This window comes from Stegostoma tigrinum, chromosome 30 (assembly GCF_030684315.1).
Source record: "Stegostoma tigrinum isolate sSteTig4 chromosome 30, sSteTig4.hap1, whole genome shotgun sequence".
Classification (NCBI taxonomy): Eukaryota; Metazoa; Chordata; class Chondrichthyes; order Orectolobiformes; family Stegostomatidae; genus Stegostoma; species Stegostoma tigrinum.
The window spans coordinates 34265460-35383679 of NC_081383.1; the positions used below are offsets into that span (position 1 = coordinate 34265460).

Below are 1118220 nucleotides of genomic sequence, written 5' to 3' on the forward strand. Positions count from 1 at the left end.
CCAAGATATAAGTGTGTTTAGTCTGAATCCTGCACTTTTCTTCTTTAACACACCTGATTGTAGTTCATTGAGGATAGGCTCTGAGTTACAGTTAATCACCTGTCAGCAAATCTCTTAACAATGCCATCAAGTTCATTTTTCTCTACCAACGATCTGTCAAAGTGAGAGTATATTCAATCCTCCCAGATAGTGAGTTCACCATCTATTTCAATGCCGTTCCAGCCAGTATTCTCACAGACAGGGACCATGGTACACTGTACCAAATTCCAGCTTCTGGGAGCCATTCCCTGAGGAATATTCCCTGAAAAACCCAGAGCCTGTGCCTTCAGGAAAATGACTGGTCTTTCAGCCATGATGTTTTGAAGTCCCTTGTCATTATTTTTGTTTTCTGGTAACCAGGAGGAGCAGGAATGTCGATGATATACTGCATATGGGGTGCTTTCAGAGGGATGCACCCTGAGTTACATTTGGTCACCTGTCAGCATCTCTTAACAATGTCATCAATTTCACCTTTCTCTACCAATGATCTGTCAAAGTGAGAGTATATTCAATTCTCCCAGGCAGTGAGTCCAAATGAGTTTCATTGGGAAGATCGCGGAGAAATGTCTTGGTTAGCTTGACCTTTTTGACCGTTCTTGCCTCCTAGACACACATTTCCATTAAAACATCCATTTGGCACTAAATCGGGGGACGAAATAGTAAACTACATTAGCACAACAGCTCATGAGAAGCAAACAAGTGATAAACATTGAAGGTACTTGTTTAAAACCTGCCAAGAGAACACTTCACTATAAACAAGTGACTTTATGTATTGGGAGATAGTAAGAACAGCCGATGCTGGAGTCTGAGATAACACAGTGTGGAGCTGGAGGAATTCAGCAGGCCAGGCAGCAGCAGAGGAGCAGGAAAGCTCACAGCTTTTCGTATTGTCCAGCATAGCTATCTTTCACCTGCCTATTCTGAATGTCCACTTCAACTCGACCTAATTAGCATTGGACATTCTATGTACGAGAAACAGAAAAAGTGGGATTTGAGGAGAATATTTCTGTTGACACTGGTCATATTCATCGCAAAAAGCATCACTACATAAATTCAGTGCATTGCTTGTAGCTATTTTCATCCATACATTAGTGCTCCCACACAAAACTGAAACACCACATTGTATGGAGATTCCAAACCACACCTGCTAATGGACACCTAAGAACAGCTCTGTCTCTTACCAAGAATAACTCTTCCCCATGATTACTATTCCCTCCTCATCACTAATAACCCCTACACATCTTTAGTAACCCCTCCTCATCAGTATTAATTACTGCTATGTACTAATAAATCACTCCTCCACCATTAACAATCTCTCCCCTCATTGTTAGCAATAACAACTTATATTTATACACAACCTTTAACTGGATGAAATGCCCCAAGTCACTTAATAAGCATCACTGGAGCATTATATATCTATAAATAAAGGTATGGCATTGAGCCCTGTAAGAATCCAGCAGGCATAACTTTAAGAAGGAAGCTGAGGCGGAGAACCAGGGAGGTCATTTGCTGAGCTTAGGGCCTCAGCAATTGAAATCACAACCATCAGCTCAGGAGCAAATTAACATTGAATCCCCACGGCGTGAAAACAGGCTCTTTGGCCCATTGAGTCCACACCAACCCTCTGAAGAGCATCCCACCCAGACTCACCCCACCCCAACTCACACTATCCCAATAACTCCACATTTCCTATGGCTAATCCACCTAGCTCGTACATCCCCAGACACTGTGGGCAATTCCCCATGACCAATCCATCTAACCTGCGCATCTTTGGATTGAAGGAGGAAACCTGCACAGGCACATAGGGAATGTGCAAACTCCACACAGACAGTCATCTGAAGGTGGAATTGAACCTGGGTCTACTAGTGCTGCAAAACAACAGTGCTGGCCACTGACCCAACATGCCATCCAATAGTCAGATGGCACAAAAGGCCAGAAATAAAGAAGCACAGACACCTTAGAGGTTTGTGAAACTCTAAGAGATCACAGACATGGGGAGGAGCATGGTGTTCTGAGGAAGGGTCACCGGCGCCAAAACATTAACTCTGTTTATTCCTTCACAAATGCTGCCAGACCTGCTGAGCTTTTCCAGCAAATTTGTTTTTGTTCCTGATTCACAGCATTCGCAGTTATTTTTTTTATGAAAGGAGTGGTGTGCTTGACTGAGAGCCAGAGTAGATCAGGCATATATGTGGCGATAAGAGGACTTGCTACAAGTTGAGATGAAAAGCAGCCTCACCCCTTGCTGTTAAGGGTCTTCTCCATTTTGTGTCACGTTCGTCAGCTTCGCCTTCCTTCATCTGCTGATATTCTTGACCTTAGTGGGGAAGAGAGTGTTTTTTTTTGAACTTTTAGCAGTTGTTTAACTTGTTTATAGAAGTTATATGCAGGAGAGATGTGTAGAAAGAACCTGATACCTGCGCACATTATCACCAGCAAACTAAGTTACAGAATTACTGAAGCTTCACAATGCAAGTGGCATATTTTCTTCAAAAATATTTGCATATTTTCTAGAAAAACGTAGCTACCAAAAGCAGACTGATTTTCTTCCATACCTATCACTTTTTCTACCAACTCATATCTCTTTATAAAATGCCCTAGCCTAGCCATTTATCTGCAGGATTCTATTTAGCATTTCTTCCCAGCTCCTGGAGAGGATTTTTTTTATTTCAAAAATATACTTTATTCAGAAAAACAATCCATAAGTGCATACATTTGTACTAAATCAGTTCTGTACAGCCTTTGCAGAGAAAAGAAACCAAACTAAACATTAAAGTTTTGACATTTCTCAGAGTTTCTCAACAGTTGCAAAACTAAAGGCATCTTCTTTTCAGGCAGGAAACTATTTATGTTCATTTTGAGGCTACGAGAGGGTCTGGTAACTGAAAAACCTTGGACGATGGTCTTTCCCCACTGCTCCATGGTAGAAGCTGCCACAAGTCTAACTTATCTCGCAGCACATAGTCCTGGACCTTGGAATGTGCAGACTGCTATAATCAGTCGAGGTCATCTCTTACACTGAAAGACTAATAAGTTTTGGGCAACGGAGGAGAGTCTGTCACTGAGTTGATAGTCCTCCAGGCGCATCCAGTGTTTGTGTCGGAGTGTAGCCGCTGATCATTTAGGTATTCCACCTCTCACTTCAGACTCCTAACCTCTCTCAGCTCTCTAAGCATTTCTTTCCTCTCATTCTTTTATTGATATTACAGTGCCTGGGTCGCCAGTGCACACACATTGGGCTGAATGGTCTCCATCAGCACCATATCAATTTTGTCATTTCAGTTCTGGCTCTTCTTACTATCTGAACTTATCACTCTACATGCCATACCAACACGCACATACACATAATTCAGTTGAAAGCAAATTCCATCACAATCTCCTGAACTAACTCCACTTTTCACAGTATATAAACTGACGTTATCCCAGCTGCCATCAGTTCTGAGGAAAGGTCACCAGACCCGAAGCATTAACTCTGTTTTTTCCTTCATAGATGCTTCCAGACCTGGTGAGCTTTCCCAGCAACTTCTGTTTTTGATTCTGTTGCTGTTGACAAAGGGAGTTGTATCCTTCGTCAACAGATTTCCAGGTACAAGTGAGAAGATGAAAAAGAAGTAATTTTCTCACGAAGGGACCCATCCCGAAATGTCAACATTCCTGCTCCTTTGATGCTGCCCGGCCTGCTGTGTTCCTCCAGCTCCACACTATGTTATCTCTTCAAATCCCAAATGTTTGTTTCAATGCAGGTGGAGAGCAGAATGATCAACCAATCACCTCCCAGGATGAAGGCGGCCACTGAAATGTTCAAAAGCTGACTTTCTCCATTTTAGCAGGGAGGCCAGAAATTGCTGTGCCATAAGGATCTCAGCGGGTAAACGTAGGAATAAATTTAGGCGGTAATGGCTACATAGCATCTGTTATGGACCAGAAAAAGCAGGAACATTCCTTTCTTGCTCCTAGACACCTTCCTGCACATAATCTGACACCCACCGCAATGCCCCCAAACCTCAGTTGGTGGTCTCCATTCGATGAGATGGCCAACTCTGCCTTATTCCCATGCAAGGTTTGACCTCTACACGTACCCAAGATTTTCAAGCTCATTCAAGGTAATGGGTCTGAAAGGGTTGGTACTGAAGACTGTATTAAACGCCATTGAATCTGATAATGCTATAAGTGCTTAAATGGGGAAAGGCAGAACAGTTGTGAAGAAGACAGATCTATTATCTTGGTCCCCTTGTGGCACAGGGCTGTTGCCTCCGCAGTAAAGGATTCCACAGATTCAGGACCCACTGACCTTAAATGTGCCACCCTTTGTTCTGAGATTATACCCTCTGGTCCTAAACTTTCCCACAAGGGGAAACAACATTTCCGCATCTACCCTGTCAAGCCCCCTAAGAATCTTGTATGTTGTAATCAGGTCACCTCTCATTCTTCTACGTTCCAACAATCACAGGCCCAATCTATTCAACCTCATCTTATAAAACAATCCATCCATACTTGGCATTAGCCCAGTGGACATTCTCTGCACTGCTTCCAATTCCAAGTAGATCTTTCCTTGGATAAGGAGACCAAATCGCTCAGAAAATTCTGGCTACAGTCTCATTAATGCCCTTGTACAGTTTTAGCAAAACCTTCCTACTTTATACTCCATTCCCTTTGAAATAAAGGCCATCATTCAAAGAGGCTTCCCAATTATCTGGTGAGGGTGGGATTTGAGAAGGTGGTGAAAGCAAGAACATATCATTGTCCCGGATAGTTTCAGCAACACCTTTTGCCATCGCTATATAAGGGTGAGGTCTGTCTGTGTGATAGGCTGTTTGAAATACATTGTACACTACAAGAGGTGATGCCAAATGACCTTGCTCACTCTTGCAGCCTTGCACCACGGTGAATCCACACTAAGATGCTGCAGAAAGAAAACTAATATTTTCCTGAGAAGCAGACTCTGTAAATTTTCTTTAAAGAGACGAAAAATGCTACAGCCACAGAATCAATGATGGCTGCACTAATAATATCCAATGAGGTGAGGAGGGACAGCAGTGTCTATTTCCCACCGTTTCATTGTTGTGACCTTGTTCTGCAAAAACAAGGGCACTGTGCCAGTCTATAACTGCCAAGGTGAACAGCTGGAAGTACATGAATTCAATGAAATGTGAGTGAGTCGTAGCTGCAAGTCAGGCATAGGTCCTAATTACTAGAGATTTTTGATGAGTGAGTGATGAGAGGATGCTACATTGAGCTTTGAGTGAAGGTAATATTTGCAGTTGTTGGGATGTGATGTTTGAAGTTCCATTCACTGACCTTGACTCTATTTGAGAGGTCATCGAGCCTAGAATCCATGCACTGTGTAAACCAGCCATTCAGCCCATCAATTCCGAACTGTCCCTTCAAAGAGCAGCCCACCTAGAGCCACCCCCCTAACCTATCCCTATAACCCGACATGTCCCATAGACAAAGAACCTAACCTGCACACTTTTGGGCTGTCAATGGAAACTGGAGCTCCTGGAGAGGTGAACATGGGGAGAACAGGCAAACTCCACACAGGCAGTCACCTGAGGCTGGAATCAAACCTGGGTTCCTGGCGCTGTGAGGCTGCAGTGCTAACCTCTGAGCAATTCTGGAACTGTATCTATGCTTTTGGGGGTACACTCCTGTCACTGAACAATGCTGTATCTGGAGGGCCTTTTGACTCATGTACAGATTGTTCACCTCTCTCCTCCTTTCCACTTCCTGCACTGAAGCCTCCATGGCTATAGCAGCCAATCTACAATCGCTATCTCCATCCTACAGCTTTACCTCTGAAATACTGCTGCTGCACTTTCTTGCAACTATTTCATTTCCAACAATAGCTACACCTCCCCTTTCAGCTGACTTTAAGAAAGGCAGGTAACCATTAAGTGGAGCTGAAGCTCCAGCTCCTGCTGAGCTATTCACCATTCAGCACTGTGGTTAGCACTGGGTTGCACAGTACTATTCTGGAAATGAAAATCAATCACAAAGTATTCATGCTACCTCCATCAGGAGCAGATTAATCACATCTCACAATGCCCCTTACAGGGTTGAATTAAATTTTCAGTATGGGTAATGATCACATGTTTTTGGCAGATATGTAAAGATTGGTCATTAAGAAGCTGCGCCACTCTCTTGAATTGGCAGCAATCAAAGGAGAATCCTTTGCCCTGCAAGCCACTCAAATTTTAAAGAGAAAGAAAAAGGGAAATAACACAGAGTCCAGTATCCCATCACCAAGTCATCCCTTTATTTACTTGTGCACAGTACACTGACTGTGATCAGCCAGCTCAGAGTCAGCCCCCTGAACTGAGGAGATTCTAATCTCCTGTTTATACTGGTCAGCCAAGCCCTTCCTGATTGGCTGTCAATCCTTCAAGGTTCTCGTTTTATAATTTTCACATCCCTCCAAATGCCCCTCCCACTCACTGTAAACTCCTCCAGCGCTACGCCACCTCATTTCCAATTTAGAACTTGCTATTTTCTAAACAACTTGTTCAGGGATGTTATTATGTGCTACTAGAGGAGTTGGGATTTGAACCTAGGCCTAGAAGTAGGGACACTGCAGCACTTTACATGTCCTCAATTTTTATTGCTCTAACAGCATTGGCCACGCATTCATCCGCCTGGGCTGTTCCTCCATAAACACCCCGGGTCAGCATTTACCCCCCATCTCTTAAGGTTTTAAGTTATGGAGCACAACACTTCGACCGAGTACTATCTGTTGCCTTCCCATGCCCTTATGCAGGCTCAGTGTTAAATTTTATCTGACCTTGTGGAGTACCTTGGAATGTTGTATTCATTAAGGCATCAAATAAATGCAAGTTATTGCTATTGAAGGATCAAACATTAGGAATCTCACCTTGTGGGACTCACAGAGAACTGCTAAATACAGCAATATGCAATATTGCAATTGTCTAAAGTGATTGCGTCAATTTAGAAACATTAACTCATTTTTAATGCAAATACTGAGAGTGAGTGTCAAATATTAATAATGCGATCAGCATTAACACTAAGCTGTAGTACACAGCAGAAGTGTGAATAATAATGTCACCAGCTAATTATATGTGCCTGCATTGCTTATATTTGTCATCTGTCTTCAGTGGAAAATGTGAAGGAGAAGATAAACAGTAATGAGGCAGCGACGCAACAACTTGTGGGGCTTTGGGGTTAGCTGAGGTGCGATATCAGGCAAAATATCAACATTAATGGGTGGGAATGTACTGTCAAAGTTAAGCTGAGGTTCACAGAGAACGCTGTTATTTCTCTGCAAATTCCAGACAAATTTCAGGAATGACAAGAGGAAAACTAAATTCCTTTAATAAAAAAAAGCACCAGTCTACTGTTAACCTCTCAATAACATCATTTTACTGTTTGAGGTGGCATCAGAATGGCTTTAGTGATGTTGAGGTCCTGTGTTTGCATAATAAATATTAGATAGATTTGCCACAAGAAATTAGAGCGCATCTATTTTGCTCTAAATATCATTCGTAATCCTGTGATAATCTTTAATTCCTGACAAGTAACCCTCTGGCAAAACTGTGTGAAGTCAAATCCCTTTAGAATTTAGTAGTCAAAACATTAAAAAAATGATTTTTTATAAAATAGTGCAACCTTTCATACTTTTTAGCTCTTTCATTGAGCAGAAGTGCCTGAGACGTCAGCTTTTGTGCTCCTGAGATGCTGCTGGGCCTGCTGTGTTCATCCAGCTCTACACTTTGTTATCTTGGATTCTCCAGCATCTGCAGTTCCCATTATCTCTGATCACATTAAAAAAAAAAGTGGCTTTGGGTCAGGTGGGAGGCTTAAAGTCTGAGGGATGTTCTTTTTGAAAGGGTCCTAGTCAGGATTGGAAGTGTGGGGTGGCGCATCGTTAGACACCAAAGTCCCTGCTCTGACAATCGCAGCCCCGATCACTAGGGACTGCTAATTGGCATTGCAGTGAGCCCATGTTAGCTTCGACCCCTCTACACCTAACCCTGACCAGTTGCAGGGCCACAGCCCCATCCACTGGTCAAGCCCTGCATTGGATCCCCCCTTCAGGATCCAAGTTCAGAATCACACCCACACGGCCACCACATTTTTAAAAGGATGAACCTTTCCACCCTTTGATGTCCCCATTGACCCCTCTACGTTAGGAATTCCTCCTCCCAACTTGATCCCTTACGACCTATTTCCCAACATCTAATCATCCCATTCTTTTCTTCTCCCCTTCCAAGGAATCAACGCAGTCCCACCATGTAGCTTGATATTATTCAAACGTGAATCTGGAACTTACTCACTCAACTGGTATTTACATCTACTATTTTGCATTCTAACATGCCTTGTGTAGCAGCCTGCAGTCACATGCCAGCTTTGTTAAGAACTGGGGAAGTGGGACCACTTAGCGTAAGGTTCCTCTCTCCACTGCACCTTGTATGACTGCTCCAGAATGAACTGTAAACTGGGAGGTTTTTTTGAAAAGTTAATTTGTGGGATGTATTGCCGCTAGCTGGCCAGCACTTACCGTCCATTCTGCGTTGCCCTTGAGAAGGTGGTGGTGAGCTGCGTTCTTGGACAGCTGAAATCCAGATGCTACAGGCAGGCATACAATGCACTAAGGGGAGGAAATTTCAGAATTTTGACCTAATGACTTTCTGCCGTGCGTCTTGTAAATAGTACACACTGCTGCCTCTGTGTGTTGGTGGTGGAGGGAGTGGATGCTTGCGGATGTGGTGCCAGTCAAGCGGGCTGCTTTGTCCTGGATGGTGTCAAGCTTCACAAATGTTGTTGGAGTTATACTCAACCAGACAAGTGGGGAGTATTCCATCACACTCCTGACTTACACCTTGTAGATGGTAGATAGGCTTTGGGGAATCAGGAGGTGAGTTACTCCCTGCAGTATTTGCTAGCCTTTGACCTGCTGTTGTAGCCATTTGGTTTATGTGGCATATCCAGTTCAGTTGCTCGTAAATAGTAACCCAAAGGATGTTGATAGTGGCATATTCAGTGATGATAACACCATTGATTGTCATGGGGCTGTGTTTAGATTGTCTTAGATTATCATAGCCTGGCATTTGTGTGACATAAATGTTATTTAACACTTGTCAGCCCAAGCCTGGATATTATCCTGATCTTGTTGCATTTGAACACGGACCGATCAGCATCTGAGGAGTCACAAATGGTGCTGAACATTATGCAATCATTGGTAAACATCCCCATTCCTGACCTTATGATGGAGGGGAGATGAAGCAGCTGAAGATGGTTGGGCCGAGGACACTACCCTGAGGAACTCCTGCAGAGATGTCCTGGAGCTGAGATGATTGACCTCTCACAACCACGACCATCATCCTATGTGTCACGTATGACTTCAACCACACAGCGTTTTACCCAGATACCCATTGATTCCAGCTTTGCCAGGGCTCCTTGATGCCACATTCGGTCGAATGCAGCCTTGATATCAAGGGCTGTCACTCTCACCTCACCTGTAGAATTTAACTGTTCTGTCTGTGTTTGAACCAAGACTGTAATGAAGTCAGGAGCTGAGTGGCCCTGGCAGAACCCAAACTGGGCGTCACTGAGCAGGTTATTGCTGAACAGGTGCTATTTGATAGCGCTGTTGGTCACACCTTCCATCGCTTGCTGACAGGGAGAAACACATTAGCTTCTGTGTTCAGAACTCAATGCATTTGGGTCTCTTTTTCCATGAAATTCTCTCAAATTGTCCCTGAGTCAGTGTAGGGATCTACCAGACATTCAGAGGCCACAAACTGTTTTGACGTCATTGACTACTGGATGAATGTTCACTGAGGGATTTGTATTTTGTCTGAGCCAAAAAACAGCTGCAAAGACAATTCTGAAGAAGAGCCATGTCCAACTCGAAACATTAACTCTGTTTCTCACGCCACAGGTACTGCCATACCTGCTGAGTTTCTTTAGCATCTTCTGTGTTTGTTTCAGATTTCCAACATCTGTAGTGTTTTGCAATTAGCTAAGACTGTTCCTGAGTTGTATGCCGGCCCCTAAAGGAAACAGTCAAACATTCAGATTTCACCATGGCCTCACTTAAATAGAGGCGTGGGAACTGATTTTTGTCCAATCTGTGGGCAGTGGGTAGACCCTCAATCTTGGAGGCAATCAGCAGCATTAAGGAGTAAGGAATTGAGTGGGAGGTTCCAAAAGGTCCCCTCTCATCCACTTCCCAAAAACTTACATTGGAAAGTACAAAAGTGTAACCAGAGGTGGAGGGATAGCCCAGGCAGCCATAGCGTCATGCAGCATGGAAACACATCCTTCAGTCCAACTCATCCATGCCAACCAGATATCCTAATTTATTCTAGCCCCATTTGCCAGTGTTTGCCCCTTATCCCTCTAAATCTTTCCTACTTATAAACCCTCCACAAGCTTTGTAAATGTTATAATTGTACCAGCCTCCACCACCTCCTCTGGTAGCTCATTCCATACATGCACCACTTTCTGTGTGAAAACGTTACCCCTTAGATCCCTTTTATATTTTTCCCCTCTCACCTTAAACCAATGCCCTCTCGTTTTGGATTCCCCTGCCCTGGGAAGAAGACCTTGACTATTCACTTTATCCATGTGCCTCATGATTTTATAAACTGCTGTTAGGTCAGCCCTCAGCCTCTGGTACTCTAACGAAAATAGCCCTAGTCTATTCAGCCTCTCCCTGTAACTCAAACCCTCCAACCCTGGCAACAGTCTTTCAAACCTTTTCTGCGTCCTTTCAAGTTTAACAACATCTTTCCAGTAGCAGGGAGACCAGAACTGAATGCAGTATTCTAAAAGTGGTCTAACCAATGGTACAGCTGTAACATGACATTCCAACTCCTATATTCAATGCACTAACCACGGAAGGCAAGTGTACCCATCGACTTCTTCACTACCCTGCCTACCTATGACGGCATTTTCAAGTTATAGCCATGGCTGCACTCTCTCTAACCAAGAGGATTGTCAGATCTGTAGGCCTGGTTGAAACACTAGTCCCAGGGCCCACCATTGGTTATCTTTCTCAACTGGACACCACATAGAGAACCTGGACAATAGAAGTTCTGCAAAAACCTAACTGCCTGCTCGCTTCATATTGACAAATGGCCCTTGTGGGCCCCAAACCCATCTTGGCCGACATGGCTGACATCAGAATGGGATGGAGAAACTGGCTGGCCTTGCAAATTTTTGTGCCCCGCATGCCCCCACTCCCAATGTCAAGGGGGCCTCAAACATTCATGGAGTTCCTAGAATGAGGCTTGAACCTACCCCTACTGCCTCACAGATCAGAGTACTATTGAACACCCCAGCTTATACAAAACTCCCAATTTATGGTGGCACTGTGTATGATCTGGCTTGTTCCAGAGGGACTCATTGCTATATAAAAACCAAAAGACTGCAGATTCTGTAAGCCAGGAACAGAAACAAAGTTGCTGGAAAAGCTCAGAAGGCCTGGCAGCATCTGTAGAGGAGAAAACAGAGTTAATATTTCGGGTCCGGTGATCCCTCCTCAGAACAGTTCTGAGGCAGGGTCACTGGACCCGAAACGTTAACTCAGTTTTCTCCTCCACAGATGCTGCCAGTCCTGCTGAGCTTTTCCAGCAGCTTTGTTTTTATGTTGGACTCATTAGTATAACTGAGGCTATTCTAGTTGCATGCTAGATATTAGCCTCCCAGCGCCAGGGACCGGGGTTCGATTCCAGCATCAGGCGACTTTCGGTGAGGAGTTTGCACATTCTCCCCGTGTCTGCGTGGGTCTCCTCCGGGTGCTCCGGTTTCCTCGCACAGTCCAAAGATGTGCAGGTTTGGTGGATCGGCCATGCTAAAATTGCCCGTAGTGTTCAGGGGTGTGTGGGTTATAGGGGGATGGGTCTGGGTGGGATGATTCAAGGGGCAGTGTAGACTTGTTGAGCTGAAGGGCCTGTTTCCACACTGTAGGGAATCTAATCTACTATCCACATTCTTTGGCAAATGGCAGTGTCAACTGTTGCTTGGAGGATTTTCAAATCCTCTGATTTTAAAATGTCATTCTTGCACAAGGTCAAAAGAAATTGACATTTTTCTTCAGGCCCTTTTTGCAAAAGAGAAACCAGGAGATTTGCCTCCATGACAAAATAAGATGCCTAATTGTGACAGATGTGGCCTTGGTGCAAAATGTTAATGTATGTTGATTCACTGAAAGAAAGGAGAAAACGGTGGCATTTCGAAGCTAACACCAGAAAACTGCCTGGCAATTTGTCATTGCCAAGCCAATTAGAGAAATGTGGCAGAAACATCTCAAAGATTCAATGGAATTAGTAACATGTTTTTCCCAAGCATTGACATTGTCCTTTGATCCCCAAGGAGAGGCAACAGCCTAATGGTATTGTCAGTGGGCTGTTAATCTAGAAACCCAGGCAATGTTCTGGAAAACCAGGTTTGAATTCTACCATGGCAGACGATGGAATTTGATTTTAAGAAGTATCTGGAATTAAGAGTCTAATGATGACCATGAATTCATTGTTAATTACTGGAAAAACTCATTTGGTTCACTAATGGTCTTTAGAGAAAGAAACAGCCATCTTTACCTTGTCTGACATACATGTGACTCTAGACCCACAGTAATGTGGTTGACTGTGAGATGCCTTCTGAACAATTAAAGATGGGCAATGACTTCTGGCCTAGCCAGCAACACCTTCATCCTATGAATGAATTGTTTAAAAATATTTTAGGACAGCTCCATTCATACTACGGCACTCATGACATGCCAACTTGGACAGATCCTACTTCTTACACGCTCAACCAACATTCAAGTTGAAGAACTAGATGATGAATATTCAGGCAGTGTGGAGGGGTGAGAGGAAAATGTCACTTTTATGTAGCACCTTTTACTTCACCTGGATGCCCAGGATCAGCTCTCAGCCAAAAGTATGCTCCTCAAGTTCAGGTACTGTTGACAGACAGCTAAAAGCTATAACCAATTTCAACACAGTGAGGTCACACAGACAGCAATGAGGTGTCCCTGTCACACACGTCAAATAACAACTCAATAAAACCACCAAATGGCTACTCCCTACTAGTACTTGGGAGAGAAATGCTGAACTCCCCAACACTCTTGTGGGAATGCAAGTAAAGTTTCCACAGTCTTTCCAGACCATAGGGCTACTCTCTCATTAGACAGCGATGACCAGTGGTTGTTTAACCTGAGGGTCAGCACACCCCAGCAAAGACAGAGGTATTGGAGGAGAATCCTTGTTCAGAGCCTCAGCCAGTGCAGCAAGGACACCCACACTATTGGCTTCACGCTGCATCACAAATCAGTTATCCAGCCAACTGAGCTCACTGATGCCCTTGTACGATTGAGTGTGCCCCAAGGTTTTAACCTGATAAAAACTCTGTACAACTGAAGCATCACTTCCTTGGTTATGATATTCCAAATCCCTCTTGAGATAAAGGTTAATATGGCCTTTTTGATTTCTCTTTGATCTGCAATGGTTAGCAATAGTCAGACAGGATTGTAAGTGCAATTTGGTAACACGAACGTGGAAGGAAATTGGAATAATATAGAGCTGGGCTGTTAGAGAATGAATCAGAGAAACAACAACATTCTCTCATCAACAGATGTCCTTTTAAACTCTTAAGTAGCCTAAATTTATTATATAACCTACAAGTTCTAGCACTGAAATAGTGGATTGCACCCATGAGTGCTATGTAAATTCTCCTTAATTTCCTGAAAATTAATTTCCCATAAGAAACAGTCCCGTAAACCAAAATAATCTATCTTGGTCTTCAGTCTTGAAACAAGTGGCAGGTGCAGTCCAGATGGTTAAGTTGTTCTCATATCCTTTTAATCCGCTGCCTTTTCAACTACCAAATCAGTACACATGGAGCTGGCTTTAAACTCCAAACTGGCAAAAACATGCCACACTGAGCAGCCATGCCCCCTAATAGAGGCAACAGGGGTATCAGAGAACCCTGCTCACCGATTTTCCAATCAGAACAGTAAGATGGGCCACAATGTTTTCTCATGGGGTCCTGAAAATAAACAAAAAGTTTTGGTTTGAAGTTGCCTGTGGGACCTCTTCTGCTCCTGGCCTCTATTCCTGTGATTTTGTCACTCCCCTGTTGTTGAGATTTAATTTACAAGATGTACAGCAGCACTAGTGGAAGACCTACCAAGACCTACTCTGGCACAAATGTTACATGTGACCTTGCCAGTGCCATCCACAATTCAGAATCAAATATTGTCTCCAGGTCAAGTGTAGAGTTGTGACTGTTTTCATTGGAACAGAGGAAGTTGATACACATGGGTAAAAAAAGGTCTAGATATAGTATTGACAAACAGATTGTTTTGAACCATTTATTTATTTAGAATGAGGAAATGCGGATAAGGCTTATTTTCAGAGAGAGAAGGCTATGAGATCGTGGTTTCACTGAAGGAGCTGGTGATGCAGACAGCAAATAGGATTCAATTTTCTTCTCATACCTTAGCCAGGCTCAGACTTGGTTTCTGACAATGCTTCTTCTGGGCATCTTGGTATGCTTAGGAAAATAGAAAATAGAACCACGAGTAGATCATTTGTATCCTTGAGCCTGTTCTACAATCCAGCTGATCATGGTTTAGCTTCTGCCTCAAACGGTTTCCTTGCACTATTCCCATATACCTTGAGGTCAATAGTATCTCAAAATCTCCCAAATTTCTGTCTTTGAACATGTATTGGGTGCCAGTAGAAAGAGCCTGATCTCATTCCTTCTTCCCTGACTGGGTCTGGGGACCAATTTAGAGTGGCTAAAGAGAAACCTTTACCTTAGACATCATCTCCCTGCATGGTGTTTTTTGCCATGTAGTTAATATTCATACACAGTGTTAATTATCCCACCTCTCCCCAAATCTCTGGCATTGTAAATTCAGGTGATCTTTGGTTTTTATCATTCTTTCAGATTGCACTCTCTTTGGATTTGGTTTGAGGCCTATTGACAGGGATTCTGACCCCGACCATGTTTCTGATCTTGAGCTCACATGGTCTTCATGATGTTTCTCTATGATTCAGTCCAATCAATCATTGGTAGACCATTGTTCGGTCATGCAATGAGCCTCTTGCGGTTCCCCTGTACAACTCCTTCAGCTGAACAGGCAAGACATGATCACCACTGGCCCACTGAGCAATCCTGAATGACTGCACCACTTCTGTTAAGGTCCATTATCTTTTTCTGTTGCTCTGGCTTAAATATGGCAATCCCCGAAACGTTGGCATCTATAATAGTGGGCAGCCTAATGCTTCTGGTAAGAATGCTCCTTCTCACAAACTGAAAACGGTCAATTCTGGGTCTGAGAACCAGTGAGCAGTTAGTGTCTTTGGTAAGCTAGGGAGTTGAACCTTCAGTTTCCTACCCATCAGTAACTTTGAGAGGGGTAAGTCACACTGGAGCCACACTGGAGATGCCGAAAGCTTATGTCTTTAAACAATCGTGTTGGACTATAACTAGGTATGTTGTGATTTTTGTCATTGTACAAATGTTGGCAAATTTCCTCAAAAACGATTTAACCATCTGGACTCCTCACTCAGCTTCCCCATTTTGCTGTCGCTTTCTCGCTGATCTTGTTGTAGGTTCAAACAAGCTGAAAACCAGCTGAAAGACTCATTAGCAAATGGTGGTCCAACATCTGATGCATCAGAAACCCACAGGGAGAAAATATTTTGTGCAAGATCCGGACAACCGCCTTTGTGATGGTGCAATAAAACCTTTTTGTTGCAATCCTCTGAGAAAAAAATGATCAACAGCAATAACATAAGATCATCTATCAGCTGCAATTTGTGCCCATTGGGAAAATAGTGAGGATCAGTCTGTCTTGAAGCATACACCTGTGACTGGTGTAACGTCCACAGTCAGTCATCGGGCCAGTTCCCAAGCGCTGGGTCTGCATTTGAAAATCTTCAATTGCCTTCTTGTGTAGGATTTATTTCCACTGGAGCATCAGTTTTCCATCAAACACAAGCAAGTGTGCATAATGTTGAAATGCGATGACTATCAAAATAGGAAAATGGAGTGCGAGTGCCCAAACTGAATATATACATGGTCCATGGACCCCACAGCACCACATAACAGACATTTGGGCTGGGAGTCCTCAATCTGAGGCCATGTGGGACTGCTGTGTGCAACACCCTGTCCCCCACCACAGATCCCCGAGGGCAAGTGGGAGGATGCCCACATAGAGAGCCTTCCACTAGGGATCCCTGCCACCTGGTGGCAAATGGACTCACCAAGGGGTGTCTGGGCAGTGGAGGATGAAGGAGAAGAGGTAGATGGTGTACAGCTAGGGGACATCTCCTGGTTATATTGGTCAGCCAGGGCTTTCCTGATTGGCTCAGGTTAATAACCCCAATCAAGGACCTTATCATCAACAAGATCCATCTGGTTCCAATCGCTATAATCTTATGATGGAGTTTCCAGCGCATTTTCATCTTTCTATTAGTAAGCCCAGGTTTCACACTCTCCCTATAGTTACCTTACTTCTGCTTTGTGACATTCCACATGCAATGACCTCATTATTCTATAGCCCTTCGCTTCAGGTCAAATTCAGCGGTGGTTTCTGATTCTGAATAACCATATAACCAATGCCTCATGGTGAGGCTACCTCATGGTAATACTAAGAATGTCCCCCTCTGTTTCCAGCTTTCTCAGCCTGGCTTGGATACTTACTGCAAAAGTTTTTGTATTACTCAGGATGGATTTTAATTTTACTTCTGGAGCTCTGATTTGAGGGGAGTACAGGAGGAGAAGGATCATGTGCATGAAAATCTGAAAGTAGCCAGGTAAGTTGAGACAGTTGTAAGGAAGGCTTATAGAATTCTTGTGTTGATAAGTACAGGCATAGAGTATCAAATCGAGGAAGCGATGCAACACACCATTGGGCAGACAACAGTTGGAGCATTGTGTTCAGTTCTGGGCACTTTTTTTAAAGAAGGATATTAGAACCCTGGACAGAGTTCAAAGGAGATTTATTAGAATGTTACCAGGTTTTAGTTTCAAGCAAAGTTTAGAGAAATTGAGCTTATTCTCATTGAAGCAAAGATGATTAAGAGGTGACTTTATTGAGATGTTTAACATTATGACAGGGTAAAGAAGGACATTCTGCTTCCTTTTGTTGGTATGTCAGTAGCTAAAGGTCACATTTTCTATGGCTGAAACTCTTCCCTAATTCTAGAACTTTCCAGATCCAGAAGAAACTTCCTTCCTGCATTGAGTCCGAACAAACGATATTAAAGATGCTTATGTAAATGGAACATGTTGATAGCATGGAAAGGGGGCTTTATCCATTCCGATCACATTTAATGCCACTGACTGCAATTTTAAGACGAAGTTGACCGCACCTACCACAAGCCTGCAGAATGCTCTTCAGGTATGAAGACTGACTGCTTTAACCTGGGGTTCTGACCAGGTGAACGATGAGGACTGAGTGATGGGTACAGGAGCCAGGATCAGAACAGACCCCATTCAGTAACTTCCAAACCTCTCCCTTTCATTCTCAGAGCCCCAAAAAGAATCCTGCCCCCATTACTACCCCTATCCCTAAAGTTCTCATTAGAATATGGAACTCGGTAAGCATCATGTGAATGGCTTTCAAACGAGCCAGTCGCCCCTATTCTATCTCTAAAATAGCCCAACTGCTTCCTCAGGGCTAACAAGAACTGGTGATGCTAGAGTCAGAGCTAACACAGTGTGAAGCTGGAGAAACAGTGTCTATGCTCCTGTGTCAGAATTCAAATCCAGCTCCGGGCCGACAGGTTTGATTAAAAGTTTGCAGAAATGGGAATGGAAGAGGGTGTGAGAATAATTGAGCTGTCTGGGTCTCAGACTACAACTTATCCTGAACAGAAACGCTCATATGAATTTGGTTGGACTGTCTGTCTTATAGTTTCTGTGTAATTATCAGGGAATCACAGAGTACTGGTGGATACATTGACTGCCTTCCGCCTGGGACTTGTAGATTACACAATAAATTTAGGCTACTTAAGGGTTTAATAGAACATTATTAATGAGAGGCTTTTCTTGTCTCTACCGTTCACTTTTTAACAACTGAGCTAAAGGTTATGTTAGTTTTCCCATCAGCTTTGTCTTATTGAGTTCCTCTATGGCTGTACCTCTCTATTGTCTGTGGGTACAAAAAGAAATTGAAAAGACCAAAGCTATCTTGAACTTTAACTCAAGGCTGGATTGGAATTTAAAAATGATGAAGTGATGCTTTAAGTTATATGGAGTTTGGCCAAATGTCATGTACAGTACCTTGTCCACATTAAACCTCTGGGGCGACTGCAGCAGGGACCCAGCATAAATTCATAAGTGTTATACATGGCTTTAGAGAGGTGAATTACTAGGGATCAGTTTGAATTTCTTTGACATTTGGAAGTTGAGGGTGTAATGCAATCAAGATTTTTTTTTATAAAATCAATATGGTAAGCACGTTGGAAGTATTTCTTGTGATGGGAGAGTCTGGAGCCAAAGGGGACATATTTGAGTTTAAGAGAAGGGGAATCCATCTCTTTTGTGGATGCTGGACCAACTGAAATATTCACAGCTGAGGTTACTCAGTGCTTATCGACTAAATGGTTTGGCACAAAGCTGGGCAACAAAGCAGCAACAATCAGATTGAAGGGTTTAACAGGTACAATGGGCAAAGTGGCCTTCGCTTACACATTTGCACAGTAAATGGAATACTTCTGCTTTTCTGCCAGTCTGATGAGATAATCATGACTGTGGCCCTACTTCAGATTACACGAAGAGACCCTCCCACACCCTTTCCAGAATAGGAGAGCACACCACTCTACCAGGCTGGATGTTCATTAAATCAAAAGCCTCATTTGTATATCTGCATCCATTCTGTCAACATTTAAATTGAAGGGTCAGAGTAGCTCAGGATTTTATGGAGAGGCACTTGAATGATCTAATTACATTGTTGTCCATTATGTAGCTTTTAAATGCAATCACTTGTTTTTAATGCATGGTCAGTCTTTGTTGCCTTTTCTTTAATATAAATGAGAGTTGGCCCTTCATATGATTCAACTTACATACCAGGTGGGAAAGACCTTGTACCAGCACTATTAAAGGTAAATTGAACTGCAAAGCTGTCGATAACAAACAGGGGAACCTTCAGGCCCCAACACATACTGAATTGCAATACATCCTGCACTGCAACATGTAGTGCATTGCAACATGTTCATATTGGAATCTAGCAGCGCTAGTCCCTCTCTCGGGATTTCTCAGTCCACATGCACACTTATAGATCTCCACGGAGCTGCAGTGGGGCTTGGTTCTATCAATTTGCTGGCACAAAGGGTATGATATATGACTGAGTTCCAATCTCACTAGAGACCAGTTTGGAACTCTGATAACTCAGTGAGGCCAGGCCACAAGGTTCACAGTTTAGACAAAAATATTTGAATATATAAATATCAAAGAGCCTGAATATTAATAACTACATAGTAACTTAAATAGTCAGTTTTTTTTGTGAAAGAACAATGAACACAGTCTGTAAACTGAACTTCTTCACAGAATCCCTACAGTGCAGAAGCAGGCCTTTTGGCCCATCAAGTCCACACCAATTATCCAAAGAGCATCCCACCCAGATTCACCTTATCCCTGCAACCCTGCAGCTTTTCCTGTGGCTGATCCATCTCACCTACACATCCCTGGACGCTATGGGCAATTTAGAATGGCCAATCCAACCTAACTTGTACATCTTTGGACAGTGGAGGAATCCCACACAGACGCAGAGAACATAAAACTTCACAGAATCACCCAAGGATGGATTTGAACCCAAGTCTCTAGCACCATGAGGCAGTAATGCTAACCACCAAGTCGCCCTTCTGCTTCATAGCTGTACTTCTTTCTGCATATACGATTTATATCCCAAAAAAATCAATATTGATACTTATTGAATGTTGGAAGATTAACTGCTTGGTCTGAGCATTGTTTCATATATTGTTATAATGACAGAAATTTCTTGGGCCTCCTGCTTACTTACGGCAAAGATTTCCCTTCAAATTTCCATGAACCATCCCATAGTTGCAGACTCCTCACTCAGCACAGGCATTAACAATGCTTTTAATGTAGCCAACTTAAGTTAGAACTCTCCTGATTTTAATGTTGTTTAAGTTTGAAGTCTTGCATCTAAAACTCGCTCTCTCTCTTTTCAGCTCAGCTATCCTTACAGGTTCAGTTCACGGTTATAATACATTCAGTTAGCAAATGGTTTAAATCCCATTGTCAGGGTTTTTAGAATTTCAACTGAATTCCATTGAACAGAGGTATCCCCTGCTCTATAACTGGTTTGCTCTGAACATCAAAAAAACTCCTTGAAACAGAAACAGATGTAAAATCTACTTCTCCCCCCATACCTAACTTCTTATTCTCTTTTCTCTATTGTTTATCTCTCATCATTTCCTGCCAGTTGCAAGAAATATTGCAGAGAAACTTAGTTTATCGCGATATTATTGCCCCAACATAAGATACAGGGTAAGATCTTCCCGAGTGCTGAACAACGTGGTCGATGGTGAATTTATTGGGAAAATATGGCAAGATTGACCATAACGAGATTCCTGATGTCAAGAAAAACAGTCTGATTCTGCAAAGAAGTTTTGAAAGGCAAGACAAGAATCTTGCTTTGATTGGTGAGAAGCTTTTTGTATCCACTTATATCTCATTAACATCTAATCTCATCCCATTGATATCTGTTTTCTGATTCTCCCACAAGCTGGATAGACTCTGGATAGCAACGTTCCCCTATGTGAAGCTCAGAGCAGGTAGCTGTTGACTCCAGCTTTCATTTTGGACAACAACGCCCAAATCTCAGGTCACACTCCATGGGCAGCAATGTCACACACCCTCTATCCACAAGTCTTGAACTGGTTATATACCAGTCTCAACACATCATCTTGACACACTTCCAATCCATTTACAAGATACTTGAGCGCTTCAATGTTGCACTTTGTGTGCCAGCACCTTTCATTGTAATGTTGTTGCCAGTTTAATTTGAGTGCAGGGACAGGCACCCAGCTCATGGATTAGAGCCAGGAGAACCTCAGAACTCCTCAGTTCTCTTGGCATTCACTCCCTTTACATCTTCTTGGGTACTCATAGCATTGTTGCCTTGCCTTGCTTTTGTTGCATTTTGCCACCTCAGCCAGAGCTAAAGGTTCACAGTCCACTTGGCTTACCTTTCTACTTGGAACAGACACAAGGCCAGACAGCTTGGCACGGTTGTCAGCAGTCACCAGTTGGCATTATATTACATCAGTGTCACACCCACAGCAATGCCAACAGTGTACACAAAAAACAAACAGCAAGTGCTTCCACCAAAAGGCCATATATCACAGTAAAAAGAGGCAGATTTAAGTCAGACCAAGGTGGACAGTTTTCAATCAAACTATCCTGGCACAGTAAGTCAAGGGCCTTGCCTGATGCTAGCCTAGGAGCTTGGACTCAGTCAGTCGGTCATTTAGACAGAACAGGATCAACCAATCAGCACCACTGCAGTCTGGAAAGTGGGCCACAGTCAAACCTGCTGGTCCAGTGCAACAAAGCTGAGGGAGGTTTTCAGAGGCTATGACCGTAATGGGGAAATAAGGCGAGTCAACTCTGGAGATATGAGGCAGCAAGCCAGGGTGCAAAGGGGGAGCAACTGTGAGGGGGTATCTCAGTGTATTATGATAGTGCATTGAAAGTTGATGTAAAAATAATGCATTGGAGAGTGTGTGCCTGAGCGTGTGTGTGTGTGTATGTGATTGTGTGCATGCACGTGTGTATGGGGGAGGTGGTTATTGAGATGGTGCCATTGGTTATCAAAGAGAGAGAGAGAGAGAGAGAGAGAGAGAGAGAGAGAGAGAGGTGCTCAGTGGTCAGCATTCCATGCCTCACTGTATCAGGGACTGGGGCCAATTCCACCCTCAAGTCACTGTCTGTGTGGAGTCTGCACTCTGCCTGGATTTCCTCCGGGTGCGCCGATTTCCTCCCACAGTCCAGTTTCAGTAGATTGGCCTTGGAAATGCAGGGTCATAGGGACATGGGAAGGGGGTGGGTCTGAATGGGATACTCTTTGGAGGGTCAGTGCTGACTCAGTGGGCTGGATGGCCTGCTTCCATGCTGCATGGGTTCTGTGATTCAAACCCAGGACCAGCAGCAACCTCCAGCAACTGCCGACCAGCCTCCACATGAACAGGTTACAGCTGAAGCTGCCCTTAGGATGTGCAAGAGACAGAGAGGCTACAGGAGGCCCTGAGTCTATTGTTCTCAATGCTACTTCCTCCAGGTGAGCAAGGCACTGCGGCACCACAGTCTACGGATGTGCCGGGACACTGTCACAGAGCAATGCCACTGAAGGAATGGGTGAGCAAACTCTCCTGGCGGCTAACAAGGTGGCAGCTTTTCCAACTTTTGATGGTACTGCCTGTTTCCGAGGATCCATTGGACCCATTAGGGGATTTCTCAATCATGGGGTCACAAGCATGTCAAGATGTTACTAACGTCATTTGTGTCAGATCACTGAGTTTACGTCATATGAGAGGTCAGTGGCTGGTAGGCTTTGCCAACAATACTGGCACCCCCAGCCGCAAGGCGCTGTGGACAGGTCACAGGTCATATTGACAGTGCTGCATCACAACACAACTGACTTTTTCAACACGAAAAGGATTCCATTCCATCAATGTGCAAGCTATCTGTGATCATCAGTTCCACATCAGAGAAGTCAGCTCCCAGGCTGCCACAATGCCTCTATTGTTGTGAGCTTCCATGTTTCCTGTTTCATTTCAAGGGCTAGATCCCTTACGAGAATGATGACTGGGAGACAGAGCTACCATCTATGATTGATGACTCCATTACACACCTTCCCTGGTCAGGCTGAGCATAGATAGAATGCGATTCATTTTTTAACAAAAGCCATCATGAAGCAGAGAGTCATTGAGGTCTATACAACAGATAAAGGTCCTTCGGCCCATCAAGTCTGCATCAGTTTAAAAAAAACACATCAAAATATTCAAATTACATTGCCCAGCACTTAGCCCTTAGCATTATATGACTTGACATCGCAGGTGCACACTAAATAGATCTGAAATGTTGCTAGGGGTTTCTCCTCTGCTGCCCTTACAGGTGCTGAATTCCATACTCGCCACCTTCTCAGTGAAAAAAAAATCCTCTCATTCCCTCTAAACCTCCTGTCTCTTCCTTAAATCTATGTCCCTAGTCACTGATCCCTCCACCAAGGGGGAAAGTTTCTTCCTGTCTACCCTGTCTATGCCCCTCATAATTTTATATACTTAAATGATGTCCCCTCTCAAGTCTCCTCTGCTAGCAGTCTACCAATCTTTCTTCATATTTAAAGCTCTCCAGTCAAATACTATAATATCACACTAAAAGTGGATTCCAGAACTGCACAGAATACTCTAACTGTGACCTAACCAACATTTTATACAATTTCAGCATCACTTCCCTGCTCTTAAACATTATGCCTTGGCTAGTAAAGACAGGTATATCATATATAAAGATAACGAGGTGTAGAGCTGGATGAACACAGCAGGCTAAGCAGCATCAGAGGAGCAGGAAAGCTGACATTTCAGGTTAGGCCCTTCTTCAGAAAATGGGTTTTTATCATATACCTTCTTCACCTGTTTACCTGTTATGTCTCCGAAAGGGGACAGTGGGCATACACACCAAGGTCCCTCTGAGCCTCGATTCTTCCCAGGGTCCGACCATTCATCATGTATTCCCTCGCTTTGTTTGTCTTGCCCAAGTAACTTATCTGATTGAATTCCATTTGCCACTGCTCAGCCCATCGGACCAGCCTGTTGATATCTTCCTGTCCTCTAAGGCCAGCATCTTCACTGTTTACCACACCACCATTTTCTTACATCATCAGCAAACTTACTGTTAACCCTCCTACATTCAAGTCGAAATTGTTTGTCTTGTTCATAAACAGCAAGGGTCCCAATGCTGATCCCTGCAGAGCCTAACTAGACATAGGCTTCCAGTCACAAAAACACTATAGAGCTGCTGTGATGAGGCTTTGATACTTGGATCAGTCTGTGTGGGTCTTTCAGTACACTTTGGGCTACACTTTATAATCATTACATATTTCATTCTACTGCTTAAAGACAAATATTCCAATTCAAATGAACAAGAAAGACCATTCAGTTACAGTTTATATGTTCAAGTCTATTCAAAGATCTCTTAGTCATTATAACGTGTATTGCCTCTCAATGATTTCACTACTTTACCTGGAAGTTTACTTTATCCATTCCACACTTTAAAATTCTTACTATTGGCTTTAAACTCGCCTCTTACTAATTTCAACCTGCTTCTTTTTCAAAAAGACTTGAGTCTTTTTTTCTATAGCAATTTTACCTATCTCTCAATCACCTCTGTTAAAAGTCTCTACTTGCTCGTCATTCATACCACTAGCAATCAGGTTCATTGGTCTTCCTTGCACCTCCTTCAGTGATTGAATAGTTCTCTTTCTTCATAGTGACTATAACTGAGCATAATTTTCAAGATAAAGTTGACCACAGCATTAATTGTGGTTACAATCCCACCTGACTTGTAGAGTACTGTCTTGGTGGTATAATTCAAAATGTAATATCTTATTGGGTTTGCTGATTGTTATGGGTTGAAAAAGTTTTGATTTGAACCGACTAATTTATCATGAAGTACTTTCTTTCAGTGTTTTAACTCAGTTTTTGGATTATACTTGTCATCTCTATCATGTATTCCTTTATTTAGCATTTTCAACAGCATCTCCAACAATGCTCTTCTCTCAACTGATAGAGAGATGATGACTGGCATTTTCAGAATCCTGCATTGTGCAAAATAAGTGCCACACATGCCAGTCCAATGGTTAAGTGGGCAAAATATTTGGCAAATAGAGTATAATGTGGAGAAACATGAAATTGTTCATTTTGGAAGGGAGAACAAAAGAACAGCGCATAATGTAAATGGAGATAAAATGCAGCAAGCTATAACACAAAGAGACTAGGGGTACTTGCATACAAAACACAGATAGCTTGCACAAAGGTACAAAAGATAATCAGGAAAGTTAGTAGAATGTTGGCCCTTATTTAAAGGGGATTAGAGTATAAGAGTAGGGAAGACTTGTATCTGTTCAAGGTATTAATGACACCACACCTAAAGTACTGTGAACAGTTTTGGCCCCCTCGTATAAGAAAAGATATTATTTCATTGGAGGCCATTCAGAGAAGTTTCATGAGGGTAATCCCTGGTTGGAGGGATTAATTTATGTGCAAAGGCTAAACAGGTTAGGACTCTACTCACTAGAGTTTAGAAGAATCAAAGATGATCTCATTGAAATCTCATACAGATTCTAAATGGACTTGGCAGGGTAAATGTTGAGACAATGTTTCCCCTTATGGGAGAATATTTAATCAGAAGATATAGCCTCAGAATAAAGGGGCACCAATTTAAGACTGAGGCGCAAAGGAGTTTCTTTTCTCAGAGAATGGGGAGACTTTGGACTCTTCGCCACAGGTGACATAGATAGAGTTTTGATCAGTAGGGCAGGATATGTGGAATACTCAGGAAAGTGGACATGAGGAATGTCGGATCATCCATGATCCAGTGGTGGAACAGGCTCAAGTGGCCCACTCCAGTTCATGTTGCCTATGATCTTCTGGTTCAAAGTAATCAATTATGTGGAAGGGGTTTTGAGAATTATGTTAAAGCACTGTCTGAGAAATCTGTCTTTTCACACGGAAATCTAAACCACTGAGTCTGATGATTGCCATTTTACATCTTGTCATCCCAGTTTACAGCTCTTGTGGCATAGTGGGTACCATTGTTGTCCTGAGTCTGAAGCTCTGAGTTTAAGTCCCACTCCATGGGCTTGATGACGAGGGAGAGGGTGCTTGTATGGTGGCCAAGGAGATTATCAGTGTGCAAATCCTTCCTAAGGCAAGCAGTAGGCACAGGAGAATTTCCTTCCAACCATGCTTAAATATGGATTAACATTCCTCTCACCATAGAATCTGGTGGCCAGTTCCAGGCTAAAATAGCCATAAAAATGGGCATAAACACTTGTTTCTGGCTGCTTCATGTGTCACAAGAGAATAGGAAAAAAGAAATCTGACTCTGTGACGACTGTTCTCAGTTGCCAAGTGCTCTATTAAAGGAAAGTGTTGTTTATGCAGTCTGTTCAATAAGCAGTAACTAGTCTACCTAAACTGGTGCTGCTATCCATACAGTATTGTAATCAGTGGTGTTGTTCAGAAGTAGTCTAGGCACTCCACAGAATGGCACATTTAACAAGCTGTGAAATGCTCTACCCAATCGAATGCAAGCTAAATTGTGCCATCAATCGTGCCACTTATTCATTCATTGAAATTGATCAATAGAAGACTGACTGGTGGATATTCCACAGAAAAGCAGATTTAACAAGGAGAGAGATGCTTTGTTTCATGCAGCTAAATCATTATCAATTGTAGCATTTATTCATTTGTTGAAATTGATTCATGGAAATTGATCAATGGCAGCCCCGTCACTGATTAGTAGAGTTAACGAAATCCAAATACTTCTGTTTAATCTGTGCTGCTGTTCAACTATAAAAACTTCTATAGACCATTATATAGCTGAAAAGCAGTGGGAATCACAATTAATTTCTCACTAGTAAGTGAGTGTGTTGCAGGGAACTGTACAATGGACTTAATTAACAATACTGCTGCCTCTGAATTAGAAGGCTGTCTATTCACAGCCCATTACCAACCATCGTTTGCCATTCTCTCACAGAGACATCCGAAAAAGTACCACACATATGAGCATAAGAAATAGGAGCAGGAGTAGGCCATCCGGACCCTCGAGCTTGCCCCACCATTTAATAAGGTCATGGCTGATCTTTTTGAGACTCAGCTCTGCTTACCCGCCCACTCATCACAACCCTTAATTCCTTTACTGTTCAAAAATTTATCCAGCCTTGCCTTAAAAACACTCAGTGAGGTAACTTCAACCGCTTCACTGGGCAGGGAATTCCACAGATTCACAACCCTTTGGGTGAAGAAGTTCCTCCTGACCTCAGTCCGACATCTGCTTCTCTTTATTTTGAGGCCATGCCTCTAGTCCTAGTTTCACCTGCTAGGGGAAACAACCTCCCTGCCTCCACTTTATCTATTCCCTTCATAATCTTATATGTTTCTATAAGATCTCCCCTGGCCAACAGGCCAAGTCATCCCATTTAAGATATCAGGCCAGCATTGTGTTGCATTGTCTTACCAGACCATTAGGGCTGCTCTTTTATTAGACAGGGATGACTGTTGGTGGTTTAACCTGGAGGCCACCACACCTCAGAGAGATGTTCAGAAGGAAAGTCCTTCATGGTAATTTCAGCCAGTGATTGGAATTGAACCCACAATGTTGGCATCAAATTGTGTCTGAAAATCAACCATCCAGCCAATTGAGCAAAACCAACCCCCATTTTAGGCAGCACGCAGGCATTGCCATGTAGAAAATGCTTTTGCTGTCACGCATTGAAATGAAAATTCCACAAGCAACAAAAATAATTTCAAGGGAACATTGCTGTGCAGGAAGTCAGCTCCCTCCCATAAAGATCTCGGCCTCCATGTTAATTCAACATGCCCTCCCTTTTCGAAGTTCACTTACTACTATCCTCCTTCTCTCCATCCAAATAAAGATGCAGATATATGAATTTACTTGACCTCCCTCTGATACTCTCTGTCTCTAAGTCTCACCTGATAGGTTAACTCAGCATTTAACAACTGAATTTACAAATGTCAGGATCCTGATTCATTTCTTCAATGAAATCAGTGTCACACTCACAAATCCCTGAGAGTTCCCTGTATCCACACAGAGCTGTCTTAGCTGCTAATTTCGCTTTGTTCACCCCAACTGCCATTCCTGAAAACTGCAACCCAAAAAAAAATCACAAGAATCACACTTCTAACAAAGATTTCCTCAAAACAAAAATCACTTTCCTAACCTGTACCTTCTTATATACTGGTGTAATTTATCCATTAATATGTAAAGATGGCTTCAATGGAGCAAATCCTAGTTACATCAGGTCAGTTTTCCCTTCAACATGAGTGGGATTAGCATTTGCAAGGAAGATGTGGCACAAAGTTACCACATTGACCGAGGTATTTACAGGTCTTCAGTATGAAGACAAAGATTGCGCAGATTAATGGTGTGTGTAGGATCCTGCTCTATGCAAAATGACTACCCCACTCACCTGCATAATGGTTCAATTATGTGTAAGGGGCTTTAAGCTCTATGGCTTTATTGTATATTTTGCAGCTTCCTGGCTGAGTCATTGGAAACTGGCATTGAGTGTGTGTGAGAAATAATAGGAACTGCAGATTCTGGAGAATCCGAGAGAACACGGTGTAGAGATGGATGAACACAGCAGGCCACGCAGCATGAGAAGAGCAGGAAGGCTGACGTTTCGGGCCCAGACCCTTCATCAGAAAAAAAGTGTGTGTGCTCAGCTTTTGACGTCCTGTAGAATGATAGGAGCAGACTTTGGTCAATTTCTGAAAACTGTCCATTGCAAACAACTTTTCCTTTTTAACAGTTGACTTCCTTCAAATTGAATGCAGTGTTATTATCAGCTGCAGAGGTCATCCACTTGACCTTGTGATTAGCCATAACCCCATTGATTGTACTGTATCAATCACACGCCACTCTCGACTCATTTCTCTATGTTACACTCCAACTGAAGCTTCCACCTCCATCCTAATCCTACTTATTTCTGTGTCTACCACTGGACTAAAAAAAACTTTTCCAATTCACTTGCAAAATCCCAGCTGGCTAGCTTTTGACCATGTATTCATCACTTCATTTCTGCAGCTATCGATGCATTCAACCACACCCTCACTTTTATTTTTGATGTCCTTGCCACCATTAAAATCATTACACTTTCTCACCCCGATCATTCCTTGGGGCAACCCTCATCTCTGCTCCCTCAGCCCAAATGACTTAGAAATCAAAGGATTTGATGGACAGCAGGGTTATTCACTCAATGCCAAATCATATAAAATACATCAGATTTTATTCCCATCTGCTGGTACTACTCACTATTCCAGGTACACCTGAGAATAGAAAGGTAGACCATACCTTCTTTCAGCTGCTATTAACAGCCTGCTGAAATGCCTCTTCCCCTGTTCCCCTTCGTTGTTGAATAAATGATAAGATCGTGGATTTCTGTGTTGGTAAGATTGACAGCAATCACTTAGTTCTCTTTGTCATATTCACCCGTTCCCCAATCAACCAGACCAAACAGTCACTTCGATTTACATTGCCCTGAACTCGCACCTTTCTGCAGATTCTCACTTCGCTCCCCTCAAGCTTAACTAAGCTCATTTTCTCCATGACTGTCATCTTACCTTTTGATCCCATTCTGATCGAACTGCTGATGGCACATCTCCTTTCTTGTTTTCATATGAGTCAGTATTGGTAATGTCTCTCTCTTTCTCTCAGATATTGTGCTTACTCTCTGCTTTTCCCATGGCTAATTCTCCTGGCCGAAACATTCCTGTAAGCTATAGGCAATTTAGCATGACCAATCCACTCAACCTGAACATCTCTGGTCTGTGGGAGGAAACTGAAGCACCCGGAGGAAACCCAAGCAGGCATGGGGAAGAATATGCAAACTCTATACAGATAGTCACCAGAGGCTGAAATTGAATCTGGTCTCTGGTGCTGTGAGGTAACAGTGCTAATTACTGTGCCACCATGTCACCTATAAAAGCACACACTACTAACTTATGCGCAGCTCAGATATACCCCCACACTCCAGTGGGGAAATTGAACCTGGTCTCCCATGTGAAAAGTGTGGATACTAACTATTATAATAACAACAAATAACAAACTCAAAAATTTTTTTCTTTGAACGTCACCAGAATATCACCTGGTCTAGAGAGTTCCTCTGGGGAGCAAGAGGCGGAGCCGATACAGTCATCAATGTAACGGAGGAAGAGGTGGGGTTTGGGGCCTGTGTAGGTGCGGAAGAGGTACTCTCCGACACCTCCTCCTACCGACCCCTTGATCATGACCCCACCCCCGAGCACCAAACCATCATCTCCAACACCATCTATGACCTCAGCACCTCAGGGGACCTCCCACCCACAGCTTCCAACTTCATTGTTCCCCAACCCCGCACGGCCCGTTTCTATCTCCTTCCCAAAATCCACAAACCTGCCTGCCTTGGTCGACCCCTTGTCTCAGCCTGCTCCTGCCCCACCGAACTCATCTCCACCTATCTGGATGCCATCTTCTCCCCTTTGGTCCAGGAACTCCCCACCAATGTCCGTGACACCACCCACACCCTCCACCTCCTCCAGGACTTCCAATTCCCCAGCCCCCAACACCTCATTTTCACCATGGACGTCCAGTCGCTATACACCTGTATTCCTCAAGTAGATGGCCCCAAGGCACTCCGCTTCTTCCTGTCCCGCAGGCCCGACCAATCCCGCTCCACCGACACCCTCGTCTGCCTAGCCGAACTCGTCCTCACCCCCAACAACTTCTCTTTCAATTCCTCCCACTTCCTACAGACAAAGGGGGTGGCCATGGGTACCTGCATGGGCCCAAGCTATGCCTGCCTCTTTGTAGGTTACGTGGAACAGTCCCTCTTCCGCACCTACACAGGCCCCAAACCCCACCTCTTCCTCCGTTACATTGATGACTGTATCGGTGCCGCCTCTTGCTCCCCAGAGGAGCTCGAACAGTTCATCCACTTCACCAACACCTTCCACCCCAACCTTCAGTTCACTTGGGCCATCTCCAACACAGCCCTCACCTTCCTGGACCTCTCAGTCTCCATCTCAGGTAACCAGCTAGAAACTGATGTCCATTTCAAACCCACTGACTCCCACAGCTACCTAGAATACACCTCCTCCCACCCACCCTCCTGCACAAATTCCATCCACTATTCCCAATTCCTCCGTCTCCAGCGCATCTGCTCCCAGGATGAGGCATTCCACTCCCGCACATCCCAGATGCCCATGTTCTTCCAGGACCGCAACTTTCCCCCCACAGTGGTCGAGAACGCCCTTGACTGCGTCTCCCGCATTTCCCGCAACACATCCCTCACACAACGCCCCCGCCACAACCACCCCCAGAGGATCCCCCTCGTCCTCACATACCACCCCACCAACCTCCGGATACAATGCATCATCCTCCGACACTTCCGCCATCTACTATCCGACCCCACCAACCAAGCCATTTTTCCATCCCCACCCTTGTCTGCCTTCCAGAGAAACCACTCTCTCCGTGACTCCGTTGACAGCTCCACACTCCCCACCAACCCCACCACACCCGGCACCTTCCCCTGCAACCGCAGGACGTGCGACATTTTCCCCCTCACCTCCTCCCTCACCCCCATCCCAGGCCCCAGGATGACCTTCCATGTCAAACAGATGTTCACCTGCACATCTGCCAATGTGGTATATTGTATCCATTGCACCCGGTGTGGCTTCCTCTACATTGGGGAAACCAAGCGGAGGCTTGGGGACCGCTTTGCAGAACACCACCGCTCAGTTTGCAATAAACAACTGCACCTCCCAGTTGCGAACCATTTCAACTCCCCCTCCCATTCCTCAGACGACATGTCCATCATGGGCCTCCTGCAGTGCCACAATGATGCCACCCGAAGGTTGCAGGAACAGCAACTCATATTCCGCTTGGGAACCCTGCAGCCCAATGGTATCAACGTGGACTTCACAAGCTTCAAAATCTCCCCTTCCCCCCACTGCATCACAAAACCAGCCCAGCTCGTCCCCACTCCCCACTGCATCCCAAAACCAGCCCAGCCTGTCTCTGCTTCCCTAAACTCTTCTTTCTCTCACCCATCCCTTCCTCCCACCTCAAGCCACACCTCCATTTCCTACCTACCACCTCATCCCGCCTCCTTGACCTGTCCATCTTCCCTGGACTGACCTATCCCCTCTCTACCTCCCCACCTTTCCACTCCTCTCCACCTATCTTCTTTTCTCTCCATCTTCGGTCCGCCTCCCCCTCTCTCCCTGGGAGCAATTATTGGTTTTTCTCTTCTTTGAGATTTCACTGCCTGGCATTTGTGTGGCACAGATGTCACTTGTCCCTGGTCAACCCAGGTCAAGGCATTATCCAAATCTTGCTGCACTTGAGTATGGACTGCTTCAGTATCTGAGGAGTTGCGAATGATGCTGACCATTGTGCAATCATCAGTGAACATCCTCGATTCTGACCTCATGATGGAGGGAGGTTAAATGATGAAGCAATGATAGACAGTTGGTCGAGGATACAGCCCAGCTGAACTTCTGCAATGATACCCTGAAGCTGAAATGCGTGATTTCTAACAGCCACAACCATCTTCCATTGCGTCAAGCATGATTCTAACTTGTGAACAGTGTCCCCCCGGTTCCCCCAACTTCAGGTTTACTATGTTCCTTGACGTCAAGAAGAGTCGCTGTCACTTCACCTCTGGAATTCAGCTTTTTGTCGCTGTTTGAACCAAAGCTGTACTGAAGTCAATGTTTCAGTGGCCCTGACAAAACCCAAACTGACTGTCAGTGAGCAGGTTGTTGCCAAGAAAGTATTGTTTGTTTACACTATCGATGACCCCTTCCATAAATTTATTACTGATTGGGAGTGGATTGACGTGGTGGTAATTGTCTCGGTTGGAGTTATCCTGCTTTTGATCAGGGCATTCTTGGGCAAATCTCCACATTGTTGAGCCAATGCCAATGTATGGCTGTGCTGAAATGCTTGGCTAAAAGAATGGCAAGCTCTGAAACATACGTTTTCAGTATTATTGCAGGAATGTAATTAGGTTCCATTGCCTTTGCAGTATCCAGACATTTCTTGATATGACATGGAGTGAAATAAATTGGCTGAAAACTGTCATCTGTGATGTTGGGACCGCTGGAGAGTGCAGAGCTGGATCGTCCACTTGTACCTCTGGCTAGATTGTGGTAAATGTTTTATCTTTTGCTTTGATGTGTTGGGTTCATCCATCTTGAGCAAGATGATATTTATTCAGCCCCTTCCACGAATGAGTCGTTTAATTGACCATCACCATTCACAACCAGATGTGGCAGGACTGTAAAGCCTAGGTCCTATTCATTGGTTGGAAAATTTAACTCTCTATCTCTTGCTTATGTCTATAGACGCCAGGGGTTCTGTTCAGATTTCTGCCCACCATAGCAGTTCCAATCAAACTCACAACGGTCAATATGATTGTGACAAAGGCAAATTATCCTGCCCACAATTTTTTTAATATGGTTAACTGGTGATTTGTCCAATAGGTTCCTATTATTTCTGGTAGGCATTCTTGTGCTATCATAGCCAGCCCATATTACAACAGCATTGTCATATTCTCGGGACAGGCAGATCCAAGGAATTGAATCCCAGTGCTGCTTGCTACATTTGACTCTTTATCACATATTAATTACGTTCAATACTGCCTATGAACAAGAGCAGTACTAGTTGCTAGATTCTCAATTGGTCAATCTGGAGTTAGATAGTTTCAATCAACCTGTTTAGAGATGTTATTGCACACCTCTAGAGCAGTTGGGATTGGATACCAGGTCTCCTGGCTCAGGGGCAGGAAAAATGCAACTGGACCAGCAGAATTCAGGTTGGGGTTGCAGTTAGTTTGTAAATAATAGACACAGTAACACAAGTAATCTCTGTACAAAAAAGAATTACTAAGCTGTACTACTGAACAGAAAACTGATCTACATTGATTCTTTGCAATTGGGGACTCAGTGAGAAATTAAGAATAGTTGGATAATTCTGTGTTTTTAGAGTTCAGGATGATGTTTTAAAAGTTAATGGACAGCCAGGTGTCAGTGTTAGGCTCAGAAGAAGTTTGAGGTCTCTTGGACGCATAAAATGCCATGTGCCTCTCATGATTTGGGAGACTAAGCAGTGGTGAAGGAAACTTATAATCAGTACAGGTTTTGTGCAACCGAGCTAGATTAGAGCTACATCATGTTCACTGACAAGAACAATTTGTTTATTGTAACTAAAATTTGTTCAAGCAACCATGTGAAGATTATGCACAAAAAAAGGTTTAGATTGTATATTCTAATATTCCAAATGTTCGAGCAGTTCTCAGCAACCATCAGCATATAGGACCCACCTTTTCCAAACCAGAATTGCCCAACAATTAAAGTACTATCTCTCTGAAAGGCTTTGCTTGTCTCCTTTCCAAAGTTACTTGACTTTTCAGTAATTTAGAGGTAAGCCCCAGTTCACATTACAGATTTTATTTCCATTTCCAAACAAAGTCTCCCTTCAATACTTTTGTGATTTTTTAAAATCCAAAATATCCAAAAAAAACTCCATATTCCAGTTCCTTGTGTTTTTATTCTTAATATGAGGATATATTCCCTACATTGTGGAATGTGTGATGCATTTTCAGCTGATGTCTCCATGTGGAAATATGTCAACTGTAAAAGTAGTTACTCTGTGTACAATATTGCATTATATTAAGTGAAACTAAGGGACTGTGTGTCACAGCAGATTTGACAGTGTACAGGTACTTCAGCTTTCAGATTGACATATTTACCCCACGGATCAGATGAAAGTGCTTCCTGTCTTCCATCTACGAAAATCAGTTTGGCCAGTTGTAATGTAAATTCCATTTAAATGTATTGGAAGTAATCTGTCCTGATCCATTACTGACTGGTAGTTTTACTCAGATATACTACAAAATGATACAATGGAGAAACGTCACAATGGGAACTTAGGGACAATCTTCTTTCTTTTTCTTCTGTGGTTGAGATGGGAACCCATTATTGATCAATAAAAGAGAGAGCTTTATTCTCAAAATCCCTAACCTGCGATTTTTTCTTTTTCTGGGCTCCCCTGTGGTAACGACCTCCCAGCTCAATAATCCTTCATCGGAATAAGCAGAAAACATGCAAACAAAAAAACAATTACAAAATAGAAAAAAGTATTAATTTCCATGCCTCTTTTCAAACACCTGCAAATAACTAGATTCATTTAGATTTTATCTATTATAATTGCACAATTCATGTACCTGATCCACCCCGTGAACAAAGAACTAGACACCGTGTCACGGGTTATAAATGATCTACCAAATTTCACTAATGAAGCTTCTTGTTCATATGAGAACGATTGGTAACTTAGTCCTCACAGGTGTAAACAAAAAACAGTAAACAGTATGCAAACAAAATGCCCCAGCAATGTCAATTCTAACTTCATAATGCATACAACATACTAAATTCCTGGAGACATTGCACCTTCTGATAAACCAGGATTTATATTGTATTATGTGGCTGAGTGTAGAAATTGAATTTTTAGTCTCCAATAAAGCCTCAGAATCCCTCTCCCTAAGGAAAGAAAATGCCACTTAAAATGTCAGATCAAATGAGATATCCAAGTGGTGATGTTTTTATTCTGGTATAAAGTCTGAAATGCAGGTATCATATTGTCCGTGGGTTTGCTAGTCCAATTCTTTTGATTTTCTCATTTTTTAAACATTTCTGTTGTCAAGGATCGCTTGTTCTTTTTTACACTATTGCCCATTTGCTCCATTTACAGATCTAATGGGGTAAATGTTATATATTAATGTCTGTTACTGTTAGAAATTAATGGAGAGGAAATTATGCGGCATTATATACAGGCCAATATTTATCTTTTTGATAAATACCGCACATTACCTCTAGGGTTCATGAAACATCACTGTGCGAACAATGGCTGTCACATTTGGCTGTGTCACAAAAATTATTATCCTTTAATAAAATCTTGAGCACATCTTGAGAATGTGAAAGCTGTTTTATAAATATAAATTCTTACGTTGTACACTACATGTTGGGACATAATTGCAACAGTTTTGTCTTCCTATGTGGCCACGAGGATGATGCAAATGCTAAATCTACTGTGGAGCTACTGTAGCCTTTCATTTTTTCTGAAACAGATTGAGTTCAGAATCTTCCATGCAGTAAGTATCACCACCAACACCAGGATCTTCACATGCAAAGTACAGTCCCAGAGAGGTAGCAAGGTGTAGAGCTGGGTGAACATGGCATCACAGGAGTGGGAAGGCTGACGTTTTGGGCCTAGACAGACACAGAGAGATACAGCACAGAAACAGAGCTTTCGGTCCAACTGGTCCATGCTGACCAGGTACCCTACATTAGTCTAGTCCCATTTGCCAGCATATTGCCCATCTGCCCCTAAACTCTTCCTATTTATGTGCCCATCCCAAAGACCCAGCCTCCATCATCTCCTCTGGCAGGTAATTAAATACATGCACTACCATCATAGTTTAGTTTGTGGTATGGTCTGGATGGCAACAAGTCTGTTGAGAGAATGAGGGTTTCTATTTTGAGCGGCACGGTGGCTCAGTGGTTAGCACTGCAGCCTCACAGCGCCAGGGACCTGGGTTCGATTCCAGCCTCGGGTAACTGTCTGTGTGGAGTTTGCACATTCTCCCTGTGTCTGCATGGATTTCCTAAGGATGCTCCAGTTTCATCCCACGGTCCAAAGATGTGCAGGCTGGGTGGATTGGCCATGCTAAATTGCCCATACTGTTCAGCGATGTGTAGCTTGGGTGGGTTATAGGGGGATGGGTCTGGGTGGGATGCTCCAAGGGGCGGTGTGGACTTGTTGGGCCGAAGGGCCTGTTTCCACACTGTAGGGAATCTAATCTAATCTGCACAAAAATATTGCCTCTTTGGAAAGAGGAATGGAGGCAAAATCCTTGGGTTAATGTTATGCTCATGTATATATGCATGTATCTGTGGTTAGTGAAGACTGGCAGGATTCAGTGCCTGGGGACTGGCATCAACTGGAAGGATAGCAGCCATAGCCATAAAGGAAATGATCCGTGGAGCAGGACCATTCATCAAGACAGCAGGAATGGTAGTGGTGGGGTTTGGGGCCAGTAGGAAGGGAGAATGAGTCTGCCTGAATCCCAGCTCAAAATATTAAAAACAAACTCTGAGAAACACAACACAGAGGGGATATCAGTGTCAGAAAACCTACTCCTAACTGATCCCAGGATCCTGTGAGAAGGGAGCTACCTTGCCAGCTGTGCTGGAGATGAAGGTCAAAATAAGAAAATGAAAGTTGGACCTGGAAGTGCAGAATGCTGTTGCTTCAGTATTTATTTCAGCAGAACAGTTTGACCAGAACCAGACAGACCTTGAGCTGGTTACTATGGGTTCGGATAACAGCAATTCTAGTGAATACATCGAGTTTACCTTGCCATTCAATGAGATTGTGACGAATTTGATAATTCTCAACTCTTCTTGCCTGCCTTTCCCCCCTAACTCTTGATTCCTTTACTGTCTCAGCCTTGAATAGACTAAACGACCCAGTCCCTACAGCATTCTACAGTAAAGATTTCCACAAACGGCATCAAGCTGGTAATACGTAGATCCGAGGAGGGAGGAAGAGCACCATTTTGGCGAAAATGGAAATTGGGTTGGCTGGGAACTAATTTTGGATGAGAATTATTGGCTAAATATTTGAATGAAGCAAAAATGTTAGATTTTTACCCGGGATAGTTTTGAGCTTTGAACGGTCCAGTCAGGCTTGCGTGGTCATGCACAACTGAACAACTCGCAAGAGGAAGACAAGGCTCCCTAATTATCCCTGTTCTCAAAGATATTGGATTCCAGTACATCAGTGGCAAAAGATAAGGCTGAAGAGCTTGCAACAATCTTCAGCCAGGATTACTAGGTCAATAACCCACTCAGTTTCCTTCTGAGGCCCTCAGCATCATATATACCAATGTTCAGACAATTTGATTTGCTTCACATTAACTGGAGGCACTGGGTGCTGTGAATACAATGAGAATGGACAATAGCCCAGTAATAATACTGAAGGCACGTGCTCAAAACCTAGCAACAACCCAGAGTCAAGCGATTACGGAAAAATCTACGACACTGGCATCTCCCTGGAAAATTGTTCAGTTATGTCCTGTATACAAAATGCAGGACAAATCCAATTCAATCAATTGCCACACCCTCAGTCTACTCTTGACCATCAGAAAAGTGATGGGAAGAGTCAGCACATTGACTCAGCAATAACCTGCTCACCTGATACTGTTTGGAATATTACAGCGTGAATTATCTCCTAATCTCATTGCAACCTTCATCCAAACACGGACAGATGAGCTGAACTCAGGAAGTGAGGTGAGGTGAGGGTGGCTATTCTTAACAACAAGGCAACATTCTACAAAGCGTAGCGTCAAGGAAAACCGAGCAAAACTACAAGATGCACTGCAGAAACTCACCAAACCTCCTTCAATAGCATCTCACCAGAGCTATAAACTCTACTATCTGGAAGAATAAGGGCATCAAATGTACAGAAGTATGAGCAGCTTCAAGTTCCCTTCCAAGAGACAAAACATCCCGATGTGGAATTATATCGCCATTCCTTCACTGTCACTGGTTCAAAATCCTGGACGATCCCTCCTAACAACACTGTGTGGTTAATTATATTATATTGACTGCAGCAGTTCAAGAAGGCTGCTCACCACCACCTTCTCAAGGTCAATTAGTGATAGGCGATAAACATCAGCCTAGCCAGTGCTGTTCATTTCCTATGAAAGACTTCAAATATAAAGACTTTGCAGTTGAAATTAATGCTATTTATTGCCGAAGGTACTCCCTCATAAATCCATGAGATTTGCTTTTGCTGTCTCTGCTCTTCATGTGCAATCTACAATTAATATTGACTGTTGCCTCATGATTTATTTATTTTAATTTGATTAAAAGTTGAAATAAAAAATATAGCAGCTGAAATCTTGTCCATTGATTTTTCTGTTGGGGATGTTGGCGAATTTAGTTCTTTTGATTTGTTGATCTCCATGGGATCAAAGGTGTATATCAGAGTATACTGGCCACTTCATTTATATGGGTCTTGTTTTTTTATAACCTGTTGTTGATTTCTATGATAGGAGGAGCATTATTTTTCAAAAGGAAGCCCTTAATTGCTGCAGGAGATAATGGTTCTGAAGAGGTTAATGTTCATGGTGTCATTGGCTCTGTCCATGTTACTGATGGCATGCAAAGTGGTAGAGTCAAAGATTTCCACCTTTTCTTTCGAAGGGACCACATGTAATTACGCCTGACTAAATATTGTTGTATTGATTGCTGCCATTAAATAAAACCTCTCGCTATCTGAAAACCACAGCATTTTCCCTGTTCCTGGTACCTTGAGCTATTTGTCCTTTGTCTTTGCTTTGTCTTAAGCTTACCTAATGATTAATAGAAGAGGAGAGAATGCTATTGAGTACATACAGAAGGGACACCATTGCAAAGACAATGGAGGATTGGTGGCAGTGACCTACCTCAAATAACTACTGTCTCATACTGTTAGAATTTGCAAATTCCACAGGTAGTAGGGTTAGTCATTGACAAAATTCCACATGATTGTAGACATGTAGATGTGAACCCTAACGCAAGCAGAAGACCAGAAGACCCAGAAAGAAAGGAAATATTACAAGCAGTGAGATTTATACTTTAAAATCACTACCACTTTAAGAAGACATTAGGTCTTCAATAAGTAATTAACGTAAGAGCCCAGGGGATTCAAGACATTTGGCAAATTGGGTCCAAAATTAACTTAGTAATAAAAGGCAGAGGGTGCAAGGCTGAGATAGTTTTGTGCCTGGAAACCTGTATCCAGTGGCATACTGCATGTTTGCAGTGTGTGCTAATAATCCAAAGATGAACGTAGGAGGTTTGATCTTAAGTTGATGTATGACATAAAAATTGAGAGAGCAGTAAACAGTGAGTCGGAAAGCCTTACAAATAAAATGGCACAGGTGAACTGGTCAGAAGTGTAGAATAGTGGCAGATGGAATTTAGTCATTAAAAATGTGAAGTGATGTATTTTGGGAAATACTGAAGGACCGTGGCGTCTACATCCACAGATTCTTAAAGGTAACAGGGCAGGTTGATAAGTTTTTTTTAAAATCATACATGGGATGTGGGAATCATTGTCGAGACCAATATTTTTGCTTGTTCTTAATTGCCCAGAGGGCAGTTAGGAGTCAACCACACTGTTGTGCGTCTGGAGTTACATGTCGACCAGACCAGGTGAGGATTGCAATTACCCTCCCTGAAGGACATTAGTGATCCAAATGGGTTTTTCCTACAATTAGCAATGATTTCATGGTCACCAATAGACCATTAATTCCATATTTTCATTGAATTCAAATTCCAGCATCAATCATGGCAGGATTTGAACCGAGGTCCCCAGAATATTACCTGAGCCTCTGGATTAATAGCCATCACCTTGCCTGAGAAAGCATGTAGGACTTTTAATCCTTATTAGTCAAGGAACTGAATGCAAATGCAGGGAAATTATGATGAAGTGGGGTAAGGTATTGTTTAGGCTGCAGCTGGAGCACTGTGTGTAGTTCTGGTCATCATATTATAGGAAGGATAAGGCGATCACCAGGATAATGCAGAAACTGGAATATTTCAGACATGAAAGGCGACTAGATATACTGGTTTAAAATGACGTGGATTCAGTAATTAAACTGCAATTTTTGCATGAAAATGTAAAATTCTGCAGCACGTGAATTTTACTGAAAAACTTCTTTCGATGGAAGTGTTTGGTATATTAGAATGTGAAACATGGGTAAAATAGCATTTTACATGGAACAAAATAGAGAAATGCTATTTGGCTCCTAGCTGAAGCAGGTAGGCACTATTTTAAAGGAAGGAACTGCAAATCCAAAGCAATATTGTAACAGTATGGATTGAAAGTAGCCTTACAATAATAAGATTAATGAAACTGAGAGTTGAAGAAAAACCAAAATTACTTTTTAACACGCTCAACTTCAATGAAGAAATAATATAGAACACAAGATTGGACAACATGGAGGTAATAGTTATGGAGATACAGCATTGACTCAAAATGTAAGACTGAAGCTGATCAAGTGAATATATTAATATTTTTACTGAATCCAATTGTGGATCATGTTACTTACAGACAAAACACAAAAGAGTCTACAATTACTTTTAAAGATGTCCTAAAAGCCTTTGCAACTATTTCAATTTGAGATCGCATAAAATTCTTGAATGCTCAAGATCCAACACAGAATTAAAGCTCCCAGGGAATCCATGAACAACTTAATTCATGATCTCAGAGATTCTAAGAACTGCCGATGCTGGAGTCTGAGATAACACAGTGTGAAGCTGGAGGAACACAGCAGGCCAGGCAGCATCAGAGGAGCAGGAAAGTTCTGAAGAAGGGTCCTGACCCGAAAGGTCAGCTTTCCTGCTCCTCTGAAGCTGCCTGGCCTGCTGTGTTCCTCTAGCTCCACACTGTGTTAACTTCATTCATGACCTCTACAGTTTAGTGGAAAACTGTAAATATTAACTCATGAGGGACAGAATTCCAGTTAGATTTCTCAACAAAATGTTGTCGCATTTCTTATCCACGGAAGATTTGGAGAAGGTTATTTAAATCATTCTGGAAACAGGATCAGAAAACTTACAGAAAGATCCTGAGAAGTGAGGCAACATAACTTCAGGCGGACAACAGATTCAATTCACTTTATCAGGTATGAACATGCACATGTACATGTAAGAAGGTTACATTTGCAAAACTGTAGGCCCATCTAGAAGATGTAATAGTAAGATTTCAGAACACTGAAAGTGCTGGAAGTCACATGTGTAAAGAATCTGGTACCTGCCACCATTAGATAAGATGCCTGCAACTAATGAGATTCCTCCATTGGGGAAGAATTGAAAGGCTTTCTCCAAGAGATTCTCCAATAGAGAAATGATCCATACATTAGAACCAGTGTCAACAATCCTCAAGTAAGTGATCTACCATCCCTGCAAGCTTAAAGACAATACACTCTGAAACTAAGAACACACCACCCATTTCATCCCATTCAACTCATTCTAGGAGAAAACAGCCCATAACAGGCAGAAAGATGCAGGACAGGTGGAAAAGGTTCCTGACGTTAAATTCCTCACCTACTACAAGGAAAGACTGAGATGGGTCTCACTGGATTTTTGCACAATTCTGACATATTTCAGACTATCAACCATGTTGTTCAGGCCCTCTAAGATTCTGTCTATTGTTACTTACATGATTGTATAATGGGCTACTAGGGGGAGAAAGGAGGGGGGAAAGATGTTATATAAGATAATGATACATTGATTCCCCCCTCCCCATTCTACTGCAGTTATACACAGCACGTAAACAAAGACACAACTTCTAATCTAGTTTTCAGAGGGAGTAGATGCATCTGTGCCAATTCCCAAAGCTTCTAACAACTGTACAATGTACTTATTGCTATCATGCAATTTGGCTGTTTGTTATCTGAGAACAGTTGAGAAGCCTCTACCCCAGTGCTTCCCAAACTGAAGGCCTTGGAATATATCAGCAGACAGACGTCATCAATACATACATATGGAAATGTTCATAAAACAATTCCAATATATGTCAAAGAAAGGAATGACAATTTTACCAGACAGCCTAGCTAATCATAATCGCACACTGATTACATTATGCAACATTTTGAATTACGCAGTTGGTGGAAAGAAAATCAAGAGTGCAAACTTGCAGAGATATATTTACTTTAAAGATATTTAATGGCATAGGAGAGAAGTGGTTTTACTATGTGAGGGAAACTGGCCAATAAATGAAATAATTTTGCCTCAAGAGGATCTGAAAGTACTTTTTTCTTTTGCTGACAGCATTCTCCACCACCATACGTAACTGATTTGTGAGCCAATACCCTCTCCACTGAAAGTGTCACTCACCATCCCCCTTGGCATTTCCTGACCCCAGGCCCTGCTATACTGCTTCTTCCCGTTCTCAAAACTTGATCTTTAGGGGGCTCTCAGCTGTCAGTGAATGAGTTGCTGCATGATTGACTGAGCCTGACTTTCCATGAGTTTCAACCTCTGTTCTCCAGACTGTTGCCTCTCATCAGAGCCATTTTAGTGAAGGATGGATCAGAATATAATGACCGTAACATCTCCTCTCTGCTTCTGGTACACATTCTGTTTACGTGATGATTTTCACACTGTTTTTCTTTTCGAATATTTCCAGAGAGGTTTAGGTACTTGTTTTGATGCCTTCATGTTGAGGTATGGATCATAGAGCTATTCATGTAGAAAGTCCAGTGACATAAGTTCAAGCAACTGGTAGTGGAATGAAGCATGATTTCAATACTTCAAAACACTTGATTGAACAGTATCTGGTACTATCCAGAAGTGCAAGTCCAAATGAATGATCCCTTCTGTTTGATCATTTCTCTTGCCCCCCTAATTCAGCGGGTGTCTTAATGGTGATTGAGTTGGTTAAAATTGCATTCACTGCAATTTAGAAGAATGAAAGGGGAATCTTATAGAAATCTACAACATTCAAACGGGACTGGGCAGGTTAAATGCAGGAACTATGTTCCCCATGGTGGGGGAGTCCAGAACCAGGAATTATAGCTTAAGGCTAAGGGGTAAACAAAGAACAGTACAGCAAAACTGTACCCGGTGTGGCTTCCTCTACATTGGGGAAACCAAGCGGAGGCTTGGGGACCGCTTTGCAGAACACCTCCGCTCAGTTCGCAACAAACAACTGCACCTCCCAGTCGCAAGCCATTTCCACTCCCCCTCCCATTCTCTAGATGACATGTCCATCATGGGCCTCCTGCAGTGCCACAATGATGCCACCCGAAGGTTGCAGGAACAGCAACTCATATTCCGCTTGGGAACCCTGCAGCCTAATGGCATCAATGTGGACTTCACCAGCTTCAAAATCTCCCCTTCCCCCACTGCATCCCAAAACCTGCCCAGTTTGTCCCCTCCCCCCACTGCACCACACAACCAGCCCAGCTCTTCCCCTCCCCCTACTGCATCCCAAAACCAGTCCAACCAGTCTCTGCCTCCCTAACCTGTTCTTCCTCTCACCCATCCCTTCCTCCCACCCCAAGCCGCACCTCCATCTCCTACCTACTAACCTCATCCCACCTCCTTGACCTGTCCGTCTTCCCTGGACTGACCTATCCCCTCCCTACCTCCCCACCTATACTCTCCTCTCCACCTATCTTCTTTTCTCTCCATCTTCGGTCTGCCTCCCCCTCTCTCCCTATTTATTCCAGAACCCTCACCCCATCCCCCTCTCTGATGAAGGGCCTAGGCCCAAAACGTCAGCTTTTGTGCTCCTGAGGTGCTGCTTGGCCTGCTGTGTTCATCCAGCCTCACATTTTATTATCTACAATACAGCACAGAGCAGGGCCTTCAGCCCTCCAAGCCTGCACCAACACATTTTGCCCTTCCATACTAAAACTGTTTTCACTAACAGGATCCATATCCCTCTATCCCCTTCCTATTCATGTATTCATCCAGGTGCGTCTGGAATGCTGCTATTGTATCTGCTTCCACCATCTCCTCCGGCAGCGCGGTCCAGGCACTCATCACCCTTTGCGTGAAAAATGTGCCTTGCACATCTCTTTTAATTTTCACACCCTGCCCCTTGAACCTGTGTCCCCTAATAATAGACCACTCACCCTGGGAAGAAGCCTCATAATTTCCATTCTCTCCATGCCATTCACAATCTTATAAACTTCTATCCGGCCACCCCTCAATCTCCGATGTTCCAGTGAAAACAAACACAGTCTTTCCAACCTTTCTTCACAAATAAAACTCCCCCAAACCAGGCAACATCCCAGTAAATCTTTTCTGTACTCTTTCTATATCCTTCTGGTAGTATGGTGGCCAGAACTGTATGTAATATTCCAAATATGGCTTAACTGAAGTCCTGTAAAGCTGCAGCATAACCTGCCTATCCTTATATCCAATGAAGGGAAAAGTTTTTTGGGATTGAGATGAGGACACATTTCTTCACGCAGCGAGTAGTGAGCCTATGGAATTCATTACCACAGAAAGTGGCTGAGGTCAAAACAAGATGTGCTTTCAAGAAGGAGGTAGATATAGCTCTTGTGCCTATAGGGGTCAAGGTATATGAGGAGAGGTTATTGAATTCAACGATCAGCCATGATCATATTGAATGGCGCAGCAGGCTCAAGAAGTCAAATGGCCTACTCCTGCTCTTGTCTTCTGTGTTTTATCTAAAGGAATATTTTCTAAATTCAAGAGTTTTGAGTTTCAGTTCCATGGTGCGCAATGAATTTTCTTACCTTTGCTTGGTTCCATTGAATACAGCTTAGGAATTGATTGACTCCCAGTATAGTACCTTTTGTCTTTGATGTGGCTCAGTTTTTCAGGTTTCCACGGTGATGTGAATTTCTTTTGTTACCAACCACAAGACATAGATCTGCAGCTCTTGTAGACATTTCCTTTGACCTTCAACCAGGCCTTAGTCAATACGTTCTGCCTTTTGAATACGAAAACTCTATCAGATTATTTGTTTCGGTACTCCATTACCATCGCTACAGCTCACGACTTTCAACTTTTGAGTGTAAGTTCGGGCAAAAGAACAATAGCATTTACATAGTACCTTGAATATAGCCAAGTAAACCAAGTAATCTGGTGTAGCCTGGAGTGGGCCCCTGGTGGCAATACAGTGTGGGCTGGTGTAGCCCGGAGTGGGTCCTGGTGGCAGCGTGTTGTGGTCTGGTGTAGCCTGGAGTGAGCCCCTCGTGGCAGCAGGGTGTGGGCTGACATACCCTGGAGTGGGCCACTGTTGGCAGCGTGGTGTGGTCTGGTAAAGTCTGGAGTGGCCCCTGCAGGCAGTGTGGTGTGGGCTGGTATAGCCTGGAGTGGCCCCTGCCGGCAGCGTGGTGTGGTCTGGTGTAGCCTGGAGTGGGCTCCTGGTGGCAATATGGTGTGGGCTGGTATAGCCTGGAGTGGGCTCCTGGTGGCAGTGTGGTGAGGGCTGGTAAAGTCTGGAGTGGCCCCTGCCGGCAGCATTGTGTGGGCTGGCATAGCCCGGAGTGGGCCCCTGTTGGCAATATGGTGTGGGCTGGTATGACCTGGAGTGGGCCCCTGGCGGCAGCGTGGTGTGGGCTGAGGTAGACTGGAATGGCCTCTAGTGGCAGTGTGGTGTGGGCTGGTGTAGCCTGGAGTGGGCCCCTGGTGGCAGCATGGTGTGGGCTGGTGGAGCCTGGAGTGGGCCCCTGGTGGCAATATAGTGTGGGCTGGTGTAGCTGGAGGGGGCACTTGGTGGCAATATGGTGTGGGTTGGTGTAGCCCAGAGTGGGTCCTGGTGGCAGCGTGGTGTGGTCTTGTGTAGCCTGGAGTGGGCCCCAGGTAGCAGCATGGTGAGGGCAGGCATAGCCTGGAGTGGGCCCCTGGTGGCAGTGTGTTGTGGGCTGGCATAGCCTGGAGTGGGCCCCTGGTGGCAGCAAGGATTGTGCTGGTGTTGCCTGGAGTGGACCGCTGGTGGCAGTGTGGTATGGGGTGGTGTAGCCTGGAGTGGGCCCCTGGTGGCAGCATGGTGTGGGCTGGTCTAGCCTGGAGTGGGCTCCTGGTGGCAGGGAGGTTTGGGCTGGCATAGCCTGGAGTGATCCCCTGGTGGCAGGGAGGTTTGGGCTGGCATAGCCTGGAGTGGTCCCCTGGTGACAGGGAGATTTGGGCTGGCATAGCCTGGAGTGGTCCCCTAGTGGCAGTATGGTGTGGGCTGGTGTAGTCTGGAGTGGGCCCCTGGTGACAGCGTGGGGAGGGCTGGTGTAGCCTGGAGTGGTCCCCTGGTGACAGGGAGGTTTGGGCTGGCATAGCCTGGAGTGGTCCCCTGGTGGCAGTATGGTGAGGGCTGGTGTAGCCTGGAGTGGGCTCCTGGTGGCAGCGTGGTGAGGGCTGGCCTAGCCTGGAGTGGGCCCCTGGTGACAGCGTGGTGAGGGCTGGTGTAGCCTGGAGTGGGCTCCTGATGGCAGCGTGGTGTGGGCTGGTATAGCCTGGAGGGCCCCTGCCAGCAGCGTGGTGTGGGCTGGTGTAGTCTGGAGTGGGCTCCTGGTGACAGCGTGGTGAGGGCTGGTGTAGCCTGGAGTGGGCCCCTGGTGGCAGCGTGGTGTAGCCCACAGCAGAACTGTAACAGTAGAGAAGGAAACATTGGATTTTCTATACGATATCTTTCTTTATTTTTCTATTTTACATTCAGTTAAATTGAATGGCACCTATGCACGGTGATGGGACACACTTTTAATTTTTTTTTTGTATTGAATACCCGTGACAATAATTGATTCAATTCAACTCAGTTCAGTCGTCAGTTAGCTCAGTTGGCTGGATGGCTGGTTTGTAATACAGAGTGCCACCAACAGTGTGGTTGAAATTTCCACACGGGCTGAGGTTGCTATGAATGTCCTGCCTTCTGAATGTGACCCCTCACCCGAGGTGAGGTGACCCCCAGGGTAAATCACCATTAGTTGCCTCTCTCTGTTGAGAGAACAGCCCTATGGTCCTGTGGGACTACGGTCACATTCACCAATCTGCGATATTTTGCTTTTGATTTGTGCAAAGTAAACATTTGGCTCGATTGCACACAAACACTGAGATGCTAGGACCTGATCTGAACATGATTGACATGTCAAACTAAAATGAGCTCCTAGGTTATCAAGCTGTCAACAGGCACTCTGAATATGTGGTGAGTGTCACAGTAATAAACTGCAACCATTCTACTATAACAGAGAACCTTTCTTTTATTATTCCATTCTGATTGCTGGCTATGTGCAGGAGCTTATATTCTAAACAAAGAAAAAATTTGTTTCACCTTCTAAAATAGCAAACCTTGGCTGATAATTTTGTTTCCTTGAAGAGCACGCTTCCCATCATGCCATCTAGCCATCTCTCAAGTGAAACCACATCAGTCATTTTTATATGAATGTTATGTTTCTGTTGAGTCAGGTTTTTATTTGACTTTTTCCAATTTGTAAGTGGATCTGAAACAGATGTAAGTGGCTTGGGAACAATTACTCAATCTGCACCTGTTGACATTTCAGTAAATGCCATCAGTGATTCAATTTGTGGGAGAAGATCTGCTCTGCATAATAGATAGCTTTGACCAGCGGAGATTGCTGTCGAACATTGGCAGAGAATGAAAAGCTGATGCCAGGCTCGAACAAATACAATCGCACTTAGGGAAACAGCAGAGGCAAAACTGAGGTTCAACCAAAGACCCCAGCTGTTAAAAAATCTCTCTGTTTTTGGTTGATTCACTCACATTTACTGGTATTGAGTGAAACAGCTTGCCCCATCAGAGTGCAGACTGAACTCAAAGAGAGTGCAGGCCTGCAAACAAGTTAATGTTCCCCCTTAACTTTGATAACAGTTTTAGAATAAAGAAGCAAAAAATAAAGCAAAGATTTGTTTATTTTTATGCTGCTCTTAACTTTTTTAATTTTTTCATTTGTGGGATGTGGGTGTCGTTGGCTGGGTCGGTATTTCTTGCCCATCCCTAGAAGTCGTTGAGAAGGGAGTGGCGAACTGGCTTCTTGAACTGCTTCAGGCCACCTTCAATAGATTGACCCACAACACCATTAGGGAAGGAATTCCAGGATTTTGATCCAGCGACAGTGAAGGGACAGTGATATATTTCCAAGACATGAAGGTGAGTGGCTTGGAGGGGAACTTGAAGGGGGTGGTGTTCCCATATGTCTGCTGCTTTTGTCCTTCGATGGAAGTGGCTGTGGATTTGGAAGGTGCTAGCTGAGGACCTTTGGTGAATTTCTGCAGTGCATCTTGTAGATACTACGCACTGCTGCTACTGAGCGTCGGAGGTGGAGGGAGTGAAAGTTTGTGGATGTTATCAAAGTTCATCCCAATAAAGCTGGCCAAATATAGAAGAAGATTTAGGCTATTTGGCCCATCAAGTCTGCTCCAGCATTCGATCATGGCTGATATGTTTTTCAATCCAGATGTCCTGTCTCCTCCCGTAACCCTTGATCCCCTTAATAATCAAGAACATATCTATCTCAGTCTTAAAGACACTTAATGATTTGGCCTCCATAGCCCTCCACAGCAATGAGTTCCATAGATTAGCCACCCTCTGGCTGAGGAAACTCCTTCCCATATCAGTTCAAAGGGTCATCCCTTCACTCAGAGGCCATGCCCTCAGGTTCTAGCCTCTCCTACAGGGGAAACATCTTCCCCATGTCCACTCCATCCAGACCCCTCAGTATTTTGTATGTTTCAATGAGTTCCACCCTCATCCTTCTAAACTCCACTAAGTACAGACCCAGAATGTTGACCATGATTCGAACGCATTTGGAATACTGTGCACTGTTCTGATTGCCACATTACCAAAAGGACATGGATACTTTGGAGAGGGTGCAGACGAGGTTCACCAGGATGTTGCCTGGTATGGAGGGTGCTAGCTCTGAAGAAAGGTTGAGTAGATTGGGGTTATTTACATTAGAAAGACGGAGATTGAGAGGTGACCTGATTCAGATCTAAAAATCCATGAGAGGTATAGACAGGGTGGTTAGCAAGAAGCTTTTTCCCAGAGTAGGGGACTAATTACTAGGGGTCATGATTTCAAGGTAAGAGGGGAAAAGTTTAAGGGAGATATGCGTGGAAAGTTCTTTACGCAGAGGGTGGTGGGTGCCTGGAATGCTTTGCCAGTGGAGGTGGTAGAGGTGGGCATGATAGTGTCATTTAAGATGTATCTAGACAGATATATGAATGGGCAGGGAGCAAAGGGATACAGATCCTTGGAAAATTGGTGACAGGTTTAGGTAGAGGATCTGGATTGGCGCAGGCTTGGAGGGCCAAAGGGCCTGTTCCTGAACTGTAATTTTCTTTGTTTATTGTTCTTTTGTTGAGAATCCTCTAACACTCCTCATATGACAAGTCCTTAATCCCTGGGATAATTCTTGGAAACCTCCTGTAGACCACCTTCAAGGCTAGCACATCCAGGCATTGATATTCCAAATATTCACAATAGTTTATTTTAACATTTATTCAACTTGCGTTATCCTTCATTGACTTTCTGATAGATCCATTTTTGTTCCTACATGAATGTCAGCAAGTGTAGGGGAGCACTCTGCTCTATTATGTACTGATGGAAATATCTGGCCAATCGTGCATCGTCTTTAGCAATCATAATGGAGATCTCTCATTCCAGATTGCCCATTCTAAATTACACAGTTAAGGGAAAATATTATAAATGCAATCACAAATGTTTACAAAGCAATGCTACTTTGTCTAATTTTTTGCCAGGTTCAGAAGGTTAAAACAGAGGAGAATAATTAAAATTTAGTTTGAATCCAGCAATATGACCTGCCAATGGAGGCAAATGTAACGTCTTCATATCATTTTTGCATTATTCCACTAAGATAATTATATTAATGGAATTAAGTGAGCTGGTCATAATTGTTGTTCAGTGCAGTCTCTTGCTGTGAAATAACGAAGCTTAAGAATTTATATTGCACCACATATTTGTAAGCTCAGAAAGGCATGAATGGTGACACTGTATGTATCAATGACAACCCAGATAATGCTCTCGTATTAGTGGATCCAGGCACATGCTTAAAATGAAGGCTGCTTAGACTACTACAGGAATAGTCTGCATTGCCACAGCTAAGACAATGTCTGCATGAACGGAAATAGTTCACAGTCAACAATGACTTACATCCTTTCCTTCAAATGCTTACTAACGCGATGCGATCCATTGTGCTTTTGTTTGCTGAAAAGAGGACAATTTTGCCAAATATTTGCATCTTGTGCTCTTTACAAGAATGACAATTTTAAAACAATCACAACAATTCATGTTTCAGAGGAAAGGGGTGTTGGCAACCCCTCTCCCCGTAACCCTTGATCCTCTTACGAGTCAAGAACGTGTCTCTGTCTTTGATACACTCAATAACTCGATCTCCACAGCCCGCTGAGGAAATGAGTTCCACAGTTTCACCATGCTCTGGCTGAAGAATTCCCCCGCCGACTCATTTCTAAACCATCATCCCTTCATTCTGAGGCTGTGACCTGGGCATTACCATAGAGAAAGCAAGAAGGAAACACAGGCTTTCAAATTTAGTTTACCATAATAAGCAGAGTACAGACCAGACTGAGCCAGTCCATGCTTGTAAATCCCACATTGTTCACTTGTTGAACAGCCCTGAGTATGTTTGCAGTGACACTAATACCCAATTTAATTTAATAAGCTGAGCATCGCTGAGTAAAGTCACATCTTTGTTGAAACTTTTTATCTTGAGCTCATCAGGATATTTTGTTAGAATGTCAATCCAAGGGGCAAGCCAACATTCATACTGCATGGGAGGAGAGTGCTGATTAGTTGACAAGTGGACTGTGATTGGTAGAGGTATTGTCATGGGAATTGCACTCATTCATGCAGATTGACAGTTAACTGCCAGACTTTGTTTAAATTTCAAACCAGGCAGCTTGACACTGATCGGTCCGTTATTCCATAGTGCAACTTTATAGTAGTTATGTTTACTCAACAGAATGCTGGCACTACCTTAGGGCATTCTGCCCATCACATAAATATGTAACATGACGTATGAATTTCAGTAACTGTGTAATGTCAGCAAATTTGGCCATATTTCCCAAGATAGTCAATCATATCAAATAACATATCCCTTCAGCTGTCCACAACAAGCAAAGCACTGACCATACCGAACTGCTTGTAAAACACTCAATACAATATCCAACATTAGTTATGTTTCTGAAAAATTACAGCACTTGCTGGATAATTCTCAGCCCATGAAGAATAATACTGTTATTCTATCTAAGATTGCCTCTTGGGCCAGCAATGTAGTGCACCAGCATACGCTAGGAGCTAAAATAGAACATTACAGCGCAGTACAGGCCCTTCGGCCTTCGATGTTGCGCAGACCTGTGAAAACAATCTGAAGCCCATCGAACCTACACTATTCCATTATCATTCATATGTTTATCCAATGGCCATTTAAATGCTCTTAAAGATGGCGAATCTACTACTGTTGCAGGCAGGGCATTCCACGGCCTAACTATTCTCTGATATTAATTCCTGTAGAACATAGAACATAGAACATTACAGCACAGTACAGGCCTTTCGGCCCTCAATGTTGTGCCGACCTGTCATACCAATCTCAAGCCCATCTAACCTACACTATTCCATGTACGTCCATATGCCTATCCAATGACGACTTAAATATACCTAAAGTTGGCGAATCTACTACCATTGCAGGCAAAGCATTCCATTCCCTTACTACTCTCTGAGTAAAGAAACTACCTCTGACATCTGTCCTATATCTTTCACCTCTCAAATTAAAGCTATGCCTCCTCGTGCTCGCCGTCACCATCCTAGGAAAAAGGCTCTCCCTATCCACCCTATCTAACCCTCTGATTATTTTATATGTCTCCATTAGGTCACCTCTCAACCTTCTCTCTAACAAAGACAGCCTCAAGTCCCTCAGCCATTCCTCGTAAGACCTTCCCTCCATACCAGGCAACATCCTAGTAAATCTCCTCTGCACCCTTTCCAAAGCTTCCACATCCTTCTTATAATGCGGTGACCAGAACTGTGCGCAATACTCCAAGTGCAGCCGCACCAGAGCTTTGTACAGCTGCAGCATAACCTCTTGGTTCCAGAACTCGATCCCTCTATTAATAAAAGCTAAAACACTGTGTGCCTTCTTAACAGCCCTGTCAACCTGGGTGGCAACTTTCAAGAATCTGTGTACATGGACACTGAGATCTCTCTTCTCATCTACACTACTAAGAATCTTACCATTAGCCCAGTACTTTGCCTTCCGGTTACTCCTACCAAAGTGCATCACCTCACACTTGTCTGCATTAACTCCATTTGCCACCTCTCAGCCCAGCTCTGCAGCTTATCTATGTCTCTCTGCAACCTACAGCATCCTTCATCACTATCCACAACTCCACCGACCTTAGTGTCGTCTGCAAATTTAAGAACCCATCCTTCTACGCCCTCATCCAGGTCATTTATAAAAATGACAAACAGCAGTGGACCCAACACCGACCCTTGCGGTACACCATTAGTAACTGGTCTCCAGGATGAACACTTCCCATCAACTACCACCCTCTGTCTTCTTTCAGCAAGCCAATTTCCGATCCAAACTGCTATATCTCCCACAATCCCATTCCTCCGCATTTTGTACAATAGCCTACTGTGGGGAACCTTATCGAACGCCTTGCTGAAATCCATATACACCACATCAACTGGTTTACTCTTATCTACCTGTTTGGTCACCTTCTCAAAGAACTCAATAAGGTTTGTGAGGCACGACCTACCCTTCACAAAACCGTGCTGACTATCCCTAATCAATTTATTCTTTTCTAGATGATTATAAATCCTGCCTCTTATAACCTTTTCCAACACTTTACAAACAACTGAGGTAAGGGTCACTGGTCTATAATTACCAGGGTTGTCTCTACTCCCCTTCTTGAACAGGGGAACCACATTTGCTATCCTCCAGTCATCTGGCACTATTCCTGTAGACAATGATGAGTTAAAAATGAATGCCAAAGGCTTGGCAGTCTCCCCCCTGGCTCCCCAAAGGATCCGAGGATAAATTCCATCCGGCCCAGGGGACTTAGCTATCTTCACCCTCTGTAGGATTTCTAATACCCCTTCCGTGTGAACCTCAATCCCACCTAGTCTAGTAGCCTGTATCTCAGTATTCTCCTCAACAACATTGTCATTTTCTAGAGTGAATACTGTTGAAAAATATTTATTTAGTGCTTCCCCGATCTCCTCTGACTCCACACACAATTTCCCACTACTATCTTTGATTGGCTCTAATCTTACTTTCGTCATTCTTTCATTCCTTATATACCGATAAAAAGCCTTAGGGTTTACCCTGATCCTATCCGCCAACAACTTCTCATGTCTCCTCCTGGCTCTTCTGAGCTCTCTCTTTAGGTCTTTCCAGGCTACCTCGTAGCCCTCAAGCGCCCTAACTGAGCCTTCACATCTCATCCTAACATCAGCCTTCTTCTTCCTCTTGACCAGAGATTCCACTTCCTTTGTAAAACACGGCTCCCGTGCTCTACAGCTTCCTCCCTGCCTGACAGGTACATACTTATCTAGGACACACAGGAGCTTTTCTTTGAATAGGCTCCATATTTCTAACATGCCCATCCCCTGCAGTTTCCTTCCCCATCCTATGCTCCCTAAATCTTGTCTAATCTCATCATAATTGCCTTTCCCTCAGCTATAACTCTTGCCCAGTGGTATACACCTATCCCTTTCCATCACTAAAGTAAACATAACAGAATTGTGATCGCTATCACCAAAGTGCTCACCTACTTCCAAATCTAACACCTGGCCGGGTTCATTACCCAGTACCAAATCTATTGTGGTTTCGCCCCTTGTTGGCCTATCTACATACTGTGTCAGGAAGCCCTCCTGCACACACTGGTCAAAAACTGACCCATCTATAGTACTGGAACTATAGTGTTCCCAGTCAATATTTGGAAAGTTGAAGCCCCCATGACAACTACCCTGTCTCTCTCACTCCTATCGAGAATCATCTTTGTTATCCTTTCCTCTACATCTCTGGAACTATTCGGAGGCCTATAGAAAACTCCCAACAGGGTGACCTCTCCTTTCCTGTTTCTAACCTCAGCCCATACTACCTCAGTTGACGAGTCCCCAAACATCCTTTCTGCAACTGTAAAACTGTCCTTGACCAACAATGCCACATCTCCCCCTCTTTTACCATCTTCTCTGTTCTTACTGAAACATCTAAATCCCGGAACCTGCAATAACCATTCCTGTCCCTGTTCTATCCATGTCTCCGAAATGGCCACAACATCGAAGTCCCAGGTACTAACCCATGCTGCAAGTTCACCCACCTTATTCTGGACGCTCCTGGCGTTGAAGTAGACACACTTTAAACTAACTTCTTGCTTGCCGGTGCCACCTTGCGTCCCTGAAACTTTATTTTGGACCCCCCTACTCTCAACCGTTTCTATACTCGAACTACAATTTTGGTTCCCATCCCTCTGCTGAATTAGTTTAAACCCACCCGAATAGCCTTAGTGAATTTCCCCCCCAGAATATTGGTACCCCTCTGATTCAGGTGAAGACTATCCTGCTTGTAGAGGTCCCACCTACCCCAGAAAGAGCCCCAATTATCCAAGAATCCAAAACCCTCCCTCCTGCACCATCCCTGTAATGACATGTTCACCTCCTCTCTCTCCCTATTCCTCGCCTCACTAGCACGTGGCACGGGCAACAAACCACAGACAACAACTCTGTTCGTCCTAGCTCTCAGCTTCCATCCTAGTTCCCTGAATTTCTGCCTTAAATCCCCATCTCTCTTCCTACCTATGTCATTGGTGCCAATGTGGACCACGACTTGGGGCTGCTCCCCCTCCCCCTTAAGGATCCCAAAAACACGATCAGAGACATCACACACCCTGGCACCTGGGAGGCAACACACCAACCGTGAGTCTCTCTCGTCCCCACAGAACTTCCGATCTGTCCCCCATCTATGGAGTCCCCAATGACAACTGCTCTGCTCCTCTTCCCCCTTCCCTTCTGAGCAGCAGGGACAGACTCTGTGCCAGAGACCTGCGCCCCACTGCTTTCCCCTGGTAAGTCGTCCCCCCCAACAGTATCCAAAACGGTATACTTATTGTTGAGGGGAATGGCCACAGGGGATCCCCGCACTGCCTGCCGGTTCCCTTTCTGCCCGCTGACTGTAACCCACCTGCCTTTTTCTTGTACCTGAGGAGTGATTACCTCCCTGTAACTCCTCTCAATAACCCCCTCTGCCTCCCGAATGATCCGAAGTTCATCCAGCTCCAGTTCCAGTTCCCTAACGCGGTTTTCAAGGAGCTGCAGTTGGGTGCACTTCCCGCAGATGTAGTCAGCAGGGACACTAGTGGTGACCCTTACCTCCCACATTCTGCAGGACGAACATTCAACTGCCCTGACCTCCGTTCCCATAAAAAAATTTGTTTTATCACTGAATTTGTATTCTTGTGAATTGTCCCGATGACAGCAAGATGAAAACTTTCAACAAGATTGAACAAAAAGTTCTGTGTGACCAAATGACTATAATCAGTTGAGATTGTAACATGATTCATTTATGCTTGTTAGAAAGAACATATATCCATAGACAAGAACACATTCTCGACAAACAAAGGGTAAATATTCAAGTCTCGTTTCATTCTGAATTGCTTGGGATATTGGGGAGACCTTAATTTGATGTTATTTTCTCATTGATACCACAAGCCAATCAAAGTTGACTTGCTCACTGATCCTTATACTTTTCTCCTGTAATATGAATCATTATAGTTGTTGAAATCTGCCGTTCCTACACTTGTCCTAATGAGTGCAAGATGCAAAACTTCAATACATGTCTCTCTTTTCAGTCATGTTCAAGGGCTGCTCTACCAAACAAATGATTGTTTTCTATTTATTTTTCATGCTTGCAAGCAATTGTAGCATTTCTAACTCTTTGTGTCTCAATTAAACAAAGTGTTGGTTAATTCTTCTTTTGCCAGATGCGCACACTTGTATCTTCCCACAGCAGTGTCTTTGTTACAGCAAAATCAACAATTCAATGTTTCTGAAAGCAACTGAGGGAAGTAAGGAGAACAAATAATAAGAGATGGCGCAGAATGGTTATTGAAGCTGAGCTGAGGGAATTCCTCCCCCTTGATGCTACCTAATTTATGAGTGTGTTTGATAAAACTACAATGTAATCAAGCAACCAAAGTAGTTTCAAGAAGGTGAAGAGAGCATATGAAGCTTTTTCTTAAATACAGATTCCCAAAGTTTGATTTGATCTTAATGCCTTCAACGTGCCTGGTGACTGTTTTAGAATTCAGCTCTTTTCCCCTGTCATCCAGCAATGCCTTAAATTTATAAATTTTCATCCTTGTGTTCAAACTTCTCCATGACCTGGCCCTCCATGTCTGTGGAACTTCTTCTAACTTGATGACCCTTGGAAATTTCTGTGAACTTCCCATTCAGGCCTTTTCAGCATTCTTTATTTTAGCCGCTTCCCCATTTATGGCAGAGTCTTTAGTCTTCGTATTTTCATTCTATGATATGTGTATTGCTAACTAGACCAGTACTTACGACCCACTCCTATCTGCTTTGGAGAAGGCGGAGTTGAGCTGTGTTTTTGAACCACTGCAAAAATGATAACATAGCTCCAAGTCAGGGTGAGATACAACTTGGAGGAGAGCTTGCAGGCTGTGGTGTTCCCATGCATCTTCTGCCCTTCTCCTTCCAAATTGTAGAGGTCATGGATTTGGAACCTAATCAAGCCTATCACTCCTATTACAGACTGCATTAGTAAGTGTGTAAAAGACGGTGTGCTGAAGGTGTCAATCTGAATGTTCCCCAACCAGAAGCTATGGGTGAACCGGGAGACCCACTTCTTATTGAAGTCCAGGTCTGAGGCGATCCTGGCCTCTACAGGAAATCCAGGAAAGACCTTCATAAGGCTATCAGAGTCACTAAGAGGCAATACCAAACTAAGCTTGAGACTCAGGTTAACCAGATGGATACCCATTGTTTGCGGCAAGGCTTACACGACATAACAGGTTACAAAGTGACGTCGAACAGGATCACGGGCAACACTTCCAATGAGCTCAATGTATTCTATGCTCACTTTGAACAGAAGGTCAGTGAAACGAGGTCACCTGTCCCAAAGCGTCGGACACACCTATACCCTCAGTCACTGCTGCAGATGTTAAATCAGCCTTCCTAAGGGGAACCCACGAAAAGTGACTGGCCCAGATGGGGTCATCAGCTGTGCACTTAGATCCTGTGTGGACCAACTGGCAGGAGTATTTGCAGACATCTTCAATGGTCAGAAGTCCCCATCTGCTTCAAGAAGTCCACCATCAGTCCAGTGCCTAAGAACAAAATCAATCAACATGCCAAAATGACTACCACCCAGTGTCTCTAACGTCCATTGTTATGAAATGCTTTGAGAGGTTATTCATGGCTCACATCAATTCCAGCTTCCAAGATTTCCTCGATCGCTTGCATGTCGCCTACCAACACAACAGCTCCACAGCAGGTACCTTCTCCCAGCCGGACACTCATCCCTGGAACATCTGGATGATAAGGATACTTACGTCAAGCTCCTACTTATTGACTACACCTCCACCTCCAACACCATAATCCCAAACAAACTTGTCATCCAGCTCCAGGACCGAGGTTTCTGCTCTCTTTTCTGTAACTAGATTCTTGACTTCCTGGCCAACATACCACCGTCTGTAAGGATAGGTGGCAACACCCACTCCACAATAGCCCTCAATGCCGCTGCCCCACAAGGCTGCATACTCAGCCCCTTAGTATATTACTTATACATAGTCAACTGCATGGCAAAATTCTGCTCCAACTCCATTAACAAGTCCATTGACAACACCGCTGTTATAAGTCAGATCCCAAACAATGATTAGACAGAGTACAGAGCGGAGATAGAGTGCTTAACAACATGGTGTAAAGACAACAATCTCTCCATCAATATCAGCAAGCCCAAGGAGTCATTGACTTCAGGAAGTGGAGTGGAGGGCACGCCCCTGTGTGCATCAATGGTGCTGAGGTGAAGATAGTTGAAAGCATCAAGTTCCTGTGAGTGATGAACGCCAACAATCTGCCCTCGTCTACCCATTTTGGCACGATCATCAAGAAAGCCCAGCCCTCTAGCGGATGGGGAAATTCAGCATGGCCATGAAGACTCTAACAAATTTTTATAAATGCACCATAGAAAGCATCCAGTCTGGGTGTATCACTACTTGGCATGGCAACTGCTCTTCCCGAGACCACAAGAGACTGCAGTGTTGTCAAAACAGTCCAGTGCATTACACAAACCAGCCTTCCATCCATTGACTCCATTATATTTCGCACAGCATCAGGAAAGCAACCAACATAATCAGCACCGCTCCCACCTTAGTTATACTCTCTTCCACCCTCTTCCATCAGGCAGAAGATATGAAAGTTTATATACATAGAGCAACAGATTTAAAAACGGCTTCTTTCCCACTGTTGCCAGACTTTTGAATGGGCCTCTTTAATACTGATGTTGTTCTCTCTCTGCACCTTCTTGGCAGCTGTGACACTGTGTCCTGCACTCTGTTCTGTTACCCTGATGCATTTGTGTGGAACAATCTCTCTGGAAAGGACGTAAAACAACACTTTTCACTGCACCTTGGTAAACATGACAGCAACGAATTAAATCATCTACAGATAGTACACACAGCTGCAACTCTGCATCAATGCTGGAGAGACTGAATGTTGAAGATGATGGATGGGTCGCGCATCGAGCAGGCTACTTTGTTCTGGAGGCTGTTGAGATCCTTGAGTGTTGCATACTGTTGAAGTTGCACTCATCCAGGCAAGCAGAGAATATTCCACCACACTCCTGATTTGTGCCTTATAGATGGTAAGCATTTACTAGGGAGATAGGAAATGAGTTTCTGTCTGTTGGCTTCCTTGTCTCTGATGTGCTGTTGTAGCCAAAGTATTTATATGGTTGGTTTCTGGTCAATGGTAACTTGTAGGATGTTGGTGGGCTGAGCAATGCGGATGCCTTTGGATGTCAAGGGGCAAGAGTTAGATTCTCGATTGCTGTTCGATTCTCATTCTCCAGAGATGATCTGTATGGCATAAATGTTACTTGGCATTTGTCACTCCAACCCTGGATGTTATTTCAAGTGTTTGGACTCAGGAACATTGCTGTCAGATTGAGTGGTGGCATTGTTTGTCAAGACTAGGCCCTGTTCCCGGCAACTCTTTGAATGTGAGGCAGGGGTGTGCAGGCCAGATCATCTCCTGCTTCCTTCTTGTTAACCCGAAGTGGGTTTGTCCCTGCCCAGAGGATAACTGGGACCTCTCAGTGCCCATTTAGGGGCCCCATCCTGCCACTGCTGGTATTCAGCCAGTGCCATCTGGGATCCTCTACAGCTGTACCCCACCCCCCTCCCTGTTCCTCCCCACAACATCCCCAACCACAGATGCCTTGCTGAGAAGGTCTGGGGCCTGACAGTGATTTCTAGGAATGGGACACTGGAATCTCTCAGTTGGAGTCTATGCCGCCCCAGTGGCAGGAAGGTGTGTGCCTGATTGGGACTTCATCGTAATTAGGCTTCCTGAAAATGGCCACCATAGGATTGCTACTGGTTTTCCAATTAGAACCTGGCCACAACCGTCACGTTTTAAATTTAAGGGAAGTGCGGGGGCCAAAAGTGGATCGTCCCAACTGTAAGTACAGAGCCATGGGGTCATATGGAAAGAATGGTGTCTTGAGTGTTAAAAGACAATTAAACCTGAAAGTTTGTCCTTATTTATGCACTTTCTAGCATGAGTGTAGGTCAGGGGCATTTTCCCAGTCTGCAGCACAGAATGTAGTTCCTCCTCTGTCACCTCAGCTGAGCTAATACTCCATCCAAAGGTTCAAACCTTGTGTCTTTTCTCTCTCTGCATGAATTGGTATGAGACAACACATTTAATTGGTGGAGATAACACAGTGTGGAGCAGGAAGAACACAGCAGGCCAGGCAGTATCAGAGGAACAAGAAAGCTGACATTTCGTGTCAACATTCCATTCTTCAGAAACATCATCTTTCCTGCTCCTCTGAAGCTGCCTGGCCTGCTGTGTTTCTCCAGCTCCCACACTATGTAACCTATGACTCCAGCATCGCCAGTTCTTACTATCTCATATTTAATTGGTCGACCTTATTCCTAAAGAACTTGGGTTATATCACCCCATTGATAACTTTAGGATACCCCAAACCATTTTTTAGGCAATGAAATGCTGTTGCAGTGCAGTCATGGAGATGTACTGCATGGAAAGAGACCTTTTGGTCCATATTGTCCATACCAACCAAATATTCTAAATTTATCAGTCACAGTTGTAATCAGGAGCACAGCAATAAACGGTGCACACATTAATGTTCCACAAGCAGTAACATGCTAGTGGCTGAGTAATTTTGTTTTGTCATTACAGTTGTTGGATAAATTGTTGGCCAGGAGTGAATTCCCTGCTCTTTGTTGAAATAGCAACACAGGATCTATCACACTGCAAAGGCAGACAGGGATTCAGCTGAACGTTTCACGTGAGAGGTAATACCCATACAGTGCAGCACTCCCTCAGCATTGCACTGGAGCTCCAGCCTGGGTGATGTACCCTGGTACCTGGGTTTGGAATTGAATCCACTGCTTTCCGTCTAAGAGGTGAGAATACTACCATTGAGTCAACATTCCATTGTCAAGTTTAATTTAGGATTATGGAACCAGAGTAGGCCATTGAGCTCCTTGAGCCTGTTCACCATCTAACGAGATCACGCCTGATCTGTGGAGAAACTCCAAGCACCTGCCTTTGGCCCATATCCCTCAACACCTTTGCTTAACAAAAACATCTTAAGCTTGAGCATGATGGGTGGGAACTCAAGCTCACTGTTTACAGCTATCTAGAAATAATGGGCACTGGTATCAGTTTAATTATAGAAATTCCCACTTTCGGTTTTGTATCAGCTGGACTGTTTCATAAAACCGACCTTGATCTTTCTATTTACTGACTTGACCTGGTTAGTAACAGGCCAGGGAGGCAGCTTTGAGATCTTGTCGCTTGCCGATTTATTTTCTCTGAGAGAATTAACCTCTTTCTACTGGGTTAATTTGAAAACTGAAATCCTCCTTGCTGGAACAAACGGATTTATTTCTGTCCTGCTGATAAAGGGTTTTGAAACCATAGAAATATGTTTCTGCTTTTCTTAATGCAATAACAGTCAGAAAGGATTAACTGTACAACCCAATAAATGTTAAGTGCTATGGAAATATTTCCCCATCAATAACTCAATAATTGACAGCGACACAGCCAGCACATTCTAAGCTTAGGGGAAAGCAAATCGCATCCAAACACTTCTCAGAGCAGATTATTGTGGCTGAACACCACTCACAGGTATGACTATTCCATTTGATATTAAATTTCCCCAAAAATACTTCACCTGAAATAAAATGACAATTATGTTATCATGGTTTTATATTCTGCCCAGTCTTCCAGAGTGTCTCTCACAGGTGGCCCGGAGCCTGGAGGAGCTTGTGTTCCCACAGGGCTTCTGCACAATGGAGAGAAGGCTATCCTTGTCTCTCCTTGGTAAATTGTGGTTGGTCATGGTTTTCCCTTAGTTTTGGCTAACTGCTGTCTAATATTAGGAAGGTCAGCAAACTGTTTTCTTCACATCATTCACATCATTGTCTTCTAGAAGTACACCTCTCACTTTTGAATTTATTTTTCTACTTTACATAAAGAATCATTGAATCCCTCCAGTGTGGAAGCAAGCTATTTGGACCAATGAGTCCTCAGCGACCCTCTGAAGAGCATCCCACCCAGACCCACCATTACCCCCACCCCTCTTTTTTCAGGTGAGGTTCAGGACAAAAACACATCCCTTCATCACCTCACCTGATGAAGGAGCAAAGCTATGAAACTTTGTGATTTCAAATAAAGCTGCTGGAATATAACCTGGTGTTGTGTGGCGAATGACTTTGTCACACAGATAGTCACCTGAGGCTGGAATTGAGCCCAGGTTGCTGGCACTGTGAGGCAGCAGTGTTAACCACTGAGCCATCGTCGTGCCCCTGATGAGCTGTAATGTCGAGCTTTTAACTAGTTTCTTTATTGTTCTACATTGTACCTAAGATTTTGCCAGAAATGGTGACTTTGTAACCTTTTCGCTGTACTCCTGTGTCACTGTAATTGGGTACTTTGGGGTGGCACGGTGGCTCAGTGGTTAGCACTGAAGCCTCACAGCGCCAGGGACCCAGGTTCTATTCCAGCCTTGGGTGACTGCCTCTGTGGGCTTTGCACATTCTCCCCGTGTCTGCATGGCTTTCCTCCCACAGTCCAAAGATGTACAGGCCAGGTGGACTGGCCATGCTAAATTGCCCACAGTATTCAGGGGTGCATGGGTTATAGGGGAATGGGTCTGGGTGGGATGGTCCAAGGGTCAGTGTGGGCTTATTGGGCTGAAGGGCCTGTTTTCACACTACAGGGATTCTATGATTCTACATGTGACAATAAAACCCAATTCTAATTCTAACTCACATAGTACAGACAATTTCATCCTTTCTTCACAGCCTCTTGCATGTGATTGCTATTGTCATCATTATTGTATGACAGCTATCACCATCTCATTATCATATTCATTTCTATGTTATACAGAGTACATGCAATTCTTGAGGTAGGTTAATTAGGTTATACCTTCAACCTCACTATTTATTGCGGGGTGGTAATCATTTCATTACATCCTGGGTTAAAATGGAAGGGAGTGATTGTAATTCAGGGAATTTTTGTGTCTGGAGAAACAGCCAATGTAAATATGCAGCTCCATCCCTTGCGAAATGTTTAGGTTTTTGAACAGAGAATATGAAACTGACTGCTCCTGTTAAATTTGTTTATTTCTGAAAGTAGCAAGCTCAACACAAAGCAAGCATTTAGACCTGCCTCAGGTATGGGCTCCCAGAATTAGAAAAAAATTAAACATGCGAACAACTAATTCACCTCATTTTGCTTACCTCAGTATTGTCAGCACAAGTATGACTGCTTCATTTTAAACTCTAGGGGCTGAATTAGTATCTTCAACTTTTTGTAACACTGCACCATTGCTATGGAGAGAGAGTCATGGAGTCATAGAGCGCAGAAACAGACCCTTTGGCCCAATGAGTCCATGTCGACCACAATCCCAAATTAAACCAGTCCCACTTGACTCCTCCTAGCCCGTATCCCTCCAAACCTTTCCTATTCATATACTTATCCAAGTCACTTCTACACTTTGTAACTGTGCCCACATCCATCACTTCCTCAAGAAGCCCATTCCATACTGGAACCACCCTCTGTGTAAAAATAATTGCCCTTCCTGTCTTTTTTTTTAATCTCTCTCCTCTTATGGTAAAGTACGTTCCCGGTCTAGAAATTGTGATCAGAGATAATGGGAATTGCAGATGCTGGAGGTGCTGCTTGGCCTGCTGTGTTCATCCAGCTCCACACTTTGTTATCCCCGGTCTTGAAACCTTCCACTCAAAGGGAAAAACACTCACCATTTTCTTTCAGATATCAGAAGTAAAACACCCATCCAGATCAAGTCAGACAGATGCATCACTGAATTGCCAGGAAATGTTATTTTTGAGCAGACAACTTGCAACTTGCAAGGGGGGAAATATAGATCAATTTGTATTGCAATCCATTTAATCTCCTGCACTGAGACTCAAATGAAATTAAAACAGCTATATTATGCAAAATGTGATCTTTTACACAGAGCTATTACTACTCAAGGGAAGATTGACGGACTTCACTGGCAATATTCAGTGTGTGAGAAATGAAAGCTACGGTAATTGGAGGATGTTTTATGCTTGGTTAAAGATTAAGCAATAAAGTGTTATGTCTGGATCAGGAAATCTACACAATGAGATGGAATGGCAATTTTAATACGTTGCCAGCACTTGGACGAAGTTACAATTGTCAAATTCATTTTTTAATATAAATTAAAGCGCTTCAAAAATGTCGGCAAAGGACAGGGTGGTGTAGCAGCCTCCTCGCTGCTAAAACACAGATTGCCAACTTGGCTGAAAAGCAAGGGATGCTGGGTATATTGGCCAAGTGAAACTCTGAATCACAAAACCCACATACCACTCACAATGTAAACTACAGCAGCCAGATGCTAATAACATTAGTATAATGTAAAAGGCAACAGTTAGTCTGCACATAGCGAAAACAAGGTGTGGAGCTGGATGAACAAGGCCAAGCAGCATCAGAGGAGCAGGAAGGCTGACGTTTCGGGCCGAGGCCCTTCTTTGGAAAGTTAGTCTGCACAATCTATCCACTAAACAACAGGCAGACCAGGCAGAAAGGCACCAGGTCATGCCACACAAAAAAAACTTGACAGTAGCATACTGTCCATATGATTGACACTTGTTTCAAACTATCAATTGTATCTCCCTGATTGGTCAGAATGGAAGAAAGTTCCAGAAAACGATCTAAAACAATTGCCTGCGGCCTTCTGAGGAGATCAGCATGGCAACAGGCAGAGACCAGCTGACCATGCAGAGCGAATGAGAAAGCACTTTTGCAGACCCAGAGACAGGGCCACAGAGAGAGACTGTGTAAACTTACAGGAGACTCGGGAAGCATTGTAACCAAAAATGGTCAAATAGGATTAGGAATAGTATGCTTATTATGAAAAATTATTCCAATTTTGTTCCTAATAAAGTGGGAATGTTTTACCTTGGCACCAGCTTGTGTTGGTATCAATTTGACTGCTTCAGAATTGTGGGAGACCTTGGCAAATTCATTCAGAACATTCTGGTCGGAGTTGTCTGCAACTTGTTTAAAGAGGGGCCAGACGACAAGTGGGATGTGGGCTCAGACACACTAGAATCAAATCAAGTTTCTACCTGATGGTTTAAAATTCTACTCTTATCTATCAGCTGTGAGGCTCCAAGCAAAATGCAGCTCAACAGGCTCAATCCAATTGCAAGCACTGAACCTGAAACTAAATCAGCAATTTCACTTGATAAGTGCCACCAGATGAACTGTCCAGACATCAGAAAAGGAAGTCCTCTCCACTATGCAGTAGGAGATGCCCCACTGTGATGGGAGCTAAAGCAGAATCAAGGGTGATTTTTGGTTCATTGACCCTGTCTGAAGTAGCAGATGTTCTGCCCCACACAACTAATGCTGAATAAAGTAAGCAAAGAAGAATATCGATTGACTTTTGTCAATTCAAAAAAATCACTGCCATTTCAAAATCCCTACTACGCTTGTATCCAAGTGTTGCACCTTGTCCAAGCGTGTGCGGCCTGATTTTGGATAGAGTTAGAGGTAGACTATAGATCCAATTAAACTGGCTCTCAATCATCCAATGTATCTGATCCTCATTAATTCCAACCACTTCCAGGGTATGCTACCAGAATTGACAGCCACTTTTTCAAATAAGGCATTAATGGCAGATTAATGCTGTGTTGAGTTTCCTCTCCATTACCATAACTACTTCTATGACTGTTTCAAATGTTTTAGTTTTCCTAAGGCCAGTATTATACTGACATTTAACATTGCTTGCGCTGACAATTCAAATAGTCCGCCACAGGAAGAAGCATTCTTTCCTAGCAGCAGAAGTTGGCAAGGACTCTATCTTTTCCTGTATTTGGACATCTCTGTTAAGCTATGGGAGATTTCCCCGACGGAGGACCAAGCAATGCAACAAAATCTCAACTTAAGGTGACCCAAGAAAACATGTTGGGAGAAACAAAAACAAAAATGTAAAAATCAAACAAAAACTATGGGTGCTATAAAAACCAGAAACAAAAACTGCAATTGCTGGCAAAGCTCAGTAGGTATGGCAGCATCTGTGGAGATAAATCAGCATTAATGTTTTGAGTTCTTCGTCCCTTCCTCAGAACTGTTGGCAGCTCAGAGAATGTGGGTTTATATGCAGAAGGCAGGGAGGGGGGAGAATAAACGATGGATAGAGATACAGCCCGAAGAGAGAAAGAAAGAGATGGACAGACAAAGGATTGTATAATGATCAGCCTGGGAGAATGAATAAATATTAGTTGACAATTAGTGGCTAACAATTTGGTGTGTGTAATAACACATCATGCAATAACCTGGGCTGGTGTGTGGAGTTTGGGGTAAGCACAGGTGAAGATGCTTCAAGCCCTAAAATGGTTGAACTTGATATTGAGTCCAGAAGGCTGTAGACATCCCAAACAGAAAAAGAGCTTGCGCTGTTCACCCAGCTTGCACTGAGCTTCTCTAGAGTACTGCAACAGGCCCAAGTGGGAGATGTTGGCCAGAGAACAAGGTGGTATTTTAAAGTGACAGGCAAGTAAAACCCCAGGAATTTCTTTTGCAGACAGGATGTAGATGTTCTGTGAAGTGGAGGAATGGGATTATGGGAGATATAGCAGTTTGGATCAGAAACTGGCTTGCTGAAAGAAGACAGAGGGTGGTAGTTGATGGGAAATGTTCATCCTGGAGACCAGTTATTAGTGGTGTACCGCAAGAGTCGGTGTTGGGTCCACTGCTGTTTGTCATTTTTATCAATGGCCTGGATGAGGGTGTAAAAGGATGGGTTAGTAAATTTGCAGACAACACTAAGGTCGGTCGAGTTGTGGATAGTGACGAAGGATGCTGTAGGTTGCAGAGAGACATGGATAAGCTGCAGAGCTGGGCTGAGAGGTGGCAAATGGAGTTTAAAGCAGACAAGTGTGAGGTGATGCACTTTGGTAGGAGTAACCAGAAAGCAAAGTACTGGGCTAATGGTAAGATTCTTAGTAGTGTAGATGAGCAGAGAGATCTCGGTGTCCATGTATACAGATCCTTGAAAGTTGCCACCCAGGCTGACAGGGCTGTTAAGAAGGCATACAGTGTTTGAGCTTTTATTAATAGAGGGATTGAGTTCCAGAACCAAGGGGTTATGCTGCAGCTGTACAAAACTCTAGTGCGGCTGCACTTGGAGTATTGTGTATAGTTCTGGTCACCACATTATAAGAAGGATGTGGAAGCTTTGGAAAGGGTGCAGAGGAGATTTACTAGGATGTTGCCTGGTATGGAGGGAAGGTCTTACGAGGAAAGGCTGAGGGAGTTGAGGCTGTTTTCATTAGAGAGAAGAAGGTTGAGAGGTGACTTAATTGAAACATATAAAATAATCAGAGGGTTAGATAGTGTGGATAGGGAGAGCCTTTTTCCTAGGATGGTGACGGCGAGCACGAGGGGGCATAGCTTTAAATTGAGGGGTGAAAGATATAAGACAGATGTCAGAGGTAGTTTCTTTACTCAGAGAGTAATAAGGGAATGGAACACTTTGCCTGCAACGGTAGTAGATTCGCCAACTTTAGGTACATTTAAGTCGTCATTGGATGAGCATATGGACGTACATGGAATAGTGTAGGTTAGATGGGCTTGAGATCAGTATGACAGGTCGGCACAACATCGAGGGCCGAAGGGCCTGTACTGTGCTGTAATGTTCTATGTTCTAAGTGGTCACCCAATTTATGCTTTGTCTCCCCAGTGTAGAGGAAACCACTTTGTGAGCAGCAGATGCAGTAGGTTAGATTGTGGAAAGTGCAGGTGAAGTGCTGTTTCACCTGGAAGGCATGTTTGGGTGCTTGGATACTGAGGGGGGAGGTTGCAGGTGGTAGGTGCAGTGGGGCTGTGGTGAGAGGTGGTTGGGAGTGAAGGAGGAGTGGACCAGGGTGTCCTGGGGGAACAGTCCTTGTGGAAGGCTGTCAGGGGAAGGGAGGGACAAAAAGTGTGACAAAGACTCAGGAGGTCTGGCAGCATCTGCAAAGAGAGAGCAGAGTTAATATTTCAGGTCCAGACGAATCACTAGACTTGAAATGTTAACCTTATATTTCTCTTGACAGATGCTGCCAGACCTCCTGAGTTTCTCCAGCAATTTATGTGTCAAATCTCCAGCGCTTGCAGGTCTTTGTTTGAGTTAAATTCGCTGATTTCATTCACAGTGTTGCAGCAGCTTCTCAGTTCCAGCACTGTAGTAAACTTCAATGCAGAAGTATAGGTCATTACAGAACAGAAACAAACTGGTCAGCTAACTACACCTATGCCTGTCTTTTTTTTTCAAAGAACTCAGTCATTTTTCTTGCAAAGGGTCTGTGGCAAAAGATTCCAAAGTCTCCTTCTGTGTAAAGATTTTTAAATCAAAATTAAGCAAGGAAAATGGAAAGGTGGAAAGAGTGATCTTTCACAAGCTCATCTTACAGCCAACAAAGTACTTTTGAAGGGTATTCATTCAATTAATGTGGGAAACGCAGCAACTAATCTGTGAACAGCAAACAATGCATTAATGACAAAATAATGAGTTCTTTTAGTGATGTGAGCTGAGGAGTTAATATTGGCCCAGTCTGCAACCTGAGAGAGCACTCAGGGCCACGATTCAATTCCTCATCAAAAAGATAGCACCATAGAAGTGCTCGTGTGGATTAGGGGCTCAAGTCTCAGCAGGGGGATGTGAACACATAACCTTCTGACTGCAAGAGAAGGTTATTACCAGCTGAGCCAAGGCTGTTGTCAAGTGATGATTCGATAAAGAAGAAAAGCCAACTGCTGTTGTTTTGGTCTTTCATATTCATTTCCACTTTCCAGAGAAGACGCTTTCTGGCCCTTCTCCAAATTTCTGATACAGTAAGTAATGTAATTTGTTTTTTTGAGAATTAACCTTATTAAAACCTAACAAATGCTCACAAAAGGTGGATGAGTTGTCAAGTTAAATCTATCTCCGAAATCAGAATCTTGCTTTCCAGTTCTGCCTTGCTGCTGGTGCCAGTTGTAAGAACATAAGAACTCTGAGAAGGAGTGGGCAATTCAGCCCTTCGAGGCTGCTACTTCATTTAATGTGATCATGGCTGACCTCATCTCAACCTCATCAACACTTCTTTTTAACCTGCTCTCATATGTTGTTATTGTTGTTATACCGATGTTGTGTAAAATGATTTGTAAACAATTAGATCTCCTCAATTGTATTCCAGTCTGAAATCCATAGTTCAACACAAAAATGCATCTGCTGGTCTAAGTAACAAACTGTTGCCTGGACATTGACCTCCTCCTATCAACAGTCATGGCACACTATTTGACCCTGAGCTGAACTTCTGAATGCATATCCTGTTTTACTTTTACATTACCAGTCCCGGACCCCTGCATACGCTCAAAGCCATCAATGCAACTGGGAATTGATCAGACCAATGCTCTGCAGGATGGTCGATCATTTGTACCTCTAATGAATTTGAATTTATCCAATAACATGCAGCCCAGTGCATCAAATCCTTTTCATCCATCACCCAAAATCGTATATGGTGTTCAAAGTGCTATCTTAAGAGTTTCATCGTTACATATTAAATTTATATGTTATGCCTTTTGGTGTAAAACCCCTCTTCCATTATCTTTCATTTATGCCTTTATCCAAATGATATCACCATGAAGTTGAGGTCCAAACTTTTTCTTTGGCCCAATAAGCAACCTGATAGATTCTACCCTGCAGTCCTGTACATCCATTATTCTATGTATGAACCATCTGAACTCCTTCATTATGGCACAAGCCATATCTCTATCGCTGATATGAGTTATTCTATGTACCAATCATCTGAGCCCGTTGATTAAGATGCAGCCTGCAACCTGCTGCAGAGATTCCTTTCCAACATTGAAGATGAATTTTGAAAGATGCTAAACATGGTGACAGTTTTAGTGTATCCTAAGTGGTTGATGTACAATTTGCTAATGATCTGAATTACACAGATGAGAATTGGCGAGTATGAAGTCTTCTTAATTAGGCAAATATAAGTACACATGTTATACATTTGAGTAGCCAATATTAAGCTGTTGTCAGTTTTTTTTTGTCTTGTTCCTGCAGCAAGTTTCAGCCATTGATATTATAAGCTAATTCTGAGCACAAGTTGTCTAAGCTGTGTTTATTGATCCCTGTGCTACCTATTGAGAATCTGCAGACATTCCTAAGTGTTATGTAGTTAGAAATAGAAGTAAATAGAATATATGCTACAGCTGGAGAGCCATCACTTGCACAGTGCTGTCAACATAATTTCCTTAACGTTTTATTGGTGTTTTATGACTGTTTCAAAGTCAGCAGTTTATGGAGGTGGATAGATGGGACAGGGATTAGTCTTCCTAACATTAGTAACATGAGGTACCACCACCTGGATCCTCTCTTCACAGTCTCTATCTCGGCCGATCTGTCTCTGTCTTTTTTCTCTCTCCACCTCGGTCAATTTTCTGTTTATGTGAATTGTACAGCTTTAACAGGCAATGAAAAATGAATAAATAATCAGCTAAATTACAACTTTGTCAACGTCGCTCTCTTGGTCAGATCTGCTCAGTAACGGTCCAGGAGGTGCACCTTTGACTGGCATTAAACCCATTAATGTAAAGTCTGATGCATGTTTCAGACTCTTTGCCAAATTAACAATGACATTCACTCTAGTAAAACTTAATAATGGAATATACCAACATGGTAACTCTTCCCACCATCGCCATGGCAACTATCTGACTTTTGGTCTCCATAATTGGATGGGAAAAGCCTGTAGGAGCTTATAGATGACTCACTGTTGACCCTGGCTTGATTTGCACATCTCTTGTGGGTGGAGTCACGGCAGCTGCCTTTATGGAACACAGCAAGTTCGATAATGAAACCATACAATTCAGATCGACTTCGCTGCTCTATCACAAGTACAGATCCACAAAGACGTAATCTTCAGGTTAAGGAACTTGGAGTCACAGTGTTGCTCATTATCTTGTTGTTGAACACGACCAATGAATTCGCAGCCCATTACAATACCACCCACGCAAACTATTATTAATTGTCCTTTCCTGGTGCATTGTTCATGTGACAGATAAGGGCAGGATTCTGCTAGTTGACAATAATCATCCTCATAATTACAGTGATGACATTTACAATGCAGTCTATCTCATTCCCATTACCTAGTTTTCTGTCCCACACTTCCAGGCACATTAATTACATTTTAGCAAATATGTGTGACTGCGAAAGCAACAATATTCATTGTCAACAACACTGGCTTTGTGTCTGCAAAGCCAATGGCATGTCTGCCGCAATATTTAGTTTACAAAGAGCCAAATCTAGTTCATATGTAAATGTGGAAAGCAGCCAATACTTTTTTCTTATCTCGTTCCAGTGAACTCCCAAATTCTGAATTGGATTAAACCCAAAACTATGTTCGTTCTGATACCCAGATCTTTTGAGAAGCTAGCACTCAAATCCATGGGAATTCTTAAAAAAAATTCACAATTGATTCTGGGTCTGAGTTTAGAGCTGGTAACATAGAGCCAGTTTAGGACTCACGTAAAGGAAATTCAAACACAATATCTAAACAGGACTCTGGAGGAAATGTGTAAGAATTGGGGGGTGGGGGGAGGTGGTTTCGCAGAATTACAGAATTGTTATAGCGCAGAAAGAAGCCATTTGTCCCATCGTGTCTGCGCTGGCACTTCAAGCAAGCATCATTATTACCTCGTGTCAATTTCCTGCCTTTTCTTTAAATTAAAACAAAACAAAGAACTTCAGATGCTCGAAATCTGAAACAAAAACAAGAATTGCTGGAGAAACTCAGCAGGTCTGACAGCATCTGTGGAGAGAAAGCAAAGTTAACACTTTGTGCCCAGAGACTCTTCTTCAGATTTCTGAAGAACTACTATTGGAAATTGTGGCTTGAGTTAGAGGGAAAATTAAATAATCCCATGGCTAGTGGCAGGGATGTATTAGTAGCAGAAAGAGTGGATTGCAAAATGATAGTACCACATAACCTGCCCACTTCTACAGCCTGAATAAAACTGTGAGATCTTAGAATTCATATTTGTATCGTTAAAGGCTGTGATCTAATAGATTCAAAGGCAATTCCAGAAAGAGAAGTACAGCAAGGAGCTACAGCCATGAATAAATTTACATAATTTATAGTTTGTTTTAGCAGCCAGAAATCAAAAGGTTAAAATCCTACGTATGACTCTGATGTAGAAATGGAGACAATCACTGTGTGACCTTCAGAGAGACAAAGCAATCCACACGGCTGCTTTATTCCATTGACTTCCAAAGTAAGTCAAACAAAATAATGTATTAGCAAAAGACAAAAGCTTTGAGCTGAGAATTGATTTGGGTAATGCAGCGAGCAATACTGTACTGTGTTTGCACAAAGCCACATACAATTATGCAACAGCTTTGCTTACACAGACTGTACTTGGAGGGGGACACGCTGATCAGTCTCTGATACAATTCTGATATGATGCATTGAAAATTAATCTACTGGCAATGGGAAATGAGAAGGCACGAAACAAACACAGAGAATGTTGGAGAAACTCAGCTGCTCTGGCAGCATCTGCGGAGAGAGAGACACAGAACCATCATTTCGATTCCAGTATGATCCTTCTGAATTTCATATCAGACTCAAAATATTAACTCTATCTCCCCCTCCCACCGCACTTCACCCCCCCGCCAAACCACATATGCTGCCAGACCTGCGGATTTGCTCCTATACTCTGTACAAATGTATTTCAGATTTCCAGAAATCTAGAGTGTTTCATTTTTAGGTGAGATTTGCATTTATTAACTTTTTCTCATTCCCTCGTGAGACATGAGAAATGCTGGCTGGCCTCCATTTATTGTCCATCCCCAACTGCCCTTGAACTGAGTGGCATGTTTGCCCATCTGACGACTGTTAAGGGTCAACAACAGTACTGTGATTCCGGAGTCACATGTAGCCCAGACCAGCTGAGGATGGCAGCTTTCCTTCCCTGAAAGACATGGGTGGTCGATTTGGGTTTCTTTTCTCCCCTACAACAATTTCATGTTCATCATTCAATTCTCAATTCCACTATCAGCTATGACAAGATTTGAACCTGAGTTAGCTGAGTTTCCAGATTAATAGCTCAGTACTAATACCACTAGGTCATCACCTCCCCTGAATGTACATCACAATTCGTCTGAACAATGCTTCTTAGAGCTTCACACAAACTCCTATACAATGAGCATCTCCCCAATAGGATTGTGTTACTCCTCCTTAATACACAGTGTTACTATATAATGCGCTCAATGGTATAGAGTTTCATGATTTGCAGATATAACAGCCTTAGTTTTATGATGCAGCTGTTACACTATATATTAGGCAAACTGCTAATAGAAGTTTTCTTGAGCAAGAAAGCTGAGATTGTTCTAACATTTAAAAAAAATTAACCTTTCTTCCCTGATCAATCTGCTGAGAGATGTTATTGCACACCTTTGGAGCAGGTGGGACTTGAACCTGGGGTCTAGGGGTAGGAATTTTACCTCATGCCACAAGAGAACCCTCTGAGTTTGTTCTAAGCTGGAGTCGGAAATGACAAGCATCCGCTGGCCTGTTAACCTCTCGAACAACATCAGGGTCTACCAATAACAGAAATTAAACTTTGCACCCTTCAGAAATTAAATATAGTGACACTTTAGCAGGGGAATGTGGCATTGTACATTACTTAGTAAAGTAACAGCGCATCAACTAAACAACCTTATGCAAAGTCAAGTAATTAACAGATACACAAGGCAGTTCTATATAACAGTGTATTATTATGCAATATGTGCAGATTTCCTGTGGCATTGCCCATCAATAATATGAAGCCCTGTCCCATTCTAATGTTCCCACTGTGAAATAGGTATTCTGTTGTGACCATTGTCCTGATGTCAGCAAAATTCACGTTCAGAATTTAAGTCTGCCTTATGCAACTTCTGGAGTTCGGCTAGTAATGAAGGAAAGAACAAAAATAATTGAAAGTTGCTCCAAATAGTCAGACAACATCAATGCAGAGAGTGACGAATCTCAAGGGCTGGATTTTGGGCGTTTTTGGCTAAGTGAGATTTGCAATGGGTATTTCAGAGGTATTTTTACATTACGAGGTTTAACAAGTTCTCTCACCCTACCTTATCAAATGCACCACATTGATTACCTATCACTGCACTATGGCGACTCTCTCATTTGGTTCCAGCTACACCTTACTGTGAGCCCTTCCCAGAACTCGCCACTCAACAGACATCCAAAACCACCAGAGATCTTTACACTCGTGGCATCCTTGAAAAGCCATTGTGCAGGGGCAAGCATCAGCAATCCGGCATTACTCCTCCTTGACAACGGACTGGCACAGAAACCACAAAACTAACACACTGCCCACAGCATGAGTATAACCCCATTCCCTTGTCATTGTTTCACCAACAAGGCACCAACTTTATCTGTCTATAGCTTCACCCAGTCTGAACACCCTCTATGTCAGCACTACCCTGTCCTTGATGTCCAGTGTAGCCCTGCGGCTTGTCATTGTCTAGTACGAGAACATCACAGAGGGACAACAATTGGATAAATCTAGGGAAGGCACCTGAACCCTCGAAAGAACCAGGTACAAGATGTAGTTACAGATGTACAACTGAGAAATCCCACACAGCACTTGTGGTCCTCCCTGGAAGGGACAGTCACCTGGGATTTCACACAGGAGTGATCTCTGCAGCCAGTGCAAGAGGATGGTCTCCCCTTCCTATAGCTTTCAGGTCCCGGCCTAGCATCTGCCACCTTCCCATGTCAACACAACATCTCACTCATTCCCAGCGAATGAATTTGGGGCTGGAAAACTCTGGGTCCTGAGTGCATCCTGCAGCCGGCTGCCCCTTCGAAGGCCCCTACCGCTGCTCCCGGGCTTCCCGTCAGGCCTGGTCTTCCTGCATCTGCCTTCATCTTCGTCGGCAGGCAATGACAGTGACTGACCTCCTACCAGCAGCTTCGCCTTCCAGTAATCTCTCCGTTGCATTGATGGGTCCCATCTTGAAACCTCCAGAAAAATCCATTGATAGAATTCTCTGCCCCACATCTGTATTCATTCCAGACTTCTGGCTGACATTGACCAACAGCTCCCCAGGCCTGGCAGATCAGACCCCTGACCTGTGCCTGCAGGTCCCTGACTGACGGTACACATTTCCACCCCCTATTTGTGACAGCCCTACAGGACTGACTGCTGAATGCTCTTCAGACAGTCCTTGGACAAGCCTCTGGATGGGGAGCTTCTCAAGCAGATGGCCAGGTCCCTGGAATGCATTCAGATTTTGCCCATGACTGACAGTAACAGGATCCACTGACCAATGGAGGGCATGCTGTCTGCATTAACTTGACTGTTGATTAGCACCCTCACCGCTTCCAGGCGTAGCCATTTGGTTGAATGACCATAGCAGGCAATTGGCACATTGTTTAGGTGTTAAATTGATGTTTTGGTGTGCTTTACACAGGCTTTCTACACCCTCCTCCACCCCCACACCCAGACAGGCAGCTTGCCTGTTTGTCTACACAAAACAGCACCTCAATGCAGCAGGACAAATAGCCTTTAGCTATGGCTGACATGCCAAAGCATTAATTGGCATGACTGGGTAGGGCACGGTGCGAGCATGGTAGTTGGCACTAAGCAAGCAAGTGTTGCAAGACCAACTGGAAAGCATGGAGATGCAGCCTGGTCCAATCTGTGAGCTGGTCTCCCTGCACAAAATGCCCCTGCTGCTCCTTTTCAATACCCGTTGCCGATGCACCATACAATGACAGCCTGTGCTACCTAAGGGGGCTGCCAGTGTATGAGAAAGGTGCCACGAGGAGTTGGCAGATGCTAGATGCCAATTTCTGTGTGCGAGAGGTGCGTGTGTGTGTGTGACTGGTGCCCTGAGCTGCAGACTGGCAGTACGCAACACAGAGGTCGTTTGGAGTAGAGAGATAATGGGAACTGCAAATGCTGGAGAATCCAAGATGACATTTGGAGTAAAGTGAATTCACCACGTACCTGGTCAGTTTTCCATGTCAGGTTTTCTTGGTTTCTAGCTTGTTTGATGAGTTTGGTAAGACAGAAAAACTGAATATTAATGAAATGAGTCAGGTCATTAACAAGGCATTCAACAAGCAGTGATCCCCTTTAACTGGCAACTTGCTACATCCTAACAGAAAAACAGAAACCGCCAACACTTGTAAAAGACATAAATCATGGCTTGAGAGATAGTAAGAACTGCAGATGGCTGAAGAACCTGAGATAACAAGGTGAAGAGCTGGATGAACACAGCAGGCCAAGCAGCATCATAGGAGCAGGAAGGCTGACCTGTATAATGCACTACTGCAGGCTCAGGCTGTTGCAAAGTGCTTTATAGTTCATTTTAGCTGTTGTGGCTGTTTAAATGTAGGGAAACTAATCAGTGAGTTGTAAACTCCCATCAGAAGCATGAAATTATCACTAAGTTAATTCTTGAGTGCATGCTGGTTGAGAACTCCCTTTCTACTCATCAAGTTGTGTGATAGGATATCTTACATTCACCTCAGAGAGATGAAGATGGGCTTTTAGTTTAATACCTCACCTGAACTGTGACCCCTCTAACAAATCAGCACCAAAGTGTTAGCCTGGATTAGCTGCTCCAAATATCAGGACTGTGGCACAATCTTATAAAATAATAACTGAAGGGTGAGAGTGCTACCACCAAGACTAGGTAAACAAGAATCCTGACAGGGATTGGCTCATTGCCTGGTATTTTGTGTAGTAATGACAGTGAAACTTTCAGCAGTCAGCAACATTAACTTCAACTGACAGCAACTTCTACATTTTGCACTTTCAAAATAAATATGAAAATGCAGCACTCCCAACCTGAGATTCCACATATTCCTATATGGTTCTGCCACTGAAGTCCCCACCAATTTTAATCAACTATATACCATTGAACTGACAGAAAATTTCCTGTTATTATTACCTCTAAGAATGCTTGCCATAGAACCCCTAAGTACAGGAAGTGGCTATTCAGTCCACTGAATCTGTAGTCAACCTGCTAAGAGCACCCCACTCATTCTATGCCCATAACATCACATCTAATCCACCGAGCCTGCACACTACAGTCAAACCTTAGAATGGCCAATCCACCCAACTTACACTTTGTTGGACTGTGGGAGGAAACCAGAATACCTGGATGAAACCTGTGCAAACACAGGGAGAACATACAAACTCCATACAGTCAGTCACCTGATGCAGGAATTGAACCCAGGTCTCTGGTACTGTGAGACAGTAGTGCTAACCACTGAGCCACCTCAGCACCCTCTAATGTACTGGCTACAATTTGATGAGCTGCTTATCTTGCTCATTTGGTATGACTGCTGCTGGACATATATAAAGTCTGCTGAATCGTTCACAAAAAACAGAAATCGCTGGAAAAACTCAGCAGGTTAGTAAATTTGCAGACAACACAAAGATCGGTGGACTTGTGGATAGTGTAGAAGGCTGTCATAGGATACAGTGGGATATAGATCAGTTTCAAATATGGGTGGAGAAATTGCAGATGCAGTTTAATCCAGTAAGTGTGAGGTGCTGCACATTGGGAGGCCAAATGTTAAGAAAATATAAAGAGTTAATGGCAGAATCCTGAATGGCATGGATGTACAGAAGGGTCTTTGTGTGCAAGTCCACATCTCCATGAAAATAGCCACACAAATAGATAGGGTGGTAAAGAAGTCATATGGCATGCTTGCCTTTATTGGTCGGGGAACTGAGTACAAGAGTCAGGATGTCTTGTTGTAGCTTTACAAGACTTTGGTTAGGCCGCACTTAGTATTGCGCTCAATCCTGATCGCCACATTTCAGGAAGGATGTGGAGGCTTTGGAGAGGCTGCAGAAGAGGTTTACCAGTATGTTGCCTGGATTAGAGGGTTTGAGGTATAAGGAGAAGCTAGAAAAACTCGAGTTCTTTTCTCTTGCGCAGCAGAGGCTGAGGGGAGACTTGTGAGGAGCCTATAAAATTATGAAACACATAGATAGTGTTGATGGTCAGAATCTTTTTTCCCAGAGTTGAAATGCATAAGACTAGAGATGTGAGGGGCAGGTTTTTTACACAGAGAGTGGTAGGAGCCTGGAATGTGCTGGCAAGGTTGTTGATAGAGGCTGCTACAAATAGCAGCTTTTAAGAGGCTTTTAGATAAGTGTATGAATATGCAGGGAGTGGGTGGAATTGGGCCAAGGGCAGGCAGAAGATATTAGATTAATTTGGCATTAAGTTGAGCACAACGTCTTGAGCTGAAGGGACCATTCCCATGCTGCACTGTTCTATGTTCTGTGTGCTATGTTCTATGTCTGGCAGCACCTGTGAAGAGAAAGCGGAGTTAATTCTTCAGGTCTTTAGTAATTCTAATGAGGTCAGCCAGGTGGACCTCATAGAATATGAGTTCCCTAATTGGGGCTGTTAACCTGGTCCAATCAAGGAGCCCGGGTGGCAGATAAATACAGGTGTGTCAAGAGATTCTGTTCAATCTGAGAGCTGACTCTGAGGGACCTGGATTAAAGACTACTTCATGTGTAAATAAAGGGTGACTCAGTAATGGGACGCCAGCCTCTGTGGAGTTATTTCAGAGTCCAGTCAGCCTTCAGAACACATAGATGTTGCCAGACCTGATGAGCTTGTCTAGCAATTTCAGATTTCCAGTGTCTGTGGTTCTTTGGCTTTTTAATCCCCCTTATTTGGTGACAGATTCAAACTAATGTCAAATTTATAAACTTGAGATCCATGCTTTGTATTTTGCTCGGTCCTTTGTGGATAGCTGTCTTTATCAATTGTGAGCTCCTTTACAAAACCCAGCTCATTCTTATTCTGCTCTCCATCTACACCTACGATGGCCTTGGGGTGCAACAATAGTAACCTCCTGAGACCTGAATCAGATATTCATGCCTGACAGATGTGTACCTTTTCAAGCTCTCTGAGTACGGACCAAGTGAATACTTGGCCAGGCAAGGTTTTGTATGAAAGTGAACATAACCAGCAAGTTATAATTAAATTCAATTAACTCAATCACTATAATTTATCTTCATGTTATAAACTGACATTTGGAGCCAGTCTGTTCCTGCAATGTTCTGTTTAAAAGCCTCCCTGTCTTCTCTGCCAACCTTCCTCTCAATCTCTCTCTCTCTCTCTCCCTCCTTTAATCTCCCTCTTCCAAAAGGGACGACTTTCCAACACAATGGGTTTATTGATTCCCCAGACAAGCTAACAAATTGCTTCTTGTTCAATGGCTAAGGAAAACAACTTCCATTTAACATCATAACCACCTTTTATGCAGGTCCCTTTCTTTTTCAAACTTTAAAGAATGCATTCTGATTCAAATAACTCAAAGCAACTCTTCATTTTCAATGATTTCTGTGGGAAAATGGTTAGAAAATCTGAAAAATAGCGACTCGTTTTACGGTGTCTTAACTGACTAGGAAGAAGAAAATGATCAGGTATTCAAAGAAATGAACTGGGCACTCCCAATAGATTTGGCTTTTTCAGATACGAGTAAGAATCAAACATCAACTGAGGTAGAATTCAGGGATGGTGACCATGAATTTGTTTGGCTTTAGCTTTATAGAATCCCTACAGTGAGGAAAATAGCTATGCTATTCGGCCCGACAAATGCACACTGACTGTCCAGAGAAATCTGAGCCAGACTAGGCCCCCTACCTTATCCCTGTAACCCTGTATTTCCCATGGTTAATCACCTAAGCTATAAAGCCCTGGACAGCGTAGGGCAATTTAGCATGACCTAGCCGGCACATCTTTGGACTGTGGCAGGAAACCAAATCACCCAAAGAAAACCCACACAGACAGGGAGAGTATGCAAACTCAACACAGACAGTCACCTGAGGCTGGAATTGAACCTGTCTCCCTGTTGCCATGAGGCAGCAGTGCTAACCACTGAGTGACCATGCTGTAAAAGTTTGTTGGATGTAAGGCTATAATTAAGCAATGGAATTCTGATTTGATTTGAATTTGACTTGATTTATTATTGTCACGTGTTGAAATACAGTGAAAAGTATTGTTTTGCATGCTATCTAGGGAAATTGTGCTTTATGTAAGTACAGCAGGATAATAGAACAGAATGCAAAATATAGTGTTACAACAACAGAGACGGTGTAGAGAAAGATCAACAATGATAAATGAGAGATTCCTTCAAAAGTCTGATAACAGCAGGGAAGAAGCTGCTCTGAATCTGTTGAAACATGTTTTCAAACTTCTGCTTCTTCTGCCCGATGGAATGAAAACATAGTGAGAACAGTGTCAAAAAGCTGCACTGGAAGAAGCACAATGGGTGGAAAAGAGTATAACTGGGGTGGGGGGTGTCTTTGATCATGTTGGCTGCTTTCCCAAGGCAGCAGGAAGTGCACATCGAGTCAATGGAAGGAAAGCTGGATTTGTGACGGACTGAGCAGCGTTCACAACTCCCTGTAATTTCTTGTGGTCTGGGGCAGAGCAGTTGCCATACCAAGCTGTGATACATCCAGATAGGATGCTTTCTTTGGTGCATTACTAAAAGATTGGTAAGAGTCATTGTGGACATGGCAAATTTCCTTATCCTCCTGAGGAAATAGAGGCGTTGGTGTTCTCTCTTGACTGTAGCGTAAAAGTGGATAGAAAGCATAATTAGCCTGCAATTTGTATATTGATATTCACTCTAAGTAGGGTAAAATATATCAATTGACAGTCAACTTGATCAATGATCTAAGGTCACAAGACACCAGCCTATTGAGGGATGGTTCCATGTGAAACCTTGTGCTGAGTAGATAGTTAGAAGGAAATGTTCGATAAAAGAGAACAGTTGATCCCTTAGCAGGAACACAGACGACTCTAAGACTCACTAAGCTAATAACAGATGGTGGCAGCGGAAAAGTCAATAAGAGAACGAAAACATAGCGAGAACAGTGTCAAAAAGCTGCATTGGAAGAAGCACAATGGGTGAAAATCCTTACAGGAGAACAGACTGCAGAGACAAAAAAACAGCAACTGGAAAAACAGCAAAGAAAAACAGCAAAGAAAATGGTTGGCAAGGAAATGGCAAGAAAGAGGGAAGCCACAGAGAATAGCTAATCACTGTTAGTGTGCTTTAAATACATTGAAGGTGTGAATTAAGCCACAAAGGGTGTAGAATTAGCATCATAACTTTTTGAGTTATCGAACTGTTTTGGGGCTAACCTAGTGTACTCCATGGATACTAGTGCAGATGACATATTGGTCAGGCAGGGCATCAATGAAGAAACAATGGCGTACAAAGTCTTTAGAAAAGCTTTTGAGTCAGATTTCAACCCTCAGAGAAACACAGTTGTAGATACCACAAAATTCAATGAAGTCACAGGAGAGTGTATAAATTTATATAGCTAAAAATTGTGAATACATAATTCAAAAAGTAAAATTAATTCAGGATTGCACTTTTGTAAGAGCTTTGGAGGAGATTTTATCATATTCCCTGCATTCAAGTTAGGATTTAATAAATCAAAGAGAGTGCACTTAACAAGGAAGGCAGCAGTATGAAAGCCGAATTGGGTATTTATTTGATAATGAATAGGCTTTATAGAGAAGCATCACTGAGACCAGGATGGTGTTTGGCTCTACAAAGGGAAAATGTGCCTGCACAGAATGTCAGTGAATACGAAGAGGTTTAGGAACTGTTAAGTCACAATGTTCTCACTGTGAAGGGGGAAAGGCTGTTTTAGCACAAAATCTGTCCTGGAAAAATACCGCGCCATTTCTGTAAGAAGAGGTAAAGTTTTCAAACAATGCACAAAGGTAAACGATTCTTAAACCAAAAGAGAATCTGTTGAAGCAGGTAGCTTTCAAGAAGATGAAAATGTTAAAGTACCATTTGTGGGAGAACTTTTGAATCTAGTGGACACTATTAGTGTACTGCAATTATGATCAATATTCATAATAAGCTTCAGATTGGACACTGGAGTTTGAGTTCTCTCAGACCAAAGCTGAGTACAAGACCACCTTAGTCTTCAACTGTACCATGTCATGGACCAGGGCAACTCAAAGTCAAGGGGCAGGTGACTGCAATTCTTCAGCGCAAGGGAATTGAAATCACAGAATCCTCATATGTGATCCAAAATCAAGAATGTTCATTATTAAGCTGAAGACTTTGCATAGATCTGCAACTGTGACTCGGTGGTTAGCACCACAGCCTCACAGCACCAGGGACCTGAGTCCAATTCCACCCTCAGGTGACTGTCTGAGTGGACTTTGCGCATTCACCCTGTCTCTGGGTGGGCTTCCTCCTGGTGCTCCAGTTTTCTCCTACAACCCAAAGATATGCAGGCGAGGTGGATTAGCCACGGGAAATGCAGGGTCACAAGAATGGTGTGGAATGTTCTTCGGAGCGTCGGTGTGGACTCAATGGGCCAAATGGCCCATTTCGGCACTTGTAGGGAGACTATGAACAGAAAAATTGGAAAGCCAAACAAACTGAATAAATTTAGAGTGGCAATTCCAAAAGGAATTAGATCTTGGGAAGCTGAAATCAGCCTACTCTCTCACAGTTAGACCAGATGTCAAACTAATGTAGGATTTCCAGCAGCAGTTGATACTGGTCGTTTGTGGTTGAGGTGGAGGGGAAAATATTGGTTCCACAGGGTCCCTTCCAGAAGGGAGCAGGCAAACTTGGAGATGAAGAGGAAGGCTATAGGCAATAGACCAAATAAAGGCGAGGGAACAGGAAGTTAAAACTTGTGATTAGGACTGCTGTGATGGCAGCTCAAGAACTAGGGAGCAGAAATGGATCAGGCATGCAAACTGCTCAAAATCTAAACAGATCAACAGGCAACACTCCTGAGTCGGAGAAAACTCGTGGAAATGGAGAGAGAGAGAGCAGGTCCACAGTCAGGACTTGGACCAGATATCCAGACCGATGGGTCAGGCTGGAGGAGGCAGGAACATGACTAATCACAGGCGGTGCCAAGACAGCTGGTGTGGAGAGGGCCAACAGCTCCAGGAGACCGAATTGAACCATTTGAGGATAAAACGCTGTTTAATGCTCATGAGGAGAAAAAGATCCCATTTGTTTCTAGGACACCAGGTAGCCAGTACTACGCGATAACAAGATGTAGAATTGGATGAACACAGCAGGCCAAGCAGCATAATAGGAGCAGGAAAGCGGATTTTTTTTTCTGAAACAGGGCGTAGGCCCGAAACGTCAGCTTTCCTGCTCCTATGATGATGCTTGCCTGCTGTGTTCATCCAGCTCTGCACCTTGTTATCTCGGATTCTCCAGCATCTGCAGTTCCTACTATCTCTGAGCCAGTACTAAGTAGCCACAGGAAGTTAACATTAGGAGCTGCTCCAGCTGAGCTCATTACCCAACAGATTAGAGATCTGAAGTCAAGCACAATGTGTACTAATGGATACGTAACATCAGTTAATGTCAGTTGGAAATGGTCCATTATTCTAGGTCATGTTTTTCCATTAATGCCTCCAAAGGTTCATTGCTAATGGAATAAAGAATCCCTATTTGTGTAGTTTGTATGTTTAAACCACCTGTTACGAGTGTTTGTTCACCCCATGGAAAGTTCCACATCCACTGTTACAGAAAGTGAAACTCAAAATCAATTCAATGCTGTATCATGAAGTAATCTCACCCATAATCCATGATGGGGTGACACAGTGGCTCAATGGTTAGCACCACTGCTTCACAGCACCAGGGACCTGAGTTTGATTCCAACTTCAGGCGAATGCCTGTGTGAAGTTTTCACAAACTCCACATGTCTGCAGGGGTTTCCTTTGGGTGCCCCAGTTTCCTCCCACAAAGCAAAGGTATACAGGCCAGGTGGATTAGCCATGCTAAATTGCCCATAGTGTGCAGGGATGTTCAGGCTAGGTGGATTAGCCATGCTAAATTGCCCATAGTGTGCAGGGATGTTCAGGCTAGGTGGATTAGCCATGCTAAATTGCCCATAGTGTCCAGGGATGTTCAGGCTAGGTGGATTAACCATGGTAAATGTGGCATTACGATGGGATAGTGGTCTGGATGCTCTTTAGAGGGCCAGTGCAGAATCAAAGGGCTGAATAGCCTCCTTCCATACTGTAGGGATTCAATTATATCAAATCCTATAGTCTGGGATTCAGTTATCAGATCTGGTTTCAATATTGAAACCAAATAAGTCTCTGAGAAGCTGTCTTGGCCTCATACTCTTAAACAAAGCAGTGGAAACATAAATCCACCCAGTGCGTTTATAACTCACTCAGAGATAGTAAGAACTGCTGATGCTAGAGTCAGAGATAGCACTGTGTGAAGCTGGAGGAACACAGCAGGCCAAACAGCATCAGAGGAGCAGGAAAGTTGATTTTGGACCCGAAATGTCAACTTTCCTGCTCCTCTAATGCTGCCTGACTCGCTGTGCTCCTCCAGCTCCACGCAGTGTGATCTGTACCCAGTGGTATCTGTTGATGAGCATCTAGCAAACCCAGCAAAAAGAAAGGTTTACCAAATTAAATAAGAACATTAGTGTTTAGCTAATGACTGATTTCATTTATTGCAATGTTTCAGCAACACTGTTCCAATCACCTAGCATTTGGCATTACATTGGAATTATTCAGCAAATGATGAGGAGTATTCCAGAAGGATTGGAAAGAGTTTGCGCTTTGGATAGCATCCTGATTTCAGGTTCCACCACAACGAATCCTGTCTGACTGAGACAAGTACCATTGTACTTGCAAGAAGTAGGGCTTACCTTCGAAAACAAGCCTGAGTTCTCAAAACAAGCTACTGAACTTTGTGGAAATACACTGCATGCTGATTTTCAAAAAACTAGAGAAAATGAAAAAAAAATTCTCCACCACCATGCAATATCACAGCCCTTTAGCGATTTATGGGAATGGTAAATCAAAGAAGAAAGTTCTTAGCCAATTTGGCACAAATAACTGAAGCACTGTGGCAACTGCTTAGGCAAGAACAAGCACAGTACAGGGAAGACAGACAAAAACATGCCCTCAAGTGAATAAGACTTGTGCATTTTACCAGACATATTTGTTATTTATGATCCAGAGTCACTTCCAGTAGTTGCTGCAGATACATCATCAACTGGTCTAGGAAACGCACCTTTACCAATTCAGACTGATGGAAAGGATAGGTATAAGATGATGTATCTGGGTATTTGACTGACAAGAGAAAAGATTCACAATATTCAAGAAGGAAGCATTAAGAGCTACGTGGCCTTAGACCTAAACCTCACCATTGAAGTTGACCCCAAACTGTTGGTTACAGGCTTAATTATCTGTCCTCAAGAAAAGACCCTGAGCTTCCAGTTGCCCACCACTTCAACATACCTCTCTGTTCCCTAGTCAACAGCTCTGTCTCAGGTTTGTTGCAGTGCTCCAGCAAAACTCAGCGCAAGCTGAAAGAACAACACTTTGTTTTCGAGCTGGAGACCCTGTAACCTTCTGCACTCACTATCAAATTCAACAACTTTAGTGCTTGAACTCTCCTTTGTCCTTATCCCAACTCCTACACACACCAGGACTTGGTCATAGAATCCCTACAGTGTGGAAACAGACCCTTCGGTCCAACAAGTCCACACCGAACCTCCAACCAATTCTGGTGCCCCTACCCTTTCTCTGTAACCCTTAATTTCCTGTGTCTAATCAACCTAACTCACACATCCCTGAACACTATGGGCAATTTAACATGGCCAGCCCACCGAGCCTGTACATCTTTGGACTGTGGGAGGAAACTGGAGCACCCAGACGAAAAACACACAGACACGGGGAGAATGTGTAAACTCCACACAGTAAGTCACCCGAGGGTGGAATCAAGCCCAGGTCCCTGATGCTGTGAGGCAACAATGCCAACCACTGAGCCACCGTGCCACACATCGTTGGCTATTACACACTGTTAGCCACTAACAGTCCACACTAACAGCCATTCATCCTCCTAGCCAGTTCGTAATGCACTCCGTTATCCTTCCAACTGTTCTTCTCTCTCTTTGGGCTCTATCCACACTTATTGTTCACTCTCTACTCCCTACCCCAACCCTACCTTCTGCATAAAAACGAATATTTTCTTAGCTACCACCAATTCTGAGGAAGAGTCACTTGACCCAGAACATTAACTCTGACTTCTCTCCACAGATGCTGCCAGCCCTGCTAAGCTTTTCCAGCAATTTCTGTTTTAGTTTCTTAAATGTTAAATAAATTACCAAAGATGCCACCAAGAGCGTAAAGATCTCATTTATGATTGTAGCATAAAATCTTGTCAATCAAGCTCAGCATCGAACTGCACTGGATGCATTTTCATGTGGTCCTGTTGGAAAACCAGAACAGCATTTGTAAAACATGTGGAGTCCTACACTTCATTGATCACAACATTTCTACCAGCAACAGAGGTAAAATGAAATTCAAAAGGCTTAAAAAGCAGGTTGAGAATGCACTTTAACTCAAAAGATTGACAATAAACGATAGGCAGAATATGCCCTATATAATCTTACCCTGAAACCATACGATGAGCAATGAAGACATCCTAGTCTTGAGGATGACTCACTAATTTGTAACACCAGATTAGCATGTTCAAACTTGAGTTATTTCAGAGGTTACGCAAGGGCCACTACATAATTAAAAAGAGCCATGCTCGAACACAACATTCTAATTTGGCGATCAAGGGTTTCAAAATAACTGGAAGAAATTGTTTCAAACGGCATTGAGTGTCAATCTATTATTAGGAGAACAGTAGGAGCTGCCTTCCTTTCTGGAGAGTCTGGAGAGAAGGGAGGAGTTGGAAGGCCAAGTTTAGAAAATACTACAATACTTGATTAAGAGTGAGAGAAAACATGGAGTTCTTGAAAGTTATGCCTCCACGGAAGAGCTGGGAACACAAGACCAGGGGTTGATGAGACCACTGCAGAACCTACCTTGGTGAACTAGAGACGAAGGCAGAAAGTTGAGATGGTTGGGGGGGGGCGGGGTGGAGGAGGCAGGGGGTGGCGTGGTGGTGGTGTTGGTGGTGGTGGGTGGATGCTGGGGATGAAGCCGTGTTTAGAGGAACACTGTAAATCATCAAATATTGATTTAGTTTATATCATCAGGTTATAAGATCACATGACAATACAGTCTACTGATTGATAGTTCTTTGTGAAACCATGTGCTAACCCTTGTCTTATGTAAGTTGAAAGACAATGTTGAATAAAAAGGTAAAGTTCCTCAACAACTTATTAATCCTGAACAGGAGATAACTCACTTTAAAAATCCACAGTAATGATGGCCCATCATTACAAAATAGTTATTTAGTTGCTGTTTTCTACTCACCTATTCTTCTTGTACAGCCTATGTTACTGATCCTTATGCTTTACTGTCAATCTACGTCTTTCCCTCATTCATTACACATTCCTTTAATGCACTTTTGTGCTTATGAAGGTGAGCAATGTCAATATAATGGAAAATGTCCCATTTCCTTATTTCCGGGACTCTCCAATTAAGCACTTACCGATTGATATATGCATTGCATAGCCAGATGCTTAATAAAGCTCTTTACATTTATACCTCTCTACTACACTTCAACCTCAAATTCAGAAGAGTAGTCCTTACTGTATCAGGCCAGCACTTTCCATTTCTAATACGAATCATATTCAGATCTCTCCCCTTACAGCCAGCAGAGCAGACTTCAGAGAGGAAGCAAATGGCTTATTTATGCTCTTTTCTCTGATTTCATTATATCAGACTGTTTTGGATTTAAATCCGGATCCAAAAGGTTAATAACTAACTTAATACATTACACAAACCATGTTAAAACTTCTTATATCGTTGTCTCTTTTTGAATTCTTTCAGCCTCACATTGATTAATTGTCTCTCACCTTTGTCTTTCTTGCTGGTCTTTCTCCCTTCATTCCTGCAGATTCAATCATTTTGCTCTTGCCTGTATATCTCATGAGACTCACCAACTCACATTAACCCTGTCACACTGGAGAAACCTCCAACAGTGCATGGTATGGAGCGTTTATTAAAAACAAGGAGAAGGGAATATTTAGGCAGCTTTGAAAGATTTTCCATATCTCGTGTCCACAAAAAAAATGGACAAAGGCAGAATGTAAACATTGGTGCATAACCCATTTGCTAATCAATTCCGTTCCCTGACCTAGTGCCGAAATATCAGTTTTGTAGCATAACTGGTTCTACCTCGCAGACCCCTGCTCACATCTAGAATCCCAACAGTGCATTCAGCCCATCAAGTCTACACTGACCCTCTGAAGAGCATCCTACCCTATCCCCATTACCATAGTCTGCACATTCCTGAACACTACAGGGCAATTCCCCATGGCCAATTCACCTTACCTACTCATGTTTGATCTGTGGGAGGGAAACAGGGCACCCGGCAGAAACCCACACAGACACGGGAAGAACGTACAATCTCCACACGGATAGTCACCCGAGACTGGGCACAAACTCGGGTCCCTGGCACTGTGGGCCACCGCGCCACCCTATTTCTCCAATTTCCAAAATCCAGTTTCTCAAACACTGTATCTGAGGTATGAAGCAGAGATGTTCCTGGATCTAGGTTATAGTAGAATTGGACAGACTGAAGTGCAGGGCTGTGAAACAAACTAAGTTCCTCCTTTCCAGTGAATGATGGTAAATCATCTGGCTATCTTCTCAGGTGGGTGATAAAATCTTCTCAATGCTGTGAGATCCATTGGCCATGGAATCCAGAATTCCAAATTCAGTTGGTTTTTTTTCAGCATTCTTGGCTTCCTTTCCTCAGACCTAGTTTCCTCCTCCCTCAGCTTTTACAGTTCCTCAAATTCCTCCTGTCTAACTGAATCTGAGAATAGGAGAAGTTTACAGTACATAAGGCATCTATTCAGGCCCACACATCAGTCTCAAAGAGTTTATATTAATGTCTCTCTTGGTCTTTCCTTGGTCCCTTTTCACTTCTCTTTGTTGCTCAAATATTTATTCCCCTCCTTTTAATAACAGTTAGGCATCATACTTCTTCCTGTGCTCCCATCAAAGTATCCTTTGTCCTGGCAACCCTCAATATTAAAAAAAAGTCTCAATCTGTTTCTTTGGTTTTGTTCTGAAATCAATGCCTTATAATCAACATCCAGCACAAGTAACCTTTTCACAATTTAATTTATTGAAACCCTGCATAAATGCGAACTGGTTTATCATATTTCCCTTTTTCAAGGGAAAAATAAAAACTTTGTTCTCTCCTCATGCCTTTTCCTGGACGGTTTCACGTTTGCTAATTTCTTTTCCACGCCTTCTTATGATCTTAAAATCCTTCCCAAAATAGCAAACCCAAAACAGGCCACAATATTCAAGGTGAGTTCTGTTGTATAAAGCCTTTGGTCCAAAAGAGTTAACTCAGAAGCTTTAGAGTATCTCTATCTATTGAGATATACATCCTCTCTAACTTCAAATAATGTTGAGCTTGCCTTGCTCTGTCTAAGCACCCTATGATCTGTGTGTCCTTGTTTGCTATGACCTACCTGTACTGCTTGCAGAACAAAGCATTTCACTGTACTTAGGTTCATGGAACTACAATGAATCAAATGCCTTTCTGAGACGACCTAATCAATTCTACATGCGTGCAGCATAGATCCAATTGCTACACTTGGGAGATAACAAAATCTTACCTGTTGGTAATGGTTAATGTCATTAGCCAGTTTTAAACTAATGCAATCTCTAATTTTACTGTTACAAAACAAAATATTTACAGAGACATAGAGTCATATAACATGGAAACAGACCCTGTGGTCCAGTTAGCCCACACTGAGCATGTTCCCAAACTAAACTAGTCCCATTTGTCTGCGTTTGGCCCATATCCTTCCAAACATTTCCTATTCATGAACTTATCCAAATGTCATTTAAATGCTGTGACTATACCTGCATCCATAACTTCTTCTGGTAGCGCATTTCACGCTGCATAAAAAAAGTTGCCCCCACATCATTTTTAAATCTTTCTCTTCTCACCTTAAAAATCTTGTTGTTATACACGTACATCCTTTGTCTGCCGAAGACTTAATCACCACTACCAGTTAGCCCCGAAGACTAGCACCACAAGCAAGTTTGGTGGCAGTAATTAGACCACAATGTACCTTTACATAGCATCATGACAGATTTTATAATACAGCCCTTGTGAAGGTGTATGATCTCAATGATCTCCTTCACCATATCACTTTATGACTCTACCTCGAAAGTTACTCAAACAAAAGGAAAACAGGGTACATGTTGAAAATCTGAAATAAAAACAGAAAATATTGGAAAGGCTCAAACAGTTAGACCTTCCATGTAGAACATTAATTCTCCACTCCAGCATGATCTCTCTGAATGCGGCCTCATACATTGTTCCAATAAACTTGAAAGAAGCTGTTCCCAAGCTTGCATTGAACAGGGGACTACAGCATTCTGATCTCAATCCTGATTTTGTCAGCTTTAGATCATAACCATAGCTATTATTCTCTTGTGCAGCAATTTACAGACAGTTTAAGGTCAAACATGAACCAAGAATTCCAGCTGCCTTCATGTCTCTCCACTGTCGTTTATAGCTGTTCCATTACATCTCCTACGCTGGTACATAAATATAAATGTGCATTAACCTGACATTGCTTCTTTCGCTCTGGCGCTGTGGAGTTACTCATGGGGTTTGCCCTGACCCAGGGTGTGGTCTTTATCAGAGGCATTCAGCACCAAGTATCAGTCAGTTCAACACTCCCACAGGATTGCATGCCTCTTGTGGACTGAACAAATAGTGGCAACTCTTTTCTCCACTGACAGATAATAATCCCCACCAATGAACTGCTTCTGTGGAAAGAACCAGCCACAGACATTAGAGGTCAAAGATCAGCTCTCAGCTACTTCATTGAAGGGTCCTGTCAAAAGCATTTTGCACATCTTTACAATACATATTTTTATTTCCAATCTGCTACTCGTTTTCTAGTAACCTGATGTATGTAGCTGCTGTTAGTGATGTTGTTTAATCGCCAGTCAAGGTTTTAAAATGAGAGGACTCTCTTCTACATTTGTCAGTTTCAATATTCTCCAACAAGCTCACTGTCTCACAGATAAAAACTTCCTGCCACTTGCTACTGACCTTATGAATTGATTTCCACGTTAACCCCTCCACTACAACGGAAGGCTTTACAAAATGCTATTTAATTCTGCCAGATCCTGTCACCATCTGTTTCTATACCCAGTGAGGACTGGAGGGTAGAAAGTCAATGCTTGGTATTCAAAATCATGAGATATCAGTATTTGCGTAATGTATATCATTTAACATAGACTCCTTACAGTGTGGAAGCAGGCCATTCAGCCTGTTGAATCCATGCCAGTCCTCTGAAGAACATCCCACCCAGATCCACTCACTTACGCTATCCCTGTAACCCTGCATCTCCCATGGCTAATCACTTAGCCTGCACACCTTTGGAGTGTGGGAGGAAACCCGCACAGACACGGGGAGAATGTGCAAACTGCACAAAGACAGACAGTTGCCCAAAGATGGTATCAAACCCAGGTCCCCAGTGCTGTAAGGCAGCTGTGCTAACCACTAAGCCACTGTGCTGTCCCTTAGGTTTTATTTGTATTTGCCCTGACTTACAAAATGGAATAATTTCACAAGATGTTGGTGAGTTGATAAGTTTTCTTATATCTCAGAATCCTGGACTTGTAGTCTGGCCAGCCTAATGGGATGTGCTTTGCATTGTGCTGGTAGTAATACTTCAGACGAAATGAGTATGAGTGGTCTCAATCTGAATCTAATCGACTGTCACACATTAACAAACTAAGTTAATCTCACAGAGTGCACCACTGTGTTGATATAAGAAAAAACGGCAGATTTCAGTATAACATAAATATCTGTGCAATGTTAGGATTGATTGTGCAACATTCAAAGCAACTTAAATTATTTGTCTAATATGGTGTTACTGTGCTACTGTGCTTTTCATATTTTGAATCAGGAGAGAAAGGAACCACAGTTTAACAAATACAAACCACTGCTGCCAATCAACATCTTCCCTATTTGTTAAGTTTAAGGACATTTCATTGCCAGGTCTGCAGAGGGGTCACTTCCTGGTTAAACATAGTATTGTTGGTGTCTCTCCACAAGTATGTGTGAGGGGCTTGTCCTCAGGTCCCAGTAGTGGAGGTTAGCCATAACAGCCCTGGCTTAAGCTGAACCTGTTGGGGAGTGATGTTTGTGAGGCCAGGAAACAATGAGATTTCCATTTTTGATACATATCATTTCAGGCAACCGAGTGTCAATGGGATGTGTGCACATTTTGGTGATGACCTTGCAAGATAGTTGTGCTGCTTTGGAATATTGTAGAGCAAACATTGAAGTCCAGAGTCCTTTGACAACAACGTATCATGCAAATCCAGCAAGTTTGGTTCGTAGATTATTTCTAGTTTTGACCTTTGCTGCTGTGTTCCAGTAGACAGTGATTCTGTTTCACTGCTGACCTACCAGCCCTACTATTCCATCTTGCTTGTCCTACAATTTGTTCTGAGGCTGGCAGCAAAAGAGAACACTGTAAATCCAAAGCTGGCATCCAACAGATGGACAGTGTCCATAGTGTGGATTTTTCAATGACATGTATTTGTAGAAACACAAGCATGGTCCAGTGATAATGGGAACTGCAGATGCTAGAGAATCCAAGATAACAAAGTGTGGAGCTGGATGAACACAGCAGGCCAAGCAGCATCTCAGGACCACAAAAGATGACGTTTCGGAGCAAGATCCTTCAGCAGAGAAGGGGTTGGGGAGAGGGTTCTGGAATAAATAGGGAGAGAGGGGGAGGTGGACCGAAGATGGATAGAGGAGAAGATAGGTGGAGAACCACTGTCTCCGTGACTCCCTTGTCCACTCCACACTCCCCTCTAACCCCACCACACCCAGCATCTTCCCCTGCAACCACAGGAAGTGCTACACTTGCCCCCACACCTCCTCCGTCACCCCCATCCCAGGCCCAAAGATGACTTTCCATATTAAGCAGATGTTCACCTGCAGGAACCCTGCATCCCAATGGTATCAATGTGGACTTCACAAGCTTCAAAATCTCCCCCTGCCCCACTGCATCCCAAAACCAGCCCAGCTCATCCCCGCCTCCCTAACCTGTTACTCCTCTCATCTATCCTCTCCTCCCACCTCAAGCCGCAACTTCATCTCCCACCTACTAACCTCATCCCACCTCCTTGACCTGTCTGTCCTCCCCTACTGACCTATCCCCTCCCCACCTCCCCACTATACTCTCCTCTCCACCTATCTTCTCCTCTATCCATCTTTGGTCCGCCTCCCCCTCTCTCCCTATTTATTCCAGAACCCTCTCCCCATCCCCCTCTCTGATAAAGGGTCTAGGCCCGAAACGTCAGCTTTTGTGCTCCTAAGATGCTGCTTGGCCTGCTGTGTTCATCCAGCTTCACACTTTGTTAGCATGGTCTAGTATTTTGTTGTCTATCAAACAAATGACCCATGAGAAGGATAGTAATGCCTTGCGAAAATGTTCGGAAAATGTGCATCTCTGCTGGTACAAGTGAAGTGACTCAGTGTCAGATATCCTCTCAGGTTAGCATCAGTTACTTTCAGGGCTTGGATCTCACTGTATCTGTTCAATTCAGAAAGGCTGTTGTGTGACCTGGAGATTCTAGTGACAGACTTCTTGATGTGTCTGCTTTAAGATGTGGATTCTTTTAGAAGTGGACAAGAAGGCATTCTAGTAAGGCAGTCTAATTATAAACCAAGCTGGCTAATGTCACTCAAGGGAGTGTAGATTTTCAGTTAGAGGCTTATTTCATATCACTCCTCAAAACATTATTAATAAAAGGGAACATAAGGCAAATGGGATATTTAGTTCCTTAAGTCTGTAACACCAGAGAACAGTATCATACATGAAAAGGGGCAGTATGGTGGCTCAGTGGTTAGCACTGCTACCTTACAGTGCCGGGAATCCTGGTTCAATTCTACCCTTAGGCCACTGTCTGTGTGGCGTTTGCACATTGTCCCTGCATCTGCATGGGTTTCCTTTTGATGTTCTGGTTTCCTCCCACTGCCCAAAGGTGTGCATGTTAGGTGGATTGGCCGTGCCAAATTTCAGTGTACTGTCCAGGGACGTGCAGGCTGGGTGCATTAGCCATGGAAAATGAAGGGCTATAGAATAAGGGGATGGGTCTGGGTGGGATGCTCTTTGGAGGATCAGTGTGGACTTGATGGATCAAATGGCCAGGTTCTACACACTAGGGTCTCCATTTACCTGTCTTAGTTACCTTAATATCCATAATACACACAAACATGCAATTCTGTATTTATTACAGGTTATGTCCACTTAATTGCAAGCCCTGACCAGCCTCACACTAAATGTTTTGTTTCATAACTCAGGCCAAGAGTTTCTTGGCTGTCTGTCTGGACTCATTAATTATAGTATTTCTCAATCTATTCCAGACTGTTAACTCCTGACAGAAAAAAAAAGAGATGGGGAAAGGCTAATCACTATTTTCCCAACTCTGTATGATTAGATGGTTGGGAGGTGGGGAGAGGAGCATTGGTGGAGGTTTTAGAGATTACAGTCAAAGTTACTACCTTGAATGTAGAAACTCACTGGACTTGCTTTCCTGTTCAGCTCAACCCCATAGACAGTAGAGTGGCTCAGTATACAGTATGCCTATCAGAGAGGGAGAGAAACTGCTCTGGGATCTGTATTCCTAATTTCCCATTGTAATATCAGAAGTAAACACTACAAAGGCTGTAATAGTGAAACAACTGCACACTGCCTACTATAATAACAAAGGGTGGAGCTGGATGAACACAGCAGGCCAAGCAGCATCTCAGGAGCACAAAAGCTGACGTTTCGGGCCTAGACCCTTCATCAGAGAGGACCCTATAGGCCCGAATCGTCAGCTTTTGTGCTCCTGAGATGCTATCCAGCTTCACACTTTGTTATCTTGGATTCTCCAGCATCTGCAGTTCCCATTATCACTGCCCACTGCCTACTGCCCATTCCAGACCCAATTCCTGTAATATTCCATATATATCTTGAAATATTCAGCTGGTCTGAAAAAACTAAAATAAACAAAGGGCCATTCAAAAACTTTGTTAAAAAATCCTTTTAAGATGTTAAACAGCTGTCATCCAAACATGTTGTCATTCAAATTCCTTTTGAAAAATTCATAGTGACCGTAAAGCAGCCCAAATAAGCAATATTCACGCCAAAAATCTTAACCCTATTAATCACTCATAAAACTATCAAATATACTATCATTCAAACTCCCCTTGAAAGAATATTTCAGAAGTTCAAAAAATTATGAAAATAAACAAAATCTATTCAATAGGGTTCCACATATCATTTGAAAATCCTGCCCATTTCCATTCTGCAGCAGGTGAGAATGTGTAAATCCAGCTTGAATCTTTACCACACTCAATTTTTCCTCTGGCCTTTATTTGGCAATCATGAATGAGGTGAAAGGAAGTCAACAGAAAGTAGCAACAATTTATTTCAAAAGTTTTAAACTCCAATTTTATGATTAAAATGCATTTTAAGCAATCCTTGTATCAGAGCTCTCACAATAAAATACTGTAGTATACTGATAATGATTGGAGTAAGCTGACAGAGGCCGATTTTAATAGAACTCTTCTATTGCACTACACATCAATATTTGTACAAGGCCCAAGTCTTGAGTTATAGATGAGAATGCTACCATTAAGTCAAGGCCAGCCCTTCTAGCAGCGACAAATGTGAGACAATAAAATGATGTAAAAAGAGTTAATGTGGTGAGAAAGTCTGGACAGAACTCTCCAGATTTAAGATGCATTATAATGTTCACGATGGGCAGAGAGAGATGACATTTCATCTGATCTTTTCAGGTCTGAAATTAAAACTGCATGAATGGGGTCTCCTCCAAGCTGTTTCTGACTACTCTCTAACAGTCTGAATGATCAACAAACTGATTGAAAGAGAAACAAAGGGAAAACCTTAAACTGACATTTTGTGAGGCTGCACTGTCAGTGCATTGTCTCCTAAGCTATGAATATAAGTTAGAAGAAGAGTTCTGATTTACCAAACACATTCAGCTTACTTGCTCTTCCTTTTAAAACTTGTTTTCCAACTTCTTTCTTCCTGTCCTAAAGTTTTACTGGTGAGGGCATTGGATGAATTGGCTGTCTTTCCTCACATCTGGTGATCTGAAATTACTGGGTCAACGCTACTAACCTTTTTAATTACAGGGAAGGCAGCTAAGCAAATCTTTTTAACGTCCAACTCCCACATATTCCAATCTCAGTCACCACAAGTTGGAACTACAGTCTATCTTCCCCACCCCCACCTCCTAATCCAGAGGCTTTGAAGATCATTATATTTTCTTAGCTGAGGGGTGGACTTTAAGTCCAATAATGGATGTCAATCGAGATAGCTCTTACAAAGGCCATGGGGAATCAGTAATTAATCACCCTGAGAAGTTCCTTTGGCAACTTGCAATGGCCTGGCCAGCCAGAACTTATCACCTGAGCCCTTTATAAAGCATGCTCACTCCAACTCCATTTTGATTCAGCCCCTTCCTCTCTCCATACTTATCCCTCACTTTTGATAGCTAGCATTGTCCTTAACGAGCTTTGCATGTAAATGTTGAATTGGCAAATAGACTTAACAGGTAATTGCTGGTGATAGTTAAAAGGAAAGAAAGCACAAAAAAACAAGTCATGGTCATTTTGATGGTGGGGAGAAAACACACCCAGAGAATCTTTGTGGTGCAATGGTGGCATCCTTATCGCTGAGCCAAGAGGGCCAGGTCAAGTTTAATCTGCCCTAGAGATATATAACAGCGTCTGCACAGGTTAATATTAAAATAGATAAAGCATACCCAAGGGGTCATCATGGTACAGTGTTTGTGCCTGTGGCTCAAAGCAATGAGCCCTGGGTTCACCTGCTTCAGAGATGTGTCATAACATCTCTTAACAGGTTGATTAGAAAATAAAACAGACCCACTAGGACTCTTGTGGCACAGTGGTGGTTCTCCTCCCTCTCAACTAGGAGAGCCAGGTTCAAATCCCATCTGCTCCAGAGGCGTGCGATAGCATCTCTGAGCAGGTTGATTGAAAAATAAGATAAAGCAGACCCATATTGCTTTTATAACACAGTGTGGAGCTAGATGAGCACAACAGGCCAAGCAGCGTCTTAGGAGCACAAAAGCTGACGTTTTGGGCTGATTCTAAATGAATAGGGAGAGAGGGGGAGGTGGATCAAAGATGGATAGAGGAGAAGATAGGTGGAGAGGAGAGTATAGTTGGGGAGATAGGAAAGGGATAGGTCAGTCCGGGGAGGACGGACAGGTCAAGGAGGTGGGATGAGGCGAGGAGGTAGGAAATGGAGGTGCAGCTTGAGGTGGAAGGAGGGGATAGGTGAGAGGAAGAACAGGTTAGGGAGGCAGGGATGAGCTGGGCTGGTTTTGAGATGCAGTGGGGGGAGGGGAGATTTTGAAGCTGGTGAAGTCCACAGTGATGCCATTGGGCTGCAGGGTTCCCAAGCGGAATATGAGTTGTTGTTCCTACAACCTTCAGGTGGCATCATTATGGAACTGCAGGAGGCCCATGATGGACATGTCGTCTAAGGAATGGGAGGGGGAGTTGAAATGGTTCGTGACTGGGAGGTGCAGTTGTTTATTGTGAACCAAGCGTAGGTGTTCTGCAAAGCCTCTGCTTGGTTTCCCCAATATAGAGGAAGCCAAACCGTGTACAGCGGATGCAGTATACCACATTGGCAGGGGAACATCTGCTTGATGTGGAAAATCATCTTGGAGCTTGGGATGGGGGTGAGGGTGAAGGTGTGGGGGCAAGTGTAGCACTTCCTGCGGTTGCAGGCGAAAGTGCCAGGTGTGGTGGGGTTGGAGGGGAGTGTGGAACAGACAAGGGTGTTGCAGAGAGAGTGGTCTTTCCAGAAGGCAGCCAAGGGTGGCGATGGAAAAATGTCTTTGGTGGTGGGGTCGGATAGCAGATGGCGGAAGTGTCGGAGGATGATGTATTGTATCCGGAGGTTGGTGGGGTGGTACATGAGGACGAGGGGGATTCTCCTTTGGCGGTTATTGTGGGGACAGGGTGTGAGGGATGAGTTGTGGGAAACATGCTTTGCAAATAAACTAATCAGTTGGAAACAAGGGTGATTTACTGGTAGTGGTTAGATGAAAAAAAAACACGGATGTATTGGTGTTGGGGAAAGAAAATATTCAGTTGTGTGTCAGAGCACTTCAGGATATAGAAAAGAAAAGCAAACCCTCAGACTTATTATCATCCAACTGCAATGATCTCATCCAATTTTTAATTCAAATTTCCTTTGTAATTTCTCTGGCATATGATGCCATGGTGATTAATTTGACTAGAAGTCTGGATTGATGAACATCATCAGCTGCATCAAACACATCTGTTGAATTACGTTTCCTCTGTCAGTCTACCGTGAGGATGGTAAGATCTGGATTTAATCAATATCTTCATCCTTGCTTCAAGCTGCACACGTGTGGTTCCTCAGTAAAGAGCCCTCGTCTTTGCATTAAGGTCGTTAATATTGTGCGAGATGTGTACATGTTGACTCACACATTGATTCACATGCCCCATTCCATTGGCAAAATTCCATCCAGTTGGAATACAGTGCTCCAGGTTTATTTTTATTAAAATATGCTGATCTTCAATAAATTAGCCAGAAACCTTGGGCCTGAAATTCCTTTTCTGACAATGAAGAAAATGATATACTCCAAGAACATATTTTCCTCTGTGAGTCATTAGTTACAGAATGAAGGGGTCCCATGGTCCCAGATGGCAAATCATGCCTACACAACATTGATGTCCCAATTGCAATATTCTTGCAAACACAGCTACCCATGGGAAAAACAGGGTTACAGAATCACTCTCAGTACTTTGAATTAGAAATTAGGAACATAGGAGGAAGACGTGGGCCAATCAATCCCCTTGGAATGTGACACCATTGCATTAGATCATGATTGGTCCATGTCTCAACTGCATATTCTAAGTGCAGTTCCATTTTCCTTAAATAAACATGCCTGATAAAATAAAAATCCAGCAATCTTAATCTCATAATTGAGTTTGTTGACTTGCTCACTGAGCTGGCTTGTTTGTGTTCAGACGTTTTATCACCATGCTAGGAGACATCATCATTGGAGCCTACAATGAAGCGATGTTACTCTACTCCACTTGGAATTTATACTGTCCGGTCCGTTATGGTGAGTACAGTCATTTCTGGTTTTGATCCATATGGGTTTGTACATGGGGTCCATTTCTATATGTTTGCTGAATGAAGTATGGGTGGAGGAATTCCAGTGTGTGTCTATATTTGGTTTGGGCTACTATGGTTACTTTATCCCAGTTAAATTGATGGCCTTCATTGTCTGGGTGTACTGATGTTAAGGAAAATTTGTCATGTCACTTTGCTGCTAGTTGATGTTTGTGTATTCTGATGGTTAGTTTCTTTCCTGTCTGTCCGATGTAATGTTTACTGCAGTTGCTTAACTAGGAACAACAACAAGCCAGCTCAGCAAGCAAGTCAACAACCTCATCCACAACTTAGTTACAGGTCATTACCAAAACTTTAGCTTCATAATTTTCAGTTGAATCCCAACATCGAACATCAATAATCTTTGAACCCCTGGCCTAAGAAGGATATTGCTACTCAATGAGCCCACCTGCAATGCTCTATATAAATGAAGGATAGCATCCTTACTTTTATGTTTAATTTTTCTTCCAACAGTAAGTATTCTTTTAGCCTTCTTATTTACTCGCTGAACCTGCATACATTTTCTTTTTGTTAGCTCATGCTAGAACATGTAGGCCTATCAGTATCTTTGAATTCTGCAGTCATTCTGTGCTTAAGTAATCCTCTGATTTTATATTCTTATAGCTAAACTGAATTGCTTCATATTTTCCCACCTTTACTCTATTGTGCCTGCTCCCTCAACCTCTCTCAATCCATTTACATCCTCCTTATGCCCTTTTGACGAAATACTTTATGGCCTATCTTTTGTCTCATCTGCAAATTTAGCTTCCACACCTTAATTTTCCTTAACCAAGCCAATAACAAATGTAATCAACTGAGGCCCCAGCACAAATTCTAAAGGGTCTCCGTTTGTTACATGTTGCTTTTTGAGGACCATTTCAGGTTTACAAAAACATTTGTTTGAAGAAGTAGTTTCTGACACCACCAGTGAACTGCCTAGCTGTAAGTTTAAAGTAGGATTTTTTGGTTCTGAACCCCCACAACAGAGGAAATGTTTCAGAAACTCAGTTTAACAGAAGATGGAACTGCTTTGTAATTTTTATTGGAACAGGAACACCACTCAACCTTTGGTGAAATAGCAGCTGAGGTCAATACAGACCTATATTAAAAACAACATCTGCAACAAAGAAACACTTCATTGACCATTATTTTGTATAAGCTCTTCCTATTATAAATACAAAACACGTCAAGGGCAGACAAAGGCTGCAAATTGACAACTAACTAATAAAACTCACAAGAAGTTAATCATTTCTCTAACCGCTGAGGCTGGTCAGAAACAAGACAAAATCAGAATCTGAGTATCTCATTTCTTACTCTAATTATCTTCCCTTTCTTGAAGAACAAGAAATTTAAAAAAGGATATTGATTTACTGTGTGCTAGTGCCAGCACTATTTATAATGACAGAAAGGTTTTCCTCTTGAGAGTTGCTGTCTCTTTCATTTCGGTATCATTCAGTTGTCGCCAGAACAACAAATCTGATTGCTTCACTGACAAGTTATTCTGCAGGTGTTCACTACATTATTGTATTGTTGGAGTCATTTCAATAACTCTCAAAGACTGGCAGTAATACATGAACATTATTTTAACATAGATAGCGTAACGAGAACACTCCTTATATGAACCTCACCATGGTCCTTTCTCTTAGTGTCTAATCAAATGAGTCAAGGTCACTTCTACATCATCTTTATCATCGAGTGGAGGTGCTCACTCTAGTGGTTTGGGTCTGCGTTAAATTCGTCAGCCCTGCTAACCCAAACCATCTATCCAAAGTAAGTCTGATCTAGTTGGGCCTATATTTGATGATTGTGCATTTGTTTTGCATTTATGGAAGTCTGGAGGAGTTCAGTTTCAATACCAACATGAACATACAAAACTACAAACTAAACACAAGCTCCTGGCCAGGAAAAAAACCCTGAAATTGCTGGAAAAGCTCAGCAGGTATGGCAGCATCTGTGAAGAGAAGTCAGAGTTAGCGTATCAGGTCCAGTTATGTTTCCTCAGGACTCAAATTGGACCCAAAACATTAACTCAGATTTCAGTTCACAGATTTCAGTTCACAGATACTGCCAGACCTGCTGAGCTTTTTCAGCAACTATTGCTTTCATTTATGATTCATACAGCTTCTGCACTTCTTTCGGTTTTAATAGGCCTCTGTCACATGTATTGTGACATGAATCAAAGATGACAGTTGAAGCCATCTTCATGGGTATGGAACTTGGCTATCAGCCACTACTCAGCCAATCTGAGTAATTGTGTATCTCAAAGTCCGCCTTGGAGGATGCTTGCCCGAAGATCAGAGACTGAATATCCTTAACGCTGAAGTGTTTCCTGACTGGGAGGGAACATACCCATCTGACAATTGTTGTGCGGTGTCCATTTATCCATTGTCATAGCGTCTGCATTGTTTTGCCAATATACCATGCCTCAGGGCATCCATGCCTGCAGCTTATGAGATAGACAATGTTTGCTGAGTCACATGGCTGTCTGCCCTGTACATGGTGTCTGGTGTTCCCAAGTGTGATGGCAGTGTCCATGCCGATGATCTGACATGTCTTGTAGCGGCTGCTGTGGAAGGGTTGTGGGATGTTGTGGTCGATGTGGTCCTGAAAGCTGGGTAGTTTGCTGTGAATGATGGCCTGTTTAAGGTTTGGTGGTTGTTTGAGGGCGAGACGTTGACACGCAGTGGAGATCTTGTCGAGATGCTCATCATCATCGATGACATATTGAAGGCTGTGAAGAACAAGACGTAGTCCAGTACAAGAAGTACTGGACAATGAAGGGTACTCTATCGGTCGAATCCTCTGTCTGTCTTCTGAGGAGGTCATTGTGGTTTTTTAACTGTGGCACATTGGAACTGGTGATTGCTGACTTGTGCATCCTATCCCATTCTTATGACGCCGTTTTTTAGCATCTTAGGTGTCTGTCACATTCTTCCACATCCGAGCAGATCCTGTGTATGCCATAGGCTTGTCGGTAGGGGATGGCTTCTTTAATATGCTCAGGGTTGAAGCTAGAGAAGTGCAAAATCGTGAGGCTACCAGTGGGCTTGCTGAGGAATAAGGAATTTGAGATACATAACCACACAAAATGGCCAAGCAGAGACTGATGGCCAAATTCCATACCCATGAAAATGACCTCAACTGACATCTCAGGGTCATTTTGCACTACATGTGACCCCACCTGTTCTGTTTCTGTAAAATCTTCCTTACTCTCCTGTTTTGATACATCACCTTGATAAATTGGTGTGATCTGTCTACTGAATTAACTTGTAAAGTTTTGAATTCGGTGTGCGATTCCAGTCATGTGGTTTGTCTCCAGCACCACCTTATTTTTCATAATTATCTCTCTGCTTCATTTAATTTGAATATAGGTCATCTCTTTGCATGTTATTCAGCTGTTGACTCTTTACCCACTATGTAACAGTCTTGGTCACCCGCAGAGACATCATCTGACACTTCACTCACACCACTTTTATGATTTTTTTGATCTCTCTGCCCTTGATCTCTCTGCCTATAAACTCGGGATATTTGTGCTCTTCTCTCTCACTGTACCTGATGAGTGGGAAGCACTTTGAAAGCTTGTGATTGCAAATAAACATTTAGACAATAACCTGGCGTCATGTGACTTCTGACTTTGTCAAACCCAGAACAACACCGGTACCCCCACATCACAGTTTCCCAATAACAGGCACTATGCTGGCTGGCCTATATCTCCCTGCTTCAACAAACACAGAGAATTCTGGAGAAGCGTAGCAGGCCTGGCAGCATCTGTGAAGAAAGAAAGAGTTAACACCACTTCTTCATGAGTCCTATTGGACTCGACATATTTACTCTGCTTTTCTCTCCATACAGATCTCTACACTCCAGGCATGCCAAGTTTCTCCCGCGCATTATTTTCAGTTTAGATCAGTGTAATCTTCAGTATTTTGCTTTTACAGAGGCAGATATGGTTGTAGACTCATGTTGCATTTCTTTCCTTTGAGAAATACTCATCATTAAAATATTGCACAATGCTTTGTTTCCTTCATAACTGGAGTCCAAGCCAGTTTCTAGGGTAATCTTAACTTTGAGAAATAAGCCACAACAGTTCATAATCATCTCAGTCGCCTGTTAAAACATCTGTGAAAATGAAGAGACATATAATGGTCAGTTAAATTGTCATTTCCCATTTCATGCTGCCAAAGATAAAAATTACCTCTCCTTTCCTTTTTTTTCTGATTTCTTTCCTGCATCAAGAAATTCCTCACATTCCATGCCATTTCAGCCATGATTGCTTTAATGCGAAGTAACTGTATCTCTTGTAAATCATGCCTCTTTTTGTGTCCCTACCTTGGATTTGTCTTTTCAATTTCCTTTCTTGATGATTATAATGTATTCTATCTGTAACATTTCTGAATGTATTTATCGCTCTGGGATGTGGTGCCTCATGAAGTATATAAGCTGAGTGAGCTTGTCACTCATTTCATGCTGTTTATTTCTCTGTTGGGGAGCTTGAAATTTACAAGCCTTTTCCATCTAAATATAACCCTCAGTAAACAACCGCTAAGGTTTGTTTGACTTAAGGACCTTGGGCTAACTACCCCTCTGGGAGTTTCAGAGCAGACGTATAAAAGATGTCAGATTAATTCCTCACCATCACTAATCACCTCTGACCCCAGGTTATTTATGGTCAATGCCTTAGTCCATTGGGCAAGGAGGCATTTGATTAACTACAAATGCATTTTTAAAAGTTACCTCAAATCTATCCAAATTCGCAGACCTGTTTATGACCCAACTGGTTTACAAAAGATTGCTCAAATTCCTCAAGATGCAAGAGAGATCAAAACCTAATGAGGACAATGATGTGAGGTCGCATCATTGATTATTTGGTGCATGATATTGGTATTGAGTAAATTTGCAGAGAGAATGAATCAAAATGAGATGTCGCAGGGCCAGAGGTCACGTATATTTTTCTTTCATTTAATGCTTAGCATCTCCAGAAAACCATGTTGCCTGAGCAATGTACTTAATTCCCTCAAACATCAATAGTAGCATCTTTACTGCACCTCACACCAGCCTCCTTGCAGCCAGTGTCTCTGACATGGCCAATTTGGGAGTGATTCTGAGCTGCTCAAATTAATAGTTTGGGGAGCCTGCAAAGTATCAGCGAACACAGCATTCGTTTTTAAACTGGATTTGGATTTGATACTGTACTTGATAGAATTTACTGTTCCATTCCATATTTTACATCTGACAGTTAATGGGCAAGTATTGATCCATTTTAAATTCTGACATACAGTGCACTTAGTTGTCTTTTGTATTATTTTATCCTGTTCTTAAGAATTTTCATTTGTAATCTACATTGGATTTGTCAGCACTTAACCAATCCACAAACCACCTGTCAATTTAGCAGAGTTTGCTCTCTGAAATCTGTCTGTGCTGTAGATTCTTAGTGTATACCGTTCCATTGTCCAATTTGAGACTTTAAAATATGACCAATGTTACCCAGGCATTTCCCTGCTTTGAGCTGCTATACGAGCTCAGGCTCAATAGCCAACACATACACCACTATGGGGTTATCCTGGTAACATTTTAACCACTTCATCAGCTGCACTCTGAACCAGAAGACCAAGTGTTCTCGCCTCACTCCAGAACCTTGAGCACAAAACCTGGTCTGACACCCTGCTCTGGAAGAGATACTCAACAAAGGTCCTCATCTGCCCTCTCAGGCAGATGAGAAATATTCCACAGCATCAAATGAGGAAGAGAAAGAGAGTTCCCTGAGTGTTCTGGCCACTTCTCATGCTTCAAACGCCGTCACAAAATCAAACTATCTGTCGATTAGCATGTTGCTGCCTGTGGGAGTTTACCATGGAGTCGTGGATAGTGACGAAGGATGCTGTAGGTTGCAGAGAGACATAGATAAGCTGCAGAGCTGGGCTGAGAGGTGGCAAATGGAGTTTAATGCAGACAAGTGTGAGGTGATGCACTTTGGTAGGAGTAACCGGAAGGCAAAGTACGGGGCTAATGGTAAGATTCTTAGTAGCGTAGATGAGCTGAGAGATCTTGGTGTTCATGTACACAGATCCTTGAAAGTTGCCACCCAGGTTGACAGGGCTGTTAAGAAGGCATACAGTGTTTTAGCTTTTATTAATAGAGGGATTGAGTTCCAGAACCAAGAGGTAATGCTGCAGCTGTGCAAAACTCTGGTGCGGCTGCACTTGGAGTATTGTGTACAGTTCTGGTCACCGCATTGTAAGAAGGATGTGGAAGCTTTGGAAAGGGTGCAGAGGAGATTTACTAGGATGTTGCCTGGTATGGAGGGAAGGTCTTACGAGGAAAGGCTGAGGGATTTGAGGCTGTTTTCATTAGAGAGAAGAAGGTTGAGAGGTGACTTAATTGGAACATAAAATAATCAGAGGGTTAGATAGGGTGGATAGGGAGAGCCTTTTTCCTATGATGGTGACGGCGAGCACGAGGGGGCATATCTTTAAATTGAGGGGTGAAAGATATAAGACAGATGTCAGAGGTAGTTTCTTTACTCAGAGAGTCGTAAGGGAATGGAATGCTTTGCCTGCAACGGTAGTAGATTCGCCAACTTTAGGTACATTTAAGTCGTCATTGGATAAGCATATGGACGTACATGGAATGGCTTGAGATCGGTATGACAGGTCGGCACATCGAGGGCCGAAGGGCCTGTACTGTGCTGTAATGTTCTATGTTCTATGTTCAGTTTGTCTGCTGGTTTTTTCTTAATTGCTTTAGTGACTACATTTCAGAAGTGTTTCAATAAGCAACTTAGACAAGCTGCAGTCGAGAAAGGCGAGATATAATTACAAGTGTTTTATTCAGTTCTTTTAAAATATTTTAGTTACAAAAATTTCAATGTTACAACACCCAGAGGCATTACCAGATAACAAATTGTTTGCTGGTATGGTGCCTTTAAGAGGAATATGTGCTGTTCTGTTTCTCTTGCAGAGGGGTGTTACCACATTGGTGCCAAAGTGTCTCCTTCACACAGACAGTTGGTAAACAGCTTTTTGAGTCCTTCCTGGGTGTTTGTTTTTAAAAGAGACAAATGGACCACGAGTGGACAGGATCAGGGATCACACAGACCCAGGAAGGCTTTCAGTTTTACTTTCAGTTAGTTGGTGGTTTTTGCTGGCTGTTGAAGCTATAAGCTTGAGTTTCCTGCGGCTAGAGGCTTCGACAGGGAGGCTTCCTCTTAAAAAGCAAAAGGGTCGGATTGTTTCTCTCTTCCAGACTGGAGAGAGGCAACACGTGAGAATCATAATTACTTTGCTGAATTGCATTTTTGTCAAAGGGCGGGTTGTGTGGTGTGTTGCCCATATTGAAGCAGTTGATGATTAGTGGTTAAATAACACATTTTGTTCAGTATTTTAAGAAAATATTTTTTATTTGTATTTTAACTGCATTGCAAGAATAATGTGTGTTTTGATTAAAGCCTAGTGGGGGAAAAATCGAATCATAACTGGAACATATCACCTTACACTTGCCTTTAAATAAATGTAAAGGTTAGGATTTATGCCAATGCCTTACAATACTTTGTGGGGGTGGGTGCGGGGAGGGTTTTGGTCTGCTCTATAACAGAGATATATCTTTTGTCTCATGTGTTACGTGTTGGAAGGACAGTCAGGCCCTCAAAGGAAATTTCAAAAAATCAGGTGACTTATTATGCAGAGTTCTCCTCATTATGCAGATTCTTTGGTCTCTGATTGGCAGCTTTTTTGGGAGGAAGAACATAGGTTGGTAGTACGGTTGGTCAGGACTATAACATATGGATTTTTAAAAATCAATTTGTGGGATGCGGGTCATTCATTCATTGGCAATCCCTCACAGACAAGGATGACTCGCCTCCCCTCTCAGGGTGAGCCTGTAGGTTACTTTATAGGCCGCTGTGGCTACTGCAGACTCTGTACACTTAGGGCAGAAGGTCATGGCAGGATGGGGTGGGTGGGGAATTGGTGTGGCAGGACGGGGTGGGTGGGGAATTAGTGTGGCACAACGAGGCAGGTGGGGCATTAGTGTGGCAGGACAGGGTGGGTGGGGCAGCAGGTCATGGCAGGACGGGGTGGGTGGGGCATTAGTGTGGCAGTGCGCTCCTTCCGCTGATTTCACTTAACTTCTGCTTTTACCTGACAATAACTCTCAAGGTGCTCGACCCCTTCCCAGATGGTCCTCCTGCTCTTCTGTTTGGCCTTGGGCCAGTGATTCCCAGGCGGAGTGGGAATGCCATGGGCAGCATTTAATGCTTATTCTTAACTGACTCTGAAATGCTAGTGGCGAGCTGCCTTCTTAAACCACAACAGTCCATGTAGGTTGATCCACAAATTAATGTTCACGAGCTGCAGGAATGGTACAAGTCCTTTCTAGTTAGGACAGAGTCAATTGGAAAGCGTGTGCTGTCTCACAGAGCCAGTAAACAATCTGGTAAGTCACAGCATACTGGCTGTACACCTAAATAGGACTTGTCACATTATCAAGCCCTTCAGTAAACTGAAATGAACACCCTAAGGTCAAAAACATTTGAAACTGCACTTAAAGCTTTCAACCTGTTATTCTCAACGTAATTTGTGAATTAATAATTTTCTGGAGGAAAACCATTTTACCAAAGGCAAAAAGTTTCACATCAAGAAAATTGCATCATTTCAAAACACACTGTGTTGCAAGCAGATTATTAAAAGCTGTCGGTTTTCTTCCTGTAGCTTTTATTCATCTGTCACTGTTAATACTCTCACTGGCCACTGATGTGATAATTCACTTCAACAAAATAAGACAAAAAATAGCTGCAGGTGAAATAAAAGATGATAATTCATTACACCAAATTATCACTTCACTGTCGAGCATCAAACAAAAGGTTGCCAACTCTGGTTTGTCATATGCCTGGAGATTTGATCAAGTAACATTTTATCACATGGAAATCATAAGACTGTACTTGTGATAATTAATCCCAACACTTGTTCACATTTGTCCAGTATTTGAAAATGTTATGATATTTAATTCAATGTAGTGTTTTTGCATAACTTTGGTCTTTAACTTGTTATTTTCTGGAGAGATGAACAACACGAATTGTAAAACAAGGAATCAACTGGAGTACTGTGTACAGTTCTGGGCACCACATTATAGGAAGGATGTGAATGTATTGTAGAGAGTGAAGAAATGATTTACAAGAATGGTTGCAAGGATGAGGAACATCTGGTCACGTAGATTTATGCCATCCATCCTACATTGCACATATAATTCTAGGCTACTGATATTATGATGGGAACAACACCCACATGGTATCTTAGGCAGAAGGTAAGCTCAGAAGATAAGAATGGTGAATAGGCTAATTACATATAACTTCATGGCTAGTTACTTCAGAGCTAAGATGCATAATGGTCTTTTGTGAAACAGCAGATTCAACATTGAAAGGAAAAATAAAAAGGTAAATTATTAATTCAACTGGAAATAACTTGCAAAATTCTGAAGCGAGGTGGGATCGAGGTGTTCCTGCACAATTCTGAGGTGAAGAGGGATCTAGGTGTTCCTGCAGAATTCTGAGGTGAAGAGGGATCTAGGTGTTCCTGCACAATTCTGAGGTGAAAAAGGATTTAGGTGTTCCTGCAGAATTCTAAGGTGAAAAGGGATCTGGATGTTCCAGCAGAATTCTGAGGTGGAGAAGGGTCTAGGTGTTCTAATGCATGATTCATAGAGTCAGAAAGTCCTACAGCACAGAAATAGATCCTTCAGCCCAACTCAATCGCCCTGACCAGATATCCTAAACTGACCTAGTCCCATTTGTCAGCATTTGGCCCACATTCCTCTTAATGGTGTTCCTATTCATGCCTATCCAGAAGCTTTTTAAATGCTGTCATTGTACCAGCCTCCACCACATCCTCTGGCAGCTTGTACCATACACACACTACCCTCTGAGCAGGAAAAAAGATGCCCTTTAGTCCCTTTTAAATCTTCCTCCCCTCACCTTAAATCTATGCCCTTTAGTTCTGGACTTCCCCATACTGAGTAAAAGATCTTGGCTATTCACCCTACCTGTGCCCCATATTATTTTATAGACCTCTATAAGATCTTCCCTTAGCCTCTAACACTTCAGGGAATAAAGTGCCAGCCTGTCCAAATTCTCCTTTAACTCAAACCCTCCAATCCCAGTGACCTTCTGGTAAATCTTTTCTGCATCCTCGCATGTTTAACAGCATCCTTCCCATTAGGACAACCCGCATTTTACACAGTATTCCAAAAGTGGGCCAGGCAGCATCAGAGGAGTAGGAAAGTTGACATTGCTGAAGAAGGGTCCCGAACCAGAACGTCAGCTTTCCTGCTTCTCCGATGCCTGGCTTGCGGCATTCATCCAGCTCCACACAGTGTCATCTCAGATTCCAGCATCAGCAGTTCTTACTATCTATTCTAAAAGTGGCTTCACCAATGACTTGTACAGCCACAACATGACATCTGAACTCAACAGCAAGTAAATAAGTTTAAGTGAAATCTATCCTTAATTAAGAGAATTTGAGCACAAAAGGAAAGGATTAAAAACCCTAAAGAACTGCGGTTTCTGGAAATCAGAAGTAAAATCAGAAATTGCTGGAAGAACTCAACAGGTCTGACAGCTTCTGCAGAGAAAGAAACAGAGCTAATGTTTCTGATCCAGAGGCATTTCTTCAAAAAAAGTAAGGACGTTATGCTTCGGTTATATCGTGACCTCTGAAATACCCCGCGTATAGTTTTGGTCTACTTATTTAAGGATTGACATAAATGTTATGGACACAGTTCAGAAAAGGTCTAATAAAATGGCATCTAGAGTGAGTAAGTTATCTTAGGAAGCAGCTCATTCCATACATGCACCAACCTCTGTGTGAAAAAGTTTCCCCTGAGGTCCCTTTAAAACCTTTCTCCTCTCAGCTTAAACATATGCCCTCTAGTTTTGGACTCCCCTACGCTGTGGAAAGACCTGGACTATTTACACTATCTATGCCCCTGATGATTTTAAAAACCTCTATGAGGTCACCCTCAGCCTCTGATTCTCCAGAGAAAATAGCCCCATTCTATTCAGCCTCTCCCTATAGCTTAAACTGTCCAAACCTGGCAACATCTTGTAAATCTCTTCTGAAACCTTTCAAGTTTCACAACATCCCTCCTGTAGCAGGGAGAACAGAATTGCACACAGTATTCTAAAAATGGCCAAATCAATATCCTGTTCAGCTGAAACATAACCCCCCAAATCCTGTGTTCAGTGCAGTGACCAATAAGGATAAGCATGCTGAAGACCTTCTTCACTATCCTGTCTACCTGGGACTCCACTTTCAAGGAAGTATGAACCTGCACCCCAGCTCACTTTGTTCAGGAACACGGACCAGGATCTTACCATTACGTGTGTTAAGTTCCACCCTGATTTGCCTTACCAAAATGCAGCACCTCACATGTATCTAAATTAAACTCCATCTGCCACCCCCGGGTCCATTGGCCCATCTGATCAAGGTCCTGTTGTACTCCGAGATAACTTTCTTTGCTGGCCACTACGTTTCCAAATTTACAGTCATCTGCAAACTTACTAACCATACCTCCTATTTTCTCATCCAAATATATATGACAAAACATTGTGGGCCCAGCACCGATCCTTGTGGCATACCATTGGTCACAGGCCTACTAACCCTTTCCAGGTTCACACTGCATTTTGTAATTAGCCTTCTAACTTCAAGCTGCTGACTATCTTACCAAGAAGCTTTTGTCCCCTCCATCCTTTCCCCAACTCTCCTCCTTTGAGTTCCTGTTTTCAAAGACTTTAGCACTGCTACATGTTTTATCACAATGCTGCCCAGGAAAACAAGAAAGACATCAACAGAGGAGCTCTGATGTAGGAGGGCCTTCATTGCATTAGACACTTACAGTATCAGGACAGACATGCACAGCACATAACTTAGGTGACTGGCAGTTGAAGAGAAATAATTAATAGCTTTAAGGGAAATGGAAATAATTACACTGGGGAGAAGTGATACACAGAGTTGTACTGAGGAACATGTGAAGAGTACACCCCAGGTAGGACAGTCAGGCTGAATTTCCTGTTTCTGAGAATGAATCAATTTCAGCGCATGAAATTAGAGATTATGTTAGAAGAAGCATTCACATTGTGAAGAGTAATTCACTGGAAAATGTACTCTATTGTTATTGATTCATTTAGGTAGAGACAACAGAGCTTCAGACATATGCCAGTTGTTCAGAACTGCCAGCCTAGTCTGAGGCAGATTTGAAATGGATGGCAGGAAGAGATGGAATAATGTGGTAAGTGGCTAGGCCTCATTGTTTCACTAGGAGCTGGAAAAGCCTTTGACGGCCACACTTACTATTTCATGCTGGGCACATATGGGTTATTGGGAATTTGTTCTTTCACTAGAAGCCAAAGTAAACAGACAAAGCCAAACAGCAATGGTTAGAAACTAACACGGTGGCTGCATTATTCTAGATTTCGATAGACACCAGGCAGAATGAGTCTCCGCTGCCCCCTGTGGTTAGATCCACCAAACCATCCATCCAAAAGTGAAGGAAAACAGCCAAAATAAAATCTTCCTCAGCACTGCTGAGCATCAGCGTTGCTCTAGTTTTACAACCGTGTCATTTCCACTCTTATGTACCCAGTCGTAAGCAGAGAATCACTCACAATGCCTCCCAATCTTGCTTCATTATCTCTGAAGCCTCAGAAAATCAATCCTGGGCTCTCTCATATTGTAGATCTACTCTTCAACATGAGGAGACATGATGGGACAATGGTATGGAGGATGGAATAAACCAAAAATAGTCCTGTAATCCAGGTATTCATGTAATGTTCTTGGAAGATGATGGAGTTTAAATTCAATTTAAAAAGTCTAGAATTACAAGCCTAATGATGACAACAGAATCATTGTCAATTGCCATGAAAATAAACCCATCTGGTTCACTAATGCCCTATAGTAAAGAAAAACTGACTTCTGTCCTTACCTGGTTTACCCCAAACCCCAAGAAAAATGGATGGCTCCTAACTACACTCCAATATTGTCTAATTAGCCAGTTCATTGAAAAAAAATGAAACTGGACAGATCACTTGGCATCAACTACAGCACTGGAAATGACAACTGTGGAACCAGTAAAATCCTCCTCACAAATATCTGGGAGCTAGTGCCACATTTCAGACAGCTGCCTCCCACAGTAGTGAGCCATTTAATCCTGGATGGTGTCAACCTTCTTGAATGTTCTGGGAGCTACAATCATTCACGCAAATGGGGCATATTGACATAATTGTACTCCCAGAATCACATCTTACAGACAAAGACCCATACAAAAAAAAATGGGTAAATCGTCTTCCATGGTGGGGCAAACCCTGCAGAGGTGGTGGACAGGAACTTACAGTATGTAGGGAGTTGACCTGGAAGTCCTCAATATCAACTTTAGACCCTCAAAGCTTCAGGAGAAATATGGGCAGGGAAACCTCCTGCTAATTATTGTGTACCATCCTCCCTCAGCACAAACCTGCACTCCATGTTGACTTGGAAGAAGCACTGAGGGTGGTAAAAGTGCAGAATGTGTTCTGGGTGGGGGATTTCATTACCAAGAGTGGCTCAGGTGCAGCACTACTGATTGAGCTTGTCAGGTCCTAAAGGACATAGTTGCTCCGCTGTGTCTGCAGCAGGTGGTGAGAGTGCCAACAAGATGGAAAAATATACTTGACCTCATCCTTACCAACCTGCCTGCTACAGATGCATCCATCCATGACAGCATCAACAAGAGTAAGTACAGCACAGTGCTTATGGAGACAAAGCCCTGCCTACACCTTGAGAATACCTTCTATTGCATTGTGTGACATTATCACCAGGTTCAATGGGGGTAGAGTTTGAAAAGAATTCAGCAACTCAAGGCTAGGAGGTGCTATGGGCCATCAACAGAATCATACTCCAACACAATCTGCAAACCCATAGCCTAGTATATTCCATGCACTCCCTTCCCCCTCAACACCCCACCATTAACATGAAGGCAGGCTCAACCCTCTTCTGTGCTGCAAAGTTGCACATAACATTCACTGCAGACAGTGCCAGGCATTGACTATCCACAACAAGAGAGAATCTAAAGATCACCCTTGGCCTTTAACGGCATTATCATTTCTAAATGTCCCACTATCCTGGGAGCTACCATTAACCAATTACTGAACTGGACATACATACAATACGTACATACAATTTCTGCAACAGCAGGTCAGAGGCTAGTAATCTTGCAGTGAGTAACCATCCTGACTCCCCAAAGCCAGTCCACCATCCACAAGGCACAGGTCAGGTGTGTGATGGAAAACTTCCCATTTGCCTGCATGAGTGCAGGTCCAACAATACTCAAGAAGCTCAACACCGTCCAGGACAAAACAGACAGCTGCAATGATACCACATCCCCAAACACCCACTCCTTCCACCACCAACGCTTAGTAGCAGCAGAGTGTGCTCACTACAGGATGCACTGCAGAATTTCCCTTATCATCTTCAGACAGCGCCTTCCAAACTCATGGCCACCTCCATCGAGAAGGACAAGGGCAGCAGATACATAGGAATACCACCACCACTTTCAAGTTCCCCTTCAAATCACTCACTGACTTAGAAATATATCCCCGTTCCTTTACTGTCACTGGGTCAAAATCCTGGAATTCCCTCCCCAATGGCATTGTGGGTCAACCCATAGCAGGTGGACTGCAGCAGTTCAAGAAGGCAGCTCACCACCACCTTCTCAAAGGGCAACTAGGGACCAGCAATAAATGCTGGCCTGGCCAGTGATACCCACATCCCATGAATGAACAGAAAACAGGAAATCATCCAGAAGTGTGGTGTTATTCTTCATAAGCTGATCACAGTCAGTTTTCCCTCACCAACACCTCATCCAAGCCACTCATTCTCAAATATGCCAAATATATGATGTTCAGTACACAATGAATAGAAACTTCCTCCAATTAAAGACTGTGAAGGCGGAAACCATTGGCTCCAAACTCTGCTCTGCAGCCACTATGTCTTTCCCAAGGTCACTGTGGGAGACTGAACCAAACCATTCCTCTGATCTCTCTAATTTCTCCAGCTCTCACACAGCGCTCCAGATCCTACTACCTCTGCTCCAGTTCATTATGCTGATCACATGCCCTGAATTGAAGAAGCTAAAGTATCCTTGAGAAAATTAGATTAGGAAGGAACATGATTCAGGTAATTAAAATGCTGATGATCATGGATTAAATGCACATGAATCAGTTGTTTGGCCAAGTAAATATTTCTGGAAACAAATGACACGAGTACAAAATATTCAAGTTGCAATCAGCATGGAAGGTTTGAAGATCTTTTGTCTCCCCAGAGCATATGTGACATAAAGCCTGACCAAGGCTACAGCAATTACTTAATTTCAAAGTTGTATAGAAGGTTATTTGCTTATGAAAGGGATGGAAGATTATTGCAGAGAAAAGAGGAGGTTACTGAAATAGTCGATGTGGCTCCATTCCTGTTTTGACCAAATGATTGACATCTGGGGAATGAAACAGGTCAAGATAAACAATCTCTAATTTATATCATGAATAATTTTGCTCAATTATGAGACTCCATATCACCTATTGACTGGGCCCAGAACTTCAAAACTCCAATACAAATTCTTCCATATAGTCCCCACCTTCTATATGAAGTATTTCAATCCAAAACATTCAAGTTCTCTTTCCTAATCTGAAATCTATCCTCTCACTGCAGATTTCTTTTTAAGTGTGTCGGATATATTGTTAGGGTTCAATTATCTCTTTTTGAAATCTGTGCCTTTGAATAGTCTGTGTGAAGGATGAGTTCCTCCAGAAATTGCTATAAATTTGCCTTTTGTCAGATGGACCTTTTGTCACTTTGTCTTAAATTTGTAATCAACTCCAAAGTAATCTGTTAAACTGCCTTTCTGTCAGTGTAACTGTTTTGAGCACCTTACTGATATCAATTTTCAGATGCCTCCTTCCAAATCGAAAACATCAAATTTCTCCAATCTTTCACTGTACAATTTCAGCTGTGTGACATTCTCTTGCCCTGCCATCAATATGGAACATTTCCTTTGTTTCTCAATAGCCAGCGTTGGACGAAGGAAATGAAGAAAGAAAGAATTGCTTTCATGTGCTATATTAGGACATTGTAAAGCATTTTACAATCTATTTCTTGAAGTGTAGTTCATGGATGGTGTTCTGAAGCCAATTCATACAATTCAAGTTCTCACAAACAACAATAAGGTAACAATCCTTTTAAATATTGGCTTTATTGGTCCAGGATACAAAAGGGCATGTTTTCACTCTGCATCAAATAGTAGCCTAGAGAGAAAAAAACGGAAGCTGCTGGCAAAGGTCAGCAGGCTTGAGCAGCATCTGTGGAGAGAAATCAGCATTAACGTTTCAAGTCCAACGACCTTTCCTCAGAAATGATGGTAACTTGGTAAAAGTTGTTTCGTTATGCAGACGATATGGTTGGGGGAGGAGATAAAGAGTAAATGATAAGTGGGGATTGAGCCCAAGAGAGAATAGTTAGACAGACAAAGGAAGGGAGCCTAGGAGTATGAATTGTTACTTAACGGGGATAATTAGTGGCTAACAATGGGTTGTGTGTAATAGCAGACCAGGGTGATAACAAGGCCTAGTGTGTGGGGGTTGGGCTAAGGACTTAGGAGAAGGTGCCTCAAGCTCTAAAGTTGTTGAACTCTATATTGTGTCCAGAAGTTGCATAGTTTCCAAGCAGAAGATGAGGTGCAATTCTTCCAGTTTACGCTGAGCTTTGCTAGAGCACTGCAGCAAGCCTGAGACAGAGATGTTGGCCAGGGAACAGGGCAATGTGTTGAAGGAGCAGGCTGACTATCTCAGACAAGATTTTGGTCAAACAACTTATCTGAAAGGTGGCACGTCTGAGAGCGCTGCACTCCTTCAGTACTGCAATGCAGTATCAACCAGATTTTGTCTTGTATCACTGAAACATAGCTGGAGTAATGTGTAAATCCCTTGAGTGAATAAAACTAAAATTCTGGAATACAGTGTATAGTCTTGGTCTCCTAATTTGAAAGAGTATATGACTGTCACTAGCAGAAGTTCAGAGAAGGTTCACTCAACTCATTCCTGTGAAGAAGAACTTATCTTATGGAGAAAGTTGTTGGGCCTGTCATGTTCTTAAGTGTTGTGATCTTTGACACGGAATTAGCACTTTCATGCTGAGTGGGTAAGTAGTGTGGATTTAGTTTATTCGAAAACCTCAAACAGATTTAATTAACAGACAAACTACAGAGTAACTTCTGTAGATATCCTCAGTAAAGCACAGTGCTACCTGGGGTCCTCAAGGGTGCTGGTCACATCATATCATCCTGGTACTTGGCTCATCAAACATGTTCGGTTCTTAAGGTATTACAGCAAGCTCTGCACCCATTGGAGTTTGGATAATGGGAGGTGACCTGATTGAAGATCTTGAGGGGACTGGATAGGATAGATATTGGGAGGATGTTTCCTCTTGTGGTAGAGACCAACCAAGGGACAACAATTGAAGAAATAAAAGGATTCCCTTCAGCTCTTGTGTTACAAATGTCCTTTCCTCTAGGCCAGAAGGCATGAGTTCAAGTTCCACATGCTGTAGAAAAGAGTGTTTGGCATGCTTGCCTTCATTGCTCAGTCTGAGTACGGGCATTTGGAAGATGTTGAGGTTTTACAGGATATTGGTGAGGCCTCTTCTGGAATACTGTGTCCAGTTCTGGTCACCCAAGTAAACAAAGGCTATTATTAAGCTGGAGAGGATTTGGAAGAGATTTACCAAGATGTTATCAGGCATAGAAGGTCTGAATTATAAAGAAAGGCTGGATAGGCTGTGACTTTTTTCACTGAAGTGTAGGAGGTTGAGAGGCGACCTTATAGAAGTTTATAAAACAATGATGGGCATAGATAGAATTAATGGTGGTTGTCTTTTCCATAAGATGGGGGATTTCAAAACTAGGGGACACATTTTTAAGGTAAGAGGAGCAAAGTTTAAAAAAGAAAGGAATGGCAAATTTTTTACGCAAAGGGTGGTTTGTGAGTGGAATGAACTTCCTGAGAAAGTTATGTTTGTGGGTACAATTACAACGTTTAAAAGACATTTGGATAAGTACATGAATTGGAAAGGTTTGCAGGGATATGGGCCAGTTTATAACAGATAAGTGGGACTGGTTTAGTTTGGGATTATATTCAGTACAGACTGGTTAGACCGAAGGGTCTGTTTCCATGCTCTATGACTCTATTACTTCCTTTTAAGCGATGGAGTCTTTTTTCTGCCCCTAAACAGGTGGCTAGTTCACTTCTCTAGAAAACAGTGAAGGTTGGATCACTGAATTTTTTTTGATTGAGGAGGGAGGCAAAAATTATGGGAAGTTGATAAAAAAAAACTGCAGTTGAGATTCCCCCCAAACAAATCTGCAATGGCCTTGTCAAATGGGAGGATAGAATGAAAGAAATGAAGGACTCCTTTTCCTCTTCAGAGCTATTTCCTGATGGAGACAACCAGAATAATGCTGCTGTCTTTCAGGGAGTGAATACCTGGCTGCGTGCAATTTAAACATAATGCAAAGCCTTTGAACTAATGAGATAACAATGGGCGCAGTGAAGCTCCACCCTAACTTTGCTGCATGATTGTCTGGGACTCTGAATATGGACACCATGTTTATCCTGGAGACCACCAGGAATTATTTTTCTATTCATTTAGGGATGTGGGTGTTGCTGGCTGGGCCAGCATTTCTCACCCATCCCTAGTTATAGAATCCCCACAGTGTGGAAAAAGGCCCTTCGGCCCAACCAGTCTACACCAAACCTTGGAGCATCCCACCCAGACCCATTCCCCTATAACCCACTTAATCTACACTTCTCTGAACACTACGGGCAATTTAGCACGGCCAATTCACCTAACCTGCACATCTTTGGACTGTGGGAGGAAACCGGAGCATCCGGAGGAAACCCATGCAGACGCGGGGAGAATGTGCAAACTTCACACAGACAGTCACCCGAGACTGGAAACGAACCTGGAACCCAGCAACAGTGAAGGAACAGCAATATAGTTCCAAGTCAGGATGGTGGGTGGCTTGGAGGGGAATTTGTAGGTGTTGGTGTTCCCATAGAAGATAACAAAGTGTGAAGCTAGATGAACACAGCAGGCCAAGCAGCATCTCAGGAGCACAAAAGCTGACGTTTCGGGCCTAGACCCTTCATCAGAGGTGTTCCCATATACCTGCTTCCTTGTCCTTCTAGATGGAAGTGGTTGTGGGTTTGGAAGGTGCTTTCTGAGGATCTTTGGTGAATTTCTGCAACGCATCTTGTAGATAGTACACACTGCTGCTACTGAGCCTCGGTGGTGGGGGGAGAGGATGCTTGTGGATGTAGTGCCAATCAAGCGGGCTGTTATGTCCTGGATGGTGCCAAGCTTCTTGAGTGTTGTTGGGGCTGTATCCATTCAAGTGGGGAGTATTCCATCCTGACTTGTGTCTTATAGATGGCAGACAGGGTTTAAGGAATCAGGAGGTGAGTTACTCATTGTAGTATTCCTAGCTTCTGAACTGCTCTTATAGGCATTGTGTTTATGTAGTGAGTCCCATTGAGTCTCTGGTCAATGATAGCACCCAGGATGTTGATAGTGGGAGATTCAGTGATGGTAACACCATTGAATGTCAAGGGGTGATGGTTAGATTGTCTCTCATTGATGATGGTCATAGCCTGGCATTTGTGTGGCATGAATGTCACTTGCCACTTGTCAGCGCAAGCCTGGATACTGTCCAGATCTTGTTGCATTTGAGCGTAGCCAGCTTCCAGTCCTGCTGCAGCCAAATGGATATCTCATAAAGTTATTGCCCCACCTTCAGTTTGCCCAAAGATTTGACTGAATTCCACCATTTTGTGAAGCACACACAAAAATGTTCTCACTGCGCTCTCAGATTCCTCGGCCAATTTCAGTTTGGGGGTTGTCACTAGATGAGACATCCCCTGCTGTGAGGCTGAAGGTTGAGCAGATTTATTTAAGCAGGCTAACATAAACTATTCAGCACAATTACCATCGCTCCTTCTCTCCAGCAATCTTGGCAGGAGTCCACACCATGCGCAGCGGCAGGCTGCACAATTCCGGCAAATATTTGTGGAAGCTAAGGATATATCAGCTAACAACTGGGACACAATGGGATCCCTTTTTGTTATCCCAGCCTCAGCATTGTATTTACCTCCCATAAACTGTCTGTCCCCAGAATAACTGGAAACTGAATATGGCTGATAGCTTTAAAAGATGCACACTGCCAATTCAGGTCTTGAATGAGTGGAAATAATGTGTAATAGTTGAAATGAATACATTGAAATGCTCAAACATAATTCACAGCTTCTATTTTAATAAGGCTGTTTAATGCATTAAAATAAATAGGCTGGCATCTTTATTCAAATAGTGTAGGAAGGAATTCATCTGAGCCACACTAATGAGTTCATTACTAGCATTACACAGCATGAGTCCAACTGATAAATACCATGGGAAAGTGCCCCATAATGTAATAGCAGCAATGCAACAAACTTGTACTACACAAGATCATATTCTCTGCAATCGATTAAATCTGGTCAGTATTTCTCCATTAACCAACATAGAGCTGAACTAATCATTCTTCTCATTGCTGTTTGTGGCCCATCTTGCTGCGTGCTAAATAAAAGCATTCACCTATTTAACAGCAGATCTTGCATTCAGTGGGGTATGATAAAGGCTCTGTACTAATGCAATGGCTAAGGTACAGTATACATAGCCCAGTCTTCCAACACATTGCAATTTTGGTCTCCTTACTTGAGGAGGGGTGCCGTTGCATTGCAAGCAGTTCAGAGGAGGTTCATTAAATTGATTTCATTGGTGAAACTGACTTTTGAAGACAGATTGAGCAGTTTAGGCCTATACTCTTTGGCGTTTAAATGAATGAAATGAGATCTAATTTGGTATATAAGATTGACAAAGTAAACATAGAAAGGATCTTTCCTCATGTTGGGCAACCTAGAACGAGAGGTCATAGATTTAGGAAAAGGGGTGGTGGATTTAATGCAGAGATGAGGTGGATTTACATTTCTTAAAGGATCATGTGGATGTGGAGTTTGCTCCCCCAGTGTGTGGTGGATGCTAGAACATAGAATAAATTTAAGAAGGAGATAGATGTTTAATTAATAATGAGTTGAAGAGCTATGGAGAGTGGGCAAGAAAATGGAGTTTGAGCCAAGATGAGGTCAGCCATGATCATATTTAATGGTGGAGCAGGCTCAAGGGGCCGAATGGCCTACTCCTGCTCCTTGTTCTGATCTGCAAAGCTTTCTACAGTAACAGAGATCTCTATAAGAGGACAAAGGCTTTAGTCTAGAACATTGCTGTTGTTACCACCTCTTTAAATTGCGAGGAAACTTGAATCACTGACCAAAGGAACTAGTCCTTGGAAGATTTTCACCCCATGATGTCACTGGGGGATACTCAAAGTCATTTGGGAAAATAGCCACATAAACTCCAGCATCCTCACCAAAGTCAATTCCTCCAGTGTCACAACTATGATCATGCAAAGCCAACTTTGCTGGTCTAAACATTGCCAAATAATCACATTTCAAAACATATCCTCCTCTCACAATGCCCATGAATAAAAGAGTTAAAAACATCTGAATCCAACAGAAAACAAAAGTCTAAAAGAAAAACAGCTGTAAATCACCTCATCAGATGGCAAAGTAGTTTGAATTGAATTGCAGAGAGATATGCTCAGATCTGCAAAGACTCCTGAATTACCAGGAGTTTGCAAACAGACAGTAGAAGGTGAAAGAATTGTCACTTCAGAGAGACATAAAAAACTAGAGGAAAATCTTCAAAGGGACTTAACAAAATTGACACCCTTCCACTGCAGATCCTTTATTTATTCAAAATTAACAGAGTACCAGTTTGAGCTTTTGAATTATGTAAAGAAACATGTCCAAGAACAGTGACTGTGAAGACTCCTGGAAGAGAGCTTTGAGAATAATACTTGGGCTTCAGAGACCTGTTTGATGAAGGGGGCAGAAATGAAAAAAATTTAGACAGAAATCAATCACTGCTTCTGTTGACTGAAAGTCCAGCAGACTGAATTGTCAAAACCATAGAATTGTGAATAACTAAATCTTCTCTCCCCCCCCAAACACTGATGTATTGCTGGTTTATCAGTACAACAAAACATCAGTGATCCAATTACAGAAAACATTGCAGCTGCTGGATCTGACTTTCAAGTATCAAGCTCCTTAAAGTTTCATTCCTGATATAGAACCATAGAGTCATAGAGATGTACAGCCTGGAAATAGACTCTTTGGTCCAATTCATCCATGCCGACCAGGTGTCTTAAATTAATCTAGTCCCACTTGCCACCATTTGGCCCATATCCCTCTAAACCCTTCCTATTCATATGCCATTCCAGATCCTTTTAAATGTTGTAATTGTACCCACCTCCACCACTTCCTCAGGCAGCTCATTCCACCCTCTGCATGAAAAAGTTGCCCCTGAGTAATCCTTCCCCTCTCAACTTAAACCTATACCCTCTAGTTTTGGACTCCTCTACCATGGGGAAAAAAAATCTTAACTATTCACCCTATCTTTGCCCATCATGATTTTATAAACTTCTAAAATTTTATAAACGTCCAACGCTCCAGTGAAAATACCCCCAACCTATTCAGCATCTCATTATAGCTGTGGCTCTGAGTTAATAGCTTCATCACTTGACCCATAGTAAATCCAAAAATAATCTACCCATTAATCTGCTTAAATAAGAAGTTTGACTATTGATTTACTTTACCTTCAATCCTTACAAAGTAAAAGGGGGCAGAATGAGGCATGAATTCAAGACCATGTGGCGGGAATGCCTGGTTGGTGTGACAACCTATGATTACACTCAATCTCAAAGCAGACAAACAAGGCATTTTTAAGAACACTGCAAAGGCTTAATTGGAAAGGGTTCAAATTGACCTCAGTGTGCAGGGAGAGACTTGCCACTAATTATGACATGGGATAGTGTCGCCTCATAAAGCAAGCCACAATGCAATCAGAAACCACCCTCATAATCTCTGCTGTGGAGATGCGATGCAAGCCGATGGCGTGAGAGAAGGCCCTCATCTCGAAAGCAGTGCCTTCTCCCCTCGGGGTAATTCCTACCCGCTTTGGCCAACATGTTATTGCCCCAGGGTTAACCTGCAGAATCCCCCAAGAACTCATAAATCATGAAACCTGGCAAACGCCATTCTCATTTCAAGGGATTGACAACAACAAATGCAGCACTCGATTTCTGCCAGCAACACAAGAAGCTTTTAAGTTAATTGGTAAAGAAAATGGCACAGCAAGAAAAAGTCCAAAACACAATTAAAAGAGGTAAACATCAGATGTGACAGGCTATGTTTATCGCCAAGGCTACAAAAGCTTAAATAAGATTCATTCCTCACTATGTTGTTGCTGGCTTAATGAAAATACTTAATGTAGACATCAACACACAAAGTAAGACTCCGATCTAATATTACTGGAGGACAACCTGAGATGGCCAATGTTTTACATATGTATTCTTGTAAGGTAGACAAGAAGAAAAACTGTATTAAAATTAAGTCAGCTTGCCTAAAAAGCATATGTAGAATGCCACGTTGCAATTTTTAGAATCCTTGGCTTTAACCGTATGAGGCAAGGATCTAAGACAGCTCTTAGAAACCTGACATTAAGGTGATGGTTATTACAATAGTCAGGCATGGTTACTCCTTTGGGATGTCACTACCATGCAAACACAGCAAATAGCAATGAATCCATGGCCAGATATAATTGAGATGAACTGTTGGCATTGAGCCAAGATGGAAGAATAAGACTAGAATTTCACGTTTCATCTTTCTTCCGAAAAAGCTCATTGATAAGCCACAGTGCCACAGTACCAGGATGTGAGAAGTTGGCAAGCTTGGCCCTGATTTTAACCAAACTCCATCAAACATGACAAGCAAGCTGCTAATAAGTCGCAAAACTCGACTTATTGCTCCAGCCAGAAACCCTTCGACCTGTAGAAATGTTATTGTCACAAGTACACGCAGAGTCAAGTGGCAGTGCCAAATGAATAAAGTATAATGAAGGTCCAATTACATAATTTGGACCTCAATGAAGTTTTAGCTGTGAGTTTCAGGTTTAACCCAGTAACAAACCACATGAGCAGTACAAGGCCTCGGGGTGGAGATTAGATTAGATTCCCTACAGTGTGGAAACAGGCCCTTCGGCCCAACAAGTCCACACTGCCCCTTGAAGCATCCCACCCAGACCCATCCCCCTATAACCCACTCACCCCTGAATACTACGGGCAATTTAGCATGGTCAATCCACCTAACCTGCACATCTTTGGACTGTGGGAGGAAACCGGAGCACCCAGAGGAAACCCACACACACGCGGGGAGAATGTGCAAACTCCACACAGACAGTCGCCCGAGGCAGGAATCGAACCCGGGTCTCTGGCGCTGTGAGGCTGCAGTGCTAACCACTGAGCCACCGTGCCACCCCAAAATCTGAGAACATAGTTCAGAATCTTACCAGGTTGTGTTTGATGTAAGCTATGGGTGATGGTATTCGTGAGATGTTCGAATTCCTTGCCGGGCAGCAACGCGTTCTCAGTTGACACTTTTTGCTGCTTGTTGAGTAGTTTGCTAACAGCCCAATGTGTCGTGGGTTGCGACCTTACCAAACTCCCCATAAAAACTAGCATCAGGAAAGCTCAACTTGGAAACCAGAGCACATTCTTGGTGGTTTCAACTTGCTGCTTGCACCAAAAGAACTTCATAGCATCCACAGGGATTGGCATTTGACATGACCCAGCCTCATGGCACACGTCTGATCCACTGTGAGTACGCTTCTGGAATTCAATAATACACCTTGGGCTGCACAAGCAACTCATGGTTATACTGCAGGAGGGACACTGTGATCTCAGGGACTTACATTCAGCTCATAGACTGGACCAGGCTGCACCACTAGCCATCTCTCTCAGTCTAATAGCACTCGCTCACTCTGGATGTTAAGAGCAAGCCTGCCTTTCATTCCCTTTATGTGCAGTGACCCTCAACCGGAGATGCCAGATCTATACTATTACTGTCTTTTTGTGCCATTTAGCACAGAGACAAAGCCAAGAAACTTGCTACAGATGTCAACATGTTTCAATGCAGCTAAGCTTCAGTCAAGGATTTCCAGGCTTGATCAGCCTCCAATGCCAGGCTGGACCATGCTCAAGGCAATGAGAGTGAGGATTCTCAGCTGATGGGGTTGAGTGTTTGAATGATGGGCAGCACACCATCTGTCTCATGTCTTTCTGCTGCGGGATGTGTTGCTTCTGGAATGAGAGAGAAGCAGATATTGCAGAAGACAAAAGTGGATGGCACAGCAATTATTTCTGGTACAGGTGCGGGTGTGTCCCAGGCAAGTAAGTGGGCAGCGCAGAGGGCATGCGGGGTTAGTGGTGCTGGGATTTGGGATGGGTAAAGGTGAGACAGCGGAGCTGTTGCTTGTATTAGAAAGAGCAATAGAGCACAACCCTTGGTGGGAGGCTGGAATAGTAGCAGAGGTAGAGTAAGTGTAAAGTATCAGAGAAAAGAGGGTGGCACTTATTCTGGCAGAGTGGAGAAGGATTTTAGGCCCGAAACATCAGCTTTTGTGCTCCTAAGATGCTGCTTGGCCTGCTGTGTTCATCCAGCTCCACACTTTGTGATCTTAGAGTGGAGAAGGATATTGATTTTCTCACTCTCATGCTGGGCATTTCTCCAGATGGCTCATACCTGGGTGAATATCTCGGACCAGCCTGCTAGTTAGGAGGGAAGAGAACATCCAATCTCTGCGCCATCCCAGGAGGAAGCAGGATAAGGAATTTCCCCATCCACACAGATGTCAGAAACTGTGCAGGGAAGCTCCAGACTGACAGTGCTTGTCCAAGTGAATTCGGTGTTCTAAATATGGCGACAATGCCAGGAATGGAGGGAAATTCTGGAATCTCCTGCTACAGGGTGTGTTGGTCTGGGTAGAGTGCGTGGTCAAATGGGGTGGAAACTGAATGTGATTCTCACTGTGAAGGCCTCAAATGCCAACTAATGTGGAGTGTTTTATACGACATGGCAAGAAAAATCACTAAGCCTCATAGTGAGAATCACTCTATCAAACGCAACATGATTCATGCTGCACCAAAGAATCCATAAGATCCAATCATGTATTCAAATCCCAATATGGCAGACTGGAATTTAAATTCAGCTGATGAATGAATATGGAATCTAAAGCCAGATTCAATAACCAAGACCATAAAATTATAATTACATGGAGTAAAACCTATCTGATTCACTAATGTGCTTTAAAGAAGGAAATCAGCCATCCTTCCCCAGTCTGGCCTATGTGTGACTCCAGGCTCACTGCAATATGGTTGACTCCTGACTGCCCTCTGTGCAATTAGGGATAAATTCTGGCCTAGCCAGCGAAACATTCACCCCATGAATGAATGCAAATAAAAGTGTCAGGGTCCAACTCACAATCAAAACTTCCCACTGCACTCTAATGCCCATTTTATATGAAGCAGATCACAATGAAACACACAGTGTCCCCAGAGTGGCAGAGCATGGCAGAATATTTTAACAATTAAATATGACTTCAGCAATGCATTCGACAAGGTTCCACATGGCAGACTGGTTAGCATGGTTAGATCACATAGAATATGGGGAAAACTAGCCACCCAGAGGTAGCACAGGCTCAAAGATAGAAGTTTTTCAGACTGGGCGCCTGTGATCAATGGTGTGCCACAGGTATCAGTGCTGAGTCCACTGCTCTTTGTCACTTATATAAACGATTTGGATGTGATCAAAGTAGGTTTAGTTAGTAAATTTGCAGGTGACACCAAAATTGGAGATGTAGTGGACAGCAAAGAAGATTATCTCAGAGTACAATGGGATCTTGATCAGATGGACCAATGGGCCGAGGAGTGGCAAATGGAGATTAATTTAGTTAAATGTGAGGTGCTGTATTTTGGAAAGGTAAATCAGGGAACGCAATGGTTAGTACTATTATCACTGGACTGTTAATCCAGGTAATGTTCTGGGGACCTGGGCTTGAATCCCACCACAGCAGCTGCTGGAATTTAAATTCAATAAATATCTTGAATTAAGAGTAATGATGACCATGAATCCATTGTCAATTGTCAGGAAAAACCCATCTGGTTCACTAATGTCCTTTAGGTAAGGAAACTGCCATCCTGACCTGGTCTGGCCTACATGTGACTCCAGATCCACAGCAATGTGGTTGACTAATAATTGCCGTCTGGGCAATTAGGGATGGGTAATAAATGCTGCCTAGCCACTGATGCCCTCATCCCATAAATGAATAGAGAAAAAAATAGAGCAGGACTTATACACTTAATGGCAAGGTCCTGGGAAGTGTTGCTGAACAAAGAAACCTTGGAGTGCAGGCTCATAGTTCCTTGAAAGTAGAGTCCCAGGTAGACAGGGTAGTGAAAAAAGTGCTTGGTATGCTTACCTTTATTGGTCGTTGCATTGAGTATCAGATTTGGGAGGTCATGTGGCAGCTGTACAGGGCATTGGTTAAGCCATTTTTGGAATACTGAATGCAATTCTGGTCTCCCTGCTTTGGGGTGATGTTATGAAACTTGAAAGCGTTCAGAAAAGATTTACAAGGACATTGCAGGGTGGGACAGTTTGAGCTACAGAGAGCGGCTGAATAGGCTGGGGCTATTCTCCCCGGAAAGTTGGAGGCTAAGGGGTGAGCTTGTAGATGTTTATAAAATCATGGAGAGCATGGATACAGTAAATAGACAAGGTCTTTTCTCCAGAGTGCAGGAGTCCAAAACTAGATACCATAGGTTTAAGGTGAGAGGGGAAAGATTTAAAAGGGAACTAAGGTGCAACCTTTTCACACAGTGCATGGGGCATGTATGGAATGAGCTGCCAGAGGAAGTGATGGAGGCTGGTACAATTACAACATTTAAAAAGCATCTAGATGGTACATGGATAGGAAGGGGTTAGAGGGATATGGTCGAAGTGCTGGCAAATGGAACTAAATCAATTTAGGATGCCTGGTTAGCTTGGATAATTTGGATCAAAGTGTCTGTTCCCATGCTGTACATCTCTAAGACTATGGCTGTATGAATCTGTGACTGTGATGGAGTTTCCCCAAATTAGTGTATGTGTAAATATAAAAATAAGCATTGACTCAATTTTTAAGGGATGAGGCATTTTACCCAGAGTTGCCAGGTTGGATCTTATTACTAGTCCACAATATACCAGCAATAAAATAAATGCAGAGTGAGGGAATTCACATCAATTCCCAGGACGGAGCAGTCACAACATCATAGCAACCAATCAGTAAGTATGACACTCAAAAACAAAGTTGCTGGAAAAGCTCAGCAGGCCTGGCAGCATCTGTGAAGCCAAAAAATGGAGTTAACGTTTCAGGTCCGATGACGGTTCCTCATAATGGGTGTGAGGATTCTCATCATCAATGAGTTAGATCAATATGGAGAAAAAGAGGCCCAGTATGCTGGTCTTCAAAATGTCGCCAGTTTTAAACTTTGAAAGAATGTCCAACCAAACTTGAGATTATTCAATGAACAAAAGCTTGCCGATATGTATTCTAAAAGGTTGACATATTTTATTTGTTGTACACACTGCTAGAATGAACTTCTTACAAAACTTCCACAAAATTCCTAAGTCCACATGTTCATCTGTGTCAAGGATCAGTTGCTTCATTGAGCCATATTAATCAATATGACAGAACAAATTTGTGCTAGTGACCAATCAGAGTATACGACATTTTGATTGGCCAATGTCACGGTTACACCGTTCAAAGTGTACTTGAGTCCAAAATTATTCCTCAAACTTACAGCTACAGTCCCAGGAGTTCAGAAAATCATGCAAGGCTTATTTCCTTAATTGGGTTATTTTATCAAGAATTCAAATTTAGTCATTGAGACATCAATACATCTGTTTAGAATTATTTGCATTAATTTTGTAACAATATTGTTCAACAAGTTCCAGTGGAGCCTATTCACAAAGTTAGATAATTTAATAGTATTGGCAGTGACAGTGAATAACTGCACATATAATTTCTCATACCTGGTGTGTTTTAAACCACACACCCCCTCAGCCCAATGGAGGAAGGTCTGCACAAAGCAACAATATAGAGGTGGACCAACTCAAACTTGTCACAATTTCTCACTTGTGACATGGAGTTTCTTGGAAGCTAAGTTCGATCAATTGGCTTCAGTGTCTTTGAAGCAAAACCTATAACATAAACCCTGTGTAAAGCTTCCAGACATGCGTCATACTGAATATTACAGGTTTCTTTACAGTGCACAGTACTGAAAGAGCTGGCCAAGGCCAATATCAGCAAATGTGCAGGGAAGCTCTGGACTGATGATGCTTATCCACGCGCACAACAGTATTTTAATTATGGCACTGGCACCAGGAATGTGGGAAATTCTGGGACCTCCAGGGAGAGGTGGGTAGATCTGGGAACAGTGCATGGTAAGGTGGGGAGGACACTGCCGTTGATTCTCACCGTGAAATGTATTTTGAGGATTGAGCAGCGGTAAAGGTCAGTCAATCCAACAATCTTTTTTTTGGAAAATCAGTTCTAATGATCTGTCATCTCACTAGATCCCTCAAATGGTTCTGTCTAGATAGTTACCTGATTATCTTTTTGAATATTTTTCTCCTGCATAGTGCAATATCTTTTCTTATTAATTTAACTTGTAATTCTATAACTCACTTGGGTTGATGACTTCTCTCTGTTAAGCTATTAAACTGAGGACTTCACTCCACATGACCTCATTAATTTTGTCAAATCCATCCTTGTTAATTACCTTCCTATTTTCTAAACTCATTTCTCTTGAAAGAATTGCCACCTTAACAATGTTGGCTTCTGTGATTCCTGTATGCCAGATCCTCCAATAGGGCTTATCAAGATCAAAGGTTATAAAGACCACCCAAAACATATTTCCTTATTGTCTAGTTCAGATTGCACTTGCAGCTAGTGAGATCATTCAAGGACAAAATAGACACTGAGGAACCTGGAAAAAAATGGGAACCTGCCTACCTGTATATGTAAAATAATAAATGACCTTAGTAAAAGTTGTAAGAGCCAAGCAATCATCGAGCTAGACAAAGCTTTAGAAAGTGTTTTTTTTTGCCATTGATTACATCACTCACATGATTAGTATTTACACATGAGCTTCACTGGAAAGCACTGGAGAAAATTTCTGTTGACAATTTTTCATCCTCACCCAAGTTTGTACATGCACATTTTTAAAAACTTCATTTGCACAATGTGGGTATTGCTGGCAACCCTAGCATTTATTGCCCATCCCAGAGGACAGTTGAGCGTTGACCACATTGTTGTGTGTCAGGAGTCACACGTAGGCCAGACCAGCTTCAGATGGCAGTTTCCTTCCCTGAAGGACATCAGTGAACCAGATGCACATTTCTGGATGCTGGTCATCATTAGACTCTTAATTCTGGACAGTCCTTTTTGACTGAATTCAAATTCCACTATCTTCCAGGCCAGGCATTCAAACTCAGATCCCCAGAGCATTATCTGGGTCTCCGGATTAACAGCCCAATGTTAATACCACTAGACCATCACCTGCCTTCCCATCTTCAACAGAGGCTACTGGATAGTAACATGGGGTGTGAATTCTGGCTGCTTTAGTTTTTGATTACAGATGACATTCTGACATTGCAGTAAACTGTCTAATCCATCAGAGATATATGGTAATTAGCGAGAATCAAACTGGGTTCTTTCTAGCTTCCCTGAATGAACCATGAGGTGTCTGTATCCAGTTTTAACAGTACTATATAGGACACAGTGAACCACATTGTCATCTGTCTCTGTATCTAATTCTGCGCTGATTTTGCTGTTCAAGTGTCAAATCATACTCTTCCCTTTCTCTTTCCTCTCTAAATTATTTTGCAGTTCAACAAATGGTAGGATCCACTGGGGCCTCCTTTTAATTAAACTGTAATTAATAAATTCAATGAAAATGAATATTAATGATTTGTTTCAGTTAATAATAGATTTTAGCACAGTTGTGGGCTGCCAAAAGCTGAGATGCTGCTCAAAATTGGCAGTGATGATAAAATAGACCAGCAGGCCCTCTTAACACTCTCAATTCAATACACTCTAGCCACATGCACTGTTCAGAATATGATAAGGTACAATAGCGATCTTCAGCTTTATCAATGTACAGCACACAATGGACTACCTGACCTGCACTGACTGTGGTTGGGTGATTATACCCAGCATGTGTCAGTCTGTAGTACTCTCTCTTCTCATTTCAAAGATTGTCAGTCATTGGTACTAATCTGGCGCTACGCTGTCTCAGGTGCTGAATTCCAGATGTTCGACTGAGGCTCTGCCTTTTCTTTCTGCTGGATGCAAAAATAACTTCCTTGAAGAAGAAGGCAGTTATCCCAATTTCCACGTCAATATTTACCACTCAATAAGCGTAATTTCAGTAATTCTTTCTTTCACTGTACACAAGCAATATTCCCACAGCTACGACGAAGTAAACTAGAAGACAAACTACATTTTATGAGGAGTTGATTCAGGAAGCGATCTGGGAGAGGGCTTCTACAGGAGTCGCTTCTCCTCTAAATGGTGCCTTTTACTGCACACCTGAAGAGGTGGAAAGGATCTGAGTTCAGTTCCCATCAATGCATGTAGTCAGTAGCAGTACAGACTGCCTTGGTAAGATTAAAGAGGCTTTAGAATTCGTACTCAATTTACAACTTTGCCACACGCAACTACTGCACTATTGTATGCCCACAAATGTGTAGCGTAGGCAAATGCCTCGAGTTCAACTATTTGATCCCAGCTGCCTGCCCACAAGCAGTAAATCCAATGGACCTATAAACCCGAGGGCTAAGTTTTACACGACTGTTATTGGCTGGCTGTTGACTAGGACTGACAGAATCCACTCAACTGACAGCCACATGCTGGATTTCCCATCAGCAGCTCCGCCTACAGGAAGAATGATGGCAAACAACTCAGCTGAGAGTTGTAGGTATTTGAGATACACAGGAAATTTATTCCTTTGTTAATAATGATGTGATTTTATAAGTGTGATAACTGTTCACTTTTACATGCAAATTTTTCTTTAATGAGCATTCTTGTGATTCTATTGAAGGCATGGTCTTTAGAGCAAGAATTATACGTTTGTGTCAGGTCGTTTCATTCATTCATGCATTATGGGCGTCACTGGCTAAGCGTTCCTACCTACCTTTGAGAAGGTAGTTCCTAGCTGCCTTTCCCTCTCTATGGCTACCACAGTGGCTGCAATACAATAATAAAAGCCACCTAGTAAACCTTTCAAGGGTATAAATTAAATTGGGGCTTCCCAAAGTAGGGGGTAGGACCCTGCAAGGTGTCGGGAATGAAAATGTTGGGTTCCTGAGCTCTGAGACCATATTGGCCATTGTGGAGCTCTGACTGAGTTATAAAGGGGAGAAATTCCTCTAATAGAACCCTGCTCACAAACCCCTCCAAACCCCTCACCCCACCAGGGACATGACAACCTTCAAGCCTTGATATTGATGGGGAGATCACAGTGGGGAAAATGTTTGGAAAGCACAATTAACTTATTCCACACTGCATTAAACAGCCAACTGATCACCCTGCACATCTGCAGAGGCTTTCTTTGATCTGACTTCATCCTGTACAGCTACACCAGTACAGGGCTGCTGAGTTCCAATGGAGGAGAATGTCAATGTTCTTCCTGAGTGATCAGGAACAGCTCTGGGCTTTCAGGGCCAATGGCGGACCCCACCAGTTTATCATGGGTAGTAGCAGTAGTAACAGGGTGAAGGCTATCTTTCAGAGGGAGGACAAAAAGCTCTTGCTCCATCAAGTCACTGCCAATCCCTGAGGACAGGGCTTCAGCAATCTGAGAGATCCGTTGGCGATCAACTAGTCGGAGTGCTGTAACCCAGCCCTTTGGCCAACTGTTAAATGTAGCTTCAGTGAGCTTGTCCAATAATATTCTGAGCTTGCAATCACTGGAAGTTGAAAAATCAGCCAGCAACTGCTGCATCATGATTAGATCTACAGGTATAAGTAAGTGCAATTTCCCACCAATTCCATGGTAGAAAGAATAGACTACAAACTATGCAACTCTCTGTGCTGGTGATACTGTATGCCCCACCAGGCTGCCTGGCATTTTCCACAAACCTTTTGGTAAGCAAATATGTTGTTATAGATACCCATCAACTTCTTCAGGCTGCCCAAGTAAAACTCCACAACTGAATCCCTCAGTCTTTGGGATTTTCATTCCAAGGCTGATCTCCCCAATTGTTCACATCACTGCATGATTCTGTGGACCTTCATTGGGGGAGACAGCTTGGGACTCTCTCTAGATCTCAAACCAGCTAATGAGATCCTAACACCTCAACAAGATTCCACCTATAAGATCTTTCCCCACTGATGCGCTAAAATTTCTTGCGTATCTCCAGCAATTTCTGCTTTTGTACAACACTGGTTTATCCTTCTTCCAAAGGCCTGGAAGAATAGATTTGAATTTCATAAATCTTAATGAAGCTACCATTCCCCTGATAAAACATTTACATCCTGGCCGCTGAGATATAATGTTGGAGATTGTCTCTTTGGATTCCCTCAGATGTGAAGAAAACACAAGGTGGCTTTAGTTTTGTTATGTCTGATGGGCAGTAAGTTAATATACCTTTAAGAAACATTCTCATGATATTATTACTGCGTTGTAGTATGTAGCATAAGGTATAAAGATCCCCTGTATACTCCATCCTAACTTGAATCGCTTGAAGCATGACATGCTGTTAAAAGTGTGTTCTGTTGTATCCCATAACTTAATATTGGCCCAAACCCAGAGAAATGGAATGATAGCTTGATTGATTGATTGTGCTGAAGTACAGTGAAAAGTTGTTTACAAGCAGTACAGGCAGATCATTGTAAGGATGTATCAAAAAAATCAAAAAAAGACTTAGAGATGTGCAGGTCACATTACACATTGTGTGCATTAGATGAGATCAACACTAGCAAGATCAGCAATTTTTGAGGGCAGAGAGCCCATTCATCAGTCTAAAGACAGCCAGGAAGCAGTTGTTTCTAAAGCTGCTGCCGTGTGTGTTCAGACTTCTGTAACTTCTGCCTGATGGAAGAGGTTGTAGGAGATCATTACTGGGCTGTGATTGATCATTGATGATATTAGCAGCCTTTCTGAAGCAGTGAGCTGTGTAAATGGAGTCCACAGATTGGGAGGTGTCATTCTCTGAGATGGCCTGGGCCATGCACACAATCTTCTGTAGGTTTTACAGTCCTGGGCAGACCAGATGCCAAACCAGGCCACTATGCACCCAGACAGTATGCTTTCAATGATGCATCTGTAGAAGTTAGTGAGGGACCTTATGGACATGCCACATTTCATATAACATAGATCAATACTGCGCAGTACAGGCGCTTCTGTTGCGCCGACCTGTGAAATCAAACTGATGCCCATCTAACCTACACTATTCCATTATTATCCGTAAGTTTATCCAATGACCATTTACATGCCCTTAAACTTGGCGAGTCTACTACTGTTGCAGGCAGGATATTCCACGCCCTTACTACTCTCTGAGTAAAGAACCTACCTCTGAAATCTGCTCTATATCTATCACCCCTCAATTTAAAGCTATGTCCCCTTGTGCTAGCCATCTCCATCCAAGGAAAAAGACACTCACTGTCCACCCTATCTAATCCTCTGATCATTTTGTATGTCGCTATTAGGTCGCCTCTTAACCTTCTTCTCTCTAACGAAAACAGCCTCAAGTCCCTCAGCCTTTCTTCATAAGACCTTCCCTCCATACCAGGCAACATCCTGGTAAATCTCCTCTGCACCCTTTCCAATGTTTCCACACCCTTCCTATAAAGTGGGGACCATTTCCTGAGCCTTATATGTAATAGCTGGTTGTGGTAAAAATCTGTTGGATTTTTCAATACCCCATTATCCATTTCCCATTTCTTGTGTTATGGAAGATACCATAATTGCTGTTGCAACAGTTATAATACCACGTGGAAGGCAAAACGTACATCACCTCATTCATTTAACATTCTGAAGTGACCCAAGATCACATGTGGATTCTGCAATTGGATCTGTGTAATTATTCACCTCAGGGCTTTTCTTTAATTTATTCATGGGATGTGAGCATCATTAGCTGAGCCAACATTTATGGCTCATCTCTGATGGCCCAGAGGGCAGTCAAGAGTCAACCACTTTGCTGTAGGTTTGGAGTCACACGTAGGCCAGACCACGTAAGGAAAACAGTTTTTCTTCCTAAAGGACATCAGAAAACCAGATGGGTGTTAATAACAATTGACAACAGTTGCATGGCCACCATTCAGCTAGTTCTTAATTCCCGATTTCAGTGAACCACACTGCTAGCACTTACCTTGAACACCATAACAATAAAAGTTGAAAAAAATTGCAGTAATTTCATATAAACGCATTAAACACATATAATTCACAATCACAGAACTTCATTTACAAAGCGTTTTTTAGAAAGATCCAGCCTGAAGTAACACTTTTGTTCCATTTTAAATTTAAGTAGCAATCTGTTAATTAAAGTGCCATAAATAATAATGTATTTTAATCACAATACAAATGCTAGTCACGCCTTTGTTATTTCACAGAATTTCATTGTAATTCTGGTTAATTACAAGTTATCGAGCTATAATTGCACCGTTAGCCACAGAACCACAATGAAATACAATACAATATGCATTGCTATAGATTAATGCTGTAATTATACATTTACCACATTTCTATTCACAGAACAGAACATGTTCCCTTTAAGAGCACTTATCTGGTAATTAAACTGATGCATTCTAGATGTTGTTACTCGGCATTTTTTTATCAATCAGTTCTTATACACAATTATTCGCTTCTACTTTAATTTACACAAAGCAGAAAACCTGTGTTATTTTGTCTCTCCATATTGAAAATGATTTTGGAATTTGAGAAAGTGGAGATAAGCAAGAAGTGGAAGATTTGGCGACACTAGCTTTGGGTGTCTAACTCGGCAGGGGTTTGGGTGTGGGAGGGCGCAAGAAAGGTTGGACAAGCCAAAGTGGTTAAACACTTAAAGAAATTAGAAAGAGAAAAGAGAATGACTTGGAGCAGGAGAAGGTGCAATGGTTTTTGACAATGACATGATGAGAATACAGGGAAATGGAAAAGTATGTCAGTCCCAAATGGCAGCAATACCACTTTATTGGACAAGGAGTAATGCAGTAAGTTGGCAAGACATATTGCACCTGTTTAAGCTTTTGTCAGGCCACATTTGGAGCTTTCTGTGTAATTCTGATCACCACACTGTAGGAAACTATGTAAAGGCTTTGGAGGTGGTCCAAATAGGTTTACTAGGATGTTGCCTGGATTGGAGTGTATTGGAGCTATGGGGGGTGTGGAGGTTGGACAATCTTGGATTATTTTCACCAGACCATCAGAGGTTGAAGGATGACCTGATAAACTGTATAAATTATGAGAGGCTTGGATACAGTGGACAGTTGGAGTCTTTTTCCCCAGGATGGAAACATCAAATACTAGCGGCCGCAGGTTTAAGGCGGGGGGTAGTTTAAAGGAGATGTGCTAGGGAAGTTTTTATTTGCATAGAGGATGGTGGATGCGTAGAATGTGCTGCCAGGGGAAGTGTTAGAAGCAGGTACAATTACAATGTTTAAGAGGCAGTTAGACAACACATGAATAGGCAGGCTATAGAAGGATATGGACCATGAACAGGCAGATGGGATTAGTTTAGAATGGTATCATGGTCAGTGTAGACATAGTGGGTTGAAGGGTCTCTTCCTACATTGTAGTGTTCTACAGAGAGACTAACCCCTGTCGTGCAGCTTGGCTCAAACTCCACCCACAGGAGCGTAGGTCAGTTCAATTCATGGAGATGGAAACAGATCTTGTTTGAAACTGATGACCTTATTCTCAGATAACAAGGTGTAGACCCGGATGAACACAGCAGGCCAAGCAGCATCAAAGGTGCAGGAAGGCTGACGTTTCAGGCCCAGACCCTTCTTCAGAAAATTATTCTCAGATACTTTTCAGATCTTTATCAAGTCCACAATGGAATTTAAGTAGGTGCTGAGGTGAAATGTGCTTCATTAAACACAGAGAGAATGTAACAACTAAAGTGTGCATAATATTTGAAGTGGAAGGGGATGCAGGAATTCAAGGGATCCAGAGTAATTATGACCCCACAACAAAAGAAAAGGAATGGCCAGTTCTAGAGCCCCCTAGATTTCAAAGAGCATACAGGGTAAGATAAGACAGAATACGAAGGCTTATGTCAAACATTCAGGACTCAATACTGCAGAAAGCTGAGACACGTATAAATGAAAAGATAAAATCCAAAACGAAACCTGTAAAACTTGAGAAAAGATGAAAGAATGTTGACAAATAAAATGAACAAAAATCCAAAGTTGTCTAATTGATTTGTTAAAAGTAAGATATTAACTCAGCAAAGAGTAGGGCCCTTAAAAGACTGAGAAGGTAACCTATGTTTAGACACAGGTGTCATGGATTTGAGTCTTACTTAATATGTTGCACCCTTTCTCACAAAAGAGGGGTACAATCTGGGTTTTGTTAATAAGGAGAAGAAGCATGAAATATTGGATGCAATAGCACAAGAGGAAGTATCAAGAGGGTAGCTGACTTGAAAATTGGTAAAGTATCAGAGCTGAATGAAATATGCCATGCTTGGCAACCTGGAGAACATTTGCTCAGAATAGTTTCTCAAGTGACCATGTGGATGCAGCTTTATCTTCATCAATATACATAACTTTGCACAGTAGCAAGCTCTGCAGGGACAAGTTAGCAGAGATCCTTACAGCTTGCAAAAGATGCAACTAAATCATAGTGCTCAAAATCAACAGTCAGGTTTGAAAGAAATGGAAGGAGCTCAATAAAATCACAATAAATCAGTGCAACTGTCTAACTGGTACAAAAATGCTCAATTATGCAAAATGCTATTTATTGTCCTAAAGATAAGTCAATCGTCTTATGCACTACGTTATTTTCATTGAGCCATAAAGCACGGAAATGAACCCAACTTCACCATGCCAACTGGGCTTCCCATACTGAATGAGAATTTGCTTGTGATAACACTGTGTGTTCAGAAGAAGGGTCCTGACCCAAAACGTCAAACTTTCCTGTTCTTCTGATGCTGCTTGGTCTGCTGTGTTCATCCAGCTTCACACCATGTTATTTCAGATTCTCCAGCAACGGCAGTTCCTACTATCTCTGAGAATTTGCTTATGTATAGCCCATATCCCTCTAAAACTTTCTTACCGATTTTCCTGTGCAAATATTTTAAATGTGGTAATTGTACTCGCCTCTGTCTCTTCATTCCATGTACGCACGACCCTCTGGATGAAAATGTTGCCCCTCAGATCCATTTTAGTCTACCCTCAATAAATGGCCCAGCTTCAAAGAAGCCCAGTGTTGACTGCCAGTCTCAAAGAAACCCAACACGGACTCCTGGGATTGAGAAAGCCCAGCACAGTCTCCTGGGATTGGGAAAGCCCAGCACGGTCTCCTGGGATTGAGAAAGTACAGCACAGTCTCCTGGGATTGGGAAAGCCCAGCACGGTCTCCTGGGATTGAGAAAGTACAGCACAGTCTCCTAGGATGGAGTAAGCCTAGCACAATCTCCTGGGATTGAGAAAGCCCAGCACAGACTCCTGGGATTGAGAAAGCCCAGTATGATCTCCTGGGATTGAGAAAGCCCAGCAGGGGCTCCTGGGATTAAGAAAGCCCAGTACGATCTCCTGGGATTGTGAAAGCCCAGCACGGACTCCTGGGAATTTGGAGGCCCAGCACAACCTCCTGGGATTGAGAAAGCCCAGCACAGACTCCTGGGATTGAGAAAGCCTAGCACGATCTCCTGGGATTGAGAAAGCCCAGCACAGGCTCCTGGGATTAAGAAAGCTCAGTATGATCTCCTGGGATTGAAAATGCCCAGCACGGGCTCCTGGGATTGAGAAAGCCCAGCACAGACTCCTGGGATTGAGAAAGCCAAGCATGGGCTCCTGGGATTGAGGATGCCAAGCACAATCTCCTGGGATTGAGAAAGCCCAGCACAGACTCCTGGGATTGAGAAAGCCCAGCACGGGCTCCTGGGACTGAGTAAACCCAGCACAGTCTCCTGGGATTGAGTAAACCCAGTGCAAACTCCCTGCTTTTGAACTTTAGGGCTATAATGCTGAACTTTTATTTCTTCATTTTTCTAATTTATATGTAAGATTTTGTACCTAGGTACCTTTGTGCCTAAGATGGCACTGGGAATGGCAACTTTGTGCACTTTTCACTGGACTCCCGTGTCCCAGTGCTTGAGTACATGTGACAATAAAACCTAATTCTAATTCTAAGTCTGTATTGATTTGTTTAAACAAAGAAATTAGACTCGGGCTACTGTGCAGTAAAATCTCTCTGTTGATCCCAATTGTTCACTCTTTTTCCGTTTCTGTCTGCTGAAAAAAAATCTCATTGTTGTGAAAAAATGCAGGATATACTGGACAAGTGTGATTGACAGATAGAGAAAAGAGAAAAGGAAGTAATGTTGCAGAACCCCTTAACCATGAAAAGATTACCTAAAGGTATTTTGCAAGGACATTTATCAAACTTGACTTTCAGTAACTAGAACATCAAGCTCCCCTATGTTCCTCCTATCCATCATTAATTGTCTTTTGTATGGACTTGGTTCTGTTTTATTTCTATGTCTTCCTCCATTTCAGCTTCACAACTTCTGTCGTCTTCCACAGAACATTCATGGGTTATTAGTTGTTATTAGTTTTTTTCTTGGGAATGTGAACTTGCCGGGTAAGTCATTCTGTGGTAAATCAAACACTTTGAGACAAACCAGTGTGAAAATTATGAGATCAGACAATCAGAAGTCACCTAATCTTGGCACAAATCTCAGGCAATTCGAGTTATGTGGCCCTGAGAATCCTTTCCACCTATAGCTGGAGTCTGGTACCCAGGTATTCTCAGCTGTCCAACATCACAGCCTCACATAATTGTAGTCACTGAACAGCACCTTTCAGCTAACATTGCTAATTGTTCTGTCACTGATGTTGGATTTGGCCTGTCCCAGCAGAGGTGGACGTTGAGTGGCCTACAGTCCCAGGCAAACACTGCGTCAATTTCCTGCATTATAGATGTTCATGGGCTCAGGTCAAATAAAGTCAAGAAAGCTCCCTGCTGATCACCACACGTGCTCTCCCTCAACTCAATAGTGACTGCTCCTCCATTGGACACTACCTGGAAGCAAGCACTGAAGGAAGAAAGGCAACGAAGTGTAGCCAATCTGGAGGGCCAAAGTGGCCACCAAAAGTAGAGCAGCAATTATTCAAGATAGCTGAGTTTTCTTGAAGGTAGTGATCAAACTGGGTCTGTTTTTGCTTGAGGGGGTATTAGGAGAATTAAATAACTTATTTAACTATGTCCTCACCCATGCACCCACCAGAAAAACCTCTGTGTATAATATTATCAGTAGGAATCTCATTTTCATAGGTCTTGCAAAGGCAAAATGGTGTGTTAACCATGAAATGATCCTCCATTGTGCGATCAACTATGCTCCTTAGAACAGACAAAGGAAAAATCTGTTGATTGTTCAGGCGCTGTGGGCCATTAGCAGCAACACAATTACGCGACAATTCAATCTGTAAACCTCAAACTTGGCACATCAAGCTGTCACTGACCCAACTTTACTGAGGTGAGAAATCAATCCCAGCTCAATAGCAGGATCAGAACCAGACAAAGCACACAATTGTATATCAAGCTAATGGAGCTAAACTAAACCTCACTGGGTACTGCATACCTGAAACAATCAACGGCAATGCAACTGTCCTGCTATCAGAAATATAAATCCATCCACTTACAGGTGGGTCAGCAGGCGTAAAGGCTGAATGGCCTACTCCTGCTCTTGCTCTTACTATCTATGATTCAAACCTGAATATCAACGGAATGAGCAGTCGGACCGGTCTCCACGAGCAATCCCATTCTCCACTAAAGGGAAACTCAGCATGGGGCATTGAAGCATAGAAGCCCTACAGTGTGGAAGCAGGCCATTTGGCCCATCTAGTCCATGCTGACCTTCTGAAGAGCACCCCAACCAGAACCACCCCACTGCTCTATCCCTGTAACTCTGCATTTCATGTGGTCATTCGACCAAAGCTGCACATCTTTGGACTGTGGGAGGAAACCCACACAAACACAGGGAGAATGTGCAAACTCCATACAGACAGTCACCCGAGGGTGAATTTGAACCTGGATTCCTGGCATGGCATGGTGGCATTGCTAACCACTGAGCCACCATGCCACCCTTTCTAAACTCCCAACAATGTTTCCAAACATTAACCATGAAATGATCTTCCACTGTGCAGTCAGCTATGTTCCATAGAACAGACAAAGAATAATTCTGTTGATTTTTAAGGTGCCATGAGCCATAGGCAGTAACATAATTTCGTGACAATTCAATTTGTAAACCTCGAACTTCAGTCAAAAGAGACCAGCAGAGATTTCTACTCAACCTTCTCCTGATGCCTTCACCATCTTAAGAACAAGGATAGAGCCAAGTGACTTCATTCCAAGTGGTGTTAAGAAGCCATTATCTACAGAGCCCAGTGAACTCGTGAAATCTGATAACAGCCTGGGTATGATGTTAAAGATATGTAAGACCAGATCTATACATCGCCTTATCCAAGTTATTTCAATATTTCAGTACAGCTGCTTGACAATACGGGAAATTGCCCAGTTATAGGGTTTCCACAAGAAGCAGGACAAATGTAACTGGACAAATGCTACCTTATCAGACCCAGTCACAAATCTCAGCAAAAACACTGATGAAAACAACCAACTGCAGCTTTCTCACTGTTAACTTACCTCTTGCAGCAGGGGCCCTCTTGTTTTCAGCGGCAGCAGCGCAAGCCAGAGTGTCAGCGGGAGGATAAGGTTGTTTTTTTCTCCGGTGTAAAAACTTAGCTCCTGCAGCAGAGATCCTCTCGTTTTCAGCGGTGGGTGTGTGTAGAGAGCACGAGCCAGGAAGCAACTGATATATTCGGGCATTAGCTAAACCCGAACACGGCACGTGTAGAGTCTCCCACCCATCCTCTTCCTCTAACTTAAAAAAAAGACTGTGTGCAAAGTCAGGAAGATAAGGCTTTGTTTTATTCTTCTGGAAATCTAGAGCAGGGGGAATGGAAGCTAGGGCAGCTGCATGCTCTCCTTGTAGGATGTGGGAGGTAAGGGTCACTGCTGCTGTCTCCTCTGACTTCACCTGTGAGAAGTGCACCCAACTCCAGCTCCTCAAAAACCCCGCTAGGGAACTGGAGCTAAGATGACCGGATGGTATGTTGCCTCCCTGGTACCAGGGTCTGTGATGCCTCAGATCATGTCTTCAAGATCCTTAAGGGGGAGGGTGAGCAACCAGCAGTCATGGTACACATCGGTACCAGTGACATGAGTAGAAGAAGCACTGACAATGTGAAAAACAAGTATGTGGAGTTAGGTTGGAAGTTGAAGTCCAGGACAAACAGGGTAGTTATCTCTGGATTACTATCAGTGCCACATGATAACGAGGTAAGAAATAGGGAGAGAGTGCAGCTAAACACATGTCTACAGGGCTGGTGTAGGAGGGAGGACTTCCATTATGTGGATAATTGGAGCACATTCTGGGGAAGGTGGGACCTGTACCGTAAGGATGGGTTGGACCTGAACTGGAAGGGCACAAATATCCTGGGAGGAAGGTTTGCTCGAGCTATACAGGATGGTTTAAACTAGATTGGCAGGGGGTGGGGAACTGGATTTGTAATTCAGAGGGTGAGGTATTCAGCGTTCCAACACACACAACAGGGAGTGAGGTTGTTAATAAAGAAATGCGGTCGATGGAGCACAATTGTGGACACATTGTGGATGGTTTGAGGTGTGTATACTTCAATGCTAGAAGTATCAGAAATAAGGCAGATGAACTTAGAGCATGGGTCAGTACTTGAAACTACGATGTTGTGGCCATTACAGAAACTTGGTAACTCAGGGAAAGGAATGGTTGTTGGAAGATCCAGGATTTAGATGCTTTTAAAGAAAAAGGGAGGGTGGCAAAAGAGGTGAGGGAGTGGAATTGCTAGTCAGAGCGAGTATAGCAACTACTGAAAGTCAGTTCGAGAATGATATTTCTACAGAGTCAGTTTGGGTTGAAGTCCAGAACAAGAAAAGAGCAGCCACTTTGTTGGGGTTTTTTACAAACCCCCAAATAGTTGCAGAGAAGTGGAGGAGCAGATTGGGAAGCAGATACTGGAAAAGTGAGGAAGTCACAGAAATGTAGTCATGGGTGACTTCAACTTCCCACATATTGATTGGAAACATTTTAGTTGAAATAGTTTAGATGGAGCGGATTTTGCCCAGTGCATTCAGAAAGGACTCCTGACACAGTATGTAGATAGACCAAGATGAGGAGAGGCCCCTTTGAATTTGGTGGCTGGCAATGAACCAGGCCAAGTGTTAGACCTGTTGGTAGGAGAGCATTTTGTCAGTAGCAATCATAACTAAATTACTTTTACAATAGTCATGAAAAAGGATAGGTACGTACAGCAGGGTAAGGTTTATAATTGGGGGAAGGGAAATTACAATTCTGCCAGGAAAGAGCTGGGTAACATAAATTAGGAACAGATGCTGTCAGGGAAGAGCATTAATAAAATGCAGAGATTGTTTGAGGAATGCAAACTGCGTGTGCTGGATAGTTTTGTCCCTTGCAGGCAGGAAAGACGCAGTCGAGTCAGGGAGATTTGGTTCTCAAGGCAGGTCGAACGTCTGATTAAGAGGAAGAAGGATGCTTAAGTAAGGTTTTGGAAACAAGGTTCAGAAAAGGCTCTAGAGGGATACAAGTTATTCAGGAAGGAGCTGAAGAAAGAGTTTAGAAGAGCTATAAGGGGGCATGAGAAAACCTTCATGGATAGGATCAAGGAAAACTCCAAGCCTTTTTACATGTACATGAGGAATAAAAGAATGACCAGGGAAAGGGTAGGGTCGATCAAGGATTGTAAAGGAAATTTGTGCACAGAACCTAAAGAGATAGGAGAGGTCCTTTTCTTCAGTATTCACAACTCAGAGGGGCCTAGTTGTAGAGGAGGACTGTGTGAAACAGGCTGGTCAGCTAGAGGAGGTCGATGTCAGTAAGAAAGATGTGCTAGGAATTTTGTGAAGTTGAAGATAGATAAGTCCCCTGGGCCTGATGGGATTTATCCAAGGATTCTATAGGAAACAAGGGAAGAGATCGCAAGGACTTTGGCGATGATCTTTTCGTCCTCACTGTCCACGGGTATAGCTCCAGAAGATTGGAAAGAAGCAAACATTCCCTTGTTCAAAAAAGGGAATATAGATAACCCCGGAAATTACAGGAGAGTTAGGCTTACATCAGAGGTGGGCAAATTATTGGAAAGGGCTCTGAGAGATGGGATTTATGATCACTTGGAAAGGCACAGTTTCATTCATGATAGTTAGCATGTATTTTAAGGGGTAGATCATGTCTCACAAACCTTATTGAATTCTTTGAAGATGTGCCCAAACACGTGGATGAAGGTAGAGCAGTGGATGTGATATACATGGATTTATGTAAGGCCTTTGATAAGATTCCCCATGGTAGGTTCATGCAGAAGGTAAGGAGGCATGGGATAGGGGGAAATGTGGCAGATTGGATTCAAAATTGGCTGAACCTTAGAAGACAAAGGGTGGTAGTGGACGGAAAATATTCAACATGGTGCTCAGTCATGAGCGGTGTACCACAAGGTCCTGTTCTGGGTTCTCTTCTATTTGTGATTTTTGTAAATGCTTTGGATGTAGGAGTGGAAGGATGGCTTAGCAAGTTCGCGAATGATATGAAGGTGGGTCGCGTTGTGGACAGTGCAGAGGACTGTTCTAGGTTACAAAGGGACAGTGATAGGATGCAGAGCTGGACTGAGAAGTAGCAGATGGTGCTTAACCCTGAAAAGTGTGAGGTGATTCATTTTGGAAGGACAAACTTGAAAGCAGAATACAGGGATAATGGGAACATTCTTGACAATGTGGAGGAGCAGAGGGATCTTGGGGTTCATGTTCACAGTTCCCTGAGAGCTGCCACCCAGGTGGATAGAGTTGTTAAGAAGGCATATGGTGTGTTAGCTTTCATTAATAGAGGGATTGAGTTCAAGAGTGTGAAGTTATGCTCCAGCAGTACAAAAGCGTGGTTCGGCCACATCTGGAGTATTGTGTCCAGTTCTGGTCACCTCATTACAGGAAAGATGTGGCACCGTTGGAAAAGGTACAGAGGAGATTTACCAGGATGTTGCCTGGAATGGAGGGAGAGTCTTACAAGGAAAGGTTGAGAGAGCTAAGGCTTTTCTCTTCAGAACAATGAAGGATGAGAGGTGACTCGATAGAGGTGTACAAAAAGATCAGAGGTATAGATAAAGTGGACAGCCAGAGACTGTTTCCTAGTGTGGAGGTTGCTATTATGAGAGGACATAGTTTTAAAGTGAAAGGAGGTAGATATAGGAGAGATGTCAGAGGTAGGTTCTTTACTCAAAGAGTGGTAGGGGCATGGAATGAATTGTCAGAGAGGGTAGTGGGGTCGGCCTCATTAGGGGCATTTAAGTAGATATTAGATAGGCATATGGATGATAGTATAAGGTAGGGGTGGAAGTTTGATAGACCTTAGGTTTAGGGTGAAAGTTCGGCACATCATCGTGGGCCAAAGTGCCTGTGCTATGTCGTACTGTTCTATGCTCTATGTTCTATACTCACTCAGCCATGCTCTGTTCAGGTTCTGCTGGAGCCACACAGCTTCTGACCTTGTCGCAGCCCCAATGCAAAGGTGAACATGAGAGCTGGATGCCAAGAGAAAAGTAAGAGTTGCTTCCTTTGATATCAAAGCAACTTTTGACTAAGCATGGTGCAAAGATGTCTGAGCAAAATTGGGACTAATTTAGCATGTTGGGCAGTGGTATAGTGGCCAGGCTGTTTCAGCAAAAAGTCGAAGGGAAGCATTTCCAGGGTTTGCAGTGTACCTGCTCATGCAGATAATCAAAAGCCGAAAGCCATAACACCCTGAACATTGTTGCTTCCTCAAAGCCCTCCACCTTCACTCCTACCTCTCCCTGGTGCTTTCATTAATAATTGCAATGATTAAGGCAGTTCAAATGAAAGAACTTGCTCTGGCACAGACAATAAGGGCCAAAAGTTCTCCTTCTGTGCTTCATTTTCTGTGATTTCACTGGCACCATTATCCAGTGCAATGCGAGAATGGCAGGATGCTTCTTGTTTCTTGGAACATCACATGCTCAAGAACTGCCATCTGGTTGGAAAATTCAAGCTGCAAATTGCAGATCTTAAAAGCAGCAGCTGGTCTCACTGCAGTGTATCTGCGAGGTTATGGAAGCTACATAGACAGCATGTCTCAGGAGATGGTCATCCTGCAGCGTAAGAGTGTGCGGGCAGAGAGTAAGTAGGGAATAGGACGAGCAGCCAGGTCTCCTCTGAGTGCATTTAGCCCTCTCGCTGACCTGAAGGGGATGGTTTCCCTGGAAAGAAGGGTCAGAGCCAAGGCCAATGGGGTGCTCAGCTCTAGGGTAGCAGGAATTCCAAGGAGAAACCCAATACTGGACCTTTGATGGACAGCAAAAGCTAATTATTGACAAGTGTTTTTGTGACTCTACAGCTTTTTTCAATGACATTTCATAGGCGCGACTATTAGGTCCCATGCCATTTATGGGGTATATTAATGATCCAGAATTAAACTGGGGTGAGGGGGAATGTGATCATGAAATTGCAAATGATGCAAAGTTCAGTTGTAGAGTTGTGTGGAAGAAAGCAGTGAACTCTGGGAAGTTATCAGGTAGACAGAAAAGTGGCAAATGGAATTCTACATAGTGACGTTTATGATAGCTCATTTGGATGGCCATATAAAACAGGGAAATACAGGGGAATACTAGGTGATGAAGGAGCAGCACTCCGAAAACTTGCAATTTCAGATAAACCCTTTGGACTATAACCTGGTGTCATGTGACTTCTGACATGAGATGTAGCTCAGGCTACAAGTCCTGACAACTTCCTAGTTGTAATACAGTAGATTTATTCTCCAGAACTATCTGCAGCTCTTGTAGAGCTGTTCCAGCACAACTACAGCACTGACATCCATCAATAAAGTGGAAAGTTGGCCAGGTATATCCTGTCCACAAAAGGTAGTGCAAATCCAGACTGGCCAATTACTGCCCTACCATTCCAGTCTCAATCATCAGCAAAGTAATGGAAGGTTTCATTGATCATGAAACCTTACTCTTACACTCAGTTTGGGTTCTGCCAGGTGCACTCAACTCCAGACTTCATTGCAGCCTTGTCCAAATATCCAGATGCCAGAGACAAAGATTTTAAAAGGCTCTCTACTGTTGCCAGAATAAATCTCCTGATTACATCTTTAAATGCAGAAAGACCTAAACAACATTCAGGTATGGGTTAACAATTGGCAAGGAATATCCTTGCCACCCAAGTGTCAGGCAATGACCGTCTCTAAACATAGTGAATCCAATCATCACCCTATGACATTTAATGGCATTGTCATCACGCAATCCCCCTCCATCAACATCTTGGCAATATTCAGGAAGTTCAGTGGCTGGGAATTCTATGGCGAATAACTCAATTCCTAACGCCACAAGTCAGAACTGTGATAGAGTATTCTTTACTTGCCTGGATTGATGCAGCATCGACAGCACTCAAGAAGCTTGTTACCATCCAGGTCACAGAAGCCCGCTTGTTTGGCACAGCGTCTTCAATATTCACTCCTGCCACCATCAATGCACCAGTGGCAGCAGTGTGTACCATCTACATGATGCAATACAATAATTTGCCAAGGCTCAGTAGGTAGACCATGCAACCTGAGACCACTATTACCTGGAATGAAAAAGACAATTTGGAAACAATACCACCTGCAATTTCCCATCCAGCCACACACCACCTTGACTAGGAACTAAACCTCCATTCCCATTCTGTCACCCAATCAAAACCCTGGAAGTCCCTCACTGAGAGCACTGTGGATCTGCCAACACAACATGGATTGCACATCTCACTGCCTCCTCCTCACAGACAATTAGGCATGGACAATAATTGCTGGCCCAGCCAGGAATACCCGCATTCTGTTAATGATATTTTTCTAATAACCTATGTTGATAGCTTGGATAAAGGACGTAGACTCAGATTGCTAAGGAAGTAAGTTGCTATGGGGGCTGAAGAGCCTGCAAATTCAAATAACAGGTTCAGTGACTGGGCAAAAATTTAACAATTTGGAGAAAATTGTTGGGAAATAGAACTTGACTACTTCAGCAGCAAAATTAGATAAGCATGATAAAATGGAGAAATTGCAAATACACGAGGATTTGGATGTCCTGATGACATTAATTTTCAGGTCCAACAAATGAATAGGAAGTCAAATGAGATATTAGGGTTTATTACAAGGGGAGGGGAATATGAAAGTAGGGAAATAAATGCTGACCCAGCCAGTGGCACTGATATCCTTCGAGTGGATAGAAAGAAGTTACCACAGCTGTACAGGGCCTTCTGGACTACCGGGTATAGTTTTAGCCTCTTTATTTGGAAAAGGATATAATTATGTGAGAAGCAATTCAGGCGCAGTGCACTCAATTCAATCCTTGTGAAAAGGACTTAACTTGTGAAAATAGGTTAAATAGGTTAACCTACCCATTAGAGTTTCAAAGAATGAGACGTAATGTTAATTTGACAGACAACATGCTGAGGAGCTTGAAAGTGTAAACTAGAAGGGTGTCTGTTCTTATAGGAGTGACTGGAACTAGGGACACAGTTTAAGAATAAGAGCTCTTCTTTTCAAGTCAGAAATGGGCAAAAATATTTTCTCTCAGAGGGTCGTTAGTCTGTGGAATGCTGTTTCCCAGACAACAGTTGAGTCTGGGTCACTGAACTTAATTAAGGCCAACTTAGATACATTTTATATAAACAAAGGGCCAAGAATGAGAGGCAGCAAACGGGAAAACGAAACAGAGACCGGAACCAGACTAGCCATGATCTTATAGCATGGAGGAGAAGGCGATAGGGGCTGAATGGTCTCCCTCTGGTCCTAAATTATATATTTTTAGGACCTTGGTGATCAATGGCAATGCATGCTCACGTGGCAGATCTTGTTCTAAGAGACTGTAGATGTCAACATAAACGTATCACAACAACATTCCTCCTGAGACACTGTTACTCCATTATGTAGAAAATCTTGAAGCTGTCGCTATATACCTTATGTCATTAAGAGTTGGCTCCTTTAAACGGGAGCTGTATCTTCCCCGTGCAGTCGTACGAGGCCATGAAAGACAGCAGTCTGTCTTGTTGTTGTTGCTCCAGCTATTTCTGTGCTCTTCATCTGCGGTCTGTGGTTGAGCCACCAAGGCTGTCCTAATGCTGAGGTGAATGCTCACAATGGAGAAGAGCAGATTAATATGCAGGTTGTGCAAAATCACTTAAAAATGTGAGAAAGCACCCTGTAAAGCAATGAAAGATGTCTGCTGTGAGCTAGAGCCTGTCACGTGGTTGTTGTCCTGAAGTGTTTTTACTATGTCAGTTTCATTGACTAATGCATTCCCACTGTGTTCTCACCTTATTGGTTCTGGAGGTTTCTTTACAGTTCAGGAAACCCCGAGACACTTGTTAAAGCCAGAAATTTGGGTGATCTGCAAGATTAACCATACGCTTAGCTATTTAAGTAACAGACTTAATATCCCGAATGAGGTTTTTGATATGACTCCAAGTAAAACCTAAAAGGAGACAGAATGGAGTTAGACATTAACCTGGGTTTTAATCCCACCCACTCATGAATCCACCCTACTCTAGCACATCTAAATCCTGCCTTGAATGTAGACCTGGTACCAATGAATCAGCAGCTTGTTTTGCATCTCTGTTTTCCTTTTTAATTTTAATTAAATTTACAAACTAGCCCAGAAATTGCCTCTAAATATCCCAAGAGGTCAATGTAAGTGCCACAGCCACTCTCCAAATAAACATTCAAGGACCAATTTAAATTAAGCAGAATCCCCATGTAAGTGATTTCCAGCCCATGTTCTGGACAGTCCTCTTTGGAAAATTATATCTCTATTCAAAATTTGGCATTGCTATCTCTGTGTTTTAATGTAATACATTGTTATATACTTTTCAAATTACCCAGTACATAATGCACATTCATTATTAAATGACTTCCAGTGCTGTTTTAAAAGAATTATGCAGTAACTTGTGTCATAATATCTGGACATGACACACTGTCTGTATTTTGAGGGATAGGGAGACTTGTGAGTGGACTTCTTAAGATTGGTAACTTGTGTTTCTCTCAATCTATAATCCATCAGTTTTGTCTCTTTGACCAATCCTGAAGTGGTAGAAAATCCTTGCAGAGAAAGTAAAAGCCTCTCCTTGAGAACTGTGCTTCACTCAAGTCCTGAATGCAGGTGGATGGTGCACTTTGAATGATGGGGCTATTGCTCCCAGCAGGTACCTTACTTAATGTGCTAATGCTTATGTTACCCATCACAACAAGGGAAAGTATGTGTGAACAACTAGACATTGTACTAAAAGATCCAACAAAATTTTATTACAGCTGGCAGTTATACACAATTCAAAAACAAAAACATAAGTATCTGAGCTAGTATTAGGCTGTTCAGTTACAGAAAAGGACTATGCTTGAAGCATGTCATGCTCCAAGTGATCCAAGCTAAGATGGAGTTTTTGTTTATATTATCAGGATAGGTTATGATGCAGCAATAAAGTCATGAACATGTCTCTGAACAGTGTACTGATACATCATGCTTACTTAAGGTCTGTTGATCTACTGACCATGAGACCTAACCCAACAGTCCCCCTTTTTCAATTTATTCCAGACATGTCTGATTGTACATAGGCACACATGCATGTACATATTGTCAATTCAATAGCCAGTGTGGTGATCTCTCAACGGTCTGGTATGGTGATCTATCAGCAGCCCAGCACTGGCTTAGCATGACCTCCAGCCTTGAGATGGTTTCAGAGCAGTTTTCCAGCTTCTAAAGCATTGAGGTAAAGCCTGGCGTAGCCTGGAGTCAAGGCCTGTGTGGATTGGAATTGGAAGGACTGTTATTCTGAACTTTTCTTTATTTTTCACATTTATTCCTATGATATGTAACGCTGGCCTTTTTATTTCTTTATTTTTTCTAATTGTTTTTCCTCAGAATTTGTACTTAAGAGTTTCTACCTCAGTACCTTCACACCTAAGATGGTACCATCAGTGACAACATAAGCTTTTCACCGTACTCCTGAGAGTACATGTTAGAATAAAGCTAATTCTAATTCTAATTCTTCTACAAATTCTCATTCTTATATGCATGTTTTTAAACAGTTTGAGCATAAACTGCTGCCCGCTACCAGGCACTCTGTGGAACATTGGGTGGATGTAAAGCCTCCCACCGCTGCTGGGGTCAATACGATTGGCCTGCCTCATTGTGTTTACGAGTTATTGAATGAGCAGTACACAGATTCACATGCCAGTCAACTTACACTTTTGATTGCCTGTGCCCCTGGTGTTATATGGATGTGACACTTTGCTATAATACTTTTGGTGTTACAGCTTGTTTGCCCTTGAAAATAACTTCGCCATTGCGTCATAGAGATGTACAGCATGGAAACAGACCCTTCATCCAATTTGTCCACGCCAGCCTGGTATCCTAGATTTGCCAGCTTTTGGCTCATGCCCCTCTAAACACTTCCTATTCATATATCCATCCTAATGTCTTTTAAATATTGTAATTTTACCATGCTCCATCATTTCCTCTGGCAGCTCATTCCATACACGCATCGCCCTCTGCATGCAAAAGTTACCCCTTGGGCCCCTTTTAAATCTTTCTCCTCTCACCTTAAACATTTACCCTCTAGTTTGGAACTCCCCCACCCTGGGGAAAAGACCTTGTCTATTTACTCTATCCATGCCCCTTCTGATTTTATAAATCTTTATCAGGTCACCCCTTAGTATCCGACGCCCCAGGGAAAATAGCCCCAACATATTCAGCCTCTCCCTATTGCTCAAACCCTCCAATCCTGTCAATATCCTTGTACATCTTTTCTGAACCCTTTCAAGTTTCACAACAGCCTTCCTATAGCAGGGAGATTAGAACTGCATGCAGTATTCCAAAAGTGGCCTCATCAAAGTCCTGTACAACTGAAACATGACCTCCCAACTCTGATACTCATTGCACTGACCAGTAAAGGCAAGCATACCAAATGCCTTCTTCACTATCCTATCTACCTGTGACTCCACTTCCAAGGAACTATGAACCTGTACTCCAAGATCTCTTTGTTCAGCAGCACTCCTGGGACTTTACCATTAAGTGCATACGTCCTGACCTGATTTACCTTTCAAAAATGCAGTGCCTCACATTTATCTGAATTAATTTCCATCTGCCACTCCTCGGCCTATTAGCTCATCTGATGAGGCCTCATTTTACTCTGAGGTAACCTTTTCCACTGACCACTACATCATCAACTTTGATGTAATCTGAAAATTTACTAACCATGCCTCCTATGTTCACATCCGAACCATTTATATAAATGACAAAAGGCAGTGGACACAGCACTAATCCTAGTGGCACACCATTGGTCACTGGCGTCCAGTCTGAAAAGCATCCCTCCACCATAACTCTAAGTCTTCGACCATTGAACCAGTTCTGTATCCACATGGCTAGCTCTCCCTGTATTCCATGTGATCTAACCTTGCTAACCATTGTAATGATATGCCAAGTTCATGAATGGCCAAATGAAAAGATGGTGTCAATACCTGTCTAACACTCTCAGGCCATTCCTGGTTAATGATCTCCTGACATGTTCAGAAGTTGCTGATTGTAGCTGTTTACACCAGCTCTGGCCAAATATAATAGACAAACCTTAAGAATATCTTCAACTTCAGAGTCAAAAGCATCAACATATAGCTCAAGAGGAATGTCTTGATCATTATCTGGGTGAGGTGATCTGCTCAGTGTGTCAGATGTAATCATCCTGGTGTCTACTTTACATCTCATTTCAAAGTCATATCCTTGCGGAATATTTAACTAATTTGATTGAATGAGTGTGGTCTATTCTGCCACAGTGGGTGTGATTTAAATTCAATGAACTGTGATGATAACAAGATTTATGCATACTGGCCTTCTTCCGGTGGATTGCTTCTATGTACCAGGAAGAAGATGTTAGTATTCTAAGATGTGTTTGTGTGTCAACACTACATTGTGATTATGCCAGTGCATGGAGCTGGTGATGCATTATATACCATGAGACAGTCTTTTGGAGGCTGTAACGTGAAAAGCCATTTGCTGAAGTACGGGCCCCTCAGGATGCATGGCAGTAATATGTTTGTGTTAGCCTGTGTGTTGATTGTAACTTTTAGTGTATGGTGTCTTGCCTTTTGATATATGACATTAATGGCCGTAAAAACTTCGGATCTTTTTATAGCTTTGACATGGTGTGTGAGGTTAATAATGTGCAAAACTTATTCATATTTGCCTTTCTATTGTTTGAGCCTAAACTTTGTGGATATATTTCAATTCTAACACCTTCTTAATGCATTGGTTGCTGTCAGCGCTGTTTGCAAGGTCTGGTTGGTCACCATAGTTTTGTTCTAGGGTCTGACTGAGCCTTTGGAACCACGTTTCCTCCACATGCCCAATGCTGCTTAGCATCACATGCTTCACAAATACTGAGAAAAACTGGACAGCTTTTGGGTAAGTGCAATAGTATCAGTTACAGCCTTTGTCGGATTTGTGTGCTTTGTCGACCATAGTAATAGTGCTGACTGTGCCATTGTTGCTGGTCCTCGACAATGGGTTCATACTTGCTTCTAGCTTCAAGTAATGCTTCAGTGGCATGGTCATCTTTCTCACCCAGAAGACCATTCCTAATAGCTTCAGTTGATGTGAAGGGAATCCCTAACTTAATTAGCTGCTCTAACGGTTCCCCTTTGAAAATGTCACTCTCAAGCCTTTTGCTGTGCCATCTTCTGACAAACTGATCAATTAGATTCTTGGGGTCATGTGACATGAGCTGGAACCTGCTCACTTAAATCCCAAAATTACTTCTTATGTTGAGTTGATATTTGAGAACTTTCAATCTTTTCCTGGCCTTTCTGATTGCCAATGGAAATGCTGAATATATTGATTCTATAAAATCCCTCCTTGTCAATGGCAAGATAATTTTTTTCCAGCTGTGTTTTCAGGATCTTCTGTCATTTGGTTGGTAAAAGAAAGTGCTTGCATTGTTTGAACAGTTGTTCTTCAGTAAAGATGTCACTGGGTATCCAATCAATACTAAGGTTTCTGTAATCTATGCTTCCATTTTAAAAGCTTTGTATTGTTCACTTACACTTTGTGTCCTTAATTGTGTGTCAATCTGAATTAGAGTTACCATTTCACTTGTCTTGGACATTTTAAAACTGCTGTTCTCTTTATAACAGAGACTGTGCAAGTGTTGTTATGATATTGGTAGTTTGTACTGGCTGCCAGGAACAGAGTGTACTAGCCTTCAGCATTTGCATGACACCACACTGACTTTGTGTCCTAGCCTTTTTTTTTGAACTATGGTAATGTTGGAAATTTACTTTTATCTTGAACAAACTAATATAATAGTCAAAAAGAAATTAGATCTCTCTTCTTGGTGGCCAATGACCTATCTGCTAGTCCATATGTCTGTGTCTACACACAGAACCTGAGTTGTCGATTATACAAATGCTCTGATATCCAAGGCTGTCATCCAGTTCTTCTTCATTAGTTTCCCAGATATCTACCACCAAGATATTAAGGCATTTTATTGACAGCCACCACTGCTAATTATGAAGCAGGTTTTGCTGCCAGCATGGTACATTATTTGATGTGACAATGCTTATGTTATCTCTAATAACACAAGAAACTAGACCTGATATAGAGTCATAGAGATGCACAGCACAGAAACATATCCTTCTCTCCAACTTGCCCATGCTGACCTGAAATCCTAAAGCAACCTAATCCCATTTGCCAGTATTTGGCTCTTACCCCACTGAACCCTCCCTATTCAAGTATCCATCCAGATGCCTTTTAAATGTTGTAATTGTACCAGACTCCGCTTCCTCTGCCAGCTCATTCCAAACCCGCACTACCCTCTGCATGGAAAGGTTGCCCCATAGATCCCTCTTAAATCTTTCCCCTCTCACTTTAAACCGATGCCTTCTGGTTTTGGAATCTCCTTCCCTGGAGAAAAGCCCTCATCTATTTACCCTATCCCTGCCCCTCACGATTTTATAAACCTCTATAAGGTCACCCTCGGCCTCTGATGCTCCAGGGAAAATAGCACCAGCCTTCTCAGCTCTTGATATTGAAAAACCCAACATATTTTTATTGTGGCTGGTGATTATGTATAATAATTATATTTACAGACACAAGTGTCAGGGCTTTTATTGGAATATTCTGTTATGACAGAAGAGCATGTTTCTAGTAATGTGTCATGCTTCAAGTGATCCACGTTAAAATGGGTTATTTAATCCTTGTATGACTGGGTCACGTGCTATGATGATATCATAAGTATGCCTTGAAGATTTACTTATGTACTGACCATGACATAGCACAACAGTTTTCAATATGTTAGTCTGCACAACATATACCACAGTCGGGTTCTTTTTGAGACATCTGCCTTGGCAGTTATTAAAAACACAAGTTAGTTTTATGGCCTTACACATGCAGCCTGAGTTCTGCGCATACTGATATTATTTTGATAGGCATAACTGACAGACTGCACTGACTCTACAATACAGAGAGTGACTGAAGGAGACTTGGGTACCTTTATACCAGAACATCATATGTCATTATGTCACTAACTGATAAATAACAAATTAATGGGTGTCTTTACTCCAGAGGTCCAAGCTGTTATGGCAACATATACTTTTCATGCATTTTGTAGCCTTGAGCTATGGACAGTGATGGTTTAGAGTCGCATTCTTGCTATCCTTTGGTTGGCCAGCCATCTTTCCTGTCCTTACCACCTGCCATTGCCATTTGTTGGAAACTGATATTTAATTTTTTCGATGGCGTTAAGGCCTAGACTAGGATTTGCAGGTGGAGTTTGTGATTCAGAGGTCGGGATGCTATCGACTGCATCACAACGATCCCTTTAAATACTGAGGATCTCTCTTCAATTCTTCTCTTCACTGGAGCCCACGCCATAATGCACATTGGATGTGGCATCATCAGAGAGACTGTGTAATCTCATGCTTGAAAAACTGGAAACTAAAGCAAGAAGTTGAATTCCTGCAGTAGGGCAGGATTGCTGTTCTGCCAGAATCACCAGACTGCCTTGGATACTTCGGTTAAATGGCGTTAATGCCTATGATCCCATGGCTTCTATGGTTTTTCCATGGTTGTGACTTTGACTACTTGCAAAAGTATTGGTGCTTATTTGCCCTTTCAAAGTTTTAATGGGTTTGGAAGTGAGCAGGCCATGTGAATTAGATTAGGTGTTTTGTGGAGAAAAATGCAACAACCCAGAGCTGAAGAGCCGTTTGACATTGTCTCTCTGTGCCAGAATACTCAATGAGTAGTGATCATAACAGAGTAATTCTCCAAATCTGCGCAGCACTCCTAACTGATTACCCAGCGATCCTGATTCTGCAATGCGTATCACTTTTCAAATGAAGAGAGATCCTCATTATTTAAAGGGATTCTTCTGTCTCTGAGCTATAATCTCCACCTGCAAATTCCAGTACAGGACTTGACCATTGAATAAATTAAATACCAGCTTCTGACACATGGCAATGGTAGGCAGTCAGAATAGGAAAGATCCCTGGCCAACCATAGAACATGACCCTCAACCATCACTGTCCATAGCTCCAAGTTATGACACACTGGTAAAGTTTATGTTGCTGCAGCAACTCAGGCCTCCTGGGTAAAACACATCTTTTTATTTATTTGCCTTTTGCCATCATTGAACTAAACAGGAATTTCAATCGTGGTTCTTTTTCCTCCTTTCTTCCATCTTTCATTTACAGCATTGGCTGTTACTTTAAAAATTTATTGGCTGCACATGATTGCTTTAACACATGCAATTCATAAGGACAGGAGGCTGAGATGCAGGAAATAGTAATCATTCTCTGACAGTGTAAAGCTTGTTACTACAGTAATGACATTGAAACAACGCTAAGTAAGACTGTGTCGATTCCTCTTCAAGAAGTGTTGGAATTAGAAATAAGAAGCACATGGGTGCCAGCGTTGGAAAATGGCAGACTGATTAATATTAATAAGAACCATACCCCCACCCTGAGAATTGATTTAATTATGTTTTAGTCTATTTCCAATAATCAATCTCAATATTTACACCATGTTGCTCCCTAATTCTCTTGAGTGTAGCAACAGTTTGATATAGGGTACAGTTCTGATGAGTGGTAATTGTTAATTATGTAAACGAAGGACAAGGATAACGGGGATTACTTGCGTGCACATAAAGGGATACTTATTGACACTAACATGGTGAGTGCAGTAACAAGCAGCGTGCTTGTAATGTTTCACTTTATGAATAAATATAAACTGAATAAAGGTTGACTTCTGGACTCAACCTTTACCACATGGCTGTTAGTAGTTCAACAGTAATAGTTCCCTGGGATCTCACCGATATAGCTGATGTTTTCTTACAACTCTTAGCAGTAAGTGTTTGTAGGGTATTCAAGCAATTTGTAAACAGGTTCCCTGAATACTGTTCCAGCAACTGAGTAGCATAACCTGGGGACAAATGTGCCATCAATAAGGCTCCCATTTCAATATAGTATTATTGTCTAGGTGTGTCTCAATGACATATTCTGCCGAATATGCCCTTACTTAGTAACTCATAGCTTATGCTTTATATGGACGAAATCAAAAGCTCTTAAAATATATTAAGAAGGTAGCATAGACTCTAACTTTTTATTACTTTAAAGGTAAATATAAGGTGCTGTATTCCAGATTCAAACTACTCAATGTTAAGAAAAACATAATTTATTCATACATTATAGTTGAAGTGCAACAAAACAAAATTGGCTTAGCTATAAATTTATTGGAAAGCCTAACAGAAGAGTTTATTCAGTAACAATCACTAATTAACTGCCCCAGTATAGTAACGTACCATAAACACACCTTTGGCAAAAGGCAAATTCAGAAAACAGATTGTCTCACACACAACTCCCACAGCACAAGAGGAGAAACATCAAAAGAACTCGGTGAGACTATGGCAGGGAGAGATGTGCTGCACTAACAGACCCAGCAACAACTGCTACTGAAAAACTGAGAAACTTAAAACCTGGTTCTGTGAGAGATGGACCACACCCATTCAGACTGCCTGTATTGTTCCAACTTTCAGAAAAACTCCCAAGTCTTCACAAACTGTTAACTCTTGTAGCTTTGCGTAGACTACTTGATACCTCTGACCTAAAGCTTCTCTTTTTGAAAAAAAGGACAAAATAACTTCTTATATCTCATATCCTTCAATCCTCAAAGAATCTGTTGCATGGTTTCATTCACATTAATACGTCCAGATCACCAATTAAATAACCGTCAGATTATAACTTTATGAGAAATTAGCAAGATAAACCAGATTCTGGGACAGTTGAGCATCCACTTTGAATGATGCGCTTATCATTCCCCTCCATAGCTATACCTGGGCTATCTTCTTGTTTGATCCCAGTTACAGGCACATTATCAAACACATACTGTTCAGTAATCCACCATCTAATACAAGAGTGGCACAACATTGAATATAAAAGAGAAACCCAGCGTAATCAACAGCTGAGGCCACAAATGTTTTTACCATGTCCCACAGTCTTTATTAATCTCTTGTCTTTCATCAAGTTTAACACATTTGAAGAGTAAGCCAATTACTCAAGCATTGTCTTCAGAGACACGAAGAACTTCAAAAGCACCATGTCAACAAAGCCCCATTGTCTGGAAATAATACAAAGCTACTGACTGGAATACCTCAGAGGAATATGTTGTTAATAGGCAACAAGGATTTTCCTTATCATTTATGCCCAAAGGGATTCGCTATAATATGTGCTAAGTGCCTATACTGGCACAGCACTGGTGAAAAGTACACCCACACATTCCACGTACTCCAGCTCTTCCCAAACACGGACACACATTTACAACCAGCACATTAACACTAATGCACAACTCCCACTCAATTATTGTGCTAATCTGAACACAGAAAGCAGTGTACCTTTGTGGATATCAGAGTGCTGGTATTTGTATAGATAGGCTTTCCTGAGGTGTTCCCTTTCGATGAGTTGCAGAATGCTCACCTCTTAGTCAGGAGCTTTTTGGTTTAAATCCTACTCCAAAGTTTTCAGCACAATATCTAGGAAACCACTCCCACATAACACAGCATGAGACATTTGCCATCAGTGTGAGCATCTTTCAGATCCACTTTTGAACTGAGACTTCATCTCTCTCAGGTTGTCACAAATAATCTCACTATTTCAAAGCAGAAAGAGATTTCGTCCTAGAGTTCTGGACAGAATTCATCCGTCAACCCGTGTCACCAAAACAGAATATTTGATCATTATCACTTTGCTGCTCTTTGTCAAAGTGTCTAAATTTGTGTAAAATTCAGAGGCGGTGTTGGGTATAATAACACTGTCAACACTTCAAAAGTACCACATCAGTTGTAAAACACCTCAGAATGATTTGTGATTCGAAAAGGTGCTATACAAATGCAGATCTTTCAGCGATGTCAAAAAACAGAGTTTAATTCTAGAGGAAAGGCAATTTAGTTCATCAAAGCCACTAACTCCAGTAACCATGCACTGCATCAGTATTTTATGTAGCCCAGAGCCTCCACACTGAGTTTGCATTCCCTGCCATTTTAACCGAGTTGCCTCCATTTTGATATTGGTTTTCCAAAGCTCTCGCTATCCCCACACTCTTCAGACCTTGCGTGCAATCCAAATAAATACATCACCTCTGATGTAGGCAACATTCCTGCTCAAGCGGAAAATTCTAATGGACCAAATCAATGCACATTAACTCTCATTACACAGTATTCTTGTTCCAGTCATAACACTGCAGTTGCAGGCCTTGGTCCAAACATAACATTCTCCCCATTCAGTATTTTCAGTTCACTGAATATGATTGATCTTAATCTCTCAAAGGTTCAACAGCCTCAGATGGGAATTAAATCTTTTACCAGCTAGTTCATTTTGATGCATATTTTATAGCAGGGACATTTTGTGACATTATAATTGAATTTAGTTACAGCACAAAGGATTCAGTCAAGAATGAGGCCACTCAGTTTGTTCACACTCTGAACAGAACTCCTGTGGCGTTCCTTATTGGAAGAGTGGGTGATGTGTTTGACAGTTAGCGATTGTCAAATTTCTTTCTTTATTCTTTTCGTGGGACGTGGTTGTCACTGGTAGCTTTTTATCACCCATCCCGAATTGTTCTGGAACTGAATGGCTCGCTCGGCTGCATCAGAGAACAATTAAGTGACAACCATTTTGCTCTGGGCTTGGAGTCACCTGTAGGCCTGATCAACTAAGGATGCCAAGCCTCAAATACATCAGTCAGCCAGGTACATTTTACAACAACCAATAATGATTTTGTCCTCATCATCATTGAGGCTGGATTTTAACACCAGGTTCATGACTAAATTTTTGAAAATCCACCATCTTGAATTTGAACACATGCATAGACCATTATCCTGAGCCTTTGAATTACAAGAATTAACAAGATGTAGAGCTGGATGAATACCGCAGGCCAAGCAGCATCAGAGGAGCAGGAAGGCTGATGTTTCAGGCCTCGGCCCTCCTTCAGACCCTCCAGACCTTCTGAAAAAGGGCCTCGGCCCAAAACGTCAGCCTTCCTGCTCCTCTGATGCTCCTTGGCCTGCTGTGATCATCCAACTCTACACCTTGTTATCTCAGATTCTCCAGCATCTGCAGTTCCTACTATCTCTGAGTTACAAGTCCAGTTTGAACTGTTCTGCTTTTGCTGCAACAAGGTTTTCTTACTGACTTACCGGCACAGAGAGGCCATTGGAGCTTGCCCCGACAGCCTCCCCGCTAACCACCCTCCAACTCCCAAAGTTCACCCGGAGTGGGTGTGTTCTTTCCAAGATTGGTCCTTTCTGTGCTAGATGTGAAGGTGGACCAGCACCACAATGGAGCTAAGAAGAGACAAGTCGGATTTGTAGAAGTCTGTCACTCACTAGGTATTACTGTCCGCAGGAATAGGTAGACAGCACATTATATATCAGGATCTCCGTGAAAAGTCAAGCACTCTTAACAACGAAACAACGTCGCATCCCTGTGACTGCAGCTGCACAATGACCTCAAACCTCTCTACGACCCTCTCAATGGCTGTGGTGAAAACCAACACCCTCAGTCCCACAGTGCCATGCCGTTCATTTCGGCCATGCACAGGGGATCTGTGCAATGTCATTTCTGTTCCACTGAAGCCCTTCACATTAGAGCAGACCCACTATATGCTTTGGCATCACAGCAGGGCAACTGAGTATTCAGTTTGACAGGACTTGGATGGAATCAGTGGTGACTCTTATCATCATAGGTCAACCATCGGAATCATCTGGAATGTCCTGGGAAATAAAGGGCAAAGTAAGGCTGCCGTAGTCTTACCAGACCATAGGCCTGCTCTCTCATCAGAGAGAAATAGGCGAAACATCTCAGGTGAGGGGACAAGGTGAAAGTGAGAATCGTTCATAGTAACTTTGAGTAAATGCACTGTCACTAATCATTCTTGCTTGTATTAACACATTCACACATGCTTACACTTTTGCAAGCATGCACACTCACACACATACACCCTTACGGAGGCGTGCACTCTCTCTCTCTCTCAGACACACTCACAGGCACACACACACACACACACACACACACACACACACACACACACACACACACACACACACACACACACGAATCTGAATGGGCTTTGAAATGGTGACAGTCTGATCAAATGTGATTCACACCACACACTATGATGATGCCAGAGGTTGGATGAGAAGGGAGAATTCGCATGAACTTGAAAGGGGTCAAGGAAAGTGTTGGGATGGGGCAGGGGTGAGGGAATGCAGACTTATTATTGTATATTTAATTGACGAGTGTGAAATAAACACATTTCTGTTATTATGAAGAGAGGCCAGTAATCCTGACCAGCCAGGCCCTCAGGGTAGAAATGTTCCATCCCAATCCATACTAAAAAGCAAGCCAGCTACCTGCAATCCTCTCACTGCCTCCACCTACCTCCAGCTACTCAGCTATGGTAGGCATCACCTAAACATACTGATCCACAATGACATCCATTCTTCTGTTTGTTGGAGAAGGCCACCCACCACAGGTGAGAAGACCAGAGGAGGTCTGGCAACAGTCAGTCCCCGAGAACCCTGGGGGAAATGGTCTTTACGACATTGGTACATGGTGCAGTGAAGAACATTCCTGATGGCCCAAGTTGCTTTCTAAACTCTAAGTCCTCATCCTGATATGGAAACTGCTGATGGAATGGACATGAAGCCCTGATTTCCTACACACCCATTTCCTTATATCCCTGCCTTCCCCTCATGTTTTCCGATAGGGTGGAGTGGCTGATTGCTCTGCCTCTTCAGGTAGACTGGAAACAGAAGCACTGTCTCTTGACAGCTAACAGCACAGATCCAAGCACCAACAATAGGAGAGCCATTTCTAGCTGGCACACGGTGAGTTTCTTTTTGCCAGGGTGCTGCAACCAAGCTGTGGGGTCAACTTATGGCTGGAGTGACAAAGAGATGCTGTCACCAGAACATTGGATCATGGTCTTGTCGTCAGAAAAAGCTGATGATAAAACGCTGGCAGCTTTGTCAGGTGGGCCTACATGCACTGTTGAGAGGTATGGAACAGTCTAGCTTCACTCCAGCAGTGCACTGAGCCCAGAGCCCATCCCTTCCACAACGGGCAGGCTCCAACAGTCTTTTTTGTTCATCAGTAACACAATGTTCTTTGAGGATGTTCTAGGCTGTTATTCAGTTACAAACTGCTGCTAAAACAAGCCTTTGTAGAAGCTGGTTCCTAAAGGCAAAGCAAATCCTGTAGCTGTGAGTAAGCATATGCTGATAACTGCTAAAGTTGAATCGCTTTCAGTGAGAGAAATTTGCAGATTGGCAGGAGTTTATAATTTCAGGAGCACAGTCAGCAAAGATTGTGAGTCAGACTGGCTCCCTGTTGTTCTATGGACTCCTGATGTTGTGATGTGTGGTAGCTAAACTTGACAGATGTGTGTGTGCCCTAACATGAAAGTGACCTGCATTTATATCGCATCTTTACACCCGGGGGGTGTTCTAAAAACACTTTTCTGCCAATGAACTAACTTTTGAAACGTAGCCACTGACTTAATGTAGAAAAGTAACGTCGAAAACTTGCTCAAAATAAGGTCCAACAGAAGAGCACAAGAACAGTCAGAATACCTGTTGCAGAAATAATGGTTGGAAGTAAGGTCATTGTTCATTGTGGCTCTGAAGGGGTTAATACTCGATTGACTGCAATAAGCTTCTCACAGCGATATTGTCAAAGAAAAGACAGAGCTGATAGAGCACAGGCCTGAGGGTATTGTGCTCCTCACAGACTCCATTCTAATGTAGGTCACATTCATATAATCTACAAGCAGTTGTAATGCAACTAACTTTGTGTTGCTTTCTCAGCAGGTCCCTTCTAGCTGGACCAGAAATGTGGCCAAATTCATTCACTGTAGATCACTTTGGGCTTGAAGGTACCAACCAACATAACAGTAAAGACACAGAGTTTGTTCTTCTTTGAAATCGTGTCATGGCATGAATCTTCAGATTGAGGCTTCACCTGCTAGAAGTGGAGTGGAATTTTGTGCCCTTTGAAGGGCAGCATGATGGCTCAGTGGTTAGCACTGCCACCTCACAGCACCAGGCACCTGGGTTCGATTCCACCCTTCAGTGACAGCCTCAATCCTTCTGCTCAAAGTTTTACAGTAAGACGATGAACAACAGTCTATGTCCCTGAGGCAAGACTGCGATCACTGAACCATGACTGACAGCAAGTTAGATCGTTAGTTAAACACTCAAGTCAGGAATTTGATATATTATAAATAACATGGACACCATGGAATGTAGTTTTTACTGCTTGTAAGTCTTTTCTTTGTTATTGTTAACTGCTTAATTTGTGGTCACTGAAATGAAAACAGTAACAGTGTTTGAAAATGGATTAATTTTCCACTTTCTGGACATAATGGCAACAAAAAGTACTCCAAGGTCACGTATAATTCATCTGGGATTGAAATGTGACCTGTGGAATACTTCAACAGCGATTAAGATCCAAAAACACTTGGCTAATTTGCCTTTGGTGTTGGGAATGGGGGGAGGAAGTAGGAGGAAATCTTTCCAATTGCCACGTGGAAGAGAATTGTAAAGGTATCCTTTATCTGTTTATCTTCTATATCAAATAGTGTGTGAGTGCCTCCTTTAATTCCCTTGAACCAATTTCTATCTACAACAAGACAAGCTGAGCTGCTAAAACATTTAAATCACAGCTTAACCAAATGAAATTTGCTGAAATCTGAAGGATGTCCTCTGACATGTAATAATTCTTATCAATCCCTACTTCTCTTGCACCTCCCTCCACTGCTATATCTGATATAGGAGCCTGTCCGAAAGAATGAAATTAATTACTTTCCACTCAGCTCTGTCAATTTAGTTTTGACATCCATCATATCTATTTCTTTCTCAAGGATAATGATTTTGATTAGGTTTTTGTCCATCTGCGCAAGCCTCCTTGATAGTTCTGTTATGCTTCTTCACAAGAGTTGGTTCATTGCCCAGAGAACCGCAGCCAACATTTCCACCTGTTATGGCTCCTCTGTTCCCTTTCATGTCTCTGTTCGTTTACTGAACATGTTCTGGATACACTTTTCATGCAGAACTATACAAAGTACAGCGATAAATCTTTGGCAATTTGTTCAAAGGTGCTCTGCTTGCAATCTGTCCTGATGTGACTTTTATCCTCATGTAACATTCTCATTCTTTTTCATGAGATCATTTCCTTGTTGAATAGTTTACACATCTCACATCAATATTAGTTTGTACTTGTGCAACAGGACTTACGCACAGCGTTTTAAAATCTCTATTCCATACACCGCTAGCCTCTGCTTTTTAGACAATTTCTGTTTTGTTGTCTCTAAATCCACACCCAGTGATAGCCGTCAAATACAGTGAGCTTCAAAACAAACCAAAGTGATTAAGAATTGCAGTCTCCTCCCCTAAAAGACATTAGTGAACTAGATGGGTTTTTTCTAACAATTGACAATGGATTCACGGTCATTAATACTCTTATTCCCAGATTATTACTGAATTCAAATTTCACCATCTGCGGGATTTGAACACAGGTCCCAAGACCATTACCTGGGTATCTGGATCAATAGTTTCATGAAAATAACAGAAAATCATTGTCTACCCTAAATATTGTGCGCTTATGTTTCAGTGAGAGACCCAATCATTAAAGTCAATGATCTGTCAAGCCAGGTTTCATTCAGGGCTCTGATACGTCCAGCAATAATATCAGTCAACAACATAACAATGCGTACCTTGACCTCAACTTCACCAGAAGTGTTGGAGGAGGTACCAGATAACTAGGGATCTGGAAACAAGCAGTTGTCTAAATACTAGATCATGAACAACTTGTTACTGAGCAGCTGGTTTAGATACAACCAATAGGAGGCTTCATTGGTCTTCTCAGACACATGATGGAGCACAAACAGAAGAAAGAACCAAGTGAGATCACTATTCTTGGCATAAGATGGTTGTTTCACACTGTCAATATAGAAAGGTGGCAGACTGTACAGGATTGGGTAAAATGTCCAATTCTCTGTCTTCAAAAAAAGAACAGACAATAGTGCTGAGTGAGTAACATATCAGAAACACTACTGAGGGTCTGAAAAGGAATAGTCTGATCGGCAACTCAAGGGGAGTAAGCGGCATACTCCTTGGGAGCCGATCCAATCTCCCAGAAATGGGAAAAGGTCACGAAGATGAAATTGTCTGCTCTAATCTTCTAGGACACTGCAAAAAAGACACTCCTTTTTATAATTAGGAAGCAAATGCCAGAACGTGGCTAGCATGAGGTATAAATCTCTTATTTGATAGAGCAGCTATCTTCCAGGACAGAAATGCAAGAGATTGAGGGGATAAGATAATGGAACAACAATACAGTATTGCGACATCTAGTCCTGAAGATGGGTAATACCTGGAACATTGACTACTTCTTTCTTCCAGATGCTGCCTGGCCTGCTGTGTTCTTCCAGTCTCTTGTTTGTCTACCTTGGATTCCAGCTTCTGCACCTTTTATTGTCTCTAAAAAACAAAGGAGGATTAGTGGCTGTAAACTATTTCAAACAATCCTTACCCAGGACCACCTAGTGGTCAGGAAGGCATGTACCATAATGCATCAGAGTGGTCACCTGGAATATTGCCCACGGCCTTTATTTTCCTCAATTGACTTACTCCTAACAGTCTACAGACGGCAGCAGTGAGCAGTGGCTGTGAAGGGTTTTGGGAGAGGCCTGTGCCTTCATTGTTCAAACCTTTGTGTGCAGCAGATAGGAAGTCATGTTGAGGTTACACAGGAAGTTGGTGAGGTCTCTTCTGGAATACTGTGTCCAATTCTGGTCTTCCTGTTATAGGAAGGATATTCTTGAGCTGGCAGGCAGGACTAGTTGGGATTGTGGTCAGCATGGATTGATTGGATCTTAGGGTCTGTGTCTGTGCAGTCGGACTGGGAAGGGGATCATGGAGGACCTGATGTCAAAGAACAGTGAAGCCCCAAACATTGCATTATTGTAGTGTTTCCCTCTCTCCCTCCTCTACAAACCAACAAAAGAGAGAGGCTGTTAGAAAGAGCAGAGGTTCAGCGGTGAGTTGGAAGTGCTGCTGCTTGAGGTCGAGATCAGGCATTGATGAGCACTGGGTTTCAGTGAGGAGGGTGAGCAGCATGAAGGAAAGGTCTTTCCTTTTCTTTTAATCAGGTAGCCATTCAAGTGATAGTAATGCTCCTCCTGTGGGAAATAGGCTTTCAAACAAGTTTGCCTTTTTGGATATGGGGGATAACCTCTCGGAGGAAAGCAATGACTAGAACATTATCAAGATCCTGGGGGGGTTAGCATTGAACTGAAACTCAGCTGGGCTGGCTATATGAATATTGTGACTACAAGACCAGGTCAAATGTTAGCAATCCTGCAGTGAGCAACTCACCTCCTGACTCCCCAAAGTCTGCCTCCCATCTCTAAGGTTCAAATCTGCAGTGTGATGGAATACTGCCCAGTTGTCCGGATGGGTGCAGCTCCAAAAACACTCAAGAAGCTTGACATCATCCAGGACAAAGCAGCCCGCTTGGTTGGCACCACATCTACACACATCCCTCCTACACCACTGATGGTCAATAGCAGCAGTGTATACCATGAGTAAGATGCACTTCAGAAATTCACCAAGACTCTTTTGACATCACCTTCCAAATGTAGAACCCCTTCCAAATAGAAGGACAAGGACTCCAGATGCATGGGGACGCCACTATCTACAAATCCCCTCTCAAGACACTCACCAAAAGCCTGGGACTCCATCCCTAACAGTACCTAACTAGCTGCACCAAATGGACTGCAGTGGTTCAAGAAGACAGCTCGCCACACCATCTTAGGGGTGGGCAAAAAGTGCTGCCCCAGAAGTAAATACCATGATTGAATGAACCTTATCTAGAGATAGCTACAACTGCAGATGCTGGAGCCAGATATAATACAGCGTGGAGCCGGATGAACACAACAGGCCAGGCAGCATCAGCGGAGCAGGAAAGTTAACATATCTGGTCAGGATTCTTCTTCAGAAATTCTCCAGACCCACAGCAACGTGGTTGGCTCTTAAATGCCCACTCTTAAAAGCGTGGACAATAACTTTCCAGTTAGAATCACTCATATCCCATTGTAGATTTGGTTTTAACAAAATAATAGATGTCAATTAAACAAAATAAATTAGAATCAAAAAGAATCAACCAGGCTATTTATTTATGATACAAAAGTGAAGATTGCTGAAACACACAGTAAAATATAATCATATTCATTCCAAAAATACTCCTTTACAGGTCCTAAATGCACTCCTTGTAAGGTGTCCACACCAGAAAACACCTTTCTCCAACACCTCAATATGTTTAATCTGATCTCCACTCCCAGTTTTGAAAATCTGGTTGCTTCTTGTTGAAAGCTATCGTGTACTTGAGGTTAAACAGTCCCAGTTTCAATTGCCTCCTCAGAGTTTTATCCAAACACCTCCAGCCTGGTAGTACCACTAACTCATTTCTCCAATGTTATCCACTCTCAGCTCTCTTAATTTGGAGGAAATCTACACTGTCGAAATGCCCATAACTGAAAGTAGAACTGAAAATGTCTCACAGTCTAAGCTGCGAATATTTCCCCCAGCTCAAAAATGACCGGAAATTTCTAACGAAAACCTGAATATGCAATTGTTTACCCTGCTGATGCATTAACTTTCCAAGGGTCAAAAAAATCCTCTTAGTTCTGAAAACCAAACTTCAAAACCATGTGTCTTTTTTCTAAAAAGTTAGATCCCTGTGTTTTACAGAAACACTGGCTTGTTAATTATTAATATTTTCAAACACACATAAAATTCTACATGTCATTCATCCAAAATGTAAAAGTCTAAACTTAATGTACACGGTATTAAAAATACATAAGAATCCATAGTCTACAATACAGCAGACAAACATAAAAGTAAATTTGGCTCATTGCGATCAATGTGCACATTTTACTTTCCCTATATGAGTCATATTATAGTGTTGCCTGAGCGTTCCTATGCTTCAGAAAATCATTCCACGCAGACCAATTTTATCTCGTTGGATGTAACTCTCTGCCTCTTTAGCCACAGTACTAGGCCTGACAAGGCAATAACACTTGCTCTTGTATCAAGCACGAAATCAGCAGAATGCACATCGATATAGACGATGTTTGTCATTGCTGCCTCATCTTGATCATTCAAATCCTGTAGCAATGTCTCGGATAACTTCTCCTGTAGAGATGTCTGACTAAATGTAGGTGGTGGGAGTTGTTCTATGGTGTAAAGTTCTTTGTATGAGTGACCACCAGTGCTTCCACTGTTCTGAGACAGTGTCTTACTTCTGCACATCTACTGGAAGTGATCTACAGTTTTCCAAAGTAGCATTCCTTAGTAATGGCTGGGCATTATCTGTGTCTGTGAAGATTTGTTGTCTTGCAGTGCTGACAGTGTTCTTAGCATCAAGCCTTTGGCTTGTTCTATGTGTAGCCTTATCTGTACTTTATGAAGTGACCAGATCATATTGCGTCCTTGAAGTAATATTGGTCTCTCTTCTCAGAATCTGTCCGTGAGTCTTTCTGGTTTCTGCTACCAGCACAATTTGAATACCTCTCTCCAAAGTTAAATCTTCTTTAGACAGTGAGAAATTTGACAACCTTTCATCAAGCATTCCAACAACTATTCTATCCCTTATGAATTTTTATTTAATAACTCCACATTCATATTTTTCCACTCAGCTGCAGAGGTCATAAATTAAGTTGCCTGCAGATTCTCCTGGAAGCTGAATGCTTCAGTTAAATTTTACTTGTTCATTAGTTTTATTAGGTCTTAAACTGAAGTAGGAATCAAACTTATCGGGCATCGATAAAGGTGCCAAAGTAACCCCCAAAGTTTTGCCTGCTAATGATGTCATCAGCAATTAGACCTATCGAATGTAAAAGTATTTCCTTGTTCAACTTCAGATTTACTATTTCATTTTGGGGCAATGCTGTATCCTAAGGACTTTCACCTTAATGAATTCCAATCTTCTGTTCTGTATGATCCTGATCTGATGCTGAATCAGATGGCAAGTATTAAATCTTCCCATTTCTTCTTAATGTGCTGATTAATTTTATTACTGTAAAAATATTTTAAATTTCTATTGCATCAGTATGACTTTAAAACTGCTGTTCTTCAACATTGTATTCACCATTGTTGTTTTAAATTAATTTTCTGTAAAGTTTGTTGGATTCTGTACTGCAGCAATGTTGCAGGATTTCTATAGTTCGCTGGTTCTTTCTCCTTTGTATTTTTGCAATACTGTATTAAACTCTTCAATAAAGCTTTATATTGTATTACTGGTTATTCTTTACTAATTTACAGCTTGTAAGACAGAATCAGAGAGTTGTACAGCATGGAAACAGAACCTTCAGTTCTGAAATGCCTTCTTCATTATCCTATCTATGTGTAATTCCAGCTTCAAGGAACTATAAATCTGCATCTCAAGGTCTCTTTGTTTGGCAACACTCCCGAGAATCTCACCATTAAGTGTAGTTCTGCCCTGATTTGCCTTACCAAAACAAACACCTCATATTTCTCTAAGTTAAACTCCATCTGCCACTCCTCAGACCATTGGCCCACCTGATCAAGGTCCCATTGTGCTTTCAGATAATCTTGACTGTCCACTAAACCACCTATTTTGATGTCATCTGCAAACTTACTAACTATTCTTCCCATGTTCACATTCAAATCATTTATACAAATGACAAAAAGCAGCGGACCCAGCACAAAGCCTTGTGGCACACCACTGATCACAGGACTCCAGCCTGAAAAACAGCCCTCCACCACTGCTGTCTGTCTCCTATCTTCAAGCCAGTTTTGAATCCGAATGGCTAGTTCTCTCTAATTCCATGTGATCTAACCTGTTAACCAGACTAGCATGCAGAACCTTGTCAAATGTCTTACTGGAGTCCATTTGGACAACATCCACAATCTGCCTTCATTAATCATCATTGTCACTTGCTCAAAAAGCTCAATCAAATTAGTGAGACACGCTTTCCCACACACAAAGCCATGTTGTACTATCCCTAATCAGTCCTAGTCTTTCCAAATACATGTAAATCGAGATTTTAAAATCTGTTTTCTTGTGATGCTGTATCTGAGAACTGTAAATTGTTTCTATCTCTCCTTTTTCAGGTTTTTCCAGCCTTTTTAATGATCACAATGAAGGCTACATTTGATAGTTCTACTTGCTGATAATGTTATTTACAGCAAAATATCAGAGGTGCATGTGCCTTTGATTATGTCCTAAGATGTTTGATAACTACTTCTAGGGGTTTCCACCTTCTATAACCAAGATGGAGTATTCTCACTTCTCCCAGGTAAGTTAGCTGTTTTCCAAACTTTCAGATTCTAAAACATGAAGCATTTTCATCCTTAAAATAAGTTCTCAGCCTACAGCCTTTACAAATCGTCCCACCAAAAGCATGGCTTTAAATATTGTGTCCCAGTCCTTTTAAATCTTTAGTGTTTTGTGATCTTTCTTCTTCAGATAAATTGTTTCACTATTTAACGTTACTTGTTTTTAACTTAACTGAATTCTGGGCTGTTCCAGAGGCCAGAATCTGTAGCCCTATGCAACTGAATATCCTCTGCCCATTCCAAAAGGCATTTCATACCCCTATGCCAACTGTGAGCCAACTTCCCCCCTCATCCTTTCCCCCTTCATTTACCATACCAACACATTGAGTATCTTAGATGTGCACACCTCCAACAATGCTCAAAAAACTCAGCACAATCCAGAGCAAAGCAATTTGCCTGACGGTTACTCTTCAAACAATTTCAAAATTCACTCTCTCTAACACTGATGCATAAAGGCAACGGTGTGTGCTCTGCAACATCTCACGAAGACTTCCTAAACAGCACTTCTAAAAATCATAAAAGCCCTACAGTGTGGGAGCAGAGTCCACACTGACCATCCCACCCATACCCAACTCCACTACCCTATCCCTGTAATCCTGCATGTCCCACGGCTACTCCAACTAACCCACACATCCTTGGATACTATGAGCAATTTAGCATGGCCACTGTACCTAACCTGCACATCTTTGGACTGTGGGAGGAAGGAAACCAGAGCACCCAGAGGAAACACAAGCAGGCATGGGAAGAATATGCACATTCACCACAGACAGTCACCAGATGGTGGAATCAAACTCAGGTCCCTGACACTGTAAGGTAGCAGCGCTGGCCACTGAACCACCTTGCCACCCATCGCTTCCACCAGTGAGAAGGACAAGGGCAGCATATAAATGGAGCACTGTCACCATGAAGTTCCCCACCAAGCCACACTTTGTCCTCACTTGGAAATGTGTCACTGTTTTTCTGTCCCTCACCTGCAAAGTTTATTGAAGTAGCTGCCAAGGATAGCTTATACTCTTCACATAGATTTTCCTAGATTCAAACGGTTGTAAAAAGGGAGAAAATTTACTTGGACTCAGGAATAAGCAGAATCTGAGCATTTTATTCAGGAGCTGCAAGATTGTTACTGTCTGGGGGGCATGATAATAATTAATGTTGACCATAGGGGCAAATGCAATCTAACAGGCACTGGAGAGGAAAGTTTAAAGCTCAGAAAATGCATGGTGAGCTCAACAGACAGCCCCACTGAGATGTGGGGAAATCAATCTTTGCTCACTAGTAGGTCTTTTTTTAACAAATCCATGTGTTCACTAAGTCTATTGAATGGCATGCAAGGTACTTGCTTTATACAAAAACGTTTGGGAGATCTTGACCTCTGGTCAAAAGTGCAGAGTGCAATCTCAGATTTAACTCCATGTGTCTGGCACCTGGTGAACAGTGAAAGTTTGATGTCTCACATAGGACGCAATCTAAGGAGCGAGTAAAACATCATTTGGTCTGTAAATTACAAACTTTGTGAGCGGGAGAAACAATTTCAGTTGATGAAGGCATAGCACTAAAAATGGAGGAAGCAGCTGGTTGCATCGGATTTTGTTTCTCTGATAACGTTTTGTTCATTTATTCAGATATGGATCAGCTTACAAGGTGTTAATTTGAAAAGATTTGCTAGTAGCATTGGAGACCAATTCAGTAAAAACTCCGCTGTGTACCTGATTGAGAGCACAGGAAATGAGTTCAGACATGTGACAGCTTTCTAGCTAATGATCTTTGGCGTATATTGAAGCCCAGATATTATTGTACTCTACGAAGATCTGACAATAATAGCATGATCTTACAGAACAATACATTCTGTGTATAATCTCAGTTCATCACAAAGCATTCTCGCTGCTATTGTGTTTCCTATGCATCCATCAATTACTTTACCATCACCATGAGAGCTCGAAAAGCTTATTGTGACACAAATCAGAGAGTTTCAGATAGCTTCTGTCAGCTATTTCTGCACAATTTAACCCAGTATATGTTGGTCTCTCATGTGCATTAATAACAACTGTGCACAAGGTAAAATGGAATCAATCCACATGACTGTCCCTTACTTTAACCTAGAATTGACTGAAGGCAGGCTACTCTGAGCTTATAAAGCAGAACAGAGACAAACCAACAAGTGAATAAGTATCAGCTATTCCTTAATCTAGCTCTGCTCCCCTCTCTGTATCTTTTTCTCTTCCTCCCCAGATCTCTTTAACCATTTACTTCCTCATTCATTTTTTTTTGTTCTTCCTCAAACTCTGTTTATTCTGCCTCCTCCACTCGAGCTACTATTCTCACACCCAGCTCAGGATCCTGGTTAAACTTTTTGTAAACATGATCTCAATCTGCCCTACCGCCTTCATCAATTTGTTATATAAAGACACAGATCATTCTCTTCCTGCACCCGCACTGATATTGTATTCCTTATTTTGTATAGCACTACTTTGTTATTCCTACCAAATATGTTGCTTCACATTGCAGTGTAGCAAATTTTATTAGCCATGTGTGTGACCTTTTCACCAATACTGAGGTCTTCTGCTATCCCCTTCGCAGGTCAAAATATGTTCCAAGTTTTGTGTCTTCTCAGAGATTCGGAATTGTACCTTATACACCCAAGCCTGGTCATTAATGTATGTCAGGAAAAGTAATAGCCCTATTACTGACACTTAAAGAGCCCCATTACATTCTCCAGTACAAGAAATAAATATTCACTATCATTCACTCAGCCATGGCTATCACTGTCACTTTTAATCCCACAAGCTTCAACTTTGCTAGTTTTTTTTCAGTACTTTCTCCTTCTTTATCTATACCCCTCATGATTTTATTGTTCTTGCTCACACAGGGCAGAAGGAAAAAGCAATGAAGCTGAGAAATGACTTGTACCGATCTGAACTGGTCTTGTAGTCTATAAAACAGAAATCCAGCTCGAACTAGCACCAGTTACTGCTGAATAGTATTGACATTTTCCCCTTCGGACTTTTACTTTTCTCTCTCTATAATGTCTCATACGGCTTATATTCCATATCTCTTTGCATTCCCTTCATTTTGGGTCTTTAACTCGAACAACATTCATCCCTCAGGGCAAATTGATAACCTACTATGAAAATATTTGCAATAATACAGCACCTTTTCAAACTCAGGATGTCACAAAGCAATTTGCAGTTAATGAAGTACGATAAACTTTTTATTATCCAGCACCAATGGGGCCAGGAGTCTGCCAATTGATCAAATATTTCTGATAATTAAAAGGTCCACTCAACCAATGTAAAAACACACACTAAGTAATAGGAACATAATGTAGGGGCATACACATCACTTTACTTGCGGTATAAGTCACTTAATTAATGAAGCAACTTTGCCTTAAATACAACTTATTGGCAGAGAACCTTCTTAACTGACTCCTCAGACGTTATGGTATCTGACGAGAAATTGAAACAACTGATAATATTTTGTGTGGCTATTCAATTGGACAACAAGTATATTTATGTTGAAGCAAATAAATTTAAAACTATAATAATTGGACAGAACAATAAATCATTTTCACAGTATTTGAGGTCTATAATTTCTGCCAGCCTGTCAAAAGTGCTGGTTCGTAAGATGCTGAAGCTTGCTGTATCTTTAAGCTACTGTGTTCTGACAAACACCACAACCAATTTGCACAGAGCGAGCTCTTTCAAAAAGGCAAAGGCCCGAAAATCTCTTTTAGTGAAGTTAATATTGGTGGATTGCCTAGGGTAATTCTAATCGTCTTTGTTGAAATAATGCCATGGGATACTTGAAACAGACCTGAGCCAACAGGGATTCGAGTTTCATGTCACCACTAAAAGGCAGCATCCCTGATAGTGAAGCCCTCCCCAAAGGTGTCAGCCTACATTTTGTGCTCGGCACTCTGGAATGAAACTTGAACTCACAGACTCAGAGATCCAAGCACTATCACTGATCTGAGGCTAACTGTTTGCACCCATAAGTTGCTGATTTTTATCTGGTTTTAGCAAAAACTCCCAAATCACGTTTGCAACCTGAGTCATCAACTCGAAAACACATTCTGGTAGCAACTGTGAAGAAAAGTCAGGGTTAACATTTTGGGTCAGGTGACCTTTCCTCAGATGGGATGACCTGAAACGTTAACTCTGACATTTTCATCACAGATACTGTCAGATCTGCTGAACTTTTTCAACAAATTCCGTTTTTACTCCTGACTTACAGCATCCGCTGCTCGTTTGGTTTTTTTCAAGAAACATTCTGCCTGATTTACTGCACTCAACAAATGTTTGTTTAATTACACTGCAAAAATATTAAAATCTTTTTCTATTGACTCTCTTCTTATTTTTCAAAGAGATTGAATCACAGGTGAGAGCTCTCTAATCATAATTCTTTTCAGATGTCTGAAGAACAAAAGACAAGCCAAGCTGGCAGAAGAGTCGATGGAAAATGAACACATATAAATAGTCAGAGAAATGTTCTTGCTTTTAGACACTCCTTACAAGTACAGAAATTACATTGTAGGAGGAAGCCATTAGGTACAAGTTATTGATCCATTCTTAAAGGATCACCAGGGAACGTCTTCTGTTCTAGTCCCACTGGATTCCGTCTGATGTCAAGAGATGCAGGAACATGGAAATAGGAGGAGGTCATTCAGCTCCTTTGAGCATTTTACACCATTCAATGAGATCACGGCTAATCTGTGCCCTAACTCCATGCACCAGCCTTTGGTTCATATCCCTAATTAGTAACATTCGTTCCAAAAATTTATCAATCCCAGAAATAAAACTAACAACTGTTTGTGCATCACAGGCATTTGTGGAAGGGAGTTCCAAACATCGTCTTCTGTACATCCCCCATGAGTAGAAGTGCTTGCTAACATGAGCTGTCTGGCCCCAATTCTCACATTATGCCCTCTAGCACAGAGTCCCCAACCATGGAAATAGTTTATGTCTAGTGGAAAAGGGATTTTAGTCCTTTCCTATTTCTTATCCAAAAACACAGTGTTAAGTTGCACATTCCTTTTATGGATGTAAGTGTTGGCATAGCCAGTCTTTGTTACTCATCCCTAAGTACCCTTGAGGTGAGCTGCCTTCTTTAACACTGAAGCCCATCTTTATTTATTTATGGGACTAGGGCATCACCAGTTAGGCTAGCATTCATTGCCCATTGGGTATTTAAAAGTCAACCGCATTGCTGTGGGTCTGGAGTCACATGTAGGCCAGACCAGGTAAGGATGGCTGTTTCCTTCCCCAAAGGGCATCAGTGAACCAGATTGTTCTCCCCCCTCCCCTTGACAATCAACAATGGATTTATTGTCATCAATAGACCCTTAATTCCAGCATTTTTTTAATTGAATTCAAATTTCATCATCTGCCATAGCAGAATTTGAACCCAGATCCCTGGAACACTCCCTGGGTCTCTGGGTTTAAATAGCCCAGCAATAACACCACTAGGCCATCACCTCCCCTAGTGGTCTCAAGGAGTTCCTAGATTTAGACAGTAAATTAAAATAAGGTTCCAAGTTAGGATGGTGTGAAGCTTGTTGAGTTGCTTAGATGATGGCGTTCCCATACCTACTGCTTTGTCCTTCTAGGTGATCAAACTTTGGTAGGTGCTGGCAAAGGAGCCTTGGTGGGTTGACTTATACTGTGAGTACCCAGCTGGACTTCACTACCACCTCTTTCAATCAGTCTACTATCTCTAATTCGTCATCCTTTTTACCATGTTGGATCTAATGTCTTCAGGCTACAACTGATGGTTATATTTTAAATGTCCTCTTTAACTTAAGGTGAAACAGAGTGTTGTGAGAAAGGAAATAGTGAGATCATATTAAAGATGTCTGCTCAGAGGCAGAGCTTTGAGACCTGGCTATCTATAGAGATAATTCAAACATATTAAAGTAATAGCAGGCTTTCACACCTTTACACAATAGCTTATGCTGAAGGAAAACCTTTATGAACAGATAATGAAAAATATAAAGCGTCTAGCGCTGTGAAGAATCAGAATTTTGATCTGATTTGATTTATTGTAGTCATGTGTTCCTAAGTACAGTGAAAAGTTTTGTTTTACAAGAAGTACAGGCAGACCATAGCAAACAAGGACATTCAGCCCATAGGGTGCTTAGACAGAGCAAGGCATGCAAGGTTATGGCTGCACAGGAGGTGCACAGAGCTACATCAACCTTATTTGAAGTTAGGGAAGTCCATTCAGCTGTCTAATAACAGCAAGGAAGAAGCTATTCTTGAAGCAGCACATTATATGGGTGTTCATTTTCTGTTTGAAAGCTCAGGGCCATCAGGACCTTGCAACATTTAAGGAACAAAAAATTGCTGAGTTGTGGCTTGCTGGTGATACCCACATATGGAAGACAGGTTGAGTGGAATGTCTTTTGAAGGGCCTGAGGTTTTGATCTCTCTCAGCAAGGTGAAGAAAGCCTACTGGAGAGCCAGAATGAGACTGGACTTTTTCCTGCAATGCTACAGCCCTGCCTGAAGTGCAATATGTAGTGAGTGGTATGTTGTTTCACAAATGCAATGAATTAGTTAATGTGAGACTTCCTCTTCTCTAGTTTGGTTAATTAGCTGTCTGCTAGGTCATGCTTGATCTATGTTGATTTTAGTTGGTTTGCTATTCTAGAAGCCTGAAATTTCAAAACTTTGTTCTTCAGTCATTTCCATCAGTCACTGGGCTGTTCATCTCTTTTGAAAGGTCTCCATGGAAATTGTAGCATGATTAAAAACTCTGTTCTTGAGCCACCAACTTCATCCCTTTCCCTGGAAACTGTCAAAGGCTGATTCAAATGACTCAATGCCTTGATCCCCTAGATGAAATTTCAACCTGGCATCTACTCTATAGCTGCAAGACTGCCTAGTTCCACTTCTGTGCTATCATTTGGTTTTGACCACCTCAGATTGCTCGCTGTTGAAGCCTATTTTTTGCTTGCCTCAGACTTCACCATTTCAATGGTGTTCTGACCAGCAACAACCATCCATTGTGCATAAGCTAAAATCACCCAGAACTCTTTTGCCCTTATCCTAAGTCATACCAAATCCAATTTGCCCATGACTTGTTGGTGCTCAGTGGTTAGAACTGGTGCCTTACAACACCAGATATCCATGTTCAATTCCAGTCTCAGGTGACTGTCTGCGTGAAGTTTGCACATTCTCCCTGTGTCTGCGTGGGTTTCCTCTGGGTGCTCTGGTTTCCTCCCACAACCAAAAGATGTACCGTCTTGGTGGATTGGGTATGCTAAATTTCCCATAGGGTAGGTGGATTGGCCATGGAAAATGGAGGGTTAGGGGGTGGGTCTGGCTGGGATGCTTTGAGAGGGTCGGTGCAGCTTCAAAATGCTGAGTGGCCTGTTTCCACGCAGTAGGAACTCTATGATTCTTACTGGTCTACTTTGGCATCTGACAGGACCTTACTTTTAAAATGTTCATTCTTGTTTTCAAATTCTTCCTATTCTTTCTAAACAAGCTGCAGCCCTAAAAGTATCCTCCCAGGCTGATCTTCATCACATCACCTTGCACTATCTAGGTGTAAGTTCTAGAATTTCCTTTCTCATCTGTTTGCTGCGTCCTTTCAGTCCTCCTGTAGTACTTTGCTGAATATTTACTCCCTTTAGCCAAGCTTTCGTCATCTATTCTAAAATCCCTAATGTGGTTCGGTGTTAAATTTTGTTTGAAAATGCTTCTGTTCTGCGATGTTGAAGGCACTCTCTATAAATGCATCTTCTTCATCTTGTACTGGTGTTCCAACTCACACGAGTCTTGTCCCACCTCATTTCACCAAACCCTTTCACTGTATCTTCTTTTGTTCTATTCTCCTTTACGTATGAATAATTATGCATTATATTATTAGGGCCCAGCTAGATCAATTGGTTGGATGGTTAGTCTATGCCTCAAAATAATGCAAACATTATGGCATCCTGTTCCAGTTGAGATGGACTCAACATGCTGCCTCCTCACACTGTCCTCAAGAATGGAAGACAATGGCAACACACAAGTGACAAAAGAAAGCAGTTCAGAACGAAACATAAGCCAAAGACCTGCCTTCAGGCAGAACATGTGTGATATGACATTAAGAATGTAACATCAACCAATGTTAATATTCAGAGATGCCCTTGTACACAAACCACAGAATATTTATACGTGCACTAAGTGATTAGGAAAGTAATGGTACATTAACCTTTATTGCAAAGGGATTGAAATATAAGATAGAAGAAATCTTATTGTAATTGTATGCAGCCTTGATGAATTCACACCTGTAGTGCTGTGTAAAATATTGGCCTTCTAATGCAAGACAGGTACTTACCTTAGAGAAGGTTCAACAAAAATTCGCTAAATCAATTAATGGCTGAGGGAACTCATCCTTGAGAAAAAAGTTGAACAGACAGGATCTGTTCCCTCAGATTTTGTAGAGATTCTGTTGAAACATAAAACTCGTAAGGGGTATGATAAGATACTGGGAGAATGCTTTCCTGGGCTTGAATATCTGGAAATAGTGATCATTACAGCCTCAGTTCAAAGGTTCAGCCATTGCAGACTGAAATGAGGAGATGTTCCTTTACTCAAGGAGTTTTGGAACTCTGGAATTCTCTAGCTGGGGCATAGATGTTGAGTCGGGGCAGATTGCTGGAATTTTGGATATGTAGAGTATTGCAAGATACAGGGATAGTCCAGGAAAATAGAACTGAGGTAGTTGATCAGCCTTGATTAGCTGATGGAGATGCATATTCATAGAGCTGTATGGTGTACTGCGTATTGTTTTTCTTTTTCCTTTACTTATTTAGCTTTCTCTTAAATGAATATACACGATTCCCTTCAACCACCTTTTATGTAGCGAGTTCCCCACTCCAACCATTCTATGAGGAAAGACATCCTGAACTGAGTTTACTGATATCTATCTTATAGTTGCATTGATACTCTTTTTACAGACAATTTTATATTCATAGATTCGATTTAAAAAACTTGATACGAAGGAAGTAAGTGATCAATAAATGAATTTATATTCTGGGCAGAGGCAAATCTTTACAGTTCATTGGTTAAACTAATCCTTTATCCTAAATTATAGACCTATGAGTAAAGTACAGCTGGAATTTACAATGAGCTGCATTTACACCAGAACTACATCAGAATTGAGGCTACATTTTTGCAGTAGGAAATTGATCTGTAAATCCCCTGTCAGAACAGGTCTGATGGGATTTCCTGTTACCAACTATCTTGTGTCATCAGCTAAATCCTTTGGGTACTGATCATTCAGTACAACTTCTCCCCAGACAACCACGGTCCCTCTCCAAGACAGCCATACCAACAACAAGCTTTTTAACCAGTGTAAGATAATCTGGCTCCTGCAAAAGCCTTTACATCCAGATAGCTGGAGCTAGTGACAACAGTTAAATTTCTCAGGTACTAAATGCCTTATACAACAACACCTTAGATCTTCATGGCCCTTTCTCATAGTTGGCCCGCAATCAATAATAAAGAGTTTTCCCTATGAGGTTGTTTGGGGTTTTAGGGGGACAGGAAATAAGAAGATGGTAGTCTCAAACCCAACTGGCACAAATATCTCTCCTGGGCATCTATCCAGTATTTGGAGCCTATTTTCTGGGGCTGGTTAGAATACGAACTGAATTTTCCTTTTAATTCTTTAATAGATGCTGTCATTTCTGACTGGGCTAGCATTTATTTTCCATCCCTAGTTGCCCTTGAGAACGTGATGGTGAGCTGCCTTCTTAAACTGCTGCAGTCCATGTAACAATGCTGTCAGAGTAGGAATTCCAGGATTTTCACCCAGCAACAGGGAAGAAACAGTGATATATTTCCAAGTCAGGATGGTGAGTGACTCGGATGGGAATTTGCAGGTAGTTGTGTTCCCAAGTAACTGTTGCCCTTGTCCATCAAACAATGCTAGAGGTCATGATTTGGAAAGTGTGGTCTAAACAGCCTTGGTGAGTTTCAGCATTGCTTTTTGTGGATCATATAAACTGTTACTACCGAAAATCAGTGGTGGAAGGAGTGGATGTTAGTGCATGTGGACCAAATCAAGCAGGTCACTTAGTCCTGGATGCCTTCATTCCTTTCAGTGTTGTTGCTGAACACAACTAGGCAAGTAGGAAGTATTCTATCACAGCCTTGACGTGTGCCCTGTAGATGATGGATAGGCTTTGGGGAAAGGGAAAGTGAGTTACTCACTGCAGGAATCCTAAGCTATGGTTTGCTTTTTATGGCAACTCCAATTCAGTTTCTGGTCAATGCAACCCTCTAGGATGTTGCCAGTGGAAAATTCAGTGATGGTAGCTCCATTGAATGTCAAGGGATAATGGTTAGATTTTCTCTCCTGATGATGGTCATTGCGTGGCACTTGTGCAGAGTGAATGTTACTTGTCACTTTTCAGGCCAAACCTGGATTTGAACATGGGCTGCTTCAGTGTCTAAAGATTTGCGAATGGTGCAGAACATTGAACAATCATTGGTGAACATCCCCACTTCTGACCTGATGATGGAGGGAAGGTAACTTATGAAGATCCTTAGGCCTAGGACATTTACCCTGGGGAGCTCCTGCAGAGCTGAGATGACTGACCTCCAAACACCACCTTTGTGGGAGGTATGAATCTAACCAGCAGAGAATTTGCCCCCAGTATCTGTCGACTGCAGTTTTGCTTGGGATCCTTGATACCACACTTGGTCAACTGCAGTCTTTGTAAAGGATAGTCAATCTCACCGCATCTTGCTTGAATGCAACCATTCTAAGGCAGAGCTGAATATCCTTGAACCAGTAATTACACAGTCCAGTCACAATGCCCTATTGATTACCAACCTAATATTTAGAGAGCATCTTTAGCCTCTATTGGCCAGAACTGTCTGAAGTGGGGACAGATTTAATGTAGATCATGATAAATTCAAGAGATTAAAGATCAGCAAAACATTATTGTCAGCTTAAACTCTAATTAAGTTCTCCTTCACGCTGTTTTAACTTTATACCTGACATACACTTTCTTGTGTGTTTTTCTTTTGCTTTTTTCTTCACATTGCAATATTAAACCTACTTGAGACAAGTGAGCTGTTCCACCCCATTTAACACCTTTATCTGCTGTCAATGATCCTGCTCTTCCAAGACAAAGCTTCTGTCAAGAGTTGGTGTGAAGCTACTTTTTCATTGGGGAACTGAGGGCCATTCCTTACAAAGCTGACAGTTTTGTCTTTGAGATTAGCCAGGAGGACACTGAAATAACTCTACATTGGCTGGTATCCTGTCACCGAGTCACTCTTCATTTACAGGTGCGTAGCACTTGACACTGGTCCAGCTCCCTCCCAACCCATTCTCTGAGTGAACAGAACCTCTAAGACACAAAAACAAAGTTGCTGGATGGAAAAGCTCAGCAGGTCTGGCAGCATCTGTGGAGGAGAAAACAGAGTTAACGTTTCGGGTCCGGTGACCCTTCCTCAGAAGATCACCGGACCCGAAACTTTAACTTTGTTTTCTCCTTCACAGATGCTGCCAGACCTGCTGAGCTTTTCCATCCAGCAACTTTGTTTTTGTTCCTGATTTACAGCGTCCGCAGTTCTTTTGGCTTTTATTTAGAACCTCTAAAACTCCTGGTTATATCTGTCAGCCAGGGCTCACTGATTGGATCAGATTAACGGCCTCCATCAGGGAACTCATATTCTGTGAGGTCCACCTGGTTGACCTTGTTACAATCACTACATCCTTCCCCCTCAAAGTGTGGGGATGTAGGCCAGTTCCTTTTCTTATAGCCTTCCCTGGGGCATTTTCCCATTGGGTCCAATTCTTCCGACTCAGCCTTGGTTACTGTTGGCATGTATCGGGCTGTTACCCACCTTTTGCACCCAGAGCACCTTGGAAGAAATTCATCCTCTTCCTCAGGTGGTAAATGTCATCGAGGCCCAGGCATCCACCGTGCCTATCTCAGATGTCGCGGACGCTAGACGGAGGGGGAGAACACATATGTTCTGACAGGCTGTCTGGGTGTTCTGAGGGACTGGTTATGTTTTGATCCTGCCCCGTTTGCAGGGTTACAGCTTTCATGTTGACCCACATGCTTGGTCAGGACTGCCTCACCTATCCGAACCTTGTACATCACAGGGCCTGGCTTAACACTGACTATGTCTCTTACCCATATAGAGCCATTCCAATGGTTCCTACACCAAGCTTCATCCCTCAAGTTTACTTGTTCCCTTATTTAGCGGAGTCTTGTGTCTGGCATTGACATCCCTGATGCAGTTTCACTCTCCAGGTCCAGGAAGATCAGATTTAACCTGGTGTGAAGTCTTCTCCCCATTAGCAACTCTACTAGAGGCGCCTCTGTAGTTGCATGAGGGCTGGTCTGGTAATCAAATTGGAACCAGGACAGTTTGGTATCAAGTGAATCTTAGGTTGCTTCTTTAAGCCTGCCTTCAAAGTTTGAACTGCTCTTTCTGCCAGACCATTGGATGATAGATTGTCTGGAGTTGCCCCTCTGTATCGAATGCCATTTGGCTTTCGGAAATACACAAACTCCCTGCTTGTAAATGATGGCCCGTGGTCTGTGACCAACACTTTGAGAAGGCCCTATATTGCAAAAGATGCTGGCAGCTTTTCAATTGTCATCCATACATCTGATGAAAGAACTCTATGCATGCCTGGCCACTTTGAATGGGCATTCACAATGACTAATAACATTGAGCACTTGAAAGGGCAGGTACATTTGACACGTTACTGAATCCAGATCATTCCCAGGAATGTGGGGGGCCTACCAGCAGTAATGTTTGTGTTTTTTGGAACTATGGGCACTGCCTCACCAACGCAGCTAAGTCAATACCCAATCCTGGCCAGACACAACTCCTCACCAATATGTTCATTTTGAACACCCCTAGAAAACCCTGGCAGAATTCAGCCTGTATCTGGTGTCCAACTTTGCTCGTGACAATCGCTCTTGCTTCCCATAATAAAATGTCATTTCCTACAGCAATCTGGTCTCAGCATTTCCAGAGAGGTTTCCAATCTGATTGTGAATGGTTCTTTGGTTTCCCCCGTCACCAGTTTTGTCAGGATCGGATCTTTTTGTGTCCAATATCTGATATTGTCATTGGTGAGCGAAAGGGTGCCCAGGAACTATAAAACCAGAACAAACTCTTCCAGCAGTGGCACCACCGGTGGTGTATCTGCCAATGCAAGGTAGTTCAAGGCATCCACATTTGCTACTTGGCCTCCCAGTGTTCCAACTTGTAATAGTATGGACTTATAATGAGAGCCCACTGCTGTATTCAACATGAAGCTATCCACTGTGTGGCCTTGTGCAGTTTGAGTAGACTGAGCAGGGATTTGTGGCCTGTGACTATTACAAAGTTACATCCATAAAGGTACTGGTGGAACTTTCTCACACTGCAGATGACTGCCAAACTTTCCTTCTCTTGTGGGTATATTGTTATTCAGCATCAGCCAAATTCTGGGAAGTGTAGGCCATTCGGCATTCTTCTCCATTGGACCGTCTGTGAGCCAGAACTACCCCGATACCACATGGGGAGGCATTGCATGTCAGCACCAGATCTGGCTTGGGATAATAGTGTGCCAGCACATTAGATGACGATACCTGCTTCTTCATTTCCCTAAAGGCTACCTCTTGGCCTTGACTCCATTTCCAATGCTGACTAGTTTTCAAGAGCAGATATAAGGGTGGCAGGACGGAGGCTGGGCTAGGTATGAATTTTCTGTAATATTTCACAAATCCAAGGAGAGACCTAAGCTCCAACAAAGGCATGGGAGCCACGATACCCTTCATCACCCTCACTTTATCTTCCAATGGGTGTAACCAGCCTTATTCACTCTGTAGCCCAAGTAGGTCACTTGGGGTGCCCGGAACACACATTCTTTTCCTTCTAACGCATACGCTCACCTTGGAGAAATGTTTAAGGGCTATATCCAAGTTCTCGAAGTGCACTTCATTGGTTTTCTCTGTTTTCACACATCATTTAGATATATAGCAACCTGGGGTAGGGCTCGTAAAATGTTCTCCATCATCTATTGAAAAATGGCAAAGGCTGATGATACCCCAAATGGCAGTCTCATATATTGGTACAAATCCTTACGGGTATTAATTGTAGGATACATCTGGAAATCCTCATCTAAATGTGATGCAGGTATGCATGGCTAATGTGTTCTGTCTTACTCAGAACATACCCTGAACAGAGAGACTCTAGGTCAGTCCACAGCAAAACGCCAAAACAAAGCCAAGCCTTGGCCAAATGGTGAACATTTTCTTCAAGATCCAGGCCGGCAAACCAACGCAGTTGCTGCTGAAATGCAGAATCGAGATTTCAAAAGAGTCCCACTCGGCCTGAGTCAATTAAGACGCCTCATAGACCAATATCCAGGAGAGTGCACACTCTGGAAAGCCCATCTACATCTGGCTTGGAACAGGGAAATTGCTTAGCAACATCCAAATCAGAACCGATCACAATAAACTGGTTCTAATGGAGTCTGAGACTGACCTGGCTGTATTAGTGATTGCAGAACTAATATTTTACAAAATTTGCTCTGAACTCCAGCATTTAAATTTGTGTAAGACCTCGGCTAGACCGAGAACATGCACCAGGGAACTTTTAGCGATTAAAGGTACAACTTTGGTTGTAGTTTCCTTTGAGAGGCATAGACTGCAGTAAAAAGCTGGGATCCAAACCTGATGGGGCTAAATTGTTTGAGAGAGATTATCCTCGATTGGCTCAACATTTTTCCTTTAAAAAGTGTGAAGTCCTAATCAAAGTTTTTCAGGAAGTTCTAGACACTATCGAAGGAGCCAGGGCCATCTTGCACGTTGACTGTGAAGCAATTCCACAATTCCGCAAGGCCCACTCAGTGCCATTTGCCTTATGTGTGACGATAGAGGCTAAAATCAAGATGTTGGAAAGTGAAAGAATCATCAAACCAGCACAGTTTGTGGAATGGGCAGCACCAGTTGTACTGATTGTAAAGCACATTGGGTTGAATTGCCTTTGTAGGGATATTAAACTGCTTCTTGCAGCTGGATAAATACCCAATCCCTCATGTGGGGGGCCTTGTATGCAGAGCTGGTGGATGGGCTATCCTTCATGAAGCTGGATATGAGCCATGTGTACCTGCATCACAGTTAGATGAGGATTTTCAGCTGCATCCCACAATTAATGCCTAAAAGAATTTGTACCAATATATGAAGCTGCCATTTGAGGCATGATCAGCCTGTGCCATTTTTCAACAGATGACAGAAATCATTTTACAAGGTCCACCCCAGGTCACTATTTATCTAAAGGATGTACAATTGACTTCACTCAAGTGGTGTTCCCCAAAGACAGTCGGCCTGGTGAGGGTGTCCACATCTATTGGAATACCCTGCAATTCATAACCTCCATTTGCTGCATTTTCCAATGAGAAAGCCAACTGTAGTGCCTGTTTGATGTCCATATGGGCTTCAGATACTAGACACTTCTGCACAATTACATCATTAAGCCCACATACCAAATGGTCCCTCATCCTCTCAATAAGAGTTAGGCCAAAGTCCCATGCCCATGCAAATCTTCCGAACCTCATCAAAAATCCCAACATGAATTTCCCTGGTTCTCAAACTGCCAAGTGAAACCCAGCATATCAGAAATTGTCGAGGTTTGAGTCATAATATTCCAGAACTAAATCTGTCAACTCTTGATAGGTATCAGTATCTGGTGCCTCAAGAAACGTTACCCTCCTACTAAGTGAGAAAGATGCAGGCCAGCAAGCAGGCAGGAGAATTCCTCGTGGCTTTTCATCTGTACCAGTGTCATTTGCCCTTAGAAATAATGCATTCTTTTCGCAAACTAGGCTCAAGTCTTGACTACTTGAATGGATCAAGATTCCCAAACAATGCCACGCTTGCAGAAACATTTACCCCATCTCAAGGATGACTATTGCGAGTGAATTTCTTCAAGAGCATTTTTTTTTCACTTATTGCCACTGAAATAACTCGACAGAGACAAGTACCCTACACCCAGCCATCCTTATCTACTTGTGGAGAGTCCTTGACACTGATCCAGCTCCCTCAGAGCCAGCTGTCAATGTTCCAGGATGTCTGATACTCTAGTTCTTATCTATCAGCCAGGGACCCCTGACTGGACCAGATTGACAGCCCCAATCAGGGAGCTCATATTCTAAGAAGCCCACCAGGCTGACCTCTATACGATCACTGCAGACATCTTCGCATTATTTAGCTTTGCAAAGTAAATGAAACATCTGGCTGGTCAACAGCCTTCCTCCTCAGCACCTCTCCTACTTTTGCCCTCTTCATCCTGTGAATGTCAAGCTACATGTATGGGCCCTTGTCTTCATCAGATGCATGTTGCTACCAACACTAGAGCATCACTTGAAGGAAGCACAAGGGTGGAATGGGAACACGAGTTGCTTTGTGTGGGGCAGTGGTCTCTCGGAAGGGTAAACAAGCCCATTGCCAAGACAGATGTGGCAGCAGGTATTACTGATCGAGCTGGTTGGGGTCTAAGGGACATACCTGCAGGTCTGGTAATCAACAAGAGAAAAACTCATTTTTGCCTGATCCTCTCAAATCTGCCTGCTGCAGATGCACTGTCGATACATTGAGGGTAGCCTGCATTATGTTGTGTGACACAACCGCTGTACTAAATGGGATAGATTTGTAACAGATCTAGCTATAACTCTGCCTCCATGGCATTCCAGGTGGATGATCCATCTTGACCTCCTCTAGAGGCTCCAAGTATTACAGATACCAGTCTGCCAATCACTTTTTTCCACTCCATATAGTATCAAGAAATGATGGGAGGTACATAATACTGCAAAAACTATGGGGCCTGACAACATTCCCGTAATAGTATTGAAGACTTGTGCTCCAGAACACGCCATGCCAATACAGTCACAACAATGGCATCTAACACACAATGTAGAAAATAGCCCAGGTATGTCCAATACGCTAAAAGCGGGACAAATCCAACTTGGCCAATTACCCCCATCAGTCTACTGTTAAACATCTGTCATGCGATGAAAGGTTTCATCAAAAGTGTTATCAAGTAGCACAAGAGCAGCAATAATTGCTCAGTGATGTCAACATTGGTTTCTGCCAGGCCCATTAGTTCCTGACATATTATTACCGCCTTTGTTCAAACATGGACAAAAGAACTGTGCTCAAGGGGAGGTGACAGTGACACCCCTTGACATCAACACTGAAACTGATTGAGTGTGGCATCAAGGAGCCCTAGCAAAATTAGAGTGAATGGGAATCAAGGGAAAACTCTTGACTGGTTAGATTCATACCTGGCACACAGGACATGAGTTATGGTTGTTGGAGGACAGTCATCTCAGCTGCAGGACATCTCTTCAGCAGCTTGTCAGGACAGAGTCCTAGGCCCAAACATCTTCACTGATTTTACCAATGGCATTCCCTCCATCGTAAGGTCAGAAGTGGGGAAGACTCTCTCCCTCCACCACTAATACTCAGTAGCAGCAGTATCAGGAAAGTGGGATGGGAGAGTGAGGAGAAGGGGACAACGAGACTGGAAATAATCATGGAGACTCTCTCGGGGGTCCTGAACAGGTTCAGAGGGGGCCCTGAACAAACATGTGGGCCACCTTAAAGCTGTTACGGGGCAGGAGCAAAACATAACCAGACCCTCAGAATAGCCTGTCAGAAACCATGGGTTCACCCCCTCCATCCATCGTCGAAGAAACCTCAGAGTCTGAGGTGGATGTAGCTTCGATACTGTTACCACCCGAAGAAGAGGAAGAATTTCTCCAAGATGCTCCCAGCATAAGAAACAGGCTAGGGCCCGTTGCATACACCTGCGTCTGAGGAAGTGGACCTGGTGTAAAAACGTGCCAGGAAAAGCTGCACGAAAAGGAGTAAATGCACATCATGAGACTTGTGTCGCGGTGGGATGTAGTGATTGAAAGGAAGTTGGCTATGTGGCTCTTGTTCAGTATGAGATCCCTGATTGGGGCTGTTAACCTGGGCCAATCAGGGAATCCTGGCTGACAGATAGAAGCAGGAGTCACAGGGATTCTCCTCACTGTAGGGACAGGCTAGGAGCTGGCTGCTCAGCATCCATGGGCATACTGTGCATATATACACAAAGGGTGACTTGTGTGTAGTCATTTCATCACAATAGTGTAGCCATAAGCAAAGATGGGCTGTGCCTCTCCATAACTGGCTCTGAATGCAGTAATAGCATGATAGGGCTTTTGTTGGGCATGGAGGTCTCAGGCTTTAACTTATCCACCCCCCCCCCCCCCCGCCACCCCCGCCCATCACAGCCTGTCATCTGGAGGCTACCTCCATGTAATTGATAGGTTCCATGTGCAACTGGAATGAGTTGGGGGCGGGGTGTCACTCTGACGATGGAAAACTCCTGTCTCAGACAGGGAATGGCCCACAATTGTACCCCAATGTGATGGAGTCGATTCAGCAGTGAGCTGCTGACTTCTTTCAGTGTCACCCTTTGAGATGTTCTTCTTTAGCTGAGAAAGCATTGAAAATAGGACACAGCTCCTCCATTTCATTTCCACTTCTCTCAGCCCCAATATTTTTGGTCATTTCTGACCGAATAACTCCAAAGTTATTGACACAATTTGTTCTGCTGCTCTCAAGTTATGTAATTGTTTCAGTTCACTGAGCATGGCTCACTTCACACTCAGATATATAAATGGTATGAATTTGGAACTATATTAAATCTACTGGATATATATGAAATGTCCACCCAAGACCAGCTAAATGCATTTCATTTTCCCAGCTCATAATACCCCAAGCTGACCGCACAGTATACTGATCTGTCTCCGAAATCAATGATACTGCTTTCTGTCAGCAGATATTTACAAGGCAATTAATGGGAAAGCAGCTCTTTCAGAACATAAACAAACAAAGAACAGCACGAGTTAGCTTCAGATTAAGTACTTTATCAAAATGTCTCAATTTCATGTATTTAACCGGGCCAATATTTTTGCAAACAAGGTGGGATGGGAGAGCGAGGAGAAGGGGATAACGAGACTGGAAATAATCATGGGGACTCTCTCGGGAAAAAGGTTGAAAAGAGATAAGGAGAGAGAAAGGGTGAAGGAGAGAAGGATGGATTCCACAAGAGAGCAATGACAAACTCTAAAGAAAAGGGAAGTAATGTGGAGAAGAGACATACCAGGAAAGAAATGGATTAGGAAATTTTTTTTAATCATTCAGTGCATGTGGGCATCGCTGACTGCGTCAGAATTTATTGGCCAACCCTAATTACCCTTGGCTGTGGCGAGCTGCCTTCTTGAACCACTGCAGTCCAATCAGTGCACTCATACCCACAGTGACTTCAAGAGGCTAATGGAAGAGGTCTCCTGAGCCAGAGCTCGTCCACTCTGTTGTCTCTTTCCGTTTTCTCTCTCTCTTTTCACGTGTTGTTTCTTTCTTTTTCTTTTAACATCCCATCCTTGGATGGCATTGGTGATGTCCAGGGTGAAAGGCAGCATGAACACCTGGCCTCAGTGAGAACTCAAACTTCCAACCTCAGTGTGGACTCATTCTCCCAACCTCAGCGTGGACTTCACCTCCCGGCCTCAACGTGGACTCAACCTCCCAGCCTCAGCGTGGACTTGACCTCCTGGCCTCAGCGTGGGCTCGATCTCCCGGTCTCTGGACTCGACCTCCTTGCTTTAGCATGGACTCGATCTCCCAACCTCAGCATGGACTCGACCTCCTGACCTTGGTGCTGGATGTGATCTCCTGGCCCTCCCAACCTTGAGGTGAAGCCCAGATCCGTCTGGTTTGGAAGGACTGTTAATCTGAACTCTTATTTCTCTATTTTTCTAATTCATTGCTGGACTTTTTTTTATCTCTTTATTCTTCCAATTTTTCACTGTGAAACTTGTTCTTAAGAATCTCTACCAGGTCTCTTAGTACCTAAGAACACGCTGTAAGTAGTGATTTGTAAACTTTTCACTGTACTGATTTGAGTATGTGACATTAAAGCCAATTTTAATTCCAACAGTGTTTATGGCGTTGGAGTTTCACGGTTTTGACTCAAAGGTACTGATGAACAGTGAAGTATTTCCCAGTTTGGATGGTGATTGGTTTGAAAGGGAACTTAGAATCGCTGGTGCTCCCGTATATCTGCTGCCGTTGTTCATTTATATGGAGGAGGAGTGAATATTTATGGATGTGGTGCCAATCATGGGGGCTGTTTAGCCCTAGCCCTTTGCCAAGCTTCATGCATGTTGTTGGAGTTGCATCCATCCAGGCAAATAGGGAGTATTCCATCACACCCTTGGCTTGTGCCTTGCTGATTCTTTGGGGAATCAGGAGGTAAATTATTCAGCTGAAGATATTGCAGGTACAAGATCATGTAATGTCCTCTCCATAACTGCGTCTGGGTCAAAGCAATTTGAGGGGTCTCTACAGGAAGAAGGATAAAAGCTGACTCTGATTTTGTCACCCCAGGCGCAATTTATATTCAACAAAAAGAGAATACTGAGGCACCTAGCAAATCGTTGAGACACCGAGACATTTAAAGAAAAATTGGGATTGACCCAGCAGAACTAAAGTGCCTGTTCACCCTACAGATGCTTCACATTGAATCAAATGTGATAATAACAGCAGTGAATCCCAAATGAACCGTTTAGAGCATTAAACGGGTTAAAATCTGACCTTTTCCATGGTTTTATTCTTCATTTTAATGACTTAGCCTCACTCTCCAAAGCAGATTGGGGATTCAAGTACTTGTAAGCAGCCACTGACATAAATATAAATTTTTCTGCATAACAGCAATTAGCCCAAATGCCTCCACAAGTATTTCTGTGAAATAATAAGGCTTTGTGGACTTCCATTATTCCATAATCCACAATATTAGATTACCGGAGCCTCTCCTTAAGATATTCCCTTTACACTTTTTAGAAAAAGGGTTTCAAGAGGTAAATATTTCTCTCATTATTTGATAATACACTATGCAGCGTATAGCCTCCCTGTTCTGTAACCCTCAGCATTATTCCAGCAGAGATCTATTGTGATAATAAACAGCAAACTCATCTGGAAAGTGTTTCAGATGAAATGTAATTGGTCGATTGGCGAGGAAGATTGAAAATCTTCAAATGCTACAGCCTGGAGGTGGAAAGAAATGGAAGATCAGTGTCTCCACTTATGAAGGATTGATAATATTGCCATGATAAGACGAGGCAGGAAGAAATGATAATGCTGTGTAGTTCAATAGCCACTGCTGTCAGATATCTGTTGATGTTACAGTGAAAAACAAATTAATTTCTGGTCTGTAGCACCGATGTTATCGAGCAGTCCAACTGTGCTGGAGTCTCCATTCACTGTTGAAAATGCTATGGATTCTGCCAGGCAACAAGACAAAGAAAAAGTGTGCATTAGCGTCATAACCTCTGCTGGCAATGTTATTGCCCAGTGCCCTGATGTGGCTGTTCACAGTTCTTCTCTGTTATCTTTTGATTACCTTTATAGCTTTATACCTGGTTATTCCTCATGATCATATCTTATTGTTTAACATTGCGTGGAACCACACAAACAAGGAGGCCATTCACTCCAGTGAGGCAGTGATGGCTCTTTGGAAGGCCAATCATGCTCAGTCCCAAGCATTTATTTTTTGTGTGTACAACCCAATAAATTCTGCAGTCTACGTCATTGCTGGTTCCTCATCACTTTACAATTTATTCAAATAATTTGGGTGAGGGGGCCATAGATACAGGAGCTAAATTTGCTGATGACGCAAAGGTATTTTAGAAAGTGAAGAGGACATAAGGAGCCTACAAAGTGACATAAGTAGGTTACATCAGTGAGCAAGGATCTGGCAAACAGTGTATAATGTGCGAAAATGTGAACTTGTTCATTTTAACAGAAGGAATAAAATCCAAAGCACTTTATCTAAATGTGAGAGATTGCAAAACTCTGAGATAGAGAGCTCTGGATGACCTAGTGCACAAATGGCAGAAAGTTAGTGTGCAGGTATAGGAAGGAATCAGAAAAGCTATAGAAGGTTATGCTTATCGTGAGGGGAATTAGGCAGGTTAGGCTTCAGTTATGTAAGAAATCTGTGAGACCCCTGCACTGTGTATAGTACTGGCTTCTGTAGTTACAGAAGGATGTTGATGAGTTGGAAGCAGTTGAGAGAAGGTTAACTGGACTAATGCCTGGAATGCTTTACGAGGAAAGGGTAGGCATGCTAGGTAGTATTCTCAGGTGTTTAGAAGAGTCAGAGGTGACTTAGTTGAAACATACGAGATCCTAAGTGGGCTTAACCAAGTGGAAGTCAAAAAGATATTATTTCTTGTGGGGGAGTCTAGAATGAAGAGTCATAGTTCAAAAAGAGTGGTCACCAATTTGAAACAGGTATGAGGGAAAAGTATTCTTTCACAGTGTTGTGGTTCTTTGGAATTCCCTTTCACAAAAGGCAGTGGATATAACACCTTTAAATCGAGACATACAGTCATGCAGCACAGAAACAGATCCTTCTGTCCATCCAGTCCATGCCGAGTGTAATCCCAAAATAAACCAATCCCACCTGCCTGTTCTTGGCTCCACACCTTTCCTATCCATGTATTTATCCAAATGTCTTTTAAACATTGAAACTGTGCCCACATCCACCACTTCTTCAGAAAGTGCATTACACGCGACACATGATCCACCCTCTGTAAAAGAATTGCCCCTCATTTCTTTTTAAAATGTCTCTCCTCTCACCTGAAAAGTATGCCCCCTAGTCTTGGAATCCCCCACCCTAAGGAAAAGTCACCTACCATTATCCCAATCTACACCTCTCATGACTTTATAAACCTCTATAAGGTCACCTCTCAACTTCCGATGCTCCAATGAAGGAAGTCCCAACCTATCCAGCCTTCCTGTATAACTCAAAGCTTTCTATACCTGGCTAAGTCCTGGTGAATCTTTTCTGAACTCTCTCCAGCTATAACTGGGCAACCAGACCTGAACACAGTACTGCTGATGGGGCCTCAACAATGTCCTGTACAACCTCAGCATAACTGTCCAACATATCTTCTCAGAGGACTGAGCAATAAAGGCAAGTGTGCTAAATGCCTTTTGAAGCACCCTGTCTATACATGACGCTAACTTTAAAGAATTATGCACCTGAATCCCTGATTCCCTCTGTTCTACAACACAAACCAAGGATTTAGTGGCAGAAATAGATAGATAATTGATTGCCAGAGGATGAAAAAATTATCAGGGGTACACAGGAATGTAAAGTTGAGTTTAAAATCAGCTTGGCCATGGTCATGTTGAATTTCAGAAGGAAGGGCTGAGTGGTCTACTGCTGTTCCTCATTTATGTGTCTTAACCATCAGTTTTATGTTAGTGTAGAGTCCCTCATAATGACAAGATTAAATAGAGTAAGTAAAGCGTAAATTTTCTGGAATAATTTACCAAGCAGGTAATTGTAATTTGATTAAGACTAACCTGACCTACGAGTGGAACTGACAATAGACATTGCACTTACCAATTTCTCAACATAATACTTTTTGTGTAAGCATTTTATGCTGAGCTTCCTGCTCTGTTTCACAAACAGTTGTCACCACTTCTAAATCATCATGCTGAGCTGAAGAGCCATTTCTGGCATGGAGGACAGAGAGAATTATCATTGCATTGGACAATAACTTGAACATTAAAAATATCTTTGAGAAATGAAGATGTAGCTTGCACTTAAAAAATCTTAGCACATCATCAGCCAATTCACATCATGCAAAAGGCCATAAACCGTTAATAAACAAGAGTCCAAGAAATGACTCCTAGTTTCCTATCAAAAGCAACCTGCCAGACAGCCAATGCAGAGTCACTGGACCCATACGTGTTGCCACTTACAGTTTGATAGGTCACTTTGCATACATGCAAATATGAGTGGCACTCCAGCTCAGGAGTATAGCAGTATGCATATGTGCAGCATTCTGGTTAGATCATATTATAGAATCCTGAATTCTATTACTACTTAACCTAGTGGAATTAGTGATAGCATACAATAGTAAAGAGTTGGCACAGACCTGACATCCATTCATCCCATTATCCAAAATCTAAATTAATCCTACTGCTAAGCATTCCTTCACATCTCCTTTAAATATTTATCTAATCTTCTCTTTTCAAAAAAATGTCACTAAACCTCATGAACATGTGTGGCTTTGTAAGGAGTTGGTAGCAAAGTGTTAATGTCCCTAGCTCTGTACTCCAGAAGGCTGCAGTGTGCTTTGGGAGCTTGGCTTAAATTCTGATATAATTTAAATTCAATTTATTAATCTGGAATATTTGGCTAGCCTTAGGAACGGGAGGAAATCTGCTGGTCTAGCCTAGATGCAATTGCAGACCACCAGCAGTGTAGCTGACTTTTAACTGCCCTCTGAAATAGGGCCAGCAAACCCTTGGAGTTCAGTGGCAATTAGGGATGGCAATCAAAGCTGGCATTGTTAGCAACACTCATGTCCTCGAAAGAATAAAAAAATTGCACAAGCCTCACTCCTAAACTATTTTCTCGTTGTTTAATGAATTTCTTTTAATGGCCTCTTAATGCTCATTCTCCAATCAGCACAAATAATATTTTCTTCATCTGCTTATCACAAGCTCCATCCGATGTTAATTCTATTTTGCCTCCATTTGTAATACCAGCCTTTTCTGTTCTTATTAGAACGCTCTCACCAATGTCAAACCATGTTCTTGTGTGTCTTGAGTATGGTGTCCAGCAATGGACAGAGGCACACAGGGGGTGTATTCTAGGTGCTGGAGGAAGTGCAGAGAAAAACCACAAGGTGCCCAGGAGTCTGAGTCGTGTGAAATCAGTGCAGAATTCTCGAATCTTAAATCTCAGCTTCTGTGCGATAATCTTATGGTAGTAGTACAGCAGATGTAGTACAGTACGAATAAAGGCAGAAAATTAGTTCTGACATAATTGTAACTGCAGCTTACAATGCAAAATTGTGAAAAACAAATTGAAGATTGATTTCACGAGATTCTATTAGTGTGTTCAATACTAGAATGAGCTTCTAGACTGAACTGGAGACAAAATCCTTGGAATTATTAGAAAACAGTTATGAGGAAGATAAGGTGGGTTTGGGACGTAGGGAAGAGCATAGATTTGAGCATTAAAGATTTTTTTTCATCTGAATCCATCTTAAAATCAGTGAAACATTGCTTTAAAATAGCTGCCCTCGAATAACCTGAAAATCCCATGATTATGCCAATGTGTGTCCACCTTAAACCTGTTAAAATCACGTCAGAAATCACATGACACCAGGTTATAGGTTTATTTGAAATCATAAGCTTTCAGAGCACTGTTTCTTTGTCAAGTGAAGTCACTTCAAGCCGTCTGAATGTTTTTGATTTCAAATAAACCGATAACCTGGTGCCATGTGACTTCTGACCGTGTCCACCTCAGTCCAACACCAGCAACTTCACACCTGTTAAAATAACAATAATGCACAGTCATTGGCACGTGTCAATTCCACATTGGAAGAGACAATTAACAGGTAGTGAAAGTTTTTTTTAACCATCTAATCAGAATCAATACCTTTGTTTCAATTTGAAAATTTATTTCAAGCTAGTTAAGGTGTGTTAATTTTCCCTTTTAGCTAACTGAGTTTAGTGCAATGAATAACAATGTAGCCAATCATATGCCTGTATTGCTCTCTGGCTGTTCAATGAGAACTGACTACAAAGGCATTTCAAATGGGATGCAAGTGGTTGACTAAAGGGGTAAAACCAAGGCAAATGATGCACAAAATTACTTTGCCGTTTGTAAATTCTCACCTAAGAAAATTAACTATGCTCTTTGCTCACCCAACAACAGGTACAACACTTCAAAGCTATTTGAATTGCTTTGAAAATGTTTCTGGGTGAGGTGATAAGGTGATATTATGCAAATTTTTTTCCTTGATTCTCCAGCTACAATCTGATGTCACATACTTAAATATCCTTTCCACAAACATTTACGCATGACCATATTTGAAGTGACACCAGATCTTAAATGCGTAAACGATAGAATCACTAATCTATTTTCTGTGCTCCTGTTCACAGTCAATTAGAGGAATTTTTAATTTAGAGTGAAATGAGCATTAATGCTATTGTAGCAGGAAATATCAGGGCCACTGTGGCTGAATGAGCTGAAATCTATTTTTCAGATGTATTCTTTGACTTTCCCTGATTCTTTTAGGGGTTGGATTTTGTAACCTTATCCTATAATCTATGAGGACTGCAAATGAGCTTTATTGTATGGCACTGATATTTAGTTTTCTTTATATTTGCACCAGAGAATCATAGAATTGCTACAATGCAGAAGCATTGTGCCTGCACTAGCTCTCTGAAAGACCATTATGACTTAGTTGCAATCACCAACTGATTCCCCACAGCCCTGCATTTTATCCCAATTTAAATAATCATCTAACGCCCTCTTGAATGCTTTGATTGAACCTGCCTTCACTGTATTCCAATGCTTTGTATCACAGACGCGAAGGGCTCTCTGCATGGAAAAGTTTCTTTTTCAATGCATTTGCATCCTTGTAAAGTGTAACACCCAGTACACAATAGTCCAATTGAGGTTTAAATAATGTCGTATATAGGTTCAGCATAACCTCCATGCTCTTGTACCTCATTAATGAAGACAAGGGTACTATATAGTTTATTAACTATGCACTCTATTTGCCCTGCCATCCTCAATGACTGATGCTCTTTTTCCGAGGAGTGTCTGTTCCTGCACCCTTCGGAGTAGTATGCTTTAATCTATATTGTATCTCCATGGTCTTTCCAACAAAGACTTCACACTTCACATTGAATTTCACTCATTACCCATTTCCCCATTCCACTCACCCTATTTCCAACATCTTTTTGATGTCTTGCACAGTTGTCCTTACTGTATACAATGTTTGCAAGTTTTTGTATCATCTGAAATTATCTCCTGCACGCAAAGATCTAGTTCATTCTTATAAATCATGTAAAGCCAGATCCCAGTATGAATCCCTGTGCGTTCCACTACAAAGGTTCCTCCAGCTTGAAAAGAGATCCATTATTCATTAGAGATAATTCATTAGAGACCTGAAATGTCAAGCTTTCCTGCTCCTCTGATGCTGCTTGGCCTGCTGCATTCAGCCAGCTTCACACTGTGTTATCTCAGATTCTCCAGCGTTGGCAGTTCCTACTATCTCCATTAGTCATTACTCTGTTTCCTATCATTCGGTCAATTTTGTATTCACGTTGCAACTGTTGTTTTTCTTTGCCATGAACTATAACATTTCCCATAAGCCAGTGCTGTGGCATCATAATGATTGCCATTTGAAAATCCATGTACACCACATCAACATGATTACCCTCATCAATCCTCTTTATTGCAGATATTTCTTCAAAGAACTCTAACAAATTAGTCAAACATAATTTTCCCTTACAAAACCTATGCTGGCACTTCCTAATCAACACAAGTTTGTCCACAAGATTATTATTCGTATATTGTTTCAATTATTGTTTCTAGAAGTTTCCGCACTGCCAAAGTTAAACTCATTGGTCCATAATTGTTGGGCCAAGTGTGCAAACTTTTTATTTTAGGAATGTTTGCAATTCTCCAGCCCTATAGCTCCATCTGACTAAATTTCCACTCTCACTTCCTTCAATATTCTTGGATACAATCACTTAGCCCAATATGATATATGTTCACGAGACAGCAGTCCAGTCTGTTCTGAACAGTGTCTTTTGTTGAAGTAATACTAAGATAGCCACCTGTGGTGTTTGTGCCTCATGGTAGCAGTCACCATGACTATCGCAGACTAGGAAGGACATTCAGAGATTATTGCATTTCAATCAGAACATGATACATTGACAACTCTAAATATGAACAGAGCATCCGAAACCTCTTCCTTCCTTGAACACTTCTAGTGTCTGAGGTTCCTCCTCAGTCATCACAACCTGGGTAAAATCTACTTCCATGCTAAAGAAAGATCGAAATATTAATTTAACACCTGAGCTTGGAGTTTGCACATTCTCCCTCTGTCTGCGTGGGTTTCCTCCGGGTGCTCCGGTTTCCTCCCACAGTCCAAAGATGTGCATGCTAGGTGGATCGACCATGCTAAACTGCCCATAGGGCAGGCTGAGCAACATCTGTCATTCTACAACAATCCTCTACCTCACCCCCCTCTGTTATTGGGCTTCAGAACATCCTTCTGGCCTCAGTGCTGAAATATAAATCACCACAGCACCAACATTCCCAATCAACTTCATAAATCAAATCTTCTGATCTTTCACACACACATTAACAAAACATCCAGGTGCATTTCCTGAGCACCTGACATCCATGCGTCACTGCCTTACCTATACTGCTGCTCTGTGGCGCTGTATTATAACTGGCAGCAGAAAAGCAGTTTTCAATACTGCAGATGGATCTGACAGAAGGTTCCAAGATGACCCTGGAAAACCTAACTTTGAACAGTGCACCTTGGCATGCGTTGCAACACTCGGGGTTAGCTGATTGACAGGCACCTGCAAGGGGTTGGCAGGACGCTGAGCCATGAAAGGAAAACAGGGGTTTGTAAAAGCAGCTCCATCGTGTCATTGTCTCTCCATCCAGGCACGTCCGGATTAAAATGGATAACGTCAGAGACTTAATCTCAAACTTATCCACCATTCGACCCCGTGATATCAGGAAGAGGTGTGTGCCCTCCAATGATTCCTGTTGGAAGGTTCTTGCTCCTGGTTGCGACACCCATGCTGGTAGGGTAGGTGAGATGTCACACAAAGCATAGTCCAAAATGGCTCACTAGCGGAGAAGATGGTCCTAGTCATCATGTGGTCAACATCATACCATCGAGGTCATTTTTATTTTATATGTTCATTGCGTGTGGACTTTGATGGTTGGGCCACCAACTATTAGCCATCCCTAACCACCCTTGAGAACGTGGTGGTGAGCTACCTTTTTGAACGTGCAAGGTTCTATAAGGGTCCATTCTGAATGACAAGTCACAGCGTCAGCATAGAAGGAACAATAAGGAAATAAATCCTGCAGGATGGATCCCTCTCTATCATGGACTAACCTGAAGAATGGGCCCACGGCTTGAGAATTGTCCCGTCCAGTCACATAAAGTTTCATGGCAGAAATATCCAGCCCTGGGTAGATATTATCCACTAATCAATAAACAACGAAGAACATGTAACATCACAAAAGACTGACTGGTGTAAGGGAGTAGAGGCATATTTACTTGTTAGAAAAACCAACGCATTGAGGGCAATGGTTTGCTGATACATGATACCCATTTAGGAACACAATGAAATAGCATGCATTATATTATCTATAAAATTAACGTCCACTTCATCTTGAGTGACACAAAACAAGGTCAAATTATAACATTTGATGGCACCATGCTTTGTTACTTGCAGGCCAAGAGATGTCAGTTTTTTTTCCTTTATTTTGTTATTGGGATGAGGATGTCACTGGCTAGGTAGAGTTTATTGTCCATCTCTCATTGCCCAGTTGACAGTTCAGAGCCAACCACATTGCTTTGGGCCTGGAATCAGATGTGGGCCACACCAGGTGAGGATGGCAGTTTCCTTCCCTAAAGGACATTAGTGAACCAGATGTGTTTTTCCCCAAAAATTGGCAATGGGTTCATGGTCATCATTAGACCCTAAATTCCAGATATTTTTGTTGAATTCAAATTCTAACATCTGCTGTGGTGGGATTAGAACCCAGAATGTTATCCAGGTGTCTGGGTTAACAGCCCAGCAATAATACCACTGGGCCATTACCTCCCCTAGTTGAAGTTATTCACAAAGAACAGAATATAGAAGAGGTGTAACATATTTTCATATTTCTGTCATTACAAAGTCCTTTTCTGTAGCATGTTTTGCAATCCCTGATTCATTTAGAGACTCATAAAAACAATAAAACATTGGACCATACAAGCAATGACCTTGCTGAATTAATGAATGCCATTTTACAGAACAGGAGACTCTGGAACTAGGAGCTCCAATGTGAAATGTAACTTAACAGAGGAGGCCGGGAAATGGACACTGCTTGAAGCAATGAGAAGAGACAGCTTCCATCAGCACAGCTAATCCTCACTCCAATCCACTACAATCATCACCCAATTACTGAGAAAATGCATGAATGACCTGATGCATAAGTTCATGCAATGAAAATAGAAGTGGATATGGAGCTAAGGCAGAGAAAACAATGGCAGCACATCTGGCTCAAACCTAAGATGTGAAGTAAGCTGCAAAACTCAGACCATCACATGGAAGTCAGACACACAAAAAGGACATCAGTCACAGAGACATGTCATTGATTTGGTAGAAGTGTTTTAATGGGCTATAAAAAAGAAAGAAAGCACAGTTATATAAAGGCTTACTTTGCCCTCAGGAGAATGCAAAGCCTTCGCATTCAAAGGAGTGTAGTCACTGCTATTGTGTGAGCAACAGATGCAGTCAATTTATTGTCAGCAGGATCCCTTAAACAGCAAATGAATGAAGGAACAGATAGTGAATTCTTTTCAGTGATGTGATTTCATCAAAAGTGTTGATCACAATTCTAGAAAAACTCAGATTTCTTCACACTTCTGCAAAGTGTACCATGGGATTCTTCCAGACTGGAGACATAACTTTGTTTTATCATCTCCTCCTGAAGACTGTATTTCTTCATGACTTTAGTGAAATGTTAGTTGAGGTAAAGTGCTGAAATCCATGCTGGAACTCAAAAGTGAGAGTAATATCAACCCAAATCAAGCACAGGAGTGCAACAGGGGTCACTGCTGGAGCCACAGTTACTCACAATATAATTTAATGATTTATATGAGGCAAGTGAAGGTACTATAGCCAAGTCTGTGCATGACACAAAAGTAGGTGGGAAGGTGGGAGGTGGCTCAGTCATTAGCACTGCTCAGGTTTTTATTCCTCCCTCGGGCAACCGCCTGTGTGGAATTTGCACATTCTTCCCATCTCTGTGTGGGTTTCCTCCAGGTGCTCCGGTTTCCTCCCACGGTCCAAAGGTATGCAGGTTAGGTGGGTTGGCCACAAGGAAATGTAGGGTTACAGGGATGGGATGGGTCTGGTTGGGATGCTCTTCCAAGTGGTAGTGTGGATGCTGGAGGGATTCTATGGTGAGGATAACACAGAGTCTGCAGCAGTTCATAAACGGTTAAGCCAGTGGGCCAAAGCCTGGCAAGTGGAATGTAATATAGGAAAATGTAAGGTTCAATGTAAGATCTTCCCCTTGGCAGGAAGAAAATAGGAATTGAATGTTACTTAAATGGAGAAAGACTGTGGAGTGTTACAGCACAAATGGATTTGGGATTCCTTGTGCATAAAGCATAAAAAGCTAATGCACTAGCTCAGCAGTAGTAAGGAAGGGAATTGGAATGTTAGCTTATATTTCAAAGGGAATGGAATATAAAAATAGGGACGTCTTGCTAAAACTGCACACTGTTAAAAAACGCTGTTGTTATAATGTAAACAGTTTGATCTCCTTACCTCAGAAAACATTGAATGACATTGGAGCCAGTCCAGAGACTGTTCATCAGATTGATCCCAGGTATGGAAAAATTGTTTTGTATCGAAAGGTTGATTAGAGTAGCTCGTACACTTTGGAGCTGAGGAGAATTAGAAGCAAACATGTAAGATTCTTATAGGACTTAACAGGGCAGAGGTGGAAAGGTTGTTTCTCCTTGTGGGAGACTCTAGGACCAGAAGGTAACATCTCAGGACAAGGAGTGACACATTTATTGTGGAGATGGGGGGGATTTTCTTCTCTCAGAGGATGGTGGAACTCTTTATTGTGGAGAAGTATTGAGATTGGATCATTAATTATATTGTAGGCTTAGATAGATAAGTTTTAAAGGCAGAAAAGTTGATGGGGAAAAGGCAAAAAGTAGGATTGAGGATTAACAGGTCAGCGATGATCTCATTGAATGACAGAGCAGGCTCGATGGTCTGAACAGCCTACTTATATTTCCATTTCTTATGATCAGGTGTTCAGCAATGGTTATGCCATGTAATGTTGAATAGATCTTCAGAATTGAAATACACAGTAGAAATATGGGTTAACAGGGGAGGAACAATTAAATAGTGGATTGTCTGATACATGTAGGTAGCAGTGAGGGACTAAACGCTTATGAAATGTGCTTTATTTTGTATCAATACTTTTCTACATATTAAACAAGGCTATTAGTTGGGGGAACCCTTGAATACTCTAGCATAAAACAGTAATCCAGATTTTTAAATTGGCAACATGGTTAAAATTAATGGTTTAATTTAAATGTTAGAATAGCAATGATCAGAAACTCACGGAGCGAAACCTTTTTGAATAGCTCAGTCTTATCTTTAGCTTTAAGAGATTAAGGGATAAAAACTTTATCATAGCCTTGCTGGAGATTAAATATGACATTGCCCCATTGCTTTAACTTTTTCTAAGCCTGTAACACTTCAGAGCATCATTCTACCTGAAATTCTGGCATTTAGTGAATTCAAACTCTTCATTGCTCAGCCACAGGTATACATAGCCTCAGTTCTGTGGCCCCTTAACTCTTGAACTTCCATTTTAATCTTTTGTGTTTGTCTACACTGAAAGCAATCCTTTCTGGTCAAGATTTTGGTCTTCGCTTCAAATATCACCATTGTGGCTCAGTGTCAAATTTTGTTGATCATGCTCCCGTGAAGCAAATGTGACATTTTACGACCCTAAAGTTGTTACATAAATGCAACTTTTTGTTGTGGTTTGGGCATTTTCTTTTCATTGGATGACCATAATTATCATTGGTACAATGTCATTGCCTTACTTGTGGTAACCTGCTCAAATGAAAGCTCGTGTTCGAGTAGAACATTTGCTTAATTTTTTACATTTTATTAGCTTTTTGTGTTTTTTGTTTGCAATTTCTCTATATCTGTGTTAGTTGGCCAAGTCGTGTGTCGCAATAAGTAAGCCGTGACTTGAAGCTCCACTCCCAGTCAGCCCTGAGGGAGGGCTGCATTACTGGAGGTACCAATAGGTCAATAACGGGAAGTCTCTTCACTCCACTCAGGCTTCTATTAGAGATCACGTAACCATAATTGGAGAAGGGCCCATACCATTTCAAAAATTTACTCACCGTTTATTCATTGCTAAGTGTGGAAACGTCACTGCCAGGTTTTCAGATCGTGCTTTCGATGGCACAATTGCTTGGGATTTAGGACTGCTGCCTCACAGCACCAGGGGACTGGGTTTCATTCCACCCTCAGATGACCGTCTGTGTGGAGTTTGCACCTTCTCCCCGTGCCTGTGTGGGTTTCCTCCAGGTGCTTCGGTTTCTTCCCACAACCCAAAGATATGAAGGTTAGTTGGGTGGACCGTGCTACATTGCCCATAGTGTCCGTGGATAGGCAGGCTAAATGGATTAGCCATGGGAAATGCAGGGTTACAAGGATAGGGTGGGGGACCTTGTCTGGGTGGGATGCTCTTCGAAGGGTTGGTGTGAGCTTGATGGACTGATTGGCCTGCTTCCACACTGTAGGGATTCTTTGGCTAAGATGATTTTGCATTGCCTATCTAATTTAAGCCCTTTTTTCATTTCATTGAGAAATAGTTAAATGTTACCAACACAAGTGTAATGTTTGCAGCCTCACAGCAATCCAGAATACCTGTATCAGCATTAACTTTGGAACAGGTTGCTGTCTGTTGAATTGTTGAGATGGCTTATTTTTAGGTCACGCTGTCAACAGAAAGCATTTTTGTTTCCATATTTCAAAGCAGATCATTCCTTCTACACCCGAGGCTGTAATTGCTAGAGAAAAGCTAACAGTGCAAGGAAAGAGAAATCATTTGTTTGCTTTTCAACTACCCACCGTACTCTGAATAAATCTGTTCTGCGTTATTCTGAAATGCCCCACTATAGTGCACACAAAGCAATCCAGAGTCTTCCTTTCAATGTTACCTCCCTACCTCTGGTCAGTGCTCCCGCTTCATGCTATGGCTGTGATCTGGAACGAACTGTGCTGAAACTTCAGCAGCTTGTTGATTGAAGACTAGATTTTGTCATGCTGCAAGTTGATTGAACTTTAGATTGGATGATTTCACATAACCAAAGGGATGTAATGGCTTATGGTGTACCCTCTATCACTGGTCTGTTAATTCCAATACCCAGATTATGTTCTAGGGCAAATGTTGAATTGAATAAAAATCTGGAGTTAAGAATCCAATGATGACCATGAATCCATTGCCAATTGTTGGAAAAACCTATCTGCTTTACTAATGTCCTTTAGGCAAGGAAACTGCCTAAAGAGAGTCACAGCAAAGTGTTTGACTCTTAGCTACCCTCTGGGCAATTAGGGATGAGCAATAAATGCTGGCATAGCCAGTGACGCTCACGCCTTGTGAATAAATAAGAAACTCCAACCACTTAGCCCCATACTAACCAATGATTGTCCTATACATCTTTGCATGCAGTGCATCAATGTTCTACCACCAACTACATGACCAGCAGACAATTTAGGGAGATTTTATAGAGACTGCCGGAGTGGGAAATGTGCAGGGTGATATTTGAGGCATTTTGATTTCCCACTGTTAGGCTGAGATTCTGAGATAAAATACTGAGCAGATCGAGCAATACATAGATCTGTGGTAATTTCATATGTGCAATACTTTCGCATGTCATGTCAATTTATAATAAAATTTAATTTAATTCAATTTAATATCCCTCAGGGTGAAGTCAACAGCACACAAAAATATTGTGCCACCCAGCACACAATCATTTAAAACTGATATGCACCCAGTCGACTGGAGTGAATGAATGATTTATTGTTGTTATTTGCATTCTACTCGCCACTGTTTACACTCAAATCTAGCTCAAAGGCGAAGGTTGGTGGAGGTTAATCATTTCCATCCCAGGATATTTCTGCAGGGATTCCACAGGGTAGACTCCTACATCCAACCATCTTCCATTCTTCATCAATAACTTTCCCTCTACCATGAGGTGTGAAGAAGGAATGTTCATTGATGATTACAAAATGTTCAACACGATTTGCAGCTTCTCTAACACTGAATCAGACCGTATACAAAACAAGCAAAACCAGGACAATAAGTGATGAGTGGAAAATAACAGTCATGACACACAATTACAAAGCAGTGACTATTGCAAAGTAGAGAAAATATAAATATTTCCCATGACATTCAATGGTGTGACCCTCACTGCCAACATCTGGGGATTAGCACTGTACAGAAACTGAACTGGATAAGCCACATCGGCAAAGATTGGGAATTTTGTGGCAATTAGCTCAGCTCCTGCCTTTCTAAACCCTGTCTGCCATCTATAAGGCACAAATCAGAAATGTAAGGAAAACTCTCCATTTCCCTGGATGATTGCAACTCCGTCAATATTCAAGAAGCTTGACACCATCCAGAACAAAGCAACTGCTATGTTAGCACCACATTCACCACTGCCAACGTTTTCTTCTTCCACCTCTGGCTGCAGTGTATATCATCCATCAGTTGCTTTGCAGTAACTCACAGAGACTTATTTGATAATACCTTCCGAACCAAAATCTCTACCATCTAGAAAAACAAGTGCAGGAGAAACATGGGAAAATGACTCACATGTTCTGCTCCAAACCACTCACCATCTGTGGGAAGTCATGTTGAGTATGTGCAGGACACTGGTGAGACCCATTCTGAGTACTGTGCCCAGTTCTTGTTGCCTGTTATAAAAAGGATATTAATCAGCTAGAGAAGGGTCAGAAGGGATGTTGACAGGTATGGAAGGTTCGAGTTATAAAGAAACGCTGGGTAGGTTGTAAGAGATTGAGAGGTGAGCTTGCAAGGGTTTTTAAAATCATGAGGGGTATAAATAGGGTTAATGGGAGGTGTCTTGTCTCCAGGATGGGGGATTTCAAAACTATGAGGTACATTTTTAAGGTGAGAGGAGAGAGACTTAAAAAAGATACGGGGAAATTTTTTTACACAGAGGGTGGTTCATGTGTGGAATGAAGTTCCTGAGGAAGTGGTGGATGTGGGCACGGTTACAATGTTTAAAAGACACTTAGATAAGTATATGAATAGGAAAGATTTGGAGGGTTTGGGACCAGGAGCAGGCTGGTGGGACTAGTTTAGTTTGGGATTATGTTTGGCATGGACTTGTTGGACCGAAGAGTCTCTTTCTAGTTCCGAGTAAGGGTCACCAAACATGAAACATTAACTCTGACTTCACTTCATACATGCAGACCAAGAACTGCAAATGGATCAAGAAGCCAGTTCAACACCTTGGATTAGCAATAAAGGCTGGCCTAACTAGTTACAGCAAATGATGTAAATGATTTTTTTTTAAATGACAATACATTTTGGAGGTACCTAAGCCTATATTATGACTATGAAAACATTAACCTTTTAGAGTGAAATTGATAGTTTACAATTTGCTCACAATTTGATTGTTCTGAATGTGATAGACATTTGTTTCTCAGTTGAATGTTATCTCACAGTCTCAAGTCTTCCTAATTCTCTGAGAAATGTTGCATTCATGAGGAAAGGCAGAATATGATATCAGTTTTATTGTCAGAATATATTTTGTTTTTCTAATGAAGCCAGAAGGGAGTTAATAACAAGTTCCCTGATCCAACTCCCTGTTAGTGCATCATTGTTTCTGCGACTCTTTCAAGTAACTAGTATATTTAGAAAATAATTGGCAATGCAACTTTACTTGGAAGCGTACAATCCTTTAGTTTGAGTTTCAGTATTCTTTTGTCCTTTTTAATCAACAGAACTGAATAGTAACCTTTTCCCAATCAATGTGACACTGCAGTCCTCTTGAGGAACAACAGTAACTTCAGTGTTGCAGGGACATGATCTTAAAGGAAGATAGATTTTGGTTTATGGAGTTAGGTCAACCACATTATTGATTGACCATAACAGTTCAAAGGGTTAAATGTCCGGCTTCTATTCCCGATGTGCCTGAGGAAAATGCTGAAACAGGAGAGTTCGATAAAAGGAGATAACGGAGTCTAGGAGATAGATAGAACGGCACAACAATGTACTCAGAGCAATCCCAGAGTTTTACTTCCTTAGTTCTTTCAGGAGATGCAGGTATCACAAGCATTTCTTGTCCATCCTCAGTTGCCATCAAAAGCAATTATAAGGATTTGCTGTGGTTGTAAGCTAGAACAGGAAAGGATAGCAGATTTAATTCCCTAAAGGACATTAGTGAACAAGATGCATTTTTAACAAATGATGATTGTTTCACTAATCTACAGTCTCTATTACTGAGCCTATTGATCAAATTTAAATTTGTCAGTTTATGTGGTGGGATGTGAACCCTCATTCCCACGGGCTGGATCTTGTACCACTGCCCTTTAGCATTATCACAATATCACCATCCCTTGGTAGATACAATGAACAAAGGCAAAACTTAGTAAACATCATGACCCTCTAGTCTTAGTCCCAAAGGAGCATTGACATTAGAGAGAGAGAAAGAGAGAGAGAGGGAGCGAGAGAGAGAGACAGCGTGGATACTTGTAGGTTGACAGGTTCACTTCACAGGTGTGGGATAAGTCAAAAAGCCAGGGCATCTCCTACAAGTAGTAGAGGAATCAAACGTGCCCCTTTGATGACATTCTGGCGCACAATCCAGCCATTTGAGTAAGCCAAATCTCAGACAAGTGACCATAAACAGGTAAAGAACATGGAGGACAGAGCAGAATGATGGAGAAAGTCTGACTCACAAGTTACAGCAGAGGAAGGAAATGGAAAATGTTTACACAGGCAGAGCAGAATGAAGGAAGGCAGAATAAGAGAAAAAGAACTGAGGCAAGAACATGAGTAAATACAAAAATAACATGTTTTGCCCCAGAAAGAATGAGAAAGCAAGGACAGGAAGAATAATTGGAGCCTAGAGACATGCATTAGGACAATTTCACATCATTATATACAGGCAGCTCCAGGAACAGGCTTTATCATAGACCGATATAAAGGAAGAATGAATCACATTTTCAGAGACAGATTTTGTTTTCTTGGCTGCTAATCCAGCTTGCTCTAACAACACAATAAACAGAAACTGCAGATAGTGACCATACTACGGCTGGCAGTTATTCAGAACAAAGAGTACAGATAGTAAAATTTTAAAAGTGCACACCATTAATGTTTGAAGTTTCTACTTCTTGTTCAGATATCACAAACTGATTTCACTGTGAACTCAGAAAAAAGTTCATTATGGTCAACTCTTCTATGCAACAAAAGCTCTGATTACAAGGGACTTCAAACAGCCTGGCCTTCAGCTAGAACGTACACAAAACAGATGCTTTGAAAAGACATTAATATTATGAGCAATGCAGCCAGCATGAATCATGAGCAAGACTTGAAGGATAATTTACGCCATGTAGCCATTTCAGCATAAAAATAACATTCACAATTTAACTGATGAATTGCATTTTAGATCCTTCTGTTTTATGATGTTTGCAAGGGCCTGGGGTAAAATATGTCCTTGGACACTGTGAACAGGCTTCATTTTTACCTGCAGTAAAAAACTTCTAGGCTGCTTCAAAAGAACGACCCCTTGCCACATCACATTCACTTCCCAGTTCTCAGATCCTACTGGAATGGATCACTGAATTTGAGCTGCACCTGATTATAAATAGGATCCCCCAGTATTTCTATCACTGCAGTCGTTCCTCCATTATCTATCATAGTGGATGAGACCTCCACTCTTCATCCTGAAAGGACAATCGATCATAAATTAACCGGGAGTCCGCAGAAGGTTAGTCATTATATTTCAGGTACCCCCCCTATCTCAGGCTGAAAGAACATACCCATACTCATCGATTTCACTGTAATAAAGATTAACAGAGTGCTAATGGAAGGTACTTCTTGCTGGTGTTCAGTGTGCTAGCTGATTGTCTCTGTGGTCGCCATTGTACTTTCCAATTCTCACTAAAATACCATATGTTATCTAATACTCACCATCAGCGTGATAGAGTACAATATCAATGACTGAAGAACCACTTTATGTTCTGATGAAGTGAAGGTAGATTCAGACTAAGATTAACAGATTTCTAGATGTCAGGGATATAGGGATAGCGCAGGAAAATGGTACTGAGGCAGAAGATCAGCTGTGATCTATTTAAATGGCAGAGCAGGCTTAAGTAGTCAAATGACTTCAAATGGTCAGTAGCCCACTCCCACTCCAAATTGCTATGTCCTATGATAGATTACTGAACTACAATGTTAATTGTTGCTTTGTAAAATAATGGTTCTGAAGGAGTTAGTGCTCGTGCTGCATTGACACCATCCATGTTACTGATGGCACTCACAATCTATGGGTGGAGATAAGGAGTTCTACTTGTGATTTTGGAGGGACAAGATGTATCTTTTGGCCCTAGTAATTACCGCTTATCAAACATAATTGTACTTATTGCTTTCATACAATGAACCATCTTGTTATCTAAGAACACTGTCTCTTCTGTCAATACTGTATAGTGTACCCTCTAACACTGTTCATGAGAACAGCCCAAGGCAAAGCAAAGATAAAGGATGATTGGTGGCAGAGCCCTACCCCTGACAGCCCTTAACTAGCACCACCTACTGGCAGAGGTGTCAAATGTCACGAGGTGCCACAGGTCACCTGAGAGAATACTGCAGCTGTTTCTCTTTTCACAGATGCTGCCTGACCTGTTGATTTCCAGTAATCATTGGTTTTAATGTGCAGATGTCCAAAAGTCACAGTATTTTGATTTTTGCAAACCAATAATCTGGCTTCGGAGAACAATAGAGTTGAACCCTACCTGCTGGGCTGATAGTCATAGAATCAAAGAGCTGTACAGCACAGGAACAGATCCTTCAGTCCAACACATCCATATCGACCAGACATCCTAAATTAATCTAGTTCCATTTGCAGCATTTGGCCCATGTCCCTTTAAAGCCATCCTATTTATATACATAGCCAGATGACTTTTACGTGTTGTAATTGTACCAGCCTCCAACACTTCCTCTGGCAACTCATTCTATACGCACACCACCCTCTGTGTGAAGAAGTTGTCCCTTGGGCCCCTTTTAAATCTTTCTCCTCTCACCTTAAACTTATGCCCTCTAGTTTTGGACTCCGCTCTCCCAGGGTAAAAACATTGTCTACTTAGCCTGTACATGCCCTGCATGATTTTATAAATCTCTATAAGGTCACCCCTAAGCTTCCAATGCTCCAGGGAAAATAGCCCCAGCCTATTCAGTTTCTCCCTATAGCTGAAACTCTCCATACTTGGCAAATTGCTCATAAATCTTTTCTAAACCCTTTCAAGTTTAACAACATATTTCCTGTAGCTAGTAGAGCAGAATTGAAACTATTATTCCAAAAGTGGCCTAAACAATATCCGGTAGAGCTGCAACGTGACTTCCCAGCTCCTATACTGAATAAACTGACCAATAAAGGCAGGCATGCCAAAGACCTTCTTCAATATCCTATCAACTTGCATCTCCTCTTTCAAGGAGCTATGAACCTGCACCCCAAGGTCTGTTTGTTCGGCAACATTTCCCAGGATCTTACTGTTAGTGTTCACCTGAATCTGAGCAAAAATGTCTGTTGACGATGTGACTGTGGTCAATTGGCATTCACTCTGAATTTTACAGGCACCAGGCCCATCAGCAGCTGCAAGGGACCCTGCTATCCTAGTCAGAGGAGGCATGGTTGCTGATAAAGCAGGCTGGAGTCCTGCAGCCTTCAGACAGTGTGGGAAAACAAACACTTCATAATAAGATTGAAAGGCCCAGTACTGGAGGAGAAAGCCTTCCAGGAAAAAGCCTTCCCTGCCTCCAGTTCCAATATTGTCTTACAAAATCCAAACAGCTCCCTGTCACTCTGGGATACCACTGTAATGCTGGCTCTATTCAGTTAGCACCATTGCTACATGAGCTGTTGATCACCAAAAGAGCAGTGGCCTGGTAGAATGGTCTTTAATATGGTCTTTATCATGTTTTTGAACAGTCTGCACAATGTCATGACACCTGGTTGTGTGTGTGAGGATCTGACTGTTGGATATTCTACAGTAATTGCATGCAAAAGTGAAGGAAGATTCTGTACTATGTAAGGGATCACCTGACCAGGGGACACAAAGTCAGATCGCACATGTAGCAGCAGGAAGTTGAAGCTTTCATTAAAAGGTTTTCTAAGCAAAATCCATGGCTGTGAATATTGTTCTTTCAGCTCAAGATTTGACACCAGACCCATTGTCATGTCCAGCCTTACCTAATGTAGTCCCATCAAGTAAAATTCCACAAAAGTAGGATAAATCTTGGGAAACTAATCCAAAACAGCTTCTTGTAAGCTGAACCTTCTGTCCCCAAAACCCTCCCCTAACCATCTCTATTTCTATCTCCTTGTGATGTTGGTCCACAGAATCTTCCAGATCTTTAAGAATGGGTTAGCTCAGTTGGCTAGGTGGCTAGTTTGCAATAGAGTTATGACAACGATGCAGGTTCAATTCCTGCACTGGCTGGGGGTCACCATGAAGAATCCTCTTTGAGGGGGGAGAGCAATAGTTCAGTGGTTAGCACTGCTGCCTCACAGCTGCCAGGGACCGGGGCTCAATTCCACCCTCGGGCAACTGTGTGGAGTTTGCACATTCTCCTCGTGTCTGTATGGGTTTCCTCCCACAGTCCAAAGGTGTGCAGGTTAGGTGGATTGGCCGTGCTAAATTGTCTATCATATCCAGTGATGTTCAAGCTAGGTGGAATAATCATGGGAAATGCAGGGATAAAATAGGAGGGTGGTTCTGGACAGGATGCTTTTCGGGAATGGGGGTGGGGGTCAGTTTGGACGTAATGGAACGAATGCCCTGCTTTCATACTGTTGGGATTCTATGAGCTAATGCTGCTCATGGAACAAGGCAATCAAGTCCCACTCCCTTCCTGCTCCACCCCAGAGTCAGTTAATTTCCCCTCTTCAGATGAAAACCTCAGTGGAGCCATGGTTGGTTTACATTTGAGTTGCATTCTACTGATTCAGTCATGTGGATTTTTGAATTTGGCATAAATGAGCAGAATGCCTCAGCCTACTTCTTGTGGAATCAGTAAACTTTAAGAGAGGACCTCTTTCTCTAGCATTTGAATTAAACTTCAAAATGAAGGTCTCCGCTTTCAGGTCACTTCAAAGATCTGGCAGGTGAGAAAACCATTGCATCCCTTCTGTATAATGTTTGCACATCATTCAAAGAATGTCGAAGAAAGCTCTCTCGTCAGTAAAGGTATATAGGTCACACCAATTACTACACCATTCACTATCAAAAATAGAATATAATGTTCGTAGAAACACTTCCTGACTGACTCAGCAAGCCAAAGTTCTGCATTAGATTAGAAAATACAAACAAATCCGTTTGATTCTGCACTTGAGTGACAGTACCCTGAGCTCGACAGGAATTCATCTCCTATAGCTATTTCAGATCTGACGCTGGCCTGCATTGTATGAGGGGCCAGTGGATGATGTGTGTATAAATCCTGTCCTCAGGTAATGATAAGACTGCAAACTGAAGCCATTTAGCAATTATATACCAGACTGGGCAACCATTAGCAAGGGAAAGCTACATGCTGACTGTGCTGCTAATGAATAATTTCACTGGATTGCCATCTGAGTATTTCAGTTTGCTTTTGAAAATACAGATGATGATAAGAAAATATTTCCTTTTTAAACCCAAAAGTCTACTGCTTGAATGGGGACCCATGGAGCCCACTTTGTGACCTTCATTACACTATCAATTCACTTTGTTTGTTTGGGACGGGGTTGGCTTGCCTGGCACAGGAAATGAAGCTGCCTCCTGACCTCAGAACTCTGAGCTTGTTACCTCAGTCCTAGAGTCAGCAGGGCTATACCTCCAGAGGCAGCACCAGGGCAGTCTGGGTGACGATGGGGCTGATTACATGGTCTGTATCCATTCATTGGGCCATCAGCCATGCGATCCAGATTATTCTTATTTTCTCAAACCTTCGCTCCTCACTATCCTCAGCTGCACACCTTATCATGCAGGGCAGCATGGTGGCTCCCAACGATTAGCACCGCTGCCTCACAGCACAAGGGACGCTGGGCTCAATTCCATGCTCAGGCGACTGTGTGGGTTTTCTTCGGCTTCCTCCCACAGTCCAAAGGTGTGCCGGTTAGATGGATTGGCCATGCTAAGTTCCCAAAAGATTAGGTCTAACTACAAGGATTAGCCATGGTAAAGGGGGAGAGGTAGTGCAGGGTCTGAACGGAATACTGTTTGGAGGGTTGCAAAGTGGGAAATACATTAGCAGAGTGATGCATTTCTAAACAAATGGCCCCCTTTCATAAAAGGAATTTGAACATATTACTGTTTACACCGCGAGTTACCAAGTTACCCAACATGCACACAATTGTTTGAGCAAGTGGGAGCAAACACAATGGGCTGAATGGCCTCTTTCTGCACTGTAAGGGTTGTATGATAATTTCCCCTCCTATTCCCCATGTCCCAGCCTTGGCCTCCTCATATTCACCATGCCATCTTCATCCTTATCATGTTTCCTCTGCAGTCTCTCATCCAGTAGTCACAGGGAGGACAGAAGGCTGTCATTTGGTCAGCTTTAACAGTGACACTGTTTTTAATGTTACAAAATGACCTCCCCTGTGACTGAGATTGACTTACTCACCAATGAGATACTCAACTGCAGGGCAACACATGCCCAAGGTGAAATAATGGAATGAAATCCTGATGTTTAGCAAAAGACCTTGAAAGTTCGATTCATTACAAAGCCTCTGTTCAGCCAGCATCTAATATTGACATCTACACATTATGACTATTTTCAGCCAAAGGAAGATTGAATAGCAAAAATATACTACATTAAAGTTATTGTAATAGAAATGAGACTCAAATTTGAGTGAGACAAACTGCTTGAGTAAGAAAATTCCAGCTAGCGAGTTTTGAGAAGATTTGTAGCTCAGGTTGAGGTTCTGGATGTGAGTTTGCTCGCTGAGCTGGAAGGTTAGTTTTCAGACGTTGCGTCACCATTCTAGGTAACATCATCAGTGAGCCTCCGACGAAGCTTCGTCGGGTAATTAATGATTGGTAACAAATGCTCGTCCAGTCATGAATGAATTTAATGAAAAACAGCACGCATTTATCCAAAAGGAGAGAAGCTGTTCCTTCGTTGCAAGTGGCCAGTCAGAAAGATGGTAAGTCCTTATCTGCACAGACCACAGATCAACAAGACCCAGAGGACTTAAGCAACCATACAACAGAACTGGAACAACAGTTACCAAGGCAACAACTGATGCGGGAACGATGCACCCTGGAGAAGAACTCTCGCTCCAATAAACAGTCAGATGAACAGCAAATGAAATTGTGCATGTGCCATTAAAAGATCATGGTGATTGAAAGAGTTTGTGTGCAATACTTCTGCAGAGGTTGACAATAGTAACAAACTACTGAACAATTGTGCGCATGTTGGGTAACTCAACTAAATCGCAGTGTAAACAATAATATATTCAAATTCCTTTCTTTTCTTGTGTGAAAAGGGAACATTTGTTTAGAAAGCAACATTATGCTAATATGTTTCCTGCTTGTCATAGACATGTAACCTTTGGCTTAAGGCACGCGCTGCAGGCAGCCATCTTACATGACTCCTAATGATGCCCAAATGCAAACGCGTTGTAACCAATGATTTCAAAATTGTGAAGAAAGCTCTTTTTTTTTCTCTCAGAAGGCCATGTGTTTGCGGAAATGTCATCTCCAGAGAGAGTTGAAAGGTAGACGCGCTGAATTTTTTTTTAAAGTTGAGATGGGCAGGCTTGTGCCAAACGTTGGGTCAAAGGTTATTGGGCGGTAAATGGGGAAGTTGAACCAAGGTTCCAATCAGGGCCACAAAGCACAAGATAGCAGCAGAGTAGCAGGACTGCGTGCAGGCTGTTGACCCCAGGGCTCATCTGCTCCTGTCAGTTTGCTTTCTCGTTTCTGATCTTACTTTTACTCTCTTTCTTTTCCTCCTTCATTTTCGTTTATTCATGCAGTGGGCTAATTGGTGGCATAGGCGTGCAGGCCATACGCAGAATAGCAGTGGCCTCGCATTGTTTGAAAACGGCAGCCGCGGCTGGAGCAACTGCAAGGATGGTTCCCCCGGCACTCGGAGCCAGCGGCAGCGGAGGCTTCAAGGTGGCAGCACCAGCAAGGCACTGTCTTGCAGGAGGGCAGCCAGAGCGGGACTGTTGGTGAGCAGCAGTGGCCTGACCTTGGCAGGGGAGCCGGGCACTCCTGTTTGCAGGATGAGTGCGGGCTCGGCCTGGGACCCAGCATTGGGGCTGAGCTGGGTCCATACTGCGAAGGAATGGTGCTTGGAGCGTGCTGTCTCCTATGTTGGTGGGTTGGGCACAGACAGGGCAAGGCGATGGAGGAGAGGTGGTGGCATAGTTTTTGTCAGTGAGTCAGCTCAGGGCTCATGGCAGTGGTGGTGGAGCAAAGATACTGTCTCTTTCATTTATATCTTTATATTCTTAAAAAATTCAAAATGGTGCTGGATTGCCAAAGCTTTTCACTGTATTTTGTTGTATTATTCACTGTAACATGCAAGTGACAATAAATCATTCAATTCAGTTAGATCAACTATGATTGTATTGAATGGTGCAGCAGGTTCAAATGGTCTATTCTTGCTCCTATTTCATTCATTGAGCATAGGCTATTACTGGATCTGAGGAGAGTGGTTTGTAAGCATTAGCAATGGTCTTACGCAGCAAGCAGCTGATAATTACCCAAATTGTCTGAATTGCCTGAAAATCCCTACAGCATTGGTTAGAGGTCATTCAGCCCAGGAAGCCCACGCCATCCCACCCAGCCATTCTCCTACCCACGGCTAATCCAACAAGCCTGCACAATCTGGGCAATTTAGCACGGCCAATCCTCCTACCCTGCACATCTTTGGGCTTTGGGAGGAAACCAGAGCACCCGCAGGAAACCCATGCAGACACGGGGAGAATGTGCAAACTGCACACAGACAGTCGCTCGAGGGTGGAATTGAACCCGGCTCCCTAGCACTGTGAGGTAGCAGTGCTAACCACTGAGCCACCTTGCTGGCATGCGTGCCATGTGTCAGGGATGAGGTGGAAATGCCTCCACAGGAATTGCCTGGGAAGCTGAAACAGTGGATGAGCAGTTACCCAGGGTCTGGAACCATCTGAAAAACTCCTCAACCCTCAGTAAGATTCAGGAATTTTGAAAGATGCCGATTAAGTTTCCCTTCCAAACTGACTGACCCTGACAGGCCCCAGATATCCAACCTACTGCTGCTAGGCTTGGTCTCGGCTTTGTTGCTTCAGCTGGGAAGCTCCTGGCCCAGACATTCAATCAGATAATGCTTTCCAAAGTAAGCAGACAGCTTTTTCATCTGATCTGATTCAGAGTCAGAGATTGTAACCCGGGTTGCAAGATTTTTATTTGAAGATTGGAAACAATACTTATGCACAGCTCAACACCTCACATCTACCATGATGCTGCTAGAGAGAACTGTCTCCAAGTGTTATGTGAGCCTACATAATCTCCCAATGATACTGTAAACTATCTTATTAACATGCTCACATTAACATATTATAGCACTGAACATCCTCAAATAATGAAATGTCTTTCACCAACACTCACAAAGCTTGACACTATCCAGGACAAAGTATTGATTGGCAGCATAGCCACAAACATTTACCTCCCTCCACCAGCAGTGTACCACTTAAAAGATGCACTGCAGAAATTCACCAAGGGTCCATACACAGCGCCTTCTAAACATATGACCGTTTCATTCTAGAACGACCAAAGACAGCAGATAGGAATATAGGAACAGGAGAAGCTCATTCAGCCCTTTCAAGCCTGTTCCACCATTCATGAGATCATTGCTGACTGGTGGCCTAAATCAATATACCTGCTTCCAGTGCTCATCCTTTCATACTTTTGCTGAATAAAAATGATTTTTTTTTTCTCAGATTCAAAATGATCAGCTGATCTCGCATCCACTGCCATCTGCGGAAGAGAATTCCAAGCATCAACCACCCCTTGTGCGTAGCGACGTTTCCTAACATCACTCCTGAACAGAATGGCCCTAATTCGTACACTATATCCCCTAATTCTAATGTTCCCAAACAGTGGAAAGAGTTTACCATTATCTACCCTGTCATTTCCTGTTATAGCTTGAAGACTTTGAGCAGATTATCTCTTAACCTTTTAAATTCTGGAGAATACATGCCTAATTTGTATAATCTTTCCTCATAGCTTAACCCCTGAAATCCAGGTATCATTTTTGTAAACGTCTGTTTACTCTCTCCAAAGCCAGTAAAGTCCTTCCTGAGGTGTGGTGCCCTGTTCTGCTCACAGTACTCTATGTGGGGTCTGACCATTCTCCTAATCATTAGTGCTTACTATCAATATCTATAGAATAGCAAGTCATACAATATATGACCTGCTATCACCTACAAGTTCTCCTCCAAGGTACTGACCATCTTTTCATTGTCAAAATTCTGGAACTCATGAGCTGTAGATGCTCCAACATCAAATGGACTGCAACTTTTGAAGAAAGCAGCTCACCACCACCTTATTAAGTATGATCAGGGATGGAGAATAAATGCTAGACTAGACATCAAAGCCATTTTCTCATCAGTGAATTTGAAAAAGGATCCACCAGGAGCAAGCTTTTCACCCAATGCAGGGAGAGAGGGATTTCAGGAAGATCCTGAGTTTTGCAATCATTCTGATGTCAACCAAAGCTGCTTTGGTGGGCTGCCTACATTTCACTTGGAACACCCTCTGCCATGCATCATCCTCCTGCAAGCTCTGCCTGCAAATCCATATGGTCCCTGCCTTTTCTTTCAGACCAATTACATTTCTCTTGTCATAACTCTCCATCCTGCTCGAACAGCCATTCCATCAGCCTTCACCAAACCCATCTCTTCCAGCCAACTCAATCACCTTCCACAACTTCCCAATCAATGGGTGTTGAGTGTAAGCACCAAAGATCCAGAAAATGAATACGGGCCAACCTAATTGCAGCCACATTTTATACACTCCAAATCCCCTTTGCCTCTGCCAATGCATCTCATGAGGGCAAGGTTGAAATCAATAACACATGCTCTGTATAATCACAGCCACTAACAAAAATACATTCATCAACATTGTTTACAGTCTGGCAGGGCTGTGAAATATTCACATTTCTACTGCACTCAACAGGATATTAAGCATAACTGTTTCTTAAGAAATAATTTCTTGGTTAATCTTTCTGCCTGGATATTTCAGGGCAGGCTGTCAAAGCAGCTGAACACCTCTGCTGTCTTATTGTTATGTGCCTTGTACACTTTGTGAGTCAATGTCCTCAATTATTGTATAACAATAGTTTGCACTTATAAAAGGGCCTTGATCTCACAAAATGTCCCAAGGCATTCAAGCAGTGATTGAATGAACAACATAAGAAATAGGAGCAGAAACAAAGCCCTCAAGTTGGCTTCACCAATCAACAAGATCATAAATGGCCTATCCCAGACCTCAACTCCTCCAGCTCAGCAAAGCTGTCAACTTCCTCACATTTCAAAAATCTATTGAACTCCTCAAACACTTTTCGTGATCTAGCCACCACAATTCACTAGGATTCTAAATATTTGCTACCCTCTGCAAGAAGAAATTCATTTGCATCTTAGCTTTAAATGATTTAGATATAGGTTTAGATTTAAGTTTATATTTTATTGGCAAGTGTATGCAAGTACAGGAGTACTGTGGAAAGTGTATAATGTTGCCACAAACATCTTATCTACAAAGATAGCCTAGGTACAAAAAGCCTAGGTACAAAGTAGTAAAAGAAACAAAGTATAAGAACAAGAAATATCACAGTGTCGAGCTGGAGGAACACAGCAGACCAGGCAGCATCAGAGGAGCAAGAAAGCTGATATTTCCGGTTGGGATCCTTCTTCAGAAAGTTCAGAACAAGTCTGCTACGTCCTCTTCAAGGAGGAGTATTTTAGGAGTTCAATGTTTTTTTGAAATGTGAGGAAGTTGACAGCTTTGCTGAGCTGGAGGAGTTGATTGGTGAAGCCAGCTTGAGGGCTCTGTTTCGCAAAACTAGTGAAAACATCTTCTCAACATCCACCCTGTCAAGTCCCCTCAGAATCTTGTATTTTTCAAAAGACAACACCTCATTCATCTAAACTCTAATGAATAAAGGCCAAACCTGTTTAACCATTCTTGATAAATCTGCTCCTCATACAAGTTGTCAACATCTTGTCATGAGAAAATGCTGGAGCCCATTGTTAAGGTAGAAATAGCAGGACATTTAGGAAAGCTTAACGCAAGCAGTCAATGTGGGTTTGTGAAGGGGGAATCGTGTTTAACCAATTCGCTAGACTTCTTTCAGGGTGTAACATCAGAGTTTGTAAAGGGTAACTGGCAGAAGTAATGTATTTTGATTTTCAGAAGGTATTTGCTAAGATTTCACAGAAAGGGTATTGCACAAAATATTAGTGTTGGGGCTAATGTATCAGTGTAGATTGAGGACTTGTGAACACATAGAAGACAGACTGTTGGGATTAATGTCTTTTTTTCAGATTAAAAAGACAGAGCTAGTGGTGTGCCACAAGGATCAGCCCTCAGGCCTTAATTAATTCCTACTTATGTTGATGGTGAGGTTTTTATCTCCCTCCCATCTTGAACCAGGGTGCCATACTAGCAGTTTTCCACTACAATGGAATCCTTCTGGAATTCAGTGATTGCTGGAATATTTTAGCCAATGCCTCCATTATCTGTGCAGCCATTTCCTTTAAAACCCTTGGATGTAATAAGTTTAGGATTACGTCATCGGGTCCTGGTGACTTGTCTGCTTTCAGTCCTATTAGTTTGTCAAATATTTTTGTCCTTAGTGTTTCAGTCCGTTTCAAGATCTTTCCTCCCTTTAGCCCCTTGCTCATCCGTTATCTTTAGAAAATAATAATTTAAATTATCTGCTATTTCCCTGTTCCCTGTTATCAACTTCCACATTGTAGCCTCCAATGGTCCTGCACTTATTTTAGCTACTTCAATGGAATCCCAATGAACCCCGACAGTATGGAAACAGGCCATTCATCCCATTGAATCCATACCGATCCTCCAAAGAGCATCCCACTCAAACCCATCTCCCTACCCCTGTAACCTTGCATTTCCCATGGCTAATGCACCTAACTTACACTTCGCTGAGCACTATGGGTAATTTAGCATAGCCGATTCATCAATTTTGCAAATGTTTGGACTTGCTATTCTCTATCTTACTTATATACCATTAGAAGTTCTTGCTATTTGTTTTGATATTCCTTGCCAATTTACTTTCATAATAATTCTTTCTCTCTTTATTAGCCTTTTCGACATTGACTGCTGCTTCTTGAAATGATTTTAACCATCTGGCCTACTGCTAGTTTTCACTCATTTGCTTGTCTTAGTTTTTGATTAAGTGCTCTCCTCAACTGTTAACCATCAATGATTCATCATCTCATCGAATCGTTCTTTTTGACCAGAATAAACTTTTTTGCAGCAATATCTGCTTAAAAAGCAGCCGCTGCTCATCCATTAATTTTCCCCACAGCCTACTTTCCAGCCCACTTCAGACAATTTGTTCTTCATTCCTCTGTAATTGCTCTTCTTTCAGATAGTGGATGTGACTGTAGAGGTGTTTGAAGAAGTGCATTTTAAGTATCTGAAGGTGGGAGAGATGGAGCTATAATAATGGAATTCAGAAGAGAATTCCAGAGTGAGAGGACATGGTGACTATCGAATCTTTGATGGTGTAGTGAAAGGAAATATGGGTTATCTAATAAACCAGACATGAAACGGTGGAACTTGCAAGACGAAGAGGCTATGGAAAAAGATGACTGCCATCGGGCAGCTGAGAGCTTTGACTAGCACCAGAACCTTGTTGTAACTATTCCGAGGAATGAGGGACCAGGCAGGATCAGCAGGACAGGATTGATAGGCAAATAAAACTATGTGAGAATGAGGGGGCCATTGACCTTAGGAAAGCGATGGAGTGAAAGCTGGAGAACTTCCAGTATGAAAGAGTTCCTCAGAAGTGATCTGTTTCTCATGAACCCTCAGTGAAGATCCACGGCAGATTTTATGAAGATATCAATTATGTTGTCTGTTTAGAGAGGGCTGGGAATACTTGCCTTCAACGCGTGAGAAAAACAAATGATCATGAAGTTTATATGGGCAAGATAAAACATGTATAGGAGTGTGACAGTAGGCAGCAGCTGACAATTACATTACGTCCTTGTTTGATTAAAATGTACAGGGGTTCACTGAAAGCTGGCAAAACATTCAGGAGAAAATGAGACAATAAGAGAGGAAGTGACAATAAACGAGGTGGCAACAATTAGTTCTTCTCCTTCAGTATTGCATTTTCCTTGAAAAATGTATGAAGTCTCAATGATGCTTCTTAATTTCAGACGCGGTGTGCAAGATCTCTCATGTTGTCTCGTCACCAGATGAAAGGACCTTAGTAGCTCTGATGCAGGCTATTCAGCAGCAGGCTTTGTGATGGTCAACCCCTCCACAATACTAATTAACTAAAGGGAAAGCATGGCGAAGGTCACACCCCTGGTATTTTGCAGCAAGAAGAAAGGTAAAGTAAATCCTAAACTTGTAATAATTGTGAGACTGAAAACTGAAGAGAGAGTGAACGACTGACTCCCATACCGTTCCCAGCATTTAAGACCAGTTTAATCATGGTATAAATTATTGACTTAGATGAGGTGGGAGATTGAGTGAGACAAATGACAACTAAACTTTGATGGGTTTAGGGAATGAAAATTTCAGTGACAGACAATGTGCTAATTTCATGTCACTATTCCCCTGGCAGCAGCTGTCACCAGAGTGGGGTGGTGATAGTCCCATACACCCATCTGAACTGGCATTGCCGGTAATTACAGGAATTAGAGCTTATTGAAGGTCGTCTTCTGATTTTGATGGGAGCACAAGGGCTGCACAAGCTGGGACAGTCCAGAGAGATGGAGTGAGTAGCGAAGCAGGAAATCAGTCTCAGTTAGCTGTGTTTCACGGAAGGGAGAATAACGCAGAGTAGGGTTTGGAAAATTGGCACACAGGTGCCATTTGGTCAGCACAAGCTGCCGGGAAAGTAAGCCACTCTGATTGCTCACAGGACACCAACAGCATCCTGGCCTTCCTCCTTCCTAAAAAGATCTGGGAAAAGCTGCCAAACAAAATTCGGATTCCACCAAGATAAAACTAAACAATGCAAATACAAATTTAATTGGTGATGAGATAAGAATGAGAGTGCCTTGGACACCATGGTGTGGCACAGTGACTCAGTGGTTAGCATTGCTGCTTCACAATGCCAGGGACCCAGGTTCGATTCCAGCCTCAGATAACTGTCTGTGCAGAAATCCTACATTCTCCACATGTCTGCTTGAGATTCTTCTGGGTGACTCAGTTTCCTCCCACAGTCCAAAGATTTGCAGGTGGATTGACTGTGCTAAATTGCCCCATAGTATCCAGGGATATGGAGGCCATGTGGGTTAACCATGGGAAATGCAGGGTTAGAGGGTTAAAGTAGACAGATGCATCTGGGTGGGATGCTCTTTGGCAGGTCAGTGTCAACATGATGGGCCAAATGGCCTGCTTCCACTCTGCAGGGATTCTGTGATCAGGGGAGCAGATGAGAAGTACAAAGGCAATGGAAGCCATATCTTAAGCATAGAATGACCTACTGAAGATAGAGCTTTGACGTGTAGACTGCTAATGTCAAAGGAGACCAGCCTATTCACGCAGATAACTGTAGGTATTGATCCAAGAAAAAACCCACGCATCACAACTGTGTTAGCCATTTCAGTTCAGTCCAACTCATTCCTTCTTTAAATGTCTGGCTCTTTCCAGCTGGAAACTCAAACTGAGCAGCATTACGCTGTGTCTGAGGTTCCTGACTATACTTTGTGAAAGTCGGATGGTGTATACAATTCCTGGCAGGTAATGCCTTTCAGGGCAGAAAGCAATGGACTTCAATTCCATTGTTGGATTCTCCCAAGTGCAGGACATCATTTTTAATAACAGCATCACCTTTGAGAAACTGATTTATGTGCCAGTGAGGTTCATCTTCAGGAATGGCTGCTACTCCTTCACCAGGCCTGTAAACACCATCTGTTTTGTGTTATATTTCACAGCTGTAATACAACATAATTTTAAGAAACATACTTACAATATCATCACCACATCAATGCAAATGATCCGATGGGAGAAAGGCTTTGGATTCCATCTTAGTTAAGGCCACTAAAAGCATGGCACATTGAGGAATGTACGCTTCCATTTCTAACTGAGTTGCATAATGTTAGCCCAGACGCTGAAGGTTCTATGGGTTGATTAGCTCAGTTGGCTGGATAGATGGTTTGTGATGCAGGAGAATACTAACATGATGGGTTTTCAATTCCCACATTGGGCTGAGGATACCATGAAAGCAACTCTTTCATATTCTCTCCCTCCGTCTGAGGTTTAGTTGCACTCTGGTTAAGCCACCATCAGTCATCTTTCTCTAGTGAGAGGGCAGCCCTGTAGTCCTCTGGGACTATGGCAACTTCACATTTAGATGTATATACCAGGAGCTATTGTAGGCAACTACTGAATTGTTCAGTACTACATTGGCCAAGTCTTATTCTTATGTTACTGAAGGTAAAACAAGCATTGCCTAATCAGGTACAATCATCCTTTTGATGCCAAAAATCCACAACAAGATGGCAGACCCTGCATGTGTTTGCACTTAACAAAACTCTGCAAACACCAATGAGCAAGATCATCTTTGAGACTGATTAAGAAAACTGTGCTGACCAGGTGACAGGAGATAATTGTCCTGGTTTGCTTGAAAATAGTTCTATGATCCACCTGAGAGGGAAGAGGGAACTTTAGTGTTTCATTAAAAAGAACATTTGTAGATAGTATATGGCCCACATTTGGTCTGGTGTTGGTTTTCATTACCTCAAGTCATCCATAGTCTTACCAGGCCATGGGGCTACTCCCTCATTAGAAATAGGGCTGGTGATGATTTAACCTGAGGATTTTCATGCCTCAGGCAAGGCAAGGGGGTTGAGAAAGAGAGTCCTTTATGGTAACCTCAGCTTGTGTGGGAATTGAACACATCACTTTTTCACAAACCAACCATCCAGCCAACTGAGCATTATCTAAGGGGTTTAAAAAGGAACATTCCAGAGTAAATATTTCCGCCATTGACTTTTTCAATGGGTTGAATTTGCCACTTATACGGTCCAAGCAAGTGGAGACCAGAGGGGAGGAAGACAGTATCTAGACATGATGCTTCATCTAACGAGTATGTGGACAACATTGATGCACGTCCTACTTGCCAACTGCAAATATTTGTAATGGAGAATCTGCACTGGGAGCAAAAAATAAAGGAGAAGATTTTATAAAGAAGGAAGGGAGGCGACAACATGAATGAAAATGGATAAAGCAATCATGTATTCAGCAATGTCCAAGCAGCTGCCAGTGGTGTTTTGGCATGAGGAGAGCCATTGGGGGGAAGCTGATGCTACATTCTGATCAAGATAATGTGGAGCAGGAAGCATGAGGTTGGAAAACAAAGCCAAGAATTCTGAAACTGACCCGCCAGGGGGCCAAGAACAAATTAAACCAGGAAGCAATGGTGGGAGTGTGTGTTCAGGCTTCCATGATCCTGCAGTGTTTGGAGATCTGACGAGAGGAAAGTGGGTTGTGGTAAGATTTGCTGTCCCTGGTAGCCTTGTAAATGAGTTACTATTGAGTATTTACTTTATATGTTTGTGGCATCTATGGTCAGAAATTCAATTTTGCATCAATTCCATTTACACTTTTGTTACAAGCTATGATGTGTGATTTGCTATTGTTGTGCTAAATAGTTTGGGATTGATCTATTTATGATATTAAAATAGAACTGATTAATTTGGAAGTCCTGCAAGGAATTGGAGGTTGCTATAAAAAAATAGGCTATTCTTAGCTAACCACAGGCTTTGATTTTGTTAGCCTACATGACAGCCATGTTGTTCCACAAGCTCTCAAACTCTTGTCTGTGAATGAGGTTGCTGTGATTTGATCCTCTGTCTTGAGCAAATGCTGAGATGCACCTGGATGTTACATTCTATCCTACATTATATAGCTGAAACAGTTTGCATTTAGATAGTACTCATCACATCCTCAAGATACGCTTAAGCAATTCAGAAGCAAAATAAAATAACTCCTCAGAGACTGGTATTCCTTCAACAGGTCACCTTTTATTTAAATGTGGAGGGTCTTTGACACCAATCCAGTTCCCTTAGATCCAGCTCTCAGAGTGAACAGGATGCCTGAAGCTCCTGTTTGTATCTGTCAGCCAGGGCTCCCTGATAGGACCAGTTTAGCAGCCCCAATCAGGGAACTCATATTCCATGAAGACAACCTGGCTGACCACATTACAATTACAGCACAAAGAGCTTCTTATGAAGCGCACTCACAGATAGTAAAACACTACAAATGTGAAGAATCCACAAACAGAAAATGGCGATGAATGAAGATTAAGCTGCCTTCAATTTTTTTTGTTAGATGGAGGAATGAGCTTGAATCTTTATACTTAAATTAATTGGTAGATGGAGTATTGGTGATCTCATGTGAGAGATGGTACCTGTAATAATTGATTACACAAAGCTTAGCGTTTTCAACCTGGCAGAGCAATGGGAGGTATTGAAAGCTTTAAAGATGATTTGAAATTCACTAAGATCATTCCATCCTTCAGCATACAGGTGAGTGAACTAAATCATCAGTGTTAGGAAGAAATTCTTTTTGCATTTGCTCTTCAGTGCACAAGCATTAGTAATCTAAGTTTGGATAAATTTATACCCAAGTGCATTCTTCATTCTGTTCTCCAATATCATCACTCTTTCCCACAAGTTCTCCTAACGAAAATAAGATATTTGACTGTTGAGCCATTAAATAAACATTTACTAGCCAGTAACAGTTAAACCCCTGCACAGACGAATGAAGAAACACCAGGCCTTAGTAACATGTCCCTTCCAAATTCTGACCTAGAGAAATAAGCAAGAAGTAGGCATTAAGCTGATCCCTGCTTATGTAAAATTCAGGTGGCATTTGCCCCCCACACCTTTAATCTTGGTGCCTGAGAGGACCAGGGCTGCTGGGTGTGATGGTGCAGGACAGAACAATGAAGAATTCAGGGTATAGAAGGCTTTAACTCCCTTTATTTGTGTCCTGCCTCTCTTAGGCCCATTAAATAAAATGCAGCACTTACTTAGAGTCATCGAGGCCTGCCTTTGGACCCAACTTCCCCATGCCGCCCAGTTTTCACAGTGAAACTACTCCCATTTGCCCATAAAGAGTTTGCAGGAGTTTCTAATCTTTTTCTCATTTGATAGCATTTTGCATGAGAAATACAGCAACTTCCCTCACTGAAATCAAAGTTGAAATTAGGGCTGGGGCCCTAAGATGCCCTGGATCCTGACCTGCTGAGCCTCAGTGGCTTTAGACACATCAGTTTCTCCCTCTGACCCTGAAAAATGACTACAAAATCTAGGTGAGGATATTGACTAATAGGACAATAAGCTGGTGAGTTTCACAACCTATCTGCTTAAGTCATGTGAGCTAGTTTAGGTCACAATTCACTTCTGTGTTTCATAATTGTTCAAATTATGTCTTTGTTGGAGGTGAAATGAACATTCACAGAGTTAACAAATGGAATGCACACAGATCAGACCAAGTTTTCTTCAGCAGTGTAAATAGCATCACTCTGACTATGATCCCTGACAACACCTCACTAGTACCATCAACACCTTCCATTCTCCTCTTCAAGATCTACAGAAAGTCTGTAACTAACTGAAACACTAAAAACTACCAACTGGAGAATGTAGGTAGGAGATAAGAAGCCTTTGTGGGTCATTGATGAAAGGAGATTAACTGCTTTCTACAATTGTCTACAAAATCATGAGGGGTATAGACAGGGTGGATAGCAAGAAGCTTTTATCCAGAGTGGGGGACTCAATTATTAGGGATCATGAGTTCAAAGCGAGAGGAGGAAAGTTTAAGGGAGATATGCGTGGGAAGTTCTTTACACAGAGGATGGTGGGTGCCTGGAACGCGTTGCCAGCGGAGGTGGTAGACACAGACACGCTAGCGTCTTTTAAGATAAATTTGGACAGGTACATGGATGGGCAGGGAGCAAATGGACACAGACCCTTAGAAAATAGATGACAGGTTTAACAGAGGATCTCGATCAGCGCAGGCTTGGAGGGCCGAAGGGCCTGTTCCTGTGCTGTAATTTTCTTTCTTCTTTGTTCCTAGTTCCTGGAACTCATTACTTTATTCAGATTAGTTGGGAGGGAGTTTGTAGACGACTTGACACCACTGCCTTACCAGGTCATAGGGCTGCTCTCTCATTAGAAAGAAATGACTGGTGGTAGTTTAACCTGAGGGCCACCATACCTGAAGCAAGGGAAGAAGTTGAGAAGGAGTGTCCTTCATGGTAACCTCAGGCAGTGCGAGAACAGTGTTGTCATCACATTACTTTGCAAACCAACGCTCACAACTTGGCATGTACAATGATATTAAATAACAAAAGGTTTTTATATCAGGCCAGATTGATTTGTCAATCTCATCAGAATCCAAGTTTACTTTTCCACTTGTCATGAAATCAGTTCACTCCAGATTTTCGATGCAGATTGTTTTGATGGTATGTGTCAAGATCTTTGACATTCCACATGAATGATGCACTTACCATACCTCATGCAGGATTGGGGAAAGGAACATGGCGATTGAGAAACAAAGAGACTTCAAACAAAGATAATTGTTAAGGTAATATCCACAATTAGTTTGAGTGCCCATCCCAAATTAATAGGGCCTACAATGTGCTGAAGTACGTACAGAATAGGTTAGAAGATGCAAAATGATCATTTCATAAATGAGCAGAAGGTATGGATATAAACAATGAGTAATTTTGCCGTGCCATCAATATTACCATATTATTCTTGGTTGTTTTCATCTTTTTACCACATGGATGATTGAACAGTGGGTAATGTGAGGAGTGTGCAGGGGTATGGCTTAGCACAATTAGAAAGAACTCAATTGCATGGCTTCAACTATCAGCCACCACAGAAGAATATTGATTTCAATATCTTTCCTCTCCTAGCTAAAAAGGTGCTTTTGCAGCTGAGAAAATGAGCCAAACTGCTCTTCTCATGATACTAGAATGTCAACTCCTAATACTGCCATTACATTTTAAAGCAGGCTCAAGTGATAACCAACAGAAATATGCCTCTTGTTTTAACAGACTAACTTTGTTTTTGCTCATTTCCGTTTTCCACATATAGCATTCGCCCTTACAATGGTTTTAAGATTTTCCTCTACTGAATGCGACACGATTCACTGCTTACCAGAAAAAGGTTATTCACTGGGCTCAATCATAACTATGTCTTGCTAGTTCCTAACTTACTTCAACAATGACCTTTCCCATTGACAAGCAACAAAAAGATATAAAAATAAAATGTCCAAGTTTGGAGTGGTAAATAATATTCATGCCCCATGCAAGTGCCAGGCTATGGTCATTTCCATCAGGAAAGAGCCTAGCCATTGACTCTTGACATACAATGCCATTACCACTATTGAATATTGTACAATCAAAATAGCCATGTTACGCTGGAGACAGCTTTAATTGTTTCAGGAAGGATTCGCAGGCCCATTTGCAAGAAATGCCTGCCAATGAGAGCTGCTGGCCAATCAGATGGGCCCAATACCGGGGCTGCGAGTAGGCCTGAAAATTTGAGGTGATGCATCCCAGAAATTGTTGCTTATTCATTTGTAGGATGTCACAGAGCCATAATGTATTGTCCCTCCCCATGTTCAAAGATGGAGGTGAGCCTTAATGTCACTTCAGAGTTGTGGGTGGCAGGCCCCAGTGAGATGGGCGTGGTATTAGCATCAGGGGGTGCTTCTAACAACACAGGGAATCTCCAAAAGAAGGTAACAATCCCTCTTGTTACTCGCTTGAGTCCATGCACTGGTAGATCCCGAGGTGCATACCTGGCGTCTACTTACCTTTCGCTCAGATAAAATGCTGACCAATGTGGCATTGGACATTAGTCTGTCTTTTAAGAGCCTCAATAGGCCCAAGGTGGGACAGACTGATACCTTCTCACAAACCAAAATGGACATTTCGCTTTGTGATTTTCCTCCACCTTCAAATATGCCAATAGGAGGAGAGGAAACACAAACTAGCCTCTTATGTCCTCAAACAGCTATCCTTGCAGCTAAATCTGCTGTTGCTTCCTGCAAAGCATGGGCTTTCACTGCAGCATAGGTTATCATGTAGTAGGGGTGGCACAGTGAAGTCTTTAAGTGAACTTAAATTGGCCACTGGGGGGGCATCAATAAGCATAAGGGCAGGATGCCATTGCTGTTCCTCTTCTCCCCTTTCCCTGCTTCACTCTGCACCTGTTGATATTGCAGGCTGTTCTAGGGTAGACAGCACGCAGACAGCCTGTCTGATTTTAAGATCCCACCCCCCCCACCCCAGCCTTTAGTCTCACCAACATTAAAATCCAGACAAGAGAAACTACTTTTTTCTGGTGAAGAGCAGAACAGAAGGTTACAATCTTAAAATTAGAACTACACCGTTTTAGGACTGACATGATGGAAGGGCTTTTTCACACAAGAGTAAGTGGAAAGGTCTGGTTACTCGGTCAAACAGAGTTCTCCAGCCCAATGACTTCCATTCGCACCATGCATCGAGGGATTCAAAACAGCAACGTAAAAACTGAGTTGAAATATGTTCTGATTGGTTGGCAGAATGGGATCTGAGGGTTCCCTCTTTCTCCCATGTTGCCATGTCATACAATGCTGCACCTCGGCAGACTCAGATTTGCACTGAACACTCTGAGATGAGTCAGTCACATCTCTTACAATGAACTGGAATGTTTTGTTGATCACAACACCACTGGAAAGTGATTTAACCTTGCTTCAGATCCAAAACTCCACTGGCCTTCTGCATGAAGAGTTATGGTGGTAACCTGCTAATAAAGCAACAAACTGCATGCTAGTAACGCCGAATTGCGTTCTTCAACTCCTCTTTTCTCTGCTGGATGACTGTTAGTCTAGAGTTCTCCGCAAACTCACTGCTTCCCATGCAGGGTGTCTCAAACAAGATGAATTATCACCCAGGGAACGATCGCGGCTGCTATAAAAATTTGACACCTCTGCCTCTCTCTCTGCCTCCAAACCCAAATTTTTACAGAAACTTCAAAGTACTGTTTAGAGAGATAAAACAATCAGTAGGGCTGCAGGCAAGCCATTGTTCAACTCAATCTGATTCCACAAAGTGCTTCATGGTGTCTCTACTTGCTCACGAAGCAAGTGGGACAAAGAGAAAGGATTCTCTACTGGTCACTAAAATACAGCAATATCATTGTTTCCCCTTTCCTCTATGAGTATAAATTGTAAGAAAAATACAAGCTGTGCAGCACACAGAAAAAACCAGATGATAGCTAAGGGCACACTGAGATCTCAACAGAGAATACATATACATTAAGAGCATTTAGCTTTCTGTGGTTATTCATAGGAGTACAGTTCTTTTTTTTATTCACAGTGTTCGTCATGAATTTGAAGAAGTAAAGTAGGGATCTTCATTATGGGCCTATCAGAGGCACTCACTTTTTAACGTACTTCATTGTTCAAACTCAAATGCCCATGGGCACCAGCCTCACTAACGTTGATGTGAATCGACATCAGAGGCATCGCTTGTGCTGTTTCTGAAATAACTCACAAAGGTTTTCTTTTAAGAATTTCTGCACAATGGCCTGATCTCAATCACGGACCAAATTAATTTGTGACCATGCTTCATCACCAGTGGGAAAGTGCTGGAGCAAGTGAACGCAGGACCTTTGCCGTTCAGCTGTAAAATAAGCAGCAGCAATGCAAGTGGCACAGAGGGCATAACTCACTTTTTACTGCAAATAACCTTTTTTCCAGATAGTGTCAACCAAATAGATTTTAAAGTTCTCCTTTTCCTCAGTGGATTAATGTGCCTCTAATATGTTAATAAAATGTTATTTGTTCTTGCTCTGCTGTGAGGTTCACTCTGACTGGTTAAACTGGGTGGTTGACATTGAGAAAACCATGACAGCACACTGGGTCCAATGGCTTTCTTTCTATGGAGGCTTTCAATGATCATTAATACAAAACAGAGAAGCAAATGAGGCTCAGTGATTTTGAGGACTGCCCATCAGATTGGAACTAAAAAAAAACTCTGCTGAAGAATCATCTAGACTCGAAACATTAGTTTGCTCTCTCTGGGCAGATGTTTCTTGACCTGCTGTGATTTCCAGCATATTTTGTTTTCAGTACAGACTCCCGCATCTGCACTAGCTTGCTCTTACATCAGATTATAAACTTTCTCTACAGACAGAAAGAGCCGTTTGCTCCAGGAAGACAAGTATAGGTTGAAAAAGTTGGTGCTGTTTGTCTTTGAAGAGCAAAAGTCTGGGAAGAGATTTGTTGAGAGATTTTTGAAATGATGAAAGGGCTGGATACAGTAGTTAGGGAGAAACTTTTCCCACTCAGAAAACAGATAAGAACGAGAGGGCAAAGATTAAAAGCAAGGGTGATGTAAAAAAATGATCACACAGTGAGTAGATAGAGCATGGAATGCATTGCTTTGAAATTTGTTGGAGGCAGACTTAATTGAGGCACTCAATAGGGCATTTGGATCATTTGGCTAGAAAGGGTGTGCAGGGTGTACAGGGAAATGGCAGGAGATTAGCTTTAAATGATAGAAGCAGGGCAGGCACATTGATCTTCAACATGGTAACAACTCTGTGATTCAGTGATACTCCCACACTCAGACCAATATCCTCTGTCCCAATCTCCGGGAAAAAGTATGCCTGTCTCAGTTAACACATTTTTAAGGTTTCATAAGCAAGGGATTAGAGCATTTCTGCCTGTGGAACACCTGCAGCTGGGGGTGTGAGTAGGTGCAAGTTGGTGAAAAACCAAGGTGAAATTCAAGGTCCATAATCCAGAGCAACGACATGGTTGAAGCGAGGACAGGGGAAGACATGGTTAGGTCATCGTACACTGTCCCTTGTGGCAAGGATGACACGTCGCCTGGGTCAAGTGTTCCTGATGTGGAGGTGCCAGTGTCGGACTGGGATGGGCAAAGTCAGAAGTCACACAACACCAGGTTATAGTCCAACAGGTTAATTTGAAATCCAAGCTTTCAGAGCATCGGTCCTTCATCAATTGACCTGACAAAGGACTATAAACTGGTGTTGTGTGACTTTGACTCAAGTGTTCTGCCATGGGATTTTAATGTTACTGAACAGGTCAATTCTTGACCCCCAAGCAGAAACAGGCACTTCAGGCCAAATATTCTGTACTGAACATACTCCCAAACTAAACTCATCCCACCTGCCTGTTCCTGGCCCATATCTCTCCAAGCCTTTCCTATTCATGTCCTTCTCTAAAAGTCTTTTAGACATTGTAATTGTACCCACATCCACCACTTCCTCAGAAAGTTCAATCCACACACGAACCACCCTCTGTGTAAACAATTTTCCCCTCATGTTTTTTTTTAAAACCCTCTTCTAGCACTTTAAAAATGTGTCCTCCAGTCTTGAAATCCCCCATCCTGGGGAAAGACTATCATCAACTCTATCTCTATCCTTCATTATTTTATAAACTTCAACAAGGTTTTGGTGCAGGACAATTCAGGAGCTACAGCATAAGGTCAAACGAAGAGGGAGGGATTTGGGTAGCCCATGTAAGTTTCAAAATTATGGCGAAATTTAGAGGCAGGGAAGGCTGGAGAATGAAGAATAAGGAAACATCAGTTTCTCCCAGCGCTAAAGGTACCCAGATTAGCAGAAGAAAATGGCTAAGAAATTAGAAGAAAAACAGACTCCTTTCCAGAACACAAGCAGGGAACTTTTGAGTGTATATTCAAAACACCATTTGATATCTTGGTTGCAAGCACAAGCTGTGAATTGAAAGCAACATTTCGACAAATCATTTCAATTTTTTTTTGGTGAAATTCTATTTCGAGCCTCCCTTTGCTACGTATGAAATTAACTTTCCCAAGGCCAGATTGCACACAAAGCCCTCACTCCTGCCTTGATGTACACTGATGTGTTCGGCATGGTTAATGGCACCTTCAGTATCAGGAACCAGATAAAACAGTGCATCACTTCACATGGCTCTCTGTGCAATGTACCTTCCCCTTACTAGATCGCAGGGAAAATCTTTACCTACATCTGACATTCAAGACCATTTCCAATGACAGCTTCATGGAGAAAGTGGTGAAGAATGATTCGTAACTGATTTCCTGTTGTTACTCACTTACCCAGAAAGCTGCTGAGAAGTCAGGCCACTGACAGCAAATAGAGTTGTCCTGTGGTGCTATTGAGAAAGGTCAGATGTCATGCTGTTGCAAAAATCAGCCTTCATTGGAAATATTTTCCCCATCCCATAATACCTACATGCTGTCAGTTCCTCTCTGATTATTGATTCTCTCACAGATTCACTGCATGAATTTTTTCTTCATTTATTCACCCATAGGATGAGGGCATCACTGGCTAGGCCAACACATATTGACAATCCCTAATTGCCCAGAGGGCAGTAAAGAGTCAAAAACGTTGCTGTGGGTCTGGAGCCACATGTCGGCCAGACCAGGTAAGGATTGCAGTTTCCTTCCCAGAAGGACGTTAGTGAACCAGATGGGTTTTTCCAACATTCAGCAACAGATTCACGGTCACTATTGGACTCTTAATTCCAGATTTTGTTTTCACTGAATTCAAATTCCAAGATCTGCATTAACACAATTCAAACTCTCATGAAAGTATTTTGGAAAACAGCCACTCATGTTGGCAGTAGCCAGATAGTAGAAAATGGCAGACAATGTGGCTCCAAACACTTCCATTGCAGTTGTATTAAGCATTTCAGACAATGAGGGAGGGTCACTAGAGCAGATACATCATACTGCACAGGCAGCTTCTGACATGAGGTGACTGTGACAACAAATAGTCATTCCAGGCAATTTGATGCACATTTTGAAACTTGGTCTATGCAGTCCATTAAATGCCTGTGTTTAATATTTTATATCTCAGAGCCATGTAACGGTAAGATTAGCTTTTAGCTGTGCAGGAGCTAGAGCTTTATACTATTCTTTAAAACATCTGCAACACATTTTAGCTTTTTGCTTCTAATGGTGTCTGTTCACTTTCTTCCGAGTCAGCATCTAGATTTAATCAGCCAAGCACATTGAACATAGATCGGTTATCAGGCTCACATAATCAATCACAAAATGACTCAAGATATTGTCAAATCAACCTGTATCTGAGATGTGGTTACATACCTCTGGAGCAGGTTGGGACATGAACCCAGGCCTCCTGACTCAAAGGTAGGAATATTACCGTTGCACTACAAGATCCCCAATGTGTGGCTACCATGAGGCAAGCTATTAATTTCAGATTTTGTCAAATTCCAACTTCACCATCTGCCATGGTGGGACTTGAAGTCACGTCACAGAAAATTCTAATAAAGCAAAAAACACTGGAGATTCCGAAACAAACAGAAGGGAAAAAAACTCAGGTTGTCTTTCAGAACCCATAGAGACAGAGCAGAATTAACATTTCAAGCCAGTAACTCTTCTTCAGGGCTCTGAGTTCGAGAGTCTGAGTGCTCTGGAGTCCAGGGATATTATCATTATACCATTGTCACAACATGGGATAAGTGGCTAAGCCAATGACATTGCTGCTATGGCCACCCCTCCCCACAAAGTAACTGAAGATTCTTTCTAACCAACCTGTTCAGAGATGTTAGTATACACCATCGGGTTTGATAGGACAGAAAGGCTCAAAGGTACCACAACAGTCCTCAGAAAATAATTAAACCTTTGAACATACCTTGCTTGCAGCTACCCTTTAAGTAGTGTATTCATTGAGAATCCACAGGACTTTCTGTTTCTATTGTAGGCTTCCAGCATCCACAATGTGCAGAGTGATCACTAAAGCATATAGAAGTTCAAAATAGGAGTTGGGTAGCTACGAGACAGCCTCCGAGCTTCTGCGTGATCTCACCGATATAGAGGAGGCCAAATCAGGAGCAACAGATACAGTAGACCAAGTTGGCAGATGTGCAGGTGAACCCCTGTCGGACATGAAAGGTTTGCTTTCGGCCTTGGATGGAGATGACGGGGGAGGTGTAGGGGCAGGTGTAGCACTTCCCGCGGTTGCAGGGAAAGGTGCCAGGGTGATGGGATTAGTGGGGAGAGTGAAGCAGACAAGGGAGTCACGGAGAGAGTGGTCCCTACAAAAAGCAGACGGGGAGGGGTGTGGTAGTGGGGTTGGATTGTAGGTGACGGAAGTGGAGGAGAATGATACGTTGGATGCCAAGGCAGGAGAGAGAGCGAGGGGACTGCTGAGAAAGTGAGCTTTTCATTTTAAAAGACATACCTCGTGGAATCAGCGGCCTCCATTTTTGCTGCAGCAGCGGGAGTCGAGAGAGAGGACTGCTGGGAAGATGAGCTTTTCATTTTGGCAGCGGAGCTGAGTGGGAGCGGTCGAACTGCGCTCTGGGAAGGTGAGTGAACTGGTATTTGGGCAGTGGCTAAACTCGAGACACTACACGTGTAGTGTCTCCCACCTGCTCCCCTTCTCTAACCAAAAAAAAAGACTCTGTGGTGTGTTGATAACGTAAGGATTTTCCTTTTGTTTTATCGCTTGCTAGTAAGTAGAGTGATTGGTAAAAATGTTTTCATTTCATTCAGCTATTATTTGATATTACAGTAGGACTAAGTTAAGCGTAAGAGTAAAAATGGCAGGAGATCCCAGACCGGTGTTATGCTCCTCTTGCTCAATGTGGGAGCTCAGGGGCGCAGCTGATATCCCTGACTCCGACATGTGCAGGAAGTGTGTCCAGCTGCAGCTCTTGTTAGACCATATGATGGATCTGGACCTGCGGATGGACTCATTTTGGGGCATCTGCGATGCTGAGGAAGTGGTGGATAGCACATTTAGCGAACTGGTCACACCACAGACTATGATTGCTGAGGGAGAAAGGGAATGGGTGACTAAAAGGCAAAGAAAGAGCAGGAAGGCAGTGCAGGTGTCCCCTGTGGTCATCTCCCTCCAAAACAGGTATACCGTTTTGGATACTGTTGGGGGCAGGGGGGTGGGGGCATGGCTCACCAGGGGAAGGCAGCAGGAACCAGGTTCATGGCACCGTGGCTGGCTCTGATGTACAGAAGGGCAGGAGAAAGAGTGGAAGGGTTATAGTCATAGGGAATTCAATTGTATGGGAGTAGATAGGTGGTTCAGTGGTCGAAAATGAGACTCCCGAATGGTATGTTGCCTCCCAGGTGCACGAGTCAGGGATGTCTCAGATCGATTGCAGAATATACTGAAGGGGAAGGGTGTGGAGGGTGCTAGCTATAGAGAGAGGTTGAGTAGATTAGGATTATTTACATTAGAAAGACGGAGGTTGAGGGGGGACCTGATTGAGGTCTACAAGATCATGAGAGTTATAGACAGGGAGGGTAGCAAGAAGCTTTTTTTCCCAGAGTGGTGGACTCAGTTACTGGGGAGGGGGGTCACAATTTCAAGGCGAGAGGTGAAAAGTTTAAGGGAGATATGTGTGGAAAGTTCTTTACGCAGAGGGTGGTGGGTGCCTGGAACGTGTTGCCAGCGGAGGTGGCAGAGGTGGGCACGATAGTGCCATTTAAGACGTATCTAGACAAATACATAAATGGGCAGGAAGCAAAGGGATACAGATCCTTGGAAAATAGGTGACAGATTTAGTTAGTGGAGGTGGATCGGCGCAGGCTTGGAGGGCTGAAGGGCCTGTTCCTTTGCTGTAATTTTCTTTGTTTTTTTTGTTTGTTCTATGGTGTGGTGTTATGTGAGGACAAGGGAGATTCTGTGATGTGTGAGTGTGGAACGCCCCATCTTGGGAGCAGATGTGGCGGAGGTGGAGGAATTGGGAGTAAGGGATCGCATTCTTGCAGGACGGTGGGTGAGAGGAGGTATAGTCCACATAGCTATGGAAGGCAGTGGGTTTGAAACAGATATCAGTATTGAGGTGGGTACCAGAGATAGAGACAGTGAGGTCCAGGAAGGGGAGGGAGGTATTGGAGATGGTCCAGGTGAACTTGAGGTTGAGGTGAAAGGTGTTATTAAAGTTGATGAACAGTTCAAGTTCCACGTGGGAGCATGAGGCAGCACCGACTCAGTCATTGATGTAATGGAGGAAGAGTTGGGGGATAGTGGAAGAAGGACTGTTCCATGTATCATGGCCACCACCTTAGGCTGTCGGAAGAGGGCCAAGTTAAAGGAGAAGTTGTTGAGGGTAAGAACCAGTTCTGTTAAACAGATGGGAGAATTGGTGGAGGGGACTGGATGGGTGTGCGGGAGAGGTCTGTGCTCTGCACACGACAAACGAAAACACCTTCCAGTCCCAACCATTTTAACTCGCCTTCCCACTCCCTGGGTGACATGTCCATCTTGGGCCTCGTCCAGTGTCACAGAATCTCCCCCACACCTGGCCTCATCCCATGTTCAAATTTTCCTCTTATCCCCGCCTCCCTGATTTTTCACAACCTGTCCATCTTCTCTCTCATCTATCCGCCCCTCACTATTCATCTATCACCGTCCCACCTACCTTCCTCAGCCCCGCCCCTCCTCTTTCGATTTATTTCCCAACTCCCTTCCCCCTCCCAACTTGAAAAGGATCTGCTCCCCCTTCTCCCAGACTCAAATGAATTTTTTTTTATTTTAAAAGGAGCCAATTTAACTGCGCTTTCTTGAATAACAGAAGTGTGAGCTTATTAGTCCCTTAAAATAAGAAGAAACATTAACATCACACACACGCACACGCACATGCGCACACACACACACACACACACACACAAAAAATGAGAAGCGAGGCCAAAACAGACAGAAGTTAAAAGTGGCAAAACTCAGTCTCTGAGTTTGTGAAAAGTAGATGCTGGAACAGTGGGGCTGTAATAGTGGTGATGCCAGGAAAACTGATGTTGGTAGCAAAGTGGTTCATTTTGAAATGTTTGGTTTTGCCAATTTGGGAAGGCCTTAATGCTGTACCCATCTGACTGTCATTTCACCTGCATTTTGGGTTCCAAAGGCTCCTTTTTTTGTTATCTGCAGTGCAGGGATGGCTATGGCTTTCTAAGATATAGCCCTCATAACACATACCTTCACCCACTAACACAAACAGACAAATGAGGTTTTAATCCTTGCTCTTGTGTTTCCTTGCCTCTTGTCCAGGCTCCTCTCTTTTCTCCCATTATGTTCGCAATGTGAGCTGCCTCACAGGGGATTACTGTCAGTGCATTTTTCTTTTAACTTCCTTCTCTTTGGAGCTTTCCAAACATCAGTCAGGTGGGACACTCCGAGATCTCCCTCGAGGTTGCGAATTATCCTCACAGGCCTTCAACACAGCCACTGAATCATGTTGCTCAGAATTGATATACTCAGTCACTTTTTTTGTTGTTCTGTCCTCTTTTTAAGGAGTCCACTTTAATTGAATTTTGATATGACTGTGGAAATCTGAGCTATGACCTATGGCTATGATATCATATAATAGAGGTGTTTTATCTAAGTGTCTGTTTGTTACATTGTGTTAGATATCAAGTGATCTATTTGTCTGAGGTGCTTGAAACGGTAGCTCTGATCAAAAAACAATTCTCTCCTTTTGTACATTTTATCTTATTGCTGCACTAACGTTTCCTTTTGCTCCAAATCTACAATTTTTCTTTCCTTGAATCGAGTGTACTGCAGTTTTCTGTTCTTACTCACTTACCCCAGAACCTCAGATATGGATTGAATGCCCTCACTGTTTCTTTTCTCTCATAAACGTTAGCCTTTTCAAAGCTCAGGTTTAGTTTGTTTCTAACTACACCAAAGAATTAGTATCCTCCAGGCATAGAGCAGAGGAGAACAGAATGTTAGAGGCCTCCCTCCAGAGACTGCTGCTCAAGGATTGCCTCACCTTTCCCTAGTGCAGAAAAGGGCCTAAAGTAGACCTGGATCCAGTGCTTACATTCTAATGAATTAATGTCCTGGGACTCATACTTCAACTTCAGCTCACCCCTTCCTCTAAAGTACAACAAAGCTCCTAAGACCTTCAGGCTCCTGTTTCCAACAGGCAGGTAAAAGATTGCAGTTGCCCTCTCATTTCTTCCTGTATAATTGAACACTTGGCCTAACCAAGGAGTGGTCCAGCAACAGGAAAACCACAAAAATACTTTCAAAGCTGAAGGAGAGAAGAAAGAAAAACGATGATATAGCTTGATCTTCTACCTGCTTTCCCCCTGTTGGGCTTCTCTAGAGAAAAATCTTCCCTTTGTTGATCTATCACATCTCATCTCTGCTCTTTCCAACCTCAGTGTTAGAATGCAATAGAGGCTTTGGACATTCACTGAAGCTTCTCATGTTAGAAATCATCTCTTAGGCCTTGAGGACCCAGCAGCTTAAAAAAGCTGCATCGTATACTTAAAAATCTGATCAAGTTTATAAAGTGGCAAAGTGAGGGATTCCCTGGATAATTACTTCTACTCGCAAAATCAAACCACCCACCAACTAGTTATAAATACATTCCCAGTCACAACTGAACAGCTTCCAACAGAATGTGATGGATCAGAATTTCTCCACAGCTACAAGGGGAGAACCAACTAGTTAACAGCAAGCTGTGATAGTGTGTGGGGTTGTCTGTGGATGCATGAGTAAATTAATTGACCAAAGGACAGAGATAGATGGAAACAACATTTAATCTAAGAGATTGTGTAACCTATCAAACAAGTTAAAAGGCATCTCCTTTTTATTAAAGTTACAGGCAGACAGTAAATTGGATGAAAAGCAAAACTGTTGAAATAATCCATGGGTTGATCTCTGGAAAGACGAACCATGTTAATATTTCAGGTCAGTGGCAATTCATCAGATGTCGAATGTTTTGGTGCATAGGAACAAGCCACTGGAAAGAGAGGTGTGAGGAAGAAAGTGGAGTCTATGAAGATGGAGTGGTAGCAACTGACTAACTAACCAAGACGATGCTGGGTGTAGTGATCGGAATGATGTCAGCCAAGTGGACCTCATCTAATATGAGTTCCCTGATTGGATCTGTTAACCTGATCCAATCAGGGAGCCCTGTTTGATAGATATAGACAGGAGTGGCAGGGATTTTGCTCACTCCAGGAACTGGCTCTGTGCTCACTGGGTCAGTGTCATGTACTATGCATGTGTAAATGAAGGGTGGCTTGGTGACAAGACACTGGTCTTTGGGGATTTATTTCATTGGGGTCAGGCCAAAATGCATGGGATTGGAACAAGTGAAAAAGCAAAAACGCTGCAGAAGGAAGTTTACATACCAAAACTCCAAATTGCCAAAAATCATAACCAGAAACTGAAAATTATGTCACAATTTCCTTCCAAGCTTCCATGCTTTGTCGAGGAGAATGTGACTGAGCCCTAAACCTTCAGCTCAGAGCCTTTGCTTACACTTTTGCAGATAATATTGTTGTTTAAGGTAATGGGTTTGAAGGGGTTAGTGTTCATGCTGCAATTGGTCCAACCATTTTTCTGGTGTCCCAAACAGCGGAGGCAAGGAGTTCTGCTGTGGCTTTTGGAGGAAGCAGATGGTATTGACATCAAATCCCCAAATTCCTAGTAATTATGCCTGACTGAAAGCCATTACTATCATGAATTTTGTTCTCCGAGAACAGTGCCTCCTGTCTAGATGTTCTTTTTTTTTATTATTCATTCATAGGACGTGGGAGTAGTTGGCTGGGCCAACATTTATTGCCGGTCTCTAGTTGCCCTTGGAAAGGTGGTGGTCAGCTGCCTTCTTGAACCACCGCAGTCTGTGTACTGTGGGTTGATTCACATTGCCGTGAGGAAGAGAATTCCAGGAATTTGACCCAGTGACAGTGAAGGGATGGTGATATATTTCCAGCTCAGGATGGTGAGCGACTTGGAGGGGAACGTGCGGGTATTGGTGTTCCCATGTTCTGCTGCCCTTGTCCTCCTAGATAGAATTGGCTGTTTGGAAGATGCTGTCTAAAGAACCTTGGTGAATTTCTTTGGCGACATCTCTTCTGCCACTGATCTCAAGATAGGCCCAAGACAAAGCAAAGGCAAAGGAAGACTGGCAGCAGTGAACCACCAGTGCATGGTGGTAGAGGTGGAAAATACCACGGAGTACCATAACTGGTCATCTAGGAAAATACCACCATTAGGTACTGTGGGTTCATCCCATCTACAGCCAAAGTCTCAGGTTGAACTAGATAGTGTTTGATCTCATTCTTCCAGTTGAGCTTGAGATGATCTACTGACCAATATTTGACCTGTTTCAGACACAAATGGCCAAAAGTCCTCCTCTGCACCTTATCAATTCTGTGATATTAGAAAGACGAACAACCCCTACCTCTGTAACATCATTCGTCTCTGTCTCTGCCTCAGTATGTGTGCTGCTCAGACTGTCATGTGCCTATGTCACTATCAAACTCCAGTACTGGGCCAAATGCTAGCAATGGGACTAGATTAATTTAGGACATCTGGTCAGCATGGATGATTTAGACCAAAACGTCTGTTTCTATGCTTACCAGCTCTATGACTCTATAACTTTGCTGCAATGTCTTCCTGACCAGTCTCCCATCCTTCATGGTCCATCAATTTCAGCTTCTACAAAATGCTGCTGCCTGTATCCCAGTGCTCAACCATCAGTCCTCTCTTTGCTGACCTTCATTCACACTTAAACTATTGACACCCCCAATTTAAACTTTTTATACCTGCTGTCACTAGGAAGGAAGCATAGTGAGAGGGAAATAAACAGAGAAAGAAAGAAAAAACCGAAAGAACTGCAGATGCTATAAATCAGGAACAAAAACGAAGCTGCTGGAAAAGATCAGCAGGTCTGGCAGTATCTGTGAAGGAGGAAACAGAGTTAACGTTTCGGGTCCGGAGACCCTTCCACAGAGAAACAATGAAGGTTAATTCCAGTGTTTGAAAATATTACGCACCAATTTTCATGAGTGCTCCAATAGAAACGCCCTCCATCATATACCTGCAGTCCATTTAGAGGGCAGTGATCAGGTTAGGGTATGGGGTTAAGGGATTCTTCGAATCAGTGTGAAAACAGGCCATTCATCTCATCAAGTCTGTCCCTGGTTTATCTCCATACGAACTGCCATATTTAATCTCACTTGCCTGCTGACTCATCATTTCCTTGAATATTCCCCTTTTCAAGGGATTATGTGATACCATTTAAAATATATTTATGGACTCTGATTCAATACTCATTACTGGTTAAAAAAAACACAGATTATGACCATCTTCTAATTAAAGGTTTTTTCTTTTCCCCTATTTCATTTTGTGGTTAACTTACAATGATGTTATCAACTGCAGGAAAACATTTATTGCCTTGTATTATGCTTTTATAATCGTCAATAATCAGACCTAAGCCTTGTCCATTTTAATGAGAATACACTTTCTTGTCAAAATTCTCTTCTTCACTGCAAACCCTCAGGCCTTGGTGACATTAGAACAGAATAAGCTGTTCAGATGGGGTAGCAGAGCGCGCTGGTTATGTTACTGGCCTAGTAACCCAAAGGTCTTGGCTAATGATCCATGAGATACGAGTTCAAAACCAACCAAGGCAGCTGGACAATTTGTGTTCAATTATTAGATAAATCTGCAGACCATGAAATGGCCGGATTGTCATAAAATCCCATTTGGTTCACTAATGCCCATCAGGGTTAAAAAAAACCCTGCTGTTCTTCTCTGGTCAACCCTGTACGTGACACACAACACTCAGAAACGTAGCTGTTAATGGTTTGCTGAAATAACTTGGTAAGACGTTCCGCTGTGTTAAGGTGGAGGGAAGTGGTCATTATCGCCATCTTAAAAGTGGTAAGGGATGGGCAATAAATGTCGGTTTCACCAGTGAAGCCCACATCACATGAACAAACTTTTAACTAATCAGCCTTTCAAACCTGTTCCATCACCCATTTGGTTCACAACTATTCATCACCTCAACTTTCTCCTAGCGAATCTATGCAACGCATTCTTTTGTTTCAGCGAACAGCCATCATACATCATGGAGGAGTCAATAGACCTCTTTAAAGAAAAAGATTTGCATAGCGATTTATCACTTTGCAGTCATGTCTCAAAGTGCTGCAATTAGGATGAATTACTCCTAGATGGAATATTGTTGTTCAGCAGGTAAAGCTACCAATTTGCATAGAGCAAGGTCCCTTAAGACAGTTCGATGAATGACCACTTAATGTATTTGAATGGATTGTTGAAGGACCTGTATTGCACTGTAGACTGTCTTCCCAGGCTCAGTGCTGTAATTCAAGTAGTATACCCTGAACACCACCAGCTGAGCCAAGCTGACTCTGCTTTGTTAACTCTATTCCAGGCTTTGCGTCCTGATTCTTCCTAACTACCCTATTCACCAGCTTCCCCACTGCAATTTTCTTACGAATCAGGGACATTGGTGTCCTTTCTCTCCAGAGATTAAGTTATGAATCCTTCTCAGCTGTTACAAAATGCTCGCAGCCTCACACTGTCTTTTTTTGTAAGTAACCATAAATATACAATCAGTGCTGAGGACTAAAAGCATTGCAGTGTGGTGCTTGTAAATGAAACTTGTCTACACACAGTTGCTAGCACCCCGTTACCATGACAACCACGTAGCCGATGCTCTTCCGTGATCACACTTCCCTTCATCCATCCTCTGCTGGTTGGTTCCTTGCACAGCACAGTTTCACAGCAGGTAGACTTCAGTACAAATTAACACAGCATAACTTACATTTCAGCATGTCCCTTCTCTTAAAAGAAACACTCAGGAAGCACTTATTCAGACTTGTAAAGCAGGAAAACCTGCACAGTCTGAGCGCGGCATCATGGCTGTGCCTTAATGCAGTGAAGTGCTCATTTATACCATGGTTTTTCATATATATTATTCAACACAGCAATGCAGAAACCATCAGTCAGTGCTTTTACAGCTTTGTTATCTGTCTCTACGTTAGCCAGCATGGCTTCAACATGACAAAAATGGAATGAGAACATAGCTTTTAAGTCCCCCAGTTAAAGTCCAGCTACAACCTATCCAGCCATGTTCTCCACTATGAATCAGAACTGTCTCCTCATCCTCTACTTTGCTCTGGCTGACAGATTGTGAGGGAGTTCATGGTTGAGAAGGGACATTCAGTAGGAACATACAGACTACCCTCAATATTCCAAGCCTCATGGGTCTTATTGCCACCAGTCAGATGATGTTGGGAGCTCCTTGGATTTAAGGAGCTACAGGCTTCCTTGATTTGTGCTGGTTCTGTTCTGCTTTTTTTTAACTATGAGCCATCTTTCCCTGAAAGCGAGAGGCAGCATGTCAGTCTAGGGTGTTTTGGCGACAGGCCTGCCATTGTCGAATAGTAGGAGCGATGCGAAGGTGGAAGGATAGGAGTGTTGGGTTGGCAGCATTGGGAAGTGTGTGAGATAGAATTCCTGGATGGCTGGTGTGAATTTTGAGTGTTTCTGGGGTGAGTGCTAAGAGATTAGTGATGTGTTCACTGACCTTGATGATTCACTTGAGGGCAATACACTTCCTGTGGCACTGCTGTCAAGTCCTCAGGGAGTTCACCTCCTTCTCTGACCCACTGCTCCGACTCTTTTCTGATGGTAGTCCATCAAGACCTCCTACCTCCCCTCCTCCTTCATTCCATAGAACCAAGGAAAATATCCCCCCACATCCTTAGGACGCTTTCTCTGTTCTCCTGTTCCATTTGCTATGTTTTAAGATACAGCAATAAGCATTGCACAGATTCTCTTGAGGATATAACACACTACATGATGTCAATGTAACACTGCTGAGGCCCCCGCAGAGGTACCAACAATGTGAAACCAACATCATAGGAAGCGGTAGCAACACTGAAATCGCACACTGGCCAATTTCAATGAAAATGGCAACGGGACTGACAATCAAGAGCCTCATGCCCAAAAACCCAGGTATTTCAATCTCTAGCCCCTATTAAGCTGTTGGCTAGAATGAAGCAGAAGTCTATATTTTCCAACAGATAATATCGCCTTTTGGTAATTGAAGTAATACGTTAGGTCTTTTGATTTTCTGACTGTTGTTACCTTCTTCAATTTGTCAATAGCAGTAACCTTGGTGTGCTTGGAAACCATTGTACTGCTTGACCTAATAGGTATCAGACCAGAATATCGTGACACACACTGTCCAGAGACAAAGGGAAATAACCGAGGTGATTGCACACAGTGCAGTGAGATTGAATTGGTTTTAAATCATTACTGTGTGCTTTTTCTCTTTATGGACCAGTGTTTGTGTTTTTCAAGGAGACAGAGGCCAACACTGAGGAAAAAGAAATATTTATACACTTTTATGATCGCATTGTGTACTCTCTGGTCACCAAAGGCAAAACTGCCTGCTGAGGTAAGCTCCCTCTACATTACTTCGACAACATGTCCGAGCTACAGCTGAGATCAGAGGAACATGGGAAGAAGGGAAGGGCCGGGAGCCATTTTGCCTGCTCAAACCTGTCAACCTTGGATCTTAAAATCAATTGAGAGAGGATGATTTTTTTTAATGGAAAGGGTCTCATATTCAGGTGAAACATTCATAACTTCACTTCTAACCCATTTGACTGCAACTTTGATGCTAAATCTTTAGCAACCGATGTACACTGGCTTTGTGTGTAATGCATCACCCTATCTACTGTGTCAATTAATTCCAGAATTATGAAAACCTCCATCCAGTCACCTCTTAACCTTCCTTCTTTCATGGAATACAAGCCTAATTTGTGTAATTTCTCCTTGGACACTATTGACATTCTGGAACATCAATGCTGCATGCATAGAATTCCTACAGTGTGGAAGCAGGCTGTTTGGCCTATTGAGTCCACACCAACCCTCTGAAGGGCATCTCCACCCCACCTCCTATCTTCTCCTTGTAACCCTTTATTTCCAATAACTACTCTACATAGCCTGCACATTTTTGGACTGTGGGAGGAAGCCTGCACAGACACAGGGAGAACATGCAAACTCCAATCAGACAGTCAACCGAGGCTGGAATCGAACCTGGATCCCTGATGCTGTGAAGCAGTAGCGTTAACTACTGAGCCACCATGTCACGCCCTTGGATCTTGGCCTTTTTAGATTGTAGCTGCCAGAACTGGGCACAGTATTGCAGATATGGTCCCACCAGGGCTTGTATAGCTGCAGCAAAATGTCTTCACTTTAAGCTGGAGCCCTCTAGTTAGAAGGCAAACATTGCATTTGCCTTTTTGACTGTCTTTTGCAGCAGATCACCATCTTTATCTGATGTGTGTCAACAAACAGCTAAATACCCTTGGATCTCTGAATTCGGTGTTTGTCAAAGATCAGTTGAAAACATCATCACATCCGTCACAAAAGTTCATTTGCTCGAAAACATTCAACATTATAATCAAAGGTGAATCACTCGGAATATAATATTGACAGAGTGTGGCATTGTTTCTTTTTATTCATTCACAGGATGAGAGCATCAATCGCTAAGTCAGCATTTAATGCCCAGAGGCTGTTAAGAGTCCACCATGTTGCTGTGAGTCTGAAGTTAGATGGCAGCTTCCTTCCCTAAGGAACTATTGTGAATCAGATGGGTTTTGACATTGGGTTCATAGTCATTATTTGACTCTTAATTTCACCAACTGCAGGATTTGAACATTACTCGCATCTCTGGATTAACAGTCCAGTGATGATATCACTGGTCTATCACTTCCCCAGTTAATAATAATAATCAAAGGTGACATTATGTGTATGATATTGAGTGAGTACGGTACCTTTTGGGTAATATGAAATTGAGGCCTTATCTGCCTTTTAACACAGCATATTCCATGCTATTATTTTCAAAAGCAACCAAGTTATCCCCAGAATCCTGACAATATTTATCTTTCAATCAACATTGCAAGAACTTATTAGCTGGACATTATTAAACTGTTGAGTTGAAAATGAATGTGCGAAATGACTGTCATATTTCCAGATAATGACAATAATTACACTTTGCAAAGTATGTAAATGTCTCAAAAAAACTTTGTGACATCATATGGCCATGAAAGACACAGTTCGGATACAATAATATTTTTCTCTTTCTTTCAAACTTCTTAATATATAGATCCGTCCTTTCTGTTTCAAAATAGATGACCGAACCTTTATTTGTATTGAAATTCATCTGTCACAGTTTCGTGCACTTATTTCATCCATCAATTCTCTTTGTAATTTATTCTCCCATTTATACTACTTATTAACCTACCAATTTTTATATCATTTACAAATTTGAATACAAAGCTACATGACCCATTATGATATCCTATCAATAAATATATACAGCAACTACTTGATGCCCAGCAGATTCTCGCAGAAGGACACTAACCACTTGTTTACAGTTCAAGTGTATGCATTGCCCTCTCATGTCTAACGAATCTCTTTGTCATGTCAATGACTTGTCTTCAATTATATGAGTATTAATTATAGCTAACAAGGTCTGCGGTAGGTAGTGATGGAACCAACAAGACAGAAAAGCATTCACAATCCACATTCTTACCAATCTACAGGCTGCAAATGCACCTGCCCACAACAGTGTCAGGGTAAGAGTGACCGCCACACAATCCTGGTAGAGACCAGAGCCCGCCTTCATGCTAGAACATAGAGTTCAACCTGGATAATTGCGAGGTGGTGCATTTTGGAAGGTCGAATTTGAAAGCTGAGTACAGGATTAAGGATAGGATTCTTGGCAGTGTGGAGGAACAGAGGGATCTTGGTGTGCAGATACATAGATCCCTTAAAATGGCCACCCAAGTGGACAGGGTTGTTAAAGAAAGCATATGGTGTTTTGGCTTTCATTAACAGGGGGATTGAGTTTAAGAGTCGTGAGATCTTGTTGCAGCTCTATAAAACTTTGGTTAGACCGCACTTGGAATACTGCGTCCAGTTCTGGTTGCCCTATTATAGGAAAGATGTGGATGCTTTGGAGATGGTTCAGAGGAGGTTTACCAGGATGCTGCCTGGACTGGAGGGCTTATCTTATGAAGAGAGGTTGACTGAGCTCGCACTTTTTTCATTGGAGAAAAGGAGGAGGAGAGGGGACCTAATTGAGGTATACAAGATAATGAGAGGCATAGATAGAGTTGATAGCCAAAGACTATTTCCCAGGGCAGAAATGGCTAACACGAGGGGTCATAGTTTTAAGCTGGTTGGAGGAAAGTATAGAGGGGATGTCAGAGGCGGGTTCTTTACACAGAGATTTGTGAGAGCATGGAATGCGTTGCCAGCAGCAGTTGTGGAAGCAAGGTCATTGGGGTCATTTAAGAGACTGCTGGACATGTATATGGTCACAGAAATTTGAGGGTGCACACATGAGGATCAATGGTCGGCACAACATTGCGGGCTGGAGGGCCTGTTCTGTGCTGTACTGTTCTATGTTCTATGTTCTATGTTCTAACATAGAACACTACAGCACAGTACAGGCCCTTCAGCTCTCGATGTTGCACCGACATGTGAAACTAAACTGAAGCCCATCTAACCTACACTATTCCATTATTATCCATATGCTTATCCAATAACCATTTAAATGCCCTTAAACTCGACGAGTCTACTACTGTTGCAGGCAGGGGATTCCATGCCCTTACTACTCTCTGAGTAAAGAACCTACCTCTGACATCTGTCTTATATCTATCATCCCTCAATTTAAAGCTATGTCCCCTTGTGCTAGCCATCTCCATCCAAGGAAAAAGGCTCTCACTGTCCACCCTATCTAATCCTCTGATCATCTTGTATGTCTCTATTAGGTCACTTCTTAAACTTCTCTCTAATGAAAACCTGCTCAAGTCCCTCAGCCTTTCCTCATAAGACCTTCCCCTCCATACCAGGCAACATCCTGATAAACCTCCTCTGCACCCTTTCCAATGCTTCCACATCCTTCCTATAATGCGGCGACCAGAACTGTACACAATACTCCAAGTGCAGCTGCACCAGAGTTCTGTACAGCTGCAACATGGCCGCATGACTCCAAAACTCATCCCTCTACCGATAAAACATAACACACAGCACACCTTCCTAACAACCCTATCAACCTGGATGGCAACTTTCAGGGACCTATGTACATGGACACCAAGGTCTCTCTGCTCATCCATACCACCCAGAATCTAACTATCAGCCCAGTACTCTGTATTCCTGTTACTCCTTCCAAAGTGAATCACCTCACACTTATCTGCATTAAACTCCATTTGCCGCCTCTCAGCCCAGCTCTGCAGCTTTTCTATGTCCCTCTGTAACCTGCAACATCATTCCACACTATCTACAACTCCACCAACTTTAGTGTCATCTGCAAATTTACTAACCCATCATTCTATGCCTCATCCAGGTCGCTTATAAAAATGACATACAGCACAGAAAACACACTCCTTCGTGTTATGTGACACTAACACCATGTCTTTTGGGACAGACTTTGAGCAGATCTAGCAACTTAAGCTGGGAGTCATGAGGCACAATGGGTCATCGATAGCAGCAGAATCATTCTGCACCTCATGTTTTGATATTTCCCCACTCTATCATTACCATCAAGCCAGGACATTAACCCTGGTTCAATGGAGAGTAAAGAAGGACATGCCAGAAGCAGCACCAGGCATACCAGAAGATGAGGTCTCAACCTGGTGAAGTTACAAAACAGGATACTTGCACGCCAAACTGCGAATGCGGCAAGTGATAGACAGAGCTAAGCAATCCCACAACCAATGGATCAGACCTAAGCTCCGCAATCCTGCCGCATCCAGTTGTGAATGGTGGTGGACAATTAAGCAACTCATTAGAGGAGGAGGCTCTACAAATATCCCCATCCTCAACGATGGAAGCGCCCAGCACATCAGTGCAAAAGATAAGGCTGAAGCACTTGCAGAAATCTTCAGCTAGATGTGTCGAGTAATTGATCCATCTCAGCCTCCTCCAGTGGTCCCCAGCATTACAAATACCTTCACCACTTCATATGACATCAAGAAATGGTTGGGGACTCTGGATACTGCAAAGGCTACCGACCCTGACAACATTCCGGCAATAGTACTGAAGACTTGTGCTGCAGAACTAGCTGTTGCCCCTAGCCAAGCTGTTCCACTACAGTTACAACACTGGTATCTACCCGACAATGAGGAAAATTGCTCAGGTATATCTTGTGCAGCAAAAGCAGGTCTAATCCAACCCGGCCAGTTACTGCCCTATCAGTCTACTCCCATTCATCAGTAAAGTGATGGACAGTGTCATCAACAGCGCTATCGAGCGGGACCTGCTCAGGAATAACCTGCTCAGTGACGCCCAGTTTGGGTTCTGCCTCAGTGCAAACAATCACAAAAGAGCAGAATTCCAGACGTGGGGGGAGAGTGACAGCCCTTGATATCAAAGCTGCATTAAACTGAGTGTGGCATTTGGGCACCCTCGCAAAACTAAATAAAAATGGGCATCAGGGGCAAACTCTTCATTGGAATCATCCTCAGCATATAGGATGGTGGTTGTGTTTGTTGGAGATCAGTTAGCTCAGCTCCAAGGTTTCAATGCAGAAGTTTCTTAAAGTAGCGTCCTAGACTCCTACATCTTCAGCTGCTACATCAATGACCTTTCCTCCATCATAGGTCAGAAGTGGGGATGTTCGCTGATGGTTGCACAATGTTCATCACCTTTTGCAACTGCTCAGATCCTGCAGACTCAAAGGCCAGTGCCTGAACCATGATATCAGGCATGAGAACATGGTCTCAGCACAGGGGAGGTTCTGAAGCATTAGAACCACACCTCATGCAACCATCTCTATTCAGTGTCAAATGACAGAATGTTGTGCTTCTGTTCCCACATTCAGACTGTACCTTCAATTGAGTGCCAGAACCTATCATGTTGAATTGCTTCATCCATTGCACATCAACCTCTCATTTTCTGAGACTGAATGCAATGAAAGATGGTTTCCGTAGGAGAGGGAAAAAATAAGCAATTCAACTCAGCCGTGCTAGCCTTGCCCCAACGGTTCCTGAATGTGTAACATTTTCATGCCTGTTAATAGCTTGGAAACAGTTAATATGTACAGAGCACACTGTGATTACATTATTACTAGCTGTACAAGTGCTCACCACCCCCACTACCTCGCCACCTCCCACTAGAACCAGTTTGACATCTGTAGGAAAATAAACCATTTTCAAAGATATACAAAACCAACAATAGGAAATTAACTTTCGCAGCCAGTTCAGAGAACCCCAGTTGCGAGAGCTGTTTTGCTTTGTTGTTGGAACATCACCTTCTGAGTTATGAGGCTATGTGGCACAGTTAGGAGTGCACTGGATCCAGCATGTGGTCAAGCACCAGTTATTTCACATTGTCTAGAAGATTGTATGGCCGATGTTAATCGAGTTGAAAGCAAGGTCCAGCCCCTGACCACATAAGAGAGCGTTACCCAAAGCTGCATTCTTGACCCTTTGTTGCTGTTATTCATTACATTGATGGTCAAGAATATCAAACTTTTGAGGCCATCTGTCACAGTTCAGGCACCACACATAAAAGCATGAAAGTTAAATAAGAAATTAATGGGGAAGTCAGTCATTATATGCTGGTTTCTACAGAACTACAACTGGAAATTGGGAATTAAACTGGGAATTAAAGCAATTGTCAATTCTCAATCTACTTCACAAAACAACCTTTAACTGCTATAAATCAGTTAGAATTTAAACTTTGTAGACTCAAAGGAACATGGAATCTTGAACACAGCTGAACAGTGAAGCTTAAACTTAGCTTGCCTTAAAAGTGAAGAAAAGTGTATTATGCATTGGACTGTAAGTGAATATCAGCCACATTAATGCAATTACTTATACTGGGTTAAATGCTTTGCACTTTAGAGGTTTGTGATGCTATTTTTGCAATGAATGTTCCCTGAAATGATAAAAAAAGTCATACAGATTCACTATGCATTTGCTTTGCGTAAGAAATCATAAAATCCCTAGTGCAGAAGCAGCCCTTTCGGCCCATTGAGCCCACACCAAACCTCCCATGAGCATCCCATCCCCTTATCCTATAACCCTGCATTTCCCGTGATCAATCCACCTAACCTACACATCTTTGGACTGTGGGAGGAAACTGGAGCACTTGGAGGAAACCCACGCAGACACAGGGAGAATGTGCAAACTCCACACAGACAGTCACCCGACGGTGGAATTGACCACAGGTCCCTAGCGCTGTGAGTTAGCAGTGCAAAGCAATGAGTCACCGAGCTGAATTTCAGGGCTGTGGTAAGTTTTAGTGAATTTTATGCTCATTGGATTAACAAGGGGAAGTGCGCCAACTTCATAAAATTCCTGTATGGAATGAGGGCACAGCTGGCAAGGCCAACATTTGGTTTTCTTTCAGAAATGTCCTGAAATGCGTGTTCAGCCATTTCAGAGCTCACCATGTTGCTGTGAGTCTGAGCAGGCAAGGATAGCAGATTTGCTTCTTTAAAGGGCCTTAGTAAATCAGATGGTTTTTACAGCTATGGTTATAATTAGACCGGCTTCTGATTCCAGATTTAATTTATTCCAAATTTTCCAAAATGCCACTGGGGCATTTGAGCTCAGATCTCCAGCCTGAGTTTCTGGATTACCAGATCACCACACCATTGCAATCCCAGTGCTTCCCAGTTCAGGAATGAAGTGAGAAAGAAGCATTGCCATTGATACCTCAGAAGGACATTCTACGTTCCAACAGCTCTACATTACTTCTTTACTCATACCAGCATACTTGTGAGCGATTTACAAATGCTATTTTGATGTGCTAAATGGACACAGCTTTGTGCAGAGGACACATTCCTGTTCAGAGTCAGGCCAAAACTGTCTCACGGTAGCTTCACATAGGGCACTTCAAACCAGCAGAGGGAGATTTATTCAACCAATCTGGATTGCAATCAAACCAACATCTCTGTCGAGTCCACTTTCATCCCCTGAAAGGTGAAAGAACAACATTTGAAATCCTGAAATGAAAACAGAAAATGCTGGAGAAACTCAGCAGCTCTGGCCACATCTGTGGACAGTGAAACCAAAGTAAGTGAACACTGGCTAACTCCATTTGTTTCTCCACATTTGCCATCAGACCTGCTGAGATTCCCCAGCACTTACTCTTTTTCATTTAGATCTTAAGCATTCACGGTATTTTGCTTTCGTTTTATTGTCTAAACGACTGTTTTATTGCTTTCAGCTCATGTGATCCTTTTCAAACTGTTGCAAAAGATCACAGATCCTCGCTTCACTGACCTCATGATCTTTTGCAATGGTTTGGTCAATTTTTGAGAGAATTACACTGAAAGAAACCTAAAGCCCAATTTATTGTTTCAGTATCTGATAAAGTCAAAGAAGGTTTGAAAATTAAATGCAAGGCAGCGTAGAAATCTCTGCTGTTTAAGTTCATCAAAAGAAATTCTTACACTGAAGTTGTCATAGCAAACTAGATAGGTATTGCAGATGTGAGTTCTGAATGGTGTGTGGAGTTAGATTAGATTAGATTAGATTCCCTACAGTGTGGAAACAGGCCCTTCGGCCCAACAAGTCCACACCGCCCCTTGAAGAATCCCACCCAGACCCATCCCCCTATAACCAACTCACCCCTGAACACTACGGGCAATTTAGCATGGCCAATCCACCTAACCTGCACATCTTTGGGCTGTGGGAGGAAACCAGAGGCCCCGGAGGAAACCCACGCAGGCACGGGGAGAATGTGCAAACTCCACACAGACAGTCGCTCGAGGCTGTAATTGAACCTGCATCCCTGATGCTATGAGGCTGCAATGCTAACCACTGAGCCACCGTGCTCAGCAAGTAGGGTGCCCCAGGGATTTATTTTTTTCTTTCAGTCAAGGCATGTGGGCATCACTGCCCATCCCTAATTGCCCAGAGGGCAGTTAAGAGATAACCGCATTGCTGTGGGTCTGGAGTCACATGAGGTGCCAGATCAGGTAAGGAAGGCAGCTTCCTTCCCTAAAGGACATTAGTGAACCAGATGGATTTTACACAACAATTGGCAACAGAGCCGTGATCTTCACTAAACTCTTAATTCCAATCTGGTTTTGAATTCAAATTCCACCATTTGCCATGGCAGGATTTAAACCCTCGGATCACCAGAACATTACTTGGATCTCTGGATTAATAGGCTAGCAATCACGCCACTAGGCCATCTCTCCGCTAAGTGGAGTGCCAGGTAAATAGATGCCAGATGGGTAGGAGATAGGGTAGCATGGGATTAGGTGCCAAGTAAGTAGGGTGTCAGATGGGTAAAATACCAAACATCAAGTGGATAAGGAATAGGAAGCCAGGTGCGGGGGTGCCACATGATTAGATCACTGGTAAGTAGGATGCCAGGAGACAACGTGGCAAAAGGACCACGAATGGTGTATTTAAGATAGGCCGGGGTGGAGAGGAGTTAATCAGAGCTGACAGGGCAGGTATTAGAATGGTTGGGCCTGACAGTGGGACAATGGGTTTCAATGGTTTGGAGGAAGGGAGCAGCTGCAGAGGGAGGGGGGAGTCCTTGGGAGAAGGAGGAAGAGGGAATAGGGGTTGTCTGTGAAGCATTGGGTGTCAGATCGTACTTCCCCTTTACCTAACTTGACTCCATTTAGATAGTAATTTGTTTTTCTGTTCTTGCCACCAAAATGGTTACCACACATTTATCCACATTAAACTGCATCTGCCATGCATCCGTCCACTCACCTAGCCTGTCCAAGTCACCCTGTATTCTCATAACTTCCTCCTCACATTTCGGGCCTAGACCCTTCATCCCTGTGTTCATCCAGCTCCACACCTTGTTATGATGAATTTCATGCATCATTGGATCAAAATCTTCACACTCAGGTATATTGTTCCTCACATCTATTTCATTTGATAAGACCAATCTAAACAAATTTCTGAATAGTTGCTTTGTAAATGGTCTTTGACGACAGTAGTGGTGTTTGAAATGCCTAATGGTCTGGAGAAAACCAGAAACAACAGTGTCTGATATGCCAGCACAGCAAGATAGGAAGGCAGTGTTTGAGACCGTCTTCATCCACCTTTGAAATGTTTTCCACCTCTTCCTCATGAAGACCCTCACTGCTTCTGAGAGCAATCTTTATCACATGGGCATTTCGCAGATATTATCCTTGCCAGCCTTCTAACTACCAATCTCTATTATTTGCGACTCAGTGAAAATTCTGCTACTAATGTGTCAAATACCCACAAATTTCTATCAACCTGATTTTGTCAAGTGATTCTAAATAAGAGTCACATCAGACTGAGATAACGAGTGGTGGAGCTGGATGAACACAGGGATGAAGGGTCTAGACCCGAAACATCAGCTTCCCTACTCCTATGGCCTGCTATGTTCATCCAGCTCCACACCTTGTTCTCTCAGATCGTCCAGCATCTGCTATCTCTGTCACACCAAACTGAGTGGTTAACTCTGTTTTTGTCTCTATCAGGCCAGTATTCTTTCATTTTATTTCTTGATAAGCTTCACTGTCTCCTCTTATTGTGTTTGATTCTGCTTAGTACATTCATAATGTTGCCTCCACCTACCCTAAAGCTGTCCTTCATCACAATGTCCCCTGCTTCTACACGTTGCTTCTAGAACGCTCTTCACTATTTCCAAAATGTTCCTCACTCTGCCATCAGTCACCATTTAGTTTATTGTAGTTGCCTTCTGGAACTCTTTCACAAAATATCATTATTTCCACCGTTCCCACTGTCAAACAATTCTTCAACACCATTTTTGTCGCACACTTTCTCTGTGCGTCACTTTAATTATGTTTTTTTGGAGGAAAATCAAGAGATATGGGGACAGGACAGAGGGCAGAAATTTAAAAATCAACCATGGCAAATAACTGAGGATGCTGGCAATCTGAAACAAAAAAACAGATATTGCTGGAGAAACTCAGCAGGCCTGATCATCCATGGAGAGAAAGCAGAGTTAACATTTCGAGTCGAGTGACTCTTAACCAACATGGATGGCACATGGATGCTAGTAAAATGTAGAGTATGCAAGAGTAGTTTGATCTCAGAGTAGGATAATAAGTCAGCACAACATCGTGGGCCGAAGGGCCTGAACAATGCTGCAGTGTTCTATGCTCTATGTAGCTACCATCAGTTCTGAGGAAGGGTCACTGCACCCGAAATGTTAATTCTGATTTCTGTCCACAGATGCTGCCAGATCTACTGAGCTTTTCCAGCATTTTCTGATTTTGCTTCTTCACTACTGCTCTGAAGTGAAGGAGGGTGTAAGGGCAAAATGCTCCAACCCTGCTCCAATTTTCTGGCCTTCTTATATTGCCCCCTCTCCAGTGTTCAAATTCACTGATTGTTGAAGTGTCCAGAAAAGTATTTCCAGAATTAGGGATGCTATACCAATGCAAATTGGTGTTGAAAAGTGCAAAACTACTAGTAGTCCCCAGGTAGAATTCATTTAGTTTCTGCTGTCTATTGAACATAAATCATTGACACTAATGTGTCACTTTCTGCCAAGGTATCAGTGACCAATCGGTTAAAAGTATATGAACACTATATCTCAACAGGTATACAAGGGCAGCAGTGTAAATATTTGATCAAATAACTAGTATTAACTAGAACTACAGGACAGCACAGTGGCTCAGTGGTTAGCATTGCTACCTCACAGTGCCCAGGGACTCAGGTTTGATCCCAGCCTTGGGTAATTGTCTGTGCAGATTTTGCATGTTCTCTCTGAGTTTGTGTGGCTTTCCTCTCACAGTCTAAAGATGTGCAGATTAGGTGGATTGGCCATGTTGAATTGCCTGTTGTATTTGGAGATGTGTAGGTTATGTGGGTTAGCCATGGGAAATGTGGGGTTACATCAATAGGATGGATATGGGAGGGATGCTACTCAGAGGGCTGGCGTGGATTCATGGGCCAAAGGCCTGCTTCTACATTGTAGGGATTCTATGATTCAGTTCTGAAGCACAGTCATATTCACTTCAAATGTTAACTTTGTTTCTTTCTCTGTAGATGCTGCAAGATCAGCTGAGCTGCTCCAACATTTTGGTTTTACTTCAGAACATTTTTTATGTGTAAAAAAAAATTCTGCAGCATTTGCCATATTCTGCTTTTATAGTGAGAAAAATGTTTTCTTATGTGTTGGGTTGTGTATGAAGCCCTTGTCCAATTGTGCAAATTGGCCTGTATATCGAGACCTGCCTTTGAAGCATTGAAAGGATGAGACCGTGTATGAAGATAATGCTCAAAATCCAGCAGAGAAAAGAGAATTAGAACTTTGGGTGAGAGCTGAATTCTGCACCAGAGAGATAGAGGAAGGCAGACAAAAAACCACAGGCTTCAGGCAAAGCACATTGCATTAACTGAAGGCTGACAAAAACTCAACAGAGAAAAATAAACCTAGAATAAACACTATCAATTCATACAAAATACAATACGCTGTGGGCTTCACAGCCAGCCAGTGTAAAGCCCAAATAGTATTTGCTGCAGATTCAATAATATCTTCCAAAAAAAATTTGATAAATACATGAAGTGGAAATATTTGCGAGGGAGTGGAATTAATTGGGAAAGCTCGTTCAAGCAGGCATGATGAGCCAAGTGGCCTCTTACCGTGCTGTGTCATCCTATCATCTCCAATACTGAGTAAAGTTAATCAAATCGGAATTTGGATGATGAGGGTGTTTTATTCACAACTTTTGTTTTGTCTACAGCAGTACATTGTTTCACTGAATCAACAGGCTTAATGCCACCCAGACTGAAATTAGACTCACTGACATGCAAGTCTAATGTTCAGACATTCTGCACTTGTCTAAATTAGACAAAGACAGCCAAACAATTCAACTTTTCTCATTCCATTGCTTAAATTGTATTGCTGTTGGCAAAATTAGGTCATTCTTGTCAATAATTTTTTGTCTGAGGTAGGATGGACCGAAGTGAATAGACCATACCGGGGGTTCATGGGCAGTTTGAAGAAATAGCTGTGTTTTACAATAGAGCTGACATTTTAGGCACTGAGTCCAGCTCAAGCCAGTCAAACACCGGACCCGGTACATGGCCAATCCATCAGGCACATCTAATTTTGCAGTGGATTTAACAAACTCCCTCCAAGATGCCTGTGCTTCTTAGATTCAGACTTATTGTGCATCCACTATTAGGATCATTGCATGGCAGATATAGAGAAATATAGGAACAAGAGTAGGCCATTCAGCCCCTCAAGCCGGTTACACTAATCAATAAGATAATCGCTGATCTTTGGCCCTTGACTCTTAGTATCTTTACTTAACAAAAAATTATTTTTCTCAGATTTAAAATTAGCAACAAATGTAGCACCCACTGGTGTTTGCAGAAGAGAGTTCCAAACATCTACCATCCTCCGTGTGTTGAAGCACTTTGTAACATCTCTCCTGAACGGCCTGGCCCTAAATTTTACACTACGCCCCCTCATTCTAGTATCCCATCCAGCGGAATTAATTTATCTTTATCCAGCCTGTCTTTTAAGTTGTCACTCAGATCTTAATCTTTGAAAGTTTTGCCTTCATCACTGTATCGAGTCCTAATTTTCCCTTTGTAATAACTCAGAAAGATTGACAGGAAAGGAACATCTTTTATTGTTGAACACAAAATAGTGCCATCTCTCGTGGTATACAAAGCCTAGTCCCATCCTGCGACAGACAGTTCTGCAGACACATCCCGGGATCTGCATTTTTTTTAGTCATTCGGCTCAGAAATGTTATTACACGCCTCTGGAGCAGGTGAGACTTGAACTCAGGCCTCCCTGTAGGGGACACCACCATTGCACCTCAAGAGCCTTCTAGTTAGGTCTGCTTTATTTTTCCATTTAAATCAACCTGTTCAGAGGTACTAGTACACACCTCTGGAGCAGGTAGGACTTAAAATCTTCCTCCTGTTTTAGGGATAGAGCCACTACTGGACCACAAGAGTCCTTTTGCTGGGTCTGCTTTATAAAGGGCTCAGGTGATGAGCTCTACCTGGGTGGGCCATTGCCTGATACCAAGGGAACTCATATCCAATGAGTTCTACAGGGAGATTAATTTGTGATTCCCCACAGGCCTTATAGGGATCTCTCAACCAGGAAAATCTCTCTGACCCTCTCTCCTTCTTTAAAAATACTGTTTTAAAAGAAATCTAATCCTTTATCAAGTTTTTGATCATCTCTGCTAATATCTCCTAATGTGCCTCTCCATTTAAATTTTGAAAAGCTCTTGGGAAACAACTTGGAACATCTTAGTACATTAATGACGCAATTTAAATGCAAGATCTTGCTAAGCTTTAAAGGACAATGCAATCCCAGGTTCTGTCGACAGTCAGCGCAGTTTGATTTACTTGAATTGGAAGTGGTGTGGGTATCATCAGTAGCTTTGCAGCACTGAAACAGAGGGAGTCAGCCTGATGTGTCCTCTAGCGTTATTATGATAACTATGAAAACATAAATACTGTGTTCTTAATAAGAACAAAACCAGAAGATGTACTGATAGAACAATTAAAGAAATTACAACTTCACTACAGTCATTAGTATACTCTGGGCTCAACTGTTTGTCTATTGTCTTCCCTCACAAGTTACAAAGTACAGAAGGAGCTATTCAGGACTACACAATAGCTGTTCAGCTATCCTTTGTACAAGAATATGGTGTAATATTGTGTGGAAGTCTCATAACGGTATATGCCTGTCTGATCATAAATACATGCACCATCAGCAGAGCTCCAGTTCCTAATTTCTACACCATAAACCCTGTCTGTATATGAGTTTTTATGTGAATATGAAGTGAGACAAGGATCTGGGCTGAACACTCATTCTCCCCTCACGGTTAATCATTCTGCTGCTGCGCCTTGTGTATGCTCACTAACAGAGAAAATGATCAGTAACTGTTTTTGGGAAAGCAGGAAGACCAAGAAAACTATTTAACTGTGTTAATGTGTTAGCAAAATACTGTGGATGCTGGAGGTCTGAAATAAAAGCAAAAATTGTATTCTGAAGAAGAGTCATATTGGGCTTGAAACGTTAACTCTGTTTCTCTCTCCACAGACTCTGCCAGTCCTGTCAATACTTTTTCAACACGCATTTTTTATCCATCTGAAAGGATGTGTTTTAAGTTTCCATTGTTCGTTTCTTATGTGTTGGCTACAGGCTGTTCGCAAACATTTTTAACCAGAGTTTAAGAAAGTGGTTTACGGCCCTTTACATTCACTCCCGATGGTCCACAAGCAGCAGAAAAGCCCATTTCATGCAACTGCATTGTAAGTTGCAGGGGTAAATTGCAAGGATGGGTTGTACTCTCTTGGTCATAGGAGACATGGAGCTCGTGTAATTAACATCTTTAAGATAAAGAAAGATCATTTCTATAAAGCCTTTCACACAGCCATTGGATATCTCCAAGTCCTTTGTAAACAATTTGTTATTTTTCAAGACACTGTTGTAGGAAGTACCACCACTAACATCACTGTGAATGGACCTACCAACCATGGGCTGCAATAGTTCAAAAAGGTGACTCGCACCACTTTCTCAATGGCAGTAAATGGTGGGTAAAAAAATGCAGCCTAACTCAGCAATGGATACATCCCTAAAACAAGGATAAACATAGAACATAGAACATTACAGCACAGTACAGGCCCTTCGGCCCTCAATGTTGTGCCGACCTGTCATACCGAGCTCAAGCCCATCTAACCTACACTATTCCATGTACGTCCATATGCTTGTCCAATGATGACTTAAATGTACTTAAAGTTGGCGAATCTACTACCGTTGCAGACAAAGCGTTCCATTCCCTTACTACACTCTGAGTAAAGAAACCACCTCTGACATCTGTCCTATATCTTTCACCCCTCAATTTAAAGCTATGCCCCCTCGTGCTCGCCGTCACCATTTTAGGAAAAAGGTTCTCCCTATCCACCCCACCTAACCCTCTGATTATTTTATATGTCTCAATAGCACAACTTGAGCAGAACAAGCAAATAAACCAATGTGAAAATAACACCCAGATAATTGGCTTTCTCAGATATTGATCAAGGGATAAATACTAATCCAGAAACAAAGAATAAACCCACTGCTTTGCTTCAAAATAAGAACACGCAATCTTGCACTCCCCACAAGAAAAGGTAATCTGTCTCTCAGTTTAACATCTTATCCAAAGAGAAAAGGACAAATGACAACACAGTCCTCTGGAGTTTGAGTCTTGATGCTTGCAACAAATCCTGAAGCTGGAGTTGAACTCAGAGACAGTATCATTCAGGAAGCTGCCAATCTACAGCTTCATGCAACCCAGAGGGCTATGGGAATACAAATGATGAATGCATTCCAGATTTCAAGATTTGAGATCGCTAGATTTTTGAGCACTCGGGGAATCAAGCAGATAGAGTGAGAATGTGGAGTTGAGTTAGAAGATGTCTCATAGTTTAACAAAATTGTGCAGCAGACTTGAGACTTCTGCTCTAATTTCTGAAGTCTTCATGATACATGCCTTCCAATCCTGACTATTTTGAATCAAAGAACTGTGTCAGTGTAATCCTCATTGTGGGAGGCACAGTGGTTAGCAATTCTGCCTCACAGCACCAGTGACCCAAGTTAGATTCCACTTTCAGGTGACTGTCTTCGTGGAGTTTGCACATTCTCCCTGTGCCTGTCTGTTTCCTCCGGGTGCTCTGGTTTCCTCCCACAATCCAAAAACGTGCAGGTTAGGTGGATTGGCCATGCTAAATTGTTCATAGTGTCCAGGAATGTGAAGGTTAAGTAGATTAGCCATGGGGAGTGCAGGGTTACAGGGATAGTGTTGGGGGGTGGGTCTGGATGGGATGCTCTTCAGAGGATCGGTGTGGACTTGATGGGCTGAATGGCCTGCTTCCACAATGTAGGGATTCTATGATCTGTCAGAACTTGACAACAAACCAAGGTGTCGGATGACAACGGTAAGTTTGAAAAGGTGCAGTGCCTTTATCGCAGCCATTTGAAGAACCTCTGAGGATGCCCAATGGAGGATGTGTCTCGTGGCATTATTGTAATCCTGTGGCAAGGGTAAGCAGTGAAGATGGGACGACAAATGGAGATCTGAGTAACAGAGGTTGTTTTACAAAAAAATCCATTTTTAATTTCTCAGTTTACTAGTTGGTGAACAGGTAAGATTAAAGGCATATTTGGAATAGGTCTCAGTGACCTGGTTTGCTTTGCTAATAAGTTGAATCCCAGGCCCCATCTCTGAGTGCAACCAAGCCCGCACACTCAAAGTTAGTTGGAATTTCCAGGAGGAACTGATGTCTTTTTTTTATGTGATAGAATAGTCATCTTGGACTCAAAAGTATTAATTTCGTTTCTCTCCCTCCGCAGATTCTGCCAGACCTACTGAGTTTCTCCAATATTCTCTGTTTTTGATTTAGCTTTCTGGTATCTGTGGTATTCTGATTTTAGTACATAAACTGATATTTTTCTATGCACACAATTTGAATTGAGTTAAATGTTCACAAGCTGAATTGTAATGGTGGCTTACTTGTGATAGGTGTCAAGAAAGTTATTCTCTAATCTGTTTCATATGTGCTATGTAGTTGAGCTAATGTACCATGTAGTTCATACAAAACAGGGATAAACAACAGAGCTAGAAAAACAAAGCGTACTTCACAGAAATTTCAACAAATGCAAGATAATTTATTCTTTAAAGTAATCTGATATGTTCAACATAGGCATCCATTCAGTTCTTTATTGGTCTATTGCAGCAGAGAAGAAAATTTTCTGGTCAGTTTTGTCATGGTGAACATGAATCCAGATCTCAAAGAGCTTGGATGAAAAGAGTGTTGTTGTTTTCATGTACACTCAAGTGATGGGAACCCATAGCAATTCCTCTTTTAATACTAATGATCCAGTCTAGTGCATCAGACAGATGTTGCTTGCTGTTCCAAATTGTAGCACTGACTAGTTGAATAATCTGCATGTGCAATCGGGAAGGATTGGGACAAAATGCATTATCATCTTCTGCATAATTCCTGAGGCAGCACTGGGAGAATACAGTTCTGCCTAATTACGCCATCACGGAGAATAAACAGTTGTGTAAAATAAACTGGCAGATGTCACATGTAAACAAGTCCTTGAGAGAATGGGGGAGACTTGTGGATAGGGTTTACTTCCATTGTCTTTTGGGTGATCGCTTTGTAAGTTTCTCCTCTTAGTCTGTATTTTATACTTACTTCCAATGTATTTAGCCTGTTTGCAATGCTTGTTTGGAATGTCTACAATGGAATATGGAGCAGATCTGTTTAGAAAAAAGATGTTGTTTAACACATCACATCTGGCCAAACAATCTGCACACAGCCTGTATTTTTAACCAAAAGTGTTAGGCACACTGTAAATATCTGTGGGAGTTGGAGTAAAGTCCATTAAACTCATGCCTGATGGAACAGCTTTGTGGCATTTGTGAGTAGAAGAATACTGTCACCATTCTTTTCCCTGGACTGGGTCTAAGGACCTAGTGGATAACATTGTTGGAGAAACAACCACGAGCAAGCCTTAACGATAAGACACTCTCACCGTAACGAGGTATGATTTATTAAATGATAGCATTCAGATGCAGATTACATTGATAAGTTGGACATTGTTAGCCTGACTGCTGGGGGACAAAGATGGTGTATCTCGATGGCAGAGTTATTCCCCATTTTTCCCACTCAAGACTATATGACACTGTTATATTTGGTGGAGCTTAATGCAGCTTTCAACATTGAACCTTTTCGAACAATTACGTGACATAACAAGCCCCACTTACCCTTAGGAGCAGGGAAACATAGAAAATAGGAACACGAGTAGGCTATTAGGCTATTTGTCCCTTCAGTCCTGCTCCTCTATTCAATATGATCATGGTTGATCATCCAACTCAGTCCCTTGTACCTACTCCCACCCCATAACCATTGATGCTTTAAACCCTATTGCTAACTGCTTCTTGAAAATCATCTTCTTAGCAGAGCCATCAATCAACTTTTCTGTTTATAAACTGCCTTAAATTAATATACATTGTTTATTTCAATGACCTTAATTTGCAACTTATTGCACAATTCTGTTAAATTTGGATGAGGCAACAATTTTTGCTGCTGGGAAATGACTAAATTCTACATTCTCAAAATCCCATTTGGGGACATATGCTTGAAGAAAGCACATGGCATTGGTAGAGATCCAGTATTTCAGCTCCAATTTGCTCAAGTAAAATCTTACAGGAGGTAGAATTAGTCCTTAAATTGTGATGCCAGCAATTAAATGAGGGTCGGTGGTCAGAGTGAGAGAATTAACATTTCAGCCTTTGAGCCTGCATACCAGCGTTGTTTCTGGTAAATATTGTTCAATGTAGCTCAGCAAAAGCACAGATTTTATCAGTCCATAATTCCAGCCAGGCAAAAGGGAAATTACCAGGTTGCAGCCACCTATAATCAGTTCCTGAGCATTTTCCATTTGAAATATTTTTGATTCAGTTTCTAGTTTTAATATTTCTGAAGGTCAGGCAGAAAATTGTAGGGGGAAAAGAATCTATTCGATAGAATTTCATTGTGAAAAATCTTGATCTAAACTTCAAACACATAAGTCTCTGTCTCTTCCACGGTTAAAATTATACCATATGGGTACGAGTTCCCTACATACGCTTATGATACTCAATTCTTTTTCACCAGTGCCTCTGTGTCATCATTCTATTTTCATGACAATCATAAAGTAACTGTGACTTCCTCCTGTCAAACCTTGGAATCACCAAAGTCATTCCCATTAGCAACTCTGTACTGCCTGATCACTATTTCAGATTGAGCAGAACTGTCGACAAACCCAATACCTTATTGTGCTCTAAGCTGATCCATCAATCTAGTATTCTCTCTACTGCAAAGATACACCTCTGTATCATTGCCATTCTCTGCCACAATGCAGTAATTTTCTACTGTCAGATACTGACTGGCTGCTCACCTCCCATCCTCAGGTGGCGCCTTACATGAAATGCTGTTGCTTAAATCCTTTCTCGTGCCAGCCTTGCTTGACCACTGTCCTAGCCTCATTGAGTAAAAGGGCTGCTAGTTCCTCAAATTTAAAATTCTTGCCCTAATCCCACTTCATCTCTCTCGTTCCTCAGGCTGCAGACTCCATACCCTCAAGTTTTCCACCACGCAGACTGGAGACCTGTGACCAGCGGTATGACACAAGGATCAGTGTTAGGTCCACTGTTTTTCATCGTTTATATCAACAATTTGGTTGAGAATATAGGAGACATGGTTAGTATATTTGCGGGTGACAACAAAATTGGTGGTATAATGGGCAGTGAAGAAGATTATCTAAGAGTACAACAGGATCTTGATCTACTGGGCCGGTGGGCCGAGGAATGGCAGAGTTTAATTTGATAAATGTGATGTGTTGCATTTTGGTGAGACCTAGCAGGGGCGGAATTTACACAGCTAATATTGGTAGGGCAGTACTGTCAAACAGGGGTGCAAGTACATAGTTCCTGAAAGTGGAGTCCCAGGTAGACAGGCTGGTGAAGAAGGCTTTGGCACGCTTGCCTTCATTGGTCAGAGCATTGAGTACAGGAGTTGGGGTGTCATATCACAGCTGTACAAGACATAGGTAAGGCCTCATTTGGAGCACTGAGTACAATTCTGGTCCCCCTGCTATAGGAAGGATCTTATTAAACTGGAAAGGGCTGGAAAAGATTTACGAGGATGTTACCAAGACTAAGGAGAGACTGGATAGGCTGGGACATATTTCACTGGAGCATGGGAGGCTGAGGGGTGACCTGACAGAAGTTTATAAAATCATGAGCCATGTAGAGAAGGCGAATAGCCAAGGCCTTTTCCCTAGGGTAGGCACGGTGACTCAGTGGCTAGCACTGCCAGACGACTGCGCCAGGGACCCTGGTCTGATTTCAACCTCAGGCACATTCTCCCCGTGTCTGTGTGGGTTTACTCTGGTTGCTCTGGTTTCCTCCACAGTCCAAAGATATGTATATTAGATGGATTGGCCATGCTAAATTGCCCACAGTATCCAAGGATGTTCAGGGATAGGTGTATTAATCAAGGGAAATGCAGAATTGTAGACATTAAGGTTGGGGGATTGGGAAGAAGTGTGATAATCTTCAGAAGGTGGTGCAGACTCGACGGGGCAAATGGCCTGTCTCCACATTGTGGGGATTCTATGAGTCCAAAACTAGAGAGCATGGGTTAAAGGTGAGAGGGGAAAGATTAAAAAGGGTCCTGAGGGGTAACCTTTTTCATACAGAAGGTGATGCATATATGGAACAAACTGCCAGAGGAAGTGGTAGAAGCAGTTATGACATTTAAAAGGCATTTGGACAGATACATGGATAATAAAGGTTTAGAGGGATATGAATCAAATAAATGCAAATGGAATTAGTTCAGTTTTGGAAACCTGGTTGGTTCAGATGAGTTGGGCCAAAGGGCCTCTTCCCGTGCTGTATACCTCAATAACTCTTGACTCTATGCAAATTCAAGCCTTTAGTGTGCCCTCTTCATTCCACCATGGCCATTATTCACATTCCTGAGCTGTTTCACCTCTGCCTTTCCCTCCTTAAAGACCATTCTCACATTACATTCAAGCTTTATGTCAATTATTGTGATCTCTTCCTTCAATCGGTATCCTTTTGTTTTTTATGCCCCTTTTCATTGACCTGCCACCATTCTACGAGCTCCTGTCTCCAGCAGGGTATCTGTTTCTGATGAGGCAACACTTACATTAGCTTGCATAAATAACTAACATCCTATTGAAAAATAAAACAAATGTTTATCACAGCTCCTGGTATTTACATATGTTATAGTCAAAGGCACTTCAGTGTCTGGACTAGACTAAGCTGTTTAATTACAAACAATAGCAAGCTTCCATCAAAATGTCATGCTTCAAGTGGCTGCAATTAAGATAGAGTCTGAGGACTTTATGCTTTTAGGTTACATGCAATGACATGGTGATGATATCATACACATATTAAATATACACTGCATTGCAGCTGTGAGATACAACACAACATTTAGAACTTTCCCTCCATATCACTGTTGAACAAGTTGTTGGGTTGGAGCTAAATGCTAACCAAGCCTTGCAATCAAATATCATCCCAAGCTTGGGTGGTCTTGTAGAACAAAATCCAGTAGAGCTTGGCTAGATTCCAGCTTTTTTTCTATCCTCTTCCCATGGCAAACATTGATTAAATTTGAAGAGGGATTGGGTTTCACTCGTATGAATGCAGCTGAGCTCAAGAAAATTCTCCGCAGACTTATCCTTTAGGATCCATGCATCATTTTTACACAGCCCTCAGCTCAGGGGCCTATTTATCCTGCCAGTCAGTTGCATTGACATGAAAAGGAAAGGAAAATAGGCAGAATTTTGCCAGCAGTATCTGCTTTCAAGGCTTCATAATTGGAACTTCCAGCTTAATGTTCAACTCATGCATTGAATGAAAACACCCAGTAATTACAGCACCGAGGGATGGATTTCCGAGCTATTATCTGCTCTAATTGATACCACAGCTTACCCGGTAGCGCATGATCTCAAGAAAGGTTAAACACTGCAATGGTGGTTGAGTCAGCACTGCTCTCCAAACTGCTGACAAGTTAGATAATGTATGCGGCCAAACCAGGGAGGCGGTCAGCTGGAATATGTTTCCACTTTGCAATACAAATCCTTACGCATATCTGACAGGTGATGTTTCTTTGCAATAGTGTCATTACATGGAGGATAAACAATGGCTAATTCCTAAGAAGTTATCACAACTGGATACTGAACCAATTGGCAGCAGCACATTGGTGGCTGAGATTAGGCATGAACTACCCTGTACTTTGAGGATCAGCTGTAGCTCACGAAGAAAACAAGCTCAGCATCCAGCAAGCAAGGGGATGGCTGGCATTAGCCAGATGGCCAAAGCTGTTCCATGGTGAAAGGTCAAAGAGTGAGCCATCCCTGGGATTGAGGGTTTGAAGGGTTTGTCTGGTGACACGAGACCAAGTTTATTGAGGGAAATCTGGAATGTTAAGGCAATGCCACATCGTGCAATAAAGTGGCCGCCAAGCTAACAGTCCAATTTTCCAACAAAGTGTTTCCCTCCAATCAATACTTCTGAGCTTACGAAGAAGTTTTGATGACCATCACCAACAATCTGTCCTGTCCCACCCATGTCGGCACCACGGTTAAGATAGCACAGCAAAGCCTCTACTTCATCAGGAGCTAAGGTAGGCACTCACAATTTTTTATAACTGCGCCATAGAAAGTATCCAGTATGGATGCATCACAGTGTGCTTTGGCAGCCACTCTTCCTAGACTACTAAAACGACCGAGTTGTGAATACAGCCCAGTCCATCGCACAAACTAGCCTCCCATCCACTGAATCCATCTATATTTTATGCTGCCTCGCGAAAGAAACCAACACAATCAAATGCCCCTTCCACCCCAGTAATTATTTCTTCTACCCTCTTCCGTCAGTTTGTAAGCACATTAGAAAATACTCAAGAACAGCTTTATCCCACTGTTACCAGACTTTTGAATGGACCTCTTTAATGTTAATGTTGATCCCTCTCTGTACCTTCTCGACAGCTGTCACACGGTATCCTGCACTCTGTTGTGTTACCCTGATGCATTGTATAGAACAATCTGCATGTAAACCAACTAAAAACAACACTTTTCACTGTACCATGGGACATGATGGTAATAAACCAAATAAAATCAAATATCTGAGATAATGGGAACTGCAGATGCTGGAGAATTCCAAGATAATAAAATGTGAGGCTGGATGAACACAGCAGGCCAAGCAGCATCTCAGGAGCACAAAAGCTGACGTTTCAGGCCTAGACCCTTCATCAGAGAGGGGGATGGGGAGAGGGAACTGGAATAAATAGGGAGAGAGGGGGAGGCGGACCGAAGATGGAGAGTAAAGAAGATAGGTGGAGAGAGTATAGGTGGGGAGGTAGGAAGGGGATAGGTCAGCCCAGGGAAGACAGACAGGTCAAGGAGGTGGGATGAGGTTAGTAGGTAGATGGGGGTGCGGCTTGGGGTGGGAGAAAGGGATGGGTGAGAGGAACAGAACACCTCCGCTCAGTTCGCAACAAACAACTGCACCTCCCAGTCGCAAACCATTTCCACTCCCCCTCCCATTCTCTAGATGACATGTCCATCATGGGCCTCCTGCACGGCCACAATGATGCCACCCGAAGGTTGCAGGAACAGCAACTCATATTCCGCCTGGGAACCCTGCAGCCATATGGTATCAATGTGGACTTCACCAGTTTCAAAATCTCCCCTTCCCCTACTGCATCCCTAAACCAGCCCAGTTCGTCCCCTCCCCCCACTGCACCACACAACCAGCCCAGCTCTTCCCCCCCACCCACTGCATCCCAAAACCAGTCCAACCTGTCTCTGCCTCCCTAACCGGTTCTTCCTCTCACCCATCCCTTCCTCCCACCCCAAGCCGCACCCCCATCTACCTACTAACCTCATCCCACCTCCTTGACCTGTCCGTCTTCCCTGGACTGACCTATCCCCTCCCTACCTCCCCACCTATACTCTCTCCACCTATCTTCTTTACTCTCCATCTTCGGTCCGCTTCCCCCTCTCTCCCTATTTATTCCAGTTCCCTCTCCCCATTCCCCTCTCTGATGAAAGGTCTAGGCCCAAAACGTCAGCTTTTGTGCTCCTGAGATGCTGCTTGGCCTGCTGTGTTCATCCAGCCTCACATTTTATTATCTTAAAATCAAATATCTGTTTGCCTTTTATCAACATGTTTTAGGATTAGGGATTTGTACACCCCTAAGAGATAAGGAGGGGCAGTGTGGAGTTGGGAGGGAGGGAGTGCTTATCTACCCAAAACATGGCTGCTATGGCTAACACCGGGTGGCATGGTGGCTCAGATGTTAGCACTGCTGCCTCACAGCGCCCGAGCCCTGGGTTCGATTTCACCCTCTGGCAACTGTCTGTGTGGAATTTGCACATTCTCCCTTTGTCTGCGTGGGTTTCCTCCCACAGTCCAAAGATATGCACGCAAGGTGGATTGGCCATGCTAAATTACCCATAGCGTTCAATGTGTAGATTAGGTGGGCTACAGCGGTGTAGGCCTGGGTGGGATGCTCTGATGTTCAGTGCAGACGTGTTGGGCTGAAAGGCCTTTGTCCACACTGTAGGGATTCTATTTACGTAAACATTTGAAGGTCTGAATTCAACAGATACCATTGGCCCTAATTGCTGACTACGACGGTTTGAACTTGAAGCTGTAGTTTCTGGTCTCAAGTGGTGATTGAGCATTGTTTTTCAGAAGCACATTACACCACTCAAATCTGTATCTAGTGAACATGTGAAATCACCTTACGGTGTGTTGCAGGATAGCTCAGGGGGTAAGGGAGATGGGGTCACAGATTCTGAAAATTGATGCAACGGATCCTGGTGGAGGTGATGGGATGTCCTGTACCCACAAGATGAAGAACAGCATCTTGTCCTCCTCCTGTCCCTCTTTCCCTCGTTGATGTTCTCCTCTTGTTGCATTCCTCCTATATTCCTATTAGGAATCTCCCTCAGCAAGACACCAAGTCCTCTCCTTCATCTGGTGACCCCTATAATGTATTTAAGCCCTTACTTGTTTCAGCTGAAGGTACCAGAGAATTTCCAGGTAAATGTTGCTCTGTTTATGGTGAAAACTTGATATGATGCCTCAGTAAGTCTTCTGAAGTTTTTCTGAGCTCTTTTTCACAGCAAAGACTCAGTGAGCATCCCTTTAGGTGGTGGACATCGCTTTAAGCAATGCTTAAAATCTTATCCATGCCACGTTTGCTCCCAGACAGCTAGCTGCTGTTGACAGAGCTATCAGTTAAAGTGTGAGCCACCGAAATGCCATGCAGCCTCTTCTGAACACCAGTGGGGCTTTTAAGTGACAATAATTTGCCTAACAAGCCTCCAAGCTGCTGTTATAGTACTGCAGCTCCAACTGCAGTAAATCTAAGTTCCAGCAGTGTTTCAGCTCGAGAGCCAATCTTGGCCACTTTTCAGAGACTCTTCAGCATTTTGTATAGTTGGCAGAAGCTCCCAGTGTTTATCAGGCTCTGAAAAATTTTTATCTGTTTTCATGGACAGAATGTATTTCAGGTATTTGTAATTTCAGCTTCAATGGATTATCTAAAATCAAATACTCCTAACTACAACAAGTCAGGCACGTACTTACTGCCATGCTGTAGTCTTCCCAGTCAAGAACTTGTTCCAGGAAAACGCACCCACGCTCCTCAGCAAAATTTTCACCTTTCAGTTGGAGTAATTGTTCAATGCTTTATCATACAAAAGGAGCATGCACTCAGCATACGACCGTATGATACTGCCAGTTCTCTTCAACACATCATAACTGCAATGCCTAAAATGCAATCATGTACATTGCAGGAAAGTTTCAACATTAGCTATTATACCCTCTTAATTTTTCCCTGCTTTTTCCATTAAATTTTCACTTTTGATAGGTTGAATCATAAATGCCTGAGCAGTAGGGCTCAAAATAATTTTCTTTGCAGGGGGTCTCTGCAAGCCATTCTCAGACCTACTTTCTGGATTTCTGGGGCTGCTTTTTTGTTTTCACTAACTCCTTTCTGAGATAATGTAAGAGCAATATTAACTTCTTCTTTTGTGTTTTTTTTATTGTTAGGCTTTACTTCCTTAGAAAGATACCATCACACAAATACCAAAGACTATGTACTATTATTAAAAGCAGAGTAGGCATCATATATTATATTAATACACACTGTTTAACAGTAACCATGAAGACCAGCCTAAATGTGTATAAAGACACAAAGAACTTACGTAATTGCAAAATTGTTTGGTTCAGAATTTATATATCAGATCTGTGGAAGGGTCACTGGACCCAAAATGTTAACTCTGATTTCTCTCGACAGATGTTGCCAGACCTGCTCAGCTTTTCCTGAAATTTCTGTTTTTGTCTTTGATTTACATCATCCACAGTTCTTTCAGTTTTATTTAGAAAATCAGCACTTTTTGTGTGTTATATTTCACAATCAATATGTTACTATACCTTATAAAATCATCAATGCATCATAGCAAATGACCATAGCATAAAGGTCTCAGAAATCATCTTACTTTGCATCACTTGGGGCATGACATGCTATCAGAAGCATGCTGCTCTGCATGATTTAATAGCTTGATGTTAGCCTGCGAATGTAATGTTTGTATATAATTGTGGACTGCAATCAACTTCTGTTGAACTCTTCAACATCTGTGCATCCTCAGCTTGTTTCTTATGTTTTTGGAGATACAGAAAAATTGCCACTTCAGGTGAAGTACCATGCTGAAGGCAAAATCTGTATCAGTTTAGTTAATTTATGATAATTAAATCTACTATACTCTGTTTCCAAAATTGGAGCATGGGAGATCAAGAACTGATATAGTTGACATTGAATAATTTAAACTTAGTAGCTGACAGACAAGATCAGAAATTTCCAATTAAAATAAGTTGACATTTAATTATGAATTGAAGAAAATGTGAAGCATTTTCCCAGATAAGATATCAAAGAAATGATTTTGTTTAGTTTCACATGTACAGACATAGATTGTAATCAGGTCTTCCCCATTAGCCCATTATAAACACACATCCTCTCTTCCAAACTCCGCACGCTCCATCCACTCAGTAGCCATGGGACCTATGAAGAGAGAGTAAGCCAATTTTTTGAGTCTAGATGACCCTTCATCAGAGCTGGCATGAATTGTGGAGGGTGCAGCATTTATGCAATAGTTGGTGGAGTTAGGTGTGGAGTGTGGGTGCTGGGGAAGAAAGGATGTTGATAGTGCAGATTAAGCGATTGAACATGGGAATGGCAGAATGAAAGTGTGTCTAACTGTCAAACTGAAAAATACCCCCACTGGAGAGAGGGGAGGAGAGAGAGGACATGGTGACAGAGACTGTAACAAGTAAAGCTAAAAGGAAGGGAAGGAATGTGAGTCGGTTTGCAATCTGAAGAATTGAACTCAAAATTGAGCCCAGAATGTTGTAAAGTGCCTCGTCTGTTGATGAGACATTGTTCCTCCAGTTTGCACTGTGATTCAGTGGAGCATTGCAACATGCCAAAGACAGACATGTGGGCATGTGAGTGGGACATTGTGTTAAAATAAATGACTACAGGCAGGTCGGGATCATGCTTGCATATAAAGTGGAGGTGCTCTCCAAAGCAGTCACCCAGTCTGCGTTTAAGATAACAAAGTGTGGAGCTGGATGAACACAGCAGGCCAAGCAGCATCTCAGGAGCATAAAAGCTGACGTTTCGGGCCTAGACCCTTCATCTGATGCTGCTTGGCCTCTGTGTTCATCCAGCTCCACACTTTGTTATCTTGGATTCTCCAGCATCTGCAGTTCCCATTATCACCCAGTCTATGTTTGGTTTCTCCAATGTAGACTAGACATCTAGGCTCGAAACACTAGCTTGCTCTCTGTCTGCAGATGCTGCCTAACCTGCTGTAATTACCAGCAGTTTTTATTCTAAGCACAGATTCCAGCAACTTTAGTAATTTGCTCCAGCTCTTTTATGCAATCTAAAAATTAGTCTATGCAATATTAGACTACACCATGCTCTTCTTCTCTTAAAAAAGATTTCTGCAGAATCATTCATTGATCAATAGAAGGATTGCTAGAATATGTAGCCCCAGGTTCACTAACAAGGTTTTTTTAGTTCATTCAAAGGATGTGGGTGGCACTGGCTACACCAGCATTTGTTGCCCATCCCAAATTGACCAGACAGCGATTAAGAGTCAACCACATTGCATGGATCTGAAGTCACAAGCAGGCCAGACCAACAAGAATGGCAGTTTCCATCCCTAAAGGAGCTGGAGGAACACAGCAGGTCAGGCAGCATCAGAGGAGCGGGAGAGCGAACATTTCGGGTCAGGACCTTTCATCATGACTCTATTCGTTCTGAAAACAAACATATTTATTTTCAACTGGTTTTGAGGCTGAATACTCCAGACCTTCTGAAAACAAAGCCATTTGCTCAAGAAGTCAGAGTTAACATTTTGGGTTCAGTGGCCCTTCCTCAGATCTGATATATAAATTCTGAGCTAAACGATTTTTCAATTACACACGTTCATTGTGTCTTTCTACACACGCAGGCTAGCCTTGTGGTTACTGTAAAGCAGTATGTATTGATAAAATATTCAAGATGCTTGCTCTGTATTAATAATAGTACACAATCTTTGGTATTTGTGTGATAGTATATTTCTAAGGAACAAAAGCATGATCTCAAGTAGCCTCATCTTGGACCTTCCTGCCATGATCTGGAATCTGGGCCTATCTCCCCAGACCAGCAACTCCTTCCCTAGTCACTAACTGACCACTGACACTGCTCCTCCAGTCGCTTCCTGACCACCATCGCTCCTCCCTGGGTTACTCACTGACCACCACTGCCACTCCCCACTCACTCACTGATCATCACCACTCCTCCCCCAGGTCACTCACTGACCACTGATGCCCATCCCCCGGGTCACTCACTGACCACTACTGTCCCTCCCCCAGGTCACTCACTGACCACTGCTGTCCCTCCCCCAAGCCACTCACTGGTTGTCACCACTCCTCCCCCAGCTCACTCACTGACCACTGCCCCAGGTCACTCACTAACCACTACTGTCCCTCCTCCAGGTCACTCACTGACCACTGCTGCCCCTTCCCCAGGCTCTCACTAACCACAGCCATTCTTTCCCCAATCACTCCCTAACTACCGGTCCTCCCCAGTCAGTCACTGACCACTACTACTCCCTGGTCACTCACTGGCCACTACCACTCCCTGGTCACTCACTGACCACCACCACTGGGCAGGTTCTGTCTCCTTGAGGAACCACAATAGCAGGAGAGAGGGATCCTGTGATCAAAGGAACAGCTCATCACGGATTCCCTCTTTCTCGAGTGTGTGGCCATGCTTTCTCTGAGTGGTAAGCCTTTTGATTGATTTTTCCCTATTGTTCTGTGGTTTTTGGGGTGAAATTGCCCACAGCTCCCTTATATCAGAGCGATACTCACCTGTACTGTGTGGGAGAGGTCAATTCTCTGGTAAAACTTTACAGAAATTGTCTATTGTCTCTCTGAAACAATGGATACCAAAACTGAGCAAAGTAAATTTGTACCTCAACATCCTCACAGACCCTTCCAACCAAGACTAGTGATCAACATTGGGCTGTCTCTAACTTATAGATTGATTAGGCCAATTGACAGTGACAACTGATTTTCAATTGTCCACGTGGTCGAGAACAGAAAAGAGCTTGCTTTGAAATGAAGATAATAAAGTGTGAAGCTGGATGAACACAGCAGGCCCAGCAGCATCTCAGGAGCACAAAAGCTGACATTTCGGGCCTAGACCCTTCATCAGAGAGGAGGATGGGGAGAGGGTTCTGGAATAAATAGGGAGAGAGGGGGAGGCGGACCGAAGATGGAGAAAAAAGAAGATAGGTGGAGAGGAGAGTATAGGTGGGGAGATAGGAAAGGGATAGGTCAGTCCAGGGAAGATGGACAGGTCAAGGAAGTGGGATGAGGTTAGTAGGTAGGAAATGGAGGTGCGACTTGAGGTGGGAGGAAGGGATGGGTGAGAGGAAGAACAGGTTAGGGAGGCAGAGACAGGCTGGACTGGTTTTGGGATGCAGTAGGGGAAGGGGATGAGCTGGGCTGGTTGTGTGATGCAGTGGGGGGAGGGGAGATTTTGAAGCTTGTGAAGTCAACATTGATACCATTGGCTGCAGGGATCCCAAGCGGAATATGAGTTGCTGTTCCTACAACCTTTGGGTGGCATCCTTGTGGCACTGCAGGAGGCCCATGATGGACATGTCATCTGAGGAATGGGAGGGGGAATTAAAATGGTTCGTGACTGGGAGGTGCAGTTGTTTATTACGAACTGAGCGGAGGTGTTCTGCAAAGCAGTCTTTGAAATGATGTGCCCGAATGGTGTGTCAATGTCCCAATATCTCCAGGAGCTGCTGCTATTCTTCACAACAATGACTAGGAACAGGGACTAGCCATGAAGCTGTCTGCATCTAGTTATCAGGCCATTAGAGAGACTTGCTCATGGCCTGGGGAAGGCTACTAGATAATCTTCAAATCAAATCATGGATCACCAAAATCTTTTGGAGGTGTCCTTCAGGTTAATGATGTTTTACTCTGTGGAAAGATTTTTGGTTATTGTGCATTGTCATTGTCCTGTTGATCACTTCTCTCTACCAGGAAGTCGCTAGGGCTTTGAATTCTTGCCTCCTCTGGCCAAGTGTGGTAGCTGTCTGTCTTGGTGAATTAAGGTCCTGGTTGAGCTCTGAGCCTGTTGCTGGACCATTCGGGCATTTGTCAATCATTTGATGTAAGTGATGCAGATGGGAAATAGCACCCGAACGTGGGAAATAGATTAGATCAAATTTAGGACCTTCTTGGCCTGTGTAGCTCAGGCATTTATATCATAAACTAACTTGATCATCTGAGGAACTTAACTGTGATTCCAGAATAGGATCAGCCAATTACATAAATAGCAACAGAAAAATGTGATCTACAGTCTCACAACCCACTGAAATTTACAAATCATTCCTAAGGGGTTTTATGGAGCACCCATGGGAGAGGATTGTAATGCCCCAACCTTGGTTCGATTTTGAGAACCGGCCCCAGAGGTCAAAGGACACTAGTTCTCTCTCAGTATAGAATTAAACATTCAATCTGTGTGGGGCTTTTCCCAAACTTCTGCCATAACTTAGAAAAACTTGAAAACTTGGGGAAAAAATGCCTTATAGCCAGAAGTTCAGCCTGGCCATTCTGCCATCTTTTCAATGAGTTTATATCCAGATGCTATCTATTAGAAAAAAACAAACAATGATGGGTTTTGGAATAGTTCTGAAGAACGGTCTCTGGACCTGAAATGTTAATTCTGTTTTCTCTCCACAGATGCTGCCAGACTTGCTGAGTTTTGCCAGCAATTTCTGTTTCTGCTATCTGCTAAATCAAGTTAACTTAAGAGGTTAAACACTTCTTTGTAAAACAGGCCACCATTCGCCATTCCCTGCAGGGTTGTTGTTGAGACGATAAAGAAATAGGAAAAGGACTAGGCTATCCAACCCCTCAAGCCTGCTCCACTCTTCAATAAGATCATGGCTGATCCACATTTTTCATACCCACTTTCCTGTGCTTTCCCTATAACCCTTGATTCTCCTTGTTAGCCATATATTACCCATTTGTTGCAAGCCTGGGTCACTGCCCAATTTTCTCTCAGTTACCACAGATTGCAAAGCCCACCATATCTGGATATTGCCAGCACTCTGAAGTGGGAATAACGTCAAGATAAGAAAATGGATGACTTGGTAATTTCCCATTCCCTCCGAATAGGAGCATACTCACCACCTGAGAGGCACAACGTTGCAGAATATAAGATAGAGAAGGTGGAGGCCATGGAGAGATTCGAAAGCCAGCATCTTTCATTAAAATTTGAGGGATTGCAGGGCAGGGAATCAACGTGGGTCAGAATGTATGAGGAATTTATTTGAGGACAGGATTGGCTTCAGTGCGATGACTCCTACAGTTGAATCACAGGGTTACACTCACCAGAAAAGAAGGTGCTAAAACCAGTCGTGGGATGGAGTGAAGCAATTGTGAGCGGTTGGGCTCAACAGGGAAAAGCAGTATGCGTGTAAAATGGCCAAACCTCAAACTATGTAAATTCTGGCAAGGTGCTTTTTCCCAGGCATAGACATGGCGTCAAAAGGTGGTATTCAAAATCAAGTTTTGATTCTGTAGAGGTTTTTCTGGGAATACTCAGAAAGAACAGTTGGACATTACTACAAAGAAAAAACATTGAACTGGAGGAAGCAGACACTTGGCTATATGCAGAAAGGCAACGGGTAATGCTGACTGTGTTTGTTGGCAAGGGTTCGGAACACGAACATCCAGCTTGCCTGGTACATTCTCTTCCTCATAAATCATGGATGAATACAGCACACAGCTCATGAAAAGGAGGCAGTTTGCTCGCTCCTGGCACTCACTGGCTCCAACAATGTGTGCTGTGAACTGGTTTAAGTTGTTGGCTCAACACGGCAGAGGAGCTGATATTGAAGAGCAAGACAAGCTGTGTCAGTGATAGGAAAAGCTCAGGAATTATTTGCCTGAAGTCACATCAGCAGACGGTACACCTCCTGTATAAATACACACAGCTCCTACACAAACAGGGTGCACCTCCTGTATAAATACACACAGCTCCTACACAAACAGGGTACACCTCCTGTATGAATACACACAGCTCCTACACAAACAGGGTACACCTCCTGTATAAATGCACACAGCTCCTACACAAACAGGGTGCGCCTCCTGTATAAATACACACAGCTCCTACACAAACAGGGTACACCTCCTGTATAAATACACACAGCTCCTACACAAACAGGGTACACCTCCTGTATAAATACACACAGCTCCTACACCAACAGGGTACACCTCCTGTATAAATACACACAGCTCCTACACAAACAGGGTGCACCTCCTGTATAAATACACACAGCTCCTACACAAACAGGGTACACCTCCTGTATGAATACACACAGCTCCTACACAAACAGGGTACACCTCCTGTATAAATGCACACAGCTCCTACACAAACAGGGTGCGCCTCCTGTATAAATACACACAGCTCCTACACAAACAGGGTACACCTCCTGTATAAATACACACAGCTCCTACACAAACAGGGTACACCTCCTGTATAAATACACACAGCTCCTACACCAACAGGGTACACCTCCTGTATAAATACACACAGCTCCTACACAAACAGGGTACGCCTCCTGTATGAATACACACAGCTCCTACACAAACAGGGTACGCCTCCTGTATAAATGCACACAGCTCCTACACAAACAGGGTGCGCCTCCTGTATAAATACACACAGCTCCGACACAAACAGGGTACGCCTCCTGTATAAATACACACAGCTCCTACACAAACAGGGTACGCCTCCTGTATAAATATACACAGCTCCTACACAAACAGGGTACGCCTCCTGTACAAATACACACAGCTCCTACACAAACAGGGTACACCTCCTGTATAAATACACACATCTCCTACACAAACAGGGTACACCTCCTGTATAAATACACACAGCTCCTACACAAACAGGGTACACCTCCTGTATAAATACACACAGCTCCTACACCAACAGGGTACACCTCCTGTATAAATACACACAGCTCCTACACAAACAGGGTACACCTCCTGTATAAATACACACAGCTCCTACACAAACAGGGTACACCTCCTGTATAAATATACACAGCTCCTACACAAACAGGGTACACCTCCTGTATAAATACACACAGCTCCTACACAAACAGGGTACACCTCCTGTATAAATACACACAGCTCCTACACAAACAGGGTACACCTCCTGTATGAATACACACAGCTCCTACACAAACAGGGTACACCTCCTGTATTAATACACACAGCTCCTACACAAACAGGGTACACTTCCTGTATAAATACACACAGCTCCTACACAAACAGGGTACACCTCCTGTATAAATACATACAGCTCCTACACAAACAGGGTATACCTCCTGTACAAATATTTATGGCTGATATACAAACAGGGTAGACTTCCTGTATAAATACACTCAGCCCCTTTACAGACAGGGTGCACCTCCTGTTTAAGTACATACAGCTCACTTGCTTTATGAATGTGTGCAATTTGATATTCATGTGATATATGGAACGAACATTTCAGCACAGTCAGTATCACATAATTCTGTAATGATTGCATTCAGCTGCATTATTATAATTGACATTTTTCAATTTCATGTTCCTTCCTCTACCAGAGTACTCATTTTGGACATGGCAAAATGGTTTGGGGGTGTGTTAGACTTTGGACATTTCAGCCATTACTCCTTGTGGCCTTAAACTGAACTTTCTCATTTCCTTTATTGCAAAATTTGGTTTGGCAAACAGGATATATCAACAGACGATGAACCAGAAATACAATGTACAATTTTAACATGTTTACATAGTGCTTTTTCCAGACCAGTGAGGAGGCTCGTCACCTGGTTGGTAAAATTTGGTTCCTGTTCAAATTTATGTTGATTGTGAAGCAAGCAAAAGTTTGCTAAACATGAGAACAACTTTGCTTTGTGTTGACTTTAAGGTATAAAACCATCCCAGAGCACTTCACATCACTATGAAGAGAAACAGATGTTGAGCCAAGGGAGAGGTATCACCGAAGTGACCAAATGTCAAAAGAAGTCTTCTGGGGATTATTAAAGGGCAGGGAAATGGGAAGGTGGTGTTTTAATGAGAGAATCTTCCAATGGGAAATTAATTGTCATCAGTGATTGGGAGTGTCTTGCAGAAGACCCCAGAGTCAGGCATAAGGAGTACGAAGAACTGGAAAAGGTTACAAATCTGGACACAATACAGAGGTATCAACAACGTTCACATTTTCTTGAAGGAGAGAAATGTTTCCACCTTGGACAGGTAACTGACCAGCTACAGGCAAGCAAAACCCAGGGAATAAAATTGACCAGCGACGGACAAGTGAGATTAAAGAGGATAAACTGACCAATGGACAAGTGAGATCCGGGGGATAGTGACTTAAGCAGGAGGCCCAGGGGATAGAATTACCTGCAATCTGGCCAGTGATTGCATTTTTCATTCGCCACGCTGACGTTTTGCTTGGAATTAACATTGATCCCATGACATCAGCTCAGCTTAGCTGGTAGTTTCTGTCTCTGTTGCAGAACGTTGTAACCTCAAAGTCCTTCCCAAAACCTGAGCCATAATCCAGGCAAATGCTTCATGTAGAAACATGACTTTGATAGAATGTTTTCTTACAGATGTGACTGTCTGTTTTGTAGGATCGATTGTAGGGGATGGGTAGAATTTATATCAATGTCCCAGTAACGCCCTAACTGGGTATTGTTCTGGGCACCAGGCATTAGGAAGAACACACTGGAAAGATTACAGCATAAATTACCTGGAATGGGAGCTGGACGTCAAGGGTTAAATTACAAGGAAAGCCTTCCCAAACCGTGACACCACCCAGGACAAAGCAACCCATTTGATTGGCACCACATTCACAAGCATCCACTGCCCCCACTACCGAAGCTCAGTAGCAGCAGTGTGTACTATTTACAAGATGCACCGCAGAAATTCACTAAATATCCTCAGACAGCACCTTCCAAACCCGCAACCAGTTCCATCTAGAAGGACAAGGGCGCAAACATATGGGAACACCACCACCTCCACGTTCCCCTCCAAGGCACTCACTCCTGACTTGGAAATATATCGTCGTTCCTTCACTGTCACTGCATAAAAATCATGAAATTTCCTCCCTTATGGCATTATGGGTCAACTCACAACAGGTGGACTGCAGCGGTTCAAGAAGGCAGCTCACCACCACCTTCTCAAGGGCAACCAGGGACAGGCAATAAATGCGGGCCCAGCCAGCAACACCCACATCCCACAAATGAATAGAAAAAAGTCCCACTGACCCGCACTCTCACCATAATCCTGAACTTCTCTGCTGTTCAAAAATCTGTCTATCTTTGACTTAAAAACATCCAATGTGGAAGCCTCAACTGCGTCACTGGGCAGGGAATTCCACAGACTCACAGTCCTTTGAGAGAAGAAGCTCCTCCTCAACTCAGTTCTAAATCTACTCCCCCTAATTTTGAGGTCATGCTCTTTATTTCTAGTTTCACCCACCAGTGAAAACAACCTTCCTGCTTCTGTATTATCCATTCTCTTCATTGTTTTATGCGTTTATATAAGATGCCCCTCATTCTTCTAAATTCCAATAAGTAGCATCCCAGTTTACTCAATGTTTCCTTGTACGCCAACCCTCTCAACTCCAGAATCAATCTATGTGGGTGGCATAGTGGCTCAGTGGTTAGCACTGCAGCACCACAGCTCCAGCGACCTGGGTTTGATTCCACCGCTGGGTGACTGCCTGTGTGGAATTTGTACATTCTCCCCTGTGTCTGTTTGGTTTTCCTCCGGGTGCTCCGGTTTCCTCCCACAGTCCAAAGATGTGCAGGCTAGGTGGATTGATCATGCTAAATTGCCTGTAGTGTTCAGGGATGTGGAGATTAGGTGAGTTTTAAGGGGATGGGCTAGGGTAGACTTGTTGGGCCAAAGGGCCTGTTTCCATACTGTAGGGATTCAAGTGTACCCCCTCCAGTGCCAGTACATCCTTTCTCAAGTAGGGAGACCAAAACTATACACAGTTCTCCAGATGTGGCCTCACCAGCACACTTTACAGCTGTAGCATAACCTTCTTTCTTCTAAAAGAAATTCCATCCCTGCAGCATTTGTCATCTTGATTGCCTGCTGCACCTGCAAACCAACATTTTGGGATTCATGCACAAGGATGTTCAGGTCCCTCTGCACAGCAGCATGCTGCAATTTTTCACCATTTAAGTGCTTACCCATTCAAACAGATCATGGCTGATCTCTAAATGAGTGACATCTTTCTGTACAATCATCATATCATTTGATGTCTTTAATATCTTAAAGATCTTATTACCCTTAATATTTTAAAAATTGATTTCTCATTGGACTATATTCAAATGACAGAGAGTCCATATGCTTCAGGAATAGAGAACTCCAAAGATTCCCTACCCTCTGAGTGATGAAATTTCACCTCACCTCAGTCCCAAATGCCTTACCTCCTATTCTGAAATTGTGGCCCTGTTTCCTTTCAGAAGCCAACCAAGAGAAACATCTTCGCTGTATGGACCCTGCCGAGTCCTGTAAGAATTTTGCTTCAATGGGATGAGCTCTTATTCTTCTAAGCTTGGAAGAATGTAGGCCCAGTCTCCTCAATCTCTGCTCACAGGATAGTGCTATCATTCCAGGAATCAGTCTGTTGAACATTTATTGCCTCCATACGAAGTACACCTTCCATTACATAAGGTGATCAAGATCAGACACAATACCCCAGATACAGCCTCACCAAAGCTCTGAGATAACAAGGTGTAGAAGTGTATGAACACAGCAGGCCAACCAACAATTCAGAGGGGCAGGAAAGCTGACATTTGGGGCCTAGACTCTTCTTTAGAAATGGAGAAGGGGAAGGAGATTCTGAAATAAATAGGGAGAGAGGGGGAGGTGGGTAGAAGATGGATAGAGGAGAAGATAGACGGAAAGGAGACAGATAGGTCAAAGAGGCAGGGATGGAGCCAGCAAAGGTGAGTGTGGGTGGGGAGTTAGGGTGGGGATAGATAAGCCCAGGGAGGATGGACAGGTCAAGGGGGCGGGATGAGTTTAGTAGGTAGGAGATGGGGATAAGTGGGAGGAAGGACAGGTTAGGGAGGCTGGGACGAGCTGGGCTGGTTTTGGGATGTGGTGGGGGAAGGGGAGATTTTGAAGCTGGTGAAGTCCACATTGATACCATTGGGCTGCAGGGTTCACAAGCGGAATATGAGTTGTTGTTCCTGCAACCTTCAGGTAGTATCGTTGTGGCACTGCCGGAGGCCCAGGATGGACAAGTCGTCTGAGGAATGCGAGGAGGAGTTGAAATGGCTCGTGACTGGGAGGTGCAGTTGTTTAGTGCGAAACGAGAGGAGGTGTTCTGCAAAGCGGTCCCCAAGCCTCTGCCTGATTACCCAAATGTAGAGGAAGACACAACGGGAACAGTGGATATAGTATACCACATTAGCAGATATGCAGGTGAACATCAGCGTGATGTGGAAAGTCATCTTGGGGCCTGGGATGGGGCTGAGCGGGGAGGTGTGGGGGCAAGTGTAGCACTTCCTGCGGTTGTAGGGGAAAGTGCCAGGTGTGGTGGGGCTGGAGTAGAGTATGAAGCAGACAAGGGAGTCAAGGAGAGAGTGGTCCCTCTGGAAAGCAGTTAAGGATGGGGAGATGGCGTAAGTGTTTAGAGGATGATGCGTTGAATCCGAAGGTTGGTGGGGTGGTACGTGTGGACAAGGGGGATTCTGTTTTGGTTGCTATTTTGGTTGCCTCTTTGACCTGTCTGTCTCCTCTCCACCTATGTTCTCCTCTATCCATCTTCTATTCACCTCCCCCTCTCTCTCTATTTATTTCAGAGACCCCTTCCCCTCCCACATTTCTGAAGAAAGGTCTAGGCCGGAAACGTCAAACTTTCCTGCTCCTCTAATGCTGCTTGGCCTGCTGTGTTCATCCAGCTCTGCACTTTGTTACCTTAGATACCCCAGCATCTGCAGTTCCTACCATCTCTCACCAAAGGTCCGTTCAATTGCAGCAAGATTCACAGCATGGACACAGGACCTTCTGCCCAAATTGCCCATGCTGCCCAGTGTTGACAATCAATCTAGTCCTACCTACCTGTGTGTGGCCCTTGTCTATCCCATCCAAGTACCTGTAAACACTCATAGAGCCCCCTACAGTGTGGAAGCAGCCCATTTATCTCTTCGACACCCACCCTCTGAAGAGCATCACCTTCTACCCTGTAAGCCTGACTTTCCCATAGCTAACCCACCCACCCTACACATCCCTGGACAATACAGGGCCGTTTACCACGGCCAATCTACTTCACCTGCACAGCTTTGGACTGTGGGAGGAAACCAGGTCACCCAGAGGAAACCCGTGTAACCACAAGGAGAATGTGCAAACTCCACACAGTCGCCCAAGGGTGGAATCATACTCAGGTCCCTGGTGCCATGAGGCAAAAGTGGTGACCACTGAGCCACCATGCTGCTCAGAACTTAGTAATTCTTGCAGTCAAGTTCGTACTACATTGGAATTTAGATCGATGGTTAAAATATTCAAGACAATGAGGGGAACCCATTGGGTTAATAAAAAGAAACCATTTCCTCTGTTTGGACCACCCAGCATTAAGGGTCAGAGTCAAAACATTTGAGTCAGATCTTCTAGAAATGAAGTGAGGAAACCCATGAAGCAGATGGCCAAATTTTGAAACTCTCCTTTGCAAATGGCATATTGAAGCTGAATCAGTTGTTAATTTTGAGTCAGAGGTAGATAATCAACTGTTTCAAGGGATAGGGAACAAAGACAAATAGCTAAATAAACTCCTCATTTTGCTATGTTCTTCACTTTTGAGGTAAATGATAAAGATCTCATTGTACCGTCCAGACCAAGAAGAGCCTCTGGTGACCTAGAGATCAGCCCCCTGAACCAACAGCACACTGTTTGAACATTGCTGTTGTAGGATCCTACTGTCAACAGAATGGCCACTGCAAACAACACCAGTATACTTCGATATGAATTAAGATGTTTGGATTTTTGGGACAGATGTGGTAGATGTCCTTATGAACTCTGGGCTTTCAGATAATCAAATTAAAAGTCACTGCAGAAGAGGCAGCCAATTAAGACCAAAACCTCATTGAAATCAATTGCTTGGTATCATTATATTAATAAGTAGCAATGCATACGTGTGTAAGATATCAATTATCTCGGTGTACTGCCTGACAGCTCAATATTGCCCATTCTCATGTGTATATCAGGAGGCATTGTATCAGCATGACCCTCCACTCAAAACATTTCCTAAAGTTTACAAGAACAGAAATCACTAGAGAAACTCAGCAGGTCTAGCAGCATCTGTGGACAACAATCAGAGTTAACGTTTCAGATCCAGTGACCCCTCTTCAGAACAGACCAGAAACGTTAACTCTGAATTCTCTTCGGTTAACTCTGATTCTCTGCTGAGGTTTTCCAGCAACTTCTGCTTTGTTTCTGATTTCCAGCATCCACAATTCTCTCAGTTCCTAATGTTGATAGTTGGCCAAAAAAGCCATAATGATATCTGATATTGATGTAAGGTTTTACACAGGGGGTGACTCGTGTGAAATGAATTTTCTGAGGAAGTGCTGGACGTGGGTATAGTTACAATGTTTAAAAGACTTTTGGATAAGTACTTGAGTAGGAAAGGTTTGGAGAGGTATGGACCAAGAGCAGGCAGGTGGGACTGGTTTAGTTTGGGATTACGTTCAGCATGAAATGGCTGGGGAAGTGATGGCCTAGTGGTAGTGCCATGGCCATGTTAATCCAGAGATGCAAGTAATGGTTTGTAGGCCTGGGTTCGAACCCTGCCATGGTAGATGGTGCAATTTGAATTTAATAAATATCTGGAATTAAGAGTCTAATTATAACCATGAATCCATTGTTGATTGTTGGAGAAAATCCCTTCTGGCTCACTAATGTCCTTTCGGGAAAGAAGCTGCTATCCTTACCTGGTCTGGTCTACATATGACTCCAGACCCACAGCAATGTGGTTGACTCTTAACTGCCCTCTGCCTAGCCAGCCAACACCCCTAACCCATGAACAAATAAAGGAACACTGTGTCCAGTTCCGGTCGCCTAGTTATTAAAAAGATATTTTTAACCTGGAGAGGGTTTAGAAGAGATTTGCCAGGGTGATGCTGGGTATGGAAGGTTTTAGTTATAAAGAAAGGCTGGATAGGTTGGGGCTATTTGCACTGGAGCATAGGAGGTTGAGGGGCAACCATACGGAAGTTTATAAAACCTTGAGGGATACAGACAGAGTTGATTGTAGTTGCCTTTTCACTAGGATGGGGGATTTCAAGACTAGTGGGCACATTTTTTCAGGTGAGAGGAGAAAGGTTTTAAAAAGACATGAGGAGCAAATTTTTTACACAGAATGGTGCATCAAGTGTGGAATGAACTTCCTGAGGAAGCAGCGGATGCGGGTACAGTTACAACGTTTAAAAGGCATTTGGATAGATACATGAATAGTAAAAGTTTGGAGAGAATATGGGTCAGAAACAGGCAGGTGGAACTAGTTTAGTTTGGGATTATGTTCAGTGTAGACTAGTTGGACCGAAGGGCCTGCTTCCATGCTGTATGACTCTGTACTCTTTGAGAAGGAGATAAGGCCATAAAGTGTATGGGAGAGGTCCAGAGACTTTTTATACCTGAGAGACTTTGTAGCTGAGATGGTTGGTCCTTGTGTGGGAAGCTTGTGATTAAGATTTAGCACCTATTAGTGCATTTTCAGTGTTTGGCAAAATTCTGACTAAAGACCTGGCATTTTCCACTGCAATTTTGTCATATTATTTGCTTTGTGGAGAAAAAAGGGGTTAACTAAACAAGTTCCGAAAGGGTGGATGTCTCTTTCCAGTCTGAACAGCACCTGCCAAGTGTTGGAAGCAAGTTTGATCAGGGTGTAAGGGGCTGGGCTTTGTTTGCTGGAACCAAGCCAAACCACTGGAGCCTGCTGTGCTATTATTCATCTTCAATAGCTAAAAAAGAACAGAGCAGTCAGGTTTCCAGCCCATAGAACATTAATCCTGATGTATCTGAGACTGCCCTCCAAGATCCCTTTCTGCATTTGTTAGGCAGCTGTAAAAAGCAGGAGTGAATCATCAAGTCGTTAATGCTCGTTAAACTCACTTCATACTTACAGTAACAAGAGGGTAGCAGTTGTAGGCACAGATCAAGGAGGAGATTCCTGTCTCTAAGATGTTTGTGCAGGCTTAATCATTTACAGTAGGAGTGTAAGACTGAGAAAGTGTTGGCTGGTTCTACATCTTCAGAAGAATTGAGACACAGGTTTTGTTAAAGCGAATTTCTGAGATCATTAAATGAGCTGCCTTAGAGGCCCAGCAACAGCCAAACTTTGTAGTCCAGACAAATCCTTGGCTTGATTTCTGGCCTGTGTTGAGTTAGCCTGACTGAGCACAAGTTGCAGGTGTAGGTGGCAGTGAGAAATTACCGGAGTTTAAACTGGAAAAGATTTTCCAAGGTTCTTGCTCCTGATTCGTATCCAGCAACAACTATTGTTGTGGCCATTGCTCAAAGATCTACTTCAGCATTTTCAAATAACTCAAGAGTCTTTTTGTCACAGTTACAAAGAGCTGATTTTTATTTGAATATATGAGAGCAGAGGAGCAAGCCGACTGTCTCAATAAAAGAGTGGCAAGGCAATGCAGGGAGAAAATCGGCAGGAAAAGGAATTTGTTTCAAGGGAGTTATGAACATACACAACTGCAAAACTATTCCTGGGCCTAATCCAAGTGTAATTCAGAACTAAGTTTACTAACATGCAGAGGCCACCTCAACTCTGGTACACAGAAGTTCTCGTCAAGATAAAACAGTTCCATCTTGGCATACTGGTATTAAGATGCTTTTTTTTCAATAAAGATACTGGGCCTAGGATCATGTTGTGAATAAAAAAAGTTATATTCGGTGCATTGGACTAAAAGGACATGTTGTTGGAACGAGTCAATAAGGTCTCCTTTATGTCCATACTTTGCTGTGTCCAACCTGAGGGTGTTAGATGTACTACCGCAAACTCGATATGGAAAGGCTTAACGCCAACCTAAGGTGACTGCCTCCGTGGAGTTTGTACATTTTGCCCCAAGTCTGCGTGGGTTTCCTCCGGGTGCACTGGTTTCCTCCCATAGTTCAAGGGTGTGCAGGTTAGGTGGACTGGCCATGGGAATTGCAGGGTTACAAGGAGAGGGAAGGGGCCTGGGTCAGGGTGGGATGCTCTTCAGAGGGGCAGTACAGACTCAATGGGATCAAATGGCCTGCTTTTGTACTGTATGTATTCTGAGAGCTTTATCGCAGAGAAACAGACCCTTCGGTCCAAACTGAACTCGTCCCGCTGATGGCTTCTGGCCCGTATCCTTCCAAACCATTACTATTCACGTATCTATCCATATGTCTTTTAAACATTGCAATTGCACCTACATTCACTACTTCCTCAGGAAGTTCACTCCTCACGCGAACCACCCTCTGTATAAAAACTTAGCTTCTCCTGTCTTTTTTAAGACTCTATCCTCTCACCTTAAAAATGTGCCCCCTAGCCTTGAAAGCCCCCATCCTAGGAAAAAGAGAAATACCATCAATTCTATCTATACCTCTCATTATTTTATAAACTTCTAACAGTTGCCTCTCAACCTCCTATGCTCCAGTGAAGGAAGTCTCAGTCTACCCAGCCTTTCTTTATAACTCAAACCATCCATACCTGCTAACATCCTGGTAAACGTCTTCGGAATCCTCTCCAGCTTAATAATATCCTTTTTAAAGCTGAGCACCAGTATTGCACACAGTATTCCAGAAGAGGCCTCACCAATGTCCTGTGCAACCCCAATATGACGCCCCAACTCCCATACTCAAAGGACTGAGCAATAAAGGCAATTGTTCCAAAAGCTGTTTTAACCACCCTGTCTAAATGTGATGCAAAATGCAAATAATTACGTACCTGCACCTTAGGTCCCTCTGTTCTATAGTACTATCCACGTCCCTACCCTTAATTATATATGTCCTACCCTCGTTGTTGTACCAAAATACTAAAGCTTTATCCAGATTGAACTCCGTCTGCCATTTTTCAGCCCATTGACCCATTTGATCACGATCCTTTTGTAATCATACAAAACCTTCTCCACTGTCCACTATGCCATCTATTTTGGTGTCGTCCGCAAACTTATAAACCATGCCTTTGATATTCTAATACAAATCATTTATATAAATGACAAAATACAGAGGACCCAGAACCTTCTCTGCTTTCTCTAGACTCCATTTCTTTCTCAACAGTAAAAATGGATTCAAAATATTCATTTAGTATCTCTCTCATCTCCTGCGGTTCAGCACAAAGACAACCTCCTTGATCTTTAGGATGCCCGACCCTCTCTCTGGTTACCTTCTTGCTCTTAATGTATTTGTATAATCTCCTTGGATTATCCTTAACCTTATCTGCCAATACTATCTCCTATCCCCTCTCTGCCTTCCTGATTTCTCTCTTAAGAATGCCCCTCCACTCTTTATACTGATTAAGAGATTCAGCTGAACAATGTTGTCTATATCTAAAATAAAATTCTCTTTTATTCTTGATGGGAACTTCGGTATCTTTATTTATTCTTAATCTTACCACCCTCACTCTTCAGTCTAACGAGAACAAAATGCCTCTGAACTCTCGTCATCTCACTCTTGAATGCCTCCTACTTGTCAGACGTCCTTTTACCGTGAACAGTCTACTCCAATAAGCCTTTGAAAGTTCTCACTTCATGCATTAAAATTTACCTTACTCCAATTATAAATTTTAACTTTTATGGAAGGCTTATCCTTTTCCATAATCACTTGGAAACTGATAAAATTATGATCACCAGTGTTCCCCCACTTTTACTTCGGAAGCCTGCCCTGCCTTATTGCCCAAAAGAAGGTGTAATTTTGCTCCTTCTCTACCTGGACCATCTGCATATTGATAAAGAAAATTTTCTTAAATGCATTTGACAAATTCTTCACCATCTAAACCTTTAACACTACGATAGCTCCAGTCAACGTTTGGAAAGTTAAAATACCCCATTATTACAGCCTTATTATGCTTACATATATCTGAGATCTCCCGACATATTTGTTTCCCAATTTTCCTCTTACCACTGGGGGTGCTATAGCACAATCCCATCAAAGTGATCTTTCCTTTCTTTTTTGTAATTCCTACCCATATATTTTCACGAGATGATTTTTAAGAAATATCTGCCCTAGTTAACAGCAGTAATGTATTGCTTAATCAAAAATGCCACCCCCCTCCTTTCTTACCTCCCTTTCTATCCTTCCTATATATGTTCTTGGGGTGGGGAGACTTGTGCAACATTACACCACCTGAAAGGGCCATCATGACAGAACCCTTGACTTAATTAAAGGTGTCATAAACCTCAGGCCCAAAGAACAAATGCTGGAAAGTGGGATCAGGCTGGGCAGCTCATTTTCTGGCCAATGCAGACAAAATGGGCAAAAAGACCTCTTGCTGCGGCAAAAACATTTGAGGGGCTGAAATTTGTGTTTATTTTTGATTAATTTTCTTCCTGAGCATCATGGGGTCCCTTCGGAGCCACCTAATAGACCGAAGTTAACAGGTACCCATTCAGATTTCCAAGTTCTCCACATTTACCTTGTTTTGTAAGGTCAGAAGCTTAATATTCAAGAGGCTAAAGTTATGACATTAACAATGCTTCTAACAAGCTTTAATCCCCCTTAGCTGGAAATTCACCTCAACGCTTAACACATGCAGATGCCCCGAACATAATGATGGGCCTCATCGGAATTCTCATCCAATTCATCATATAACCCAATCAGATTCCACCCAGCGTATGCAATAGTGTTGAACATAATGGCAAATCAGTTTATGTACAAAATGTTTTCATTTTCTTGTGAGTTGATTTCTTTTATGAAGAACAGATGGCTCATAATTCACTGTCCTACTGAATATGACATACGCCCAATGCAGCATCTAACATTTTGCTTGATAATTTATTTGACAAAAGCAGCACTTGAAGTGGTACTAAGCAACACAGACAGGGAGGCCCCACGTTTGATTCTCTGTAATGCCGTTTTAGCTCAGCCTGCTCTGCAGTTAAGGGACTACAATTGGTTTCTGTAATCCTGGACCAGGAGGGAAGGCAACAAAACAGATTCACATGGCTGCTTGCAGCTCAATAACTCCCCTTGAAAAGTGTGCATGTAGCCAGACTTGGAACAATAAGAAAACATTCTCAGTCCCTGACCCACATTCCCATGCATTAATGATACAACTTTTACACCTCCTGAAAGTGATATGACCTCCTGGAAGAGGCACAACAAGTCTAATTACAAGTCTCCCACAGCAGATTTCCCCTTGTTTTAGTTCATGGAATATGAGCATCACTAGTGAATGTTGCCCATTCCTAATTACCCCAAGTTTAGTAAAGTGTGTTAATTCCATTGCTGTGGATCTGAAGTTGCATGTAGACCAGACAGGTATGGAGGCAAATTCCCTTCTGTACAGGAACATTAGGGAGTCTATGGGTTCTTACAAAAACCAATGATAGCTTTACAGTCAGCATCTTTGATACCCTGTTTTAATTTCAGATTTTTAAAAATTATTTCAAATTCCAGCACCTGCCATGATGAATTTTGGGGCCATACCCCAGAGCATGTACAGGTGGCACAGTGCTACAGGCCTTGGGTGACTGTCTGTGTGGAGTTTCCACATTTGCCCTGTTTTTGCATAGATTTCTTCCGGGGGCTCTGGTTTCATCCCACAGTCCAAAGGTGTGCAGGTTAGGTGGATTGGCCGTGCTAAATTGCCCTGTAGAGGGCGGGGCTATGCAGACTAGGAGTATTAGCCATGGTAAATGTGAGGTTTTGGGGATAGCATGGGATGCTCTTCAGAGGGTCAGTTTACTGATGATGTACCTCTTCACGTTCCTGATATTATCCTTATAAATCTTCTCCAAGTTTCTGTTTATATAATATGGTGACCAGAATTGCGCACAGTACTCTGTGTGGTCAAACCAATGCCTGATGCAGGTTGAGCATAATCGAACGTGCATTTCAATTCTCACAATCTTGTCATAAAGCCTGGTGCCTGTCTTATCTATAACCTTGCCATGTGGTGGCATTCTTTAAACTCACCTTTTAGTCCACTTTTCATGTTATAAGTGATCTTCCCATTCCGCTCACTAAAATGGGATATGCCACTTTTTACTTAATTGAACTTTACTTGCTAATATTTATCATTCTGCAGGCTCAGTGATGCCTTTTGTCACTTGCTCCAGTCCCCCTCATTATCAACCAAACGTCATTGCCACCCACTCCCATCTCCCGACAATTTGTTCATTTCCACAAACTTACAAATTGAGTTTTTGATGCCAAATTCAAAATCATTAATGCAAATAATGAATAGCGGTGGTGATCCATGTGGAGCAGCACTTTCCTCTGCCTGCCATTCTTAATAACTACCTTTTGCTCACACTTTCTATTATCTGCATCGAAGCCAGCAAGTGATGAATTCTGTACTCTGTGTGCCTGACTCAACATCCTTTAACCGTATTTATTTTGTTATGAGGGAGCCTTATCAAAGGGCTTTTGAAAACTCAGTTAAATCACTTCAATGATAATACAAACGTCTATTCTCTCTGTTACCTCCTCAAAAATTGAATCAGGTTAGCCAAGCGAGATCTTCCCTTTGAAATCTTTACTATTGATTATTATATTTCTCACTTCTGGATGTTCTTCGGTTCTCTTATATTTTTTCCAAAAGTTGATATTGAACTGAATGGTCTAAAATCCTGGACAGTTTCTTTCTACCTTCTTAATGATAACAATTACATTATTTATCCACTAGCCAACTGACACTGCTCATTTATCTAACAAATTATAAAGCATGTATAGCAACACTTCTGTTCTATATTCCTGAGACTCTTTCAAAAACTCTTGAATGCAATTCAACAAACCACAGGCTTTATCCTTCTTGCATTTGTTAATTTATTCAATACACCACCTTCTTTTAGTTTGAATGGACTTACCCTCATTATTCATCGTGTTATTCAACATCGTGACAACCTGCTCCACCTCCCTGCTAAATACTAAATAAACCATTTATTTCGTACTTCTGTCATCCCTTTATTGTTACCTGTGATAAAATCCTGTCTACCACTTAGTGATCCCATTCCCATCACAACCTTAGACAACAAGGTGTAGAGCTGGATGAACACAGCAGGCCAAGCAGCATCACAGGAGCAGGAAGGCTGACATTTCAGCCCTAGACCCTTCTTCAGCCTTCCTGCTCCTCTGATGCTGCTTGGCTCCACTGTGTTCATCCAGCTCTGCACCTTGTTATCTCAGATTCTCCAGCATCTGCAGTTCCTACTATCTCTGAAACAATTTAAACACCATCACAACTTTCCTCTTTTTTGTTAATGCACTTGTAAAATGTTTAGCAATTTAGATTTGTGCTCCTTGAATAATTTAGTTTCATAGCACTGTCTTACCTTCCTAATAGTTTTTTGATTTTTTTCCTAATCATTTCATATTCTTTCTTATCATACCTTCCTCCATGTTCTAAGTACTCAATCTGCGCCTCTCTCATAACCGTCAATTATTCCTTTATGTCTTGATTCAACCATTTAATCCCAGCTGCTTAGCCTTCATAGAATATTGGTCTCCTGCACTTTGTTTTGAAATTGACTCACTTTCTTGTTGGCATCACTGACTGGACCAGCATTCATTTCCCATCCCAGGTTATCCTGAAGAAGGTGGGGGGAGCTGCTTTTTATAAATTCATTAATTCACCTAGTACATATTGCCCATCCCTAACTACCCAGAGGGCAATTTAAGAGTCAACCACATTGCTGTGGATCTGGAGTCATATGTCGGCTAGACCAGGTAAGGATGACAGTTTCTTTCCCTGAAGGGCATTAATGAACCAGATGGGTTTTTCTGTCAATCAATAATGGATTCATGATCGCCAATAGGGCCTTAATTCCAGAATTCTTGAACTACTGCAGTCTATGTGCTACAGGTAGACTCACAATGCCATTGGGGAGGGATTTGCAGGGTTTTGACCCAGTGACCCTGAAGTAATGGCAATATATTTCCAAGAAACCAGGATTTTGACCGAGAGAATCAGTTGAACAACATTTAAATTGTCTGAAATGTGTCATTGTTGGTCCATATTGTTGCCAATTTTACTTTCCCAAGTTTCTTTGCTTCTCAAAATTTCCTCTTGTCTATTAACTTGATTTTTATGCTATACCCTCACCTCTGTTGTTTATACTTGTGCAATTTCCTGAGTAAAATAGCTGAAAAATGTATGTGAGCATTATCCGCAATTTAAGTCAATTATTCAAAGTCTTCATTTCAACAGGACATTGAGCTCTGTATTATCTCAAAATGCATTAACATCATCTAGAATCACGACACATACGTGGTACCTGGTGCCTGGCCAAGAGTGCTGATTAATAGAGTGTCATGTGCTCTACTATCAGCCACTTCCATTAAGTGGAACTAGGATTAGATGCATTCTGTGCAGCACATTCCAATATACAACTATTCTCTAACAGGAAGTGTAGCGTTGATCTCAGAGAGCAATCAATAAGATCAAACAGTTTGATATAGTGTCATTTTTCTTCAACCACTGAGTCCTTTGACGTGCTTTGAAAAGTTGAGGTTTCTTTTTATATTTCATGTTTGTTTGAGAATTTATTTATCTTGCTTGAAAGGCTGAGCAAAAAATTATTTGAGTAAAGATCTTTATGAAAATGTTTAGCATATAACATTCAAGGGTATGGGCCTAGTGTGACAAAGTGGGACTAGCGAGGATAGCAGCGTATTTTTGGAAGTGCCGTCTCAATGGACCAAAGGGCTTCTTCTACACTGGATGATTCTATGAGAGATGGAGAAGGCTGGTCATTCAAACACGGAATGAATCGAGTCATGTTCCTGGGGTCTTTGCTACAGCATAGGCTTCATGCTACATTGATATTGAGGCATTGAAATTAGTTTGTTACACAGAGGGTAAAAAAAGGTGAAAATGAATCTCCCGCCTGTCACCCATCCCATCCAGTTTGATTTTTCATTCAGTTAACTCAAAAAATAATTCAACAAGTTTGCAAAATGGGCAGCTGATTGGTCCACTAACCCACAGACGCATTTCAAACACCATTCATTCCATCCTCATTAGTAGAAACTTGAAAATATTTTGATGCGGAGGAAGCCAAAGCAGTGAATGAAATGAAAAATAAACAGTACTGTAGACATAGAGCATGCCAATCAGCTCATATCCAAAGGAGGCTTTTGGATATTGCTTCCAATGGAACCCTGCATTCATCCTCAGTTTGTGGCTTGTAACATTAATCCACACTCCACTTCCACAGATCTTTGCTGAACTGTTGTAAATTTCCATCTTTTTCTTCAATTGTCGGCATTCCCAGATTTTTTTTGGGACTGAAGAAGAGTGGGATACAAAAATGAATGCAATGACAAATTATTCTTTTTCCATTTTGCAACAGGAGATGGACCTTTCATTTTTAGTGGCAATCTCCCCAAGAATACAGCGTTATTTGTGCATGTGTGAAAGTTTAGGGATCAAGATTAGTAACATGAACTATAACAAAGAAACAATAACATTAGAGATCTGAAACAGAAACAGAAATTACTGGAGAAGCTCAGTGGGTCTGGCAACATCTGTGGGCAGATTTAATGCTTTGAGCCCTGAATGACTGTTTGTCTGACCTTCTCGTTGTTGGTATTGAGCTTGGAGATGGGAAGGGCAATTTGTTAGGAGGATTATGGTACACAGGCTCTTCCCCCTTCTAGCCTTCACTAGAATTAAAATTAGGAAGGCTTGTGATTGTCCTCCTTCCCTTCTCCACCAACTGAAGCCCGTAAGTAGTCAATTTAAGGATAACATAAGGGTCTGCCCCTTTGCCATTGAGCTGCAAGCAGCCTTTTCATGACAGGTCAACCAAGGTATATGCAGCCCATCAGTTAGAGATTGAGGGGTGTACCTCTGTCTAAGGCAATCAATGCCTGACTAAGGGTTTGGGCAGAGTGCTGGGGGAATGTCTGCTGGAAACTCTTTATTTCTGAAATACTCTGCACCTTCATCCCCCCGCACCGCCCACGCCCACCTCACCATTCCCACAGCCTCCTTCACCCCTGAAATAACCCAACTTGGTCCTCCATGATACAAAGTGCTTCACCGAAATCAGCCACAGCCCACTCTGTGGTGCTGCTGAGTACAATAGCTGCAGGCTTCTGATTGGCCAGCAGTTCTTGCTGCATTGGACTCCCGATCTGCAGGGTCTTAATTCCAGGGAAAGGCTGATTAGTAGCCTCATTGGCAAGGTCACGGTGATCATGGGGGACTTCAATATGCAGGTGGACTGGGTGAATAATGTTGCCGGTGGATCCAAAGAAAGGGAATTCACGGAATGTTTGCAGGATGGCTTTTTGGAACAGCTTGTGATGGAGCCCACAAGGGAGCAGGCTGTTCTGGACTTCGCGCCATGTAATGAGCCAGACTTTATAAAAGATCTTAAAGTAAGGGAACACTTAGGAGGCAGCGATCATAATATGGTAGAGTTCAGTCTGCAGTTTGAAAGATAGAAGGCAAAATCGGATGTAATGGTGTTACTGTTAAATAAAGGTAATTACAGGGGCATGAGAGAGGAATTGACGAAAATCGACTGGAAGCAGAGCCTAGCGGGAAAGACAGTAGAGCAACAATGGCAGGAGTTTCTGGGTGTAATTGAGGACACAGTACAGAAGTTCCTCCCAAAGAAAAGAAAGATTATCCGGGGTGGGATTAGACAGCCATGGCTGACAAAGGAAGTGTATCAAAGAGAAAAAGACAGCCTATAAAGTGGCCAAGAGCACTGGGAATCAGAAGATTGGGAAGGCTACAAAAACAAACAGAGGATAACAAAGAGAGCAATAAGAAAGGAGAGGATCAAATATGAAGGCTAACTAGTAATATTAGAAATGATAGTAAAAGCTTCTTCCAATACATAAGAAACAAACGAGAGGCAAAAGTAGACATTGGGCCGCTCCAAATTGATGCTGGAAGGCTACTGATGGGAGATAAGGAAATAGCTGAAGAACTTAACAAGTACTTTGCGTCAGTCTTCACAGTGGAAGGCATGAGTAGTATGCCAACAATTAGGGAGAGTCGGGGGCGGAGTTGAGTATGGTAGGCATTACAAAAGAGAAAGTGCTAGAAAAGCTAAAAGGTCTAAAAATTGATAAATCTCCTGGCCCCGAAGGGCTACATCCTAGAGTTCTGAGGGAGGTGGCTGAAGAAATAGCAGAGGCTTTGGTTGTGATCTTTCAAAAGTCACTGGAGTCTGGGAAAGTCCCAGATGATTGGAAAATTGCTGTTGTAACCCCCTTGTTTAAGAAAGGATCAAGGCAAAAGATGGAAAATTATAGGCTGATTAGCTTAACTTCAGTTGTTGGTAAAATTCTAGAATCCATTGTTAAGGATGAGATTTCTAAATTCCTGGAAGTGCAGGGTCAGATTGGAACAAGTCAGCATGGATTTAGTAAGGGGAGGTTGTGCCAGACAAACCTGTTAGAATTCTTTGAAGAGGTAACAAGTATGTTAGACCAGGGAAACCCAGTAGATGTTATCTATCTAGACTTCCAAAAGGCCTATCATAAGGTGCCTCACGGGAGGCTGCTGAGCAAGGTGAGGGCCCATGGTGTTTGAGGTGAGCTACTGGCTTGGATTGAAGATTGACTGTCTGACAGAAGGCAGAGAGTTGGGATAAAAGGCTCTTTTTCGGAATGGCATCTGGTGACGAGTGGTGTCCCGCAGGGTTCAGTGTTGGGGCCGCAGCTGCTCACCTTACATATTAATGATCTGGATGAAGGGACTGGGGGCATTCTGGAAAAGTTTGCCAATGATATGAAGATAGGTGGACAGGCAGATAGTTCTGAGGAGGTGGGGAATCTGCAGAAAGATTTAGACAGTTTAAGAGAGTAGTCCAGGAAATGGCTGATGAAATTCAATGTGAGTAAATGCAAGGTTTTGCACTTTGGAAAAAAGAATACAGGCATGGACTATTTTCTAAACAGTGAGAAAATTCTTAAAGCAGAAGTACAAAGGGATCTGGGAGTGTTGGTCCAGGATTCTCTGAAAGTTAACTTGCAGTTAGAGTCCGTGATTAAGAAAGCGAATGTAATGTTGTCATTTATTGCAAGAGGGTTGGAATATAAAAGCAGTGATGTGCTTCTGAGACTTTATAAAGCTCTATTAGGCCCCATTTAGAATACTGTGTCCAATTTTGGGCCCCACACCTCAGGAAGGACATATTGGCCCTGGAGCATGTCCAGCGGAGATTCACACGGATGATCCCTAGAATGGTAGATTTAACGTATGATGAACGGCTAAGGATCCTGGGATTGTATTCATTAGAGTTTAGAAGGTTGAGGGGAGATCTAATAGAAACTTACAAGATAATGTATGGCTTAGAAAGGGTGGACGCTGGGAAATTGTTTCCGTTAGGTGGGGAGACTAGGACACATGGACACAGCCTTAGAATTAGAGGGGGTAAATTTAAAACTGAAATGAGGAGACAATTCTTCAGCCAGAGAGTGGTGGGCCTGTGGAATTCATTGCCACAGAGTACAGTGGAGGCCGGGATGTTAGATGCCTTCAAGGCAGAGATCAACAAATTCTTGATCTCACAAGGAATCAAGGGCTATGGGGAGAGTGCAGGAAAGTGGAGTTGAAATGCCCATCAGCCGTGATTTAAATGGCAGAGTGGACTCGATGGGCCAACTGGCCTTACTTCCACTCCTATGTCTTATGGTCTTATGGTCTTATTAATGCCCGATTGGTATTAGGTAGGCCTTTCCTGGAAGAGGTAGCCTGGGTTCCTCACCGGGCTTCCAGGAGGCTGACAGGAGCCCCTGTCACTTGAACTATATTCTGATCCTTAGAATGGGCGACCAACAGCTTAGCCAAAAAGTTAGGACTTAAGCAGAATCTTTAGGGAGAAGAGAGTATAACTTGAAAACATGGAAGAAAGCTTCTTTGAGAGTTTGAGTGGCGAGGACCCCACTTCAACCTGGCTAAAAGATTCACTTACATGAGCCAGCAAACTTCACTTTAAGACATGTAAGTCCACTGAAGACATCTTCCTATTTCATTGCTTGCATTATATTTTTGTGATAGCTGTAGCCAATTTTGTTGATTGCACAAAAATATGTAGGAAAGCACTTCGTGGAGGACACAAAGAGTCTGCAAAGGAATGTAACCATGTTCAGTGAGTTGGTGAAAATCTGTCTGATGAAGAATGTTGTGGCGAAATGTGAGGCTTTCGTTTAGGTGGAAAAAACAGATAGGCAGAATTTCAATTAAATGGAGAGACACTGTTTTACTGAGTTGTGTGGATTTATTACAAAGGTTAGCATGCAGGTAGAGCAAGTCATTAAGAAATAGAACACTGGCCTTTATTGTAGTGGGGATGGAATATAGAAGTAAGGAATCTTGCTACAATTGTACAGAACATTGTTGAGACTCCAGTTTCTGCAAACACTTTTGGTCTCTTTACTTGGGGAGCGATATATTTGCATTGTAGGCAGTTCAGAGAAGGCTCATTAAGTTGATTCTTGGGTTGAATTTGTTATTTTGCAAGGAAAGATTGATCAGATTGGGCACAGATTGGAGTTTAAAAGAATGCGAGATGTCTTTTTGAAACATGTATCATTCAGAGGGGGTCTGACAGGGTAAATGAGGAAGTATTCCGTTTTAGCAGTATCTAAAACTAGGGGTCAATGCTTCAAAATAAGGGCTTTCCCTTTTAAAGTGAGCAGGAGACTTCATTTTATCACATGGTCATTGGTTTTGGGGATTGATTTTGTCAGAGGGTCATTCTCTTCCACAGGCAGCAGAGGAACCTGAGTAATTTCATATATTCAGGGCTGGGTTAGATAGAGACAAGGTCTTTAGGGTCAGGCAGAGGAAGTGAAGTTAAGGAAGCAATCAGATCAGCCACCATATAACCCAATAACAGAGTGGGCTTAAGGGTCAAAGCAGCTGCTTTTACCATTTATCTACATATTTTAATTCCACCTTCTTGCCAAAGAAACATATTTGATCTTCAATTTGGGCTGTTTTCACTCATACACACCAGTTTACTTCACAATAAACTACCGATCTCAGGCCAACTCCAACGAAGCCCACAATTGACCCTCAGCGTCCTTTAATTGTTAGAGATTTGTTGGAATTGCACTCATTTGTAGAGTATTCTCTGTAACTCATTTCCTTTCAACGGCTATATGTCTTGAAGGAGACAGGAGTGAGTTCTCTCTGACAGTGGTTCATTTTACTTCAGGTTTCAATGTGTTTTAGTAAAGAATTCTGTTCCCACTGCTAATTCTTTCTTATCTAATTATAAACACCCTCCCTTGTGCCTGTTTGATGTGATTTCCCACTAACTAAACTCCTCCGAATATAAACCTTTACACACATGTCTCCGCCTCCACAAATCTGGGATATGGACAAATAGCAAAACGTCGCAAGAATTTTCTTTCAAAGCCCAAACCCAAATTTTAAAATTGTTGTAGATTGTACATCATTTGGGTATTGCTGGAAAAAATTACCAAAGGTTGTGATTATCAGGACAGGATTGCAAGAATAACAAATTTCAAAGGGAACAACAATTTACTCTGCACCATAAGAGGATGTTATTCGGTTGGACTCTGATTAATAGGGACATTGTCATGGAGGATGTATCTAGGACCTTTTATTTAATCACTTTTTGTTTTGTTGAAAAATATGTTTGTAGACTGCTTTTTCTGTTTGCAAAACATATTTTTCAATGAAAAATGCATTGCCTCTTGCAAGTGGCATGAGCAAAATGATCATTTTAAATTGGATATTAATGTAATTCTGAGTGCATTCAAGATTGCTTAGCAAGTGACGACCAATTGTAGAATCATATGTAATATTAAACGATTATTTTACTAGCAAGAGCTGGTTGAGTACAATTATTATTCTGCCTGTTCCGAACAGCTACACGGACATGCTGCCTGATACCACTCACAAGTCACTGGAACAAACATCCCATCTACCTGGTATTGCACATTATGTTATAACACAGAAATTCATATACCACATTTTTGTGGCAAGCAGTACATTGTTTTGGCCTGGGAGCAGCATCTGGCTAATGGTAAACACTACTTCTGTTGCTCCTACATAATAACAGCATGAAACTACAGACTTCACCTGTTGGTCAGATAGCTGCTTGAAATGCTTAAAAATGTAGTCTTATGATTGAGTTAAGGCAAAGATATTGGTCAGAGGTTTCTGCTTCCATGCCCATGAGCTTGTAAATTGCCTCCATTTCACATTAGTGTCTTTATTTGAATGCGTATGTTTTCTGCTTTGGAAATATTCTATAGAATATTGGCCAAAATCATAGAGCCATAGAGTAATATGGCATGGAACCATCCCTTTGGGACCAAACTGGTCCACGCTGACTCACTCAGCTATTTCCAATTGCCTCCATTTGGTCCATATCCCTCTAAACCCTTCCTATTCGTGTACCTATCCAAAGGTATTTTTAAATGTTGCTATCACACTTGTCTCAACAACTTTCTCTGGCAGCCCACTCCATACAGGCACCACTCTCTGTATGGAGAAGTTGCTCCTCAGGTCCTTCTTAAATCTTTGCCCTCTCACCTTAAACCTATGTCCGCTGGTTTTCAATTCCCTATCCCTGGGAAAAGGGCTATACGCATTCATACTATCTGTACCCTTCATGATTGTATACACCTCAGTAAGGCCAGTGCTCATTCTCCTATATCACCCCTCATTCTCCTATGTTCCAAGGAATAAAATCCTATCCTGGCCAACCTCTCCCTGTACCTCAGGCCTACTAGCCCTGGCAACATCCTCGCAAATCTTCTTTACGTGCTTTCCAGCTTATCTAATCAACACCTAATGAAAATCTCAGTTCAAAGTCTATTAAATAGACTGGAGCGAACATGACAAAAACTCAGCTTATTGGTTTGGAGACTGATCACTGGCATTTTCTTTTTTATTTTTCTCTGCCAATTTTCTACAATAGCAATAGTCAATTCTCAAACACCAAAGTTCACTGTGAGAATCAAAAGGTGATCCCTACAAGGCCATAAGACATGGGAGCAGCAGTAGAGGGGCTCTTGCCATGAACCGGTAGCGTCCCTATTTCTCAGCCAGGAGACTGGGTTCAAGTCCCACCAGCTCCCGAGGTGTGCCATAACATCTCTGAGCAGGTTGATTAGAAAATGCAAATTTTTTTAAAAATGGAGGCGACGTAGACCATTTGATTCATTGTATCTGCTGCGTCATTCAATAAACTCACGGCTAATCGATAATCCTCAACTCCACTTTCCTACCTTGATCCCCTTACTGATTTAAAATCTGTCTTTCTCAGCCTTAATATGCCTAATGACTCAGCCTCAATTGACCTCTTGTGGTAAAAAAAACTACAGCTTCATTACCGTCAGAGGGAGGAAATTCCGGCGAAATTGATGACCCCTTGTTCTGAGATTATGCCCTCTAGTGCTAAACAAGGAAAAACAACCTTTCCACATCTAACCTGTCAAGTTCTGAAGAATACTGCATGTTTCAGCAAAATCTCCTTTCATTCTTCTATATTCCAGTAAGCACAAACATTATTGAGTCCGTCTCTCCTCATAAGATAATCCGTCCTGGTATGAGCCAAGTGAACCTTCTCTGGGCTGCCTCTCATGCCAGTATATCTTTCCACGGATAAGTGACCCAAAACTATTCACAGTATTCCAGCTAAGGTCTAGTTTGTGCCCGGTACAGTTTTACCAAAGCCTCACTACTTTTATACTCCATTCCTTTTGAAATAAAGGCCAACATTCCATTTGCCTTCCCATTATTGGCTGAGGTTGTACATAGCTTTTTGTCATTCAAAAGCAAGGATTCCCAACTCACTCTGCTCTGTAGCTTTCTGCTATCCTTCTCTTTTTAAATAATATTCAGCTGTTCTATTCTTCCTGCCAAAGTGCATAACCTTACGTATAGGATGATCTCGGGATATCCTCATTGACTTCAATTCTAATCTCATCTGCCCACACATCCATTTCCCACAGAGATAATCTCCTGGAGAACACATCTGGGCTCGTTTTCTTTTCAGAGGCACTCAGACAAATTCACTAATAAGCACATTGAGGTCTGCAGAAATAGGAGGTTGCTCAATCTGTGTAAATACACTGTGGCTGGGGCAGATGAGGACACAGTAATCCTTTCGTAGTGCTAAGGGGAAGAAGTAAAGGGAACATTTTCTGGCCCATAAATTAAGTCATATTTGGCAGAATTTCACTTTTTTTAGCTCAGTGCAAGTAACATCATTTTTTTGGAGGATACTCACTGTGAGGCTTAGCAAGCTTTCTCTATATATGTAACAAAACTTGCCAAATTATTTATACCCACTCATTATGGCCTCCCTCTCTTCTGAATCTGTCCCATCTTATCATAAACCATTCCTGGAAAGGTTCTCCGCTCATCAAAAGACCAGCATATTTAATGTTTTAATATTTAATATTTCATGGTGATTGTGCCATATTTAAAAAGCTTCTCTGAACTTACAGTGCCAGGACCTCCTGGCTAACAAGCACCTCCATGAGGTGTGATGAGGACTACTCCCCAGCCAGTCCACTGCACATACAGTGTGTCTGTGATGAGGACTACTCCCCAGCCAGTCCAATGCACATACAGTGTGTCGGTGATGAGGACTACTCCCCAGCCTGTATACTGCACATACAGTGTGTCTGTGATGTAAATTGCTGGTTCATAGTGTCACTGTGAAATGAGCACAGCACACTGTCCTGCAGTAAGATGTTTCCCCCACCACCAGCCCGCACCCGCGGCTCCTTGGCTGGAGACTGTTGACCATCAAGTTAAGCTTCCTGGCTGTGCGATAGTGAGCATCTAAGAAAGTGAGTGCTCAGGAAGTAAGTGAGCAGCCATAAGATGCAGAGATAATGGGAACTGCAGATGTGAAAGGGTCTAGGCCCGAAACGTCAGCTTTTGTGCTCCTGAGATGCTGCTTGGCCTGCTGTGTTCATCCAGCCTCACATTTTATTATCCTAGCCATAAGATGCAGCCTGGTCCAGTCTCTGAGCTGGCCTGTCAGTGTGCCCTGCCATGCAAGTCTCTGCTGCCTAAGTGTCCAATGAGTGGATCTGAGAGGTGCCCATATGGTTGTGAGCGGTTGTCAAATGCTGAAGGTTAATGTCGCTGTGAAGGACAGCTAAGTACAGCTGGTGCCTAAGGATTATATGCTGAGTATCATGAAGGCTGGTTGCTGCCAGCAATGACCTGAAGTCGCCTATACCACTCTGACTTCCATGTTGAATTCTTGATGTCTAGCTTGTTCGGGCTTTTGGTAAGATTAGTAGCTGAGGTGAACTGTGGAATTAATAAGGCATTTCACAGGCTATTATCTCCCTCAATTAGCAACTCAGTGCTGCCAGTTGAGTAACTTGTCTCATCATTCGACAAATGAATGAAAGGTGCAGAGGGTTTGTTCTTGACATTGAGAATGGGCTTCATTAGAAATCCCACCAGATTCTGCCACAAGTCTCAGCATAGCCCACATTGCTCAAGCCCAAAAGACTTCCAATTGTGTCTAAAATTATTTCAATATAATTACACGAGAGGAGAGGTTTATTGCTAACTGGTTTATGTTTTTACTTCAAGTGAGCTCCAGACTTCATGACTTGTTTATTTTTATTTTAGTGACTCAGCAGAAACACAATTCCAAAGCATACTATGTGACGAGTAAATTGCCCTCCATTGCAAAGAAAAAGGAAAATCTTCAATATCTGTAGAAGAAATGACACTGGAAAGGAAATATTTTTAAATCCCCAGAGTGCAAGTTATGAACAGCGCTGGAAGTCTTGCCGACATTGGTTAAATATTTACAAAGATGTAGAATAAGGCATCAATGTCTACTCACCATTCCACCCCCCACCCCACCCCCCAACTCCCTGTAAGGGTTACAGTCAGAATTCACAGCAGGATGAGGTTAGATCTTACCAGGCACAACAGGAACCATTCGCAGTGCTAACACTGCAGCACCCTCTATGACAAACTAATCCAGTAAATGCAATCCACTGCTCAATGCGGTGATGGACGAGTGCGTTTTGAAGCATAATTCATGTGTCAGAGCATTTCAAATTCAGTTAAGTAAATAAAGCCAAGCCTGAAACTAAAATGATTACACTTTGATATTTTTATAAGAATATTGGAATGTTCCAGACCAGGGAAAATGATTCCAGTTCATTGAGTCAGGACCAGATTTCAATAATATACCATAGAGTGTATTCACTGGCAGTATACTTGCAGCAATTTCCATCAACTGCTTATCCAACAATCTCTTCATATTGCGGATAGGCTCAGCTTCAGTTGTCACTCTTGCTGGTCCATTCCAGGGATTCATTATCCTCCAAAAGCATCTGTTCATTCACCTTACACCTTCTGAGCTGCATCCAAGTGCCCCTCATTGCCATTTGCAGTCAATCCTTCAGAGAAGAAATTGTTGATTTCACCTTGAGTGATGTTTTCCATCTGCTGCAGAATATCACAAAAACAATTTCCATTCAAGAGTCTTCAAGTGATAGCTCATCATCATCATGATCCCATGCCTTTCCCTAAATTCTTCCCATTGCCTTCTATTTCCCCTCTAAGCAGGCATTCTGCATAATCCCAGTCCCAATGAACTACTGATCACTCGACCTTCCTTCCTGATCCCTGTTTAGAATGATGCTGTAACTGGTTCCTTCTCCACAGGTGATTGTTCCATTAGTAAATAACCATTTTTATTCCTCCCCAAACCCGTTTGCTCATTTTTGTCCACTCTCTTATAGAGCCATAGAGTCATACAGCACAGAAACAGACCCTTCAGCCCGACCAGTCCATACTCACCATAATCCCAAACTAAACTAGTCCTGCTTGCCTGCACTTCGTCCATATCCCTCTGAACATTTCTTAATCATGTACTTCTCTAAATGGATTTTAAACATCATAATTTTATTCACACCCGCCACTTCCTCCGAAAGCTCATTCCACACACACACAACTCTCTGCCTGAAAAATCTGCCCATCATGTGTTTTTGTAAATCTCTCTCCGCTCACCTTAAAATATATGGCCCCAGTCTTGAAATATCCCACCTGAGGGAAAAGACACCTACTATTAATCTTATCTATACCCCTCATGATTTTATAAACTTCTATACAGCAACCCCTGAATGTCCCACACTCCAATGAAAAATGTCCCAGCCTATCCAACCTCACCTGACAACTTAAACCCTCCAATCCTGAAAACATCTTGGTAGATCTCTTCTGAACCCTCTCCAGCTTAAGAATATTCTTCCCATAACTGGGCTACCAGAACTGGACATAGTATTGCAGAAGAGGTCTCACTAACATTGTGTACAACCTGGACCCAAAACATGAAGTCTGCCTTTTCTCCACAGATGCTGCTGGACCTGCTGAGATTTTCTGGCAATTTCTGTTTCTGTTTCAGGTTTCCAGCATCTGCAATTCTTTCAGGTCTTTTTCTTCTCAAGTCCCTGGACACCATGTCTCTTCTTGAATCCATGCCCACGTTTCCTGAAGCTCTGTACTTGAATGTTGCTGTTCAGTTATTTGTCCATGGGATAATGGCTTGGCCATTACAAATGAAACCCCCTGAGATGGACGCAGACCCAAACCCTCTTTGTTGGTGATCTGTCTGCAAATATTGATGTCATTCACCATGCTACCCTTCTCCAATGCTACCTCTTAATTGTCCAGCTTAATGTGATTGCCCGCATGTAATTCTATACTTCACTACTTGATTGGAGTCAGGGTGTTTCCAACAATATCTTCTTTATCAACAACTGCATTACTTTCTCCAAATTCCTGAAGAATTTAACTACTGTACTCTCCTCTCCCTCAACTACATTCTACCTGTTATTGGACAACTCGACAAGAGAACTGAGGAACTTGAGGAGGCCTGAGGATACCACATCGAACCGTTATTTATTTTCATGTTCAAGCGAGGTGAGCCAATCTAATCACCATAGGTACAAAACTAACTCTAGCAAATTATACATGCTTCCAACCTTTATCCAAAACATTTCAACAGATATATTGCAATGATTTACCATTCTCACACAGTTTTCAGGGACATTGCATGCATTTTATCAAATGCTGGTTTTATCTGCACTCCTCACCTGCCTTTGCACATTTGTGGTTCCCATTTTGTTTCCTCAATCCAATTTAAAATGTGGTTTGATTTGATTTATAATTGTCAAGTGTGGTGAAAAGTTTTATTTTGCATGCAGTACAGGCAGATCATACCATACAACGTGCATGGGGCTTATAGAACAGAGAGAAGGTGCTCAAACAATGCGATCAATGTTAAATTTAAAATCTGAGAGGTCCATTCAGAAATCTAACAAGAGCAGGGAGGTAGCTGTTCTTGAATCTATTCATACATGTTTACTTTTATATCTTCTGCCTGATGGAAGAGGGTGGAAGGAAGTATAACTAAGGTAGGCGGGGTCTTTCATTATGTTAGTTGCTTTCCCAAGGCAGAGGGAAGTATAGATGAAGTCAATGGATAGGAGGCTGGTTTGTATGAAGGACTGGGCTGTGTTCATGACTCTCTGTAGCTTCTTGCGAGCTTGGGAAGACCAGTTGACATACAAAGCTGTAATGCATCCAGATAGGATGCTTTCCATGGTGCATGTATAAAAGCTGGTAAGCGAAACCCTTAACTGACTGAAACTGATACAACCACTTCCCTACCCTTTGAGAGAATCTTTGACAGTTGTGTGATCTTCCTTCGCATGTCCGCTCATTCAGTTCTTTCTTCCAACCCCTCTCAAAGATGCCTGTGTTATCAGATTACTTGCTTGACATCCAGTATTGGATGGACCACAATTGCCTCCAGTTAAACATCACGATCAGTGAAGGCATGATTGCTAACTGGGCCACAACCCCTGGCTGTTGCATCTGATTCCATATCCTTCCTGATCATTGTCATTGGCTCAACTAAACTGTTCCTGGCTTCCATTTGATCTGAAGCCATGCTTGCAGCATCATCTGCCGAGCCAAGGGAAGGGCACCTAATATAGCAACACTAAGGGAGGAGCAACCAGTGAAGTGGTGAGCGAGATATGGAAACTTTCACACCTATAAATGGTAACAGATCTTTTAACCACTGAAGCCAAGCAACTGAGAACAAGATTTCTCACAGGCCAAACCAAGGCGAGTGGAGAAAGGAGTTAGAAATAAGCTCAAGAGAAAGATTTAAAGTTACTTGAGGGCAACTTTTCCACACAAAGGGTGGTTCATATGTGGAATGAGCTGCCAGAGGAAGTGGTAGACAGCGATACAGTTACAACTTTAAAATGTATTTGGATTGGTACCTGATTAAGAAGGGTTTAGAGAGATACAGGCCGAATGCTGGCATGTGAGACTAGTTTAGTTTGGGATATTTGATTGGCATGGACAAGTTGGACCGAAGGGTTTGTTTCAGTGCTGTATGATGCTATAAGTTTTTTTAAACATTTAAAAAAAAGATGCTTCAACATAAATTGCTATTGAGGCAAAGACTGTGACAGCATTTATATTGGAAAGAGGAAAGTATTTAAAGTAGACTTGTGGATTGGTATCTGAGGAGAAACCAATTACAAGTTCAATTTTCCTGATTCTTTCATGGGATGTGGCTGGTCACTGGTGACACCATCATTTGTTACCCATTCCTAAATGCCCCTGAACTGCAAACACACGCACATGCAAATTAGGAGCAGAAATAGGCCATTCCCTTTGAACTTCGTGATAGTGAGAACTGCCAATGCTGAAGTCAGAGATAACACAGTGGGGAACTGGAGGAACACAGCCGGCCAGGCAGCATCAGAGGAGCAGGAAAGCTGACATTTCGGGTCAGGACCCTTCTTCACACTGCGTTATCCCTTTGAGCTTGCACACTTTAAAATAACATTTGACTGATTCAATTGTAGCCTAACTCCAATACGATATGAACACTTGTTGGCCAAGAATCCAACTGCCCCACCTCAAAACAATTGATTAATTCTACATCCACTGCCCTCTAGGCAAGAGAAAAAAAAATTCTCATCTCTGTCTTAAATGGAAGACCCCTTACTTTTAAACTTCTAGTCACTCTCACATGGGAAAATAGCTGGTGTGTCAAATCCCTTCAGGATCTTATAATGTTCCAACACTCTTTCTGATTAATACAGGTTTGACTTGCCTACACTTTACTCCTTAGATGATCACCTCAGCCCAGAAAGCAGTCGAGTGAACCTTCTTTGAACTGTTTCTTGTGCAACCTTGACCCTCCTTAAATAAAAGACTTAAATTGCATTTAGTACTCTTGATGTGGTCCCACCAATGCCCTGTACGGCAAAACATCTGCACATTAAATTCCACTCCTCTTACAATAAATAGCAATATTGCACCTGCACATTGACTTTTTATGATTCATGTGTGGGATATTCAGATGCCTCTGACCCTCAGCATTCTGCAAATCTCTCTTTAAATCTCAATTTATGCAAAATCAAAGCCTTTTGAGTTGCACTAAAGAAGATCTTTTCTCTGGGCACTCCCCCGCCCCCCGACCCTGACGAGTTGTTGGTGTGTTCAAAAGCAAGCTCTAAGGTTGGGAAATCCAGGGTTGAGTGCTAAAGGACCTCTTAGTTGGTCCCTCAACAAGCTCAACCACTTCTAAATTGCCCATACATCAGTTTCTGGGGCTTTCCAGTTCTCCTTCATTCCCATTCCAGGAAAACCATTGGAGGGTAGGATCACATGAAGATCCTGAACCAATATCACAATCTTGACCTTTTGTATTCCAACCAGCCCCTGAATTCAGTTCCAATTGAGAAATCCCTCCCTTGAGAATGGTATCAACAACTTGAAATATTAACTCTGCTCCCTCTCCACGAGATGCTGCTGTATCTGTTGAGTATTTCCAGCATTTTCTGCCTATTTTACAGCATGTACCATATCTGACTCTGGTTTTTAAAAAAAAAATTAAAGTTCCCTTCATTTGTGACAGGAAAACAACTCGTTTGCTCATTGAAACTAATAAAGGATTTGAATCATCGAATCCCTACAGTGTGGCATCAGGCCATGCAGCCCACACTGACCTTCCAAACAGCAGCATGCCAACCAGATCCAACCCTCACTCTTACCCTATCCCCATAACTCTGTATCTCCCATAGTTAACCCACTTAGAGTGCACATCCCTAGACACTATGGGCAATCTAGCATGGCCAGTCCAACTAACTGTGGGAGGAAACCAGAAGAGCTGGAGGAAATTTGTGTAATCACTGGGAGAATGTGCAAACTCCACACAGTCATTCAGCCGAGGCTGGAATTGAAACTGATTCCTAACAACTGAGTTTCCATAGCCGCCCCAATTGGTTGCAACTCCAGAGAAGAAATCAAATCCAGCGTCTATTAATTAAATATTAGCTATAATTGATCTGAACAAGGAAGCAGGTAGCGTTAGAGGGGGTGAATGGGCTGCTGATTGTTACTCATACTTCAAAACACAATTTTGCAGTCAGCCCACATTTCCATAACAAGTACTGGATCAGAGAAGTGAGGTTGCTAAATCTTGTACCAAATTCAAAAACGCAGCTCCTTGAAGGGAGGGGACAGGTGGCAGAAAGATAACAGTCCATTTTGTAGCTTCCACTGAGAACTGAAGAGCATCTCTTCAGGGAGCTTTCTTTCACTGGCTGGAAATGAGCTTGCCAAGCCTTTGTCTGAGAGTTGGAATTGAAATTAGCCAAGGCTTCAATTTGCTTCTTTATTAAAGTAATGAGATCAAGGCTCCCTTGGTAATGAAGAATAACCTCTCCAAGGTGTTAATGAAACTCAGTTGAACAGTTCAAATAACCAATGTTCACCTTGGGACTTTAGAAGGATACATTGATTGAGAGTGAAGATGAAGGAAATGAACCCAGTCAACTAACAAATGCAATGTAGAAGATAATGAATATCTTTTAAAATGGATTTATATCGGACAGCAAGGAATTCTAGTCACAATTCACCTGCTCGAGTTTACTCAGCCAATCCCAATCCTGTGTGTTCACTGTGACAGTGAAAGAATTACATTTTCATTCCACAACTCACTGCTTCACCACTAAGAAGAAAGGTAAAGCTGGATTCATTTTTATCAAGTGATGGAAACACAGTGCATGTGAGGGACCTGAGAATTTTGGCACTTCCTCTTCAGGTAAAACTTGAAGATTGCAGAAAACAGACACTCACCCTGGTGTTGTTAGGAATCCTCCTATGGCACTGTACTGAGGCAAATTGTCTGGGACATAACAACAGGAGCAAGATGGGGGAGAGGGACCAGCTGAGTGGTTTGTGCAGAGAGCCCGTAAACACATCAAATGCTGAATGGCCTCCTTCTGTACTGTAGCAATTCAGTTCTATCCTTGTGCACTGGGTCTAGTCTGTGTGTGGCTGAAAAGATTCAGTGTGACCCTATGTACCAGTTATTGAAAAGTGATCCATTGCAATCACTGACAAAGATAAAGAATGGCATTTTTGCTGCCCCGATCGACATAGCCAATGGTGAGAAAGTTGGAAGAATCTTTTGAGGTGGCCGATAAGGAGCTTCCTGACATCGAGAGCAAGAAGCCCCACTTTTCAAACAAACACTTAACAGCAAGACAAGTTTCTTACTCGTGAGCAACAAGAGGGCAGTTTGAATGTTTTAATATTTCCATTATTGCAACATTTCCCCTCATTGATACACAGTTTCCCATTCTCCTACCCCATGCACAGAAGTTGATGGCAATAACTCCCAAGTTGAAAGTCAGAGAGGGTATCTGGCAATTTCCAGTTGATTACTTGCTCCTTCGGCGCAGTTCAGGGACAGCAGCAAGGTCTTCTGCCTACAGCAAATGGGAGAGCACAATGTGCGGGGCACCATAACGGCAAAGTGCATCAGTTAACGAGGCAGGTTTAGGCAGATCGTGCAAGAAAACTCATCAGAGCTCACCGTGGGAAACCCTCAAAAATGACACCTAGCCAATTTCTGGTAAGATTCAACCCAAAGCATTAGGGAAGTTTCAAGAGTAACATCTAAGAAATTCCGAGCTCATTCCAGAGTTCAATAGTGATAGCTGCAGGGATAGTTAGTGCAGAGTTTATGATTTTCCAAACTCCCTTAGATTCTAGAGTAATCCTGGAAGTTGAAAGAAAACAACAATAACAGCACTGTTCAGGAGAGGAGGGAGAGCTAGAAGGCAGTTCACTTGATGCCTTTCATTGAGAAAATTTTGGACTCTATTATTCATGAAGTCTTAACAATGCGCTATAAAAAGCACAGAATTGTCAGTTTGGCTTGACGAGAAGGAAATGGTGCTTAGATACACCTGTCATTTTTACAAGGCTCCCACATTACCCTGGCTGGGGAGAAGTTCCTCAGGGTGATTCAGTTTCCATCCACAGTCCAAAGTCATGTAGGTTAGGTGGATTGGCCATGCTGAATTGCCCAGTGTCCAAGGATGGGATTGGCTAGGTGGGTCAGCCATGGGATATACGTGGTTAGGGTGTTAAAGCTGGGTGGTGTGCTCTTTGGTAGTTCGGTGTGGACATGATGGGCTGAATGGCCCTGCTTCCACACTGTAGGGATTCATTGATTCTATGACATAGCCCTGACCAGCTCCCACTCAAAATCCTGGTGCTGCCTTCCTGCCAGAAGATACTTTCCACTCTTTTAAAGTTGGAGACTGCCAGGGCGGCTAGAATTTCCCAGGCCTCAAGTTGTGGAAGAGTGACTAGTCCCCATTCCTTACATCTAACTGGCATTAAAATTGGACAATAATGCTCTCAAAAAGAATAAAGAATTTAGGAACATCTCCTAGTGGAGGGTGGAAACTAATATGGAGCTCCTGCCTAGAGGGAATTTTAGGCAAGTACATTAGAGAAGTAGGCATATTAACTATACTTTTTTTAAAAAATTCATTCTCAGGGTGAGGATGTCACTGGTCAACATTTATTGCCCATCCCTAATTGCTCAGGGGACCGTTAAGGTCAGCCACATTGCTGCCAGTCTGGAGTCATATGTGGGCCAGATCAGGTATGGACAGCTGTTTCCTTCCCTAAAGGGTATCAGTGAACCACATGGGCTTTTCTGACAATGACTTCATGGTCATTGTTAGACTCTTAATTTCAGATTTTTATTGAATTTAAATTCCACCATCTGCCATGGCAGGATTAAAACGCAGTGTCCTGGAACATTATCTGGGGGCTTTGGATTAATTGTCTGGTGATAATCCCTTTAGACCATTGCTTCCTCCTAGTTGCTAGAGTTAGATGAAGTTGGATTGTTTGGAGAATCATACTGAGCATAAATACTAGCACAGTCCATTAAGCCAAATGGCCTGTTTCTATCCTGTGTAATAAGACTGAAGACTTCCAAATATATCTGGAGTAACCACTCCGATCCTATACTTCCCAGATCCAGGTTTGGAGTTTTGCCAACTGAGAGGATTTATCAGAATTTTGAATGAGAAATTCCAACGACTTCCTTCAGTTTTTCTATAAAACTTTGGTTGGACCGCACTTGGAATACTGCGTCCAGTTCTGGTCGCCCTATTATAAGAAAGATGTGGATGCTTTGGAGAGGGTTCAGAGGAGGTTTACCAGGATGCTGCCTGGACTGGAGGGCTTATCTTATGAAGAGAGGTTGACTGAGCTCGCACTTTTTTCATTGGAGAAAAGGAGGAGGAGAGGGGACCTAATTGAGGTATACAAGATAATGAGAGGCATAGATAGAGTTGATAGCCAGAGACTATTTCCCAGGGCAGAAATGGCTAACACGAGGGGTCATAGTTTTAAGCTGGTTGGAGGAAAGTATAGAGGGGATGTCAGAGGCGGGTTCTTTACACAGAGATTTGTGAGAGCATGGAATGCGTTGCCAGCAGCAGTTGTGGAAGCAAGGTCATTGGGGTCATTTAAGAGACTGCTGGACATGCATATGGTCACAGAAATTTGAGGGTGCAAGTTGTGGAAGAGTGACTAGTCCCCATTCCTTACATCTAACTGGCATTAAAATTGGACAATAATGCTCTCAAAAAGAATAAAGAATTTAGGAACATCTCCTAGTGGAGGGTGGAAACTAATATGGAGCTCCTGCCTAGAGGGAATTTTAGACAAGTACATTAGAGAAGTAGGCATATTAACTATACTTTTCTTAAAAAATTCATTCGCAGGGCCAATGGTTGGCACAACATGGTGGGCTGAAGGGCCTGTTCTATGCTGTACTGTTCTATGTTCTATCTATGTTCTATAACGGATGAGAGAATTGTGGACCAGATCCTTCTGATAAATGTAGTAGCTTCAGCCAATAAGCTTCTTCCCACTCTTTAACTTGTATAGACAGAGGTAGAGTGAGGTCAGCACGGCCACCCATTAATTAAGCCAATTAAAGTCCATCAATTAGGCCAGCTACTACTGAGTACTACAGCTACTCCCAGTTGCAAACCCATGCTCTGGCCAATCATTAACCTCTCTGGGGGAGATTACAATGAGTGATTGTTTCAGTGCCAGACTGTGATCCCCTTTTTTGAAACTGTTGATGGGGTTCAGGAAATTTGTGCCTACAGCCTCAAAGGTAGCACCATCAGCAGAAATTCAGAATGTCAAACTCTTTGGACAGCATTTTCATCCAGCCAGGCACTCGAAAGCAGAGTGTTGCTCCATTTGCTGATGACACCATTGTAGTGGGTCAGATCTTAAACAATGACCAGACAGAGTAAGGAGAAGAGATAGACAGCTTATTGGCCTGGTGTAAAGACAATAATCTCTCCCTCAATGTCAGCAAAACCAAGGAGCTGGTCATCAACTTCAGGAGGTAGAGTGGAGTGCATGCCCCTGCCGGAGGTGAAGGTGGTTGAGAGCTTCAAGTTCTTAAGAGTAAATATCACCAACAACCTGTCCCACCCCATCCACTTCAACACAATGAAAGCACACCAATGCCTCCACTTTCTCAGAAGGCTGAGGAAATTCCATGTTCACAATGACTCTTACTAATTTCTATAGATGCACCATACAAAACAATCCATCTGGAGGTATCACAGCTTGGTATGGCAACTGCTCTGCCAAAGACTGCAAGAAGTTACAGGGAGTTGTGAACACAGTCTAGTCCATCACAAATCCAGCTTTCCTTCCATTGACTTGATCTACACTTCCTGCTGCCTTGGAAAGCAGCCAACATAATCAATTAGAATTAGAACCCCTACAGTGTGGAAACAGGCCCTTTGGCCCAACAAGTCCACACTGACCCTTGGTGCTTCCCACCCAGACCCATCCCCCTTTTACCCACCTATTCTACAGACCCCTGAACAATATGGGCAATTTATCTTAGGCAATCCACCTAACCTGCACACCTTTGAACATCCTCCCATTCTCTAGATGACATGTCCATCATGGGCCTCCTGCACTGCCACAATGATGCCACCCGAAGGTTGCAGGAACAGCAACTCATATTCCGCCTGGGAACCCTGCAGCCTAATGGTATCAATGTGGACTTCACCAGTTTCAAAATCTCCCCTTCCCCTACTGCATCCCTAAACCAGCCCAGTTCGTCCCCTCCCCCCACTGCACCACACAACCAGCCCAGCTCTTCCCCCCCACCCACTGCATCCCAAAACCAGTCCAACCTGTCTCTGCCTCCCTAACCGGTTCTTCCTCTCACCCATCCCTTCCTCCCACCCCAAGCCGCACCCCCATCTACCTACTAACCTCATCCCACCTCGTTGACCTGTCCGTTTTCCCTGGACTGACCTATCCCCTCCCTACCTCCCCACCTACACTCTCTCCACCTATCTTCTTTACTCTCCATCTTCGGTCCGCCTCCCCCTCTCTCCCTATTTATTCCAGTTCCCTCTCCCCATCCCCCTCTCTGATGAAGGGTCTAGGCCCGAAACATCAGCTTTTGTGCTCCTGAGATGCTGCTTGGCCTGCTGTGTTCATCCAGCCTCACATTTTATTATCTTGGAATGCCCCCTCCCACTCTGGTTATACTCTCTTCTAATCTCTTCCATAGGCCAGAAGATACAATATTTGAAAACCCTTTCCAACAGATTTAAGAACAGCTTCTTCCCCATTGTTATCAGACTTATGAATGGACCTCTCACGTATTAGAGCTAATCTTTCTCTAAACCTTCTCTGTAGCTGTAATGCTATAGTCTGTATTCTGTCCTATTACCCTGACGCACTTATGTAAGGTATGATTTGCCTGGATAGCATGCAAAACAATACTTTTCACTGTATCTCAGTACATGACAATTTAAACAAATCAAAATCAAATTGAATCAAACAAGCTCACACTACTGGCTATTGGGCCGGCTCCTGGGCTTTGAGTTATAAACCGAGCTGAATAAACTGGGATTTTTATCACTGGAGCATAGGAGGTTGAGGAGTGCCCTTACAAGGTTTATACGATCATGAGGGGCATAGATTAAGGTGAATGGCAGGAATCTTTTCCCTAGGGTTGGGGAGTTCAAGATGTGGGGGTACATTTTTAAAGTGAGAGGAACAAGATTTAAACTGGACACGAGGAGCAAATTTTTTGCCCAAGGGGTGGCTTTCATGTGGAATGAACTTCCAGAGGAAGTAGAAGTTATGTATACAGTTATAACATTTAAGAAACATTAGGGTAATTACATGAGTATGAAAGGTTTGGAGGAATATGAGCCAAGTGTGCGCAGATAGGACTAGTTTAGTTTGGGATTACGGTTGGCGTGGGCTAGCTGGGCTGAAGGGTTTGTTTCCATGCTATATGACTCTATGGCTTAGTGCCATGATCGTAACACTGAGTGGTTGTCATGGGGGGGGGAAGTGAAGGTTGGGTTGGTGCCCACCAGCAGACAGGAGGTAGTCACTGACGATGGGGCCCCTTCAAGCCTGACACTAGTAGGAGCACACGAGCCTCAGGTCCGACACCCACAAACCCCTTCTTTACTCTGACCATGTGGCATTATCACGGGAGATGGTGCATATTACCCTTAACCAGACATTAAGCCTTTCAGCCCCGTACACAGCCACTGATAATAAGAGAAGAGAAAGGAGCAGAATTGGGCCATTCAGCCCATTGAGTCTAATCCACCAGTCAATTATGGCTGATAATGTCCCATTTTTCCACTGACTCAGATTTCCGACTGACAGGCACAGTTTGCACATCAAGTCAAAACACAACCAGAGCATTAGGGTGGCATCATGGCAGGGAAACTGGTTTGGGGGCCACTCTGCCAATTTATAGCCATCGTGACTACAAGACTACAGCGGTGACCACTAGCTGCCCCAAGGAGATCCTTCTTCACAACCACATTGTGGTTGTTTTAATGTTTTTTTTAATCTTCAACTCTCCATATTGAGACTCCACCTCTTTCATTCTCACTCTCTCTCTCTCTCTCTCTCTCTCTCTCTCTCTCTCTCTCTCTCTCTCTCTGTCCATGATAAATTGGCAATTCCTACATTGTCCAGTGGGGCTGCCAATGGGTCAGCATTGGAAGACTTGTCATTGACTCTCAAACCTTGGGAAAGTGCCCACTATCCTCCTTTAGACGACTGGCCACTCTCCGGCCTTTAGTTAGGTGACACAAAAATTGATTGGGGCTGTTGGAGGCGCTGCATGTCAGGATTACAGATTTAGGTGCAGGGAATGATCCTAATGTCAAGTGCTGTCCCAGAATTAAAGTTCCACTGATAAGGCAGTAATTAATGGAGAGTCAGCAAGAACCATGCCAACACTTTTCAAAATGACCAAATTATTACGTGACAATCAGACACCAAACCAGGCAGAGGTGGGCCTTCTCTGTCATCAAAGTCACCAGGACAGAAATCCCAGAAATCAGAAGCTGGAAACTCTTTAATGTTCAGCAGTGGTGTCAGAGAGTCAATAGCTGCTGAAACACAACACCCAGTCTTGCCATAGAATCAATAATGGGGTAAGGGAGGTGACAGTGACACAAGGTGTCATGGATATGTCATGGTTTCTGGAGGAGGATGAAGCATTTGGCATCAGGGGTCGCTCCCCCTTTGTGCTGTCAGATACCCCAACTAAACAAGTGCCTTTGAACTGGGGACACTCGTCCAATGAAACAGAGCTCCTTAACTGAGCATTAATTAATGGTGGGATGGGAAGGTCATGAACAATATAGGGACAGAGGTCGGAACACTGTGGGGTCCCCACCCCTAACCCTGCCACTCATTTGAAACGCACCCAAAATTCCACCAGAAAATTCATCATGGAAGAGGGCATTCAGTCCTGCCCACCCACTCCGCAAGAGACAAATTACAACAATCCATTAGCTGCAGCTTTTCCTTAAATTTGTTGCTCCTGTAACTGCCATCTGCACGTTGCCTGAGAGCTGGGAGCAAAGAGAAGGATGATTAAAAATATCATTTCAACGACAAATTGCACATTTTTTTCAGAAAGTTTTATTCCCCATTATAACTTTCAAATCACTGCAGGCTAGTTTTCATTCCTCAGCCTGCCCAGTGTGAGACCCAGTTACTGTCATCATTTAGATTGTCTGTGGGCTCACTAAGCTCTGCTGCAATCTTTCTCTGAATGGAATGAAAAGCAAGGCTTATCATGTTCATGGAAATCACTCTTGGCAGAATTCTGCTTTCATCAAAAAGGGCTTTGCTCCTGATCAGCTGTTCTGCGTTGTCTACCACACAATATCATGCATTATCTTCTATCTCAACTTATCACCCTTTCTCTCACTTAAGAAACATAAGAAGACACGGATGTAGAGAAATACATTTCACCTACTGAACCAGCTCCGTCCAGCCTTTCAGGTAATTGATCCCTTTTCCTGTTGCAGTGTTTCCGGTACCTGTTAAAGATTACAACACCTTTCCTGAAAGAGCAGGGGTTCCTCCTGAAGTCTAGCAAACATTCCTCCCTCAGCCAAAATGAACAGTTCCCATTATCTCAGATTAACAAATCATACCAGTTTGATGCTATTGGTGTAGCCTTGTAGCGTCAAATAAATGGTCACTGTAATTGCCTCCACCACAATAGCCATGGAACTTCAAAGGAATTCTTTGTGTGTGAAGTCTGTTGACGTATTTCTGAGACATGATGACTTGTTACATAAAATGCAAGTCTTTCAACCAGTTCTTTCATTGACTACAGCCACTTATTTCATCTCCTGAGGCAAATGACAGCACTCAAACTGTAACCAAAGTGTCAGCCATATTTCTGGTGAAAAAGCCTCCGCTTTTCTGTTTTCTTCTTATGCATTCCAGCTCTAAGCAATTATCAAACTCAAAGTTTTGGGGGTGAAATTAAGTCACCGCTTCCTGGAGTTAGGTCGCAGTTCAAGTTGCGGCATGTGACAGGTTTCAGTTATACACTGCTGAATAAATAGTTTCACCATTCACTCACCCTTCTGTGTAAAGATTTAGTTAAGGCCCATTGTTTACCAACAACCTATGGAACGTAACAGCCACATAGAACAAGCCTGTGACATAATCTGGTCTGCATGGGACCCTTTCCCTTCCCAGTCCTTGCATCAAACAAGATTAATATAGAGAGGTTTCCATTGACTAATTGATCCAATTTACCTAGAAAACATTGCATTGGAGAAAGAGACCGTTTAAACTATCTGGTCTGTGCTGGTGTTTATGCTCCACAGAGACACTCACTTGCCCAAGAGCTAGCAATCTTATCGCCAAATTTTAAATTTTAGTCAAAAATGCAAAATCTTAAGAGTCGCAATGTTGTTACTCAAAGTATTGAAAATAATACATTTCAACAACGTTTTAAAGGTTTCTTGCAAAAACATTGCTTGACTGATTGTTGCCTTCTCACAGGTAAACTGTTAATAAAAGTTTACAAGGCATTCATTCCCAATCCGCGGTAAAAGCTAATTGCTGCAGATGCTGGAATCTGTACTGAAAACAAAAAAAAAGTGCTGGAGATCACAGCAGGCCAGGCAGCATCCAGCGTGAGAGAGCAAGCTAATGTTTCGAGTCTGGATGACTCTTCAGCAGAACTGACGTGAATCTCCAAACCAAATTATTTTGTTCAATCAAGAATGGGAGCTGCCTTTAGTCTTTAGTGAACCACAGAAGACGCAAATCCTCAATGATCAAGACATTCTTCTGTTCTGTTCCTCCTTATGTATTTCTAGTTTTCCTTTAAGTGGATCTGTGCCTCAATTACTCCAAGAGAATGAAAGCCCTACTTTCTAACTACCATTCAGGTAAAGGATGTATTTACTAAACATCTATGTCTTCAAATGCTTCTTTGATCATCGCTTCTCCATTGACATTAATAAAGACTGGTGACAAATAGCATTCAAGTATTTCAGAACACAAATATCTGCAGATGGAAGATGCAACAAAGGAATAAGAACAAAGGTGGGGATGGGAAAGGTGATGTTTGGTGAGGAGAGATGGTTGTTAGCTGGAATAAACAACTCAACAAAATTATGTGTGAAGACTTTTTCTGAGTGTTGCTTTGTGTGGATGAGAGACATGGACCTTACAGAAAGGGGAGGCCAACTTGTCCAATATCTTTGAAATGTGGGTTTGCAGGAAAATGAAAAAGATCAGCTGTACAGGAAAAGTAATAACTGAATGAAGCGTTAATGAGAGTGATTAAACAAAGAAACTTATTGAATGTAATTAAGAAAAGGCAGCCTTGTAAGAGATGTTATGGAGATAAGAAGAAGAGTAAGGAAGGAAATGTCAATCTTGGATGGCTTGATAACTGAAGGAAGTCAATGGATAAAGAAAAGATAGAATAGAGAGATTTGGAAAGATGACCACGAGCCAATGGCTTGGCTTTGGGCAGTGCAATCCAATAAACATGGTAATCTTCAATCTAGTTTTGGACTTGATTAATCCTAAACTCAATGCAAGTTATTGAGGTCAGAGAATAAACACCAAACAAAGAAAATTAGCCCAAAAATTGTGTCATAAATATCCTTTGGCTAATCATTTGGTCAGCAAAAGTTTGGGAAAAAATAGAAACATTTGAAAACTTCATACTAATGAGTAAGTTTCCCTTTTAATACATTTGTATTGAGGCTACAACTTAGAAGTCAATGCTGACTAACTGACAATGAACTGATTTGGATTAGCTTTATTGTCACATGTACTCAAATGAGCACAGTCAAAAGTTTATATTTTGCCACTTCCAGAGCCATCTTAGGTACAAAGGTACCTAGGGACAATCCTTAGTTACAGAATAGCGGAATCAAGAATAAAAAAGTTACATTACATCTTACATGTCTTTTGTGAAAAGTTGGTGTGTAATTGGAAATGGCATTGACTTCTGAATTATGTAAACTGTGTCACCTCATGATAATGAAATAAACCTCCTGACTGTGTTCGGCTGGAGTACCCTTCCCCTGATGTAATTCCAATATGTGGGCAGACACTGAGTGTGATTTGCTTTCAGTTTAGTCCTTGTTACCCCTCCTGTCTATGTGTATTTTTTTAAACAATGCAAGCATAGGAATAGAGTAAATGTTGGGCAATCCCTTTCTCAGTGGTGAATCTCTGTAATGTTCTGCCTGTCAATTGGGTAATGACTCCCTTTACAGCATCAAGTGGGTAACTTGGCCAATGCTTATTTCAGGGAGAGAGTGCAATTATATAAAACAGCGGCGTACTTTTGGTGCAATGGCAGTCTCGTTACTTCTGAGCTAGTTGACCTGGGTTTAAATCTCACTTGCCCAAAAGTACACAACATGATCAATTAGCAGGTTGATTGGGAAAATAGGTGAGGACATGAGCTAAAATCTTGTTATTACAAAGTCTAATATTGGAATAGTTGAATACGCTCTCTATACTTTCATTCATTTTCAACTCCCCACTATCCAGCACTCACTGAGGGGTCCTGTCAATGTTAAAACCTAAAAATGGTGTCAGAAATATTTGGGAAGCTCTGATTTGAAAGGTAAGTTGACAGATGACACCTGGTTCAGGTGATGTCCAAGACGGGTTTTCATCGATGTTAGGAGTTCTTCAAACATTTGCTCTCCTCTTGACCCAAGGTTTGTTATCGGTGTTTCTGCCTCTACAGGAGGTGACATGACTAGGAGAGGGTCAACAGAATGTGCCAACAGAGGGAAGAAATATCTAGCCATGATGCATCACCATCCATTGTATGGACAGGCTTGACAGATCTGACCATCAAATTAATCCATTAGTATAAGAGATAACAAGGTGTAGAGCAGGATGAACACAGCAGGCTAAGCAGCATCAGAGGAGCAGGAAGGCTGACATTTCAGGCCAAGACCATTCATTTTTTCTGAGAACAGCCTAGGCCCAAAACACCAGCCTTCCTGCTCGTCTGATGCTGCTTGGCCTGCTGTGTTCATCCAGCTCTACACCTTGTTATCTCATCTGCAGTTCCTACTATCTCTCTCATCAATTAGAATGCCTGGTGTGCCAGGAAAGCTGAACGTTCCACTGGTTTAGAAAATCCAAATCAGTTTAATTTGAAAAATTCAAAATTCCCCAACAAGCACAATTTTTGAGTTAACATCCTGGCACCCTGAAGCGACAAGGTGAGTTGCATGTTGACCAATACCTTTCTTTCAAACCCTCTTTCTGGTTAATCTCACAAGTTGACATTCTCAAGTCGCCTGAGGTGGAGTAACTTGTCCACTTGATGGTACAAATGCAAAATGCTAGGCCCCTTTTTTCTCAATGAGGTTGGTATGACCACAACAAACAAAAAATGGTATTTTGATTGGTAGGTGGGAAGAATTAAAATTCTCTTTTTATCATTTTTATTCTACGGCTGTTAGTTGACCTTTAAAATCACCCAGATGGTTCTTTTTCCTAATCTGCATCCATCCATATCTGAGGGTTTGAAAATTTTCCCACAGCTTCTATACAAGGACGAATGTCCCTTTGCCCATAAATGTTATTTGTCCGCTCTCTTTTTTAAACTGAAGTCAGTATTTTTGAAGGCTTGAGTTATAAAATATTATTGAGGCCTTGACCAATATCCTCCACCACGTGTCAGTCTTTCGATGGTGAGCAAAAGGGGAGTGCATGTTTTCTCACAGATTGTCTTCTAGTGAAACAGAGTGATTGAAATATTAAACATGGGTTTCCATGACAACCTGCCAGTTTTTGCAAAGCTCAGAAGAGGAGGCATGACGAACTCTGCTTATCGTAACTAATCACTGCTGCCTATTCATGCATAAGGGGAGGTGATATGGCTCAGTGCTGCTAACACGAGTCTGCCTTGTACGAGACATTCCAAAGTAGGGTCTCAACTGCGTGCAATGTCACTTTGCCTGAATCTCTGCATTCTGTTTGCCTTGAGAAATAATGGTTTGCAGCAGAAATGTAAGTGTCTTAAACATGAAGAGACGTTCTCTATATCATCTATGTATTACATGCATTTCACATTGAAGTCACCCACAAAACTCAGACAAACACCAACTATGTCATTTGCACAAAAAAACCCCTGGAGCATTAGCCAAAGAATGTTGAGGCCCGCTTCTTAACAATGCACTTTCAAATACAACCTTACCCCTGCAGTGAGAACACCAGTCTCCAGTTCACCTCGTGCATGTAGGGACAGGGCATGGCGATTATTGAACTGTGTACAGTTCAACGTCTTTTCAAAACATCAGTCTGATTAGTTCCATGTTCCCCACAGCTGAAAGTATTTGTTTTTTAACTTTGCGAGTAGATTCTCAATTCCCTCTTGAAAGTTGTCGCAGAGTCTGCTTCCACCTGTGTCAGACAGGACAGAATAGCTGACTGTGATAAAGAATCTGACCACCTCAAGCCCCAACCCCATCTCCTACCTATTAACCTCATCCCACCCCCTTGACCTGTCCGTCCTTCCTGGACTGACTTATCTCCTCCCCACCTCCCCACCTACACTCACGTTTACTGGCTCCATCCCCGCCTATCTGCTCCTCTATCCATCTTCGATCCACCTCCCCCTCTCTCCCTATTTATTTCAGAACTCCCTTCCCCTCCCCCATTTCTGTTGAAGGGTCTAGACCCGAAACGTCAGCTTTCCTGCCTCTAAGATGCTGCTTGGCCTGCTGTGTTCATCCAGCTCCACACCTTGTTATCTCGGATTCTCCAGCATCTGCAGTTCCTATTACCTCTGATACTATGATTACCTCTCTTCTGCTTCCTTTCCTACGATCACACGTCCGTGTCCTTTACTTACTGATACTCCTACCAATGGAAACAGTTTCTCCCTATGTACTACATCAAAACCCATTACAGTATACAATAGGAGGGACCTTTCAATCTTCTGTTCTAACATTGGGCAGCAGTCATCCCAAACATATTTGGCCCATATAATACCAGGCTGAATGAATGACAAGAAATTATCCGGGCATTTCTAAGCAGCAACTTAAAGTGCTATGCGTGTAATTCATTTTTTGTCTATAAATCAAGAAACCAGGGATTTAAATACTACTACTGAAAATGAGAGGAAACTACAATTTACCGGAGCAGAGCAACAATGTCAGGTACTCTGTGCAAAGTGTGAAATCAGACATATAATGAATATAGGGCAAACCATGCACAATAGGTTGGTTTAGCTCAGTTAGGTCTTTACATGGTTTACAACTACAGAATAATATGAACAGTATGGGTTCAATCCTCACACTGACTGAGGCTGCCATGAAGGATTCTCCCTCTCCACCTCTCTCCTCATCTGAGTTGTGGTGACCCTCAGGTTAAGGTACTTGTAGTTGTCTCCGCCTGAAGAGAGAGCAGCTTATGGTAAAATGATAGCGAGTTTACCTTTAATACATGCTTAGCGTCATAGCCATACAGTCATCCAGCACAGAAACAGAGTTTACCTGTTTGTATTTAGCACCTAAATTTGGTCCTGACTGCTTTTGAATTTAGTTGGAGATGCAAGCCCAGGAGCCTGCAAGGCGAGCACCCAAGGACTTGCAAGCAATTTTCATGGAGCAGGAAATGTGAGTTTCTCACACTGACACACAGAGGCATATTGCAGGATGGCGCAGAGTCTGGGGGAGAGGGAGTGTGGGTTCTCGGCTGTGACACCCGAGATCCTGGTAGAAGACGTTCTGATGAAGGGCAAAACCCTGCCCCCATAGCAGGGTAAGAACTTGCTTTGACCCCTGAGCCTCGATCTTAAAGCAACTAGTTCTCCTCCCGTTCCTCATCCAGACTAACAGGGTTGATGACTGTGCCAAGGACTCTTTCAATCAGAGTTCCTCTGTAATGAACATTAAATGGTCAGTATCACTTTAAGTGATGCTTGAGATTGGCTCCAACACATTGTTTACTCACGAACAGCTGGTTACTGTTAGAAACAAGCAAAAGGCCAAAATACAAAGCAGTAATGTGCCAGCCAGCCTCTCACAGGAGCACTGGCAGACAGTTAAAGTGGCAAGTCATACCCCAACAAGACTCTTTACACAACCCTTTCCATCATGGGCTTCAACTTTTTGACTCAAGGCACTAACTTTACCACCTTTCAGGCTCTTTCACACCTGAAGGTGCTGTTGAAAAATTGTTTTACTGATTAGGTGAACATAGAAACTTCTGCAGCACATTTTCAAAGATTGATTGGGAGTTCTCAGAATTACATCCATCCCTCAATAACACCTCCAAAAGGTGAATCAATCAATTTGTGTCTTGCTGACTGGAGACACTTGTTTTGCACAAATTCAGACAAATTTGTTTGCGAAACAGCGATTACTGGACATCAAAACTAGCTCATTCAATGTGAAACACTCTTGGATAAATGCGAGTTGTTTTTTATGAAAGTAAATGTGTCAACAATTTAGCACACAACTGGATCCCACAATTCCTATCAAAATGAACAAGCTGTGGTAGTTTGTGAAGAAGTATTCCTACTTTATGAATCTTCACATCTACTGGGTGAGCAGTCAGGTTGGGCTTGGCAGATCATCTACTGGTCAGGCTCTCTGACAGTACACTGCAAAGATAGTCACCAAATTAATCCATAAAAGTCTGAAATGTTGCTGCAATCAACCTGTAGAAAGTGTTGCAAATATTTAGGGAGGTGTAAATGAACCGGTACTTGTTGTATGTTTTTAATTAATTCACAGGATGAGGACCTCAGTGGCCAATTCCAAATTACCCAGAGGGTAGTTCAGAGCCAACCATATTGCAGTGGGGGTAGAGTCACATGTAGGCCAGACCAGGTAAGGATGGCAGTTTCCTTCCCTAAAGGACATTTGTGAACCAGATGGGTTTTTACTGACAATCAGCAATGGATTCATAGTCACCATTAGAACATTGCCTGTGTCCCTGGATGAATGATCAGGAGATAATACCACTCGGCCATTGCCTCCCCAGTGCACTGCATATTTGCCTTCTCAAAAAGGGATTATGATGACCCATCCAGAATTTGATTTGATTTATTATTGTCGCATGTAAGTCAGCACAGTGAAAAGTTTTGTCTTGTGTGCAGTACAGGTAGATCACATCATCCAAAGTGCATTGGGGTAATAGAATAAAGCGAGGGATGCAGTTTAAAGGCTGCAGAGAATGTGCACAAAGAGCAAGATCAGCATTAAATTTAAAATTTGATAGGTCTATTCAGAAGCCTGATAATAGCAGGGATGAAGCTGCTCGTGAGCCTGTCAGTACATGTGTATAAGCTTTTGTATCTTCTGCCCAACGGAAGAAATTGGAAGAGATTATAACTGGGGTGGGAAGGATCTTTGATGATGGAGACTGCCTTCCTGAGGCAGCAAGATGTACAGATGGAGTTAATTAGTGGAAGGTTGCCTTGCTTGATGGCCGGGGCTGTGTTCACAACTCTCTGTAGAATGCTGCCTTTTTAAAACTGTAACAATAAACAATAGCAGCTCTACTCTAGGCCCACAGGCAGTGATTAAAAGAAAATTTACTTAAAAATTAGGCTTTGTGGGTCAGTAATGGTGGAGCAGGATGGTAATTTTCTGTCTTTGCATATAGATTTGGAATCTGCAAAGACTCCCCTTTTCAAAGAAAATTGAGGAGAAAATGGACATCTGCTGAACGTCATAGTAGGTCTATAAGTCTGACTGCCTTATACAGGGTGGCATGGTGATTCACACTGCTGCCTCACAGCACCAGCAACCTGGGTTTGATTGCACCTTCAGGCAAATGTCTGTGGTGTATGCACCTTTTCCGTCTGTCTGCATCAGTTTCCTCCGGGTGCTCCAGTTTCCTCCTACATTCCAAAGATGAGCTGGTTGGGTAAGCTGGCCATACTAAATTGCTCATAGCGTCCAGGGGTGTGCAAGCTAGGTGGGTTAGCCATGGGGAATGCAGAGTTACAGGGGTAAGGTGTGGGTCTGGTTGGAATGTTCTTCAGATGGTTGGTGTGGACTTGATGGACCAAATGACCTGCTTCCACACCGTTGGGATTCTACAGCTCTTTTTATTTGACTTTCTACATTTCTTCAGGTGGGTTGGAAGATTGTGTTTAAATTTAAATTGGAATCATCAAGTTATTGCTATGTTAAAGCAACACTCCTTTATAAGTGAATTCAGTATTTAATATTTACTTCTATTTCATTAGTTATTACATATGCAAGTGAATTGACTATATATAGAACTTGTAGTCTTCAATTTAGTTCATTAAGAAAATGCAAAAAAAACTAGCATGCTTAAGTTAATAAAATGTGAGGCTGGATGAACACAGCAGGCCAAGCAGCATCTCAGGAGCACAAAAGCTTGTTTCGGGCCTAGACCCTTCATCAGAGAGGGGGATGGGGGGAGGGAGCTGGAATAAATAGGGAGAGAGGGGGAGGCGGACCGAAGATGGAGAGTAAAGAAGATAGGTGGAGAGAGTGTAGGTGGGGAGGTAGGGAGGGGATAGGTCAGTCCGGGGAAGACGGACAGGTCAAGGAGGTGGGATGAGGTTAGTAGGTAGATGGGGGTGCGGCTTGGGGTGGGAGGAAGGGATGGGTGAGAGGAAGAACCGGTTAGGGAGGCAGAGACAGGTTGGACTGGTTTTGGGATGCAGTGGGTGGGGGGGAAGAGCTGGGCTGGTTGTGTGGTGCAGTGGGGGGAGGGGTCAGACTGGGCTGGTTGAGGGATGCAGTAGGGGAAGGGGAGATTTTGAAACTGGTGAAGTCCACATTGATACCATATGGCTGCAGGGTTCCCAGGCGGAATATGAGTTGCTGTTCCTGCAACCTTCGGGTGGCATCATTGTGGCAGTGCAGGAGGCCCATGATGGACATGTCATCAAGAGAATGGGAGGGGGAGTGGAAATGGTTTGCGACTGGGAGGTGCAGTTGTTTTTTGCGAACTGAGCGGAGGTGTTCTGCAAAGCGGTCCCCAAGCCTCCGCTTGGTTTCCCCAATGTAGAGGAAGCCGCACCGGGTACAGTGGATGCAGTATACCACATTGGCAGATGTGCAGGTGAACCTCTGCTTGATGTGGAATGTCATCTTGGGGCCTGCGATGGGGGTGAGGGAGGAGGTGTGGGGACAAGTGTAGCATTTCCTGCGGTTGCAGGGGAAGGTGCCGGGTGTGGTGGGGTTGGAGGGCAGTGTGGAGCGAACAAGGGAGTCACGGAGAGAGTGGTCTCTCCGGAAAGCAGACAGGGGAGGGGATGGAAAAATGTCTTGGGTGGTGGGGTCGGATTGTAAATGGCGGAAGTGTCGGAGGATAATGCGTTGTATCCGGAGGTTGGTAGGCTGGTGTGTGAGAATGAGGGGGATCCTCTTGGGGCGGTTGTGGCGGGGGCGGGGTGTGAGGGATGTGTCGCGGGAAATGCGGGAGACGCGGTCAAGGGCGTTGCTGCTTGGCCTGCTGTGTTCATCCAGCCTCACATTTTATTATCTTGGAATTCTCCAGCATCTGCAGTTCCCATTATCTCTAGCATGCTTAAGTTATTGATTATTAAGTTTTTGCTGATATTGCTTAACTTAGACAAAAGAATAGGAATAGGATATTCGGCCTTTCGAGCCTGCCCTGTTGTTAATTGTGATCCTTATTCTCACATTATCCCCATTACCCCTTACGCATTTGGTAATCAGAAATCTGTCAATCCCTATTTTAAATATACTGAAACACTGAACTTCCCCAGCCTATGGCGTAGAGAACCCCAAATGTTTATCATACTCGAGTACAAAAATATCTCTTCATCTCTGTTCGATATAGCATTCACCTTATTTTTAAATTGGCAGGAGCAACATCTCTCTCCTGTCCATCACTTTAAGCATTTTATAGGTTTTCATTAAGATCACCTCTGTTTTTGAAACTCCAAAGAATGCCAGCTCAGTTTTCCCAACATCTCTTCAAAAGATAGTCCCACCATCCCAGGAACAAGTTTGGTGAGTTTTTGATGCAATCTCTCTACAGCAACAATATCTTTCCTGAGATCAGGAGATGAAACTTGCACACAGGACCACAAGTGCAGTCTAATCAAGTTTCTATGCAGTTGAAGCAAAGCCTTATCACCGCAGTGCTCAAAACCTCTTGCAATAAAACAAAATTCATAGCTTGCTGCACCAACACTCTAAGCTTCTGTTCCTTTCAACATCTACACTTTGCAACCGCTCAGCATTTTAAAATATAAGCTGTTTCTCCAATTGTCATCTTTCCTGAGATTCATGTCCAAAGGACATTTCATAGACCAATGTGTGCAAGTCAGGGATTTTGAGGGTGTCTGGAATTGGGAATGCCTAAGTTGCAGTTAATATAAGTTCTTTCTCCGTGAGTTGCTGCAAATGAAGAGAAGTTGGCGAAATAATCCTGTGACCAGGTCACACTTTATTTGCATGTACATAGTACATGACACTAACCCAACTAGCACAGGCTCCTAAAGTGAGCAGAACCCTCTAACACTCTTGTTTATATCTGTTAGCCAGGGATCCCTGACTAGACCAGGTTAACAGCCCTAATAAGGGAACTTATATTCTATGAGGTCCACCTGGCTGAGAGCCATCCAATCACGGCAGTTGGCATTTGAGTGCACAGGTAAGCACTTGCCTGATGTGGGTCTCAGACTTTCAGAGATTATACTCAATTGAAGCTGCGTGTCACTGAATTTGGTGTGATAGCTTGAGGTCTGAGAGTCCACCATCCTCAGCTACTCGGGAAAACAGAAGGAGGAAGTGCAGCAGTTTGTGCATTCCAGCTTGTCCCAGTTCACTTGTAGTTAATGGTCACCCATGCTATAGTCTTTTTGACAGCCTTTTAAAAGTGATGCTGGCAAGCTAGGGGGCAGTCAAGAGGGAATTGAGTCATGTTCCATCTTCTCTTCATAGAGAGTTACACAGAGGGTGTTTTGTGCCTTGGAATTGTCAAGGTAGAATGTAAAGGCAATAGGCCTAGCTGGATTCAATTGCAGTATCCACTGGTAGAAACAGTTTGCTGCTTTTTGGTCAGGCCAGAGTTAATGATGACTCCCACGTGCGGCCAAAATGTTTGCCTCATTTTTTATTTGGTTTTGGCAAGGTGGGCATGTCACTCATGAAGGAGTCATTGGCTATTGTTGAAGGGCTGATCTTGTCCCATCAGCAGACTGTCATTCTTCTGTTGCTCAAAAATATCCACAAATCTTCTCAGAACAATACAGAGATGACACAGTTCTTCTTATAGTTCTTAAACTATGTATGATGTCCTTCCAGTTCAGCTTCTTGTAGCTCCTAAGGTGACAGTTTAGTTTGCTCTGAGTCAACACCCATGTTTAACTAATCAAGCAGAGGGAGCAGAGATCAGTTGCCACAGACCAAATGAATATTACAACACCTCAATGCAAACTCTGGCACAGCTATATATATCATTTAGCTATATATTTATGACTTCATATACATAACTGACTTCAACTCTATTGCTGTTTAGTGAGTGAAAGCAGATTAACTGAGTGTGCAAAGTATCACTATTGATTCAAAGTCTTTCCCACCATTGACATTTAGATCTACACCATCCTCAATATATTATTGATCATAAATGAAATTACCCCAACTTGAGTGCACAATAGCTAATCATAGAATCCTGATTACTTTTTATGTGTTTTCTTTATTCATTTTTTGGATAAGGGCATTCCTGGCTAGTCCATCATTTATTGCCCAGAGTTAACCACATTGCTGTGCGTCTGGAGTCACATGTGGGCCAGTCCAGGTAAGGATGGCGGTTTCCTTCCATAAAAGACATTAATGGACCAGAGGAGTTTTACCTCAACAATCAGCAATGGTTCACGGACGTCATTCGACACTTGATTCCAGATATTTATTGACAGGATTATTTGACAGGATTCAGGCTCAGGTTCTCAGAACATTATCTGGGTCTTGGGGGTTAACAATCCAGCAATAATACCACTAGGCCATTGTCTCCTTACTGCATCCTGAGCATCATGCTGAATGATTCTTAGTTGTCTTGGACTACTTAGTCCCCAGTGGAATTTCATGTGATATAAGGGCAACATGGATGCACAGTGGTTAGCACTGCTGCCTCACAGCATCAGGGTTCCACATTCAGTGCGAACCTCAGGTGGCTGTCTGTGTGGAGTTTGCATATTCTCCCATACCTGGGTGCTCCAGTTCCTTCCCACAGTCCAAAGATGTGCAGGTTCGTTGGGTTATGCAAGGTAAAGGGAATAGCGTGAGCATGGGTGGGATGTTCTTCAAAGCATAGCCTCCACCTTCACTGTCAGTATTGTATCTCTCAACCTCTCCTCCTGAAATCCAATATTGTAATTAATTGATCTACTGGGTTACATCATAGATAGTTTTCAGTAAATTTTTTGCTTTGTGATTCATGAATGTCAATCACAATCTTTCTCTACTGGTTCAGAAGCAACATGTTTTCCTTAATATTTGAGGTTTATTCCCAAACTGAATGATACTGATAAAGTTCTCAGCTTTTATGTTTAATAAATATTAAAATTACAGCTTAAATTAGAGTGACAAGGAAATTGGACAGTGTTGTTCTGATGTACAGTAGACTGGGCACTGCAGGTCTGTCAGACAGTGATAAGTCACTGCCTGAATATTTAAAAGTTGCCTGAAGAGAAAAAAGGGATGCACAGAACTGAGTGAAGAAAGAAAATCCCTTTCTGTCCCTCACAGACTGGGAATGTAACTCACAGCAGCCTCACTGTTTTACATCTCCAAACTTTTGATTCATGGAAATTTAACTCTTGGAGCCCAGAGATCTGAAATGTTCCTGTGGGTCCAACATGACATTACCAGATATCTAACATTCCTCTGCTATTTTGTGAAGGCATAATTCCATGGTTTTGCTTTCGTGTTTATATAAAGGATGTAAGAAAGGATTGAAAATCTACAAATCATTGGCTAAAACAAGCAGCATGTTGGTTTAGTGGTTAGCACCTCTGCCTTACAGCACCAGGAGCCAAGGTTCAATCCCATCCCCGGGCCACTCTGTGTGTAGAGTTTGCACATTCTCCCTGCGTCTGCATGGAGTTTCCTCCTGCAGTCTGAAGAATGTGCAGGTCAGGTGGATTGGCCATGCTTAATAGCCCAGGGATGTACAGGCTGGCTGGATTAGCCAATGGGAAGGCAGCATTATGGGGTGAGCCTGCACGGGATATTCTTCAGAGGGTCATGTGGACTTCTTGGACCAAATAGCCTGCTTCCACACTCTGAAAGATTATCCCAGTATCGCACATTTTTAAAAAAACTCATCTGACAATGTCTCATTATTCTGGTTTTTACTTGAACGTTTTGTCTAAGGTCAATGAACCTGGTAGTAACCATTACACAGCCAACTATAAAGAAGCAAGAAATTAAGGCCCAATCTGCCCTGTCAGGTAGGCAGACATTATCCTGAGACACTTTATCAAAGGTGAGCAAGACAATTTCCCTGGTATCCTGACAAACATGCAACCTGCAACCAATATGAGAAAAAACACAGATGATCCACATGTTATCACAATACTGTTTCTGGGATCTCACTGTGCGCAAATAGACTGCTACATATCTTACAGCACAGCACGTTAAAGCCAATTTCATTGGCTACAAAGGATTTTGAGACATCACGAGTTCAGGAAAAACGCTCTGTAAATGCACACTGTTCTTTTAATGTTTAATTCATGTCTTTTAGGCATCAAATAAAAGCAAAGTGCTGATGCTGGAGATCTGATATAAAAACAGAAAGTGCTGGAGGAATCCAGCAGATCTGCCGGCATCTGCTGAGAGAGAAATAATGTTAATGTTTCAAGTCTGAAATGAACAGAGTTCTGAAAAAGACTCAGATTAGACTCTGTTTTTTTCTCTTTCTTGGGATGTCAAACTGGTTTGCTCAGGCCGGTGGAAAAGGATGACCTTGATCTCCCTTTGCATGTCCACAACGGCACTTTCAGACTGAGAGAGCGCCCGCCCAGGGCTTCCTTACACAGAGATATGTCTGCAGCCATGAGAGAGCAATATTGCACAGAGGGAGATATGGTGACTGGTCTGGCTATTTGGGTTCCTTGAATCATTGGGAATCCTGTCATTCTGTAAAATTGCGGTGCTCCGTCATGCTGACACCAGTTGTCCATGGGGAAGCAGATTAAATTACTTGCTCTGGAAAACCATGCATCAGTGACTGGCTTAATGTGCCTGTTCACAGTTGATTGGTTAATGGTAGTGATGTTCTTAGTGGCTGCCTGGAATGAGCTGTGACTAGGGTTTGGTTGTAATCATCATAGTCTCTGGTAATAATGGCATAAGGAGATCTGAAAATCTGTAATCAAAATTGAAATGCAGTGTATGCAGACAATATAAAAGGAAGGGGCCCTTCATGAGGTGACAGCTGATTGTCTTTTCTTTATTAATTCATGGGAATGATGGCATTGCTGGCAAGGCTGGCATTTATTGCCCATCCTTAATTGCCTGGAGGGCAGTTCAGAGTCAAACACATTGCTGTGGGTCTGGAGTCAATGTAGGCCAGACCAGGTTAGGATGGCAGTTTCTTTCCCTAATGGGCATTAGTGAACCAAGTGGGCTTTTCTCCCCAACAATTGGCAATGGATTCATGGTCATTATAAGACTCTTAATTGCAGATATTTATTGAATTCAAATTCCCCCACCTGCTGTGGCGGAGATTCGAACCTGGGTCCCCTGAAAGTCATCTGGGCCGCTGGATTAATAATACCAACAATAATACCACTAGGCCATTGCCTTCCCCTGAGCTGTGGCTCAGCAGTAACATTTCTACCTCTTTGTCTATGGGCCCTGCAAAAATGGGAAATGCGGTGAACGAGATGACTGGATTCAGTGACGCTTTGATTTCCCATTGTCGAGGTTAAGTTAGTGACGTGTTTGCGGCCTGTCAGGCCTCTCGTGTCCTGTGGTGGTATGCCATGAAATTTGTGAGAATAAAATGTTTCGTAATCGTGTTGAGATAATTTAATGGAATTGAAGAAATTTGTGACACCCAGTTTGCACTTTTTTAAAGTTCCTTCATAGAATGTGGTGTGATTGAGTTACTGACCATTCCTAATTGCCCCCTTGAACTGAGTAACTTGCTAATACCACTTCAGAGGCCAATTAAAAGTAAACTACACTAATGTGGTTCTGGAGCCATATGTCGACTAGACCAGGTAAGGGCAGAAATTTCCTTCCCGAAAGGACACCATTGAACCAGATGGGTTTGTATGAAAATTGACAGCAGTCGCCATTAGTCCAGTTTTTAATTCCAGATCTTCATTTTCCCAAATGGCACTGTGCTGGAATATGACTCCATGCCCCAGAGTACCAGCTTGGGTCTTCTGGATTACCCATCCACTGACAATACCTCTACAACACAGCTTCACCAAGGTGGCTTAAAAGTGGTATCCACCAGTTGACTTGGGGCAGTTGTGTGTGTGGTTTACGGTTTTCCTCTTGCACTCCATGGCACAAGGGAAGGCAGCAGGACAACAGTTGAAGGGAGGCATTGGACTGGCAAGGGTATCTCAGAGGTGGAGGCGCTAGTGGATTACAGTTGCTTGGAGGAGTAGGAAGAGCCTAGGATCCTGCATGTGTAACAGGGAATCTGCCCAGTCCAGAAAACAAGGAACATAAAGGGCAGCCTAAATGTTATCCACATATGTGCCCTTAATACTAGTCTTTGACATCACTCTCAGCATTTCACTTAGAGTGAAATGAGAGTGATTCCAGACAGTGCTCAGGGGAGACGCAAGCTCAGTGCTGTCCCACAGAATAGTAAGCACCAAACTGGACAATGGCATAAACATTTAATAAAGAGTGAAAGCAAAAACACAACATCACCTCTTCCACAACAAAGGAAATGCCCCTACCTCCCCTGTGACTGTCGATGAGTGCCAGCCTAGAGGCATTCAGGAATACCTAGCTCTCTAAGTCTCAACAAAGAATGCTGATGCATGCAAGAATAGAGCAGAACTGATCTAATATGAATCATTTACAAGAACAATTTAAATTTAAAAAACACATGTGCTACCTTTGCACTCTCGATAAGTCATTAGTTGATGGTAATGGAGTTGGTGATGAACATTGAAGGCACGATGAGCTGTCCTCTTTGGTTTGCCCAGGAAACTCCTTTGCAGTCCACCCGTACTTGCTGCGTTGTCAGCTAAAAGTAGTTTTCACCAGTATAAAGATGAATCGCACATGCCTCCTGTGCCTACTACCAGCACTTTAAATTTTCCTACTCTTCACATAGGAATGGGAGCTGTGCCAGCACCAAGACCCCCTTTTGGGAATGGGGGTATAATGGTTAAAATTCTGTCCAAAATGGCTACGGTAAAATTACCAACTCTTCCTGAGGATGTACCATGAAGACGCAAGCCTGCCTTCCCACCACTGCCTGACCCAAGCAATTACTTTTCAGATATGAACCATGAGACCGCTAGCCAGCAGGTTGGTAGGAACTGTAGAGCCTAACCTATCCTGAACTGGCACCTACCCTCCTACAGGATGTACTGAAAGGAATGATGGAAGTTAAGAAAAAGGTTAACGCCTGGTCACTCGGGCCCTAGGGTGTTGGCAACAGAGCAGGATAAATGTTCACTGATTTCACACACATGGTCAAGGTCAGTGGATGCATTTTAACCTGCAGCAGTTTCTATTATTCAGCAATCACAATTAGCATTCACTAGTCCATCTCACCTTCCACCAAAACCAACCTTAAACGTACTTGTGTTACCTCTGCATACTTCCAGCTATTCAACTCTGGTAGGCATTTCACCAAGGCAGCACGAGCATTGAGATACTTCTGTCACTCTTGGAAGACAAGGATGCCTAATACAAGAGGGACCAACAGAAAACTGACAGAGTTGGGGATAACCCAGTGTGGAGCTGGAGGAACACAGCAGGCCAGGCAGCATCAAAGAGCAAGAAAGCTGTTGTTTCAGGGCAGGACTCGAAATGTCATCTCTCCTGCTATTCTAATGCTGCCTGGCCTGTTGTGTTCCTCCTGCCCTACAACTTGTTATCTCTGACTCCAGCAGCTGTCTCTCTCGGAGATGGGCATGTTTTCATCCATGAAGAAACAGACTTGTAAGATTATAAGTAAGGCCTTGGGTAGTGTTGTGGAACAGAGAAACCTAAGGATTCAGGCACATAATACTGTGAAGTTTGCATCTCATGTAGACAGGATTGTTAAGAGGGCATTTAGCACGTTTGCCTTCATTGCTCAGACCTTTGCGTACAGGAATTAGGATGCTTTGTTGAAGTTCTATAGGACATTAGTGACGCCTATAGTAGAATACTGTGTCCAGTTCTGGTCTCCCTGTTATAGGAAGGATATTATTAAGCTGGAAAGGTTTCAGAAGAGATCTACCAGCATGTTGCCAGGGATGGAGTGTTTGAGTTATAAGAAGAGGTGGAAAAGGCTGGAATTGTTTTCACTGGAGAGTAGAAGGTTCAAGGATGACCTTATTGAGGTTTATAAAATATTAAGGGATATAGATGAGGTGAATGGCTGGTATCTTTTCCCTAGGGTGAGGGATTTCAAGACCAGGGGTCATATTTTTAAGGGGAGAGGAGAAAGAATGGTTTTAGCCAAGGCACAGCTCAGAGAATCCAGAGTAATGGGGTCTTCCTGTTTTATTCTCCTCCCCTTCTGAATCCCCTCCTCATTCCCATCGTGCTATTCAGCCTGAAATTGTGTCACAAACAAACCCTCCGGTCCCATGTACTCCCTGACTTAACCTGGTTGCTGAGAAGATAGTTCTTCTTTTTTGAAGAGCCTTGAGCAAGTCTAAAAAAATCTTCCCCTTTAAGACAAGCAGAACCTTGTTGCTCTCAGAACGTGGTGAGTATCTGGAACTCTCTTCCCTAGAGTTTCTTCCTTCGGTATTCAGGTGACATGTGCTTTGCTGGATGGGCCAAAAATGTGAAGGCAGGACCTGTGAATATTTCTGAGACAGGAGTGGCTCAATTCTTGACTAATAAGCATGAAGATGTTATGGTTTTAAGAGGTTATTTTGACCTTTTTTTGTTTTGAAGACAAGTTTTAAGGCAGAAGTACCAAGCAATCTCCCAGAAACACTACAGTTAACAGTTTGTGAGGTGTTGGGGTTTTTTTGTAAAGTTGGAACAATAGAAGCAGCCTGAATGGGTGGGGTTGAACTCTCACTGAACCAGCCTTTTTAGTTTTTTGCAGTAGCTGTTGTTGCTGGGGTCTCAGTAGGGTTGGAAGGCAGTAAACCTCTCTCAGCTGCTATGCTCTCCCTCTACGTTTTCCCTGAATGTTTTTGTTTTCCTCCTTGGATGCTGGAGTTTCGTGTGAGACAACCTGTTTTCTGAATTTGCTTTTTGCCAAAGTTGTGTTGATGGCATGTTACTAGTTCAGAACAGCTACTGTTTAGTAGTAAAATAATCTATTATTCTGTTGTTTTCCAATAGAGTTAAGTTATTTCAAGTTCTGCCTCCTTTTATTGTATTTTAACTATGGTTGCTTGAAGAAATTGTGTCGAGCTTAATGTCAAGTAGTTTGACCAATCAAATTGCATCTGGAACTCAGCACCTCATATGTACCTGTAAAATAAGAAAAACTTAAGGTCTAGGCTGCCTTCTTAATAAATTCTGAGGATGTCTGCCCTGGTCCATAACACAAGGCAGGGAAAAGGTATTGAGGGTTAGGCAGAAACATAGAGTGATAGTCACAAGCAACACTCCCCCCGAAGCTGTGCAGTCATTCAGAGGGTCCATTCAGGCTGGTCGGCATGCCAACCCATCGCCCGTTTCCAGAAATCATAGCTGCATTTGGGCCTTGGAGGCAGGGAAAATTAGAGGAAATGTAGCTAACAATTAGATCAGCTACAACTTTATTGAGTTGTGGAATAGGCTCGAGGCCTTATTACTGCTACAAATTTTTGTGTCCCTAATGGAAGCCACAGCAGCTAACCAGGAGATTCACAACCCTGTCTGGCACGTACTGTAGGGATCCATTTGAGTGATCAGGGAGATGGAACCATGAACCTGACTACCTGTTCTACTGACTAGAACAAGTGGCTAAATCTTGATCAGTGGACCAATAGGCTGACAAGTGACAGACAGAGTTAATCTGGATGAAAATAAGGTGTGACAGTTACATGGATAGGAAAGGCTTAGAGGGGAATGGGCCAAACACAAGCAAAAGGGATTAATTCATCTTAGGAAACCTGAACGGCACAGAGGAGATGGGCCAAACGGTCTGTCCTGGTGCTGTGTCACTCTATCTGCCATGTCCTCATGTGACTGATTGACAGATGGGCGCCATTAACCATGAGTTCACAGGGTAGTCACAATGCCCTCACCCACAGTGATCCAAAGTTGATTATCCGGTGTGAAACACTATTTATATTAGTCATTCAAACATTACTCACAAAAGCTCCATTATCAAACTACTGCGTTGCTGATTGTTAGAGGAAATATCTGTAAATTGTACACTCAGAATCTAGTGAAACATCAACGTTGGCTGATGTAAGAGTGTGTACAAAAGTTTATGTTGTATATTTCCCCTGACATGCTGGAAACAATGAGTTAATGCTGCAAGTTGAATAGAAGGATGTTAGCATTGCTACTGAACATGGATGAGAGAATGTTGCTGGGAGAATACAGGCTAAAATTGAACAAATGAATCTTGATTAATGACAGGAAACAATCGCCTTGATTCTGTGATGCAATGAGAGGAAAGAAGCAAAAATATCAGCACTGACACCTAGCAACCGAACACCCTGCTCTAGGAAAGCTCAACCAGTTTAGTAGGCATGTTTAAAGAGGAAGCAGGTGTTCTGAGACAGGTTGAAGATACCACAATGTAAGCCCAACACCCAAAATTCTTCCCTACACCCAGAAAGGAGCCTCTGCCTCTCACCGGAATGGCCCTTGACCTGAACAGAGAGAATCATTAGCCCAGACCAATCCAGCTACACCAGACTGCCCTTGATGAAATCCTCACTCTGTAGCTCTGAGATCTTAATATGTTCTCCCTCAAATTATGCCTGGCCCAAAGATGTGCAAGTTAGGTGAACTGAAGGAGCAATTTTCTGCAGATGCTGGAATCTGTACTGAAAACATCAAATGCTGAAGGTCACAATGGCTCAAATGGCTTTCATGAAGACAGAGCAAACTAATGTTTTGACTGGGATTAGCCCAGCTAAACATTGCCCCATAGTGTCCACAGATGTGCAGGCTAGGTGGGTCAGCCATAGTTAAAAAAAAAACCCATGCGAACTCACTGGTATGGAAGGGGGTGTGGGTGGGATGCGAGTCAGTGCAGACTCGGTGGGCTGAGTGGCCTCTTTCTGTACTGTAGGGATTCTATGATTCTAAAGAAGTCTCAGTAACACTGTCCAGCTGAGGAGATGCTATAACAAGGTTGAATCTACCATCTCGGGAGGATGTAAAATCTCCCGCGACTCTATTAGAACGTGGAACAGGATTCTCCTCATATCATGGATTTTTTAAAAAATTCCCACCAGAAACATGGGCCGGCATTTAATGCTCATCCCTAGTTGTCCTTAAGAAGGGGGTGGTGAGCTGCAGTCCATGCACTGTGAGTTGAGCCACAAAGCCATCAGCGAGCAACTTCCACGACTTTGACCTAGCAACAGCGAAGGAACGGCGATATATTTCCAAGTCAGGATGGTGAGTGACTTGGGGGTGAACTTGGAGGTGGTGATGTTCCCAAACATCTGCTGCCTTTCTCCTTCTAGATGGAAGTGGTCATGGGTTTGGAAGGTGCTATCTGAGGATCTCTGGTGAATTTCTGCCGTGCTTCTTTCCTGGTGCATTCTCTACGGCAACACCTCTATCAATCAGTGTCCATCTCTGAGCCAACCAGCAGCCTCTTCTCATGCGGTATAGAATGTTGTTCACTTTCAAATTTGCTACCCTTATGATCTTGTCCTGTACATGCCAGAGGAATAGCTTCAGAATAGAATCCTTACAGAGTGGAAGCCAGCCATTCAGCCCATTGAGCCTACACCGACCCTCCAAAGAGCAAACCACCTAGACCCAACCCCATTCCTGTAACCCTGCATTTCCCGTGGATAATCCACCTAACGTACACATCCCTGAACACTACGGGCAATTTAGCATGGCCAGTCACCTAACCTGCATAACATTGGACTATGGGAGGAAGCCGGAGCACCCAGAGGAAATTCACGCAGAAACGGGGAGAATGTGCAAACTCCACACAGTCACCTGAAGCTGCAATCAAACCCTGTTCCCTGGTGCTGTGAGGCAGCAGTGCTAATCACTGAGCCACCATGCCGCCCTCGTAGCATGTCTCTTTTTGTTCAGTAATATTGCTTAAAACTGTTCTTGAATTAGTTATTTGTTCCGGCCCTTTTTAATTTTGACTTTCTGAGGAGAATGCGTGGTTATGGATTGAGGAGGGAGTATTGATACCTCCCTCACTACTGGACAAGATACCTTCATGATGTGAAAGCACACCTGTAATAGTTGCCTCTTGCTGTGTAACTACACACTCCTGTCACCTCACAAAGCCACAACTCAATCTCTGGGCAAAGGAAGCAATGCCAGAACTTTTAACCCCTCCCAACGCATTTCCATTTCCTGTGCCAACCGAATACCATCCACAAATGGGGAAAATTGCCCAGCAGGTACTAAACCACAGGAAACATTTGATTTTGTTTTCTCTTCAAAAGGATATTACAGGAAAACACCGACATCAAAGTCCCTCCATTCATTCACAGGAAACTTTTTATAGGTACAGGTTGGAAAATGTACTTCCCACAAACGCTGTGAAAATTGGCAGTCGCCATGGAAACAGCACTGGCTACTGATAGTAATTATATGTACAGGCCTAACTAAAACGTACAGATTCTATTTTAATTACAGTTGAGCAAATTGCAGCATAAGATATACATTGTCAGGATGAGCTTTTATAAATATGCTCTCTTTTATGAAAAATGCCCACTGCTGACAGAAAAACTGCTGATTGTTCCCACCAGTTAAGTGTAATCATAAATTTAGATGTCAAGTAATATCAATTTAATTGTAATGTAGCAACCAAGACCAAATAAAATTGGGCTTATATTTTTCCATCGTGTCCTGTCAGTGCAAGCGAAAAATGAAAATGTCCAAATAAACCACAGGTCACCACAGAAACAAACTGCACCAGCTGGAGAGAACTACATCTTCGATCCTGATGGTCTTATTGCATGAGCTAACGTGAAATCCTTGAGGCAGTATTTAAATGACTTACACCTGCGATCTGGTCAGCCTCACATTGTCAGCATTAGCAATTATGTGGTCTGGGGGCGATATAACATCAACTTTCCTTTCAGCCGTGCTAAGCCTTGGCTCAATATGGTCCTCATTCACCTCTCACCAGGGCTTTGGTGCTATTCGATCATGTTACTCAGTGAGAGAAAGCAAGCAAATGCTGGGAAAGTCAGGGTCACTCTAGAAATCGCTATAGCAAGGACTCTACTTAACTACACTGATGGTCTTCATTTTTGCTGCTGTTTCTTCATTTTGTTACTGCCCATAGTGCTGGGGGATGTACAGATCCATATCCTCTCCTTCAGTGGTACAGCTTGTTGAATCAGTACAAGAGATCTCCTTGAGCAAACGATAACAAGATGTAGAGCTGGGTGAACACAGCAGGCTAAGCATCATCAGAGGAGCAGGAAAGCTGACGTTTCGGGTCTAGACCCTTCTTCACCTAGGCCCGAAACGTCAGCCTTCCTGCTGCTTGGCCTACTGCGTTCATCCAGCTCTACACCTTGTTATCTCAGATTCTCCAGCATCAACAGTTCCTACTATCTCTCGCTCCTTGAGCAAGATATTGCTTGACAGTGTGGCGTGAAGGAATTGCATGCTAGTGAGTTAGGACATGACATTTGAGGTGTTTTTTTTAACTGTATATTGCTCCTAAAAAGGCCCACGGTGCACTTTGATGATGACACTGACTGCCATTTAGATAACACAACTGCAACAGTGGTCCACCGTGTCTTCACAATGGCAGACAAGAGCTTCATAAGCCATTAAAATTTCCATCACCAGGACGGAGCTGATAGGAAGTTACATACTGTCAGCCTGATATGATCAGGGCAGGCTGTGCTGCTAGAAAACAGACTCATGATTGTCTCGGATCTTTGATTATTATCAGGTTCATTCCAGTAACGTTATCAGCATAGTGACATTGTTGTTTCACAAGATGTATTTTACACAAATATTTTCACACAATGATCATAAGGTGCCCACATTACAGCCAGTCTGGCTAACAGCCTACCTAGACCATCACTGGTCTAACAATGCTAGGCCTTTCTCAACAAAATAGGTTTATCTCCACCAACCTCCCCCCATCCCAAACACCAACACCCACCACCAGCATGCCCCTCCCAAACCCCTGCCAGCCATGGGCAGGTTACCACAATGTTTGCAATTAACTGCAGAATGTTACATCCCTCTGACCACCTGATGGGCACCTTTCATGTTTATGTTAGAAGGACAGCACATCTGGCAGTGTGGCACTCACTTGGTACTGCATTGATGTTCCTGTCTCACTGGGCTATCAGCTCCTGGTACACTGCCCAAGTTGTTTGTGGCTGAAGGAAGAAGGTGGGATTGGTAGCACCTTTCGTTCAGGCAATCTGTGTCCCTGTAAGGCTTTCTTTTTATTTGCTCATGAGATGTGGGCATTGCTGATTGGGCCAGCTTTTATTGCCCCATCCTTAGTTACCCTTGAGAAAGTGATGGTCAGCTGCTTTCCTGAACAACTACAATCTGTACTGTAGGAGACCCACAATACTCTTAGGGAGGGAATTGCAGGATTTTGACCCAATGGAATTGGAGCAATGATGAAGTATCTCCAAGTCAGGTTGGGCTGTGGGTTGCAGTGAAACTTGCAGGTCATGGTGCTCTCAGGTATCTGCTGCCCTTGTCTTTCTATGTGGTAGGGTTTGTGCATGTGGCAGGTTATACCTAAGAATCTTTGGTAAATTCCTGCGGTACATCTTGCAGGTGGCACACACTGTTGCAACTGAGCATCAGTGATGAAAGGAGGAGATGCTTATGGATGTGGTGCCTGGATGGTATCAAGCTTCTTGAGTGTAGATCTAGGGAGTATTCCACTACACTCCTGACTGTGCCTTGTGGGCAGGCTATGGGAAGTCAGGGAGCGAGTTACTCCCCGCAGCATTTCCAGCCTCCAACTTGCTCTCGTAACCACAGCATTCATATGACTAGTCCAGTTTAGTTTACAGAATCATAGAATGCCTACAGTGTTGAAGCAGGCCATTCAGCCCATAGCAACCACTAGAGAGCTACCCACCCAGGCCCACCCCTCCTACTCTATCCCTGTAACTGTGCATTTTCCACCACGTGCACATTTTTGGACTGTGGGAGTAAACTGGAGTATCTGAAGGAAACCCCTTCAGGCAAAGGAAAACGTGCAAACTCCACACAGACAGTCGGCCAAGGGTAGAATCGAACCTGGGTCCCTGGCGCTGAGAGGCTGCAGCGCCAACCAAGATGCTACCATGCAACACAATAGTCAATGACACTTTCCAGAGCCATGACAGTGGGGGTGCAGTGATGGCAACGCTGTTGAATGTCAGGGGACAGTGATTGTCTCTTCTTGGAGATGGTCATTGTCTGGCATTTGTGTGGCACGAATGTTACTTGCCTCTTATCAGCCCTTTGTGCCTGTCCACATGTTCCAACAAAGCCAGTTGCTGGTGGAAACTGCAGAATGCATTAACTGCAATGGAGCTGGACATTGGGCTGAGTACCTCTGCTCCCATGTTGCATGACTTATACCAGTCCCTGAGTTGTGTTTTAACCCCCAGACATCCAATTAACCATCTCTTTGCAAATTTAAGTGAGCCAGCCTACAGTTAGATTCAAATTGACATGCTATGACCAGATTTTCAATCAGGCATGCCTTATTAACGCAAATCCCATTCACCTTTCACCAAAATAACATCACTGAGTTGCAGTCTCATCACTGTCCCGAAGAAGCCATGACATGACCTATAACTGACTTGAATGCCAATGTTCACTGACACAAAAGGGAAGAGAAAATATTTTATTCTTGATTCCTTTTCATGAAACCAGAAGGAAGCAACTTCACTGCTGCAGCTTCCTTAAGACAAAATGTTAAAATGTTATCCAGTTTAATATTATAACAACCTTCCCTGATCTTTAACTGCAAGGATATCCGTAAGGATATATGTCGTTAGTGATCGAACACATGGCACTGAGGCCTGCAGAGATGTCTCTTTCACTGTCACCAGTGTACAGTTGTGTTTAATGAAACCTGTTTAATGTTAATGTACCTGCCTGCAGATCTGATCTCACTGCAGAGTGGTGAGCAATGGCAAGACCCTCAGACCCAGAGGTAACTGGGATGGAGCCCCCGAAGTGAAATCCATGGCAGGATTGTGCATCAGGTGGAGAATGGAGGCCAGCCCCACCTTCCAATAATGGAACAGTGAGAAAAGTGTGGAGAGAAGCCCAGCATTGACGCGGAGCAGTGGGGATTGGATGTCAAGGCCCAACCAGCCAACGAACCTGTGGAAAGGGCAAAACGTTTTGTTCATCATAATCCAAAGAGCTAATACACCAGAGAAGGAAAAGGCCTCACTTATACCAGGCCCTCCAGACCACAGGGAGAACTCTGGCGGAGATGTGGGTTGGATACACTGGCATCAACAGTTTAGTAGGTACTTCTGAGGACCCCATATAAAGACCAGGTTAGACTATTACTGGGGCTGTGTGATCCACAGCAGTAAGGATACCATTCTCATCAGGTAAGGCCAAGGGAGAACAGACTGCAAAGTATAATGTATAACATACAAAGATTTGTCTCTTGTTTCAGTTTAAGGCAAAACTCCATTATTGACCAGGTAACTTTGAACAGTCTCAACCTGGAACCAGCAGAAACTACTGATTCATTAATGAACAACTTATAGAGCCATACAACATAGGAACAGAGCCTTTGGTCCAACTTGTCCATGCCAATCAATATTTCCAACTAACCTAGTTACACTTACTTGCATTTAGACCATATCCTTCTAAAACTTTCCTATTCAACTTACCTGTTCAAATGTGTTTTAAATATTAAAACTGCACCTGTTTTTATCACTTCCTTTAGCAGTTCATTCCATGTACAAACCACGCTCTCTGCGAAAATATTGCCCCTAATGCCCTTTTTAAACTCTTTCTCCTCTCACCTTAAAATTATAGACTCCCCCATCCTAGGGAAAAGACCTTTGCAATTCACCTTATCTGCGCTCCTCCTGATTTTAGAAACCTCTGTAAGGTCACCCCTCAAGCTCCTCCACTCCAGTGAAAAATGTTAACATTTCAAGTCCTGTGGAGCAGCTGGCCACCAATATCCAGTACAAACCCACCCACTCCCACAATTACATTGAATGCACTTCTTCACACCCTACTTCCTGTGACGACTCTGTTTCATTCTCCCCGTTCCTTTGTCCCTTTCTCATCTGTCTTGATGATGCCACCTTTGGCACGGAGTAACCTCTGAAATGTGTAACGTTTTCCTCAACTGAGGCCATGTTTAACAGGGCCCTTAGTCACATCCAACACATTTTCTGCATTTCTGCCCTCGTCCTTCATAACAACAGCAATAGGGTCCCCCTGGCCCTCACTTACCATCCCACCAGCATCCACATCCAGAGCATCATTAGCTGCCGTTTTTGCCATTTCCAGCAGGATGCCACCACGACATGCATATTCCTTCCTCTCCCCTGCAGCCTTCTGCAGGGACATCTCCTTCCTGGGCTCCCTGGTCTACTCCTCATTCCATCCCAACACCCCACGCACCTCACGGCCCCAATGCACCGACCCCTGCCACCACACAAGATGTAACACCTGCCCATTTACCTCCTCTCTCCTCACTATTCAAGGATTCAGGCACACCTCCCAGTGAAGCAGCAATTTATCTGCACTTCACTCAATCTAGCCTACTGTATTTGCTGCTTACGTGGTCCCTCTATGCTGGGGAGACAGTTTTGCACAACATCAACACTCTGTCCAGAAAAATTACCCCGAGCTTTCAGTCACCTGCCACTTCAACCACCATTGTACTCCTTAGCCAACATCTCTGCCTTAGGTCTGCCACAGTATGCCAGCAATGCTGTGCACAAGCTGACAGAACAGCACCCGCGATAGGCTTAGGGTTAGGGTCCTGCAGTCGTCAAGGCTCAATAACGGATTAAATAATTTTAGAACCTTCTTCTATGTCCAACTCCGTATCCCAAACCCTGGCATCACATGGGCTGCCTTCAGCACAGGCAATCCCATTTTCACCTCCTTACTGGTCCCCATCGTCAGCTTTCCTTTCTCGCTGCCATAATATCGTCCCTCCTTTGCCTGCCTTACTGTCATTCTTTCTTTCTGGCCTCCATCTGCACCTATCCATTCGTTCCCCTGTCCTCTCCAACCCCGAACCCCACAAAACCCCCTCCCCTTTCCCACCCTGTCTTCAGCTTGTACAACACCTTTTCCTCACTGCTATCAGTTCTGAATAAGGGTCACTGTACCCGAAACCCTTTGTGCTCCTGAGATGCTGCTTGGCCTGCTGTGTTCATCCAGCCTCACATTTTATTATCTTGGAGTCTCCAGCATCTGCAGTTCCCATTGTCTCTCTCTCTCACTCCTTTCTACTTACAGCTATTGCCAGACCTGCTGAATTTGGTTTGATGTTATTTATTACTGTCACCTGTACCAAGATACAGTGAAAACTATTGTTTTGCATGCTATCCAGACAAGTCATAGCTTACATGGGTACATCAGGGTAATAGAACAGAATGCTAATATAGTGTTAAACTGCAGAGAAGGTGCAGAGAAAGATCAACTATAATATCTGAGAGATCCACTCACAAGTCTGATAATGGTGAGGAAGAATTTACTCCTGAATTTGTCGGTTTGTTTCTTTGAACTTTTGTATCTTCTGCCCAATGGAGGAGGGTGGAAGAAAGTATAACCAGGATGAGAGGGGTCTTGGATTATGTTGGCCACTTTCCTGAGGCAGTGGGAAATGAGACGGAGTCAATAGATGGAAAGTTGGTTCCCTGGACTGGCCTGCGATCACAACTCTCTGTAATTTCTTGCTTTCTCGACAGAGCAGTTGCCATACCAAGCTATGATGCATCTAGATAGGATGGTTTCTATGGTGCATCTGTAAAGATTGGTAGGAGTCATTGTGGACATGCCGAATTTCTAAGCAAATAGAAGCATTGCTGTGTTTTCTTGGCTGCAGCATTGATTTGGACGGACCAGGATAGATCATTGATGATATTTCCCCCCAGGAACTTGGAGCTGTCAACCACCTCCACCTCAGTACCCTTGATACAGACAGGGGTGTGTTCTCCACGCTGCTTCCGGAGTCGATTGTCAGCCCCTTGGTTTTGCTGACTTTGAGGGGGGGATTGTTGTGTTTACACCATGCCACTAAGCTCACTGAAAATTGTCAGGTTAAAATGTTGACAGGAGAAATCATATGAGGCTGCATTAACATGGGATCACTGAATTAAGCTGTATCAGAACTTGTACAGTCTAAAGAAGACTGTATGTTAGCAAAAACAATGCAGGCTGCTAGGCCAGCTGAACTTTGTAAGAAAAAACAGACCTTTTAACCATGACAGAACATTTTCCTGATTTTTTGGGGATTTTTATTCTGTTATTGTATGCAGGTTGTGGTTGAACTATATATCTCTCTTACTCTATAAGTATTGTGCACATAGGTTTCTTTAAAGCCTTTATTACAGCTATTATCATCACGATCCCATGGTAAACAAGGGGCCTGCTCCATTTTTTCTCTGCCTAGCCTCCATGCTTGTGACATCCGTTATTCGCTGTCTCACTGGCATAAGCATTAAACTTTTACACTAGAATTAAACCACGGACTCCAACTCAGTCCAGAACATTAATTAGTCATCTATCAAGACATCAGTAAAACAGCAGTCTCAATGGAAAGGCCCAACTGCTCGTGACATTGCTTTTAACACGCGCTATGACAGGAAAGTTTCACTAATCCTGCCAAGCGCCTCTACTGCTGACTGCCATGTGTACCATAAGGAAGGGCAACATGGTGGCCAGGACCCCTCATTCAATTCCAGCCTCAGGCCACTGTCTGTGTGGAGTTTGCACATTCACCCCGTGCCTGTGTGGGTTTCCTCCGGGTGCTCCGGTTTCCTCCCACAGTCCAAAGATGTGCAGGCTAGGTGGATTGTCCATGAGAAATGTAGGGTTGCAGGGATAGGTTGGGGTATGGCTCTGGATGGAATGTTCTTTGGAGGGCCAGTGAGAACTCAATGGGCCAGGTGGCCTGCTTCCACACTGTAGGGAATCTATGATCATCAGGTAATTTGCTAGAGTAACATAAGAGATGATGTTACTCTTATTGCTGTGACATGAAAACTTACAGATGGATCACTCCGATCTGCAACTGTTGGAAAGTTAGATTCTACAAAGAACCAGGATTCATTCTTCCTGGGGCAACTGGTAGACTGAGATGATAATTTCCAGTACAAATAAATCCTGGTTAATTGCCAGAACATTCGTGTCAAATTAGATATGGGGGCAAGTCGATCTATTCTTTCAAATTCAACACCACAACTTCTCCAGTCATGTTCAATCAAATATCAAAGTACAAGGGGAGCCGTCATAATAGCAATGAATGCCTGGATGTCATTCTCAATCAGAATTGTTCTTTATTAAAGAGAACTCCACATGGAGTCTTTAGTCTTCCTCAGTTACCAGCTTCAGCTGAGATTGAAGTTGACACATTATTCTGGGCATTAATTTTTGTTGAAGTGAAATAGTCCCTCAGACCACAGGAGGATATTTCAAATGTTTTATTTCTCTAAGAAGACAGACTGAAAAAAGCATCAGCTGGACCTGTCAGAGATACCAGGGGCCAGGATGAAGATTTTATTTTTCTATTTCACAACATGTTGGAAGCAAATGATAGTTTCACTGAGGCAGGTGAAGAAGCTAGAATTTGGATGAAGAGGTTTTGGATCTTGCCACACTCACTGACGATCACCCCAGCGTTAATGACATTGCTACTGTCTCTTTTGACGTCCCACGCCCTTTTGTTGAAAGACGTGAGGAAAGGGTCAGTTTGGCTACATTCTCCCACCAAGTCCATGCGATGACATGTCATAATTTCAAGAGGCCACTGGAAAGCTGTTGAGGGACAATGAGACTGGCTAATCTGATTGGAATCAATCAAAATGCAGCATTCAGAGACTGTTAATCTGAAACTGAGTCCCATCAGCCAGCAACAGGAGTACTCAAATTATCTTTGCATGAAGAGGCAAACACTCAATAGATCTTCTGGAACTTAAGAGTGCCTCAGAAAAGCTTAAAGCCAAGCATCAAATGGAGTTTGAACATATTAGAATTAAAGAAGAGTTGTAGAAGTTCAACTACCTTAAAGTATTTGCTGAAATAAAAGCTCAGCTGTTAGCTCTCATACAACACAATCCAGCTGCAGATCCATGATCTGAAGATTAATCTCAGAGCAAATTGCTGCATATGTTGGAATCCAAACTGAAAGTTAAAAAAATTGCTGGAAATGCCAACCAGTCAGGCAGCATCCATGGAGACAGAGCAAGCTAGTGTTTTGGCTCAGAACATTTGTTTGCTCTCTCCATGGGTGCTGTCTGATCTGCTGTAATTTCCAGCAATTTCTGTCTTCAGTGAAAAATAACCTACATTTGCAGCTCTTCCAATCACTAATGAGGTTCTAGTCATGACAAAGCCTGACGGTCAGGTTGAACTTTCAAATCAGTCTGCACATTGGAATACTGCAGGAACCCATTATCAATCTTGGCCCACATATTTATTCCATTGTGAACATTGGTAATCTCCCTCTTTCCTGGTGGACTTGATGCCATTCTCTGAAGCACAGCAACCTTATACTGAAACAAGTGTGGAACTGATACCTCTGCTTACAGAAAGAGAAAATCCTAACCTGGGAGTGGTAGGGCAGTCTTCAAATCTTCAGCTGCAGAATTATCTTCGGAATGTTCTTCATTCTTCCTTTCATCAACTAGAGTCATCCTGGATCAGAAGAGGGATGCGAGGGAAATTTTCAATTTTAGCTTTTCCTTTTCAAAGAGCTGTGATCAGATGGGACTCAGAATGTACTTTCTTGAACAAATCACTCCATGACTGAACCTCAGTGCTGTTACATTCTGCTCTTTCTAAATGATAACACCCAAGAACTAGGTCTCCTGAGAAGCTGCAATCTGACTCCATCAATGGACTCACCTTCCATGAAAATGATTAGGGGTCACATATGACCTCTACATTCTCCAAGAGGTCCGTAAGGGATTAATGCCCCAGGCAAAAGAAACTTGGAGTAGGAGAGGGGATTGGTTCTTAGGGCAAGACGGGGTGAAGTAGAAATTGAGTAATAACTGTAAATAATTTGCAAGGTTAACAGTTTGCAGGGGAGGGAATTTGGGAGGAGATGTGGAATAATGGATTAACTATACCTTTATTCTAAGAATAGCTACAGAGCATGTGCATAAGGAGTTATATCATAGTGACATCAGATCGCAATGACCTGGAACATGAGTCTGGAAGGTTCTAGAGCTGTCTCCTCCTACCCCTTGTTGAAATGCAGTAAAGCCTTTAATATTCACTCCCCTGAGTTCAAACCTAATCTCACTATGATTAACAGCTTAGTTCTGAATTTATAAACAAGAGGACAGAAGGACAGGTGGAGGACTATGAATAAGACAGAAGTACACACTGCAAAACTATAGCACACCCCCACAAACTAGAAATCATTTCCCAACTTCCACATATATCTACAAAATCATCTCATCTCTGTAACTGACCAGCCTGAAAATGTCTACATCTGTGTGACTTACAGTTTTCCCCTGCACTTGTAAATGCCTGTTGTTCTCAACTGCCTCACACCTCTATTATAGAGGTGCAGGAGTAAGCCATTCAGCTGTTCAAGCCTGCACCACCATTCAATATGATTATGGCTGATCAAACGATCTCAGAATCCCATTCCTGCTTTGTCTCCTTCCCCTTTGATCCCTTTAGCCACAAGAGCCATGCCCATCTCCCTCTTGAATGTATCCAACAAACCGGCCCCAAGAGCTTTCTGTGGGAGAGAATTCCACAGGTTCACAATGCTCTGTGGTGAAATTCTCTCTCATCTCAGTCCTGAGTGGTTTATCCCTTATTCTTAGGCTGTGGCCCCGAGTTCTGAACTTCATCAACATCAGGGACGACACGGTGGCTCAGTGGTTAGCACTGCAGCCTCACAGCGCCAGGGACCCAGGTTTGATTCCTGCCTCGGGTGACTGTCTGTGTGGATGGAGTTCGCACATTCTCCCCGTGTCTGCGTGTGTTTCCTCCGGGTGCTCCGGTTTCCTCCCACAGTCCAAAGATGTGCAGGTTAGGTGGATTGGCCATGCTAAAGTTGCCTGTAGTGTTCAGGGGTGTGTGGGTTATAGGGGGATAGGTCTGGGTGGGATGCTTCAAGGGGTGGTGTGGACTTGTTGGGCCGAAGGGCCTGTTTCCACACTGTAGGGAATCTAATCAGAAACATTCTAAGTTCTGAGGAAGGGCCACTGGACCGAAACATTAACTTGATTTTTCTTCTCAGATGCAGCCAGGCCCGCTGAGTTTCTCCAGTAACTTCTGTTTTCGTTCAGGAACACTCTTCTTACATCGAGCCTGTCCAGTCCCATCAGGATTTTATATGTTTCTACGAGATCCTCCCATATTCTTTCAAATTCCAACAAGTACAAACCCAGTTGATCCAATCTTTCCTCATATGTCAGTCCTGCCATCCCGGGAATCAGTCTGGTGAATCTTTGCTGGATTGCCTCAATAGTAAGAATGTCCTTCTTCAGACTAGGAGACCAATACTGCACATAATACTTAAGGTGTGGCCTCACAAAGGCCCTATATAGCTGCAGCAAGACATCCTTACTCCGATCGTCAAATACTCTCGCTATGAAGGCCAGTATGCCATTAGCTTTCCTCACTGCCTGCTGAACTTGCATGCCAACCTTCCATGACTGTTCCACCATGACAGCCAGGTCTTGTTGCACCTCACCTTTTCCTAAACTGCCATCATTCAGATAATAATCCGCCTTCCTGTTTTTGCGCTCAAAGTGGATAACCTCACATTTACCCACATTTTGTTGCATTTACCACGTATTTGCCCACTCAGCCAGTCTATCCAAGCCCCCCTGCTGCCTCTTAGCATCCTCCTCACAGCACACACTGCCACCCAGCTAAATGTCATATGTGTTTATATCCATTATCCGTATACAAATTGCGACTCACGTGATATTAGCTTATCAAGTTGATCGCATTTCCAGTAAAGACGGAAAGGCAAAGGTATTGGACTGGGGTGGACAATGTCAGGGGTCATATGACGCCAGGTTATGGTCCAACAGGTTTATTTGAAACCACAAGGTTCCAGCACATTGCTCCTTCGTCAGGTGAAGCCATTTCAGTAAGAGTTAGTGTTTTGTGCCTGTATTAGTTCGTCACTGTGAGTGGAGAGAATTGAGCCCTACACCCCTTCACCCCCACCTAGGGCCCCATACCCCAGCGTTATTCCATTTAATGTCCTAGGTCTTCACAGGAAACCTCACTCCTCCCAAGAAACTGACCTTAGCAGGCCTGATAAAACTACACCATGGGCCATGCTGTGTTAGAAAGAAGATAATGCTGCACAGTTGTCATGCAACTATTTTTGCTCCTGGTATAGACCTACTGAGACATGGGAAATCTTTAAACCTTAGCAGATACATTCCCTTCATGGACACAGTCATCTAATGCAGCAAATAAACATACTCACAGCTGTCAGTGTCACAATGACAAGTACCTCACAGATAAAAAAAACCTCTCAAGGATTTTCAAGTACCAAGCTATTAAGTCGAGGCTGTCAAATCATTTCTTCTCAATTGCTTACAAAGTGAAATTTGTGGCTTGATTTTAACTCATGCCTCTCTTTCACAGGGTGTCACTAGCTAAGCAGAATTTATTGCCCATCTCTAATTGCCCCCAGCACAGTTAAGAGGCAGTCACTCAGCTGTGGTTTCATCGTCACATGTAGGCCAGACCAGGTAAGCATAGCAGTTACCTTCCCCAAATGGCTTGAGTGAACCAGATGGGGTTTTCTTCTTAGCAATTCCGACAGTTTTGTGGCTGTTAAACTCTTAATTCTGAGTCTTAATCAAATTGAATGCCTAATTTTTCCTTTTCAATTTGCTGTATCTGAGGAGGTGAGGAACAGAGTCCACCCAGTAACTGTGCCTCACAAAATCTACTTCACTTTCCTTTCAATCCACTGACACCTTTCATTTAATTCAATTATCCCCATTTCCTTGCAATTTCATGGCAGAGTGGTGACAGCTACAGGGGTCATCCACAGTTCATTGTCCAAGAGACCATGCTGCATGCTTCTCATCAATACATTAACTCTGATCTTCACAGATGCTGCCAGACCTGCTGAGCTTTTCCAGCAACTTCTGTCTTTGTTTCTGATTTACAGCATCCGCAGTTCTTCTGGTTTGTACGTAACGCCTAACACCCCTTCCAAACATCTCACAGAACTTCATCTGTGCTAACCCTTTTGCACTGAGCTATTTCATCCTTCATAAATAAGGTGAGTAGCCAAGGTCTTTTCCCCAGGGTGGGGCAGTCCAAGGCTAGAGGGCATAGGTTCAAGGTGAGAGGGGAAAGATTTAAAAGGGACTTGAGGGGCAACATTTTCACTCAGAGAATGTTGTGCTTATGGAATGAGCTGCCAGAGGAAATGGTATAGGTGAGTACAATTATAATTATAACATTTAAAAAACATTTGGCCAGATACACAGCTAGGAGAGATTTAGAGGAATATGGCCCAAATGCAGGCAAATGGGATTCATTCAGTTTAGTAAACCTGGTTGACCCTGACAAGTTTAGCCAAAGGGCCTGTTTGCATGTTGTATGACTCTATGACTTTAAGATCCAACATGAGGTAATGAGGTGAAAGAGCAGTTAATCTGTTCTCTTGGTGGTACTGGTGTTGAGGGAAAAGGGTTGACTATATTTCATGGTTCATAAATTAAGCCCACAATCTATGCCCTAACCAAGTTCACCCATATTTCCCTGATTCTGAAGAAGGTCACTGGGCCCGAAACGTTAACTCTGCTTTCTCTCCAAAAATGTTGCCAGACTTGCCAAGTTTTTCCAGTAATTTCTGATTTATTGATTTCCAGTTCTTTGGGGTTCTTTTTCAACATTCTCTGATTCTCAGATTTTGGGCAAACAAGAGATCCTTTTTAAATGTCAAATCCTTGTGCCCAAATTCATCTATAATTTTGCCTTCCCCAATCTCTCAAGCTTTCTCTTACCCTGCAAATCTCAGATATTTACACACTCCTGTGGCAATGTTCTGACTATTCACCATTCTGTGCTACCTAGTATTTTAACTGCCTGGCCATGAGCTCTAGAATTCCCTCACTGAACATCTCTCCTACTTTAAGAAGCTCCTTTAAAGGAGAACTCTTTGCTCACCTGCCTGGATCTCCTTGTATGACTCCGTGCCAGATTTTCTTCTGAAGTTGCTCCTGTGAAGTGTTCAAGGGTATTAAAGCTGCTATATAAAGGCAATGTTGGTGAACTGAGATAGCGTTCTTCGTTAAATGTTGTTGATTGATCTCAACTTATCACATAAACTAGTAGAAAGGGGCTTTTATTGATCAATCTATCAGAAAGGTAGATGTTCAATAGCACAATAGACACTTAATATTTCACCAAAGCTTCAACCTCAGTACATCCAAGTGCTTTAGAAGGGGCTGAATTTTACGGGTCATGCTAGTGGGCATGGGCATTGCACTGCATAATGTAACTACGTTTGTTGCTTCTGATCGATACAGGCACTACAACAAACATCAGGCTAACTTCACCTAAAACTCTCCAGCACCACTTAAAGCCAACCTACAGGAGCAGGAGCTTGACCCTCTTGCAGAAGATACTGTGATCAAGGGAAAGAAGGGATTAAGATGCACCAATGATGGAAAGCAGCATCAAGGTTCTCTGTTGCTCACACCACCGGCTATTAAATCATGACAGGGTTAAGGGAATAGTGCAGGAAAACAGCAATAAGACAGAAGATCAGCCCTGATTTAGTTCAACAGTGGAACAGGTTCAAGGTGGGGAATGGTTTGCTCCTATTTCCTCAGTTCTATCACAGACAAATTATACAAGCACATTGTACTTCTCTTCCTGAGACATCTAACTTCCTCTTGTAGGACATGGCTCAAACAGGGACAATGGTACTTCATTGACAGGGGTCACACCCAGCTCCATGTATCCAGAGGGAATGGTCCTTGTGGAATTCTGATGGGGGGGGTTAGCGAGGGGAATATGCGTCTGGTGGTGGCATCCTGCTGGAGGTGGCAGAAACCGCGGCTAATGATCCTCTGGATGTGGATGCTGGTGAGATGGTGAGTGAGGATAAGGGGGACCTATTCGCTGTTGTGGGAGGGTAGAGAGGACCTGACGGCTCAAGCATGGGAAATGGATCGAACCCAGCTGCGTGCCCTGTCAACCCTGGTGCTGAGGATTCCTCAGTTGAGGAAGAAGGTTGATATTTTGGATGCTCCCTTGTCGAAGTTGGCCTCATCGGAACTGATGCATCAGAGACAGAGGAACTGGGAGCATGGAATCGAGTCATTAAAGGAACCAGGGTGATAGGATGTATTGTCAAGGTAACTATGGGAGTTAGTGGGTTTGTATCGGACATCGGTGGCCAGCCTATTCCCAGAAATGGAAACAGAGATGTTGGGGAAGGGAAGGGAGGAGCCAGAGATGGGCCAGATGAAGGTGAGAGCAGGGTGGAAATTGATAAACTTTTCCAAATCCAGACGAGAGAGAGAAGCAGCACCGATGATACAATCGATATATCAGAGAGAGCTTTGTGGGTGGGAGCACAATTAGGACTGGAACAAGGAATGTTCCTTGCACCCCACAAAGAAACAGGCATACCTAGGGCCCATGTAGCCACACATAGCCACCCCTCCGACCTGAGGAAGGTGAGAGGATTTAGAAGAGAAATCGTTCAGGGTGAGGACGAGCTTGGCCAGGCAGCAGAGGCTGGTGGTGGATGGAGACAGCGCAGGCTCTAGAAAGAGACCGCACCTCTACAGTAAAGAGGAGGAGGATGGAGCCTGTGAACTGTAAATTCTGAAAGACACGTGAAGCATCAGAGGAATTGCGGATGTAAGTGGGAAGGGAATGTAATTAGGAAAAATCGAGTTGAGGTAGGCAGAGATTAACTCTGTGGGGCAGGAGTGGGCAGAAATGATGAGTCTGCCTAGGCAGCCTTTTTGTGGATTTTGAGAGATTATGAGCTCGGGTCAGAGGAGGGTGTAGGGGAGATCACTGGATGAAACAAGACTAGTGAACACAATGGCCTGGTGTTCTATGGTGGGGTCATAGTCCAGGGGAGATAGTAGGAGGTATCTGAGAGCTGGTGCTGACCCTCTGCCATGTAGAGGTCAGCATGCCTGACCACAACAGCACCACCCTTATCAGCAGGCTTAATATCAAAGTCAAGGTTGGACCTGAGAGCATGGAGTGCAGTCAGTTTACAAGGAAATAGGTGAGAATGGGTGAGGAGTGGGGGTGAAGAAATGAATACTTTCCCAAACTTGGGGGCTGCAGAACTGAGAGCCAGACCAGCAAGAATTGGACAGTATGGTGCTGTCAAAATCAGGTATGTAGTGAGTGCCAAACAATAGAGGAACAGTGTTTTTGAGAAAACTAACTTGCCCATGAAGCTTTTGATTTATTTGAGTTTCGGATGCAGCTCCTCGTAGTAAAAAGCAGTGCAGATTTTGTACCTGATCAACACAGATAGCAATCTCTAATCATGTGAGATGGCCATGTATTGCTAGTGATAAGAGTTCAAACACAGAGCACGCTTCCCATGGTCTATGAAACATTTTAATCTGATCCAGTCCGTATCGGTTATACTTAATCTGGCGAGTGTGACCAGTCCCACACACTGTGCCAGCTTCACTGACCAAGGCTGATTTGCTTTATACAAACCGCATTTTGGAACATAATTTTGTTATTCCACTTGTGTTCGGCGTGACCTTCTGTTAGTTTTTGCTGTAAATGATATCACATTATCAGGAATTCTGTGTTCCTGCAACCACGCTGTGAAGAATTATAATTCTGTTGTGCTTCTCACTCCTTGCCAGTTATTATTCTGTGGGGATTTTTTTTTACCAGGGGTATGCATATCTCCTCAGGCTGGGATGTGGTACACAGTCAGCGCTGGGATAAAGACTCCATAATTCTTACTTGTGGTCCAATGGTGGTCAGTTGTGCGTTAGATGCTCAGCGACAGTGTCCACTATGCCCTGTTGGGTGGCATTAAAGCATAATGCTACTGCCAAACCCAATTGGCCACAAAAGTAGATAGGGTGGTAAAGAAGGTGTATGGCATGCCTAGCTTTGTTGGTCAGGGAATTGGGTACAGGGGACAAGATGTCAAGTTGTGGCTTTATAAGACTTTGATGAGGCCACATTTAGAATATTGCTTTCAATCTGGTCGCCGCATGGCAGGAAGGATGTGGAGGTTCTGGAGACGGTGCAGAAGAGGTTTACCAGGATGCTGCCTGGATTAGAGGGTATAATCCAATAAGGAGAGACTAGAAAAACTCAGATAACATGGTGTGGAGCTGGATGAACGCAACAGGCCAAGCAGCATCAGAGGAGCAGGAAGGCTGACGTTTCGGGCCTAGACCCTTCTCCAGAAAGACTCAGGCTGTTTTCTCTGGAGTGGTGGAGGTTGAGGGGACTTTTGATAGATATCTATAAAATTATGAGATGCACAGATAGGTTTGATGGTCAGAATCTTTTACCCAGAGTTGAAATGTTTAACACTAGGGGTGTGCACTTAAGGTTAGAGGGGGAGAGTTCAAAGGAGATTTGAGGGGCAAGTTTTTTGCACAGAGAGTGGTAGAAGTGTGGAACCTGCTGCCTGGGGTGGTGGCGGAGACAGATACAAAAGGGGTGTTTAAGAGACTTTTAGATGAGCCCATGAATATGCAAGAAATAGAGGGATGTGGACCAAGGGCAGGCAGAAGGGATTAGTTTAATTTGGCATCATGTTCGGCACAACATTGTGGGCTGAAGGCCCGTTCCTGTGCTATACTGTTCTATGTTCCAAGTTCTATGTTCTAATGCAGAGTGCTAGATGAATGAATCACTTAAATTAACTCCCATTGTTCAGAATTTGACACTTCCAACCCCCTTTGAATTGTGCTTCATTGGAGAGCACCTCAGCATATCAATATGCTCCCTGGATAATTAATTAAAGCCCATTCACATTCCTTTCTGATTAAATAGCTCTCCAGCATACTGAACCACTTGCCATTCTCAGGAATTTTCGATCCAAACTTAAAAGAAGAGGATTTCCCAATTATCCATTCCAATTGCTCAATGAATCAGTTCACTAAATACTTCCAAGTCGATAGCCAAGTTTCAGCTACAGATTTGATTGCTTTTGTTTGAAATGTGTTCCCCATTCAGTGTTCTCTGCTGTTTTCTAGTGAGACTGAATTGCTGAATCGATGAATAAATGGGCTGCACTACAGCATGTGCCAACTGGCCACTTCCATCTGCAATTCATAGGAACGTGAATCCAACCGCAATATTTATTGGCAAACTCCCAGCTTTACTCAGTAACTGCTGCAGTTACTGGCATTGCTCAAAATCATTGGGATTTGACACAGCTCCCCTGAATTGAAGATCCATTAAGAAAATGGTGTTCAGAGTACACAAACTGAGCATAGAAAATGATCTTACAATTACACTCATTCAGCTCAATGGCAGGAATATTCCTGTTGAAGGAATATTAACTGTAAATGTGGATTGCAAGCAGAGATCAATGCACATGTATGATATAGACTCTGTCTGCTTTGTGCCTATCACACCCATTGTGCTACTTTTCAGGTATCAAGCTTCAGATGTTAGCCTGCAATGTGTCATTTCTTTTTTTAAAAAAAGCAATTTGCAGTTATTTCATGCTGATTTCTTCAAAACATGACCAGGAATTTGTAGGTACATGCCAATCCACAAACACGCCTCAACCAAGTCACCTCTATTTGATCAGGGATGAACAAGTTATTTTGTGAGGGATGGTCAGATAATTTGCATCTGTATCCATTGGAGTTTATTGGAATGTGAGCTGAACTTTTATAGAAATGCATAAAATTTTGAGGGAACCCGACAAGATGCATGCTGAAAAGAGACATCCTTTTGTGAGAGAGACCAAAACCAGGGGATATGGTACTGTGCACAGTTTTGGACTCCTTATTTGAGAAAGGATGTACTGGCACTGGAGGGGATGCAGAGGAGGTTCACTAGGTTGATTCTGAAATCGAGAGGGTTGTCTTATGAGGACAGATGGCGTAGACTGGGACTATACTTATTGGAATTTCAAAGATTGAGGGGTATCCTACAGAAACATATAAAATTAAGAAGGTTGAAGGAGGGAGGTTGTTTCCACTGGCAGGTAAAACTAGGACCAGGCTCTTTGCCTTTGTTCCCAATTCATCCAGATTCCACCATGGCAAAGCTTAGCATTCATGCTGGGAAGAGACAGAATAAAGTTGCATTAAATAAATTCTGAAGTGTCTATTCACCATATCATCAAAAGAAACATTCTCAATCAAAAAGCAACTGATAACTCCTTTTACATTTGTTCAAATATGCAATGCTTCATAACAATAAAAATTGAAATTTTGTTTATAATATAATTTTGAGGTGTCTATAACCACTTGGAGTTGTCAATCAACACATGAGATGGCAGGTACCCCACTGTGATAATGTATAGTTGTGAAATCGTTCATGTAGCTGTAATCCACAAATGGAAAGCTTCACATTAATGCCAACTGACAGAGTGAAACAGCAAGAATTTTTTTAATAATCTTGACTGCTTTTTCATGAGTTAAAGGACAGGACTTTTAAATCTCTTGATAGCTTGAGATCTCCCTTTTACAGCTGTTTTTGACACTTTATCAGGTATTCTTGACAATTCATTTTGATAGATCCTCCTGACAACTTTGATAGTTCCCTTAACAGATCTTCTGGTTCTCTCAACAGACCCTTTTGACACTTTTGAAAGTTGATGTTGACACATTTAATTAATTTTCCAATGGGTTTGACAACCAATGGGTTTGGTCCCTTTCTACACACATTCACACTTTCTTTTAGCAATTCCAAAGTCATTTACCTCCATCAGAGAACACCCCATCTCCCTCAAAGATGCTCGAGGGCCATTTCCAAAGGAGTACCTTCCTTCTCCAAAGCAGTAACTATGATATCCAAAGAAATGCACAAAAGTCAAACCCTACTCTTAGCAGGACTACCCTGAACACTTTGTCTTTCACACTCCTAGGCTATCAAAATCCAAATTCAGCGCAAGTAGACGATGAAATAAATAGATTGTTACCTCCTTGAAGTCAGCTGATAAAGAAGCCGGGCTCCAAAAGCTTGCCTTTTCAAACAAACCTGTCGGACTTTTACCTTGTGTCTTGGCTTCTGACTTTTGTCCACCCCAGTCTCACACCAGCAACTCCACGTCATAAATGAAGGAAGAGCTGGGTTTGATGGTAGAACTTATAACATCCAAGCTCACTCGCCATCCTGATTAAAATGCAGAATTAGATCTAAAATAAACATGATTTTTAAAAAAACAGGTTAAGGTAAGAAGAAAGAGTTGATGCAGTAAACAGAGAAAAAAATTAATTGTGTTTCTAACAGTTAACATAGTAGTTCAGGTTTATTATCCAATTATCACACTATCCCTGTTTTTATTTAGTTTTGATGGTCATGTACATTTCAATGTGACAGCACACAAATTGGAAAAATGGCAAAATTAAGGAACCTAGAAAAACAGGGATTTCCCTGGACCACGCAGTATTCTCTGCCCTTGGAGATAGTAAGAACTGCTGATGCTGGAGTCATCAACTAGTAAAATGTTTTACCAGTTTCAAAAATCTCCCCACTCTCGGCCTCATCCCATGACCAACCCTCCCTCTCACCCCTGCCTCCTTGACCTGACACAACCTGTCCATCTTCTCTCCTACCTATCCACCCCTGCCATCCCACTGACCAATACCTACTACTGCCCACCGCACTCACCTATCACCATCCCACCTACCTTCCCAAGCCCCACCCTTCCTCTCTCTATTTTGGAGCTCCCTTAACCCTTGCCATTTCCGAAGAAGGGTCCCGACCTGAAATGTCAGCTTTCCTGTTCCTCTGATGCTGCCTGTCCTGCTGTGTTCCTCCAGCTCCACGCTGTGTTATCTCTTATTCTCTTCCCTTTGCATAAATCTCACAACAATTTAGTTGACTTGTCCTACATCACACTGACTGATAGATGAAAATGCGGGCAATTGTAATAACACTCTCGTTGATCTACTGAATACTTTCACCCAGACAATGAAGCTGAAGAAGAGGATTTCATCAGGCCCTGTATTTGACATGCTTTCCCTTTTTTCTCTGCCACAGAATATCTGCTTGAACAAAGCTCAGTGTCTGCAATTTTCAAATCAAGCCTTTGAATCAATGTGGTTAAAGGATATACCAAGATACATATCAGCAAATACTTATCAACTTTTAAAAACATGCAGATTTTCAAACTGATGTGCTGTCCAGAAAATAATAGTTGACCCTGATTTAGATGAACAGAATCATAAATTGTTTGCTGATACCATCTGAGAAGCCAGATAATTATAGATTGATGTGAGGACATCTGCAAATGGCCATTTCCTGGTGCCATTTTTTATCAGCACTTGTTATGATCACAATTGAAAAGTCAAACACCTGCCACAGGTATCTTGTCAATTATCTCCAGTCAAACATGTTACAACTGTTTAACTCAAATGGCTTAATGAATGTCAGCAGGTTTGCACTGGGCACAGGGTTAACTCAGTAACCTATAGGATTAAGAACTTGATTAGAACAACACAGCGCAGAACAGGCCCTTCAGTCCTCGATATTGCATCGACCTGTGAACTAATCTAAGCCCAACCCCCTACACTATCCCATCATCATCCATCTGCTTATCCAAGGACTGTTTAAATGCCTCTAATGTGGGTGAGTTAACTACATTGGCAGGCAGGGCATTCCACGCCCTTACTACTCTCTGAGAAAAGAACCTGCCTCTGACATTGTCTGAAATCTATCACCCCTCAATTTGCAGCTATGCCACCTCATACAAGCCAATGTCATCATCCTCGGAAAAAGACTCTCACTGTCCACCCTATCTAATCTTCTGATCATCTTATATGTCTCTATTAAATCCCCTCTTAGCCTCCTTCTCTCCAATGAGAGCAGACCCAAGTCCCTCAGCCTTTCTTCATAAGACCTTCACTCCAGATCAGGTAACATCCTGGTAAATCTCCTCTGCACCTTTCCAATGCATCCACATCCTTCCTGTAATGGGGCAACCAGAACTGTGTGATTGCAATTCATTCATTTATTGCATGCTAAATTGATGTCCCATATACAAATTCCACCATACAATGTCTGCCAGTGAAAGCCCAATGAAACATTGCTGCCAATGACTGATGCCAATTTGATTAGGCCTCTCCAGTTCCCTCCTGAAAAGCTGATTGATGCCTGCATTAGAACTCTTTTGGGAACCTGGTGCCTTGGAGTGTTTGATGAAACAATGCAGTAGCCCTCCCAGACGCAAACGTGACTTGAAAATTCTGGAAATAGTAGCAGAAAGACCTGAGGACATCCCAAAACATAATCAGGAGATTAGAGTGCGTTACCAGGGTATGAACAACATGGGCTATGGTGAGATGGTGGTGGAATCGGGCAAGTTATTGGTGAACCCCATCTCAACATCAAGATGCATCTTGTAGGAATTTTTAATCCATCTGTTCAGCCATGCTGTGACACCCCGCTAGAGCAGTTGGAACTTGAATCTGGGCCTCCTGTCCCAAAGGTAGGGGCACTACCACTACATCACAAGCGCCTCCTTGCTGCAGCCTGTATGATTTTCTCACACAGTCAAGACTTGTGCCAGGCAGTGGTATCTTCCCAATTCCTTGTTAAATACCTTGTTAACAGCCCAACTCAACAAGGGCTGTGGTTTTCCGAACTTGCTAAACAGACTGGATGCCAAGGAAATAAAATGTGAGTCTGGATGAACACAGCAGGCCCAGCAGCATCTCAGGAGCACAAAAGCTGACGTTTCAGGCCTGGACCCTTACATTTACATTTACAGCCTCACATTTTATTGTCTTGGATTCTCTAGCATCTGCAGTTCCCATTATCACTGGATGCCAAGGAAACTCGATTTGGAAACCAGACGGGCCCTTGGCAACCTCCATCTTGCCCACGGCCAAACTGCAAAATAGAGCACATTCCACCAACACCAGCCTCACGTGTCCTGCCACTAGGGACCCTGGCAGTCCACTTACAGGGTGGTATCATCCACCATCACAATATTCTCTGGTGCACCAGCACTGTGTCCAGAAAGTACAGACTGGTCCAGCAGAGCACTACAGCAACCAGCAGTAGATGGCTACATTGGGCACAGGTAGCATACAGAGAAAGGAACCCATTACATGGTGTGCCTACCAGGGCTGCTCCTTTGGTCTCTCAATGCATATTTATGTGGTGCCTACTTGCAATGCCCACAGCATGCCTTACCTTACCCTGCCCCTGCTATGCCTGGCAGTAGCAATTGTCACACTCAAACAACCAGGTGGGTGGCTGTGCTGGAGTGTGTACCTTGTCACACGTGCATGTGGTACATCTGAGCAGATCACCAAAAACATGGCATCTGCAGCAAACAATGGGACATCTCTGGAATTCTTAAGATCTGTAGTAAAGCCTGTAGGGGGCACCGGTCAAACCAGGTGGCTCAGCATGATGGGTCAAGGGCAGGCCCTCAAACCAGTCCCAGTTTTCAGCCAGGGCCAGGAGTCCAGTCAGGATGGCTCGGGATGGTCTATCCCTCTGTGCTCCAGTGAGTGAGACACATTCTGCTTTTGCCAGCACAGGGACCAGTCCAGGGCACACTGATCTGGCACAGTGGGGAGCTCTTTGGTCACCAACCGGCAGTCTGGGTAGGTGAGGGCTGGCACTGACAGGTCAAGTCATTTGATGCAGTGGACCACAGTGGTCCTGTTGTCTCCATTCATAGAAATTAAGGGGAAGAGGGTTTAGGGGATGGTGGTCTGAGGAAAGTAGAGGAGAGAAAGGCAGGTATGGGCCCATATATGTGCACAATTTGGGTGGTGCCCTGAGGAATTGCGAAGCCTGTGCACTGATAGAAAGAGCTGCTTCCCGCACAATAGATGTGGCATGCAAATGCATTGCCCAATAACTGCACCTTCTCAATACCCAAGGAGTGATACTGCACTGTGTAATGGAGCATCTAGTCCCTCACAGAGATAGAAACGATCACATTAACAGTGCTGGTTTTAGGGAAGACCTTTCACCGAGCAGCATCAAAATATGGATCAATCGATTCACAGCTGTAAGGGTTCAAACAATCAATTAATTGCAATGAGTTTGGTAAGATCCAGTGAGAAACTCACTCAACCACACAATGAGAAACCAAGAAAGGCTAAGAAAGAGGCAGGAAGAGAGTTGAGTCCACACGGTGTTTTGCGCAACATGACGGATGGTAGTGCAGGGGGAGATTGCACTTTCGCAGGTCAGAAACCACAGGTCCCAGTCTCTTGTCACATTAGCCATTGGCAGCAAAAATCAGGGCAAGTAAGGAACCAGATGACCAGCCTAGAGGAGCTGTTAATGGCAACACTCGAGTCATTATTGAGACGTCTGCTTTCCCCTAGACAGACGCTGCCTGACTGATTTTTTTTTATTATTTTCCTTCTTTATTCATGAATAACATGTCACATGGCTGTCTTTGGGGCAATGTTGTTTGTATTCTGGCCGCTGGGTCTCACAAGGTGACAACACAGTAAATGTTTTGAGTTTTGGAATATCATGAAACCAGCTGTTATGTAAGACTGAAGCAGTTTTGTGGCTTCCTCCACCCAAAGGACAGGATAAAGCCATGCCTACCTTCAGCGATCATCTTACTCCAGGAGCTAAATCATGCTGTGGGCTAGCCTTTCCTTTTCTCTATCCCAGGGGTACCACTGCCAATTTCAACAATTGTACCTCTGGGCAGCAGCAATGAGCTACCTCAGCACAGCCCAGGAATCAAACCTGGGTTTCTCCAACACATAATACCTACATTTTTGCCGATTCAGCTCTGTTCAGAAAATGTGAGAAACAACATCAAAAAGGTCATTTGGTGGGTGCATTTTGCCATTGACAAATTTAGAACACAGATTGATTAGACTTCAACCATTCAGATGAGGATTTATTAACTGCAGTTTTCTATCGCAGGAGAAAGTAGCTGGTACTTGGATCCTTCACTTCGTTCTCCTGTCTGTGGTCCAGGGCTATCCAGCCGTTTATCTTCACCATGCAATCATTCACTTGCACATCACCGCTGCCGGTGAACAGCCCCACAAGTTGGGTAACAGGTCAAGGATTAGGTTACAACATGAAATAACACCACAAAGCCTGGTGTCCACCACCAAGTCAACATGCTCCTGTGTGAATTGCATTTGACACTGGCCAGGCTTCCTCAGAGCCAGCTCTCAGAGTGAGCAGAACTTCTGACACTCCTATTTATAATGAGTCAGCCAGGGGTCACTAATTGGACCAGGTTAACAGCCCCAATCAGGGAACTCATATTCTATAAAATCCACCTGGCACTGACCTCATTGCAATCACTGCACAACAGTGTAAACTCAGCTCACTCAATTGACTGAAATTCCTTGTTAAGTCACCCTCCAACATCATTAAGGAGTCCCAGATTAGGCCATATTTATATTTCTGTATTGCTCTTCTTCACAGCCTTTCTTCCTCCGATTGTCATTTCCTGTGAGTTTGGACAATTTTAGCAGCACATACAATATTTTGACCTGCATTAAGTCCGAAATTTCCCATTACTTGTTGACCTTCCCGTCCCAAAGTGTTAAAAATTTAAAATCCTCACCCACATTTTCAAATCCTTTTTTGGTTTCACCAAATCGGATGGTGTTGCTTCCTGTCCCCATTGTTCAATTCGCAGACCTTTACAACAAAGGTTGTGGGTACAAGTTCCATTGCAGGGGATTTAGCAGAAAAACAGGGCTGAACCCACAGGGGTGCCTTATTTTGTATGAAATATTAAACTAAGGCCCGATCCAACTCATATTCCATGTCATAATTCAAGGACCAGGCGTGTTATCACCGGTGTCCAGGTCAATGCATGTCTCTCAATCATTACTATTAATAGATATTCTCTTCTGCCTGTGTGTTTGACATTGCTGTGTACAAGTTGCTGTATACAAATTGCCTGCTACATTTCCTAAATTACAGCAATGATTTTATTTCTCAAGCACTTAATTGACTGTAAAGTGCATTGGGATAGCTGCTTCCCTGAAGGTCATGATATAAGTCTTTCCTTTCTGCTCTCCCCTTTGCTGTACCAACTCTGGCCTTTTGTGTACTTCCTGCTCTCCATCTCTCTCATTGATAATCCAGTACATCGGCTCTGCCTTCCCAAAATCTTAAACCCTTCTACATTCCATCTTTCTCACCTTCATAAACCCAACTCAAAACCCACCTTTTCAGCTATCCTTATAGTCATCTCCCATAACTGCTGAATCATTTTGTTCCCTTACCTCAATTTCCATTTTGTTTTAATTTTCCTCTTGCGAGTTAATGGAGGATAAATGTCAGTTTTGTTGAGGAATGAAAGAAGGAAATTTGTTCTATTGTACTTTGATTCCATGTCTACTTTTATCTAAAGACCCTAGATTCCCTTCGGCAGCTTTTATGATGTATTCCTTCCCGGGAAGAACAGAATCCCTGCAGTGTGGGAACAGGCCATTCAGCCCTACAAGTCCACACCGAATCATCTTCCTACCCTCTCCCTATGACTCTGCATTCCCCAACACCAATCCACCTAATGTGCACATCTTTGGACTGTGGGAGGAAACCAGAGCACCCGGAGGAGACTCACGCAGGCACTGGGAGAATGTACAAACTCCACACAGATAGTCACCCAAGGCTGGAATGGAGCCTGGGGTCCTGGCACTGTGAGGCAAAAGTGCTAACCACTGAGCCACTGTGCCACCGCATTTTGGCAACCAACAATGATACTCCTCCTTAGGGCCAGCTTCTGCAGCGTGTTCTAGCCCAGTAAGGGAGGCAAGGTGGCTCAGCGGTTAGCACTGCTGCTTCACAGTGCCAGCAAACCTGCTTCGATTCCACCCTCGGGTAACATTCTGTGTAGAGTTTGCACGTTTTCCCATGTCTGAGTGTGTTTCCTTCCACGGTCCAAGGATGTGCAGGCTAGGTGGATTGGTCATGCTAAATTTCCTGCAGTGTTCGGGAATGTGTAGGTTGGGTGGTTCTGGGTAGGACGCTCTGTGCGGCCAAAGGGCCTGTTTCCACACTGTAAAGAGTCTATGATCCAGTAGACCAGCATGGCAGTCTTGCTATGGTTCAGAGATAGTAGGAACTGCAGATGCTGGAGAATCTGAGATAACAAGGTGTAGAGCTGGATGAACACAGCAGGCCTAAAATGTCAGCTTTCCTGCTCCTATGATGCTGCTTGGGCTGCTGTGTTCACCCAGCTCCACACATTGTTATCTCAGTCTTACTAATGGCACTGCCTTTCCCAAACCCAGAAGCCATAAAATTAAATAAGATCAACTTTAACTTAATTAGTTTTATCTTAATTAGTTTTGGAGGAGGAGCATCTGGAAAGCCATTGAGCACCTTGAGACTTGTTGTCAGGGAAAAGCAGAAACCAAGTGAAAACAGTGAAAGGAATGCTCTGCCACATCAATGCCCCACCCACTCTATCCCACAACCATTTTCTGCCCCAAGTGCTACAGAGTTTGTGGTAGTCGCCTACAGACTCGCCCTCAGAGTGGAACCGAGTCACCTTCGTCTGCGAGGAACGGCCAATGATGACAATGTCATACTGTAGTCAAGCAAATTGTTGATCAATCTGTAAATCATGCCCTTGTGCCTATGGTGAGAAATAAGCATCAGAGTTCCATGGCCAAGCTAGTCCAGTTGGTGTTTGAAGTGGAACAGCCTCCCCCACTGAAAAGGCTCCACATGCGTATCCTAGCCGTGAACCAGCAGCCTCCTAGTTCTGAGGATCTACGACATACACATCACTATTTTAAACAGGTAAAGGAAAATTCTATGCAACACTAGATTACCTGAACTCCAAGAGCAATAATTTAGAAGCTTTCACATCTGCTCCTAGAGCACGTACTGCTGTCCTCCACAAATGAAATATTCTCCCAAATTGTTAGCCCATGGTGAAATATTTGTTTGTGTTGATGCTTGTTGTGTCTGGCTGTGACACCTGGTGTATCTCCAAATAATTAGTTGTATGCGAACTGCTTTGGGACGTGTCTGTGAAAACGCTACATTAATATTAAGTTTAAATGTTTCCCTCCTAATAGAAAGAGATGTGAGGAATCTACAGGGGCATTTGTTTTTGAAGCTGTTAGGTGATAAATTCTTTTTGAAAAGGGGTTTCTATTTTTGACAAAAAGAGCTGTATCCCTTCACCAACAGCAACAAACAGTGATCTGAGCTACTTGACAACACCAGAAGATAAATCTCAGGTGCTCCTTAACTGGCCTTAAAGTGGCTAAAAGGATCTTCCTGATGAATTACAACTTGCAGGTCAGGCCTCGCCTGCCATTTCTTCTGGTGAGGTAACGGTTATTGTGCAGTTAGAACAAATTAATCTTAATTTTATGCTAAAGGACAAAATGAGTTTCTCTGCACTATCATTACGCCAAAATTCACCCAGTCACCCAAATAATAGTAGATCGTAAGACCATAAGACATAGGAGTGGAAGTAAGGCCATTCGGCCCATCAAGCCTACTCCGCCATTTAATCATGGCTGATGGGCATTTCAACTTCACTTACCCGCACTCTCCCTGTAGCCCTTAATTCCTTGCGAGATCAAGAATTTGTCGATCTCTGCCTTGAAGACATCTAACGTCCCGGCCTCCACTGCACTCTGTGGCAGTGAATTCCACAGGCCCACCACTCTCTGGCTCCTCATTTCCGTTCTAAGTTTACCCCATCTAATTCTAAGGCTGTGTCCACGGGTCCTAGTCTCCCCGCCTAACAGAAGCAATGTCCCAGCGTCCACTCTTTCTAAGCCATACATTATCTTGTAGGTTTCTATTAGATCTCCCCTCAACCTTCTAAACTCTAATGAATACGATCCCAGGATCCTCAGCCATTCATCATACGTTAGGCCTACCATTCCAGGGATCATCCGTGTGAATCTCCGCTGGACACGCTCCAGTGCCAGTATGTCCTTCCTGAGGTGTGTGTATTTGAATCTCTTCAGAGATTTATTTCTGTTTGCTCTCTCCATTGCTCCTCCCCCAACCACCTTTGTCTGAGCTTTGTTTTGTTGCCTTTCTTACTCCCAGGCCAATCTGATTTGGCTGCTTTCCTGTTTTTTTTCCCCATGTAGCTCTGTCTTTATGGGATTGAGGTTGTCAAGCTGTTGTTTCCTTTTGTGCATTTATTCACCCTTCCAAGCTGATGAACCAGCAGACTGTGAGGCCCGAAGGCAAGGACCTTGAACACTTGTTGGCAGACCCACAGCTGACCTGTTTACCAAATAGCAGGTCCACCAGTAGTCTACTCTGGTCAGGCAGCAAAGAGGTTATTGGTCATTTATGACCTGAAGAACAACAAGATAATTAACAAATAGGAACAGAAGTTGGCCACTCATAACGTCAAGCCCAGTCCACCATTCAATAGGACCACAGCTGACTGAATGTTCCTCACACCCACTTTCCACAACCTTTGATTAGAATAGATTCCCTACAGTGTGGAAACGGGTCCTTCAGCCCAACAAGGCCACACTGCCCCTTCGAGCATCCCACCCAGACCCATCCCCCTATAACCCACACACCCCTGAACACTATGGGCAATTTAGCATGACTGATCCATCTACCCTGCTCATCTTTGGGCTGTAGAAGGAAACTGGAGCACCTGGAGGAAACCCACGCAGACACAGGGAGAATGTGCAAACTCCGCACAGACAGTCGCCCGAGGGTGGAATTGAACCTGGGCCCCTGGCGCTATGAGGCTACAGTGCTAACCACTGAACAACCGTGCCACCCTTTGAATCCCCTTCTGAGCTAAAATCTAAATATCTCAACCTTTCTTATATACAAAGACACTGCCCCCATAGCTCTCTGGTTTGGAATTCTAAAGACCCTCTGAGAGAAGAAATTCCTCTTTATTTAAGTCTTTAATTGCCATCCCTTTGTTATCTTTTCCCCCTTTGAGGCAACTTTAAAGATTCCCACCCTCTTCCTCCCCAGGTTCTTACCCTTGTCATTTTCTCCTCAGTGGTACACAGTGTCTCAATATATCTTTGCTCAAGGCAATGCTGAGGTGTGACTACACAGCGGACACTAGTTCATCAAGACCTGAAGGTTCGGCAACAAAGTAGTATGTGTGCTGCGCATGAAATGAAAATGTTTACTTGAGCTGTTTGCCATGTGTAGGCTTTTACTAAAATGGGAGCTGACAAGACAGGCCTGAGAGAGATTTGGGCAACAGTGCATTTTAAACAAATTACAACATGTGTCTTGGACTAAACCCAAAACTACTGCTACAGCCAAGATCATTTCTCAACTCTTGGATGTTTCCAGGTTTAGATTATTCTTTTCATAAAAGACCCAAGCTGTTGTGAAAGCAGAAAAAAAATCAGCTGTTGAAGAATCTAAGGCTCTTTAGAAAAGAAAATGCTGAGGGCTGTCAGGATAGAAATTATCAGAACTATGAAAGGATCTGATTGGAGGGTCCTAAACTAGGATGGATAAATATAAGATGGTCACTAATAAATCCAATTTAGAAAATTAGGGGAAGTTTGGTTTAAATATGGTTAGAATGTGCAACTTGCTGTCATATGGAATAGTTGAAAGAAAAAAGTGTACATGCTTTTCAGAGAAAGCTAGATAAGCAGATGAAAAAGAGGAAATATGTATAGAGTTAAAGAATGTGACCTAGAATGAGGCTCGTGCAGAGCAGAAATATCTGTAATCATCATTTGAGCCAAATGACCTGCTTATGTATGTTTAGCTGACAGCCCAGATATCTGTTTCTTGTTGAAGCAGATGTAGGAAGGAGAAAATATCATTCAAGTGACAGTACAAACTTTTTCTCACAGATGTATTTTATCATTGGCTCAGCATATATTTACACAAGATAATGAGACGTCAAGTGCTTATAGTTTTGGGTAAAGGTTCTTTAAATGGCTAGTTGATTAACACCTTTATAGGTCTAGAGTAACAACAGTTTTTAAAGAATATTATGTTACGAAGCAGAGGTCAACCCCAACCCCCTCCCCCCAAACCTCCACTCCCGATAACTAAGACTGAAACAGCCAGGAAACCTCATAATCTGTAATGAAAAAGTGTGAAAAATGGTATAACCTGCCTCGCGCCTCACAAACTGTTATAATGGAGTATTAAATAAAATAAGATCCTTTCACTCACTCTATAACCAACAAATAATCATTTATTTACCTAACTCTAAAGGTGAACAAATTATCAGAAGTACTAACAAACCAAACAATTCCCCCTTAACTACTAACTCATCCCAACGAAAACAAAGTTCTAATGGTATGCTATTCCAATAAATACAAGTCCCATTTATATAAACCAAAATAGCAATAAAATAAATTAAAACATAATCTCTCAAAATTACTGACAGGCACATCTTCCAGAATCCTCAGTGCCCTCTCCAATAATCTTCAGTCAGGAATGCCTTTCTCTGACAAATTCCTGTGTCAAAAATATTAGCTAAGCGTGCTACTGTATCTTCAGATGATGATTTTCTGAGAGCTTAGAGAGTTCTGTAAGATCCAGTGATATTTTCTCTTTAGAATTGATGGGTTTTAACTCGATGAGATAGAAGTTGCTCGAACACAGATTTTCAAGTGCCCTCTTCTTCTATATCCTCAATGGCCTATTTGTTTCTTACAATAGGATCGGTTCTAGGTTGTCAAAACCATCTAAATTAAATTTAATTGTGTTTGTTTTTTGTCTCTAAATGCCTGGTTTAAATTAATTGGCTTATTTTCAAACTATTTGCCTTAATAATAAAACCTTTTTTGTCCCTCCAAGCCTAGAAAAAAACACACCATCTTTTAAAGGGACCATGCACTCTTCCCCTCTCTTAATTTGGAAACAACAAATTCTAATGTCCCACCCTCCCATCCACAAATACTCGACCCAACTTCACAACAACTATGAGTGGATGATTTTAACTATTTCTATATGTACCATTGTTAGTATAGGCTGCAAAGAGTGGGCTAGTGGGCATCAAAATGTTATGATTGTCATAAACGATATGAGGTGCCATGAGATGGGTAGGAGGCATATTTAGTATAAAGAGCTATGAGAATTTATTGATAGTAGGGTGCCATACATTTTCATGGGAGCATCGGGGCATGGGTAAGACCTTTTGAAGTTATCTTTCAACAGATTTCAGTCTCCAGACTATGGTATATGTCTCATCCAAGGAACTATCCCAGTAACAGTGAGATGGCCAGATCAGAAAGATAAGGGGCAATGCTCAGATTTCAGTGACCCAATGAGAATCCAAACCAGTGTTTCAACCTGTGGGCAAAATTAAATCCAAAAGACATCATCATAAGTCAAGCAGCAAAAATCAAATAGAGAATCAGAACAATCTGCTTTAACCAGAAAGGTGTGAAATTTGGAACTCATTAGCACAAGGAGCAATTTAAGTGAATTGGATAAATGCATTTAAGGGGAACCCAGATGAACACATGAGAGAAAAAGGAACAGAGAGAGTATGCTGTTGGAGTAAGCCAAGGTTTGGAGGAAGTTCAAGTGGTACATAAACATTCATTCTTCAATTCTGGTCTCCCTGCTAAAGGAAAGATGTTTTGAAATTTGAAAGGGTTCAGAAAAGATGTCAGCAGGGTTGGAGGGTTTGTCCTATAGGGAGACACTGAAAAGGCTGGGGCTGTTTTCGCTGGAGTATCAGAGGCTGAAGGGTGACCTTATAGAAGTTTATAAAATCATGAGGGGTATGGATAGGGTAAATAACCGAGGACATTTTCACAGGGTAAGAGAGTCCAAATCTATAGGGCATAGGCTTAAGGTGTGGGGGGAAAGATTTAAAAAGGACATGAGGAGCAACTTTTTCACACAGAGGGTGGTGCGTGTATGGAATGAGCTGCCAGAGGAAGTGACGGAGGCTGGTACAATTACAACATTTAAAAGGCATCTGGATGGGGGAATGAATAAGAATGGTTTAGAGGGATAAGTTGGACAGAATGGCCTGTTTCTGTGATATACATCTCTATGACTCCATAACTGATTGGGCTGAATGGCCTTTTTCTGTGTTGTAAATACAATGTGATTCAATACATTTATATAACACTCAGTCACAAAACCAGGATATACCAAAGCACATTGCAAACAGTTAGATATAAGTGCAGTCACCATTGTGAAACAGGAAAATATACACATTTGGCCACAGAGAGATCTGAAGGGCAGTAAATTAATGACCTATTAAATAATACATTTCACTGTATGATAAGGGAAGAGGATTGACCAGAACACCAAGGAAATCCAGTGCTCTTCTTTATGTATAACATTTAATCAACCTGTTCAAACATGTTGTGATTCAACTTCTGGAGCAGTTTGGACTCGAATCCAGGCTTTCACTTTTCAAGTTATTGACACATTCGCTGCACCAAAGAAGTTTATTTTTAAAGAGAGCCGACCATTACCTGATTCATTTAAAACAGAAAGGAAAAAAAACACTGCTGGAGATTTGAACTCTAAGACCTTCAAATTACTAGATAGATGCTTTAACTCACTCAGCCACAGCTCCTCACAACTGCTTAAATTGAATTCAGAAATCATGAAGAAAAATGGAGCATTCCCACAGGCCAGTACTGAACTTGATTAGAGATATTTTCTAAACAACTTATCCAGGCGTAGCTCTAGACCAAGTGAGATTTGGACCTAGGTTTGCTGGCTCTAAGGGAGGTGCAATACCACAAGGGCCCAACAAAGATTCCATGCTTAGTTCACCACAGAATTTGAATTTACAATCTCCTCACGAAGAAGCAAATGCCATTCTAGGGAGGGAGTGGCCTGGTAGTATTGGTACTAGTGTTTTAACCCATAGACCTTGCTGATGTGATAATGGGAACTGCAGATGCTGGAGAATCCAAGATAATAAAATGTGAGGCTGGATGAACACAGCAGGCCCAGCAGCATCTCAGGAGCTCAGGAGAGGATATTCTGGGCACTTAGATTCAAAATCCACTGTGGCAGATGGTGGAATTTGAATTTGACAAAGAATATGGAATTAAGGATCTAATACTGACCATTAAACCATTGTCAGGGAAAACGCAACAGGTTCACTAATGTCAGAGCTGCTTGGCCTGTTGTGTTCATCCAGCTTCACACTTTGTTATATTGGGTTCACTAATGTCCTTTAGGGAAGGAAACTGTCATCCTTACCTGGCCTGGCCTACATGTGACTCCAGATCCACAGCAATATGGTTGGCTTTTAACTGCCCTCCGGGCAATTAGGGATGAGCAATAAATGCTGGCCTACCCGGAGATGCCCATATCCCACGAATTAATAAATAAAAACAGATCAACTGGAGCCATTTTAAAAGGAAAAAGAGAGTATGCAGCAGTCAACATGTACCTGTAAAGGTTAAGGGTGGGACCAGCAAGCCCAGAGAACCCTAGACATCGATGGATCTACAAGATTGGAAAAAGAATGAAAAAGGAAGGTTCTGCCCAAGGCTTAAAAGAGTGGAAGTCATTCAGCCATAAAAGGTCAGGGAGTTACTTAGAAAGTAATTAGGAAATTGAAGAGGGGATTGGTGAGTAAAATATCCAAAGTATTTGTAAGTATCTGGGGGACAACTGCTAGTGACCACTTTGAGAATGCTTGGGCTAGCACTTCAAAAGGTAGAAAATGAAAGGATATGAGGATAGAATATGTGGATGTGTGCTTGGAAGGGAAAAAACTCACAATGGGACAACAGCCTCATTCTCTGTCATAATTTCTAGGATTCAATTATTAGATCCGATTTTTACATCGAAAGAAAAGATGCTCACTAATTTCAAAACCTTTTGTTTGTGGCCTCTTTGCTCCTTTCATTTATGAACACTCTCTGTCTAGGAACATTGAGAAGGGAAAGGACTAATGTCATTTGTGGAGCCACAGCAAGAATGCAACACCATGAGAAGAAGGAGGAATAGAAGAAATTCCTAACAATGGAGGGATATTAAGAAAGGAACTCTGGGGAATATCTTTTAAAGACGTTACTGTTATTGGTTTTGTTTTTCCTCAAATGTCCTTCACTAACTTACTGTAACACATGCCCTTTGTCTTTAACCTCATTTGCACAATCCTCACACCTTCTTTCCTTCTCCATGTGCCAAGGTCAATGCAGTGATACCTAAGGACACCTTTCGCACCTCATTGCTCAAACAATTCTAATTGAGAACTCAACTCACGTTTTCCTGATGGTGCAAAGCTCTGTATTGAGATAAACTTCCGACTTGGACTTTCATTACTTGAAATAGTTATTCACCGTGCTTTTGAAGAGAAACCATTTCACCTTCATATAAATCCACAGTGAATTTGATTCATACAAAGCACAGGTATGATGAACATAACTTCATTTAATCCACATTAGATTGATGCATCTCTCTAATATTGCATCTTTTATAAAGTGTCATACATAGATAATATATGAATATAATATTCCTTGTTTTCCTTCCCATTATGCAAGTACACTGGTAAGATCTGGCTGAACAATCCTTTTTGGTAAATAATGTGCTATTTTCGAAGCTGTGTAACCATTCTTTATGATCTAAAATTGATAGAAAGGAAGAAAGTGTTATTAAAGTTTCAATCACTGCTGTGTGAGTCCTGAAGGCAAGTTAAAGGCTCTGCTTTATAAGGTAATGGGTTATAATTGGCAAAGAGAGTTGTTGCAGCAACATGCACTTTTACATTAACCGAAGTGACAGCCAAAACTCCGGCTTTCATTTCACCCTGTACTTCACCAGGAATCCCTCCTGCTCTGCAAAAAAAAGAACAAGACTGTGGATGCTGGAAAGAAAAGCGGCTGGAGAAATTCACCAGGTTAGCTCAGTTGGATGGGCAGCTGGTTTGTGGTGTTAATAGCATGGGTTCAGTTTCCACATTAGCTGAGGTTGCCATAAAAGACTCTCCTCTCACCTGCAGCACCATTATCTCAGGTTAAACCACCACCAATCATCTCTCTCTAATGTGAGACCAGCCCTATGGTCATGGAGGACTAGGACGGCTTCACTTTTTTCCAAATGTTAAAAAAATCAACAAACTTAAATTTATATTGCATCTTTCGCATCCTCAGGATGTCATAGAATCATTCATTAGATCTTCGTAAATCTTTTCTGAACACTTTCAAATTTCATAACACCTTTCCTGTGGCAGGGAGACCTGAACTGTACACAGTATTCCAAAAGTGGCCTGACCAACATCCTGTACAGTTGCAACATGACCTCCCAACTCCTATGTTCTTGTTAAACACCAATGTAAATATTCACTTATTACTTTTGCTATGTTTTCTATCTTACAATCATAGTTGAAATGGACTATCAGTATTCAACTTCAATCACTTCCTTTTAATGCCTGACACTTTAACGGACTAAAAAATGGCTTTAAACGGAACGCTGCTGACCTAAAGTGGCTGCGAATACCACCTGACAGTCCAACAATCCACATGGAATGTATAAGAGTGCATGCTTCTGAATGACCATTTAAGTCAAGAGGCTTTAAATCCCAGTGAGACATCAACTAACTTGCATCTCTTGATCATGTACTTTCAAGTACATGATAAATTCATGATGAATGAATTGTTACCTACAATTGTGTAATTTAAAATTAAACGCATGGCATAGACCCCAGAATCCACAAAGGAATGGGATATCAAAAGCAGTCTTTGAGCAGAAAGAGATAAAAAGCAACATGGGCTGACAACAGCAAAGATACTGAAAGCTTTTCTCTCAGCCCCAGTCTCAAGTGTAGAAGCTAGCACCAGTAAAATTGCAACTTGGAAAAAACATTGTTCACTGAGAATTCCAGATCTTCAAGTGTCACCACAGCTAAGAAAACAGGATAATGGGTAAACATCTGAACTTATTACCATTCTCCATTCCAAGGCACTCTTGAGATTTGTAACAGCAATTGGCTTTACCTTTCAGCCCGTACTACAAACCCTTTCCCTCTTCCTTTCTTCAAAGCATTTTTGTGTATTTGTTTTCATGTTTTATTGTTTTTCTCTGATAATAAAACTCCACTCTGCCTTACTGAAGGGAACCTTGGAATTGACTTCCCTTCATTTTCGATTTGCTAAATAGATTTGGTTGAAATGTGCTGTCTCCACGCTGAAAACAATTTTTTTCTTAATAAGTCCATTTCAACCGTCCGAGTGTGAGTGTTACAAACAGAGGGAGCCGTCATCACCAGATTACAACATTTCATCTACTGGGGGAGCGGGGGTGGTGGCTCCGTGCTATTATTGCTGGACTGTTAAAATAGAGACCCAGGTAACATTCTGGGGACCTGGATTTGAATCCTGCCATGGCAGATGGTGGAATTTGAATGTGTTGCAATCCCGGAATTAAGAGTCTGATAATGACCATGACACAATTGCGAACTGTCAGGAAAAACCCATCTGGTTCTCTAATCTTAAAGAATAGTTGTATATTGGAATGTGCTGCTCAGAATGCATCTAATCCTAGTTCCACTTAATGGAAGTGGCTGATAGTAGAGCACATGACACTCTATTAATCAGCACTCTTGGCCAGGCACCAGGTACCACGTATGTGTCGTGATTCTAGATGATGTTAATGCATTTTGAGATAATACAGAGCTCAGTGTCCTGTTGAAATGAAGACTTTGAATAATTGACTTGAATCACAGATAATGCTCACATACAGTTTTCAGCTATTTTACTCTGGAAATTTCACAAGTATAAACAACAGAGGTGAGGGTATAGAATGAAAATCAAGTTAATAAATGAGAGGAAATTTTGAGAAACTAAGAAACTTGGGAAAGTAAAATTGGCAACTATATGGACCAACAATGATACATTCAAGACGGTTAAAATGCTGTTCAACTGATTCTCTCGGCCAAAATCCTGGTTTCTTGGAAATATATTGCCATTACTTCAGGGTCACTGGGTCAAAACCCTGCAAATCCCTCCCCAATGGCATTGTGAATCTACCTGTAGCACATAGACTGCAGTAGTTCGAGAAGTCTAGAATTAAGACCTATTGGTGATCATGAATCCATTGTTGGTTGATGGAAAAACCCATCTGGTTCACTAGTGTCCCTTAAGGAAGGAAACTGCCAACCTGACCTGGTCTGGCCTACATGTGACTCCAGACCCACAGCAATGTGGTTGACTCTTAACTAACCTCTGGATGAGCAATAAATACTGACCTTGCCAATGACACCATCATCCTGTGAGTGAATTATTTTCAAAAATTCTATTTGTGCCTCTAATCATCTCCTGTGGCAATCATCCTCCTGTTAATATCCCAAGGATGTGAAATAGCTCCACAGAGGCTGGTATCCTGTCACCAAGCCACTCTATTTACACATGACTAGGACTTGACACTAGTCCAACTTCAGAAGCTCTGACACTCCTGTTTATACCTGTCAGCCAGGGCTCCCTGATTGGACCATGTTAACAGCCCCAGTCAGGGAACTCATATGCTATGAGGTCCACCTGGCTGACCTTATTACAACCACTGCAGAATGACTCTTATACGCTATGCTGCTATTTCCACAAACAGCACAAAACTCAATGGGAATATGAGTTGTCAGGAGAGAGTTTCAAAGGGATTTTGAAAGTCTAAATGAGTGGGCTAGAATGTGACAGAGTGTAATGCGGATCAATATGAAGCAATCCACTTTGTTTGCACAAACAGAAAGATGGAGCTTTCTGTAGTGGTGAGAGGTTGGGAAAGGATAGCATCTAAAAAGACCTGGGCGTCCTTATTCATAAATTACAAAAAGAGAAGATGCAGGTGCAGCAAGCAATTAGGATATGTTAACCTGCATCACAGGGGGGTTTCAGTACAAGAGTAAAGGTGTTTCGTTGCAATTATACAGAGCTTTGGTGAGACCACACCTGAAGCATTTCAATCTCCACATCTAAGGAAGGATATATTTGCCATAGAGGGAGGGGCAACCGAGGGTCAGAATATTATTTTGTGGTTTTATGAGGAGGGTTGAAGAAATGGGGCTGTATTCTCCAGGGACAGCACAGTGTGAAGCTGGAGGAACACAGCAGGCCAGGAACCATCAGAGGAGCCGGAAAGCTGACGTTTCAGGTCGGGACCCTTCTGCAGAAATTGGTTCTACAGAAATTTGAAGACTGAGAACGGATCCCATTGAATCTTCTAAAATTCTTACAGGGCGTGATAAGGTGGATGTTGATAGAAAGCTTCTCCTGGATGGCGGGTCCAGAGTCAAGGGACATAATCTCAGAATAAGGAGACAAGCTACTTAAAACTGAGATGAAGAAGAATTTAATTACTTAAGGGGTATTCTCAATCCCTGAGGCCTGTCAAAACTCAAACAAGAAGCAGATTCAAGATAAAAATCAATAAATAGTCATAATTTAGGACCTGATCATGTCTGTTACTGTGAAGATAGGCAATAAGTAAATTTCATGCTACCTCCATTGTGCAAACAATAGAGTGCAGAGCAAAGTGTTAGACATGCTGGTCTTTGCTCAGCAGGGGTGGAGGTTCTAAGAGAGGGTGAGGCGTGCACTTGTTTGACTAAGATCCAGTTTTTAAGACCATCTGTCCCTCTCAAAGTGAAGCTAAACTGTAGAACAGAAAGATGTTGCTCTTTAATCCAACCTATAACAAGAAATACGGCACACCAAGGCAGGGAAATGGCTTTGCAGTTTATTGATGAGCTGTCAGCGGCAGGCAGTGCTAGGCAGAGGCAGACAGAGGCAGGCAGTGCTAGGCAGAGGCAGGCAGTGCTAGGCAGAGGCAGACAGAGGCAGGCAGTGCTAGGCAGAGGCAGGCAGTGCTAGGCAGAGGCAGACAGAGGCAGGCAGTGCTAGGCAGAGGCAGGCAGTGGGAGGTAGAGGCAGACAGAGGCAGGCAGTGCTAGGCAAAGGCAGACAGAGGGAGACAGAGGCAGGCAGTGCTAGGCAGAGGCAGGCAGTGGGAGGTAGAGGCAGGCAGAGGGAGGTAGAGGCAGACAACATCAAACAGAGGCAGGCAGACCTAATCCGAGGAGAGGACAAGATTCCTCAGAAAACAGGCTGACATCAAGGAAGATCTTCAACTGCAATTGGAGGCAAATGGCAAAGATCCATTCACAAAAATTAGCCCTTAGGGTCAGACAGAAGAGCTGACTGTGTGTGTGTGTATGTGTGTATGTACGTGTGTATTGTATGCTTGTACCCGCTTATGTATCTGTGTGACTGTGTGTGTGTCTGTGTCATTTGTCTGTGTGTCTGTGTTTCTGCATGTGCATTTGTGTTTCCATGTATGCGTCTGTGTGTGCCTCGGTGCATGGGTATGTGCGTGTCTGTGCCTGTATGTATGTCTGTGTGTGCATATATACCTGTGTCTGTCTGCGTGTCTGTATCTGTATGTCTCTGTGTCTGCATGTCTCTGTCTGTCTGTGCCTGTGAGTGTATTTATCTGTCTGTGTGTCTGGGTGTGTATATGTGTCCGTGTCTGTCTGTGTATCTATGTGTATGTGTTTGGATCTGTCTGTATGTGTCTGTCTGTATGTCTGTGTGTGCATATGTGTCTGTGTGTGCGTCTCCGTGTCTGCGTGTGTGTCTGAGTGTGCATCTCCGTGTGCGTGTCTGTGTGTGTGTGTGTGTGTGTGTGTGTGTGTGTGTGTGTGTGTGTGTGTGTTAATTTATGTGTGCCTGTGTGCGTGTGTGCCTATGGATATGTGTATGCATCTATGTGTGTCTGTGTGCGTCTGTGTGTATGTCTGTCTGTGTGCGCGTGTGTCTGTGTGTATGTAACTATGTGTGTGTGCGCATGTATGCCTGTATGCATGTGTGCCTCCACGTGTGTGTGTGTATATCTGTGTGCCTGTCTGTGTCTGTGTGTGTGTGTGTGTGTGTGTGTCTGTGTCACTGTGTATGTTTGTGTGTGTGTGTGTATGTTTGAGTGTGTGTGCCTCTGTGTGTGTGTGCGTGTGTGCGTGTGTGCGTGTGTGTGTGTATGTGTGTGTGCGTGTGTGCGTGTGTGTGTGTGTGTGTGTGTGTGTGTGTGTATGTGTGTGTGTGTGTGTGTGTGTGTTTGTGTGTGTGTGGCAGAAGTTACTGACTGCACACAGCCATCCCAAACAAATGTCATTCAGCAACGCCCCAGCCTCTGCTGAAAGGAGCTCACTCCCATTCCACCCCTCACCAGTAGCTCCCACTTGCATCGGACCTCCATTCTATCCCTCACACCCTCCCTCCTACCCAGCTACACCTACGACAGCTGCCTGAAATGTTGGCGTTGCTGTGCCCATTACTGCTACTTCACTTGCATCATTGCCTCTCACCCAGTTAGGCCACACTACAGCTTTTCCAGTCATGAAAGTACAGTCCGTACCTGTGCCAGCAAGACCCAGAGAAGCTTCAGAACATCTCCAAAGACCAACTGCAATCCCTCTGCTAAAAGTAGGGAGACTTCTACCAGCCATACTGCAACTACTGGGGGAGCTCAGAATAACGGAAATAGGGATAATCCTGGGAATTACAGACCAAGATAATAAAATGTGAGGCTGGATGAACACAGCAGGCCAAGCAGCATCTCAGGAGCACAAAAGCTGACGTTTCGGGCCTAGACCCTTCATCAGAGAGGGGGATGGGGGGAGGGAACTGGAATAAATAGGGAGAGAGGGGGAGGCGGACCGAAGATGGAGAGTAAAGAAGATAGGTGGAGAGGGTGTAGGTGGGGAGGTAGGGAGGGGATAGGTCAGTCCAGGGAAGACGGACAGGTCAAGGAGGTGGGATGAGATTAGTAGGTAGATGGGGGTGCGGCTTGGGGTGGGAGGAAGGGATGGGTGAGAGGAAGAACCGGTTAGGGAGGCAGAGACAGGTTGGACTGGTTTTGGGATGCAGTGGGTGGGGGGGGAAGAGCTGGGCTGGTTGTGTGGTGCAGTGGGGGGAGGGGATGAACTGGGCTGGTTGAGGGATGCAGTGGCCCCGCACATCCCAGATGTCCAAGTTCTTTAAGGACCGCAACTTCCCCCCCACGGTGATTGAGAACGCCCTTGACCGCGTCTCCCGCATTTCCCGCGACACATCCCTCACACCCCGCCCCCGCCACAACCGCCCCAAGAGGATCCCCCTCGTTCTCACACACCACCCTACCAACCTCCGGATACAACGCATTATCCTCCGACACTTCCGCCATTTACAATCCGACCCCACCACCCAAGACATTTTTCCATCCCCACCCCTGTCTGCTTTCCGGAGAGACCACTCTCTCCGTGACTCCCTTGTTCGCTCCACACTGCCCTCCAACCCCACCACACCCGGCACCTTCCCCTGCAACCGCAGGAAATGCTACACTTGTCCCCACACCTCCTCCCTCACCCCCATCCCAGGCCCCAAGATGACATTCCACATTAAGCAGAGGTTCACCTGCACATCTGCCAATGTGGTATACTGCATCCACTGTACCCGGTGCGGCTTTCTCTACATTGGGGAAACCAAGCGGAGGCTTGGGGACCGCTTTGCAGAACACCTCCGCTCAGTTCGCAACAAACAACTGCACCTCCCAGTCGCAAACCATTTCCACTCCCCCTCCCATTCTCTTGATGACATGTCCATCATGGGCCTCCTGCACTGCCACAATGATGCCACCCGAAGGTTGCAGGAACAGCAACTCATATTCCGCCTGGGAACCCTGCAGCCATATGGTATCAATGTGGACTTCACCAGTTTCAAAATCTCCCCTTCCCCCACTGCATCCCTCAACCAGCCCAGTTCATCCCCTCCCCCCACTGCACCACACAACCAGCCCAGCTCTTCCCCCCCACCCACTGCATCCCAAAACCAGTCCAACCTGTCTCTGCCTCCCTAACCGGTTCTTCCTCTCACCCATCCCTTCCTCCCACCCCAAGCCGCACCCCCAGCTACCTACTAACCTCATCCCACCTCCTTGACCTGTCCGTCTTCCCTGGACTGACCTATCCCCTCCCTACCTCCCCACCTACACCCTCTCCACCTATCTTCTTTACTCTCCATCTTCGGTCCGCCTCCCCCTCTCTCCCTATTTATTCCAGTTCCCTCCCCCCATCCCCCTCTCTGATGAAGGGTCTAGGCCCGAAACGTCAGCTTTTGTGCTCCTGAGATGCTGCTTGGCCTGCTGTGTTCATCCAGCCTCACATTTTATTATCTTGGAATCTCCAGCATCTGCAGTTCCCATTATCTCTCAATTACAGACCAGTCAGCTTTAGTTCTGGGGTGGGCAAATTATTGAAGAGGGTTCTGAGAGATAGTATTTATGATTATGTGGAAAAGCACAGTTTGATTAGAAATTGTCAGCATGGCTTTGTGAGGGGCTGGTCATGCCTCACAAACCTTATTGAATTCTTTGTGGATGTGACAAAATACATTCATGAAGTTCGAACAGTGGATGCAATGTATATGGATTTTAGCAAGGCATTTGATAAGGTTCCCCATGGTAGGCTCACTCAGAAAGTTAGGAGGCAAGGGAGTCAGGGAAATTTGGCTGTCTGGATATAGAATTGGCTGTCCAATAGAAGACAAAGGGTGGTAGTGACTGGAAAGTATTCAGCCTGGAGCTCGGTGACCAATGGTGTTCCGCAGGGATCTGTTTGGGGACCTCTGCTCATTGTGATCTTTATAAATGACTTGAATGATGGAATGGTGGGTTAGTAAGTTTGCCAATGACACAAAAGTTGGTGGAGTTGTGGATAGTGTTGAGGTCTGTTGCAGGTTGCAACGGGGCATTGACAGGATGCAGAGCTGGGCAAAGCAGATGCAGATGGGATTCAACCCAGAAAAGTGTGAGGTAATTCATTTTGGAAGGTCGAATTTGAATGCAGAATACAGGGTGAATGGCAGGATTCTCAGCAGTGTGGGGGAACAGAGGGATCTTGGTGTCCACATCCATAGATCCCTCAAAATTGCTACCCAAGTTGATTGGGTTGTTGAGAAGGCATTTGATGTGTTGGCTTTCATTGGCTGGAAATTGAGTTTCAGGCCCATGATGTTAAGCTGCAGCACTATAAAACTCTGGTGAGACCACACTTGGAATATTGTGTTCATTTCTGGTGGCCTCATTATAGGAAGGATGTGGAATCTTTAGAGATGGTGCAGTGGAAATTTACCAGGATGTTGCCTGGACTGGAGGGCAGGTCTTATGAGGAAGGGTTGAGGGAGCTAGGGTTTTTCTCATTGGAGCAAAGAAGGATGAGAAGTGACTTGATAGAGGTTTACAAGATGACGAGAGGCATAGAGAGAGTGGACAGCCAGATACTTTTTCTCAGGGCAAAAATGACTGTTAAGAGGTGGCATAATTTTAAGGTGTTTGGAGGAAGCTATTGCGGAGATGTCAGAGGTAGGTTCTTTACACAGAGAATGGTGGGCGTGTGGAATGTGCTGCCAGCAGTGGTAGTGGAGTCAGATACTTTAGAGACATTTAAGTGACCCTTCGATAGGCACATGGAGGATAGTAAAATGTTGGGTATGCAGGGTAGTTTGATCTTTGTAGGATAATAGGTTGGCACAACATCGTGAGCCAAAGGGCCAGTACTGTGCTGCACTGTTCTAAGTTCTATGTTCAATTTAACACTGAAATGAGGAGGAATTTGTTCTCTCAGAGGGTTAAATGTCTTTGGAACTCCTTGCCACAGAGAGCTGTGGTGGCAGAGTCCTTGTGTATAGTTAAGGCAGATTCTTAATCAGTCGATGCATCAGGATGACAGGGAAAATGCAGGGATGCGTAAGTGAGGAATGCCAGATCAGCCTGATCTATTGAGTGGCAGCACCAGCTCAAAGGGCTGAATGGCCTACTCTTGTTCCCATCCCATATGGCCTAGTGGGTGTTAACTGTGTAGGAGTGCTAGCACGGGCAAAAACATCCACAGGGAGAGGTACTGAAGGAATATACAAGGGTGTACTCTTTCACTTCTATTTGCATAATTGGATGCGTGGTTAGTTAAAGATATTAATCAGAAGGTTTGTGTGTGCAATTTTAATTCCATGGTGATATTGTAATGTAATTGAAAGCTTACTGATTCTCAGATGTATTTGATTTCAGTGTGGAAGAGATGAATGGAGAGAAGGCAAGCATTTCCATGAGAAGCAGATTCTGCTGATGCATTGACAGCCTACTCAGTCAGAAGGAGTGTAGGATTCATCGACCATGTCCCCTCCCCAGATGCCTGAAGGCAACTGCTGTGCCCACATGACAGCTGTGTGGTGAAGAGTGTAGCACACCATCACAGAGATTGAGACAGGTCCCAATTGCACTGTAGGGCTCATCCACACCCCTCAGCGTGGGTGCTCCAGAGTGGACCGTTGTTTCCACAGGATGTTTTCATCCTCCACGGTGCTCCTGCTGCTTCTGCACGTCTCATTGTGTTCACAGCCTCCTCCCATGTCAGCATGATGGAGGGACAGGGCCATGTGGAACAGAGAAATGACCAGCCCTGGCTCCTCTTGGAGGTTTGAAGATGATGAGAATGTTTCAAGGGCACAGAGTAATGGTCGGGCAGCAAGGCCAGTGGGCAATCACCACGATGCTAGACGGGGTCTGGCAGTAGGGGCTGGCTGAGTTCAGCAACTGCTGTTGGTGCTGATTCACCTCAGGGAGAGATGGTGATGGCCCCTGAAAAGCTCCTGGTGATAAGGCAATTTCTATCATTCTGCTTTGCAGTGCCTTCCCTTTTTAAAACCACTGCTCATTCCCAAGCACTGTGCCCATCTCGCAGTCTCCAAACCCTCAGTCCTCCTTAATTTTACGATGTGGAGATGCCGGTGTTGAACTGAGGTGGACAAGATCAAAAATCACATGACGCCAGGTTTATCTTCCAACAGAATTCTTGATAACACAAGTCGTCAGAGTCTCGCTCCTTCTTCAGGTGTCAGTGAGAGAGGTGGCATCAGACACTGAGTTCATAAGCAAAAGATCAAAGGGTCATAGAACTGATGCGAATATATTGAACAAACCCAAGATGGCTGTTTAAATCTTTAATCAGTTGGAAAAGAGATGCAGGTTTCGATTGAATCCCAGATTTCATTCCTGTCACTGTCACTTCCACCGAGACAACTGAAGCTATCATCAGTACATCAGACGTGACATCTCAGGTCAGACAATGCATTTTAGGTGTGAGGTCTTATTTAGAATCTGCCTGTGTTTTGACCTGGAGTTAGACTGGCATTATTTCCAAAGTAGGAATTTATAAAATGCCATATCGACTGTCTATAAATTGTGTGCTTTTTGAGCAAAATAGAATGTAAATTCCATGTAAATGCAAATTCACCTTATATTTTATATGTATGAGTGCGTGTGCACGTGTGTGTGTGAGTGAGTGAGTGTGTGTGTTTGCATGAGAGACGGTGTGCGGCTGTGCATGTGAGAATGTATATTGTGGTGGAACATGAATCCAAGGTCATGGTTGAGTCCGTCCTCCCGGGTATGGAACTTGGTGATCAGCCTCTGCTTGGCGACTCTGTGCTGTTGTGTATCCCAAAGTCTGACAAAGATCTAGGCCAAATGTCCTTGATGCTTTAGTGTTCCCCAACTGGGCGGGAACATCCCTGTCTGGCAATTGTTGCCCAGTGTCCATTCATCCATTACCATAGCATCTGTGTGGTTTTTCCAATATACCATGCCTCGGGGCATCTTTGACTTCAGCATATGAGGTACACAAAGCTGGCCAAGTCACATGACTGTTTGTCCTGTATGAGGTGTGTGGTGTTCCTACGTGTGAGGGTGGTGTCCATGTCGATGCTCTGACATGTCTTGCAGAGGTTGCCAATGGCAATGTTATGCGGTGTTGTCATCGATGTCATCCTGAAGGCTGCGACAATATTGAATGTTTTAAAAATCAGACAATAGGGGTGTGGTGACATCGCGACAGGACATGGTTCGCAACTGGGAGGTGCAGTTGTTTAGTGTGAACTGAGCGTAGATGTTCTGCAAAGCGGTCCCCAAGCCTCCGCTTGGTTTCCCCAATGTAGAGGAGGCCACACCGGGTACAGTGAATACAATATACCACATTGGTAGATGTGCAGGTGAACATCTGCTTGATGTGGAAAGTCTTCTTGGGGACTGGGATGGGGGTGAGGGAGGATGTGTGGGAGCAACTGTAGCACTTCCTGCGCTTGCAGGGAAAAGTGCCAGGTGTGGTGAGGTTGGAGGGGAGTGTGGAGCGGACAAGGGAGTCACGGAGAGAGTGGTTCCTCCAAAAAGCAGACGAGGGTGGGGAGGGAAAAATGTCTTTGGTGGTGGGGCCGGATTGTAGATGACGGAAGTGTCGGAGGATGATGCGTTGGATCCAAAGGTTGGTGGAGTGGTATGTGAGGACGAGGGGGATTCTGTTTTTGTTGTTACTGCGAGGAGGGTGTGTGAGGGATGAGTTGCGGGAAATGCGGAGGACGTGGTCGAGGGCGTTCTCGACCACTGCGGGGGGGAAGTCGCGCTCCTTGAAAAATGAAGGCATCTGAGATGTACGGGAGTGGAATGCCTCATCCTGGGAGCAGATGCAGTTTCCAGTAAAGGTGAGTGTAGGTGGAGAGGTAGGAAGGAGATATCCATCTCTTTAACTTGTCCATCACCTCTCCACCTATGTTCTCCTCTATCCATCTTCAATCCGCATCCCCCTCTCTCCCTATTTATTTCAGAATGCTCTTCACCTCCCCCATTTCTGATGAAGGGTCTAGGCCCGAAACATCAGCTTTCCTGCTCCTCTGATGCTGTGTTCATCCAGCTCCACACCTTGTTATCTCAGATTCTCCAGCATCTGCAGATCCTTCTATCTCTGCTCAGCTCCTCTTTGATTTCAAATTAGCAGGTCAGATCTCTCTGCAATATGCTGAAATAGTCTTCTTCATTGCCAATCTGAAACTAACGATAACATAATCACTATTAGATGAGACATTGTCATATAGTCCTAAGGCATGGAAACTAACCCTTCGGCCAACCAGTCCATGCCAACCATAATCCCAAACTAACCTACTCCCACCTGTTCGCACTTGGCCCATATCCCTCCAAACATTTCTTATTAATGGATTTTTCCAAGTGTCTTTTAAATGTTGTACCCTCACCCACCACTTCCTCTGGAAGTTCATTCTACCCACGAACAACTCTCTGCATAAAAAAGTTGCCCCTCATCTCTTCTTTAAATCTTTTCCCACTCTCCTGAAAAATGTGCCCCCTAGTCTTGAAATTCCCCACCCTAGGGAAAAGACACCTTATCCATACCCTCATGATTTTAAAAACCTCTGTAAGGTCACCCCTCAGGCTCTTATGGTCCAGTGAGAAAACTCCCAGCCTATCCAGCCTCTCCTTATAGCTCAAACCTGTAGTGTTTAGGTGCCGGTAGGAAGTGTGTAAAAACAGTATTGTATGGAATTCTGAAATCCACATTGTAGGAGGGATGTGATAATATTGGAGAAGGTACAGTGGACATTTACGAGGATGTTGCCTGGTAGAGAGTTTCAGTCTGAATCATAGAATCCCTACAGCGTGGAATCAGGTCTTTTGGCCCATCAAATCCACACCAACCCAGAGCCCTATAACCCCCCTAATCTCCACACCCCTGAACACTACGGGCAACTTAGCATGGCAAATCCACTTAGCCTGCACATCTTTGGAATATGGGAGGGAACCAGAACTCCTGGAGGAAACCCATCGCAGACACGGGGAGAAGGTGCAAACTCCACACAGAGAGTCACCCGAGGGTGGAATTGAAGCCGGGTTCCTGGTGCTGTTTGGTAGCAGTGCTAACCACTGAGCCACCTGAGAGATTGGACAGACTGGGGTTGTTTTCTTTAGAGCAGAGGAGATTGAGAGGAGACATGATTGAGTTGGATGGAAAAATGAAGGGTATAGATAGGACAGACAGGAAGGAATTATTCCCCTTGATGGGATGGCTCAATGAACATAGATTAAGGGAATGGGCAGAAAGTTTAGAGGAGATGGGAGGAGAAACTTTTCCATCCAGAGGGTTGGTGAGAATCTGGAATGCACTGCCTATGAAACAGTTAGGTAGTATTGAGCTGTTCACTTAAAATGTCAAGCATACTTGGCCAAGGGCTGGAAAATGGGGCTAGAATAAATTAGATGGTTGTTCTGGGCAGTGCAGACTTGACAGACCAAAGGGTCTTTTTCTGTGCTCACTGCCTCTATGTGCCCAAGCTGTTCCCCTAACCGTAATAGCCTACACTTCACCCACTACTTTGTCCAGAACTAAATCCAGCAATGCCACATTCTTAATAGAATGGCAAACATAGCGATTGAGGAAACGTTCTCACAAACATATGAGAGAAGTTCCCCCTTTCTCTGCTCTTCACATAATCACCAAGAAATGTAGTACTTACTTCATTGTTTCTAACTGCACATACAGTAGTAGGGGATGAAAAAAAAAGACGCATCTCTCCAAAGCAATATCTCGGCTGCACTCAGTGTACTGTCTGGGAGGTCTGTTACAGAAAAACTATAGAAAACTGTAGAGAAACAGTGTGGCTTTGCCAGAATCACACTAGGGATGAGAAACCATAATTATGAAGATTTGAGACAGATCAGCAAAGGTTAAAAGGAGCTTTAATCGAGGATGAAGGATTTTAGTTGTGTGAACGAGAAAATATTATTTCTTCGGCTTTGGAAGCCAATGACGAGATATAATCAATTTATGCAGAGTGTTGAATACATTGCCACAGGGATCCTTAAGGGTATGGTAGCAGAGTAGCTACGTTACAGGACTAGTAATACAGACATCTGGTCTAATGATCCATAGACATGGGCTCAAATCCCAGCACAGAAACTTTGCAATGCAGCTGATGGAATAAAAATCTGGAATATAAATCTCAACTTGGATTTTATCTGCACAGCACCGACAGGTCCACAGGTCACAGGCAACCCTGCCTCAGCCTTTTGTGGAGCCACCATGTTGTGGTTCTTGCACATTCCAGCAACTGAAGCTCTTGATTCTCTCATTGACTAAAAAACTGCTGGCCATTCATCCATGGGAGCCTCCTAACCCAGTTTGTTGGTTCTGGAGATACTGAGACAGTTGAGGCGCCTGCCAATGGGCAGAACTTCTCGGGGGAGAGACCGAGGAAGGTGAGTGTTAAAAGGGAACTTTATTTTTATATGAGAGGGGTTTGCTGGCCTTGGTCTCAAAGGGCTACTCTGTGGGCCATAAGCTGCCCAATGATGGGGTGTGTCCCTCGCCGAAACCTGCCCAGCAACTGTCAGGATTCACTAAACAGTCTTTTCCCACCGTGCAGGGTCTTCCTGCTGCTGATAAAATGGCAACCTCTGCAAGGAGACAGTTTACTGTTGATTTTCATGTTCGGTAGGTCTTCTGGGTATGAGGACTATTCATTGACAGCTCCAACACAAGTAAAACCATTTACAAATTCTGCCCACGTCAGCAGTTTAATACTCACCCATCCACCTCAGCATTCCCCCTTAAAACACACATACACACAGACACAGACGCAGACACACACACAGACACACACACACGTGCACACACACACAGACACACACATGCACAGACACACATACAAACACACATACACACACACAGACACACGCATACACACACACACAAACACACTCAAACACACACCACACACAAACAGACACACACACACACACACACACACACACACATAAGCACAAACACACAAACCCAAACACACAGACACACACACACAGACACACACACACATGCACAGAAACACACACGCACACACAAGCACACAGGCTCACACAGACATACGCACGTTACAGACACACAAATAGACATAAACACACACACACAGATATACACATACACACACAGGCACACATACACACACAGACACACGCATACACACACACACAAACACACTCAAACACACACCACACACAAACAGACACACACACACACACACACATAAGCACAAACACACAAACCCAAACACACAGACACACACACACAGACACACACACACATGCACAGAAACACACACGCACACACAAGCACACAGGCTCACACAGACATACGCACGTTACAGACACACAAATAGACATAAACACACACACACAGATATACACATACACACACAGGCACACATACACACACAGACACACGCATACACACACACACAAACACACTCAAACACACACCACACACAAACAGACACACACACACACACACACATAAGCACAAACACACAAACCCAAACACACAGACACACACACACAGACACACACACACATGCACAGAAACACACACGCACACACAAGCACACAGGCTCACACAGACATACGCACGTTACAGACACACAAATAGACATAAACACACACACACAGATATACACATACACACACAGGCACACATACACACAAGCATACCCACACTGACACACACATATACAAACAGACACACACAGAGACACAGACAAACACACAGATAAACACACACACAGATAAATACACAGATACGCACTTATACACACACATATACAGAGCCACATACGCAAATAGACACATTTACATACAAACATACACACACTGACAAACACACATACAGATAGACACACACAGATACACAGAAACACACAAACACAGACATACACTAGCACACAGATAAAGACACACACAGATACACACACGCGAACAGTCAGACACACACACAGATACATACACACAAACAGACATATACACAGGTAAATACACACACATACACAAACAGACATGGAAACATACAGACATGAACACACTAATACACACACAGACATCTATGTACACACAAAAACACACACACAAAGACACAGCCATTGATAAACATACAGACTCACCCACGCAAGTACACACACAGACTCACACACACAGAAACACACACAGGCATGCACAGGCATACAAAAAAACACCAAACATACATGCAAACAGACATAAGGCAAACACACACATAAGATAAACATGCACACATACAGTCACATGGATAAACACAAACGCACGCACACAAACACACTCTGACACACACCCGCAGATAAACACACACAGACTCCCAGATACACACACACACACTGATACATACACAGAAATACACATACACGCACAGACATGCACACATACACACACAGATACACACACACACACACACACACACACACACACACACACACACAGGACACATGCACACTTCAGGGCACACATTGACTGTCTACCCCACTGCCTTCCAGTAAATCCCTATAGGGCTAGAAAAAGCCTGCCCTAAGTGTCAGGAGTGATAGTAAAATAGCAGGATTGTCAACACGACCCATTTATTTCACTCATGAAGACAGAAAATACTGCAAATTCTCACCTGCTCTGCTAATGTCTTTTTGGCAGGGAAACTGATTCTGCCTTTCAAGTCAGTGACCTTTCGCCATCAACCTGCAATGTGAACCCTCATGCCCATCACCATAAAGCTGCTGAACATTTCCAGCATCTTCCACTTTAAATCCAGATCATTTTATAGCTATCCTAAGAGTAAAAGTGTAGACAGGGAGAGAATAGGTCCCCTTAAAGATCAGCATAGCCGTCTATGTGTGAAGCTACAGGAGATGGAGGGAGATTTTTAATGAATATTTCTCCTCAGTAAAGAGAGAATCATGGATGCTAAGGAAATAAAGAGAAATGGGTGGGGATGTTTGGGCATCACACACATTACCAGAGAGGAGATATTTGTATTTAGCATGCTGGCCTTCGTCGGTCGAGGCATTGAGTATAGGAGGTGGGACATTATGTTTCAGTTGTATAAGTAGTTGGTGAGGCCACACTTGGAGTATTATGTACAGTTTTGGTCACCCTGTTATAGGAAAGACATAGTTAAACTGCAAAGTGTGTAAAGAAGATTTACAAGAATGTTGCCAGGACTAGTAGGCCTGAGTCAGAGTGAGAGGTTGACCAGGATAGGACTTTATTCCTTGGAACGTAGGAGAATAAGGTGTGATCTTTTTTGAGGACTCATAAAATCATGGGGTGGCATAGGTAGAGTGAATGCACGTAGTCTTTTCCACAGGGATGGGGAATTGAAAACTAGAGGGAATAGGTTTAAGGTGAGAGGGGAAAGATTTAAGAAGGACCTAAGGGGCAACATCTTCTCGCAGAGAGTGGTGCGTGTATGGAATGGGCTGCCAGAGAAAGTGTTTGAGGCAGATATAATTAGCAACATTTTTTAAAAATTGGATAGATACATGGATGAGAAGGGTTTAGAGGGAATTTCGACCAAATGCAGATAATTGGAACTATCTAAGTGGGCACTATGGTCAGCATGGACCAGTTTGGGCTGAAGGGCCTGTTTCCATGCTGTATTACTCTGTGACTCTACCTCTGGCGTATTTTACCTGTTTCATTTAAATACCTTGGGAAACAAGCCTGTCATCTTTGTCCTCGCTGGTCTACATGTGAAAATAGAGTAACAGGAAATGGGACTGACTTCTGAACTGCCCTGGAAAACACTCAGCTAAATCAAATCACTCTGAAAACATTCAATAAAAATACAATAGTCAGCCCACCCTGAACTAACTGAGGCAGGCCAATATTTCCAAGACACAGGCAGTCTGGCCAAGCCCTTCTCACTAATATTTGGAAACTTGCATCAAAATGTGGAGTTGCCCTGCACACTAGATAAGGAATAGTCTGATCAGTGATCTCACAGGGACTGAACCTCCTTTCACATGAGATCCCAAGAGTGGTCCCCACTTTGTTACAGTTCCAGACAGGATACACCAAATTGTTGAGCTCATAGGTGAGGGGAAATGAATTGGGCCTCTTAGCTAATGCCCCTGGTTTGGATGGTATGGTGGCCCAGTGGTTAGCACTGCAACTCTCACAGCACCAGGGACCCAGGTTCATAATCACCCATGGGTGGCTGGCTATGTGGATTTTGCACATTCTCCCTCTGGTTGATGTGTTCCTCTTTATTGCATTGAGTCTCTGGTGGAAATGACCACTCCCAAGCTGACAGGTTTGTGCAGTCTATAGTAATGATACCACCTCAGTAGATGAAGCCAGCACTAGGAACACTTAGCTGGATTCTTGCTAAATGGCTAATTATCATTTTACCTTCTGAGCTACAACATTTCCCACATTACTGTAGTGACTATCTTTAACAGTATACTGAAATCACAGTGAGTCAAATGTGAATAGTCGAAAGCCCCAGCTGTGACAAAGCCTTTCCTGCCAGTGGGATAGTGCTATCCAATAGGTAGTAGATCAATACTGGGAATTCTGGATTAGCCGGCCTTGTGCACACTTGTCATATCGTTAGGTGTTTGTATTTGACTGGTGCAGACAGGATGGGCTGAAGGGCCTTTTTATCTGTGCTGTACATCCCTATGAGTCTAAATGCACCAACCAATTAGCTCTGAGGAGGGTCACTGGATCCGAAACAGTAACTCTGTTTTCCGAAACGGTAACTCTGTTTTCCGAAACAGTAACTCTGTTTTCTGAAACGTTAACTCTGTTTTCCGAAACGGTAACTCTGTTTTCCGAAACGGTAACTCTGTTTTCTCCTTCACAGATGATGTCAGACCTGCTGAGCTTTTCCACCAACTTTGTTTGTGTTGCAATCAGAGTGGAGTTGGGTCATAAAAAAGCTTAACATTCTAAGCAAGACGTCATTCAACATGAAGATCTCCATGTGAAAGGAGGTTCAGTCCCTGTGAGAAAGGCTGAACCTGAATTTGAAAGTTCAAATGAGCTGTAACTGCACAAGACATCAAGGGCAAGGAGAAGCGGGTAAAGCTAACCAACTGGTTGTTTGGCACTGGGAGGCTGGCATGGCATGGAGACAACCCCAAAGTCTAACGCCATAGTGGGCAACCATACCCACCAAGTGCCAGAACTGGCAGACAGGGCAATTGTAGATGTGGTTAGGTCTTCAAACAAAAAGCACAAGGAGGAAGTCGATGATCCTGAGGAAGGTGATGAATGCTTCCCATTCACCCACCTTTAGCTCAGATACTTTGTTTCATTGCAGCATAAAAACACCAGCAATGTGTTTGCCCGAAGTGATGATGGAGCAGTAGTGCACTCATCTGAAGGCAGCATGAGCAAGATAAAGCAGAAGATTATTGGGTCTTTCAGAGGTTACTAGGGAGGCAATGGCCAACTGGTATTATCTCTGTTACTCCAGAGAGCCAGGTAATGTTTCAGGGATAACAAAGTGTGGAGCTGGATGAACACAGCAGGCAAGCAGCATCTCAGGAGCACAAAAGCTGATGTTTCGGGCTTAGACCCTTCATCAGAGACGGTTTCGGGGATGTGTCGAGGATGCTGGTTCAAATCGCACCATGGCAGATATTGAAATTTGAATTCAATAAAAATCTGGAATTAAGACTCTAATGGATCACTGTGAATCCATTGCCGATTGTTGAAAAAAAACCCATCTGGTTCACTGATGTCCTTTAGGGAAGGAAACAGCCATCCTCACCTCGTCTGGCCTACATGTGGTCCAGACCCACAGCAATATGGTTGACTCTTAACTACTCTCTGGGCAATTAGGGATGGGCAATAAATGTTGGCCTAGCCAGCAACACCGTCATCCTGTGAATAAATAAAAATAAACTTGCAACACTTTTCAATATCTTTAACAGCACAAGGCAACTATGAGATGGGAATAAGTTGAAAAATAAAGACATATATCCCATATTTACCGTGTGCTTTCATTTATTCTTGTTTTGACATAGAGTATTTGTAGGCAAGTCAGGTCGCTGAGGGGCTTCCTCAGCGATCTTGTAGTTCCATTTGCTTCGAATTTGCGGACAGTCCGTGCGATCTGACTCATCATGATTTTACTGTAATTAATAGGTTGTAAAGTAATTTGTGCTTCCCTGGGGTCAGGAAAGAAGCTAAAATGACAAAAGCTACATAAATAAAAATAATATTTCTTTGCCCTATATCAATAAGCCCTATAGTTAACCTGTCTAATCAATGTCTTAGTGCCTTCAGCTTCTGCCCCTCTCCTTCCAGTTCTGCCTTATATCTCATCGTTAAACATCCGCATTTTTATGTTCCTGATATTTAGAACCATAAGATGTCTTCCTGATTGTTAAGAGCTTTGTAGGATTACAACGTGTTATTGTGTTTATCACCAAAGCATTTATCAGTCAGCTTCAATCAATTCTACCATCAGCAAAGTAGGCCAAGGGACAGAGTAAATGGTTATAGGACAGACTTTATACTGTGTGAAATGGGTTAGTTAAATGGACAGTAAAACAGCACAGATTCAACAAATTGGTCACTGGTCCAAACATGAAAGCCAGTTAAACCATATTTAAAGCAAGCAGATAGAAAACGATGCCCAAAGCAAAATTTTTATTAGGTTAGCTCAGTGGACTAACAGATGCTCCATTAAAGAATTTCTTTTGGTCTTAAACTTTACAGTCAATTAAATGAACAACAAAGTTGACAGAGACAGGGAGCTCTGAATATTAGAGTCAGTTCCTTGTTGCCAAACTACCAGACAATATAAAAATAAAGCATATGGTATGTAAAAATCTTCCAAAGCAGTTACACATGGTTAATCCCACATCGAAAATTGGTTGTTGATACAGGGACAGTATTGTAGAAAGATCATGAAGCTACAAGGGTAAGTTTCCAATCACTTTTACATAAGGCTGTGTTTATTTAAAAGGACTATGCAGAACCCTATCCCTCTGACTGCGCAGGCAGTAATTAATTTTGAGGCTAGGCACTTCTTGATGAATTCCCAACACATTCAAGCATACCACCATTTTAATTCTTGTGTGTTTTAGCCATATCAAACTGCCAACACTACAGATGCAATTACAACCAAGGGATAGTCCAGGAAGATACTTCTACAATGCGGGCTAATATGTTTTAGAAGAAGAAAGAAAAGGAACAGTGTAAGTTAATGTGCTAATTTTAAAAGGGGTACAAGGACAGAGAGATCCGTGAAACTATGTCCACAATATTTAAGACTGGTCAGACAGGTTACCAAAGCAGGTAATAGGCCTGCAGTATCCTAGTCATAGAGGAATGAGCTGCGATATAAAGTGGGACTCAAACATGAAATAAATCAGGGATCTAAAAGTGTGTGAAAAAGAGAAGTATAATCAAACTTATTTGAGTCCTAGACACAACCCTCTTTAATTCCTTCATCAATGGCTTTCCCTCCATCACCAGGTCAGAAATAGGAAGCTTCACTGGCCATTGTACAACCTTTAGTTCCATTCATGACTCCTCAGATTCTAAGGCAGCCCAAATTTCATGCGTAGCAAGAGGAAGTAAGAACTGCAGATGCTGGAGTCAGAGGTAACACAGTGTAGAGCTGGAGGAAAACAGCAGGCCAGGCAGAATCAGGCGAAGAAGGGTCCTGACCCGAAATGTTAACTTTCCTGCTCCTCTGATGCAGCCTGGCCTGCTGTGTTCATCCAGCTCTACACTGTGTTACCTCTTCATGTGTAACAAGACCCGGACAGCATTTAGATTTGGGCTGACAATGGGTAAGCAACACTCGTACCACACAAGTGCCAGGCCATGGCTACCTTCAACAAGAGAAAATCTAGTCAATTTCCTTGCTACTTAATGTCAATACCATTGCTGAACCTCCAATTATCAATATTGTAGGGCTTACATCAACCAGAAACTCAACTAGGTCAACCATATAAATACCTGGGCCACAATAAAACGTCAGAGACTAGGAATTCTGCCTCAAGCTAAAAATGCTTAAGACACCAGACACTGAAAAGTCTACAGGCCTGACGAGATTCTGGCAACAGAGCTAAAGACATGTACTTCAGATCTTGCCACTTCCCTAGCCGAGCAGTTCCAAAAAAAGATGCAACTCTGGCATGTGCCTGACAATGTGGAAAATTGCCCAGGGTTCATCCTGTCCACAGAAGGTGCAGAGAATCAAAACGGGCTAATTGCTACCCCTTCAGTTTACTCACTACCATCTACCTCAATTTGATTGAAAGTGTTGTCCACAGTACTATCAAGCAGAAATTAATCAATAATAACCTTCTCAGTAATGCTCAGTTTAAGTTCCACCAGGGCCACTCAGTCCCTTTTCTCATTGGATGCAAGCATAGATAAAGCAGCTGAATTTCAGATGTGAGGGGAGAGTGACAAACTTCGGCATCAAGGCAGTACGTCATCAAGGAGCCCCAACAAAACTAGAGAATCAAGGGAAGACTCTCTTGGATGGGTACTTACCTAGGACAAAGTAAAATGGCTTGGTCCCAAAATACCTCTGCAGGAGTTCCGCCGGGCAGAGTTCAAGGCCCAACCATTTCCAACTACCTCATCATTAACCTTCCCTCCATCATAAGTTCAGAGGTGAGAATGTTTGCCGAGGACTGCAACTACATTGCTAACTCCTCAGGTACTGAAAGAGTATGTGTCTATATGCAGCAAGACCTGGGCAACACCAGGCTTGTGCTGATACATAGCATCCTAACTTATAATTCTACCATCATTCTTTCATTGTCACTGGTTCAATGTCCTGGAGCACTCTACCTATCAGTCCTGTAGTTGTACCTATACCACCATGGACTGCAGCATTTCAAGAAGCCAGCTCACTGTAACTTTCCGCAGGGCAATTAGGGATGGACAATGAATACTGAGATAACAAGGCGTAGAGCTGGATGGACACAGCAGGCTAAGCAGCATCAGAGGAGCAGGAAAGGTGATATTTCAGTCTGGAAATGCTGGCCCAGTTATGACACCCACATCCAAATAGTATGCAAAACAAAGCCACATAGTGTAATCTCAATTCCTATATTGAATATACCAATCAAAAGATGCAGCTTAGAGTTGGACAGAATAGGTGATAAGTTTTCAATGTGGATGAAGTGCGGTCATATACCAGACCCCTGCTCTGAGTTCACCTGCCACGTTGTATTGGAAAGAGAAACTCTTCCTGGAAACTGTCAGGTCAAAATTTGCTGCTGCCACCAAAAAAGAGTGAATGGAGGTGTCGCAAGGAACCAGCTGCAAGAACATTGTACCATGGATTCACTGCAGGAAGGGTGTAACCAAGTCAGGAACAGTGAGTACAGTTTCACATTCACCCACACCTTGCAAGGCTCATTCTTCTCCCTCTTCAATCTGGCTTGTCAACACAACTCCAATAGATCGCTGCTCACACCTGCCTACTACGCACATCCACCTCTCCTTCCTGAGCAAATCCATCAATCCGTTCAGCATTCCCACCGATTCACATCCTGTTGCAACCTCACGCCTCTCGTAATAGTTACCCACTCAAAGCACTTGAATATTGACAGAATGAATGATACACTGAGAGTTGTGTTCTATTCCTTGATGCAGAAGGAGAAAGAGATCACATGGCTAGACAGCAGACAGGAGATGCTCTTTCACACATTTCACAATCTTTCAAGCTTAAAGGAGAAGTTCCTGGAAATCAACTGTGTCTTCTTTTATTCATTCACGGAATGAGGGCATTACTGGCTAGGCAACATTTATTACCCATTGCTAATTGCCCAGACGGCAGTTAAGAGTCAACCACATTGCAGTGGGGCTGGAGTCACATGTAAGCCAGACCAGGTAAGGATGGCAGTTTCCTTCCCTAAAGGACATTAGTGAACCTGATGGGTTTTTCCAACAATTGGCAATAGATTCACGGTCATCATTAGATTCATAATTCCAGATATTTATTGAATTCAAATTCCACCATCTGCCGCAGTGGGATTTGAACCCAGGTCCCCAGAATATTATCTGGGTCCCTGGACCAGCAGCCTAGCGATAATACCACTAGGCCATCACCTCCGCCAGAAAACTGGGGAAGATGCTAACTCCCAGCGACCTGGGGGACACAATTAAACATCAGCCTCCTAACTGAGTCAAAATACAACAGAGATTAGAATAAGGGTAACTTTTACCATTCTTACAGTACTCAGCTTACTGTGTTTTTTAAAAAAAACTTTCTGTGGAGCCTTCACCTGTCCAACAGGAATTGGTGGAGGTCCCACTGCCAATTCCCCAAAAGGGGCTCAATCCGCCTGAGGGGGGCAATGTCAGATTTGCTCAGATACTCGCACTTCACAGGGAAGTTACCACCTCAGTTCTCCTGCCAGCGCTAACTTAAAATAGGAGCAATGTGACATATATCTCAGCCTCCATGTCTCTCTCACTTAAGGTTCACAGAGTAGATTGTTGATCTTTCAACACAGAAGTGATACAAGGTACAGGGAAACCTGCAGAAGTGAGGGAAATAAAACAGCAAAGAGAATATAAAATGATTGCTATACTGATACAGGTCAGGCCTTCCTGGAATTCAATGCAAATGCCTATGTCTGCAATGGATTGGTTTATAGTGTGTAGGGACTTGACACTCTAATGAAAAAGAAATTGAATAAACAATGTTTGATGTTAGTAAGTGCACAGATGGACAATCAAGACCCAATGTCATTTACAGTCAACCTCTTTCTGACAGCTGATGGGCTTTTGTTTACTGAGTATATCGAGGCCTCAGAGCTGTTAGTTACTCAACCTAAGGTAATTTGTTACCTCCCAAGATCCCAGCAACTGCTATTGGAGAGCTCCCAAACACACACACACACACACACACACACACACACACACACACACACACACACACACACACACACACACACACACACACACACACACACACACAGAGTCTCCCTGACTGTGCCAGTTATGGAATCTCACACAGAATGTCCATTAGCTAAAGGCCTTTTTGCTTCATGATTCCGGAAACCTGAAGCAGGCAGGACATTTTCTGGAATTTTAGTTTCAATACATTTTTGTTTTTGAAAGTTAAGAAGTTTGAAAGCCTGATTTTTGCTTTAACAGTTGCAATCTTTTGTCGATTTTATCACATCCTATGTGTTGTGTAAGAAAGTTAGTACCTGAAAGGATTAGCCAACATCACAAAGTAAGCTGTCTCCATTAAGATATAGAGAGCAGGGAGGAGCAAATCAGTCTGTATGTTGATGTGCTCTCTAACCAGTAGTTCTAGTATTATGTCAACGTAGCAGTAATGTGTAATAACATTTAAATTAAACCCGATGCGTCAAAGGAGATGTAACTTAGATATAATGTTATTAGCTATTAAGCATTGTCATTACCCTATCCTGTTCATCAAAATAGAACCTCTCTTCTGCCAAAGATTTTGCGTGGACATCCATCCTCACTTGGTAATTAAAACCAGACAGAAGGATTGGTGGCAATGAACCCACCCAAGATATTTCAGATGGCTCCAATGAACCCATACACAACAGATACCATGCTAACAGATGGGTTGACTTCGCCACACAAGGGTCTGCAACTCTAAATTAGTGAGTAGCCAGCAGGGTATGCCATCCACAAGATGAACTGCAGAAATTCACTAACGTTCTTTAAACAAAACCCCGCAAGTCAATGACCACTGGTATCTCGAAGGACAAGTGCAGCAGATACATGGGAACACCATTATCTTCAAATTCCTTTCAGGGCTACTCACCATCCTGACTTGGAAATACATCTCACTGTCGTTGTTTCATTATCACACGGCCAAAATTCAGGGTTCCCTCCTTATTGGCATTGTGGTTCTGTCTACAGTACATGGGCTACAGTGGTTCAAGAAAGAAGCTTACCAGCACCTCTTCAAGGGCAGCTAGGGACTTGCAATAAATATTGGCTCAACCAATTATACCATTCCCCTGGAGTGAATTTTAAAAAAAAACCTGTCTCTCCCAAAAAAGCTCAGTGGTGCAAATACATTAAATTTAACCTTCGGGACCAGGAAAGTCTTGTGTTCAAACCTTGAGTTGTACATTGTTAGCTGGCCTCAAGTGGAGTGACAGTGCACTGTATCATTATCCCCAGTGCTGCAGACACAAGAGAGAAGGAAACTTTCAGGGATCCTATTGAAAAGAGATATGTATGGACGTGGAACTTGATGCTCTGCTTGCACATGAATAATCATGTCACCCATCACAACAGGAGCAAATGAAAGGTTAGAGGGAACCGTTTTATCAAAAGGTGATTTATTCTTCAGGTCTGTTAATAAATCAGTTGAGATACAGCATGTAAACAAGAACAAATAGAACTTTCGTATTTGCAACCCTGGATATTCAGGCAGATGAACAGAAACGCGAGGCACATGGACTTCCTGAATATCTGCAACCCTTTACTGCTGGATGTCTTTCTCAAGTTTTGTACAGCTTTCCCACTAGCGGTTAGTTTTTTTTTAGATTAGATTAGATTCCCTACAGTGTGGAAACAGGCCCCTCAGCCCAACAAGTCTACACCGCCACTTCAAGCATCCCACCCAGACCCATCCCCCTATAACCCACACACCCCTGAACACTACGGGCAATTTAGCGTGGCCAATCCACCTAGCCTGCGCATCTTTGGACTGTCGGAGGAAACCGGAGCACCCGGAGGAAACCCACGCAGACACAGGGAGAATGTGCAAACTCCACACAGACAGTCGCCTGAGACTGGAATCGAACCCGGGTCCCTAGCGCTGTGAGGCTGCAGTGCTAACCACTGAGTCACAGTGCAGCAGTTTGACTCAGAGGTTAATTGACAAGTTTGCCTGGTTGGTTGGGAGCTTGTTAACATATTGATGGACAGGCTGACTCACTATTTTTTTCTGTGGGAGAACATGTAACATAAACATGTATCCAAGCAACGAGCCAATAGGTTCGCAGAGGGGGATGCAAACTCTCACCAGCTTGAGGGCAATTGTATAAGGTATGGAGTTAAGGTCAGGAGTGGTGAGACTGTCAAAGCGGTAACAAGATAGAATCCCACAGTGCGGAAGGAGGCCATTTGGCCCATTAAGTCCATATTGCTCTTTCAAAGTGCATCCCATCCAGAATCACCACATCCCTGTAACCCTTCATTTATCATGGTTAATCTACCTAATCTATACATCCACAGACACCAGGGGCAACTAAGCACAGCCACACCATTTAACCTGCACATCTTTGGACTGTGGAGGGAAACCCATATACACGCAGGGAGAACATGCAAGCTCCACACGGACAGTCAACCGAGGGTGGGATTGAACCCAGGTCCTTAGTGCTGTGAAATAGCAGCACTAACCACTGTGCCATTGTACCTAACCAATGGATGGAGAGGTCAGTGTTGTCAGCCATGGGGGTGGTTGTAGATTGCTCCTGAAACCAAAATCCCTTCTTCTTCTGGACCACCAGCAGAGCTATAAAAGAACCTAAGTCATGGATGCAGCTTTTCTTTGGTCTGTTTATATCTTAGTTCTCCCAAAGCACACATTAGTTACAATGATAACCCTTGTTAGAACTGAGATATGCTTCTTAAAAGCTGCTGCAGACCAGTCTGCTTCCTGAGAGGAGATTAATTACCTTATCTTTGTCCTGCCTCTGTTGAAACCAACGACAGTGGATTTGAGCGAGGCCAGCCTTTCTGAAGTTGATAAAATGCTAACATCTCATTCAATGCATACCTACTCATCTTGCAGGTTACAGTCATCCAATCATAGCCCTTCCTCCAAACCCATCCTAGTGACTCCTGGATGTTTATTGCCAATGAGTTGCACAGCTCTTAAAGATTGCTTTTTGCTCAACATTAGGTTTCAATGGATAAGCCAAATGGGGAATAGATTTTTTCTGTGAAGATATAATATTATGTTATTATTTTCACTGTAAAAAGGCCTTGGATAGAGTTACACCTTGTTTAAGGAGGTGTAACTAGATTTTTGCCTGTGTATTAACTGCATAATTACTGGATCTGAAAAGTTAATTTTATATCAGTGAGGTGTCAAATATCTCAATGATGATCAAAGGGTCCAGCTATTTTTAAAACATGAGAAAAGGTTTTCTTTTAGGAGTCTTTATTTTTAGCTTTTGCTTTGATTAACGCATTCAAGCAAATTATAGAGTCATAGACCTGTACAGCACAGAAACAGACCTTTCAGTCCAATCCATCCATGCCAACCAAACATCTTAAATTCATCTAGTCCCATTTGTCAGCATTTGGCCAACATCCCTCTAAACTCTTCCTTTTCATGTATCCATCCAGATGACTTTTAAATGTTGCAATTGTATCAGCCTACTTTACTTTGTCTGGCAGTTCATTTCTTACAGGCACCACGCTCTGCGTGAAAAAGTTGCCCCTTCCCCCACCGCCTCACCTTAAACCTATGCCCTCTAGATTTGGACTCCCCTACCTGGGAAAAAAAGCTTTGGCTATTCACCCTACCCATGGTCCTCATGATTTTATAAACCTCTATAAAATTACCTCTCAACTTCTGATGTTCCAGGGAAAATAGCCCCAGCCCATTCAGCCTCTCCCTATAGCTCAAAGCCTCCAACACGGGCAACATCCTTGTAAATCTTTTCTGAACCCTTTCAAGTTTAACAGTATCTTTCCTACAGCAGGGACACCAGAATTGCATGCAGTATTCCGAAAGTGGCCTAATCAGTGTCCTGTAAAGCTGCAACATGACCTCCCAACTCCTATACTCAATGCACTGACCAATAAAGTCATGTGTACTAAACACCTTCTTCATGACCCAGTCTACTTGTGGTTCCGCTTTCAATGAACTATGCACCTGCACCCCAAAGTCTCATTGATCGGCAACATTTTATTTTGTACAAACCTACTATTCTGAATTTTGAATTAAAAACAAAGTATTTTAAGGGTTTCTAAATGCATGGTTTGCTGGGTGTGAATATCTCATTTCAATGCATTACTGATCTCAGTGCCAGTCTTTCACTCTCAGCACAGCACCAAAATGCAGCCACAGGCAAACACCATTGTTCTCTTTGTGGGGGTAACAGTGGAAGGTCACCCAGACCTCAGCTCCCTTCCAGGGCCAGCAGCACGTTGCAGAACTAGTGCCATCCCTGTCTGCTACTTGTCCAGTCAATTGCTGAGTGAATTGTGCAGCTAAATTGTTTAACTGCTGGAAAAAAACACGTCATTTTAACACTGAGAATTCTTTCTCTCTCCTTTATTCATTCACAGGATATGAATCTCTCCTTAAGATAGACTTCACCAGCATTGGCTGCTCACCTCTTATTGCCGTTGAACTGAACTGCTTGCTGGGCTTTTCAGAGGACAATTAGGAGTCAAAGATAATAATGGAGTTCAGGAGTCACATGTAGGCCAAACCAGGTAAAGATGGCATATTTTGTTCCATAAAGGGCATTAATTAACCAGCTGGCACAGGGTGGGATGGTGTCTCAGTGGTTAGCACTGCTTCCTTACAGTGCCAGGGGCCTGGATTCAATCCCATTCTTGGACAGCTGCCTATGTGGAGTTTGCACATTCTCCAAGTGTCTGCATGGGTACCTTCCCAGTGCTCTGGTTTCCTCCCACAGTCCTAAGATGTGTGGAATAGGTGGATTGGCCATGCTTAAATTGCCCCCAGTGTTCAGGGGTATGTAAATTAGGTGGGTTACAGGGGATGGGTCTAGGTGGCATGCTCCAAGAGTCAGTGTGAACTTGTTGGGCCAAAGGGGCTGTTCCACACTGTAAGGATTCTACAATGATGACTTTATTTGCAACCATCAATTATTGCTTTATGGCCACTATTGAAGTAATTAACTTTCAATTCCAGAATTTATCAACCGAATTCCAATGGTCACTGTGGTAGTATTTGATTCTACATTCCAATAATCATGAGCCAGAATCATAGAATTCCTTCAGTGTGGAAGCAGAACATTCAGCCCATCAAGTCCACAACATCCCTCTGAACAGCACCTCACCCAGATTTATCTCATCTCCATAACCCTGCATTTTCCATTGTTAATCCATCTAACTGGCACAACCCTGCAGGCTATGGGCAATTGAGCGTGCCCAACTTACCTAAGCTACACATCAATTTCCTCTGCATTCAATAAAAAATCTGGAATTAAGAATCAAATGAAAGAAACCAAAACAAATCCACACAGGCAGTCACCTAAGGGTAGAATTGAACCTGGATCCTTAGCACTATGGCGTATCAGTGCTAACCACTGAGCCACCATACTACCCAAATCCTCTAGATCACAAGCAATATTAATAACTGACCACCACACAACTCCCACAAAGACCTCCCCCACGCCTCCCCCGCTCCGCCCAACCGCCCAGCACCCAACCCCATAACTTGCTTCATTTGGAGCAATTGAATCAACATTCCCGAAATACCACTAAGCAAATGCAGCCCAAGGGTCAGAGGGAATTCCTAGAATGGAGTGGTATCATTCATTTGAACAGAGGTTAGGTTCTCATTCATCATGAAAACTTTCTCCAGAAATGGATCTTCATTGATTCTGTCTAGTTACCCCTTTGTCCCACTGTTAGCGAGCAGTCATTGTTGTCAATGTATCCAGTTCCTCAATGCTATAACAAGCTATTATCCATTGAAATAAATTGATCAACTGTGGACTGATCTGATTGATAACTTTAAAATGATAAGAGGAGTTCATAGGTATGGAAAAACTATTTCTTCTGCCCATGTCCCATCAATTCAACATCCAATGTTGGATGAGGAGAGTTTACCACAGCTAAACATTAGGGGAGGCAATGACCAAGTGGCATTATCACTGAACTGTCATTCCAGAGATCAAGGTAATGTTTTGGGAACCTACTTTTAAATCCTGTTACAGCAGGTGGTAGTACTTGCATTCAATAAAGAATCTGGAATTAAAAGTCTAATAATGACTATGAAATGCATTGTCAGCTGTCAGGAAAAACTGATCTAATTCACTAATACCTTTCAGGGAAGGAAACTGCCATCCTTACCTGGTCCGGCTCACATTTGACTCCAGACCAAAAGTGATATGGTTGACTCATAACGGCTCTCTGGGCAATTAAGGATGGGCAATAAATGCTGACCTAGAGAGCTATGCCCTCATTCCATGAATGAATAATAAAAATCGTTCTCTAATGTAGCTAAAAGTCAGAGCGTAAGATTCCTATGAATCATTTAATATAGCGTGAAAGTGTGACAATGTGACTTTGAAGTCTACCCCTGAAGACCATTCTTTTCCTGCCTTTACTACAACCCATCTGTCTCGAACCCAAACTTATAGTGTGGCATAAGAACATAAACAAAAGACAGCCTGAGGGAGATAAACTTGCCCCTGAATAGAAGGAAGAAACACAACATTATCAAATCAATAGAGTGGCTCAAGGTGACCCAGGAGGGTCAGCACTCCCTCATAGTCTCTCTCACGAAAAGCACTCCATCCATTTTAGCTGTGTCCCTTCTCAGTCTGGTCTTCCTTCCATTGCAGAAGACACAGGGGACAAAGGAGAGGAGAAGTGGATGTGTCCCTCCACAGACCTGGCAACTCCAGAAGAGGAGACACTGGCCATCAGAGGAGGTTTGGCATCAAATTTGTGTCATCGCATGCGAATGTCATCTCATATGTTTGGGATCAAAAAAACTACGAAAAGTACAGAGGCCCAAATGTAAACATTATATTTATTGAAAATTATCTTCTAAGTTCAGGGCAAGAATTTCCACAAGGTTTCTACATAGAACCATCTCCTAGAAGTTCTGACAAATATGATTTTTTTTGCTAAAAATCTAATTGAACACTAACCCTTTACAGTACAACTCTCCTGACTCTCTGACATCATTCATGGTTTTATTCATTTCACCTACATCCCTTATCTTTGGAGAGGATGGCAGTGGCAACTCCAAGCTGCTTGATAACAGACTAGAATATCAACTGCATGTGACATTATACATAGTTATGTTGGCTTGATTTTGAGAGAGAATTAAATATGATCATCGTCAATGAGGATTTGTTGCAGAATGTTTTCCTTACCAATACTAATTCATATATTTTCTCTTTGTGATCACTTTCACATTTACAGCGGGCGTCCATGAAACTCACTGCTAATGATTTCTTCTTCTGGTGGAGCACCATTACATAATTCTTGCTCATCATGCACCAGCTTCAATCTTCACACTTCACTTGGTCCAGTTAGTCACGGAGTTGGGTTTTCAGCTGCTGACTCACATTTCACAACTGAAGGAGACCAGATGGTGGTGGTGGCAGGGACAGCAGTGGAGAGTTGGCGTGAGAGGGTACAGGCCTCTCCAAGTTCCGCTCAGCTAGGCACAGCTGCCATGCCTGGGGGGCCATTGATGCAAAGGGAAATCATTGAGGAATAACTGAGACTGTGTGATGCATTGGCAGGCTTTGCACACACTCTCTGTGCAATTGCACAGAGCATGGAGTCCAGCTTCAGCGTGAGTGGGTTGGTGATGTCAAGTATCACAAAAGATGTCTTTCTCCTAGCATGGCCAAATGGGAGAGCATCAATTAAAGCAATCATTTAAATCCATGCAGATCTTGATAACAACCATTAAGATTCTGGATTCAAAGTATCTGTCACCTTAAACAGGATAACCAACACTTCAATCTTGACCTTCCCTCTCTGATTTGCATCAGCAGACAGCACACAGTGAAACGCAGCAAATCCATCAGAGGGATAGTGGCAGAAAGGAATGTTTAAGTGAGAATGCCACAAAAAATGTTCATCCACAGCCCTTTCCCCATCCGCGAGTCAGGAGCCAGTATGTTGTCCCATGCCCCAGTAGTCAAGCTTGGCCAAGTTGGTGACAGGTACCTTCTCTGGCTCCTAACCAAGAGATTATTGGTGAAGAGCATCTCAACACTTAGACCCAGAATGTGAGCGGCCCGCCTCCAATTCTGTTTACCTCATTGAGATTCTAACCTAGAAGAGTCTTGGGAAAAGGAAAAACAGTTATCAAAAGGTATACAAATTATTATATAGGCGGGTATTATACTTGTTTAGCAAAATATAAACCACATCATTTTGCTACATTTTCCAATACTGTTCATCCTTTAATGCAGGTTGGCAACAGCTTTACAGTGGTAGAATGGGAAGACAATTAGTGGAGTGAATGGGAGGTGTACTGTGTGGGTGTGTTCAGTGGGTGGGGAAGTAAGGCATGAGCAGGGCTAGGGGAGTGATCATTGGTTTGAATAATTACAGTGGTACAGAGGTGCTCGCTAACTGAACCTTGCAGCTTTCAAAGAATCCCTGACATTCCATGGTACTGTTTTGAAGAAGAGCAGGAGTGTTCTCCACAGTGTCTAATTTATCCCTTGCATGCATTTCTGCTTTTGGAACAATTCCAGAAATTGCTGGAAAAGCTCAGCAAGTCTGGCATCATCTGTGCAGAGAAATCAGAGTTAATGGTTTAGGCCAAGTGACCATTCCTCATCTGCTTTTGGAAGCTTATTCTGTGTCCATTGCTAGTTGCTTATTGACAAAACAGTGGCATAGTGAAATTGTCACTGGGTTAGTAACCCCAAAGACCCAGTCCAATGCTCTAGAGATATGAGTCCATCTTCCAATATAGTAGAACGTAAATTCAATTAATTAATAAATATCAAATTGAAATGGTGATTGCACCATTGGTTATTAATAAAACACTGGCTATGTCTCCTATGCCATTTTGTGAAGGTAATCTCCCATCTCGCATATAATTCCAGACCTACAGCAATGTGTCCGACTCCTAACTGTAATCTGAGCAATTAGGGATGGACAACAATTGCTAAGCTTGCCAGCAACATCCACATCCCATGAAAGGAAAAAGTATTTCATTGGCTGTATTGGAGCTTGAAACAGTCAGAGGTTGATATATAAGCCGCTCTCTGATCTTAGAACATAGAACATAGAACAGTACAGCACAGAACAGGCCCTTCAGCCCACGATGTTGTGCCGACCATTGATCCTCATGTATGCACCCTCAAATTTCTGTGACCATATGCATGTCCAGCAGTCTCTTAAATGACCCCAATGACCTTGCTTCCACAACTGCTGCTGGCAATGCATTCCATGCTCTCACAACTCTTGTTCTGCTTTTGGGGTCAAGGTCTTCCAGTTCATCCACAAACAATATGCATTGTGCAATGGTTAACTCTTACTGCCACGTTGCACAGACAGCAGCACACCACAATCATTCTGGAATAAGAGGGTCCAAACTGCTTACTGTCTAGATAGCTGAAGCACCTTCTAAACATGCCACTGGCCAGTTCAGTGCCACATCTGATTGTCATGTGGCTGGCTGTTGGCGTGTATCTCTTGGGCTCTTCCATTTGACTTTCAATAGGGATCATCGGCGCAACTGAAGGAAATAGCCCTTGTGTCCTAGGAACAATACCTTAAACACGACAGCAGTCAATTTCTGAAAGTTGAAAACACCAGGTCAGCTCTCAGGAAATTAGGCGTACACCAACCAAAACATTTTCTTATAACTGCCTCTTTGATGTTGATCAAATTAAATCCTGAGCAGTTTACAAATACTCAATGCTCAAGATTTTGCTGCAGTTACATGGACTCAGATGTCATTGGGTCTTGACTGTAATTTTAACCTTAAACTTGCAGAGAAAGTTGTTACAGTTTCATGGGAAGGTTAGCCTGGCAATGTGTGGACCCAAGGCCAGAAAACACCAGGAAAAGTAAGCAACATGCTAGTAATGCTCCCATGGCAAAATCAGTCTAAGAAGCAAAGCCAAGTATCCGCACATTGTAAGATGTGTGAACTAGTGGCATGGGGGTTTTAGTCTTTGTGTATGAGGGGCCTTAATCGTTTATTTGTCAGTATTTCTGAAACCAGGATTTTTTTTCAACAAATACAAGAGAGGAACTCCCTGGGGTTATAATGGAGATTTGTCGCATTGGCACAGTTTTATAAGTGGTTCGAGTAAACTTTGAATAGTTTTAGCTGTCTTTCTGTTTAGGAGGATCAAGACTTTTTTTGTCTACAGGAAAAGCTTTTGTATTTCAGTTTGCAGAAGTCTTGGTTGATTGATTGAATGATTGATTGATTTATTGGTGACAGATGTGCTGAGATACAGTGAAAAGTGTTGTTTTCCATGTTATACAAGCAGCTCGTACCATACAATGTGCATCAGGGTAGCAAAACAGAGTGCAGAGTAGAGTGTTTCAGCCACAGGGAAGGTGCAGAGGCAGATCACAATTAACATTTGAGAGATCCATTCAAAAGGCTAATAAGAGCAGGGAAGATGTTCTTAAATCTGTTCATATGTGTATTCAAACTTTTCTACCTTCTGCCCGACAGCAGGTTGAAATTAAATGTATGAAATAGTTTGCCCTAAAGGAAAGAGTTAGCTTAGAACTGTGAGGAAAGAAGCAATCGCAGTTACTTCAAAGATTTAGTCTGAAAGGTCCAGGCCAGAAGTGTTTAGTCAGAACCCTGGAGGGGTTCTTGGAAGTTGAGAAAGCGTAAGCTCAGTTGTGAGATGAACTCTCAAGACTTGGAATTCTCAGAATCATAGGACTGTCTGGCATAGAAAGAAGCCATTCCTATCTGCTTCAGATCTATTACCTAGTGCTAACCTCTTTTTCCAATAACCCTGCACATACCATTTCTCTCATTATAATTACACAACACCCTCCTGAATGACTCAACTGAACCTGCCTCCACCACAATTCCAGGCAGTACATTCCATACCCTATCTACATGCTGTGTGAAAACGTTTTCATTACCTTTGTTTTATTTGCATACAACTTTAAATCCATGCCTTCTTGTTCTTCTCTCTTTTATGAATTGAAAGAAATGGTTAAGTTAATCCTATAGACGTAATAGAGAAGCAAGCTCTTTCTGGTGTTTGAGTACTGTAATGTGATGGCTTTGAGGTAGATGGGATTGTATTTTTACTGTGTGTTTCAAAATCTTTCAAATTGAGTTCAATGGAAGTAGCTTGATCTATTTTATCTTTATTTCTATTGTGCAAAGAACCACTACTTTATTGTTAAAATCAAATCTGTGCATTTGTGTGCTTGTGTTTCAGTGGAAGACCGCCCATTAAAGAAAAACAAAACAAAATATCATCTATCAAACCAGATTTCAATCTGGTTTCTGACTTGTCTGATAATGACATCAACTGGGATCATAACACTATGCTAAAATGCATGAAACCAGGTGATGGTGACATAATAGACCAGCTTGGTCTGCTATGTTCATCCAGCTCCACACCTTGTTATCTCGGATTCTCCAGCATCTGCAGTTCCCATTATCTCTCATGGTAACTTAATTGCTGGTATCGTCAAAAACTCAGTCATTCAGAACACCTGCAATCTTCCTTGGAATGTCATTCTTCTCAAATTTTCTCCCGTCTTGATTCTGATCTGCTTTTCCACTGGACCTTCCAAGCCCACCTTTCCCAAAACTGTGGAACATAATGCACTGAGAAATCCCCACCACGTGACTGTGGAGTTGGCTGGAGACAGGACATGTCCCATTAGGCTTCAGCAGGGTGTATTGAAATGTTCAATCTGAAGGGGGGAAATGACAAAATAGGTAGATGAGATGATAATCATGTCAGGCGCGTAGGATAGTTTTTGGGGTGTAATCACAGAATCCCTACAGTGCAGATACAGGCCATTTGGCCCATCAGGTCTGCACCAACCATCTGAAGGTCATCCCATTCAGATCTAGCCTCCAACCTTACCTCTGCAACTGTCTATTCCCCATGGCTAATTTACCTAACTTGTGGATCCCTGGACACTGTAGGGCAATTTAGCATGATGAATCCACCTAATCTACACATTCTAGGGTTGTGGAAGGGAACTAGAGCATCCAGAGGAAAACCACATTGGACAGTCACTCAAAGCTAGGATCGAACTCAGGGTCCTGGCTCTGTGAGGCAGCAGTGCTAACAACTGTGTGCCTAGATGAGTGCCAAAGTGTTTCTCCAGGTGTCAGATGAGAGTGACTAATCTATCAGCTGTGTAACTATCCAGTTAGACTGGGGTTTCTCTGTCCTGGCCAACCATTCAGTAATGGGCAATGGATCTGTCCAAAGTTTCGAAGTGTAGCTCTGAATTAGAGGCTTTCATCGAGATCACAGGAAGCAACAAAATGACTCATTACAAACTGGAACTTCCTGACAATTCTAGCGTAAAGCAGTGCTTCAGGACTTCCACAAGGTGCTAATGAGCATCTCTGGCTGTGTCTCTACAATTGGCTAACTGGCTGATTTGGGCCCTCAGCTACTGAGCCCAATCAATGGAAGTATCTTCTTACCTTGGATTCAAAGCCAGGTTTGTGGAATATGAGGGGAGTCATACAGGCAATTGTACAGAAGATCTTGGCTATGGATGATATGGAGGCAAAAGGTTAATAGGTTGCACAGCCATTGGTAATGAGTGGCCATCTGATCCAGCAGAATTTGCTTTTAGGAGACTACCAATGTTGAGCATCCATCCTCAATGACTATGTATTGATCTTCAGGTAGTATCTACCCTAAGATCAATCCCTTTCCGTTCTACTGATCCCATCCTCTCTGCTTCTCACTCTCCTGTTTCTCTGTCTCTCATATTTCCCCACACTCCTGCTCCCCACACCCCTATGTGCGGCTCACCCTCTCTGTCTCACTCCACACTCCTGCTGCAGATGACCAACATCTATTTCCTCATTTGAGGTTCAATCTAACGTAACTATGGCACCACCCATACTGAGTCCCTGTTAACCACAAATTGCAAGAATTAGCCTCTCAGAATAAGTACTCTTAAGTTAACATTTCCCAGTGGGAGGTAAGAAAGCAATGAACACTAACTCTTCAGTACTGAATTAGCCTGGTAATTAATGGCCCCAATGAATTACCAGTCCTTCTCAATGTTTTTTAAACGCTGACAGTCAGATGGTCTCGGAACCCCATGCGAGCGACATTCATTTAAATCCAAGCAGAGTATTGCTCTAATTCACGGGCTTCATGTATTCACATTGCTAACTGACCTCACCACAGGGTATTATGCCCAGACAAGCCCCAGTTAAAACAAAAACCTGGCCTGTAGGGTCCTGCTTCTGGATGTGATTGCCTTTTCCATCATTCTAATGCTCCTCCCTTGCCCAAACTCATTTGTTCCTCCATGGTACACTGATAATCTTTACCTCTAGCACCTTCTCAGTGGGTTTGTTAGAGGTGGGGTTCTCTCTTATTGGCACTACTGTCCCACATGTCAACCATACCGCCAATGCCTTGGCATCAACACCCATATGCCCGCACCCCCTTCCCCAATCCCCCAAGCCAAATTAGCTGACTTCCAGCCTGCTGCACTTTAGATGTGGCCTATGGCCAGAGCCACAGTCTCAGTGAAGCCATCACTAGAGGTGACCCTTACAGAGATCACTTCGCTGTATGTCCAGTGATTGGACAGTGGCCCCACAGATGGCAACTGAAAAGGCCTTTGACAAGCTCATGGGGGAAAAGACACTGAAGTGCCCCCTTTATCACTACGTGTTCACTGTTCCAAGCTATTGTTTTGGTTAAAACATGAATAATTACTGTACTGTTGTTAATGTGCACTTCCATAAATGTTGTCCTCAATCTCTGCTTCTGATCATCCATCAGTATGGCTTAAGATTTCTCAGCTAATACGTTGTCATTCTGTTCAGCCACTTCCGTTTAAATTCTGACTATTGATACTATATAATACTATAATACTATTGATCAACATAATACTATTGATTCAGATGTGATAGCTCTTCATCCTTACCAGAAGTTTCCTGGTTGCCTTAGAAGTAGCAGAACCTTTGTCTATTCCTTGTAACGAGTGTAATGTGACAGTGAGAGGGTGGATTAAGGATTCCCCACACCAAGATTTCCGGTTACAAATTATCGACAGAAAAATGTTGGAAATGCCCAGAAGGTAATATGGCATTTACAGCAAGAAAATGAATTGATGTCACAGATCAATGACCTTTCATCAGAACTCTGTAAGACTGCAGTAGGCCACAGATTATCACTGGAACAGAAAAACATACGAGTGATGACCAGGAGGTGACCATTCAACCCCACAAACCAGTCCAACCATTCTATAAGGTCGTGGCTGGTTTGTGTGTGACCTGAGCTCCACAAACCTATCGACTTCCAATAATGACTCTCCTATTGGTCAAATCTAGCTGCCTCTGCCTTAAAAGTATTCAATGACCCTGCCTGCACTGCTTTCTGACAGACTCAAGACTACCTGTAAGGAAAGCAATCACCTCATCCCATTCTTAAATGAAACGCTACTTACTTTTTAAACTGTGTTCCCAACCACCAACAATCCCACAACCCCCCCCCCAACCCACCTCAGTTATAGTCCTTTCAGTACTTTCATAAGAAGAAACATCCTTTTGACATCTACCTGTCAAGTCCTCGTCAAGGTCCTATATATTTCAATAAGATCACCTCTCACTCATCAAAACTCCCAATGGGTACAGGCCTAACCTGTCCAACCTTTCACTATATGATAACTCACTCACACAGCTATCAATCAGTGGGTTCAAAATGACCAATAAATCATCAAATCATAGATGGATTACGGCTCAGAGCGAAGTCATTCATCTCCACAAGTACAGATCTTGACCCTGGTGGTGGTGCTGAGTGCAAACGGGCCTGTACCATTGAACTGGCCTCCACACACCACATATTTGTTCTTAGTTCAAGAACAGCATCAACATGAAAATAAAAACAGAGTCAAAGTTTCAAGTAGATGACTTTCATTAGAATTGAGGCAAGATAGAAATTTAAAAGGTTTGAAGAAGGGGTTTTGTGGACATATTGAAAGATGGGAAGAATTGGATCACAGAAGAGCCAGTCTTACACAACCAAAGGAAAGGACGATGGTTCAAGTAAAGGAACAAAACACGAGCCTTGAACATGTGCGATGCAAAAATAAGAGGAAAAACAAAACAAGCAAATCAGCGGTTACAAAATGTCAGCTTTTGTGCTCCTGAGATGCTGCTTGGCCTGCTGTGTTCATCCAGCTTCACACTTTGTTATCTTGGATTCTCCAGCATCTGCAGTTCCCATTATCACTGATACAAAACAGGGGCCACAGTTTTACCATCTCAAATTGTTGAACTGAGCGTTGAGCCCAGAAGGTTGCAAAATGAATGATAAAATGCTGTACCTCAAGCTTCGTTGGGCCAATGTAACAGGCCAAGGACAGAGATGTCACCATGAGAGCAGGCTGCAGTATTAAAAAGAGAGCATTTGGAAGCTCATGGTCATATTTGCAGACTTAATGGAAGCATTCCACAAAATTCCAACCAAATTTGCGTCTGATCCTTCTTCTGTGATATGGTTGCATACTCACATCCATGAGTTTGGATTCAAGATACAATGGTATAAGAGGAGGCAAGGTCAAGAACGATTTTCCAGCTTTGGCTTCTATATAACAAATTAAAACTAAATACGACAATATGTGACAGAGTTATACAAGGCTCTTGTCTTGCTGTTACATTATCGAAAGACTACTTCCATAAACACTACTGCTTGTCACTGTACTCCATGGCCTCTGTCTTCTTTCTTAACTCCATCCACACTATGTCTTTTATGCCCAGCGAAGACCAGCTCTATGATATCATCACAATGTCGATCCAGGGTCCTAACATCACAAGGTAGACAGCTCTCTCTGCCTGCACTCCTTGTGGGTCAGAAGGAGCAGGAGTGTTGCCCCCCACTAGGTCTCTCAAAGAAGCCTTTGGTTTCTACCAGCCCTGACTTCCAGCTTCCGCTCCCACTCTCTCATTCTCACCTCAATTTGCAGGACCCTTCCACGATCTCCTTCCAGCACTCCCTCAGTGCCTCACTGAGTCGTGAATATATACATAAAGAAATGGTAGCCATGATGTGGAGGTACAAGTGTTGGACTGGCGTGAACAAAGTCAGAAGTCACATGACACACCAGGTTATAGTTCAACAGGTTTATTTGAAATCACAAGCTTTCAGAGCATTGGTCCTTTGTCAGATCAGTTCTGTAACCCAGGTGACTAAATAAATGGCATAAAATCACATTAATAGGAGGGCTTTGAAAAATTGATAAGAATTACGGAATGTGGCACTTCACCTGAGATTGTGGAACAGCACATCTAAATTCAGCATTGTTTCTTATCAACTGCATCATCAATAAATCATTGTCCAGTAATGACTAGTCTTGCAGAATATTGTTAAGCCATTTAATGCATCCATGTACATATCAATCTCTACAAGTGGTACACAGAACTTAAAGTCATTTGCTCATAATCCTAGGTTTTATATCTGCAGATGAATCATTCATATCCGAAAGTACTCAGGAGAATCAGATAAACCATCACCCCAGGACTGGATTTTTGCAGTCAGCTGCAAACAAATGGTATCAGTGATTCATCTCACTTATACTCCCTCAGAGTGTTTTAATGGGGTTTCGCGCAGGGAATTCCTTCCTGTCGGCTAGCACCCAAAATGCTCACTCCAATTCATCCATCTTCTCTGCTGTCCCTCATTCCAAGGGTTGGGCCTTAAATTTTCATAGCATTGGTTCACGCTGATGGTTTGAAGTGGTTGAATTTCTATTCCTTTCTACAACTTGGGTGACCAGGAGATCGTCCAGCTCTTAACACTTGCCATTAGGCACATTAGAAGGATTTACAGGAACGAACACACCTCCCGTGGACAAAAGGCCCCAAGAGCATCTTGCCCAGAGGTAGGAATGTTATCCATTTTATTACAAGATCTTCCCAAGTGAACAGTAGGGCATCTGTGTGGACAGGACTGAGCAGTGCAGAATTTGAACCAGGAAACCTCTGTTTTGGCCAATCAGATCCAGCAGGTTAAATAAGGCCAGAAGAAGTATGACTGGATTATGATTGATAATGGAGGCAAAGGAAAAGTCTAACATTCATATTTTATTTGACTTATCATTCTGTTTTAACTGTACAACTAGAATCAAAATCTGAACTAAAGACAGTCCATAATTTCAGTGCCAGAGATGCTGTGAAATAGTACTCCCTCTGTCAAAGGTGCTTGTGATAAACTTTACTAAAACTTTAGCCTGTACCTACACATTACAGGAACTTCATATTATGCAATGTATCTGACCAGCAAGTCTTCCAACATGAAGTTGGGTATCTCAACCAATAACATAATGATTCCCGTGTTTCTCTGCATCTGTCTAAAATGCTGGCTATTACCATTGAATGTCCACATTAAAGAAATATTGAGTGTTTTTAGATTTATTGTTCTTTCTATCACCAAATTGTGTCTAATGAAGAGAGTGCTGAATTGGCCTCTGGGTACCAACCTCTGGTAGCTTGTGATTAGAGCAGTTCACTGTGTGACAATACAATGGTTTTAGAAGGTGTATTTTGTCTCAGGATTTTTTTTTAATTAAATGTTGAAAGAGAGGTGACGAGCAGTCTACTCAGAGCCACCAGAGTAAACAGTTTGCGAGGATGTGGGGTTTTTCTTTGTAAAGGTGGAACAATAGAAGCAGTCTGAATGGGTGGGGTCATGCTCCCACAGAGCCAGGATTTTTGGTTTTAGATTTTCAGTAACTGTTGTTGGGGCCTTGAAGCTGGGTTTGGAAGCTGCTGTACTCTCTCTCTCTCAGCGTTTAATCATGATGCTATTTTCCTACTGGACTGGGGAATTGCATACGAGACAATCTATTTTTCTGAATTTGTCTTTGCACAGGGTGTGCTAATGGGGTATTACTATGTTGGAACAGTCGCTGAGTAATCGTTAATATATTTATTGTTTTGTTAAGCATTTTAATTGAGTTAAAGTTAATCCAATGTAAAAATAAGGTATGTTTTGCTTAATGTCAAGTAGTTTGATTAATTGAATTTCATCTAGAATACAACACCTTACACTTACTTTTGAATGAGGAAAATCTAAAATGCAGACTATCTTCTGAATATATTTCGAGGGGGTTTATTCTGGTCTGTAAGAACTGCCACAAATTTTCATTTGTACGAAATAAATTGTATAAATTAGGAGCAGGGATTGGCCATTCAGCCCCTTGAGTCTTCCCTGCCACTTAATGTGGACCTGTTTACTCCACAACCCCACCCCTCAATTATCCTTCAGCCTGTTCGCTCATCACCAATCTATGCCTGCCTAAAGACCCCACCTTTACAGGAAAAACATTCCAAAGACTCAAGACTCTCTTTGAGAAAAATATCCTCCTTATCTGCGACTTAATGGGCAACCTCTTATCTTTAAACAATGACCCTAGTTCTATATTCTCCATCAAGAGGAAGTATCCTCTCTTCATGTGTGAAGACCCAACAGGATCATATGCGCTTCTGTCAAGTCCCTTCCTGTTCTCTTGCTATCCAGTGGATGGAAGTCTAGGCTGTCCAAGTTTTCCTCAGAGGAAAAATTGCCCATTCCACATATTAATAAATCTTCATTGACCTGTTTCCAATGCATTAACATCTGTTCTTAAATAAGGAGACCAACACTGTACACAGTACTTCAGATGAGATAAATCATCACATTCACTTAGCTTCCCTAATTACTTGCTATACATGTCCTTGTGATTCATGCACAAGGCTACCCAGATCCCTCTGCACTTCAGTGCTCTGCAATCTCTCACCATTCAGATAATGTGCTTCTTTTGGGTTCATCCCACCAAAATTGACAACACATTTTCCCACACTGTACTGCATACGCCAGATCTGTACCCATTCTGAGCGTGTTGGTCCAGGATTCTCTGAAGGTTAACTTGCAGGTAGAGTGCGTAATTAAGAAAGCGGATGTAATGTTGTCGTTTATCTCAAGAGGGTTGGAATATAAAAGCAGCGATGTGCTTCTGAGGCTTTATAAAGCACTAGTTAGGCCCCATTTAGAATACTGTGTCCAATTTTGGGCCCCACACCTCAGGAAGGACATACTAGCCCTGGAGCATGTCCAGCGGAGATTCACACAGATGATCCCTGGAATGGTAGGTTTAACGTATGATGAACGGCTAAGGATCCTGGGATTGTACTCATTAGAGTTTAGAATGTTGAGGGGAGATCTAATAGAAACTTACAAGATAATGTATGGTTTAGAAGGGGTGGACGCTGGGAAGTTGTTTCCGTTAGGCGGGGAGACTAGGACCCATGGACACAGCCTTAAAATTATAGGGGGTAAACTTAAAACTGAAATGAGATGACATTTCTTCAGCCAGAGAATGGTGGGGTTGTGGAATTCGTTGCCACGGAGTGCAGTGGAGGCCGGGACGTTGGATGCCATCAAGGCAGAGATCGACAAATTCTTGATCCCAGAAGGAATCAAGGGCTACGGGGAGAGTGCAGGGAAGTAGAGTTGAAATGCCCATCAGCCATGATTTAAATGGCGGAGTGGACTTGATGAGCCGAATGGCCTTACTTCCACTCCTATGTCTTATGGTCTTATGGCCTTATTCACCTAACCTATCTATATCCCTACAGAGCTTCCTTATATCCTCTTCACAACTTACTTTCCTACCTACCTCAGTGTCATAAGTGAATTTAGCACTCATATCTTCAGTCCCTTCATCCCAATTATTTGCATAAATTGTAAAATGCTGTTCCCTAGCAGCGATCTCTTGCCAACCAGAAAAATGCCCATTTATGATGACTCTGTTAGCCAGCAAACCCTCTCTCCATGCAAATATATTAATCTGAGGATGCATTAATTGCATGATTAATTCAAGTGATGCAACTTCTTCTGTCTTTAATAAGTTCACTTAAGAGTCATGATCCTAAAGGAGTTTGGGAGTGAACCAACACATTGAGGGAGTGTAAGCCTTCAAAATGTAGGAAAAATAGCTTGAAGTGATGTCAACATAAGGGTTCCTGCTGGTGGTGAGTAGCTGCTGATTCTTTAATAGGTCTTCATTTCTGCTAGAGTTTAGTTATGATAATAAATAAAAGCATTTCAGTCTTGTGGAAAGTGTATTCTCTTCCACATTAGAACTCCAGATGTTCCTTCTGTCCTGGATAATCAAAGGTGCAAGAAATGACATCCGCTTGAGAAACTCAAATTCTAAGTTAAGGAGCTTAAGCAATATCTCACATCATTGCAATCCATCTCACTCTGAGTTCTGAAAACTGGTGATAGTGATGGCTCCTCAGGGGAATGCAGCCAGATACAAGTCCTCAACATTGTGCGTGGCTCAGCTGTACAGGAAGGTTGAGGTAACATTAGTGTAAGTTCATTCTATACTTAGGGCATCAAAGAGGTGTCTCTGTGGTGACAGACCTGAATCCAGAATGGTATATTGCCTCCATTGTTCCGATGTCAAAGATGCCTCTGCACATTCTGAGGGAAGAGAATGAACAGTCAGGTGACATGGCCCATATCAGGAACAACAACATAGGCAGAAAAAGGGGAGAGTCCCTGCAGGCAGATTTTAGTAAGTACGCTTCAAAGAAGCAAAATGTTCAGAATGTTAGAAAAGGGAAGCAAGATGGGGCATGGGAGTATGGCAATATTGATTCAGGAAAAATTATGATACTGGAGAGAGAAGATGTTCTGGTGGGGTTACAAGCCAAATTTATTTTGTTTCGTAGGAAACGTTTGCGGTATCATTCGAGTAAAGAGTAAAGTAAATAGAGTAAATTCTATTAGTAACCAATTGGTGCAAATGGCATAGGGAAGTATATTTGCAAGGAAATTGTAGAGAGGTGCATAGTTTATGTAGTAGTGATAAATGAAGATGGACAATGGGCAGGAATGGTAAAACAGTAAAGGGAGAAAGAGATCGAGAAGAGTTTTCTTAAGTACATTCACCCACACCTCATTGATTCTTTTTTCAAAATTCATTTGCTGTATGTGGGCTCTGCTGTGTTGCCCCCCTAGAATTGCCCTTGACCTGAGGGACTTTTCAGAGGTTTGCTAAGAGCCAACCAATGAGCAAGTGGTAGCATAGCATTAATATAACTGGGCCAGTAATCCAGAACCACAGGTCAATGTTCTGAGGACAAGGCTTCGAATCCTAACAGATGGTGAATTCAATTTTTTTTAAAAACTGAACAAATAACTCGCCTAGTGGTGACCACATTACCACAGTCAATTGTTAGTAACACCTATCCGGTTCAAAAATTTAGGGTCGGAATTCTGACACCTATATCCGGTTTGGCTGACATGAAACTTCAAACACACAAGAGTGTGGTTGGCTCTCAACCAGGCCCTGGCAATAAATTCTGTCTTAGCTCGTGCTGTCCACATCCCATGAACAAACTAAAAAAAGATAACATTCACTGGGCAGAACTGTTTGTCAGCAAAGTTAAAGCCCATTGAATAAAATGGAACATGTCAGCATAGTTTAAACTGTTGGTTGAGTTACAGGATCCTTTATTCATTCATGGGATGAGGGCATCGCTGACCAGACAGCATTTATTGCCCATCCCTAATTGCCCATAGGGCAGTTAAGAGTCAACCATATCACTGTGGGTCTGGAGCCATGTGTAGACCAGACCAGGTGAGGATGGCAGTTTCCTTCCCTAAAGGACATCAGTGAACCAGATGGGTTTTTCCCCAGCAATCAACAACAGATTCATGGTCATCATTAAATTCTTAATTCCAGATATTTTATTGAGTTTAAATTCCACTATTTGCTGTGGGGGGGATTTGAACCCAGGTCCCAAGAATGTTATCTGGGTCTCTAGATTAACATTCCAGCAATAATAGCACTAGGCCATCGCCTCCCATACCCAATACAGAGAGAAATAGTGAATGTGAGATAGCAAGGTGTTGAGCTGGATGAACACAGCAGGCCAAGCAGCATCAGAAGAGGTGGAAGGCCTGAAACATCAGCCTTCCTGCTCTTCTGATGCTGCTTGGCCTGCTGTGTTCTTCCCGCTCTACACCTTGTTGTCTCATCTGCAGTTCCTGCTATCTCAGAAATGGTGAATGGCTTTTCAGGTTGACAAGGTACAAATGTGTTTCCCCAGGTGCCAATACTAGGATTATTTCTTCTCTTGGGATCTATTAATATGGCAGACTTGGAGATACAGAACATAATTTCACAAATTGCAAATGTCACAAAACTTTGCAAGTGTAATTGTGACCTGTGGGAATGGGAGATATCCTTCAAGAGAACATAGACAGATTGGTGGAATAGGCAAGTGCAACTTAATAGCAAGAATTATAAGGTGTACATTTTAGCATGCAGAACAGGAGATAAAATATAACCTAAATAAAATTCTAAAGGGTAGGAACAGAAAGGTCAGAATATAAGTGTATCAAAATCATTGAAGGTAGAAGGGCTGGTTGAAAAGGTGATGGGACTTGGGCCTTATGAATAGAAGCATAGACTACTAAAACAAGGAATTTATAATGAACAGTCATAAAATAACGGCAAGTCTGGAGTATTGCGTCCAATTCTAAGTATCACAATGTATAACTGATATGAAGGCTTTAGAGAGGCTTTCAAGAATCATTCCAGCAATGAGAGATTGCAGTCACATGAATAGATTAGAGAAGAAAGGGTTGTTCTCCTTCGAGAGAGGAAAGTTTAAAATAGATTTTAGAGAGGTTTTCAAACTTTTGAGGTATCTTGAGAAAATTAGTAGAGGACGTTGTAATGGGAAATAAATTTATGACATGCATTCGATGCATACTTTGGTTCTCACAAAGTACAACACAAATAACACACACAATTTTGGGGAACGTGGGGTCTAATGAGAGGGGGAACCTGAGGGAAATCAGTATTAGTGGGGAAGTGGTGTTGGAGAAATTGGTGGGTTTAAAAACAGATAAATAACCGCATCCCAGAGTACTTAAAGAAGTGGGCCTGGAAATAGTGAATGCTTTGATGATCATCTTCTGAGATTCTATGGACTCTAGAGCAGTTATAATAGATTGGAAAGTAGATTATGCAATACCAAGTAGAGAGAAAGCAGAGAATTATAGACCGGATTATCTGACATCAGCAGTAGAAAAATTGCAAGAGTTGATAATAAAATATTGAATAGCAGAACACTTGGAAAACAGTAGCAGGTTTGGACAGTGTTATGAAAGGGAAATCATGTTTGACAATCTACTGTAGATTTTCAAGGCTGTAATTTGCAGAGTCGATAAGGGGGAGCCAGTGGATGTGGTTTACTTGGGCTTTCAGAAGTCTTTCCATAAGTTCCACATGAGAGATTAGCATGTCAAATTAAAGCCCATGGGATTGGCAGTAGTGTACTGACATAGATAAAGAACTAGATGGTTGACAGAAAACAAAGAGTAGGAATAAAGAGGTCAATTTCTGAGTGGCTGCCAGTGACTAATGGGACACTGCAGGGATCTGTGCTTGGACCCCAGCTATTCTTAATGTATATAAATTATTTAGAGAGAGAAGAAAATGTAATATCTCCAAGCCTGCAGACGACACAAAGTTGCTAGGAGGATGGGCTATCAGGAGAATGCAGAAATGCTTCAGTGTGATTTGGACAAGTTCAGTGAGTAGATGGCAGATAAAGTATAATGTGGATAAATGAGAAGTTACTCACAGACTATCTGATAGATTCAAAAGTGGAGGGTGCAGTGAGACCTGGGTGTCCTTGTGCACCAGACATTGAAAGTAAACATGCAGGTGCAGTAGGTGGTGAAGAAGGCGAATGGCATGTTGGCCATCAAAACAGAGCAGAAGCAGGGATGTCTTGTTGCAATTATACAGAGCCTTGGTGAGGCCACACCTGGAGTATTGTGTGCAGTTTAGTTCTTTTTACCTGAGGAAGTTGTTCTAACCATGGAGGGTTTGCAATAAAGGTTTATCAGATCGTTTACCATTCAGGGATGGCTGGGCTGACACGTGAAGAGACTCAGTCAGCTCTGATGAAGAGTTATGTAGGCTCAAAATGTTAGTTTGTTCTCGCTCCATGGATGTTGCCTTGCCCACTGTAATCTCCAGCATTTTTTTGTTTTCACTATGAAGAGACTGGGTCAGTAAAGATTATACTCACTGGGCTTAAGAAGAATGAGGAAGATCGCAGAGAAGTCTATAAGATTCTAATACGTCAAGGCAAATGCAGGAAGGATGGTCACTATCATCAGGGAGTCCAGAACAAGGCACCACAGTTTATGGATATGGTGTGGGCCATTTAGGACTCAGATGAAGAAATATTTCTTCATTCAGGAATTGGTAAGCTCATGGAATTCTCTACCACAGAAAGTGGTTGAGGCCAAAACGTTGAAAGTTTTCAAAAAGAAGTTAAATATTGTTTTTATGGCTGAAGGCATCAAAGGATCTGAGGAGAAAGCAGGAACAGGAAACTAAGATGGATGATCAGCCATGATGACATTGAATGATGGAACAGGCTGGAAGGATTGAATGGCCAAATAATGTTGTTATCTTCTATGTTTCTATATCTAGACAGAGTAGTTTGGAAGAAACTGTTGGCAGAGGGTCAAGCACAAGATGCCACCAATTTCTGGTGAACAGCAACAGCAGCAATGGTGAGATGAGGACAAACCTCAAGAAGCAGCTTGCGGTCAGGCTCTGGGATGCAATGAGTTGAAGTTCTGGATGATGTGGCTGGATTCAATTGCAACTTTCAGAATATTGAAGTGATCCAAGGGTGTACTGCACGACTGCACTTAAATCAGTATGGGAGATACACCAGGATTACACCTCCGATTGAAGATTTGGAACAGTAATTACCACAGCAAAAGAGTGGGTGTGTGCAAAATAGGCTGGCCATATTCTATAATGTATAGGATGAACTGATTGGAGTCAATAGTACCTGATTTCCTTCAACAATGACAAAATATGACATAGCCATCCACACAAATGACAAACACCATTTTTTCCAATGTTTCTTCCCAAGGATAAAACCACAGCAGAACAGAGTGCCAAAGGAAATTGTTGCAGTCCTTGAAATCCTTGAATCATTTGGAATCATCCAGACCAACGTCCCCTCTAAGCTACATGGCCACACGAGGTATCATGCTCATTAATCAGTGTGTTGACACCATGCTGCCCATTTGACAAGTGGTTTTAGCCAACACTAGTGCACATGGATCTTGGAGGCCCATGCAGAAGCAAAGAAATTAGGAGCAACATGGGTCAAGACCCATCTTCAGATTATTTCCATTTAAAAGCTTTCGTTATCAGGACAACCATCGTGACATGACTGGTTTCGCTGGCCTTGCCCACATAACTATTGGTGGAATATGGATTTGTGTCTGTGATACCGACACAACCAAAGCAGTAAAAGGAGAAGGGAAGTGGATAAGCACCTCTAAAGAAGAAACAATGTCAAGCTAGAGGGAGAAGGGGAAGAGTTGCTCTTACCAAGAGACCACATGGATCTGAAGGGCTGAATAGCCTCAGTGTGTGTTGTAACCATGCTGTGATCAGACTCAAGGATAATCAGAGCCAATGATAATCTACCATTCCCTCTGTCTAGGTTATGCAGCATCTCCTGCTAAGTTGTATCTCACTTGTACTCTCACCAACAAGCTTTGTTAACATCCTTGCTCTGATGAAAGGCGGAAATTGCTTCTTATCCTCTCATTATGTGAAGATTAGAACAAACTGGCCGTGCCATTTACTGTAAGGACAGAAAATGCTGTTTATAATGGAGAGCAGGACTGTGATTGCAAACATGCAGAATCCTCTTTGAAAGCCTGAGCAATCCCTCCATTAATTAAATGTTTTATTATTCATTAATAATTATTAATTACGTGTTTGGAATTTTTTTTCTTCTCCTCGTGGTCATAATATACATTCACACTTCAAGCCTAGTGCTTCAGAATTCTTCATTAGTTATTTAATTTCAAGTAAATAGTGACAATTGAAACAGATGAACTCTCTCCCATTCAGCGAGTTCTCCAACGGGACTGTCTGGTTGCCCCAGCACTCAGCTGAATCAGTGAGGTCCTACATCACTGTCACAGCTGTGCGAATAAAACATCCCCGACAGCCTCATGTGAAAAACCAGTCGCTGAACAGAGCTTTAGCAATTATGCAGACCTGAAGCACACGTGTAATTATTTCTAAAAATTAGAAAATAAAACCCAGAAGTGAGAGATAACAATTCTGCTCTTTGCTGCTCCCGGGCCCCCCCATGTCTGGGTGGTTTTAATCATTCTGAGCAGGAATTTGTTCTGGTATAATCACAGCTAAGAGACAGAGATCTCGATAAGCCTACATTTGTCTTTCTGAAGCCAAGGCCTATCACACACTCTGCTAGGTGTCACATCTCCAGCTTCTTTTGAAACAAACAGCAAGATTTTCCACTTGTCTGAGGGGTCTGGTCAAAACTCCAAGATGCTTACATTAGAATTGGACCTAATGGATGTCTTCAAAATTAAGAAGAGGTTTATTCAGGGGGACTGCCGATCCCAGGGTAAGGGGCAGGCCTTTAGAGGGCAGTGGCCCAAGGGGGGCTAAGTATCTGAGGCCTGGGGTGGGGATCAGAGGCTGAGGTGGGGGTCAACGATTGAAAGCCTTAGGGTTGGAGTGGGATCAGAGGCTTCCTAAAGAAAGCCCGGGAAGTGTGTTACGTGATTGTAAGCGTAGACACGGGCAGGCATGTTGGATCCAGTCCATTAATTTAAAGAAATGTTTCGGGATCCACTGAGTCTGGGTAGAGTTAGTGTGTTCCTTGCTTAGAAAACTCACCCAACCAATAGGTGAAGTTGAAAAATCTGAGTAACAATGTGGCTTACCTCTCATTATGGTACACTCTGTCATGACAACCCATCTTCATACTGCATGTTGCCTGTTTCAGTTAATGTTGAAAACAGACAAGCAGCACTCAGGTTTGGATCAGGAATCTAATTCATAACACTCTAACGTCCCAACAATTGTTTGGTTAAAACCCCCATGGTATTTCCCCTTTGAGGGATTCCAAATGTAAGGTGTCCTCATCCTCCAACATTCAAGTGAAAACAAACTAGGTTTGTCCAACCTCTCCTCATAGCTAATACCCTCCAAACCAGGCAACATCCCAGTAAAGCTTTTCTGTACCCTCTCCAAAGCCTCCACATTCTTCCGGTAGTGTAGCAACCAGAACTGTATACTATACAGCTGCAACATAACATTGACATTGACTTTTGTACTCTATGATCAATGAAGGTTAGCATGCCACATGCCATCTCCATCACCTTATCCACTTCTGTTGCCATTTTCAGGGAGGTGTGGACCTGTATGCCTAGATCTCTCTGCATGTTAAACCCAACAGAACTGTAGATGTTGTAACTTAGAGAAAAAAAGAAACTGCTGGAAAAGCTCACCAGGCTTGGCAGCATCTGAGGAAGGATCACTCATCCCAAATGATTAACTCCGATTTCTCTCCATGGATGCTGCTAGACCAGCTGAGATTTTCCAACAATATCTGTTTTTATTCCCTCTGTATGTTAGCGCTTCTAAGAGTTTGGCAATTTACTGCATACTTCCCTCTCTCATTTGATATTCCAGAATGGGTCACTTTGTATTTTCCTGGATTAAACTCCAACCGCCATTTCTCCTTCCAAGTCTCCAGCCTATCTATATCCTGCTGTATCTTCTATGAATCATGCTCACTATCCATTGCTTCCACAATCTCCCCGAATCCAACCAGGCCACCTATGTTCTCCTCCAAATTGTTTATATTGTATTAAGGTCCCTCAGTAATCCCTGTGGAACACCACTGGTAGCAGATTTCCAGTCAGATAAACACTCTTCCACAGCTACTCTCTGTCTCCTATGACGAAGCTAGTTCTGTACCAATCTTATCAGCTCACTGTGGATCTTTCTGTGTCAGCGTACTATTCAGGAACTTGTCAAAAGCTTTGCTAAAGGCCATAGAGAAAACACCCACCACAGTGCCCTCATTAATCATCTTTGTCACTTCCTCAAAAAACTCATTGAACTTTGTGAGACATGGCCCTCCCCACACAAAGTCATGCTGCCTATCACTAATAGATCCGTATATTTCCAAATATGAGTAAATACTTTTCTTCAGAATCTTCCCCAATAATTTCCCTATCACTGACGTAAGTCTCACCAGCCAGTATTTTCCTGGATTAAATCTAGAAATTGCCCTTCCAGTCCTCTGGGACCTCTCCTATGATTAAAGAGGATTTTATATAAGAATAGTATTATCGCTGGGCTGTGAATCCAGAGACCTGGATAATGTTCTGGGAACTTGGGTTTGAATCCCACTATTGCAGATGGTGGGATTTCCGTTTGAAAAAAAAGTCTGGAATTACGAGTCTAATTATGACCATGAATCCATTGTCGATTGTCAGAAAACCCCATCTCGTTCACACTAATGACCTACACGGCAGTAACCTGCCATCCTTACCTGGTCTGGCTTACATGTGACTCCAGACCCACAGCAATGTAGTTCACTCTGAATTGTCCTCTGGGCAATTATGGATGAGCAATAAATGCTACCTAGACAGTGATGCCATCATCCCATGAATGAATTGAAATAAAATGACTTCATTCAAGGCCCCGGGAATTTCCTCTCTCACCTCTTCAAATTTGTGTAACGTTTCAATTTCCCCTTGGTGAGCAATAATATGATGTGCTATTCTCCAAATCTGCACAGTAGTGTGTTTACTTGTTCAGCTTCTGTCTTACAATACAGTATATAAGACACTCCCTACTCAAGGAATGTCTTATCTGCGAAATGTAATTTTGTGCTCTATTTCACCTGTCTCTGAAATTCAATTTTCCTGGCAATACCACATCAAGTGACATCGCTTCCTAATGTTAATAGATGTTTTGCCTTTTTTCCAGATTTAATTCTGAAGTAATGGCAATCTTTCGAGGCTTCACTGCTGTATCGGAGAGTCTGCCCACATTTTACTGCTGTAATGGGCTCCAGAGACCCCAGTGATGACTGCTGCTTTTTTTTGTTTTGTGGTAAAAATCCTGTGTTAGACCAGATTAGTGTAATTCCTTAAATTGCTCTAATTCTGTGGTAGGTAGCTTGGATAGCAATTTCCTCACCTGTCCACTCTTGAACGAAATGGGCTTTCTGTCGTGATTCTCTTAATTTTATTTCTGCAGCCCTGTCATGAGGTGTTTTGACAGCAACGCCTGATCAGAGCTGTGAGCCTTTGCTTAAATTACTTCAGGTTCAACCTGAATTGCTGCCCCATTTTAGTTTCTGCTCTTTACCATGGGTCTTTTTGGTCTAGGTCATACAATCCCCGATGTTTGGCCAGCTCACCAGCTCAACTTAGACTCGGGACCACTCACAATGTCATCTATACCTTTACCTTACAGAACCAGATTTTTTTCCTCTGTCATGTCGGGCATGCTTTCTGTGCTGTTCTCTGAAGCTTTCTTTTGTGTTGAGAGTAGGTTTGTGGTTTCATTGTATTCACCGACCAGCAATGTCTGTTTCCTCTTGAAGTCTTCTCAGTTACCAGCGTGTGTTTTCCCTAGTTTTTCTTGCAATTCTAAAATCTAATTTCATTATGTTGGCACCGCAGAGAAACAGCCGTGCTCAGGATGCTGTGGTCAGAGCCCACCATTGCAGCCATGTTATATTAGGGCTCTTTTAAGGCCGAAGTGATTGATTGGGCGTTACACCTCAATGGGGCCGTGCAGTGAAAATGAAAGCCAATCAGACCACAAATGTGAAAAGATTTAATCAAAATATCAAGATCCTAATATACTTGACAAACAACCCCAAGTTAAAAGAAAACACTCCTCAGGCTTCTATACTTAACAAGAAAGCAGCTATTTGTTGCCAGCAGATTGTTTTCAACAAAAACAGAAATCACAGAAAATCTCAGCAGACCTGGTAGCAACAGTGAGAGAAATCAGAGTTAACGTTTCAGTTCCAGTGACCGTCCTTCAGAAGTTGAGTCACTGGACCTGAAACACTAACTCTGATTTCCCCTTATCCCATTTAGATCAGAAATTTACAGAGAGAGAGTAGATCGCGGCGTTTTCCTTCCTCTTTTACTTCTCCAATCACAGAAGTGGGAAAGGTTAAGAGATGTTTTCTTCTTCATAACCTGTATATTTCTACTACATTTTCCAAATACAAAACTGTAGCCACGCACCAAGGGACTAATCATGATGTTACATAGAAACATAGAAATGTTGTTATTTTACTGAGTACCCCTGAACACACAGAGACTGGTCCTGGTTGAAAAGCAGATCAAAAGTCTGTTGCTGGGCAAAACGACCATAAATAGACACTCAAAGAACAATGCTTGAACAACTGCAACACTGCAGATGCAACCAACAATGAGTGTCCGTAGCTTGATACTTTATAAAAAAAAATCAACAATCCCCGGTTTAAAATAATATCTTTTCCCATGTTTAAGCCTACAGCCGAAAAAATATGAAAGTAGTTTTAACATGTTGATTACGATATCCATCTATCAGAGATAAATACAAGAGCCCTGTGAATAAACAAGATGAAGTCTGTTGCATTTCTGCAACTACTTATAGATGGAATGAGCATGCCCCAAAATTGCTACAGAGACTTTATTAGGAACCCCCAGGACTATATCTTGCAAGTTCCTTCTATACACTGACAAAATCCCCGTGGCATCTCACAATCGATAGTGGTTACTGCATTCAATCACCTTTACAGGTTCATATACAACACTCAATTTCACCTCCCCATTCATCATCAGTATCGCAATCCATCAGTGGCTTTTCTGCAGCATGGGCACAAAATGGAAGTTTTTTTTTCCATGTCTCTCACCAGGTGTCTGGAAACATTGTCATGCTCTCCCTTAGGTTCGGGTTTTGTCCAAAACATCATAGCCCAGACTAACATCTACAACAATGTCCCACTACTCAATGGGCCAAATGGCCTCCATCTCGGATCCCCCCCAACCAGTGACCTCATATGACTTTGTGCAGCCACAACGTATCTCTGCTATTAGAGATGCCTGCTGTCTTTAAGAAGTGCCAGCCATTTGTGTTAATTGAGTCCCTACAGACACACAGAGCCAATGGACGGTGCAGGGAATGCTGTTTGCAATCAACAATCATTTAAAGGAGCAGGTTACAAGTGTTGAACATGGTGGCTGCAATATAATCTGGGTGCTCTGGTTTCCTCCACAGTCCAAAGACGTTCAGGTTAGGTGGGTTGGCTGTGCTAAATTGCCCAAAGTGCCCAGGGATATAAAAATGCAAGGTTACAGGGAGAGGGTAGGAGTTTGGGTTTGGGTGGGATGTACTTTGCAGAGTCAGTGTGGGCTTGATAGGCCAAATGACCTCTTTCCACACTGTAGAGATTCTATGATTCTATAATCAATGGACATCCTTTGATCAGTTTAACATTTAAAAGATGGAACTGTCACTGATCTTCCTGTTTTTCAATGAAAAGTCTGATCTTTTGAAAAACGCTGCTGATCATGTCTTAACACGCAGTAAGTTCCATTCTCTATCTCCTCTGCACTCATTAACCTTGGCTCTCAGTCAAGTGCCATCTTTGTTTACAAATCTCTCATTGTCTCTTCCCTTCCTATCTCTGTGAACGTCATGTCCCACCATCCTCCAAGATTTCTGCGTTCCTCTGATTCAGGCTTCCTGAGCGGAAAGCATTTGAACTTATATATTCTCATTGAGGATACTCTCCATCATGTTGTGTGGCATTATTACTGTGCCAAATGAGACAGTTTCAATCAGATGTGGGCTACTCATAACTAGACATCCATGAGGTGCTGTGGATCATCATCAGCAGCAGAATTGTACTTGAACATAATCTGTAGCCTCATGGCCCGGCATATCTCCCAGTCTACAATTATCATCCATCCATAGGATTAACCTGGTCAGAGGTTATCCTCCCCATCCGACTTCCTGGAAAACGGTTTGGGGGAATGGTTTAGTTCACGGTAAACTGATACGCCAGCCACTGAAGTAGATTCTTACGCCTGCACCCCACCCCCACAAAGATCAAGGCCAAAATGCAGCCTCTAGAAGCTCACCTTCATGGGCAACATTCAAGCAGAGAGTTAAAGTTCCCTAGCCATCTGGCCCATGCCCAATACTGTATATGCTGCTGGATGCTACATACCCGGCCTTAAGGTGCATTTAAACCAATGGCCACCATCTCAACTACAGTCAGTTAACATAGCAAAGACCAGTGCTTAAACCTCCTTCCGTGTGTACTTATTTCACCCTCAAGAGTTTGCTGTTCTGCAGAGCAATGAGCTGAATCAGCATAGGGGGATTGCCATGTCTGTGCTTGCTTGTGTCCATACACAGCAGGAATCTGCTCTCCTTGCCTAGACAGTGTCACAATGGCAGACAGCAGGTACATTCTGCCTTATCAATTTATTAACACATCAAAGAAAGAAATCACAATCAAAACTTTTATTTTAGAATTATGATTAGGAGTTTGGTTTTACGGCCACATTTACTGAATTGCAGTGAAAGCTTTACAATATCATCCCTTTTTAGCTGAGAAGGAGGTCATTTCACCCTTCCTGCCAGCTGCTTATTAAATCAGGTGACCCCTCCCACTCATCCCTGGATATAAGCATTCTCAACAGTCATACAAAAACAAGAACTCACGTTGCAACTTTGTCTTTGTGAATATCACAGAAGTGCCTGAGTGAGAAACAGACTCTGGAAGGCGCTAGATGAATTACAGGAGAGAGAAGATGGTCAAAACAATTCTGGATAATAAAATGTGAAGCTGGATGAACACAGCAGGCCAAGCAGCATCTCAGGAGCACAAAAGCTGACGTTTCGGGCCTAGACCCTTCATCAGAAAGCATCTGCAGTTTCCATTATCACTGACACAAAATAATTCTGAGTGGGTTTCTGCAACACTTGGAAATTGCCACCCATAGGTTTAGAAGTCCCTATTTCAAGCAACTCTGAAAGCTATACTCATGAAATAACTCCATGAGGGCTGGTATCCCATCACCAAGTCGCCCTTTATTTACGCTTTCATAATACATGACACTGACCCATTTAGCACAGAGCTGGCTCTCAGAGTGAACAGAAATCCTGACACTCCTGTTTATATCTGTCAGACAGGGCTCCCTTATTGGTTAACAGGTTAACAGCCCCAATCAAGGAACTCATATTCAGTGAGGTCCCCTGAGCTGATCTTGTTTCAATCGCTACAGTATCCACTTACCTAGCGAAATATTCAGAGGTCTCCTCTCTTCGGTTGTTGACCACCAATAACAGAGGAAAGGAATTTCATTCAGTGATGAGATTATACAGGAACAGGAAAGGCCCATTCAATCCTTACAGCTGTCCATTTGTCTGCCATGGGTTGTCTAATCCTTTATTGCCATGACCAAAACTATCACTGTCAGTTTTAATATTTTTGACTGAACACCCAACCTTATTAGCCTCGGGGTGGCACTGAATTCCAGACTTCCACTGCCCTTTGTATGAAGGCATGCCTCCTGAGCAGTGTATTTCTTATTGTAAGAATATGCCCCTCTTCATGGAACTCTCAAATCAAACTTAAAAGATTCCTTCTTGTTGACTTTAATTATATTAAGGGTATCATCAGTCTGAAGGGCAGGAGAATGGCCTGTAACTTCCCCCATATCAGGTCAGGCTGTTCAGAATGATGACAGGTCAGAAGTCTGAATTAAGACTTAAAAGTATCGGAGCAGAATTAGGTCATTCAACTCATCAAGTCTGCTCTCCCATCTGATCATGGCTGATATGTTCCTCAACCCCATTCTCCTGACTTCTCCTGACTTCTCCTTGTGACCCTTAATCTCCTGACCAATCAAGAACCTATCTATCTCTGATTTAAAGACACTCAATAATTTGGCTTCCAAAGCCTTCTGCACCAATGAGTTCTGCAGAATCACCACCCTCTGGCTGAAAAAATTGCTTCTCATCTCAGTTCTGAAAGATTGTCCCTTCATTCTGAGGTTGTGCCCTTGGGTCCTCATCTCTCCTACTCATGGAAACATCTTCCCCACGTCCACACGATTCAAGCCTCTCAGTATTATATTATTTACGATATATTGGAATTTTAAGCATGCGTGTTTGTTTTTGTAAAACCATCCAAAAAGACTGGCTGAGAATGTAAATTGAGTGACTGTCTCAGAAATTCTTCTAAGTCCCAAAAGGAACAAAGGGTTGATGCATCCGAAGAGTGTCATGGGATCTTCAGATGGCAAAACGTCAATGGGGGAGAGATAACACGGGGGTGATTGCCATGTCTCAGCAGAAAACTGTCTCAGGAACTGCAGGCATATCATGAATTGTTTAAAAAAGGAGGCTCTGGATGAAAGACTTGTTGTTCTCTACCCTTCCAGGAATACAAAAGAAAAATTGAGAACAAAATATCCAACTGCAACACCATGTTTATGTGTGTCAGAGCAGTGTGCTAAGGTGATAGCTTGAGGGTCAAGTTCCACTGTGCTGAACAGAAGGGATACAGTTGAGAACTTCATCAAAGCACCCCTGCAAGTGCAGCTAAAAGGAAATAAACCCTCTCTCTCTCTGGTAAAAGGAAATAAACTCTCTTTGATTAAAGGAAACAAACTCTCTCTCTCTCTCTCTCTCTCTGGTAAAAGGAAATAAACTCTCTCTCTCCCTTCGCTTGCTGAACATAAATCAAGCGAGCAAAGCCACTGTTGAAGGAATCAGTGGACGAACTCCTTTCAAACAAATGCAGAATGGAGAACCTCTTAAAAAACCTACTGCAAAAGTTAGCACTAACTGAATCACCCACCTTAACGGCTTCGATGTTTCACAATCTATTTGTCATGGACAAGCCAAAAACTGAATCTTTATTTCTTTCCCTTTACATTTTGGACTCACCTCACATTTCAAATCTAAAGTACATGCCTGTCACATTTTATTATCTTTTCCACATTTTAGAAGCTAATAAACTCACTTTGTTCTTCAACTCAAAAAAGCCCAGTCAAATTGGTTTCTTTTAAAATAAGAATATGTTTGGCTGGGAAAAGGTAATTCACAAGAGAAATCATCCTTGTTAAATTAATCAAGCTGGAACTAACGAATAAAGGCATTGAAGAAAGAAGGAGAGACAGTTCACCTCTCCTCTCCTTTTGGGAATATTGGGGAGCCTTGGCTGGAGGCCAGTCCTAACACAGGGGAGAGAAGAAAGCTACCATTGGATTTTTTATTGCCCCATCTCATAACAACATGCAATTGTGGGGGCTGGGAAATATAAACAGCCTGGTGTTTCTCCATCACCAAACCTTCTTCCTGCTCCCTCTCGCACACTACTTAGAGACCAAACCTTGGTTATCTGGAAAGAGAAAGGAACCATGATAGGTCGAGTTGTTGAGAGAGAAGGGAGGGCCAAGCAAGAGGTGAAGAATTGCTTTACGACACTTGGAGGTTGTAAATCTGAACAGGGTGTGGGATGGGAAAGAAACGGAATGGTGGGAAGGAGGATTAAGAATCAGGACATTGTTTCAATCCTGCTGCTGCCCAGAATGTCAATCATTGCTCCTCTAATGACGGTGCACCTTGCCCTGTACTGGAGTAAAGGCTGTGGTTAGTGCTGCTGCTCTCAGTAATGTGTGGAGGAACAGACAGAGTAGAGAGTCAGTGACCATAACGCAGTTTGCTTGGCTGATACAGCTTTCATGGTTCAATGGCTAGCAGTTTTCCTCAGTTTTTCAACAAATCTCCCAATGCAACCGATTGTGCTACAGTGCATCATCGGAAAATCTCGGAGTATGTGTTCTGCCTTATTGTGCCACTTTTCCCTGGATCAGGACTACTTCTTGCACAAGTTCAGCATTGGTCGGTTAGCTGAGATGGCTGGACCATGGTGCTAAGAACATCAGGGTCATGAGTTCAATACTCTCACTGACCAAGTCTACAGGTTTCCAACCACGCATACAGGGTGGCATGCTGGCTCAGCGGTTAGCACCACCGCCTCACAGTGCCAGGGACTTGGGTTTAATTCCATGCTGTGCAGTCTGCATATTCTCCCTGTTTCTTTTGCGTGGGTTTCCTCCAGCTGCTCCATTTCCTTCCACAGTCCAGAGATGTGCAGGGTAGGTGGATTGTCCATGGGAAATACAGGGATGGCGTAAGCCTTGGTGGGACGCTCTTTAGTGGGTCAGTGTGGACTCAGTGGGCTAAATGGCCTACACTGTAGGAATGCTAAGTTTGATTAACTGCTGTGCTGCATCTCCCTTTAATACTGAATGTTAGTTTAACTCGTGCCATCCTCTCCTGATTTCATGACCCACCCACAGTCCTCAGGCATGCATACAGTCAGCAGTGCTCTTAATGTTGACTGGACATGCTATCTTTTAAATTAGCAGGCAGTGTGTATTTTACATGCAATCTAAATTAGAAGCAATAACTTTTGGGTGCAATCCAACATTGCTCCCATTTCCGGACCTCGTCCAATTTCACGGCAAAAGGACTTTGGCTGATAAGGATTCTGCTACGAGCTCTCTTTGTCCCAGCTGCTGTCCTCCGGGGGATTAAATCCTCCAAGGACGTAACTGATAGCTCACCAGGAGGAGAGTCTCAGGCCCCTGTAATCTTCTCCAGTTGAATGACTTGATTAGCAGCTCACAAGGTGAAGGCACTGGCTATTCATAATAAAAAACTGAATTTAGTTAATTGGACAAGAGAAATATGTTAGTTCTCGCATAGCCAAAGTGAACAGTGTGAGGAAAAAGGAAGCAAGAATCAATGATTTGGAATTCGACCATGCCTGCCAATCATTCCCTTGGAGATTGAAAGTGATGGCTTGATGAACTCTCTGCTCTTTTGTCTTATTGCAAACTGCCTCCAGTGTATTGGTAATTAGGTTCTCATGTGTTTGTGGATCACGATTAGTGGGATTTAAACACAATTAATACATCTAGAACATAAAACAGGTTGAATTATGGTGACCATGACACACTAGCATTGATTGTTTCAAAATAAACCCATCTGGTTCAGTAATGTCCCTGAGCAAACAAATAAAAATTTGCCATCTTTATCCAGACTGGTCGATATGTGATTCCACACCCACAACAGTGTGGTTGAATTTTAACTGCCCTTTGAAATGGTCTAGGAAGGTTTTTAGATTATAGATGAGCGTCAAATGCTAGTGACGTCAGTGGCCCAGACAAAAATAAAGATGTTGCCTATCCCTAATTGCCCTTGAAGTAAGCGCCTCGCACCTCCTTTCTGACGGCTCTTCAGATTCAACTATTTTGCTCAGGGTTTGGAGTGACAAACAGACCAAACAGCCATCATATTGAACAACAGCTTCCATCTGAGTGGTGCAGCTATACCCAGCATGCTGTTACAAAGGCGGTTCATAGGATGTTCATCCAATGACAGTGAAGGAATATTGAGTGATAATGGGAACTGGAGATGCTGGAGAATCCAAGATAACAAAGTGTGTAGCTGGATAAACACAGCAGGCCAAGCAGCATCTCAGGAGCACAAAAGCTGACGTTTTGGGCCTAGACCCATCATCAGAGAGGGGGTTGGGGTGAGGATTCTGGAATAAATAGGGAGAGAGGGGGAGGCGGACCGAAGATGGAGAGAAAACAAGATAGGCAGAGAGGAGAGTGTAGGTGGGGAGATAGGGAGGGGATATGTCAGTCCAGGGAAGACGAACAGGTCAAGGAGGTGGGATGAGGTTAGTAGGTAGGAAATGGAGGTGCGGCTTGGGGTGGGAGGAAGGGATGGGTGAGAGGAAGAACAGGTTAGGGAGGCAGAGACAGGCTGGACTGGTTTTGGGATGCAGTGGGTGGAGGGGAAGAGCTGGGCTGGTTGTGTGGTGCAGTGGGGGAGGGGACGAACTGGGCTGGTTTTGGGATGCGGTGGGGGAGGGGAGATTTTGAAGCTGGTGAAGTCCACATTGATACCATTGGGCTGCAGGGTTCCCAAGCGGAATATGAGTTGCTGTTCCTGCAACCTTCGGGTGGCATCATTGTGGCATTGCAGGAGGCCCATGATGGACATGTCATCTAGAGAATGGGAGGGGGAATTGAAATGTTCGCGACTGGGAGTGCAGTTGTTTATTGCGAACCGAGCAGAGGTGTTCTGCAAAGCGGACCCCAAGCCTCCGCTTGGTTTCCCCAATGTAGAGGAAGCCACACCAGGTACAATGGATAGAGTATACCACATTGGCAGATGTGCAGGTGAACCTCTGCTTGATATGGAAAGTCATCTTGGGGCCTGGGATAGGGGTGAGGGAGGAGGTGTGGGGGCAAGTGTAGCATTTCCTGCGGTTACAGGGGAAGGTGCCGGGTGCAGTGGGGTTGGAGGTCAGTGTGGAGCGAACAAGGGAGTCACGGAGAGAGTGGTCTCTCCGGAAAGCAGACAAGGGTGGGGATGGAAAAATGTCTTGGGTGGTGGGGTCGGATTGTAGATGGCGGAAGTTTCGGAGGATGATGCGTTGTATCTGAAGGTTGGTGGGATGGTGTGTGAGAACGAGGGGGATCCTCTTTGGGCGGATGTGGCGGGGGCGGGGTGTGAGGGATGTGGTGCAGGAAATGCGGGAGACGTGGTCAAGGGTGTTCTTGACCACTGTGGGTGGAAAGTTGCAGCCCTTGAAGAACTTGGACATCTGGGATGTGCAGGAGTGGAATGCCTCATCCTGGGAGCAGATGCGGCGGAGGCGGAGGAATTGGGAATAGGGGATGGAATTTTTGCAGGAGGGTGGGTGGGAGGAGGTGTATTCTAGGTAGCTGTGGGAGTCGGTTGGCTTGAAATGGACATCAGTTACAAGCTGGTTGCCTGAGATGGAGACTGAGAGGCCCAGGAAAGTGAGGGATGTGCTGGAGATGGCCCAGGTGAACTGAAGGTTGGGGTGGAAGGTGTTGGTGAAGTGGATGAACTGTCCGAGCTCCTCTGGGGAGCAAGAGGCAGCGCCGATACAGTCATCAAAGTAACAGAGGAAGAGGTGGGCTTTGGGCCCTGTGTAGGTACGGAAGAGAGAGTGTTCCATGTAACCTACAAAGAGGCAGGCATAGCTGGGGCCCATGCGGGTGCCCATGGCCACCCGCTTTGTCTGTAGGAAGTGGGAGGAATCGAAAGAGATGTTGATACAGTTTCAAACCAGAATGGCATGGCGTTTCTCAATGTTCGATTCCCTTGTTCTTCTGTCTGGCAAAGGCCTCAGGTTTGAGGCTTTTATTTTCTTATATACATGTCTGAAAGTGTTAACTCTGAGGCGCATTCACTTCAAGAGGGAATACAATACAAGAGCCGAAAGGTACTGTTGGGGCTGTATAAGGCTCTGGTCAGACTGCGTATCGAATTTCCAATAAAATGGCAGTGGAGTTGGGGTTGTGAGTCCAGATCATGTCGAATCAGTCTGCTTTTCCTAGCATTTCTTTCTTTCTCTCTTCTCTTGCCTTTTTAGAAAATTTTATTTTGCTTATCGCTTGGTGGCAGTAAATGGGCAGAGCAGCGTGGCCTTGAGTAGGCACAGCAGCACACTCTTGAGTAGGCCCAGCAGCATGGACTCGAGTAGGCCCAGCAGTGCGGACTCCAGTAGGCCCAGCAGCACAGACTTGAGTAGGCCCAGCAGTGCGGGCTCAAGTTGGCCCAGCAGTGCGGACTCGAGTAGGCCCAGCAGCGCGGACTCGAGTAGGCCCAGTAGTGCGGACTCGAGTAGGTCCAACAGCATGGACTCGAGTAGGCACTGCAACGCAGGCTCAAGTAGGCCCAGCAGCATGGACTCGAGAAGGGCCAGTAGTGCAGACTCAAATAGGTACAGCAGCACGGACTAGAGTAGGCCCAGCAGCACAGACTCGAGTAGACCCAACAGCATAGGCTTGAGTAGGCCCAGCAGCATGCACTTGAGTAGAATCAGCAGCACGGACCTAACTGGGCCCAGCAGCATGGACTCAAGTAGGCCCAACAGCGTGGACTCAAGTAGGGTCAGCAGTGCAGACTCGAGTGGGTCCAGCAGCGCAGACTTGAGTGGTTCCTGCAGCGTGAATTCAAGTAGGCCCAGCAGCGTAGACTCAAGTAGGCCCAGCAACACAGACTTAACTAGGCCCAGTAGCACAAACTGAAGTAGGCCCAGCAGCGGAGACTCAGGTGGGACCAGCAGCGTGGCCTCAAATAGGCCCAGCAGGCACTCAAATAGGCCAAGTAGCACAGACTTGAGAACATTCAGCAGCGTCAGCTCGAAGAGGCCCAACGGCACACACTCGAGGAGGCACAGCAGCGCAGACTCAAGTTGGCCCAGTAGTGTGGACTCGAGCAGTCCCAGCAACGGAGACTCAAGTAGGGCCAGCAGCGCAAATTCGAGTAGGTCCAGCAGTGCGGACTCGAGTAGGCCCAGTAGCACGGACTCAAGTAGGCCCAGCAGCATGGACTCAAGTAGGTGCAGCAGCAAGCACTCAAGAAGGGCCAGTAAGCAGACTCGAGTAGGTGCAGCAGCATGGACTCGATTAGGCCCAGTAGCACAGAATTAACTAGGTCCAGTAACACACATTCAAGTAGGCCCAGCAGCACAGGCTCAAGTAGGCTCAGCAGCATGGACTTGAGTAAGTCAAGCACTCAAGAAAGGCCAGTAGTGCAGACTCGAGTAGGTACAGCTGCATGGCCTCGAGTAGGCCCAGCAGTGCAAACTCTAATAGGCTGAGCAGCGCAAACTTGAGTACAGCATGCAGCATAGACTTGAGTGTGCCCAGTAGCGCAGAATCCAAAAGGCCCAGCAGCATGTACTCAAGCAGGCCCAGCAGCGCAGACTCTAGTAGGGCCTGCAGTGTGACACAGACTTGAGTGGGCCCAGCAGCACAAACCCGAGTAGGCTCATCAGCATGGACTCGAGTAGACCCAGGACTGGAGACTCGAGTGGGACCAGCAGTGCGGTCTCAAGTAGGCCCAGCAGCCTGCACTCAAGGAAGCCCGGCAACATGCGCTAGAGTAAGTCCAGCAACGTGGATTGTAATAGGCCCAGCATAGCAGACACAAGTAGGGGCAGCAGCGCAGACTCGAGTAGGCCCAGCAATGCGAACTTGAGTAGACCCAGCAGTGCAAACTCCAGTAGGCCGAGCAGAGCAGACTTGAGTATGGCCAACAGCGTGGACTCGAGTAGGCCCAGTAACGCAGACTCGAGTAGGCCCAGCAGCACGCACTCAAGTAGGCCCAGCAGCACGCACTCAAGTAGGTCCAGCAGCAAGCACTCAAGAAGGGCCAGTAAGCAGACTCGAGTAGGTACAGCAGCATGGACTCGATTAGGCCCAGTAGTGCAGAATTAACTAGGTCCAGTAACGCACATTCAAGTAGGCCCAGCAGCACAGACTCAAGTAGGCCCAGCAGCGTGGGCTTGAGTAGGCTTGACTCTTGTGGGAGTTGGTTATTGTGTAGTGGGAATTTATCTTGCCACTCATCAACTCAAGCCTGAATGTTGTCCAGGCCATGCTGAAATCAGATATTAGCTGAGAAGTTGTGAATAGAATTGAACACCAAGTAATCATCAGTAAACATCCCCACTTCTGGCACCATGAAGTATAAGTTGATTCGTCATTTTGGAAATCAATGAAAGTCTTTGAGCTTATTATTTTGGAGAATGGCTTAAATGACATAAATGCATCTATTCATTCATACTACAAAATGTTATACAACCATGTATAAGGTAGAAGAAGCTGCAGATCCAGGCTCCGATTGTACAACTTTTGGCCCACAATGGGATTTATAGCTTCTCTGCTGACTAAATGGATTGTGAGTTCATGTGAAAATATTCCTACATTTCCAGCTTTCATCCCTAGAGTAGACTCAACTATTCTGCTGGGGTAACTAGGAGTAGAACTGGATGAACACAGCCGGCCCAGCAGCATCAGAGGAGCAAGAAGGCTGACAATTCGGTCCTAGACCCTTCTTCAGAAAATTTTCTGAAGGATCTAGGCCCAAAACGTCAGCTTTCCTGCTCCTCCGATGCTGCTGGGCCTGCTGTGTTCATCCAGCTTTACACGTTGTTATCTCAGAATCTCCAGCATTTGCAATTTCTACTATACTGCTGGGGGGTTTTTTCTGACATTCACAGTCAAGAGGTCCAAAATTGATTTAGTTGTCAAATATTTTGAGCACATTGGTACATTTGAAATATTTCTGTACAAGCAAATACCCAGGGAGTTAAATTAATCATTCAATTTCTCTCATATTCCATGTACATGCCAATCAACCAAAGACAGCTGAATTTGTTCAGTAGCTTAAGGGAGTGCACTGTGAAATTGATGCCAAATGCTCATTAACCTAGTTCTTCTGAATGGATTGGTACTTCATCATTATTGCCACAAACAAAAGTACAATCCAACCATCTGAATAGGAATAGTATAAATTGTCAGCAAATGTAACTAATTTCAGTTGTAATGACAATAGAGAACTGCTACTGGACTCAGCTTATTTTGGCTATGGAGAGGGGATGGTTAACAATTACATACGGAAGGATGTATTTGTCTTAGATTAGCAACAAAAATATTCAATAGATTGATTCCTTGGAAGAGAGGCCACACGACTAGGGAGAAGTTGAGTACAATGAGCCTGGATACTCTTGGGGTTACTTTGGGGAAAACTGCCAAGAAGCTAAGACCCACAACATGGAACTTCGCCAAACTGGAAAATGTAGGAGAGGAGACAAAGAGCAACAAACAGTGTTGAGTTTGTGAGCCTGAGCTTGGGCTTTAAAAACCTCCAGATTGTAGAGTCACTGATACAGGGAAAGAGTTTTGCCATCTTGAGACTTTGCAACAAAATGTGAGACAAGGCTTTCTTTCAACCCTATCCATTTACCCACTGTGACTTCAAACTTGCAGATATCAACAACGATGTTATTATTTTTAAGTGCCTTCACTATGATGGGGCTTGCCAGTCTGTTTCACAAATACTGTGCCAAACTAGGATAAGAAATATTAGAGGTGGAGCGTGGAAACATTAGGTCAAAGAATGAGATGGAGACATTTATGGAGGTAGTTTTAGACAGAACAGCCAAAGAATTTGAGTGTTCGGCCCCAAGTGGTGGCTCAAAGTGGAGAGAAAATGCCCAGAAGGTCAATGTCAAAGGAGTAACAAACAATGACATACATAGATTGTGGGTGAGGAGAGGATCCAGCTCAGTTCTTAACTCTTGCAAAGAACTTGGACATTAACTGACAAGTCCCACATAAGAAGAATTAGTAATTGGGTCAGATCTTCATTCAGCAGCCAGTTGCATCCAAACAAAGGAGTTAACAACATTAGGGGAGGAGAAGGGATAATTGGAGATAAATCTAGCACCATTTTCAGCATTTCTGTCCTATATTTTCCACTTTGAATTGTCTAATTTCTGGCGTTATTATATTCCTTGCTCTTTAGCCTTTCTGGCATCTGCGCCATTCCCAGATTTGGAAATGCTTTCAAACTTCTGGAATTGTCTCCTTGCCTTTAAAGTCAGTTTTGAACTCTATTTTCTATTTATTGAATTGTACAGTTCAGCAAGGTGGTAAGCACCTAATAGACTGCAGGTTGTGTATTCAAACTCCAAGCTAAGTACTTGACTGACTTGGCTGACTCTAAACAATAATGTAAGGAGTTTAAATAATCTCTCTGAGAAGAAAAAATTATAAAGTACCATTTTCTTGTCAGAACAGTCTCTGTCACTGAAGAAGTTTTAAACGTTTTTAGCTGAGATTTTCAAAAAATTCTGGTTTTGTTTTCAATCCCCAGCCCCAGTAACATTTCCTTCCTAGATCAAGGGGTAAGTTGTCTTGAATTGAATTGAATCATTTATTGTCACATGTATTCAATGTAAAAATGCAGTGATAAGTGTGTACCTTCACCGCACATACACAGCATCATTTACATTAACTTAGAATATGATAAAGAAGTAAAAGGTAACTCAAGAGAGTCCAACAGTCCAACTTTCCCCTGCCGCAGACCCTCTGAGGGCATTCCAGCATTCGCCATGCCTCCACTGTCTTGAACTTCTGAGTTTCTTCAACTGCAAGCCAAGCAGACTTTTCTCCTTCAGGTGAACTTAGCTCATGAGTCGCTTATTATCATTTTTAAATACAAGAATTATTACTTTGCAAACTCTTTAGAACAGAGTTGAGGAAAAACTTCTTCACCCAGAGAGTGATGGATATATATGGAATGCTCTGCCCCAGAAGGCAGTGGAGGCCAACTCTCTGGATACGTTCAAGAAAGAGGTAGATAGAGCTCTTAAAGATAGTGGAATCAAGGGTTATGGGGATAAGGGAGGAACAGGATACTGATTGTGGATGATCAGCCATGATCATAATGACTGGTGGTGCTGGCTCAAAGGGCCGAATGGCCTACTCCAGCACCTATTGTCTATTGTCTATTGTCTATAATGTACTAAGCTCCATGACTCATTTTCCCACTGTACAACAACAGTTAAATATACCCCAAATAGAACCAAAAGGCTCTTAAAGATTCAAAACCAGTGGAGACTTCTGTCCTTTTAGAGAGGATGAGTTTTCTCTTTTGAAGACAGCTTTTCCACATTCTGGTTTTATGGCATATAACAGATTCCATTCCACACTTCTGTGCCCACAGGCAGTAAAGATCGGACTGAGATCAGTTGCACAAGGCACGGGGGTGTTGGCAGGGATGGCATCTTTATATAGAGGCTTAAAGTGGGTGGGAGTGCACTCAGTCAGATCAGTGAGAATTAAGTGAGCAGGGAGTATCTAGCAGATGCATGGGACTCGTGGCACTGTTGTTGAGGTGATGGCTCTGGTATTCAGGTTATGTACAGAATACTGTGATCCTTAACTCAAAAGTCCTTGATGGAATTCAAACCACCTACTTTCTCCATTTCACCTCTGCTGTGTGACCATTCAGTTTTGAACTTGGCAAAAATGGAAGGTCTAGATTCGCACTTAGTTTGGAGATTTGAAACGTAGTGTGTGCTAAAATTGCCAATTTGAGACATGCCTCAAGTTTATTTCAGATTTTAGGAAATTAGATATTGGGGGGATGACTTTCCTTTCCTGCTATTTGCAACAAGAAAAGCCTACATTTCTTAAACACCTTTTACAAAGTCCAAAAGTACTTTCCAATATTAAGTACTTCTGAAGTACATTATTGTAACGGAGGAAACACTCAGCCACTTTTATAGCCACCTGGCTTCCACAAACAGCAATACGATAATGACCAGCCAACCTTTATTTTGTAATGGAAGAATGGTCATTTCTGAAGAAGGGATTAGGCCTGAGAAGTCAGCCTTCCTGCTCCTCTGATGCTGCTTGGCCTGCTGTGTTTTTCCAGCTCTACACCTTGTGATCTCTTTTATTTTGTAATGTTACATGAGGCATCAATACCGCAGAGAACTCTCTAGCTCTTCTTTAAATAGTGCCTTGAGATCATTTGCATCCACATGGGAAGCATGGCAGGTTTATCATCTCGTTGAAAAGATGTCACCCCCCCCCCCCCACACCCCACCACCACTCCCTCAGTACAGCACTGAAGGATGGGCCCAGATTTTGTATTCAAGTTGGTGGAGTGCACCTTAAACCCATAACCTTATGATTTAATGGTGTTGAAATCAGGGATGACACTTTCGTGATATTATTGCCTATACTAGTGTTTTTGACAAATATATAAAAATCTTTCCCCACCTCTCTCCCTCGCCCACAATGAAGCAAATTCTGTCATGCACTACCCCTATCTTGCACTCTGTTCTGCCTGATTTCAGTTCAGGTAGGATGGCTCTGTGCAAACTTGCTGTGGCACTCTGCCCAGCCCCTATAGAGGAGAAATAGAGAAGGCCTTGCTGCATTTCTGCATGGATTAGTGTTAAGTGAGAGGGCAGTACACACACGCACACACACACAGAATTCTTCTTCCTCTTCTTCATGATCAGCTTCAACAGAGGCCCCTAGTAGCGTAATAGGGACAAGATGTCAAAGTGAGAAATATAAATCAGTTTGTCAATAATCCTAGAATGATAAATCTCTTCATATGCAGAACACAACCCACAGCAATAGCTACCACTGAAGTTTTCTTTCTAGAGAGCCTTTACCTTAATGAAGTTGCATCAAGATACTTCACAGATGCATTATAAACCAACTCATATAAGAAGATATTGAGGAAGGAATTTGAAAACATGGGGCCTAGGCAGGTGAAGGATTGACCATCAGTGTTACAGCATTTAAAATTGGAGATATTCTGACAGGGCAGAATTAGATGAGTGGAGATATCTAAGAATTGTGGAATAATGCCAAAGGTGGCCATCCAGTCCCTCATGTTCTGAGCTGGCTTTCAGAAGGAGCATTTCACTTAGTGCCACTGTCCCACCTTTTCACGATCTTGGAGGGTTGTGGGGCTGGTGAAGCTTAGAAATGGAAGGTTGAGATCATTGAGGATTTAAAATCAAAGACCAGAATTTTAAAATTGGGGTGAAGCTTAACTGGGGGCTAATGTAGGGAGACAAGTAGAAGGGTGATGAGTAAATTGGCATGGTCTGAATACAGAGGTGGTCAGCAGGGTTTTTGATTACCTCAAGTTTATAGAGGGTAGAATGTGGGAGGCCAGTCAGGAGTGCATTAGAATGGTCAAGTTTAGAACTAATGAAGATACAGATGAATGTTTCAACATCGGAGGCAGCTGGCAATGTTCCAAAATCAGAAAATAATGATTTAGGGAAGTTGTGAATATGTGGTCATCTCAAAGTCAAACATGTTACCAAGCTTTACATTAATACATGACACTGAGTTGTTTATTTTCTTCTTAGCCATGATTACATTGTTCTTGCTATCTATAAACTTACATCCCATATATAGGATGATACAGAATGTGCAACACATAAACAGGCCATTCAAACCCACAATCACTGGTGGTTATGCTCCAAACAGCCTTCCTCCATCCTCTCTCACCCAACATAATCATCACAAAACATCCCTTCTTTCACATGGGCTCCAGCTTCCCTTTATAGACGTCTATACTACTAGCCTTCACCAGTCCACATGAATCAGTAGCACAGCAGGCAACTCCTCTTGCAGACCAGTGCAAGAGGATGATAATCTGGATCCCCTGTGTGAAATGTCTGGCTGCTGACTCGAGGGAAAGGCAATGTGCTGTGCTCTACTGTCATAATCTCAACATGAACTCCCAACAGGGTGCTGCACAACAGAAGAAGTCGGCCTTTGCCATCAATGTCTCAATTACAGCAGACTCCAAGTTCAACCACTTTGACACTTGAAGTCTGTTTATATTTCCCAAAGGAGTGCGCAAGTAACATCTTAAAGTCAGGTGTAGACTGAAACGCATTGATATAGTAACACACAGGCTCTCTCTCACGCTATCTCTCCCTCTCACACACACACACAAAACACTCACACACACAAAACACACATACACGTGCACACACACAAACACACACAGACAAAACACACACACACAAAACACTCACGCACACAAAATACATACATACACAAAACACTCACAAACACAAAACACACATACACACATATACACACACAGACACAAAACACATGTAGACGTACACGCACACAAAACACAAATACACGTGCTCATATACACAGATACACACACATACAAAACACACATACACAAAATACACACACAAAACACACACTTACTCAAAACACTCACACACACAAAACACACATACACATATACGCACATATACAGACACAAAACACAAGTACACATGCACATAAGCACACACACGCACACAAAACACGCACACACTAAAAACACGCGTACACATGTGCACACACACAGACACACACGTCCGTACACATACACGCACAAAACACACACACACGCACGCACGCATGCACGTGCACACACACACACACACACACACACACACACACACACACACACACACACACACACACACACACACACACACACAAACCTCTCCCCACCCCCCATGTGCCGCTTCCCCACCCCCGAAACATCTTGACTGAAACCATTTGCCTTATGCAGAACTGCTCCACGACAAAATTTAGGACATTCTCAGTTTCCATGACGAGTACCACAGTGCACACATTTCCCAGGCAGACTATGAGGAAGATAGCTCCATCATAAATGTGCAAATTTTAGTTTGAATACTTAGTTTAGAGTTGAAAACTTAGGTTAGAGAGCTGAAAGGCAGTGTATTCTAAGATTGTCAATTTGAGACACACCTAAAATTTATTTCAGATTTTTGGAAATTAGACAATGGGGGGAAGACTTCCCTTATCTGCTGTTTGCAACAAGAAAGACCGACATTTATTTAACACCTTTTACAAAATAAGGGCATCCAAAGTACTTTACAACAAAAAGTACTTCTGAAGTACATTATTATAATGGAGAAAATACCCAGCCACTCTTATAGCCACCTGGCTTCCACAAACAGCAATATGATAATGACAAGTCAACCTTTATTTTGTAATGTTGTTTGAGACATCAATATTGTCCATGACTCAGCAGAGAACTCTCTAGCTCTTCTTTAAACAGAGCCTTGGGATCATTTGCATCCACCTGGGAAGCAAGAATATAGGGAATTGAGAATGCAAGCAATACCTCAAGGTTTATTTCATGTCAAGTGATGAATTTTGATTGCTGTCATAGACTGCACACAGAAGCACTTACAGCCAAGGTAAAGGACACATGAGTTTAGCAAGCCATCCAGCTCATTAAGCACATTTATACTTCTCCAAACATCTCCTCCTTCGTAAAATAAAAGAAACCAATTGCATGCAGTATCATTTGCAGTTAAATATTGCCCAAGTTATCCGACGTACACGACTGCCAAGAGAGTTATCTTTCATTAACAGAACTCAGGTCCGTTCCAATTTTGTATAATCAGGGTGTACATATTCTTTAAAGTGTGCAATATTCCTAATGGAATGCATACATGTTGTCTTTAGCTGTTCTTCTGGTATCTGTTCCTTCCCTGAAGAGTGTTATTCCCATGATGAGTTCTGTTACCACTGTAAATATTTTGAGATCACTTTCCATTCTTGAGGAATAGTGGACAATTGGAAGTGATGGTCTTTCCACTCTCTGTGCAGATGGACAGATCACATCTTCAAAGATGAACATTTGTACTTTGACTGGTTCTCCAATGCTCAACTCAGGCAATGACTTAGTGGTTTATCAAAGTGAAATTCAGGTCTTCTGTCATTTCACCTTGATTTTGTCACCATGGCAGCTACTCTCTGGCTTTAGCAGTTTCCCTGCCATTTGAAGAAAATTTTGGGTAGAGAGTGACACTGGTCTTTGGACTAGCTGACTCTTTGGTGCTTTAACAGGTGCATTTCTCCACTCAAGGATTTCCTTGCACAAGTCTGTGCTAGATTTGGGCAATTTCTTTATGATGCGTTTGGCAACTCTCATTGACACCACAGCCTTTCCATTTGATTGAGTGCAGTGTGGAGAAGATGTATGGTGTTGAATTCCCCAATCCTTTATGAAGCACCTGAATTCCTCATTCATGAATATAGGGCCATTGTCATCGATCACAATGTCTGGAATGCTGAAGTACTCTTTCAGACAATCTACAATCCCACAGCTGGTCATTAACATCAGCTTGTCTAACTCCTGGTAGTTGTATAGTATTTAACAAAAACAAGGTAATTAGTTCCTGTGAAAGCAAAGTGGTATACTCCAAGCTTTGACCATGGTCTGTCTGGGATGCCATATGCCAAAAGTGGAGCTTACTTAGCTTGCTATTCATTAGACGTACTGCACTGACTGTTGTGCTTTTGATTGATTGTTTTGGTTTATTGTCATGTGTACCTACGCACAGTGAAAAGCTTTGTTTGCAAGCAGTACCACCAGAATACAGTAAGCAAGGAAAGACAGGTCATAGGGTAAAAAAACCTTGGACAAAGCAAGACATATAGATTACACTGCACAGGGCACACACTGGACAAGATGAACATTCACAAGATCAACATTATTTGATGTTAGAGTCCATTCATCAGCCTAATAACAGCAGGAAAGAAGCTGTTTTTGAACCTGCTGGTGAGTGTGTTCAAACTTCTGCATCTTCTGCCTGATGGAAGAGGTCATAGAAAAGCATTACCAAGATGGGAGGGGTCTTGGATGATGTTGGCAGCCTTTCCACAACAACGAGATGTGTAAATGGAACCCGCGGATAGAAGGTTGGCTTCTGTGATGGTCTGGGCTGTGCATACAACCGCCTGTAGTTTCTTGCAATCCTAGCAGAGCAGTTGCCATGCCAGGCTGTTATGTACCTGGACAGTCTGCTTTCTATGGTGCATCTGTAAGAGTTGATGACGGTCTTAATCTCCTAGCCTGTGTACAGCCAGTAGAGTAGTCCTCTTGCCTTCCTCAAATTAGACTCAATTCCTTGGTGATTTGCATGAATGTGCTTCAGCAATGCTCATCTCAACCTTCTTAGAGATAATACTCTCTCTCCTAGGTACAAGATGCAATCTTGAATTATCATTTCATGTCTGTAGGTGCCTAATATTCTCCTATACCAACAGATTGTGGCATTGATACTTTCAGGGAAGTTTCAGTGAGTTGAGCAATTTGGTTGGTTTCAGTGAGGCTCTTGTTGGTTTGATGACTTCAAGAGTATGTCAAGCTGTTGCTTTTCATTGAATCTAGAAAATTCACACTCTGTCTTTGCTTTCTCAACTTTCTTCATAAGGAGTGCTGCTCTCCACAGCATGTTGCTGATGTTTATTTCTTTTCTTTGCTTGTCCGTCATGTCCAAACATTCTTTGCAGCCATGTTAGAACAGATAGAAACCATTTGGCGAAGTGGCTTGTGGCCAGATCCTACTATATCTTTGTTTCTCTAAAACAGATGCTGTTTACAATGCTCATACTTAAAAGACAACAGCCAAACACTCCTTCCTAAGAGTAATTTTGTGTTAACACCCTACAATTGAAACTGCTTGTCCTTACATATAAAAGTTTCTCAAAGGCCTACCTTGCCAGCATCAAACTGAATAAGACACAATCATTCATATTGTGGTACCACAGGTTTTGCATTGTCATTACTAGTTTTGAGTTCAGCGTAAATTGCTTTTTGCTCTGTGACTCAATGCCGCTCCACGTCCTTTGCAGTGAACTGGCCTGGAAGCTCACATTCTGATAACAAACTAGGCAAGAACTTTGCAGAACAGTTCATAAAATCAACAAATTGTTGCATGTTTTTATATCTGCTGGCAGCTGTGTTTCTGCTAAACCTCTCACCTTGTCAGGATCTGGGCAAAATCCTTTCACTGTCAGTACATGACTTGACTTAGATTTAAAGATATCTTTCAAGATTTAAAAAGCAGATGGAAAGTGATCTGCAAAAGAAGGAATGGTGGAGTAAGGAAAATTCTATTCACTCAGCAAGTGGTTCGGGTATGGAATGCTCTGCCTGGAAGTGTGGTGGAGGCAGGTACAACTGAGGCATTTAAACAGGTGCTGGAAGTTTATTTGAATAAAAATAATGTGCAGAGGTGTGGGGAAATGTAGGAGAATGGCACAAGGTAATGATGCTCGTTTAATGAGCTAGTGCTGAATGGCCTCATTCTGCACAATAACACATCTATGTTTCTGTGACTTAAAGCATTTTCAGTTGCACTGTTTTCTTGTTCAGCTTCAGAATCATCTCGTGAGCTCTCTTTAGCAGCCACACCAGATTCTGAATGTGATCTTCACATCCATATACGAATGCAATTACTTCCACTCCAGGAAGTTCACTGACTTTCTTGCACAGTCTGTGTTGATATTCTTCTGGAGCTGTGTGAATACCAAACAGCATTCACAACCAACTGTACTTTCAACTTGCAATGGTATCCAGAATGTAGTCAGATAACTGCTACTTTCATCCAGTTTTATCCACCAAAACCATACAGATCAAGCAGAGTAAAGGCTTTGCCATGGCAAGTTTTGGCAAAATTTCCTCTATATTTGCCATGGGATAGTGTAATTTCTTCAAAGCATTTCTGAGTTCCTTTGGATCTATGCATAGTCCCAGTATTACAGGTTTTTACCACTGCTACTATACAGCTACTCCAGCCCATTGGAGTTCTGCATTTTTAAAATTTATTCATGGGATGTGGGCATCACCGGCTAGGCTAGTATTTATTGCCCCACATTGCCATGGGTCTTGAGTCACATGTAGGCCAGATCAGGTAAAGGTGGCAGATTTTCTTCCCTGAAGGGCATTAGTGAATCTGATGGGTTTTTCCTAACAATCATTAATGATTTCATGGTTGTTATTAGACCCTTATGTCATTACTCCACTCTTTTACAATTCTTCTATCTTGTTTTATAAACTGAATATGAGGACTGCTGGAACTGTCCTCAAATACTGAGCTGGTCTCACATTCTCACCTACTTCAAGATGAAATTCCCCAGGAAGACATCCAAAACCTGTGAAAACATCTTTGTAATCTCTGAGGATCTGTTCAGCAGCCAATAATTTAATAGCCATGAGACACTGCAGATTTTTTTACAGTTTAGGGTTGCTATTCCTAGAGTCAGACTTGCTTCACTTGGGATGATTGGTTTTGCTTGAAGTATATTATCTGGAACTCCAGATTTTCAGTCTTCCCATTGCTTTTGGCTCTTTTGAGGGCAAATCCTGAACCACTTTGCACACTCCTGGAAATAATATGACACTACGCTGGTATCCATTCGACATTTCATGTGTGCAGTCATCATTCAAAAAGTCACAAACCATTTATCACTTTTAGACCTGATGACTCAGACCTCTAGCATTGTAAAAGAACATTTGATAGAATCATTGCCAGACATCTCTTCAGTTGCCATCTTTCTTAGTTTGTTTTGCTTCTTTCTAGTGAAGGAAATTAGAGTTAGAGGATTACTTTCCACATGCTGGGCATGGTTCATTAGCTTTTATGTAATGTCCTCCTAAGTATTTACAGCATGACCCCTGGCTTTGATCTTCCTGCTGATTGTTCTGTCAATATATTGTTGTTGTGCGTTCTCAAATGTCTCCCAGAGTAATGTGAAGACCATCTGCTCTGCCATTAAGAGGTATTGACAGAGTTTCTGCATATGTTAATAACTTTCTGGAGAGATGCTTCTCTTCTCTCAGCAGATCTTCTTTCCATCCAGGATCACTTATGCCTAAGCTAATGTTATCTCTGATTAAATCATCTATCAGTTGATAAATTCGCAGCATTCACCTGGACGAATCAGTGTGGTCAAAAATTGATCAATGATCTCCACCTTCTCAAAGTTCTGATTGTAAACACTTACTGTCCATAAATATCAATAGGTGTGGTTTGAAGTGTATTTTCAAAGTCTTCAAAATATCTGAAATCTGACTTCGCTAATCCTCAGTGACATCAAGCTAGATCTTATAGCTCTCTTTCCCCACCGCTGACAATGAGATGGTAACTCCTACTGGCACATTTTTAAAATTAATTCTGTCTCTATTTCATGATTTTATTATTGAGGTTAGAAAGCAAGTTCTTGAGCACATTGCATTTCTTAAGCACATTTAAACAACTATGTAGAGTAATGCATGAAGAGAATTGTGGCATGGATTCAACAGTGACTAGCATCTATATAACACTTGATGGAGGGAAAATAGCCATGGCGCAGTTTTAAAGAAGATTGTGGCCAAAGAAAATCTAAAAGAGAGAAAAGTAACAAATAAAATAGATCAACCAGGGATTTCAAGCGCATCAGCCCAAGGAGATTTCAGGAGCATTGGGCAAAGAGATAAGAAGTACTTTTGATAAACTTAAGACCAGGAGAGGAGAGTGGCTAAGAATGGCCAGCATTCAGAGTTGAACAAGACTGTCATCTCTCCTACCGATTGAACAATGCTATTGGGTGAGTGGGAGTTTGGAGATTAGCTACTCAGACTGCTGCATGGAGAAGCCCTGGGAGCCAGCATACCAGCAAAAGCATACTGTCTGTGAAAAACATTATAAAAACATAAAAGAATCATCAGTGTATACTGCAGTACAGGTAAATTGTTGCACTCCAAGAGGCTGATGTATAGTATGATCGATTACGATGTGTTAACATTGAAATGAGCTCATTACAACCCTTAAAGATAGTGCATTAACATCAGTAACCCCATCTGAAATAAGGCACTAACAATTACCATGACCTGTTCTTTATATCTGACTATTGCTGCTATTATTTGCCAATTATTTGTGCTCAATCTACAAGTCATCAACAGAGCATTATCATATGAGACCTGAGGGAGGTGGATTAAAATACTCAGGTCACTTATATGCCCTCGACTCACGATAGAATTGCTCCCAAGAGACCAGTCAAGGCAACTGATAACACAGGTCATCATCAAGGTTTCAAGATGTTACAGGAGAGAAGATGGAATAAATCAAGAAGCAATGAATGTGTAATATGAATGTTGGGCTTTATAAGCCTGAAGGTTGTAGGTGGAGAGAAAAACAGACTAAGGCCAGGGTTTCCACAATCTTGAGGAATTAGAATGAGTTAAACTTGAAAAGTGTATGACAAATCTTGTTTTCAGTTCAGAGGAGCAGAACACAAGGTGGAGGGAAGAAGGAATAGGAGAGAAAATGCAAAATATCATGCTCTTATGTATAATGCAAAGAACAAGACAAGAAAGGTCATGATGGAAAATGAGGAAGGTCAGACACTGAAGGATGTATCAACCATTTTCATGTTGCCGAGGAAAAACAACTCAAACACCATGGATCAGAGTTACTTAACATTACCTCATGTGAAATTACATGTCAGTTAGTTATCATCACAACATGTGACGTTGTAGTATAAATGTCAGACAAGATCCAAGTGTATCTAAGTGTTATGGAGACAGTGAAATCTGCTTGCTCATCAGATATGTGTGTAATATACAATATCATCTTCACAAGAGCGACTAGGGTGGGCAATAAATGCTGACAGGCAGCGACGTCCACATCCCTCAAAATTAATAAATTTATAAAAGTCCAGATCAAGTGTAAGTCTGTGATATTATAACAATGCAAATAATTAATGTTACTAATAAACTTCAAGATATCTGTCTCAATAGGAATCTGATCACTGTGGCTTATGCGACATGAGCTAACAAATGGGGCAGCAGTCAGACCATGTCACACGGCAGTGATGTTGTCCCTTTCTAATCACAGGAGCTGGATTCACTGTTAGAACTGAAGGAGTTTACATCCTGCTGGTTTGCTGGAGATCCATTAGTTACGCAAGTCAGTTCGGTCTGGAAATGGCTTAGCTCTGATATCTCCCAATGAAGGAAGTTGGCACTCACTCAATCTCATTTTTAGTGAAGTTCTAGAGATAGCACAAGAGAAGGGAAAAAGATGGAAGGAACACTGTTTTGTTTTTAAAAACAAGCAAGAAATTCTTAAAGTTAATCAGAATGCTCACTAGATATATTCATATTGAACATATTCTTTAAAGTGAGATTTTGGAGATAATGTGTTTTCATCTGGACAAAGTATTTCTTTCACGTAACATCATTTAAATCAATATTCGTTCTCTTGACTGTCAAAGACAGCCTTCAGTTTGTGCCATCCTCAACTTTAAGATGCCAGGTTTGGTTTACAATACATAAAATGATTTAAAGTACATGATGCTCAAAGACACGCCAAGGAAGGAATTTTATTGCTTGGTACAATGCAGTTTGAAATGCTGCCACTCTAAGTGCCCCACAGCATCTCAACACCCTGAATATGACAATCCTGAATGGCACCACAGCATAACTAGTTTCAGTGTCTATTGGCTTGGGAGAGAGGACACCTAAATAAAGCTCTATTCCTGATCACTATCCACGGATCATCGCTGATAGTGGGAACTGCAGATGCTGGAGAATCCGAGATAACAAAGTGTGGGGTGGATGAACACAGCAGGCCAAGCAGCATTTTAGGAGCACAAAAGCTGACGTTTCGGGCCTAGACCCTTCATCAGAGAGGACTTTCATCATCTTCTCTGATGAACGGTCCAGGCCCGAAACGTCAGCTTTTGTGCTCCTAAGATGCTGCTTGGCCTGCTGTGTTCATCCAGCTTCTCACTTTGTTATCATAGATCATCACTACTTAGACACAAAGGGAGAGGGCACAGGAATGGATTATGCAACATGCCTAAAAACATTAGGGCGTACAATAGATATGATAAAATCTGATCACTGCCTGTTTAATATTGGGTACAGTGAGGGTGGGGTGCAGGGGGGAGGGCATAATGGACATTTAGAGCTCTAAAACATTATGCCACAAACTTGCTGCATCTGGAACTGCTCACCCACTGGTTCCCCCCGTGTTAGCCATATAAGTGAAGGGGGATAGAGGAAGGGTATTAAGCAAAGGCTGAGGAAAAACCAATCAGAGGAGTGAGTTAGTCTCATTCCCTATCTTTGTAGCCCTCTAAATTCATCACTTTCGAATATATATCGAGCTCTCTTTGAAACCTCCTAGAGAATCTGCCTCCATCACTCAGCCATCCCAAACCCTAACACCTCTAAGTAAAGAAGTTTCTCCTCATCTCACTTCTAGCTCTCTTGTTGACAATTTTGAAATTGTGACCCCTAGTTACTGACATACTAGCCAGCGGAAACAGAATATCTTTCTTTACTCTGGCAAAATTGTTCATAATTTTGAACATCTCAAATAAGGTCACCTATTAATTTTCTCTGCCCCAAAGAAAATAAGCCCAATCTCTCTAATCTTTCCTTGTATCTAAAATCCCTCATATATCTCTAATCTTTCCTTGTATCTAAAATCCCTCGTTCCTGGTATTATTTTAATAAATCTCCTTTGAACTCTTTCCAGGGCTCTAATATCCTTCATTAGATAAGATGCCCAGAATTGAACACAATACTCCAAATGTGGCCTGACCAAAGATATGTAGAGGTGTGGCATCACTTCTTTGTTTTTATACTCTATGTCTCTATTTATAAACTCACAACATAAACCTTCTGAACAACATTTTCAACTTGCCTGGTCACCTTCAGAAAGTTCTGCACATGAACCCCAAGGTCCCTCTGCTCCTGTAGTCCCCTCAAAATAGTACCACTGAACCTGTATTGTTTCTCCATCTTTCTTCTACCGAAGTACATGACCTCACATTTCTCTGCACTGAAATCTGAGGTGACTGTCCATTTGGCCAACTTGTTAATACCCCTCTGAAGTCACTCAGCATCATGATCACAATTCATTATACTTCACAGCTTAGACCATCGGCAAATTTACAGATTTTGTCCGCAAAATCCATCGCCAAACAGTTTATACCAGTCAGAAAAGGTAAGGGCTTTAACACCAATCCATGGGGAGCACCACTTTTAACTTCTTTAACTTACTAGGCCATTTCAAAGGCAGTTACAAGTCAACAATGTTCACATGTAGGCCTGACGGAATGAGAACAGTGGATTTCCTTCCACAACGTTGGGAATTTTTCAGGTCAATGTTCAAAATACGCATTTCCACGTTCTACTTTCAAAACTAGTATGAGCCAGCCATTTGAAAGTAGAACAATAGAAGGGAATACCTTGTGAACAGGTATTTCCCTTTCTTCATGGTTTAACAGTATATCTTTGGACACTTGCTCTGATTTCCTTGTCCTATCAAACACTCCAATCAGCATGAGGTTAATTATTCTCTTCTCTGCACTGCGTGCATTAACAAAATGTTTCCCAAATTTGTTTTCGCGGAACCAGGCACCGTAAAGGAAAAACAGTACAAACCAGTAAGATCTGGGAATAACATAGAACATAGAACATTACAGCACAGCACAGGCCCTTCAGCCTTCGATGTTGAGCCGACCTGTCATACCGATCTGGAATGATGGTACTTCTCCGAGCTGAAGTTCCATATTAAGTTATAAAAGACAAGCTCAGACCAATTTCATCATTTTCAAGCTTATTGGGGGAAGTGATGGCCTAGTGGCATTATCGCTGGACTGTTAATCCAGAGATGCTGGTAATGTTCTGGGGACCCAGCTTTGGACCCTGTCACAGCAAATTCATGGTGTTTGTGCTCTGTGCATATTTCCTTTCGATATACTTCTCACTGGTCTGCACAAAATTGTATCAACTCTTGTTCTTCTGGCCTCATTTATACTTTGGCCAAATCATTCTGAGTTGCTTTCTTGAATTTTACTGACACTCATTGCATGTTATTTGATATAAGGGTGCCAAATTTGCACTGAATTCATTGCAAAAGCATCCTGTCTCAGGGCACTTACTGATGTATATTGGGGAATTTGCTTAACAGATCAGAGTGTGAGGAAACAGAGATAACAAAGTGATGAACACAGCAGGCCAAACAGCATCTCAGGAGCACAAAAGCTGACGTTTCGGGCCTAGACCCTTCACCAGAAAAGGGGGATGGGGAGAGGGTTCTGAAATAAATACGGAGAGAGGGGGAGGCAGACTGAAGATGGATAGAGGAGAAGATAGGTGGAGAGGAGAGTTTAGGTGGGGAGGTAGGGAGGGGATCGGTCAGTCCGGGGAGGACGGACATGTCAATGGGGGGGGATGAGGTTAGAAGGTAGGAAATGGAGGTGTGGGTTGAGGTGGGAGGAGGAGATAGGTGAGAGGAAGAACAGGTTAGGGAGGTGGGGACGAGCTGGACTGGTTTTGGGATGCAGTGGGGGGAGGGGAGATTTTGAAGCTTGTGAAGTCCACATTGATACCATTGGGCTGCAGGGTTCCCAAGCGGAATATGAGTTGCTGTTCCTGCAACCTTCGGGTGGCATCATTATGGCACTGCAGGAGGCCCAGGATGGACATGGCGTCTAAAGAATGGGAAGGGGAGTTAAAATGGTTCGCGACTGAGAGGTGCAGTTGTTTACTGCGAACCGAGCATAGGTGCTCTGCAAAGTGGTAATCACCTTGAGATATAAGAAATCAAACAAACAAATAAGAATCTGCCTGAACTTCATGAGATATTAAAGGGCAGAGAGAAAGTTAACCCAAAATCACTACATCAAGGTGTTCAGGATGTGAGTGTATGGAACTTTAAAGTAAAATAAATTAAAACTAGTGAGGTGAAAGCTCAGGACTGATGCGTGACACTTGCCATGGGAAGGAAATTCTTTGGTTACTCAAGAGATAAAATATTAGAGGGCATGGGGAACAAGTTAGCGGGTTTAGACTGTATCAGATAAAGTAAATGCTAGCCAAATGGCTTGCTTCACTGTTATAATGTTTGATGATTCCACAGAACAGTTGCAGCAGGTCAGTGGGAGTATGGCGACTGATAAGTAGGGAAGAGAAAATTAAAATCAGAACGCTGCACATTTCAGCCAACAGTAAAGAGGCCCCAAGTGAATTGATAAACATTTCACAATAATGGAAAAGATCATTCAGAGAACCCATCACTCCATGCTCATTCTTGAGCATTCCTATTTTTGTTATCAAGTGACTGCCTTCTGGAATGCGTGGAGATTGAGTGAAGATCAGTTCCAGTGATTGAAAACTTTACCAAGACTTCAGATCCCTGCTGTTCCTTCTTTATCTTTCCCTTAGTGACTCAGCAAGCAAAATGATTACTACCATCCATTCCACTCTCCGTCAATCGACTTATGTGAACATTTCAAACAACAGCCAACTTTTGCCGCTCGCTATCAGCAATTGGAAGATGATTACTTGGATGCAGTATCTCAGACACATGCAGAAATTACCTCAACAGGCTGTGTAAACACTGAAGGAAATTCATACTCACAACCTTTTTCCATAGAATGGAGGAGAAGCATGTTCCACCCGGAGCTCCTTTGCTCTGCTGGTTCTTTTGTTTCTTTTTTCTATTTCCTCTCTCATTTTAGCAATCCTGGTTGCAGCGTTCAGGGCATTAGTCCCCAGAGCCGAGCGAGGGGTAGCATGTCCCAGAGCAGCACGAGGGGAACAAGCCCAGGACAAGCACAAGGAAAAATGAGCCCTGGAGATGTGCAAGAGGAAATGTGAGCCTAGGAGCGGACTTGGTGCTGCTGGAGTATCTGGCAGAGCGGACCTGGAGGCTTGGAGTGGGGCACGACTGTTGTTGAGCAGTCAGAGCATTTTTCTGATGAAGGGTCTAGGCCCAAAACGTCAGCTTTTCTGCTCCTAAGATGTTGCTTGGCCTGCTGTATTCATCCAGCTCCACATTTTGTTACCTCTGTCAGATCATGTGCTCACCGAACTGCTGCAATGTAATATCGATCTGAAATTCTTTACCAGACTGTAATGTCAATCCTTTAACTATATTATCATCTCTTACTTCCAACTTATTTTTAGACACTGTAAGCAAAGCTACCAGTTTTCCTTTTATTCCTCTTTGTATCCAAGACTTGTACCCAACATAGTGTTATGAGAAGCAGCTGTTGTAAAAACTTTTCACTGTTCTTCTGTACTTCTGTGCCGGAGTACACATGATGATAAAGGTTATTCTATTGCATTCTGTACAAGTCATAACTTCACTCGAGCATCCAGCAGTGCAATGAATGATGATCTCTGCCTATCCCAATAGCCCAAGTCAGATCCATCACCCTCCCAGGCATTTTAATAATGCTTTACAAAGCTGTTTTAAGACTGATCACAACTCAAGAGTTAGAAGATGGAGCTGGTGACAAATTATTTGTGACTGTTTTGAAATGTTCTGAGGAATGCGGTATCAACTTAAGTCTTTATTTTCAGAAGAAAATTCTCTAGGTACTATTTGACAAGTTGTCAAGTTTGTTTCAGCCGCCCACCAGATCTGCAAACAATGAGTTTCCAGTCTTGTGAAAAGGTAGGAATGCAATGGGACATGCATGCTTGCTCCTGGGAGGAAAGGAAATAGTGAACAGAGAATGGCACAAGGAATTCACACATAAATTGTGGCGAGTAACTGGCCAAATTCAATGGATAAAGCCTCAGAGATTGACTGTGGAATAGAACACATAATTAATGAAGAAGAAAATGCTTTCATTCACATCACAGCTCTGACAAATGTGTCAAATTATTTTGTTTTAAAGTATAGTGACTATTGTCATGCATCCAAATGCTCGAGCAACCATTTTGTGAAAGCAAAGCAATCAATAGCGAGGGGCCAACCTGACTTTGGTGGTGGTTGTTAAAGGTGAAAGTTGGCTGGGTTATTTATCTGCTTTGAATGCGCTCATCTAAACCATTAGAGTCGCCATTTAGCATCTTACCAAAAGGACCATGGGGAGGTGATGGTCTAGTGGCTGGACTATTAATCTAGAGACCCAGGTAATGTTCCGGGGATGACAAGGTGTAGAGCTGGGTGAACACAGCAGGCCAAGCAGCATCTTAGGAGCAGGAAAGCTAACGTTTCAGGCATAGACCCATTTCTGATGAAGGGTCTAGCCCTGAAACGTCAGCTTTCCAACTCCTAAAATACTGCTTGGCCTGCTGTGTTCATCCAGCTCTACGCCTTGTTATCTCGGATTCTCCAGCATCTGCAGTTCCTATTATCTCTAATGTTCCAGGGTCCTGGGTTCAAATCCTGCCATGGCAATAAAAGAAAATCGGGAATTAAGATTCTAAATGATGATCACAAATCCATTGACAATTCTCTGAAAAAAAAACCACTAGCTCATTAACATCCTCTCGGGAAGGAAAGTGCCCTCCTTTCCCAGTCTGGTCTACATTTGACTCGAAATGCACTGCAATGTGATTGACTCTTAACTGCCCTCTGGGTAATTAGGGATAGGCAATAAATGCTGGTGCAGCCACTGATATCCTCATCCTATAAATGAAAAAAATACTCTGGTACTGTGACATACCTTCATTAACAACTGTGTTGCAATGTCAGCCTATCCTATACTTGCAGCCTGGGGAGGGCTTGATCTCAGAGCCTTCTGACTTTGAGGCAGAATTATTACCTACTGAATGAAGGTTATGTTTATTTTGGTAACAACAGGAGTGTACATTTGGCTGACAGATGCAAGTATCTCACTCTTAGAAGGCTTGATCTCGATTTGACTGCACAGTCTTCCAATTTTCCCATTAGTCTTGTCTTGATCAGGCCAAATAAAGCAGGAAAATTGCTTTGGAGTTATAGCAGAAATCTATTGTCCTCCTTCTAGTAGTTTGGCAGTGGAAAAATTGAAACAAAACCCAACCTGCCTTCCTCAGTGTTTCGGATAGGTGTTGTGGCAACATTCAAATACAGCAATATTTCAATGTTTTGCTTTATTTAGGTTTGTTTTATTGAAGAATAGTTCATCTTAAAAATGTACTTTGTGTCTTTATCATCACTTTCTAATTACCTCATTTGTTCAGTTGGTGAATATGATGCTGTGTTTCAGTAACTGAGCTGAATAAAAGGTTTCTGCTGAAGTGCACCTCAGCAGAATACTATCCGGAAGTAAGTGTTTTACACGAATGAATGCTTTTGTTTTCTGAAGAAGGGTTCAGATCTGAGATGTCATCTTTCCTGCTCTTCTAATGCTGCCTGGCCTGCTGTGTTCATCCAGCTCTACACCTTGTTATCTCTTGAATGCTATTCACTACTGCCTTTGAAAATTGCTAGGATATTAAAATCCCTACACTGCAGAAATGGCTCATTTGGCCCATTAAATCTGGACTGACCCTCCAAAGGGCAGCCCAGCCAGTCAGCATAACCCACCGAACCTGCACATCACTGAACAAACAGAACAATCTAGCATGAAAAATCCACCTGAGCTGCACATGTTTGGACTGTGGGAGGAAACTGGCGCACCTGGAGGAAGCACATGGAGATCTTGCAAGCTCCACCCAAACTCACCCAAGACTGGAATCTAATTGGTGCCCTTGCACTGTGAGGTAACAGTACTAAACACTGAGACACCATGCCACTGTAAGTAACTGGTTCCATTGGGGATTGAACCCAGGACCTTCCGCACAAAAGTTAGACACGATAACTACTGTGCCGTGAGACCATTCACAAGAATGTCAAGTGATGAAAGCTAGTATCAGAAATGGCTGTGTTGCTTCTCAGTGTCAACTTACCACACAGAATAGGCAGGTGAGTAAGGAATTTGTGGAATGTCTTATGGTCTTATGTTAAGGCTGTTAACACCTGCAAACTACACTCCAGCACAGGTCAGCATCTAACACAGTAAGGAACAGCAAAAAAAGCTGATGGGAGAAGAAGTGGAATTGCATGTTTCAAAAATTACAGAAAGCATGACTTGTATTTTCATGTCCTCATAACATCGCAATGTGCTTTATGGTCAATTAAGTACTTCTGAGCAGCTCAAGCGTAAGAAATGTGACAGCCAAGTTGTGCACGACGAGATCTCATGAACAGCAATGTGATTATCGATTTTTATGGTGATGTATCAAGGAGAAATATTCATCTGGAAAGTGAGAAGAACACCATTTCTTTTTGTTTGAATTAGTCTCAGGTTACTTTTACATTCAAGTCAGAGGTTTAAGACTTCATCTGAAAGACTGAATTTCTGACAGTGGAACACTTGCTCAGTATTGCACTATAGTGTCAGCTTGGTTATTGCACTCTGTTGTCAGTCAGAAGCTTCCAATGTGTGCATTCGCAAAGTTCAAACAGTTTTAAAACCCAACAGCCCTGGCAACTTCTACAATTACATAGATAAGGTGAATAGCAAAGGTCTTTTCCCTAGGGTAATATTTAAAACCGGGGGCATATGTTTAAGGTGAGAGAAGAATGATTTAAAAGGGAGATGAGGGACGACTTTTTCACACAGAGGATGGCTCATAGATGGAATCAAGTGCCCCGAGGAAGTGGTAGATGCAGGTACAGTTTCAACAGCTTGGATAAGTACATGAATAGGAAAGATTTAGAGGGATAAGGGTCAAATGCAAGCAAATGGGAGTAGTTTAGTTTGGGAAGCTTGCTCACGATAGACGAGTTGGACCAAAGGGTCTGCATTCTGTGACTCTATAATTACATTCAATCCAAACTAGTTTTCACTGACAGACTGTAATACTATTCTCCTCAGTTCATGATCTCAGAAAAGCCTGGGTTAAAGTAGAGAGTGTCCTGACATCAGACAATGAATGCCATATTGAAGATGAGGTTCCAACCCTTTTGTTACACAGACTAATGGATACGGAGCAGCCAACAGTTCAGTGACAGTTCAAGTACATCAGGACCATCAGCAGCTTATATAACTTATGGCTTGGAAATCCATAAGCCTAATCTCATTTAAATCCTACTCAGATAGGATGCAGTTATCAGCCTCTTAAACATTCCATTTCTTTGTTACTCAAACTGAAATGTGGTCAAATATTACTGAAGAAGAGGCAAGAAAAGAAAGTGAAAAAGGCCCATGCAGCTCAGTTAGCCTGAATGATGGATAACAAAGTGTGGGGCTGGATGAACAGAACAGGCCAAGCAGCATCTTAGGAGCATAAAAGCTGACGTTTCAGGCCTAGACCTTCATCAGAAAAGGGAGATGGGGAGAGGATTCTGAAATAAATACGGAGAGAGGGGGAGGCAGATCGGAGATGAATAGAGGAGAAGATAGGCGGAGAGGAGAGTATAGATGGGGAGGTAGGGAGGGGATAGGGCAGTCCAGGGAGGACGGACGGGTCAAGGGGGCAGGATGAGGTTAGTAGGTAGGAAATGGAGGTGCGGCTTGAAGTAGGAGGAGGGTATAGGTGAGAGGAAGAACAGGTGAGGCAGGCGGGGACGAGCTGGGCTGGTTTTGGGATGCAATGGGAGGAGGGGATATTTTGAAGCTGGTGAAATCCACATTGATACCATTGGGCTGCAGGGTTCCCAAGCAGAATATGAGTTGCTGTTCCTGCAAACTATGGGTGACATCATTATGGCACTGCAGGAGGCCCAGGATGGACATGTCGTCTAAGGAATGGGAGGGGGAGTTGAAATGGTTTGTGATTGGGAGGTGCAGTTGTTTATTGCAAACTGAGCGTTGGTGTTCTGCAAAGCGGTCCCCAAGCTTCCGCTTGGTTTCCCCAATATAAAGGAAGCCACACCGGGTACAGCGGATGCAGTATACCACATTGGCAGTTTTGCACGTGAACATCTGCTTGATGTAGAAAGTCATCTTGGGGCCTGGGATAGGGGTGAGGGAGGAGGTGTGGGGGCAAGTGTAGCACTTCCTGCAGTTGGAGGGGAAAGTGCTAGGTGTGGTGGGGTTGGAGGGGAGTGTGAAGTGGACAAGGGAGTCGTGGAGAGAGTGGTTTCTCCGAAAGGCAGACAAGGGTGGGGTTGGAAAAGTGTCTTTAGTGGTGGGGTCGGATTGTAGATGGCGGAAGTGTCGGAGGATGATGCATTGTATCTGGAAGTTGGTGGGGCGGTATGTGAGGACTGAATGATGGTTTGATGAGTAGCACAGATTCCTTTCCTTCTTATTGAGGAAGATCCACTGGGAAAGGAGTAGATAGTCTCACGAGGAAGCAGTTTTCTCTCAGATATGTGTGAGTATGTGGAGCTCTGTTCCTGAAAAGGTGATGGAAGCAATTTTTTTAGGATAAAGGTAATTGAATTCTTGCTAAACAAGAGGTTGAAAGGTTGTCAGGGTAGACAGGAATGTGAAATTGCGGTTACAATCAGATCACCATGGCCTTTGTAAATGGTGGAGCAGGCTCGAATAGCTGAATATCCTACTTCAACTCCTGGTTCATATGTTTGTATGCAACTGAGTGACACACACTGGTGCTGGAGGGTTAGGAGTGAACTTGGAGCTTGATTCTGTGGCCTGCAGATTCAGATCTCCTAGGTCCTGCTCTAAAAGAGTGCTCAATAAGCACCATACAGAATCATAGAATCCCTACGATGTGGAAGCAGGCTATTCAGCCCAGCGGGTCCATATTGAACCTCCAAACAACATCCCACCCAGGCCCAGCCACCTACCCTATCCCAAAAAGCCCTGCATTTTCCATGGCTAGTCCACCTAGCCTATACATCCCTGAACAGTGTGGACACTTTAGCATAATCAGCCCACCTAATCTGAACATCTTTGGACTGTGGGAGGAAACCAGAACAAAAAACCCACACAGGGAGAATGTGCAAACTTCACATGGACCCGAGGCTGGAATCGAACCTGGCTAGAAGCTAACCATGTGTCCGCGTGCCAGATCGGGGCACTGAGGGCCGCCTGATACACTTGAACTAAACGGCAGGACTGCAACTGAAAGCAATGCCACCTTTAGCACCATCCTTCAAGGAGGTCTCAACACCATGCTGCAATCAATTGACAACAACAGCAACATCTGCATCAATGACAGTCCATGGGAGCTCTCTTCTGCTGCAATTCCATAGGAAGGAAATCAACTCGGGAGATGTGCACGAGATCTTTGGAAATTCAGAGATGTCCTCTGAAGCTGACCTACAGATCAACTGCAAAAGAACTGAATGGTAGAGGAGACAAAAGGGGCTGAACAGCATACATCAGCTCTTCTGTTAAAGAGTAACTTGCTCCACTCACACCATTCAACTCAAAACCTCAGCTGGACCCACCACATTAACACAGTGGCTACAAAAGCAGGTCAGAAGCTAGGAATACTGAGGCGAGTAACTCACCTCCTGACTCCCTAAAGCCTGCCCACCATCTACAAAACACAAGTCAGGAGTGTGATGGAATGTTCCCCACTTGCCTGGATGGCTGCAGCCCCAACAACACTTAAGAACATTGACACCATCTCGGACAAAGCAGCCGCTTGATTGGCACCACACCCACAAGCATCCACTCTCTCCACCACCAAAGCTCAGTCACAGCAGTGTGTACTATCTATGAGATGCTCTGCAGAAATTCACCAAAGATCCTTAGATAGCACCTTCCAAACCCATTACCACTTCTGTTTGGAAGAATAAGGGCAGCAGACAAATAGGAACACCACTACCTCCAAGTTCCCCTCCAAACCACTCATCATCCTGACTTGGAAACATATCACCGTTCCTTTACTGTCGCTGGGTCAAAATCCTGGAATTCTCTCCCTAATGGCCTTGTGGGTCAACCTACAGTTGGTGGACTGCAGTCGATCAAGAAGGCAGATCACCACCACCTTCTCAAGGGCAACTAGGGACGGGTAATAAGTGCTGGCCAGGCAGTGACACCCACGTCCCACAAATAAATAGAAAAAAAACTTTACACCTATACAAATGTAAGCCAGATGTGAACTGATTTTTATGCCATTTTCCTGTTATTACCTACCACTTTACTTGTCTGGAGCAGGACTTCTTACACCAATAATACTTCCACTGAAACTGGCTGTGCCAGCAATACAATATTTTGCAGAGCTTTGACATAACTGAGCCCATTCTAAATCCTTACTCTCAAAATGTACCATGTAGGTGAATTGCCATTTTTAGCTGTGTTTCACTCATGTTATTTGTGAACTAGTGTGTTCTGTTTGCATTTAATATCTTGAGGATCAATATACTGAAGGGATAATGACGAAGTGGGAGGGGACTGATCTGTTCTGAGACAATGGAGAGGCTCATATTTCCAGGCCAAAAACTGTAGGAATCAGTTGCACTGAAGTGAATTTCTGTTGATCATTGCAAGCTCTTTGATGTGGTGTCTTTGACCTTTCTGTCTGGGTTTTTTTTACTTAAGGCCTTCAGTTACGCTATTGTCCCCAGAATCTCACTGGTTCACATGGTTTCGGTGTTTCAGCCCTCTGTGGGAAGATTTTCAAGGCACTTTGCCGGGGGATGTTCTAATGCTGTAGGTGGTCATTGTTGATCTAACCATTCAAAATTGTCCCAGACTGATGGGACTACAATCAAGAACCCCCCGCACCGGCCCCCCCACCCGCCTTAAGCCACATGAACAGCCATTACTAACCGCTAACTCTGTGAGTCATCAAGAACAAGGCATGTAACACTGGGTTCCTGTGATACTGGAGTTTCACTGGGCCATGTGATAAACCACTTAAACAATATCAGGTTAGAGCCTAAGTTAATTGATGGGGTGTGGGGAGGGGGGCAAGTGTCAGACCTTTTCATCACCATTCATACTTCTCTGTCCTTTGATTGACTAAAAGAGGTGAGTTAAAATACATCATGGAGAAGGCAACCATAAATATTCAAATTTGTGCATGTAGTTCTCACTTTTAGTAAGTGCAGTACTTATTTACTGGCTTGCATTTCCTATTAAACTTTCTTGCAAATGTTAGAACCATCATTTACAGCACAGAGAGAAAAGGCTTGCACGCCATTGTGTCCATGCTAGCTGCTTGCTCGAACAAATCAAACTACTGAACATAATTCCACTCCTGTTTTCTTCACATGTATCTCTGTCTTCTTCTCCTTCAGTTACCTATGGTCTCTGACTTAATAACTCCCTGTGGCAAAATATTCTACAATCCAGCTACGCTCTGACCAAAAATCAGCTCTTAACCTCGATAATAAAATGCGAGGCTGGATGAACACAGCAGGCCCAGCAGCATCTCAGGAGCACAAAAGCTGAGATGAAGGGTCTAGGCCCGAAACGTCAGCTTTTGTGCTCCTGAGATGCTGCTTGGCCTGCTGTGTTCATCCAGCCTCACATTTTATTATCTTGGATTCTCCAGCATCTGCAGTTCCCATTATCACAGCTCTTAACCTCGTTGTTCATTCTGTTAGTGACACTTTTAAATCATTATCTCCTTGTTATTAACTACCCAAATCACAGAACTCACAATTTTAAAAACTATTATCAAATCACCTCTTGGTCTTCACTGTGCTCTTGAAAATCACTCCATTGTGTCAGGTCTCTCCATGATAACTTCCCATCCTCAACAGCATCCCGGTGAGTCCGTGTTGTGCACTTACAACAATCCTAAGTGTTCCAAAATGCTCTAACTGTTATAGATATACAATTTCCCCTGATTCACTGCAATCTGCCAGTTAGTAACATATGTTATCAGAGATTGTATCTTCATTCTTATGATCCCAAGATCTATCATCTTGAGAATATCTCTCAGGCTGTTTGTTTCCATGTAGTTGTATTGACTAGTGTGTCACTTAGAGAATTGAACAAGTGACAAACATGTCTCAATCTTTTCCTACTTCCTACAGGGAAAACCAGATTCCGTCCATGTGTTCAGGAGTTATTTGGGAATGACAACTGTGTGCTGTTGCATAATAATTTGAAGTCCTAATGAATGCATTTTTTTTGACTGATGTCATTATATCATGTAATACACAATAGTTTGCAACAGCATGAAAGGTATTTTTACTTTCCCAGTCCTTGCTTAAGGTACTTAAGAATACCAAAAATTGTAGCAGGAAAAGGCCAAACATCACTCAACCCTGCACTGATGCTCAATAAGATCTTCAAACTCAACCTCACTTTTCCCGTCTATCCCAAAATCTGTTAATTCCTTGCATTTCTAAAAATTCCAAATTTCCAAAAAATAACCAGGCTGCTGGTAAGATCTAATTCTATTGAAGCTATTACGGCCCTATTCTGGATAAGGACAATAGCTGTATTGGAGCACTGACAAGTTCCCTTCCAGCCCAGACACCATGTTGACTTGGAATTATAGTGTTATTCCTTCACTGTTTATGGGTCAATATCCTACGTAAGAGTACTGATGGGTGCACTTACTCCCAAAGACTTGCAAGGCTCGAGAAGGTGGTTCAGTGCTGGCTGCCTTAGTGCAATTAAAAGTGGGTAAAAATGCCAGCCTAGCCAGCAGCACCCACATCCCATGAATGAACATAAAGAAAACTGTATATCCATTGTATTTAATTAAAGGCAGGTAGAGGGCATGAATCAGAGTTTCACTCAAGCACATCTTTACTGACTAGTGTGTACTTGAGAGCATTACCAAACATGGGAACACTTGGACAGGCAATGGCCTAGTGATATCATTGCTAGACTATTAATCCAGAAACTCAGCTAATGTTCTGGGGACCCAGGATTGAATCCCAACAGGGCACATGGTGGAATTTGAATTTAATAACTTTGGGTCGCACGGTGGCTCAGTGGTTAGCACTGCTGCCTCATAGCACCTGGGACCCGCGTTTCATTCCACCCTAAAGCGACTATCTATGTCGAGTTTGCACATTCTCTTCATGTCTACATGGGTTTCCTCCAGGTGAACGAGTTTCCTCCCACAGTCCAAAGATGTGCAGGCTAGGTGGATTGGCCATGCTAAATTGCCTATAATGTCCAGGGATGTACAGGCTAGGTAGATTGGCAATGGGAAATGCAGGGTTATGGGGATAGGGTGGGATGCTCTTCAGAGGGCCAGTGTGGACTCAATGCACCAAGTAGCCTCCCTCCACACTGTAGATATTTGATTCCACGATAATTTTATTTGAGTTAGTGCATTTTTTTCTGTTTGTTTTACAGTGGATCAGTTGTGCCCCTTCTCAATGAGACATTTTTTTTAACAGAATCTTCAAAAGAAATACAATGAGAGAATTACTTAGTATGTGGTGTGGTAGAGTTGGGAGATGTATGCTTGTAATGTTTCATGAAATAAATGTAAGCCTGAGTAAAAATTGACTCCAATACCAACACTTAACAACTGACCCTCTCAAATAGAATAAAATTATACTCAGTGCCTTGAAATGGTCACTTCCTAAAGTCAGCTAGATACTGATTATGGTTATTGAAGGATGTTGGTTTCTATTTTGATAAGGGATTGTCAGTCTTGACTCTTCTACATGGAAAAGATCTGGGTCACAAAAGGAAAAAGAGGCCAGGAAATAATGGTCTTTCTTCCCATTTCTTTCTATTTTTCTGGATGACTCCATTATGACTTGATGCTATTTTACAAATGCAATACTTGAGTCAATTTGGTCTAAGTGTGGCACTTTGCATGCATAACATTTTCAAGTGGAATTATTTCTAGTGTGACACTTAGAGATGTGATGGATGAGCTAAATACAAGATTTTTATATTTATACCAGTTGAACTCCTGTGGTGATGCTTATGGTAAACTGGATGATTCAATGTTTTATGAGGATAGATTATACCATGAAACATGTCACACACTCTACCACCAAAATGATTCAGCATTATCCCAGACTTGTCACACCAGTGCCACAAAGTCTCTTTGATGTATGTAGGTACACCTTGTGCACAACCAGATGTTAGTTGCTATCACTTACAATAGTTTGGAAAGGAGCAGATAAAAGCACCATTTGAAAAACAACACAATTACTGCATTGTTTCATTAAAATATACTTTAATTTGTAATTCTGACCTTAAAAGTGTCAAGATTCAAGGCATTACGAGGGACCATTTAGGCCATTGTGTCTGTGCCAGCTTGAGGAAGATTTCCTTACAGAGTTTCTTTTGTATCTGTAACAAAGTACATCGTGTGGAGTATAACAGATATTGAATGAAAGACTTGTATTTATGCACTGATGTAGATTATCCTGTCAGTACTCACAGTATGTCAATGATACAATGAGTGGAATTTTCCCCACTTTGAGGTGGTAAGAATGATGATGAGCAAGATGACTTCATCGGGGAAAAGTCCAAATACCAGATTCTAACCTTTGAGAAGCGCTTGTCCAATTAGGTTCTCAAGTGTTTGAAGGTGAGTTCACAATCCTGTCATTACAGAGTGAGAATTTATCACTGCAAATGAATCCCATCACTAGCCCAACTTGCCTTATTAACATTGCCACTCCCAATCTTTCTCCCCATGGTTGGTGAAAAATGTCCTGACAAAACAAAAACTTGGCTGGGTGAGTAGAGTGGGTATCTGGCAATTTGTCTTGTCCATTGCAGAATGGCTTGGCCCATCACCATGTCAAGACTTTAAGTATGTACTTTGGAAGAGGTATGCTGCAGGAGGTATATTCTTGTGGCAGGTCGGTGTGTACTGAGGGATAGGAAGGCATCTATGTAACTGTAGAGAATTTTCATAATGATATGGAGGCAGATATCTTAACCTTCTTTTTAACCACATACGGTCTTTGGCAGTGAGTTAGAGGCAGGCAGCCTCTATCATTTTGTCTGTTTTGTACCACAGAAGGACGGCTTGTGGTGGTGGGTAGCAATGGAGAGCAAATAATATCAGTCACAGTGGACATGTCTGACATCAGCATTAGACCTGCAGCATGTACCAGTAGCTTATACGCCAAACATTGTGCATAGGCCTGATAACATGGTGATGTGTGAAAGTCAAAGTGGGTTAGTTTTTAGTGGAACAAGAATGGACTTCTTTTCACGTGTTCAAGGGATGGGGTCATCACTGGCTGAGCAAGAATTTGTTGCTCATCTCAATTACCCCTTGAACAGAGTGGCTTGCTAGAACCACTTCAGAGGACATTTAAGAGTCAACCATGTTGCTTCAAGCCTGGGACCATGTGTAGACCAGACCAGGTAAGGATGGCAGCCTTTGCAAAGGGCATTAGTGAACCTGAAGAGTATTAACAATAATCAACAATGGTTAAATGATCACCATTAGACAAGATTTTCTTCAATCCAAATTTTGAATTCGGCCAAAATTTGACCATGTTGAGACAGTCAAAGCGTGACACAATGGGCCACAGAAGTGTCTGCATGTACTCTGTTCATGTCTCTGTGTTCTATGTGCAGTGATGTTAGCAGCAGCACATATGCAGGCAACTCACACCCTGGCTGCTGCTTACACCCCAGCAGGCCAATGCACATCTCCACACACCACAGCAGCATGCCTTTCCAGAGCTGATGGCCATGTGCAATCATTACTGTGTCCCTGGAAGGTGGTGGAGCAAAGTGCAGGAGAAGGCCTGGACTCCAGGAATTGCCTCTCAGCTCTGAGAAAGGTAGCAGAGTGTTTGGAAGGAGCTGGATGTTGAGGTCTTGATTTTTGAAAGCCATCCATGAGATCTTCATAAGGCAATTACTTCAGCTCAAGTCCAACAATTGTTGACTCTCCTCTTCATTGGGTCCTGCCACCTTGAGCCCTGGATCAATTCTGGGGGAAAGTGAGAAACAATCAGCAATGTTATCTGTCTTTGTCATTGCTATCACTTTGAAATTACTTATTGGGCCTCTCCGAGTGTGTCTGCTGTCTGGCCCACCTGCATCTGTTGAGTACAGCATTCAAAACCTTGCAGTATAGCCCAGGCAGTATCCCACATTATTGTACTGCACTGCATCCTTCACAATTCAAGCAAAGAGAGTTGTCCTGGATATGGAAGAAATGGGATAGCAATGCCATTCCTCTGAGGATGAAGATGAGGCTGAGCATCAGAAAATTGACCTGGGTGGCTGTCTGCAAGATGAGGTCACAGACAACTCTATCGCCAACTGCTTCCAGGATGACCAAGCTGGGTTCAGGTGTTGTTTAATTGTTTGTGAATCTAAATTAGTTTTCTGCTCTTCGCCTTTTGTCTTGCAGATTGAATGCTACTTTGTGCATGTTAAGGTGCGAATTATATCTTAGGTTGAACCAACATTAAAGTATCTATGAAGACCCTGAACTTCATCATTGTTAGATAAAAAGCAGCAAAGAGATTGTACTCTTATAACAAAGATTGCTCTGAAACCGTCCATCAGGATGTGATGAGATAGATCTGTTGTCCCTTCCCTCATAAGTCACCAGGTTGAGACTAATTGTGAGAAAGCTGCTTTGTTCTTTACTCTGTTTCTAGCCCTTCAATGCTTCAGAGTGCACAGAGACTGTAACATGGCTTTGACAGTCTTGAATTCTCTGGCAGCACTCAGCTTGCAAGAGGCAGCACTTTGTGCAGCTTTTCTCTCAGGTGCTGTGCTGTATGGGACAGAGAACATGTCAGCTGCCCATTGACTATCTCCACAGCCTCGAATGTCACTGTACTCCTTGGAAAAGCTCGTACATTGGAACAACATTTCCTGACTGTGAGGTGTGGAATCATGACTGATTCTCCACTCTCACCCAAAATGTGGGTGTGAAGTGTTGAAGGATTGGTGCCAGCCAGCCCCTGACACATTCCCTAGGCATGGTATTTAGGCTCAATGTCCTCCAAATTGATATGCAACATGTTGGCTGCAGTCCTTGAAGTTGAGGATCCCTGATGTACGAAGCTATCCACAGTCAGAGTTAACGTTGCTTGGATGGAGACAGCAACATCTTACATCCTTGGGATATACAAGCAGGCCCCTCATCTTTCACATAATGTAACCGGGTCCTATCGCAAAAATAATACAACAGCAAACACTGTAACAGGTGAAAACATATTTACAGAAACAAAAGCAAAGTACCAAAATTATTTACCAAAATTCACTGGATTCTGGGGTGGTTCCCATTGATCGGAAAACAGCCAATGTTACACCACTGTTTAAAATAGGAAGTAGACAAAAAGCAAGTAACTACAGGCCAGTTAGCTTAACTTTGGTAGTGGGGAAAATGCTTGAATCTATCATTAAGGAAGAAATAGCAAGACATCTGGATATAAATTGTCCCACTGGGAACACCCAGCATGGGATCATGAAGGGTAAGTCATGAACTAATTTGGTGGAATTCTTTGAGGACATTACTCTCATGGTAGACAATGGGGAACCTGTGGATGTGGTGTATCTGGATTTCCAGAAGGCATTTGACAAGGTTCCACACCAAAGGCTGCTACATAAGATAAAGTTGCATGGTATTACAGGTAATGTATTGGCATGGATAGAGGATTGGTTGACCAGTAGAAAGCAAAGAGTGGGGGTAAATGGGTGTTTTTCTGGTTGGCGGTCAGTGGGTCGTGGTTCAGGGGATCAGTGTTGGGACCGCAATTGTTTACAATTTACATAGATGATTTGGAGTTGGGAACTAAGTGTGCTGTGTCAAAATTTGCAGATGACACTAAGATGAGTGGTAGAACAAAGTATGCAGAAGACACTGGAAGTCTGCAGAGGGATATGGATAGTCTAAGTCAGTGGGCAAAGATCTGGCAGTTGGAGTACAAAGTTAATAAGTGTGAAGGCATCCATTTTGGTAGGAATAACCGCAAAATGGACTATGTTTTACATGGTAAAAAATTGCAGCACACTGCTGTGCAGAGGGACTTGAATCACTGTGCATGAATCACTGAAAGTGGGATTGCAGGTGCAGCAGGTAATTAAAAAGGCAAATAGAATTTTGTCTGCCATTGCTTGAGGATAGAATTTAAAAACAGGGAGGCTATGCTGTAGCCGTATAGGGTCCTGGTGAGGCCACACCTGGAGTACTGATGAAGGGTCTAGGCCCAAAAGGTCAGCTTTTGTGCTCCTAAGATGCAGCTTGGCCTGCTGTGTTCATCCAGCTCCATACTTTGTTATCATGGAGTACTTTGTGCAATTTTGGCCTCCTTACTTGAGAAGAGATACACTAGCACTGGCGGAGGTACAAAGGAGATTAACTCGGTTGATTCCAGAGTTGAGAGGGTTGGATTATGAGGAGAGACTGAGTAGACTGGGATTATACTCATTGGAATTTAGAAGAATGAGGGGAAATCTTATAGAAACATATAAGATTATGACGGGGAATAGATAAATTGGAGGCAGGGAGGTTGTTTCTGCTAGCAGGTGAAACTAGGACTAGAGGACATCGCCTCAAAATAAAGGGAAGCAGATATAGCACTGAGGTCGGGAGGAACTTTTTCACCCAAAGGATTGTGAATCTGTGGAATTCCCTGTCCAGGGAAGCAGTTGAAGCTACCTCACTGAATGTGTTTAAGGCAAGTCTGGATAAATTTTTGAACAGTAAAGGAATTAAGGGTTATGGTGAGTGGGTGGGTAAGTGGTGCGGAGTCTCAAAAAGATCAGCCATGATCTTATTAAATGGCAGGGCAGGCTCGAGGGGCCGGATGGCCTACTCCTGCTCCTAGTTCTTAAGATCTTATGTGCTATGAATTCAGCAGATTTCAAATAAAGTGCTGGCGAAACTAGCAAAGATCTCTTCCCTCGGGGAGGGGAGTTCAAAACCACAGGGCGTAATTTTAAAGTGGGAAGGGAAAGATTTAAAAGGGGCCTGAGGGGCAACTTTTTGACACAAAGTGTGGTTTATATGTGGAATGAACTGCCAAAGGAAATGGAAGATGCAGGTACAGTTACAATGTTCAAAAGGCATTTGGACAGGCACACGAATAGTAAAGGTTCAGATGTATATAGGCCAAACACAGACAAGTGGGACTAGCTTAGTTTGGGAAACTTGGTCAGCACAGATGAGTTGGACCGAACGGTCTGTTTCCATGCTATATGACTCACCTGTGGAGAGGAAAGCAGGGTTAACATCTGAAGTCCGATCTGATTGTTCTGCAGAACAAACATGATAGCATTTTTATATTGACAAAGCACCTGTTCCACCTATGTGCCTGAATACGTTTTCTCTTTCTTCTCTAGTTCATTCTCTCTGCTGCGGGAGAAAGAGCCTGTTCTGTGTTTGGCCGTGATGCTGTCGCACCCCCCTCCCCCCCATTGATTTCAGCCTAGAGAACTCATGACCTGCTGACAGTCTCCTCAGATGCAGGCCCACCATCCTTAACTTGAAATGCCACAGACACTGGAATCTCTGAGATAGGGGCCCTTGGGAAATACCCTGTCATACTTGAGTGTCACGCCCCTCCCTGTGGCTGCTCCTGAGAGAAAGTAGTACCTAGAGTGAGATAAAGGTTCCTCCTTCCCCTTTCACCTTACCATTGACAATGAGAATCCATGGTTAAAGTGATAGAATGCAGGTCCGAGAGCATATCCAGAAGCCTACTTAACCTTCATGACCCTAAGGTGGTCACCACCCTTTCCACAAATACAAGTAGGCACTCACATGTCAGAACCACCACAGTAATGTGAATGTTAAAGGACACCTCCATCCCTCAATCCAGCCTACTGAGTTTTTCTGGGGCACCTGTCTGATGTTCCTGTGCCACTTTCTGCGGGTTAACATCTGGGATCAGAGACATGGGGGCTAAGCAGATGCCTGATCTCAGCCAGTCCTCTGAGTGTGAGAGACCTTGGGCACTTCTTACTCCACTAGCTGCAGGGACGTGTCAATGATGTGCTCATCAGACCGTGTCCCTGAGTCTAATCTCAACAGAGGATGTGGTGAGGATTTCTAAACTGCTGGAGGGTAGAAGCAACCAGCTGGCCAGTGGCCTCTGAAGGTTCAGCCTTCCTTCTCAGACGTGAAGCTGTTTTTGAGGGACCTGAGCTTTTTTTCTTGTAAAGGCTCCCTTGATGCTGCAAGTGCCAGGACAAGAAGGGAGGGGGAGTGAGTTCAAGAAGATGGAGAAACAATTGTGCAGAATACGATCATGCTGGTGATAATCAGACAGCAATACAGCACAGTGGTTTATCACTTAATTGGTTATTCACTGCTGTCTCTCTGACATTGGACCTGGACTTTACTGACTTGCTCAACTTAACACAAGAAGTGAGGAGCTTGGTGTCTACCCACAACTCCTCAACCCACCTCAATCCCCACCCCATCAGGTGAAGTGTTTACCTGACGAAGGAGCAGCACTTTGAAAGCTTGTGATTTCAAATAAACCTGTTGCACTATAACCTGTATCTTACTTGTGTAAGAAGTGTGTGATTGTGAGGGTGAATAACCCTGTGACATGCTGGATAATACACATTGGAACTTACTCACTATCATACTTCGACTTCAAACAGGAAAATCCCAGCCTCAGTTTTATAAGGATCGTTATACTGTATAATCCAAAATATAACCTTGCACTTTTGTGTCTGTCTTACTTTAAAGAAAATGTCATTTTCACATTATTAGCAGATTATTTCTGGCATGTCTTTTGATGAGTCATACGTTGAGCTGTTTTACAATACTAGGGCAGTTGTGCTGTGTGACACCTCTGCTTCAGTTTTCAGGGGTTATACTGTATAACACTTAATCTATGTAGATCATTATTTCATATCAATAGTGTATAAGGTTGCTGACATGGAATATAAGTAATCTGTTTGAATGAGGAGGACTTTAAAGGCAGATTTGATCTCATCTACATCCACTCAACATTCCCAGCTGTAGCCAAATGTCCTGAAGCCATTTTTTAGCAAGTGGACTACTTTCTGTCTAAATTCAACATTGACGACATGCTCCTGGGAATTTCAGTTAAAACACAAGGAATTGACCAACAGCCTGGTAAGCTGGTATCCTTCTCCAGAGGTCCCAGAACATTGCTGTCAGTCTTCAGACAATTTGACTCACTTCGCTAAGGGTCCTGACAACATTCTGGCAATAGTACTTAAGACTTGCGCTCCAGAACTCGCCACGCTCTTAGCCACCCTGAACCAGTGTAGCTACAATGTTGGCATCTATCTAACAATGTGGAAAATCACCCAGGGTGTCAGTCCAGTCTGCCAAAAAAAAGACAATACTAACCAAGCCAGTTACTGCCTCATCAGTCGCCTCTCAATCATCAGTAAAGCGATGGAAGGTATCATCAACACTGATTGATTTAATGTCCTGTGTGTCAAAGTACACTGAGAAGCTTCATTTACGACCAGTACAGGCAGATTATAAAAGCAAGGAAGTACAGATCAGAGGTTGTAAAAAGATTTAGACAGAGGTATACAGTTTACATTGCACAAGACATGTGCAGGGCAAGATCAACATTAGTAAGATCAGCATTATTTGAGGTTCGACTGTCCAATCATCAGTCTGATGACAGTCAGGAAGAAGCTGTTCCTGAACCTGATGGTGCATGTGTTCAGGCTTCTGTATCTTCTGCCTGAAAATGAGGTTATAGAGGAGCATTATCAGGGTGTGATGGGTCTTTGATGATGTTGGCAGCCTTTCCGTGGCAGTGAGCCATGTGGCTGGAGTCCGTGAATGGAAGGTTGGCCTCCATGATGGTCTGGGCTGTGCACACCATCTTCTGTAGTTTCTTACAGTCTTGGGCAGAGCAGTTGCCATTCCAGGCCGTTATGCACCTGGATAGCGTGCTTTCGATGGTGCATCTGTCAAAGTTGGTAAAGGTCCTTAAGGGCATGTCAAATTTCCTGAGCCTCCTGAAGAAGAAGCATTGTTGTGCCTTCTTGACCAGTGTACCTACATGGGAAGTCCAGGACAGTTATTGGTTATCGTCACTCCAAGGAACTTGATGCTCTCCACCCTCTCAACCTCGGTTATGTTGATGTAGATGGGGGTATGTTCTCATCTTTTCTTTCTAACGTCAATGATCAGTTCTTTAGTTTTGTCAACGTTGAGAGATAGGTTGTTCTTATTGCACCACATCACCAAGGTCTCTATCTCCTTTCTGTATTTTGACTCATCTTTGTTTGATATCTGTCTGACTACAGTGGTGCCATCAGCAAACTTGTAGATGGCATTTGTTTGGAATTTGGCGACACAGTCATGGGTGTACAGGGAGTACAGTAGGGGGCTGAGCATGCATCCTTGGGACACTCCAGCGTTGAGTGTTATTGTGGAAGAGGTGCAGTTGCCTATCTTCACTAATTGCGGCCTATGGGTCAGAAAGCTGAGACCAAGGTCTGGAGGGGATAATTGTGTTGAAGGCAGATTTGTAGTCAATGAGCAGGAGTCTGACATAAGTGTCCTTGTTGTCCAGATGTTCCAGAGATAAGTGCAGGTCTGCTCACTGATGCTCAGTTTCGGTTCCATCATAGCCAATTCACCTCCTGATCTCACTACAGCCTCGTTTCAAACATGGACAAAAGAGCTGAATTTCAGAGGTGAGGTGAGAGGGACAGCCCTTGACATCAAGGCTGTTATTTGACTGTGTGGCATTAAGAGCCCGAGCAAAACTGGAATCAATGGGTAACAGATGGAGTACGCTGCTAGTTGGAGTTGTAACCACCACAAAGGAAAATAGTGGTGGTTGTTGGAGGTCAGTTATCTCAGCTCCAGGACATCTCTGCAGTAGTTCAGGCTAGTGTCTGAAGCTCGACAACCATCAGCTGCTTCATCAATGACCTTCCCTCTGCCATAATGACAGAAATGAGAATATTCGCTATGATTGCACAATGTTCAGCACCGTTGCAACCCCTCAGATACTGAAGCAATCCATGTCCAAATACACCAAGACTTGGACAATATCCTGGCTTGGGCTGACAAGTAGAAAATAATTTGTGCCACATAAATGCCAGGCAGTAACCAACTTCAACAAATGAAAATCTAACTGGTACTCCTTGACCTTCAACAGTGTTATCAACCATGAATCCCCCATTATCAACATCCTGGGGCATACCATTGACCAGAAACTCAACTGGACTAGGCACATAAATACAGTGACTACAAGATCAAGGATTCCAGCAGAGAGTAACCCACAGCCCTATTCCCCAAAACCGCTCCACCATCTAGAAGGCACAAATCAGGAATGAATTGGAATACTCCTCACTTGCCTGGATGAACGCAACTCCAACAATGCTCCAGAAGCTTGACAGCATCCAGGCCAAAGCAACCCACTCTACTAACATGCACAAACATCCACTCCCTCATACACTGATGCACAGTAACAGCAGTGTATACCATCTACAAGATGCACTACAGAAATTCACCAATCCTCCTCAGACATCACCTTCTAAAACTATGACTAATTCTTTCCAGAAGGACAAGGACAGCAGAGATATAGGAACACCACCAAACCAGGCACCATAAGACATGACACAAAAGTGTAATACAAGTCCTGCTTGAGCTGCTGGGTCTACAAATATCATGGGCAGAGGCATCTGCCACAGTTAGGCTAGGGAGGACAAGGTCAATTTTTTTTTTCCGCCCCATGTGTTTGTTCTCTCACTGTCCACTCACCAGTTTGGCAGATAAGTCTTTCAGGCCTCAGCCAGCATAATCATTATTAGTCCTACTGAGCCACTTTTGGTGGTGGATAATGAAGGATCTCAAACAAAATTCAATCTGTTCCTTTGCCACCAAGTAATTTTCCCAAGTGCTGTTATAAAAAAGGACTGATTCATCAGGTCAAAGAGGACATTGGGTTATAATCACCTTATCCTACATATTCACATGGCTTCTCAAAATGAGACTGCCAAATTAGTGATGCTTTTGAGCCGTGGACTCATGCCCAGTGGTTGACTCATTTAACATTAGACTCTCATAGTTGGCAGAGAGATGTTCATCCATCACCCTGGACTAGATTCATACCCAAGTTCCAGAGGTGATGGGACAGTTTGATAACTCAAATCCCAGCCCCTTCCCGATTTTAACAAAAGCCATTTTAAAGAAAACACAACTTTAGAGATAACTGACCTCCAACAACCACCACTATTTTCCTTTGTGGTAGTTACTGCACTAAAGCAGAAACCAGAATGAGATACTCAGGGTGAAATCTTCTGTGCTCATTGATTGTGAGTTTGGATGCAGGAAGGTGGATGAAACAGTGATGTACCCAAAGCCTGCCGCCTTCCTTCCTCCAATGCAATAAAGTTCTGGACATGCAGTTCCATTGGCAATTAAGGCCCTTAAATGGCCAATTAATGGCCAGCTAAAGGTCTCACTCCACTGAGACCTGCTGCCCTATGTAGGGTAGCTAAAACTTTGTCATAACTGTGGGAGCCTTGATCAAAAGAATTCAGAGAAGTGGAATTTTGAGCTGCCGAAAGACGTCACCCCTGACCTTGTCACCAAAATCCCCCTCACCACTCTTTCAGTACATACAAACCTGTCGCAAAACTACCTCTCCCCTTCTCCCATCATCATTTATTTGTGGTGTGATCCTGGAGCTCTAGTAGGCATTTTGCCTTTAACAACCACTGCCCCCCTGGTGGCACTGCTGAGCACAAGAGTGACTGGCCACTGATTGGCCAGCAGTTCTCAGGAGGCAAGACTTTCGCCTGGGGCTGGCCCACCAGTGTTCTCCCCAAGCTCGACGGCCTAGTGGCTCAGTACATCTTCCAAACAGGAGGCAACATGAGAGATAATGGGAACTGCAGATGCTGGAGATTCCAAGATAATAAAATGTGAGGCTGGATGAACACAGCAGGCCAAGCAGCATCTCAGGAGCACAAAAGCTGACGTTTCGGGCCTAGACCCTTCATCAGAGAGGGGGATGGGGGGAGGGAACTGGAATAAATAGGGAGAGAGGGGGAGGCGGACCGAAGATGGAGAGTAAAGAAGATAGGTGGAGAGGGTGTAGGTGGGGAGGTAGGGAGGGGATAGGTCAGTCCAGGGAAGACAGACAGGTCAAGGAGGTGGGATGAGGTTAGTAGGTAGCTGGGGGTGCGGCTTGGGGTGGGAGGAAGGGATGGGTTAGTAGGTAGCTGGGGGTGCGGCTTGGGGTGGGAGGAAGGGATGGGTTTAGTAGGTACCATGAGTCTCTTTCCAGGTCAGCAGATGGCAGACAAGGTCCCACCTTGTAGTTACTGTTTGTGCTCTTAATCAATGCAATAGATCGCCAAATAAATGACTTTGTGATCAGGGGACTTTGTTCAAGCATTTGTATACCTGCTCACTTCCCCAACATGTCATCAGTTCATGGTTTGACCCTCAGTGAAATTTCAACCTCTATTATTGACTTCAATGTGCTTTTGAAATCCCTTAAAGGGACACTGTCTTTGTTACTGGAAAGAGACAGGCTACATGTCATGTGCTAGTAACACATTTTTGTAATGCAATAACAAGTTTCCATGGAAGCCACACCAACATTTTGAGTGTTTGCCAAGAACCTCTGAATAAAGATATTGTCGCTTTAATTGGTTCACATTACTTTCCTCCACACAGCCAGCAATTCCCAACAGCTCCCATTCTCCAATCTGCCAGCAGCTGATTGTTTGTGACTGAACATATGTTCCTTGTGAGATTGGAGACATTCAATTTTTCCTTTTTTCCAAGATGGACCTTGACCTTGTCGCGAAGCAGCTCGCCAGCGTCCTGATTAAAACAAATAAAGGGCTGCTTTAAAAGGCATTCAGGTCTGAAGATCTAATGTTGTCAACTGGATTACAGCTGCACATATTCTACACTTGTCTGTAGTTCATCCTTGCTATCCATTAGACTGTCATTCATGATATTTTCATCGTTAAGCTCTACTTTTCCAAAGTTCTTACTGGATTTGAGCTGTACAAAGCACATGGCCGAGCTCTGGGCCCTATAATCTCATATGCAGCCCCACACAGGCATCATTGCTCCACTGGCTTTGTGCCTGCACCCCAGCAGGTACACTTTTCAAATTTTAATCTTGTCTTCACAAGACAGATCCCAAGAAGGAAGGGCAATTGATGTATACAGAAGGGCTCTCACTCTCACTCCCATCATCATTGCAACCAAATGGTTTTGGGGGTTTTAACACCACTGATTTGGGAAAATGTTCCAAGGCTTCCTGTGAAGAAACTATTTTATCACACCTGTGCCAAATTTAACTTTTACTCTTTTGAATCTGTAGTACCTTTACCGTAGGGGAGGTGACGGCCTCGAAACCTAGGTAATAGGCTGGGACCTGGGTTCAAATCCCACCATGACAGATGGTGGAATTTGAATTCAATTTTTAAAAACCTGCAGTTAAGGTTCTAATGATGACCATGAATCCATTGTCAATTGTTGGGGGGAAAACCCATCTGATTCACTAATGTCCTTTATGGAAGGAAACTGCCATCTTTACATGTTCTGGCCTACATGTGACTCCAAATCCACAGCAATGTGGTTGACTCTTAACTGCCCTCTGGGTAACCAGCAATTGGCAATAAATGCTGCCTGGCCAGCCACACCCCACATCCTGTGAAGTTTCTCTGGTCATTCAACATATCTCCACCCTCTAAGAGTCAGGTTATTCATGGAGCTTTTGAAAAACCAAAAGAACTACAGATGCTGGAAATCAGAAACAAAAACGGATGTTGCTGGAAAAACTCACCCGATCTGGCAGTATTTGTGGGCAGAAAACAGTTAATGTGTCAGGTCCAATGACCCTCCTTCAGTCTTTTCCAGCAACTTTGGTATTTATTCCTTTCAACCACTTTTTGAATATCTACTCCGGTCTTGTGACCGAACAGTTACAAAAGGCCTGGAATGACCGGAACATTATACAGTGTACGTAACGGCCCAAGTGGAATATTGTACAGTTTGAACATCTTCCTCCGCTGTTTATACATCACGAAACAATGCAGTACAGGAACGGGCCCTTTAGCCTACGATGTAGTGTCGAACCTGACGCCAAATTAAACTAATTGCATCTGGCTGCCCATGGTCCATATCCCTCCATTCCTTGCATATTCATGTGCTTATCTAAAAGCCCCTTAAACAATTCTATAATTTCTGCCTCCACCACCACCCCGACCAATGCGTTTCAGACACCTACCACTGTCTATGCCCCTCATTTCTCCTTTGAACTTTCCCCATCTCACCTTAAAATGTATGGCCCCTTGTATTAGACGTTGCAACTCAGGGAAAAAAGATTCTGACTGTCAACCTAATGCATCTCATAATTTTGGAGACTTCTACCAAGTCTCCCCTCAGCCTCTATTGCTCCAGGGAAAACAATTCTAGCTTTTCTAGCTTCTCGTTATAATAAATACTCTCTAATCCACGCAGCATCCTGGTAACTTCTTCTACACCCTGTCCAAAGCCTCCAAATCCTTCCTATAATGTTTATCTTTAGACAGTCAATAAAACATGTTACTTGCTATCATGTGGTGCCCATTACTGACTGTATGTTGAAGCTGTGACTCCATTAAAAACTTCTGTTTCAAGATCATATCCAGTTATTTTAGTATTATTCATGAGTGAACATATGACACATTTAGCTCTTTCTGTGTTGTCTGTCTGTGCTTTCATCTTAATCAAGTCTTGGTTGGCAGTTTTCTGCCCACTGTAATACTTTGTCTGGCATGTTGTGTAGCAGATTGATTTGCACGTGAACATGCAAGGAATAGAGGGATATGGGCCAAGGGCAGCCAGAAGGAATTAGTTTAATTTGGCGTCATGTTTGACAATACATCATGGGGCAAAAGGTGCATTCCTGTGCTGTATTTTTCTATGTTGTATCAACAGCAGAGGAAGGCATGTTCAAGCTGTACAATATTCCATTCAGACCATTGCATACACTGTATTCTTGCATCTTCTGGTCCTTCCAATAATTTACGTTCTCACTTTGGTCCATATTACTTTGTAGTGATCCCAAAACTCATTTCAACACACAGCCTTAACTCTTCTGATCAATTCCCACCAAAATCTGGTCCTTCAGTACTGCCATCACCTTCAGAGGGAAAAAATACATTGCTGTAAAATTTTACACAATTCATTTCCACAGAACCTCCCAAAGCAATTTGCAGTTAATGAAGTACTTTTTGTAGTGCATTAGTCACTGTTGTTATGCAAGAAACACAGCAGTCATTTATGCACACCAAGGTCCCAGAAACGGTAATCAGATCATTTGTTTTTAAATCGTCGAAATTATAAAGTTATAAAACAGAATGAGGCCATTCGGCCCACTGTGTCTGTGATATAAGGTGTTAGATGGAGAAATAGAAGAAAACAATATTTTGAGGGAGACACTGACCTGGTGGTAATGTCAATAGTCATTCGGAGGTCCAGGATAACGACCCAGGTTCAAATTCCATCAGCTGGCAAAACTTAAAAATACAATTGATAAAATCTGCATTTTTTTTAATCATTCACGGGATGTGGGCATTGTTAGCTAGGCCAGAATGTATTGCACATTCCTGACTGTAGGATTGTTGTGGAGGCACATGTAGACCAGGCCAAGCACGGCAGATTTCTTTTTCTGAAGGATATTAGCAAATCAGATTTAATTTAAATGAAAATAGATTGCACCAGGTCAACTTTGTTTTGAAATTAAGATTGCATTGAATTCAAATTCTGTCATCTGCTATGGTGGGGTTTGAATGTATGTCCCTACAGCATCAGCCTAAGATTCTGGGCTAGTAGTTCAGTGAAGATGATGACCACGAAACTCACAACGATTGTCATTATTTTGCATCTGGCTCACCAATGTCTGTCAGAAATGGAAATCTGCCAATCTTAGCCAGTCTGACCTATATATGTCTCCAGGCCTACAGCAGTGCAGTTGACTTTCAGCTGCCATTTGAAATAGTCTCGTAAGCCTCTCAGTCTAAGGGCAATTAAGAAGGGACAACAAATATTGTCCTTACTAGCGATATCAACAGAATGCAGCCTATCAAATTTGGATGTCAATGCTGTGAAGTATCAGCCTGAATTACGTACTCCATAAACTATGGCATGCAAGTTAAACTCAAACTTCCTAAATTGGAGGGAAGGGCACTTCGATAGAAGCAACTTTTCGACTACATGTGTTGCCTTCAGCCTTCTGCGATTCACTTTCTGCCAGTGGTCCACCAGATTTCCTGCAAAGTAGACATTTTTAATCAACCTGTTCAGGAATGTTGTGACACACCTCTGAGCAGGTGGAATTTGAGCTCAGGTTGTCTGCCTCAGAGGTAGGGACATTACCGTGCATCACAAGAGGCTTGCTCCCTGTAAAGAATCTTGGAAAAATTGAATTATGTGAGACTTGCCATACAAATAAAAGTCATTCATTTGAGAGTCATGATATGAAGGTACTTAACTTCTGCACAGAGATCATTTGTATTTAATGCACTGAAAAACAGTACGTTATAAATAAGCTTTACCTTAATCAAAGATATACTGCAATTTTCTAAGAGATGGACACACGGGCATGTATTTAAACCACAGTAAAGCTGTACCTTATAAATAAACTGTACCTTAAATAAAGTTGTACCTTAATTTTAGATAAACATGTTGACCTAGAGGTATGTTTTAACACATTTAGAAGCTACAGATCTTCAGTGTTAAAATATATCTCCAGCTCAGTATCTTTATCTAAAATTAAAGGTACCACTTTAATTAGCATACAGTTCATTTAAGTTACAGATTTTCAATTAAAAGTGGTACCTTAATTTTATATAAAGATATATACCTAGTGATATGTTCTTAGGATATTAAAAGGCTGTAACTTATAAATAAACTGTATATTAATTAAAGTTGCACATTCATTTTGCATCTATAACAACAGAATCCCTACAGCGTGGAAACAGGCTTTTCAGCCCAAAAAGTCCACACCAACCCCAAGCATCCCACCCAGATCCATTCCCCAAACCCATATAATCTACTCATTCCTGGAGATATATTCTTAATACATTGAAAAGCTGAACTCTATACAATACTAACAATAGGATAGAGGTTGAACTGAAAGGTTTTTCAATCCATTTGATTTTCACAAAGAACAAAACACCAACAATAAAGCTAATTCATTCATTCATCCATCCATCCATCCCAAGAGGATAAATGGTGTTGAAAAGGTGAAGGGCCAGTGTTAATTTGCTCAAAAACCAATTCCCTCCAGGAACCTCCTTCAAGAGAGAGGGGAGGGGATTGACACTTTAAGAGGGAAAAGAAGCCCCTTTGTCACGTGCTGCGGCGCACTGACGTCAGGGGACGCGGACTGGCGTGACGTCATGACGCCGGGGCTCTGAATGACATCACCCCCTTGGTGCCTGCTCCAGCTGACAGTGGAGGAGAGACAGACAGACTGAGAGCAAGCAGCAAGCAGCACTGACACGAACACACACATACACACACTCACTGGGATTACACTGCACTGACAAAAAGAAGGGATTATTCACCAGAAAAATGTAAAGGAAAAAGCAGCAAAATTTCATCAGGTAAGTGCTTGATTCTCTTCTTTCTCTCACATTTGCACTGCATTGACTGTGTGGGGACTCGTGAAGGAAGGGATTTAAATTCCTTTGTATTCCTGCTGTGGTGGGTTCCCACCCCCCCACCCCCGAATTTGATTTCTTGCAAGGCTTTTCTCTGTGTGTGTGTGTGTGTGTGTGTTGCAGCGAGTGGGAGAGGAGACTGCATTGCCCTGATCTGGAGATGTTCCACTTGAGTCAGACATTCTCCCAAAGCAAGGAGCTTTTGCTGGCTTACTTTTGTCTAATTCGAAGAGGAAAATGTCTTGCGGAGTGAATAGGATGTGCGGGTAACAATTTGTCCTACAGCACTCCAGAGGTGTTACACTAAGCAGATGTAGAGATTCCCCGTGTGTTTGTGTGAGGGTGCTGGAATGGAGAGAGAAGGGAGCAGCAACTGGCAAGGTGTGAGTGAGGGGGTTTAAATGGGCAAGGATGTAATGGTCTCCGCATCTGAGTAGGTAGGAGTGGAAAGAATGAAGCCAGGAGCGGGCTGTTGGGTTTGGAAGGTGCACTCAGAACTATCTATAGGATAAGAGGTACTTCACAGATGGACTGCGAGGTTGTAGAAGGGGAAAAGAACGATACTATTTGTGAGTAGGAGAAAAGTGTTATTGGTGAATGGGAGGGGGAAGACAATAGTGTTTCTTAATATTCCCCTTAAAGATTTTATAGAAAGAATCAAAGGTTTTCCACTCCTATCACCAAATTGGTCAACGCTGTTAAAATGTTTACGTGTTCCGTGCTGGGTCGATTTTGATTAAATATTTGGAAACTATTGATCTGTTTGTTAACGTTTACTTTGCAATGCCCCATTGCTTTCTCAATGACGCGAAAATATTTTATATCTAAGAACGGACGGGGCGCCTTCAGTCCGTAAGTTATCTTTATGTTTCCACGTTAGCTATTGATGGATTCTGCAGGATGCATGTTGCAAATGGATGGAATTTTTTTTATTACATCGTGGGGATCGGAGAGCAGGAAATGAGACATGAATGGAGAATGGTAATCCCTCTCTGGGAGAGGGACGGGTCTGAAATTGGCTTTTATTTTGAAGAGCATGTCAAACTCCGTATACCCCTCACTGTTAAAACATTATGCTTGGTAAAAAATTGCTTAGTGCTCGTCGTGACAGCTGATGCATTAACCAGACTCTGTGCAACTCGCTTCGTATTTTAGGAAGGGATTGATATAGATCAGGTATACACATGGATTGCTGGCTCAATGTGCATTGCAAGTGATAGCTTCCTTTTACTTTTGGCTCGAGGGGAATTATCTTAGAAGAGATGGGGTGTTATTAGATCCGTTCTGTTGCAACTGAGCTTTCTCTTGTGTTTTATTGCATTTAGTTTGTATCGGGGCAAAAATAGACTTGAAAAACGCCTTCATTGACCTCTTTGTACGGGAGATCAATGTCTTGGCTTGCCTTCACTGGGCAAAGATATGTAGCCGAATAAACATCACTTAAACGGACGTGTTTGTTTTCATCATGTATGCCAGGATTAATATTCAATAACAAAGGTTTATCAATAATGACTCTTATTTTTGAAATGAAGATTTAAATTCCTTTTCCTCAAAGATGTCTTAATGTTAATGTCTGCAAATTATTGGAGGAATTTGATTAAAATTGATTTTTCCTCTTCTGCCCCTTAAGTTTTACAGCCATGGAAATAAACGAAGGTTGAGCATTCGTTATTGTAATGTCCTTCCAGTGACTTCAATATTCTTTTTATTTCAACCCCTACTGCCTCCCCTCTTTCCCCCTCGCTTGGCCTGGGTGAGATCAATTAGTTTGAACAGACATACGATTAACCCTTGATGTCCTGACTTTTCTTCCCCTTGGTTAACTTCTGCTTAACCTTTGCAATATTCAAGAACAAATATTGTCAGAAATTCAGAGGCCCCCATGAGGGACCCTTGTCTTTCAACTCCACGCCAACTGACAGAGAGAGCCACAATGCAATTCATGCCTGGACTTCACCTGCAAAAAAAAATCTTTTGATGCAAGGAGCTTATTAATAGCTGTTCCTGGAGATTTAACATTGACTTGTGCTGTGCAGGGAGTAAGGAGTGTTTCGATGTATTAGTACAGTCACTAGCTTTGCTAAGCAAAATTTCAGATAACAGCAATTGATCTGGTGGTGTGTCTCACTGTGCTTTTCCTAGGGGGTGAAGTTACTAATTATTTTAATTGTTTGTTAGTGAAATAGATTTTTCATTCCAGCCCTGTGTCTCCTTCCTGTTCAGTGTAGCGGGCGCAACTGCATGTGGCAAAATTGCGAAACCCCTGCAATGCCAGGCTGATACTTGTTAATTCTCCAGATGTTGGTGTCAGACAGATGTTGTGCCAAATGGACATTTTACTTTAGAAGGGGCACTGAAGGCCACCTTGAAAAGGTTGGTCCTTCATCCACTGGGGCCAGTGTTCCATTCCCATCAGTGGTGAGGTGTGCCCCTCTGGGCATCAGGCCCACTTCAAATTGGACTGGCACAAGCCCCCTTTTTTTTTTAAAAAAAGCAAAGACTTCTGGCCGCACCATCACTCTTTGTCATTGTCTGCCACTCTCTGGTTCTAGACCTGGTGAGTTCTCCAATGCAATGCTACGCCAGATGGCAGTGCCCAATTAAACAGTGTGCCAGCCAATGGCTATGTACCGAATGCTGAAAACTGCACTTCTCAACCACAGTTGTACCTCTATGTGCCGTGAGGGGTGCTGCAGAAAACTGGCTGTGCCTAGAGATGGGCAAAGGGATCAATATACCACAGTGTCCAATGCTGCTTTATCAATCTCCTGAATGAGAGACCAAAATGTAAAATATCCCAATGCATCACGAGAAGAAGACAGAGCTGTTTTCCCCACTGTGTTGGCCAATACTTATTCCAAAAAAGAACACAGTCTCTGGTCTTTGCTTGTGCGAGCTTGCTGTGTTCAAATTCACTGACACTGAACACTGGTGATGTTTCAAAAAGTCTTTAATTGGCCGTGAAACAAGCCCTGAGATTGGGGAAAGGTGCTATGTAAATGCAAGCATTTCCTTTATTCTCCACAAACCGAGTGCTGCTCTATAAATCTACCTACCTCAGGCATGAGGTGAAGTGAATCCTGGTAAAATGTGACTTAACTTATTGCTGCTGAGTGCCGGGGAGGAGCGGTCTGAGGGCTGGAATGATGAGGGACAATTTGCTGGACTTGGGCCTCTGCCATGTGCTGAGCTGCTGTAGTTTGGAATTCTTTACCAGACTGTAATGTAAATCCTTTTCACAATGTTATTTCCTACCTCGTTCCTAACTCATTCTCAGACACTGTAAATAAAGGTTATGCATTGCTTTTAATCCTCTTTTGTATAACAACGCTACTTTTGTTTTAGACTGTAAGATTCGTACCTAAGTACTTAAAATGGTGCCAATAAAAGGCAGCCATTTTAAAAAATTTTCACTGCACTCTTGCACTTCTGTACTGGAGTATAAGCGGCAATAAAGTATCATGTATTCTATTCTACACCTGAACCTTGCAACAACTGTGCTGCTGCAGGCTGGGAAAGACCTCAGGTTTCATTGCTGCTTCCTAAATTTTGTTGGCTGTTTCTGATGCTGTTTTAACTCTTGGATGTTTGTAGCGCTTGGTGCTGGCAGTTTGAGGTGGAGGCTGTGGGCTACCTTTGAATGCAGGCAGTTGTGCCAGGATGTTGGGAGAAGAAAAAGGCCGTTTTCCACTGCCCCTTGTACCAGAGGGTGCTGGCTACTTGTGGCATCACACTCCACAAAGGAACAGCATCTCTAAAAGAGAAGGCAGAAAGGAAAGTGTGGGAGGGAAGAACTTGTATCTGGAGGGGTGAAGTGGTGGGGAGGGGGTGTGGGCTGTCTTCCCATTCTGCAGCTTCCTGACTTAGAAACAGATTGTTTCTGAGGATGTCAGAAGCTCATGAGGTGGGGAGCCGGGGTGGGTGAGGTGTAGGTGTAACAGTGAGGTTGGGAGGGAATTTTCCATTACTGACCAGAAAGACTTGTTGCCAGCGGGCAGAATTCTCGCAAAAAAAACGCACCAAGAACTGCGGATGCTGCAAAAGGAATTGTTTTTGGAGGGACACAAATGGCTGGAGAAACTCTGCAGGTCTGGCAGCATCTGTGGAGAGAGAGAACATTTCGAGTCCAGTATCCCTCCTTTGGAATAAAATCAAAAGAACGGCATATGTTGTAAATCAGAAACAAAAAAAGTTGCTGGAAAAGCTCAGCAGCTCTGGCAGCATGTGTGTGGAGAAATGACATTTCGGGTCCAGTGAGCCGCCTGGAAAACGGCTCAGTGTTACTCCAGCACTCCCCTGTTTCTGCTTCAGCAAAACCTGCAGTTCGTTCTCTGTCAGATCCAGCCCCCGCACGGGTTTTGGGCTGGAGGGATCCCTGGACACTGAGCTAAAGTGCAGCCACACTGGGGAAAGTGGCTTTTCATTTCACTAGGCGTCGTTAGGTGCTGGTCAGCCTCGGAGGTTGGGAGAAACCCCCACCTCCTTGCCGGGGAATAATTATGAAGCCTCTAAAATAAAACGAGTGTTGTCACCGGGTTTACTTAATCTGCTAAAGCGCGCACTGCAACTATTTCAGTTTGTTCAAAGTGCCATCTCGCTGGAGATCAGAAAATAGTTTCCTTTTTGTTTTCCCGCTGCAAGTTTCATCATTCATTCTCACCTACAACACGGGGTTTGAGAGGTGAGGGGGGGGAGGTGGGAGACGGAATCCCAGAACTGTGCTGCGACGTGGGTTTTCGCTCCAATTCACCGTTCCTCTATCGTCCGTCCCTTTTTAATACTCCCAATAATTTTATCTGGAGCCTTTAACTTAATACCACATCCCGCTTGAAAAGAAAAGGCCTGGCGAACACCGCACCGTGTTAGCAGGGCCGAGCTGGTCTCTGAAAAGCCCGAGACGGTGATACGTGAACACAGAGGATTCGGGAGAATCCTGTAGATGAGGTGGGGGGGGGGGGGGGGGGGTACTGAATGATGGAGTGTGGTCAGGAAATGTGAGACACGGGAGAGCAGAATTAGGGGTTAAAAAGAGAAAGCATCAAGCCGGCAGGTATAGTTGAAGAAGGTGGCCCTACACTCACTCGCAGCAATAACACGTTGAGTAAATGCTGGACGTTCTTGATCATAAATGGCAGTTGCAACACGCAGATTTTTATTTCTGCAAAGGGTGCAGTTTCACTGACTGCCACCGGGTGTCTTTAGCAGTCTGTGAAAGTGTGAGATGGTAAATTGCATTTAGTGTCACCTAGTGGCAGAGAGGTTCGGGGAACGTTTTTCTGTCTTTTTTTTCAATATTTGTTTCTCCCTGTTGGTTCTGTGGTTGCATGCTGTGCACCTGAGTCGGGAAGATGTGTGTCCAAGCCCACCCCCCCACCCCCAGAACATCTAACCTGACATTTCAGTGAAGTGGTGATAAATATAATATTGTCAGGCACATATCATTTCAAAAAAAAGCCTGTTTTGTTTTGTTGAGATGGATGCTATTAGATTATCGTTGTTAGAAGACGAACAAGGAAGCCCAAGATAATAAAATGTGAGGCTGGATGAACACAGCAGGCCAAGCAGCATCTCAGGAGCACAAAAGCTGACGTTTCGGGCCTAGACCCTTCATCAGAGAGGGGGATGGGGAGAGGGAACTGGAATAAATAGGGAGAGAGGGGGAGGCAGACCAAAGATGGAGAGTAAAGAAGATAGGTGGAGAGAGTATAGGTGGGGAGGTAGGGAGGGGATAGGTCAGTCCAGGGAAGACGGACAGGTCAAGGAGGTGGGATGAGGTTAGTAGGTAGATGGGGGTGCGGCTTGGGGTGGGAGGAAGGGATGGGTGAGAGGAAGAACCGGTTAGGGAGGCAGAGACAGGTTGGACTGGTTTTGGGATGCAGTGGGTGGGGGGGGAAGAGCTGGGCTGGTTGTGTGGTGCAGTGGGGGGAGGGGACGAACTGGGCTGGTTTAGGGATGCAGTAGGGGAAGGGGAGATTTTGAAACTGTTGAAGTCCACATTGATACCATTAGGCTGCAGGGTTCCCAGGCGGAATATGAGTTGCTGTTCCTGCAACCTTCGGGTGGCATCATTGTGGCAGTGCAGGAGGCCCATGATGGACATGTCATCTAGAGAATGGGAGGGGGAGTGGAAATGGTTTGCGACTGGGAGGTGCAGTTGTTTGTTGCGAACTGAGCGGAGGTGTTCTGCAAAGCGGTCCCCAAGCCTCCGCTTGGTTTCCCCAATGTAGAGGAAGCCACACCGGGTACAGTGGATGCAGTATACCACATTGGCAGATGTGCAGGTGAACCTCTGCTTAATGTGGAATGTCATCTTGGGGCCTGGGATAGGGGTGAGGGAGGTGGTGTGGGGGCAAGTGTAGCATTTCCTGCGGTTGCAGGGGAAGGTGCTGGGTGTGGTGGGGTTGGAGGGCAGTGTGGAGCGAACAAGGGAGTCACGGAGAGAGTGGTCTCTCCGGAAAGCAGACAGGGGTGGGGATGGAAAAATGTCTTGGGTGGTGGGGTCGGATTGTAGATGGCGGTGTCGGAGGATAATGCGTTGTATCCAGAGGTTGGTAGGGTGGTGTGTGAGAACGAGGGGGATCCTCTTAGGGTGGTTGTGGCGAGGGCGGGGTGTGAGGGATGTGTTGTGGGAAATACGGGAGACGCAGTCAAGGTCGTTCTCGATCACTGTGGGGGGAAAGTTGCGGTCCTTAAAGAACTTGGACATCTGGGATGTGCAGGAGTGGAATGTCTTATCGTGGGAGCAGATGCGGCGGAGGCGGAGGAATTGGGAATAGGCACCAGACAGAGGAGGAATTGGGAACAAGGAAGCCCACCAGTGTTTTAGCTAGTGTTCCCCCAGCTGTCAGTAAACAAAGACTTGGCCAATTGGTGACTTGGGATCTCACTGTGCACAAACTGGCCGTCATGTTTGATTACATAAAAGTGAGTATGTTTTCAACAAATTCATGAGCTGTGCAGTCTTCTGAGAAGCTCCTAAATCGCAAAAAGGTATTTTACTGCTTTAATACATCTCTAGAGGTGGCCTGTTAATGTTTAATCTCTCCTGCGCCCCTTTTTCCATCCCCACCGGCAGAACTGAAATGGGAGATGTTCGATGCAACTGTCCACTTCATTGCGAGAATTTGTTTGCCCCATTCCTTCAAACCTTATCTCCCGGGGACACCTACTCACAAAGCCCTGTCGCTTTGATTAGAGATGCCTTTGGCAAACAGTTGCTACCTGCTGCTTTTGTCTGGTGCTGACATTAAAAAGAAATTAAAGGGTGTCTTTGCAGTGTCCTTTAAGAAGATTTTTCATTGTTTATTTCTGTGCGACACAGTCAAATCTAATTAATACTATGGGACCAGAAGCTTGAATACATAATGCAGATGCCTCTGTGTCAAATCAGTGAACCCTCAGCCTGGTGGGAGCTTACATAGGAGCCTTGGAGCGACTGAACTAATTTGGAAAGGGGAGGGAGGGTAATGTGGGTGCTGATGGAGTGGTGGGAGGGGTAAAAATTGGGCACTGTTCTCACTCCTGAACCTATTCCACTGGATCCAGCTGGGAAGTGCATACATGCAGTTGATAAGAACTACTTGAATTGCATTGATGCCTCAGATGGTTGAATAGACAGTTGGCAATCAGTGTATAAAATTTGCAACTGGAAAAGAAAGGTAATTTAGTCAGTTAATAGATGATGAGTAGAATTTAGCATTTTCAGGTTGCAATGGGTTGAAGATAGGGGCTTTCTTTGAATATTCTGTTAGGAATATCAATCTAGGATATAGAACAGTACAGCATGGGAACAGGCCCTTTGGCCCAGCATGTCTGTGCCCCCATTCTAAATCAGTCCCATCTCCCTGCACATGGTACATATCCCTCTATTCTGCACCTGTTCACATCTGCCTAAATGCCTCGTAGGCTTCGCTATTGTATCTGTTTCTACCACCTCCCTGGAAGTGTCCCAGGCCCCTAATACCCTGTCTGTGGAGGGAAAAAAAACTTTCCTCGCACATCTTTTTAAATGTTTTCTCTCTCTCTCTCTCACCCTAAATCTACGCACTCTTGTACTTGACATTTCCAACCTGGGAAAGAGCCTCTGACTATCGACACAGTATCAATGCCCTTATAATTGTATATATTCTGTTGGGTTGCACCTCAACCTCCAACACTGTAGCAAAAACTATCCAAGATTTCCCCCACCTCTCCTTTGTAGCTAATACAGTCCAGTCCAGCCAACATCCTGGTCAACCTCTTCTGCACCCTCTCCAAAGTCTCCAAATCCTTCCTATAGTGTGGTGACCAGAACTGCACATGATACTCCAAATGTGGCCTGACCCAAGTCTTGTACAACTGCAACACGACTTGCCAACTTCAAACTCAGTGCACTGACTGATGAAAGCAAGAGTGCAGTATGCCTTCTTGATCATCTAATCCACTTGTGTTGCCACTTTTAGGGAGCTATGGACTTGCACCCCAAGACTACTATGTATATCAATGCCTCTAAGAGTCCTGCCATTTACTGTATGCTTTCCTCTTGCATTCGACCTCCCAAATTGCATCACCTCACACTTGGCCAGTTTAAATTCTCCAACCAGTTTACCAGCTGATCTTTATCCCACTGCATCGTTTGATATCTTTCTGCACAATCCAGAATTCCACCAATTTTCATATCATCTGCAAGCTTACTAATCAGATTACTGACATTTTCATCCAAATCATTTATATCTATAATTCAAACACAACAGCACCCAGCCCTAATTTTTGTGAAACACCACAGGTCACAGACCTCCAATCAGAAGAAAAACTATTCCACAACTACACTCTATCTTCTACGGCCAGCCAATCTTGTGTCCAATTTGCCAACTCAGCATGGCTCCCATGTGATTTGATCTTCTGGACTAGCCTTGACCTTGTCAAAGGCCTTGATAAAGTCCATATAGACAACATCTACTTCCTTGCCCCCATTCAATCATCTTCATCACTTGCTCAATTTTTTTTCCATATGTTTAAACGGGTGTGCCAAATTTCTGTGCTTTAAAACACTAGCTTTACAATCCTATAATGCTGAATCTTTTTAGTAAGCTTGCAGTGATGTCTGAAGCGGTAGGAGTCTGGATCTCTGGAAGGATGATTGCTCAGTGTCCACTGAACAGGCCAGTGATCTGACTGCTGGCTATGGAGGGGATGCTGTACAACAATGGTCATTCATTGAGCGGGTGATTGATCAGTCACTGAGGCAGCACAAGGCCACCTACTGCACAAACAGCCCTATCATTCCATCGTTCACAGTCCTGCAAAGATTTCGATCCACATCTTGGTTCCCAGCCTCTAAGTTAACAGTTCGGAGGCACAAGCGCTGGTCAAGGCCTGTTCAATTTAACTAACAGTGGCATGCTACCATTTTTGTTTAAATCTTATATTGTCTATAATTTATTTAGTTAGTCACAGAGAGTGCACCGTTCTCCAAGCATCTTTCTTGCCCAATATAGTATATGTTTGTATATATTTAAGTGTCTGTTACTGCTTATCTATTGCCCTGATTATTTATCTGTTTTACAAATCCACCTTAATCAACTGCATCAACCCTTGTAAATGCTTTTATTTGAGTTTAAGACACTAGTTTAAATTTCTCAGACCCAAATTCCTCCCTCTCAAACTGAGTGTAAAATTTTATGTTATGATCATTCTTAACTAGAGAGTCCTTAATTGTGAGGGAATTAATTAAACCTGTCCCATGCCACACTGCTAGGTATAAAATAGTTTGTTTCTTGTTTGATTTCATAAAGTATTGTTCTTTGAACCTTTTCTGAGTATACTGTTACTCCAGGTTATTCTTGGCAATTTTATTGTCCAGTCCATATGAATGTTAAAATTGCACATGTTTTGCTATTTCCATTGTTATTTCTTATCTCCACTCAAACTGATTTTGATGTCTTGATCCTCTGAGCAAAGATGATTTCTCACCGTTGAATTGTTCTTGTCTTTTATTAATGAAACTACACAACCACTTTTGCTTTCTTTCATAAATACAAAAGCCTCGAGCCTTCAGGTAACTTTGTAACTATGTCTCCATAATGAGTATCATCTAATTATTTATTTCTGTTTGTGCTATCAAACCTGTTATAACTGTCATAGGGGCCATTAATGTTGCTTTCCTATTCTTCCCCACTTTGACCTTGCTTGAATTGACTCAGAGATAATGGATTCTCCAGCATCTGCAATTCCCAAGATAACAAAGTGTGAAGCTGGATGAACACAGCAGGCCAAGCAGCATCTCAGGAGCACAAAAGCTAATTGAATTGACTCATCTTGGTTAGAGTGGTGGTACATGCGGTCTGCACTGGTTTTCTGAGCTTGGGATTAAGGACCGATAAATTGCTCCCAGTGACCACCAAATGAAAAGGGTGTGGTGTTGGAAATTAGGCAGCAGTTAACAAGGTGGGTGTGTGGGTGCTTTCAAAACACAAACTGAAATGGATATAGCACCAGTAAAGACACCCCAAAGTACCTCGCACGCTATTTTTGAAGCCTGCTTGTTGTAATGTTGGAAATGTGACAGCCAATTTATACGTGGAAGATCCGAAAAATGGTCACATAATAGTAGCTCCCTCAGTGCTGCATTGGAGTATCAGGCTCAACTCTGGAGTGTAGCTTGATTGGGCATCCTGCTGATTCATAGTTAAGCCGGAATGAGCTAGCATGACTAGAACTTATTCTGGGTATTAGAACTACCCAGATTTCATTTTTCCCCAAGTGCTTTTGAGTGATGCAGTCATCAGCTGGAAGAGCCTGCAGTGAAGAGTACAAGTAGGAAGAGGTGCAGTTATCTTTATATCAGAATGTGCATTACAGATATCACAATAGGGCACAATTAACATTTAAAATGACTGGAGCTGTCAAAATCCATAGGAGGTTCAATTTAATTCAGTAACTTATGGTGACGTCTGATATTGTGACAATTACAGTACGTGTAGGGTATTTCATGCTTCTAACAAAATTTCTAACCTATGTGTAACAGTGAAGTCAAACAGTTGAAATAATTGTGTATTTAGAAGAGAATCATCTCCAACTTGTGCTGAGTCCTGGTAACTGTAATAGAGGGGGCCATTTCTGCCTCTGTTAAGTTTATGTTGTTGCTAAATTAGCTTTGATTCTGTTGGGTATTACAAGAGGATGTTTTGGATAGGTCAACAAAAGGAAAGAAAGCTGGTATTTGCATTTCCCAACCTCTGGATGTCCCGGTGTACTCTGAAGCCAATTAAGTGCTTTGATGTTTAGTTACTTGTGATGTTGGACCAGTTTGTGCACGACAGGATCCCCCAAATAAGCAATGAGGGTCACGAGTGTTGGAACGTGTTGCCAGAGGGGGTGGTGGAAGCAGACGCAATAGCAGCATTCAGGAAGCATCTGGACGAATGCATGAATCGGAAGGGAATAGAGGGATATGGATCCTGTAAGTGAAGACAGTTTTAGTACAGAAGGGCAAAAATGTGTTTGCTCAGAGGTGGAGGGCCGAAGGGCCTGTCCCTGTGCTGTATTGTTCTCTTATTATTTATTGTTCTTTTCCATCCATCCTCCCAAGTGAGGCTCAGTTGATATTTTTATTCTTACACCAATTTACAGATTGGAATTTTGTATACACTGCTGCACTGTTAGTGGTCCCAACTTTCAAATGAGACCTTAAACAAAGCCATTGTTTTCTTAGAGGAATGTAAAACATCCCATGGCACTACCTTGAAAACCAGCAGAGTTCTCCCTGGTGTCCTGGCTAATAATTATCCCTTAACCAAAGGTTATCTGTTTGTTGCTACAGAATTACAATAAAGCTACAGCAGAAGGAAGCCATTTGACACATGGGAGGAGTCCACACCAGTTCCTTTGACAGTCAGTCAAGATATTTCTGCACACTTCTCACTCTTTCGGCATGTCCCTGCAATTTTTGCTTTCTTCCATACATAATTTGTGCAGTTACCTTTTTTGTTTGAAGGCCATCACTGAATCTGTATCGACCGTTTCGCAGACAGTACCTTTCAAATTGTAACCGTACAGTTTGTACAAGAGACATTTCCCTCATGCCGTCGCTCGCTCTTTCTTTCATCAATCATCAAACCAGAAACTTTTAGGTCATTTACTTCCCAGCCACTGAAAACAGTTTCTCCTTATTTGCTGTATCTAAACTCTTCCTGTTTTTAAACTCCTCGAGGACCTTGGTCAGCATGCGCTTCTTTTCCTTAATAACAGCAAGTGATTACATTTCAGAAGTACTTAATTATCTAGAGGCATCATAAGATTAATCAAAAATGTCATATAAATGGAAGCCTACTTATTCCGTGCTAAAATTGAGGGGGTTTATACTTGGAAGTGCTGAGAGATGGGCACTGCACATTGCACCATTTATCTGGAGATGTCATTGTGAAAGCGCTGGTCTCTGGATTTCAACAGGGAAGTAAATGCCCCTCACGTTTCACAATTTCCACCAGGCATCTTGACGGATCCAAATAGACTGATGCTTGCACAGGGAAGAATAAGGTGGGGGTTAAGTACATTTACCTGATAACACAACCAGGAATTTTAAGTTATGCAGGTCTGGCAGCATCTGTGGAGAGAAATCAGAGTCAAGGTGCTGTCAAACATGCTGAGCTTTTTCAGCACTTCGTTGTATTCTCCGATTTCCAGCAGTCGTTTCGGCTTTTTTAAATTAGTTATGCCGGGGTCTTGGATTATTTAAGTTGCTTAAACTCACCCTTGGTTGGAAGGGAATCATGCATTAAAAGACGCAGCGTCTCCTACCCCATTCTCTGGATACAGCACCAATCCCTTTTTCCGCCAGTGGGATCTTTCTGAACCACAGCTCAATGTTGCAGCTGAAGGTTGAGCCTGTCATTTTTGAATAAAAGGAGGTGACGAGATGTTAGGATGACGCAGGTGGCTTGAATAAACAAGCACAAGGCGTTCAAACCGAAAGACACGAGAGAAACACTCTCAGTAATTAAATGGACGAGAGTGAGTCATGCCTTTGCACAGTGACTTCACCGGCAATGCTTTCTGGTGAGCAGAGAGTCTTTCCATTGCCCAAGTTAGCGTGCCTGCGTCTCTGTCACCCCAGGGCTCTCTGGATCGCCAGGGGATGTTCGCAGGGGAAAGGAAGCACAACAGAAATGTCAAGATCACCAGAGTTTTTCTCCTCTCTGAAACGAAACCGAGGGAAAAGATACGAGCCTCACCTGTCCTGAGAGAATTGTCCCCTTTGGACGGTGGTGCTACATGTGCGTGTTCCTGGGCACAGTATCGCGTGCGAAGCAGAGCTATACAAATCGTCAGATGTTCCAACACAGGAAGTATCCATCTGTTAGAGACAGTAGGAACTGCAGATGCTGGGGAATCTGATTATAACAAGGTGTAGAGCTGGATGAACACAGCAGGCCAAGCAGCATCAGAGGAGCAGGAAAGCTGACGTTTTGGATCTGGGCACTCCTTCAGAATTTTTTTTTCTAAAGAAGGGTCCAGACCCGAAACGTCAGCTTTCCTGCTCCTCTGCTGCTTGGCCTGCTGTGTTCATCCACCTGTACACCTTGTCATATAAATATACATTTGGCCAGTCTGCACTGGTGTTTTTCTCCACCTTGAGCCTCATCCCATTTTTCTTCCTTCCTCCTCATTCACTTTAAAGTTCCTAATTTTCAAAGCATTTTCTGACTTCATGGAACACATGGTAGCACAGACAGTTCTGTGTTTTAACCCCCAACAATCCCCAGCTGAAGAAATATCCCACGATTTGAATTATTTAATATATCACCTTTTTATTTTTCTATGCTTTCGGCACTTGGTGTATAACAACTTGGTCAGGTACGTGGGAGAGATGATAGCTCTGTAAAGGGAGTGAGCTCAATTTAACCTAAATTCCACCAAGTCCTGAGTTTGGTTCGTACATTTGAAGGTAACCTGCACCTATAAGTAACCTAGGTAAGTATCAGACAACAGTGTTTTATTATATTTTCAGATCTAACAGCGAGGTGGCCAAGTTAGGGAAATGTTTCATCTCATGAAATGCCTGTTGCACAAGGAGAGGTTACTTGTCCCACTGTGCCAGTGCTAACGACCGTTCAGTTAATCCTGCTATTCCCCATCGCCCACCAAACCTTCTCAAAACATTCTCCAGCCAATCCATTCAGGTAAAGTATCCACTGCTCAGTTGTGTGCCTGTGGTCCTTTAACATTGCTGGCAGTACAGAAAGATACCTGAAGGTGAAAAAGGGGTTGGCTGTAGACCTTTGTCAATGCTGTTGCTATTTTTTACTTGATGAAGCCTTTCAAAATTCTGTTAAGGGAAATTATTTCAAAAATTGCAGACCTTCAGCTCTAAATTGAACTCGGAGTACCGTTGTTTCAATTTTCGTTATCACTGTTTGTGTGCCTTTGTGTGGTGTATACAGATGTCAGCTTTCGCCAGTCTATCTGAATCTTACTTTCTTGCTCCATTTGCCAGTCTCTCTAATTCTGTTAATCTCTCTATCTCTGTCACTCAGTCTCCACATATTGTCTTGTGTTCCCTTCTCAATGTGGGTCTCTCTCTCTTTCTGTCCGTCTTTTCTTCCTGTCTGCCTCTTACACATGTGCATACACACACTTTTTTTTCTTCACTTTACATGACTGTTTTGTGGAAACAGCCTGTTTCTTTCCTCACTTATTCGAATCCTTAGACACCAATTAAAGTCGGAAGAGCTGTGTTGATTAGTGACCCCTGAACTTCCAGCATCCTAGCGTACAATCACAGTGCAACACAAGACCATTCCCAGCACTGTGGTGTGCAGTAGGTGCGAATAGGACAGAGCTAAAATTACAGAGGGAGCTAACCATCATTGACCAGCCTCATTAAGTGTTCCCATCTGTTGAATCCAGGGATTTCTTTGTCTGCAAAGCTCAGGAATCTATAATATTCTTGTGTCAGTCAAATGTCTTAACCCAGTGGTAAACCTGTTTTAATAGACAGTGTAGCTGAGCAGTGAGTGCCCAGTCTGTAATTAAGACAATGCAGTCTCTAAACCCACGGGCAGCTCACTCCTATTTGAGCTTGAACTTCTGACTGACTTGGATTGCAAGTTTTGTGGTCTGCAGACTTGCATTTCTATAGCGCCTTTGTTATTTGCAACCTCAGGATGTTCCAAAACACTTCATAACCAATGGCAATTTTTTTTTTGGTAAGGCAATTTGGGAAACAACACAGGCAGTTTCTATGTGGCAGTATCCCAAAAGCAACAGTGCAATAATGACCGGACAATGCACGTGGTTCTTATCCAGTATTGGGGGCACTCGGAGTATCCAGGCAGAACTGGATGGGGTCTTCAGCTGAAGTGTTGGTTTAGCCCGTGTTTAGCGCAAGACACCATTTTGGTAAGAGAGTTGAAACGAGCAGCCGCCTGTGCATTTGTTAATAAGATCATAAGAAATATGATGAAAGCTTGTCATTCAGGAAGATCATGGTTAATCTGATTGTGGCTTTAATGCCATCTTCCTGTCTGTTCTCCATTAACCCTTGACTCCCATGCTGGGTAAAAAACTGACTAATCCAGCCTTGACTGCTTGCTGGGAAAGAGCATTCCGAAAATTAATGACCCTTGGAGAGAAGAAATTCCTTTTCATCTGCCTTATTTTTAAACAACACCTCTTAGTTTTAAATTCCCTTATGAAGGGAAATATTAGCTCATCAATCCTGTCAAGCTCTTTCAGCATCTTAAGTTTCAAGAAAGTTACCTCTTATTCTTGTAAACTCCAAAGGATTTAGCTCTGGCCTCCTTGAGCTTTCCTCACTAAAACAGCTGCCTGCCACTTAAATTCCTGACCAATGCTGATTAAATAAACTTCACAGCAATCTAGTTCTTCAACTAATGCCATCTCCTGACAGTGCCCAGCTGTAAGGAAATTGGTATGGTGTTGGTGTCGATTCTAAGCACTATTTAAAGGGACCCTCACCATTTCATGGTCCTTGCTGTAGAGTCATAGAAACCTTAGTGTGGAAGCAGGCCATTCAGCCCATTGAGTCCACAGAGACCCTCCAAAGATCATCCCACCCCTGTAACTCTGTATTTCTCATGGCCAATCCAGCTAACCTGCACATCTTTCGACTGTATGGGAGGAAACCAGAGCACCTAGAAGACACCCACGCAGGCACAAGAAGAATGTGCAAATTCCACCCATGACCATTCAGTTAATCCTACTATTCCCCATAGACCACCAAACTTTCTCAAAACATTCTCCAGTAAATCAATGCAGTGTAAAATACCCAGTGCTCAGTTGTGTGCCTGTGGCCCTTTAACATTGCTGATAATACAGAAAGATATCTGAAGGTGAAAAGTGGACCTTTGTCAGTGCTGTTGTCAGTTTTCACTTGATGAAGCCTTTCAAAAGTTCTGTTAAGGGGAAATTATTTCAAAAATTGCAGATCTTCAGCACTCAATTGAGCTCTGAGAACTGTTCAAGGATGGAATCAAACCTGGGTTCCTGGTGGTGTGAGGCAGCAGCGTTAATCTCTGAGCCACAGGGCTGCCTCTGCTACTTCTTTGTGAACCTGATAAATGTAAATGGGGACTGGCCGAAAACAAGCAGGATGTGGCTGAACTGAAATGCTCTGACAACAGGGGCTGAGCACGGTGAGGCAGGATGCACTGCTGGAAACTACTCACAAAGCCATTGTGACCTCTGGGGATGGGAAGGGAGGACTGATAGAGAAATGAAAAAGAGATTAAATTTGGTCAGACCGCCCAGAGCAAGCTTCCTGTCATTGTTGTCACTCATGAGAGATCCACAGGCCTCGTCCTCTCATTTCTTTGATGTGTGTCTTTATTTTCCTTTTTGGATCAGTGCAGTGAGAAGAGTGGTGAAAATAACTGCAAAACAGAACCATTTTTGCACTCCACGCCCCATGTCAGTGTTGCCTGTATAAATCAGATAATATCCTTGACTTTGCCCACACACTACCACCCTTTCTTTATCCAGTGATGTTACCATGACAACGCTTTGAACTTTGAGCACCTCCCCACTTTTTCCAATGAGCCCACTGCTGTGAAACTTCATGACCTTGGGCATACAATAATCCCAGCATCTCTACTTCCCTCTCTTCCCCTACTGGAAACTCAGCATGACCTAGAAAGAAACAAACTATAGCATGAGCAAACACAAAATCAAATATGTTGGAATTATTTCCATGAGAATAGAGGACAAGAAGAACATCCTAAAGTGGGTATCTTGCCAAGGTTTCTCTGGCATTGACTAAATCTCCAGCACCACCAAGACAAGGGTCAGCATGCATATGGGAACACCAACTCCTCCAGAACCCAGACTATCTCTCTTTTCAATTGATTCTGTCATACAATATGGCAAGACCATCTCTCATTGTCATTGATCTGCGTGGCTTGAGAGACATTTCAAGAGGGCAGTCATGAGCCAGGGTGCTGTGGTCTGGAGCCACATTGTGCAGGCCCGGTAAAGACTGCATTTTTCCTTTCCTAAGCGAAATGAATGAACCATTGAGTTTCCTTTTACAGCAACCACATGTGTCACAGCCTTGCTTTGTATTGAAAATTTACAAATTGACTTTAAATTCCACCCGCTGGAATTGGTGGGATTTGATCTAGTGTAGTCCAATACATTAGTCTGGGCCTCTGGTTTACTGGTTACATTGCCATCACAATCATCTCTTGACTTGATCACATTTTCTGAGTTAATATCTCAGATTGTATTTTTACCTCAGAGGAAGGCAGTGGTCCAAGAAGCCTCAGGGCAATTGTCCTGAAGGTAATTAGGGATTGGCAATAATTGCCACTTTTTCTGCAGTGCCCATACCCCCTGCAATGAATGTGCCCTCCCAGCATTCCCAGCTCTGGTATATGTGAATACAGCAAGTTCAAACACATGGCGTGCAGCGGGGCATTTGCACTCACACCACATCAGCCAGGATTACAGCTGCTGTGAGTGGGATCACAGCCATGCCTTGGCTCTGTCAGTCAGAATGCCCTTTCATGGTGAGTTTAAACTAGTGAAACAGCAGCCTGCTTAGTGAACAACCCAGAAAGCGCCTTCAACGCTCGGTGATCCAGCACACAGGTCATAGTGTCTGCTACTATCTGCAGCTGGTTCACAGCCACTTCCAACAGCACTCTCCAAACCCTACCACCCAGTCCAGGCTTGTCCAGTGGCCCATAGGTCACAATGTGGCAGGCTGAGCTGGCATTCAAAATACATGTAAGTGTAAACTGGATGATCCGACAAGGAGACCTGCCCCTTGTGAGCTGCATTTGCTGCTAATAGGCCCTTTAGTGAGTAGGTGTGAATGGGTGGGTAGATGGATATGTGGGTATATATCTGCCCCCACTCCCCACCCTCATTCTCCTGCCTCCACAAACCTGGCTGCGAGAGGAGGAAATTTCTAGCTGAAAGGCCACCCACGCTGACTGGCTTTGATTTATTTTTGTCACATGTACCTAGGTACGGTGACGCTTTGTTTTGCATGCAGCAGAGGCAGATCATACCATCCAAATAGAACAGAGCGAGGATTACAGTGTTATATGCACAAAGAGCACGATCAACATCAAATTAAAAGTTTGACTGATCAGTTCAGAAGTGGGGAGGAAGCTGTTCTTGATGGTTGTGATGAGTGTTGTTGGTATGTGTTTAAGCCTTTGTATTTATTGGCCATTGGAAGATGTTGGGAGAGATTATAATCAAGGTGCGAGGGGTCTTTGATGATGGCTGCCTTCCCAAGGCAGCAAGGCACAGAGATGGTGTCGATGGATGGAAGGTTGGCTTGCCTCATGGACTGGGCTATGTTCACAACTCCAGTCAGTTCTGATGAAAGTCACTGAACCCGAAACGTTAACTCTGACATTTTCTTCACAGATGCTGTCAGGCCTGCTGAGTTTTTTTCCAGCAACTTCTGTTTTTGTTCCTGATTTACAGCATCCGCAGTTCTTTTGGTTTTTATTGTCTTCATAGCTCTGTAGTTTCTTACGGTTCTGGGTAGAGTGGTGACTGTACCAAGCCATGATGCATCCAGATGTGACGCCACCTTAGACGGTGCTGCACAAGATGTGAATCAAGCTCTGTGTTACTTAACTCTTCAGCTCAGGCCTCGTCCCCAAACCTTCTCTAGCAGTTAGCATTTGGAGCCTAATTGTTTTCTTTTCATCTCCACTTCTTTGCTAAAAAGGGGGGAAAATGGTTGTATTAGTTATTTCTGCTGCTTGCCATATTTTTTTAATGGTCACAATTATGAATGATTCACTTAAATGATCAGGAATCATTTTTGTCCACAGTTCATATTTACCATTGTTCCAGATCCTATAGTTCAGAAATTTGTTCAACCTCAGTGAGAGAAAAATGTAGATGCGGTATCCCCTCTGCTCTGACATGCGAAAAGCCTTGGGTAGCCCTGAGCTAACAGGCACATGGGATCACTTGCAAGATCCCCTCCAAGCCATGCACCATCTTATGTCGTGGTTTCTTCATAGCCACTGGTTCAAAAACCTGGAACTCTGTACCTCCGTTAACCGTGGATACACCTACGTCAATGAACTACAGTTTCTTGAGAAGTCAGCTCACCGTTATCTCCTCAAGGATCATAAAGGATCGGTAATAAATGATGACCTTGCCAGTAATGCATTATATCATCAAGGAAAAATTAATGGAAATTGCAGTATCTAAGCCTCCGGCCTTTCAGAGCTATAATCACACATGAACATTTTATCTGGGCTGTTCGTCGTAACAGAGGAATTCATTTCTGCATTCTTACTTCTGGAATTTACAATTAAGTTTACAGTCATGTGTACCCAAGTACAGGAGTAAAGTGAAAATTGCGTTGTTGTGTGGTGTGACACTTAAAAGTACCAGGTACAAATCTTAGATGCAAAATAGAGAAATAAAGAAAAAGCAAATTACATTGACAGTGATTCATAGTATAAGTTAGAAAAATAAGAAATAATCTTTTAAAAGATAAACATTACAGCCTTTCTATAGGGGCCAGCAGAAAAACAACACGGGCTTCCATGCACTTTTGGAATGAGATTAATATTCTTAAAGAATATCCTGCTACTCCCAGTGGATGACCTCACACAATGAATGGTTCAGGTCTGGAGGGCATTGCTTGGAAGTGTGCTCGAGGCGTAATCAGTTCAGGTGTCTATGAGAGAATCAGGTGATTGTTTCTATCGAAAAAAAAGTGCAAGGGTACGGGGTCAAGACAGAAGAATGGCACTAAATCATACTGCTCATTGAAGAGCCAGTGTAAACAGAATGGTTCGAATGGCCTGTTTCTCCTCCATTGCAGTTCTTGAGCTGACAAGTGGCAAGTAACATTCACACTACACAAATACTAGGCAATGACAATCTAGCCACTGCCCCTTGACATTCAATGTCGTTACCACCACTGAATCCCCCACTGTCAACACTCTTGGGGTTATTGTCAACCAGAAACTCAACTGAACTCGCCACTTAAGCAGTGGCTACAACAGCAAGTCAGAGGCTGGGAATACTGTGACAAGTAACTGGCCTCATGATTTCCTGTCAACCATCTACAATGCACAAGTCAGGAATGTGGTAGAATGGTACCCACTTGCCTGGATGGGTGCAGCTCCAACAACACTTGGGGATGGAAACCATCCAGGATAAAGCAGCCTGCCTGATTGGCACCACATCCATTGCCTCCAACATCAATGTTCAGTGCACACTGCTGCCACTATCTACAGGATGCACCGCAGAAATTCAGGAAACATCCTCAGACAGCACCTTCCAAATTCATTTCCATCTAGAAGGACAAGTGCAGCAGATACATGGGAAGACCACCATTTGCAAGTTCCCCTCCAAGCTACTCACCATCCTAACTTGGAAATATGTCACTATTTATTGTCACTGGGTCAAGATCGGAGAATTCGCTCCCTAATGGCATCGTGGGTCAACCCACAGCAGGTGGACTGCAGTGGATCAAGAAGCCATGTCACCACCTTCTCAAGGGCAACTAGGGATGGGCAAGAAATGCCCAGCCTGCGACGTCCATATACCACATTTGAATTAAAAGAAAATTCTGTGATACTCTGTGCTGAGTGCACTTGTGCTGCTTTTCTTAAGCACAAAATCATAATGTAATCGCTTTGTAGTAAGACTTGGCATCTCTTATTTTAACATAATTGGTATCTCTGAGTAATTTTCATTTGCTGCCTTCAGCAATGAGTGTGGTGGAAGCCCATTTCATTGTGTCAGCGTGGAGCATTGTTCACTTAAATTAGTTGAGAAATCTCAAAGTGGCAAGAAATACTTCTTTTGTGTGGGTGTATGCCAAAGGATAAAGAACAAGGGAGACTGTTTTGTTTGAGGTGTGCTGGATCAGTGCCGTACTTACTCCCCTGTTCCACAGAGTTGGCCAGGTGTCACCCACAGTTGTTCTATAAGGCCAAAATAAGCGGAACGCCAAAGATGGATGGTATCGATTGGCATTTGTTCAGCCTCTCAATCTGTATAAAACTGAGACAACATGTTTGTACTGAGACCAGCTTGCACCACAATAACTCTGATTAAACTCTGATTAAAATAACTAAACTATGCCTGTAATCACCTAATAATATCTCTCTCGCTCTCAAGCTGTCTCATTCCCTTGTGTTTTGTCTCTTGGTCTCTCACTATTCCGCCCCCACATACACGCGCACAGTTCTGTGTGCAAGTATTCTCTCTTCCTTTTGTACTACGGCTACTTTTTCTTGCTCAGTGGTCATTTTGTGTGTGCACCTCTCCCACCATCTCCCTCCCTCCCTGCCCATCTCCCTCCCCACCCCCCCCCCCCATCTCCCTCCCCCCTTTTACTTACACCCACCTCCCTTCCAACCCTTTGGTCTCGCAGAGTCTCTCACTCGCTCTCTCAACTAGAGACATAATAAAGGCATTTAGGCAGTATTGATGGCAGCTTGTTACTATAGAATAAAAGGTGAACCTTGTTAGAGTAGCTGCTGAGCGTAGGCAAAAGGGCTACATCTGACTGTAACTGAGGCTGTAGGGTACTAAGATGTTCACTCTTGCCAACTTTCATATAGTTTTGTTCAATGAAACCTGTTAATGTTCACTGACAGGTATGTAGACCTGATTTCACTACAGTTTGCTGAATTACCAGCACAATCCACAAGTATTTGGCTTCCTTCTGCAGATATCATTTAGTGCTGGATGAGGGCATATTTCTGGGGGGGCGGTGAGGTGCGAGGAGGATGCAGAGATGTTTCATTGTGATTTGGGTGAGTTGACTGACTAGACAAATGCATAGCAGATGCAGTGTCATGTCGATAAATGTGAGGTTATCCAATTTGGTAGCAAAAACAGGAAGGTGGATTATTAGAGAAAGCAGGAACTGCAGATACTGGAGAATCTGAGATAACAAGATTTAGAGCTGGATGAACACAGCAGCCAAGCAGCATCAGAGGAGCAGGAAGGCTGACGTTTTGGGCCTAGACCCTCCTTCAGAAATGGGGGAGGAGAAGGGGGTTCTGAAATAAATAGGGAGAGGGGGGAGGCGGATAGAAGATGGATAGAGGAGAGGATAGGTGGACAGGAGACAGACAGGTTAAAGAGGTGGGGATGGAGCCAGGAAAGGTGAGTGTAGGTGGGGAGTTAGGGAGGAGTTAGGTCAGTCCAGGGAGGACGGACAGGTCAAGGGGATGAGATGAGGTTAGTAGGTAAGAGATGGGGGTGGGGCTGAAGGTGGGAGAAGGGAATAGGCAGGAGGAAGGACAGGTTTGGGAGGCGGAGACGAGCTGGGCTGATTTTGGGATGCAGTAGTGGAAGGGGAGACTTTGAAGCTTTTGAAGTCCACATTGATGCCGTTGGGCTGCAGGGTTCCCAAGCGGAACATGAGTTGCTGTTCCTGCAACCTTCGGGTAGCATCGTTGTGGCACTGCAGGAGGCCCAGGATGGACATGTTGTCTGAGGAATGGGAGGGTGAGTTGAAATGATTCGTGTCTGGGAGATGCAGTTGTTTAGTGTGAACCGAGCGTAGGTGTTCTGCAAGCGGTCCCCAAGCCTTTGCTTGGTTTCCCCGATGTAGAGGAGGCCACAACAGGAACAGCAGATGCAATATACCACATTAGCAGATGTGCAGGTGAACATCTGTTGGATGTGGAAAATCGTCTTGGGGCCTGGAATGGGCATGAGGGGGGAGGTGTAGGGGCAGGTGTAGCACTCCCTGCGGTTGCAAGGAAAGTGCCAGGGGTGGTAGGGCTGGAGGGGCGTGTGGAGCAGACAAGGGAGGCACAGAGTGATCCCTCTGGAATGTAGATAAAGGCGGTGATGGAAAAATGTCTTGGTGGTGGCGTCAGATTGCAGATGGCAGAAGTGTCGGAGGATGATACATTGGATCTGGACGTTGGTGGGGTAGTATGTGAGAACAAAAGGGATTCTCTTTTGGTTGTTATTGCGGGGATGTGGTGTGAGGGATGAGTCGCGGGAAATGCAAGAGACATGGTCGAGGGCGTTCTCGACCACTGAGTGGGGGGAGGTTGCGGCCCTTGAAAATGTTTGTTGTAAACTGAGAGGGGGGAATGTTCAACGAGACTTGGGTATTATACACCATCATGCACTGAAGGTAATCATATGGGTGTAGCATATGGTAGAGAAGGCTAATGGTATGTTGGCCTTCACAGCAAGAGGGAATGTCTGTCTGCAATTATACAGGTCTTAGTGGAACATTACGTGTAGTTTCGGCCTCCTTATCTGAGGGTGGATGTTAGCAATACAGATGGAATGCAGTGAAGGTTTACCAGACTGATTCCTGGAATGGAGGAAGTGGTGTATGACAAGAGCTTGAAGCGGTTAAGATTATATTTGTTGGAGGTAATAAGAATGGCAAGGGGAATCTTGTAGAAACTTAAAATTCTGACAGGACTAGATAGTGTGGTTGCAGGAAGGATGTTTCCATTGTCAGAGGAGTGCAGTATCTGAGCTCAGTCTTCGGACACGGTTTAAACCAAAGGGTGGTGAGCCTCTGGAATACACTACCACAGAAAGCGGTCGAGGCCAGGTGATTATATGATTTCAAGAAAGAGTTAGATAGAGAACTTGGAGGCAAAGGGATTTGGAGGAAAAGCAGGAGCAGTTACTGTCAGCATGGTGTTTTAGTGGCTCCCTCAGAGCACTAAGGACCCTTGTTTGATTCCATCCTTGGGTGATTGTGTGGAGTTTGCACAATCTGCCCATATGTATTATTTTATGACAATCATTGGTTTGATGCTCACCACTGTTAAGACTAATTAGTGATGGGAGTGCCACAGTGGCTCTGTGGTTAGCACTGCTGCATCACAGCACCAGGGACCTCGTTTCAATTCCAGCTTTCTCTCCACAGATGCTGCTAGACCTGCAATTTTCCAGCATTTTGTTTTTGTTTCAACTCCAGCGTCTGGCGATTGTCTGTGTGGAATTTGCATGTACTCCCTGTGTCTGCTTAGGTTTCTGCTGGGTGCCCTGGTTTCCTTCCAAGTTATGTAGGTTGGGTGGATTGGTCATGGGAAATTGCCCATAGTGTCCAGGGATATATGGACTGGGTGGGTCAGCCATACAAGGTATAATTAGAGGGACAGGATAAGAGGGCATGGGTCTGGGTGGTGTGCTCTTTGGAGTGTCAGTGTGGACTTGATGGGCCAAATGGCCTGCTTCCACACCGAAGGGATTCTGTGATTCAGTTGGATGATCAGCTATGATCATAATGAATAGCCGAGTAGGTTTGAAGGGCTGAATGGTCTACTCTTAGAGCTATTTTCTGTGTTGCTGAGTTTAACTTCACTTAGTTTACCCATTTAACATTTAGACACATTATGAAATTAACTCCTGCAGTGTTACAACACAAACACCAATAGGATGCTGGTGAGCTGTGATCCCCTGTCTGTGCTGAGTAGGTTGGTCACAGCCAGGGTACCTGACATCTGTTTACATGTTTTTTTTAGTGGGGTAGGGTTTCTGCTTTACAGGGCTGCCAAGGCTTTCCTGAGAAGTCCGTTCATGGCAACATTTTGAGGAGCGGGGTGGGGGAGCACACAGACTGAGCAGAAACAGAACCAGGCTCAGCATGATGCCCTGCCCACTGACCAGTGTGCAGCATCCAAGCACAGATGGGGAATACTCACCAGCTGGCTGATAATAGAATCATAGAATCCCTACAGTACCAAAAGAGGCCATTCAGCTCATCTAGTCTGCATCAACCCCATGAACAGCATTCCACCCAGACCCACCTCTCTACCCAGTTCCTGTAACCTTGCATTCCCCATGGCCAATCCATCTAACCTGCACATCTCTGGACTGTCGGAGGAAACTAGAGCACCCAGAGGAAACCCACCCAGACATGGGGAGAACGTGTAAAGTCCACACAGACAGCCTCCTGAGGGAGGAATCAAACGGGGGTCCCTGGTGCTGTGAGGCATCAGTGCTAATGACTGAGCCACTGTACTGTTCCATGTAGAATTAGGTGGCCATTGGGAGAATTAGGAATAAAATGTCCTGGCCGACTTTCCCTTAAGCACATGGGATTCTACAATCTGCCCCTGCTCAGTTAACAGCTCGTCCAAATGCTATCAGAGGGGTTTGCATTTAAATGCCATTCCAAGGGCTTGAACATGTCCATTCCTGTTGATGCTTTACTGCTGTATCTAGGGAGTGCCACTCTGTCAGAGGTGCTACTTTGCTGATAGACCTTGAAACAAGTCTGCACCTACCCTGTCAGGAGATAATGAAGACACATTCGGAAGACCATGGGCCTTTTCTCCAGTGCCCTGGCCAATTTCTATCCCTTAACCAACATCATTTGAAGCAGATGGCCTGGTCATTATCTCCTTGCAGTTTGTGGGACCTTGCTGTGTGCAATTAGCTGCCACGTTTCCTGTATTGCAATAATGAATATACTTCAAAAAGTGCCAGTAAAGAGCTCTGGGAGACCCTGAAAGAGGCTGTGTCTGGTGATTGCAAGTTTGTCTTTATCATGGAGTTTTATCAATGCAGATTTTCATGTTTGCTTTTGCCTCTGCCATCTCTCACCTTGGTAAGCGCAACAGCTCAGCGCAGCCAGTGAGGGAGAAAGGGACTGAAAGTCACCCGCAGATTCCTGTTAACCTGACGCCAGAAGAAACAATCAATTAATCACTCTGTCTCCAAGGCAGCTGGTGACGACATGCTCCAATGCTTCACACTCGGACTGCTGCTGATTTCTATTCTCCGCTACAGCGGACTTCTGACTTCAGTGTGATAAAACCTGCACCCGTGCAGCCGCTTTCCTTTAAGTCTTCATTAGCTCCCTCCAATTAACATATTTAATGAATAAAAATTGCCGCTACTATCAGCCCTGGTACAGTCAGCGTGGCACACAACAATCCGTCCACAGATTGTGCTTATCCCCACAGCTTTTTATCATGACTTTGATTTTTGCCGTATTCACGGCCACTATTAAATAATGCAGTGACATCTGGCTGGGAGTGGGAAGTTGGGTTAGTAGGAAGCTGGTGATCAAAGGACCTGTGTTTGGCATCAAGTTAACATTGGGCAAGGACTGAGGTAGCTGATACCAGTGCCCCAAGGGGTGGGCAGGCTAGATGGGACAGTCTGGGATGCCTCTGGGTCCCTTGCCCCCTCCTGGTCCACAGGGATTTCACGGCTGTTTTATTTTGTTATGCTCTAAGGCCCTTCGGCCCTTCCTGCTCAGTCTGTCATTTGTGATTTGACATTCAGGGTTCGGACATTAGTGCAGGCCTCTTGATTCCAGAAGCAAATTGTGGCACCGGTTTTACATTTAAGCTCAACCCCTGCTTGTATGTGCTGTGAGCCTTGGCCTAGTCTTAAAATAGGTCACTACAGATGGGAACACTGCAGCTCCATGCCATTTAGGATACCCGATGTGTGCGACAGGGAATACTTCTGTCATCACCTTTGGAAAATTTTAACTCCCTGTGGGTCTGGTGTTATGACTCATGACTATGCAGGCAGGAGATGGGTATGGTGGTGTGCCTTGAACATTCATAGAGGGCCACACTGCTTCCCTTACTTTACTGGCTGCGAGAAATTAATCTTCAATTCCTGGAGACTCCAGGCTAGCTTGAGAGGTTTAATAATCTTAGCCCACACTGCTGTCTGCTTTTGTGAAGTTGGAATTAAATGGCCAGCCAGAGAGATCTGAGGAATTTGAGGGGAATAGCAAGAGTGGGCATTTCTAATTTGCCTTTAATACTCACACAAGGCCAGGACACTGGTACACATTGAATAATGAGCAGTTGTGCTGACCGATTTAGATGAACAATCAAGAGATTGGATCTTGCTGAAGTAGAAAGGAAGAGCAATTAATCTGTTCTCTAGCTGCGTGGCACAGAAAGCCAGTGAAACGATTGTGTAAAACATTGAAGAGTCCTTGCGACTGGGTTTAGAAAGTGTGTTTAAACCCAGAATCGCTCTGTTTCTGGCAGCTTCCCACACAGCCAGGCGCTATCTTCAGAGGATCAATGATTACAGCCTAACAAAGGATGGAGCAATCTGGCCTCCAGTCTCATCACATCAGTGGGTTTTGACAGGGCCTAGGTTCCTGTAAGCTTCACATCATTGAATGCCCCCTGCCTTTGAAGGGTCACTTGGATAGGGCAGGTTAGCTCATCAATCAACCCTTTCTTCATTTAACGGGACACTTGCAACCCGCTGAGATTGTATTCTCTCACAACAGGATGATTTTAGATTATTTTTCTCAAGTATATATAAAAATACAGTGAAGTATTTTTTCACTTCTTACATGCAGGGTGTTGCCATGCTCCAATGCCATCTTGAAACACTGAGTATAATGCACGATTTTACTGCAGCAGGCTTCATCATCTTGCTGATAATGGGAACGGCAGATGCTGGAGAATCCAAGATAACAAAGTGTGGAGCTGGATGAACACAGCAGGCCAAGCAGCATCTCAGGAGCACAAAAGCTGACGTTTCGGGCCTAGACCCTTCATCAGAGAAGGGTCTAGGCCCGAAACGTCAGCTTTTGTGCTCCTGAGATGCTGCTTGGCCTGCGGTGTTCGTCCAGCTCCACACTTTGTTATCGTCATCATCTTGCTTCTTGTTCCTCCTCTTCTGCTCCTCCACTGCCTGCTTAACATTGGCCCAGCTCTATGAAGCAGGCTTCTGTGTCTCTGTAACAGGCTAAGGGGCCTCAGTTACTGGCCTTCGCTGCTGGTACCACCACTCCCACCACTGCCAGGTCCCAGGGACACGCGGATTCCATACTTCCTGTTGCCCATCCGACAGTCAAGATCCTGCAGCTGTCTGTCTGCCCCGCCACACTTCCACTCCTCCAGGCTCATGGGCCTATCCGCAGGCTGGAGCCTCAGTACAGAGTCTGAACTGGGGGACATCAGCTCTTTTACCTTTGATCTTTTATTTGTTTTCGTTTCTTTAAAGCCTGTAGGATGAGTGCAAGAGGAGGCTGGGCTGTTGACTATATTTAAGGCTGTGATAGATTTTTACTCAGTAACGGCATGTAGGGCCATGGGAACAGGGAGGAAAGTGACGCTGAAAATTATCAGGTCAGCCGTGATCCCATTAAATGGTGCAGCAAAGTCAATGGGCTCAATGGCCTAGTTCTGCTTTATACAACTAACATGCTGTTCATAGGTATTAAGAAGTGCTTTAAGAGAACAGTGAGTGTAGTCCTGGAGTGATTCCAGAGCTTTGGGTTGAGGCAACTCCTAGCAGGGCCGCTAATAGGAGTATGGAAACTGAGGAGATTGTAAATTGACAGGATGCTGTTCCTGGAGGATTGTAGGACCTGAGGAGATTAGAGATGGGGAGGGATGTGATGACAACTGTCTCTTGATGTGTTTCTCCTGGGGGGGAGGTGGGGGTTGCACAGTAAGACCACACTCTTTGAGTGGTTTGATAGTCTCAGCTGATTCTCCCACAGTGACAATTGCACACCAGCCTGTGAAGAGTAATTGTACAATCTATCGAGCGGTTTCAGAAAGCACTGAAGTGTTTGAAAGTTCACCTGAAAACAGAATCATGTTGGGCCAGCACAGGGAGAAGAAGAAAGGGGAAACTTTGTATGCATAAAACGTCTTATCCAATCCTTCAAAGAACATGTCAAAGTACTGTACGTTTAATGATTTCCTTCTGAGGTGCATGCAGGCTGATCCCACAAACAAGAATTGAGATGAACAGAGACAGCAGGAGCTGCTGATGCTGGAGAATCTGAGATAACAAGGTATAGAACTGGATGAACACAGCAGGCCAAGCAGCATCAGAGGAGCAGGAAGGCTGACGTTTCAGGCCTAGACCTTTCTTCAGAAAAAATGCTTTCTTTTCTGAAGAAGGGTCTAGGCCCGAAATGTCAGCTTTCCTGCTCCTCTGATGCTGCTTGGCCCGCTGTGTTCATCTAGCTCTACGCTTAATTGAGATGAACATCTGGTCTATATGTTTTTAATGGTGTTGATCAAGGGAGGAATGTTGGCTGGCACACTGGAGTAATTTTCTGCTGTTTGAACAGTTACACATGGAAGATGGCCTCACAGTTTAACATCTCATCCAGGAGCTAAAAATGACATTGTGTGATATTGCCATCAAAGGACAGATGAAGAACCAATCTCACTTTTCACATTCCTGACAGACTGAAGTATTCAAAGGCCACCTTTCTGAGAATGCAGCAAACCCAGAACAAGACACCTGTACTTTCTGCAATAATCTCAAAGTTCCCGGAAGTGTTTCCCAGTCAGTAAAGTATGCTTTGCAGTATATTTACTGCTGAAATGCAGGAAACCAATTCACACACACGGTCCCACAAACAGTAAGTGAGGAGATCTTGGGTTGTAATGAAATTGGTTGAAGAAAAAATATTGTCTTGGGCATGAGGAGAAATCTTCTGTTTACTAAAATTGTGCTGTGGGATCTTTTGATTTGATTTAAGGGGCAAGATCATACCTCATTTTAATATCTCACTCGAAAGATGGCACTTTTGACAGTGCAGCACTCCCTTAGTCTATATGGCTGGATTATTTTTCATCATCGTTTCATAGCATGTCAGTATTCCTGGCAAGGCCAGCACTTCGTGCACATTTCCTAATTGTCATAGAGTCATACAGCACAGAAACTGACTCTTTTTAGTCTAAGTAGTTCATGCCAACCATTTTCCCAAATTAAACTGGTCCCACTTGCCTGTGCTTGATCTATATCCTTTCAAACCTTTCCCATTCATGTACTTATCCAAGTATCTTTTAAATGTTGTAACTGTGCCTGCATCCACCACTTTCTCTAGCAGTTCATAAACTCCGTCACCTTACAGAAAAGACCCTTGTCAATCACCTTATTTATGCCTCTCATCATTTTATAAGCCTCAATAAGGTCACCCCTTAAACTCCTATGCTCCAGTGGAAAAAAATACCAGCCTTTCCAGCCTATTTTTATACCTCCAATCTCAGCAACATCCTGGTCACTTTTTTCTGAACTCTCTCCAGCTTAATATCCTTCCTGTAACAGGGTGACCAGAACTAGACACAGTACTCCAAAAGAGGCTTCAGCAATGCCCTGTACAACCTCAACATGACATCCCAATTCCTGCACACAAAGGACTGAGAACGAAGACAAGCGTGCTAAATGCCGCCTTAACTACCCTGTCCATATGTGACACAAACTTCAAAGAATTCTGTACCCGAACTCCTCAGAGTGTCTGTCCTACAAAACTACCCAGCACTCTACTATAATTGCAAAATTGTGTACAATTAATTGTCCTTAAGTAGGATTGCTTGCAGGGTCATTACAGAGTCAACCACATTAACTGTGTAGGTCTGGAGTAGTATGGAGACCAGACCACATAAGGACAGAAGATTTTCTTCCCCCAGCTGACATTATAGGTATTGTGCTCTCTAGAACTGAAACCAGCTTCTTATTCTAAATGTATGGTTTAAAGGAGGTTCCACCATCTTTGGTGATGGGATTTGAACACATCCTCAAAATGGGCCAGAGATAACAGCAACTGCAAATGCTGGCGAGTCTGAGATAACAAGGTGTGGAGTTGGATGAACACAGCAGGCCACGCAGCATCTTAGGAACACAAAAGCTTTTGTGCTCCTAAGATGCTGCGTGGCCTGCTGTGTTCATCCAGCTCCACACCTTGTTATCTCGGATTCTCCAGCATCTGCAGTTCCCGTTATCTCTGACGCAATTTTAAACTCACTGCAAAGCCTCTCCCAGGGATCCCTGACCTGAAGAAATTACCCTCCCCCCCCCCCCCAATCAAAATGGGCCTTTGGTTTACCATTCCATTGCCCCATTGCCACCGTCTCTGCCAATTACATAGTGGACCTGAGTTCTCAATCTTCTGGTATGAAGTGCTGCTGCTCAGTTCTGGCTGACACCTCGCTGTGCACAGTTCCTGCTGGTTCCGATTTATTTATTTTTGTTCCAACTGTGTTTGGCTGCCTCAGCAACACTAGTCATTGATCTTGGAATCTTCCTGCTCGTCAAGGAGCCATTAGCAGATGACCGAATGTATGTTTTTCTGCTTCCTGCGAGATTTTAATATATAATTACATATGTCTAATTTGCTGAGCCCACACTTCTCTAATTGTTGTGGGGCCTACCCCAAAGACACAGCTGACAGCAATCAGAGCCCAAGACTCAGTCACTCGATAATGGACTGTTTAGAGCTGGTTGGGTTCGGCCTTAATTACTGGGCTTAACTCATCAAAGAAGAGAACGTTTAGGACTGTAAAATGCCTGTCTTGCCAGTTATATTTAGAATCCATATGTTACCAAAGCTTTAGGGATTAATTAAAGCTTCTGCTAGTCTACCGAAAGGGAACTGTTTTATTGAAGAGTTTTTTCTTTTGTTTTAATATATAAAAGGAAACAAACGCAGTATAGCACAGCTGAATGACTGAACCTCAATCTGCATCATGAAATATTGAATACAGCCGCTAGTCACCAGATTTCATGCTGCAGTGCCAGTATTTTTCTGAATTTACTTCCGATTCCTTATCTGTAGGTTCATAAGAAGTACACGCAGAAGGGGAGTAACACACAGTGTTACACTCCTCTTCACTGGACAGTATCCAACTTGATGGTCAAGCAGATAATGTCCAGTCTGTGACCATAAGGGCTAATGCCAATTCAGCTAACTTAGCTTGCATTCCTCACTGGTTTTCCCTACATAGGCGTTGAAGACTTGCATTTATATGGTGCCTTTTTTTAGCGACCCCTAGATGTCCCAAAACACTTCATAACCAATGGCAATTCTGTTTTTTTGTTGTTGTAATCTGGGAAACATGAACATGTGTTTACATACAGCAGGCTCCTAAAAGCAACAGTACAATAATGGCCAAACAATGCAAGCAGTTTTCGTCACGTATTGGAGACATTCAAAGCGTCTCCAGGCAAACCCAGATGGGGTCTTCAGCTGAAATGCTGGCTTGGCCTGTGTTTAGTGCAAGACACCATCTTGGTAAAAGAGTTGAAACAAGCTTGTTTATGAGATCACGAGAAGCATGATGACTGGGCCCTTCAAGCCAGCTTCGCCATTCAATAAGATCACGGCTGATCCGATTGTGGCTTTAGCTTCATTTTCTTGCCTGTTCTCTGTAACGCTTGACTCCCTTTGTTCTAAAATCTGACTAAATCAGCCTTGAATGCATTCAGTAACCCAGCCTTCACTGCTTGCTGGGAAAAGCAGCACCAAACGCTAATGGTTGACTGAGGGAAGAAATTCGTCCTTTTCTCCGTTTTAAAGAGGACATCTTTTGTTTTTTAAACTGTGCCCCTCGATCAGTACTACCTCACGAGGGGAGGTGTCCCTCATCATCTATCCTATGTAGCCCCATCAGAATCTTATTAAAATATGGAATCCCTACAATTTGGAAAGAGGTGATTCGGCCAATCGAGTCTGCACTAACTCTGCAAAGAGCATTCCACCCCACCCCTTTCCCTGTAACCCCATGTTTCCCAGGGCTCACCCCCCTATCCTGAACACTACAGACAACTTTGCTCGAGCACAAAAGACCGCCTCTGGTTCCCATGTCGTCACTGCACTATCAATAGTTCACCAACTGGCAGCAATTAGCGTCCAATCTTTTAATAGTGAATTCTCTAGGTTATTGGTTCAGGCTAGTACTTACTACTTTAAATGATTCAGTGTCTACCAGGGCAACTTGTCATGAGTGAGAACTCTTGGCTTTTCTCTCTGTCCTCAATCCCCAGCAGACCTGGTTCTGTCTTGGTGCCACCTAACATTCTGAAATCAGCTAATATCACGTGGACTTAGCATTGATGCTTGGCTTCTGCGCTTTGACTGTGCAGGCCCAATGAGCAGGAGAACCTGATGCCGAGCTGCAATGCAGCTACACATCAGCATTGACCAAATGAGAATACTGGAAGAGCAAGGCCACTACATTCCACAGCATCTGGATCATCATCTGAAATTAATTCAGTGTCCGTTTGGCCTCTTTTTTTTGGAAAAGAAGAAAAACGGGGTGTTCTGGCTATTTGTTTTCCCCCAATCATTACCTCATTACCACAAAAAAGAACTAATATTTGATCCTTAACATTATTGTTTTTGGGCTATTGCTATGCGCATATTGAGTGGCATGTTTCCTACACTACAGCAGAGGCTACATGAGGCCGTGGTCCACCAATAATATTGGCAGCTCAGTGGTTACCACTGTTGTCTCACAGTGCCGTGGACCTGGGTTCGATGTGCAAGCTGGATGGATTAACCATTGGAAATAAAGCATTACAGGGATGGGTAGGATGCGGGTCTGGCTGGGATGCCCTTCAGAGGATTGCTGTGGATTCAATAGGATGAATGGCCTGCTTCCATACTGTAGAAATTCTATGATTCTAATATCACAGGACCAGCAAACCAGAGCCCCAGGCTAATGCTGTGCGGGCGTGGGTTCAAAGCCCACTGTAGCAGATGGTAAAGTTTGAATTCAATTTTTAAAAATCTGTAAATAAATATAGCTTGTCAATTGTTTTAAAAATCCAACTGGTTCACTAGTGTCCTTTTAGATGAAATCTGCCTTCCTTACCTGGTCTGGCATACATGTGACTCCAAACTCTCAGCCACGTGGGTCAGTTCTAAGGAAGGGTCACTGGACTTGAAACGTTCAATCTGATTTCTCTCCACAGATGCTGCCAGACCTGCAGCAAATTCTGTTTTTCTGCTGCAGCAATATGGTTAGCTTTTAACTGAGCCATTAAGTAGCCCAAAGAGCCACCCAGTTTGAGGGCAATTAGGGACGGCCCAGCCAGTGATTCTCTCATCCCGTGAAACAAGAATTTTTAAAAATGGTCAGCATTTCATCCATCGTGCTATATACCTGTGTGAACGAAGAGATGTGAAGTGGCCCCTGAAGGTGGCTATCCTGGGTTATTTGTTCTGTGAGAGGACCGGACTTGTCTTTCTGTTACATTTGGCATTTCCACGTGATGGAATTTTTGAATGTCTCTCTAGTGAAAGCTGCTGGTCCTTGCTTTGCCCTCAAAACTATGAATGGCCTGTTTCCACTTGGTGCCTCTTGTGGTGTGTTGAAAAAGAGCTTTATGCCGTCCCTCCAGCAGGGCAGGGCCCAGCAGTCCAGGACCCTGGGTAACCTGATTCACTCAGTCAGGTGCCAACACTGACATTGGAATGTTCTTTGTGAATGTGAATAAAGAGCCCATTTGTCAAAAGAACCATTTGCTGTGTTTTCTAATAGCTCGGCGGTGATGGATGATTTATTTAATTCCAGTGTTTTCCGATAAGACACTTTTTAAATTTCTTTACATATTCCTGCTTCACTTTTCCACAGGATGTCCTGTATCCAACGGGAATTCTTCCAACAGTGTTCCTTCTTTACAAAGAGCTAATGGGTTTTTATTTCCACAAAGGTGTAGCAGTCCACCAGCACAATGATGCCATTCTTCCCATGGAATCTAGTTCAGTGTTTCCCCAACTATGTCTCTCTCTGCGTCTCTCGCTCACTCTGTCTCTCGCTCACACTCTATACACACACACACACACACACACACACACACACACACACACACACACACACACACACACACACACACACACACACTCTCACACACACACACTCACACACACACTCACACACACACACACACACACACACACACTCACACACACACACCTATAGAGTGAATTAGCTCATCCAAGATCTATATGTATTAGATAAACATTCTACTTTGTTCAAAAACATATAAGACCAGCCTGACTCCTGGTTAAAGCACAGATTCTAAACATGGCCTCACACCTAAAATGCATTGTCTGAACTGAGATGTCACCTCTTGTATCCTCTGATTAAAATCTTTGATTATCCTGAGGTAATGACCTGGAAGAAATTCTGGGCTTTTCATTTTAATCAATAGAAATCTGCGTCCCCTTTCTAACTGATTAAAGATTCAGCAGAAGGCAGTCAGCGACCCATTTTTAGGGTTATTACCTTTCTGCTTGTAAATTCTGTTTCGGTATACCTCCTTTTCCACACTATACCTGAGGAAGAAGCAGAGCTCCAAAAGTAATGTTTTCCAGTAAACCTGTTGGACTATAACCTGGTGTTATGATTTTTGACCTTTCCCACTGCAACACCGGCACTTCCACATCAAAACAACCCCATCTTCACATTCACCCCTTGATGACAACAAAACAGCAATAAAGTAGCATTTGTAGCATTCAGGATATGATGATGAATATTTATTCATTCTGAATCAACATGAGCTCACACAGGAACTTCTAAACAAAACTTATTTTATCTATGAATAACATGGGGAGACGATGGCCTTCTGGTGTTATCCCTGGACTGTTAATCCAGAGACCCAGATAACATTCTGGGGACCTAGGTTTGAATCCCACCGCAGCAGATGGTGGAATTTGAAATCAATAAAAAATATCTGGAAGTAAGAATCTAATGATGACCATGATTCCATTGTTGATTGTCAGGAAAAACCCATCTGGTTCACTAATGTCCTTTAGGGAAGGAGACTGCCATCCTTACCTGGTCTGGCCTACATGTAAATCCAGACCCAGCACAATGCAGCTGAACTGCAATTAGGGATGAGCTGTGAATGCTGCCGAGCCAGCGACACCCTCATCCCATGAATAAATGAAGAAAATATGCTTAGCAGTCCGTTTCTTCATCTCATCCAGCATCAGCTCATGGATTTTGACCAGGAAGTGGTGTATGTGCATGTTGAAGATCTCTTGGAGGTTGATTTTTATTTAGAACCTAGGTCACACCAGAGTGTAGGAATGATGGGGTTGGGCTCAGACAAGCTGTAGCTCAGCAGTGGAGCCATCACTGCATTTGGTTTTGGAGCTGGGCTTGTATTGTTAGGCTGAAAAAACCCAACAGTTTCTTAATTGTAGAATCCCTACTGTATGAAAGCAGGCCATTCGGCCCCTTGGGTCCACACTGACTCTCCAAAGACCATAACAGCCAGACTCACCTCCCTACTCTATTCCTGTAACCCAGTATTCCCCATGGCTGCTCCACCTAGCCTGCACATCCCCAGACATAATGGACAGTTTAGCACAGCCAATGCACCTAACCTGCATTGGGGAGGAAACCAGGGCAAACCCACGCAGACACGGGGAGAACGAGGAAGCTCGAGGGTGGAATCGAACTCCGGTCCCCAGTGCTGTGAGGTAGCAGTGCTAACCAGTGAGACACTGTGCTGCCCTTTAACGTCTGATCGAATTTAATACGAGAAGTTGTGTGCATTTTAAGATGAAGTAAATTAATTAGCTTAATCTACTTAATATAGTAGAGACATTAATTTTCATAGGAGTGAATCTATTAGCTAAACTACATCATAACATACATAAGTACAAACAAGTGAGTCTCTCACTGCTTTCTATCCATCAGGGACTTTGGTGATGGTGGCACTTGGAGCTCTGTCTCCAATTCCACAGCGTTGTTTTCACGAACACCAACCCAATGACAATGTCCAATGACTACGGCAAAGTCCCTCATATTAATACTATTCCAATTTGTGCTGAATCTCCATTTCGCAGTACCGTCAGTACTTCCGCAGCCCTGAAAATTAGGTGGAAAACCGGACTAGGTGACCACATGTAGACCAAATAAACAGGGTGTTTCCGTTTCTGCACCCCACAACCTTCAAGGTCATGTGGCTACCCCCATCCAGTCAAAACAGGCTGATTTTCATGTACTTTTCCAATTTATTTCAATTGCTTACTGTCATGGCCAATTAATCCTTAATGAGTAATCCCTAATGGTCTGGTTTGAAGATATTATTTTTAAGCCCAACAGTCTAGGGCCTTATGAGGAATGCTGATAGTTCCTGAACAATTCCAGGACATAACCTGCAAAGGTTATACTTGAGTACGGTCTTCCAATGACAAGACAAAACCCCATGGATTGGCTACAGGTCCTGATGCCATTGTCAGGATGCAGTCTTGGCAGAAGGTAACCTCGTTCACTGTTTCTGTGGCCCCTGGTTGGAATCGTGACCCACAGTTTGGTAACCACTGGTCCAGACAGCCAACCAATTACAAGAAGCAGCTGAATGTAGCCTGACTGTCTCTCCGTGCATTCATTCACCCACCCTGCACTATCCTTCAGAATGACAGGACAGCCAGCAGAGAATGGGGAGTCTGACTGTCTTGCCGCTTTCTCACCAATCCAGGAGTCATAAATCTAACTCCACTTCCCTGCTGTCTTCCTGCTGCCCTGTAACATCCTCTGTTTAATCGTGAAACAGAGGCCTTTGCTAATTTGGAGTCACTTGGAAGAGGGATCTCATTCAATATAAGCTGAGAAGGGGAAGAAAAGGATTAGAGTGTTACAGATGTGTCTGCCTCAGTTTTGTTGAATAAGTTAGGAAACAAGAGCTTATTATATCTCAAAGATGACCAGGAATGGAAGTTAATCCATGTAAATGTGGCCTTTTCACCCTCGCTGCTTTCAGGAACTACTGTCCTATCTCATAGCAGCTAACCAGTGATTACATTCCATTCACTTTTGTTGATGGAACAAAGAAAATTACAGCACAGGAACAGGCCCTTCAGCCCTCCAAGCCTGCGCCGATCCAGCTCCTCTATCTAAATCTGTCACCTATTTTCCAAACATCTGTATCCCTTTGCTCCCTGCCCATCGATGTATCTGTCTAGATACATCTTAAATGATGCAATTGTGCCTGCCTCTAACACCTTCACTGGCAACGTGTTCCAGGCACCCACAATGCTTTGTGTAAAGAACTTTCCACACATATCTCCCTTAAACTTTTCCCCTCTCACCCTGAAGTTGTGGCCCCCGAGTAACTGAGTCCCCTACTCTCCGGGGAAAAAGCTTCTTACTATCCACCCTGGTTTTGTAGACCTCCAATCAGGCCCCCCCCCTCAACCTTCATCTTTCTCATGTAGATTCAGATTATTTACTCAACCTCCATAGCGCCCTCCATACCAGGCAACATCCTGGTGAACCTCCTCTGCACCCTCTCCAAAGCATCCACATCCTTTGGTAATGTGGCAACCAGAACTGTATGCAGTATTCCAAATGTGGTCGAACCAAAATCCTATACAACTGTAACATGACCTGCCAACTCTTTTAGTCAATACCCCGTTCAATGAATGAAAGCATGCCGTATGTCTTTGTGGCAACGCAGGTCGATACAGTGGTCACCTTCAGGGTACAATGGACCTGAACACCCAGATCCCTCTGTGCATCAGTTTTCCCCAGGGCTTTTCCATTTACTGTTTAGTTCGCTCTTGAATTGGATCTTCCAAAATTCATCACCTCGCATTCGCCTGGGTTGAACTCCATCTGCCATTTCTCTGCCCAACTCTCCAATCTATCTATATTCTGCTGCATTCTCCGACAGTCCCTTTCATTGCCTGCTACTCCCCCAGTCTTAGTGTCATCTGCAAACTTGCTAATCAAACCATCTATACCTTCCTCCAGATCATTTGTGTATATCACAAACAACAGTGGTCCCAACGCGGATCCCTGTGGAACACCACTGGCCACAGTTCTCCATTTTGAGAAGCCCTCTTCCACTACAACTCTGTCTCCTGTTGCCTAGCCAGTTCTCTATCCATCTAGCTAGTATACCCTGGACCCCATGCGACTTCACTTTCTACATCAGCCTACCATGGGGAACCTTATCAAACGTCTTACTGAAGTCCATGTATATAACATCGGTATGACATTACAGCCCTTCCCTCATCTATCAACTTTGTCACTTCCTCAAATAATTGTATCAAGTTGGAAAGACATGACCTTCCCTGCACAAAACCATGCTGCCTGTCACTAATAAGCCCATTTTCTTCCAAATGTAAATAGATCCTATCCCTCAGTATCTTCTCCAGCAGCTTCCTCACAACTGACATCAGGCTTACAGGTCTATAATTACCTGGATTATCTTAGTTACCCTTCTTAAACAAGGGGACAACATTAGCAATTCTCCAGTCCTCCAGGACCTCACCTGTGCTCAAGGATGCTGCAAAGATATCTGTTAAGGCTGCAGCTATTTCCTCCCTTGCTTCCCTCTGTAACCTGGAATAGATCCCATCCAGACCTGGGGACTTGTACGCCAAAAATGCCTTTTAGATTACCCAACACTTCCCCCACCCTATGCCACCTTGACCTAGAGTAATCAAACATCTATCCCTAACCTCAACATCCATCATGTCCCTCTCCTCAGTGAATACCGACACAAAGTACTCATTAGAATCTCACTCATTTTCTCTGACTCCTCGCATAACTTCCCTCCTTTACCCTTGAGTGGGCCAACCCTTTCTCTAGTTACCCTCTTGCTCCTTATGTACAAATAAAAGGCTTTGGGATTTTCCTTAACCCTGTTTGCTAAAGATGACCCCTTTTAGCCCTCTTAATTTCTTTCCCGATATTCTTCCAAAGCTTCGTATGTTTTCAGTCACCTAGACCTTACGTATGCTTGAGAGATAATGGGAACTGCAGATGCTGAAGAATCCGAGATAACAAAGTGTGGGTCTTGGCCCGAAATGTCAGCTTTTATGCTCCTCTGATGCTCCTTGGCCTACTGTGTTCATCCAGCTCCACACCTTGATGTCCCTTATGTATGCTTCCTTTTTCCTCTTTGCTAGTCTCTCAATTTCACCCGTCATCCATCATTCCCTAAACTTGCCCTTTCTGTCCCTCATTTTCACAGGGACGTGTCTGTCCTGTCTTTAAAAGCTTCCCACATATCAAATATGGATTTACCCTCAAACAGCTGCTCCCAATCCATGTTCCCCAGCTCCTGCTGAATTTTGCTATAAGTTTGTCTTTCCCCAATTTAGCACTCTTCATTTAGGACCACTCCCAGTTTGTCCATGAGTATTCTAAAACGTACAGAATTGTGATCAGTATTCCCATAGTAATCCCCCAATGAAAGTTCAACCACCTGGTTAGGCTCATTCCCCAACAATATGGCCCCTTTCCAAGTTGGACTATTTACATATCGGTCTATAAAACCCTCCTGGATGCTCCTTACAAATTCTGCTCCATCTAAACCCCTAACACTAAGTGAATCCCAGTCAATATTGGGAAAATTAAAATCTCCCATCACCACCACACTGTTGCTCCTACATCTTTCCATAATCTGTCTACAATTTATACCTCTATCTCACGCTCGCTGTTGGAAGCCCGTGGTACAGCCCCAACATTGTTTCTGCACCCTTCCTATTTCTGAGCTCTGCCCATATTGCCTCTCTGCTTGAGTCCTCCATGGGGCCCTCCTTCAGCACATCTGTGATATCCTCTTTGACCAGTAATGCAACTCCTCCACCCTGTTTTACCTCCATCACTTTCCTGCCTGAATCATCTATATCCTGGGATATTTAGTTGCCAATCTTGCCCTTCCCTCAACCAAGTCTCAGTAACAGCAATAACATCATACTCCCAAGTACTAATCAAAGCCCTAAGTTCATCTGCCTTACTTACTAAAACAAATGCACCTCAGACCACCTGTCCCTTTGCATTCATCTTCTGCTCTCTGCCTGCACTTCCCCTTCGTCACACTGACTTCATTATCTAGTTTCTTACAGGCTTTAGTTACTACCTCCTTACTGTCTACTCACCACCTCATTTGGTTCCCATCTCCCTGTCGCATTAGTTTAAACCAGTGTTAGCAAAAGCACCCACTAGACATTGGTTTCAGTCTTGCCCAGGTGTAGACCGTCCAATTTGTAATAGTCCCACCTCCCCCAGAACTGGTCCCAATGTCCCAAAAATCTGAACCCCTCCCTCCTGCACCATCTCACTGTCTCAACGGATTCTCAATGTTACACAGGACACTGGATGGATGTTTACAAACACAGCTCCTGAACTGGATTGGGGTGGTGGGGGGAGGTGCGTTACTGAAATCATTGAGCTGATTGGCAGCAGTGGATAATCTTGTGGAGTCTTATGCAGTGATTTCTCTGATACAGGCAGATTGCAGCGTTTACGTTTAATCTGCCTGCTTTGTGTACAGTCCAGAGAGAGCCTGTAAAATTTATGACCAGCTACACGACTCAAAATCCATTTGGATAGGAGAAGTAAGTTGGATTTATGAAAACAATTTCCACGATTTGCTTGACATTTGTTTAGACTTTCTGCTCATGCACCAACGGTCTTGTACTGCTGGAGAGTTTGTTAAATTAAATGCTCAAGGACTTCTGGCACCACATTGCCACTTTATATGCTCTCATGAGGATCAATCCCTTCAAAGCAATAATAAATCGAAGTGGTTTGTCACTGGCCTCCTCCCATCCCACCCAGAACTGATTAATGCTTCTGATGCTCACCTCCCCCACTCTCTGCTCCTGTCTTGCCATTCAGCCTTGATGACATAAATAGTTCCATCAGCCATAAATGCCAAGGTGTCAAAATGCCAAAGAGATCAAGCTGATAGCTCCTTGTCCGTTTCTGTCAGTAACAGAGCCAGACCAAGTCTGATGGCTAGGCTAGTGGGACTGATTCCCAGGAGACAAGGCTTTTTTCATTCATTCATGGGATGAGGGCATCACTGGCCAGGCCAGCATTTATTGCCCATCCCTAATTGCCCACAGCCGAGTTAAGACCTTGTGGATCTGGACATTATTAGCCATGGTAGGATTCGAACCCGAGTCTCCAGAACCTTACTAGGGTCTCTGGATTAATGGTCTAGCGATAATACATCGAGCCCATTGCCTCCCTAGTTTTCAGTTTCATTGTTGCAAAAGGATTGCAATTTGTTCCAGTTGGGAATGCAATTGGAGGGTTGGAAGGACCAGTGCAGATAAGAGATTGAGCATTCCAGAGGAACCAAAAATCACAACCAAAATTGGATTTTTTTTTGTCTGTGGGGACAACGGGCAATAGTTGGATATTAGAAGTGTGAGGGGGGGTTGATTTACAGACTATGTTGCTCATTTTTGGGCATTAGAGTTGTCCACTGTTGAAGATTTAAATGGATTTTCAAATCTACGATTGTGTAGATTATCCAGAGATATTTCCATTATTCTGGAGAGCTGCTGGGATGTTTGAGGAAATATTCGAAGAGTGAGTTCTATTAAAGCTTGTCCAAAATTGGTGGTAGTAGCAGGTGCAGGGGGGGAAGGTGGTATATTGGTCCTTTTAATTGTACTAATAATTCAAAGGCAAATGTTTTGGAGTTATGGGTTCACATTCCTCCACACCAATTTGTACATTTTAGATCTCGTGGAAGAGCATGGGTAGCACGATGGCTGAGTGGTTAGCACCGCCTCACAGGCCCAGGGACTCAGGTTTGATTCCAGCCTCAGGCAGCTGTCTGTGTGGAGTTTGCACATTCTTCCCGTGTCTGTGTGGGACAATAATAAAACAAACCAAATAGTTGACAACACAGGACTTTGATTCATATCAGCACAAGGAAACTTTTAAACTGGTGTGGAGATATACAAGAATCAATGAATCCTCTTCTTCCAAAGTGTGAGAATAACACTCTTAGGACTGACTGCAGCTAAAAGTCACACAAGACCTGCCTCAATACTAAAGGGAGCTCAGGCTGTAATGATGGGCCTCACCAATGGACAGAGATGCCTGCTTGTTATTACCCTCTGCTCAGACAAATATTCTTGCACTTTCAACTTCTGCCCCCTTTCTTGGGGGTGGAGGGGATTTTAAGCTGCTCTTTCAGGTTACTTATTTTGTAATCTAACTTCCAGGAGGCTGTGAGGCTACTTTTGCTTGTACCATTAGATCCATATCCCACTGCACAGCTGGGATCTCTCCACAAAACTGGGATTTAATTGCTCAAACACTGGGAGTCAGCTCACAGCAAATGAATGGGGGGTAACGTGCGTCTGTAATTGGCTCCGGTTATCTGTGGTGCACAGTGACAGCTGCTTTGGGCTCCCTTGTGTCTGAAGAAGAAAGATGAGTCGATAGAGGGAAGGCGGATCTAATCTGGCAATTGTCAGTCAGTCCAGCTCAGGTCTTTCAGAACTCTGAAGCAAAATATTTACATCCACTTATACATTATTCTGCTGCTTAGCAACACTGCTGTCTAAATAAGGTCAGATATGTGCCTCAGATTTTCTCCTTGTTGAGGAGGTTGCAGAAGCCAGGCTGGAAAAAGAAAACTGAATCTGCGTGATGACCAAATGGCAAAGAAAGAAAGACCGAGAGCGCTCCCTCCGTAATGATAATGTAAAGTTCTTTAGCCTCTGACCCTGTGTCAGAAAGCCAGGATCATCCGGTCTAATCCTAACTCATTGCCTCAGTGTCTGATGAGCTTTCCCGGATGGATTTCAGCATATCATTGAGCAGATTGTAGTACTTATACTGTAATAAACTAAATACCATTCAGCAATTATAATCAGGCTGAGATCTTGAGGGTTGTTTTAAATGCAGATGCCCAGGTGAAGGACTCCGGGGCCCCTCGGGCAGAGGTCAAGCAGAAGCGTGTACAGGATGAGACTAACCACGAAATAATGATGGCACATTTGTGTTGGAAAGACCTATTAGTTTCGAGAAAGTGTGGAGATGAGCGAGGCAAAATATCCCATAGTTTCCAGAAGAAATAATGACTCTTAATTTCACTGAATAGAAAACATTTACAAATATGAAAGACTTGCATTTATTCAGCACCTTTCATGACCTCGAGATGTCTCAAAGCACTTTACAGGCAATTAAATACTTTGCTTGTGTAGCCGCTGCTGAAACACAGGAAACACAGCAACTAATTTACACACTAAGTCCCACAACAGCAATATAATAATGCTGAAATCCTGTTTTTAAGTGTAGGTTGAAGGATAAATATTTGTCTGTTCGCAAATGACGACAATGCCAGCTCTTCTACAAAGTAGTGCCATGAAATCTTTCACATCTATTTGAAGGGGTAAATTAGGTCTTTTTTAAAAATATTTCATCTGTGAGGCGGCACCTCTGACAGTGCAGCATTCCCCCCCAATACCGTACGGGAGTGTCAGCCTAGATTTTCATGTTCAAGTCTGAAACTCGAACCCGCTACCTTCCAGCTCAAAATACCGGCTGACACAAAATGGGAAACCAGAATGTGACCAGGTAGCAGCTGGGCATGTGTGAGGAAGTGCGTGGACAATTATTAGCAAGCCAAGTGGAATCTGCACAGTAAGAATGAGGCTGCATGACAGGAATGACAAAGTGTGGAGCTGGATTAACACAGCGGGCCAAGCAACATCTTAGGAGGACGTTTCGGGCCTAGACCCTTCATCAGAAAAAGCATGACAAGAGATTTTTACCATCAGATGGGATGTGATTTGGCTAAACTTTTTATTTAAATGGAACACCAGATAACTTGGATAGACTTTCAGTCTGGATTCTAGTTGAGTGATTTATATGCAGAGTAAATGCCTGGGGAGGAGTTACAGATTGAAATATAATCAATGTTTCAGGCCAGTTATGTGAAGAATGTAAGTTCTTGATCTTTTTAATGGATTATTCCAATAAATGTGTATTTTGTGGAACAGAGGCTTATGTTAGTATGCAGTTGGAAGCTTTAGCTTCATGCACCCTTCCCTTGTACAGCTCAAAACATGAATGACTGTGACCTAGATTTGACATAGTTATTGTAGGATGACATGTGAGAGGTTGCCTGGGTCTTCCATTCCTGACATATTGTTGGGGACTGCATTGCAGCTGATGTGCCATCCTATTGACCCCTGCAGACGTGGCATTGTAGCAAACTGTCCACTCTGTCAAGGCTCCTGCTTTTTACCAGCTAGGCACCAGCTGGTTTCCAGCTTCCATCAGGCCTTCCTGATGGATGGCTTGGCCTACCAGCTGGGATTCAGACACACTGTATCCCTCACTCTGACAGTTCCAGTCCTGTCATCTGTGTACCGGGCTAATGTGGAGTCAGTTCTTGGCTAGAGAAAGCTCCCCCATAACAGGCCATCAATTGACAGAAAATGTTTCTGGCTTGAAAATGAAATTGAACTAATTGTGTACGTTGCCAAGCTGGTGAACAGTTAGACTAACTGTGAGCAAACTGTTTGATCTAACTGCATATCCAGTGAGGGAGTACAGGACCTGGTGTAACAGAAATCTACTGACATTTTTAAAGTCTCTCTCTGAGTTAGTTATACCACAGATGGAGGCATATCAGCCCATCATGTGGGTGAGCTCGCTGCCAAAGCATCTTGGTCCATCCCATTTCCCCACAGCCCAGTCTTCTTTTTCCCCTTCTTAAAGTTCTTCTCCAACTTCCTTTTGAAAGCGTTGATGGAGTCTACCTCCATCTCGTTCTTGGACAGCACACTCCACCTTAAATTGGTGACCTCAGATTCTTAAAGAGCTGACAAGAAAAAATGTTCCCAATCCCCTTTGTCTCATAGTTTTGAATACTTCTTTCTAAGCTCCTGTCAGTCTTCTCTGAGGAGAGCAGCTCCAGTTCTCTAAACCATGCGCAACTCACATCCTTTATTTTCCCAACACCCCCTTGTTTCTAAAACACAGTACCTAAATCGCACATCTTACTGCAGTGCAGCCTGAGTAAGGGTTTTATCAAGGTTTCTGATCATTTTCTTCTGTCAAACTGAAGAACTGGAGGAAGGCCACGCAGACATGGGGAGAACATGCAAACTCCACGCAGACAGTCTCCCAAGGCTAGAATTGAACCTCAGCCCCTGGTACTGTGATGCCCACTGTGCCACCTTTCAACATTTACATTGGCACCAGTAGACAAAGCTTGAATTCCAGATTGAACTGAATTCAAATTTCTCCAGATGCCATGGTGCGATATGAATCACTATCACAGATCATGAGCCTGAGGCTCCTTATTACTAACCAGCGACATCACCATTACACCAGCACCTCATCTATAATATGCTGACATCCAGAGACATGCTGTCCATGAAGCTCTCAGCCATTTGAGGATGTACCAAACTGGTGCCAACTGGCACTCAAGCTTGAAACCTGGAGCATGAACTATTCCAGTCACTAACACCTCCTGTATGTCCATTTGTTCCAAAGATGAGAAATATCCCTGATTTCCCACAAATGACAACGTGCACTCTTCAGGACTGACTTACACTTTACTAATAAACTAACAGAAATAACCTGAAGGATTAAATAATTATACACCAAATATGCCCCAATCAATGCTTCACTTGTGATGATACTATTTTATTTTATAGAGAGTCGTCTTAAGTATTTACTTCTCTTATTATCTATTTAACTCAGGTTTTGATTCAGTGTAAAAAAAATCAGAACCTTGCATGTTACTGTCCCTATTTTTTAAAAAAAAACTATTTTTCTAATCAACCTGTTCAGAGATGTTATTACACACCTCTGGAGCAGGTAGGACCTGAATCTGGGCCTCCTGGTCCACAAGGTAGGAATATGACCACTGCACCACAAGATGGCCCCTCCCTATTTAGTTTAACTTTGAGCTGATATTTTCACTGAACACTCATTGTAATTATATGACAAATTAGCAAGTTGTCTATAGTTTAATTTTAATTAATTGATCTTGACTTAATTTGAATAAATTAAATTTAAGCCTACTAGTGTACGTGGTTCCTTGTCCAATGACACCCTTCCTTTGTTGGGCTGGTTTTGGGATGCTGTGGGGGGAAGGGGAGATTTTGAAGCTAGTGAAGTCCACATTGATACCATTGGGCTGCAGGGTTCCCAAGCGGAATATGAGTTGCTGCAACCTTCTGGTGGCATCATTGTGCCACTGTACGAGGCCCAGGATGGACATGTCATCTAAGGAATGGGAGGGGGAGTTGGAATGGTTCGCGACTGGGAGGTGCAGTTGTTTAGTGTGAATCGAGCGTAGGCGTTCTGCAAAGCAGTTCCCAAGCCTCCGCTTGGTTTCCCCAATGTAGAGGAAGCCACAACAGGTACAGCGGATGCAGTAAACCACATTGGCAGATGTGCAGTTGAACATCTGCCCAGTTCGTCCCCGCCTCCCTAACCTGTTCTTCCTCGCATCTATCCCCTCCTCCCACCTCAAGCCGCACCTCCATTTCCTACCTACTAACCTCACCCCACCCCTTGACCTGTCCGTCCTCCCCGGACTGACCTATCCCCTCCCTACCTCCCCACCTTTATTCACCTCTACAGGCTCCATCCCGCCCCTTTAACTTGTCTGTCTCCTCTCCACCTATCTTTTCCTCTATCCATCTTCGATCTACCTCCCCCTGTCTCCTTATTTATTTCAGAACCCTCTCCCCATCCCTCTTTTCTGAAGAAACGTCAGCTTTTGTGCTCCTAAGATGCTGCTTGGCCTGCTGTGTTCATCCAGCTTCACACTTTGTTATCTCGGATTCTCCAGCATCTGCAGTTCCTATTAGCTCAGTTCAAGAGCAAGTTTGGATGTGGAATGACTATTCATACAACCCACAAAACAGTATTTTTAAAATGTCCCTCAATTCACTCCCTCTAAGAGGAGAGATGCGCGAACTAAGCCATGGTGACCTTGAACCAGGAATCACCCAGAAACAGTTCCTGACATCCAGCAGGTTTTGCCAACTGCCAGCTCCCTGATCAAATGAGCGAAACTGCCCGGAATCAGGGAATTGAAGACAAAAGCTTGTCTGTCAGTGGGACTGTGATAATCAGCAATATCCTTTACTCTGTAAATCTCCAAGATTGAGGCAACCTCTTCAATTCTAATCTACCTTTTGTGCCCTCCCAGCTGCACCATGTCCCTGGTAACCTTGGGTGACCTTGTAGGCCTTTGTGCTGTTGTCTACCTCATTAATCAGCCATTAACAGCCCACAATTGTATAACAAAGAACTCCACATGTGTTAATAGCCCAGTCGTTGATTCAGAAAGGAGAGGAGCTAGTGTCCCTTCTGCCGGCAATGGCACAGATGGCCACGATATAGAATTCCTCAATGTCATGCAGGATTGACTGCCTTTGATAAGAGAGGGGCACTTTCCAATCTTCCAGCTTTTGGGAGAGAATCCCTTCCTAGTCTGGCCCTTTGGGGACACTTTTTCCAGTGTGTAATTATGCTCCTAAATCAAGTGGGTCAGTGAAATAAAGTAATTACAGGAGACAAGCACAGAGAGGGTATACAAAATCAACTCTATTTCACTTTCATCAAACTAGGAAAGTATTTCCCTTCCTGCCTTCTGCTGGGCATTGGTTAGGCCACTTTTGGAATGCTGCATTCAGTTCCGGTCTCCCTGCAGTAAGAATGATATTGCTAAACTTGACAGAGTGCAGAAAAGATTTAGAAGGATATGAAAAACAGGAAGAACTGCGGACGCTGCAAATCAGGAACAAAAACAGAAGTTGCTGGAAAAGCTCAGCAGGTTTGACATCATCTGTGACGAGAAATCAGAGTTAATGTTTTGAGAAAGGTTCACTGGACTTTTCTTCACAGATGCTGCCAGACTTGCTGAGCTTTTCCAGCAACTTCTGTTTTTATTGAGAAGCATGTTGCCAGGGTTGGAGGGTTTGAGCTATAGGGAGAGGCTGAATAGGCTGGAGCTATTTTTCTTGGGAGCTTTGGAGGCTGAGGCGTGACCTTATAGAGGTTCATAAAAACACGAGGGACACAGTCAGGATAAATGGCCAAGGCCTTTTTCCTCAGGTGGGGGAGTCCAAAACTAGAGGGCATCGGTTTAAGGTGAGAGGGGAAAGATTTAAAAGAGACTTGCAGAGCAACTTTTTCACGCAGAGCGTGGTGCATGTATGAAATGAGCTACCAGAGGAAGCAGCGGGGGCAGATACAATTAGAACATTCAAAAGGCATCTGGATGGGCACATGAACAGGAAGGGTTTAGCGGGATGTGGACCAAATGCTGGAAAATAGGACTAGATTAATTTAGGATACCTGGTCGGCATGTATAAGTTGGAGCGAAGGGTCTGATTCTGTGCTGTACATCTCCATGACTCTATTCTGACTCCCCAACTTCACAAAGGTAAAACCGGAAGCCATCATTCACTGTGTCTGCTTGTAGATGGGATGGAGAGTCAGTTGGGAAGAGGCACCATAGACAGCATGAGTGGCAAGAGATGCGGAGGAAGGAGCTGGGGCAGCGTTTGCCAATTTATTTGAAAAGAGTCTTCTGACTAGTGGTTTGCAGCAATGCTCTGCCTGCCTGATCCCAGTAACATTCAGCACTGTAATTATACACAGATAACTTTATAATTGGGCTGTTATTCATGGAACCTAAATTAGTGGTTGTAATTCAGTGTTGCAATCCTGTGTGTAAAGGAGCGAGGTAATCACAGCTCAGACACAACGCAATCCAACACTTGTTCGCTGTGGCAAGATTCATGTTCATTGAGTTGAACGAATTTTAATGAGGAATGTATCTTATACTTTTTTTTCCATGCTCACTGCTTTCTTCCTCTCCTTTTACTGAAGGAACGCATTGGCACTGGAGAGGGTGCAAAGAGATTTACCACAATGTTGCCTGGGCTGTAGAGTTTTAGTCATGAAGAGAGATTGGACAGATGTATCAGAGATAATGGGAACTGCAGATGCTGGAGAATCTGAGATAACAAAGTGTGGAGCTGGATGAACTTAGCAGGGCAAGCAGCATCTTAGGAGCACAAAAGCTGACGTTTCGGGCCTAGACCCCTCATCAGAAGGCTTTTTCTGATGAAGGGTCTCGGCCCAAAACATCAGCTTTTGTGCTCCTAAGATGCTGTTTGGCCTGCTGTGTTCATCCAGCCCCACACTTTGTTATATTGGACAGATGTGTTATTTCCCTAGGAGTGAAAGAGACTGAGGAGAAGACATGGCTGAGGTGTATAAAACTGAGGGGCACAGACAGGAAGGAATTTTCCCCATGGTGGAGGGATCAATGACCAGGTGGCATAGATTTAAGTTTAAGAGACAGGAAGTTTAGAGGGGGCTGTGAAGTTTTTTCCTCATCCAGAGGGTGATGGGAATCTGAAACTCACTCCCTACAAGGGTGCTAGAGACAGAAACCTTGATAAATGTTTAAGAAGGTTTTAGATGTGCACTTGCAATGACGAGGCATACAGGATCATGGGCCGAGTGCTGGGAAATGGAATGGGAATAGTTAGATGGTGGTTGTTGACTAGTGCAGACTCTGTGGGTCAAAGATCCTTTATCTATTTTGTAAACCTCAATGACTGACTTTCTGATCTTTGTTCTCTGTCCTTTTGTCCTTTGCTTTGGCTTTTCCTGCCCCCTTCCCTTTCACTTTCCCACCTCTATTCCTGCTTCGCTCCAGTTTCTCCTCCCTGCCCTTGTTCCATTCTCCTGTGGCCCTCCTGCAAGCCCGTGTTCTCTCTCTTTTGCCCAATAAAAGTCTCATTTGCCTCTCTCCTTTTCCATTCCTGACGTTTTCTTCTTCCACTTCTTCCATCCCCCACTCCTCGCTTTCCTGTAGTTTGACTTCACCCTGCGTAAAATTGTTTGTGTGTGTGTGTGTGTGTGTGTGTGTGTGTGTGTGTGTACACAACAGTAACTTTTTTGCCACAATGTTGCTTTGAGATTTTCAAAATGCAGGAGCGATGCTGAGAGATAACCTGCAGCACCTCCAGGAGAGGACGGGCTGAGATCCCTGGAAATTTAAAGCCCCACCCCGGCGGGTTGGGGCGCAGTGTGCATGTTTAGACACGCAGCAGCGCTAAATAAATGCAGTTGGGACGTTTGCAAGTACTTTGCAGTCAGAGCAGACCCTATGTTGCCAAACGCAGAGGAGATGTAGTAGTTGCTTAGTCGAGATGCTGAGGATTCAGAGTGTGGTTTTGTTGCTGCGGTAAATGAAACATTTCTCCCTTTTCTTTTGAAACCAGACACCAGAGGGGTCACCTTGCGTGACATTTCCGCCTCCATCCATTTGTGATGCCTTGGGGGTAGGGACAGGGGGGTGGGGAGGGAGGTGGGGGTGGTGTTTTTACTTTCCCTCGGCGCCACAGCTCCCAATAATCTCTCGGTTCGAGCCCAGTGCTCGGTGAATGGCTTTAATAAAACATCAGTCTGCAGCAGACAGGCAGACATTATTCATCCTGACAGCTACAATTGAACTCCAGGGCTGGCATGCAGAGAGGCTTTCGAGTGGGGACTTCCAGCAGCCAGGCTCAGATCGCAATGTTTTCACGAGATGAAAAACTCCACTGGTTAACAGGCAACTTGTCTGTCCTCATACCTACAACACTACACATGTGATCTAATTTATTCAGCGTCCTCACTCCTGCCTGGAGTGTAGCCTTCATTTTAGATGGAGGTTTGTGACTTGTGGTGTGCACTGTCACCTCAGTTGCTTCTGTTCACTGCCAATAAGCCGTTAGGAACCCTCATCACTTGACCCTAAAGCTGTTGCTGGGTGTGGACAGAGATAATAAAGTGTGAAGCTGGATGAACACAGGCCAAGCAGCATCTCAGGAGCACAAAAGCTGACGTTTCGGGCCTAGGCCCTTCATCAGAGAGGTGAAGGGTCTAGGCCTGAAACATCAGCTTTTGTGCTCCTGAGATGCTGCTGGGCCTGCTGAGTTCATCCAGCTTCACACTTTGTTATCTTGGATTCTCCAGCATCTGCAGTTCCCATTATCTCTGGTTGTGGATACCTGGGTTGTTTCCAATTTTTTTGGGCTAGTTTACCAGTTAATGATGCCTCAATCAGGTGCCTTTTCCCTCAAAAAGCATCGTGCCATTTGACCATGAGCAAAAACAGAAGTTGCTGGAAAAGCTCAGCAGGGTCTGACAGCATCTGTGAACCATTAACTCGGATTTTTTTTTACAGAGGCTGCCAGTCCTGCTGAGCTTTACCAGCAACTTCTGGTTTTTTTTGTTCCTGATTTACAGCTTCCACAATTCTTTTGGGTTTTATGGAGCTATTTGACCATGTAGTGTATCAGAATCCATTCACATCTCATCTTCCTTTGGAGTTTTATGCATGATCAGGAATGGGCTGGAGCAGGTCCATCCTTCCCTGGCTTGTCTCTGTAGCTTGATCCATCACCTTGGACAAACTGCAGTTGTTCTAATGTCAGCACTGGGTTGAGGAGAAACGCAATCCAGAACTGGTTTGAAAATAGGGGGTGGACAGAGATGAGGAGAAATAATTTTCCCAGAAGGTCATGGGTTTTTAAAATGTTTTTCCTTGCCCCACCCCCACCCCCGCCGGCCGTGCAGGCAGGGTCATTGACTATACTTAAGGCAGAGGTACATAGGTACCCAGTTCTGAGGAAGGGTCACCGGACCCGAAACGTTAACTGATTCTTTTTTACTTCATAGTTCTGCCAGACCTGCTGAGCTTTTCCAGCAATTTCTGTTTTTGTTCCTGATTTACAGTGTCTGCAGTTCTTTGGTTTCTCATAGAGGTACATAGGTTCTTGACTGTCAAGGGTGTCAGAGTTTACTGGGGAACAGGGAAGTGAAGTTGGAATGTGTATGATCACATGAGTAAGGAGTAAGGCCATTCAGCCCCTCCAGCCTGCTCCACAGGATCCTGTCCCAAAAGGTCATGGCTGATTTGATTTTGACCTCAACCCCACGTTCCTGGCTACCAGTGATTAATGATGATCAGATCAGCCATCATTTTGATGAATGAGTTGGCAAGGCAGACTGGAAGAGCCAAATGGTTATTGATCCTGCTTCTAATTTGCATGTTCGAATGATCACCTGGAATGTGTGGCTCAGTACCATTGTATTTCAATTTTCAAATACCCTTACTTTAAGTAAAAAATATGGAAGGTAGCCACATCTTTCATACAGGTGTACAGCATGGAAACAGACCCTTCAGTCCAAATCATCCCAGACATTTCAATCTGAGCTAGCATAGAGCAGCATTTGGCTTATATCCTTCTAACCCCTTCCTATTCATATCCCCATCCAGATGCCTTTTAAATGTTGTAATTGTACCCCCTGCCAACTCCACCAGCTCCTCTGCCACCTTTTGATATATGCACCACCATCTGTGTGGGGAAAAAGGTGCCGCTTTACGTCCCTTTCAATTCTTTCTCTTCTCACCTTGACCCTTTTGCCCTCTGGTTTCTGGACATCCCCACCACCAGGAAAAAGATGTTGGCTATTTACCTATCCAAGCCCGTCATGATTTTATAAACTTCTATAAGGCCACCCCCTCAGCCGCTGACACTCCATGGGAAGGAAGCCCAGTCTGTCCAAGGTCTCCCTATAGCTCAAACCCTTCAGCCCCACTGATATCATTGTAATCTTTCCTGTGCCCTCTCAAGTTTAAACCCCCCCCTCCTATAGAAGGGTGACCAGAATTGTAGCTTTTCTCATTATATTTCTGAGCCTTACAGTGTCTGGGTTGCCCAGGCTTCATCATTTGGATGCATTGGTGGACCTGAGCTAGAAAGGAGAGAATGCACCCGTAGCTGCTGCTCCTGTTCCCCTAACGGCACCACCCCATGGCTGCTAATTCCCCAGGAATATACACCTCAGGAATAGGTAGGGTCCATCTCGTCCTGTAGCTGCAGGAACGGTCAGTCCCTTTAGAAACCATGCTGTGGAGATAACCGTATCATTATGAAAGCACTTTCCTCTGGTTATGGGTGTGAGGATATAGAGTGGGGTTTGAATGTGATATCTCCAACTGTTGTATATGCTGTGTAGTGCATCCTGATGTTTCCAGTTGGTGTAAGCAATGGGGCTGTAAACGGACCAAATCTGCCTAAGTTAGCATCTGAAAATAAGACATAACTAGTTGTGACCCTGCCTGTTACCTCCTAACTACTGGCACTGTGACATGGTAGATTTTACTTCTGGCTACAATATCTCATCATTCAGCTGTAAGCCATACAGCAAAGAGGCTTCACTTTGGGTTGACTGTATAGGGCATTTGCCAGTGGAGTTCCAGGTACTGTGTGCCTGACATCTGCTTCATAAAGCCAGCTCCAGTCTGTTTAATATTCAATTCCTGAGAGCCACAATAACTGCAGCAGATTGTGATAAAATATTTATACAATGTTTTATGAAAATTGAGTTTATTACTATAAACTATAAGCACTGGGAATGCATCAGGAATATTAAAGTTACAAGATTAAAAATGGATTTCATTGGTTGAAATGATTTGTGTCGGAAAAATTAAATTAAGAATTTGAGTGCTTTTTGCTGTTGCTCCGAGATTTGTTCCTCATTTTCAGCGCTGCAGTGTTTACATCCCTCAGTTGCCCTCCTCTAACCCTGCACAGTCTCCACCTCTTAGCCTGATTTAAGTACAAAGGTCAAAGTTCATCCTTCAATATGATGGATTCTGTTGGTATAGATTGTGCTCCTGACGTTTGTGACTGGGCCCCTGCACAGTCTTGTGCAGATTCTGATTTTTCACAACTGGTTACTAAAAGGAACATATTGTGTCCGCCATAATTCCATGGAAGGTGAGACCCAGGTCACTCTCTTGTTCTCTCTTTCTTTTCCCCCTTTCTGAGGCCATGTCAGTCACAGAAATGAGGCAGCAAATTCCAGTTAAAAAACGGCACCATTATCTACTTTCTGCTTCGATATAATTCCCAAAATAGACACTTTGAACTCCCAGGATCTGAAATGCCAACTTGTAAACAATTTTACAAGCTAGCTTCAGTTTTTTTGCTTACTACTGCACATTTCTTCGATTTCTTCACTTTATCTCAACCAGTTGGGGATGGGACATTTTTAATTCTCTCCTTTTTAATGTCTTCTTCATTGCTTGAAAAAATAATTGTCTTTCTTTTGGCATGCAACTCAAGATGTATTTACTCGACCAAAATGAAAAAGCTAATTAGAGGTGTTTTCCTGAGTGAAAGGTAATGGAATTTTATTATCTTCTAACCCCAAGAAAAATAATACAAATGTGATAAAATACACAAATAAACATGAGTTTTAGGTTTAAAAGAATGTGTTTGATTTTTGCAAGACGGATAAGAGCTACACAATTTAAAAGTCCTTATTGTTACATATTTAATGTGTTTAGTTATGTTTAGCATCTTTAGCAATAGAAGTTTGTAGATATTTTTGAATTCTCAGTGAATGGTTGTATCCTCAATTTGGTGTATGTTGAGCTGATGAGTGACATGAGTGAGAGAGAGAGAGAGAGAGAGAGAGAGAAAAAGAGGAAGTCTTTTAGCACTTAGGTTAACAATTCATCTTTTTCCTCTACGCTCTGTGGCTTAAGGTCACTTATTGAAATATAGTTCATTGCATATCCTTGAATCCGGCTTCATTGGTTTTCCAAGCTGGTCAACTAGTGGATGACTCTTTTATCTCCCAATATGTGAAATTACATACATGTGTAGATTAAAACAGGAGATTAAGGTCAGAGTTTCTTGATGCACGACACAATTATTGCTTCAAAATCTTTTGATAATATGAGATTTACAATGCGGATAGTTTCATTTATTCCATATTGGTCTCCTGACTTGCCTCAATCTGTGGTCAGGAGATTGTGTCCTTTATAGGTCTGTCTTTGTCCTTTCTTTAAAGCATTTTAGGTCACGAAAGGTCTCTACTGTAATAATAAATAATAAACATTAAATTTTCATTTTCCATACTTACCACCATCATAACAATTACTATCTTTTTTTCTGCAGATATTGACTTGTTATAGTTATTAGGTTTATAAGATTGCTATGTTTTGGGACTGTCTGCTTAATTTAGGGTAAAATGGAAAATCATGTAATCTGATCTGAATCCAGTCCAGAACATTGGCTTGAGGTGGCTTTGTTGTTATTAGTTAAAGGGGGAAAGAGGTGGAGAGCATACTGTTTATGGAGAAGTAGGTGCATGATATTCATATCTGTGGGCAGTGGTAAGAATATCTGTGCAAATTAGATGGTAAGTGATCCAAGTCTCTCATTTATGTTTTAGACACGTTACACTTTAAACTATCTATTTAATTCCATTGTAGTTTGGAGTTGGTGTACAGGATTGCTAATCAATATTTCTAAACAAATACAAGGCCCTGGTCATTCACATTGCCAGTGAGTTTTGGGCAGGGAGAAGTCCACAGGAAGCAGTGTGGGATCAGAATGCAAATTTCTTTAAGAAAGCCTGAAGGAAGGGTCTAGGCCCGAAACATCAGCTTTCCTGCTCCTCTGATGCTGCTTGGCCTGCTGTGTTCATCCAGCTCCACACCTTGTTAGCTCTCAGTTGAGTTAGCTTAGGTGGCTCAGATGTGGAGAGAGTAGTTTGACAGAGTCTACATTGTTTACCAGGACAAAAATAGGAGTGAACATGCATTCAAACCAAAGAGACCAAATTTGTGCTGATTTAAATGTGCCTTGAAATATTCCTTTTTGGAGAAGCCTTCAGGTAACCTTTAAGTGTGAAGGTGTATACATTAATTCAAAGCTACCCAGCTGGAAATGGAAATGAGCAGTCAGAAGTTAGGTCTGAATTTGGACTAGGTTCTCGAGAATGAGACATGCACTTAAGAGACAGTGTGAAACACAGTTTCTTTTTAAGATATTTGCATAGTTAAATAGAACATAAATTGCTTCCAGAATACTTAGTGAACTGTTGCTTGTAGTTTCTTTATGACTATAAAAGTTTTTAAATTTGAAATGTTGTGTGCTGCTGCCCAGGAAATGAAAGCTATGGAGATTTAGATGAAGCTTGAAAAAGTCTGTAGATTGTAGAAGGAAGAGTCAAGAGGTTACTAATTCCTTCCAGAATCATGTTTGTAAGATGAGACGACTTTCCTGAGGGTGCATGAATGGATCATCGATAAGCTATTGGAGCATAGGGGTTATCGCAATCAAAGTACATCACTAGAAACAAATTTCCAGGAAATCAGATAATCAATGGAAGTAATTCTTTTATATTGATAAGCAAGATCCCAAGGCCTGGTTTTGTTTATTTGGTGGGCCCAAGTTAAATTGCAGATATGAATCAGCTGATCACAATAGGCCTCAGTGCTGAGAGGACCCTCATGGTTCCTTGATGATGTCCCTACCTCCTGAGCCAAGAGACCCATGTTCCAGTCCTACCTGCTCCAGAGGTGTGTAATAGTATCTCTGAGCAGATTGATTGGACAATATCTGTCCTGAGCAACTCCCACAAGTAACAAACAGCCTATGGCTGAGCTGATTAATAAGCCTCCGTGTTGGGAGCTCTCATGGAGCAGTACTGAGCAAGAAGGCATGGGTTCAGGTCCCACCTGCTCCAGAAATGTGGCATAACATCCCGAACAACTTGACTTTTAAAAAAAACGGCCTCAGTGCTGAGGATTTGCTAAAACTTCTTAAGGCTTATGAACCTCATTGTTATCAGTGATATTGCCTGTGATAGCATGTAAGGTTAGTTGTTTGTCACTGCCTTTTGTCTGAGTTCACAAGGACTAGCCTGTACGTAAGACGCTTGAAGAAAATGGTGCTGGTCGAAAGGTGCGTGCATGAGAGGAGGGGCTAGAGTTTCAAGTAATCTCAGGCGTCGCTCTGCTTTATAAATCTGAACTTGTCGGAGAACTGGCAGTCACGCAGTAAAGTAATTAACACTGTGACAAAAACTAGACTGTTTTTGTGAATTTCAGATTAAATCGTCCCTCCCTGCAGGGACCTTTGTTCAAATTAGCCGTTGGCAAAGTCAAATAATTCCCTTAAGAATGTGTGCAGCTGTTGGAACTCATTTTCATCGGATCTGCAGTGTATATAAATCTGAGTAGCCTTGTGGGTGATCAGCAAGGACACTTGCCATATCACAAGCCTCATTTGGAGATAGTAGACCAGATGATGATGTCAGAATGGCCAGGGTTGCCATTTTAAATTGCTCCTATATTGACCTGAGGCTAGGTGTCACCATCACCCATGAAGCTGGGTGACTCGGTGCCCTTGGCTGAGGACGAGGAGGAGGCTGGGAAATGTAATCCCCATATTATGTTTTGTTGGGAATATTCTTACACTTGCCTCTTACACATATTTCCAAAGTTCCCAGCCCCTCTGTTGTCACTGCTATGCAATATCATGGTGTCACCACTAATTTGTTGACAGGTCAATGTGCAAAGTTGATGTTCCTGCACAATGCAAAGATAAATGTGTAAGCACAGTACTATTTGTAAATCTGAAGCTAATCATTATTAATTCTAAAGCTTTACGAGGAACAAATAGTGTCCCATGCTCTTCCCATAGTTTGATGTAGTCGGGCTAGCTCTGAAATATTGTAGCATAAAGCTAACACAGATATGGCAATGACACAGCGAAGCTCTGTAGTGTATACTTCAATGGTCAGCCCTTCAACTGGAGTGTTCTCAAACTCTAGAAAGAACCAGGGCATGAGGTAAAAATGAACACAAAAATGTTCATCGAATGTTGACCTTATTTTGATCTTCACTTCCAAGTGGGTCAGAATTCATATGTAAGGCAGCGATCGCTCAGTTGTGTAGTGCTTTGAAGCAATGTGCTCATCTTTGGACACAGTATCGCATATATTGGCCTTGGAAGCATATATAGTGAAGATTTACTGCAATGATATGCGGGCCTGTATTATGATGACTGGTTGCAATATTTGTATTTTCTTAATCTATATGATAGCTACTATGATGTCTAAAGTACAGATCACTCAACACCGAATCCACAAGACAATAGCTTAGATTCTTTTTTCAAGGGTGGTTTCTGCACATAGAACTAGATTTTCACTGTATAGGTGCCATTATCGTCAACCTGCTAGCATACAGATGCCACTGAGCAGGCTAGATATTACACCTTAAACTGTTGCCTCATAGATGCACCATTTTAGAGGTGTACCACGCTACACAAATTCTATTTAATATTCACTTAAATTGAAAACACCTTCCTCTGGTTGAAGAAGCAAGGAGGCACAATTTTAAAAAAAACAGCACAGATGTATGTAGCACCTTGTATGATGCAATCAAACATGGAAATATAGAAAACAGGTGCAACAGTGGGCCATTTGGCCTTTGAGCCTGCACCATCATTCAATACGATCATGGCTGATCACGCAATTTCAGTCTCTCACTTCCGCTTTCTCTCCATATCCATTGATCCCTTTAGCTGCAAGGTACATGTCCAGCTCCCGCATCAATATATCTAACGAACTGACCCCAACAGTTTTTTGTGGTAGAAAATGCCCCAGGTTCACAACTCTGAGCGAAGAAATTCTTCCTCATCTCAGTCCTGAATGGCTCACCCCTTATCCTTTGACTATGACCTCTAGTTCTGGACTTTTCCAACATCAGGAACATTCTCACCACATCGAGCCCATCCAATCCCATCAGGATTTTTTGTTTCTGTGAGATCCCCCCCACCCCAAGTTTTTCTAATTCCAGTGAGTACAAACCGCATCGATCCAGTCTTCATATGTCATTCTTGTCATTTCACGAATCAGTCTGGTGAATCTTTGTTGGACTACCTCAATAGTAAGAATGCCCTTCTTCAGACTAGGAGACCAAAACTGCACACAATGCTCAAGGTTTGGCCTCATCAAGGCCCTGTATAACCGCAGCAAGACATCTTTACTCCTATACCAAATCCTGTCACTATGAGGGCCAGCATGCCCTTAGCTTTCCTCACTGCCTACTGCCCCTGCATGCCAACCTTCAGCAACTGTTCTGCCATGACACTCAGGTCTCGCTGCATCCAAGGCCCTTCACAGAGCAATGACAAAACGAAGTGTGAAACCAAGCTAAATAAGGGAATGTTAGGTCACATGACCACATTTGGAGGAACTGTGTGTTAAATAGTTTCCATACATTCCATTTTAAGTCATTCTTTATAAAAATTAAGGGGCTGTTTGTCGTGACTACAATGTGGCATGAATTAGGCCAGTCTGGAGTGGGCCCACCTCTATAGTTATTCAGCCTTTACTGAAAATTTACGTTGAAGTACTTGACCTTTCCTTAATCAGAAATGGAGGATGAGAAGTTCCATTGTGTACCTATGCCCTTCCGGCACACCCTCCCTGTCACACTCAGTCATGGTTCAGCAGACCTCTGAATCACAAAGCTTGTGCTGCAGACAGAAGCCTGAGTGTAGAAATCACCACAGATACCCTCATGCACTATTGACGGAACGTCAGTGGTACCATCTTTCAGCTGAGGCATTAAACCAATGCCTAGCCTACCTGCTGAGATTGATGTACCTGGCCAGGTCTACATGTGACTCTGGACCTACAGCAATGTAGCTAAATCTCAACTAGGAAAGGGCAATGAATGCTGGTCCAGCCACTGAAGTACACAGTCCTGTGAATGAATAAAAGCAGAGAGCCTGTGACAATATTTTGAAGAAAAGTAAGGCAAGTATGCCTGCTGTCTTGCCCAATATTGATTTCTGTCACCATCGCAACAAACAGGTCACCTGATAATTATCGCCTTGCTGTTCACAGAATAACAGAATGCTTATAGTGCAGACGGAGATCGTTCAGCCCATTGTATTTGCACTGGCGCTCCAAAAATGGGTCTCACTTATTGTCATTCTCCCCGTTTCCCTGCATGCTGTATTCTTTTCAAATAACAATCAGCCTGTCTGAAACAAACATGGAGAATGCTGGAGAAACTCGGCAGGTCTGATAGCATTTGTGGAGCAAGAAACAGTTGACATTGCGAGTCCAATATGACTGTGTTCTTCAGAACAGATTCCCTTCCGAAGAAAGTCATGCTGCACTTGAAATGTTAACTCTGTTTCTCTCTCCACAGATGCTGCAGACCATGTTGAGTTTCTCCAGTATTCTGTTTATTTCAGATTTCCATCATGTGCAGTATTTTTGCTTGCGACCAAACATGACTGAACTCACTCAACTGAATCTGCCTCAACTGTATTCCAGACCCTAACTACTCTGTGTGGAAAAAAGCTTTCTCTCATATTGCACTTGCTGGTTTTACTATTTGTGGGGACTTGCTGTGTAGATATTAATTCATGCACATCTGGTGTTGCAGCAGTGAATACATTTCAGAAGTAATTAATTGGCTGTATAGCAGTTTGAGATGTTGCTGGTTGTGAAAAATTTTAGACAAATGCAATTCTTTCTCCTTACCCTCTGGAAGGAGGTAAAGTCTTGTCATAATTTAAGAATCTCTTGCAGTCATGAAAAAGTCTGTACAATTTAGCCTCAATAGTTAATGGGCTGCTTCCTGACCTGGTGTGTACACAGCAGCCTCTCGTTTGTGTTGATGCTCTTCATTGACTGCGGCACAGACTCCATCAGATCCCCATTAGAACTGATCCTGATGCTGTTCTCTTTTGTCATGTACTCCTGTTGCTTTATGCTTTTATTAAGATAAATATCATTTATTTTCAAATATTCAGCTGCTGACATTTGAAGAATAAACCTCATTAATCAGCTTAATAAGGATCAAATACCATTTGGAACATCCTCCACACAGTTGTCATGTCACCGTCTGTCACTCTGTCACGCAAACTGTAACAGACTCAGCGGTACAAGCAACCCAATGGCATTAGCTTAGTGAAATTTTCAGGACTGCAGGAACATCCACTCAAGATACCCAACAGTGCAGATTCCATTAATTTTCAGTCCGTCAGGGCCACAAACCTGCAGTGCTGAACAACGACCAAGGGGGCGAAGAGAAGCAAACCTTTGAAACTTCAGGGGAAGAGCAGCTGAGACTTTGTGGCTCAGAACCAGGCAATTTAAGTGAAGTTGCCTTTACTCAGTGCAAGGGTCTCCACACTCTGCTGCATTTCACCCATCAAGCATACCCCACTTGTCCTTGCTTCTTCATGCTACTGCCGGTTTCTTCTAAATGCAGCTGCACCATTTGCCTTAACCTGCAGTTGCTGACAGACAAGGATTGCCAATTCTGCGTGAAGCTTTTGGGGTGGCACGGTGGCTCCGTGGCTAGCACTGCTACCTCACCGATCCAGGGACGCAGCTTTGATTCCACTCTCGCGCAAATGTCTGTGTGGAGTTTTCATGTTCTCCCTGTGTCTGCATGGGTTCCCTCCACGCCCTCCGGTTTCCTTCCACAGTCCAAAGATGTGCGGGCTAGGTGGATTGGCCATGGGAAATGCCATGGGTTCGGACAGGGGCCTGGGCCTGGATGGGATGCTCTTTGGAGGGTGGGTGTGGACTGGATGCACCGAATGGCTTGCTTCCACACTGTAGGGATTCAATTCTCGGAGATTTCATCTCTCCAAAATACGATTGTCATCAATTTTCCTTTTCAAACCTGTGATCAATTGGCTCATCAATTTTTATTTCAATTTTGTTTTTCTGAGCTCTGTCAATAATTATTACAATTGTTAGGATTGCCTTATTATAAACTTGTTTTATGTATGCGGCAGTGCTCTTTTTATAAGCTTATCTTGGCTCACGTTTTATGGGATACTGAGTCAAATCTATGTTTTTAGACTTATTTAGGGTGTGGACATTACAGTGTGTAAGTGTTCATTGCCCATCCCTATGTACCCTGTGGAAAATTTTCGAAATTAGATTTTTAGGCTTTATTATTACAATTTTTGGCTCAGCAGCAAAAATCTCAAAAAGCTGGAAATAGTACTCCCTCAAATTACAAATCTCAGACTCTCTGAGGACTCACTTTACCATGCAAGGCCCCAGGCAGGAAGAGGCAAGCTCAGGTAGTCAGCCTTGGCCTGATTACTTGCTCCCGCACTTAGTTTACCTCCAGGTTGGTGTGCTTGGGCTGGCTCACCATTCTTTGCTTCAATCTCTCACTCTCATTTCAATTCAAGGTTGGGTCAAGTCTGCCACTTGCAACTCAGTCGATGCCCAGGCTCAGGACTGGTCACTCGGACTGTAGATGGCACAGTGTGAGTGGTGAGCACTGCCAAGCCCGCGTTCAATTCCAGCCTCGGGTGACTGGTCTGTCTACGTGGAGTTTGCACATTCTCCCCGTGTCTGCGTGGGTTTCCTCCTGGTGCTCTGGTTTCCTCCCAAACTCCAAAGATGTACAGATGAGGTGAATTTCCCAGCTGGAGATCGACCCCGGTGTTTCAAGAAAGCAGCTCACTACCACCTGGGGATGGCCAATGAGTGCTGGGCCAATAAACACCAACCACTTGCCTTGGATGAACCAAAAGATTTGTAAAGATATTGTAAACATATGCTCCAAGGCCCCCCCCTCCCCCCCCGAGTTTTGGTCACTGTGTAAGTGGAAACATCCACAGGTCACTATTAATACCTTTGTTTGAAAGCGTTGGGGTTGCAGTAAGGAGGCTACTGTAGGTCACATCTTTCCACCTGCGACTGGACCATTATAACAAGTGGGCTGTTTCACCACAGGGGAGGGAAAGAATTCAAAGATTAGTGCTTTTGAGCACTTTCTGGCACTGATTACTCAGTGCCTGAGAGCTGTACCTATGGGCATGCTCTCTGGCATCGGATGGTGGGACAAGGGAAGGGGAGCCTAAACAGACTGAGATGATTACCATTCAACTTTAAAGAGCAGTGGGATGGCATGGATTGAATAGTCAACTGAGTCTCTATCCTTTCAATCATAGGAGCTGGGCTCAAATCCAGTTAAGCTGGTGCTCCATTCTTTGTCTCTTTTTGTGTCTATACATTTGTCTAACTCCATTGTTTCTCTGTCTCTGTCTTCCCCCCTCTCTCTCTGTCTTTCTCTTCCCTCTCTCTTTCTCATGTTTCTGTCATCTCTCACTTTCTCACTGTCTCCTCAGTCCTTCTCACCTATTAGCCAGTTCCTCATGTTGCCTCCCTTCCCCTTCTTTTCACCCTCACTCTGTGCCTCAGGTTTGGGTAGCCTAACCTCGTGTTGTCTTCACTGGACTTGAAATGTTAACTCTGCTTTCTCCTCACAGTTGCTTACAGACCTGCTGAGCTTCTCCAGCAATTTCTGTTTTTGTTTTAGATTGACTTGAGTAGCTCTGATAGCACGAGTGCCTATGATTCTGCTCATTCTACCCTGGTGTTCCAATGGGATGGTGTCTCTTACATGAGTCCAGTAGGAGGTGCTCTTGTGAGCCCAGTGGCAGGGCTGTATTGCAAAATCCTAACCTTTCCATCAAACCTCATCTCGGAACCAGGGAAGATAGAAAAATGATGTGTTGCTACAGTATTGAAAAGTGCCAAAACATTGAAATAACGCTTGTTAGTTGAAAACACAGGGTGAGTATAATCCCATGATTGCACACTTGTTATTTTGAGTACCAGTTCTATTTATGTCCGTGGACTTGCAGGAGGAACAACAAAGTAATAGTGATTTGCAGCTCGCTTTTTTTTCCTGGATTTTGACAGTGTTTGACCTTTTAAGGTCCTGCCACTTACTTAAAGGCCTTCTTTGTAATTGAAGCTCCTGTCTGTTAGCTAGCAGCTGAGATCCTTTAATGTTCGGTCCAGTCAATTTGTATGGTCACAATCCCATTTCCATTTATGCCTGCCCAAGACTGACTTGGGACACCTCATTGCAGCTGGAAGTAATCATGAGGAAAAGGTGATAGTGACTTTCATCAATCTGTTTGGATATTGATGACCATGTGCGAGGCAGCTGGGCCTTCTAGCCCAGAGGAATGGACACCAGCACTGCACTGCATGACCCTTGAAGAAAGGCTAATGGTGGTTGAATTTGAAACATTTATAATTCGCAAAAAGGAGTCTGAGGGAGAAGGAGCTTGTTTTTAGAAAGTCTCCTTTCACATCCTTCCATTACTCCAAGTTCCTTTAGTCAGTGATTATCTCTCTTGGGCTGCTGTTCTTTTGGGGAAATGTTGCAACCGTTTTGTGCACAGCAAAAATCCCACAAACAAAGGGATTGTTAATCAGCTCTTGCATTAACTGGCCTGGATGCTAGCCAGGTGACCTTTCAAATAGTGCCGTAGAATCATTCACGTCCCCTCCCACGCCATCACACCCAATCAGTGTACTGGGAGCAGGCATAACACGCCATTCTGATGGGTGATACCTCTGACAGAACAACCCACTCTTAGAATGACAAGAAGAGCGCAGCCTGATGGTGTACTGAAGTTCTAAAGTGAGGCTTGAACCTGCAATCTGCTGACTATGGAGAAGTGCTGCAAATATCATGACATTTAAGACATAAAGTGGAAAGAATTGTGTGGAATTGAGGTTTAAAATGGACACGAGGACGACTAATGAACACCAGGAGGGAAAGTATGTAGGTCAGCGTACTACCTCCCTCAACTTGGTCTGACTGCTCCCAGCACACTCTGGTTTAATAGATGGACTCCAGGCCCTGGGAAGGTGCCTGCCATTCAACCACAAACCTTCTACATTGCAGTGCTCACAGTAGAGAAATTAGGGTTCAGCCAAAATCTCTAAACTGGTAGTACTGAACGGAGGCCAAACTTGAACATTGTGTGTTTGTGCTGTGAATTGGATTAGGCCTCCAGAACAGAATGCTGTATTCCCCCTACAGCATTGATTTAAACTCTGGCCTGGGGCTGCCTGCTACTTCGCTCCATTCTCTGTTGCAGCTGGAAGATTTTGAATTTCTGGGTGGCATTTAAGAGGCAAGATTTTAGAGGTGATTGCTTTTTTTTTTCATCGTGCGAGAACACGGTGATGTTTGAGGAAAAATGGCAAATGCTGATCATTTGAAATTTTGAATTGGTGTGGAATGTCTGTGAGAGTACAATAGGTCTGTCAGCACCTGAAAGAGGGCTTGGGTGTGTGACCCCTTCTCGGGAAAGGGGCCACACCTAAAATCTTTGCCATACCTTTTCAGATCCTCCAAGACTGAAAGAAAGACTTACGTTGATATTGCATTTGTCACAACAGCAGGCTATTCCAGAGCGCATATAGTGAATTATTTTTTGAAGTGTTGTCACCATTATACTGGATTTGCAGTTTGTGCAAAAATAAATCCCAACAACCACCAGAGAAAATAACTAGATAACCTATTTTGGGCAGTGTTGGTAAATACACCTTTGTTCTTCTTTAAAATTGTGCCCTATGGTATGTTTTATGTTCTTCACTTAAGCAAATAAAACCTTGGTTTATTATCTCGACTGAAAACAGCTGTTCTGGTAGTGCAGCTCTCCCTCAGTACTGCGCTGGAGGGTCAGCCCAGATTTTCTTACTCCAGTCACAGAGTGGAATCCAAGCTGACAGTTTGAGAGTGTTTCTAAATAAGCTCAGCTGACGCCTCCAGGAATCCCTGTTATGAAGGCCCAATCTCAAGGCCATAACATTATTGGATAAAATCAGTCTATTTGATCCATCTTGTCAATCATGGCTCATATGTTTCTCAGCCCGATTCTCCTGCTTTCTCTTCGTAGCCCTTGATCCGTTTACCAATCAAGAACCTATCTATCTCTGTCTTAAGTACACTCAATGACTTGGCTTCCATAACCTTCTGTGGCACTGAGGTCCACAGATTCACCATTCTCTCGCTGAAGAAATCCCTCCTCATCTCAGTACTAAAGAGTGGTCTTTTCACTCTGAGATTGTGCCCTCAGGTCATAGTTTCTCTTCGAATGGAAATATCTTCTCTGTATCCCCACTATGCAGGACCGGATGTAGATAGAGCGTTTCTGAGAGTTGGAGTTCTGTGGTACACAATGAAAATGAGGTGTTACTAAGCCCTTAAAGAGAATGCAAAGCCCAGGTTAATTGTCTGTGCTCATCACAGCTAAGCAAGTATTGGGGAATGCCACATCTCCCTTTGCCTGTATGGTAGTGTCAGTGACTAGAGGGAAAAACAGCCTTGGTTTAGGAATCATACATCATTGAACATAGACCATAAAATCCCACAGTATGGTGGCAGGCCATTCTGCCCATCAAGTCCAAAGAGCTTCCCCTCGGACCCACATTCCCCCCCCCCATCACTGTAACACTGTATTTCCCATGACTAACTCACCTAGCCTTAACATCCCTGGACACTACAGGGTAATTTAGCATAGCCAATACACCTAACCTGCACATTTTTGGGCTGTGGGTGGAAACTGGAGCATCCAGCAGAAACCCACACAGATACAGGGAGATCATGCAAACTCTACACAGACAGCCACCCAAGGATGGAATCAAACCCAGGTCCCTGGCACTGTGAGGTAGCAGTGCTAACCACTGAGCCACACCTAAGAATATTCCTTCTTCTTATTGTATGACAATACAAGGGCAGTAAATCAGGGTTTAATTGATAAGTATCACAAAGGGCCAGCATAGAGGTGATGGGATGAACAGTCTACTTCTGTGCTATTAAGAGTCTATGATCCTATCTGAGTCTGCTGCCACTGGCTGACTCCCTTATAACTTCCAGGGAATGGCCTTGAGGGTGAGTTAATGCAGTATTGTACTAGCCCATATGGCCCCTGAAATGATTCAGAGCCTTTGGGGAGAGGTGGATGGTGGGATTAGGTGTTGTGATCAGACGGGAAGGAACAAAATGTACATCACATTCAGCTGCCGGGATGTTTTTGCAGATTATTTCCAGCTCCCACGCAAAATCCTCCATCGCTTGAGAGGAAATTCAGTATTAAGTTTCTTCTTTCTATTTTCCTAGGCAAGGTAACTGATGAGAGAACAAGAAGTACTTTTTAATAAAGCATGAAGGAATTTTTCAATTATTATACCAGAGCTGCACTGATTCAGATTCTAAGTGGAGCTAATTTTGAATATACTGTGGCGGGGAGAAATGGGAAGATACTTGGAGGAAAGAGACAAGGACAGTGGAGTTAGACACACAATGGACTGAAATGAGGAGATGGATAAAAGGAAGGAATGAAAGAGTAACAGAAAGGAAACACATTTACAGCATGACTTTATTGTAATTACAGCTTCAGGAGGTATTTTCAAAGCATAGTTATTGTTGTGAGGTACAAAATCTGGCAGTCTATTTGGGCACAGCAAGCTCCCACGAACGATAATAACCCGATTTTAGTGACCATGCTTGAAGGTAGGAACAGAATTCTTATCCCAATCCAAAAGGATAAGCATTTCAGCAGAACCACTGCTCCAGATTTACTGCTATTACAGATTCCCAATGGGTTCTACTTTCAGTTCTGAGTCAAATATACTCAATGAGCTGCTGCTGCTGTACAAGGCTTCTTGATCTGAAGAAGGGTCACAGGACCTGAAACGTTAACTCTGAATTCTCCTCATAGATATTGCCAGGCCTGCTGAGTGTTTCCAGCAATTTCTGTATTTGTTCTTGATCTGTGTTGGGGTCAGAAGGTTGTAACATGCAGACCGGTGAAGGGGACAAATCCCATTCCCTCTACAAGTCTCATTTATTTTCAGTGAGAACTTGGGGGAGAGCATGACCACGTTCAAATGAGCCATCGATGTTGTCAGTTTGGGTTGGCACGCACAAAGATTGTTTCTTGAACATGACAGCAGGGTATCACCCAAAGAGAATAGCATCTCCCTGAAGAAAATAAGAGGTTGAGGAATGTTACTGCAGTGGCGTTTCCCGATTGCGTGCATTTTTGCTGATTATTAAGGGACAGCCAGTTTCTTTTGTGCTGAGTTCATGGACCCAATGTTTCTGTATTACTTTCCATTCCATAATGTATCTATATTGTCCATTACACTTTGGACAATCTTTCTCAACACTTTTTTTTAAATGTGTTGTTTACTTACTTTGTGTGTTTTGATACCGCATTATGAATTTTGTGTTTGAGACAGACTGGTCAAAGTAATGCTGATAATAGGACATCAATACTAAATACTTTGCTAAAAATTCATTTTCGGGATGAGAGTGCCACTCGCTAGACCAGCATTCATTGCCCATCCCAAATTGCCCTGAGGGCAGATAAGGGCCAACCACTTTGCTGTTGGTCTGGAGTCACATGTAGGTCAGACCAGCTAAGAACAATAGACTTCCTTCACCGAAGGACACTAGTGAGGCAGATTTTTTTCTAAACCACAGTTTAGTCAGTTGAGCACATGGCTGCCATTAGCCTAGCATTTTAATTCCAAATTTTATTGAATTTAAGATTCACTGTCTGCGAATGTGGGATTTGAACCCATGTCTCCACAACATTTGCCCCAGGTTCTGAATCACTAGCCCAGTGATATTACAATGTGCCACTGCCTCCCCCATGCACATAGACAATCATAGATATGTATGTATATGTGCATGTATACATATACTGTACCTTATGTATGGTAACCATAGATCTACCAAGCTCTATCTTATTAAATATGGATTAATCTTACTTCGTGTGTCATACACATCTCCTGATGTGGATCTCCTAGTCCAGATTATTGTGGTTGGGTGCTTTTCTAGAGTGTGCAATTTGCTGTAATACCACCCACATTGTGCTATTTATACCCAATGAAGTACTGCTGTCAGACATCACGCCAGCTCACTCCAAGGTCCTGAATCCCTTTCACAACAAAAATATCGTAAGTTCTCAAAAGAGAATGAAAATCAGATGATATCAGCATCTGCCAACCCACAATCCTACACATGGACAATAATTAACCATCAAATTGACCTCTGGATTTGCATAACTGATACTTTGTGGTCTTGATGAATGAAAATTGCACACCAGTATAACACATCAGTGGTCTTTATAGAGTAGAATAGAATATCCCTTCTTGTCACATTTACTCCATTATAGAAGCACAGTGAAAATCTTTTACAATATCTGCCTCTCGTGGAGCCATCTTACGTACGAGTGCTGAGGTACAAATCATGGATGCAACAGAAGAATGAAACTTAGATGCATTACTTCACAGAGTTTTGAAAATAAGACATTGTTAAAGGATTGATATTACATTCAGATAAAAAATTTCAAAGAAACATTACATTGCAGCAGCTCAGTGCACGGCCTCAGCACATAGTCTGCCCACCTGCACCAGACCCCAGTCCAACAGCCATCCCTGCTCTACTCCAGAATGTTCCATTCTGGCACCGAGCTGATCCAGGGGAAGTTCCAGGACTGCCTCACCCTGCACCAGTTTCCATCCGGGGCTCACTGCCCTGTCACAATGCACCTGGACTCTCCTTCGAGGCTAAGAGGAGAGAAAAAGAGAGAAGGCGAAAGGTAGAAAAAGAACAGGCGGAGAAGAGGTGCTCCGGTGGGAGCATCTTACTGTGCCGCCATTTTGCTGGAACAAGTATAGCCTTCCTTGCGTTCAGATCACTGTACATACACAATACTTGCGTGTGTTAAAATATGGGTTCCCCCGCCATGTGCTCCCACGAGGAGCTCAAACAGTTCATCCACTTCTTCAACACCTTCCACCCCAACTTTTAAGTTCATCTGGACCATCTTTAATGCCTCTCTCCTTCCTGGACCCCTCTGTTTCCATCGCAGGTAACTACCTGTAAACCGATATCCATTTCGAGCCCACTGACTCCCATGGCGACCTAGAATACACCTAGTCCCACCCACCTTCCTGCAAACATGCCATTCCCATTCCCAATTCCATTACCTCTGCCGCATCTGCTACCAGGGTGAGGCATTCCACTCGTGAACATCTCAGACGTCCTCGTTCTTCTAGGAACGCAACATCCCTCCCCCGCAGTGGTCGAGAATGCCCTCAACCGTATCTCCCACATTTCCTGTACCTCATCTCTCACACCCCCTCCCCACAATAACAACCAAAACAGAATCCCCTCATCCTCGTACCACCCCACCAACCTCCGGATCCAATGCATCGTCCTCCGACACTTCCGCCATCTACAATCCGACCCCACCACCAAAGACCTGTTCTCCTCCCCACCCTTGTCTGCTTTCCAGAGGTACCACTCTCTCCATGACTCCCTTGACCGCTCCACACTCCCCTCCAATCCCACCACACCCGGCACTTTCCCCTGCAACTGCAGGAAGTGCTACACCTGCCCCCACACCGCCTCCCTCACCCCCATCCCAGGCCCCAAGACGACTTTTCATATCAAGCGGATGTTCACCTGCACATCTGCCAATGTGGTATATTGCATCCACTGTACCCGTTACGGCTGCCTCTACATTGGGGAAACCAAGCGGAGGCTTGGGGACTGCTTTGCAGAACACCTCCGCTGGGTTCGCACTAAACAACTCCACCTCCCAGTCGCGAACCATTCCAACTCCCCCTCCCATTCCTTAGATGACATGTCCATCCTGGGCCTCCTGCAGTGCCACAATGATGCCACCCAAAGGTTGCAGGAACAGCAACCCATATTCCGCTTGGGAACCCTGCAACCCAATGGTATCAATATGGACTTAACAAGCTTCAAAATCTCCCCTCCCCCCACTGCATCCCAAAACCAGCCCAGCTTGTCCCTGCCTCCCTAATCTGTTCCTCCTCCCACCCAAAGCCCCACCCCAATCTACTCCCCAACTCCCCAATTACACTCTGCTGGCTCCATCCATGCCTCTTTGACCTGCCTGTCTCCTCTCCACCTATCTTCTCCTCTATTCATCTGCTATCCACCTCTTCCTCTCTCACTATTTATTTCAGAACCCTCTTCCCCTCCCCCATTTGTGAAGAAGAGTCTAGGCCCGAAATATCAGCCTTCCTGCTCCTCTGATGCTGATTGGCTGCTGTGTTCATCCACCTTGTTATCTCTCTCCCCAGTTGAACACTTATTCCTGTTTTTTGATTAAGAATAAGTCAAATAGACAGTATGCTAAACTGGTACATGGCTAACGCCAGATCCCAGCCAGAGCAGCAGCTCACATTAGAAGTCTAATCACTTCCAGAGAAGCCAAGCTCTCAAGTTGAGCTGCTGGATGAATGATTAAATAGGTTGTAGCACAAAGGTTTGCAAATTGGTTATTTTTAATCTGAACCATGTAAAATCTCCGATCCTCAGCTGAAGATTTATTGGGGAGCCTTTTATAGGCCATATCAGTATTTCACTATATTTCCAGTTTGAATTCTGCATTGTAACATTCAGAATGTGACCTTTTTCAAAATGCAAAGTTCGATATTAAGTTTTGAGAAAGACATTTTGCATTAAAAAGTACAGAAGTAAATGTTATGGTTCTGTCTATAGGACATGTTTTTCTTTCTCTCTCTCTTGCTTCTCTCTATCTCCCTCCTGTTTATCTTAGACATAGTGGTGAGATCATTTCATCATGGCGGCCAATTAACATCCATCAGTTCTAGTGGGGTTTAGAAGAGATGGTGCGCCTTTCAGTCGACCCCATGTCCTATCTTCCCTCTATTTATAGACACACTGCAGGGATAGTTGTGAAAAATTCCAGCCTTCCCTAGCCCAATAACTCAGAGATGACCAGGCCTGAAAGCTGTCCCAGTTGGGAGCAGCTCATGCTATACAGTAGAATCAAACTTGGCCTGAAATGAATTCAGAAGAATTCAACAGTTCCTGCACTCCGCCAAGCTTTCAAGTCTCTGAATTAAGTAGCTAGAATAATTGATGAACAAAGCTGCCTAAAAGGTACCATCACCAGACGATTTTGGCCTTTAAAAGATGGTCCTCAGGAATGAGACCAAGTTGCCTCTGACTGCCCAGTGTGCAGCTGCATAACTTTCAGACATTAGTGCATTAGCAGCAGGACTTGACCCTTCAGCCCCTTGTGTCTTTTGCAGCATTCAAATAATTCATTGATGATCAGCACCTCCACTCCATTCTGAAATTGTGAACTGAGTGTAGTGTGGATGTTTCAGCTGCTCCTGACACTCGGGCTTCTTTTTAGATTTATTTCTTACAGTTATTACATTTAGGTAGTATATTTTTTTTCATTTTGATTCATTTTTGGTTGTGAGGGTACGGTTACGACATTTAAAAGACATTTAGGTAAGTACATCAATCGGAAATATTTGGAGGGATATAGACCAAGCGCACGGAGGTGGAACTAGCTTAGTTTGGAATTATGGTCGGCATGGGCTAGTTGGATTGAAGGGTCTTTTCCCGTGCTGTCTGACTCTATTAAACCTTTTGCTCCATATTACTTGATGAAGTATCTTTCATCACACACTTCTGGAGCAGATCAGACATGAACCTGAAGCTTCTGGCCTATAGATCAGGACGCTACTACTGCACCACAACAGCCCTCCATCTGTATCACTTGATACACTTGCCTTGACACAGATACCCTGACCCTGTGCTCAGTTATAACATCCTCTCCATCCCTTAAGATAACACTTGATGGCATTGCTTGATGAAGAATAAATGTGATTTTTCTGTGTGGTGAGCAACAGGTAAGAGGATACATTTTAATCAGTCCAAAGGTTTCCTAATGATGTTCCTTGCACCCTGTTCACTCTCTGCTTTTAAATTGGAAGAATAAGACATGTATTCGGTAATGACTTTTCTGAAATGTCAGACTCAACTTCGATGCACAGATACCTCTTTTTGTTCAGTAAACAGAAGCTTTTCTATTCCCTAGTCAATGCAAACACATTGATTTTCCCCAGAGGATTGTCAAACATGTGCTAATGGACATTAAAGACATAACAAAAGCAGCAACTTGCATTACACCTTGTGTTTGTGGTAAAGTTGCTCTGGAGGTATGTTACTGTAGCAATACAATGTTGAAAATAGCACCAAGCCTCAAAGAGAAATATTCATTCAAAGGACTAAGAGCTTAGCCGAAGAAGTAGATGTTAAGGAGCAGATTTCTAAAGCTAACCTGCTGCATAAATGATGTATTTGATAAATGAGTGTTCACCAGTTGCATAAGGCACTCTTACCAGTTTGGCATTATTTAGTTAGTTACTTAAGCATTCTGGGTAATTCAAGATGGTGGATGGGAGAAAATTGTGGCTGTTAGAGCTGCTCCTCTTTTGAGGTTTTTTTTCCAGTGTTGCAGCTGATTTCCTCAGATTCTCAGAGTAGTAATTACTGATTCATAATTTGTTGCATTGTTTTGGAACATTGAAAAGGAAATGTATGATGGCACAGGAGAGAAACAGACAAATTTAACCATTTAAGATTTTCCTCAATGTGGACCATCTAGCTTAATCAGAATGGATGGACAAAAACTAATATTGACCCTTTCCCTTTTACCCACTTCCTAGAAAACTGTGGATACAATGGTATACGCATCTTACCACTCTGAAGATTCTTGTGACTAAAACACAATTCTTCTCGAAGCATGAGGCACTTTAGATATGAATCCTTCATTTAATATTTTGTTTAATTATCCAGAACTCCTCAAGATGACATATTTTTGTAGTTCATGATTACATTTGATCAAATAATCATAATTCATTTATCACAAATCCTTTAAGTAGAGAAACAAACTTGCAACGTTAAATACTGCTGATCTAATATGCTCCCTCCCTAATGATGATGTAAAGTTCTTTACCCTCTGACCCTCTGTCAGAAAGCCAGGATTATCCGGTCTAATCCTAACTCATTACCTCTGTGTCCGGTGAGCTTTCCCTGATGGGTTTCAGCATCTCATTGAGCAGATTGTAGTACTTACACTGTAATAAACTAAATACCATGCAGCAATTATAATCAGGCTGAGTTCTTGTGGGTTGTTTTAAATGGAGATGCCCAGGTGAAGGACAAAAGGCCCAGTTGCAGGACACCACCAAGATCAAACAAAGAAAGGTAGAAGAGGAGGTTATACACTAAATAATGATACTAATTTGGATATCAGAAACCTGTTCTTTTCAGTAGATGGAAAAGAAGACTGGGGGAGGCATTGAATTCTGTTACTTTGAGTAGGAGAGGAAATGGTGATTCTCTATTACACTGGTTGGATAACACTTTGCATAACACTTTTCACAACCTTAGAACTTCCAAATGTGCTTTCCAGCCAGTGTTGTAATTATTTTGAAATGGACTCACTGCTGTGAAGCAATGAAATACAGCAACTAATTTGTGAATAATAAATTCTCTCGTATGGAAATATGTTAATGATCAGATACCTTGGTTAGGGCTGATGATTGAAGGATAAATTTTGGTCAGATCACCAAGAAGATCTTCCCTGTATGCCTTTGAAATATTGGCGTGGAGTCTTTTCTGATATGGAGAGAAATAAGAAACATTGCAGCTTGACGGAGACCTTGGGATACAATCAAATGTGGTTGGAGGGAATACAAAGGAAATGCAGATGAGCAGGTTTATTTGACCCCGTTTCTGCTGGTAAAGTCTCTGATCACTGATCTTGAATGGGTCCAGACTTTTTGCCTCTGCACCCTGCCCAGAAGACTATTGCAGTTATATATCAGCTTATTGTGGAACTGTGTAAGCAAGTGAACAAACTCCATATAAAGACCCCATTCACAGATGAATGCTGAGGCAGTAGGAGTAGTTTGAAGTGGTATCCTGTGAGAGGTATAATATTGCCAAGCACTGAAGCACATGGGCTGTGGAGCAGATTCATTGCTTCAACAGACCTGTCACAGCCAACGATGTCGAATTTACAGGTCTCAGTGCAATGAAGCAGTGTTCCTTTTGCCTATTGTGCCGTGGGGGAAAATCTAAGAGTCCATAATGTGAAAGGATGTCTCATCTGGATTTAGAGAATTAAACATTTCACATTGCCTCATCTGTCTTCATTTGCTTCATTACATTGCCTAGGTATTCCCTGTTAAAGGTGAATCCCACAGTGGTAGCTCTTGGTTAGTGCACCTGCTCCTCCAACAGTATGCTGCATCCTCTTGTGTCAGGACTTCCCCTGGCCAGTTGTAATTGGGTTTAATTCCACCCAATTTCCAAGATCATATAGTGTCATCAGCAGCTGCTGTCATTTGATGCTTCTTTTGTTTGTGGAGAATTTTGACAAGAGTTTGGAGGTTTGTGATTGTTCTCGGAGGGTATGGCAATCTCATCACCAAAAAGCCTGAGTCTCTGGAGATGTGGTGCTGCCGTTCACTTGAGGATTCTCAGGGAGATGGAAAGAAGAGCTCCTGTCATTGGTGACAGATGCTTGCCACCTGAAAACGTAAGAAACCTCCTGTGGCATTCCCCAACAGCCTAAAGAAAAGAAATCAGTCGGGAATTTCACAAGCCCCCGCCCTCCCCTGGTCAAACTGGACGGTTTGACTTGCTGGTTTTGCATGTGGCTAGTCTCTCAATATCAGAACAGTCCACGTTTTGTTGTAGCTTTTCATGAAGTTCACAACATGCTGGAGGCTAGCTGGACTTCAGCTGTCTCTCCTCCTCTTTGTCAGTTTCATTGTTGTCAGGGAACGCTCACAAGGCACCTCGTCCCAAATGAAAAAGGGATCTTCTTTCTGACTGGCCTCATCTCCCAGGGGTTTCAAGCTGGTGCCATCCTTCCTGCATCCCCAGACACTCCTTACCTTCATGGCTGGTTGGCTGAGCTGTTTTTCTCCAAAGCTGCCAAGAAAGGTCTAGGAGATTTGATTAATTTAATTCAAGGAGCTTGTTAGTGGGTGTGTCTGGGACTTAGATTCCATTGCTGACACTCCATTTTGAAATGTTGTCCCTTCTTGAGAAAGTGCTCCCACATACCCTCTCATAAGCCCCCACTGTTCAAGGTCCTCTGCTCTCCCATGTTGTTCCTGTTATTATTGGTAAGCTAATTGATCATCCTGGACATTACCTTCCAGCTGCTCCAGTTGTTCTTGACCCTCAGTGTTTGAGAGGTCTCTGCCCAGTCCATTGATTGGCTGAAGCAGTCTTCTCCAGTGTGGAGCTTTTTGGAAGTCTACAAGAGGATGGGAGGTAGCATTTATTGTGGATGGAGATGAGCCCAGTCAACTGGAGTATTGAACTACAACAGAGAGAAAATGCCTTACAAACTACTCTGAAATGGTAGCGTTTTAGTTTCCCACCTGCTTTGTCAGTTCTTCATATCAGCGGTGGTCAGTGGTCCATGTTCATGCTGAAGGAAATTTCTGCCTGTTTATGTCCCAAGGTCAGGTTTGTAGCTCAGTAAAGAGGTGCTTAGCTTACAGGAGGCCATTAGCTACAGCACTCTCTACTTAACACAGTGAGCAATTGCAACAGGAGTAGGCCATTTGACCCCATTGAGCCTGCTTTGCCATTCAGTCATATTGTGGCTGACCTGACATTCCTCAAGTCCACTCTCCTGCTTTTGCTCCGTTACCCTTGATTCCCTACCGATCAAGAATCTATCTAGCTCAGCCTTAAATATACATGATGATTCTGTGCCTACATTCTCCATGGTAAGGAGTCCCAAAGACACTTAACACTCAGAAGAAATTCCTCTTTATCTCAGTCTCAAATATGTGCCCCTTTATTCTGAGATGATGCCGTCTGGTCCCAGACTCTCCCATGAGGGGAAACATCCTCAGTATTTACCCTGTGAGGCCTCTTTTAAACTGTTTATGTTTCAATGAGATCACCTGCCAAGCTTCTGAACTCCAGTGATTAGAGTCCCAACCTGTTCAGCCTTTACTCATAAGATAGTCCCTGCACACCAGGGACCATCCTGATGAACTTGCTCTGAACTGCTTCCAACGAATTGATATCTTTCCTTAAACAAGGACATAAAGCTGCTCACAGTATTCCAGAGGCCGTCTCACCCAACCTTGTATGTTGCAGTAAAACTTTCCTACTCTTATACTCCAACCCCCTTGAAATAAAAGCCAACATTCCATTAGCCTTCCTGATTAACTGCTGCATCTTTGTGCTAGCTTTCTATGTTTCAGATATAAGATTCTCCAAACCCCTTTGTGTAACTCCTTTCTGCAGTTTTTCTCCATTTCACTAATACTATGTCATTTTGTTCTCCCTTCTAAAATGAACAACTCCATGCTGCTTGCTTAACCTATCAATATCTCTCTGTAAACTGTTTGTATCCCTCGCAACCTGCCTTTCCATCTATTTTTTGTCGTCTGCAATTCTGGGTGTAGAACAGCCACTTCCTTCCTCTAACTTGTTAAATATATAGTATAAACAGTTGCAGCCACAGTACTGATTCCCGATCAACCGCACTGGTCCTGGGTCACCAACCTGAAAAAGAACTCCTTATCCTCACTCACTGTTTCCTGCTCATGAGCCAATCCTCTATTCATGCCAATATACTATCTTATTAAAACAATAATGGGAATGGACGGTCCAATATGTTGTCCTGTAGCCTCTGGCATCCCACCCAGCCCAGTTTTCTTGAATCATCAAGGTTAATTCTACACCAGCAACTTTCTGGCTTATTTCTGCCTCTTCCTGTGTTGTCCCATTTGTCTGAATATTATTCTTTCTCGTATCACATAATTGCAAAGTTACACTTTTTCTTTTTTGTTTGCATCTTTAGTTTGTTCCACTTCTGTCATGATGATAATGATGTCTTGGTGCCAGTGTTTAGGTATCGATTTGGCATTTTAGCCAAGTTGTCATCATTAGTGTATACCTCATAGACTATTGAGCTGCAGCAGCCGTCACAGCTGACTCTGAAACTGGAACATTGAGCCAAAGTAATACCTCCCATTCTGCTCGAGACATTACCTAAGACACCTTCTCAAAGATGAGTCTTGCCCAGTATTCTCTCACTTGACATCACATATGTGCATTATCTGGACATATTCACATTGCTGTTCGTAAGTACTTGGTATCTACAAATATGTATCATGTTTCTTCCATTATACAGGTGACTAAAACTTAGAGTATTTTATTGGTTGTGAAACTCTTTTGAATGCCTCGAGGTTATGAGACGTTTGTATAAAGTACAAGTTTTAAGGATGTTTTGGTGCAGCGGTTGTGTCCTTACCTCTGACCCCGAAGTCCTGGCTTCAAGTCCCATGTGCTTCAGAGGTTTATCATAACTTCTCTGAACAGGTTGATTAAAATATCTAAAATATGATTTTTTAAAATTTCTTTGAGCAATGTGTTAGACGAGCATGTTTTGCTCCCTGTGAGGTTTTCCCAAATCTGAAAGTGGGAGAAAAGTATTGACCATTATGTACCTGAAATGGACAAAATTCTTTCCCAGTGTTAGTGTCCAATCAATGAGCATCGTATCTTTTATCATCGAATCAAAGAATCCCTACAGTGTGGAAACAACTGACCCAACAAGTCCACACCAACCCTCAGAGTGTCCCATCCAGACCCATTTCCCCAAACCCACCTAAGCTACGCATCCCTGAACACTACGGGCAATTTAGCCTGGCCACTCCACCTATCCTGCACATCTTCGGAGCATGGGAGAAAATTGGAGCACCCAGAGGAAACCCATGCAGATTCAGGGAGAATGTGCAAACTCCATGCAGACACTTGCCCTCCATGGGAGTTGGACCCAGGGCCCTGGTGCAGCGTGGCAGCAGTGGTAACCACTGAGCGACCGTGCCGCCTATACTACAAGGACATTAGTGAACCAGATGGGTTTTTCCTGACAATTGATTCATAGTCATCATCAGTTTCTAGATTTTTATGGAGTTCAAATTTCACCATCTGCCATGGCCGGATTCGAACCTAGGACTGCAGAACAGTTCTTTGATTAATGGTCCAGCAATAATATTGTAAGGCTATCTCCTCCCTTATAACATGGGCTCGTCCAGCATTTGAACCCGGGACGTCTCATGGTCTCTATCCATCCAAAGTGAGAATCATACCTCTAAACCAACAAGCGAGTGTTTTGTCTACATATCACTAACTCTCACCTAGTGATTATTATTTGGCAGTTGATTGCACCTCATTTAGTGGATCTCACAGGGTGATTTGTCATTATTAGGAGTTAGACAGGCTGAAGGGGGACTAGAGATCAAATTGAAAGGCTAAGAGAGAGGGGAAGAATTGGAAAGGGAAAGAAGGATCCCAATTTAAGGTGCTTCATCAGGTTTAACATGCACGAAAAGGCTACTTTTGTCATCCCATCTTCCTGTCTGCTATTAGATGTACCACAGTTGGCATGGTAACGTGCATAGCCAGTTTAATTGAGAGACCGTCACATTGTTAATTACTTGGTAGGTCAGTTGCAACACATTCCTGTGACTGCGGTGATGCCTCGATGTAGTGTTTGACTTTGGAGCTAATTAGTTTCACTCTCAACTGATCTTCATTTCAGTCACATGATATAAGAACGGGTTAATTTCTAAGAGATTTAAATGTTGGTTAGGTACATTAAATGGCTTTTGTTAATCATCATTAAGCGCAAACAAACTTGTGAGCAGAGGTACTTATTGATTAGCCTGTGGAAATGTGATTAAAACACTGATTTATAAAAGGTTCTTCTTTTTTAACCTCAATTCCCTGTTTCCCTCAGTCACTTTTTAGACATGCTTACTTATTCTGAGAGCAGATTGAGTGAGGAATCTACAGTAGATAGTCCACACAATGAGTGCCAGCTATTGAAAGGCCTGGCAGCTAAGGTCCATTGTGTTTTCACCCTGTACTTAAGGAGCTTGAATCTTGGTTACTTTTTCACTCATCACTCTGTCTGAAGATGCTGAGGTCAACAGCAACACCCTGCGGATTCTAGCCTCTGAATAGTTAATTTTCCAGCTCTGTTGTCCTTGTGTCGTTCATGACATCCGCTGTGCCATCATAAAGCCATGCATATACACAGTGCCAATAAGATGGCAGCTTCCAATGGCAGGAAGTGCCACCTGCTGGTAGCCTTGACTTAATTAAATTTATTCTTAAGATGAAGCGGAAACTTTGCAGGGAGTTTTTCCACCAGCACTGAGCCAAGCTGCTTTGTCTCAGGCAATATTTCTCAAGGCATTGAATGGAGAGATGGCAGCTAACAACAGGCTGCCATTGTCCCTCTATCAACCCACACAGCACAGAAAATACATAAACTGCATTTTATGTTTTGCAAAGGGGAATGACGTGGTACTGTATTAATATTCTTATCTGTTGCTGCCTTTTGAACCTTTAGATGATTTTTACATTTTTTTCTGCTAAACTGGGTTTTTATTGATAGCGCTCACTATCCCATTTCTCAGTAACAGTTAAAAACACTTGATTAACCTGAACACTCAATCTGCACACAGCAAGAGATCACATGCAGTAAGGGGAATGAATAATTATTAGAATAAATAATGTTGGCTCAGGCATCAGGAACATTCACTGGTCTTTGCCTTGACATGTTAGCACCTTGTCTAGAGTATTTTTACCTGACTTAGCAATGCTATATACCCAACAGTTTATTTTACTTTTCTTTCATACAGCACAGAAACCGACCCTTTTGTTCAACCAGTCCATGCCAAACATAATCCCAAACTAAACCCGTCCCACCTCTCTGCTGGCTCCTGGCCTGTATCCTTCCAAACCTTTCCTATTTATGTGCTTATCCAAATATCATTTAACTACTGTTACTATACCCACATCCACCACTTCCTGAGGAAATTCAATCCACACGTGAACCACCCTCTGTGTAAGAAACTGCCTGTCATGTCTGTTTTAAATCATTCTCCTCTCCTCTCGGAAATGTGCCCCCAAGTTTTGAAATTCTCCCATCCGAAGGAAAAGATGGCAACTATTAACTCTGTCTGTACCCCCATCTCAGTTATGGGGAAAACATGGTGATTATCATGAAAAGAACACATTTGTTTCACCAATGCCCTGTAGAGAGGAATGTGTGACTCCAGACCCACATCAGTGCTGACTCTTAATTGCCCTCTGAAACTGGGAAGCAAGCCACTTACTTCAATGTTAGTTAAGGATGGACAATACTTTATTTAGCATTGCTTACGTTATCTGTTATGCTAACACGAGAAACTGGATGTGCATATTGTGGTATTGAAGAATATAACAGGGATTTATTACAGTTAGTTATTACATAGAAGCAGTACATTCCTTGGGTGTATAAGTGTCCAGGATACTGCTAACATATTCCTATGTTGTAACTATTAGCTTATCTGTCATGTTATGCTTCAAGTAATCCCAGAGTAAGATGGAATATGAGGCCTTTATAACCTCGTGTCATAGACATGTGACTGTCTCTTAGAGTAAAAGTATTTTACTGATAGTGTGACTACACAACCATGGCATGGTGGTCAGCCAGCTGAGTAAATGCTACAAACATAGACTTTATGTGAATGCTGAATTGTTTATCACTGCCATTGTATGAAATATTAAACCACAGTTCTGTGTCGAATGTTGGCCAGGATCCAGAGCATTCCTTTTATTTTCATACAATGTCATGTGGCATCATTTGCTTTCATCTGAATGGCAGACGACTCTTGATGTAGCATTGATTCCGAAATATGGCGCATCCGACAATGTAGCAGTCCTTCAGTACTGCACTAACTATCAGTTTAGATTGGTGCTCAAGTCCTGGAGCAAGACTTGCATCCACAGTCTCCTGACTCAGATTGGGAGTGAGCAAAGATGTCATTCATAAAGCCAGCTAATTCATTCAGGAACATGGGCAGAGCTTCCTGACATCCAAAAGGTGCCCTGATATCTCCTTTCACTGTGTGATGCATCTCCTTAGCAGTTCCACATATCTGTGAATGTCTAATGTGAAATCTGCATCACCAGCATCTGTCTTTCGGAAGGTTAATATTCACTGATTCAGCTTGAAATGCTGAATCATGCTAGGATGCAGTCTGGAACCTCATTCTTCACCTGTTGCACTGTGACTGTGGCATGGGGTGAATCTCAGTTCAGTCCAATCCTGCCTTCATCCGATATCATCGGATGTGCATGTTTTAGCTGAACTAGATTTACAACCAAGAATCCTTTGGGAAAGATGACTAACTCAGTAATTTGAGTTAGGAACTTCCTATTCTTTATGGCTCAGTTCCACATTGATGAGACCGGTTACAAACTGAGCCAGCAGCATGCTTTAATTCTCTTTTCAAATTGCGTACATCGCACTAGCTGAGGGCCCAGGCAAGATTCTGATTTTGTACACAGAAGTTTCAACACTTTTTAAGTTCTACATGGAGATGTAGATACATATAGATTCGTGTGTGTGTGTGTGTGTGTGTGTGTGTGTGTGTGTGTGTGTGTGTGTGTGTGTGTGTGTGTGTGTGTGTGTGTGTGTGAGAGAATGAGTGAGAAAGAGATATTAGCAGGTCCCTCATTCATTCAGAGATAATTAAGTCCTTATTGAAGTGTGGCTGTTCTTACTATGGCTATAGTTGTAACACAGGAAGTCAAACAGCCAAATTGTGTTCCACCTTCCACAGAGAGCAGTGAGGTAATGACCAGATGCACAGCTCTTAATGATGTTGTTCTAGGGACAAATATTGACCAGAAGACACAGCGAGATTAGATTCCTTACAGTGTGGAAACAGGCCCTTCGGCTCAACAAGTCCACACCACCACTTGAAGCATCCCACCCAGACCCATCCTCCTATAACCCACACGCCCCTGCACACTACGGGCAATTTAGGATGGCCGATCCACCTAGCCTGCACATCTTTGGACTGAGAGGGGAAACCGGAGCACCTGGAAGAAACCCATGCAGACACGGGGAGAATGTGCAAACTCCACACAGACTCTGCTATTCTTGAAAATAGTGCCATGGGATCATCTGCACCCAACTGAGAGGGTATCCAGGACTTCGGTTTAACATCCCGTCTGAAAGAAGGCACCTTTGACAAAACACAGCACGGTGGCTCAGTGGTTGACACTGCTGCCTCACAGCGCCAGGGACCCAGGTTTGATTCCACCCTCGGGTGTCTGTCTGTGTGGAATCTGTATGATCTCATTGTGTCTACATGGGTTTCTGTTGGGTGCTCTGGTCTCCCCCAACAGTCACAAAGATGTGCAGGTTAGGTGGATTGTAAATGTGGGGTTGTAGGGTGTGGGGGGGGCGGGGGGGGGGGGGGGGGGCGGGGGAGGCGTGGTGGTGAGCATGGTGGAATGCTTTTTGGAGGGACAGTAGGGGCCAAATAAGCAGAATTCTCTGAATCTACAACGGCAATCTCAGTTCCTTGCTGGAATATCATTGAGTGATTTGTACAAATTTCTTGAGTGGGATTTCACCTGGACACTTGGAGTAAGAGAGGAGAGTGTGACCAACCAATCCATGTTGGACATCTAACACATGCATGTAACTAAACCAGACAGCTTGTCTCAACATTAATTTGTTCCACTCTCACAGTGTTCTTGTTTTCTCACTCTTCTGTGCTTCGGAGTAAGATGCTGCTTGCGTAGTGCATATTGACTTTTGACCTAGCTCTGGGGACTGAACTGAAACCACCCAAACTGCCTTCGCTCAGACATATTGACATGTTGCACTGAGACAGGCCTGGAGGGTGGAACCTTTCATCGCAGCCTCCCTCGGTTGACTGACTGCTTGCTTGCTCTTAACTTGTGTGTTCAATCTCCCAAAAGGCCGAGGCACTTTACGACTCAAATTCACCTTTTGTTGGAAATGTTTGCAAATGTCTAGTTCGGCTCACTCGTCTCTGCTCCAAGTCTAAAAGCCTGTGTCAGCATTCTGCTGTAGAATCTGAGTAAACTCCAGAATGGGAGAGAGACCTTCCATTGGAAATGACCTTTCTGCTCAAGCAATTTAATGTGCCACACCAACAGCACCTAATAGCCTCTCCCGTGACTTTATTCCCATGGAGCGTTTCTAACCTACTAAATGACATTTTTAACTTATTCTAAAGGGTTAATATGGCTTTTGTTAAAATCACTCACACTGCTTGTGGTTTCTACGGCGCTTTTATTATGAATCTCTTTAATCTTGTCCGTCTGATTCAACAGCACGTGGATAGATTAGGCAACAATTCCAACACTCTTTGATTTCTTTTCAGTTTATAATACCATGTAGCCATTTAAGCTGCCAGCACAGTGGCTCACAGCTGCCTCGCAGTGCAGGGACTCAGGTTCAACTCCGCCCTCGGGCGACTGTCTGTATGGAATTTGGACATTCTCCTCATGCCTGCATGGGTTTTCCTTCTAGTGCTCCAGTCTCCTCCCACAGTCCAAAGGCATGCACTGTAGGTGAATTGGCCATGCTAAATTACCCACAGCGCCCAGGGATGTGCAGGCCAGGTGGTTTAGCCATGGGAATTGCAGGATGACAGGATAGAATAGGGAGTTGTGCCTGGGTGGGATGCTCTTTGGATGGTCGGCGTGGACTCAAAGGGCTGTATGACATGCTTCCACACTGTAGGGATTCTATGATTTAAGCCTGTTGAAAACTTGAAAACCCTGATGTTGGTCTCCCACTTTAGATCATTGATTTCCTTCACAATAGGATCCAATGTGATCTTACTCTGAGCATATACCAACAAACACTGGATCTCCTCCGGGGTGTGTGACATCACCATTTACTTTACATACTCTGTACAAAGGATTGATGATCAGAGTGTGACAAAATAACAATCCCTAAATATTCTGCTGGTGCCGTGCTTTGAGGAACCCATTAGGAATATCAAAGTAAGCTTTTGGAACTCAGTGGAGGAATTCATAAGATGTTATGAGAATCATGCTCTTGAACTGAATGAATGCAAGGCAAAATAACTACTGAAAATCTTTAGGGATAAGGACCTTGTTTCTGTGAAGTTTCATGGTGTGGGTATTAAAATAGTTAGACATTTCAAGTATCTAGATGTCACAGCTAATGATGGTTGGTTCAGAGGGAACAAGCACCAGTGTGGTACCTACGAGATAGTACACAGTTGTACTACCTCTGAAATTTGCTGTATGTGAAATGGCTGCCAAGTTCCTACATGATGACACTGACCACATCTTAAAAAGTACAACATTGGATGTGAGGTACTTTAAGGGGTCAAGTGATCATGAATAACACCATGTAAATGCAAGTTTTTCATTTCTTTTTAACCTGTTTCTGTTACTTAGGTGAGGTACCCTGACAAATGTTCTTTCCCTAACCAATGCCAAATTTTTCTCATTGCTGAGATGCGGATAAAGTAGCTCCTGCATGTGTCCATGCAACAGTCATTGCAGTTCTTCAATTCCAAGGGAAGTGCTTTGAAATCACCATGAGGTGTATAGCAAGTTTTGCTTTGATAACTATTCCCTCCAGAGACACCAAATCCATTGGCCTGGAGATTGCAATAGCCAGAGAGTTGTTGGAGCAGCGTAGTTATTTTGCCTTGCATTCATTCAGTTCAAGAACATGATTCTCATTACATCTTATGAACTCCTCCAGTGAGTTTCAAAAGCAGTGTAGGGTCATGCATCAGGACCCTGCGGTATTCCCAACATAGCTGAAATCTTTGGGAATTGGTTGGGAAATGGAATTTTCAATGGGCAATTCCCCTGTGACTGGAACCCTCTTAAAGTGTCAGTTAAAGTCAGAGAACTTGAGAAGTCCAACTCATTTAAGCTCAATACTTACCCAGGAACTGTTAGGGGATTTTAAAACATCATCTAATTCCTGGGTAACTATTGAGTTGACGTCCCTGCTCTCAAATCTACCACTGACCCCACAACTACATCCAACTGATTCTGCCTCCCTCGAGCCCTGCAGCCAAACCTCCTCCTGACAAAATTTTATCTAATTTAAACCTGACCCTACCAGACCCATCAGCCACCCCTGCTCCTAGCTTGGAGCCCAACTCCCTCCCCTTCATTCTTTCTATCATGTAGGCATTACCCCTCTGAGGCTGTGCTTGTCATTGGTGTGTTTCCTGGTGGTGGAATATTAATAGATTTATCTACTTAACTGGTGTTTTTGACTAAGAAAACAAAAGAAACCCAACCCCGACACTGACAGCCTTGATTTGCACCCAATTCACCTTGCAGGCATGAGAGGACGCATTCCCTTCCACCACTACAACCTCAAAATTGACGCCCTCTGCCGGTTGATAAATGTGGAGCCAGAAAAGCACAGCAAATCAGACAGCATCCGAGCAGCAGGGAAGTCAATGTTTGGGGCCAAACTTCATTAGGAGTCCTGATGAAGGCTTTCGGCCTGAGATGTTGACTTCCCTGCTCCTCGGATGCTGTTTGACCTGATGTGCTTTTCCAGCTCCACATTTATTGACCTTAGCTTCCAGCATCTGCAGTCCTTACTGTCTCCACCTTCAGGTAGTTGTTGTTCTAGACTCATTGTTGCAATGTGAGATCATGCACTACACCCAACAATGCCTCCCCCGCAAACATGGCCTTCCTGATCCAACCCCACCCAACCACACACCCCCAAATCTGATTTATTCCATGCACGCACTCACTTATCTGGCTCTTTGGCATCGGACCTGACTCGCTGACCTGGCACCTCACCCAACCTCAAGACCCACCTAGCACCTGCCACCCTCATCCACCTGGCACACTACTGCCCTGTCCCATCTGGCACCTAACACCTCAACCAAGCAATGTCCCAATCCCACCCTTATTAAACACTTACCCCTTGCCAAGCAATTGTCAAAGTGTCTAGCCGTGCTGCGGTACATTGAAATTTCTGGGCAGGACACACGGACAGCTGCAACTTAGGATGTGGTTTCCATCATGCTGGATTCTTCAACAGGCTCCCAAAAGAAGGTACCTGTCTCAGAATCCTCAGTACAGAAACTATCTAAAGGATGTAAAGTTTAAGCTAATCAGGTGCAGAAATAGGATTCCTGATGATCTAAATATTTATTTGCTTTGAGAAGTCTTTGCATGATTTTGCCACTCATTGGGAGTGTCAATACAGTTACAGCAAATGCAAATGCAAATGCAAGTCATGTTAGGAGACTGGGATGATAGTTTAATAAAGCATGGTTGGGTTGGGGGCAAGCGGGGAATTAGGGTTTTCCCTGAGTTCAGGAGATGTAGTCCTTTTTATTGCCAACTCATGTTCCTGGAGGATGACTTTCCCCTTTGAACCAACCTACTCCCCCAGCCAGATGGCCCTTTCTGTCTCCCTCCAGTACTTTTTTAACAAATGCATGAAAGTGTTCAAAGAAAATAATAAAAGTGTGTAATTTTCAAAGATACATCAATGTTTCTCCTGGGTTGCTTGCAGCAATGTACAGATTAATCTTTAATTCCTTGGGGAGTTGACAGCATATCCACCAAGGATCAGAGTTATTCACATATGCCCAAAAATAACTTCCATTTTTACAGAGTCTTGAAGGAAGTAAAATATCCCTCAGCACTGCACAGCAGGGTCATCAGACACAATGACACCAAGCCACATGACAGGATCTTGGTCAAAGAGCTGGATGTTAAGGAGCATTGTAAAGCAGGATGAGAGAGAGAGACTGGAAGTTTTATTGTTTGATTTAATTACAGTGCTTAAAACCATGGCATCTGAGGGTAGAGTTGCTACTGGTGGAACAAAGAAAATCAAGTGATGAATAACTTGAATGTAGACTTCCTCACTATGACAAAAATGGAGATTTGCATTTGCCCAGGATCAGGAATGTGAAGCTGGGAGTTTTCTATTCTTGGCTTGTACACCAGGCTGAACAGTTGGATCATGGGTTGTCGGAGATACGTTAATCATGTCTGATCATCCAGTGTAGCTATGGGTTTGCAATCACTCAGAGGCTGATGAGCCTCACTGCCCATTGCTGAGAATGTAGAAAGGAGTCCGTGTTTCCATTCTGTCAAGGTACCTGGCTTGTCTATCAGATCTACTGCAGGGATTGCTCTAAGTACAGTTCATGGGCAACCCATGGGGAAAAAAAACCTTTTCTGTTTAGATTGCTGACCTCATTAAACATTGGATCCTTTTATCGTCTGGCTAAGCTTCATTAACGACTCATTCACACCATTTCCTTATGTGATCCCAACGACTTCCTTAACTCAGCTTTCCCTTCTCTTACCTTATCTCATAATGATGTGACTGAAGTCTAAAACTGAACTGAGCAGACTATCTGCATTTTACTCCTGAATTACGTAGAGGTTTCCACTGTTGTACTATGTTTCTTTTAACCTTCACGCACTGCTGTCAATTTCATTCCTCTTCCCCCGCACCCCTAACCCTTGGTATTCCGCTCAGTTCATTAGTGGGTGTTAGCCGTGAACACCACAAAGATCCTGCATTGATATAGTGCCTGTCTGAACCTCACTACACTCCAGCATCAGTAATGCAGCCACTGTTATAATGTAATATATTCAGCAACTGGTCGAACCAGAACCATCAAGCACTGTCCACCAGGTAAGACTCTGCTGATCATCTTCAAAATACCACCGCGGGATCATTGGTGTTGAGCAAAGGCACAATTGGGCCCTCAGTTTAACATTGTGTGAAAGACGGCTCCTCTGATATGACAGCACACCCTCAGTCCTGCACTCGTGAGTCAATCTACATCCGGTGTTGAGTTTCCAGAGGGATAATTGAATCCACAAACTTCTGACTTGGAGGTGAAAGAGATCAAAAGCTGATGCTCACTGAGATGCTAGTGCCAATGGCTATTCAACCTCAGAGGCACCAGCCAAGCCCAGTCCAGTTTTGACTTGACAGCTGATCAGTTTTTGACTGAGGTAGCCACATACCAATCAGAAACAGGGATGCTGATATATTGACCCTTTATCCCCTTCTACTCCAAATCCAATACTGGATCACTGAGGCCATTTGTGTTGTTTCTTACATTGGTTTAAATTAGCTGAGTCAAGACAGAGCCAAGGTACAATGTTAGTAACTTTAATGCATTTTTATAGCTAACAGCAGAGACTTCGAGTCACATCACACAGAAACTGACTGTTCAGTCCAACTCAACTAGAGAACATAGGTTTAAGGTGAGATGGGAAAGATTTAAAAAGGACATGAGGGGTAATTTTTTCACACAGAGGGTGGTGCGTGTGTGGAATGAGCTGCCAGAGGAAGTGGTGGAGGCTGGTACAATTACAACATTTAAAAGGCATCTGCATGGGTATATGAATTGGAGGGGTTTAGAAGGATACAAGTCTGCTCTACTACTTCCAACTGACCTGCCCTGTAAGGAGAGACACATCACTGAATGCTGTTAGATAGACAGTAAACACAGCTCCGGAACAGTGGAATTTTCCCAGTCCATGGCTGAGCTTGACCAATGAAAAAGTTCCTGTTTGAGAACTTGAATGAAGGAAGTATGACTCAGTGGAAGGAGGATTCACATTTTCTATAGAGTCTTTCACAACCTCCAGGGCATCTGAATGAATTTCACAGCCAATTAAATATTTTCAACATGTGGTCTCTGTTGTCATGTAGGAAGTACAGCAGCCAATTTACACACAGCAAGGTCCCACAGATAACAATAGGATAGTGACAAGGAAGCAGTTTTGAGAGACATAACAAGATGCTGGAGTCAGAGATAAGAGTGTGGAGCTGGAGGAACGCAGCAGGCCAGGCAGCATCAGAGGAGCAGGAAAGCTGATATTTCTGGTCGGGACCTTCTTCAGAAAATGTTTTGTGATGTCATATGAAGAATAAATATCAGTTGGAATACCAGAGAAAATGCCTCTTGGAAGGCCTTTAATTTGTGAATGTAAGAATCAGGAGCTGGAATAGGCCATCCAACCCCTCCACTATTTAAAAGAATCATGATTAATCTGGTTCTGGCTTCAATTTCAGTGTTCCACTTCTGATAACCTATTAGTCAAAAATGTATCTATCTCTGTATCTGCCTTAAATTTATTCAACGATTGAGCCTCTATCATTCTCTGAGGAAGAATATATTTACCTGCCTCTGGGAGAAAAATATTCTCCTTTAAATGTAAACTGTGTCCCCACATTCTAGTCTTCCTCACAGGAGTAAATATCCTCTGAGCATCCAAGCTCCTGGCCATTGAGAATTGTACAGTCATTCATTGAATTGCAGCAAATCTCTGTCATCCCCCTGTGAGCTGAGATAGCCAGTGTCAGCAGGCAGTTTGATCATGAGCCAGAATCTAATAGGGCTGACAGCAGCCTTCACTTTGGAATCTCTGATGACCCTCTCCCACCCTGCCTCCTCCTCAGCCACCACCATTCCCTGCCTTCACCCATGGTGGTGGTTTGACATGTTAATGCATTCACACTGAGCTCCTGACTTCCTGAGCTTCCATTCCCCAGTTCAAACCCAGTGTGTTTCAGCAGACATTTTTCCAGGATATGAACTGAGCAAGAACCAACATTGCAGCTAGCTTTACAGAACAGGACATGAATCTGTGTCTCTGTCTATCTCTCTCCATCCCTCCCTCTCTATCTTTCATGGCCCCTCTATCTTTATCTCTTTACCTTGTTGTTTTTTGCTGTCTGGTTCTCTCTGTCTCTTGCTGCCTGTTTTTGTTTTATAATTGCTGACCATACACACTGTCTGGGCACAATCTTTTCCAGCTGTACAGAGGAAGGACTCCTCAAGAGAGTTATGTGTCAGGTTAATATCTGATGCCGTGCCAACAATAGGCACAATACCTCGAGGCGGGCTGCAGTTGCAGTCGGAGGCTTACTCCACAGATACAGGGAGCAGGTTAAACTGAAGCAATCCAGAGGCCCCTGGATTTCTGTAGTGGAGAGGCTATCACAGTCGCCTCGCACATGGGAGGCCCTGGGTTTGAAACCAGGCAGGATCATTGTTAAAGCTCAGGTATTGGGTGAATGGAATCTTGTGGTCCTCTGGTAACATCCCTACCACTGGGCCAGATGGCCTGAGTTCAAGTCCTACCTGGTCCAGAGGTGTGTCATAACAGCAGGTGCATTGTAAACATAAGTACAGGTCCACCCCAACCCTGGGACCATTTTTGGAAGATGTCAATATTTTCTTAGTCCCAGACATGTCCTTAGTTGATTCTGGAAGCTTGATAGCAGCTTGAAGGTAGCAACTTCCCAGAAGTAAATGTATGAGCAATTGGAACTTTCCAAACCCAGGAGCTGCATGGGTAATAAAGGTTCAAAGCTGTCTGGCCTCATTCTGTCCTGTTGAGGGTCTTCCCTCCACACTGAAGCCTTATCAGTTATGGTCAGGAAGTCAAACTATCATTTACTTTATGGGAGCACATTGGAATTTCCAATTTCTTCCATACCCCTTGCTTTGGCTTCCCAGGACATTACTTATCGTGTACTTTTGCGGTCACTGACTTGGAAACTGCTCAGAATCAGCTCCCATAGGTGCCTGAGCAGTCTTTGGTGTCAGTAAGACTGAAGAACTGCAGATGCTAGAAATCAGAAACAAAATCAGAACTTGCTGGAAAAACTCGGCAGGTCTGGCAGCATCTGCGGAGAGAAATCAGCTAATATTTCAGATCCAGCGACCCTCCTTCAGAACAGCGGTGTCTCCTGGCTGGTCTCATCACAGTAAACTTGAAGTTGCCCAAAACCCTGCCCTTTCTGTCTTAATTTGCACCAACGTCCATCCTCCCATCACCCTCGTGTTGGCTGGCCCACATTATCTCCCAGTCAAATTACTTCTTTGTGTAACAATTCTACTTCTTGTTTTAATCTCCCTCCATTACCTCACCCCTCCCCATCTCTGTAACCCCCACCTTCATGCTGTGAGGTGGCTGTGCTTCTCTCATTGTGGCTTCTTGCACACCTCAATTTTAATCATTCTGTCATTGGTGGCGGTGCCTTTCATTGCCTTGATCGTAACCTCTAGGAATTCCCTTTGTAAGCGCCTCTACCTTGTTTTCCTGTTTTAAGACACCCCTTAAAACATAACTCTTTCACCAAGCTTTTGCTTAATTGACTTAATACGCAGTTTAGTGTTATGCTTTGTTTTACAATGCTCCTGTTGATGCACCTTGGGCCGTTTCACTATATTAAAGGTGCTGCAGGAGTTTACGTTGTTGCTGAGATTGGGTCAAGGTGAGAAGTTGGTGATTTCAAGAATTATTCTCATGCAGACTAGCTTTTGCCTGTTATTCTCTGCAGGCGAGGTAGTGGGAGGGACGAAATGTGTTTTCCTCGTCTTAATTCTGCATGTTTAAGATAAATTCCCAGCCCATTCCTTCAGTAAACAATCTCACCTTTTCCACTTACACAGGTACCACACACTAATCTGTTCAGACACCAACTCATCCTGACCCCCCCCCCCCCGACCAAGTACAGTCACCAATCCTTCTCGACCCATCACGAAATGCCAGCATGAATGTTGCTGAAATGTTTTACCGAGTTTTGAAAGACAGTGCCCACTCTGAGAAGCCCCCCTCCCCCCACCCTGCCCGGCCTCGTCTGGTTGTAATTGCCTCGGGGGAGAGCCCAGTGGGCAGCCGAAAACTGAAAGATCAAATATCAAGCCATGTATAAAACCCCATCTGTTTCCACTCTGCATTGTCATTCAGGATAGACGCATGTGACCCGGGCAGCCTGTGGGAGTGTCTGAAAGACTGAAAGAGGGAAGAGGAGGGGCACAGGCACATCATCTCCCCACCTACCCACCTCCCTTAACAAAACACACCTTCACATATCGAGGCAGCAGCTCTGGAGACAGCTGATGTGAGCAACCCCAATGCAAAGGAGAGAATGAATCACTTTAAGCAGCTCTGTGATGTACTGAACCGATCTCACTGCTGGTGTCAGAGTGAGGGAGTTCCAGAGGAACGGGTGGCTCTGATCATGATGATGCCTGGGTGCTTGAATGAAAGAAAGTAAAGCTCAGAGGTAGGATCTCTCTCTCACTGGCTTTCTGTTAGGAGTAGATGCTGAATGTGGGGCTTTTTTGCTCCCCAGGTTAAACCTGCCTTTTTGCCTGGGGCCTGGGCTAATCAATAGTCATTGACTTCTGAGTGGCACTCCAGACAAGCCTGCTGCCTCTGCCAGAGATAAAGGGACATTTTGTCCAGTTAATTTGTTGGTGTCTTGTTAAGCAAATTGCCTGCTGGCGGCAAAATTAGATGTCCTTTGAAAACAGATCCTCCTGTAGTGATCCTGTGCGGTCGACTTTGTCCTTGCAGGACTCAGTGTTGTACTGTGTCCTGTGATAATAAAGCTGGGTGGCTGCACTGAGTTCATTCTGCAACACTGATGGATTAATGGCTTACTCTCTCCATAATCGCCATCTGTCAAACAGGATCACTCACCTTTCTCCCTGGAAACCGTATTTCCCTCCACATCTCCCTTGAAACCGTACTCCCCCTGCATCTCCCTGAAAACACTACTTTCCCCCCCCCTCACCCCCACCACATTTTCTGGAAACAGTACCCTGTGCACTTCTACCTGAAACCTTTCTGATCCTCTTTCTTTTTTTGGGCCACTCACTCTGCTATGCCAGCCGTGGCTCAGTTGGTTGCTCTGTTGCCTCTGAATCCGAAGTTTCCTGGTTTAGGTCCCAAGTCCGGGAGATGAGCTAGCCCTGCAGTGCAGTGCTCAGGGAGATACTCCGCTCCTGAAGAGGTGCCACCTCTCAGATAAGATGTGAGGCTGAAACCTCCATTTGCCTCAGTTGGCTGTGAAATACCCTGTGGCGCCATTTCCATGCATTAATCTCAGTGCCCTGACCAATATTTATTTCCTGGTCACACAATACAATTTAAAATAATAACCATCTCATCATTATCCTGTTTCTAATTGTGTGTGCAAATTTGCCAATGTGTTTCTAATATATGCCCGTGGTGGTGATGCTTCAAATACACTTCATTTACTGTGAAGCACTTGGGAATGTTCTGAGGTCAAGAAAGGTATCTATCTAAAGCTTGTCACAGTGTCACTGGGGAACAGTGTGGCCAACTTCTTCCAGTAGTCCTGCCTCCAGTCTAATGCTTGAGCAGTTGTGCTGTAAATACAGTTGAAAAGTGGAGTCAGTACCCAGCCTATTGTTAGAGTATAGCTGAGTGACACTACACTTGGAAAAGGGCATGTGCTTTGGTAGTGGTTTAGACCTTCATTATCAATTCTAACCCTTCTGATATAAGGTGTTTTCATGATGCATGATTGCAGAGATTATATTGTCAATCTGCGCCCACTGGTCTAGTGTTTCACTTGAATCTGGTAGCAGCTTATTCAGGTTCATGTCAGAACGTTGCTAAATTGAGTCCCAATCATAAAGATTTAGCCCAGTGCAGCACTGAGAGAATGTGACACTGGAAATTGTGGTGCAGTTCCGCGTCGGATTGTTCAGTCCTGGGTTTCACACCTCACGCAAACTCTTCATTCCAGTTGCTGGAAAACCCTGAATAATTTGTTTAAAATAAAAAGGCAAAATACCACAGATGCTGACGATCTGAAACGGACATAGAAAGTGCAAGAGAAACTCAGCAGGTTTGGCAGCATCTGAAGAGAGAAACACAGAGGTATTGTTTTGAGTCCCGTATTACTCTTCTTCGGAACTGAATTCTTTCTTCTTGAGTCTTGGCAGTGAACTGAGACTAGCCACTCAGTGCCCCCTGGGCTAATGTCACACAATATTAAAGCAAGCACTGTGTCCCACCCAACATGGCTGGTGCTGAGAAACACCCCGTGTCTGCTTATAAAAACCGAAGGAACTGCGGATGCTGTAAATCAGGAATAAAAACAAAGCTGCTAGAAAAGCTCAGCAGGCCTGGCAGCATCTGTGACGGAAAAAAACAGTTAACATTTCAGGCCTGGGGACCCTTCCTCAGAAACATTAACTCTGTTTTTTCCATCACAGATGCTGCCAGACCTGCTGAGCTTTTCCAGCAACTTTGTTTTTGTTCCTGCATCTGCTATTGTTCAGTTTGGTTCATTTCACTGGATCTTGAGTTTTCTGACAAACGTTGAGAGGCCGGTTGTAGAACTGCTAGTCTGTCTGACGTGAACCTGGATAACTTCTATGATACAGTCTGGTTTAGCAGGCAGTGGGTGCAGATATATTCTGACAGCAGGTAAGTGTAGATAAAGGTAACTTTTGACCACTGGGCCTCCCTCCCGATGAGGAGTTCCCTGATCCTCCGCTGGATTCTGTCTTTTTACACCTTAAAGATTGCAAAGCGTTGCTGGAGGAGAAAAGAATTTTCACCAACTCATGTCGTCGCATGTGTCATTAGCACCGGCTCATGCTAATTTATTTCCCGAACTGTTCAGCTCAGCAATGCAATAGCCTGGAAAAGCTGCCACATTTTCCTGCAAAGTAAATTGAAATGTTTAGTGACCATTCAAAATGGTGAAGTGTTTCTGGAAAAGCTTTCCACACGATGTATAAGTGACCTGAATAGGTTCTGGGAGCCTTCAATTGACAAGCACGGAACACCTTGGTTATCTGTTGTTCTGTACACTCTAAGTCAGCTACTGCAGAGCTCCGGTGACACAGTTAGTCTAATTGCTGTTGTGGGTCGTTCCTCATTACGTTCTGCTGGGACAAAGGCTCTTCCTTTCCCTTCTTTTTTAGTGTAGGCCAGGATCCCTCCTAAGTGGCCCATCTGACCCCACAGCAACACTCCCACCATATATAATTATCTGGAGCAGGTTCTGGGAGCCTCAAATGAGGAATGGATGCCACACCAGTGCAAAACAGTAAACATTTATTCACTATTTATATCGAGTACAGACACATGACCAAGCAAGACTTCACCGAAATCTTCTTTACCCGGGCTGTAGTTAAATTATGGGCTGGCATCATCTGACATCACTGATATGGTCTAACAATTAGCAGATGGTTGTAGACCTCCCATCCTAAAAGTCCCACCCAAAACATCCGCATTTGATCAATTCAATCTTGAAAGATAGGATATGTTGGGAATAGAACATAGAACATAGAACAGTACAGCACAGAACAGGCCCTTCAGCCCACAATGTTGTGCCGACCATCTCACAACTGGATCCAGGCACCTTATCACAGGAAAGATAGTTGGACCTTGGAAAGACAACATGAAGATTCAGGAATGGAAGATTGTAGTTATGCAGTGACAGTACTTTTCAATGGAAAAGATCAACGAGGAACTGCAAATATTTTCAAAATGGTAGCTTTTGAGATGTTAGTTTGTGAAAGAGTGAAGACCAAAACTGTCAGACAGATCTGGTCAGAGTAACAAAGAGGGCTTTACCATAGCTGGTTTTTGAGAAAGTATCTATAAGATCAATTGGCAATTGGATGGGCATTGGAAAAGGAAGGCTATAAAGAGATTGAGGAAAAGGCCTAGCCCTAGGATTAGAGATGAGAGTTCCATTGAGTGTCTACCAGCAAAACAGATGTAATGAGTCCAATGGCTCCCTTCTACCTTGTAACCTGAAATATATAGGACATGTGTGAGAATCAGGACAAGGGAATGGCCATCCCACTGGATTATGCCAATTGTTGCCTGGTTACAATGGCTGGGGATCTGAAAAAGTGGAAAATGCCTGAAACTAAGTGCCATCCAGTGGACTCATGCGATAACTGCAGTACGTATTAGAGAGGACATTTTTGATCTGACCACATTCACAACAGTTTAAACTGGAAAAGTCGATACTTTGCAGATGAGTTTGAAAGATGGATCCAGTTACTGAGAGTTCCTTGTCAAAAATACTCAAAATGCTGAAAGTGCATGTTATGGGAAGTGAACAATTTGAACAATGGCTTTGTCTTTAATTGGATATTGCAAACAAATACATCTGCTCCAACGTTGATCAGTTGCAGTGGTTAGTGAATCGGTCAGTGACTGAAATATAATGGGATGTGGTCTGCTGTCAGTTACTTTACTGTTTCCCGATTGTCTTGTCTTGTACCTAGACCTTTCAGCTTTAGATGGTTGCACTGTGGCCTTGACCCTTAACCCTGGTGACCCAATGGGTGTACACATTCTGATGTGAGTTGCTTAACAGGCACATGAACTATCGATGGCTCTGACTGATTTAGGAGAATCTCTTCTCCTAAAGGTACTGTGCTACATTAATATGATGGACTCCTGTTCTGTTCTAAACGGCTTAGGGGCAGTGAGGCAATGATGGGTTATTCTCTAAAGCTCATTGCCTTTTTGGGATTTGGATTCTGGGAACACGGTAAAGGAATTGAAAGTGCTTTTATCCCAGTCATCTATAGATGTTGTTATATGGTGCTTCAAGAAATACCAATGACCTGTTTGTGAACCTAGACATTTGTGCCATGATTGGGAGGGGTATGGATCATGCCTTTCTGCACACCTTTACTGGTTATGTTGAGCTCTTCATTTCTTTAGAGTTGACCTTAACAACTTCTTAACCTCTCCAAAACTAGACGGCATAGGTTTAAGGTGAAAGGGGACAGATTTAGAGTCTTGGAATTTCTGCATCGTGGAAGCAGACCATTTGGCCCATTGAATCCGCACCGACCCTCCGAAGAGAATCCCACCCAAACCCATCCCCTACTGTATCCAGTAACCCTGCATTCCACCTAGTCTGCACATCCCTGAACAGTATGGGAAATTTAGCATGGCCAATCCACCCTAACCTGCACATCTTTGGACTGAGAGAGGAAACTGGAGTACCTGGAGGAAACTCACGCAGACACGGAGAGAATATGCAAACTCCACACACAGTCGTTTGAGGGTGGAATCGAACACCAGTCCCTAGCGCTGTGAGGCAGTAGTGTTAACTGCTGAGAAGAGACCTACGGGGCAACTTTTTCATGCAGAGGGTGATGAGTTTATGGAATGAGCTGCCAGTGGAGGTGGTGGAGGCTGGTGCAATTACAACATTTAAAAGGCCTTTGTGTGGGTATATGAATAGAAAACGTTTGGAGTGCCAAATGCTGGCAAATGGCACTAGATTAGTTTCGGATATCTGACCGGCATGGATGAGTTGGATTGAAGGGTCTATTTCTATGTTGTACAGCTCTATGACTCTTCTTGAACCCAGAGATGCTTGTGCAATGATGGGGGAGGGGCTAGCTCCTGCCTTTCTCCACCTTGAAGGAGCTGTGTTGAGGGTATAGTGCCTGACCAATGGGTGAGAGCAAGGTTGGTTTGGGTTGCTTATGTTCTCCATGTTGAATACCCACTGGCAGATTCTATCAAGGTTGTCGTTTCTGAGGAAGTGGAAGACAAATGTAGCCATCTCCTCTGGAGAGAAGCTAACTTTTTTAGGGGTGACAATTAGCAACAATGTTCTTTCAAATGGGCCTGCCAGCTGGATGTTCTGGCGGGGTTTCTGGATGGCTTAATGATAAATTGATGAATGGGGGAGGTAAGAAAGCCTCCTGGCTGGTGCGTGGAAGCTAAGCATGACCCATTAATCACATTTTGACTGGGGAAATAAGCAGCAGTTTTTGCATATTCCCCTCTGGTGTTTCAAATGTTCTGAAAATATTCCTCACTTCATAACAAGTAACAAGTGGGGACGTTGAGTACTTTTCTGTTGAACGTGTGTGATGGAGGAGGTTCACTTGCTGCAGTGTAGATGAGCTTAGACTGCCCCAGGCTCCAACTCCAATCTGTGCCTGTGTTGTCTGTGATGTGTAGCCTTGGGATACCATGTGTTGGGGAAGGTGTGGGGGAAGGGAATGAAAAGAATTAATTGGTGGTCACACATGTTCTCATTGTTGGCTGATTGTGTGTGTGTGTGTGTGTGTGTGTGTGTGTGTGTGTGCGCGTTAGTGTTATAACTTTGATAACTCCCTAACTTGCTTCTTTTGATTGACAGAGGAGTCTAAGGGAATAGGAGTTAAACAGGAAGATAGAGTTGAAGTCACCATCAGACCAGCCATGATCCTATGATCATGGTACAGCAGGTGCAAAGGACCAAATGGCCTACTTTGGCTCCTAATCTGTAGATTCTTCATTCCTTGGTGCCTTTTTATATCAGGGCTTGCATGACTAAACTCAAGAGTAAAGCTACCTCTACCCTCAATGGAACATTATACCCAGTCTCCCAGCATCATTCTTTGACCTCTGCCCCCAGCCCCGAATTAGGCAGCGTATTTGTGTCCTACAAAATTATTGCTGATATGGTGAGAACCATTCTTAGACTGCTTTGTCGTTATCATTACTTAGTTTGAACTCTATGCTATCGTAACCTTAGCTCAGTCCTAAATGCCTCACAATCAGTGTGTTACTTCTGAAGTGAAACACTGTTGATTTGTTGTAAATAGCGCACAAACACAAGACAACATGACTGACTGGTCATAAAATGTGAGGCTGGATGAACACAGCAGGCCAAGCAGCATCTCAGGAGCACAAAAGCTGACGTTTCGGGCCTAGACCCTTCATCAGAGAGGGGGATGGGGGGAGGGAACTGGAATAAATAGGGAGAGAGGGGGAGGCGGACCGAAGATGGAGAGTAAAGAAGATAGGTGGAGAGGGTGTAGGTGGGGAGGTAGGGAGGGGATAGGTCAGTCCAGGGAAGACGGACAGGTCAAGGAGGTGGGATGAGGTTAGTAGGTAGCTGGGGGTGCGGCTTGGGGTGGGAGGAAGGGATGGGTGAGAGGAAGAACCGGTTAGGGAGGCAGAGACAGGTTGGACTGGTTTTGGGATGCAGTGGGTGGGGGGGAAGAGCTGGGCTGGTTGTGTGGTGCAGTGGGGGGAGGGGATGAACTGGGCTGGTTGAGGGATGCAGTGGGGGAAGGGGAGATTTTGAAACTGGTGAAGTCCACATTGATACCATATGGCTGCAGGGTTCCCAGGCGGAATATGAGTTGCTGTTCCTGCAACCTTCGGGTGGCATCATTGTGGCAGTGCAGGAGGCCCATGATGGACATGTCATCAAGAGAATGGGAGGGGGAGTGGAAATGGTTTGCGACTGGGAGGTGCAGTTGTTTGTTGCGAACTGAGCGGAGGTGTTCTGCAAAGCGGTCCCCAAGCCTCCGCTTGGTTTCCCCAATGTAGAGAAAGCCGCACCGGGTACAGTGGATGCAGTATACCACATTGGCAGATGTGCAGGTGAACCTCTGCTTAATGTGGAATGTCATCTTGGGGCCTGGGATGGGGGTGAGGGAGGAGGTGTGGGGACAAGTGTAGCATTTAGCAATGCTACACTTGTCCCCACACCTCCTCCCTCACCCCCATCCCAGGCCCCAAGATGACATTCCACATTAAGCAGAGGTTCACCTGCACATCTGCCAATGTGGTATACTGCATCCACTGTACCCGGTGCGGCTTTCTCTACATTGGGGAAACCAAGCGGAGGCTTGGGGACCGCTTTGCAGAACACCTCCGCTCAGTTCGCAACAAACAACTGCACCTCCCAGTCGCAAACCATTTCCACTCCCCCTCCCATTCTCTTGATGACATGTCCATCATGGGCCTCCTGCACTGCCACAATGATGCCACCCGAAGGTTGCAGGAACAGCAACTCATATTCCGCCTGGGAACCCTGCAGCCATATGGTATCAATGTGGACTTCACCAGTTTCAAAATCTCCCCTTCCCCCACTGCATCCCTCAACCAGCCCAGTTCATCCCCTCCCCCCACTGCACCACACAACCAGCCCAGCTCTTCCCCCCCACCCACTGCATCCCAAAACCAGTCCAACCTGTCTCTGCCTCCCTAACCGGTTCTTCCTCTCACCCATCCCTTCCTCCCACCCCAAGCCGCACCCCCAGCTACCTACTAACCTCATCCCACCTCCTTGACCTGTCCGTCTTCCCTGGACTGACCTATCCCCTCCCTACCTCCCCACCTACACCCTCTCCACCTATCTTCTTTACTCTCCATCTTCGGTCCGCCTCCCCCTCTCTCCCTATTTATTCCAGTTCCCTCCCCCCATCCCCCTCTCTGATGAAGGGTCTAGGCCCGAAACGTCAGCTTTTGTGCTCCTGAGATGCTGCTTGGCCTGCTGTGTTCATCCAGCCTCACATTTTATTATCTTGGAATCTCCAGCATCTGCAGTTCCCATTATCTCATGACTGACTGGTCAATCTACTTTTGGTGCTCTCCCAGGTGTATCAGTTATGCTATTTACTTTGTTGAAGGTTGGATCTGTAGTTTAATATCTAAACTGAAAGCGATAACCTCGTAATGCTGCGTTCCCACTACAGTCTGATTGGAGTGTCAATTTGAACCCTTCACCTTCTACCTTGGAAAAAGGGTATGCTACCCACTGAGCCAAGCTGAAGCTTTACGTGCAGAATTTCAAAATGTGTTTGAGTTGGATAATTCTTTCAGAGAAGCTAACACAAGCACAACACACTGAGTGGGATCCTGCTCCTTATTGTAGAGTCATAGGGTCATACAGAAACAGACCCTTCAGTCCAACAAGTCTATGCCAAACATAATCCCAAACTAAACCAGTCCCACCTGCCTGCTCCCGGACTAAATGCCTCCAAACCTTCCCTGTTCAGGTATCTCTCCGAAAGTCTTTTAAACATTGTAATTGTACCCAAATCCACCATTTCCTCAGGAAATTCATTCCACATGCGAATCACACTCTAAACAAATTGCGTCTCATGTCTTTTTTTTAAACCTCCCTCCTCTCACTTAAAAAATGCAACCCTTAGCCTTGAAGTCCCCCATCCTACAGAAAAGACAACCAGCCATAACTCCACGATATCTCTCATTATTTTATATAATCCTATCAGGTCACCTCTCAACCTCCTAGGTCTTCCAGCCCTTCTTTATAACTCAAACCTTACACACTTGGCAACATCCTGGGAAATCTCTTCTGAACCCCCTTCCAGCTTGATAATATCCTCCTATAACAACGAGACCAGAACTGGGCACAGTATTCCAGAAGAGGCCTCACCAATGTCCTGTACAACCTCACTGTCACAGCTGGCAGTTGTTGTCCATCCCTAGCTATCCTTGAACTGATTTGGCTCTCTGAAGCGACTGAAGCCAACTAAGCTACATGAGGGCAGCCTGTTTTCCTGAAAAAACGGGGTTTCACAGCAATCCACGACAATCATACGGTCACTGTTAGACTAGTTTTTAATTCCAGATTTGATTAAGCCCATCGTTTATTGAGGGACTGCAGTCCATATCCTCAGAATTCTTCACTAACGCTCTGTATTACTAGCCCAGTGACGTTACTGTGACATTCCTGTGCGTAAATAGATTGTTTTGTAATTCTAAAATTCTGGAAATCCAGCAGTATTACAATCAAGAAAGATAACAAAATGAAGGATATGAGAGAATTGGACAAGGGACATGTTATTGGCCAACAATTCTCTCTCTCCTATCCACCAATCAGTGATTGATGGAACCCCATCTGCTAACACATGGTCCCCATCCCATTGATGGATCTCTGAATCCAGCTGCTGAAAAACAAGACACTGAAATTTTCACAGCACCTTGTATTCTGTCATAATGCTAACCAGTTTCTCTGCAGGGCTGGTAAACATGCTGATCTCATTCGCTCAGCCCATGTAATCAGATTATCTGGATGCTCCCAGAGACCACCGCCCCCTGCCTCCCCCCGAGCCTGGCATCATTATCCTGGTTTAGAAACCAATCAACAGGTGCCAGATGAAAACATAAGCTCGGGAACTGGTGTATAATGTACAGTTTCATACCACTCTCCAGGGATCCAATTTATAAGGCAGAGGGGGATTAAATGTGAGGAAACTGAGGCAATATAAAGACTATTTTTCACTGACACACAAGAAAGTGAATGACTTCTGCACTATTGAATACAATAGCTTCATGCCATGATAATTAATCGGTGCAAGATTGAGGGAATGGTTTTGGAAAGCGCTGCACAATCTCGTTAATGTTGTACAGTGCCTTAACGCTCCAATCCAGCTTTTTCACAGTCATCTTTCGGTCTTCTATCTGGGTATGTACTTTCCCAGCCTTGTTCAGTGAAACTGGGAGATGCCAGAGGCTCCCAGAGTGGGATTGCTGGGGAGGACACCAGTCTGGTAGTGAACTACACAAACAATTCGATGCTTGTGCTGCTCGTTATTTTCTGGTTTAGCAGCGGAATAGCTGAGTCAATATTTCCTCCCAGGGAGAGAAACTTGTGCACTCTTACCTTTTTATGAAAAAGATCTGTTCGGTGGTATTAAAATTATGATGGGGCAGATTCAACAGAAACTGGCTTTGTCACGGAGCATACGAACAGAAATAAATAATTTATTCCTCGAAAAAGTTCCACGATTTGGTGAAATTATGATTGATCTGTCATATACCCAACTAAATCCTTTATCCCTTTAGTTTTCAAAAATGTTATCATTATCTGATTTAAGAAGTATAATTAACCCAGCATTGGTTATGTAGAGGAGATATAATACAGAGTGAAGGAGACACAATATATGAAGTGACTTGAGTCTGGATTGTTTTGCCAGAATTTGCAGTGACACAGTTGCTCAGTGGTTAGCAACGCTGCCTCACGGTGCCAGGGACCTGGGTTTGGTTCCACCCTTGCCTGTGTGGAGTTTGAGGTTTTAGCAAAGATCTGTAGCTCCAGTTATGGGTGAGGATGTTGACTTGCTCACTGAGCTGGCTTGTTCTCGTTCAGACATTTCATCACCATGCTAGGTAACATCGTCAGTGAGGCCTTCAATGAAGCAATGTTATTCTACTCCGCTTGGAATTTATACGGTCCGGTCTGTTATGGTGAGTACTGTCCGGTTTTGTTTTGTATGGATTTGTGTACGGGGTCTGTTATGGGATGAGAAGCATGCCTCTTGGAAGTCCCGTATGTGTCAGTGTTTGGCTTGGGCTACTGTCATCACATAGTGCAATCAACAAGCATATAGAATTGGACCCCATATTCAAACCCATACAGAACATTACTTTGTTGCTACATTGTGAGGAATAAACCTGACTGGGATTGTTTGGCTGAACCAAGTCCCAATGCAGTATTCATCAGGAAAGCTGCAACTACCAAAACAATGAAAATGGAAAAAGGACGGAACAAGCTTAGACAATAATCTATCTTCCACCTTTCCATCTCATCACATCTTACTTTAGAAAGGATATACTGGCATTTGTGGAGGTTCACTAGGTTGATTCCAGAGTCAAGAGGGTTGGCTTATCAGGAGAGATTGAGTAGACTGGTACTATACTGATAGGAATTTAGAAGAATGAGGAGAGATCTGTAGAAACAAAATTATGAAGGGAATAGATAAGATAGAAGCAGGGAGGTTGTTTTCATTGACAGGTGAAACTAGAACTAGGGGGAAGAGCCTATAAGGGGGAGTTGATTTAGGGATGAATTGAGGAGTAACTTCTTCACCCAAAGGGTTGTAATTCTGTGGAATTCCCTGCCCAGTGAAGCAGTTGAGGCTTCCTCATTGAATGTTTTAAAGGCAAAGGTAGACAGATTTTTAATCAGTAAAGGAACTAAGGTTTACAGTGAGTGGAGCTGAGCCCATGAAAAAGATCAGCCATGATCTTGTTAAATTGCGGAGTGGGTTCAACAGACCAGATGGGCTGCTCCTGCTCCTAATTCTTATGTTCTCATGTTCTCAACCTTCTGCCTGTACACAAGGCGATAATAGCCCAAATGACCCTGAAGTATTCACTATCAGATATCTAGAGATTCTTCATCATTGATCAGAGATGTTACATGTTGTGGAATTCCCTCGTGTCTCTTCCAAACAGCCACGTCCTGATGTCATGAGTCAGGTCAGCTGCTCTTGGGCGAGATCAGGTTTAAGGTGATATACAGGAAGCACTGGTTGCCATTTCCTGATTAAGAATTAAGACATGAAATACTTGGCACAGGTTTCATTCAGGGCTTAGAAACAGCTTGACTTTTAATTACTTACAGCCAAAACCTTGCTTCAGAAAGGAAGGCCAGATCGAGAGATAGAGAGAGAGAAAAAGAGAGAAATGGAAATAGAAAACACATTATCTTCTCAAGTGTGCAGATGGGAGAAGAGAGAGAAACCACAGGAAGTGTGAACAAGGTTGAAAGGGGATAGATGCTCTTTGGGGACTGCCACGTGCCAGGACCTTCTAGAAAGTCACCAGAAGATGTACCAGTTTTGAAATCTTCCTAACACCAGTGAATTTAAGTAACTACTTGAGGAGGAGTAGAATGAACTAGTCAGTATCAGTGAACCATCAGCCCCCTCTGGGGCCATGATTGTATTAGTTTAGTCACAGCTATGAAAGCTAACTGCATGAACAGGACAAATAAAGTGGCAATTGAGTACAGTTTGAAATTTTCCTCTTGGCCAAGGTCAGCTGTAGCTTGGTATAATTCTCGTTCTGTCCTATGCTAATCAATCATTCCCTCCAACACTAATGTGGTGGCAGCAGTATGTACCGTTTCCAAGGTGCAATGCAGCAACTCGCGAAGGCTCCTTTCTCAGTACCTTCCAAAACCTCGATCACCTAAAAAGACAAGGGCAGCAGATGCATGGGAACACCACCACCTGCAAACACCCCACCCTAACCCCATAACATCCTGACTTTGAACTGTGTCACTGTCCCTGGACTGGAACTGGGTCAAAATCCTGGCACCCCCTTCCTACTGACACTCTGGGTATGCCCAAGGACTACCGCAGTTCAAGATGGTGGTTCACCACCAACCTCTAGAGGGCAATTAGGAACGACCAGTGCCTACAACCTGTGAACAAATGTAAAATGAAAACTCCCACCCGAAGACAATGATTGGGAAAATGTCAAGGATTCAACAGCCAAGCATTTCAAAATACATAATGTGATCAAGCAAAATCCATACCAGTTACAATGTTTAAAAGACATTTGGATAAGTTCATGAATAGGAAAGGTTTGGAGAGACATGAACGGTTTGGATGGGCCAAGTTCAGGCAGGACTAGTTTGGTTTGGGAACATGGTCTGCATAGACTGGTTGGACTGAAGGGTCTGTTTCTCTGCTGTTCGCTCGATGATTATATTTGACTTCATGAAGGGGAGTTCACACCTTACAAATGCACTAGAATTCTTTGAAGAGGTAACAAGCAGGATAGATATAGGCAAAACAGTAGATGAAATGTGTTTGGATTTCTGAGAAGCATTCATTTGAGGTACCCAATGTAAGGCAACTAAAAAGATAAGACCCCTTGGATGTTGGGGCTAGGGTATATTAGCAGGATAGAAGATAGACTAATTATTAGAGGACAGAGTTGATATAAAGAGGGCACTTGACAAATGGAATATGATGTGGGGAAAATGTGAGGTTATGCACTTTGGCAGGAAGAACAGAAGAGTTGAGTATTATTTAAACAGAGACTACAGAAAGCTGCAACACAGTGAATTGGGAGTCCTCGTCTATTAATCACAAAAAGCTAACACTCAAGTTCAGCAGGTAACAGGGAAGGCAAATGGAATGGTGACCTCAGATGAATGGAGCCTAAGGGTAGGGAAGCCTTGCTAAAACCATACAAGGCACTAGTTAGGCCACAGCTGGAATGCTGTGAACAGTGTTGGACCCTAATCAAAGGAAAGATATACTGACATTGGAGGCAGTCCAGAAAAGGTTCAATAAGTTGATCCAAGCATGGAAGGATTTCCTTATGATGAGATATTGAGTAGGTTGGATCTGCACTTGCTGTACTTTGGAAGAATGAGAGGCTACTTTATTAAACCATACAAGATGCTTGGGGGTTTGACAGGATAGATGTAGAGAGGCTGTTTCCTCTCCTGGGAGAGACTAAGACCCTGAAGCATAGTCTGAGTGAGGGGTTAACCATTAAAGACAGAGATGAGAAAGAATTTCTTCTCTCAGATGGTAGAGTGTCTAGGAAATTTTTTACCACTAGATGTTTATAGAGACTGGGTCTTTGAGAATGTTCAGGGCTGATAGGGAAACAAAATATGGCAGTTGCTGAAAATCTAATCAAAACAGAAACAGATCTTTAATCAGTGAGGAAATCAAGGGTTACAGGGAAAAGGTAAGAGAGGGGAGTTGAGGATTATCAGATTGGCCATGATCCCATTGAATGGCAGGGCTGACTCGATAGCCTGAATTGTCTATTTCTGCTTCAAAAGTCTTATGGTCTTAATGTTGATGGGAAATCACAAAATCTAACTTTGGAGATCCGCATTTGCATGGCCCACAAGGGTTGGTGGACTAGATCTTGAAGTCCATCTCAAACTCTGACCTATTTGACAAAAACCCCACACAATGGCTTCCAAATGGAGCAGAGGAATAATGAAAACCAAATGAGATGCGCAATGTAGCCTGTTTCCCTCCTTTTGTGTGGAAAAGGATCCAGAGATAAAATGGCAGTTTGGATTTGGGTAAACATGGAGATCGCCTCGTTCCATTCAAATCCAATCAGTATCAGTGAATTATATTTTCTATTTAATCCATCCATCTGTCTGTTCTCTCCCTCAATGTGTCTATCTATATATATTTAATCCATCCATCTGTCTATCTCTTCCTCTGTGTCTGTCTTTGTATATTTATCTAATTTATCTGTCTATTCAGCAATTTTCTATAAGTATTAGATGTAACTATATTTATGTTGACGTACTTGTCTAGTTTGTTATCTGACTATTTCTACCTCTGTCTGTCAACTTCCTGCTCTGTCAATGTATCTATCTTGTACATTCTATCTGTCATTTACGTCAATTTAGTTGTCTTTCTATTTATCTTTTTTTATATGAAAGTTTGGAGAGTTTCATCACACTGAGGAGAAGCAAAGCAAACTACGTGAGAAAGAAAGCCTTGCTGTTTTTAGATCCTGGATTCAGAATTTTCCAATCACCAAGCAAACCACCTTCACTGACCATTTACACCCCTTTCCCACCAGGGGAGTTCAAGGTGTGGCCTTTAAAGAGACAGCTTATGTTAGAAGAGAAATGTCAGATTTGAATACATTTCTGTTCCTTCACTGACGCTGGATCAAAACCCTGGAATTCCCTCCCTCGTGACATTGTGGGTGCATCCACAGCAGGTGGACTGCAGTGGTTCAAGAATGCAACTCACCATCATCTTCTGGGGATGGGGCAATAAACACAGGCCAGTCAGCGACGCCCACATCCCACAAATGAATAAATAAAAAAAGAATTGAGAGCATTGCCATGAGAGCTCAGTCAGTGTACGGATGAAATGTTACAACTAGCCTGTATCTGATTGTGTCACATTTCAAGAATTGCTATCGGCCAAGTTTCTCCCTTGGAAAATGGCAAAGTATCAGCACTCAGTCACAATTCACCAGCTTTACTAAGTTGCAAACACTATGAAACAGAATACGAATTGTTGCTGATGCTTCATTTTTTGGATAAAATACACTTAGATTAGATTAAATTCGCTACAGTGTGGAAACAGGCCCTTCGGCCCAACAAGTCCACACCGCCACTTGAAGCATCCCACCCAGACCCATCCCCCTATAACCCACACACCCCTGAACACTATGGGCAATTCAGCTTGGCTGATCCACCTAGCCTGCACGTCTTTGGACTGTGGGAGGAAACCAGAGCACCCAGAGGAAGCCCACGCAGACACAGGGAGAATGTGCAAACTCCACACAGACAGTTGCCCGAGGCTGGAATCGAACCTGGGTCCCTGGCGCTGTAAGGCTGCAGTGCTAACCACTGAGCCACCGTGCCACCCCAAATTGGTCTTCGACATTTTGAAGGTGCCTACCTTCATGATTTTAATTCCATAGGCAAATTTACCTTATGCAGGAAATGTGTCTTTTGACTTTGGCTTCACATGGGTCGTAGTTTGAGGAATAAGTTTAATGGAGGCATAAGTTGCCCCTCATGTCTTTTCGAAATCTCTGTCCTCTTACCCTAAAAAGAATGATCCCTAGTCTTAAAATTCCAGAAGAGGGCTCACCCATTTCCTGTACAACCTCACCATGACGCACCAACTCCTATACCGTCCTAATGAAATGATTTCAGAATTGTTGCCCTCCCTTTTTAGTGGCTGTGTGGTTTGACCTGGCCGTCTTGAGCTTTTATAAGCTAATGCACATGTGTTCCATTTCTGAGGCTTTTGTTTAATTATTTGACTCCAGTAATACAAGGGGATAGTGTGGGGCTGCCGAGTGAGTGGTGAACTCAGTCAGTGTGGAGGGATGCAGGGAGAAGATTAGAAGTTGTCCATTGAAGGATCGACATTGGTTTCCATTAGAGAAAGGGCATTAAATAGAATCATCCAGGCCTCCATCAGCTCGCCTCCTTGTACTATATTCAGTATTGATACATCCTACAGAGGTAGGGGGAGGTTGGCTAATGTAAAAGGCAGACGCTGTTAAATGGGGAAAGATAACAAGGGGAGAAAATTCGTCTAAAACTCTGTCTGCTCTTGTGTTTCCTTGAATAATTGAGATAACTTAGTGCTGACAATACAGACAATGGAAGTCGCCTGAGTGAAGTCTCCACCTCTGTCCATTTAACTCATTTTCAATTGTAACCCTCTTTGACATGTTGACATTGTCCTTGAATCAGTGACTGAGGAAAATTTAGGCCAACATCCGGCTTGGTGAAAGCGTCATAGATCCATCCAGACTGAATCGTGTAAGGAATGTAGACAGAAATCAGATTAAAACTATGCTAACACTCCTGAATTTATAGGGTTCCCTTTTGAGTAGTCTAACTTTCAGGCAAGGTGTTTCTTTATTTTCCCTCATCAAGTTTCCACTGTTTCTGATGTTTTTCCTGCTTCTCTCCTGTATCAGTCTGCAGCTATAGCTGCATCTGAGTTTTACCTTTATTTGACTTCTCTATATCACAAGTAACAGAGCCTCCCATTAAAACTTGATGTAATCTTTGTCCAGAGATAACACAGTGTAGAGCTGGAGGAACGCAGCAGGCAGGCAGCATGAGAGGAGCAGGAAAGTTGGTTCAGGTGAGGACCCTTCTTCAAAAATGGGGAGGGGGGGGCAGGAGCTCAGAAATAAATAAAGGAGGGGTGGGGCTGGGGAAGGTGGGTGGGATGGTGATAAGTGAGTGCAGGTAGGCAGTGATGGAGATTGGTCGGTGAGGTGGGAGGGGCGGATAGGTGGGAGAGAAGATGGACAGGTTGTGTCAGGTCAAGAAGGTGGGGATGAGATGGAAGGTTGGTCATGGGACAAGGCCCGGGAGGTTTTGAAACCAACAATGCGGTCACAAAGTTTGGATCAGAGTTCTGCAATCGCAACGACTCAGTAATGTTTCAATTCAGGAAATTGAAGGTGAGAATATTGAGAAGAAAGTGAGAAAACAAAATTTGTTTTGCCACACAAAAATAAGTTATTTGAGTTAGCGGTCAATAACGAGGGCCAACAAATCTCTCACCTAAAAGGAGCATTGCTGAGGGAGGTATAAGGTATAGATGGGCAGAGCTGATGGTACTGGGACATTCCTATGTCGGTAGGAGATTTTCAATCTGGAACCTCCACAATAAGGAAGATTAAAACTGCCAACCTGATGCCTTCGTGTGGGCTGCACACAAATCATAGAATCCCTACAGTGTGGGAGCAAGCCATTCGGCCCATCAAGTCTACGCCAACCCCCTGAAGGGCATCCCACACAGACATAATATCCTACCCTATCCCTGTAACCTTGCATTTCCCATGGTTAATCCACCTAGCCTGCACAAACCTGGGCGCTCTAGGCAACTTAGCATGGCCAATCCACCTAAACTGCATGTCTTTTGGACTGTGGGAAGAAACCCACACAGACACAGGGAGAACATGCAAACTCCACACAGTCAGTTGCCTGAGGGTGGAATTGAACCCAGGTCTCTGGTGTTGTAGGACAGCAGTGTTAACCACTGAGCTACCATGCTGCCCATAATGATATTGATGTAATTTTCTTTACTCTACCTCATCAGTTCTCGTGTCCCCCAGCACGCCGCCCCCGGCATGTTTACAGTCTGTCAGGTTGTGGGCTCATTGGCTCTGCCTGGCCAAAGAACCTGTTACCCTGATGAACCAACCCCTTGTGGATTGAATAGATTAGATTAGATTCCCTACTGTGTGGAAACAGGCCCTTCGGCCCAACAAGTTCACACCGCTCCTTGAAGCATCCCACCCAGACCCATCCCCCTATAACCCACACACCATAGAGGACTGAGTGCTGGATCAGCCCTACCTCCAGTCAGTGCCCTTGCATTCTTATGCCATGTAATGCTAAAGCAATGCTCATAGTTACCAGTACAGTACAAAGGTGCCTGAAGTAGCCGTCCTCAGTCAAGCTGTTGTGACTTCCTGTGCTAAAGTTCCATCGTACACTGGCATGTTGGTGGGTTTGCAAGTTTGCTGTGAATTTCATTCAGTCTAAGGTGGGTCTGCAGAGACCAGACTGTACTATAGGATCTTTGACATCCCCTGAGTTTTCACAGATACACAGCATATACAGCCAAGCTCTAAACCCCACCTCAACCTGTCCTCTCACCCAGCCCTCACCCACTCAATGAAAATTCTTTGAACATTTGTTCTTAATATCTGGAATAAAATCACTCGGTCCTGGCATTATCTCTCCATTGCTGGGCCAATGTGACATTTTTGAACATTTGCCCAGTACACAACACACCAAGCAAAATCAAAGATTTGTAATAGTTTGCTTGCGGTTTGTTTACTTCAGTCCTTCTGTCTTCTACTACCTTTCCATGAGATCATTCTTTGCGTGCGTACTGTTTCCTTTCAAACAGCTCTCTGTACCTCGCTTATACCCAAGGGCTCACTTCTCAACACCTTTCCTGCTAACTCAAGTAAACGTTGAGATCAGCCGTGCCCATTATGAGGAGTTCGAATATGCACTAGAGTGCAAAATCCCATTAACCAAGTGGCAGGTGCAGCCAGGAGACAGAGTTCCCTTGTGAGGAGAGTTAATGATCTCCTCTCTCCCGCTTTATCACATATGAAGACCCAGGTTCAATAGCAGACAGAGACTGATATAAGTGAGTGAGCTTGTTTATAACCAATGTCCATGCTTTTGGTTAGAGCACAACAGCCTTTCTTTTGAAGGGTCTAGGCCCGAAACGTCAGCTTTTGTGCTCCTGAGATGCTGCTTGGCCTGCTGTGTTCATCCAGTCTCACACTTTATTATCTTGGATTCTCCAGCGTCTGCAGTTCCCATTATCACTGATACAGCCTTTCTTTCCTCTCGTTCTCACAATACATCTTACCTTTGTACATTCAAACTGCTTGCTTTCCCTGCCCAGAATAAGGATCAACAATTCCTCCTCCCCACTACCCAGTTCTCCAGAATCACTAGAAGTTGTCAGATTCAACAACTACTTTTAGTTTTGGCATAATTTTCTTGCATGGATTCCAAAATCTAGGCCACTAGGTTCTCAGTCAAGTCATTCTCTCATCCCTTGAACTTTTAACTTTACTCCTAATTTTTAGTTTATATGAAGGAGGACTTTAATACGATCTGTTATCTTATTTCTTTATTTTTCTACCTATCCTGCGAATCTTTGTAATGCTTCACCTTTTAACTTTGTTTCTCCCATTTGTGTCTTTGAGACGGCACAGTGTGTGGCAACATTATATTCTTTTCACTGTACTCCTGTACTTGAGCACATGTGACAATAAAATCTAAATCCAATCTAAGATCTAATCTTACCTTCTGTTCATTTGGGTGATTCTCTCTTGTCCTGTCTGGATCCCTCCTGAGAGAGCATCTACAGTCAGGAATCATCGTACAATTAAACCGCAGGGGAGCGTGCAACTGTTTCTCTGCGATATTAGCAGGCTGTGTGTTTTACCTGTCAGCCTGCTATTTATTTCTTTTTCTCGTAGCTTTTAAGCTGTTGAAAATAAACGGTTGATAGCTTGCACTAAATATTGGAGGTTCACTGTTCACCCGCTGGAATCCCATGGCATCACTTCAGAATAAGTGTCCCCCCTCGCTGCCCCAACCCCCCCCTCCACTGAATAATTTGGAGTTTGTGGAGAGCAGGAGGTCACTGAGTATGGCAGGGCTGTAACTGAGTATGGGAGAGAAGAGACCTGTGTAAGAGTACCCTGCTTTCAGCAAACTCTTTGTTTTCTCGCCACATCTTTGAATCTCTTCTCTTTCTAGAAATGTGTCAGATTCCCTCCAGACTCATTCACACTGTGCACTTCAGTTTTTTGTTTGTTTTGCAGTTCTTAGGATGAGACATTCCTTGTTCCGAACGTTCAAAAGATCTCTCCTGGGCTTGAGGTCTCCCACAGTAGCGAAAGTTTTTGTGTAATGAGGCTGCACCCTGGGTTGTGGGTTGCTGAGAATACCTGGGGCCTCTGGCAACATGAGAACTGTCTTGGATTCATAGGCTGAGGCTTTGGGCAATAACTAATGACTTGTTGTTTTGCAGTGAGGGAAGCACAAAACCACATTCCGCCTGTGCAGTCACTAATCCTCTGATGCAAACCATCAGGAATTTTAATCAGCACTTGCATTAAAAGGATTAAAATTAGCAAAATAACCAACCAAAACATTAGAAGGACAAGTAGATCTTTGTGAACGTGAGCCTTTGTCTTTGCGATAGTCAGATTATTTGTTGCAGTACTGCAATAGATGCTTTGTGTGTGTTTTTTTAGATTTAGATTTTATTGTCACTTGTACAGGGTACAGCAGGACAGGGCACAGCGTATAATGTTGTCACACGTGGTGCCATCTTCGGTACAAAGTCCTCCCGAGGTACAAAATCTTAGTTGCAGAAGTAGAAAAGTAACAAAATGTTGGGGAGGTGATGGCAAAGTGGAATTATCACTGGACTGTTAATCCAGAGACCCAGATAACATTCTGGGGACCTGGGCTCGAATCCCACTGCAGCAGATGGCGGAATTTGAATTCAATAAATATCTGGAATTAAGAATCCAGTGATGACCTTGAATCCATTGTCAATTGTTGGAAAAACCCAGCTGGTTCAGTAATGTCCTTTAGGGAAGGAAACTGCCATCCTTACCTGGTCTGGCCTATATACGACTCCAGACCCGACAGCAATGTGGTTGACTCCAACAATTAGGGACGGGCAATAAATGCTGCCTAGCCAGCAGTACCCGCATCCCGTGCATGAAAAAAAAAGAGTTAGAAAGCTCAGCACTACAGTCTTCTTAGTATAAGAGTAAGAAATAAAGTTTAAAAAGTCAAGCGTTATAAACCTTTCTTAAACTATGGGCCCGCAGAGGCACCAAACTGGGCTTTCCCCAGGAGTATTTCTAGTTACCCCCCACCCATGCACTCATCTGCACTGGGCTAAGACCTGTTTATGTTTTCCAGCTGCACTTGCTGCTGATCACTGCTGCTGACCTCCATTGACTACGCCAGGCTTTTTCACCACTCGCAAGGCTTCGGGCCTAATCGCTGCCTTCGTCACTTCTAGCGACCGACCGCCATCTTCCACCAAACAACGTACAACAGGAACTTTACCTTTCCATCCAACTGCTTCATCTCCTGCCCCAGCCCAACTGTAAGTCTCGGTAACATGTCAGAAATTCGAAAGATCAAATTTCACTCCAGTGATTTATCTACATCAAGCTGATTCTCCATTGCAGCACCAAGAGAGTGTTATTGCTGTCTGGGGTGGTGTTATTTAGAGGAGAATTACAATGCAACACTATCTGCCTTCTCTTGTGGATATAAAAGATCCCATGGCACCGTTTTGAGAAGAAGAAGGGTGCACTAGCTACAGCAGTTTGACCTTTACACTCTTATGAAAGATTAGCAACAGGTTTTATGAATCATAACTTGATAGTTGAAGATAGAAAGAGAAAGCATCTTACCCGCAGTCTCTCAAACTGTGGCTCCAGTTCCATAGTGTTTTAAAGAAATCATACCGGATTTAAAACTTTAACTCTCCTCAGATACTACCAGACTTGTTGAGTTTCTCCAACATTTTTTCTGTGCTTTTCTCACATTTCCAACATCCACAGTATTTTGCCTTTGTCCTAGTTCCACCTGATCTGGCCTCACTATGACCTAGTTCCTTTAGCACATGTGCAATAAGTTAGGGTATTGATTTGGTCCTCATTTGGACACTAAAATACTCTACATTATACCAAAGCCACTCTGCACCAGGTTGATTTGTGTTTTTATTTTCTGCACATATGTTCCTTTCCATCTCTTTGTTGATTTGTTTCTTTTGACAATGTATTCCAGCATCTGGACTAGGATAGTATTCTTTTAGATGCCTCCAATTCTGGACTTGTCTCCATCTCTGATTGTTTTAATTTCAATCCACCATTGAGGATCATCATTGATGGCTGTTAAGGCATCAAACTCTTTGTCTCCCTCACCACCTACAAGATGCTCCTTAAAGCCGATCTCTTTGACCAAACATTTACCTATCTGTCTGATAACTGTCCTCTGAGGCATCTTTGGACTTTCCAGTGACACTAAAAGTGCAAGATGAATGCACATTGTTCTTGTTCATGTGGCACATGCCCCATCCCTCTCAAAGAACCAGTTGTATGAGGAAGGACCCAGGCCCAAAACTGGCCTTCCTGCTCCTCTGCTGCCTGGCCTGCTGTGTTCATCCAGCTCCACACCTTGTTATCTCTAACTCCAGCATCCGCAGTTCTGACTACCTGTGTATGAAGAGATACTTGCCTAGTCACAAGAGATCAGGCCAGACGAGGAAAATTCTTTGGTTTTTTCCATCCCGCCTGACCGATCCACAGTCAGTTGCTCTTTAAGTGACTGAAGTGTTTCTTGTTTCTCGTGTGAAGAAATCGATGACATTGGTTCTCATTCACAGAATACTTGAGCTCACCTCCCTCATAACCCTGTTTAAAAGCGTGAAAGCCAGATCTGACTATTCTTGTGGAAATTTACTGGGTGCTCTGAGAGGACACTTGGGAATCATTCAAAATAAAGTAGTTGCTTAAGCTTTTGCCCAGGCTCTGCCAAGTTGATAAATTGCCAGTTGTGTAAAATAACTTGAACGGCAATGGAATTCTGTCTTGTAATGCAACTGTCTGGCCTTCGAAGCCTGTCTCTGACAAGACTTGTCTTCCATCTTCTGTAAATCCTACCCCATTGTTCTGTCAGACTCACCGTCACTCTAAGTGACTAACCGCCAATATCTGTGATGTGCTAAATTGCCGGCTGTGTTCCCACTTAGTAGCTGTTTTTCTTCAGAAACACCCACATGCCATCAGTCCTGTAGCCATTCTGCATGCTTGTGCTAATCGCTAAATTCTGCAGTGTTGATGTGCTTAAAAAGGAATAAGTTGTCTGTGTAGAGTTTTCTTCCCCGCTGCACAGTTTGTTTCCTTCTCTTCCACAAAATGATGGCATAGATAAATCTGCACAACGCAAGATGAAGAGAAACCTTAGGCAGCTGTTGTGACAATGTATGCAACAGGGCAGGCCAAGTTGTGAAAAATAACGTAATTCCTGTCTGAGGCTCTCTGTGCTGTGTGATTGTCTTTGATTGTGATCTGTGCGAATGAACTACTCTGTACACATTTACCCCTCTCCCTCCCTAGCCCACAAACACTTTCCATTCTGACTCCAGCATTTGAAGGGCAGCTTGCTTCAGTAGGCAAATCTGTGACCCAACATCAAGAAAGGCCGGAAGACCATAAGGCCATAAGACTTAGGAGCAGAAATTAGGCCATTAGGCCCATTGATTCTGCTCCACCATTCAATCATGACTGATAAGTTCCTCAACCTCATTCTCCTGCTATCTCCTGCTTTCTCCCCATAACCCTTGATCCCCTTGATAATCAAGAATCTATCTCTCTCTGTCTTAAATATACTCAATGACCTGGCCTCCACAGCCTTCTGTGGCAGTGAATTCCATAGATTCACCACTCTCTGGAATCTGAAATGGCAGCTCGGCAACATGCTAAACAAATTACGCGGAGTACAACATGTCAGATTAAGCTGAATGCAGGTAAGTAAATATAGGACTCGGTAGGAAGAAAAAACAGGCGACTCAAATAATGAATGAATGATTCTGGGGATTTGTGAACCCTGGAGTCCCCAAGATAATGGCTTCTGAGCTGCTCTGTGAGCATCCTGGGAGAAAAATCAAAGAAGCATTTGTTTTCAAAAAACATGCTTTTTTCACCTGTTTATTGAATGGTTCAGTGAATGAAGCACTGGGGATAGGGGGTTAATTACTGTTAGATTGAAGACAGCTTGTGAACATATATTGCGAAATATGTCTGACCAAACTGGCCAACCCCAATGAAGATGAGGTGGTAATCGATGACTGAGGAGTCTTCTTGGAGTTGATGTTCCAGCAATGCCAACTAACAGTCAAGAAACACAGTTGGAAAGTCAGTGGACTGCAAGTTTGGATCAGGCTTTTTCCTGGTCAGACAGTAAAACACCAGTTTCAATCATCAGGAAGCTAGGAGAGAATCAGGTGCCGGAGCTCATGCACTGAAGAGCCAGGAGAGCGGTACAGAGGTCAGAGATATGTGTGAAGACTGGAGAAACTGATGCATTTTCGCTTGGGACAGATGTCTGTGGAGTGATCTGATTAAAAGATATAAAGGGGTTGAGGGCAATTTGAAATACTACTTTACTTCGTCAGGATATTGCAAGGATGCTCAGGTTCAAATCTTTGAAAGGGAATTTAGAAATGTTATCAGGAAATTCTGCTTCACAAAAGTGGCCAACCCATGAAATTAACCTCAAGATTAAGCGATGGAACCATTTAAAAAGCAATTTAGTGCCACAACGGGGAAACTTGTCCAGTCTTTGTTGAATGGCTTCTCCTGTGAGCTGATAATCACCTGGATTGACAGTTCAGTGAGAGTGACTGCAGGAGCTGACATTGGTGCAGGTTCAGTATTTGGGACAAGATGTCAAAGGAGCTTGAATTTGCCTCTTCACTTGGATGGAAAGGATCTTATGGAACTAATCGAATAACAATAAGTTTCCTTTTTGTCCTGGGCTAGCATTCCTCTTTGTACAATACTGCAAAAGCAAATTGATCGCTGCGCTTCCTTGCCTCCATTTACCGGGATCTTGCTTTGCACAGATTGGCTGCTGCATTTGAGTATGTAGCAATATCTGCATTCTTAGTGAATGTTTGACTGAAATGCTTTGAGATGCGTACGTTTGTAACAAAGATGAGACTTTGCATTTGTTATTCGATTTTTCTCCCCCTTCACCAAAACCATCCCCTCCCACTGAGATCCCATTTCATGGATTGTAGCTACTCCTTTGTCACCTCACTCAAGTGTTCACTCCTCATAGATGTGCCCAGACCATGAATCCTGACCAGCAAAATTACCACATCACAGCTGAGGTTAGGCCAGGGAGGTTACAGGTAAGTGGGCGGAATAAGAAATTCAGCGTTTAATAAAGGCCTACTAGATCAAGCTGTTTCAATAAGTGATGGAATACTGCTTTTTCCACTGAGGTGTCTGGCTTTGTATCAGGAAGGTTCGCTCAATCTGAAGCGTTAACTGATTTCTCTCCACCGATGCTGCCAGACCTGCTAAAGTTTTCCAGCAATTTCTGTGTTTGTTTAGGTTTTAAATTCCCTGATTTCCCCTTGCTGGGTGTAACCTTGCTCTCACTGCTCTCTCGGACATGACTTCCAAAACAGTCCCATGTCCCCTGTACCCATTCGTTTGTGTCAGGGAGAAACCAAATGAATAGGCAAGTGACTAAATTTATGCACAAATTCCTTGCTGGCAGCGCCATCCTTTTAAAGAGAGGCTTATGATCTCTCTTTCATGCAAACAATTTCCTCCACCACCTCAGCATCCCCCACCTTGTTCCCAAGCCATTCCCAGTAGCAGGGCTCCAGCTCTCACCTAGCGACTGTACAGGATCACTGTCTGCTACAGTTTCCTTTGGAAGTCTGTCATTTCTGTAGTGCATACATGAAATGATTTAAATGCACTGCTCTTAAGTTAAAAACAATGACAAATTATTGAGTAAAACCACTGTGAGCAGGACAGCGTTTGTGTCTGAACATCCTAGTCAGCAGTGGTACAGTTGACTGTTTTATGCCTGTCAGTAACTTATTTTCCTTTCATTGTCTCTCCGTGACCTACTATGAGTCCTGGAGTTGAGTGGCAGGAGAGGTCTCTGAGGGAGGAAGCTGAAAGCTGCAGGTTCTAAGTTTCAGAGATAGTAGGAAGTGCTGATTGTGTGCTTTTGTTCCCCTGACTCCATGCACTCGTTTGTGTGAATTGTTCAGTTTTAAGAACGATGTCATGCCCGCTGTACTGCCAACACAGGAGGAAAAGTCCAGTCCTTGTGCACAACTGCACATTACAGAAGGCACCAGCTTTCACTTCTAGTTGCATTGCAGCTAATCTCAAGACACTTCCCCAGCAGGGAGCATCACACTGGACCCAGCAAGGAAATGGAGAGCTGACGATCCAGAGGGATTGCTGCTCCCAATCCTGTTGAACAGTGTGCTTCAGACCTCACTGGAGTAATACACTGAAAATCAAACTGATATTCCCAGCATCATCACAAAAGTTAAAGATTTTATAAAAGACATATAAAATTAATACTGAGGTACCTTTTTGCCTAAGATGGCACCGTAAATGGCAACTTGTAAATGTTTCACTGTACTGATTTGAGTAGATGTGAGAATGTAACTCATTCTAATTTTAATTCCCCAGCTTTGGAGGGACTGTTTTATGAGGAGAGACTGAGCAAGATTGGGCCTGTACTGATTTGAATTTAGAAGAACAAGAGGCGATGTTATTGAAACATGAGATTCTAAATGATTTGACAGGGTAGATGTGGAAAGTTTGTTTCCCCTTGTGGGAAGGATTTTCCCAATGACCCCAAAAACAAAAGCAACATCAAAAGTAAGAGATAACAAGGTGTAGAGCTGGATGAACTCTGCAGGCCAAGCAGCATCAGAGGAGCAGGAAAGCTGGCGTTTCGGGTCAGGACCCTTCAAAAATAAGGCTAGAGGATAAACCATTTAGGACAGCGATGAGGAGAAATTTCTTCCCCCAGAGAGTGGTGAATCTGTAGAATTTGCTGCCACCAAAACATTATTTTCCAGAAGGAGAGCTAGTTCTTGGGGCCAAAGGAATCAAAAGCGAAGGGGGAAATGTGGAAACAAGGGACTGAGTTGAATGATCAGCCTTGATCATACTGAATGGTGGAGCAGGCTTGGAGGGCTGAATGGCCTACTTTTTGCTCTTTGTTTCTATGAAATGCTGGATTGTAATAGGTAGATGTCACTAAGTACTTGAGGTTAGGGTTTATTGAGAGGAAGAAGAGGGAGGGGCCTTTAAAGCGCTGATCTTGTAGTACAGTATGAACAAGACATCAATGCCTCAGTTGTGGGTTGGTAACTTAGTTCAGGCCTGGGAATGAAGCTCAGAATCCCTGTAGCAGTATCCTGCTGTGAATCTGGCACATGGTCATCACACCAGGTCTTTTGAACATATCCACCAAGAACTAATAGCTGTGGCTTAGTTGTTTTTGAGATACTCTCACTTCTCAGTTGTTGAGAAGACTCACTTCTGACCTTTGAATGGTGCGTTGGGATCTTTAACTTGGATCTGCATGGCCCAGCTGGTTTTTGGTTTAATATTACAACCAAAATGCTTCTCTGATGGTGCTCAAAGCCAGTCAAGAATATGTACTCATGTACCTGGGTGTTCAGTCCTATGAAGCTCAGAGATTAACGTTTCCAAGAGAACTAAGCAACACTAGAATGCTAGGAAATGACACAGTGGCCCGTTTGCTAGTGCTGTTGCCTCACAGCACCAGGAACCCAGGTTCAATTCTACCTTTGGGTGACTATCTGTGTGGAGTTTGCACATTCTCCCTGCGTCCATGTGGGTTTCCTCTGGGTGTTCCAGTTTCCTCCCACAGTCCAAAGATGTGTAGGTTAGGTGGATTAGCCATGGAAGATGCAGGGTCACTGGATAAGATGGGAGGGTTACGTGAGTCAGAGTGGAGTGCTCTTCAGAGGGTCAGTCTGGACTTAATGGGCCAAGTGGACTGCTTCTGCACTGTAGGGATTCTATGATTGTAGAAGATCTTTAGTTCTCAATTTGACACTATTCCATGGGCAACGGCTTGACTCAGATACACCACTAAAGCGTATTTTTTCGTTTTGTTGGAGCTGAGTGTCAATTGGATGTTTAACCACAGAGGTCATTACAATAAAGTCTGCTCACCTGGACTGCAACTGTTCAGCAAGGCAGCTTGCCATCATATTCACAGTTACAATGAGTAACAAATGCTGGCCCAACTAAGGACACACACATCCTGTGAAAGAGGGGGAAAAAAGATATTCCAAACATCTCATGACGACATGCAAAGACTATATCATTTATTTATTTTTCTGTATTTTATTGTGGAATGAAATGGGAAAAGGGCTGTTTTGAAAACCAAAGATGGTGGTACACGTTTTAAAAGCAAGTAACCTGACAGTTATTGCATGTATTGTTTTATACTGCTGTGTGTTCAAGAGGTAGAGCTTGTAGAAGAGCTGGAGCCAAGGGCTGAATACAAATGGAGATTTGGCAGGCAACAATTAGCTAATTGGTCTGTGGGCTAGCGACTAAAGCCTTTCTGCCTCCCAACAGCTGTCTGGCTCCCAGGTAGCTGTATACCTTGAGGGGTAAATGCATTGTTGAGATGAATGGCCAATTAAGGCAGACATTTATTAGGAGCTTCAGTGTGCCCATACTGAGCTGTACTTCACGCCAAGCAGCAATCTGTATCTTAATCCCTGGGTAATACCTGACAGCACAGAGAATCCCTGAGGGGGAATGAGTAGGCCTGCACTTTGCCCAAAGTCATTTTGGTCTTTAACTCTTGATTCCATCGTCATCTTCGTCATTGGTGTGGTGCCAAAACCACTTTGTTCCAATACTGACCAATGTTACCCCTCAGCCAACTTCAGTGAAACACATGGCCTGGTCATTTATCGCATTGCTGTCCATGGGAGCTTGCTGTGTACACATTGTTTGCTGCATTGTCTACATTAGAGCAGTGATTGGTCATCCAAAAACAGTGATTGGTTGTAAGGGGCTATGAGACATCCCAAGGAGATATTGTACTCAAACACGGGAACCTGAGTATTGTCTCCATTTTATCTTTGGCTAGGGCCAAGGTCCTATTTCAGTGTGGCACCACTATTGCTTGACCCCCTTAAAGACAGAAGGGATGGCTTTAGATTCAGTAAAACTTCAAGAAATAGCAGCTCACAGCAGAGCAGCACTCTAGCAGCAGCAGATTGTGAGACATGAATTCAGGAATTTGCAACTCCAAAGATGGGAGTGCTACCAATTGAATAGAAGACTGGTGCTGTGTATACGGGTGGGTGCTGTGATTAGGCAAGAGGGCCGATGGGCTGAAATGAATTATTTAAAGGGGTGAGCTGCTCCGCTCTGAGTCAATTCCCAAAAGTGCCTGTCGCCTTCCAGCAATCCCAAGTTTATAATGGGAAATGGAGAATTTAGTGCAACGGCGAATCGTCTCTCTAATGCAGATGGTGCCGGAAATTAATACTGACTGCTGTGGCTGCTAATGCTTTCAACTTGTTTGGAAGCAGCATTAGTCTGATGAATATGGGGAGCTGAAATCAGATCCATCGCTTTATTAGAGCTCTGCCTGTCTGCCTGCTAGGCTGCAAAGTGCTCAGCTTATCTATCCCTACCCACTCCCCCTTGCAATAAGGGGGAGGGGTGGGGGTGTGGAAAGGAAAGCGTTCTGAATATCTCAGAAAACACCGAGCCTCCTCGACTATTTGCTGCATCTCAGAAAGAGCATGGGAGGGTCCAGGGCCTGAAGCGCTGCCAAGGTGTATCAAGAACCATTCCATCTAGGGTACGGCACATGAGAAATGCATTTGAAGAAAGGAGGCTGGTGTGTCTGAAAGTCATTGCTATTCATCTTCTGCCAGCTCCTTTGTGCGGGATGTGCGGAGAGCTTTTATAGATGGAGCTGGTTTCTCTTGCCTGTGCCTGGGTGAGTCTAGCCTAGCCCCTCACAATGTTCAGCTCAATACCTATTATTCCAGCAGTGTTGGTAGCATAAGTGGAGGGAGGAAGAGGACAAAAAGAACATTTAGAATATACCATCTATGTTAGGCTGAGAAGGTTAAGGGTCAGCCATTTAAGACTGAGATGAGAAGAAATTTCTTCAATCAGAGGATGTGAAGCTTTGATACCCTCTCCCCAAAAGGGCTATTGTTGTCTGGTTAGTTAGTGTATTCAGGGTGGAATTGGATGTGTTTAATATACAAAGAGAGATCGAGGAAAAGGTAAGGAAACAGAAGTATGATGAGCTACAATCTTATTGAATGTTTGATGGCTAGAATGACTTGTGTCTGACATTGAACACAGCATGTTGAACATTGTAAAGAGAGATTCAAGCAAAATTGACCTGGAGAGTTTCTGTTTTTCATGGTCTGTGCGTGCTGTTGAAAGGAGAGAGCAGGATAGAAAAGAGGGGCCCTGGCCCTTTCTTAACCCTAAGGGTCTGTATTTTGGAAAAAAAAAAGTCAATGTGATTTTTATAAACAATTTGGATGAGAAAATGGGAGGCATGGTTAGTAAGTTTGCAGATGACATCAAATGATATATAGTGGATAGTGAAGAAGGTTATCTAAGAGATCTTGATCAGTTGGGTCAATGGGCTGACGAGTGGCAAATGGAGTTTAATTTGGATAAATGTGAGGTATTGCATCTAGAGTGATAGAGATGTACAACACAGAAACAGACCCTTTGGTCCAATTTGTCCATGCTGACCAGATATCCTAAATTAATCTAGTCCCTTTGCCAGCATTTGATCCATATCGCTCTAAACCCTTCCCATTCATGTCGCCATCCAGATGCCTTTTAAATGTTGTTAGTGCACCAGCACAAACAAAGGCAGACTTATACCATTAATGATAGGGCCCTAGGTAGTGTGTAGATCAAGGAGACCCAGGGGTTCAGGTGCATAATTCTTTGAAATTTGGATCACAGGTAGACATGGTAGTTAAGGAGGTGTTTAGCATGCTTGCCTTCATTACCCACACCTTGGAGTACAGGAGTTGGGATGGCATGTTGCAGTTGTACAAGGCATTGGTGAGGCCTCTTCTGGAAAACTGTGTACAGCCTGGTCACCTTGCTATAGGAAGGATATTACTAAACTGGAGAGGGTTCAGAAAAGATTTTCTATGATGTTATGGGGGAGTGGAGGGTTTGAATTATAAAAGTAGGCCGGTTTGGCTAGGACTTTTCCACTGCAGCATAGGAGATTGAGGGGTGACCTTATAGAGATTTACAAAATCGTAACAGGCATAAATAAGGTGAATAGCAGGGGCCTTTTCCCTCGGGTGGGGGAGTTCAAATCAAAGGGCATATTTTTAAGGTGAAAGGAGTAAGAATTAAAAAGGAGATGAAAAGGGGCAACACTTTTCCACAGAGAATGGTTCGTGTGTGGAATAAACTGCCAGTAAAAGTGGTGTATGCAGGTACAGTTACAACATTTAGAAGACATTTGGATATGTGCGTGAATAGGAAATGTTTGAAGGAATATTGGCCAAACGCAGGCTGGCAGAACTAGTTTAGTTTGGAAACATGGTTGGCATGGACAAATTGGACTGGGGTGGGGGGTGGTCTGTTTCCACGTTGTATGACCCTGAGTCTACATCTGAATTTCTTCTTTTGAGGATGGGAAACAACAGTTCCTGAACTGATACCCAAAAGGGGGAATGGGGCACCCAGAGTAATGACCGCTGACGTGGGTGTGCCATGGACACGCCCTGTTAATTGGCATGGAGACTGGTTTCCTGTGCAACAGGCAAACTCTCGATACTCGCCAGCAAATCAGAGGCCTTCCCGTTTGACAGGACAGCAGTGAAGAGAAAGCAACCGCGACAGCGAGTCAACATAGAGACACACTTTCAGTGATATTATTTGAGATGTAAATGAAAGAGAGAAAAAAACAGTCACGTTACCATTGCAGGGTGAGAGAAATTCTCTATAGTGAAGCCTAAGACTGCATGCACACCCAGACCTGGCAAGGGCCTGGCTGGAACACTTGTCTTAAATGGCCAATCTCTTATTTTTAAACATTCATAGTTCTAGGCTCTCCCATAAGTGGAGACATCCTTCTGACAACACCTGGTCAAATCCCCATAGGATTATGTTTCCTCTGATTCTTCTAAACTCTAGAAGATGCAGGCCCCATCTGTCTAGTCTTTCTTCATGAGGCAGTCTGTGCATTCTGGGTATTTGTCCAGTAAACCTTCTCTGAATGGCTTCCAATACATTAATATCCTTCTGTAAGTACATTAACCAGTACTGTAAATAATACTCCAGACACAGTCTTACCGATACTCTGTATAATTGAAGAATAACGTCCCTACTCTTACATTCAGTCCCTCTCACAATAAAACTTCATCTCTTTGCTCTCCTGATTACTTGCTGTACCTGTATACTAATCTTCTGTAATTCACGCACTAGGACATCCAGATCTCTCTGCATCTCAGACCCCTGCAACCTCTCACTATTTCATTATTGTCCTTTTTTTTTGTAGTCTTTCTCCCAAAATGGGCAATTTCACAATTTTCCACATTGTACTCCATTTTCCAGATCTTTGCTCACTCTCATAGCCTACTTACATCCATTTCAAAACTCACCCTTCCAACTATCTTTGTGTCATCAGCAAAGTTAGCCACCATAACTACAGTCCGTTCATCCAAATCATTTGTGTACATTGTAAAAGCTGAGGGTCCGACATCAATCCTTCTGGTACACCTTTCCTGACATCCTACCAGCCTGAAAAGGATATTTATTCCTACTCTCTGTTTCCTATTAGCCAGCCACTCTTCTATCCATGCCAATATGTTAGCCTGTACACCGTGAACTTTTATTTTCTGACTGACCAAGAACTCAAAAGGTATAGGGAGTAGGCAAGAAAGTAGAGGGTGATGCTCTAAACCTCTGTAATCTTACTGAACGGTGGAGAGGCTGAGTATTCTACTCTAGCTCCTAATTCATACATACATTAGACCTAAGAGTTATTGGGAAGGTGTGCGTGACATTTTACATGGCATCAGTGTCAGGGATTTAAGCATTGATCATTTTGTTCCCCTCGGGTCCTGTTGAAGATGCAGAGTCATGCTGAATTACATTTCCAGTCCCCAGGCCCCTGAATGTGGGCCAAGTTCATGACATCTGGATATTCCAGAGTTAGCAACTCTGTCTTGGAGTCACCAAATATTAAAAAGTAATCTCCCACACACTTAGAGCTAGCAACTCAACAGAAAAATAGAAGCACTTGTTTTCATTTTCTTGGCAAGTATCTATTTATTGGCTATGAGATGGAAGAAAGGTTGTTTTGACTGAGCCAGCAAGTCCAGAGAGGGAACGGAGAGCCGAGACACCAATCACTTGGTGTGCAATGGCAATGTAGTGCTCAGCCAACTGGGAGGGAGCAGAGGTGATGGCATGGAGCATTTGTTTCTTTTATGAGATGTGGATGGCATTTCTTGGTCTGGCATTTGTTGCCTAACCTTAATTACCCTTGAATAGAGGGGCTTGCTAGGTCGTTTCAGAGGGGATTTGAGTCAAACACAATGTTGTCATTTTGGATTCACCTATAGGCCAGACTAGGTAAGGGTAGGAGATTTCATTCCCTAAAGGATGAGTGAACAAGATGGGGTTTTGTGACAGTCAGTGATAGCATTGCTGAGGCTATCTCTCCATTCCTGATGTGTTTACTGGATTCAAATTCCTTCAGCTGTTGAGTTGGAAATGTGTCAACAGACCATTTACCTGTTATTCTAGATTATTAGTCCAGTGACATTACACTATGCCACCAGCCTCCAGACATATGTCCAACCATAAAATCAGAATCATGCGTTCCTCCAATATTCATTGTTTGTACTGAATTGACAATTGATGAGAATCCAGGACCCTGACTCACCTCTTTCTCTGTCTCTGCACACCTCACCCACAATCTCATCCCTGTGCCAGCCTGCTAGCCTGGGAGAGACAGAAAGGTTAGTTTGTACTTTAACCCCACTCCCACTCTGGATGAGCACAGTTGGGGATTGAAGTTGAGAACTGCCAGTCTGTGGGTTTAGTGTTTTTTTTAAATCAAGCTAGACTATCATGGCAATCAATCATTTTGTAAATCACTGGAAAAGTGGTTAACTACGGTCAAAATTGAGGCACTTTGAGTCGCAGCACAGCCATTCAACACTGGGCAGTGTTAACAATTCCAAGGGATGGTCTGTTTGGCTGACGCGGTTGGTGTTAATGCAGTTATGCGTCTGCACTCCTAAATGGGCCATTACTGTAATTACTGTTCAGCCTTGTTTGGGTACTTTAAGAGCCCTCACGCTGATTTTAAGTTGTTGACTGCAGTCTCTATTTCTAATCAAGTGTTGGACTGTTTATTCCAAAACTTTGGGCTGTTGTAATGACATCACTGTTACTACAGTAACCTATGTTTGCTTGCAAAGTGCTGAGTGAGCATTGCACCTCAGGTTCATGAATCCTAACGGTTACATTTCTTGGGGCTGACTGAAAGATATTGATGTCAGTGCCCAAGGATCTAAGACTCATTAGAAAGTAATATCCTTTTTAAAATGCTTCCTATTAAAATTTTAATTGAGTCAACCTTGACTGAGGCCTAGGAGCAAGGTCGTTACAGGAGTGGGTGTAAATTCCATCCTATAAGTACATGTTTCATTCCTTGTACAATTTAAAGGAAGCACTGTAGGCACTTGGGACTGAAGCCAGGGGTGACATGAGAAGAAGAGAGGCTTCAAACTTGACAACAGCTTTATTCTCTGAAGTTACTGAGAGATACATAGTGGCACACAAATCCAGCCCAGGTTCATGAAGTCAACCTGCGAGCAATTCAATATTGGACTGTCACACTTTCAATCCAATCTCTTGTTGGCCGAGTTATCCAATACAAAACCCTGTCATATCCAAGGTTTATTTAGTGATCTCATTCCAAGGTGCCATAGTGCTTTGGGGAGAGAGTTCTGAAGATGGGTGAAGCAGGTGGAACAGGGTGATGGCAATGGAAGCTGATTGGATTAAAAAATTGTTTTCTGATCCAGGGAGAAGGTGCTGTTCTTCAATTGGGAATCTGATGGGCTGTTACAGCAGAGCTCAAGAATATTTATTCTGCAACTGACTGCTACTGCTAACCTAGGCGTGTCTTGGCCTTGGAGAAAATTTCCATTCCTTAACGTTGATATCCCTTAACTGTATGCACAGAGTGCGCCTAGGAAGGGCACTACATAAGGGGACATGACAATCAAGAGGTGATTGATGAAGGCAAAGTTTGAAGGAAATTTCGTTACTCTATTGAAGTAGCTTCAATATGAATTATCCTTTTATTTTTGGGCAGAGGATGTTTTGAAATGGAAATCTAATTCGCCAGATAGTTGCAAATTCAGAAGTTTTTCCACAGGCTACAACCCAGGACTGCACAGTCTGGTTTTGTTGGTGCTTTGTGTGAGCAGTAATGAAGTGAATGTAAATTGTACCACAAAATGCAGCAAAGATAACATTCCACAACTGTTTGAGGGTTTCTTTCTTCTGGCTTCCCTCAAACCATGGTTTATTAATCTGTGAGGCATTGCAACCCTATGTCTAAAGCAGGTAAGTACTATTTAGGCAATACCTTTCAGGACATTGCAACATAATCATAGCTAGTGAAATTACTGTTAAATGTGGGTGTCATATTGGCAAATTTGTGCATAGTAAGCTCCCTCAAAGCAACAACATTATAATGACCAGGTAACCGAATGTTGTGTGTTGTGCAAAGGGTAACAGTTGGACAAGACACCATAAGACCATTTGGAAATAGCAAGAACAGCAGATACTGGAGTTAGAGACAACACAGTGTGAAGCTGGAAGAACACAGCAGGCCAGGCAGCATCAGAGGAGCAGGAAAATTGATGTTTCAGGTCGGGACCCTACCCTCAGTACGGCACTGGAATGTTCACCTGGTCTCTTGAGTGGGATTTCAACACCCTATTCTCTGGTGTAGAGATGACAGTGTTCTCAGCCTGGCCATTGTTAGTTTCTTAAAGCATGTTGCAGTTTCTTTAAATCCAGTTTTTGGCATATAGTTTAGTTCTAATGGCAAGTCAGCCTTTGTTTACTCTGATGAAGGGTCTAGGCCCGAAACGTCAGCTTTTGTGCTCCTGAGATGCTGCTTGGCCTGCTGTGTTCATCCAGCCTCACATTTTATTATCTTAGCCTTTGTTTACAGAGGGTGGGAATCAAAGGACAGTATTTGAGGGAATGGAGGGTGGGGAAAGTGTTGCATTTATCTTAGTGCAACCTACCATCTTTCAAATTTCCCGTTATAGCTGTAAGCAAATCAAATAGGAAAAGCCCTGGATAGGTTGCCAGCCTCATGCCCCTGTAAGGATGATTGCATTTATACTTCTTCTTATCACAACTCTTAGAAAATGACCAAGTGCCTCATATTTAATCAATTGCTCTGAAGAACACTGGCAATAAAACAAAATAGTCATTTTGCACACAGCACAAGCAACCCACAGGATGAAAGATGTTTTTGCTGGCAAAATGGTTGAAAGTGCAGGAGGTTTGCCTAAGGTACTGGGAGAACTTGTGGTCTTTTGCAAACTGCAGCTCAGGATTGGTAAAACCCACCCGTGCTGCAGGTGTAGTCACTTCAACCGTGTAACAATGACATTGCAGCAGTCCCTCACTGTTGTCCTGGAATTTCAGTCTAGAGTATAACTGTAGATCATGGATTGAGGCTAAAACAATAATCTTCTGACTCAATGATGAGAATACTGCAAAGCCATCAATACTGGACTAGGGCTGCCAAGAAATGGTCATGATTAAACCTCTGGCAGCGACAGTGAAAAAGCAGAAATCTTAAATAATTATCTTGCTTCACTATTTATCAGGGTGACAGATCGGATGGATGTGACATCAGGAGATAAGTTTAAGAATTATATAACCACTATTTAAGTTTGAGAGGCAGGATACATACACAGTTATTAATCTCATAAATGATAAGCCCTCTGGTCCAGATTTGCATCTGGACATTTTATGAGGATCTGGGGAATAGACAGCAGAGACACTGTTATATATGTTGCATAATATGTTTGGAAACGTTGTAGTGCCAGAGAACATGCTAATGCTATACCAGTATTGAAGAAGGCAGGTAGAACGCACCCAGCAACTCAAGACAATCAGCTTAGTGTCATAACACTGTAAGAAAGAGGAACAGGAGTAGGCCATTTGGCCCTTCAAGTCTGCTTCGCCATTCAGTCAGACAATGTCCAATCGACATCCCTCACATCCACTTTGCATTTTCCCCATGACCCTGGATTCCTCAACTGATCGGGAATCCATCTATCTCACCTTTAAATATGCACAAGGACCCAGCCCCCACAGCTCTCTCTCACAAGGAGGTCCAAGGACTAGCAACCATCTGAGAGAAGAAATTCCTTCTTATCTCAATCTTGTGTGCACCCCTTTATTCTGAGACTATGCCGTCTGGTGCCAGACTCTCCCGTGAGCGTAAACATCCTCTCAGCATTTATCGTGTCAAGCCTCTTAAACTGTTTATGTTTCAATGAGATCACCTGTCATTCTTCCGAACTCCAGTGATTAGAGCCCCAACCTGTTTAGTCTTTGTTCATAACATAGTCCCTCCACACCAGGGATCATCCTTTTGAACAGTCTCTGAACTCCAGTGAACTGATATCATTCTTTATGTAAGGAGGCCAAAACTGCTCACAGTATTGCAGTTGTAATCTCACCAGCACCTTGTATGTTATAGTAAGACTTCCCTACTCTTATACTCCAACCTCCTTGAAATAAGGGCCAACATCCCATTAGTTTTCCTGATGGTACACTGCACTTGTGTGTTAGCTTTCTGTGTTTTGTGCAGAAATCTCCCAAGTCTCTTTGTATTGCAGCTTTATTTAGTTTTTCTGTATTTACATCATGCTCTGTTCTTTTGTTCTTCCTTCCAAAATGAAGAACTTCACATTTTCTCACATTATAATCCATTTTGCAACTTCTTACAGTGCTACAGCATCATCCAGCATGGAAACAGACCCTTCAATCCAACATATCCATGCCAACCAAGTTTCCCAAAGCAAACTAGTCCTGCCTGCCTGTGTTTGGCCCATATCCCTCTTAACCCTTCCTATTCAAGCCCATGCCCAAATGTCTTTTAAATGTTGCAATTGGACCCGCTTCTACCACTTCCTCCAGCAGTTCATTCCTTACACTAACCATCTTCTGTGTGAAACATTTGCCCCTCAGGTCCCTTTTAAATCTTTCTCTCCTCACCCTTAAAAATATGCCCCATTGTTTTGAACTCTCCCACCTCATGGAAAAGACCTTTACTAATCACTTTATCTGTGCCCCTCATCATTTTATAAACCTCTACCAACCTCCTATGCTGCAGTGGAAAAAGTCCCAATCTGTCCATGCTCTCTTTTTGCAGTCTGCACATCCATGGAGAGATGCACCTTTTCCAGGTCTTTGAATTCTTTCAGCTTAGCTGTGTGTCTTTTGAAATCAAGACAGTAGGCTGAAAAGGTATTTCTGCAACGCCAATATCACTAAACTTGAAGGTTGATCCTGTGATATTTAACCTTTGTGTGGAAGCATCTGAGTTTCTGACAAAGCAAGTCTACTGAAATCAAGAACTCATCATTTTTGCCCACTTATTTAACCTATCAATATCTGTTCACTATCCCTCTCGCAGCCTGCCTTCCCACCCGTTTTAGGGATGTCTACAAATGTGGCTGCAGTGCACGCACTCCCTTCCTCCAAGTCATTAAGAAAATGTTGTAAACAGTTGTGGTTGCAGCATTGATCTTGATGGAACCCACTGGTTATGGATCGCTCAAGCCCCTTATCTGCCCATGACCCAGTTTTTATCTGTGCCCATATACTCCTTCCACACTGTTGGCTGTGGAAGTTCACTTTGACTTCTCTCTTCCTTTTTGTACACTTAAAGAAGTTCTTATGGCCTGTCTTTTGTTTTTTTTGACTTAACCTTTTGTGAGATACCTTGTTAGACACCTTCTAGAAGTCCAAAGGCAACACATCTCCTGGTTCCCTTCTATCCGCTCTGGTCAAGACTTCCTTGAAAAACTCTAATATTTAGTTAGACATAATTTCACTTTAATGAAGCCATGCTGTCTCTGTTTGATTGAATTATGATTTTCCAAATGTCCTGCTATTATTTCCATAATAATTGATTCCAATACATTTCCAACAGTAGACTCCAGGCTGGTTGGACTATAGTTACCTGCTTTTTTGCCTCCTTCCCTTTGTGATTAGGGGTGTCACATTAGCAGTTCTCCAATCCTCCGGCACATCTCCAGAATCTAAGAAATTCAGGAAAATTACAACCAATGCATTCACTATCTCTGATGCTACTTTTTTTAGGATCGTATAATGGAAACCATCAGGCTGAAGGGGCTTAACTGTTTTTTGCCTCATTAGTTTGTCTACTACTACATCTCGAATGATGTTGATGGTGTTTAATTCCTTCCCCTGCATTCTTTGGTCTTGATGGAATGTCCGAATTATCTTCCGTCATAAAGACTAATGCACAATACCTGTTTAACTCCTCGGCCATTTCCTTGTTCCCCAAAACCATTTCCTACTTTGAGTTCTCTCTCTTACTTTTTGTACACTTAAAGAAGTTCTTATTGTCTGTCTTTGTGATATTTTTAGTCCTCCTTTGTTGGATCCTGAACTTATTCCCAATCTTCAGAGCTTTCCTTGACTTTGGCCTCCTTTTATGTGCCTTTTCTTACAACCTAATACTTTGTTTAACTTCCTCAGTCAACTATGGTTGGGTTATACCTCTCTTAGAATCTGTCCTTTTGCTGGACATATTTTTGCTGAGAACCACGAGTTATCTCCTTAAATGTTTGTCATCACTTGCTGATTGTTGTTCCTGTATATCTACCCGCCCAGTTCACTTCAGCTAACTCTATCCTCATTTCATTGTAATTCCCTTTATTTAAATTGTTTCTCACCCAGGTTTCTCACTCTTTAACTGTATATTAAGTTATATTATGTTAGGATCAGCATATCAGCGGAACGATAATATAATCCTTACTAAAGAAAAACATTTCCAAACCTTTAGATGTGGAATATATAGAAGTGAATCATATTAGATTTTAGAGTCTTGCTTGAGCATCCCCTTCTTGGAAGAAATAGTGAGAGTAGATATGGGTAACATAGTGGATGGAATATATCTTGATTTCTAAAAGGTCCTTGTAAATATCCTACATAATACACCAATGATAACAAAGTGTGGGACTGGAAGAACACAGCAGGCCAAGCAGCATCTTAGGAGCACAAAAGACGATGTTTCGGGCCTTCATCAGAAAAGGAGGATGGGGAGAGGATTCTGAAATAAATAGAGGGGGAGGCGGACCGAAGATGGATAGAGGAGAAGATAGGTGGAGAGGAGAGTATGGGTGGGGAGGGGATAGGTCAGTCTGGGGAGGACAGACAGGTCAAGGGGGCGGGATAAGGTTAGTAGATAGAAAATGGAGGTGCCGCTTGAGGTGGGAGCAGGGGATAGGTGAGAGGAAAAACAGGTTGGGGAGGCGGGGACGAGCTGGGCTGGTTTTGGGATGCAGTGGGGGGAGGGGACGAGCTGTGCTGGTTTTGGGATGCACTGGGGGAAGGGGAGATTTTGAAGCTTGTGAAACCCACATTGATACCATTGGGCTGCAGGGTTCCCAAGCGGAATATGAGTTTCTGTTCCTGCAACCTACGGGTGGCATCATTATGGCACTGCAGGAGGCCCAAGATGGACATGTCGTCAAAGGAATTGAGGGGGAGTTGAAATGGTTTGTGACTGGGAGGTGCAGTTGTTTACTGAGAACCAAGCGTAGGTGTTCTGCAAAGCGGTCCCCAAGCCTCCGCTTGGTTTCCCCAACGTAGCGGAAGCCACACCATGTACAGCGGATGCAGTATACCACCTTGGCAGATGTGTCTAGGCCCGAAATGTCAGCTTTTGTGCTCCTAAGATGGTGCTTGGCCTGCTGTGTTCTTCCAGCCCCACACTTTGTTATCTTGGATTCTCCAGCATCTGCAGCTCCCATTATCTCTAATACACTAACAAGTAAGGTTTAAGTGTTGTAGAGTCAGGGGACAAACAGCAGAATTGGTGACCTCAAGACCGAAGTTAAAATATAAGGGTAAAAGATAGCTATTCAGAGTGATGAAGAGTTAGAAGTGGCCCCCTCAAATACCATTATTTAATACCTAAACAGATAAATATAAATATTTAAGACCACACTTCTCAATTTCAATTAAATACTTTTGGCTTTGAAATCAAAAACAAATTCTAAATTGACAGTGAGTGCCCCATTGGAGTGTGAGGCATACTGAGGATTCCTGCAACAAATTTAAAGAAGAAAAGCAACATATGCATGGCATAAAAAATCAACATAGCTAGCTGTGAGGAGAATGCATGTCCATTTTTGTTAGTATGTAGATTGCTTATTGTTTGGGAATGAAGCATCTAAATTGAGTAGAGGAGCAAAAGGACCTGGCAATGCGACTTATTAAAAGTTTGCCACAGATTGATAAGACCATGACAAAACCATGTCAAATACTAGGATTGAGAAACTGTTCCAAACTTGTATCAAACATAGTACTCCCCTTGTGGTCTAACCTGTGTACAATTACACTCACCACTTTATAGAAAGAATATAGACATATGAAAAAGTTTGCGAGAGAGAAAGGTTTGCAACAAATGGAAGCAAAAATTGCAGGAGAAAGTCAGCAGTTCTGGCAGTATCTTTGAAGAGAAAGCAGAGTAAACATTATAAGATTTCCAAGACTGCAACAAGATTTGAGAGACTGATACCACAAGTGCAAGGTTATATTTGTTAGGAAAGGATAAGCAAAATGGGCCTCACTAAAGAAAGTTGAAAGGTGATCAAATAATATCATGTAAGATTATGATAGAATAAACTCAGAGCACATTTTCATTTGTGGGAAGAAGCAAAACTAATCAATATAAATTACTTTGCTCATTTGTGCTCTCCCTGGAAGCGAGTGCTGACTTATTGCCTAGTGGTATTTCATCTTGAGCTGTTTTCAAAACAGTTGTTTTTTTTAATCAGAAGTGGTCTCCCATTGTTTGGGACAGGAGAAGAAGGCAGGTCCCAAGTCTATCCTGGCTGGATGGAGGTTCCCTCGGTTTTCTCTCGAAGTCATACAACATCCTAGCGTGGAAAGGCATTAGGCGTTCCCACACTGTTATTGGGTCAAAATCCTGGAACTCCCTTCCCCACATCCTTGGGGGTAGCCCTACACCCATGGACTACAATGGCTCAGGAAGAGGCTGAAAACCACTTTCTCCAGGGCAATCAGGGATGAGCAATAAATGCCCATGCTGGTCTAGTTTGAATTGCCCACAACCCATGAAGGGAACACGTTGAATTTGTGCTTTGGTGTTTTCCAAACCCTGTATTGTTTGTCCAGCTAAGCATCACATCCAGTACACCCTGCCATCAACAAATGAAATGGAGAATTCAAAAAGAGGTTTCTTTGCCCAGAACATGGGTAGTGTGTATCACTCTGCCACAGGAAGAAGTTGAGGAAAGTAATATGGATCCATTTAACAGGGAGCTAGAAGTATGTGAGGGCTATCATGCTGATGACAAAGGATGAGTGGAGCAAAGGCATGACACAGACTGGTTCAGTGTACTGTCTGCTCTATTGAGCTCTCCGTAAAACTATCCTTACAATGTACTGTCTCAAAACTGTTTCCCTTAATGGGGAAGTACAGAGCATGAGCGTTTTCTTCTGCCTGCAGGTAGGTCCATCTCTGAGCACCATAACCTCCACCAAAAGTACAGCAAGGAGCCAGATCCAAATTCGCCCCGATCAGAATACAATCAGAGCCGCCCACCACCCCTCCCTCTGTTAGCCCTAATCAGATTCAGTAGCCAGTCAACTGAAGTACCCTCCAAGGAGTCCTGGTTCCTATGGCAACATGGACATCTATAAACATGTAGCCTGAAGCTATGGGGAGTGATGGAAGAGCCTCCAATTTTCATGGCTGACCAGGAACCCCTTCAAATCTTACTGCTTTTGACACTTTTTGAAAGAATTGGGGATTCGGCCGTGTTATGAATACACCTTCCTTTAATCATGCAGATTTTAACTCAGAGGCAGAGACGCTACCCAGTACACCAGAAGACCTCCACTCTCAGGATATAATCTTGGGAAAAGCTGTTCAGGTGTAAATTTAGTGGGAAACTGGAATTCTCTGTCGAAAAAGGGACTTGAAGGTAAAAGCAGGTAAATGGAGTCCTGATGCAGCTCGACCATGATCAAAATGAATGAGACGATAGCGCAAGGCTCCTGTGTTTCCAAACATACAGGAAATGGCTGAAGACTTTATGTTGGATCCAGGACATTTTCTCCTGAAGCTATAAATGCCTTGCATTTAGAATTGGCTGCTAGTTCTTCAGATTGTGTTCCGATTAATGAAACCTGGGCCAGCGTCATTTGGCCAGGTTTATAAGTTGCACTGAAAATGGATCGGCGTGCCTGACAGGAGCCCATCCAACCCTGTGAAAGTTGGGGGAGGGGAGAGCATACAGTTATTATCAGATCTTAGCTGTTATAACACTGTGAGGATTGATGACAATGAAAGATTCTGGACTTAAATTTGAAACTGCTGAATTGGCCAGGATATTTATCTATCCTGAGGCTGTCAGTCCATTCACTGAATGGGTGTGAATCTTCACCTTGACCTCATGAATAACCTCGAAGGTGGTTGGTGGAGGCAACTGGCTAGCGGCGCTCTACCTTGTTTTGTTATTTATGTATTTCTGACGAATGTATTCAGGCAACATTGTTCTTTGCTGGTTTTTGTTGGGTGTGTTCTGCACATCAGAAGATTGTCTGTCTGTTTTCCAGGCTTAGAAAAAAAATTAACTCGCAACTGAATTAGAAGAAAGGTCGGACAAACCTGAGGTTTCGATAGAACAGTATCCTTCCCATAGCAGCAGCAATATTAACCTTACCGTCCAATTTCTGCTGATTCTGCCTTGGGCTGTTGCCCCCTGGAATGGTAATAAAGCTGATTTCAAGAGGAGGGCTGTCACAGCTCCTCTTCCTTGGGCATTAGAGCCATGTTTTGGAAGCAAGTGCCTGAACTCCAGTGCAGGACCAGCCAGTGACAGTCGTCAGGAGGTTAACATTTTGAGCGCTGTTGAAACATCTGTGTGCAAATTCTTTCCATCAGAAGTCACTGGATTGGGAACGTGCCCATTGCCATTGTATGAGAACAGGGGTGCTAAATCCACTTTTACCACCGCGACCCCCCCCACCCCGCCCCGCCCCAGTTTGCAATCCCTAACTGGGATATACTAACTACCCATTAGCCAACCAAAGACCTTTGTTTCACTTGACTTTGTGCTGCAGTGTATAATCCATCTACTAACTGAGCCAAGGAAGCGAGCTCTAGATCTTTTAGCGACATTGAAGTGTTTCATTTAAAAAAAATACTTTTTCTTAGGGAGGAAATGGTCAGTTCTGTGTTGGGCCCAAGCGCCTGCTGATTCCATGGGTACAGAGAATAGAGTCATAGAATCCCTTCAGTGTGGAAGCAGGCCATTCAGTCCATCAAGTACACACTGACTCTCCAAAGAGCATGCCACCCAGCCCCCTTCCCTATCCCTGTAACCCTGCATTTCCCATGGCCAATCCACCTAACCTGCACATCTTTGGACTGTGGGAGGAAGCCAGAGCACCCAGAGGAAACCCACGCAGACATGGGGAGAATGTGCGAAATCCACACAGACAGTCGCCCAAGGCTGGGAATCTGAACAATTTAGAATCAATAGAGTCATCTTTGAGAAGAATAATGATCTCCCATGACCCTGCACCAGCCATGTGTCTCTAAACACATTGTGTAGTACCCTTACCATACCAGTGTTATAACTGCACGTTATACTTGAGTGTTTTATGGCTTGTGTCAGGAAGAATGGCAAATTAGTGTCAAATTATTGAGATTTTAGGTCGGTGAGCCTCATGCAAAGGGAAGTAGGTGCATTGAACTACTGTGCAACTAATTCATCCATTTAATATTACTTTTAAAGTTGCATAAAATCAATATTTTTGTTGGACATTTTTTGCCAAAAATGTGCACATTTTAAATCTTGTCTTTTTTCTGTCATGTCTTTCTAGGCTCAAAGTAAATCCAATCTGAAGACAACTATTCCACAGGCATAGACCTCGACTTCCAGGCCAGTGTTAAAAGTCATCGCCAAGGATGTTCTTACTGAGTTATTTGATGATGCCTCCAGTTTTCTTTGTAATGGCCTTGTTGTCCTTGGTACAGGCTGACTCCACAATTGACGGTAAAGCTCTCCTATTTAATTGAACTTCTGGTGATATCAGTGTGAGTGATTAACAGGATGCACTAGAAAAGAAAAATGTGACTGAATATCAACATCACAATCATTTTTTGATAGAGTGGGAAACTTGTATTTATGTATTTTTTTCCATCAGAACAGGATCAAGGAGCTGAATGGCTTACCCGTGTCCCTGTGCTCCTTTGTTTCTTTCCTTTGAAGATTTAGATTATAGTTGGAAAAAGGTCCACAGGTGCTGTTTGCTAGTAGCCTCAACCTAGCAATGCCAATGATCATTTGTGTGTACTACACTAGGTAGTGTCTAAACCCACTGATGTAGCAATCCTATTTTTGCAGGGTTTGTGGATTATGGAACACAATAAGTTGTCTCTGGATGTTGCTCAAAACAGGAAAATGATTCTTTAACTTTGTATGAAAGCATCACATTGCAAATACACACTTGCTAATGCAAAATTTGAGTATTGCTGAAAAAGACACATTTTGTCAAAGCTTTTCATTTTGCACTCATCAGAACAGCTTACCAGAAAAAACAGTGTAGGAAGAAAGCAGCATTCTTACGACTTGAAGAGAGAATTCTGATTGGTTGGCAAATGCACGCTGATTGCTAAAGATATTAACTCTGAGAATGCACCAGTTTGATGATGATTAACAGCTAACTGCTGAGCTTTATTTGTGTTTTAAAACAGGCAGGTTGACTCTAATTGGTCAAGGTGTTTCCTTGAGAAATAAACAATAGAGTGGTTTCACCTGTTTAGTTGGATTGAAACCGTCTCAATGCATCCAATTGTGTTTCAATCCTCCTCCTTCCTAACTCAGAACACTGACATGCAGTAATGCTGGAGAGCCCAGTAGATGAGACGGGTTTGAAGAAAGATTTTGCAAGGCAAAAAGCTTTAGCAAGAATGATTCACAGATGGGTGTCTTAATGTCTAAAACTCTGAGCAAGATCTGTCGATAGGATTGTACTTAAGAGTCCTATGTTGGCTGGATGGGCATGGGCTGGGGAGAAAGGTACAGTTTCCAGTTGAATAAGACAATAACAGCATCTGAATGTGGGACCAATGGTAAGGAAAGTGGCATGGAGTTCAGGTTTGACAAACGAGCTGTGAACAATTAAAAATGCACAAAGCTGAGATGGAAAGCTGTGAGTGGAGAAGAGCCATGGTTTGGAGACAACTCTGTAGCGCAGTAATTCTGATACTTGTGAGTCATGCACCTCTTAATCAAGGCTTCCCAATGGAAAGGAGGATGGATAAGTTTGATCCTAATGACTGACAGAGCATGGCCTCTTGCACGAAGTTGCAGGAATGAAGAATTCAGTAGCAGGCATGGAGTTGACTTGCCCGCAGTACCTGTTCAGCGTAATTGTGACCAGAACATGCTATATCTGTTCTCATGTGACCTCATGGCTCACCATGCCGTGTAGGGTTTCCTTTGTATTGATGAGTAAACCCCAGGGATTCCATCCTACCCTCACAGCTTCTTCAGTTGCTGTCAAAACACCTCAAAGCACATGCCAGCTTTTGAGGGATCATTGGTAACAGATGTGTTTGTTAACTCTTCGCGATGTTCCTTTTGCGCTCTCTCTCTCTCTCTCCCTCTCTCTCTCTCTCTCTCTCTCTTCCTCCCCCCCCACCCGTGTCTCTCTTTCTCTCTCCCTCCCCCCTCCCCCCACCCGTGTCTCTCTTTCTCTCTCCCTCCCCCCTCCCCCCACCCGTGTCTCTCTTTCTCTCTCCCTCCCCCCCCCCCTCCCCCCCACCCGTGTCTCTCTTTCTCTCTCCCTCTATTTTCCCCTCTCTCTTTTTCTCCTCCTCCTCTCTCTCTCTCTTTCTCTCTATTCCCCCAATCTCTCTCCCCCTGTCTCTCGCTTATCTATCGAATTCTGCTTATCACATTCACCCAGACTATTCTTCTTTAACCTCTACCCCTCTGTGGGACATTTAACAGGATAATGAATGCTGTCATTGCCTCATCCTCATGACCACTTGTGTGCAAGCTTTGGAGCAATCTCCTGATGAGCCAATCAGCCGAAGGATTTCACACTCAGGCCTATCCCAGCGCCAGCTCTTCAGCGCAGCTGGGAAACCAGAATGAACAGGAACCTTAGGCTGACCTTTGCTCCCCTCCCCAGGAGAGTCACAGCTAATGATGCTCCCTTGACTCTTTATCCAGCAAACTATTACATCTTAAACGTTTCAAAGCCAGTGAGTTATTTTGAAGTGTTGTACAGATGGAGCAGTTTCTCTTTGTGGTCAGAAGTCTCATGACACCAGGTTACATTCCAGCATTTTTATTTGAAGTCACAAGCTTTCACATCACTGTCCCTACATCAGGAGAAATGGACAGTGTGATCCCACATTGGGAGAATGATGTAGTTGAGGGGAAATAGCTGATCAGAACAAATTCCCCCTCTCTCTATCGTAAGGTCACAGCTAGCTTGTCAAGAGGACAGCCTTTCAGTGAACATTATCGACCCATATTAAGTAGGTACAGGAAATGGTAAGACAGCACATCTGTCCACATCCTGTACACTCAGCTCCCAGGTCCATGTGCTTAGTCATTATTGAGACACAACTCCTCGAGCACGTACTCAGTAGCTATTATTGCAGTAAAGGTCAAGATAACTACCTTATTCCACAAACTCTCTTTGCTTTTTTTTACAAACTGCCTGAATCATCACCAGAACCATCTCAGTTTAATGTCTCAGTGGAGCCATCGACCAACCATCCGATGCCCTTGCAGTGAGGCTGACGTGGTGGGCTCTCCAGGGAATAGGTGTAGCTGACTGACAATATCCCTAAACACATGAGGCGGAAGCTCATATAGAGAAAGCAACTCTGACCTGGCTGATTGTTTTATTGAAACTTTCTATGGAATGAAAACGTAGTGAACAGCCTCAGGGAGTTTATCGTGCTGATCCCCTTTTCTGTTTAATTCAGTATAGCAGGGTCTGTATTTCAACGGGTACTTCTGGATCTCCTGATTTTGCCCTTCTTCACCTCTCTCGGCTGATAGCTGTAGTTTTCACAGTAACTCTGGAATCGTACACCCTTGAGCTAGGTGCTATGGGTTCAAAACTCAAACCAGAGACTTGAGCTGAAAGGCTAGTGTTCCAGTGCCATACTGATGGAGTGCTGTGCTGTCAAAGGTCTCACCTTGGATGAGATTTTAAACTGAAGTGCCATCTGCCCTTTCAGGTGAACACCAGAGTTTCTAAGGCTGCAGGGATGGATGAGGCCTGCCATATAGATAAGAAATAAAGCCTGCCATTGAGTTACAGTCCTGCACTGTTTACATTGAAGTCTGTACCTTGCATGCTGTCTCCACTGCATTTACTTTATAGGCAGTTTATTAAGAGATAATGAGGTGTTCTGTAAAATTCAAAGTAAAAAATTATAAAAGTGACAAAAAATTTGGAGCACAGAAAATTAGAGCAGATTCTTGCTGGTATTTATGTTTGCTGGCATCTCCATCCAAAGATTTACAACTATTTAAGTAAAGCAATACTTCCTCATCTCAGTTCTGAGTGGCTGACCCGTTACTCTGAGATTGTTAACTCTAAACCTTGACACTGCAACCCAGGAACATTTTCGCCCAGCTGCTGCCCTGGCAAGCCTCCACCAAATTTTCCATGTTTAGGTGAGATTACTGTACAATTCTTCTAAAATGCAGGGAAAATAAAATTAATATAATCTCCCCATTCTAACCTCATCCAACAGTCCTTTTATCCTAACACCTGTCTCAGAATCTTTATTAACTCCTTACATCAAGTATGACCTCCTTTAGATAAGGAGACCAATGTGTACATGATATTTCAGGTATCATTAAACAGGATTAACGTGATGTACAAGATCCCATACAGTGAGTGCAATAAACATTACATTGGGCAAATGGGGAGGAAACCGATGACCAGAATACACAAACGCTAGCTGGCGGTAAAAAGATATGACCAATTTTAACATGTTTCAGTACACACAGACAATGGGGGCCATCAGTTGGACTAGGATGAAGTGACGATACTGGGACAAGTGAACAACAGGCATGCAAGGGAATTTCTGGAGGCCTGGTTCTCAGCATGGGATTCCTTTAACAAACACATAGAAGTAGACTCAATGTACAGACCGCTGCTAGAAAACAGAAACAGAAATGACAAGACCCGCCACACCAGAGGAACACACAAATTCGGAATGGAATAGAGCACCCATGCTTCGAATAGAGGTCGCACTGATGATGTTGCCTAGAATGGTGATGAAATGTCTGCTCTCCACAGAACAACCGGCTCAGTGAGCTACCCAATAACTGTGTCCACAACCCAAGCTTCGAATTTTTGCTAAAACCTTAAATACTTCAGGTATTTCAGGTCAGTCTCATTACGGTCCCCTACAGTTACATTAAGAATGCTCTCGTATTGCAATCCCTTCGTAGTAAAGGCCTATAACTTACTGCAATCTGTGTGCAGGATACAAAGCCTCCTCTGACATTTCCCAGACTCTCTCCATTTAAAACAAGTTCTCCTATTTTTCCTACCAAAGTGCACAACCTCACTTTTCTCTACATTATATTTCAGGTTTCATGTTCGTGCCCCATTCAGTTAAGTGTCCAGATGTATCATACCCTCCTCACATCCTTTTTCTCTCATGACTGTGTGTCATCAGTAAAGTTAGATCCATTGCAGTCACACCTCTTAGTGGAGGAAGTAAATGGCTAACTTGCAGAAACATTGTTTTCCCAGCTCTGAAAGTCACAAAGGGTTGACAAGAGGTTAAGAGGCTGTGGAGAAGCTTGGGGTTTTGTTACTGACATGTGTTTGGCACTTCGTAACTGCATAATTTAGATTATTCTAAACTTTAAAGCACATTTTCATATGATCCCAAGAAGCATTTTTGTCTGCGGATAATAACTCTACATTTAACTGAAACAAACCATGTGGAGTTGATGGGTCAAATGACCAGCTTCCACATTCTAAGGATTCTATGATTCTAGTAACTTGTCACAAATTTGTCACCAATGTTCCTCATCTCTGAACAGATTGCACTTTGTTCTAGATTGTCTCAGTGTGACTGAGTGTTTCTTATTGGATTTATGAGGGACAGTCAGCATGTTGGAATTGACAGAATGAGGTGAGTGCGAAGACCATGTGTTGGATAGTTAGAATAAAAACAGATTACATCTGTATAGATAATTTGTATAGATAATTTGTATAGATAATTTGTATAGATAATTTGTATAGATAATTTGTATAGATAATTTGTATAGATAATTTGTATTGATCTGTATTGTTAGAATAAAAGACTTATGTAGAATACGCAGCAGAGCAGGAAATGTGTACCATGCCATGAAAGCCAGGGTCAGAAATGGAGATTTTGGCAGTGATTTTTAAATGAAGAAAAACAGGCAGAAATGCCAAGCAACTTCAGGAAAAGTAATTCAGAGAGCGAGGCTCATGGAGGTAAAACCTTGGCCTTGGGGAGAGGTTAACGTCGTGTCAGGGTGTATGACTGGAAAGTGAGTATGAGTAGAAGATCACCAACGATTGAGTTGGTGTTGTCTGTGAAGCCTTCTGTTGTCAAATAGCTGGATGACAATCATTGGCTAGATTTAGACATGAAGGAAACGGATATTTCTATGTCGACCAGATTGCAGGTGTTCTATTCCGCACAAAGGGAGAGAAAGATCCAATCAGTGGCATCTTCCTTCTGTTTGGTGTTTTTTTTGTGGTCGGGGAGGGGTGAATGACGTAACCGGGGAGGAGGGGGCAGGGAAGCAAAGGGGTGAAGGGTGAATGGCCTGGGCAAGGAGAAAGTGTGAGTTCAGTTCTGACCTGTCTTTGGCGCTGAGGGTTTGAGTTACTTATCTTATAATCAACGCTGTCAGAGATGTTATTAAACACCTCCAGAGTTGGTGGGTCTCCTGGCTGAGAGGTGGGGAGGCTACCACTTCACCACAAGAAAGCTGCCTGAGTGGCACTGAATATGGAGCAGCCCCTAGCTATGGGATCAGATTTCAAATGCAGTCTGAAACTCTTACCAACAAAGAGTCTGGTCCCTGATGCCTGCTCAGCACAATCCTGCCGCACTGATGTGGAATAGCTCCCATTGCCATAACAACCAAAACAGGAAAGCATAGCAAGCTTTGAATTGGTAAGGAAAGTTCAGCAGAGGGTTCCTGCATCCTTTAAGCCACTTGTGTTTTGGAAAGAGATGTTGATTTTTGCCAAAAATATTGTCCAGGCATTGTTGAGAGTTTTTGTTCAGTCACTTTATTTCCAGGTATAATTGATGCCAAAAACATTGCACCAGGCCATCACTGATGTACCCAAAACCCCATGGTGAGTAGTATATATGGAAAAATAGAATCCCTACAGTGTGGAAGCGGGCCATTCAGCCCATCAAGTCCACCACCACTGTCCGAAGAACATCCCACCCAGACCCATATTCCTGTAACCCTGCATTTCCCATGGCTAACCCACACATCCCTGGATGCAGTGGGCAGTATAGTGTCGCCAATACACCTAACCTGCACACCTTTGGACTGTGGGAGGAAACCCACGCAGACACAAGGAGAGTGTGCAAACTCCACACAGACAGCTGCCTGAGGCTGGGATTGAACGTGCGTCCCTGGCGCTGTGAGGCAGCAGCGCTAACCACTGAGCCACCACACTGCCCACTCTCAGAATATAGCCAGAACTGAAATGGCAGATAGGGGTTATTCCCAGTCTCCTGCTTATTCACTCTACTGGAATGATCAACATCAGGCAGAAGATGCAGCAAGGTGACTTCTGGCAAGTGAACAAAAGGACAGTGGCCCTGAACTACATTTAGGGAATAGTAACATATGTACCTGATCTAAAACTTTGGAAGCAAAATGCTGAGATTCAGTGCTGGTGAAAGTAGACAGGGAAACACAGTTAAAATAAATGAGCCAACATCATGGTTAAAATGGCCACTGTGGAAATGTCATTCAGTTTAAGGGCCAGGGCAGAGAGGAGGGATTTTAAGCTAGAGCGGCCAAGTGAGTTCTCAGAACAGCTTGGAGATTAAAAGCAAACATCTAGTTACATCAGGAAAAATGGCATCCAAATTTAGTTGAAGTAGGGAGAGGCACATTTCAGATTAACATGTGCATTGATTTAGCTGGAGTGATATTATGACATGTTCCAAATTTGAAGTTGAATCTACTGTTAGCCTGAGAGCAGAGTTAGCTGACCCAGTCTAAAGGGAATGCTGTCATAAATACTCCGTACTCCTATCTCTCTGCTTTCTTGCCTGTGCACACTAAAGGGCTGGTTCACAATGCTGTCACCCCACGTTGACTTCCTACACTTTGGATTTTTGCTCAGCATTGAAGGTTTAGATGTGTGCGAGGAACAAGGCGGAGAGTGGAGATGGTTGGAGGATAATTTGAGGAGGAATGAGAGGAGAGGAAGCAGTCTGAATGCCAGTGATGCCCATGTGAATGCAGCATTCAATCAGCTCCCACTGGTGTAAGAAGCTCACACATGTGGGCATTTGTCTTGCCTTATTATAGCAATACTCACCCTCCCTTTGGGTCACACCCTCATTGGCTTCCCCACCAATGTATTGTCTTCTCATCCATCTGAAAGCATCTAACAAGGCAACGAACCACCCAGCAATGAGAACAGGTATGATGGGAAAACAGTGGAACAGAATAGAATTTATCTGATTCAAGTAAATGACAACAGCTCCACAGAGGAACATTTCCCGTACACCCAGACGCATACATTTGTACAACTGCTAAACTTTAATCTACCTTAGTTGAGGATTAACCTCTCCTTCTTCAGCAGAGTTAGAGGCAGCCTGTTCAGATACTTGCTGTGACCCCTGACGTGCCCCGAACAAGTGTTGTCAAGTTAAGAAGCCATGAAGGCCTCACTGAAGACCATCCCACATGGACTTGGAAGCTGTTTGAGTGGAGATCGGGAGTCCACTTGCCCTTTTCCCCATCATTTCACTGCTGCTACTGCCAGATTGACATGGGGTATAGGCCAGTGGACTTTGGAAGCCATAGTAAGGAACCATCACTCAGTGATTCAAGGCCCCAAGGTGTGCATGTTGCTTATTGTAGTTGATGTTTCATGCAATTAGCCAGGCAACCAGGAAAGGAGGTATTATAATAGCTGCGTGATGCAACATCCTTGTCTTGTGAGTAGGTTGGGTCTGTACTTATTGGAATTGAGAAAGATGAGAGACAGCCTTATTGAAACATACCAAATCCTTGAGGGACTTGACAGGGTAGGTACAGAAGGATTGTTTCCCCTTGTGGAAGAGTCTAGGACTAGAGGGCATCATCTCTGAATTAAGGGGTCACATGCTAAAACAGGGCAGTGAATCTCTGGAACTCTTTACTGCCAACGGCTAATGCGTGTGGGTCATTAAGTGTGTGCAAGACTTCGTCAGATTTTTAACCAGTGAGGGAATCCAGGATTATGGGGAAAAGGTATTGAAGTTTATAAATGATGAGGGGCATGGCTAGGATGGCTAGCCAAGGTCTTTTCCTCACGGTAGGGGAGTCCAGAACTAAAGGGCGTAGGTTTAAGGTGACGGGGCAGCTTTATCACGCAGAGGGTGGTGCATGCCAAAGGAAGTGGGTAGGCACTAATTTGAAAGCCATCTGGTTGGGCACATGAACAGGAAGAGTTTAGAGGGATATAGGCCAAATGCTGGCAAATAGGACTAGATTAATTTAGGATATGGGCGAGTTGGACTGGAGGGAGCATTTCCATTGTATACAAGTCTATGACTCTATAACAGTATTTTAAAGGCAACATTACCAGTCAGTGCAACGCACGTTCTCTGCTCCTCCTCAGTGATTTCCATTGATGGCTCTCCAGGGTGCTGTGACTTTGTTTAGCTCAGCTGGGCTTGGACAGCCTTGCACCCTCTGAAGCAGACTCTACACTGCTGCCCCAGCCACTATTATGGAAAGCTCACTTGCCCCGTGCAGTCTCCAGTTGAAAGCTGGGCCATCGAAATGGACCCATTGAAAGACAAGTGTATGCACTGGTGCGTGGTGAACATGAACACTGCAATTGGTGTTCCTTCATTATGTATCAGCTCTTCGTGAGAATTTGAGATTCATGAACTGCTGAGCACATAAAAAGTCCTAATGAAGAGAAAAATATGAATTGGTACTGGCAAGGGCTGCAATTAATTGGCATTTTCACTCATGCTTATTACTGAAAATTGTTTCAGAGTATCACAGTTAATAGACTGAATAAGGTAACACAATAACGTAGAGTGCTGTAAATCTTTGATCCCAGCACATTCAGGTCGCAGAGCACCTGGGTTTGTGAATTTGCAGCTCAGGAGGATTGTTGAGGAGAAAGTTGGAAAGATTAACGTCTATCAGAGAGATTGGAGAGGGATAGTGATGGAGAGAAAGAATTAAGGGCAGCAAATGAAGGAGATTGCATATCACATGGCAGGCCTTTGCTTAAGAATGTGGGAACAGGAGTAAGCCATTCAGCCCATCTAACTGCCCTGCCATTTAATGTGCTCACGGTGGATAGTCTTTTACCCACACTATTCCTATAAATCTTAATGCCATTGGTAATCATTGATCAAACTTAACTTAAACATACTCAAAGACTGAGTTTCCTCAGCCCCTGAGTAGAGAATTCCAAAGATTCACAGCCTTCTGAGTAAAGTAATTTTTCCTCATCGCAGTCCTAACGGCATCCCCCTTATTTCTAAAATATGTTCTTATATTCTAGATTCCCCAAACACCTTACCTGCGTCTACCTTTTCTATCCCTTTAGGTATTTTGTAAGTTTCAATGAGATCACCATTCAGTCTTCGTAATTCTGGAGAATACAGGCTCTGTTTGCCTATTCCCTCTCCATAGGATAATCCCATTATCCCAGGAACAAATCTGGTGTGTCTTTGTTGCATTGTCTCAATGGCAGTGTTTCCTGAGATAAGGAAACCAAAGCGTACACAGTACTCAAGGTGTGGCCAACCAAGCTTCAATGTAATTGGTGCAATGCCATTACTGTTTCTATACACAAATCTGCCTACGGTAAAGGCTAATATTCTGTTAGCCTTCCTAATATCTTGCTGCACCATCATGTGAGCCTTCAGTAATTTATCAACAAAGACACAGAGGTCCCTTTGCACATCTGCACTTTCCAATATCTTACCATTTAAGAAATACTCTGCACATCTATTCTTTCTGCCAGAGTGGGTAACCTCACATTTTTCTGTCTTATATTGTAATATAATATTCCATAAGCTGCTATGTTCTTCCCTACTCAATAAGCCTGTCCAAATCCTCCTGAAGCCACTTTACATTTTCACTCACATTTCCACTTAGCTTTGTATCATCCACATTTTTAACAAACTGAAATATAGACAGATGTCTGATGGGAGAGTTAGACTGCAGGAATGTTGCTAAAGATTACAATGAGCACCTGAAAGAGGGAGAAGATTTCCTGGAGAATCTGCCTGAGTAATGGACAACTGTGGAGTGCACTCTGCTCTTTTGTCTTCATCATGCACTCTGATATATTCTTGTCCAGAGGGCATTCTGTGCTACACAGATGGATGCCACTGAAAATGAGTTCCAATTAATTCAATCTGAAAGTGTGAGCGAGGTGTCGAGGTGGATCACGGAACTAGGGCTACAGGAACCTGGGGTGAACCATCTGTCCATTAGAAAGACACCACAGGATCAGATTAAGAAAACTTGCTATGTTCAAGGCCCAGCCTCATTTCTACCAGACCCCCCCACCCCCACCATTCCAATGTGGCATTCAAGTACTTGATCTGCCCATATGCCCTTTAGAAAATCAGCACAGCGTTACTCTTATTGCCACAGTTCTGCTAGGCTTTGTAAGCTTTTCACAGAATTCCTATACCCCTCAGTATTTACATTAGTTGGTAGGAGCATGCCTTTAATAAATTCCTCCACTTGCAGACTGATCCTGTTACTGACTCAGGGAGTCTAATACCAGCCTTTATTCTGAGTTACTTTCAGGTTTTACTGCAGCAAGGTCTGTTGAATCAAATGGAGAACACATTTATTGCAGAAAGGGAAGCTTCTGTTTTACATAGTACCCAAAGGGCTTTTCAAATCAAGTCACTACTGTAATGCAAGAAATGCACGAACTGCCCGGCAGCATCTCACCAAGGTCCGTAGACTGCACATTCCAAAGCCATGATCCCTACCACTACCAGAAGGTTAAAGGCAGCAGATACCTGGGAACACCAGTACGTACAGGTTTCTCCCCATGCCTCTGAAAGCTGATGCCAATACTTATCACTGAATTGACATCCCATTAATGGATTAACTAGTCTTCATCACCTTACTGTTTATAGCATCTTGTTGTGTAAAAATTGGCTTCTATGTTTTGTGCATTTTAACAGTGAGTAGACTCATCATTGGCTATAATGTGCTTTGAGACATCTCATGGTTGTGAAATGTGCTTTCTGAATGCAAGTCCGTTCTTTCCCCATTAATTTAGCGTCTGTTCACGAGCCTCCTCACACTCTTCCATTTGGTTATTTTTGTGTCAGAAGTGTTTTGCAAGCACCTTTCCCTGTAACCACAGGAAGTGCCACACCTGCCCCTACACCTCCCCCTTCAAGGCCCAAAGCAAACCTTTCATATCAGACAGGGGTTCACCTGCACCCCTGTCAGCTTGGTCTACTCTATGTACTGCTCCCGATGTGGCCTCCTGTACATTGGTGAGACCAAGTGTAGACTTGGAGACCATTTCACCAAGCATCTGCGCTCTGTGTGTGACAAATGGCAACACCTTCCGTTCTCCATCCATTTTAACTCCCCCTCCCACTCCCTGGGTGACATGTCCATCCTGGGCCTTCTGCAGTGTCTCAATGACACCACCTGCAATCTGGAGGAGCAGCATCTCATATTCTGCCTCGGGAGCCTACAGCCCAATAGCCTAAACATGGAATTTGCCAGCTTTCAAAATCTCTCCATCGCTGGCCTCATCCCATGTCCACCCCTCCTTCTCATCCCCGCCTCCTTGGCCTGACACAACCTGTCCGTCTTCTCTCCCACCTATCCGCCCCTCCCACCTCACTGACCAATCCCCACCACTCCCTACCTGCACTCAGCTGTCAACATCTCACCTACCTTCCCCAGCCCCACCCCTCCTCTCTCTGTTTATTTCCCAGTTCCGTTCCCCCTCCCCATTTCTGAAGAAGGGTCCCGACTTGAAATGTCTACTTTTCTGTTCCTCTGATGCTGCCTGGCCTTCTGTGTTCCTCCGGCTCCACACTGTGTTCTCTCTGACTCCAGCATCTGCAGTTCTTGCCACCTCCCATCCTAATTTGCAAATTGTTTCTTTTGCTACCTGCTCCACTGTTGTTCTTTTTGAAACCAATCTGGATAATACTGAAGTAGAGCTGGCCTCATGATAAATTTGGACGATTAGTTGGAGAGACAGCAGACCCTCCATTAAAGGGCCTATTTTGGGCACAGTATTGGCACTGACTGGGTTTCCTCAGTTGTCTCTTAGTCTCATGCCTTGCCAGTTTTTTTTCATTAGTTTACTCATGGACTGTGGACATCACAGGCTGGCCAGCATTTATTGGCTGTCCCTAATCGCCTTTGAGAAGGTGGTAGTGAGCTGCTGTCTTGAACCACTGCAGTTCATGTGCTGTGGGTTGACCCATAATGATGTCAGGGAGGGAATCCCAGGATTTTGACCCGGTGATACTGAAGGAACAACGAAGTATTTCCGAGTCCAGATGATGAGTGGCTTGGGAGTGAGACCCAGCAGATGGTGGTGTTCCCATATATTTAGTGCCCTCGGTCTTCTGGATGGAAGTGGTCGCAGGTTTGGAAGATGCTGTCTAGGGATCTTTGGTGAATTTCTGCAGTGCATTTTGTAGATAATACACACTGCTGCTACTGAGCATTGGCAATGGAGGACATGGGTATTTGGGGATGTGGTGCCAATCAAGCGGGCTGCTTTGTCCTAAATAGTGTCAAGGTCTTGAGTGTCGTTGGAGCCTCACTTATCCAGGCAAGTGAGAAATATTCTATCACGTTCTTGTCTCATGCCGTATACATGGTGGACAGGAGGTGAGTTACTCATTGGTTAAAGGTCAGTGTGCAAGTGGGGAACTTTATTGAAGAGCTAATAGCCTTTAATTTCCCAGCTTGCAGTCCTTGCTGTTCTCATCTCTTCTTGCTGACTGCTCATTGTATTTGCTTTCCCTTTTCTCTAGGTCTGCCTCTGCTCCTCCAGCCCACCAGGTATTAATTGGTTTTACACAGTAGGAGTGACAGAGAGCTGACAGTAACTCGAAGATTCTTTCTGTTTATTTTAGCTTCTTGAAACATTTTTTAATTAACAGTAAGTGGCAATGACCTCATCAGAGTAACTGCCTGTCTCAGAGGGGTTGTCATTGTGAGAGAGCAGAATTAACATCTGTCGAGGTACTCATTAACCCAGGGTGCTTCAGCGATCGTGGTATCTGAGCTGTGCATGTTAATTAAGCTCCTTCGCTCCTCTGAGCCAGCCGTACAGTGATCTCATCATCCACGAAGATGTTGCACAAAATAAATCAACAGAAATGAAGAATTGAGACCAGTTTCAACATCGAAGGGGTGGCTGAAAGGTTCTTTCCCCAACTCAGAAAATGCAAAAATGCTTAATTTTTGGCAGTATATAGGGCATCCCTCACACGCAGGAAGAATAAAGTGAGGCAAACAAAGGGAGGACAAAGAAAATAGAGATGCAACACCTGGCAGAGAAAGTCGCATACATTGTAGGAGAGATGGAGAGACAGATAAACATGATGCTGGAAAACACAAATGTTCGGGATTACAGCCAAAAATTGTAAAGGGTTTTTCTAAGCACATCCTTGTTTTGACGACGATCTCGATCAGTTTCTGTGGACAATTTCTTTTGTGCTAAATCTGCTGCAGGATGGTAGACTGAAGTCAGAGAATCCCAACAATGTGGGAAGTGAGACCAAGTGACAGATGATGGGTGTGAGAGAGAGAGAGAGACAGAGAGACAGGCAGCCACAGTGAAACAGACACAGATGCTGGATGCATGCACACACACTTTTAAGAAGATTTGTGTACAGTTTTAGCGGGAGAAATAAAGATGAAATGTAAGGAAACTGGATATGCAGACAGGGGTAAAAAGAACGGGAGGTGGGGTCATGAACTGCAAGCAATTGACTGAGATTCACAGAAGGAGAAAGAGACATGTACAATGGAAAAGTCCCATGGACTGATTGAGAGTTCATAGAGAATGGAGAATACAGATTTAATACAGTGAGAAAGCCAGGAATGGAAATGACCAGGAATTCTTAGTCCAATTGCATCTTCTAATTGTGCACAAACATAAATTGCTCAGATTCTCTTTGATGTTTTGTTGAATTTGTTAAAGTTTCGGAGAGTTTCAGGGCGTTCTATAGTAGGTGCTAAAAGCAGCTTCTGTGTTCCAGGCTTCTTCAAAAAGCAGTTTCCCCTAGTCATGAGTGCAGAGGTAGACATTGTCTTAGAATACAGAATGACTGGGAGAACAGGGAAGGGGGTGTGTGCCCAGGGACATGTAGAGCAGGAGGCATGACTACGAACGATGTCTTAGCAGAAGGCTGCACCCACCCAGCGTGTTCAGGGAGGATCCTCCGACATGAACATGGTGAGGGACAGTGTGTGAGACACCTGTGTTTTACAGAGCGTATTTCTCCGAAGTGAACCACCCACTCCAACCACAGCTGCAACCTGAGAGCAAGTTAAGGACTGCATTGCCAGTCCTGAGGCAGGACAATTGCTCAGTGCTCCGTGCAGCCATTTAACACTGCCGCTAGCAACCCCAGTATTCTACTAGTGAATGGATTGCTGGAGTGTTGTGACACGCTGCAGTCTCGCTACTCATTTGTCTGGCAGTAATCAGACCTTTCACCACAGCGGTTTGAGTTTCCACTAAAGCACACAGAATCTAGATTGGCTGTTGCTTGACCTACAATAGGAGTTGTGACATTGGCCATCATGGTGAACCCAGCATGTGTAACTTGAGTTGGCCGGCACTTTCATGCTTCAAAGGGTGGGTCTCACGTTTCTTGCAAAGCTCCGTTCACCATTGCCGTCATGTTCTTTCACATTGCTCACTGTCTTTCTGGCTGATTTACCAATTCATCAAACATATCATTGTGACTGTCCCTTCACATAGTTCTGTAACCCACCCCATTGACATCTTCACCTGAGCCCTTTGTAGCAGCACTTGTGTGTGACTTCACCATCGAGGGAGCAAGCAGAATCTTTGGTGCCTTTGCAGGATACTCCTGCCCTGTGTGCCAGAAGATACATATGTCACCTTTGAAGCCATCCTCAACATTGTTTATGTTTGTTAGTTTCTGAGCTGGTAGTGAGTATGAGAATGATTGATGGTGTTTCCCCATAATATCTATCTTCGTGCTGTTCCACCTCTTCCTCTTTCAACTCTGTTATTGCCCACTTCGGTTCCTGGAGAAAGCCACAAGGATGGAGTTGATGGAAAGTAAGGTGCTTACGCAGTTGGAAATGAGAAGATTATGGGATGAGGAAGATGTGGGTTGTGAGAATAAGGGTTAGGTATTTTGTTTCCTATCCATCGGTGACTATGGTATCAGCAATGGCCCCTGTCCCCACAATGATAGGCAGCCATGTCTCCTACATGGAGTCAGAACAAGACTAATCACTGTCAACCTTTCCCACCTCCCAGCCCCCTATGCAGTTAGCCCCGGCTGCCTTTGGTGTGCCACCTCCAACCGAAATGGAATATGGTGGTCGTGGTCCAGTTTGTTTGGATTATTTAGCTGTCAGGGTTGAATAGCTGGAAGTATAGGTGTGTGAAGGGAGGTGAAACTCTGTATGTTAGGAGTGAGTGCCGATAGATGGTAGGTGAGCAATGAATTGAGCAGTGGCCAAAGTAACATTTAAGTTGATAGGATAAGGCGTTTGAAGTTGCAATTCACTGACCTTGAGGACTTCTGTGAGGCTTTTGGGGATTACATTGTACAGGCCCTTGAGGTTTGAATGTAAATTGACCTGCATAGGAGAGTGTCCTGCCCCCTGCAGGAAGAACCGATATTGCGACCATTCCACCCTCTTGACCTCCAGAGCTATTCCCCTACATTCCAAGAACTGCAATAACTCAAAGAGGTAGCTCATCACCAAAGCCTTGAGGACAATGAGAAATGTGTGATAAATGTTGGTCTTGCCAACAACACCAACATCCCCTGAATGAATTAGGGCTTGCTTTCAGTTTGGGCTGTCCTTTTTCCCAGATCAGAATCTGTTTCAAATTGACTCCCAGCATTTGTTCCAGCCATCTACACTTGTTTTAAGAGGTGCATTCTGGCTAGAAGTAAAATATAGGGGTTCACCAATTTATGAGTACCCAACTTACCACTACCCATATTCACAAATGCCATCCTATGCAGGCTTGTACTCTTAAAGACCAACATAGGAATGTTTCCTATGCTCACACACGATTATTTTACATTGTCCTGCATTGTGCTTTGACTTGCATACAAATTGACTTGCAAACAGACTTGAGAATGGAACTCATGTGCAACCTGGGGGCTATCTTTATGTTCAATTTAACTAGTGTTGGCCTCTCACAGTCATGAGTTTTGGGCAACTACAGTCACAGCTGCCCAACCACACAGTTATTGCTAAAATAAAACAAAGAATTCTGGATGGTGGAGATCTAAACCAGAAACAAAAATTGTTTGGAGAAACCTGGAAAATCTGTCAACATCTGTGAGAAGAAAGCATAGTTAACATGTCAAGTCTGTGATTGTTCTTCAGAACGGTTCTGATGAAGAGTCACCGGACTTGAAACATTAACTCTGCTTTCTCCCATCGGATGCTGACAGAGCTACCGAGTTTCTCCAACAATTTTTGATTTTGTAACACGGTTATCATGGTGTGCATGTTGCCATCATTAGTGGGACGCACATAAATTGCCATAACAAATGTGGGATTATTCCACTTCATGAGCTGTACACCCACGTTGAGGGGCTGTCAAATGTTTGAGGCCACTGTGTTTCCCTAATTCTGTTATTCCTGGTGGGAATGCAGTGAGTTGCAGAATGGAAGGGAACACACAGTTCCACATTGGAAATTCGTTGGTGCAGAGGTTGTTAGAGTAGGCTGCATGCAGGCACAGACAGACAAAGACTAAATAGTGAGTTGAAATTAAAGTGTTACAACTGTTTATGGTGGAGATATATAAAGTGGCTATGAGCCTCTGTTTGGAGTGGGTCACAGAGACCTGGCCTCGGGGTAGGGTGTGCATTGAACAGAAAATTAATAAAGCTGAGGGTAAGATGGAATTTTCTTTATCAGATCTTGTTGCCTGGAGATTATAGCCAGATTTGTTCTTGCTGAAAGTTATGGGGGCTGTTGAACTACTGCACAAATATATTTTTTGGTGATTTCACGATCTGCTGCCTTGGAATATTTTATTTCTTTACTGGCGCGTTAAATGGGAAAACAACTTTCAGTTTCTGGCACATACTGCAAAGTGGAGGATGTGTCATGTATATTTTCTGTAGGTTTCCAGTGTCCTTTTTAAGAACAGAGGCTCGCAAACTAATCTTGAAAGAAAATAATTACGATGTTTTACCTGTGCTCCAGAACTCTTACACGCCGCAGCTATATGGCACAGGAGGCCCCTGCCAATGCCATGTTGCCAATTCTGCCAGGTCTCAGTGAATCCAATGACTGTACCTTGAGATTGTGGTGGTGTGTAATACCCAGGCAGCAGTTAGTGCTGTCTGAGGACAAACTTAGTTCAAAGCCAACTTACGGAGGCCTCCGGTCCTGAGGATTGCACTGAATGCAGTTCCTCTGCTCTTGTGGAGTCATCAGTCTGGCTGCCTCCACTTGGTATGCACCAAGTGTGTTATTTACAAACACACTGAACGATTGTGTTTGTAAGTTGTTCTGTAGCCTATATTGATTGCCATTAAGACGCAATAATTGCTGTCTTCACTGTTGAACCAGCGAAGAGGTAACTGAAGCAGGTCGGTGGGGAGGCAATGGCCTAATGATATTATCACTAGACTGTTAATCCAGAGACCCGGCAATGTCCTAGGGACCCAGGTTTGAACCTCACTGTGGCGAGTGAAATTTGAATTCAGTAAAAATTGGGAATTAAGAGCCTAATGATGAGAATGAATACATTGTCAGTAAAAACCCAGCTGGTTCAATAATCTCCTTTAGGGAAGGAAACTGCTGTCCTAACCTGGTCTACATGTGACTCCCACAGCAATGTGATCGATTCTTAACTGCCCTCTGGACAATAAATGCAGGCCTAGCCAAGTGATGCCCTTGTTCTGTGAATCAATGTGTACAAAAAAAAATTACCCAGTTCATCAATGAATTCAGGGGTGCATTTGTCTGGGAAATATTCCATAATCTCCTTCAGTCCTCCAATACTTCACCCAAGTAGCTCTTATTTTTACAGACTTTCACTAGAAATCAGTATAGACAGACTGTTTGTTCCTCAAGACTGACTCCAAACATGCCCTCAAATATTTACCCTGTACCTTATGCCAGGGTCACACCATTAGCTGTGTTCTGACTCTGCATTTTCAGTTTATTTGGCAAAGAACAAAATTATCTTCAGACTTGTTTATGGTGATTTTGTTCAAATAGTCAGCTAGGATTGGTCATCCACACTAAGTTTACAGCTGAAGAATTGTGATTTGGAAGGAGACTGTGCACACCACAGTGAAGCAGGCGAGAGTGTTGGGGAAGAGAATGAAGGTTCCCATGTTACAAGTGGTCTGCAGGGTTCTGTGAATTAATGCTTCCAAAAGAGTTAATTTTGGAGACTGCATTAATCTCCACTCAGCCTGATGATATCATACACCTTTGGGTTGAGTCTAGCTTGAGGCAGGCCTGGCACGAATGTCCCCTGATGGTCTTAGTTTTTCTTAATAGAATCCCTACAGTGTGGAAGCAAGCTATTCAGCCCATCAAGTCCATACGTACCCTCCAAAGAACATCCCACCCAGACCAACCCTCCCCCCACCTATTCCTGTAACCCTGCATTTCCCATGGCTAATGCACCTAACCTACATGCCCCTGAACACTATGGGTAACTTAGCACAGCCAGTCCACCTAACTTGCAGAGATAGTAGGAACTGCAGATGCCGGAGAATCTGAGATAACAAGGTGTAGAGATGGGCCCGAAACGTCAGCTTTCTTGCTCCTGTGATGCTGCTAGGTCTGCTGTGTTCATCCAGCTCTACACCTTGATATCCCACCTACTTGAACGTCTTTGGACTGTGGAAGGAAACCGGAGCATCCGGAGGAAACCCACGCAGACACAAGGAGAACATGCAAACTGCGCACAGACAGTCGCATGAGGGTGGAATTAAACCGAGTTACCTAGTGCTGTGAGGCAGCAGTGCTAACCATTGAGCCACTGTGTCACCTGTATGCAATTAGCTAATGTAACTTATACGAATGCCATCATGCACTCAATTGCGTCTGGTTAAAACAGGTGCCTCTTCTCATTAAGATTCAATAGTGGTTCAACGTCTACCATTGTTGGGTCCTTAGCCTAAATTTTGGAAGGGGAATTGGTGGCAGCACAACCATTAGCTGGTAGTGGTTGGTTCTACAGCACATACAACATGTTGATCAGTGGTGGGCATCATTGCTTAAGTACCTCAAGGTGACAATGGTGGAAAAGACCCATTGGATTGGGAGACAAATTTATAAGAAGTGAATTTAGGGCTTAAAGACTACTTGGACAGTAATTCAGTAACTACAAACATTAGATCACACAAGCTGATGGTAGGCCACGTCAAAGACATGTCAAGGTGGAAACACAACTCCAGTCTACAGCGATAGTAGGAACTGCAGATGCTGGAGAATCTGAGATAACAAGGCGTAGAGCTGGATGAACACAGCAGGCCATGCAGCATCAGAGGAGCAGGAAGGCTGACGTTTCGGGCCTGAACCCTTCGAGGCCTGAAACGTCAGCCTTCCTGCTCCGCTGGTGCTGCTTCATCCAGCTATACACCTTGTTATCTCCAGTCTACAGCCTTCACTTTAGACAGGATAAGGATCGGAGGAGAAGTATAATGACAAAATAAGAACTTCAAAATTAGTCACATTTGGCATTCATAACATTCTTACAATGGAATGATCTGTAGGCATGGTCCCAAATGACCATTTCAGAGCTTCATGAGGGAAGTTAAAAATACTGTAAGGCAGAGGAAAAAGTTTAATTGACAGAAGAAAGCTATATCTGTAAGACTACACGCCACTTCCTTAAAATGTGTAGATTTAGGAGACAGTTTCAAGGCAGCAGACAAGGCTTAGTAAACCAGTTAGAAAAACTTCTTTTGCTTTTACTGTCAGTTACAATGAACCCTTGAGGCAACTTTTCTCGGACACAAGGGTTGGTTCTGGGAGAAAGCTTTCTGAAAAATCATCACTGTCCTGATCCACTATAGCCTATCATTCCAGCTGTCACTGGCTACATGCTTATGAACAGTGATTTTCAGCAGAAGCTGAATGGATGTTGGAAACCAGTGTATTATTTCTGAAGGGTACTGTCAGACACAGAGGCGTGCTACTCAGTTTGAGAGAAGGAACATCTCTTGGTCCACAGGCATGCAATATATTTTCTGACCACATCCTCAGCCTGAAGGTGGTCAACGAGACAAAGCTTTGGTCTCCCCATTACGTGAGAATGCATTGCAAAGATGCCTCCATGGATGCAGAGATTCTGACTCCTCCTTATGAGGTTTGCCTGAGTAGCCAATATGAATTTCCAAATGATGATGGATGGGAAGTCCAGAAGGTCAGTCAAAAGCCTTACAATAACTGGTTATAAATTGGCTGGTGCAGGTGAGTTGTATACTCAGGCCACAGTCATATAATGTCTTTCGATCCAAAACAGGCTCAACCAAATATGACAAACAGAAGAAAGATTGAGAATGTATGGAACTGGAGGAACACAGCAGGCCAGAAATGAAGAAGGGTCCCAGCCCAAAATGTCAGCTTTCCTGCTCCTCTGATGCTGCCTGGCCTGCTGTGTTCCTCCAGCTCCACACTTTGTTATCTCTGACTCTTGCATCTGCAGTTCTTGCCATCTCAAAGACTGAGAATGTGCTTCCATTTGTTTGGACTTAGTTACCTTCCACCACTGTTAGCTAGACCCAGTGTAGAACAGAGGATTAGTGACAGCAATCCACTCCAGTCGATTCTAGTGGTGGTTGGTTCAGCAGCAGATACAACAGTTGGAAACAGTAATCATGTTAGCTCTTTCCTGGCAAGCCTTCTGCAGGAAACAAAATGGTACAGAAAACTGTTGCTTGAAAATGGGGAGATGGTAGTATAGTCATAATGTCACTGGCCTAGTAATGCAGAAACCTGAGCCAATGCATTGAGCATCTGACTTAAATCCCATCACTGCAACTGGTGAAATTTTTGGTCAAGTAATGAAGACTGGAATTAAAAGCTAGCCCCACTAATCGTGATCATCATTTGACAGCCGTACAAACCTGTCTGGTTGGCTGATTTCTGATGCCATCAGTGTGAGTTCAGTACCCACTCTGCCTGCACTTCCTGTGAAGGCCCTCCCTGCTCCACCCCTCCCCTCTCACGGGCATGGTGAACCTCAGATTAAACTGCCACTAATCTGAAAGAGCAGCCTCATGGTCTTCTGGGATGGTGGTAACTTTTATCTAGTTAACAAATGTCCTTTAGGGTGTTCACAATGGGTCAGTTGGTAGCGCTGTTGCCTTTAATCCAGAAGATTATTGTTTCAAATCCCAATCCAGTGATTTGAGATCAACATCTGGGCTGCCGTTTCAGTGCAGTGCAGAGGGAGTATTGCCCTGTCAGAGTGCCATTTTTCGAGGGTGGCCTGGTTAGCACTGCTGCCTCACAGCACCGGGGACTTGGAATCAATTCCAACCTTGGGTGACTGTCTGTGAGGCGTTTGCATGTTCTCCCTGTGACTGTGTGGATTTCCACTGGATGCTCTGAATCATAGAATCCGTACAAGTCTTTCGGCCCAACAAGTCCACACTAATCCTCAAAGCATCCCACCCAGCAACCCACCCAAGAAACCGGAGCACCCAGAGATTTCTTCCCACTATCCAAAGATGTGAAGGTTAGGGTGGATTGGCCATGCTAAATGGCACATAGTGTCCAGGGATGTGAAGATTAGGTGGGTTAGCCATAGGAAATGCAGGGTTACAGAGATGGGGTAGGGGAATAAGTCTGGGTGGGATTGTCCTTTCTTCAGAGGGAGGGTGTGGACTTAATGGGCCGAATGACCTGCTTCCACATTGTAGGGATTCTATTCTATGAGATGTTTAAGGAAGGAAATCTACCATTTACTTGGTTTGCCCTGCATGTAACTCCAGACCCACAGTAACACAGGAATGTCGCTGACTCTGAAGAGAAAACCATTCAGTTCCTCAGTAATTAACAATGGCAACAAATACTAGCTTTGACAGTGAAGCCCCTGTCTGATCAAAGAATTAATAAAAGTCACGCTGCTGTTATTGCAGAATTTTAATCGGGTTCCAGAGCTCTTTAAACGCTTGTTCAGTGTTGTTCATGAAGGCGAACCACTTTGCTCACACAAACAGCAGCTGACATTTGACGTAAAGAGACGGCTGGATTCGAGGCCACTGACCTTTCCTGACCAAATTCCAGGTTTGAGGAGTATAGCACGGCTGTGGGAAAAGGAAGACAGATTTGGGAGGACGCGATTTAGGTAAAGCAGCTCTTTCAATTAAAACGGCAGCGTGGCGTCGTGCAGTGAGGATTTAGAGAAAGACTAATTGTGACAACCCTGCAGAGCAGCCTAAGATGTTACCATAGAAACCGCGTTGGCTTGGGACGACCCAGGTGTGAATGTGTGCGTCAGAAGCGGTCAGTTTAATTTGCTTTCAGAAAATTCCCAAGACAAAATTATTCATAAAAGTTTTGACTTGCTTTTTGATTTCAACAGAATTTTGAGAAACTAGATTGGGTATTATACACAAATATGTCTAAAATGTTAATGTTTTCTCCAAAATTGTACTGCCTCAGCAGTATCCCACTGTACACAGTACTAGAAGGTTGAAAGATAGCTCCCTGGGCTCCTGCTTCTTTGATATGGAGGCCAAAATTGCCACTCACATTGAGAATCTTTGGCTTTACTAGCTATTGTGTTTGTGCCAAATTTTGTGTTGAATATTTGTCGTTTGTTCCCTTTTTTCAAAGATATTATTTTGTTCCAAGTGAGCCTTGCAGAGCGCATCCTGGATAAACAAGAGTAATTACAGCAGGAACAATGAATTTGTTAGGAGGAAGTGATGGCCCTAGTGATATTATCACTGGATTATTATTCTAGACACCCAGATAATGTTCTGGGGAGCACAGGGTTTGAAGCGCACCATGTCAAATGGTGGAATTTGAATTCAATTTTTTTTAAAAACTGGAATTAAGAGCCTAATGATGACCATGGAACCATTGCCAATTGTTAGAAAACCCATGTAGTTCATCACTGTCCTTTAGGGAAGGAAACTGCCACCCTTACCTGGTCTGGCCTACATGTGACTCCAGACCCACAGCAATGTGATTGACTCTTAACTGCCCTCAGGGCAATTAGGAATGGGCAACAAATGCTGGCCTAGCCAGCGATGCCCTCATCCTGTGAATGAACTAAAAGAAAGGTGGTGGAGGTACAGTCTTTTGTGATGTCAGTTGAGAAATAAACTTTGGTCAGAACATTGGTGATCATTGTACCTCCTTGCCTTCAAACTGCTGTCAGTAGTTCTTTTACACCCGCCTGAAGGTAGGTATGACCTCCCATTCCTGGGGATATCTCTGACAGTGCAGCACTCCTTTGGGAGCATACTAGGGAGTCAGAATAGATTTCATTTTTGCTGTTAAGTCTGGAGTGAGACTTTCGCCCCAAACCTTTTGAGTCAGTGATGAGGATGACAGGATGGGTGGATTCAGTAGCAGTATACGAAAATGCTAAGCAACTGACACAAGTCATAAACTGAAAAGCTGCTGTTAAAATGAGAATGAAGCTTTGCGGGGAGAAACCTCAGTGGACTCCAGCATTTGCAGTTCCTACTATCTATAAAATTTTGCAGCTCATTCCCCAGAATTGTCCATCAGTGTTTGTCAAAGAATGGACAGAAATTCTCCACTGATCAAATACGAAGGCCTACAAATAAGGATCTGATCAAACTGGATGGAAAATTGACGGGCTTTGAAGAACATACTCTGAATGTACTCAGCTGGGATTCCAGTCATTTCTCCATTTTATTTAACATTTATACTTGTTTCCAGCCAAGAACAAGTCAAAAAATTTCCCAAGTAAGCACATCAATTATGGGTAAATATCTGATGTGAAAGCAATGGGAACTTCATGTCAGTCTTTTTTCCTCACTGGTGTGAAGCTGATGTTTAAATCTGTTCAAGATAGTACTCCTCAATCTGATGGCTGCAGACAATGTGCATCTCAGAGATTGGTTGAGATGACCTATGTCCAAGGCTTTCCCAATGCATACCTTCTAACTGAACAGATCAATCCACCAAAGCTGCAGCAAATCAGGAACTTTGTGATAACAGAGCCTGAGCAACAGCGAAACCAAGTGAGATTTCGGGAGCCCCTCATCCTTGACAAAAATAGGAAGGTGGACCAGCACAAAAAAAAAGCTTACCTTCATAAAACACTTGTCTATGGTCATAGTGTTTCACAGCCGTTTAATTCATCTGCAAGTGTGTTCACTGCTGTTAGGCAGGTTGAACAAGTAAGTAAACCACAGGAGGGACCGGCAGGAGGAGAAATAGAGAAATGGGACATTCGGCCCAACCTGTTTGTACTGGTATCTATGATCAGCAAGAATGTACCCACGCCTTCTTCACGTCACCTTTGGCCACGAGGTAAACAGTGGTTGAGGACGACAACGTCAGATTTGACACCAAGATCATAGTATACAGAGCTGTTGTGGTTCCCTCTCTCCCATATGGCTCTGACACGTGGACTGTCTACAGCAGACACCTCAAGGCACTGGGGTAATACCATCAATGCTGCCTGCACAAGATCCTGCAAATCCCTTGGGAGGAAAGACAGACCCACATCCTCGACCAGGTCAACGTCCCCGGCATTGAGGCACGGACCACCCTTGATTGGCTACGATGGGCTGGATATGTTGGCCACATGGCCGACATGAGACTCCCCAAGCAGGTGCTCTACTCCCAGCTTTGAAATGGCAGGTGAGCCCAGGTGGGCAGAGGAAATGCTTCAGTGATACCCTCAAGGCCTCACTCATTAAGTACGACATTCCCACAGGCACCCGGGAATCACTGGCTTAAAACCATCCAAAGTGGAGGGGGAGCATCTGGGAAGGTGTCGAGTGCCTTGAGACTTGGTGTTGGGGGGAAAAGCAGAAGTCAAGTGAACACATCAAAAGGAGTGCACTGCCACACCAGTGCCCAACCCACTCCTTTCCTTGACTACATTGTGCTCCAAGTGTAAGAGAGGCAGAAGCAAGTAGTGCAGAAGCTGCTACCGATTCACCCTGAGAATGGAAGAGAGTCACCCTTGGCTACGAGGGACCATGAATGATGATGACTTCATCCTATCTTTATGATGTTCCTCTCCTTTGCAATCCTGTCTTTGATTTGTTCCTTGTCTGTAGTCTGTGTCCTCAAATTGAATGAGAAACCTCAGATGTTAGAGCTCACTGCTTTCAGAAAATGGTGCTTGCCTTTCTGGTGGGTAGCTCTACTGAAAAAACGGTGAAGTAACAAAACAGCAGATGCAGCAAGTGATGGATGGAGCTAAACATTTCCATAACCAATGGATCAGATCTAAGCTCTGCTGTCCTACCACATCCAGTTGTGCTTGTTGTACGATTTAAATCATTTACTGGAGGAGTATGCTCCACAAATATCCTCATTCTCGATGATATCTCTATTCCTTCAATGTTACTGAATCAAAATGATGGAACTGCCTCCCTAACTGTGGTGTCTCTGTGTGTGTGTCTCTGTGTGTGTGTCTCTGTGTGTGTGTCTCTGTGTGTGTGTCTCTGTGTGTGTGTCTCTGTGTGCAAGAGAGAGAGAGAGAGAGAATGGACTGCAGTGGTCCAAAAGGCAGCTCACAATTTTGTCATCCAGGGCAGGTAGGCATTTGGAATAAATGCTAGCCCAACCACTGATGCCTGCATATTGTGAATGTATTTTTTTTCCATTTTAAAGAAAGTTTTTTTTGGAAATGCTGGGAATCAGGTGACCTGCCTTTCAGATGTTAGCTAGCCCTTTGTTCGCTGAGCAGCAGGGGAGGTGATGGCTTGGTGGTATTATTGCTAGACTATCAATCCAGAGACCTAGATAACATACTGGGGACCTGGGTTTGAATCCCACTGCAACAGATAGTGGAATTTGAATTCAATAAAAAATATCTGGAATTAAGAATCTAATGTTGACTGTGAATCCATTGTCAATTGTTGGAAAAACCCATCTGGTTCAGTAATGTCCTTTAGGGAAGGAAACTGTCATCTGTACCTGGTCTGACCTAGATGTAGACCCACCGCAATGTGGCTGACTCTCAACTGCCCTCGGGGCAATTAGGGATGGGCACTAAATGTTGCCTGGCCAGTGAAGCCCCCATCCTGTTAATGAGTAAGGGAAGATAAAGCATGAGACCCGAGAGGAACAACTCTGAAGTAGTGGGACTTTTTTTTTAATGCTGGGCTTTAACAATCTGCTGTTTATAATTGAGGAGGAGAACGTACGTAAAAGAAAACAGGGGGGAAGAAAGAAAAGGGGGAAAAGAATCAAGGCTATCTGTAAAGAGTTGGGGAGTGAGACTAATTGGAATGGTTCTTATAAAGAGCTGACACATATCTGACAGGCCCAATGGCCTCATCTTCTGCTGTACGATTCTCTGAAGTAAGAATTACAAGATAAACAGAGTTAGTTTAGCTCTGTAATGGTGCAGGGCGTGCTGTTGTGAATAAGATACATGGCATAGATGGGCACAGGACTATAGCTGCAGAAGAACAAATGAGAAGGCCTGACAGCAGCCATTTCAAAGAGCTTGTGCTCACAAAACAGAGACGACCTTCAGTTGGATGAAGCCCTGCATCGTTCTTGGTACAGTCCTCATCCTGCTGCGCTGTCATCAATTGTCACACACCACACAAAGGGAGCAACTTCAAAACAAAAAGGAACTGCAGAACTGAAAACAGAAGCAGAAGTTACTCCATCAGTTCTAGCTCGCATCTGTCAGCAACTAGGAGCAGATGAAGGATTTGCGCACAGAGACATTAGGAGCCTTAGGGATAAATGAGCCCCATCATGGAGCTGAAGATCACAGGGATGGGCTGAATTTCCTATTGCCGTACTCTCTTCCCGCTGTCCTTGAATTCCAAGGATAAGGATTCTAAATTCATCAAGTGCCTCTTAACCACATGCAACCGACCTTCCAGGTATGATCAAGGATGCATTTCCTGAATTTCTTTTTGGCTTTCACTCCCAATCCCAGCCATGTTCATTTTTTTTATTGGAGCTGTTGAATAGACCTGACTGGGCATTTCTTCTCTTAACTTCCTCTGCATGGTAAAGAATTCTGGCAGAAAACCTACACCTGGAACTGGAATTATATCTTCATAAACGTGACTGTGATGGCTCTAGAACCATTGGAACAGAGGTAACGCCTGAGAGAGGGAGGTCACAATGCCAAGTACCAGCTTTGCCTGCCTCACAAACTGCAATGTTATAAAAAATGTTATGCAGTGTTTACATATGGAAGTGACAGGCTGAAAGAATAAAATCTGTCATCCATGGGAAATATTTTAACTAAAGTCACTCACAATCCTAGCATTCCACTCTAAGCAGAAAGGAAGCAATAAAAAATATAAGTAAGGTTTACTCAGCAGGGCTCATTACTTATTAAGTCGCCTTTTGTAGACTTGTTTGCAGTTGTCTCACTGATCATTTATGGGTTGATATTGCCTAGATTCTGGTATACATATTTCTCCTTGATTTCTTCTTTATCTGTCCATCAGGTTACGACAGTTTCTCTGGGTTGCTGTGTCGGTTCTCGCAGCATTTGCACATTATTAAGTGTCGCTGACTCAGCGTCCCATTCAACCTCTGGCTACACTCCACAGTACACACAAGCTTCGGATAAAGCAACAGATTTCTTGGTATCCTATAATTGTTGCTGCTGGCCTTTCACACAGATTTCTTAATTAAAAAGAAAGTGAAGGGCGATTTGTATTTGTACAACCCCTCACACACCCCGGGGTTCTTCGGAATATTTTTGCAATTGATGAAATACTTCTGAAATTAAGTTTGCTATTGTAATATCAGCTATCAAATGGCTAATTTATGCACAGCCAGCTCCCACAAGCAACGATGTAATGATGGGCAGATAATTATTTTCAGTGGAATGGAATGTACATTAGCTTGTCACCGTGGGAATAACTGCATGCCACTTCTTCGATCCTGTGCCATGTGATCTTTTCTGCCCAACTGAACAGGGCCTTGCTTTAACGTATTTTCTGAAAGACAGCACATCTCGCAGTGTGGCCTTCCTCAGCACTGCAACAAACTGTAACCCGAAACTTCCTTTGTGTTGCATACAATTTGTAAATGTAGCCCCAAGTCGATAATCGATGCTGTCACAATCCTTTTGAAAGGTTGCAACTTGGCAAGCTTCAGGCCCTGTACGTCTCTGTTGTCCCGTAATAGAACTGGACATGCCTTAAAGATTCAAGACAATGCATATTCCAGTTTAAGCCCATTGAAGGGATCAATAGAAAGTCTGTGGACATCATTGAAATAAAAGTCTATGAAATATTTATATCCTGTCTCTAAATGTCATTTAATAAATATTACATTATATATCATTATTTTCTTTCGATTTATAATTTACTAAAGTTCTTGCATTTACTGTGCACTTCCTGAATATGTTACATCGCCACGCAGTTTTGTTATAAACACCCATTAATAAAAAGTATCGTACACCCCAACCCACCCATGAACTACACAGGAGATCGGGAGACTAGTAACAGAGTGGTACAATTAATGTCAAGAGACATGTTCAATTCCCACCACTGCTGCTGAGGTGAATTTAAATCCAATTAATTAATAAAACCAGAATAAAATGTTAGTCTCATTAATAATAACCATGAAACTACCAGGTTGTCATAAAACCACATTTGGTTCATTGACTCCATTCAGAGGAAAGATGTGCTGTCCTTACACAGTGTGGTCTCTGCATGACTCCAAAGGTCAGTGTTTAAATCGCTAAGCAAGCAACTCGGTTCAAGTACAATATGAAATGGACAATGAAAGCTGACCTAAGCACAGTGCTCCCATCGCAAGAATGAATGAGAAATCCTACCTGTGTAGGAGATTAAACAGAGTATTTCTACTTGTAGCAGAGGAAGTCAGCACTGCTGATGTTATCAGCATGCACCTCGGGCTGGCTGACTCCATTATATGCTCATGCGTGGTGCCACTGATGGCCAAAGAAAAGGATGTCCTGGGATTCCATAAGCATCCCACTTGCCCAATCTACGCCCCACCCACCACCCTGCTTGCGACCTCCACAGTGTTCCACCTTATCCCAAAACCTCACTGCCTCTTTCTCATTCACACCTTGTTCCCAGGGACAGTGAACAGCATGGTGCTGAGTGGTAGGGATGCAGTGAGAGGGGTGGAGAAGTGTTGGGAATGAGGCAGTCTGCAAATTGCAATACCATGATTTGAAGTCATTTCACACATTTGAGAAATACTAATTTTATTGCACCTGTTCTTTGATGCAGGAACTTTGTTGCTGCGAGACTGGTAGAGACTTGTGTCACTGGAAGAAGCATGGGCAATGTGACTGCATTGGTGCTGTGTGTCACTGGCAGAAGCATCATGGGCAATGTGACTGCATTGGTGCTGTGTGTCACTGGCAGAAACATCACGGGCTGTGTGACAGCATTGGTGCTGTGTATCACTGGCAGAGACATCATATTCAGTGTGACTGCATTGGTGCTGTGTGTAACTGGCAGAAACATCGGGGCAATATGTCTGCATTGGTGCTGTGTGTCACTGGCAGAAGCATCACGGGCCATGTGACTGCATCGGTGCTGTGTGTCACTGACAGAAACATCACGGGCCGTGTGACTGCATTGATGCTGTGTGTCACTGGCAGAAACATCATGTGCCGTGTGACTGCATTGGTGCTGTGTCTCACTGGCAGAAACATCACGTGCCGTGTGACTGCATTGGTGCTGTCTTTCGCTGGCAGAAACATCACGTGCAGTGTGACTGCATTGGTGCTGTGTGTCACTGGCAGAAACATCATGGGTCTTGTGACTGCATTGGTGCTATGTGTCACTGACAGAAACATCACGGGCCGTGTGACTGCATTGGTGCTGTGTGTCACTGGCAGAAACATCATGTGCCGTGTGACTGCATTGGTGCTGTGTGTCACTGGCAGAAACATCACGTGCCGTGTGACTGCATTGGTGCTGTCTTTCGCTGGCAGAAACATCACGTGCAGTGTGACTGCATTGGTGCTGTGTGTCACTGGCAGAAACATCATGGGCCTTGTGACTGCATTGGTGCTGTGTGTCACTGGCAGAAACATCATGTGCCGTGTGACTGCATTGGTGCTGTGTGTCACTGGCAGAAACATCACGTGCCGTGTGACTGCATTGGTGCTGTCTGTCGCTGGCAGAAACATCGGGGCAATGTGACTGCATTGGTGCTGTGTGTGTCCCTTGTGACTCGCGTGGTAACAAACACAGCCTGTAACAAAATGTGTGCAATTCAAATAATTCCTGTTGTCATTCAGCATTTTTATTTCATGAAAAAATAAAGAAATAAATGTATTCAATTATAGTCTCTGTCCTATAGATGTAAATTCTCCAACCAGAATGTAGCAGAGCCAACATAGTTGTAGGCTTTTCAGTGAATTGTGAATGTATTGACATAGCATCAAAGAGACTTTGTAGCTTTAATGGAACATACTTCTGTTGTTCAGTATGAGAATAACTCATTGTGTTTTAAATGGCATAATAAGTCTGACCTCATAAATCAGGGCATTATCTGACTTAGCTTGAAAATCAGGACAATATGTTTTTTTTTACAAATTTCCATTTCTTCTTGTGCTGCGGCCAATGCTGACTCTGTTGCCCTCTGTAGCTCCCATGAGGAGGTGTTAGTAGATCTTCTCCCTGAGCGACTGAGGGCCTCATGCAGTTGATCTCTCAATCATTTACAATTTCTAGCATTTTAATTCGCTGCTGATGAAGGAACAGTGAATGTGCACTCAGGTCAAAATTGTTTTGTATGTTGGAGGAGAATTTTGAAGGTGAGGGTGCTGTCAAGTTGCTTTGCTGTTGTCAGAAGTCATAAAGGAGAGAGGTGGTATCGAGGTTGTTTTGGTTGGATGTGAGCAAGCACTTTTTATATTTCACTGTAACTACACTGCGTGAATGTTGTGTGGGTGTCAAAGAAATGATCTGTTCAGAACATTTGAGCATTGGTGAACAATTCACAGTGAATAAAACACACTATTGAATTTTTGGTTGGTAGATTATAAGATGTCAGACAGTCAGTCTCTTGTGGCGAAGTGTTCTGCCATTGTATTGATAAAACTATGCAGTAAATATACTGGTTAATTCTGACCCTCAGAATAGTAATGTCAGGGGAGTCGGCAATGGTAACATCAGGGAGATGTGACAGATCAGATGGTATCACTGTGATGCAGAATTTGAGTCCTGCTAACATTGTAGCATTGTCAGTAAACAGCTCTACTTGTTACTTTATGACAGCAGAAAAGTAATTGATGAAGCTGGTGTGCCTTTTGGCTATCTGCACATGCTGTTACAATTGCAAAGCAATCTTAAAATGAAGGAAGAAAATCAATCATTCCGTACTGCGGTTCTGCTGATCTGGAGTCAGAAATTTACCTCACAATCTGAGACCAAACAGCCTGTTTTTCCCATTGAGGCCACTTCCTCCAGATTGAGTGAGTTAAATTTAATTTAGCAACTAAAGCCCCAGCCCAGGTTACCTTGTGGGCTATGGCTCAAAGTGTGTTAAAGATAACCAGTGATAGGACACAATTATTGGACTCTTGTCTCCACAACAGACTGGACTCCTGAAAATTACAACAATGTCACTTTGAGTGAAGTTAGACAATATAGACCGGATGTGTGTTTTTAATTGGCGACTCGCCAGGACTTGTGTGGATGATATGGAATGAACAAGTTCTGTTTAAATTTTAACATCTTGACCTGATTATAGAGCTAGACCTTTAAGAGGTGATTGGTAAGAAAGTCACTTGCACACAGGTGACTTCTGAAAGTCTGGAACATTCTTGTTCCAGAAAGTTTTTGAGGCTAAGTCAATGAAAAATTTCAAAAGTGAGCTTGCTAAAATGCCATGTACGGAAAACAGCTGAATGCAGTTAACATAGATGATCAATTTGGGGCAGTACAGTGGCCCAGTGGTTAGCACTGCTGTCTTATGGCACCAGGGACTTGGGTTCGATTCCATCTTCAGATGGCTTTCTGTGTGAAGTTTGTATATTCTCCCTGTGCCTGCATGGGGGTGCTCTGGTTTCCTCCCACAGTCTGAAGATGTGCAGGTTCAGTGGATTGGCCATGCTAAATTGCCTATAGTGTTCAGGAATAAGCAGGCTAGGTAGGTTAGCTGTGGGAAATGTAGAGTTACAGAAATGGGATAGAGCTGGGTGGGACAATGTAGACTTGATAGGCCAAATTGCTTTCCCTCTGTAGGAATTCTATGACCTGAAAGGTGCAGCAGGCCTGAAGCCCTTCCTATTAGTTTGATGCTCTAGAAACCATGAAGACACAGATGTGGGAAAGGTTCTGTTGTCATTCTAATTGTTACAATGATCTGTGATACTTAGTGTTGCTGTCTGTCTTTCTGGATAAGAAACTGATGTTTCCTAAAGTTTGGGAGGGGTGGGGGTGCTGCTACCTTGTGAGAATAGAATTGATGGGCAGAAGGGCCAGATGTTGTTAAACTTGAAAGGGTTCAGAAAAGATTTACAATGTTGTTGCCAGGGTTGGAGGTTTTAAGCTACAGGGAGAGGCTGAACACGCTGGGGCTATTTTCCCTGGAGTATCAGAGGCTGGGGGGGTGACCTAACAGAAGTTTATAAAACCATGAGGGGCATGGATAGGGTAAATAGTCAAGCTCTGCTCCCCAGGGAAGAGGAATCCAAAACCAGAGGACATGGGTTTAAGGTGAAAGGGGAATGATTAAAAAAGACACCGAAGGGGTAACTTTTTCATACAGAGGGTGGTGCATGTATGGAATGAGCTGCCAGAGGAAGAGGTGGAGGCTGGGACAATTACAACATTCAAAAGGCATCTGGATGGGTATATGAATTGGAGGGGTTTAGAATGGTAAGGGCCAAATACTGGCAAATGGGACTAAATTAATTTAGGATATCTGGTGGACGTGGACAAGTCGGACTGAAGGATCTGTTTTCATGTTGTACATCCCTGTGACTCTCGATCCATGTCAGGTACTACTACCAGCTCCCCTGTTTTAGGCTGAATCAAGTAGCTTTCAGTTTAGGCAGCCCAGCGTTGTTGCATTCAGGACTCTCCTTGCACACTCGCAGTGAAGCCAATCAAATTCAACCTTCTGCCTGATCGACACAACAAGGCAATTATTCATTATTCTGCAAGACTGAGGCAATGAGCCAACAACATTCATCATTCTTTCTGGCTCATCAAGGGAGCCAAATCTTGTTCCCAGAATGTGCAGCCAATAAAGCCTTGGCTTAGTGACCATTCAAGATGGTTGGCTGACTGGACTGAAATTTAATGGAGGTGTACAATCTGCTACCTGGAATTCATGGCCAAGTTATTGCTATATATTGTTGGGAATAGACTGACAGCTGTATGTGTGAAGGTGTTGTGCGTCTTTGCTGGGAATGAGCTGTCCTAGTTGTCGACAGAGAAGTTCTTTTTGGTGTCAGGCTATTCATTGTTTCCCTGCAAATGTGTACGATGAAAGGTTAATCTCATTCACTGAGAAACTGCCTTCTGACTATTTAAATGGAAGTCTGTTTCTTCATAATGAGTCTGCATATAAGAATGCAAACAGGTGAATATCAGCACCACAACCAGCAGTGCCCCAAAGCTGGCATTTCTTGGCAGCCACACCAGAGATTTTGAACTGGGGTCACTAGGCAGCAGTCAGGAGCTGGGATGTCTAACGGTGAAGTCGACAGTCACTCCTATGAAAACTTTGGCAACCAGCGAATTCCCACAGAACATGAATGTGGGACTTCCTCTCTCAGTAGTCTACCCTTGAGGGATGCCTGGTTTATAGCGGTACTTGGAAAAAGAAAGAAGAGCCGACAAAGACCTGGATGAAGTTGGATGGTGGATTCTCATGTAGCAGTAAGTATTGGCCAAGCATTCCTAATTTCACTGAGACGCTGAATCATCTGGGTTTGCTGAATCACTTGTAAGTCATGGTGAGGCGATGGCCTAGTGGTGTTATCACCACATGGATAATTCAGAGACCTGGAAATGTTCTGGGAACCTGGCTTTGAATCCAGCCATGGAAGATGGTAGAATTTGAATTCAATGAATATCTGGAATTAGGAGTCTAATAATGACTATGAATTCTTTGTCAGGAAAACCCATCTGTTTTCCTTCTGAAGAAGGATCCCAACCTGAAGCGTCAACTTCCCTGCTCGTCTGATGCTCCTGGCCCACTGTGTTCCTCCATCTCCACACACTGTGTTGCCTCTTATTCCAGCAACGGCAGTTCTTACTATCTCTGGTTCACTAATGGCATTTAGGAAAGGAAACTGCCATCCTTACCTTGTCTGGCCAACATGTGACTCCAGACCTGCAGCAACGTGGTTGACTCTTAACTGTCCTCTGAGCATGAGAGAGGGGCAAAAGAGGCTTGCCTAGCCAGTGATGCCCAGATTCTGTTAATAAATTAAAAGGAAAGGGAAAGGTTACTGTGTCGTAACAACAACAGCTGTAAGGAGGTGGCTGTTTCTGTGTAACATGTCCCAGTACATTGTTTTGTCCCATCCAAAGTGCACTTGTGGGACTCCATCTACGTTGTGTTGAATGAGTATAGAATCTGAGTGTGGTTTGGACCGGAATGCCAGCTCTGCTGGTTTTTATTTTAGAAGAAGCTGCCTGAGGCTCCCGATAATTCTTCTTCAAGTTCCATTGATTTCTCTGAAATGCTTGTTGTTTAAATTGCTAACTTTCGATGAACTCTGCCAGAACGCTGAATAATTCTCATCAAACGCCTTTCTGACAGCACAGGCAATCAAACATGGGGAAAAAGGATGTGGCAAGAATGCCTTCTTTTACTTTAAACAAAATCAAAGAACTGTAGGTGCAGGCAACCCAAACCAAACACAGAAAATACTGGAGAAACTCAGCAGGTCTAACAGCATCTGTGGAGAGAGAAACAAAATTAATGTTTCAAGTTAGGTATGACTCTCCACAGAATCTCTGCAGTGTGGAAGCAGACTATTTGTCTCATCAACTCCACACAGAACCTCTGTCAAGCATTCCCCTCTAGGCTCTGGCCCTGTAATCCTGCATTTCCCATAGCTAATCCACCTAGCCAGGACATCCCGCTAGAAAGTTGTTTCCGTTAGGCAGGGAGACTAGGACCCGTGGGCACAGCCTTAAAATTAGAGGGGGTAGATTTAAAACAGAAATGAGGAGACATTTCTTCAGCTAGAGAGTGGTGGGCTTGTGGAATTCATTGCCACGGAGTGCAGTGGAGCCCGGGACATTGGATGCCTTCAAAGCAGAGATCGACAAATTCTTGATCTCAAAAGGAATTAAGGGCTATGGGGAGAGTGCAGGGAAGTGGTGTTGAAATGCCATCAGCCATGATTTAAATGGCAGAGTGGACTTGATGGGCCGAATGGCCTTACTTCCACTCCTATGCCTTATGGTCTTATGGTCTTAACCCCCATACTATGGACAATTTAGCATGGCCAGTCCATCTAACTTGCACCTCTTTGGACTGTAGGTAGAAACTGGAGATCTGGAGGAAACTCATACAGACACAGGGAGAACGTGCAAACTCCACAGAGAGCATCACCAGAGGCTGGAGTTGAACCTGGGTTCCTGGTGCTGTGAGGTAGCAGTGTTAACAATTAAGCCACCGTGCTATCCTTCAGAACTGCCTGGGTCAAGCTCTGTTTTTGCTGACCTCCACTTTACCTTTGAGCAGAGACCATGTGGTATCCTTTTAGGTCTGATGAAATGGCTGAAATAGTCTCATTTTCATCTCTGTCTTTTTTTTAAGTGCTCTTTTTGCTATCATGGTTTCAAGCAAGTCTTCATTTGTCTTTATGGTGTGTAAAAGAACATATGTCTTACATGTTTTTTTCTACCACAGATCTTTACTTATTGTTCACATTTCTGAGGCAGACTGGAGAATGATTAGAAAGTAGCATCTTATAACTTTTTGTTTGGCCTTGTTACATGCTTGAACTGTCTTGTTAACACATCCTTCATCTCCACAAAATGACTTCTGGCCATCTCTTTCCTTCTTCCAATTTTTGCATCATAGAACATAGAACATAGAACAGTACAGCACAGAACAGGCCCTTCAGCCCACGATGTTGTGCCATCAGTGCCATCTTCTTTTGTCATTTGTCCTAAGTTAACAAACATGACACTGTCCGCTTCAATCTTCACTGTGCTTCCAATGCATTCCTTCTGACTATCTTCGGGACACGTTAATGCATAGGTTCGTTCAACCCGTGGATGGGACTACGAGTAATAGTGACTGTAATGCAAAAATGTATTGCTGATGGACTGAACTATTTCAACATTTCAAATTTACTGCCAGAGAGGGGTTTGGCAAAATGGGCAGGTTTTCTTAACCATTGAAGGCCACAGAGAGTGGGTCATGTGTGGAATCAAACTCCAGAGGAAGTGGTGGATGCGGGTACATTAAAAACATTTAAAAGACATTTTAGACAAGCACGTGACTAAGGAATGTTTGGAGGGATATGGGCCAAGCGCAGGCAGGTGAGACGTTTAGTTTGGGATTATGGTCGGCATGAACTGGTTGAGCCGAAGAGTCATTTTCTGTTCTGTATGACTCTGTGAATCAGGGAGAGCTGTTGATGCTCCTGATTCTTTCTGTTGCCCATGGCCCAGGAACTCTTTATCAGTTCCTGATCAGCAGGTATGGTAAGAGAGTGTTTGTGTGATGGTTCCAATAATCCACTGGCCCAGCCAACTCAGTGGCAGACTCTGATTCAGATCTGAGCATTGCAGTTGGGGAATTCAGCTGTAGTTGATTCGTCTGTAAACCTCAAATATTGAAGAGCTTTTTCAACTAATGTTAGGGGTTTGACTTTTGCGTGGGTAATGTTTGTGAGGGATTGATAGACATGTTTTATTTGAATTTGAGGGAAATCCAAAAGAAAAGGATCACAATGGAAAAGTAGATACCAGTGGACTCTAAAGAATTCATATCAATTCACTAAGATTAACTATTTTCGTTACATTATGAATTGTATACATTTACAGTCAAATTCATTCATTAACATCTCCAGGATGATACTTTGGTTTGGAAATTTTGGGATTTGATCCCTGAGAAACTGGCAGGAAGAATATTCTGCTTCCAGAGGTGGTGAGGGGGTTGGATGAGAAAGTATTCAGTTAGGTGGGGTGGCAGCATACCCAAACCTCCATTCTCCCATCTCTACCATTATTAGGTTCTAGAGAGAAAGGCTCATGCATGGTAAGCCCTGCCCACCCCTGCACCAATTAAGGTCCTTAAGTGACCACTTAAGAACCACAGAAAGGCCTTGGCCCATCGCTACCGATTAAAACCCCTACCCCCGCCATGTCCTCCATGATCTAGCCATTCTGGGGTTGGTCTTCCACCAGCAGCCACAAGCTTTTTCCATGGCGCTGTTGAGTGTAAGAGTTGCTAGTCACTGGATGGGGTCGTGATTGCAGGGTCAGGCGTGCTGGAGGCTTCACCACAGGCTGATTGGTGAATAGTTCTGTGGGCCCTCACTAGAAGAGATAACATGGAACTGTAACCAGCTGTCCAGCTGCCATGTGAGAGTGCCCCAAAGCTTCAGTATGATTTTATCCCAGAGATGATCTTTACATGAGTTATATGAATAATGGTGATACTTTTAGACTAAAAATCAATATTGATGGGCAGCGTTTGCATGACCATATAAAGTACATAAATCTGGAGTAAAATGTTACTATCTACAGTAGTAATCAGCTGCTTCTTAAAAATGTAGGGAGAGTGCTGGGAATCTGCTATGTAATATATGGGAGTTCTCTTGGGTCATGTTCTAGGCATCCCTTCTGTATAATGGTCGGAGTTTCCTCCATTAATTTTACTGTATGAGAAGTGTGGATCTAAAATCACTGTTCTTTTAGGACCCATTCCTTTTGATGGAATAGATTTTTCCAGTTGCTGATACTGTTTCCTTTTCTTTCCCTGCAGCTCCTCCAAGGTTCATTAAAGTTCCCAGTGACCAGATTGGTGTTTCAGGAGGAGTGGCGTCATTTGTCTGTCAGGCGACTGGATCCCCCAAGCCTCGAGTTACATGGAATAAAAAAGGAAAGCGAGTGAGCTCCCAGCGTTTTGAGGTATATTTTTTGTTCCGTTTAGTGGTTGATCCTGTCAATCTGGATTTGAAGCAATGAAAAACGATGGCAAGACATAATCTTTCAGCTCAAGGACTGAGTTTCAAATTCATTTAATTAGACAGCCTATTAGTGGTTGTGTTAATTACATTGTTAAGGTATGCAGTGAAGGGTATTGTTTGAAGTACCTAGAGAACTTATAAAGAGAGGCGACTAGGATGCTTAGATTGTCAATAGCAGCCACACAAATGTAATGTTGCATTCTGTAAATAAACCGATTATCAAGAAGCAGATTTGCATCTGTATCCAATTAATAATGTCTTCCATTATTCATCATGTGCTGAAGATAACTAACCTGAGATCTAGACACCAGCATTTGATATTCAGGACAGAATCTTAATAGCATAGCTACTTCATCCATATAGCTCCTTTAACATAGCAGCTGCTTGATAGAACACAGGAGTACTCTAAACAAGGCAATGGCACCCAATCACAAAATAATTATTGTGGCAGATAATCAAACAATTTGTCAAGAAGGTAAGAGGTTAAGAAAGGAGGAAAATAAGGTTGCCAGGTGGGAGGGAATTCCAGATCTTGGACCTAAACAATTGAGAGCCAGGCGACTAGTGTTTTCATTGCTGTCAATTAACTCAACTCATCCTGCCACAGAGTTTTCAGACATCGGTTCACTTGTAATTCCTTAACATAGAACAAAATTTAAAGGATGCATTTGGTCTTTATAATGTTTCACCATGTTCTGTATAAGCCCAAAAACATAGATCCAAAAATATTTCTGTCTCTTTGAAGTGTGTTAATTTTTCACATCCTTGAACCTGATCTTCTCAAATGCTTGATCATTCCGTTGGCTTCACCAGTGGGAAGGTATCCCAGGTGTGTCAACAACTCTCTGAGAAATCAACTTGGGGTTCGCTGAGAGCCAACACTGAGTCTGTATGGTTGAGAGTCCCTGGGATGGCTCCCATGACAACAGCCTATTGTTGTAGGCCTGACTTGATGTTAATGAGGTGCCTATTATTAGAAGTGCAGAGGAGATTTGTGTTGGCTTGTTTCCACATAAGTGAAAAAAAATCGAGGAAAGAAAAACATCAAAATGTGCTTTGAGAGTGAAGGGAATGTGCAGTTTTGTTAGTCTGTTGCCCTTTGCCACTGAGGTGTTGGTGACTCTCAGTACATTAGTTTGACAGTAATTTTAATTTTGGTTTCTGTTTGGTCTAAGGCGTAACTTCTAGTCTTTCTCTTCCAGACATTATGAGTAAACTTAGCGCAAACTTTAATCTGGATCAAAACTGCACTTAATAGTGAGCATAGCCTAGAAGCCACCACAGGCACTTCAGACTTGGTGGAGTAATCCATCTTCAATAAGTGAGAACTGAGATCTCACAGGAACCCAGCTGTAGCCCGATGAGGAAGGGGTGATGGGTTATTGGCCAGTTTCTCCTCTGTAATTCCTGTGTCCTCTTTAACTTGTTTAGGTAATTGAGTTTGATGATGGTGCTGGAGCAGTCTTGAGGATCCAGCCCTTGAGGACCCCTCGGGATGAGGCTGTCTATGAGTGCCAAGCAACCAACACGCTTGACGACGTAACTGTGACTGCTAAGCTCACCGTTCTACGAGGTAAAAATTTGTTTCTGCACCTCACATTCAGTCATTACTATCAGCAATGTCAACTGTCAGTAAAATATTAAACAGTAGGTGTCTGAGGTAAACCCAAACTGTTGTAGGATCACATGAAATGAATCTAAAACTGTGAAATATATACTTAAATTACCATATGCTTTTTATGTATTAATTCACAACATGTTTGCTAAATGTTCATTGTGTTACTCTTAATTGCATTTATAATGCTTATAAATAAATGAGTTAAAGAGCCATATTTTTGGGGAATTGGGAATAAAATGATTATTTCAAGGTCAGCTTGCTGTGCTGTTGAAGCTTAAAAGGACTGTGGAAGTTTGGGTTCACGCTGATCTGATCTGCCAGCCTGTCCGTTACCATCCTTGACACATTTCAAAGTCAGTACCAGATTGAACAGAGACAGGAGTCATTAACTGAGACATAAAGCTGCATAAAATAGGGTCAGGCAAACAGTTGGACACCACAGCCGGGGTCCACCTTCCTTTCACTCAAAGCAGTGAGTTGAATGCGAGTGTCCGCTGTTGTCATGTTGTTATTAGTGTCCTGAGCTCAGAATATTTGATTGCCATTGTGATGAATGAAGTGGTGAGGTGAAGTTGGGGGGTTGTTGGGGGGCGGTGGATGGAGTATGTGCATACAGCTATTTGGCAACTCAAAGTCAGCAACAGCAGCCTGATGATCTGTCAGCACATTGCAATCCCATGTCAACATGTAGCAGCAACAGGAGATGACCTTTCAGCCCTTCTGTTCATGATGCTGTATCTCAACTTCACTGACCCATTTTGTTCCATATCCCTTATTACCTTAACCTAAAGAATTTCTTCACCGACCTCAATCTAACAATAACATTTGATTACAGTTTGCATTTATACCATAGCAATAGTAGCTTCATGCCTTTATCTGAACTGTGAACACAGAACTCAAGTTAATGTTAAAAGTGGACTGACTATGTGTAGTGATTGAAACAAGGTTGGCTAGGTGGATTGCATTGGGTATGAGATCCCTGAATGGGGCTGTTAACCCGGGCCAATCAGGGAGTCCTGGCTGACAGATAGAAACAGAAGTGTCACAGAGTATCCTCACTTGAGGGACTGGCTCTGAGCTGATTGGTCAGAGTCCATGTACTCTGCACGTGAATATAATGGGTGAATTGGTGATGGGATGCCAGCCTCTGTGCAGTTATTTCACTTTTGGCGTTTATCAAGCTTCATAGAGATTGCAAGTTGTGTGTAGAGGGGTGGGATCCTCTATGTATTTGGATTGGGGAAATTTACTATAAGCGATTGCAACACACTAGGTTTTTTTAATGTAAATGTATAATTTGACATTATTCATATTAGTAATGCGGAATAGAAGCATACAGACCTTCATTATCATGTCATGTGCTGGCAACGTTTTACAAGTGTGGTGGGGCAACCTGACCGAAGTTTATGAAATAATGAGAGGTGTAGATGTGTTAATGTTAGTTGTCTTTTCACTAGGAAGAGGGATTTGAAGACTAGGGGGCACATTTTTAAGGTAAGAGGAGAGAGATTTAAAAAAGACATAACGGGCAAATTTTTTACACAGAGAGTGGTTTGTGTGTGGAATGAACTTTTTGAGAAATTGGTGGATGTGGGTACAATTACAACGTTTAAAAGACATTTGGATAAGTACATGAAAAGGAAAGGTTTGGGGGAATACGGGCCATGAGCAGGCTGGTGGTACTAGATTAGTTTAGAATGATGTTCGGCATGGACTGGCTGGACCGAAGGGTCTGTTTCTGTGCTGTGTGACTCTTTGAGTATGAACTCTGCTGCAAAATACCCACTTTGTGGTATCTTGTATCATCTCCAAAACCCAACCTGTTCAGAAAGGGTTACTAATGGGCATATTCCGATTCCTGGTGAGCCCCACACGTCCCAGGCTGATTGGCAGCTCACTGCCATGACTCCTGTCTGATAAGAAGATTGGTCAAGCTTCATGTCCATCACTACACTTGTATCATGACACCAGTAGACAGGGGTCAGTGAGCATTTGATTTAATCGATGCACTACTGCTTTGTTCAGTGGAGCAGGCGTTGGACACCCTGGAGGGTTTTGTTTCTGTTTAATATTCTCTGTGACTGAAGAGCTGTTATATATAGCCATTGTGGATATCGAATCATTAAGTAATTCATAGGGATATAAGGTAGCATTGTGGGTGTGTTTTTGGGCTGCTATTTCAGAGGCCTAGATTAATGATTGTGAGACATAGGTTCAAACCCCACCACAGTATCTAAGGAACTTATATTCAAGTAATTAAATATATTTGGAACAAAGAGTTAATATCAATAATGTGATGCCCATGAAATTGGCATTAAAAGTCAATCTAGTTCACTGTTGCCCCTTCGGTAAAGAAAGCTATTGCCCTAACGTGGTCTGTCATAGATTCATAGTGGCCTCCAGCACAGGAAAAGGCCCTTCAGCCCATTGAGTCTGTCCTGGTGACAAACAACTGGCAGCACGGTGATCCAGTGGTTAGCATTGCTGCCTCACAGGGAGCTGGGTTCGATTCTGACCTCAGGTGAATGCTTATGCGGAGTTTGCACAGTCTCCCCATATATGCGTGGACTCGATGGACCAAATGGCCTGTTTCCACACTGTAGGGATTCTATGTTGATTCTCACTGGCCAACCATTCTAATCCCATTTTCTAGCACTTGTCCCATAGCCTTTTATGTCTTGGCATTGCACATCAAAGTACATCTTCAGTGTTATGAGAGTTCTGCTTCCATCACCCTCACAGTGAGTGAATTCCATATTCCCAAGACAATCTAAGTGAAAAAAAAATGTCCTCACATCCCCACTAAACCTTCTGCCCATTCCCTTAAATCTATGCCCCCTGGGTATATCTGTTTAGATGCTGAGTGGAGTGTTTGATTTCAACACAGAGCAGGAGGAGGTGAGAGAGACCCTCTCCCATGCGGTGTCCAAGGTTTTTCAGTCCTCCATCAAGTTCAGGTAAGTAGGCTGGCACTCCATTTGTGCCCAGCTATTGGAAATTTATCAGCTCAGCAGAAACACATCCTCGCGTCTAGCACTCAGGGGAAGGAGAGAGGATTGACTGAAAAATGTGTTGATTGCTTTTTTTCCATAATGCAGACTAATTCTACAGGCTCATCCTCTGACCTGTGTAAGCTTTGAATCCTGCAGCCCTTTGACCTCATTCATCTATTTCCCTCCGTCTAAACATATGGCTTTTGAAAAGCACTGGTCTCACATTCGAATAGATTCCCAAAAGGGGAAAGTTGATTTTGTTGATTAAGCACTGAAACTGGTTTCAGCACCCTGATTTCAGGAGAAGGTCTATCGTCCAAGGTTCCCTCCCCGATACTGTTTCAGGGATTCCAACTAGACAGTCACGCTCATGCGGTTAACATTTTTAGGGTCAGCTCTGGCAGTGATGTCTCCCATTGTAAGTAGCCTGCAGACTGTCACTGTCTGGCCAAACTGACCTCGCACGCATGCAGGAGGACAGTGCCATGCCCATACAACCATCTGCCAGCAAGCAATCACGGCTTCCACAGTCAGAAGAATGTTGGCAAGGAAGACAAAACAATTCAACACAGCAGCAACCAAGTTTGATGCTGGTCTGCTGTACATAAGCCACAACTGCAGAAGTAAGTGAAACTGTTAATAAATCTCCTATGTGCCCATCGATCAGATTACATCGATCAGATGTATGAGATGGATAATCTCATACATCGTAACACCTTCCTTTCCCCAATTGATTCAGCAGGCTTGTGGTATATTCAGTTTGCGTTCCTTTTTGGATGTACATTTTATACTTAATTCCCTGGCTGCTTAAAAATATGTCCATCCCTTGGATATACTTAACGACACAGTCCCAACAGCCCTCTGTGGTAAAGAATTCCCCAGATTCATTACCTCTCTGACAGAAGAAATTCTTCACCATCTGTCTTAAATGGGCAACTCCTTATCGTCAGATGATGCCTTCTGGTCCTCTCCCAGAAGGGGAAACAGCCTCTCTGCATCTACCAGTAAAGCCGCCCTAAAAATCATATTTGTTTCAATAAGGTTGCTTCTCATTCTTCTAAACTCCAAACTACTCAATCCCTCCTTAGATCAAAATCCCTCCATACCCAGGGTGAGCTATTTTTGGACTGGCTCAAATGTCAGTTTACTTTCACTTTGATAAGGGACAAAAACTGTTCATAGTATTCTAGGAATGGTCTAACTAGTGCCTTGTATGATCTTATATAAGACCTCCCTACTTTTGTGCATCATTCCCTTTGAAATAAAGGTGAGCCTGACGTCAGTAGTAGGGAAGCTACTGGAGAAGATACTGAGGGATAGGATCTATTCCCATTTGGAAGGAAATGGGCTTATCAGTGATAGGCAACATGGTTTTGTACAAGGAAGGTCATGTCTTACCAACATAATAGAATTCTTTGAGAACGTGACAAAGTTGATTGATGAGGGAAAGGCTGTAGATGTCATATACATGGACTTCAGTAAGGCGTTTGATAAGGTTCCCCATGGCAGGCTGATGGAGAAAGTGAAGTCACATGGGGTCCAGGGTGTGCTAGCTAGATGGATAAAAACTGGCTGGGCAACAGGAGACAGGTGGTAGTAGTAGAAGGGAATTTCTCAAATTGGAGACTTGTAACCAGTGGTGTTCCACAGGGATCTGTGCTGGGACCACTGTTGTTTGTGATATATGTAAATGATCCGGAGGAAGGTGTAGGTGGTCTGATTACCAAGTTTGCTGATGACACTAAGATTGGTGGAGTAGCTGATAGTGAAGGGGACTGTCAGAAATTACAGCAGAATATAGATAGACTGGAGAGTTGGGCAGATAAACGGCAGATGGAGTTCAATCCGGGCAAATGCGAGGTGATGCATTTTGGAAGAGCAAATTCAAGGGCGAACTATACAGTAAATGGAAAAGTCCTAGGGAAAATTGATGAACAGAGAGATCTGGGTGTTCAGGTCCATTGTTCCCTGAAGGTGACAACGCAGGTCAGTAGGGTGGTCAAGAAGGCATATGGCATGCTTTCCTTCATTGGCTGGGGTATTGAGTACAAGAGTTGGTAGGTCATGTTGCAGTTGTATAGGACTTTAGTTCGGCCACATTTGGAGTACTGTGTACAGTTCTGGTCGCCACATTACCAAAAGGATGTGGATGCTTTGGAGATGGTGCAGAGGAGGTTCACCAGGATGTTGCCAGGTATGGAGGGTGCTAGCTATGAAGTGAGGTTGAATAGATTAGGATTATTTTCATTAGAAAGACGGAGATTGACGGGGGACCTGATTGAGGTCTACAAAATCATGAGGGGTATAGACAGGGTGGATAGCAAAAAGCTTTTTCCCAGAGTGGGGGACTCAATTACTAGGGGTCATAAGTTCAAAGTGAGAGGAAGAAAGTTTAAGGGAGATATGCGAGGGAAGTTCTTTACACAGGATGGTGGGTGCCTGGAACGTGTTGCCAGCGGAGGTGGTAGATGCAGACACGTTAGCATCTTTTAAGATAAATTTGGACAGGTACATGGATAGGCAGGGAGCAAATGGACACAGACCGTTAGAAAATAGATGACAGGTTAGCCAGAGGATCTTGATCGGCGCAGGCTTGGAGGGCCGAAGGGCCTGTTCCTGTGCTGTAATTTTCTTATATTCCATTTGCCTTCCCTGTTACCTGCTGTTGTGATTCTTGTACAAGCACACCCAAATCACTCTGTACAACAGCTTTCTTTCATACTTTTTAAAGACTTCTTAAATTTTAAATAATATTCAGCCCCTCTGTTCTTCTTGCCACTTTTCTGATTAATTCATAAGAACCCCAAAATGCCTTTGTTCTCTCACTTTCCACAGTTTTTGTCCATTTAAATATTCTTCTTTCTACCTGCGAAAATGAATAACCTCACAGTTTCCTATATTAAATTGCAACTGCCGAGGTCTTGCCCACTCACTTAACCTGTCGAAAGCCCTCCACAGGCTCTTTGTGTCAGCCTCACCACTAGCCCTCTGAGCTATTTTTGTGTCATCCTTAAATTTGACTACAGTATGTTCACTTCCCTCATCCATGTTGTTAATGTGTACTGTAAATAATTGTGGCTCCAGCATTAATCCCTGTGACACTTCATTAGTTACTGGTTGCCATCCTGACAATGCTACACTTGCCCCAACACTCCGTTTCCTATTGGTTAGCCAATCCTCTGTCCGTGCTAAAATACTACCACCAATATCACTGGGTCCTATCTTATTGAGTGGTCTAACGTGTGGTACCTTACCAAATTTGCTTTGGAAATTGAGAAGGCATTCCAAGGCTTTTAAAATATTGTGGCTTCAATATTATTTTAAACAGCATTAATTATGAATATGTTTCTCTATGTGAACATTTCAGCTTCCTAAGAGCCCATTGAGCTGCATTATGGGGTTATCTATTCCCTGGATGGTGTTACGACCCTATGTGTTGCTGTTGATATATGACAGCACTTGGTGATATGCATAAAAAGCATTTTCAAGGTTGCCCTTTGCAGCTAGTTCCAAAGTCATTCACCACACAGTTTACCGTAGTCTGCTAAACCCCATTCATGAATAAGGCAGTGCAAACAAGACAGTGATGTGCAGTGCTCATCCCTTGCTTCATGCTTCCTTCCTCCTGGAGTTTCTACACTCACTGGAGCAGACAACATCCCTCAGAGCAGGTATGTAGGGAAGTGCAGAGATTAATCATTCTAACACCTTCTCTCTGTTATTAAGTGCAAGGCTGTTTTCTTCAGCCCTCCCTCCTCATATGAAGATGCTGATTGCTGCTGGGATGCAGGTTTACAGCCTCTGGCCAACACCTGGTACCTCATTCAAATTGGTTCTTCTGTTCGCGTGAGCCTGGACAGTCAGTGTTAGCAGGCTGTTTTCTCCATGGAGAAAATCACAATGTGTTTTAACACATCTGCATTTCCATGAGGAGCAAGTTCCTGCTTGTTCTCTTCCCCACTTCAAGCTTAGAGAGATAAAATGCTGATTGTGGCACCTTAATTGGTGTCATATCTCTTCCTAACTCCATTCGTGTTGGGCTTCGACTGTGAGCCTGATTAGCTATTTAGTAGAATGCAGCTCCCCCCTTGTATATTTACCATTGCCATGGAGTTAAAAGCAGCCCTCCCCTGTAAACATGGCAGGAAAAGGTGTGGATGTTACCCAGAATCTTGTGGTGCAGCAACAAAGAGAAAGCAATATTCATGCTTCTTAACTTTGCATCCTTATCACCATTATGAGACATTCTCATCCATCTCCTCTCATTTGCTCCTAATTAGAAAGAACACTTATCAAGCAGTTTATCACATTTTCTAATTTAAACAATAAGTGGACTCCCATTTAGAATCCCTACCGTGTGAAAGCAAGCCATTTGGCCCATCGAGTCCACACTGACCCTCCGAAGAGCGTCCCACCTGGAAAACAAAAACCATATGAACTGCGGACACTGTAAATCAGAAACAAGGACAGAAATTCCTGGAAAAGCTCAGCATGCCTGGGCAGCATCTATGGCGAGTAATCAAGTGACCCTTCCTCAGATGCTGCCAGGCCTGCTGAGCTTTACCCGCGATTTCTGCTTTTGTCAAAATCTAGGAGATGGAAGAAGATAACAAAGTGTGGGGCTGGATGAACACAGCAGGCCAAGCAGCATCTTAGGAGCACAAAAGCTGACGTTTCGGGCCTTGAAGGGTCTAGGCTCCAAAGACGCTGCTTGGCCTGCTGTGGTCATCCAGCCCCACACTTTGTTATCTTGGATTCTCCAGCATCTGTAGTTCCCGTTATCTCAGATGGAAGAAGATGTTGTTTCATGCATATCAAGCTGAAAATGCCAGGGTAACAAAGCACTAGCCCCAATTTTAACTTTTTTAGTGAGTGGGTTTTGCAATCCTTGCCCAAGCTAGGGGCTCCATTTTCCTTTCCAATACAATAAAAGTCAATGTGCTCAGAGGATGGGCCAGTGGTGGAGACAGAGAACTTTGAAGCAGGGGGTCATGTGAAGAAACCTCGAGGATCCACGCTGCAACAGTTAGAAACCTGAGCTTTCGGTTTATACCTCATTAGGAGAAAGGACCTATGCTTTTAGATTTGCAGTTTGTCGAAAGCACCATAAGTTGCCACAAGTACAAACAACATCCAGCTCAAATCAGATTTCCAAAAACCTTTCGCACTCGTTATAAAAACAAATTTCTCTAAAGAATAACCCCGACTGCAAAGCTGGTCATAGATCAAACTGATCACCATGGCAACCTCCTAATGATGGTGTCCATTTACATACCTTCAGAGGCTCTTAAAATTAAGCTCTTTAATAGCTGCAAGGGCACTAATTAGCAAATTTTAAAAGCTTTTAAATCCATCATTTTAATTTCTAAGAAACTGACTGCTATGCACCGATATAATTAGCCAAACTTCTGAGTATGGTTTTGTGAGCTCATTTTTAGTTATTTATAATCAGATTGCTTACAGGTGGTGGACTAGACTCTAACTAGCTATGTTTTTTGTGATAAGCCCATTTTCAGCTGCAATAATAAAGCAGCATAATAATAAGGGTCTAGGCCCGAAACGTCAGCTTTTGTGCTCCTGAGATGCTGCTTGGCCTGCTGTGTTCATCCAGCCTCACATTTTGTTATCTTGGATTCTCCAGCATCTGCAGTTCCCATTATCTCATCTTTAATAAAGCAGCAGATTGTTCTTAAATGTGTCAAGGAATATGTTGTTAAAGAAATTCTGTAATTCCTGTTGATTGCCCTGGTTTTAAACAGATTTTACTTTCAGAGGTGTGCAAAGTGTTTGGGTTCGAGCAGAAGAAATATCTCCAAACAAACTCACTTTGTGCCTGGCTCACACAATGTGCACTAAATAAAGACTCTTATCTAGTCTTCCCCAGGAACACAGTGCACCCTTGGTGCTAGCACTTTTGGGTAGGAATAGATACTCACCCTTTCTCACCATGTAGCCAAGAAGTGCTGGACAATGCAATCTACAGGAGACTTTCTTGATTCGTCAGCAGTTACTGCCCTTAAGTGTTCAATTAATGACCACTTAGAATCCCTACAGCGTGGAAGCAGGCCCTTCAGCCCAACAAGTCCACACCTTACCTCGGAGCATCCCACCCAGGCCCATCCCCCTATAACCCACCTAATCTACACATCCCTGGAGACTATGGGCAATTTAGCACAGCCACTCCACCTAACCTGCACATCTTTGGAGTGTGGAAGGGAACCGGAGCACCCGGAGGAAACCCACGCAGACACGGGGAGAATGTACAAACTCCACACAGACAGTCGCCCGAGGCTGGAATCGAACCCAGGTCCCTGGCGCTGTGAGGCTGCAGGGCTAACCACTGAGCCACCGTGCCGCCACTTAAGGGCCCTGATGACCTCCCTGCTTGATGTGCACGGGCTGTGAAGTGGCTGATTTCCTTGACTTGGTAACCAGGATTTTTTCTCGTGCTGTTAAACCTTGATGACCTTATGACTTTATGAACCCTTCTCTCTGAAAATTCTCTCATCTCCATGAGAAGGAGAAGACAGGGAAAGAGAAATCTACCTTCCCGTCAATGGAAGGCAAACCATTGATAAAACAGGCCTCTGCCTGAGCCCTGCAGGAAAGCACACCTCGACTGATGATTCCTAGGAACCAGAAGCTGCCAGCCTCATGTAGACCAGTGGCTATTAGAAAACCAGGACACCACAATTGAAATCTATGATAGGCTGGGAAACTGAGCGGTCAGCTCTGATATGCTGATTGGGTGACATGGTGGCTCAGTGGTGAGCACTGCAGCCTCACAGCAGCAGGGTCTTAGGTTCAATTCCAGCCTCGGGTGACTGTCCGCGTGGAGTTTGCACGTTCTCCCCGTGTCTGCCCGGGTTTCCGCTGGACGCCCAGAATCATAGAATCCTGACAGTGTGGAAACAGGCCTTTACAGGGATATGCAAGCTAATTGGATTAGCCAGAGTAAATTGCCCATAGAGTTCAGGGACATGCAGGATAGATATGTTAACCATGGTAAATATTGGGTTAAGGGGATAGCAGGAATGCTCTTTGGATGGTCGGTGCAGACTCAATTGGCTGAGTGGCCTCTGTTGTCCTTGTAGTGATTCCGTGCACAATGTGGCATGCCTTCCCAGCAGGGGGGCCTAAAAGTTAATTGACCTGTCAAATGTCCGCTCCCTCACTTAGGCCTCAGCTTTCCCTTTTTGAGACAACGTGTCCATTAAGTATCTCGTATTGAACTCTCGATGCCTTGACTCTGAGTGTCACTTCTGCTAACAAATCGAAATGAAATGGTGTCGCTGCTGGCAGTGGAAAGCTGCCTCTAAAACAACAGCATTGTTTGGGGCTAAAATCAGCTTCTATTGATACTGTTTAATGGTTATGAATGGTTATTCATTGTAATGAAATTTTACAGTTTCTGTACCAGGTACAGGCAGACGTTGGGGGATAATTCTTGGTTTCATAACTCGGTGGCACCAACATGAATGTGTTCTTTGTCCGTATTTTGCTAACAGCATTGAACGTGCACACCACAGATGTTTTCTCTGCAATGCACTTTCACACGCTCTTTCTGTACTTGAATTTGGATTACAGGAACTTTAATTTCACTGCTTTTTGACAAATGCAGTGATAATCATGTATCAGTGAACTCTCAGCCACAGAAAAATCACGCAAATGTGTTAACAGAGCAGTCAGTACAAGAGAAATCCTGGTGGGAATTTGGCACCATGTCTTGGAGATGTCTCCTCACATTGGAATGAAAGCACTGTGCTATGCCTGTCACAAGGCACAAAGAAACCCCCAGGTGACCCCTTACTGTGCTTTCTTCTCTCTTTATCAGTGAATCATACAGTTCCAGTACACCTGCAAACCTTTGCCCGTCTCTGCCCTAGTCTGAAACTATCTGCAGAAACCTTCATTCATACCATCGCTATTAACTGTTGCCACTTATTCCAATGGATTATCGTACCCTTCAGATGTAAGCACTTATCTGAAAAGTTCAGCTGTTCAAACTCAGCTCACAGCATTTCCATTAGCCCGTCAGCCCTGCACTCGATCACCTACTTAGGTCCCTAATCCTAGATTCCTGAGATTTGACATTCTCATCCAAAGTTCAGATCCCTCCATGGTCTCTCTGTCCCTGTAACCTCTCTGTCTGTGCAATCCTCTCTGTCCGTGCAATCCTCTCTGTCCGTGCAAACCTCTCTGTCCCTGCAATCCTCTCTGTCCCTGCAATCCTCTCCGTCCCTGCAATCCTCTCCGTCCCTGCAATCCTCTCCGTCCCTGCAATCCTCTCCGTCCCTGCAATCCTCTCCACCCCTGCAATCCTCTCCGTCCGTGCAATCCTCTCTGCCCCTGCAATCCTCCCTGTCCCTGTAATCCTCTCTGCCCCTGCTATCCTCCCTGTCCCTGCAATCCTCCCTGTCCCTGCAATCCTCGCTGTCCCTGCTATCCTCTCTGCCCTTGCATTCCTCCCTGCCCCTGCATTCCTCCCTGTCCCTGCAATCCTCCCTGTCCCTGTAATCCTCTCTGTCCGTGCAATCCTCTCTGTCCCTGTAATCCTCTCTGTCCCTGTAATCCTCTCTGTCCGTGCAATCCTCTCTGTCCGTGCAATCCTCTCTGTCCCTGCAATCCTCTTTGTCCCTGCAATCTCGCTGTCCCTGCAATCGTCTCTGTCCCTGCAATCCTCGCTGTCCCTGCAATCCTCGAGAGCTCTGCACTCCTTCCATTCTGGTGCCTGGAGCTGGCTTTGCTCAATTCTTGGCGGTTGTGTCTTTAACTGTCTGGGTGCCCAGTTCTGGAGTTCCCTCCCTTAAACGTCTCACCTCTACCTCTCTATTTCTCTTTCGCAATGGATCTTAAAGCCTATCTTTTGGACAAAATTATTTGTCACAAGACCCGTTATCTCTTCCTTTGGTTTAGTGTCATTTTCACTATATTCCACTTCTGTGAGTGATGTTGAAACATTGCACATCATCAATGGCACATTATATATGTCACCCATTATTGGTATCCTCAGGTCATCCTGTAATGCTTTCATGATCCCTTGCCTTTCATTTTTCTTGCTTGCAGCTTTTTTCCATAAAATGTTCATATGCGTTTAATTATTTCCTATTGATAGTTCTTTAGCAAAATTGGAGAATGCTTGGAGATTAGTCAGCTCTGTGATACTGCAATGCCTGAAGCAACTTAAACTTGTTGTGGACTTTAGTATCACAACAGATCATGTGGTCCCAAGTCAGAGGTGCTGTTACTACGGTGGAGCTAATGAACTTGTTTACCTAAGGAACATGCCAACAATGAAGTTTATGACCAAAAAGAGTATGATAGATTGGAAACATATTAGCCGTAGTTACGTTTTGAAGCAAAACATAAATCAAAGCTATTGAATTCCTCTCTGACTGATCGAAGTCTGACAGGCTATGTCTCACCAGGCATCTTTCTAAAGTCAGGCACCTCTTATTGTTGCGATGTATCGGTAACGAAGGCCTAAGTAGACTGAGATATAGGGCCTGTTCCTGAGCAGCATGTACTAATTTACAATGGTCATGAGTCAGCTGAGCCCTGTTTCTGTTGCAGTGCTACACCAGTAACCGAGATCCTGGTAACTTTACATCAGGACATGTGTTTTTGTTAAGAGTATGCACCTGATAGGTGTCAGTAGCTATATTTTAGTGTTAGTGCTGTGGTTCTTTCCTCAATTGGCCTTGGATAAACCCGGCATCTCCTGTTTTCTGGCAAAGATGCCATTTTATTTATTAATTTTTATCGCCCTGCTAGTGAATTTGTGCGATTCAAAAGTTCTGCTGTGGTCAGCATAACGCCAGCCTTCAGGATATTGTCATTTCATTATATTTTATTAGACCTTCGACATCCTTGTTTTGAACCACAGATAGTTTGGAGACAGTGAGCCTGCAGTATTGATGCGGTAGACATCAATCCCTTGCTTATTCTTTGCAGGAACTGACTTGCTGTCCCAAAGTTTCTTAAACGAAAATTAATTGAATCAGCAGAAGCAGAAACCATGAGTTTTATATTTGAAGCCTGTTGCTAGGGAGTTAGTCCAAGGCTGTAATTCAATCCCTGAGCTCTAACAGCAGCAATAAACAAACTTGACTCCAGCTAAGACCTGAGTTTTCTGAAGTGCTTGATCCAATTATCCAACGTTCTGTTTCTGATTTAATGGGTGTAGATGTAATTTAAATATTCGATAACGCTCCAATGATTTAGGCAGTGCGCACCAAAGTCAAGCAGACCGTAAAGGCGTCAGCTCCCCAGCCTGTTGAGGTAGCTGATCAAAAGTTAGCTTGGTAAATTGGAAGTGTCAACTGAGACAAGTGCATTTTGAGATTCCATGCATGTACCTGAGAAATATCTAATTGTGTACCGTTCAGGGGAAAATGAACCAGCAGTGTTTCATATTCCAGCTCATTTTAAACTTCTGGTATTTACGCAGCCAAACCTTGGGGGGACTGAGAGTGTTGCTTTATTATTAAACAATCATCATCTTCAGGTGCAACCTCTTTCCCTTGCTTTGGATGGTATTATTTGCTGCCCCTCGGGCACAAGGTCTGCTCTGGAGAATAACCGGGTTGAAGCTAATCATCGTATTGCTACCACGTTGAAGAAGAGCAAACATGCAAAAGGTCTCCCTCACTTCTGAGTCTCCTTGAGCTTTTGCACAGAGCAATTGCAAACGAGAGAGCCAACGTTCCTCGCTTTTTGTTGATGTGGCTTTAAAAAGTAAAAAGGCTAGTTTTGTGCTCCCCAGTGCCAAATAAGCATAGGGTAATGTGTCAGGGAATCGGGACTGCAGTGTCACCTGATTTCTAACTCACGCTCCCTCTCAGTGCAGCTTCCCTGCTTGGTTATAGTACTGCAGAGTTAGTTCTTGCATTTGGTCACCCCAAAAGACAGGGCTGCAGGCAGATACTCTTAAATTCTAGGTGTAGGCTTCCCTACTTGTGTTTGATGCTAAGGGATAAGTGGGTAGCAGAAGTAAACTAGGAGCTAATAATAACGAGTTTTCATTGCTGTCCCCGTCCTGGGAGGTCTCAGCTTTGTGTGTGTGAGTTCCATCAAGGTCAGGCTGACTAGCACTCCTTACACATACATCTATCACATGTGGCCTGGGATAACTAATAAAGTTTCCCTTATCTTGGTCTGTCCCCAGTTTCAACACCTAATCTATCCAGAAACTCCTGAATTGGACAGTGTTGACTTGACACTAATGCCTTTTCTGACTGGGGAGGCCCAGGAGAATGCTGCGAGCAAGCCCAGACCCACCCCCCAGCTTCGGTCAGCTGAAGCACCCGGAATCCCCTGAGTACATGGGGCTCAGTTCTGTCTCGGAAAGTGCATTTGCCCTCTGAACCGTGACAGCCAATATGAATGATTCCCGGGGAGCAGAAAAGCAACATCTAGTGAGTGTTGGCTGACCTCACAACGCTGCTGCCAATTCGCCAGTTGTTGCATGAAAAGCGAGTTGACTTTCATTCCTTCACCATCTGGAGAGGGTCAAGTGTCTGACAGAAGCTTGACAAATCACTGAGGAACATCCAGATGCATTGGTACTCCATAATTCTTAATCTGAAATGACACAGTATGTTCTTTGAAGCAAATTCAGTTTTACACAGTTTGGTTTCTTGCATTTATAAATGCTGGTGAATAGAACCATTTAATGCTTTGTAGGTTGAGAGGCAGTCAAAGTTCAAAGTTCACTGTGAATCCCAGAGTGCTACTGATCCCTGACCCAACCTCAGCAAGCAATCTCAGGTCAAGGTGGGCTTGTGTCGCTGAAAAATTTCAAATCAGAGATTAGAGCCCGCAGTGTTGGAAGTGGCATATTAGCGTAAATAGCAAATTGGCTAATTAATAGAAGAACAAGAGTTGGGCTAAAGGGGTAATTTTCAGGATGACAACTTAAAACCAGTGGAGCACCACAGGGATCAGCGCTGGGGCCACAATTTATTTAGGATCTCATTGAATGGCAGAGCAGACTTGCTGGGCTGAATGGTCTGTTTCCGTTGCTACAGCTTATGTTGTTGTGGTGTAGGTCACTGTGGGAAGAACTTGGATGCATGATTTTGAGAATGGGTGGATAGGGAAGGTGGAGAGAGGAGTTAGTGAAACATTCTCATGATTCCCTGTAGATAAGCCAGCACGTCAGTAGGAAGCTTGATTTAATTGCGCTTACCCACAGCCTGGATCTCCCAGTCCGCAACAAAAGGCCGGACGTTCCTCTAGTCTTGTTCCTGTCAAATGGGTGATATCAGCTGGAAAGCATTCTGCCTGGCCTCCAAGAGAAATTGTCATGGGTTGCTGTTTGAACCACAGAGCTACTGGAATCCCCATCCTATTACCCCACTTCAGGCCCAAGGAGATGTGTCAAGGGGTTGGGACGGGAAGCTCTCATCTCGTCGAAGTGGTGATATGATGGTGACTCCATTGTACCACCTTCTCTCCAAGTCCCGGTTTAACAGCAGGACTAGGAGGCTTGCCACTCTGTACAACGAGCACCTGAAAGTGAGCCAAAGTGACTCTCCGTTTTACAATCTCTCACCCTGTTGGGATGGGAAACCTAAATGGCTTCCATCCCTGATGATCTGACCAAGCTCGTCACCACAATTCAAACAAACACTCTGAAATGCAACAACTGTGCGTGACAGCACCTTTAATAAAATAACAGATCACCAGGCACTTAACAGAAGAGCATTATAAAAGAGCTCATTAAGACACAAAGTAGACATTTGGTCAGATGGTTAAAAGTGCAGGCAGAGGGGCAGATTTTAGGGTGTGTTTTAAAGAAGGGAAGTGAGGTTGAGAGATTGAGAGGTAGGGAGGAAATTCCAGAGCTTAGGTTATGATGGTTAGATGCATAGCCACAAGTGGAGCGATCAAACTGGAGATGTGAAAGGTGTCAAAATGAGAGGTGCTCAGATACTCTTGGAAGACAATGGGACTGGTGGAATGGGTGACACGTACACACAGTATAGGTGGGCAGAAGCACATAAACACGCAAATGTGCACACACACAAACGCGTACATGAACGTGCACGTAAATGCACGCAAACATGCACACAAATTTGCATACAAATGCACACACCAACATATACACAATGACACAAACACGCACACTGATACAGTCACACACATACATGCACACACATGGACACCACACCCACCATATCTGTTACTGAGCCAAAGCTGAGGCCGCTGGCTGCCTTATGGTAGGTTTTCAGACAGATCTTGGGTTTTAGGTTAAAACAAAACCATCTCTTCTTCATGAGGCCCCCTCTCTCCATCTCTCTCTGTCTCTTTCTGTCTGCACCTTGCTTGCTGGGCCTGCTGATGTGTCAGTGATCTCTATCCTTGGAAGCCCATCAACTGTCCTTACTTATGACTCATAGTCCAAGACACCTGTGATCAAGATCCTGAGTCCAAAGTGAAAATCCCAGCTCTGCAGTTAGACAGTAGCTGACAAACTTCAGTTTTGCTGCAGCACGAATGAAAGATACGGATCCACTGTCTGCCCTGTAGCCTGAGAGTATTTTAAGTGACAGTGCATTGGAACTAAACTGTTAACGTTTCCAAAGGAATAAGGAGTGTAAACGCTGAATGGGGGAGTCTCAAATTGTGTTCTGCAGAGAAATGCCTCACTGAATCAGATTAAATAGTGAGATCAATATTAAGGAATTATACCCCTGGTTGGAATTCTGGTAAAAACTGAGTATCAGTAATGAAAAATACAAATGGAGGGATGAAAATATGTTTTTCTGCAGGTAATATCGAAATATGTGTTGTGCTATCACAGGTAGCTGTTGAGGCTGATTTGATCTCAGCTTTTAAAGAGAGGGAGATAAACTGTTGAAGAGGAAGGATATTAAAAATGGGATTGGAGTATATAGCTCAGAGACACAATTGACAAAATGGTCCTGTTCTATGCAAACATTTTTTTGGGATCTTTGGGTAATTACAGGATTTCACTTCAAGTTAAGCCTGCAAAGTAGGAGCAGAGAATGAATGTTGAATTTCAAGCTCTCTGTGCATTTGTTGGTAAAATAATCAGCAAATGTTTATTGATCGTTTTTAAGCGTTTCACTTCCTTGGTTACTGGCTGATGTGAATATACATGTATTAGGAAGGCAATGGGGTAATGTTAATGTCACTGCGCTGGTGATCCAGAACCCAGCCTAATGAGTTTGAATCCCACCATGGCAGATGGTGAAATTTAAATTCAATAATAAAAAGCTGGCATAATAACAACCACTATTAATTGTCATAGCAATCCATCTGGTTCATTTAATACATTTTAGAATTTAAAATTAGGTTTTATTGCCACGTGTACTCAAGTACAAGGGTACAGGAGTACAGTGAAAAGTTCACAATATTGCCAATCATGGTGCCAGCTTACGTACAAGGTAATTAGGTACAAAATCATAAGTAAAATGTAGAAAAAGAAATGAAGGTTCAATGTTAAAGTTCCTTTCAGTGTGAAATAGTCGATAAGAAAAAATGTTCCAAATTACAGTCCTCCTTGTGCAATAGGCCTGCAATCACTCCAGGCTGAGCTTTCCACATAAGATCTCGGTCTCTTTCCTGTGCTCGCCTTGATCTCTGTCTCCATGCTGGGCTCGATCTTAGAAATGTGGCTCATTTGCTTTATTGTTCAGCCTCAAGAAACATTTTCATTGAATCAAGTGCTCTGGCTGTGCAGGGCACCTTACTTTGGAACCTTGGGTTCTCATTTTGTTAACTCTGCAAAGAGGGCAGCATCCCTATATTAGGAACATTGAGTTTGAAAGAAGTTCCAAAGAGAGTCAGGGAGGAAAATCTGCCATCCTTACTTGGTCCGATAGGTGATTGCAAACCTGCAGCAAAGTGGTTGATTCTTAACTGCCCTCTGGGAAATTAGAGATGATGTGTGTGTGTATAGACACTCTCTATGAAAGTTGATAAATGTGGCTAAAATTACGAGTGATTATAATTACAACATACCTGCTCTTATCCCTATTGACTAGCAGTGAACCGAATAGTCTTTTCTTTCTGCTTTAACTCAGTTGTAACTGGCTGACAGAAGTACTTTGGATGATTACTTTGGGTGATTGGATGAGTGAGGTCACTGCAAGATGCTTTTTATTTTGCCATTACCTTTAGGAACAAATACTATCTCTTTTTATCTTGTTTATTTTATTGCATCCAACGCAAGTTCCTGGGCCTGCAAAATATTGATTGAGATCAGAAACCCAATGTATTTGCACATGGATTCATCATAATAAGATGATTATGGGATTTCATTTCAGTTGGAGAACTTTCATTTGGCAGCTCTAACGCAACTGGCACCAGAATGTCTAGATATGTTAAAGCTGTCTTTATGCGCTTAGTGGGCCAGAATCTGAGCCGGTGAATTCTCTGGGAGATGCTGGGGTTCCATTGTCTACTGAAAGTAGCTTGGGTCATTTATATTTACTGATGCAGGTGTGAGTGAGGAAATAGAGCGTCTTTGTACACTGGGATCAAACCAATCTTGTACGCAGCGAGGAAAACCTGTCTGGACATTGGGAAGCATGTCACCCACCTCGACGCGGCACCCAGTAAATTTCAGCCATTTCCTTAAACAATGACGAATCTAGTTTCTAACATTGTGAACCCAAGACTGCTTTTACCTTGGCAAGCCTCACACCATTGTGCCAGGATAAGAACTTAGGAACAAGAGTTAGACAACCCTGGAGCCTTTTCCACTACTTGTTTAGACCACAGCTGATTAATTCTATTTAGCTATGTTAGCCCTGTAATCTTATGACCTCTTGACTTACCGAGGTTCTTAATTTAGGAATTTTCAGTTGACTGCTCGCCTCATGGGTTCAGAAGGATATGGGCCAAATGCTGGCAAATGGAACTAGGTTAAACTAGGATATTTGGTCAGCATGGATGATTTGGACTGAAGGGTCTGTTTCCATGCTGCTCAACTCTATGACTTAGCAGCTTTTATTTTGGGAGAAAGAGTTCCATTCTACTCCCCTCATACATACAAGGTGGATACATAACTCCTGTGATGTTCTACATAAGACAAAAACAGAAGTTGTTGGAAAAGCTCAGTAGGTTTGGCAACATCTGTGAAGAAAAAATCGGATTTAACTTATCGGGTCCGGTGACCCTTCCACAGCATTTATGACAAGCATTCTCCAGGGCTCTTCTGAGATCCTTTTGAGCTTATTGGCACCACAGGACATCAAACCGTTCCAATTAGTCTATAGATAGGTTAAGAAATCTCAAATTGTGAGCAATAATTGGTATTCCTGACGTGGAGAAACAAATGTGCCAGATAAACTGATAAGAAAAGCCTCTGCTGGCTGAGGGACGAATTACTAAGATTTGCTGGGGTCTCTTGTTTTAGAACTTGTAGATGGATGTGAATTAGTACCAGTGTCCCCAGGCAATCTCATAACCACTTGTATCTTAATTATGCATCTCTGCCATCCATCATTCCCAGACTGCGACTGAAATATCCCGATGGAAACTGCAAATGTATATCATTTTTTAAGTTTCCCTGTGCCGATTGGGGACTGTTGACACAGAATGTGAGGTCTAGCTATGGAGCTGCTTGAGAGAATTACATCATTGTCTTTGCCAAGCGCATCTGTCTCTACAGGTTAACTGTGTGATTTATCAGCCATGGAGATACAGTCATTAGCTAGCTGAGCTTTAGTTATCTCTGCCTTCTCAAACACACTTGTTAATTCAGCTCCTTTCAGCTGTCCGCCTGAGTAACTCTATCCGACAACCTTAGTCGATGATGCTAACAGCATTCTCCCTTTAAACAAGAAAATTAGTTTCTTTTAAATCAACAGCCTAAGCAGGCAAACAAAAGAAACTGTGGCAGCTATGTGACGAGCTAGCAGTCTGGGCTAAATTGTCTAAGTCAATGTCAATTAACTCCCAACATTCTAGATTGAATTTTTGAATTTGATTTTTAAAACATAATAAAAATCCGGAAATGGAAAGCTGGTTTCAGTTCGAGTTACCATGGTGGTTGGCCCCAAAATGGCCTTAAAGGCTGGTGAGATATTGCAAATCACATTGAAGAATTGTGAAAGCTTCAACTAGAGGAGTTCAAACAAAGCCCAACCTCAACTCAACTCAGGGAGCAATAAATAGCAACCTAATACCCACGGCTAAACTTTTGTTTAACGTCAGTACCATTCTAGCTGGCAGAGGTTCTGGATCTGGAAGATGCTGACAAGAGAGCCTTGGCATGTTGCTGTCAAGCATCTTATGCATGGTACACACTGCTGCCACAGCGCATTGGTGAAAGAGGGAGTGAAGGTGGTTGATGTGGTGCTGATCAGGTAGGAACTTTCTCCTGGATAGTGTCAAGCTTTTTGAATGTAGCCAGAGCTGCACTCATCCAAGTAAGTTGGGAGTATTCCATCAACCCTGTGGCTTGGACAGGCTTCAGGCAGACAGAAGGTGAGTTACTCGTTGCAGAAATCCTAACCTCTGGCTTGAGCCACAGCGTTTAAACAGCAAGTTCTGTTTCTGATCAGTAGTAACCAGCAGGTCGTCGATACTAGGATATTCAATGATGGCTGTGCAATTGAACATCAGAGGCTGATGAATACATTCTCTTTGCTAGAGATAGTCATTGCCTGGAATTTGATATGGCAACATGTTATTTGCCATTTATCAGCCCAGTCCTGAAGGCTGTGCAGGTATTACTTCAAGTGGTCTTAACTGCTTGAGTATCTGCAGGGTCATGAATGATGCTGAATGTTGTGCATATGGTTTTGTTTATTGGGTATCCTGGATTTACCTCAAACTGCAGTCAGATGATCACAGCAGTTAATTAATTCAGTATCTGTTTTAAAAATCCTTTTGATTAAGAAGGTCTTGTGTATTGAAGTCAAATGGATGTTGTACATAGATAGTCCATGTTTACCACATTGTAACAATAGATGGATCTGTGACAGGTACATTGGTAAGGAACATAGGAGCAGGAGTAGGCTATTCAACTCCTCTAGTCCCTTTCACCATTTCAGATTGTGACTAATCATCCACTTTAATGCCATTTCCTATACTGTCCCCATATCCCTTGATATCATGAGTACCGAGAAATGTATCAATCTCTGTGTTAAACCTATTCAACGATGGAGCTTCCACAGTCCCTCCAGGTAAAGATTTCAAAACATTTCCTACCCCATAAATAGAAGACACGCATCCTCTGTCTGGTGGTCAATACTGATTTATTCCTTTTTGACTTTTCTGTCATGGTTTGGTACAACTGAGTGGCTTGTTAGGGCCATTTCCAAGAGCAAGTGAGGGTCAAGCACATTGCTGAGGGTCGGGAACCCCATCTATGCCAGAATAGCTATGGTTGGCAGATTTCTTTCCCCAAAGGGGATAGGGAACCACTTAGGTTTTTGCCCATCTGAAATTTCATGGACAGTATTACTGAGGCTAGCCTCTGATTCCCAATTTATTAATTCATTTAGTTCAAATTCTACCAGGGCCGAGATTTGAACCCATGTCCTCAGAAAGTTAGCCTGGCCTCTGGATGACATTACTTGCCATCACTTTCTGCTAAATGTATATTTCAATGATATATACACCTTGAAGTTTAGGCATTGACAATGATGTGCTTTCGTTTTGACAGTAAATGACTGAATATCAACAATTTTAATTGGACAGTAGCAACCAACCGAGCCTTCCCACTGACCATGCAACTGAGGAACCTTGCTGCTTGATCTATGTCCCTGATAGATGTAACATTCTGGTTATAATGAGGGAAAATAAAATGTGCCAACTGAGAACAGAAAGACTATGAAAGGAACGCAGGGAGGGGGCACAGCTGCGCTGCCACATCACACATGAAGCAGTTCTGACCCTGCTGGCATTGTTGCTGGTATGATGTTGCACAAATACTTGTTGGGACAACTCTACTGCTCCTCCTTCACTCCTACCCCTCCATCCCCATCTCCTGACCAGGGAGCTCAACTAATTTGCTACATACCATTGTCGTTAAACAATTAGGCCAGATATTTAGAGTTTTCACATTTGAACCTTCCACCTGACTCTCATCTGCCCATTTTGGAAGGTTAAAATTTCTCCTGATTTGTGGAATATTTGTTGTTTTCACAAACAAACAATTTGCAAGTGTTATGGCATTGACCAATGTGAAGCAGGGCGTAGAATAACTGTTCTTCCAGTTCAACCCTGTCGTGATTGCAATGAGATCAGCCAGGTAGACCTGATCCAGTATGAGTTCCCTGATTGGGGCTGTTAATCTGGTCCCATCAGGGAGTCTTGGCTGACAGATACAAACAGGAATGTCAGAGGTTTTGTTCATTCTGAGAGCTGGCTCTGAGGAAGTGGGATGAGTGTCAAGTACTGTGCGTGTGTAAATAATGGTGACTTGATGATGGGATAACAACCACAATGGAGTTATTTCAAACCCTGCCAGCAATTCTTGGAATGTTGACTAGATCTGGAATTTTATAACATCTGGTGCCTAAACAAGGCCAGAAGCCTAATGACTAAATGTATCACAATCCGGGCCTACTGAGTGGCTCAAGGAGAAAGTTCCAGAACTATTCAACACTGAAACAAAAACAGATGCTTCTCATCTAGCAACTCATCATCCAACTTTACTTTCAGTTGTTCAATAAACTGCTCAAATCTGCCAGTACAAACTCTAACAATATCATTTTGGCAAGCTAACCAAGGACTGAAATACTCCATTTATCTATCAGCAGGTTCAATCAAGGTCAGTGTAGAGGAAAGTTTTCACTGCATTACCTCAGGCCATTAGGATGCCTTTTTATACTCATTCATGGGATGTGTGTACCACTCGCTAGTACAACATTTATTGCCCATTCCCAATTGCCCCAGCAAAAGTGCTGGTGAGCTACCTCTTAAACTGATGTAGTAAGGGCATCCACAGCGCTCTTAGGGAGTGAGTTCCAAGATTTTGCCCCAACAACACTGAAGGAACAACAGTATATTTCCAAATCAGTATAGTGTGTGGCCCAGAGAGGAACCTGTGATCCTCGCAAGTATCTGCTGCCCCTATCCTTCTCGGAGGAAAAGCCCGCAGAGGTCATGAATGTGCTGTCAGAGGAACCTTGGTGAGTTACTGCTGTACACTTTGTAGATAGTGTGCAGACTGCAACTATACATCAGTGGTGAAGGGTGTAAATGTTGAAGGTAGTATATTAGGAACTAATTAAGTGAGCTGCTTTGTCTTGGACAATTTTAAGCTTCTTGTATGTTGTTGGAGCTGTACTCATTACACAAGTGGAAAGTATTCCATCACACTCCTGACTTGTGCCTTATGGATTGTGGAGTGAGAAATTAGTTATTTGCCATAGAATTCCAAGCCTGCCCTGCCTTTTAGCTATAGTAGGTATACTCCAGTTCAGTTTGTGATCAATGGTAAGCCCTAGGAAGTTGATAACAAAGGACTCAGTGATTAAAATACCATCAAATGATCAAGGATGAAGTTTAGGGATTCTTTCTTGTTGGAAATGGTCAGAGTCCGGCATTTGTGTAGCATTTATGTTATTTGGCATTTGTCAGCCCAAGCCTGGATATTTCCCAAATCGTGTTGCATCTGAACATGGACTGCTTCAGAATCTGAGAAGTCGCAAATGGTGCTGAATATTTTGCAATCATTTACGAACATGCCCGCTTCTGACTTGATGATGGAGGATTGGTCATTGATGAAGCAGCTGAAGATGTTTGGGTCTGGGGCTCTATCCTGAAGAACTCCTGCATGGAGAATTCCTGTAGCTGAGTTGATTGATCTCTAATAAGAACAACTATCGTCCTTTGTATCAGGTATGACTCTATCAGTGGAAAGTTTTCACCCTGATTCCTATTGACTCCAGTTTTGCTAGGGCTCCTTGATGCCACACTTGGTCCAATGCAGCCTTTATGTCAAGAGCAGATACTCTCACTCTCACCTCTGGAATTCAGCTCTTTTGTCCATCTTTGGCCAAGTAAGTAATGAGGCCAGAAGCTGAATAACCCAAACTGAATGTCACTGGAAGGCTCAATCTGTGGAATTCGCCTGCCCAGTGAAGCAGTTGAGACTACCTCGCTGAATATTTTTAAGGTAAAGATAGATTTTTGAACAGTGAAGGAATTAAGGGTTGTGGTGCGTGGGCAGGTATGTGGAGCTGAGTCCATGAAAAGATCAGCCATAATTTTTTTATTGAATGGTGGGGCAGGCTTAGTGGGCCAGATGGCCTACTCCATCTCCTATTTCATCTGTTCTGTCCAAGTGCCCCTTGATATAATTTCTGTCATAAGCTTCCATAACCTTGCTGATAATTGTGAGTGGGCTGGTGGGTGGTTACTGGTCAAGGTGAATGTGTCCTGCTTTTAGAGACATACCTAATTCAGCACTGCAAAAGGAGCTTTGCCCTTTCAGCTGGGGCAATGGTGTCACAGGACCAGTAAACCAGCTGCCCAGGTTAATGCCCTGGAAGCAAAAAAACAGAAGTTGCTGGAAAAGCTCAGCGGATGACCTGTGAAGAGAAATCAGAGTTAACATTTCAGGTCACCTGCCAAGCATATACTGAGCTTTTCCAGCAACTACTGTTTTTGTTTTCGATTTACAACATCGCAGTTCTTTCGGTTTTTATTGAGTAATGCTCTAGGAACATAAGTTCACATTCACCAAGGGCAGCTGGTGGAATTCAAAGTAAATTAATCAGTAGTTCTGGAATTCAAACTGAGTCTCGGTAAGTATTGATCATTGTTATAAAAACCCATCTGGTTCACTGAAGTCTTTTAGGATAGGAAGTCTGTCATCCTTACCTGTTCTGGCATACAGGGGATTCCAGACCCACAGCAATGTGGTCACTGAGAGCAGTTAAGAATAAATCATGCCAAGGACAATGAGGAGTGATCTTGTCAGCAGGACCCATTTCCATGAAACTTGCACACAGAGACACATATTGTGCTACATTAGGGTTTCCCAGGGCATCATAACTCACACAGATGTTTCATGTATTCAGGAAGTATTCAGAAAGTATTGCTTGATCATTTGGATAGAAATAGCGTGCAAGGGGAAGGGGAAAATGTAGAAGATTGGCACTAGGTAGTGATGCTCAGTGGAGGCATGATGGGCTGAAAGGCCTCTTTCTGTGCTGGAACTCTTCTGTGATTCTGTGATTTGCCTCAGAGGATATAACAACTAAACCTGACCCAATCCTTTCCTTAGTTCCTTGTTGGGAACTTTGGATATTGATCGAAAGCAAGAAAGTGAAGTTTTATTTTTCTCTGTTCCACGAGTACAGAGATGGTTGCTGGAGAAATTCCACGGCAGCTCAGTCGCAGTTAAACATTTATCCCGTTAACAATCTGAAATAATGTTTCAGAGGCTGGCTAATTCTCTGCTAATGAGCTCACAGCTTACCATAACTCTGGCTGAACTGCACGTCCCCCAAATGACATAAAAATGTGAATTTGATTCAGATTAATTTGGTGCCGATTTATTGAGAAATTTTCGCTTCATTGGAGAGAGGCTTGACTGCTGCTGGCACTGACTGAATCCTCGATGATTTAACTCTTAGCCCAGCTGAAGGCTGAATGTGTAACAGGGCTGTACAGATCCAGTCTGTGCTGAGTTTGCAGGATGGAGCAGGGAAAATAGCCATTGAGTCATAGACCACAGAAACAGATCCTTCGGTCCCACCAGGACCTGCTGACCATTATCCCAAACTAAACTAATCCCACTTGTTCGCACTTGGCCCATATCCCTCCAAATATTTCTTATTCAAGTATTTATCCAAATGTCTTTTAAGCATTGTAACTTTACCCAATTCCACTGCTTCTTCTAGAAGTTCATTCCACACATGAATCACACTCTCTGTTTAAAAAGAACAAAAATGACCCCATATGATCTTTTTAAATCTTTTTCCTCTCACTTCAAAAATGTGCAACATAATCTTCAAATCTCTCACCCTGGACACTTGCCATTCACATTATCTATATCCCTCATGATTTTATAAAGCTGTATAAGATCAACCTCCTCAACCTTCAGTGCTCCTGTGGAAAATGTCCCAGCCTATCCAGCCTCTCTTTATAACTCAAACCCTCCATTCCTGACAACATCCTGGTAAATTTCTTCTGAACCCTCTCTAGCTCGGTATTATCCTTCCTGAAACAGGGCAACCAGAGCTGCACACAGTCTTCTAGAAGAGGCCTCACCAACATGCTGTACAACCTCAACATAATGTCCCAACTGCTAAACTCAAATGTCTGAGCAGTGATGGCAAGTGTGCTAAGTGTCTTTTAAACGTCCTGTCTGTATGTGATGCAAATTTCAAAGAATTTTGCACCTGAACCACTAGGTCTCTCTGTTCTGCAACACTGCTCAAGACCCAACTTTGAAGTGTTTAAGACCTGCCCTTGTTTGTTTTACCAAAATACGATACCTGACATTTATCTAAATTAAACTCCTTCTGCCAGTCTTCAGTCCATTGAACCAATTGAATAAAATACCTAATTTTAAATAACCTTCTTCACTCTCCACTGTACCGCCAATTTTGATGTCATCCGCAAACTTAGTAACCATGTCTTCTATTATTTCATCTAAATCATTTTTATCAACAAGAAACAAAAGTGGACCCAGCAGTGGTCCCTGTGGAGGATCACTGGCCACAGACCTCCAGTCTGAATAACAACCCCCCACCATTGTTCTGTCTCCTACCATAAAGCCAATTTTGTATCCAATTGGCTAGCTGCCCCCGAATCTCATGTGGTCTAACTTTACTAATTAGTCTACCATGTGGAATCTTGTCAGAGGCTTTACTCATATCCAAGTAAACCACCTGGTGGCATCAGCACCTGAGTTGAGAGTGTGAAAATTTAAACTGCAGCTCGCATTCCTGATGGCTATCCAGGGACCTTTTTATGCCTGCGTCAATGGTACAGGGCAAAGGAGGACATAGGATCGGTTTTGATTTATATGTGTCTTCCCAGCAAGCAAGACAAATGTTATGATGAATGATACCTAAAATCCGTTGGCACAATTGGAGCTAAAGTCAAGCTGACTCATATAGCCAGGCCTTTCTGTCTCGGCCCAAAGTACACAGAATGGTCAACAGGTAATGTGATGTTTTAGAATGATATCCATTGCCTCAAACTCTGCTCCTCCACATGATCCAGCCCTCAAATGAGGCAAAGGAAAAGAAATCGGGAATAAAACTCAACTCATCTTGAGAAAGTCGAGCCTGCTTAGCATGACCTAACGCAATTTGTTTCGCGTCACCTTCGCCTCAATGGTGATCATGGAACAAAAACAGCTGAATTATGAATTGATCACCTTTTTACAACAGTCATGTCCCTTGGTGAATCACATGGAGATGTTTTTGAACAGATCTAATGGGATGGTACAGCATGGATGCACCAAAGGCTAGGTCACAGCAGCTACTGAGTAACTTTGAAATCTAACCAAGGTGTTTCCACTGGTTGGAAGCACCATTTTGAGTTCATTGCCAGCAGCAAAAATGAAGAGTGGTCATTCAAAGCTAATTCCATTTTCAACTTGGTAGGCTGTACTGTCAGATGTTGGATTAAAGAGTGGAAGAGTGACCATAACATGGTAGAACTTCATATTTGTGGGGAGGCAGTAGCCCAGTGGTGTTGTGGCTGCACTGTTCATCCAGAGATCCGGGTTTGAATCTTGCCATGGCAGATGGTGGAATTTGAATTAATAAATATCTGGAATTATGAGTCTAATGATGACCGTGTATCCATTGCTGATTGTTGGAAAAACCCATCTGGTTCACGAATATCCTTTAGGGAAGAAAACTGCTATCCTTACTTGGACTGGCCTACATGTGACTCTAGATCCACAGCAATGCAGTTGATTCTTAACTGCCCTCCAGGAAATCAGGGATGGGCAATAAATGCTGGCCTAACCAGCGATGCCCTCATCCATGAATACATAAAGAAAAAAAAATTCACTTTGAGCGTGAGAAGTGTGTGTCTGAAAGTACTGCCTTAAACTTAAGTAAGGGTAATTACAATGATATTATGGCACTGTTGGTTAAAGTGGAATAGGAAAACAGGTTAGAAGGTAACACAGTAAAAAAATCAATGGCAGAATGTAAGAGGATACTTTGTAATTCTCAATAAGCGTAGATTGCATTGAGAAAGAAAGGCCAGACAAGCAGGATGCACGTTTCAAAACTAACTAAACAAGTTAAAGATGGTACTAAATTGACAGGAAAGAGGTAACATGCTACAAATATTAGTAGTATCCCAGGAGATTGGGAAAATGTTAGAAAAGGATGAATAAATAAAAATGAAGAGGGAGAAATTGAACTTTGAGAGAAAACTAGCAAGAATGCTCAAGTCAAACGATAAAATTTCTGCATGTATATAGAAGGTAGCTCAAATGTGCACGGTTCTCTGATAACGTGGGACTGGGGAATTAAAAATGGAACATGAGAAAATGGCAAAGGCCTGGGTCAAGCATTTTGTATCTGTCTTCATGGTAGAAGGTACAAGGCTGTATCCCAAAAATGGTAGTGAAGGAGGGAGTAAAAAAGAAGGCACTGGAGAAAAAGTACAATGAAAATCAATGGGACAAAAAGTCAAGTCTCCTGGATCCAATAGTCTGATCTCTAGGGTCTCAGAAGATTTGGCTGCAGTGATAGTAGATATATTTGGTTGTAATCTTGCAAAATTCTCTAAATTCTTGAAAGGTCCCATTGGATCGCCAAACCACAAATGTAAAACCACTATTCAAGAAGGAGAGTAGATAGAAGACAAGGAACTATAGGCCAGTTGGTTTAATAGCTATCATTGGCAAAATTATGGATTCCATTCTCAGGGAGATAGCACGTAGATGGTTAGAAAATCATTGTCAGATCTGGCAGAGCCAACATGGTTCTGTGAAAAGAATATGTGTTCGACAAATTTATTACAATTCTTTGAGGATTTGGAAAGCAGGGTCGATAAAGGGAAACAGGTATATTGAATTCCCAAAAGGCATTCAATAAAGTTGTACCACTGCACAAGGTAAGAGCTTCATAGAGTTGAAGATAATATAGTAGGATAGAAAAAGGATTGGCTAATGAGCAGATTATTGCTGAGCCCTCAACTGTTTTCAAATAATATTAATATCTTTGAAAAAGAGGCTAGCTGCATTAAAGCCAAATTTGCTGTTGATACAAAGATGGATTGGAAGGCAAGTTGCAAAGAGGATAGAGAGTGTCAGCAAAGTGCTATCAGAAAGTTACATGAATTAGCAAAACTTGACCACTTGGACGAAGAATTTGAAAACCAGTATATTACTTAAGTAGAGAGAGACTAGAGCAGTTGGGAATTAGAGTTTAGAAGAATGAGAGATGATCTTATTGAAACATATAAGATTTTGAGAAGGCTTGACAGGTTAGATGCTAAGGGGCAATCTACAGCTAGGCAGGACAGTATAAAAATAAATGATCTCCCATTTCAGAAGGAGATGAGGACAGTTTGCTTTTCTCTTTGGGGGTCATTAGCCTTTACAATCCTCTTTCTAGAAGAACAGTTAGGGTGCATCATTGGGCTAAGTTGGATAGATATTTGATCTTAATACTTAACTCCCTTATAGGGAGGGAAGGCAAGAAAATTGAGTTACGGTCACAGTCAGATCAGCCTTGATATACTGAATGGTGCAGAAGGCTTGCTGGGCCAAATGACTTACTCTTCCAATTTATTCTTGTAAGAGTTCCATGGGCAGACTGGGAAGACTAATGTCGCATTAGAATAACAGCTTCTGCTTAGTTGTACTTGTGTTGCTACCGTTGCTGTAATGTAAACACCATGCATGTCACAGCCAAGACACACTCACAATTACTTTGATTAGAAACGGTATTGTATATGAATTTAACATTAGAGACAATTAGAGTGAAATCTCATCAGACCCTGCGTGCAAATGTGCTCAGTGTGGAAGAAACTTATGAAAGAGTAAAGATCATTTTCAAGGGTGAGGAGGTGGGGACATGAATGAAAGGTTGCTATCTATTCTTCCACTATCTGAGTAGTAGAGCCTCCAAATATAATTTCAATTCAGGGCTTTTCCAAATTTCCCTTGTTCGGTTTGGAATAGTGTCCACTAGTTGGCTGGACAGTATTTCCTCAGGTACATAGATGATGCCTGACTAGCACAATCACTAGGATTCCCATGCTTCACAAACAAATGCATTTGCTTCAACATAGTGGTTTGTGCTTTTTGTACCTTGTAGAAATTTGTCTTGGGGAATAGTGCATCATCTCCCATTATATGCCATGCTTAATATCCAGCTCTATCCACGTTAATGTAACTGAGTGTGACCCTTGACAAATAACATGCTTGCTCAGATATGTCATATTACATGTCTGGGACAGGTGGATCTTGAATCCAGGCCTCCTTCCCCAGGGAAATGGGCACTGCCACTGCACCATACTGTCCTTTGTAAGTTTTCAGCCAAGTTGAATTGCTATCCCATGTCCTTTCGGGTAACTGAGGATCACTGGTAGATGACAGCCAGCAGTGCTGCCTGGCACGAGCAGACTCTAAAACAAGGATGAAATGCTGAGGCCCGCAGTGCAGGATAATAGCGGGTTGAGAAAACTCTCTAACAAAATGAAATCAATTTGGAAATAAGCAGTTGGCAATGGTTTCAAAATATAATCAAAGAGGTTAAGGTTTCCGATCTGAAGAAGTCACATTGGACTTGAAATATAAATCTGTTTCTAACTCTACAGGTACTGCCAGACCTGCTGAGATTTTCCTCCTCTTCCTGTTTTTATTTCAGATTTTGAGCACTGCTGGTGTATTTTCCTTTTTTGAGCTTTAAAAATAGGTGGGAAGGCGAAGATGACACAAAGGAATCTGCAGAGGGATATAAACAGGTTAAGTGAGTGGGCAAAAGACTTGGCAGATGGGCTATCATGTGGGAAAATGTGAGGTTATGCATTTTGGCAGGAAGAATAGAGGAGCTGAATATTACTTGAATGGGGAAAGACGGTAGAAAGCTACTGAACAGAGGGATTTGGGAATTCATATGCATGAATCACAAAAGACTAGAATCCAAGTTCACTGGGTAGAAGGTAAATGAGCCTTTATTTCAATGTAATAGGGATCAGAAGTAGGAAGGTTTTGCTAAAACTCTCCAAGTCACTAATCAGACTACACTGTCAACAGTTACAGGCCCCTCAGAGAAGATTTACTACTATTGGCAATGGTGCAGGGAAGGTTCACTGCATTGATCCCAAGAGTCTAATGCGTAGAGGTTGGTAGGATGAGTCCGTACTCTATGGAATTTAGAAGAATGAGAAGGGATCTTTTCTGAAGCTAGATTCCCAGGGGACTTGACAGGGTAGTTGTGGGAAGGTTGTTTCCTCTTATGGGAGAGTTCAGGACCAGAGCACATGACATCACAATAAAACATAGGCGAGAAGGAATTTCTTCATTTCAGACAGAGATGTAGTGAGTCTGTGGAATTTATTTTTATCACAGAGGGGTGTCAAGGCTGGGTCATTAATTATATTTCAGACTGCCCAGACATATTTTTAATCAGTTGGGGAATCAAAGGTTAGGAGGACAGTGCAGGAAAATAAGTTAAGAACTATCAGATCTGCAATGATCTCATTGAATGGTGGAGCAGACTTAATGGGCTGAATGGCCTACATCTGCTCTGACATCTCATGGTCTTAAAGATTCATGCAGATCAAGGATAGAGGAATTTTTGGTGAACAAAATATAAACTGCTAGTATTATTAGATTTATCAAACAGAGGAAGGTGTTTTCAGTTTGCAAGAAACAAAATTTCATTGACCCACTGAAGAGCAAGGTGAATAACAAAAGTTTCAGTTGTAGTGTCAGCAGGGGCACAGGGGCTGTGAATACAGAATTATATTATTTTAAGAAAGGAAGTAAGTGTAGATTAGTAGATAGTTAAGGTTGTGCTCTGTGCCTGGAGTTGCTATTTTTACAGCGGAGATGATTAAGCATAGTATCCAATCTTTCCTATGAATTCAGCTTTTCGTTGAAAGGCTTCTGGTTACATGACTTGTTGTGCATTAGGCCTCATTGATACAATGGCCTGAATTGAATTGATCCAGACTCCAATTAAGTCATCTCTTCAAAAGTCTAGTTAAGTGGCTATTTATTTTCAGAACCAATTTCTCGTTCCTTGTTCAAATTGAATTAGCATTAGAGGAAAGTTTAGACAACTTCTCCTTTAATAAGATTAGTTGCTGACTAAATGGATGATGAATCAGAAGGGCTCCATTATTGCCATGTAGCTTCAGGGTATGAAAGCTGACTGCAGCTGAATCTGTTTGGCTTTGCTATATTAACTGAGCCTGTTTGTGTGTCTCAACATATACAGGGCAGTCACCTATGACCCTCTTCTTCATTTATCTTCTTCAGGTACTTCTTAATTCTGACTCCACTCTAAAACTACAAGGTGTATTAGAAATTACGATTCCTCCCCAGGCTCGCCATTCCATTGGGGCTGCAGTTCTAATCCTTGCCTCTTGTTCCTAAGCTTCTGTTTGAGATGCAGATATCCAGACATAAGTGGCACAGTGGCTGACTGGTTAGCACCGCTGCCTCACAGCACCAGGGATCTGTGTTCGATTCCTCCCTGGGTGGCTGTCTGTGTGGAGTTCACACATTCTCCCCCTGCTCTGGTTTCCCCTGCCAATCCAAAAATGTGCAGGCTAGGTGGATTGGCCAGGGAATTTGCCCATCGTATCCAGGGATATGCAAGCTAGGTGGCTTAGCCATGGAAGATGCAGGATTATAAGGGTGGGTCTGGGTGGATGCTCTTCGGAGGGTCAGTATGGACTCGACTGGCCGAATGGCTTGCTTCCGGGCTGCAGGAGTCCTGTGATTCTATATTGCTGCACACATAGATTGAGATTGGAACAATGCAAAAAGAGGGACTTGACTTGATTCTATTCAATCCCCAATGGCCTCCAATGTCAAATGGCAATCAGAGAGGCAACACAAGCACGCTGCAACACCAGTGAACATCATAATAGAATCTGTCCGTATGCAGTGTGCCCAGACATTGAATTTAATTTGAGAAACTGGTTATCTGGGCTTGGCATTCTGCCAGGGGATGCCAGTGGTCTTGGCCATGCTTGAGCAGGCTAGTCACTTGCATTACATTTATTAAAAAAGAATGACTGAATAATTGGTTCAGAGTCCCAAAAGAATCTGATACTTGAAAAAGAACGCTGACAGGGAATACCCGAAATCTCAAGAGAAACAATGAGCTCTTTCAAGTAGACGGTTCATATTAGGCACTTCACTGAATTGAACTGGTGGGAAATGCCAACATCCTTTCTCACTGTCTGGCCTGTAGCCTGAAGATGACCTCATGGCAGGAGTCAACACTTTGAAGAAATCATCTACTTGCTACAAGTTCCAAAATAAAGAATGATCATGCTCTGACTTTCATAGTTTTCTTCACTGATGTGCTTACCCACAATTCTCTGGTACCTCACACTGGATGGCCATCTGCTCATGGAGAGATAGTGATGGCTGAAGTCAATACAAATCATGAATCTTGGTTTAAGAATGGATGGGCACTCTGGGCTTGGCGGACTTCAAGGAGAAACCCAGTCTGTTTCTTCGGATTTATTCTAGTACCAGAGAATCTTGTGTTTGAAACCAGAGACTGCAAAACACGTAGAACTGAGTCAAAAAATAAAAACAGAAAGTGCTGTGAAAACTCAGTCACTATTGTTACAAGTCCAATTTCCAACTGTCTTCTGAAGAAGCTGTATCAAACTCAGAATGTTAGCTGTTTTCTCCCTCCATGGATGCTGCCGAGCTGCTGAGTTTCTCCAACACTTGCTGATTTATTTCACATCTCCTGCATTCTCAGTAGTTTGCTTTATACAAATTCGTCATTGTGCTTCAGGGCTCATCATATTCAGCAGTGAGATTATGCAATAGAATAATAGTCTGAAAGTTATTTTTTTCTTTGCCCCCAGATTTGTTGGATCTCTGCAGTGTGGAAGCAGGCCATTTGGCCCATTGAGTCCACATCGACCCTTCATAGACCATCCCATCCAGACCCCTCCCCTTATCCTATCCCTGTAACTTTGCATTTCCCATGGCTAATCCACCTAACCCACAAGCCCCTGGTCACTATGGACAATTTAGCATGGCCACTCCACCCAACCTGCACATCTTTGGACTGTAGGTGGAAACCAGAGCACCCAGGAGAAATGCACACAGACACAGGGAGGTGTTTTTTTCAGAAGGATACGATGGGGCGGGGCACTTGAGTGAGTTGGATGATCGGGTAAATTCTAAGATTTACCTGTTGGCTTTGATTGCATGAGTCTGTTTTGAATGCCATCTTGGTTCAAGGGGAAGAGCAATTGAATGGAAACCAGCACTTCTTGTTAAGCGATAACGGGAACTGCAGACGCCGGAGAATCCAAGATAACAAAGTGTGGAGCTGGATGAACACAGCAGGCCAAGCAGCATCTTAGGAGCACAAAAGCTGATGTTTCGATGATGAAGGGTCTAGGCCCGAAACGTCAGCTTTTGTGCTCCTAAGATGCTGCTTGGCCTGCTGTGTTCATCTGACTTCTTGTCAAGAGCTGTGTTTTAACAAAAACTCCCGCTCATGCCTCCTGATTCATTATTTCCTCATGAAAGATCATCAATTTCATTTTAAAGTTTTCCATTCAATTCCATTGGGGTTAGCAAATGCCCGTGTAGAATTGCACAGTTATCAAATTGAGATTAATTTGGGTGGCACGGTGGCTCAGTGGTTAGCACTGCTGCCTCACAGTGCCAGGCACCTGGGTTTGATTCCACCCTTGAATCTGTGTGGAGGTTGCACATTCTCCCTATGTGGGTTTCCACCGGGTGCGCCGGTTTCCTTCGACAGTGCAGGGATGTGCAGGTCAGGTGGATTAACCAAGGGGGAAAAAACCCATGTGATCAGTGGAGATGGAGTAGGGGAAGCTGGGTCTGGTTGGGATGCTCTTTGGAGGGTTATTAGTGCAGACTTGATGAGCTGAATGGCCTCTTTCTGCACAGTCGAGGTTCTGTGTTTCTGATCAAAGACCCTAATGGCACCACTGCAGGAAGCCTTGTTTCGTTTCCAAGCCTAGTTCACAGTGATGAAACAACAGTGTTCAAAGCCTATTTTACCTTTTCCATCACTTTAAGATATGTTACTATGTGAAAATATATGACAAGTGGTATTAACTAAAGGGCAGTTTTGTTACTTGGACACTGGGCATGATGTGTTTCTGTCAAGGAGGCCAAATAATCTTCACCTTCTCACTGCTGCTAAATTGAGCCATTTACAAAGCTTTCATTTGGCACTGACAGATTGGCCCTGTCAGAATCATTATTGAAACAGCGGCCTGTAGGTGTCACATTTCCTTTTGACCACAATTTTAACCCAATCACAGAAGTATGACAGGTGATGCGAAACAGGAGGAAATTGAAATGAAAGAAGTAGAGAATATGTGAATCTAAAACAATAAGAGTAGATTGAAAACATGATGGTTGTTAAAACTATGTCATACTCCAAATGGTATAATGTCAAGGATAACAAGGTGTAGAGCTGGATGAACACAGCAGGCCAAGCAGCATCTTAGGAGCAGGAAGGCTTGCTTGGCCTGCTGTGTTCATCCAGCTCTACACCTTGTTATCTCGGATTCTCCAGCATCTGCAGTTCCTATTATCTCTGATATAATATCAACATAGTTACACAACAGAATGTTCTTCAGTTCAATATGGAGGGGGTGCTGGGGGAATGGACACATATTTAATCCTAATTTTACTGCCAGAACTTGTGGATAGCAATCAAAATTTGGAGCTGTTTCTGATATAATCCTCAATCCTTGTAACAAAACCAACTGTAGCACTCATAACTGGTAGCCTGCCAAAGATTGAACCAGGAATCCGTGATACACCAATGAACAGTGACTTTCCCACTGAGCATGCTGGGAGGTTTCAAGCTTCTCTGTGGGCATTTTGAAGCGATAGTCATTTTCCAGTGTGATTGCTGTAGGAACTGATCCACATTCAGGGGCAGCACGGTGGCTCAGTGGTTAGCACTGCAGCCTCACAGCGCCAGGGACCTGGGTTCGATTCCAGCCTCGGGCGACTGTCTGTGTGGAGTTTACACATTGCACATTCTCCCCCTGTCTGCGTGGGTTTCCACCGGGTTCTCCGGTTTCCCCCCACAGTCCAAAGATGTGCAGGCTAGGTGGATCAGCCATGCTAAATTGCCCGTAGTGTTCAGGGATGTGTGGGTTATAGGGGGATGGATCTGGGTTTGGGTGGGATGCTTCAAGGGGCGGTGTGGACTTGTTGGGCTGAAGGGCCTGTTTCCACACTGTAGGGAATCTAATCTAATCTAATTTGCTGATTCTTCCAGTGAATTCCAACCTAAACTGGAGCTTAGCTTTCATGGACCAGAAGATGTGTCCTATGTGAACTGGTCTCAGGTAGCTATGATGACAACCGTGAGTGTTCAGAGAAAGATGGTAGAGAAGTACAATTCTTTCACAACCTGAGAATATGCCAAAGCACTCTGCAACCAATGAAAAGCATATGTAGTGTAGTCACTATAAAATTGGTAATGCAGCTTTTTTTGCCAGCAGTGAGAAATCACAAATTGCAAAAGCTTTGTTTTATTTCCAGTTTGTAGTTGAGATTAAAGTATAGGCCTTGACACTAGAGATACGTCCACAGCTCTTCTCTGAAAAGTACTGCGACACTGATTAAGAGAGGTCGGACAAGTCCATGGTATGATGCCTTGAGCAAAAACAGACACCTCTGACAACGCAGCACTTGTTCAAGTCTGGCACATGAGCGTCAACCATGAGTTTGTTTTCAAGCCTCCTGTGAGATCCAGAACTGTTAATGTCAAACTCAAAGGGGAAGGAGCCACCAATTTCGACCAAAAGAGGGTGAGATATTTGGGGAAATAGTATCTTCGGGGCGGGGAGAGGAATGAGTGATCGTTGGGGTGGGTGCAGGACTTGTGCACAGTTGTTGGCAGATACCTGACTGAAGCAGGAAAGCAATCCCTTTGTTGGAAACAGTTAACTGGCAACAAGCAGTGCAAAAAACTATGACAGCTTCTTAATAATTGAAGTGAGTGCATTGGGTTGCAAGGGAGGACCCAAGCTGACATCAATCCTGTGTGTTCTGCCAGCCTGCCTGTCCATTTAATTAAATGGAAGAGAGTTACTGCTCACAAAATGAAGAAACATCCATTTATGAAGCAACCATTCATTCTAGAGGGTGGCTCATAGGTCAGGGACTGCATCTTGACATTTACAGGAAAAATTGCCAGCATTGAGTGTTTATTGTCCTATCATGTACCCAAGTGCTTTTTTTTATTTGAAACATGAGCAGTATCTCACCCAGTGCTTACTCTAAGTGTTTGGTATGATTGGAACCAGGTGAATCTACAAAGTTTGCTGTAGAACTTGAGCACAGAGAGATACGTCATGGCAGCTTTGAGCTGAATTGAATAGCGTCAACTTTTACGATGATCTCAACTTTTCCTGTGATACACTTTCGATAAGGGGATCTTGACTTGGGGAAAGTGGAGAGCAAGTAGATATGAGAGAAGATGCTTGGTATCCTTGCCTTTATTTGTCAGTGCATTGAGTATGAGTTAGGAGGTCATGTTGCGCTGTACAGGACATTGGTTTGGCTACTTTTAGTCTCCACCCTATAGAAAGGATGTTGTGAAACTAGAAAGAGCTCAGAAAAGATTTACAAAGATGTCATCAAGGTTGGAAAATTAGAACTATGGGGAAAGGCTGAATAGGCTGGGGCTATTTTCCCTGGAATGTCGGAGGCTGAGGGGTGACCTTCCACAAACAAAAGCATCTTTTTCATTCTCTCAAACCTTTTGAAAATTTTTAAATTCTTCACTGCTTATTCCTCAGTCTTCTCATTTCTAGAGAAACTTGCCTCAACTAATTCTATGGGTAAATCCTGTCCATTCGGGTATCATTCTAGTAAATCACTTTTGTACATCCTCCATGCGCCACTCTTTCTAGATATACCATGGAGATTAGAATTGTTCACAGTTCTCCAATTGTGGTCGACCCAAGATTCTGTTTAAAGTAAATTACTTCTCTACTTTTTGTTTAAATGTCCCATGAAATTAACTCTGGTGTTTTGGTTTGGCCTTATTAACTTACATTGATTTTGTGACTGTGTGGCTGGGTATCTGTATATCTATACTCCCAGATTTCTATATCCTCTCCCCATTTAAACATTTATTCTCCAAGGTATATGTGGCCTTATAACTGATCAAATTATACTGCCGCGCACTTGCCTTATATGGAAGTGAATTTGTTAATTATGTGCCCATTCTACAAGGATATTAACATTTACCTGTATTTTATGGTGTCTATTCTTGAGTCTAAACTGTTTCTGTAAACCATGGGCCAGCACTGATTCTTAAGAACCACCACCTACTGCCATTTGCCAATCCAGGGCACACTTTTAACCTCCACTCTGTTTGCTGTTCTGTAAACATGTTGCTGACAATTTTGCTGCTTGTCCCTGAATATTTCATGTTCTTAGCTTAGTCGTTATTTTATCACACAGTATTTTATCAGAGCTCTTTTGGAAACCCAAGTCAATTCAGTATACTGCATTTCCTTATTTATCCTTTTAGTTACTCCTTCCTAGAATTCAACAAAGTTGGTCAAGCATTCCCTTCCCTTTTAGAATGCATCCTGATTATTCCTAACTATATTTTCAGCTTTTAGATATTTTTCTCGCACCTTTCAGGAAAAAGTATCTGATCTGTCTGACCAATGACATTAACCTACTTGGTCCATAGGTCCATGACTTGTACTATTTCCCTTTTTACATATAGGAATCAAATTAGCTGTCTGACATTAGCACTCTGGTATTACTCCCTTTTCTAATTAAATTTTTTACATGTAATTGGGCAGTTGCTAACTCTTCCTTAAATAGCCATCTTTACCCCATTGAAAGGCCTCCTAAGCCCCACAAAGACAGGGATGCTTGTGGAAGTAAGTTGCATTGAGTGTTTCAGGTGCCTAGCATCATTCCTTTATACCCTTTCCAAAACTCTACATTTATTCTCAAAATTTTATTTGAGAACGTGTAGCCTCCATGATAAAAAGAATATAAACCTTTGCTACCAACTGAGAAGGTTAAAAAGGAGGGTAGAGGAGTTAGGAGGCCATGTTTCAGCTGTACAGGACATTTGTTTGGCCACTTTTGGAATACTGCCTTCAATTCTGGTCTTCCTGCATTAGGAAAGGGGTTGTTAAACTTGAAAGGGTTCAGAAAACATTTGCAAGGATGTTGTCAGGACTGAAAGGTTTGAGTTATAGGGAGAGGCCTAGTAGGTTGGGGCTATTTTCCCTGGAGCATCAGAGGCTGAGGGGTGACCTTACAGAGATTTATAAAACCATGATCGACATGGATAGGGTAAATGACCGAGGTCTTTTTGCAAGGGTAGGGGACCCTAAAAGTAGAGGGCGCGGGTTTAAGGTGAGAGGGGAAAGATATAAAAGGGACCTAAGGGGCAACTTTTTCACGTAGAGGATAATGTGCGTATGGAACAAGCTGCCAGAGGAAGTGGTGGAGGCCGGTACAATTACAACAGTTAAAAGGCATCAGGATGGGTACATGAATAGCAGGGGTTTAGAGGGATATTGGCCAAATGCTGGCAAATAGGGCTGATATTTATGTAGGATATCTGGTCGACATGGACAAGTTGGACCGAAGGGTCTGTTTCTGTGCTGTATGACTGTACGACTCAGTAAAAGAGTGCCCTGGTGCATTATGAGTGCGGCGTTGTTGAAGTTTCGCAACAAGGCTCCCTTAGATCTGTCATAATATGATGGTAGTGTGCTCTAGGGCTGAATGGCCTCCTTCTGTGCCGTAACAATTCTGTGATTCCATGAACTAGCCATCAATGGACCAATCCAAATTCCATTGTTTACTGAAGCAGCTTACCACTGTACGAGAATGACAAGTAGTCATAGGCTGCTCACAGGTAAGATGCGAACATTCCCCTAGGCTGTGTAGACTCATCAGTGAAACTTCTATGATTCCATTTGAATTTAGTCGATGTTATGCAGCGATTTTGTTTTTTTATTCAGAAACCTCAGTCAGGACCAAAGGTCGTTTGTGCAGAGCGCCTTGGTTGAGGGAAAGAGAAGATAAATTGAATGTTAGTGCTTCAGTGACGCTGTGTTAAGCTTTCTCCAGGATGTAAATTGAAGGGTAGTTAATTTTACTTGTTTGAAAATTAAATGACTTGCTTCTTTTTAAACAAAATGATCTGAAATGCAAGAAAACAGGGCAAAACAATAGAACTTAGCAGTTCTGTTCAAGTCATTCTCTCCACAGTTTTTACAGTCCACATTGGGCCAAATATTCACCACTGTTCATTCCAGCCACCTTTCAATCCCTGTGAATGGTTCAATTAATACTTAAGGGGCTGAATCTAACACATATTTGGACAAAGTGTATGTTGTGCAAGTTTTTTTTTGGGAAGGTTTTTTTGCAGCGAAGCCTGTCAGGTTTTCTTACCATATGGACATTGCAGCCAAGAGAAATCTGTCCCCCCATCTTCCTTACAGGCAGGGAGCTGGAGATTCTACTAGATGGAATGGTTCACAGAACATCCTCTTCACCTAGGACCGGCAATGAAGACCAGACCTTACCACCCCGGTCCAAGTTTGCCACCCAAGTCAGCACAATCCCTGCTATGCTTTCGCCCAGATATCTACGTAGGAAGAACAGTGACCTTCTCCACCCCACCTGCAAAGGTTTCATCATCTTCTCTCCGATACTTCACACTCTCTCTATTTATGATACTGTACCCACACCCTGCCCTTTCTATTAGCTTTCTCTCTCTCTCTCTCTCTCTGCCTGCCCACACTTGAGCACAAACAATAAAAACTGCTAGTGGCCTTCCCAGGGTGAACATCTTCACCACTAACCACTCTACCAGTTGACTGACGATGCCCAAGCCCGGAACAAAAACAGAAGTTGCTGGAGAAGCTCAGAAGGTCTGGCGGCATCTGTGGGAAAAAAAGAAATCAGAGTTAACGTTTTGTACCCAGAACGTTAACTCTGATTTTTTTCTTCATAGATGCTACCTGACCTGCTGAGCCTTTCAGGCAACTTCTGTTTTTGTTCCTGATTCACATCATCCACAGTTCTTTTGGTTTTCATGTCCAAGCCTGATATTGGAGGCTGCTCCTGACTTCCTGTACTGCGGCACCTAGAATGAAGGCTAACTCCCTTGACTTGGCTGAGGGCCACTGACACCCATGACAAGCTTCCTGGCTTTGGGCCCATACTAAACAGCAGTATTGGCCTGGTTTTTCTGGCTGAGGGGGTCAAACAGCAAAAAGGTAAGGCATGGCAGGGATGCTGTAAGTGTCCAGTTTGGCTCAGACTGACTGAGCACTTTGAGAGCAAGCAACAGCCCAGAGATGTGGCCTAATCCAACCTGTGAACTGAGTCCGTGCCCCTGAGCACAACGCTGCTGCATTCCATTGAAAGTTGCCAGTGTAGCTCAAGGTGCAGAACTGAAGTGCAGAAGCCTCCTGTAAACAGACTTGAGCAAGGTCTTGGGTGTTCTTAGAGGCTGGCAAATGTTAGATGCCAATGTCTGCAGATGTGGAATGTGCATGGCTACAAGGAGCATGTCCATTAAGGTTGCTACCCAGTATTGAACATGGAGTTCCTAAGGAGCAGATGGTGAGCTGAAGTCACCAAGTACCTGCCCTGATTTCCATCTCGAGAAATCATGATATTTAGCTGGCTTGGCACATTTGTTAAGATCAGAAGCTGAATATTAATGAAGCAGTTATGATGTTAGTAAGGTATTTAGCAAGCTATACCTGCCCTTAATTGGCAACTTCTTGCTTCCTCGTGAGGAACTTGCCTCACCATGGAGCAATTGTATAAATGCATAAAGTCATTCCCCACTGCAAGATAGGCCTTACTGTAATTCTTGCCTGATTCTACCGCCATTTAAGTCTCACAGATTTGTTCTGTAAGTTTGTGCCCGACATATCCAATCTCAATGGTGCAAAATTGGCAAAGCTCAAGAATGTTAAAACATTAAAAAACATAAAACTGTTCATATTGTACTAAACTTTTTAAATTGTTCAATTATATAAATTCTGCAATATAAATTACCCAGCGATTTAGGAATTGAGTGCTTTTATAAAAACAAGTTGAATAATTGCATCGTTCAAATTGATTAGGTATTCAGTGGTCACATAATTTTGCCTTTATACATTCATGAGATGTGGGCATCATCAAGTAGCACCATGAAAGGGAGGTCATGAGGTGCCTTTTTGAAGCGTGGCAGTCCTTTGAGTTCAGGTACACCCACGGTGCTGCTAGGGAGGCAATTCCAGGATCTTGACTCAGCAACACCAAAGGAATGCCAATATAGTTTCAAGTTAGGGAGATCTGTGACTTGGACAGTATCTGGCTGGGGATGGCATTCCCATCTGTTTGTAGCCTTTGTCCTTCCTAGTGGAAGGGGTTGTGGGTTTGGAACTTGCTGTGAAAGGAGCCTGGGTGAGTTGTATAATGGTCGTACACGAGATATGGGATGGCAGTTATGGTATATAAAAACAGAAAGAACATGAATATTTAAGTCTAAATAGAAACAGGGAAGATTGGGCCTCAGTGTGGTGTATAAGGTTGTGAATTAAACCTGAAGATAAATCACAGACACAAATATGACTTTAACCACAACTGGGTCAAGGAACTATGGGCTTCCAACTGTCCAAACGCATTTTTGTGCTGGTCTCTGGCAGTTTTCTTTTGCTAGAAGGACAATGAATAGAAAGGAATAATGTCTGTGTAGAGGAATAAAAATCCCTAGAATTGTTGAAAGTTGTGGTTACTGCAAAGGACAAGTTTTCAGGGTACTTTTGAGTGAATAATCGAGGTTGCGCTGAAACCCAAGCAAAAAAAGTGTTCAGAGCATTTGTTAACAACCCAAAAATCTTCGTAATTATGAAGGAGAATGGGCTCATTATCATTGATCCCTTTTATCTTGATTGTAATTTTGCAAAGGGGAACGGCAAAATATTTGTCCAACCTTCACAGAACAAGGCATATCTCAAGATTCCTTCGAAAAGATAGGTTGACTTTTGAAGAAATGCAGCACGGTTTGAACAGTACATCAACGCAGGTTCTAAATCCATTTTGTACAGTATTTGCAGAGCAAAAAAAAACTATGGAATTGTGACATTTCTTGGAGTTTGTCCACAGTTGCAAAAAATAAAGGCATTTTCTACCCATGCAGGAAACTGTTTATGTTCATTTTGAGGCACCGAGAGGGTCTGGCAATTGAACAGAGCCACATTGGGCTTTGGCAGAAAGAAAAATGCGTTTGGACAGTTGGAAGCCCATAGTTCCTTGACCCAGTTGTGGTTGAAGTCAAATTTGTGTCTGTGATTGGCAGAAAGACCCTAGGCACTGGTCTTTCCCCACTGCGCTTTGATGACAGCTGCCCCCAAGGTTTATTGAAACCCTTAGCATATATTTCTGGACTCTGGAATGCGCCAGTCTGCAACGCTTGGTCAAGATCACCCCTTTGCACTGGAAGTCCAACAAGCTCCAGATGGACCAAAGAGCATCTTTCACTGAATAATTGGTCTTCTTGGCGCAGCCAATGTTTGTTTCAGTGTGCATTCTGGGGAACAGCCTGTAGAAACAAACACCTAATCAAATGGAGACAGTAAGAACTGCAGATGCTGGAGTCAGAGATAACACAGTGTGGAGCTGGAGTACCCTTTCGGAAGAATGTGCCCGGCCCGAAACGTTGACTTTCCTGCTCCTCTGACGCTGCCTGGCCTGCTGTGTTCCTCCAGCTCCACTCTGTGTTATCTCTAGCAAAATCCAATGTGTGTGAGGAGTGTGAAAAGGGTCAAACCATTCATTCATTATATTATGATGAGCTATCATCCAAATTTGACTTGATGAATTTCAAAGTTGTCAAGCAACAAGCATGAGAAGCCAAATATACCATCTTTCTTTGTAAAAGAACTTTGAACTTGTGCAATAATGAACTCGACCATGCTTCCTATGTACTCTAAAGCAGCAAAAGCTGTTTGCAAAGACACAGTTCTATCTGAAAAGTAAATGAACCAACTGCAAGTCAACTGAGCGGCCAAGACAATTAGCAATGATACATTAAAAGTGGGAGAAGAATTCTGCCCAATCTATTTTAACGTTTTCACCTGAAAACTAGCTCTTGGCAATTCACGGAGAAACCTCGTGGTTTATTGAGAATCCTCTGCTTTTCAAGTATTTTATCTTTTTGATTCACCTGAGAACAATGAGACTGCTATGCAAGGGAGTCAGTGATTAAACATTGTAATGTTTTAATCTGCCTCAATCTTTGTTTGAGTGCAAGTGTGTGAGAGTCAAGTGAATGAGCCAACATGCTTTTACACCTCGAGGGCGAGTGTGGGGTATTCAGACTTTTTACTAAACCCACAAGAAAGCTTGCTGCTGGAATTATTTAAATTGAAACAATCACTCTGAGAGTAGGAATATACATACCTTCGATATGAAAAGCATTGGTCATGAGCTGCAATGAAAAACGTACACTTTGTTCATGACACTAGAAAGGAAAGATAGAAAGTCTTGAGATTAACTGGAGGAAACAGCAGAAAAAGAGAGTGAGAACACCAGATTTTCCAAGGATGTAAACCTGTTAACAGACCCATGTAAATGTGCTTGAAGCATCTACATGTCTGAATCACTGCTGTACTTTATTACTCTGGTTCAAACCAGCCAACAAATCCTCCTTATTGACCTTGAGTGAGTTGGGCTTTAGAGACCTTCAGCCCTGTGGATGTGTTGCTCCAAGGCTGAAATTGTGTTTGCTTATTAAATACCTGGAGTACATAGAGAAGAAGGGGGCACGGGGAGAGATATTTTTCACTTTGTCTTTGTGAATTACTGACATATCCAGAGACCCAGTACTACAGCCATCCACTCTATTACCTTCCTGGCTTTTTTTTAAACAAAAAAAAGCATCATTTAAATTTCAAGATGTGAAACTTTTGCAAGGTAAGTAACACCATGTGCAGTGTTGTTACTGGGATTTTAGGGAAGTGTAAGGCTGCATGTCTGATATTCTAATCATGCTGTTTACATCATCTTAATGTCCGGAGGTTGTGGCTAGCTGTACAGGGAGTTTGATTGAAATGATGAGGTCCTGAGTCGGGTGTCTCTGCTGCGACTCCAGTAGTTACTGGCATCCATAAGTCATTTGAATGCTAAGTGCCAGCACCTAAATCAGTTAGAACCAGAGACTGAAGTTTGGGGGAGCCAATGTAAAGGTGCTCTGGACCTGATTAGTTATATGATCCATTCCAGGTGCAAGTATGTTTGCACACATTGTACAGAATTTATGAAGTTCATCATAACAAATCCAAAATAAATGAATACATAATAAAAGAAGTGATTTTCAGTCAATCCACTTTGGGACTCCATCTCACATTTATGTTTGATTGGACGAACACCTTTTGCTGTTTTCTGTTGACTGTAGTTCTCCTTCCGCCTTCCTTTCTTATGCACTGAGTCATTCAGAATTGGCACTCATTAACCCTTCGTAGCCACTAGCCATTTGTGTGACTGGGGACATTCTGAACTTTAATAGCCTTGCCATTGCATAGACTGCACATGATCAAACTCAGATTTGCTGAACAGTATGTGACCAATTCCTATTTGTTTTCTTCAAAAGTGGCGGTCATTTTACTGATCTCACTTCCTCTTCTCTCCTAATTCATTCTTTGACATGCCAATCACTTTGTCAGATTGTAACAGTTTATCTGTATCAACTTAACAATTTTCTGTATCTTTGCTGATAATGAGGCTCCAATGAAGCAATTTTGTGTTTTCTTAAAATATGTCAACCCCTAATGATTAACTATCATCCCAAATGTCCCAACTCCTACATCTAAGTATGCTGGAAAATTCCAAAGCCTATCAATATCCCTATACTAAAGCAAGTATGAATGCAACAACTGTTGATGCCTAAAGCAAATTGAAGCTGAAAAGTAACCATACCATTATACACAGGCTGTTACATACTTGAAGTTAAAAGCCTAAACTGTGATCTTGACCAAAAACACATTATCTCAAAGCAATTTTGCATTCGTTAGCCTAAGTTTACATGAACACAAGCCATAAAAACTAAAATCAATGACAATTAACATGTGATTAGGACAAGTACAAATACAGCATGGATATGTATAATCAAAGCAAGAGACAAGTATATTCGAGATAATGGGAACTGGAGATGCTGGAGAATCCAAGACAACAAAGTGTGTAGCTGGATGAACACAGCAGGCCAAGCAGCGTCTTAGGAGCACAAAAGCTGACGTTTCGGGCCTAGACACTTCATCAGAGAGGGGGATGGGGAGAGGGACCCCAGATGTCCACGTTCTTCAAGGACTGCAACTTTCCCCCCACAGTGGTCGAGAACGCCCTTGACCGCGTCTCCCGCATTTCCCGCAACACATCCCTCACATACCACCCCAGCAACCTCCGGATACAACGTATCATCCTCCGACACTTCCGCCATCTACAATCCAACCCCACCACCCAAGACATTTTTCCATCCCCACCCCTGTCTGCCTTCCGGAGAGACCACTCTCTCCGTGACTCCCTTGTCCGCTCCACACTCCCCTCCAACCCCACCACACCCGGCACCTTCCCCTGCAACCGCAGGAAGTGCTACACATGCCCCCACACCTCCTCCCTCACCCCCATCCCAGGCCCCAAGATGACCTTCCATATTAAGCAGATGTTCACCTGCACATCTGCCAATGTGGTATATTGTATCCATTGCACCCGGTGTGGCTTCCTCTACATTGGGGAAACCAAGCGGAGGCTTGGGGTCCGCTTTGCAGAACACCTCCGCTCGGTTCGCAATAAACAACTGCACCTCCCAGTCGTGAACCGTTTCAACTCCCCCTCCCATTCCTCAGACGACATGTCCATCATGGGCCTCCTGCAGTGCCACGATGATGCCACCCGAAGGTTGCAGGAACAGCAACTCATATTCTGCTTGGGAACCCTGCAGCCCAATGGTATCAATGTGGACTTCACAAGCTTCAAAATCTCCCCTTCCCCCACTGCATCCCAAAACCAGCCCAGCTCGCCCCCTCCCCCCACTGCATCCCAAAACCAACCCAGCCTGCCTCTGCCTCCCTAACCTGTTCTTCCTCTCACCCATCCCTTCCTCCCACCTCAAGCCGCACCTCCATTTCCTACCTACCACCTCATCCTGCCTCCTTGACCTGTCCATCTTCCCCGGACTGACCTATCCCCTCCCTACCTCCTCACCTATACTCTCCTGTCTACCTATCTTGTTTTCTCTCCATCTTCGGTCCGCCTCCCCCTCTCTCCCTATTTATTCCAGTTCCCTCTCCCCATCCCCCTGTCTGATGATGGGTCTAGGCCCGAAACGTCAGCTTTTGTGCTCCTGAGATGCTGTTTGGCCTGCTGTGTTCATCCAGCCTCACACTTTGTTATCTTAGACAAGTGTATTACTTGAGTGGGATAGAATAGAGTGGAACAAGATTTCCACATTTCTGTCTCAGAAAAATCCTGTTGCTCATGGAATAAACTACTTTGAGGCTCAGACTAGAATCTTTTTGGTTATGAATGAACACCTTTGAAGGATGGGAAAGATGTGCGAGATTGGGAAAATCAAACTCCAACGTATCTGGACTGCTGCCTGACCTTTTCCTGCCTCCTTGAGATTTTCCAAGAGGTGGACTTTCTTTTGCAGTTCACTCAGAGTTGGTATGAACTGCCAATGCTGGAGTCTGAGATAACACAGTGTGGAGCTGGAGGAACCGATCAGGCCAGGCAGCATCAGAGGAGAATGAAAGCTGACGTTTTGGGTCAGGACTCTTCTGCAGTAATGAGGAGGAGGAAGGGTGCTCTGAAATAAATAGAGAGGGAGGGGGTGGTGATAGCAGGTAGGTAATGGTGGGGATTGATCAGTGAAGTGGGGGAGGGGGCGCGGATAGGTGAGAGAGAAGATGGACAGGTCAATGAGGTGAGGATGAGAGAGAGGGCTGCTCTTGGGATGAGGTCGGGGGTGAGACCACATTGAGACCATTGGGTTATAGGCTTCTAATGCAGAATATGAGGTGCTGTTCCTGCAGTTTTCGGATGGCGTTGTTGTGACACTGGAGGAGTCCAGGATGAACATCGCCCAGGAAGTGGGAGAGGGGGTTGAAGTGGTTCAAGACTGAAAGGTGTTGTCGTTTGTCGCCAACAGAGCATAGGTGCTCTACAAAGCGGTCTCCAAGCCTCCGCTTGATCTCACCGATGTAGAGGAGGCCACATTGGGAGCAGCGGATACAATAGACCACGTTAGCGGATGTGCAGATGAACATCTGTTTAATGTGAAAGGTTTTCTTGGAGGTGAGGATGGAGTTGTAGGGGCAGGTGTAGCACCTCCTGCGGTTGCGGAGAAAAGTACCGGGGGCGATGGGGCGGGTGGGGAGTGTGGAGCAGACGAGGGAGTTGCGGAGAGTGTAGACCCTTAAGAGAACAGGGCCTTAGATGGAATGTCTGAACTGAAGCACATCTGAATTGTCATCCAAAATTATGTTCTGTTGTCTTTGAGTGAGTCTTAATCCATCTCCCTCCAGTGTCAGTGCTTCTCATGGATATGAGTAATTTTATTGTGTACTGACCTGACAGCTATACAGTGTGTTAGTCCCCCGATGCCAAATACAACCCAGGAACAGCGCAGAATGGATGTTGTATTCTTTCTGACAAGCAATGTTGAATCATTGAAAAGATTTTTGGTGAAGTATGTAGATAAGGCTTATACAGATTTAAAAGACTTGAGAGCAGATAGAGTGTGTTGAATGAACTTGAGCCTGTCTGCAGTCCTTAGAAGAAGGTTTTGAGGAGCTCAAGAAAAGTCTTTACAATTCTAGGTTAATGCTTTCTAGCTGAGAGACAGCAGAACCCTTTGAGGTTACACAGCTTCTTGCTGTTGGTGTGTGTCGACAGTGCTGTGTCATAAAACAGTCGCAGAAGTGTTAATGTATTTGTGCAAATGGCTAACCCAGAATGAAGTGGCATTCTCTCACCAAATAGATTGGCAACTTCCAACTCTGTCTCTGGGCAAATGCCATGAAGGTTCCATCATTTAATTCATCCACAGAAAGTGGGTGGTTGCAGACAAGGCCAATATTTAATGCCCGTTCTTATTCCCCTTCTAAAGGTGGGTGTAGCCTTCTTGAAGGTATTAGTGGGGTATTTAAGTGTCAGCCACATTGCTTTAGTTCCAGTGTCACATTGGCCGAAAGTGACAGATTTCCTGCTCTAAAGCATATTAGCGAACATGATAAATTTGTGTAACAATCTGATAGGTTAATGGTCATCATCACTGACACTTAATTGAATTAATATAACTTAATTTGCAAACTTAATTTTAGTTCTCTCCATAGCCTTACCGCTCCTTCCTTCTGTAGTCCCCTAAAGTCCCACAAATCTCCCAAATAACAACATATCTCTAAATGTAAACCTTGTGCATCCCTAATTTTGACTCCTTCACCATTGATATCATCATCTTCAGCTCCCCAGGATTTAAGCTCTGAAATATACTCCCTAAACCTCTCTGTCTCTCTCAGCTTGGCTTCCATCCTGTAAGACATTCCTTAAAACCTCATCGAACCTAGTAGCACTGGGTCATATTTTGTTTAATAATGCTGCCTGGGGTGTCTTGGGATATTTTAGTATTTTAAAGGTGCGACATAAACTTAAAATTGCTGACTTTTAAACAGATATCTCTAGATCATTGTCCAGACCTCTGGATTACGAGCCCAGTGACATTATCACTGTGCTACCATCTGTCCACCTGCTGCATTGTCACGCCTGTATATGTTAGCTAACCAATTAGCAACAGCATAGAGTGAATGTATACAGGCTGTGTCTCAGAGCTATAGAATGAGAAGAGCAATTTCTCAATTTGTGGATCTCATTAAAAATATGATTTTTGAGATGGAAGTCTGGTAAATCGATGGATTAGCAGGAAGGAAGAATTACCTCCTCAAAATATCAGAGAAGTAAATGAACAAATTGGATTTGGATAACAATAGCTACTGGGGAGAGAGGTCCTGATTGATTGACTAACTTATCTCTCACTCATCTGCTTGTCAAGATACCTCATAAATCACATGCAAACAATCTGACTGTCTGTAATATTTGAAGTGGATCAGCATAAACAAAAACTAATAAAACCGTCTTTCTCTGCTGCTTGTTTTTCTGACTTTTGTAATTTGCAGCATAATGTTTATATCGTGAATGGAACACAGATCATACACAAAAGGTGTTGAATTCATATGGCCCAGCATTTAATTTGCTGGTTTCCTCTGCAATGGTGCTGTCTTTTCTCGTATTGCCATTGCTGGATTGACAAGTTAGATCTTTCCTAGGTCTCTACCAATTCAACTGTGCAAATCTTACTCGGAACAACCTCTGGCTCGTTTCCTTCTTCCTTTCTTGAAAGTTTAGTTTTTGCTCACTAGCAATAGAACACCTTGTCTGACCTGATTATATAAATGTAATGGAACACATCAATATACTGTTGGGTGCAGGCCGTGTTGTTAGTTGCGGCATCGAAATAAGATCCCATGTTGAGGAAGCCCTGGTGTCCTATCCAAAATTTCTCCCTCAAGTGAGGTAGATTTTCGTTTGGGTTTATTTGGACCTCGCTGTACTTCAGATATGTTAATTGGAAAGCGTCTTTGGACTTGATAAGAAATCAATAGAGTTAGATGGGGAAAGATGGTTGGAGACTTGAGTGGAGCATATTTGATTTGATTTAATATTGTCACATGTTCCTAAGTACAGTGAAAAGTTTTGCTTGCAGTACAGGCAGATCATAACAAAGACACAAAGATCATTGGGTGATTGAACAGAGTCAGGAGTACAAAGTTAATAACTACAAAGAAGGTGTTAAAAAAACAAGATCAACATTAGATTTGAAATTTGAGACATCCATTCAGAAATCAAGAAGCTTGAAATAGTTGGTACTTGTGTTTAGGCTTTTGCATCTTCTGGAAGAGATTATGACTGAGGTGGGAGGGGTCAAATTAGACTGACTGTTGTGTGGAGACAGCAAGTATTGCAGATGCTGGAGTCAGAGCCAATGTGGCGTGAACGTGGAGGAACACAGCAGGCCTGGCAGTATCAGAGGAGGACGAGAGTCAACATTTCAGGTCAGGACCCTTCATCAGGACTCATCAGGACTTCATCGATCCTGATTAATGGCCCCGATCCGAAACATCAGCTGTCCTGCCCCTTCGAGGCTGCCTGACCTGCTGTGTTCCTGACTACTGCATGTGTGATGCCTACTTCATCAGAAGTTGACAGTTCTGGAACTCTGAGAATAAGTTTGTGAACTGCCAGTGTGTATTGCTAACCAAAGTCATTAGCTGCAGTCATATTTTGTTTAAAGCGTTATACAATTGGAAAAAGTAGAGAGCCATAGAACTCATTAGAGAGAGACCATGGGTGGTGAGTTTAACCTGAGGGTCACCATGCCAGGTGAGAGCTATGGTAGAGAAGGCACAGCCTTCATGGTAACCTCAGCTGATGCTGGAATTGGACCTGAGATGTTGGAACTACTCTGCATCACAAACCAGCCATCCAGCTCCTAAGCCAGCATAAATGATAACATATATCCTATATGTTGACATAAAGTTTTCAAATAATTGTGTCATCCTCTCAAGATACACCTACTGAGATAAAATGATACGGGCATTAATGCAAGTTCAGGTATGGCGACCAATCTGTTAGAATTCTTTGAGGACGTAATAAGTAATTTAGACAAAGGAGAGCCAGTGGATGTGATCTATTTGGTTTTCCAGAGGCATTTGACGAGGCCACACAGGAGGCTGCTAAATAAGATAAGAGCCCACAGTGTTGGGCCAAGGTACAGGCATGGATAGAGGATTGGCTGACTGGTAGAAGGCAGAGAGTGGGACTAAAGGGGCCTTTTTCAGGATAGGAGTTCTGCAGGGGCCAGTGTTGGGACCACACCTGTTTGTGCTATGCGTTAATGATCTGGATAAAGGAACTGAGGGCTTTGTTGCTAAATTTGCAGATGACACAAAGATAGGTGGAGGGACAAGTAGTGTTGAAGAAGCAGGGAGGCTGCAGAAGATGTGGACAGGCTAGGAGAGTGAATTCTGGCAGATGGCATACAATGTGGGAAAGTGTGAGGTTACACATTTTGGTAGGAAGAATACAGGCGTAGACTATTTCCTGAATGGGGAAAGATTTCAGAAATCTGAAGCATAAAGAGTGTCTTAGTTCAAGAGTCTCTGAAAGCCAACATGCAGATTCAGTTGGCAGTTAGGAACGCAAACAGCCTTAACATTTGTTTCAAGAGGACTAGAGTACAAGAGCCGAGATGTTCCGCTGGGACTGTATTAGGCTCTGGTCAGACTGTATCTGGAATTATTGTGAGCAGTTTTGACACTGGAGGGGACCCAGAGGAAATTTACAAGAATAATCCTGGGAATAAACTGCTTGTCATATGAGGAGCAGTTGAGAACTCCAGAAGTCTACTCAATTGACTTTTAAAGAATGAGGGGGTCTCGCATTGAAATTTACAGAAAACTGAGAGTTTAGATCCAGGGGACATGGAGAAGATGTTTCCACTAGTAAGAGAGATTATGACCTGAGGACACAATCTCAGAGTGAAGAGATGACCTATTAGAACAGAGAGGAGGAGGAATTCTTCAACCAGAGGGTGGTGAATCTGTGAAACTCATTGCTTCAGAAGGCTGAGGAGACCAAGTAATCGAGATTATTTAAGACGGAGATAGATGGGTTCTTGATTAGTAAGGGGATCAAAGGTTGTGGGGAGAAGGCAGGAGAATGAGATTGAGGAACGAATCAGTCATGATCAAATAGTGGAGCAGACTCAATGTGCCAAATGGCCTAATTCTGCTTCTCTATCTTATGGTCTATGTGAGGAAATTATGTCAAAAGGATCGACAGTAGCATTCCAGGAAAATTGATCCATGTAAGAATGCTACCACAGGCTTTGCCACATACTCGGGTGCATTATTGACTTACTATACAACACTATAAGCACTGGCTACTCTCTGGTTTCATTTTCCCTTGAGAGCCCAGATGTCATTCAAAGCTGGGGCATCACCTTGAACTTAGTCCTGTGACCATGGCATGTACATTCAGCGGCCTCCAAGTGGGGTCACTGTGTTGAAGATCTGGAGCATAAACCTTACCCTCCATATTTGCAGCTTGATCCAGAGTATCGCTAATATACTGCTTAAGCATGGGGAAGCTAACTTAAATGGAGTCAGTTAATTCAGCACAGAGCAGAATAGAACCTGTAACTTTCTTTCTGCACTGACTTACAATGGCTTCCCAGTATTCAACTGAGGAAATTTAAAATTGTGATCCTCACCAGAAGGAGTCAGACTTCAGTCTGCCTTACCAGTTTGACAAGCTGTTGCAATCCTGACTGTTCATTAATTCTGATCACTTATACACTGTGCTCACTTCCACCTTTCCTCATGCTCTACCGTTTCCCCAATCCATTATGCACTTATTAAAAACACAAAGAACTGCTATAAACTGGGAACAAAAACAGAAGTTGCTGGAAAAGCTTAGCAGGTCTGACAGCATCTGTGAAGAAAACAATCAGAGTTAATGTTTTGGGTCTGATGACCCTTCCTCAGAACTGATGGTCGCTGGGAAAATGTGGGTTTATATGCGGAAGATAGGGTGGGGGGAAAGGAGATAAGGAGTAAACGATAGGTGGAGATAGAGCACAAAGGGAGAGAAGAGCAGTTGGATAGAAAAAGGAGTTGACAATGATGTGGCTGGGAGGGTGAATAGTTGTTAATGGGGACTATTAGTGACTAACAACGGGGGGTGTGTAATGTCAGGCTATGTGGTAACAAGGCCTGGTGTGTCGGGTGGGCGAGCTGGGACATGGGAGAGTTTAGGCGCTAAAATTATTAAACTCGATATTGAGTCCAGAGGGCTGCAGGATCCTCAAGCAGAAAATGAGGTGTTGTTCCTCCAGTTTACATGAGCTTTGCTGGAACACTACAGGAAGCCAGAGACAGAGATGTTGGCCAGGGAACAGGGTGGTGTGATAAAGTGACAGGCAACAGGTAGTTCAGGGTCTTTTTTCCATAGATGTTCTTTGAAGCGATCACCCAGTCTACGCTTCATTTTTCCAATGTCAAGGAGACCACATTGTGAGCAGCAAATGCAATAGATTAGATTGTGGGAAGTGCAGGTAGAGTGCTGCTTCACCTGGAAGGTACATTTGGGCCCTTGGATACTGAAAAGGGAGGAGGTAAATAGGCAGGTGTTACACCTTTACTGGTTGCTGGAGAAGGCGCTATGGGGCTCTACCCCCACCTATCGTTTGCTCCTTCCCCTGTCTTTCCCACCCTGTCTTCTGCATAAAAACCAACATTTTCCTCACTACCATTAATTCTGAGGAAGGGCCAAAATGTTAACTCTGATTTTTCTTCACAGATGCTGTCAGTTCTGCTGAGCTTTTCCAGCAATTTCTGCTTTTGTCCCTTATGCCCTTATATTGCTGCACAAAATTGAAACCTTTCTGAAAACCTATTTTATTGATTGAGCTTCAGTCATCATTCCTAATTTACCTTCACAAGCCTGAGCTCCCCAATGTATCCCCAAATTATTTACTAGCCAAACCATTGCAGGAGCCAGGGGACAGAATTGTCAAGTAATTTCACTTTCTTTGTTTCAAACTATAACAGATGCTTGCATCCCATTGTGAATGAAATGAAATTTGGTTCTGTGACAGTTCTATGCAGAGAGAGCAAACGTTCAGAGATAAAGCTGTGCATTTTCATTACCACTGCTGCAAGTCCCAGAGTTTTACTGTGAGATCAGATTCTTCAACATGATTGCTACGAGTAATGTGACAATGGATTGAGTTCAATGGAGTGCATCGGTGCAGCAATCACTGACAGGACTGAGAACTGTCAGTGCACAAGATGAAAACAATCCCCAGCAAAACGAAGGCAGGAAAGCTATTTCATATTTGAAAATTGAGGAAGTGGAAGCTTTGGAAGTACAAGGAGGAGAACTATTAACGTGCAGGTACAATTCCACAGACACCAGGCAGCCACGGTATTTTGCTTAAGTTATCCATTAATCAAATCAGAGCTGAGACAGTGAGTATTAGCAAGTTACAAAACTACAAGGGACATCTCACTTGAGCCTACTCTTCCTTTCACATTCCCGCCATACACACACACACGCACACAAACAGACACACACACACACACACACGCATGCACAGGCGCGCACACAGATACGCGTGCACATGCAGACAGGCACACACACACAAAGACACACACACGCACACAGCCACGCATGCAGTCATACACGCACACACATACACGCACACACGTACATAGATGCACACAGACACACACACGCACATACACAGATGCACGCACGCACAAACACACACGCGGACACACACACAATGCACATAGACACACACACACATACACAGATGCACATAGACACACTCATACACATACACAGATGCACATAGACACACACATACACATACACATACACAGATGCACATAGACACACGTACACATACACAGATGCACATAGACACACACACACACACATGTAGCTGGAAGCGGGTGAGGCACAAGATCAGGAAATCTTGCAGATCTGTTCTAGTTGCATCTGCATTTGTGTCTTGTCACAGTCCATGAGTTATTGAGTTGAAGAGTGAGGTGTTTCCCACCTATATGCAAGCCTTAGACCAGTATTTGTCCAACAGGAGCCAGAACCTCAGTGTGTGTTTGTATGTGCCTGCGCGCACTCATGTGTGCATAGAGTCATGGAGCTTTACTGTACAGACACAGACCCTTTGGACCAACCAGTCCATACTGACCAGATATTTTAAAACAATCGAATCCCATTTGTCTGCATTTGGCCTATATCCCTGTAAACCCTTCCTTTTTATATACCCATCCAGATACCTTTAAAATGTTGTAATTGTACCCACCTCCACTGCCTCCTCTGACATTCACTCCATCACGCACCACTCTCTGCGTGAAAAAGTTGTCCCTTCAGTCCCTTTTAAATCTTACCCCTCTCACTTTAAACCCTTATACCCTCTGGTTGTGGACTCCTGTATCCTGGAAAAAAACACCTTGGCTATTCACCTTATCCATGCCCCTCATGATTCTATCAACTTCTGTAAGATCACACTGCAGCCTCTGATGCTCCAGGGAAACCAGCCCCAGCCTATTTAGCCTCTCCCTGTAGCTCAAACCCTCCAAACCTAGCAATATCCTTGTAAATCCTTTCTGAACCCATTGAAGTTTCACAGCATCTTTTCTACAGGAGGGAGACCAGATGTGGAGCTACTGGTGTTGGACTGGGGTGGACACAGTCAGAAGTCACAACACCAGGTTATAATCCAACAGGTTTGTTTGAAATCACAAGCTTTCAGTGAATAGCACCTTCGTCAGGGTCAAAAAGAGAGAGATAGATGACACCAACAGATTCATGTGTTCTTGATTACCCAGTGATGCTCCAGATTTTTAGCATACCTGCTGGGAGTCTATGGATCAAGAAGCACAATTGGGTGTATCTTATAGACATCACTGTCAGCCTGGGTGATTGGCTCATTGTGCCAAGGTGGCAGCAAAGGATTGTAGTTTGCAAGTCTTGGACACAGGATTATGTCCTTACAAGCCAAACCCGAATGTTTAAAAAACATTCAAACCAGAATATTTCGACCTTACCTGCTTCACTTTGTGGTGTCAATGCTGCATCTCTCTATTTTAGGATTAGTCATACTAAAGACCATTTGTCCTTCCCTTTGAGAGTACTGTTTTCATAGGGTATGTGACATTCATTCATCATGCCTTCAGCCTCTGCTACCTTCTCTGAAAGAGATAAATTAGGCATGAGTTTTGTGCACTGGGAAGCCTGTTCTGTGGATACAGTGCCATCACCAGTGTGCCCCTGTTCGAATTGGGGCCACAAAACTAATTAAAGCGCAGGCAACAGTTAAGTGTCTCCTTGCATGAGAATAACACACATTCCCCAGGGAACACAGGCTAGAATTAGAATTCCTTTCTTATGGAGAGATAGGCGATGCCTCTTTGTAAAAAGTGGACATCCACAAGGTGCCTGCTGACTTCTAATGAAGTGCAGGAGGGCTTTGGGAATGTACAAGGCTAGGAAAGCCCATTGTGGTTCATCACCTGGAGCCTATTGCCTAGGTGCTGGAAACAAAAATAAAAACAGAAACTTGTGGAATTGCTCGGCATTATTATTTCCTTATTTCCTCTTATTTCCTTTTATTTGCAAATTTCCTAACAAAAACAGAAATTTCTGGAAAAGCTCAGCAGGTCTAGCAGTATCTGCAGAGAGAAAGCAGAGTTAACATTTTGGGCCCAGCAACTCTTAGAACTGCTGGCAGCTAGAAGAATATTATTCCTTTCTGCAGAAAATAGGGTAGGGGGAGGGAGTTAGGAGTAAACAATAGGCAGAGATAGACACCAAAGAGAGAGAAGAACTGTTGGACAGATAAAGAAGTGGACAACAATCTGGCTGCGGGGGTGAACACAAAGTAATGTGGACTGTTAGTGTAACAGCAGATGATCATAGAAGGCCTACAGTGTGGAAACAGGCCATTTGGCCCAACAAGCCCACTCCACCTCTCCAAAGAGCATCCCACCCAGACCCATTATCCTACCCATGATTTCCCATGTCTTACCCACCTAAGCTAAACATCCCTGGGCACTATGGGCAATTTGGCATGGCCAATCCACCTACCCTGCACATCTTTGGACTGTGGGAGGAAACCGGAGCAAACCCCACACAGACACAGGGAGAACATGCAGACTCCACGCAGACAGTCACCCGAGGGTGGAATTAAACCCGGGTCCCTGGCGCTGTGAGGCAGCAGTGTTAACCACTGAGCCACCATGATAAGAAGGCCTTGAATGTGGGGATAGGAGTAAGGACATGGAACAGCTCAAGCCCTAAAGTTATTGAACATGATATTGAGTCCAGAAGGCTGTAGAGTTCCCAAGTGGAAAATGAGGCATTATTCTTCCAGCTTGCTCTGAGCTTTGCTGCAGCACTACTGCTAGCCTGCTCCCTTTTGACTCTAATTTTCCCTTGTTTTTGCTACCATTCACAACTCCTCTAGAGACATCTTTTGTTCCTCCATTTATCCCATGACCATTAATTTTGGCCCATTGATGAAATGTAATTGACCTGAAAAGTTAACCCTGTTCCTGTCCCCACAGATGCTGCCAAGGTCACTGAGAATTTCCAGCATTTCAACTTAAACAGACATCACCTTCTATGCAAAACAGTAAAATCCACACTATATGTTTATCCTCAATCTTCCATCCTTGAGGCCAAACCTTCCTGTATAAATTGTGCGTATGTCAAATTAGTTGTTAATCTTGCCGTTTGGAGACTAAATATATCGATAAGGTCACCTGGCTTCCCAACAAGTTTCATTTTACCAATTTTCTTTATGACTTCATTGCCACATAGATGGCCAATGAATGAACAAAGACCATCCAGACAGTGGCTAATACAAAAAGTGGCTCCTGAATGACCTTTGAAGAGTACTTGGAATTTACACAATTCTGGAACACCACAATTTCTTCCAGTGTTCGAAGGTATAGGTCAGGTGTATAATGAACTTGCCTGGATATATTAAGTTCCTCACTCCCTTTAAATTCCCATGCCTTCAATGTTACTTGTATTTTCTGGCAGTGAAGGCAGCTACAACATATAAGACAAAAAAACATTAGAACAGAAATAGGTCACTCAGGTCACTGAGCCTGCTGCACCATTCAATGAAATCATGGTTGGTTCAATAATCCTCAAATCCACCTTCCTGTCCTTCCTCTGTAGCTTTTGATTCCCTTACTGATTAAAAATCTATCTCAATCTACCTAAAGACACGACCTTAAGCGCCCTCTGTGGTAATATATTCCATGGATACATTACTCTCCAGAGAAAGAAAATCTTCATTTTCGTTTTATATGGATAACGTCTTATTCTGAGATAATGCCCTTTTGTCCTGGGCTCTCCAACAAGCACAAACAATGCCTCTGCATTGACCCTGTCAAGTGCAGTAAAATGCTTACCCGTTTTAGTAAGGTTTCCTCTTATTCTTCTAATCACTAACGAGTACAGGCCCAACTTGCTCAAACTCTCCTCCTGAAACAGTCCCTTCATTCTCAGAATTAACCTAGTGAACCTTCCTTGGGCTGCCTCCAATGCCAGTGTATCCTTTCACATATAAGAGGGACAAGATTGTTCACATTGTACCAGATATGGTCTGACTCATGTCTTGCATAGTTTTAGCAAATCACCTTTGGAATAAAGGTCAACATTCTAATTGCCTTCACTAAAACCTGCTGAACTTGGATGCCAGCTTTTGTAATTCATAACAAGGGCCTTCAAATCCTCTGTGCTGCAGCTTGCACAGTCATTAAAGTGGGTGGTGAAGTGTCAACCACATTGCTGTGGGTCTGGAGTTATATGTCGGCCAAACTAGGTAAGGAAGGCAGATTTCTTAAGGGAATTTTATGAACCAAGTTGGTTTCATGGTTATCATTAGATTTTATTTCCCAGATATTTATTGAAGGCAAATTTCACCATCTGCCATCTTGGGATTTGAATCTGGGATCCCATAATATTTCCTGGGTCTCTGGATTACTAGTCCAGCAAGAATACCACTGAGCTATGGCTTTCAAAATGAATTCCCAAAACCTTGCTTGACGATCTTAAGGAACAGAAGAGGGCATACCTTATTTTCTTTCTTGAATTAACTGTAAAAATGTTTTATTTTCTGCCCGAGAAGATCATTCAAAAGATAGATGAATGGCATATGTAATTGCGCTGTATTTTGAGAATGGACTTGGTGGTTTTGAGACTTTATCATCACCCTTTCTTTTTACTGTCTTCAAATAACAAAGGCCAGAGTGATTTCAAAGTAGTGTGCCTGTGTGAGTGCTTGAAGACAAATGCTGAGAGAGGCAGTGAGATTGATATTAAATGTGAGTTTACTTGAAGCTCCTTCTACATTGCATGCAGGAGACAAGAAGTCAGTGCTTTTCTTTCCCTCATCAGGGCTAAGATGTGAGAAACAGCTGTGAAAAATGGACAATCGTCAAGTCTGAATGCAAGACGAAGATTTTTAATCTCTTGTGTCCTTTTAGCAATGTTGAAGTTCTGTACTCTCAAGGAATTCCCAATGTGTAGTATTTTAAAGAAATATCTCCCTTCGCTCATATTTATTTATTTATTTAAAATGCTGTCTTCAACCTGCTTCTTCTTACGCTACCATTCTTCAACACAATGTCGTTCTTAACTGCACTACCTTCAGTTCTTGAATGTGTATATTCAGTCCTCAGAGCCATAATGGACAGGATGCTTCAACTGGTGCCTGACTGTGATTTTCATTGATTTGTGTTTCACTTCTGGACTTTGTATAGTTCATTGAATCACCATCGTTTTGCATGTTGCCTGGAAACGGGTGAAAACGTCTGCAGCCACAAGTTACATTAAACACGCACTTCACATAATAAAGTGTCCCAAGGTGCTCCACAGGAATAATAACTGTTAAAAACTAACACCTCACAAAAGAAGACATTACTGGGAATGATCACAAGTTTTATCAAAACGGGAGGATTTTGGAATCACCTTAGAATCATCAAATCCCTATGATGTGAAAAGAGGCCATTTGGCCCATTAAGTCTGCACCAGCCCTCTGAAGAGCATCACCCCCATACCCATTCCCCACCCTGTCCGTATAACCCCACTTTTACCATGGCCAACCCACCGAACCTGTACATCCTTAAACTTTGGGAGGAATCTGGAGCACACAAAGGAAACCCATGCAGACACGGGGAGAATATACAAACTTCACACGGAAATATAAAAAAGGAGGAAGAGGCAGGTAGGTTTAGGGAGGCAATTTCAGAGCAGTAGTTATCCACAAAAATGACGTGTACTCTTTCTCCAGCCATATCCCAAAGCGAGAAGGTGAAAGACATGTTAGAGAATCAGGGCATTGTATGCGAGTTTGAAAGAACCTTGCTGTGTCACTGTGACTGAGTGAGTCAGAGGTCTGTAAAGCTCTCTCACCACTGCTGTATGCTAGACTCTGAACCCACAAGCACTGAATTGATGAGAATGGACTAGTAAAAAATCTATGCCAATATAGCTGTCATTGTCAAAACATACCACACATGAGCAGGGCATACATGCTTCTTGCATGACCTCTGACTCCTGATGTTCTTATGGCTTAGCGATGCTGTTCCCATAGAAATTGAGGAGGTGGAAGGAAAATGCAGTGGATGTGCTTTGCGAATTAGTGTACTGTTTTGTCAGGTAGCTCTAAAAATCTGTTTTTTATTTTTCCCTCCTCTATCGATTTTTTGCTCCTGACGCTCGGGCGCCCTGACAAAATACCAGATCAAAGACACTCTCTCTGAAGAGAATTCAGCCTCTTGAACCCACTCCACCTTTTAACACAAACATGGCCGATCTTATCTTGGCCTCCACTGAACTTCCCTGTCTGCTCCCCATAATCCTTTCGCTAATTAAAAATCTGCCTGTCTCCTCCTTAGGTTTATTCAATGTCCTGGCATTCGCCATACACTGAGGCAATGAATTCCACAGATACACGACTCTTTGGGAGGAGTAATTCCTCCTCACCTCTGTCTTTTAAATCTGCCGCCCTTTATCCTAAAATTGTAACATCTCATCAAGATTGTTCCACAATTGTTCACCCAATCTGACACACCAAAGTGTCCATACCTTATTGAGACACTCACAGCTGAGGTTGTGTAACCAGGATGGTTGACGCTGTGTCAGCAAAGTGAGCCTTCAGTGGAGAAAGTGAGGCTAGGTGTATTCTCACGGCAATCAAAGACACTCTGTGAAGGCTTTTATTTAGGTGTTTTGATATCGAGTTCTGGGAGAACCTGTCCGTCTTCCCTGGACTGACCTATCCCCTCCCCACCTCCCCACCTACACCCTCTCCACCTATCTTCTTTACTCTCCATCTTCGGTCCGCCTCCCCCTCTCTCCCTATTTATTCCAGTTCCCTCCCCCCATCCCCCTCTCTGATGAAGGGTCTAGGCCCGAAACGTCAGCTTTTGTGCTCCTGAGATGCTGCTTGGCCTGCTGTGTTCATCCAGCCTCACATTTTATTATCTTGGAATCTCCAGCATCTGCAGTTCCCATTATCTATGGACTGGTATTCTACCTCTTCCTTTCTATCTTTTGTTCCATAATTTTAAATTACTGCTGGCATTCAACATTAATGTGGCTTGTCCATCACTGACATATTGGCACTATTTGCTGATATCGCTGATGAAAATTATGAGCTATTTCCTTCATCTGCTGATATTTTTCTTCTTTCTTTTCTGTACTACTATGTCTCATTCTCTCCATCTGTTTTTCTATCTTCTTGGGGCTCGATCTGTATTTACTCTGTCCGAGTCTATCTGAGTTACTCCTTCTCTCTTTTTGACTGCTTCTGTTTCTCTGTCTGTATGTCTGTAACAGTTTCTGATTTTTATTTTTGGGCAGCACGGTGGTTCAGTGGTTAGCACTGCTGCCTAACGGCGCCAGGGACCTGGGTTGATTCCAGCTCTGGGTGACTGTGTGCAGTTGACACATTTTTCCCGTGTCTGGGTGGGTTTCCCCCCAGGTTCTCTGATTTCCTCCAACAGTCCAAAGATGCACAGGCTAGGTAATTTGGCCATGCTAAATTGCCTGCAGTGTTCAGGCAAGGTAGGTTAGCGATGGTAAATGCAGGATTATGGAAATAGGGTGGGATGCTCTTCGGAGGGTCAGTACAGCCTCAGTGGGCCAAATTGCCTCTTTCTGCACTGTAGGATTCTCTGATTCTCCTACTTACTCTCTGTCCATTTTTGTCCTTATCTAACCATTTTTCAGTTGGTTTTAGATCTTGCCATTTCTTTCTGTTTGGGTTGAATCTTGTATCATTTTGTCTGTGTCGTTTTCATCAAGTTTCACAGCAGGGTTTCTCTCTGGAAGCAGAGGAATTTTCATGCACATTCGTCCAAACTCACCTCATTAGTCTCTCACCGTGGTGTGCCTCTCATTCAGTGCTGGCCCAATTCTTCTACCTGCAGGAGTTAGACCACTGGGATATTCTGAGATGCCTTGGGATTAACAGTGCCAGCTATTTTGCATCCGGCCAAGCACTGTCAGCCCTGAGGGACCCTGCACGGTTGCCGACATTTGCTCCAGGCATGGCAAACAAGGGGAAATTGGTGCACCACTTTGTGAAGAGGCACTTGGTGATCCTGGTGGGTGGGTTCGTGCTAAGGATGAATGTCCTTCTCCCCCAGCACTGTCAGAGGAAGTGACACCTCCAGACCCTGCCAGTCTGGCCTAAGGGTGCCACTTGGGTCAGTGCGCTCTGAAGGTGGAGTGTTGTGCAATGCAGGAGGAAGATCAATGACTTCACTTACTCTTCTGGGGTAGGTGCCACCCTTTGTTATTAGCTATGGCACATTCACTTCATTTCACTGGCTACAGCCAGTTCCCACCATGCTCATGTCCTACTACTCTCACGATTGCCTTCAGTGTCTCCCCCTCTGATTCTCACCCACCAATGCCCCCACACCATTCACCCTGGACAATCTCTGCTGACTCACGCACTCGGAACACCTCGCTGCCTCTTCCCCTGTGTGCTCCAACACTAATGCTTGTGCCAGCCATTTCCCTCAATCCCTCCCTTTCTCTTTCCAGGCGAAAAACAACCCACAATTAGGCAGAAGATGGAGTGCCTGACATTCAGCTTCTTACACCATTTAAGAGGAGAATCTGATCTTGACTGTTGCGAGCAGCCAGATGACCCTGTTCAAATCTCTAGACCGATATCTCCACTCCTCTGCTTATTACCCCAAGACCCCACGTCATTTAGGATATTGTCCAATATTTCCTTATTGGCTTTATTTCTTCTGTGCTTGTTTCTGTCTGGCTTCCTAATTATTCATCTTTCTCTTTCTCTGTCGCTACAACTTTCTCTCCAATGTTACCAGCTTGATTTTCTTTCTAATTAAGCAGAAAAATGTTCGTCTTATTTTCTTGCCAATTTCTCACTCTGGAAACTGACCATTATTTAAATCTGAGAGTTTGAAATTGCTTCAAGGAACAGTCAAGTCAGTGAATCAGTCCGGCTTCTATCCAGAATAATTTCAAATCAGGTATTTGTATATCTTCATGCAGGTACTAATTTCTGTGATGTGACAGAGGAGAGGATTATGAAGCTAAGTAGGTTCTGTAGCGATGCTCCAACTGCTGTAATTGATGGCATGTCAGACAGGCCTTTGAAAGATTTACTTAGTACTTTGGGATGAGATTTATTCAAGTTCACTTTTTATACATGCAAATCAGACTATATTAAATAGACATTAATCAAATCCTGAATAAGAGCCTATTCTCAGTAAGAAGTGTCATTACTATTAACCCACCGCTGTTCAGCTCGCTTCATGAAGGGTGAGTTGTGACCAGGGGAGGTGACTGAGCAGAAACTATCCAACTCTTTCTGGTGCAGATTGGAGGAGTGTGTGCGTGTGATGGTGATGTGCGGCTGAAAGAATGAAACTGGTACGAAAGTGACTGTGTATATCACATCATTCTTGGATTTCAGGATAGCTCACGGCTTTGCACATAGTGAAACGTTGCTCTGTGACTGAGAGGGAGAAGAGAGAGACTGGCTATTTTAAGATGCAGAAGTAAAGAAGGGAAGGAAGGATGTCAACTGGGTTTAGGGTTTAATTAGCAGATTGTTAAAATGTATCTGGATTCCTGGACACTAGTTGAAAGTCCCAGCGTTTTGTCCTTTTGACCTATGAGGGACCTTGTGGATCAATAAAAAAGTAGCTTCAAATGGAGCTTTCCATTAAGGTGCATTTATCCCCAGTTGCTGATACTGGTGGCGTTTAGAGGAGGGAAGTGGCGGTAAGGATGTCTGCTTTTGGTTGTACCCATCAATGTGACTTCTAACATTCTGAACGAGAGCAGCAAACATGTGGGATTGTCACCACTTGTGAAGCTCCCTTCAAGTCACACACCATCCTCATTTGGAAAATATATCACCCCGTTCCTTCACTGCTGCTGGGCCAAAAGCCTGGAACTCCCTCCTTCACAGCGCCATTGATGTTCCTACATCCCAAGGGCTGCAGCGCTTCAAGAAGGCAGCTATACACCACCTTCTCGAGAGCAACGAAGGATGTCAGTATATACCAAGAACGAAAACAAAGTTGCTGGAAAAGCTCAGCAGGTCTGGCAGCATCTGTAAAGGAGAAAACAGAGTTAACGTTTCGGGTCCGGTGACCCTTCCTCAGAACTGTTCTGAGGAAGGGTCACCGGACCCGAAACGTTAACTCTGTTTTCTCCTTTACAGATGCTGCCAGACCTGCTGAGCTTTTCCAGCAACTTTGTTTTCATTCTGGATTTACAGCATCTGCAGTTCTTTTGGTTTTTATTCAGTATATACCAACCTTGGCAGCAATACACAAAAGCATCTCCCTCAAAAGTTGATTTTTTCCCCCATTCTTCAATGAGCAGTATATTTGGCCATTGTAGAAAGAATGCTTGCTGCTGATTGATGTCAGCAATCAAACTTCCTCTGGGAGATATGTTTGTGTGGATGCCTTACAAAAGGACAGAATCGAATGCAGCTGCATTGGTCCCACAGAATGTCCCGACACATTCTGTTTATGTTCTTGCCTGAATAATGGTCGCTTAGAGACCGTATGGAAAGTCAAGCAACATGTGCAGAGAGAAAAAAGAATGGACAGGAAGGGGAAACAATGGAAGGGAAAATTCTTCGAAATTCTTAGGGGAATGGAAAACATTGCACCTTCAAAAACACCATCCTTTCTGTCTCTAAATGAGCATACTGTTGGATTCAGCAGAGTTCTTGTGAAATGTAATGGATCTATCTGCAGAGTTGTACAACAGAAGAAACTAATTCTTCACAAAATGCGACAAGTGTGCTATTCCTATTTTCTCTTATCCTATATAAATGTATAGAATGCACTCACAGTATCATTCTAAAGTCCCTCTCCAATTTGTAGACATAGTGAGGACAGAATTTAGAGTCAGCTCTTAGAATGCAAGTACGGTTCTCTTTCAATAAAGTGAATTAGCTGATTCTTCAGAATTTTGCAGTCTGCTGCTGTCATCTTGTATAGCACTGCTGTGTATGGGCCTATAAAAGGCTGAGTTAAATGACATAAGCCTATTAGTTAATATTTTCTGTCTATCTAGCTCCAGTGCAACTGAAGTAAAATGGATAGATGATTTGGTTTTGTGCTTCTCAGATCCAACGTAAACTAGATGTGCATTCTTTCTAATTGTCTCCCCTCTCCACTCGCTATTCACAGAGGACCAGCTGCCATCCGGCTTCCCCAACATCGACATGGGCCCTCAGCTGAAAGTGGTGGAACGCACCCGCACAGCTACCATGCTGTGCGCAGCCAGTGGGAATCCAGATCCTGAGATCACCTGGTTCAAAGACTTCCTGCCTGTTGACCCAAGCTCCAGTACACGCATCAAACAGTTGCGGTCAGGTAGGGGCTGGAAAAGAACAAAATATTATTGACAGATGCAAAAAAATGATTAATCTGCCTCTTTAAAAGAAAACATGGAACTAAAAGGCCTTTGTGTAGCTGTTACTGCTGTTTATGTTTGTGATGTCCTCATAGCTTGTCATTCTGTCTGTCTGTCTTGTGCATAGAGCTTTCTTTGATTCACACTGCACTGCTGTGACTGTATCTCCAATTCCTTTGATTATATTCTTAGAAGTGGCTCGTCCTCTCCGGGCCTACTCTAACCTCCATTTATTTTGTTTTTGTTTAGTTCTCTTCTTGTTTTTCTTTTCTCTCTCATTTTTATTTTCCATTTGGGATTCCATTCTGTGACCAATGTGTCAAATTGAAAGTAATCTCTGGGATTGGGCAATTCTTATGAAGATTGTTTTGCTGTCCTTGCTGGTTGTGGTGTGTGTAGGTGAGAAGGCGGCAGCCATGTTAACCCAGAGGAACCCATTGGCAGAGTGACCAAGTTGTATCAAGAACATCAGTGAACATGGTACAAAACAAAACTGACCGGGCAAATTCTTTAACTTGTATACTAAGTTTAAAATAAAACATATTTTAAAAAAGGAACTAACTTAAAAATGTTAATCTAAACTACATATACTGCAGTGAGCTGCACTGACCTGTATTCCTCACATGATTGATCGCCCCAAATGGTTTGAAAATCTTTATTGCCATGGTTTTGAAACTTGACATTAGCAATCACCCTATCCTTGTTACTTTGTGATTGTATGTTGCTCTTTATATTAACAAATAAATACTAATATTAATTTAAATAAGATAACAATGACTTGAATTAACCTCGTTTTCTAATGTGTTTAATCCTAAGTAAAACATTTAAGTCTTAATGTTACATAACAATGACTATGTAGCTGAATAATGTCTTCTATAATGTTTTCTTTCTTTCTGTTTCTTAATCATAAAGAATCCTTTGGTAAGTATTTGGCTTCGAAGCCTAATTCACAAAACCCTCTCCAAACTAATGTCACAACAAGCTTAAAATGCATGCTTGCATTTTACTAACTATTTAAAAAATAAACCCCGCTGGTCCTACCCAACTGACCTACTCAAGACTGTTGTTGCTTTAATCCCCATCAGACAACCCTGCCCGTAACCTAGCAACAGATGTTACCCACAATTCCTTAAGAATTCTTCATGCTCCACCCTTCTGAACTATTCCAGTCTTCTGCATCCATTCTAATCTTTTGGAGTTCCACATCTAACCCATACAGATAACCGCTCCTTAATGTGGTCATGTCTTGGCTTAGGATCAACCATGCTCAACTGTAACCACTTCTCTGAATCGCTGTACACGCTTTGGCACCATTTTGTTCATTTAAGTTGCCATAAATACAGAGTTTTAAGTTGTTGTTCTAAAGTACACCCAGAATGCCTGACGAGGAGCTAATACACAGCAAGATGGACCCAGGTTTGAGCCAGTCTGACCAGGGACAGCTTAACTTGATAGTCAACTATAGGGATGGTGAGGTTAATGTTGGGACCATGCAGTTGGGGGTCTTAGAGATAAGGTGGTAAAAATACATCGGTGCAGTTGGTCGTAGTGTCCCTAGGCCCGGAATGGGAAAAAGCAGCCATCCTCTGACTCTTGATGGTTATCTAATGACTGGCATTGGAAAATGGAACACAAGGCAGCCAGTCTCCAGAGCAAATTTAACGATACAAGAAACTAATGGAACCACATTCTCTCCTCTTTCCCCGCCTGTTCACCATGTGTTCACACTCAGCTCTGGTTTTCTGTGCAAAACTGCAACCTGATGAAACTTGAGCTTTACCTCTGCAATGGCCGCTGTTTTAAACTGGTTTGCACTAGTGTCAAATGATGCCATTGCTGATGGGGCCTTGAGCGTCATGGGTCAAACAAGAAGAATGGCATCTCAGTCTCAAGCCTCCCTCTGTGGCTCATACAATCAAACCCTACCTTCAGGAGAGGAGGGAAGGCAGAATGGAACTAGAGCAGCTAGGAGCGTGAAACTAGGCAATGTCCTTCCCTTTTAAAAGTTCATCAAATTAACTGAATGGTTCCTATGAGCTCTGTGAGCTGCAGTCCCCAAACCTTGCAAATTGCTTCTTGATATTTCCATGGATTACTTAAACATTTTATAAATCCAATGACGTACTTTTGAAGCATAGACATGGTTCTAATATAACATGGCAAATCAGGAGACTACACCAGGTATTCATCAGTAAGAACTTCACAATTTTCAGTAATCACTGATCAGCCACTGGGATCGCATTTAAATTAAGTGAAATCTATCCATCAATGTTTTTAATAACTATAATATATTAAAATTAGTGTGTTGGTCATGTGTTCCACTGAAAAATTCCTTATCAGCGTTTTTAAGGGTAATATTGCATACACTGTACTGTTGTGGTGAGCTCCCTGTCACACCAAGAGGAAATGGATGAATAGGATTTACCTTGTGATCCTGATCACAGAACCTCCTCATAAACTGCTGAATCTCCAGTGCACAGTCACGGTCCTCGCAGGGTTTAGTGGGCGTATTGCCAGGTCATCAAAGCTCCCACAAACCCCACATCACACCGACTCCCAAAATATACTGCGCCCCAAAAAAAAACACCTCATCACTGACTCCGCAAATACCTCCCCAACTCACCCCTTCCCAAAACACACCAGAACCCCCATCACCAACCCTCCCACCCCTATCACTGTCCCCCAACCCCACAAAACATCTCCATCTCTCTCCTCATCACTCTTCTCCACCCCCAAAACAACCCCAATGCTGCCCCCAAAACAATTGAGCCACTCTCCTCCCCCACTCCATCGCTCTCCTCCCTTACCCCCAAAAAGCCCACCTCCCAAAATGCCACCCCAACAAATGCACACCCCCACACCACACAGTGCTCCAGAACACCACCCACAGACCCAACACATCCACCATTTCCCTTTTATTCTCTGAAGCAGGTCAGCTTTATTTCTGTTTACATTTTATCCAAAATTGTAATGTTAGGGATGTGAACCTTCTCTAAAACAGTACATTGGTCGGGCCTGCATTCTTCCTGCCGGGTCTTGCAGTGCCCCAAAGGCTCCAGCTCCAGTTCCTGTTTCTGCTGAGTTCACTCAGCACCTGGACTGCACTGTAACTGGGGGTGAGAGTAGATAGATAGCCTGGCTGGGGTGGGGAGGATGGTGCTTACTGGCCGAGAGGGAGGGGAGGTACTAGAGGGAAGGGGTAACAGCCTGAGTTGGGCTCTGGGCTAGTGCTGGGGGAGGCGGAGACACACCTGAGGGGGAGGTCAGCACACAGCCCAACATTCACTCGAGCCGGGTTACCGACCGTGCTCTGAACCAGTTCTTTGAACGTTTCTCAGGTCCCGTTCAAGCTGCTGTTTTAAAACCAAACGCCCGCCCCTTGCTGATCCTCATCCACCGAATCCGCTGGGGAAAGTGCCTGGAGTCCAGCGGGGATTAACAATGGGATTGCAGTTGCCCTGCAAGGCCCCAGCTGTGGTTTCTGCATAAATTTAATATCCCTAACTGAGTCATCACCTTCAGCTGGCTGAAACCATAAGATGGTAAGGGCGTGGAACGCCCTGCCTGCCAATGTAGTTAACTCAGCCACATTAGGGGCATTTAAACAGTCCTTGGATATGCATATGGATGATGATGGGATAGTATAGGGTGAATGGACTTAGATTAGTTCACAGGTCAGCGCAACATCAAGGGCCGAAGGGCCTGTTCTACGCTGCATTGCTCTATGTTTTATGGCTGACTTCTCCCACAAACCACAGCGGTACGCAAGGATTGTGTAGGCCCTGATCTAAACATAGGCAGTCGTCCAAATAACCAACTTGGGGAACGGCGACTCTTCCAGGAACTCTTCGGGGGACATTAACTGTCGAGGGATACTGTACTTGAGCCAACAACTGCCTTTGGAAAATGGTGACATTTGGTTGCCCTAATTTATTTTGGGCCTTTATCGATGACTGATATTTTAATACATTTGGAGTTTTAAATAACAAGGAGGTTATTGTGAGGAAAGGGATGTCATTAAGGAATTCTGCTTGGCCCTAGATCAAGTGTTGGTTCCCTGTGATGGCAAGTAAAGCAGCAGCGACCGTGAACACCAGCAGGAATCGAGTCGCTTTTATTTTTACTGTAGGTCGACTGGCTAATGAAGCAAACAAAAAGGTCCTGTGGAGAGATCATCTGCTGAGGAAACCCCTGTTAGAACCACAGAGATGTAAATAATGTGTAGCTGCTCAAATCTGCAGCAAAGAAGAAAATGTGTCTTTCCTCCTTCCTTCACCCTCCCCTTCTTCCCCTCTCTTCCTGCCCTGTGTGTTAACTGCTCACATTTCAATCTCGCTGTCTGACGTATAACCACCCTGATCACCTGCCCCTCACTTGGTGCTCTGCTTAACACAGTGCCCACCCCTCACACATTTTTCCTCCTGCCCTGAACCCCACTCCACCCATTCCAATCTTCCATTGTAACAGTCAACCCAAACAAACTATTCATTCAGGACAGCAGGTAATGTTCGGAGAGGGGTGGTGGGGGTGGAGAACAGTGACAGAACGTTTTTGAAGAAATGGTCAGAACTCTGAGTGTCGGAAGTACTCAGCACCCTTTCAGAAAGAGGCATGTAGGACTGGTTGATCCTGGAGTCAGAGGCACGGCTTCCGGTTTATTCCATTCAGGACCTGCTTTAGCATTGGATGTGAAACTCCTTCCAGTATGCAAAAGCTTCTGTCAGATCCCAAACCGTGGAATACTCTCAAAGGTACATTCTGACTGCCCTTTCCTCTTCAACCTCTCCTTCCCCTTTAATTAATCATAGCTTCCAGTGCCCACACCATCACATATATAGGTGCTCTCCTAATACCTAACAACCTGCTTTATTAACTGTAACTGTTACCTGATAACCCTCATGGATTAACACCACCCCCCCCCCCCAACTCCCTTTAGAAGCTCAACACAGTTTCAGGCTGCAGTTTGGCACATTCTGAAATTGGTAGCAACCGGAATCCGACACTTTTGGAAAGGGATGGTTTCCTTTTTATCTTTACCTTTAATTTGACTTTTATTTTGTTTTGATGTTGAAGTTGGGTGTCGTTGTGTCCCTTCCTTGAGCTGGCAGGAAGTGATGTTAGTGAAGAGTATAACCTTCTGTATCTGATGGTTTCCCCCAGGCCTCCACCAGTTGGTATTGTTTTGTGCTAATCTATTGGTAATTTACCCCATGGCTCACCAGACTTTATTCAGAAAATTTCAAATGTACCCAAATCCCTAAATCTGGTTCTTGGTGATCTCTGTGCCACATCAGGAAGTGTTCCTATCTGGGTGTTTAATTGGCATTCTTGCTCAGAGTGAAAATAGTTGATGTTAGATAGTACTCGGGTCCTTGTTGAGAATAAGATCTCTGTGTGTCAATGGTGATGCTTTTATAGTCAAATGGCCCATTAGCCATCTCTATCCAGAGAGTCATGGAGTTGGACTGCACAGAAACTTCAGTTCAACACGTTCGTGCCAACCAGATATCCTAAATTAATCCAGTCCCATGTGCCAGCATTTGGCCCATATCCCTCTAAACCCTTCCTATTCATGTACACTTCCAGATGCCTTTTAGATGTTGTAATTGTACCAGCCTCCACCATTTCCTCTGCAGCTCATTCCATACACACACCACCCTCTGTGTGAAAATGTTGCCCCTTAGGTCCAGATTCACTCATTGATAATGGTTAGTTCAGGTGAACTACTTGAACTAGATCACCATACTCAAGCTTCTAGAAAACGAGGAAGTTACCCAGAGAAGGAAAGGAACACCACACCTTGGTACAATAGTGGATGCGTTTCTGAGGCTGGGGCTGGGACTGGGGCTTATAGGGCAGAGGAGATGGAGCTATACTCTGCACCCAGCTGTGCAGCACTGGCCATTCAATCGCTTGATGCTGTTACTGAGGTTCTTTAGATGTTTCCCCAGTGCTGACACTCTAGCACCATGACAAACATGGACAATAATATGAGAAAAATCCCTTTTTGGCAGCACTTTAAACAGAGAAATTGGCTAAGAGCTGTCCTTATGATGAAAGAAATATGTTATGAATGGAAGTTAGATCTGAAAAATCCTTTAACTCAGATTAGATTTCCCTGTTGTCACCTTTCAGTGAGAAATATGGTCTTAGAGTCTAAATACTCATTTGAGGTGGATACAAAAGTGTGGTTGAAAGCTGTGAAGTTGCTGTTGCAAAAATCCATTGATGTAGTGGATTTTCCTCTGAAGCTGTCACTTACACTTTGGAACCCTCAGTTGCCCATTAACATATGGCCCAGTTGCCATTTTTGGGAGTAAGTTCCAGAATTGGCCTGCACAGTCGTGGTGGGGAGTGAGAGACATAGTCATTTTCAAGAAAGTTTTGTTGTGAATTTTCCCCGGTCCCTTTCGTCCCACCCATGGCTGGGAGGAGATCTTGGATCCCTGCTGATCCTGGTCCTCAGGAATGCAGAATCCTACTGCCCAATCTAGGAGGGAATGGAAGCTGGTGGGCAGTGCCACAGATAGTAGAGTTCTGTTGACCTAGGGGATGTACTCCAGTGTATAGGGAGAGATCCATCCACCTTTCAAAGTGGCTGCTGAGCAACCAAATTCCAGGACCCCGTTGGAACTTAGAATCCAAGACACCAAGCGTTTGGATGTGCCGGATTTTAAGAATGTGATAAAATGTTGCCTGAAATTGTGCCACGTTGCTGCTAGCCAGGGGACCTGCCTACTTTTAAAGGAAGATTGTGCCACGCTGTCAAAGAGGAGTCAAATAAAATGTTGTGACTTCTGCAAAATAATGTGAATATCCAACTGGATTTGCCTGATCGGGTAGTTTTGCATGGTATCTGATCGTGATCATAGGACAATGGGGGCCGTGGTGAGGAGAGACAACACTGGCCCCATGGTTACATTATCTGAATATGCATCAAGGTGACCCCTGGAAGTCAAACATCTGGGACTAATGTAGGTGCAGTGCCAGAATCACCTGCATTTTAGTCCTAGACTCTACCATTAAGCCCACCATCCTTCTATCAGACCTTATCAAAAAAAGTCTAGTTCGTCATACTCCCCTTCCCTTATACCTTGGCTATTCCTGGCATTTAATTCACATGCTTCTCACGCTGAACCTGATATTATCACACATCCATTAGACTTGGTTACGGAGTGATGCAGTTAGATCTGGCATGTCCTCTCCTAGTGAGACACAAGATGCATCTGTGGGCGACTGCTCCAGAAGGAGTTTAAGCCTTGGGGTACATATTTGATTCAGATTCACATTGGAGTGAATCTGCTATGTTTTTACTTAGGCCCAACTGTTGAAAATTTCAATAGAGTTATTTTGGGGACTTTTTGAGCAGAGCGTTAATAACAGACACCAAAATTGGGACTGCAAAATCATTGCCTCATTGATGGACAGTTCTTCTACCCCTTAATTGCAGAGCAGGAGGGTGGTGTTTGAGAATGTGGAGAGCTCTCCAAAACAGAATAGGATTCAAGTCGGAAAGAACGTTGATTCTTGCCTGAATCTCAGGGTTGCTGATTGATTCTGATGGGATGTGGTCCTGGAGATTTCATCACATGACCTTTTACCTAGCACCCTGCCCCACATTGTCTCCATTGGCTGCCCAAGACAGCCAATCTCTTGGCTTTCCCAAGGCAATTCGAAGCAAGTAAGATCCTCATCACCCAATTGACGATTCTTAACTTTGGATCAAACAACATTTTCTCATTCCAACCCTTGTCAGCTTCAATATTTTCACAGCTAATAATGACAAAGATTTTCTTCATACATCTGTATGATTATTTTTTCCGTGATTGTTCATTGGAGTATCTTGGGGATCGTTCTTCAGCTCCTGGAAGCTCTAGGCCATTCCTGCAAGATTGGTAACCCCAATTAATTCCTTCAGGATAAGAAGGGGGAGGCAATGGCCTAGTGGTATTATGACTAGGCTATTAATCTAGGTAATGCTCTTGGGGACCCAGGTTCAAATCCCACCATGGCATATGGTGGAATTTGAGTTCCTTTTAAAAAATAATCTGGAACAAAGATTCTTAATGACCCATTGTTGATTGTCTGAAAAACCCATCTGGTTTGGTAATGTCCTTTAGAGAAGGAAACTGCCATCTTTAACTGGTCTGGCTTACATATGACTCCAGACCCACAGCAATGTCTCTCAAACGGCCCTCTGGCCAGTTCGGGATGGGCAGTAAATGCTGGCTGGGCGGCAAGATCCATGTCCCATGGGAGAATTTTAAAAAAAGAAGCCATCAGGATACAGTGTCATCTGTGCCCCCACTAAGACCCTAACCACCCTTGGCTGCATCACCATTTTGCCAAACAGTAGAGGAGACTCGGTTGGACACTTTCATTTCCAGAAGTCAGCTCACCACCCACTTCTCGAGTGGAGTTAGGGAGGGGCAGTAAATACTGTCTGAGCTAGCGATGCCCAAGAAAGAATAAACAAGATTAAAACACATCTGTTCCCAGACCAGACATCAGAACAAGTGAGCCTATCTGACAGATGAGTTAAAATGTTTAAGCAAGTAAAAGTGGAGAGGGGTATTTAGCATTTTGAGTTTTGACCTGATTCCAGTCCCTGGAGCTGCTGAGCACCCCCTGTGGCGCCCACCAGCCAGCAGTGCTAACCTCCCTACTGAAATGAAACATCCAGGGCGACAGTCATCTTGCCATGAACCACCATCCGACTGCAGTCCATGCTTTGGAGCTTCTGTGTTGTTATGGAAATGGGAAGCTCTGCATTCCCTCTCAGATGTGGCACCTGCCCTGTTTAGGCAGTCTTCCTTTAACTGGAGGTCCACCAGCAGTTTAAAAAGAGTGAAGTGTTTATACGTCTGAAAACTTATCTTCTAAAATCTGCTTCTGCTGCAAAAAAAAAGCCCGCGGCCTGTCTTCTTCAACTAACAGCTCTTCTTTTTAATCTTATTTGCATTCATATTATCCTCGCAGGTGGTACTCCGATACGAGGTAAGAATGATGGAAGTCGGTGAACTTTCACCTTTTATTTTGATTTTGTTTTTAGTTTTGTTTAATTATCCTTTTCATTTTCTTTCAGATCTTTTCATTTTCTGTTTAAACAGACAATAACAACTTTCTTTTAATTTATGTCTGGTATTTTGTCGCAGTCTGTTCTTTGTGTTTTGTTTTAAACTTATATTAAATTGAGCAAGATTTCTCTCTTTTTGATATGCTTTAACTGAAAGCATATCATAGCTTTGTGTGTCATTAAGTCAGTCACAGCTTCATATTTGTCTCTCAGTGTCGCCCAACCCCCATTGCCCAGAAAGCTTCTCTCTCCTTTTTTTGACTTTTTAGGCCGCATCATTGATTAGGTTGTTAGTTTTGGAGGACCTTGCTGTGTAACTACAATTACATTGAGGGCCCTCTCCAGGGTGGTCTTGGCCTCCACAGAACCAGCTCAAGGAACATTTTTTTGGCAACAAGTTTCAATGATTAAATTTGTAGAGAACCCGTCGTGGAAGACAAGACGACCTGTAATCCAAGGAAAATGCTTCCCGGCTGTGTGGCTTCGTATCAAGGTGGCACTCAAACTCGAGACCTTATGAGTGCCATTGCCAAACTGATTTGTGTAACCAACGAGATTTTTAAAAATTGTGTTTTTCATGTGCTCTTTTAAATGATTTTTTTTTCTAAATCCAGTGATGCGAAGGTCTGTGCTTTGTGTATTAACGAGAAGGCGGAATTTATAATGTCAATAACCCACAGCTCATAGATTATTTCAGTGATGGATGTGTATGTTACTGTGTTCTTGATGCCTGCATATCCAGCCTTTTGCTCTAATTTCACTGTTGCATTGCCTGAAAAGAGAACTGACTGTGGAAATCACCCTTGTCTCTTTCACTGCCTAATCCTGTAAATGGACTTGTCACGGTTTCCCCTCTGACAATTCCCCATGTGTCAGTGGCCCTGGCTTCAGTTCTGAATTCAACCAGGGCAGCAATCGTTGAGGCATTACACCTAGCTTTAGGGCTGGGCAATGGGAAGCCTCTGCCTGGCTTTCCATCCTTGGACTGGCCATCAGTCGCACTGCTGGAAGGTGAGCTGTTGTGTGAAGTTAGGCCAGGCCAATATCAGGTTCCGCCATGTCGATATTTTGGCTGGCCAAAATGAAGAGGTCAGCCATGATGAAGCATCAGAGAGTATCTTGCTCTTCTGTAACGATTAAATCGATCACTTACTGGGGCCCACAGAGAAAGGATGAGTAACTACTTCAGAGGTAGGATTATATCTTTGCATTCCCTAAGATTAATGAAATTCACTAGATACTGGTGAACCTAGTGTTTCAATTTACACATTGGATCCTGTGGTCTTCATTCATGACCTCTGCCAACATGCGGAAAAGGCAAATTTTAACCTCCAAGCCAATGTTAACATCTTGAGCTAGAGCTTGAGCTGTTTGATGACGATGTAAACTCTTTGCAATGGGGGGCAGTAACTATGCTGTATTCCAAAGTCCACATAATTCATGAAAGACTGTGTAGTCCATTAACTGAGTTCTCACTATCATTCCTGTGGGGTTACACTTACCTTAATTAGCAAAGTGTTTTCTGCCACTGCACAGTCAAAAAACTGCTGGGTGTCAGCTTTTTCAATTTCTTCTTCTTCATCATCATTTGAAAACTTCACATGACAGCAGATGCTGTGAGCTGTCCTCTGGCAGGTGACTGGCATTCCTGAACAAAAAGGTAATAAACCTTGGCTGGCTTGGTGTTCTTACAGGCACGGAACCGGTGTTGAACCACAGTGTAATGGGACTATGGTTTACACCCAAAATTGACTGTGCATTCGGAAGAGTCCAGTCTCATTCATCTCATCTGAGAAAAGGAACAAGGGCTAGTTTGAGGCCTGGCTTCTGTCAGTTGGCATTTCAGTTCATTATGATGTTCCAAGGAACGGAGAAAGGGAAAAGTCAACCTGGGTTCTGCTCATACGGTTGACCAGGAGTTTGGCACCAAGTGAGGACAGAATATGCTCGACAGTGAAGCCATACATAGTTGAATAGTCATGACAAATGGCTGTTTGGATCAGTGACAATCCAGCAACCAGCATCGCTTTGTGAAGAGAACGAATGAAAACTGGAGGGAAAATCCAGGAGGTTCCTCACAAAGAAATGTTAGAAAGATGCTTTGTGTGATAGTTTTGCATGTCTGAACATTGTCTGAATAATAATTTCCACTGTTTCAAAATTGGAGACCAGCAACTCAAGACGCAGTCCCTCATTAAGTAAAGGATCCTATGACCTCAGATGTGTTTTTCCCAGCTATAAGATGCCCTTTAAAATGGTGATTGTAGAAATAAATCATGTGAGGGTAGCCCAAGGCAATAAACCAGCTTGACATGAACTATGCCTGTGTGCTTGGGGTGAGGGCCTGAAGCCACTAGTGCCAAGGCTGGAGTAAAGGGAAAGGAGGGTGCGGGTGACCATGTGAACGGCTGGACTTTAAATCAAAAAGACAGGTCTCTGTTACTGAGAGCAAGAAACTGAACCTCTGAAAGGCCGCAGAAAATTATTTTTGTTTAGCTTTGTAAATGCCGAAATATTTCTTTTCCCCTGAATGATTTATATTAAATGCTGATCCCATGGCAATTTTCCCATCTGGTTGGACTGTCCGAAACACAATCATAAACAGCGCCTTCAATATAATACACAACAAGGGGCCATATTCCTCTTCCTGAAACTTGTTTGTTCAGCATTGTATCCTTCCCCCTCTACCCCCCACAGACTGTGGAGTGGGATTTATTAACTTTGTGGCAGTCATTAAAGGTTGGGCGACACAGAAGTTGAAAATGGGCACTGAGAATATGCCAAGCTAGATTGATAGACAATGCCTCCTGTTCAAGGGTTGCCAATTACCACCTGAGAAGAAAGTGAAGGCCAACCTAGGCAGAGCCACTGCCACTTCTAAGAGGAAGCTTCTAGCTCCAGTCCTCCAAGGTTTAAGCTGGGTCCCTATAAGATGCTCATCCACTGCTTATTTATCTTTTATTGTCTCAATGCAAGGAGCAGGCACAGGGTGTTCCTGCTTCATTTTACAGCACAAAGTAAATCTGCAGACTCAAACCAGAGCTGGTCCGTGTTAAATGACGTGGCCCCCTTTAACAGGCGAACGCTATATTCGTAACTTTCTGTGCCCTGTTTAGACGACCATGCCACGTGGTTTGGGAGCAAGTTTGATTACTTTTGTAGTGATGCTGGTCTCGGTTCATGTTGCTGATTAGAACTTAACTCTTTACCTTCTTTTACAAACTGTCAGTATCTGTTGGCATGAAGTTGGGAAGCAAAATGGGGTAAAACTGCATAAATTTTAAACAGGACCACTTCCCACTCTTTCCCCTGCAGGACTAGAGCTGACCAGAGCATGCTCATTCTGCAGCATTTGATCAGTGTGTGTTTGTGGGCATCATTGAATCTTATAGCCATGGTCATTGGCATTGACTGTCGTGGGTAGGTAGGGACATTATTTCCAGAGTGTCCTAGGGTGGGGGAGAGGAGGGTCTGAAAAATCAGCTGAAAAGAGGTCTTAAGGTGTTTGTGGATTAAGAAACTGGTCCCTCCTGATGCGAGTGGGTAGCTAGCCCCAAAAGCTTGACCAGCTACCTTTCTGGTGAACAACACCATGCTCCTACCCTTGGGCAAGCAGGTCTCGCAGCTTGTGACAGATCGGCATTTGCAATCTGAGCAGGGCATTGAGGGCATGTCAGTAGGGGAATGCAGCCATTTCAGCATGTGAGAAGTCCCAGGATTTTAATTCTCCCTGCTGCCGTTTGTCTTCTGACAGGTGCCCTGCAGATCGAGAACAGCGAAGAAACCGACCAGGGGAAGTACGAGTGTGTGGCATCGAACAACGCTGGTGTGCGGTATTCTCCTCCCGCTAATCTTTATGTGAGAGGTAGGGAGCGGCTGATTACTCAACACCCACTCAATAAAGGTGCTGGGCCTCTAACACCACTTCTATTGACTTCTTCTAGTTCCTGAATGTTTGCTTTCCATTAAAGCAGGTCAGCACAGGGGCGTATGTTCCTCTTAGGTTGAATTCAAGCTTTCTGTGAAAGATTATCTGGAAGGAATTTTGCTGACTCGATTACCTATTTTCCCAGCAAAAAAATCATTTTCTATTTTTGATTTTCTGGAATGAAAATAAAAAATCAAGCTGCTCAATGTGTTCTTTCGAAATTGGTCTCCTGTCAGAAAACCATACCCATTGGCTTCTAAGAATCAACTGCAGGGTTCATCCTTCTGAATTTTGCCACACTGTGTCTTGGACACTCCAATCCCAGTGCCTTCCCTGTCCCCTGAGATTAATCACCAGAAGACACCACATGTCCAGCTGAGCTCCACAACAGAACACCATCCTTGCAAAATGCACCTTCCTGTAGAAACTGAACAGTTGAAGACTGAGTACATTTTGAAACACAAAGGATTAGAAGCTCTTGATAGGTCGCCCATCTTTTGCCAGGAATCACCGTTCTCCTCTCAGTTACATTCCCAGAATAATACCCTTTGTGAGAGTCCCAAACAAAACTCTGATCAAGGGACTGTGATTAACCTGGCTTTTCTCATTTGGCTGATGGCTGAGCCCGTATGAACCCCTAGAAATTGTATGCCTTGTAAGAGAAGACAGTAGCCATGTCACTATGCTGTTAGACCAGGCAATGCTGTGAAGCCACTGGTCCAGTCTCTGAAAAACATCCTGCTGAAACTCTACCCCTCGCCACTCCGACTGGTCCAAAGTCATCATGTGAGCAGGCAAGTTAAAGATTGCAGGGCAAGGCTCAATTAATTAAATCATTTTCAAACAAAGTTACAAACAAGATATAATCAGATAATAAACTTGCGTTTCCAGCACAGAAAATGCTGGATGATAATCGCAAGTACTAATTTTAAATCCTCTCCCGAATTGACTCATGTTCTAAGCCTGATTGCATCACCCTGATTGTGAACAGTTTGTAGTTTGTGGATGGATTCCACTTTACGTGAAAACTAAATAAAGTAATGCTTGGCTCAGCAATTCTTCCTAAAGTTAATACCTGTGAAAGAAATGGGTTAAAGTAAATGTCAAACATTGAAAAACAAGCTCTTTTAACTTGGGAACAAAGTAAAATAGACAGGAAGGCAAAATTATTTTGCACTTTGTAGCAACTATACAATTATCATATCAAGTAGTTTCTTGGTTTCTTTACTGTCTAACAATGAGTGGTCCACATTTTGTTGGATCTTCCAAAAGATTCTATGGTGAGTTGCCTTGATTTGGCTACCGTAATCTACCCACTCAGCACAAAATAATCTAAATTCCACAGAGAAGCCTAAAACAAAAAGAAACAAATTGAGAAGCTTCTCAATCAGAGATAGCAGAGCAATTAGACTCAGCTATTTTCAGATGTTCATGTGAACACTGTAGAGTTGAAATTTACCCAGTTGATGCCATATCCACGTGATGTCAGTATTCCAGTTCTATTTAATTCAAAAATGGAGCTAATACATGAGATTGATAGAAATGGTCAGGTGGCATAAGATGTGTGTGCTAAAACCCTCAACCATACACATCCAAGTGCTATCAGTTATTTTGACCAGAAACCTGTAGCTACTTGATTATGAAATCTAACACTAGGATGGATTTAGAAACAACAATAAACATTCCTTCATCATGACAATGTCCAACTTAGCAGCATGCATTTTGGGGCCCACTCAAACAAAAGACCATCTAGCATCACCGTTGCTCCTACATCAATTGCACTTCTTTGGACCATTCTTTATACTTGGTGCACCTGCAGGACACCCCAGTCATTTGACGAAGATTTTTCTCATTCCTTCAAATCTTGTGATATACGCCCCTGTTCTGTCTAAAGATAGGCTATAATCTGTAGCCAGCAAGGGGAGGAGCTAACTGAGCCCTTTATGCAGCTTATCAATGTGTTTGATTTAGACCAGGGGAGTGATGTGTAAAGACGGCAATTACAAGGTCCCAGACCTCACTGGATCTCTATCCATTCCAGCCTTGACCACTTTTATCCAGAGACCAAATTCTAATGCGTAAAGTGTGCATTTGTTTGGAATATTCACTTCCCATTTATTTTACCTATGTCTGTAATCACTTCAGCCCAGTCCCATCATATTTGAAATCTAACCTACTGAATGGTGGCTCCTTTTACTAAAGACCCTTAAGAGTTAAGATTATTCATTCTCCTTGAGTGTATGTAACGTTGTAACTACAAATTTAATAGCTATTTATTGTGTCACATTTTCGAAAAATTTATATTTTAAATTTTTCCTCAAGTCCTGTACCACAGTAACATACTATGGGGACCTCGTGTAGAAACATATAATGGCTAACAAATTCTTAAGCTGGAATGGAAGAAACAGCCAGTGGATTTTCCAATGCATTTAACAAATTGTTGGTTCCATTTACTTAAAATGATTTAAGGTATTTTTCTATCATTTGGACTTTGATCCAGTGATGATTAATTATAGAGGAATGGAAAATGATAAAATATTTTGCCCTGAAATAGCTTTCACAAATTTGTGTAAATCAAGTTTCTGTTAAACTCTAAGCTACCAATTGTTTACCCAGATCTTTCCAGAAATGACTGCATAACTATTAGCTGGGAATTGTTGAATCTATTAACAAAGCCTTACACTAGGCCAAGATCCTGAAAAGGGCTGATGACAAAATCTGGTGTCTTTCTCTTGCGTACAAAAGCAGCATGCAGCTTTTAGACTTCCGAAAATTGGCCAAAGTTCATCTAATGCAGAGAGACTCTTCCCTGTCATAGCACTAGGTTTTATTTCAGCCCGTTTCAGCTGACCCCCATTGAGACTGCTTTAAAGTTGGAACAAAAATGAATATTTTCTGAACTATTTTCCCATTCCTTTCTGGTCATTGTAACTGTGATATAGGTTGTCTTCAACCCAGTGCAATTACTTTAAGAACGCAAGACTGTGTTAAGTATGCTGCCTAAAATATGTGTAGTATTTCTCCTTATCTTGTGTTGTCATTTTAACTGAGGCTGAATACCAAATACCAATTCAGTGATTCTTTGTATCTAGAGAAGGACATGTTAATTGAGGGGTTAGCAAGCAACATTGTACTGTCTAGCTCAAGCAATAGGCACTGTTAAGGCTGACAGGAAGGAATTGAGACCTATTCTGTAGTTGGTATCAGATGGGTTTAACCACAGCAGGTAACCCTTTAGAAACCTGCGTCTTGCATATCAGTCTCTGATGGGAGGCAAATCTTGGTGAATTGAGTGCATTCTCCTGGCTTCTTTGCAGCCTGTGGAGGTTATAACTGTAATAACAGACAAAACATCCAAAAATATCTTTGTCTGGTAACAGATGAAGACCGAGTGGGTTCAACTGTGGAATAATGGATTCCTGAGAACATTCATGGAGCAGAATTTTGATAATTCCAATAACACCGATACTAAAGTCTCAGGTTGGAAGGAACTGGTGTGAGTGACCCGAAACCAGCACAGCAACCATGATGAGAATTGTGTAACTGTGCAGGAGATCGCCATGGGGAAAGTTGAGAATGTGTGAATGTATCTTTCCCTTTCACTGCTTGTTATAGGGAAAAGCCTTGCCTCTCCTCAATGCTACCCCACAGCGACAAGCCAAAGGAACTTGGTCACTGCACTTGGTATATAACTGGGGCTTCTCTCCAATGTACTCAGGTAGATCTTTAAGACTTTCTGATGGAGTCATCTTTTTCTATCCCCAGGAGAGGAGAGGGTTTGACGTCCACCAAGAGGAAGAGAACATATTTTTGGGCAACTTAGCATTCCATATCTCAATGGAAAAACCATTATCATACCCCTGCCTTTTTGCATTACAATTTGACCTTTTTCTCATCGAAACCTAAAATGAAATGTTGCAAAGTTTTTACTTTGGCAAGTTACTGCAAATGGCCAGTGTGACCAGTTCATTTGCATCCCATTAAGAATGGTCATTTCCCATGAGGTGATGTTTCTAAGCTACTGCCTGCCATGAATTTTTCCCCTCCACACACAATCCTTTTTGTGTCCCAGTGCAGGCAAACTCTACCTTCAACCTCAGCACAAGATGACTCCTGAGTGGAGAGTTGCAGCATCTCAATTGCATTTTTCGCTCATAACCTTGCTGAACGGTGCTGCCCAACTGAGTGAATTGATGCTGAATCAGGTGCTGAATTATGAGCAGTTTTAAGCTCTGAACTTACATCCATTGAACTGGAAGATAGCAAGAACTACAGATGCTGGAGTCCGAGTCCATACAGTGTGGAGCTGGAAGAACAACAGCAGGTCAGGCAGCATCAGAATAGCAGCAAAGTCAATGTTTCGGGTCAGGATTCTTCATTAGGACCCAATGAAGGGTTTAAACCCAAAACCTCAACTATCCCTCTCATCTGATGCTCCATTGAACTGGAGCTTGATTCACTTAACTTTGGATTCTTTAATAGTTGACAGGAAGAAGACTTTCATTCCATCTATCTGGGCTCAATTCCAACTTCATCCTTGGGACATGAAAGGATGATGATTGGCCCCTGTCCTTTTTGTTTTGGTTTATAGAAAGAATATGATACTCCCCAATATCACAGTGTACATTGGAACCAAATCTCTGGTAACAAAAATAAGTAGCTACTTCAAGATTTCTGGTATTTAAGATATTCTGTTATTGGTGCCAAAAGACCAATTATTTGCAATAAAAATGGTAGAAGACATTTGCTTAGACTCCCTTACTTCCCTGCTGCGCACAGCTTTCCCTGACATGAGACCTGGTCACGCTTGACCATTGATAACTCTTTTCCAGTTTGCAATGTACCTCATTCTACCAACTTTAAGTTGCAGATCAGCAGGAATTCTGCAGTGACCTGTATTAATAAAACAGAAGCGAGTATTTTGGAAGTGAGAAGGGTTTTAATCTTGCTTCAGGGAAGCTACTGTTTCCAGTGATTTAATATAAGAGGGTTGGAATATAAAAGTAGTGATGTGCTTTTGAGACTTTATAAAGCTCTAGTGAGGCTCCATTTAGACTACGATGTCCAATTTTGGGCCCCACACCTCAGGAAGGACATACTGGCACTGGAGCGTGTCCAGCGGAGATTCACACGGATGATCCCTGGAGTGGTAAGCCTAACATATGATGAACGGCTAAGGATCCTGGGTTTGTATTCATTAGAGTTTAGAAGGCTGAGGGGAGATCTAATAGAAACTTATAGGATAATGCATGACTTAGAAAGGGTGGATGCTGGGAGATTGTTTCCGTTAGGCGGGGAGACTAGGACCACAGCCTTAAAATTAGAGGGGGTAAATTTAGAACGGAAATGAGGAGACATTTCTTCAGCCAGAGAGTGGTGGGCTTGTGGAATTCATTGTCACGGAGCGCAGTGGAGGCCGGGACGTTAAACGTCTTTGAGGCAGAGATTGATAAATTTTTGATCTCGCAAGGAATTAAGGGCTATGGGGAGAGTGCAGTTAAGTGGAGTTGAAATGCCTATCAGCCGTGATTAAATGGCGGAGTGGTCTCGATGGGCCGAATGGCCTTACTTTCATTCCTATGGATTATGGTCTTATAATAGTGCTTAGATTTTCTGAGCTCCAATCCACCTATGTATTGTTACAAATCCTGTATAGGGCTTACAGACAGGTACATTAAGGTAACACCTCTTATTAAATCTATCTAATAGGAAGGAGAGAAGAAGTATGGTATTATCAGAGATGTTTATAACACTCTGGAGGCCGTTTAGCCCTGTGCCAGGTCTTACTCTTAAAGGTAGAGGTGCCGGTGTTGGACTGGGGTGGACAAAGTCAGAAGTCACATGACTTAATGGTGTATCCACTTTGTTTCATCCTCTGGTAGTCTCCATGGGTGAAACCTTCCCCTCCCTGGAGCCTGAGAGAGGTTTTAAAAAGCGGAAATAATTGGGCAAGTTGGCCCACTTGCACCTAACCGAGCACTTAGGGGAGGGTATGGCCGAGTGGTATTATCACTGGACTGTTAACCCAGAGACCCAGATAATGTTCTGGGGACTCAGGTTCGAACCCCGCCATGGCAGATGATGGAATTTGAATCTAATCAATATCTGGACTTAAGGGTCTCATGATGACCCATTGTCAATTGTTGGAAGAACCCATCTGGTTCACTAATGTCCTGTAGGGAAGGAAACTGCCATCCTGACCTGGTCTGGCCTAAATGTGATTCCAGACCCAGAGCAATGTCGCTGACTCTCAACTGCCCTCTGGGCAATTAAGGATGGGCAATAAATGCTGCCTAGCCAGCAACGCCCTCATCCCATTAATGAATCAAAAAAGACTTCCCATCTAACCCCTGTCCGCACTTCCTTTTTCGAACCAGTTCAATTATGTTCTGGGCCAGAAGGTCTATTGGGGCTTTTCTTAATCCACCTGTTTGTTGACACAACTCCTGCAATGTGACTTTCTTGACCTACCATCAATTATGACCCTTAAAAAGTCAATTAACACCACTTCAGGACCTCAACCCAGCACCATCCTCTGACAGGCCTTCTCCACAGGAGAGAAAAGTGATTGGTTGTATAATCAGGGGGTTTGACCAATTTGAAGCACATGGATTGTGACAAGGAAAGGGGCCACCTGCCTTGGTGTCCCATCCCCCTCTCACCATGACTCCCATCCTGCAAGAACCAAAAGAGCTGCCATCTCACTGCTGGATTCCTTGAGGGCTGGGCTTCAGCTGATCGTCCTCAGGATCCTGAAGCTGCCATCCTGTGATTGGCCATCAGCTTTTGGGCAGTGTGGACTCCGCTGTCAAGAATTGTGATAGGTTGATGATCACCGGTCAATTTTAACAAGCTGATACTCCAGCTCAGTGGCAGAGCTAACAAATTGATTGATACGACATGGCCACACCAACTGAAAAAGGGGAAATCATGGTCCATATTCTTTTGTTCTCTTCCTTTAGAAGCCTAACTGAAGGATAAGGCCCATTTTGCAGGATACTGCCAGATAGCCAGGAGAGTTACCGAGGAAAATGAAAAAATAGGTGTCGTCAACAAAAGTCTGTAAGATTCTGGGGAGATACGAAGGCTGATGGAGGTGCACCCACAGGGAACAATGGTCAGAGTGACAGTTGGTTAAAAAGTAAGATGAGTTTCTAGACAATTGGATGAGCTTATCAAAGACCTCTCCTAAGCCTTTCACTCCCATTCAACTGATGTTTGCTTGAAGTAGAGGAGCGCTCCGCGCTGGGGCAAAGATTCATTCAGAACTTCCATTCACCATTGAGCCCTTGAAACAGGAAGCAAATCTTTTGACCGAAAGGATGTAATTTTTCCCTTGATCCCACTTGGCAGGGCTTATGTGTCCTCTGAGATATATTTTCCTTCGTGCCGCATATATTTCTAATGTATTCCCTGTTGCTCTTGTTTGAACAGTACAAAGCTGCTTGAGGCCATCCTCTCCTTAGCTGTAACAACTAATAATTTGATCATGATGAAATGACAACACAAAGGGGAAATATTAATGCAGTATATTAACATAATGGCTACACTGTAATTAGATCAGCATTCCCAGCTGAGAGTCGTGAATTCACTCCACAGACAGTCAATTTACCCGAATACAAATTGTTAAAAAATATTATCCTTCGTGCATGCTTTCTATGTAAAGTACCACTCACAGCATAAGAAGTAATTTGTTTTGTTAAAATTGTGTTTCTTTCCTGGTGCCTGTAAACTATCGATGCCCCTGAGCTCCCTCTTCAATGGATAAAGTGGTTACTAAGGCAACGATTTGACTCCTGTGTTGGGGACAGTTGCTTGATGTTCGCCTAATCCAGCTGAAGATTTGACCTCTGAGGGTTTGAAGGTCATGGATGATTTTTATTAGAAGGAGAAGTAAAATGTTATTTGAAACATTCTTTCAACTAGTGCCATTAGACAAGCTATGCTAGTAGGAAAGAAATAAAAACCAATTGGATGGAAAGGTGATCATTGGTGATGTATTGAAGATAATGCAAATGATTTTTCTTTTCCTAATTATAAAAGATCTGATTATAAAATGCTAGGGCAATGGATATTTGATCCTTCTCTCAGCTTTCCACCATAGTCTGCAACAATATGAGGTTTGATTGTGTTCAAAGAGCATTTGTGGCCGCCATGTGGGAACAGCAGACTCCTCTCTGTGAGCAACAAGTGGGCAGTCAGTTTGTAGAGCGAGGCCTTGTCCATAGAGCTACAGTCTGACGCGCGCTTGGTGCAGGAGCTGAGAGCAAGAGTTTGGTTGTTCCTACCCAGCGATGGGGGAAAAAAAACACAGCTACATCTCTTTCACTTCTTACGAAGGCTGTTGTGGAGGTGAGAGATGGGGCCGTTAAATGCTGAGAGTTCAGGAAGAAGACTGAAATGACAATTTTGTTTCTGAGGGACTTTTAGTTCAAAATTCTGAAGCCGATGGAAAGCAGTGAAAGAGATGAATGGGAGTAAAGGAAATGTTATGTGTTTTGAGATAATATAGCAGTTTTACATTAGTTTTTATTTATTTTTTAATTTGATTTGTCAATGGAATTGTTTGAGTTAAATATCTATTCCCTCAGAAGGACTAATTTATTGAGGGGACACACAAAAAAATTGATTCTTGAAGGTCTAGGTGAAAAGGTCAAAGGTCGTTAGCGAGAGTAGATGTTGCAGCTAAAAGCCTTGAAGAGGCCTTTTTACTCTCTCTGTGTTTCCCCTATTTCTCTTCTCCCCATGTCATTGTGTTCCGCATCAAACCCCCTACATCCCTCAGAGCTACGAGAAGGTTGGTGTGTTTTTCTTTTTTACTTTTTTTAACCCACATTACATATGAATAATCTTTTTATTAAAAAAAACTAAACCCCACAGCACAGTTCAGATAATTTGCACTAGTCTGTGGGTCCCCGTTTTTGCATCCCAAAAGTTTTTCCCCACTTGTTTTGGTAATGTGCTGTGCCTTGTGGTGATGATACCTTGGCGCTTGTACACTGTTGCCTGGTGCATGATGGGAGAATGTTACAACATGCTGCATGCTGCTATGTCACGCTAAAACCTGCTATGACAAGACAGTGTTCCTGCTGCATTTCAATGAGGTTTCAAGGTGTTTAGATGTTCTTGGAGCTTGCCAGGCATCTATTTGTACTGTATACATTTCTACATTGAATAATAACTACCTGATGAGACAACTTTGTATGTGGGATGGGACAGGGAGGAGATGGTAGATGTTGGAAGGTGTTCCCGGGTCCATTTTGTGACATACATTGTGGGAGTGAAGTTTGCTCAATATGAAAAGATAGTGTCAAAGTGACAGCCTTTGAAAGAAGTCTTTTTGTTGTCTTCCAGGTTTCCCTGAGAAAGGAACCAGTAAATAATTGGATTGTGACTGACTTATGTTGATGTTATTTTAGAATTCTCTCTGATTTTTGAAAATTGATTGGGGAATAAGGGTGGAAATTAAGCAAAGTTGAGACTCATGGATGTAATCTTCAGGATATGATCAAAAGAGACATCAGAATGTATAGGGCCAGAAAATTTCACGATAGTTCATCCGAGAATTCTCATTGTTGATTAACTCTCATACCCCTCCACCAAACCTTTCTCCAGATTCATCGCTGTTGCATCATTAAACTAATCACTGACCACCCTCTTGGGCCATCACTCCAGCCGTTCCCACCTTGTGTGTCAAGTGGTTCCATCTCAGCTGCTTTTTCACTCCCTCTTCCAAAATTCCAGCTGTGTTTCCCCCGCAGTATCTGTCTTACTTCAATAAGATTACCTGTGAACATTTTCCTCTCTTCTCCAGTGTTAAAATTCCTGTAAAGATAGCTTAAACACAAATTAAGGCCAGGCCGTCAGGAAAGATGTTAGGCCACAAAAGATAGTAGATGTTCGGAACCGTCTTCGACAAATGGCATTTGATGCAGGATCAGTTGTTAATTTTAAATCTGAGGTAGATAACTTTTTGTTATGCAAGGATATTAAGGGACATGGAGTTTTGCCGCAGAACAGCCATGATCTCATTGAATACTGGAACAGGTTTGAGGGGACTGAATGGCCTTCCCCAGTTCTTTTGTTCCTGGCTTATACATGCGCTTCCACAAAGCTCAGAATTCAGAAACGAACAATCAGTTCAGTTGCTGTAGGCTTTCTCACTACATGGTGAGTTGAATTATGCACAATCTTCCATGTGGGCCATAGCCCAAACGCTTGAGATTAGTGCTTTACCTTCTTGCTTTACATGCTCACATTTGCATCCCTGCATTGTGGTGGCAGCTTCAGCAATCTACATAAACACCTTATCATTTTATAGTGTCATACAGCGCGCAGACTCTTCAGTCCAACTCGTCATACTGATTGGGTTTCTCAAATGAAACTATTCCCACTTGCCTGTGTTTGGCCCATATCCTTCTAAATATTTCCTATTCAAGTACCTCTTTGAATGTCTTTTAGATATTGTAACTGTACTTGCATCTACCACTTCCTCTGGCAGTTCATTCCACATACAAACCACCCTTTGTGTGAACAAATTTCCCCTCAGGCTCTTTTAAATCTTTCTCCTCTCACCTTCAAAGTATGTCCCCTCGTTTTGAACTCTTCGCACCCGAGGGAAACGATCTCTACTATTCACCTTATTTATACCCCTCCATGATTTTACAAACCTTTGTAAGGTTACCCCTCAATCTGCTATGCTCCAGTGTGAAATAAAAATTACCAGCCTATCCAGCCTCTCTTTATAACACAAATCCTCCATTCCTGGCAACATTCTGAACCCCATCCAGCTCAATAATATCCTTCCTATAACAGGGTGATCAGAACTGGACACAGTGCTCCAGAAGAAGCCTCACCAATGTCTTGCACAACCTCAACATCATGTACCAACGCCTATGTTCAAATGTTTGAGCGATGAAGGCAAGCATGCTAAATGTGTTCTTAACCATGCCATCTACCTGTGTCACAACTTTCAAAGAGCGATGTACCTGAACCCCTAGGCCTCTCTGTTCAACAACACTACCCAGGGCCCTATCATTAACTGTATAAGTTCTGTCCCTGTTCACTTCACCAAAATTTTGATCTCTTTTTTCATTGTAAATAAACAGGAATTTAATAGATTACTCACCCTCTGAGCTAGCACACTCCACCCATAATCATTCCTCATTTTCATTTGATAACCTGCTAGAGAAGTACCTGGAATTCAGGTTAGTTGCACAGACTTGACTTTCTGTGTCTGTGTCACCATCTCTGCACATAAGATAGGGGCAGAACGCTTATGGCTTTATCTTCTATATTTTAAAACATGCTGAATAGTGTAGACAAGTTTTAAACCTCCAATTCAGCCGATGTGGAGTGTTACTCTACACTGCTGCTTCTTGTATGCCAAATTGAGAATGATAGGCCAGTGCATGGAGACCGCTGTAGATTTCCAGAAGAGAAGCTTAGTTTCAGGGCCTATATGGCAAGTCCCTAATTATGGGAGGGGCCAACTCGAGCAGCATTGATATTGAAGAGTACTTGTTACTTCCACTGGGGAATGATGTGTGGATTAAGGAAGGTGAAACTCGGAAAGCTGCAGTCTTGTTTCAAGTTTCTTACACCTTGCTTCCCGTAATGTGAAAAGTTTAGTCAGTTAATCTGTCAAGTGCCATAAAAAGGATTGCCGAGTACAGGGCACGCTTGGGCCCTTGACCCAGAAGAAGAATGAGCCTCAAAGAGTGCCTGATATTTACTTGGTCTGTGCGGAGCTGGTGTGAAGTACTAATCAGAATTGAGATTCTCCTTTTCTGGGAGAGAAAAGAAAGCAAAGGATCTGGTGGAGTTAAAAAAGGCCCTTGAAGAAATGTCAGAGAAACAAAATAAAAAGATGGTTGCAGAGAAATCTTTGCCCACCTTCTCAACAAGAGGACAGCTATCTCTGAAAAAATCAAGCAGCCAGTTGCCTGGTGAGTATTGATGAAATGCATAATTTTGATGAGTGAATCATCAGCCTGTAGAAATATAAAGAACAAAACATGTCAAGCCAACCTCTGTCTTCACTTAAAGTACACATGCCTTTCAAAAGATACCTGTCGCTAACAAATGGGCTGATTTTTCTCTCTGTCCCTAATCCAAAACACTCAAACCAATGAGACCAAACTATCATACTACTCCAGCTCAGGTGGATGAACAGGTAGCTGTTTGAAACTGGGAGTTCTGCTCTGTACAGTCTTAGAAAGTCTTTGCCTTTACCAGTTGAGCTATTAGAATTTCAGTTCATCTCTTTCCATTCCCTGTTTTCCATTCCCACACTAGACAAGGGCAGGTGGCCTGCTCTGAAGAGTTCCAGCAATTGCTATATGAAGATGAATGAACACTATCAGACATGATTGACCTTCCCCTTCCCAATGATGGAAGGACGGTAGGAAGTCCAGCCTGTGAAGAAGGGGTGCCAAAGAACATTTCACCAGCTTCAACAGCGCAGCACATTGAGCTGCCAAAGCACACTGCAGGATACTCATTAAACACGTCCCGTGTCAAAGTGATGGTGAAAACAAGTGAACAATCTGTTTTATAATCAACCTTGTTTCATCTTTCTCCTGCCCATTTATATAAGCACACAGTATAACCCACCAGATATTTTGTTTGTGTGTTTGCAGTTTTGGTGAATTACAACAGTGATGTTTTCGGTTGAATATCAAATAGCAAGGGAAAGCAGGATTTGGGACTTAAAATCTCAGCAGGGATGCACCCAAATCAGTGAAATAGTTTCAAGCTGAAAGCAGAAATGCCGAGGAGAAAGTGAGCCTGCCAGTCATTTGAAATATTTTGACTTGCTGTTACTGCTCTTGCTACAGTCCCTGCTCTGTCCTGTAATTCATCTCACAGGCTAGAAAGACAAAGAGCTCCCTGATGGTTTCTGACAACAGTTTGCTCAATAAAGCACGGCAAGTTGCTTTTATGCTGTACTTAGATAATAATTAAAACTAGTTACAGGCAAAAGGTTTGATTTTGACCTTCTTTTGCTTAATTTAACAAGGATCTACCGACATCAGTAGATGTTTGCAGATCCTTAACTCAGTTCTTTCATTTGAAGAAATTTGAAGTTATTAAGAGGAAAAAGCTCCAATTCCGAGAAGGAAGCAATGTTAAAAGAAAATGATTTACATGCCAAAGTATACTCCATATAATCTTAAAGGGAAAATCACACGATTAGTAAATTATACATTTTGGTGTACGAACTAAAGGATCAACCCTGCTTCAATGGAGAGTGCAGGAGGGCATGCCAGGAGCAGTACCAAGCATTCCTAAAGATGCATTGTCAACCCAGTGAGCCCCCAAACAGGACTACCTGCCTGCCAACAGCATAAGCAGCAAGCAATTGTTTTAAATGATCCCACAACCAATGGATCAGAACTAAGCTCTGTAGTCCTGCCAGTCATGCTCACCAGTCGTGAATGGTGGTGGACAATTAAACAACACACTAGAGGAGGAGGCTTCACAAATGTTCTCATTCTTAATGATGGGGGAACCCATCACAACAGTGAAAAATATAAAGCTGAGGCATTCACAAAAGTCTTCAGCTAGAAGTGCTGAATGGCTGATCCAACTTGGCCTCCTCCAATGGTCCCTAACCTCATAGATGCGAGTGTTTAGCAAATTTGATTCACTCCAAGAAACAGTTGGAGGCTCTGAACACTGCAGAGGCTGTGGGCCCTGACATCATTCCAATAACAGTACTGAGGTCATGCTGCAGAGCTTGCCAGACACCTAGCCAAGCTGCTCCAGTGCAGCTGCTACACCAGAATCTACTCAGCAATGTGGAAATTTGTGGAAAAATCCACTGTCCAGAAAAAGCAGGACAAATCCAACCAGGCCAATTACTGCCAATCAGTCTATTTGCGATCGTTAGTATATGATGAAAGGCATCATCAGTAGTGCTCTTGAGCAGTATGTGCTGACTGAAGCCCAGTTTGGGTTCCATCAAGACCACTCAGCTCCTGACCTCATTACAGGCTTGGTTCAGATGTGGTCAAAAGAAATGAATTCCGGAGGAGAGGTGAGAGTGATGGCCCTAGACATCAACCTTGACTGAGTGTGGCGTCAAGGAGCACTGGCAAAACTGGAATCATTGGGAGACAAACTCTCCACTGGTTGGAGTCATACCTGACACATAGGAAGATGGTTGTGGTTGTTAGAGGTCAATCAGTTCAGCTCCAGGACATCTGTGCAGGAGATCCTCGGGGTAGTGTCCTAGGCCCAACCACCTTCAGCTGCTTTATTAATGACCTTCTCTCCATCATAAGCTCAGAAGTGGGGATGTTAGCCAATCATTGCACAATATTCAGCACCATTTGCGACTCCTCAGATACTGAAGTAGTCCATGTTCCAATGCAGCAAGATGGTGATGATATCCAGGCTTGAACTGACAAGTGGCAAGCAACATTTGTGCCACATAAACACCAGGCAATGATCATCTGCAATAATCTCCAATCACCATACCTTGACATTCATCAGCATTTCTGTCACTGATTCCCCCACTATCAACATACTGCAGTTTAGCATTTACCACAAACTCAGTCAGACTTGACATACAAACACAGTGGCTACAAGAGCAGGTCACAATGTAGAAACACTACAGTGAGTAACTCATCTGCTGACTCCCTAAAATCTGTCCACCATCTACAAGGCACAAATCAGGAGTGTGATGGAATATGCCCCACTGGCCTGGCTCAGTGCAGTGCCAACAATACTCAAGAAACTTGACATCATCCAGGACAAAGTACCCTGTTTGATTGGCACCACATCCACAAGCAATCACTCCCTTCACTACTGATGCTCAGTAGCATGAGTGTGAATGATCCACGAGATGAACTGCAGAAATTCACCAAAGATCCTCAGACTACACCAACATCTGCAAATTTCCTTGTGAGCCTGTCACCATCCTGACTTGGAAATATATTGTTTTTCCTTCAGTGTTGCTGAAACAAAATTTTTGAATTCCCTCACTATGGGCCTTGTGGGTATAGCTACGGCATAAGGACTGCAGTGGTTCAAGAAGGCAGCTCACCATCACCTTCTCAGGGGGAACTGGGCATGAGCAAAAATTGCTGGCTGGCCAGTGACGCCAATGTTGCAGGAGTGAATGAAAAATTCTGCTGATTTCAAAGGCATTGTTTTTGTAGTGGCGATGCTTACTGAGGGTCATTAACGCAGGCCCTAACTATAATGTCCAGGACCTCCCCAGGGCGTAAAGGCAAGTTTCTATCATAGTAAAAACTAATTAGTTTCAGACTCAATACCTGATGTGCTCAAATGTATGTTGTGGCAACAGCAGAAAATAAATGGTTTCAAGTTTCTATTCTTGTTCACCACCCTGCAAATGTGAAACCCCATAATATCAGGCTTCGTTTGTGTGGGCTATTGTGGTCTCTCTATGACTCACTCTGGACGTCTGTGTGACTGAAGATTAGCCAGTTGGATAAATAACTCCGAGCCCTTTGCTATCTGTAGAACCATTATCCCAGCATGAGTCTTAGCAGAGCCTTCGTGAAGGGAACAGTGGATAAAAAGCAAGAATATCCAATCTTATTTACTACTTATCTGAGTGACATGCAGTGACAATAAATCAACGCTGCACCAGCCTTTATTATTATATTGACATGCTGTCCAACTGGCATGTCAAACACCAGTTTAGTGCTTGCACGGTCTAATTTAAGTCATGGTGCACTAAGCACTCTGACAGAACACTGGTACTCTATAGAATGAACAGGGCAGTATTCTGAATCAGCAGCTTTCAACTTGTGTTGTATTTTGAGAGGGTGGCATTTTAAGACTGCCAAGCATGCTGTTTCTGAGTAAGTGAAAACAGAATCATGGATTAGATGTTTAACTTACTGCTGAAGCATTAAACTAGCATCACACATTAGCTACAGATTTCATTTTCATTGGAACCACTGGAAATGGTAATCAGGTAGTTTTTTCAAAAGACTTTAACTGGCGTGGTGAATGAAGTATCTCTGCTGTACAGCAGAAGAGCATGGGAGGAAGGATTGAAATGCATTGCATTTATGACACCTCTCTGACAAAACTGTCCACTTAATATTATTCCCCTATCCCTTCCTTACTCCTTTGTAAATTGATATTTTTCCGATACTTACCTGTGTTGCTAGTAAAAGCTACTCAGGATTCTGCTTATGTAAAAATATACCACATGCTAATAAACTCCTTCAGTAACAGAAAAGCTCTAACTTCGTTGGAGCATCTAAAATTTATATCCCTGGTTAACTCACCTGTTAGTGTAAATAGGTTTTCACTATTTACCTAATCAACATCTTTTCATCATTTTGAACACTTGCGTCAGTTCTCATGTTTGACTTCTCTGTCCTAGTGAATCTGTACTAGTAATTTCTCTATTCTTTCATAACTAAAATACATTAGTTCTTGTGTTTATTTTAAGTTTATGTAATCTATGTTTTCTCCATTGTTGAGACATCTTTCCTAAATGTTGAAAAATGTGGCTGTTGTAGGTCTGTATTCTGTTCGTAGTTTACTACAGGCCATTCATTTACGGTCACCAGCCACAAAAAAGGGAGGTAATGACACCTCCCTAATTTGTCACTGTGTCTAGTTTACCAGAAGTCCTATTCTATCCGCTAGGGAGTTGGTTGGTCTCACAGGTATGGACTGTAATACATTGATGAGTTCTCACTCAAGACAGCCATTCATTAATCCTGGATGGAGCGTACACATGGTGGTCAAATAAGTGCTGAAGCAAGTTTAGCTACTTGTCATTTAAATATGTCGACACATGTAAAATGGATCATCGGAATCAGGTAGAAAGATAGTGCAGACACCTGAAATTCTGTACCCTAGTGATAATCGATGTCTCAGAAGAAACTGGGAAATTCGTGCAGTCAGGTTCACAGCCTGGTTTTATCTCTGATCAGCCCTAGGGCACTTACAGTATCTGGGGCTTGGAAAAGTCTTATATGTTGGAAACTTGAGATGATTGACTCATGGCTTATGGCTAATGCTTAATGCTGTTAACTGAACTAAGGCTGATTATAGAAGCTTAACTGCAACATATGCAAAGATATTCCTGTTGTGTTAATATTGTTGTTGAGTGTAAACTGGATCATACTTGAGTAAAGCCAAGTTGGTGAAGACAAGTCTCAGTGAGGTGCATAAAATGCTGACATCAAACTGCTGATTCTCCACAGACTAGTAATGGTTTTCAAATTCAGTTTTACATTTCTTGTCCCAGGCCCTCTTTAAAGTCAACCTTCTCAGACACCGTGTTACTCTCAGATCAGCAGCAAGATGCTCTACTTGCCCCATAAGATGATTCTTGAGCCAGCCAAGCTTCCAGTGCAGTAGAATGTCCTGAAAGCCTGGAGTGCAGTTAGATCTAAAATTGAATATCTCATTGTGGTAAATTGTAACGGCAGTGTAATGGCACAGTGGCTCAGTGGTTAGCACCTTGGTTAGATTCCAGCCTTGGATGACTGTCTGTGTGAAGTTTGCACATTCTCCCTGTGTCTGTGTGGGTTTCTTCCGGGTGCTCCGGTTTCCCCCCACAGTCCCAAAGATGTGCAGGTTAGGTGGATTGGCCGTGCTAAATTACCCGTAGTGTCTCGGGATATGCAGGGGGATTAACCAAGGGAAATGTAGGGTTCTATAGGTAGAGTGGGGGGGGTGCTGAGTCTGGGTAGAATGCTGTTCAGAAGGTCAGTGTAGACTCAATGGGCCAAATGGCCTGCTTCCACACTGTAGAGATTCTATCTATAGAGTTAGCTGAATACATGCACTGATTGGAGTAGAAAACAAGGTTTAGAAGGATATCCACTCTGCCCTCTCCGTTTCTTTTCTAATTGCTTGAGTCAGTTGTTTGAGGGTTGAGGGAGAGGATGCAGGCACCTGTTCTAGATCTATACCTGGGAACATCAAGTGTGTTCCCCTTTCCCTGTAAAGAAGCATCCCATCAGCAGCACATACTGAGGCTAGGCTCACTGACTCAGTGACAGGGTGAATTTAATTAATTTGAAAGGTGTGGGTTTGTGCATCTCGTGCCCAGCCCTGTTGCATTATTATAACTATCGAGTTAGATTCAGGAGGAGCTGAAAGTTCTCTCTTCCACTCCCCCCCAACCACCACCTCCCACAATCACACATGTCCAATGCCATTTTCCACACCTCTATTGAAAGCTGAGGCATCGGAGATATTTCTTGCATCTGATCACAATTAGTTCAGCGTGATTGGCCAGGCCTTGATGATGCTTTAATGGCATCATATTAAATTCAGCCATGGCTCATAGGAGGGACAATAACTTGCATCATTAACAATACAATAAAGCAATACACATTTAAATTCAAAGATTAAGATGCTATCGGCATAAATGAATTAATGGTCTTGCCAAATTGAGGACAGGTCGGAGAATTGACCTTGGCTGTGTTGTGTAGTTTGCCTGCATATTCCTCACTTGGCATAGAAATACACAGATGGCCCTTTAGTACATTAATTAGAAGCATTTGTTTTCTTAAAAAATAACAGTGGCTGCATAATCTGATTGACTGGTGGCCGCCTGTCATGGGTGAAGAGGACTGATTTGAGGAAACATATTACAGCTTTATAGACCAATAAATCTGTTGCCTGGACAACAATCGGCCATGCCTTTCCTGAGGATACATCACAATTTGGCTTCATGCTGAATCTCAGGGGGGAATCTGGAATCTGGATGTATCTGTGTAGAATTGGAGAGAGGAGAAGCTCCTCCCGTGATTGCCTGGCAAACTTGGAATCTCACTAGCACCTTTACATGGGTTTTGTTTTACTGAGATGACCAAATTCCCCAGAGGAAAGATTAGAAATTCAGATAAAAGGCAAAGCAAATGAAAGCAGGAATGCCTGACATATAACTATATTCAGAAACCAGTTTATGTCTTAGATCTCATTTCAGGCTTGCATATGGTTCTTTATGATAGTTAGAACACCAGAGAGGAGTCTTGTGTTGCTGAGTTATGATTGGAATTGGAATCAAATTTTGTGCATATCGTATAAATGGGGTTTCTGTTTGTAAGTCGAGCAGTCAGTGTGTGTGCGAAAGTTATTCTTTGTGGAGTAATAACAGTTCTGAATCACAAGAGCCAAAGGACTCTGTATCAGATGGTTATCATTATACACTAGAACACAGTCTGCGCAGTGGAAATACTGAACTGTCTGGTATGTTGAATTCTTCCTATGTTTGCTTGTCTTTGCTCTTCCAATCCTGCACTGCTTTTCTCTGTCTTCCATTTGATTAGATTACACCTCTTAAAGTCCATGGCCCATTTCAAATCATATAGCGATCACACCATAAAGGATATGGCGGCTGGGCACATTTATTGCAGTTAACCTTTAATAATGAGGCTTTATGAGCAAATGTAGTCTAGCCTTAACTAACGTCTTCCACATCTATCCCCCAGCTGATAGTATGGGCTGTCCAATTCAACCATAATCCAGTGCAATTTTGGAATTTGCCAACAGCTATGGATCAAAGTCAGCATTCAGTGTAGATCTTCAATTATTTTCAGAGCAGCTGTGATCTCCTTGTACTGTGTGGTTCAGCTTTATGACAGATTCTGCATCTGAGGCCACTTTGAATATGAATGTTAGAAGGTTACCCCCATTTAAAGGAGCCTTTGTCTGATATGCTGGCTCAATTTCCTGATTTACATTCTTCCTTTTAACATCTGTAATTCAGGCTAGGTGAATTTTACATGTGTATTTAAAATCCAGAGCCCTACTTCTCAGTGGGATGGTGTAATCTAATTGTAGTAATGAACTGGAAGATGCAAATTATTGTGGCTTTTCGACATTTTGGCACAGATTATGACTCTTGCCAAAATGGCAAATAATCTGTGCCTTCTTGCTCATTGGTGCTTTGGTGTCTGACGCAGTGTAACTTGCTTTGTGGAGGTTATTTGGTGATGAAGATCTTCCCACCCGTCTCCTCTCCCCACCACCACCCACCCTTCCTGAATGTACTCACTGTCACATTCTTCTGTGAATCAGGGCTCGGAATCTTGCAAACTGTGTCGCCACAGAATATTCCAGCACACACTATTCCCTTCCCTTCCCAAATTCAAACAAAATTAAAAGAGCTCTCTATTCTTTTGATAGATGAACACTTGCAAAACACAACTGAAATTGAAGTCAGCTCCTTTTTTTCCCAGTGTCTTGGGTTTGACCTTCAAGTTTCTGAACCAATCATAGAACTCTTCCCTCAGGCCTTGTCATTATAATTTCTGTGACTTGAATGGTAACTTGGTTAGTAGATGTCCTAAATATAAGTCTCAAGAAAAGCCATTTCTTGTGACATAAGACGTTATTTTGTCATGAGTCGTACTGATTATATTATGAACACAACGCTATTCCCAATGAGAATCAACTTGGCATGCCTCTGTAACATAGCAGCACAGACTTGATCGGCCAAAGGGCCTCTTCTGTACTGTAAGATTCTATGAACAATATCTGTCTCCTGGAGAGGAAAGGTCACTTCCGGTCACAGAGTGCCTCGTCACATCTGTCCAAAGCCTCTGAAAAAATGCTCGATGTACGACAGTTTACTTTATCAAACAGTGATTATTATTATGTAGGCAAATATAGCAGCTGTTTCTCATGTAGTATGATCCCAGAAGCTACAGTGAGTTGCTGTACTCCAAATGTGCTGCTGTTGGTCAATAGAAGAGGATGGGGTCATCCCTCTCCATTCTTCAATATAATGAGATCTTTGAATATCCAAACATATAGATGAGGCCCCAGTTTAATAGTGAAATTCAGTAATCACACATACAGCGATCCCTGACTGCTACATTGAAGTGTGAGCTAGATCATTTCCTCAATATTTGCTTGAACCAGCAAAGGTGAGAGTAGCATCAGCTTAATGTCTGGGCTTTTATTGTACGATTGGACATGGCTAACTGGGAGCAGTATTGAAGGTTGTGGGGTATACACACACTGAAATAACAAAACATCCATTGATCAAGATCTTCTGTGTTTGATCTTGCATGCCCCAATCAATGAAACATCATAGACGTGCAAAATAAGAAGAAAATCCTTTATCTCCATTCCTTCAAAATAGGCTACCTTATGCTATCATGGCTGACATCTAAAATAGAGCTAGATGAGGCACAGTGGCTCAGTGGTTAACACTGCTGCCTCACAGCACCAGGGACCCGGGTTCAGTTCCACTCTCAGGCGATTGCCTGTATAGAATTTGCACATTCTTCACGGGTGCTCTGATTTCCATCCAGTCCAAAGATGTGCAGGTGACGTGGATCAACCTTTGCTGAAGTGCCCACAGTGTCCAGGGATGTGCAGCCTCGGTGGATTAGCCATGGGAAAGACAGGGTTACAGTGATAGGATAGGGCGTGGGCTTGGGTGGGATACTCTTCAGAGGGTCATTGTGGACTTGAGGACCGAATGGCCTGCTTCCGTTCTGTAGAGTTTCAGTGTAGTGGATGTTTTGTTTGGAATCTTTTACAATTCTCCAGATTCTGTAAAGGACCCGGCAGAATGCAAAACTAGAAATGTAATTTCATCAAGAAGGCAGAGAGACAGGAAACTATAGGCTAGTTAGTCTAGCATCTTCCATTTCGTAAATACTAGAATCTTTCCAAAGGAGGCATTAACAGGTCATTTATAAAATCATTGTATGATCAGGCAGAGTTGACGTGCTTTCTCAGAAGACAGGAAAATAGGCCATTTTTGAGTAAGCAAACAGTAACCAGTGGAGGGTACCAGGGATCAGTGCTGGATGCTCAATTATGAACAATATGTATCAGTGACTTGGATTAAACCACCAGCTGAATTATAGCAAAATGTGCTCAGAATAAAAGATAGCAAGTTATAAGGATCCAAGAGCCTTCCCAGGCAGCTGGAGTATGATGTGAGAAAGTGTGAGCTTGTCCACATTTCCAGGAAGCATGGGAAAGCAGTATATTATCTAAACGGAGGGAGATTGCAAAATGCTGCAATATGGAGGGACCTTGATGTCTTTTACATGAATCTCAAAAAGTCAGCATGCAAGTAGGTGATTAGAATGGCAAATAGAGACTTTAGTTCAAGTGGGTTCGGATATGAAAATAGAGATGTCTTACTGCAATTGTGTGGACATTGGTGAAACTGCACGTAGATTACGTGTATAGTTCTTATCTCCTCATTTAAGGAGGACATATTAGAAGCTATTCAAAGAAGGTTCACTTGCCCAATTAGTGGGATGAAGGGGTTGTCTTATAAAGAAACCTTGAACAGGTTGGGCATGTATTCATTGGAAATTAGGTAAAAATGAGAGGTGGTCTTACTAAATCATCCAGGATTCTGAGGCGGGTTGACAGGGCAGATGCTGGGTGAATATAACGTTTTGTGAGGGCGTTTCTGACGAGTTGATACATTTTAAAAATTAGGGCAATCTCACGAAAGTCACAAATTAGGGGAGTTTCTTCTCTGAGGGTTGCTAGCCTGTGGAATTTCCTTCCACAGAAAGCAGTGCGGGCTGGGACATTGAGTATATTCACAGCTGAGTTAGATAAAATATTGATCCACAAGGGAATTGAGGGCTATGGGTCAAACAGGAAACAGGAGTTAAGGACACAATCTGATCAGCCATGATCTTATTTAATGACAGAGAAGGCTTGAGGAGGTACCTTACGATCCAATGAGGAGTAACTTGTCCAAGCATTGCTCCAATCTTGCAACTGGACAAAAATCCCTCACAAACAAAACACCTAGGGAAATATTCTCTGGCAGTGCCATTACCTCATTAAAATGCACAGCTCATTTGTAGAAATTCATTGTTAAATTGCCTGTATTTTGGCTGGTTAACATTCTACAAATATGCTACTTACATTCCTCTCCACAGAAGTGGCCCTTTTAAAGGTAGTTGAGTTTCTGCTATGTTTTGCAAGTGTCTTTTTCAGCTCCTTCACCCACCTTCCTACCCTTACTGCCATTCTTGACGCTATTTTCAGTCTTCAGGCTCATTAGTTGTTTCCCTCAAGCCTTGATCCACACATCCCCGTAGTCTCTATCACAAACAGATTGATGGTGCTTCTCTTTAATTTACTGCCAGTTCTGTAAACCCTTCCCTTCCCCCATCCCAATCACCATGGTAACTCAATGTATGCATCTCACAATCAACCTCTGCGTCTCTTTTGCAAACTGTATCTTGTACGTGTAAGTTCCTGGAGCCTCTCCCATCTGGTGCTTGCTGGTGGTAATAGTCCAATATGAAAGATGCGAGGACCATGTGGCTTTGCTGTGGCGCATCCACTGTAGGACTGTCTGCTTACCACACTGTCCACCGCTGATGAGCCAACCACTTTCTGATGTCCATGTTGTATCTGCAAGAGGATGTTTAGGGCGGAGGTGGGAGAGGGCATCATGCCACCAGATTGATCCAGAAATCCCATCTGGCTCAATGCTATTGTAACTCATTGTAAGCTTGAGCCTGAAAGGTCTTGAGTCACAAGAACCTGGTCCATTTTTGTTTGTTGTATCACATGGTTTATGCCGTACTTGGAGAACTTAGGTTGGCGCTACTTTCAGTGAGGGTAGATAAAAACAGTAAAATCATTTTGAGAATCTGACATTGACAGGTTTGATCAATTGAGGGCTTAGGCACCAACTCTGCATATTCTAGTATGGTCCAGGGATCATTTCCATGGAGAAACAAGAATCCAAAATTCATTTTCTGAAATCTGAAGTTTGTTTTCCAAGGTTTTCTCATTTATTGCCTTTTAACTTCACAAATAATGAAATATTATCCGAAAGTGTTAAAAATTAGATAACCGCAGAGCACTGATTTCTCTGCGAATAATCCTAACTTAAAATTGATCATTTATTTTGCCACTTGGTCATCCTCTACCATGTACACTCTATGGTTATAAGAGTGAGACCATTTCTCACTAGCCTGATGGTCCCAGTGCAATACCCACTTCTGAAAATTATTAGCAATTGACTTAGAGACGTCTTCCTCACAGAAATGCAACTTACAACATGTGCCAAGGCCACATGTGACTTCTCTTCTCTTCAAACCTGATCCTGGCTAAGCCTGGATTCCAGCTGATTCTGGAATCATGACCAATTTGGCCAACAAATGAAGACAAAAGAATGTGGACAAGAGAAGGTTTATTGCAGATGGGTGATTGTGGGTTTTCAGAAACAAAAATCACTAACAATGCAGATAAGTAGATGGTTCTGCTGATTGCTGCTCTTCCAATAACCTCAAATCCTTTTCACTTAGAGCTCTGAGCAGCCATTTTATACTGATGGCCATTATTGCTCCACAGTAAAGGTCTAACATTGGAAGAATGAAAGTGGTCCCTTGGCCAATCTCCTAGCATTTTACAGATAATTGTTGTATTTGGAGTTAGCAGTTTGGGGCAGGGGATGAGAAATTGACAGAATTTCAGAAACTGTTGTAGATGGAACATGGACAACCAAAGTATGTTGTATTGGTGGCACTTTATGGGTGAATATTTAGGAACTGGTGATAAGTGGCATGCCATTATGATTTTAGTGTGCAAAAAAAACCTGAGAGTAATTTACGCGAAAGTGTGGGACCTCTCCAGGTTTACGAGTCTGTGCATTTCTTACAGTGGGCCTGTACTTGTGGATTGGGGATGTGAGTGTGGCACAGGCTTAATATTGGTCCATACAGTACCTGTGCCTGAACAGTTAGCCCCTGCCCTATCTCATCCCCTTAAATCTCTCTCTCTCTCTTGTTCTCTCTGTCTCTCTCTCTCTTTCTATCTACCTCTCTATTGCTCTCTCTCTTTCTCTCTCTCTCTCTCTCTCTCTCTCTCTAACTCTGGCTGTCACTACTGGCAAGTCCTTTTATACCCATCCCTTGCCTATGTGTCTGCATGAGAAACCCCAGTCCTTTTTATCTCCCACCCTTCCCTTCCCCCATATGTTGTCCATGCCGCAACTCTTGTCTCGTCCCATGTGCATCCATGTTCGACTGTGTAAGGTCTTGAGGCTGCATCCACTTCCAAGCAAAGGAGATGCACTACCTGTTGGTGTAGTCAACATTTCTTTTAGAGTTTTTAATTTTCTTTTGATTTTATTATTATTTTTATTTGGATTTTTTTTTTCTTTTTCTGCCAGGACTGCTGCGATGTGACAATGTGAGCCACATTCTGTCACATCGGCTGGAAGTAACGCAGCATTGAAGTGGGTCCCTCCCCAATCCATCTGGGCATGCTAGCGATCCTCCAGTTATATATTCCTATGTGCATATATATATTTATATATCTCTCTACCTTCTGCATGGTGTCTGTGAACTGATAGATGCATCTATTTGATGGATCCTTGTAATATCTTGAAAAGGCTTCGTACAGTTGATACACCTGCACCACAAAAATTTCATTAGTGTTTCTCATCTTTATTGTTCTGGCCACCTCTGACACATCACAGCTGACAACCAGTAGACACCCTTCAGTTGCAGTTCTTTCCTCTTTCAATGGATTTGGCGCCCAATAGTTTCATTTTTCGTCAACGGTGACACTGAACTCGGTTAGATAAGGCCAACATCTCAGTGATGGCCGCTTTGCTGTCACTTTAAGCAGCGAACAGAACTTTTTGTGGTTGGGGAGGGACATGGGAGTTCATGCAAGCTATCAGCTTTTCACCAAAATGGAAAAGGGAGAGAAAAACATTCTGTTGACAATATCAGCAAGGCTTATAAAGAGCTTTCTTTTTATTAAAAACAAAATCAGCACTGTGCATCCCTTGTGTATGCGTGTGTGTGTGTGTGTGTGTGTGTGTGTGTGTGTGTGTGTGTGTGTGTGTGTGTCTGTGTGTGTCTGTGTGTTGAGATAAAAATGAAATCAGGCAGCCAAAACCATTGACTCGAGTCTCTCCAAACCTGCCATTCACTCCGACATGCACGAATATTTCAAAAAATATCGTTCGCATCACTGAATGCTATCTGATGAATAAATAGAGGCACTTTTTTTCAATAAGAAATGAGCTCATTACTATAAAAATACTTAAAGGGCATTTAAAGATGATCCCATCTAGCAGGGATGCAGCATGTACGTGGATCCCATAGTATATTTGGACTAGTTAGTCCAATATCCTGAGTCAGAAGGAAATATTTTATTTGTTGAGCAGGTTGAACAGCCACTGTGAACTTACACTCCATTGCCTGCTCAATTATCAATGGTGATGCCAAGCTATCGGCCCATTTTTGATGACATCTTTCGAAGCTCTGGGCTCCCACAAAGGCAGGTTTGTGGAGCCACTGAGCTATCCCTGAAGGTCGAGCTTCCTTATTTCAGTGGTTCATAGTGGTCACCGTTCTCAATTGTTGAGCAGGACTGCTACGGCCAGATCACCAGACAACTATTGAAGGATCAGAGGTGCTGAAAGACATTGTGCTGGAATGTCACTCCAGCCCTATTGGCCAGGCTGTTCAGATGATGTCATCCAAAACTGTCCCAAGTGCAGGAGCTAGATCCATTTGGAGCTGAAGGGAAATTGTTACATAAAGAAAAGACTGTCAAAGTTGGAGCAAACTTATGCAAAGTTAATTTGGTGAAAAGGCCACATTTCATGCCCTTGATGTATGGCTTCATGATGTGAAGTGGTGATGTGTTTTGAGAAAAGAATGATCCTATTTTTCCCAGATTGCCTTACTGAAAAAAGGAATAAGTGGAGTTTTTAACATTGTCTTTTCCCTATTGCGAAGAATGTCTTCCTTTATCAATTTATACAGGTGCAAACTTTAATGTAACATCTACATGATCAGTTATTTTAGTTACTGTAGAAAACCTCCTCAACAAATTATTTGAAGGACAAGGAATCTCTTCCTGTATCTTTCCTGTTGTAGAATGCTGCCACTGGGTCCGAGTCAAAATGTGACCATGCTAATAAAATGGCTGGTGATGTCACATTACTGTGAGCTCAGCATGTGCCTGTATTTCTGAAATTCACAACTTGCTTTCTACCCCGCTCCGTCCCTGCCCTGCCACCTTACCAACATGCATTTAAGATGAGAAACTAACTAATAAATTTTTGTGCCTCTCAATGTGCTGTGATGGGTCTCAGACTGGTCACTCAACACTTGTGCTACGAATGTGCTTTCTGTGGACTCATTTTGTTACTGTGCTGGACCTTTCAAATGCTGCCAACTCTTATGTTCTTGCTTGTTGTTACCTTTCTGTGTCCTGCCTTCAGTTCGGCGTGTTCCACCTAGGTTCTCCATCAGCCCTCCGATCACCCAAGAGATTGTGCCTGGTGGGAGTGTGAACATTACCTGTGTTGCTGTGGGCTCCCCCATGCCCTATGTGAAGTGGATGCTGGGAACTGAAGATTTGACACCAGAGGATGACATGCCTGTCGGCCGAAATGTTCTGGAGCTTAACAGTATCCGGGAGTCTGCTAACTACACGTGTGTGGCAATGTCCAGTCTTGGAGTGATTGAAACTGTCTCACAGATTATTGTGAAAGGTAATCAAAATAGATATCAAATGACTCATGTTCCAAAGCACTTTATAACCATTTAAGTTCTCTTGAAATATAGTTATTATTATAACATAAGAAACTCAGTAGCTAATTTGTGCACAGCAGGTTACCGAAAAATGTAACATGATTGTTATTGATGGTGGACGTGGGATAAAGCTTGAGCGGGAATAGCTCACAATTCTCTTCGATATAATGATTTGGGATAATTTATTTCTACTTGAGAGGGCAGATGGGGTCTCTGTTTAATGTCTTATTCAATTTCAGCTGTGCAGCACATGTACTGCATTAGAGCTTCAGTTGAAATTATAAACTAAACTGTTTGACATGGACTTGAATCCACAACTTCTGGCTGAACAATTACCTTCCCACTGAGGGGCTGGGGCAGCACGGTGGCTCAGTGATCTGCCTCCCAGCACCAGGGACCCGGGTTCGATTCCATCCTCGGCCAACTGTCTGTGTGAAGTTTGCACATTCTCCCCACCTCGGTGTGGATTTCTTCTCGGTGCTCCAGTTTCCTCCCACAGTCCAAAGACGTGCAGGTTGGGTGGATTGGCCATGCTAATGTTGCCCGTGGTGTCCAAGAACATGCAGGCTAGGTGGGTTAGCCTTGGGAAATGCTGGGTTACAGAGACAGTCTGGGCCTGAGTGGGATGTTCTTCAGAGGGTCAGTGTGAACTCGAAGGGCCTGCTTCCGCACAGTGGAGGTTCTGTGATTCCAACCACAGCAGTATCTATCCTACTAACTGGCAATAAGACAAACTAAATTCAATGAGATTGAAGGATGATGCAAATGAGAATAACTTTATATTGCGGGCAGATCAGGGTCAGAACATGAATTACCTTGGTTTGAAACCTTTTCATGTATGTTTTAACCATGTCTGACTATTAATATTCCCAGCACTTCCAAAGCCCCCAGGGACTCCAATAGTTGTGGAGACCACTGCCACCAGTGTGACTTTAACATGGGATTCCGGTAACCCTGATCATATCAACTACTACATCATTGAGTACAGGCCCAAGAACACGGACGTTCTCTATCAGACCATAGACGGCATTCAAACCCTCCGTTACAGCATTGGTGGATTGAGCCCGTATTCTGATTACGAGTTCAGGATCTCAGCTGTTAATTCCATTGGGCAGGGTCCTCCCAGTGAGACAGTGGAGACGAGGACTGGCGAGCAGGTTCCCTCCAGCTCCCCGCGGAATGTGCAGGCCCGGATGCTGAGTGCGACCACGATGCTGATTCAGTGGGAGGAGCCGGAAGAGCCCAATGGTCAAATCCGTGGTTACCGGGTCTATTACACAATGGAGCCACAGCAGCCTGTCAGCAACTGGCAAAAGCACAACCTAGATGACAGCCTCCTAACAACCGTTGCCAACTTGATACCACAGACCACATACAGCGTCAAAGTCTTGGCTTTCACCTCTGTTGGAGATGGGCCACTGTCACCTGAGATTCAGGTCAAAACCCAGCAGGGAGGTAAGTGTGTTTGGCAGATTAGTTGCTTGGCATCTTTGACCTAAGACTGATGGCTCATGAAAGAGGAGACTCCAGGTTTGAGGCTCCTCTTTACTACGTGCATAATCCCTAGGACAAATTGAGCTAATTGTCACACCCTTTCAAAGTGAATCTTTACTACTTCCTGGCAGTAATCATTGGTTTTCTTCAGTCATCAGCTGACAATTGAACTGAAAAATTTGTTAATTTTATAAGAAATTGGGTCGCAATAAACAGATTCTGAGAAAGAGTTAGCTGAAACTTGGAGCCATACTGTACACATTGATTGTTTTGGTTTGATCATTGCATAGTGTGGAGATAAGTCATTGAGTATATTTAAGACAAAGATAGATAGATTCTTGATTGTCAAGGGGATCAAAGGTTAAGGGGAGAAAGTGGGAGAATTGGATTGAGGAATTTACAAGCCATGATTGAATGGCAGAGCAGACTCGATGGGCTGAATGGCCTAACTTCTGCTCCTATGTCTTATGGTCTTATAATTATTTCAGGAAGAAAATTTCAGTCAAAGAACAATCTCTCTCCCCTGCTCCCTATAAACATAATGCTACTAATAATCAGTGCCTCCAGGACATTTCAATCTGAAATGTTTAACAAAATTATTCTTGTTATTTCTCCTCCTTGTCTCCAAGAAGCACTACTGCCCTGTCATCAACATCATCTGACCCAAGATATCCTCGGGCTTCCTCGTGGGCAGATTCCCTGCGCAGAGTTTGCAACCATTCTTAACCAAAAAAAGCCAAAAGAATTGTAGATGCTAGAATCGAAAACTAAAACAGAAATTGCTGGAAAACTCAGCAGGTCTGGCAGCATCAGTAGAGAGAAATCAGTGGTCCTCCTTCAGAATATTCTTACTAGAAGTTAACTCTGCTTTCTAGAGACGTTGCCTGACCTTATGCAGTCACAGAGTCATGGAGATGTGCAACACAGAAAAAGATTCTTCAGTCCAACTCATTCATGCTGACCAGATATCTTACATTAATCTAGTCCCATTTGCCAGCATTTGGCTCATATTCCTCTAAAATCTTCATATTCATGTACCCATCCAGATTACTTTTAAATGTTGTATTTGTGACAGCCTCTGGCAGCTCATTCCATACATGCACCACCCCCTGCGTGGAAAATGCTACCCCTTAGGCCCCTTTTAAATCTTTCCCCTTGCACCTTAAACCTATGCCGTCTAGTTCTGGACTTCCCCACCCCGGGAGAATACCTTGTCTACTTACCTTATCACTGCCCTTCATGATTTTATAAACCTCTATAAGGTCATCCCTCAGCCTCCGATGCTCCAGGGAAAATAGCCCCAGCCCATTCAGTCTCTCCCTGTAGCTCAAACCCTCCAACCCCAGCAATATCTTTGTAAATCTTTTCTGAACCCTTTCAAGTTTCATAACATCCTTCCTGTAGCAGGGAGACCAGAACTGCACACAGTATTCTAAACGTGGCCTAACCAACGTCCAGTACAGCTGCAACATGACCTCCCAACTCCTGTGCTCAATGCACTGACCAATAAAGTAAAGCATAACAAACACCTTATTCACTACCCTGTCTACCTCCCACTGTCCCTGCATTCCATGCGATCTAACCTTGCTAACCAGTCCAGCATGAGGAGCCTTGTCAAACGCCTTCTGCTGAGTTTTTCCAGCAACTTCTGCTTTTGTCGCAATCTCAGCTGTTCAAAATAAGTAAGAACGAAAACTGCTCCTTCAATTTTTCTGAAGAAGGGTCTAGGCCCGAAACGTCAGCCTTCCTGCTCCTCTGATGCTGCTTGGCCTGCTGTGTCCATCTAGCTCTACACCTTGTTACCTCCTTTGAACTCCATGTTGGGATTTGGATATTTGCTAGCATTATTTCCCATCCTCAGGTATCTTGAGAAGATGGTGCTGTTCTTTCCAAGACTAATTGCCCTTTCAGACAACGTCAAAGTATGATGAGAAATTAATCACATTGGTGTAGGACTGAAGTCACATATAGACCTGACAGATAAACATCTTTTGTTTTGACTCATTTGTTCTTGGACCCAGCTCCATGATCTCCTCATTGTGACTTAACACTGGAGGAGGTGCTGTTCTGAATCATTGGTTGTTTCTTCAATGCCCAAGCTTGGAAAGCACCCACTGGCAACCTCAAACCAGGAGGCTGGAAAAGCAGCTTGGCATGGATCTTCTTGAATATTTCTGAGATTTCTGGACAGGGCTGTCACTCCAGCAGAACACATTGGCAGCGCTCACAGTGTAAAAATGGCGATCGAAGATATACGCCCCATGCATCTTCCTGTGTGATGTAGCTCCAGAGTATGCTTGTGTCATTTCAGACTTCTGTCCCTCAGATCCAATTTCTCTAAATTGCCCGCGCCACCAACCTACACTTCTAACTGGTAGAGAAATACTTAAGTGATTTGCCAGTGGACAAACACAATTCCCCGCCCTCAGATATTATCTTAAAAATCCTTTTGGGTGTGAGGGTAACTGCAGACCCCTGAGATTCAAAGATGGTTTGAGATCAGGGTGACACGGTGGCTCAGTGGTTAGGACTGCAGCCTCCCAGCACCAGGGTTCGATTCCACCTTGGGGCGACTGTCTGTGTGGAGTTTGCACATTCTCCTCGTGTCTGTGTGGGTTTCCTCCCACAGTTGAAAGATGTGCAGGTTAGGTAGATTGGCCATGGGAAATTGCCCATAGTGTTCAGGGGTGTGTAGATTAGGGGGATGAGCCTGGGTGGGATGCTCTGTGGGTCGGTGTGGACTTATTGGGCTGAAGGGCCTGTTCCCACACTGTAGGGATTCTATGAAATCCAAGCCTTGTGAAAAGCTGAATTTAGCCATCTACTCCCACTTTAGACCAGACAAGATTCAAGCTTCTTTGAATGTTCATTCATGCATGCCTGCGAGGTGTACCCGTCGAGAATAGTGTACAACACAAACGCTACTATAAATGCCAATGGATTTATTACACTTTTATAGATAACATGTTCCCAATCAAAAAGTTACATATATACTCACTCATATCTCTATTCAACAATGTTTGCATAGTCTACATTCCAAGTTAATACATATGAAGTTGGCACAGTGGCTTACTGGTTAGTGCAGCTACCTCACAGCGCCAGGGACTCAAGTTTGAATTCAACCTCAGGTGACTGCCTGTGTAAAGCTTGAATATTTCTCCCTGTGTCTGTGTAGGCTTCCTCCGGGTACTCCCGTTCCCTCCTACAGTTGAAAAATCTGCAGACTAGGCAGATCGGCCATGTTAAATTGCTCCGTAGAGCCCAAGGAATTGTGGGTTTTCAATGGGAAAATGTGGGGTTCTGAAGATAGGGTCAGAGGCTAAATTTGAGTGGGATGTTGTTCAGAGCGTCAGTGCAAACTCAGTGAGCCGAATGGCTTTGTTCCACACTCTGTTGGGATTATGTGACTATATTATCCATCATATTGAATTTAGTGCACATCTTCTAACTACTCATTATTATCAAAAACCTATACTGGCCTTTTTCACATGGATGTACATTGTTTTGTAATTGAGCCTGGAAAAGAAAACATCAATCCATTGCACATAATTATCAAATAAATATATCTATAAACATAATCACAATGCTAAATGGATGTTGACAGTTCTACAAATGGAAACATGAATTGTCACTTGTATATGATTCCTCAACTCTATATTCTGCAATAAAATGAAAACCATAACAATGAACCTGCAGATGTCTTCATTTTGAACTTAAAACTGCACTCATAAAGGAGGAGGGAATAGAGATTGGTATGGAGCAGGAGCTGTGAAGGCAGGGAGTGAGGGGTAGGTTTGGTGAGGATGGGGAGTGAAGGGAAGCTGTGAGGGTAGGGAGTGGATGATGTGAATGTGGGTAAAGGGGTCAGAAGCAGTGAGGGTAGGAGAATGGGCGCTATGAAGGGACGGTAACTGTGAGGGAAGGGAGTGGGAGATGTGTGTGTTTCCAAGGGATCAGAAGCATTGAGAGTAGGACAGTGGGAGATGTGAGGCTGGAGGGTAGGAGATGTGAAGGTGGGTAGAGGGGCCGGAAGCTGTGAAGGTAGGGGAATGCTAGCTGTGAGGTTGGAAACGAGCACTGTGAGGGTGGGGAGTGAGGGGAAGCCATGAGAGTGAGTACTGGGCAGTGGGAGCTGTGAGGGTAGGGAGTCGGAGCTGTGAAATGAGAGGGTGGGTAGTGGGTTTGGGGCCTGTGAGGGGAGGGGAATGGAAGTTGTGAAAGTGGGGAGTGGGAGCTGTGAGGGTAGGAAGTTGGGTGAAGCTACAAAGGTGGCAGTTGGGAGATGGTTTGGAGCTGTGAGTGTGGGGATGGGAGTTGAGAGTGCAGGGAGTCAAGGGGTGTGGTGTCAGGAGCTGTGAACATGTGTGTTAAGAGAAATGAGCTGCGAGAGTGGGTATTTAGGGAGGACAGAGATGGGGCAGAGTAAGTGTTGTGAGGGTGAGAAGTTTGGAGGCAGGAGCTGTCTAAGAATGAAAGAAGAAAACAAATGAGATGATGACCATAATGCTCAAATTGATTTTATGTAAAAGTGCATACAATGATGCAAAGTGACAGTCCACACTTAATTCCAGACTAATGAGCATATGCTGAAGACTCATGAAAACTACTGGTGCCAAATTCCAGGCCAACAGATTAACCAGTATTAATTGGCCACTTTTAATACAAATCTAGATCTAAATTGGATTAGGGAGGATAACATAGTTCAGCTACCACAGCCAAGTTTTCATGTTTTCTCAGGCAGGGGTTGGGAACTATCAAACAAGTATGTTCTTTTGTGAAAATACATTCAGATGTAAATTCCTTCAGATGTATAATCACAGCAGGAAGTGGAAGAGTTGCAATCTGCCCAGCTACAACATATCTGGGTCAAGTGCAACAACATCTCAGAGTGTCAAGTTTTATCTCTTTTCAGCAACATTTGCGAGGTCTTCTACAACAGCTCCACCTACAGGTGGCCAACTCCTGTCTTCTTGTATCATGTCACAACCTTTCTTTGCAGCAAACAAGGGGAAAGGGTGCCAGATCACAACCCCGTTACAGTGAAGCTTGTAAGCTTCAACAAGACCTTAAATCAATATATGCTATCGCCTTGGTGGTGAGCAACAGGACAATGTCTAAAAAGACATTTGATTTCCACCAGACGTGGAAATAACTCTTTCGGGGGTAGTATCCTATCACCTTATTTACACATGCATAAGACTTGATGCTGATCTGGCTTTCTCAGAGTGAGCAGAACCTATGACACTCTTGTTTATTATCTGTCAGCCAGGGCTCCCTGATTGGACCAGGTTAACAACCCCAATCAGGGAATGCATTTTCTATGAGGTCCACCTGACTGATCTCATTACAATCATTACAGATAAAGTGATGAGATCATCTTAATGTTCTGCCTGACCTTTTGTGTAATACTGTAGGTATGTTATCAATGTTTTTAAAAAGGTGCACATTGTAGGTGGTTGCTGCAGAATTTGAATTTATTATACGATGTGCAGGGTGGTGCCTTGATAAACACTCTTCCCCCTTCAACCATTTAACATCAGATTAGATTAGAACTGTTGGCTCTGGTGTCATGTCAACTGGATCAGATCTGTGCCATGGTGTATTCAGTCTGACAATCTGATCGGGTGCTGTCTATTAACTGACAGCCATACCATAAGGAGCAATCAAGACAGTAGCAAACTACTGTTACAAATCACTGCCTCATCACAAAAGCAGCAACAGCAAGGGTAATAGAAGCTCTTCGTTTTGTAGGTGGGGCAGAGGGAATGAAAGGCCTAGTTGAAAATGTCATCCGCCTCATTTCAGGAGAGACGTTTTGCTGGACATTAGGCTTTGTGCGTTTGGGTGACAAAGTTTCAGAATGGCAGTCAGACTTGACTGCTGTGTTGGAAAATGCATGGTTCCCGCTGGTTTTCAGAGACCCTTTAAACCAAAAGGGGCAGAGTAGTTGGAGACAACAGTGATAGGCAGCTGTGCAAGATCTGAGCCAGAAATCCAGGGCTGCGTAAATAGAGAAAATCAGCGGGTTTTCCGTGGTTTAATTTAGATTAGATTAGATTCCCTACAGTGTGGAAACAGGCCCTTTGACCCAACAAGTCCACATCGCCCCTTGAAGCATCCCACCCAGACCCATCTCCCATAACTAATTGCTACCTGTGAACTCCTATTGGAAAGTGTGCCCCTCGTTTGTGAGCACTCTGGATGGTACCTTCCCAGTTGCTGAACAATGTGGCCAATGTCAAGAAAATTAGATGGTCAGCACTGAGGAGATTCCTAATGTCGAGAGCCTAACAATCCCATTTTCCAACCATTGGCATGCATTAAGATCCATGCTATTATGCCATTTCACCTCATTAATATGTAGTTTCCCTTCCTTCCACCCGCTACTTAGGAACTAGGTGAGAATTCCTGGCATGAAAGTCAGAGCAGGTACCTGGGGGCTCCAGCTTGCTGTTCGCTCCTTTGGACCTCCATCCTGAACATAAGTCACCAGCACCTCGGAGCACGTTCCATGGGCAGTGACTGCATTACCCTATATCCAATCCCTACACCCCGCTAAGTCCCAGTCAAATAAACTGAACTGTGCAGGGCAGCTGCAGAGCGCCAGTGCTTGACTTGATACGCAGCTGGATTTTGAAGATGGCATTGGTGCCAGTGATCTTGGGCAATCCTGACAGAGTCCTATCCTTCTGTCCACAATTTGGGGGGGGAGGGCGTGGAAATACACTGAACATAGAATATAGAACAGTACAGCACAAGACAGGCATTTTGGCCCACTATATTGTGCCAAACTTTTACCCTAATCCTAAGGTCTATCAAACCTCCACCCCCACCTTATACTATCATCCTTATGCCTATTTAATAGCTGCTTAAATGCCCCTAATGAGGCCAACTCCACTACCCTCTCTGACAGTGCATTCCACTCTCTAAGTAAAGAACCTACCTCTGACATCTCCGTTGTGTCCACCTCCTCTCACTTTAATACTATGTCCCCTCGTAATAGCAACCTCCACCCGAGGAAAAGATCTCTGGCTGTCCACTCTATCTATACCTCTGATCATTTTGTACACCTCTATCGAGTCACCTGTCATCCTTAATCATTCTAAAGAGAAAAACCCTAGCTCTCTCAACCTTTCCTTGTAAGACCTTCCCTCCGTTCCAGGAAACATCCTGGTAAATCTCCTCTGCACCTTTTCTAATGTTTCCACATCTTTCCTGTAATGAGGCGACCTTCACTGCTCTTGAACACAATCCCTCTATTAATGAAAGCTAACACACCATACGCCTTCTTAACAAGTCTATCCACCTGGGTGGCAGCTTTCAGGGAACTGTGTACATGAACCCCAAGATCCCTCTGCTCCTCCACACTGCCAGGAATCTTTCCGTTAACCCTGTAATCTGCTTTCAAGTTTGTCCTTCCAAAATGAATCATCTCATACTTTTCAGGGTTAAACTCCATCTGCCACTTCTCAGCCCAGCTCTGCATTCTATCAATGCCCCTTTATAATCTAGAACAGCCCTCTGCACTGTCCACAACGTGACCACTCTCTTTTCGTCCATGAACTTGTTAATCCACCCTTCCACTCCTACATCCAAATCATTTACAAAAATCACAAATAGCAGAGGATCCAGAACAGGTCCTTGTGGTACACCACTCATACTGAGCACCATGTTAAATATTTTCTGTCCACTACCACCCTTTGTCTTCTAAAAGTCAGCCAATTCTGAATCCAATCTGGCCACATTTCCCCTATCCCATGCCTCCTTACCTTCCGCATGAGTTTACCATGGGGAACCATTTCCAACGCCTTACTTAAATCCATGTATACCACCTCCACCACTCTACCTTCATCCACATGTTTGGTCACCTCTTCAAAGAATTCAATAAGGTTTGTGAGGCATGATCTACCCCTCACAATTCCATGCTGACTATTACGAATCAAGCTGTGCCTTCCCAGGTGATCATAAATCCTATCTCTCAGAGCCCTTTCCAATAACTTGCCCACCACTGACAGAAGACTAACTGGTCTATAATTTCTGGGATCATCCCTGTTCCCTTTTTTGAACAAGTTAATGACGTTTGCCTGTTTCCAATCTTTCGGCACTATTCCCGTAGACAGTGAGGACGAAAAGATCGTCGCCAAAGGCCCTGCAATCTCGTCCCTCGCTTCCCATAGAATCCTTGGATAAATCCCATCAGGCCCGGGGGACTTATCTATCTTTAACTTCCTCAGAATTCCTAGCACATCTTCCTTGCTAACATCGACATCCTCGAGCTGACCAGCCTGTTTCACAACGTCCTCCTCTACAACTAGGTCCCTCTCAGTTGTGAATACTGAAGAAAAGTATTCATTAGGGACCTCTCCTATTTCTTTAGGCTCTGTGCACAAATTCCCTTTACAATCCTTGATCGGCCCTACCCTTTCTCTGGTCATTCTCGTGTTCTGCACATACGTGTAAAAAGCCTTGGAGTTTTCCTTTATCCTATCCATCAAGATTTTCTCATGCCCCCCGCCTTATTGCTCTCCTATGCCATTTCTTCAGCACCATCCTGGCTAACTTGTATCCCTCTAGAGCCTTTTCTGTTCCTCTTTTCCTAAACCTTACAGAAGCTTCCTTCCTTTTTCCTCTTAACCGGTCGTTCGATCTCTCTTGAGAACCATGGCTTCCTCACTCAACCACATCTTCTCTGCCTGCTAGGGACAAACATATCGAGCACATGCAGTATTCATTCCTTAAACAATCTCCACATTTCTGTGGTGCTCTTCCCTGACAGCGTCTGTTCCCAATTTATGTTACCCAGTTCTTGCCTCACTGAATTGTAATTACCCTTCCCCCAGTTATAAACTTTACCCTGCTGTATGTACCTATCCTTATCCATGACTATCAAGAAAGAAACAGAGTTATGATCACTATCGCCAAAATGCCCTCCTACCAGCAAGTCTAACACTTGGCCCGGTTCATTACCAAGCACCAAATCCAAAGTGGCCTCTCCTCGTGTTGGTCTATCTATGTACTGTATCAGGAATCCTTCCTGAACGTACTGGACAAAATCCGCTCCATCTAAACTATTACAGCTAAAATGTTTCCAATCAATGTTTTGAAAGTTGAAGTCACTCATGACTACAATCCTGTGACTTCCACATCTTTCCAGTATCTGCCTCCCAATCCGCTCCTCTACTTCTTTGCAACTATTAGGGGGTCTGTTTAAAAAAAACCAGCAAAGTGACTGCTCCTTTCTTTCATCTGCCACTTCTCAGCCCAGCTCTGCATTCTATGAGTTGGATGTCATAGAGGCATGGTGCATCGGTAATGAAGCAAGACTGGGAAAATAGTGTCTGAAAACTCAGTCTGTCTTGCAAAGAGAAACCCTCTGTGAAACTCACCAAAATTGAGACTTCGGCAATTTATGCTAAAAAAAATCGACCCTCTGATACCATCCATGGTGAAACAAACTGCTTGAAGAAATATCTGGAGGGCTCCACCATGTCTACATTTTCTCTCTACATGACAGTAAATCAGGAATAGGAAGTTGTAATTAAAGCTGAGATTGACACAGCCATAAATCGAGCATGAGGTGAGATGGGAGACCTAGAATTGCAGAATTGACTCAAACACCTCAATATCCAACTCCGAGACTGTGATTATCGTACTGAATGGCTGCTGCCCATTGGTCTTGTTAGTTTGATTGTAGATAAGATCAGCAAATAGAAACTGACATGGAATCCCAGTTGGCCTCTATACCAGTGCACTTCTTGGATTTTTAAATGAGTATTTGTAAATGCAAGCTAGCTATGTATTAATGAACCTTTCTCGTTTACACATTGAATTGAGCAATTGATGTTTCCTGTACCCTCTTGTCGTCTTTGTGGTATTTTATGTATAAAATCACTGCTATTGGGCAGTGTCTGACCAACCCATTGAGCAAAAAGATCAGAGAAAAGCTAAGAAACAGGTGACAATGTGTCAGTGCCAATTTTCTAACATTGTTCCAGCAATTCAGAGGAATTTGTCAAGCTTTAAAGAAAGGAAGTTTGCATTTTGGGATTTGAATGTTTGAAAACAAAGGCCCATGTCCAAACATCAAAGTATATCTTTTTGTTTGTATGCAACTGATACAGTATTGAGCCAGAGGGTCTAGAATAACCACCTTTTGTTGGTTGACTTCAATATTTTTATCTCTTCTTTCAGTTCCTGGGCAACCAATTAACTTCAAAGCTACCCCTAAGTCTGAAACTAGTATTGAGTTACAATGGACTGCACCCAGAGAGGAGAAAATCATCAGCTATGAGCTTTACTATCGTGATGAAGAGCTGGGAAAGGAGGTAAGAAAGTGATCCAGTTCAGCAGCAGGCTGAAATACTCATTTGGTCTAAATCCTATTTTCAGCTGTCTGCACTGCATTTAATAAGATCAGAAATGTTGTTGCACAAGACAAGGACTCAGGGTTGGGAATATATTAGTATGAGTAGAAAATTGGCTAACAGATTGAAAAGTGAGCAAATAAATGAGCAATTTTCAGCTTGGTAAATTGTTACTTGGGAGATCCCACAAGCATTGATCCTGGGCCCTCAGCTATCTATGAAAGATGTTAATGACTCAGATGAGGTACTGATGTTGGTGATAATGGGAACTGCAGATGCTGGAGGGTGAAGGGTCTAGGCCCGAAATGTCAGCTTTTGTGCTCCTGAGATGCTGCTGGGCCTGCTGTGTTCATCCAGCCTCATATTTTATTATCTGAGGTACTGATGTTGCTGCATCTAGGTTTACTAATGATAGGGGTATGAATGTAAGCAGTGAAGAGGACAGTGAAAGGGCTGAATGTTTGTTTTACCATGTCCTGACCCACAGTACAGAGAAAACACTGAAGAATCCACAAATGTCGGTGTCAGTACCCAGGGGGCAGTTTTCAAGGAGACAGTGACTTAATCAGGCTAATAGAATGGCTTTCAGTGTGGAACAGTAAGTTCACCCAATGTCAACAGTACGGATTGTCTAAATGGTTCAGATGAGTAGAGACTTGCAAAGATTAAAAGTTTAGAAAACATTGGCTCTAGCTGCCAGGCTGTGAGAAAGGGAACCTCTCCATATCAAAGCCTGTGGGCCTCTGGCAAAAGGGGCTGGGAGAACAGGGCGTTAAATTCACTGAGGCATTGATGGCCCCCTTAGTATTCCGCCAGGAGTCTGCTGCAATTTATCTTCCCGGTTTCAGCCTCAGTCTGAAAAGTTCCAGATGGCATGTGACATTGTGGGCAAGCTAAATGGCCTCATTGACTACCTGGTGGGGGTAGACAGGTTATTCTGACCCCACCCTGATCCAGCTTCTGCCTGAATGAAAATCGCCTGTTAGCCAGACCATGGCTGGAGACCCACACACCACCTGGAAGAGGGAGATCACAGCTCTGCCCACCTGCAGCATCATGCCTGCCACCCTCTGAATTAAAATATTCAGCCCAGGAGAAATGTGGACAGGTTCAGTTATCAAGCAAGAAGATGGCAGATGGGGGCTATGAGATAATTCGCTTTTGGCAGAAGATTAGAAATATTGAATATCTTTTAAATGGTGAGAGACAATCAGTGTTGGTATTCAGACAGAGTAATGCAATGGAGTTAAATTGCAGGAGCAAGGAAACCTTCCTCAATCTCACAGAGCTTTGGTGAGGCCATACCTAGCGTTGGAAGTAGAATTTTGGTCTTTCTGTCTAAAGAAGGCTACAGTACAGTTGCCTTTGGGGTTTGCAATGAAGCTTTGCCATATTGATTGGAATGAGAGGGTTGATTTCTTTTGGGAAGTCAAGGATAATGGGCTCATACTCTCAGGGATTTGGAAGAATGAGAGAGAGCTTTAGAATGAGAGTCCTGATGATGGGATTGAACTCAAAACGTTGACTTTCCTACTCCTCTGATGCTGCCTGACCTGCTGTGATCCTCCAGCTCCACACTGTACTGATTAAGAATCTGAGAGGACTGGGCAGCATAAATACTGGGAGGGTGCTGCTCCTGGATGAATAGTTCTGAACCAAGGTCACATTGTCACATGCTTGAGGAGAACTAGTCAATGAAATACACTTTGATTTCCGAAAGGCATTTGACAAGGTGTCACATCAAAATATAACCTCATGGCATAGAGGATAACGTCTGGATAGCATGGATAGAGGCTAGGTTAGCTCAGAGGAATCAGAGATTATAAATAAATAAATCATTTTAGGGTTCTATGCCGTAGGGATTAGTGCTGAGCCTTCAGCTATTTCCAGTCTATATCAGTGATTTGGATGAAGGTAGCAAATGTATGGTGGATAAATTTGCTGATTACACAAAATAGCTCAGGAAGTAAGTTGTGAAAAGGAGTAGTGGGATTTAGATTGCTTAAGTGAATCAACAGAGGTTTGGTAGATAAGTTGGAAAATGTGAACTCATGGGAAGTTTAGTAAAGCAACATGTTATTTAAATGGAGAGGAATTACAGAACTCTGCAGTACAGAGGGATTTGGATGTTCTGGTACATGAATCACATAAAGTTAGTTTACAGGTACGGGAAGTGATTACGGCGGTCAATGGAATGTTGTCATTTATTGCAGGGGAGAATAGAACATAAAAGAAAGGATGTTTTGTTACAGATGTTGAAGTCATCGGCAAGGCCACATCTGGAGTACTATGCACAGTTTTGGTCTCCTTATTTAAGAAAGGATGTAAATTCATTAAAAGCAGTTCAGAGAAGGTTCACGCCTGGGTTAGAGGGTGTATTTTTTGAGAAAATTGCTAGCCCTGTATCCATTGGAGTTTAGAAGTATTTGGAGTGATCTTGTTGAGTAATATAAAATCCTGAAGGCACTTAACAGAGTGAATGCTGAAAACATATTTCTTTTTGTGGACGAGACTAGAACTAGGCAACACAGTTCAAAAATAAGACATCTACTTACATCTTGAAGGGACATTACTCTGTGGATTTGTCTTCCCCACACAGTTACGTAAGTAGCACTGTAGAATCTCAACAGTATGGAAACAGGCCATTCAGCCCATCAAGTCTATACCAACCCTCCAAAGAGCATCCCATGAAACCGCCACGCCTCCCCCCCCCCCCACCCTATCCCCGTAACCTTGCATTTCCCATGGCAAGCCCGCTTAACCTACACTTCTTTGGACCATGTGAGGAAACTGGAGCACCCAGCAGAAATGCAGACTTGGGGACGACTCCATACTATCAGTGCAAACTCCATACTATCAGACACCCAAGGCTGGAATTGAACACATATCCCTGACCCACTGTGCCACAGTGGGATCATCGAATACTTTTAAGACAGAGATAAACAATCAGATAAAGGCAAGTTATGTAAGGTGCGCATTGTTGCCCATCACTAACTTGCCCTTGAATAGAGTTGCTTTATAGACCATTTCAGAGCACGGTTAAAAGAAATCACTTTGCCTTAATTCTGGAGTTACATGTAGGTCAAACCAGGTAAGAGAGGCAGGTTTGCATCCATGAAGGGCAATATTGATCCAGTTTGTTTTTAATAATCAGTGATAGCTTCATGGCCACTATTACTGAGGCCAGCCTTCAATTCCAGATTTACTGATTGAATTTTAAATTCCACCAGTTTCCCTGGTGGTATTGGAACCTGTGTTCTCAGATCTTTCGCTTGAGCCTGTGGATCTCTCATCCAGTGACATTGCCTTCACATCACCATCTCCCCAAGGACTAACAATGGAATCAGAGTGTATCTGTGTTGGGCTGGAAAGTAAAACTGAGGTTACATTAGGTTAGCTGTGAATGTATCAAATGGTGGAAAGAATAGCCTACTCCTTCACTTGATACTTTTCTCGCAAGGTCAGCCATTTTGGCATGAAATAAAGAGGAAGTTCTTCACTTAGGAAGTTGCAAGTCTTCGGAATTCTCTGCCTCAGGATACTCAGTCAGTGAGTATATTTAAGACTGCAGCCAATAGATTTTTGGATATTATGGATTTGAGGAATACGAGCAAATGAGGAAAGGAGGAGTTGAGTTGAGGATTAGCAATGATTTTGTTAAGTGATGGAACAAGCTCTTGGGATGGTATAGCCACTTACTGACCATATTTTCTATGAATTTATTAGATATGCATGTACATGGTCTTCACATAATTGGAAACATCCCCCCAGTGTCATCTCACAAAACCATTGGGTAATTGTACAGGCCTGTGTCTTGCCACCTATTTATAATATGTAGAAAACTCCTCACTAGCAACAGGAAATGCTTCATTGAAAGAAGAGTCAAAATGACTGTGACCTGACTTGGACTATTGCAACCAGACCCAAGGACGAAGAAAACTAGATATTTCGTCCTGTATTCCAATGTGGAAGTGAAATTCACAAATGCCTTCAAATCTGCAAACATTCCTCACAGAGTTAAAATCTGTGCTCACTTAAGAGTCTCAAGATAACTCAGCTTCATTTTTGCAGCGACCTCTTACTATAAAACAGCATTGTTCTTCTAGGGTATCTAATTTATCATAAGCATATCCACAGGAAATCTGCCAATGTGACATTACTGAGGTAGCAGTGTCTCAGTGGTCAGGATTTCTGCCTCACAGTGCCAGGGACCTGGGTTCGATTCCACCCTCAGGCAACTGCCTGTGTGGAGTTTGCATGTTCTCCCTGTGTCTGCATGGGTTTCCTCCGGGTGCTCTGGTTTCCTCCCACAGCCCAAAGTTGTGCAGGCTAGGTGGATTGGCCATGCTATATTGCCCATTGTGTCCAGGGATGTGCTGGCGGGGTGGATTAGCCTTGGGAAATACAGGTTTACAGGGATAGGGTGTGGCGCTGTTGGATCTGGGTGGGATCGTCTTTGGAGGGTCAGTATGTACTCAACGTGCCAAATGGCCTGCTTCAACACTATAGGTATTCTGTGATTCTAACTTATATTTTGTCCACTACAATGGTTAATTTAAATTTGATAATTGTGTGAAAGCTACCTATTTGTAGTGTACAGAAAATTTCCTACAGCAACTAAGAATGTTTCAGCGCCTAAAGACTGAGAATATTTGAAAATAGTTCTAAACAATCATATACATTGATTATAAAAATAAAGATGCTAATTTGATCAGCATTTACCCCAACTTTAAAGGGGTACACAGTACATTTCAGCAGCTGAATAATTGTGCATTATTTAGTGTAATGCTATTGTGAGAGGGTTCAGGCAAAGATTTATAAGGATGTTGCCAGGGTTAGAGGTTTTGAATTATAGGGAGAGGCTGAATAGGCTGGGACTACTTTCCCTGCAGCGTCGAAGGCTGAGGGATGACTTTACAGCAGTTTATAACATCAGGAGGGGCATTGACAGGGTGAATAGTCAAGGTCTTTTCCCCAGGTTAGGGCATGGGTTGAAGTTGAGAGGGGAAAGACATAAAAGGGACCTAAGAAGCAATATTTTCACACAGAGGGTGGTGCATGTGTGAATTGAGCTGCCACAGGAGGTGGTGGAGGCTGGTACAGTTACAGCATTTAAAAGGCATTTGGATGGGTATATGAATAGGAAGGGTTTGCAGCCATATGGGCCAAATGCTGGCAAAGGGACTAGATTAATATAGGATATCTGGTCAGCATGGATGAATTGGACTGAAGCATCTGTTTCCATTGATGTACATCTCTATAATATAACAGAGTAATATCTAAACTTAAGATGTCAACAAGTCTCGATGTAATGTCAAATGCATATGGATGTTTCTTTTCCACAGGAAGTGATAACTTTTCAGCCGAGCGTTACACACAGAGTAACCGGGCTACGTCCGAACACTCTGTACTATTTCCGTTTGGCTGCACGCTCTGAGCATGGCCTTGGCGTCTTCACCTCCCAGATTTCCGCACGGACCCTCCAGGCCAGTAGGTTTCATTCCATGTTCATCTTTCAAATACTATCAGAGCAAAGGATGCTGGGATACTGTGTAAACTACAAACCTTGCATCCGTTTGAAAAATTGCCATGGCAACTGATATCACTTAAGATGTCAACAACATTCAAATTATTCTTTAAAAACTGAGTAAACTTATGATCTTTAAAAATTAAAATTTTAAATTAAACATTTTTAAATTTGTAGATTTTTTAAAGAATTTACTCAGACAGTTTGGGCCAATGTCTCCTCATTTCAAATGGTTTACAACTGAGAATACATTAACAAAAATCAGTATAGACACTCAGACCAAATTACAGTGGCCACAGGTTGATGAAACAAACTTGCTCATTCCTTGGCACTGTTCTGTTAAGCTCAGCCAAATACTTTGCAAGCTTTGGAACTGGAATGCCAATGCCAAGTTTGCTGTAAGTATGGTGCAAGGGGAATTTTTACATTAAACTTGGTCAAAGTTGAATGTTGCCAACTGAAATGCCTTACCTTTATAGGTAGAAAAATCCATTCCCACCAATTCTACTTTTTCCAAATGTTTTATTCTGTGTAGAATTAAATCATTTGAGGCAAAATGGAGATCCAGAATGGGTAAAACTGGTGCTTTCCAAAAATTGTTTGACCCTTAGAACCTGGATGCATTTCCCTCTGGGACTTCATCCAATGTCCAATATCAGCAGGGCTAATGAACTGCAGATCTCAGTTGTTTATCTTGTGTCCCTGAGCAGAGTTGTCTCTCTAAAAGCATAGAACTATTGACTCTGTAAACACGGTGTCTCTCTGCTTGAACAAGGATATTTTCCCGAACACCCTTTAGCAATGAACTGTGTGTCACTTAGATTAGTTGTCAATGAATAGTGTAGTAAAAACTAGTGGTTTCTTAATGTTTCATGTGTCAATAGTGAAACACAGCCTTTTTTCAATGACATATCGGTTTAACCTATTCATATTTATGTGGAAGAAAATTCAGTTACGTTTCAACAGTAAACTTAATTCCTAAACATGCCCAAAAAGAATGTTTTCCTTCACTACAGCATGCAGTCCCAGCAGCCTCTGCTCTGTGTCAGTTTAAGGAAACCCATTTTTGGTATGTGTTGGCTGGTGTTAGCAGCTCAGCAACTTCCAATTGGGTTTTGGATTAAGCAGAATAATAATTGTTCGTTAAGAAGATCAGTTATGGATCATTTCTTCTTCGAGATTGCTTCGGGGACTTGACTACACATCATATAAGACATTAGAGATAATTTTATGCGGTGCAAAGGGATGGGACTGGAATGCCTAACTGGTAATGGAGAATATCCCCTTGATACTAGTCCATGTGTTGGGTGCTGTGAGGAGGGTTGGGTGAATGCATGAAGAATTGTGCTGTTTAGGTTCCAGTTGGCTTTGGTTGGGTTGGAGTGAAATGCAAAAGTAGCCCTTCATGTAATTGGGGTAAGAATGAGTCAGAACACTTTGAGATTGGTTCTTCCATACAGGAGGAATGTACTCAGAGCTGCCCTGGGGTGACCAAGACATGAGAGGTATCTCACCTGGGTTAAGGAAAAAGAAAATGCATGTTTGTATGGGACGAAAGGAAGCTGTGAACATTTCTCCAGGGCAGGGAGGGAGGTAAATGGAATATTCTTTTGAACCTAGGAAGAAATGAGCACGTCCATTTTGGGAGATAGGGAGATGTAAGAGAAGCGCACAAAACTGGGTTGCAACAAGAGGCTGGAGATAATGGGAACTGCAGATGCTGGAGATTCCAAGATAATAAAATGTGAGGCTGGATGAACACAGCAGGCCAAGCAGCATCCCAGGAGCCCTCTCTGATGAAGGGTCTAGGCCCGAAGCGTCAGCTTTTGTGCTCCTGGGATGCTGCTTGGCCTGCTGTGTTCATCCAGCCTCACATTTTATTATCTTGCAACAAGAGGCTTTCTGGGCTGTGTTTGGGAGGCAGATTAGGCAGATGTCCCAATGAGAAGGATGAGGTGATGTTTGAGTGAGTGAGATATATGATGAGCCTTTAGTTGGGTTGGGAGGAAGGGGGAATGGACTAGCATCCTTGGTTGGGATCCTCCTGTACAGAGTCGCCAAGTGAGGTTTTAACAAGTGTGGCTTGCATTATATCACTAACTGTTTCTTAATAGGGTTCTTAAGGCTTCTGCTAGTTGGAGGATCACCAACACGTATTTTGTAGAGGACTGGACTGTATTGAACTAAAGCAGAACAAGGCAATTAATTGAAATTTAACGAATATTCATTTTTAGTTTAATGGATTCCACTGTAAGTGAAGTGTATCATGTGATTGTTTGATCATAACCTTGACAAAGTCCAATAAATGTGGTTAACGTACACATCCTGCTGCTACGAATCAATTCCAGGTCACGTATTATCCATCACCCTTTATCTCGTCACCACAATTATTTCACCCCATGTTGAACTCTAGACTAGTTCAAGAATAAAAGTCGACATTTAATACTTAAGATTTCTATAACTTTTTCCCAAATCCTACTGGTGCAGATCAGTTTGGAGTGCAGACATTATCATGACAGGTAAGTGCACCAAAGCAGGAGCAATCAGGCTTATTTGAATGGCCAGAAAATCAATTGAGCTGTTTCAGAATTTCAAACTTGGATCTTTCAATTAAGTGGAGATCCAGATTTTGGAGTCATGACTACACTCCACTCCAAGAGCATCCCAGCCACAGAGTCAGGAAGTGTGTTTCTTATTGCAAACAGGTTGAAACCAAGTGCCAAACTTTTCAGTTCCTAACTTACCCTTTTAAGCAAACTGAGATACATAAAGAAAAGCAGATGGCCACATACTGTTGTGTGATTTTCATATTTCTAAACGCTTTCCATACCCAACAGAGAGATATTCACCAAAAATAACTATAAGGCTGTGTATCAACACAAACACACACTCGACCTTGCATTCCATTTTTTTTATTTGATGTATCACTTTGCAGCAGATGTAATTGTCACAAGGAGAGATGGTTAGAACATATCTACCCCATCCCTGTCTTTTTCAGATTAATTCCAGCACCTAAGTTTCTCAGGTTGAATATTACTTTAACATGGATTTCTTGTAAATGTAATGAAGGCCAGTGCAAAATTGACCAAAAGATAAACTTGCTGCTCTAGATGCTTCCTTGTGGGGCCATGTTACAGGATGGTAGCTGCTTGAGGCAAAATATTTTTGTGCATTTCCAGAAATTTTATGTAGGCCTAACATGAATGTATATTGTCTCAGGATATGAATTGAATTGTACAGTCTGTGATGGTCCTAGATTCAATTTTTTTTGGTTAACTAGGTTGGGGATACTTCAATTCTCTGGGACAAGAAAGAGGAGAAATTAATTGGTATTCCTGCTCCTCACTGCTGTCTGATAACTCCTAGTGACCTTTGTCCATGTCTTTTTATTTGCTTTTGATTAAATTTTTACATTGAAGCAAATCTGATTGTTCTGTCATGAACCAGGAAGTGTTAGCATGTTACACAAAGAATACTTTTCTCTTAATTCTGAAACTTTTCAGGTGGGGAGTTGGCTTGTGTGAAACCTCATTGATCCACTCTTAAGAGGAATTTGTATTTTATCAGAAGGTAGGAGTGTATATGTTTGACTGTACAAACATTCAGAATGTTACCTCACTCTGATTAAGCAGAGTTCGTCCACTCCCTGCAATCATCGCCCAGACTAACGTTAGATGCACTTGGCGCTGATTCTGTGAGAAAGTGTCCCTACGTCTGGACCAGAGTTTCCCCAGAGGTCTGTCAAACAAGTTGCTTAAAATAACTGAGGAAGTGTGTAAACCGGAACACACAGAGATATAGTCACTCATAGACATATAGATGTCTAAACAGATATATGTGTGATGAAGGAAAGAACAAACATACACAATTGTATACATGATATGTAATGATCAGTGAAGAATGGTCACCTTGAACAGGGGTTGGCAACCCAAAATAAGAATTGTTGCGGTAAGAAGCTCTCATGAAACATTGAGCTGGTTTACGGAATCCATTAAACTGAATAGAATATTTCCAACTGTAACTGTTTCAGTACTGAAATTCAAAAATGTGCCAACCTGTCCTCGGTCAGTTGTATAGAAATTGGACTTTGACAGTGAAGTCTGTGTACTGAAAGGACTTTACTTTTATGACCTGGGTTTAGCTAGTTTCAGCAGAGGTCACAAGAAGGTTTTGGACTTTCACACACCCTTAATCAATAGTACCAGGTGAGTCCAGACGGAGGCAGACCAGCCAGAACGTGGTGAATGCCTGTCAAAGCCGTCCTTTGATAACCGTCATGTGTGAAACAGATTTTCAGGTGACATCCTATAAAATAGGCTGCCTCTTAGGCAGCTCCTGTCCAAACACTCACATTTCTCTAAGATTACCGAAATATACTCAATGAATGGGGAATTTTTCCAAATCAAAAATAACAGGCATATTCATGTTTTAAGCTAGAAGAGGGAAAAATTTGGTTAACTTTCCATGGTAAGCATCAGCCCCATTCCTATCCCTATTCCTCCTTCTTCCTCAGTCCAATCTGTCACTTCCCAGAAAATGTGAGGCAATGTACATTGTTCAGATAACCAAGGTTTTCTGTTCCAAATTTCCTATTTCTCCATTGTTAACCACTTCAAAGAAATACTATGTGTTCACGTAGCCAAGACTGCCCAGCTGATTGTCACCTGTAGATTTGTTCCACGAGGTGAAATGATTGGATGCCAATGATCAAAATATCATGCAAGTAGAGAACTGTTGCAGGAACAGTTTCATTTATGTAAAATAGAGTGAGGTTGCTCCAAACTGACTACTTTACTCAATAATCTAAATTGCAATTGTAGCGTTAATGGAAACAGGCATCCTCTACTGTGTGCTAGTCTGTCTTTTCAGTCTATTTTCTCACTCAGAGATGGTTAAAATCAGTAAGACCAAACCCCGTGAGATCCTCCTGATGCTGATGGATGAATGATTAAATCACAGGGGTTAGCATTCTGCTCCCACATGGCCTGTTCCACCAGAGTGAAGTGAAAATCCTGTCTAAACTGCTGAACTTATCAAGTACTTTATATTGACGAATACTATCCCATCAGCTACTCCTTTCATTGCCTACCTAGTGATGTCACAGCATATCCATCAGATTGAATATATTGATACTCTTAGACTACTATGGTGAAGATCCAGAATTGCTTGGCCATCTTGTTCTGACCATAATGTATTGCCATACGGATTGATATTCACAATAGATGAAAGAATGTTGCATCATCAGGACACACCTCGATTCTTACACAGACGTATTTAACTAGAAATATTTGCTGTGCAGTAAAATACTGACATGCTCATTCATTTGATTGGAGATCATATCCAACTTTGTATTCCTCAAGGTATTTGGCAAATAGAGTCAGAGTCATTGAGACGTACAGCATGGAAACAGACCCTTCAGTCCAACTTGTACATGTAGACCAAATATCCTATATTAATCTAGTCCCATTTGCCAGAATTTGGCCTATATGCCTCTAAACCCTTTCTATTTATGTACCCATCCAGATGCCTCTTAAATGTTGTAATTGTACCAGCCTCCGCCAGTTCCTCTGGCAGCTCATTCCATACACACACCACCCTCAGTTGTCCCTTAGGTCCCTTTTATATCTTTTGCCTCTCACCTCAAACCTATGCCCTCCAGTTTTGGACTCCCCTACCCTAGGCAAAAGACCTTGGCAGTTCACCCTATCCATGCCCCTCATGAATTTGTATGCCTTGTAATGACAAACCTCAGCCTCCGATGCTCCAGGGAACATAGCCCCAGCCTATTCAGCCTATACCTCCAATCCTCCAATTGCAGCAACATTCTTTTCTGCACCCTTTCAAGTTTAAGAACATCTTTCCTACAGCAGGGACACCAGAATTGAATGCGGTATTCCAAAGGTGGCCTAACCAATGTCCTGCACAACTGCAACATGACCTCCCAAATCCGATACTCAATGAACTGACCAGTAAAGACAAGCATACCAAATGTCTTCTTCACTACAGAATTTAAAATTCTGTTAATTTTAAATGTCCCTTCTCCTTCTTGGTTATGTTTTTACAAATCCACAACTGTCCCCACTTTAACATTTCTGAGTCACTTCCATGAGTAGGCTGTTAATTTGGCAGCTCCAAGGTGTTAGCCAATGCTGATCTTTCAGTTATTCATCAGAAATTCACAAAGTAGCCAGCAATGGTTGAGAAAATGTCTCAGCACAGCTGGGCAAAATTTCAAAATCCATGACTTTGAACAAAACAAATTGAAGTTTCAGACAAACCCAATTAAATTTTGATAGGTTCAAGATCAAGATGAAGCACTTTGCCTGTCCATTTCAAAAGGAATGCATTCTGGAATATTCCATGTGGGTTTTGTGGAAGCTGCTGATCCCTGAGGTTTAGAAGCTGTGTCTGCTTTGCTAAGATTTGGCCAGTTATATGCTGGGAGAGAAAGGGTACGTTAAAAAAGCATTAAGAGCATGCAGAGAAAGTCTTTAGTGTATGAGCTTGAAGGAACGTCAGGTACGTACCATTGGAAAATACTTTAATTTAAGGTGGACTTTAATTTCTGTATGTGTTAAGTTATTTTATTTTGCTACGCATGGTTCCAGGAGGCCCTGGAGTGTTTCGTGGAGTTTATTTTTCTTGTTTTGTTTTTGTTTTGTCTTTGGAGTGACTACACCATCCAGCTTCCCCCTTTTATATATCCGCCTCCTCGTAAAATGTCTCAGTGTCATTTTCTGTCCAAAGATTGGCCACTACAAATTGTTTTCCAATGCACCCGTGCACTGATTTCAAAAAATGAAGGCAGACCACCTGGATCACAAGAGGTATTCTTGGATTGTTCTAGAATTAATTTGATTTTCAATGCAGTCTCTTCCCTCCACAACCTCAAGGATTAGACATGGTATGGCTAACTATGGGCTTCTCTATCACTACACTCGCCCTTTTGGCCTCTATACTACTTTCAGCCTGAACCAACTGAGTACATACTTCTTTCTTCTTCCAAATTAGTCATTGCAGCAAATGATGTGAAACAACTTGGCGAGCTTATTGTTGCTACAGAAACGAACATGGGTTCCAATTGAACATTTACACAATAAACCATCTTTGATTCATCTCCTGACATTCAGTTGATAGCCGGAACTTGGTCATTAATGTTGATAACAAGACAAAGGTCGCAGGGAAAGAGGATCAGTGCCTAGTTTTATATTTTTTTAACCTGGCTAAGTAGTGTATGCCCCAAAACTGCCAGTGTTAAGCATTGGGTGGTGTAAATAAGATCAATTAACCAATAGTGCAATTAATAGAAGAAATAATTGAGACAAGATGTAAATGGGAGGAGAAACAGGCAGTAAAAACAGAGCTTATGAGGAAGCTGAGATGTCCCTGTGAAACACAGCAGTGTCTGAGAAGGGTGGTAGCGGTGCCATCGGCCAGCAGAAAGATGAAATTGCAGCAAAGCAAGAGGTTAATTGGGTTGTTTCCCCCACCACCCCAAGGAAAAGTGCTAAGTTCTTTCTAACTCTTAGTCTGATCAACCTCATTGAGAAGTAGTGATTGCACCATGCTAGTGGATGGGTTAGATTGAAGTATTGCAGTCCCTCGGGGCAATAAGACAAAAAATAATTCATAGACAAACAGTGCTTTGAAGTTCTACTTTTTTATTACCTTGTCTGAGGACTTTGCCATTATAAATATCTCATACTTAAATATCTCCGAGAACAGAAAGTCAAAATTCTAAATTATTTTTAATGGATTTGCTCAAACTCCTGAACCAAATGGCTAGGGATCTATTTCGATTGTGTGCCCCTAAATTACGCCGTAATTTATTTTTCAGTAAGTTACTGGTCCTTGGCATAGCGTAATGCTGTATACCTAAACTTATAGCATACATAAAGTGGCACCAGTTAAACCATTGATTCAGGCCTGAATGCGATGGTTATTTAGTAAGCCATGTACCATAGGTATTCATTGCACAGGTAGGAGTGACTCGTGTCACAGTTGCTTTCACAAAGTGGCTGGCTCCTTTACCAGCTTTTATCTTGGTATCTTTTGACAGCCTGCTTGGCTGTGATCCTCCTGCTTCCTGGAGAAGAAACCCACTTAACTGGGGACTATGCTGGCACACTTCAAACAAATGAAAGGGATCTGTGAAACTAATTTAGTTTCAGCAGAACTACTGCTGGATCCTTCTTCCCCATCTGTTTACTTTTGTTACAAAACTCTATACATTAAATTTGTTTCAAGTATCTTACAGAACATTTCCACTTGAAAATTACAGAAAACATAATAAAATTCAACTTGTCTGCACAAAGCATGTTCCACACAGCTGCTTCGATACCATTGGAATACTCTTAATATATATAAAATCAGGCATAAACAAAATATTTCAAATGGAAAAATATCGAAAGTGTGGAAATTAACATTTCTCCATACTTCATTTTCCACTCTGAGATACCTTTAACGCACTCTCAACTATTAATTGCTCAATTTCCCCCAGTAACTGAACTCTAATGGCCACAGGACAAAGGGTTGGCAAGTGGCAACAGCATCAAGCCATTACATGAGACATATGAGTCCTTTTTTGTAACAGTAGATAGATGTTAGAGTTGGGCACAAACTTGTATCTGCACACCTGCACTGGATGGTTTAAATGAAACAAGTGTGAATTCAATGGATTGAAGTACATACTCATTAAAAAAAACGCAATCCACACACTTTTCCATTACAAACACGCTCCTTTTGTAGAGTTTGCCCATGCTGAACTAATCTTCCACTACTCACTGAAGTCAAACTAACCAAACATCTGGATGTAGACCAAGGGAAGTCACCCCTGTTGGATCCTCCAATGTCGATATTGCCTGTGCAGTGTTCAAATAGTAATCTCCCTGTGCTCACCAAAAAGAAGCAACCCCTCTGTCACCTCTGAAAGTAAAACAATTGTTTATCAGCCATACAGGACGAGATGTCAATCAATAATCATATTTTCCGTGCCTTCAACAAATTAACATGGCAATTCAATGATTCGGAAATAAAAAAATAACTGGACTCCAGTACCAAAAGTCAACAGTTCACTTCCAAGCTGCCTGTCAATCCAATCTGCAAGTCTCCACCACCCCCACTAATAGTTCTCATCTGTATTACTGTTAGGAGCAACTTGTAGAAATGTTTCAGTGGCTGGAAGAAGAGAAGAGGGGGAAAAAGAACCGATTAATTGTTTCTGTTAGCAAAAGATGAAATGAAGTGGTTAGTCAGCAGAGAGGCCAAAGCCCAGACTGTCTTGCTGTCCTGGTACAGTGAGGTTGTGGGGAAGTGACTAGCAATTTGTGATCGGGGCAAGTATTTAAATTATCGTCAACCGATGTTCAAAAAAAAAACAGAATCTGAAATCATTCCAGTAGCACTCCAATCTCAATTTCTTACCCAAATAAAATTGTTTCATGTTTGTTTTGATCATTCTAAAGACTTGAATCCTTCTTAAGCCAGAATTGTTTCTGTTTTAGCATCATACCAGGTTTTTTTTAAAATTACTTTCGAGCCTTCCGTTGTTTTCCTTTTCTGTTTCATCTCAGTTTTTTGGGGACCTTTTCCTTTCGTTTTTATCATTTTTCTTTTTGTATTATTGTATTTTACCCTCTTCCCTCCCATTCTTTTTTAACTCCTTCCTCGACCATACCCTCCCTGCAATAGAACCATCATCCCCTCCTCAAAACGTAAAGTGCACCAGCCCCAGTTCCACCAGCATTCTGGTAAGTTGGTGGCCACCGCCGCCAGAGAGTCAGAATGGCGACCTGGCAAAGTACAGTATCAGGTACCAAATGGTGCAGGGAGAGGACAAGCAGCCCCACGAGGTGAACGACATTCCACCGACAACCACGCAGATGCGACTGGAAAGCTTGGCGAAATGGACGGAGTACCGAGTGACAGTGGTCGCACACACGATGGTTGGACCGGGCCCAGAGAGCGCACCCATATTCATTCGCACGGATGAAGATGGTAAGTCCAGGCAACCGATCTACCAATCTTTAAATGTTTGTTATCACAATCATCCTGGAGGTCTTCCTCCTGATGTACCTTGCGTGGAACTGCTACATCAATCCAGCAAGGTGCCTGTAATTTCAATCGACGTGACAAAATTTGCACTTCTAAAAGGCACATTTCCACCTGGGGTTACACATTCATGGAAATCAGTCTTGTTGTTCATTTATCTTTTTGTTTCGTCCCAGCACATTATTCCCAGTAATGTCTTGGCTCTCTCATTAGAGGACACTCTGTCTGTCTAGTTATCCTAGGTCAGCCAGGGACCTGTTCCAAAATTTCTGTCCCATTTTTCTCATGGAACTATTTTCAGTGCATTTTCTGGGATAGTTTCATGGTGTATATTCCACATATGGCCTTTTACATTCCTCATCATTTATGGCAAGAGTAAAATGGCCAAAATGAGGTGAGCATTTGGGCCCATCTGCCCAAAAGAGTAGTATGACTCGGGGCAAGTGTTTCCACCTGAGAATTACCTGTTAGAACAACCTTTTTGACCAATACTTTCGTTGTCTGTCTCTGGTTTAGTGGCAAATTTTATGAAATTTCTTGAGATCTTTTTTGATGGTAACAGCTCGGTATCACACAAACCCTTGTTGTAACTAAAGGAATCACATTACAACGCTTCAAATACCTTCTTTGCCCGCATCACATTAGAGACTTGTGGCATTGTCCCCTCTGAGGAGTTCTGCTGGTCGAATAGTTTTCCTGGATGGTGAGGAGAATTAACACACGTTGAAGCCGAGGATCAGTGTAGGGCAGCAGTAGAAAAATCTTTCTCACTAAGAAAGTGAGACAATAAGTTGGGGAAAATTTCTTTATGTCCCATTACGGTTGAGGGAGTCATTAAGTGAAAGAGTAGCGTAAGCCCTTGAATTGGTGATTGCGGGACTATGTGAGAAGCGTGAGGCAGTGAAATTAGTTTCGGATTGCTCTATCAGACAGCTGGAGCAGACAAGGTCAATCAAATTGCCTCCTTCTGAATGTAATTGTTACAGTTTTGATGGAGTACTTTGATGGCCATTTCTTCCTCTGGACTTTGTGACCTTAGAGGATAGGAGTGAAAATAAGGAAAATTGAAATAGTTTAGTTATTGCTAAACCATGTATTTGCAGCAACCAAATAAATTGGAAATGAACCACTGTACAACTTTCAATACTATGTTTAATGAGAGAAAAGTGAAGCTGTTGTTCAGCCCAACAGGTAGCAGGAACTTAACAAAAGCCGTTTTGGGATAATGCCAGCTCAATTATCACAGTATATAATTACAAAGAGAGAATAATCAGAGAACAGATTGAAATAAAAACTTGAGGGGGAAATTATAAACCAGAGTAATAGCAAGAGAGTCATTGACATTTTGAACACTGTTATTGAATGATTATGTTCCATTTAAACAAACACAAACCTCAGATTGTTTCTCTATCTGATAAATGCCATCCACCAGTTCAAATTGCTGCATGAGGAATTTCCACTTAAAGTAGATGAAGAAGGAACGAGGCAATTTTACAACATCTTGCAGTAACTGTGAAAACTTTTCCTTTTTGCTGGAACTGGCTTCTTTTCAAATCAAAAACCCTCTTGACTTGGCTGATCCATTGCTGTACTTTATAAGACCATTTTAAAGCATGCTCCTGATGATGACATCACTAAAACTGGCACTACCCAGTTCCTTGTGACATGGATAGTATTGACAAAGATCCCATTATATATGATGGATGCATTGCTAATGGGATATATTTGAAGGTCACATTCAAATTTGTCTTTTCCCAAAGTACCATTGGCAAAAAAGTGTTCTGCTTTGAAAGCAGTTCATCTGAAATATTCCCTCCGCATTTATTGAGATTGACTGATTTTCCAGGGATTGCTCAAGGTTACATCCCATTAAGGTTCGATCACAACTACAAATAATTTCACAACTGAAGGGGCTTTGCCATGCATTATTATTCGTATACATCAAAGCATGTATGGAAGAAACGAGTTGCTCCTCCAGTAGTCTAGAATTCTCATTTTGTTTTATTCGCTGTACTTCACTTGCACACCTTCCTTCAGGAGAGAAGTGCTACATGGCTACCACTTTTCTGGTGATCTGTTTTTGTTTCTTAATGTTCAGATGACCACGTGTAGTCCTCAGTAATAGAGAGAATCTGAGATCCAAGAATAGAACTAGTCCATAGAACTGGGAGTAGTACAGTCCTAGTTTTGATATCTACATAGAACATAGAACATAGAACAGTACAGCACAGAACAGGCCCTTCAGCCCACAATGTTGTGCCGACCATTGATCCTCATGTATGCACCCTCAAATTTCTGTGACCATATACATGTCCAGCAGTCTCTTAAATGACCCCAATGACCTTGCTTCCACAACTGCTGCTGGCAACGCATTCCATGCTCTCACAACTCTCTACGTAAAGAACCTGCCTCTGCCATCCCCTCTATACTTTCCACCAACCAGCTTAAAACTATGACCCCTCGTGCTAGCCATTTCTGCCCTGGGAAATAGTCTCTGGCTATCAACTCTATCTATGCCTCTCATTATCTTGTATACCTCAATTAGGTCCCCTCTCCTCCTCCTTTTCTCCAATGAAAAGAGACCGAGCTCAGTCAACCTCTCTTCATAAGATAAGCCCTCCAGTCCAGGCAGCATCCTGGTAAACCTCCTCTGAACCCTCTCCAAAGCATCCACATCTTTCCTATAATAGGGCGCCCAGAACTGGACGCAGTATTCCAAGTGCGGTCTAACCGCAGATATCAGATATCTGTCTGAACTCAGTTGACATTAGCTCGGCAAGGTGCAAAGATTGGTAAATGGTCATTGTCTGAGTTGCCTGGATGTCAGATGAGGAGAGTCAGCTCTGGCCTTGATACATCCAGTTAGCCTGCCATTGCTTATGCAACTGAACAAGGTGGCAATGAGCAGATGATGACTTGACGCCTAACCCCAGTCACGATTCGAAAACTTAACAATTAAAAGTCTAATAAGAATAAAAGCAGCTAAACAAACGATGATGCCCAGTCATTAAACAGGCTCTGATACCTGTTTCCACACTGTTAAAGCTGTTTATTGAAAAGTAATCTGACCATCTCCAACTAGTTCCACATTTTGGTTTACTTAATAGGGATCTAGACCACATGGAGAGACACAGTGTATGACTAGTATTTGAGAGAAAATTGGCATCTTTATTCCAACTGCTTACATTTCTTGCGGCTTTCTAATGCCCAGTTGGCAGCATCTACAAGTCGAGCCTGGCCCTGTCCTATTTGCAGATCAGTTACAAAGATCTATCTATGCAGGCTTAATCCTCCGCAGTCCAGCATAGCGGCCCATCCCTGAAGGCTCGATATAGTTCTGTTCCACTGCACTGTTTAGTTCTGCTGATCCTGCTCTCATACTTCTCCCCTGTAAGTCAGGTGCTCAATTGGGAACTGGTATTGTTGTGCAAGGAGTAAGGGGTAAATTCGTAAGGGTCTTCCTAAGGAATAGTACACTATTCCTGATTCATTTTGGAGTCCGAAAGGCTTTTTGACCAGTTGATGAGAAAGGCAAGCTGTCTCCAAAATTCTCTACAGTCACCTTATTTAAACAGAGTCAGCATTTATTTTCCTTCCTGATGCCCTAATCGTTATTCTTACAGTGCCCAGTGCTCCGCCTCGTAAAGTGGAGGTTGCAGCATTAAACTCCACTGCTTTGAAGGTAATGTGGCGCTCTCCTGTCCCAAACAAACAGCACGGCCAGATTCGAGGCTATCAAGTGCACTACGTGGAAGTGGTGGATGGAGAGGCCAGGGGACAGCCGCTGATAAAGGACGTCATGCTTGCCGACGCACAGGTTAGGAAACAAGATGAGAACGCGACGGTTGTCGGTACTCCCAGTAACAATTGTGGTTTTGTGGCAGCAGTGCTAATAACAATCATAACTGACTGAAACATTGGTTATGTATGTAATACAGGAAAGAAAATACACCACTGCGTGTGCGGAAGCCTTATTGTGACATTGCCTGATGTGCTCCCTAAAAATAAATGGCAAAATAAGACAGAGGAGATATTTGGTTAGTGAGCCAATTGTTATGTTTGGGAATGCACTGCTTAGAATTTGATGGAAGCCGATTCAATAATTTTGAAAAAGGAATTTACTAAACACTTTTTAAAAAATTGGAAAAAAAAAAGCTCTGGAGAAAGAATTTGGGACTAATGGGGGTAGTTCTTGCAGAAGATGTGGTGTGGTAACTGGGTGCGTCCAGTGCTGAGTATTTATTGTGTTTATGCTAGCAGTGAGGGATGCCCAAGCTAGTAATTGGTGGAATCAAGCAAAACGGAGTGCCACCTACCAGCATCTGCAGGATAGAATACACCACTAACTAGGTTGGATGGTCTGTGCTAATCTTAAAACAAAGGGTCTATTTACAGAGATGGTAGGAACTGAGGATGCTGAAGAATCTGAGATAACAAGGTGTGGAGCTAGATGAACACAGCAGGCCAAGCAGCACCAGAGGAGCAGGAAAGCTGACGTTTCGAGCCTAGACCTTTGTTCAGAAAGGGTCTAGGCCCGAAACGTCAGCTTTCCTGCTCCTCTGGTGCTGCTTGCTCCATTTATACTTCAGTTATAAAATTAAACGCAAGATATGAGTGATCTCAGTGAACCCATAGCTACTGAAGAACACTTGTAGTGACCACCTGGATGTCACTTGCCTTTATTCAAGTATTACTTAGACATGACACAAACCTCTAATTGTGATAAACAGAGAGATCACTTTTCCCACCAATGACCACCCAATGCAGAGGCAATTATCTGTCACGTTGAGAAGGTAAGGGTCAGCCCATTTAAAAGGGTCAGCCCATTTTCTTTCCTGGTGTTTATGCAGACATCAGTGATTGTTATCTCAGTGGTCTCGGAATTACAGGAGTTACACAGTTAGGACCCATTCTAGAGCTCAAGTCTGTAATCCATGACTGCATTGTCAGGGATCCAGTCATTTTAATGCAGCGTTCAAACCAGACTCTCAAAGTCTGTTTTGGTGGATTAAATAACCCGGTGGCATAATTTAAAGAATATTGCGTTTTTACAGTGCCCTATTAAACCCTTCCCTCAACCAACATCAAGAAAACTAGAATAATCGCTCATTTGTTTTATTGTCTTTTGAGAGATCATTCTTCTATAAAATGGCTGGTGTATTGTGCTACAAAACTGCATGAACAAAGTAGTTGATTGTATTGAAGTGCTTTGAGATGTTTCTGAGAGACATGATTAGATGCATAATAAATTGAAGTCTGTCTTTCGTCAACCTAAGTAAATATGACCTCTATGACAGGACGTTGCCTTGAGCCCAGAAGTTGGTTTTGCGTGACACACAGACTCACACAGTCTTTTTCAATACTATGCCTGTAAAAATGTGCAAACTCTACTAAAGTTATTTGTTTGCATTGTCTATCCTGATATCGATGGACGCAAGCTAGAAGATTCCCTCTGTCAGAAGATGCAGGCAGATAGTGGGGTATATCAATACAAAACGCTGAAGATAGCAGGACAGGTCAAGAAATTGATTAAAAAGGCATGTGTGGTCCAGGGCTTTATAAATACATTTATAAATGTGTAGACGTTATGGTGAACTACTATGAAACCTGGTTTGGCCTCAAATGACGTATTATGTCCAGACCTCCTCTCTGCGCTCTGAGAAGGATGTGACAGCGTTACAGAGGGTGCAGAAAAGATTTATAGGCACACACCAAGGGACGAAAAACTTAAGTTCTGTGGAAAGATTAGGGAAGCTTACATTCTTATCCTTTTAGAACAGATACGATTGAGAGAAGATTGATTTGTTTGAAATCGTGAGAAATCTGGTCAGAATAAATGGGGAGAAACTGTTTCTATTGATGGAAATGTCAGGAGTCAGATTTAAGGACTGGTGGAAGAATCAATGGAGAAATGAAGAGAGAGCTTTTCTGGAGTAAGTGGTTAGGATGTGGAATCTGCTGCCTGAGTACATGGTGTGGCAGGTGTTATGGACCAGACCAGACCCTCTAAAGTATATTATATAGGTATCCTAGACCCTAAATTTTATATTTTTTAAAAAATCTTAAGTGTTATGTACTGCATTACAGATATGATTCGATTGGTTTGTCAGTAAGCTTTAATTGAAACACGCTTTATTCTTACAGCACAGTTAAAGTATAAAGAAGAATTAGCATCTTTACTCTGTTGAAATACTTAACAAGATAACATATTATTTAACCACTAATCATCAACTGTTCCAATGTAGGCAACGTCCCATTACCATACACTTGGCAAAGGCAATTCGACAACACAGTTATGATTCTCCCGTGTCGTCTCTCTCCAATTCAGTTGAAAGAGAACTGAAAGAAACAATCTGCCCTTCTGATTTATTAAGAGGAAGCCTTGCTGTCTAAGACTTCACTCAATTAGAAGAGAACTCAAGCTTTTATCTCCAGTAGCCAGCAAAACCCATCAACTGACTGATAGCAAATCCAAAATCCTTTTTGGGTCTGTGTGAGCCTGACGCCACCCACCTGTGATTCGTTTGTTTTATTTAAGAACAGAAACAGCCAGAGAGAACGCAAAGCTGCTTATTAACTACCAGTCTGAAGGGGGCATTTCAACACCCTTGTGACGAAACAAAGCAAGACCATCAGGACAGAACACATCTCTTAAAGGCACAGCATTGTCACACCGATTCACTCAAAGCTTTCAAGGAGAATAAGATAAACATCTGAGAGACAACATTTTCAGGGATATGGGGAAAAGTTGTGGGAGGGGGACTTCTTTTTTTAAAATTCACTCATGGGATGTGAGTGTTGCTGGCTGGGCCAGCATTTATTGCCTGTCCTTAGTTGACCTTGAGAAGGCAGTGGTGAGCTGCACTCTTGAACCATTGCAGTCCATGTGCTATATATTGATCCACAATGCCATTAGGGAAGGAATTCAGCAAAACTGTAGGAACAACGGCATGTTTCCAAGTCAGTATGATGAGCGGCTGAGACGGGAACTTGCAGGTGACAGTATTCCCATGTATCTGCTGCCCTTGTCCTTCAGTGGTTATTGATTTGGAAGGTGTTTGATGAATTTCTGCAGTGCACATTGTAGATGGCATACACTGCTGCTATGTGCATTAGTGGCGGAAGGAATAAATGTTTCTGGATGTGGTGCCAATCAAGGAGTTGCTTTGTCCCGGATAGTGTCAAGCTTCTTGAGTATTGTTGGAGCTGCACCCATCCACGCAAATGGGGAGTATTCCATCTCACTTCTGACTAGTGGCTTGTAAATGGTGGACAGGCTTTGGGAAGCCAGGAGATAAGTTACTCGCTGCAAAATTCCTAACCTCTGAAATGCTGTTCTAGCCACTGTGTTCATGTGGTGAGTCCAGTTGAGTTCCTGGGCAATGGTAACCTGTCCTCCCCAGAATGTCGATAGTGGGCAGTGGTTAGATTGTGTCTAAGAGAGACCTTGATGGACTGAATGGGTTTCATCATGTTGTGGCCATTGTCTGATTGTATGAAATTGGAGTTCGCTTTCTGTATTGATGGAACGATGTGACTTTAAAAGTTTTTATTGTTTTACTGATTTTCTTTAAACATCATGCACAGCATAGCAGCGTAGTCAATTCCTGATAAACAACTATTTGAGTTAACTTAAAACTCAAATGGGCCCAAATCCTTCCAAGTCACTCTTAGCATCAAGAAACCCAGTGGACCAAATGCCTTCCTATTCACTTTCATTCTGTGGAGCATCAATGAACTAATCTGCTTCCTATTCATTCCGATCATGTAGAACAAAGTGGACCAAGCCTGTCTCCCTTTGTCCCCATCGTAAGGGATTCAAATGGACTGAACTCTCCTTCATCTCTTTCCAGTCACCCTCTTCTTTAAAGTTCTTGCAGTGTTTTATTTGAAGTTCTTTCTCCATGCACACAGTTAAATGGTCAGCACGCTAACCTCTAATCAATCGATTGAAACTCCAACTACGAGACACAATCTAATCACTTGTGTGTAATGCTGTTAGTGTACATTGTCTTCTCTTGTTTGGGTTAGATTTAATCACTAAATGAATGATTAAATGGTCTGCTCTGTAGCATTTGCAAATTGTTTATTTCAAGCCCTGGCCTTTCAAAGATCTGATGCGTGGGATAAGGCCTTTTAGCAAAGTAAATCTGTATTTGCCAGATATGCAACTTCCATCAAATACGGTCATTTGTTTTGGTTAAACCTGAAACATGAATTATCTTGAATGACATTCTCTGCAACAGGGAAAAAGATCATTGGCCTTGACTGGTCTATTCTGGTATTTACATCCTCCCAGAGCTTCCTCTCATGTTAATCACCTCATTATCATCCTCACTACTTCAATCCACCCAATCCCCACCATCTCCCAACTCCTGCTCCACTCCCATCCCTTCCCCCCTCCACTTCCTCACCTCACCCATACCTTGCCCCTCCCTGGACTCCCCCTGTTACAATCTCCTTCACATTTATGCGTCAAGTCTCCCACTAAATTATGTCAATATACCTATCCACTTCAACCACTCCATGGAGCAACATTGAAAGACTTCCATTCTTATCCTTCTGCATTGTCTCCCGGACCCTACGAATGAGCTGTTATTGTTTATTTATTTTTCTATAACTTCAAACCCATATCATATTCTTAAAGATCACTGTCAGGTGATTATTTCATCGGTTGATTTCTGGAGATATTAATTCTAAATTAATTCCTGTCAACTATTGCATTCTCTAATTTCAAGGTAACATCCTTGCAAACACAGTTTACTACAGTGCTGATATGTGATTTTTAAGAATTCACATTTCTGGCCCAGTGAGAAGGAGAGAAAGACCATCTGATTTGATTAGTGAGGGCAGCATCCTCTGCGTGATGTTCTAGCCATTGAAAATCAGAAGTCTATAGAGTCTGGAGATAGACATGCCTCAAAAATTCCATGTTGGGCAGACAAGTTAACAATCTAGAACAATCCATAGAACTTTAGATGTCATGATGAGACATGTCAAACTCATTGTTTTGTTCATATTATCTCATGAGTTGTTGAATGAAAGTGTGTGTATGTGCTTCAACATGCCAGACCATTTTCTGTGGATTCAAGTGGGGCATTCCACACAATGCATTTATCTCTGTGTATATGTATCTAAATGCATGTATTTGCACATATGTATATCTAAATGTGTATGAGTGCGTACATATCTGAGTGTATGCGTGCAATATTATCTGAGTGTATATGCATGTATCAGAGTGTGTGTGCATGCAAGGATATCTGAATGTATGTATGTGTGTATATCCTATAAATGTGTATGTGTGTGTGTGTGTGTGTGTGTGTGTCTGTACATACTTATCTGAATGTATCTCTGAATGTGTGCGTGTGTCGTACATGTGTATCTTGACAATCTATGTGTGTGCATGTGTCTATTAATAAAGAGAGAGAAAACATACTTTGAGGGTAAATTTGCAAGTAATATCAAAACAGACAGCAAGCACTTCTTTAAATACACAAGTAGGAAGACAGAGGGCAAGGTGAACTTAGAGACTAAAACTGGGGAAATAACAACAGCACACTTGGAAATGGCAGAGGGATTGAATAAATACTTTGCATCAGTCTTCACAAAGATGCTAATAGTATTTTTAAAGTAGTAAAGAATCAAGGGGGGAAGGGGGGAGAGAAAATAAATACAACAACAACGAGGAAAAAGTGCTGGAGAAACTAATGCACCTGATTGGCTGCGTCCTAGGATATTAAAAGAAGTAGCTACAATGATAGCACTGGTGATAACCTTGCAAGAATCCTTATATTCTGAAAAAGCCCCAGAAGTTTGGGACGCTGCAGATCTAACTCTGTTATTTAAAAAGGAGAGGAAAAATGCTAACTGTAGGCCAGTCCACTATTGGGAAGGTGTTCGAGTCTATAATAAAGGATATAATAGCGGAGCGTGTAGAATTACATACTGTAATCAAACAGAGCCAGCCTGCCTTCATAAAAAGGAATTCTATGTCTGACAAATGTAGAAGAATTTTTACAGGCGGAATTAATCAGAATAGACAAAGGAAAATTAGTGGATTTAATAAACCTGGATTTCTAGATTTTATTGCCTTGATAAGGTACCACACATTAGGCTACTTAATAAGATAAGAGCCCATACTGTTGGAGGTTGGATATTAGCATGGTAGAGGATTGGCTAACTAACAGAAAATAGAGAGTTGGGTGAAGAGCGGGCATGGCATCCTGTACTCAGTAGTGTGCCACTGTGTATTCAGGACTTGGACGAGTGAAGTGAATGCTGTCACTAACTTTGTGGACGACATAAAATAGATGGGAACACCAATGGTGAGGATGACACAAGGAGCCTGCAGATGGATACAGACAGATTAAGCCTATTGGAAAAAATGTACAAATGGAATATAAAGTTGGAAAATGAGAGGTTATGTACTTTAGCAGAAAGGATAGAAGAGCTACAAATTATTTGAATAGAGAAAGACTGCAGAAATCTACAACGCTAGGATTTGGGAGTCCTTGTACATAGATCACAAAAAGCTAGCATAAAAGTTCAGCAGGTAATTGGAGAAGGCAAAAGCAATATTGCCTTTATTTTAGTGGATGTGGATTGTAAACGTAGGGAAGTCTTGCTAAAACTGTATAAGACACCAGTTACACCATGTCTGGAATCCTGTGGACAGTTTGGTCCCCCTGTCTAAGGGAACATATACTGGCATTGATGGCAGTACAGAGAAGGTTCTTTAGGTTGATTCTATGTGTGGAGGGGTTTTCATTTGAGGAGAGTTTAAGCCTGTATCCATTGGAGTTTATAAGAATAGGTGGTGATCTTATTGAAACATGTTAAGTTCTTAGGGGGCTGTTAAATTCTTAGGAGGTAGAAGAAGAAAAATTGTTTCCCATTTTGAAAGAGTCTAGGCCCAGAGTGCAATTAGAATAAGGAGTCACTCAATTAGGACAAATTTGAGGAAGAATGTCTTTTCTGAGAGGAGTGAATCTGTGCAATCCTTTACTGTCGAGGGCTGGTTGTTAAATATTTCAAGGCTGACAGAGACAGATTTTTGACCGGTAAAAGGACATAGAGTTATGGGGAAAAGGCTGCAAAGTTGAGTTGAGGATAATAGATCAGCTATAATTTCATTAAATTGGCAGACTAGGTTGGATAAGGTAAATGGATTATCTCTGCTTTTACATTTAATGGTCTTGTTTATATCTTGAGAGAGTGTGCACATTTCAGTGTGTGTGTAATGTGTATATCTAAGTGTGTGTGTATGTGTATGCACTCGTTCAAAGATGTGAGATAAGGACAAGAGTCGTTATGAATTTTGACTCCTTGCCCAACATTCCCCTACCCTCCTGCCCCCCCAACTCCCCCCACCACACACACATTGTCACCCCAACATGCTGAACTGAAATAAAAACTGTCACTACTGGGCTGTGACCTGAAAGCCCATTACTAGAGCCCAGCTAGAAGCCATCGACTCACTAGTCTGTAGTTCTTGAAGATATGGGGAGAAAAGACAAAGAACCTAAAAAAAAAGACGCATTTTTACACAGTGAGAGGACACAGTTAGTGCTGAAGGTGAATTTGGCCTTGACCATAGAACAAAATATGGAAGAGCAGATTGGCTACCTGCTTTATCCACCTCCCAAATTTCTCCTAAAAGGGCGTTGCACATGTTGGAAAACAAGCGGATGATTTTCTTTTACTCATTTTACACTAATGCTGAAGACTGATTTTCATCCCTAAGTCTTTGAATATGCTAGATCTTAATCTGGCCTGTCTCTGCCAGATGCCACATCCTGACCCAACATGGCTGTAACACGCCAGGCTGGTAATGGCAAGTGGGTTTGGAACAGGTCAACTGTGAGCGACTTGGTTCCCAACCCAAACCTGGCTCCAAGTAGCCCACCCCTGGCCGTAATTGATGCCAGCCTCCACCAAAGAATCACTTTAAACATCAGCTCCAATCCTGGCACGTGGCTCCGTTTAGTTCTCCATTACTGCCAGATCCCCTAGTATGTGATGTCAGCTGCGTCATCCTGATCCAGCCCCCACCAATTCACCCAAGGCACCTCAACAATTCCCAACTCCAAGCTCACTTCAGGTGAGAGAGAATTAAATGTTCTCCCACTGTAACATTGGTCCATCTACTGATTGAGAATATTGGGATTTGACTTCCTTTCATGATCTCTGTTTTCTCTTGTGGATCTTGAGAGGCTCTGTGTTCTCTGAACGTGTTCCAAGCAGAACTACCTCAAAACTCTTCCCTCATCTTCAATTTTGTTTTTGTCTCTCTTTTTTCTTGCCTTCCTCCTGTTACTCAGTGGGAAACTGACGACACTGCAGAATATGTGAGTAAAGCGCCTGATTCTCTGTGCTGTCTGGGGTTCTTGTGTTCTAATGGAATGTAATCTTCTTGATGTTCAGAAATGCTGCAAATAGTTCTTTTCTGAATTTGCGTAGCTTGATTGCCATGTTTTGTTGTAATTTATACTTTTTGTTGATAGTATTCAATCGCGATACTTCCAAACTTTAGAATCTCGCCTTTTGCCTATCAGTGTCATTCTATAATCCATTCACACAAGTGCCACTAATGGTGAATCCCCTCAGCATGCAATCCTGGTACCATACCATTAACTGGTACTGCGTCCAGCTACCTGATAAAATGAGGCTCTGGGAACAGGGTTCAACCATAGATTGCCAACCAGAGCTGGCACCCAAAATATGAAATGGTTTCAGCAGAATCTGTTCCTGTAATAGGGTAAGTCCTGCTGTGATTTCTAAGCTGGCATCTGTGCAAAAAGATTCCGCTGTGAGTTTTTGGTTTGCATGTCTTGTCGCTCCTAGTTTGGATGTTTTTAATTTGTGCACGAAGCTGTTTAAAACCTTTGAAATTCACCCATTTAGATACTCACTCACAATAATGTATTTCCGTCACTAGGAGATGATCATCTCTGGGCTGCAGCCAGAAACAATGTATTCCATCACCGTGGCAGCCTACACAACAAAGGGCGATGGCGTGCGCAGCAAGTCAAAGCTTGTGGTCACCAAAGGTTCAGGTCAGTCACCAGCTTTGACCTTGTGCAGTTGAAGCAATGGGGGAGAGCGCTGTTTATTTCCTCCTCCATTTAATCTAGTCTTTTCCAGAAATTTTCCCTTTGACACTCCTTGCTCAATAGAAGTGAGCCATGAACCTCATCAGCTAGCATCAGCAGAATATATTCTTCTACGAATGAAGGAGACTTTGACCTCACAGGCTACCTGTGTGAGAGTGGTCATGATGCAATATTCAAGAGCAGAAACTGATTTTACTCTCCTTACCTCGGGGGCTTTGCTAACAACATCCCAAGTGACAGCCGTATTTGAGCTTGGTTTCATTCTCTGCATGGTTCCACCACTCATTGCCTTGAGCAATGAATGTGTCACACTCAGGAACTTACATTGCAAATCTTATAGCAAACAGACATCTCTCCACTTGTTTCGACCTTTGTTCCTGAGCAGCATTGTTAAATGCCTGAGACAAAATTAGAAATCAAGGTATGGACTACAAGAGCAGGTAGATGGATATTGGTGAAGGCCTGAAATTAGAGCAGAGGGGCAGAGCAACATTGCTGAGGCGTTGATTCCAGGAGAGACAGAATGGACAGATTCACAAAGGTCTTTTGAGTCCAAGAGATAGATGGGTGAATATCTGAATTTTAATCTACTTTGGATTGATTTCTGTACATGTTTACAGGACTGTTGCTATGAAGGAAGTGTTTTATCGCAGTCTCATGGCAAGGACTGATTTCCATGTTACTGTTTCTCAAGTGGGATGATAGTCTTGTTGTTTTTGAAGTAGGAATGTGTTCACTCATTAATATTTCTTGGAGATATGTGTTGTCAAGTGAGGAGGTGGAATTTTGTGACTGCTCTGTTTCTAGATTCAGGTGAGGAATCATGGAGTTATAGAGCTGTACAACACAGAAACAGACCCTTTGGTCCAACTCATCCATGCCAACCGGATATCCTAAATTAATCTAGTCAAATTTGTCACCATTTGGGCCATATCCCTCTAAACCCTTCCTATTCGTATGCTCATCCAGATGCCTTTTAAATGTTGTAATTGTACCAGTCTCCACCACTTCCTCTGGCAGCTCATTTCATTGCCTCTTAGATCCCTTTTATATCTTTCCCCCTCACCTTAAACCAATGCTGTCTGGTTTTGGACTCCCCTACTCTGGAAAAAGACCTCGACTATTCACCATATCCATGCCCCTTATGATTTTATGAACTGCTACAAGGTCACCCCTCTGCATCCAACACTGCAGGGAAAATAACCCTAGTCCCGTCAGCCAGTACCAGTAGCGCAAACTCTCCAGCCCCAGCAACATCCTTGTAAATCTTTTCTGCATCCTTTCAAGTTTAACAATATTTTTCTTATTACTGTGGTCCTATTCCTTCTGATTAATATCAGGAGAAGTACTTAGGCATTGATTCACAGTGGTTAGAGTGTTTGTGTGTGTGTGTGTGTGTGTGTGTGTGTGTGTGTGTGTGTGTGTGTGTGTGTGTGTGTGTGTGTGTGTGTAGTGTTTGTTGAGAGGGAGGCTTACAATTCGCTTGTTCCCAATGGAGTTAGCACAGGACTGGCAGCTGGGCTGCTGTTGCATATGTGCAGGAGACAAGCAAGCAATGAATCCTCATGTTTTATAGAGCTGTAAAAGAGTAATGTTTGCAAAGCAGCCTGCAAATATTCCACAGAGACCATCTGTCCTGTTTCCTGGAGAGCAGAATTCTCCCCTTGGTGCAGTGGTGGAGAGCAGGCGCAGTTTTCTTTGAACATGAACTTTGTTACATGTTAATTAAAGGAACAATGCCCTTGGAATTAGTGCTGATGAGAATAATGGATACCTACTGCATTTATAGGATGTTCATCAACAGTTATTTTAATGGAAGTTTAGATTAATGTCTGCGTTAACATAGCAGACAGAGGAATGTCATTTTGATATGTTAAGCACTCACCAGTTAGTGCTGTCACCAGAAATTCCTTGCTGACAGTGTGTATCCCACCTGCTGTGAGAACTGTGTTGGTTACTAATTGGCCTGGAGCCAAGTAACTAGATCACTTCAAGCCATCGGCTCCCCAGTAAGTGTGAGAATTTGTTTTTCCCTGACAATTTGCTCATGTTTGGTTCATCCAGAACCAACTTATCCCCCCCTTACCATCACCTCAAGATGTGAGCAGTGTGTGATAGTGGGATCCCAAGTAGGCAGGTGCGATATTTCTGTACACTGCAGCCTGATTTAAGTTCTTTTTTAAAAAAAGCTACACATTTCCTGCAGAGTTTGACACATTCATACGTAGATTTCACTGCTCTGAGAAGGTCGCTAAATAGTCATCTCAGGGAAGTACAAAGTAGCAGGTGAGATTGAGCAGGCCCAATAAGAAAGTGTTGGAGCAAAGCTTGGAAATCTTCATCCAAAATATTGACTGGGCAACTGTTATTATTGTCATTCTAGCATACGGTCTGCTTTAAAATGCACTTATACACTCCAACCTATTTTGGACTGTGGGCAGTACCACCAGAGGGACCAATGTGTGACTGGGAAGAACGAGAAAGAAGACGGACCGTCAGTAACTTACCCAGGGATCATGTGGAACACTGTTGGGATTTGCTTGGAAAACTGAGAGCAGACCAAGAAAAGGAAAACCAAGTGGTTGGACGTAATGGAATGGGCACATGGAATATTAGGGGATGGGCATGGTTTCATGACCACCAAGAAAGGGTAACTTGAGTGAAAATGAAGCTCTGGTGTTACTGTGTGAACATTTTGATTTTGATTTGATTTATTATTGTCACGTGTACCTGAGTACAGTGAAAAATTTTGTTTTGCATGCAGTGCAGGCAGATCATACCATACAAAGACACAAAGATGATGGGGTGATTGAGCAGCAAGAAATAAAAAGCTACGGCAGCAGAGAACGTGCACATAAAGCAAGATCAACATCAGATTTGAAATTTGAGAGGTCCACTCAGAAGTCTAATAACTGTAAGGAAGAAGCTGTTCTCGAACCTGTTGGTACATGTGTTTAAGTTTTTGTGTCTTTCACTTGATGGGAGAAGTTGTAAGAGATTATATTTCCTGTCAATTGTTTCATTGGAGGTACACAGGAAGTTCCATACCTCTCGCTAAGTGGCTGAGAGTGGAATTGAGAGAATGCATGCACTAAGTGTTCTTAGGATCACAGGACCATACTCTTTTCATGTACAGAAACAGAGCTGCTAGAGTATGCACTCCAGCACCTCCTTCACACCAGCCACAATATAGTGGAACACTGGTACAGTCAAAGATAAGAATTTAAAACAACTTGGACAATGAAGTGTTGTGACACCTGGCAGTAAAGCAGCATAGATTCTGATCTCTCGTTACTGATGGCAGTTCCACATTTTAGCTGGCAGTTTTATATTGTGATTTGAGCAGGATACAAGTGGTGTGGTGCGTGGGAAATAAAGAGAATACTATATGGAAACTAAAGGGAGAAGGTAATTTATGATGCTAAATGCTGTGAAGTTACAATGCAGATAGGTGACTGTCAATAAAAGGCCTAATTCAAATATCATATATATGTTTGCATCTGTGAGTATTTCCTGTCAACATTTTCCATTATTCATTTCAGTGACAGTGTGTGTAACAGAAACTGTCACTGTTTAATCCGTGCACTGCAGTTATACCTCTGATCCATGCACCGTGGTAATTCTGCATGCCACAACTGGCAAGAGTGGCTAATTAAAGCCCAACAGGCTGACTTTAGCTGTTCTGATCATTAATGCTGAGGTGAATTAATAAAGAAAAGACAAAAGTTAGGACAGCAAGTACAACTTTCAATTGGCTGCTAATTAAATTCGCAAACAGTTATTCCCTACCCTTCAACCCTATTTTTGCCAAAAAATGAATATATTTTACCTTGATTCCCCAAGTGTGACTGTGCGGAAGTTCAACTGGCTTGCACGTAAATTGCTAGTATGCATATGGAAAATGCTCTTCTCAAGTGCACACACATGTATATCTAGAAGTCCTTATATTATTTGAACAAACAAACGAATTTACCTTAAACTAAGCTTATCACTGTGCAGGGGGACCAAGAAACTGCTGAGAAAGAAACATTCTAGTCCTAGGCCCCATTCATCTTGAGTAATTTGCTGTTCCGTAACAAATGCTCAATACTAACAGTGATTTAATCGCAATGACCCATAGTGTCAGTTTGCACAGCTGATGCTGTCACTTCGCTCAATCCTCCAATAAAACATTTGAACTTAATTGTAAGTCTTAATTTGTACTGAGGAGCATTTTTTTTTTCCCCTTTGGTAAGCAGAACCTTCTGCATTTAACTTTTACACAGCTCATTTGGTGTGATCTATTCATTCCACATTTTCCTTTTGCTTCTGTCCTTCCTGAAGCAGCTGCTGCTTGTAGGTGCATTGGAGGCACTGTAAGGCACCCACAGGAACCTCACCTGGTTTTCTTTTCCTCTACTTGTGCGAGATTTCAGGGTGCTATTGAACAATGGCAGGCGTTGCACTTGACCTGTCTTAAGAATTGCTTAAAATCAACTGGCACAGAAACTATGGTTTTCCCTTCCTTCTGACCGCCTGCTGTAAATTGCACCAATGTGGCCTGCAGTGAGAACATTGAGGAGTCAATGGGCACCTTTACCCCACAAGTTGGTGGGCACCTTTGCTGCCCCACCCTCCAATTAGTGACCACCCTTCCCTGCCCAAATCAGTGCCCACGCCCCTCCCCAGCAGTCAGTTCATACCCTTGCTTCCTCCAGTCAGTGGGCACATTTACCTTCCAAGTCAATCGATTTAAAGACGTCATGAGAACATTAGGTAACAAAAACAATAGGAACATAAACAACAACAAAGCTCTATTTTCTTGATTATTTTCTAACCTATTACCTTTTCCTCCTCTATCCTAATAAAATATCTGGATGAATGAAGCACCGTTGCACACAATCATGATAAAAGTCATTGACCTTGTCATTGATTTGTTCACAGTAATGAGATTGAAATTGGCCCGAGCTAATATCTTGCCGGCATATTGTCTGCCTGGAGCTATAGCCCACATTGCATCTGGACAGTGTTGATTTAGATCTGCCTCCTGGGCTACGCTCTTGTGGGAGTGTTGCTGACTAGCACATTGTGGTTCGGAAATGGTAAACGCATTCAGGTAATGACTGTAGTCAGACACTGGCCGGCTGTTGGCTTATTGGTGCTTTGCCAGCAAATGGTTGTGACAGGGACAGATTGGAGCTGCAGCTAAGCCAAGGATCTTAATGTTTCAGAGCTCTTGTGATTATTTACTGCATGTTCCCTGAATGTCACAGACTGATTTCTTCAGTCTGTGCAGTCAAATGTCCTCTGGTGCAGTGAACTTCTGCAGTTTTCAAGTTGAAGAATAATCAAAACCTCTCTGTTAAGAATGGAAGCAGGCTGTACAGAGCAGAAAGTTGTTGAATATGGCTGCTAATTCAAAAGCTGATCTCAATTCAGTTTGGGAGAGGAACACTTCATTAGACCTCAATTCCCTCTGAGTTTGTAGTGTGGAGTGGGAGAAACAACAAAATAAGTCAACACCTTCAGACTATTTTGACTTTGCGCATAAAGGTGGACAGTCATAAAATAGCAGACCAGAATTCGGTAATTACAAATTTTTATAGATGCGCCATAGAACGCATCCTATCTGGATGTACCACAGCGTGGTCTGACAACTTGTCTTTCCATGACTGAAAGAAACTATAGAGAGTTGTGAATACAGCCCAGTCCATCATCCAAACCGGTCTCCCATCCATTGACTTCATCTATAGTGCACAGTGCATTTGGAAATCAACCAGCATCATCAAAGCCCCCTGCCACTCTAGTTATACTCTCTTACACCCTCTTCCAATGGGCAGAAGACATGAAGGTTTGTCTACACATACAAACAGATTCAAGAACAGCTTCTTCCCTGCTGTTTACCAGACTTTTGACGGACCTTTTTAATGTTAATGTTATTCTCTCTCTGCACCCCTCCGCAGCTGTAACACTGTACCCCGCACTCTTCGGTTATCCTGATGCACTTGTATAGTTTGATCTGCCTGTTATGCACTTTTCACTGTACCTCGGTCTATGTGACAGTAATAAATCAAACCAAAATTAGCCTGACAGAGGGTCAAGTTTAATTGAGTGTCAACTGTTCTGATGTAACTCAAGGAACCAGCAAGTGGTAAAGTCGTTGAGGCCCCACAGAGACAAAGAACAGGTAAAAGCCTCCAGGACAGAAGACCAGATCATAGTAGTTACGAGAAGAAAGGCCAACACATTAGTCAGAGCTCGTGGTTGAATTCAGAAAAGAACTGGTGTTCAGACAACTGCAGCATTTGCAACGCAAGGCCAGGTCTGGACAGAATAGCACCTTGAGAGATCAATGTTGGTTTAAGCTGACTTTTCTGTGTGTTTAAATAAAATGACAACTGTAACAATGTTCCTTGGTGCAGTTAATTGATTTCAGACAGAAATGGGAAATTCTATGACAGAACAGTTTGAAGATCGGAGATTGCCTTGGCGGAAGAATGATGTCTGTCAGCTGTGTTGCTGGATTCAGTCCCAATAGCTGACTGATCCTGGCACCATTTAATTCGCACAGGGGCATGCTGCTTTATTAAGACTTGTTCTGCATGGTTCTGGATGATGCCCACATACAAGCTTCAGCAATATAAACAATGAATGTATTCCGTTGTTCCAAACATCCTTTGAGTGCTGTCTGCAGGCTGCAGCTGAGATCCAGTGCAAAGGCTCCCTAAGCCAGCACCTTTTGTTTTGCATCGAATATTTTATTTTACTTGATGCATTTTTCACTTGGGATGAAATAAACAGAATTATGGCTATCTAGAAGGCATTACAGTGCTAGGGAACAGATGATTTGCACAGACAGTAATGGATACCTGGGAGCTGGAATCTAGTCAGGGGATTAAATTAGTTTCTTTAAAGAGTGAAAAACCCATGACACATTACAAGTTACAATTCAGTTGAGGGATTTGCTTGATTTGTGGATCACACAATAGAAAAACGGGATTTAGTGGCAGGCTGTGATCAACTTTTGGAGCTCAGATGGTTTAGACATAAAATAGTAGTTGTGGAGGAGGTAGTTGTATGCTGGATTAAAATGAGATACTTGAATGTTTTATGAGTAGAAAAATGAACATGTGAGAGTGAATAATGTGCAGATATGAATCTTATTTATGGGTTGAGATGGTTAATATGCGAAATAAGGGATCATACCAGGGATTGAGTTACAGTGTGGAATCTATTCAGTAGCTTCCTGTTGTCTGTTGCCTTAAACTACAAGGTAGTAAACTTCAATAATAATTGCAATAACAATATCAATGGAAAACTTACTCATCACAAGCCACTGTCAAGAATATTTTCTATATTTGCAGGTGAGATTCTCTTTGAAGTATTTCCTTCACCCCATTCATTCATTTCTGCCATTTACAGAATCAACTGGGTACACCTTAACCGATTGAAGCGTAGATTCTCAAAGGGTTAAATCACAAAAATATTCAGTAACAGTATGCAGATTAGGGACCTCCTGGGCAGCACATCCAGTAGGGCTGGTATTCAGAATGTATTCTTTGATTTATTCGTTGCATGAGTAGAAAACTTAGGAATATCTTGTCTTCCCCAGTGCCTCTCTTTCTCTTCAGTCTCCAGATTTTGTTTTGAAACACCCAGACTTGGAGTCTCCCAGTCCCTACGTACTTTCTTTCATTGGTACACTCCTCCTCTCCAAGGGAGTGCTCAGAATTGTGAGCCATGGGCATTCACTGTGACATACTTTGATTCAGGAAGAGGAACACAGCCCCTGTGGAAGTGTTTCTAGTGCATAGTCCCAACTACAACTGAGCCAAGTGTTCTCTTTGTTGAGTTGTCACAGCAACAGAGTGCTGGACTAAAGCTAAGTTCCAGCTCACTGTTCTCCTATGGGTTAAATTGATCAGGAAGGGCTTTAAATTACAAAGCTGGAGAAAACCATTTGCTTCTCAGCCTAATGACTCTCACCCACTGGCAACTTAATTTTGCTTTTGCCACTTTGATAAATCTCTGTTTGGCCAGTTCATTGTGATTAAGGAAAGTGAAATGCAGGGAGCTGCGAGAACTATGGCAGGCAAATTGTGCCTACTGCTGCATTAAATTGAATGAGAAACCCTTGCTGTTCATTTGCATACAGAACTGCATCATTAATCAGGACAGCAGTCTGCCAGCTGTCATTAGCTCAGAACTCAATTTGCTTAACTGGAAATAGATATTGCAGTGAAACCTGTGAGATCGCAGTGACAGACCTCCTCCATCCTCGTGGTGGTAGCTGTTAACTTTCTTCAAAGGTGGGAAACTAGTGCCAAAAGACCAACTGCCCATTATGAAACCCATTTGTTTAAAGATTGGATTGGAAACTGACGAGAGTGTAGAACAGCCTATCAATCTGCAGTCGACTAGTTTCCACCACCAGCTATAGGCAAAAACTCTTCTTTAAAAGAAAAGTTGTTTTGCTCGCCTCTCCTGAGAATGAGGTTTTGAAGGCAAGGGTTTATGGGAGTCTGATGCCAGGGTGGCCATTGAAGAACACTCAAATAGTCAGTGTTCAGGTCTGATCCTAACCAGCAAATGTTGGCAGGCTATTTGATAGGGATGGACGCCAGCATCAACTGCAAACTGCCTCAACACAACCCTTCCCAGCACAAACCACTGGATAATGAGAGGAGCAGCATCCCAAAGTGATTTGGGAACTCCAATCCATCCTCTCAATACCAAAGCCATTACCCCTTTTCAGCAGACTTAATGAGTTAAACCTAGTGAAAACCATTAATCCATTCTTAGGATATAGGCACTCCCGACTCAGCCAGCATTTATTGTCCTTCATTAATTAGAGAAGCTGGTGATGAACCTCTGCCAGCTATTAGAATGATCATTCCAGTTAGTACCACTTCCCTGCTGTTTTACAACAGTCTTGCAAACTTTTCCTATTGGACATACAATAGTTCTGATTCTTTTTAAAAATTATTAAATCTCCTTAGGTAACCTATTCTGGCCATTAGTCCCAGAACGTGAAAGGTAGTCAACTTTTCCCAAGAAATTAGAAGGTATCTCCTTTGTTCTCAGTCATTAACACTGACAATACCAGGTCTGATGGCTGTCACTGTGGGCTTTTTTTAAAAATACCTCCATGCATTTCATTGCATGCAATATGAAGATATTGGGTAAAAGCAAAAATCCACCCATTGAAAATGTTACCAATGGCTTTCACACACTCATTCCTCTTTGTCTGAAATTATCTTCTCCCGTGACCTGTTATGTGTCTTCCTGCTTTGTGTGCCTCTTCCCCGGTCTCCCTTTTTACTGCCTCCTCTCTTTGTGTAGGCATCTGTCTCTTACTTTCCCAGACTCTCTGATCCTTCTTTTTCCCTCCTTCCCACCTCTTCCTTGGTCTAGGACTGTGGAATTTCCCAGTGCCATTCCGATTTGTTTTTCTCTTCTCCATGGTGTATACACAGCTTCTTCTTGAGCAGCTCTTCGGAATCAAGGATGACTTGATCTTCTCTGGATTAGTGGGTTCTAAGATGGACAATAAGTCCAATGCATCCTCAAAGACTCTTCTACGTACAGGATGACAGAGCTTTGAAGGATCAGCAGATGAGTTTTTTGGAGGTTTGTATGCTTCTTCCAGCACCATGGCTTCAACCTTCATGCGCCTGCCGAAGGCTGTCAATGAGTTCACTGCCTTCCACATTAAAATTTTGTCATTTTGGTTGGTCACAAGTCAAGGACTCTTCTAATTTGGTGAAGATGTTTAACCTTCTCAGATGAGGATGCTAATACCAGATTCTTCATGTAAATTGAGGAAAGAAACATTTTGGTGAAGCAGCGAGTCTCAAGGCCATAGAGTTTTGATGTGTCCTTTCGCCTTGATACTGTTTTACTTACATAGCAGTATAGGTTCCATCTCTCACAGAACCCCAAACTAAACCATTGTCGTCAAGTCAACAGAATAGTGTTCAATAAGGGTCATGTATTTGTCCAAAATTTCATTCTTCTTTATAGAAGAGAAATGTCAATTGCTTTATTAATCTGGGTACATTGCTTACTGACATTTCACATGTTCTCTGTTACAGTTCCTGATAAGCCCATTTTGTCAGCCCGCCTGACTCAGGAGAACACAGTCGTGGTACAGTGGCAGCCTCCCTCAGCAACATTCGGTCAGCTCCTAGGGTATCAGCTGCAGTTTGGGCGAACAGATGTCCTGCCTCTATCGACGTTGGAGTTCTCAGACCGCGAGTACCAGTATGTGGCCCACAGCATGCACAAAGGTGCCACGTATGTATTCAGGCTGGCAGCCCGGAACAGTGCTGGCATCGGGGAAGAGGCAGTCACGCAGCTGACTCTACCTGAAGATGTGCCCCGAGGTTACCCGCAAATTCTTGACTTGGTGAACGTCACCACCTCCTCAGTTCAGATTGGCTGGCTGCCCCCTGCCTTAGCAGAAAGGAATGGCATCATCACAACATACACTGTGTCCTGTAAACAAGCAGGTGCTCAGAACAACCCAACTGAAGTATCCACCAACTCCTCCCAGACTAGCCTCACATTGAACAACCTTAAACCGGACACCAGTTATGACATTAAGATCAGGGCACAAACCAGTAAAGGCCCTGGCCCTTACAGTCCCGCTGTTCAGTATCGGACGATGCCATTGGATCAAGGTAGGGGTTATCTATTGCCTTGTCATCCCGGGTGGCGGTGGGGCTGTTTTGGTTTGGTACACTCTCTTCTACTTGCAGTCAACCGCATCCAGTCCCAAGGTAAAATGTGTCAGGTCTGCTGAGAACAAGCTGTTGGTAGCTTCAGAATGCTTCATTGCTCATGCAGGTAAGGTCATCGCTTGGGAACAGCAGGTCATACCCAGTAGAGGTGATCCTCAGTGGGCTCTTCGCTCCATGCTACAAACATAAACACACAGGTAGGAATGACTGCTGTTATATACTTCTGACTTGTGGCAAGAAGCAGTTAGCCCAGATACTCTAGAAGATGAATAGGCCACTGGCCAAGGAGACTTGGTGGTCATGTGGACATCTGATGTTTCCTCAGTGCCCAACTTACCAGATAAAGCATTGACCAGCAGAGCAGATCCAGTAGGGCAGTGTTGGTTGGGGCAGGAAACTATTGGTGATCCCAAAATCGGAACCTACGGTGGGTATACGGTGGTCCTCTGTAGTTTACGTGAAGTGTCATGAAATTAGGCACCGTGAAATAAATGGAATATTAAATTGAACGTGTACAAATAAGGACCAAATTTTGTGAGAGACTGAGAAATTCCTTTAAGTGCCCTATTTCAGTACTGATGTGTTCACAGTCCACTATGTTTACGGCCATTGTTACAGAATACCAGTGTTTGTTTACATTGTTGTAGGACAGTTTTCTTTTAATTTTTCCTCTTTTCCAGCAGTTTTCCCTAAAAATTTCCGAGTAAAGCTTGTAATGAAGACCTCAGTGCTACTTAGTTGGGAGATCCCAGAACATTACAACTCTCCAATTCCATATAAGGTAAGTTTGTGTCTGTAAATCATCAACTTCGTACACATTAAAACCATCACAATAATTACCTTGGTCAAGGATCACTTGTGGACACATGGTATTGCAGAGTTGCGAGACCCACCACCACCCCTCCCAGTTTCCCTGGAATTCCCTCCCTGAGGGCATTGTGGACTGCAGCAGTTCAAGAAGGCAGCTTACTGCTACCTTCTCAAGGGCAACTAGGGATCTGCAATAAGTGTTGGCCAGCCAGCAATGCCCACATCCCACTAATTAAACAGAAGACCTGTGTCTGAATGTTCTATTGGGAACTGGCTGCTCCTTTGAGTAAGCTAGATGACGTAATTCTATTTTGTTGATGCCTTTTCACCTGCTGTGTGGAGGTTTCGATAACTCTGCCTCCTAATGACATTCCCTTTCTTTACCGTTATCCAAGAAACAGAGTTGCAGCAGAACCAAGTGCCATCTCAGTTAGCATCCCATTGCAAAGCTGAGATAAGTGGATTAAATAATCCGCTGAGTGTGACAGGTCGACATTAAACTGATGTGAGTTGTATTATGAATAGCAGTGATTGGTGCACCTAGCATCCACAAAAAAAAATTAAGAGAGATATGTCAATGTGATAGGTTAATAGGATATTGGAAAATGTTACCAGAAACTGAGATAAAGCAGAATCTTACTGAATTGCGTTTGTTTAAGCCCCACCCTGACTGTTAGTACAGTTCCAAAGGCTGTAACTCTGATGTTTAGTGAAGGTATGGTTCTATTAACTGCTGCTAGTTAATCGTTGCGCAGGCCCAGATTCACACAGTCCCTAGATTAATTAGTAAAATTTCCTCATAGCGCCAAACTATAAGCTACGTGCTTAATTTTAATGTGAATACTTACAGCAGTTATACTGAGGTGAATTAGGGGACATTTTCAAAAAGACAGATCCAGTCATGATTTAAGCTATGAATGTCTACAAAAGCTTATTCCTCTCCCTCTGTTCCATTTCCTATTCCTGTGTTCCATTTCTGGAAATATCCACTCCTATTTCTAACTGAGACTGCAACTCAAGCACTTAGTTTGTATAGAAAAATTGTCAGAATTCAGGAAAAAATTGTTCTGACCTAAGTTTAAGTAGAGGTGAAAGAGAGAGTGTGTTCACTTTTGATGAAATGGAGGAACTAATTGAGGGATGCAGCTATAATTGCTGGCATATAATTGCTGAACTGGGGGCAGTGTTGTGGGATGAATGCAGTGCTGGCATTGAAGATCATATTCAGTTCCCCGATGGTGAGTTCTTGATCTCAATCATCAAGGGATTGGCATCAACTATACCCCACATTCAGTTAGCTGCCAGTACTCACCACTCATATGTAAACAACTGTCACCCAGGAGAAGTGCTGGTGGGCAGCTGATGCCTGTTCTCTGACCATCTCCAAGCAGGAAACTTAAACTGTAAGGAGAAGAGAGAAAAATTGGCTTGTATAAAATATCCTAGGATGGGAGCATATACCTTGAGAGTAGAGCAGAAACCAAGTGGCACCAAACTAGTTTGAGTAATTAGCCATGAAATAAGATAACCACCAGAAAGCAATAGAAAGTGACTCTGCATGTCAGAAAATAGATGTCCTGGTAGACAACAGTCTGTGGAGACAGTGGGAGGGATATCAGCAGACTCGGTCAAACATCAAGGGCAACGTAAGTAATATTCCATTAACGCTGTAAATGAGAAACATCACAGTCAGAGATTATTACAAACCTGTGAAGTTGCCGTCTGCTTCAGTGATGCTGGTTAAACCTGCACTTGTTTTGTCCCGACTCGCAGTTGCACAAACATCTCAAAATTGTACTGTGCCTGGGATCTGCTCCCCAGCCTGTTTCCAAATAGTTGTCGTCATCTAAATGCGGGCTTCAGGGAAATATTTTTGAGCCATGCCATGAAAAAGTGACAATGAAACAATTCAAACACATGATCATGACACCACCTACCTCAATGAAGGCTCTAACTCAAACAAGGGTCCAGCTAAACTCCGCAGGCATCTCTATTCTCTACAGTCCAATCCATTCCTATTCCTTGTGGGAGCCCAGAAATTAAGTTATTCACCCATAGGGCTTTCCCACCAAGTCCAAACCTGCCCTCCTCCAAGTATGGTGTTCTATTTTCCATCTGGGATTGCTGGTTATTGTGCATAATTAGGGATTTTAGTTGATTAGTTTCTTTCGCCATAGCTTAAATTTCCGCCTTGACAGGGACCAGCTAATGCAGCACAGGAATATTAAAGTTAAGGCAGTTTTACTTTTACTTCATTTATGGGATGTGAACGTCACTGGCAAAACCAGCATTGTTTCCCATGCCTGGTGATAAGCTGTGTTCTTGAGCCACAACACTACATGTGTCGTGGGTGTATCTGCCGTTGTATTAGGAAGGAAATTCCAAAATTTTGACCCAGCCACAGTGAAGGAATGGCTGATATATTTCCAAGTCAGGATATGTGTGTGTCTTGGAGTAGAACTTGAAAATGGCAGCATATCTATGCTGCCCTTGGCCTTCTCATTGGTAGAAGCTAGCAGCTTGAAAGGTGTTGTCTAAGGAAACTTGGTGAGTTGCTGCAATGCATCTTGTAGATGCTACATGCTGCTGCAACTGTGTGTTGGAGGTGAAGGGAGTGAATGTTTAATATGGTGCATGGAGTGCAGATGAGTTGTGGAGCTTCTCGAGTATTTTGGAATTGCATTCATCCTGGTAACTGAGAATATGTCTTCGCACTCCTGATGACGAACAGCTTCGGAAGTCAGAAGGTAAATTAGTCCCCACAGAATTCCCAGCCTGTCCTTATACGATAGTATTTGTATGGTTGAGTTTCTTTTCTGGCCTGTGTGGCTTAGCTGTGCAGTGAATGCATCACTCGGTCAGTGGAGGTGGTTTTTAACATTGGTTTATTGTCAGTTTGTGCAAATAACAGAATACCAAAAAGACACGATGTTTCCCTGGATAACAGTAAGACAAAATTGTGAAAAGAAAGTAATCAAGTTGGGAAAGAAAGACTTGCATTTCTATAGTAACATGTCTCTCAGAAATATCTTGAAATAATATGCATACAGTGCATTACTTCGAAATTCTGACAGCTTTAGTTACAGTTTTAGTAGCTGAGGCCAATAGGTTTTTGTCAAGTATGCAGCTACAGAATCTCAAACATCCACTGCAATAAGCAAAAGGGACCCTGTTTAATGCTTTAACTGAGGGCAGCTTTCCTGACAGTGTTCCACTAAGGAGTCAGCTTAAATTATTTGCTCAAGTTGGCACAGTGGCTCAGTGGTGAGCACTGCTGCCTCGCAGTTCCAGAGACTCGGTGAGATTCCACCTTCGGGCAACTGTCTGTGCAGAGTTTGCACGTTCTGTCCATGCCCGCGTGGGTTTCCTCCGGGTGCTCCGATTTCCTCCCACAGTCCAGAGATGTGCAGGTTGGGTGGATTGGCCATGCTAAATTGCCCGTAGTGTCCGGTGATGTGCTAGTGGATTAGCCGTGGGAAATGTAGGCTTACAGGGATGGGGAGTGGAGGCAGGGTGGTGGGGGATGATGGTGGTGGTGCTGGTAGTCTGTTGGGGATACTGTTCCTAGGATCGCTGTGAGCTTGATGGTTGAAGGGCCGGCTTCCATACAGGAGGGATTCTATGATTCTAAATCCTCAGCTGACACTTGTCCAAATTGTTGTTTCTTAAGCGAAGTCAAAACTATTGTACAGCACGATCATTGTACTTCCTTATGATGATATGTATGTTTTTGGAATTATTTTATGAATAATGAGCAGGAGAAGGCCTTTCCATGCCTGGAGGCTGCTCTTCCATTTAAGAAGATTGTGGTTAATCTGATTGTAGCCTCTAATTCACATTCCTGCCTATCTTCATCGCCTTTTCATTCCTCCGGCTGCATGGCAAGAATCTATACGTGTCTGCCTTAAAAAATGTCCAAGGACTTCCCTGCCATTGCTTTGTCAGGAACAGAGTTCCAAAGACTTTGAAAATAAAAACCAAATGAACTGCAGATGCTGGAAATTAGAAGCTAAAGCAGGAATTGCTGGATAAACTCAGCAGGTCTGGCAGCATCAGCGGAGCAGACCCCCTGAGCTTATCCATCACTTTCTGTTTTTGTTTCGAAAGACTTTCAGCCCTCTCTAAGAAAAAGAATTCTGCCCTGCCTCCAAGTTTCCAGTGAGCAATTCCCCTTCTTTTTAAACAGTGACTCCTAAGTTCTGGATACTCCCATGCCCGGAAATATCCTTGCTTTCTAAAACCTAAAGATGCTGGAAATCACAGCAGCTCAGGCTGCGTGAGCGAGAACAAGCTAGCGTTTTGAGTCTAGTTGACTCTTCATCAAGAGCTTGATTGGTTGCTGCCTGACTCACTGTGATTTCCTGCACCTTTTGGTCTCAGTACAGATTCCAATATCTGCAGTAATTTGCTGTTATCCATTCCTTTCTACTGTCAAGACCCCTCAGCTTCTTGGATGTTTATCAACTGACTACAAATTTCATAACTTACTCATGAATGGTAGGGTGTAGAGCTGGATGAACACAGCAGGCCAAGCAGCATCAGAGGAGCAGGAAGGCTGACGCTTTGGGTCTAGGCCCTTCTTCAGAAATTGTGTGGGGAAGAGGGTTCTGAAATAAATAGGGAGAGTGGGGGAGGCGGATAGAAGATGGATAGAGGAGAAGATACGTGGAGAGGAGAAAGACTGGTCAAAATGGTGGGGATGGAGCCAGTAAAGGTGAGTGTAATGGGGAGGTAGGGAGGAGATCAGTCCAGGGAAGACAGACAGGTCAAGGAGGCGGAGTGAGGTTAGTCGGTCGGAGATGGGGTGGGGCTTGAGGTGGGAGGAGGGGACAGGTGGGATGAAGGACAGGTTAGGGAGGTGAGGACGAGCTAGGCTGGTTTTGGGATGCGGTGGGGGAGAGGAGATTTTGAAGCTTGTGAATTTATCTGCAGTTCTTACTATCTTGAACTTTCAGTGTTCTAGTCTTTTGATATGGTAAATGTCTTGTGGTGCCATCTTTTCACTTGTTAACTGAAAGTCTGCATTTCTTTTTAGAAGTTATCAGCTATGCCTGCCTCTTTGTAGGTTACGTGGAACCATCCCTCTTCTGTACCTACACTGGCCCTAAGCCACACCTCTTCCTCCGCTACATTGATGACTGAATCGGCGCCGCCTCATGCTCCCATGAGGAGCTCGAACAGTTCGTCCACTTCACCAACACCTCCTACCCCACCCCAACACATCCCTCACCTTCCTGGACCTCTCTGTCTCCGTCTCAGGCAACCACCTAGAAACCAATATCCATTTCAAGCCCACCAACTCCCACAGCTACCTCCCACCCACTTTCCTGCAAAGATTCCATCCCCTTTTCGCAATTCCTTCACCTCTGTCGCATTTGCTCCCAGGATGAGGCATTCCACTCCTGTACATCTCAGATGTCCTCGTTTTTCAAGGACCGCAACTTTCCCCCTCAGTGGTCAAGAATGCCCTTGACCGTCTCTCCCGCATTTCCCGCAACTCACCCCTCACACACCCTCCCCACAATAACAACCAAAACAGAATCCTCCTTGTCCTCACGTACCACCCCACCAACCTCCAGATCCAACGCATCATCCTCCAACACTTCCGCCATCTGCAATCCGACCCCACCACCAAAGACATTTTTCCCTCCCCACCCTTATCTGCCTTCCAGAGGGACCACTCTCTCCATGACTCCCTTATCCGCTCCACACTCCCCTCCAACCCCACCACACCCGGCACTTTCCCCTGCAGCCGCAGGAAGTGCTACACCTGCCCCCACACCTCCCCCCTCACCCCCATCCCAGGCCTCAAGATGACTTTCCACATCAAACAGATATTCACCTGCACATCCGCCAATGTGGTATACTGCATCCACTGTTCCCGTTGTGACCTCCTCTACATCGGGGAAACCAAGTGGAGGCTTGGGGACCACTTTGCAGAACACCTCCGCTCGGTTCGCAACAAACAACTGCACCTCCCAGTCATGAACCATTTCGACTCCCCCTCCCACTCCTCTGATGACATGTCCATCCTGGGCCTCCTGCAGTGCCACAATGATGCCACCTGAAGGTTGCAGGAACAGCAAATCATATTCCATTTCGGAATCCTGCAGCCCAATGGTATCAAAGTGGATTTCACAAGCTTCAAAATCTCCCTTCCCCCGACTGCATCCCATTACCAGCCCAGCTCGTCTCCGCCTCCGTAACCTGTCCTTCCTCCCACCTATCCCCTCCTCCCACCTCAAGCCTCACCCCCATCTCCTACCTACTAACTTCATGTCGCCCCCTGGACCTGTTCATCTTCCTTGGACAGACCTATCTCCTCCCTACCTCCGCACCTGCACTCACCTTTACTGGCTCTATCTCCACCTCTTTGACCTGTCTGTCTCCTCTCCACCTATCTTCTCCTCTATCCATCTTCTATCCGCCTCCCCCTTTCTCCCTATTTATTTCAGAATCCCCTTCTCCTCCCCCATTTCTAAAGAAGGGCCTAGGCATGAAACGTCAGCCTTCCTGCTCCTCTGATGCTGTTTGTCCCGCTGTGTTCATCCAGCTCTACACCTTGTTATCTCAGATTCTCCAGCATCTGCAGTTCATACAATCTGATCAGTTGTAGGGCTTTTTGCAGGTTAGCCATGCTAGCTGCGGCTCAACTGGTGGCTTACTCACTCCTGAATCACAAGGTTCCAGGTTTAAATCCGACTTCGGGCTTCAGGACAGAAATCGAGGCTGACATTCCAGTGCAGTACCAAGGGAGTGTTGCACTGCCATGGGGTGGATGTAAAAGATACCCTTATACTGTTTCAAAGAATAGCAGACAACCTATTCCCTGTGTCTCGAGCAATATTTAACTGTCAATCAACAACACAGAAAGCAAATTATTTGGTAATTATCTTCTAACTATTTGTGGTAGTTTGCTGAGCACAAATTGACAGTTGTGTTTGTCACTTTCCAACAGTTTCATCCTGTCATCTTCTAACTGCATAAGTGTACTCTGAGTGCTGTTATAGCACAGTGGTAATGTGCCTACCTCTGGGCCAGAAGGCCTTCATTCAAGTCCCACTTCATTGAGGTGTGTAATAGTATGTCCTTGCAGATTGGTGGAATTATGTGTAATTGTGCTTTTCACAGCTGTAAATGCTGCTGGATAATAAAAATTAGGAGGCCATTGGTCCTCCCACTATCCTATCCCCCAACCATGCTAACTACCACATTGCACGTGGGTACTGAACATTCCCATGGCTCAGTGTTTCACTTTTATTCTTTCATGGGATATGGGCATCATTGACTTTAATTGCCTAGCCATGATGGTCCCTGAACTGAATTGCTTGGTCAGCCATTTCAGGGGACAGGTGAAAGCTGACCAGATTGCTATTGGTCTGGAGTCACACATAGACCAGCAGAAGAAAGTCGGCAGATATCCTTCAGCAAATGTTCAATATCTATGAAGAATGCTGAAGTGTCCAGTAGTCGTGAAAAGCACTATATAAATGCAAGTCATTCTTTCTGTTCTCAAGCCGACTTGATCAGTGTCAAAAATGCTGGGCGAAGGAGTAAAGCGTGTGGATCTGAGATCATTTCCAAGTGATTCCGTGGTTTAATCCCGCAGATCTCTGTTTCAGGTCCAACTGGTCCCAGGCTCAATTCTAATTTCATGCCCACGTTTCTCACTTTCAGGTCTTTGATTGTTCTGGGTTGGGTGATAACAGCTCGAATAATGGATGCAGTTAGCCTGAGTGCCACTGAAAAGCTGCAATCACTTCACTCTGTGTCTCCAATGCTTGTCGGCCATAGCTTAGCTGCGGGAATACTAACAGGGACGGGCAGTAGGAGGTGTTGCCATTGTCAGACACTGTGTGCAATGGTGTTCATGATGGTATTGTGCTTTCCTGGATTAATCAGTTGGGGTTAGTGTAGGTAGTTTGGTGCAGAGTCAATGGGCAAAAGGGCTTCTTCTGTGTTGTACAACTCTAACTAATTCTCACAGTTTGGTTCCTTTGCCAAGATACTCTGATTTGGGTGCATTCAGTTCCACGCAGTCTCCCTGCCTGATATTTTGATTCTAAAGTATCACCACGTCAGCTGTTGATTTTTTTATTTCTACACCTTGTTGCTTGTCTGTGTTTGCGTGCAGATCCAATATGAAAATGGTCAGTCTGTTGTTGAGGTGGATGGGCGAGCAACCAAGAAGCTGATCACCAACCTGGAACCGGACAAGGATTACTCCTTTGTGCTGACAAACCGTGGCAACACGGTGGGTGGGCTGCAGCAAACAGTGTCCGCTCGCACTGCCCCTGCCATCCTCAGTGGCAAACCTTACCTCATCAAGAAGGTGGAACCTGATGGGACCCTGATGGTCAGGATGCCCGAAGTGGAGCCAGTGACGCCAGTCATGTAAGAAAACCACAGCATGTAAAATGTCCAAACTACATCACTGTCAGAGGGCTGGCATTGTGGGACTCGCTGGCAGAAGCTGACCGAAATAGTTTGTAGCCTGAATAGATCGTGCCAACCCTCTGCCAGTTTATCTCTGTATGGTCGCATCACATCCTAGTTGCACCCTGTCATCATCTAACTACACAAGAGCACTCTGAGGGCTGTTGTGGCATAGTGGTAATGTCCCCATCTCTGGTCCAGAAGGCCTTCATTCAAGTCCCACCTCATTGAGGTGTGTAATAGTATGTCCGTGCAGATTGGTGAAATTATGTGTAATTGTGCTTTTCACAGCTGTAGATGCTGCTGGATAATAAAAATTAGGAGGCCATTGGTCCTCCCACTATCCTATTCCCCCAACCATGCTAACTACCACATTGCACGTGGGAACTGAACATTCCCATGGCTCAGTGTTTCACTTTTATTCTTTCATGGGATATGGGCATCATTGGCTTTAATTGCCTAGCCATGATGGCCCCTGAACTGAGTTGCTTGGTCGGCACTTCAGGGGACAAGTAAAAGCTGACCAGATTGCTATTGGTCTGGAGTCACACATAGACCAGCAGAGTAAAGTTGGCAGATATTCTCCCCCAAAAGGACAGGAGGGTCTCAGTTGAGTTTTAATGACAATTGACAGTAGATTCATGGTCAGTATTGCCAATACACGCCTTTGACTCCAGATTTTATTCATTGAATTTAAATTTCACCCGCTACCAAGTAGACCTGAACTTAGCATTCACCTGGGCCTCTTATTTACTGATCCAGCTCCTTTACTTGTTTTCTATTTCAATGAATGTCAACTAACTGAGCATGGTTTTGAGTTCCAACCTGGACCTTCCTGGTCTTCAGCATCGGGTACCACAGTACACTTATCATTGACACGAAAGCAAAATATCGAAGACCCAAAATACAAAATACAAAATACAACATGTTGGATTACCCACCATCTGTGGAGAGATAAACCGAGTTAATGTTTCATTTATCAATGAGCCATTATGCAATCCTAGCCATTCCTGCTATCGAACTAAAAGCATGAAGCTTCTCCTTCCCCAGGGTGTTACATACAGACAGATGGCAAGCCAGTCATTGTGTACATAATGCATGGGGAGAGTGTGACTCTCACATTCCTGAGGCACAGGTTGGCAGTGCTTGAATATCTTTCACAACAGAATAAATCTGATTGCCAGCTGCCTCCCTGCGTCATCCTTGTGGAGTCAGGAGTTGCATGTTTTTGCTTTGTGTTTCAGAGCCTATTATGTTATTGTGGTTCCAATGAAAAAGTTTCGTGGCAAGTTTGTTAATACCTGGAGCAGCCCTGATGAAATGGATCTAGAAGAGGTATGTGGGCAAATTCTTCCTTCCTTGTCACTTCTTGGTTTACAATAGCTAGTGGTGCTGAGGTCACGCAGCAAGTACTCCCTCTACAATTTCTCTACCCCACTGATCCCTCCCCATCCCTGAAATCCAAAAGGTGCCCATAACTTGGTATCATCAAAGTGTGTATACGTGTGTGTGGGAGAAGAGAGACAGATTGTCTATCAGCTCACTCTTGGAGATCACCACGCCCATCTTCTAAATGTCCATTCATCCTCACATTCACATTGCTCAGTAACCATGAACCCTGGCCTCTTTTTTTCCTCCCAGACTCAGCAAATTTGAAGGTAAGTCTCACACCCTATTGTAACACCAGCCAGCTCAGCACACATCACAAGTGGCAACTTAAGTGGTTCTGGACCTGAAATCACAATGGCATGATGCAGTTATTCACTGAGGAGAGGTTGGGTGGGAGAGCCAGGAGCACGTGGCTTTTTCCATCAATGCCAGGACCCATTCGGCTGAGAGATTGAAACAGAACTTCATTTATTACAACTTTAAATCGCTGTGTGTATGAGGCTGCATAACAATGGGAACGTGTTTCTCTGCACCCTGCCATGACTCTGGAATTAATCCAGTTGAGCTGCCCAGATAAACCTGGTCATATAAAAGAGAAACTCAATCTTTAAGAGCAAGGGGCAAATCCTTTCAGACAGGCATTGGATTGTGCTTTAAGTGAATCCTGTGTCCCATGTTCCACCGGTGTCTCAAATATTTCCAAAGATCACAAAATTTAAGCATAGGTTTACTCAAAGAGAAAAATATATAATCTCATTGAAAAATACACAATCACATTTAGAAGAGCATACAATCTCATTTTTAAAAACTCCTCAATCTCATTGAAGAATGCCACAAAGAACTAAAGAAACCTCTTCTACTCAAAAGGAGACAGGCACACCATCTGAAAACTGAAAAACTACTTGTGACAAATTTGGTATCACCCTCGTGCCCTCGATGATACATTTGGTTCCACATTGGTACACTGGATGATTTATTTACTAACAGAAAACAACAAATATTCAAATTCTTATATATAAATTTTTTGTTGCCTGCTCCTCACTCAACCTACCCAGGCTTCAGTTACTGCTGTTCAACTGGTCAGGTCTTTCAGCCCTAACTCACCGTTATTTACTGGTCTGTCCCGTTGTCCCTGACAGTCCAGTCTAATCTATCCCGTTGCCATTCACTGACTACTGCCCTGTTTGGCCTGTCCCTGCGTTCCTGACTGTCCAGTCTGTTCTGTTGCCATTCACTGTCCTGTAGGTAATCATCAGTTGCGGCCCCACTGCTGCCAATTACACTGACTTCTAATTATGCATTGGTCTCCACCACTGCACACTCATGTTTGCCCATAATCTTTCTCATTTCCGCTGTTTCCTGAGCTTGGCTAGAAAGAGTTTGAGGGAACCCTGTACACTCGAGTTGTGTCTCGCTGACTTTCATGCAGTCACACTTGTAGACCTTTCAGATGGATACTCACGACACTTTGGTACATTATTTTGGTTTCATTTGCAAGATCCCATTCTGCCTGGCCAGATAAATTACCACTTCTCGATTGCAGCTACTTCACGATCTGACCCTGCGCCGGCGCAGAAGCATCCGTCCCCGACGAGAACTGGGACACTCCAAGCCCTATGTAGCAGCTCGTTTTGACATTCTCCCACGCGAGTTCATTCTTGGAGACCGGCGGTTTTATGGCGGATTTGAAAACAAGCCACTTGAGGAGGGTAACAAATATGTGTTTTTCGTCCTGGGTGTCCTGGACATCCCAGAAGCGGTGAGTGACCATCTTCTGACATAACTTGTAGCAAACATCTCACCTCATCTCCTATCTTTATTAGTGACATCCACTTCCTCAGACCTCAACCTTAAATCTCCCCCCTGCATTCCCAACTTCTTTTTCCTTTCTCTGCAGTTCTCCCCCGGGTGTAAGTTTATTGAAGGCCCAAAAGCTCTGTGTTAGGTGCTCTGCAATGTTCATCATCTCTTACATCTGTAAGAGATAAGAAACATTATTAGAGAAGAGTACAATGAACTTTGCTCTGCTACTGGCAATGCTATGCAGTATCAATAACATACATTTTTAAAATGCCATTAACATCATAAGATATGTACAGGATTGCACAGGGAGAAATTAACTGAGTGATACTATCATTGGGCTGTGAATTCAGATACCTGGTAATATTCTAGGGACTTGGGTTCAAATCCTTCCATGGCTGCAGGTAGAATTTGAATTCCGTACAGTGTCTGGAATTGAGGGTCTGATGATAACCATGAATCCATTGTCAATTGTTGGAAAAACCTCTCTGGTTCACTGATGTCCTTTAGGGAAGGAAACTGCCGCCTTTACCTGTGATAATGGGAACTGCAGATGCTGGAGAATCCAAGATAATAAAATGTGAGGCTGGATGAACACAGCAGGCCCAGCAGCATCTCAGGAGCACAAAAGCTGACGTTTCGGGCCTAGACCCTTCATCAGGGTCTAGGCCCGAAACGTCAGCTTTTGTGCTCCTGAGATGCTGCTGGGCCTGCTGTGTTCATCCAGCCTCACATTTTATTATCTTGCCACCTCTACCTGGTCTGGTCTACATCTGACTCCAGACCCATAGCGTTGATTCTTAACTACCCTTTGGACAATTAGGGATGGACAATAAATGCTGGCCTAGCCAGCGATGCCCACATCCTGTCATTGAAAACAAATTGAGGGTGAACCATGTCAGAAGATGCATACCAGGTGATCAAATAGGCATGTTTTAAGGAGTGTGTTAAAGGGAAGATAGGGGTGGAGAAATTTAGTGGGATACTAGCAGAGCTTTAGGGACCAGGTAAATGATGACACTGGTGCCATTGCTGGAATAGTAAACATTAGACTTTGAAGTAATTGTCTCCAATTCGCTGTCTTATGTGAACGAAACCTATTGTTTCCCATTGCAAATACTTGGCTAGTTTGTTCTTCATTTATAATTGAGTTTATGACACAAACTTGTTCACACATATTCACCAGATGGATTTTTATACAGATTTCTAGCTCTAGAATTCCAAATAAAATGCAATCCAGGCCGGTGACTGATAACTCAGTACCAGCATTTGAGGATAAGTTCTAGTCTAACCCAGAAGACGACCTGTCACATAAATTGCAAAATGCAGTAACAAAACATTTTGCCCAAAATCATTTCCACACCTTCCACGTCAGGGACCCCATCACCTAGAAGGACAAGAGTAGCAGCTACATGGGAACATCACCACCTCAAGACGCTCTCTAACTCTGGCACCATCCTGACTTGTATTTGTCCTGCCATTTCTTCCTGGTCAAAATGCTGGAACTGCCTCCAACATTGCGGCTGCTCCTAAACCAAATCGATGGCAGTGCAAGAAGGAAGTTCACCACCTCCAGGGCAATTAGAGGTAACCAATAAATGCTGACCTCGACAGTGACGAGCATATCCCATGAATTAGAAAAGACAATAGAAGACCTCCAACAATATAGATATGGAGTGAACGTAACAGTTGACCCTACCCCCACAATGGACTCCAGCAGTTCCAGAACATAGCTCAGCACCACCTTCTCTAGGGTAATAAATGTCGCATAGCCAGTGAAACCCACATCTTGTGAAATAGTTTAAAAACCTGCCCTGTTTATGTTCCATGCAGAGCACCATCTTCATCTTACCTGATCGGCATAACTTTCCATTCCATCATCCTTCATTGTTAGTCAGCTTCTCCTTAAATGCATTGATATTACGTATTTCAATTACTGCTGGCAGCAACTCTTACATTCTTACCAGTGTCTGAGTGAAGAGGTATCTCCTGAGCTCCCTGTAGGATTTATTAGTGCCTGTCTGATATTTATGGAACCCTCCCTTATGTCTGATCTTAGTTTTGACCAAGCCTGGATTAATTGGATCCAACTGTGCCTTAGGTGCCAAGCAACCTATGAATTATTTTGTGCCTTTTAGTCCACCAGCAATACAGTGCAGTGCTGCCTTTTTCCATAGCATCCTCCTTTCTGGAATCTCGATTCACTACTTTTTCTCCAGATCCCTCAATGTGCCTACTTCCAGGCTAAATATTCATGGCGAATCTGCACCTTGCTCTGCTGGCACAGTAGAATAAATATGTTCAGAACCCTCTTGTGTGGATTCACTTTTCTAAAATTCACTTTTAAGCAACTCACTTTGAATAATAGGAATATTTCTCTTTGTACCAGATTGCTGTGAGGAGGTAAAGAAGTTTGTCCCTACCAGTTTCACATGTTGGATAGAAAATGTTGTTATCATATCAGAACTTACCACACTTTTGTCAAATTTCCCTCTCTAAGCTTGTATTTTAATACTGATAATGCTGTTACAGTAACAGAGGAATTTGCTTTGAGAATATAAAACAATCATACAAAAATATTACCAACTATATTACCTCATGTCATTTTATGTTTTTCTGTTGCCAACACTCAATATTTCAGAGCTTCAGATGCTGTCAGTATTTGGGAATTATTCCTGAGGTATCCTGTTCTTTTTCTCACTGCTGTGATTTATATTGACTTCTTTGAACATCTTTGACTGCTTCCTGAGGGGATATGTGCGTGCACTCTCTGACTGCCATGTTCCGTAATTGTCATTACAGAAAATGTTTGCAGCAAGTCCATACTCTGACCCCATCCTTTCAGCTGATCCTGACCCACAGCCCATTATCGATGGAGAGGAGGGTCTCATCTGGGTGGTCGGGCCAGTGTTGGCAGTGGTCTTCATCATCTGCATTGTAATAGCTATCCTCCTGTACAAAAAGTAAGCAACTCAGTCTTGATGGGATTATGGTGAGCTTGGCAGGTTGTAGTGATGGTTTGCAAGAATTGCATGTGGAATAATGCAAGCCCCTTGGTTATCGCCATTGTTCCAAATTGCTGCATAGTGATTCTTCTTCTGCCACACACACATGTGTATACACACACACACACACTCACTCACACTCACACTCACACTCACACACACTCTCACACACACATACACACACACTCTCGCACACTCACACTCACACACACTCACACTCTCACACACACATACACACACACACTCTCACACACTCACACTCACACACACTCACACTCACACACACACACACACACACACACACACACACACACCAACACTCTCACTCACACACACACACATACACACATGCTCACGCACACACTCACACACAGTCACACTCTCACACACACTCACACTCACACACACACACTCACACACACACACACACACACACACACTCTCTCTCTCTCTCTCACACACACACACACACACACACTCTCTCTCTTTTTCACACACACACACACACACACACACACACACTCACACACACACACACTGTCATACACACACACACACAGACACACACACTCACTTACACACACACACACACATGCTCTCACACACACTGACTCACACTCACTCACACTCACACACAGTCACTCACACACACACACACACTCTCACACACTCTCTCTCTCTCACACACACACACACACACACACGCTCTCACACACACACACTCTCACACACACACACACACACACTCACACACACACACACTCTCTCTCTCTCTCTCTGTCTCTCACACACACACACACACAGTCACACACACACACACACTCTCTCTCTCTCTCTGTCACACACACACTCTCACACACACACACACACACACACACACACACACTCACACACTCACACTCACACTCACACACTCACACACACACACACTCTCTCTCTCTCTCTCTGTCTCTCTCACACACACACACACAGTCACACTCTCACACACACACACACACACACACACACACACACACACACACACACACACACACACACACACACACACACACACACACACACACACACACACACACACACACACGTACACTTGCTATTTGGGATTTAAGCGGGGGACTTGTTGTTATAGTGCCACTATCCACAAAGCTCTTAGGCTGGCACCATCAACAGTTGGTATTTACATATCACCTTTAATGTGGTCAAATGCCCAAACCCCTTCACAGGAGTTAACTACAACAATATAAGGTTGACTGAGTCAGAAAAGGTGACACTACTAAAGTAACAAAATGTTGAGTCAAAGAAGTAGGTCTCACAAGAGGGTCTTGGAGAAAAAGATTGAACATGGAGCTGCCAGTGATGGTGGGGATGTACATGAGGGCTGATTTGGTGGATCACACACCTCATTGAATCTGTACAGTGTGGAAACAGGCCATTTGGTCCAGCAAATGCACACTGATCCTCTGAAGAATATCCCATCCATCCCCTGTAACCCTTCATTTCCCATGGTTAATCCACCTAGCCTGCACATCTTTGAACTGTGGGAGGAAACTGGAGCATCCACACAGACGCACAGAGAATGTGCCAACTGCACACAGACAGTCACCCAAGGGTAGAATTGAACTGGGGTCCCTGGCACTGTGAGGCAGTGGTGCTAACCACTGAGCCACCATGCTGTCCCACGCCCCCAGCCTCAGAAGGCTGGAAGACATGACAAGACTGTACTGTTTTAGTCGTAATTACTGCTTTAATACTGTGAGAGGCCTGAAGCAGCAGCTATGGAAGCACTAAAGACTCTACTGAGGCGAGAATGGATCCCTTACTACAGGAGTGTGTAATTTTGGATGATGGTATTGATTAGACACTGCCAAGTGATTGGATCCTGTTAGCAGTTTGACACATCTTAATGAAATTCATCCAAGGCACTTATTAGTTATAACACAGAAGTTAATTCTGTCTGGGAGTCTTGTTCTGCATTTTGGGACATTTTAATTTCAGACTGCAGTTAAAGATTATGCAGCAGACTTAATAACTGCAGTTTGTTGTGTAATGGTGACTTAAAATTGAAAATTGTAGAATTGTCAGTAATGAACCCACATTACATTTTACTGAACCTAGTTCTGTGTATGAGGTTAGCTGTGTTACTGCTCATGAAACACTTCTGCTCAACAGGCCTGCAATCATTATTAAGTATATTTAAGGTAACCTTCTAACGTAGATTAGACCATTTCTTCAGTCGACGCTACCTTAGGGAACAGCACCTCTTTATTTTGACAGAACTGCCCATATTCTGAGCTAGGTGTGGGAAAATTTTCAGAATGAATAATGACAATATTTTCGAAGTATCTCGCTGCCTTCTGTTCGCCAGCAATTCTATTCCTTTTAAAGTTTTGACAAAGATCTATAGCTCTGACTTGATGACCGAACTGACTGGTATTCATTCAACGTTATGTGCAAAAACAAGCCAGCTCACTGAGCATGTCAACAACCTCTGTTCCTTTTTCTACTCCCACCACCACAAAACCTTTCATTCCTTAATTGTTCCTCTTTCCTGTCCTGTCTCCTGGTATTGCTTCCTGCTTCTCAGTGACCTCCCTGTTTCTTGCTGCCTCACCTGGTGAAACCTGGCAATAAACAGCCTCCTCACACCAGTCAGCTTTGGTTTACTAACAGAACAGGACAGCTTGGCAGCACTTTTTCGACATTAAAATGTTTTTGTTTCGTGAAGTACCAGTTTTTTTTTATTTATCTGATCATGCTTTCTGGGGGCAGGAGTAATCCCAAAGTTATCCATATGAGTTCTCTTGACAGAATGGGGGAATAATCAGGCAATTAATCCTCTGTCCACAGCCATTGAACACCTGGTATTAATTTGGCTTTTCTGGTTCTTGGAGTTGCTACATACCATTTCTAACTCTGTCATCTTGCTCCTCAATATCATGTCTCATTTGTTGCCTTGACCTTATAGCAATACTTTTCCAGACTCTTATTTTCCATGGCGTCCACTGAGAGCATCCCACAATCATATGGACTTAACCTGCTCGCCCTCCTGAATGATAATTAGGTTGATAAAGTGACAGGATGTTGTTAGCAACTCTACAGTCTGTCTGAGTATGTATTGTTGAAGTTTATATTGGTGTATTGACAAGGTATTTTTCTTTCCCTTATTGCATTCATCGTGGACAGCAAACCAAACAGGTAAACAACCATTTTTAATCTGAAGTTCTGGACAATTTTCAATTCACCTGCAGAATTACAGAAGTTAACAATAATTTTATTTTAATGACTGATCCAACTGGTTTTAATTGTTAATAAAATGATTGCTTTTTACTTTTAACCAAAAGCCGTTGTAAGCTATTCACTGGGTCTTAGTTAAAACTCTGGATAATCACTGCCTGATCCCTCAGTACAAGTGGGCACATTTGAAAATCTGGCAGAGAATCTGGTTCTTGTACTTGAGTTGATTTTATCCTTTGGTGGAAGTTAGTATGAGGATGCTGAATGAAGCACTGCATGTAATCTGCTGGACAGGGGGGAACTGGTTGCAACACCATGGTCTCGGGTTGGGGGTCTCACCTCCGCCCGGGCTGCCTTTTTAATCCATGTAAAATAAACTTGAGCTCCATCCTGAATCCAGCTCCAATACTGCTGTCAGACAGCCAGAAAATGTTACTTAGGAGTCAGAATACTGAACCACTGATTATGGGAGGTAACAATAGTTTTACTTGGGAGCTGCCATGATACACCTTTCAAGGAAGTCACAGCGCTGAACCTTGGAGTCGGAAATTGAAGTATTTTGTGTTTAAAACGCTAAAATCCTTCCCCATGTTTTGAATATAAATTCATGTGTAAATATGATCCTCATTTTTAGTGGCTGACCTCAGCAATTTATGTTTGTTTATGCTATATTTATCTATTATGTATTTATATCAATTATTTAGTTATAAAATTAGTATTCTGTATGTAAATTCTTGTTTATAACCTGAAAAGGTAAAGTCACCATAGTCCCAGAGAACCATAGGGCTGCTTTCTATTAGAGAGAGACAACCTTGTAGCCCTCGCCACACCCTAACTTTTATATGTTTGATTCCAAACGACAGAAAACGTAAAGAAAGTGATCCCAGAACAAAGTGCCTTCTCAACAATGCAGAGGTGCCATCTCACCATCCCACAGACCCAGTAGAAATGAGGCGCATCAACTTCCAGACTCCAGGTAAAGATGAGCCTTTCTAATTGGCCGCACTATGTGATGGTGCTGTAGCAGTATCAAACAATGCGATTTTGTTTGTTTTCTTGTAAACACCACGTTCACAGTTTTGGTGTTTCTCAGGCTCTTTGAACTGCTCTGGACATTCTGAATAAAGAAAGGTTACTGGAGGCCTCAAAACCCAGGGATTGGTGTATGTTTCCCATCCTGGGTGTCAGTGACAGAGGGAGGAGAAGTCCTTCCAGCAGAACAGACGAATGCTTCACAGTTATCAGACAGTCATTGGGTAATGTCGGAGGACTTTTGAACCAGTGAACCTAAATTCAGGGAAGAATTGAGGAGGGAAAGTTAACCTTCGGGGCGCAGTGTACGTACAGAAGGATTTTGTAAGTACGCTTCCTCCAAAAAAAAGGCCGGAGTGCAAGAATTTCCTTTGGGCCTCTGACATTCTCCACTCCCAGCCCACAGACACACATACACCTCACTTCTCCCATTGCTTTTCCTTCAGTTTAATCTCCAAGGCAGACCATGATTTTCAAACCTAGATTCTGAATCAGTGCTGAGTCCACGTCCTCCATCATTATTACATGATATGGGGAGATGGAGCTTTTATTCTGTCCTTGACAAAATAGTGTTGTGTCACAGAATTAAATCTGAACCTAGTCAGAACTCTACATTCCAAGCAATTCATTGTTAATTGGTAAAAGTGGGAGTAGCCGTTATGGAATAGATTTTTCTTCAGTCTTAGCTCCTCATTGGATCACGGGGACTGCAGGTACTCAATAAATCTGAGTGACTATATTCCTACAGCCTTTAAGGAAGGATATGAGTGCTGAAGCAGAACATTGCTGAGAAATCTCAGAGGCCATATTCAGAATGTCTTAGCTTCCTGCAGTTTAATTATTTATGACCAGTTGGTCTTTTCAATAGTGTACTTGACAGCCCCGCCCCACTTTTTCTCAACTTCAAAGCGTGGATTGTTGAGGAGTGAGAGTCAAAGGTTGCCATGGAGATCAATGAACCATATACACATTTGCACTGTTGGTGCACTGTGTTATAGATGTAAAACAAACATTCTGAAGCAACAGAGACTCCTAATTTTGGATTCCACCAACCGTGGTACAGATCTGATATTGACATAGCTTCGCCATTTACTGTCAACAATCTGAGTGTGGCCTGTCATATTTTGGACTTTGGATATTTTTTAAATTACCTCTTTAGAGCTAGTCAAGTTCTCAAACTGTATGGTTGCAGGAAAGAACCTGGATAGTATAATACCATGGAACTGTTGGATTGGCAGAGCTGGCTATACAGGTGCTGATACTTTCCTGACCTCCTTCTCAAGGCTACCTCAACTCTGTGCTTACCTCTTAGTTTGTGTGTGGATCTGCACACAGTACTGCAACATTCTTTCAGTGTTTCTAGCCTGGTCACAGGGTTTTACAGCATGGAAGAGAGTATTTGAAGATGGCCGACTGAAGGCCAGCAGACAATACAAAACATTACAGTGGTTATGGCGTACCACGTTTAGCGTAGCGAGATATTTCTATGGATGGAGAGAAGCTGACCTGCACCATCCTTGACTCTCTAATGACAACATTCCCAAAAGCTGGAGTGGCAAAGATCCAAGAGCATGATGTCTGCCTGATCTCACAATCCAGGAAAGCTGAGTGGTTTGGAAGCAGACAAAATGAGTAGCAGAGTCTTCAAACAGGGAAAGGAGATTGGATGTTTGGTATCCCATAAGAGTCAGATGCAGTAATTTCAAATCACAACTCTTAATCATTACCTTCTGCCAAAGATGAAAGGTGTGGATTATTTTGCATGACTTCTCAAGATGGATTATCAACCGATGCCTGAAAATATGATTCATGACAAAATGTTAATTCTTCAGTGATTAGTATAACAGCCAGCCCCATAAATTAGAGGTTATACCGTTGAAATTACTTTTGGGAAATGTTTGACAGCCACAGCCAAGTCATTATTTGGATCTCTTTGTACAAGGGACTGCAATGATGTCATGGAATGGTGACAAAAGACTTTGAACTCATGGTTCTCTACAGCTAAGCTACCAAGTCCACTGTCGAGGAGCTACGTTGACAGGGAGAGTGGGCCAAAGTGGAAAGAGCCCAGGGGAATTCATGGACCCCCTTTTCCACCAGCTACAAAAATTGCCTCTCCAGAGGAATAGGAATGTGGTTGCCTACGCATCTTGTTGACCTAGCCAGAGAGAAAATAAGGTACAATGCGTGATTGATCTTTCGAGAAAGACACAGTTGTTGTGAAAGATCCCATCGCAAAGTATAATATTTTTTACTACATTTTGCAAAGTTAGTGTTGGCAAGTCCATTTTGAGACACATTGTGCTTTTCAAAGAAGTGATTGTGTTGGATGCCAGGATGCATTGCCTATATTGTGTACACCTGTGGTTATCGACCTGGAAACCAACTGATAAATCACTGACATTACGTTGGTATGTGCAATGAACCAATTATTTGACCATTTTGAGGAGTTTATTAATGTTTAACATTAAATTGAGTGTTTCATTGTTCAGGTTTGGCAACACAAGATAGCTATTGTGTTAGTGCATGGTGGGTGAATGATGTAGCAGGCAGCCAAAAAGGTAAATACAGGCTTGAATTGTTCCATATCAGTCAATAAGTTTTCTGGCCTTGCATGCACATTGAAATTCAAGGAATTTAGTAATTGATCCCTGTTTTCAGGTCTCATGAAAGAACATCAGCTGGATTTAAACACATGTAAACAATGGTTTCTCCCGTTCCAACATAACCAAGAACAGAATTGGTAATATTGACCATGGATTCAGGACTCCAGAATCTGTGACTGCATCCACATTATGTGGTTTCTTCTGAAACACTTTGCAAAGGATTCAGCTTGGGGGAGAAATCTGCCTGGGGTTGGGGAAGTGACATGTAGTGATATGGTTCAGCTTGCTGCTGTATCTTGCCTGTCTCTTGTGTGTCAGTATATCTAGTTTGAATGTATGGCACTATACAGGTGGTTGGTTCTGATTTGATCCGTAGTCCTGGTTAGTGAGCCAGGTAATATAAACTATTTATAGCCAGTAACCAGCAGCAACAGTTGACCCAGTCCCATGTTCAGTGCCTGTACTGTGCTGAATTGGACATTTTCAGATAGACTAACAGAAGTGCTATAGTTGTCTACAGTGTCCCTCATTAGAGAATGGGAAGTAAGCAAGTGATCCTGTTCCTCTTCAATATACTCACATCTGATGAGGAAAATGGGTAGGCAAGACCCGAAGATGGGGCTAGGATTATGATGTCCTCTGAGCTAACTTCCGGTTAATATTCAATTAAGGCTCACATGTCAAAATATTAGAAGACTTTTGACATCGCTGGATCTGTGACCCGTGAAGAGCCAACGCCTTTGAAACAGGAGGGGAGAAAGCAGATGGAATAGGAAAAGCATTCCCATCCTTCTAGGATTGATCTGGAGACTCTTGGGAAGTTAAATATTAAGCTCCAAGACACTGCCAATAGGAATCCTAGAGAAAATTCAGAGATGCAACCATTGTGTGTATTTTCACATTAGTTTGAAAAAAAAATTAAAGGATATAAAATGTAAGTCACTAGGGTGCTCAGGTTGGAAGAGTATGCAATGAGACCCCCAGGAGCACACCTACCCAGGATTGGCAGCCCTGTGCCGGGATCAGGTGAGAAGTAGATTGAAAGTCTGACTACAGACTCCTCCTGCCAATAGCCTTCCTCTCCATATCATGCCAGAACCCGACCACAACCTGGATCCGCTGATTTCAGTCATTCTCTGGGTTCCTGTCCTCGTAACTGGGGCTCCCAGTGTTTCAGGTAGTCCCACATGGACAAAGTTACAGCGGTTGTGTATTTTGTTTTATAAAAACGCATAAAGCGAGCCACTGGAGAAAGAAAGGAGCAAGAGGTAAGAAAGCCTTAACAAATGGTTGAGTTCTTTCAGAGGGCCAGATTGGAGTCTGACTGTTTACTCATGCATTTGTTTGTTTGTTTGAGTTCCTGTTTTATTTTCTGTTCTCTCTCCCCCCCCCCCCACCCTTGAGTTGCATTCTGCCAACCTATAGGTTTAAGTGTGTTCACGTGCTGATGTTTCTTTTTCACAGAATCTGTTGTCAGCAGCCCCCTCAGTGAACCCGAATTTGCAAGTTAGTTCCCACTTGCACTTTACACCTATTGTTTTCTTGACTTATTTAATTTTGTCATGTTTTGTTTTGTATGTATAATATATAGATATGGTTATCTGTATATTACATAAGCATATATAAAATCTATGTTTCTTATCCACCTCTGTGCATTTCTTAGTCTGTATTTCTCATTTGAGGCTCCTGGCTGTTCATTGGCTAAACTCTCAACTCCTCACACGTATGCATGCCTTTTAACTGTTTGTTTCGACTGTTAACCTTTTCCAGCCCAGGGTTTTCTGCAGATTTGTGGCTTCATCAGTTTCACCTGGAGGTCATATGCCCTAAGAGAGTTGGGGGTGAAGGAGGGGGATGTTTCCTGCACTGATATCAGTACATTGAATTTGGTGGCTAGGGACGCTGATTTGCTAAGGTTTTATTGTAACCCTACAGTGTAGTACAAACATCAGTTTCTGCCTTTCCCTGACCAGAAACTGACCTTCACCGGGAAAGAACAGAACACATTTTTTTAATTTCAGAAACCTACCAACAAATTAAACAATCATCCAACTAACCAACAACTGAATTACAAATAAGAAGTCATCTCTGTTTTTTCATATTTTCTAATCAGCCTGTTCAGGGATATTATTAGATGCATCCGGAGTAGGTGGGACTTGAACACAGGCCTCTTAGCCCAGAGGTAGGGACACTGCGCTACAGGTACCCTTCAGAACCCGATTGCTAGGTATATTCCAATAAACTTACTTAAGGTACAATCACGCACCAATGGAGCTTAAGGGACTTGACCCGAGGCCTCCTGTCTCAAAGGAAGGGCCACCACACCTGCACCACAAGAGCTGTCAAGAACACGATTGATGGATACAAAAATCCAATGCATGTCTCGTGCTGTCAATCCTGCTGGAGCTGAGCTGTTTGATTCTTAAAGGGACCTGCATTTCTAATTCACTAATGAGGGGATTTATTCCTAAGGCACTGAGGTTCCAGGTTCTAGCTTTTGGCCCTCCGAGAATTGATTTATTGTTCCCATAACATGGTTTCCATCATGTATGACTTTATTTAGCTGGTGGCAGCATATGCACAACAGTCAATTGGTTTTATTTTTGGGATGACGGATTTTTGCACAATTCTGATGAATTTGGATTCAGGGAACAAGCTAATTCTGGGCCAGTGAAGGGTTAGACTGTTACAGTCCAAGGGATACAGTGTAATTTCACATGTAGCCTCAGTCAGAGAATTTCCACATATTTTACCTCTAATCCATCCCATACCTATTCACTAGTTGTTCGCATTCTCCCTCATGTTGGAATGCTACATTAGATTCCGTCTGCCCATTGTTCTGCATGAACAAATAAATCTGTCTAATGTACTTGCACAACAATTCTGAAGGTCAAACAGTACTGAAGAAGGATTACCACTGTTTTCCGCCATGCTGAAATCAATTTTGAACACACTCTTTTTGCTAAATAAATCACCTTTCCAAGTCATCAACTATTCAGTACTGAAATCAGTCGTTCTGGTTCTTCCTTCACCAGCAGACCAGGTTAAACAGGAGTCCATTTCTCCAGGCAAAGAATTTTGCCATGCAACAGAATCTAGGCTGGAGTATCCTTTTTGTCACATTTCTTTTTAAAGCCAGAATTCATCCCCAGAAGGAAATCCCAGTTAAAAATATGAAGTGGGCCTTGAGTCATTTTGCAAATTTCATGTTTTTCTTTCAAACAACACAAATGGTTTGGCAATTCCAAACTCAAGTTACAGCCGACGTACATTGAGGTTCTAGCTATGATCCTTTACAAGACATTGCACAAAATGTGCAATGCAGAACTAAACACTCCCCCACATCAAACTGTCTGCGCCCACATTAATGACTTTTATGGAGACTCTTAAAGCTACATTTATTTTTAAGCGCTAGAGTAGTAATTGACATGTTTTAAAATATGTTCCATTAAAAAAAAACTTACATAGACACTGGGTGTTACGTATCATGAGTAACTTTTTTTTAAGATGGTATTTTCAGTTATAGTATTTAAAAATCAAGTGGCAGACAAGACACTCTGAACCAAAACCTATTTTCAGCTGGATCAATCAACTTCCCCTAGGTTGTCATTCTTAAGTATATCAAAGAATACTTTTGAAAGCAAAATATTTTTTTCTCTAAATTATGTTTTGTAAACCTGTGTGCTGGTTCACAGCAGATTCTGTGTTTTATGATGAGGTTGAGCCTGTGCTCATTGCAGGTTTGAAGACTTAAAGGTGATTTCTCTTGAAACCTATTAAGACAAATTGACAGCATGGATGCTGAGAAGATAATTCACCTCTTAAGGTATTCTGGAACTGAAGTGGAGAGTTTCAGGATAAAGACTCCACCATTTAATATGGAGATGAATCATAGATTCCCTACAGTGTGGAAGCAGGCCATTTAGCCCACCAAACCCCCTCCAACTCTTTCAAGAGCATTCCCCCCAGACCTACCCACTATCCTATCCCTGTATTTCCCATGGCGAATCCATGTAGTCTGCACATCCCTGGACGCTATGGGCAATTCAGTCTGGCCAATCCACCTAACCCATACACGAGTGAACTGTGGGAGGAACCCAGAGCACTCAGACATACGTGGGGAAAATGTGCAAACTCCATATAGATGGTCACCTGAGGGTGGGATTGAACCCAGGATCTTGGTGCTGTGAGATAGTAGTGTTAACCACTGAACCACTACGCCACCCCAGGAGGAGTTTCTTCTCTCTGAGGAATATTAATGTTTGGAATTCTCTATGATAGAGAGCAGTGGAGGCTGGTTGTTTAATACATTCAAGGTTATACAGACTTTTGATGAATGAAGGACTTTATAGTTTGGGGATCAGGCAGAAAGGTGGAATTGGAGGTATGATCAAATCAGCCGCAATCAGACTAAATGTCGAAGCAGGGTCACGGAGCTGAGTGGTCTGCAGCTCCTGTTCTTTATATTTTTTGATGATACTGCAATGAGTGTGAGTAAAAATCAGAGTGAGAAAATGAAATTCTGAAACCAGCTCCAGCTCAAGTCCAAATTCTGCCTGGTTCACTGATTTCATTTCTCTTTTCCTTTCATTTTCATTTCCCTGTTTAACACTCATTGACTAATACACACAGAACTGTTATTGCAATCTACTACTCATACTAATTTTATTTTAAAAACCCATTTCCCCTTCATTAAGTTCTTTAAAAAGTAATATTAACACCCATTAATAATCTTGCTACATAATAATAGAAAATATTCTGTAAAATAGCAGAAATTATTTCGGGCTCAACTCTGTTCAAGGCAGGTGAAACAAGTAAACCAGGAAACTACAGGTCAGCGAACCTTTGGGTTCTTGCGATGCAGTAGTAGTCTCCCTACCTCTGAACTTGGAGTCCTGGGTTCAAGTCCCATCTGCTCTAGTGGTGTGCAATAACATCTCTGAACAGTTGATTAAAAATAGAAATTGGGTCAAACAAGTTAACATTGAGTGTGGGGAAGATATTGAAAAAAATTACTAGGGACAATATTGATGATCATGTGGAGTCAGCAAAGGAGACCAGTAAAAGTTCATTAAAAATAATCAAGTCTAACTAATTTGATAGTTTTATTTGATGAGAGAACTGAGTGGTCTGATCAGAAGGCAGTGAATATTGACCATATGGACTTTTGTTAGATTTTCAACAGTTTGCCATACAACAGGCTTATTAAAAGATAGAGTTAAAGGAAAAGTGGTGATGGTGATGTAGATGTAGAATTAATTTAGCAACACAAAGCAAAGATGGAATGACTTCTTTAGACTTGTATTTGCCCTGGTGTTCCCCAGGGGCCAATTTTGGGCCCATTGCTCATTTGCAATGTTATAAGTACCTGAGACTAATATGTAGGTTGCAGCATTGTAAAGTTCACAGATGAGTTCAAACTTGGCAAAGTAATAAATAATGGTGAAGGTAATTATAGTCCAGGATGGCACAAACAGGATGTGAAAGGGGCAGAAAAATGGCAAATGGATTTCTATGCTAAACCAGATAGTGCATTTTGAAGAAACCAATATTGTATTGCATTTTGAAGACACTATACCATAAAAGGCACAATTTTGTAAAGTGTAGATGATCATAGGCCTCTTGGGATACAAATAAAGAGATCCTTAAAAGTAGCAGGGTCAGTTGAAAAGATGTGTTATTTTGGGGTTATAAATAGAAAGGCCAAAAAAAATGAGATCATGCTGGAACATTAAAAATCACTGGATGTGGCTTCATTGTAGCACTGCAGACAATTCTGAGCACTGTGCATCAGGAAACATGCTAGAAAGGCAACAGAGGATGTTGACCTGAATGTTTTCAGGGATGAGCAGCTTTAGTTATGAGAAGGTGATGAAAAAGTTGAGACTGTTCCCCTTAGAGCAGAGAAGATTCAGGGATGACCTCTTAAAGATTTTTAAAATGATGAAAGGTATGGTTGAGTAAATGGGGAAAAAGCGATTCCCTCAGGCAAATTGGTGAATAACTAAAGGTCATGAATTCAAAATGGTGGAGAAATGAGAATTTCTTTTCACTGAAAATTGTCACGAACAGAAATACTCCATGTGAAAAGGTAGGAAAAAACTGATTTCGTAAATAGTTTTGAAAGAAAGTTACGCAGTTACTTGAGGATGAATGTTCAGACAAAAGACAAGGATTTGTGACTAAGCACAGCAGGGGTGTGATGGGCCAAATGGTCTCTTTTTGTGAGGAAATCTTTTATGATTCTATGACATTAAAATTACAAGAGCATTTATGTTGTCCCACATCTATACGGTTGGATTTTGCAGACAAGGAGCTGCAAATATGGAAATAGCTAATCTATACACTACTACTGACAGGTGAGTGCTGGACAGAAACCAAGTAGGTGGAATTTATCTTTCTTTGACTCCAGTCTAGCTCCATAATTTGGAACAGAACTTGCATTTGCCAGCACTCTGTCATTGTCTCTCAAAGCCACACGGTGACATTGTGCAATTCTGTTGGCCGTACAGTTTTTCTCCATGATGAGAGGTGTAAGGCTGGTGAGCAACTGCCACTGAATAAATCAGCCTCTGCTTTCAGGTTCTGTGGATACTGGTATCAGATCAGGATGTGAACGCTGGCTGGGGACCTAGTACATGGCATGATGTCACCCTGCTTATGGGTTGATTAGCTCAGTTGGCTGGATGCCTGGTTTGCAATCAGGTATGATGCCAACAGTACAGCTGAGGTCGCCTCCTCTCCTTACCCCTCACCTGAGGCATGGCAACCGCAAGTTAATCTCACTGCCAGTTGTCTCTCTCTAGTGAGACAGCAGCCTATGATTCTCTGGGACTATGGCAACTTTAGCTTCCTTTTCACTTCATCAGTCTGCCATACCATCAATGAAGCCATTGTGTTTATAAGCCTGCAACTGTGCTCCCTTTCTCACTTTAGAAGGATCCCTGAGTTGAATGCAATGAAATTTGGTTTACTTAAATGTTGACACACAGATTCTACTGTATGACAGATAAAGAATTTTTTTGGAACACTTGGTGCTATTATAGTAATCCCCATCATTGATCAGCTTCTGATCTTCAGCTATGCCAAGAGACAAATTCAACACACTATGAATATAAAAAAACTTACAGTTCTGTAGCTACATATAATTAGCATAAGTAGCACTGCAGACTTTAGCAGCATTTGTGGGATGAAGTGGAATGTAATATAAATGGAAATGAATCTGGCTCCTGCAAGATTCAACCTTTTGATATCCATTTACCTCAGTGAAGCCTCAGACTCAGCTGTGTGAGTGAATGTCACTGAGCTATTGTCAATTGTTGCTACATTAACTCATTAGTGTGTGGGATGTTTGGGAATTCTGTGCCCACCAACTGAGGGATACCTGTGTTGAGTGGGGAGGGTGTTGGAGGCGGGTAGCATGCCTATAATAACCATAACCATCATAACCATAATTTTTTTGAAAAGCCCCATCGTCAGCATCAGTCATCCTCGCCTAGCTCAGAAGAAGCAGAGGGTAGGTGCACAACGGGATTTTAGATAAGCTGCAGACACGTACCCCTGACTGCACCAGCTTGACTTTTTCGATTCACACAAGTCGCTTTTTCAGCAGGGAGGCTTGAACTCTGCCGCTGTACAGCAGTGTGTTGGGGACAGACCAGGGATAACGGTGAACTGCAACCAGTCTGTATGTATCATCACACTGACACAAACGTCAAGTGACCCCACCCCTTGGTGAATCTCTCTGCGTCGGCGTTCGCCTTCTGCAGGCATTGTCAGAGCCCAGACAGGTCATCCATGATCACTGTATTCAACTGCACATGGTGCCAGTGCTGAGTTATGACTTCACTTAATGCACTACAGACTTCTAGAACAAATGGTAACCAGCTTACTCATCTTTAACCAGGAGAACAAAAGCATCTGCCTGAACAGAGAGCTATTCGATGCCAATGCCAGAGACTGTGGCAGAGATTGCAGGGTTTTAGCACCAATGATGTGTCACCATATCAATGGTGTTGTCGTTACTGCTTCGTCTCCAGCCAAGCCAGCCCACCACACCCGGAAACATTACTGCAATTATCTGAAACAGGCAGGACTCGATAGCAGATCACACGGGTTCAAATTTAAAACCTATCAAGTTTGGAAAATAAGAACAACTTTGTGACTCTCAATCCTGATGGAGGTCATCCTTTTTAATCATGCTTAATCATCTGTTTGTGACTTTTACAAACCAGCAGGGTATGTTTTTGGAGCCTGGCAGCATGAAATAGCGAACTGTGGAACTTTTAGGTTGATTTATCGGCAAATATTGCCCAAAGTGGAGCTGAGCTACTGGTCAGATAACCAAACACCGACTCCTGTTGGAAGCTCTTTGACAACTAGGGCAGCAAAAGATAGGACTCAGTATTGATGACTTGCAAGATGAATGGCCTATTACCTCTCATAGTCAGATTTCACACAGGAAAAGTGCCAGTGAGGTAGCAGATAGGAGGAAAAGGCAGTTCCCATCAACTATGTCCTGGTATAAGTCAGTACCTTCAAGAAAATGAGCAATAAAATTAAGTTGAATAGTGGTGGAGAGGAGAAATTATTACAGGAGGAGCCTTAACAAGCTCTTACGCTTTACCAAGCATCTGTTAGCTACTAACGGTATATTGGCCAGGCTATTGAAAGTCCGTCAAGATCTTATTGACTCTCACCTGTGGGTGTTCACCCTCAAGGGCTGTGTGGTACGAGTGAGGGAGAAGTACACTGTAGGAACACAACTACTATGATCACCTCCCATCCCTCCCCCACCACTCCCCATCGTTCAATTATTCATGACAAGGAATAAAGGAGGGAGAAAGCCAAGCAGGTAGCTTCCTTAATTTTTTGAGTACATCATCAACTGGGGAGTGTGAGTAACGTGTTGGGTATCATACCTGGAAACAGATACAGTGCTTCCTGTTTTGTCGGGAAGAGTCTGTTTTGGGTGCTTTCTATGACACGGTATCATTTTTGGTGACATATTGCCCCTTTTTCTCTTTGTAGTGTATCAAACTGTAATGACGGCCTACCACAAAAACTGATGATGGTTTCATGCTTGCTTCTCATCTCTGTGCTGCCTTGATTTTAGTGTCCATAATGTCTGCTTCAAATGATCCAACTCTGCTGATTCTGTACAGGGCTTGAAATTCTCCTGAGCAACCAAAATAAAACAATGCCCACTACTTCCGCAAGTGGGCCTGCAATTCCATTAGAAACCTTTGCTTCCTTTGAAAGGCAGGTATAGGCTTGAGAAAGGGAAGGAAGGAATCCAGAAACAATGAGGTTAAGTGATGATAACAACACTGTATCGTCGACACATCAAACAGAAAGGCAATGTCTATCACTACACACCAAATTTGATGTAAAAGCGAATGGACAACAAGTCTTTCAGCACTAGGGAAGGATGAAGGCCTGTGCTGATATGTTTTCTTCACACTAGCCATCTGATGTCATCAGCAAAGACATTTAACAGTGTAGTAGTGCAACAGTCGGCAGGAACTTGAAAGTCTTGACTTCTGATTTGCAAGTCAAACTTTCCAGATGAGAGAATAGCTTTAAAATGTCTCAAGTTAATTTTGGGCCTACAATATAATTAGTGACCACCAGGACCTTGTACAGTTTGTCAGGGCCCATCTCCCCATCCAACATCACCCCCACCCCCACCCCAAAACTTGGTCTTATAATGTCCAAGGAGAGCTTGAAGCAAACTGATAAGCTGTTCAAATGTGTACCAGCTATGCAGGTACTTGGCAGAATGTAAAAGAATGCTCTCCAAATGTCTTTGGGAATTGAGATATTTGACAGTCAATAGCCAGACATATCCACAAAGCACAGTAATAACTTATTTCTTAAGGGTTTGTTCTTCCCCGATTAATATTAGTTCCTTTCTTTGCAGTTGTCTGTACAAATGTTGTGAGGCCAAACCTGTTAACATATCATCAACAATGCCTTCGTTCAGTTGAACCTTTGGCTGTCAATGATAGCAGCCAAGTAGGATATCTCCAATTTTTCTCTACCCTCCAGTTGGTTTGGCCTGAGCTTGAGGACTGTCCATTGGCTCCCATTATGAATGTGACTAGCTGATTACGAGATCCCAACATTCCTATAAGACCATCAGACCATAAGACATAGGTGTGAAAGTAAGGCCATTCGGCCCATTGAGTCCACTCCGCCATTTAATCACGGCTGATGGGCATTTCGACTCCCTGGCCAAGAGCCTCCTTGTGCCTCTTGATGACACTGTTTATTCTTTATGTTAAAGCTCTTTCCCCATCAGTTGGCAGATTTCCTGCTCTGGTATTGCTGTTGCTCTTATCTTGGCTGCTGCAAAGTGGATGTGAACGAGCCTGGATTGACTTGCTGGCAAATCAAGTGAGTTGTCACCCTCTGGAAGGGAGCTATTCCAACTCACCATCATCCCTAGATCCCTTCCCTGGAATTGAAAATTCATACAAGCATGAAAGTCTGGTTTTTCTCCACATAGTTGATAAAGGCTCTACCCTTCATCAGAGTATGAGCAGTCCACATTAAAGAAAACCATGCAGGGAACGGCTCAGTTGAGTTGAATGATTCTCCCAGAATTCAACAGAAGTTGGATTTGGCCTGTGCCCTGCTGTAAGAATAAATATTTAAATAGGAATTTGAAACATAACCTGAATGTGGATGAAAATCCAATAAAGAACAAAATCGGGCTTCCATCCTTTATTCAAAATTGTTCTTTAAGAAAGTTCCAAATTTTTAGAAACATGTTAGCAAGCGAACTTTTATTTGACTCTAAATTATAATGGCTCCAAACCCATTTGCTAAAAGACCAGTTATAACACCTGTCTGTTTGATAGTGAGCAATGCTTCTAAATTTAATACTTAGGACTTCCTCACTTTCCTTTGAGGAAAAGGGATAAATGAGAAAGGTAGAATGTGGCAATAATGGACAGAAAGTGAAGAGAGAGAGTGAATCAGTATTCCCATGTTGAAAAGGAAAGGATAATAACAAAAGCTGGTCTCAACACTTTAGGGGAGAACATTGGACCTCCCTGTATGAAGTGAATTCCAGCATCATTCCCAGAATGAAAGTTCGGTTCACAGCACTCAATTGAGTTTATAAATTTCAAGCCCTGATGGTGTACTGTTCTAAACACACATGACCCTCCTCTACTCTCATTTCAGCCTTTTCATCCAGGACTGCTGATTGAATTGATATGAATTGTTTTGCTGCGATTTGCTTGTTAAAAGTGAAATCTCTGTCTTGCCCTCTCTCAGGTATGATGAGTCACCCACCAATCCCCATTGCGGAGCTGGCTGAACATACAGATCACCTGAAAGCCAATGACAATCTGAAGTTTTCACAGGAGTATGAGGTAAAATGTGAATTACTCTAAAGATTAATTGAAATTTGCTTCCAAAACAGAAACCAAATAGGCCAACCATCTTCCTATTCTCTGCCATTGTGTCAAATTCCAATGGATCAAATCTCTGCCACATGGAACTCTAGTACATGAATTTTATTGAATCTTGTTCAGGCAGAATAATAACTCATTTTGTATTATTGCCATGAGTTGTAACACAGGTTTATGGCTGTGGCTCTGTATCCAGAGAGAACTTGAACTCTGCAAGGGCTCAAATAATCAGCAGAAATTAGCATGCTTCAAAAATCTTTTCTAAGAGAGGATGCACCAGGTCAGTATCATAACAGTGTGCAGATTCTTAGAGCTGCTGTGAAACTTTGAAAGCTTCCAGAATTTTCTTCATAAACCTCTCACTATAATTGATAAGCATGGTTCTTCCTGCTGTTTGTAAGCTGTTGGGGTGATTGAAGGTGAGCTGTCGTTTTAATCTCTCATTCTGAACAATTCCATGAAGCAAGGTGACTTCTTTTGCGCCAGTGAATTTGGCTGAACATTTAGTGTAGTTCGTTCACAGTATTTGCAACTTTATGTCAAGTATTAATTTGTGTTAAAGCATTAAGATTCGCAGCTAAAATTAGGGCATGAGCTATCATTTAAATGTTCTCTTCAATTTGAAATAACTTCCCTAAGAGATTTCTTGCTGCAGGAGCTCTCAGCAGCTTTCTGGTAATGTGGTAATGACCCACACAAACCAGAAGTCCCTAGTTTCCATTCCTTTGTTCACTGTTTTAATATGGAAACAAACAGAAAAGTTATTCTTCAACACCTGAGTTGTGGTCTGTGATGAGAAGTGTGTGAGTTAGCAAATGGAATGCCTTACTTCATACAACGATAAAAACAGTATCAAAAACAAATTGAAATAAATGGTGATCTTACTTGTAAAACTAAGAGATTACGAAAGAGAGCAGAACAGAAATGAACAGATAATTCTTTCAGAAAGCAGGAACCGTGTGCTAATTGATTTTCTTCCATTCCCTTGAGCTCTATGATTGTTGGAGGGAGAAAATTAGGATGAAAGATCTTCTACAGGCTCATTTCAGTTTTGTCGATCAGCTGTCAAAGCAGAGAGAAGGGACCGTCATGGTGTTGCTCACTTCAAGTTAACACTGAAATGCATTGTGTCAGACTAAGTCAAATTTACTTTGACTGATGCTTCCCAGAGCATATGATGTGTGGTGAGGAGGGTGGAACTGCAGTGCCCTCTTATTTGTGGTGGGGACGATCAGGGAGTTAGACCAGAATGCTGACTTGTCTCTCCTGTGAGAGCTTTGGTTATTCTTTGGAATAGCCATGCAATCTCAACAACAATAAATACTCGTACTGTGGATTGCCTTTAATGTGATGAAGTCAGCCAAAAGGAATATCTTAAAGAAGAACAGAGAGGCAGAGAGAGATAGAGAGGGAACTGTAGAGCTCAGGACCGAGCAAGCCAAAGGCATGACGACCAGTAGCAGAACAATTAGGATCAGTAGTCCCCACAGCAATAAAGTTGTGGAGGTCAGCCCAATTCAAAATTATGATAACGTACAGAATAAAAATGATATTGAAAAGATGTGAACAGAAGAATACTCACCTCCTCAGTGTTAGAAACTTGAAGACTGTGCGATGTGTTAAGCAATCTCAGGTCAGTGCTCAATGGAGTCCGTTCAACAGCAAAACACAGTGCGCAATTTGACAATGATTTCATAACCCATTAAGTGCTGCCACAAACTGGTTGTCTTGGGGAATACAAAAATTGTTATAGCAGAGCAAGAGGGAATATTTATCCAAGAACCGGAAGTGAGGCATGTTGTTGTGGTAGAGCAGGGAAATTTCAGTTCGCATCGAATCATATTAAAGCTGGGAGTGCCTTAAAATTGGTGAACAGTCCCAGCGCCCAGCCCTAATGTCTGTCATTTTCATAAATACGGAGATTGAATTTTTTAAAAAAGTATGTTCAATTATGGGACGTGGACATGATTGGCTAAACCAGTATTCATTGCCCATCTGTAAATGCCCTGGATAAGGTAACAGCGAGCTGCCTTCTTGAACTTGTGCATTTCTTGGAGTATAGGAATATCCCAAATCTTGTAATCATTCAGTTAAAATCCATCTGCCATTTCTCATAAATCATGAAGGGTTCAGATGGAGCAAGTCAGGAGAATTTTTCTCTAAGGTACACATGTGGGCATTGAGAAAGTCATAGATTTAAAATAGTCAGCCTTAGAACCAGAGGGCAAACAAAGGGAAATTGTTTCACACTGAGGGTTTTGCTGATCTAGAAAGCACTAAAGAGTTACAAGTTTTTTAAAATGTAATTTAGCATGTATGTGAAAAGACCTAATCTGCAGGCTTATAAGGAAAGACTGGGACTGAGGTTCAAACTGAACATCTCTTAAAAGAGCAGTCACAGGCACCACAAGCTGAGTGGGTGCTTTGGCACTGTGTGATTGTATAATTCTATGCTTCTGGTTTTGTTTGAATCTCCTTGAAAAGGCTAATAGTGCCAAGCATTTAACATTAGATAGCTAACTTCTCCTACGACTCACTGCAGATCGTAATTATTTAACTTGCCCTTTGAAGAACAATATGATTCCTAATTATAATCCAAACATATGCCTGCATCCACTTTAATGAGAAGGATTGGGAACAGTACATTGAACATTTTTATAATAGGTTCCCCCTTTGTCAGTGACTTCCTGCACATTAGTGTGGTATAATACCAAGCTCCAGCTGATACAATCTGCCTATATTTATATCTGTATATATTCAACACAGACATCCCTTGCAGTTAGTTTGACTGATTTCACATCAGCCGTTAAAGGGCTTTTTAAAGACTGTGGTTCCTTGACAGTACTTAATATCAGCACAAAAATGGAAGCACTGTTCCTGCAGAGCTGCTGTCTCTTGCTGCTCACAATCTCCCAACTTGGGGGCTGACTTGAACTTTGAACAATAGTTGCAAAGCGAGTTGACAACTTGGAGATGAAAACTGGGAGCAATGTAGAAAGCGTTGCCAGTGGCAAAAACAGATTGTGAAGCAATAAATAATTGTAGCAAATAGCCCATGTCTGGAACTGAAAAATATGATTTTGAATGCTTGAATCAACAATGAGATGAAGTGCACGTTGAATAAAAAATGCCCATTTACTTAAATGAACCAAAAATAATGTCTTTCTCTGTGTTATCTACCCTCTCTTCATTTGTTCCTTCAACCTTTTAGTCAATTGACCCTGGCCAACAGTTCACATGGGAGCACTCAAACATGGAGGTGAACAAACCCAAAAACCGATATGCCAATGTGATTGCCTATGATCATTCCAGAGTTATCTTGGCACCAATTGAGGGTAAGTCCGTGAAACATTACAGTTATCCTTAGCTGTGGTATTATGGAAGATTGTTGATGACAGCCCAGACCATTCGCCCTGCAATATTTCTTTGGGCCACATCATTGAGAATACTGAAGCAGTGAGTTAGTGAACTGAGCCTCAGTGTTCTGCAATGAGAAAATACATCAAATGGAAATGAGAACAACCTCTTTAGCATCAAGAGTAGTAGATGCCAGCTTGATCAGCCATCTTGGACCGGGTTGACAAGTTGAATCTTTTTTTATATGGAAATATTCACTTAAATGATGAAAAAACTGATGCAGTATTTAGAATCATTTTATTTCATCATGCGTAACCCAAATCAATCTTACATTTTGTATCAGGAATCGTGCATAAGTGGGCATGGGGCTGTCAGGACTGAAATGGCTGAGGGCTGTCATTTACAATTTCCTTCATTACCTTGAATTTTGCTAATGGAGTTGAAATTAGTACTGAGTGATGCTTCATCGGAGTAAAAGATTATATGTAATAAATATATTGTATTTACTGAAGGAAATGTAGCTCAAGTGCCACGATGCTGTGATTAGTACCACTCTTCAATACACAGCTTACAACCGAGGATGAGGTCTCAGCTTTTCTGAATGAACAAGGAGCATCTGCGATCAGGTGAAATAAGAAGATAGGACAGAGGTGTGCGATTAGAATACTGAGCCCTATGACAACTGAGAGTGACAAAGGCAGTAAACTAACCAGCCCCATGTGGTGTCATTCTTATGGTTCTCCCGTGGAACACTTGGACTGAGGATCAGGAGCCAGGACTTGAGAGCTGGTTTCCCACTGAGACTCAGGCCAAATCCCAGACAATAGCATGCATTTGTGTACAGATTATGAGATTCAGTCATGATCTAAAACCCACATGTCCAAGTTCTCCTGCAACTAATAGTTTTTGAGAGCAGAATCCGTAATCACCTTAGTGTGATATCTGTAAATCTGTTTGACATCTAAGGCTCCAAATCTCAGTAAAGGAAATAATAGTAATTGGAGGGAGTTTTAACCCACACTGGGAACTCATTTCTGTTGATAAGCCTTAACCCTATTGATAGGTGCAGATTGATATGGACTTGAGGCCCAGATTTGTGCCCATTGCGTTTGGAATTGACCTTTCCTTAATTGGAATACCTTGTATGATAATGCAGAGTTCTCTTTCCGCATCACCCTCATCCTTTTGAGGTGCTTTGGGCTAGAATTGTTAAATAGCATGTACCCTTTGATCTGTGACTATGGACAGCATTGAGGAGTCACTGCATTTTGAAAGTGCACGAGTACAGTTACTCAAAAAATTTAGTTTGTGCTGCACTTCAGTCTGAATTTAATTCTGACACAGGATGGGCTTTGAGCCAGGGGTGGGATTGGGCGAAACAGATGGAGGGGCCCCCAAATCAATCAGGACTGGGGAAGGTTGAGAACAGTCTTCATAAGTGAAGGTAAAAAAAATCTCACAGTACCAGGTTATAGTCCAACAGGTTTATTTGGAAACACTGGCTCTCGGAGTGTTGTTTTCAAATAAATGTGTTGGACCGTAACCTGGCATCATGTGATCTTTGACCTTGTCCAACCCAGTCCAACACCAGCACTTCCACTTCATGTGTGAAAGCCAAATTAAAGGCCTAATTTCACTGCTTATACCACTGGGGCATGTACCACGTTGGGAGGCTGTTAGATATACTCTCATGGTGGGGTGCGGTTTCTCCTGTGTCCCACGGAAGTGCCCCCCCCACAGTGGAGTTCAACTTAGATCCTTGTTGACAACCTAGTGTATATGCTGTGGAATTCTGGATTGAGTAAGATGCTGAAAGCCACGGTCACTGATGATGTGGATGAGTTCTGGTGCCTGCCCATTCTATTCAGGAATTTGCCATTGGTTTACTTTCTGAAATCTGCTGCTTCTCCAAGCTGCTGTGAGAGAAATGCAATGTGTTTCTGTCTAATCGTTATTCCCTCTGTCACTGAAAGTTAGTGGCAGTAATGTTTTCACTGCTGTTTATGAGTATGTATACAATAAATATCAAAAACTAATAGACAGGTTGTTGTAGAAGGTAATAGTTCTGAAAAGGATTGAGACGGAGACTGCCTGAAGTCCCATAGAATCTGATGATGTCAGGTGGAGAAAGGCAGAACTTTTTAGATTCTTGTAGGGTAAAGATCTGTATCCACAGATCTCTCAATAGTCTGGATAACAACGTTGCCTTATACCCAATTGCTATCATGAAACAAGTGACATCTTGTTTAATACAAGAGTCTTGTTAAGACCCACGAATGGTTTGGCTCTATGACTACGAGACAAACAGGCCTTGTACCAGATCGTTGAATGTAAGAGGCTTATTGACCGTACATCTCCCCAACCACATGCTGGTGGTGGTCTGCATCAGAGCATGTGTAACCTAGGTTTCAGTGAAATTAAGCTTCAGATGTATCACTTCCCCCAGCCCTGATGGGACACATTACATTAATCCTGATCCATCTTAGATGCATTCCAGGCCTGTACAGTTGCTGTTGGGACAAGCACTTTTGTTCAACCTACAATATTATTGCTGAATAACATCATAGTATGTTGTAGTATGAGGCTGGAAATTGAGATACAGTGGGATTTAAATGCATTTTGGGCACTAAAGGAGGTGGTGATGCAGTTGCAATGGACTAGGGAGCAGCATGGTGACTCAGTCGTTGTCAATGCTGCCTCACAGCGCCAAGGACCATGGTTCAATTCCAGCCTTGAGCTACTGCCCATGTGGAGTTTGTACATGCTCCCCGTGCCTGCATGGCTTTCCTCCAGATGATACAGTTTCCTCCCACAGCCCAAGGTTGTGCAAGTTAGGTGGATTGGCTATTCTAAATTGTCCACAGTGTCCAGGGATGTATAGGTTAGGTGCATTAGCCATGGGTGATGCAAGGATAAGGTAGGGGATGGGTCTGAGTGAGATGCTCTTCAGACTGTCGGTCTAGACTTGTGCTAAATTGTCTGTTCCACACTGTAGGCATTTGATGATTCAGCTTTAATTAGAAATCTAATCAAATTTTCTAAGGACATGAGTTCAAATCCCAAGAGCTTTTTACTCATTACTTTAGAAGTGTAGTCGCTATTGAAATGTAGAAAATACGGTTGTTGATTTTGCAAACAGCATGCTCCAACCATAGCAACAAGATAATAATCAACATAAAACAACAGATTATTTGTTTTTGGGATAAACGGGGGAGGAAATGGCCCAGTGGTATTATTGCTTGACTGTTAATCCAGAGTCTCATGAATTATCCTGGGGATCCAGGTTTGAATCCCACCATGGCAGATGGTGAAATGTGAATTCATTTAAAAAATATCTGGAATTAAGAGTCAAATGGTGACCATGAAACCATTGCCGATTTTCTGGAAAAACCCATCTGGTTCACTAATGTCGTTTCGGGAAGGAAACTGCCATTCTTACCTGGTCTGGCCTACATGTAACTCCAGATCCTCAGCATTGTGGTTAATTCTTAACCACCCTTTGGACAATTTGGGATGGGCAATAAGTGCTGGCCTAGCCAGCAACGCCCTCATCCCATAAATGAATTAAAAAATAACTATTGGCCAGGTCACCAAGAGTATCTCCCTACCTTCAACATATTGCCATGGGATCTTTTGTGTCCATCTGAGAAACAGACAGGACAGCGATTCAACAGCTCATTTAAAACAGGCAGTCCCTCAGTACTTCACTGAATGGCCAGGCTCGATTTTGTGGTCATGTCTCCAAAGTGGGACTTGAACCTACAACACTGTGATTCAGCAGTACTTTGTGACCTGAGCCTTTAGTGGCACATCTAAGCAATAAGTAGGTAAACATACTGCGTGTTCATGTGAAATCCAAGAAGCCACATGATAATTGCCTGTTTACAGCTCAAAAATTCATGGCTTTCTCCGTATATCTGCAACACTTAGCCATGCCCCTTGAAGATCTGGCTCCTAAATATCAGAGTTATGTTGCCAGATTGGCCAGGTGTTAGATTTATTCTCTGCAAATTTAATTTATTGTCCAGTCATTGTGGAATTCCCCTGCGACTCGGCCTTTTCTGCATGTAGAAATGGAATGTTTCGTGGAATTATTAAGAGCAACTCATTATTGCTGGGGTTTAATTTTCTCAGGTTTGTTTCTTGGGCAGCTGCTTCAATGATCATTGGCATTTGAGAAAATTCGAGGTAGCATACAGAATGAGAGAGAGAGAAAGTGAAGTTCTTGGAAATCAATGGGAAACAATCTGATCAAAAAAAAAGTTCCAATGAAATAATGGTGCAGCTGACGCTGTATTCAGAATTGAAAGGAATAATCCTCCCAATAGCACAACTGCACACTCCAATGTTTTATTGTTTGGGTTTTACACAATCCAATTTAAATTGATAAATGGTATAAAAAAAACTGAGTGCATTATTATTGCTTACATTCATTGCAAGTTCCATTTTACACATTAAATTATCTATTGTTATTCTAAACAATTACTGAATTGCTGTATTTACTTGCATTGAGAAACAATATCCCTGAAGATCTTAGCTGCTGACTGATGCATCACAGCTCTCCAGAGTGAAAGGAGACAGATCTGGATAGGATAATGTTCCGCAGCTGTGACGAAAGAGTGAAATAACCCCACAGAGGCTGGCATCCAGTCACAAAGTCACCCTTTATTTACACATGCATACTACATGGCACTGACCCATCTAGCTCTCAACACAGCTCTCAACATTCCTGTTCTTAACTGTCAGCCAGCGCTCCCTGAATGGATCAAATTAACAGCACCAGTCAGGGAACTCACATTCTATGAGACCACCTGGCTGACCTTTATCCAATCTCTACATCCCTCCCTCTGCAAGCCCTGGGAAGTTGGCCTGTTCTTCTTCCTGTAGCTTCTCCTGAGGTGTTTTTGCACCAGCTCCATTCCTCCAATTCGGCCTCAGATACTGGTGGTGTACTCCAGGACATAACACACTTCTTGCACCCAGAGCATCTTGGCCAAAACTCATCACCTTCATCTTCAGGCAGTAACAGCATCAAGGCTTCAACATCTGCCGTGTCTATCTCATCCTCATAGGTTTCTTCAACACTAGGTGGAAGGAGAGAAGCCGTGGGTTCCTACAGCCTTCCTGGCTGTTCAGAGGGGTTGGGTGTGTCTTGATCCTGCCCTAATTGCAAGACTTCAGCTTTTGTGTGGCCCCCATGCCTGTTCAGGACTGCTTCTCCTACCTGAACTTTGTACATCACAGGACCTGACCTCACATCAACCATGCCTCTTACTAATGCAGTCTCTCCCTGCTTAGAGGAATTTTGTGTCTGGCTATGCAATTCCTGATGCCGTTTCACTACTGCCCCCACCACCACCACCTCGGGTCCAGGAGGTTCAGATTTAACCTGATGCAGAGTTTTCCCCCCATCAGCAACTCTGAAGCTATCCCTGTAGTCGTGTGAGGTGTGGTCTTACGATCAAGTAAGAACGAGGATAGTTTGGTATCTGGTGAAGCTTTAGGCTGTTTCTTTAAGCCTGCCTTCAAAGTTTGCACAGCTCTTTCCACCAGACTACTGGAAAATGAATGGTATGGAGCTGTCCTTACATGCTGAGTGCCATTGGGAAATACTCAAATGCCCTGCTGGTAAATGATGACCCATTGTCTGATAACAACACCTGCGGGAGTCTGTGTATTGCCAGAGATGCTCACAGCTTTTCTGTCTTTGTCCTGGTGCTTGACAGATAAACTCGATAAACATCCAATGGGTGTGTACAATGACTACAAACAAGCCCACCAAACAACTGGCAATGTCGACTTGTAACCGAGTCCAGGGTTTACCCAACCATTCTCATGAATGTCGGGTGAGCTGCTGGTGGTAATTTATGCTCTTGTTGGCACTTTGAGCACTGCCCCATCAATGTGGCTATGTCTGCATCCAATCCTGGCCACCAGACATAACTTCTCACCAACAGCTTTATTTTGGAAACCCCTGGATGATCCGGATGGAGTTCAGCTGGTATCCGGCAGTGACCTTTACTCGAGACAATCACCTTGCTTCCCCTAATAAAATGCCGTCCTGAACAGTGATGTGATCTTTCCAGGCCTGTAAAGTTGAAATTCTGGTTGTAATGGCCCTTTTGTTTCCCTCACCACCACACGGTTTTAGTTTTGCCAAAAGGGGATCTTTTTGTGTTCACTGTCCAATAATGTCAGCGGTGACTGGAAAGGCATCCACAAAGTTTAAAACCAGAACGGACTTGTTTAGTGGCAGCACCTCCAGTGCCACTTGGTCTCTTGGATGGTGTTCCAACTTGTAATTGTTTGCATTCAGAATAAGAGCCCTGAATTTGACCTGAAGCTATGGGTGGCATGCCCTTGTTCTCTTAAAGTAGACCTAGCAAGGGTTAGTGACCATTATTATTACAGATTCACACACGTAAAGATATCAGTGGAATTTCCTCACACCAAAGATGATGACCGCCAAACCTTCCTTCTCTATCTCAGCTAACCTTCATTTGCCATCAGCCAAAATCCGGGAAGCATGTACTATCAGGCGTTCCTCTCCGTTGGGCCACCAGTGAGCCAACACCACCCCAATAATTACGGGGAGACCTCATGTTAGCATTGGATCTCGCTTGCGATTAAAGTGTGCCAACACCTTAGATGATGATAACTGCTTCTTCACTTCCCTAAAGGATATGTCTTAGCTATGAAAGCATTTCCAAGGCTGACACTTTTTCAGTAGCAGCTGTGAGGGTGCCAGGAAGGAGGCTAGGTTATATATGAATTTTCTGTAATAATTCATCCATCCAAGGCATGACCTAAGCTCTGGTACAGACATGGGAGCCAGGACACTTTTGATCGCCCTCCCTTTATCTTCCAACGGATGTAACCCAATCTTGTTGAATCTGTAGCCGAAGTAGGTCACTTGGTGTGCCTAGAACACACACATTTTTTCTTATGATGTGTACGCCCGCCTTGGAGAAACATTTAAATATTAAGTCCGAGTTCTCTCAATACTCTTTATTGGTCTTCCCAGTTATTAGTATGTTGTCCAGATAAATGGCAATCTGGTGTAGACCTTCTAAAAGGTTCTCTATCATCGGCTGGTAAATGACACAATGGTAGTCTCCTATGTTGGTTCAAACTCTTACAGGTATTAATTGTAGCATACTTCTGGGAATCCTCATCTAACTACTTTTGCAGGTACACATGGCCCATGCCCAGCTTCATGAAGGACAGCACCCCCGCCCCCCCACCAGACTTTTTTGTGTTTGAGTCTTCTATGTGAGGGATTGGGGTTTTATCCAGCTGCAAAAAGTGGTTTCCTGTTTGTTTAAAATCACCACAAAGGCAAACTGACCCATCGGGCTTCACAATCGGTATGATCGTGCTGCCCATTCTGGAGACTGCATTGGTTTGATGATTCCTTCGCTTTCCAGCCTCTGGGTTTGTGCCTCTACTTTTGCCTGTAAGGCAAATGGCACTGGGCAGGCCTTGCAGAATCATGGAATTACTTCTTGGTCATCGTGGGCCTTGGCTCCTTTGATAGTCCCTAGACCTGTCTAACAAACCTCCTAGTATTTATTAAGACATCACCCAGGCAGCCACTACCTCGTCGAAAAATGTTGAACTAATCTAAGTGAATCTTTCTCAATCAATTTCACACCTTCAGGCTAGGGCCTGAGGCTTTTACTGCAGTCAGTGGTAACCGAACGAGCTGCTTCCCATTACACACTGGAACCGAAGTTGTCCCCTTTAATCTATAGGGGTTTCCCAATATAGGTTCTCAGCCTGGCTAAGGTCTTAAGCAAACTTAAGGGTTGGAGTCCAGAGCAAATTTTGGTAAAGACTGGTTCTGCAATCACTGATACAGCTGAGACAATATTGGTCTTCATTAGAACTGGGTCACCATTTAACCAGATGCTTATTTTGATTGGTTCTGATTTGGATGTTGCTAAGCAATTTAACTGTTCCATACCAGCTGTAGGTGTGCTTTCCAACACTCTCCTGAATACCGGCCTATGAGTTATCTTAATCAATTTGAGCCTCGTGGGAGTATTTTGTTTTTTGGACTCTGCATATTGACAGCAACTGCAATGGCCTGCTGGCCCAGATCCTTGAGAAAATTTTAACTGTTTGGCCGAGGCTTGCCTTAGTTTTGGTGTCTTGCTGTGGGCTGACCTAAAGTCCCTCTGTCCAGGATATGTCCTGAGTGAGGCTGTGCAATTGCCTTCACTCAAGGGGTATTCCCCAAGCTCAGTCACCTAATGAGGGTATCGACTTCCATCGGAATACCCTGTAACTCCACTTCCTGCATTTTCTAATGACAAGCCAGTTGTATTGCGTGTTTGACATCCAGTTGGGGTTCAGCTGGTAGGCGCTTTTGCATGGTCACAACATTAATCCCACATACCAAATGGTCTCTCACTTAGGGTTAAACCAAAATTAGTCATCTTAACCTCATCAAAAACCCCAAAACAAATTCTCCTCGTTTTCGAACTGTTGAGTAAAACTGATAGCATCTCAGAATTAGAGGAGGCTTGGGGTCATAATATTCCTTAGCTAAATCTGTCAACTCTTGAAAGGTTTCCATATCTGGTGCCTCAGGGAACGTTAGGCTCCTAATAACTGAAAAAGCTATGGGTTGATGTTCTGTCAGGAGAATTACTTGGGCAAACGAAAAGCAACAATGTCATTTGCCTGGGAAAAGAAACACATTCTTTCTCAATACTGGGCCCAGTTTTCGTTGGCAGGTTCAAATGAATAAAGCCTCCCAAATAATGGCATGATGCCTGAAATGTTTACCACAACTCAAAAGGCGACCATTGTGAGCAAATCACTTCAGGGGTCTTTTTTTCTCTTATCGGCACGAAATAACTCCGTGAAAGCCAGTATCCAGTCACTCTTTATTTACACGTGCATGCTAGATGACACTGACCCAGACAGCTCAGAGCCAACTCCGAATGTGAATGGAACCTCTGACACTCCTGTTTATATCTGTCAGCCAGGGCTGACCAGGTTAATGGCCCCAATCAGGGAATCCACATTCTGTGCGATCCACCTGATTGACCTTGTTACCATCACTACAGAGAGAGGCTGAGATTCAGGTCCTTTCACTTACATTGTAGGGGTGTGATGAATTGGACCAGGGCTCTGAATAAAGACAGACCTGAGTTCGCCGCCATTCACTTAGATTCTGGGGCTGTGAGGAGTCAGAGCTGTGGGGAAACTGCTAAGTTTAGTTTGAAAATACTGTGAGAGTGCCATCATAGTAAATTTCCAACTGTATCAGTTGTCTAGCAGGAGCTTTGAGGGACCTGCAGTAATTTGATTTGATTTCTTATTGTCATATGTACCTAAGCACAGTGAAATGTTCTGTTTTGCATACAGTACAGTCAGATTATGCCATACAATGATTGTAGGGTGATTGAACTGAGTGAGGAATACACTATTATGGCTTCAAAGAAGGTGCACAAAAAGCAAGGACAACATTAGATTTGAAGTTTGAGAGGCCCATTTAGATGTCTATTAACGGCAGGGAAGAAGCTGTTCTTGAACCTGTTGGTATGTGTGTTTAAGCTTCTGTATCTTCTGCCTGATGGAAGAGGTTGAAAAAATTATAACTGGGATGTGAGGGGTCTTTGATGATGTTGGCTACCATTCCGAGATATCAAGAAGTTTAGTTGGAGTCAATGGATAGGAGGTTGGCTTGAGTGATGGTCTGGGCTGTGTTCACGACTTCCTGTAATTTCTTATGGTCCTGGGCAGAACAGTTGCTGTACCAAGCTGTGAAGCACCTCGATAGAATCCTTTCTTTGGTACATCTGTAAAAGTTGGTGAGAGTCCTTTATGAATATGCCGAATTTCCTCAGCCTCCTAAGGAAGAAGTATTGTTGTGCCTTCTTGACCTTCAGATCAAAGTGGGTGGGTCAGGATAGATTGTTGGTGATAGTCATTCCTTGGAATTTGACGCTCTCAAAAATCTCCACCTCAGCCCTATTGATGTCGATAGGGGCAGGCCTTCCTCCTTGTTTGCTGAAATTCACAATCAGCTCTTTAGTTTGCTGAACAATGACACACAGATTATTAGTTTTGCATCGTGTCACCAAGCACTCTGTTCATCACCAACATCTGTTCCCTGTACTCTGTCTCGTCATTGTTTGATATCTGGCCTACATCAGTGATGTCATTATCGAACTTGTAGATGGAGTTCAGATGAAATTTGGCCACACAGTCATAAGTGTACAGGGAGTACAGTAAGGGGGTGAGTATGCATCCCTGCAGGGTACTGGTGTTGAAGATTGTCATGGAGGAGGTGCTGTTGACTAGCTTCACTGATTATGGTCTGTGGGTCGAGGATCCAGTTGCAAAGGACAGAACAGAGACCAATGTCTAAGAGTTCAGAGACTAGTCTGGTTGGGATTATCCTGTTGAAGGCAGAGCTGTAGTCAATAAGTAGAAGCCTGATGTAGGTATCCTTGTTATCCAGACGTTCGAGGGGTGAGTGTTAGGGCAAAGGAGATGGTCTGCCATGGACTGGTTTGGACCCTTCTTGAGAAAAGTTTCTGAAGAAGGGTCCAGACCTAAAATGTCAACTTCTCTGCTCCTCTAGCGCTGCTTGGCCTGCTGTGTTCATCCAGCTCAACACCTTGTTAGCTTAAATAATTTTCTACTTGGCTTCAGTTTTGGTCAAGGATAATTTATCTTAAACTCAGTCCTTTATTTTGCAAAGTGTGCACTATGTGTGATCCTAGATGCTGCTGACAGTCTGGATAATCACATTCGGAGGAAGTGCCAATGATTTGAACAGCTTGAGTGCTGGGATTTGGATCTAATGTGTGGTCTGAAGGTACTGCAGAGCACTCATGGAGCTGAGAGCTACCTACGTAGCACAGCTTTGGACAAGATCACCACACAGCTTAAGGGAATGCGGTCAGAGAGAATCTGGGTGACCACCAGTCAGAAGAAGGGAGGAAGGCAGGTAATCAGGAAAGCTTCAGAGTATATGTCACTCTGGAACAGTTTTTCCATGTTGGAAAACGGTGAGCGTGATAGTTTCTCTAGGGAGTGCATCCAGAGCTCAGCTGCACAAGGAAGACAGAGGAGAAAGAAGAAAAGCAGTAGTGGTAGGAGACTCAATAATGAAGGGTAAAGACAGGTGTTTCTGTGGCTGTAGAAATTACTCCAGGATGGTTTGCTGTCTCTCTGGGCCTGGCACAGAGATGTCACTGAATTGCTGCACAACATTCTAGAAAGGAGGGCAAACAGACCAAGGTATGGTTCACACTTGTACCAACATCAGAATTTAGGGAGCTAGGTAACAGTTGGAAATGCAGGACTTTAAAAGCTATAATCTCGAGATCACTCCCAGTGCTGTGTGCACATGAGTACAGGAATAGGTGGGTAGAGTGGATAAGTGTGTGCCTGAAGGGTTGAGGGCCTGCTGATTAGGGGCAGGAACAGTCGTTCAACATTCAGAAGAATATAATCTTAAGGTGAGACAGGGGTGTCACCATGTTGAACAAGGAGTCAGTTACGACAATAAAGAGGGATGACACCTTTGATGGCTCTTCAACTGAGGGCAGAAGAGTAGAACTCAAAACTAAAAGGGGACAATCACATTGTTGCAAGTGTGCTGTAGACCATCAAACAGTGAGGGTAAGATAGAAAGGAAGATATCCAATATAGACAAACTTCAAAGAAGTATAAAAATAATTGGAGAACATTAGCAGGCAATTTAATTTGATTTATTATTGTCACATACTGAGATACAGTGAAAAGATTTGTTTTTTGTGTTAACCAGACAAATCATACCTTACATAAATATGTCAGGGTAATAGAACAGAATATAGAATATCTTGTTGCAGCCACAGAGAACTTGCAGGGAAAGATCAATTCTAATATATGAGAGGTCCGTTCATAAGTCTGGTAACAGCAGGGAAGAAGCTGTTCTTAAATCTGTTGGTACATGTTTTCAAATTTTTATATCTTATGCCCAGTGGAAGAGAATATAATCAGGGTGGGAGGAGTCTTTGATTATGTTGGTTGCTTTCCCAAAGCAACAAGTAGTGTGTACAAATTAAATGGATGGAAGTCTGGTTTGTGTGATGGACTGGGTTTACAACTCTGTAGTTTCTTGAAGTCTTGGGTAGAGCAGTTGCTGTACCAAGCTATGATGCATCTGGACGAGATGCTTTCTATGGTGCGTCTATAAACGCTGGCAAGAGTCCTGGAATTTGAACTTGCCCAATTTTAACCGGTATTGACAAAGGATGAAAGGCTTAGGGCAGATGGAATTTCAGACGGTGGAGGATGCAAGATTTAGCGGGAGGGAAGAGCTGAGGGAGATCAGTATTAGTAGAGAAATGGTGCTGGAAAGATTGTTGGAATTAGAACATAGAACATAGAACAGTACAGCACAGAACAGGCCCTTCAGCCCACAATGTTGTGCCGACCATTGATCCTCATGTATGCACCCTCAAATTTCTGTGACCATATGCATGTCCAGCAGTCTCTTAAATGACACCAATGACCTTGCTTCCTCAACTGCTGCTGGCAACGCATTCCATGCTCTCACAACTCTCTGTGTAAAGAACCCGCCTCTGACATCCCCTCTATACTTTCCTCCAACCAGCTTAAAACTATGACCCCTCGTGCTAGCCATTTCTGCCCTGGGAAATAGTCTCTGGCTATCAACTCTATCTATGCCTCTCATTATCTCAATTAGGTCCCCTCTCCTCCTCCTTTTCTCCAATGAAAAGAGACCGAGCTCAGTCAACCTCTCTTCATAAGATAAGCCCTCCAGTCCAGGCAGCATCCTGGTAAACCTCCTCTGAACCCTGTCCAAAGCATCCACATCTTTCCTATAATAGGGCGACCAGAACTGGACGCAGTATTCCAAGTGCGGTCCAATAAATCCCCAGGGCCTGATAATCTATACTGTCTCAAAGAGACTTAGAAAATTCTAACAAGACTGGACAGAGTAGATGTAGGAATGATGTTCCAGATGGTGGCTATGTCCAAAACCAGGGGTCACAAGATTAAGAGTACTTCAGGAAGCAGCCCTAGAAATAGTGGATGCATGGGGATCACGTTCCAGGATTCTATGGACTCTGGAACAGTCCCTGCAGATTGGAGGAAGGTAGAGATAAAACAGGGAATTGTAGACTGTGTGCCTAACATCGGTAGTAGGGAAAATTCTCAGATCCATTGTCAAAGATTTTATAGCAGAGCATTTAGAAAGCAATGGCAGGATCAGATAGCGCCAGCATGGATTTATAAAGGGGAGATCATTCTTGAAAATCTGTTGGAATTCTATGATGATGTAACTAGTAGAGATGACAGGGGGAACCCAGTTGATGTGGTATATTTGGACTTTCAGAAAGTGTTTGATCATGTCCCACATGAGAGATTAATGTGCAAGATTAAAGTGCATCGGATTGGGGGAAGTGTATTGATATGGATAGGAAACTAGTTGGCAGAGAGGAAATAAAGAGAAGGAATTAATCGGCCCATTTCAAAATGGCAGGCCGTAACCAGTCGGGTGACACAGGGATCAGTGCTAGGACCCCAACTAGTCACGATATATAATAATGATTTGGATGAGGGAACAAAATATAACATCTCCAAGTTTGCAGATGATGCCAGTGGAGTGAGAGGGTGAGCTGTGATGAGGATGCAGAGATCCTTCAGCATGATCTCGACAGGTTGGGTGAGTGGGCAAATCAACGGCAGATGCAGTATAGTTTGGACAAATGTGAGGTTATTCACTTCTGAAGTAAAAACAAGAAGACAGATTACTACCTGAATGGCTGTAAATTAGGAGAGGGGAGTGTGCAGCGGGACCTGGGTGTCCTTATGCACTAGTCGCTGAAGGTAAGCATGCAAGTGCAGCAAGTGGTGAAGAAGGCAAATGGTATGTTGGGCCCCATTGCGAGAGGTTTCAAGGACTGGAGCAAGGATGTGTTGTTGCAGTTGAGTTGCACCAGTTGCCTCGGTGCAGCTACACCCGGAATATTCTGTGCAGTTTCGGCCTCATCTTCACGGGAAGGATGCTCTTCCTCTCAAGGTGGTACAACGAAGGCTTACCAGGCTGATTCCGGGAATGGCGGGTCTCAAGTTTAAGGAGAGATTGCCGAGGTCGGGATTGTTTTTGCTAGAGTTCAGACGAATAAGGGGGGATCTCATAGAGACTTATAAAATTCTAACAGGACTGGACAGGCTAGATGCACAGTGGATGTTGCCGATAGTGGCTGTGTCCAAAACCAGGGGCCACAATATGAGATTTAGAGTTGACAATTTAGGGTGGAGATGAGGAGACATTTCTTCACCCAAAGAGTGGTGTACCTTTGGAATTCATGACCACAGGAAGTAGTTGATGCCAAAACATTGAATGTATTCCAGAGGTGACTAGATTTAGCACTTGGGTGAATGGGATCAAAGGTTATGCGGAAAAAGCAAGATTAAGCTATTAGTTGGATGATTAGCCATGATCGTGAAGATTGGTGGAGCAGGGCAAAAGGGCTGAATGTTAATGTAATCAGGTAAATGATAGAAAGTAAGTGGGATAGTATTTTGGTGATAGTGATCATAACTCAGTAAGACTAAAGGGAGTCCTGAAAAAGAACAAAGATGAACTGGAAATAAAGGTTTCGTTAGGGGTTTACTACAGGCCCCCCAATAGCAGCAGGGAGATTGAAGAAAGCATAGGTCGACAGATTTTGGAAAAGTGTGGTCGCAGTAGGGTTGTTGTAATGGGTGACTTTAACTTTCCTAATATTGATTGGAACCTCCTTCGAGCAGAAGATTTGAATGGAGCTGATTTTGTAAAGTGTGTTCAGGAGGGTTTCTAACTCAGTACGTTGACAGGCCGACGAGGGGAGAGGCCATTCTAGACTTGGTGCTCGGAAACGAGCCAGGGCAGGTATCAGATCTTGTGGTGGGAGAGCATTTTGGTGATAGTGACCATAACTGCCTCACATTCTACATAGCTATGGAGAAGGAGAGGATTAGGCAAAATGGGAGGATATTTAGTTGGGGAAGAGGAAACTATGATGCGATTAGACATGAGTTAGGAAGCATGGACTGGGAGCAATTGTTCCATGGTAAGGGCACTATAGACATGTTTAAGGAACAGTTGTTGTGAGTGATGAGTAAATATGTCCCTCTGAGACAGGCAAGAAGGGGTAAGATAAAGGAACCTTGGGTGACAAGAGCGGTGGAGCTTCTTGTGAAAAGGAAGAAGGTAGCTTACATAAGGTGGAGGAAGCTAGGGTCAAGTTCAGCTAGAGAGGATTACACACAGGCAAGGAAGGAGCTCAAAAATGGTCTGAGGAGAGCCAGGAGGGGGCACGAGAAAGGCTTGGCAGAAGGAATCAGGGAAAACACAAAGGCATTTTACACTTATGTGAGGAATAAGAGAATGGTCAAAGAAGGAGTAGGGCTGATCAGGGATAGCATAGGGAACTTGTGTGTGGAATCTGAGGAGGTAGGGGAAGCCCTAAGTGAGTTTTTTGCTTCTGTCTTTACGAAAGAAACGAACTTTGTAGTGAATGAAACCTTTGAAGAGCAGGTGTGCATGCTGGAATGGATAGAGATAGAGGAAGCTGATGTGCTAAAAATTTTGTCAAACATTAAGATTGACAAGTCGCCAGGCCCGGACCAGATTTGTCCTCGGCTGCTTTGGGAAGCGAGAAATACAATTGCTTCACCACTTGCGAGGATCTTTGCGTCCTCGCTCTCCACTGGAGTCGTACCTAAGGACTGGAGAGAGGCAAATGTAATTCCTCTCTTCAAGAAAGGAAATAGGGAAATCCCCGGCAATTACAGACCAGTAAGTCTCATGTCTGTCATCTGCAAGGTGTTAGAAAGGATTCTGAGGGATTGGATTTATGACCATCTGGAAGAGCATGGCTTGATTAAATGCAGTCAACACGGCTTTGTGAGGGGCAGGTCATGCCTCACAAACCTTATCGAGTTCTTTGAGGATGTGACTAGAAAAGTTGATGAGGGTTGAGCTGTGGATGTGGTGTATATGGACTTCAGTAAGGAATTTGATAAGGTTCCCCATGGTAGGCTCATTTAGAAGGTCAGGAGGAATGGGATACAGGGGAACTTAGCTGTCTGGATACAGAATTGGCTGGCCAACAGAAGGCAGCGAGTGATAGTAGAAGGAAAATATTCTGCCTGGAAGTCAGTGGTGAGTGGTGTTCCACAAGGCTCTGTCCTTGGGCCTCTACTGTTTGTAATTTTTATTAATGACTTGGATGAGGGGATTGAAGGATGGGTCAGCAAGTTTGCAGACGACACAAAGGTCGGAGGTGTCGTTGACAGTATAGAGGGCTGCTGTAGGCTGCAGCGGGACATTGACAGGATGCAGAGATGGGCTGAGAGATGGCAGATGGAGTTCAACCTGGATAAATGCAAGGTGATGCATTTTGGAAGGTCGAATTTGAAAGCTGAGTACAGGATTAAGGATAGGATTCTTGGCAGTGTGGAGGAACAGAGGGATCTTGGTGTGCAGATACATAGATCCCTTAAAATGGCCACCCAAGTGGACAGGGTTGTTAAGAAAGCATATGGTGTTTTGGCTTTCATTAACAGGGGGATTGAGTTTAAGAGTCGTGAGATCTTGTTGCAGCTCTATAAAACTTTGGTTAGACCGCACTTGGAATACAGCGTCCAGTTCTGGTCGCCCTATTATAGGAAAGATGTGGATGCTTTGGACAGGGTTCAGAGGAGGTTTACCAGGATGCTGCCTGGACTGGAGGGCTTATCTTATGAAGAGAGGTTGACTGAGCTTGGACTTTTTTCATTGGAGAAAAGGAGGAGGAGAGGGGACCTAATTGAGGTATACAAGATAATGAGAGGCATAGATAGAGTTGATAGCCAGAGACTATTTCCCAGGGCAGAAAATGCTAACACGAGGGGCCATAGTTTTAAGCTGGTTGGAGGAAAGTATAGAGGGGATGTCAGAGGCGGGTTCTTTACACAGAGAGTTGTGAGAGCATGGAATGCATTGCCAGCAGCAGTTGTGGAAGCAAGGTCATTGGGGTCATTTAAGAGACTGCTGGACATGCATATGGTCACAGAAATTTGAGGGTGCATACATGAGGATCAATGGTCGGCACAACATTGTGGGCTGAAGGGCCTGTTCTGTGCTGTACTGTTCTATGTTCTATGTTCTATGTTCTAATATGGAGGCAGATGCACTTCGTGATAAACAAAACTAAGGGAACGCAATAAAATATCCAGGTCCAACCGGACAATAAGGAGAATCTGAGCAGCCAGTATTCTCAGAGGGGGACGATTCACTTCAGAAGCTGGAATGTGCCACCTAGGAGTGTGCAGACTAATAGGGCCCAATCCTGCTGGAGTGGAAAGGACCTTCTGCACCATTATTCAAAACATCTTTGTTCCATAAAGTGTGAGTTGATAACAGGCTGGTGAGACATCGGAAAACCATTGGAAAATGGGACCGTAATTAATGAAATGTAAAGATAGAGGAAGACACAGAAGTAAAATTGAGAGGGAGGATAATTTAGTTTCAAGTGAGATTTAGAGAGAGAATTAAAGGGAACAAAGACAAATTTGGATTAAGGGAGAGGGAAAAACACTGAAACAAACAAATATAAAATTTAAAATGTTCATTTAGCATGTTTAAAATCTTTTCTACAGTTGGTTACATGCAAGACTGTGATTTACTTTAAGTTGTTACCATCTGGGCAAGCGAGGTCGATTTGCATTGAGCTAATAATTGTGGTATTGTTAAGAGAAGATTAATGTTCTTTATTATTATGCTTAACTTTCTCCGGAAAGTTTAATGTGAAGATTCAACAAGTTCTTGAACATTAATAGGAAGGTTGATCTCAAGCTGCTAGTTGTTTGTGGCAAACAAGGGAACTGGTGCGAATCATGCAATAAATTCTGAAAATTCATAACTCAAAACCAATTTCTTAATCCCCAGTTTGTGGATTAGTGCTAGTTTGCTTTGTTGACACTCCACTTTTTTCCAGAAAGGCCTGCCTCATTGGCTACGAGAAAACATTGGTTCCTTTCAGTGTGCTCCGGGTTTTACAGTTTACATGTAAGCTGGTGGCATGACAATGAATTTGTACTGCAGTGTGGAGGAGGTGGGTGATGTGGTTACTCTGTGTAACAGCATGGTAAGTGAGTTAGAATGGATGGCATCATGACAAATGCTGACTAGAGCGGCCCTTCACCATGTTGGTGCTGGTAACTGAGCTTCCTGTTTGAGTTTGGGGCAAAAATCACTTTTGCCTCTCTGCCCCTTCTCAAGCGTAGCAAGTATACCAATGTGGCATCTTTAGCATGTGGATACAGAAAAGGAGGCTCTACTGCCCACTGATAAGCAACACCGGTTTGTTCTGCAGAGGCATAATGGAAGGTGACCTGTGTAATTCCCTTACACATTTAACATCCCATGAAAAGATTTGCAGCAGGTATGGATGGATGTATGGATATAAATGATTACGTGAGCAGTTTCCCAGGCCTCCAGCATTACAACAAGCTCAGTGCCCATCCTTCAAAGTAAATCTATTTAATCTAACTTGCCATTATTGAAATATGATGGTCACCTTTCCCGAAACAGAATGAATTCAAAACAGGAAAAGGAAAATACAAATCACAGAGCTCAGGAGCAAGCTAACAACACAGAAAAGTGCACTGTGTCTTTTTAACGTTTCTCTGATCTATTGCACAGCTAATTTTTCTGTGATTTATGTTGTATATTTCTGGCAAAATGTAATGAGGGGCCTTTTGTCAGTCGGGAAATTGATTATCTTGGAGGGCCGAATAATTATAGCTGATGGCCATTCTGGGCCAAGTTTGGAAATTACTTAGCCATGGCAGAGAAAGCTTGTAGGGATCAGGCTGTGTATCATAATACTGATGATAAATTAGAGCACTCAGCCTGTGAAAAAACATGCTATGGGGTAAAGTAATAATGTACTGGGTCCCAATCAATTCACCCATGACATTAACTAAAACTGGCTCTCGTTTATGGTGGGGAGGCAGACCATTGGCTTCAGATGACTTTCAGTGACTCTCCATTAACTCCTTGAAAGCTGTCAAGCCTAAGGACATTATTTTTGTCCATTATTTATGTCTGACATAAATCGGTTCCATGAAGAATGGTTGATCCTTGATGGTGCATTTCCGCTGCCCTTTTGCTAATCTAGTGTAGACCAAGCTGGGTGGCCTGAAAATAATATAGCCAAATATGAATTGATGTCCCTTTTTTTACCCCGAGTTAGAAAGAGTTCAGGGTTTTTGTTATTAGTGTTTTCTTTTCTTCCATGGCCCTGCTTTACACTTTCCCTCCAGTGCTGTCCGAAAAACCCCAATGGATTGTCCCACCAGCAGCAACCTCCCTCTGGCACTTCCCCTCAAGTGACCATTCATCATATGTGGAAGTAGAATATTATCACTGGTGTGGTCTATTTAACTGGAAGGAACCTCTCAGTTCTGAGGCCAATTATGTCCCAGGAATCATCAAATACAGCAAGATACACAAGCCCAGTTGCACTCATGCGGTGCTTTCCACATCCTCAGGAAACCCAAAAGCACTTCACAACCAATTAGAAAATGAGGACCAGTATAAGCCATTCAGCCTGTGAAGCCTGTTCTACTATTCAACTGGAACATGGCTGATCTTCTACCTCAATTCATTTTTCTGCACTATCCCAATATTCCTTGGTATTTTTGATATCTAGAAATCTATTAACCTGTGCCTTGGACATAATGCCTGATGGGAATACAGAATTGTTCCTTGTTGCTAGGTGAGGAAATATAGCAGCCAATTTTCACACAAACAACTGGATAAGTGTCACAGCACTCCCTCCACTTCATAATTTTGTTGTGATTGTCATACTGCTACATGAAAGTATTGCATTTAAAAGGATAATGACAGTCCTGATATTTGTTGACATTAGAATGTGTGCATCTACAGCTGAGGTTTAGTAACTGAACACTTATTACGTACGCCAGCTAAAAGCAAGTCCCCCACTTTGCAATAACCTTGTACAGGGCTCTTCTGGAACAATGGTGGTATCCCTACCCCTGAACCAGGGGCCCCAGGTTCAAGCCTTACCTACACGAGAGGTGTGCAATAACGTCTGAACAGATTGAGTAGAAGTCAACCTGTCTAACCTGTGCGCTTCAGAACAGCACTGTACTTCCTCAGAATGTCAGCTATGCCTCACTTGGTAATATTCTTGTCTCTGGATCACAAAATTTTGTTTTACACCCCACATTTTTGGCATGCTGACACTCCAGTGCAGTACTGAGGGGATGCTGCTCTGTTGGAGGTGCTATCTTTTAGATATAGTGTTTAACCAAAACCCCAGCAGCCTGCTTAGGTGGATATAAAGGATCCTGTGTCACTAGTTTTGAAGAATAGATCAGTTACCCCTGGTGACATGGCCAGTATATATTCTGCAGTCAACATCAGAGGAAGCAAGGTATGTTTAGTGGTTCTGGGTTCAAGTCCCACTCGAGCATTTGTTGACCACAGAGGAACATGCATGACACAGTTCAAACAGGTTAATGATCCAGTGTCCTAATACTTCCAACTATTCCCAAATGGTAAAAGACATGTGTGAAGATATGGAAGAAATAAACAAAATATCAGTTTGTCATGTTGCTATGCGTGGCAGTTTGCTGAGTTCAGATTGGCTTCCTTGTTTGCTACATTATAACATAGACTACACTTTACTGGCTTTAAAGTGCATTAAGATGTCCAGTGGCCATGAAAGGCGCTATATAAATGCAAATCCTTTTTTTCTCTAAATATTGTAGTTCGGCTTTCAGTTAGAATCCAACTTTTAAGAGAGATGGAAATGGATGTTAGATGTATGAGTGAGACGGGGACAGCTGGTGGTGGATTGTGTCTCACTTTCTCTACCAGTAAATGATGGTGGGCGGGGGGGGAGGTGGGAAATGACCTGACTTGGAACCTAGCTTCCAACTGTCCATCCATTTCTGAGGGGCACTCAGGACTGGAGACTTGTTGACACTGGTAGTGAGGTATCTGTGATGTACAGGATTAATCATTCAGTGGCCTAAGATAACAGTTCTGATTCTCCAATGGCTGGATAGTTGTTTCTGCACCATGGATGGGAGATGTGCCTCAGGACCTTGATGTAGCAGACTCTGATGGAATTGCTCAAGAAATTAAAGATTCTGCTGGGAATTCACCCTACACTGGAAACTCTCTGAAAATACCCATTTATTTCAGAATTTGGAAGCATGTTAAGTAAGTAGTTACTTAGAAAACATTGAATGATTTATAAAAACCTTGCCTTATTTCTGAGTAACTATTAAACTGGCCGCCAACATACCTCAGCTACAACTCTCTAGATCCTTTACACCTATCTATTTAGGGTGCACAAAGTTCCAGGCGTGCCCTGGAAGGTTGAGGAATTAAAGATTCATCTTCAAGACACTGCTTTGAGCAATCCAGGAGATTTAAAAGGGCCTTATGTTGTGTATTTTTCCTTTTTGCTTTGAGCAATTTTGTGCATTAGTTACAAAAAAACTTGTATCTAGGAAAAGCAACGTTGAAAGAATCATTTTGTCTGAAGTTGTCTTCCAAAGAGAATAGTAAGGCCCTGCTTTGTAAAGATGGACATGTTACATGAGCAGTGCTCAGCGTGGCGCTGGGCGTTTGTGACAAAGTGAAATCTCCAGGGCTAAGTGCAACTAGAGCAGGCAACTCCAGGAGAGGTGGATCTGCAATACCGAAAGGGATAGAAATGGCAAGGGCAGAGAGCAGACAATGAAACTTCTATGGAAGAACCAGGGTGATGGCTAGAAGCCAGTCATGGAATTATAGAGTTGTACAACACAGAAACAGACCCTTTGGTCCAACTTGTCCAGGCCTACCAGATATCCTTCATTAATGTAGTCGCATTTGCCAGCATTTGGCCCATATCCCTCTTAAGCCCTTCCTATTCATGTATCCATCCAAATGCCTTTTAAATGTTGTAATTGTACCAGCCGCCACCACTTTCTCCGGCAGCTCATTCCATACATGCATCACCCTCTGTGTGAAAAAGTTGCCCCTCAGATCCCTTTTAAATTTTTACTCTCTCACCTTAAACCTAGTTTTGGACTCCCCCCATCCTCGGGAAAAGACCTTGACTATTCACCCTTTCCATGCCCACCATGATGTTATAAATCTCTACAAGGTCACCCCTCAGCCTCCAATGCTCCAGGGAAAATAGCCCCAGCTTGTTCAGCCTTTCTCTATAGCTCAAACCCTCCAACCCTGGTAACATCCTTGTAAATCTTTTTTTACACCCTTTCAAGTTTAACGACATCTTTCTGAGAGCAGGTAGACCAGGGTGGAATGTAGTATTCTAATAATGGCTTCACCAATATTCTGTACAGCTGCAAAATGGTCCCATTGTACCCCTAAAAGATTAATGATCAATAAAACAGTGCATCATTATTGAAATTCTAGGAAGAGTGCTGTCACAATATTGATAGAAGACAGCTTGAAGTCAGGGCATAGTGTAGCCCAAAAATGGCGTGACCCTTTGATCTTTTACTTCTAAGTTTTGTGCCTGTTACTACTTCTCTGACTAAAACCTGAAGAAGGAATGTGGCTCCAAAAGCTTGTGTTTTCAAATAAACCTGTTGGATTATAATCTGGTGTCGTGATTTCTGACCATGTCCAGCCTGAAATGAAATGAGGGAGCAATCTCTAATTAAATTTAGTGATAAGACTTTGTAATTATTTTCCAGCTTAGCATATAACATCAGACCCTGATACCTCTTCTGCCAGTTCGGGCTGCACCGACCTATTAACTAAATTCGTCAGCATCCTGATGTCAAGTGAACTACGTTTTGTTTTGATGTTACAACAAGTTATTACCTCAGAAGATAAAATAACCAAAGTAAATGAAAATGTAGTAGACTGCTGTGATTGACATCTATACTGCTTTATAGTACAGTAATGACTGTACAGTGAGGTATTGAACTGTGCTACAGTAACAAAGATATCACTAAGTCTCTAAATTTCCCCACTCAGCCCCTTGGATGGAAGAACATGTGAAACAGCAACAGGAGTAAACCATTTGCCCCCCAAGCCTGATCTACAACTTGATAAGGTCATGGCTGATTTGATTGTGGCCTTGACTCAACTTTTCTCCCTGTACCGACTTAACTCTTGACTCCCTTGTTGAACAAAAGTCCTTGAATCTATTCAACGACCAAGCTTCCATGCGCTTTGTGGAAGACAAATGACCCTCTGAGAGAAGAAAATCCTCCTCATCTCCATCTTAAATGGGAGATGCCGCCTTTTGAATCTGTACTCCCTCATTCTAGATTATCCAATGATGGGGAATTTTGTAATGAGTTCAGAGTTGCCAGGTTTTGGGTTGATAGGTTTATTATGCTGAGTACGAGAGAGAAGGCAGACTCACCATAAGTAACAGGTTGTGTACTATAATTCATGAAGAGGAGGGTTTGAGGTACAGACAACAGAAGGCGTTGTGCACTGCGGCAGTGTCTCATGTAAGGCTTTGTCTGGGAACGTTTTGACAGCTACAGGGGCGACTCTCTGCATTTTAAACAGTCACCGAGAAGCTCAGAGTCAGTTCAGCTGCCCGTGCTTTAGTGCTTTCTTTGTTCTTACCTCCTGAACACCCTCAGCCACGGTTAGTAATCTGCGTTTGTGTCTCAGACCTGAAAACAAGCCTGTGGAGTTACTGATCACAACTTGTCACTGGCAAATTGGTTCAGATCCAAAACATGGCAAGAAGTGGAGGGAGAGGAGAATGTGACCTCAGTTTCCGAGCTCCAGCTCTCATTAGAGATCCTTTCCCACTGGCCATGACGATTGAAGAAATTACGGACATGTGGCTGTTGTAGTTAAAACTGATGAGGCTTTTTCACTCTATAATTAACCAATGATGGAAATAATTAGAAACCTTTCAATTAGACATTTGGACCCTGAAGCTGAACAGTGCAATCTCTGTGGGAGTGTTTGATTGGGGCAGTGTTGCAAGGCAATGCTCCAGCCCAACGCCTTGCTGGATGCAAGTATGTGTGGGAGGAAAGGACAATTACTGTGCAATGCAACTTCAATTATCTGACAGCCACTCACTGCTGGGTGGGTCACATCAATTTACGAGCTTCACCAAAATTCTGAATTTGAAATTTCTCTGAAATTTTAGCAAAATTGTTAGCCTGTATGGAATTTACAGCGCAGAAACAGGCCTGTGCAAGTGTTTATGTCCCATACGTGTTTCTCACACCCTTCTTCATCTCACCTTACCTTCATATCCTGTCATTTATTCTCCCTCCTCCAACTTCCGCTTAAATTAAGCAATCTTTCTGTCTCAGCCAAGTACTGAGGGAATTACTTGTCTCATGTTTGCTTCATAGAACTTAATCCTATCCCATTGAGATATCAAAAAGCACTTTGATCCATTTTAGAAATTTCTAAATGCTAGACTTTGGTAACTTTAAATGGAAACTCAGGTCCCAATGGAACAGGGATAAGTGCTGAATGTTGAACAGATTTTACGGCCATTGTGTGATTGTCCTTTTAACTCTTTCTTTGCTTTTGTCTGTTAGGTATCGCAGGCAGTGACTATATCAATGCAAACTATATCGATGGCTACCGAAAGCAGAATGCCTATATTGCAACGCAAGGACCCCTCCCTGAGACATTCGGGGATTTCTGGAGGATGGTCTGGGAACAGAGGAGTGCAACTATCGTCATGATGACAAAGCTAGAGGAAAAGTCTCGGGTAAGATGGATTTTCCTGATCCTACCAACCCAGTGTTAAATTTTGGAAACTGTAAAGGCAGAGGTGAGTGAAGAAAGGTTTGCATTTCTGTAGCACCTTTCGTGATCTCCAGGCATTCACAAGCTGTGTTACAGCCAATGAAGTATTTTTGAAGTGTGGTCACTGTTGTAGGAAATGATGCAACCAAAAGATAAATCATTTCTGACTAACCTGATTTAGTTGTTTTGAAGAACCAACTGGTTGATGAAGCAAGTGTTCAACATGGAGGCACACAGATTCATTAGCCAAGGTGGGGCAGTACATGGTAATCAGCAGGATGTTTCAATGCCCATGTTTAAGCTGTAGCCATGAGACTTTGTGAGGTGCAGAGTCGATGTTAAGGACTCCCTGGGCAACTCTCGCCTGACTGTATACCACTGTGCCACCACCTCTACTGGATCATTAGTACAGGACATAGCCAGGGATGGTGGTGCTGGTGGCTGGGACATTGTCTGTAAGGTGTGATTCCTCGTGTATGATTGCGTAAGGCAATTGCTGGACTAGCCTGTGGGACAGCTCTCCCAAATTTGGCACGCGTCCCGATTTGTTATTAAGAAGGACCTTGCAGAGTTTGCAGGGCCGGGTTTTGTTTTTGTTGTTTGTGCTGCCTAGGTCAATCGGCCCATCCAGTTTTATTCCTTTATGACCTTTTGTCATATTTCAGTTCAACTGAGTGACTTGTTGGGCCCTTTCCAAGGGCAGTTAAGAGTCAACCACATTGTTGTGAGTCAGGAGTCACTTGTAGGCCAGACTGGATAAGGATGGAGATATTCTTCTGTGAAGTTCACTAGTAAACTAAAATAATTCTCCCAAGAATTAGAAGAAAAATGAAAAAAATTCTTAACATCCTGAATGCAGTGCCTGTAAGGGAGGCGGAACTCCTAAAAGAAATTTTGACCCACACTCAAAGAGGACAAATTTCTGGATTTATAGGGAAAAGCATTGGATGGCCGACTAAATCAACGCAGTTGTAATGAGCCAAATGACATCTTTCTACACTGTAGGATCCTTTGACTTCCACACAGCAAGTAGCTACAAACAGCAGTTAGATAATGACTCATCAGTTTTGAGTGATTTTGATGAGGATCTCTTCATGTGCGAACCTACAGCATGTTTGCAGGCTCTTAATCTGTGATGATTGTGAGCAAGATGTAGAGCTGGATGAACACAGCTCGCACCACTTTCAGATGCAGTGCTCCAAAGAACTTTGAACTGGCTACTCAGCTGGACATTTAAGATCTCTGGACCGTTCCTAACATCTGTTGCTTGCTCTATGTGAAGAAAGCCAGAGGAACTGATAGTTTTGGGTCAGGGCCCATTGCTACATCATAGGATAACAACAAAGGGACAGTCACTGCACTGTGAAGCACTCCAGCTCTATACAAATGCAAGTTCTGAAATACACTGTAGATGGAACCACTCCACTCAATCTGCTCCATGTAGTGTTGATTGCTATGGATTACTGCAGCTGGCCTTGACATAAATAAGGCTTCAATCGACTGACTGCTAGTACATTCTCTTAACAGCCGTAGCTCAGCAAAAGAGGGCCCTGCCTGTAACAATAGCACCCTCTTCCCATTGATGGTTGCACATGCAACCTAATTACAAATAAGGTCTCTGAGTGGCTGTGCTGGGTGCAAAGTGCAGCTGGCCTGTATTCAATTTGCTTTTCTATTGAGTCAGTGCTGCTCCCGGTGGGGACACCTTGTCCAGTATAACTGCGGCAGGAGCTGCTTACTGCCTTGTTTATTCCTGCAGCTCTCTCACCATATGAGGTGGCTGTCTGTGTTCCCCTGACACAGCCTTTATAATGTCAGGTCACAAATAACACCACAATGCCGAAAATACACAGCAGGGCTGCCCATGTCCAGAAGAGGAAAAACAGCTTAACATTTAACGTCAGACGAGGGGTCTGTACTCGAAAGGTTAGCCTGTCTCCTCTCTTCATGGATATTAATGTACCTGCTGTGTGTTTCCAGAATGTTCTATCTTCATTTCAAATCCCCTGCAATCTCAGGGCATCTGAGTGTTCGCAGACTGAGGGCTGGACTTGTGGCTTTGTTTTTCTGGCGATGAGGGCTCATGGCAGAGGCAGGGAGTAATCTAGACCTTGTCTTTTCTTTGGGCTGTTTATTTTATTTATGCTTCTGTTTTTACACCCTGTCTTATATGGAATAAAGTGGCACCCGAGAATGGTGGCTTTGTAAATGCTTCCCTGTACTCCTGTATTCCTGTACTCAAGTACACATGACAATAAAATCTAAACCAATATTGCAAAATCTAGTTAGATATGGGTGAGAAAAGCTGTCTGTGAATTTGTTGCTCCCCGTCCAAAATGGGCTGAAAGCCTATCGTGCAAATACGAAAGGATTTTCATTTCTTTCACTGTATCCAGCAGCATGGTCCATATTACACCCTAAAGAACTGTCCTGCTGAAATATGCCTTTCACGAATTTAAACCTATATTTTTGCTCTATTATCACAAGACAGAAGTAAAGTTAAACTGCCCTTTCTCATATAATTCTGACTCTGCTACTGCAATTGCTGAAAATTCCTTAGTGCAGTAGTGTTTGTACTACAATATGCACCCGGTATGTCTGTCTCTTTCCATCCTTACTCCAGCCATGCTCTGCTGAAGCCCACAACCAGGCTTATCTCATCTCCCAGACTGGCCAGCCTTTGGTATCCACTGATTTGTAATCATACAAAACTCTTCTGCCTGCACCCGAACTCACAGTTAGTACTCAGTAACCAATGCCTCAAATGTAAAATTTTCATCTTTATGCTCAAGTAAGTGTTCAAGGCATAACCTTTTACTGTCTCTATTACCTAATGCAGTCCTACAGTTCTGAAAATTCTACATTTCTACAACCATTCAGGTTGTTATATATTCTCCATATCAGTACCTACATCTGCTAGCATTCAGTGTGTCTATAGAGGTATCAGTATCCATTGTATCTGTGCAGTGTCACTATGCAGGTGTCTGTATCCACTCTGTGCACCTAGCGTCTCTGTACAGGTATCTGTATTCACTGTGTGTACCCAGTCTCTCTGTACAGGTATCTGTATTCACTGTGTGTACCCAGTCTCTCTGTACAGGTATCTGTATTCACTGTGTGTACCCAGTGTCTCTGTACAGGTATCTGTATTCACTGTGTGTACCCAGTGTCTCTGTACAGGTATCTGTATCCACTCTGTGCACCTAGCGTCTCTGTACAGGTATCTGTATTCACTGTGTGTACCCAGTCTCTCTGTACAGGTATCTGTATTCACTGTGTGTACCCAGTCTCTCTGTACAGGTATCTGTATTCATTGTGTGTACCCAGTCTCTCTGTACAGGTATCTGTATTCACTGTGTGTACCCAGTCTCTCTGTACAGGTATCTGTATTCATTGTGTGTACCCAGTGTCTCTGTACAGGTATCTGTATTCACTGTGTGTACCCAGTCTCTCTGTACAGGTATCTGTATTCACTGTGTGTACCCAGTGTCTCTGTACAGGTATCTGTATTCACTGTGTGTACCCAGTCTCTCTGTACCGGTATCTGTATTCACTGTTTGTACCCAGTGTCTCTGTACAGGTATCTGTATTCACTGTGTGTACCCAGTGTCTCTGTACAGCTATCTGTATTCACTGTGTGTACCCAGTGTCTCTGTACAGGTATCTGTATTCACTGTGTGTACCCAGTGTCTCTGTACAGCTATCTGTATTCATTGTGTGTACCCAGTCTCTCTGTACAGTTAATTACCCTGCCATCTACAAACGTTCCAGTGACTTTTGTTATGTGCCTTTGTGCAGGTGAAATGTGACCAGTACTGGCCTGGCCGAGGAACAGACACCTATGGAATGATACAAGTGACACTATTGGACACCATCGAGCTGGCCACCTTCTGTGTTCGAAATTTCTGTCTTCACAAGGTAACCAACTTCTCAAATGCATTTAACATACGCAAGACCAGCTATGGTTGTTTATGAGTTGAGAATGAGGAAAAGGTATGAGACTGTGAGGAATGTGAAAAGATTAAACATTGGGAGAAGTAAAAACATAATTAAATGCTGTCGTTAAATATGTCTCGCATACTCCAGTTAGCTCAGGCCTTTAACCCAACGTACCAGCATACAAATTAAGAACAGGAGTAGGCTATTTGGAATTCAGTAGAGTACTTTACAAAGCCCCCACATGGATTCTGAAACAGATGCAACGCATCGTAGGGAATATAACAGAAAATTGAACTGAAGCATCTCAGTTTTGTGAACTAGTTCCCCCGGGCCCTGGAGCAACACAGGAACAAATAGCCTTCAATGGACCAAATAATTTTTGCAAGTCTATAGCCTTTTAATGTGTTCTGGTACTGGATTAAAATAGTAAGAGAAGCTTCATTTTGTGCTTGGTCAAAAAACCAAGAATGTGTATGTGGCCTGACACCTCATCAGAATTTATAATTGGTTGGTATATGAATGACCTAAGGGAATCAAGAGTTATAGGACAAAGGCAACAAAAGTAGAATTGAGGATTATCAGATCAGTCATGACCTTATTGAATGCTGGAGAAGACTTAACGGGCTGAATGGCCTACTTCTGCTCCTGTGTCTTATGGTCTACGGTCTTATGATGAACCAATATGGAAAAGAATGCATTTGCTTTTCATTCTTAATCCTTCATCATTGCGCACAGTGGGGACATCTTTGAATGTTCAACTTGAGACTAGACATTAATTAATCCATGTCACCACACTACCCCTTGTTACCTGTTGAAGAGCTTTAGAAGAGTAGTCAGACTTGATTTGCCTTTTATTAAACATCAACTCTTGTACAGCGGAAGCCTGGAAATTCCTGAATGTTCTCAAATTAAGAACATCACTTATTTAGACATTGCTCATCAGTAAAGAGTGAGGCTTCTACAGACTGAGAAAATGACATGCCAAGGCAGGAATGTTACCCAGGTTAAAAACATTAGTAGAGAAAAATAGAAAAGGAAGCAGCAGTTAGCTTACAATAAACCTGAGTGTTAAAAGATGGTTGGTGGAATCAAAAACTGAAGGTGATAAACAATTTCACAATCTTATGGGCAATGATTGGAGACAACAGGAATTCACATACACAGCAAAGGTGAGTGACATGGGATCTTTAACGCCCACACAAGAGGACAGACAGGGTGTCATCTGTAAGATAGTGAAACACCCCTCCTGTGCAGCACTGAAATGTCAGTGTATGATCTTCTGCTTCAGAGTCAAAAGACACACTAGTGGTTCAAGCCTGAGACAGTAGTGGACAAAGAAACTTGATTTACTCAAGTAAGTAAAGCCTTGCTAAGTACTGTAGTGTGGAGGTTTTTTTGCATGTGAGCTGGTGGTTGATTGTGTGTGCTGGTGAGGCTGGCCTGATGGTATTGGTAAGATTGAAGCCATTGTTTCTGGTCCCTGCTCAAAATTCCATTCCCTAACTATCAATTCTATACCTCTTCCTGATAATAGTTGGTTTACACCAGTTGGTTTTTAACATTTTTGTCATGCGTGATCCTGAGATGAGCTTTCAACCTTGTATTTATGTCATCTCTCCCACCTTTATAACGCCGTCAAATTTCATCTGCATTTCAGTTATTCTGCTACTGAGGTCTTCATCCTTGCCTTCATTATTCTAGACTCAGCTATTCCATTGCATTTGTGGCTGGTCCCCATGTTTTAACCCCATCTCCAAATGCCAACAGCTTTGGGTCACCCAGTTTTCCAGAACTCCCTTGATATGGGGACATAGCCATTTGATTGAAATATCAAAAATGTAACTTTCTTTTATCAAAAAGGGGGAAAAGACAGAAAAAGGGAAATTACAGATCAGTTAGCTCAACATCTGTCATAGGAGGAATGTTAGAAGCTATTATTAGAGAAGTTATAACAGGGCACTTGGATAATTTTAAGGTGATCAGTGTCAACGTGTTTTTGTGAAAGGGAAATCATGTTTGACCAATCTATTGGAGTTCTTTGAGGAAGTATCATGTGCTGTGGATAATGGAGAACTGATGGATGTACCGTACATAGATTTACAGAAAGCATTTGAGAAGGTGCATAGACTGTTGAGGAAAATAGAAACTCGTGATGTAGGATGTAGGTTATTGGCTTAGATGGAAGACTAGCTGGCCAACTCAAAAGAGAGAGTGGGTGAAAATGGATCAGTTTCAGGTTATTATGATGTAGCAAGTGGTGTGGCATGGAGATCTATGCTGGGACCTCAGCTGTTTACAACTTACATAAATCAGTTAGATAATAAGACAGGAAGTATGATTGCCAAATTTGCTTAAGACACAATGTCAGGAAGAAAAGAAGACACAGGTTATGGAAAAATATGGATAGGAAAGTGAGTAGGTGAAGATGTGCCTTATGGAGCTTAATGTGGGGAAAAACGGAAATTGTCCATTTTGTCAGGAAAAATTAGAAAGAAGCGTATTATCTAAATGATCAGAGATTACAGAGCTCTGAGATACAGAGGGATTTGGATGTTCTTGTGCTTGAATTGCAAAATGTGTTAGTTTGTAGGTACAACAAGTAATTAGGAAACCCAATAGAATTTTGTAATTTGTCACAAAAATATTATGCTTCAGTTATGCAAGGCACAGGTGAGACTGTATTTGAGATACGGTGCACAGTATGACTGTGGAACGATGACTCAGTGCTTAGCACTGCTCTCTCACAGCACTAGGGACCAAAGTTCAATTCCACCCTCTGGCAACTGTGTGGAGTTTGCATGCCCTCCCTGAGTCTGCATGGGTGTCCTGTGGATGCTCCAGTTTCTTCCCACAGCCTAGATATGTGCAGGTTAGGTGGATTAGCCATGCTAAATTACCCATAGTGTCCAGAGATCTGTAAGTTAGTTGGGTTAGCCATGGGAAATGCAAGGTTACAGGGACAGGGTGAGTCTGGATGGGATGCCCTTCAGAGGGTCATGTGGACTCATTGGGCTGAATGGCTTCCACATTGTAGAGATTCTATGATTAGTTTTACTTACGCTATTAAAGATAATGGTAAAGTTGCCATAGTTCCACTGTATCATAGTGCTGCTGTCTCATTAGAGAGAGATGGCTGGTGGTGGTTTAACCTGAGGGCCACCATATCTCAGGCAAGGCGAAATGTTGCAAAGTTAGAACCTTTATGGTAATCGGACCTTATTAAAGGAGATGTAATTACATTAGAGGCCATCCAGAGAAGGTTTACTTGACTAATGCTAGTATGGGTGAGTTTTCTTATAAGGAAAACTAAGCTTGTGTCCACTGGAGTTCAGAAGAGTAAGAGTTGACTTGATGGAAACTTGAAAAATCCTGAGGCAGGTTGACAGGGTAGATGTGGTGATGACATTGTGCATAATATAAGAAACTAGAACTAGGGATTACTGTTAAAAACCAGGCATTGCCCATTTAAAACAAAAATTAGTTTTTTTTTCCCCTCAGAATCTTTGGAACTCCCTTCCTGAAAAAGCAGTGAAAACAGAATGTTTGCATTTTTTAAGGTAGTTTTGGACAGATTCTTCTTGTTAAGTAGAGGTAGGCAAGAATGTGGGTTTACAATTACATTGCAACCATTGACACACAGAACTGAAAATAGGGCTTGAAGGGCTGAAAGATCTCATGCTCCATACGACGAAGAACTCTTCTTCTGTGTCTGAACTCAGAACAAGTCAAATTCCTTCTCAGCCCTGCATTAGCTAACCTACTCTGGCTCCCAGTGAAGCAAAGTCTTGATTTTAATATTTTCATTTTTGTTTTTAAACCCATCCAAGATCATGCTCCACTGTACTCTGGAACCACTTCCGAACCCAAACCATCCGAAGTAATTCTGCCCTGTACATTCCCAAGCATGATTACTGCATGATTGCTTTTCTAGGCCCCAGCCTGTAGAATTCCTTCCCTGTGTTTCTCTCTGTCTTTCTGTGTCATTCTCCTTCTCAAGATACTTCTCTTGAAGCCAATCTCTTTGACGCAAACCTTTGGCTATGTGACACAATATCTTCTTTGTAGTTCAGTGTCATATTTCATTTGATAGCGTTACTGTGCAGTATCTGGGGTGGGGGGAGGATTTATTATCTTAAAGATACTACATAAATATAAGATGTTTTTGGTAAAAAGCACAAGGGCAAGCTCAATATTGATGGTGAAAGAATTGATACCCAGTTGAAGAGACTGCGTAGATGATGGACAAAACAGTGTCTGAGAATAAGATTAACACTAAACACCAAGATAGTCCTTCCATGTGATCCAACTTCACACTCTGAGCTCCAGAGAATTTAATCGTACCATCATACTTGATAAACAGCATTAATCTCCAATTTGGTTACCACAGGGATCCACCTAATTATCGACAACCACAGGGATTCTGGCACAAAACAACCTACAGATGGAGAATGTGAATCATTTCAGAAAAGCTTTGGGTGGCATAGGACAACAGTGTTTCAAATATCATGTTCTAGCATACATTTATAATATATGAATGAGTTAATCACAGAAGAGTATTCAAATAGGCCTTTGCTTAAATAATACAGTATTTTTTCATCACTTCTATTCCTATTTATGTACTCATGTAGTTGTTAGTGCTGGGAATAGCTTTCCATTATCTGCCTGCATCAGGTAGCTGTAGATTGTGATCTGAGTAAACTGCATCTCTAGCATTAGTAATAGAAGAAGCAGGAGGAAGGTGACACAGGCCTCTTGAACTTTCTCTACCCTTCAACACGATCATGAGTGAACTGCATTTAGTTTGCCTTTCTATCCAATCCCAATATCCCTTAATTCCTTAGTCCCATTTCTCCAGTGGATGTGCAGGGGCTCTGACCAGAAGCTCTAGGTTCAGATCCCACTTGCTGGCCACAGACAGTGCTCCTGCCCTGTATAAACAGGTTGATAATCAGCAAGATAACCCCTCAATACTTCTCCACAATTACAACAGCGGGGAAAGTGTATGAGGATTAAAAACCAAAGAATTTTTTCAGTCCATTTCCTTAATGATGCCAATTACTTTAGATTCCTCCTCCTCCTTAGACCTTTGCCTCCCTACAATTGTAGATATGTTCTTTCCGTCCAACTATGAAGGGAGACACAGTATTTACTGAGTGTCTCTGCCATTTCCTTATTCTGAATTATGATTTTCCATGTCTTAGCTTTTAAATTTGCTTTTAGTAATCTCTTCCTTTTCGATACTTGTAGACCCTTTTCTAGAATTCACTCATGAGGCATTGGCATCGCAGGCTGGGCCAGCATTTATTATCAATCCCCAGTTGCCCTTGAGAAAGTGCTGATGAGCTTCTTCCTTAAACTGCTGCACTCCATGTGCTGTAGGTAGACACTCACTGATGCCATTGGTGGGGTAAGGTCATTTCGAGAGTTTTGAACAGGAATGGAAATATATTTCCAAGTCTGGATAGTGTGTGATTTGGAGGGGATCTTGCAGTTGGTGGTGTTTCCATGTATCTGCTGCCCTTGTCCTTCTTGATGGAAGTTGTCCTGAGTTTGGATGGTGCTGCCTAAGAATATTTAGTGAATTTCTGTGGTGCATCTTGTAGACTGCCACTTATGAGCATTGGTGGTGGAGGCAAAGTACATTTCTGGATGTGGTGCCAAACAAGTGGGCTACTTTGACTTGGATGGTGTCATTGTTGAACCTGTACCCATCCAGGCAAGTGGGGAGTATTCTGTCACACTCCTGTAGACAGGCCTTGACAGGCCACACGCCTTGTAGTCAGAAAGACTCTAGAAGGTGAGTTATTTGCTGCAGTATTCCTAGTCTCTGACTTTTTGTTATGCCATTGTATTTATATGGCTAATCCCGTTCAATTCCTGGTCAATGATAACTCCCAAGCTATTGATAGCAGAGGATTCAGTCATGATAACACCATTGAATGTCAAAGGGCAATGATTTGATTGTCTTTCATTGAAGATAGTCATTGCCTGGCATTTGTGTGACCCAAAAGTTATTTGCCACTTCTAAGCCCAAGCCTGTCCAAGTCTTGCTGTATTTGGACATGAACTGCTTCAGTACCAGTGGGGTAGCAAATGGTGCTGAACATTGTGCATTTTTCAGTAAACATTCCATCACAGACCTTATGATGAAGGGGAGGTCATTGATGAAGCAGCTGAAGATGGTTGGACCTAGGACACTACCCTGAGGAACTCCTGCAGAGATGACCTGTAGCTGAAAGGAATGACCTCCAACAACCACAACCATCTTTCTCTGAGCCAGTAGGTGACTTCTATCAGTGGAGAGTTTGTTCCTTATTTCTGGTTGACTCCAGTTTTGCAAGAGATCCTTGATGTCAAGTTCAGTCAAATACAGTCTTGATGCCAAGAGTAGTCACTGTCCCTCACCTTTGTAATTCAGCTGTCCATGTTTGAACTAAGGCTGTAATGAGGCCAGGAGCTGAGTGGGCCAACAAAACCCAAACTAAGTGTCACTGAGCAAGTTATTGGCAAGCATTTTACAATCCACTTCTTCATAATTCTCACACACATTCTATTTTCTCCTTGTTTGTCAATTTCTAGGTCATCATTTGCTCATTTTTAAAATCCTCCAGTTCCTCAAGGTTGCTTATTTTGCCAATATTGTAAATCTTATTTTGTACAATTCTTCATTTCTAGTTTGCTATCAGCATACAACTCCCTGAATCAGGTTTTCATTTTTCCAGGAAGTGTATATTCATTGAGAATTATGATTTATATCTTTAAATGTTTGCCATTGCTTATTCATCTCCTATATTTTAATCCAATTTCCCAATGAGTGTAATTAACTGTCATTCTCCATGTAACATGAGATTTGAAGGCATGGGAGGCCCAAAGATCAGAAAGCAGATGTTCCTTATTCCACTGGCCTCTGGTTATTACAAACATGGAGGCATATTAAGGTTCATCAAGGGAGTGGTTTTCATTGAGTTGTGGATTTGTTTATCTGCCTGTTCCTTCTCGCATCACTCATCCAGGCAAATGGTTGGGTGTTAACCAGCATTTTCCTGAGAAGACATTTTCAGTGTTATCTGTACTGGTACTTTCCAGGGGATTCAAGCTTTCTGGCAGATTACCTATGTTGGGAGTTTAGGGTGGTCAGGATTCCAGGAACCTCATAATCGACAGCACTTGTTGCTTCAGGCGGTTGTTCCCTCCTTGGAAGGACTTCCTGGTGATGTTTTCTAGGGTGAGAACAGACCTGTCCCACCTTGGCTGCACTCCCTTGATTCATTATACACGGGTCACTCCAAGATTCTGCAACACTATCCAACTCCAGTTCATCATCAGGAGTAATGCTTTCCTTGGTAACAAACTGCCCTGGGTTTGTCCAGAAAAGCGAGCACTTCCCTGGTTTGACTTACAAGCTAAACTGTGACAAATGGCGAAGATATTATCTAGCCTTGCCAACGGTTTTATCCATCAAATTCATGAAGGTGGCAGGGGCATTGTGGAACTCAAATGACATTCTTATGTATTTATAGAGACCCCCACTGCTTGTTTGGAATGGCATCTTTTGAAAGTCTAAGCCTTCTAAACAAGGCTTAACCTGTGGATCGCAGGCTTGTAACAGCCTGAGTTTTCTTGGAGGTGGGTCGCTTATGAATGCAGGTGGTAAACTTCATCGAAGACTATATACTGGCACAAGACCTCTAGTCAACAAGTACTGTAAGAGAAGATTGAAAAGAATTTTGAAGAGATCACTGCCCCTAATGTTGATTCAAACATTCGAACCATTGATGACACAGAACTTGTTCAGCAAGCAACTGCTTAGCAGTCATTATGGGCTATGTGTGGTTAATGGGATGACAAGTTTCAAGCAACTGTGTATTGGAACCTCCAACAGCAGGTGGTAACTATGAAGGAGGGCAATTGGAACAGTCAAATAGACCCTGTCTGCAAAGGGGGTTTCTTCGGGGGAAGGAGGCCCCATGGGCTAAAGGAGCCCTCAAGGGGTAAAGGAGCAGATACAATGCTGTAAGAGGAGAGACTGCGGCATTCATGTTGTTCTACATCATTGAGGATGTTGGAAAGACAGCCCGTGACTGTGATGACTCCTAATGTGTGGATAAGTTAGTGTAGAGGAATGAATAGGCCAATGTAACTGCAGCAATAAAAGTGGAACGTTTAGAGCAGTGCTTTTGAAAAAATAGAAAACAAAATAGAAAGATTGTAACTGCGATAAGGTGGTCGACACTTAGATAGGAGTTGACGATCAGTTGACAAACCTGGTCTGTTGCCAGGTCCATGTATCTAAGCAGGATAATGGATCAGTATCTGTGCAAAGGATTCAGAAAGGTGGAGGTTTCCTGAAATTCTGGTCAGGTTGGCTTGATGCAAGGCAGTGAACATGGAATGAGCTTTGACAATGAATTGGATAATCCTTGTGTCATTTTTGTCCCATTGTGTCTGGTCCAGTTCAATGGAGTGTACGATAACTGAGTATGAAGGATGGAATACACAATGTGTTTTCAGTTGGACTGGGCAGCCTTTTACTGTACAGGATTTTTTTTATGCATGTCTGAAAAGTAAATGTACATTATAAGTTTTATTTTTAAATCAATAATCAATTATTCTCCACTTATTCCTTCCCTCATAATGTGCACAGTATCAGCTTTGGATGTGTTCAAGAGATATCTGTCCATTTTAATGAAAAAAAAAACTGTGGATGCTGCAGAAGGATCAGAAGACTTAAAACATTAACTCTGCTTTCACTCCATAGGTGCTGCCAGACCTGCTGAGGATCTCCAGCAATTTCTATTTTGGTTTATTTGTCTGTTTTAGTTGGGGTGTGAATTTCTATTTTGGTTGGACAGTTTCTTTTAATCAATCTGTTCAGACAAGTCACAACACGCCTCAGGGCAGGTGGAACTTGAACTCGGGCCTTCTGGCCCAGACGTAGGGACATTACTACTACACCAGACAACTCCCCTCAGTAATTGCTGTTTGTTAATATTAAATTACAGCCATGTTTAATTCTAGGCAGGTGGTGGACATTTCCTGGGGATTCACTTGTGCCCTTGTAAAGGACCCTGTGGCACAATAGTAATGTTCCTATCTGTGGGCCAGAAGGCCTAGGTTCAGGTCCCATCTGCCCCAGAGTCATGTCTAAACAGATTGATTAAAAATAATTTATTTATAAATACATACAGGCTGCAGCTGCGGCTGTAGTTTTAGGAGATGGGTAACAGGCCAATATGTAACTCTGCAAATAAATTTTTAAAAAGTGTGTCAAATTGGCTCCATTTCTATCCTTCACCAACTGGCGTTCTGGAATTGAACATTTGAAGTAAATTGATTGGGGATTGATACAGGTTGGCTGGTTGTGAGGAAGCACAGTAATCAGTCACAGAGGTTGAATCCTAAACTTCAGGGTAGCACAGTTTTCAATAACCCATGAAGACAAATCCTCCAGTGATATCATCAGTACACTCCACTTCAGCAAAAATATTTTTAACATCAGCTGAAGCAGGAAGAACCAATTATTCTGGAACATCGCGTGTCCTGTTGATTTGCACTTAGAATTTATACTTATTTGTCACGGAAGTTTTCTTGGGGGATAAAACAACAAGATGGACAGACAAAAGGATTCAGAAAAGATTAACAAGGATATTGCCAGGTTTGGAGGGTTTGAGTTATAGAGAGAGGCTGAATAATCTGAGGCTATTTTCCCTGGAGCATCAGAGGCTGAGGAGTGACCTTATAGAAGTCTATAAAATCATAAGGGAGATAGATAGAGTGAATAACTGAGGTCCTTTACCCAGGGGAGAGGATCCAAAACTAGAGGGCATTGGATTAAGTCAAGAGGGGAAAGATTTACAAAGGATCTAAGGGGCAACTTTTTCACTGAGAGGATTGTGCAAGTATGGAATGAGCTGCCAGAGGAAGTGGTGGAAGCTGGTACAATTAAAACATTTAAAAGTAATCTGGGTGAGTATACGATTGGCTGGGTTTAAAGGGATACAGGCCAAATGCTGGCAAATAAGACTAGATTAATTTAGGATTTCTGGTCGGCATGGACAAGTTGGACTGAAGGGTTTGTTTCCACGCTGTATAGCTCTCTGGCCATACCAGAATTAGGCTCATGTGAATTATGGCATCATGTAACTGTTGGATTGTTGAGGCCTTCCTGTTCAAAATGATTAAGGTTAGAAGCTTCTTCATTTCTTACTGGGAGCCACTAGATCTAGTTCCCAAATATTATGAAATATACTGCAATTGGGATAAACATTAGCAATCCTTTACAGAGTACAGGAGATCTGAGAGTCGTCCATCCTTGGTAATGTAAATTGAGGAGGATATTCTGCAGACGCAGCAATGATTTTAGATGAGAGTTTTTAAGTGATCTGCTCTAACAGATCAAACTGGGCTTCATCCAAAGCAGGGGAGGCATGCTTCCACCCCAAAAGTTTTTTTTAAATTAATTCCCAGGATGAGGGCATCATTGGCCAGGCAGCATTTATTGTCTAGAGGGCAGTTCAGAGTCAACCACATTGTTGTGAGTCTGGAGTCACATGTAATCCAAACCAGGTAAGGATGGCAGTTGCCTTCTGTAAAGGACATCAATGAACCATATGGGTTTTTCCAACAATCGACAGTCGGTTCATGGTCAACATTAGATTCTCAATTCCATGTATTTCATGAAATTCAAATTCCACCATCTGCCGTGGCTGGATTTCAACCCGGGGACCCCGGACCATTATCTGGGTCTCTGGATTAACAGCCCAGTGATAACACCACTTGGCCATCATCTCCCCATTGCACAGTGGACTTTGAAGACCTTGTTGCAAAAGGCTCCTTGGAAGAGAATTCTTGTTTCGTGACAAATAAGTGAACCATGTGAAAAGGCCCTGGCACTTAATTTGCTGTTTGTTGTTGGTAAGAACAGTTTTCTTTTTCTCAGTTCTAGCCACCTGTCAGCCCCAAAGCTACTCCTATGCTCAAAAGATGGTGGATTCTGCTTGGAGTCTGCCCTCACGTTGCTGACTACTCGCTAACATCTCTCCAGTCATGACCTTGCTTCATCTTTAGGTAAAGGGGCTTAACAGGACACAAACACCATCATAACCAAACCCAATGGTCTCAGACCCCCCCCAAAACACTGGAGACCATTTTGAAGAAATGACTGTGATTTTATTCCCTGTCCCTCCCGGTCAAACCATTCCTTGCCTGAGGGAGGTTCGAGGTTAATTAGAGCATGTTCGAAAAACCGTTGCAAATTATTACGTACATTTTATTGTCAAAAGATGTTCCATCTGACTGGTTGGTGGTTCAACCAGATAACGTAAAGGACAGTGCAGAGAAAATCAGACAACGTTAGGAATATGGTACATTGAGGGCGGAGAGATTAGTATCAGTTTATTAGAAAATAACATTTCGGGCTTGTACTCTGGACTTCCAGTACCCTGCAATTCTTAATCAAAAATCCATCCCAATAATCTCCAGTAATTTACTATCTTCAAGTAATTAATCTTGCATTAAAAATTCTTGCATTGTTCACTGCCTATTGGATTTTCTTATTTCGGACATCATGTGATTGAATATATTTGCTGATTTACCACGAGCAGCCTCACAGGAGGCTGGCTAGTATGAATATATATTATTTCACAAGAGTTAAGTTTGCTTTACAGAACACAGTTGCGATATTTTGCTTCTAATGTGGAGGTGTCTTTAAACTGGCCCACCTCTTCAAGTCAACTGCCCTGAATATCCAAAAAGCAACCTAAGATCAATTTATGGGTAACTGCTTAACAGTCCCCAGACCCTACTGAGGAGGTTGTCAGTGTCAAAGGAGAGCTGGATCTGATTGTTTCTTCTATCTATAGAACATAGAAAAGTATAGCACAGTACAGGCTCTTCGGCCCACGATGTTGTGCCGTGGAATAATCCCAATCCAAAAATAACCGTACCTAACTTACATTCCCCTCAATTCACTGCTGTCCATGTGCATGTCCAGCAGTCGCTTAAATGTCACTAATGACTCCGCTTCCACGACTACCACTGGCAAACTATTCCATGCGCTCACAACTCTCTGGGTGAAGAACCTCCCTCTGACATCTCCTCTACACCTTCCTCCTAACACCTTAAAACTATGCCTCGTGGCAGTCAATCCTGCCCTGGGGAAAAGTCTCTGGCTATCGACTCTCTCCATGCCTCTCATTACGTTGTACACCTCGATCAGGTCACCTCTCTTCCTCCTTCTCTCCAGAGAGAAAAGTCCAAGCTCAGTCAACCTCCTCAACCTGGTAAACCTCCTTTGCACCATCTCTAAAGCCTCCACATCTTTCCGATAATATGGCAACCGGAACTGGACACAATATTCCAGTGTGGTCTCACCAGGGTTTTGTAGAGCTGCAGCATAACCTCGTGGCTCTAAAACTCGATCCCCCTGTTAATGAAAGCCAAAACACCATATGCTTTCTTAACAACCTTATTCACATGTGTGGCAACTTTGACGGAGCTGTGCACTTGAACACCAAGATCCCGCTGTTCCTCCACACTGCCAAGAATCCTGCCTTTAATCCTATATTCAGCATTTAAATTTGACCTTCCAAAATGCATCACTTCGCATTTATCCGGGTTGAACTCCATCTGCCATTTCTCAGCCCACCTCTGCATACTGTCAATGTCTTGCTGAAGCCTGTAATAGCCCTCGATACTATCAATGGCACCTCCACCCTTTGTGTCATCAGCAAACATACTAACCCACCCCTCAACCTCCTCATCCAAGTCATTTATAAAAACTACAAAGAGCAGAGGCCCAAGAACAGAGCCCAGTGGGTCACCACTCAGCACTGACCTCCAGGCAGAATATTTACCATCTACAACCATTCTCTGCCTCCTGTCAGCCAACCAATTCTGAATCCAGACAGCCAAGTCACCCTGATTTCCATACCTCCTGACTTTATGAATGAGCCTGCCGTGGGGAACCTTATCAAATCCTTTGCTGAAGTCCATGTACACCACATCCACTGCTCGACCTTCGTCAACCTGTCTCATGACCTCCTCAAAGAACTCAATGAGATTTGTAGGGCATGACCCGCCCCTCAGAAAGCCATGCTGACTCCCTTTAATCACGCTCTGTGCATGTGCAACAGCACATCCACATGAAATTTGACAGGGCAGGTCCTCGTCTTCCTGAAACAAATTTTCTGCTGTCTGGATAACTCTGGGGAGGCTTCCAGCGCTTGGCAGGGGTAGCAATTGACATAGTTGCATGATTGGGACTACAGTAGGTGAAAATAAAGGCATTACCTACTCACTAACACTCAGTTGGGTTTCTACCAGGGCCACCCAGTTCCTGGCCTCATTGATGCCCTGGTTCAAACATGGACAAAAGAGGTGAGGGAGTGAGGGCGACAGTGATTGTTCTTGACATCAAGGCCACATTTGACCAAATGTGGCATCCAGGGATCCGAGCACAACTGGTTTTAACGGGAATGGGGGGAAAGCTCCCTGCTTGTAGGAGTCAGATTGAGCGCAAAGAAGATGGATATGTTTGTCTGGAGAAGGAATCTTGGCGGCACACTGCATGGAAATAAGCCTTTCTGCCCAACACTTTATGCATCCAGAGATTATGACATTGAAGGCTCTGCTTCATGGTGCCAAATTCCTCATTACAACTATTCACAAACTCCTTTTTTGTCCTGCTTACAATGACTAGATTCTCCACCTCCCACCGCAAGGTCTTTTCCCATCTGAGCAAATAAGACCCTAAGATATATGAGCAGAATTAGGCCATTCTGCACACTGAGTCTGCTCTGTCATTCAAGCACAGCTGACATACTTCTGAACCCCATTCTCCTACTTTCTCCCTGTAACCCTTGATGCACTTACTAGTCCACAAACCTATTTATCTCTGTCTTAAATACACTCAATGACTTAGCCTTAGCAGTCTTCTGTGGCAATGGGTTCCACAGTTACAGACTCTCACTCTTTGCTGCACAGAATAGAGTCAATCCCACTGACTATACTACGTTGCGTTTATCAAGCCCCATTGAACATGTTTTTTTACCACAGTGCGATAGTCAATTTGCACATCCACCCTAAAGCTCATGCCTTCTAGTTCCGCTATCAGCCTCATTCAGTCACAGAAGAACATGGAGCCAAATGCAGAGGTTAGTGGGTAGTAACAAGATAATAACTGCAGCCTGTAAGGAACTAGATAATGAAGTCAATGTGACTAAGAGGAAGAGTAGACACAGCAGATGATGAACGCAGACGGACAGGTGGTCTGAGGTGCATTTGTTTCAATGCAAGAAGTGTGTAGTGAGCTATCAACGCAAGGTAGCTCAACTGTGGGGTCCTTACAAAAGTTATCTCAAAACTGAACAAGTTGAACTGCTGGGACAGGACAGATTTAGCAAATATCATGTGTGGCACAGCACAATTTTTGACAAAACAAATCTGAATTCTCAGACAAAGATGCATGAAAACTGATGCTATCATAAATCATGAACTATATTCAGAATTTTCATAAAGCTAAATGATAAACTATTCATCAAGAATTACTGTAATATTTATATTTTATTATCTACAATCTGATTTATGTATTTCACAAACAATGAAAATGCTATTTTTTCACATTTTTCATTTCAGTCGTTCAGCCAGTTATTTTCTAACCACCATCTTTATGAGGCCGGAAAGCCATAACTAGTGGAGTGCCACAGGGATCAGTCCTAGGACTACAATTATTTACTATCTACATTCATAACTTAGAGGAGGGGACAAGGCATAAATCCATCCAAATTTGCTGATGCTACAAAAATAGAGTAAGGGAATGTTGTCATGAGGACATAAAGAATCAGCAAGGGGATAGACTGGTCGAGCAAGTGGGAAAAAAGTTGGCAGATAGAGTTTAATGTAGGAAAGTACACTTTGGTAGGAAGAATCAAAAGATAGACTTTTACTTAAATAGAGGGGGACTCTTAAAAAAAAATGCAGGGTAGGGGACTTGGATGCTCTAGTCCATGAAACACGTACCAGCATGCAGGTGACTGATTGCTTTATCACTGTCACATGTACTGAGATACTGTGAAAAGTGTTGATTTGCATGCTGTATAGGCAAATCATACCGTACAAAGTGCAGAATACAGTGTTACAGCCACAGAGAAGATGCTGAGAGAGAGAGATCAGAATTAACATTTGAGAGGTCCGTTCAAAAGTCACAACAGGAAAGAGGCTGTTCTTAAATCTATTTGAACGCTTATTCAAAGATATCCTCTGCCCGACAGAAGAGGATGGAAGAGAGTATAATCAGAGTGAGGGGGTATTTTGATTATGTTGGTTGCTTTCCCAAGGCAGTGGGAAGTATAGATGGAGTCAATGGATGGAAGGCTAGTTTGCGTGATGGATTGGGCTGTGCTCATGATTCTCTTTAGCTTCTTGCAGTCTTGGGAACAGCAACTGTCATACCACACAGTGATGCATCCAGATAGGATGCATCTACAAAATTAGGTAGGGTCCTCATGGACATGCTGAATTTCCTTAGCCTCCTTGACCATCGTGTCGACATGGGTAGACCAGGACAGATTGTTGGTGAGCAACGTTCCCAGGAACTTCACACTATCAACCATCTCCACCTCAGCACCATTGCTGCAGACAGAAGCTTCCTGAAATCAATGACCAGCTCCTTCATTTTGCTTATGCTGATGGACAGATTGTTATCTTTCCATCATGCCAGCAAGCACTCAATTTCTTTTCCAGTAATCTGACTTGTTGTTTGAGGTCCAACCTACAATGGAAGCGTCATCAGCAAAATTGTAAATGGAGTTGGGGCCACACAGTCATGATTGCATAAGGAGTATAGAGTAGGGGCAGCTTTGCTGGGCCCCGGTGTTGAGGCTTACGGTGGAGGAAGTGCTGTCACCTATCCTACTGATTGCGGTCTCTGGGTCAGGAAGCCGAGAATCCTGTTACAGAGAGGGATGCTGAGGCCTAGGTCTCAGAGTTTAGAGAGGGGTTTGTTTGGAATTACAGTGTGGAAGGTGGAGCTCTGATCAATAAGTAACAGCCTGATGTAGGTATCCTTGTTATCCAGACATTCCAGGGATGACAGTCAGGCCAGGGAGACGATATCAGCTGTAGACCTGTTGCAGTGGTAGGTGAATTGCAAAGGATCAAAGCACTTTGGTAGGTTGGAGTTGATGTGAGCTATGACTATGGTGATGCAAGTAATTAAGAAGGCAAATGGAATTTTGGCCTTTATTGGAAGGAGGTTTTAATTTAAAAATGGGGAAGTTCTTTTGCAACTGATCAGGCTATTGAGGAGGTCACACTTGGAGAAATATAAGAAAGGATACACAGCCATCGGAAGCAGTTCAAGAGATTCACTGGGCTGATTCATTGGATCATGATTTATCAAGAACGGTGAGACAGAAGGTCTTTATTCATTTAAGTTTAGAAGTATGAGGGGTGATCTTACCGAAACACAAAATTTTGAGGGGGCTTGACAGGCTAGATATGAAGGCACTGTTTCCATTAGTGTGGAAATCTCAAACTCAGCGACATAGTTACAGAATAAGGGAACATTTATTTAAACGTGAGATGCAAAGGAATTTCTTCTTTCAGCAGGCAGTGATTATTTAGAATACAAGAGAATTGTGAAAGGTAAATCACTGAAAGTATTTAAAGAAGGTGGTCAATAAGATTTTTGAAATAGAGAAGTTGAGGGCTCTGAGAAGCTGATATGGAAGAGGAGTTGAGTCCTGGGCAGGTCAGCCATGTTCTTATAGGATGGTGAGGCAGGGTCGAGAGGTAGAACATCCAGATCCTGTTGCTATTTCTTATGTTTTTGTCTGCTTTCTTGCACTGATAAGGAGTTTTACTGTGCTACATGGCCAAGCGAGCTACTTACACAGAACAAGACTGAAATAATTTGCTCAATAAAACATTTCATGAGGCTTTATGGGATAAAGAAAATTTTCATCTACTACTTTGCTGACATCAATCAAAATCTGCTCAATTGAAAGAAATACATGCAGTTCATACAATTTTATGTCATTCTTCCCTTCAATGCATCAAGTATATCTTTCTTGCAATTCATTAAAGTTTGTCTTTCTCAGGGACTTAAAATATCTGAAACATTACATAATACTGAAGTGTACAGCAGTTAGCACTCTGGTCCAATTCCAAATTCTTTTAGATGGATTGGGAAAAATATCTGCTACCTGCAGCTTCATCATGAATATATTCGAATTGTTCCAGTCCTGAACCATTTCAGACTGTAGTTCAGATGCTCACATCTCTCACTATTTGGATTTTGTTTTGCGAGTACATTCTAAAGCGCAGACTACAGACCAGAACATTGTATTTTTGAAAAATAAATATTATAAAATTGAATAACTTCATAAACCATGAGAATAAAATATTAATTGCTTGCTTAAATTGAAAGGGTTCTTTATCTTGCTCATATATTTGAAGCCAAATTATTTGTACATGCTTTCTACAACAGATTGGCTAGTTTTGAAAATGTTTTCACTGTTACCTGTATAAATTTCAACCTCATATTTCGGTCATCAAGCTGGTGAGAAATCTTTGGAGAGAAAGAGACATCAAGTGGAGATAACTGACTGGCCAGATCATTTAATATTTTGACCTCTTGTTTCACTGGGGCAATTTCTTCTTTAAAAACTGTGGTTTTATGTGTGCACTAAACACAACATTAACTTTGTAATTACATAGCATCATTAACATTAAACATGCCAAAGTGTTTTGCAGAAGCATTGAAAAACAAACATGTAACCCCAACTCATGTTAAGACAGATGGACCAAAGAGAAAGGTTCTAACGAATGCCTTTGTGTGAGTTTATAGTGGGAAATTTCCTGGAAAAGAAAAAAGTAAAAAATTTACTCTGCAGAGATTAAGTTTGAAAAAAACACCTTGGCCAAATAATGGCTAGCTCTTGAAGGACGAAATGAATATGAAAAGTTTCCAGTCTGATGTCCGTGCACATGCAGATGGGTCACTCAGCACTGATGGTTGTCACAGGGATCTTCAAACTTTGCTCATTCTTGAGATGCTCAGAGGAATTAATCCAAAAGCCTTTCACAGACAATAGCTGGTTGGGTGAATGGACAAATCAATGGTAGATGAAGTATAATTTGGATAAATATGAGATCATTCACTTTGGAAGCAAAAACAAGGCAGATTACTACCTGAATGGCTGTGCATTGGGAGAGGGGAGTGTGCAGTGGGACCTTGTGCCCCAGTCGCTGTAGGTAAACATACAGTTAGAGCAGGCAGTGAAGAAGGCAAATGGAATGTTGGCCTTCATTGTGAGAGGTTGAGCACAGGAGCAGGGATGTGTTGTTGCAGTTATACAGGGCTTTGGTGAGACCACACCTGGAATATGGTGTGCTATTTTGGTCTCCTTTTCTGAGGAAGGATGCTTTTGCTCTCGATGGAGCGCAGCATAGGTTTACCAGGCTGATTCCGGGAATGGCAGGTCTGACATTTAGAGTTCAAACGAATGAGTTGGGGTTGGTGGGGGGGGGGTGGGAATCTCATAGAAACTTATAAAATTCTAACAGGACTGGACAGGATAGATGCAGGGAGGATGTTCCTGATGTTGAGTGTGTCCAGAACCAGGGGTCACAGTATGAGGATTTGTGTAGACAACTTAGGATGGAGATGCGGAGACATTTCTTCACACACAGAATGGTGTACCTATGGAATTCATTACCACAGGAAATAGTTGATGGCAAAACATTGAATGTATTCAAGAGGTGACTAGATATAGCTGTTGGGTCGAATGGGATAAAAGGTTATGGGAAGAAAGCAAGATTAGGCTATTGAGTTGGATGATCAACCATGATTGTGATGAATGGCTGAGAAGGCTCACAGGGCTGAATGGCCTTCTCCTGTTCCTGTCTTCTATGTCTCTATGTTAGAGTTTTTTTCAACTGTCGCACAGGTTCCCAAAGAGGGTTTCTCATAAACGTGCCTGGATGTCTTGTTTGTTCACCACATATACTCCAACTGAATTCGCAATAATATCAAAATAGCTGAACTGTAGGTAGCCACAAACCCAGGCATGTGATTTCCAGTAAATCCAGCAGTTATAAAACTTGAGATAACAAGGTGTGGAGCTGGATGAACACAGCGGAGCCAAGCAGCATCAGAGGAGCAGGAAGGCTGACGTTTCGGGCCTAGACCCTTCTTCAGAAATGATGCTGCTTGGCCTGCAGTGTTCGTCCAGCTCTACACCTTGTTATCTCAGATCCTCCAGCATCTGCAGTTCCTACTATCTCTGAAGCTATCAAACTTGGCTGTTTTTAAGAGTCATAGAGTCACACATCACGGAAACAGACCCTCCTTCCAAGTCATCTGTGCTGAACGTACATCCCAGTCTGACCTAGTTCCACTTGCCAACATTTGACCCACCTTTCCTATTCATATGCCCATCAGATGCCTTTTACATGTTGGTATTGTGCCCACCTCCACCACTTCCCCTGGCAGCTTGTTCCACGCACACACCACATTTCACTTCAACCATTATGATTTCCAACACGTGATTTTAACTATTTTTAAAAAAAACTGCTGCCAATCCAAATAAACCTACTTTCACAATCCTTTCGACATGAGCCCTTAAAAAAAAACAAAAATGCAAGCATCTTTGAAACAGTTGTGATAGATAAATCAGCTGGTGTAGGGTCATATGCTCATCTGAGCTCTGGAATATTGTATTTTATTTTAGCTGTTTATTCTATCATATGATACAAGTACCACTGAGTATTTGCTGCCCGTCCGTAATCATAAATTCAAAAGGATCTTTGTGAAAATGAAAAAAAGCTAGTTATTAATGTGGTATGAGCATTTAGCATCGCCTGGATTTCTACAATGTGTGTTTAAGAAGGAGCTCTGAACAAAGGGCCAGTTAAGCATCACATTCATGCTGCATCTCCTAAATGAGTCATGAGCAATTGCAAGGAATATTTGATGCTATATGAGAAATAAAAACTGATTGAAATCACATAAGAAATTCCACTTTTATTTTAAAGATCAGTAAGTGAGGATTAGTACTGTTTAGGATGCCTTGCTGTTTCTCTCCACAATCCATTGATTCACTGCATCACCCCATTCAGAGCAGGACGCTGGTAAATCTGTAAAACACATGTGTATGTGAGTGTCTTAGCTGTTTGACATACTTCTGAACCACTTTTAAAGGCAAAATTGTTTATTTTATCAACAGAATGGTTCCAGTGAGAAGAGAGAAGTTCGTCAGTTTCAGTTCACAGCATGGCCAGATCACGGAGTCCCAGAGTATCCGACCCCCTTCCTTGCTTTCCTAAGGAGAGTAAAAACCTGCAATCCTCCTGATGCTGGACCTGTGGTGGTGCACTGCAGGTAGGATCCTTCTCTTAATTTGGAAACTGTTCCATGTTTTGTGCCTCCAGCTGTTTCACATCAGATCTGATGATGATTGAATCACTGTTGTGATTGCCACTGGTTTGAATCAGGGCTTGATTGTCGAGATTATAAACCAAAGCTAACCTTGTTCAATCTTTTCTTTGTAGCAGACGTAAATCCACTCTCTGTGAGCTGGTGATACTCTAATTTGTACCAGAATAGCTGGAAACAAAATGTTGTCAACCTTCCAGGGTTAGCCTGTAGTCTGCAAAATTTGACTATACAAGCAAAACATCATAGCAATGTCAAAATAAACTGTCATTTTCTTTGAACATTTATCTTTATTGGACATAAAAATATTGGAAATTAGAAATAAATACGTTTAATGGACAGACAGGCATTAATTATTTAATTGTGTAAAAACTGAAAGACCTGCACGGTGTTGTGAATCAGGAGCAAAAACAAAGTTGCTGGAAAAGCTCAGCAGGTCTGGCAGCATCTGTGAAAAAGAAAACAGAGTTAACATTTTGGGTCCAGTGACGACTCCTCAGAACTTAGAACTCAGAACCTCTGAGGACGCATCACCAGACCTGAAAAATTAACTCTGCTTTTTCCTTCACAGATGCTGCCAAACCTACTGAGCTTTTCCAGCAACTTTGTTTTTGGTCATTATTTAATTCTGTACTGAGTTTTGATGCTCTCCAATTGGTATCAGCGTGCAGTACTTCACAAGGATAGATTTGCTGGCTGACTGATGACTGAAGTGCAGAGGAAGACTCCAGGAATATACATCGTCACAGGTGTCAATCCATTGGGAAGGCCACAAGAGTCCTATATTCCTGTTAACAGACTATTCTTGGTTATGGCATAACACAAAAGAAATAAACAACTGTATCATAGTGTATTAATGGAAGGCTCTAGCCAGGTTGGGCAGCAGTAGATATTACCACAGTAATCCCCGAAAATGTTGACTACACTCAGCACTGACTTATATTTGTCTTAGGTGGAAGATGTATTGGAAAATTGCACATTTTATCTCGAGCACCAGTGGCTACGTGCTCAGTGGTTATGGAGAAATAAAACTCCCAACAGCCCCTGTTCCAAAACATGTAATTTCTAAAACAAACATAGTTTCTGCCTTCCAGGTCAGGCTTCTTCAAGGTCACCTTGGATACAGTTATCAGTCTCTAGTCCTAACTATTTCAATAAATACACGTGTCTATTTTGGGCAATATCAGTACCTTTTCTGGCTGAGATGTTTAATACCAATCTTTTACAGTTCACCACTAAAAACTGTCCATTACTGAATCCATCTGTAAAGCCACTAAACTCTGAGCATAGAACAAAAGGTTTTGTTTTAATGATAGAATTGATTTTCTCCAGCCCATGCTGCCCACATAGTTACTTGATGAGAATTAGGCCAGTGTTGCACGCCTGTCAATTCTTATTTAGTGGGAGTAATATCCATTTTGGATTTAATATGCATTTGGAAAAGCAAATGCAGCTGCATTTATTTGAAGACATTTGAAAGGCCTGACCATCATTTTTATGCTTGGCATTTCCACAGTATTAATCGTCCAGTATCTTGCTCATAGCCCATTCGTCATGTGCGAGAACATCCAGTCAGCTGTTGGCTTATGGACCTCACCCAGCAGCAAGATTCTTCTTTCATTAGTCTAGGTCAGGGACACTAGAACCAGTTGTAGAACAAAGTCACCACAAGAATAAGAAGTGCAAAGCAATTAAAGGTATTAAAGTCCAAAATCACCTGAATGCCATCCTGTGGGGAACAGCCCCAGCAACAAGACCTGAATTATTTCAATTCGCCTTTCAGTGCTGGAGTTGGTCGAACCGGCTGTTTCATTGTCATTGATGCGATGCTCGAGAGAATAAAACATGAGAAGACGGTTGACATCTATGGCCACGTGACATTGATGAGGTCACAACGGAACTACATGGTGCAGACAGAGGATCAGTACATTTTTATCCATGATGCATTGCTGGAAGCAGTGGCTTGTGGGACCACAGAGGTGATGGCCAGGAACTTGTTCTCTTACATTCAGAAACTCACGCAGGTTGAGTCAGGAGAGCATGTCACAGGAATGGAACTAGAGTTCAAGGTAAGAAGTCTGACCACATTGTTCTGGTGCAGGTGGGAGGGAGGCTGGGGGATACAGCTGGGGAGGAACTAGAGGATCCAGGGGTGATAATTTTGCTGTGTTTTTATATTAATGGTTCTCAGCCCCCACAAATCAATTCTTAACATGACATTTAACATGGCTAATCGTGAACTCACCCGTTAGCTGAAGAGCCAATGAGAGCCCTGTGTTGCCATTTTTCAGGAAGACTTGCTGCGCTACATATCTGTCAGGCAGTGGTGGGCCTTCCCACAATTAAGGACCCTGGACACACAGGTCCCATGCACCAAGAGCTTTCAGTCATTTTGAACAGGGGCTGTCCATTGCTTGCTAGCACCACTGAGGAGTTGGTGGCTGCTGCTGGCACTGCACCCAGATGAGGTCCACAATCACAGAGGGGCCCAGGCCATGGATGAGTTACTGCAGGAGGGGCATCATGGGGTGACGCTGAGCAAGAGCAAGAGCAACAGCAAGGGGAGCAGTGATGTTGCTCTCAGCAGTATCCCACCCACTTTCCTACCCGATACCATGTCTCTCAGTCAGTCGCTGAGCACCTTTGAATGACGGACCCTCTCTTGGAAGATGCAAGCGAACCCACGAACAGGGTTTGCTTTTCAGACTTCCTGTCAGAGTCACTCACTTACCACTTGGCGAATGGGAGCATTAGCCTTTAAGTGGACATTAATGGCCTGTTTCAGGGCCTCGATTGTTGGTGGGAGATGAAGACCAGCCCTGATTCTATCCACTCCCTTATAATTGGGGCAGAGGCAGGAAGGCAGCAGGGTGTCCACATGCCACCCTTCCAGCCAGTTTACTGCCCTATTTATGCCACCTAATGCATTTAACTCACCATTTGCAAATTGGGCCCTGGAGCCTTCTGTCTTTAAGAATCCATCATCAATGACTTCACAATAAACAGCCATCCTTCATCTGTCACCCCAGTGAGAGAGATCAATTGGGAGGACCTTACAGTCAATCTTCGTCTGGCAGACACTTGAATACCCTTTTTCCAGAAGTCACTAGATAGCCCTAGAGAATGAGAACACCGGCTGAGTTTTCTGCTGTCTGGCCCAGGAATGTCTCCAAGCACCATGGCTAAGATTTATTAACTGAGAACTGTCTGACGATTGAACCTATTGCCTTGCCTGATCTGAGCCCAGCAAAACAAAAAGCACAAGACAATTGCAGTTTCTCTTTATGCAAACTGTTTGTCCAGCATAGATTTTAAAAGCTTGTAGCAATTCCGCCTGAAATCGAGTCATGACTAAGTGAGGCATACATGCACATCTGTTAACTAGCTTTAACAGTGCTATGAGGAACAAACAAGAACTTGCATTTATATAGCAGCCTATCATGTCTTGGACCATCCCAAATTGCTTTACAAACAATGAAGAACTTTTCAAGACCTCTTGTAATGTGGGAAACCCATTAATTAATTCGTCACACCAATGTTTCCATAAACAGCCGTGAGATAAGTGACTCAATCAGATATCTTCATGTGTCATGTGCGAGTTAAAGGCTAGCTGGAACAGTGGGGAAGTAGCCTTTTTGCCCATGACTCGTTGGGCTGAATGACCTGCTCTCTCAGTGTAGAGACTCAATGCTCGAGTGGTTCGAATGGCATCATGCTTTAAGCTCTCATTCCAGAAGCGGCACCCCTGTTGGATCAGGTGTTTATAAAGAAAAAAGTCCAATACACCACAAAATCTGTTTGCGGTGATTCTGGGTGAGGGAGGAGTGTTGACGAAAACATTAAGCCTGCCGAGAGATATTTTAGATCCACCCAAGCAGGCTACCGTGGCCTCACTTTAGGGTGTTACCAGAGAGAAGACACATCCAACAATGCATCACCCCCTCAATACTGCACTGAAATATCTGCTTGGATTCCACACTCACTGCTGGAACCCACTACCAAGTGACTGTCACATGTGCTACCAATTGATTAAGAGTAAATTATCAGTGAGTTAACTCGAACTGCATAGCATTATATTTGATAGCTCATATAAAAGTAGACAATATTGCACTTGATTGTTTCATAGGATATTTTGTAGGATTCTCAGTCAGATTGATTATTAAATTTGGTATGTTTTCACACTCAACAAGGTGAGAGCTATAAGTGCAATGCAATCCTTACTCCCCTAATTTCAATATCAAGTGCTTCCAGATCAAGTAAGATGTAGCTAGGTGCCCAAGCTCTGTTTCACTAATGCACTCCAGCCTCATGCTCAGGAGAACACCCACCTGATGTTTTGTAACATTATCCATTTGTCAGGAGGAGTAGCAGACATCCTATGAGCAAATCAAGTTGATTTACAATTTAATGCCATTGCAAGTAAAACTTTGAGCCTTTGGGAGTCCAATTCAGAATGAATCCAAGTCAGATTTTGAAGTCTGTAAATACTTTCATCTCTTTAGTCTGGGATAGAAGCCAGTCAGTTTTCCAATCAATGGCACTCCTTATCTGTACTGTCCCAATGATGCCCTTAAAATTATTTTTTATTGAGTAAAACGTTGTGGGCTTGTGTCAAGAAGATAAGAAATCAGCTCAGCTCAGTAACTTATAGATGCAGAATATGGGGATATCAAAGTGGAAGAAATGTGTGCCTGCATGCAGTGTACCAGTTAGTGTAAGATCCATTTGCCTGGTCAGAGTATGATTAATTTTCTGCCGTACCGTACTTAGCCAACAAGAGCCCTTCTCGGATAAGGTTACATTACCACAGCCAAGTCCTGTTGGTGGTAAGTTGCAATTTGTACTGGGTTCTATACGTAAGCAATTGATGCTTATGTGCATTTTAGTAGGGAGAGAGAAAGAGATAAACAAGAAACAAAGAAGAATGCTGAATGATCTCTGCAAGTCTGGCAGCATCTGTGGAGAAAGAAAGAGAATTAACATTTTGAGTTCTTTCCTTTATTCGAGATAAACAAAAGTGAAGGAACTTTGGCACTGAGAGCTTGTAGTGGCATTGTTAAAGGGAGATTTAAGGTAACTTTTTGAAGGCAGTTATAGGTGCTAGGGATTAATAGGGAAAAGATCAGTTGATGGAATGGGGCCAAAGGAATAAATGGGGTATCTTGCTCTGGTAGTGGTCAAAATCCCACAGAGTGTGGAAAACAGTCACTCAGTGTGATATTCCCCAGGTGACCAATTCATGACTCGAAGGCAGGATCGCCATCCAGTTAAAGGATGGCAGACAGCCTGTCAAAGCTGAGAGTACCAACCAGACTCAGGAAATAAGTCCATCCTTAAATATAAAATAAAAACCAGGCCAACACATGTGCGTGGAGAATTGTTGCGAGGCAGGGAGGTTGTTGTTGAACTCAGGTGAATATGCAGGGACTTGAGGACACGTCTCAAAATTGCCCATGACGATGAAGTGAAGCCGAAAGCCTAAAGAATTGTAAACGAAAGCTGAAGTTCCAAAGGACCTACCTGACACCCTCCAGCAAATGGAGGTAGTTCATGTCCATTTCCCAGTCCCAGACCACCTGGGGAATCATTGATACAAGCCTCAGCATCAGTTTAGTGACCTTCCTGCTGCCAGAAAATGAATTTACCTCCACCTTAACTACTGGGGGTGATTTTGAGCTTGGGTTGGATTTATGCAAAGTAACCATTTGGAGAGGTTTGCAGCAGAATACTTGGGTATCGTAAAATCAGTTTAAACGACTGGCTGGGGGCAGCTCCCCAAGAGATTAATGTTATATCGTGTGAGCCAAAACTTAACAATAACTGTAAAAGCTTGCTTGTATATAATGCCTTTCAGATTAGTAAGATATCCCAAGGTGTTTCACCAGAGCACTCTTAAACAAAATTTGATGCCAGAGCTACATGATTAGACCAATGACAGAGACATGTTTTAAGAAGCATCTTTTAAAAAAAAGCAAGTTGTGGCTTTTTTTCTAACTCGTTCATTTAATGTGGGCATTGTTGACTGTGCCAACATTTATTGCCTGTCCATAATTGTCCGCAAGGAGGTGGTAATAAGCTGTCTTATTGAACTGCAGCAGTCCATCATGGGTAGGTACATTCAGAGCACCGTTCGGGAAAGAGTTCCACAATTTTGACACAGTGACACTGAAGACCTGCAGTATAATTCCAAGTCACGATGGTGTGTGACTTGCAGGTAATGGTGTGACGCAACAATGGGCGGAAAGGCATGATTCAAGAGGGATACAAACAGTTTATAGTGAGATAGTGACCAATAAGTGGGGAAAATTTGACAAATGGATTATAATATGGAAAAATGTGAAGTTGTTCATTTTGGAAGGCAGAACAAAAGAACAAGGTATTATTTAAATGGAGAAAAGCTGAAGAAAGCTGTAACACAAAGATACTTGGGAGATTTGTGCATGAAACACTAAAAGCTAACGCACAGGTGCAGTTATAATCAGGAAGGCTCATGGAATGTTGGCCCTTACTTCAAGGGGCTGGAGTATAAGAGTAAGGAAGTCTTGCTGCAACATACGAGGTGGCTCATGAGATAACATCTGGAGTACTGTGAGCGGTTTTGCTCCCCTTATTTAACAAAATATCTTCATTTCATAGGAGGCTGTTCATAGCAGGTTTACTGGGATGACCTACAGTATGGAGAGATTGTTTTATGATCAAAGCTTAAACAAGTTGGGAGTTTAGTAGAATGAAGGGTGATTTCGTTGAAACATATCGGATTCTTAAGGGACTTGACCGGGTAAATACTGAGAGGATATTTCCCCTCTGGGGAGAGTCTATGACAATAGTAGACCATCTTGGAATAAAGAGTTACCGATTTAAGACTGAGCTGAGGAGGAAATTCTAATTTCAGAGGCTTATGCATCTTTGGAACTCCTTGCCACAGAGAGCTGTGGGGCAGAGTTCTTGCCTATATTTAAGGTTGAGATAGATTTTTGATCAGTACTGGAATAAAGCATTATAGGGAAAGGGAAGAAAGTGAATATGAGGAATGAGGAATCAGCCCTGATCCTACTGAATCAAGGGGCACAACAACTTACTCCTGTTATTGCTCATCGTCTATGGTCTTGTTGCTGCCCGTGTTCATCTAGATGGCAGAGGCTGCAGGTTTGGAGTTGTGATCATGGAGGCTTATAAAGTTATGTTTGCACCTTGAGTGCAATGATAAGTAATTTCAGTCCCTGAGATGATGAGAGTGGGAGTCTCCAAGACTTTTTTTTAAGTCTCATATGTACACTCAATGGTGCATGAGAGACCACATATTAGGTTTAAATCAATCATTCTTATTAACGTGCATACATCATAGGTTGCTAGTCCTCGCAGATATTGATATTTGGATTTAGGACTTGGCCGTCAATGAGAAGAACACTTTCCAAAACTACAAAATTCAAACAGAACAAACCATTGAACATGAACAAAAAGCACACCTAGCAGTGAGTTACCTGAACTCTGAATGATGATAGGATTCGGGGACCACCAGTAGTTTGTAGAGCACAGTTTGATTACCACAGCAATGGAGCACAGTCTTCTTTAAGAGCAAAACCCCATGTGTGAGACTTGAGATTTCCAATTTTGATATCCGCCTGTTTCCTTGAAGAATCTTTTTTCTATATCTTAAATATTACTTTCCCTTGCATTCTAATGCACTGCACTGTAATGTCATGAGATGATCAAAAAGACTATGCAAGAGAAAGAACTGAGATTGCTGTGCTATTCTTGATGGTGCAACTGACTGGGAGCTAGACAAAGCCAGTCTACACTTCATTCCATCCATTGCACAGCCAGAAAATGGCAGTGATACTCAGCAGAGTTACAAGATTCTCGATGAATAAAGAAATAAAAGCAGCAGGAAGTTTTATCTGTTTTATTTTCCCTACCTGAATCTGTTTTCAATATTGCTATTTAAACAGGGGCGTTGAGGGGTATGGACTTGAAAGGGTCAATGAAACTGGACAGAACTTCAAATTAATGAGAGTTTCTCACTTCATGGTTGAGCTCTGTATCTCCTTCGGGAGAAAGCTGGACCATCAAGTTGGATTTGTTGTCACAATCCCCCCCCCCCAATCCCTGTATCCTGTGGAGCTGATGCCTGGACAAGTACCTCGGAAAAGGAGCAGTTGCCTGTTTGAGCGCCAACCAGAGTGAACGCAGATTGTATTGGGGAAGCGTTCTTATGCATTTTGTGCGCCCTCGGTGACGTTAATGGCCCAGGATAACTGAAGTGATGTTTCACCAAATCAGTATGTGTTGACACTTCTCCAGCTCTTTCAGGCTTTTAGTATCAAACCAGAGATTAGGTCCTGTAGTGGGGAACGTTGGTGGTGGAGCAGATAGCCTTTCAGCTGGACACAGAAGAGGGCTTCATTCAGTGCCTCTGCCTTCATTCTTGTCTGCTTTTCTTTTCAGCGCCTGGCCAATTCCAAAGCTCACACATCCAGATTCATAAGTGCCAATCTTCCGTGTAATAAGTTCAAGAACCGCCTTGTCAACATTATGCCGTATGAGACGACGAGAGTGTGTTTACTGCCAATCCGTGGGGTGGAGGGTTCTGATTATATCAACGCTAGCTTTATCGATGGGTACAGGTAAGGAGCCGGGGGTTGGAGGAAGGAGAATCCTCCATTGTTGACTGCTTGCCACAATTCTGTAATGAATACTGTAGGTTTGCGGAGCAGTTTTCAGAACCATCTGTTGTACAGTTCAAAGCACAGTTGTAGCAACAGGAGATTGAGTTTTTAAATTCTAAACAATTTCACACAATTATTAATAGGTTGGACATGTTGCCCAACATATTAGATCGCAAAAGCAACTGTCATCTGGCAAAAGAGAACTTCACTTAAAGGCATGGAGCTTAAAAGCAGTCAACCTAATGCATTGCAAACTGAAACTGTTGCTGAGCAAGGATTTGGTTTTTTCTGTAATTCACCCAATCTTGAAGAACCTTGGTGCTTTCTTTCTGTAGTGTTTGTATTGGCATGTTGAGTCATTAAATTCAGTAAGCATTCCCAGCACTGTGGTACCTCACCTGATGCTCATTTCTGATTTGACTCTAAGCTGTTGTTAAGTCCCATACAGTATCTCCATCTCGTGTTTTCCTTTGGCTGATGAATGCTCATCCATGCATTAAGCTGAGGTCACCTCCAGGTGACCTTTTAACCTGTTCCTTTCCCTGAACAGGGAATGTTGAATTTAAGTGCAGAAACTTGAATTTTCTTAGTCTGGAGCACCCAGTGCCATTTCCCACAGAACATTTTTCCAACAAGCTTGTGGCCTTACACTCATGATACCCATTTTTCTAAGGTTGCAAGCTTCTCTTTTAATCATATCTTCTTCCTTCCCTTGATCCATTTCACCAGGACTTGTACAAAATGATGACCAGGTCTTTTTGCTAGTGAAATTTATTAACCAGTATGTAGCAGTGTGTGACAGTGGCCAAACTCTCCCTCACTTCCCAAATTTCCCCTTCCCTTAAGTGGAGATATACTGAGTCTAGATCTGGAAGAAAATCCACCTGGCAGCTCTGCCAGTGGGCTATTCCCAGCTGTGCTTTAATGTTACTGCATTGACAATTCTTAATACATATCCAGTGTCCAAATCCGGCACTCTCGGGACCAATGTGCTGCCAGATTTTAGACTTGCCCAGATTTTGCATCCCTTGTCACTCAACTTGTACCAACCCACAATAAATGAATAAATTTAAATCTCACACTTTCAGTCAATCAGACGTACAATGAATGAGTCGATCCATTAAAATCTCAACTGATGACTGCTGCTGAATTCAAACAAAGAATAGAATGGTTGGATAAATGATATAAATGCTAAATGGCACCCAGATAGTAAGATGACTGTTTCTTGGTCAAGGGGAGAGTAGGAACTGCCGATGCTGGAGAGTCTGAGATAAAACGGTGTGTAAAATGGTTCAGAAAAAATTTCTTTCTGAAGAAGGGTCTCGATCTGAAACATCAGCTTTCCTGCTCCTCTTTTGCTGCTTGACCTGCTGTGTTCATCCAGCTTTACGCTGTGTTATCTCTGTTTCTTGGTCAAGTCTAGTTAGTGTACAGAAGATTTTGGCTCCTGTACCTGTACAGGCAGCTCCTGGGCTCCATTATGAAGTCTGTTCATAACTCAATTTGTTCACATGTCAGAGCACAATTCAGAATGGAAAGCAGCTGTTCATAACGATAGGAAATGTTTGCATGTTGGCTCTTAAAATTTTAAAGCCATGTATGGTATTGCATTCACAAGTATGAGCGTTTGTGAGTCAGACATTCATAAATCATGAGCTCCGATATACTAAAACACATGATCAAACAACTGACGTTTTCAACCAGGCCACCGATGGGACAGTCGCCCAGACAATCAATCCATTCATTAGAAAAAGGAATTAAAGAGATTTGTGAGGCACTGCTGGCTTGTGATTTTCACTCAAAGTTAGCCGCGCGGAGGGGCTTGTAACTGTGGATGTTAAAGCAAAGAATAGTCATTGAAAAGAGTGATTAGAATTTGGCACTGACACCACCCACAGCATTAATACTTTCTGTGGCCGGCTTTATCAAAGAATCAGCAAAACAAATGTTTTTGTTCTTGTTGATATGCCAAATTCCAAAATGATTCCTGGTATTTTAAAATATACTTTCTTACATAATTCTGTCAGAAACACAAAGCCTTTAGCTTTGCCCATCAGCGGTTTATTTGAGGGGAATGATTTGTTTGTTACCAAATTAGTTGAATGGGCTTGGAACTGAGGAGTGTGGTGCAGTTTGTAAGGGAAGGTGCACCAGGAGAACTCAAGGGCGACTGTCACACTGAATGTATCAGTTGAGCCCTGGTGACCTGTATTAACTTCTGAACCAGTGAGGGTTTGGTCTGAACCAGTGAGGGTTTGGTTTCTGAAGTCTCTTGAACATTTTTGTTTGTGGCAGAGGTAATGTCGGGGCTGTGATGAGAGATCTCCTCCAGCTTTTCAAGGTGGAAGTGCCTCTCTGCCAATAGATGGCAGTCAAACACATTATCTCAAGCTCGGAGCAAAGACAAAGGAGTTCACCTGCCTCAGATGTTGCCTGTCTATGTGAAAAGACTGAGCGATGATGTGTAAGGGACCATGAGCAAGAGAAAGAGAGCAAGCCAGGTTTCTGCCCAGGTTAGGGGTGGGGCTTGGTTGCCAGCCGAGCTTTCTGAATCTGATGGAGCTGGCAACTGGGAAAAGCCCTCCAGATGCCACCAGGTTTGAAGGCTTCCTCTCAATCATTTGGGCAAAGGGCAGCCACAGGTGTGCTGGAAGAGCTCCGGTTGTACCTCAAGACCCAGGGCAGGCAGAGCAGTGAAGAACCTGAGAATAGAGTATCAGCACAATTCGAGCAGACTCAGGTACATTCTCTTGGATCATCTTCAAGATTTTAGTCCATTCTGGAAGATTCCTAGACAATACAGTTAAGGCTACCCTTAGCTGTAGAAAACATTTGGCTCATAGACATCAGGGTTAACAAATTTCCAAACAAAATTCTCTGTGGGAGAGAAAGAAGGAATGAATCAGCACTGTAAGTGGAAATGCTTCAATACCTACCACTAGTCAATTTGCGAGCAAAGCAAAACAGATTAGTTTGAATACATAGCAGTCATTTTCAGGTCAAAGCCAATTAGCAGTTATTCCACAGTTTAGCAGTTAGCCACCTGTTATTTAAGTTGGCAGGTGACAAAGTACAAATAGCAGAGGAAACATTGCTATTGTACCGAGTACAAGTGTTGTCTATGCTGGCAGCTCGTGAGCGCTCTCACTGTGCCCCAGCACTGTGTGGAGTAATGCTATCGAATGACCACTTACCCTGTGCAATTGGAGATAGCAAGAACTGCAGATGCTGGAGTCAGAGTCAATACAGTGTGGAGCTGGAGCAACGCAGCAGGTCAGGCAGCATCACAAGAGCAGGAAAGTCTATGTTTCAGATTGGGACCCTTCATCAGGACTGTCCTGACCCAAAACGCTGACTTTCCTGCTCCTCTGATGCTGCCTGACCTTCTGTGTTCTTCCAGCTCCACAGTGGGCAGTTTCCAGCTACGCCAAATTTTCCCGTGTGCTGCCAAATGACTTAATCTTCCCACCTTCTAAGTTGTGGTTTAATTATTGAGACACTGCCAATCAAATCAGGCTATTGGCAAAACTTGTCTCAGTCGTCTCAAACTTCATCCCACTTAGGGGGAGCCCATGGCCTAGTGGTATCATTGCGGGATTGTTAATCTCGAGACCCAGATAGTGTTCTTGGAACTCAGGTTTGAATCCCCCCATGGCAGATAGTGGAATTTGAAATCAATAAAAATATCTGGAATTAAGAATCTAAGAGTGACCGTGAATCCATTGTTGATTGTCAGGAAAAAAAATCTGGCTCACTAATGTCCTTTAGGGAAGGAAACTGCCATCCTTACCTGGTCTGACCTACATGTGACTCCAGACCCACAGCAATGTGGTTGACTCTTAACTACCGTCTGGGCAATTAGAAATGGGCAATAAATGCTGCCTAACCAGCAACACCCTCTTCCCATCAATGAATAAAAAAACTTGCTTCACATACCATTAGACCTTCTATCCGCAACCTTCATTTACCCCCGCTTCCATACCCTGCTATGGTCCTAATACCCCTATGACCCCTAGATAGCCACTCACCCAGTATTCACTCTTAGAAGACCTTTATAAATAAGAAGAAAATAAACTCTAAAACAATGTAATATATCGCTCACCCATCCTCATTAGAGACTGAGAAAACTCCTATTTAAGAAACTCATCCAAAACTTTACAATATCCCCAAGTGATTAATCGCTTACAAAAACAAGCAAACGTTTATTCAGGCCCCTCTAAAGGATCTTTTAATAGGCTTTTTAAACTGTTACTCAAACTATGAACCCTACTGAATCTTTTTTTTTCCAAACACAGCCAATCTTTCACAATAGCTTAGAAATGGCGCTGAGGAAATGTCAACACAGAACTGTATAGAAACTGCTCAAGCAAATATGTTTTTCTAAATCAACTTGTTCAGATATGTTGTGACACACCTCTCCACCCAGGCCGCCTGGTCCAAAGGTAGGGACACTACCGATGAACCATGAAACCCTACCACAACAAGACAGCCATGCTTTTTCCCTAATCTACACCAGATGACCTGTCAACAAAGCATCTCCAAATGTGACTTATTGTTCATTTTTACTGACAGTTGCAGTCTGTCTTTCTCATTTTTAAAGAGTGTGGCATTTTAGAATTTTCTTAAATAGACCTTATTTAATCCTTCTACAACGTTTTTATGTACACAATCAATTTGGGACTCCCATGGTGTGTGTTGGATACTGAACTCTGCTCACAGTTTAAACAGCCTTGCCATCCATGCTGTCAAAATTGGATATGTTGGAAATGTGGATAGGACTTCATATCCAGGCTCTGCTCACCATTTCAAAGGTCTTCCCAACTCTGCAAAATCCAGCCCTTTGCTTGTGTCATTAGTCTACGAAGGAAAGTAGTGTTGCTCCTTTCCCATTGTGGATTAAACTGGCCCCATTCTCTGGTTGTTGGGGGTTTAAATATGCAAATACATTGAACAAGGAAATGATATTCAGCCCATTAAGCCAGTTTTTTTCAGTGATTGACATCCTACGCTATGAAGGACTCTACCTGATCCATGTAATCTTTTCCACAAACTATGTGCTTTAGACCACATAATGGATTCTCTCTACTCATTTAACCCCTCTCTGCTCCATCCAATTAACTACCTATTACAGATGATATAACTACCTCAGATCTCTCAGACATTCCCTTTCACTCGTCTGCAAGGTGTTAGAAAGGATTCTGAGGGATAGGATTTATGACCATCTGGAAGAGCATGCCTTGATCAAATGCAGTCAACATGGCTTTGTGAGGGGCAGGTCATGCCTCACAAACCTTATCGAGTTCTTTGAGGATGTGACTAGAAAAGTTGATGAGGGTCGAGCTGTGGATGTGGTGTATATGGACTTCAGTAAGGCATTTGGTAAGGTTCCCCATGGTAGGCTCATTCAGAAGGTCAGGAGGAATGGGATACAGGGGAACTTAGCTGCCTGGACACAGAATTGGCTGGCCAACAGAAGACAGCGAGTGGTAGTAGAAGGAAAATATTCTGCCTGGAAGTCAGTGGTGAGTGGGGTTCCACAGGACTCTGTCTTTGGGCCTCTACTGTTTGTAATTTTTATTAATGACTTGGATGAGGGGATTGAAGGATGGGTCAGCAAGTTTGCAGACGACATAAAGGTCGGAGGTGTCGTTGACAGTATAGAGGGCTGTTGTAGGCTGCAGCGGGACATTGACAGGATGCAGAGATGGGCTGAGAGGTGGCAGATGGAGTTCAACCTGGGTAAATGCGAAGTGATGCATTTTGGAAGGTCGAATTTGAAAGCTGAGTACAGGATTAAGGATAGGATTCTTGGCAGTGTGGAGGAACAGAGGGATCTTGGTGTGCAGATACATAGATCCCTTAAAATGGCCACCCAAGTAGACAGGGTTGTTAAGAAAGCATATGGTGTTTTGGCTTTCATTAACAGGGGGATTGAGTTTAAGAGTCGTGAGATCTTGTTGCAGCTCTGTAAAACTTTGGTTAGACCGCACTTGGAATACTGCGCCCAGTTCTGGTCGCCCTATTATAGGAAAGATGTGGATGCTTTGGACAGGGTTCAGAGGAGGTTTACCAGGATGCTGCCTGGACTGGAGGGCTTATCTTATGAAGAGAGGTTGATTGAGCTCGGTCTCTTTTCATTGGAGAAAAGGAGGAGGAGAGGGGACCTAATTGAGGTATACAAGATAATGAGAGGCATAGATAGAGTTGATAGCCAGAGACTATTTCCCAGGGCAGAAATGGCTAGCACGAGGGGTCATAGTTTTAAGCTGGTTGGAGGAAAGTATAGAGGGGATGTCAGAGGCGGGTTCTTTACACAGAGAGTTGTGAGAGCATGGAATGCGTTGCCAGCAGCAGTTGTGGAAGCAAGGTCATTGGGGTCATTTAAGAGACTGCTGGACATGCATATGGTCACAGAAATTTGAGGGTGCATACATGAGGATCAATGGTCGGCACAACATTGTGGGCTGAAGGGCCTGTTCTGTGCTGTACTGTTCTATGTTCTATGTTCTACTACCATTGGATGGACTGATTTCTCTGCTCACTGTTGAGGCAACTTCTCTTATTCTCATCCTAATTAAAGTTTGTCTCTTTCTTACCTACAGACAACAAAAAGCCTACATAGCTACACAGGGTCCTTTAGCCGAGACTACAGAAGATTTCTGGAGAATGTTATGGGAGAACAACTCTACCATTGTCGTCATGCTCACTAAACTGCGTGAAGTGGGACGTGTAAGTATCATTGAATTCAAGAACAGAATCAACCAGGTCCTAAATATATCAGTTCTTCCAGTATTCTGTGGCTGATTGATTTTGTTCTCCATTTGAAATTATTTAAGGAGGCACAACACTGGAGCCACAGTTTGCAGCTTTGCTCTATGTGTGGTAGTCCCCCAGAATGAAGAATGCCTTTGGGTGTAGCAAGAGCCTGTGGAGGCTGTTGTTTCACAGCTACCACCCGGTTTCATCTGACCAAGAAACTCTCCCACTTTCACAGCCCGCCGTAGGTATATCTGAAAGAGTTATTGATTGATAACCTAGTTGTCTGCCCACATTATGCCATGACTTTCATCGCCATTGAGTCATGAAGTTACTGATACTATCCACTCCACTACAAGGTTATTGTGTGTTAAACTCCAACCCTGCAATCATTCAATCCCCAATCTTGGCTACATACATGTAAGAAGGCGCCACACCAACCAGAAGGAAAGTATGTTTCTGTAGAAAGCAACTCAGAGAATTTGTAGCTCACCCTTCTAGTAACTAATATGAGGAACATTGGCAAATGCAAGGGAATAATTGGATCCCACGTCAACTGGGTATAACATTTGTCACAAGGAGACTTCAGTGTTGAAAAGGAGAAGTCAGTACTGCAAAGATCAGTGGTTCATACTGTGAAACCATTCAGCCACAACTGATGTACCTTGTAAAAAATAAATCTATCACTTCATCATTATAGCATCCAGCTGCCTTGTGAATATCTTACATGTGAAGGCATGCTTTCTGACAACAGTGCAAAATTTGCCTTATGTCAATTTATATTATCGTCCAGTAGTGATTTTGTTATCAAGATAGGGCCTGAGGTCGTTAAAAATGAAAATTTGTTCAAAGGAAATCTTATGTTCTTTCTTACATACTGAAATCTTGGGTGAACACAACACTTTAGCCAATTTGGCTCAACGTTTTGTTGAAACTAACCTAACGATTAATGTAGAAATACATTCTTTGTCCTCTCTGTAGCTCAGTAATGAGATAAAATAGTAAGCATGCTAAGACTGTTCCCGTGGCACATGATGTTCATTGAGTTGGAGCAGGTTATAGGGAACAAAACTTGGCTATGGAATTACTTCAGCTCATCTAAAATACCAGTAACAGATTCCTTCACCAACCCTTCCAAATGAGGAGGCTGCCCAGTGTAGTTCTAAACCATACAGACAACAGAAGCTGTAAATTTAATTCATAATGATAGAATCCCTATAGCATGCAAGTGGACTATTTGGTCCATATTGACCCTCTGAAAAGCATCCCACAGATACCCACCCTCTTACCCAATCCCCATAATCCTGCATTTCCCATGGCTAATCCATCTAACCTACGCGTCTTTGGACTATGGGAGGAAAACTGAGCACCCAGAGGAAATACATGCAGACAGGGGGAGAATGTGCAGACTCTACTCAGACAGTAGCCTGAGGGTGGAATCGAACCCAGATGCCTGGGACTGCGAGGCAGCGGTGCTAACCACTGAGCCACCACATCTCTGCTTATTTTCACATTACAATTTAACATATCTTAGCGTTCCTTACAAACCCTACATAGTATCCACACAGGAATGCTAAGTACATGAGCAGTGGTGAGTAGCATATGCTGCTTATTACCTCTGCCCATTAACAAAGAAAAGCCACTTGAGCAAGTTATATGCAACCTTGGAGTGGGTGGTAATTTGTGACAAACTGTGGGAGAAGCATAAAGAGGAGTTTAAAATGTAACCTGCATCTCTGCAGAAGAAGGATTGTTAATACCTTTGCCCAGCCCACATCATCATCTTATCACCAGAGCACATAGTAATTACAATTTCACGATCGCAATGTCTGCAACGACTCTTGTACCAGTTTGAATCTCTGAACCAGCGGTGCACCTCTGAAGGTATGAGTTACGGATAACTGAATGAATTCCCGTCTTCAAATTCATCATTCAAACATTGGAGGCTGGTTGCTGGGGCTCTTTTCCTCTTTGAGACTTCTCCACTACAGCTGTGTTTTGTTTTGTGAGTGTTACCTCACAGTTTGTGCCAGCTGTCGCTGCAGCTCGAGATATTTTGTCAGATCAGTGAAGAATTTTCACACACAGGTGCATCCCCTGAGTCTGGCTGCACCTGTAGCACCACATATAATTTCGGATTTGTGGTTTTTCTCACACACATTGTCAGCCTTCATGTCTGCTTTTGGCAGCTGAGTCAGTCAACATAGAAAGAACAGCGTTCCTGGGAGCATGACTGGCTGTACTAAGCCAAGTTTGAAGTTGCTTGGGGTAGAGTAGAAATTGGGGTGAGGCACTTAATTCTGGGGAGAAAGTGCATTATTAAATGCAAACGTCACCAACTGATCATTTGCTGAAATACCACTGGAGTTCTGAAAGTCATCAACTGACATCCAACTTATAGAAACTAAAAAGACATAGGCTGTTTGATATAACAAACTGTAGAGCTGGATGAACACAGCAGGCCAAGCAGCATCAGAGGAGCAGGAAGGCTGACGTTTCAGGCCTAGACCTGTCTTCGGGAAAAAAAAATCTGTTTGAAATAGAGTGTGAAGCTGGATGAACACAGCAGGCCAAGCAGCATCAGAGGAGCAGAAAAGTTTGCTATTTCAGGTTGAGACCTGAAACGTCAAACTTTCCTGCTCCTCTGATGCTGCTTGGCCTGCTGTGTTCATCCAGCTTCTCACTGTGTTATCTTAGATTCTCCAACATTGGCAGTTCCAACTATCTCTGTTTGAAATAGGCCGTTTGATGCCTTGAGCCTGCTCCACCATTCCTTAGGATCATATCTGATCCTCTATCTCAATGCCATATTCCTGCTCTCTTCACATACTCCTTGATACCTTGCAAAGCTAAAAACAGTCTATTTCTTGAATATAGTCAGTGACTTGATCTCCACATTCATTTATGATGGAGAATTCCGCAGGTTCACCACTCTTTGAGGGAAAAAAACCTTTCCTCTTCTCTTCTGTATTCTTAGGCCATGTCCCCAGGATTTAGACTGACAATGATTGAAAATATCGTACCTACATCTAATCTCTCTAGCTGTGTTTGAACTTTTAAATTTTACGCATTTTGTTTTGAACATGTTTACTAAGTGAGCCATCAAGAAACTTCAAGATTGTTAACAGGATAGTCAAAGTGCATTTGTTTGACCAGAATGACTGGGGACTACTGTCTAACCAGTTTATTTAGTATACCTCCAAAAACAAGTTTCTAACCTCAAGAATATTGTTGTCTAATGAGATTTCCTTGAAGAATGGGACATTTAATTTTGCATTGTTTGTACCTAAAGGAAGCTTTTTAAACAGTCAGCTTCTATTATAATGTCTGGGTCACAACAAGGAGATATTTTATAATTAGAATGCGCAGTATTTCATTCTTTTCTCAGGAGTTGTTAATCTCCTGAGTTAATGAGCTAGTATGCATGCTTTCATTGTTAGAAATTAGCTCCCCTTTCTGTTTAACTATCCACTTATCTACAACATCCCCTTTTACCTACATACGCCTCTAGCAATCTTACTTATCTATAGTACCTTATCTGTGCATCTCAGTCTCCTTCCAACTCTATCTAGCTACCAGTCTATATCAAAATACCTCTGGATCTATTTTCCACCTATATTCCTGCTTGGCAACCAGCTTTAGATCTTTCATCAAAAGCCTCAGTGAGAAACTCTATCTTACAGAGGTAATAAGAGCTGCATTTGTGAGGAGCTGTGTGTGGAGCATGGTAATCAAGGAGAGAAAGAGGAGCTAGTACAACCAATCATATTGATTGTACTTGCCATTAGAAAACAGCCTGGATACAATCAGTTCGGTGGCTAATTCTTTTTCTTAATTTAATCTACTTTTCTAGTCAACCTGTTCAGAGATGTTATTATACCCTTCTTGAGCAGGTCGGACTTGAACCGGGGCCTCTTGGTCCAGGGGTAGGGACACTTTCACTGTACTACAAGAGGGCTCTTTGCTAATCCTTTGAAAGAAGTCCATGCAATTTCTTCAATCTGTCAGATATTGGCCTGGTAATGGTGCTGGGAACTTGTGATTTCAAGTGATAACAAGGTGTAGAGCTGGATGAACACAGCAGGCCAAGCAATATCAGAGGAGCAGGAAGGCTGACGTTTCAGGCCTAGACCCTTCTTCAGAAAGTGACCATTCTTTATTTAGGAACTCAGACTGTGCAAATTATTTAATGATATGCATTTAATTATCTTTTTCAAATTCATTCATGGGACATCGGTATCACTGACTAGACCACCATTTATTACCCATCTTAATTGTCCAGAGAGCAGTTATCAGTTAGCCATTGCCTTGAGTCTGGAGTTACATTTTGGCCAGGCCATGGAAGAAGGGCAATGTCTTTCTCTAAAGGGCATTAGTGAACCAGATGGGTTTTTCCGGCAATCAACATGGTAATGAGTTATACTTTTCTCTAATTCAAATTCCACCATGCCATGGCTGGATTCAAATCTGGGTCCCTAGCTTGTTACCTGGATCCCTGGATTATCAGTCTATCAGTAATACCATTAGGCCATGGATGTGAGCTTGCTCACTGAGCTGGAAGGTTAGTTTTCAGACGTTTCGTCACCATTCTAGGTAACATCATCAGTGAGCCTCCGACGAAGCGCTGGTGTTATGTCACGCTTTCTATTTTATATAACACCAGCACTTCGTCGGAGGCTCACTGATGATGTTACCTAGAATGGTGACAAAACGTCTGAAAACTAACCTTCCAGCTCAGTGAGCAAACTCACATCCAGAACCTCAACCTGAGCTACAAATCTTCTCAAAACTCACTACCACTAGGTCATGCCATTGCCCCTAAACCTTGATCCTGCCTGAAATGATTCCTCAAGCCTCCATCAGGAGTCACTGGAACAGGAGCTTTGGCTGACTTTAAGCTATCAGACCGAGGGCAGCGAAGCTATAACGCCAACCCTCGCTGAGGTCACTCAAATCAGCATAGACTGCAATTGAGTCTGTGTCATATGTTGAATTTTAACAATTTGTTCCATCTGTCACCTTGCTGGTGACACTGATATTGCATCCTAGAGTTTCTTAAAAAGCATAATCCAGACTGTCCAGACTAAACCCAAGTTCAATAGATCAATTTCAACATGCCCATCATTACTCTTCATTCAGATCTGACTAGCAACAATGGAGCTAAGTTTTGGTCTGGTTTTGATTTGTGACAGTCAGGGTTTGCACTAAGTTCTTTCTGAAATATGCCAGATTGGTAGCCAGAACAAACATGTTTAACTTGAACTTTTTTAGTAACAGACTAAGTTCCAACCCATGACAATACCAAACTCACATTGCCAAGTTAACCGAGACTGACATGACTTAAACTTGGCACTGAGTGAATCTGGTCAGTGTACTGCAAGAAACATGCCCTCTTGGAAGAACAAGGGCAGCAAGTAGACGAGAAAACCAGTCACTCCATGTTCCCTTCCAAGATACACACCACCCTGACTTGGAAGTATATGCCTATCTCAGCCAACCAGCACTGCAGAGCTCTTTCATCACATGGACTCCAGCAGTTCGAGAAAACTATCATGCCCCCCAAGGGAAAGTGGGGATGGTTAATATATCTTATACTTGCTAATGATGCCCATCTCATGAATTTTTAAGAAAAGATTTCTCAGTGCCAAATGCCTGCCCAGCAGGCACCAGTGGCTTACTCTGTAAAGGGAGCTTTTATAAAAGAAAATAAGTTGCAGCTTAAAGCACCATGTTTCTTGTTCCACTGTCAGTGAAACACAGATCTGTTGTGTATTTAACAGGAGAAATGTCACCAGTACTGGCCAGCTGAGCGATCTGCCAGGTATCAGTACTTTGTGGTGGACCCAATGGCAGAGTACAACATGCCGCAGTACATCCTACGTGAGTTCAAGGTCACAGATGCAAGGGTGAGTACCAAATCCTAATGTTGCAGCAGTTGGAGAAAAGGCTGAGAACCTAAAAAGGATGCAGATTGGTGCATGTGCGAGTGTTAGGGAGAGTGGGGACTCGTGCTGGGAGTGTTTTGAAATGTCCTTACACCACATGAAGTAAGGGATGACTGATGGTGCGTGACATGGAACTTGCCCCATTTTGATCTGTGCTATACTGGGCAAGTTCACATTTTCAGAGCTCTCTCTATCTGATTTGACAGTGTCATGCTATTGCTACTGCAAGGCTTGAATATTTTGAAACAACTTTCATTTGCCATTTATTTTGTGTTTAAGCCATGTTTGTGGGCGACTTCGTTAGGAAAGCTAGCTGACTACAGTTGTTTAACTTGATGGACTGAAGGGCCTGGTTTCACAGACACAGGTGCAGGCGCGCGCGCACACACACACACGCACGCACGCACACACTCATATACAGGCGCACAGACGCGCGCGCACACACAGGCACGCACATAGGTGTACAGAGACAGGCAATGCACGTTGAACCTGCCCTGCCATTTAATGTGATCATGGTTGATCATTTGTGTCAGATACAACTTTCCCACGCTATCCCCATATCCTTGAAGTCATTAATCTCCAGGAAACCATTGATTTTTGTCTTGAACATGCTCAATAATTGAGCTTCTACAGTCCTTTGTTGGAATTCTGCAGATTACCACATTGAGTGAAGAAATACCTCTTCATCTTATTCTTAAATGGCTGGCCCCTTATCCTGGGATTCTGTCCCTCGGTTCTAGGCTCACTGGCCAGCAGAAACACCTCAGATACATTCAGCCTGTCATGCCCTGTAAAAGATTTTGTAAATTTCAATGAGATCACCTCATTTTTCAAGCCTCCAGAGATTACAGACTTACATTATCTGATTAGTTTGCGGGACTTTACACAAATTTCTTGCTGTGTAGCCTATAATACAGTAACTAAACTACATGCACCCATACAAACATTCACACTCATGCATACACACGTTCACACATGCAAACACATTCACATACGCACACGCACATGCACGCGCACTCACTCATATATACACATTCACGCACACACACACTCTCACTATTCACATACACATTAACTTACGCAGATTCACAAACTTCCTCAATTCACTTGAAAATACTGCAGCTCCAAAGTGCAGATATTTTGGCCAGTAGGCAGCAGGGTCTGTTGAAGGAAATAACTGGTATTAAGAATAACCAATTTACGGTAATATGCTGTATTGAAAAATAATCATTGAGAGATAACCATCAGGACTAGGATCTGGCTGTGATTACATTTAGTTTTTGCCTCAGGTGTTTTACTGCTGTGTGCTTAAATTGAATTTAATCTGAGAGGTTTCTCAGATGACAGCGCAATTCACTCTGTATCGTGGAAAAGAAATCTCTCTTTACCTCACCAAATGACAGTTTCTGTGTTTTGAGAATCTCGTTTGTGTTTTGATTAAGGAGTCTTAGCAGTCATCAGGATAAAAATAGCTGTCATTACTAAATGGAGGCCACTATCAAGCCCCACTTCTGATCTACTGTGCTTTCCCTCTGTAATAAGACGCTGGCACCTACTCAGCTCATCCAGACATGCCCATTCCTTGGGTGAAAGGGCAGTGCTCAGCCCCTCTACTGGTGAAGCCAGGACTGAACTCAAAGTCAGGGCTCAGAGGTGAAAGAGCACTGATCCCACACACCGTGCTCACCTGCTTATCAATCATGATCAAATGCCATGCAGCAGGGACCACCCAGGTCAAGAAAAGTGGTATAGGGGGTGGTTGAGAAGTCATAATTAAGTGACTCCTAGCTCCTGTTTTAACTGCTTTTAGAGTGAGGGAAACAGATTGAATCAGGTAGGGAGTTTCTGAGATCCTGGGAATTAATGAGTTAAATTTACTGTATAACAAGAGATGACTTCAAAACAAGATTGAGGAAGTGAGGGGCCTAGAAAGACCTGAAAGAATGAGAGCACTGAAAACACTGTTATCTAACTTCAACATCATCCTTTGTATTAAAAATCAATTAAACTATCCAATAGTTTGAAATGTGGAGAATAACTAACTCAGGAAAGCTCCAAGAGTGGTTTGAATGTGGAACCATATGTAAATTAGGTCAGAGTCATGGAATCATAATTTTACAGTACAGAAAGAGGCCATTCAACGCATTGTGTCTGTACCAGCTACCCAGCAAGTCCCATACTCCAGCCCCATTTCCATAGCCCTCTAACTTCATCCCTTTCAAATATACATCTAGCTAGCGAGTTTTGAGAAGATTTGTAGCTCAAGTTGAGGTTCTGGATGTGAGTTTGCTCGCTGAGCTGGAAGGTTCGTTTTCAGACGTTTCATCACCATACAAGGTAACATCATCAGTGAGCCTCCAACGAAGCGCTGGTGTTATGTCCCGCTTTCTATTTATCTGGTTAGGTTTCCTTGGGTTGGTGATGTCATTACCTGCGTTGGTGATGTCATTTCCTGTTCTTTATCTCAGGGGATGGTAGATTGGCTCCAAATCAATGTGTTTGTTGATGGAGTTCTGGTTGGAATGCCATGCTTCTAGGAATTCTCGTGCATGTCTCTGTTTGGCTTGTCCTAGGATGGATGTGTTGTCCCAATCAAAGTGGTGTCCTTCCTCATCTGTATGTAAGGATACGAGTGATAGTGGGTCATGTCGTTTTGTGGCTAGTTGATGTTCATGTATCCTGGTAGTTAGCTTCCTGCCAGTTTGTCCAATGTAGTGTTTGTCACAGTTCTTGCAAGGTATTTTGTAGATGACGTACGTTTTATTTGTTGTCTGTATAGGGTCTTTTAGGTTCATTAGCTGCTGTTTTAGTGTGTTGGTGGGTTTGTGGGCTACCCTGATACCAAGAGGTCCGAGTAGTCTGGCAGTCATTTCAGAAATGTCTTTGATGTAGGGGAGAGTGGTTATGGTTTCTGAGCCCGTTTTGTCTGTTTGTTTGGGTTTATTGCTCCATCAACAATATCAACTCCATCAACAAACACATTGATTTGGAGCCAATCTACCATCCCCTGAGAAAAAGAACAGGAAATGACATCACCAACGCAGGAAATGACATCACCAACCCAAGGAAACCTAACCAGATAAATAGAAAGTGGGACATAACACCAGCGCTTCGTCAGAGGCTCACTGATGATGTTACCTAGTATGGTGACGAAACATCTGGGAACAAACCTTCAAGCTCAGTGAACCAGCTTACATCTGTAACAAAATAAAGACCCACTCTCTTGTGGACCGAGAGGAGGAGAGTGCTGTCTTGGAGGTGAAAGGAGGACATCGGGTTGGCTGTGCACCCTTGTAACCAGTGGATCTTAATGCTGGCTTCGGCCTAACGCTGGATCAGGGGAGCAGCCAACCTGCAATGATGGCTGCGGGAAGTGCTCGTGCCCCAGGTCAGGGGGTCCGGAACACCATCCGTGTTTCTGTAAAGAAGGTGGATGAAGGTGCACCTGTGGACCGCACCTTCTTCGTGAAGAGGGTCCTATTGGACTGTTGTGGGTTCGCTGCTGCGGACATTTACTGCCTGCAGGATTTCCCCGGAGGAGGTTTTTACGACGCGACCTTCAGGAGTGCCAAGCTTTGCGAGCGCTTCCTGGAGGTTTTCAAGGAGAAAGGAGGTGAGGGCCCCCTCTCTGTATTGACCGCTGTCCCGCTGTTTGTGATGCCAGCGCAGAGGAGCCGTATGGTGACTGTACATATGTACAACCCGCATGTGCCAGCAGTTGATGTCCTGACCTTCCTTGGAAGGTACGTGAAGGTGGAAGGCGACCTAACTGACATCATGGACCCCTTTGGCATCTGGACCAGTAAGAGGCAGGTCAAGGTGACGCTGAGGATGGGCACGGACGGGAATGTTGTACACCCACCGTCCAGCTTCGCGATCGGCGGGAGCAAGGGCTACCTGACCCATGCAGGGCAACCTAAAGTCTGCCATGCCTGTGGTAGGTCAGGTCACGTGGCGGCCGACTGCAAAGCCACCATCTGCAGGGAGGAGGGACACCTTGCAAAGGATTGCCCACGAGAGAAAAGCTGCAACCTTTGCGGGGAAGCGGGCCACCTCTATAGGGCATGCCCGCAGCAGGGGACCACCTATGCCCAGGTCACCAACAAGGGCCATGCGGGGCCAGCCCCCCCGGAGGAGAGGAAGGCACCAGGACCCAGCAAGGACCCCACTAATGTACAGGAGGGCCCAGCCCCGCAGGATGGGCCCGAGGCCAGCAAAGCGCCCCTGCAGGCCCCCCCGCCGACAACCCGGAGTTGTTGGAGGCAGCGACAGGCGACCCAGGGGAGTGGACGACGGTCCGGAAAGCGAGGAGGGAGGTGCGTCGACGGGCCCAGGAACCGCAACCATCAGGCGGGAAGAGGCAGCTACAGGGGGGCTATAAGAGCTCCTCTGACGAGGGGGATTCGGAGAGGGCCGCCCAAAGCAGAAGCTAAAGATCTCGAGGGAGAAGGAAAGCAGCACCCCGCTTCCAGGTGACGGGAGGCGTCCTGAGGCTCCCTCCGACACCCAGTCGAGTGCCGCTGGGGCACTGGAGGGCCCCCCGGAACTTCCAGGTGGGAAGGAGGAAACAGCACGTCCCCAGCCTGACCCAGAGCCGGACCCTCCTGCCTCTGCACCCCTGACGGGGGGATGCCACCCAGAAGGCAGCACGGACGGTTTCCTGAGCCCGGAGAGCGTCCAGCAGTTAGCCCGAGCAATGGGCATGAAGGGACAGATGGAGGGGCTGGACCTTGGACTTGGGGAGGGTACTGCAGTCAGTGCCCTCAATGGGGGTACGAGTTGCGAGCATTAATGTGCGCAGTGTCAAGTACACCGCAAGATGTGTATCCACTTTGGCCTACCTGACCACCATCAAGGCGGACCTCCTGTTTCTGCAGGAGTGCGGGATACCGCACCTCGGCAGGTACGGGAAATGGTCCGGCGCCTGGACCTGTGGGCTTTCGATCTGGTCGGGGGGTAACGTCTGTCGCTCCTCAGACCTGGCTATTCTGCTGCGGGGGCGCGACTTCACCATCTCTCAAGTTCAGGAGGTAGTGGGGGGGCGCCTCCTAGTGGCTGACGTCACCTACAGGAACGCTCCCCGGAGGCTGATCAATGTGTACGCCCCAGCAGTATGGAATGAGCGGTTGGCTGTCCTGCAGCGGCTTCCACCCCTGCTGGCTACGTCCAGGCTGGTCATCCTAGGCGGAGACTTCAACTGCATCATCGATGCAGATGGAAGATCCGGCGTGGGGACAGCGGGTGGGGGGAGTCAACTGGACGTCACGTCCAGATTCCTGATGGGCACGGTGAAGGACGCCAAGCTGCTCGATGTCTTCAACACCCCTGCAGACGGAGCGCAGCGGAGGTACACCTGGTCGCGGCCTGATGGGTCTATCCGCTCAAGGATAGACTTCCTGTTTGTGTCACGGACGTTCTCGGTCAGGTCCACCGGCGTCGAGCCGGTGTTCTTCTCTGACCACGGCCTCCTGCTGGCCGACTGTCACTTACAGGACGACCAGCCGGCCGGCAAGGGGACATGGAAGTTCAACACGACTCTGTTGACCCCAGAGAACGTCGAGGAGCTTAAGAGGGAGTACGCCAGTTGGAGAACCGTGAAACCCCTCTTTGAGTCTCCGGGCGACTGGTGGGAGACGGTGAAGGAGAACATCAAGAGGTTCTTTGTCCTCAAGGGTGTTCGGAAGGCGAGAGAGAGGCGGGGAAAGCTGTCGCGACTCCAGAAAAGGGTGCAGAACCTGCTCCTTCTGCAGTTGATGGGGGTCGATGTCACGGAGGACCTCCGCGAGGTGAGGGGCCAGCAAGCCTCGCTCTTCGCCGCGGAGGCCTCCAGGATAATCTTCCGGTCCAGGGTTCGCTCTGTGGAGCAGGACGAGACGTGCTCGCATTTCTTCTTTCAGAAGGTGCACAAAGAGAGGTCTGTGCTTAGCCAGCTGAAGGAGGACGACGGCTCGGTGACGTCGTCTCGGCCCGACATTTTGAGGATCAGCAGATCCTTCTATGCCGGACTGTACGACACGAAGCCCACGGACAGCACGGCCTCCAAGTCGTTCCTGTCGTCTATCACGGAGGTCTTAGACGACAGCACGAGGGAGTGGCTGGACTGGCCGATATCCCTGGACGAGCTGACCAGATCCCCCAAGTCCTTGGAGAGGAATTGGACTCCCGGAAGCGACGGCTTACCGGTCGAGCTGTATTCCGCTCTGTGGGATCTGGCCGGCCAGGACCTGCTGGAGGTGTACGATAGTGCGCTTCGGGCAGGGGAAATGTGCAAGTCCATGAGGAAGGGCATCATCACCCTCGTTTACAAAAGGAAGGGGGAGAGGGAAGAAATTAAGAATTGGCGTCCCATTTCACTATTGAACGTGGACTACAAAATCCTGGCCAAGGTCATAGCCAACCGGGTCGGGTCTGACCTGGAGTCGGTGATTCACCCTGACCAAACCTGTGCTGTGCCAGGCAGGAAGACCGCTGAGAGCCTTGCGCTCATCAGGGATACGATCGCCTACGTACAGGACAGGCGGGTGGACACCTGCCTCGTCAGCCTGGACCAGGAGAAGGCCTTCGACAGGGTCTCTCATGCTTACATGAGGGACGTCCTCTCCAAATTGGGGTTCGGGGAGGGCATCCGCAATTGGATCCAGCTGCTCTACGCCAACATCGTTAGCGCAGTCTCGATCAACGGGTGGGAATCAGACAGTTTTCCTGTTAGATCTGGAGTCAGGCAGGGCTGCCCGCTCTCTCCTGCCTTGTTCGTGTGCTGTGTGGAGCCCTTCGCCGCATCCATCAGGAAGGACGTGAGCCTGAAGGGCGTGACTATCCCAGGCAGCGGAGGCCTTCAGATCAAGACCTCCCTGTACATGGACGATGTCGCCGTCTTCTGCACCAGTCGTCGGTCGGTGAGTAGACTATTGGACATCTGCGGCCAGTTTGAACTGGCCTCGAGTGCCAAAGTCAATAGGGGTAAGAGCGAGGTCATGTTCTTCGGGAACTGGGACGACCACTCCTTCATCCCCTTCACTGTCAGGACAGACTACCTGAAGGTGCTGGGTGTTTGGTTTGTTGGAGCTGGGGCGTGCACTAAGACTTGGGAGGAGCGTATCACCAAATTGAAGCAGAAGCTGGGCAGGTGGACGCTCTGGTCCCTCTCCATCGTGGGTAAGAACCTAGTTGTCAGGTGCGAGGGGCTTTCGGTACTGTTGTATATGGCGCAGGCCTGGCCTATTCCCTGGACCTGCACCACTGCTGTCACCCGGGCCATCTTCCACTTCATTTGGGGGTCGAGGATGGACCAGGTCCGCAGGGACACCGTGTACAAAGACCTGGAAAATGCGGGAAAGGGCGTACCGAACGCCACCCTTGCCCTGACTGCTACCTTTGTGTGCGGCTGCATCAAGCTGTGCGTAGATGCGTGCGGTGGTGCAGAGCACGCAAGCACCAAGTGTCACTACTTCCTGAGGTTCTACCTGTCCCCGGTGTTGCGAAGGATGGGCCTGGCCTCGTTGCCGCGGAACGCTCCGAGTAGTTGGACCATTCCGTACCACCTGTCCTTCGTGGAGAAATTTTTGAAAGGAAACACCTTTGACCACAAGGCCGTCAGGCAGTGGTCAGCACTTAGTATCCTCAAAACCCTTCAGGAAAAGGAGAAGGTGGATCCTGTCGTGTGGTTCCCCACGCAGACTGCCAAAGTCGTTTGGCAGAATGCCTCGTCGCCAGAACTTTAAAACAAGCACAAAGACATTGCTTGGCTGGCGGTGAGAGGGGCTCTGCCAGTGAGATCCTTTATGCATGCCCGGAATCTCTGCACCACCGCATGCTGCCCTCGAGGTGGCTGCGGGGGGGACGAGACTGTTGATCACCTCCTTCTGGAGTGTGCCTATGCGCAGGAGGTCTGGAGGGGGATGCAGTGGTATTTGTCGAGGTTTGTCCCGAGCAGCTCCGTGACGTGGGACTCCGTGCTCTACGGGCTGTTTCCGGGGACGCACACTGAGACCAACATCAACTGCGCCTGGAGGACCATCAATGTGGTGAAAGACGCTCTTTGGTCTGCCCGCAACTTGCTGGTCTGCCAGCTGAAAGAACTGACCCCGACCGAGTGTTGCAGACTGGCACACTCCAAGGTCCAGGACTATGTGCTGAGGGACGCGTTAAAGCTCGGGGCAGCCGCCGCCAAGGCGCGGTGGGGAAAGACCACCGTATGAAACCCCTCGTCCAGAATAGAAAAAGGAACCCTATCTGGTAACTGGGCCCAGCTGGCGCCTTCCCCAACTGGTCAGGGGGCCAACAGGGACTGTGCGGGGTGACGACTGCCGGGGTATTTTCTTTGCTTTGTTTTTCCTTCTTTGTTTTTTGCCTTTAGTTGGTGTATGTACCCCCTGGGTAACCCGGAGCAGCTTGCATGACTGGGTAGGTGTGTAAATATGTTTTATTTTTTGTATTCTTATGAATAAAGTATATTTTTTCAAATAAAAAAAAGTGACGAAACGTCTGAAAACGAACCTTCCAGCTCAGTGAGCAAACTCACATCCAATACATCTAGCTCTTGTATTTGATGGGAAGTTAGATAAGTGAGAAAAGATATAAGGGAGAAAGAAATAGACAGATATGCTGATTGGTTGTGATACAATCAGGTGGGAGAGGAGTCTCATGTAACGTCAGCATCAGCAGCGAACAGTCAGACTGAAATGGAGAAAGCGAGAACCGCAGATGCTAGAGTCAGAGTCAATACGGTGTGAAGCTGGAGAAACAGCAAATCAGACAGCATCAGAGGAGCAGGAAAGTTGACATTTTGGGTTTACATCCATCAGCCAGTCCTGATGAAACACTGACTTTCCTGCTCCTTTGATGTTGCTTGGCCTGCTGTGTTCCTCCAGCTCCACACTGTGTTGTTGATTTAGTCCGAAATGGAACTGTTTCTGTGTTGTGCTGTGCTGTGGGAACTTCAGAATGAAAGTGCAAGTCGCCATAGCCCCAGGGGACCCGAGGCTGCACTCTCATTAGTGAGAAAGAGAGACGACTGGCAGTGAGTTTAACGTGAGGGTCACCATGCCTCATGCCTGGGATGAGCCTGAGAAGATGGGACCTTCTTGGTGTCCTCAACCAGGACAAGACTTAAACCAGCACGGTTGGCCTTACTTTGCAGTGCTACCCAGCCCCAAAAGGGAAGTTAGCACAAACTATCTTGTAATTGGATTGCAGCTTTACATAAGAAGGTAACTGATGTTAAACTGAAGAAAATAAAGTCTGCAGTGCAGAAATGCTGGAGATGATCAAAGGACCACTTCTTAAATAAGAAGCTTTGTCTTGTCAAAAAAGATTTTTAAAGATTTATGTCAGTAAATTGAAGTAATGAAGCAGTATGTTTTAAGTTAGAACAAAGGCCACAAAAATAACTCAAAGAGAATATCAGCACTCCCCATAAATAGGCCAGTTCAATTTTTATTTAAGAAAGGCTGCAATTGTTCCCATTGCAACTGCAGAGAGTGCCCTTAGAGACAAATAGACCTTTAGATGTCACTGCCATCGACAACACACAACTTCATGTTTTATTTCATGTAGCATCCTGGTGCTCTTTGTGCCTCACTCGTTTTTCTACTTCCTAAACAAGGTGACGAAGCTGGGAAGCGAGGGGAACGATGGGGGATGTGGCTGGCAGCGAGGTGGGGCAGGGAACGGTGCAATCAACAGGACGGGCAGTGGGACCGGGGTGGGAGGGGGTGAAGGCTCTGTGACATTGCTTGCTGTCAAGTGTAGGCAGCTAGTGGCCATGTTGGTATCAATAGCACCCACTCCATTGCTCAGGAAGGTTGAGAAGAGTAATAGAGGCCATTGGGATACCAAGAACGCACCAAGCTTTAGTTTCAAACATGTCAAGGTTATAGGAGGAACGGAATACTGAGAGAGAACCAGTTCCACATTTTTATGGTTCTTGATAAGAATAGCGAAAACATCTATTTCAGTATGGTACACAATGAAAATCAGACTGACCTTATGTAACAAAGTCACTTTTATGACTTGTCCTTTATAACTTCTTTCCATTGACATGAGAGAAATGCAAGTGACCTGCATTTTCTCTGGTATATGAGTCTTCCCTGGAACTTTCCTCCTTAATGTGCTTTTGCAGAAGCTTCCTTGTTCTGCTCACTCTCTTCTGTCAATAATTGGAGCACATCCTCCTGAAAGGCACAGTTTCACTGTTGACATTCTCATCAATTGTATAAATCTGTAGGAAACGATGTTGTGTATAGTGTCAATATGTCAGCACTATTATCCTGTGCCAGCTGGTGTATTTTCTCAGTGATTCCCATACCCTTAACAGGTAGATTTATCAGCACAGCCATGCCTGTCAAAACCCAAACAAAATCTTACAGAACAGGAATAAATAATAAGACCGTGTGAAGTTAATCTTCAAAGGGAAGTTTTTCCTGAAATGGAGAATATTAATCCTTCCATTTCTGGGCTTCTCATTTAAAACAGTAGCACATGCAAAACAGTATGTTGTTATAAATGATTCACTGATTTTTGAACCAGTTTGCAAAGTTCATTCCATTTTGTAGGTTGCTGCTGGTGCAAAATTGCCCAAAGAGCAAAACCACTGTGCTGCAAGAGGAAAAGTGATTTGAGCTTTAGGCACACAATGTAACAAAAGGACTACATAAACAGGATAAATAGAATTCATTGTCTATCACTGTGAGGAGTCTCAAACAATAGCACAGCATCAATACATCGCACATGAAACAGAGAGCATTGACAACACTAAGTAAAGGAGTCTGTGAGGCGGTGAGGAATGATTTTGAGGCTGAGAGATCCAAGACAGCTGTAATTGCAGTGAAGCTCAGACTGAATGCTAAAAGCTTTGAGGGTGCTTTAAATCATTGTATTGATTTAAGGTGGTTATTAGTAGGCATAGCCAAATGGCCACTTGCCTTCATTGCTCAGTCCTTTGAGTATAGGAGTTGGGAAGTCATGTCGAGGTTTACAGGACATTGAGGGCTGTTCTGGACAACTATGTCTAGTTCTGGTTGCCCTGTTGTAGGAAGGATGTTATTAAGCTGTAGAGGGTTCAGTAGAGAAGTACCAGAACGTTGCCAGGTATGGAAGGTTTGGGTTATAAAGAAAGGTTGAATAGACTTCGACTTCTTTCCCTGGAGCATAGGAGGTTGAGAAGTGACCTTATAGAAGTTTATAAAATCATGAAAGGTATGGATAGTGTTATGGTGGGTGTGTTTTCCCTAGGATGGAGGATTTTAAGATCAGGGGACATAATTTTAAGGTGAGAGGAGAGAGAGATTTAATAAAAGACATGTGGGCTGATTTCTTTTTACATAGAAGGGTGATTCGTGTGTGGAATGACTTTCTGGAGGAAGTGTAGGTGTGAGCACAGTTACAATGTTTAAAAGACATTTAGATAAGCACATGAATAGGAAAGGTTTGGATGGATATGGGCCAGGAGCAGGCAGGTGGGACTAGTTTAGTTGGGACTATGGTCAACATGGACTGGTGGGGCTGAAGGTTGTATTTTAGTGTTGAATGCCTCTATGATTGCTCTCTAAGGCTAAATCACTGCTGCCCCTGCAAAAATGGTTGTGTGTTTTTGTTGAAGAAACCTTGGCTTTTTATCAACTCCACCAGCACTCAACTCCTGTTCCTTAACCCCTTCTGTCAATTTCTAAGGAACCCAAAACACTCAACCCCTAATCAGCTGAAGTCTCCTGCCTCTCAGCAATCTACCCATCTCCCACTCATCATCTAGGACCTTCTACAACCACCCACTGCCATCCCCTTTTCTCTGTGAGGTCACACACAATCAGAAGCATTGAAATGGGGTCACACAGGGGAAGCACTAACTTAACAACTAAAGTTGAGCCTGGGAAAGGTTCTGGATTAACTTAGTTCAGTCATTTTATTGTGAGCAAAAATTAGCAGCATGAAATTATTCACCATGATGAACAAAGATTCATTTTGTTTGCAAAGCTGTGGATTTCCAAGGGACTGGATTTAGTAGGATTGTTGGGAAAGTTTTAGTCCAACAGCTCGAATTCAGATAATTAATGCAGCGAGTTTACCAAGGACCTGGGTACAGATAGGGCTTTACCATAGGCCAAGGTTTAGGTGGGATTGTGTGAGGTATTAGCCTGAGAATCGAGATTTAACGGAATTTTACAGGGATGTTCACGAAGAGCTGGAATTTCCACACTGTTGTTTCAACACCCATACAATTTATTCATTCCGTGATGTTTCGATACTCGTAGCATTCAATATAAACAGGTTACCATCATCAGAAAATCTTGGATAAACTATCAACATACACTCTTCTGAGTTTGGCTCTTGACTCTTAGATTTAAAATGGTACTTGTTCTGCTGTTCTTCATTCTTGGAAGTATGGATTCAGGCATCAGGGTTGAAGCCTTTTCTCTATTTGATCATAACCTTTTTGTTTCAAACTGGTAGCCCATGGAGATTGAGATGAGTGTGGATTTGCAGCCCTGAACATGATTAAAGTGTCCTGTTGGGTCTTGGGGTAAATATCAAACCAACGCTCAGAAAGTGAAGAAAACCACAGCTTCAGGCAGCATTCTTCACTCAACCACTGCCAACAGATACCAGATTATTCAATTCTCAGATCTTTCTGGGATCTTCCTTTGTACTAATGTTTGTAAAACAGCAGGCACCACATTTCAGAGCAATCCAGGTTATTTCAAAGGGACATGATGTTGTGCTATTGAATCCATCTTTGAGAAGCCTCACTGATGTCTGTACTTCTGAGCTTTACATTGCTGCACAGAGTAAAGTGCTTTAACTGATGGGGAGAATGAGTGATAAAAATAAATAGAGATCTGCAACCGCTACTAGAAACATGAATTTTGGTCGTTGTGACAGCTGAATTGATAGGTAACCTGCCAGGTGTAGAAAGGAACAGCCTAAACAAAGATCCAAATTCTGTTCCTGATTGGTTGAGTTAACTGCTGTCAGCCCGCCTAGCAGCAGGACTATTACAATTGAACATGATATGCCTGGTCAAGGGAGATCTAAATGAATCAAACTGGCTCCTGATTCTTCTCCAGTTATATTGCAAAGGGTGAGGACAGACTTGTGTCATTCTGATAACATGCCATAGCTGAATATCCCTGCACATGTTGACCAGATGGTGGGAGATGCCCCTCCCCCTATGGTCTCTGAGCTAAGACCTGCACCATCAGCAGAAGAATAGGAATGTGAGCACATCAATGAAATGGAAATAAAGTATATAAATTAGACACTAACTAGGCTCTAAACTACGGTTAAGAGCATTAAATGTTATACTGAGCTCAACAGAATTGGCCATCAATACTTCAGATTACCCCAAGCAGCCATAAAGAGAAATACTAACAAATTCTCTGCATGAGATCACTTGATTAATAAAGCCCAGTTACAAAATAAATTTAAACAGAGAGGAGTATAAATAGGACATTAGAAATTATTTCATATGTCCAAATTTAGTCATTTCAAAAACAAACAAATCTGAACAGAGAGAGTTAGAATTGACCTGCTAATTACTTTTGAACATACTACATAAATGTGATATTATCTTCATTATGATACTTAAGGCGCATTGAGGAAGCCCCCTCCACCATAATTTATGCGAGAGAGGCAAGGGTGGAGTGGACACTAGCCTGTCATCTCCAGCGGCAGCAGGTCCAAGATGGCAACAAAGACAGGCTGATGGCAAGGTGGCAGGCTAGAGTGCCCCCTCCATTTATTCATACATAAGCCCAGTTGAAATGATGAATACTGGACCCTCCATGCCCATGAGCATTCTTCATCTCACCTAGAACATAGAACATAGAACATAGAACAGTACAGCACAGAACAGGCCCTTCAGCCCACAATGTTGTGCCGACCATTGATCCTCATGGATGCACCCTCAAATTTCTGTGACCATATACATGTCCAGCAGTCTCTTAAATGACCCCAATGACCTTGCTTCCACAACTGCTGCTGGCAACGCATTCCATGCTCTCACAACTCTCTGCGTAAAGAACCTGCCTCTGACATCCCCTCTATACTTTCCACCAACCAGCTTAAAACTATGACCCCTCGTGCTAGCCATTTCAGCCCTGGGAAATAGTCTCTGGCTATCAACTCTATCTATGCCTCTCATTATCTTGTATACCTCAATTAGGTCCCCTCTCCTCCTCCTTTTCTCCAATGAAAAGAGACCGAGCTCAGTCAACCTCTCTTCATAAGATAAGCCCTCCAGTCCAGGCAACATCCTGGTAAACCTCCTCTGAACCCTCTCCAAAGCATCCACATCTTTCCTATAATAGGGCGACCAGAACTGGACGCAGTATTCCAAGTGCGGTCTAATCAAAGTTTTACAGAGCTGCAACAAGATCTCACGACTCTTAAACTCAATCCCCCTGTTAATGAAAGCCAAAACACCATATGCTTTCTTAACAACCCTGTCCACTTGGGTGGCCATTTTAAGGGATCTATGTATCTGCACACCAAGATCCCTCTGTTCCTCCACGCTGCCAAGAATCCTATCCTTAATCCTGTACTCAGCTTTCAAATTCGACCTTCCAAAATGCATCACCTCGCATTTATCCAGGTTGAACTCCATCTGCCACCTCTCAGCCCATCTCTGCATCCTGTCAATGTCCCGCTGCAGCCTACAACAGCCCTCTACACTGTCAACGACACCTCCGACCTTTGTGTCGTCTGCAAACTTGCTGACCCATCCTTCAATTCCCTCGTCCAAGTCATTAATAAAAATTACAAACAGTAGAGGCCCAAGGACAGAGCCCTGTGGAACCCCACTCACCACCTCCGTGACCCTTACATTCTCCAAAGCCACTCAGCCAGTATCTACTTTTTGGTGATAACAGGCACTATGCCTTTGAAATTGAGAGGAAGTAAAACCAAACCTCCAACGTTTTAATAAAGCTGTCACTCAACCACAGATCATACTGGAGCAAATCCCATTCAAAAAATTAAATCCTTTAATTGGTCAATCCATTGGAAAAACAAGTATCTCTCTCAATAACCACGTCAATGACAGATGGTCCTCCAATAAGATCTTAAAACTATCAAACAAAATGTGAATGCCACACCCTGTTGAGATATGTTACTCTGGAACTTTCAAACCTTAGTCGAGTATTCATAACGGACTCAGCTATCCAACCCTAGAAAATGCAAAAATGGGGTCTGCTGAAAGTAGAAACAACTAGTTGGCCTCAATTTCTGTGCTACATACTATGATCAGTGCATCAAAGTATTTCAGGAGCCTGTGTATTAATTTCCTCTCAGTGGAAGTTTCAGATGGCTTCTTTATTTTGTAAGAAGCTGCGCATTTAAATCCCTTCAGATTATTATGGTAGCGATCCGAAGTATGTTTTTTTTCAGCTTAGAATACATAAGAGCTCCTTTTCTTTTGGGTAAAGTTGCACCTCAACACTTACACAAAGCTGATTGATGCACTGGTCAACTTATGTTTGCAGAACTGAACCTTATAATAATTACTTCAGTAAAAACATACCTACATTACAATATAGAATGTAACTTTAAAACTGAAGTAATAGATTTTACAGTATTTTTAAAACCTTTCTGTGACAGGATTCTAAGAACAGCAGGCTGCTTCTTCCAGTCTCCCTGTGCTTCATGGTTATCCTGAAAGGCTCTGGTTCCCTACTGAAGCAGGCCCAACACCATCAAAATAACTGGGTGTCTAAAGTGCTTGGTCTCAGGTTGGAGTGGACAAGGACAGGATTGAACATATGCCTCCTACTCACCGTCTTTTCCCAGAGCACGATAAATATGGCACAACTGGAATTGGGGAATGGGAATGGGGGAGCTGCTAATGTCTATAATTTTAAAATGCCCCCTTCCTACTCCCCAACTCCATTCTGAAATGGATGGAGACTGGAAAATCTAGGATTGTGTGTCAGATCAGTGCTGATGCAGTAGAGTTGGTTGCAGAGAATCTTTGAGGACTTTTAAAAATTGTTTCCTGGTGCTGTTAACCCTGGAGCTTTTGAATTTTTGTCCCTTCAAGTTGTATTCAATTCCGTTCCAAATTTCTATTCCAATATCAAACATGACAGCAGTAACCTCTGTAGAATTAGAATACCGTATGCGATTGGCAGATGCAGTTTGCATTCCGGGACTGTGTTGCTGTGGCAACATGTTCTGCAAAGCATGGCTGACATGATGAACTCATTGTGCACGGATTCTGTCTGCAATTTATTTTTGCTTAATTTGAAAATAGAGTCGAGGAAAGGGCCTGCACTTACTGAACATCTTTCATTTCAGTAAGTTCCAAATTTCATTTGAAATGATAGAACACCAATGAAATGTGGCAAACACTCAAGACAACTTAGGCAAAGTCTGATTAGCAACAGAGTGATATATGGCTGGATAATACATTTTGTTCATGTTGGCTGAGAGATAAATATTGACCAGGACAATGTGTAAAATTACCCAACTCATCTTTAAGTAATGCAATAGGATAATGCTGTGCCAGCAGACAAGGCCTCTCTATAATGTTTGTTTCGAAAGTTCACATCTCCAACAGCACAGCACTCCCTCAGTGAATTGACAGCTTGGACATGGGCTCAAGATGCTGGGCGAGGGCTTAAGCCCACAGCCTTCTCATTCAAACAAGTGATGCACTTGAGTCAGGGCAGCAATGTGTTTGACTCAAGACCATGAGACTCAAGCTGCTCCAGAAAAGTGCCCAAAGCTGGAATTTCAGTCAATCAAAATGTTTCCCATTCATTGTCATTTTATAAAATTCCAAAAGTCTCTTCCTGTCACTGAAATTTCACCCAATTAGACCCTTTCCAATTCCAATTTTATACAGAATTCAGAAGAATGGAACTAACCTATATTGGCTTCCATTCAATTTCTGTACGTTTACAAATAACATATTTACAATCATAATAATTATGACACAACCACAAGCAAATTGATATCTCAGTTAATCAGGGAGTGAAAGTGACTGTGTACATTTTCTCTGCGGATGTTGTGAATGAAATATTGAGTGCTGCCCACTTTTCCTTAATCAGGAATTACCTGTAGCTCGAAGGTGGGTTAATTGTAGCTCGAGAACCTTGAGTATCTCCTGAAGCATAGGCAACTCAGCTCCATCTGAATGTACATGTGTGCCTGTCCCTCTTTTAATTGGGTGGACATGGCAGTTTAGGAAGGACTGCTATTGGTGTACTAGCATCCATTTATGATTAATTCCTAAATTGGAATACCAATAGGTGTTAATGTTGGCAACTTCTAGTGAACACTACAAACTAATGAGAGTATTGGTTCCGACTTTATTGTAACCTAAGGTTGATACATTTGCATTCACGTAAACAGCCCATGAAGAAGACAGCCAACAGGTTGATTAGGAAATACCTGCGCACATTACAATTGTAGCATTGTGTGATAAGACTGTGTCATGAGATGTTCTTACTCAGCCATGTTCTGAGTCGATCAAGAAACTTCCGTTTTAACGAGCAGAAAGTTTTCAAACTTAGTCAAATTTTTGATAGGTTTGCAAAGGATTCCCCAGAAGGCACTTATTAAAATTTACATTATCGAATTGCTCCAAACGCTCATCATCGACTCCAGCTTTTCACCTGCCCGCTCACTCCCAGTCTTGTTGCTGCCAAATTATTGCAATTCTCCAGGAGGATTTGACTCCATCGCAAAGCAATGTACCAGAACACAGGGACATTTTTAACTGCCACCCAATTGTTGGCAGAAGGAAAGAGTCACAGGAATGATTAGTTTCCATGATATGTTTGGGAGACAAGACTTGACAGGCTTCACTGCAAAGTTCCATCAAGCAGATTCCCTTGATCTCTCTGACCTTCCATCCCCAGGGTGCTACAAGGAGTGCTGGATGTTTAGAAATGTAGCAATGCAAGATGTAAAGCAATTACAGCAACTGGCCCACTAGTCCACCCAATTTCCTGTGTGCCAGGAAGAAACAACACAATTGAGAAAGAAAAGCAGACAGACCAACTATTAGTCAGGGGCTAGAAGGGACTTTGCGCAAAAGGTTTATTAGACTGTGGAATGTTTGACCACAAGTAGCTGGTGAAGCTGAATCAATGGTGACATTTAAGAAGGATTTGCAAAAACCTTAAAGAAATGCATTTAGAGATACAGGGGCAGATCAGAATGTAGAGATTTGAGTAGATTGTGTCATCCTTGGTTTAGCTATAACATTCCTGCCCCTGAAACAGCAGACCATGAACTCAAACTTCACAACGGAGATTTCATCTAGTTGAATGCCTGGGTGCAGTGCTGAAGGCCTGACTCATTCACTTGAAAGGATAAAATAATAACATACTCCTTCCTTTCTAATTCTGTGCCTGATTGAAGGTAATTTTGATCTGTATGTTCGTGGGGATCTAATTCAAGACTGCCTACGCTCAACGTGCAATATGTTGTGTATTTCTAACAGACAGAGCGTCACACCTGTCTGGCCTCCATTTGAACCCTGTACAAGTCTAAGCACACAGTGAGACGAAACTTCGCTGTGACAGAAGAACATTATGACGAGGTCTTCTGGAAATTTTGGTTCTTCAAATCCAAATTTGGTAGAAAGGGTTAAAAGGAGTTGCCTGCTCATAGACTGTTGTACTATCGATAAGATACTTTTCTAAGTCGGGGGAAGTGCTCACTATCCAGGGTTTAATCCTGTAATTGCCTCATTACAGGAATGATGTAGAAGCATTGGAAAAGGTGCAGAGGAGATTTACTAGGATGTTGCCTGGACTGTAAGGAAGGTCTTACGAGGAGATGTTGAGAGAGCTAGGGCTTTTCTCTTTAGAATGACCAAGGATGAGAGGTGACTTGATAGAGGTGTACAAAATGATAGATAGAGTGGACAGCCAGAGACTTTTTCTTAGGGCTGGAGGTAGCTATAATAAGGGGGCATAGTTTTAAAGTCAGTGGAGGTAGATATAGGGGAGAAGCCAGAGGTAGGTTCTTTATTCAGAGAGTGGTAGAGGCATGGAATACGTTGCCAGAGAAGGTAATGGAGTCAGCCTTGTTAGGGGCATTTAAGCGGCTATTGGATAGGCACATGAGTGATAGTATAAGATGGGGCTGGAGGGTAGATAGACCTTATGTTTAGGGTAAAAGTTCGATACAACATCATGGGCCGAAGGGCCTGTTCTGTGCTGTACAGATTTATGTTCTATGTTCTTAACATGGTCTTTCTTTCCCCCAGGATGGCCACTCACGAACTGTCCGGCAGTTCCAGTTCACAGACTGGCCAGAGCAAGGAGTGCCAAAATCTGGAGAGGGTTTCATCGACTTCATAGGGCAAGTGCATAAAACCAAGGAACAGTTTGGCCAAGATGGTCCTATATCAGTTCATTGCAGGTAAGTGATGGATGCTGTATTTCAAGAAGCAGTATCCTTTAAAGCTTGCTGAAATAAGTGTTTTTTGAGATGCGAAGTATGGCTGGAATGCTGTTAACTATCAGTAGGGCTGAGTTGGTCGTATGCTCATCTCACAATGGGCAGGGCAGGTTCATGATTCACTGCAGGAGCTTAACCTCTGATGGAGTATATACTAACTTGGTGTCTGATTTGTACAATCTAATGTGAAATCCTTCATTTTACCAGTGCTGGAGTTGGGAGGACTGGAGTTTTTATTACACTCAGCATTGTCTTGGAAAGGATGAGGTACGAGGGAGTTGTGGATATCTTCCAGACTGTCAAGATGCTCCGAACACAGCGGCCTGCTATGGTGCAGACAGAGGTAAGGACAGTGCTTCTATGCATGTCATGTAACACAAACAACAGATTAGGCACAGGACTCCACATGTGATCTAAGCAATGTTCTAGGACATTTAACACTAGCTCTCTGCTTTTCAGTTGTGTTCCCCTGCACAAGAATTCAGCTGTTGGTGGAATATTAAAAGCCCAAATGAGATCCGCCTCACACAGTTTTAGGTTGGTAGTTCTTCAGTTTATCTGATGAGCTGGCTAAACAAACTGGATAAATCTGTGCCTGACAATTCGACAGCTGCAATAAAAATTAATTATCCAATAATTTGTATAGTGCAAGATAACTAACACAGAAAAGTGGACATTGCTTTAAAAAAATCAATTTTCGGATAGCTTGAATTAAGCAACTTTGAATCAATCGGAAATCAATTATAAAAACATTGAGGTGCTTGAGTTCTTTCCAACTAAGTATGGGATTCATGGGCTCCATTACCTTCCAAAAACGCCTGCTTGTCCATGTAGAATCATTCTAGGAATTGTGAACAATCCAAGTTGCACAGGACAGTGTTATTAATTGTGAATGAGATGTAGAGCAATGCTGCTCCAGTGTCCCGCACATAATTCCAGACAAAACCACTGTTGGAGACACTGTCGTAATGGGCTTCAAAGCTATGAAGTGGCCGGTGTACCTGTGACAGTTTGTAAAAGTGCTTTCTTTAAAAAAAATTGAAAGCAGTGACAGACGGGAGTGAGTGACAACCTGTCCATCATTTGAAGGCTATCTCAATCAGGTTATAAACAAGAGGTGAGCTGAATATCGTAAGTTCATAAGGAAGAAGAACAGCTGTAGGCCATGTGGTCCATCAAGCCTCCCCTGCCATTCAGTGGGAGAAGTGAGGGTGATTGCCCATGACATCGAGGCAGCATTTGACTGGGTTTGGCATCAAGGAGCCTCAGCAAAACTGGAGCCAATGGGAATCAGGGACAAGGTTAGAGGCATGCCATGCCCAAAGGAAGATGTTGGAGATCAGTCACCTCGGCTATAGGGCATTTCTGCAGGAGATCCTCACGGTAGTGCCCTCAGCCAAACTCCTATTGACAGGATAGAATGGCTCACTAGGGAAGGAAAGATTCCAAACTATTCATCCTCTGAGAGAAATACTTCCTCGTCATCTCTGTCAGAATTGGGAGTACCTTATTTCTAATCCGCCTTCCCCCGCCCTAGATTTCCCCACGAGAGGAAATGTTCTTGTAGCATGTGCCCTCCAGAATCTTATGCCCTTAAATGAGATTTCCTTTCATTCTTCTAAGCCCCAATACATGTAGACCCAGACCATTCAATCAAGTTTCATTAGGGTAGCAAAATATCCAAGGAATCCACACACTCTCTGAACTGCTCCTAATGTGTATCTCTTCCTATGTTAAAGAAACCAAAACTACACGGTGATCTTACCGATCCTGTGAAGAGCTGCAGCAATGTTTCTCCATACTACTTTGGAAATTAACTTAGACACCATTCCGGCATTCCTGGACCTGTACAGCTGCCAAACAATGAACCGGACTGACTGGCTGTTTTTCTGTGTAGAATCTCCTCCCAGAGAGGTGGCCGGAAGTCCCACACTGAATCTATTGAGGCTGGCCCCAGGAGAGTATCACTGAGGGACAGCTGGGTTCCAGTCCAGGCAAGTGGGGAATATGCCCTCTTCAGCACCACCTCATCAAAAGTAACCCCAAACCCAGCCCTTAGATAAAAGGGGTCAAAAAGAAACAACTTATTGCAACAAAGATGTCAGTTAAGCAAAGTGAACAATTCGCTTCACTTGTTAAAGAAGAATTTCTGCTGAGCTCGTGCTACTAGTATCAGTCACACAGGTAATGAGGACAGGTTGAAACCGAGACAGCATTGCATTATATCTGTGGGCAGCATGGTGGCTCAGAGATTAACATTGTTGCCCCACAGCACTAGGGACCTGGGTTTGATTTCAGCTTTGGGCGACTGCCTGTGTGGAGTTTGCACATTCTCCCCGTGCCTGTGTGGGTTTCCTCTGGGTGCTCCGGTTTCCTCCCACAGTCCAAAGATGTGCAGGCTAGGTGCATTCGCCATGGGAACTGCAGGGGTTACAGGGATTGGGTGGGATGCTCTTCAAAAGATTGTTGTGGATTCAGTGGGCTGAATGGCCTGCTTCCATACAGCAGGGATTCTATTCTGTTCTGCAGTTCACATCCCAAATTAACAAATGCTTTGTGAAAGACGTTTTGTTCAGTTTCACATACAGAAGAATGCATTCCCTTACACAGCTCATTGTTGAGTTGCTTCGGTGTACTTTGGAGGAAGAGAGCATAAGAAATACCCGACAGGCGAGATACTCTCCTGTCTGAAGGTGTAGACAGGGGTAAGTAACTGGCAACATTGGCCCTGGAAAGAAATATACTGTGGGAAGAAAGTCATTCTCTCCTCACCAATTCACTAGTTGTGCCCTGAGCAAGACAGTCCATGTTCAAATGAAAACACTCGGTAATTTGCAGACTGGCAAAGAATGGGAATTTGCCTGCCGGATAAGGTGGGGGTGACTTCCAATAGGGAGGCATCAGAGTCACAGAAGGGGAGTCATCCCACTGACCTCACCTCTGACCCTCCTGATTGCCCAGTTCTTGTGGTTTCCACCTTGCAAGAAGGGCATGAAATTGCTTCCCTTCTCACTGCTGGATCCCCTGAGGAATAGGCCCGGATCGGTGGGCTTTCGGACCCAAAAGCTGCCAGCCTCTCTGTGGCTCGCAGTTTCTAGCTGCCCAGGGTGCCAATGTCCTGTGGTCTGTGATTTATTGAGAAAGCCATCCACGTTCATCTGTCAACCCTCAATAAGCTGATCAGTGGTAGAGTGAATGACTTTACTTGGTGGTGGGAGTGGCATGTTGGTCACTCTCATATCAAACTGTCCTAAAGAAAACACTAAAACAGAGCAATGAGAGCATTCCACCCTAGAATCTGTGTTTCATCCCAAATAGTGAATCTTAGACTTAAAAGCAATTTTCCTGATGTACGCAACCGACGCCATCAAATCAGTTAATAATATCAAACACTTCTCTGGCTCGATGGGGTCTTGCTGCATGGCCATTAGTTGCAATATTTCCATTTAGCAGTCTGTAATTCATGAGCTGCAAGTCGCTCCTGGACATTCTCAGGGATTTGAGAAGCGTTTTGCAAATTTAACACTTCCCTTCTTCACAAGAAGCATTTGTGTCTTTAGACTCAGTCAGAGAACTGAAAAACCATTAAGTTTGATTAATTTTCCTTTCCTATATTTTCAGGATGAGTATCAGTTCTGCTATCAAGCAGCGTTGGAGTACCTTGGGAGTTTTGATCATTATGCAACGTAAAAAGCCATTGATCACCAAACTCTAACAGGCCACAATGGACATGGAGCGCCTCTTCTGAGCCATATAGCGTGCTTGAAAAGTACTTTAATTCTAACCACCGCCAGGGGAAGATATTTTGGATGGACCCTAAGGGAACTCAATGTTGTAACCCAGAAGAGGAGAAGGACCCTGGTCTGTTGGGGAGGGGGATCATTTTAATTAGGGACACGTCCTACTTACCTCAAGTGTTCAACTGTGGTGAAATGGATCTGGATTTCCTCCTGTGTGGACTATCTAATGAAATATTAAGGACAGACAAGCAAAAAGTCATTCAGAAAGTGAATGAAGGGAAAGCATGAAAAGATGGGATCCTGTCTTTGGTTACATCATTAGAGTTCTGCTTGCTTAAAATCCCTTTTACTAATCTAAGCTATGGAACAGCATTAAAGGTAATCGCTCACAAACTCACATTTGCAGATGTCCCTTCAGATTAGTTTTGGCTTCTCTGTGGTCATCAAAGGTAGCAGTTTTATTTTCTATCCTGTGGCAGTCCCCACTGTGCCATACCTCATCTATGCATGTCTGCATCTGTGCCTTCTCCCTACATCAGATTCACTTGTGAATCTATTTTAGATCTCTCCATGATTTGTCTCCTATCTCTATCATTATTTTAATGCTGCGGTAGTGAAGAAACTGTATCTAGGTGAGGAACCACCACTGTCAACAGTGGACAGATATGGGCTCATCTTCAGTGGGTGGCTAAGGACCTCTGACCTTTATCATAGAAAACATGAGACCAGAATAAAACATCACCTCAACTGGGGGCAGTAGTGAGCCAGCCAAAGGCATGAGGACATGTATCCTCAAAATGCTGAACTGACCAGTGGAGTCAGGGACCTGAAGTGGAGCTGAGGAACAGGAAATTCAGTAGTACCACAAGTGTGTTAAATCTTCTATTTGATCAAAGCAGGGGTTCTGGGAAAAGCTTCTCACTTGATTTTTTATTAAGAAAGGGATCATGCATGTAGGAGACACCACGGAGATAATTGAAAATGTTACACAGGAAAGTAAAGAATAAGTTAGAACTACTGCATTTACACATTCCATCATGAAGCACCGAAGCATCCCTTGTTCATAATTACAAACGTAGTATTGCAGCATCTAAATAAGTAAGTTGAGGGGGGAATGAGTTATACGTAAGGAAGCACTCTTACTTAAATAATAACAACATGATCATAACATAACCATATATTCATAATCAGAACAAAACTATGAATGTGATGGCGGGACAAAAGACCACGTGTTTTCTGGAACTTGTACAATCCTGAGGGCTGCTACAGACAACCAATCCACTTACACCACAGCCTCTAAGTTAGGGACTCAAAGCTTTGGAGCACAAGACGTTCCCTCCTTTTACTAGAGAAGTCACCTGAGAACAGCGAAATTGTAAAGCCCTTCAGAGAATTGTGTTATCTGTTCATCTCCCTGTCTAAGCATTAGAATGCAACAAATCTAAATGTATTGTTTGGGAAGAAAGTGGGAAAGAAAGAATAGTGCCTTTCTTTGTTGGATTGAAGAAACTTAATATTACTGAATAATACAAGTATTAAATAACTGCAGTTGTTTTGTGACACATTTGAAATGATCATCCTGTTTGTTAAAACCCCAAGTCATTGTCATGTATGTTTACAAACAATCCACACCCTTAATGTTGTAATGGGTTTTTGAACATCGCAAGATCGATGAAGACCTTCGGCTAACATTATAATCACTTGCCTCACTACCCTCACCTCTATCAGTATCTTTCCAAAGGGCATGGTTTGAGGGCAAACCCAGTTATCCCAGACACATTTTACCACGCTTAGGCAGGTGGCATCATTGTTGACAAAGTACAGGTTTGCTGCGATTTCATCTTTTTTTATAAACATGTTGTTGTAAGCGTTCAGCAGTGGAAAGAATATCTCCCTTTCAAAGAGGGGCCAGTTCCGAATGGCAGACCTTGTTGCGTCATTTTACATTTTTAAAATAGGTAAGTTGGAATTTGTTGACAGCAACTAAATTAAATTAGCCGACTAAAAGAGCAGTTGCAAGTGGCCACGTTAAGTGAATGGTATCATTGTTGTAATGAATGACCCTCAGCAGGAATGAGTGATTTGCGAACATCGTGAATGTTACACTGAGCAAGGAACAAAGATTAACACGAATGGGTTCTCTTCAGTGGTTCATCATACCACAGTTTCACTTCTCCAATGTTTAAAAATATCCTTCTATTAGATTTGATGCTCATCTAACAAAATATCGTTTGCTGATTTGACTCAACTTCCCTACACTTTAGACTATGATCCTACTTTCTTGATCAGCAGAGGTGATTTGTAGTTAGCAGAGAGTAACTTGTGCTTCAATTGTCTTTGTGTTTTTGAGGGAACATTACAATTGACAGCCAGTCTGGGGTTCTCTTTAGTGCAGTAATTAATCCTGAGTGGTATTTGCTTAAATCCAACTTTGCATAAATATTCAGTGCAAATCCCAGATATAATTCAGCTTCAAGCTTGGTCCCTACTTTTTAATAAGGTAAGCTTTATAATTATCCTTTTATAAAGTTAATAGTTGGTGTATGAATCATCTAGTGAAAAGCCCTGCGATGCTTCAGTAATGTCATTCACCATTAATCTGTCCAAAATTAAAACCCACCAATAGACCAATAACTGAAGGATCTGGTGAGATCCACTCTCCACCCTGACTCCACCTTCCAATCTTCCAATAAAATGTCTAAAAATAGACTGCATTACAAAAGATATTTTTCACTGCTTGGCCTTGGGACTGCAAAAAGCAAGACCATAATTAAAGAATGGAACAACTTCAAAGAAATGTACGCACAGAATCCACAAGGGAGAAAAAAAAACTAAACCATGATGGCTTCATGAGCTGAGGAGACCATCGAGACAAAACAGAAGGGGTTGAATTTGTGAGCGGTTTTCTTGAAAATCTTGTGTTTTGTAACATATGACAAACATAATCTTTTTTTTAATTGTGTATTTGTTCTTTTTTAACAAAAAAATTATCAGTCAAATTAAAAGAAACAAAAAAAAGCATTTAAAATACATTTATTTGTTCATATTATGTTTAAAGACAGTCTATTTTTTCACTGTAGAAATGTTTGTGACTGGTTATATATCATTGGATTCTGAATGTTTAAAGAGATTTCTTTGTACCATTTTAAGGGTGTGCTTCATTTATCAAGATTGCTTTCCTTCTTTATTTTGCCCCCAAAATGGAACTCTGATATGTTGGGATAAACAGAAATTAGCCTGGGGATGAGGATTGCTACCCTGGGATTATTCCAACATGTTCCTTGTCAACGTCTGTGATGAATTTACTCAATAACTTGTGGAAGTTGCCAGACTTAACCAGTATGACAGCCAAATTAATGGGATGTTGAAAAACAAAGGAACTGTCATTTGTTTGAGGGCCAAGTGATTATTGCTTTTGAACAACTGTTACTTATATCTGAAAATATAATTGGTTATAAAAACCACTGTGTATGTAGATATGTTGACTTTGTATTAAAGGAAGATTGTCTGGAGAAATGCCGTGGGTCACTTTTTCAAGGTGTTCTCTTTCAATTTAAATACATACAGAGAGCAATGGTCCAAAAGGGTATGACACCTGCTTATAACATTCATTCATTCTTGAGCCCACGTGTGCTGAATCTATTAAACGTTAATTTAGTTTGCATTAAGTAGCAAAAGATAACAAAATGAAAATATTGGCCTTTTTTTTGCTTGAGCTTCTTATTGATGAGTCTTTGTCAATAAGTTCTATTATTTTGCTTTCATTCTGGAATTCACTGTAAGGCAAATGTGGCCAATATAAATCACAAGGTTTCGTAGGAGCCACCAGTTTGATTTGTCTTTCCCATAGGGAAAAAAGAACTTGTATTTATATTTCACCTTGCAAGGTATCCAGACATTTCAGTGTGTTTTGCAGTTAATTTAGTAGTTTTAATGATGCAGATTACCATATCTACTTTATTTAAGGTGCTATCATTGCACAAGAAAACTATTTCAATGCCCGGTATAACTTGGGTAAGGCTAAGACCCATTTTGACTCTCAAATGAATGTAATATTTGCAATGAGAGTAGTGAAGCATTGGAGTCGCAAACAGCACATTGCAACCAGTTTCTTGTATATTTCTTCCCTATCGAAGGCAATATTAAATGTTGGCTCAAACCTTTCAAGCTTTACTTTCTGCGTGTTGTCTCAGCTACAAGTGGTACGATCCCCGCAACAAAATTTTAAGCCAATTTGCCAGCACCCTCATCCTTTGATTGCACTTTCTGCTTACTGTTCTACACGTCAACCAATAGCAAGTGTAATTCAGAGATCGCATCTTGTACACGTGGAAATCTGAAACTAGCCTCCAACATAATGAGCCATTATTACTGGGCACATAAATATAAAGCAAGTCATCCGCAGGGAGTGTGCCACAAATTTGGAAACTGAGACTCCATATCAGCCAGTTTTCTTTATGAAATCATAAAAATCTCTTAACAGCCATATGAGAATTAGATGGGAATGTAAGAATATAGAGCACTGGAAAAGGTCACTGTGTCCCATCTGGCCAGTGCCAATAAATCTTGACACTTTTGAGATGTTGTTCCCTCGGGTCTAGCTCAACAATTGTTTATTTCCAGTTGTGAAACATGCACACTTGTAACATTTTTTCCTTCCATTGCTGACGTTCCAGTTCATTTTAAAACCATTTTCAGAATGTTGGCTCAATATGTCTGCATCGGACACTGATGTCACAAAGGAGGCTTTATGCAACAAGACCTTCACACTCATAATGAGCTATGTCAAGAGGGAAGACAAGTACAAACATCTTCCACTCCAGCCTGTTTTAATACATAGCTACTTACAGAAATGATATGTTGATGCAAAAAAACAAGATACAAGTTAAATCTTGTAATATTTGGGTCCTATATAACATGCTTTTAAATCTACTGTGATAGCTGTGCTGTGGCTTGCAGTATTGGTAGCTAAACAAATTCGCTGGTATATGCCCCACTACAGAATCTTCAAAACTGGCGTTGAGATAGAAATGGTCAGTAAAACTTTATTATTTCAAAGAGGCATCTATAATGGACAGTACTTACGTGGAACAGAATTTGAATATTGTGATCAACAGTGTCCAAAAGATCATAAGCTCCACGATCACTATAACATAGTCAGGCTTTTCATAATCGTCTGGTTTCCCCCAAGATCTTCACTATATTGTCACTTCATTCATAGGAATTGCGAATACATCAAATTCCAATTTTTTTTTGAAGATTGTGCTTTGTGAGGTGTGGGAAATGATCATGCTGAGGTATGAACCCCTTCCCATCCTGGGGCAAGATTTTTTTCCTAGTTACTGCTGGAGATGGGGTGTCACAGGAGTTCTACATCATTCAGGCTGTTTCTAGTTCAGCATCGCTCTTTCTTACATTCATGATATCAGAATAATATAGCACATTGCAAGGTTAATAATAGGCTTATGGATTGTTGGGTTGAAATCTCAAGTTATCTGGTGCTGGACGAGTTCTAATCCAGAAATATCTGCCATGATAAATGCGCCTGTCCTTTTTCATAGAACAATTGCTGTACCGCTGAGTGATGCTGCCTGCATTGTCCAAACAAGAACTATTTATTACAGCCCTTTATACTGCTGCTTACTTCACTAGCCCTCTCACTGACTGGTACCGTAAGCACTGGACCAGATTTGCACTCAGCAGCAAACAAGCAATTTGTTGTTCATTACTTTAATACTTGCCATAGGCTTTCCCTCTGTAATTTGTGGCAAACAGGGAGAAATTTCAGTGTCGCACCCTAGACAGGGGATCCAGAATCTACACGGATGCAGTGACCAACTGCATATGTCTTCGACCAACTGCATTAAAGAAAGTTGCAGGGGACATATTTCTACAGGCCAGTGAGGGGTCTACAGAAGTGGCAGGTTTGCATGTATCCCATCATCATCCTGGCCATCTCTGGGTTTGAAATGCACATGGAAGTGGGTGTAATGGAGGGGGTTGGACAAGCTTGTAATCCCTGTGTAGCTGTTGGGTAAGATGTTTAAATTCCAAATTAAATACTCTCAATGAACAATTCTGGTTTAACAAACAGCAGAGAGGTTACTGGAGAAACAACAGATCTGGCATTATCAGTCAGGAAAAGAATAGAGTTAACAATTTGAGTCCAGTGACTTCTGACTTGCTGAGTTTCTCCAGAAGTTTCGGTTTTTTGTTTCAGATCTCCGGCATCGTCAGTTCTTTGTTTTATTATACAATTATTTCCTTCACTGTCAAAAACTTGTCAGGTCCAACCTGATGAGTGCAGACTAATAGGTTTTAAATAGTGACACTGAAAAATTCCAGCCATAAACAGGTGAGAGGGAGCTGTTCAGAGCATTTCATCTTAAAGAGTTTTCTCACTGCCTTGACAGGTGAGTGTCAACATCTTGGGAAGTCGCTTGCACTTTACTCCTCTTCAAGTGAAGCCCAGCATGAGTTGAAAGAACAGCTCCTTATTTTCCACTTGCGAACCCCTCATGCCTCCTGGGCTCAATACCAAGTTCAACAGTTTTAGGGATTCAGCACCTTTCCCCCACCCTCACAAACCAGGTCTTGTGATCACATCAAGAACAAAAACAAAACTGCTGGAAAAGCTCAGCAGGTCTGGCTGCATCTGTGAAGGAGAAAACAGAGTTTTGGGTCCAGTGAATCTTCCTCAGTTCTGAGCTTTTCCAGCAACTTTGTTTTTGTTCTTGATTTACAGCATCTGCAAATTGGTTTTTATTGTAATCACATGACGGGCTGCCACTACACACTACCCATTGTCAGCTGCTAATAGTCCCCATTAACAGCTATCCATTCCCCCAGACTGACCGATAACCACTCCTTTGTCTGTCCTTTGGATCTATCTCCACCTATTATTCACCCCCTCCCCACCCCACCCTATCTTCTGTATAAAAAACACCCTTTTCCAAGCTACCATCAATTCTGAAAAAGGATCACTGGACCCAAACTTCACCAGAAAGACCATCAGAAGCATCACCAACTTATTTCTCTTCAGTGGAGCGACCACTGATGGATCTCCTAAATATAGGACATGCCTCAGACAATGTCTACGTTGTCTTAAAGATCAAAAGGCTGAATCCGTACTCTGGCCCCATAATGTAAGTGGGGCTGGGTCCATGCTGTGGACAAAGTTCAGGATGTAGAGCTTCTCTTGGGTGGGCACACAATGCCAGTTTGATCAGGGTTCTCACTGGGCTGGGAGGATGGCCAGGCTTTGCAGGGCATGCAAAGGCTGGGGCTGGTGAGCATAAAGACAAAGGTCAGAACAGCAACCAGACAGTTAAAGGTCATGTACGAGGAGGGGTATTGATGAGGAGGGGCTTTGTGAGGCACAGTGTGAAACACAAGCATGGTGCTTGTCAGCAGTGTGGGAGTAAGTCACCCACTGCAGTGGAGATAAACAGTTGTGCTTCTTATATTTGAATCATTTCAATATAAAATTTAAGCAGTAAAGATATCCAATACCAGTCAGGGGCAAGACTAGCTGAAAACCACATCAGTGATCACATAAATTCTGCAGCTTCCTGGAATGAGACCTCCTCACTAAGAAAAGTAGACACATATCAGTAGCAACCAGACACCATTGTCGGCAGTGGGTTGGACCTCAAATGAAAACGAGACAGAGTACAGGAAAGAGATAGATAGCTCAGTGGCATTGTCTAAAGACAACAATCTCTACCTTGATATTAGAAAAGCAAGGAGCTGGTTATCAACTTCAGGAAGCAGTGTTGGGGACATGTCCCTGTCTGTATAAATGGGGCTGAGGTGGAGGTGTTGAGAGCTTCAAACGTTTCCAGGAATAATTATCACCAGCAGCAGAATTTGAATATTATGATCAACAGTGTCCAAATGCCCTGGTTCATCCACATGGATGGGATAATGCTGGAGTAAAGCTAATCAATCCATCTAAATGTGCCCAAAGTTCCAAATCAGAAGCATCGCTAGACCAGCCATTGCAGGTATCCCAGCATGCCATGAACTCATAGTAGTCACAAGTCATGCAATTTTTCAAATGTCAGACACAATAAGAACTGCAGCAGACTATTTAAGAAACACCTCAGATATGAACATGAAAGACTTTCCTCTGAATTAGTCTAGCTGAAAACTTGGCTGGATGCTGTGGAGAGAGAAATCAAAGGTCAAGAGGAAAGGTTTGAACTATCCATATAGTCATACGTCGAGTCTGCATCGACATAGCTACCATGAAAGGCCCACTAATCCCAATTTCCCGCATTTGTCCCATGTTCTTGAAAATCATGATATTTCAAGTACTCGGCTGAATATATTTTAAAGGTTGTAAGATTTCCAGCCTCCACTACCTTCCCAGGCAATGCATTCCAAGTTCCCACCACTCTCTGAGTGAAAACATCTTTTCGCCAAACCCTTCTGAGTCCCTTGCCCCTTACCCTAAAATTATACCTCATTCCGATTGACCCCCCCAACAAAGGGGAACAGCTCCTCTCTATTCCTGTCCATACCTCTCATAATCTAATACACCTCAATCGTGTTCCCCCTCAGTCTTTGCTGCTCTAAATAAAACAATCCAAGCATACCTGGTATCAGAGATAATGGGAACTGCAGATGCTGGAGAATTCCAAGATAATAAAATGTGAGGCTCTCTGATGAAGGGTCTAGGCCCGAAACGTCAGCTTTTGTGCTCCTGAGATGCTGCTTGGCCTGCTGTGTTCATCCAGCCTCACATTTTATTATCCAAGCATACCTGGTGTCTCCTTATAGCTCATTTCTTCCATCCCAGGCAACATCCTGGTGAATCTCCTCTGCAACCCCCATCACATCCTTCCTACAGTGACATGACCAGAACTGCACACAACACTCTAGCTGTGGCCGAACCAACGCTTTGTACAACTCCAACATTTCCTCCCTGCTCTTGTACTCATACTGTCGAAGCCACTAGCTTAATATATATCCAAATTTGAAAATACCACCTGTAAGATGATGGAAGTCTTTAGGGGATATCTCCATTCAACTCAGAGGGATCAATGAAGAAATGCAAGATAAAGAATGGAAACAGGATTAACTATGAGCTCTGACCATCAGTGCAGGAAGATTTGGATCAATTTCACATGTAAAATAGATCAAGCTTAGCGGGAGCAGCTAGAGAAATGTCAACCCAAATTAAGAGCATTGCTGGGGAAAATGTCAGACTGGCATGAACCGCTGGAAATACATCGTACTCTCAGAAGCTTTATTAGACAATCCTTTCAGAAATAAATGCCAACACTGAAATCCAAGTGGAAGAACTCAAACAGGACATAGAGGAAAACAATCACAGGAGTAGTAAGTGAAAGAAGCCCAGGTTTCAAAGAAAACAAAAGAAAATTTTGGTGAGGCTGGGTAGTCACTGGAGGAAATTATGAAGGAGGAAGCACATTGGATTAACAGAAGGATAAAATCTTGACAGAATTAGAACAGCCCAAGGTGCAAAACTAAAGGGTTCAAAATGAGTTGGAAGCTGTTAAGGAGCAAAGTAAATGACAAGAATATTTGAACCACTCGAACAGCTTCAGGAATGAGATAAGTCAGTGGCTAATCTGGAATAAAACTTGGCTTCACTGCATTGTGGAAAGCCATTGTGGAACAGGAACTGCAGTCCATGAAGGAAGCTTCCAGTCCTCCAGACAAAGTCACCATCGTAAGATCTGACTGTATCAGCAAATTATCAAAATGTTACAGGGAGTTAGACTCACATCATTAGAAGGGCAATGGCTCAGTGGTATTATTGCTGGACTGTTAACCCAGAGACCCACTTAATGATCTGGGGATCTGGGTTTGAATCTTGCCGCGGCAGATGGTGCAAATTGAATTCAATAACTATGTGGAATTAAGGGTCAACTGATAACCATGAATTGATTATCAGGAAAAGCCCATCTGGTTTACTAATATCCTTTAGAGAAGGAAACTGCCATCCTGACTTGGTCTGGCCTAAATAGGACTCCAGACCCACAGCAACGCGGTTGAATCTTAACTACCCTCTGGTCAATAAATGCTGCCTCATTAAAGACACCCTCATACCATCAATGAACAATAAAAAAAATTGTGAATAGTTACTGTTCCTTTTGGAAAGGAGGACATTACATGTATAAGTGATGAAGGGTCTAGGCCCGAAACGTCAGCTTTTGTGCTCCTGAGATGCTGCTGGGCCTGCTGTGTTCATCCAGCCTCACATTTTATTACATTACATGTATAACTTGTTTTTGGGAGAGTTTGCCTTTAAGAACGCCAAGTCCAGTCTGTATACAGTGTTGTAAGTCTGACTGGTTGTTAGTCTGATGTGTGTTTGTAGCTGCACACACACAAATCGGTTTGGTTTGCTAATGTCTGCCACATAACTTCTAATGTGTTGTACTGTTGAGCGATCGAATATTAGACTATTACCATTAGCAGGACACTGGTAGTTCCATTTTTCACATTAATTACCTCCCGTCCAGTTGCTCTCCCCTCCCCTCTGTGCAGACTCTTCCATACCTGGTACAATCTTCTTCCTTTAATTAACACCACATGATCGATCATTTCGATGTTATTTAAAGAATCTTGGAAACTCACTTTCGGATGTCGCCTACAACAAATAAAGGACTATATTTCAACGATGCTTTGGTAAATCCTGAGGACGTAGAACGATATATAAATGCAAGTTCATAATTTATTAAAATAGATTGTTTTGCTAATATTGAAAAGTGCTGCATATGGGTCTGTAAGGTTAATACTTGATTGTGTTCTTGATTTAATCCAGCATAGATATAATGAGAAATCAGATCAGCTAAAGTAATGACTTATGCAGCACTTGTATTATAACTTGGGTTTAGTCAGCAGATATGCAAAATGATGAGAGCAACATGGGTCAAACTGACTGTACCAACATTACTCCTAAAAATGGATGAGGAGAGAAGGGAAGACATGAATCCAAGCAGAATACAGAATTTTATAATTCCCAACTCTTCCAACACTTAAAGCATGTCTTCAGTCTGTGTCAGAAGTACTACAGTTCAGCAGACTGATGGTTGCACACCCACAGAATTATTATCATGCTTTCTCACTGGTCCAGTTCAGACTTCTCATTGAGACAGAAGCTGTTTCTCATCTCCTGCAACACAACACTACACTCAAGATTGAAAACGCAATTATAGTCAAATGGAGAAATCAGCCAATCCCTAACCTGAAGTCTCTGATTCAATATGGTTCATAAAAACATCAGGTTATGGCACAGAACCTAAACAACTTTTGAAGTAGCCAACCATAATAAAGCTGTCTAAATGGCTGTCTGCAGTGGGAAAGAACCAAGGAATCTCACAGCTCAGAAGGACACCATTCAGGCTATCCAATCATGCTTGACACTTTGTAAGAATTATCCAACTGCTCACTCCTTGTTGCCCTGCAAATGTTTCATTCTTAAGTATAAGTTTGGTCTTGATCACTGGAATTCAAACTCTTTGAGGAACAAGGAGCTTCTGCTCACTGTTTGTCCTGTTGGTTGTTTGATGATTTTTTCATTTATATATAATATTGTATAATCCTCAGGACACCCCATAGCATGTCATCAAGACCACCAATCACTCTTTTTTTCAATAAATGTAATAGCTCTTGTTGAAAGGCAACTGACCCAGCCAGATGGAACATAGCAAAGGCACTGCAAGAAGCAGATGAGAAAAATAATTTGTTGCTTTGTGGTATTGCTAGGTGTTTATTTAAATAGCTCTATGGGATCTTTGGAATCCAACCTAGAAGGCAGGCAAAGCGTCAGTTCACTATTTTATTTGTGCGATGTTGCCGAACCTTGTTCAGCCCACACCTGCCCAATTTTCTCTCACCCTAAACTGGGGGCGATAATTCACTCAGTGCCTCATGCAGTAGTTTAATTTTCTGACCTGTCTGCCACATGGGTCCTTTCAAAGTCTTGAAAAATATCTGAAGACTACTTCAAGCGTGCTGTCCTCATCGCTCTTCCTCAGGCTGCCTCGAAAAATGCCAATAGGTTTGTAAGATATGACATACCCTTAACATATGCATGCTACTGCCCTTGATTAATTTGTGTCTTTCGAATTAGTAATTTATATTAAAATGTCTTCATCCACCTGAAGAACACAATAGGTGGCATGTTACCTATTGAACTGCAAGAATGGTTGTCATTGCTACACAAATTTTCAATAATTTCCTTTGAGAATAGTTTTATGCAGGCATTTTGGGGATGTGGGCTGGGGAATACTGTCTCACGAGGATACAAATGAATGGCAACATTAAGTTGACAGTGAAAAATAGCTGTTTTATAAGAGCATTTCAAGTCTAAACAGTCAAAGCATCAAATTTAATTATTATGGTAATAATTATGATTGCATTCCCTTAAGAAGGCTGCAGTAAGTGCAGATGTCATGAACATTTTAAAATCACGGAACCCAGGAGCAAAATATTAATGGCAGAATTATTCTGCCTGTGGTAATGGGTTGACCTCTAACACTCATAATAAAATGGTTATTTTGGCATTGATCCTAGTTTTGACATAATTATTGCGATTTCATATTTTGCATTTAATCATGGGCACAATGCATCAGCAGTCAAAGAGTACCTCATTAATTATGATGGGAAGACCTAACCGACATAGCGCAGCAAGCTGTTTGGTGTCTCACAGTGCTCCTCACTTATGCCGCAGAACACTTCTGAAGTAACTTGGCAAGCAAACAGTAATTTCACAGATCAGCAGCAATGAGGGTCTGACTTCAGCATAGACCGCACAGGATAAAGTGAATCTGCAGTGTGAGGCATTGGGCAGAATCCATAAGGCATCAATTCACCCAAAATTCACAAACGATCCTCAAACAGCACCTTCCAAACCCATGACCGCACATGGGCAGCAGATACATGGGAACATCACCAACTGCAGGTGCTCAAGTCACTCACCATCCTGACTTGGAAATATATCAGTCTTCCTTCATTGTCACTGGGTCAAAACCCTGGACTCCCCTCCCTAATGGCATTGAGTCAACCCAAAGCAAATGGACTAGAATGGTTCAAGAAGGCAACTTATCTCTCAAGGCACCTTCTCAAGAGGCAACTAGGGACGGACAACAAATGCAGGCCCAGCCAACAACACCCTCATCCCTGAAGGAATATGAAGAGAAATGGGGTAGGCACAGAGAATAGTGGTAATGCCAGTTCCCTGGCTGCAGCAACCCCAGGTCATTTTCCTGAAGATAGAATGAAGAAGGGAGATGATAGGTCCAGAAGTTAATTGACCTTATTTTTGGCCTATTAAGGGCTGTTATTTAATGGCTGACTGCAATGTTCCAGATAGTTTCCAGATCTTAGTGCAGCTGCCTTCCTTGTGCAATACTCCAGGTGTGGACCCCTCTCTGACCAACCACAGCTTTGGCATAGCCCGCCCTATCATAGTTGCCCAGCATCACCTCAGACTGAGGCTCAGCTGCAGTGGCCAATCAGAGACCGGTAGCTCTTGTGCTCAGCTGTGCCACAAAGGAGGCTATGGCTGGAAACTGAAAGGAATTGTCCCCCTCACCCCAGTCTGGTGAGGATCTGGGCTACAGAGAAGTCATGTGGCAGATGGTCGGAGTCACAGAAAGACGGGGGAAGGAGAGTTGGAAACAAGAGCACTGAGGCTGCCTCTCCATTTGGTCATCTCCTTAGAGTCATAGAGTTGTACAGAACAAAAACAGACCCTTCGATCCAACTTGTCCATGCCAGCCAGATATTCTAAATTAATCTAATCCCATTTGCTAGCATTTAGCCCATGTCCCTTCCTATTCATGGAATCCTTTAGTTGCCTTTTAAATGTTGTAATTGTACCAGCCTCCCCCACTTCCTCTGGCAGCTCATTCCACACACTCACTAGCCTCTGTGTGAAAAAGTTGCCCCTTAAGTCCCTTTCAAATTTTTCTCCTCTCACCTTAAATCAATGTTTCTAGTTTTGGACTCCCCTACCCTGGGAAAAGACACTGAGTGTGTGTCATAATGAGATTCATGGAAATCATAAGGATGTAACTGATCAAGTGAATCTGACAGCAATATGACACTAAGATAACAAAGTGTGAAGCTGGATGAACACAGCAGGCCAAGCAGCATCTTAGGAGCACAAAAGCTGACGTTTCGGGCCTAGACCCTTCATCAGAAAAGGGGGACGGCGAGAGGGTTCTGAAATAAATAGGGAAAGAGGGGGAGGCGGACCAAAGATGGATAGAGGCGAAGATAGGGGGAGAGGAGAGTATAGGTGGGGAAGTGGGGAGGGGATAGGTCAGTCCGTGGAGAACGGACAGGTCAGGGGGGCGGGATGAGGTTAGTAGGTAGGAAATGGAGGTACGGCTTGAGGTGGGAGGAGGGGATAGGTGAGAGGAAGAACAGGTTAGGGAGGCAGGGACGAGCTGGGCTGGTTTTGGGATGCAGTGGGGGGAGGGGAGATTTTGAAGCTTGTGAAGCCCACATTGATACCATCGGGCTGCAGGGCTCCCAAGCAGAATATGAGTTGCTGTTCCTGCAACCTTCGGGTGGCATCATTGTGGCACTGCAGGAGGCCCATGGTGGGCATGTCGTCTGAGGAATGGGAGGGGGAGTTAAAATGGTTCGCGACTGGGAGGTGCAGTTGTTTATTGCAAACTGAGCGGAGGTGTTCTACAAAGCGGTCCTCAAGCATCCGCCCACTGGTCTAGAATGACCGTATGAAGGGAGCCATCTTAGACATTAGAGGACAGTATTTTATTGCCTGCTATGTACAGGTGTAATTAAAGGAGTATCACCATACATAGGAGCTGAAGAGTCTTACATAGAAATCAGGATCAAGCAGCCTCAGGAACAGTACATGTGCAGAAACCCACAGCCCAAGATAGTCCAAACCAGAATGTCAATGTGCAGCGAACAGTCGAGATAAAACACGGTGGCAGCTTGGGACAAATGCCTCCAGAGCCTGGATCTGATGTTAAATCAGAGAACAAGGGACGCAGCTGAAGATTTCAAAGGCAGGGGATTTTAATGACAGGGCTACAGAATGGAATAACTTTGAAGAATGAGTGATTAAAAACCCTCAAAAAAAATCTTGGTAGTCCAGCCACGAAGAGGTAAAATTCTGGAGAGGAAAACACAGAATCAAAACAATTCAACAAAAAGAAGAAAATATCCAATGACGCACCCCAGGGTATGGCAGCCCACAGACATGGCAGCTCCAGCAGAGGTGTTCCATTTCCTCAATGATTTAATAATATGGAGAGCCCACCTCGAAGCTAAAAGTGAGAGTTTTCAAAATGCCAGTTTCAGTACTTCAGAACAACTGCAGGTTTACGCACAAAGAGCAGCCCCATTAAGTGAGCACATTTCTTAAAATTTTTTTTATTCATTCGTGGGATGAAGATGTCGCTGACTAGGCCAGCATTTATTGCCCAGAAGGGGCAGTTAAGAGTCAACCACATTTCTGTGGGTCTGGAGTTACATGTAGGCCAAACCAGGTGAGGATGGGAGTTTCCTCTCCTAAAGGACATTAGTGAACCAGATGGGCTTCTCCAACAATCAGCAATGGATTTGTGATCATCATTTAACTCAAGATACTTATTGAATACAAGTTCCACCATCTGCTGTGGTGGGATTCAAACGCAAACCCCTGAGCATTTGGGAACAGAACCTCAGAAAGGACAAATTGATTTGGAGAACAATTTCGCTTCACCAGATTTATACCAGTCCTGAAATGGCCACTCTACAAGGACAGCCAGCATTTATCTGGGATTGTATGCCTTTGAGATTAAAAGGTTGAAGGATGATTTATTTGAGATGCTTAAAATATAAAGGGATTAAATAAAGTAGACACAGATAAATGAATATGTCTACTGCAGTAATCCACAACAAGCGACTGTTGGTCACTTAGGAGTGAAATCTGAAAGCACAGCATGGAAAACTGGGTCTTTCCCTCCCTAAAGGCTGGGAGAATGGAAGCTTTCAACACTATGATCGATCAATTGTTGTCAGTAAAGGTAAGAAGGACAATAAATCAAGGACGCATAAATAGAGTTATGCTTCAGGTCAGATCTGATTGAATCATGATAAAACAGGCCTGAATTGGTATATCGCCACGTCTCATTCCTGTGTTCATAATGTCCACACATCAAGACTCACCCAAAATGATTGCGGATAAATTGCATAATTCTATTGGTGACTGTCACTGTTCTTGCTAAAATTCAGGAGCTGATGATTACTCAGGGACTGTGCTGTCAACCCAGTGCCATCTGTGTACAAAGAACTCTGATGTAGTTGAACCAAAAGAGGTGAAACAGAATACAGGCACCCAAAAAATGTTTGAATAAAATACGTCTCAAGTATTTGGTATTGGAATCTTTTACCCAAAACTGAAAGACTACAGGACTGGCACACAAACCCGTTATATAATGGGAGCGAGGGCCTCATTGACAACAGCAATGAGAAAAAGCTTACATATTTTTGCAGAGCCTGTAGTGCAGCAATTGGCTTGGAATGTGAATTAAGAACAGAATGTATTGTAAAAACCCAGCAGCAGAGTTAACATTTCAAGTCCAATATTCTTCTTTGCAAGAAGGCTCTTCTGAAAAAGAATCATATTTGATCTGCATCATTAACTCTGTTTCTGTCTCCACAGATGCAGCCAAACCTGCTGAGTTTCTCCAGCAGTTTCTGCTTTTATTTCAGATCTCAAGCATTGACAGTAAATTGTTGTTATTACAGACTGGAGGCGTTCTCCAATGCTAGAGTGTCACTGTTGAGAAACTCATAAGCTGAAGTAGTTCTGATTATTTCAGTCAATCTACAAGAACAACAAACTTCTTTCTATTAGTTCCCATTTGTTCGGATTAAAAGGTCAAAATTATTTCCCTTCCTTGGTTAGCTGCAACAAAGATTTTATGTTCCTTTTAGGTGAACATATGAAATGAGCTGCCAGAGGAAATGGTGGAGGCTGGTACAATTACAACATTTAAAGACACCTGATTGGGTACATCAACAGGAAAGGATTGAAGGGATATGGGCCAAATGTTGGCAAATGGGACAAGATTGATTTGGGATGTCTGGTCAGCATGGACAAGCTGGTCCAAAGGGTCTGTTTCTATGCTGTATATCTCTATAAACTATGATTCGATGATGTAACAATCCATTACTGCAATTAATTAATTAGTTCATTTGTTAATTCACCAGAAGCAAGAAACATTTTCATGGGTAAAGGGAAGAATAATTTCACCACTTGTTAGCCCAAAGAAAAATAATGAAGACATGAAAGCAAATACACACAAGCACAATTTGAAAGTTAAAAAATAAACAAAATATGCATTTTAAAGCCCGAGGGTATTGTTGAGGTACTGGGGTTTAATCGGAGGCCATAGCGGAGGCTTGGGGACCGCTTTGCAGAACACCTCCGCTCGGTTTGCAATAAACAACTGCACCTCCCAGTTGCAAACCATTTCCACTCCCCCTCCCATTCTTTAGATGACATGTCCATCATGGCCCTCCTGCAGTGCCACAATGATGCCACCCGAAGGTTGCAGGAACAGCAACTCATATTCCGCTTGGGAACCCTGCAGCCTAATGGCATCAATGTGGACTTCACCAGCTTCAAAATCTCCCCTTCCCCCACCGCATCCCAAAACCAGCCCAGTTCGTCCCCTCCCCCCACTGCACCACACAACCAGCCCAGCTCTTCCCCTCCACCCACTGCATCCCAAAACCAGTCCAACCTGTCTCTGCCTCCCTAGCCTGTTCTTCCTCTCACCCATCCCTTCCTCCCACCCCAATCCGCACCTCCATCTCCTACCTACTAACCTCGTCCCACCTCCTTGACCTGTCCGTCTTCCCTGGACTGACCTATCCCCCTCCCTACCTCCCCACCTATACTCTCTCCACCTATCTTCTTTTCTCTCCATCTTCGGTCCGCCTCCCCCTCTCTCCCTATTTATTCCAGTTCCCTCTCCCCATCCCCCTCTCTGATGAAGGGTCTAGGCCCGAAACGTCAGCTTTTGTGCTCCTGAGACGCTGCTTGGCCTGCTGTGTTCATCCAGCCTCACATTTTATTATCTTGGATTCTCCAGCATCTGCAGTTCCCATTATCCTTGAAACATAGGCTGGTTTGTCTATTTATCTGTCTGAATCCATCATTTCCAAACTTGGTAATTGTAGGTTTCATCTCCAACATGGAAAATTTATCATACAGGAGTAGATCAAAATAGGAGACAGTGGGTTCTTCCCACCTAACTGAGTGATCTAGTAGTAAAATTGCCCTGTTGAGTCCAGTCTATCCGAAGCAGGCCAACCTAATCCATCCAAAAACTGCTACTTCAGTCTACACTTTATTATTACCGAAGTCGTCATCACCATCACAGAAGTTGTGATTGAGAATGTAATCAAGCAGCCATCAATCACCTCGAAACTGCTCACTCATATTCAGTTTGGGTTTTATCAAGGTATTGAGCCCCTGACCTTATTTACAACCCTGATCCAAATATGGGCAAAACAGCTGAATTCCAGAGATGAGGTGAGATTGAGGGCCCTTGCAGCTTTCGACTGAAAATGGCAGCACAGAACCCTAGAGAGTTGGATCCAACTTTGGCTTAGCGCCAGCAAACAGAGTAATGTTCGACAGCTGCACTTGCATATGGAAAGCTGCTTCAAGCGGTGCTCCGCAGGCCTCGATGTTGGGGCCCCTACTGTTTGTTTCATACATTAATGATTTGGACTTGAATGTGAGAGGGTGCAGTTGGGAAATTTGAACTGGAGAAGATTCTCTCACCCTCTCTTTGCTCTATCAGGAAGGACAGAGCCCAGTGACACAAAGAACTAAAAGATGTTTGCAATATTCACAGGTGCCATTGAAACAGGACATTCTGATCTGTCTCAGAGACAATGGGAACTGCAGATGCTGGAGAATCCAAGACAATAAAATGTGAGTCTGGATGAACACAGCAGGCCCAACAGCATCTCAGGAGCACAAAAGCTGACGTTTCGGGCCTAGACCCTTTATCAGAGAGGGGGATGGGGGGGAGGGTTCTGGAATAAATAGGGAGAGAGGGGGAGGCGGACCAAAGATGGAGAGAAAAGAAGATAGGTGGAGAGGAGAGTATAGGTGGGGAGGTAGGGAGGGAATAGGTCAGCCCAGGGAAGACGGACAGGTCAAGGAGGTGGGATGAGGTTAGTAGGTAGGAGATGGAGATCCGGCTTGGGGTGGGAGGAAGGGATGGGTGAGAGAAAGAACAGGTTAGGGAGGCAGAGACTGGTTGGACTGGTTTTGGGATGCAGTGGGTGGAGGGGAAGAGCTGGGCTAGTTGCGTGGTGCAATGGGGGAAGGGGACGAGCTGGGCTGGTTTAGGGATGCGGTGGGGGAAGGGGAGATTTTGAAGCTGGTGAAGTCCACATTGATACCATTGGGCTGCAGGGTTCCCAAGCGGAATATGAGTTGCTGTTCCTGCAAACTTCAGGTGGCCTCATTGTGGCACTGCAGGAGGCCCATGATGGGCATGTCGTCTAAAGAATGGGAGGGGGAGTGAAAATGGTTTGCGACTGGGAGGTGCAGTTGTTTATTGAGAACCGAGCGGAGGTGTTCTGCAAAGCGATCCCCAAGCCTCCGCTTGGTTTCCCCAATGTAGAGGAAGTCACACCGGGTACAGTGGACGCAGTATACCACATTGGCAGATGTGCAGGTGAACCTCTGCTTAATGTGGAAAGTCATCTTGGGGCCTGGGATAGGGGTGAGGGAGGAGGTGTGGGGGCAAGTGTAACATTTCCTGCCGTTGCAGGGGAAGGTGCTGGGTGTGGTGGGATTGGAGGGGAGTGTGGAGCGAACAAGGGAGTCACGGAGAGAGTGGTCTCTCCAGAAAGCAGACAGGGGTGGGGATGGAAAAATGTCTTGGGTGGTGGGGTCGGATTGTAGATGGCGGAAGTGTCGGAGGATGATGCGTTGTATCCGGAGGTTGGTGGGGTGGTGTGTGAGAACGAGGGGGATCCTGTTTGGGCGGTTGTGGCGGGGGCGGGGTGTGAGGGATGTGTTGCAGGAAATGCGGGAGACGCGGCCAAGGGCGTTCTCGACCACTGTGGGGGGAAAGTTGTGGTCCTTGAAGAACTTGGACATCTGGGATGTGCGGGAGTGGAATGCCTCATCGTGGGAGCAGATGCGGCGGAGGCAGAGGAATTGGGAATAGGGGATGGAATTTTTGCAGGAGGGTGGGTGGGAGGAGGTGTATTCTAGGTAGCTGTGGGAGTCGGTGGGCTTGAAATGGACATCAGTTACAAGCTGGTTGCCTGAGATGGAGACTGAGAGATCGAGGAAGGTGAGGGATGTGCTGGAGATGGCCCAGGTGAACTGAAGGTTGGGGTGGAAGGTGTTGGTGAAGTGGATGAACTGTTCGAGCTCCTCTGGGGAGCAAGAGGCGGCGCCGATACAGTCATCAATGTAACGGAGGAAGGGATGGGGTTTGGGGCCTGTGTAGGTGCGGAAGAGGGACTGTTCCACGTAACCTACAAAGAGGCAGGCATAGCTGGGGCCCATGCGGGTGCCCATGGCCACCCCCATAGTCTGTAGGAAGTGGGAGGAATCGAAAGAGAAGTTGTTGAGGGTGAGGACGAGTTCGGCTAGGCGGATGAGGGTGTCGGTGGAGGGGGACTGGTTGGGCCTGCGGGACAGGAAGAAGCGGAGGGCCTTGAGGCCATCTGCATGCAGAATGCAGGTGTATAGGGACTGGACGTCCATGGTGAAACTGAGGTGTTGGGGGCCAGGGAATTGGAAGTCCTGGAGGAGGTGGAGGGCGTGGGTGGTGTCATGGACGTAGGTAGGGAGTTCCTGGACCAAAGGGGAGAAAATGGGTTGCCGAAATCCACAAACCTGCCTGCCCTGGTCGACCCATCGTCTCAGCCTGGTCCTGCCCCACCTAACTCATCTCCACCTATCTGGGCTCCATTTTCTCCCCTTTGGTCCAGGAATTCCCCACCTACGTCCGTGACACCACCCACGCCCTCCACCTCCTCCAGGACTTCCAATTCCCTGGCCCCCAACACCTCATTTTCACCATGGACATCCAGTCCCTATACACCTGCATTCCGCATGCAGATGGCCTCAAGGCCCTCCGCTTCTTCCTGTCCCGCAGGCCCAACCAGTCCCCCTCCACCGACACCCTCATCCGCCTAGCCGAACTCGTCCTCACCCTCAACAACTTCTCTTTCGATTCCTCCCACTTCCTACAGACTATGGGGGTGGCCATGGGCACCCGCATGGGCCCCAGCTATGCCTGCCTCTTTGTAGGTTACGTGGAACAGTCCCTCTTCCGCACCTACACAGGCCCCAAACCCCATCCCTTCCTCCGTTACATTGATGACTGTATCGGCGCTGCCTCTTGCTCCCCAGAGGAGCTCGAACAGTTCATCCACTTCACCAACACCTTCCACCCCAACCTTCAGTTCACCTGGGCCATCTCCAGCACATCCCTCACCTTCCTCGATCTCTCAGTCTCCATCTCAGGCAACCAGCTTGTAACTGATGTCCATTTCAAGCCCACCGACTCCCACAGCTACCTAGAATACACCTCCTCCCACCCACCCTCCTGCAAAAATTCCATCCCCTATTCCCAATTCCTCTGCCTCCGCCGCATCTGCTCCCACGATGAGGCATTCCACTCCCGCACATCCCAGATGTCCAAGTTCTTCAAGGACCACAACTTTCCCCCCACAGTGGTCGAGAACGCCCTTGGCCGCGTCTCCCGCATTTCCTGCAACACATCCCTCACACCCCGCCCCCTCCACAACCGCCCAAACAGGATCCCCCTCGTTCTCACACACCACCCCACCAACCTCCGGATACAACGCATCATCCTCCGACACTTCCGCCATCTACAATCCGACCCCACCACCCAAGACATTTTTCCATCCCCACCCCTGTCTGCTTTCTGGAGAGACCACTCTCTCCATGACTCCCTTGTTCGCTCCACACTCCCCTCCAACCCCACCACACCCAGCACCTTCCCCTGCAACGGCAGGAAATGCTACACTTGCCCCCACACCTCCTCCCTCACCCCTATCCCAGGCCCCAAGATGACTTTCCACATTAAGCAGAGGTACACCTGCACATCTGCCAATGTGGTATACTGCATCCACTGTACCCGGTGTGACTTCCTCTACATTGGGGAGACCAGGCGGAGTCTTGGGGACCGCTTTGCAGAACACCTCCGCTCAGTTCGCAATAAACAACTGCACCTCCCAGTCGCATACCATTTCCACTCCCCCTCCCATTCTTTAGATGACATGTCCATCATGGGCCTCCTGCAGTGCACAATGATGCCACCCGAAGTTTGCAGGAACAGCAACTCATATTCCGCTTGGGAACCCTGCAGCCCAATGGTATCAATGTGGACTTCACCAGCTTCAAAATCTCCACTTCCCCCACCGCATCCCAAAACCAGCCCAGCTCGTCCCCTCCCCCCACTGCACCACACAACCAGCCCAGCTCTTCCCCCCCACCCACTGCATCCCAAAACCAGTCCAACCTGTCTCTGCCTCCCTAACTGGTTCTTCCTCTCACCCATCCCTTCCTCCCACCCCAAGCCGCACCCCCAGCTACCTACTAACCTCATCCCACCTCCTTGACCTGTCTGTCTTCCCTGGACTGACCTATTCCCTCCCTACCTCCCCACCTATACTCTCTCCACCTATCTTCTTTACTCTCCATCTTCGGTCCGCCTCCCCCTCTCTCCCTATTTATTCCAGTTCCCTCTCCCCATCCCCCTCTCTGATGAAGGGTCTAGGCCCGAAACGTCAGCTTTTGTGCTCTTGAGATGCTGCTGGGCCTGCTGTGTTCATCCAGCCTCACATTTTATTATGTTTCAAGGAATTGCTTTTAGCAAAGCAAAAGTGATGAATTTCTGACTACACAATTGAAGCAAGGTCAGCCTCTCTTACCACTGGCAGCACAAAACACCCAATGACAACTTAAACTGGAAACAGTTGTCTGGAGAAGGAGAACTTAAAGAGATCTGAAACATTTGGTACTGCCAAGGATGGAGGATATCGATTAAACAATCTTGATCTCAGGTTAAAAAGATATCTGAGTTTGTGTTTGTGTCTGTGTCTGTGTGGGTGTACGTGTGGGTGTATGTGTGTGTCTGTGTTTGCCTCTCTGTGTGTGAAGATATGAGTTTGCCTATGTTTGTCTCTGTGTGTGAGTGTGTGTGTGTGTGTGTGTGTGTGTGTGTGCGTGTGTGTGCGTGTGAGTGTGTGTGTGTGAGTGTGTGTGAGTGTGTGTGTGTGTGTGTGCGTGCGTGTGTGTGTGTGTGAGTGTGTGTGTGTGAGTGAGTGTGTGTGTGTGTGTGTGTGTGTGTGTGTGTGTGTGTGTGAGTGTGCGTGTGTGTGTGTGTGTGTGTGTGAGTGTGTGTGTGTGTGTGTGTGTGTGTGTGTGTGTGCGTGTGTGTGTGTGTGAGTGTGTGTGTGTGTGCGTGTGTGTGTGTGTGTGAGTGTGTGTGTGTGAGTGAGTGTGTGTGTGTGCACGCGCGCGGGTGTCTCAGAGGCTGTACCCTTAGCATCACTTCTTTATTGTTTTCCTCAGGGTTAGCAGATAATGGAATTGTTCTTTCTTTCCCTCAAGAAGATCTTGTAATTGGCTCCTTACTGATACAGTAGACATCAGATAACAAAATTCTCATTAGAGACAGGTATAACCTTGTGCTAAAAAGAAAGTACACATTTATTGTGGCCAACTGAGGCGATTTTAAATAGGAAAGACAATTGACGTTCCCTCTAAGCTGCTCAGCACAGCCCCTCTCATGCTCCAGTCATAGCGATGGGTGTATCTACACAGATCACTGCATTGAATTTCAGTTCTGGAATTCACTGCTATTTGCGGACTACTGCCGATAAAAAGAAATAGAGGGAATGCGGAGATAATCCAGACCCTCCTCACCCAGCCGAAACATTATCTTATTCCCTAATGTGTGTTGGTGATCAACTTAAATCTCATCATTCCCAGTACGAGTTCACAAATCAAACACAAATGTTCTCCCTCTTCTCCCCCAGTATACTGTCAACCAGCCCATGAGTCATGGATAGGGTGAATAACAAAGGTCTTTTTCCTAGGGTGGAGTAATCCTAGCGAGAGGGCATAGGTTTAAGGTAAGAAAGGAAAGATCTAAAAAGGATCTGAGGGGTAACTTTTTCACACAGTGGGTAGTGTGTGTATGGAATGAGCTGCCAGAGGAAGTGGTGGAGGCTGGTACAATTGCAATATTTAAAAGGCATCTGACTGGGGATATGAATAAGAAGCGTTTAGACGAATATGGGCCAAATGCTGGCAAATGGGACTAGGTCAGATTGGGATGTCTTGCTGGCATGGGTGAGTTGGACTGAAGGGTCTTTTTCTGTGCTTTATGATTCTATGACTTCAACTGAACAAGTCAAGAGTGTGATATACTCTCCACTTGCCTGGATGAGTGCAGCCCCAGGAACGCCCACGAAACTTACAGCATCCAGGACAAAGCAGCCAACTCGATTGACACTACATTCATCACCTTTAGCATTCACCCCTTTCACTATCGATGCACAGTGGAAAACTGTGCCATCTATTAGGTGAACTGCAACAACGCACCAAAGCTCCTTCAACCGTACTTTCCTAAACATAACCTCGACCTCTGAGAAGGGCAGCAGGTGCAAGCTAACATTATCAGCATAAAAACCCCTCCATACTGCATCTTAACTTGGGACTATATTGCTGTTATTTCACTGCCACAGAGTGAAAATCCTGAAGCTCCCTTTGTAAATGTGCTGAAGATATGTTTTATATCCTCTCCTCTTTAGAGCTGCAATGAAAGAATTCAGCTCACCACCACCTTTTCAAGTGCAATTAGGCTTGGGCAATAAACACTGTCTTAGCTAGTGATACTCGTGTCTCATGTGCAACTAAAAATCCCATGACACACAGAGTTGGGTGTTCATCTGTACAGTGGTGGACTGGAAATGACTCTGATAGATTCAGATGACCGTCCCATATTGGATGCATTGCAGCATACAAACAAACAATCTGTTCAGCAGTATCTCTGCTGCATCCAAACTCAATTTGGCTTTGTATGACTGACTTCTCCCTTGCCTAGTCGATCAGAAAACCCGCCAAACACGCTCAAACCTTATATATTACAGCAGACACATCTCCTGCTTCTGTCAAAATTTATTTTCCTGGGAGAGGCAAAAAAAATCAGATAAAAGCTCAGGCCAATTTTGGGAGGAAATTCCTGGAGATGCCCATCACTCTGGCCCTGACAGTGCTATGAAGAGCTAGCCTGTTGTATGAACTGATCCCTAAGCTAGCTAGAATCTGGTCCAGCTTTTACATTAGTCATTCAAAGTTCAACACACCAGCAGGAATTCTGTTCATCAAGTCCATCAATTTCCAAGGCATCTCACCAAGATCTAGCCTTATGCAACTTAAACTGGTAACCTGTGGTCCTTTCTCGCTATATAACCCAAACAAATTGTCAATTTATTTATACAGGCCCAACTTTGAAACCTTGAACAGATTCCCCTATGTCTATGGTTCTCTATCATTGCATGGGCAAACTGGAATTTGAGATAAGTTTGCCTAGCTGCTGTCGAGCGGTAAGACTAGAACCTACTGTGTGAGGTTTTATGAGGGAGAACCAGTTATGTTTGGCAGAAGTCGAGATTTAGCTCAGATAATATCTGAGGACCCAGAGACCAAGGAGGCGCCCACATCCCCAGGTGTTATCTCCCAAACTGTAGCAGTTCAGCCTCATAATATTTGCCTCTAATTAGATAGACTCTTTGGTTGGAATTACTTTCTGCTGTCTTGGTACTGAACTGGTGAATAATCAGCAGTACAAAAGATTTGCAAATTGCCTAGCTTTTACATACAGAAAATGCTGCCTTTTTGTCAGATGCGATAGCAGCACTGATCAAAAGCTGACATTTACACTGCACACCATATTTATTAAAGATCACTGGTATTTCAGCTTTTCAGAAGAGGCAAAGATTTCAATTAGATTGATGCAATTGATAATAGCCTTTCTTGTGGCAACAGTTATTTGGGAAGGTCACATTCAAGGTGTAAATGTAGCTGCATGCTGATTAGTACCAGGCGAATCACACAGAAGATTGGCTCAAGCAAAGGAGGCATGTGTCCCATGTCGCCCTTCATTGATCAGAATACAATTTGCATTTGAAAGTGCTACCACAAGCAATCAGTTGACAGTCCCCAGCCAGGTGTATCCCGGACTAGGAAACCTCTAGGTGATTTAAACATTCAACTATCAAAACCTACAGCACTTTAATTACCTCTCATTCACTCTTATTTCACTCCAGAGCTGCACGAACCTACTGGAATTACTTGTAAAATGGGATAAACAACTGATCTCCCCAAAAATTTTCAATGTGTAATGACTTGAACAATGATGAGAGGCCAGATGTTTGCAGAACAGAATGGAGTTGGGACTGAGACGGACAATGTGGACACAAACAAGGTCTAATATTGTTATGTTCAGACCCAGGAGGCAGCATATGGGGTCCCAACCCATCATTTTACTTCGAGAGAACCTGACATTTCACAGCACTTGGGCACTTCCCTGGCCAGTGTCAAGATTTCCGTTAAGTTAAGCCACGGCAGCTGCAAATTCTCCTGCCTCTGGAAGCTGTGAATCAGCAATCCAAATTGCCGGTAATGCACTTGGGCCTTCCCCAGGAATAAACATTGGATCTATCCAGGCATGGGAGCAGGAGTAGGCCCATTTGGTCATCGGAGCTGACTCCAGCTTCTGGTCAGATCATGGTTGATCTGAATTCCATTTTCCTGCCTGTCTTCGATAACTCTTAACTCCCTTGTCTACCAAAAATCTATCTCCTATTGCCAAACCAAAAATGACCCATTCTTCTGTCTCTGTTAACTAACCAATCCCTTATTCATACTGTTACAAAACAAAGACTTTCACTGTACTAAGGTACACGTGACTACAATAACTGAAATCAATTCATAGAGTCATAGCGTTATACATCTTAGAAACAAACACATCGGTCCAACTAGTCCATGCTGAGCAGGTTCTCAAACCAAGCTAGTCCTGCTTGCCTGCATTTGGCCCATATCCCTCCAAATCTTTCCTACTCATGCAATTATTCAAATGTCTTTTAAATATTCTAACTGTACCTACATCCACCACTTCCTCTGGCAGCTCATTCCACATATGGATCACTCTGTGCAATAAAATTGTCCCTCATGTCCTTTTCATAACTTTCTCCTCTTACCCTAAAGATATGCCCCCATTTTTGAATTCCCAAAGCACAGGGAAAAGACCCATGCCATATTCATCATATCTATGCCCTTCATGATTTTATAAACCACTAACAAGGGCACCTCTCAATCTCATATATTCCAGTGAAAAAAACCCCAATCTACCAATCTAATCTTTATATCTCAAACTTTCTATTCCCAGCAACATCCTGGCAAATCTCTTCTGAACCCATCTCTAATTTAATAATATCCTTCCTACAACAGGGCAACCAGAACTGTACACAGTACTCCAGAAGGGGCCTCACCAACATCATGTACAACCTCAATATGACATCCCAGCCCTGATAGTTGAAGGCCTGAGCAATGAAGGCAAGTATGTTAAACATATTCTTAACCACCCCGTCTACGTGTGATGCAAATTTCAAAGAATTATGTATCTGAACCCATAGGTCTTTGTTTTTCAATGCTACCCAGGGCTCTACCATTAATTGTAAAAGTCTTGCCTTCATATGCTTTACCAAAATGCAATACCTCACAGTTATCCAAATTAAACTCCATCTGCCAGTCCTCAGCCCATTGATCCAATTGATCAAGATTTCTTTGTAATCTTTGCCGTCAACCATACCACCAATCTCGGTGTTATCCACAACCTTACTAACCATGTCTCCTAAATTCTCATCCAAATCATTTATATAAATGACAAACTGCAGTGGACCCGACAGTGATCCTAATGAAACACCACTGGCCACAGGCTTCCTGTCTGAAAAACAACCCCTGTACAACCACCTTCTGTCTCCTACCTTCAAAACAAATGTGTTATCCCTACATCATGAGCTGTATTGTGTGTTCCAATCTTTGATGTTGCATATTTCCAGCTGTCTCCCAGAATGCAAGTCCTCCACACCATTGCATCACTGGAGGGTGGCAAATGTGGCAGGGTGGAGTGTCAGGTGATTGACTAGGAAGGGAGAAGAATCCAAACAAGAGCTGGGGCTTCCTATCTACAGATTCTACACATCCTGAAGCAGGATTCTTCAACCAGGCACACAGAGAGAGAGAGAGAGCTTGAGAGAATGGGCTACCCTGAGCATGTTAATGGAGTTATTGAGCAGTCTTTCCAGAAGGCAATTGTCCAGTCCACCACTAATTCAGTGGCAGTGAGAGTTACTCCTTTAGTGTCTACATGAATGTAGAAATTGGCTTCCAGATTGGAGGAGGCTTCACCGTTTCCTTCTAAAGCTGAAGTGGAAGGAGGCTGAAAAGTGGTAGCATCTCCAACCTCCACCATCCATCCTCCCACCCCCTGGGTATCTGAGGTATTAAACTCCACCCTGAGATGTAGAGTGCCAAGCAGGAAGGTCAGATGCTGGGATAAATATTACTGTGGGCAAGAAATAGAGTTTGGACTGGGAGTCAATAACTAAATCTATCATCAGACGTTAACAGTCATGGTTGTGAATTGACATTCCAAATCAACTTCCCAGTCAGACCTGAGGAATTCCATCACACTCCGAAGCCAACCCAATTGTGCATGGATCCAAATTGAGGGTGGGGGGGTGGGGGGGGGTGGAGTTGTGGTTGGCGAAGGGAGAAGGGCTAAGCTTTTGGCTCCATAGATAAACAACAACAACAATAAAATCTAGGGTCTATTTTCTGAATCGCCTCGAATGGATTTGGAAAAATGGGTCAGTCCAGGTCTTGTGCCATGAGGTGGGACTTTCATACCACACAAGCTGGTTCTGGATGGATATAAAGGGAAAACAGATGGGACTGCTGTGTGGAAGGAACTGTGAGACTGATTAGTTAATAAACTCTATCGACAAAGAAAAGTGGTTTGGTCATCTATCTCTCCGAATAGCTTAGGTCCAACTTGACAATTTGTACCTATATTTTACATGGATCTCTAGCACAGGATCTCGGGCACTGATTAATAAAAACAAGGCCCCATAATGTCTGTTTGATTTAGTTGCACTGTAAAGCCAATAGTAAACTGAAATGGTTGCATACAAAACCTGGTGAAACAAAGTCAAATTTCTCCCCACTCTTGTGAGAAATATTCCATGACTCAGTGCAGTTTCTAACGGATACAACTCCTATCTCCAAATGCTTTTTGAGGGAGTGCTGTTGGATTTTGGAAACAATAAATTCATCTAACTTTATTTCCCTCACCTGCAAATTTACTGATGGTTTCATAAAGCTGAGATCTTTCAAATTAGGATGGCTGCCTGAAGAATATGACCTGCATGTACAATAGCACTCATCCTCACCTTCAAAAGAACTGATTGAAGAAACACACCAGAAAGAAATTTTTGCTTTCCTTAGCCAGCTTGATTGCTGCCAACCCATTATTAATCCTTTCTTGCTCCTATCTGCTCAAGCACATTTTCTTAGGAACGTAGGGATAGGTGGAGGCCATTCAAGCCATCACTCTTGTTCTAGCATTCAGTTCAGTCACGGTTGATTTTTCTTTGCCTTACCCACCCGAACACTTCATAATTTCACCAGACAAAAAGCTATCAATCTTTTGGAACTTTCTTGGTGTTACTCACAAGAGATTTCATTTTTAAGGTTACATTCTTCCTGTCCTGGCTTCCCCAGAAGAGGAAATAGTTTCTCTTGATCCTAAACCCTTTTAGTCAGTGAGACAATCCCTTCATCTTCTGCTCTCAAGTGAATGCTACCCTAGTCGATGCAACCTGTCCTCGAGATTTAACACTCACACTCAGGTATCAAGTAGCTTTCTATCCTTTGTCTAAAGTCCATTCTTCATATGTAAGACCACACTAGGACTGTTGTCTGGATAATAAAGGATTGGAGGGTTAAGGAGGTCAAATCCTCGATTGACCCTGTCCCCACAACTTGGCTCCACAGGCACATTGATCCGCAAAATTGGTCAATGTTAGTGACCAGGGCCAGAAAGCTTGCCGGATTTCACCTCTGCTCCTCAACCACCAAAGTCAGTTACCATGCTTCTTATTGATTCCTGCAGTGGACATCATCCAACTCGAAGCAGACTGGAAAATAGACCCTGGAGCATCCTTGCCTGCAAGGCTCAATAACTCACTGAACTTCCTGAGCCATCAGCGGAGTCGTAGTCAACCAGTTTTGGCAATATACAATCAGAAGAGCGTGTCTTATAGAGCGAGAACACAGTGAACCCTGTTGCTAAAGTAATGAGATTGTAATAAGTAGCCCCTGTTGCTCAGCTAGTGATGCCATTTAAAAAATAGGTCCATTGCACCAGTGGAGGAGTTAGGGATGATATCAATGAGAATAATTTAATGTGGTATTTTGATCCTGCCCATTCTTTGAATTCATTGAAATTGAAACCCATGTTTTATTTTTGTACAGATCGGAACTCCACGGGTGTTCCTAACTAGTGTCTAGAACATGACTGTGATATTTAGGCCCTACAATATGTTTAACTCCCCCAGGCCTCTCTCGTCACTGCTGGGATATTCCCTGTGACAACACAGTGTAAATGTAACTCAATTAGAGGGTAATTGTAGTGTGTTCTGCTTACTACCTTTGAGGATGACAATCTTTCACAATCAACAAAAAGGGATTGGCTTTCTAATTTTTATACAGATTTCACACTTTGGTTTATGGTATCTGAAGGATGGCGGAAATGCAGAAGTTGCCATAATTTTTACATATCTAAAATAATTAATTTCCAATAGTCCATAGCATTTTGAAGATTGTAGTCTCTCTATTAACTGTATTGCTGGTTCCCCCTCAGTCTCTTTTCTCTTTCTGTAAGACTTTTCCCTAATAAGTTTTATTTTTACTTTTTGAACTGTCTTCACTTCTCCCTATTCCTCTTAATTTATTTTGAAAGGCAGATATTGTGGCGTGGGTAATTGATCCAATGAAAAGATGTTGGGTGATCCAGTGAGAAGACAGTAAGGGGATCCAATACAAAGATTGGACAAAATTGATCCAAGATGTGATGTGTCTTAATAGATCCTTTTCCTTCCATGTCCATACTTCTTTTGCAACTAATGGTCCCACTTTTAGGAACCTCTTTGATAAATCCATTCTATCCTCCATCACCTCACTACTCATATCTCTTCCTCTTCAAACAATCCCTCACCCTTGCATCCTCACACCCTTGCCCTCTACTTTCACTTACCTCATGTTTAACTTTTCATCTTCTCTCTTCAAAAACAGATCCAGAGTTTCTTCCCCTTTTATCCCCTTTCATAGTTTTATTCTTGTCTACTTCCTGCAGTGGGTCTTCCTACTAAAAGCCCATATTGGCAGGAATGGGATCCTTCCTTCCCTGCAGGGTGTTAGTGATCTCATGGAATTTTTCAAACAATCCAGCAACCTGCACCATCATTTCTCCTGTTGCTTGCCAACTAACTGCCAAATTTATCAAACCTCATTTCAGAAATTCTCATTAGCCTGATGTGAACTCGTGACCTTGCCAGTCTCATAAAAGCCACACTATTCTGTAATACTTGGGTTTGCCCTTCGGAGTTGGAGGTGGTGACAGTGACATCAATTCGAATTGAGTTGACTTTCAGGTACAATCGATCACAAATTGATCTGGTGATGAAGAGATGGTTACAGCTCTAGTCTTGTGAAGTTCACATTTCTTGTGGCTCAGTGTGATTCTGATTTGCCTGTTGGAAGTGGCACCTCTGCAGATTGGATGGCGCTACATTGAGCAATCTTGTAAGAGGCTCTCCCATGGCACAAGAATGACACAGAAAACCTTCAGTGAGACCTTTAGGGTGAAGTGTTTTTTCATGCTGACTGTTCTTGAAGAGACCTAGGCTTAAATCTAAACTAGGAAGCATAAAAATGGTAAGTGTACCATTGTTCAGTGAGGAGGAATTTGTGAAGATTCTAAGTGAGGAAATCATTTATCACACATTGTAGGATGTGGGGATAGATTAAAAGACCTAATATTGCATCATGACTAACCTTTGAGCTCTGCATTTGTTTCTTACCTTCATGAGTGGTGGAACAACTTTATAATTTTTTTTTCTGAAACTGGCAATGATTTCTTGCTGGGAATTAGAATTTCTTGTATTTGGGAAAAGTGGACGTGTCAGTTTCTGTCATTGATAACAGGGCTGAGGAGATGCATGCAGTCTCCTCACAATTCTTCCTTGCATTTCTTGGGCTCCTATTCTTTGCAATTCCTCTCCTGAGCTGGCACAGACTTTGCTTCATTCCTGTTCTCTCATTATCCTAACTCCCTTTGCAGGAGTGGAATTTAATGCAGTCTTATGAGGCAAATTTGTTGAAGAGGGTGGCGTTTAATCGATGGTCAGTGTTGGCAGTGAGTTGGCATTTACTGAACTAGAATCCTGAAAAGCAAACCCACAGATTCACAGAGGAGGCCATTCAGCACATTTTGTCTATACTGACTCTCTGAGCATTTTCACAGTTGCCAGCCTCCTGCCTTTTCTCTGTCGCCCTGCACATTTTTCAATCAATGGCCTCTTGAATGTATCGATTGAATTTGAAAACACCACACTTGCAGCAAAAGCATTCTATGGTTCAACTATTCGTTATTTTGGTCAACTTATAGTTGTTTCTTTTGTAAATCAAGTTAAACATGCACATCTTATTCTCGGCCCATTTATGAGTTGGAACAGTCTTTCCTTATGTACTCTGTGCATGATTTGGAAACTTAGATCAAATCATTTCTCTAAGGAAAACAGTCCCAATTCTCTGACATTTCCTCACAACAGAAGTGTCTCATACTTAAAACAATACAGGTAAACCTCTTCTATGCATTTTCTCCTATACCTGCACATCCTTCCTATAGCGTTTTACCCGGAACTGTAGGTAATACTCCTGCTGAGGTCTAACCAGTGTCAGATATAGGTTTAGTACACGTTCCCAGCCTCTACCACTTGACATCAACAGCTCTGGGTACCTATTCTATCACCTTTAATGGCTTATGCTCTCATAAAACCAGGTCTCTCTGTTTTATCTGCTGTAGTTCTATCATTTTTCAGAGCTCATGTGTTGAAACTTTAACACATTATCAAGAACCTCATGATTTCCCATTTTATTGCGAGAATGAAGAATTATGCAACAGCTTCTACCGTCTCAGTCATCATTTTTGACCGACTATGTGCCTGAAATAGATCACTTGGGTCTTGGCGAACTCACTCTGTGTGAGATTGGTCACCAATTTCAGAGTCCAAATGGCATGACTTGACACTGGTATAATGCATGGGCAGCTAAAGGAACATGCAGTACCCCTTCAGTAAATCTATCATGGTAATTTACACTGTCTTACCTATCCTATCTGTGCAATCTTCCAGCCAGGGTGTCGGAGTAGAGTCAGCTCTGGTCAGTGCATTAGCTTGTTGCTAGTCAATGCACAACCTTCTTGAGCTATCGGCTTATGCATGAATACAACTGGGGCCACTTCTGCTGCTAGACTTTGTTGGTTGGTACGCCAGACTGTAGTTAATCTCCACCCAAAACTAAGCCAGCTTTTCTGGGCCTAGCAGATGGGATATTGTCTTATGGGAGAAGCCGCTACTATATCCACATCATATGAAGGTAGTGTGATGAAACTTAGCTTGTCCCTCTACAAGGTTTTGGATGCAGTGAGCAGCATCATTAAGTCTATTCATTGTTCTGACCCAGCTGGGAATAAAAAGTCTGAGTTTGCATGTATTTCTATATTGGTTAGCTGGAAGAGGATTTTAATGTGGAGCTCACCCAGGTCTCGCTCCATTTCATTCCCACTACTACTTTCGTTTTGGGCCTACTATTCTCTCCAAGTCTCATTCTCTCCACGGTATGTATGTATGCCAGACCATCCAAATAGATTTTCCTGCAACCTCCAGGAGTTGTCTCAAACATGCTCTTTTTTTAAGACTGTCCCTCAGCCTCAACTTTCATCTCGTCACCACCCTTTCTATCCTGATGAGGGCTCCCAGCACTTCCCTATCTCCCATGGATGCTCGGTTTCCTGGCACTCTCCTACCTCGATCCTTTCCAGTTGGTTTTGGAGGAGAGGATTTCTTTGGAAACAGGATTTTATGGATCAGCACACCATCATCAGCCAGTGTGGTTTCCTGGCTGGATTGTCACTGTCTGTTTCTTGTAGTGTATTCTTCATGGGAAGTGTATGGAGTTTTTAAACACCTCAAAGAGAATTATTACATGAAAGTTTTTGTGCTAATAGTTTCAACCTGTTTCAACCTTAGCTGCCTTGTCCATTCATCAATGATAAGCTGTTTAAAACGATCAAATTTCCTCTATCTATCTTCGATCTGCCTCTCCCTCTCTCCCGATTTATTTCAGAACCATCTCCCCAACCCCCTTTTCTGATGAAGGGTCTAGGCCCGAAACGTCAGCTTTTGTGCTCCTAAGATGCTGCTTGGCCTGCTGTGTTCATCTAGCTCTACACCTTGTTATCTCAAATTCCTGGTACGTTTGGTCAGGCTGTTTCCTGAGGGTTTGAAATTTTTGACAGTAAACATTCAGCATTAATTTGGACACACTTGGGATAGCTTTTACCCTCATAATCAATGGCAATTTTCATAATCAACAGGGGGTGATCCACATGAGCGTTTCCCAACTGCTTACTCTGCAAAATTAAGGATCAATGCCAGACTGGTTACTTCAACTGCGGAGCTAGAGGCTCAAAAGACATTAAAATAGCTTTCTATCCGCTCCTCTTCAAATTTAGGAATTAATTGAGCAAACTGTGCAGTTTCCATCATTACGCTGGTGTCTTAATGGGATGCAGTAGGTTTCCTGCCCCTTGTGTAGTGCTAAGATAACAAAGTGTGGGGCTGGATGAACACAGCAGGCCAAGCGGCATCTTAGGAGCACAAAAGCTGACGTTGTGGGCCCCGACCCTTCGTCTTGGTTCAAATTCACTTACCTGATGATTTTCCTGAAATCCCTCTCTTCTCTCCTTGCTCTTTCCTCTCTTCCTCTCCCATTTCTCTCTTTCTCTTCCCTTTCATTCTTTCTTTGCCTTTCCACTTCTTTTCAATGAAATTCTAATTTCTGTTTTCTCTACTTTTCTCTCTCTATCACTCTAGTTCATTGTCCTCTTATTTCCACCTGTAGGCTATTTGCAGTGCTTTCGCAATTTCAGGTTTCATGATTCTTGGCCAAAATTCTAATCCCAAATACCGCACTAAATCTTTAAAACTTTTGAGGGACAGCACTTTGAAATCCTCAAAAGTAACTTTCTCTAATTCTGCTAGGAGTGTGTTGACATTAGACACTGCCATTTCAGTGCTGTGGCAATGCACCCTCAAGAAAGCCTTTTGCAGTTCTTTTCTTTGGAATTGGCTTCGAAGTGATCATTTACCCACTCTAACTCCTTTGTTTCATCTTTGAGTTCAAACCGTAGCTCAAGGCCTCAATTTGTTATGACCAGACCTTGGAGAAAGTTTCTGAGATTTTCTATGGTTACAGGTTGATTTCCCAAATCATTGAGGTACCGAGAGAGGACAGATGAACTGGTCCCTCTTCCTTATTCATCTAGCCCCACGGGTGACCACAAAAAGGTTAATTTGAAAAATAAAACCCTCTCTTTCTGATAGACAAAAGGAATTTATGTTTTACAAGGAGCCAATTTGACCAGGCCTTATCAAGTTGACATAAAGTGGCTTTATTAATTACTAAATGCAAAAAGAATTAATAACATTTACTTGTATCCTATGAATAATAAGTGAGACTAAAATAAGGTTAGATGATATACAGATCAATCTGTCTGGGTTGTTTATGAAGCGTAGATGGTGGAACATTGATAGTCGAACAGTTATTTTCTGAATGCTTGACTCTCGCAGGTTGGTCGAAACCCTTTTGTCCTACTTTCTATTTACGGTAGTTGGTTAACAGCATTCAGGGGAGCACAGTCCTTCTTGTGACTTGTTTCCTTTTGGCTGACTTGCTGAATAATTGGCTTCAGGCACTAACAGTATAAAAGCCCTTTCACTTGCACTGCAGATGTGACTTGTAGGTTTTTTTTTGACTATGACCTTCATGTTATACAGAGCTCATACCTAGGCTACTGCACACAGTTGCCTCAATTCACTAGCACACCATCTTCTGCTAGAACATTTTCTTCCACTAGCGCACCAGAGTTGGCGACTTTTCTTAAACCCATATTCTTTAAGGATCCCGAAGAGCAAGGCACAAACAAATCCGCAGCAGTGGGTCTCTGCTGAGAGCGGAAATAAGGTGGATTGGCCATGCTAAATTGCCCAGAGTATCCGGGTATGTGTAGGTTCGATAGATTAGCTGTGGGAAATGCAGGGTTACAGGGATTAGATAGGGGGCTGGATCTGTATGGTATGTTCTTCGGATAGTCAACCTGGACTTGAAGGGCTGAATGGCAAACTTCCACATTGTAGGGGTCCTATGCTATTCTATAAACAGCCCCTGGTTGACTCTTCCTGTTATCTCTCTCTCTCTCTGTCTGTTTGAAGTTTCTCCGACACTTTACAGGTATGACATTTCAATGTAAAATTAAAGCCAAAAGAACTGCAGATGCTGTAAGTCAGGAACCAAAACAGAAGTTGCTGGAAAAGCTCAGCAGGTCTGGCAGCATCTGTGAAGGGAAAAACAAAATTAATGTTTCATGTCCTCAGAACTGATACGTCAGTGGTCTCACGCTGGACTTTGCCAGGAGGCACTGAATTTACATTCACATCCTTTTTATTTTATCTGCAACTGTCCTTGTTTAAAGAATTTTGGAATCAAAAAATGTAACACGTCCAGAATATTTCTGAGTTCTGATCTGTCAAAATGACATTATCCCTTGTGCACTCTCATTAGTGCCTGAAGCCAATTATTCAGCAAGTCAGCCTTTCTCATTTTCTTCATCTTTAGTTTTGACTCTCACAGATCTGTATTCATGCATCCTCCATTAATTTTAACCGTTCAAGCTTCAATTGGCCAATGTAGGATTGAATCCTGAAACAGAACTATCATCCCCACAGCATTTTGCTCTAGTACAGAAGTGTCAAATCCAGATTAGTAGTTTCCAGTATTACCTGCTGTCCATATTCCCTCCAGAGTGTTGACTTCCTCCTGTGAAGCGATGTAATACAATGACCCCATTTCCTTTGAGTCCTCTCCATATCTTGTCTCTTTTTCATTTCCTTCCCTCACACCAGCCTAATGCAGTTTTATTTTGTCGTCCCAGTTTCCCACTCCATCTGCCTCTGTGTCATGCATGCTCTCTGCAGGCAAAGTGCTGTTGGAGTGTTTCCCTGAAGGGGATGGTGGTGCCAACTGATGCCCCTCAGCAATAGAAGTTGAGTTGTTAGATGATAATCCTGTCTTTCTTTGCTTACTCTCTTGTGGTTAGACTGCCGCAATGAGATAGACGATTTGTCCCACAGAAGCTGTTCCTGTCAGTAGGATGAGAACAATGTGCGCTGCAAAGATGCTACATAATGTCTGGAGAAAAATGAATAACTGACTACAGCTTTTTCCCCCAAACCTTGGCATCAATCCCATCAATAGGATATCAATCTAATAATACTGGTTTGGTGGTTTATCCATGAGAAAATACAATCAAGATAGTACCAATTTGTTCTGGAATGATCACCCTCTGTGGGGAATATTGAGATCCATTAATTTCATTCCCTTTCATTACCCAGAATTATGTTAATGAGGGGATTGTACCTGATTAATGAGGCATTAGCCTTACACCTGGGAGATTTGGACTGAATTCCAAACTATCTCCTTTGCTTGCTGTTGTGAGATTCTGATGTGAAGTGCCTTTAAGGTGTCTCATTCCAGCTTCTATCTAACAAAGGAATGGACCTACCCTTACCTTAGCACTGAAGTCAGCATTAACATGGGCACAGCTTTGGTGTTCAGCCTTACCCAAAGGGAAGGCAGAGTTTGCTGTCACTGTAGGAGCACGCCCGCTAATCACTAACTGTCTCCTCAACCCCTCAATGGAGACAGATCAGGCTGAAACTGACACTGATCTCAGCACTGGTCGTACAATTCATACAGTGTAGAAGCAGACCATTTGGCCCATCGTGTCCACACCGACCCTCCAGATAGCATCCCTCCCAGACCCAACACCTACCCTATTCCTGTACCCCTGCATTTCTCAAGGCCAATCCACTTAACCTGCACATTTGGACTCTGGGAGGAAACCAGAGCACCCAGAGGTAAGCCACATCAGGTGAAAGTGCAAACTCCACTTAGAATGTCACCCAAGGATGGAATCAAACCCAGGTCTTTGGCACTATAAGGCAGCAGTGCTAACCACTGAGCCACCATGCCACCTGATAGCATCATGGAGTCATACAGCATGGGAACAGAGCCTTTGGTCCAACCAGTCCGTGTCAAACGTAATCCCAAATTAAACTAGTCGCACCTGCCTGCTCCTGGCCCACATCCCTTCAAACCTTTTTTTATTCATTATTATCCAAATATCTTTTAAATGTTGTGTTTGTATGTGCATCCACAACTTCCTCAGAAGGATCATTCCACACTCAAACCACCCTGTATGTAAAAAAATCTGTCTTTTTAAAATCTCTCTCCTCTCACATTAAAAATGTGCCTGTAATCTTGAAATCCCCCATCCTAGGGAAAAGACAACTATGATTAACTCTATCTATACTTCTCAGTATTTTATAAACTTCTGTCAGGTTACCTCTCAATCTCCTACGCTCCAGTGAAAAAAATCTCAGCCTTTCTTTATATTTCAAACCTTCCATACCCAGCAATATTCTGGTAAATCTCTTCTGAACCCCCTCCAGCTTAATAATACCCTTTCCTATAACTGAGTGACCGAAACTGGGCACAGTATTCCAGAACAGGCATCACTAATGTACAGACCCAACATAATTTCCCAACTCCTATACTCAAAGGACTAAGCAAGAAGGCAAATGTGCCACACACCTTTTTAACCAAGTCTCCATGTCACGAAAAGATCAAAGAATTATGTACCTGCACCTCTAGATCCCTCTGCTCAACAACACTACCCAAGGCCCTACCATTAATTGTATATGCCCTGCCCATGTTTGTTGTACCAAAATGCAATATTTTGCATTTATCCAGATTGAGCCTCATCTGCCATTTATCGGCCCATTGACCTATTTGATCAAGATCCCCTCTTCACTGTCTACTATGTCTCCAATTTTGATGTCATTCATAAACGTACTAACCAAGCCTTCTATATTCTTATCCAAATTGTTTACATCAGTTACAAACAAAAGAGGACCCAGAGCTGATCCCTGTGGAACACCACTGGCCACAGGCCTCCCGTCCAAAAAACAACCCTCTACCATTACTCTCTGTCTCCTGGCATTAAAACAATTATGTATCCAATAGGCAAACTCACCCTGAACTCCATACTAATTAGTCTACCACACAAATCTTGTCAAAAGGCTTTACGAAAATCCAAATAAACAATGTCTACTGCTCTGCCATCATCAATCTTTTGGTAACTTCTTCAAAAAACTCAATCAAGTTTGTGAGACTTGATTTTCCTTGCACAAACCCATGCTAACTAACCCTAATCAATTTATGCTTCTCTAAATGTCCATAAATCTTATATTTCATTAGTGCCTCCAATAATTTACCCACAACTGAACTCAGACTCACAGCTCTACAGATTCCCAGTTTCTCCTTACAATGTTTCTTAAACAGAGGTACAACATTAGCCAAGCTCCAGCCATCAGGCTCCTCACCTGTAGTTACAGATGATGCAAATATTTCTGCAAGTGGCTTCATAATTTCCTCCCTTAATTCCTACAATCTTCTGGGATACATTAGATCAGGTGCCGGAGATTTACCCACTTTTATTTTCTCCAAGACATTTCCACCTTCCTCTTCTGTAATGTGAACAGTTCTTAAAATGTCAAAGTTTATTTCTCTGCATTCTATAGACTCCATCTCTATCTCCGCAGTCAAATCTGGAGTGAAATGTTCACCTAGTATCCCTCCCATTTCTTGGGGTTCAAAACAAAGATGACCTCCTTGATCTTTAAGAGGTCCCTACCCTCGCTCTAGTTAAACTCTTCCTCTTAATGTGTTTGTAGAAACTCTTTGGATTATCTTTCAGGGTAGCACAGTGGGTCAGTGGTTAACACTGCTGCCCCATGTCTCCAGGGGCCTGGGTTTGATTCCCCCTCAGGCAACTGTCTGTGTGGAGTTTGCACATTCTCCCTACGTCTTTGGAGGTTTCCTCCGGGTGCTCCGGTTTCCTCCTACAGTCCAAAGGTGTGCAGGTTAGGTGGATTGCTCATGCTAAATTGCGCATCGTGTTCAGGGATGTGTGGCTTGGGTGGATTTGGGGAAATGGTCTGGGTGGGATGTTCTGAGGGTCAGTGTGGACTTCTTGATCTGAAGGGTCTATTTCCACACTGTAAGGATTCTTTATTAAAAAAAATTAACAGTTTCTGCCAATACTATCTCATATCCCCTGTCTGCCTTCCTGATTTCTCTCTTAAGAATGTCCCTACACCCTTTATATTGATTAAGAGATTCAATTGAACCAAGTTGTCTATAGATTCTCTTTTGTTCTTGATTAGAATTTCAATATCTTTATTCATCCATTGTTCCTTAATCTTACCAGCCCTTCACTCTAATAGGAACAAAATGCCTCTGAACTCTTGTCAACACACTGTTGAATGCCTCCCACTTGTCAGACATCCTTTTACCTGCAAACAGTCTACTCCAATCAACTTCCTGTCTCACATCATTAAAAGTTGCCTTACTCCAATTATAAATTTTAACTTTCATGGAAGGCTCATCCTTTTCCATAAACATTTTGAAACTGATAGAATTATGATCGCTAGTCCAAAAGTCTTCCTCTATTTTTACTCCAGACACCTGCCCTGCCTTATTGTACAAAAGGTCTAGTTTTGCTCCTTCTGTAGTAGGAGCATCCACACACTAATAAAGAAAATTTTCTTGAACACTTTTGACAAATTCTTCACCATCCAAACCTTTAACATTAAAGTAGCCCTAGTCAATATTTGGTAAATTAAAATTCCCCCGTTATTACAACCTTATTACGTGTACATATATCTGAGATCTCCCTACATATTTGGTTCTCAATTTCCCTCTTACCACTGGGGGGGCTATAGCACAGTCCTATCAAAGTGGTCTTTGCTTCCTCATTTGTAATTCTTGCTCATATATTTTCACTGGATGAATTTTCAGAAATAGATTCCCTAGTTACAGCAGTAATGTATTCTTTAATCAAAAACACCACCCCCAAGCACAACGATTTTGCCTCCTTTTCTATCCTTCCTATAGCATCTAAAACCAGGAACATTGAGCTTCCAGCCTTGTCTCTCTCTCAGTCAAGTTTCTATACTAGCTATGATATCCCAATCCTATGTTCTTAAACACACCCTGAGTTCATCAGCCTTACCTATAATTTCGTTCTTCAGAGTTACTACATACTCTGACTCTCTTTTGTCTTGCTTTTCTAATTGACGTACTCTCCTGACATTCAGAACTGTCCCCATCAATCCCTCCATCTGCACTACAGCTTAGAATTCCTCCACTCTCCATCTCTATCAGCATAAAGTCTCCCTTGATGGAACGAGCAAATCTCCCTGCTAAGATGTTGATCTCTTTCCAGTTCAGGTTTGACCCATCCTTTTCAAACAGGTCTTTGTCTATCCCAAAAGACATTCCAGTTGTTCAAAATCCCAAACCTCTGAACAATACTCCAATTCTTCAATCATTGGTTTAACTCCATTATCCTTTTATTCCTTCCATCATTTGAGTTTGCATTGGGAGTAAACCAGAAATTACTACTTATAACGTTCTATTTTTTAATCTTCTACATAACCTTTGAAATTCACTCTGTACTGCTTTAATCTTTTCCCTAAAAATGTCATTCCTACCAATGTGTACAATAATTTCCAGCTTCGCAATCTCACCTTTAACAATATGTTTGAAACTTTTAGAGACATCCTTAATCCTGACACCAGGAAAGCAACAAACCATCCTAAATTTATGCTCATTGACACAGAATCTTCAGTCTATGGCCCTATCAGGAGAGTCCCCTATAACAATAATTCTATTAAATCTGTGCCCAGTAACCAACTGCTCCTTCCATTTTTCTCGGACAGACTATCCCCTTCTACTGTCCCAAAAATTGAATATCTATTTGATAGAGCAATAGCCACCAGAGATGTTTGATCTTTCATCTTACCTTTCCTAATGGTCACCCATCTATCAGACTGAGCCTGTTGTGTAATAACTTTTCTCAATCTACTAGCCATCTCACGCTGTACCTTATATATGCCCTTAATAACATTAAGCCTAACAAAAAGTTTCAATAACACCTGATATATAAAATAAACTACCTTTCATTATCTACAAAAGTAACGTTAAAATAGAAAAATTTTAAAATATATATATATCATACAAATAAAACTTAAATAAAATCAAACATTTAGCTGATGGACTATTTAAAAAATGACTCTTCTTCAATAAATTCCTCAAGGCAAACAAAATCTTCTCCAGCGACAACCACACACGGTATGCCCCAGAACAAAAACACAACTCCCTATTTTTAAAAAAAACTGTTCAGTTTTTCAAAAATAAAGTTTTGCAGTATTAAAAAAGACTCTCTAAAAATCATAACGTCTTTGTTAACTTCTGAACTTAGAATGAAAAAAGTTCAGGCATTCATTGTAAATCCTTAAAAGCTCATTTAAAACAAAGTCTGTTTTAAAAACGTCTTTCTTTAAAAAAAATGTAATTTTTTTGTCTGCTTTTTTTGGTTTTGCTTTGAATGTAAATGAAACAAAATGAATTTAAAAAACTTTTAGTAGAGGCAGATTTAGGGCTCAGCAGACATGCCTGTCCCCATATAAATTCCCCATAGCCTTACGAAGCCAGAGGACTGCTCTGTCATTGGACAGAGACAACCAATAGGAGTTAAGCCTGAGGGTCACCATGCCTGAGGTGAGGGGCGAGGTTGAGAAGGAGAATCGTTCATGGTAGGCTTCGCCAGTGCAGGAACTGAACCCACTCTGCATCACCAAGCAGCCATCTGAGCTATCCAGCCTCCCGAGCTAACCAACCTCCCAGATGAGGCAGTAATGAATGAACTACTTCAGGAGTCCTGTTTAAGGAGGCAGGCCTGAACTTTATGGTCAGCCTCCAGCTTCTGGATGTTGTGAGGTGTGGGAGTCTGAGGTAGTAACTGGGTTTTGAGAGTCATCGGAGATTTTCCAACTTGGAAGGAGCAGCCAGCTGCAGTAAAGGGTAAGTGACTGAGAAGGTTTTCATCATGGAGGTGGCCTCTCATCAACATCTCACACCTGGAAATGAAAATTGAAGCAGCCGCGACACTAGAGTTGTCAGGGGAAGAGGTGGCCGTGGGCCAGTTAAACTACCCAGAGGTCGGGGAGGCAGTAATCTACGCAGGCCTATGAGCCTTTCTGCCTGGCTGGGAGTGAGGTGACCAAATCCTGTCCTACTGAAGAATTCAACCTAACCCCCATGCCACAACAGCCTCCAAAACAGATCTGACTCCTGTTTCCCGTCCCCTGAAGAGAAAATTTAGCCTTTCCTGTGCTAAGAGACAGAGGTCCCAAGCAGCAAATATGCAGGTGAAATAGCTGCCCTTAAGTGTTGCTTCCTATGTTGGTCATTTGAGATCATGCCAGCAGAATAAACACAGAAAGCCAGTTCTCACTGGGATAGATTTCCGTCCTCCACAGTTTGGACCAGCACAGTGGATCACAGCTCAGAAATAAAGAGGGGGGTGTTGGAGAGAAATAATGATTACAAGCTATCCAGAAAACAAGGGAAAAACTAGGCAGGCACAGAGCATTCAACCATATGAGACCTGATCCGTAAATAAAATACAAGCCCAGATCAGAGCCTGATCCATGGCCCTGCTATAACATTAGCGCGATTAGCACCACGTACATGCAAACAAAGGTATAGTTGGATGCTGGAGAAGTCTAAGGGAGAAAGCTCAGACTGAGCTCCTCTTAATTCCAAGTGAACAATAGAATTCTGGGGTCTCTAGGGTGAAGGCCAAGCAAAATAAAAGACAACATTTGTCAAGACATAAATAAATTAGTACTTGGGGTATGCAAATCACAGGAAGTTGAGGTAGAGTAGTACAGTTTCCTTCTCAATTTAGGTTACCTGGATCTGCAAACTGCTACTCCACAGGATGCAGACTCTTATCAGAGAGTCAATCCTAAATGTTCATAACTGAAGTGTCTGAAGTTATGCTGGAGCTTGAAATGTAAGGTAACTGGACTCATTGGCAAAATGCTGCATCTGACAGTTAGGACCAATAGTAGGTATACAATAAGGATAAGTAAGAGGCATATTTTAATTAACTCATTACTAGTTCAGTCCAGCAAGATGATGTTGGTTGGTCACAATAAAACAGAGGGGAAGAAGATGCATTGTAAGACAATTATTACAATAAAATTGATGCCTTGTCTGGCCCAAAAAACATCTCAAACACTCCACCCTGCCCCAAGCCCAATGTTTACTTCTACCATTCACCCAAAGGCAATGTATTTTTACATGTAAATAGTGTTGATGTGCCAATAGTGAAAGAGGATGGATTTAAAGGTTTGGGAATACAACGTACCAAAGGCTTGGAAATGGGTCCCCAAAGTGAACTTCTACCTACTATCCTTATATCCTTCTTTTCCGTTCTCCCTCATATGATCCAGCTTCCCCCAGCTTTAAAAGGAACTGTTCTATTTGCCTTGAGTTCCACATTGTAATCACACTCTGGGTAAAGAAATTATTTTGGCCATCTTACACTGCTGCCTTGGCATATTTGAAAGTATTATTTTTGTTTTAAATGTATCCCAAATGGAGTATAAGGGATAAATCTTTGAGAATTCAATGTCAGCCCCAGAGCCTTGCAGATGGTGTAAATTAAAAAATTGCACCGCATTGTTATAGCCCTATCCCCGACCTGTGCTCACATCCATCAAGTCTCTGGCAAAATTATCCCTTTGGTGCAAATAGGGGCTCACTCTAAATAGATTAAAAATTAGATTTGTCAACAAATAAAAATGACAATTGTAAATTCGCTTTCAAGGATGGATATGCTTCAGTCCAAATACAGCGTGACACAGGTTTACAATCCATTTTTGACATGCCAAAATTACAATACAGCTGACAGAAAAATAATAAAAAGATGATAGCATGAAAGAAATTTATAGGCCTCTCGCTCCCAACTCTGTATTTTAATGGTCTTCCTCCCACACAGTCTTTCAGGGTTGGCTTACCCTGTAAAGGATGTTGTCAGCTTCTTTTGCTGCAGCTCAACTCAATCATTTTCAGACTGATTACAGCTCTTGATTTGGCAGAAACAGAATCTCACCCTTTTCAACATATTTAGCAAGCTGTTGATAACAAAGGGAATTGTCACATATCACTTCAAATGGGGCTTCACTATCGAGTTCAGACGGTTCGTATCTGAACAGTTGCAAAGAGGTAAACGAAGAAATTTGCTTTTATATCACACATCTCGTAACCTCAAGATGTACAAAAGTGCTTTACAGCCAATTAATTACCTTGAACATTGCTATAATGTAGGAAACATGGCAATTCATTTGTACAGATTTCCATAAACAGGAACTATATTCCAATGGAAAAAATAACACAAAGAACTGTGGATACTAGAAATCTGAAACAAAAACAGAAATAGCCAGAGAAGCTCAGCAGGTTTAGCGGCATCTGTGGAGAGAGAACCAGAATTAATGCTTCGGATCCAGTGATCCTTTTTCAGAACAGAATTCTGAAACAAAATTTTAATTCTGCTTTCTCTCCACAGATGCTGCCAGACCTGCTGAGTTTTTTCCAGCAATTTTTGTTTCTGTGTAATATATTTTAATAACACTGGTTGAGGGATAAATAGGCTTCAGGGATAATTTTGCCCACTCTTCATCTAAATAGTGCGAGAGGATCATTTACATGTACCTGAGAGACCAGGTGGGACTTTTTTAAAACTTCTGAGATTGTGCTTCTGACAGTTCAGCCTAGATTTTGTCTCTGGTGTGGCATTCAGAACCATAGCCCTCTGGATCAGAGGTGAGAGAGCCAACTACAGAACTCTGGCTGAAGGCTGACAGGTATTACATGGCTGAAACAAGGTAGAGACGTCTACAATAATCCAGCATTAGCAGGATTTTGATAAGGACATCTTGATTTCTTTTCAGTTTGAGAATGTTGGGTTAAGACCATAAGACATAGGAGTGGAAGTAAGACCATTCAGCCCATCAAGTCCACTCCACCATTTAAATCATGGCTGATGGGCATTTCAACTCCACTTCCCTGCACTCTCCCCAATAAGACCATAAGACATAGGAGCGGGTTGACAATATGTTCTGTATTTTATTGGAATGCTGCAGCCAAGCACAATGATACCTTCCAAATCCTCTCAGGTCTGTCAGTGGGTAACAGTTCTGACCAATGTGAGACTGAGACATTGGACTAGCAGACCCAGGCATTGTAGTTAAACTCTACTGAATTAGCTGATTTCAGCTGGGATATCAGTACGTATTGGTAGGTCGCTCCAATTCTCACAGATTAGGAAGGAAAACTCAAAGAAAATCAAAATTTAACTGTGATTGTATGAGTCCAGATCAAAACAAAAGATCTCCAGTGTGCATGCAAAGCGAAGATACAGGCAGATTCAGCGAAGAATTCCTCTGGAGTCAAATGGCCTGATAAAACATTTAGAAAGCACTCGATTAAGAAATACAGGGCAACTCGGCTTTCCAGAGCAGTTAGGAGGAGAACAAAAGATGCATGTATACATTACTATAATGTTGAAAACTCAGCACACAACTTGCATATATCAAGGTCACACAAACAGCAATGTAATAATAACCACATAATCGGTTTTGTGAAGTTAGGTGAAAGGATAAATATTGACACTGGGTGAACATCCTGGCTCTTCTTGGAATGAAATAAAGAAATGGAGAATAGAATGTAAATGCAAAAAACAGAAAAGCATACAGCAAAATATCTTACAAATACTTTAAGAGGAAACATTTGATTAGGGCAAATGTGGATCCATTACAGACAGTTTGAGAATTGCTAATGGAGACTAGAACTGTAACAGAGAAGCTAAATGGTGACTTTGTGCTTGACTTGAATGAGGAAGATACAATAAATCTCCCAGAGTTCAGTATTCCAGGGGCTAAGGTCAATGAAGAAATGAAGGAAATTAATATTAGAATGAAGGTTGTATTTGTGGAATTAATGGAAATTAAGGTTGCCAAGCTCCTGGAATCTAATATTCTACATCCTAGAATGTTGACCATCACAGAAGGTGTATCTGTAAAGGTAATGGGTGCATTAATGTTCATACGAGTTTTGAGAAGATTTGTAGCTCAGATGTGAGTTTGCTCGCTGAGCTGGAAGATTCCTTTTCAGAGTTTCATCATCATTCTAGGTAACATCAATCAGTGAGCCTCCAGTGAAGCACTGGTATTATGTCCCACTTTCTATTTATCAGTTTAGGTTTCGTTGGGTTGGTGGTGTCATTTCCTGCATTGGTGATGTCATTTCCTGTTCTTTTTCTCAGAGGATGGTAGATAGGCTCCAAATCAATGTGTTTGTTGATGGAGTTCCGGTTGGAATGCCATGCTTCTAGGAATTCTCGTGTGTGTCTCTATTTGGCTTGTCCTAGGATGGATGTGTTGTCCCAATCAAAGTGGTGTCCTTCCTCATCTGTATGTAAGGATATTAGTGATAGGGGCCTTGTTTTTTTGTGGCTAATTGATGTTCATATATCCTGGTGGCTAGCTTTCTGCCTGTTTGTCGTGATGCCAAGAGGTCCGAGTAGTCTGGCAGTCATTTCCAAAATGCCTTTGATGTAGGGGAGAGTGGTTATGGTTTCTGGGCACGTTTTGTCTGTTTGTTTTTAATACCCTTTACTGGCATAACATTCACAAAAGAGGAGGAAAACAACAACAAAGTGCCATTCCTAGATGTCACAGTAGAGCGAACAGTCAATGGGGAACTTCAAACCAGCGTCTACAGGAAAACAACACGTACGGACCAAATACTGAACTACAGGAGCAACCATCCCAACACCCACAAACGAAGCTGCATTAGAACATTATTCCAACGAGACCACACACTGCAGCACAGAGGAACTACGCAGAGCAGAATAAAATCACCTATACAGCGTATTCAAAAAGAACGGGTACCCACTGAACACAGTCCGCCAATTTCTCAGCAACAAACCCAAACAAACAGACAAAACGTCCCCAGAAACCATAACCACTCTCCCCTACATCAAAGACATTTCGGAAATGACTGCCAGACTACTCGGACCTCTTGGCATCAGGGTAGCCCACAAACCCACCAACACACTAAAACAGCAGCTAATGAACTTAAAAGACCCTATACAGACAACAAGCAAAACGAACATCATTTACAAGATACCTTGCAAGAACTGTGACAAACACTACATTGGACAAACTGGCAGGAAGCTAGCCACCAGGATACATGAACATCAACTAGCCACAAAACGACATGACCCACTGTCACTCGTATCCTTACATACAGATGAGGAAGGACACCACTTTGATTGGGACAACACATCCATCCTAGGACAAGCCAAACAGAGACATGCACGAGAATTCCTAGAAGCATGGCATTCCAACCGGAACTCCATCAACAAACACATTGATTTGGAGCCAATCTACCATCCTCTGAGAAAAAGAACAGGAAATGACATCACCAACCCAAGGAAACCTAAACAGATAAACAGAAAGCGGGACATAACACCAGCGCTTCACCGGAGGCTCACTGATGATGTTACCTAGAATGGTGACGAAACGTCTGAAAACTAACCTTCCAGCTCAGCGAGCAAACTCACATCCATTAATGTTCATCTTCTAGAATTATACAGATTCTAGAATGATTCCTGCAGAATGGAAGAAGAAAGTGGCATCTCCACTCTTTAAGAAGAGAGGGAAAGAAACTATAGAGACCTATAGTCATGTTAATTTAGATCAGTAGTGGAGAAATGCTCGAATTTATTATATAGGATGTCATTAGTGGATTCTTGAATAACAATGATCTGACTGGACATAGTCAGCATGGATTTTTGAGTGGGAAATTGTGTTTGATGCAACTGTTGGAAGTTTTTTGAGGAAGTTAGTAATAGAATTGATAAAGGAGAGTCGGTTGTTGTAGTATAGTTAGGTTTCTGGAAGATTTTTGATAAATTTCCCCCGTGGGGGTTGGTTAGCAAAATTAAAGCACATGGTGAAGGAGGCAATTTACTGGCATGGATTATTGATTTATTAGCAGGCAGAAAATGGAGAGTAAGAACAAACAGGCCATTCTCGCATTGACAGTGAGTGTCGCAAGTTTCAGTACTTGGATGCAAAATATATCGATGGCTTAGTCACAGGGAGCAATTGGAATGTTTCCAAATTCACATATGGCTTAAAGGAATGTAGCAATGTGTATTGTGAAGAAGATGCAAAATGACTTCAAGAGATTTGATCTCCATCTGTTTGTGTAATACTTAGTGAATGGATAATAACACAGCTGATGAAAAGTAATGTGGAAACATTGACTTGGGTAGGAGGAGCTAATGTGCAGAATATATTTCTATTATAAGAGGTTGGAAATGTACAAAGGGAACTGCGTGTCCTTGTCAATAAACCACTAGAGGCTAGCCTGGAGGTACAAGCAATTAGAAAGGCAAATAATAAGTTGCCCCTTATCTTTAGAGGATGTGAGTACAGTCTTGTTTCAATATACAACCTTGGTTAGCCTGTACCTGGAGTTGTGTGTAGTTTTGGATCCCTCCCCTCAGAAAGGATATTATTATCTTTGATGCATTGCAGCAAAGATTCACCAGACTTGTTCCCAGCTGGTGTGGCTGTCCTAAGAAGAGAGAGTGGGGGACTTGGGTCTGTATTCTCGACATTTTTGAAGAATTAGAGATGATCTCACTTAAAATCACAAAATACTGTAAAAGATATACAGGTAGATGCAGTTAAGATATTTCTCCTTGTTGGGGAGTGCAGAACCAGGGGCTCAATTTTAGAATAAGGGAAAACTACTTGAGATCATGATGAAGAGATTACTTTTTACCCAGAAGGTTGTGAATCTTTAAATCTCTCTACCCCAGTGGCCTGTGGAGGCTCAATCATTGAGTGTATTTAGACATTGACAGATTTCTAAATATTAATGATGTAAAGGAATATGCAGGTAGTGTGCAACAAAGGCAGTGAAGTGAATGATCAGCCATGATCATATTAAGTGGTTGAGCAGGCTTGACACCCTGAATGGCCTATTCCTGTTTCTATGAGAGCACTTTGTGTTTTAATCTCTCAAAATATATTCCAAATATGGATATTTTACTTCGACAGACTGCAAAACTTCAAGCAGATAATTGACAAGCTGCAAAGCGATAATACATGCCCTTGAAGTATACCTGGACACAAATGGAGATAAAGAACTTCCACTTATGTGGCGTGCTACATATTGCCAGGATGTCCCACAATATATCTTATCCAAATAGTTAAGCTTTAAGGAACAACGGTCATACAGAGAAACATGGTGACCAGTTTACATGTAACAGGATCCCACCACAGTCCATTAATTGTTTTTTAATAGTGCTAATTAAAGAAAGAATAATGGGAGAACTCCTTTGCAACAAAAAGAAATCATTGCAGGATACAGGCATTTCATTTGAAAGACAGCTCTGATTACAACACACTGAGTGCTGAACTTCCAGCTACAGTTCTGTCATTGTGCTGCTCTCAAGCACCAGCCTCGATAAAGGTCTGAAACCCAGGAGCAGGGCTTGAGCCCACCACGTTCTGATACTGAGAAGAGTGCTACCAACTGAGGCGAGCTGACAGTATAATGGAGAAATATTAGTTGATGAGACCTGAGGCACTTAGTTTGCTGCTCAGCATGCGCATATGGATTATTCAATATTGGTTAGAGTCCAAATATTCAGCAGAATCTTTCATAATTATCAGAGAGACACTGAAGGAATATAGAAACAAAATTAATTAGTTTATGCTCCTGCCAGGAAGAGAAAGCTATGAGCTACTAAATAAGATAAAGGAAATGGCAGTGGTGTAATCCTGGCTCATCCTTAATACTCAGAGTTAAGATGGTTCTAAATAGAATTTAACTCCTTGTGGAGCACGTACTGAGCTGCCTTAAGAGTAAGAGCTGGAGGATTGTGATAAGGCAATTCAATCGTGACCTATCCCCTCCCTACCTCCCCACCTACACTCTCTCCACCTATCTTCTTTTCTCTCCATCTTCGGTCCCCCTCCCCCTCTCTCCCTATTTATTCCAGTTCCCTCTCCCCATCCCCCTCTCTGATGAAGGGTCTAGGCCCGAAACGTCAGCTTTTGTGCTCCTGAGATGCTGCTTGGCCTGCTGTGTTCATCCAGCCTCACATTTTATTATCTTGGAATTCTCCAGCATCTGCAGTTCCCATTATCTCTCAATCAGGATCATGTGACTTTGGCCACACAGTAAATGGAATGGTATTGGATTAGCACAGGAGAGGCGTGCAACAAGCAACTGACTGGGTCCCTTCTATGCTATCCTTTCAAATCGAAATTTTTCCCATACCATATTTTTATAAAATCCTGACAGTGCACTTTGCCCTAATGGCCGCTCAGTTTGGAGCTAACAGCCTGAAAAAAATGCCTGATTTAACTCTCAGCCTAACCTAAGTCAACTGATCCCAGCTAGGGTCTGACAGGTATGATCAAACAGCCTGCAGTGCCTGTGGGTTTGGGAGGATTGAATAACATCAGCCAAAATTGGGAGAAAACAACAGAAGGATATGCAGATAAGTTTAAATGAAGAAATGTGGGAGCAGGCTTGTTTGGAGAATAAACACTGACCCAAAATGTGACAGCCCTCATATTGCATCTTGTTCTCTCTATGCAATAGATGCTCACACACATTGAACTGTTAACTAGTGTGAGTTACCACTGTCAGAGTGAAATGAAAAAGAAAAGTGTAGAAAACCGATGGCATCCCTGGTATGTATCACATCAAATATCTGTTTTGGTATTTCCCTAAATGATATGTAGAAGAAAAGAACCGCAAATGAAAGAAACTTGCTACAATATTTATCCTATTTAATTTCGTGAACAGTAGGTCAAACAGGATTAGTCTTTAGTCAAGTATCCAGCACAGACATTGCCGGAATTGCTCCCATCTGCTTTCCATTACATTTAGAGAAGATTAATGAAGACAAGACCATCAGGTCACACATTGGAGACACAATGATCAAGATGCAGAGTCTCTCGCTTCCAAAAGCATTCAACCAGACTAAACAAAATAAACTAGGAAGAGCAATGTCATCTCATATTTTTATTGATTTAAACAAAAATGAACTCTCCATCCATTATATACACTGTTTAGAATGTTTTACATATTCAAACATCCAGCTCCTTAATATGCAATGCACCCAATACATTTAACATCTCGTATTCACCAAATTTCTTTCAATGTAAAGTTACAATTGCAACATTAGATTTTCAGATTGATCTGGTTCTATTTTGTGCTATTTAATGGGAGAAGAATGCTACCACCGATCCTCCTTCTTTGACTGCATTTAAGGACAAATTTGGTTTTTAATATAGGCGCTCAGGCTACAAGATGCATTTATTTTTTAGATTAGATTAGATTCCCTACAGTGTGGAAACAGGCCCTTCAGCCCAACAAGTCCACACCGCCCCTTGAAGAATCCCACTCAGAGCCATCCCCCTATAACCCACACACCCCTGAACACTATAGGCAATTTAGCATGGCCGACCCACCTAGCCTGCGCATCTTTGGACTGTGGGAGGAAACCGGAGCACCCGGAGGAAACCCACACAGGCACAGGGAGAATGTGCAAACTCCACACAGGCAGTCACCCAAGGCTGGAATTGAACCTGGGCCACTGGCTCTGTGAGGCTGCCGTGGTAACCACTGAGCCACCGTGCCACCCGGTGGGACTTCAGAGAGTCCCATCAATAACACAACTCACCTGATGGAGACAACACTCTCCAGTAAGACTGCAATTCCTGTGACGCACAATCACTCCATTTTTGTGAATTAAACATGCTTCCATCCACTGTCACTGGGTTTTTAATTGAATAAACTTAATCTTCCTGTCTCCTATCATATCATAGTAGCAAACCATTCAGCCCATCGAGTCCACACTGAGCCTCCAAAGAGTATCTTAACCAGGCCCACCCCCACGACCCTATCCCTGTAGTCCCACATTTCGCATGGCTAACCCACTGAGCCTGCACATCCCTGGACACAATGGGCAATTTAGCTTAGCCAGTCCACCTAACCCGCACACCTTTGGACTGTGGGAGGAAACCAGACCACCCAGAGGATAACCACACAAACACAGGGAAAATGTGCAAACTCTGTGCAGACAAACTCTCATGAGTGGAATCAAACACAGGTCCCTGGCACTGAGAGGCAGCAGTACTCATTACTGAGCCACACATATCATAGTACCAAACACAAGTGTCTATTGGTTGGGGTGGAGTGCTGCTATTGATCGTCCTCTCTATGCTGAGTGTAAGGTCCTATCTAATTAGCAGTGACAACAGATAAATCTCTACTGAATCTTATGATGAGTTCCCTTTCTTGACAACAAAATGTAGCTTATTATGGTATGAAACCAAATGAGATCAATAAGTTATGTTATAATCGCGGACAAGACTGGCTAAGCACCAGCTAACTTTATTTTCATTGTAAACTAAAGGTGAGATTCAGGGACTCACTAAGAGAACAAAGCCACAAGATCCACTGTTTTGAACAAAGTCAATGCTTTACTTTGCAAGATAGAGCAGTAAAGGGATGGGTAGCTCAGTTGGCTGATTGGCTTGGCTTGTGACACTAACAGCGTGGGTTTAGCTTCTGCACTGGCTGAAGTTACTGTGAAACTTGTTCTCTACCTCTTGCCTCACCAGATGCATGGTGACCAGTTGTCTCTTTCGCTCTCTCCCACTCTAATGAGAGAGTAGCCCTATGGTCTGGCAAGACTATGGTGACTTTACCTTACCTTTAGAGCAATCAAATAGTCTGCAGTGGTTGTACAACTTATTTCTAACATCCAGAATTAACATGTGGTAAACATTGGTAATAGACTGCGATCAAACACCCCACAGTGCAGTTTAAATAGTAAATGTAATCAAGACACATCCCATGGATTTGTCAGCAATTCCACCCAGACATTAATGGTACAGTGAGTCATTAAACCTCATTAAACTTCACGAGGGATTATAATACTTTACTTTTGCTGATGTGACCTTGAAACTCCCTTGCAAGAACTGCTCTATCATGGACTGCCTCCATCTCTGCACTTGTTCTGGACAAACCCATTTACTTCCTGCATCTATCATCCTATGTCCTCTTACAAACAGAGCAGAACTGAGAACAGGCAGGCATTGACCCCAATATAGAATGCAGCACAAATATAAACCTTCATGTTTTACAGAAAAGTCATGGAGAGGGAGCTAAGATACCAAGAACCAAGATAATAAACAGATTAACTAACTTCAGTACCAGTCAGGACACCTTGGATAGCAAGATATGTGCTGGTTTCTGCAGTACTGTGGTATCTGCTGTAATCAGATTGCAACTGGCAAAATGCCACCCAGCATTGGACCAAACATTGAACAGGAATGATAAATGGGAGAGAAAAATTGAGAGAAAATAGATTGCTTAGTACTTCAGCCTTTGTGTTAATTTTCGGCAGATTAACTAAATGGGTCCAGTTGAGTGGGCACTTCCTCATTCAGCAACCTGTCGAGGCAAGAAATCATGGAGTGAACCTTCACATCTTTGTGTCAGCCAATGAGTTGGAGACCAGGTGTGATTGATAATTGATTCATTAGCTGACAGTCTCCAGACGCATAAGTGGGCTATAACAGACTCCATTAAGTATAAGAACATGAGAACATAAGGACATAAGAAACAGGAGTAGGACTAGGCCATCTGGCCTATTGAGCCTGCTCTGCCATTCAATAAGAAGATTGTAGTTGTCCTTTTCGTGGGCTCATCGCCACTGACCCGCTCACTCACCATAACCCTTCATTCCTTTACTGTTCAAAAACTAACTATCTTAGCCTTAAAAACATTCAATGAGGAAGCCTCAACTGCTTCACTGGGCAGGGAGTTCCGCAGATTCACAACCCTTTGGGTGAAGAGGTTCCTCCTCAACTCAGTCCTAAATCTGCTCCCCCTTATTTTGAGTATGGGAGCTTCATATTGTACTTTGCAAGCAATCAGTGGAAGATAGTTACATAATACAAACATGAGTAAAGGAAGCTCTTGTCTCTTATTTTCTGTGAGGTTGATGGAGGAGTTAGCTAAATATCTCTATCCAGTTTGAATTTTTGACGCCACTACACGCAATGCCAAAATTAGCTCATTCTAAGCGCATAACCAATAGCTTCATGTTAGCAAGTTTCCAAGATTAACAACATTGAATATCTGATTGTTGTTCTAAGCAGAGAATTAGGAGATTTTTAATCAGTGCAACTCAGACATGCAGCCGCGGTACTGAGAAAGTATAGTAGCTATGCTGCCTCAGCTCTGCTGAATCCACACTCAGGTATATTCCCATTCAAACAGTACACCTGGTACCTGCTACCGCTGAACTACAGCCTCATTAAGTATGTGAATGCAAATGAGGACTTTTAATGGGTCAGCAAATATTTGTCATTGATTTGAAAAGAGCGTCCATTCCATCCACTAACAAAGATAAAGCTCAAACCAAATTCAAAATGGCAACAGCAACCAAGTTTTGATTAATGTTTTAACATGTTTTAATGCTTTCATCTGATATGATGTGTTTTAATATACGGCATTGAACCCCACAATGAACTTAAAGTACAATCATTTATCATCACTTCAGCAGCTGTTGTACAGATATATCCGGTTTGTTAATCAGACCCTGATGAAAATGTTAACAGAATGAGAGAAGCCTGGAATACAAAGGAAAGGAGCTTCCCTTTCAGTATAATAAAATGTGAGGCTGGATGAACACAGCGGGCCCAGCAGCATCTCAGGAGCACAAAAGCTGACGTTTCGGGCCTGGACCCTTTGAAGGGTCCAGGCCCGAAACGTCAGCTTTTGTGCTCCTGAGATGCTGCTGGGCCTGCTGTGTTCATCCAGCCTCACATCTTATTATCTTGGATTCTCCAGCATCTGCAGTTCCCATTATCACTTCTCTTTCAGTAGCTTTGGTCAGGTCTAGCTGGAATACTGCATTGAGTTCTGAGTACAGGATAGGGCTTGGAAGGGCAAGGGGCAAAGCAGATTGACCAGAATTACCCTGGATCTTGGTGTATATTCTATTGAGCATTAAAGATTGAAAGCTGATTGACAGAGGCATTTAAAGGATTTGATCAGATAGATATATTGTGGAATTCATTGCCACGGAGTGTAGTGGAGGCTGGGACGTTAGATGCTTTCAAGGCAGAGATCGATAAATTCTTGATCTCACAAGGAATTAAGGGCTACGGGCAGAGTGCAGGGAAGTGGAGTTGAAATGCCCATCAGCCATGATTTAAATGGGGGAATGGACTCAATGGGCCGAATGACCTTACTACCACTCCTATGTCTCATGGACTTATAATGGAATTATTTCCCCCATTGAGGGGCCAAAATATTAGAATTCAAGCTAAGTCATTTAGAAATGAAATAAGGAAGAATAAATGTAGTGAGAGTCCAGAACTCACCAGCTCAACTGACCCCCATCGCTACAACCCCACTTTCCCTCCCCTCTAACAAAAGACTTAGGATTCTGGGAGAATCTAACTTTTCAAAACTTGACATCAATTTTATTGTGTAAAGACGTGAGAGACACATAGCAAAAGTGGGTAAAAATGGACAAATCAGCCAAACATAATTTCAAATATTCCTGAGCCACAGCAAAATAAAAAGTATAGTGACTGATGGTATATGTAGAGTCATACAGCATGAGAACAGACCCTTCAGTCCAACCAGCCCATACCGACCATAATCCCAAACTAAATTAGTCCCATCTGTCTGAGCTTGGCCCATGTCCCTCCAAACCTTTCTTCTTCATGTACCTATCCATTTGTCTTTTAGCATTGTGACTGTACCTGCAACCATCACTTCCTCTGGAAGTTCATTTCACACATGAACTCCTCTCTGTGTCAAAAAGTTGCCCCTCATGTCCTTTTCAAATCTTTCTCCTCTCACCTTAACAATATGCCTCCTAGTCTTGAAATCCCCCATCATAGGGAAATATCACCTGCCATTCACTTTATCTATGGCCCTCATGATTTAAAAGACCTTTATAAGGTCACCCCATAACCTCTGAGCTCTAGTGAAAAAAGTCTCAACTTCCCCAGTCTCTCTTTATAAATCAAAAGTTCCGATTGTGGTGATTGCAAAATGTATTCTTTTATCATTGATTATGTTAAATCGCCAAGCAGATTACTAATAGCAACCACTCCTCATCTGGGCGGCACGGTGGCTCAGTGGTTAGCACTGCAGCCTCACAGCACCAGGGACCCAGGTTCGATTCCAGCCTCGGGAAACTGTCTGTGTGGAGTTTGCTCATTCTCCCTGTGTCTGTGTGGGTTTCCTCCGGGTGCTCCGGTTTCCTCCCACAGTCCAAAGATGTGCAGGCTAGGTAGATTGGCCGTGCTAAATTGCCCATAGTGTTCAGGGGTGTGTGGGTTGGAGGGGAATGGGTCTGAGTAAGATGCTCCAAGGGGCGGTGTGGACTTGTTGGGCCAAAGGGCCTGTTTTCACACTGTAAGGAATCTAAAATCTATCACCAAATCTCAGCAATTCAACTGTGATCACCACCAATCATCATCAATCATGATCATTCTTGGTCACAAATGTCATAAATAATGATTATCTTCTCTCACCAGTTATTATTGATCAAGATCATCATCAATCACTGCTCACCATCAATCTTTGACTATGAATCCCTGATTATCATCGATCATCACTGATCTCTGGTCAGCATAAATCACAATCATCAGTAATCACTGATCATTATCGATCACCCAAAGATAGAATGGATATTCCTGGAGGGGTTCATTACTGTCAGGCAATTAACACTTAAAGAGACTTCCATAGGCTTGAGTCAGAGAAATTTGGGCTTAAAATGAAAACGAGTTGATGCAAACTGCTCCTGAATTAGAAAAAGGGTGGAGGGCCACCACAAAGAGCTAGCTGCCTATATTGAAGAAGATCTGTCATCATCGTTTAAAGTTCAGCAGGGGGCATTAATTTGACTGACAAACTTCTTCCACAACCAGGTCAACTGTGTCTACTTTAACCACTGCAGCCTTAAATGTAGCTGTGAGAAGTTCCATTTTAGATAGTTACAGATGAGAACTATCAAATCAGTGATATAAATTACAAAGCATTGATGGCTTGTTTGCTCATTTTATAGAAATCATTACCTATCCAAAATTTAGACATCTCACAGTAGGAGAGATCACTTCATTTCTTTCAAGCTGTCTGGCTGTCTGGAATCTCAAGTGGGTTTGCATCATGTTGTCATAAGTCTAGGAGCCCCTTTCAAGTATTGATGCCTTAATGTTAAGTCAGAATTTATGAATGGAGAGGCATAGGCATCATGAGATTATAATCAGAGTGTGTTATAGCTGTGTAGGACAAACAAAAATTCTCCACGGGTTTCTTCAGCTGCTCAACAAAACATCAATGGAAGGTTGGAGTTTATGATGGGGTTTAAGCTAAAGTTGCAGATTTAACCCCAAAAGAATTCATCTCAGAATAAATTTCATTGCGTGGACAGTGTGGGATTGCCTATGACACTGCCCCAAGAAATTTGCAGACTTGTAGTGTTAGCAAAAGAAGAGCTCCCACATAGCAGAATAAAACAAATGGTAAATGGTCCAGGGAAGAGGACATGGAAAAGTTGCCAGGCCAAGTGAATCTGCAATAAGGTCATCAAATCTGACAATATCTAGTATATAACCATTTCAATTCAAATTCAAAAATCTCACTGAATCCCATTCACATCATTAGCCTTCACTTGACCTCTCAGCTGTTACCTTTCACTCCTTATATGCAGAAAGGCATCATTATCCCCACCCCGGCCTAACTCCCAACCTTGCCCCCAAGTCAAAAGAAACACACAATTCATTCAAAACCCAATACCAATCAGGACAAGAAAAGGCTATTCAGCTCCTCAAACCTGTCCCATCACTCAGTCAGATCATGGCTGATTTGTAGCTTCATTGTATCTTAACAGCATTGACCAATTTCGGTTCATTAACCCTTCATACTCTTGCCTGACAAAAAGCTTTGGGGCATTCGTGACTTCAGGGCATCCCAGATCATTTCACAGCCAATAAAATAATTTTGAGGTGATAGAGTCATAGCGTCATTCAGCACAAAAACAAACTCTAAGGCACAGCGTGTCCATGCCAACAGGTTCCCTAAACCGAATTAGTTCCATTTGCCTGCAATTGGACTGTATCCCTCCAAACATTTCCTATCAATATATCTGCCCAAATGTCTTTTAAATGCTGTAATTTTACTCACCATTACCACTTCTAGCAGCTTGCTCCATATATGCACCATCCTCTGCGTGAAAAAGTTGCCACTCAGCTCCTAACGATATAGTAATTATTACAAAACAGTAACCAATGTGCAGATAGCAAGCTCCCATTTCACTAAATGGCCAGATCATCTTTCTTAGCAATAATACTTAATGGGTAAATATTAGTCAATGCAATTTCAAGATGGAATAATGTCAACAGGTACCGTAGGTCACCCAATATCTCCCAATATTAGGGTATCAGTCACATCTGCTGGCTTAGTCTCAACTACTCAACAGTGATAATAAGGAATATATATGATAGTGCCCACAGTTAGTTCATCAGAGTTACCTATATAAGGCCTCTCAGACAGTCATTTTATCCCTTTAAGCCTGGCCTGCATTTGAACCTAAGTCCCCCTGACAAGCAAACCAAAAGGCACATCTCAGAATAATACAAGCACTTGGAACATAAGCTTTTAGAAATAGGTTGAGCAAACTTTCCAAAGCCTGTGTGTAAATATGTTGAGTGAATAATCAGAGAAATTCAAGTTGGAAAAACATATAATTTTGGAGCAGAGCAGAATAGAAAATGTGCTCAGGTGGGAGAAATGCATCTGATTCTTCAGTCTGACTACTAACATAAGCATACTCAGAATCAATTCTTTAAACTCTCCAGACCCTTATTCTGGACAATATCGTATATACTTCCAGTTGTAATTTCTTAATTAAGTCATTGTTGGTTTAGAAACCCACATTGAGCTGGCTTTTCTTTTACTGTATAAATATTTATAAAGAACTATCTATCGGGGGTTATATTAAATTAATGAAAGACTTATATTTGTTGGAAAAAGGTTGTGTCTGTTAACCTCTATGTGCATTTCCATATCTGTCTACTAGTCTGTCTTCTGCTCTGCCTGTCTGCCTAACTCACTGTCTGTCTACTTCCCAGTCTATCTGTCCACTCCTTTGTCTAGATCTCACTTTCTCCCCCTGTCTTTCTATCTTTCTGTCTGCCTGTCTATCTCCCTGTCTTCCTAACTCCTTGTCTGACAACAGTCTGCCATATACCAGGGCACTTTTCCAAAATATGTGCAGGAAATTTCCTGTTTAACTTGTTACCTCTTCCCTTCACTACTCTCAGTCAACTTGTCTATGCACTGTTCATTAGCAAAATCTAAGATAGTCAAGTGTAAAGCAAGCTAACAAGATTTTTGATAGCAATGCTAAATTTACTTATTAATCTTCAAGATAATGGTTTACTCTCGGATCAGACAATACCTCCATCCCAAACCCTTGCATCCAAACACATATGCATGATGCATTTTTGGCAAATAGAGACAGAATGATTAATGAGCGTGCAGACGGTCAGTACAACTTGAACTAGGACAGTCTGAGGTTTCCATGTGAACATATAGATTTGTGGAAAGATATGACATCCTTGCATCAAACATAGGTCATGTAACATTTTAATGAGAAATGGCCAGGTCCTGTTAGGTGACATATCTGAGCTACATTTTGTTTTGATTTAGTGTTGTTAAGTATAGTGAAAATGTTGTTTTGCATGCAGTGCAGGAAGATCATAACATATAGGGATATACAGATAGTAGGGTAATTGACCAGAGTGAGGCAAACAGAGTTACAGTTGCACAGGAGGTGTACAAAAGCAAGATCAACATTTGATCTGAAATTTGAGAGGGCCATACCATTAAAAACCAATACGTTTAATGACAACTCAGATACTGAAGATACGATGCCAGTCAGCAACCACATATCGCTGACCAAAGATTGACATTCAACTGTGAAGCTAGATAGTGCATGTAGAGTGAAGCTACTCTGCCAAGACATGATATCTATAAGGACTGGATCTGTTTGTGTTATACATTCACAAACATGTCATCTTAATGTGTACAGATAATGTACCTATTTGTTTTGTTTCATCTGTTTGTTGGAAAGGAATTCTTTAAAGGAAACACAAGGATCTTGTACCAGAGATAATGGAATCTTTCGATTCCTCCCACTTCCTACAGACAAAGGGGGTGGCCATGGGCACCCGCATGGGCCCCAGCTATGCCTGCCTCTTTGTAGGTTACGTGGAACAGTCCCTCTTCCGCACCTACACTGGCCCCAAACCCCACCTCTTCCTCCGTTACATTGATGACTGTATCGGCGTCGCCTCTTGCACCCAATAGAAGCTCGAACAGTTCATCCACTTCACCAACACCTTCCACCCCAACCTTCAGTTCACCTGGGCCATCTCCAGCACATCCCTCACCTTCCTGGACCTCTCAGTCTCCATATCAGGCAACCAGCTTGTAACTGATGTCCATTTCAAGCCCACCGACTCCCACAGCTACCTAGAGTACACCTCCTCCCACCCACCCTCCTGCAAAAATTCCATCCCCTATTCCCAATTCCTCCGCCTCCGCCACATCTGCTCCCACGGATGAGGCATTCCTCTCCCGCACATCCCAGATGTCCACGTTCTTCAAGGACTGCAACTTTCCCCCCACAGTGGTCGAGAACGCCCTTGGCCACGTCTCCCGCATTTCCCGAAACACATCCCTCACACCCCGCCCCCGCCACAACCGCCCCCAGAGGATCCCCCTCGTTCTCACATATCACCCCACCAACCTCCGGATACAACGCATCATCCTCCGACACTTCCGCCATCTACAATCCGACCCCACCACCCAAGACATTTTTCCATCCCCACCCTTGTCTGCCTTCCGGAGAGACCACTCTCTCCATGACTCCCTTGACCACTCCACAGTCCCCTCCAGCCCCATCACACCCGGCACCTTCCCCTGCAACCGCAGGAAGTGCTACTCTTGCCCCCACACCTCCTCCCTCACTCCCAATCCAGGCCCCATGATGACCTTCCACATCAAGCAGATGCACACCTGCACATCTGCCAATGTGGTATATTGTATCCATTGCACCCGGTGTGGCTTCCTCTACATTGGGGAAACCAAGCGGAGGCTTGGGGACCGCTTTGCAGAACACCTCTGCTCAGTTCGCAACAAGCAACTGCACCTCCCAGTCGCGAACTATTTTAACTCCCCCTCCCATTCCTCAGACGACATGTCCATCATGGGCCTTCAGCAGTGCCACAATGATGCCACCCGAAGGTTGCAGGAACAGCAACTCATATTCCGCTTGGGAACCCTGCAGCCCAATGGTATCAATGTGGACTTCACAAGCTTCCAAATCTCCCCTCCCCCCACTGCATCCCAAAACCAGCCCAGCCTGTCTCTGTCTCCCTAACCTGTTCTTCCTCTCACCCATTCCTTCCTCCCACCCCAAGCCGCACCTCCATCTCCTACCTACTAACCTCATCCCACCTCCTTGACCTGTCCGTCTTCCCTGGACTGACCTATCCCCTCCCTACCTCCCCACCTATACTCTCCTCTCCACCTATCTTCTTTTCTCTCCATCTTCGGTCCGCCTCCCCCTCTCTCCCTATTTATTCCAGAACCCTCTCCCCATCCCCCTCTCTGAAGAAGGGTCTAGGCCCGAAATGTCAGCTTTTGTGCTCCTGAGATGCTGCTTGGTCTGCTGTGTTCATCCAGCTCCACACTTTAACGAGGATCTTGTGTTATTGCATGGATAAGCATGCACTTTTAATACTGTTACATGACCTTGTGATCCACTGGTGCCAATCTTATTCACTCCCTACTCAGTGTAAAGGAGTCAGTGTAGTGTGTTCACTCAGTGAGTAATAGTCAATGAGCACAGAACCAGAGCATGTGTGAGTCTGAGATGTCCTAACAATGTAAATAGTTTCTGTTAATAAACATCATGACACCTGTCTCAACAAGAATGTTCTTTGCGATATATGTTATGTAATCTAAGACGTAGGGAAGTACTTGGACAATATCATGCTGACAGTGGTGTTTGATCCAAGAAATTAATACAAGTAAAATCCTTTGTGTTTTTATTGTGACGTTCTGAACACTCTCCTGATCCACACTAAACTATGTATAAGAATTGGAGACACTCAACTTGATAAATGGTTTGGATTCTGAAACTTCACATTAAATCTTGAGAAGTTGGAAATGAATAGTACTAATTTTCCTTTGGTACAAAAACAGAAATTGCTGGAAAAGCAACTTCTGAGTTCTGACGAAGTATCGCTGGATGCAAAACGTTAACTCTGATTTCTCTCCACAGATGCTGCCAGACCCACTGAGCTTTTCTAATGACCAACATCCACAGTTCTTTCAGTTTTTACACAGTTTCTGGTAGATTGTGACTTTCTATCACCTGAATTGCCATACAGTTTTTTATGACTTGGATAGCCTTTCATTTGTGTTTGTCCAATTATTGTGGTCAGATTCCACTACCACACCATTTCTCTCTAGCGTCTTTAGTTCCTCTTCAACCTGGGTTTAGTAAGTGTGCGAAACCAGCTGTTGGTGACGGATCAGGCCTGATTTGAAAGTGCAATTTCAGGCCAGTTATACTTCCATTCTTGAAATGTATGCTGCAGTTATTCGATAATTTGATTTGCTAGCACAGAACTCGAATGTTATTGAAAGAAAAATAATTTTGTTGAAGCTTTATATTTTGCACTCATCAGGGCCATGCATAAGAGATACCAGTGTAACAGGAAAGCTCATGGTAGTTAAAAACATAAAAGTACTAACCTTAAATTTGCTGGGTTAGTCGAATGAGAAGAAAAAGTATATGAAGCCTGCTCTATTAAAACATTAACTATTAGATAATGACCTAATGGTTAGAAATGTTACTGGTTTTAATGTATTTCTGTGTTTGGGTTAAATACTTTACGTCAACAGGAATGGACTAAATTGTCACAATGAATCATAGAATCCCTACAGAGCAGAAGGAGGCCATTTGGCCCATAGAGTCGATACCAACCCTCCGAAGAGCATCTCACCCACATCCAGCTGTCCACCTTATACCCATAACCTTGCTTGTACTAAGGCTAATCTGCCATAGGCCTTATGCCTCTCTGAACACTACAATTTCAGCATGGCCAGTCCAACTAACATGCACATTTTTGGACTGTGGGAGGAAAACACGGCATCCCAAGGAGACTCATGCAGGCACAGGGAGAACATGCAAAGTCCACACAGATAGTCATCAATGGCAGGAATGTCAGTGCTGAGGTCCTTGGCACTGTGAGGCAGCAGTGCTAACCGCTGAGCCACTGTGCCATCCCATTGGTAGTTGGAGTCTTGGTTTAAAACAGACAAGGATATCCAATGCATAGCATGACTATTTATCAGCTAACCAGAGAGTATCTGATTATAGAATTGTGCTGTTATACAGCTGATTGGATGGCATATAGGTAGCAACAGCCTGAGCAAGCTAAACTGAGATCATTGTTCATTAAAATAAAGAGATAATCCTCATCCCAGGAAAAACAAGCAATCCCTAATGAGTAATTGATCAAACCAGCCATGAAAAACATGACATTTGTGATTTTTGCCAGTGGTTGAACAGACCAAATTGCTGGAGACTGGACAATGTCAGTTTGGACACATGGCCTTGCTTGTTTAGAGAAAGGGCTTAAGAAAGCTTTCCTTGGGTTAGTTAACTAGCTCACGGTGGGGCATCTGGTCAGTCCCCAGAGGAGAGACAGAGCCCATAAACAGGTTCACTTATGATTGGAACAATGTAAAGAACAAAATAATAAATGAACATAGTAACAAGCATAACAGAGAACATTGAGTATATCTCATTGTCAGCCCTGCCTTGAGCTATTAGTATCCAGTGTAAACCCAGTAGGCCAAGGAAAATAGGAAGAAAAACCTACAAACAGCAGTTCTAATGAGCGATTATATCAGACTCGAAACACTGTTTTTCTCACCACAGACACTGCCAGGCCTGTTGAATTACTCCAGCACCTTCAGCTTTTATTTCACATTTCCAGCATCTGAACAATTTTACTTTTATATATTGTATATATAAAATGGGAAAATCATCCTTTTATACTGCACGTAGAGACTGCTCATTGGTTGGAAAGTGGATTCTGATTGATACCGGTGTTTCCATTGCGAATGAACCAATTAGATAATGATCGATAATTAACAACCAAGCATTGTGTAAAGTTGACTGATTGGTCAAGGTATTGCCGTGGGAAGTAAGCTGCTGTATGGTTTTTGTCTGTTTTGATGAGTTGGAACAGATACACTGTGTATATGTACATATTGTTTCTGTCTGTGTTCAGGGCTCTGTGTATTTTTAAGAGAAAGATTACGCCACACTACCTGCCCAAATGACAGTCATAAGTTAGTTGTAGGCATTATTTTTATCTCACTTGGAATTATTTAGCAAATGTTGTCCAGCTGCAGAATGTATTTGTTACAAACAGCCCAAAGCATTAAAAAAAAACTGTGGATGCTGGAAATCAGAAACACAAACAGAAACTGCTGGAAAAGCTCATATGCTCTGGTAATTTTGGGGGAGAGAAATCATGAGTTAATGTTTCGGGTCAGTGACCCTTCCTCAGAACTCTGACCTCTCTCCACAGATGCTGTCAGACCAGCCAAGGGCACATGATGTTTGATATGATCTGCCAGTCTTTGACACATTGGGGATCAATAATTGATTAAACTTCTCAGTCTTCTCAAATTGGAAAACATGCTTCCAGCCCAAATTATAAAGTTAGTCTTTGCCCATGGACATTGATTTACTGATTTGTTTTGCTACAATGGCTAACTTCGAGACCTGCCTTCTATTGGCAAGAACATGCAAGAATTTTATTTGCCCTTATGTTAATTAATTATCAAATGATTTGAGGAAACCTTCAAAATGTCTGTACTCTCTTTAATATTCTATAGATTATTAACATCACCCTCAATCAGACCTTCCAAATACAATAGTGTGTTAATTTGTTCAGATTTTGTGCTTAGCATTAAAGCAATTCTTAAGAATTGTCTCCTCCAAGAAATCCATCCCGCTGTCATTTGTGGTCCTTTTCTGACCTTTTGGAAGTATTATATCTTTTTCCATTTCCTCTCAATGTGTTTTCTAATTCCCATTACTGTAAAGCTATTTTAAATGCTTATCATTTCTCCCCAGCTTTTAACCTTTTCTTTAAGCAGTCAGCAGCCTTTCTCCACTGCAGTGCAGGCAGAAAAAACCAGCACCTTATAGGAAGTCAGTAAACATGTGAACATCACTTTGATGAACTTGGCGTTTACGGGTGTAAAAACCTGGTCTTGTTTTTGGTCTTCCTTCAGTTCAAGAGAGATCATTGTCAATCTCAACAGTTTCCTTCCTGGCCAGGTAGAGGTCCCCCTTTGCCCTTGCTAACTTTAAGGTGGCATAGTGGCTCAGTGGTTAGCACCGCTGCCTCATGGCGTCAGAGACCTGGGTTCAATTCCACCCTCTGGTGGCTGTCTGTGTGGAGTCTGCATGCTCTCCCTATGTCTGTATGGGTTTCCTCCAGCTGCTCCCATTTCCTTCTGCAGTCCAAAGGTGTATAGGTTAGGTGAATTGGCCATGTTAAATTGCCCATTATGTCCAGGGATGTTAGGTCATGTGGATTAGCTATGGGAAATGCAGGGATAGATAGGGGAGTGCATCTGGTTGGGATGATTGGTGTGGGCTTGATGAACCAAATGGCCTGCTTCCAACCTGTAGGGATTCTATGAACTCAATGGTCTGCTGATGTAGGGCTTGGCTATGTTTACATACTGTACCAGCTCTGAGTGAGTGGCCTGAATTGAGCTGTCAGTGCTGCACAATGTCAGGAAGGAGGAGACAGGTGGTATCCCATTTAGTCCAAATTTTATTGGATTTAATAGAAAGAATAAGATTTGCAGCTGACCTTCAGTGATTTTAAATCCAGTTTGAGGGTTCTTTGATTGAATGTTGCCATTCCAGCAACGTGAAGTACACATACTTCTCAGGAGATGAAGACCAGTGAGTCAGTCATATTCACCTGATGCAATACCTCTGCCTCTGCAGTGCCAGACTGAGGGGAGAACAGTAGACCCACACAATATGTAACACCCTCATTAGGGCTAATTGGGGACTCTATGGAGTACATCAGACTGAGTCCTTTAAGGAGTTGACTGCAATGATCTGCGATGACGTTGAAGGAAGTCACAGAAACTCATGTGAACTTAGAGTGTAAGAGGAAAATATGTGGAAAAAGAAGTTAGTGTAAGGGAGAGTTCTCATAACCGTAAATAATTGTGTTTTATAGCTACGAGTCTTTGGAAGTTATTGAAACTACCGGACAACCTGACAACATTATAACCTATGATGGCAAGCTGTGAAAAGATAGTGATTGTGAAAAGATTACCTCTGCTGGATAGTTCCCAGAAGCATACAGGTAGAGACGTGACCAAAATGATAATAGATTTGTTTGATTTGCATCACACTAAGACACCCAGAAAAGCCACACTGTAACTGCACAGACAAAATTTTAGTTACCTTTGAGATCAATGAGCATAAAGTCGCATATGCCAACATTATTGATTTATTGAAGATATATCTCAATCTCAAAAAAAATGTTAAGGAACTTATAAAATTCAATGGACATGCCAGAGCCATGGGAAGCGTCAATGTACTTATTAATTATTTGAATTGATTACCTGAAGATAGTTAATATAATAATCTGAAAGAGGAGCTAATTCACAACAGATTATATAATCATAGAATCCCTAGTGTGGAAATAAGCCATGCAGCCCATCAAGTCCACACTAACCCTCTGAAAAGCATCCCACCCAGACTCACACCATCTCCACAACCCTGCATTTCCCACGGCTAACCCACCAAGCTTATACATCCCTGACACAAAGGGCAATTTAGCATGGCCAATCCACCTAACCTGCACATTTTTGGACAATGAGAGGAAACTGGAGCAAGCCCACATAGACACGGAGAGAATGCGCAAATGCCTCACAAACAGTCGCACAAGGGTAGACTTGAACACAGGTCCCTGATGCTGTGAGGCTACTGAGCCACCATTACTTGCTGTCATTGTGGATAATGCATTATAATATAATTTGCAACCTTGACAAGACTTTGTGCTGGTGAAGGTGGTTCAGTTTACAAGGTGAGCCAAGATCCAGAAGCAGACTTGATTGAGAATCAGCCAAAAGAGAGAGATGAATTGAATGCCAAAGTAATAGATACAATTCAATTTGTCAAACATGACAAAATGGGAAAGTAGTGAGAAAAGAGACACTTGCAGCATGAGAAGCAATTCATGGTGGGAACCCCGACCAGACATTGCCGGTGTGGAAGAAAAGGGCACAGGTAGGGGAAGTTTGTGAGATGTGCATTGACATTGGTTCAAAGAGGTGAGGCATTTCGGAACAGGAAAAATGAGCAGAATACTGAAAAAATATGAGAAAAGTCCATGAAGTAGAAGTTCATCAAGATATTGAGATACCTTTCTTTGAAACAACTAAATAAATAATTAGAAATTGATGGAATGCCATAATCCTGTTAGATATACTTTAAGTAAGAGACTAGAGTGGCAAATTCAGTTCTTTCAGATACTGAACTGTGATTAACCAAGAGAGTCTTTTAACCATCCTGCAGGGGACTACATAACCTAGGATGATCTGAGCTGAAGCTTCAGGGAGGACTAACAGCTATCTTAAAACCCAGAGACGAAATAATAACTGAACACATGTACATTCTCAAGAGAAAGTCAAGTTTAGAATTGAATCTAATTTGTTCAATAGAGAAAAAAAAATGGTGAACTTAATCAGGAGACTGCAGGGCAGAATTTCTCCAAGTGGATTTGCAGGTAGATAGGGTAGTGAAGAAAGCATTTGGTATGCTTGCCTTTATTGTTCAGTGTACTGAGTATTGGAGTTGGGAGGTCATGTTGAGGATGTACAGGCCACTTTTGGAACACTGTGAGCAAATTTGGTCTCCCTGCTTATAGGAAGGATGTTGTAAAACTTGAAAGGTTCAGAAAAAGATTTACAAGAATGTTAGATAACAAGGTGTAAACTGGCTGAACAGAGCAGGCCAAGCAGCATCAGAGGAGCAGGAAGGCTGACGTTTCAGACCATTTTCATTTTTCTGAAGAAGGGTCGAGGCCAAAATCATCAGCTTTCCTGCTCCTCTGATGCTGCTTGGCCTGCTGTGTTCATCCAGATCTACACCTTGTCATCTCAGATTCACTAGCATCTGTAGTTCCTGCTACCCCTTTACAAGAATGTTGCCAGGTTTGGAGGGTTTGAGCTATAGGAAGAGCCTGAATAGGCTGGGACTACTTTCCCTGGAGCATTGAATGCTGATGGGTGACCTTATACAGGTTGATAAAATTATGAGGGGCATAGATAGGGTGAATAGACAAGGCCTTTGCCCTGGGGTGGGAGAGTCCAAAACTAGAGAGCATAGGTTTAAGGTGAGGGGTAAAGATTTAAAAGGGACTGAAGGGGCAACTTTTCCACACAGAAGGTGGTGCATGTATGGAATGAGCTACCAGAGAAAGTGGCGGAGGCTGGTACAATTACAACACTTAAAAGACATCTGGATGGATACATGGTAAGAAGGGTTTAGAGGGATATGGGCCAGGTGCTGGCAAACGGGACTAGATTTATTTAGGATATCTGGTCGCCATGGACGAGTTGGACCAAAGGGTCAGTTTCTGTGCTGTACATATCTATGACTCTATGGCTCTTAAATTATTTACAGAATAAGGAAAGCTAAAACAGTTTTGGATACCACTAGGCCTAGAAGCAAAACCTGTAGATGAAGCTAGTACATTCTTTCTTCACCAACTTAGCAATTCTGATTTCAGTCCCTTTCTTTCTTGGCAGTGAGATTGCCTTATAGTTTCTCACTGCTAGTAAGATCCAAAACCAACATAGGGTTTCCAGGCAAGTGCATCCCATCACACATTTTCACACTAACCCCCACTTACCTACATGCCTCCTAAATCACCAGGTTTGGGCCACTCAAACTCAACTCAAGACACTGAACTCAAGTCTTGTGATCTCACTGTTTTCATTACCACTGGAATGGATTTTCTTTCCTCTTTTGGGGTCCGCTGTGCTAGCAGCTGCAATATGCTCAGGGGATTGAAGTATCTGGAATTCCTGAATTGCCAAGTTTGCAACATCGGGATGATCTTACAGTGAGCAATTCCATTCTGACTAGATCTTCCCACTTGGGCTTGGCTGAAGATCTCTGACAGACACAAGAAGTGTGCAGTTCGCTTGCATCGGATGCAATTCTCAAACCTTATTTGTTGACGAGACCACGAGGAGAGCAATCCTAAGCATAAGGTCAAATGGAAGGTGTTATGTCTCCAACCAAACTCAATCCACATGCAGGTATTAGAATTAGAATTAGGTTTATTGTCGCATATACTCGCTTGTGAAACATTTACAAGTCACCACTCATGACACCATCTTAGATACCCAAGGTTCCTAGGTACAGAATTTTAGGTACAAAGCAGAAAAATAAAGAAACAAGGTTAAAAGTGTCCTTCTTACTAAAAAGTATAAAAACAAAGAAACAGTTAAAAGTTCAACACCACAGTCTGTAAGTGTCTGGTCATGCTGGGCTCACATTCCTCACAAAAGCTCAAACTCACACCTCGCCAGCCTTTCCAGGCAAACTTTGAACATATCCAGTTGAGCTGGGTTTTTTCATTCCATGAAAATACTGCAGAACATGTCTAAGGAAGGTGACTGCAGCCAAAAGGACCACGTCTATTGCTCAGCAATTAGCTCCAAGTAGGAAATACACAAACAAGACTGCAACCATTTCTTATATTAAATTTTAAACCAGTTGCAAGATTGGGGAACACACGAGAACAATTATAATCTCTCACGAAATGGAAAATGGCACTTCTGGTGACAGTGAGATAGCCTGATTTCTGTCCAGTGGCTATACCATTTAAAAATTGTCACTCAGTGGCTATTTAACAATCTCTAGAGACATCGACGTGTCACTGCATTCCCTGGAGCCTTATATTAATTTAAAACATAATGCTGTGCTGGCATGGCATCATTGGCACAGCTGCACAGGTGAAGCTGGATCATGCTGGTCATTTTTACATTTGAACAAACTGTCTAAGTAAAGACCATGAATTGTCAAACTCTCAGGTGGACAGGATCGATGGTACATGTGAGGGAAAGTAAGGTTCATGAATCTGAGCCACAAAATTGTCACAACCTGATGTTAAGCATCAGCAAGCTCTGCAATCCCAAGACTGCTTATTTCAGTCAAATTAGGACAAACGCTTTAACAGTGTCATTAAGAGATCAGTCAGTGTGAACACAGTGATCTTTATGACTAGAGAAACGCTGGGCTCCACTGATCTGCCGGGCAGATTCCATTGCACCTTATGTATTATCAGCGGAAGTTTCTCAATATGAGCAGTGTATTAAATTCACTACAATGGCAGCACACTCAATCTGCAGGTAATTCAACCTTTGGTTGTGTTTTATTAGAAATAATTCCATTGCTGGCTCTCTCTTGCTTCTGATTTTGAGAAACTGCCATTGGTGGATCATGTCCAAGGATTTATATTGAAATGGGTTCCATCGGTCCCAGTTCCGAAACAGTAAAACTAATGTAAACGTTTAAGGGAGTAGGCGTGGTAAAGGTGTTTCTACTGTTGTGGAATACCAGAACAGAGGGTCCTAATTACAAGGTAGTCTCCAAAGGGGAGTCCAGGAGGAATGTGATCATTCACAGTGCGGTGAAAACAGGAAAGCTGAAACCTTTATATCATGACGCTCCGAGCCCAATTCAGTTACCATCATGCACTTTTATCAGGGTCAATTGATTGCATGATCAATATAAACCACACACCAGCTTTGTTTGAAAACATAAAAAAGAAGAAACTTTCATTTTTATAATGCTTTCCACTATCTTTGAATGTCTCAAAGTATCTCAAAGAGCCAATGGAGTTGTTTGTGGTATGATCACCATTGTAACGTAGAGGGAAGAACCTCGCTTACCTTGTCCCAGCAGTAGCTAATATTTAATTACAACTGGGCCTTCTGAACTATCACTGGGTTCATTGATTCCATTACTGCCTGGTATCTGACAGCGAGCAGCACTTTCATATTTGTTCTTATAAGAACACATTTGCTTGGATTTTGTTTTTATTCTTTTCCCAACTGCTTTGGTGGGATTTGGACCAGCCTCTCTTGGTCATTCACTTGGGCCTCTGGATTATTAGTTTTCATACAATGAAGGCATCACTGGCTTTATTCTATTTATTACCCATCCCTAACTGTCCCTGAGAACCTGGTGGTGAGCAACGAATTTGAAAATGGCTCCATTTTCTGTTTGTAAAAGTACAGCCACAGTACTATCAGGATTTAGACTCAGCAATAATGAAAGAATGGTAATATTCTTCCAGGATAATGTTTTGTGTGTGTTTTGAAAGGGATCTTTCAGGTGGTGATATTCTGATGCATCTACTGGCCTTGTCCTCCTTTGTGGTGGGGTTTATGGATTTTGGACATGCTGTTGAACAAGCCTTGGTGAGTGAGTAGAGTGTAGTAGAGTACCCTTACTGTGAAGGTGACAGATGGATGTTTTAGTACAAATGACTTTTTATTAATGATGCATATAGAATGGGTACATTTGGAATAGACAGTCATTCTTGTTAAGTACAGAAGCCTGATCTCTGTGTTCTATGATGTTCATTATAGAACCCCTACAGGGCCTTTGGCCCAACAAGTCCACACCAGCCTTTGGAGCATCCTATCCAGACCCATCCCCTTATTGCCCATCTAAGCTACACATCCCTGAACACTATGGGCAATTTGGCATGGCCAGTCCTCCTAACCTGCACATCTTTGGACTGAGGGAGGAAAATGGAGCACCCAGAGGAAACTCACACAAACACAGGGAGAATGTGCAAACTCCATTCATACAGTCGCTCGAGGGTGGAATCGAAGCTGGGTCCCTGGTGCTGTGAGGCAGCAGTTGCTAACCACTGAGCCACGATGGCACTTAATTCCATTAGTCAAGTAAATTTGGGACTTTGGATACTTGGATAAAATCATTAACTTCAGTCGTGTCTCTGGGAGCAGTGGGGCTTGGGAATCAGTACACTTTCTCCAAAGTGGTTCATAACACTAATTCTGTTACCAATTCCAACCCTGGCTGAAACATTCATCCACTAAATGATAAGCTCCTGGTGGGAAATAAAAAGCCCCTAAATAAATTCACTGCTATAAACAGATGGCAGGACCTTATTTGAAAGAGTTGGTCCTGATGTAGGTTCAGTTGGTGTCACCAGGCAGCTTATCCATCATTTAATAATTTCTTCAAGCTTCTTGCATTTGCCTAGGAGCAGTACTCAGACTTTGAAGACCATGTTGATTTATTTTATCCTCTGATGGCCAGTATAGGTGAAAGTTATTGCTTGACCCTGTTTCTCCTTGGGATGATTATACTCTGTTTTGCAATGTTATGCTTTTTTATTTCGTTATGATCCATCCCTTGGACTGTGATGACAGCCTGAGCAGGGAAGCAGAGGAATTTTCAAGCATTTTTCATATAATTAGCCGCATGTTTACTTAAATTTATTTGGGTTTTGAAGGAGACTACATGGTAGGGAATGAGTAATGACAGGGAGGAGACAGGCAGATATAGGGTGGGGGCATTGGAGAAGGAAATTGTTGACTTCCAATGCTCCGGGCATCAGGATGGGAGACAGGCTGGATTGACCAGCTGGCCACTTTGTGCTCATCAGCTTTGGACGTTCATATATTCAGTGACAGAAAGCCAGGCACACCTGCCAGGAATCTGCTTCCAGTTTGCGTCAATGATTTGAGCATAAACATTGTTTGTCTGTTTGCAGTGTGCAATTCTTCACGCAGAACGCACTTGATACCAACGAGAGTAATTGCCTTGGGCCTAAAATGTTGATCTGTAAAATTAATGAATTCCTGAGCAATCTCTAAAATATTATCTCTGGCAGCTTCTGGATTTGGATGTTGTGACATGAAGTCAGTATGATTATCAGATCTGCAGCAGTAATGAATAAGCAAGCCAAGAGGCTGTCGGGTGTGCTGCTTGGAGAATATCAGAATCAAAGGACTTCGACTAAATTTGTGTTTGCCCTTGCCCTGGTGAACTGGATGAAAAACTGGGACAGAGTGTGGTAGATCTGGTCTTGGAAAGTGATGTCAAGCCTGAATTTGTAACACTCTATTATCTCCTCAGGTTTTGGAGTACGTTGATCAGACTCAATTACTTGATTTATTGGAGATTATCGAGACGAGTGTGCAAAGCTGGGAGTTTTTCCAAACCTCTGCTGCCCACGTTGAGGGTGAAAGTTTAGGCTGCTATCTCTGTTTTCATTTCTCTCTGCATTGAAGCTTTCTAATCAACTGGGTATTTCCAGCAACTTTTCCCCCACCTAATTCTCCTGTAGTATAGAGTGGTGAACCAGCTTCACAAAGTGCTGCACTCACAGTGTTTTCAGGGTCTTGGGGCACGTGGGAGTGTTGCTATCTCTGGGCTAGAAAGCCCAGATTCAAGCCCCACCTGCTCCAGGCATGTGTCATCATATGATTGAACAGATAGATCAAAAATACTTACGTCCATTGTGCAGTTAGGGAGGGAGGTCCAGGAGTTTGAAATTAATTTATGGGTTACGATGTAGTTCCAAGCCAGGATGGTTTGTGAATTGGAAGGAAAATCGCAGATCATACATTTGTTCATCTTGTTCTTCAAAATGGAAGAGGCTGCAGGTCTGGGAGTTGCTGTCAGAGGAACCTTGGTGAGTTGTTGCATTGCATTAAGCAGATGCTACACGTTGGATTGAATCTAGTGAACGGCCTTCCCTCCCTGCTGCCAATTAATGCCCTAAAATAGGCCATTATTTACCCAATTAATGGCTATTCCTGATGCCAGTGCTATTAATCACAACATTTCCAGGGTTGCTGCAGACTCTCGTGGAGAGGGAGGAGTATCAATGTCTGATCAAAGGGACCCCGCATTGGGAGGAGCAGGGCCACTAAGAACCAGAATACTGCCTTTGTTGACAAAACCCCTCTTCCTCACAAGCCCCATCACAGCATCACTCACCTTTGACCTAGGATCTAGTTATGAATGGTACTAGGCCTCGGGTACCTGCTACACCAGCAGAGCTAGCATACTCCCAGTGATGCTGTTGTACTAGATCTGTCAGTGTCAGATCAGCCAGAAACTCTTGGCAGGTGGGATCTCCCACTCTGGGATCCTTGAGCCTGGGGGAAGTCCTGGCATCGGCATGGTAAGTGCCTGATTGGCACAAAGTGCGACAGGACATTCCTAAAAGCAGTAATGCAAAGGTTATGCTCTCCGTCAGCTCTCAAGCAGCCACTGAGTCACTTACAAGATTCAGCTTACTGTTCCCTGCACAGGGAGAAAATGTTGAGGGCTGTGAATCAAACAAGCTACTTTGTCCTGGATGATGTGGTCCTGCTGGAGCGTTATTGGAATTGTACCCGTCCATTCCATCATACTTGCGTTTAGTTTTTGGAGAGTCAGGAGATGAGTAATTCCTCACAGAAATAGCCAACCTCTGAGTTTCTCATACCGATGCAGTATTTATGTGGCTGGGAGGTTTCTAGTCAATGGTGACCCCCCAGGACATTGATGGTGAGATCTTTGATGAAAGTGATGCTATTAAGCAGCAGTAGACGGTTAGAATCTCTTTTGTTGGAGATGGCCATTGTCTGACATATGTTTGCAATGTATCAGCCTTAGCCTTGCTGGGTGCAAGCACAGACTGCTTCATCATATCAGCAGCTGCAAATGAAAGGATTGGATCAGCTCATGCCAACCCGTGTCCACGATCCTTTGCCCTCCATGCTGTCGTATTCACCATGGACAGACATGAGGAACCATGCTGAGAGGAAATGAAATAAAGTCTGAAGTGTCTATTGATACCACTATTTTAAAGAAAAATACATTGTTAAATATCTATGCATGGCATTTAAATTCCTTTAGCCACTGATTCCTTATAAAAACAGGTATTTGTATTCATAGCTTTACAGCAAAGATTTTATAACCACTCAGAGCTATATGTTGGATGCAAAAAGATGGTCCGTAGTTTTGAAGAGCAGATTAAATGGGCATCTAATCATCTGCCTACATCCACCTCTGTAATATCACCCAACTCTGCTTGGAGCTATAAATCAAATGCAAATCTACAGGCACTCTGCTACAATAACGATAGGTGTGAAATCCATCTTGCAGCGCAAATCTGGTAACAATAACCCACAGGCTTATGTCAACAGACAAATTAAAATAGCAAACACTAATTTCTTATTAACTACATAATATTTTCTTTTCATTTAAAGCCTCAAATGTTTAAATGCATTGATAGCTTAATAAATTCAATGATTTTATCCATAGTTTATGCACATTTAAGAGTATTTTTAACAATCCCAATAGAGGCTTGATCTCTTCCAAAAGACACTAGCATGCTTCCAAAGGGTACAATTACATCTCTCAAAGGCATCGCTTAAAAGATACCATACTTCCCCAAAGAAGCACCTTACTTCTGCTTTAGAGTGTCACAAGTTGTGTTTTATAGCTCTCTGTTTAAAGGAAATTGCATGTTTTAGATGCAGCTGCTCTGTAAGACACAAATGTGCAAACTACAACCCGATCCCATTCCACCCCGGTAACAAATGATAGGTGTGAGTTCAAGGGCAGGCTATCCTGATTTAAGGTGCCAACATCTCTTTGGCTGAGGAGGAGATCCCCTATGTCCTTGTGAACATTCAGGCCTGAATCAACATGAACATCTATCTGCACTGTAGGGATTCCTTGATTCTTTGTAAACTTCTCCAGCTCTACAACTTCTCATGAAACTCTCAGCTATGTCCAATTTGAGTCACTCTAAAACTCAAGACCATGCTTTCGGAATTGGATTTCCCTTAGTAACCTCTGCAACCCCCAACTTTTTCTTGAAAACTAAAAGAACTGCAGATGCTGTAAATCAGGAAGAACAAAGTTGCTGGAAAAGTTCAGCAGGCCTGGCAGCATCTGTGAAGAAACAAATAGAGTTAACATTTTGGTTCTGGTGACCATACTCAATTATTTCTTCACCTTTAAGGAGTTCATGAAAACTTACTCCTTTAACCATCCAATTATCTCCTTATTATTGACGTGTATTCGATAATACTCCTGTGAAGCACCTTAGGACTTTTTACCACTAAGCTGTCGTATTATTGTTGCTGTGTATTACCACCTTCACAGTTACATTCAGTAGCCCCGTCTCAGGGTCTTGCTGCATGCCGTGCTGTTTTGGCTGTCTGAATCTACGTGGACATGTACTCCATGCTGCATCCTGCGTCTTTGGAGACCTATCGCCGGAAGATTGTCAGCAGCCATTTTGTTTCTGGACCATCGAGAAAATTTCAATCCCGGTTTCAACAACAAGAGTTCCTCTCTGATGAAGGGTCTAGGCCCGAAACGCCAGCTTTTGTGCTCCTGAGATGCTGCTTGGCCTGCTGTGTTCATCCAGCCTCACATTGTATTATCTATGATATAAATGCAACAATTTTTTCCCTTTTCCTTTCCAAATCTGCCAGGTAAGGTCTTTCTAGATTAAATGCTGCTACCCGTTGGATAACAACAAATTCATAAGAGCAGGAAAATAAGGCGTAGTGATTGGAACAAAGGCCAGGTGGGTCTCATTGACTGTAAGACCCTTGAGTGGGGTTTTTAAAATGGGCCAATCAGGGAGCTGATAGATATAAGCAGGAGTTTCAGAGAGTCTATTCATTGTAAGGACTAGCTCTGAGCTGGCTGGTCAGAGCCTATGTACTGTGCACATCTAAAGAAAGGGTTATTTCAAGGGTAAGGGGCACAGAAATTGCAGCTTTACCTGGTTAGCATCATTAAAGTGGCAGAATAACAGCCAGTGAAATTGAATGCAAAGAAATGTACAGTGCTGCAGTGAACAAGGATGTAAAGGCCAATGCACAAACTACCTAGAACAGCTTGGGACAGAACTAAAAACAATCTTTGACATTTCTGTTGATTTGACAGACTTAATGTTCAAACAATTCAGAGCCACAGTCACAAGGTCAGTAGAATTTTGAACTATGTTGTCACAGCAGTTGTTATAAAAAGCCCTCCGGTTCAGACTTTTGTATTATAGCCAGTTTAGGTCAATGGGTAGGAGTGCAAAGCACACGGTGCAAACAGACACAAGGCTGGTCTCCAGTCTTAGGTGTTTCAGTTTAAAAAAACTGTTGAAACTTGAATTTTTCAACTCTGAAAGGTGGTTCTTGCAAGATGATTATATAAAGGATCATAAGGTTGTAAATGGTGTGGAAAAGGTGTATCCAAATAATTAGCTTGCGTTAAATACCAAGGACCCCAGAGTCAAACTAATAAAACTCTATGGTCTGATATAATTTTTGCTTTATCTGTACATGTAACCATAATTCCTGTAGAATATTTCTTGGGCAGTTTTAGCCTGAAATATATGACCTGACAAGCATAATCCTGTCTAGGCTGAGGTTCATAAAATCATGAAGGGCGTGGAAAGGGTGAATAGCCATGGTATTTTTTCCCAGGGTCGGAGAGTCCAAAACTAGAGGGCATAGGTTTAAGGTGAGAGGGGAATTGTTTAAAAGGGACTTAAAGGGCAACCTTTTCACTCAGAGGCTGGTTCAAGTATGGAATGAACTGCCAGAGGACATGGTGGAGGCTGGTACAATTACAATATTTAGAAGGGATCTGCAAGGGTATGTGAATAGGAAGCAGTTAGAAGGATATGGGCCAAAAGCTAGCAAATGGGATTAGATTTATTTAGAATATCTGATCGGCATGGATGATTTGAACCGAAGGATCTGTTTCCATGCTGTACAGCTCTATGACTGTATGACTCTATCGGTTATATCAAAAGTGAACAGCAGACAATGGAACCTCGGGAATGATGTACCCACAAAGCCAGATAATGATTGATCTTACAAATACAATTACCAACCAATCCTCACAAGGGGTACAAACTTGCAATCTGAAGAAAAGAGATCCATTTGAGGAAAGGGCCATTTAATATGAACATAAATAAGGGGAATGAACGGAATTATAAAAAAAGCCAAAACATTTGAAAACAAGGGTATAGAAAATAAAAGAAATAAGCAAAACTATGGTTACAGTGAGGATAGAAATCATCATCAGAATATAACAACACCCTCCTCTACATCTTTCTCACGACTGTAAATATTGACTATCATGTTTTGACTTCCATCATCTGACATTTTTGAGGCTGAGATTTGTTACAGGCTAAAATGGCTTTTGAAAAGAACAAATCGTGACTTTAAATAGCTGATGTGATTACCACACTGCAGACTGAAGCGAGTCAAAGAAACAAATGTGGTATAAATGAAAATTACCACTTTATCCAACGAGATCAAAACCAGGCATTGAGTCAAAGTCAAGAAATTCACATATCCTGTTTTAGTTCACATTTGTACAAATATTTCATATCTTGCGAGATAGAAGGCTCACCTGCAAGTTATCGAAAATTGCAAGACAATGAAGCTGGATCAGGAATACATTCTGAACTGTATTTCAAGCAGCTCTTTTGAAAAGCAGCGTAGAGAAGGAAAATTGATTTGTAGGTGAGTACTTGAAGACTCCCTCCCTCCATGCTTATTTCAACATCTCAGGAACAGCTCTCGATAAAAAGAAGAGGCAAATTGGGGAAATGCCCATCCACCAAGAGCTCAAAGATGAGGATTAGCTGAATGAAACAAGTGGTTAAAAATCTAACACCTCAAGGGCTGTTCAGGCATACAAACTGTGTAGCCTTTATTCTTTCTGGCTGTATTAGACACTCTCCCCTTCAAACTACCGATGTCTGTGTATGTGTCTACCTAATGTTATATTTTTATTACATTTTTTCTCAGGGCTACTAAGTAATAAAATTCCTCTTGCTCACATTTAAAGAAAAACTTTGCAATTGCCTCCTTCATTTTTAGCTATTTAAACATGTTTTTAATGTATGTCTGATTTAACCTCATGCTAAAAAAAAAATATTTATTGTGACCCTGAAAAGACGGTTAAAAAGAACGGAAGCTGAATTGCCATTAAGCCTCATTATCTTCACTTGCCCATTCTCAATCTGCCTTTCATTCTCTCTCCTTCACACATTTATTGTGCATTTCATTTTCTCTCATGCCAACTCACATTCATTAAGACTTTCATAAATTAATTCCTCCTTTTCTTAATTTCTATGGAACATGGATAAGAACAGGACAGTGTCAGGAGTTTTGGAATACATACAAACTCTGTCCACTCCCTTCTACCTTTACACAGGACCATAGGTTACAGAATAAACATATGCATTGTTACAGTTGCTGAGCAGGTTAGACAACGGGTCAGGCACAAATCCCCTTGCTCTATCTCCAATGATGTGAATGTATAGCAGAGTGTGAACAATGTCTTATGACCTCCATGAGTGGGAAAGCTATGTTTTATAGGGCCAAGTGCTTTCAGGATTTATTTTCAAGCAATTCTCGTATCTTTGATAATTGAAGACTCTGCAAAGGAGCACTGAACCCTGGATTATCCCTGATTCAGTTGCTGACTTTGCATAATGAGTTACACATAACTCTTGAACAAGCTGCTAAGCTTTGGCATCACTGCAATCCAGTTCCAAGCTGAATCAAATGATTTCAGTTAAATATTTCCGAACCCAATGAGTTTGGTAACCAGTGAACAGTTGTTTTCAGAATCTGCCACTTTCTCACAAGATTATGAGACCTTGAGCTTTCTGTCTGATTTACAAAATCACAGAATCACTGAAAGGTTATGGCATAGAAGGGCACCATTTGGTCCAATGTAGCTGCAAAACTGTTCTATTACTTCATGCCAAACCCTACCTTTTCTCCATTTCTCTGCGCACCATTTCTATCAAAATAATCATCCGACGCTATCTTGAATGTCTGAATTGAGCCTACCTCCAGCACATTTCCAGGCAGCACATTCTATATCCTAACTACTCATTGTGTGAGAAAAGCTTTTTACTCACATCACCCCTGCTTCTTTTGCATATCTTTTTAAATTTAACAAACGTTGCTTCATACTTAGTGCAAGAAAAGGACTTTTTTCCATATCAATTCCCCTACTTAACTGTAAATAACAAACAAATAACTATCATTCTGGATCAACTCACAGTAAATGTCAGTGATAATGGGAACTGCAGATGCTGGAGAATCCAAGATAATAAAATGTGAGGCTGGATGAACACAGCAGGCCCAGCAGCATCTCAGGAGAACAAAAGCTGACGTTTCGGGCCTAGACCCTTCATCAGAGAGGGGGATGGGGCGAGAGTTCTGGAATAAATAGGGAGAGAGGGGGAGGTGGACCGAAGATGGAGAGAAAAGAAGATAGGTGGAGAGCAGAGTATAGGTGGGGAGGTAGGGAGGGGATAGGTCAGTCCAGGGAAGACGGACAGGTCAAGGAGGTGGGATGAGGTTAGTAGGTAGGAGATGGAGGTGCGGCTTGGGGTGGGAGGAGGGGATGGGTGAGAGGAAGAACAGGTTAGGGAGGCAGAGACAGGTTGGAGATAATGGGAACTGCAGATGCTGGAGAATTCCAAGATAATAAAATGTGAGGCTGGATGAACACAGCAGGCCAAGCAGCATCTCAGGAGCACAAAAGCTGACGTTTCGGGCCTAGACCCTTCATCAGAGAGGGGGATGGGGAGAGGGAACTGGAATAAATAGGGAGAGAGGGGGAGGCGGACCGAAGATGGAGAGAAAAGAAGATAGGTGGAGAGGAGAGTATAGGTGGGGAGGTAGGGAGGGGATAGGTCAGTCCGGGGAAGACGGACAGGTCAAGGAGGTGGGATGAGGTTAGTAGGTAGATGGGGGTGCGGCTTGGGGTGGGAGGAAGGGATGGGTGAGAGGAAGAACCAGTTAGGGAGGCAGAGACAGGTTGGACTGGTTTTGGGATGCAGTGGTTGGGGGGGAAGAGCTGGGCTGTTTGTGTGGTGCTGTGGGGGGAGGGGACGATCTGGGCTGGTTTAGGGGTGCAGTAGGGGAAGGGGAAATTTTGAAACTGGTGAAGTCCACATTGATACCATTAGGCTGCAGGGTTCCCAGGCGGAATATGAGTTGCTGTTCCTGCGACCTTCGGGTGGCATCATTGTGGCACTGCAGGAGGACCATGATGGACATGTCATCTAAAGAATGGGAGGGGGAGTGGAAATGGAAATGGTTTGCGACTGGGAGGTGCAGTTGTTTACTGCGAACCGAGAAGAGGTGTTCTGCAAAGCGGTCCCCAAGCCTCCGCTTGGTTTCCCCAATGTAGAGGAAGCCACACCGGGTACAGTGGATGCAGTATACCACATTGGCAGATGTGCAGGTGAACCTCGGCTTAATGTGAAAAGTCATCTTGGGGCCTGGGATAGGGGTGAGGGAGGAGGTGTGGGGGCAAGTGTAGCATTTCCTGCGGTTGCAGGGGAAGGTGCCGGGTGTGGTGGGGTTGGAGGGCAGTGTGGAGCGAACAAGGGAGTCACGGAGAGAATGGTCTCTCCGGAAAGCAGACAGGGGTGGGGATGGAAAAGTGTCTTGGGTGGTGGGGTCGGATTGTAGATGGCGGAAGTGTCGGAGGATGATGCGTTGTATCCGGAGGTTGGTGGTGTGGGGTTTGAGAACGAGGGGGATCCTCTTTGGACGGTTGTGGCGGGGGCGGGGTGTGAGGGATGTGTTGCGGGAAATGCAGGAGACGCGGTCAAGGGCGTTCTCGATCACTGTGGGGGGAAAGTTGTGGTCGTTGAAGAACTTGGACATCTGGGATGTGCGGGAGTGGAATGCATCATCGTGGGAGCAGATGTGGCGGAGGCGGAGGAATTGGGAATAGGGGATGGAATTTTTGCAGGAGGGTGGGTGGGAGGAGGTGTATTCTAGGTAGCTGTGGGAGTCGGTGGGCTTGAAATGGACATCAGTTACAAGCTGGTTGCCTGAGATGGAGACTGAGAGAGGGAGGCTTGGGGACCGCTTTGCAGAACACCTCCGCTCGGTTCGCAATAAACAACCTCACCTCCCAGTCGCAAGCCATTTCCACTCCCCCTCCCATTCCTCAGATGACATGTCCATCATGGGCCTCCTGCAGTTCCACAATGATGCCACCCGAAGGTTGCAGGAACAGCAACTCATATTCCGCTTGGGAACCCTGCAGCCCAATGGTATCAATGTGGACTTCACCAGCTTCAAAATCTCCCCTTTCCCCACCACATCCCAAAACCAGCCCAGTTCGTCCCCTCCCCCCACTGCACCACACAACCAACCCAGCTCTTCCCCTCCACCCACTACATCCCAAAACCAGTCCAACCTGTCTCTGCCTCCCTAACCAGTTCTTCCTCTCACCCATCCCTTCCTCCCACCCCAAGCCGCACCTCCATCTCCTACCTACTAACCTCATCCCACCTCCTTGACCTGTCCGTCTTCCCTGGACTGACCTATCCCCTCCCTACCTCCCCACCTATACTCTCCTCCCCACCCATCTTCTTTTCTCTCCATCTTCGGTCCACCTCCCCCTCTCTCCCTATTTATTCCAGAACCCCCACCCCATCCCCCTCTCTGATGAAGGGTCTAGGCCCGAAACGTCAGCTTTAGTGCTCCTGAGATGCTGCTTGGCCTGCTGTGTTCATCCAGCCTCACACTTTATTATCACAGTAAATGTCCCTATCATTGCTCAAGTCTGATAATAACTGCTTATTTTTATGTGCTTTCCTCTCTATTATTTTAACAGGGAGAGTAGCCTTTTCCAAATGAATTATTAAGCTTCTGTCCTCAAATGTGACCAACAGTAATTTCAAGGATCAAATGATTCATGCTATTATGAAATTGGGTAGAGTATTCATGAATTGGACAGCAAGAAGTTAGAATAGTTTGTAAAGAAAATGGGAGTGCGGATAAAGAGTGCCTAGTCCTTTAAGAGATTGTGCTTTGTCTGTGGTTGAAATTTTATAAGTACTATGCACAGAGCGTGCCCAAATTGAAACATTTTGCATCGAACAGCCAAGCAGCATTTTTACCAAGTTAATAAGTTTGACTTTGGCCAATAAATTTAAACTAAGCATTCAGTGATGAAAAGCAAATTGAATTTAAAAACTGATGGTGTTGACAACATCGCACCAATCCTACACAAGAAATACTAGTATAGGTATAAGGATGAGGGCATTTCGAAAATCAGGGAACAGCCAACTGCCATCTGAGGGGACAATCAAACTTTGGCCGCAGTGAAAGCAAGTTGACCATCGGAGATACAAGCCTAGCTTTCACATAAAATAATTGAGCACTATGAAAAGATCCATCGAAAGTATCATGGCATTTTAGCTCCAAGTCTTCACTGGAGAAATTAAAACTTAAAACATCCAAGACAGCAGAATCATCGGAAGACAGGCATTTGTGATATGAAATCAAGAGAATGAAGATTGAAGATAAAGCAGAGAAGACATAGACTGTGTGAATTTGGAGAGATTAAATTTTAATTTATTGTTGTCTTTTACTTGGGTCTATATAACTAGGACTTGTGTTTATTTGAACAGTATCCCAGTAGAATTTAGTTCAGTTGGGGAATAATTAGTTTTGTAAGGATGAATTGTTCAGTATGCTAGCAATTCTGTTAATTTGTTCATTGTTAGAGTTAAACGAATAAATTGTTTATTTTGTTTGTAAAGTGGAGATCTGGATTTTCTTTCTTTTAACCACTCTTTTAATAGATTACAAGGGTAAAGGCAAGCTTCTCTGAGTGTTTCAGTATAATTATGAGAAGGGAACCGCTGCTCCCATCATTATAAGTTGGGGCTTGTTTTCTTAGCAGCCATTCCTCCTCTGTAACAGTTCAAATAGCAGTTTTAATTTCAAACCAATTTGACATGTGTATAGCAACTGAAACATCTCAGTGCAGTACCAAACACCCTCTTTCCCTGCCTCAATATATTGCATCGCGTTCAGCAATAAATGCTTCCTATCTTCATTCTATCCAGGGCCCAGTTTCCCTAGAAAGCCATATTCACAGTTGCAGAGTTTGATCCTGTTGTCTTAATTAATACATCTCTGGTTCATTGAATTAAAAGTGGAAACAAAACAACCTTCACATACAGATCATATACAGGAAAAATTTGCAATGATTTTTTGTTCTTCGTTTATTCATGGGATGAGGGCATCACTGGCTAGGCAGCTTTTAATTCTGTTTCCAAAAATGTCTACAATGGCACAGCACGATGGCTTAGTGGTTAGCACTCACAGTGCCATGAACCATGTTCAACTCCAGCCTTGGGTGACTGTGTGGAGTTTGCATGTTCTCCTCATGTCTGTGTGGGTTTCCTCCCACAGGATAAATGTGTGCAGGTTAGGTGGATTGGCCATGCTAAATTGACCATAGTGTCCAGGGATATGCAGGGTAAGTGGGTTAGCCAGGCTAGATAGGTCTGAGTGGGATGCTGTTCAGAGATTTGATGTGGATTTGACAGGCCAAATGGCCTCCTTCCACACTGTAGAGACTCTAGGAAATGAATTGGATATAGGATGGGCATTGAGCAAGCTTGCATTTATATAGCAACTTTCCCAACTCCAGGAATTTCAATGTGCTTTAACCAGATGGAGAATTTTTCGAGACAAGGCCCATCTGTAATGTAGGAAACACGTTCATGATGAACTGCATGCAGCGTAATGCCTAGAAACAGCAATCTGATAACAACAAAGTAACTTTCCCGCCTCCTCAGAATAGTGCCGTGCAAGATTTTACATCACCTCAGAGAGTAGATAGAGCTTTGGTTTGCCATTTCACTTGAAAAATGACACTGCAGCATCCAGTGAGCACCTACCATGTGTGCTGGAATTACATTGCTAGAATCCAGCAATTCAAACCGACTGATCTAAATGCGTGTCCTCTCAGACTTTAATTACCTCTTTTCATTTAACCCCCATATCCTTTCTCATACTTTGCACTTCATTAAATAACACGATCAAAGAAAAATACATCTTTTTCACTCAATAAATACTTGAATTGTTTCTGATTTTCCATGGTATCAAATTCTGGCTACATTTACTTTTGTTTAATTTTTTTCCCACTATTATAGAATTCATCCAGCTGGTATGGTACACATGTAGCTAGGAGGCTCCAGAGCTTCTCTAGACATGAAATTACCCTCAAATTAGCCTTGTCTACCTGAATGGAACCATTGTGTATGATTTTAGTTTCCTTATTTAAGTAAGGATGGAAAGACATTGGAAGCAGTTCAGAGGATGTTTACCCGAATGATACCTTGTGGATTGAGTGTGTTGCTTTATGAGGGTAGGTTGGACAGGTTAAGTTTGTTTCCAGTGGAGTTTAGAAGGTTGAGCGTGACTTGACTAAAGTGCATAAAATTACGAATGGCCTTGACTAGATAACCGTAAAAAGGATGGTCCCTCTTGTGAGTCAGTCCAGAACTAGGGGATGTGAGGATCACCCTTTCATGTCAGAGATGAGAAGATATGTTTACACTCGGAAGCTTGTGGGACTTTGGAATGCTTTACGTCAGAAGGCATTGGAGGTGGGGTCATTGAATGCTTTTAAGACATAGGTAGCTAGACAGAGGTTAGTAATAAAGACAATTCAGCCCATTAAGTGCTAGTACTCTCTCTTGTAATCCCATTCCATGCTCCAAAATGATTAAACATTCCTCCTCTTCAAATAGCATTCAGTTCACTTTTGAATTATGTTCACATCTCTACCTCAGTAGCCATTTGTAATGAAGAATCCCATGAACTTATGGTCCTCAATTCAAAACTTTCCTTTTAACATCCCTCTAGGTTTCTCTGGTAAGCACCTTCAGTCTCCATTTCTTTGATTCCTGTTCAGCCACCGGCAGAAATATTATTTCATTGACTACCAAAAAAGAGATTTAGATATATTAGATTATTGGTAGTGGGCATTAACTGGGAATTCATTCATTAACTGGGAATTCATTCATAACCAATTTAAAAAGTCAGACTAAAACTGTTGTAGTTGAGTTATGAAATGCATGCTCGTAGTGTGTAATGCTGTAAATAATTATAAACGTATGTAAAGATTAGGTCCACTTTTATCCTTCAACATATAAAACATAAGGTCACCAGCTTTTACTCATCCCATTACTTTCAGCTCCTCTCTCAATAATGGTCTTACTCACAACTTTGCTGCTATTGCTCCTAATTTTAATGAAAATTCTGGACACCGCACCATACCCAGTCCACTCTCATCCTTGCCCCAACTCCTACCTCAACCAACTCTCTTGCCCCACCTAACTCCCATTCATTCCATTCAAACTCCAATTCCCCATTATTTTCACCCAATCTCATTCTTTCCTGCTCCCAATTCTCCATTCCCCTCCATTCATCATTCTCGTCCTTGACTGGCATTTCCCACTCTAACATGGCCCGATTTTAAAATTCTTTCCACTTGTTTTCAAGTTCCCTTTTGGCCTCTTCTCTCTGTCACTGAAATTCCCTCCAGAACCTATTCTGACAGCTTAGCCACAGCTGATTTTAATAATTTCACAACTGGCAACCATGCCTTCATATATCTAGGTATATACCTCTGGAAATCTCTACCATTGTCCCCTCTTTTCTTCTGTCTGGCTTGTTTCTCATCTTTAATTAAATACATGTGACTTTGGGTTTTCATAAAATCCTTACAGTAGAGAAAGAGGCTATTTGGCCTGTCAAGTCTACACCAAATTTCTAAGGCGCATCCCACCCTACGTCTGTGACCCCACATTCCCCATAGCTAATCTACCTCACCTGCACATCTCTCAACACAATGGGCAATTTAGCATGGCTAATCCAACTAACCTGCACGTCTTTGAACTGTGGGAGGAAACCAGAGCACCTGGCAGGAATGCACACAGACACGAGGAGAACTTGCAAACTCATGACAGTCACTTAAGGGTAGAATTGAACCCAGGTGAGGCAGCAGTGCTAACCGCTAAGCCATTATGCCACCCATTGTTTTAAATGGTTGGGTGAGCAGTAGGTTAAAAGGAGCATCTTGGGAGTAACCTGTGTGACACTTTCCAGCCACATGCTCACTGTTCAGAGTGATTGTGACGCTCTATTTCTCCCTGCTCCTTTATTATACCCCTTAGAAGTCACTACCTTGACCCTACTGATTTCACTTATCCTATTATTTCCATTTGTAGCTTGGTATCAACATTTGTATTTAACACTCCAGCCAAATGTCTTGGGCTAACCTGCCATGTTAAAAGTGCTCCACAAATGTGAATTGTACCATCCATAATGGGAAAGGAGAAAAGCAGTGAAGTATTGAATGGTGTTCAACATACTCCCTATTCCATTCAGTCAATACTGGGAGGTAGGGAATGTAGGAATGGAAACAATATGGGAAGCGGAAGAAGTTTGAACAGGTCTACCTTGATCCCTGCAAGTTCCAGAAGCAGTGATGGACTATATCCACTGAGAAAAATTAAGCAGTTTCACAAAATTCGCTATTCTGAGCAACATTTTTACAAGTCATAATATAAAGCATCATTAGAAAGGCTCTTTTACATTTTCTTATTTCTAAATGTATAAAAACTAATTGGCTTCTTGTGATGGAGTGTATTAATCAGACTGACAAAGGAAGAGCTGATTTTGTAAAGATGCTTTACCTTGTTGCTGTCTTATCAAATGAGAAGTTAATTAAGACTTATGCGCTGGCATTTTGTCTTTAATTATGTAGAACTGACATAATTCATAATCTTGTGCAGAAGGTTTGTTATTGCCCAAAAGCTACTTTAATTAATTTACATTACGGACGACTGGGAACTTTAATAAGATTTTCTTGCTTCGAAAATTAACATTGATGAAGTGTATCTATAAAGTGAATGTTCAGTTGTTTTAATTAGTCTGCCAAGAAAAGATGTGGAAAGTGCACTTTCACTAATAATGAAATTGGGCTAATTTGTCCAAACATCAGTGCCTTTCTATGCCGGAACACTGTGATCTGGATCCAAAACATGTCTGTCAGGATCTTCCTCTTGTTCATACAAAAATCCCCCGAAGGAATGTTCCACCTCTTTTCATTCCTTCAATCTTAAAGATAGTAACTCAGGTTGGAGTTCGGCCCGGTGTCTAATCACAATCTAATCATTGCAAGTCGGCAATCTCTTGTCCAAATTGGAGTTTAGTTGGGCACTTATTTTGATCTTCACTGAAAGGAAGTATCACATACCCCTTTGATGTTTTGCCTCCCTGACTTACACAGAGATGTGCTTTTTTCAGCAGAAGGTGTCTGGAAGGCAGCATGTCAAAATCATTCAAACCAAAAGCACATTCCTTTGAAAAGCAAACTCAGAAAGAAAAATCCATCCATGACTTGTGAAGGATTGTATTAGTTTAAAAAATAAAGTGGTTTATAATGTTGCTTAGAATTGTAGTAAGCTGAGGATTGGGAGTTTGTTTAGAAACTAGCAAGTGGTAAGGAAAGAGTTGATAAAATAAGAGAAATGGAATATGAGAGTAAACTAGCCAGGAATATTTGAATAGTTTGCTTGAACTTTTACAACTAGATTAAAAAGAGGAGAGCTAGTGAATGTTTGCTTCTTAGAAGATGAGACAAGGAATTAATCTCGGGGTACAGGGAAATTACACTTTCTGCGCCTTTCTCCACAGGAGAAAACCCAAGTACGCTCTAGAAATAGAAGGTAACCTAGATGCTAATAAGCATGAGCAAATTAGGGTAATTAATGTCAGCAATGAAAAAGCACTGTAGAAATCCAAAGCGTGAAATCCAACAAATCCCCAGGAACTGATGGCCCACATCCTAGAATACTAAAAGTTTTGGCTGCAGAGATGGCCGATATGCTGGATATGGTTTTTCAAGCTTCCCTAGATTCTGGAAGGTTTCTGCAAACTGCAAGTTAGCAAAGTAACATCACCATCAAGAAGAAGGAAAAAGAAGTGGGAAGCAACAGGCCAGTTAGGCTGCAATTAGTAAGAATAGGTGACAATATCTCCTCCATGATAATCGTCAACCTCAGTGCCACAAACGGCTGCCTACTCAGCCCCTTATTATTGTTCTTATACTCTCACGGCTGTGTGGCCAAATTCAGCTCTAACTCCATTTACAAATTTGCCGATGACACCATCATAGCAGGTCGGATCTCAAACAACAACATGGCAGAGTACAGGAAAGAGACAGAGAACTTAGCGTCACGATGTAAAGACATCAACCTCTCCCTCAATGTCAGCAAAACAAAGGAGCTGGTCATCCACTTCAGGAAATGGAGTGGGGGACACATCCCTGTCTGTATCAATGGTGTTGAAGTGGAGATGGTTGAGGGCATCAAGTCCTGGGGAGTGATGATCACCAACAATCTATCCTTCTCCATCTATGTCAACTACAGTCAAAAAAGCACACTAACAACTCTACTTCCTCAGGAAGCTAAGGAAATACAACATGTCCGTAGTGACTTTTACCAATTTTTATACATGCACCATAGAAAGCAACCTATCTGGATGCATCGCAGCTCAGTATGGCAAGAAATGACAGGGAGTTGTGAATGCAGCCCAGTCCATCATGCAAACCAGCCTTCCTTCTATTGATGCTATCTACACTTCCTGACACTTCAGGAAAGCAGCCACCATAATCAATGACCCCTCCCACCCTGGTTATAATCTCTTCCACCCTCTTCCATACGGCAGAAGATACAAAAGTTTGGAAACACATACCAACAATTCAAGAACATCTTCTTCCCCGTTATTATCAGACTTATAGATGTACCTCTCATATATTAGTGTTTATCTTTCTCTGCATCTTCTCCACAGCTGTAACACTACATTCTGCATTCTGTCCTATTACCCTGATGCACTTATGTAAGGTATGATTTGTCTGAATAGCACACAAAACAATACTTTTTACTGTATCTCGGTACCAGTGACAATAACGGATCAAATTAAATCAAAAAAGAACAGTGCTGGAATCTATTATCAGTACACTTAGAAAAGTACTGAATGATTAAAATAAGTGAAGACAAGTTTTATGAAAGGGAATTTGTGTTTCACAAACGTAATATTTTTGAGTATATAACTGGGAGAGTAGATAAAGGAAAATCAGTCGATGTAGTATGTTTGGATTTCCAAAACAATACAATTAGATGTGACACAAAAGGTTGATATACAAGATAAGGATTAATAGGAGTAGGATAATATATTGTTATGACAAAGAATTAGTTAACAGACAGGAAGCAGATAATAGGCATAAATGACACATTTTCAAGTTGGGCTAATGGATTGCCGCAAGAATCCATTGCGTCAGCAATGGGGCGTCAGCTATTTACAAGCAACATTAAAGATTTACAGGAAGAGGCTCTTTTCCCCATCTTGATTAATGCACCTAAGCTTGTTAATGATAAAAAGCTGCTGAGAACATGAGGGTGACACAAAACTGCCGAAATATAAATATATAGATGTACAATACAGTGGATGCTGGAAATCTGGAATAAAAAGAGAAAATAGTGGAGAAACGCAGCAGATCTGGTATCATCTATGAAGAAAGAAACAGAGTTAAAATTGTAAGTCCAATATGTCACTTCTTCAGAGACTGTTGTTCCTGTACAGGTAAAGTGAGTGGACAATAAAGTGGCAGATGATATAACAGGGAGAAGGGTGAGATTATTCACTTTAGTCATAAAGACTTGATACTTGTAAACCCTCATGCTCAGAAAGAATTTGGTATATTCATCCATGGAGCACAGTTAGCAAGCAATTAGGAAAGCATGCACCACATTGGCCTTTATTGCAAGGAAATTAGAATAAAATTTTGGAACTAAGATACCGTGGCATTTTTGTCATTGGAAGGAATTCTTAATCCCAGAGAATTATAAATGCATCATCTTTAAAAAACTTAAGATTGAGATAGATGGATTTTTGGTTATTCAGGTCAAAGAGACATACGGGACAGAAACATGTTTTTGGCCCAACTCATCCATGCTGACCAGGTTCCCTAAACTCAATAGCCCCATTTGCTTGTTTCGCGATAGTAAGAATGCCAACACTGGAGTTAGAGATAACTCAGTGTGGAGCTGGAGGAGCATAGCAGGGTCACGACCTGAAATGTCAACTTTCCTGCTCCTCTGATGTTGCCTGGCCTACTGTGCTCCTCCAGCTCCACGATGTGTTATCCCTATTGCCTGCATTCGGCCCATATCCCTCTAAACCTTTCCTGTTCATGTACCTGTCCAAACATCTCTTTATTTACCGTCATTGTACTTGCCTCTACCACTTCCTCTAGCAGCTCATTCTGTAAACACACGGAAGACCTCTGTGTGAAAAAGGTGCCCCTCAGGTCCCTTTTAAGTCTTTCCCTTTTCACCTTAAACCTATGCACTCCAGTTTGGACTCCTCTACCCCTGGGTAAAGACCTTGGCTATTCACCTTATCTATGCCCCTCATGATTTTATAAACCATTGTAAGGTCGCCCATCAACCTCCTAAGCTCTAGTAAAAAATGTCCTAGCCTATCCAGCCCCTCCCTATAGCTTGAACCCTCCAGTTCTCGGTAACATCCTTAGAAATCTTTTTTGCACTCTTTCCAGTTTAATAACATCCTTCCTATCGCAGGGTGACAAGAATTTTACACAGTTCTCCAAATGTGGCCTTACCAATGCTGCAACATGACATCCCAATTCCTGTACTCAGTGCTCTGATCAGTGAAGGCAAGTGTGCTAAGCACCTTTTTCAGTACACTGTCTATCTCTGATGCCATTTTCAATGAACTGTGTGCCTGCACCTCTAGGTCACTTTGTTCGGCAACATTTTCATAGGCAACTACATAAGTCCTGCCCTCCTCTGTCTTACTAAAATGCAACACTTCACATTGATATGAGTTAATCTCCATCAGTAATATAATCTTCTTCGCCGTCTGGGACACCACCAATATCGGTGCCATCTGCAAACTTGCTAAACATGCCTCCTATATTCACATCCCAATTGTTTACATAAATGATGAGCAACAGTGAACCCAGCTCCAATCCTTGTGATTCACCACTGCTCACAGGCCTCCAGTCTGAACAACAACCCTCTACTAGCTTTCCCTGGATCATAAGACCATAAGACATAGGAGTGGAAGTAAGGCCATTCGGCCCATCAAGTCCACTCCTCCATTTAAATCATGGCTGATGGGCATTTCAACACCACTCCCCTGCACTCTCCCCGTAGCCCTTGATTCCTTTTGAGATCAAGAATTTGTCGATCTCTGCCTTGAAGGCATCCAATGTCCCGGCCTCCACTGCACTCCGTGGCAATGAATTCCACAAGCCCACCACTCTCTGGCTGAAGAAATGTCATCTCATTTTAGTTTTAAATTTAGCCCCTCTAATTTTAAGGCTGTGCCCACGGGTCCTAGTCTCCCCACCTAACGGAAACAACTTCCTAGCGTCCACCCTTTCTAAACCATACATTATCTTGTAAGTTTCTATTAGATCTCCCCTCAACCTTCTAAACTCTAATGAGTACAATCCCAGGATCCTTAGCCGTTCATCATACGTTAAACCTACCATTCCATGGATCATCCATGTGAATCTCCGCTGGACACGCTGCAGGGCTAGTATGTCCTTCCTGACACAGTATTCTAAATGGGGCCTAACTAGAGCCTTATAAAGCCTCAGAAGCAGCCACGTTGAGAGTGATGGGGATGCAAACCTGCTGGAAGCTGCGGCAACTTCCCTGTCTGAAGCGATAGGGCCTTGGATGCAGGTCAACAACAGGAGGTGCCGGAGAAACCCAGCACCGCTCTGACTGTGTGTGTGTGTGTGTGTGTGTGTGTGTGTGTGTGTGTGTGTGTGTGTGTGTGTGTGTGTGTGTGTGTGTGTGTGTGTGTCTTACCTGGTCCCGCTTTCACATGTGATATAGCCAATCTACCATGCAGAACTTAGTTGAAGGCCTTACTGAAGTCCATGTAGACAAAGTCTACTGCTCTGCCTTCATGTATCTTCCTGGTCACCTCTTCAAAAAACTCAATCTATTTTGTAAAACACAATTTCCCACACACAAAGCCATGCTCACCATCCCTAATCAGTCCTTGCCTTTCCAAATTCATGTAGATCCTGTCTCATATACCCCCTCCAACAACATACCCACCAGCAATCATGGGAAATATGTAGGAGAGTGCAACTCAGGCCAAAAATCAACCAAATGGTATTGGGTGGCACAGCAAGTTTAACACACTGTGTGATCTTCTCCTGCTGCGAAATATTATGGCTCAGATTTTCCAGCCAGACTATTGTTATTCCATCAGAGGTGTGAATTGAGCCTAGGGACCTTGCAGAAACCCCATCTGAGTGAACTCTGAAGGAATTGGCTGGGACATTGAAGATTCCACTGGGCAATCCCCAACATTTGGAACCTCTGAAAGTGTCAAGTTAAATCAAGGAATTTGGAGTGTTCCAATGAAATTAAGAAAATAGTTACTCAAGAAATGCTACCTCCTGTGTAACGATTCAAATACCACATATTTGCCTCACACACCTCCAACTACACCTCTCCCAGACCCTGAAATGATACCATTCTCTTTTCTCCAGAGCCTGACACTCCATCTCCTGCCTCTCTTCACAACCTGTTCCCACCTCTCCCTCTCACCATCATACTGAATTCACAATCCCCTGTTACAGAGTCTGACGCACCATTCTCTGGCTCAGAATCCATTCCCCCGGTGAATTCCCTGCTCCAAATGAGATCAAGCTCCACCCATTCACATGCTCTGGCCCATCCCTCCTTCTTTACAAGCAGCCCCCACCCCAATAACCCCTTTCTCACATTCTGTACTAGCTCCCATCCCCCCAAACTGAACTCAAGCCCACTGCCAAAAGACAAAGTCCTCTTTCCCTGGTCTGACACCCACCCACCTCCAACCCATGATAGCTCCAATTTCTCCCATCCACCCTGGCCTACTCTAAAAGCTACATCATTTACCTGGCTCCCTTGCCACTTTGTACCCTGGCACTTGAGTCCCTACTTGTTCAATTCCCTATTTATTTATACTCTTGATGTTGTCAGCATTGGAGGGTTTGAACTATAGCAAGAGATTGAATAGATTGGGGCGATTTTCCCTGGAGCGTCTGAAGCTGATGGATGACCCTATAGAAATTTATAAAATCATGAGGGGCATGGAGAGGGTGAAAAGCCAAGGTTGTTTTTTCTCAGTAGAACCTAAAACTAGAGCCATTGGTTTAAGATGAGAGGGGAAAGATTTAAAAGGTACTTAAGGGGTAACTTTTCTCATGCAGAGGGTGGCCCGTGTATGGAATAAACTGCCAGAAGAAGTAGTGGAGGCTGGTACTATTACAACATTTAAAAGACATCTGGATGGATACATAAACAGGAAGGGTATAGAGAGATATGGGCCAAATGGTGACAAATGGGCCTTGATTAATTTAGGATAGCTGGTCAGCATGGATGAGTTGGGCCAAATAGTCTGGCTCTGTGTTGTATGACTTTATGATTCTACCTATCTGACTCTACGTTCCTGGCAGCCTATTCTTAAACATAATTTGTATTCTTACCATTTGACAGCAGGATGAAAGTGCCTGTCTATGAGTCTGAAACTTTTAAATGTCCTTACCTTCACCTCACCATCCTTCACTACCAGAGGTATGTCAGAATGCAAGTCTGGCTCCACTTTTCTGAAGCAACACTGATTGTGTGGGGAGTGCTGCCTGGTTTATTGTTCACCCAGCTCCTTGTTTCTGACACTGGCCTGATGTAGTGGAATGTGGTGTCATGGTAAAAAAGAAAGAGACAGATACTTCCGAGGCAAAGAAAACTCTGATTTTATTGAAAGGCAAGCAAATTGAATTTTTTACAGGAAAACAAGAAAGTGAATATCAAATCCAACTATTACTGACTGAGACCTGTCTCCCAGTTAACTTGACCCCACAGTTAAGCCTTACAGTCAAGACTTGATATGGTGGGCAACTAGGTACCCATGGGGTGGCTGTTACTTATGATAACAGGGAAAGGAGAGAGAGAGAGAGAGAGAGATTACCTGCTAACCCCAAAATCCTAGACTACCTCCATTCCTTAGGGCTGCCCTATACCATTAGCCCTCCAAACCTCACCTTCCCCTGTTAAAGGTCAGGCAACAAGGGTCTCAGTGACCTTAGGCTCGCTCCTGAAGTGGAACACAATTTTGATTGGCCCTTGTCCATAGTCTCTTGCCATAGCTGGGTCTCCACTGAGGCCAGCAAATGCTGAGGACTGTCAGTCTGGTGGTGCCCACTGATGCAGTTAGGCAGGTTGGACCTGACAGGTGAGTACCTTCGGTTTCTGTTTTTTCATGGTGGTCCGTGTGAGTGGGTTGTTGTTTCAGTGGTGGATGTTGCTGGCGTTGCCCCGGTTGGTGTCCTGTGTCTCTGAGTGCTCTTGGTTGCCTCCAGACGTGGAAGTTCGTTGTTGGTTGATGGTTTTCGCTGGTTGTGAGGGTCACTCTCTGCATGGAGGGTTCGTGAAGTCCTTGACTTGGAGGCTTCTGCAGGAACTTTTCTCTTGATCGGTAAGTCTGACTGATCTCCTTTCCCTTCCTCTCGGCTTTGGCTCAAGAACTCGTTCACGTGCGGGGCCTGCTTCTTGTTCAGACCCTCGAATGCCTCTCGCGAGCTGTTCACACCGGGCAGACATAGAGCCCACCTCAGAGCACACACCAAGCTGGGGTTGGGGCGCATTGCTGGTCTCACAGTGTCCACTGCTCACGGCTCACATTGCTGGGATCGTGGCCCCCAGTTGTACCCAACTGCAGCCCCCTTATCTCCCACCAATTCAGGTTTTGGCTGCCAAGCTATTGTTCCTCCTCTCCGGGCTGAACGAGTTTCCTTATCACCGAAGGATGTGTGAATGGCTTTTTGATTGAGGTATTGATGGTTTGGAATGTCCAGTATTTCCCTTGGATGGGTGTTTGTTAAGGTTTGACTAGTAGTGTGAATGCTGTAACATCCAAACGTGAAACAGGTTTACATGTAGCACAATGGTGTGGAAGTTTCGGTATTTCTGTGCCTGAGCACTGGCTGGGAATTGAATGGCTTTGTGTTTCTGTAGGCTCCAGGAGGTCTGAAGTTCTTTGTTTCCTGTAGTCTGGCTTCCATTGTTTAAGCTGGTGCGTGAATGGGGTTCTTTCTTTAGTTTTGTTATAGACGTCTGCGCCCTGGGTTTGCATATTACCAAGTCTGTCCCAACCAGCTTATCCTGGCTTGGTTGCAGCCATGGTATCTTAAGTCCAAAAGTTCAGTCAATTTTAGTCCATTGTAATTTCCGCAAAGTCACATCTTCAGAGGGTTTTAGTTCAGGGTGTATCGATAAACCAATAGAGATTTTGCCCCACCTTACAGTTGGAATCTCTTCCCAGAAATGGAGAGCTGTATCCTTTTATAAAAATGAAGGGGTGGAGTGACAATCTTGCCCTATGTTATTATGTTCCAATCTATTGCACTCATTCTGAGCAAAAGTAGATCTCATTTGTCATTAAACAATGCATTGCAATAAATGAGATGGTGGTCCCACTGTCTTCCTCAATATGTGAAAGGAGGGCCATGAGATACAGGGTTCATGTGGTGGACAGCTGACGTCCTGGATTCCACGTAGTCCATGGACTGAAATTTCAAAGTCCAGGACATAACAGATATATTTTCTGTTGAAGGATCTCCCATAGTGTCTATCTCAACAAAAGATGGAGATATCATGTCAAATAGAATAATCAGGTTTATCACATATTCAGCCGCATTCCATTCATATCTGCTCCTGAGGGCTCACAGTTCACCTCAATGTAGCTGGATTCAGTTGAAACAAGACAGGTATTTGAACCGGTTTCATTGCCAATGGATATTCAACGAAAAATGCCTATCTTAACATAGAACGTAGAACAGTACGTCGTTGCGCTGACCTATTATCCTGCTAAGATCAATCTACCCTACATTTTACTATCCTCCATGTGCCTATCCAAGGGTCGCTTAAAGTTATCTGACTCCACTACCACTGCCGGCAGCATATTCCACATGCCCACCACTCTCTGTGTAAGGACACACCTCTGATATCTCCCCTATACCTTCCTCCAATCACCTTAAAATTGTGCCTCCTCGTGATAGCCATTTCCACCCTGGGAAAAAGTCTCCAACTATCCACTCTGTCTGTGCCTCTCATCATCTTGTACACCTCTATCAAGTCACCTCTCATTCTTCTTTGCTCCAATGATAAAAGCCCTAGCTTCCTCAACCTTTCCTCATAAGACCTGCCCTCCAGTCCAGGCAGCATCCTGGTAAATCTCCTCTGCACCCTCTCTAAAGCTTCCACATCTTTCCTCTCATGAGGTGATCAGAACTGAACACAATACTCCAAATGTGATCTAACCAGAGTTTTATATCTTCTTCATGTTGTAAATATACCACAAGATTGTCTTCATGTTGATGTCAACTTATGTTCAACTCATTCTATAATAAGTTGTGTTTACATAGCAGAGTTAAAGAAACACTCAAAGATGGGGGTTGGGGTAGTGTGGGGAAGCCTAGACTGGGGGTGGTAATGAAAGCTGAGTTGAGTACTGAGTTTTGAGAATGTTTTTCATGATAGACAGGTGGAAAGCTTTAAGTAAAGACTTCTAGATGGGCTGAGATGGCTCATCCTTGGTTGTAAGGATTGGAAGGCTGGGACTATATACACAGTTCAAGCCAGGGGATCAGGGAGAAGGGATAAGAATATAACAACTGCAGAAGCAATTTACATTCATAGGGCACCTTTAATGTGAAAAAAAGTCACGATATGCCTCACTGGATACCACTTCATGAAAGAAAATATGAAGACAGTTTGGTGAAAAGCTTATTCAAAGACATAGATTTGAAGGACGATTTTAAAGGCGATTAGATAGAGAAGCGCAGGGAGGGAATTAGAATGTTCATTGCTGAAGAAACAGCCATCAATGATGGGGCAATGAAAATTGGAGATTCTGAGGACGTCGACATCACAGAAGCGTAGATACCTGGAGCATTTTACGGCTGGAGGTGGGAACGGGCCAGGCCAAGGAGAAAATTAGAAACATGATGAGAATTTTAAAACCAGGATTCAATGCAGATCAGAGGATCAGAACGATGGATGGATGAGACCCTGCAGGATCAGGACAGCAGAATTTTAATGCAGGGAGCAAAGTGAGAGGCTGGTCAAAAACGTGAGATGCTGGGTGACATAGAGTAGGGCTGAAAGGGTGGCAGACTGATCAGCTTTTATGTTCACTGTGAGGAGGAGGTCCTGCATTGCAAATACAGGGCAGGATCAGGAGATATGTAATCAGCCAATGTGGGCTAGCGAGGAGATGATCCACTGAACTGCAGTGGAGCAGGGTAATTAAAAATGAAGAAAAACAATTAATTCATCAAAATGATTAATTTCTATAATACCTTGTTTGACTTCTTGACTAATTCTTATTCTTCTGTCTATCATCATTCTTCTGTACCTCTAGCAAATATTCTCTGAAGTGAACATTCTCATTAATTAAACTGAAAGCCTCTGAAACAATTCGCCTACTCAACAATCAGTGGAACAGCAATAGCCTCATTATTATTATTGTTTTTCATTGCTGTTTTTCCACGAGGCAAACTTAAATGTACAGAATTATTAAGTTACAGTGAAGTTGTATTTGTGACAAACATTATAAATCATCCCCATCTCTGTTGCCACTTTCAACACAACAATCTTCAAGCCCTGCTATTGATTCAGATCTGTTTCTTGAGCATTCCTGACTTTAATCAATGCACATTGTTGATCAAAAAATACTGGGAGAGACTGATAGCATGAGTATGAAGGATAATTCAAAAGTAAACCAGGTGAGGGCAAAATTATTAAGGTGAGTAATGTACGTAAATGCACATAAATTGGTTAATAAAATTGGAACTGCATGAACAAGTAACCACATGTGACCATGCTATTGTGACAATTATAGACATCACTACTGCCAGACTGGAGTGGTCTCTGGTGTATGGGAACAACTTCAAGAATCAGGTAAAGTTCAGAATTTGTGTTTTGTTGCACCACAGCTCTCACAGTTACACATGAACTTCCATGTCTCTTCCTTGGCCCATTGCTATAAATAACTATGCCTAAAATTCCAAAACTTGTAAAAAAAAACTCTTCCAATACTCTATTTCTATAGTCATATTGCACAGCTTTATAACTTCAATCCATCTCAAAAAATAGTTGGTGACAATTAAATACAGCTTGCTATTAAAGACAAATAGAGCTATTTATAGCCTTTCCAATGGCCTGGTTGAAAATTTAGTTGCTAACAATGTTCCGAGTTGAGATATTCCCCACATTTGGCAATTATAAATCACTTCTTCAATATCCTTTGAAATACTGGGCTACCACTGATAACTGATCCATGCTCAACATTTAATAATGCTGAAATGACCTCAATATGGCATCCCTCTCTGAGTGAGGTTGGAATAACACCTCTTCCATCATAGACTAGCATTTCAAAAAAAAAGGGAAGTATTTTCTATATTTAAAGTTAGTTCATGACTATCCCTTTGGTTGTTGTCTTGATCAAGCCTCTATATAATATTGACGAATTTCAAAACTTGCATCTGCTTCTGATGAATTTGATGATGATGATTGAGTCCATTCTGATTTGCTGCCCCTAGCACTACAGCAGACTGGATGTATAGCTCAATTTCTTCACCGGAATTATCTTCGCATTGTGTAAGTCTGTCAGCAATTGCTTGAGAAAGTCCATCTGCTGTTGCTTACAGTTTTCCTTGGATATCACATGTTCCAGAAGTAAATATTGTCAATCTCAATCAACATCTTTGCATACTTGGATGAAGACATTATTTTGAGTTCCTTCTCATTGAACAAGGAGATCAGAGGTTGACAAAAGTATAATCTGAGAATTGCTTGCATGCCAATTTAACTGAGAGTGTTTTGTTCTCTATAACTGCATACCTCCTCTCTGTATCAGATAGTGCTCAAGATGAATGATAAATTGGTCTTCAACACCGTCAAATGATTCCTGTATAAGTATTACACTTCAGCCTGTTGTTGAAGCATCTGTTACTATTGTAGTCAGAAAGTAACAATTGTAAATTGCCAAGACATCTGTGCAAATTAGCTTAACCCTAAATGCCTGTTCTTGATGATGAGTCTGGTGCCATGTTTGTGTCTTTTACAGTTTTTGCAAAGGTTCGGTGAGAGTTAATACATTAGGTAAAGATTTTGCAACCGGATTGATCATTCCTGCAAATCCTTGAAGACTTTGACCAACTTTGAATTTGGAGATTCTTTAATGTTTTTTGTCTTTTATAGATCAGTCATTGTTGATAATATATCTCAAGAAACAAATAGATGTCTTGGAGAATTCATACTTATCGTTACATGTGAAGCTTTCTTCCTATAAACTATTCAAAACTGCATTTAGTCTCAGATCATCCTCTTTAGCTAATCCCTCGTGGATTCAAGTGCCATCTATGCAGCAGATAACATCACTAAAACCTTAAAACTTTTTTCAGTATTTTCCTTTAGAAGATCTCTGGTACTGATGCAATGACATATGGTAAATAATAGAAGTTAAAACTTCTAAATGGGGTTATGAAAGTCACTAGCAGCCTTAGTTGCTCACCTAATGGAACCTGTCAAAAGCCACTATTTGCATCAGATTTCGTGAGTATTTTGCTTGTATTCAATTTCATTAAACTGTCATCTGCTGTGGACAATGTGAAATTCCCTTACTACCGCCTTCTTGAGTTGTTCGAGCAGCACGAATATGAACAGTACTATTGGGTTTTGACAATATGACCAAGCCTGAGCACTGCTCTGTTACTTGTTACTGCCTTTCCTGTCATCTCTTTCAGTTGACTCTCCACTTGCTTCAATAATAGGTGTGATACTTTTATGGAAGTGTAAAGACAAATTGATTTATTGTCAATTCTCAAATATATACTGCAGTTAGTCTTCTGTCTTCTTAGAACTTTGAACACTTTTGAGTAGTCCTTTTCAAGTCCTCCTTCAGGGTTCTGAATAAGATTCGGTTCAATGCAAGTACTTCTGCTCATGAATGAAAATTCTTGATTGTGTAAGACATATAAATTCTCTATTGTCTGATTTCTCCCCTGCATTGAAAAATAGCTTATAGCATACATTTGATGTTTCATTTACATCCTCATAGACCATGTAACTGAATTTCTGTCAGTTTTCGACAGTGGTTTACTAGTTATGTTCTGTGATGATAAGGACTATCATACTTGCTTCATTGTCTAACTCAAAACTTATTTGATGCCCATTGATATAATTGCTTGTGTGTCAAAATGTCTGGTCAGGATCATTAATTCTACAAAGGAAGGTTTTGGGTTTAACTTCCAGTGAAGGTTGTTCTATGTTGATGATAGTTTTGCATATGAAGAGTTTGTTTTTGTGCCTTTTCAGTGTGAGTTATCTGCTTCTATATAATTTTCTTGCAATGCTACCATTACCTTTTAATTGCTGAACACTGTTCACACCTATGAGGTCATTTGGTGCCATAATGTTGATAAGGATTTCCGCTCTCTTGTGGTTCTTAGGGGAGGAGTTAGCTTAGTTGTATTAGGATTGGACTACTAATCAAGTAGACCCAGGTAGTGCTCCCGTGACCCAGATTCAAAACCTGCCATAGCAGATGGTGGAATTGGATTCAATAAAAATCTGGAATTAAGAGTCCAAATAGTGACCAAAAAAAAAAGTGCTTATGGTCAATTGTTGGGAAAAACCCATCTGGCACACCAATGACTTTTAGGGGGAAGAAACTACCATCCTTTCAATAGCTGTCATTGTCACCACATTGTGATCACTATTGCCTGCCTAGCATGCTTTCTACTGGATGGGAGTTATCTGTCCTTTCGATCTAGCTGATAAGGATTTTAGTTAACGGTGAGATGGTTATTGTGTTGCTCCATTGTGCAATAACTTCACACATCTCTCTTTGACTGTTTCAGTCTCTATCTCTGATTGTGCCTCCTTGTCACTAACTATGTGACTGACTGTATAACATCATTGTCATGGATGGTGCCATCATATACAAAATCAGTAACAGATACTTGGCTCAAAGAAGGAAAAGTTTGGGACCTTAGCATTCCAGTCATTCACAGGGCCCATGCAACAAATTTTGATAGCTTGAACAAAGTTCCACTGACGGTTTCTCACGTGAGGGGTGATAGGAAAATGCAAGCACAGATGAAATAACCTCCACCCTGCTTTTATTTCCTAGCTTCACGGGTTTCAGGTAAAATTCTAATGTTTTTAAACAATAACTTTCTTTCCCTAAGAGTCCAGTAGCGAATCCAGCTCTCTTTGCAGAAATCTTTATTTTATGGGATTTCTTTTCCTTCCAGTATGCAGTGGTCCTATATTTAATTATCCCTCTATCCCTCTTTTGTGTTCCCCCTCCCTCTCTCCATTTATCTCTCTCCAGTTGTGCATGCCCCTGACTCTAACTGTCTTTCAGTGCTCACTCTATTTCTTCCTATATCTCTTACACTGCAGAGTCAGCAGCCTGTCATTTACACACAGCACAAGGCTACATGTAGAAATCCACCCAAAGATCTGTAGCTTGGATTGTGGATGAGGTTGTTGACTTGCTCACCGAGCTGGCTTGTTTTCGTTGAGACGTTTCGTCACCATGCTAGGTGACATCATCAGTGGAGCCTCCAGCAAAGCGATGTTATTCTACTCCATTTGGAACTGGCTGAACAAAAACAAACCAGCTTGGAGAGCAAGTCAACAACCAGATATCCACCCAGTTTCATTCATTGCCATAACAATATAATAATATAATGGGGAGGCGATAGCCTAGTGGTATTATCTCCAGACTGTTAATCCATTAGGGGGAATATCCATCTGGGCCATTAGGAATGGGTAATAAATGCTCCCTAACCAGTGATACCCCCATCCTGTGAATGAATTTTACAAAAAGTGCAGTTTGGAATAATTTCTTCCTGAGAAAAATTATGGTCTGAATAAAGTAAATTTCTCTCCAAACATCTCAAACAAAATAGCACCTCCATAACTTTATGAGAAATGAAACTTGAACAACACCAATCATCTAAAAGCCAGCCATTAACAAGATGACATCTTTATAGTTTGAGAGATTCAGGTTTTTCGTTGGATGGGACACTGCAATCTGATGAACGACTGGTTAATTAACATTAATCTTCTGCCTTTAGGTAGGTTCATTTAAGGTAGCTTTCTATGCAGCTTTAAGTATGCACTTGGGGATGACTAGACTGGTTCATTTCTCAAATATTTGGGGTGGCACAGTGGCTCAGTGGTTAACACTGCAGCCTCACAGCACCAGGGGCCTGGGTTCAATTCCAGTCTCGGGCGACTGTCTATGTGGAGTTTGCACATTCTCCCCATATCTGCATGGGTTTCCTCCAGGTGCTCTGGTTTCCTCCCTCATTCCAAAGATGTGCAAGCTTGGTGGATTGGCCGTGCTAAATTGCCTGTAGTGCTCAGGGGTGTGTGTGTTATAGGGGCGTGGGTCTGGGTGGGAGGCTTCAAGGGGCAGTGTGGACTTGTTGGGCCTGTTTCCACATTGTAGAGAATCTAATCACAGAATCTAAAAAAAGGAAAACTCATTCTGAAGTCTGAGTGAGATAATATTGGTACATCTGAGATTATGTTGAATTTGCCCAGTGTCTGGCTGGAACCAGTGGAGACCAACAGCTGGAAGCTGGTCTACCTGACTGAGCCCATTGTCAGGAGAAGGTTTGGAGACATTAGGAATCTTGTGGAGATACAAGATGTTAGAGATGATGCCATGTCAGTGGTGACATCCAGAGTAATCTCCGAGACATGCAGTGAAATTTCCACCATGTAAAGCCAGCAGCCAGAAACTTATGCATTTTCCAGTACTGCAATCATATATTTGGCACATCTTTCACATGCACAAATCCGGCAACTGCAGTTTTCGCTGGGGGTTTCAGTAGGTGTGGGTTCTAACTGCATTTCCTGGATTCCCGGGGCAACTGCCCCGGCAAAACAGCAGGAGCCTCCACTGATGTGTGATTTTGGTGAGGTACGTGCCTGAGGCTCAACGTGTGCAAATTAGGCTGATAGGATCAGGTCTAATGGGAACTGCAGATGCTGGAGATTCCAAGATAATAAAATGTGAGGCTGGATGAACACAGCAGGCCAAGCAGCATCTCAGGAGCACAAAAGCTGACGTTTCGGGCCTAGACCCTTCATCAGAGAGGGGGATGGGGGGAGGGAACTGGAATAAATAGGGAGAGAGGGGGAGGCGGACCGAAGATGGAGAGTAAAGAAGATAGGTGGAGAGGGTGTAGGTGGGGAGGTAGGGAGGGGATAGGTCAGTCCAGGGAAGACGGACAGGTCAAGGAGGTGGGATGAGGTTAGTAGGTAGCTGGGGGTGCGGCTTGGGGTGGGAGGAAGGGATGGGTGAGAGGAAGAACCGGTTAGGGAGGCAGAGACAGGTTGGACTGGTTTTGGGATGCAGTGGGTGGGGGGGAAGAGCTGGGCTGGTTGTGTGGTGCAGTGGGGGGAGGGGATGAACTGGGCTGGTTGAGGGATGCAGTGGGGGAAGGGGAGATTTTGAAACTGGTGAAGTCCACATTGATACCATATGGCTGCAGGGTTCCCAGGCGGAATATGAGTTGCTGTTCCTGCAACCTTCGGGTGGCATCATTGTGGCAGTGCAGGAGGCCCATGATGGACATGTCATCAAGAGAATGGGAGGGGGAGTGGAAATGGTTTGCGACTGGGAGGTGCAGTTGTTTGTTGCGAACTGAGCGGAGGTGTTCTGCAAAGCGGTCCCCAAGCCTCCGCTTGGTTTCCCCAATGTAGAGAAAGCCGCACCGGGTACAGTGGATGCAGTAGACCACATTGGCAGATGTGCAGGTGAACCTCTGCTTAATGTGGAATGTCATCTTGGGGCCTGGGATGGGGGTGAGGGAGGAGGTGTGGGGACAAGTGTAGCATTTCCTGCGGTTGCAGGGGAAGGTGCCGGGTGTGGTGGGGTTGGAGGGCAGTGTGGAGCGAACAAGGGAGTCACGGAGAGAGTGGTCTCTCCGGAAAGCAGACAGGGGTGGGGATGGAAAAATGTCTTGGGTGGTGGGGTCGGATTGTAAATGGCGGAAGTGTCGGAGGATAATGCGTTGTATCCGGAGGTTGGTAGGGTGGTGTGTGAGAACGAGGGGGATCCTCTTGGGGCGGTTGTTCGCTCCACACTGCCCTCCAACCCCACCACACCCGGCACCTTCCCCTGCAACCGCAGGAAATGCTACACTTGTCCCCACACCTCCTCCCTCACCCCCATCCCAGGCCCCAAGATGACATTCCACATTAAGCAGAGGTTCACCTGCACATCTGCCAATGTGGTATACTGCATCCACTGTACCCGGTGCGGCTTTCTCTACATTGGGGAAACCAAGCGGAGGCTTGGGGACCGCTTTGCAGAACACCTCCGCTCAGTTCGCAACAAACAACTGCACCTCCCAGTCGCAAACCATTTCCACTCCCCCTCCCATTCTCTTGATGACATGTCCATCATGGGCCTCCTGCACTGCCACAATGATGCCACCCGAAGGTTGCAGGAACAGCAACTCATATTCCGCCTGGGAACCCTGCAGCCATATGGTATCAATGTGGACTTCACCAGTTTCAAAATCTCCCCTTCCCCCACTGCATCCCTCAACCAGCCCAGTTCATCCCCTCCCCCCACTGCACCACACAACCAGCCCAGCTCTTCCCCCCCACCCACTGCATCCCAAAACCAGTCCAACCTGTCTCTGCCTCCCTAACCGGTTCTTCCTCTCACCCATCCCTTCCTCCCACCCCAAGCCGCACCCCCAGCTACCTACTAACCTCATCCCACCTCCTTGACCTGTCCGTCTTCCCTGGACTGACCTATCCCCTCCCTACCTCCCCACCTACACCCTCTCCACCTATCTTCTTTACTCTCCATCTTCGGTCCGCCTCCCCCTCTCTCCCTATTTATTCCAGTTCCCTCCCCCCATCCCCCTCTCTGATGAAGGGTCTAGGCCCGAAACGTCAGCTTTTGTGCTCCTGAGATGCTGCTTGGCCTGCTGTGTTCATCCAGCCTCACATTTTATTATTATGATAGGATCAGGTCACTCTTTTTTGATTGATTTGGATAGTCAGGGTATCCTTTGCAAAGGTAGAAGCATTGAAAATAGCACCAGGAGTTGGCCATTTGGCTCCTTGAGTCTTCTCTGCCGTTCAAATGATCACGGTTGATCATCCAACTCAGCATTCTGCTTCTGTTTCTCCCCAAACCTTTTGATCCCTTTAGCCCTAAGAACTATGTCTTACGCTTTCCTGAAGATATTTAGTGTTTTGACCACTATCACGTTCTGAGGCAGAGATTTCTTCAGGCACACCACTCTCCAGTGACTAATTACCTCCTCCTGAATGATTTGCTTTGAAAACTACTTTCTAATCAACTTGTTGAGAGATACTATTACACACCTCTGGAAGAGGTGAGACTTGAATCCAGGACTCTTGCCTCAAAGGTAGGGATAATACCACAACACCACAAAAGCCCCATTTGAATCTTTAATATAGATCCCTGGCTATTTATGCCCAGTCATAAGGTGTGTTAAAGCATCGGAACTGACAAAGGTGACAAGCGACTATCAAAGATGTCCAAGAACAGACAAGGCTGGAGAATGTAGAACGAGGGGGAATGTTTCAGGATAAGGGGGTCAATCATTTAGGATTGAAAAGATGCAAAATTACTTCATTCAAAAGATTCACAAAAGGTTGTGAATATTTTGAATTCTCTATCTCAGGCAGTCATGGATGCCTCGTTGTTGAATATGCTTATGACTATGATGAACAGATCTTTGGTCTCAGGAAATCAAGGGATATAGACAGCAGATGAGAAAAGGGAGTTAAGCCTGAGTTTATCCATGATTGTACTGTAGGGCAGTATAGGATCCCTGAGTCATATGTTCTTCTCCAGCTCCTTATTCCTTTTGTTCTTATTCCTGGTCTAAAAATATTACCAGTATAGAACACTTTGCAGCACTTCACCAACAAAGCTTGGTGCACTTCATAGGCAAGGCTCATTTCAATTAGCATAGGAGCTTGAAGAGAAATAAAATCTATGTTATTTTCTTTCCTCATTGACACTGGGTTTTTCTCTAGTTTACTTTATTGTGTATCCCAGAGGATGATGGCTATGGGGAAAAGAAAGCGAGCAATGAGAGACATGGAGAGATGATGCCTGGTAGAAAGTCTGCAGTCAATATTCCTCACATAGTGCAGACTTGTCCTCTCTTTTTGGTACGGTTGGAATTAGCGAGAGAGGGCAATGAACCTGAACCTTTGTTATTCAGGGATTGAACAGGGCAGAACACCTACTGGAAAGATGACAATGGGTTAAATGGCCAAATTCAGCAATTCCTTCAGAAAGAATTTCTTCTGACAAAGAGTGATCAATACTCAGAAGAAGCTTTCAGCAAGAACATAGGGTGCTCAATTGTGGGAATCAGGTGGGTGGCCTGTTGAATGGGACTGTTGGATCATCCATTTTGACCGTCATGTTTATAGAAAAAGCAAAACAGCCTGCATCTGGGAACTTGTTGCAGTATCCTATTCACACTAACTAACACATCTGTCAAATTGAACTTAATCACGTCATTCAACTGTTCTGTTTCTGTGTAAAAACATTCAGGCCATCATTCTGGGCGAGAGTTAAATCCAAATCCAGACACAAAAGGACATCTTTAACTCCAAACTATGGAATTCTTTATCTGTCAGACTCCTTTCCACACAAAATTACACATGTTGATATCTGTGCCTTTCTCAGCTAACCCATCTTTCCACTGAGCAAGCTTCATCATTCCCCATTATGCTTTCTAAATTGAAATATAAGCTTCTCCTTATGGACTGGGAAGAAGGTTAAAATGAAATGTCTACAGCAAATACAGTGAGGCTGTGGGAGAAGGCAACTGAGGAACTTCTTCATGTTTTGCACTCCCTTATGTGTCATCCCAATGGAGTGTTACTTACAGAGCATCAGTGCAAGGAAGCCTTCTGGACCTGCCACTGAGGCATATCATCACCAGCGGATGTCTCTAAAATTGGTAATTCTTCTTGACAAGACATATCTCGCAGCCCAGGTACAGCAACTACGCTTTATAGTTGTCAGTGACAAATTACTGACAAAGAAAATTCGCAACAGCCTCCAGTGATAAAAGGAAAAGACATTCAGTGCTAGGGAACATTTTCTGTTCCTGAAATTATTAAATGAGAAACTGTGATTTCATTTACTTTTTTTAAATGATCAGTTTATTCAATTTAACAAGCCTTGAGGAAGAACTCTAAAGGGAGACACCTATCAGTTTCTAAACACATAGTCAGGGAATATCTGCCTCACTACTCAATTACTCACTTCGGGATTCATTTTAAACCTGTTAGTGAGTGGTCACACCTTCTTTAGCACAGATAATCCTGTCAACAGGGTGTTTGATTCAATTCCCTAAAGGTACAAAAGAAATCATTCAGAGAAAAAAGGAAGCTGAAGACAAAAGATGAGGAAGAACAGAAAAAGCAATGTAAATCTTTTGACAATATTGATGTCCCATGATGCTTCACAGGAAGAAGGAAATTTGACACCAAGTCATGATAGCAGAAGAATTTGCAAAAGCGATCAAAGTCTTGGCTGGAGTGAGTGTTTTTTTTTCTGAAGACATTTTGAAAGGTGGCAGAGGGAGGTAACTGGAGGATAGGAACTTTGAAGAGTGAGTTCTAGAGGTAAAGTTGCAGACAGGGGACAGATGGACAGAAGAGTTGTATTGGCACTTAAGGAGAGATGGAGAAGTTGCAGAGGGGTTGTGGTGAGATAGTTAACATAGTTGAAGGATCAGAGAAATAACTAAGGGCCTAAGAAAACCAGGGAGATGGCTACACAAGGCAATGTGCAAGTGAAACAGAACTGGGGATAACATCTTTGGCCTGGATGTCTGGGCGAGTTAAAAATCATCAGAAAGACCATGGTCTTCCTCCTACTCCAACAAGGTCTCTACTTACCAGCAACTCTGGGCAAATTTCAGTCCTGTCAACCAAGAATATTCAGGATAATCTAAAAATGTCCCTCATGTTAGTGACCAGATCCAGATCATTTACAAGTGTTTTTAACTCCAAGGACCAATGCCTCCTTTTAATATTCATGCCAGGAGCCGCTCCTCAATTCAGAATGTTCTAAACATGTTCTAAATGTTAGAATCATCCTTGCATTTAAATCATTCAATGTCTTTGGCCTCCTCTATAGCCTATTCCAGTACCACCCAGATCCACCTCTGCATTCCTCTGATACCAGGACCTTCCTTTTGGATAATCAATGGTGAACTTTAGCAACCTGGGCCCCATACTCTGGAATGCTAAGTTCCTCTGCCTCCTCCTTTCAGATTCTCCTTAAGACCCACTTCTTCAATCCTTCAATTGAGGATTTAGCTTGATGGCTGATTTTTCCTTAAGATTCTGCCTTGTGGTACTTTCTACCTCACAAGGGCTGTATAAGTGTTGGTTGTCCCCAACTTCTGAGGCAATGTCTGAGCATTGGAAGGGCAGTACCTGAAGAAGTGTAACTGTTGCTGAGAAATCACACAGGTGAAGTGGCATTCTCAGCCTGAAACACAACTCTTGTTCTTATGTGTCCCCATTCAAATCAGTCAGCAGTTACAGGGTAAATGTCATCAGAGTGAACATATTACTAACAATGCTCCTTTTAACTTATATACGGAACAATTCTCCATTTGATCCAGTACTTTATGCACTGTTTTTTGATGAAAGGGCAGCTAGAGTTTGCCTGGATGTCTGTATTATATTTTTTATCTCACTTTCAATGTTACTCCAACATTCAATGACCTGTTCATGTCAAAACAACCTCCCAAGCACAGCTAGTTCTTCTGGAAATTGCCAGAAATAGCAGGCACTTATCAGTTATTTGGAAAGACTGCTTTCACATGGAGGTGCCTGCATTGTATCAGTTTGATCCACAGGACTCTGCTTACACAATCAGCAGAAGTCATTACCAAGCTCAAGTTCATTTCAAGTGTAGTACCCTTAATGACTGTCTATCAGCATGGGCTAGTTAGCTCCTTCTAATGGTAGATCTAATGATTCTCCACTTATGCCAACAGACAGCGCTATCAGAAACAAGAAGCAGATTGCGCTGCAGCCAAGGAGAGCAGGAAATAATTCCAATTCGCTCATTGGACTAGTATGTATGTGTACAATGCTAGCGCTGATAAGCAAAACTGCAATCAGATAAAGGAACATTGGCCCTGAGTCAGATTGTTTTGCTGGCTGCTGGACCTTGACTTAAGCAAACTGAGCTCTAACTCCAGATTTAAAAATCAATTCAAAATAAGATTTCTTATAAAGTGAATGGGCACCGCTATCATACATAGCCCTTGTAACAAAAATGAGATTATGATAGGTGGTGTTCCATCATAGATCAAATTAACGTCAATGTAACAAATCATTATGCAACATCAAATATTCTTTGTAAGTATATCACCACAACTTGGATCCATTTAGATTCATGTCAGATTCGTTCTGAACTGAACAAGTGTCACACGCTTGGGATGTCGGACAACCTACTTTGATCTTACTATTGGTAACAAGATTGAAATTTGGATGCTGTCACAAAAAAACTAACAACCTATCTTTTCTTTTCGACATCCATTTAGCTTTGCATCTCAGCTTTTCATATAACCACCAAATTGTATGCTTTTTCATTATAATCAATTTGCATACAAAAAGATTAAACTATCTCATTTAGTTTTCTGTACTAGAATATTCAATGAAGCCCAACTCCTAATCCCTTTTGGTGGGGGAATATTTACTGACGTGTTTCAGTCAAACCCTTCTAATATCTCTGAAGATTGTAATCTATCTGAAAACTAATTAAAATTTAGACAAGCAGGAATAGGATAAAACAATTGGCTATTTTGGGTGGAAATAGGTTTGTTCTGTTGAAACATTTTGTTTTTGACTGTCTGTAGATGGGAGTCAGTCAGGAGGTATGCCTGATCTTGTTGGGTCCAGGTACAGAGTGAGGAACATGAGGGCAGGAGAGGGCCATTCAGCTCATGGAGCCTGCTCTGCTTTTTAATATGATCACGGCTGATCAAACACTTCCAATTCCTTTTATCCACATTATCCCCATAACCTTTTACATAATTGGTAATCAGAAATGTATCAAACTCTACCTCAAGTTCACTCAAAGACTAAGATTCCACAACCCTCTGGGGTTTACATGTTTACAATGCCCCACAAAATACCCTTCCACTTCAGCAGCAGCTAGCTGTTCAGGAATGGAACTCCAGCCTTCAGGAATTCTCTTCCCTCTTGCCAGCTTCTTTTTCTGCTTAAGAAAAACCTCTTTAAATGACTTTCTGCCATGAAGCCTTCGCTTTTCTATTCTGGCAATTCTATTTCTGTCCCAGTCGTTCATGCTTAACCTCAATCTAGGAACATAGGCCAGGATTTAGTGTTCTGTGTATAAATTGTTGGGGGCATAACAAGAGTGAAGGACTCCCCAGGCCCACCAGTGAGAGAGCTCGCCAGATCGAGCACAAAATAGGTACATAAAGTGTTAACTGGTGATTTGTTCGTTCAATCAGGAGTCTCACTACTGAAACCCCTATCCCCCACAAAGAGCATTGTGGACGGTCAAGCAGTAGAACTGTACAGGCCAGTGTTTCTGGGACGGTTGTCATTCAGGGACTGGGAGCCAATGGGAAGAGGATGGAAAGAGGAGTCAATGGCAGAGACTGGCTTTCACTAGCTACCCTCCCAACCCTGTCCCTGTTGCCCACAGATTGGGTTCAATGGAAGTATCCCCTAACCCAGGAGCCAAGTTTTCCTAGACACTTTCTCAATTGATGGGAAGGCCAGTAATTGGCCAAGTGGCATGTTGACCCTTAAGCCACCTTTAATTGACAATTCAAGGCTTCAGTTGTGGGAGTTGAGAAAGTCTCCCATGGAGCAGCATCTGTGAAGAAAAAATCGGAGTTAATGTTTTGGGTCCGGTGACCCTTCCTCAGGATCATTATATAATATTCTTACTTCATTTCCCTATACTCTTCCCATTATTACCGCAACCGGTATTTCTTCCTAATATTATACAGATCAATGTACTCTCCCCAAACATAACCAGGCTTTATAATAGAAGCATAAACGGACATGGTGCAACAATGTTATGCCCCCTCCATCACACTTTCCTGGATCTTAGTAGCAGAACTCTTAGTCACAGTTCGACTTGTGCCACTGTTAACTTACTAATATCCTACAGCTCACTATCATCGGTTAAAACCTCACATCTGTGCATGGAACTTGTGGAATTTACAATAGTAATCACACTTCCCACTGCCAATGGGCTTGGCTTCTCTATTGAAGCCTCAACCTCAAGCTCCTACGAGCTGCCTCTTCAATTTATTAACACAACAATCTATCGAGCTGTGTGCATAGTGAATGTATCATTTCTTTACGTAAAACCAGTTAGTTAGCTTCTTTCTAAGTACGATAAGGTATATTTGGAAATGGTGCTAAACATTCTTTTAATATTATGGTGGGTTTGTATTTTAATGTTATGGTGAGTTTTTCTGTTCAATCCAGTTTTATCTTTGTTCTCCACCATTCAGAAAATTCTTGTTTTTCTTTGATATCTTAACTCAATAGGTGTTTTCACTGGAGGGGAAGGTTTTGGGCTAAAGTCTCATTCAAGAGGATGAAACACTCAATCTCGGAATGCATTCTGAGACAGTACAGATGGAGTGCAGCAGTGCCAGAGATGGACCTGACAGATTTTTATAACACTGCTTCTCAAACAAGAGAAAGGCAATTATCATTAGTGTCCGGTTTAATACTACAATGGCAGGCTCACCTGCCATTGAGTATCGCTTAACTCCAATATCTGCTCATTATTTCATGACCCGCTTTCAGCTCAGATGCTAAACTGAGGTCCCCTCACCTGTTTGAATGCTTGTATGAGATCTCATGACACCGTTTTGAAAGAGAGCACAGGCATTTTTGACTGTGTCTGCATCAATATCTGCCGTCACAAAACAAAAGATTATCTAGTCATTATTGCATAGCCTTTTTGGAGACTTTGTTGAGTGTAAATTCAGTATTTTATTTCCAAATTTATAATAGTGACTGCTCTTTAGAGGCTCTTCATTGACTGTGAAGCACTTTGGGATGTCCAGTGATCATGAAAAGTTCTGTACAAACTACTGATTTAATGTTACGTACAAATGGGATGCTACACTTCCAGCATCCCAACAGAAACTACACTTCAAGAATAATCCATTGGCATTGGAAAGGGATCACTTGAAACAAGTACCAACCGACTATTTTAATCTGCAAAAGGCCTAACAATTGTTTCAGGTTATCAGTTTCAGCCTTTGTAGATGTGACCAAAAGTACATTTCTGATATGGAGTAAGTTGGTTACAGAATGGAGCTGGTGGAGGGGGTTACAATTAGGAGTATGGGATCACATTCTTGCAGAAAGGTGGGTGAGAGGAGGTGTAGTCCAGGTAGCTGTGGGAGTCAGTAGGTTTGAAATACATGTCAGTTTTGAGGTGGCCACCAGCCACGTCTGCTCCCAAGATGGGGCTTTCCACTCCCACACATCCCAGATTTCCTCCTATTTTTCCCCTTTGGTGATCGAAATTGCCCTCAGCCGCATCTCTTGTGTTTCCCGCGCCTCTGCATTCACATCCCCTCCCCCCAACAAAAATAAAGATGGAATCCCCCTCGTCCTCACATATCACCCCTCTAACCTCCACATCCAATGTATCATTCTCCGCCACTTCCGCCACCAACAATCCAACCCCACAACCCTCCCCACCCCATCTGCTTTTTGCAGGGACTGCTCTCCTTGCGACTTCCTCGTTCGCTCCACACTCCCCACTAGCCTAACTACCCCAGCACCTTTCCCTGCAACTGCAGGAAGTGCTACACCTGCCCCTAAATCTCCCCCCTCACCTCCATTCAAGGCACAAAACAAACCTTTCACATCAGACAGGGGTTCTCCTGCACATCCATCAACATGGTCTACGCCCGATGTGGCCTCCTCTACATCGGTGAGACCAAGCGGAGACTCGAAGATGGTTTTGTAGAGCACCTGCGCTCTGTAACAAATGACAACACCTTCTGGTCGCGAACCATTTCAACTCCCCCTCCCACTCCCTAAGGGACATGTCTATCCTGGGCCGCCTCCAGTGTCACAATGACTCCACCTGGAAACTGGAGGAGCAACATCTCATATTCCGCCTCAGGAGCCTACAGCCGGATGCCCAAGTATTGATTTTGCCATTTTTAAAATCTCCCCACCCCCAGCTTCATCCCATGTCCGACCCTGCCTCTCATCCCTGCCTCCTTAACCTGACACAACCTGACAATCTGAGATAATAAGGTGTAGAGCTGGATGGATGCAGCAGGCCAAGCAGTATCAGAGGAGCAAGAAGGCTGAGGTTTCGGGCCTGGCCCCTTCCTGCTCCTCTGATGCTGCTTGGCCTACTGTGTTCATCCAGCTCTACACCTTGATATCTCAGATTCTCCAGCATCTGCAGTTCCTACTGTCTCTGATACAACCTGTCCATCTCCTTGCTCACCTATCCGCCCCTCCATCCCACTGGCCAATCCCCACCACTGCCTACCTGCACTCACCTATCACCATCCCACCTACCTTCTCCAGCTCCATCCCTCCTCTCTCTATTTATTTTTGGGCTCCCTTCCCCACAGCCCCCATTTCTGAAGAAGGGCCCCGACCCAAAGTGTCAGCTTCCCTGCTCCTTTGATGTTGCCTGGCCTGCTGTGTTCATCTAGCTCCACACTGTGTTGTGTCTGGCTCCAGCAGCAACAGTTCTTACCGTCTCTATTTTGGTCACACTGTCTAGTTTATTGGATATTTAAGTCTCCATTTCAGTGAACATTAGAGGGTGGTGCAAGGCACCAAGCAAGCAGTGTTAATGCTCAATAAGACTGTTGAGAGTGGGCATTAGTTCGAAGTTTTTTACAATGCCAAGTGGGAATCAAATGCAGAACTGAAACTGTTTCAGCTCCCAAAAAGAGATGAAGGAAAATTGGGGGAGAAACTAATGCATGGAGAATTCTTCACGTGGGAAGTCTGCCAGCTAAAGACACCACTGGACGAAAGCCAGAAATAAAAACATGAAGTGCTGGAGAAACTCAGCAGGTTTGGCAGCATCTGTGGAGAGAAAAATGCTTGGCACTTTGAGTCCAGTATGACTCCTAATTCTGAAGGAGTGTCGTATTGGACTCAAACCATTTATTGTTTTGCTCTCTCCACAGATGCTACCAGACCTGCTGAGTTTCTCCAACACTCTCTGTATTTTGTTGCAGATTTCCTTTTTGCTTGGACAAAGGGCACTCATTAGTTGCACGACTGAGCAAAGGTCAAGGCAGGGGAGAAATTGTAGGGGATGAAATAATTTGGGTGTTAATAAAGTTGAAAGGATAAGGAATTTACCCTAAACTCTAAAAGAAAAGTGAAAAGAAAAACAGACAAGATAATGTCATATCACACACAGTTTATTGGACTGAGACGTCACTGCAATTGGGATCAAGCTCAAAATAACACAAAAGCTGGATCTGATATTCTATGTTCGGGCAATGAACATTTGACATTTCGCCAAAGCTGAGATAAAAATCTCAGGTAGGATGTCCAACTATATCAAGTGGAAATTTTTTGTTGCCATAGTTACAATCATAGTTTAGTCAGCCCAAAGGCAATAGTTTTGACAATGAGTGTGCCACCATTGTTCAGGGTTGTCCACAGCTGTCAACACTGTCAGGATTGTACAGGGAAACGTCTTTGCACTCATCCCCTCACACCCACTAAGTCTGCTCAAAACGTTTCCACTGTATAATTTTCTTCCAGTGTTTTCTTTCTTAACTGTCAAATTTTCTCTCTTCGTGTTTCTTTTTGCTCTAAATGTCCAAAGAAATCAAGCCTTGCTTTCCTCTGCCAACCCAATCACTACTGCAGCCTCAAGATAACCCCAGTTTATTTTCATGTCTAACTAACCTTCTTCACCCCATTCCTCCTGATCCCTTCTCCCATAAGGCCAGGAGCTCCTGGGCATCTTCTGTCACTGTGTTTAAAAGCCTCAATTAAGCTCCCTCTGACAATTTCCAATCTTTCGCCTTTCCATTCGAGCTAATGATTGCCCAAGTCTTTCCCAGTGCCAACCTTCCCTTTCTCTGATTTTAACTCATCTCCTTACACACTGTGTCCAAGTTTATTTTGTGTGCAAGACCCACATTTTTTCCTCTGGTCCCGTGCTCATTAATGTGCTGACCATCCAATTTCTCTTCCTTGCCTTCATGTTATTTTTAAGTGGTCACCTGTCTTTGGATACTCCAGTGTTTCAAAATGGTCAATAGGTCCTGCCATTCTGAAAGTTCTCACACTTAACTCCTTTATCCTTGCAAACCACCCCATCTCAAGTCACCCATTCGTCTCCAAAGTCCAACTCCGATCAGATTTTTTTTCTCACCCACAGCATGAATCTGGCACTGATTAGAAACACGCGCCATGCCCTTTTCACATCCCTCAACCACTCTCCCACATTATCCTCCATTAAAAAGCTCAGTATGAACGCCCTTGTTTGATTCCTCTATTACCTAGCCAACATGGGCACAAAATCTGCAGAAAAGACTCTTCTTCCTCGTGCAGACACCTGGAGACCCCCATGAGTCAATCTTTGACGTCTTCCCCTTCCCCAGCTACATGCTGCCCGTTGTGACATCATCCCCATTGGGTTATCTGCTATCTTTGTGCCAACTGAACACAAACCTTCGGGCAGGCTTATTCAAATTCTCAAATCAGAGTCAAAGCAATGTCTTAGTACCTCGTCGGTAAGTGTGTGGTAGGCAGCCTCCACCCTTGGGGCTAAAGGTACAGCAGCATTAACTTTAAAAGGTCCACTATGGACCTGACAATGATAATATCCAGAGATAATGGGAACTGCAGATGCTGGAGAATTCCAAGATAATAAAATGTGAGGCTGGATGAGCACAGCAGGCCAAGCAGCATCTCAGGAGCACTAAAGCTGACGTTTCGGGCCTAGACCCTTCATCAGAGAGGGGGATGGGGAGAGGGAACTGGAATAAATAGGGAGAGAGGGGGAGGCGGACCGAAGATGGAGAGTAAAGAAGATAGGTGGAGAGAGTATAGGTGGGGAGGTAGGGAGGGGATAGGTCAGTCCAGGGAAGATGGACAGGTCAAGGAGGTGGGATGAGGTTAGTAGGTAGATGGGGGTGCGGCTTGGGGTGGGAGGAAGGGATGGGTGAGAGGAAGAACAGGTTAAGGAGGCAGAGACAGGTTGGACTGGTTTTGGGATGCAGTGGATGGGGGGGAAGAGCTGGGCTGGTTGTGTGGAGCAGTGGGGGGAGGGGACGAACTGGGCTAGTTTAGGGATGCAGTTGGGGAAGGGGAGATTTTGAAACTGGTGAAGTCCACATTGATACCATTAGGCTGCAGGGTTCCCAGGCAGACTGTATCGGCGCCGCCTCTTGCTCCCCAGAGGAGCTCGAACAGTTCATCCACTTCACCAACACCTTCCACACCAACCTTCAGTTCACCTGGGCCATCTCCAGCACATCCCTCACCTTCCTGGACCTCTCAGTCTCCATCTCAGGCAACCAGCTTGTAACTGATGTCCATTTCAAGCCCACCCACTCCCACAGCTACCTAGAATACACCTCCTCCCACCCACCCTCCTGCAAAAATTCCATCCCCTATTCCCAATTCCTCCGCCTCCGCCGCATCTGCTCCCACGATAAGACATTCCACTCCTGCACATCCCAGATGCCCAAGTTCTTCAAGGACCACAACTTTCCCCCCACAGTGATCGAGAACGCCCTTGACCGTGTCTCCCGTATTTCCCGCAACACATCCCTCACACCCCGCCCCCGCCACAACCACCCAAAGAGGATCCCCCTCATTCTCACACACCACCCTACCAACCTCCGGATACAACGCATTATCCTCCGACACCGCCATCTACAATCCGACCCCACCACCCAAGACATTTTTCCATCCCCACCCCTGTCTGCTTTCTGGAGAGACCACTCTCTCCGTGACTCCCTTGTTCGCTCCACCCTGCCCTCCAACCCCACCACACCCGGCACCTTCCCCTGCAACCGGAGGAAATGCTACACTTGTCCCCACACCTCCTCCCTCACCCCTATCCCAGGCCCCAAGATGACACTCCACATTAAGCAGAGGTTCACCTGCACATCTGCCAATGTGGTATACTGCATCCACTGTACCCGGTGTGGCTTCCTCTACATTGGGGAAACCAAGCGGAGGCTTGGAGACCGCTTTGCAGAACACCTCCGCTCAGTTCGCAACAAACAACTGCACCTCCCAGTCGCAAACCATTTCCAATCCCCGTCCCATTCTTTAGATAATATGTCCATCATGGGCCTCCTGCACTGCCACAATGATGCCACCCGAAGGTTGCAGGAACAGCAACTCATATTCCGCCTGGGAACCCTGCAGCCTAATGGTATCAATGTGGACTTCACCAGTTTCAAAATCTCCCCTTCCCCAACTGCATCCCTAAACCAGCCCAGTTCGTCCCCTCCCCCCACTGCACCACACAACCAGCCCAGCTCTTCCCCCCCCACCCACTGCATCCCAAAACCAGTCCAACCTGTCTCTGCCTCCCTAACCGGTTCTTCCTCTCACCCCAAGCCGCACCTCCATCTCCTACCTACTAACCTCATCCCACCTCCTTGACCTGTCCGTCTTCCCTGGACTGACCTATCCCCTCCCTACCTCCCCACCTATACTCTCTCCACCTATCTTCTTTACTCTCCATCTTCGGTCCGCCTCCCCCTCTCTCCCTATTTATTCCAGTTCCCTCTCCCCATCCCCCTCTCTGATGAAGGGTCTAGGCCCGAAACGTCAGCTTTTGTGCTCCTGAGATGCTGCTTGGCCTGCTGTGTTCATCCAGCCTCACAATGATAATATCCACATAGACATTTGCCACTGAGTGCCACCCCCACCCCTAACAAAACCATTGCCCAACAAAAATGTTCTGTCTTGCTGCAGGGCACACACACCCTCCCTACCACGAGCTGACTCTAAACCCATCTTAAGGCAATGAAGAAAAACTTCCCTTCCAGGTGGACTGCAATATTTCCCATATCCTGTCTACAAGTCAGCACCGTGTCTGAGCTTTGCAGTCTAACTGATCAAAGCGTGAAAATGGCTGGCAACCATGGCATTCAGATTGGGAACTTTGAGCATGTGTTTGCCCTGCCAACCTATTAAATACTTGAGAGTATCTCCACCATCTTTTCAAAGACACAAAGCTTTGCTGGTGAATACAAACAGTTCTTCCTGAATTTCCTGAAGCATCTTTGCTTGTCTATGAATGTTACTTTGCAGATCTTGGTTCCAATGTGCACAGGTCCCCCATTTCACCATAATTTGTTTGGCGGTCACAAAAGTGGCACATTGACTCAAGCTGTAACAATTTTATATCATTGAATGTTAGGCTGCTCGGTTACAGTCGACACAGATGATAATGATGTGTCTCCTTCTCCCTTTCTCTGCCTCTTAGGATGACAGGACTTTGGTCTTCCTGCTACAGGAAGGATGTTGTTTACTTCAGAGGGTTCAGAAAAGATTTACAAAGATGTTGCCAGGCTGGAGGGTTTGAGCTACAGGAAGAGGCTGAATAAGCTGGGACATTTCTCCCTGGAGCATCGGAGGCTGAAGGGTGACCTTCTAGACGTTTATAAAATCATGAGGGCCCTGGACAGAGTAAATAGCCAAGGTCTTTTCCCCAGGGTAGGGAAGTCTAAAACTAGAGGGCATAGGTTTAAGGTGAGAGGGGACAGATATAAAAGGGACCCAAAGGGCAACATTTTCACATAGAGACTAGTGAGAATAAGCTGCCAGACAAAGTGGTGGAGGCTGGTACAATTACAATATCTAAAAGGCATCTAGATGGGTACATGAATAGGAAGGGTTTAGAGGAATATGGGCAAAATGCTGGCAAATGGGACTCTATCAGTTTGGGAATCTCTTCGGCATGGACAAGGTGAACCGAAGAGTCTGTTTCCATGATGTAAAACTCTATGACTCAACCTGGATCTTGGAACCATCTTCCTTTAATAGTTCTAAGGATCTGAAACTGTCAGCAGGAGATTGGGTTACCTCCATAGCTACTGAAATGGTGCACCCTGTGGGATATCACAGGCCCAAGTGTCACGACCAAGTGTCCTCTATTAATTCCAGGAACCCAGCACAAGCGTGTCAAAGTCAACAACCCCACATGCTTCTCCCATTTGAGGGAACACACAGCATTAGGCTGGTTGCAGAGTAAATCAGTTCCAGGTTCCACATTAAGGTGAATGAGCAAGGTCGGATACAGTACCATTGCAGTGATTACATTCAAAGAAATTAACTTGGCTAGTGCTATTTCTGTCCTCAATGTGATGTTGATACTATATCATTAGGTGACAAGGATGCAACGTTTGTCAGTTCTATAGAAAGTGAAACTCTCTAAAGCTGAACACGCATGAATAAATACAGTCCCTTTCTATAGGATTCCCCTCAGCTAATACCCAGAGGGTTATGGCTCCAGATATTAACTCTACATGCAACAAATGCAGCCCAAACTGCCATCATTGGCTCAAGCACTCTGAATATATAGCGGCATTGTGCCATGCTATTGTATAAACCAACAATTCTTTAGCCTTATGGCTCATTCATTGACAAGTACACCTATGATGGGTTTGGATGAAATTTTCAACCAATTACACAGCGAATGAAGGAATATAAGATTGAACGTTAGTTAGATCTTAAACTTTAAGCCAGCAAGAACTGTTAAATGGCAGCAGCATGCTCAATCTGAGATCCCTGACTGTGTGACATGACACTAAAATAGAAAATGAAGTATGAAAATTGACACACTCAAACCATGGGGAAACAGCAATGGATGCGTGTAATTGGTACTTAAGGGATCTCTGCTCTATACTGCTGATACAATATCCTGGTCCAACCATATGGAACAGGATTTAATGGAGGGCTGCGCTATAAAGTTGGAGTTTTCAAGTAAAGATGAGCAGGTAGCAATATTGTTTACAATTTGTGTATTTGTGTTTGATTTCAATGTTCCACTAGCATTGGACTGAGTTAAGAAGAATTATTGTATAAGGGTTTAAGGAGTTAATACTGAGGAGAGGAGTGCCTTAAGCACCACCCATTATGATGTTGGTGGGAGAACAGATTAGGATCTCAAAGACTGAGAACTATCATCAAGATCCTCATTTTAGCTAGTGTAACGATGTCTATCATATCAGTGTGTCTTGCACTGAGTTGCTGGTGCGCGATAAACTACATCCTGTTTCAGACAAGAGCCTCTTGTTAAATGAGCAAACGGCTTTCCTCTACCACACCAGAGAAAATGAGTTGTGTGAATCCTTACCCTAAAAACGGACGGTTGCACCATACCTACTGCACAGTGAGCAATAGTGCTCCACTCCAAAGAGTGGAGGTTTAAAAATTTCTTCGAGTTTAGGAATCCGGCTTGTGCGGTCAAAAGCAGGAAGAGCTGAACATTTCAGATTGTGCGTCACCACTACAGCAAGCAGGCAATATGCAGTATGACTTCAGTAATGGAAATCAAAGGTCACAGAAACAATTCAAATGGAGTTCACAGACCCAGGGATGATGTGAAGCCAGAATTAAAGTGATAAGTGTGCATTCGTAAAAGCCAAGCAGAAATATTTGATAGAGTAATACAGTTAGAAGACTTTACAATGGCTACAGTAAAGGAGGAAAACTTTTGTTGAAATTGCAGCCAGTGGGAATCATATAGAAAAAGCCGTGAAACAAATGAAGATTATTACTACAACCACTGACCATGGGAATTGACTAGAAAACAATGGTGAATAAAGTGAGTGTTGCTACTGAAGCTGCACGCAGGAAGTTTCATTCAGTAAAACAGTTCAACAAATGGGAATCATTTATTTGGCTGCATGTAGCAACATTCATCCAGGGAAGGCATGCGAAAGACAGGCATCCTTCATTTTACCCCTAAAAGGGAAATCCTTAGCCTTAGCTTCAGAAGGTACATTTCTCCATCTTGACTGAAAAATTTTGGGAAAACCGCCCCCATAAGGCCAAAGGGATTGTTTCAGTGCTGTATGACACTATGGCTCCATAAGTGCCTACAACTGCAGTTCTGCTATTACTACAACATTGAAAGCCTTTTAAACAAGGAAAGCAAATAATTATCAGAAATAACATTGCCAAGAAGATTCAGAGATGGGCCAAACGAATACAAGTTGGATTTTTTGGAGAAATCAACTCTTATGCTACTGGAAAACTTCCAAATTTAAACTGTCAGTAGTTGAACAAATTAATACACTCTATATATGTATCCGGGACTACAACTGATAACATTATTGCTCAACTGTAAAATAAACAATAAATACTGAAAAAGTACTGAAAGCCTTTGCAACTAAAATTCTTGAAAGAGTAAGTGTTACATCTCTAGTAGGAGTATGTTAGAAATCAAGAGTACTCCACAATCCAGAACAAAAGTGTAGGCATCTAATTCAATCACAAAAACAGTCAACCTTTTTCTCCTTATTACTAATAATTAGGACAAAAGATCTTTTCAATAAACCCAAACACAACATACTTATCACTGATAAACCTATTAACTGGAAATTAAACAAAGTCTCTATTACTTGGCATCCAGCAGAATCCATAGATAATTTCATGATCGATCTCCTACAGATTAATGAAGAAATATACGAATGGCGATTTGATGTCAGAATTCAGAAGAGATAGTGTTGTTGTTGAAATTGCTGATGAACCTAAGTCAAATTTGTGAACGGCAAGAAGTGAACTGACTCTAGATAAAGCCATTCAGAGTAAAGCAGAAGTTTAGAAACAACACTGTTCAATCCTAAAAGCAAGAGCTGTGATGGATCTTATCACAGTTGATTCAAACAATCCATTGTATTCTTAAGGTTCAAACCCGAAAAGACACGTGAGATGCCAGTAGAACAAGCAGAGAGATATAAGATACTAAAGGTTCTTCTCAGTGATGTAAAGCAAGGAAACCACCTGAACAGGAGCAGTGCCCAGGAATTTCTGCTCTCACAGGAACTTGTGGATCAATCATTCAGCACCTTTTGTTGGAATGACCCCAACAAGGACCATTAGACAAAGGGATCTTTCAGTCTTCACACTGTCAAGAACAGAGTCAAATCAACAGCCATCAACCCAAATCCAAAATGAACATCTCTAGTAGATTAGCGAAACCTCCAGACCCTTGTCAGACATTTGGGGTAAATAGGGTCATAGTAAATATAGCATTTTACACAAATGTATTATAAAAATAAAAATAGGGGAAAAAGTCTTGTGGGGGTAATCATGTATGAGAGTGTGAAAGGGTTAATGCTCTTGTGTGTCATGGTAGGGAGAACAGGTGAGGATCTCAAAGGAGCATGTCTTGCCATCCAGGTCCTACTTATAGTCTCTATATCATTTCAGTGGGACTTGTACTTAGCTGGTGATAAGCAATATAACTACATCTTGTTTCAGCCAAGAGCCACAAATATTAGGCCAACAAGTGGTTTCCCTCAGCAAACCTTGACCCTGTAGTTCCCTCCCCGAAAGAGGTGCTGACTCCAAACCTGATCCCATTGCAAGGAGCAGTGCTGACAGCCACATACAATACTGTGAACAGCATTGAGGATTACTTGTACAACAGGGGTTACCAAGACCAGGGCAAGTGATTGTTTGTAATATTCCATCAAGTCTTGCTACTCTCCTCCAAAGCATGTCTCTCTCACAGTCACATTCACATGTAACAATAAAGAGTGACAGTGGAGAATAAGGCCAATGTTTTGCAAGAAAGCCGAGACAGAAATGAGCTGTTTCCTTCATGAGGGGATGTAATATCAGTAGATACAGAAACAGAAATTACTGGAGAGTCCAGCAGCATCTGTGGAATGAAAGCAGAATTAACTTCAGGTTCAGTGACAGTTCTTCAGAACTGATTGTAGCTAGGATAAGGTTGGTTTTATGCAGCATGTAGAGTTGGAGGAGGGGAGGGGAGTAAATGATAGGTGGACATGGAGCCCAGAGAGAGAGAGAAAAATGGGTAAAGATCAGCCTGGGAGAATGATTAGCTGTTAATGGGGACTGTTAGTAGCTGACAATTGGTTCTGTGTGGTAGCAGTTCATGTGATAACCAGGCCTGGTGTGTGGGGTTAGGAGAAGGACATAGAAAAAGGTGCCTCAAGTCCTAAAATTAATGAAGTCAATATTGAGTCCTGAAAGCTGCAAGGTTCCCAAGCAGAAAATGAGGTGCTGTTCTTCTCATATGTGCTAAGCTTCACTGGAGCACTGCAGCAAGCCTAAAGCAGAGACGTTGGCCAGAAGTCGTGACAGTGTGTTAAATTGGCAGGCAACTGAATGCTCAGGGTCTTTTTCGCAGATAGAATGTGGGTGTCCTCCAGAGCAGCTGCCCAACCTGCACTTTGTTTCCCTAATATAGTGGAGACAACATGGTGAACAGCTAATAGACTAGACTGAGTGAAGTGCAAGTAAATCTCTGCTTCACCTGGAAGGTGTGTTTGGGGACTTGAATAGGGAAGAGAGAAGAACTAAAAGCATTGATGTTACACCTTCTGCGATTGCATGGGTAGGTTCTGTGGGGCTGTGGCAGGGGGCAGCGGGGGACAGCAGGAGGGGGAGATTGGTGGTGGGAGGGGAGTGTAGATGAAGGAAGAGTGGACTAGAATGGACCAAAGGGAACGGTCTCAGTGGAATGCTAACAAAGGAGGGAAGGGGAAAATGCGTCTGATGGTGGCATACTGCTAGTGGTGGTGGAAATGTCAGCTAATGACCCTTTGGAAATGGACACTTTCTGGGATGGTAGGTGAGGACAAAGAAGAGCATATTGGTGTTGAGTGAGGACAGACAGTCCAGGTAACTGTGGAAGTCAGTGGGTTTGTCTCTGTGAGTATATTGGACATGCCTTGTTCCAATCTACAACTCTTTTCACCAGTACATCAATTATAACTTTTCATGGGGACCAGTCCATCCAGGACTCTCTGGTCTATTCTATCTGCAACTATTGATCCACCCAGGCTGACCTTCACCCATTCCTTTGTCTCCCCAGCCTGCTGTCCTCTCGTTCTCTCTGTCTGGGCTCCAACTCCACCGATCATTTAGTCATTCACCTGTACCCCATCTTCAGCATATATACCAACCGGTTCCTAGCTACAATCAGTTCTGAAGAAGGATCACTGGACCCAAAATGGTAACTCTGCTTTCACTCCACAGAAGCTGGCAGATTTGCTGAGTTTCTTTATTGATTTTGGTTTTTGTTTCTGATTTCCAGGATTTGCAGTTCTGTGTTTTTTTCTTGTTTGTCTCAGTAGAGCCCTGTCATTGGCTATTGAGGTTAACAGCCTTCACAATTTTTAGCCATTGGCCTCCTTCATTCTACCACAGGAGACATGTGAAATGTCATCCAATTTCCTGCCTGCTTCTGTGAATGTGACAGCTTGTGTCGGTACAGTGTTGCCCTTTCAGTGCATGCTTAGAAACAGAAAATGCAGGAAACACTCAACAGCATCTGGGAGAAACAGAATTAACATTTCAGGTCAATGACCTCTTATCATTATGAATGGAGAAAGCAGAGAACACAAGTTAATAAAAAGTGTGGTAATAATGAAGTGTTTTTACAGACAGGAGAATCCCATGTACTAGAGGACCTAGACAGAAGATAATTGGCCAGTAAACTGGAAGGGTGATAAGGAGAATGTTTTCTGTGGAGCAACTTATCATGAGCTGGAATGCACAGCTTGAAGTGGAAGCAGATTTAGCTAATAACTTTCGATAGAGGATTGAATAATTTTTTTTCTCTCATTTATTCTTTTATGGGATTTGAGTGCCCCATGGCAAAGCTGACAATTGTTGCCCATCCCTAAATATGCCTAATAAGGTACTTCAGAGGGCGGTTAAGAGTCATAGAGTTATATGGCACGGAAACAGACCGCTCGGCCCAACCAGTCGATGCCAAGTATAATCCAAAACTAAACTACTCCCACTTGGCTCCTATCCTTCCAAGCCTTTCCTATTTATGTACTTGTCTAAGCGTCTTTTCAATGTTCTAACTTTGCCCACATCCACCAGTCAATCACATGATTATTGATCTGCAGTCGTAAGTAGGCCAGGCCAGTGAGCACAGCAGATGTCCGTCCTTAAAGGACATCAGAGAGCAAAGAGGCAAAGCCACCATTGTCCCACCGGGGCTACTCTCTCATTAGAGAGAGACAACCAGTGATGGTTTAACCTGGGAGTCACCACTCCTCAGTCAGGGGGAGAGATTGAGAAGTAGAGTCCTGCAATTGAGGATGATGTCATGGTCACTATTGCTGAGACTACTTTTCAATTCAAGATTTGTATTAATTGATTCTAAATGCAACTAGTTACTGTGGTGGGATTTGAATCCAGGTCCCCAAAACAATAGCTTGAGCTTCTGGATTATTAGCCCAGTGAAATTATCCATTTATTTCCCTCTGGAAATGAAAGGGGAAAAGATGTTTTAGAGCTACAGGGATAGAGCTGGAAGGACTAGCTGCAAGGGGTCCTTCAATGATGTCAACAAGAAATAACAAGCTATGTTTTTGGCTCCCACTCAGACTCATGGAATAAAACACACAGGGCATGATCTCAACTGGACAATACCATTACAAACACAGCCCTGTTGTGGCTCAAGATGTGATGGCATGCATGCCAAAGGTCTCAGCAAAGACAACAGCCATTTCAAAGAATTGTATGTCAAAAAAATTATTTAACTCCTTTAGTGGAAGTGTTTAAAGGCAATTCACAGGAATATACATTTTAGGGCAGATGGCCAAATGTGTAGCCAGAGATATAGGATTGAAGGAAGGCCATCAATAAAGAAAGGAAGACTTGTCGTGCTGCAGAACCAAAGGTAGAGCCATATCAATAAAGGATGCACCAAGAGGCCAGAATTGGAGAGAGAAAGAGATTTTGGCAGTTTCTGTGTTTGGAAGAGATTAGTTAGATAGGGAGAATGGCTCATGGAGAGGTTTGAAAACAAGGGTGAGAATTTTAAAATTCAGGCAGTGCTTGCCAGTCTATAAACTCAGGGGTGATGGGTGGAAAGGTCTTTGTGCGAGTTTAGAAATGAGCAACGGAGTTGCAGATGATCTCAAGCTTATATCAAGTGCAATGGCTGAAACCAGCCAGAACTACATTGGGATAGACCAGACTAGAGATAACAAAAAAGACATGGTTATAGCTCCTTCTCCATTGCCATCAATTCCAACTGCCTTCTACACCTTTGCCAACCATCTCAGATCAGCCATGAGTTGTCTCCCTCAAAGTTGCCACCGAAGTGGATAAGGTTGTTAAGAAAGCATATGGTGTTTTGACTTTCATTAACAGGGGGATCGAGTTTAAGAGCCGCGAGGTTATGCTGCAGCTCTACAAAACCCTGATGAGACCGCACTTGGAATATTGTTGATAACAAAGTGTGAAGCTGGATGAACACAGCAGGTCAAGAAGCATCTCAGGAGCACAAAAGCTGACATTTCAGTCCTAGACCCTTCATCAGAAAAGGGGCATGGGGAGAGGGCTCTGGAATAAATAGGGTGGGAGGGGGAGGCGGACCGAAGATGGAGAGAAAAGAAGATAGGTGGAGAGGAGCGTATGGGGGGGGAGGTAGGGAGGGGATAGGTCAGTCCAGGGAAGACAGACAGGTCAAGGAGGCGGGATGAGGTTAGTAGGTAGGAAATGGAGGTGCGGCTTGGGGTGGGAGGAAGGGATGGGTGAGATGAAGAACAGGTTAGGGAGGCGGAGACAGGCTGGACTGGTTTTGGGATGCAGTGGGGGGAGGGGACGGGCTGGGCTGGTTTTGGGATGCAGTGGGGGGAGGGGACGAGCTGGGCTGGTTTTGGGATGCAGTGGGGGAAGGGGATTTTAACTCCCCCTCCCATTCCTCAGATGACATGTCCACCATGGGCCTCCTGCAGTGCCACAATGATGCCACCCGAAGATTGCAGGAATAGCAACTCATATTCCACTTGGGAACCCTGCAGCCCAATGGTATCAATGTGGACTTCACAAGCTTCAAAATCTCCCCTCCCCCCACTGCATCCCAAAACCAGCCCAGCCCATCTCCGCCTCCGTAACCTGTTCTTCTTCTCACCCATCCCTTCCTCCCACCTCAAGCCGCACCTCCATTTCCTACCTACTAACCTCATCCCACCTCCTTGACCTGTCCGTCTTCCCTGGACTGACCTATCCCCTCCCTACCTCCCCCCCCTATACTCTCCTCTCCACCTAACTTGTTTTCTCTCCATCTTCAGTCCGCCTCCCCCTCTCCCTATTTATTCCAGAACACTCACCCCATCTCCCTCTCTGATGAAGGGTCTAGGCCCGAAATGTCAGCTTTTGTGCTCCTGAGATGCTGCTTGACCTGCTGTGTTCATCCAGCTTCACACTTTGTTATCTTGAATTCTGCAGCATCTGCAGTTCCCATTATCACTTGAAATATTGTGTCCAGTTCTGGCCGCCCTATTATAAGAAAGATGTGGAGGCTTTGGAGAGGGTGCAAAGGAGGTTTACCAGGATTCTGCCTGGACTGGACGGCTTGTCTTACGAGGAGAGGTTGACTGAGCTCGGACTTTTCTCTCTGGAGAGAAGGAGGAAGAGAGGTGACCTGATCAAGGTGTACTTGGTAATGAGAGGCACGGATAGAGTCGATGACCAGAGACTTTTCCCCAGGGCAGGACTGACTGCCACGAGGGGTCATAGTTGTAAGGTGTTTGGAGCACGGTATAGAGGAGATGTCAGAGGGAGGTTCTTCACCCAGAGAGTTGTGAGCGCATGGAATAGTTTGCCGGTGGTAGTCGTGGAAGCGGAGTCATTAGTGACATTTAAGCGACTGCTGGACATGCACATGGACAGCAGTGAATTGAGGGGAATGTAGGTTAGGTTATTATATTTTTGGATTAGGATTATTCCACGGCGCAACATCGTGGTCCGAAGGGCCTGTACTGTGTTGTACTTCTCTATGTTCTATGTTCTATGTCACAGTTAGTAACTAGGGTTTAAGTCCCATTTAAGCCTGTCTTTTGGAAAGGACAGTAAATTGAGGACTTGTCAGCCCCCAAACAATGGAAATCTTTAAACAAAGATTAGGGAGCTATCCTTGAATCAACATCCCACAAAGCAGGTTATCTGATGATGATCTCATTGCTATTTGTGGGAGCTTGCTGTGTGGAAGTTCTCTGCCAGTCATGTGCAAAGCACCATATGAAAGTAAGACTTCTTTTTATCTGCTTCTCCATGATCAGCACAAACCCCATACTGTCAGCATCACGTCTAAACTGAAGCTCAATTCCCCTTCCCTCATCATCCATCCACTCCCAACACCAATGTGATAATGCCCAGCTCAACTCTACACTCTCTGACCCTGGGTATGACAAGGTAAGTAGCAAAGGTATTTTCCTTAAAGGAAGGGGCATTTCAAAACCAGGGGGGCAGATTTTAGAGGTGAGAAAAGAAAGATTTAAAAAGAACACGAGGGGCAACTTTTTTGCACAAAGTGTGGTTCAGGTGTAGAATGAACTGGCAGACAAAGTAATAGATGCAGGTACAGCTACAACATTTGAAAGACTTTTGGATAATTACATGACTAGAAAAGGTTTGGAGGGATATATGCCAAACACAGGCAAGTGGGACTGATTTAGTTTGAGAACATGGTCAGTGTGAACTTAAGGGTCTGTTTCCAAGCTGTATGACTATGGCTCTTTGCTCCATCTCTGATTGCTGTGACCCCAACATTAACCCATGCCCTATAATCCACAGGAATGGACAATGAAATCTTACATTACATCTAATCAATTCCCACAGTCAGTTTAAAGATGTGTCTGCGTGAACAGCTACAGAATCAAGGCAGAAAGCAATTGAGTGGATGTTAAGGATGTAGAAAAATAGGCTACTTCACATGCTACTGGGCATACAAGAGGAGAAGAAGCAAAAGATTAATAAGTGGTATTTTAGGACAATGAAGACTGCTATCTCCAGAATCAGTTTTGTGAAATGAATAATAAGAAGAATCCTTGCTTAGCAACCAATGCAGAGGTGATGCCTGTAAGGAAAGATGATTTTGAAAACAATGTGTATATGTACAATATTTAGATGCAGTAAAATTAAAATGTGCAGGCAGAATTATCAGTAGCAAAAGGAAGGTCTGGCCTGCATTAATAATCGAGACATTAATAAAAGGAGCAGAGTGTGCTGGGGCACTTACTTCCTCAGTCTGCTGGACCATTGATTTAGAGCTTACAAAAACAGCTGTGATGCAGGTAGAGGCTTGTTAAATGTGAGTCAGAACTGTAGTGATTGCAATGAGGTCAACCAGGTGGATCTCATAGAATAGGAGTTCCCTGACCGGGGCTGTTAACCTGGTCCAATCAGGGAGCCCCAGCTGATAGATATAAGTAGGGATGTCAGAGATTCTGTTCAATCCAAGAGCTGGCTCTGAGGAAGCTGGAGCAGTGTCATGGACAATGCACAGATTAATAAGGGGTGGCTTGGTGGTAACTCTGCAGAGTTATTTCAAGGAGTCTGTGGTTTAAGCCTCCTCTTCAGAGACCTGAGCATACAGTCCAGACTGACATGCATTGCAGATTCTGAGGGACCCCTGTGCTGATGGAGGTGCTGTGAAATTAATATAAAATATCATCACCAAGGAACAGAAGATTAGTGATTGCTGACTTAGCTATCACTCTGCTCTAGTCCTAGGCAGCTTCTATAGAGGCAGAAGATTGCATCATTTGAAATAAATGGTCATGTTTGTAGGCAGAAATGTGTTATCAAACCCATGCTATTTTCCTACTAAACACTGAGCTGCACATTGATTGTATGGGATCTATGTCTGTGTTTGTTCCATAGATATGCATATGTGTGTGTGGACACCTTTCTCTTCTTCTTTTACATTTCGGATTTCTAGTGTTTTCATTTTTAAATGTTTCTGCTTCCCTCATTGATTTTTGTCAGTCATTAGATGGGAGAACAAAGAATTAATTGGCTTTCTCCTCCAGAAAGACCATTTTGTCACATGTCCTCCAGAGAGTTACTTCCTGCTTTAACTGTTTGACAGTATCATTGCGAGGCAGATTCATAAGCAGCGATTCCATCTCATCCAACGCCTGTCATTATGACAGTTCCAGTTAATGGTGAAGTGTCATGTGGCCATCACTGATATGATTGCAGTGGTGAGGGAGCTGCATTAGGAGAATTCAGACTGACGAGGCCTGACAGCCTATATTCAGTCTCATTAAAGGGTTCCTGCAGGAGCTGAGTGCTGACCCAGCTGAGAGCTCTGCCATTCAGAGCTGAGCAGAGAAAGGGAAAGCAGATAAGATGCTCTGCTGAAGCTATTGCATTATAAGGTAACGTATTTCTACACAATTCAAGCAGATCACACAAGGAATGTGCATTGTGTGGGAGGTGAGTGCCCTGTATTTATATAACCCTTTCCATAACCTAAGTGATCTACAAAAGAAGCAAGGGTGATGTGAGGAAAATACTTTATCACACAGTTAGTAGTCAGGGTACGGAGCCCATTGCCTAAAAGTGGAGGCAGGTTCAGTTGAGGCATTCAAGGGGGCATTGGATGATTTGGATAGACCTAATGTGCAAGGTTGTGGAGACAAAGCCAGAGATTTGCATTAGGTAATGCTGCCCGTTTGAAAAGCCAGTACGAGCACAATGGACTGAATGGCCACCTTCTGTGTGACGACATGGTGATTCCCTGATCATCTCCTCTTCTCAAACCACTTCCCAATGAAGTACCTTCTGGATTAAGCCATCAGTGTTGTAATGTACCAATAGGTTTTAATATGACAAAATGCCACAAATTGTGAGAGGTTGAAGTGGTTTAAGGTGGTTCAAGTCATGTTAGTTGACAGATGGATACAGGCCTGGACACCAGACGGAACTCCCCAACTGATCTTTGAAAAAGTTACTATGGAACATTTAAGCTTCGTCACATCAGTTTTTGATGTCCCATCCAAAAAATGGCATCTGTGGCAGAACCTTTGGATCACACTGCAGTAGGTACGGTACTCAAATCTCTGTAACCAGCTGACATGTGTGCTGACCTCTTCCCTATCATGTAATGGTGGGAGGCAATGACCTCGTGGTATTACTGCTGGATTGTTAATCCAGTGACCCAGATAATCTTCTGGGGATGCTGGTTCAAATCTTGCCACGGCAGATGGTGGAATTTGAATTCAAGGAAGTAAATCTGGAATTAAGAGTGTAACAATGGCCATCAGTCCTTTGCCAATTGTTGGAAAAACCCATCTGGTTCACTAACGCCCTTTAGGGAAGGAAACTGCCATCCTTACCTGGTCTGGCCTACATGTGACTCCAGACCCACAGCAATGTGGTTGACTCTCAACTCCCCCTCTGGTCAAGTAGAGATGAGCAATAAATGTTGGCCCAGCCAGCAATGCCCACATCCTGTGAATGAATATATTAAAAAATGAATAGGACTGCTGTAACCCTATGGTAATTTCAACCACGTGGCCAACTCTGGGCTTATTTATCGTGCATTGCAGCCATTATGATGGGGAGCAGAGGTTACAAACTTATATAGTGCGGGGGGATCGAATAGTGGGTATTAGATTGGTGGACCAGAGGGAATTTTACATTTACATGAGGTAAATTAACTCCCAAAACCTGCAGTAGCTATCCTCTAATGTTAACCAGGGATGTTATGACAGACTTCTGGAAAGGTTGGCAGTTGAACAAGAGTCACCTAGCTCAGAGGTAGGGACAATACCCTGTGCCACAAGAGCCCCTCACAATTTGATATAGTTTCTTTTTTGTTTGTCTAATTATTGCATGTCAATTTTCATCTCAAAAGCCATGTCCGCAAGAGATATAGTCTAAGCAACCTATTCTAAAAGATGTTATTACCCACACCTGGAAGAGGTGGGACTTGTACCTAGGCCTCCTGGTCCATATGCAGGGACACTACCAGTGCACCACTCGATCTTACCACAATCTGCTATTTTCTAATCAACTTGTTCGGAGATGTTACGGCATATCTCTGGGGCTGCTGGGACGTGAACCTTTATTTCCTGAACCAGAGATAGGGACGGGGCCTACAATCTACTGAGATAACAAGGTGTGGAGCTGGATGAACACAGGGAGCCCAGCAGCTTTCCTGCTCCTCTGATGCTGCTTGGCCTGCTGTGTTCATCCAACTCTACACCATGTTATCTCGGATTCTCCAGCATCTGCTGTTCCTACTGTCTCTCCTACAATCTACTATAATGTTTATATGGGCCGAATGGACTTACTTCCACTCCTATGTCTTATGGTCTTATAGGAATCAAGGGCTACAGGGAGAGTGCTGGGAAGTGGAGTTGAAATGCCCATCAGCCATGATTTAAATGGCGGAGTGGGCTTGATGGGCCAAATGGCCTTACTTGCACTCCTATGTCTTATAGCCTTATGGTCTTATGGTCTTATGGTATTGCTACAACCAGGTAAGGAAGAGATTAGCTTACGTTTTTCTCCACTCCTTGTTTGACTGTGATGGGATTTTTAAAATTTTTTAAATAGGACAATGGGTTGCCTATTCGGTATCTACTGACAGGGTGCACTTTGTAAGAAACAGGCCAGGTAGGCTTTATGAAGTTAAGCAAGTAAAGAGATTTTTATTGCTGAAAACCTCCTGTCCCACTTTCCACTGATGAATGTGTAACCCCCAAGCATGTCAAGATGTATGAATTTCCACACCATCAGAATTTAAATAAAACAAAACAAAAATCAAGAATTGAAGTCAATAAAAATTCATTGATTGTGTCCAGATGTTCTGGTTCTCACTGCTGTTTTATAGTCATGGCTGGTCTATAATCTACTCCCAGCATCACTGCTACTGGGTTGGAATCTTCCTCCAAAATTCCCTGTTTGAACCAGGGACATTCTCTGAGTGGTTTTCAAGCCACAACGTAAGGTTCAAGGCTTTGAGAAAGGTTCCAGAGCGAGATGTAGCAAGGGTAAGGCTGTTATCGATTTCCTGTTTGCAAGTTCAAATCCAGCAGTCACTCGCACACCATGATCTCTCTCTATTCTGGTTTTGTATTCTAAAGGGAAATTACTCAGCTTTTCTTTGTCGGATCTCAGCAATGCCTTTCAATGAAGCCAACTGTGAAAAGTAGCCATGTTCAATGTGTTTAGCCTCTTGTGGTGCTATCATAGTGTCACTATCTTTAAGCCAGGAGGTCCAGGTTGTTGTCCCAGTAGGTCCAGAGCTGTGTACTAACATATCTGAACAAGTTAATACAAAATTTTTTTTCTCTCTCTCTTCATCTGGTGCCAATTAGTTTCAGCCATCTTAAACTTCAGTCAATGTTTGCCTGTGTTATAAACTGCCTTAATGTATGGAAACTGGCAATGAAAGTTCATTTTCCATACTCTATATGGCACATAGAGTCATACAACACAGAAACAGACCCCTCAGTCCAACCAGTCCATGCCAAACATAGTTCTAAACTAAACTGGTTCTACCTGCCTGCTCCTGCCCCATATCCCTCCAAACGTTTCCTATTTATGTATTTATCCAAGTGTCTTTTAAAATTTTAACTGTGCCCACATCCACCACTTCCTCAGGAAGTTCATTCTGCACACGGACCACCCTTTGTGTAAAAAATGTGCCCCTGCTGTCTTTTGTAAATCTCTCTCCACACACCTTAAAAATATACCCCTCGTCCTGAAATTCCGCAGCCTAGGGAAAACAACTGCTATCATTAACAACAACAAAACAAAGCTGCTGGAAAAGCTCAGCAGGTCTGGCAGCATCTATGGAGGAGAAAACAGAGTTAATGTTTCGGGTCCGGTGACCCTTCCTCAGAACTCTGAGCTCTGAGGAAGGGTCACCGGACCCGAAACGTTAACTCTGTTTTCTCCTCCACAGATGCTGCCAGACCTGCTGAGCCTTTCCAGCAACTTTGTTTTTGTTCCTGATTTACAGCATCCACATTTCTTTTGGTTCTTAACAGCTATCATTAACCTCATCTATACAACTCATGACTTTATAAACTTCTATAAGATCACCTCTCAACCTCCCATGCTTCAGTGAAAGAAGCCCCAGCCTATCCAGGCTTTCTTTATGATTTGAGCCCAGCAACAACCTGAAAAATCTCTTCTGAACCCTCTCCAGCTTAATAATATGATCTATAATAATATGAATAATAATAATAGATTTTGGGTGGCACGGTGGCTCAGTGGTTAGCACTGCAGCCTCACAGCGCTAGGGACCCGGCTTCAATTCCACCCTTGGGTAACTGTCTGTGTGGAGTTTGCACATTCACACCGTGTCTGCGTGAGTTTCCTCCGGGTGCTCCAGTTTCCTCCCACAGTCCAAAGATGTGCAGGCTAGGTGGATTGGTCGTGCTAAATTGCCCATAGTGTTCAGGGGTGTGTGGGGTATGGGGGATGGGTCTGGGTAGGATGCTCCAAGGGGCAGTGTGGACTTGTTGGGCCAAAGGGCCTGTTTCCACACTGTAGGAAATCTAATCAAATATCCTTCCTATAATTGGGTGACCAGAACTGGATACAGTACTCCCGAAGAGGCCTCACAAATGTCTTGAACACTACAATAGAGATTTTTCTGTAACTGGCAACAGGAGCTCAATGATTTTATTATTGCACTAATAATCTAAATGCTGGTTCTAATGGGTTTAGATTTTAATTCAGATCTCACCATAGGAGCTGGGGAGTTCAAATTCAATTGATTAAATAAAATTGTAATTAAAGAAAAGTTAGTAACAATAATGATGACTGTGAAACAACTGGATTATCCTAAAAATCCATCCTATTTCCTGAATATTCTTTAGACTTGAGAAGCAAGTGGTTGATTCTGAAATGACCAAATATGTCTTTTGACTTGTCAAGAAGGAAGCTCACCAATGACCTCCTCAAGAGTTGAGCAAGACATGAGTTTTGCCAGTAATGGTCACATCTAATAAACAAATATGAACAAGTTCCACTTTTGGCACTAATTTGATAACACCTCACCATTATCAATGATACTTTTGAATTGCGCCCTGACACAATGAGAGCAATGGACTATTTCAAAAAGCAGGAGTGGAGAGATTATGGCACAGTTGTTTCCTCAATCCTCTAGCTCTTACCTAACATCTCAAATAGCAAACCTGGATCATTTTCAGAATCAGAAGGCTGCTTTTCTCCTTTCCGAGAGCCATTATAGCCTGCCACGATGGGCATTGCTAACACAGAGTAGAGAAGAAATCAGCCAGGAGCCTTGTGGTGAGCAGAGCACACAACCAGAATTCACAGGGCATTGAACAACTGAGTCATCCATGGAAGTGTTTAACAAATGTCATTTCCAAATTGTTCATTTTGCCGTTAGACTGTAAACCATGCTCTAAAAGGCCATTACCTGAACCTCTGAGGCAAATATAATATTAAAATTGGCTAATTAATTCACAGCGACACATGCTAAATAATTTTCATGTCTAGATGTAGATTAGATGGATTTAAACCAAATAAACAGACATTTGCTGTAATGCTTGAACACTGCTCACTCTAATTTGGAATTCCTAACCTTTCATTAAAAATCCCAATCCAAAGTTTTCCAAATTGTGGGTACTTTTCATATTTTCCCTCAATCATTCTTTCTATATTCAACAATGAATACTTCTAAAACCCACGTCTGGTGTCATTCAATCACATCCATTTAATTTGCAATCCTGGCCGTATCTTGCACTATGAGTGTTGATCGTTCTCATTGGTTTCTCAACCAGAAATGAATCCAGGTTTGACCTTGTTGAACCAAATTATTCATCCTTGAATACATAAAATGGCTTCCACGATAAATGTCATACAGAAATATAGCAGGAGTTACACAACTAACCATTCCCATTCTTTTCACCTCCTTTTGCCCTGACATTGTGGATTAGTCCCACAATATAGATCCTTCAGCAACAGCAGCCCTCTGACATTTCCAAGTATGTACTTAGGCAGTAAGTGTTAACTGGGCAATAAACCACAAGATCTGAAGTTCACAACAGCCTTCGCTTTCTTCCATAGGGTATTAAGGAGTGGTAATTTGGGCTGGTTCTCCCCCTCTCTTCTCTCCCAAGTGCTCGAATTGTCTGAGACAGTGTTGTCGCAGGCACTGTTCTACAGTACAGAGTGTACTGTAGAAGCAAGGGCTAGTCTGAGGGACAGGTTGTAGACCAAGTAGAGGGATGTGACTGCAGAAGCAGTGTATAGATTGTGGTGGTGTATACTGTAGGGGTGGATTTAAAAAGGGGCATGGTATAAACTGTTGGGGCTAGGTATTGACTGTACAGGCAGGATGCAAACTCTAGAAAGAGTGCAGACTTTAGTTGGGGGGTGTAGACTGTAGGAGGATTATAAACTGTATTGGAGGGCAGTAGATTATAGAAATACTGTGTAGAGTAAAGGGGCACTGTATAGATTATAATGGCAGGGAGCAAATTTTACTGGAGGCATGTAGACTGTAGGGGCAGGGAGTAGACACTAAGAGCAGGGTATAGACTGTAGAGACAGGGTATGGACCACAGGGACAGGGTATGGACTGTAGGGGCAGGGTGTAAATTCTAGGAGCAGTGTATAGACTGTAGGGGTAGACTATAGACTGCATGATGCAGGGCAGTTTGAATAAATGAAACCAAGTTGACAACTCTTTTCCCAAGCTGCTTCATAGGAGTATAAAAACAACACTTGACCCTCAGCCACTCAGTGAGCTATTGTTACAGGTATCGGTAGTGATTGGCCTGTCTGCTGCACCGTGGGGCAGCTCATACTCAGGAACACTGTGTTTGCTCTGTGCAAGATTTGGTTATGGATTGTTATATTTCTATACAGCCACGCAGCTCAGAGGGGAAATGGATTGGAGAGATCTGGGAGGCTGCAGAGATAGTGTTAGGCAAATTGAAAAATAGGGAATACCATTAGCAATGCAAACTTGGAAACGAATGTACCGGAGCTCCATTTTGAATTGTACAAGATGTGTCAGACCAGTATCGTCTTAATAACCAGTTTTCGTTGCTTGTCCTTTCAGAAGAGAATTTTGGAATTGATGTGCCTATGTGTAACATTCACTCCAGCATTCAGTGGCAAAGAATATACCTCAGTTTAGTGCTGTCATGAAGTTGTCACGTACTGACTATTAATACTTGTTCCATCGACTGATTTAATATTTAATACTTACATTTAGACGAAAACGCCTTTAATTAAGACAAGGTATTGAGTGCAGAATCAGACTGACCTAAACACTGGACAAGCCCGACAGAGAATTACAAAATGGATGTCTCAAGAACATCTTCATGCTAAGTTAGTTAAAACTCAACTGTACGAACAAAGCCAGTGACAAAGGAGATCTACCTGAAAACATAAAGAGGGAGCTCAGCGACACTATGACGGGTTCCCTGATATCCGCTCATTCTCCACCTTCTCTGCATTGCTCATACTGCAGAGTTGGACAATTCCAGGGCTGGCTGATCACCCTGAACTGCAGCTATGTTAATCTAGTAAAACGAGAGCACTCTGTATAAAACACAGCAGATGGGTGATAAATCTTCAGTCTCCAGTGCATACAGTTATAAAGGGTGTAAATCACTGAATTTATTACATGACTTTATTAGCAATAAATAAAGTGTAGAAATACAGAAATGCTCCAAACCGCAGAGGCCCACTTCCTTCTATAACATCATCAGTAAAGACCTGTTTGCTGAGATCTTGAAGACCCAAATGTTGTATAAACACGACTTGGCCTGCCTAGTTTGGCAGACTGCAACATGTACCCGGGAGTCTTCAACTCAGGCTCGGAGGCTGTGGGCTCAAGTTCCTCAAGCTGCTGGAATCATTGCTTGAACCCACAGGATATTGTAGCACCCAGTGCAGGACAGCTGCTCCTAGAGTCTCCAATGTTCACCTCCTCAATCCTGCTGCATGTTAAGCAGACAATAAAATCACAGAGGTATTCAAGTAAAATGTGCTTCTTTTCTCATTTTAAGTGAATACTTTAATTTGACAAATATTACAAAAAAGGGCGGATGAACTGCCAACTGATATGATGAGGCCTCTTGGAAATTGCCAAGTCTGTGCTAGCAACCTACATCAGTCTGTGAAAGCATCAAGAAGCACAGCAGTTCCCACCTCCACCCTGTAGCTGCTGTGCTCACCACACCCCCTCGACTGTCAGCTCAGTCTAACATGAAACCTCCACAATAAAATAACAAATACTGCCCCCTTCACTTTGACCCAGCCCAAGAACTGGTGTATCTCGTGCTGTCAGTACTTGCATATCCATTACTCCTGAGGCTGCTTGCTCCCAATCACTAAGTAAGGCTTGTCATCTCCTTATGTGCTGTAACATCTGTGCGCAGCAGGCTATTGAATACAGTTCTCTGGTGCAGTGTCTAAGACCTCTTTATTCACACACTCCCTCTAAACTGGAGTCTTCCTTTACTGATAGCACAGCCATGTGATCAGTTACATCATCATAATTTACATGCAGTCCCCAGGTTACAATTAGATCTGTTCTCAAGTACTTTTGTAAGTCAATTTCTACATAAGTCAGAACACAACACAGCACAGTAAAAAGATGGCATTTCTAAGTACATGCAAATGTTCACATGTCCAACCCTTAAAATTAATATTAATACACAATCTTGTTTGTAAGTGCAAGTGTCTGTAATTCGGGCATTCATAAATTGGGGACTGTCAGTGTGCGATGGTCATTATGGCACAGTGGGTGAATTCACAGGCAACATCTGACAGGGTTCTGTTGGCCAGCTGTGATGTTAGCGCCTCTATTTTCAGTCCATGTGATAATTGAATATATGGATAACCTGGCTGTTACTACGGTGATGGTCAGCCATTTGGTAAACTTTCCATTGCCTTCCTTCAGTTTCTGACCCCGTCAGGGACCATTTGGATTTCCTACATAACTCCGTAAGCAGAGATTGACTTCTAAAACCTTTACCAAGAGGTTTGGCAGCTGGTGCTGGTCAGTGATCTGAATGCGAGAGACATCACATTTGAGACCAGTTTTGTCCTCAGGCGTCACCAACCTTTGGCTGTGTCATTGTAATGCAATGGCAAGTTGTGTTCTCATCTACTCTGTCAGGTGGATTGAAAAGTTCCCATGGCATTGTTTAGAAAAGGAGAGGGGGAAGGTTACTAAGCCAGGGTAGGGGAGTCCAAAACTAGAGAGCGTAGGTTTAAGGTGAGAGGGGCAGCTTTTTCACACAGAGGGTGTAAATTATCGGAGGTGATTTTAAAAGATAGGATTTATGGACATTTAGAGAAGCAAAAATTGCTTAGTGACAGTCAGCATGGAAAAGCGTGTCTCACAAACTTGAAATTTTTGAGGTAATTACCAAGACAGTTGATGAGAGCAGAGCAGTAAACATTGTTTACTTGGATTTCAGTAAAGCCTTCAACAGGTTCCACAGGATAGGCTAATTAGTTAGGTCACAGGGGATTCAGGGTGATCATGTCAATTGGCAATTAGCTATTGGCTGTTGGCTAAGCCATAATTGGCTCAAAGGCAGGACACAGAGTATGGTGAAGGAGTGTAGCTTTTTGGACTTGAGGCCTGTGACCAGTGGTGGGGCTCTGGGCTCTGGGCTCTGTTTTGTTTGTTATTTAAATAAATGATTTGGATGAGGATATGGAAGGCATGGTTAGTAAGTTTACAGATGACACTGAAATTGGTGGCACAGTGGACAGTGAGGAAGTTTTTCTAAGATTGCAAAGGGATCTTGATTTGGATAAGTACATGAATAGGATTGGTTTGGAGGGATTTGGGCCAGTAGGCAGGTGGGACTAGTTTAGTTTGGGATTATGTCATCTGGACCGAAAGGTCTGTTTCCATGCTGTATGAGTCTATGACTTTGTGATTATTTGTAGGGAATGAGCTGCCAGAGGAAGTGGTAGAGGTGGGTACAATTACAATATTTAAAAGGCATCTGGGATGGTACATGAATAGGAAGGGTTTTGAGGGATATGGGCCAAATGCTAGCAGGTGGGGCTAGTTCAGTTCAGGTTGGTGTGAATGAGTTGAGCTGAAGGGTCTGTTTCTACGCTCTAGAACACCATAACTCACAAATCCCTCAAATCACCCAGCTAAAATCAGCATATATTGTTAAATGGGACTTGCATGAGCCTAACCATGTGGATTTTGAGAAAGAATTTTATATTTTGATGTAGTAGTAGTTTGTTAATAAAATAAATGTAAATCAACCAATTAAAATAGCAAAGCATATGTGAATAGCTCAGTTTGTGTGTTATTACAAGCAGATCCAAGTCAAAAAAAGGGGGAAAAAAAGAATCCTGTTACAAATCAGAGGTCTCCTTTAGCTATAATCAGACGAAGACTTTATTAGCTAGTTTGCATGAAGGTGCTAGGGGAGCCCTTTGTCACTGTCTGTTCACTGAGTGGTAAAGTGTAATCTTCCTCTGAAAAGCTCTAATCTGTCGACAGTTTATCTCCATATCCCACAGACCATCAGTCATTCTCCCTCCTAATAACACCCTGCCTGAATGGAACACTGTCAGTAATTACTCACATCCACAGTGGGTGCTGAGTTAGCCTCACACACTCTGCCAGAGATCAGAAGACAGTGAAGGAGGGAGATTGGAAAAAACATATACTTAAAAAATATATAAACAGGAGTAGGTCAGAAAAATAACAAATTTGTTCTTGACAGCACCTGGCAAGGAGATCACCAATGAGAAGTTACGTGTATTGCCTTTTTCCAATATTGATAGTGATATTTACCAAGTCTACAATGGGGGTTTAATGGACTTGTGTTGAAGTGGTAATGACCCATCTTTGAGCCAGAGGAGCTGAGTTCAAGACCTACGTGCTCCCAAAGGATCTTATCACATCTGAACACTTCAATGAAAATATTTATAGTGGGGTTTAATGGAATTGTTCCCTGGTCCCCAAGTTGTAATTATTAATATTTCTTTGATTTTTATAAAACTATCTTCCAGCTAAGAAACAAAAAGGAAAATTCAGTGAATTGTTTTTCTGGAAACCACTTCTGGGCAGTGAGAGTGAAAAAGTCACATTCCCAAGGAGACTCTATAAATCGGCAGCAATGTTTGACTTTACTGTAAAATAAAATGCTTCTTTCATGTCTTAGACTGCACCTGTTAACTCAGACTGTGCCAGTCACAAAAAAGACCTGCAGCTATGACCCAAACACAAGAAAATGCTAGATAACAAAGTGTGGAGCTGGATGAACACAGCAGGCCAAGCAGCATCTTAGGATCTCAAAAGCTGATGTTTCGGGCCTAGACCCTTCATCAGAGAGGGGGATGGGGAGAGGGTTCTGAAATAAATAGGGAGAGGGGGGAAGGCGGATCGAAGATGGATAGAGGAGAAGGTAGGTGGAGAGGAGAGTATAGGTCAATTCCACTGCAACTCTCTTGTCCTCCCCATCTTCGGTCCGCCTCCCTCTCTCTCCCTATTTATTTCAGAACCCTCTCGCCATCCCCCTCTCTGATGAAGGGTCTAGGCCTGAAACGTCAGCTTTTGAGCTCCTAAGATGCTGCTTGGCCTGCTGTGTTCATCCAGCTTCACACTTTGTTATCTCAGATTCTCCAGCATCTGCAGTTCCCATTATCTCTGATCACAAGAAAATGCTGTTGTCTGAAGGGCTACCATTTCTAGCTTTTGGGTTGGAACAGACTCTGTGGGTCGAAAGGCCTCTTCTCTGCTGTATGTCCCAATGACTCAATTTCTTTATATCTCTGGGTATGATATTCTAGGGCATGTCAATCTAAAAACAGAGGAGGTGTTGTTTTGAAAAGCATTAAGATAGACAAGTCACCAGGATCTAATGGGATCTATCCCAACATGCTGAGGGAAGCAGGACATTGGTGGAGCCTTGTATGAAATCTTTGTATCATCTTTTGTCAAGGGAGAGGACCCAGAGGTCTGGAGAATAGCCAACATTTTTCCGTTGTTTAAGAAGGACAAATGGGATAATCTGGGAAATTACAGGGCTGGTGAGCTTTAAATCAGTGGGAGAAATTTTTTAAGGACAGGATTTCCTCACATTTGGAAAAATGTGGAATTATTAGTGACAGGCAGCATGGTTTTATGTGGGGAAGGTCGTATCACACAAATTTGATTGAGTTCTTTGAGCAAGTGACAAAGATGATTGATGAATGCACTGCAGTGGATGCTGTCTATATGGACTTTAGCACAACCTTTGACAAGGTCCCTCATGGCAGGCTGACACAGAAGATGAAGTCACCTGGGATCCACAGTGTGCTGTTAAATTGGATATACAGCTGGCTTGGTCATAGAAGACAGAGATTAGTGGAGATCTTCTGACTAGAGATCTATGACCAGTGATGTTCCAAAGAGATCATTACTGGGACCCTTGTTGTTTGTAATACATATAAATGATTTGGAGAAGAATGTCGGTGGCCTGATTAATAAGTTTGTGGATGACACAAAGATCGGAGGAGCTACAGATAGTGAGGAGAATTGTGAGAGGATACAGCAGGATATAGTGGGCTGAAAACTTCAACGAAGAAATGGCTGATGGAATTTAAGCTGGACAAATTTGAAGTGATGTATTTTGGAAGATTTAATTCAAAAGGGATGTATACAGTAAGTGGTGGAACCATCAATATACAGAAGGACTTAGGCATACAGGTCCACAGTTCCCTGAAAGTGACAGCACAGGTATGTAAATCATACAATCCCTACAGTGTGGAAACAGAGCCTTCAGCACAACACATTCACACTGACCCTCAGAGCATCCCACCCAGACCCCCGTCCTGCATAACCCACCTAATTGATACATCCCTGAATATTAGGGGTAATTTGGCATGGCCAATCCACTTAGCGTCCATGTCTTTGGAGAGGAAACTGGAGCACACGGAGATAAACCACACAGACACGGGGAGAATGTGCAAACATCACACAGACGGCCGTCCGAGAGTGGAATCGAACCTGGGTCCCTGGTGCTGTGAGGCAGCAGTGCTAGCCACTGAGCCAAAGGCAAAATGGTATATTTGTCTTCATCTGTCAGGGAACAGAGTGTAAAAATTGGCAAGTCATGGTGCAGATATAACTTTAGTTCAGCCACATTTGGACTATTTTGTACATTTCTGGAGAGTGTATAGAAAGGGTTTACCCAAGATGTTGCCTGGTTTGGAAAGATATCAGCTACGAGGAGATGTTGAACAAACACGATTTGTTTTCACTTGAATGTTGAGGGGTGGGGTGTTGGGAGATAGACTGATAGAAGTTTACAAAATAATGAGAGGCAATGATAGGGTGGATAGATAAAATCTTTTCCCAGGGCAGAAAAATCAATTACGTAGATTTAAGGTGAAAGGGCTTTGTTTAAAAAAGATGTGACAGGTGAGTATTTTACACAGGAGGTGGTAAGTGTCTAGAATCCACTGCCAGAGGAGGTGGTATAGGTGGACCCACAGCTACATTTAACAGGTTTTTAGTTTAGGGAACGCATCATGTATTGGCTCAGGCTTGGTGGGCTAAAGGGCCTGCTCCTCTGCTGTACTGTTCTTTATTTCCTCTCTCATGGTGCCTCACTGTCTATCCAGCAGCTCTTTTCTCTCACTGTAGCCCATTAACAACACTGGTTCATTCCTGTTTAGTTTTATTTATTTAAGGTATCTGTGTTTGATGCTGGTAGAAGGGCGCTGGAGGGAGACACTGTCTTAAATCAGTGAAGAGGTTGTGCCATTGATACATCAACGTGTAGTGCCTTAGGAGGAGAGTTCCAGAACTCTGACTCTTGGGCTTGTTGCTGTTGATGCTGTTTCCAAACGGTGTGGAGTACGGAGTCACCATCTGAGAGAGGAGCGTAGGTAATCAGCAGGACATTTCCTCACCCCTGTTCAACCTGAGACTCCATGGTGTCTGGATCCAACGTTGGGGGCTGGGCCTCCCCCCAGACTGTGTCCCACCACCACTAGAGTGTCTAGTAAGGCAGGTTAAATCCCAGAACGGGCATTCATCAGGCAGTTGCTTAACTAATCTGTGGCATGACTCCAAATTTTGACATAATTTCAATCAGGAGGACTTTGCAGTGTCAACTGGGACAAGTCAAACTCTCTGATGAAGGGTCTAGGCCTGAAACGTCAGCTTTTGTGCTCCTGAGATGCTGCTTGGCCTGCTGTGTTCATCCAGCCTCACATTTTATTATCTTGGATTCTCCAGCATCTGCAGTTCCCATTATCTCTCTCTCAAACTTTTGCTGTGTCTGCAGCCAATGTCTGGTTGGATGGCCTGCAGTTTAATTCTCATCTAACTTTCTGTAGCAGCTTACACCCAACTGAGGGGCTTGTTAAAAGTGATTTCGGGGGACTGTTCTTTTGATTGTCTCTCTCTCTTTCACTTTTCTTGAGCTTTAAATACTTCAACCAATATTTTGTTCCTCCAGCCTGAAATGGCATGGAAATGTTAATACGTTCTTCCTACTCTTTCCCAGGGAATCTGTTCAGACTGGAATTGAATCGAATATTTCAAAACTGTGATTGATTGGCTTTTGCCAGGCAATGGTATTGAGCAGCTAAGGTGTGTAGATAAAGTTAGGATATGATTCAGCCATCATCTAATTGAATGGCGTAACTGATCATTAGACTGAATGGCCTCTTCTTGTTCCTATGATCGTATTGTATTATTTTTCATAGACTTAATATCTATTGTATCCTTTTCTCTTCCAATCTGCAGAATATCAAATTCAAATTTGTCATCGCATAAGCACAACATCAAAATGATTTCTCTTGGTCCTGTTTTAACCTATCCTATCCTTTTCACCTCGCCCCACCACGCTCCCACCCATCCCTGCCCCCCCAGCCTCCACCTCCCCCGCTGTGTCATTCAGATCTTGGCCTTCCCACCCACCCCCCACTCCAAGCCCTCAGCAATCCTTCCCCCTCCACCCCCGCTCCACCCCATCTTCTCTCCCTGCCCCCTCCCCCCACACTTTGTTATTCAGATCTTGCTTTCTTTACCAATAAAAAAATTGCCAAACTGATAGTTCTGTTCTCTGGAAAAACTGGGGACGCAGAGGAACAACTGCCTAGGAATTGAACTTTGTCATTCACTTGTTCAAAGCTAGTTATGGAGTAAAGAGGAAGAAGTGGTGGGCAGTCTTTAACAAAGTCAGGCCACCCTGAAGCAATGTCAACAAAATCTTCTTCACAGTTACAGCCTGCCACACTCCCATCACAACATTTGGGGCATTTAGTTGTGTGGAAGGTGGAGTTCCAGCCATCGGGCCAATTCCACTCCGATCTCTTGCTGTCACCAGTGTGCCAACATACTTCTGAAGAAGGGTCACTCGAGCCTAAAAGTTAACTCTGCTTTCTGTCCGTGGATGCTGCCAGACCTGCAGAGGTTTTCCGGCAATTTCTGGTTTTGTCGCTAACCCAGTGGTGGACAGTAGGCTCGTTATGATAGCAAACCCTGATGTGTTTGTGGGCTCCTCAGCACTCAGCACATAATCAAGGGACCCTGGCATGAGGAAGGGGAGGAGACCACTGAAACACACCCTCTTGTACTCACTGCTGAACTCCCATCTCCTCCTTACAACTCTAGCCCTTGAATGACTTCCCACCATTACTCATCTGGGCCTGGTTCCCTGACCCAAGGCCTCAAGGGGACGTAGTAGCTCCTGCTTCCCTGGTGGTGCTGTTCAGTGCAGCCTCTGATTGGCCAGTACTTCTTGGTGGGGGGGGGGGGGTGCGGAGGAAGGAGTTGGGAGGCTCATAGGTGACCTGTTAAGTGCCTGATTGGCACATGATACCTTCTCAAAAAGAGATTACGCATATTTCACTCCCACTGGTTCTCCACCCTATCGGCAGGACCCCCAACATCTCAATAATATTCTGCCCAAAGGATGGTAAGTGTGAAAGTCTTTCTCACTAAAAAACAAAATACCAGCTAATAATAACAACTAAATCTGTGTTCAATAGATGATTTCAAGCAAAGGTCATTGAGGGATATGAAGCCAAGACATTCAGCTGCTGTCAGGGTACAGGTTAACCATGGTACCATACCACTAGTACAGGGCAATTCCTGTTGCTACGTCAACCTGCAGAAGCAGGAACTAACATTCCTTAAGACACATCCTGGAGAGGGCTCAGATAGGGAAACCTGCGACATGATCTAGGGGGAGCGGTGTTCATGAGGATATCTCCAGCTATGTTGTATTATGGGTGACAAGGAATGAAAACCTTCCCACAGCCCCGTGTTACAGCAGACTGGATCAGATCAGATGCAAAATCAATAAATACAAGGAACAGATAAATGTAACTATTCAAAGTTACATGGCGACACGCACTGCCGCCTCACAGCACCAGGGACCCGGGTTCGATTCCAGCCTCGGGTGACTGTCTGTGCGGAGTTTGCACATTCTCCCTGTGCCTGCGTGGGTTTCCTCCGGGTGCTCCAGTTTCCTCCCACAGTCCAAAGATATGCAGATTAGGGTGGATTGGCCATAGGAATTACCCATAGTGTCCAGAGATGTGTGGGTTAGGTGGGTTATGGGGAATGGTCTGGGCGGGTGATTTGAGGGTTGGTGAGTAGTTGCTGGGCTGAAGGACCTGATTCCACACTATAGGGATACTAAAAAAACAACTTTCTTCTCTGCAGTACTTAAAATCTCTCAAATCTCCAATGCCTGAACGCTCTCAAAGAGGGGATGTGGTGAAAGTTCAAAACATTCTCTTTGAGGCATTCAGGAAGGTGTTGTATGATTATCTGGACAAAAGTAAAGTACAAGGGTATTGGGGAGAAAACAGGAGACTGGCACTCGGCGATGATGTTGGTCTGAAGGACTGGTGAAGGCACAATACGTCAAAGACCTCTTTCTGCATGTTAACTCAGAGTCATTGAGGTGTACAACTCAGAAACAAACTCTTCAGTCCAACCCATCTATGCCTACCAGCTATCCCAAATTAATCTAGCCCCATTTGCCAGCCTTTGGCCCATATCCCTCTTAACCCTCCTATTCATATACCATACAGATGCCTGTTAAATGTTATAGTTGTAGAAACTTCTACTGCTACTTCTTCTGGCAGCTCATTCCATACACACACCACACTCTGCGTGAAAATGTTGACCCATAGGGCCATTTTAAATCTTTCGCTTCTCACCTTAAACCTATGCCTTGTAGCTTTGGACTCTTGCCCCCAACACGGCACCCCCCCCCCCCAAATCCTGGGGAAAAGACTTTGTCCATTTATCCTATTCATGCCCCTCATGATTTTATAAACTTGTGTTCGGTCAGCCCTCAGCCTCTGCCACTCCAGGTAAAAAAGTCCCAGCCTATTCAGTCTTTCCCTGTAGTTCAAACTCTCAACCCTGGCAACATTCCTGTAAATCTTTTCTACACCCTTTCAAATTTCACAACATCCTCCCTGTAACTGGGAGGCCAGAACTGAATGCAGTATTCCAAAAGTGGCCCACCCATTATCCTATACAGCTACCACATGGCCTCCCAACTCCTACACTCAATGCACTGACCAATTAAGGCAAACATACCAAAGCCTTCTTCACTACTCTGTCTACTTGCAACTCCACTTTGAAGGAACTATAAACCTGCACACCAAGGTCTCTTTGTTTGGTAGCAGTCCCCAACATCTTGCCATCAAATAGATACATCCTGCACTGATTTGCCTTTCCAAATGCATTTATCTAAATTAAGCTCCATCTGCCACTCCTTACCCATTGACCCATCTGAGGGGTGCGGTGTTGGGGGCAAGAGTCCAAAGCTACAAGGCATAGGTTTAAGGTGAGAGGCGAAAGATTTTACTCTGAGGTAACCTTCTCTGCTGTCAATTTTGGTGCCATCTGCAAACTTACTAGCCATACCTCCTATATTCTCATCCAAATCATTTATACAAATGACGAGAATCAATGGACCCAACACCGATCCTTGTGGCTCACCGCTGATCACAGGACTCCAGACCAAAAAGAAACCCTCCACTCATTTGTGATTCTGAATTTTTTAGTTTAACGTTCTTTTCAAAACCTCATTTTGGACGTTAAAAACTTCCCACTGCTGTGCAAAAATATCAGCCAAGTTAGATTTCAGGATGCACAAGCGGTGAGACATCAGTGACCAGTATGTTGCATGTTCATTATATAACAGCGACTCGAGATCATACTGGCTTGACCCAAGTGACATTGAAAAGTTCTGTCACAGCGGCATCTATTGGTATAACAGGTATTGCAGATATTTATAATGAGTTTTCAGTGAAGTATGGTTCCATGTATGAAAGTAATTTTATGATAGAAATTTTACACTGAAAACAATGGCAATTTGGGAGACAAAGACACAATGTTGAAATAGTTGTTTGTTCTATTATCAATTATAGGAAATATTAGAACTTATTTTGAAGGAAATCTTAACAACAGGCTATAAAAGGATGGTATGATCAATGTAAATACACTTTTACAATAGGGAAATCATGGCTGTTTTGTGGATGCAACAAGAGGATAAAGGGGAAAGCAGGAGTTATGATTTATTTGGATTTCCAAAAGGTGTTTGAAAAGATGCAATGCAAAAGGTGAATATGAAAGATATGGTCTCATGGATTTGGGGAAATATAATAGCATGAATGGAGGATTCACTCACTCAGGAAGAAGAAATTGCAGATAAATGTGGTATTTACAAATTGAAACGACGTGGCTAATGGAGTGTCACGAAGGTTAGTGCTGGGGCCTCAGCGATTTACAATTCACATGATGACTTAGATTGAAGCAACTGAGTATAATGTATCCTCGTTTGCTGTGGTTCAATGCTAGATGGGAATGCAAAACGTTAGGGCACAAAAAGTTGGCAAAGAGGTTGAAAAACAACAAGACGTTTAATGTGAAGAAATGTCAGGGAATTCAATTCGGTACTAAAGAAAGAAGACCAGAACAGTTTTCTAAAAAGTGTGAAAAATTTTAATTTTTTTTATTGAAAGAGAACTGTAATACAAGAAAATCTTGCCACAGTTGTATAGCACTTTGGTAAGATCATGTGACTGTGGGTAGTTTTGATCTCTATTTGTAAGAAAGGAAGGATTTCCTTCAGAAAAGCTACCAGCAGGTTTACCAGTTTGGTTCTGGGGATGAGACGGTTTTTCTATGGTGAAACAGTGAGTGATTAGAAGAACAGGAGGCTATATCACAGGCGAGTTTTCAGAAGATTTGTTCATCTGAACATCAACTAGCCACAAAACGACATGACCCACTATCACTCGTATCCTTACATACAGATGAGGAAGGACACCACTTTGATTGGGACAACACATCCATCCTAGGACAAGCCAAACAGAGACATGCACGAGAATTCCTAGAAGCATGGCATTCCAACCGGAACTCCATCAACAAACGCATTGATTTGGAGCCAATCTACCATCCCCTGAGAAAAAGAACAGGAAATGACATCACCAACCCAAGGAAACCTAACCAGATAAATAGAAAGCGGGACATAACACCAGCGCTTCATCGGAGGCTCACTGATGATGTTACCTAGAATGGTGATGAAACGTCTGAAAACTAACCTTCCAGCTCAGTGAGCAAACTCACATCCAGAACCTCAACCTGAGCTACAAATCTTCTCAAAACTCGATAAGCTACATCGTTCATGATAGGGCCGTACAATAAATAATACTTGTCTGTTAGTTCACTGTGAAAGTTGGACTTTAAAGATGAAGTTTGCCATTCTTTGGAAGGAATGACTGGCGAGACACAGGAGTGGTGCTTCTATCCATAATATAAAGCTTGCTGCATCTATCCGAGTTTGTACAGTGATCAATTATTAGCAGCAATGCTTCACAGAATGCTTCTCCAGCTGTGGAATGTACTGCCTTATCTACACACATTCAAATACTGAGTTATTTATCACAGACTGAACCAGATCTATCTGAGCATATACTAGATGATGGAGAAGCTGGTGCTTGCCAGTGGCAGCCCAGAACAAACTGTTCGGGTCTCGTGCTCTCAACTAATCAATGTCAAATTCTTAAGTGTAAGGATGTGACAGTTAGCAGCAGTTGAACTCTGTTGTGTTGCCAAGCAACTCAGTGATCGCAGAAGGTGCTTACCAGTTTTAGCACTGCAGTGATTAATAATTTTATGAAATTTGGGGTTCTGCTTTGAGGCTTTTTTTGGAGGATAAGGTTTGGTGCCTGTTGCAGAACTATTTTTAATGTTACTCCCAGAGCTTTGAGTTATACATCATTCTATACATCCCTCTCCCCATTTTAAACATCAAATCTGTCCTGTGCCACCAGACATTACAAACTTGTCCAGAGTGAAAGCTAAATATTATGTAACTGATGATTATATACAAGCACTGCACAGATTATAAAAGAAGGATTCTTTATTCCACTGTCAACAAATCTCTACAAACATTAATGAGAGCACATAGCTTTGAGGTTTGAATTATTTACAAAGGATACTGGTCTAATGGGGCAGATCCATCAGGATATTGCTGTTGAGCTTAACTCCCAATCTCTAGTCAGCCAGGTAATGGGAATTCCTACAATCAACTTCCTGTGACATGTAACACCAATTATCTGCTGTCCCAGATATAAAGGAGATCTCTATCTCCTCATGGTTTCTCAGATTCATTGAACCATAGAATACCCACAGTGTGGAAACAGGCCCTTCAGTCCAACAACTACACACTGACCCTCAGAGCATCCCACCCAGGCCTATCCCCCAAACCCACCTAGTCGACACCCTAGACGCTATAGACAATTGAGCACAGTCAATCCACCTAGCCTGCACATCTGGTCGGTGGGAGGAAACCCACACAGACATGGGGAGAATGTACAAACTCCACACAGACAGTCACCCAAGGATGGAATCAAACCTCGGTCCCTGGTGCCGTGAGGGAGCAGCGCTAACCACTGAGCCACTATGTTGCCCACAAAGCGGCTTCGCCCAGATGGCCCACCCAGGTCTCCTGCAGATGTTAGCTCACTCCACCACCAGCTCCCAGCTTTCTCTCCACTGTCAGTGAATGTGGTCTGCATTATTTACAGCTCTGGTCTTCAATTTGGACCCATTGCCCCAACACCAGACCGCTGCTCACCTCTCTGCCCATGAAGTTCTCCAGCTCAGTGGTGCTGGTTACATATCCAGCAGTTGCATGTCTGCTCCAATTCCCCTTGCTGGTTCTCCGGCCACCAATCTTTCTACTCACAACTCTTGGCTTTCTGCTCCTTCTTATGTTGTCCCTTCTTCTTGGTCTCTATCTCCATCTCTCCCAGTTTGGCAAAGGTATAACTTACTTCAGGGAGGGGACTGGAAGAAATGGGGTGCTCTCCCCTACTATTGCTATCTATTGTTGGAGGCCCGCTATAATTAGGAAACTTAATGCTGCAATTCCTTTTATTATCACTGATACAATTCTATAGATATCTTCTGAAGATCTGCATTATACTAGATAATCATCTTGCTAAATATCAACTGTTGGAGAACACTACTACATATATCCTTCACAATTAAAAAAACTAACACTTACCACTACATTACAAGGTGTGGAGCTGGATGAACACAGCAGGCCAAGCAGCAGCTCAGGAGCACAAAAGCTGACATTTCGGGCCTAGACCATTCATCAGAGAGGGGGATGGGGAGAGGGTTCTGGAATAAATAGGGAGAGAGGGGGAGGCGGACCGAAGATGGAGAGAAAAGAAGATAGGTGGAGAGGAGAGTATAGGTGGGGAGGTAGGGAGGGGATAGGTCAGTCCAGGGAAGACGGACAGGTCAAGGAGGTGGGATGAGGTTAGTAGGCAGGAGATGGAGGTGCGGCTTGAGGTGGGAGGAAGGGATGGGTGAGAGGAAGAACAGGTTAGGGAGGCAGAGACAGGTTGGACTGGTTTTGGGATTCAGTGGGGGGGGGGGGAAGGGAAGAGCTGGGCTGGTTTTGTGATGCGGTGGGGGAAGGGGAGATTTTGAAGCTTGTGAAGTCCACATTGATACCATTGGGCTGCAGGGTTCCCAAGCGGAATATGAGTTGCTGTTCCTGCAACCCTCAGGTGGCATCATTGTGGCACTGCAGGAGGCCTATGATGGACATGTCATCTGAGGAATGGGAGGGGGAGTTAAAACGGTTCGCGACTGGGAGGTGCGGTTGTTTATTGCGAACCAAGCTGAGGTGTTCTGCCTCTTGCTCCCCAGAGGAGCTTGAACAGTTCATCCACTTCACCAACACCTTCCACCCCAACCTCAAGTTCACCTGGGCCATCTCCAACACATCCCTCACCTTCATGGACCTCTCAGTCTCCATCTCAGGTAACCAGCTAGAAACTGATGTCCATTTCAAGCCCACCGACTCCCACAGCTACCTAGAATACACCTCCTCCCACCCACCCTCCTGCAAAAATATCCATCCCCTATTCCAATTCCTCCGCCTCCGCCGCATCTGCTCCCAGGATGAGGCATTCCACTCCCGCACATCCCAGATGTCCACTTTCTTCAAGGACCGCAACTTTCCCCCCGCAGTGATCGAGAACGCCCTTGACCGCGTCTCCGCATTTCCCGCAACACATCCCTCACAATCCGCCCCCGTCATAACCGCCCCAAGAGGAACCCCTTGTTCTCACATACTACCCCATCAACCTCCGGATACAACACATCATCCTCCGACACTTCCGCCATCTACAATCCGACCCCACCACCCAAGACATTTTTCCATCCCCACCCTGTCTGCTTTCCGGAGAGGACCACTCTCTCCGTGACTCCCTTGTCCACTCCACACTCCCCTCCAGCCCCACCACAGCCGACACCTTCCCCTGCAACCGCAGGAAGTGCTACACTTGCCCCACACCTCCTCCCACACCCCCATCCCAGTCCCCAAGAAGACTTTCCACATCAAGCAGATGTTCACCTGCACATCTGCCAATGTGGTATACTGTATCCACTGTACCCGGTGTGGCTTCCTCTACATTGGGCAAACCAAGCAAAGGCTTGGGGATCACTTTGCAGAACACCTCCGCTCGGTCACAATAAACAACTGCACCTCCCAGTCGCAAACTCCTCCTCCCATTCCTTAGACGACATGTCCATCCTGGGCCTCCTGCAGTGCCACAATGATGCACCCGAAGGTTGCAGGAACAGCAACTCCTATTCCGCTTGGGAACCCTGCAGCCCAATGGTATCATTGTGGACTTCACAAGCTTTAAAATCTCCCTTCCCCCACTGCATCCCAAAACCAGCCCAGCCTGTCCCCACCTCCCTAACCTGTTCTTCCTCCCACCTCAAGCCACACCTCCATTTCCTACCTACTAACCCATCCTGCCTCCTTGACCTGTCCATCTTCCCTGACTGACCTATCCCCTGCCCACCTCCCCACCTATACTCTCCTCTCCCCCTATCTTCTTTTCTCTCCATCTTCAGTCCGCCTCCCCCTCTCTCCCTATTTATTCCAGAACCCTCTCCGATGAAGGGTTTAGGCCCGAAATGTCAGCTTTTGTGCTTCTGAGATGCTGCTTGGCTGATGTGTTTATCCAGCTTCACACTTTGTTATCTTGGATTCTCCAGCATCTGCAGTTCCCATTATTTCTTTCTACCACAGATTGCTAACCCAGTTTTGCATTCATGACTCGACATTTCAGAATTTCTCAGTCAGGGTAGCTTTTAATGCCAGATTATATTGAATTCCAGCTTTATCATTTGGTATAGTGGAATTGAACCCCATAATATTAGCCTGGGGCTTTGGATTACTCAGGCAGTAACATTGCAGGGGAGGTGATGGCCTCGTGGTATTATCGCCAGACTGTTAATCCCGAGACCCAGACAATATTCTGGGGACCCGGGTTTGAATCCCACCATGGCAGATGGTGGAATTTGAACTCCATAAAGTTCTGGAATAATGAGTCTAATGATGACTGTGAATCCATTGTCGATTGTTGTAAAAACCCATCTGGTTCACTAATGTCCTTTAGGGAGGTTTAACTGTTATCCTTACCTGGTCTGGCCTACATGTGACTCAGGCCCACAGCAACGTGGTTGACTCCAAACTGCCCTCTGGGCGATCAGGGATTGGCAATAAATGCTGCCATAGCCAGTGATGCCCACATCCCGTGAATGAATAAACAAATAAAAACCTCAAAAACCACCATCTCCCCACATTGTGGAGATGCAAATCTTAAACAGGTCCCTCCAAAATTCCCCAGAATTTGAAGACTTTCTCTGAAACAATTACTCTAACCAGACATTAATCTATTTTACTTCACTGTCCCTATATTCACTAGTGTGTGACATTGGGAATAACCCGGAGTGTCTAACCTTTTAGGTTCCTCCCTAAGTGCTGATGTTGAGAGAGCAGGGACACAGTCTTTTCCTTTCCTAAGTCACTATTTCCCATCAGGATCATAAGTTTTTGCTTTTCTTTATCCCCCTCTTAAAATGGTCAGTGTGTTCTCAGTATTGTCCATTACCCTGGCACCAGGGAGATAACACTCTATGCACATTGGGTTTTGTGAAAATGCTACTTTGTACAATCAGCCACTACATTTTGACACACTTCTGTGCCCTCCCCTTCACCAAGCCGCATGGCCAGTTATTTGGCCCACAGGCCTTTGGATCTGCTCTGGGCCTGGCTTACCCCACCCAAGGATTATTGCACTGCCCAACTGTCCATATGCTACCAACAGCCACCTGCCTGCTCACTCTCCTCCTGTAACCATGGGTGAACTCCCTCTGAAATGTGGAAACCCTGAACCTCCTCTCAGCCCCTTTATGGTCTCAGTTAGAGCTGAACCGCTGAACTCCTTAAAACCTGAGCTCAAGTCAAACATCAAACAGGCATCATTATCTGGGACTCATTAAGCTTTCTAGAGTTTCCACAATGTTCAGGGATCATAGGTAATATAACCTCATCCATTCTATCAGTTTACTTAAAATGTCTGTCTACTTTAATTATAGTTACAGATGTTATATTGTGTATTTTAAGGCAATATTCCCATACTCCCATTTATTCTTTATACATCAGATTTAGTGTACTTTGGTTTCTTTAGCATTGATGTCCCTTACTTAATTAAATGTAATTTTATCATTTTAAACCTTCTAGTATTTGTACGATAATGTTTCCCTTGCCTTAAAGCACTTAGTACCTACCCCCAAAACACTGTTAGTCTGTACAGTCTACCCTTCTCTTAGCTGATACCCCCAGCTCTACCAATTTAATGGACAAGCCTTGTAAAATGAAAATACAAAAATCATAACCACGCCGTTTGGTTGTGTCTCAACAGGCCTCTGTGATCACCACATTCTGAGATCGGAGTTGAATGCAGATCATCTAACCCACATAATGGGAACATAATTATTTTATTACAAGTCCCTTCAGATTCAAACTCACCTTAAATAAGCAACTCGAACAAGATTACTAAGAACAGTCCCTAAGGAGCACTGTGATGAAAATCAAAATTTCCAAGGAAACATACTAGATCTAAACTACAATATAGTCTCGGGAGATGATGATGGTCCCCATCAGGTGAAGAGGGATCTAGGGGTATATGTGAACAGATCATTAAAGGTGTCTGGATTGGTGGAAAGAGCAGGTAGAAAAGCATAGTGCTCTTGGCTTTATTAATAAGGTTCAAGAGCAGGGAGGTGATGTTGATTTGTACATGACACCTGTTAGACCTCAGCTGGAGTAGTGTGTATAGCCACCGATGCAACATTATAGGATATATGTGAATGCATTGGAGACAGTGCAGAAGTGACTTACAAGAATGGTTCCAGGAATCAGAAAAAGGGTGTAGATTTATAGTGATGTGCAAACAAAGCAAGAGTAATGCGCAAAAAAAACTTTTCCACACAACGGTTAGGGTCGGGAATACATTGCCTGGAAATATGATTGAGGTAGGTTCAATTGAGGCATTCAAGAGGGCAGTTGATGATTATTTGGATAGTAACGGTGTGCTGGGATATTGGAAAAAGGCAGGATGTTGGCACTTGGAGAATAGAATCAGTATAGGAAGGGAAGGCCAATTCGCCTACTTCTAGACTATAACGATTCTGTGATTTTTGTACTAGCCTGCTGCTACATTGCAGTATAATGAGGAAGTATTGGTCTCAGAGGTACTGTCTTTAAAGTGAGGCATTAAACAGAGACCAGGTGAGGGTTAACAATTCTCCAGAATTGTTATGGTGTCTTCAGGAATACGGTAATGGTACTGCTTGAATCTCACTGTAGCAAGTCATAAAATGTGAATTCAATAAAACCTATAATTTGAAAAAAAACTAGTCTAATGGTAACTGTGTAACCACTGTTGATGATCATAAAACCCTACCTAGTTCGCTGATGTCCTTCAGGGGAGAAAATATGCTGTCCTCAACCAGTCAGGCCAATATGTGACTCCAGGCCAAGTGCAATTACCCACAACCACCCTCTGAAATGACCCAGACAGCTATTCACTTCAAGGGCAATTAGAAATGAATAAGAAATGCCAACCTTGTGGTGACATCCAAATCCCAAGAAAGAATGAAAAACATTTAATGTAAACAGCAACCAAGAGAAAAATTACAGATCTTGAAAAAATATTGTGTTTCAGATTTTCATTGAACATTGTTTGTTTGTTGTAATTATATTGGTGTTGGGAGGTTGGGGATAAGGCCTTTTGATTGACAAGTGGGGTTCTGGATGAGCCATCGTGCGATGAAACCCAAAATATGGCTAAATCTTTCATCACTGATTGGTCATTTATTCTATTGCTGTTTGCAAGGCCTGGCTTTGATTAAACTGACTATAGATTTCCCAAGTTACATGGTACCTACAATTCAAGGATATTTCATTCACATTGAGACACTCTGCAGATACGAACGCCACGACAAACACAAGTTATTTCTTTATGAGGGGATAGGTTTCAGTCTCGTGACAGGCAAGTTTTTTTTTGCACTTTTATTTTGTAGTCACTACCACAATGATGACCAGGCACACAAATCGGTGTTCACCTCTGCTTTTCTGAGTTTTTGCTTCCCTCTGCTAAAGGTCGTTTTAAATGTCAGACATTATTTTGATATGAAGTAAACCACTTGCTTAAGATCGATTGATTTTACTATAGTTACAATGAAATAGGCAAGTTCCTTGTTTCCTCGGTTCCTGTGTTTAGGTGTGTGGACATTTGCAAAATCTTTATAGAAATTGCCTTC

The 1118220-nt window shown here is 43.1% G+C and overlaps 1 protein-coding gene and 1 long non-coding RNA gene across 2 annotated transcripts; one reads left to right on the forward strand and one right to left on the reverse strand.

Moving 5' to 3' along the window:
* Window positions 1-484776: 484776 nt before the first annotated feature.
* LOC125465769 (uncharacterized) lies at window positions 484777-502780 on the reverse strand. The gene is made up of 4 exons (XR_007250313.1): window positions 502502-502780; window positions 501731-502354; window positions 487551-487623; window positions 484777-484930 (listed from the first exon to the last, which is right to left on the reverse strand). It is a non-coding gene; the product is annotated as an uncharacterized LOC125465769 (long non-coding RNA).
* Window positions 489532-962305, forward strand: LOC125465764 (receptor-type tyrosine-protein phosphatase delta-like). The gene is made up of 36 exons (XM_048559575.2): window positions 489532-489714; window positions 628357-628529; window positions 667050-667195; window positions 668686-668827; window positions 735397-735582; window positions 744602-744619; window positions 748453-748563; window positions 775832-776104; window positions 777018-777599; window positions 787830-787963; window positions 793348-793492; window positions 803220-803525; window positions 807203-807396; window positions 815900-815926; window positions 816517-816634; window positions 826765-827352; window positions 828096-828193; window positions 836357-836616; window positions 837903-837993; window positions 839591-839806; window positions 842650-842810; window positions 846036-846047; window positions 846950-847062; window positions 851189-851230; window positions 861011-861108; window positions 864359-864482; window positions 889096-889271; window positions 893108-893227; window positions 913477-913631; window positions 915469-915754; window positions 922131-922309; window positions 928954-929080; window positions 934888-935013; window positions 954266-954420; window positions 954667-954802; window positions 958081-962305. The coding sequence occupies exons 2-36, from the start codon at window positions 628442-628444 to the stop codon at window positions 958147-958149; spliced, it is 5802 nt and encodes a 1933-aa protein (XP_048415532.1). The 5' UTR covers window positions 489532-489714; window positions 628357-628441; the 3' UTR covers window positions 958150-962305.
* The last annotated feature ends 155915 nt before the right edge of the window (window positions 962306-1118220 follow it).

What these genes read in the sequence shown, in the direction of transcription:
- LOC125465764 (XM_048559575.2), top strand. Translation starts at nt 628,442, where the DNA reads ATGTTCTTACTGAGTTATTTGATGATGCCTCCAGTTTTCTTTGTAATG. An exon ending in CGCTAATCTTTATGTGAGAG is followed by an intron (nt 748,564 to 775,831) that starts GTAGGGAGCGGC and finishes TCCTGCCTTCAG; the next exon opens with TTCGGCGTGTTCCACCTAGG. An exon ending in GGTCAAAACCCAGCAGGGAG is followed by an intron (nt 777,600 to 787,829) that starts GTAAGTGTGTTT and finishes CTCTTCTTTCAG; the next exon opens with TTCCTGGGCAACCAATTAAC.